This window comes from Podarcis erhardii (genome assembly GCF_964252035.2).
Source record: "Podarcis erhardii genome assembly, chromosome: 9".
Lineage (NCBI taxonomy): Eukaryota > Metazoa > Chordata > Lepidosauria > Squamata > Lacertidae > Podarcis > Podarcis erhardii.
This window is the reverse complement of record NC_138512.1, coordinates 11,655,032-12,706,623: the sequence shown is the minus strand read 5'-3', so window position 1 is coordinate 12,706,623 and position 1,051,592 is coordinate 11,655,032. Positions and strand designations below refer to the sequence as shown.

Sequence of the window (1,051,592 nt, the reverse complement as noted above, 5' to 3'; positions counted from 1 at the left end):
GTGATTGAAAGACCAGTGAGTGGGTGGGTAGGCAGGTGAGGCAGGGGTCCTGAGTGAGATGCACGGAGTAACTGTTACTGCTGTTACAGTGGTAGCTCTGCTTACGAACTTAATTGCTAGGTTGGCCGGAGCAGGGAGTGAGCAATGGGAGCTCACCCCGTCGTAGGGATTCGAACCGCCGACCTTCTGATCGGCAAGTCCTAGGCTCTGTGGTTTTTAACCCACAGTGCCACCCGCGTCCCAGCTAAAGTGATACCCCAGGTTAAAAACAGTTTCAGATTAAGAACAGACCTCCAGAATGAATTAAGTTCTTAACCCGAGGTACCACTGCAATAGTAGAAACCTATTAAGTGCATACCCTCCAAGATTTCTCTGATGAAAATAGGAACATCCTATTCCATAATAATAATTTAATTATTTGTACCCTGCCCATCTAACTTGGTTTCCCCAGCCACTCTGGACAGCTTCCAAAGACAAAACAAAACAAAACAAACATTTAAAAAAACTTTCCTATACAGGACTGCCTTCAGATGTCTTCTAAAGGTTGTATTGTTACTTATCTCATTGGTTCAGGAGTCATGTAACTCAATACCCTCCTCTGATGACAATATGAACATCCTAAAGAAAAGCGGGAGATTCCAGGATCAAATCAGAAACCGGGATGGCTTCTGTAAATTCAGGACTGTCACTGGAAAATAGGGACACCTGGAGGTGTGTAAGTGGTGTTCAGAAAACAGTATAAAAGAAATATCAATATAGGGAAGCTTTTAATGTTTGACGGACTACAGTGGTACCTCTGGATATGAACAGGATCTGTTCTGGAGCCCTGTTCGCATTCTGAAGCAAATGCAACCCGCGTCTGCGCATGCGCAGGTTGTGATTCGCCGCTGCCGTGCATGCATGTGACGTCATTTTGACCATCTGCGCATGCGCGAGCGGCGAAAACCAGAAGTAACGGAACACGTTACTTCCAGGTCACCGCAGAGCGCAACCCGAAAGCGCTCAACCTGAAGCAACTTCAACCCAAGGTATTGTATTGTATTTGTGTTCTCTGTTGGAAGCCTCCCAGGGCGGCTGGGGAGGCCCAGCCAGATGGGCGGGGTATAAATAGTAAATTGTTATTGTTATTATTGTTATATCAATATGCAGGTAAAATTCAGCCAAATTTAAAAACAGATATGCATAATTGTGTTATACGTCCGGACTACGCCTCACTTCACCAGATGAATGAAATACATATAGCATACAGAATGAGAGAGAGAAATTATTGCAAACAGTAGGTCCCCCAAACTCTGGAATGCAAGGGCAACGCTCTGTGACATTCTGTCGATGATTAACTTATTGTTATCTCACATCCATCACATTCCTAACCCTTCTGCTTCCCTTTGAAGTTTATGTCCCTTCAGTTCAACCTTTACCCATTAGAGAAATACTGGACTGCCCTTTCTCACAAAGTAATTTTGGTGATGCCTGCCGTACCAACGTTTCTCTCTCTCCCCCTTTCATCTCTGCTCAGCTATGTGTGTGATGTTTTATTGCATAAAATTAGAGAGTAGTAGTCAAGACTGCATAGATCAGTGTAAAGGGGACATCCGTCAGCGTAGGTGTTATAGAGACGCACGTACAGTGGTACCTCAGGTTACATACACTTCAGGTTACATACGCTTCAGGTTACAGACTCCGCTAACCCAGATATAGTGCTTCAGGTTAAGAACTTTGCTTCAGGATGAGAACAGCAATTGTGCTCTGGCAGCAGGAGGCCCCATTAGCTAAAGTGGTGCTTCAGGTTAAGAACAGTTTCAGGTTAAGTACGGACCTCTGGAACGAATTAAGTACTTAACCCGAGGTACTGCTGTACATCTTTCATTAATTACCTAATCGCATGGAAAGGGAACCCCTCCCAGCCCGCCCTCACCCAGTGGCAGTCGTGCCCAACAGTTCTGCATTAACTGACAATTGCCCTGAGATGCCTCACCTGACATCTTCCTGACTTTCCTCACTCTCTGCTTTGGGCAAGGAGAAAGCCAGGGCAGCCACCACCATTGGTTTGCCCCCGGAGTGTTTGCTGTGGCTTGCTGTTTTTTGCCAGAGAGAGAGAACAATAGGTGCACTATTTACACTCGAACGGCAGGATCTAAATGCTCCAGTGGGGGGGGAAATAAACAAGGAAATCCTTGTTCCAGTCCTCAAATCTGCCACATGCTGCAAATGTTTCCACAGAACAAGTCCCAGCAGGAATATAGGAAGCTGCCTTATCTGATTCAGGACTGAGTCAAACTCTGTATTTGTCAACAGTGAGTGGCTCCCCCCATCAGAAATAAAGACACATGACAACAGTATTTAGGTTAATGGGCAAAAAATGACCACAACTTTATTGGTTACAGGTAATGAGCGGTATTGGGACGCGGGTGGCGCTGTGGGTTAAACCACAGAGCCTAGGACTTGCCGATCAGAAGGTCGGCGGTTTGAATCCCCGCAACGGGGTGAGCTCCCATTGTCCAGTCCCAGCTTCTGCCAACCTAGCAGTTTGAAAGCGCATCAAAGTGCAAGTAGATAAATAGGTACCGCTCCAGCGGGAAGGTAAACGGTGTTTCCGTGCGCTGCTCTGGTTCGCCAGAAGCGGCTTAGTCATGCTGGCCACATGACCCGGAAGCTGTCTGTGGACAAACGCTGGCTCCCTCGGCCAATAAAGCGAGATGAGTGCCACAACCCCAGACTGGACCTAATGGTCAGGGGTCCCTTTACCTTTAATGAGTGGTATTGGCTTAGGCATTGGTCCTACCGACTATCCGGCTTCAGCCTGATTGCTTGAAGTCGGGGAAGGGTTAACCACCAGTAGGGGGAGTCCTGCTGATGCACATCAACAAGGAGCTCCCCCGGGGTCACCGCTTGGGGACTTACCTTATGCCCTCACCTCCATAGGCTTCGGACAGGGCCAAGGCCCCCGGAATCCTTTACTGGACTAAAATACCCTCAGACCTGCAACCAATCCCTAATTCCAGATGATATGTCAGCCAACCAAACATCATTTCCCGCATCAGAAAGATGCACGCCATCCTGTCGATAGAGGGCCTCCTTGCTGAACTGGATATTGGAGTGGTCAATGATTCCCCCCCCCCCCCCGAGCTGCCAGCGATAGGGCACCGACAGTCCCTCCAGACCCGCCTCTCCAGCAGCGAAGACCATAGTATGGTAATGTTGGGGAACAAGGCCATCAGCTCATCAAAGTCACTGTAAATGCTCCACATCAAGTCCACACCTTTCCTATAGGCCAAATCATCGGCCGAAAGAGGAAGATCCCCAGCCGCGCCAGCCCTGTGCTTCAGGTTAAGAACTTTGCTTCAGGATGAGAACAGAAATCGTGCTCCGGCGGTGCAGCGACAGCAGGAGGCCTCATTAGCTAAAGTGGTGCTTCAGGTTAAGAACAGTTTCAGGTTGAGTACGGACCTCCGGAACGAATTAAGTACTTAACCTGAGGTACCACTGTACAACAAAGTTAAGCACAGAAAAGGAAAAAAAGAAAAGAATTCTCCGCATCAAAAGTACAAAAAGTTTAAAAGTAACAAGAAAAGAAAAAGATAACAACAATTAAAAGTACCAGATATTTATACAACATCATGTCTTATCCAATAAAGTCTTCTGTGAAAAGCTTCCAATCGTTCTCATTATGCTTTTTCTGTTGTCTTGATTTTACCACACAGTTTGTTTTATATCTTTTTCCCATATATTCCTCTAAGATGTTTATTCTGTTTATTTATTATACACAAATATCATTCAATTCTGCTAGGATGGTATCATTTCTACAATATAGTCTTATATATTCCTTAAATATTTTCCATTCTCCTTATACTTTTTGATTTAAGGTTCCCCTGACTTTTCCAGTCATTGGGCATTATGGCATTGGGAAAGGGTAATGTTTGGGTTTATTTACAAAGCTACAAGTTGAGCGTAGGTAGGAACGGTCTCCCTTGGGAGGTTGTGGACCAGCTTCCTCAACCTCGACCCTCCAGAAGTTTTTGGCCTACAACTCCCATGATCCCTAGCTAGCAGGACCAGTGGTCAGGGATGATGGGAATTGTAGTCTCAAAACATCTGGAGGGCCAAGGTTGAGGAACCCTGCTGTGGACTCTCCTTCATTGGGGATTTTTAAGCAGAGGTTGGATGGCCATTTCTCACGGATGCTTGAGTTGAGATTCCTGCATCACAGGGGGTTGGACTAGATGAACGTTGGGGTCCCTTCCAACTCTATGATTCTAAGGAGCAACAGTGATTCTATAAGCAGCAAACCCACTGCTCCACACCTGCAAGAAAATGTGCAGGCAGCAACACAGCAATATGCCATTTAAGTGGTGGTGATGTGGCCGCTCAAAGATTACCATATTTTTCCGTGTATAAGATGCCCCTATGTATAAGACAGGGATGCGGGTGGCACTGTGGGTTAAACCACAGAGCCTAGGACTTGCCGGTCAGAAGGTTGGAGGTTCGAATCCCCGCGACGGGGTGAGCTCCCGTTGCTCGGTCCCTGCTCCTGCCAACCCAGCAGTTCAAAAATATGTCAAAGTGCAAGTAGCTAAATAGGTACCGCTCCGGCGGGAAGATAAAGGGCATTTCCGTGCACTGCTCTGGTTTGCCAGAAGCGACTTAGTCCTGCTGGCTACATGACCCGGAAGCTGTACGTCGGCTCCCCCGGTCAATAAAGCGAGATGAGCGCCACAACCCCAGAGTCGGCCACAACTGGACCTAATGGTCAGGGGTCCCTTTACCTTTTTATGTATAGGACGCCCACTATTTTGGGGGACTCCAAATTAAGAAAACACCTCCTCAGCACTACCGGTGTATAAGACAAAGCCCAATTTTAAACCTAATTTTTTGGTTAAAAAACCTAGTCTTATACATGGAAAAATACAGTATTTGCTGGAAGCAGTTCCTAGCTTAGAGCCTCGGACATCTTATGGCCCCCCTCCTCCAAGTTAAAAAGGCTTCACTTGCCACTTAATAAAGATGTGGGTGTATGGGGGACTTCTTAATTTTTATTATCACTGCTTTTTAATCAACACATCCAGGCTGAGTACACAACCATCTTGAGCAAAAAATAAAATAAAAATGAAGCTTTTCTCAATCTGCAATCATGCATGTTCATCCTCAACATGTAGCTTTTGACCTGTATTGATTCCAGAACCTGATTCAAGTGAGTGTTTGAAAACTTCCTTTGAGAACACTGTATTGACCAGTTCATTCTGCATTTAGCTCCGTCATAGTTTCAGACATAGTCATGTCTGTTTAGGTGAACGAATATGCCCGCCCCCAAAAAAGGATATATACAAGGTCTTGTGGATGACAAATCTACCAATGAGTTATTGTTATGTACTGAGTTGAATAGGATCCAAAATGCAGCAGTCTGATTGGTCCTAGAAAAATACAATCCAGAATGCAGCAGTCTGATTGGTCCACAGGAGCCACCCAATCCAGCTCCAGGTGGAAGTGAATCCGCAACCTGACTGGCCTACAGAAGAATCCCGGAATTAGCCAATCAAGTGGGGCCCATTGTGTAAATAATGTATATAAAGCAGACATTCTGGGGGAACTTCCATTCCTCCTCACCACTATGAGCTGAATAAAGAGCATGAAATCCACTCTCGACTCCGACTATATTTCACTTATCCATGCCTTTCCCTACCTGCACATGCCTTGGGTGAACAACCACATGAGAAATATGTAAAATAACCAAGCAAGGATTAGAAATCACCCCAGAACTGGCCTTACTAAATATCTTCCAGGACAATAATGGCCACTCACATCACAAAGAACTCATAACCCACCTACAGTGGTGCCTCGCAAGACGAAATTAATTCGTTCCGCGAGTCTCTTCGTCTTGCGGTTTTTTCGTCTTGCGAAGCACCCCTATTATCGGCTTAGCGGATTAGCGGCTAAGCAGCTATTAGCGGCTTAGCGGCTTAGAAAAAGGGGGGAAGGGGGAAAACTCGCAAGACGTTTTCGTCTTGCGAAGCAAGCCCATAGGGAAATTCGTCTTGCGAAGCACCTCAAAAGACAGAAAACTCTTTCGTCTAGCGAGTTTTTTGTCTTGCGAGGCATTCGTATTGCGGGGCACCACTGTACTCTCAGCAGCCAGAAACACCATAACCAGACACTGGAGAGACCTGTCAGGAGTAAGCATGGACCAATGGTACCAAATCGTGTGGGAAACAGCCCAACTAGAAAAATTAACCAATAAACTGAAACTGACACGGGAACAAACAGAAGAAGACGCATTTACTCCGGTATGGCTCCCCTTTATCACATAACACAGCCCAACAAGACAACGACAAGAATCCACCAACAGCATCCGAATCAATATGGCTAACCTGTTCCAAAACACCCGACCACACCACTCACACATGAAAACAAAGTTCAACACAGCCAATCACGAACAAACCACACCCTAGACCAGTGATGGCCAAACTTGGCCCTCCAGCTGTTTTGGGACTACAACTCCCATCATCCCTAGCTAACAGGACCAGTGGTCAGAGATTGTGGGAACTGTAGTCCCAAAACAGCTGGAGGGCCGAGTTTGGCCATCACTGCCCTAGGCCAACCCCAACCTCCCTCAACACCAAAGGAAAACAAGTGAATAGTAAAGAGAACCCGCACAAGTGACACTGACACAAAACCCCACACATACATCAAGTAGAATAGAAACACCGCCACCCGACCCCACCCCCACTCACCATTCCCCCCTCCACCTTCCCCCCTTTTTCTTCCTAATGTAACACTAATGTCTCAACCAATGAAACTGATCTGTAGAAAATGTAACTTGAAAATGTAACTTGAAAAAAGAGGCATTGCACATACTTTTGTGAACCAAGAAATCTTTAATAAAAATACATTTAAAAGACTTCCGGGTTGACGCGATCGGTCTAATGGCGGATTCCCTCCGAGCTCCGGAGGGAATCGGCTCCGCTGAAGACGGGTCTTGCCACGCCAGCGACGCGGGGACCCTTAGAAACCACAGGTGCTGATACCTGTGGACTTGGTGACTCAGTGGGCACCTTAAGCGCCCTCCTCGACAACCGAAGAGCCTTTTTAAAGGCTGCGGAGAGGGTACGAGGAATGGCGTGGTGCTGGGAGTAGACCGCTACTTCAGTGGAGTGAAGCCGCAAGCCATTACCGGAGAGCGTCAACTTTCTTCCCGACATTTGGACTGGAAATAAATACCCCGTGAGTAGAAGGAAATTTGGACTTTAAAAGAAATTTATACCTTTAATTTGGAACGAACGGGGGGATGTGCTAAAGGGAAGTCCGCACCCCCCTACATACAGACAATTTAAAGCAAGGAGCGAAAACCTAAGATCGGAATAAAAAATTTCGAGTCTTTTGGGACTGATAAGAGATTCCATTAATTTGTGAGAACAAGCTTTTATTTATTTTTAAGTTGCGCTGGAGGGAAGAGGTGAACTTTGAAAACTTTTGTGTACCCCCCCCCCTGGACCCGGGAGCGTCCTGCATCAACCTAGCGTGAAAGAACAGGAGTTTGACAGCTGTCAATTGAGCTGTCAAACGGCTGGATCAAGATAAGAACTGCATTACTTTATATCTCTCTGATTTAAAGGTGTTACATTTAACTAGAAGTGGTTGGAAACAAAGTAAATAACAAGGTATAAGACTGTTGGCAAAGAACTCTAACAATGGCAATCCCCCTAGGGGGAACCAGTGACACTACAATGGCTGCAGAAGGAAAATTACTAGCACAAATAGAAAGAGCCTTTTTTTCTCGTGGGAACTTTACAAGAGCAAGCCATGGCTATGGACAAACAACTCACGACCTTGATCGCTAAAACAAGCAATCTTGCTGATGGAACTAAGGATCTGACTCTGAAAGATTCTGCAGCTGAAACAGAAAAGATATCTTTGGAGCTGGTGGAAAAGGAGGCTGGAGGGGAAAAAGTACAGATAAAAAATTTTGAACAGGACCTTTTGCAGTCAGGGAACAGAGAAGTTTTTTGGATTACAAACCATGAGAAGAGAAAAGCAAAGGAGGAAGCCATTGGACACTATGGAACATGGGAAGTTAAAAGAGTAAAGAAACATAACTGGGACTTCCTCCTCTTTTCTGGCTTGGATGACTTTGAAATTCGGGGACCCCTGGCAGAACCTTGGCAGCAAGCTTTTTCAATTAGGTTTGATTCGAGAAAAGATGAAGTGACTGTGACAGACATCCCTCGAGATCTGAAGACCAACAAAAAAGACTACCAACAGAACAGACAGAGAGAGACTGAAAGAGACTTAAAGGCCTCTGATGTGAGGAATCCGGGCTAGGAGTTTCATGGGAGGACAGTTATTTGGGAAGGGACAGATACCTGGGCAGGGAGGAAGGGGGGAAAACAGAATTCAAAAATTTTATGATTTTGGGGTTTTATAATTTTGATTTATATTTTAATATAAAAAAGGGAAATTTATGGTATAAGAACCTTGATCAATCTTAGATAAAGGATCTAATGTATATAAGTGAATGGGACAATAAATTGGGCCTAACAGAAAGAATTAAGTCTAAACATAATAAGAATAGGGTTAAGGAGAGAAACAAGAACTTGCTGAATCAAATATGGAAATTGGGATGTATGGGGGTGGGTGGGGGGAAGTCAGGGAAAGAGGGTTATGAAAGTAAGGATATGAAAATATTCATGTGTGTGTTTTTTTTGCATGTGTTGTTATAAAATGTGAAAATCCAATAAAAATTTAATGGAAAAATAAAATAAAAATACATTTAAAAAAGAAGGAAGTGGTCATCTGTAATTATATAGGGACTATGTATATTGTCATCAGATTCTGTTTGATAATACTCTATTGTGCATAATTTTGTATAACATCTTTTAATATACATACTGTATTTTTCGCTCTATATGACGCACTTTTCCCTCTCCAAAAATTGAGGGGAAATGTGTGTGTGTGTGCGTTATGGAGCGATTGCAGGCTCCATGGCTTCAGGGATTGCCGCCCGAAGCCTCCGGAGCACAGCGGGAACTCCCGCTGCGCTCCGGAGGCTTTGCGTTGCTTTCGTGCACACCGATCCCTCTTGCTCTCCTGGCTTCGCTTCGCTGAAGAGGCGCTTTCCCTCTTTGTGCAGCGCCCCTTCAGCGAAGCGGGAGGAGAAATGGAAGGGGCTCAGTTTCTCCTCCTGCTTCGCTGAAGGGGCGCTGCGCAGAGAGGGAGAGATTTCCACCCCCCTTGTTCTCCCCCTCTAAAACTAGGTGCGTCTTATGGTCGGGTGCGTCCTAGAGAGCGAAAAATACGGTATATATATTATTATTGCTATTTTTAAAAAGAAAAAAAGTAGGAAATTGTGGTTGTGACCTTGGTATACAGCCACCCACAACTGAACCCACAGACCCATTTGCAGAACTTCCTACATCTGTTTTCATCTGTTTTCAAATGAACATGCTGCAGGGTGATGCAGAATTAATCCGCAATGAGCTTTCCCCTGCCCCCTAGAATGAAACCAGTTTCTTGAGACATGTTTTTTCAGGGGCAAAATATATATAAATAAAAAATGCAGTAAATCTAGATTGCATGCAGACCACATAGAAAAACACACACCTCTCCATTGATTCCAGACTAAGAAGGTGTGTTTTTTGTACATAGCCTCAGACAAATGTGCACATTAATGTCTGAAGAAACTTTCAACGGGAGTTCTGCTATCAGAACTAGATATATATCACTAGATATATCTTGAAGGCAATTATGCAGTAAGAAAGGGGCATTGTTCCCAGTGTGGAAGAAAACAAATTTTCATAGCAAAGTGGCTTCCCACCTTTTTAAACACTATTCACTCTAATGTGTTGATGTTGCAAGCATAATTTAAACCCTGGGAGACTAATGAAGTTTAGCAGTATGCGTTAATTATTTTTTGTTGTCTTGGTTAACGCACGGTCCTAAATCCTATTTACAGCCTGAAACTTCAGAGGGTCCAGACCTCTCATGCAACTTTAACATCTTTCGGCTTCACGTGGCTTTCGCAAAGCCTTGGAACGTTTATTTAAATCCCCCCGTGGCGTCCGTTTTTTTTAGATCCAATGTGCAAAGATTCTAAACTGAAGAAATTGCACGTAGCTGATTTTTTAAACTTTTAAATAACATGACCAACCTTTGGAAAGGCACTGACGGATACATTAGATTTTTATGGGCAGTTCAGTAATTGCATCTGTGTCACACTGTCTCAGTTGGCACAAGAGCTGAAAACTTGCTGCATGCCCCCTTCCTTTCTTTCCCTGAAATGAGATTTGCAGGAGTTCAGGGCTGCTTTGTTATAGCACCCAGCCTTTTGAATTCCCTGCTCAGGGCAGCACGCCTGGCTAGCTCACGGCTGACCATTACGAGAATGGCAGGACTCTGAATTTAAGAAAGCTTAGCCATGCAGCTAAGGGACGTGGGTGGCGCTGTGGGTTAAACCACTGAGCCTAGGACTTGCCAATCAGAAGGTCGGCGGTTAGAATCCCCACAACAGGGTGAGCTCCCGTTGCTCGGTCCCTGCTCCTGCCAACCTAGCAGTTCGAAAGCATGTCAAAGTGCAAGTAGATAAATAGGTACTGCTCCGGCGGGAAGGTAAATGGGGTTTACATGCACTGCTCTGGTTCGCCAGAAGCGGCTTAGTCATGCTGGTCACATGACCCGGAAGCTTTACGCTGGCTCCCTCGGCCAATAAAGCGAGATGAGCTCCGCAACTCCAGAGTCGTCCACGACTGGACCTAATGGTCAGGGGCCCCTTTACCTTATCCATGCAGCTGATTTTTTAAAAAATAATTTTTATTGATTTTAACATATAAATTATAAAATGTACCACAAAACTTATCACTTATACAATCTTTTTAGACTTCTATCAGCACCTCTGATGATCCACTGTTTTAACCACTTCTTATGCATTTCTTAACTTTATATTGCCTTTACATCTCTTAACAAGTCATCCTTCACCTTCTCCATTTTTGCAATACTTCCAATAATACTCCTCACAAAACTTCTTGCAAACCTACAAACGTCGTCTGAACTTCACAAATACTTTTCAAATAGTCCGTAAATTTACTCCAGTCTTCCGTGAATTTCTGGTCACGTCGGTTTCGAATCCTTCCTGTTAGTTTATCTAGTTCTGCATAGTCCATTAACTTCATCCTCCATTCTTCAATCGTCGGTAACTCTTCTTGCTTCCATTTTTGGGCCAATAATATTCTTGCTGCTGTTACTGCATATAAAAAGAGCTTATATTCCTTTCTATTTATATCACTCCCAACAATGCCCAGTAAGAATGCTTCTGGTTTCTTTATAAATGTATATTTCAACATTTTTTTTCATTTCATTATATATCATCTCCCAGAAGCATTTCACCTTTTTACATTCCCACATGTGATAAAATGTTCCCTCTTTTTCTTTACATTTCCAACATTTATTGCTGACTTTATACATTTTCGCTAACTTAACAGGTGTAATATACCATCTATACAACATTTTCATCACAACAGCTGATTTTTATTTTTACACATCATGTAGCTGCTGCTGTGCTGCAACTATGTGAGATGGGTTGCGTTGTTTTTTTAGATTGTCCTGTTGTTTTAGATTGTGTTTGGCTATGGATACAGTGGTACCTTGGTTCTCAAATGCCTTGGTACTCAAACAACTTGGAACCCAAACACTGCAAACCCAGAAATAAGTGTTCCAGTTTGTGAACTTTCTTCAGAAGCCAAACATGCTCTGTTTTGAGCACACTTCCGTTTTGAGTGTTACACTGAGGTTTGTCTCTTTTTGCTGTTTATTTTGTGTTTTTGTTTCTGCGGCTCTTTTTGTTTTTGTTTTTGTGACTGTGTGGAACCCAGTTCAGCTACTGATTGATTCATTGTGTGACTGCAGTACATTGTTTATTGCTTTCATTTTATGGTCTCGTTAGATAGTAAAATTCATGTTAAATCGCTGTTTTCGGGGTTGTTTTTAAAAGTCTGGAATGGATTAATCCAGTTTGTATTACAGTGGATGCTCGGGTTGCGAACGTGATCTGTGTGGGAGGCATGTTCGCAACCTGCAGCGCCGCGTCTGCGCACGCACAGGTCACGATTCGGCACTTCTGTGCATGCGCAAAGCATGATTTAGTGTATCTGCGCATGCGCGAGTGCCGAAACCCAGAAGTAACCCGTTCCAGGCTTTGAAATTGTACATTGTGTTATGCGTCTGAACTTTGCTTCAGGATGAGAACAGAAATTGTGCTCCAGTGGCGCGGCAGCAGGAAGCCCCATTAGCTAAAGTGGTGCTTCAGGTTAAGAACAGTTTCAGGTTAAGTACAGACGTCCGGAACGAATTTAGTACTTAACCTGAGGTATCACTATATATAGTTTTCACTCAGGTCCACGTCAGTTATTTTAAGCGGGAAACCCTGGGTTGTTGTTGCTACAATGTTGGCAGCCAGCTGCCTATAAAAGCAGGCCGGCTGAGCTGTTTGCTGTTCAGTTCTGTTCCAGCTTACAAAAAGAGCTGCTTTGGAGAAATTGCTGCGTCGTCTCCTATGTCTACCCACTATTTAACACCCTCCATCTTTCCCAACATTAGGGTCTTTTCCAGGGAGTCTTCTCTCCATTGTCTCTAGAGATAGATGAATGCCAACAACAACAGTGCGGCCTTATATCAACCTCATCCTTACCTGAATTACTTAAACAGTTTACAGTTCTTGTACTTGCAAAGGTTATTGCTGAAAGTATCTCATTAGATTTACAGTGGTACCTCGGGTTAAGTACTTAATTCGTTCTGGAGGTCTGTACTTAACCTGAAACTGTTCTTAACCTGAAGCACCACTTTAGCTAATGGGGCCTCCTGCTGCTGCCGCGCCGCCAGAGCACGATTTCTGTTCTCATCCTGAAGCAAAGTTCTTAACCTGAAGCAATATTTCTGGGTTAGCGGCGTCTGTAACCTGAAGCGTCTATAACCTGAAGCATATGTAACCCAAGGTACCACTGTAGTGAGATTTGAAGGACTGCCACATTTCATCAGAACGGAACATGCCTGCTTTTAGGAAACTGGGTTAATGCTGTGGTTTCTGCAAGTGCAGGGGGTTTCTTCGGGGGGGGGGGGGCACATTGTCTGCAAGTCTGGTTAAACAGGATGAAATGAGCTGTTCTGGAAACTGCACAGGAAAAAAAGACTGGGACCATCTGCTACTAGGCACTTGTTACTGGAATGCCTGTGACAGAGAAAGTCGAGAAAGTGGAAGGTAGGCAGTAGCATAAGATCACAGGAGGGGATGTTCTAATGAATCTGGAGAAGTTAAGGCCTTCAGCTTAGAATGCAGCCTAAAAATAGCAACAAAGAAGAATAAAAGCACTATCTTTTGAAGCTGTACTCTTGTTGGCTAGTAACAAAGTGAAATTTCATCCCCAACGCACACAGTTCCCTCCCGTGAGCTGTCATCTATTTGTCACTCACTGGTTTGATACCCAAAAGCCTACTGATATTATTAAAACAGGGGATTATAAGGTTATAAAGTGCTCTGTAGAAACCAGATACGGATTGGATGTTTTTATTAGAGGATTATAATTCATCTTTCCCCCCTTATTTTGTCAACAGGAATAATTCTTGCTGGAAGCTTCACTTGCACTAGTTACATGATATTAAGGAAGCTAAAAAGCCTGCCTTTTCACAGCCATGCTACTGAATGGGTGGCCATGTTTCTGGCACGCATGAAGGTGAAATCCTGATGAACTGCAGTAGAACATTGTTTCCATGAAAGCTGGAGAGTGAGCAAATCTTTTTTCAAAGCGCCTGTTCGTGGGACCCACCTCTTTTGCTGTGTTTATGCTGTTCTATTCCATTTGGAATGGTTTTTGAGTTTTTGTTATAATTGCAAAGTTTTATTTGTTTTTATAATTGTATATCCTATCCTGGGACCTTGTGATGAAAGGCAGGTAAGAAATTTTCTTTATAAATAAATCAACACACCAGGGTTTGTGGCAGCGCCTTATTCTGGACTGATGTGGCACTACCTGACCATTTAATGCTGCTGACTCCATCCTCATCCTTCATTCTCTCTATCTGGATCCTCCAGCCCTGGTCCAGTTGATTTCTGAGTTAGTCTTGGGCCTTAGGAAGTTCCTGACTTTCTTGATCATGAGGGCTAATCGTGGCAAGCACTTGCTTTGGATAAAATCAGAGGCCCCACCGAAAGCTAATAGAAAAGCTTTGACCTTGCACGTCTTTATATTTTGAAAAACAAAATACAAAAAAATTAGACAGCTCTCAAGCTGAATGGAAAAGAACAACTTCTGATGAGGAAGCCGTGATTTAATTTGTGTACAAGAATCTCGTAAAGAAACAGAAGGCATGCCATGTGGGGAAAGATGTATGGGAGAAAGGATGGGTTGGAGTTTGCATAAATCTGAGGGCAATCTCCCGATAGCTACAGCCTTGGTACTTTCTTTCCTTTTGAGTTGCCATGATGGGAATATGAGTCTGGAATTAGTATAAAATTTGCACAGAGTAGAAAACAAATCATATTTTTTTCTAGGCACTATTGAAAACATGCCGGCCGGAACAAAATAAGAGTGCACATTATACGTGATCTATCCTTCAGGTACATTCATTACACATTCCATTATTATAAGCATATAATATTTTCCAGACAAGCTAAACAATGTGTGCAATGTGTTCTGAATGTTTAGCATTTGGTATGTCATTCTCATATTTTGAAAGCTACTATTAGTAGTTTCAGTAAAATGTTTTTATAGATTAAAAAGCACCAGAAGAGACAATTATAAAAACCTAGCATAATCTGCGGCAGAATGAAGCCCACTGACTTTTATCCAACATTTCTTTAGCAAATCCAGAATGTTTGCTGAAGTTGTAGCGTATACCGCTGTACATATATTAGCTAGATGCTCAAGCGAGAGAGATTTGACTTGCTCTTGTGATTACTTTATTTGTAAGATTTGCATCTCAGGCTTAGTCTTGCAGGCCACATGACCCAGAAAAACTGTCTGCAGACAAACGTCAGCTCCCTTGGCCAGTAAAGCAAGGTGAGCACCGCAACCTCAGAGTTGTTTGCGACTGGACTTAACTGTCAGTGGTTCTATAAAGGTAAAGGGACCCCTGACTGTTAGGTCCAGTCGCAGACAACTCTGGGGTTGCAGTACTCATCTCGCTTTACTGGCTGAGGGAGCCGGCATATAGCTTCTGACTAAGCTGCTTCTGGCAAACCAGAGCAGCACACAGAAACGCCATTTACCTTCCCACTGGAGTGGTAGCTATTTATCTACTTGCACTTTGACATGCTTTTGAACTGCTAGGTTGGCAGGAGCTGGGACCAAGCAGCGGGAGCTCACCCTGTTGCGGAGATTCAAACCGCTGACCTTCTGATCAGCAAGCCGTAGGCTCTGTGGTTTAGACCACAGTGCCACCCGTGTCCCACATCGCCACCCGCCTCCATGGGTCCTTTACCTTTACCTTTATACCCAACCAAAATTACAGCTTTAAACTACTGCTTATCTGAATGTGTTTGGATGCTTGCCCATTTTTAAATACCTTTGCTATAATAAGGTGATTAAGTTTAAACAAAAACAAAAACAAGTTTAGCTACTGAAAGCTGAGTACAGGGGAGGGGGGAACATGGCCAGTCAGGTTTAAAACTTTGATAATTTGATAAACTTGGCCAGCCATGTTTAAAGCTTTGTTAATCCTGAGCAGAACAGAAAAGCTTGTGAAAACAATAAACAACTTCTTCTCCCGATACGCTTGTTTGCCATTTCTATGCTACATGGGATGTTTACAGTAGCTTGCTATCTTGCATTCTGGTACAACATATTCCAGAGCACCTTTTTTCCCCATTTCCACACAGAATCCTTTCAGAGGAAGGCAGTCATATCAGTAATATAATGCCACGTCTTTGTACACTAGAACAAAACAAAAATTATCTACAAACTGAACACTGTTTTTCTTGCTAGTTCTGTCAACAGAGGTCCCTGAAACATCAATGCCTCAAAGTTTAACACAGACAATGGAAGAGGAGGTGGACAAACTAGACTCCTGTCTTTCTCAAACAAGCAAGGGGACAGAACACAAGTTATTAGTAAATCCCAGGGCTTAGCTGAGATTGAATAAAAACAGCAATCCAACAAATAAATGAACCATCAAGTTTGAATTTATGTAGCATAGAAAACACATTAAACCTGTTTGACCAAGACAAAGGCCTTTTCTGCTATGAATAATGAAGGCTACACATTGTAACGTTCCCTCAGATGAGACATTAAACCCAAGGTCCTTTCTGTTTGCCTCTGGTGGCTACCCAGGTGGAAGTTAAAGACTCTGTGGCATTTTACTCAGCAAGTACGCAAATTCTCCGGTGTCATGGTGAGGTTTAAAAAACAAGCCTCAAAGCTAAATGGCAACTGAACTCTTGATGAATACTAAATACCTGCTGGGTAACCTGTATGAAAGGTCTGGGGGCCTAGCATTGCTACAATTAAAATCAAGAGAAAATAAAATTCTGCCAACTAACAGCAAGTCCAGATGGCTGCAATTGCAGGGATCAGGTGTAATGGTTTAATACTTTCTGTCTAGGGAAGCCAGCTTTAGATTTAGAAAATACAGGCCCTCTGGGAGGGTTGGGGAGTGGGGACAGAGCGGGCCAAAATTGGGAAGGCCATAGGCAGTGTCAAGATACACAATGGTAAGACAAGTGAGGACCTAACAGATCAGGGCAGAATTTGTGGACCTTGGATGGAGCCCGGTAGAATCTAGCAGATTCACCGCTAGAATCAGCAACAACACAGAGTGATTTTGAAGGACTTAAAAATCTACAAAACCTGAAAAAGAAGGGACATGTGTAACCTGAGAAAATGCAAATGATATCCTCTGAGCAGACTGTGGCATTTGCCTCCTAGGTGGGTCATAAGGAAAGGGTTAAAATGAGTGTGATGTGATTGGCCAGTGGAAACTGATAAGGGGAGTTAGAGTGAGAGTGGGTGTTGTGTGGAAGTTAGTTGAGAGATGGGAGTTGGAGAAGGAAGAGGGAGGAATAGTCTGTGGGTTGGTCGAGTTGTGTGGTGAGAGAGTGAGAGGAATTGTTAGGTGGAGTCAGATAGATAGTTAGTTGGGATAATCAGTTTGAAGTCATTAGGAACGAATAGGACAGTTAAGGAACTAAGATTAAGAAACTGCCAAGAAAAATTAACTGAAACCATAAGCTTGTTCGTGCCTATAAAATAAACTTGATTATTTGTTAATGTTAACAACTGACTGGACTCCGTGTGTTCCCGTGAGAAACGGGTTGGTGGCAGCGAAGAATGCAATTACAGTGGTGGCACAGGGTCAATAGACCGTCAAATGTCCGGGGACCCTGTGTGATTGCCACAAAAGTGGCGGTAGCGGTGGGATACCATCATACCTGCTGCCACAAAAGTGGTAGGCAAGTGGTGGGATAACATCAACATCAACTCTAACTCCCCCTATCAGTTTCCACTGGCCAATCACATCACACTCATTTTAACCCTTTCTTTATGACCCACCTAGGAGGCAAACACCACACAGACCCTTGAAATCAATGGATTTAAGAAACATTTTCATTGATTTTGGTTGAATTGTTGGCATTGGTCTGTCTCAAGAGACAATGGGGTGAAGTCAAACAGCTGTGTTAGCAGCACCAAAGGGACTTCTCCAGGGCTCATACCTGGGAAGTGTGTCTGGAGGTCCTGAGCTGTTGTCCAAAGGAAAGCAGAGCAATACGTTTGGCACCAGCTTGGCTGCAGGAGTTGCCAGAAGGAGGTGTACAATTCACCATCAAACTGTCTTTCTGGATTTGTGTAGGGTTTACTCCTTAGCCTTTTCGTCTCCGGAAGACATCCCACAAGGCAGCGGAGGTTTAAGAACAGTTTTCCTTCCCCTAGATGAGTAATCTACCCAGGTTGATAAGTCCCACCTACCCCTCACTTCCCTCAACAGCACATTCAGAAACCGCTCTGAATGTTGGAGCCACTACTGGTCTCATCCGCTCAATCCACCAGAGCCTGTCTTTGCATGCAGGGGAAGTCCCTAACTCACCAAGGGTTTGAGACCCATCAGCTACCCTCACCTGGTTTAGCCGGCCAGTCGAAGCCATTTCCTGGGGCAACTGTGCCCCTGAAGGAGTAGGTGCGCAGCCTGGGAGTCATTTTGGACTCACAGCTGTCCATGGAGGCGCAGGTCAATTCTGTGTCCAGGGCAGCTGTTTACCAGCTCCATCTGATACGCAGGCTGAGACCCCATCTGCCCGCAGACTGTCTTGCCAGAGTGGTGCATGCTCTAGATATCTCCCACTTGGACTACTGCAATGCGCTCTACATGAGGCTCCCTTTGAAGGTGACCCAGAAACTACAACTAATTCAAAATGTGGCAGCTAGACCGGTGACTGGGAGCAGCCACCAAGACCACATAACGCTAGTCTTGAAAGACCTACATTGGCTCCCAGTACATTTCTGAGCACAATCAAAGTGTTGGTGCTGACCTTTAAAGCCCTAAACGGTCTCAGCCCAGTATACCTAAAGGAGTGTCTCCACCCCCATCATTCAGCCCGGACACTGAGGTCCAGCGCCAAGGGCCTTCTGGCAGTTCCCTCACTGCGAGAAGCGAAGTTACGGGGAACCAGGCAGAGGGCCTTCTCGGTGGTGGCACCTGCCCTGTGGAACGCCCTCCCACCAGATGTCAAAGGAAAAAACAACTACCAGACTTTTAGAAGACATCTGAAGGCAGCCCTGTTTAGGGAAGCTTTTAATGACTGATGTTTTAATGTACTTTTAATCTTTTGTTGGAAGCCACCCAGAGTGGCTGAGGAAACCCAGCCAGATGGGCAGGGTATATATAATAAATTATTTATTTATTTATTAATTATTATTATTATTATTATTATTGTTGTTGTTGTTGTTGTTGTTGTTGTTGTTGTTGTTGTTGCTGTTATAAGCTGACAGCTTCTCGGAGTCACAGGTAAGAGTTGAGGGCAGGGTGGGAACGAAAGGTGGACAAACTGCCCCAGAAAGAGCGGGATGTGTCCCCCACTATCTCCCCATACACCACATTTTTACCCCACATATATCTGAAATTTCTGTTCTACCCCTTCACTGCCTGATACACTCACTGCTCAGGGCAGCTTATGACAATTTAAAATCACAATACAATAAAAAAAATATACTAAACTACAGAAAATAAAGTAAAAACGAAGAAGAAGCAACTAAGATACACATTAAAAATAATGGGCAACCGTGGCCATCACACCAACTTTATTCAAGTCCCTGAAAAACTATTGCTTGTAATAATAATAATAATAAAAGTTAAAGGCATGCTTTGGACATAAATTTCAATGTATAATTTTAAACTGCCCAAGGGTCTTAGGGGGGAAGACAGGATTCTTCTACAACTGGCCACTGCTCTATATGCAGAAATTGATAGATGATTTTAAGAGCATGGAGCGACACAGGAAAGAAGAATGATTCTCCTGAACAGAGACAGCTGGCTCCCTAGACAAGGACACACAACGGTCATGTTGATCTGCCAACCAAAAAGACTGATATAATAGCATCAGGGGTGGTGTGTACATTTCTCACTCCCCTTAATTGCAAGTTAATACGAAGGCTAATTATGGATGCTTTGTATATGTTAACTGCTTCATAGCTGAAGAGATACATCTTGACACATTAAGTGGGCATGCTTGGCAATGCTAAGCTGCGGTTTATCTTGGCTTGTGCGTAATGATAACAACCCAGGTGTTATACAGGATCGGACCATCTGCATTATATTAATAATAACTTCCCTAAGTGGCGGAGTGTGATTATTGCAGCCATCGTTGAGAGAATTAAAATAAAGGCCATAAAGTGTATTTTCTCTCTATTGAAGGCCGAATATTTTTTTGCCACAGTATTTTCTTGTATTTTGTCACCAGCCCTACCATCATTGTTACGGATGAGCCTTCGGTTGTTTTAGCCAAGGAACCGGGGGTTCTGCTGATTCCTATATATTAATAAGCCCCGTTTCTAGATTCTGCTGTTGGCAGAAAACCACACCATTACGGTACATGCAATGTATTTTCCAGAAAACCCGTAGAATACCGTATTTTTTGCTCTATAAGACTCAGTTTTTCCACTCCTAAAAAGTAAAGGGAAATGTGTGTGCATCTTATGGGGCGAATGCAGGCTGCGCAGCTATCCCAGAAGCCAGAACAGCAAGAGGGATTGCTGCTTTCACTGCGCAGCGATCCCTCTTGCTGTTCTGGCTTTTGATATTCAGAATATTTTTTTTCTTGTTTTCCTCCTCCAAAAACTAGGTGCGTCTTGTGGTCTGGTGCATCTTATAGAGCAAAAAATACGGTAATTTGGACCGTGTTGCGCACCTGGTGATGTCATTAAGTGCCCAATCAGATCCAAAGTCCTTGTCCCAAACCCAGTGAACCTCCAGTCTGCCCATGAGACCCTGGCATGTTGCCTTGACTTCAGGACCAGCCCGACCATCAGGTAGATCTGTGTGTTGTGTTAAGCTAGCCTGCTGCTCTTAGGTACAGTGGCGGGTGCTGTTTTGACTGAATAAAGCTTCAGCTGCCAGGATAAGATCATCCTGATAAGATCATCTCCAAGGAAGAGTCATAGGCTGAATAGCAAAATCAAAACAACCCCCCAATATTTTTTATGATATTCTGCAGTATGTAATTGCTTCTTCTTTTTTGCTGCTATGCCTTCTAATAACTGGAAACATAGAGGAATAATGACATGCAGTCCATAATGACATGCAGAGATTAATGACATGCAGATGGGATACCTGTCCCTTTGCTAACTGGAGTCCCTGTTTGTATCTGCAAGTATTTATTATTATTATTATTATTATTATTATTAAACAAGAAAATGTACAGATGTAAAACCAAGCAGTCCTTTATGAAGGAAACAAATTAGAATGATATCCAGACACCACAGTAACGGGGATAACCATCCGGGTGACCATAGTTCAGTCAATATTGTCCTTTCTGGTGCTGGTTTTGACCTTTAAAGCCCTATGCAGCCTAGGACTCACGTACCTACGGGACCGCCTTTCCTGGTGTGCCCCGCGGAGGACCTCTAGGTCCATAAATAACAACACTTTGGAGGTCCCAAGCCTCAAGGAGGTTAGATTGGTTTCAACAAGGGCCAGGGCCTTTTCAGCACTGGCCCTGACGTGGTGGAATGCTCTGTCACAAGAGACTAGGGCCCTGTGGGACTTGACACCTTTCTGCAGGGCCTGCAAGACAGAGCTGTTCTGCCTGGCCTTTGGTTTGGACTCAGTCTGACCCTTATGTTTCCCTCCCATTATGGTCTTGATTTATCGGCTACTTTTAAAATGAGGTTGCATTTTAAATTGCATTTTAACCTGTATTTTAAATTGCCCCCCCATTATGTTTTTACTGTGATTTTATTGGTGTTAGCCGCCCTGAGCCTGGCTCTGGCCAGGGAGGGCGGGGTATAAATAAAAATTATTATTATTATTATTATTATTATTATTATTATTATTATTATTCCTCATCTTGGCTGCTTTCCTCCACAGAATGATCATGCAGAAAGAATAAATGGGTCTAAAAATCAGAAGTTGATTGTATCTGGAGACAGGTTGGTTAAGACTGGTTCGCAAAATAACACAAAGGTGGGGGGGAGATGCTGCCAAGGTTGTGGGTTTGATTCCCCATACCTGCATATTCCTGCATTGCAGCGGGTTGGACTAGATGACCCTCGGGGTCCCTTCCAATTCTACAATTCAAGGGAGAAAGAGAGAGTGTAGGGAGGATCTGACATAACAAGAAATGCATAAAACCCACTGAAAGTAGGCAGCTTTCAGGAAATGAGCTCCATATCTTCTCATAAGTTCCCTGAACGGTGTTGTGCTCGAGTAGACTTTGAAATGATGACTGTTACAGGGTTTTCGCAGACAATGCTTAAATTAGCTTTTGCATGCCATTGGTTTTGATAAGGGGTGTTAAACTTTGGTCCTAGTCAGAAAACCGAGGGAAAGCACCGCTTGTAGAATTTGTCAGAAATGAGAGAGATTCCAAACATTGCAATGTCGGGTCTTTGCAGAAATACAAAATAACAATTACTTGGATAACAGCTGCTCAGAGTTTTTCTGGAGGATACAGTTGTAAGATTAAAAGAAGACTCAAAGTACCTTCTTTCAAGACACGGTGTCAGCCTGTCATCTCAGCTGACATGACAGACATACCATAAAATCAAATGGATGCTGGGCCTGGCTCATACTAATCCAACATACCGAGTCAAGTACATTTCCTCTGCAGCTTTCATTAAAACTTACCTGTGTTGTACCATCACCATTCAGCGCATCAACCAATATTGTGGAGATGTATCTTTGGCAAGGTACCACGCGGGTGGCGCTGTGGTCTAAACCACAGAGCCTAGGGCTTGCCAATCAGAAGGTCGGCGGTTCGAATCCCTGCGATGGGGTGAGCTCCCGTTGTTCGATCCCTGCTCCTGCCAACCTAGCAGTTTGAAAGCACGTCAAAGTGCAAGTAGATAAATAGGTACCACTCTGGCGGCAAGGTAAACGGCATTTCCATGTGCTGTTCTGGCTTGCCAGAAGTGGCTTAGTCATGCTGGAAGCTGTCTGTGGACAAACGCCGGCTCCCTCAACCAGTAAAGCGAGATGAGCGCCGCAACCCCAGAGTCGTTCGTGGCTGGACTTAACTGTCAGGGGTCCCTTTACCTTTACCTTTGGCAAAGTGCCATACCTCATGTTATGTCTGCTTCATGTTACGTTCTTTCAGGTTACGTCCTGCGGCAACCTGGAAGTACCAAAAAGGGTTACTTCTGGGTTTTGCCGCTCACGCATGTGCAGAAGCACAAAATAACATAACACACATGCGCAGAAGCGGCGAATCACAACCCACACATGTGCCGACGCACTGCTGCGGGTTGCGTTCTTTTCATGTTGTGAACAGGCCTCCGGAACGGATCTTGTTCGCAACCAGAGGTACCACTGTACTTGTCAGGTGTACGTCTGGCCCAAGGCAGCTGCATCTGTTCACAGAGGAAAGTATGCTTAAGCCTCATTGATTTCAATTGAACCTAACATGCGCAAAACTGTGAAAGTTGATAGCGGCCTTTGCATGTGCTGTACATTGTCTATGGTTTCAGTCAATATTTCACTTTTCATGATCATTAAGGGAAACTGAGGGGGGGGGGAGAGAGATACAAGGGTGGGCCGGGGAGAAGACGAAACGCAAACCCAATCCTGCCCATGCAATCAAAATAACTTTGATCAATAGGTCTATTCACAGCCTCGCTTTATTTTGTTAGCTGCTTTCGAACAAATAAAGAATTGTTCCGTGATTTCTTTCCAAAGCTGAAATCCACCTTCCGTGAGCAAGATGAAAAGCTAATTTTCTTGAAGTTTAACATATTTGTGTAAGCGTGTCAGGTAAAATAAATGACATTGATATTCAGCGAGAAGGTAGGTGGCACCAGCTACAAAACTCTCTTTTTCATCTTACTGGAACATTAACTTATGCTCCTGAGGGCTGTGCAGCGTGAAAAAAGGGAAAGCACAAAACTTATAGATGATTTATCACGGCTTTCACCCCATGTATCATGCTCTTTCCCCCAAAATTTTCTGTACCGAGGAATAAACCAAAATAATTTCCCCTTTCCCCCTTTACTTTTACAAACTGTGCTTACTCAGAGCCGTTTATTCAAATGGACTAGGTACAACATTAGACCCTCCCCCAACTGTGTAGCTTGGCTTGCTTTTTTGAGTCCTCTGGAATGATTTTATCTGTACTGCTTGTGGTACATTTCCATTCAGATGGGCCTGAGGCATGGGCGTAGCCAAGGGGGGCAGGGAGGGACAGCTGCCCCCCCAATAGAAAAAAATAAAATAAAGAGTTAACTGAGAAACTGAGATTCTGCCCCCCCCCCCACAAAAGGCCTACACCCATGGCCTGAGGAACATTTTTTTCAGATTCCAGTACTGAGAAGGGACAACAATCGTACCTACAAGCCAACTTGTAGATATTCATTCAATGTTAAATTGTATAAGGAAAAAGGGTGGGATATTTTGTTCCATTTACTATTTTATACTTTGTAATATTCTGAACAATAGCTATGTTCTTTTTTTCTTTTTCTTTTTTGCAGTACAGCAGTATTTTATTTTCCAAGGGAGAATCCCATGTGCTCTGTGTGTTTGAAACTACTGACAGTCATGAGTCATTACAGTCATGAGAAACATATCATCCTTATTCCCCCCCCCCCAATTTCTCCTCCCTCCCCCCACAGACTCTTTTACCATTTGCCGGCCTGGGCTCCTTTAGAAGGAATGACAGGATACAAAATTCAACAAACAAACAAAATGTCACCCCGAGCTGGGGACTGAGCTAGCTAGCCGTTCAGTCCTAGGAAAAGTAAAAAAAAAAAAAAGTATGCTTGTAGTACCGGTGTTAAACAGGGCTGAGTGGGAAGGTTTAATAAATGGATTTCAGAACAGTGTTAAGCTTGAAAACGGAACAGAACAATGTCTCCCAGCAGAAAGACATTTGACCTGGCAAACATTCGGCACTGCTGGCTTAATTATTCATGGAAAGGCAAAAGGCGCAGATTCAAAACCTGACCTTAAAAACAAAAAAACCCCCCAAAATATAAGGCAGGTAGGCAACATTTATATTGGCTGCAATCCCCACAATGCATATATTTCAGGAGTTCCATTTTAAAGTCATTGGGGCTGCCATGGAGTAAAAGGACTGCAGTCAGTACCCATCAAGATCCACAATTGCTTTCCTTGCAAAGATAATCATATTTTGCTCTCATGCAGCACCTTTCAGCTAAGCATTGAAAATCACACTAATTGGTTAAGCAACAATTAAGCAGTTGGTCCCTTCCCTTTCCCGCCCTGACTTGGCCACAGTGATCCATGCGACGGTCATCTCCAGGCTTGACTACTGTAATTCGCTCTATGTAGGGCTGCCCTTGAAGCTGTCCCAGAAACTCCAGCGGGTGCAGAATGCTGCAGCGAGGCTCCTCACGGGGTCTCTGCCATGGGAGCATATTCACCCAGTGCTTTTCCAGCTGCACTGGCTCCCAGTGGAGTACAGAGTCAGATTTAAGGTGCTGCTTTTGACCTTTAAAGCCCTTCATGGCCTAGGACCCTCGTACCTACGGGATCACCTCTCCCGGTATGCCCCATGGAGAGCCTCAAGGTCCATATATAGCAACACCCTAGAGGTCCCAGATCCTAAGGAAGTTAGATTAGCTTCAACCAGAGCCAGGGCCTTTTCAACACTGGCTCCGGCCTGGTGGAACGCTCTGTCTCATGAGACCAGGGCCCTGCGGGATCTGATTTCTTTCCGCAGGGCCTGTAAGACAGAGTTGTTCCGCCTGGCCTTTGGCTTGGAGCCAATGTGATTCCCTCCCTCTCTTTCTTTTTTCCTTTCCTTCTCCTCCTGCAACGAGGCTACATTTAATATTTTAATGTTTCAATATTTTAATGTTGTATTTTAATTTTGTTTTTAAGTTGTAATCATTCAACTTGTTTTTATTATTGCTTGTTAGCTGCCCTGAGCCCAGCCTTGGCTGGGGAGGGCGGGGTATAAATAAAAATTATTATTATTAATTATTTCACCATGTTCTCAAGAACAACTTGTGCCCGGGGACAGAATGAACATTTGGAGAAAGGAGGAAAGTGTTTGTCTTGCTTCACAGGGCAGGGCAGAATTCTTTTCTGTCCTCAAGTAATATTTTTTTACTCATTGAAATCAACGGTCTTCTACCTGCTTAGTGTTCCACTGGTGTTATAAAAGATGCTCTGAGGGCCAGGGCCAATGGGAATACTGCCTTTATCTGGGGTTGCTCTGGGTGCTATCTTACCTGAGGCACCTGAGCCTGCTGTTAAATGAAAAGGTAAAGTCAGAAGCTCAGCTGGGCACTGTGGCTGGCAGGCCATTTTCACATTACTTCCTATGGAATGAATCTTACAAGATTCCTACAAGATGGAATATATTGCTTTGTTGGACTCCTCAGACTTGGATGACACATATCACCCCCCACTCTGTAGGAGCTAATGGCACAGAATTGGCCAACGTCCTTTAAAGAGCAAATATAGGTCCTTGAGGGTGTGAGGCCATCAGAAGGACCCTCGGTGGTGTCTGTAAGCTGCTGAGGTGACAGCTCTCTTGTGTGAGTGAAAAACTTGCCAGCCTACCCTTTCTATGGTGATCTGTCCAGGGTTCTGAAAAGACTCTGGGCTTGTCACAATTGTGCATTATATAGCCTATTTGAATTAGACTGGAGCAGTCCACATCTGCACATATTTGGCTTTATATACAGTATGAGGAGCAACTTTGGGTTTCCCCATTCATTCCCTTTTGCATTTGCCTTCTAATTTGCTGAGTCTATTACACCAGTTGTCCGTATAGTTAAAGCTATGGTTTTCCCCGTAGTGATGTATGGAAGTAAGAGCTGGACCATAAAGAAGGCTGATCGCCGAAGAACTGATGCTTTTGAATTATGGTGCTGGAGGAGACTCTTGACTGCAAGAAGACTGCAAGAAGATCAAACCTATCCATTCTGCAAGAAGATCAAACCTATCCATTCTGAAGGAAATCAGCCTTGAGTGCTCACTGGAAGGACAGATCCTGAAGCTAAGGCTCCAATACTTTGGTCACCTCATGAGAAGAAAAGAGTCCCTGGAAAAGACCCTGATGTTGGGAAAGATGGAGGGCACAAGGAGAAGGGGACGACTGAGGACGAGATGGTTGGACAGTGTTCTCAAAGCTACCAGCATGAGTTTGACCAAACTGCGGGAGGCAGTGGAAGACAGAAGTGCCTGGCATGCTCTGGTCCAGGGGGTCACGAAGAGTCAGACACGACTAAACAACTAAACAACAACAATTACACCAGTTAAGTACTGATGGGCCAGGTGGACAAATAGCAAAAGCACAGTGTCAGGGAATTGCATGTGTGCTTGTGTAGCTTAAACATTTCTTCGCAAATCTAAGGGATCAAATATAATATTTATTTATACCCCACCTTGGCAGGGACTTTCTTCTCTAGCCTCTCACCCTGGAGCCCTCACCAATAGATGGAGACTGCGGTGTGGGGTTGAGCTCCCCTTCCAGGCCTACCTGGCCTGTTCCTCAGCAACATGTAGGACTCTCTTAGAGTGGGGTTTCAGAAGAGGAGAGCAAGCAGGAATGAGACTGTCCTGCTGCAAATGGAAGAGTAATGAAATCCCCTCTATACAAGATTGGATCCAAAAGCTGACAGAATTAGGCAGCCTATCAGAAAAAATAAAGAAGAAATCAAAACAAGATTTTTTTCTCAAAATGGGAGGTTTTCAAAGAATATTTGAAAAATAAATATAGTAGTTTAAATTCTTTTGCAGCATTCGAGGAACTTAAGTACGGTAATAGTTGCAAGGTAGATATAAGAAATTAGATATATTAAGAAAAAGTTTAATTGTGATAAAAGTGTGTACTGGCAATAAGTAATATGAAATCGAAATATGGAGTAGGCGGGAGGTTGGGTCTTTAGTGTTAAGACCAATTTATGTTTTATTGTTTGTTAAGAAAATTATGTGTCTATGGTTATTCCTGTGTGTAATTTGGTACAGTGGTACCTCGAGTTAAGTACCTAATTCATTCCAGAGGTCCGTTCTTAACCTGAAACTGTTCTTAACCTGAAGCACCGCTTTATCTAATGGGGCCTCCTGCTGCCGCCGCACCGCCAGAGCATGATTTCTGTTCTTATCCTGAAGCAAAGTTCTTAACCCAAGATACTATTTCTGGGTTAGTGGAATCTGTATGTATGTAACCCGGAGTCAGCGTATGTAACCTGAAGAGTATGTAACCTGAGGTAACACTGTATTTGTGTGTTTTTTTTTTCTTTTCCTTGCTGTATCAATAAAAAAAATGGCAAAAAAGAGAGACTGTCCTGCTGCATGATGGGAAGTGTATCCTCCGATTCCTCCCTTTCTGCATCTGCGCTCACACTGAGACACTCAGCCTCCAGCCCTGTCCTGAATGGGTCTCCTTCTTCTGACCCCCTTGATCTCTCCAACCTCTTGCTTCCAGCACCATCCAGCTTGTCCATTCCCCAGCCTCTTCCCTGGTGTCTCGCCATCAAGACCCAGGGCCTATGTCCTCATCTTCCCTGTCCTCCCTGGGGGACTCCTGGGTGGTAGGCCCTCACCACTTCTCCTCATCCAGCCAATCCCTGACACAGAGACATAGGATTGGTGGACATGCTCTTTCCTAAGTGGTGTTGTTGTTTAGTCATTTAGTCGTGTCCGACTCTTTGTGACCCCATGGACCAGAGCACGCCAGGCACTCCTGTCTTCCACTGCCTCCCGCAGTTTGGTCAAACTCATGCTGGTAGCTTCGAGAACACTGTCCAACCATCTCGTCCTCCATCGTCCGCTTCTCCTTGTGCCCTCCATCTTTCCCAACATCAGGGTCTTTTCCAGGGAGTCTTCTCTTCTCATGAGGTGGCCCAAGTATTGGAGCCTCAGCTTCAGGATCTGTCAATCCAGTGAGCACTCAGGGCTGATTTCCTTCAGAAAGGTTTGATCTTCTTGCAGTCCATGGGACTCTCAAGAGTCTCCTCCAGCACCATAATTCAAAAGCATCAATTCTCTGGCGATCAGCCTTCTTTATGGTCCAGCTCTCACTTCCATACATCACTACTGGGAAAACCATAGCTTTAACTACACAGACCTTTGTTGGCAAGGTGATGTTTCCTAAGTGTACTTTTGACATTAAAGAGTTAATTCCTCACTCTGGACATCCCTTGCCTGACAGTGCAATGAAACAAGCAATGTCTGAATTGTCCCCAAGTCTCATTCCCGCTAAAGCAAGGTTGACCTTGGCCACGGGTTCCATGTTCACACCCCTTATTTGATCATTGCATGTTGCCAGAATCGCCTTGCTCTTCTGATGCAATTACCTACTCCAGGTTATCCCAATTTAAGTGTGGAGGTATTTATCAACACCTCGGTCCACGCCAGCATCCATTTTCGTCGGGATGGCAGAGGGATTACCTTGCTGGATGCTGTGGGGAGCATTGAGCCATGTAAAGCACCATTCTGTTCATGAACAGAAGGCAGTTGGCAACGTTTGTGGCAGGGAGATAGATGACTCCGAGTGTGGATTCAAAGGGATGCCAAGGAATATGGCTCGGTATCAAAAGTTGGCCATTTCCATCTGGAACTTTTTAGGAGGGGGTCCTTTTGCCAGCTTGCACATTAATGCCAAAAAACAAAGGAAAAAAATCAGCAAATCAACCTGTAGACAGCAGAACAATACAGACAATTGCTATTATATATGCGAAGCAGTGTTGGGTGGGTATATTGGGAGCAGATTAAACACTACCTGTAAATTCATGTAACAAAGGCTTGAAGCTGACAATTATTTTAACGAAGTGTAGCCTTAGGGTGCTGCAGTGCTGCAGTTTTGAGGAGTGGAAAGAAAATGGGTGCTAAAAGGACTGCAAAGTTAAGCACCCCCCCCAACTCCTCCACTCAAAATTACAGAATCATATGTTGTTTCTTCTTCTTTCGAACCTTCTCAGTTCTTAGTTATTTAGTATTAGTGAGGGGGCTGAAAGTATAGCAATTCCCGAGGGTGAGTAAAAATAACACGAGGAACCAGGATTGCAAAAGGAGGGGAAAGAAAAGACTATTGTGACTCCAAGTCTCACAAGGTCCTGGCCAAATGACAGGCTGGTTAAGATGTAACTATGGAGATTGGAAAAGATGTAGATCAGAAGTATCTGCTTTGGCTTTTAAACAAACCATAGTTTTTGTCTGACTTTGGATTACTGTGGATTGGAAACCACATAGTTCCATACAAGCTGGTTAGAATGTACTAAAACCAGTGTCCCATTATGACAGAACCAGATCAGAAGGTTCTATTCAATGAGGAAGGAGTTGGCTGCTTGCAGTTTCTGCGAAAGTTAAAAACAGAAATCCATTTCATTCTTGGGCGTCTTACCTTTTATTTTTGTAACTGAAGTGCGGGTACTATAGGTGGGTCTGATAATAATGTTTGGTTTAATATTTGAGGGTCTAGTTGCATCTTTCAGATTAACTGTAATCATTTTACAGAAAGACTTGAGTTTATGTAGTTGATCCGATGCTGGCTGGACCATTCTCTTTTTTTAAAAAATATTTTTTATTAACCGACCAATCAAATCAAATCAAATCACATCACATCACATAAATTCTGAATTACAAAGTCGAATTTTAAATTTTTGTTGAGGGACCCATATTTCAGGTTCCGAGGAGGGATTCCGATCATCTTCTTGCTACTGCATTAATATCCAATCAGTCCAAATAATGTTCATAATTCTATCCAGTCTTATCTTGCTGTTTCCACATCTCATCTTGTTCATATATTTTTTCTTTTTTTCTTTATGATCTCTTCTGATAATCTCCTTAAGCAGATAACCACCAGTTATAATCCCGTGTGAATTTGCTGGCTGGACCATTCTCGATTCTAGACTACACAGCCACATAGAGCCAGTATTGCTCGGGTTATGAAATTTGCTTCAGGATGAGAACAGAAATTGTGCGGCGGCGGGGGGAGGCCCCATTAGCTAAAGTGGTGCTTCAGGTTAAGAACAGTTTCAGGTTAAGAACGGACCTCCAGAATGAATTAAGTTCTTAACCCAAGGTACCACTGTATTAATGTGCAGTGTAATCTTATATGTGTTTACTCAATAAGTCCCACTGTTCTTAACAGTTCCTGGTGCCTATAAGATTCCAGCCTAAGCTTAAGAATAGAAAGAATCCTTCTACCCTGTTCTGTAAAATATAGTAATTTGAAGTTATGTTTCTATCTCCATCATTAGACAACTGGGCCAAAACAAACAAGATGAATTTTAACAGGGAGAAATGTAAAGTATTGCACTTGGGCAAAAAAAATGAGAGGCACAAATACAAGATGGGTGACACCTGTGAAAAGGATGTACATGTGAAAAGGATCTAGGAGTCTTGGTTGACTACAAACTTGACATGAGCCAACAGTGTGACGCGGCAGCTAAAAAAGCCAATGCAATTCTGGGCTGCATCAATAGGAGTATAGCATCTAGATCAAGGGAAGTAATAGTGCCACTGTTTTCTGCTCTGGTCAGACCTCACCTGGAGTACTGTGTCCAGTTTTGGGCACCACAGTTCAAGAAGGATACTGACAAACTGGAACGTGTCCAGAGGAGGGCAACCAAAATGGTCAAAGGCCTGGAAACGATGCCTTATGAGGAATGGCTAAGGGAGCTGGGCATTTTTAGCCTGGAGAAGAGGAGGTTAAGGGGTGATATGATAGCCATGTGCAAATATATAAAAGGATGTCACATAGAGGAGGGAGAAAGGTTGTTTTCTGCTGCTCCAGAGAAGCGGACACGGAGCAATGGCTCCAAACTACAAGAAAGAAGATTCCACCTAAACATTAGGAAGAACTTCCTGACAGTAAGAGCTGTTTGACAGTGGAATTTGCTGCCAAGGAGTGTGGTGGAGTCTCCTTCTTTGGAGGTCTTTAAGCAGAGGCTTGACAACCATATGTCAGGAGTGCTCTGATGGTGTTTCCTGCTTGGCAGGGGGTTGGACTCGATGGCCCTTGTGGTCTCTTCCAACTCTATGATTCTATGATTAAGGAGTTGGAATTGGAGTGCAATGTAAACACAGGGTTTTTGAATAAGGAAATTGTGCTCGTTTGAGGAGTACCAGAGATGTACATGAGAGGTAGGTGCAAGAACAGCAGGGCTGGTCCTACCATTAGGTAGAGTGAAGCAATTGCCTCAGGCTGGCCCCGACATCAAAATGCTTTGGGTTGGTCCTACTTTTTTGTCATTAAGTTGGCCTGCCCTGTGCTTGCACAAGCAAACTAGTCATCTGAATATATGTAGTCCTGCTTCGACTACTGCAATGCGCTCTACGTGGGCCTACCTTTGAAGGTGACCCAGAAACTGCAACTAATTAAGAATAGATTGGTGACTGGGAGTGGCCGCTGGGACCACATAACACCGGTCCTGAGAGATCTGCATTGGCTCCCAGTACGTTTCCGAGCCCAATTCAAAGTGTTGGTGCTGACCTTTAAAGCCCTAAATGGCCTCGGTCCAGGACATCTGAAGGAGCGTCTCCACCCCCATCGTTCAGCCCGGGCACTGAGATCCAACACCAAGGGCCTTCTGGCGGTTCCCTCATTGCGAGAAGTGAGGTTACAGGGAACCAGACAGAGGTTACAGGGAACCTCGGTAGTGGTGCCCACCCTGTGGAACGTCCTCTCAGCAGATGAGAAGGAAATAAGCAGCTATCTTCTTTTTAAAAGACACCTGAAGACAGCCCTGTTTAGGGAAGTTTTTAATGTCTGATGTTTTAATGTACTTTTAATCTTTTGTTGGAAGCCGCCCAGAGTGGCTGGGGAAAGCCCTGTTTAGGGAAGTTTTTTAATATTTAGTGCTGTATTGTTTTTAACACTTGATTGGAAGCCGCCCAGAGTGGCTGGGGAAACTCAGCTAGATGGGCGGGGTATAAATAATAAATTAATATTAAATTAATAATAATAATCACTGCAAATCTTTCAGTTTATACATTCAGTAGACTCATGGGATAAAGTTTTTCCTGGATTCTCCCGCATCTGGTTATCATTAAGCCTTTGTACATTTATGTACCCATCCCCGCATCTATCCTTCCCTGCAAACTCTTTCAACATGAAAAAACATGAGAGAAAGTTTAATCCAATCCCCATGCCCCTCTCCCAAACTACTGATCAGTGGGGCGTATACTCTGTTATAAAGGATTGCGTACATTCAACTCTGGTTGCTGGAAGGTTTTGAGGAACTGTGCATGTATTTACACGCCACATCCTATTCTGCACGGGGCGGCAGGAAGGCGGCGAAAAATCAGTAAATAGACCTCTTATTAAAACACGGCACCAATTTGTGTGCTTGCTCACCTGCAACCAAAATGGGCAAAAGGATGAGCTACTCCTGTTCTGCAACTACCTTTCAGTGTGGTAGTGAAGGATGGTTTGCCAAGACCTGCAAAGTGGATAGCCAGCAGGTCCCTTTCTAACAGCCACCACTCCTTCCACGTGTAGAGCTAAGCCAGTGGTTTACAGTGGTACCTCGGGTTAAGAACTTAATTAGTTCTGGAGGTCTGTTCTTAACCTGAAACTGTTCTTAACCTGAAGCACCACTTTAGCTAATGGGGCCTCCCACTGCTGCCGCACCGCTGCTGCACAATTTCTGTTTTCATCCTGAAGCAAAGTTCTTAGCCCGAGGTACTATTTCTGGGTTAGCAGAGTCTGTAACCTGAAGCGTCTGTAACCTGAAGCATATGTAACCCGAGGTACCACTGTATAGTGAATTAGAAACTGAGCAGCTGATCAGAAGGTCTTCATCCCTCTCATCTCCACTTCCTTTGATGCTTCTGCAGCCACTTCTTGCTCTAAGGCATGAGTAGGCAAACTAAGGCCCGGGGACTAAATCTGGTCCAATCGCCTTCTAAATCTGGCCGGTGGACGGTCCAGGAATCAGCATGTTTTTACATGAGTAGAATGTGCGCTTTTATTTAAAACGCATCTCTGGATTATTTGTGGGGCATAGGAATTCGTTCATTTTTTTTCTTCCAAAATATAGTCCGGCCCCCACAACGTCTGAGGGACAGTGGACTGGCCCCCTGCTGAAAGAAGAAGAAGAAGAGTTTGGATTTGATATCCCGCTTTATCACTACCCGAAGGAGTCTCAAAGCGGCTAACATTCTCCTTTCCCTTCCTCCCCCACAACAAACACTCTGTGAGGTGAGTGGGGCTGAGAGACTTCAGAGAAGTATGACTAGCCCAAGGTCACCCAGCAGATGCATGTGGAGGAGCGGGGAAGCGAACCCGGTTCACCAGATTACGAATCTACCGCTCTTAACCACTACACCACGCTGAAAAAGTTTGCTGACCCCTGCTCTAAGGACCATAACTTGTGATCAGTACTGTACCGCCACTGTGAAAAAAACCACTCCTCCTTTGACTTTCTTTTTGTACAACAGCACACACGGTCTTCCCTGTTCCCCTGGGATCCCCATCCCTCCGGATGTCAATAGGTTGAATTTTAATACGATGGGACTAGGAGTCTTGAAGTCTGAGCCTAAAAGCTCTCAAGCCCCTCACAGGGGGTCTTAACAGGCTTGTGCCTGTCAAATAGGAAGTGGATCTAGGCTTAAGTTGCTGCCCTCTAGGAAGTGCTGAGACAGTCCTAATTATAGCTGTGCAAATAGCATTGATATAATATCTGAAATAAATGGATACAGCAAAAAAGAAAAGTCCTGAGATCTGTATTTCCTTACAGCCATGTGATTATGAGCTGGCTGCGTCGGGAAGGTGGGGGAGGATAAAGGACTTGGATTATACAGCATGTGGTGGGGGAAAGTCTTTGCTGACATTGGCAGAGTATATTGTGTTGTGCCAGCATTGTTAGGGGGAGCTTCTGAGAGTGAGAACATTGCAAAGTAATGAACTTTGGAGCGCCGTCGCAAAAAAAGATTACATGCATGTATGCATAAAGAGGGAAGGATGGCAGAAAGACTATAGCTGTGTGCTGTGAAATTAATGTACACTTATTATATATATATAAAAAATCAACCCTCTTTTTAAAATGCTCTTCCTGTGCTTTCCAAGAGCAAAGCAGCTGGCAGAGCATAAGAGCCTGACAATATTCCATTGGGGCAAAAATAAAATGGCATAGTTGCCCCATAGCATGGTGGAACTGCAACAATAACCTGTGGATACTGTCTAATTGGGATGCGGGTGGCGCTGTGGGTTAAACCACAGAGCCTAGGACTTGCCAATCAGAAGGTCAACGGTTCAAATCCCCGCGATGGGGTGAGCTCCCATTGCTCAGTCCCAGCTCCTGCCAACCTAGCAGTTCGAAAGCACGTCAGGGGTCCCTTTACCCTTTACCTTAGCCTAATCATAATGCTAGCTGAATCCATATCACCATTTGCTAAAGTCAAAACCAGTTATGGGTGATCTTTTAGGGCAATTACTGTGGCTGCAGAGAGACATATCAGGTATCCAATCAGCACTCCAATACGAAGCACTCCTGGGAATAGACTTCACTGGGAGTTACGTCTTGGTAAACATTCATATTTCTTTCTTTATTTTTGTTTACAGCATTGGACTTTCCTTTCGCTTCCAGGCATATCTGCAACTGAGCGACCTTTCGGCTTTGGCCCAGCCACTTCATCAGCTCTGAATCTACTTGTATTTGTCCTCCGCTCTTCCTCAGTAGCATGTTGGACACCTTCCGACCTGAGGGGCTCATCTTCCAGAGCTGGACCATAAAGAAGGCTGATCGCCAAAGAATTGATGCTTTTGAATTGTAGTGCTGGAGGAGACTCTTGAGACTGCAAGAAGATCAAACCTATCCATTCTGAAGGAAATCAGCCCTGAGTGCTCACTGGAAGGACAGATCCTGAAGCTAAGGCTCCAATACTTTGGCCACCTCATGAGAAGAGAAGACTCACTGGAAAATACCCTGATTTTCGGAATGATGGAGGGCACAAGGAGAAGGGGACGACAGAGGACGAGATGGATGGACAGTGTTCTCGAAGCTACCAGCATGAGTTTGACGAAACTATGGGAGGCAGTGGAAGACAGGAGTGCCTGGCGTGCTCTGGTCCATGGGGTCACGAAGAGTCGGACACGGCTAAACAACTAAACAACAAGACATTCATAGGACTGTGCTGGGAAGCACAGAAAGAGATACACAGGGGGAAATATAATTCTGACAGGGTGTCTTTCAAGCTTTCATAGCTATTAACTGTATGTGACTAGAGTACTTCAGGTGACCATGAAGATGGATAAGAGGCACTTAAGAGACTGTCTCTTTAGGTCTGATGCAGAAAGGGATCTAACCATGATTGCTTTTACCAAGAGCTCACTATGGTTCCCACTTATCAAAACGGAGCATGCCCAAGCCAGATACCTGACAAAGCTCCCACTTGCAGTACTAAGAATCGCTTTTACAGAACTACGATTCTAATCGATGCCCTTGGCGGGTGTTGGATGGACGGTACGACAAAGTACATTACGAAGAGAGACTCTGTCTGTGTGGACAACCCTGCGTCGAGGACCTGTGTCATTATTTATTGCAGTGCCCGTTATATATAGACCCAAGAGACTGAGACTGAATTATAAAACCCCTGTTTATGAATGGACCACATCTGAATAGGGGGGAAAGGGTGAAATGGCTGCTGAGTGATACTGACAACTTGGTTACTTATAAAGTAGCACTCTGTGTGCTGGCAGCTAAGAAGATCAGGAGGAAAGAACTAGATAAAATAGCGGTCAACTGCAAAGGGGTTTCGGATATTTAATTTGGCACATCTTACCTGAGAATCTTCTGCTATTCTATTCTATTTAATGCAACAAATAATTTTAGTAGCCGTGACTGTGGTTTTGTTGTATGTGTGGTGCCCGATGACTTTTATGGGTCCCCCCCCCCTTCTGAATGATGCCATGGCCTATGGCTAGTGCAATAAAAAGTTTAATTGGTCAAAACTGGACTAGAGTAGACTGAAATGAGCACCTTCCTCCTAGCAACTGACTCAGCTGATGTTGTGGAATGTTTATTAACATTCCAGCTGCTCAGGAGTTTTGAAAAATAGTAAGTCCTCAAAGACTAGGAAGGGGGAGAAATGAGTTCAGCCGACAAGGCCTAGGTGACAGTGAGTTCAGTGAAGAGCAGGGTAGGCATAACTTTTCAAGTGGGGGGGGCGGAGAGAGAGATTGAGAGAGAGAGAGGTTTGTGAATGGCATGCCCCATGATGAAAGCAGGGAGAAATAATAATAATAACAATAATAATTTATTATTTATACCCCGCCCATCTGGCTGGGCTTCCCCAGCCACTCTGGGTGGCTTCCAACCAAATATTAAAATACAGTAATACAGTGGTACCTCAGGTTACAGACACTTCAGGTTACATACGCTTCAGGTTACAGACTCTGCTAACCCAGAAATAGTACCTCGGGTTAAGAACTTTGCTTCAGGATGAGAACAGAAATCGTGCTCCAGCGGCATGGCAGCAGCAGGAGGCCCCATTAGCTAAAGTGGTGCTTCAGGTTAAGAACAGTTTCAGGTTAAGAACAGACCTCTGGAACGAATTAAGTACCTAACCCGAGGTACCACTGTACATCAAACATTAAAAGCTTCCCTAAACAGGGTTGCCTTCAGATGTCTTCTAAAAGATTGGTAGTTGTTGTTCTCTTTGACATCTGGTGGGAGGGCGTTCCACAGGAAGGGCACCACTACCGAGAAGGTCCTCTGCCTGGTTCCCTGTAATTTGGCTTCTCGCAGTGAGGGAACTGCCAGAAGGCCCTCGGTGCTGGACCTCAGTGCCCGGGTAGAACAATGGAGGTGGAGACGCTCCTTCAGGTATCCTGGGCCGAGGCCATTTAGGGCTTTAAAGGTCAACATCAACACCTTGAATTGTGCTTGGAAACGTACTGGGAGCCAATGTAGGTCTTTCAAGACCGGTGTTATGTGGTCTCGGTGGCCACTCCCAGTCACCAGTCTAGCTGCCGCATTCTGGATTAGTTGTAGTTTCCGGGTCACCTTCAAAGGGAGCCCCACGTAGACGCTTAGAGCACCCCAACTGTCATCGCAAGGATCACTTTTGTTAACCCCACTCCTTCCACTTTTATATTGCTGCAGGCTCTATGCTATATTTCCTGGCTGTATGCTATATTTGTTTGCTCTGCAATGCCTCGGCAGCTTTCATGTGTCAATTGGCAAGCTGCATTCTGGACGTTGGCTTAGTGTTAATGCACATGCATTTACTTGCATGTGGGCTGAAAGCAAGAGGCATTCCTCAGACCACTCAGATTTAACTTCTAGAAGACGCCCTACTGGGGAAGGAGCTGAATCATGAGAGCTGGCAATGTGAGCAACTCACACGAACAACTTCCAATAAAAACAACGAAGAGTCTTGTAGCACTGCAAGACTAATACATTTCATGGACCAAACCCAACTTGATCTGTTGCATAATAATAATAATAATAATAATAATAATAATAATAATAATAATTTATTATTTATACCCCGCCCATCTGGCTGAGTTTCCCCAGCCACTCTGGGCGGCGTCCAATTAAGTGTTAAAAACAATACAGCATCAAATATTAAAAACTTCCCTAAACAGGGCTGCCTTCAGATGTCTTTTAAAGATAGGATAGCTGCTTATTTCCTTCAGATGCAACCGTTTAATAAGGCATTCACAAAGTGCAAAACTAGGACAAAGACAGCTATAATAAGTCCTGCGGCCATATAATCATATAATGAAGGGGTTCCATTAGATTCATTTAGGTGGATCCATAGCATGTCCGCATTACATAGTGATATTTATTTCTAACTGTATTTTATTGCTTCTTCTTTTTCTTATACTGTCCTTTATTGTATTGCAAATTGAATTGCATGCAATGGAAATTGTGATGCAATAAAATACACAATGGTCTGAGGGCCTCACTGCCCTGGCTACTTTTGAACATATTTCATACGGGCGTCAAATTCATGCAGGCATCTGGAGAACTTACATTAACTTATATGTCTAACTTAAGACATACTTGATAATGTTTATGGCACTTTGAACTGGCCTTTTTTTGTTACTATTGGTATTATTTAAGTACTATTTTTATTTTATTGCCTTTATTTTTTCTCCTCGTTTTTTCCTTTGATAAATCTGCAAATAAAGAAATTATGAACTCAAGTGTAGAATTAAAAGAAGCAATTAAAATCATACAGCATCTAGCACAGTGCATTATGAATGCTACAACAGGTAGAAAAATAATTAAGTGCAAAGACCATCAACAATTTTAAGGTGCTGTGTGTGTTGTTGCGGGGCAGGGAGGGGGTGGAGTTTTGGACCTGGACATTCGAAGGGAAACCAAAATGCTTCTTTACAAAGCTATTGCACTACCAACTTTACTGTACGCTTGTGAAACATGGACCACTTATAAACGTCATCTCCAACTCCTTGAAATATTCCATCAACTGTTTCTCCAAAAAATTTTACACATCGCTTGGGAAGACAGGCAAATTAATATCACTATACTGGAAGAAGCAAAGATCACCTGTGTCGATTCTTCAACATCAACTTTGTTGCACTGGTCATGTGGTGCGGATGCCTGATGATCGTCTTCCAAAGCAACTACTCTATTTCCAGCTTAAAAATGGAACGTGTAATGCTGGTGGTCAACAAAAGAGGTTTAAAGACTGTCTCAAGGCAAATCTAAAAAAATGCAGTATAAATACTGACAACTGGGAAACTCTGGCCTGTGAGCACTCCAGTTGGAGAACAGCCTTTACCAAAGGTGTCATGGGCTTTGAAGACACTTGAACTCAGGATGCAAGGGAGAAACGTGCTAAGAGGAAGGCACGCTTGGCAAATCCACACCGTGATTAACTCCCACCCTGAAATCAATATCCCCACTGTGGAAGGACGTGTGGATCCAGAATTGGCCTCCACAGTCACTTACGGACTCATTATTAAAACTGTGTTTATGGAAGACAATCTTACTCGGCTACAAGTGATCACCAAAGAAGAAGGATGGATGTGTGCACACCCATTTCAAGGGAGAAGGCATGAGAAAGTTAAAGAGCGAATGCCCAGTACATCACTCACATTCAACCCCTACATACACCTGCTAATTTACTCGGCTGGTATTATGCATTCAACTCTTTATCTTGCAGATGTGCTAGAATTCTCTTCACAGAGGGGAACTTTACATTGGGGCACTGAGATGATGAATGCAAAGAAGAGGTGTCTAACCGAGTGTGTGTGCTTTATACACAACAAAATACTCCCCTTATGATGCTAATAGATCTTTTAAAAATGAATAGCTCCGAGAAGCTAGAGCTTTAATATACAGATGCAAAATTATGTCCTCAAAAATGTATAAATCACTACGACGCTGTAACACAATTAATTTTCATTGCTGCATTTGTGACCTACTTAGTCAGACCACAAACACTAATCTTGCTGGGTAATTAAAAGAGAGTAAATATCATTTGTCCAGGCCCCTAGTGATTTGTTTTAGATGCTGAACAAATTCTCTGCTGTAAGTTTGTCGATAAGAATTCCTTGGCTATGTACAGACTTTAATTTGCAGTTGCTACTAATGAACCTTAATATCTGGTTCTTCCGCACACATCTGGAAGATAACTAACTGTACGTTAATGTGCAGTGGGAATATTTTACTCAGAAGCAGTTCTTCGGTTTTTGTTTTTATGAATGCATTATTCGGATTTCAATAAGGCTTGGATGTATTGTACCAAAATGGCAAGCTTGTTGCAAGCTTTATTTATAGCTAGAGCTAAACAAAACGCTCCACGCCGCCCCCTCGCAGGCTGCAATCGCTTCAGTGGCTCACACCATAACAAACTCATTTGCTTCAGTTTGAGCCCACCTAAAGGGAGGTGAGCTGGGTAGAAGGAGGAAGGGAATGCCTGCTTGCAAAAAGACATAGCACTCATCCACTCTCTTACCAGGGTTAGATATATTTCCTCTTGCTGGCTTTTTAAAAGAATAAATCTGTACGTTTTCTGAGGGTGCCTCCAGACTGTTACTGTTTTGTGGAAGGGATCCAAGTGAAAACTGAAACTCTAAGTTAGTGCAATTAAAGTGAATTAAAGTGTTCTGGTGCAACAAATCACACACACATCCCCCCTTTAACACAGATTTCTTGTGGTTAGGAAACACACTGAAAATTGTGGAATCAATGAATGACTAATAAGGAAATGTGTAAACACCCCTCAAGAAAACCGGGATGAATGCAGGATGAACGTTCATTGGGGTACAACCACCCTGTAAACAAATGAGAACGAATACTCAGTAATTGCAAGATAGAATCCAACCTCCACTTAAGCTTTGTGCGACCAAATCAGGATGAATGCTGAATAGGGTGGTAGGATCTGTGGAATTTGTTTTCTTAGTTTCTGGTTTATTTTTGGAATCTTAAATTTGATTATCCACATTTTGAAGCAATTTGCAATTTAAAAAAATCCTCACAAAAATTAGTCAGAATTTTACTGTGAATTTCTCCCAATAAGCACATTTTTATATGCAGTTTTGACTAAGGTACATATTTTCTGCAATCAATTTCCCCTAATAGAATCCATTTTTTTGGATGCTATTTTGACTAAAATCTTCATTTTTGCACAAACTTTCCCCTAATCTATGCACATTGTTTGGACCATTAGGTCCAGTCGCAGATAACTCTGGGGTTGCGGCGTTCATCTCGCTTTATTGGCCGAGGGAGCCGGTGTACAGCTTCCGGGTCATGTGGCCAGCAAGACTAAGCCGCTTCTGGCAAACCAGAGCAGTGCACGGAAATACTCTTTATTTTCCCACCAGAGTGGTACCTATTTATCTACTTGCACTTTGACGTGCTTTCGAACTGCTAGGTTGGCAGGCGCAGGGACTGAACAATGGGAGCTCACCCTGTCGCGGGGATTTGAACCGCCGACCTCCTGATCAGCAAGCCCAAGGCTCTGTGGTTTAGACCACAGCGCCATCCGCGTCCCTAAGAGACTTGGTATGAGACAGCAAATGGATGGGGCCCCTATCCCTCGACAGCTAAAGCCAGAGCTTAGAGCAGAGAGTTAGGAAAGCAATAACGTGATCTAGAGGTGAAGCAGGAAGCAGGAGAGGCAGAGAAGTCTGTGACAGCAACGTTTGATGTCTGTGTGAATCCAAGGCTGCAGCTATAGGAGAAACAAGACCCTTTTGGGGTGCTGATTCTGTGAACTCCTCCATCAAAGTCTCAGGTTACATATGTGTGTAAATAAATGATATATCAAGGGACGCGGGTGGCGCTGTGGGTAAAACCTCAGCGCCTAGGACTTGCCGATCGCATGGTCGGCGGTTCGAATCCCCACGGCAGGGTGAGCTCCCGTTGTTCGGTCCCAGCTCCTGCCCACCTAGCAGTTCGAAAGCACCCTTAAGTGCAAGTAGATAAATAGGTACCGCTCTATAGCGGGAAGGTAAACGGCATTTCCGTGTGCTGCTCTGGTGCCGGTTCGCCAGAGCAGCTTCGTCACGCTGGCCACGTGACCCGGAAGTGTCTGCGGACAGCGCTGGCTCCCAGCTTATAGAGTGAGATGAGCGCACAACCCTAGAGTCTGGCAAGACTGGCCCATACGGGCAGGGGTACCTTTACCTTTACCTTAAACCATATATCATAAAGACACCACAATCTCCACTGTGCCTCACTCCAAAAGGAAACAGGAACCCTGGGTAAGCATCTAGAACCCCTGGGATCTTGTACCGCTAGGAGACTGGGGTGGCCTGCAACAATATTATTATATTCTACAGATCTCTCGAAGAGCATTATCAGAGAGTCTGCCTCATTGTGCTGCATCTTTAAAACATAATGAGCACGTAAAGAACTGACTCCCTTACTAGTGCTGCTGGACATATATAAAACTGTGCTTTGTTATTGTTTTGCCATTCTGATTAGCCATTTTGGGAACCACAAAGAAACTGACTCTGGGCTTTAAAGCAATGCAAAGCAAATGTTGCATTAAGGTGTATGGCTGGCCTTTTGAAATATTTTGCCTGTTAAAATATGCAGATCCAGAATTATGCATTTGCACACAACTTTTATTGCTTCCATAAATATATCTACACATTAAAGGTGCATAGAGGTAGCACTGAAATTGTGAAAGGGAAAACACACACACACACAAACACAAACACACACACACACACAAAGCTAGGAAATGGAAATTTAAGGGTGAACAGCACCGTGGGGCTTTAATATGTAGTCACCATGGGAGCCATAAGGCAAGAGCTAATGTGTGGTCCTTCCATGCTGTGATTCGTTATTGAAAGACATGTAGCACATTTTAGTCCTTACTGGTACATTTCATTCATTATAATTAGTGAAGCCACAGAATTAGAGAAAAACAAGTTGAGACTTGTGGGGGTGGTTGAAAGAGGCACTAGGAGCAGTGGGGTTGCAACAGTGCTTGTTAAACCTGGCAAAATTGGCCTCTTCTGTTTGCTTTAGAAGGGAGCTGAGGCTAGGATTCCAACCTGGAGAACCTACCTTTACTTTTCAGCTCTGCCAAACGCTCATTAATTTTGATAATCCCTTTCAAACTGGTATACTGACTGCAGCCAAACTAAATATATATATTTCAAAAAACCCAAAAACCTGCTAATCTTACCGAATGTTTGTACCGTTTGTCACCTTTCAGTTTCCCTTGGTGGAAGCGGTTGTCATTTGAGTTCCTTTTTGCCCTCGCTGCCGCTTAATCAAATGGTTTGTGGCCCCCATGATGGTGTCAGTGACATTTTGTATTTTAATATTTTGTTGGAAGCCGCCCAGAGTGGCTGGGGAAACCCAGCCAGATGGGTGGGGTATGTATGTATGTATGTATGTATGTATGTATGAATAAATAAATAAATAAATATTATTATCACAGCGCCACATCTGTTGTCACAGGTGCCTATCCACTAAAACACATGGGCCAATCAGATTTCTTTCTTCTTTCTTTCATTCTTTGGCGATCACTCGTAGCCGAGTAAGATTGTCTTCCATAAACACAGTTTTAATAATGAGCCCGTAAGTGACTGTGGAGGCCAATTCTGGATCCACACGTCCTTCCACAGTGGGGACATTGGTTTCTGGGCGGGAGTTGATCACGGTGTGGATTTGCCAAGTGTGCCTTCCTCTTAGCATGTTTCCCCCTTGCGTCCTGAGTTCAAGCGTCTTCAAAGCCCATGACACCTTTGGTAAAGGCTGTTCTCCAACTGGAGCATTCGCAGGCCAGTGTTTCCCAATTGTTGGTGTTTATACTACATTTTTTTAAAAAAAATGCCTTGAGACAGTCTTTTAAACCACTTTTGTTGACCACCCCTTTCCATTTTTAAGTTCGGAATAGAGTACAATCATACCTCGGGTTAAATGTGCTTCAGGTTGAGCGCTTTCGGGTTGTGCTCCGTGGCGACCCAGAAGTAACGGAGCGCATTACTTCAAAGTTTCATCGCTCGCGCATGTGCAGATGGTCAAAATGACGTCAAGCGCATGCGCGGAAGCAGCAAATCATGACCCGCAGGTGTGGGTTGCGTTTGCTTCCTGATGCGAACGGGGCTCCGGAACGGATCCCGTTCGCATCCAGAGGTACCACTGTACTTGCTTTGGAAAGTAGTGAGGACAAATGAGGACAAGGACGGCAAGGGCAGGTAAAAAGGAAAATCTGGAGAGAAGTGCGGAGAAGAAATATTAACAGGTGGGGTGGGGGGGGGAGTGCTAAACATAATTGCAGCAATGCAAATACGCTCACAACGAGCATTGAAAAATCGCCCCAAACAGGAGGTATTCTTCAGCATTCATGAGAAGGAACCCAGAGCTAAACAGCCAGCTTCCACTCAGCCTTGCCTTCAACTGTTCTGAAGCGGGGAGAGAGTTTGCCGCTGCTGTGCCTCCTGTTCCATTTCCCCCTGCCTGGTTCCATCACTCACCCAGCTCCTCCATCTGTTGCGAGGCAAAATTAAAAGTCCCTCTTGCATTGGCACACGGGAGAGGAGGGTGAGTGATGTGAACCATGGAAGACCCGGGTGGAGAAGCAGCTGCTGCTGCTGTAGTTCTTTCTCTTTTCTTCTCTTGCTGCCATTTTATTGGTTTGACATATGTGTCTTGTTTTTGGTGTGTGTGTGTGTTTGTGATCTTTAGGGACCCTTTTCAGACAGAACGGTGTTGGATGCTACTAGCCCAGAGATGGAAGGAAGAAACAACCCTGACCAGAAAAGAATGGCAAACCAAGTTGATGGACTATGCTGAAATGGCAAAATTAACTGGGAAGCCCAGAAATCAATAGGACAAGAACTTTAAAAAAGAATGGGGAAAGTTTATAATCTATTTACGAGACCATTGTAAACAGGTTAAAACATTAGCAGGATTCTAATAATGGAAAGTATGGATGGGACACAGGTGGCGGTGTGGGTTAAACCACAGAGCCTAGGACTTGACGATCAGAAGATCGGCAGTTCGAATCCCCGCGACAGGGTGAGCTCCCGTTGCTCGGTCCCTGCTCCTGCCCACCTAGCAGTTCGAAAGCACATCAAAGTGCAAGTAGATAAATACCTCTGGCGGGAAGGTAAAAGGCGTTTCCGTGCGCTGCTCTGGTTTGCCAGAAGCGGCTTAGTCATGCTGGCCACATGACCCAGAAGCTGTATGCTGGCCCTCTTGGCCAATAAAGCGAGATGAGCGACGCAACCCCAGAGTCGGCCACGACTGGACCTAATGGTCAGGGGTCCCCTTTATGGCTAGTTTGGATGGATAAAAATTTGGAGAAGTATTGATATGCAGTTGTAAATATTATTAGGACCCATGGAAGGGATGGGGAGAAATCAGGAGATTCAGAGCAATCTGGATATTTGGATCTTGAATTGTTTTTTTTTTGTTATACGTTTATATTTTTAAAAATCAAAGAAAAAAGTATATATATTTTTTTAAAAAAAGACAGAATGGTGTTATGGGAATTAAAAGAGGGGTGGTCAATATCCAACAAAGTCATCCACAGATTAAACCCACTGAAATCAATAGGTCTTTTCTGAGTAGGACTGATTTCAATCTTGCCCAAACTCCAGAATGAGCCCCTAGCAACATCATAAATGTTATGCAACTAAGAAGTTGTCAAGAAACTTCATAAGGGAACTTTCTGTTTGTGCCCGTCTGAAACTCTTAGTAGGGGAACACAGAGGCCCAAGTCTGCCATCATATTTTTTCTTCCCTTTTTTTGGCCTTAAAAAGCCTCTGTGAATGCCCTCTCACCTCAGTGGTCCCAAAGCCAGACATCCAGCTGGGCATCCTATCTGCTTAATCTCACCTTCTCCTGTTACTCAGAGTGACTCCTGAGGAAATGTATTTCAGCGGGTTATGTAGCTCTTTCATCCCCATCAAAGAGCTAAAGATGGCGGCCACCTCTTCCAAGAAGCACAGGTGTTGTGTGAGGAGAGCCCAACTGTCAGCAGTCAGAAAGGAGACCGGCAATTTGTTTTTTTCTACTTGTTTGGATCTAAAAATTCAGAATTTTTAAAAAATACGTTGGGTGAGCTGGCAGCTCATATGCAGTATGAAAGCATGCAGCTATAGAGGGGATGGGAAAGAATGTTTGTCCAATTCTTGATAGACAAACAATAATGTTAGGAACGAAAGATAAGGAAACAAAACACATCAGACTAGTAAGTGGCAAGTCAGACTAGAAGCCAAAGATAATCTCCTATAAAGTTTCACCGACTCCTGTGAGAGAGTGCTTAACTTTTGAAACATGTTGGATCATGCCCTCCAAATTGAGATTGGAATTTGTGACAGAATTCTCAGCGTCCTTGCCAAGTCATGCAATCCACAGCCTTTATTTACCCAGGATTGTCTCTATTTGACAGTAAATCGCTGCCCCTAATTTTGCCTTTGATGGAGACTGGGGTGTATGCATTTACGTCCATTGGAAGAATTGCTATTCCTGTATACCTGAAGGAGCGTCTCCACCCCCATCGTTCAGCCCAGGCACTGAGATCCAGCGCCAAGGGCCTTCTGGCGGTTCCCTCATTGCGAGAAGTGAGGTTTCAGGGAACCAGACAGAGGGCCTTCTCGGTAGTGGCGCCCACCCTGTGGAACACCCTCCCTTCAGATGTGAAGGAAATAAGCAGCTATCCTATCTTTAAAAGACATCTGAAGGCAGCCCTGTTCAGGGAAGTTTTTAATATTTAACGCTGTATTGTTTTTAATACTTGATTGGGAGCCGCCCAGAGTGGCTGGGGAAACTCAGCCAGATGGGTGGGGTATAAATAATAAATTATTATTATTATTATTATTAGAAATATACTCAGAGTCGCAAAGTGATTTCATGCTCTTTATTCAGCTCATAGTGGTGAGGAGGAATGAAAGAAAGTCCCCTCAAAGTATCTGCTTTATATACATTATTTACACAATGGGCTGCACATGATTGGCTAATTCTGGAATTCTACTGTAAGCCAATCAGGTTGTGGATTCACTTATATCTGGAGCATGATTGGGTGGTTCCTGCCAACCAATCATACTGCTGCATTGTCTAGGACCAATCAGACTGCTGCATTCTGAATCCTATTGTTCTAGGACCAATCCGACTGCTGCAATTTGGATCCTATTGTTCTAGGACCAATCAGACTGCTGCAGTTTGGATTCTATTCAACTCAGTACATAACATTATTATTATTATTAGTAGTAGTATTGGAAGTTTAAGCATCCTGCCTCCGAGTCTTCCGAAGATAAATCTCTGAGTAGGGGATGGATATACCGTGTGCTTGTGAAAACACATGTACATTACAGGCACATGAGCACTACAGCACCACCTGACATTTCACATGTTGGAGCTGGTGAACTGTTAAGTACAGTCATACCTCGGGTTACAGCCACTTCATTTTTTTTTTTAATGATTTTTATTAATTTTACAACACAAACAAAAAACAAACAAACATAACACGACTCCCCCATACCTCCCCTTCACTGCATCCTTGTTTTAAAATTTTTTAGCAATCCTTCATCCATTTTTATATTTAATTCTCTTTAAAATTTTCTTAAGCTTAAATTTTTACAGCTGTAATTCTTTATATCAAATCCCTTGACATCTTAACATTCCGAAATTTTACAACAATTTTTAAGATAAATTTTAAATTTTAAATTCTGCCGGTCATCTCTGCCAGTCCCATAAATTCAGTCACCTTGGTCTGCCATTCTTCCAGAGTAGGTAGTTCTTTAGTCTTCCAATACTTTGCCAAGAGAATTCTTGCTGCTGTTGTTGCATACATAAAAAATGTTCTATCTATCTTTGGAATCATTTGGCCTACCATGCCCAAGAGAAAAGCCTCCGGTTTTGGGTTACAGCCACTTCAGGTTGCGTTTTTTCGTGTTGCAGACCGCCGAAACCCAGAAGTACCGGAACGGGTTACTTCCGGGTTTCAGTGGTCGCACATGCGCAGAAGCTACATCACGCTTTGCGTATGCGCAGAAGTGCCGAATCGCAACCCGCGCGTGCGCAGACGCGGGTTGCGAACGCTGCGGGTTGTGAACGGGCATCCCGCACAGATCACATTCACAACCCAAACGTCCACTGTAATAATAATAATAATTTATTATTTATACTCCACCCATCTGGCTGGGTTTCCCCAGCCACTCTGGGCGGCTTCCAAAAGAATATTAAAATACAATAGTCTATTAAACATTAAAAGCTTCCCTAAACAGGGCTGCCTTCAGATGTCTTCTAAAAGTCTGGTAGTTGTTTTCTCTTTGACATCTGGTGGGAGGGCGTTCTACAGGGTGGGTGCCACTACCAATAAGGCCCTCTGCCTGGTTCCCTGTAACTTGGCTTCTTGCAGCGAGGGAACGCTCCTTCAAACAAAAAATTGATCTTCTGTTTCTGTTCCTGCCTGTATCCAGATAATAAAGGATGCTGAATGTTTGGGTTTCAGGTTCATTGTAAGTACTGCTGGGCCCACTGCAAAATTAGATGCTCTGTTGCACATGGTTATTTTATTTTATTTTTGAAGGAAACTGTTATGTGGTCAGTAAGGAGAAGCACATCACAAAACCTCCACATGATGGGCAGAAACAGGGTAAATGTTCAGCCACTTGCTGCCCCACAGTAAATGAACACAGCATGCAGCAAGCAAAAAGAGATTCCAGCACTGTGCAAGAGAATGTTTGAGGTGGTGATGTGAGAACGGACATGTAACAAATATACAAGAGTTCCCCTATTTTCACATCTAAAGATGTGACGTTTTATAACTAAAATACATTCCCAAGGATTGTTTGGGGCAGTAGCCATCACTGGTATAAGACCATATGCACTCATGCTTAGAATTCTGCCCATACCTATTATTATTATTATTATTATTATTATTATTATTATTATTATTATTATTATTATTTTGCCAACCTGGTTCCCAGACAGGATATTCCCTCCTTTCATAAATCAGCCAGACAATCCCATTCTCATTTTCATTCACAAAAAGTGGAATAGCAATGGAAACTCCACATGTATGGACTGCTGTTTTCCACCTAGGGTTTTTCCATATAATATAGATATTCTGTCTTCTGCTGTTCTGCTGTTCCTATATTGTTGTTTTTTTCTGATAGATATTGTTGATTTTTTTCTATATACCGTATATGGGGGGAAACCCAACAATAGGAACAGCAGAATGGCAGAAGACAGAAGCCCCTTCAGCCAGTGTCCTACAGTCTCAGGAAGGCAGACAAAAGATGAAGCCTCAGTGCTAAGATAGCTCAGTTCATAGAGCATGGGACTCTTAATCTCAGGGTTGTGGGTTCAATTCCCATGTTAGGCAAAAGATTCTTGCTTTGCAGGGGGGTTGGACTAGATGACCCTCGTGGTCCCTCCCAACTCTACAGTTCTATGATTCTATGTCCTTTAAGATAGATAAGATAAAACTTTATTTACATTAGCCAATGGCCATAGCAACAGTAAAACATTACAGTATACGCAGAAAAGGGAATTTGATATAAAAGCACAATTTAAAGTCCTGAATCAGCTGACAGTGGCCTGATTGCCCCTGCTATGAACCTAGCATTTATTTTAGTGTTCTGTTGGAAGCCGCCCAGAGTGGCTGGAGAAACCCAGCCAGATGGGAGGGATATAAATAATAAATTATTATTATAAATTATTATTATTATAGAAATCTTTGCTGTTATCTGCTCATTTTGATCTGACAGAAGAAAGGACATTGTCCTTTAACATATTCCATGAGTGGACTCCTATTGGTTTGCTCCTGATTACCATATTTTTTGCTCTATAAGACTCACTTTTAAAAAGTAAGGGGAAATGTGTGTGCTATGTGTTATGTGTTATGAAATGTGTTATGGAGCGAATGCAGGCTGTGCAGCGATCCCTCTTGCTGTTCTGGCTTCTGAGACTCAGAATATTTTTTTCCTTGTTTTCCTCCTCCAAAAACTAGGTGCATCTTGTGGTCTGGTGCGTCTTATAGAGCAAAAAATACGGTAATTATATCCTCTTTCCATCACTGCTAATCTATTTGAACCCCTCGCCAGAGAGAGAGTGTTCTCTCTCTCTCTCTCTCTCTCTCTCTCTCTGTGTGTGTGTGTGTGTGTGTGTGTGTGTGTGTGTGAGAGAGAGAGAGAGAGAGAGAGAGAGAGAGAGAGAGAGAGACTACTCTGGCTGTAAAGAGGGAAGGAACTGCCGTTTCTGAAAGGGGGACAGAATTTGAAAATTATTTTTTCTCACAGAGAATGCATAGCCAGAGGGAAAGTCACTCTACTGTCTCGCGTTGGGAGGAGGGAACAACTTCTGGAAATGATTAAGCAGCAACACAAGCAATCTGGTTCAATTAAAATTAGGCGACAAATTGAAGATATATGCAATAAATTAGAAATGATTAAGCAGCCCCGAGGGGTTGGAAGAAAGAACATAAGAAGAGAACCGCAGGATCAGGCCAAAGGCTCACGTAGTCCAGCTTTCTCTTCTCACAGGGGCCAAAACAGATGCCACTATGGAAAGGTCAGAAGCAGGGCCTGAGAGGAGCACCAGCACCCTTCCCCACCGTGTGGACAGAACACAGCAGGGTGTGTATGAAAATGTATGAGGTACATGAAACGGTAGCACTCATACTGCAGTATAAAATGGAAAGCAAGACTCAGAGCTCACTCCGTCTGAAAAGCACCTTCTGGGAATTGCTGCTGAGGTGGGAGGGCTGAGGCTTACAGAAGTCTCAGCACCGTTGTTGTTGTTTAGTCATGTCCGACTCTTCGTGACCCCATGGACCAGAGCACGCCAGGCACTCCTGTCTTCCACTGCCTCCCGCAGTTTGGTCAAACTCATGCTGGTAGCTTCGAGAACACTGTCCAACCATCTCGTCCTCTGTCATCCCCTTCTTGTGCCCTCCATCTTTGCCAACATCAGGGTCTTTTCAAGGGAGTCTTCTCTTCTCATGAGGTGGCCAAAGTATTGGAGCCTCAGCTTCAGGATTTGTCCTTCCAGTGAGCACTCAGGGCTGATTTCCTTCAGAATGGAGAGGTTTGATCTTCTTGCAGTCCATGGGACTCTCAAGAGTTTCCTCCAGCACCATAATGCAAAAGCATCAATTCTTCGGCGATCAGCTTTCTTTATGGTCCAGCTCTCACTTCCATACATCACTACTGGGAAAACCATAGCTTTTACTATACGGACCTTTGTTAGCAAGGTGATGTCTCTGCTTTTTAAGATGCTGTCTAGGTTTGTCATTGCTTTTCTCCCAAGAAGCAGGCATCTTTTAATTTCGTGACTGCTATCACCATCTGCAGTGATCATGGAGCCCAAACAAGTAAAATCTCTCACTGCCTCCATTTCTTCCCCTTCTATTTGCCAGGAGGTGATGGGATCAGTGGCCACGATCTTCGTTTTTTTTTTATATTGAGCGTCACGCCATATTTTTGCTCTCCTCTTTCACCCTCATTAAAAGGTTCTTTAATTCCTCCTCACTTTCTGCCATCAAGGTTGTGTCATCTGCATATCTGAGGTTGTTGATATTTCTTCTGGCAATCTTAATTCCGGCTTGGGATTCATCCAGCCCAGCCTTTCTCATCATGAATTCAGCATATAAGTTAAATAAGCAGGGAGACAATATACAACCTTGATCCAAGCCTGTATATTGTCTCAGCACCCTTACCAAACTACAATTCCCAGAATTCTTTGGGGGGTGGGGATCCATTTCAGCAAAGCAGAACAAAAGGAAAATACTTTTAGTGTCTTCCTTCTTAGATAAGGTAATGATCTCTGGAGCCCACAAGCAAGACATGAGCACTATCCTACTGCTGTTCCGCTGTAACTGTTCTTTGGAGGGCAAACTATTTGGATACCGGAGGTGACATAGTGTTATGAGTTGAGGAAGGCATGGAAGTTGTATGCCTGAAATCCCTCTAATTCCTGGATCCAGGACTGATTCAATTCCTAGAATACCCAGGCTAGCTTCCTGGTGTGGTGATGGCCTTCTAAGTACAGGCCATTAAGGTAACAAAGGATGCAGCTCCATGCCAGATAGCAACTGGGTTAGGGCTAGAAAGACAAAGTCCAGAGTTGGGAGTGAGAAAGAGAGCGCTAGACATGGGCAGGCTGGGTAGCTGGAAGGTAGAGCTATACAGTGGTACCTCGCGTTAAGTACTTAATTCGTTCCGGAGGTCCGTACTTAACCTGAAACTGTTCTTAACCTGAAGCACCACTCTAGCTAATGGGGCCTCCTGCCGCACCGCTGGAGCACGATTTCTGTTCTTATCCTGAAGCAAAGTTCTTAACCTGAAGCACTATTTCTGGGTTAGCAGAGTCTGTAACCTGAAGCATATGTAACCTGAAGTGTATGTAACCCGAGGTACCACTGTACCTAATTTCTGTTGGAATCTAAGCAGAAACAAGACCCTCTTGGAGTGTTAATACTGTGAACCCTCCATTTTAGACTTAGGTTGCATATATGTGTGAATAAACCATAGGTCCTAAAGGTACCACAGTCTCCATTGTGCCTCATTCCAATGAAGCTGAACCCTGGGTAAGCTGCCACTTGGAGACTGGGGAGGTATGCAACGTTAGCAATCTTTTTTAAATTTAATGAGGCAAGACCACCATAGTGCTAAGAGCTGGGGCGTTAAGGGGGAAAGCTCCTGTTCAACAAAGCTGTCATGTATAAGTTACACCTACAGGGTTAAGATTTGTTCCCCAAGTTCACCTTGTTCATATTGATGACAGTGAAGATGTATGCATATTCGATCCTCCAGCAGGATTTTTAAATGTATGTGTTTGCAGTCAATGTATCTTGCTGTACGGTAGTTTATGGGCTTTAATATGCTATATATATCCACATAAAAAGTCGCAGGCATTGCTGCACCTGTGTGATAAGTTTGCTTCTAAATGTTCCAAAGATTAGCATTTGTAGGATTGTTTACAGTTCAGCTGCAGAAATGCTGTAATTCATATTATATATAGTCAACTGTTTATCCATAATTTAAAATTGCAAACTCCAGTACAGTATTTCCACATACTGGGATTCTTTTCCCCCCGCCCCCCGCAAACACACACACACACACACACACACACACTCGTTTGCCGCCAGATGGCACAGAGAAAATTATTCCAGCACTCACAGCAACTGAATTTTAAGCAGACAAATGTAACAGTCTGTAGCTATAAGTGCGCCTTGCTCGCTTTTATCAATGGCTGTAGTGCTGGCCTGTTTGATCACACGCAACAGAACAAACATGGCTCATTAATCAGCGCTTTGCCTCTTTTCATTCAGAGGCCCTCTGAAAATTTATTTGGCACAGCCCTTGCTGTACAAAGAATGAAAATTTGTATAATGGCGAGGGGGAGTTATGTTCTGTAATTTAAGATAAGTTAGCTCTTGTAAAATGTGTCATACAGCTACTCTGCAAAAAGAGTAGTTCGCTGTCTCTCAGTCCCAACTTGGAGGCTGTGGTAGCCAGGAGTACTGGGCGGTGGGACAGCTTTTTACTGGGCTGACCAGTACAAGTGCGTCTTGTTAGGTATCCCGTGTTGAAGTCCAATAAGCTCTTTAAAATGTAGAAACTTTATATAGTTGTTAATAAAGTTATTTCCTCAAAATTAATGTAACGAAAGTGAACTGTAAATTCTGCATAATTTGAGAAGGGCTTTGGATAACGTGTGGCAGAGTCTCTCTCTCTCTCTCTCTCTCTCTCTCTCTCTCTCTCTCTCACACACACACACACACACACACACACACACACACACACACACACAAACACACCAGATAGACAGTGGACCTTCAAGCAACAGACAACACACTGTGTTAATTTGACCCAGGAATTGAAGCTTTAGGAAATTGGAGCATTAGGAAATTTACTTCCAAGTTAACATGTGCAGCATGGTGCAGTGAGTAACTCAAGAATTTGAAGGTACCAAAATGGGATAAAAACAAAGAATTCCATCGAAATCAGATGTGATGTTTGCCATGTTTGTCTTCCATTGCACACCTGGTTTTTGTTAAACACATAGCTTATATCCCATGGCAAGTAGGAAAAAACAGCTTTAACCCTTTGCCCCCATTGCATTTCTCCCAATGCAAATAGCAGACGCAGAGGGGACAATTTCGGACTACTGTGGGGGCAAAGGGTTAAAAAAACCCCAACCCTCTAACATACACCACAATCCCAATCCTGTTTAGGCTACTTGACAAAAAATAATAATAAGTGCAATGCTAAACTGCACACACAAAAATTACATCTAGTTTGGCCCTTACGTATACAGAGGCAGTCTCAGAGTCAGCTTGACCATTAGGCAGAGTGGGGCGGTTGCTTCAGGCGGCAGGTTTTTGGGTGTCATGAAAGTGCACAAACTCTTACTTAATATATTATGGTTGTATTTTTACTACTGCTAGGGAGGGGAACTTGTGGGGTTTTATGTCTCTGGTACCAAAATAACTTGTTTAGCCTTGGTACTGTGCAGCAGGAGGAGGGACGGCATTTTACAACTCAGGCAGCAAAATATCTTGGATAGGTCCTGTATACTCTTCAGTATTTCTCAAAAGATATAATATATGTATTTGATTTTTTTTTTAAATAATTTTTATTAAGTTTTCTGACACATCACAACAAAAACAAAACAAACAAAACACAGAACAAAGACATATAAAACATGACTTCCCCTTACCTCCCTTTCCCTGCATCCTTATTTCACAATTCTTTAGCAACCCTTTGATCAATTTCCTTATTAATTCTCTTTAGATTTACTTAAAGTTATTGTTTACAGCTGTAATTCTCTAATTCATACCCCTTGACATCTTAACGATCCTCAATTTTACAAGAGTCTTTGAGATATATTTTAAATTTCTTCCAGTCCTCTTCCAATGTCTCTCTCCCCTGGTCGCGGATTCTGCTGGTCATCTCTGCCAATCCCATGAATTCTGTCACCTTTGTCTGCCATTCTTCCAGAGTAGGTAGTTCTTGCATCTTCCAATACTTTGCCAAAAGAATTCTTGCTGCTGTAGTTGCATACATAAAGAATGTCCTATCCTTCCTTGGCACCAATTGGCCAACCATGCCCAAGAGAAAAGCCTCCGGTTTCTTTGAAAAAGTCCACTTAAGGACTTTCTTAATTTCATTATAGATCATTTCCCAAAAGGCTTTAATCTTTGGGCAGGTCCACCAAAGCTGGTAGAAGGTTCCTTCAGACTCATTACATTTCCAGCATTTATTATTGGGCAAATGGTAAATTTTTGCGAGCTTGACTGGGGTCATGTACCACCTGTAGATCATTTTCATTATGTTCTCTTTTAAGGCACTACACGCCGTAAACTTAATACCAGTGGTCCATAACTGTTCCCAGTCAGCAAACATAATGTCATGACCTAAGTCCTGAGCCCATTTAATCATAGCTGATTTAACCGTTTCCTCCTGCGTATTCCATTTCAACAGCAAGTTATACATTCTAGACAAGTTCTTAGTATTGGGTTCTAACAGTTCTGTTTCTAACTTTGAGCTCTCCTTCTGAAATCCTAATTTCCTGTCTTGCTTGAATGCCTCATTTATCTGATGGTAATGTAACCAATCTCGAACTTTAAACTTTAGTTTCTCATAACTCTGAAGTTTAAGCTTTTCACCATCTTGTTCTAGGATTTCACAATATTTTGGCCAATTAGAGTCCATATTAAGTTTTTTCACCGCTTTAGCTTCCATTGGTGACAACCACCTAGGGGTTTTACTTTCCAATAGATCTTTGTATCGGTTCCAAACATTATACAATGCTTTCCTGACAATATGGTTTTTAAACCCTTATGCACCTTTACCTTGTCATACCATAAATATGCATGCCATCCAAAATTATTATCATACCCTTCTAAGTCCAAAATATCTGCATCTTCAGATATATATATATATATGTATTTGAAATGCTGTTGCAATGTAGACTTACTAATGCATGTTTCAGTATACGGGTGATGGTGGTGGGTATTTGCAATATTTAGTAAGAAAAGAGATGTTGCGCAATGATCTTTGCTGTTTTGGTTAATGTACTTTAAAGCAGAACTTGTAAATTTAACATATAAAATGAAATAAAAATAATAAAGAGATACAATGGTACCTCGGGTTTAGAACTTAATTTGTTCCGGAGGTCTGTTCTTAACCTGAAACTGTTCTTAACCTGAGGTATCACTTTAGTTTATGGGGCTCCCGCTGCCGCCGCCACGCCACCACCGCTGCATGATTTCTGTTCTCATCATGAAGCAAAGTTCTTAACCCAAGGTACTATTTCTGGGTTAGCGGAGTCTGTAACCTAAAGCGTCTGTAACCTGAAGCGTTTGTAACCTGAGGTACCACTGTATTTCATGATTTCTATGGCCACCAGGGATCTGCCTCAATTAATATTTGGTCACTTGTAGTACTTTTACACCGCTTCTAAATCTTAGGCTAGGGTTCTACTCCTTTCCTGAGTTACTTCTGCTGTTGCTCGCCACTCAGAACATAGCTAAAATCCAAACTCCTCTAAGGAAATGTAGATCCAACATCTAAATTTCTTCTAAGAAATTTCAGTGCTGTTTTGTCCAATAGGGTTAATCATTCAGTCAACAACATCAACACAATTTTAAACAGTTCCTTATGCTAAAGTGGCAGTGACAACATCATTGATAATGTTGCTGCAGAGCATAAATAACAACGTCAACAGAGCAGAGCTTTTTGGGCTCGTGACCTGCCAAACGTATGAAAAATATCCATCTTTGCAAAAAAGATGAATTGCAAACATTGAGGAAAGATGTGCTGTCTTAATGCATTTTAACCAGGCATCTTAGATGCAGCTGGGAAGCCTGCACTGAGCGTTAGGAATAGACGATGTTCTAAAATGCCTGGGCAACCCACACCATACGGATTGCAACATCAGGTTTCTCTGTTAACAATGTGTATTTGTGTGTGTTGAGAAGGGGGAAATTAACAATTCCTTGGTAATTTTAGAAGCAGTGCATGTAATGGAACAGGGGAATGTTTTCCCATGCAGATCTGGTAATTATGAATCGGTTCTCCATCATGCCTGGGATACTTCATCTTTTCCTTAGTACAGTGGTACCTCGGGTTACATATGCTTTAGGTTACAGACTCCACTAACCCAGAAATACTGCTTCGGGTTAAGAACTTTGCTTCAGGATAAGAACAGAAATCGGGCTCCCACGGCACGGCGGCAGCAGAAGGCTCCATTAGCTAAAGCAGAGCTTCAGGTTAAGAACAGTTTCAGGTTAAGAATAGAACTCTGGAACAAATTAAGTACTTAACCCGAGGTACCACTGTACACTCTCTGATAAGAACATTTGTGATTAAGCAACAGGGTACTGAAATGGTGAGGGGAATCATGACAGCTGTTTGCAACACCAATTTTTAGATTTAAGATACCTGTTGTACAGGGCCGGATTTAGGTTTGACGAGGCCCTAAGCAACTGAAGGTAATGGGGCCCTTTATATGTCCAGCTGTCCTTTGTAAACAACAAATTGTCACTGTTTTTTGTGTTGAATATATTCTATATGGTAATTTATGGACCTAATAGGTATCTAAAGCCATTTGCACATGCAGAATGTAGGCACCCTATATATAGAAATGAGCAAACCAGTGATATTTTAGGGAGCAGGCTAGCAGGCGGGGCCTATTACTTACATCATAGGAGCCTACACAACACAAAACACTGTTGCTGTATTTAGGTTTTATTTTATTTGTTTTTATCTTATGTTTTGGAAATGTACATCCATTTTTTTTTCCTTTAAATTTTTTGGGGGCCCCCAAGAGAGTGGGGCCCTAAGTTATAGCTTGTTTAGCTTATACATAAATCTGGCACTGCTGTTGTACAAAGAACCTTGGAGGACAAAGCTGGAATAAGTCAAACTTTGTTACTGCTTTGTCCAATGGGCTCAGGAATATATATCACCATGCCCATCCAGTATTTCAGTTTATTGTCTTGGCATTCAGCAGCAGTACCTCAATAAGAGTCATTATCAAAAGGATATTCTGGCTGAGGAAAAGGAGGCATAACTCTTCTTCTGTAGTAATGCCCTGACCTAGTCCCACCATAATAACTTCCTTTACACCACACACTCAACTCTGTACCACCAAACTTGGTTGAACTTGATGACCCTTGGGATTCCTTCTGACTCTACGAGTCCATCTGACAAAGTTCCCAAATGCTTACTTATTGAAATACTTTATTGCCACTTGTACAACTTGTATACAGTGAGATTACATGAGCACCCCCCACAAAGCTCTCTTAGTCTTAATTCACCTCGTTTACTGACGCACACCCACCAAACCCAAAAGTCAGTTGCCCTGTTGTTATCTTTTCATTCAGCAGCCTAACAGCCCACGGATAGAAGCTGTTCTTTACCCTGTTGGTGCGACTAATGATGCTTCTATATCTTCTGCCCAAGGGCAGGAGATCAAGAAAGGGCTGGCTAGCGTGTGAATCATCCCTGAGAATTTTCCTCACTCTCCTGAGGCAACGTTCTTCCGCGATGTCATCCAGCGGATTCATGGGACAGCCCATAATATCTTGTGCTGTATTCTCCACCCTCTGTAGGCACTTCCTATCAGTTGATGTCAAACCAGCGTACCACACCGTGATGCAATATGAAAGGAAAATTTCTATTGTTGACTGGTAGAAGGAGATCATCAAATGTTGATTGACATTGTTCTTCTGCAATAATCTGAGGAGATGGAGTCTCTGTTGGGCTCTTGTCACCTGGGCTGTATTTATTTTCCAAGTAAGGTCTGTAGCCTTATTAGACTTTACCAATTGGTAGGGTGAGCGTTGCTCCCAGAACAGGGAGGAAGGAGTCAAATGACACCGAGGTTTGGTTCAGAGAGAGTTTATTCTGCTCTCCGGATAGCAGAAGGCACTGTGTGAATCGGTTCACAGCAAGCACAAAAGCAAGAGAAATTGCATACAGTATATATATCCTCCAGGCACCCTCTCCCCCCCTTCCCCAGGAATCCAGACATGTAAGCTTATACACGTAAGTTGACACCACAGATGTTCCTGCTCCTGTACTCTTAACCATAAAAGGGTGTTCCTGTTCCTGTGCTCTTGACCATAAAAGGGTGTTCCTGTTCCTGTATTCCTTATCTTGGGTTAAGAAGGTCACCAACTCTAAGAGCACTCCTGGTGCCGTTCCCGGGGGGCTGACAAGGTCATTGTGGTCAGGATGTGAGATAAGACCCAGATGTGTCATCCCTGCTCCACTTTGGAACTGGCAAGGCCATTCATTAGGCGTCACGGACTGATAAAGAAGGGAGCTTTGCTTATACAGCTATGTTCCTGTTATACATTTGCTCAAGAGCTCAAGTTAATGGTTTTTAGCTAATGCACCCTTGGAGAAGGAAAATGGGAGTTTGGGGCCCGTTTCAGACTGACTGCACAGTCAGGTTTTAGATTCGGGAAACCCATTCCTTCAGGTCTTCACTGAGATAAACTCAGTATCCCCACAATATCCTACCCACTGCCTTGTGGGACATCTTTGGGAGACGAAAAGTCTAAGGAACCTTACACAAATCCAGAGTGGAGTCCCTAACACGGTTGGATAGGCCTCTCTTATGCCTTCTGCAACCAAGCTGGTGCCAAATGTAATGCTCCGCCTTCCTTTGAACCACATCAACAAGGCCAAGAGCCTGGGCAGCCCAAGGCCTCCATTCACACTGCCCAGGCTTGCGCCTCAGAGATGTCACTTCGCTGCTGCTAATGCAGCAAAAACAATGCGGGAGGCAGCCGTTACAAGTCCCCAGCCTTCACAGCCACAGCAGGTGCTGTGATTCCCCAGAGGTTTGACTTAACCCGCAGAGGCACACTCCATTGTCTCTTGAGACAGGTGAATGCTAACAACAAATATCCTCCACAGAAATATTCTATCTACAAAGGCAAAGGGGGGGGGATATCAAAGATGTAAAAGGACAAGAGAAAAGAAAGGACAAGAAAAGGACAAGAGAAGAGATTAAGTAGGAAATGAAATGGCCACAAGAGCTTATATTTAATCTTTCATACTTTTCCTGAACCCAGGCTCCCACAATGGGACCAAGGACTCTACAAACCCAAGTACGAACGAGTAGGCTTAACACCTCCCTTCCCCCCAAAAAGTAATTTTCGATCTCACCTGGGAAGAAGGGTTATTCCAAAACCTCAGAGCAGTTGCTCTAAAGCAGGCATGTCCAAAGTCCGTTTTAGGGGCCTAATCCGGCCCGTCTGTCAATTTAATCTGGTCCCTGTGGCAGTATATGTCCTGGGGTAAAATCCCCCCAAAAGCTCAGCAATTTCAATGCTAAAAAAGCTCAACAACTTTGGGGATAAATCCTTTAAAAAAGCATGTTCACTTCATGAAATCCGGCCCTCTTTGAAAAAAGTTTGGGCACCCCTGATCTAAAGGTTCTTCTCTTCACCACTGATGCCCCCACCTCTGCAAACATGGGCAGACGAGCTCAAAAAGTAACTTTTAACTTGCATTCACACATATGGCACTAATGGTAAAATTAAAATGTCACAGGTGGGAGGCAACCCTTACTACTGCAATGATCAGCTGTGCTGCTCTGCAAGGAGTTGTCATGACGACTGGTAATCTTTGGCATCTGAGGTAGAAAATCCAAATGGCACCCTCACTGCTACTAATTAACTTCAGGACCAATGCACAAAGATTTTGCATTGCACCTTCTTCAATGAAATGCATGTGAAGTGTTTGAGAGCATGACTTGAGCATGACGCATGAGACCCTTCAGTAAGTATTTATTTATTAATTTGAGATTGTTTGTGTCATGCCCTTCCACTAAAAAATATGCCACTAAAGGCAGCTATTAACACCCAATAAAAATAGGTATCACAGTACAATAAGCAGATCCACGCCATATATTGGAAACACATCCAACACATGTTTAAAGCAGAAAACTACCCCCCCCCCAAGAATCCTGGGAATTTCCCCCATCCCCTCACAAAACTACAGTTCTCAGCACCTTACAAAACTGAGCCAGAGTTACAGGAGGCCCAAGAAAATTGCTAGCAATATAGAGGAGACTGTTGTTGTTGTTTAGTCGTTTAATCGTGTCCGACTTTTCGTGACCCCATGGACCAGAGCCCACCAGGGACTCCTGTCTTCCACTGCCTCCCACAGTTTGGTCAAACTCATGCTGGTAGCTTCGAGAACACTGTCCAACCATCTCGTCCTCTGTCGTCCCCTTCTCCTTGTGCCCTCCATCTTTCCCAATATCCGGGTCTTTTCCAGGGGGTCTTCTCTTCTCATGAGGTGGCCAAAGTATTGGAGCCTCAGCTTCAGGATCTGTCCTTCCAGTGAGCACTCAGGGCTGATTTCCTTCAGAATGGAGAGGTTTGATCTTCTTGCAGTCCATGGGACTCTCAAGAGTCTCCTCCAGCTCCAGAATTCAAAAGCATCAATTCTTCAGCGATCAGCCTTCTTTATGGTCCAGCTCTCACTTCCATACATCACTACTGGGAAAACCATAGCTTTAACTAGACGGACCTTTGTTGGCAAGGTGATGTTTCTGCTTTTTAAGATGCTGTCTAGGTTTGTCATTGCTTTCCTCCCAAGAAGCAGGCATCTTTTAATTTTGTGACTGCTGTCACCATCTGCAGTGATCATGGAGCCCAAGTAAAATCTCTCACTGCCTCCATTTCCTCCCCTTCTATTTGCCAGGAGGTGATGACACTGTAAATTGTGTTAGGATTTTGTATTCTTCCAGTTGGCTGACGCTGGAGGTAGGAAATTCTACATTGCATGTGATGGACTAACTCAGTCCTTCCAATTTTGATACATGGAAGAATAACCTGCCCTCAGAAGAGGTAGGCCATTTTGCATTAGTCGCTACTCGTGATTTGCTTACGCATGTGGCACTGTGGTCTAAACCGCTGAGTTGCTTGGGCTTGCCCAAGAAGGTCGGCAGTTCAAATCCCCACGACGGAGTGAGCTCCCGTTGCTCTGTCCCAGCTCCTGCCAACCTAGCAGTTCAAAAACATGCCAGTGCAAGTAGATACATAGGTACCACTGTGGCGGGAAGGTAAACGGCATTTCCGTGTGCTCTGGTTTCACGGGGTTCTGCTGCGCCAGAAGTGGTTTAGTCATGCTGGCCACATGACCTGGAAAGCTGTCGGTGGACAAACACCGGCTCCCTTGGCCTGAAAGCGAGATGAGCATCGCACCCCATAGTCGCCTTTGACTGGACTTAACTGTCCAGGGGTCCTTTACCTTTTACCTTTACCTTTTACCTCAGAACAGTGATTCACACAGAATCATAAGGGGTGGGCACGCCAGAGAATGGCACCATTCTAGGATGCTGTTTAGTCTGATATCCTTTTTCACCAGCTGACCAGCCAGAAGCTTCTGGAAAGACCCTGAGCAGGACGGGAAGACAACAAACCTAGTCAATTGCTTGCAAGCATATGCAACATTGCACACAGTTCTCAACTATGGACGTAGAGAGGCAAATTAGCCATGAATCTGAAGTCTAGCAAACATGTATATCAACAATATTTATTTTCTCTTAATAAACTAATGGAGCGATTAGCCAATTACCAAGTATAACAATGAATAAAGGACAAGAAAAAACAAATGACTCAACCCAAACCACAGCTGAGTATGTGGTAAGGTAGTAAACTGTTGTTAAAAAAAAACTGTGTTTCAATAGTTCCTGTTGCTTGTATTCCTCCTCCTCCTCCTCCTCCTCCTCCTACGTCTGAGTGTCTTCTGCCGTCTCTTCCCCCCTCAAGTATTTCTTCAGCACCTTCTCCTCACCTGCCCTCCTCACTCTAGCTGTCACCAACAGATTTCACTTGCACTGCATCCTCTGACCTCATAGGAGTCGGCATCGCAAAACTGTCTTTGCATACAGAATTCATTCAGGCAGCATGGCTGTCAACAATTCAATCCTCTCTGAATCGCCGCATCTTGGGGAGTGTGAATCCGATAAGTTTGTTACTGAGAAGTGTTTTTTTATTATTATTTCTTCATCGTGAATCTGCTGCCTACTGATGTGATTCTAGTTTTAGCATTAGTAGCTTTTGAATGGGGGGGGGGAGGAAAATTATCTCCATTTCCACAGCATTCACAATTTTGCGAAATCTCGATCATGCCTCACCCTTAGGTGATTTCAATTTAGAAAAAAGACAACGGACATCCATCTCACTCTACAAAAATAGTTCTTGTTGTGGATAGGAAATTGGCAAATTGCATGGGGCAGGATTCCTCCCCCTTCCAGTGTTATCTGCTCTGCCTAAGAACCAAGGCCAGATCAGCTTTCAATTTAATTTTATTCCCCACTAGAGTACAGTGGTACCTCAGGTTACATACGCTTCAGGTTACAGACTCCGCTAACTCAGAAACAGTACCTCAGGTTAAGAACTTTGCTTCAGGATGAGAACAGAAACTGTGCTCTGGTGGTTCGGCAGCAGCAGGAGGCCCCATAAGCTAAAGTGGTACCTCAGGTTAAGAACAGTTTCACGTTAAGAACGGACCTCCGGAACGAATTAAGTACTTAACCCGAGGTACCACTGTATTTTCTTTCGAGCCATCGTCCTGGTCTGCTTTTTGTCCCATTGCTCTTCTTAAGCAACAACATGTAAAGAGGTGCTTTTAATTCGCTCCAGCAATCCAGACCTCAGAGGGCTAGAGCCATTCAGCACATAGTAAGCAGAGCTCCTTCCTGGGTTACCTGCTTTGAGAAAACAGGCACTGCTGTCGGTCCTCCAAAAGAGGGCAGGCTCTCTCCTCGGCTGGCAGCTTGACCTGCTGCTACAGATTAGGCACCAGAGAACGAATCCTGCTGCCAAGTTTTAAAAATAGCAACAGGCCACAGGACTGGGAAAGCGCCACTTGTTCCGTTTCCCTGGGGAAAGTTAGCTACCTGATTTTCCTCTCCTTTTGAGGTGCTCTAGGAAAACGTATGCAGTGAAAATTAACTTGCAGAAGACTGGGCTTATAAGGTAGAGATTTTGCAGAGTTTTTCCTCATCAATTCAGACTCGTTGCATTTACTTTTGTTTTAATCTGTGCGTACAGGAGACCGTGGCCTGGTTCTCCTAAACAGTAAATGTATGTCTGGAGGGAACTACTCAGATTGCGAGTGTCTCTGTTTGAATGTTTCAGTGCTCCTCCATTCAACACCAAAACAAACCAAAATCCTGCATATAGAAAACTACTAACCTTGGGGAGGCGTTCTGGTCTTACATTTTTCCTGACAGGTTAGTTTTCTATGTGCAGTTAATACTTTGGTAAGAAGCAGCATTAAATGTGAGTCTCCACTTGCAGTTTGAAATGAGTGGTATAGTTCTTTATAAAAAATATTTATATCTTACCTTTCTGATCGGCAAGCCCTAGGCTCTGTGGTTTAACCCACAGCGCCACCGCGTCCCTAAACCAAGGGTAGAACCCTATTATTAATTCACAGTGAGGGTGAATCAGTGAAGAAATTTTACCCAGGACTATTGACAGACTAAGGATACCCCCATTATATATATAAAAAAGAAAAATTATACAGTGTCTGTTTTCAAACAAGCAACACCAGACCAGAAGTGACATTAGAAACATGAACAGGTTTAGTAAAACAAACCCATATGGCTTAAGAAATCATTTCCCCAGGCACTGCTTGTAACTAGGGTGTAATGAATTGAAAAAAAATGTTTAAAATGACTTTTGTAAAAACAAACAAACCCAGAAGCCTTTTATTAGGAATTGAAGGTACCGACAGGAACAGAAAAGACTTTTCATGTATGTGACAACAGCAATGCGGATGCTACTAGCCCAGAGATGGAAAGAAGACAAGGTCCCTAACTGAGAGGAATGGCAAATAAAGCTGTTGGACTATGGCGAAATGACAAAACTGACTCAGGAACCAAGAAGACCAAAACTTCAACGAAGAATGGGAAAAAATTATAATTTATCTAGGAGACCACTGTAAGCAGATGAAAACCTTAGCAGGATTTTAATAGCACTTGTAATGTAGCGAACATTATGGATAATATGGAAAGATATAAAATATGGACTATGAAATAATATGCAGTTGAGAAGGTGGAAAATAGGATCCATGGAGGGGAAGGTGGGAAGTCCAGAGATTTGGAGAAATCTCTAAAAAGGGATATGCAATTTGGATTGTTATAATTCTATATTTGTGAAATCAAATAAAAATTATTATATATGTAAGAAGGAAGGCTTGGGCGGTGGTGAGTTGGGGCGGCACCTTCCCATTTCATATCGGGTGCCGAAACAGGATGGCACTGTCTTTGCCCGTCCCTCAAAAATGCCATCTAAGAAGAGGAAAGGAATTCCTGCAGCAGGGCACTTTCCCTCCCCTCCCCTTCTTGAATGTACACTCTGTAAAATGGAAGACCCTGAAGTATGAGGAGACCAGTCTTATAGCACACAGTCAACCCAAGGGGTTTAAACCAACCAACAAACATGATGTTAGGCTCTGTCTTAGTTCCCCCCTTTCACCTGCTATTAAAAAACAACAACCCATAAATGTTAATTGCAATTAACATCACATTTAGTTTGGCCCTGACATATAACTATGTTTAATTTGTATTTTAAGTTCCTGGCAGTTCCAGAAGCAGAACTAAATTCTTTCCCAGAACAACCAATGTCTCAATCAGTTAAGAAGGCAGGGCAAGAATGTGAAAATAAACATACAACAATTATAATGTAATATAAAATATAGCTTAAAGCTGCTAATACTTCCCTTTAGCTGAAATCTAACAAAACACAGATATTTCTTGTTATATGGGAGCCTGCTCCAGGCTTCTTATGATCACCCTCTGTTTTCCGCTTTTTCCTTCCTGAAATCACTGCTTATTAACAACAACAAGATGGGGCTCTGTTGCAGCAAGTCCCAGTCAATTAATTAAGCCGGAGGCAACTTGAGAGAAGCCATAGGGAATCCAGAGCATCTCTTGCGTCGGATAAGTAGTTGATGGCAAGGGAGATGTGCTTGTTTCTCTAATGCTGGCCTTCCCAAGGATAGACTGCAAAACAACACATCTTTTTTAAAAAATTGGCCTTCTGTTCCGGTTGGTGTCAGTAGCCATTTCGTTGCTGACTACCTCCCTATATGATACCTCCTTATGCTATGTGTCTCTGTAATCCACGCTGCAGTCACAGTTTGAACAGAAAATAAATTAATTGTGCCCAGGTTTGCCAGCATAGGCAATTTATTTATTTATTTATTTTCAAAATAATATTTATTCAAAATTTCAAAAATACATAAGTATATAAAAAAGATGAAAAAAGAAAAAAAAAGATAGAAAAATACAACAACAAAAGATTAAAAAAAATAAAAAACATAAATGAAAAAGAAAAATACAAATCCAAGTTACAGTACATCCTTTCATTTCCTTGTTTCTTGGACCTCCTCACACCTCCCTTTTTGTATTCTAACTTAACTCATTATTTCAGCAAATTCTTCCCATATTTCTCAATTTTTATTTAAACAATTTATCTTAACAGTATTCTGTTATTCAGTTTACCGTTGATTTCTTTAACCTTATCTTACCTTAAAGACCATAAAATTTCAAAATTTAAACCATATTTATACATAACACCTTCAAACCTTTCTACTAAAGCCAATTAGTTCCTTTCCAGCATATTCCCTGATATTTCATTAGTATTACACTAATTCCAAAAGTAGAAAGAAATGCTCTTTTTTATAAACTTTTTTCCTCTAATTTTGTCCAATGTCCCTTCTTCCTGGTCTCGGGTTATGTCAGTCCTTTCTAACCATTACATCGAGTCCATCAATCTGGTGTTCTAATGTTCGAGGCTCTTAGATCTCTTCTATGCCCCCTCTGCAGATTTTCTTGTTCCTGTTTATACTTGCACCCTTCCCTGTCCCTTGTTGGTTTCTTTCGTAATTTCTTCCCTTTCTCCTTGAGGGGTGGGTCTCCGGGGAATTCCAACCGGTAATAATCTCCATTTTCTTTCATCAAGCTAGCCCATTCCCCACAGTCCCACTCCCCTAGATTAATTTTGTAATCCAAAAAATAGTTATTCCAAAAATAGTTGTCAACTTGTTTCACAGTCCCACCAGAGCTAAGAGCTTCCTTGACTCCAGACACTTCCAGACATACTCCAAGTTCAATCTTCCAATACTGTGGCTTTTGGTCATGCAGGACTTTAGAACTCTCCATTTGTATCATTTGAGGTGCAATCGCAACCTCTTTCATCTTCATCTGCCCTTGGGCTTGCCCTGTCAAGCCAGTTTCCTGAGTTGGTTGCTGTAAGATTTCTTTATCTTTGTTTCCTGTTAGTTCATATTCACTGGCTACAGCAGTCATAAAGTCCAACTTTTTATTCATCAAGTTCATTTTCTCATGCAACTGCTTCAGCATAACATTTGTTTTGCCAAGGGCAGACACCAAAGCTTCCTCCCAGCGCATTTCTGTCCTGACACCCCGTCCCCAGGTTTGGGACGATGGAAACTTATATTCCTTTACTCTCTCTCTGCAGGTTTAGACGGTCAACATTTTTTCCCCCTTTTCTCCTGCTGCCAAGGGGGTTTTATTGGTTGTGGATGCAGGAAAATTCAATCTTTAAATCAGTTTTCCAGGCTATTTAGCTTGCAAAATCTTTGCTTCAGTCTATTTACAAAAAGCGGAAGGCGGACTTCCTGTTTAGACCTTCCCGCTTCGTTGCCTAATTCATAAATTTCATAGATTTCTTGATCAAATCTTCCGTTTTTACTCACGGGTACGTGTTTAGAGTCCAATTATCATCAGGAAAAAGTCAGTGCTCTCCGGCGATGGCTGTGCAGCTTCCCTCCGTGAAAGTAGCAATCAGTTCGCAGCACCGCACTGCTCACCCCACTCCGCTCCAGAGCCCCAAAGATGGGGTTCCCCACGAGTAGGGGAGGCGCTCCTGGTGCTCTGCCGAACCCCACGTTCCCAGGCTTCTTCCACCTGGGATTTCTAGCGGGTCCCCGCCTTCGCCGCGGCGGGAAGACCCAATTTCCACGGAGCCCATTCCTCCGATCGGAGGAACCCCGCCATTCGCCAATGGCGCTAACCCGGAAGTCCTCCCAGCATAGGCAATTTAACCACTTGCGGGTATGTGCCAGGATTAATTAAGGGACTTGCAGGCAGGCTTTCCTGCTGTAAAGCAATAATAATAATAGTAATAATAATAATAATAATAATAATAATAATAATAATAATAATAATACAGTGGTACCTCGGGTTAAAGGGACACGGGTGGCACTGTGGGTTAAACCACAGAGCCTAGGACTTGCTGATCAGAAGGTCAGCGGTTTGAATCCCCGCAATGGGGTGAGATCCTGTTGCTCGGTCCCAGCTCCTGCCAACCTAGCAGTTCGATAGCACGTCAAAGTGCAAGTAGATAATTAGCTGCTGGTGGTAACGTAGTGCAAAGTGTAATGATGTCAGAACATGAGATAACTTGGGCTTGGTCTATGCATACCACAATATGAGGCGGTCTTGAGGTACTAAAATGGGCTGCATCGTTTCAGATGGGGATGATTTTTCTGAATAATCCACTATGTTCTAAATTCCACACAAGCAGAAAATCAACACAGGAGGCAAGGAGGTACACTAGAACCTTTCCTCCTGACAATGCTACTTTTCTGTTTGCAGGGTGATGTGTTTTGCTAGGGGGACATTCAGAAATTAAATCTCTCACCTGTGGTCTTTAAGTCCATTATACTATCTCTGCATTCCTTCTGATCCTGCTTTATATGCAGAACTGGCCTAACTACTAGATGTCAGGAATGGTGAGCTGTTTTCAATAGCAGTCCCATGTTTCTTGTAGCATTTAATTCAGCCTTGGCCACTTATTAGCACTGATGAGTGTATGCTAATCTTCTCTTTGCAGTTTTTCGAGACCTTCAAAAATAAACCAGAGAGGAAGAGAGGAAGAGAATTTAAATGAAGGATGGTTGCTATGAGCTAGGGCAATTTCCACTGAAAGCCTGTGGGAAAATAAGCCTATTTTTTTTAAGTGTCCAGAAAAGTGTATTTGCATGATAAATGACTTCATATAAATGCCTGGCATTATTGATAGGTGTTGACCCTGCCCAAAATTAGGAACCATTAGTGTAAAACCAGCAGTCAGCTGAAAGTACATTGTGTGAAGGAAGTATTGTGTTAGGATGAAAGATCTCGATTCACATGAACTCCAGAAATGAGAATTCATCTCCGTGAAGTAAATCATTGGCCACTTACTCTGGTGTCATCCCACTGAAATTGTTGAGATATAGAAATATTCTGTTATCTGTCACCTAGAATTCAGACTCAGAAGTGAAGCCTTAACTTATGGGTGCCTCTCCAGAGTAAATTTGGTGGGATTTGCCCCTAGGTAACTGTGCATAGGTGTAGATTTACTTCAGCAAACAGCCCTACTCAAGATAATGGGACTACTTATGTGGCAGAAAAATGAGGTCAAGTCTATGGCTGTGATCCAGATAATTGTGCGTTCCGCAGAAGGCTTTTCAATTGCTGCTGCATTTGCAGTTTTCAAAGTCTGATCTGGAGAGCTGGAGCATGCAGATACCTAGGCTAAGGCTGGGAGTCTCCTTCCCCCCATTTTATTTTTATTTTTATTTTTTACTGATTTAGTAGAACACACACAAAAGCCTAAACATTTGTAGGTTTGCCAGATCTGTTGAGGATCAAACCCTGAGATACAGGGAGTAGATTCTGGGAACTCAGAAGTGGCACCTGACAGAAGAAGGCAAGAATGGGCTTTGGCGAGATGGGGCTGATTCCAGTTTCTTGGGTCAGAGAATGGTAACACTGCGGTTCAGGGAATAAGCCTGACTGTGCCAGGTTCTTGAAGCCAAAACAGATGTGCCATGGGAGTTGCAAGATCTCCCAATGGTTTCTGTGACATTTAAAAGTAGTTGTAAAGGTAAAGGGACCCCTGATCATTAGGTCCAGTCGTGACCAACTCTGGGGTTGAAGCGCTCATCTCGCTTTATTGGCCGAGGGAGCTGGTGTACAGCTTCCGGGTCATGTGGCCAGTATGACTAAGCCGCTTCTGGCGAACCAGAGCAGCGCACGGAAATGCTGTTTACCTTTCCGCCAGAGTGGTACCTATTTATCTACTTGTACTTTGATGTGCTTTCAAACTGCTAGGTTGGCAGGAGCAGGGACCGAGCAACGGGAGCTCACCCCCTTGTGGGGATTCGAACCGCTGACCTTCCGATCGGCAAGCCCAAGGCTCTGTGGACAATTAGAGGTGATCTGCATTCCAGCTTGACTGTCCATGAAATAGCACCCTTGTCCCTAGAAGCCAAGCTAACAAATTAACGTTGAAGATCAGTACATTACGCATAGCACAGAGGGAATATTTCATACCATGTTAGTATATTGTTGAATTTATAGAATGATGCCACAGCGAACAAACATTGTCAAACTTGCAGATGAAGCACTCAGAAGAGGGAGAGGCCAGAAAAAACGCTAATCCTACACAGTTGGGGGTATCTGTGATACATGAGCTTTATGATCTGTAATTACAAGCAACGGAAAAAGCCACTTTATTTACACAGACGATTCTCTGTTGGGAGCTGTGCTATAGGAGACTAGAGAATGATTGTTAACTGTTTTGTGCTGACATGAACAGCCTGGGCTTTTGAAAACGCTGAAGCTGAAACACTTACAGCTCCCATTGACTTTAATAGCAAAGGTATGGTTACTCAGCACCTGTGAAAACTAGGCCAGTGGAATAGGATCGTCTGCCTTGATGCTTGAAATAGAGAGCAGCATTCTTCATGAGCCACTTTCTACTTGAATCTATTCCCACAAATTAATATCCAGGAAAATATCCCCAGGCTAATCGCATGATCCAAACCGTAGGGAAAACTGAGAGCAGGAGTGATCGAGGACCAGTTGGGTAGAGTGAATCAAGGACTGGACTTGCACTGGAGAGACCTGGGTTCAAATTCTCACCCGCTACATTTTTTTTAGCGGGATGTAACCCCCAAAACAGGGACGTGGGTGGCGCTGTGGGTTAAACCACAGAGCCTAGGACTTGCCGATCAGAAGGTCGGCGGTTCGAATCCGCGTGACGGGGTGAGCTCCTGTTGTTCGGTCCCTGCTCCTGCCAACCTAGCGGTTCAAAAGCACGTCAAAGTGCAAGTAGATAAATAGGTACTGCTCCGGCGGAAAGGTAAACAGCATTTCCGTGCGCTGCTCTGGTTTCTCCAGAAACAGCTTAGTCATGCTGGCCACATGACCTGGAAAAACTGTCTGCAGACAAACGCCAGCTCCCTCAGCCAGTAAAGCTAGATGAGCGCCGCAACCCCAGAGTCGTTTGCGACTGAACTTAACTGTCAGGCATCCTTTACTTTTTTATTAAAGTCTTCTGTGACTTTATAATACCAGTTTGACCTGAAAGCAAGGTAAGGTAAACGGCGTTTCCGTGTGCTGCTCTGGTTCGCCAGAAGCGGCTTAGTCCTGCTGGCCACATGACCCGGAAGCTGTACCCTGGCTCCCTTGGCCAATAAAGCAAGATGAACACCACAACCCCAGAGTCGGTCATGACTGGACCTAATGGTCAGGGGTCCCTTTACCTTTACCCCCCAAAAGCCATCCCCTCTCACCTCTCCCAGCTGTTCTGCTAGCAAATAGGAAATATACACACAACAAATGTATGCACGGTGTTAGATTAGGTTTTCAGAAGGGTTGCCAAGTAATTAGGAGGAGGGAAACCCACTGGCCTCCCCCTGTGCTTTTAATTAGCAGCTTGATCTGACGAAGCCAGGACATGAAACAGGGGTGTGGCTAGTGAAGGACCCAAGGCACAGGACCACAACACAAATGTGCATTTATCCGTATAGTTGTCTATGGGCAGTTTAAGATGGTGTGTGGTTCGCCAGCATTATGCCTTGCTCTGTAAGCAAAGTAGGTATGGAGAGAAAGGGGCAAGAGATCTGGGACTTGGCAGAAAAGTGCATATCAGAGAGGAGTTGTGCGCAGCGTACATGGGAGCAAGGTCCCTGGGAGGCTTGTGGCAGGGAAATTATACAGTGGTACCTCGGGTTTAGGGACACGGGTGGTGCTGTGGGTTAAACCACAAAGCCTAGGACTTGCCGATCATAAGGTCGGTGGTTCAAATCCCTGTGGTAGGGTGAGCTCCCGTTGCTCAGTCCCTGCTCCTGCCAACCTAGCAGTTCGAAAGCACATCAACGTGCAAGTAGATAAATAGGTACCGCTCTGGCGGGAAGGTAAACGGTGTTTCCATGCGCTGCTCTGGTTCGCCAGAAGCGGCTTAGTCATGCATGCTGGCCACATGACCCGGAAGTTGTACGCCGGCTCCCTCGGCCAATAAAGCGAGATGAGCCCGCAACCCCAGAGTCGGTCATGACTGGACCTAATGGTCAGGGGTCCCTTTACCTTTACCTTGGGTTACATACACTTCAGGTTACATACGCTTCAGGTTACAGACTCCGCTAACCCAGAAATAGTACCTCAGGTTAAGAACTTTGCTTCAGGATGAGAACAGAAATTGTGCTCCGGCGGCCCGGCGGCAGCAGGAGGCCCCATTAGCTAAAGTGGTGCTTCAGGTTAAGAAGAATTTCAGGTTAAGAACGGACCTCTGGAACGAATTAAGTACTTAACCTGAGGTACCACTGTACTTCATGGAATTATAGGCTTGTTGGGTGGGAAGGGACCCTGAGGATCATCTAGTCCAGCCCCCCTGCAACGCAGGAATGAATATGCAGCTGAGCTGTCCAAGATGGGGATCAAACTTGCATCCTTGGCATTATCAGCACCATGCTGTAACCAGCTGAGCTGTCCAAATCTAACTGAGCTACCTCTCTTCAGAAATATGTGTGTCAGGTTTGGGGACTAATCACATGCCATAGCTTTTTCCGGTTCAGTTCAGGTATCAGCACTGTTAGCAATTTTTCTGGAGCAGCCCTTCCCCTCCCTGCACTGATGATACTTCTGCAGAATGTAACCTGTTTCCCAGGACAGAGATAAGCATCATGACTTTCAGGTCAAACTGGTATTATAAAGTCACAGAAGACTTTAATAAAAAAGTAAAGGACCCTTGACAGTTAAGTTCAGTCACAAATGACTCTGGTGTTGCGGCGCTCATCTCGCTTTATTGGCTGAGGGAGCTGGCGTTTGTCCGCAGACAGTTTTTCCGGGTCATGTGTCCAGCATGACTAAGCCGCTTCTGGCGAAACCAGAGCAGCGCACGGAAACACCGTTTACCTTCCCGCCGGAGTGGTACCTATTTATCTACTTGCACTTTGATGTGCTTTCGAACTGCTAGATTGGCAGGAGCCCTTGCTCACCCCAGGAGCTCACCCCGTTGCGGGGATTTGAACTGCCGACCTTCTGATCGGCAAGCCCTAGGTTCAGTGGTTTAGACCACAGCGCCACCCTCTATACAGAGTGAAGACACAGCTTTTTCTCTGGGCCTGTTGTGTTGAAGCTGTGTTTTAATGAAGCTTTGGGTTCCTCTGTTAGATCAGAAATGTAAAGGAAAATATTCTCTGAAAGACAGCTTGCCTACCAGTACTGGAATGCCTCTGCAATAGGCAGATGCTGGAGTACTGAGTTTGTTGAGGGATTCATCTGTGACAACATGGCCCAGGAAATAAGGTCTATAACTGAGGTCATAGGCATGCCATATATTTCAAGCACATGGCTTGCCCCCAAAGAACCCTGAGAACTAGTTTGTTGCTGTTGCTCTGTGAGGGATAAACTGATTCTAGCACTCGCTTAGGGATTATTTCCTGTGATGGTCAGTATCAGCTAATTGTTCACTCTTCCCGCATCAGAAAGATACAGAACAGCCTCCAGCACATTTGGCTTCATTAATCTACCAGGTGTTTCTAATTAGGTCACCTATTTGGCACTGTCTTAGTGTCACAACATACACACAGTTGTTACTAGCCAAGCAAGAAACCAAAGGACAGTTCAAACGAAACTTAATTTTCAGCCTGCCAGCAGGCTTAACATATTGGTGTCAAAGTACTCCATCTTGCATTTGAACAAAAACCAGGTTAATCGCCTTAAACCACAGGTGACCAATCTGTGGCAGGGGATTGCAGCATACCTGTATGAGGTCCCTGCGGCAGAGACACTCCTGCATGCCTTTGCTATGCTGTCACAGCAAAAATCTATCAAGGCATAATGTACACTTCATGTACACTATTGAGTGCATTGCTGTAGAACTGCCTCATAGTTTGGACTTGGCCTACAGCACATGCCCCAAAATAGCTACCTTTGCAGATTTCAGCAGTGGAATAGATGCTATACCAGGTAAAAAAAAAAAAGTAAAGGTAAATGACCCCTGGATGGTTAAGTCCAGTCAAAGGCAACTATGGGGTTGCGGTGCGCATCTCGCTATTCAGGCTAAGGGAGCCGGTGTTTGTCCACAGACAGCTTTCCGGGTCATGTGACCAGCAAGACTAAACTGCTTCTTGTGCAACGGAACACCATGATGGGTGCTGGATCGCACAGAAACACAATTTACCTTCCCACTGTAGCAGTACCTATTTATCTACGTGCACTGGTGTGCTTTTGAACTGCTAGGTTGGCAGAAGCTGGGACAGAGCAATGGGAGCTCACCCCGTCACAAATTTGAACCGCTGACCTTCCGAGTGGCAAGCCCATGAGGCTCAGTGGTTTAGACCACAGTGCACCCACATCCATTTACCAAGCTATACTAATTGTACTGCTAAAGACATAGTCAAATAACAGCCTGAGGAGTCATGTATTGTGTGCTTGGAGTAATTCTGTTTATAGTCTCTTTTCTCAGCCCTTGGCCATCATGACTAATTGCACTTTGCTGGGAAGATTGGCTGTCTGGTCATGGAGATAGTTAATCCCTGCCTAAGAGAATGGGGGCGTCCCAAAGAAGGCAATTTTGAAGCTACTCCTGGAGGAGGAATCATTAGTCTATCAGATGGTCAATATTAGCTTCTCAGGTGTGCGTTGGTCAATCAGCTCCAGGCATTCTGTAATGGATCTGATTATCTAAACCTCTTCAATCCAGTTTTCAGCCTGGAATGGAAACCAAAAGAGCCTACTTTGCCCTTTGCCCCCATAGATTACTTTCGTCAGGAAACGGAATAGGTCAGTGGTGTCCAAACTTTTTTCAAAGAGGGCCAGATTTGATGAAGTGAAGGGCCGTGGGGGCCAACCAAAGTTGTTGACCTTTGAAGTTGTTGACCTTTTTTATTATTTTACCCCAAAGTTGAGCTTTTTTAGGGTTGGAGTTGTTGAGCTTCTTTTAAGAATTGAAGTTGTTGAGGATTTTTAGGATTTCACCCCAGAAAATAAACTGCCACAGGGGCCGGAAACACACTTTGGACATGGACATGCTGGACTCGTTATTGTGTCCTTGCTTGTTCCCATGGATTTCTTGTACAGTGGTACCTCAGGTTACATACGTTTCAGGTTACATACGCTTCAGGTTACATACGCTTCAGGTTACAGAGTCCGCTAACCCAGAAATAGTGCTTCAGGTTAAGAACTTTGCTTCACGATAAGAACAGAAATTGTGCTCCGGCGGCGCAGCGGCAGCAGGAGGCCCCGTTAGCTAAAGTGGTGCTTCAGGTTAAGAACAGTTTCAGGTTAAGAACGGACCTCCGGAACGAATTAAGTACTTAACCCGAGGTACCACTGTATCTCATTACTTTTGACCATGGTATCCCACCCAGTGATTTTCTTCTAGAAAAAAAGGTGACAGTACTCATCATGAAGTTGTTATAGTAAGTGCCGCATTTTTAACCAGTGCTTTTCTTGTATACACTTGAGTTTCACCAGAAAAAAGCACCGATCCTACCATACGTACGTCTTGTTTGCAATGGTAACTCAAGTGACTGATCTGGAGTGGCTTGGTGCCTATCGCACTGCTCTATAGAGCTAGGAAAGTTCATTTTTTAACAGGAACTAGTTCTATTCAAGTTCAAGATGTCCAAGAAGTTCATGTTTCTCCCTTCACAAAACAGAATAGCAGATGAACTAGTCTGGTTCATGTTCCTTTCATAATTCAGTTCAAGTTCATCCAAAGGATCCCTGGCAATTTCGTTTTCAACATTCAGAATATTATGAGCTCCTTTGTGGAAGTATAAAACATACTTAAGAAGACTAAGAAAACATCAAGCCACACACGCAGTGAATGTGAATTGTGTATTTTTCCTAACAATTATGATAGTTAAGCTTCAAGGCCAAAAGAGTCTAAGGAGTAAAAAATACATGCAAGAGAATGAAGCTGAAGATGAACTAGAAAGCACTCAAAATTTTACCTCAAAATGAACTTAATTCACTTTCCGTTCAGTCAGTAATTATGGAAAGCACTTTTAGGTGAAGTTCAGATATTTTTGAACTAATTCATTGAACTTCATTGAACTAAACTAGTTCATTCCGAGCACTGCTGCTCATTTCCAGCTGTTGCTCTGCTCTTTGGCCAGTTGGAAATGGACATTTTTGGTAACAAAACCTCTCCTTTAGTTGAAATAAATAAAAAAATTGCACAGTAGCACCTCAGAGACCAACTAAGTTTGTTCTGGGTGTGTGCATGCACATGAAAGCTTATACCCAGAACAAACTTAGTTGGTCTCTAAGGTGCTACTGGACAATTTTTTTATTTATTTCAAGTGCAGCAGACAAACATGAACCTCTTCTTTAGAACACTCTTCACCTGTTCATTTACCAGGCTTCCGATGTTAACTTCCAGAGAGAATTTGAAGATGTCATTCTTCTCTTTCGCTTGAATTTATTGTTTCTGGATTGTTTGTTGATTGTTTTATCTGTTGCAGCTTTACTAATTTATTTTTTCTCATCCACCTTGTGAATGCTTGCGATTAGGAGAGGTATCAATATTTTACATAAATATGATGAAGTGGGAAGGCAATTTTATAAGAAACAGGTTAGTCTTTTAAGGTGCCACAAGATGATTTCACCTTTTTGGGCTGTTCACGGAGATTGAAACTCCCTCCCTAGAGAAGCTAGACTTTCTTTCTCCTTGCTGTCCTTCCATCAGCAGGTGAAGACTTCCTTGTCCCAACAGGCTTTTTGGGAACAGACTGCTCTTAGTGAGGGGGCTGGTACCGTTTTATTTTGTATTGTAAATATATGTATGATTTGAAGAGATTATATATTCATAGAATCATAGAACTGTATCATTGGAAGAGACCCTGAGGATCATTTAGTCCAACTCCCCGCAATGCAGTAAAACGCAGCTGTCTCATATGGGGATTGAACCTGCAACCTTGGTGTTATCAGCACCATGCTGTCTAACCAACTGAGCTATGCTGAAACATATACAGTGGTACCTCGGGTTACATACGCTTCAGGTTACAGACTCCACTAACCCAGAAATAGTACCTCAGGTTAAGAACTTTGCTTCAGGATGGGAACAGAAATCGTGCTCCGGCAGCACGGCGGCAGCAGGAGGCCCCATTAGCTAAAGTGGTGCTTCAGGTTAAGAACAGTTTCAGGTTGAGAACGGACCTCCAGAACGAATTAAGTACTTAACCCAAGGTACCACTGTATATAGTTTTAATTCTGTTCCGTCCATGTTTAATTGCTTTTTAATGAATTTCTCCTGCTCCCAATTTTTTTATCTGTAGGCCACCTTAAGTCCCTGTCGAGGTAAAAGGTGGGTTATAAATAAACATATAATAATAATAATAATAATAATAATAATAATAATGGATACTTTCTATTTGTAGGTTAGATAAATGCACTAGTTCTGGAGGCTTATCAGTGCCACAGACATTGCCCATTAGATAAGACTATTACTTAGAAGCAGCAATTTGAAACACAGAGCGGTAAAATGTTTGCCCACAGCCTTTCCATTTGTCTGCTGCCCGAGGTTTCAGCCATCGTTATTACTCAAGAGAAGCACTTTCTTTCCCCCTCCTTATCTGTTTATGTTATGTGTGGAAAACAAGAGGGAAAGAAACGCTTAATTCATAAAATCATAGAACTGTAGAATTAGGGACCACGATCAATCGTGATCTAGTCCAAGGCCCCTGCAATGCAGGAATCTTTTGCCCAATGCAGCTCTCGAACCCACAACCCTGAGAGATGGAGAATCTGAAGGCAGCCCTGTTTAGAGAAGTTTTTCATGTCTCATGTTTTATCATGTTTTTGATATTCTGTTGGGAGCTGCCTGGAGTGGCTGGGGAAACCCATTCAGATGGGCAGCGGATAAAAAATATATGATGATGATGCCTCAACGGAGGCCTTGCGAGTTTTAAAAGCCAAATCCTGAACTTGAGAAGGATCTAACAAATAACCTTATATGGCACAAGCCGCAGAAAATAACAATTTTGTTGTTTTTTTCTCCAAATTTTTTTATTTGTTTTCACAACATTATAAACAAACACATAACAAACATAAATCATAGCCTTATTGAAAATTATTAACATTGTTAAGCGACTTCCTCACTTCCCCTTGGTTGAATTTCATTGCGTATCCTTTTAACGGTTTTCCAAATCACAGTTCTTCTAAAATTTAACTTAAACATTAACATCCTTAGATCTTCACCTGATGAAATTCAACATATCAATTCCTCACTTCACATAAATAAAATCCTAAGCCAATTAAGTATCTGCAAGCTGTTTTCGGTTAATTTGACTTAACAAATTTAACTAAAGAATCATTAAATTTAACCCACTCTTCCTGATACGCAGCAAATAACAAATTCGAGGCGCCTCCAGGGTCGCCTATTGCGCACCCCTAGGCTTGGATGGGAAGGCACAAGTATCTGCCTCGCGAATAAACGGAAGGTCATAGTGAAGCCTTATTTACCTAGGGATCCATTAGCCTTGCCATCCCCTGGACCATGGAGGGAACAAAAGTACCAGGAAAGCAACTTCTTCTTTGGAGAAAAGAGTTTATTGCAATCTGCGCAGAGTGACAACCAGCAGGATCCCTCCTGAAAGACTGGCTGTAAAGCAAAACACTTCAGCAGACTTTCTTATACTTTTCTGAACACTCTTCCCCCCTCCCATACCCTTTCCAGATTTGCCCAATCAGCTGGCAAATGTTCAACTTATTCCCTTATATGGCACATCCTTATACGTGCCTTTCTGCTAGCTAAGCACTCCCCCTCCCCTCTTGCTTACACGTGTCTTTTCTTATCTTTGCATTCGTAAGCATAAGACAGGAAGAAGGGGCCTGGTTAAATCTGCAAACAGCAGCTAAAATATTTTTGCAAGCTAAGAAATGGACTTTTGACCTGCCAGACAAATTTAGCTGGCGATGTGCTAATCGTCTGGTAAATTTGCAGAAGTGAGATTAGCACAGGAATTTTACTGCAGACAGCATTTGAGAGCAATCTTTCTTAGGTACAAAATACAAGGCACAGAGAGTATTGAAAGAAATCCTTCCCATCTCCCTTTACTCCCTCCTCTTCTTTTGAACAATCTATTACTTAGATTCGTTCTGGGGTAAGGGTCTATATTCTCTCATTACAGCAATCACGCGAGGTCCCATCATGCGAGACATCATTTTTCCCATCATATTCTGTAAGCATTGCATCAAGCAGGGAATACAAAAGCAGAGAAGCAAAAGGATTATAAGTGGCCCTGCTATAAATACCATAATATTCCTGATCCAACCACCATCGGGCAGCCAAGAATATAACCAATTCCATGGATCACCTTCTGTAATTCTTAGCGGGTTTTCAGCTATCATTGTTTCCATGTGGTCAATGGTGGCCGAAATGCTGACATTATTATCTGGGATATACATACAGCAATGAGAATGAATTAACGCACAAACTCCTCCCTTCGAGGCCAACATTACATCTAAAGCATAACGATTTTGCAAAACGACCTCCCTCATAGCAGACACTTCTTGGTTGAGGTCCTTTAATGCCTTAATGGTATCATTAAATAGTCCTTCTGTCCAATTGGCGAGCAAATGAAGATCTTTATAATTCATGGCTGCCCCTAAGGAGGGTAGTAGGGCCCGCGATATCTGGGTCCCAACATAGTGGTTAATAGGTGCGTTCACTGCCCTGCGGTTACGCAGTCTGAGAGATGTTGGTAACTCTCCTATTTTATATAAAAGGGGAACCACCACTCCTAGGGTACAAACTCCAGTAAGATCTCGGGGAACGGATTTAAATGCTGCATCGCCACAAATTAGCCAGAGCTCTTCCGGAAGAAGGCGACTGATGTTTTGGTGTTGCTCCGACCACTTGAAAGCTTGTGAAAACAGAAGGCTTACGTGCCATAGCTCCTGGGTAAAATTTAATAGGGTCTGAACAGAGGAATTGGAAATAGAGCTTTTGTGGAGATGGTGCATATCAGTCATTAACTTGGCGCTAGTATCGGATTGATAACACCGGGAGGTATTTCCATAATTAACGAAGGCAGAGCAGGCCCTATCAAATACAAAATTCAATACATGTAAGCAATCAGGGTAAATCCCTCGTGGGGTTGACCCTTCAGAAAATTTTAAACAAATAAAAGCTGGCTCGGACAGGGCCAATTTTACGGGCGGCCACTGAGCTTCTTCAGGGTTTTTTCTATTTTCTATATTGAAGATATCATCAATGGGAATTCCATGTAGCATCAAACCTGGCCTTTTAGCATAAGGTGGTATGTGCATACACAGCCAACAATTGGAAAGATTTAACATTGTGGTGAACTTGAACATATCCTTGATATAAATATTGTCTTTCCACATCTTATGATAATTTTCTCCTCGTGATATTTTACTCAATAATCTAGTTCCCATCTGACCATGTTCACCAGGTGCAGCACCCTCCTTGTCTCCTGCAACTAGGAGAACGAGGAACACTAGGAGGATCATCAAGGGGATAGAAGGATCGGGCCGTCGTCTCCCGCAGAGCCTATGACGCTCATGCCAGCAGAAAAAGAGACACATCCATGTGGCAAGGGCAGTTGAAATAACTCCCATCCACCATCCCCAATCACTCCATGGTTCCTCCCAGCAATATTCAGGGGGTGTGCTCATTGTTGAAGAGCCCACTGATATTCGTGCTCGATTACCTGTTGAGCCTCAAGGATGAGAGCCCACCGGTGAGCTGATGCTCCCACTATGTGGGTCAACTTTCCTACTAACCCTGTTGGGTGGATTGAACTCTCGTGCTGCCTCCCTACTGACCAGAGCATATGGAAGCTGAAATCCTGGGGTGGCAACTCTTACTGGCACTTGTTCAGTAATTTCAATGCACACCTGGTTAAGGCTCCCACCCCTGCAACACTTGCATTAAGATAGGTTCCGTCCCATCTAACGCCTGGATTAAGAGTAGGACCTGGTCTATCAGATGAGGTTGGTACAGTGCTCTACCCCCCAGATAACAGTTGACTACCCTCCCACAACAGCAAGAGCGGTCCAGAACTTGATAGAATTCGACCGCTTCTGCAACTTCCCGTATGAGCACTACCCACGCGTGCTGGACAGTGGTGTGGGAGAGGAGCCACAACGGGGCAGTGGGGTGTTTTAATACGGCAACCTCATCAAACCCCAGTTTCCAATAGCCAAAGAGCACGCCATCTCTTACCACCGGCAAGACGAACCATTCGTAGCAGAGGCCAGCAGGCCAGTAAGGGCGATATGGCTCAGTGGGGTCAGGGCTGTGGGGCATAGAGCAGATAACACACACACACACAAAAAAAGGAAAAGTCCTTATGAAAGTATTAAATGTCCTGGTGGACTTCCTGGATCAGTCCCTAGCACGGGTTTTCACGTTGGGGACGCTGCCCGCGGGCGCCCCTCCCATCCAATTCTTCAGCTGTGCGTAGAGATATCAGCTTCCGGTGTGATATCAGCAGAGCGGTCGTCAGTGGAGGGTCTGGAGATGGTCAGCCGAAGGGGTTAATCGGGATTTAGTTGCACAGTCCAATCTGTAGTGGTCACTCTGGTGTGGTGGACCCAAGGGGTGATGCCGGCAACTTTCACGGCTGTGGGTGTGGAGAGCAGGACGGTATAAGGTCCCTTCCAGCACGATTGTAGCTGCGTCCGTGCCCAATCTTTTACCCACACTTCATCACCTGGCTCAAACTGATTCAGCCAATACACAGGGGTTGTGAGCCTGGGTCCACCTGTTGAGACAAAAGAAAACTCGGAAGAATGTCTGGACATAATTATTCAATTGCATATCCTGACCAGCATGTGGGGACAACATTCTGACATATGGGACCGGTCTCCCAAACACAATTTAATGGGAGATTGTGGACCTTGAGTAATGCCAGAGGTAACATTGTCACCCGATTAGACCCAGTTTCCTGTGTCAGCTTGGAACGCCGATTCTGGGGTCTGCATGCTGTATGCAACTTTCAATTGATTTGTAGTGCCTTAGCCAATTCCTGCAACATTAAATGAACAAAGGCTGGTTCATTGTCACCAGGCTTAGGGCTCTGGTGAGCGCTGTTATTTCTGCCAATTGTGCTGATATTCCAGGTGGGAGTGGCTTTGCCTTGATCACCTGGTCTTCCAGGGCTACCACTGCATAACCTGCCTTCCGATGTCCAGCCTCAATGAAGCTGCTTCCATCCATAACCATGATGGCCACTGGGGGTCTGCTTCATCTTTAAGGTCAGGCCTGCTAGAGTACACTTCATCCATTACTTCAATGCAGTCATGCGTGGGCTCCTCACCTTCTCCTACCGGTAATGGGGTAGCTGGGTTGGGGGCTGTGGTGACTTGGAATTTCAAACGCGGATGTAATAATAGCATCTGACATTTCCTCATTTTAGCCTGGGAGAGGAAATAGGTGCCTCTCGGCAGATGGCATGCTGATTCTTTCCTAAGCGGCCTCGCCCTCCTCCCCGGGCGGTTTCTCCTAACGGTGGACCTCCCGTCCTCAGGGCCATCAACTTCTCCTTTTTCTTCTGGGCCTCTTCCTCCCTCTGATTATAAGTGGTTTGGGCTATTTCTAACATCCATTTCAGGGTGTGGCCCATCTGGATTTTTCGGCGAATATCGGGCGCTGCCTGGGCTACAAAGGCAGTTTTTTATGATAGGGACATTGGCAGCCTTATCTGGGTCCACAGGGGCATACTGGCGGTAGGCTTCCTTCAGCCTTTTTAAGTAGGCTCCAGGGGCCTCCTCTGTCCCTTGCACTATTTTTCTGGCCTTCACAAAATTGGTGGGTTTTCTGGCTGCCCTCCTCATGCCATTTAAGACATTCTGGCGATAAATGGTGAGGGTATTTTGCCCTTCAGTGGTCTGATTTGCTGGGTTTTCCTCAAACGAAGGGTTTTGGTTCCTCTAATTACAAACTTCTGCACTAGAGAAGGGGACATGTTGAACTGTATAAGTTCTATTGGGCACCTCCCCGTCAGGTCCTGCGGGGGCCGGAGGGTCATACACTCTGCGGAGAGGCATCACTCTGGCCGCGCCCTTCTCCTGTGCTTTATGTGCCCTATGGAGGGTCACTCTTTTCGCTGCCCTTCCCCACTCTCTCTGCCACTTCCTTCTCTGTTGCCCTGCACATTCCGCCGCCTTTAACAAATGGTGGCTGACATCCACTTCTTTTGCATAAGGTTCCACATACTTTCTTAAACGTTCTGCCTGTTTCTCTGTCCATGTCTTATTATCATTTGTCAGCTTAACTAATCTTTCTACAAACTCTTCATCCTCATCATCCTCTTCTCCTTCTGACTCATCATTCTTGGGTTCGGGTGGGCCAGCTCCTCCCAGTGCCTGGGGACCTGGGCCTGGTGGATTTGCCTGAGGGGTAGTTGGTGGAGCATAGGGGGGAGGTGGTTTAATAATTCCTCCCTCCTCATCTTCTGGGTCTGGTATCACTGGGGGTCTTTCTGACTTCCCCACCGGTCGAACTGCACAAACTGTACTTTGTGGGGCGTCGCCCCGGCAGGCTTTCAACCATGGTGGGTTCTTCTCTACATTGGTTTTCCAAGTAGAAATATAAGGGATCTGATCTGGGTGGACATTCAAGATGTTCTGATATAATGGGCTGATTAGCTGCAAATCAAAGCTCCCTTCTGAAGGCCAAGTAACTTCTTGTAGGGGCCAATCGACTTCACACAATGTCCTCATTCTCTGTCGTCTTAATTTAATTCCCCAGTCATCATTTTTTGTGGCTGCTTTCCAGTTGTTTAAGAAGCATTCCAGGGGACTACATTGGCTTGCCCCAGACCCCATTTTTTTTTTTTTTTTTTTCTTAGATACTCCGCTCCTAACTGGGTTATAAATTCTTTCACACTACACACACTACAGATTGTGGCCTGCACGAGGTCGCCCTGGCAGAAAACGCACAATCCTGCAACCGCTCGGCCAAGGGGCACTAATACCCCGGCCCACACTTGACAATTCAATCACTGGAGTATCTGACATACAACATACTACATACAAATCACATCAATATAATTTCCCCTCCTACTTCTGTTCACAGTAAAAATTCTCTCACACACTCAATCGCTTGGCCCAATTAGATTGGGTGGGCCAATCTAATTTGCACACCAAACCAAACACAAGACAGTATAACAATAACTAAAACCTCAACAAAATCTAACTATTAAAACATAACATAATACACCTGGTACACACACACCACACAGAACACATCAAAAAATCACAATATATATATATATATATATCCCTCCCTCTTCTGTTCCCAACTTCTGCTGGCGGCACTCTCCTGCACAACCAGTCCCCTTATTTTGCTGGCGGCATTCTCCTGCACAACCAGTCCCCTTATTTTGCTGGCGGCATTCTCCTGCACAACCAGTCCCCTTTGTTTCCCTTTTATTTAACCTTACTGGCACACTTCTACCACAGCCAGTTCCCTTTTCCTGGCGGCACTTTATTTGCCACGGCCAGGTGAGGCTGATCAGGCCTCGCCCTTTCCCTCGGGCTGCCCTTTCCGTCGGGCTTACCTTTTCCGCTGCGGACCCCTCCTGGCCAGTTCTCTTTTCTCCCTCGACCTGTGTCTCCACTCCGGAGCGGTGTGGCTGGCTCCCCCCACGAATTGGCAGGGTGCGCGCTTGGAGCCTGCACCACCGATCCGAGCTGTTCACCGAGGTCGAGCCTGGCCCTCCGGTCCGTATTGGGGAGGAGGCTGATCCCGGACGAGCCCCCAAAGAAATGAAGCCTTATTTACCTAGGGATCCATTAGCCTTGCCATCCCCTGGACCATGGAGGGAACAAAAGTACCAGGAAAGCAACTTCTTCTTTGGAGAAAAGAGTTTATTGCAATCTGCGCAGAGTGACAACCAGCAGGATCCCTCCTGAAAGACTGGCTGTAAAGCAAAACACTTCAGCAGACTTTCTTATACTTTTCTGAACACTCTTCCCCCCTCCCATAACCTTTCCAGATTTGCCCAATCAGCTGGCAAATGTTCAACTTATTCCCTTATATGGCACATCCTTATACGTGCCTTTCTGCTAGCTAAGCACTCCCCCTCCCCTCTTGCTTACACGTGTCTTTTCTTATCTTTGCATTCGTAAGCATAAGACAGGAAGAAGGGGCCTGGTTAAATCTGCAAACAGCAGCTAAAATATTTTTGCAAGCTAAGAAATGGACTTTTGACCTGCCAGACAAATTTAGCTGGCGATGTGCTAATCGTCTGGTAAATTTGCAGAAGTGAGATTAGCACAGGAATTTTACTGCAGACAGCATTTGAGAGCAATCTTTCTTAGGTACAAAATACAAGGCACAGAGAGTATTGAAAGAAATCCTTCCCATCTCCCTTTAATAGAGAAATAAAATGATGATGTCTGTATTAAGGACCCTCCCCTTCATCTATAGCGCCGACGGGCCTACAACTTGCTGCTTAAATGGAATACACAGGACGAGACAGTCAAATCCGCCATGATAAAATGGGCGCAGGACTTGGGGCACAACATTATGTTTGAAGACTGGGAAAGGTTATGGAACACCGGAATGAAATTTACGGCATGTAGTGCCTTGAAGGAAAATATTATGAAAATGATATACCGGTGGTACATGACCCCAGTCAAACTTGCTAAGATATATCACCTGTCTGACAACAAATGTTGGAAATGTAAAGAGGCGGAAGGGACATTCTTTCAGCTCTGGTGGACTTGCCCGAAAGTGAAGGCCTTTTGGGAGATGATTCATAATGAACTAAAAAATGTACTTAGATTTACCTTACCTAAGAAACCGGAGGCCTTTCTTCTGGGCATTGTGGACCAGAGAGTACTTAAGAAAGATAGAACTTTTTTTATGTATGCTACCACAGCAGCAAGGATCTTGATTGCTAAGCAATGGAAGACACAAGATTTACCCACGCTGGAGGAATGGCAGACGCAGTTGATGGACTACATGGAACTGGCCGAAATGACTGGCAGAATCCGAGACTCGGGAGAAGAAACAATCGAGGAAGACTGGGAAAAATTTAAAGACTATTTGAAAAAACATTATAAGTTGTATGAATGTTAAAAAATGCACTTTTGAGGAAATTCTAGCTTCAGCAATTGTAAACCAATGAAATGAAAATTAAGGTACAAGAAGTCAGAGGTGGAATAATGAAATAACTTTATTATGTTCAAGCTAAAACGTATAAGATGTCGGTTACAACACTTTGGAAATTAGATAACATGATAAAATGAAAGATACAATAAGTTTTGAAATAAGTTAACAAATTGCTGATGTTTTGTATCACAGAGAACGCAGGGTTAGGAAGATGCGGGGAAGTCCATTGGATTTGCTGAAAAAAAGGATTATGGAAATTTGTAACTTCTCTACTTTATTTTCTATATCTATCTTTTATTCTTTTTTTCTGTATTTCATAAACTTAATAAAAACATTATTAAAATATATATATATATATATAGCGCCGACGGGCCGTCTTTTTATTTTATTTATTTATTTATTTAAAAAGCAGGAGGGAACCCATGCGCATGCCGGAACGCCAGTGCTGGGGGGTGAGGTTTCCGGCCGGAGCTTTAGCCCCAGCCGTACCTCCTCCGCCTCTCCTCGCGGCTGCCGAGGCCGCTTCCTTCCGGCCGCCATTTTAGCTTGAGCCTTCCCTTGCCTCTCTCTCCCCATCTCCCTCTCTCTCTCTCTCTCTCTCTCTCCGCGGCCTCCTCGCGGCCGCCTGCCCTGCCGCCCCCGGCCATGTCCAAGCGCCACCGCCTCGACCTCGGGGAGGACTACGGCTCCAACAAGAAGCGGCTCGCCGCCCCCGATGGGTAAGGAGGAGGAGGAGGAGGAGGAGGAGAAGCGGCGGCGGCGGCGCCTCCCCGCTAGACGAGCACATTCCTGCTCTCCGGCTCCCTCAGCGCCCTTGTTCGGCGAGGAGGCCGCGCTGGGCGGAGGGAGCAGGCGGCGCCCAAGGCAGGCGGGCCCCTTCTCCCCGCCGGACGCGCCGCGGCCTCCCGGGAGGAGGCTGGCCCGCAGCCAGGCCGGGCCGGCGGCCCCTTTGTGTCCCTCGGCCTCGGCGCTGCCAAGGCTCCCTTTCCGCGCGGGCTCCGTGCGCGCCCCCGGCTCCCTGCCTGCTCGCTCTTAAAACCGCCAATTCTTCGTCGCGGCTGCTATTACTATTATTACTATTATTACTATTATTATTATTTATTAATTATCTCCCTCACGACGGGAAAATGCAAATTCTGCGTCACGGCTGCTATTATTATTATTATTATTATTTTATTATTATTATTACTACTACTACTATTATTACTATTACTATTATTACTATTACTATTATTATTATTTATTATCTCCCTCACGACGGGAGAATGCAAATTCTGCTGCTATTAATGTTAATAATAATAATAATAGCAACAGCAGCAACGAAGAATTTGCATTTTCCTTTCGTGAGGGAGATTATAATTATAGTAATAATATCATTTCCCTCACGACGGAAAATGCAAATTCTTCGTTGCGGCTGCTATTATTATTATTATTATTATTATTATTATTATCATCATCATCATCTTCCTCACGACGGGAAAATGCAAATGAGAATCGACTAAAATATTGGGGGGGGGGCAGACATAACCTATCTCAAGACTCGGCACACGTGCACCGTCTGAATGACCATGCCGATCCACTTCCAGCCTCCTCAAATATTTTATTTTTTGGGTGGGGGTGGGGAAAGAAAGGGACCTCGGCCCTTAGGAGTTGGCTCTTATGATGAGAATATAAAATGCATAATCGAAAGTTTTGTGTTCCCCACATAACCCCCCCCACCTGCCATATCTGCTTCAGCCAACTAAAAGACCAGCAGGGCTTCAGAAAGCACATGGTTTTGTGTTTCTCTGTTGTGGGACTACAATTCCCATCATCCCTAGCTAAGCAAGGCCAGTGGTCAGGGGTGGTGGAAGTTGTAGTCCCCACAATAGCTGGGGGGGGGGCAAGTTTGAGAAGCACTGAATTGTAGGGGGTGTTGCTTACGCATTGTGCCAGTTTTATGGAGGAAGGTTGTACAGTGGATGCTTGGGTTGTGAACATGATCCGTGCAGGAGGCACGTCCGCAACCCACAGCGCCGCATTGCGCACGCGCGGGTTGCGATTCGGTGCTTCTGCACATGCACAAAGCGTGATTTAGTGTTTCTGCGCATGTGCGAGCGCCGAAACCCGGAAGTAACCCATTCTGGTACTTCCAGGTTTTGGCATGTCCGTAACCGAAAACGCGCAACCTGAAAACCAGGGTTCAGACTCTCTTCCTTGTGCAGCTGGAAAATGTTTAGAAATCTGGAGAGCCACTTCCGTTTCAGTGTGGACACAATACTGATGGGGTGGGGGGGGGGGAATAGATTATTGTTCTCACAAAGGGTACCTTTGTTTGGCTTTGTTTTTCTTTTTGTGTTTTGGAGACAAGCATGTTTCGTAGATGGGAGCCCATTTCACCCAGTATTTTATGTTACTTTGTTGGGAGTGCAGCCATCATTGTCCCTGACCATTGGGCCATACTGACTAGGTCTGATGGGAGCTGCAGTCCCAATAAGTATTAGGAGCACCACAGGTTCCTCACCTTGGTAAGTGTGCACACATGTATTCTCAAGTACAGTGGTACCTTGGGTTACATACGCTTCAGGTTACAGACTCCAGTAACCTAGAAATAGTACCTCGGGTTAAGAACTTTGCTTCAGGATAAGAACAGAAATCGCTCGGCGGCGGCGGCAGTAGACTCCATTAGTTAAAATGATGCTTCAGGTTAAGAACAGTTTCAGTTTAAGAACGGACCTCCGGAATGAATTAAGTACGTAACCAGAGGTACCACTGTACAGAGATAAAAGGGAGTGGGGTCGGGGGAAGGTGTGTTGTACAGAGTTAGGCAGAATGTTTAAAATAGTGATGTGAGTGGCTCTATGGTCTAAACCCTGACTATTGGTCCTGATAGCTAGGGATGATGGGAGTTGAAGTCCAACAACTGCTGGAGACCCAAGTTTCAGAAAGGCTGCTTTATCCTATTACTGCTAAGTTCACTCAGGAACCTTTGGTGAGGGACTTTGTTGAAGTACAGGCTATGACTATTTTATGGCCTTACATGTGTCCCCCCGGGCGTTCAGGATCGTTGCCTGTATTTAATGTCCATTGGATAACATCCACAACACAGCCAGGACATGGATATTGTGTTGTTCTGTGTAGGTTCATATGGCATATATACTGGGCATTTTCCTTTTGCATGTCACTTGATTCATGAATGGAAACATTTTCATATGTTGCACAGATTCTGCACAGGTCCTTGGTTATACCTGACACTGATAGTTTGATGTTGAAGCCAGTCATCAGGACTCCATGAGTTCTTTTGAGGGAGGCCAGTAACACTTGTGTCCTGGAAGCGTTGGGGTAACCTTTAATAATAATAATTCTGCAAAGGTCTTTTCATAAATGGAGAAAAGCTAGTGCAATGCCAATACAGATGGGGGTCTTTGTATTTCAACAGTGTGAATATTCCATAACACTAGTGCCCCCAATACAAAAAGGCTCGCCTCTGCATCACCGCAAGCCAAAAATCATTAGGTTGTGGCAAGACTAATTGGGAACCATTTGATCTTAAACTTAATGCCCTTAACAAGCTATTGGGTAAGGGGAAGGATTCAGTCATTCAGGTAACCTGGTTCAGAATTGTTTCAGGCTTTGTAAATATATAATCTGATCTTGAAATCAGCTTAATGGCTAATAGGCAGTTCAGATCCCTGAGGATAAACATGATATGTTTTCATAAGGACCACCTCTCAGACTCTGCATTATGGACCAGCTGCAGCATCTGGACCATCCATAAGGAAAGCCCCATAAGGCTTTCACAGTAGTCTAAACATGGGGTATTCCTGTCCAGTAAAATGACACAGTTTATATACTGGAGGAAGCTGGCAATAGGCACTCTTTGCCATGGAGATCACTGTGTGTGTGTTCCATCAGAGGGAATGCAGTCCCATCTAGAATAGCCAAAATGCCTCATTCTGACCTGAGAACCACTACTCATTGTGTCTCTGACGTAAGGGTAAAGGGACTCCTGACTGTTAGGTCCAGTCGCGGCCGACTGGGTTGTGGTGCTCATCTCGCTTTACTGGCTGAGGGAGCTGGTGTATAGCTTCCAGGTCATGTGGCCAGCATGACTAAGCCGCTTCTGGTGAACCCAGAGCAGTGCACGGAAATGCCGTTTACCTTCCCGCTGGAGCGGTACCTATTTATCTACTTGCACTTTGACGTGCTTTCGAACTGCTAGGTTGGCAGGATGGCACTTGTGTACTAAGCCTTAAATGGGTCCAAGTATCTAAAAGAAACCTTCCCTGGAATTACTTGAAATACATGCCCAACAGACTGCTGGAGCAAATTCCCTCCTCCACTGAAATATGGTTGATAATATGCTTACGAATATTGAGAGGCAGGTGGAATTTAAAGTTCCATCTTGCACACTGGTCGTATAGGTATGCACAGTTTCAGTGATGTAGCTTAAATGTTGAGTTGTGTGAGTGAACTAGGTTGCCTGATAGCCACGTCCCTATTATAACTAGGATTGGTGTTTGGTCAGAAAAAAACTTGGTTAATGGACCATTCAAATATTCTGAAATATTTTTTTGGCTGGGGGACAGGAAGAGTGAGTGGGGTGGGGAAGCTGCCAGAGGGTGGTGCCCATGATACCCTCTTAAAATTCCTAGTGACCTACATCCTCAAAATGATAGGGAACCCTTGCTTTTGTACAAATTTGTGTGTGCTGTGACATCAAAAGTGGTTTGGCTGGAGCATTTTTAGGCATTTCATCTTCCACTTCAGGCAGCTGTCCAAGAGGGTAAAATTTTGACTGGCTAGTACAGGCTGGGTAGCTGACTTTCCTAGACTTGCACCATTTTGATGGCGGGCTGTATATGTTTTATGCTTCTCTGAATTTCGTATTGTTATTCCTGTTCAGAAATGCATGTAGTGTTTGTTTTTTTGCTATATATTAATCCTTCATTTCCCCCACAGAGGTCAGGGTATGAGTATTTGTCACAGGAAAGTTGTAGGTCAGGGAACATGTGCACATTAATGAGAAATTTACAAAGTCTTGAATGGTGCAGGGCTTGGGAACAAGGGGCTTTCCATTGTACTGTAGCTACCAGCTGATACCACAAAAATGTTACTGGCCACTTAGCAAGGACATTCTTAACTTCAGGGAATATTTGATAGTACATACATGTGGCCATATAATAGATACTTGGTTGAATATTGACAACTGATCAGTTCCAGCCATTCCACCATGCTATACGGGAGGGAGATGGAACCGCAGGGCCTCTACCCGCTCTGCTGATAAACCAGCAGCTTTAGGTTCTTACCAAATCATTCAATTTCTGCTGGTCAGTACAAGAGTTGGCACCTTTTTTGACTGAAAAGCAGAACAAAAATAGGTTTACATTTTTTTTTAACCACTATCCCAATCCTGATTTACAATACTGATGCTTCTTAGTAGTTAGCTGTTAGTTATTCACCCTGAGCAAATGGGCTATTTTGAGGATGCTACTTTCAGACCCACAACTGTATTTGTTTGCTGGTATTCACGCAGTCCACATGTAAAGGAAAAGTAATGCTTCCCACCATGAAAGCAAGTCACTGGGAGCATGTCTTCCCACTGCAAAAGGAAGCAGCTTCTGTTATGCAGCTGTGAGGAGGACACTGAAAGTTTCTATTCTATTTTAAACTAACCACCTTTCCCTGTGATAATTGAACTTGGGGGAAATGTGATCTGCTGAGGCGTGGGCAAGATGTGTCCCAAGAGCTGCATGTGGTCCTCAGCCTAATTCTCCCTCTGGGGATGCCCAGAGTGGAAGGTGAGGAAATATGGGGGGGGGGTACACCAGAAATGGATGGTGCAGTGGGAGGAGGATAGGAAATCCTCTGAAAGTGATTAGTTCAGACCTTTGGTAAGAGCAAGCTGTCCTTTGGCAACTGCTGGGCAAAGAGGGGAAGGGAAGAGAAAGAAGGAAAGCCGGTGGCAGAGAAAGGAAGAAAAGATGACCCCATCCACTTTTTACTCTGGTCTTGCACCCACATATACTTTGAGAGAATGCAGACCTCGACAGAAAAGTGTTTCCTCTCTCTAGTTTAGTGGCTAGTGAAAAGAGGCCAAAATCAAAGTGTGGTGTCATTTGGTCTCCAACCATAGTTTAAAAGAATCATGCTTCCCCAAGGCTTACAGTTGTTCTTTGTGTTATTGAGAAACAATGATTTCCTATTCTGTTTCAACAGAAGCAGTGGGTATGTAAAAGGTATATTTAGAGGTGGGTAATTGACTCTTTACCCACTTGCATTGCATGTGGCAATTGATGTGCTGCTGTACTAATAGAACAGGGGTCCCCAACTTGTGGCCCATGGGCTGGAAGCGGCCCACGGAGGCTGTTTAATGGCCCATGAGCCACCCCTGAACTGAGCCTCCCACTTGGCGAGTCCCCATGTGCTGCCCTAAACTGGCGTGGAACGGGGACTCTCTTCCATGCCGCCAGAAATTGCTTCTGCGCAGGCACGATTTTCAGCATCTTTGCATGCGCAAAAGTGATTTTTGGCGCTGCGGACATGCGCAGATGCAATTTCCGGCGTCGTGCTACGCCAGCCCAGCCCACGGAGGAGCTCCAAGGGAGTGATCCGGCCCATGCCCGGTAAGCCTTGCTGACCCCTGTAATAGAACACCCTGAGTCTACTCATTTTGGTTGCACACAACCATACATACATAAACTGCTGTAGGTGAAGCAGTTTCTGCAATCGGTCCTATATAGTTTGGTTATTTAAAATATTTATATACCACTTGGCAGGTGGATCTCACAAAGTAATTTTGTTTCCTACCAGTGGGGTCCCTTTTTGGTATGGTGACCCACAAGTCCAAATGTGCTTGGCATAGTGACCCATTGTTTTATTGTCAGATGAATTTTTGACAATCGGTCTTCAGCAGCCATTGATTGTGTGCATTTTAACTACAAGGTTGCCCGTTTTCTAACCATTACTTGAGGCATCCAAGAAAAAAATACTGAACACCCCTATTAATGTGGAATTTTTTGAAATATTTATAGTGCTTACAAAATTATTCAGTTTTTTTATAGGAGTGTAAGAACACCAAGCATCTGATAGCTAGATATTGCTTCGTAAGCTATAAAAATATTCTTAAAACATACAGCTGCACAGGCAGTGCTAGATATAGCAAACTTAGAATATTTTTAATAGTTTTATTCACTATAAAGTCCGTTTTGGCAAGTGTAAGTGGTATGGCTGTGCTTTCATTTTGCCAACAAGTAGGTCAGTGTGGGGTTTGATGATTGTGAGACATAGTCTCAGATCATTATTAATGTATAAGATAAAGATATTATTTCTTATTTCAACTAAGCAAACTTCAAATTACCCTTGACTTAACTATTGGCTAATCCTGGCAGTAGATCCAGTGACAGTTTGCCACAAGGTGCTTATAGAGGGAGTTGTTTTGAGTGACTATAACAGCTTGCCTCTTATGGTGTGAGTGTCTTGTGATGAACTGTTACTAGATCTGCTGCCAGTCGCCAAGCATTAAAATATAAGACTGAAGCCTTTCTGCTGTACAGTTACAAGTGTCAACACAGTGTTATAATATGCCTTTACCTTTTTAAAAATAATATGCCAAGAAGCTGTAAGAGGTATTCATCATACGAGTTAAGGATTAAAAGCCATAATTATCTGGGTTATACTTGTAAAGACTGCAACCCATTTGCAGAGGCATTGCAACCAACTAGCAGGTTGTGACACACAGGTTGGAAATACTGCTTTAAATGGCTTCAGCAAACAGCTAGAGTGGACTTCGTACTTCACATTTGTAACTGCGCACCACCTAAAAAGTAAGGAGTAGTACTAACAATATTTTTATGTATGTATGTATGTATGTTATAGAATAAATCAAAGGAAGTTATAGTATCAGTTTATCAATACTATACTATCACCAGTGCGTAACACTTGTATTTAAAGCAGGATGGTCATCTTAGTCGGTTGAATTTGCATAGGAATCTTGCCTTTAGATCATGTATATGTGAGTGTTGTAGTAGCATAATCTTAGATAATTCCCTCTTTTGTCTGGGAGAATAGCAAAAGCCTCTTTTAAGATGAGACTTGCCAAGAGAGAAGTTAAAGCATCTGCTGCCTAATTAATCAGCTCAACTTTTTGATTGGTCAAAATACTTATGGTAAATTAAATGTTCCCATCTAAATTTAAAGGCATTTTCCTGGAAGTTATTGCCACATATAATATGCTTCAGTGGTTTGAAGGAGGTGGGTTGAACTAGGTTGTGCCTCCATCATAGCTAGTTAACAGCATCATCACCACTAATTCTTTGTTTCATCTACTTTGTTGACCTTTTCTCCTTTCCTGGCTGGTAAGATTCCTTTTTCTGTGTCATTGTCATATTGTGTCTTCCACTGACATCTTTGGCTTGAAAGTGCAGAAAGAGAGCCAAACACAAATCCTTAATTTTACAGTTGTTCCCGTGTCTTTAAGCAAATTGGAGTGCAAAAGGCAGATGGTCTTCATTATGAGAATCCTTGGATTGTGGTGCTAGGTAGAATATAGGCTGTATGTCGTTGGATGTGGGTGTTTTATCATAACAAATTTAGTATGCAGGATTGTTCAAGAGATCTATGAATTGAAAAAAAATCAAACTTGATTTATATCAATAATATACATATGACCAGTTTGGATGCTTTTCAGTAGTTTCTCCAGTGATTGCAGATAGCTTCCCTTAAACACAAGAGCACTGCAGATTGCCTCTTGAAACAGGCAATTTTGGGTGTCTTATAGATGTGCTCTCAATTCATGTGGAGCAACGGTGAAGCCCAAGAAACATGGCCAGTGCCCTGATTGTGCACCCAAGAACACCTGTAGGAATCATATGCCTTACCTAAGGATTCAGTTGTAGATATATGGAGGTTCCTTGGCACATGTCAGTGTGGAAGGAATTTCCTGGGGTTGGGGAGTTTGAAACCCTGGCATTTAATTCCTTAGTGCTTATCTGTTTCAAATAAAAAGCTTTCAGGCCCTGCATTTGTATTTTCAGACTTGCAAAGCAAGACAGAACAGAAATTGAATACCCTAATTTTTATAGGCTTAGTTCATGACGAAGCTGTTCTAAAAACCCAGAATGACTTGTCTACATGGCAAATCATTCTAGAATATCTTATATAGAGGTAAAGGTAACCTAGAACCAATACAAACATGGGCTTGTTTATTTCCAATAAGGAAATTTTGTAATAGAGAGCCTTTACTATGGTTATTTCAATGTAACTTATCTTTCTTTGTCCTGGAAATCATTTAGGAAGGATCGAGATCGTGAACGGGATCGTGATGACCGGTCCAAAGACCGTGACAGGGATCGAGATAGAGACCGTGACAGGGAAAGAGATAAGGAAAAGGATTTACGCCCATCAACCAATTCTGCACTCCTTCCTGGTGTTGGGTTGCCACCTTTAAAGCCAGCTGTTCTTCCACAGGGTATTAATCCATTTACAAATCTACCACATACACCTCGTTACTATGAAATCTTAAAGAAACGACTTCAGCTCCCTGTCTGGGAATATAAGGAAAGATTTACTGATATTCTGATCAGACACCAGTCTTTCGTACTTGTTGGTGAGACAGGTTCTGGCAAAACAACACAGGTAAGTTATTTTCCCAACCTTTATTCATTTGTAAAGATTTTGTGGTGTGCAGCAGGTGTTAAATGTTTGGAAGGATTCTGTGAAAGTATTAAGTGTTGTACTGGCAATATTTCAGTGTCCTTAACGAAATTCGCTGTGCAGTGACACATCACAGGTCTTACCCTTTTGAGCAAGATCTGTTTAATGAACCTTTCAGTTGCTTAATGACTAGAAAATGATGTAATGAGATTTCACTCTCCTCCCCCACCTCTGGTACTCTGTCTGTCTCTTCAGGGTCTGTTACCTTTTCATAAAAGGTTCAGTGATGTTTGAATTGCTCAATACAAGCCTGTGTTAATCTACAAATAACTGCTATTCTGGTTACTTGGATGTGGTGGACTTATAATCATGGTAAGAAAGTATGGGAAGGCACTTACTCAAACCGTATTTTTCTGAAGCTGGCTACTGGCTTAATAGAAAAAACCAATGTATTCCAATTCTTTTTCACTGATAGCAACTGAATTGCTTTGTTTTCTATCCTTTGACAGTATAAAATGACTGTTTGTTGCCTATGTAGATTGCCGTCTGGTTTGTAGTAGTGTTAGATCTAGAAAGAATTATTCTTTCTCTAGAAAGAATTATGTCGCTGATACAGGTGTGGAGAACATATTGCTCTCAAAAGTTATAGGTGCAGGGCTCATTGTTCTCTGGGAGTTCACATAAAGGACAGTATTTTAAATGCTACACAGAAACAGACTTGTTACAAGAACAAAATGTTCTGGTGTATTTGCTCTTAATTTTCAATATATATATATATATATATATATATATATATATATATATATCTCCTCATTTCATCAGCTTTGCAACCATTGGTCCTATAGGTGTCAGTATGATTTCTGATAGTGGTGAAGAATTTGTAGTCTATCAAAGGGAGATATTCAGAATCATAGAATTATAGAGTTGGAAGGGACCAAGAGGGTTATCTAGTTCAACTCTCTGCAAGGCAGGAATCTTAAGAAAACATCCACATGTGCTGGTAAAGGAATGCTTCAATACTTAATATTCAGTACATTAATATTCAGTACATTCAGAACTATCAGTTTGGGGGCATGGCCGTGAAGGAAAGAATATGATCGCTTAAACTTTAAGCTCTACTCCAAGGTTCAGAAAAACAGCTTGGAGCTTGAGCCTGCTGTCCAGAAACCCCAAACCTTGAAGAAAGGAGAGAGGAATGCAAAAGGATTCCGAAAAGCCGAAAATGAAAGGCCTCACTCAATTCTTTCTGCACATAGATAGAAAGCTCACTTCCCCAAGGACACTAATGCAGGCCAAAGCCAAGATGGCACCTCTCTTGAAAGAGGTGTCTTCCTCACTGGAGAAACAAAATGGTAACAATGTCTTAAGAGAAGAATTTGCAGCCCAACAAGAAGTCATAAAGGAGCTTATTAAAAATACTCAGAAAGAACTATGCAATGCTTCCAATGGAAACGAAACTGGCAGAATGTAACAAGAGGCTTTATTCCTTAACGGAAACAACTGCAGCAACAAAAGATTAAGGCAAATCTATGGTAAAAAGTTTAAAGAATTGCAAAAAGAAAATACAGATATATGAAGATGCAGAAAATCAAAATAGGAGAATTAATTTACATTTTCATTCTTCTGAAGAGGGAGTGGAAGAGAATGATCCTGCACAGTTTATTGCTTCGTGGCCTAAATCACTGCTTCCAGACCTCATAATCTCGGCTGATGATTTTGAACGGTTACACAGAGCTCCCCCATGGTATAATTGTCTGCTTTGCCCGTTACAAGAAGGAGGAAATGTGGAATAAACTGAGGAACCCAATACCCATAACATATAAAAACAGCCCAGTTGCGGTGATGAAGGAACTGGATTTTGGAACACTTAAGAAAAGGAAAAACTCTCTGTGCTTGCACGATTAAACAATAAGAAGCTGGAATTAAATAATGCTTGGGTTTTCCTTCTGTCTTATCATCATGAGAGGATCAGCACAGCTCACAGCAACAAATAGACTTGAAGCAACAGATCTCCTCAACAGTCTTGGAATCAACCTGCCTCTGGCATGGCAGCTAGGAGAGGCAGTGGAAGAAGAATACTCTGACCTTTCCAATGGAGGTTGGGAGGATGCAAACAGGATGAAAAGATCTCGCAAAAGCCTGATATGTAACAGCCAAGGAGACCACTACAACACACCAAGCAGATTCCTGTGTCCTGCTTCCTGAGACAGACAGATGCCAACAACAACAACCAACATCAGACCAAGAAATATGGACTAAATCTGCACTGTTTTGGCTAACCCAGTTATCAGTAAGGCAGCCACAAGATCAACAGCCTCATTTGAAAGACTTGCAAATTCCTTCTGAGGATAAGGTCCAGATGTAACACCCACAATCTATATAGAATTCTACTCAATGCATTGGTAGGTTCACTTGACCCAATTAAACATCAACATGAATGTGATTTTGGTTATGAATTTAACCCAGGTCAGTGAAATAGACTTTGGACAAAAAAGCCTTTTTAAGTCTCTTGGCAAGCTATAGAGAATTAACCCTAAAACTCATATAGGTATATGAGTATATATCCAGCTGACTGTGAAAGCTGGACCATAAAGAAGGCTGATCGCCGAAGAATTGATGCTTTTGAATTATGGTGCTGGAGGAGACTCTTGAGAGTCCCATGGACGGCAAGAAGATCAAACCTCTCATTCTGAAGGAAATCAGCCCTGAGTGCTCACTGGAAGGACAGATCCTGAAGCTGAGGCTCCAATACTTGCCACCTCATGAGAAGAGAAGACTCCCTGGAAAAGACCCTGATGTTGGGAAAGATTGAGGGCACAGGCAGAAGGGGATGACAGAGGACGAGATGGTTGGACAGTGTTCTTGAAGCTATGAACATGAGTTTGACCAAGCTGCAGGAAGACAGGAGTTCCTGGCGTGCTCTGGTCCACGGGGTCATGACTAAACGACTAAACAACAACAACTCCTCCTCAATGCATTGGTGGGTTCACTTGACCCAATTAAACATTGATGTGAATGTGATTTCGGTTATGAATTTGACCCAGGTCAGTGAAATAGACTTTGGACAAAAAAGCCTTTCAGTCTCTTCTGGCAAGCTATAGAGAATTAACCCCAAAACTCATATACATAGTATATATCCAGCTATAAGTGAAGGGGCTGCCCCACACCCGGTATATATCTCCAGGTGTTGTGGGAATATACAGAAGTTCAAACATTCTGGAATTTGATACTTCAGCAAATTAATAAAATAACAAAAAATAGAAGTTGAACCAGAATTAGCTTTATTAAATTCATTTGAAGACAACGATATGGATTTACATAATGAAGAATTAATAAGTCATTTATTACAAGTGGTGAGATGCATCATAACCAGATACTGGAAAGACCTTTCTGGTAGAAGGATAGACAATTGGTACAAAACAGTTTGGGAAACAGCCCTCATTGAGAGATTAAAAAATAAAATACAGTTGACATGTGGACAGATCAAGAAAGATGGCTTTCCTCTTATGTGGTTTAAAATTTCATAATATATGCCCGTATTTCAGAAAATGAACAATCCCCCTCATCAGCATTTGGCTCAATCTGGTTGATCTAAATTTAAATTTAAGCATAAATTACTATCTTAACTTTGAGTCAATATACCAGCACTTTATACTGTTTCATTGGTAACATATAGGAAAAATGACTATTACTCATACTTAATCTAAGCACAACCACAAGGGTTCCTCATGGACATTTTAGCTACGTGGTATTGAATGTTACCTGTTCTATCTTGCTTCCCCCTTTGTTTTTTATTTTTGTTCTAACCTGTTCACAAACCAATAACTTATACATGGACTTTTTGAAACATACATTGCAGGTATTACTGCAAATGGTTTTTCCAAAAAAAGGTGAAGAATCAGTTTTGTAGAAAAGAACTCTGCTCTAAAACAAAGAGGAAAAGTATGATGCAGTGAATATTTGTGTTCTTGTTAAAGAGTCATCAGGGTCTAACATCTTGGGTATCTAAAATACAGTAAATATTTTATTATAGGCTAGGATGTTATGACTATCAAAGTGACTATCAAAGCTATTCATCTTCTGCATTCTCTGATGAATTCGGAACAATTTAGCCTTTTCTTTCTTGTGGAGGCATCTAGCTCCCATGAAATGGAGATACAGCAAAGAATCAGGGTCCAGACGATGGTTTGCCGAGTGGTAACATGTGATGCAGGGACGCGGGTGGCACTGTGGGTAAAACCTCAGCGCTTAGGACTTGCCAATCGCATGGCCGGCGGTTCGAATCCCCGCGGCGGGGTGCGCTCCCGTCGTTCGGTCCCAGCGCCTGCCAACCTAGCAGTTCGAAAGCACCCCCGGGTGCAAGTAGATAAATAGGGACCGCTTACCAGCAGGAAGGTAAATGGCGTTTCCGTGTGCTGCGCTGGCTTGCCAGATGCAGCTTGTCACGCTGGCCACGTGACCCGGAAGTGTCTGCGGACAGCGCTGACTCCCGGCCTTTAGAGTGAGATGAGCGCACAACCCTAGAGTCTGTCAAGACTGGCCCGTACAGGCAGGGGTACCTTTACCTTTACCTTTTAACATGTGATGCAGGTTTTGTTAAGAGTGTCGGACCAAAAATTCTTAATGATCTTCTTGGCAGAGTGAGGATTTGGGCCTGTTCCCCTGATTCTAACCCAATACTCTTCTCACTAGACTGATGTTTTCTAGTGATGATAAGTTTTGTGAGTGAGTAATTCCTTATGCTTGTATATTTTTGTTTCAAGACTCATTGTGTAGGGATTGTTCCAGCTGCCTAGGCTGCCTCCAGATGGGTGGCTATCAGAAGTATGCACTTTTTCAGTGTTTACATCACACTGTATGTTCTGTCCACACCATGACATTCTACACACATACAATAGAACATGCATGCTAGGTGCCATTCTCCCCCCTTTAATCAGTAATTAAATTGATTAAATGCTCTTGCATCATAAATTACCATTATAGCAGCAGGGTTATAGCACTGTACTTCTGTTTCATAAAGTATTTTAGCGGAAATTTAAAAATTGTTTTTTAAAAAATAAAATGGCATGTTCTGAGCTGTGATAGGTTTATTTCTGGAAATGTCAATTCCCACCTCTTAAACGCCCCCTTTGGAAAAGACAGAAGAGTAACACTTAAAGGCATCTAGTGGAGATTGAACTACTCTTCCATTCTTCTAAAAAGGGGCAGGCTTTCTTCCAGTATGAAAAAAGATAGAAGAACCTGGGGGGGGGGGGGTGGGCGATACAGAATGACAGTGATTAAATGACACTGTTGTGTGGATATACAGTAAAAAGTGAATGAAGCTTGGGAATTCCACACTATGGATACCTAATGTGAAAGTAGTGTGGTAAGTTGTATGATACCTTATGTGAAGTGCTTAACAAGGTCTGCTTGAAAAGTGATATATAAATTCTGTAAATAATAATAATTGGGATCCTTACAGCAATATTTGGATTTTATTTTGACATATTAGTTTGACAGGATATCTGTCCTGAAGTAATCTTAAGGCAGTTCTGCAAAAACTCTTGCATAATTGCACCAGACTAAACCATTGCCAAAATCATATTCCTAATTGATATTATAGCTTTTGTTCTGGCTTGCTGTTTGTAGCTATGTCTTAAATAGCCAGCCTCTTGGTTTCAGGAACACACACTGCCTCAGTGAACTGACAGGGTATAACACCTGCTTTCATAATAGCCACATTTAAAGTTATTTTCAAATGCAAAAACACAACAACAAATATGGCAGATAGATCTTCCCCACAGGCATTCATTCTTCTTTGCCACAGGTCAGGATTTCATTTTGTCAATAGTGCTTGCCAATCATTTGTGTCAAATCTCCTTATCCAGGAGCATATAAGTAATAAGACTAGAGTAATTCAGTCTCCTTCCGTAATCTTTATATGGGATACGATTGTTTTTCCTCTCGAAAGAATGCTAGAGGAAATGTGTAGAAAATTGCATAGCTAAAAGCTCTCCTTAGCTTGCTAGGAAGAGGCTATAGCAGATTCCCCCCCCCCCCCAGGGAAGATCTTGTTAACCAAAGGGTGGTAGCCAGGATGTTCTTAATGGTAGGATTAAGCATTCATTGGAATCCTCACTTGATATAGTCTCCAGTTTAATCAGGACATTTTCCAAGTATTGCCAGCTGATTGAGTACCCGTGTTGCATTAAGTTATTTTAGTTCACATCTTTCATCTTCCTTGCTCATGTATTGAAGCATTAGGAGTCATAAAATGAAAATGTGTATCTTCTCTTCTTGAAGCAGTCACTTAAAGATCATGCCAGTTTATCTTTGGTTGTTGGCCGTAGCATCACCATTAGGTCTCTGTAGTTTAAGGCTACTTTGCTTAGTCCCTGCAGAACATCAATATGAACTCCATTGTTCTGCTGTTTTATTAAACAGCTTAATTCAGGTCAAGCTTCAAATTCCTATCCCTGCATTTTTGCATAGTCAAGATAGATACAAGGTAATCGTTTATATGAAATTGGGGAATATGTCTTCTTTTATTGCTCCTCCTCCTGACTGTCTTAAATAGGAATTTAGCGCCTTTCCTCTCTCAGTCCTCTGCCTCTCCTCTCTCAATTCAACAGCCACTTGTCTCAAAGATGAATGTATAATACTCTGTTTCTAAAAGCAGCTTTCAGAATGGCATTAAACATACCATTCACACCCCAAAACCTGCAGATTTTTGAGCCACATTGATTTGAACCCATTATATTCTGTTTGCATTTGAGGGAAGTTGTGTGTTTTACATGCTGATGCTCTCGTATGAAATAGCGTTGCATTCAGTGGTTGGAGGTTAAACAAAGTAGACACTGGGGGAAAAATTAGTACTTTGCTTTTGAGTTCATTTAATTGGGTTAAAAAAAAATTCTGTGTCCCTTTTGCTACTGTGTATCCTAGTTTATCTCTTGTTAGGCTGTACTAAACCAGTTACCTTAGTATTTTTTAAAATGTCTTATCTTTTACCCTTTTACAGAAGCACTTATTTTCATATTAGTGTACAACTTTTCACAGTAATATGATCCAATTTTTTAGCTATTGGAGTTGCAAGCAGAACGCTTTGTCATAGATTTACACGTTCTTTGAATAGTAACTGTCTGAAAGACTGATATTTATCTTCAGTAAATATGGAGGCTAAGTAAAACACTTCAGCACTTAGTTTCATAGTCACTGGTGGCTATTATATTTGGTCATTTTAATGTGCATTGAACACAAGTTCCTATGACTGTTGCCGCTTTCTTCCCTGCTTGTGTCAGTTTAATACAAGCTTCTTGAATAAGGGCCTATTTGTATTTATCATTTGACAACTCTGATACATTTTAGAAATACAAATAATATACCGAAGATTTTTCCTGATAGATTCCTCAGTGGTGCGTTGATTATATGCGGTCACTGCCAGGGCCAAAGCGAGGTGTTGCTTGTACCCAGCCCAGAAGAGTTGCCGCAATGAGTGTGGCCCAGCGAGTTGCTGATGAGATGGATGTCATGTTAGGACAAGAAGTTGGGTACTCTATTCGATTTGAAGACTGCAGTAGTGCAAAAACTATTCTGAAGTAAGTATTGAATGCCACCTTTTCCTAAAATCAACCATCTTGGGAGGAGAGGCTTTCAAAATTGCTTGCTCGCTAGCTTATATTTGAGGGAGACATCTCAGCTTGGGAAGAGCTGTGAGCATTCATATGTCTGTTCTATTCAGTGCATGTAGAAAGTAACAACTTCACTATGCTGTAGTAAAGTATATCACATTTATTTGACCATGGTGTCTCTCAGACCACCCAGTCTGTCTGTGGAAAGATAGAAATGTTTGATTTGGGTGATATGGGAGACACATGCAATTCTTTTGTTACTTTCTCCCTGGGTTAGTGTGGAGGAACATGTAAATGCCAACATGTGTAATAGGTTATTTGTTTATTAGTTAAAAAATACATACTACTTTATTTTGGGAAAAGCTCTAAGTGGTTTACAATAGAGATTTCCTCCTGAAATGCAATATGGACAAGTCCCTGAAGAGGAAACTGTGTAGTGTACCAAGTTAACTTTGCTTAATTTCTTCATCCAAACAATATTTTCAGAGGAGACTATTAATCAGGTAGTGTCACTAATAGCATCACTGCAAATGCATCTAAAAGTACAAATCTGCTTCTTCTGCAGCTTAAGAATCATTAGAGAGTATAGTTGCCTTTAAAAATGACATGAATGGGTGTGACTATATTTTGTAAGGGTTTGAGCAGGGCTGTTACGGATCTCTAGTGTACTGCATTGCTAATAGGACAATGTATGCCAATCAGTGGGGAGTATATTGAGGGCTGAATGCATAATTATTTTGAATTTGAAAAAAAACCATTTCAACTCACCAAATGAGAGTTACTGTTGTTGAATATTCTAAACGTGTGTTACAAATATGAAACACTTAGTTGTCCTCACATACGTTTATGTTTTTAGGGGCACCTCACTGATTCAATTTATGCAGATTTGAGCCCCCACTGAGTATCTAAATGAGGGGTGAAAAACTGAATCCAATCAGTGGTCTGGTTGATAGCTGAACAATGTTGTCCGCCTGTCAGTCACCCGATTAACCCATTTTTGAACTCAAACTGTGTGAGCAAAGGCACTGCCTGCAAAGCACAGCTGATCATTGGGGTCTTGGAAAACTCTGTGTGTGGCTTTTGTAAGACCTGACAATCAGCTGGTTGTTGGCACTCGCAGAGTGCTTCTCAAGTGTCTGCAAACCCTTTTGTGATTGAGGCAGGTCTTACCTGCCTCACACATGACATCATACATGAGATCAGGTGAGGGCAGCTCTGCTGCATCAGACCAAAGGCCCAGCATCCTGTTGTTACTGCGGCTAACTAGAGTCCTATGAAGCTCTCAAGCAGAACGTGAGCGCAGCAGCAGCACTCTTCCCCACTTGTGCTCCACAGCATACTGCCTTTGTTCCTGGAGGTTCTCTGAACCTGTTTTCTGGTTCCATGGCTTTTAAAGGGGGAAAGCTGTGTTCAAAACCTGCATGTACTATGGGTGTCCTTGTGTGAATGCAAAGAGATGAGGGTTATACAAAAAAAAAAGAAAAAGAAATAAAGAAATGAGGCTAGAATAGCAGTTCCCAAACACTGTGCTATGAGAGAACGGTGGGAGTGCAGTGAGGAAAAAACAAATTAGAGGTTTCTTTTGAGACCCATGTACGGTACCTATCCACAAAGGGAACTACTTGCTGCATCTCTATATGACTCATTGTTCTGGCCCAGAACAGAGACACTTGCTGCAGCACAAGCGGATAGGTTCCACTCAGCATAGATAAGTTTACATTCTCCAAAAGTAGACAAGTATTGCTTGTCAGAAATACAAAGACCATTGACCTGGGGTGTCTGCAGTATGTTTTTAATGGCTAGGCTAAAGAAAAATGCACACATTCTGTGCAAGGGATAAAAGAGGTCTACCCTGTAATTTTTAGTTGGTGGGTATATATACTGTACCATAAACATGGTCGTGATAGAGAGGGATCTGTGTGGTATTTCTTGCTTTCAAACAGGAAAGCTGGCAATGACATTGCACTTCCCCTAAGCAGCTAGACATACCTTGCTGCCATTATTAACACTATTAACTCATGGCTATATCAACCAAGATTGCAAGGGAAACAGAGTAAGTGTGGTGCTAACACTGACAAAAAACATTGGACTGTGTACAGTTTAATCCTTCCAAGTTCAGGAAGAAGAAGATAGGAGAAAGTTAAGAGCATTTTCTGTATGAAGTAAGGGAAGAAGAAAAACATCCTGTATCTGGGATTAAAATATTGGTTTCCTGTTCAGGTACATGACTGATGGTATGTTACTACGTGAAGCTATGAATGACCCTTTGCTGGAACGTTATGGAGTAATAATTCTTGACGAAGCCCATGAAAGAACACTGGCTACCGATATTTTGATGGGAGTTCTAAAAGAGGTTGTAAGGCAAAGATCTGATTTAAAGGTCAGTAGTATATATCAAATGTAGAATGTTGGAAAACACATTTGTAGAAGATGTTCTCACTACTGGATTGCTTTGCACATGTTAAATAAGGTTTGCATTTTGTATGTGTGCTTGAAATTTGTTCATAGTGGGAACTTTTATAATTCATGGAAAACCTTAGGTTATAAGTAATATTTTAGCAACTTTGTTCACCCCTTTCTTCCCCAATGTTTGCTTTATTAAACACACAGTACATTCCTTTGTGTATTTATCCAAAAGAATGTCTCAATGAATTCCCAAGTGAGTGTACATAGGATAGTAACTTAAGCAAATATGAATGTGACTGTGTGATCATGTTTTTGATACGGTACATTTTAGTGTACCTAAGAATTGGTATGTGGGAGCCAGCTTCCAAATAACACCTTTCCCCTTTAATATTGCAGGTTATAGTTATGAGTGCAACTCTTGATGCTGGCAAATTTCAGATTTATTTTGACAACTGTCCTCTCCTCACTATTCCTGGCCGTACGCATCCTGTGGAGATCTTTTATACCCCAGAACCGGAAAGGGATTACCTTGAGGCAGCTATTCGTACAGTAATCCAGATTCATATGTGCGAAGAGGAGGAAGGAGATCTTCTACTTTTTCTTACTGGACAAGAGGTATTTCTGAGATTTTTTTTCTCATAAAGGTTGCACATGAGGTTTTTGCTCTATATTAAAAAAGAATTTTCTTTTAGGAGTTACTAACTACTTATTTTTCAGCAGTTTCATAAGAAAAGTTTAATAAGAAAAGCTCTGTGTGGATTACAGTTGAAATACACTAAATAGACAAACAGTAGTTAAAATGTAGACTGAGAAAAATTGTACTTGCATCTCAAGGAGAATGTCCTTCCTCTTTATTTTTGCATAACCTCATAGCTGGCACCTGCTCAGGACTTTATAATCAAGAGGGTTTTTAAAAATTATTTAAAAGGTTTCATTTCAAAACATTGCATTTACTGGAATCAAAGTCATAAGAGGCTATCTATGAATATACTTCACAAATGTAACACCTCAGATTTCATTGTTCCATTCAGAAGGTTCCCCCTTGCAGAATGGCTGTTGCACTAGTGGAATGAAATTTGTGCATGCTTCCCCAAATGAGTTTATAACCAATCTAAACAAAAGATTGCTTTTAAAAGTCAAGATTGGAAAAGAGATTTCTATTTCTGTAAAAGTTTCTAATTTGCTGATTGCCCTCTTTAAACCGTTCTAGGTGTGTAGTGTTATTATTTAAGGTGATGTGCAAGCCACTTTTCAAAGGTTCTAAATGTGTAAACTGCGTGTAGCATATCTGTTCAATTCTGTCTTCTTGCAGTAAACTCACAGTGTTTTCCACTTCTAAACTACCTCATCTAGGTCCTGTAAGCAAATCCCTTATTGATGTTAGGTTTCAGTTGTTATATCCTCTTTGTACTCTAAAAACAGATACAGAGAACATATAGACAAATCAAAAGATGTTGTGCTCTGAATATGGTGACTCCCCCAAAGTCCTGATCTGACCGCGAAATCAGCAGCACAGCTGTGAAATAAAGCTATTGCATGTACTTAATTTGGAGGAAGTCAAAGACAATTTGTAAACAGTTCAAAATGATTTTCTTCACTGTTCTGCAAGAGAGATTTCCACATATTTTCTCTTTCACAACATCCTCGCAGTCCAGTATTTGGCCCAGATCATCCCGCTAGGTTGCAGATGGGATCCGGAGGAATCTATCCTGTATCATAAAATGAGCATAATGAAATTCCTTTTTCTTTCTGTTCCAACGAGTTCCAACTTAATACTTGAGGAATCCAAGTTGCTACTTTCTCTGCAACAAGATAGTAGGATGCAATTGAAGTGGGAAAACCTGAACGTTTTCTGCTTGACAAAATAGCTGTAATCCCTATCCACAGTCTTGGAATATTGAGGGGGGAGGTGGAGTGCTTTACGGTGGCGGTTTCTGTGGTTCACTGTGTGATTGTAGATAGTAGTGAATGTGCTGAGGTATCCCTCCCCTACGGCTTTCATTAACTTAAGTCTCTTGCTGCATGCTGGCACATCTGAGTTGGGAGCAGTCACCAGTGTCCTTAGTCATTTGATTCAGCAGTATGGTTTCCTCCAGTTAAAGAAGCTGTGCTCCTGACTGGCTGGACACATGAAACAGCAATTCAATTGCTCTCTCCATGTGAGGTGAGCTGTATGCTTCTTTGTATATTCTTTCCATGCGAAAGAAGCTAAAGGGATAAAGAGCCTGGTGTGTGGAACTCCCATTTCTCTAACGTTCCAGGGATGTGATTGCAGAACCCGTTGCAAAAGCGAACCCTGGCTCTGGTGCACGGGGACAAGGTGTAAAAGAAGATGTTGTTTTGGGGACTTGCCTTCAGCACAGTATTAGTATTTCCCTCCCTGACACACCGCCTTTTGCAGTTGTAGTTGCTGAAGAAGTTCTTGACCAGTTGTAGCCATTTCTTTTTGATTAGGGGGCTGTGCTCACCTTCATATAAAATAGTTCCAGTTACAGATAGGTAGCCGTGTTGGTCTGCCATGGTCAAAACAAAATAAAAAAATTCCTTCCAGTAGCACCTTAAAGACCAACTGAGTTAGTTCTAGGTATGAGCTTTCGTGTGCATGCACACGAAAGCTCATACCTAGAACTAACTCAGTTGGTCTTTAAGGTGCTACTGGAAGGAATTTTTTTATATTATTTTTTTTTTTCTTCATATAAAATGTCAGAAGGAATGTACAGATCCCTAGATCTTGTAGTCTGTTGCAGCTATTTCTGACTTAGCTGTGCTAGAGATACGCAGTATAAAACGCCGCACTAGCCTTTAATGTCCTGCAGATACTGGAAGATCTGGAGCAGGTTTGGCTAGGGCCCTGATTTGGAGCAATATCTGTAAACCACATTTCTTCCTCCTGGATCAAATGGAACGGATTCACCTTAGCACAGTCAGCTGTGTGACAGTAAAAATAAATTTCAATAGAACAGGTTGTGCTTTGCCGGTAATACTTCATGACACAACCTGGAGGTGCAAGAAAATAGCTTTATTTTGTGTATTCTGCTGATTTTTGAATTAATAGACAGGATTGCTCTAATGTGCTGCTGATAAAAACATATGCCATGTTGGCTTTGCTGCTTCAAACTTTAGGTGTGCAGTTGCCTCATTTGTCAGACATTGTAAGCATATATGTCAGAAGAGACTTTCAGAAAGACAGTTTGAAATTTGTAAAATTTTTCTAAATTGTATGTGACTAGCAGCAAGACAAGAAACATCCTGCACAAACAACTACAGTAAAGACAAAGTAGGACCTGAGGAATAAATCTTTTTGTAAAAGCATGTGTAGAAAGTGAATTGACCGTTCAGCTTATGCACTGCTCTTTGATGTAAACCGCAAGAGAGATGGATATACTGCGAAGATTTCTTCCGTTGCTTTAAATTGCCTAGCAAATGACTTGCTTTCCATACTGCACCCTTGTGTACTCATTACAACTAGACACATAAGCAAGCCATTTCAGTTGCATCTTCTCATTTTTAACTTTCCAAGCAAGCACCTGTACTAACACAGTAGCCCTAAGTACGTTTAGGACTAACACTAATGTGTTCTGACAGTTAACTAATGTATTCTGCTGCAGCTGAAGACAAAAGGCATTTATTTGATGGCAGATTGAAGTATCTATAGAAACCTTAACTATATTTCCATCCTTGGTGGAGTTGAAACCCAAGGAATTGCATATACACTACATAATAATTAATTCTCCATTGATTTTATGATCGATTTAGAGGTTAGGAGAGGCTAATTACTGTTATAAAAAGTAACCTTTAGTCCAGATGGTCTTAATCTTTTTATTATATTCTGAACCATTTTCCTATATAGATATTCTTTTATGTTATGGCTGTCATGTGGGAAGACAGCAGGAAAAAACCTGAATTAAAATTTGGCTGCTTCTGCACTGTGGTATAGCTGGTATTATGTACTTCAGCCAAAAGACAGAGCTCACAGTATGAAGAGAGGGAAGGCATTGTTAGAGATCGTGTAGCAGTCAAATTACTACTAGTCCATTGATTCTTAAACTGCAACAGCCGCATGGTAGGTTGCTTGAAAGACCTTTGTGGCGGCCATTACACGAGACAGTTGCTCACAGTGTCAATTGCTCTGATGGTGCCTTTTCAAAGGCTTTACAAAAAGAACTGCTTTTCAGCATGTTCTTTCAGGTGGTTGGTAAGACAAGAGCATTAGACTGTTTGTGGTCACTTGGGCTGCAGTTTAGGAAACACTGCTCTAGTTGTATTCTGTTACCTGTTAGGGGGCTTCTGCGGCAACACTTTCCACCTGGCTATACATATATTCAAATGTATGCACAGCGTGTCAGCTATGAAAGGCTATTATGTGTATATTTGCAGCTTGTGCCTTTTACATCTTTGGAATTGGGAGCACTGTCACTGTTTCCATGCCTATACTCAGGCGTATATCCAAGTACAGAACGTTGCATTAGAAGCTATTCTTGATTAGCCAAATCCCTTGGGCAAAATGAATCTGGACAAAAATTTTAACAATATTTCGAAGGACTTCCAAAGATCTCCTTGTGAGAGACGCCTTAGCTTTTTTTTAAAAAAGTCTCATATCCTACTGTGGTTTGTTGTTATTGCTTTGGGTTCTTATCATTTCCTGTCTTCCCATCCAATATAGTTGATAATATCGACTTCCAATGTCGGAAGCTTTGAGCTACTATAGACTGGTGCCGCATATGTAAATGGGCATTTTATTTAAATGTCGGATACAAACCAGCATGTTCACATGCTGATGTGTAATAATGTGAATTACTTCAAGGCTGGGACTTGCTCAGCCTTGTTCTCTATAGTTGAGGTGTCCTGGAATTGGAAACTTTGTGGTTGCTGGTCAACAGAGTAGACGCTCCTCAAAGTGTCACACAGGAAGAAAAGGCTGCTGAGCAAAATACTTTCCTTCCATTCTCCTTGGGGAGCCAACACTTCAGCTCATTGGCGTGCCCAGAAGAAACAAATATCTTAAGAGTCTGTCACTGTTGCTTAGCAACCTTTCTTGGAAGTGCAGAGAGTCCTGTGTCGTAGCTTTGGTGGCCCTGTTTTCCACTCTGTGCTGTGGAAGAAAGATTCTTGTTCATACTAGCACTTGCTATTCCAATAGTGCCTTTGCTCTTTTCTGTAGCAGCAATGGCAGGACCCAACCCTGTCAGTAATTGAGGGGGCTTGCTGTGACCTCTTATTTTTGTTTCCTAGCAGATTCAAAAAAGCAAACTATAAAATCTTCCTCTGATTCTAGCACATATTAGGAGAACCAAACTTCCTAGAAGATCATCTGGTTATTAACCATGAAACTACCTTCCTGCCCATTTTGAATTCATATTTTGTGCTCTTTTAATCTGACATCTATAGGTTTTACAAACCTACTACGGTGATTTCCACATTCTAAAATGGAAAGTTCAAATTCTTCTGTTTTAATATTTTAAGTATTGAACATGTCTGTTGAGTGAGCGCTTTTATATAAGAGTCTTGGGTTCCACCAAATAATCTTAACCACATTGTTTGATGCATTTGAACTAATGTGGTCACAGTATGCATTCACTGTAATTAGAACACATAAAATACCTATTGTGAAGCAGGGGATATTAGAATGCATGGCTTATTGTTTCTGTTCTGTAGCAAATTACTATGAGGCTAACAAACTTTGCATGTTACTGGATATATATCATAGGTTTATTGGCTTTTGGCTTCACCTGTTTTGAAACTATTTTTTTGACATAGCTAGAAAGTTGTCTGAACTTTTTAAACATTTCAGCAGCTCAAAATACCTAAATCATAGCTTTACACAGTAAGTATATTTTTTGTTTCTAGTTTAGTAGACCAGTAGGGGGCATCCTAACCCAGAGTGATAGAGGTATTTCTTTTTACATCGAAATCATTTTTTGCAAGAAAGCACTAAGAAACTGAAAAAAGGTTTCTGATTTCAAAAAGGTATTCATGCCATTCCAGTCCCCCTCTTAATATTTTAGACTTTTTTTGTAGCAAGGTCTATTGACGTATAAAGTGATCAGTAGGTGGAGTGATTCTAGATTGTTGAATAGACCACGAAACAAAAGGCAACTACATCTTCCTTGAAGTCTTGATTGGAAAATAAGTGGTAGAACCATAATTTCTGTAGCAGTTCTGTATAAAGTGCATGGTTCATGCTTTACTATATCTTGACTTTTAGTCTTGTTTAAGAGAAACTGCTGCTACTCATTCATCTTTTTCGTCCGTTTTAGTATTAAATAATGTGGTAATAATGTGACAATTCATGTTTTTCTGTATTTCCCACCATAGGATAGCTTAATGGGTGAGAGTTCCTCAGAACTTTAGTAATATCTTAGCTTGTTGATAAATACCTTGAAGTTCAATAACACTGTAGCCGTCTCCATGGGAAGATACAAAACAATTTTTAGTAAGAGTTCTGAGGTCTTTCATAAACCATGTTAACTTGGACTGAGAGGAGGCTGCTTCTTGAGCATCTATGTTTATACTGTAAAGGTGTTTGTTCTCATTAGATACAATGAAGCAAATCTTCCATATAATTGCATTAGTGATACGTGACATTAAAGCTTAATTGGCTTATTTAAAATATCTTGCACATCAATTTCTTTTAGATTCTGAAAATTGAAAAGGTCATGAGTGCAGTTTAATATTCCTGGGTGAGAGATTTCAATTTTAGTACAATTTGTAGAGAATTAATTAGGAAATAAGACTAAAAGAAAAAGGGTGTTGAATGCAAATAAGGCTGTTATGCTCATTGGAATAAAGACTATGAGGCATCTTGGACTGCTGTGGAAGTCCCATTGAAAATTCAACAAATGTCCAAATTAGTTTAAAAATAACTTGTTTTGTAGCAAGTCTTCTTCTTCTTTTTTAAAGCTTTCATAGCCATTAAGCTGGAAAAAAGTTTAAAGTTTTCATGGACTCTTGTTTGTGTAGGAAATAGATGAAGCCTGTAAGAGGATAAAGCGTGAAATTGATGATCTGGGCCCTGAAGTTGGTGACATTAAAATCATTCCATTATATTCTACACTTCCGCCGCAGCAGCAACAGAGGATTTTTGAGCCTCCCCCTCCCAAAAAAACAAATGGTGCAATAGGACGAAAGGTAAAGTTATGAAAACTATTCTCCTATACCCGTTTAGGTGAGAGTCACATTGAAATCAGTGGAACTTATTTCTGAGTAGACATGTATAGAATTACACTGTAAACATTTTATAGCTTGGCATATATTGCCGGAATCTGGTTACTGTGCATCGCAAAAGAACTTAGCTTTGAGCTTCACATGCTAAAACATCTAATATTTGGGGAATGTGCTCCAGTTTCCTTTCTCATCTCTCACCCTTTGTGTCTTTCCAGCTGATTTTAGGGTGCTGTGATGTTTAAGTTCATCACTTGTAAATTCCACAGTGTTCTTTTCTTCCACGTGGAAATCGGAGCGTTTAGCTTTGTCCTGTAAACAGGGGTGAATGATGATGTTTAATTTTTAAAATAAAGAAATCAATGAACTTAATTTGTAATCATTAATGCATTAACTTTAAATGCATGATTTAAAAGATTTCAGTGAAGCAGAATTTTAGAAATAGTTTCAGTAGAGGGATGGGAAAAGGAGAAGTTTAGGGAGTTGCCATTGATATGGGAGTATGCAGTTTGAGAATTGGATCGTTGTGTTATTTCTCAAACTGATGGTTCAAGGCAGCCTGCGAGGCCAAAGCAGCCTTGGGTGTGATTTGGCAAACTTAAGTTCAAAGTAGCCAGAAGCCAGAAACCGAACATTTTTTAAAAAATGAGTAATCACATGGTATGGTGATCTAGAACTGGTTTCTTCAACCTTTTCCATTCTGGGACCTGCTTTTAACCCAAACATGCGTTGGGGGACCCAATTCTTAATTGTTGACCATATATTTGCGTGGTGGTAGTGCTCCTGTTGTGACCCACCTTGGATCAGGGCGTGACCCACAAGTGGGTCCAGCTGCACCGTTTGAAGACCTGTTATCTAGAATAAAGAGATGAGATGTTCTTATCTCTGAGCTGCATTCTTTCAAGGCTCTGCTTTGTCCTCCCAGCTTCAGCTGTTAGAAAGAGTGTGGGACTTGGGATAACAACTGACAGAGTGGTCACAACTATAATTCCGCTCATGTTAGCATGCCCCAAATTGTTGTTCAGCAGTGGGCTGAAAGAAAGGTCTCCCTGGAAATAAGGTATTCTTGCTTGTGTTTGGAGACCTCACCCACACTGAATGATGCAGCTGGGGTTACATAATGTGGCAGTGCTTATATTGCAGGTGGCAACAGAATAACAGTGAAAGCTATTCTTGTTTGCAAGCAGAAACCCCTGTAGCATGACCTATTTGCATTGGCTTTCCCATTCAGGCTCCCAGCCCATTCTGGGGAAGCCCCCCCCCCCCACACTATAACTGATGTAATATGTGACATCAGAGATGTAGCAGTGGCAGAGGAAGGGAGAGGGAGGAAAGGAGGATGATTTAGGCAAGAGCGGAAGAGGGGAGGGTGAAGCTGAGAATCACCTCTCCCCACCCTAGAGCTCTACTAAGGTACACACTCCCAGCTCCTTTTTGCAGGGCTTGTTTAAACCTCTGAGGCTTGAAGGAGGTTACAATGAACAGTGTGGGTGGAAAGTCCTTTGCAGAGCTGATTACAATGGGCTTTCAAGTAGCCCATGCTGGCTTTGAAATCCTGACAAAAAGGCTTCAAAGTGCGGCAGCACCTGACATCACTATACAACATTTTTGCCCTATTTGTATCATTCACAGAAGAGATTTCTATTCTATCGTTCAACAGGTAGTTGTGTCAACTAATATTGCTGAGACATCATTGACAATAGATGGCGTTGTGTTTGTCATTGATCCTGGATTTGCCAAGCAAAAGGTAAACACAGATTCTTTCATACGTGCTAGATTATTTCCCCGGAAGTTAAGATGGAATTACTTAGAATTGACCTGCCTTTGGTCGTCTTTTCTACTTTTTATGGTTAACGGGGTTAATTGTGTGGATCCATAAGTGGAAGAAAAAGTAGGTGGAAGTGCTTTGCGACAAGTAGGCCAGTGCTATAAGAGTTCATGTTGTAGCAGTCCTCAGTTTCTGGAAGAATATTTCTGATAGCACATGGTGCTGATAATGCCAGGATTGCAGGTTTGAGTCCTGTATGATAGTTTCATATTATTCGCAGGGTCCCATCCAGCTCTAAGATTCTCTGAGTCAATGAGGACTGAGTTACACTTAGTTACAAAACTCCAGTGCAGCATGTGAAAAGCCATTCTCTCTTGCTTTAAAAACCAGTTGTGACACCAACCTGCTTAGTAGATTCTACTTCGAAAGTGAACAAAATAGTAGTAGATATAGGTAGTAGATATGGCTTAGTTTTGTTCCTTGTTTAACAAGCCACCTATTGGAATGGATTTCTTCTTACACATTTCACATTTGAACTTTGAAGTGTGCAGTGCTCATACTAGTTTTCTGTACTTAACTCTTCCATCAAATAGGTATACAATCCTCGTATAAGAGTCGAGTCTCTCTTGGTGACTGCAATAAGTAAAGCTTCTGCTCAGCAAAGAGCTGGTCGTGCTGGTCGTACTAGGCCAGGCAAGTGCTTCCGACTGTATACGGAGAAGGCTTACAAAACCGAGATGCAGGTGTGTAAATTCCTTTTTTAAAGATCTACCATATTTTTCGCTCCATAAGACGCATCTAGTTTTTAGAAGAGGAAAACAAGAAAAAAAATATTCTGAACGAAACAGTGGATGTATGATTTTTGTGGTTCATGCTGTGGCCACAGACATGTGATTTGACGGTGAGTTTGGGGTAGCCCAATGCAAAAATCCTGAGAATCCATGTGGATCCGTTTTTGCGCCATTGCAGCCCCACGCAACAGTGGGTGGGTGATTTTTTTTGGTGCAGGCTGTAGCCATGGACATGGTATGTGATCTGATGGTGAATTTGGGGTGACCCAATGTAAAAATCCATGGGCTTTTACCTCCCCCCTCCCAGGCAGCCTCCTTCTGGCCCTCCTTCCAGGACCTCTTCTGAAGGCCGGCGGGGGGCGAAAGTCTTTGCTCCCCCCCCCCCCCTGCCTTCAAAAGCCGTCCGGGATAGCGGGAAGCGCTTCCCTGCTATCCCGGACCGCTTTTAAAATGCTGGCGGTGGGGAGCAAAGCCTTTCGGCCCCCGCCGGCCTTCCTGGACCTCTTCTGAAGGCCGGGGGGGGGGGGAAGGCTTTGCTCCCCACCGCCAGCATTTAAAAGAGGTCCCCGGAGATTTCCCTATGGGCTTTCTTCTTGCGAAGCAAGCCCATAGGGAAATTCGTCTTGCGAAGCAACTCGCAAACGGAAAACCCTTTCGTCTTGCGGGTTTTCCGTCTTGCGAGGCATTCGTCTTGCGGGGCACCACTGTAGTTTACAATTTAAAAACACAAAAATGCATAATTTAGTAACAAACAACAACAATGATCTCCCCCCCCCCCCCAGTCTAAGTCCTGTTGAATAAATGAACATAAGTATATTAATAGACAGAGAACTATAGTTTAATTGTGTCTTGGGCCATTGGGACATGTATAACAGTACCACATTTACAACCCCAGGTATGGCCCACTGAGGCTGTAGTCTTCTGTTCCAGCTGTGGATGCAGTCTTCATGCTTTTGGATAATGGGAAAAATTACAGATATGATACTAAAGTGAAACCAAAATTAATAAAATATTTGTTTTCCAGGACAACACCTATCCTGAAATTCTAAGGTCCAACTTGGGTTCTGTGGTATTACAGCTGAAGAAACTAGGCATAGATGATTTGGTTCATTTTGATTTTATGGACCCACCAGGTATGTTTTTTGTAAAAACTTCAACATGCAGTAATATAATAAGCAATATCTAGATCATTGTTTTGTCAGGAACTTTGCCGTTGCCTGAAATAAATTTGTTCCCTGAAGAGAATATACCACATTATCAGCCTAAACAGAAAGATGAGAAAGGAGTCCAGTAGTCACTAATCCGTATTCTTATGTCATGCTTAAAAAATGAAAGCCGCGATGCCTTGCTAGCTTCCTGCTGAACTTGTGAATGTATGGCACATAAAATGCAAGACAGGTGTTATGATGATGAACAGCAGACTATCTAGCACAGGGGTCAGCAGACTTTTTAAGCAGGGGGCCAGTCCCCCGTCCCTCAGATCATGATGTGGGAGCCGGACTATATTTTGGAAAGAAGAAGAAAAAAGAACGAATTCCTATGCCCCACAAATAACCCAGAGATGCATTTTAAATAAAAGGACACATTCTACTCATGTAAAAACACGCTGATTCCTGGACCGTCCGCGAGCCGGATTTAGAAGGTGATTGGGCTGGATTCGGGCCCCGGGTCTTAGTTTGCCGACCCATGATCTAGCATGAGGCAACGGTCACCATAATTTGTTTGGGCCACAACTTGTTTTGGAATGTAGTGTTGATCCTGTGTTACAAGGTATTGTAACAATTTGGCTTTTAAAGTGTTTAGGGAAGGGCCACATCTCAGTAGTAGAAGATCTACTTTTCTGCATAAGGCATTAGGTTCAATCCCTGGGTATCTCCAGGTATGGTTGGAAAGGTCTCCAATCTGAAATCGTGGAGAGCCACTCCACTGCCAGTCATTGCATACATTCTTGAGCTAGATGGATTAATGGTGTAACTCAGTAAAAGGCAACTTCCTGTGTTCCTGTTGAGTAGTTTTATGTTCTGATGTGAGTAATGACTGAAGAAGGCTTGCAAAAAAAAATTATCAAAAGATAAGAACTTGCCATAGGTTTTGGCAAGTATTTTATGCCCAATACAGTTTTCATCAATATCCCTACTTACAGATGTATGAAATGGCTAGAAGAGAGTCTGCAGAACAGCATACCTGTAAGTCGGTCCCAAAATGGCTAATCTGAAAACAGATGTGATTCTTGTTGAACACAACCCTAAAGCAAATTTGAGTTTTATTTGATTCCTTGGTGGCTAGATCTCGGTAACTTAATTTTCTGGTAGATTGTATTCTGGATTTTGTCAGCTACAGAATGGAAAATGAGATTGCTTATAAAAGTGTACTTACATTTTTGCTTCCTAAAGGCAGATTAATTTATAAGAGTATGTTGGTTTTTTTGCAGCTCCAGAGACCTTGATGAGAGCGCTTGAGCTTTTGAATTATCTAGCTGCTTTAAATGACGATGGAGACTTGACTGAACTGGGATCCATGATGGCAGAATTTCCTCTCGATCCACAGCTGGCTAAAATGGTTATAGCAAGTTGCGACTACAACTGTTCTAATGAGATTCTATCTATTACTGCCATGCTGTCAGGTAATAGCAGGGACAGAGATGCCAATCAAAACACAGATCTCCAGTTAGGGGAAGCTTGTATTATTGTTCCTGCAACAGGACTTATAACTTCTAAAAAGTTTGAACTGTGCCTTTCCAAGTTATTGTATAGCGTGATACATAATGGAGTAAAGTTTATAAATGAAATCAACACTGAAGCTAAAGAAGTCATTGTGTGTGAAATGGTCTAACTTCTCTCACGGCAGCAAAAAAATATACCTACTAAGGATTCCAGATCATAGGAGTTCATTTCTGTCTCTAAAATTTTTAACTTATGCCCATTTTTTTTGTTACCAAGTGATTGATAGTCATAATAATCCACTTTATTTTCAGCCCTTTAACTTGTGGTCGCCACTTACATAGCTAGTATGTACCAGTTTTTCTGTAGAAGAATCCTAGCATAAACGTCTCGGGTTTTCATTGATAAAAGGGAATGCCAGGCGGAGAAAACATTTTCTTAGCATTAACGCGTCACAGTTTTTTAAAGGGTGGCCGATGCAGAAATTATAGTGTGGACTTGTCTGAACAGCATTCTTTTGTTACCGTGGACAAGTTTTCATTAGGGCTGGAATCCAAAGAGCTGCCTGGATGGATCCGAGGACTTGGGCCTGCTTAGTGGGATTTTTAAAACTTTGAGAAGCATCCCCAGCCATATCGCATGCTGCTTTTGAAAGTTGACTTCAGTTTCAAAAGTGGTTTGCACAGGGATGCTGCTGTTTGAGAAGCTCAAGCCCGGAGCCCTGTTTGACATGTGGAACTAGTATTTTCTTTGGGTACCAGCCTAAACCTTTAAAAATAACCTGCTCAGAATCTGTGCAGGTAAGGCAAGAAATACATATTTTGTATGTGCTGAAACCTTTCCCATAGTAGCTTCTCATCGTATTGTACATTCAACAAGATGGCAACAAGATGGCAAGTAAGATAAAGGTTTTGAGTAAGACAACCCATCACTTTATTATTGCAGCGTATTAACAATATTTTTCAAAAAGCAAGCTACAATGTTTATTGCAGAATTTTGACAGTTCAGACTCAGAGCAGCTGGGCAGGGCAGAATCTAATTGTTTCATGTAAATTGTTTTTTTATCTGCGGAGGTGGTGGTAGGTCGATGCCTGCCTTTTTATGCCATGAATTTCCATCAAACCAAGCAAAGACTTGATGCAAGCTCTTGCTTCCAACTGCATAGTATTAATTTCTTTAACTGCATATGTCAATATTTTGAAGGAAGACATTTTACTTTAACCTTGTCCTCTACAAATATTTAACAAAATATTCATACCTTCATGCTTTTAAAATTAAGAATGGGTGCACTCATTATTTGTTACAGTATTTTATTACTAGCACACAATCTTCAAAAAGAAAAATTCTTATTCTAAGGGATAGCTATTTTCTTGGATGCTGTTAAGGTGCAATATTCTAAAATCATGTTGCTTTCTAAAGTGTCGCCAACAGAATCAGTAAACAAAATTACAATGAGCAAAATGTGAAGGGAGACATGACACCCTGGGTTTAGAGTACAGGACTATACCAGTCTACTCAGAAGTAAGTCACCCTGAGTTCCAGGTGTGTGGGTATAGATGTGTGCAAACAATTAAATGGACACAAGTGTTAGATAAAATGAAATAGGAAATAGTACTGCTTACCAAAGCTACCCAAACTGAAGTAATTTTGATTCTTTAAACTAAAGCCATAATATGCCTTTAAGCAGATGATAAAAAGTACAGCTTTTCATTCTACAACTTACAGTAAGAATACAACTAATTTTTATTTGTAAATACTAGTTATTACATCAGTGAATTAATGGCTTTTTGCCATAATGCTTTTTATTAGCCTTAGAGCCAAATAATTCAAATAATTTTCTGTCTTTGGAGTACTCTATTTTGTAGAATAGACTTTGGTTCATAGTTTTTTTAAATTACGCACTGTAAACAGTGTGGCTCTTGCAGTACTTCGGTTGGCATATTGCAGTTGTGCAGAATATTCAATTTACGTATTGTTATCAATCTTTTCCCAGTGTGTCTGCGCAGTTAGGAGGCTGATAGACCAATTTAAAAGTTGTGTGTATTACTTATTTAAAAAAATAGTGATAGCAACCTTTACAAGCTTTGGTTGTGACTGAAGCAAAAATACCATGAAGTTTAAATGGCAGGTAGACATTCATTCTTGTTCTTTCATCATCCATTATGTTTGGTTTTAGTTAAACACATGTGTTTAGTTTTTAAGTGGAAAATTTGCACAAAATTTCTAGGGAAAAGACTTAGAAACATGTATGAAAAACATATACATAATTTCTATAAGTCAGAGAAGCTTGTGCTAGCATCAAATGAGCTGCTTTATGGAGTGTTTACCTACTATAATGAGTAAAATCACTACTTGTGGTTATTAATTACCCTTCATTTTGACATTTTAAATTAAATCAGAAAAAAATGCATTGTTTAAAGAGTTCAATGTGTAAAGAGCACTAGTAGAGTCACAGTGCACTAAATTCAGATTTGGTTGTTAAGGTCTGAAAAAGCTGCTGAGCAGTCTACCTTCCACCATTGCCGCAAACTTCAGAGCCCTGGACTGCTATACATGCGTATACACGTTTATATCTAAATATGCTTATTCACATATGTTTCTGTCTGCCAGTGCTGATAGCAATGCCTGCTGTTGGTGACAGAGGCATAATACATCTTAATATTCTCTTATGAGTAGATTAGGTGTCGGCGTAACGTTTTAGAAGGGTTGCTGTGTATCTTGGTCATTGGCCAGAGGCTACTTATTTAAACATTCATTGGGTTGGATCCAGAGTTCCCAGGGGACATTCCTGCTAGAAGGGTGGGAAGCAGGTTTCTCCTATTTTTCCTTCTCCCTGCAGTCCTCTGTGACCCCAGAAAAAGGGTGGGGGTCCCTGGAATATGTGGGAACTGAAGGAGGTTGCAGAGAGAAGGGAGAATCAGTGAAAACCCTATCCCCCTTCCTCCATCTGGTATCAGTCCCTTCCGCAAGTAGAAGCATCTCTTCCATTTGAGGGAGGGACGCTGGATCTAATTCACTGTCTCCACCGCAAGGCAGAGCTATCAGCACTTGGTTTTGTACCGGGGTCACGTGATCTTTCCATTACGTAACTGGAGCTTTGATGGCCTTCAGGATATATTTTTTTTGATGCCTACTTCTAGTCAAAATAATCAGGCATTCTGTAGCTTTGAAACCCTCTTGTCTTGCAGATGTGGTTAGGTGTTGATGTACCAAATCAAGGTAGTAGACAGTCCAAGATGCAGTTGGAGGCCATCCTGCCCTGCCCTATGCTCTGTGAACTGACCTAGCTAGGCCTTGTTCCTCTATCTGTGAATGCGTGACTCATCGATATGGGCGTTTGTGTTGGGCCCATACCAACCTTGTTTAGTCCCACAGTGTTTTGTGCGCCCCACGGAAGCCAAGAAAGCGGCGGATGAGGCCAAGATGAGGTTCGCCCACATAGATGGAGATCATTTGACGTTGCTGAATGTCTACCATGCTTTCAAACAAAGTAAGTAGAAACTGGCGGGGCTGCTTGAGTTATTTGCAATAATAATAATAATAATAATAATAATAATAATAATAATATAATAATAATAATAATAATAATAATTTATTATTTATACCCCACCCATCTGGCTGAGTTTCCCCAGCCACTCTGGGCGGCTCCCAATCAAGTGTTAAAAACAATACAGCATTAAATATTAAAAACTTCCCTAAACAGGGCTGCCTTCAGATGTCTTTTAAAAAGAAGATAGCTGCTTATTTCCTTCACATCTGAAGGGAGGGTGTTCCACAGGGTGGGCGTCACTACCGAGAAGGCCCTCTGTCTGGTTCCCTGTAACCTCTTCTCGCAATGAGGGTACCACCAGAAGGCCCTCGGCGCTGGACCTCAGTGTCCGGGCTGAACGATGGGGGTGGAGACGCTCCTTCAGATATACTGGACCAAGGCCGTTTAGGGCTTTAAAGGTCAGCACCAACACTTTGAATTGTGCTCGGAAAAGTACTGGGAGCCAATGCAGATCTCTCAGGACCGGTGTTATGTGGTCCCGGCTGATATATAGTGTTGACAATCTGATAGGTCTGTATTCACTCCTGCTGTAGATCTTCCTCTACTGCATTGTTACACACTACTGCTTATAAAAGAGAGATTATCTGTAGGATGAAATACTTTTAGCCAGTGTGGCATAGTGGATGATAGACTGTGTACAAATCAGGAAGTACCTAGTGATGATAATAGTAGTAGTAGTAAAGATAAAGGGACCCCTGGCTGTTAAGTCCAGTCGCAGACGACTCTGGGGTTGTGGCGCTCATCTCGCTCTATAGGCCGAGGGAGCCGGCGTTTGTCCGCAGACAGCTTCCAGGTCATGTGGCCAGTATGACTAAGCTGCTTCTGGTGAACCAGAGCAGCATACAGAAATGCCATTTACCTTCCCGCTGGGGTGGTACCTATTTATCTACTTTGCCGTGCTTTCGAACTGCTAGGTTGGCAGGAGCAGGGACCGAGCAACGGGAGCTCACCCCGTCGCGGGGATTTGAACCACCGACCCTCTGACCGGCAACCCCTAGGCTCTCTGGTTTAACCCACAGCACCAGCCACGTCCCATGTAGTCGTAGTAGATTGTTGCTGTTGTTATTTATATGCCACCCATTTTACTGTGTCGCCCCAGCTACTTTGGCAGCTTCCAACAAATTAAAATACTGTAAGACATCACACATTAAAAACTTCCCTCTGTCTCACGGTTTCAGCATACGTTTTCCCTCTGCACCAAAGGAATAGCAAAACCTAAAAAATAAGGCAAAACCTTAAAGTAATGGTAAAATATAGTTTGTGTGGTGACCAGGGTCCTAAATAATTGCTAAGTAAAAGTCGAAGGGACCTTGGCCCCTAGGAGTTGGCTCCTAGGAGTTTGAGTCGGGCACCTCTCCTTCACTGGCCCTGAGGCCTCTGTTAAACATATGTGGCTTTTGAAGATGAACTGTGATGCCTGGAGTGGTGGTTATTCTCTATAATAAGGCCAATATTATTATGCGCTGGGCTGGACATTACAACCTTTAGTGTATTTTGTGTGTGTGGCTTCACCTGCTTCAAAAATAATCTATTTCACACTTATTCTAAAGTTTTCATGTATATTTCACTATATTTACTGGACTGTGTTATTCAGGGGACTGCTACACTTCACAAGCATTATCTTAGTAATCTTTACCGCAATAACACCAGGCAAAGGCAAACTTGGCCCTCCAGATGTTTTGGGACTACAACTCCCATCATCCCTGACCACTGGTCCTGTTAGCTAGGGATCATGGGAGTTGTAGTCCGAAAACATCTGGAGGGCCAAGTTTGCCTATGCCTGGTGTTATTGCTGTAAAGATTACTAAGATAATGCTTGTGAAGTGTAGCAGTCCCCTGGCACTATAATTGTGACCCTAGATCTCATGAATTAGCAACCAGTCTAATACTGTGCCCCCAATTCCCATTCCTTCAAATCTACCCAGAAGGATATCATAGTTGTAATGAATACTGCTGAGAGGATCAGGAAAAGCATTATGGTCTTGCTTCTCTTATCTCCTAGTGCAGATCATCCAAATCAAAAGTAATAAAAAATAAAAAAATAAATTCACATGCTGCCTAACACAGATAAATCCTATGTTTAACCCTAACTTCACTCTGGATAAATTTATATTTGTTTTGAAAATCCATATAAAATTGCTGTAATATAGTGTGAGAGGACATTGCATCTAGATAGTAGAAAATAATATTTGGCTGCCTGGGACTGCCAGAATTTGAGGACCCCTGGCTAGATTAAGTCTGAGTGTTCTGTTAATAAGAGACCAATCAGTTTCCGTTATTTAGAGATCCTGGATGTTAAATTGGTGAGGAGGACATTAATGGCTCAAAGTTGGAATATTTGTTAGGGACATTCTGAGAATTTCTAGGTGGGGAGGGGGAAAAGTGAACTGGAATTCTAGATTAAAATGCAGACTCAAAACGTATTGTACTCCTGAATATGAGGCCAGTCGCAGCTAGCTGAAGTGCCTGAGCTTTGGAATGCTACAATTATTCTGAATGACACTGAGTAATGGGTAGATAGGTGCTCATTCAGAAGACAGAGTATTTGTGATAACTTTGTCACAGGGATATTGTTTGCTTCTTGAGTGTTGTCTGTACTAATGCATTCAATCTTCCAATAACATCACTCTTTAGTCAAGTCTATGTAAGAAGTAAGACCAAGATCACAGTGACAAGAGAAGATAAACCAATTCTCTCTTCCAAAGAATTATTGTGAATGACACCCTAGCTTTCAATTCTTATTTTCTATCAATGGCTTTCATGTCAAAACTGATCCCTATCTCTATGAAATAGTAAATTACTCAGCTTCCTGACACAGAATTTACCTGACACAGAGGTTGCACTTCCTTGCATAATCTGTAAATTAAAATTTGAAAATAGTGGCTTGTCAGATGGGAAAATAGCTCAAAATAGATTCGCTCTTCTCCCAAGTAGCTGAAATAAGCAAAAGCGAAGAGCTTTTAATGTTAAAATGGAAGATCAGAAGTGTAAGGGCAGGTACCAGTTGGATTTTACTGTGAGAATTCTGTGGTAGAAAATGTGTTCCTTATGGTTTGAAGTTTTATAGTTGCAGGCCGCCTATTTATTCATTTGTATCAAAGCTGTTATGCACCTTCTTTATCTATAGTTTGAATATCCCTGTGTAGATAGATGGTCTTCAGATTTCTTCAGCAGGGCAGATCTGTTCTATTTGATAATACCAGCACATTTCCACATTGAAAGAATGTGAATGGCTGGTAAAATTGCAGTATTCCTTGGGCTTCGTGGTACTTAGTGCTTGTGTTTACTTATGTGGGATCTTCCTCTTTGTGCATTCAAACCTTGTGTGATCAGAGTGAGAGGGGGAGAGTTGGCCTACCTTCTCTGGCATATGCCCATCACCAGCTTCATTCATTGCCTTCCACATTTTGGAAAGTGAAATTCTCCACATGAAATATTAGGGTTCTAAATTGTGCAGGGAGCCTGCAGGAATGCGGCAGACTGATCCAACAGGCTCATCGGCTCTCACTGTAATGCAATGGTGTGTCTTTGTTTCTAAAAGAATAACTGGAGAGGGATATTGTCCCATGCAATTCCACTGGTCAATCCAACAGCCAAGGTTGTGTGCATGTAGCCCTCTTTAGAAAGTTGAAATAGTACTAACTGGGTGTTTGTGTGCATTTGTGCATTTTTCTAAGCTTCCTTCAGAAAGGACTAGGATTGCATAATTCAGAAAGGACTAGGATTGCATAATTCCAGCTGCTGCACCTGTGTGCTAATGGATCAGAATAAATGTTCTTTAGACGTTTTTTCCTAGAAAGTAGCAGCTGTCAGCCACTCCTTAGCCTGAAAACAGCTAGTTTGTTCTTATATGGTTTGACAAAATCTAGAAATGAGACATGTATAGAACTTTAAAAAAAGTAACCCATTGGTTGTACTGATAATGACTTTCTACTGTTTAGCTTTTCTCCCATCAGATTTCTTATATCTCCTTGATCTAATTTTTGAAAAACTTAGCAATTTAGTAGTCTTTATTTTCTTTGTGGTCCCTGGTCTCCCCCCCCCCCCCCCAATTCTAGCCACTGCAGTTCTTGTCCACTTGTAATCTTATTTACCTACTGCGGACGCAAATTAAGAGCAGCTGAAAAGGTGTAGCAGTTGCTGTTTAAATAAAACAGTGTCATTCGGGGTTTTAATCGGTTCAGTGGGTTGACCATTCAGCTGGTTTCTCTTTGCATACTTGTTTTAATTTGGTAAAATGTTCATTTTTAGATGATTCATGACTTTTTTTTAACATTGCAGATCATGAATCGGTTCAGTGGTGTTATGACAACTTCATTAACTACAGGTCCCTGATGTCTGCAGACAATGTACGCCAACAGCTGTCACGAATCATGGACAGATTTAATTTGCCGCGTAGAAGCACAGACTTCACAAGCAGGGACTATTACATCAATATTAGGAAGGCTTTGGTTACTGGTTACTTCATGCAGGTATGTTGCATATAAAATACACGGAAATCTGCAATTCTCCACCCCTTCAAAATGTTTAAAAATGTGTTTAGTATTTAGCTATGATTTATACAACCTGATTATTGGGCAACTCTGATAGACAGGCAAATAGCATAGGGAAATTCTGAAACGGCACATTTTGAAAAGTACCCCTCTCTCTGTCTCTCCATCCGTTAAAATAGAGACTATGAGGCTCCTTAAGATTGGGACTTGTCTCTTTTCTCATGCAATTCTTTACATTGGTGGCACTATGCTGGTTAGTTTTTGCCTCTGGTAGTTGCCTCCTTGCAGAGTAGATACTCATTTCTAAAATAAATACACATATTTTGTTTAATGAAAGATTTAAGAGATTATAAAAAAACAGGCAGGCTTTTAAATTTCATAATTTTAGAAATGTGACCGGGGGTGGGGAGTTCTAATTATATGTTATATATGGGTAAATTTTTATAGCTGGATGCTTTGGTTTAATGTTTGCTTAAGTTTTGACCTATACTCTACAACTGAACTGTTGTGGAACAGCCGGATCCCTACTTTATTAAGTGCAGGTTGTGCCATAGTGAATGAAAGCCAGTTGTATATTAAAAGTGGTCACTCAAGAACGCAAGAACAGCCCTTCTGGATCAGACCAAAGGCCCAGAAGTCCACATTCCTGTTCTCACAGTGACCAACCCATGGGAAACCTACAAGTGGTTTATAATGTGTTTAAGCCATAATATGAGCTACCATTTTAATAGAATGCAGATTATCTAACCCAGTTACAGGGAGTTTAAAAGCAAGGGATTATCCCATTTGCACAAGGACTTCTTATGTTCCAGGGGGTCACCCTTAATCCCCCAGAACAGAATTGGGTGGGGACATGTAAGGAGAGGAATTCTGTTGTACAAGCAAAAGCCATTGTATGAGGGTTATATGGGATGCGTTTATAGATCCAACCCTTAAGAATATACCTGAGATTCTGGATTGGGGCAACTGTGGCAGATCTGCCTTGCACAGAATTATTTAACTCTGTTGGCTGATTACAAGGGTTGCATCTCTGTTTTCTAATGCTTCATTTTTTTGCTCATATTTTCATCCCCATCTTTTAATTGTTGTTATAAATACATGCTGCTTTAGACTCTAAACAGCATTACATTTCAGATTATCTTCATATTATAATTTCACATTTCCAATTATTCTAGGAGATTTTTACCGTATTTTTCGCTCTATAAGACGTACCAGACCACAAAACACACTTAGTTTTTGGAGGAGGAAAACAAGAAAAAAAATATTCTGAATCTCAGAAGCCAGAACAGCAAGAGGGATCGCTGCGCAGTGAAAGCAGCAATCCCTCTTGCTGTTCTGGCTTCTGGGATAGCTGTGCAGCCTGCATTTGCTCCATAAGATGCACACACAGTTCCCCTTACTTTTTAGGAGGGAAAAAAGTGAGTCTTATAGGGCAAAAAATATGGTAATTTGTCCAGAATTCAAGCCTGTGTTCTGAGGCTGGAAAATGCACTGTTGCCATGTATGGGTTTGAAGCATAGCTATCAACTTTTCCCTTTTCTTGCGAGGAATCCTATTCGGAATAAGGGAATTTCCCTTAAAAAAGGGAAACGTTGACAGCTATGGTTTGAAGGTTTTTCCGCAGTTGCGGTTTGGGGCGGCTAAGCTTTGATAGAGCGTTGCTGGCGCAATAACGGCCAAGTGCAGCACCTTGATTTTCCAGATTATCCAAGAGGTTTAGTATCATGGGCGAAGCATAAGCAGGCATCACATTTCTGACGTGAGTGTGAATGTTGTCCATATAGGTGGCACATTTGGAACGGACAGGACACTATCTCACAGTGAAGGACAACCAGGTAGTGCAGTTGCATCCTTCGACAGTTCTTGATCACAAGCCGGAGTGGGTACTTTACAACGAATTTGTTCTTACCACGAAGAACTACATCCGCACTTGTACAGACATCAAGCCAGAATGGTAAGCCACCTTCTTCAAAACTGTGTCTTTTTTCTCTCAACACATTACTAATTTTAAAAGTACATTTTCATGTATGTTTTTATGAAAGTTTCCTGAGAGCTGTAAGGAAAAACGAAAAGGATTTTGGAGCCCTAGGCCACTAACAACACTAATTAAAAACCTCGCTTGAAACATCTCCTTTCTGGATCTTCAGTTTCAATTATGCTTATAAAAAACCGTGTTGTCTTTTTCCTTGTTCAAGTGGCTGGTTTTATACATTCGCCTACCTGGAAGTTGGAAAGCCCGGCCTTTCTGCTGTAAACAGAAGTTAGGTTCCTTTTATCTTTTGCAGCAGCAGAAGTGAGCAAGCAAGCAGGTTTTAAAAAAGAAACTTGTATTGAGGAGTGCTAGTTACTACAGATATTAGGAGCTGGGGAGAGTTTCTGAATTTCAGAGCTTGATTTAAAACACTGCCAGCTTTTCTCACAGTGGTTAAGGGTGTTGAGACGCTAAAGAAATCATACTGAAAGTGATGGTGGTCTTAACAGAAGAGAGCAAGTGTGCAATCGTGCAGTCCACTCCTTTAATTCTAGTTAAGGGACAAGCTCGCATTACACCTGCAAGTGCCCCCCTTGTTTTTACATTTACAAATGTTTCCATGTTGCTCTTTTCTATTTGTTTAATGTTCTGTCAGTAGCCACATGTATGCTACCTTTTGCGCATGCAATTTTGATTAGGCTTGATAAGTAATACTTGGATACATATGGAATTTCGACTGACAATTGAATAGCAGCCAAATCTCAATTGAAAAAAAAGCAATGGTAACAAGACGTGTGTTCTGCTTTGATAGATAGTCTGGTCCTTGTGGAAGAGATCATGTTGCAGAAAGATCCAGAAGGGAATGAAAGCTTAGAAATAGGAGTCACTTTTGACTTCTGCATCTGCTTCTTTAAATAATGCCACCTTCATTCCCCCCCCCATTTATTATCCTCGTTTCTTTTGTAGCTGCATCTAGGATGTTGCCTTAAATTGGGTCAGACCACTGTTCCATCTTTGTCAGTATTGCCTATACAGTGGTATCTCAGGTTACATACGCTTCAGGTTACAGACTCCGCTAACCCAGAAATAGTACCTCGGGTTAAGAACTTTGCTTCAGGATGAGAACAGAAATTGTGCTCCGGTGGCACGGCAGCAGTGGGAGGCCCCATTAGCTTAAGTGGTGCTTCAGGTTAAGAACAGTTTCAGGTTAAGAACAGACCTCCAGAACGAATTAAGTACGTAACAAGAGGTACAACTGTATTCACTGGCAGCAACTTTCCTGGGTTTCTTGCAGGAATGTTTTCCAGCTCTGTTTGGAGATTCCAGGGACTTATCCTGGACACTTTTGCATGCAAAGCATGCGCTCCACCATCAGCTATGGTCTTTTTCCTTAGGCGAGAAATAGCAGAAATGACCTCTGCTCTTAGATTCACTGAGAAGTTATCATCATCAGCTTGGGCTTACTGTTACCCATCCTGCTTACATCTAAATTGTACAAATGGTCGTTTGCCTGCAAACCAGAACTGTGGAAACTGTGGTTTGTACATGCTTCCCAGTTATCCATATGCCCAGTTCATTTGTAATGGCAGATTATAAAACCAGGAAGTCAGGGTGGAAATTTGAATGCTTGACAGAAGGGAGCATGCATGCTTGAGGCCCATTCTCAATTCCCCAGCTGTGTTTTCAAAGGCTGGCAATATTGCATCTAAACCAGCTCATAGAATTTGACAATACTGAGGCTTTTTGATAAATCACTTTTAAGGTTGATGCTCGTAATTTTAGCCCCAAATGTGAAAAAAAAGAAGGAATAGAAAGAAGTGTTTGTTCCATTAAAGGCCCTGCGACAAGCCCCTTTGCTTTTCAGTAAAGCCATAATGTTTGTTCCTCTCGGTTCTAAAACGTCTGATTGCAGAGTCATTGTTCCTATATATTTTCATCATGCATTTGTATTATTGCCTGGAACTTGGCTTACAATCAGAGATTCCTTCTGTGATGCTGTACTCTTATCTATTATTTAATCTAGCTGTTGATAACTCATGTCTACACTGTTTACAACTACATAATTGACTTTTGGTTGAAGTATCCAAATCTTGTCTCCAACTTGCGTATTATTCCAAGTCAATAAAAGTTGACTTTTCATTTTAATGAATGGTAAAAACGGCTTTCTTCATATTACATATACACAAGATTTTTAAAAACCCTCCTGACAATCACTGCGTGTTACAAGCTTTTTGTTTAGATTGTTTGAATTTTGTTAAGTTTCAGAGTAGTAAGTAGATATACTACTTGGAGATGCCTTTTATTTTGAAAAGCTCTTTTCAGTAGCATGGTTTTTTTTATACAGAAACTGGATTTCCATATTTCCAGGCATTATTAAGGAGATTGATAATCTAATTATCATAAGTAGATACTAATTGGGCCACTGCTATCGCCTGCATGATATTCAGATCTGTGCACAAGTGACAAACCTTTCTTTCTTTGGCAGGTTGGTGAAAATTGCCCCTCAATATTATGACATGAGCAATTTCCCACAGTGTGAAGCAAAGAGACAGTTGGACCGCATCATTGCCAAACTTCAGTCCAAGGAATACTCGCAGTACTGAATTTATTATTTGAATTGAAGTTGCTCAAGAGGACAGCTTTAAACAATAAATGAACTCTTAAGTTCCAAGTTGTGCTCTTTGCTTTGGTTCAATAATGGCCTTTATTTGAAAGCTTTTTAATTTTTCTTTTACAGTAAATATTCCATTCTGATTTCATAAATTAAACGCGTATGCCTCCCTTTTGTGTTCACACTGTAGCTCATACTGGAAAAGCTGATCAATGTTTTGCAGTTTATTGAAAGTAGTTCTCTATATAAATATAAATATATAACAATGTTATAAGCATTTCTTTAGAAATGGTTGAAAATGCTTCTAAAATGTGATTATCGACCATGGCATGCATGATCGTTGTAATTGTTGACATTCCTTTTAGAAGTTGTGAAGTGTTACAACATGCTTATGTAGACACAATCTTCAGCTTCAGTACAGAGGTACTGACTTCAATAAAGTCTATTTATACTAACGTTTTGGCAAAGTAACTTACTGTTTCTGTGCCCTTGGTGAAGAAATGTTGATGACACATTGAGGTTGAAATCTTTCAATCTGTTGAACATAGTTTTCAGATATATCTGATAAGTAAGATTTGTTCTTACGTATAGAGCAATGCTAGTAAGCCCATGCATATTGCTATTGTGTGCAGGCATCCCCAACCTTTGGCCCTCCAGATGTTTTGGACTACAATTCCCATCATCCCTGACCACTGGTCCTGTTAGCTAGGGATCATGGGAGTTGTGTATCACATGTTATCCCATGCCAACTGCCTGACTATTTAAAAAAGGGCTATAAACTTGCAACCAGTGTTAGAAACTCAGATATATAAGCTAGGCGCCAAATGGTTCCTTAAACCAGGATTACAAAAACGGAATGCCTAGCTGCCTTTTTGGGGCCAGACGGCTCTAAAGTAGTATTTTTCAGTACAACTTTTTGGATCCTAAAATTCATTCTGATTCGGCAGATAAAACATAACGGATGTGTTGCTAGTGTGTGAAAATGGTTGAGATTCAAGGATTCCCCTGGGGTGTACCTCCAGATGGTAGAGATGGCAGGCACTATCTTAGCACCCGGGCATCTTCACTGGTCACTCAGGCAATGTTTCAGGGCATTCTTAAGGAGCGTATCTGCAAAAGCTATTTGGGGGAGCATCTTTAATGACCAAAACACAGGCCAGTTTTGCTTCAGAAATTCAGATTTTGTTCAAAACTGGCTGTCGCTTTTAATAAGAAGTTTGGATCTTAACTGTCAGTGGACAAGGTTGTCTAATAAAAAAAAAATGGGCTTCCTCTTCTGAAATGCCTATGGAAATACATTCTATGCATAAAACAATTTCCTCTCTTTAAATAAGTGTTATGTATTGTAGTATCTGATGATGAAAGGGGGCTGATCCTTGGTGCATGGTCCAGATGGCTTTGATTCTCCACTTCCTTTTGCAATGGACTGAACTTGGAGAAGAAGCAACGAAGGTCTCACCTTTGTTCCTTCTGTATACACAATTAATTATGAATAAATGATTGCCCCCAGGAATAGGAGTGTTTTAACATATTAATGTATTATATATGAAATAATATATAAAATATTTCGGTTTTGCTTAGGTAGAGCAAGCATAGGCAACTGAATTTTTGAAATGTGGGTGTATGAAATTGGGTGCTTTTGTTGTTGTTTTTAAACCTTTTCAGTGTTAAAGTCTAGAAGAGCCACATTGTATGATAAAGTTTTTATATTACCAGGCTAGCCCATAGGCTATATCTTGACTTTGGTTTAAAAAAAATAAAAAAAAAATATTAAGAGTTTTGTTAATACAGTGAAGAGAAAAAACAGAATAAACAGAAAACAAACAAAAAAGAAACAAACATAAAATTTAACATCTTGTAATAACCATATTTTCTTCATTTTTTGACTTCCTCACATCTCTCGCTCCTGCGTTCCAAATTTATAAAACTTTAGTCAGCAACTTATCACCTTGTTTCCATTCTTATTGTACACATTTCCAATATTTTGTCCCTAACTTTGAATATTTTTATCTAGGTCTTAAGTACCTAATTTTAACATAATATTTATTCAAAATTTATTTTTCTTGACTTTGTTCCAACTTTCCCATCGGTTTTCAACATTTCTGTATGGAGAATGTTGCGGAGCCTTGACCGAGCCATTGGTTCACAAAGAGTAATGAGACAACCTGAGAGGGTGCCGTTGAGCACATCTAGTGGCCCTCCAGGGAAAGAACTCACTAATAAGGGGCAAACCTGTCTACTATTAAAGAGTCTCTAGTATAAACTTTCAAGCTTGGAAGTCTGTTTTTTTTTAAACTGTTCTTTAGATTAGATTGGGCTAAATTTAAGTAGACTTGAAGGGTTGGGAAAAGTTTGTAAACCAACATTTCCTCCTTTGAACATCTCAGTCATATATTTAATAGCTTGCGTCCTCAGCTGTTTTTCACTCATGCATCTAATTTTTGTTTGTTTCTAGTGGGAATGTGACTTTTAGCATCCATGGCTTGGAAAGCTACGAATTATAATTGTCCATGCTATAAATAGGTTCCAATTTTGATTGCATACAGTGCAACTGTGTGCAATTCAGTCCATAGCTTTCAGGTCTTTTTTCCTTGGGAGAGCACTTTCTATGATGTGTTTATATGTTCTCAGTTCAAAGTAAAAATTTTGACTTCACAATAATGCATATGCAACAAGTGCCCCGCTAGAGATGCAAATGGCAAAACATCTGATTAATGCTAGCAATAAATATTTAAAGCTGTCAACCAGGTTTTAAAAAGTTGAATATTGATCTGCCTTTTAACCAGTTGAGACTGCAACCCTACATTGCCTGGGATCCTCCTTCCATATTGGGATCACACTGAATATTATCCCAACCTCAATGCCAGTGTGCTTGAGATACTGAAGGAGGAGGTATAAAAACATAACCTTTAATACATGGAAGGTACCACTCTTGGATAGAAGTCTACCTATGATACTTGTAAAATTCATTCTCTTCTTACAGCAGTGGAATTGAAATAGTTTCAATAAGTGTTCACTCTTAAGATCCAGCAATTAAAGTTTTAGATGATTAATCTAATTAAACCAATTCATTTGTACCCTAGACTACCTCTTATGGTTCTCTGTTGTCTGTTTTTGTGTTAATGCTTTTATGTAAAGCATGCATGCCTTTGCTTTACATTTGAATTCTGTTTCTGTTCTTGTGTTCCTCTTCCCTAACCTCATTGCTCGAAGCAGCAAAAATACACACTTTAACCATCCTGCAATTACTAGGCTTTATGCAGTAAAGAGTTCCCTGTGTACCTGCCTATTTCATAAACGCTTTCGTCAATTCACATTTTCAACTGAGTGATATAAACAGCTTCTCATTTTATATTGGTAAATGGGTTTTACCCTCTTGCATGTCAACCTTTCCGGCTCTCCAGAGATGCTTGTTTTCAACATCAAAATTCATCAAAAGCAGTTTAAAATGCTACAACTTGAAACTAGGTTTTTGACATTCAGACCTCAGAATGATCTAGTTCACATAAAGTTGTTTTTCCTTTTCATGGGCCCTTCAGATATGTTAAGATCTCATGGCACAAGGTTAAAAGCTGGTGGATGCACATATGTTTGTAGGTTATATCGCAGGGTACTTTTCAAAAATCCTGAATAAATTTAAGTTGCATCCATCGAAGTGAGTTGTCTATATAATTGATGCTTTTAGATACTTGTCATTTGATCGCAATTTGGAGGACTTAACAGGCTGGGGCCACTAATGGAAATCCAGAGAATCGTCATACCTTGCATGTGTGCATGCAGACCAAAAATACTTCTGTATACGTCTGTTGCCCTGGGCAGCAGGAGCTATAGTTTCCATGATGTACATTCAAGGCTGTGGACATGAATGGAAGCATGTAGGTCTCCTATGCATGCTGTAGTCTCATGCATGGCACGAGTTGAGTCTTCTCCATCATCCCATGCTCCTCCGATGATCCCATTCCTACCATGGAGGGTGTAGTCTTCAGCAGTCCCATGTATTTTTGGTGAGCGTCGGACAGGTTGGTGATGAGTCTCATTAAAATGTAAGGCCGCTGCAGTACCATCCTGCTTTCTATAACATTTCTGCCATAACTGAACCACAAAACGTAAGCAGAGTGGCTGGGGCAACCCAGTTAGATGGGTGGCTTATTATTATTATTATTATTATTATCATCATCATTATTACGCAATTTGGCAGCAACCCCACTGGTGAGATCTCTGACATCTTTTAGTAGTTTTCAGTAGTTGCTTAAGCAAATGACAAATTTATTCGTGGATTACCATAATCAAGCAATTAACCAGGGTTTTATTTAAATAATTATTGCCGTTAAATAGAAAGCTGGCCATCCACATTAATGTGATGGGTTAACTAAGACTCTTGAGCTACAGTATGATTATTCCTGCTACTACTACCACTACTAACTAGAAAGTTAATATGAAAGGCCTTTTGTGCGTTGAGGGAGCAATCTTGGACCATATTGTTTATCCTTCCCCTATCACAGCCCATTCTGTGTTTGCAGAGCCCAAGTATAGAATGCCCATTTGGATGGTGGTCTGGGAAGGAACAATGGTCTTGGGGAGGTAGGAAAATTTGGTGACTCGGGTGCTGTGCGTCTTTTCTGGGTAAGGTGAACTTTTACATATATTTGGGGTCACTACTTCATATATAATGTCACCCAAAAATATACACACTTTCCCATTAACCCACCTTGCTTATTTTAACAGGAACTTTAGTGTGGATTTAGACTTCCGATATACCTGTCTGGAGGGCACTTTAATACATATTTTTAACAGTAAAGCATGCTATTTTGCTACCATATAAAGGGTTGCTGCTTAAGTAATGCGATTTGAGGCTTTGACTGCAAGTCTGCTTTAATGGCATAATTGTTCATTTTTGCCATTTATTGGGGTGCAAAAGACTAACCATCAATTACGCTGATGGAGAAGTGCTGTTGAAAGGCCTGAGGAGGGCATTCAATTATCACTTCATTTTAATAACCACAGTAATGTTGAAAGTTTCTTATTGTGGGTAGGTTATTAGACTCATCAATGTTTGCTTCCACTTGAACAGACAAGACGTTTATCCAGCTGCACACTTGATCATGTAGAATCCAAAGAGATCTTTATGTACCTTGAAAGAACCACGACGACAACAAAATCCATTTATCTTGTTCTCTTATCTCTTGGCAGTTTTCAATTTGCTTTCTAAGAATGTTTCCGTTACTTGTTTGCTTCCCACCACCTTAATTTTCAGTCAAGAGCAATTCATATGTTGCTATTCAGCTGAATAGTGAGTATTGATCAGCTGCTTTCAACAACGCACTGGTGACATTTCGTATTAGATACAAATGCATGTTTCCATTTCTCCTGCAACACTTAAGATTCTGATATTTGAAGAGCACCAGATTTATACTAAAGGCTAAATATGTTTCTGTGCGCTCTGCAGGGTGGAGAAAATCTTAGCTTTTATGTTAAATCATAGACATACCCTTTGAGAGAAATATCATGCCTTAGATGAGTAGAATGCCTATGAGAACAGCGCTTGCACAGATTTTAATAGGTTTGTCTTCCAAATATGGCCCTGTGTTGTATCCAAAACAGGGACCTCAGTGTCCGTTCTGCCCGGACACTGAGGTCCAGCGCCGAGGGCCTTCTGGCGGTTCCCTCGCTGCGAGAAGCCAAGTTACAGGGAACCAGGCAGAGGGCCTTCTCGGTAGTGGCACCCGCCCTGTGGAACACCCTCCCTTCAGATGTCAAAGAGAAAAATACCTACCAAACTTTTAGAAGACATCTAAAGGCAACCCTGTTTAGGGAAGCTTTTAATGTTTAATAGGTTATTGTATTTTAGTGTTTTGTTGGAAGCCGCCCAGAGTGGCTGGGGGGACCCAGCCAGGTGGGCGGGGTATAAATAATAAATTATTATTATTATTATCCAATGAAGTTTTTCTGTTCACACAGTGAGTTCTCCTTGTACAACAGAATTTTCTCTCCTCTGCCATTCTCCTCCATAAGGTTGAGGCAGGGCCAGCCCTACCATGAGGTAGAATGAGGCAGCTGCCTCAGGCGTCAAATCCTGAAGGGCAGAAAGGGGCTGGAAAGGCATTCCGTGTAGTCTCTAGCTTGCTGCCCTAGCATGGACAGTGCATCAATGAGGCAGCATGAGGTGATCCACCTCAGGCGACAGGCTCCACTGAGGGGCGAGAGATCCTGATACGGACTTCGCTTTGGGTTAGCCAAAGATGCAGCCAAAAACTGAAGATGGGGAGAGCCCTGGCAGCTCCTTGTGGAATGCCCCATTTCCACCTAAAATATTGACAAATAAGGGGGCACCTCTGTAGAGTGGCTGTGTTGTCAAATGGCCTCTCGCCCTGCCAGGGCGTGGGCCTGAATCAGGAAAGAGGGACATTGGTGGCAAATCTTGCCTCAGATTCTAAATGGGGTTAGGCTGGCCTTGTTCTGTGCAGGGCGAACGCAGAACAGATTTGGGGGGGGGTGCACAGGGGAAGGAGAAGAAAGGAAACTTCTACTGCACATGCAGAACTCACTCTGAATGGAACGGCTGTGCTGGTTACAAAACCAAACCTTTCCAGTGAGTTCTTACCTCTTTTCCCATTCGGCATATCACATAAGTCATTTCCCAAGTATTCCCCTTAACTCTTTTAACTTAGAATAGTCAGAAGAGTTTATCCTAACCTAGTTGATACACTCATCACACCTTAAATGTTATGTGGTAACTGGACTTCTCCGCTAAAACATAGTCATGGACATAGCAGGGGGGCAGCTGACCCCCCCATCAAGTAAATAAATAAAAATACTTAACTAACTGTCCAATCGCCTTGCAGATAACTCGGTTCTGCCAACATGAATCCTGGTTAGGCCCATGAACATAGTAAAGGTAAAGGGACCCCTGACCATTAGGTCCAGTGGTGGCCGACTCTGGGGTTGCAGCGCTCATCTTGCTTTATTGGCCGAGGGAGCCGGCGTACAGCTTCCGGGTCACGTGGCCAGCATGACTAAGCCACTTCTGGCGAACCAGAGCAGCGCACGGAAACACTGTTTACCTTCCCGCCAGAGCGGTACCTATTTATCTACTTGCACTTTGATGTGCTTTTGAACTGCTAGGTTGGCAGGAGCAGGGACCGAGCAACGGGAGCTCACCCTGTCGCGGGGATTCGAACCGCCGACCTTCTGATCGGCAAGTCCTAGGCTCTGTGGTTTAACCCACAGTGCCACCCGCGTCCCATAGTCCACACTTAATTAGTCCACATAGTCCACACTTAATTAGTCCACATAGTCCACACTTAATTAGTCCACATAGTCCACACTTAATTAGTCCACATAGTCCACACTTAATTAGATGATTCCACAAGTTTTGAAATGCCTGGCCTAAAATATTTAGGTCCCAAGTTTTATAAGTTATAACTAACACCTGGAAACTGGTGGGTTATGTTCTGGGCTCCTGTGTCCATAGCAAAAAAATCACGAAAGTGGGAAGCAGCATCTGAAAACTTTTCAATGCCTGATTTTTCCTGCTCTCCAATCTTCTCTTGATCTCTCTCCACACAGCTCTTCAACAGTAGCTGAAACTTTGGGACAGGCTGGAAGCTACTGGTTTTTCACCACTGCATTCTGTATGAGTTGCAAATTCCGTGCCACCCCACTTAAGTGCATTGAAGTACTCTAACCGGGATGTTACTAGGGCATGGACTGTTATGGTCTGCCAGGAATGGTCACAGCTATCAAGTCAGCTACAAAAGCATTCTGAACCACAGGCACCAAACAAGGCTAGTTAAGCCTCCATCTCTTGCGTAATCCTTCCATGCTACTTTTTTAAGAGGAAAAGTTATGGGGACTTCAGTAATTTTGTATAAGGCTAAGTTGACTTTCCCCTGACAGCCAACCTGCAAAATCTACTTGTAAAAAAATAAATAATTTGGGGAGAGAACCACACAGCATGTAACACGCAGAGCTTTTTTTTGTTTGTTCCTCAGCTGCAAAATCTATTGCTATACAGAGGAATACGCAGTAAAGAAAATAAAAATGTGGAATTGCAAACATTCTTAGGTAGGAATGTTCTTCAGTGGCACAGATGGTGCATGTACCTGTGGGCAAAAGACAAGAGTAAAATTTGCATGGTTAAGCAGAGATGTACTCAAGTTCATTAGGGACTGGAAGGAGGATAAAGGAGTATAAAGGCACATACGTCTCCAGCATATTTTAAAGCAAATTCTGCTTGGACGACATAAACTAGAACATGCCCTATCCTAGAGGTACAAACAGAAAACCAAATAGAGGAAGACAGGATATGCAGATAAGATCATGCAACAATATCAAAAAGCATTAGCTTGAATATGTGCTGGAAGCATCAAGGCTACGAACTTGGCTGTTTCTCTCACCCACAAATATCCAGTGTTCTGGTCTTCCAAGCTGTGTGTCCGAAAGATAACCCAGGGATTTGTGTGTGCGTATATATGTGTGTGCATTTTTTGGGGGGGGGTTGAAAATGATGCGGGGTGCTGTTGAAACTGAGTGTGCATGCAGAGAATTTGGGTGGGGTAATGAAGCAGGGATGGCGGTGGCGCTGTGGGTTAAACCACTGAGCCTAGGACTTGCCAATCGGAAGGTTGGTGTTTCGAATCCCCGCGACGGGGTGAGCTCCCATTGATCGGTCCCTGCTCTTGCCAACCTAGCAGTTCGAAAGCATGTCAAAGTGCAAGTAGATAAATAGGTACCGCTCCGGCGGGAAGGCAAACGGTGTTTCTGTGCGCTGCTCTGGTTCGCCAGCTCCCTCGGCCAATAAAGTGAGATGAGGTCACGACTGGACCTAATGGTCAGGGGTCCCTTTACCTTTAATGAAGCAGTGAAAGGGGTGTGAAAATTGCAGGGAGATGAATGGCTTATCACAGAAATTCAGAAGGGAATGTTTTCTAAGGCTCCAGTCCTTGTACTTAGAAGTCTAAATAAAATCAAATAGCATGGGACTGCATTTTTAGAAATCGTGGTTATGAGTTCTGCTTTGGTGTTTCCATTATATGTATATATTAAAATAAGCTGGGTGCTTTTGAATAAGCTGGGTGCTTTCGGAGGTTTTTAAGTAGAGGTTGGATAGCCATCTGTCATGGACACTTTAGTTGAGATTCCTGCATTGTGGGGGTAAATTTGAAATGCCCTTCTTGGTATCCTCTCATTCCTCACCCTCTTTTTCTTTAACTCTTAGAATTTATTGGGGCTCAGGTTTTAGCAATCACCTTTGCTTGGCTGATGTTTCTCAGCTGTAGTTCCCACCTGCAGCTGGTACAGGAGCTGGTTGCTGCTGTTCATGTTGGCTGTCATTTTAAAATACTGTGCTTTTAAAGCAAAATGAAAAAAATAAAATAAAAAGTTGGAATTGACTTTTTGTCAGGGAACTTTCAAAAATTACAACACACAGCAAAGAAATTCACTTTATTTTGCCTCTACGTGGAAATGGGAATGTATACAGGACAGCACAGGGGCTTAAAGGAGAAGTGGAACAGATTATCATTACCGTAATTTTATTTATAAGATTACAGCACAATCATATATATATATATATATATATATATATATATATATATATTCAGAAGCCAACCCCCCCCCATTGAGTTTAATCAGAGTTATCTCAGCATAAATGTGGATAGGACTGCACTCCTCCTTAGTGTGAGAGAAGCCCCTTGATATATCTATTCACCATTTGATCAAACCACCTCATTCTCCAGCTGCATCTTAGGGTGAATAATCAGGCCGCCTTTATTCTTTGAGGTTTTCCTAGAACAATTATTGCCTTTTACATTTACATACAACATTTCTAATTATATGCTACTGTTTACTTGTGTTGTTGTTATAGTAGATTTCCTTTATTTAGACCTTTCACCCTTTAAAAAAGTGCATTGAAGCAACGATGGAGATCCACAAGGTTGTAAGCAAGATTTGTGACCTTAGTGCATGCTTGCAAGAAAACAGACGCATTGTGTGCTAAGTAAAAAGGTGGACCCCCGCTTTTCTATGGAGAGAGCTCTGAAGCAACCTGAGAAGAATGCTCCGTCTTTGGGTAATTGTGATTTGGCGTGGGGAGAAAGAACAAGGGCCATGCGATATATGCAACAAGAAGCTCGTTTTGAATGTTCCCTTCCCCGAGAGCCTTCAGCTGCCTGTCTTCACCGCAATGAACTGCCTGCCAGGTGCTATCAATAAAGAGAAGAAAGCCTGCTTGCAAACCAAATGTTTCTTACGATAACAGGTTGCAGGGAGGCTCTTAAGTGAGAGAGCTTGACCTCTGTTGCTCTATTATTATAATAATAATATTTTAAGGGGGAGGAGTGTCGCGCTAGGAAAAGCCTTTAGCCTTCTCTGCCTTTGGAGGCTAAGTTCTTCTTTTGATGTGCGTGCTTATCCTTGGGAATGAACGCTGCCCCGAAGAGAATACCTGCCACTGAGGCTGCGATCCTATTAGACAGGATACAAATTCACTGAACGCACTGGAACCTGCTTCTGAACGTCCATGCATAGGATTGTGCCTATTAGCTTTGAAAAGGAAGCAGCGTCAAGTCCTCCTTTCCCAAACCTGTGGCTATTTAAAATACATGTTTTCTTTAGCAGCTGCACATAGGTCCCTCGGGCGAGGGATGGAGCTCCCCCCCCCTCGCTCCAGCCCTTTGCTCCACGTCTGAGTTCCCTTTAAATCCCTCGGTGGCGAGATAAAGGGGATCAGAGACGAGAAACGCGACGAGAACATGCCCAGAATGTTCTCAGAATGCGTCGCTCTTCGGGGGAAAAAAGGGTTTTCTGTCTCCTGGCTTCTGACATCTCTCCCACGAAGCCACCTGCCGAGCGTCACCCTCGGCTCTGGGCTTTCCTAGAATCGGAAGGGACCCCCAGGGTCACCTAGTCCAACCCCCTGAAATGCAGGAATCTGTTTGCCCAACATGGGGCTCGAACTCCAGAGCAGCGCCATTGAGGCTCCCAGCAGATGCGCGCGCTTGTGTGTGTTCCAAACTGGGTATTTGATCCAGGTGAAATAAAGCCCAGTGTTTTATGGATGGTTCCCATCCCCCTTTTGGTTCCATTGTCTTAAATTATGCCCCTAATGAACGAATGAACGAAGCCTCGTTTCGCTCCTGAGGATGGCACCCTGTGCATGCTCACGAAACCGCGTGGAGCCTGGTGGCCTCAGCTTCCCTGATGGCGCAAAATCAACTCAGCACATGCTCAGAGGCTCTCTCTCTGAGCTCAGTCATTTGGTGGTGGTGGTCGGGGGAAGAAGAAGCGGGACCAGGCACTTTCGCGCGGGAGAGCGAGATGCACTCTGCACATGCACGGAAGTTCCCAGCTGCAGCGCCAAGCTGCAACCTGATGTTTGAAAAATAAAAACAAAACACACCGGGCGCTCGGGCTGAAAATCTGCAGATTCTCCAACTTGAGCTTGTTTCCTCTCTCTCTCTCTCCATCCCTCGTGCGCACCCCGACCCTCGCCCAGCCCGCCTCCCTCCTTCCCCGAACAGACCGGGCTCCCCTCCCCAGTCCAAGCGCGCATCCCTAGCCCTTGGCGCATTTGGGGCCAGCCGGCTCCTTTTTACGCATCGCGCTCGCCCGGAAAGGAGGCGGCGACGGCGGGACCCGAGCACGGGGCGCTTCTCGGCGTCGCTTTGGCAGCACCGGGCTGTTGGTCACACGCAGCCTGTGTGTCCCCAGCAGCCGCGGGGGCGGCGGCGGGAGCGCGCCCACGTGATTCCGGCGGTGGCTCCTGACGGCGCCTCTCCAAAGAGCCGCACACCAGAAGGAGAGCGTCCAGAGAGAGCCCCGCCGTTGCCGCTGCGCTCGCTCGCCAGCCTCTCCCTGCGCCTCCAGGACGCCGAAGAGTTTCGCCCAGGCTCTGCTGCCCAAGTGCCGCGCGCGCCGCTCGAGCGTCTCCATCTCCCCGTCTCTCTCTCTCTTTCACCGTGGGCAGCGAGAGGGAGGCATGGCTGGCTGCGGGCTCTCCGAAGATGCCGCCTTCTCCCTCTCCTCCTCCACCGCCGCCGCCGCCGCCACCTCCTCCTGCTCCTCCTTCTGCAACCTCGCCGCCTCTTGGGAAGCCCCCTTCAGCCACCAGGTAAAAGAAAGGGGAGGGAAGGAGTAGTTGGGGGGGGGAGAGAGAGGGAAGCGCTCTCCTCCTGGGGTCGGAGGGCGGCGTGGGAAGGGGTGGGGGAAATAATGCCCGTGTTGCGCCTCGACTCGACGCCTGTTGGTCTCGCTCTCGGCCAAGCTCGGCTCGGCTTCTTTTCCTTTGGGTGGGCAGTTTCGTGCGCGTTTCCAAAGGGGGGCACGGGAGATATTTGGGGGTCTGTTTCACGCCCCCTTTTCTCCTCCGAGGTGCGCGAGAGAGGGAGAGCGCGCGCCCTTTCTTGGGGTAAATGTGCGTTCCCCAGAAAGAACTCCAGAGCAGACCAGGGGAACTCGAGCAGAACCTTCCCCAAATCTCTCTCTCTCTCTTTCTCTGGCCGAGTCCTTCCCCTTCAGAGTGGCCAGGTGAATTTGCTGCTTGGGAGGTCATCGACACTTTCTGCCCTTTCCTCCAAGGAAAAATAACAAACGTGCCCCCTTCCTCAGTTTCCTTCATCAATTTCGGCTTCCAGTGCTTTCTCTCCTGCAACTTCCCTAGGATGGCTGAAGATGCCCACCACGTCCACATAGGAAGGCTGGGCCGCACTCTGATATCAAAATCATCCCCATTCCCGTCTCTCTCTCCCCCCATCTCCCTTCCCCAACCCTTACACTTAACTTTGATGACTGTGCAATGCAGAGCTTGCAGCCAAACAAAGCCCTTTCCACTTTCTCCTTATCCCTACTCTGGTTCCTGAAGCCCACAGAGAGCCCTTTAAAAACAACAACACAGCGTTGTAGAGGAGGGAATAGTAATAATAGGATCATTTCTGTGGGAAATCTTGAATATTGGTAAAAGAGCTCCTCCAACATCTCTGGAATTAGCTGATGTGGTGGGCTTTTGCTGCCCCTACTGCTTGTTCGGTGAAAGTCTTTGGGCCACGGAGTCATCTCAGAAACTATCTTGCAAGTGAGCTCTGTTTTTTTTGGGTTGTGGAGGTTTGTCTGATGGGAGAAAAGTTGACTTGATAGAGGGAGAGGCTTCTGGAGAAAGTGAGATGCCCCAGCAGGCAGAGGAGACAAAGCAATATCAGAGAGGGAACGGCAGACAGACAACTCCTCCTTCCCCTTTTCCTTCCCTAGCCTGGTGGAAAGGATGGAGCAGGGTGGAATCTCTTTGGCACTGTGCCTGCCTGTCAGGTGGTGGTGGTGATGATGGTGACCGGCTAGGCTTGTGCGCTCCCTTTCCTTCTCTACTGGGGGCAGAAGTGTTGCTTAGCTCATGGAAAAACGTGCAGCTCGCAGCCCTGGTTTCCAGGAAACTAAAATCCCCAAACTAGCAGTTGCCAGTTTAAGGTTACATTTCGCAGCACAGGATCAAGAGACTGCACATTTCTCTCTCTCTCTGCCTCCAGGAGTTGTTAATACGGAAGGCTCCTTCTTCAGCAGCCAGTCTGAGAGCTTTAGACGTTAAGAGAAAGAGAGAGGGGGAGAGAGAGAGAGAGAGAAGGAAAAGGGAGCTCAGGGGCACAGAGTATTATTATTGATGGGGGCTTTTGGAGCCCTGACAACTGTGTTGTGTTTCCCAGTAAGCAGCGGAATAAGTATCGAACTCTTTAGTGTGTCTCTGGGTGGGAGGAAATATTTATCAGCACCCAATGAGGAAGGCACCTCGTGTCAGGTCAGCGTGATGGATGACTGTACAAGTCCACACTGGGGGGAAAGGAAGGGTTGCTAGATAGGGATGGGAATCGCTATTGCTGATGTGTTTTACCTTCTATAGTATTTCCACTGGCCTGGCATTCAGAGCAAACCTTTTAAAAATGAACAGAAACCTAGCTGATTTCACAAAGTTAGCTTTTGCAAAGATGGATGCATCATGCAAGGGAGCAGATCCACAGCAGTCCCTGCCTGTGAAAGGGGGGGGGGCGCGCGAGGAATCCATTCTGTGGGTCACGCTGCCATCTTTTTGCTTTCTCATGTTTGAAAGGGCTAAAACTGGCATTATTTAGCTGCCAAATACAAATGCTTTCCATATCATGGGCACTATTCTTTATATCTGTAATACAGTATGATTTGCTGAGCACGTCTTGACATGTCTGTGCAGCAACAGTGTAGTTTATGACAGACTTACTTGTGGTTTGTACAAACAGAGAAATACATTAGGCTTGGAAAGGTGTTGGTAAAAATGGTTTCCCTAAATAGTTCCAAACTTACAGAAGTGGATAAATGTGAAATGTTATGTCCTCTCTAATGTGTATCTTTTTAAAGGATTTTCAGCTGTAAAGTAGAAAAATTGCTGGTAAATCTATAGCTGCTCACTATAGCTGCTCATAGAACATCTGACTAATGCTGCATTTTATTTCGGGCAAGAATCAGAGAGATAATTTGGGAGGATGATCTATTTTAGTAGGTCTGTAAACTCTTGAAATGTAGTATACAAACTACAGTTAAATATGTATAATGCAGGAAGTTGGTCCTCTGTTCTTCACAATCATATTATCTTATATGGTCAGTCGCCTTATTTTATCCAGTAGAGAATAGCAGAGTGATGCTCACTAGCAATTTGCAATCAGAAACTAATTGTGAAAAGGTGCAAAATTACTTTTTATAGGTGATGTTTTTTTTCCCTTGCTGAAATATAGCACTAAATGTCAGACATGGTTTAGAATTAAATGTCAGACATCACTTTTTGCTTAAAGTGATGCTAAGAGTATACATGCTGTTATCTCTGCTCTCTAAATATAACAGCAGCAGTTACCCAGGAAAAAAAAGTCTTGTCTAGTAGTACAATTTTGTGTAGGGGAGGAAATCCTCAAATTTCAATATACCACAAAAAGGGCAGGCAAGCTATAGTGGGGGGAAACAGCTTTTTATTCCTAGATCAATATGATGTACTCTGTGAACATCTAATACCATATAAAAGCATCCTTTGTAAATATCAATAGAAGTTCAACAAGGACTTGCTAAATCTGTTCCTGGCATAGCAGGATATATACTGTAATAAAACTGTGCATAAACAAAGCAACACTTGCATTGTATAAACTCCCAAGTAGAAAGAATGAAGAGAAATACTGTGCAGCTTTGAAGCCCTGCAACACAGAGTAAATTGTTCTGATTTCTAACTTCTAATATCACACTGTATGTTTTATTTATTTATTGTTGTTATTATTTTGCATTTCCGTGACATGAAACCTTCCTGGTATCTTTCAGCATTCAGATGTAGAGCATGATTTGTCGAGAGTCTTCTTCAAAGAAACTACTCTTTGTAGTGTGCATAGAACTGTCACACAAGAGCTGTAGCTGGGAAATTGCATTTGATAATACAAGTGTCAAGCTGACTATTCCAAATTAAAACCCTGGGCACCCAGAACTAAGAAAACTAACAAGTCAGGATCAAAAGTGCTTCTCTGGGTATGCACAAGAACTTGCAGTTACCCAGTGAGGATTTTTTAGGGTCCCCTACCCCTGCCTTTCAAAGGACGCGGGTGGCGCTGTGGGTTAAACCACAGAGCCTAGGACTTGCCGATCAGAAGGTCGGCTGTTTGAATCCCCGCGACGGGGTGAGCTCCCGTTGCTCGGTCCCTGCTCCTGCCAACCTAGCAGTTCGAAAGCACATCAAAGTGCAAGTAGATAAATAGGTACCGCTCCAGTGGGAAGGTAAACGGCGTTTCTGTGTGCTGCTCTGGTTCGCCAGAAGCAGCTTAGTCATGCTGGCCACATGACCCAGAAGCTGTACGCCGGCTCCCTCGGCCAATAAAGCGAGATGAGTGCCGCAACCCCAGAGTCGGTCACGACTGGACCTAATGGTCAGGGGTCCCTTTACCTTTACCTTTACCCCTGCCTTTCAGGGTGACTGTGAGGGGATTATAAATCTACTTGCTGTACATGAGCCTAAGCTCAGAATAATTTTCTTTTCTTTTTCTTTTTATTATTATTATTATTTTTAAAGTGTCAATCCGTTGTAGAACAGGCAAGACAAAGCAAAATGTTCAGGGCACCAGTCTAACCAATCACTTTGTGAGAAATCAGCCGACTCCTCCCTTTCAGTGATGTCACAGCTGTTTACAGAAGCTGTGCTATAGAGAAAAAATTAGATTTGCACTGGCACCTATTGTTGGGACTTTCTGGTTTATTTTGAAGCTTTTTTTTTGTATTTTTGGAAAGCAGTTGCTCAGGTAATTCTTTCTGAGAAGTCCAGGATTTTAGTGCAGCTATCATTTGACACTTTCATACCCCCCCCCAAAGCCAAAGGCAGCTCTTTCTAATCCACGTTTAATTTTATGCAGAAATGTTAGTTTTTGAGAGTTTGGAAACCTTTAAAAAATTTGCCCTTCTACTTTTTCATTTGCAAAGGGAAATAACTCCATTATTAGTATATGCATACTGCAGTGGGAAGAATGTTGTGATTTAAACAGTTCTGTGAAGTGACTCATTTTGCTGGGGAGTCAAAAGAGTCGTTTACATCAGCCCTGTAGTGTAGTACAGTGTTGTGATCTATTCTCTTGCTGGAATTTTTTTCCTTTAAGGCATATGTAATGGGGGACTGTTGATTGTATCAGCAAAAGCAGGGATGGGATGATTAACTGCATGCCCACCCATGGGCTGTGGGTCTTAATGTACAGGATGTTACTTCTGGAATAAATGTGCAGATTCATTTTTCTCAAAAATGAAAAGAAAAGGGTGGCTGTTTGGCCTGTGCTAATAACATGACCAGGGGTCAGCAACCTTTTCTAGCCGTGGGCCGGTCCACCGTCCCTCAGACCATGTGGTGGGCTTGCCCCGCATGTCATGTGCCCAGTCAGCCATTTTGATCAGCAGAATTGGTGGTACTACAGATCCCATATAATATCTGCACCACCATCTGTCTATAAGAACTTGATCGATTAGTGTGGCAGCACTGAAACTTTGGAACTCCCTGCCTTTGATATCAAGCAGGTGCCTTCATTGTTCTCTTCTTAGGACCTGCTGAAAGCATTCTTGTTTAGACAAGGCTGCTCAGATGCTTAGAAAGTTGAGATAATGTTAATCTGTTTTAATTGAATCAGAGAATTGTAGAGTTGGAGGGGACCCTGACAATTTTCCAACCCCCTTCAATGCAGGAATATGTAGCTGTCTCCTATGAGAATCGAACCTGCAACCTTGGCTTTACAGTGGTACCTCGGGTTACATACGCTTCAGGTTACATACTGTTATGTAATGAAGTTCTCACCCTGGGCCAGCAGGGGGATACTGTAGATAGTTATGCAAATAAGGGATCGAAAGTGACGTTCAGTGATTGGATAGTTTTAGAAAATTGTTACAGTTACGTTATACTGGAGCTCTATATAAGCAGACTGACTGAACCCTTCAGTTCAGTTCTGTCCTGGCCTGTGAATAAACAAGAGCTGTTTGAAGAATCGCTGTGTCGTCTGATATGTTCACCCACAACTTAACACATACGCTTCAGGTTACACACTCTGCTAACCTAGAAATAGTGATTCAGGTTAAGAACTTTGCTTCAGGATAAGAACAGAAATTAGGCTCTGGTGGCGTGGCGGCGGCAGGAGGCCCCATTAGCTAAAGTGGCGCTTCAGGTTAAGAACAGTTTCAGGTTAAGTACGGACCTCCAGAACGAAATAAGTACTTAACCCGAGGTACCTTATTAGCACCGCATTGTAACATGTTAACTTTTGTACAGTGGTGCCTCGTAAGACGAAATTAATCCGTTCCGCGATTCTCTTCGTCTAACAGTTTTTTCGTCTTGCGAAGCAAGCCCATTGACGGCTTAGCGGATTAGCGCTATTAGCAGTCTAGCGGCTTTTAGCGATCAGCTGAGAGGCAGCTTATCAGCGGAACAGCTGATAAGCGGCTTAGCGGCTTAGGAAAGGGGGGGGAAGCGAAAAAACACCGCGGGAACTCGCAAGATTTTTTCGTCTTGCGAAGCAACCCCATAGAGAAATTCATTTAGCGAAGCGCCTCCAAAACGGAAAACCCTTTCGTCTAGCGGGTTTTCCATCTTGCGAGGCGTTCATCTTGCAGGGCACCACTGTATGTTTTAAAGGATGGTTGTGATTTTTTCTTGATTTTACTGTTGTATCTTTTGTAAACTGCTTTGGTTTTCTTAAACAAACAAACAGTGCATAAATGTTATGAATAAATAAACTTTGCTCAGTTCAAGTAACACTGCCACACAGCAAGGGAATCCTATAAGTCACTGAACTGGAATTGACAAGGGTCCCGCCAGCCATTGTTTGAGATCAATTTAGCGTTAAAATGATAGTCAGGAGTGGTTGCCCAGGTCAGGATTCCCAAGCCAGAGCGCTGTCCCACCACCCACCCCCAGTTCATCTGGGGCTTTGGTATATAATATCTTGTGTAGATACTGTGCAGTGCTAAATAGCAGCTTTTTCATCCCAGTGCTCTCACAGGTAGGGAACTGGGTCAGTTTTTTGCCATTAGCATTGCCCCATGAAAAAATTGCAGTGCAAAGGTGTTTTCTTCCCTGACTTCTGGTCTTCATCAGAGGCCATGGAAGCAGCTGAGATGGGCTAGAGTGCCTCTAGAGTTAATGTTTGTGGCCAGGAGGTTCATCATCTTCATTTTTGATTTGTATACCATCTTTCTATCTTACAGTACTCAAGGCGGTTTACAAGCTGAAGAAACAAAAAAATGTACATCTTATAACAATCTAATGTGATCCAAAAATGTGATAATAAAACATTAAATTGGCAACCTACATCAAAAAGTAACATTCAACAATTATTAGAATAGTATTAAATAATAACAACATAAACGTTAAACAGAAATCTACTCAACAGCTATAATAAATAATTTCTAAACTATATCAATAAAACAACGGCAAGCCACAGTACATAAAATAATTCAATACAAATTGAGAAGCAGAGACTAGAGGGTGGAGCAAGGAAGGTGGAAGGAGGCCTTCCTGATGGGGTCTCTCCCCTCACAGTTCTTTCTCCAGGCACAGCTTCCTTATGAGGACTCCTAGGGCCAGAGGGTGGGGCAAGTTCAGACACAAAGAGCAAAGATGTTGCAGTCCAGCCATTGCATAGGGCAATATCTATTGACACCCAGTCTCTTTCTTAGAGGGCAATTCTTCTGTGGGCTTTGCATCTGTGTTTGTTGTTTCAGCAGCGAGAGATTACTTGGTCTCCTACCAGCAAATTTTACTTAGGTGAATATTAAATTAAGCCTAGGTCTAAAATTACCGAGACAAGAAAGTTAAGTTGTATAGGTCATAAAGGCTTTCTAGAAATATAATTCTGACCCTCTGTCCCTATAAGAACTATGTTTGAATGCTGCTATTATTTGTGTTAAGTGTGTTAGTTTGCCAGAGTTTCATACTGCGTAGGAAAAGGTGGTGAGTGGTTTGGTGTGGTTTTTTTTTTAGTGTTCATTCCTTCTTGAGAATAGATCCATTAAAGTTTAAGTAAAGGTAAAGGGACCCCTGACCATTAGGTCCAGTTGTGGCCGACTCTGGGGTTGCGGTGCTCATCTCGCTTTATTGGCCGAGGGAGCCGGCGTACAGCTTCTGGGTCATGTGGCCAGCATGACTAAGCCGCTTCTGGCGAACCAGAGCAGCGCACGGAAACGCTGTTTACCTTTCCGCCGGAGTGGTACCTATTTATCTACTTGCACTTTGACGTGCTTTCGAACTGCTAGGTTGACAGGAGCAGGGACTGAGCAACGGGAGCTCACCTCGTCGCGGGGATTCGAACCGCCAACCTTCTGACTGGCAAGCCCTAGGCTCTGTGGTTTAACCCACAGCGCCACCCGCGTCCCTTGAGAATAAATCCACTAAAGTTTACTAGACAGCATAAATGTCTTGTGCCAATAGCCTGAAATGAAGCAAATACATAGAAAAGCTTGCCTGTCTGGTATGATGATGATTTTTTGTTGCCCTAGGCAATCAGGCAAACTACTATTTACAGGTCTGTGTGGAACAAGCAGAACAAGCAACAACTTCACAACACAACACCTCTCAACCCACTGGAGAACAACAACCACCCTCCCAACAGAACACTGACCACCAACTACCACCGAAAAAGTGTTACACAAAAAGGGACTCCACATGGACCCCTCCTGATGGACGCAATACCACACTGGACTTGTACATTGACTGCTTCCGCCACAGAATCCAAACAGATGTGACCAGAAAACACCATCGCTTACAACAAAATCTAAACCATGCTGAAAGGAGAGCCATAGATAATCTCAGAAACAACCCAGACATTATAATTAAAGAAGCGGACAAAGGTGGAGCTGTCGTCATCATGAACAAAACTGACTACATTCAGGAGGCTCACAGACAACTTTCCAATACCGCCTTTTACATAAAATTGGACTCAGACCCCACACAAGAATACAAAAAAGAACTGAACAAGATTGTTAAGGAGCTACCCCCACACATCCAAGAACAGATCCTCACTAACACACCAACAGAACCTCGACCAGGAACTTTCTATCTTCTACCTAAAATACACAAACCAGGAAATCCAGGACGCCCCATCATTTCAGGTATTGGCACTATTACAGTGGGTGTCTCCGGTTATATGGACTCTGTTCTGAAACCATATGCCATCAGTGCTCCCAGCTATGTACGTGACACCACAGATTTTCTGAGGAAAATACAATCTTTAAATAATCTTCCCAACAATACTATACTAGCTACTATGGATGTGGAATCTCTGTATACCAACATCCCACACAACGATGGTTTACAAGCTATAAGGAACACCATTTCAGATAAAACCACAGCGGACTTTGCCACCAAACTCTGCCAATTTGTCCTTACCCACAACAACTTCAAATTCGGTGATGACCTGTTCCTTCAGATCAGCGGCACAGCAATGGGCACCCGCATGGCCCCACAGTATGCCAACATCTTCATGGCAGATTTAGAACAACGTTTCCTAAACTCCTACCCACTCAAACCTCTCTTGTACCTGTGATACATTGACGATATTTTTATCATCTGGACACATGGTCAACAGACCCTGGACACCTTCCACCAGAAATTCAATGATTTTCACCCCACAATCAACCTAACAATGAATCAATCTATGCAAGAAATACATTTTTTGGACACTACTATAAAAATACAGGATGGGCACATAGACACCACCTTATACCGTAAACCAACTGACCGACAAACATATCTACATGCCTCTAGCTACCATCCCAAACATACCAAACAGTCCATTGTATATAGCCAGGCACTACGTTACAGCCGCATCTGTTCCAATTCTACAGACAGAGACTCTCACCAAAGAGATCTACAGCAAACCTTTTTAGAACTAAAATACTCAACAGATGAAGTTAGACAACAGATCAACAGAGCCAGACTGATACCCAGAGAGAACTTGCTGCAAGACAGACCCAAAAAAGAAAATAACAGAACACCTCTAGTCATCACATACAGCTCCCAAGTTAAAACAGTACAACGCATCATCAGAGATCTACAACCTCTCCTGGACAATGACAGTTCTCTTTCTCAAGCTCTGGGAGGAAGACCTTTCATTGCCTACAGACAGCCACCCAGTCTTAAACAACTCCTAACCCACAATAATACTACAACCAGACCTAACACGGACACTGGCACCAGAGCCTGCAATAAACCCAGATGCCAACTTTGCTGCCACATACACCCGGACAACACCATTACTGGCCCCAACAACATCACACATACCATTTCGGGACTATTTAATTGCTCATCGTCTAACATTGTGTATGCCATAAAATGCCAACAGTGTCCTTCAGCTCTCTATATTGGACAAACAGGCCAGACCTTACGCCAAAGAATAAACGGACATAAATCGGACATCAGGAATCACAAGACAGAGAAACCAGTAGGAGAACATTTCAATCTCCCAGGACATTCTATACAAGATCTCAAAGTAGCTGTTTTACTACAAAGGAATTTCAGAAATAGACTGGAAAGAGAAACTGCTGAATTACAACTTATCACCAAACTCAAAACCATGGAAAAACCTGGTCTGAACAAAGACCTTGGATTCTTATCTCATTATACATGACAAAGCCATTTTTCACCTTTTCACCCCTTGCTTTTTCCTGTAAGACCTATTGCAGTCGTTAAGAGTCGTCAACAGGCTCATCACAGCTATCTGCCAATCACCCATTCCCACCACCCTTCTGAGTAATACCCCTCCCCACCTTCTCACTATATAGAAGGGTCTGGAAACTTCTGTTTCAGTGTATCTGAAGAAGTGTGCATGCACACGAAAGCTCATACCAAGAACTGACTTAGTTGGTCTTTAAGGTGCTACTGGAAGGAATTTGTTTTGTTTTGACTATGGCAGACCAACACGGCTACCTATCTGTAACTGGAACTATGGAAGGCACCACATTGAGCCGCATGAAATGGAAGTCCATCAACCTCACCAAGAAACTTGCACAGGTACAGACTGATATCTTCTTTCTTACTAAATGCAAGAACCTGGACATTATACCCAAGGGTCTTAGAATTAAGAACCCTCTACAATCCACGTATCCCACTGAATATGCTAGAAAACTATGCAACACTTTCTCTAAGAAGCTGCTCAAACATCTGATCAGCGTTCTCTACTCTAAACAGAAGCTAATAAAGGAGGAACTCCTTGTATTGGACAACTCTATCAGGAACCACCAAGCTTGGCAAGAGTTCCAAAAGGAAAAACAAAACATTTACCACTCTCAACTGGAGCTACTGAAAAAACAGAAAAACAAGAAACTCTCTAACCTTTCCAACCTACAGGCTACAAATCAAAACAAGATCAACAATATTGTCAATCTCTCACAGCAAGCACTCAGCCCAGCTGAGGAATCAGTCCTTTCACGTGGACTGTCATTCTGCCCTGCCAAATCCCCACACATGATCCAGTTCTGCGGGGACTTGGAAGCATTTTTCCGCCGTTTACGCCTGAAGGAGTATTTTCAACACACACAACAACAAGACAAAGCAGAACAAGCAACAACTTCACAACACAACACCTCTCAACCCACTGGAGAACAACAACCACCCTCCCAACAGAACACTGACCACCAACTACCACCGAAAAAGTGTTACACAAAAAGGGACTCCACATGGACCCCTCCTGATGGACGCAATACCACACTGGACTTGTACATTGACTGCTTCCGCCACAGAATCCAAACAGATGTGACCAGAAAACACCATCGCTTACAACAAAATCTAAACCATGCTGAAAGGAGAGCCATAGATAATCTCAGAAACAACCCAGACATTATAATTAAAGAAGCGGACAAAGGTGGAGCTGTCGTCATCATGAACAAAACTGACTACATTCAGGAGGCTCACAGACAACTTTCCAATACCGCCTTTTACATAAAATTGGACTCAGACCCCACACAAGAATACAAAAAAGAACTGAACAAGATTGTTAAGGAGCTACCCCCACACATCCAAGAACAGATCCTCACTAACACACCAACAGAACCTCGACCAGGAACTTTCTATCTTCTACCTAAAATACACAAACCAGGAAATCCAGGACGCCCCATCATTTCAGGTATTGGCACTATTACAGTGGGTGTCTCCGGTTATATGGACTCTGTTCTGAAACCATATGCCATCAGTGCTCCCAGCTATGTACGTGACACCACAGATTTTCTGAGGAAAATACAATCTTTAAATAATCTTCCCAACAATACTATACTAGCTACTATGGATGTGGAATCTCTGTATACCAACATCCCACACAACGATGGTTTACAAGCTATAAGGAACACCATTTCAGATAAAACCACAGCGGACTTTGCCACCAAACTCTGCCAATTTGTCCTTACCCACAACAACTTCAAATTCGGTGATGACCTGTTCCTTCAGATCAGCGGCACAGCAATGGGCACCCGCATGGCCCCACAGTATGCCAACATCTTCATGGCAGATTTAGAACAACGTTTCCTAAACTCCTACCCACTCAAACCTCTCTTGTACCTGCGATACATTGACGATATTTTTATCATCTGGACACATGGTCAACAGACCCTGGACACCTTCCACCAGAAATTCAATGATTTTCACCCCACAATCAACCTAACAATGAATCAATCTATGCAAGAAATACATTTTTTGGACACTACTATAAAAATACAGGATGGGCACATAGACACCACCTTATACCGTAAACCAACTGACCGACAAACATATCTACATGCCTCTAGCTACCATCCCAAACATACCAAACAGTCCATTGTATATAGCCAGGCACTACGTTACAGCCGCATCTGTTCCAATTCTACAGACAGAGACTCTCACCTAAGAGATCTACAGCAAACCTTTTTAGAACTAAAATACTCAACAGATGAAGTTAGACAACAGATCAACAGAGCCAGACTGATACCCAGAGAGAACTTGCTGCAAGACAGACCCAAAAAAGAAAATAACAGAACACCTCTAGTCATCACATACAGCTCCCAAGTTAAAACAGTACAACGCATCATCAGAGATCTACAACCTCTCCTGGACAATGACAGTTCTCTTTCTCAAGCTCTGGGAGGAAGACCTTTCATTGCCTACAGACAGCCACCCAGTCTTAAACAACTCCTAACCCACAATAATACTACAACCAGACCTAACACGGACACTGGCACCAGAGCCTGCAATAAACCCAGATGCCAACTTTGCTGCCACATACACCCGGACAACACCATTACTGGCCCCAACAACATCACACATACCATTTCGGGACTATTTAATTGCTCATCGTCTAACATTGTGTATGCCATAAAATGCCAACAGTGTCCTTCAGCTCTCTATATTGGACAAACAGGCCAGACCTTACGCCAAAGAATAAACGGACATAAATCGGACATCAGGAATCACAAGACAGAGAAACCAGTAGGAGAACATTTCAATCTCCCAGGACATTCTATACAAGATCTCAAAGTAGCTGTTTTACTACAAAGGAATTTCAGAAATAGACTGGAAAGAGAAACTGCTGAATTACAACTTATCACCAAACTCAAAACCATGGAAAAACCTGGTCTGAACAAAGACCTTGGATTCTTATCTCATTATACATGACAAAGCCATTTTTCACCTTTTCACCCCTTGCTTTTTCCTGTAAGACCTATTGCAGTCGTTAAGAGTCGTCAACAGGCTCATCACAGCTATCTGCCAATCACCCATTCCCACCACCCTTCTGAGTAATACCCCTCCCCACCTTCTCACTATATAGAAGGGTCTGGAAACTTCTGTTTCAGTGTATCTGAAGAAGTGTGCATGCACACGAAAGCTCATACCAAGAACTGACTTAGTTGGTCTTTAAGGTGCTACTGGAAGGAATTTGTTTTGTTAGGTCTGTGTGGGTTGTTCATTTCAATAAAACAATCCACATCTAGAACAGGATATGCACCTTTAAACTTAAGTGTAGAAGATGTATCCATGCTCCAGAGGAAACCTTGGAAAGGTAGTGCTGTGTAAGAATATGATGCTAATTCGCAGTAAATAATTCAGTTTACTAAATTAAAAAGTAGCACCTCTCTTCCCACCAGTAGATGAATGCATTCTAGAGTACATACATACATAAATTTATTTGTATGCCACTTTTCCACAGTTCACACCATCTCAAGGAGGCTTACAACATGAAGAAAGCATAACCACAACATAACAAGTGAAGTCATAAACAGTATATAAAACATTAAGAAATACACAACCAAACAGAACAATTTCCACACAAAGGACAAGAAGATCTAAAATAAAGATACAAAAGGGGGCAGCTGCCGCCACAACAACACTTCCCCAGATGGAGTCTGTTCAGCAACCTCAGTTTTTGTAGCTGGAGTCAGTCAGGCCCTCACTCTCCCAAACCAGGTGAAAAATAGAATTTCAGTGAGGCTTACTCCTTTTTGTACATAAGTAGAAATTCTGAGTTGAAATATGATGGTCTAAAAAGGTTTTCATTATTTTATGCAGGCTGGAATCCAGAATTTTACATGCAAGAGAAGGAATATGTGTTAGTAGTAACAGTTATGTAACTAAATGAAGAGGGCAGAGTTATTTCTTAACTGGTCAAATGTTCAGGTGGGTTAGCAGAAATGTAAAAGTGCAGGGTTTGCATTGCAATGAGAATGGGCTCATCCACCCTTTGTACTCATCATCAGGGAAGCAGAACCTTCTTCCAGCGTGACCATAGGAAATCAATGAGTAGACTATGCTAGTGTAGAGATAAATGTGTACCGCTGAAAGGTATTAAATATAAAAGGGCAGCAGTGGAGTGATTTACTACATTGTGGCAGAATGATTTGTTTTTGGTCAACAGAGAGGATTTTTTAGTTTTGGACCACAGTCATTATATTCCAAAGGTTTCAATGTTATGTCTCTCTTTAAATGTAACTTGTTTACCACAAAATTAACAGGTTGCAGAACTTCTTTCCCTGCCTAAGTCTCTGTGTTGATTATCGCTTGGAAAGATTTTTATGAAAATACAAAATGTATATGAGGAGTGATTGCTTCAATGGAAACAGTTGCCCATTGAGAATATTGTGTTTCCCCCCAAAACCACTTTGGTTTTACTGTAGTGTGATCTTTAGATTTGAAACATTTACTATAAAGTGGCTGAGGGTGAACAGAAAGTTATGTTTCTATGTGCAAATTATAAGAAATAGACGTCAATCTTCTGAATACAAAACAAATTCCTTCCAGTAGCACCTTAAAGACCAACTAAGTCAGTTCTTGGTATGAGCTTTCGTGTGCATGCACACTTCTGCATGCACACGAAAGCTCATACCAAGAACTGACTTAGTTGGTCTTTAAGGTGCTACTGGAAGGAATTTGTTTTGTTTTGACTATGGCAGACCAACACGGCTACCTATCTGTAATCTTCTGAATATTATCCATAGTTTACATTCAAAACTGTGGTACCATGATCTATGATTCTTCTGCTGTGTATAATGGGATGATATTGTTGGCTTTCAGTATTGCAGCAAGAGAGATCAAGAACAGTATTTTAGGCACCCAATCTTCATACATTTTAATTAATATTCGGTGCTAAATTATGTTTATACCCCTACCAATCTTTTAAGGTAACCTTGCAAACTATTTGCTAACAAGCTTGAACTGGTACATCCATCCTTCTGATAACTGAGTGCAGTGCTTTCTTTCTCGGGGGACGCATACGCCTAAACATTTTGTGAATCTAAGTTTGACCTCATTGAGGGGGAGTATTTCAATATGAGTAGGAAAATGAGAGTACCCCTAAACATTTTCTTTTAGGGAAAAAAAAACACTGACCGAGTGTAATTTTTTTCAATTACAGTGGTAGCTTGTTTTGAGTCCGGTATCTGTTCCGGAGCCCCGGACACTCTATAATAATAATAATAATAATAATAATAAAAATAATAATAATAATAATAATAATAATTTATTATTTATACCCCACCCATCTGACTGAGTTTCCCCAGCCACTCTGGGCTGCTTCCAATCAAGTGTTTAAAACAATACAGCATTAAATATTGATGAAAACGATGAAAAGGACGCTCAACAAAGCGCCACTTTGCGCACGCTTGCAGAGCGGTTTGCGCTTCTGCACATGTGCGAAGCACGATTTAGTGCTTCTGCGCTTGCACGGGCAGGAAACCTGGAAGTAACCCGTTCCGGTACTTCCGGGTTTGCCGCAGACGTCAGCCAAAATGGATGCTGGACAGGGCAGAGGTACCATTGTATTGCCATCAGAATAATAAGAGCTACTATATAGTGCAAACTATAATGAATGTACTTTAGTCTGGAATATCATGACTCAGCCATGGCGTACAAGGTTTCCATATACAGTGGTGCCTCGCAAGACGAAATTAATCCATTCCGTGAGGCTCTTCGTATAGCGGTTTTTTCGTCTTGCGAAGCAAGCCCATTGACAGCTTAGCAGATTAGCGCTATTAGCGGTTTAGCAGCTTTTAGCGGATCCGCTGATAAGCGGCTTATCAGCGGATTAGCTGATAAGCGGCTTGGGGCTTAGGAAAAGGGCGGGGAAAGGGAAAAAGCCCCACAGGAACTCGCAAGACATTTTCGTCTTGCGAAGCAAGCCCATAGGGAAATTCGTTTTGCGAAGCGCCTCCAAAACGGAAAACCCTTTCGTCTAGTGGGTTTTCCGTCTTGCGAGGCGTTTGTCTTGCGGGGCACCACTGTATTCTCACTGTGTAACAAGGTGTACTTTCTCAACCACTGCTTTGCATAATCTTCAAGCTTGCTTGCATGTTTTGCTCTTTAATTCCCTTTATAGGAATCTGATCAACTTACATTGTTGTTGTTGCTTAACAAAAGCTAGGTGTCTGGGCACCCTGCTAACTGTGGGCCCATAACACCTGTAGCCCAACTGGCTCTTGGGGGCCTTGATTGGGTGTGTGGGAGAGATGATACCTGACTCTATTTATTAATATACTTAGGACTGAGGACTACTTTAATTTGGCTCTGGATGCCAGGACTGGCCCCCACACAAATAAGAGTACTGTATTGTTGTAAGCATTTATTAAATGGTTCCCCAAATACTTCTGAGGTTTAAGTGTATGTTTATGCTGTGTAAATACAGAGATATATGTAGACCATGACTGCCTCACACATCAGGGAAAATAATAGTTTGAAGTGGGTCTGAGGCAACCTTGTTTATGTACAGTATAGTTTGTATTAGTGCACATGTTAACATACAACTGTGGTTAATTAGAGGGATGTGGGTGGTGCTGTGGTCTAAACCACAGAGCCTAGGACTTGCCGATCGGAAGGTTGGCGGTTCGAATCCCTGCGGCGGGATGAGCTCCCGTTGCTCGGTCCCTGCTCCTGCCAACCTAGCAGTTCGAAAGCACGTCAAGTGCAAGTAGATAAATAGGTACCACTCCGGCGGAAAGGTAAACGGCGTTTCCGTGCGCTGCTCTGGTTCGCCAGAAGCGGCTTAGTCATGCTGGCCACATGACCTGGAAGCTGTACACCGGCTCCCTCGGCCAATAAAGTGAGAAGAGTGCCGCAACCCCAGAGTCAGTCACGACTGGACCTAATGGTCGGGGTCCCTTTACCTTTATTAATAGGAAATGAGAGTGAATGACCTGTAAACTCTGCTTTACAGAGAGTCACTGTATTTTATAAATTGGAGGCCCCCAGGCAGACCACTGATACACCCTCATATGAAATTCACTATTTAGGGCTGAGAATTCTAAGCACCTTAGGAAACCATGTCCCATTTCCATTTTCAATTGAGAAACCGGAATTTGTATGTTTTTATTCATTGCATGTTTGAAATATCCATGGGAGCACAAATAATAGAACAAAAGTCTTACGTACTTTACTCTTAACAACTTTTCTTCCGCCTCTCTCTGTTTCTCGGCTTCATGAAAAACCAGTTTATTTCCTCACTTCTCAGATAACTCTTGTCTCATGCTTTTGCTCTCTCTTCCCCCTTATTTAATCTATTTTATTATTTATTTGCAAGAGCAGTTTTAGTCCTTAATGTTAACAATGAATGATTATGATTCTCTACTTCCGTTTACAGCATAAATTAGCATTTTTGTTTTCCATTACAGCTTTTGAATGAGGAATTATAATGTATAATTTGCTGCAAATAGATGTTATCATCTTGCTGGAAGAGAACAGCCACATAAACTGGTACAAGTGATAAAAATGGAATCAATTACTTCTCAGATGGAAGCAGTTTACAAACCTCCACACAGAAAAGTGGCAGTGATAGTGGTTGTATTGTGACAAATAATTAGATTTTTTTAAAAACAACATTTATTGAATTCTGTTGACACTTCTAAAATTGTTCACAGGAGTCTGGAATCCTCCCCCTGATATAAAGAAATGAAACATAGAAGATTTGCATTAGTTACCTCCAGATTGAATTAATTTGAATTTATATTTATTTAAATGCATGGCCCTTTTAAAATAAAAGGGCACAGAGGAGAATTTGCCCTAAGAATAGTTATTAGAAAAACTAATGATTCATGAGACATGTGTCCAGTTGAAACAGTTCGCTCAAAACAGTGGGGATCATTCTGTTGGCTTGTTCTGTTATGGTAAAGAATATCCCAGAAGGCCGCAGTTCATCTTGAGCATCTTAATTAGATTTATGGGCAAGTATAACATTTAGGCATTGACAATAAATAAAACAGAAACATAGGTGGGTGTAAGGTCACTAACCTTAATATGCAGTTGTAAAGAATTAAGTCTCTGTTATGCTTGCTTGGGGAGTAGGAGAATTTTGAACACTTGGATGGTAGGATTAGCTGCTACTTTGAACATCCTCTTATTAGCCTTGATTAGCTGATGTTTTTGAATGAAAACTGTTAATAGCATCAATTATGCAGATTTATGGCACTGTACAAATGAAAGTTTGCATAACCATGTAGTTTCTTTTAGTGATCTGTCCATGCCTCCCATATCATTCAGCCCTCTGTGTATTTTTCAAATAACTCATGTTCCAGAGTTGTGTTGACCATGGAGAAACTCCTTTATATACACAGTGTCCCCACATTTGGGCGGATCAGGGGTCAGCAACCTTTTTCATATAGTCCACCGTCCCTCAGACCATGTTGTGGGCCAGACTATATTTTGAAAAAAAAAATATGAATGAATTCCTATGCCCCACAAATACAGTGATACCTCGGGTTACTTACGCTTCATGTTACAGACTCCGCAAACCCAGAAATATTACCTCTGGTTAAGAACTCTGCTTCAGGATGAGAACAGAAATCGTGCTCCAGCGGCGCAGCAGCAGCAGGAGGCCCCATTAGCTAAAGTGGTGCTTCAGGTTAAGAACAGTTTCAGGTTAAGAACGGACCTCCAGAACAAATTAAGTACGTAACCAGAGGTACCACCGTAACCCAGAGATGCATTTTAAATAAAAGGACACATTCTACTCGTGTAAAAACACGCTGATTCCCGGACTGTCTGCAGGCTGGATTGAGAAGGCGATTGGGCCGCATCCAGCCCCTGGGCCTTAGGTTGTCTACCCCTGGGCTGGATTGAACCCTTATTATATACAGTCATACCTCGGGTTACAGACGCTTCAGGTTACATTTTTTCAGGTTACGGATGCGCCGAAACCTGGAAGTAGCAGAATGGGTTACTTCCAGGTTTCGGCATTCGCGCTATGAGTAGAAGCGCTGAATCGCAACCCGCGCTTGTGCAGACGCAGCGCTGCGTGTTGTGAACGCTGCAAGTTGCGTACGCGCCTCCCACACAGATCACGTTCGCAACCCGAGCGTCAACTGTATTGCCAGTCTTTCCTATAAATAGGGCAGGAGGAGGAGAAAGTAAACTGTCTCGCCAGAGTGGTGCATGCTCTAGTTATCTCCCGCTTAGACTACTGCAATGCGCTCTACGTGGGGCTACCTTTGAAGGTGATCCGGAGACTGCAATTAATCCAGAATGCGGCAGCTGGTGACTGGGAGTGGCCGCCGGGACCACATAACACCAGTTCTGAGAGATCTGCATTGGCTCCCAGTACGTTTCCGAGCACAATTCAAAGTGTTGGTGCTGACCTGAACGGCCTTGGTCCTATATACCTGAAGGAGCGTCTCCACCTCCATCGTTCAGCCCGGACACTGAAATCCAGCGCCGAGGGCCTTCTGGCGGTTCCCTCATTGCGAGAAGTGAGGTTTCAGGGAACCAGACAGAGGGCCTTCTCGGTAGTGGCGCCCACCCTGTGGAACACCCTCCTTTCAGATGTGAAGGAAATAAGCAGCTATCCTATTTTTAAAAGACATCTGAAGGCAGCCCTGTTCAGGGAAGTTTTTAATATTTAACGCTGTATTGTTTCTAATACTTGATTGGGAGCCGCCCAGAGTGGCTGGGGAAACTCAGCTAGATGGGCGGGGTATAAATAATAAATTATTATTATTATTATTATTATTATTATTATTATTATTATTATTATTAAAAGTGGAGGAGGAGAAAGACAAAAAGCTTTAAATATTGACGGTGGTATACTTTACTAATGAATATGCAGGAAGATGTTCAGAATTTCAGGATGTCTTTATCTCCATCTGAGTGTGGTCCAGGTGATGAGATCAACAAAACAGCTCTGCACAACTTCAGAAGCACAGCCTTAATGGCTTTGCCGTGTAGCAGCAGGGCTGGCCCCTTAGCATTAGAGGAAACTTCTGGAATTTAATCCTGATAAGCTCTGCCTCTAGTTAAGCCCTAACTGATGGGCATGGAAGATATTAAGAGACCAAGAATGTTTCCCTTTTGAAACTTCCATGGAGTTCTTCACTATTTAGCATGAAATTAGACTTCCTGTGTAGTTTTGCTTTGCTAAATGTGTTAAAAAGCAATTATAAGGGGTTTCCACACATTGTATTTCTAAACATATTGGGGGAGGTCCAATGCAGTGAGATCAGATGTCTGCCCCCTCCCCTGTAATTTCTCAGTGCCCCCCAAATCTGCTTCAGAGGGTTGAGGACTTCCAGTGTGCAAACGGGAGGGAAGACATAATTGAATGTTGACTATCAAGTGAGATAACACAAGGTTTTGAAACTATTATTGGTATTGGCTGTGCCTGTGGCTGTGTGTGTGTGTGTGTGTGCTGTCAAAACAGAGAAAGTGTGAGTGTGTGTATATATACAGTGGTACCTCAGGTTACATACGCTTCAGGTTACAAATGCTTCAGGTTACAGACTCCGCTAACCCTGTGAATAAACAAGAGCTGTTTGAAGAATCGCTGTGTTGTCTGATATGTTCACCCACAACTTAACACATACGCTTCAGGTTACACATTCCGCTAACCTAGAAATAGTGCTTCAGGTTAAGAACTTTGCTTCAGGATGAGAACAGAAATCATGCTCCGGCAGCGTGGTGGCAGCAGGAGGCCCCATTAGCTAAAGTGGTGCTTCAGGTTAAGAACAGTTTCAGGTTAAGTACGGACCTCCGGAACGAATTAAGTACTTAACCTGAGGTACCACTGTATACACACACACACACACACACACACACACACACACACTTTGATAATATTCATTCATACAGGCAGAGTTGCTGTTTCCATTCTGTGTGGCCTCCAGTCATTTTCACACCTTTATATACTTGCAGCTTTCTTCACTAAATGCTCTTTTATACATTGTGGGTATAACATTGTGGGTATAACCATTGATATTCTCAGCACTGTGCAAATTTAATAATCTGACATGAAGGTATGATTGGTTTTGGAGTTGAGCAAATGGAGTTGAGTTGAGTTGTGTGTTTTATTGATTTTTTTTTAAGCAGGCATAGGCAACGTCGGCCCTCCAGGTGTTTTGGGACTACAACTCCCATCATCCCCTGACCACTGGTCCTGCTAGCTAGGAATCATGGGAGTTGTAGGCCAAAAACATCTGGGGGGCCAAGGCTGCCTATGCCTGTTTTAAAGGGAGGGGGATAAAATATGTCTCTTGTGTTATGGGGTACATCACTAATTTCCATCGTACATGAAGTGGTTTTATTGTGGTTTAACCCTTTTATGTATGTTGCTTTAGGTGCTTTGAGTTGGAAGGGAAATTAGTAAAATAAATTCTTAACTTTTGAACAGGAGAAGCAGTCAGAGGGTTATTTCCAAACCTGCTCATATGTCTCCGGAATGGACTTCCATTTGCAAAATGGGTCTTCTTTTTTTCCAGCCCCCCCCCCAGCAGCCTCCTGTGCACTCTCAAAATACAGTGTGCTTCAGGATTAGGGGAACGGATGGTTATATGAATTAGTGTTGTGCAAATGGCAGTCTGCTTGCGTAATGTCGGTTTCTTTTAATAATGTATCCTGGGATAGTCTAGTCTAGATGAAAATTTATTTTTTGCTTTGCTAATAAAAAGTGTAATGAGTAGAATTTCATTCTTGTAGATTATTTTGCTTTTTAAATAAATCTTGCAGTGGCAAATGTGTGGTTATTGATTTCAGGAAAACATAAGTAAGGTAATGCATAAGTAAGGTAATGCAAAATGCATCACTTTGTGCATTGTTTCATATTTCTTGAAACCAAATTCGGTTGCTATATGTATGGTCTACAAGCATGTTTAAATTGCCACCAATAAAGAGATCTTTAATATGACACATAATTAAATATTATGTCTGTTTAGAACAATGAAGCCGTGAATTCCTTGCCAAATTCGTTAGACAAAACAAAAATAACACTGCATTTGCTGTTATTTTTTTCAATTGGAGTCCAAAGGGTTTATAAATCCTTGAGGATTATATGGAAATGTACCCTAGTGATAAATAGGACCCACAGTGCAGTGGAAAATTGGCTGTGGTTAAAAAGTGCTGTGACACACACACACACACACACACACACACACACACACACGTTGTTGGTCTTTGATGCTACTTTTGGATTTAAACAATATGCTGTATAACACACACACACACACACACACACACACACACACTGTTTTTAGGAGTTATTAAAGGCCTTTTCTCTCTCTCTAAAGAGCCTTGGCAACTTTATTAATTGATTTCCTGACACTCATAATAACAGTTGCATTGCAAATAAATTTATAAAGGGACTTTCATTATCAGAAGCAGAACCCCTGCAGAATTTGTTGTGAAGAAGTGGATAGAGAATGGATTAATTCTACATAAGCATTCTTAGAGAATTATAATCCCCTTGATTGGTAAAACTGCTCCTCTGCTCCTTTGTATATTTTTTTTTAACTGTGCGGTAATGCCATCTCTATGTTGTGGCTTCTTTGTGCTATAAATAACTCTGGCTTTCCTCAGATCTTGCTGTGGAATATTTGGTCATGTACCAGTTGTGATTGTGTAGTCTAAATCTTCCAGAACTTTGTGCTGCCAGCCAATGGGGGAAGCCCTCTCTCGCTGTGAGTGTAGATGTGGTTTATTAAAAAGTACAGGTAATAGGGACGCGGGTGGCGCTGTGGGTTAAACCACAGAGCCTAGGACTTGTTGATCAGAAGGTCGGCGGTTCGAATCCCCGCGACGGGTTGAGCTCCCGTTGCTCGGTCTCTGCTCCTGCCAACCTAGCAGTTCAAAAGCACGTCAAAGTGCAAGTAGATAAATAGGTACCACTCCGGTGGGAAGGTAAACAGCGTTTCCGTGCGCTGCTCTGGTTCGCCAGAAGCGGCTTAGTCATGCTGGCCACATGATCTGGAAGTTGTACACTGGCTCCCTTGGCCAGTAAAGCGAGATGAGCGCCACAACCCCAGAGTCGGCCACGACTGGACCTAATGGTCAGGGGTCCCTTTACCTTTACTTTACAGGTAATAGGGCAGACTTGTAAAATAGTCTGCTGTTTAAAGGTTTTACTGAGGAATGAAGCAAATACTTGGAAGGCAGATAAATAGGCTTGGTAATGAAAACAGGCGCCATTGAGAGACAGCCTTGTTGATAAGACTGACTACTTTTGTCAGGAATGAGCAGGTCTTCCCCCGAAAAAAAACACACCAAGCAGCTTGCCTCCCTACTCCCCATAGTTGCTGGACTCTGTAATTAACATCTACTGTTATTTTTCTTTCAGAGATCATAACATGCGGGACACAACTCACCCACCTAGAAATATATTTTGCCCCTTCTGTGCCTCCTCCCCCACCGATATTTTTTCTGGTAGCACCACTCAACACTTCACACACAGAGCTGTAGTAATCATGTTTGCAGTTGCCGATGCATCCAGTTCACACAGTTGAAAACATGCACATGTTGCATCTGTACACTTGTGTATTAGGTGTGCACCTTGAAGTGTGCTGCGCGATACAACGATAAGGGGATCCTAAAACTGAATCTGCAGAAAGATAAGAAGAACTGCAAATCGCTAAAGCACTGCTGGGAGGAAGAAATAGAAGACTGTAGTAGCAAGGCATACTTGAAAAGAAAATATGGGAGCAGGGTGAAATAAATGGATAATGGGGTCACATATTGTTTTTGAGGCAATGGGAGCTGCTAGTCATAAACTCATAATGGTATTAGTGTTAGATACTACTGGAACTGCTTCAAGTGTCTGGGCCTGCAAATGATTTCCCTGCTGGGGTAAGTGAGTCATACTGTCCCTGTGGAGAGAAATGTATTAAAAATGTGGAAACTGGTAAATTATGCTGTTTGGGGTGAAAATGCTGAAATATATCTTATCTCCAGTCTGCATTGTTGCATTTCAAGTAGATGCCTACCTGCAGCCTAAATAAATATGAGAGCAGAGTGATTTTCTTTCTAGATGTAGCTGGAGTGTGTAATCGGACATTTTCAGAAGATGGAGTGCGCAAGCAATAAAGGATAGAGGAGGGAAATGGGTAAATGATAAATTAAGCCTGCACCTTCAAAAGTGATGTCATCCCTACAAGCTCCTCAGGAAAGGGGAAGGGTATTATCTTCTCCTGCACTTCAGAAATGAGAATGGCAAAGCGCGGGGCGGTGGAGGGGGGGCAATCATCTCAATGCTCTAATACACCTGAGACCTTGAAGAGCGCCAGTACACTTCACTTACAGAGTGCATGTCCGCTAAGGAAAGTTGTTTGTGCCAGAGAACGTTTAAAATTTCAATGTAGGCAAAGGTTGAAGGCTTGTGAGGCTCCGTTCTGTTGCGGATAGGAGGAACGAGTTGGTTTGTGATTAAGGTTCACAACTGGATGGTGTGCAAGGGCCTACAAAGGATGGCTTTCAACGCTTTCCAACATTTTAAGACTATTCCCCCACCCCAATATTTAAGTTTTATATAACCTCAAGTATTAAATAATGTTTACATCTCTGTTTTTTAAAAATGCAAAATGTGTGAAAACGTGGATTTTGGCTAGTAAGATTCATATTCTCTGTGTGTGTGTGTGTGTCTACAATTCAAGGAGAGCCAGTGTGGTGTATGTTAAGTTGTGGGTGAACATATCAGACGACACAGCGATTCTTCAAACAGCTCTTCTTTATTCAGAGGCCGGAACAGAACTGAACTGAAGAGCTCAGTCAGCCTGCTTATATAGAGCTCCAGAACAACGTAACTGTTGCAACTTTCTAAAACTATCCAATCACTGAACGTCACTTTTGATCCTTCATTTGCATACAAACTATCCAATCACTGAACGTCACTTTCTATCCTTCATTTGCATAACTATCTACAGTATCCCCCTGCTGGCCCAGGGTGAGAACTTCAGTACATAACAGTGTAGTGGTTAAGAGCGGTAGCCTTGTCATCTGGGGAACTGGGTTCACAACTCTGCTCCTCCACATGCAGCTGCTGGGTGAACTTGGGCTAGTCATACTTCTATGAAGTCTCTCAGCCCCACTCAGCTCACAGAGTGTTTGTTGTGGGGGAGGAAGGGAAAGGAGAATGTTAGCCGCTTTGAGACTCCTTCGGGTAGTGATAAAGCGGGATATCAAATTCAAACTCTTCTTCTTCTCCTTCAAGGCTCTGAAACAGCAATGGTTGCCCTGATTGGGAGAGAGATGGGGAATGTGACAACGCTAGTTCTTCTTGATCTGTCAAAGGCTTTTGATGCCATTGACCATGACATCCTTCTAGAACAACTCAAGAAGGTGGGAGTTGGAAGTACTGTGTTACAGTGGTTCTGCTCCCTTGGGAGAAAGGGTAGGATACACATTCTAACAGCCATTTTTATTGCACATAGCCAAAGGCTGCCGCAATGTACACAGAATCATTCAACAATTAAAAGAAAATATACTGGATTGATGCAAAAAACTTAAAACATTTATATTATCAAGACATTGCCTACTCTAAACATAGCTATAAAAGTACCTTAATATACAAGTTAAGACATAAAAAAAAAATTATAAGCTAAAATTATTACATGGCCACTAATATATTAGAAAATAATGTTAATTAATACAATGTGCAATTATATTCGGAATTTGGCAATAAAGATAGAATATAGCTTGATGTAAAAGGTAAAGGTAAAGGTACCCCTGCCCGTACGGGCCAGTCGTGTCCGACTCTAGGGTTGTGCGCCCATCTCACTTAAGAGGCCGGGGGCCAGCGCTGTCCGGAGACACTTCCAGGTCACGTGGCCAGCGTGACGAAGCTGCTCTGGCAAGCCAGCACCAGCGCAGCACACAGAAACACCGTTTACCTTCCCGCTATAAAGTGGTACCTATTTATCTACTTGCACTTAGGGGTGCTTTCGAACTGCTAGGTGGGCAGGAGCTGGGACCGAACGACGGGAGCTCACCCCGCCGCGGGGATTCGAACCGCCGACCATACGATCGGCAAGTCCTAGGCACTGCGGTTTTACCCACAGCGCCACCCGCGTCCTAGCTTGATGTAGATAGGGTCAAATAAATCCATCTCCTTGGCTACCTTGGCTATATAACATTCTAACAGTAATAAACACGGCATAGGATGTGGTGCATGTAGAACCATGGCAATCAGCGATTGCACCGCTTACGAAAAATGTCGAAGCAGGTTTTGAAAACAACCCGCCTGTTTCATAGCTTGCAAAAACGCAAGCAAGACAAGGTGTATCGCGGGAGCGAGGAGGTGCTGAACTTAACTGATTTCAAGGATAAATTAGTTGCTTAATTATTTATATTTCAGTGCATTTGTAGGCCAGTGCCTCTTCATCTCTAAAAAGCATCCACAGAGACTCAGGCTACGTTCAGACAGCACTTTATTGTGCTTTCCCGACCTTTAGCTACCTTGTCTTTTTTGCTGTTTATGTGATCTTTTGCATGACTTAAAAGCCACTTCAGGAGTCTAGTGGAAGTTGAGCACTCCTAGGGTTGCCTGCTGCCTCCTTCTCCACCCCTTTGATTTAAAGCTGTTTATATTAGGAAATCTGCCATATCAGGAGAAACTGGCCACTCTCCAGGCACCCGGCACAATCTCCTGGTGACCTTCCTGTCTGCATTCCCGGCAGATGCAGGCTAGGTCGCAATCGGCGATCCTTCTCAGCGTGAGAAGAACACACCGCTCTTCCCCCCCTCCCAGGTAGGGGGAAAGAGAGAGAGACAGAAATGTATTTACATCCCTTTATTTCTGTCTTTGCAGCATTACAGAGAAAACATGTCTGCTCTCATCAGAGTCCATCAGAAGAGAGTAAAACTCCACCTCCTGTACTTCCTGTACAGGTCATATTACACTCAGAGCTAATTCCGGTGCTTTGCACTGAAAATAGACCCTCCCTCTGTTCCCACGGAACAGAACCAACATTCCCATTATGTTTTGCTTCCAGGCCACCTGCTGCTCGCGGTCGCATTGCCTGAGCGGCTAGTGTGGGATACCTGTTGCTGAGGTTTACCTCGAATGGGGAGCAATGGGGCTTGATGCCGCTGTTCATTTACTCTCAGAGGAAATTGTACGGTGGGTAAAAATACCACGGCTGGGCTGAGATGACTGGCAGAATCCGGGACCAAGGAGAAGAGTCGGTGGAAGAAGATTGGAAAAAAATTAAAGTTTATCTTCAAAAATATTGCAAAATTAAGGATTGTTAGAAAGATGTTGGGAAAAGAAAATTATGTGGTTTTAGTAGAACTGACATAAAGGATCAAGTAAAAATGAATTGGTGAAAGAGAGAATGTAAAGTTATAGTATATTAAGACAAATTATTAAGATAAAAATAAGGTTGGAAGGATTTCCTAAAATAACAAATTGAATTAGAATACAAAAATGGGAGGCGTGAGGAGGTCAAGGAAATAAGTGAATGTAAGTAAGTGATGTACAGGTTTGACTTGTTTTTTTATCTTTTTTCTTCTGTTTTCTGGTTTTTGATGATGTTTTTTTTTATATGTATTTTTTTCCTTTTTTTCCTTGATTGTTATTATTTTCTTTTTTTTCTGTAATCTTTAAAATCTTAATAAAAATTTATTTAAAATAAAATAAAATACCATGGCTGATCCCCAGTGCTATTTTTCTGGAAAAAGAGGTGCCAGGACTCACCATGAACACCTCTCTCTCGTTCTCCTAAAATGGCAAAACGTATTCTCCCTAGCAGAGAGCGCGTGTTGCGGTGGGGGATACAAGCCACCCCAGTGTTGCTGGGCGGATTTGCGGAGTGACCCAGGCAGTGAATTGGTTAATTGGGTCGCTGGGGAGAATTGCTTGTTGCCAATTTTGAAGGAGGGGTCAGAGGTTTTAAATATTGGACGCCCAACTTTGGGCGCCCTCTTGGCTGCTTGCACCGGATCGCCTGCCCACCCTCCCTGCGTTGGGGGGATTGTTCACTTGACCTTGCGATGCCTGTCATGGGGTCGTCTGCTTTGGGGGCAGGGGCCTGGTAGGAATTTGTCCATTTGGCTGATTGTCTGGTGTTATTTGGTTTTTGCCTACTGCGTAGCAAATCGTCACAACTTGTAAGGTTGGCAGTTAGGCATTGGTTCAAATTGGTTGGTGGAGGGGTAAGTGCCAACCCCTCCAATGGTGGTGCGGAAAAGGAATTCCGTTAAAGGAATTCAGGGGCTTGCCATTCTTTTCGTCCTTGTCCCTGGCATTGGACTTGGGCCACGCAAGCCACCAGGAGCATGAGGGTGAGAAGTGAGGGACTGAGGCCCAGCTTCATTTTCTCCCCAAAATTGTTTCTCTCACTGGCTTCCGCTGGAATCTGGAAGTCAGTTCTGTCCCTGGGCAAGGACAGATAGTCGGAACCAATGCCTAAGCAACCACTCACTTGTGTGTATTTAGATAAAGTTGTGGCCAAAATCGTGCCAAAAACCCAAACCAAAATTCATGTGTGATATATGAATTATTGGGGGGGTGGCTTGGGGACCTCGACACGCAAATGGAACTCACCTGAGAGGTCCCGGAACTGGTGAATTCCCCCTGGAAAAAACCCCCTGACAAGTTTCCCTCAGCCAGGCACTGATACCGGGAGTGACCTAGCTGAGAGATGAGCACTTAGGAGGGTGAGGTTGCAGTGAGATAAGCAGCGACTGGATGGATGGTTCAACACTCTTCACTTTTGTATATCTTTAGCTCCTTTAACTGTAGCTGATTCTGATTGGTTGTCTTATTAGCTCTAATTGCAAGCTTAAAGAATACTAAAAAAAGAAAAAGTATGATATGGGAAATGCCCCATATTAAATCTGTTTGGTTGTGATATATTTTAAAGATGCTGATTTCTAAGCTGTGTTGGAAAAAGTTGGGTAGCTCACATAATGTATTTCAGCAGACACTAGAAGTGTGTGCAATTTGTTGTCAATGAATGGTAGCAATCAGAATAATCATAACTAAACTGCCTACTTCTGATCAAGTGAAGTGTTTTCTGCACACAGTGAACACACACAGTAAGAATTTTAAGAAATGGCTGCCTCATATTAAGGAATTAAAAGTGTTTAGGGTTGGGAAGGGAAGCAGGAGAGGACTTGTAAACAAACAGGAAGAAAGTATGTAGTTAAGACTGGGCGATATGTCAATATAGCGTCCAAAACTGGTTTGAAGTCCATATCATGATATCAATGTCATAGTTTTTGACCTGGCAATATATTGTGAATCATGGTGTGTGGGTGTGTTTGTGCGTGCAATGTAAAAATCACAGTGTGGGGAAATCCACGAAGCCAGCCAATGCCGTCTTTACATAACTCCATCCTTATTTCAGACTTTGTGATGTATTACTATAAGCACGTCAAAGTGCAAATAGCAGGAAGGTAGGAAGGTAAACGGCATTTCCGTGCGCTGCTCTGGTTTCGTCAGAAGCAGCTTAGTCATGCTGGCCACATGACCCGGAAAAACTATCTGCGGACAAACGTCGGCTCCCTCGGACAGTGAAGCGAGATGAGCGCCGCAACCCCAGAGTCGTTTGCGACTGGACTTAACTGTCAGGGGTCCTTTACCTTTACCTTTTTATGTTTAGCTGGTGATGTATCATGATGTTGAAAACCAGACACCACCCAGCCCTAGTCAAGAGGTGAGGGCCTCATAACTGCCTGCCCATGCACAATGCTGTTACTAAGAGGCAGGGCAGATAAAACATGAAGTATATATATATATATATAAGACTGTTAAAATTTAAATTGGATATTTAAATTCATTCTTCCAGGAGAAGAATGTAGTACTACTTCCACTGTTAGTAGAATACAGTGGTACCTCAGGTTACATACGCTTCAGGTTACAGACTCCGCTAACCCAGAAATAATAGTACCTCAGGTTAAGAACTTTGCTTCAGGATGAGAACAGAAATCGTGCTCCAGCGGTGTGGCAGCAGCAGGAGGCCCCCATTAGCTAAAGTGGTGCTTCAGGTTAAGAACGGTTTCAGGTTAAGAACGGACCTCCGGAACGAAGTAAGTACTTAACCTGAGGTACCACTGTAAATAAAAAATATATAATTGTTGCAGACTAGATTATATAAAAGTATGAGAGACAATATATATGTGCTTAGTTTACCATTTCTGAAAGTGTGGCCCAGAGACAAAAGTTTTAGAACTACTGTTCTAATATGTCAGAGGAAATGGTCTCAGGACTTAGCTGCAACCATAAAATGTATAATAATGGAGGTCTGAATCAGATATAAGACATAATTCCAGCACCCATCTATGTCAGCACTAATTGGGTAAGCATCATAATAAGCCAGATAAACTCCGAAGGAGGTCATGGCACAGAGAAGGTAATAAGTGCTTCAGTTATACAAGAGAGTATAACTCTGGCAGCTGAAATGAATGTTTTGACTTGTAGTTACTGGCTACATTCTCTGGTGCAGAACCAGAGGCTCAAAGCAGTTGAATGCCAATGTGGTTTTGGTTTGTTTGACCTGCCACTTTGTAGCTTTAGCTTTCCCACCCTTTTATGAATGCTGGTCTGAGCTTTGTAAGAGTGCAGAAAATGAACTTGTTTGCTGAAGACACACTCCTTGTACCCAAGAAACACTCGATGATCACGCCTAGGGTCCAATGACAACAGTGTCACTTGAAAGAGTTTATTTACCCAAGAAGGCAAATATATCAATTTCTACAATGCTTACTTCTATATCTACGTGTGTGTGTGTGTGTGTGTGTGTGTGTGTGTGTGTGTGTGAAGCCTCATCTCTCTAAGGGGAGGGCCCTCATCTTACTGGGGGTTTCCCAGGAATATCTGGTTGGCCATGATGGGAAAGGCGATGCTTCGAGGCTCTGTTTACCCCCTTGGTTAAACCACAGAGCCTAGGACTTGCCGATCAGAAGGTTGGCGGTTCGAATCCCCGCGATGGGGTGAGCTCCTGTTGCTTGGTCTCTGCTCCTGCCAACCTAGCAGTTCGAAAGGACGTCAAAGTGCAAGTAGATAAATAGGTACCGCTCCAGTGGGAAGATAAACAGCGTTTCCGTGCGCTGCTCTGGTTCACCAGAAGCGGCTTAGTCATGCTGGCCACATGACCCGGAAGCTGTACGCCGGCTCCCTCGGCCAATAAAGCGAGATGAGCGCCGCAACCCCAGAGTCGGTCACGACTGGACCTAACAGTCAGGGGTCCCTTTACCTTTACTCCCTTGGAAGGTGATGGACTCTCCTTCATTGGCAGTTTCTAAACAGCTCGGATAAGATATTGCATAGATATATATTTACCATATATGCTGCCTGCTAGAGTTCACATTTTTAACTGTTGTTATGATTTCCAGACTAAAATATGATACCTTTCTTAAAACAAACAAACAAACAGGCAAGGCAGTAAACATCTGGCATGATTAGTCTTGGCTAGTTGATACTTTCTGCTGCACAGTAACAAAGGTCCACAATTCCTCAGCACCTTTGTATCTTCTACCATGTTCAATTGGGTGCTAGTGCTGTTTTGCCCCTGTTGATACTGGTTAGACCAGGTATAGGCAAACTCCAGCTCTCCAGATATTTGGGACTACAATTCCCATCATCCCTGACCACTGGTCCTGTTAGCTAGGAATGATGGGAATTGTAGTCCCAAACATCTGGAAGGCTGCAGTTTACCTATGCCTGGGTTAGACTTAAATGATTTCTGTGACCCCTTGCCAATATCCATAATGGAGTTTGTCCCTTATTCTGAGACATAGACTTATAGGAACAAGCAATAGCTCTAGTTATCTTCTCTTTCTCTCAGGCTCCTGTTTTGTATACAAGATTTGCTTGTACATTCAATGTACAGATTGGCAATTTAACTACTTTGAAAATACCAGAAAATTACTGCATTTGGACTTGATATTTAACACTGGGTTTAGTATTACCTAATGAACTTGTGAGGATAAGGAAAGAAGCTTTTGCAACTTTCAAAAAGTAATCATTGTTGAATATGCCTTATATCTGCTGTAGGGGTTGGCCATTTGGATATTGCAACATAAGCATTTAATTCAGATGCCCAGACCTTCATAACTATTGTTGACTCTTCTGTCTTTGTTTCTCGTTGGGCATCTGTAGCAACTGAAACCTGACAGATCAACCATACCTGCTGATTGACTTGACATATACCTGGAGAACTGCCATTTTTAAAGTTTTATTTTATGAAACATATATTCTACCCTTCCTCCAAAAGGAGTCCAGGGCAGCTTTCTTTGCTAGGTCAATCTTTCACTACAATATACCTGTTCAGAACCAGACCTGCTTCCTCTAGATGGTTGACAAAGGATCAGAACTCATGGTATTAGGCCTACTTCATATTTTACTGGAACAGTGTGGCTGCTTCTTGTCCAGCAATAATAATAATAATAATAATAATAATAATAATAATAATAATAATAATAATAAATTATTTGTACCCCGCCCATCTGGCTGGGTTTCCCCTGCCGCTCTGGGTGGCTTCCGCCCATCTGGCTGGGTTTCCCCTGCCACTCTGGGTGGCTTCCAACAAAGATTAAAAACACATTAATGTCACACATTAAAAACTTCCCTGAACAGGGCTGCCTTCAGATGTCTTCTGAATGTCAGGTAGTTGTTTATCTCTTTGACATCTGATGGGAAGGTCTGTGAGATCTATTTCTTTTTTATCATACTAGAACACCAAGATTCATGAAATGGAGCCTTATGAAAAACAAACACACTTGGAAATAAAAAACCCAGGAATTGGTTCTGAGTGCCAGAACTGCAGTTCATCATCCTCCACACAAAACATCCCTCCAGCTCCCTCAGCAGAGGGGCTGGGTTATTTTTTGTGGTTGCCACTGCTAAACAATTGGGAGACAGATCAGTATCTACTGTTATTTCTGTCACCCTTGATTATGAGCACATACGGTACCAAGAGGTTCCTGCAGATCACATAGCTACAGATGGCACACAAATAATGGCACGCAAATAATTGTCCGGCTTTTTCCTTTCAACCTAATTCCCTGTCTGCTTTTGAAATGAGAGTTCAGGCCCTTGGCATTTCAGATTAGAGGCCATGTTGCAAGGACTATAGTGGTGCCATTGCCATTCAGGTTCTCAGGTTCTTTGGCCTTTGAGTTTTGTGCAGTTTAAGAATGACACAAGAAAGGCACAGTTGGTTGGGGGTTGCCAAAAACTGGTATCTGGCATCATCAAAAAACTGTGTATGGATAAAAATGTAAAAAAACTTCTACCCTGCATTTTCTACACCCAAGGAAATAGAATTAGAATTAAATATCACATAGAACAAGATAACCATTTAATTGTTGTTGTTGTTTAGTCGTTTAGTCGTGTCCGACTCTTCGTGACCCCATGGACCAGAGCACGCCAGGCACTTCTGTCTTCCACTGCCTCCTGCAGTTTGGTCAAACTCAAGCTGGTAGCTTCGAGAACACTATCCAACCATCTCATCCTCTGTCGTCCCCTTCTCCTTGTGCCCTCCATCTTTCCCAACATCAGGGTCTTTTCCAGTGAGTCTTCTCTTCTCATGAGGTGGCCAAAGTATTGGAGTCTCAGCTTCAGGATCTGTCCTTCCAGTGAGCACTCAGGGCTAATTTCCTTAAGAATGGATAGGTTTGATCTTCTTGCAGTCCATTTAATTAATTAATTTAACCATTTAATTAATGTGTGTTAAAATGTCATTTAACAATAAAAAATTAAACGTCACAGCATCCTTTAAACCGGTCGTGCCAGCAGACAAAAGAATCACAGCTAGATGTTTGTGGCTTTACAGCTCTTAAAGAAAGGGAGCGAGAGAGACAAGCAGGTGTTGACCTCACCTGAAACTCATTCTGTGTCTTGGGGCCACTGAAGCAAGTACTCTGCTCCATGCCACTGATGCTTTTACTTCATACATGTAAAAGTTTAGGACTAATCCAAGCATGTAGAAATAGCCTATGGTGCATTTCTTCCTAGAGTACGCCATTTTAGATTGCAGCCATTTTGAATGCTTCCATGCGTTTATGGAAAACCCTCTTCCTGCAGGTGTAAAAGCAGCATGCCAATGAAATATTGTTTTATTCTAGTCTTCTTCCTAATGCCTTTTCATGTGCAGCATGCATTTTTGCCTTTTGTTTGTTTTAAACATGTAACATTAAAAGATGCAGTTCCTCGCTTGCATGCCAAAGCTTGCTATTTTGACTGTCCAGCTCCTTCTTTAGCTGATTCAGAGATGCTTTTTCTTCATGTTGCAGTCGTCTCAAAGTTATGACTGTGAGGAAAGAAAGGAAAGCACTTATGTTCAGCATTGTAGGATTTTCACCTACCTGAGCTTTTTTTGAGTATTGCATTCAAATCTTGCCTGAATGCTGTGATGGTTGCTTGAGGCAATGACAACAATAGACACTGACCTTAGTCATAAAGTGACCCAGTTAGGCCTTGAAGGGAATAAAAGTAGTGAAGCAAGAATAAAAAGGTTGGGAATGGCAATGAGATTTCAAGAGAACTTAGGTGGTACGATAGAGGCTTCATTGCTCATTTCCTTCGCCCCATTATTGTTTCTGGTCAGTGTTTCCGAAGCAGCGCAAATCCTGTGAAGGAAGATAACAGTGGGGTGATTCTGAACCCCACAGGCAACAATAGCTCTATCATACCACTTCCAATTCTTTGAGGAAAAAAATATGTATCATCTGTCTCTAGCCAAAGTTTCAGCTACAACAGATTGTGAGATCTGATGCCTGTTGTCTTAAGACGAGTATTTCTTGATGTGGGAAGCTGAATCAGCTAAAGCAGCAGCTGGCAAGACAAAATAGCAAGCATGCATCAATGCATTTGTCTTGTTTGTTTGAAAGAAAGAGGAAAAAAAGCCACCATGTGAGGTCAGAATGGATGCAACTATCTCCAAGAAATGTAGGAGCCGGCAACAAACAGAATAAAAATCATACACATTTGCATCCAGAGTGCTCTGGTAGCAATCGTGTGAAAGAGCTGAAGTCCTCTCCCTTGTGGAGGCTGTAGTGGTGGGGTGGTTCTAGAAGCTATGGAGGGTTTCCGTGAGAAAGCAGCTTGTGGTGTAGTGGTTAAGAGCAGTAGACTCGTAATCTGGTGAACCGGGTTCACGTCTCCGCTCCTCCACATGCAGCTTCTGGGTGACCTTGGGCTAGTCACACTTCTTTGAAGTCTCTCAGCCTCACTCACCTCACAGAGTGTTTGTTGTGGGGAGGAAGGGAAAGGAGATTGTTAGCCACTTTGAGACTCCTTAAAGGGAGTGAAAGGCGGGATATCGACTCCAAACTCTTCTTCTTGCTCATCATTCTTTTCTTTTCCAGAATGGAAAGCTACTGGTGTACGTTGGGTGTATTTTACTCAGTTTATGCAAGGTGGTGGTATAGCTCAACAGGCCTGCCATTGCCCTGTGTGAAGTGTGTGCTGGTGTGTTTGTGTGCCCTACAATCCTCTGCCAATGCACAACCAACAATCAACAGAGAAAAAATTAAGGTCTTGCATTTAGGTACACAAATAAAAGAAAATAGATCAAAGGCAGAAGTACTGTATGGGCAAGACCTGGTTTGGCAGCAATACAAAAGTGCACGAGCCTGCAAGCTTCTTGGAGTTTGTTCTTTTAAAGCTAAATCATATTTTAGTTTAGTGTTATGTATGAAGTGGTCACATGTAGGAAGAATTATCTTTGAAAACTATTGTGCAAGTATATAGAAAAAGGTTGGCTGACTAGGCTACATGCGGCTCTTGAAATTCAGCTGACTACCTGCTGAGTCAGCTGATAGCTACTCATATGACTATATGACATAGTTAAAAAAGACCCTACCTAATGCCTTGCTCCTGGAAACCCAGTTGAAGCACGCTTTGCTGTGTCCGTAGCAATAAAGTTGTTCTCCAATACCTGCTTGCAGCTGCCTTCATCTGGGAGCCTTTGGAGTTCCTACTATCTCTTGGTATAATTGCCAGAAGGAATATAACCATGGCAACAGTTCCTTTGGTGGGGTTATTCCCCCATGTGGTGCTAGAAGGTAGCCCGGAGCATATCTTTGCTTGTACAATCCACACAGATCACCGAAGATGACGCAGCAAGAGGTAGATAAGAAGTTTAGAAAGTGGGATAAAAAAATAGAATGCTTATTTTTTCGCTATCATTTTGGAAAGCTTCAGTTCATCTATCATCTATCTATCTATCTATATCATCTATCTATCTATCTATTTACTGATAACCTTTGTCTTTCAAACTAATTAAAATAGAAATGTATTCGGTAGCTTGATGCAGCCAGCTGAGTTTTCCAACCATGTCCACTTCTGGTTTCAGTAAAAGGTAAAGGACCCCTGACAGTTAAGTCCAGGCACAGATGACTCTGGAGTTGCGGCGCTCATCTCGCTTTACAGGCCGAGGGAGCCAGTGTTTGTCCACGGACAGTTTTTCCGGGTTATGTGGCCAGCAAGACTAAGCCGCTTCTGGCGCAACGGAACACCGAAACCAGAGCAATGCATGGAAACACCGTTTACCTTCCCACCGGAGCGGTACCTATTTATCTTCTTGCACTTTGATGTGCTTTTGAACTGCTAGGTTGGCAGGAGCTGGGACCAAGCAATGGGAGCTCACCCGATTGTGGGTATTCAAACCACTGACCTTCTGATCGGCAAGCCCAAGAGGCTCAGTGGTTTAGACCACAAGCACCACAGCATGACACAAATTTGTTATGGAAAATGCTGCTTTCCTTGAGTCAGATTTTGAATCAAAAGTTTCTTGGGTTACAGCTCAGTCTTTATTCACAGTTCTATACCAGTTGTCAAGAAGATCAGATAAGCACATTTTTAAGTGGAATATTGTCTGGACAAAGGTATCTATCAGATTAGTTTCTCTTGATTTCACAATGACATATGCTGGTGTTCATTCTCCCACCCAAAGTGATTTGCACGTGTTCAAGTCATGTATTGAGATATATTTAGATATCTATATCTATATCGATCTATCTATGATTTGTGATGATAACAACAGAGTGGTTGGTTTTCATAGCACTTAATTTGCTGCATTCAACATGCTTCAAAAGTTACTGAGGATTTTATGCTTCATGCCTCAGAGGCAAAGGAAAGATATTGACAAGAAAATGCATTATTTTAATCTCTAGACAGTAGGCAGTTTATAGCACACAGCCTTTTATTCTTTTGCTGTATTTCATTCAACAAGAGAGTGAAAACTAAGCCAGAAATAGTTTTTAAAACATAGGAAGGTGGCAGTGTATGCAGATCTAATTGAATAATTAACCTGCCATGCCTGAAACCAAAACAGAACGTGACTGATGTTCAAAGCTACATTACCTACGATGCAGTGATCTCTGTAGATTCTGAACAACATCACTTGCATCACATGGAAACTGCTCTGATGTGATGACTTCTCCCCATCATGGCTATAACGTGTCACCACTAGCTATCTTCCAGTACCTGGCAGAGAGAGAATAAATGTCAGCCTCCCTCACCTTTCAGAACTGGAAATGTTAATGTGAAACCTTTCTGTACCAGGCAGCAAGATGCCCTGTGCTTACACATTATGATAGTGGCCAGGAGAAGTCATCGTGTGGAGGCTGTTTTCGGCAATCTCCACAGGATGCAAGTAATGTGTTCTCTGGCCCTAAATGTCCATAATTGGACAGGAAAATGTCCTGGTGTTGCAGAACACTTTAAAAAGCCATCTGTAGTATTCTATTTTTGGACTAACCTTTCTTGCATGTATAGCAAGAAACACAGCAATCTCAGTTTCAAATATATGTTCTTTTTCTATTGCATATAAAAGCTTTAAGTTAAAATGCTTTCTGATTCCAGGACATGGTAGTGCTGGAATAGGTGTTGACATATTGCTAATTACTGTCATTATTCAGCACCATCGTATGCTGAGCACAACATTCATATCGCAAACATTAGTAAAGTTCTGTTGAGTGCAGTGATGCTAGTTTCATAGTAAGAATATCTAGGTGTGCACCTTAGTCTTAGTTTTCAAAAACAGCAAATATGTTCAGGGGTTCCTTTTTCCTCAATCTGGAAACATTTCATCGTGTGCAGGTCAACAACACTTTTACCATCCCTTTGCTGTTAGTGTGGACTAGGTCCTAATTTCAAGCACCTTTCTGAAAGGCAGACGTCCATCTCTTCCTTTGGTGACATACGCCTAGGGGGTTTGTTCTCCTCATTCCTGTTCCTGCTTGGTTTGTTCCATGTGTGTCTCCTAGTTTTTCATCCCTTCCTTTCTCTGCCCAACTACAGGGTTGCATACTCCTTTAATACAGGAGAAAAGCTGCCTCTGCTAAGTCCATTTACCAAAAATAAATGTTCCTCTCTGCTCCCCTGCGTGGTGCTTGTTTCAGGCTCCACCTGCTGTTAAGAAGCTGAAATGTTGCAATGGATATGAATATAGATGGAATAACTCTCATTTCTGGGCCTCAAGTCCCGGTAGAGACAGGATTTAGCCAGTTGAGGAGCAATGGATGGTGGTTCTAGTGCAAAAGTGAGGGAAAGAACTATAGCAAAAGCTAAATAGTTAAATGGAACTAGATCAGCTGGCTGTTGAAGTTGAACTTTATTAATTTGTTTATTCCAGCTGTAGAGTCTTGATATAAGTGACTTGCACAACACAAAAAAGGAAAGTCAGATATTTGAATTGAGCAGGGCCAATCTTGTTTTATAATTATAGTACAACCATAACTTTTTCCCCATATTTGCTGCTCAGTGTAGGGGTTAGAGTGTTTGACAAGGAGCTGGGAGACCAGGGTTCGTGTCCTCACTCTGCCATGAAGCTCACTGGGTGATCTTGTTCAAGTCACTGTCTCTTAAAATAACCTACCTCATATGTTTGTTCTGATGATAAATTGGGAGAGAGATGAAACATGGGAGAGTGATCTACACAATCTTGAGCTCATTGGATGAGAAGTAGGAGATATATCTAGTACTCTAGTGGGAGAGATATATAGTAAATAGACTTGTTTGAGTTATGAAGAGGTGTGTAAATAAACTAAACTAAAATACAGTGGATGCTCAGGTTGTGATTCAGCGCTTCTGCGCATGCGCAAAGCGCGATTTAGTGCTTCTGTGCATGCATGACCGCCGAAACCCGGAAGTAACCCCTTCCGGTACTTCCGGGTTTCATAGAATCATAGAATCATAGAGTTGGACGAGACCACAAGGGCCATCGAGTCCAACCCTCTGCCAAGCAGGAAACACCATCAGAGTACTCCTGACATATGGTTGTCAAGCCTCTGCTTAAAGACCTCCAAAGAAGGAGACTCCACCACACTCCTTGGCAGCAAATTCCACTGTCGAACAGCTCTTACTGTCAGGAAGTTCTTCCTAATGTTTAGGTGGAATCTTTTTTCTTGTAGTTTGGAACCATTGCTCCGTGTCCGCTTCTCTGGAGCAGCAGAAAACAACCTTTCTCCCTCCTCTATGTGACATCCTTTTATATATTTGAACATGGCTATCATATCACCCCTTAACCTCCTCTTCTCCAGGCTAAACATGCCCAGCTCCCTCAGCCGTTCCTCTTAAGGCATCGTTTCCAGGCCTTTGACCATTTTGGTTGCCCTCCTCTGGACACGTTCCAGTTTGTCAGTGTCCTTCTTGAACTGTGGTGCCCAGAACTGGACACAGTACTCCAGGTGAGGTCTGACCAGAGCAGAATACAGTGGCACTATTACTTCCCTTGATCTAGATGGATCCATAACCTGAAAAAACACAACCTGAAGCATCTGTAACCCAAGGTATGACTGTAATGAATAGTAATATTTTTAAATGCATGGAAAATGTGAATGATTAACACTTGCACAGATCAGGACAGCAGCTTTCTTCAGCTACTCTCCCACATTGCAGCTCACTGGCACTTCAACATAGTGTATTCCTCCTCCCTTCAAAAAACACACACAATATATAGCTTGTAGCAATCAATGAGATATTTTCATCCTTGTATGACTTCCATACAGTTGCTTAGCAGTGTGAGTCTTTGCAGCAGGGAAGAAAGAAAGCTTTTATTTCCCCCCCCAATAGAAAATAAAATCACATACCATTTTAAGTATATTTAATTGGTAAGGAGGAGAGAAGAGTGTTGCCAATCAAGAGGTTCGATGCAGTGTTCAAAAGGTAAAATACAGCAATGTGTAAAACCAAACTAAAATAATTGCAACAGATTAAGCTGAAAACAAAGCTGTGGTGCAGTTAACTATATATAGAGATTTTAATTACCGCCCTATAAAGGCAAGCCTAAACACACACAGAGTGAGTTTATAATAGGCTCCAACATAGATGATAGTGAGAAAAGTAAAAATTAGATTTATTAGGGGAAGTCAGCTGAAAAAAATAGTACTGATTCAAAAGGAAAGCATAGCTAACTTCATACATACACAGTTAGATGTTCTAGCTGGTGGGTTTTTAGTGCTTGATTGCAAAGAAAATTATCCAAAATGTAAGCCGTAAAAGAAAAGAAAATATGATAAAAGGTAAAGGAGAGACCATAAGCCCTTAGCGTTCTCACCCAAGACAAACAGAAGGCCCCTGAGAGATCTCTCTTCTAAAAGATAACCAATTAAAAGACATTACTTCTATCCACAAACAAGGTTCCCTAGGAAAAGAAGGTGAGAGAATCTTCATATACGTTCATAAACCTGTGAAGAACCAGGAGTTATTACCAAGGCCACAGAGAGCTTAGGCATTGCACTGGGCCATCAAGGGAAGTAAGCAGAGTTCCTCAGCCATTATGAAATTGCTAAACAGAACTTAACACATAGGACAACAAAGAAAGGAATTTGGAGAGTTCTGCCAAGTGACAACCTCCCAAATATACAGATACGAAAGATTTGAGCTAATGCACGCATTTCATGTCTGAATGAACAAATGGCCCTTCAAAAAATTGGAAACTTTCCAAACAAACTTATAAAAGATGCAAACCTGTGGTAGAAAAGGTTGCCCCATTGAATTCAGGTGCCATACAGAGAAGATGGTATGTAGAATTTTGCCAGTTGGGAAATCATTAAAGGAGCGCTCTGGAATGTGAATGCATAAGGCTGTGTGGAGATGGAGTAGGGTAACACTTGAGGATACAATGAACTGACAGATAAATATTCTTTGTGAAGATGGATACAGTAAGCAACAAATGGAATTGGTGGAACTGCTTGGCAGCCAAGGAGATCATGGAGGTGTGACCAAGTTTTGTTTTTCTTCCCATCTTCCTCCCTTGTAGAGATACTGTGTAATTCTTAATCATTGAAACTGTTTGCAAAATTATTTTATGCAGTAACAAGTGTCCCGTTAGATCCTTTTTGCCATGCCATACCCAATGATATATAAATATAGAATTAGTGGCCATGTTGGTTTGTTTACCAAAAATGAAACCATATCCAATGGTCGTCTTCTTCTTTGGCGATCACTCGTAGTTGAGTAGGATTGTCTTCCATGAACACAGTCATATTCTGGATCCACACATCCTTCCACAGTGGGGACATCGGTTTCCAGGCGGGAGTTGATCACGGTGAGGGTTTGCCAAACGTGCCTTCTTCTTAGCTCATTCCTCCCTTTCGCCCTGAGTTCGAGCGTCTTCAAAGTCCATGACACCTTTGGTAAAGGCTGTTGTGTAATTGGAGCACTCGTAGGCCAGTGTTTCCCAGTTGTTGGTGTTTATACTACATTTTTTAAGATTTGCCTTGAGAGAGTCTTTAAACCTCTTTTGTTGACCACCAGCTTTCCATTTTTAAGTTTGGATTAGAGTAGTTGCTTTGGAAGAAGATCATCAGGCATCCTAAGGAGGATAAAATTATCCTCCTGGGTGATTTTAATGCAAGAGTTGGGCGAGATTTTGATCTGTGGCCTGGGACTATTGGGAAAGAAGGAATTGGCAACAGCAACCAGAACAGAATCTTACTTTTGACTATATGCACAGCACACAACTTTGTTATTACCAACGCACTCTTTCGCCATTTTTTTAAAAAAAATAAAATCCAATGGTAATATAACAGCAGAACTAAGCAACTAAAAACAGACATAAATGTGACCAGAAACTTATCAGGTGCACAGGTACTCATTCCTGCTGCAATCCTGTAAACATTAATTGAGAGTAAGCCACATTGGACACAGTGGGAGTTGCTTTTGAATAAACATTCATATGATCTGGTAGTGATGGAGAAAGTTTTATCTGATCAATTTTTACTTACACAAGAGCTGTGTGTGTGTGTGTGTGTGTGTGTGTGGAGAAAGCAAACAGAAAGCAAATGAGGAGACTCGCCATTACTGCAAACCATGCAGCATAAGCTAAAATTCTTTCCTGTACTAATGTTCAAATGCATGAAGAGTAATCCTTAAAAGCTGACTGAGCAGGAGGAGGAGGAAGAGCATGGCAGCCTGAAACACACATAAGCTGTTCACAGTCCACCATTTATCCTCTAAATCAAATAATAATAATAATAATAATAATAATAATAATAATAATAATAATAATATATTATTTATACCCCGCCCATCTGGCTGGGTTTCCCTAGCCACACTGGGTGGCTTCCAACCGAATATTAAAACCAATACAGCATCAAACATTAAAAACTTCCCTAAACCGGGCTGCCTTCAGTTGTCTTTTAAAAGTAAAATAGTTGTTTATTTCCTTAACATCTGCTGGGAGGGCGTTCCACAGGGCAGGCACCACTACCAAGAAGGCCCCCTGCCTGGTTCCCTGTAATCTCGCAGCGAGGGAACCGCCAGAAGGCCCTTGGAGCTGGACCTCTGTGTCCAGGCTGAACGATGGGGGTGGAGACGCTCCTTCAGGTATACTGGGCTGAGGCTGTTTAGGGCTTTAAAGGTCAGCACTAACACTTTGAATTGTGCCTGGAAACTTATAACCTGCTGCTCTAACACAGCCTATTCACAAAAAGAAATGCAAATAATTTAAAATGTAAAAAAATAGATAAATATTATAGAAAGAGGCTCACACTGTGTCCATCATCCCTTACTCAACCAATATTTTTTTTTAAAAAATAATTTTTATTAATTTTACAACATAAACAAAATACAAACAAACATAACACGACTTCCCCATACCTCCCCTTCACTGCATCCTTGTTTTAAAATTTTTTTAGCAATCCTTCATCCATTTTTATATTTAATTCTCTTTAAAATTTTCTTAAGCTTAAATTTTTACAGCTGTAATTCTTTATATCAAATCCCTTGACATCTTAACATTCCGAAATTTTACAACAATTTTTAAGATAAATTTTAAATTTTTTCTAGTCCTCTTCCACTGTCTCTCTCCTCTGGTCACGAATTCTGCCGGTCATCTCTGCCAGTCCCATAAATTCAGTCACCTTGGTCTGCCATTCTTCCAGAGTAGGTAGTTCTTTAGTCTTCCAATACTTTGCCAAAAGAATTCTTGCTGCTGTTGTTGCATACATAAAAAATGTTCTATCTTTCTTTGGAATCATTTGGCCTACCATGCCCAAGAGAAAAGCCTCCGGTTTCTTTGCAAATGTCCACTTAAGGATTTTCTTAATTTCATTATAGATCATTTCCCAGTAGGCCTTAATCTTCGGGCAGGTCCACCAAAGATGATAAAAAGTTCCTTCGCATTCATTACACTTCCAACAGTTGTTATTGAGCAAATGATATATCTTTGCAAGCTTGACTGGGGTCATGTACCACCTATAGATCATTTTCATTATATTCTCTTTTAAGGCACTACATGCCGTGAATTTAATACCTGTGGTCCATAACTGCTCCCAGTCAGCAAACATAATATCATGACCAATGTCTTGTGCCCACTTAATCATAGCTGATTTGACCGTTTCATCCTGTGTGTTCCATTTTAGCAGCAGATTGTACATTCTAGACAGATTCTTAGTATTGGGTTCTAATAATTCTGTTTCTAGCTTTGACCTCTCCTTCTGGAATCCTAGTTTCCTGTCCTGCTTAAAGGTCTCATTAATCTGGTAATAATGTAACCAGTCTCGGACTTTAGGTTTTAATTTCTCAAAACTCTGTAGTTTCAACTTTTCACCATCATATTCTATAATTTCACAATATTTTGGCCAGTCTGAATCCATGTTCAGTCTTTTTACCGCCTTAGCTTCCATTGGTGACAACCACCTGGGGGTTTTACTCTCCAACAAATCTTTATATCGATTCCATACATTATATACTCAACCAATAATTAGAGTAGGAGAAGCTGTTCAAACTTAACTACTATTCATTGTATCAAATTTCAACAGAAGTAACTCATAAAGTTCAACAAATGAACAAAGCAAAAGACCCAGTGGATCAGATTATTCTCCAGTCAGTTCATGCATAAGGTCCATCCGTTAATGGTGTCTATTCCACCTGTCTGTTCATAAAGTCCAAACAATCCACATGAAAGGTTGTTACAGTTCCACAAAGTTTCACAGAGTTACAGTTCCACAAAGTTTCACAAAGTCTAGACTAGGATTTCCGGAATATTGGCCTTGTTTTGCTGTCCTGGGCTTTATCAGTAGTTAAAGCACATATGTGATATTACAAGACAATGGATCTTACGGCATAGTAGTAGCCTAGACTCTTACGCATGTATACCTTATTTATGTAAGAACACAGCTGGTTACGTCTCGTGTGTTTATTGAGGATGCTTTATGTGACCGCAGGTTTGTTTGTTGTTGTTTTGCCTTGGATCTCCAGCGGTTTTTAGACTACAACTTCCATCATCCCTAGCTAACAGGGATGATGGGAATTGTAGTCCAAAATCAGCTGGAGACCCAAGTTTGCAAAATCCTGCCTTGAGAGTTTGAGGAGCATAGCATCAGAGTTATAACAGGCTTCCTCAACCTCGGCCCTCCAGATGTTTTGAGATTACAATTCCCATCATCCCTGACCACTGGTCCTGCTTGCTAGGAATGATAGGAGTTGTAGGCCAAAAACATCTGGAGGGCCGAGGTGGAGGAAGCCTGATCTATAACAAACTGCCTGATACTTCTCGTAACTCGAGAGATCTTATTTCACTTCCTTCTGTGTTCTGGAAGTGTTGACCTGTTTATGGTGATAGGAAGACATTCAGCACTTGTGATTACCCTCCTGCTTCCAATTGTGGACCCCTTCCTACTAGCTCTGAACTGAGGCGCCCCTCGATTCCAGACTTCACACAGGTACATTAAATAGATATGGCATAAAAACAAATCTAAAGTTGCTTGTTGCTTGGTTCTTGGCTTGAACTACTGACCTAGAAGTGAAACACTTCATATTTCATTACTCTTCTCCTAAGCCAGCTGCTCCCCCGATATAGCTGTTGATGTTGATAGCAATGAGTGGCATGTGGTGTCATTTCAAGATGACAGGCTACAGCGAACTGAAAAATAATCCCTTGGACATGAATTCCATGACACCATAGCAGCAATTAACAGTCCTGTCTTTCGTCACCAGGGGATGATTAATGTTTAAATTATAGGCAAAGTATTGTGTTAAAGGGCGGGGGGGGGGGGGATAAAAGTAGCCTAACTGGGAAGGGTTCTTGGTAGTTTTGCAGTATCTTCCTCCGTAGGTTTAGCACATGGAGGGTATTTTTGGATAAAGAGAATAACAATTTTCATTCCAGAAGGGCCAGAGATAACACTGAGAGGTGACCACGAGACGCAGAAATTTCCGCTTCCATCCATCAGCGAGATATTAAACCAGCATTTGACTGGCCACGTTTCTCATTGAGGATATGTCAATGGCTGGATGGAAGAGTCCTAACACAGATTACCTAGATTCTTTGTCATTTTGTCAATAAGAACTGTATAACAAAAAACAGTAGGAAGCTACCAGGAGCTGGGATTTTCTAGGCTAAAGAGACACTTAATAGCATATTAAAATTTATCAGCAGTGTGGTGGGGGACTCAGGAATCATGGGGTTTTGGAGGAGGACTGAGGTGAAAAAGCTGACCATTCTTTAGAGTTGGATTTTTATGGATTTGACGAAGAATTTCCTGTGTATTGGCATTGGGGAATTGTTTTGTTATATTTAATTCTATTGTATTGTTTTACAGTGGTACCTCTGGTTACAAACTTAATTAGTTCCAGAGGTCCGTTCTTAACCTGAAACCATTCTTAACCTGAGGTACCACTTTAGCTAATGGGGCCTCCTGCTGCTGCCGCCGTCGCACAATTTCTGTTCTCATCCTGAGGTAGAGTTCTTAACCCAAGGTACACTTCCAGGTTAACGGAGTCTGTAATCCGAGGTGTTTGTAACCCGAGGTACCACTGTATATTTTAATTGATGTAAACTGTTCTGGGGTCTGATTCTGAAGCAGTATATAGACTTAAATAAAACCTCTTAAACATCAAAATATTTTTGTGTTGCATATAAGGTATAATAATAAATGTGCATGGTTCTGAGGACATACTCATGACGAGGTCTGAGAAATTATTGCTGCTATGGATCCATCTTCAAGAAGAATGGTCAACTGGTGTGATGCTAGGTCAGATGTATTCCCAAACCTATTTTTGTCTGCGACTCTACATATTATGATAGTGGGATTTTTTTGATTTTTTTTCAACAATAATCTTACCCTCTGGTAAAAGAGAAGATGCTTGAGGGTTTGTTTCTGATCTTCAAAATCATGGTTTTGAAGTTCAGCAATGTTACATATGAATGCAGCCACATGGTCCATCTTTCAAACATTAGATCTAACACACTCAGGCACCTCACCACTGTATCATCTCTGGAGCAAGGTAACTTCTTAATTATTCATTTATTTGCTTCATAAAATTTCTACCCTGCTTGATTGTAAAAAACACACAACCTCAAAGCACTTTACCAAAGATAAAGCAATGAAATAGAGAAAAAAAATCACAACCATACTTTAAAACAGGGTTTCCCAAACTCTAGCTGTTTTTGGACTACAGTTCCCATCATCCTTAGCTAACTGGACCAGTGGTCAGAGATGATGGGAGCTGTAGTTCAAAAACAGCTGGAGACCCAAATTTGGGAAGCACGCCTTTAAAATACACAAAAGTTAAAATACTGAAGCAGATTAAAATTACCTCAACCTTCTAAGCATCTGGGTAAGCTTGTCTAAACGATAATGTTTTTAAGCAGGACCCATGTTCATTTTTATTCCATGGCTATCCCACTAAAATGGGATTGGTGCTAGAAGCAGTATAACTGATATAAGATGCACTCCACTTGCAGTTATAGCCAGTCTTATAAACTGTCTCAGTAGTGGTCATATTCTTGTCTTGTAAATGTGGAACACACCTATGGAATCCCTTTTTTTTTTTTTGGTGTGAAAATGAACTATGCACAACCATCCAATAGCTTTTTATTTTGCCTGGAAAGAAAATGGTCGGCTAGGCTTTCCTGAGGTCAGTTTCTACCTAGGCACCTGATTGAAACGATCAGACTTTGAAAATTGCTCAAGATCCAGCTGCTTTCATCATTCACAATCGCCACAAAGCACTGTTTAAAAAAACTCTGCCTTTATTATTTTAGCAGCTTTGATTAAGAGTGTGAGTCCTCTACTACAATGTTCTTAACAGGATGGCTTATAGGGAGATTATGAAACCATGGTGCTAAGTTAATACAAAAAGTTTCAAGATTCATACCATGCCATGTAATAAAATACAGAGCAGTTGAATTTCTGGGTATTTAATACAGTTGCTCCCTTCTGCTGTGAAGGGAGATCCAGCAGAGATTTGAGCAAATTCCACTAATTCAACTCTGAAGTGTTGATAGGCATGCCATAGACTTCAGAAATCTTTCTTCCTCTGTGTTTTTAAAAACATCCTGAGATGTTCCCTCCTCACAGATTGTAATGGAAAGAAGAGAAAGACCCCATAATACTTTGTTTTTGAGGTCTAACACTATACAAAAATCATGTAAAGTTCCTTATAAATGTTGCTGTTACCACACAATGTTGGTCTTTTGGGTAGGAGTTAAGAGAATTTACTGAAAATTACTCTCTCATATGAAAAGGGACATAATGATATCATAAAAGGAGGAGATAAGTACCGAGAGAAACTGGCACCTTAATGTGCGTATCTATTGTTATTATTATTGCCTTATCTCAAGGCAAGTGTACAAAACACAATAAAAACAGAAGAGAAAAAACAACAACAAAATATAAATTTTGACAAGAAGTACTAAGTAAACACCAATGGAGGAGACCTATTCACCCCCCTGGATGGCCTCTGTGGTTATTGCTTTCACCTACATGGGAATTGGAGTGATTTTAAAGCCAAAATAGACAGGATGAAGCAAACATCAAGATTGCCTAAGCTTCTATAAGAAAACTGTGGAAAAAGTTAGTTAAAAGATGCAATGGAACAGTGGGCCAACAAAGATGTAAATATTATTTATCTTGGAATAAAACAGACTTTGAAAACTTGGTGTGTTCACATGGAAAGAAATGACTATCAACATTTGTATATGATTTTCAGAACATTTCCAATTCAAATATAAATTTAATATGTCACTAAATAGAATAGATATACGGTGTGCTGAATTCGCTTTTTTCCAAAGAAATCATGCTTTCCAATGGCAATTAATTGTAAAGAAAATTGTTTTAAAATGGTCACATAGTGGTACTTAACTGCTTGGAAGAAACATGGGAAAGGGGAGGGACAGCACAGGCTGTTTCAAGAAATATAGAGAAGACTTAATGCATATGCAGTGTGTGTGTGTGTGTGTGTGTGTGTGTGTGTGTGTAGGGGTTGTAGAACAGCCGGAAAATTCTGGTTTATGATGGTGCTGTTGATTTACAGAATTTGTCAGCTTAATTCGACACAAGATACAATTATGTGTTAATTAGATATGTTCAAAGTTTTGCATCTTCCAGAATACAACCCTCCAGTTTTATATACTCTCACAAGTGTGAGAACTAAGTACAAAAAAACTTAGAAAAGCAATTGAAAATCAAGTAAAAGACAATTACAATGGCTGCAGTCTTATATTCAGTTACCCCAGAGTCCTATGTATAGAATACTGTAAGGAAACTGAGAACAAATACTATCAGCTCTTGAGAAATGTTTACAGATACCGAATTAGACTGTGATATGTTTGAACCCGCATCTTGTGTTTTCTTTAGAATTGTCACATATGTTTACTCACTTTTTACACCCTGGGTCCTCAAATGACTCGTGGTTTTGACTGATGATCAATGCGGATGACCTAAATAAATAAAGTGATCAGTTATTTTAATTATGTTTTCCCCATGTCGCGGGGCCATCCAGCTCTCTCTGCAGAAGCTACAGACATATCTGGCTTGAAATAAAGGCCAATGTTTATAACATGACTGGGCTAAAAAAAAATTCTCTTAGCTGTTTCATCCATATTGGTCTGGATATTTTCCTTTCAAGTACAGTGCTATTACACAAGGTAAGTATTTTCCAGATAATTTTAGAAGATACCTGGTGGGATAACGCTGGAAAAAGTAGAAGAAAGTGCATTTGTAACAGTTTGATCATTTATGGCGAGAGCGCATTATTGACTTCGCGGCCACATATCAGCTGTTAGCACCAAACCATGCTTAACCTGTAATATGGGTTTTTAAGCTCACCGCTGGTCATTATCTGTTTGGTAATGTCTTCAGAAAAAACCCCTATATTTTATGGCTGTTATGAACAGTTCTTGTCCTATTTTCAAGTTCCTATTTTATAGAGTGGCCACTGACATTGTCAGCAAAGGATTATAGTGCTTGACAGGGCAATTTTGTGGGTGGGTGGGTGAGCAGCACAAGTATTTTGTGTGGCTTTCTGTTGCTGTTTTGAAGATGCACTGCCATCCCTTGTTTTTTGCACGGTGGCAAAAATAAAACAAAAATCGGTTATATTAAGAAATGATATGTTCTCTTACTTACTCCTTAAACCAGGAAGTCCCCTTTTCTTTTTGTCTTTCATAATTTATTAGGGTTGTTATTTTTTCCTTAAATGAAGCTTTAGTTTCAGTGACAGACAGTTTGGATTAATGTGGCTAAATTTTAACAGCACTTTTATCGTTTTGAATCAATGGAAACAATTTTGGTCTCTGTAAAAAAAAAAAATAGTCAGGTATTACAGAAGGCCTTCTGGCAATGGGGAACATAATTTATTTGCTACATTTTACACCTAGTTCAATATCGAAAAAATGAAACCAATAAGCCGATATATGTTGAGGTTCTGGACCATTTTGCAGATAACAGTCCTGGCTTTATAAGCCAGAACTATTTACTGTGTGAAGAAGTTCTTCCTTTTGTCTGTCCAAAATCTCAAGTCCTGCAGCATCATTAGGTGATTCTGAGTTCTAGTTCTATGAGAGATGTTCTGAACTGAGCTGCTGCAGCCCTTCTGAAGAAACAGGTACATAGCCTGGGTTTGCTCCTGGAATCCCCCCCTTTTGGCAATAAGTGAAGTACCCAGGAGCAGCTAATAGATGCAATTATTGCTTTTTAAAGAGGGCACTATGTATGGAAGTGAGAGCTGGACCATAAAGAAGGCTGATCGCTGAAGAATTGATGCTTTTGAATTATGGTGTTGGAGGAGACTCTTGAGAGTCCCATGGACTGCAAGAAGATCAAACCTATCCATTCTGAAGGAAATCAGCCCTGAGTGCTCACTGGAAGGACAGATCCTGAAGCTGAGGCTCCAATACTTTGGCCAACTCATGAGAAGAGAAGACTCCCTGGAAAAGACCCTGATGATGGGAAAGATGGAGGGCAGAAGGAGAAGGGGACGACAGAGGACGGGATGGTTGGACAGTGTTCTCGAAGCTACCAGCATGAGTTTGACCAAACTGTGGGAGGCAGTGGAAGACAGGAGTGCTTGGTGTGCTCTGGTCCATGGGGTCACGAAGAGTCGAACATGACTAAACGACTAAACAACAACAACAACAACAACAAAGAGGGCACTGCAAGCTAGATCAGGAAAAGAAATCTGATGAGAAGCAACTATTAAGGTACTGGGGTTTGTTATCTAGTTGGAGATATGTGTGGGGAAGGAAAGGCTTCTTCTTCTTCTTCTTCTTCTTCTTCTTCTTCTTCTTCTTCTTCTTCTTCTTCTTCGGCTCCTAGCTAGATGGGGGCATTTGATAGGTATAAGAATAGCGCATAAATAATTATGCTTCTTGTTATGGAACATCCAACAATCTCTGTTATCATCATGACATTTTTTCTTCAGGAGAAAAATTAGACAGGAGATATGGCCATGGTGCTTTCTTAAGGGAATGTTAAATAAATGTTTGAGAGATTGCGGAATTTATTTACTTTACAATTAAGTACATAATCCCAGGGAAGTATTTTTTAATGTATGTGTTAATTGGGAAGTGATATTATGATTATATGTATAATTGAGGAAACTTATAATCTACTTTATTTACTTGCTCTCAGGAAATTAATCTACAGAGATCATATATTAGATTGCCTGTTCATTAAATGGGACCTCCTGTCGTTAAGGAACAACTGAATTAGGTATAAGCTGAACAAAACTGCCTTGTAAGTGATATCTAGCTGGTGTCAACAGTTCAAATCTTTGAGTGCTTATTGATCTCTATTCAAACACTTCATTAATCTAAGCACACATTATATACATTTTTCAATGTGATTTTGAAAAGGTTGAAAAACTGTATTAAGGGATGAGAGGTGATAGTCAAATTATATCTTTATAGTATATCTCTCTTGGGTTCTGGCACATCTGTGTGGGAACAGTTTGCAAAGAATGACAGTAGATAGCATTTCTCCTCCCCCCTATTTGTACAGTATACCAATAAGATTTGTTACTGTGAAAACCCTAAGGGATATTTTGAATGCTTTGTGAATCAAAAATTCAGAAAAAGGGACAGGTTGTAAGTTTCTGAATTCAATCTGAAGAGAAAAGCGGACCTCACAGTATATCTGGAACAGTTAATTCTAGAGAGGAAGGATTTATAGCTCAGCATTCATCATGGTCATCTTTAGATATTGGCAGGAAGGAAAATGTATTGTAGAAGTGGACTTGGACAGAAGATAGATGATCAAAGGCTTAGGGTGGTTGAATAGATGTGGAAACCACATAAAGATAGCAATTTCAGGTGCTGTATAAATAATAAATAAAACTCATGGCCCACAAGACTTTGGAGAGTTTGGCTCCCTGCCAGTTTCAAAGTGCAATTCAAAGAGCTGGTTTTAATAAGGAAAGATCAAGACAGCTTTGGACCAGGGGAACTCAAGGGAATGTATTATTTTGTATGAATCTCCTTAAGTACTTCAGATTAGGCCCTGCTTTGGATACCTTAGACAACTGAAGCTGTGAAAAGCAGGGCCTTTTTACTCGTTGCATCCATTTTATGAGACTTTCATCATGGAAGCCAAATTAACTCCCTCTTTGATTCCTCTCAAAAGATTGATAAAAATATTTTTGTTCTGAAGAGCCCTGGCGGATGCTCCTTCTTAACGTTCTAGCTTTTTGTTTGCTATTCTCTTTGTGATTTTAGGTTTTATATTAAATAAAATTAAATAAATACAATAGTAGCTGAATACATGAAAATAGTTGAAAAGCACACAATTCAACAAGAAGAGAGAATTGGTTGAAAAGAGTAGCGATCAAATGAGTATTTCCCAGTAATTTTGGCACTTAAGACTTATGACTTTTATACCCAGTATGATTCCAACTGTTTTGTACATGAACATGCAGATATCGCCATGTGCAGTCATATGTGCTTATCATATGTGAAGGACTGGCTTGGGACATGACCTGTTCCAAAATTGACATGAGAATAACAGAACAGTACCAATATGACATCATCAGAGCAAAGCAACACACTGCTTCCTCCTTAGCCAGTTATATATTGCATGTCCAGCCTATGATTTGAGAACCTGGAAAGTAAATAGCTTTTTGCTCTCTAACCTCTTGAAGAAATTTGCTGCCCCGAATTGAAGCTACAAAGGCCCTGAAATTTGTGAACTGCTTACTCATATCTTTTAAATGTCATGCAAATCGCTCTGTCCTTGTTTTATGCACATTCTATCCCAACAAATATATTTGTATGTTTCTGGTTTGGTTAGCAAATACTTTTATTTGTATAAAATCAAAAATAAAAACTCTGAAAGTTCAAACTACATAAAACATTGCCGTTTTACAAGGGAATAAAGAGCAAAACTGTTAGAAGCAGGTTTTGAATTAGGGCATAGGTTTTTTAAGAAGGCTCAACTTGCCTCTCAAGATAATACAGATGGAATTTTATACATCTGCAGCAGAACACAAAATTTATTATGAATGAATTTGACACTGTTCATTATTTGTGGGATTTTATGATGCTTCAGTACTCCGGGAAAAATAAAATCAAATAAGTTGCAGTCCCAAATTCAATTTGTAACTGCATTTCATCTAGAAATACTAATGTATGTTAAGTATCAATTAGAATGGAAACACTTTATATCATAACCCGACTTTAGAATAAAGTTCAAGCGAGGTGACATGGTGATTGGAAACCATACTGTGGACTGAAAAGGGTCTGGCTACTTCGTAGACATTCACATAACACTGTGGGATGAGACTTGCTGTAGCAGCTGAATTTTACTTGGATTTGGTCACTGTCATTTTGCTACCTACATTCCTAGCATGTTTGCACTCCTGTCCCAGCGGCATCTACAGTGGCCTGGTCATGTCTACAGAATGGAAGATGGCAGGCTCCCCAAGGATGTTCTCTATGGGGAGCTGCCTTCAGGCACCAAGCCCATTGGCTGACCAACTAACTCTGTGTTACAAAGAAATCTGCAAGCGAGTGCCTGGAGACAGTGCCTGGAGACAGGTTGTACACCCATAGCACTGACCAGAGGAAGAATGACCGCTGGGAGGAGCACAGTGAGAAGAAACGCCGTGGTGCATTTGTAGCAGCACAACTGAATGCCTTCATCTGCCTCAGCTGCAACAAAACATGTCTTTCCTGTATCGGTCTCTACAGCCACAGCAGGTTCTGTAACCTTCTCTTTTTTTAATGCTATTTATTTATTTAGCTGTTCCATATCACGGCTCAAATTCTTTTTTCTTCTTTTTTTTTTAAATACATTTTTATTAATTTTGCATACAGTTTATAAAACGTACCACACAAATTATTACAAATACCATCTTTTTGGACTTCCCTCAGCACCTCCGCTGATCTTCCGTCTTAATCACTTTATATGCATTACTAAATTTTATATTGTCTTTACCTCTCTTAACATATCATCTTCCCTTCTCCAATTTTACAATATTTCTAACAATACTCCTCACAGAACTTCTTGCAAACCTACAAACGTCGTTTGGTCGTCACAAATACTTTTCATATAGTTCATAAATTTACTCCAGTCTTTGGTGAATTTCTGGTCCCGTCGGTTTTGGATCCTTCCTGTTAATTTATCTAATTCTGCATAGTCCATCAACTTCATTCTCCATTCTTCGATCGTCGGCAGTTCTTCTTGCTTCCATTTCTGGGCTAATAATATTCTAGCTAGCAGGTTCTGTAACCTTCATATAGTTTGAGTTGGACTTCAGTCACAAAGGCACGCTTCTCCATTGTCTCCTGAGACAGATGGATGCCAACCAACTTTATATCCAATGATAAGTCTCTCTTGCCTTATTCATTTGTTTTGAAGCATCTCTTCTTGTTCTCTAGCACCATCCTCACTCAGTGTTCGAAACTCCCATTGTTCTAGATGCATTTTGCTACAGGGAATTTCATTAGTGTGAGCAGTTTCTGAGCTCTGGGCGCAGTACTGCAGCTAAAATTTCAGATTAAAACTGCAGAGTGGAAGGAAAGGAGGACCTTTTTCTGCCTCTCCACTTCCAGCTACTCTCTGAAGACTGGAGAAGAGACCCTCTTAAGAATATTAGGGGGGTGGGGCAAGGGAAGGACAAGGCCATATGAAAAATGAACATAATATTTTAGCTGCAGTTCATTCATTTTCAGCTTTGTATGCTTGTTATTAAAAAAAGTGCACCTAGCGCACCTAGACTTTGTGTTCTCCTTCACGGATCACTGCCTTGCAGTGGCGAAGGGGCTTGAATAACTCAGAGAAGCTATGAGCTATGCCGTGCAGGGCCACCCAAGATGGACAGGTCATAGTGAAGAGTTTTGACCAAACGTGATCCACCTGGAGCAGGAACCGGCAAGCCACTCCAGTATCCCTGCCAAGAAAACTCCATGGACAAAGACAACAGGCATATAAAAGTTATGACGCTGGAAGATGAGCCCCTCAGGTTGGAAGGCGTCCAATGTCCAAGAGCGGAGGACAAGTACAAGTAGATTCAGAGCTGATGAAGTGGCTGGGCCAAAGCCGAAAGGTCACTCAGTTGTGGATATGCCTGGAAGCGAAAGGAAAGTCCAATGCTGTAAAGAAAAATATTGCATACAAGATGGTTGGACAGTGTTCTCAAAGCTACCAACATGAGTTTGACCAAACTGCGGGAGGCGTGCCTGGCGTGCTCTGGTCCATGGGGTCACGAAGAGTAGGACACGACTAAACGACTAAACAACAACAAGACTTTGTGTTGTTGGCGCCCATAATCTAGTCTTAAGGTTCCATTTAGCTCCTAGCTGTCATATCTCAGTTTCTAACACTGTAACTCGCTCCTTCATCTGCTTTCTCCTTCCCAATAATAAAACTCCTGGTTTCTCCTCCACATATACCTTCAACCTTTTCCCTTGCCTAGTTCTTCCTCTGAATGCATTGCAGGGGTTTGGACTAGATGGCTTTTGGGCATCTGTTCCAACTCTATGATTCTTTGACATCTCTTTTCTCTGATGCCTACCTGCCCTACCTGCCCACAGACTGTCTCACCAGAGTGGTGCATGCTCTAGTTATTTCCTGCTTGAACTACTGCATCGCGCTCTATGTGGGGCTACCTTTGAAGGCGACCTGGAAACTGCAATTAATCCAGAATGCGGCAGCTAGACTGGTGACTGGGAGTGGCCGCCGGGACCACATAACACCGGTTCTGAGTGATCTGCATTGGCTCCCAGTACGTTTCCGAGCACAATTCAAAGTGTTGGTGCTGACTTTTAAAGCCCTAAACGGCCTCGGTCCAGTATACCTGAAGGAGCGTCTCCACCCCCATCGTTCAGCCCGGACACTGAGATCCAGTGCCGAGGGCCTTCTGGCGGTTCCCTCATTGCGAGAAATGAGGTTACAGGGAACCAGACAGAGGGCTTTCTCGGTAGTGGCGCCCACCCTGTGGAACGCCCTCCCTTCAGATGTGAAGGAAATAAGTAGCTATCCTATTTTTAAAAGACATCTGAAGGCAGCCCTGTTCAGGGAAGTTTTTAATATTTAACGCTGTATTGTTTTTAATACTTGATTGGGAGCAGCCCAGAGTGGCTGGGGAAACTCAGCCAGATGGGCGGAGTATAAATAATAAATTATTATTATTATTATGCCCATTTACTGCTCTTTCCTGTGTCTGCTTTTCTAGATTGCCACCACCCTCTTGTAGCAGGTCTTCTCCTAGCTGTTATGAATTCTTGCTGAGTTTCCTTGTTTGCACTCTGCCTCCCCCACCCACTCCTTTAACCATTTTAAGGGCTGGCAGAGGCAAAGGTTTTCAATGTCTGAAAAATTGCTTATGCCAAAATAGCCTGCGTTTGCCTGGAGATAGATGTGCATGTGCTTGAATAAAACTTGCAACATTTATTCCTCCTTTGGTGAGCATGCAGAATCTGGTTTTCTTAGTCACGGAAATGCATGGTTGATACAGGGGTGGTTGAGACATACCTGCCTATATGCTATTGTCAGAGTAGCACACCAGCTATATAAGTAGTGGAGCCAGACAGCTGCAGACAGGTCAATTCTGCACATAGCTGTCAACTTACAGATTTGAAAGTAAGGGACCAGCAGCCAAAATAAGGGACCTGCAGCCTCACCTGTTCCAGGCACTCCAGTCTTCCTGTCCTCCTGCAGTCTGGTCAAACTCATGTTGGTAGCTTCGAGAACACTGTCTAACCAACTTTGTAACCAAAGGTTCAACTGAGTAGAATCTGAATCACATGTACCACAAGGCCTATGCAGCCTCAACTTAAGATGGCTCCCCGGCCTGGCTTTGCACTGCAAAGTTTGCAGCAGCACGTGCATCAAAATGGTGTCCAGCATTCAAAACCCCCCTCAGCTTGCATTAACTAGCCACACACACACACACATAGCCTCCCCCCCTCACCATGAGATTGCCAGTCACCCACCATTTTAGTCAGCCAGCTCCTTTCTTTCCCCCCATAAGTCAATCGAAGGAGCCTCCAAAACAAATTCAAAAGCACCCCCTCCCACGAGATCTCCTTTCTCCCCCCCCCGCCTTGTGCCCCCGCTCCAGACAGACCTTTTCGCCGGCAAGGGTGAGTGGGCCGCCGATGACATATCCATCCGATTCCAACCGAGCACTCAGCACAGGTATGTTCAACTTCTGAGCCCCTCTGAGCCAAAGGCAGAAAGCCCAGCCAACAGTCAAACAAAGCCTCAAGGAAAACCACCGTCACCTCTCTGCTGGGAAGCGCTGAGCAAAGGCGAGTCCCCAGGCAATGCAGCTGATTTGATCAGCACAAGGCATGCAAGCTCCACCCCCCCAGTCGTTCTTAGACTCCTTATTGGGTGAGCAACACAGCCAAGCAACACAGTTGGAGCCTCCCTCCTTCCTGGCCGGCAGGGAGGGAGGGAGAGGAGCTGCTTCCTTTGAAATTTAAGGGACATCATTTAAGGACATCCATCAGTAAGGGACAGCAGCGGGACATGGCGCTGGAATAAGGGACTGTCCCTCCAAATAAGGGACGCTTGACAACTATGATTCTGCAGCCCTTCCCTGTTCATTGTAGAGGGGGCAGCAGAAACACCATCCCTAGAGCCATTGGAGAGAACCAGATGGACTCCCACAGCTCCAGCCAGTATCTCCAGTGAACAATATCTGGAGGTCCACCCTTGACCCTGAGTCTAATGCTCAAATAGCTGAAACCTAGTGCAGTCCATAGGCAAGAGTCCAACCCCCAAAATTTGTCCATGAGTGAATGTGCAGGTAGATAAGCAGTTGAGTGACTTTAATGAGTAAGAGGGTTGTGAAGACTCCAACCATCTCTTGATATTTAGTTGGAAAAGAGCAGAAGGATGGTCTGATTTTTCGGTCCAGTATATCTGAAGGAGCGTCTCCACCCCCACCTTTTGGGTAGTGGCACCTGCCCTGTGGAACACCCTCCCACCAGATGTCAAAGAGAAAAACAACTACCAGACTTTTAGAAGACATCTGAAGGCAGCCCTGCTTAGGGAAGCATTTAATGTTTGATGCATTACTGTAATTTAATATTTTGTTGGAAGCCCCCCAGAGTGGCTGGGGAAGCCCAGCCAGATGGGCAGGGTATAAATAATAAAGTACATTATTATTATTATTATTATTATTATTATTATTATTATTATTATAGTTTGGACTTGATATCCCACCTTTCACTCCTCTTCAGGAGTCCCAAAGCGGCTCACAATCTCCTTTCCCTTCCTCCCCCACAACAAACACTCTGTGAGGTGAGTGAGGCTGAGAGACTTCAGAGAAGTGTGACTGGCCCAAGGTCACCCAGCAGCTGCATGTGGAGGAGCGGAGATGCGAACCTGGTTCACCAGATTACGAGTCCACTGCTCTTAACCACTACACCACACTGGCTCCTAATAATAAATTATTATTATTATTTGGCTCCTTGGCTGGTGAGTTTTTCCCTACAAATTTCTGCTAGTTGCCCATATTTAGTTTCTCCCTCTCACTAGGTATGATGTAATGAAAGTAATCTGATCTTGACTCCCAAGGCCCAAGTTTGAGTACTGCGGCATTTGACACACTCTAAAAGCATCAGAATTAGGTCCGCAATATTCAGTCATTTAGATGAATCAATTAACCTTTTGATCAACTAAAAAGGTGACCCCAATTAATTGGGCTGAAGGTTTTTTTGAAAATTATTATTAAGCAACAACTGATGCATGCATCATCTAAAACAAAGTGCATTTTGGTTACAAAATTATTGTGTTATTAATATGCAAATTTATGCAAATTGAATTAATTGTTGAGTTGGCTGAACTTCATACAAAGAACTGGCTGAGACTGCAGTCATAGGGTCATTTGCCTCATTGAGACTTTTCATGTGATGTACCTGAATTTGTGCTACAGTGCATACTTCGTTCTGGAATGAGCTAATAGGTGCTTTCAGTATTTTGCAGCATTTGAGTTTATTTACAAATATACAGGTTGAGCACAGGTGAAGTCGCAGCTTAAACCAAGGATGGGGTCTCTGGGCAGGATCCAGACTGTGGAGCCTTTGATCTGACCCTTGATCTCTCATCTAATGAAAAAATACCCAATAACTACTATCCTTTGCTTATGGAAAGTTCTGGATTCTTGTTAAAGTTTAGCATGAAGGTGCCTACGTTGTGCCTCTCTCCTTCCTGGCAACGCAGCTGACAAGTGGATGGCAGCAGCCCCTCTGGACTGCCCTGGTATTAGGCAACCCGCCCTCTGTATTGGCACATTCCAAACCTGGCTGGGGCCCAAAGTGAATTGAAAGTGTGCACTAGCATATGGTCTAGGTTCCTTGAAATGTGGAAAAATGCCCTTTATCCAACTGGCAAATTGACACTTGGTTTTTTGCCTACCTCGTGGCAAATCATCACAACTTTTGGGGTATTGGTGGTTAGGCATTGGAATATGTTTGTGTATTGGAGGGCAGGGTGTGGCCATCGCTTACCCCTCCACTTTTGGGTATTCTGTATACGGCAGTCGTGGATCCTGTCCGACGCCCTTGCTAGTGGCTAGGACCATGGCATGACCCCCAGTGACATCAGGGGGAGCTTCCAGTTGTATTTGCATCAAAAAGCTCCTTCTACTGGTGGTTAACCCTTGATAGACTCACCCCTCCTAGAGGGGGTGGAGTCACACTCTGTTGTTTTATCCAGTGCCTAAGCCAATACCACTCACATGCTGTAATCAATAAAGTTGTGGCCTTTTTTAGCCCAATAACCTAATATACTGCATCCTTGTGTCTTTCTTATTCTCAAGTGTTACATACTGAAGTTCTCACCCTGGGCCAGCAGGGGGATACTGTTGATAGTTTTGACTCAGGTCCACATATGCAAATAAGGGATCGAAAATGACGTTCAGTGATTGGATAGTTACAGAAAATGGTTACTGTTGCGTTCTAGTGGAGCTCTATATAAGCAGGCTGGCTGAACCCTTCAGTTCAGTTCTGTTCTGGTCTCTGAATAAACAAGAGCTGTTTGAAGAATCGCTGTGTCGTCCGATCTGTTCACCCACAACTTAACATCAAGCTTTCTTATCCTCAAGTTCCTCGACTCAGAAGTAGATCAGCTTCATAATATATTCCCTCAATATTCATTTGACACTTCCTTCTCATCGTTGGGTTGGATCTGGTTATGCGAGGGCTATCTGACTTCAGCGTAGACTATATTTGCTACTAGATGCCACTCTTGCCCCACAGAAGAACTGACATACTTCCATGCCTTAGTTTGTAGTATTAAACATGCACATTTCATTTTGTTAAGAGCATCCCTAGTGGTTTCTGAACTGTGAACCATAAACATATAAATGGTTGAAAATGAGGTATGCAGTAATTTAGGAGTTTAGAACATTGTTAATGAGGCTGAGAGTACTGCATTTGTAACCATTCTAGAACAGAAGAATGTGTAATAATGTATATTTTGATGATCCGTAGAAGAGAAAGAAACTGAAGCATCTGGGCCACCACCTGCAGAAAGCAGATAGGCAAACTTCATTGTACTCTGAAGGCTGATCTCATGAAAGTTGCTTAATACTATAACTTGAACTTCCCAACTTGGTGTTTCTTGTTTTGAACAAGTTTCCTGTTGTTTTCTTAGGAACCACTTTGGAAGCTGTGTTGTGAGAATCATCTTCATCTTGGTATTACGGTTTGATCTTGTGTAAGCTGTGTACAGCTTAGAATTACTTTATATATTTATAAACTGCGTAGAAGTTTTATTTACAATTAAGCCATACAGTGGTACCTCAGGTTACATACGCTTCAGGTTACATACGCTTCAGGTTACAGACTCCGCTAACCCAGAAATAGTGCCTCAGGTTAAGAACTTTGCTTCAGGATGAGAACAGAAATCGTGCTCCGGCAGCGCGGTGGCAGCGGGAGGCCCTATTAGCTAAAGTGGTGCTTCAGGTTAAGAACAGTTTCAGGTTAAGAACGGACCTCCGGAACGAATTAAGTACTTAACCCGAGGTACCACTGTATATAATTTTTGTTACTTTTTGGGATGTTTACTTGAAAATATTTCCCACTGTGTTGTAAGGGTCGGCAGTTCAAATCTACCCAACGGGTAGCTCCCGTTGCTTGGTTCCTGCTCCTGCCAACCTAGCAGTTCGAAAGTGCATCAAAGTGCAAGTAAATAAATAGGTACCACTCCAGTGGGAAGGTAAACGCCATTTCCGTGCGCTGCTCTGGTTTGCCAGAAGCGGCTTAGTCATGCTGGCCACATGACCCAGAAGCTGTACGCCAGCTCCCTTGGCCAATAAAGTGAGATGAGCATTGCAACCCCAGAGTCGGCCATGACTGGACCTAATGGTCAGGGGTCCCTTTACCTTTACCTTTACCTTTACCTTTACCTTTACCTTTAACAAGTCCCAGCACCCTTAACAAACAACAGCCACCAGGATTCTCTGAGGGGAAGCCTGGCTGTTTAAAGTAGTACGATACTTTAAATGTGTAGTGCTGATGTATCTAATGTGAAGCACAATCTTCTGCATGTATACTTGGAAGTAAGTCCCACTCAGTTCAGTGATGCTTACTCCCAGGTAAGTGTGCCTAATAGGAATGCAGCCAAAGATTCTGTGATTCTTGAATAACTTGAGTTCTTTTAGAGTAGAGTCCTGCTGCACTCGACTGTACTGAAATGTTAGCATTTGCTTTTTACATTTAGATTGTAAAACCTCCTCTGCGATTGTTAAACTGACACTAAAGTGGGCTTGGAACCCTTTTATGGTCTCTGGAAAGGGGCCACACGGTGGTGGTGTCATAAATTATGTCTCCGTTTTAGCAAGATACTGTCTGCCAACTGAGAAGGGTAGGAATAACTTGTTTTTATTTTTCAAATGTAATTTACAATTTGTCCAAGGAGAGGAATGGAAGCAGCTGTCTCTTAAATTAACCCCATAGAGCCACTGGGCTCAGAGCTCTCATTGAAGTGATAATGCGTTTAGCATTATCTTTCCACATCAGGAGATCCCAACTCTTTCAGGCATCTCTGGGTTAGGGATGAGAAGTATATGTGTATCTGTGCAGGTTACCATAGTGACAAACTCCTGAAAGAAAACAATGGCATAGCTCCTGGGGCATCAACTCAGGAGGTGAATCAACTTGTTTCGGTACTGCGGGGCTCCACTTGATAATGGAAAAAAGTGCACTTTTACAGAAGCACTTATAAAATCAAATGCCTTTGTTTTTGAAGGTCTGATGTTTTGCCATGTGCAACCAACTTCGTTATTATTATTATTATTATTATTATTTGCTTAAAAACATGTAACTTTAGTAATTGTTGGGAGCAGCAAAGTGTCTCCTTGTGCTGGGCCCGGGGGTAACCCAAGCAATGAGGTCCAGGTCCAAGGGTTCCGCGAGGAGTCAGTCCGACAGGGCCAAGGCAGGACATGAGGCAGGAAACCAGGCGAGGTCAGGCACAAGATCACAGGCAGGTTCTAGCAAACAGCAATGTTGCCTCCGCAACCTAGGGCAGGGTCCAGCAGCCTTTTATCTCTGTCGGGGTAATGGCCGGTCCTGATCCCCTGGTGACTCACCTCCCTGTCTTGCCCGAAGGCGAGCACTCCTCCTGCGAGTACTCAGGTCTCTCCTTCTCTCAGACCTCAGTCTCTGCAGCTAGGGAGATGTCTGTGGGTTACTAGACCCAGAAGCCGCCTCAGCCTCTCCTGACCCAACTGGTAGTGGAGCAGCTGTAAGTGATGGCCCAGCTGAAGACAACGAGGTAATCCCCGCATCTGGAGCCAGGGCAGGCTCAGGCCCCTGACTCGGCCCAGCTGGTGCTTGTTGCAGGGGAACCTGTGCAGACTGGGGCTCTTCAGAATCAGGCCCCAGACTAGGTTTAGCTGCCGCCTGAGGCAAAGGATCCAGTGCGGACTGAGACTCCTCTGGCTCCAAGTCTGAGCCCGAGTCCCAGGCCATCACACTCCCAGCAGCTCCATTTTCTGTCTTGACCAAAAATGAAAAAGAGGAGGTCATTACTGGGGGGGGGGTGCTACCAGAGTAGAGCTGGCACTGGCTAGACTCATAGCCCCACTGCAAGAGGGGCAAAGAGTTAGACCCTATCTCCTTGTGCTTGGCCTTGATCTCCTATGGTTGCTTTTTCGGAAACAGAAACGCCATAGGGATTCCCAAATGCAGAGCAGAGCAGCCACAATCTCCTCTAGATTGATCCTTGAACAGAGTATCTCATGCTTCCTCCTGAAACCAGCTTCTACTGTTTCCATAGTTCTGGGGACTTCAGCACCAAACCTCTGCTTCTAAAAGGAAAATGTGTCTAGTTGCTGGAATCTCTCTCTCCCACTGGAATTCTCCATTTGCCCTCATATTTTGGGGATTTTCGCCATAACTTACTTGCAGTCAGGACGCGGGTGGTGCTGTGGGTTAAACCACAGAGCCTAGGACTTGCCGATCAAAAGGTCGGCGGTTCGAATCCCTGCGACGGGGTGAGCTCCCGTTGCTCGGTCCCAGCTCCTGCCAACCTAGCAGTTCGAAAGCACGTCAAAGTGCAAGTAGATAAATAGGAACCGCTCTGGCAGGAAAGTGAATGGCGTTTCCGTGTGCTGCTCTGGTTCACCAGAAGCAGCTTAGTCATGCTGGCCACATGACCCGGAAGCTGTCTGTGGACAAACGCTGGCTCCCTCGGCCAATAAAGCGAGATGGGCGCCGCAACCCCAGAGTCGGTCACGACTGAACCTAATGGTCAGGGGTTCCTTTACCTTTACCTTTTTACTTCCAGTCACCATTTGAAGATCCCAAGTTCTAGCATTATTTGGGGGGGGGGGAGAGAATTCTTCTGTCTTCCCTACATGTCATGAATAAGTCTACATTCCATGTAATTATGTATGATTTTTTAAATAAAAAATATTGTGAATTTTCACATGCTTAATTTTCAAACCCATCACTCACACAGAGACAGACTACAAGGCATATGACGCATCAGACGGAATATTATACATATGAATGATGAGGACCAATAGTTTGGAAAATACTTGTCAGATGTAATGAGGAATCAGTCTTATGTCTGTAAAAATATTGTTTATTTACCGTATTGTTTCCTTTGATATAACAGTGGCAGAGGCTAGCTATTGTAAGACGCTTTTGTTTTTTTGTTTTCAAGGAATACAAACCTGTTCCAGCACACATGCAATTTCCCCTTTAATCCACAGCTGCCTCATTAAAAGCCTGATGACATTTTGCATGAAGAACTGCCGCGGTTGCTTACTTCTTAAAATACTTCTCTGAAGCATGTGCCTGTTTAATGTACGGAGAAAGCTCATATAACATTTCCGATGCTGGTGTCTTGTGACCTGGGAGCTGAGCCTGAATTGCAACAGCAAGCAAAAACAAACAAATTAAAACCCCACCCTGTGTAGCCTGAGAGGGTGTGTTTATTTAACGCCTAGTTGGCTAAATCTAACTGAAATGAGTCTTTTTTCTCCCTCTTCCCTTATGGTCATTGACTGCTGAAGGTTCTTAAAATTGGGGGATCATTGGAGCCAGTTAATTATCTCTATGCCCATTAGTGATACAAGCCACGTGTTTAGGAAAGCAATACTAGTGATGTAATGGGAGTTTCTACCTCATGCTTGTATGTCATTCACCTGAAGAGAGCATCATAGGAGCTGGCTGAGATTGATGTCCTCTCTAAGAATAGCACTGATTATAGAACAGATTTTCCCATATACAGAGCCATTTTTAATTCACTGCCTACTGCAGCTGCCAGCCTGCGGAGATAATTCCTTCTAGCAGAATAGCTCTAGATTATTATAGGGAAATCAAATTTGCATAAAAGCGTTTTATTTCTCTCCCCCCCACCCACAAACATTTTTTCCTTGTCATAAGTTACGAAACATTCACTGTCAGTTACTTTTTAATCGGAGGAACTCTGTTGAATTGTATTGCGTCTTAGGCAAATGCTATTTTGAGACCTCTCCTGTACTTTGTTGTTCTGTGGCTTAAGAAATCGCATCTGAATGAGAATAAATAGAATAGGGCAAGAATTTTATGCAAGGTAATATGGAAATCCAGGCTCCAAGGATAATGTTGCTTAGATACCGACGAAAGAAGAATGGCAGACAAAATTAATGGACTACACAGAATTGGATAAAATGACAGGAAGGATTCGAAACCTGCGGGACCAGAGGTTTACAGAAGATTGGAAGAAATATACGAATTATTTGAAGAGCAACTGTAATCAACAAATTCTGCTAGTAGGACTACAAGAAGTTTTGTAAGGAGGAATATATGAAAAATGGCAAAGAAGAGAAGGAAGAGAGAGACTAGTTATGAGATTTTAATGTAATAGTGAAAATAAGAAATGTAAACTAAGTGAATAGATTGGAAAGTTTTCAGATGTGATTGATGGAAGTAAAAAAAATGTATAAGATGTAAAAGTACGTTTAATTATTGTTGAAAATGATATGTTGAAAAACTAATAAAAAATTATATACAGTGGTGCCCCGCAAGACGAACGCCTCGCAAGACGGAAAACCCGCTAGACGAAAGGGTTTTCCGTTTTGGAGGTGCTTCGCAAAACGAATTTCCTATGGGCTTGCTTCGCAAGACGAAAATGTCTTGCGAGTTCCTGCGGGTTTTTTCCCCGTTTCCCCCCCTTTTTCTAAGCCGCTAAGCCGCTTAACAGCTGATCCGCTAAGCCGCTTATCAGCTGATCCGCTAAGCTGCTAATAGCGCTAATCCGGTAAACCGCTAATGGGCTTGCTTCGCAAGACAAAAAAACCGCAAGACGAAGAGACTTGCGGAACGGATTCTTTTCGTCTTGCGAGGCACCACTGTATATATAAAAAAGATAACGTTGCATAGAGCAATTTGTCTGATGGTGCAACATGCTATGGGGACCTCATCTACACTGACCACATGACTGGAAGTGGCAGGTATTGATGGGAGAGTAACATGAGACCAGCAAGTAATACAACCTGGATATAGTGCCTGTGTATTTCTGTATATCTACACACAAATGTGCACGCAAACATACACAATATATGTCTGTCTGTCTGTTTCTAACTATGGTCCTTAGGTTTACATCCCCAAAATTCTGCACTGCATTGGGAACATTACTGAAATGTTCAACGTTTTAAAGTGAAAAGTCCATTTTGATGTATTCATAGAATCATACAATTGTAGACTTGGAAGGGACTCAAGAGGATCATCTAGTCCAAACTCCTGCAAGGCAGGAATCCCAACTAATAAGAATAATGATAATAATTGATTATTTATACCCTGCCCATCTGGCTGGGTTTTCCCAGCCGCTCTGGGCGGCTCCCATCAGAATATTATTATTTTTAATCATCATCATCAAACATTAAAAACTTCCCTAAACAGGGCTGCCTTCAGATGTCTTCTAAAAGTCAGATAGCTGTTTATTTCCTTGACATCTGATGGGAGGGCTTTCCACAGGGAGGGAGCCACTACCAAGAAAACACTCTGCCTAGTTCCTTATAACCTCACTTCTCACAGTGAGGGAACCACCTCAGAGCTGGACCTCAGTGTCTGGGCTGAATGATGGAGGTGGAGATGCTCCTTCAGGTATACTGGGCCAAGGCCGTTTAGGGCTTTATAGGTCATCACCAACACTTTGAATTGTGCTCAGAAACGTACTGGGAGCCAGTGTAGGTCTTTCAGGACCAGGGTTATATGGTCTTGGTGGCCACTCCCAGTCAGCAGTCTAGCTGCCGCATTCTAGATTAGTTGTAGTTTCCGGGTCACCTTCAAAGGTAGCCCCACGTAGAGCGCATCGCAGTAGTCCATGCGGGAGAGCATGCACCACTCTGGCGAGACGAAAGCATCCATAACAGAAGGCCACCCAGCCTCTGTTTAAAAACCTCCAAGGAATGATTGTCCACAAACTCCTGAGCGAGCCCACTCCACTATCAAACAGCTCTTACCACCAGAAAGTTCTTCCTGATGTTTAGTTGGACACAATACTCCAGGTGTGGTCTGAGCAAGGCAGAATAGAGTGGTACTATGGCTTCCTTTGATCTGGACACTATACTTCTGTCGATGAAGCCTAGAATTAGTTTTCCCCACTCCCGCTACATCACATTGTTGACTCATGATAAGCTTCCGGTCTATGAAGACCCTTAGATCCTTTTCAAATGTCGTACAGTGGTACCTCGGGTTAAGTACTTGATTTGTTCCGGAGGTCTGTTCTTAACCTGAAACTGTTCTTAACCTGAAGCACTACTTTAGCTAATGGGGCCTCCCGCTGCTGCCGCGCCGCCATTGTGCGATTTCTGTTCTCATCCTGAAGCAAAGTTCTTAACCCAAGGTACTATTTCTGGGTTAGCGGAGTCTGTAACCTGAAGCGTATGTAACCTGAGGTACCACTGTACTGGTAAGTCAGGTGTCCCCCATCTTATATTTGTGATTCTTCTTGCCTAAATGTAGAACCTTAAATTTGTCCCTATTGAAATTCATTTTGTTAGTTTGAGCCCAATTCTCCAATCTGTTCAGGTCATCTTGAATCCCGATTCTGTCTGCTGTGGCATTTGCTACCCAGCCACCCCCACAGTTTAGTGTCATCTGCAAATTTGATGACCTTTTCCTTAAGTCCTTCATGTTCCTTGCAATGTAATGCTAACGTCACTTGACTTCAAAATAATATTTAAAGCTACTTATTGTTGCAATCACAAGTTATGTGATTGGCTCATTATTTAAAATTAAAATACAAAACTGGCAAACAATTATGCTGAATAAAAATTAGATGGAAGGATTAATTTAACTTCAATAGATTAAAAATCAAAAGCAATTATAAAATTACTCAGTATAAAATTGAATTGAAGTGTAAGCAAACTTTTTTGAAAACTTGATTAACATACTTGAAACACATTTTTATAATATCTAATAAAGGTGTATTATGATTTGGTTCAGATTTATACTGTGTTCCATCCAATTTCCCTGTAGAACAGAAACAGATCAGGCTGAGAGGTAGTTAACCAGAGTAAAGCAGTAGGTTTCATGGCTGAACAGGTGTCTAAATCTGTATCCTGTTCTCAAACAGTACAAACTCAATCCCAGTACAGTGGTACCTTCGGTTACGAACTTAATTTGTCCCAGAGGTCCGTTCTTCAGCCGAAACCGTTCTTAACATGCAGCACACTTTCGCTAATGGGGCCTCCCGCTGCCGCTGCACCGCCAGCGTGCGACTTCCACTCGTATCCCAGGGCAAAGTTTGCAGCTAGGGGCATCTACTTCCAGGTTAGCGGAGCTCGTTACCCGAAGCATTTGTAAGGAGGATGGTATGTAACCCGAGGTTCCACTGTACCTTTATTTACTGAACCATGCTAAACCATGGATGGTATATAAATAGACTGTGCTGCTTAACACCAGCTGAGGATCAGGCCTGTTAAGGCCACCAAATTATTATCATTTCTCCCCATTCCATACATTTATATTATTGAACAATCAGTGTATAAACAGGGAGAAGAATATGCTTTTCAGTGTTTTCATGTTACTTTTTTCAGAATTGGTTCCAGTTTAGCAATCTTCGACTTTGCTTTATGAGAGGAGCCTCAGTTTAGGAAATGTATATCTTGCCATAAGGGTTATAAACATTGGGTGATGATATCTAGTGTTAGTCATAGACTAACAATGTTACTTAAATCCATTAATTTTAGTGGGTCTACTCTGAATATAACTCAGTTAGATATCGCCAGATTTGTTGTTTCAGGAGTAGTCTGTACCTCTGGGCCAGGAGTTTTTCAGAAGCTGTTCTGGCAGGGTTGGGACAAAGTAAAATAAATGAACGATGAAAGGGTATGTAAATAGTGCTTTACAGAATTCCAGAAGCAAAATGCACACAAACATACATACATACATCCCACCAGCCTCCACAGCTCTTTAGAGTTTACAGTCTACATTTCTGTAGTAGGGGAAACAACAGAGGAGTGTAATAGGAAGAAAATTAGTCACCTACTATGAACTTCCACAAATGCAGTTCAACATACAATGTTTACAGCTGGGGGAAAGGCTTGATGGTTGGAAAGATAATTTTACAGAAGGGTCTAAAAGAGGGAGAAACAGGAACCACCATGTATGTATTTACGGAGAGATTTGGGGGCATAAGGGGCAACAAGAAAGAATAAGCTAAAAAAACAAGTTCCAAGTAATATTGCTCTCATCCTCATCCTCAGGTTTTAGACAAGGTGTGTCTGTTCTTCCTGGTTTCTGTTAGAGCTTGCCATTATCAGCAATTTACTGAAGCAGCTGCAGAATGCACAAAAAAACCGTTCTTCTGAATAAGCATTTTGTACAGTAAGGTTACAGGATCACCCAGAGACACTCAAAAGGAAACTAACCTTAGGCTAAGCAAAAGTGAGGCTAGAAATCTGTTATTTTTATTGATGATGCCCTAATCCATTGGGTTTCCAACTGCACTTTCTGGATGAATACTTTCCCCGTGTGAAATTGGGAGAAAAATACCTTCCTGACCAAACATAGGCCACAAGCATACCATTCATTTAATGCCCATAGCTTCTTCCCACAGAGATTGCTGGGATCTGTAGCTTACCCTTCACAGAGCTTTAATTCCCAGCACCCTTAATAAACCACAGTTCTTTGGAGGAAACCATGCATTTTAAATGTATGGTATGGAAATGACCCCAATGGCCATTAAAGCAGGAAGAGAGAATAAAAGATACATAGTTATTCATAATTGGAGACGTTAGTTTTAAGGCTTGTTTAAGGGCCAAAGCAAACATGGCCTGTGATTGGAGCTCTCACATTTTAAAAAAATGGAGCCATAATTCCTGGGGCAGAGGAGGGGGTAACCATTTTCCTTTTGCAACTCCCCCCTTCAAGTTTTTGTATTCATCTGTATAAGTACAACTTAAGGGTTTTGTTGTTGTTGTTTAGTCGTTTTGTCATGTCCAACTCTTTGTGACCCCATGGACCTGAGCACGCCAGGCACTCCTGTCTTCCACTGCCTCCCGCAGTTTGGTCCAACTCATGTTCGTAGCTTCGAGAACACTGTCCAACCATCTCGTCCTCTGTCATCCCCTTCTCCTTGTGCCCTCAATCTTTCCCAGCATCAGGGTCTTTTCCGGGGAGTCTTCTCTTCTCATGAGGTGGCCCAAGTATTGGAGCCTCAGCTTCAGGATCTGTCCTTCCAGTGAGCACTCAGGGCTGATTTCCTGAAGAATGGATAGGTTTGATCTTCTTGCAGTCCATGGGACTCTCAAGAGTCTCCTCCAGCACCATAATTCAAAAGCATCAATTCTTCGGTGATCAGCCTTCTTTATGGTCCAGCTCTCACTTCTATACATCACTACTGGGAAAACCATAGCTTTAGCAATACAGACCTTTGTCGATGAAATATATTTGGAGTCAAGAGTGGATTTCATGCTCTTTATTCAGCTCATAGTGGTGAGGAGGAATGGAAGTTCCCCCAGAATGTCTGCTTTAAATACATTATTTACACAATGGGCCCCACATGATTAGCTAATTCCAGGAGTCACCTGTAGGCCAATCAGGTTGCGGATTCACTTCCACCTGGAGCTGGATTGGGTGACTCCTGTGGACCAATCAGACTGCTGCATTCTGAATCCTATTGAACTCAGTACATAACAGACGACAAGATGATGTCTCTGCTTTTTAAGATGCTGGGTACAAGCTGGCAAAAAGTGACTTTGTTGTGGGGATGTTGGATTGGGACAACGGAACAATAGAAGGGTAAACTCCGCATTGCCCTGCAGCACCGCAATCAAATCACACCACCACTCCTTCTGCAGCAGCTTTTACCTTTTGAATCAAATGTAGGAGATCCACAATATATTTTAGCTCTCTTAATTTGTACCATGTACATTCTTGTTTTCGTTTTTTCTTGTTGCCTGATGGCTTGAAGCGATGCATGGCATTCATTCGTTCATTCAAAAACCAAAGTTGATGCCGGCCTGAGATGAGAAATGTTGCCCATTAAGCATCACGACTGAAAGCTGGAGGAGCCGGCACAGCATGCATGATGGAGTACTTTTGTTTGAGCAAGAAATCAAACTTCTCCAGGTGTTGAAAAATACGAATGGATCGAATGTTGCAAAGCATCCATTTCAGTTGGTTTAATAGCATTCCAACTTGTTATTAATAAAGCAAACTAATTTGCTAATCATATCTCTTGTAAACAGAAATGAAATTGAAGTGCACAATGATGCACATTTCTGTCATGAAAAGTGCACAATAATGCCCACTGAAGCACAACCAGGAGCTCTGAACATAAAATAGCCAATTTAGTCCCCTAGAGTTTTCTCTTCTCCGGTCACCTAGCCCCACTAGTTCTGAGTGTTAGGGGTTTGCTGCTGTTGTTGTTAGACTCCACTGGACTATAGGTATATTGTGGCAGCAGTGCTGTGCCTGATGCTGTTGATACAGTGTCAAATAGTGTGATCCCTTAACCTAGGTTTGCTTCCTTTTATCCAAGCACTGGATTCAATTACAGTGGTACCTCGGGTTACATACGCTTCAGGTTACATACGCTTTGGGTTACACACTCCGCTAACCCAGAAATAGTACCTCGGATTAAGAACTTTGCTTCAGGATGAGAACAGAAATCGCACGATGACAGCGCAGCAGCAGCAGGAGGCCCCATTAGCTAAAGTGCTGCTTCAGGTTAAGAACAGTTTCAGGTTAAGTACGGACCTACAGAACGAATTAAGTACTTAACCAGAGGTACCACTATACTTTGAAGGGCAATCAAGGGGATACTTTAATTGGAGCGCTGATCTGATCAAGGCTGAAGACTGGTGATCTAAGGAGAGTGAACTTAAAAAATAAATAAATCTGTCAATCAGTTTAGAAGTAGTAAAATATATTGATGCATTGATATAAGAGTTGCTTTCTTCTAATCTTTTGGAAGCCATACCCTGCTGACCACGTTTTTTTTACCTTAGGAGAAGCTGACTGAAAATTGTTTGAGGAGATAGTTGCAGTGTGCATCTCATTGCACAGTTCACCTCAATTAACATACCTGTTTTGCTGATTTGGATGTTTGCCCAATAGTTGCTACCTGATTACAGGTGGTTATCCTTAACAAACTTGTCACAATGTACTTCTTTCAGTTTTCCTCACTGTTATGTATTCAATGGGCCATGTTCGCCTGTGCTCGGGTCTGGACTGAGGGTTATGAGACCCTGTGTTCTGATTTGATACATACCATTTTCAGGGTTTGGGCGGTTGGCATTGGCTCTTAAACTCTGAGTTACGATTCACAGCTTAGGGGTTTAGACAGCCAATCACAGGGATAAAGGGAGTCGCTAAGGCCTTCAGAAATGTATATAAACAGTTGTTTGCCCTTGTTGTTCTGTTCTGTTCACACAGTATAGACTGTTGCTGTTAACACTATGCTTTGCCTCACAGAGACCCATGCATACTTCACACACCATCTTCATTCATTATCCCTGGCACTAGGATTTTCACTCATGACCCTGTACTTGCTTGGTGCAGACAGAGATGCCAATTTAAGGTACAGACTCCACAGAATCACTATCTGTTCTAACGTTCCACTGAATACGAGGAGGAAAGGCATGATACTGCAAGGACAGAACATGAGAAAATAGGAGTCCATAAAGCACCTTTTTGCATTCCTCTCCACCTTTTCATTTGAACACGTAACTGAATGTTTTTAAATAACGATGAGTAAGCAGATGCGCATTCATAGTCTTTGCATGCATAACCAAAGCCTTGTACTGGCCATGTTCGCATGTAACACTAAACTATGGTCAGTGGTATGTAGTTAGCTCCAACGAACGTGAGCAAATTGTTATGTTTGCATGCTGACCCCTTCTTTAGTTTAATGTTTACAGAATTGTAGATCAATATGTTGTTCAAACCAGTGATCCTGGGCTTCGGTTCATTTCAACTTATCCACATAGCACCAAACCATAGTTTTATCATTACATGTGAACCATAGCTGTCAACTTACATATTTGAAAATAAGGGACCAGCAGCCTCGAAAATAAGGGACCAGCAGCCAAAATAAGGGATTTTCGGAGCACAGGTATGTTCAACTTCTGAGCCCCTCCGAGCCAAAGGCAGAAAGCCCAGCCAGCAGCCAAACGAAGCCTCAAGCAGTGGTTCCCACAGCGCAGCAACCCAGCGAAGGGGATGCAGCAAGGAAAACCACCGTCACCTCTTCGCTGGGAAGCGCTGAGCAAAGGCGAGTCCCCAGGCAACGCGGCCGATTTGATCGGCACAAAGCATGCAAGCTCCACCCCCCAGTCTTTCTTAGACTCCTTATTGGGTGAGCAACGCAGCCAAGCAACACAGTTGGAGCCTCCCTCCTCCCTGGCCGGCAGGCAGGCAGGGAGAGGAGCTGCTTCCTTTGAAACCCGTCAAATTTAAGGGACATCATCAATAAGGGACAGCAGCGGGACAGCAGCTGGGATAAGGGACTTTCCCGCCAAATAAGGGACGGTTGACAGCTATGCATGTTAACACACACATGCACATGTGCGCTCTATCACACACAGAGTCTTAATATGTAACCATTTACTAAGAAGCACATCAGATATCATGGCAACCAGGAAGAAATAGAAATTAAATGTAAGAATATAGGCCTATCCTTTCATGCATTTAGGCTATGTGTGGAGTAGAGAACAGGATGATCCCCAAGGCCACCTAATCGTTTGTCTGCTTTAGGCCTTTTCAGGAACCCCAATTGTGTGGCCACATTGTGGGTGGGTGCTGCAGGGTGGCTTGAACACAATACAGTCTTGCCACCCCCCCCCCCAAATATCTAGACTAAATGTATGGAGAGAGCTACTGAAAAGTCACAAATTATTATTCAAGGCCTGGTTTAATTGCTTGTGTTTTTAACTCGGGCCTAAATGGAAGCTTGCAAGGCCTTATTGTTATTGGAAGTGCCCATTTTGTTCATATTGTAGAAAGTACCTTTCCCTTTTGTCCTGGAAGGAGGCAAAGCCCATGAATACTTTTGCAAGTTCACATTAATCTCAGCAAGGGGTTGCAGAGAATAAATTCATGGTGGCTTTTCCCTATTGTCATCAAATTTATCAGTTTTACACCCTACTACTAAAATGAGGCACAGACTTAATTGATTGGGTTTTGATGCACAATTTATTTTTTTTGCAATCCCTACCTTCCATTTATTTTGCCTAGAAGTAGGCCTTGCACCTACAGATTGGTTGAAGAATGTACATCTTATCTGTCTTGAAGTTCCCATAGAAAAATAATAATCTGTTATTAATTTGTTTAAATCCAGGGGCAGTTGGTTTCTGTCTTTGTGTACGATTATTACATTGTCTGTGAAAGAATTTTCTCTGATGAAAATGGGAAAAAGTTAAAATACGACAATTTACTGCTTCATCTACAGGGCAGCTGTTTTCTGTCTCTATCAGTATTCCAAAAAGTCTTTTAAATGAAGAGATTTATGAGATTATTTTAATTTTGATGTCCGTTTAATGCTTCATGCATTTTAAATACAACCTTTTAATAGTTTTTTTTTTTTAGATTGAAGAATTTAATTTTATTTTATACTGCAGAAATAAATGTATACTCAGGAGACTGCACCATTATTAGGGCTTTTTGAAATTCAGCAGTTCTGCAGTACACAGCACAAGTAATTCAGTTGCACGTGTATCAAGCAGATGAGCAGCAAAATGGCGTTGCGTGGCGAGTTCCCGCCTCCCCCCAGTAGGAATAAAGACACAGGACACAGTTATTTTAGGTTAATGGGCTGAAATTTGGCCATAACTTTATTGGTTACAGGTGATGAGCGGTATTGGCTTAGGCATTGGTCCTATTGACTATCCGGCTTCAGCCTGCTTGCTTGAAGACTGGGAAGGGTTAACACCAGCAGGGGGAGTCCTGCTGATGCACATCAACTAGGCACTCCCCCGGGGTCACTGCTTAGGGGCGTGCCTTCAGCCCTGGCCTCCATAGGCTTCGGACGGGGCCACGCCCCCCTGGAATCCTTTACTGGACTACCCTTCAATATCCAGGGGAGGTGATGACGCTCCTCCCCATACATCTACATAACAATACCCATACCAATGCCTAACCGCCAAAACTGAGAAAGTTGTGACGATTTGCTACGAGGTAGGCGAAAAACCAAATGGCTGGTGCCAATTTGCCAAGTGGAAAAAATTCCTACCAGGCCCCTTAATGGCGACCAACTGAGGTCCATAGCAAGCTCAAAAGAGGAACCTTGAAGGGCGGGCAGGTGGGAAACCGAAGCAGCTAAACGGCCAAAGAGGGAGATTCCCAGCCGCGCTTGCCTTAAATGAGGCAAGCCACACACCCTGGGCCAGCCGATTGGATTCCCCAGATCACATGGGGCTGAAGCCCGCAACACCACCTCCTCCCGAGGTCGGAAGTGGCTTCCTGGAACACCACCCCTCTTGCAGAGTTTGGTGAGAAGGTGAGCATTCCCTAAGACCTTGAACCTCTTCTTCTACATCCCAGGGATGGAGAACACCACACACTGAAAACTTCCAGCAACACTGCAACACTCCTGCCAGTGGCAGAAGCGATGGGGCACTACCTCTCGTGCTTTCCTGCCTGAGGCAGCCGCTTCACCCTGCCTCATGCAAGGGCCGGCTCTGCTTACCACCTTTCCTGAGGTCAGAACCAGAATTTCAGAGGGGAGAGAGTCTAGGAGGCAAAGGCTGGTGATGAAGCGGCAGAGCTTACTAAAGTAGTGGGTGTACGTGTTGGATTGGAGGCAGAGCATAATGACTCAGAGGTTTGGAGCCTGGTGGATTCTGGGAAAGACTTAACAGCAATAGTCACTTAAGTCAAGCAGAAAATATAATGCTTACTTGCCTCTATCGGATCACTGTTCTTTTTTCCTCCCAATTCTCTGACAAAGAGGCTGAAACTCTGAAAATTCTTTCTGAAACCCTGGGCAACTTTAGTTGTAACAGCCCAAGTAAAGATCTTCTCCAATCAGTCAGTCTGGGTCTTCAATAGAGTACGTTCCGTAGGAAGCTAGTAGGGGAAGGATGTGTTTTAAATAGATTTAAATTACATATGTATTAAGGATGAGGAAATAATGTGGAGTAAGAAGGATCAAGAAGGATTGGAGGAACATTTGGTGCTAGGTACATTTTAGTGATAGGGACGTGGGCGGCGCTGTGGTCTAAACCACTGAGCCTATGGCTTGCCGATCGGAAGGTCAGCAGTTCGAATCCCTGTGACGGGGTGAGCTCCCGTTGCTTGGTCCCAGCTCCTGCCCACCTAGCAGTTCAAAAGCACCCCAAAATGTGCAAGTAGATAAATAGGTACCACTCTGGCGGAAAGGTAAATGGCGTTTCCGTGTGCTGCTCTGATTTTGCCAGAAGTGGCTTAGTCATGCTGACCATATGACCCAGAAAAACTGTCTGCAGACAAATGACAGCTACCTCGGCCAATAAAGTGAGATGAGCACCGCAACCCTAGACTCGTTTGCAACTGGACTTAAACTGTTAGGGGTCCTTTACCTTTACCTTTACATTTCAGCGATAGACCATCTCTGTTCCAGGTGCTTGTGACTGTGGTTCTACTGTATGATCAAATCATGCACTTCAGAGGATGAAATAATTGAGCGCAGAGGTAAATTCATTGGGACTGCAGGGTGCTTTTTTGTTTTGTTTTACTCATGTGCCGTCTTAACCACTGTTGCGTATCTGAGAAGATTTCCCTCCCAAAGCAACTGAAACAACATGTCATGTGATTTATAGGTCCAAAAACAAATGTGGTATAATCTTAGTGGGTATTTAAGCACAGAGTTAATGCTGATAGCCTTATTTTATTAATTAACTATAGAAATACTGCTGTTATCACAGCTTGTATAGGATGGGGCTCTGCATATTGCAGGAATATTGGGGACAGCACAGATATATGACACAAGCCCAAAGGGTAATAAGTGATACCTACATATGTACTGTAAAGGTAAAGGGACCCCTGACCATTAGGTCCAGTCGTGGCCGACTCTGGGGTTGCAGCGCTTATCTTGCTTTATTGGCTAAGGGAGCCGGCGTACAGCTTCCAGGTCATGTGGCCAGCATGACTAAGCCACTTCTGGCAAACCAGAGCAGCTCACGGAAACGCTGTTTACCTTCCCGCCGGAGTGGTTCCTATTTATCTACTTGCACTTTGACGTCCTTTCGAACTGCTAAGTTGGCAGGAGCAGGGACCGAGCAATGGGAGCTCACTCCATTGCGGGGATTCGAACCTCCAACCTTCTGATTGGCAAGTCCTAGGCTCTGTGGTTTAACCCACAGTGCCACCCGCGTCCCCAGTGCATATGCACTGAGCCTGAAGCAATTTCTGCAGAGGCACTGCTGTTTTGGATAGATACTGCACAATGAAGTAGCAATTTGGGGGAAATAGAGAAGGTGAGGGGGGAAAACATTTCCTCTACCTCACTGTAACCAATGCAAATGACAAACTGGAAGATTTTAAGATTGCGGTTCTGTGTGGATTACAGAGCATCATACTCAAACAGCAACAAGTAGAATGTGCATGCTCTTCTAACCAAGAAAATCTAAGCAGAATCCCTGAGTGTCTTCAAAGAGTAGAGTAGAACATTGGTTCTCGAGATTAATATGTTCCGGGAGTCTGTTTGACTCCCGAAACCGTTCGAAAACCAAGGCGCGGTTTCCGATTGGCTGCAGGAGCTTCCTGTGCTGAAGCAGAAGCCATGTCGGACGTTCAGCTTCTGAAAAACGTTTGCATACTGGAACACTTGCTTCCGGGTTTGCGCCATTCGGGAGCCAATCTGTTCATCAACTAAGCTGTTTGAGAACCAAGGAAATGCCCTGTGTTTGAACATCACCTGTTCAGACAGCTTAAATTTACTGATGCAGATAGAACTGATAGCTTTCTTACACAGCTAAGCAGCAAAGCTCAGGAATGTAAACTTGGGGCTTCAGAAGATGCTTCCCCTTGCTCCCACCACTATTTTCTTGCTTAGAGAGTAATATCAACAGGGCTATAGGTTTCCTCGGTTTGGTAGGGAGTCCAGTGTTGGGTCTTGGCAGATGCCCAGTGATGCCCACTTTGGACACCTGCCCTGAGGGCAGATCTCTTGCTTTGTACTGGTTTTTGAGAAGTTCAGAAGTTGCACAATCTTCTCAACACTTCTGTTCTTCTTCAATATCTGCTGTGAAGCAAGAGACTGGCCCTGTTAACTGCATGTGTCAAAGGATTTACAAGGGAGGGGTGTTGGCCTCTCTGTCCCAGCATAAAATGAGAGATGAGTTTCCCATTGCATGTTCTTATAAGTTGAGCTATAACGTTTAGCAAAATTGTTTAGTTTAAATCATTAAGGCTGCAATCCTAATCACACATAGGGAGTAACCCCACTGAACACCATGGGATTTATTTCCAATAAATATGCAGAGTGTTTTGCAGTAAAACAGGGAACATGAACAGGTCAGCCATATAAACAGTGAACAGTACTGTATAATTACACCATCCTCTGCCTATTTTCAACATCCTTTTTCTGATATACCTCCCTTTAGCTGTCAAGCTAAAGCAATTGTACTTTTCTGCATGCCTGTTAGATTTCAAGTATCACACTTTAGGTTTCTAATTAAGAAATTAATTAAAATACTATACAGTTTACTGCACAGTCTATCAAGAGTAGGGCAGTTTACAAGATTTTTCATGTTAGGTGTACTATAAACGCTACAGATGTACATAATCATATTCACACTGATATTAAAAGTTCTCCTTCAGGAACACATCTAAAAATTATTGAGAGGCATAAGTCGTGAAAGTAATTGTTTGAGCAGGAAACCTAGTGATAAGAAACTGAAATTTTAAGCACCAAAGACTGACAGTAAATCTGATATGAGCATAGAAAATGTCTACATAGAACGGAACAGATTAGAAAAGGTGATGTGCTAAATTTGCATGGAAGTTAAATAGGTTGCAAAGTACCTTTATCACTGGGGAAAAAAAAGCCCTTTCTTTTTAAGCCTCAAAATGGCAACACCTGAAAACTCTAAAGAGCAACTTGGACATTTTTCTTTAGTGCTGCAGTAGTTGATTAATGAGCTAAAATATTGGCCCACAGGTAACTCCAGCGAGGCAGATTTAAGCAGATATAGATAAAAGTTGAGTCTTACTCAAAATATTTTTAAAGTACATTTTTGCTAGAATTTGAACTAGATTGTGCATCACACGAGATCCTGTTTAACACTGTGGTCTTTCGGTAGCCATGCAATGGGAGCTGCTCAGGTGCTGACTGTTTTGAAAGTGTGTACCCCAGGGTGGCAGAACATTTTACATGCTCTTCTACATGCTCAGCATGTTGTTGTTGTTGTTTAGTCATTTAGTCCTGTTCGACTCTTCGTGACCCCATGGACCAGAGCACGCCAGGCACTCTTGTCTTCCACTGCCTCCCGCAGTTTGGTCAAACTCATGCTGGTAGCTTCGAGAACACTATCCAACCATCTCGTCCTCTGTCGTCCCCTTCTCCTTGTGCCCTCCATCTTTCCCAACATCAGGGAGTCTTCTCTTCTCCTGAGGTGGCCAAAGTATTGGAGCCTCAGCTTCAGGATCTGTCCTTCCAGTGAGCACTCAGGGCTGATTTCCTTAAGAATGGATACGTTTGTTCTTCTTGCAGTCCCTGGGACTCTCAAGAGTCTCCTCCAGCACCATAATTCAAAAGCATCAATTCTTCGGCGATCAGCTTTCTTTATGGTCCAGCTCTCACTTCAGCATACGTGAGAACAATTAGCATTATGATGTTAGCAGTGGGCTCCTTATCTGTCGAAATCTAGGACAGGATGGAAAAATGACTAATTCTCCAGGGGGTTTCCATGGGGCATTTCCTCACATGTTATGTACTTGTTCAAGATAAATTGAAACATCACATTCCTCACCTCCCCATAACCACTGTTGGGTCTATACATGTTGGACTCTATAAACAAAGACACCAATTATATCTATGTCTTTGAGTGGTATTGAAGTTGTTGTATGCATAACCTCACTGTCCCACGGTGCATTGATTATTCTAAATTTTCCAGACCTGTGAGCAGTTTAGTCATTTCTGTGTGTCCACGTTCTGACCCTAGTTTAATGTAGCACAGTATATCAATTAATTATATGGCACTTGTAGCTATGAAGACTCTGACACATTGTTTTCCAATGTATCAACTGGAAATATTTTATTTATATTCCACTTAGGGCAACAAAGTCTCTGATATTGGTTGACTGAGCTGTTTTGGCTTCGCATGGCCAGTGACTCAGGGAACTAAACTGTTTGTAGTTCAGCATCAGAGAACATGGAGAAGGTAGTTTGCTTGATTTGGATTAAAACAACACACAGGGACAGGTTTAGGGCTTGGAAGAGGTAGAGGGGAAGCTAAGGGATAGTACCTGAGAACTAATAAGATTGGTTAAGAGACAGGATGGATAAAAAGCAAATTAGACAATGTGCTGAAAAGGAAGAAACTTGAATGGAAAAAAGGATGGTGAAATATGGAGTCAGTTGTGTAGCATTTTTTTTTGGGGGGGGGCACAGGGGCTGTTGCCCCAGACGCAAAATTGTTAGGGGTGCAAAATTTCAACAGCCAGTGCTGCTTCAATACAGCTGCACACTTCCATTGCTGGGCTCTGTTGAAAATGGATTATCCATGCGAGCCAGGAAGTGACCTCTCCAGACAATGGAACGACTCTTATTTTCTTATCTCTGCAGCTGTGACCTCCTGGGTGACTCAAATAATGTTAAGCAGTTGAATATGCATGCATAGTCTGTCCCTTCCTTCCCCGCAGTGGCCTCGGGCTCTGGCAACCCATGCTATGCTACTACATGGAGCCGAAGAAAGTAGGACTGGAGCTATGTAATATTGGCAGGAAGAGAAATCTGCCTGTTCTGTCTTCTGCTGTCATTACACCCCTCTGTCCTGGTGTGTGGATAATGGCATTATATAGTTTAGTCACTAGGTGGCACTGAAGTTAGTTGCATCTGGGTGGAGACAGGAGCTTCTTGATATTCTGTGAGAAAGAGCAGTATGCGAGAGTTGAAAGGATGTTTTCTGTGTGTGAGTGAGTGCTTTTTTTCTACATATACTATTCTAACATCAGTGGAGAAGAGGTACGTACATGGAACAGTAACTATATGACATTTAGACAAACTCTTCTGACATATTTGGTTTTATACCAGCATGTCTGCTGTTGACTAAATAGGGCGGGTGACTCCTGTGGAAACAGGCTGTCTTGAGCAAAATATAAGAGAGAAAGCTAACAGATTGCTTTGGGAAATTTATGGGGTTTAAATCAATTGTCAAAGATCTGTGTTGACATGCAGTTGGGAATCACACTGCACTCTGTATTTTTGTGACGTGGTTAGATGTTGCTTAGTTTCTGAAAAAGATCCATCATTGTGCTTGAAGAGCACGTTACTTCCCAAGCAGTTTCATACTCAGCAAGAGTAGAAGGTGCTGATAGAATTGTGCATTATTTTGCTGTTGAGATTAGAATGAATTAAAAAAAAAACTCCTTACATTGACATGTGGTCTAGTTTGATTTGCCAGTATTCGAGGGTAATGGGAGTTGGAGGTTCACAGTTTCTCCAGCCCCCAATGTAAACAATATCCTGGGCCTGAATTTCCCATCCAACTTCCATATAAATGTTTTGACTAAATAGAGAACATTTGGTGTATAGCCCCATTTGGAATGATAATTGAGATGAATATTTATTCTTCTTGCTGTTCTGTGAGCGGCTTTTCCACACCATGTTTTTCCACACCAGGAGGTCCCAAGATGTCTGTGACCCATTTCAGATGTCCTACCTAAAACATGCAGGAGGGCAGCAGGAGCGAGCATGCTAGCTGCCCAGCCTCAGCAACATTATTGTCACCCTCCACATGTTGTACTAATGAAGGCTCTCGTTTTGCTTTAGAAAAAACCAGGCTTCTAGCACTCATGGAGAGCTTCCAGAAGCATAGAAGGCTCCTCATTTGACAATTTTGCCCTCCATGAATACTGGTCTATTTCATGCAGCACAGCACCATGTGTTTTCTAAACCACATAGAATGCCTGGAGAGGGCTTATGTTACTGGATATCTGGATATATCTGGATATGTTTATAATGCGGCGATTTTTACCACATGTGGTGGTCATGTAACAAAATAAAAGAGTTTTGGGAATCGATCTACAATGAGTTAAAAAAGATGTTTAAATATGCTTTTCCTAAAAAGCCAGAAGAATTTCTGCTAGGTTTGATGGGAGAAGATAGTAAGAAGACAGACCAAAGACTATACCTGTTTGCAACAACAGCAGCTAGAGTTTTGATAGCCCAAAAGTGGAAGTTACAGGAGATTCCGACTGTAAGGGAATGGCAGATAAAGCTGGTCGAATACGCTGAAATGGCAAAATTGACACACAGAATTCGCAATCAGGAGGAGACGAAGTAACAAAAAGAATGGAGTAAATTTATGGTTTATATAAGTGAGAACTGTAGAAATATGAAAACGTTGGCAGGATTGAATTAAATCTTATGTCATGGTGTAATTTTTAACCAATGAAACTGTGAATTATAGATTAGAATAAGAAAATTTGCGGAAGGGAAGGACGGAAGTCAACAGCTCTATGGAGCATAAAGTAGGATATATGTAATATGTAATAAGATTTGATGTTTTTGTTGGTTGGTGTGGGTGTTCTTAAATCTCAATAAAAAGCATTTGGGGGAAAAATATAATGTTTATAAATATGTTTATGGCAGCTAAACCATCGTCCATGATAGCTAAATAGCTAAATGGAATTTCCTCATTTGGAAGAATTATACATTTGAATACCTTTGTATTACTGTTGCTCCCCAAGGTGCATTTCTTTCTTCACATGATGTTGGAAAGAGACAAACAGTAGGATAAAATGGATGCCTCCCATGATACCCATACAACCTTCCTGTGTGTTTCCTAGAAGCACCTGGCTGGCCAATGTAGGATGCTGGAATGTATTGGCCTCTTTGATCAAAGTTCTTGCAGATATGCCAGTTCTGTGCTCTGTTACCCTTCATCAGTTCTGATCATGGTAGGAAGAGGAAGATTGGAAGAAAAACCATAACGATAGGTTCTTCTCACATTGCATGTCTACAAAATGAACAACAGGAGTAGGAACCTACCATCCAGATATTTGCTGGTTGTGTCCCTGACTTTGGCATAGGACTATTCATTTGGTAATTAGCACATACCAAGAAGAAGAAGAAGAAGAAGAAGAAGAAGAAGAAGAAGAAGAAGAAGAAGAAAATGAAAATGAGAAATTATTCCTTTTTCTGCACAGATAGTGCATGTCAGGGTTCGGGGAATCGGATCTCTCCTCAGCGGCAGTAAATAAGCAGATCAAATGAAAGGAGCGTTCTTACCAGATAAGTTCTATAATAATCATAGCGAGAGACAAAGGAATGCATATCTCTCTAAAAAATGATGTCGCTCCCAGTAAAGGTTCACCACCTCCGTCCCCATTAATCTATGTCACTCCTACATTGGGTAATCTGAGCTTGTTGCCGTTGCACTTTCTATTCTAACACTTTCCAAGTCCTTCTAGTCGTGGGTGAATTTGGGGGGGGGTCAGGAATGCTGTCCAAGGACACTGAATCTGCCAGCTGTCTCTCTCCTGGGGTTTCCTCTTCTAGCTGTTCCTCACCCAGTATTTCCCAGCTTTCCCCCTCTGGACTATGCCCTTCTGCAAACCACTGTTCTAAATCAATACTGTCCTCCTGCCCTTGGGAAGGTTCAGAAAAAAGGGGGGGCTCCCACCATTCCTCCTCAGTCCAGTCTCTGACAATGGATAGTGCAAGATTTTTAAAAATAAAATAAATAAATAGTGCAGAAAACTGGTTTCGGGATATTGTTGGATGGATTTATTAATTACAAATACACCACTGAGCCATGAATTGCCATTGTTTCAATTTTACGACTTCCCTCTTAAATACAGATACTTAAAGAAGGAATCAAATGTCAGTGGTCAGTGAATTAAACAGAAACACTTTCCTGCTTCCGAATGCTGATTTCCCATTATAATTTCCGACTTTGAAAAGGACATTCGCCAAAGAGTTTACTTGTTGAAAAAAAGATGTTTTGAAGATTCTGGTGTCTTGGTTTATTTTGCAGATATGCATACCAATAATAATAATAATAATAATAATAATAATAATAATAATAATAATAATCAGTAAATCAGATGTTGGATTTTGTCATCATTCTGGCCTCTTTTCTTGTACATCAAGTTGACCATCTATCTCTATAAACAAGCACCACCTCACATGTAGTCTGATTTTGGTACCATAGAGGGAGCTTGCCATTTGTTTTGTATTGATAACATACAATGAGTAAAAAAATAACAACAAGAACTTTATTGAAATACACTGCTCTGTTTGCTTGTGTTTTACCCAATTTAATATAGAATACAGTGGTACCTCAGGTTAAGTACTTAATACGTTCTGGAGGTCTGTTCTTAACCTGAAACTGTTCTTAACCTGAAGCACCACTTTAGCTAATGGGGCCTCCTGCTGCCGTCGCGCCGCTGGAGCACAATTTCTGTTCTCATCCTGAAGCAAAGTTCTTAACCCAAGGTACTATTTCTGGGTTTGTGGAGTCTGTAACCTGAAGCGTATGTAACCTGATGTACCACTGTATAGCAAAGAGCAGATTTGTGGCCTTGTGACCCTTGTGTTTTGGCACCTACTGAAATAGTACGCTGGCAGTCTGTTTGGTTTGCAGGGGAAAAGATAAAACTGCTCTGCTTCTTCTCTTGATGCCCTTTGAGCTCACCCCCATATATATTCCCCAATACTCCAAAATGACATTTGACTTTAAGATGCCCTTTGCCTGGATAACGACCACCATTTTAGTTCATCATAGTGGCCTAGTTTACATGTCACGTTAAACTGTATTTAAATATGGTTTAGTAGCCTGGTTGGCACAGCATGGTAAGCCAAACTATGGCTCATTGGGAGTGTGCAACGTGCAGGATTCTGGAGGGCAACTTACTGCTGCTTTGTTTATCTCCAATCTGTTTTGCTATTTGCTATTACAGTGCTGGTAAGCCATAGTTTGGCTTACTTAGTCAAGTGAAACAAGTTGACATGAATACAACCATGCTGACACATGCTGCTGCAAAGCTCTTGTTCTGCTTCTCCTTTGCTTATGCTGCCAGAGTCTGGCTTGTGATGGTATCCGAATGAAGGCTCACAATTGATTTCCCCAAACAAACCACAAGTAGTAAGCCAAGAACATGCCCAGGTTCTCATATCATGATAAATCAGAGTAGCAGCAGGAGTGGGAGACGATCATAGCTGTCAACCGTCCCTTATTTGGCGGGAAAGTCCCTTATCCCAGCGCCGTTTCCCGCTGCTGTCCCGGATTGATGATGTTCCTTAAATTTCCCGGGTTTCATGCTCGCCTGGCTTGGGAGGGAAGCAGCAGCTCGGGGTCCTCCGCCTCGAGAGAGCGAGAGCGAGAGAGCGCATGAGCTGCTGCGTCTCCGTCTCTCCCTTTCCCCCCTCAGGGGCGTGTCGTGAGGAGATGGGTGGTGGCGGGTGGGCAGGCAGCCCCTCTCTTGCGAGACTTCTGCCGCGCTGCCATGGGAAGCCAGAGGTGGTGGTGGCGGCGGCGGCTGAGGAGGCGGCCTGAGGGGAGGAGGAAGAGGAGGGCATGGGGAGGGACACAGAAGGGCGGTGTTTCAGCGGCTGCGGCAGTGCCGCAACCGCCTCATGCCGGGCTTGCGGGTGAGAGTCTCTCTCCCTCCCTCCCCCTCTATCGGGTGGGGAAGGGCCGATGGAACTTCTCGCACCAGGACGACGGCAGCCCCGACATGCATAAGCTAAGCAAAATCCCTTATTTTGGCTGCTGATCCTTATTTTTGAGGCTGCTGGTCCTTTATTTTCAAATCTGTAAGTTGACAGCTATGGTGATGATTAGAGCAAGAAATTTACAGCAAGATGTACTTGTATGTAGAACATTCACATTAAGCCATAGTTAGTTCTAAATTATGGTTTACTGTGATGTAAAGAAGAAGCGTACGTGGTCTTGTAACTGTGGAACTGCAACTACCTTTGGGTGCCTTTAATTTATATTTCTACAACATATGAAATTCAGATACTTTCAAGCATAAAGGTTGAAAGGTTGGGACGAAAGGTTGTTGCTTGGATTTAGTGTGTCTGTGATGATGGCAATGTTACTTAGCTTAGATTATATAGAAAAGAATGCATGCTTTTAAACAGGGGTGTCCAACAGGTCGATCGCGATCCCCTCCAGCGCAATGGAAAAAAAACAACAACTCAACAACTTTGGCTCCCTAAAAAAAGCTCAACAGCGTTGGTAGATCACTGCAAGTTTTTTTTATAGTGGGAGTAGATTGCTGCCTCTTGAAAGTTGGACATGCCTGGTTTAAAACATGAGAAAAACATTGGCCTTAATTCTTCAGGTTTAATAGTCAGTGGTTAACAGCAGCTCTTGCTGTAGATGTAAGTTGAATCCCCCCCTCCGCTTTGCCCAAGTGATTTAGAGCAGAGGAAAGATTACTGCATTATAATCTAATAGGTATGAAAGCTATATAATGGCAAGTTTCTCAACAGTGGAAGTTATTGTTACTTACATAGGTATCCGAAGAAGGGTCTGGTTGATTGACAGAATATGAATGAATGGGTTTTGAAATGGTTAAGTATATTTAAAATAGCACTTTGCACCTGAACATATACTTTTTGTGAAGGGAATTGCCATTTGAAATGCTATGCATACAGCACTTTTACAAATCACAGCAGCGAGGAGATATGGCAATTCATGCTGAGAGAACCTGTGTTCATGCAGATGCGTGTTAGTGTCTTGTCTATTACAAATTTGAGTAATGAACATAGCATGGTTTCAGAAATGCATAGACTGTTGATCTGTTTCTCCCATTTGGAAGCTGTTGTGTTCTCTGGAAACGTGAGATCCTAGTGTGTGTGTGTTTGTGTGTTTGCTAAACAGCCTCGGTCCAGTATATCTGAAGGAGCGTCTCCACCCCCATTGTTCTACCCGGACGCTGAGGTCCAGCACCGAGGGCCTTCTGGCGGTTCCCTCACTGCGAGAAGCCAAGTTACAGGGAACCAGGCAGAGGGCCTTCTCGGTAGTGGTGCCCTCCCTGTGGAACGCCCTCCCACCAGATGTCAAAGAGAAAAACAACTACCAGACTTTTAGAAGACATCTGAAGGCAGCCCTGTTTAGGGAAGCTTTTAATGTTTGATGTATTGCAGTGTTTTAATATTTTCTTTTGGAAGCTGCCCAGAGTGGCTGGGGAAGCCCATCCAGATGGGCGGGGTATAAATAATAATTTATTATTATTATTATTATTATTATTATTATTATTATTATTATTATTATTATTTTAATGGGAAGGACTTGTTCTGGAGATGTTTCTATTTGAAGCTTAATCTTATAAGAAAATCTTTAGCCAAGTCAGGTTTTTAATCACTATGTTAGTCATCCCAGTGATTACATAAGGAATACTGTAGGAGCATTTCAAATACCACCAGCCTTTGGCACTGGAATAGCAATGAGGATGAAGTTTTAAAAATATGTACTCATAAAGACAAACTTGGCTAGGCTGTTGCACAGAGAGATCATTTCTCTGTTTGTTCCTGAATATATCTTTACATTAATTCAACTTGTTTCTGAGACAGCGCAATGGAAAAAGAGCTAATTTGTGTTAATTATTTGCACATATGGTGTGCGGCTGATGTTAGCTAATGCTACATTAAGGATAGACATGCTGGGCAGACATGAAATAATAGTATAAATATTTGCATTGTTTATGACAAACTGATTCCTCCTCCACATCTTTGTCAACTCTGCCACTGCTGTATTCATTTGGTACTATATGTCAAGAATTATAAAAGTGCCCCCTTAAATCTAAAGCCCTAATTTGTTTCAAGAGCAATTTAATATTTAGTAACACTTAAAAATAATAGCCAAATCATCACCATCATCATCATTATCGCAGCAGAATGTCCTGTTTAATATTAATCGTGAGAGCTTATTCTGTGTCAGAAATGCTCTAAAGGTTTTCCACAGCAGTTCGCGAGGAATGAACTGTTTTAAAGGTATTTCCAAATATATATAAATATGAAATGGGTTTTTAGCATTACTATTTGCTTCCAAGATGAACTAACCTTGTTCAACAAATAGAAGGCAAAAAGACGACTGCAATAGGATTCAAGCCCCTCTGTGGGAATTTAAAGTTCCTCTGCTAAGAATAACAAAATTATAGGCATGAAGTGAAGGATGGCCCCAGGGACCATTCTTTTTAACTCACTACTGAGCCACTGTATCTAAATAATCCTTGGCAGGTGCTTGTCCAGTCTCCTTTCCAAAGACTTCAACGAAATACGGAACACCTTTTTTTCTAAGGCATTACTTGTTCGGTTGCTTTTTTCCATTTACCTACCTCTCAGTGGCAACTGTATATATAGGGTGCTCAAGTATGTGGCTGCACAGTGGCCCAAAGGTTTTTGGGATCTGCCGAACCTAGAACTTAATATTATGTATAAACATGCACCTATAATTTATATAACATTCTGAAGATACGTGCTTCATTTTTAATTAGAATCATAGAATCATAGAGTTGGAAGAGACCATAAGGGCCATCGAGTCCAACCCCCTGCCAAGCAGGAAACACCATCAGAGCACTCCTGACATATGGTTGTCAAGCCTCTGCTTAAAGACCTCCAAAGGAGGATACTCCACCACACTCCTTGGCAGCAAATTCCACTGTCGAACAGCTCTTACTGTCAGGAGGTTCTTCCTAATGTTTAGGTGGAATCTTCTTTCTTGTAGTTTGGATCCATTGCTCCGTGTCCGCTTCTCTGGAGCAGCAGAAAACAACCTTTCTCCCTCCTCTATGTGACATCCTTTTATATATTTGAACATGGCTATCATATCACCCCTTAACCTCCTCTTCTCCAGGCTAAACATGGCCAGCTCCCTTAGCCGTTCCTCATAAGGCATCGTTTCCAGGCCTTTGACCATTTTGGTTGCCCTCCTCTGGACACGTTCCAGTTTGTCAGTGTCCTTCTTGAACTGTGGTGCCCAGAACTGGACACAGTACTCCAGGTGAGGTCTGACCAGAGCAGAAAACAGTGGCACTATTACTTCCCTTGATCTAGATGCTATACTCCTATTGATGCAGCCCAGAATTGCATTGGCTTTTTTAGCCAATTAAATTTCCTCTTCTCGCCATAATGTTTCCTCTGTGTTCAGAAGGTATATACAGTGGTACCTTGGGTTGCAGACGCTTCAGGTTACATACGGTTCAGGTTACAGACTCCGCTAACCCAGAAATATTACCTCAGGTTAAGAACTTTGCTTCAGGATGAGAACAGAAATTGTGCGGTGGCAGCGGGAGGCCCCATTAGCTAAAGCGGTACCTCAGGTTGAGAACAGTTTCAAGTTAAGAACGGACCTCCAGAATGAATTAAGTTCTTAACCCGAGGTACTACTATAACTGGATACTGGTGTATCGTTAAATTAAAGTGGGAGAGCCCCTTGGAATATTTTTGCACGAGGGTCTCTCTCACTTTAGTTTGATGACTTTACCAATGCAGCTTATGCAAACCACATTGTCCTGTCATGTGATAAATAATAAAATACAATATTAGAAAACAAGTTTTCAAAGAAATAAGAAAAGCGAGCATATTCAGTACATAAGCTACAAGTAACAGGGATTCTTCCTGAGATAATATAATGGTGGGGTTTTACAGCCAGAGATAACAAACCGTATCAGGCCTTGACTGTGGTGGGGGGTGGAACGTGGAACAACAGCTGGGGACAGTCCACAGTAGGTCTCTCATAGCCAGGAGTTGCAGGATCAGTTGTTTCCTAAGGCAAAGGACAAAATGCCTTCCTTCCAATCCATATACTGAGTCCAGTCAGACTCATAGCTGAATCTTCTTCTTCTTTCTTCTTTGGTGATCACTCATAGCCGAGTAAGATTGTCTTCCATAAACACGGTTTTAACAATGAGTCTGTAAGTGACTGTGGAGGCCAATTCTGGATCCACACGTCCTTCCACAGTGGGGACATAGGTTTCCGGGCGGGAATTGATCACGGTGGGGGTTTGCCAAGTGTGGCTTCCTCTTAGCACATTTCTCCCTTGCGTCCTGAGTTTGAGTGTCTTCAAAGCCCATGACACCTTACTTCAAGATTGGCAGTAGGACAGCATCATCCACTACATCTGGAGGCAAAAGATTAGTTTAGGGGGTGCAGGCAGCTCTCTTGGCACACAACAGCTCTGCCTTCCAATCCTTCATTGCCACTTTCCATGTCCCAACATTTGCTGCCTATTTCATGATAAAGCTGGCCCTGCTTGCAAAACGCAAAAAGAACATGCTGAGAAACTAGCCAGTCTTCTGTTTCGGGGTGAAATACTAAAATGCTGCACATCCAGTTATGAGTAGGAGGACAGGTGGTGTGGGGAATGGCCTTTTCCAAGAGAAACATCCTGTCTAAATTGCTTTCCTGAATCTCTACCTAGGGAAGTCATGGGACAGCAGAATCTTGGTCAACATCAAAAGAATTTGCTTAAGTGATGGAGCTTTAGCTGCTTGTCGTCTCTCGGTTGCTCAATGATTATTTGCTTTCGTTTTGTTGACGTCTATTGTAATATTTCGACTGACTTGAATGGACTCAGATTTTCAGCTTCATGATGTACATCCTATTTCAACTTGAGTGCTTGTGTTTGCATCTCCAGGAGGAAGCTGTCCAGGGGAACTGAATAAAGAATTGACTATTCAGCTTGTTAGGTAGTTCTACGGCCTCAATGTCTCCCATGTCTCCTGAGGTAAATTATATCACTGGATATTGGTAGGAGCTTGGTCAATTCCTTTGACTTCAAGTCTGTTTGTAACAAAGGGAGCTTTAACCCTTGAGCTTGAAGGGGAAACAATGCTTAGTATTTTATACCACAATGTCTGAACATTCAAATAAATCATCAGGCAAATAAGGGAGTATTCTGAAATGTAAAAACCAGCTCAGGGCATTTCTACTTCTCATAACAAAAACTCTGTAGTATTGGTCTGCGAGGGCAATAAATATGTCAATGTGCTGATTCACTTGATAAAGCACTAGTGGCTATTGCCTCTGGTTTCGGATTTGGTTCACAGGCAGTTAGACACTGATTTAACTGTACAACTCCCTATATCTGTTCCTTAATATTGCTCGCTAATCAGGAACATGGCATAGCCTGCAGAAGCAACACTTGAATCAGTTTGTAAAGTAATCTCTAGTTTTTGTTAGCAGAAGGGAGAGTAAACGAGATTTTGTGGGGGTTTTTTAGTACATTGTCATTTTGGAATAGTTTATGTACTGCAGATATTTGTTTGGATTCTAGGATTAGGTGTCTCAGGCAGGCTGCTTAAGCATGCATGGGACTGTGTAATAAGTTGTTGTTGTTGTTTAGTCGTTTAGTTGTGTCCGACTCTTCGTGACCCCATGGACCAGAGCACGCCAGGCACTCCGTCTTCCACTGCTTCCCGCAGTTTGGTCAGACTCATGTTTGTATCTTCGAGAACACTGTCCAACCATCTCATCCTCTGTCGTCCCCTTCTCCTTGTGCCCTCCATCTTTCCCAACATCAGGGTCTTTTTCAGGGAGTCTTCTCTTCTCATGAGGTGGCCAAAGTATTGGAGCCTCAGCTTCAGGATCTGTCCTTCCAGTGAGCACTAAGGGCTGATTTCCTTCAGAATGGATAGGTTTGATCTTCTTGCAGTCCACGGGACTCTCAAGAGTCTCCTCCAGCACCATAATTCAAAAGCATCAATTCTTCGGCAATCAGCCTTCTTTATGGTCCAGCTCTCACTTCCATACATCACTACTGGGTGTAATAAGTAGATGTTGGGTTTGATTGATTGATTGATTGATTGATTGATTGCATTTATATCCCCACCTTTTGTTGCATGGAGCTCAAGGTGGCATGCAGAGTTTTCTCCTTCTTCATTTAATTGCCACAACAACCCTGTGAGGTAGGTTAGGCTGAGAGGCAATGACTGGCTCCCAAGGTCACCCTGTGAGCTTCATAGCCAAGTGGGGATCTGAACCCCAGTCTCCAAGGTCATATTCTGACACTTTAAACACCAAACCACACTGGCTGAAGTTAAAATGCATGGTCTTGCAAAACACAGGAGTGTCATTTGCAACAATACGGTTTACTCATTGGCTCTTGGAGTGTTTATTATTGCGTATTCTGGTTATCTTGCTGTAGATTTGCTGTTGTTGCACAAGATTCAAATAACTGTAAACTCATCAACTGCTCCTAAAAAGGTTCTGTATCTCTCTCTGAGCAGCATGCAGGCTAACCACTCAAGAGGATTGTGAAATAGTTATCAGGTACCATGCACCAAAGACAGAGCTGTCATATCAACTAATGTCGTTTCCTGCACAGGACTTCTCAGCGCAGACAGTTCCCAGATTCAGCTGTGAGCCATATGTGACAGATTCAGAAGCTGCAAAAGGCTCTGTGTGGCGTCTCTTCCGTAGCCTCATGGAGAAGATCTGATCTGATGCAGCCACAGTGGCAGGGAGCAGCTTCCTGGTGGCCATTAGCTGAGCATGGCAGGCAAGAAATAATAAGAGCAGCTCCCACATTCATGCAGCTTCCGTCTAGGAAGTGGTACCTGTTTGCATGGTTGTGCTGAGTGAAAACATTTCTTCTTCCACATGCTGATGTAGACACAGACTCACAGTTGGCAGTATTTTAAAGCATCTGAACTGGGCTCCTTGACCAGTATACGTGTATGTGTGGATCAAGTACTTTAATTAAAGAATTGTTGGCATTTTGTGTCAATATAGGTAAAGGGACCCCTGACCATTAGGTCCAGTTGTGACCGACTCTGGGGTTGCGACGCTCATCTCGCCTAATCGGCCGAGGGAGCCGGCGTACAGCTTCCAGGTCATGTGGCCAGCATGACTAAGCTGCTTCTGGCAAACCAGAGCTGTGCACAGAAATGCCATATACCTTCCTGCCGGATCGGTACCTATTTATCTACTTGCATTTTGACGTGCTTTTGAACTGCTAGGTTGGTAGGAGAAGGGACCGAGCAATGGGAGCTCACCCTGTCATGGGGATTCTAACCGCCGACCTTCTGATCATCAAGTCAATATATTTCCTTGTTAAAAAACCTTGTGTCAATATATTTCCTTGTTAAAAAACCTTGCCATGAGGCAAGGTGAAGTGACCGCCCCAGGTGGCAGGATTTACAGGGGCAGCAAATCTGGTCTCCAATGAATGTTGACTTGGTTCCTGTGGAGATACCTAGAGCATCATCTAGCCATGTCCTTTTATCACTTGCAACTGATTCATCAGCTGCATCAACTGGAGGAACTAGACTTTGCTACAGTCATTTGTGCATTGGTTACATCCAGACTAGACTACTGTAACACACTCTATGTGGGTTGCCTTTAAAGACAGTTTGAAAACTTCAGCTACTGCAGAATGCAGCAGTCCAGTTGCTTGCCAGAGGCTAGGATTATCTGAACCCATTTCAGTTCCGGGTTCAGACCCATGTTTGGCATTGAGATGGTACCGGTCACCCTGATGGATGACCTCTGACAGGAGACAAGGGGGATTGTGACCTTGTTGATTCTCACTGATCTCTCAATGTCTCTTGATGCCATCCGTCAAGGTATGTGGCTGCATCAACTTGGATGGAAGCTGGAGTTATGGTGATGTGGTGGTTCTGCTGCTTCCAGAAGATCAGTTTCAGGAAGTGGTATGGGGATGGCAGTTCTGCTCAGCTCCATGGCATTTGTGCTGTGGATCCACACAGTGTTCCATCCCATGCTCCGCAACACCTGCATATGAAGCCACTGGGCACCAGAGGGTTCGGAGGGAGAGGGAGATATCAGTATGCTGATGACATCTGTTGTGACGTGGGGTTTGTGATTTCAGCTCTCTTGACATAATAGGCTGGAGACAGTTCTCTAGTAACACTTCTTTATTAAAAGCAACAAGACTAAAACCTGAGGAGGGGAGAGCTACATTTATAGGGACAGGGAACTAGCTAGAAGGGATACATTTTGGAGGGAACAATATCAGGCAATCACAGTCCTGCCTTTTGGAGGCAACCAATAAGACAGAGGATCCAAATACAGCAGCTTAAATGAACCAATAGTAGCTGTACCCTCTGGAACCAAAAGGCAGTTACTTTACCCTAACACAATTACAGACAATAATAATACAGATATAAAATCCTTTGACTCAATACACAACAACATCTATGTCTATTTCTCTTAGTCATCTGATGATATCTAGGCATTAGGACAGTGCCTGAATTTCATAATGGGCTGAATAAGTGACAAAAAGGTAATTTGAATCCTGATAAGGTGACAGTGCTGCAGGCAGGTGTGTATGGGAACTTGGTGTATTGCCTGCTTTCGCTTTGAAAGAGTAGATATATAACTTGGGGATACTCCTGGATCAAACATAGCCACTAGAGACTCAGACACAGTCGTGTGGACTGCCTTTTTTCTAGCAATCTCTGGCTAGGACCATTCCTGCCAGCGATAGTCTTGCCACAGTGACCCAAACTCTCAATTGGAATACTCCTTCATGGATCACTGCCTTGCCATGGCGAAGGGGCTTGAATAACTCAGAGAAGCTATGAGCTCTGCTGTGCAGGGCCACCCAAGATGGACAGGTCATAGTGGAGAGTTTTGACCAAACATGATCCACCTGGAGCAGGAACCAGCAAGCCACCCCTGCCAAGAAAACTCCATGGACAAAGACAACAGGCATATAAAAGTTATGACTCTGAAAGATGAGCCCCTCAGGTCAGAAGGCGTCCAACATGCTACTGAGGAAGAGCAGAGGACAAGTACAAGTAGATTCAGAGCTGATGAAGCGGCTGGGCCAAAGCCGAAAGGTCACTCAGTTGTGGATATGCCTGGAAGCGAAAGGAAAGTCCAATGCTGTAAAGAAAAATACTGCATACGAGATGGTTGGACAGTGTTCTCAAAGCTACCAACATGAGTTTGACCAAACTGCGGGAGGCAGTGGAAGACAGGAGTGCCTGGCGTGCTCTGGTCCACGGGGTTTTGAAGAGTTGGACATGACTAAATGACTAAACAACAACAATAATTCATTGTACGTGGGGCTGCCCTTGAAGATGACTTCATTCGGGGCAAAATACAGGTGGCTGAATTTTTACTGGTTCAGTCAGATGGAATTTTATCATATGGGTTCTGAAAGAGTTACATTGACTGCTTGTTTGCTTCTGAGCCTAATTCATGGTTTTAAATGGCTTGGGGCCCAAATATCCAAAGGAACACCTCTTCCTATACCATCCTGCCCATGCCTTAAGACCTCTGCAGGGGACTCATCCATGCCCCCATGACAGGAAAAGTTCACTATGTCATGATGGCTACAAGAGAGTCTTCTGTGTAGTGGCACTCTGTTTGTGGAATGTCATTCTCTTAGAAGTTTGTGTGGCACTGGAATTGTTACTGTGTGAGAGCTAGGTCAAGACTTGTTTGATTTTCCACATCCTTTATCTGTTTTGACAAAGTGTTTTATTGCTCTATAATTGATTGATATCTTGTATTGTTTGTTTTAGCCTTACTCTGCCCTGGTATCTCTGTAGATGAAGGGTGAGTTATAAATACTTCCCCACAAATATATAACTAAGGGAATCAGCAAAGTTTGGGTCTCCTGATGTGGGCAAGTGAAAGTGCTTTCCACAAAGGCAAAATCACAATTACACTAGTGGCCTGTGAATTCTTTGCTGTAAGGTTTTCTGCAGAAGTAATTAAAGCTGGCAATTTTATTAACTTCTGTTGCTAGTTTACAGCATTGAATCCACACTGACTTCTTAGATTTTTGCCATAGGAAAAAAACCCTAATCTTGCTCAGTATTTATATACCATAGTTAATTAATCATATAATGTAATAAAGTGAGACCATTTTTTTTTTAAAAAAGAGATGTGCCAAATGATCATGATAATTCTCAGTAATTATGTGTAATAAGATTGATTAAAAATGACTTTCGCTTGGGTTTTAGGAATGCAATACATGTGAGGGAGATAATGCCTGACCCCTCACTAGTTCCATAATGATCCGGTCAACATATGGGAGAAACCATACCCACTGTGGATCTAATCTGTTGTCCCCAAAGAGGTTTCTCCAGATTTGGGACACTATTCTAACCACTGAGTCATTACTGCATGCATTGTGCACCCAAGGAGCCAGCCTAGTGATTTTTAATTGTTATTTATTAAATTTGTATACCGCCCGTCATTCAGAGATCACAGTTAAGAACAATGAGGCACACTAAGTTGAGTGGAGGAGGCACATGCTACCAGCTAATTTAATTTCAGTTGTAGAATTTAACGTATTTTTCGCCCCATAAGCCGCACCTGACCATACGGCACACCTAGTTTTTAGAGGGGGAATTCAAGAAAAAAAAATATTATTTAAAGGGAGCGCTGAGCAGAGCCTGTATGCATCCTAGGCTCTGCTCAGCGCTCCCTTTCGCGAGCCGCATGGAACGTGTGTGCGGCCCTTGCAGGTTTTTCCCCGAGGAGTCACTGATGGGCTGCCCTTCTCCCTCCTTGGGGAAAAGCCCCCAAGAGCCACACACACACACTCCGTGTGGCTCTTTATAGGGAGTGCGGCTCTTGGGGGCTTTTGCGGGAGGTGCTCTGTCCTTTCCCCCACCTCCCGCAAAAGCCAGGGATAGCTGCGCGAAGGCTCTGCAGGGCAGCAGGATGAAGGCTCCCCACTGCCCTGCAGAGGCTTTGCACCGCTAAGGCAAAAGCTAAAACAGCTAGAGGGAGCGCTGCGCAGTGCTCTCTCTAGCTGTTCTGGCTTTAGGGGTAGCTTGTGAAGCCTCCACAGGACAGCGGGATGAAGGCTTCCTGCTGCCCTGCAGAGGCTTCGCGGGCTACCCCAGAGCTGCTCAGGAGCTTGTCGGGGCTGGCAGGGGAAGTCCGGATCCCCCCCCCCCAGCCCCAGGGACCACACATTCGCTCCATAAGACGCACAGACATTTCCCCTTAGTTTTTAAGAGGAAAAAAAGTGTGTCTTATGGAGCGAAAGATACGGTAATTGCTGCAAGATGTTTGGTGTATTCTGGTGGGCATATCTCTATTAGATAATATATAAGAGCAAAGGGAAAGAGTTTGAAATAGTATCATGTCTGTCAGTCTTGCAAATAATGAAAGGCCCATACTGCATTTCTTATTAGCCTACATGACCCCCCGCAACACCTACGTTAGTTGTTTGTGTCACAGTGTCAAGGGGAAAATAAATGCAAAATTCTTTGCCCTGTTACTGGGAGGTGATTCTCACCCTTCACAGGTGACCAGGTAAGTAGTTACTATAGCAAGCCTGCTGACAATGTATTCTTAATAGGGAAGGGGGTATAACACAGCAATAGAGCACATTATTTTCGCAACAAAGGCTTCAGTTTCAGGCTTGGTATTTCCAATGTACAGGATCTTGGATAGCAGGATCTGAAAATACATTTTGCTTAAGACTTTGGGGAGGTTTTCCAGTGAGGCAATATAGTTGCAATGCAACACCCCACAATAGAAAGGACAACACTTGTAAGAATGGTCGAAATAATTATAATAAAAATGTCCAGTAGCACCTTAAAGACCAACTAAGTTTGTTCTGGGTATAAGCTGGGTATAAGCATATGCACACAAAGCTTATACCCAAACTAACAAACTTAGTTGGTCTCTAAGGTGTTACTGGACATTATTATTATTTCGAATGTGTCAGACCAACATGGCTACCTACCTGAATCTTATAAGAATGGTGTGTGAGATGTTAATAAACATTTTTAAATCAATGGATTCAGTTACTGGTATAAAGCTGATTGATTAATCTTAAGGCTTCAATTAAAACATTTAAGCCAAAATCCATGGCAACTTGTATCTTTAAATGAATTTATAAACTACGCTTAAGCTTATATTTCTTTCGGTCTTTTGACATTAAAGGTGATTTTCTTTGAGGCGCGTGCAGAATAATAGCTATCAGAAGGATTTGTCTTGTTTGTCATGTTATTTAATCTTTATAATGGTATTGGTCACCTGGTATGAAAATCCTTGGTCCTCTTGTAAGATCATTACTCAGAAACAGACGTAGCTCTTTCTACCTGGTGCTGGCTTCTTGCTTTTCAGCTGTGAAGTCATTCAAAACATTTAGGTAGAAGATGGAATGGAAAGAAAACTCTACCTGCTTCGGAAGCACCCTATTTCTCATTTTTTTTTTTTTTTTAAAAATCCATCTACCACAAGGATTGCTTGCACGTAATATTGTCACTCTTGGTGTGGTAGACTACCCTGACTGTTCATCTTCCTTTTTTTTTGTACTTAATTTTCACATGTACCACTGCTTTAAAGAAAAGCTGCCGCCGTGCATAATCTTGTTGGATGAGGACTCAATAAAATCAAGTTGGTAATACTAATTTTGTCACCTTAGGCTTTATTAGTGAATATAATAGTCATTTTAAAAATCTTTGCAGCCATAAGTGTTTTATCTCTCCTACAGTCTCATATGCTGTGTTTAATCAGTGTCATTAAGGAAAGATAATTAAATTTAGCACCACTTATTTTTTTGAGTCTCAGTCCTCATTGATAGGTTTGGGAAAAACCTGTATGCAAACACATCTTACAGAGAGAACCCACAATCTACCCCAACTTTCTTTAGAAACAGTCATATACCACAAAGTTCACCATCTGGTTTTGTGTTACATGCATGAACATTGGGCCAGCCAAAATTAGTTTACCCTTGCTTGCAGTAATTAATCGTAGCTTAAAAGAAGAAAAAGAAAATATTTTTATTTTTATTTGTTGATAAAGCTTTTCTGGCCTGTTGACTGGAGGCCATTCTCGCCCTCTGTAGATGACCAGGCAACTGGCTATAATCCTAACAACATTATTTTGATCAGCTGCATGTGCCCAAAGGAAATGTGTTCAGGGTTACACACACAATGAAATCCTCTTCACCACTCCATGTGGTCATTGAATAATCTCATTAATTCACCAAGCTTGAAACTAGTTTCTTCCACAAAAGCCTTTCACTTAGTAGGGGCTAGCATGTGGCACAGCACTTCAAAGAGCTTTCTGCAGCAAAAACCTAGCACTCTATTAATAATATTTATGTTTCATTTTTATTATTTTCAATTACTCCATTAAAAGAAATAATATTCAATCACCTTAAATAATTACACAGTCATTTCTGTGCAGATCGTTTTCCTTGATCACATATTAGAAAAAGAATGTCTAATGAGCATGTCTAAAACCATTTACAGAAGTATGTGACTAAACACGCTTCTTACCAAATCAATCAACAGATTTCTTAAGATGGAGGCCTCTTGAGTATTTCGGGTTCGCTTGTCATAACTAAGATATCAGTCAAGCTTTCAATCTCTACAAATGTTTCTTAATTAACTTTTTATGCTTTAAGTAGAAGGGAAGTATATTAATCCAGAGCATTAGTGCTGGGTAAAACTGACACTAACCCTATATCCATCAATTTCAGAATGTCTCCAGTAAGGCAACTGGGTTCATGGCTACGTATTAGTTCAGGTATGTATTTGTCACTTTGAGATGAAGTGTCCTCCTGCTGGACCAGGCCAATGGCCCATCTAGCCTAGTATTCTGTTCTCAAAGTGCCAACAAGATGCCCAAAACCAGAATCAAATCACAACAGCGTTCTCCCCACCTGCAGTGAGTGCCATGTTGAGATTTCCATTCCACCTTAAGGAGCAGATGTGTGGAAATGTTGCGTGTCACATGTCTGTTTACATTCCAGCACAGCTTGCTGGGAACTTCTGTTGTGTGTATTGCTTTTGCTTTCCCCCGGTCTCTCTGAGAAGACGAAAAGGGAGAGATGACATGTTTCTTTGTCCTGATTTATGATTAATAAATCTGTAGTTGTAGTATGCTTACACAAGCCTCATGCCAATTCTGTGTGTGCAGTTCGATCTGCTGATAGTGTGGCCTGGCTTTGAAGCCCGGGTCGCTGATTTACGTCGGAGCAGAGGTCGATGGGTCTTCGCAGCGGACGGCTGGAAGGAGACAGCCCAGCTGGGGCTAGCCAGCTAGCCTTGTGGCCCTCTGCATATCAACATGCCACACCCCATAGTCGCCCCTGACTGCACTTAACCATCAAGGGGTCCTTTACCTTTAGCTCTCAAAGTGTGCATGGTTAGAGTCAGGGAGAGATGTGCCCTATCATCTGAGTAACTGGCAATCTGTTAGCGATGGCTGTGACTAGATGCAGAAGTAAGAGTTGCATACTATGCTGTGGCCATGCGAAGAGTTTCTTTTGGATTTCCATTGTCTTCTGTTGGCATCCGTCTGTCTTGGGAGACAATGGAGGAGTGTGCCTTTAGGGGTGAAGTGAGACCGCTGGAGAGTTACTGCGCTTGCTGTGGCTGTATAAACCAATGCAGTACATATTTTGTTGCAGCTGTAGCAGATGCAGGCGTCCGGTTGTGCTGCAGCAGGTGCAGCATGGCATTTCTTCTCTCTGTGATCCTCATTCCTCCTCTGGTCACTGGTGTGGATGCACAACTGTTTCCAGGTGCTGCAGTCACCTGCAAGGGATTCCCACATGGGGGTGGGAGGAGGTTTAACGTAGGGTTACCAGACGTCCCTGGATTTGCAAATTGGTCCCCGGACAAATTCCGTCCCTGGAATGTCCCCAGTGTTATGTACTGAAGTTCTCACTCTGGGCCAGCAGGGGGATACTGTAGATAGTTATGCAAATAAGGGATCAAAAGTGACGTTCAGTGATTGGATAGTTTTAGAAAATTGTTACAGTTACGTTATACTGGAGCTCTATATAAGCAGGCTGACTGAACCCTCCAGTTCTGTTCTGTTCTGGCCTGTGAATAAGCAAGAGCTGCTTGAAGAATCGCTGTGTCGTCTGATATGTTCACCCCCAACTTAACACTGGCGACGAGGATGGGATCGATGGACATCAGAGCATAGCCAGATGCGGCCACTCTCTGAGCTGAATCACTGAGCTGAATCACTGAACGTCACTTTCGATCCCTTATTTGCATAACTATCTACAGTATTCCCCTGCTGGCCCAGGGTGAGAACTTCAGTACATAACACCCAGATTTGCAAATCTGTCCCCGGAAATCTGTTTCCTGCTTGGCAGGGGGTTGGACTCGATGGCCCTTGTGGTCTCTTCCAACTCTATGATTCTATGATTCTATGAAAACGTGGCAGCGGCAGCCTCAGCAGCCCGGAGCCAGCCTGGTAGCGCAGTTGGCTCTGGCTGGCTTCAGGAGCCGCTCGCTGCGATGGCGCCTGCCATTTTTCCTCACTGGGAGTCCCCATATGATGTGTATTGTGCGCAACACATCATATGGGGACTTCGGCGGGGAAAAATGGCGGGCGCCACCACAGCAGGCGGCGAGCAGCTCCTGAAGCCAGCCAGAGCCAACTGTGCTATCAGGCTGGCTCCAGGCTACTCAGGCTGCCACTGCCAGAGGGGAACTGGGGACGTCCGGCAGTACAGATCTCCTGCCCCCTTCCCTCTTTGTTTTGACTGATCAGGGGAGGCTTGGGAGTTGCAGGTGGGTGGCTATTGCCCAGTTTTTAAAAAACCTGCACATTTATGTTTCACAGGGTGCAAAAGAAGGGCTTTGCACCTTGCGTGGCAGAGAAACTGCATGCCTTGCGCCCCGCCTGGGCAACAGACACCCATCCGTGACTCCCGAGCCTCCCCCAAACAAAGGGGGAAGCGGGCAGAAGATTGGGGAAGGCTTGGGAGTCACAAGTAGGCAGCACGCCCAGTTTTCTTTTAATCTCTGCACATTTATGTTTCACAGGATGTGAAAGAAGGGCTCTGTACCTTTATAAAATACGCACGTGTGCTTCAGTCCAGGGTCTTTTACCTCACCATCCCCACTACAGTGGTACCTCAGGTTAAGTACTTAATTCGTTCTGGAGGTCCGTTCTTAACCTGAAGCTGTTCTTAACCTGAAGCACTATTTCTGGGTTAGCGGAGTCTGTAACCTGAAGCGTATGTAACCTGAGGTACCACTGTGTTGTTGTTTAGTCGTTTAGTCGTGTCTGACTCTTTGTGACCCCCTGGACCAGAGCACGCCAGGCACTCCTGTCTTCCACTGCCTCCCGCAGTTTGGTCAAACGCATGCTGGTAGCTTCGACAACACTGTCCAACCATCTCATCCTCTGTCATCCCCTTCTCCTTGTGCCCTCCATCTTTCCCAACATCTTTTCCAGGGAGTCTTCTCTTCTCATGAGGTGGCCAAAGTATTGGAGCCTCAGCTTCAGGATCTGTCCTTCCAGTGAGCACTCAGGGCTGATTTCCTTCAGAATGGATACGTTTGATCTTCTTGCAGTCCATGGGACTCTCAACTGTACTGACTCCCTGTTGCTACTCAGCTTCCAAAAAAAAAGTTTCCCCAGATTCATTGAAATTTTTTTGCTAACTATAGTTTAACGTTGCCAGCCTTCATGTCTCGCAGACATCTTTGTAACACAGAGTTGGTCTGCCAACAGGCCTGGTGCCTGAAGCCAGCTCCCCACAGAACACATCCTTGGGGATCCTGCCATCTTCCATTCTGTTGATGTGACCAAGCCAGCATAGACATCACAGAGACAGGAGTGTGAACATGCTAGGAATGTTGGCTTGGGAGAACATATCTTTGTCTGAGACTTTGTCGTGCCAGGTGATGCCCAAAATCTTCCCAAGGCATTGACTTCAGTGCTTCAATTTACATCACTTATTTTGTTCACATAGTGATGAGGAGCAGGGTGAATTTAGGAGGCAGACTAAGCCTACTTCAATCATGGCAGACACCCAACACTACCCATTTTTGGCTTCTCTGCTGGTAAAGTTGTGTTGGCAGTGGAAATAGGCTGGCATAATGATCTTCTGGCATCACATGCCCAGTGGTAGTGGAGCTCCAAGATTTCCCCACACAGGAAGACTTGCATCGAACCCTAAATTCTTCCAGCCAGTACAACTTGAGTGTAGGATTGTTCCTTAGAATTAATTATTGGTCATTCAAACCAAACATAACATGAAGATTTGGAGGACAGAATACAGTTCTATATTCAGGACTTGTTAAAGGCTCAGGAACTACTGTGTTTTTCCCCCTGTGTTTAAGACAATTTATTCCTTAGAAAGAATAGGCAAAAATTGTGGGTCGTCAAGTCATGGATAGCAGAGGGGGGACGTTTGATTGGTGGCAGCAGCCAGCAGGAGATTGGCAGCAGTGACTGGGCGTGTGATTGGTTGCTGCGGCAAGGCCCGCTGACGATTGGTTGTGGCTGCAGCAATTGGGTGGGCAATTTACGGCAGCGGTGAGGCTTGTTGGCAATCTGCTGTGGTTGCATCAAGTGCACAGGTGGGCTTTTGGCGGTAAGCATGCAGACAATTGGTGTCCGCAGCAATGTATGTGATTTGTCGGGCAGGCTGTAGAGCGATTGGCAGCAGTCACCCCCCCAGAAAAATCTCCACAACTCTGGGCAACCCCCCTCTGATAGGGGTCATCTTATACATGGGGGCATGTTATACACGAAAAAAATACGATATATCTTCTGAGGTTATTCTGTGGGCCTGTACTATAAATGGATATATTCGAAATATATTTCTTGAAGCTTTGTGTGATGATACATTTATAGATACAGTTTCACACACACACACTTCACTTTTAAAAATGGGTCCAGAAATTTTTTGATACAACCATCTGAATAAAAAGTATTTTCAGGCTCAAATTAGTTTTGGATTTCCACTTGGGAGAAAATTGTAGCTCCTATTAGAATACTCGCCTCTGGTTATACTTGGAAGAGAAATGAATCAATTCATTGGGCAATCACTATATTTGTCATCATGGAGCTTATGTATTACACTGGGGCACAGACTCCGTAAGGCACTGGATTGACAAATCAAATACTAGTTGCCTTTGCTTTTAGAAATGTTATAATTTCCAGACTCAAATACTTCTTAAAGTAGTTTCGATCAACCCTGATGCATTACTAATATTTCTTCTCCTCCTTCTTCTGTGGTAATTTTCTCCAAATGTGTGTATTTTCTTTATTTTGGAAGATTTGCTTCATTGCTGTCAAACCTGGCCCTCAGCCTTCAGAATTTAGGATTGCATTTATCCAAACTTTGTGTGCAGACTGATGCAACATTTTAAAGCCATAGTTTTGTTTGCTCCTACCTGACAGCACACACCATTATATAAAGAGATATTTACTTCTGAGTAAAATTACATAACTAAAATTACGGGGCACGGGTGGCGCTGTGGGTTAAACTACAGAGCCTAGGACTTGCCGATCAGAAGGTCGGTGGTTCAAATCCCCGTGATGGGGTGAGCTCCCGTTGCTCGGTCCCTGCTCCTGCCAACCTAGTAGTTTGAAAGCACATCAAAGTGCAAGTAGATAAATAGGTACCGCTCCGGCGGGAAGGCAAACGGCGTTTCCGTGCGCTGCTCTGGTTCGCCAGAAGCAGCTTGGTCATGCTGGCCACATGACCCAGAAGCTGTCTGCGGACAAATACCGGCTCCCTTGGCCAATAAAGCGAGATGAGCGTCACAACCCCAGAGTCGGTCACGACTGGACCTAATGGTCAGGGGTCCCTTTACTTTTTAAAAATTACATAATATTGCATTACATGAACAGTGTCGCCGACTTGAAAATGCCCTCGCCACATTCTGTGCAAATGCACATTTTTTTCCTGCCCCAGCTGAGCTTTGAAAACTAAGAATTCAAGTTTATATCATGATTATTATATGAACTGGGAAAAGCCGGCCATTTGACAAATACAATGGCATAAACCCCCCGTTGCAACTTTTCACCCCCAGTTGCAACTTTTTCTACATTTTTTTAAAAGGTTGAATATATTTGTGTGTGAATATGTTTACATCTCTAAACTTGTGTATACTCTTTTCAAATAATAATAAAAGAAAAAAGGTGAACAGCTTGCCTGTGGCATGGAGGGAGGAATAATGTTGCTGCTGTTGTTTAGTCATTTAGTCGTGTCCGCCTCTTCGTGACCCCATGGACCAGAGCACGCCAGGCACTCCTGTCTTCCACTGCCTCCCGCAGTTTGGTCAAACTCATGCTGGCAGCTTCGAGAACACTGTCCAACCACCTCGTCCTCTATCATCCCCTTCTCCTTGTGCCCTCCATCTTTCCCAACATCAGGGTCTTTTCCAGGGAGTCTTCTCTTCTCCTGAGGTGGCCCAAGTATTGGAGTCTCAGCTTCACGATTTGTTCTTCCAGTGAGCACTCAGGGCTGATTTCCTTAAGAATGGAGTGGTTTGATCTTCTTGCAGTCCATGGGACTCTCAAGAGTCTCCTCCAGCACCATAATTCAAAAGCATCAATTCTTCGGCGATCAGCCTTCTTTATGGTCCAGCTCTCACTTCCATACATCACTACTGGGAAAACCATAGCTTTTACTATATGGACCTTTGTTGGCATAGTGGAGGAGTAATACTGATGGCTAATGCTCTACATGTTAGGATGTGTTGTATGAAAAGCATGTTCTGAAGGTGGTATCACAAAAACCTGCTTTGAAATCAGAATCATAGTGACCACTCTTAAAACACTATGGGATTACTCTAGAATGCAGTCGCGTATCATCTTCCATTCTTTAATTTCCAAACGAAAAATGGCTGTTATGAATTAAATGTCTTATAGTTTGATTTGCTGCTTTACAAATAAATGTAGAGGTTTGTGAAAGATGTAATGTTTGTTTGTATAGATGCTTCACATATAAAGATGATGCCCAAAGGCAATACTTATTATTTCATGATTATTTATTATTATATTGGAATGAGAGTAGCTTCAGTGTTAGGATTTGAAGGATAGTATGGGGAGGAAGAGAGGGGAAAGAACATGGAATGAATGATGTGTTAGAGGATAATAAAAGGAAAGGGGGGGTGGAGGACTAGAAAATGCTGAATTTACCCAAACAGGGCATTTCCCTGTTGGATGATACTGAATGTAACCTTATAAGACAGAAAACGGAGAACAAGAATCATCTACATAATCCCGTTGAGGACTAAGAAAAGGGACTCAGCTATTTGTTTTAAAATGACCTTTAGTTAATATACAATGTCAGCAATTAGGTTTAACCTCTTCTTGAGTCCTTGTGCTGAACTCACATTCATGATGATTTTTTCTGTATATTTGAAATTGAAAATAAAACTCCATTATGAAAGTTCCATTGTGAAAATAGTAACGTGTTGTTTACAAAGCCTTCCTTTCTATTTTCTAGGCTTTTGTCTGACTGAAACACAAATATAGTTATGGATGTATCTTCCCATTGTCAGCAACATCTAGAAACTTCATTTGTGATCTTAATCCATGGGTAGGCAAACTAAGACCCGGGGGCCGGATGCGGCCCAATCACCATCTAAATCTGGCCCGCAGATGGTCCAGGAATCAGCGTGTTTTTATATGAGTAGAAAGTGTCCTTTTATTTAAAATGCATCTCTGGGTTATTTGTGGGGCATAAGAATTCGTTCATTTCCCCCCTCCAAAATATAGTCCGGCCCCCACAGGGTCTGAGGGACAGTGGACCGGCCCCCTGCAGAAAAAGTTTGCTGACCTTTGTCTTAATTCCTCACATACCTCACTGTGTCAGAGTTTCCTAAATGTTTGGAGGATTTTCAAGAAGAAGAAAAATAACATTCATCAGAACAGTAATACTTGCTTGTCCACTTGTCCTCTCCTACGGCGAGTAACAAAAAGGTGCAGCCAGCTTAAAATGTAAGTTGCATCCTAACTGCTCCTAACAGCAGGAGAAGAGTTTGGATTTGATATCCCACTTTATCACTACCCTAAGGAGTCTCAAAGCAGCTAACCATCTCCTTTCCCTTCCTCCCCCACAACAAACACTCTGTGAGGTGAGTGGGGCTGAGAGACTTCAGAGAAGTGTGACTAGCCCAAGGTCACCCAGCAGCTGCATGTGGAGGAGCGGGGACGCGAACCCGGTTCCCCAGATTACGAGTCCACCGCTCTTAACCACTACACTACACTGGCTCTCTACACTGGGGTGTAAAGCCTTCTCACACTTTAGCACCTTCTGCATTCCCTGAGAAATCTTCACAGGGCAAAAAGTGTGTGTGAGAGAGTGACTGGAAGGTGGTCTCCACCCCGTCATACTGTTCCCGTTCACCCCTGACATGTGATATTACATCTGTTCCACTGGTGCACATTGGTATTCTCCCCGCAGTTTATTTGAAAGCGGAATACAGCAAATGCTACAGATGAGTTGTGTTGCTTGACATTTTCAGCAATAGCTAGAGTTTCAAGGTTCCTGAATTTTGAGTTGTTTTACAGATGTGGCTGGGTTTTTTTTTTTAAAAAAATATTTATTAAGATTTTGGAAATTACAAAAAGAAAAAAGAAAAGTTAAACATAGAAAAACAGAAACAAAAACAAAAACACTACATAAAACATTAAATTAACAAAACAAAAACAATTTAAAACACTTCCAATATTTTTGATCTTAACTTTCATACACTTGTTTCATTGACTTCCTCAACGCCTCCCTTTTTGTATTCTACTTCAATTAACTATTTCAGCAAGTCCTTTCCATCTTCATCTATTTTCTGTCTTATAGTTAATTTTAACATATTGTAACCTAGTTTTTTCCCCTTTTAATGCATTAACAATCTATCTATACCTAGTTCCTTCTAACATTTCTGCCAAAGCCATATAACTTTATTCCACCTTTTTTCTAAAGCTCCTTAATTTTACAGTATTTCTGTAAATAATCTTTAAATTTTTTCCAATCTTCCTCCACCGACTCTTCTCCCTGGTCTCGGATTCTGCCAGTCATTTCCGCCAGTTCCACATAGTCCATCAACTTCATCTGCCATTCCAGATGTGGCTGGTTTTTAAGAGACTGTCCAGATAAGTTACAGTAAGGCAGAGGTAGGCAATGTGATTCTCTTCCAGATGTTGCAACTCTCATCAGCTCTGGCCAGCACACCTGATGGTTAGAGACTGTAGCATTTGCCCTCCCAGGTGTGTAAAGTCATACTGGGTTCATAAAGAAAGGGCTAACTAATTGTAAAATGACTAACCAATGGGAACCCAAGGGGCAGAGTTAACTGTGTATAAGGTTTTAAGCACAGAGGTTTTTTGGGAAGGGAGTTAGAATTAGGTCTGGAGTTAGAAGAGACAGAGAAGATAAGTCTGTGGATTGGGCTAGTCTGGTGTGTGTGAGAGAATTTGTTAAGAGGAGTCAGTCAAACAGTTGAGATAATCAGTCAGAAGGTATTAGGAAGGTGTTGTTGTTTAGTTGTTTAGTCGTGTCCGACTCTTCGTGACCCCATGGAACAGAGCATGCCAGGCACTCCTGTCTTCCACTGTCTCCTGCAGTTTGGTCAAACTCATGCTGGTAGCTTCGAGAACACTGTCCAACCATCTCAGCTTCACGATCTGTCCTTCCAGTGAGCACTCAGGGCTGATTTCCTTCAGAATGGAGAGGTTTGATCTTCTTGCAGTCCACGGGACTCTCAAGAGTCTCCTCCAGCACCATAATTCAAAAGCATCAATTCTTTGGCGATCAGCCTTCTTTATGGCCCAGCTCTCACTTCCATACATCACTACTGGGAAAACCATAGCTTTAACTATATGGACCTTTGTTGGCAAGGTGATGTCTCTGCTTTTTAATTAGGAAGGTATAGGCCGGTAAAGAAACTAAAGTTAATATACTGACAGGAATATTATCTGAGAAACCATAAACTTGTTAATGTTTGTAAAATAAACTTGGTTTTTTTTGGTTCACTTTTAACAACTGTCTGGACTCAATGTTTTACCCGAGAGTAATGAGTTGGTGGCAGCGGGGAAGTGAGCACAGTGGTGGCACAGGGATCAATAGACCGTTAAATGTCCGGGGACCCTGTGTGATCGCCACAGAGACGATGAGTAAGTTGTGGTCTGGAGGGCACTATGTTGGCTAGCCCTGCAGTAAGGCGATACCTAATTTAGGGCTATCTGCATTGTTGCCAAAGGGAGAGAAAGCTTTCAAGTTCCTTTGGCTGGATATTAAGCGGAAAGCAAGCAGTCACTCCAAAACAAAATGAAACTGAACACAGGCAAAAACAGGGATGGGAGAAAAAGGCAGAACGTGGTGATGAAGCCCAAAGTCTGCAGATCACAGATGTCCCATGAAGCAGAGACTTGGGTGGCTCACAAAAAGCAAGCAAGCAAGCAAGCAAGCAAACAAACAAACAAGGGATTTAAAGGCTTTGGTCTATGTGAAAAAATATCTTTATCTAGAACCAAGGAACCCATAAGGATGGCACCATACAAGGCTTCTAACTTTTGTACACATAAAAGAGTTTTAAGTTTCATACACAAAACATCTCAATGAACAGGTTATGCCTCTTATGAATCCGGGTGTACTCTTCCCCTTTCTCTTCTCTCTCTCTCTCTGAATTAGGCATTTGCCCATACAACCAGCATATTTGCAGTTTTAATTGTCCGGACATCTTTTCTTAATTTCTTCTGTCCTCAATACAGTGGAACCTCTACCTGCGACCATAATCCATACTGGAGGTCTGTCTGGAGGTTGAAATGGGACGCTGGGAGAGGCGCCGTTGTGCACAGGCGTGGGCCGCAATTGCCCACTTCTGCGCATGTGGCAATTGCCCGCATCTGCACATGCGCGAGCGGCGATCACCGCTCCTGCGCATGCGCGAACGGTGGCAAATCCGCCGGTTACTTCCGGGTTTGCTGCGGACGTTGGGCGAAATGGACGCAAGCGGAGGTGGACATAAGAAGAGGTTTGACTGTAATTTTGTTCAAGCTATTTTCAAGTTTTCTCTTAAGACAAAAGGAATAAAAACTTTGAAGCCTGAGTATTCTCTTAGTTGGATAGCTGCTTCAGCTAGACTAGTATCTTACACCGAAGAGTAGCCAGTAAAAGCTGAGTGAGCGAATGGTGCATAAACTCTGCAGAAAGCAATTACAGAATAATCTGCTCACAGGAGAATGTACACCTAGTCCTCATTGCTCAAGGGGTTGGCTCATCCCCTGAAGACATGAGGTTTATATCTTTGTTCTTCACTGGACTCCCTCTCTCTCTGTTTAATTTCCTCAGTGTCCTTCCACAGATAAGGTGAAAACCTAAACAGACATTCAAGGTGAGGATGTACCAATTACATGTATAAATGGCAACGCAAGCAGATATTCTGCAAATGTTCACATTCCCTTCTTAGTATAACCTAATGCAGTGTCAAACTTCACACCTACAGAGCTCTGTTCCCACAGCATTTTGTCTGCCAAAGACCAACTGCACCTCTGGCATGGAACTCTTACATATCACAAAGGATTCTGGGGTGTGTCCAGGTTTTTAGAAGCATCACATACACATGCTTGGATATTGAGAAGGTCTGCTAAATAACCAGAACTTCCAAGCAATCTGCTTAAGTCCTAACTGATCAGGAAGAAAGTTCTTCAGATGATTGAAGCACCTCACACACATATTAACTTGCCTTTCTTAAAAGTTCAGCTACACGGTACAATAGTATTGCTATGCATTCCCTGCTTCTGTTCCATGGGCTTGTTAAATGGGTTTGCTTAATGTTGCCCTGTTTCTCAGTCCAAGGATTCCCAGAGTAATTTGTCATAAAAATAGTTTACGGAGTAGTAAACGGAAGCAGCATAACCAGTGGAGGTAGAGTTAGAATCAACAGATCCAAAAGCCCTGGGAGAATAAAGTAAAAAAGGCTTTCATTTTACAGAGAACCAGGCAGAGGGCCTTCTCGGTAGTGGCACCTGCCCCGTGGAACGCCCTCCCACCAGATGTCAAGGAAACAAACAACTCTCTGACTTTTAGAAGAAATCTGAAGGCAGCCCTGTTTAGGGAAGCTTTTAATGTTTGATGGACCGTTGTGTTTTAATAGTCTGTTGGAAGCCACCTAGAGTGGCTGGGATATAAACAATAACAACTTCTTCTTCTTCTTCTTCTTCTTCTTCTTCTTCTTCTTCTTCTTCTTCTTCATTTACTTTCCTTTCCATGTGTATTTGATTTATTTTTAAATACTACAGGCCACCAGTCTTGCCCCCTGACAAACTACCTGTCATAAAAAGCACACCTCCTAGACCTTGCCAGCTCCCCCTCACTTTCTTGACTCCCAACCATTGGTCTAACATTTATAGGTGGGTAGGACAACTGGTGTGTCAATCACAAGTCATAACTGTGACGTTACATGATTGGCAGGTGGGTTATGCCACTGACCTGTCCAAATCCCAAGATCAGAAGTGTGTGTGTGTGTGTGTGTGTGTGTATGCGAGAAGTGTTACAAAGGTCGCCCTGTGTTGATCCATCAGCCTTTTGTGATCCTCCCCGACTTTCCTTTGCCCCCTGATGTCAAAGGTCCAAGGAAGGCCAGCCCACCTACCTTTCCATCCACTTGCCAAAGTCCCCACAATCCCCTAGACCTCATCAAACCATCTCACCTTCCTCCTTGTTGTTGTTGTTTAGTCGTGTCCGACTCTTCGTGACACCATGGACCAGAGCACGCCAGGCACTCCTGTCTTCCACTGCCTCCCGTTTGGTCAAACTCATGTTGGTAGCTTTGAGAACACTGTCCAACCATCTCGTCCTCTGTCCTCTCGTTCCCTTCTCCTTGTGCCCTCCATCTTTCCCAACATCAGGGTCTTTTCCAGGGAGTCTTCTCATGAGGTAGCCAAATATTGGAGCCTCAGCTTCAGGATCTGTCCTTCCAGTGAGCACTCAGGGCTGATTTCCTTCAAAATGGATAGGTTTGATCTTCTTGCAGTCCATGGGACTCTCAAGAGTCTCTTCTAGCACCATAATTAAAAAGCATCAATTCTTTGGCGATCAGCCTTCTTTATGGTCCAGCTCACACTCCTTCAGCAAGAGGGACTTCTGTGTGCTCCTCATCTTGAATGCATTCCCAATGCCACCTAGAAATTCTATGTCTTTGCCCAATTCAAAAACTCTAAAATGCCCACACTCTTCACACTCAGGAATATCCTGATATGAATTGCTCATTCAGGAAACATCTGAAACCATTAAAGGAGCATGAAAGGTTCTTTCGTGAAATCCCTGACAGCCATCAGGTTACACATCTCATTGAGCACAGTACACTTCTCACACCACTGTTGCGTTCCCCATATTTTAAACACGGATCTGAAACAGTTTCCTAAGGTAACTTGGGAATTTAGAGCAAAGGTGATATTGAAACTGGAGGTTTCCTGATCCATGGCTTGGTCTCTGAACCACTATACTGCACAGGCTCTAACCAAAGCAAAAAGTCAACACTTTGACTTTGACATTAACATTTTAGGTTCTCTGCATGCTGATTCTGTTGTTTCCCTATTTTGTTTTGTTGCCCTGTTGCGGTGGCCTGATGGGCACCCATTTGGCACTGTTGCCTCTTTTACTTCATTCAAGTTTAATTAAAGAAGCTCTTAACTGCTTTGATAAATTTAACTGGGCTTTTTTTTTTTTTAGGTTTTCTACTTAGTCATCACAGTTTCCCTTTTGTCTTTCTGCTAATGTCAGTTTGTTTTTTTTTAGCTAGTGTCAAATCAAGTAGGTTTCCATTTGTAAAGGTCAAATCGCTGGCCCGAATAAAGTCTTGTACTTTTTGTTATTTAATCATTCTGTTTTACTTACTATTTTTGTTCTGAGGTATTCAAACCTGCTGTGACTCTAATAAGGTATTATTTTAGCTGCTTCCATGCTGTTTTGCATGGATTTTAATTTCTTAACCACCCCTTCAGGCTGTATAACTACATTCTGCATTTAGAACAATAACAACAGCATAGCTCTGAACAAGAATTTGGTAAGGCTCTTTCTAGTCTCTAATAATTGTCAACTTTCTGTAGTCATAACAATGAACTCTCTCATGCCTGTTTTTCCTGTGACCCCTTCACTATTTGAAACATGGGTGTACAACTAAAATGTAAGGTGTGAATGTAATAAATACATATATCGTACAGCTGCATTTGTCAGGAAAATGTGACGATGGATTGCAGCTACTGTTTGACTGGCAAACATGAGTGGTTGACCACTGTAGAAAAGAGTAGTGATAGCAGAAAACCTGCTCAGATCAAGCTTGGAAAGTTTATCCTTCTGAAGTATCCCACTTCCTGAAGTTTTGTCATAACTTCCTTTTTACTCCCTTTTTCAAGTCTTGACTTGGCCTTGAATATGACTGATTATGCTTTAGGTGGGTCTGAACTTCTTTCTCTATAGTGTGCTTTCAGACACTGGTTTCTTGTTTTCAGAGGAGTGTTTTTGTAGCTTTGTACGATCGCACAAAACATAGTCCCTTTGATTTTAAATGCATTACTAGATTGACAGTGGCATGAAGGGGAAAAAAAGCTCATTTTTTGAAGTTGTTGCTCTTAATGGCTTCTTATTCCCACTTTCTAATGTTGTTTTGCTAAACTAATAATCCAAGGGAAAGCTGAAAGATGGAAAACACAGGTAGATTATCTTCAACCTCCACCTTAAAATAATAATAATAATAATAATAATAATAATAATAATAATAATAATAATAATAATAAACCCAGCCATCACTAGTGTCGTATTTGCTTCCTTACATCAGGTCTGCACAATGTCTGGCCTACGAAAGCCAAAAACTGCCTATAGGGGGTCGATAAATCTCCTTCTTTTATTACCTCATTAGGAATGAAAAACTGAGTTTTCCAAGTCCCTAGCAGGCCACAATACATGGCCTGTAAGTAGCATTTTGACCATGATGGTCACAACTTGTGCAGACTTGCACAATAGACTATACTAAGTTGGGTAGTACAACTTCTTTCTTTCTTTCTTTCTTTCTTTCTTTCTTTCTTTCTTAAATCCAAAAGGGAAGAATTGTGATTACAGTTGATTTCTCGTTGGAGAGCTGGTAATGTAAATGGCTACCTGCTCATTTGTGAAACAGATTTTTAGACTGTTGACATGGAGGCTTGTTTGAAAAGTAATTGAATTTCTGTTACCTAATGGAAAGTGACAGTTAACAGTATTTATTTTCCATTTACGTCTCAGCAGATAACATAATACAATTTTGATTTGTCATTAGCTTTGGAATCTGATATTCTTCTTTTGCTGTAATTTAAGAGTTGGGAGGGTGATGGCCTAATAACAATAGCTTTCTGTTTTTATAACCAGTAAAACAGTCATTTGCAGACTGAATGGATTCTGTTCTATTATAGTCAGATGTTTTTTGTTTGCATTGTTTTTCTAGGGCCCTCACATATAATAGCCCTGAATTGTTACTTTTTTACCGCAAAAACTTGGCAAGGACTCATTTTCCACTCTCTTTCTTGTTCTATTTCAGGAAGCATGTTTGTTATTCTTTAAAGTTTACCTCTCAGATTTGTATTCTTCCTTTCCTCCTTCGGAGGTAATGCAGGGCAGCATACATGATGGCATTCCTATTGCTTGTGTAGGTCCCCAGGCCACCCCTCAAAATAATTTCACACATCACATGTAATTTTAGTTTTGGTTTTTGGGCTCTATTTTGGCCACAACTTTATTAAAATACAAAATCTGTGAGTGGTTGTTTAGACATTGGTTATGACTATCTGTCCCCCCCACCCGGGACAGAACTGGCACTCCGAGCTCTGATCGGAGGCCAGTAGAAGGGAAAATCAATGTTGGGGATCAGTTGAGCTGAGTGTCAGTCCCTCACCGCTCACCCAACCAGCTCCCCAAGGCTTGCCGGCCCTGGTCCCATGACAAGGGTTGAACGAAATCGTGGCAAGCCCCAGGATTCCTTTAACGGAATTCCCTTCAGCACCATTGGAGGGGCAGGCCCAGCCTATCGTGACCCCTCCTCCACCAGCTTTTTATAACCAATGCCTAACCGCAACCTTACAAGTTGTGATGATTTGCTAGGCAGTAGGCAAAAACCAAATGGCACCAGCCAATCAGCCAAATGGCAAAATTCCTACTAGGCGCCTGCACCAAGGCAGACGACCCCATGACAGGCATAGCAAGGTCAACCGGAACACAGGGCGGGCGGGCGGGTGATCCGATGCACTCTGCAAAAGAGAAAGGAAAACCAGAGAGCCCCAATATTTAAAGGCTATGGTCCCACCCACCAATTTGCTACATGCAATTTGCCCCAGCAACCCGGTCATCCAATCGTAGCACCAGGCAATATCCATTAACCTGCCTGGCAACACAGGGCAGGCCTGGTGGCCCACACCGCAACACGCACTCTCATTTAATTGGAGAATGCGCTTTGCCACCTCACCCAAAATGGTTGCTGCAGGGATTGGACTTTCAAAAGGAAACCATCTTGCCTCCCTTCATTCAGGTATTGCTGGCTGCTGTTTGCAGTTCAGTAGGATTTTTTTTTGTCCCTCAGCTGATTGAGCTTGCTAGCGGGGTCCCTGCCCCTCTTTGTCTACTCCATGGGTAGGCAAACTAAGGTCCAGGGGCCGGATCCGGCCCAATTGCCTTCTAAATCCGGCCCACGGACAGTCCGGGAATCAGCGTGTTTTTACATGAGTAGAATGTGCCCTTTTATTTAAAATGCATCTCTGAGTTATTTGTGGGGCCTGCCTGGTGTTCTTACATGAGTAGAAGGTGTGCTTTTATTTAAAATGCATCTCTGGGTTATTTGTGGGCCATAGGAATTCGTTCTTTTTCTTCTTATTCCAAAATATAGTCCGGCCCCCTGCAAGGTCTGAGGGACAGTGGACCGGCCCCCTGCTGAAAAAGTTTGCTGACCCCAATCTGTACTGCTTTGGTGGTTGGTTGGTACTTAGCGCGAGGTAGGCATTAAATAGGTTAAATGACCGCAATGGCAGGAAGCTGTGGCAAGATATCAGGTAGTTAAGGTTTGGTGAGCACTTATATCACCTCTAAGGGCGAAGAATGTAGCCCTGAGACTTATTTATTCTGTTTATGAGTTGCTTTATACAAAAATGTGACATAACAAGATAAAATACAAACAGAAAAAGCAATGAAAAGATGGAGAATTTAAAACCAGTATCTTTCCTGTCCAGTGCCGTAAGACTCAGTCCATGATAACTTGGAATAAATACATGCTTTTTTTGTTTTCAGAAGTGAAAAGAGAGGATGCTCTTTATTTTCACTTTAAAAAGAGAGAGCGGGAGCTACGAGTCGGGAGCCTTGCTGGCATGTACCCACAGCCAGCAGCCCTTTTTAAAAATTAAAAAAAGGCAAGAGGCCTTTTTAAAAATTGCTATGTTTGTACCCGGTGTTTCAATTTGAAATTCCACAAGGCAGTCATTAAAATACATTAAAGGACCACAATGGATATTTTGAAACATTATCAAATACACCAGCAAAATGAAAGCAGTAGGAAGTGCTCTGCCCTTGAAGATGATCCAGAAACAGCAGCTGTGGTCAGAATATGGCAAGCAATTGGGACCTGCTCTTAAAGATTAGTGCTGGTTGCCTGTTTGCTTCTGAGCCCACTTTAAAGTACTGACCTTGTTTAGGCGTTTAAGATCTGGTGCCCAAGTATCTAAAATAATGACTTCCGTATTACCTATTACGTAGGGACGCAGGTGGCGCTGTGGGTTAAACCACAGAACCTAGGACTTGCCGATCAGAAGGTTGGCGGTTCAAATCCCTGTGACGGGGTGAGCTCCCGTTGCTCAGTCCCAGCTCCTGCCAACCTAGCAGTTCGAAAGCACGTCAAAGTGCAAGTAGATAAATAGGTACTGCTCCGGCGGGGAGGCAAACGGTGTTTCCGTGCGCTGCTCTGGTTTGCCAGAAGCAGCTTAGTCATGCTGGCCACATGACCCAGAAGCTGTACGCTGGCTCCTTTGGCCAATAAAGCAAGATGAGCTGGTCACGACTGGACCTAATGGTCAGGGGTCCCTTTACCTTTACCTATTAACTGCCACCCCATGCCTTAAAATATGCAAGGGAAGCCCTCCTCATACATAGCTCACAGAGCAGAGCCTTGTGTGTTGTGGCACCTCAGATGTAGAATTTATTCCCCACAGAGATCCATCTAACTCCTATATGATATGTTTTTAGGCATCAGATTAAGGGGCATTGATTTTCCCAGGTTTAGGGCTTTGACTGATGTCAGTGAGTTTGCTGCTGGATTTTTTTAAATTTCAGAGATTGCAGAAAAGGCTGAACAGATATTCACAGCTTAACTGATTGTATTCAGTGGCGTAGCGTGGGGGGTGCAGGGGGGGCCGGCCGCACCGGGCGCAACATCTGGGGGTTAGGGTTAGGGGGCGCAAATCCACGGGTTAGGGGGTGCAAATTACTTGCCTTGCCCCGGGTGCTGACAACCCACGCTACGCCACTGCATACCTACGCCACTGATTGTATTCATGGAGGGTGAATGAAGAACTGAGTCAGATAAGAGGTGGCAAGAAAGGAAGACTTATGACTAATTTACAGCTTTGAAATTAACAAGCCACCAGCTGGCCTACACCTGAGAGGTCTTGCGAGGTCTTAAGCAATTCAGATATGAAATTGAGGACCTCCTAACAAAAATATGCAAGGTCGTTAAAACTTGCCTCCCTATCAGATGATTGGAAAGTTCCCAGCGGAATTCTATTTAAAAAAAATAAAATTGATTGGGGGGTCCAGTTCAGATAGTCTAATGTCTGTTTCAGGTAATTTGGTAGAAAGTGTGATTAAAGAGAGAATGATTAAAAACAAGTTTTGTTATGTACTGAAGTTCTCACCCTGGGCCAGCAGGGGGATACTGTAGATAGTTCAGGTCCACATATGCAAATAAGGGATCGAAAGTGATGTCCAGTGATTGGATAGTTACAGAAAGTTGTTACAGTTACGTTGTACTGGAGCTCTATATAAGCTGGCTGGCTGAACCCTTCAGTTCAGTTCTGTTCTGGCTTGTGAATAAACAAGAGCTGTTTGAAGAATCGCTGTGTCGTCTGATATGTTCACCCACAACTTAACAAGTTTTACTTAGGAAGAACTGGCAAAGGGAAGCCCTGCCCCATAAAACTTTCAGAGCTAATTGAGAATGACAGCTCTCAGTAGGGATAAACTAGTAGACATACATACTTGAACTTCCAATTGGCTTTTGACAAAATCCATAGTCAAAGAATTCTGAGAATGCTTAGGGATAAAATGATGGGTCCTTATAGATCAAGAATGCTATTATAATGGAATGAAGTGATTAATCGGATCCCCAAAGGATCTGTATTGGAGCTGGTGCTACTTGGACAGTTCATAAAAATTATCTGGAGTTGGGATTAGCAGTGAGGTGGCCAAGCGCAGATGGCACCAAATTATTCAGGATTCTGAAAACCTGAATAGAATGAGAAGAGCTCTAAAAGGATATTTCCAAGCTGGGTGAATGGGCAACAAAATGGTAAATGAAATTCAATGTCAGTAAATGTAAAGTGATGCATATTTGGAACAAAACATCCAAGCACACCATATGCACTGATGGTATATGAACTGACAGTGACTGTCCAAGAGAGAAGCTCTATAAAAAACACACTCAGTGTGTCACAGCAACCAAAAAAATATAGATTCTATGCTAGGGATTATCAGGAAAGAGACTGAAAGGTACTTTGCAGGTAGTATCATAAAATCTTTGTGTATTATGGGCAGTTGTGGTTGTCCCATCTCAAAAGTATATCATAGAGCTGTAAAAGATGCAAAAAGAGCGATAAAATGCAGAAAGAGAAATAAAATACTACTACTAATAATAATAATCGGGGGTTTATGCACCTTCTCATGAGGAAAGGCTAAATTAGAAATGAAAAAAAATATATGACTAAGGAGGTATATGGAAAAGGTTTGTAAAATTATGCATGGTGTAGAAAGAGTTCTTTCTTTCTTTCTTTCTTTCTTTCTATATATATATATATATATATATATATATATATATATATATAAACACTGAGTTAATATATTTAATTCACTTCCTCAATGAATGCCCACTAACTTAATGAAAAATGAGTGGGTATTAGGCATGGACGCGTGGGCAAGGGGTGTCAGTATTCTGATTTTATTGTGTTAGTTCTATATCATAGAATCATAGAGTTGGAAGAGACCACAAGGGCCATCGAGTCCAACCCCCTGCCAAGCAGGAAACACCATCAGAGCACTCCTGACATATGGTTGTCAAGCCTCTGCTTAAAGACCTCCAAAGAAGGAGACTCCACCACACTCCTTGGCAGCAAATTCCACTGTCGAACAGCTCTTACTGTCAGGAAGTTCTTCCTAATGTTTAGGTGGAATCTTCTTTCTTGTAGTTTGGATCCATTGCTCCGTGTCCGCTTCTCTGGAGCAGCAGAAAACAACCTTTCTCCCTCCTCTATGTGACATCCTTTTGCATTGGCTGCTTATTCGTTTCCGGTGTCTGTGCAAGGTGTTGGTCTTCAAAACCTTAATTACTTGGTATCTGAGTGCTTTAGGAATAATCATTGTTTGTCTGTATGTTCCTTCCTGTTCTGAGGACCTAGTCCAAACCCTTCAACGTCAGGAAAAGAAGTTGGCATCAATTGGGGCAGGGCCTTTTCTGCTGCTGCACCTTCCCTGTCGAATGCTTTGCAGATTGAGGCCCATTAGGCCCCATCACTTTTTCAGGTGGTTGATGACAAAGTTCCTTTTAAAAACAAAAACAAAAAATGGTCTTAGATTAATTGTGTAGGTTTGTGTATCAGTTCTATTGTGTGTTGTGTATTAGTTCTATATTGCTTTGTGCTGCTGGGACTTTATTTAACAGGCTGAATATTGACAACTTATTTCTCTAAATGCATTTTGGATTATCATTTTTTGAGGGGTTTTGTTTATTTTTAGTGTATTTTTTATCTCTGTTGGAAGCCGCCCAGAGTGGCTGGGGAAACCCAGCCAGATGGGCGGGGTACAAATAATAAATTATTATTATTATTATTATTATTATTATTATTATTATTATTATTATTTTACTCTGTTTTATTACTACTTGTTAGGTACCATTAGTTTCTTTGAAGAAATAGGCAGGATAGATATTTGTAAAGTGAAGTGAAGTTTCAGAGGGAAGTATTATTTGTTGCCGACAGATGGAACCATGACATCCTATGCTTCTTATTGATTTCCTGAAGGCATCTAGATATCTATTGTGGATCGTTCATCTTATCCAGCAGGGCTCTTTGGATACTCTGAGTAGTGACAAAACTAAAAACCCAATTAACATTGTGGATTATAGCGAACCAAGGGTAATTCAGTAACAACAAAAGGAGTGCAAAGCAATATGCTGATTTGGTATGTGTGTGCAAGAGGGAAGGAGGGGAGACCTGGTGGAGTGATTTTTAAGGCAACAGAACAGTAGTATCTGGACCTCTGAATTTTTGCAAGTCGGTTGAATATGCACAGTAGAATTTCTTCATTTCAGGCCGTTTTTCCATCGGCTAAATCAGCATACAGGTTCTTATAACTGCCCTGCCACCAGTTTATACTGCTAGTCTCAAGAGCTACCATTTTAAATTACCTAGTCATTATGCTGTAGCAAAAGAACAGCTATTATATCGAACACATTTTTAGCAATTCTTACAGTTATGAGCTCATGAAATGGAGCTTTTTATACTGCATCAAATATCATAACTATTAATTATTCTAGCATTAGAGCTTCGTATGGCTCATGCTAATGAGTGAATCAGCAGGAAGTGAGATTTATATGAGCCGGTCTGGCTCCTGAATGATGGAGGAATATTTTATAATACACAGACCTTGCGGTGAATGCAATAGTTTGAGCAAATCTAAAACGTAGGTCAATGTAATCGTTTAACAGACGGAAATTATGTTTTTTGTATTGTTATGCTATGGTATTTTGTAACTAAAAGGGTGTAACATAGATTCTAAAGCAATAAAAATCACTTATATAAACTCACGGTAATTTTCTATATGACGCCCCTGCTTTTAGCATCATTTATTTTGGAAGCTTAGATGCGAGTGTGGTTCGAGTTTGAGAAGTACAAAAAGTATTTAGGGAGGAAAACAAACAATATTAATTTCAGTGGGTCTATGGTGACTAAAACTTCGTTGAATACCACCCTCTGGTGAGATAGGGAGTGTAAGACTCATAAGTTTTTATTGGCCTCACTTAAACCAACTTTTAGGTTTTGGTATATATCTATCTATATCTATATCTATATCTATATCTATATCTATATCTATATCTATATCTATATCTATATCTATATCTATATCTATATCTATATCTATATCTGCATTCGGGAAGGTCACTCATCTAAGAGAATAAAAACTCTGACCCTAAGCCTCCACTGCTTTGCAGGATATCTTCAGGAGAAGAAAAGGCTAAGGATCCTACAAAAATCCGGGCTGGAGTCCCTAAGATGGTTGGATGGTGCCTTGTACACTTCCTTCTGGCAACTCCAGTGTATTTGCTTTGCTTTCCTTTGGACCACATCAGTGAAGCCGAGAGATGGGTCTTGTCAATTGGGCAGCCCAGGACCTCCATACACACTGCCCAGGCTTGCACTCCGAGGAGGTCACTTCGGTGCTGCTAATGCAGCGGTTTGACTTCACCCCCAGAAGTGCACTCCTTTGTCTCTCAAGACAGATGGATGCCAACAACATCTTTGAAGTGATGGGCATGAGATGAGTGCTGGTAATGCAGGTGAGCTGTGCGGAAGCAAGCTGGCAGGCGTGCTCCAAGCAAGCTGCCGGCTAGCTCTGCAGAGGCCCCTTTTATTAGCAGAAGTCACCAATTGGAAACAGTAGTGAAACCAGCCTGAACTTAACTTACCGTATTTCCATCTAAGCACATTTCCAGCGTCAGCAAATACACGTGTCAGCAGGTGTTTCCTTCAAATGTTCCCCCCGATACTTGATTACGTTTGCGTCCCCCATCATGCTCCAGCCAAGCGATATGTCTAGCAAACAAATTGTGAAAGGACAAAAGGTCAGGGGGGAAACCCTGTTTTCTAGCCAAGAAGGCAAAAGGTCAGGGAAAGCAGGCGTAATGCTCCTTGACATACTGTTGAAACGTCTGGTGCGAGGTTTGCCTCTACACATCTTTCCACTAAAAAAAGCAAGTAAAAAATACAATGTTAAAATCACTAAAGCATTAAGAAAATATAACAGTACAGTATCATATCATTAAAGGTAAAGATAAAGGGACCCCTGACTCAGGGGTTACGGCGCTCTTCTCGCTTTACAGGCTGGGGGCACTTGGGCAGTTCCAATGATATGATGCTGGGGGCGCTGTGGTTTAAACCACTGCGCCGCTTGGCTTGCCAATCAGAAGGTCGGCGGTTCAAATCCCCGTGATGGGGTGAGCTCCCGTTGCTCGGTCCCAGCTCCTGCCAACCTAGCAGTTTGAAAGCACGTCATGTGCAAGTAGATAAATAGGTACCGCTCCAGTGGGAAGGTAAACGGCGTTTCCGTGTGCTGCTCTGATTCGCCAGAAGCGGCTTAGTCATGCTGGCCATATGACCCGGAAGCTGTACACCGGCTCCCTTGGCCAATAAAGCGAGATGAGCACCGCAACCCCAGAGTCGGCCACGACTGGACCTAATGGTCAGGGGTCCCTGTACCTTTACTTCAGTTGAAATAATTGAAGTGAACCCAAGTCCATTGGTTTCAGTAGGCCTACTTTGAGTATGATTTAGCTTACTATCACCCACAGAACTGTTTAATTGTACTGTTTAATTTAAGAAGGCGATATTAATAAGAGAAGACGTATTGATGATATGTGGAACAATGAATCTTGAAGATACCATTTTCCCTTTTGTCTCTTGCTGTTCTCATCACACAAACTCTGCTGGATTCTCTGTAGCTAGTTCATTGATTTAGACAGTATATAAGCATCCATCAGTTTTGTATTGTTTAGATTTATTCTAAAATGCTTTCCTACATTACAGCAATTAATTAAACGGATGAGACTTCTAAGGCAGTAAGGACTGTGTGGCAATTCTGCAACCTTCAAAATAATGTAAAAATAAAAACTGCAAATTTACAGGGTTTTGAGCTGAACAGACTTGTCAACTTTCTTGGCTCAGTTGTGAATATAGATGGTTACGAAACTGATAACAGAGCACTGTTAAGTGGTTCCATTGCCAAGAAGACTGGAATTCAACTTGTGCTGGAGTGGGTCTTACTCTGTTTCAAATATCAAGTACGTTTGTGGGTTTTCTTGGATCAATCCATATCATTAGAGCAGGGGTAGGCAACCTAAGGCCCGTGGGCTGGATGCGGCCCAATTGCCTTCTCAATCCAGCCCATGGACGGTCTGGGAATCAGCATGTTTTTACATGAGTAGAATGTGTCCTTTTATTTAAAATGCATCTCTGGGTTATTTGTGGGGCATAGGAATTTGTTCATCCCCCCCAAAAAATATAGTTCAGCCCACCACATGGTCTGAGGGACGGTGGACCAGCCCACGGCTGAAAAAGGTTGCTGACCCCTGCATTAGAGGCTCAAGCGATATTAGCTTAGACTGGTGTCCCAGCTACGACCCCATCTGGAGCTACATAACCTGTCTGTAGTGATCCATACTTTGCAAATTCCAGTTCGGGTTAATATCATGTTTTTTACATGGAGCTGCCTTTGAAGACCAATTTGGAAACTTCAGCTGATTCAGATGGTGGCACTGATACTGGTACTTTATCATCTGTAATGAATTGCAATTCATTTCTGGGTCCGGTTTGTGGGGAGTGCTCAAACATTTCACAACAACAAAAGCCTATCCTACATCCTATCTATGTTTCCAGACCCAGGAAAGATAGAATGCACAAAAAGCGCACATCTCAGGCTTCAGATAAATGTATCACCATTTAAATTTGCATACAATTCTAGAGGCACTGTGGTCAAAAGAACCTGACGAAAGGCCAACACAACCATGAGGCCAATGCAACAGTGATCTTAATTTTCTAGGGTGTCCCTGGGCCCATGTCTGCCTATGAGCACATAGGCAGTGTTTTCTGGAAAACACTGCCTGTAGAGATTCACCTGATAGTGTGGCCTCATTGAATAAAAAGTTAACTGAAGGAGCATCTCCACCCCCATCGTTCAGCCCAGACACTGAGATCCAGCGCCGAGGGCCTTCTGGCGGTTTCCTCATTGCGAGAAGTGAGGCTACAGGGAAACAGACAGAGGGCCTTCTCGGTAGTGGCGCCCGCCCTGTGGAACGCCCTCCCATCAGATGTCAAAGAGATAAACAACTACCTGACATTCAGAAGACATCTGAAGGCAGCCCTGTTTAGGGAAGTTTTTAATATTTAATGCTGTTCTGTTTTTAACACATGATTGGGAGCCACCCAGAGTGGCTGGGGAAACTCAGCCAGATGGGCGGGGTATAAATAATAAATTATGATGATGATGATGATGATGATGATGATGATTAAGAAAACAAAGGAAATTTTAAAAATACATTGTGGCGACTACTATTGCTGTTGGGGCCCACAAAGTGCAGACTCCCAGAATCCAGCCATGTGCTACCACTGCTGCTTTTTCTACATGTGGTTCTTTATAGTGAAACCAGATTAACACCAGACAGCTTGTCAGATAGAAGATTCCCCTGTGAAATATGACGCATGGTCATTCTATGCAAAGGGTGAACTGACTGGCAATTTTAGGGCCGGCCCAAGACATTTTGGCACCTGAGGCAAACTGTAAAAAGGATGCCTCGCCCCCGGCCAGGGAAGAAGGGGTGAGTGAAGATCTCTATCAAGACCAAGGCATGAATATAGATTCATATTGGGAACAAGTAGGTTAGTGAAGATCTGCATTGGACTTTGGGGTGGGGTGGAGAATCAACCTTATCTGCTGGGAGAAGTGGGAATCAAAGGATATTGTGGGGAGAGGTGGGGCCCATTCTGAATCACGCCAAGCAGGTGAAGAGCAGTCACCTCACCTTACCTCATTGGTGGCTCAACCCTGGCCAGGTGAATTTTACTACCAACCCTGGCTGTTGCATAGTCTCCTCCACTGAGTGGCCTCCACTGTACCCTCTAAAAAGGCCTAGAGAAGAGGTTGCCAATACAGTGCTTCTGCTCATGCCCGCAAAGACTTTGAGCCGCCACTTACTGCCTTGTTGGCCAGGAGGTGCTACGAGTGGTTCTGTTTCCCCACCCCTCTTGAAAAGTATGTCTAGCTGAAGAAGCTTGGAAGACTGATGCTCTTCCAGTGTGGTGTAGTGGTCAAGAGCAGTGGACTCGTAATCTGGTGAACAGGGTTCGCTTCCCTGCTCTTCCACATGCAGCTGCTGGGTGACCTTGGTCTAGTCACACTTCTCTGAAGTCTCTCAGCCCCATTTACCTCACAGAGTGTTTGTTGTGGGGGAGGAAGGGAAAGGAGAATGTTAGCCACTTTGAGACTCCTTAAAGGTAAAGGGACCCCTGACCATTAGGCCCAGTCGTGACCAACTCTGGGGTTGCGGTGCTCATCTTGCTTTATTGGCCAAGGGGGCTGGCATACAGCTTCCGGGTCATGTGGCCAGCATGACTAAGCTGCTTCTGGTGAACCAGAGTAGCACACGGAAATGCTGTTTACCTTCCCGCCGGAGCGGTACCTATTTATCTACTTGAACTTTCATGTGCTTTCGAACTGCTAGGTTGGCAGGAGCAGGGACCGAGCAATGGGAGCTCACCCCATCGCAGGGATTCGAACCGCCGACCTTCTGATCGGCAAGTCCTAGTGATAAAGTGGGATATCAAATCCAAACTCTTCTTCTTCTTCTTTCCCGCTTCCTCTTTCAGCTCAAATCACTTTTCAAGGCTCAGAGTAATTCTTGCAAAGTGGCCAGAGGGGATGCTTCCCAAGGCGCTTGGTCAAAAATCCAAATGTGCCCACAGTCCTGGCTTAAAGGACAAAGGGCAGACTGTGCTTATACAGCAGTGTCTTCCAACACCTCACTGCTTAAAGATAGGGCTGGCCCTCCTTGAGAAAAAGAGACATTGAACCTTGAATGATAACTGGGTTATTCTCTTGCAACGCAACATGCACGAACATGACAAATGAAGAAAAGTCATTAGCGATGTGAGGGAGGGCAGATAATGCAAACAAAAGTACCCCATAAGCAATACAATATAAACATGCACAAAATTATACCCAGTATGTCTTGCAGTCACAGTCTGGGGCACCCAGCCTTGAGATGTACATGTTTTAATGAGCCAAAGAAATAAATGGAACTGATAAAAGAAGGGCTGTTAAGATCAGATTCACCTTTCCATCAGATCCCTTCTGCCTGGCATCCCGGTGTTGGAATGAGTGATTATTCCAAGGTTTAGAGTCATTATAATAATAAAATTTCTAATCTCCCCCCACCTCTTCTCTATCTACCATTACTTCTTATGCCAAAGGAAACAGATGGAGAATGCCCGTGAAAAACAACTGTCTTACATCACTGCCTGTGCTGGCTCTCTGCACTTGCTGCCCACGCTGGCTTCCTAGCTATATTTCAGTAAATAATAGTAGGAAATGGCTCCTCATGTAAGCCCCTCTGTTTAATATTCACATCTCCTCCTTCTCTAGAACATCTTCAGGAGATTTTCCAGGAATCAAAGTTTCAGGCCAGTGATCAGTAGGAGATCAAGCTAGAGTGAGAGGCAGAGACAGAGCAAGATAGCGAATTTCTGTCTTGTATAGCAACAGTCTTGTATTTCATCCTGTGTTTGAATTCAGGGGGCTACTTGCAAATTGGTACAGGGGTCAACTGCTAAGGCCGATAGAAGGAATACGACCAAGTGCTTGTTTACTACTAGGTTGATGGGAGTTACAGACAATACATTTGGAGGGTACCAGGTTGATGAAGGCTGGTATATAGGTCTATATCTTGAATTAATATGGAACAGACTATGCACTGCTGTTCTTCTTTCTTGTTTTCTTGGTGTAGTATAAATGAAGTGCAAGTTCTGTTAGCAGCCCAAGGGCACTTATGGCAAGCTGCTTTTAAAACTACCCTCCTTTTCAAAAGCAGTTTGTAATATGGCAGGTGGGCTGGCTGTGAAAAGTAAAGGTAAGACCAGACAAACCCAACAACCACTGGGCTAGCTCAAGTCCCTTTGCGTGAGTCCAAGCAGCTTTCGAATTCCTGACTAAATATGTAACTGCCATGCTAAATATATAACATGATTGCTGGCATGCAAGAATGGAAATTAGTAGAGCATGAAAATTATAAATATCTCATGAAATGCATATGTCTTAGGGGTTCAGGGAGCCGTATAGAAATGCACTTTGAGGGGATATTTCAGTGCAATAATGATTTCAGTTTGCAATAGCAACCGTTTGCTCTCCTGTTCAGAAAGGGAGACATTCCCATGCCTTTCCTTGTTCGTGCATAAATGCATCGTATCACTTCTGATACGAGTCCTGAGCTGCAGGTGTGCAGCAAGTGAGAGTATAATAAATGTAGGCTACACAAGCAATATGCGTGGGAGATTTTAGCATAGATGCTAGTTAGTACATGAAGGGGTTAAGGACCATAGAATTCTAATCGCTAGATAGGCTTGGTGAGGTCACAGCCCTTCTCTCCCTCCACGCTGCACACAATGAAGGCAGACATGCCTCGACTTAGCTCCCAATCTGAGGCTGCTTTGTTGTATTTCAACTAAGAATATTTTACATGCATTATTTTATTGCTGTTGCATAAGAAAAACGCAAGTCTGAGACCTGGTAACTGTAAGTAAAGCATTTTAAAAATTACTTTGTAGTCTGTGGTCTGCTTCACTGAAAAAGTGGTGGGGCAGCTGCTTCATGCAGGTGAGCATATTAATAAGGTTTAATAGCCTATTCCTATCTTCATTAATCTGCCTAACGATGGGAAAATACTCTGCTGCTGGAACTCTCTGTGTGCTAGCAACACCTTTTACAAATAGGCACCAGCCTTCACCTTTCTTTGTTAACCCACACACATTGGTGTGTGGAGGATTAAATATAATCATTACTAATTCCCATCAAGATGAACAAAAATTGGTTTTATCTCTTGGTTTCCATTGCACAGCTTGTACTCTGGCATCCATCTTGGAACCACTCCCAAGAACAAAGGTCAGGAGCGTGCTCAGTTCCAACCATTTTCTCAGGAGAACACTTTTGCTTTTTGGCCACTGGGTGGCAACCACATAAACATATATTTCGGGGAGAACTGTGCATCATCTCAAAGAACAGGAGGGCAGAAGAAATTCTGTACAGTACAGCCAGAAGAATAATGACAATCTCTTCACTCAGTTTTCAAAATAAATTCAAAATGTGGGGAACACCCACTGATGTAATAGCAAATTTGGGAAAAAGAATATTCATTAGCAAATTTGGGAAAAAGAATATTTATTAGATTTTGGCGAAGGTTTTCAACTTTATTCACAACTTCAAGATTGTTGTTGTTTAGTCGTTTAGTTATGTCCGACTCTTCGTGACCCCATGGACTAGAGCATGCCAGGCCCTCCTGTCTTCCACTGCCTCCCGCAGTTTGGTCAAACTCATGCTGGTAGCCTCGAGAACACTGTCCAACCACCTTGTCCTCTGTCCTCCCCTTCTCCTTGTGCCCTCAATCTTTCCCAGCATCAGGGTCTTTTCCAGGGAGTCTTCTCTTCTCATGAGGTGGCCCAAGTATTGGAGCCTCAGCTTCAGGATCTGTCCTTCCAGTGAGCACTCAGGGTTGATTTCCTTAAGAATGGATAGGTTTGATCTTCTTGCAGTCCATGGGATTCTCAAGAGTCTTCTCGAGCACCATAATTCAAACTTCAAGATACCTGTAAGAAATACTGCTCAAGAAATACTGCTCCCTGCCCACTGTGTCCATTGAATGTTAGCAAATTCCCATTGCTGAAGCCAAAGTAGGATTTGGGTTGGAGTTATTTTGTTCAGATTAGTGATACCCACCACATTTGTATGGTCAAGGAATTGAACTGCGTGACGGGAAAGCACAGGCACAGTTCAGAATGTGACCCCGTGCTCCAGTTTCAGACAAGGCTGATATATTATGTTACATTATAAACAGCACGGTTTGGTCATTTTTTCCTGTGTGTCTCTTTCATATATATTAACCTCTAGGATATCCTGAGATTTGCACAAATGGGAAACACTCCAAATACTGTTGTGTTAAACTTTACGGTTTTTACAAAGCCGAGATGTGGGCAGTGTTCAAACAATGGGAACACATAAATTAAACCTGTTGTGGAAAGTCTATAAAGAGTACAATTTACATGTGCAAACCTACTGATTACTCATATATTAGGTCAAAACAAAATAAAAAAATTCCTTCCAGTAGCACCTTAAAGACCAACTGAGTTAGTTCTAGGTATGAGCTTTCGTGTGCATGCACACTTCTTCAGATACATTAGGGTTATTATATATTAGGGTTATTATGGCATTGTAAGTCAGTAGCCATTTGTTCATTGTAATTTAGTTCTCATTTTGAACGCAGTGCCTCCTAAGTGAATATGCCCATGACTTGTACAAATATTGTATCCAACTAGCAGTTTTCTAAGGATTTTCTTTGCTTAATGAAGTCAAATCAGTTGAATGTACTCTTATGCGCTCTTTGTGTACAGCTTGGCATCCGTGGTGGGCATCCCCACAGGCAATGTAGTGAGTTTCCCTTGGTTGGCACACTGCAATATGCTTTATAACGTCTAACAATATAAGGCCTTCCTGCACTTTAAATATTTTTATCCATCATAGGCCCCAGCACGTAAGCTGCTCCCACAAATAACATTTAATTTGCAGACTACTCTGTGTAATTATGACAGCAGTTGAGCACAGCTTTAGATTTTGTTCCACTTTTATTTTTATTCTCTTAGATTTATTAATTGCTGCTGCCAAATTACCCTCATAGCAACTTACAAAAAATTTACATTGAAAGCAAGTATAAAACCAAGGCTAAAACAGCCTAAACTACACAAATAATATAAAAAAGCAGATCTAACTCCACCCTACCTTGCTAATATTTAGATGCAAATTTTCTCAGAGTCTAAAAACACACCAAGCATGCCTCCATGGCGAGAACATTCCATAAATGGGGAGCCACCACTAAAAAGCCCTGCTTTTATGTTGCCTCCCTTAGAGAGAATGCACAGAGAAGAGTTTCAGATTAGGAACATAGGATTCAGGGTGGTTCATGTGTGGACAGGTCTTTGAGGTGCAGTCATACCTTGGGTTGAATGTGCTTCAGACTGAGTGCTTTTGGGTTGAACTCCGTGGCAACCTGGAAGTAACGGAGCACATTACTTCCAGGTTTCGCAGGTTTCCACAGTCTTGCAGTTGTCAGTTCTGTTCCTACCTCTAAGTGGGAACAGATAATTGCTAACCAATGCTTAGGAAACCACTCACATACTGTAATTCAATAAAGTTGTGGCCAAAATTATGCCAAAAACCAAAACAAAAATGATGTGTGAACCGTGTCTGTTAAGTTGTGGGCGAACATATCAGACGACACAGCAATTCTTCCAAAGCAGCTCTTTATTTGTAAGCTGGAACAGAACTGAACTGAGGAGCTCAGTCAGCCTGCTTATATAGAGCTCCACTAGAATGCAACAGTAACCATTTTCTGTACCTAGCAAATTACTGAACGTCACTTTCGATCCTTCATTTGCATACAAACTATTCAATCACTGAACGTCACTTTCGTTATGGACACGGAGCAATGGATCCAAACTACAAGAAAGAAGATTCCACCTAAGCATTAGGAAGAACTTCCCGACAGTAAGAGCTGTTCGACAGTGGAATTTGCTGCCAAGGAGTGTGGTGGAGTCTCCTTCTTTGGAGGTCTTTAAGCAGAGGCTTGACAACCATATGTCAGGAGTGCTCTGATGGTATTTCCTGCTTGGCAGGGGGTTGGACTCGATGGCCCTTGTGGTCTCTTCCAACTCTATGATTCTATGATCCTTCATTTGCATAACTATCTACATATGGCAGCCTTAGTTTAATATCTGCAGTAAGACTGAAATATTAGGTTTACTGAAAATAGGATTTCAGAAGGAGAGGTCAAAGTTAGAAACGGAACTGTTAGAACCCAATACTAAGAATCTGTCAAGAATGTATAATTTGCTGCTTAAGTGGAATACACAGGAGGAAACGGTGAAATCAGCTATGATTAAATGGGCACAGGATATCGGTCATGACATTATGTTTGCTGACTGGGAACAGTTATGGACCACTGGTGTTAAGTTCACGGCATGTAATGCCTTAAAAGAAAACATAATGAAAATGATCTACAGTCAAGCTTGCAAAAATTTATCATTTGCCCAATAATAAATGTTGGAAATGTAATGAGAATGAAGGTACCTTCTATCACCTATGGTGGACCTGCCCGAGGGTGAAAGCATTCTGGGAAATGATCTATAATGAAATTAAGAAAGTCCTTAAATGGACATTTACTAAGAAACCAGAGGCTTTTCTCCTGGGCATGGTTGGCCAATTGGTGCCAAAGAAGGATAGGATTTTCTTTATGTATGCTACTACTGCAGCAAGAATTCTTCTGGCAAAGCACTGGAAGATGCAAGAACTACCTACTCTTGAAGAATGGCAGACAAAGGTGAGACTTAATGGGGCAGAGATGACCGGCAGAATTCGTGACCAGGGGAAAGAGGCAGTGGAAGAAGACTGGAAGAAATTTAAAATATATCTTAAAAACTGTTGTAAAATTGAGGGGTGTTAAGATGTCAAGGGGTAAGAAGCAGAGAATTACAGCTGTAACCAACAAATTTATGGGAATTTAATGAAGGGAACTAAATGGATAAATTGACTAAAGGGTTGCTAAAAAAATTCTTTCTAAAATAAGGATGCAGCGAAAGGGAGGTATGGGGAAGTCGATTGAAAGAAGTTACAAGAAAATAAGATTATGAATTTATTTATGTTAGATTTGTTTGTGTTTGTTTGTGTTTTGTGATGTGTTTGTCTTTTAATTATGTGTTTTAAAAATTGAATAAAAATTAATTTTTTAAAAAAATGAAATATCAGGTTTACTGCTGCAAGCGCAGTTAATAATTAACAGATAGCTGTCTAAAGCACAATTTGAAGTAACTTAAAAGACGTCTAACTCTGTGCTGCTTTATCCAGAATTGCCCAACATTTTGCAGTTGTTTTCTGAAGTTGTAGAGCTTTAGCACAACAGAAAGACTGCCTGAGTCATCAAAGTCCTTGTGGGGGCCAGGAATTGCCCATGTTTAAAAGAATCTGGCTTCTGGGAGACCTTGATTATATGCTCTGTTTTCATCTCTCCTACTGTTAGAGTGGTGCTATGTACCATGTGCATATGCTGTAGAACTGATTTATAATTGGGAGCATCTGGCCATTCTGCTGTCTAGAGTAATTTTCCTTGTGTCCTAAACAAAGCATAAGTTTGAAGGCAGTTCTTACCAAGTAGCATCAGGGATGTTCTGCTGGCCTGGTAAGATCAGAGCTGCCTATTTTTTTCAGTTTACAAATGTGATGTTTAGATGACTAGCCTTACCAACGTTGACGCAACTATACGATGGTTAGGAAACAAAACAAATGGTCTCAGTTTTGACCATGTTAACTTTAAGATGTCACCGAGACATGTACCATATTTTTCGCGGACTGGCAGAAATGACCGGCAGAATCCGCGACCAAGAGAAAGAGACAGTGGAGGAAGATTGGAAGAAGTTTAAAGTATATCTTAAGAACTGTTGTAAAATAGAGGAGTGATAAAATGTCAAGGGGAAGGAAGATGCAGAATTGCAGCTAAAATTGTTTGATGATTTAAGGTGAAATTGAGAATGACAATGAGTTTAAATTTAAAATTTAATTGGCAAAAGGGTTGTTGAAAAACTGTAAAATAAGGATGCAAAAAGGGTGAGGTACGGGGAAGTCCGAGAAACGAGGTGTATGAAAATGAGGCTAAGAAATGATATTTTTTGGGTGTGTTTGTATTTGTTGATGTTTGTGTGTTGTTGCTGTTTAGTGTTAAAAATTGGAAAACTAATAAAAAATTATATTAAAAAAAAATAATACAATATTTTTCGCTCTATAAGATGCACCAGACCACAAGACGCACCTAGTTTTTGGAGGAGGAAAACAAGAATATGACAACTGTTTGTTCCAGTAAGATATAATCAGCTACCACCAGCAGCAGCATTTGATCTTAACCGTCTGCTAACTGGGTGCAGCTGAAATGTGTATGCACTTTATCTTCTACCTCATTGATTCACTGCTGAGGTGATTATGTTAGCCATTAACCACCATCATTGTTTTATTGTTGAACTTCCTCTCACTTTTCTTGCCCCCTGTGACATGCGCATAGAAAGTGCAGTCATTGTCTTACTTGTTAATGTGAATCTAGGATATGTATTAATATCCTAACAAAAATTAGGCTTTACTTGTATGTTGTGAGTGTTAAAATGTGAGTCTGATGCATATATACTTGCAGTCACATTATAACATCATTTATGTTGACATTGTAATAAATTGTTGTTTTTCTATCATCCTGTTTATGCTTATTAAGGTAAAGGTAAAGGGACCTCTGACCATTAGGTCCAGTCGTGACCGACTCTGGGGTTGCAGCGCTCATCTCGCTTTATTGGCTGAGGGAGCCAGCGTACAACTTCCGGGTCATGTGGCCAGCATGACTAAGCCGCTTCTGGCAAACCAGAGCAGCACACGGAAACACCGTTTACCTTCCCGCTGGAGCGGTACCTATTTATCTACTTGCACTTTGATGTGCTTTTGAACTGCTAGGTTGGCAGGAGCAGGGACTGAGCAATGGGAGCTCACACCGTTGTGTGGATTTGAACCGCCGACCTTTTGATTGGCAAGTCCTAGGCTCTGTGGTTCAACCCACAGTGTCACCCGCGTCCCGGCTTATGCTTATTACTTTTCATTATTAATCCTTATTACTGTATTTTTCGCCCTATAGAACGCACTTTTCCCCCTCCAAAAATGAAGGGGAAATGTGTGTGTGTCCTTTGAGGTGAATGCAGGCTTTCGCTGAAGCCTGGAGAACAAGAGGCGTTGGTGCGCACCGACCCCTCTCACTCTCCAGGCTTCAGGAAGCTTTCCGCAAGCCTTGTGCGCCCGGCAGGAGTTCCCGCGGGCTCGCAAGGCTTGTGGGCAGCAGCCTGTTCTGGGAGCAGCCCTCCGGAGGATGCCCCGTGCTTCGCACAGGTGTCTGCAAGCCTTGCGCGCCCAGGGGAACTCCCCCCCGGCTCGCAAGGCTTGCGGATAGCAGCCTGTTCTGGGGGCTGGGGTCGGGGGGAAGCTTGGGCTTCCCCCGCCCCAGCCCCGCAGCTGGGGGGGGATATTTTTTTTTTATTCATTCCCCCCCCCAATGAGGTGCGTCCTATGGGCCAGTGCGCCCTGTAGGGCGAAAAATACGGTACTTTTCATTATTAATTCGTGCAAAAATACAAAACCACATTTTTATTGTTCTTTTTCTGGGCAAAGATAGAGAGGGCATGTGCATGTGTGTTGGGCGGAAAATCATCAATATTCCCTGCAAACTATGCCATGTTCTCTCTTATGAACCTGCGTGGGCTCTGAGATCTTTGGGGGAGATCTGGGGAAAAAGTGGGATGTAACAGCAGCAACAACAGGTCTTTTGGAGGAGCAGTAGGTTGGGGTGGAATAATAAATGCACAACAACTGAATTGTAGAATGTAGTTGTTGTTTTTTATTTCAGGGGACTCATTTTAACTATTCTAAGGTACCTAAAACCTTTATGAAAGTTAAACAAGTGTATAATGAGTTTGAATGATAGATGTTTTCTGGGTGACCTCTAGCAATAGCCAAAGGTTCTTGGTCTAAAGCTATCTTGGTTTCCTGGATGGCAGGTGCAGACTGAAAATGGTCAAGCAATAAGGTTAAGCATTTAATGTAACATGATTTACACTGAGCCTCTAAGGTGACAATGAAGTTGGCTAGGAACTGGAGCGGTTCCGTTTTCTGGGCATCGAGCTCTGCCATATAAATAGGCAGTTGCCGTCTGCTGAATTTTTATAAAATGCCATCTCTCTGCCAACTGGCTAAGTAGGCTTATCAAACAGTGACACTTCAATTACATTTCTCCTATGTATTTTGTGATGATTTTAGTCAATTTTCTGTTGTTGTTCTGGCATTACATTGTAAATAACAGTATATATCACTTTGAGAAGAAAAGCAAAATCATAGGTAAAATTTCATATTTAGTGGAATGGCCTGCTTTATTAAATTGGAGTTTAAGAATATACATATATAGCCGCATTTGTATTGCAGACACGTCCTTGCAAAAATGTTATAAAGCACTGTTCTTCAATCTAAGAGGAAAATCGAGTTGTTAGACATTTGATGGGACAACATCTGTTTGGCACATAGTCTTATGTGCCTGCAGCTTAGAGCAGATAGCATTAATAGGAAAAGCATTTCAAAGTTGTAAATTTAATGTAAAATACGAAATTCATCAATAATTGAATTATAAAGCAAACAGTTCTGGATTGTAGTTTGGGCTGAGCTGGGTAGCAGAAGGAATCTTCTGTTGTAACCTGTCCCAAACAATTATTACTGTGTTTATTTATAATATACTTTTCTTCTCCTACTACTCTCCCCTCCTATTTTTAAACAACTGCATTATGATGTGACATATCTTTTCTGGGTATTTTGCTTGAATAAATAAATAGGATATTGTATTCAACTGGGATATTAGTATATAAATTAGTTCTGTAACAGACATCATAATGTTATTTAGATTTTTGGTTTACACAGACATGGTAGGATCTCCCCAGAGCTATAGCACAGAATTAGAAGAAGATGCGAGTTGATGTAGGAAAATTGCTTTTTGTAATGCGCCGATGTCAGTAGGCTTTTGCTGTGTAGAAACTGGAAACATATTTAAATTAAAGCTTCTGCTTACTCTGTCATAGGGACTAAAGATTAGTAATGATTTCAGATTACTTACTGGCTGGTATTTGGGCTTGGCCTACAAGACAATAAACGCCTCTTCCTTTGTCAGGATCTATTTATACAAAGAGAGCAACAAAAGAAAGACACATCCCAAGTGTGCAGAAATTTCACCTCCTGTCACTGAATTCATGTTTTACACATTTAACTGAGAGATGTTCCTATGCATTTGTAGTCTTACTGCTTGATCACGGTCCAGCTGGTGCCCAGCCTTGGAATGAGAAGGGAAGAGAAAACTGGACTGTAATAAATGTCTGTGAAATACGAGTCTGCTTGCTGAATGCTGTTGTGGTGGATGGTCTTCTCACGCTCTTGTCATCCATCAAGCATCATTTACTGTGATGTGGGGTTATCACATGATGAGTTACCCTGCCCCTCTGGCAGTTGCCAGCAATGCAGAAAGAGTGGGGAGACCCATTAGGCATTGATTCCAGTTTTATCAGTGAGCAATCAGAAGGTTGGCGGTTCGAATCCCCGTGATGGCGTGAGCTCCCGTTGCTCGGTTCCTGCTCCTGCCAACCTAGCAGTTCAAAAGCATGTCAAAGTGCAAGTAGATAAATAGGTACCTCTCTGGCGGGAAGGTAAACGGCGTTTCCGTGCGCTGCTCTGGTTCACCAGAAGCGGCTTAGTCATGCTGGCCACATGACCCGGAAGCTATACGCCGGCTCCCTCGGCCAGTAAAGTGAGATGAGCGCCACAACCCCAGAGTCGTTCGCAAGTGGACCTAATGGTCAGGGGTCCCTTTACCTTTACCTTTTAATGCTTTGCTTTATAGCCAGAGTGGTGATGCCTTCTAGATGTTTTGCACCAAAACACCCGTAATTCCTGACTTCACCTTATTGGTTATGGCTGGTAGGAGTTATACCGTGTTGGTTGTTGCTGTTTAGTCATTTAGCTGTGTCCAACTCTTCGTGACCCCATGTAGCAGAGCACGCCAGGCACTCCTGTCTTCCACTGCCTCCCGCAGTTTGGTCAAACTCATGTTCTCTTCGAGAACACTGTCCAACCATCTCATTCTCTGTCATCCCTTTCTCCTTGTTCCCTCAATCTTTCCCAGCATCAGGGTCTTTTCCGGGGAGTCTTCTCTTGTTATGAGGTGGCCCAAGTATTGGAGCCTCAGCTTCAGGATCTGTTCTTCCAGTGAGCACTCAGGGCTGATTTCCTTAAGAATGGATAGGCTTGATCTTCTTGCAGTCCATGGGACTCTCAAGAGTCTCCTCCAGCACCATAATTCAAAAGCATCAATTCTTTGGCGATCAGCCTTCTTTATGGTCCAGCTCTCACTCCCGTACATCGCTACTGGGAAAACCATAGCTTTAACAATACGGACCTTTGTCGGCAAACCGTGTTGGTTACTCCTGTTCTATTGTCTCTCTGCTACTCCACTCCCTGACTGCTTGGCTTCTTTTCTGTTTGCTTGTTTCAGTTTCAGTTGATGGATGGATGGATTTTTTCAGTTCAGAGCCTGGCATACCTGATTCTACTCCATACTAACCCTCTTGTAGGGAACCTTTGGCCCTGTAGTTGTTGCTGAATTACAGCCAGTGACAACATCTGGAAGGCCAAAGGCTCCTCATACCAGCTTTTGAGGATCTGCCCCAATGGTTCATCCAGCTCCAGCCCATATTCCACATACTCTGGTATGTCTGCATTAAAATTATATAGAAGATGTTAAGCTAGTTTCCACAAAGATTGCCCTTTGCAAGGATTGGATGTCCTATGTTAAAAAAACCCCCACACAATCCATTGGAAGTAGCCAGAAAATAAATTGGAACACAACTTCATCTAGGAAGAAATAAATGATATACCTTCTCTTAAATTTATTTTTAATTGATTTAACATACACTTTCACTTGGTTAATATGGAATAGTATGTCTGAGGCAATGTAATCACTCATCCAAGTTAGATCTGCAGCCTTTAAGAACATTCCTTCTTTATCAGACGGAAAGTAATTTCATGAAGGGGCTGTCCTTGTTTACTGGACTGCTTCAGATAATGTGTCCTGAATATTTTCTGATTAGTTTTGCAGTGTTCCTTGCAGATAAATATAGATTATTAGATAAATTGAATGTAATAATATGCGCCTTGATTGCATGCTGTAACAACTTTCAATTTCGTGTGTTAAACTCCATCAGGTCTACTTGTAGTTGGTAGTTAAATGGGGTGGTGATAAAGCAAAAGCTGCAAAACAGGGGGACTGGAAGTTATATACAAATAACTTCAGCAATGAGAACGTCCCATTCTCTAGGCAAAGATAGGTAATACACTAAAGGGTTTTGTTATGATGGTAATGAAACGTCAGGCAAAGTGTGTTCTCCTTCATGGAGAGCGTGTGTTGTGGTTGGGGCCGCCAGGACACTCCAAAGTTATGGGGCGGGCTAATCCCACTGATCTGATTAGGCTTCCCTTGTTGTTGGGATGAAGTTAATGTTGTCATTTGTTGATTGACAGCCAGAAATGCTAAAACTCTTTGCACGAGGCTAGGGCTTCCTCTTTTCGCTCGTGCATCGGATTGCCCGTTCCCCCCCCCCCCCTAGAATTAGGGCTGTTTGCTTGACCTTGCTATGCCTGTCATGGGGTTGTCTGCTTTGGAGCGGGGGTCTGGTAGGAATTTTGTCCATCTGGCAGATTGGCTGGGCCAGTTGGTTTCTTGCCTACTGCGTAGCAAATCGTCACAACTTGTAAGGTTGCGGTTAGGCATTGGTTTATGGTTTGGTTGGTTGAGGGGCATGGATTGGCTGTGCCTGCCCCTCTAATGCTGCTGCTGCAAGGGATTCTGTTAAAGGAATTGGAGGCTAACTATTGCTTGTCCACCCTGTCAAGGAGGCTCGGGCCATAGCAATGAGCTCCTGGCTGAAATTGGGGAGGGTTGAGGGCAGCTTCCCTGCTCCCTCGCCACCCCCAAGTGTATTCCCCTTTTCTGACTTTCGCATTGTGCGGAATTTCAGACTGTCCCCCACGGTGGGGGCAGCTAGTCGCAACCAATGCCTAAGCAACCACTCACATGTTTGTAATTTAATAAAGTTGTGGCCAAAATTATGCCAAAACCTTAAACTAAAATTTTGGTGTGATGTGTGAGTTATTTGGGGTGGCCCTGCGGACCTCGACACGCAATTGTTGGGATTTATGAACATACCGCATTTCAATCTAATAGTCACTTGCACTTTCATCTGGTATTTTCTGTTTCCAGTGTCATTGTTATATTTTGCACAAGTACTTCCGTTTTGCAAACAATTTTATTTTTTATTTTTACGTGTATATCAAAGTGCTTGATAAGTATGAATATCTCAGCCATCACCAGAGATTTACAAATCAGTTACTTTCCCTTTCAAAGTTAGTGAATTTCCAGAGGGGGTAGCCCTGTTTATCTTCTGCAACAGAAAAAACAAGCACAAATAACACTGAGCCAGTCTTAAAGAAAAGTCAAAGAAGTGTCTAATGGCCCCTCACAAAGCCTTCTGTGGCTGCAACCCTATCTTGATTTTATGGTTCAGTATATAGTTTATCTTGCCCTGTTTTCCTCACTTGGGCACCAGGGAAGGGAAGTTTAGATTTCTGTTGATATTTTGCACTTTGTGCCCTGGATTGTATGAATTCTGTGGGAATATTAAACATTTTACAGACACTCGCCTTTGCTCAGTGTAATGCCACTTATGTAAGTCCTCTTTATAATGCAACATTCTAAGTCATAAATGCACTTTTTTAAAAAATACAGAAAATAGTCATGTGCTTGCAACTGCTGAAACATAATGCTCAAAGTAATGCTTTAAATGCCTGTAATAAACATTTTTTTGTTTGACAGCTTGCAATCCTCAAACTTTAAATGAGGAACACAGATAACGTCAACAGGTAACAATAGAGACCACAGATTTTCATCTGAAAACAGCAATAATGAATTATTCATTTGATCAGTTTTTTTAAAATCTGCAGTAGAAGGCAGATTAAGGCTACAGTCTTAACTCTGTTTACCTGGGAGTAAGCCCCATTGGCTTCAATTTACTTCTAAATAGACATGGTTAGGATTTCACCTTAGTGCTTATGAGCTTCCTTTAGAAACAAACAACTCATTCACATACAATCAACACTTCAGGAAAAATATAAGCCATAAGGTTCCTGTTGAAACAGCAGCATTTATATATCCGCAAATTTACATATAATGTTTTTGTGCTTTTTTTTAAAAAAAACTTTTATTGTAGAGAACTAAGACGAAAAGTTTATAGCAAGAATCCTTTGCCCAGCATGGGAATCAAACCCAAGACTCTGAGATTAAGTCTCTACTGCTCTACCACCTGAGCTGAGGGCCAGGTGGAAAGGCCTTGAAGACCCCAAGGCCTGAGGTTTTGTTTTCATACAAGGTGGTTGATACATTGCCATTTGAATATTCTATAGTACTTTGAACTTTTTAAGTAAAAGTGGTTAACTTGCCAACAAAGGTCCGTACAGTTAAAGCTATGGTTTTCCCAGTAGTGATGTATGGAAGTGAGAGCTGGACCACAAAGAAGGCTGATTGCCAAAGAATTGATGCTTTTGAATTATGGTGCTGGAAGAGACTCTTGAGAGTGCCATGGACTGCAAGAAGATGAAACCTATCCATTCTGAAGGAAATCAGCCCTAAGTGCTCACTGGAAGGACAGATCCTGAAGCTGAGGCTCCAATACTTGGGCCACCTCATGAGAAGAGAAGACTCCCTGGAAAATACCCTGATGTTGGGAAAGATGGAGGGCACAAGGAGAAGGGGACGACAGAGGATGAGGTGATTGGACAGTGTTCTCGAAGCTACCAGCATGAGTTTGACCAAACTGCGGGAGGCAGTGGAAGACAGGAGTGCCTGGCGTGTTCTGGTCCGTGGGGTCACGAATAGTCAGACACGACTAAACGACTAAACAACAACAACAACAACAGTTAACAAACAACAGATCTGGGATCTGAAAGTCACCAGGATGCTGCTGCAGGTTCCACTGCCTCTGAATGTGATTTCAATAACTGCTCACCAACCATTGTTGGAACTAGGGAGGTGGGCCTCCCCAGGTCTTGAAGGAACATGGAACCCAGGCCATTAATGGGAAAAACATGGGTACCTTGGATTGGGCCTGGAAGGCTGAGCATTTAAGCAAGAAATGGGGGCAGGCTGTAAAATGGGGTATGGCCAAGAGGCAAAAAGCCACATTCTGCTGTAACTTCTGTTCTTATAAATGGCCAAAAGCAGAATGATTAGCAAAGGATATGGTTAATAATAACAAGAATAAGAATAAGAATTTATTATTTGTACCCCGCACATCTGGCAGGGTTTCCCCAGCCACTCTGGATGGCTTCCAACAAAGATTAAAAATACATTAAAATGTCACACATTAAAAACTTCCCTAAACAGGGCTGCCTTCACATGTCTTCTAAATGTCAGGGAGTTGTTTATTTCCTTGACATCTGATGGGAGGGCGTTCCACAGGGCGGGCGCCACCACCGAGAAGGCCCTCTGCCTGGTTCCCTGTAGCTTTGCTTTTCGCAGTGAGGGAACTGCCAGAAGGCCCTCGGAGCTGGACCTCAGTGTCCGGGCAGAACGATGGGGGTGGAGACGCTCCTTATACTTCAGGTATAATTATTGTTAATTTATTAATTTGAGTGTATATTAATTTCAGGTATACTTCAGGTATAATTATTGTTAATGTGAGTGTATATTGGCATGTTTTTGTTTTTGTTTTGTTTTTATGCTGAACGTACGACTGTTTGTTAGCCACCTTGAGGCTCTTTGGAGTGACAGGTAGGATATAATATTCAATCAATCAATCAATCAATCAATCAATCGGAGCATCCCCATGAGGATCAGATTGCATTAATCCAAGGTTGAGATAACTAGTGCATGCAAGCCGCTATTGTAGCTGTGCTCCTAAATCCCACTAAGAAGACAATATAGGAAGCTTCTGTGAATCCCAAGGGGTGGGTTCCTTCCTTCCTTCCTTCCTACTTGAAGTGAAAGATTCAAAAGTCTCACTGCCGCACCACCAGATCATTGTATGGCAAATATTTGCATAATTTTAATTATCGTACATTACAATTATTTCTGATTTATTTCAGCATACAAATCACTATTTTATATATGTAATGTTGTTAATGTTTACAAGTATAATTACTAATTTGCTATATGAGGCAGCAATTTAATAGTTATTGAGTTACATATAATTATTATGTCAAATAGGAGATGGCAATTAACACCAAAATATATTACAAATTATTGAACCAAAATTATTCTGCATATATTTGAAACTTAATTGTCATATAAATATAAGCCTCTATTTATTTCCTGTCCTTTTGCTTTGGTTTGTGGCGTTTAGGAAAGAATCTTCAAAAGAGCTTCCTATTAAGATATCTACCCAAAAAGCAGTAAGTTGGACTAATGCATAGAGATGTTCCTGTATAGCAGCTAAAAATCGGGGGATGAAAGTTGAATATACAGGAGTAAGTGGGAATGCCCTTGGCTGTGCTGTTACTTCTTGACTCTATGAATCATGTAATTTCTCTGTACCTCAGTTTTCAGTCTCTGTAAAAGTCCTGCTAAATACAGGAAGTTGTGTGATTGAATACAATAACAGATAAGGGTGCAATTTTATGTATGCTTGCATGGGAAGAAACCACATCGAAATCAATAGGAATCCTAGGTAAATAGGCATAGAAGACTGTCAGGACCGTTGGCATCAGTCCGTCTCAAGAGAAAATGAGGTGCACCCTCATGGGTGAAGCCATACTGCTGTGTTGTTGTTGTTGTTGTTGTTTAGTCGTTGTGTCCGACTCTCTTGACCCCATGGACCAGAGCACGCCAGGCACTCCTGTCTTCCACTGCCTCCCGCAGTTTGGCAAACTCATGCTGGTAGCTTCAAGAACACTGTCCAACCAATCTTGTCCTCTGTCCCCTTCTCCTTGTGCCCTCCATCTTTCCCAACACCAGGGTCTTTTCCAGGGAGTCTTCTCTTCTCATGAGGTGGCCAAAGTATTGGAGCCTCAGCTTCAAGATCTGTCCTTCCAGTGAGCACTCAGGGCTGATTTCCTTCAGAATGGATACGTTTGATCTTCTTACAGTCCACGGGACTATCTCCTCCAGCACCATATTTTAAAAGCATCAATTCTTTGGCGATCAGCCTTCTTTATGGTCCAGCTCTCACTTCCATACATCACTACTGGGAAAACCATAGCTTTAACTATACGGACATTTGTTGGCAAGGTGATGTTTTTAAGATGCTGTCTAGGTTTGTCATTGCTTTTCTCCCAAGAAGCAGGCGTCTTTCAATTTCGTGACTACTGTCACCACCTGCAGTGATCATGGAGCCCAATAAAGTAAAATCTCTATTTCTTCCGCTTCTATTTGCCAGGAGGTGATGGGACCAGTGGCCATGATCTTCGTTTTTTTGATGTTGAACTTCAGACCATATTTTGTGCTCTCCTCTTTCACCCTCATTAAAAGGTTCTTTAATTTCTCCTCACTTTCTGCCATCAAGGTTGTGTCATCTGCATATCTGAGGTTGTTGATATTTCTTCCGGCAACCTTAATTCCAGCTTGGGATTCATCCAGCCCAGCCTTTCGCATGATGAATTCTGCATATAAGTTAAATAAGCAGGGAGACAATATGCGGCCTTGTCGTACTCCTTTCCCAATTTTGAACCAATCAGTTGTTCCATATCCAGTTCTAACTGTAGCTTCTTGTCCCACATAGAGATTTCTCAGGAGACAGATGAGGTGATCAGGCACTCCCATTTCTTTAAGAACTTGCCATAGTTTGCTGTGGTCGACACAGTCAAAGGCTTTTGCATAGTCAATGTAGCAGAAGTAGATGTCTTTCTGGAACTCTCTAGCTTTCTCCATAATCCAGCGCATGTTTGCAATTTGGTCTTTGGTTCCTCTGCCCCTTCGAAATCCAGCTTGCACTTCTGGGAGTTCTCAGTCCACATACTGCTTAAGCCTGCCTTGTAGAATTTGAAGCATAACCTTGCTAGCGTGTGAAATGAGTGCAATTGTGCGGTAGTTGGTTAGCAGCCCCCAAAAGTGACCTCCTGAGGTGCAAAGCTGAGCAGTACTGGGTTGCCGAGATGTGAAGATTCCACCCCCCACATCATCTTTGCTGATGTAGTCCAAAGGAAAGCAGAGTAATACGTTTGGCACCAGCTTGGCTGTGGGAGTTGCCAGAAGGAGGTGTGCAAGGCACCATCCAACCGTTTTAGGGGCTCCATTCCAGAGTGGTTTTTCCTCTTTCAGCCCTCCATCGCTCCTACATGATCCAATGTACCTGGAGTGTGGTGGAGACATCAGTTGGGAACCACTATGAACTAACCCGTTGTTATTGGCAGGGATACTGAAGTGGCTAGCCGGTTCCCGCTCCAGGTGGATCACGTTTGGTCAAAACTCTCCACCATGACCTGTCCATCTTGGGTGGCCCTGCACGGCATAGCTCATAGCTTCTCTGAATTATTCAAGCCCCTTCGCCATGGCAAGACAGTGATCCGTGAAGGAGTTTTGAATTATGGTGCTGAAGGAGACTCTTGAGAGTCCCATGGACTGCAAGAAGATCAAACCTATCCACTCTGAAGGAAATCAGCCCTGAGTGCTGACTGGAAGGACAGATCCTGAAGCTGAGGCTCCAATACTTTGGCCACCTCATGAGAAGAGAAGACTCCCTGGAAAAGACCCTGACGTTGGGAAAGATGGAGGGCACAAGGAGAAGGGGACGACAGAGGATGAGATAGTTGGACAGTGTTCTCAAAGCTACGAACATGAGCCTGAACAAACTGCGGGAGGCAGTGGAAGACAGGAGTGCCTGGCGTTCTTTGGTCCATGGGGTCACGAAGAGTCGGACACGACTTAACGATTAAACAACAACAACAACAACATGAACTAACCCTAACCAGTGAGAATTAGCATCAGGTTCACCCAATCAACAGTTGGTTTAGACCAGACTCAATTTAGGAAGCATGCAACCTCAAGATGTGACGATCTTTTGAAAACATCACAAAATTTGAATTCTTAAAGACTGAGACACAACTTGTGGAGGATGGGTCTGCTATTGGTTATTGGCCATAGTGGCAAAGTTGAACCTTCATGTTCAGGGGAAATGGTTTTCTGAGTACCAAATTCTACAGGCAAACTTTTTGGAGAGATGGTTTCCCTCATGCACTTCTGGTAGGTTTCCAGACATAGCTGGCTGGGGAACTGTGGGAAGCAGAATGCTACTCCAGATGGACCTTGAATCAAATTCAAGAATCCTCAGGTTCTTGTGTGCAAGTAGATTCACAAGTATATAGCAAGAAAAATCAGAAAATAAATATACTGTATCTTGACAACAATATGTCACCAAACTAATATTCATAAAGCACACTGGAAAAATAGCCTGTACCACTAGGCCAGTCACAACCAGCTTCCCTTGTGGCCTACTACAGAGGCATATCACGTGGTGACAAATAGGCTAGGACTTTCTCCATGGTGAGGTCCTGATTATGGAATACCTTCACTCAGAAGTATGACTGGTACTTATGCTTTGGACATTGTATCTATATGCCTGGACCTTTGCCAGATGCTAGCTCTGAGTTCTGCTGCAATTGAGTATGGTGGGTTTTTGTATGGATTGTAATTTGACGTACTACTTTTTATTTATGCTTTTATTTGTATGCGTGGGGAAATTTTGGTTTTGTTTTGTTTTAATGGTTCCCTAGTGATGAAGGGCAGTGTATGGAAGTGAAAGCTGGAACATAAAGAAGGCTGATCGCCGAAGAATTGATGCTTTTAAAATATGGCGCTGGAAGAGACTCTTGAGAGTCCCATGGACTGCAAGAAGATCAAACCTCTCCATTCTGAAGGAAATCAGCCCTGAGTGCTCACTGGAAGGACAGATCCTGAAGCTGAGGCTCCAATACTTGGGCCACCTCGTGAGAAAAGAAGACTCCCTGGAAAAGACCCTGATGTTGGGAAAGATGGAGGGCACAAGGAGAAGGGGACGACAGAGGACGAGGTGGTTGGATAGTGTTCTCGAGGCTACGAGCATGAGTTTGACCAAACTGCAGGAGGCAGTGGAAGACAGAAGTGCCTGGCGTGCTCTGGTCCATGGGGTCACGAAGAGTCGGACACAACTAAACAACTAAACAACAACAGTGATGAAGGGCAGGAAAAAGTACTCTAACAGGACTATCCTCCTGCCTGGCTTATGACTGGGAGGGCAGGCAGTTGGGTTGCCGTGTAAAACATCTGAAGGGCAGGAGGTTTAAAATGCTCCAGAAGAGAAGGTGACAGCCTTTAAAGTTTGTTTGTTTTTTTGAAATTTGTGAGGCAATAAAACTCCTTTCTACCATAAATGTGTGTGGCAGCTCATCTTAATTAATCTAAGTGCTTTTAATATTGGGCTACATAATGCATACTTTCCTGTACGTGCAAAGCTGAGATAAGTTCATCCTGCACTGGAAGATGTGAGCAGAGTCTGCCTTGTGTTAACATAAGCATGTTGACTTATATCAGTCCTTTTGCCTGGTTTAAAATTGATCCCATAAGAAAAGTTAAATATCACCTATGTTTGTACATTGCTCGACAGCTATTAAGATAATTCTTTTATAAATACAGATGGTGCCCTTATCAAAATTACATGGCAGTAAATAGATGCCAGGAGAAGCAATATGACACTTGATTAGCTAATAAAATGGAGCGCAAAGGAAATCGGGATGCTAAGTTGCTCTGACAGTTCTCGTGCTGTCTTATTTATTGCTCATGTAAATGTTTCTAAAGTGCCATCACTGTTTCGGTTTAACTGGTTTTCATGGTTTAATTTTTTAAAAAATCACCTGCTCATTAGATCTGAGATGTAAAATACTCATTACCAATAAAGCCTTCATCCTGACAGAAATTGATTTTTCATTCTTCTGCTGGTTTTTTGTTTTTGTTTAGCACTGAATTGATGAAAGAAATAGCATGCCAGACATCATGAAAACAAAAGGGACGGAGGGTGCCAATTAATACGTTATGTGAACATTATCGATTTGAGCAAATAATTGCCAGGAATTTGCCAAGTTACCGTTTGTTCATTCATGAGGCTGCAGTTCTCTAGTCTTGAAAGAACTGCTGATCATTAGTCTTGCACAAACGAGAGAGAGAGAAATGTGAAATGGATATTTATATTTTATTGAAGAAAATACCTAAATATAATCCATATAATTAGCATAGGCTGACAAGCCTTTTGTCAGCAAGAATCCAAAGGTAGCCTGGAATGAAAATATAGCTGCTCGGTTTTTTCCTTGCTAGAGATAGCAATGTGATCCAAGAGATCCTTTTTGGCTTTTTATTGGCATGTAACAAAGATTCACTTGCAATCCTTAAAGCAGACCACTGTAGAAATATTACAAGTTCTAAACATTATAGCCGAAGTACTCTAGAATTGTAAGATTTGTAAAGTGCCTGAAAGGAGCTCAGCACATCTTTTATGGACTCTGTAAGCTTCTAGTTAAAATCTCAGTTACGACAAATCATGGTAGGCAACGTTATGTACTTTAAATTTGAACTTGTTAAATTTAACTACAGCACGTTCCTTTAAATTTAAACATAAACTACCTAGATCCTGCCCCATAGAGCCATCCTATTTATTTGATGTTCTGTCTAAGGCATGCTTCGTGTGTAGCCTACTTATTGGCAGTTGACTGGAGCAAAACATCTCCATCCCTTCTTCTAGTGGCGGCGGATGAAGTGCCCTCAGTTCAGTTTGCAAAACGGTCACTTATTAGAAGTTGTTATTCTGAACATTTCTGCTTCTGTTGTTTTGTGGGCTAGGATGCTTCTCCAGAGCTTCGTTCGACAAACGCCAGGGACTGCGTAGATCTTTTTCTGGGATTCTCTCTTCGCATTCCGAGCTGTAGAATAACTCTGAGGGCAAGTTTTTTTCTCTTCTTGTTTTAGAGTGTTATGGGACCAGACAAATTAAGGCCACCCACCCATGAGACGGGACCTGGGTGGCGCTGTGGGTTTAACCACAGAGCCTAGGTCTTGCCGATCAGAAGGTCAGCGGTTTGAATCCCCGCGACGGGGTGAGCTCCTGTTGCTCGGTCCCGGCTCCTGCCAACCTAGCAGTTTGAAAGCATGTCAAAGTTCAAGTAGATAAATAGGTACCACTCTGGCGGGAAGGTAAACAGTGTTTCCGTGCGCTGCTCTGGTTCGCCAGAAGCGGCTTAGTCATGCTGGCCACATGACCTGGAAGCTGTACGCCGGCTCCCTCGGCCCATAAAGCGAGATGAGCGCCGCAGCCCCAGAGTCGTCTGCGACTGGACCTAACGGTCAGGGGTCCCTTTACCTTTACCCATGAGACAAGGAGAGGTGCCCCCCTCTAGCGGTGCAAGCCCATGCGATGGCACCCCAATGGGCACCTGAAGTGCCAACTCCACTGGGGCCCAGCAGAGAAGCAGCAGTGGCAGCAGCCCCATATTCTGTTGACCTTGTCAAAATCTCACAGAGTGCAAGGGATCTGGTGGGATCTCAGTGAGATCTTGCTGAAATTCAGTGCTGCTGCCAGGCAAGGGGGGCTTTGGCGTTGGTGATGGAAGAGTGAGGCGGCCCATTCCCATTTCGCCTCAAGCGATGAAACAGGATGCTCCAACCCTGAGACAAATGCATAATGTCAGATGAAGTAACGGGATTCTGCCTGCCTGTAATGACAAACTTGTCCAACGTCTTTAATCCCATATCTAGAAGGTCAGCATTGTTCATGGCAAATCACGCCTTGTTTTAGGTGTGCTTGACCCCTGCTTGCTGAGCTGGGGTTAAAAGAAGCAAACAAAATTGCATTTAATTTGGTCTCCAGGATCCTTTTAACGTGTTGCATGTTTTGACCTTTAAACCTCCCCCTTAAATAAATTCAGACAAGTCTCAAATTTTGGTTTGTTTTCTGGCAAAATAAGGAATAAGCTTCATGTAGCTATTTTATTTGGATGTTTAGACCCAGAAACCTCTCCCCTAAATAAATTCACACTTGACTAAAATTTTAGGCTTGGTTTTTGGCAGAATTTAGGCCACAACTTTATTGATTACAGCAAGTGAGTGGTTGCATAGGCTTTGGTTCGACTAGCTCCCTGCCATGCAGGTAGCGCTGACCCAGGGTTTCAGCATAGGTCAGCCTGGGGTTAACCTAGGATAAGCAGAAAGCTGGGAACAGGCTATCTCCGCCACCCAAATGCTCCCCTGGACTCAGGCACGGGCACAACCCCCTCACAGGGGTTGACCAAACCATTGAGTCCCTGAATTCCTTTAACGGAACCCCCTTCACATAAGGATGGTGAGAGCGTTCTCCCATCCCTATCACCTGAACCAGAGCCTATCCACAACCTTACAAGCTGTGACGATTTGCTACGTGGCAGGCGAAACCCAAATGGCACCAGCCAATCAGCCAAGTGGGGAAAATTCCTGCCGTGCCCCTGTCCCAATGACAGACAACCCATGACAGCATAGCAAGGTCAACCCTAAATATAGGGAGAGGTGGGCGGGTGTTCCAATGCACGCACCAAAAGAGGAAGCTCTGGGTCACATGCATAGGTATATATAGGTCCCCTGATACGTTTAGCCTGCGTCCCATTGGCCTGATTGAACCCTGCATCAAGGGACCTACCAATCGGGTGTTGTGGCTATCCAAATGTACCCACCCACAACACAGGTTGCCAGGTCTCACCACAACATGTGCCCTCTTTAAGGGAGGACCTGATTTACAAAACACATGAATACATGGTTTTATTAGCATGAGTGGAGGAAGTGGGGTGTGCTGAAACTTAAACCCCTGTAAATTGTTCATCTGCATGGGGATTGAGTAGATATTCCCTTTGGGGTTAGTGAGGAAGTTTAATCCTTCTGTTGTAAACTGCTGACTATTACTATAGCTAACACAGACAGGTCAGTTACGTCCCTTCAACAATAGCTGAGAAGATAAGGTGAATTCTTTTTTATTTTATTATATGGATATCATAAAACCCAAGGCAGTGTACTTATTTACACCTTTAAATTACTTAAAATTAAAAACATTTTTCTCTTTAAAAAAGCAGCCACCACTAAGCCCTAGAAGCACATTCTGATTTCCAATCCTCTGTGACTACAGTGTCAACTTGATGCATGAGAGTTTAGCTGTATAAATCCTTTTAATGCTAGTGAAAATTGTACAGCTAAAACCTTGCACACTACTTCAAGATAATATTCCTTCACCTTTTATTTTTTAAGCCCTTTTATTGATTTTACCCATTTTCTCTTTTTTGCTTTTTTAATGAAAATGCAGACTAACTTAATGCTTTTGTCAAATAGCACAAAGGCCTGAACATTTGGGAGTTTCTGTTTCTTATCACATTGTTAGATGGCCCTATTCCAAAGAAGTTCTTCCAATAGTTAATACAGTACTAATTAAGGATGAAGAACCCATGGCTTGCAAATGTGCCTCTGGATATGAATGTAGCACAACTGACGATTGTACCTGAAGTGACAAGCTGTTTTTGATTGCTGTTTATTTTTGATTGCTTTTCCTGTGTTGAGCTGAATTTTCCTTCTCTTAGAAATGGTGCATTTGACTTGACCAAACGTATATACAGAACCCCAGGTATAGATGACTGGACATAATTTTAATTATCTTTTTTTGTGTGAGCTAGAAGCATAATTCAGATGTTCCAAGTAACAGGCACCATGTTGCTTGTGCTTTTCAATTGAACACGTAATTTTAAAGGTAAACAATGCACCCAATCTCAGTGGGCAACAATCAAGCTATACCTGAGTTCTTTAGGTCTGTAAAACATAATAATGAACATGTGTGATATGTGTGTGTGTGTGTGTTTCTCTCCCCCAGTGTCCTGTTAGACAATTTTTAGGGTTGCTTACTAAGCTAATCATGAAGACTAGAAGTAGAAAATGTTTATTTCCCTTTTTTTATTTATTAAATTTGTATACCATCCTATGGGACACGGGTGGCGCTGTGGGTTAAACCACAGAGCCTAGGACTTGCCAATCAGAAGGTTGGCGGTTCGAATCCCCGCAATGGGGTGAGCTCCCGTTGCTCGGTCCCTGCTCCTGCCAACCTAGCAGTTTAAAAGCACGGCAAAGTGCAAGCACAGTGGTACCTCGGGTTAAGTACTTAATTCATTCCGGAGGTCCATACTTAACCTGAAACTGTTCTTAACCTGAAGCACCACTTTAGCTAATGGGGCCTCCAGCTGCTGCCGCGCCGCCGGAGCACAATTTCCGGAGCAAAGTACTTAACCTGAAGCACTATTTCTGGGTTAGCGGAGTCTGTAAACTGAAGTGTATGTAACCTGAAGCGTATGTAACCCAAGGTACCACTGTAGATAAATAGGTACCGCTCCAGCAGGAAGGCAAACGGCATTTCCATGCGCTGCTCTGGTTTGCCAGAAGCGGCTTAGTCATGCTGGCCACATGACCCGGAAGCTGTACGCCGGCTCCCTCGGCCAATAAAGCGAGATGAGCGCCGCAACCCCAGAGTCGGCCACGACTGAACCTAATGGTCAGGGGTCCCTTTACCTTTACCTTATACCGTCCTATACCTGTAGATCTCAGGGTGGTTCACAACAGAAAATCACAGTATTAAAAACAGACATAAAAATTATGACAGAGTTGTTCCTCCTTCTAGAATTTCTTATTTCCTGGTATGAATTGTGTGATGTGATGCCACTCCAGCGTGCACTGTCTTCCCCATATTTTATAGAATTGACTTTTGACAGCAAGGTAGGGGAAGGCATTGTTTGTGTTACACTAGTAATTAGCTATTAACCAGAAGAGTCCTGTCGGCTCAATGTATCTTGTAACATCTCGTACTGTCTGGTGGTTTTGTGTTGGTTCTTCCTTGTGCTGCTGGGCCTTTGCCTGCAGATGGTCTTTGGTTTAATCTCCAAGTAGGATCAGGAAAGACTTCTGCCTGAAACCCTGGAAAGCTGCTGTCAGTCAGTGTAGAAGAAGGATTTCCAACGTGTTCTCCAGGTTGTGGCTGTTCTCCAAATGGCTAATGGCAAGGGTTGATGACAGTCGTAGTCCACAACGTCTAGAGGGTGCCACATTCGCCAGTCCTGTTGCAGACAGTACTGTTCCAACTGGACCAATGGTTTTACTTCGTACAGTGGTACCCAGTGGCGTAGCGTGGGTTGTCAGCACCCGGGGCAAGGCAAGTAATTTGTGCCCCCTAACCCGTGGATTTGTGCCCCCTAACCCTAACCCCCAGATGTTGCGCCCGGTGCGGCTGGCCCCACCTGAACCCCCCACGCTACGCCACTGGTGGTACCTCAGGTTAAGTACTTAATTTGTTCCGGAGGTCCGTACTTAACCTGAAACTGTTCTTAACCTGAAGCACCACTTTAGCTAATGGGGCCTCCTGCTGCCGCTGCACCACTGGAGCACGATTTCTGTTTTCATCCTGAAGCAAAGTATTTAACCTGAAACACTATTTCTGGGTTATCGGAGTCTGTAACCTGAAGCGTATGTAACCTGAAGCATATGTAACCTGAGGTACCACTGTATAAGCTAGCTTACTATGCCCCAAGCAGTCAGATTTGCATTCTTTGATGTTGGAGACAAATTGCAGTTTAATAGGAATTTGAAGGTGGTATGATACAGACATTGTCTTCCATGATGTATACATTTGTTTATTTTGCCCCACTTATTGTCTCTGCTAAGTTTTATAGGTTTCTGAAGGACTAAACCAGGACTTTGGCTGGGTTTTTTAAAAAATACATTTATTTTAATGCATTTTTGTTTTGTTTTGATGTCTCTATGTGGGCTTTAGTTTGTTTATTTGGTTGTAAGTCCCTAGGGCTTGCCGATCAGAAGATCGGTGGTTTGAATCCCCACGACAGGGTGAGCTCCCATTGTTCGGTCCCAGCTCCTGCCTACCTAGCAGTTTGAAAGCACATCAAAGTGCAAGTAGATAAATAGGTACCACACTGGCGGGAAGGTAAATGGTATTTCCGTGTGCTGCTCTGGTTTGCCAGAAGCGGCTTAGTCATGCTGGCCACATGACCCGGAAGCTGTCTGCGGACAAACGCCGGCTCCCTCGGCCTATAGAGCAAGATGAACACGCAACCCCAGTGTGATGGCCTGGGATTCCGATTCAGAGGATGAATCAGAGGAATCCCAGCCTGCACAGGAGTCCCCGCCTCCAGGGCCGGCTGAACTGGGGCAAGGCCTAGATGCTGAAGAGCCTGCACCTGTGGCAGAGCACCAGGAGCTGGCCCCAGGTGAAACCCTTCTGGCCCCAGAGGGGCTTGAGGACTCAGTGGCTACAGGTGAGCCTCCTCCAGGGCCCAGTAACCCTTCGGCCTCTCCTGATCTGCAGAGGCTTAGGGCAGAGAGGCGAAGGGAACTGGTTGCTCCCAGGAGGAGTGCTCGCCTTAAGGCCAGAGGAGGCGGGGCTCCTGGGGGCCGGGACCGCCCCTGGCCTTAGAAGAGGATAAAAGCCCAGTCAGCCCGGTCCCAGGTTGCGGGAGCAACGTCGTTGTTGGCTTCGGACCTTCCTGTGTTCCTGTTCCCTGCTCGGCCTCCTGTTCCAGCATTCCTGTTCCCCGCCCGGCTCTCCGCCTCGGACCTCGCCCCTCTTCGTGTGGACTCTGCTAACGCCCACGGTACCTTACCCCCGGGACCAGCACACCCAGAGTCGCCCGCAACCGGACCTAACGTTGAGGGGTACCTTTACCTTTACCTTTAAGTCCTTTTGAGTTTTCTTTGGCACGAAAAAGTGACCAATAAACCAACAAATAAAAAGCTGCAAATGATATTTTCTTAAATGGTTTGGCAAGCTTGAAAATAATAAATTTTAATCCAATATTCTCTTGTTGTTCTGCATGCCATCTGATATGTCTGTGCAAATTTGCCAACTTTCCAATTTACCTTTCTAAAATTTAGTGGGGACAGAGCAGACTCATAGATAGAAAAGATGGTTATGTTGATGTGACAGCAACCATGGGTTCAGCTATTGGAAATAGACCGTTACTCTCCCTCTGCAAAATTAACATCATAACCTTATGTCAGTAGCTCACTATTACCCTAATATCTGATTTTGGATTCTGTCCAGTCCCATTAGATATCCCCATGTTGAGTGCTCTGTTACTGGTGAATGTTAATTGCCTCCAAATCTCTTTGGAGTTCAAATGCTTGTGAACAGAAAAAACAAAACAAAACTCACTGCTTAGTAAAGCTGCCACTTTTACTGACAAACAATAATTCTGTTTAGGGAAGAGATTTGAGTGAAGTGCAAGAGACCAGAGATAGAAACAGTGGATTTAAGTGTCTCTCATACCATGCAAGCAGGTAGACGAAAGAATCGTGTTTATATTTAGCATTAACATAAATGATACTACTGTTTTTATGCATAAACACAACAGCGGTGCCTTAAAGACTTGTTATTGCATCTGTTTTCATTTATGTATGCCATAATAAACATATTAGTTACCAAGGTGTCACAATAATTTTGTTGCTTTTGCTGCAATAAGCATGGCTGCTCTTCTAGAAATTGCATGAAAGTACTTTAGCAGGTTTTGCTTTGAGTGGGGTGAATAATATGAAGTGGCTACTTTTAGGATGAGCGTAACTTTATCGGACAAGTCAAATAGTGATATTTATTCCTTACACTACCAATGAAGGCCCCTATCTGCATTCCAGTGTCCCTCTACTCAGTCTACTGCATCATATCCCATCTATGCATGTAAAATAATTTCTGTACCACCTTTCATTTCCCCCCAAAATACTAAGATGGTTCACAAACAAACAAAACAAACAAAATAAAACTAGCTCTGTAAAACAAAGTTAAAACATTAGTCGGTAACCAGGAATGCAGGGAATTGATTGAGCTCTAAATTAATACATTCACTTAATCTCCAATGATTTAACTTTGATTTAATATAATTAATAAATAAATAAATTGTGGAACAGCATACTGTATATAGTTGCATCAGGGTTATCAAGTTTTGTCTTTTCCGCTAAACCTAATGCTAATCAAAGCCTATCTGTTCTCATATATGCTTATGTATAATGGAATGAAAAGTATAATCTCTCTATTTGGTTGGATTTAAGTACCACCAGGTCATCAATTAATCCTAAAGCTTTCCTACTTATCTGAGTATTTTTGGCAATGTAAACACATCTTTATTTATTTTCTTATACTTACCCATCATGGAGTCTAGCAACCCATCGATATCTTCCTGACACAAAAATGATCCTTTGGAAAAGAAAGTGAGAATCTTGAGGAAGTATTTCTGATACACCTTCTCCTGCCCTTCACTAGGGAGTAAACTGTTCTTAAAGTAACTTTGCCAAAGATCCCATCTGCTAGCAGCAGAAAACATCTACCCTCTGAGTCTTATCAATTGTTCTTCAATTTCCACCCTAAATGAACAGCAGCTCTTGCGTCTTTTGCCACCATATGCTAAATGCATTTCATATAGCTTTTTATTTCCTAAACGTTCTACATATTCTCTGCTAACATTCTACTTGAAGAAATATGTTACTCTGTTTCTTTTAAATAAGCTCGGAAATTTATATTTACTGACAGACATTTAATTATAACCATTTGAGAGGATAGGGAGAAACCCTCTTTTATTCAGCTACTTTCTCTATTTAATTTTCTCTATCCCTTCTTGATGGGACCCACAATGTCCTTTCTGTTATTTTGGACAGATTTTTCTTCCTATCTTTTCAATTTTTCTATGTTATTTCTGTTAGCTCTAAACACCCATCCAGTGTCTTAACCCAAATTGTTTTCCTCTTAAAGTCACAAATAATTTAAAAGGAAATCCTCACTGGTAAGTAATTCTTTGTTCTTGTAGTTGCTTCATATATAGCTTAAGATTTCTGAAGACCTAAGTATAAGACTTCAGGATATCTTTATGTGAGTTTTTCTCATTCTGCCATGGTGTATTTTATTCTATCTGTTGCATCCTAAAACTAGAAGACCTTTGAATAACATCACCAACATCACAATCCGATGTATGTTCACTCCATGCAAGTAAATCCTGCTGTGTTCTGTACAGCTTATTCCCTGGTACGTGTGTTAAGGATTGCAGCCTTACAAAGCAATCCTATACATTTCCATTTAGTAGCAACACCCATTGAGTCCACTGGGAATTACTTCTAGGTAAATGTTTATAGGACTGCAGCTTAAGTTATTTTTTATTTCTTGGATACATATGCAAGTGTACAGTCATGTGGCCAGCATGGCTAAGCCGCTTCTGGCGAACCAGAGCAAAGCACGGAAACACGGTTTACTGTACTGTATGCTTCAGGATGAGAACAGAAATCGTGCTCCAGCGGCGCAGCAGCAGCAGGAGGCCCCATTAGCTAAAGTGATGCTTCAGGTTAAGAACAGTTTCAGTTTAAGAACGGACCTCCGGAACGAATTAAGTACTAAACCCAAGGTACCACTGTACCAGACTTTTAGAAGACATCTGAAGGGAGCCCTGTTTAGGGAAGCTTTTAATGTTTAACAGACTACTGTATTTTAATATTTTGTTGGAAGCCACCCAGAGTGGCTGGGGAAACCCAGCCAGATGGGCGGGGTATAAATAATAAATTGTTGTTGTTGTGTAGCCTTATTGGAGTTCACCGATTGGGTCTGCGTTGCTCCGGGACAGGAGGAAGGAAGTCAAAATGACACCGAGGTTGGTTCAAAGAAAGAGTTTATTCTGCTCTCCGGATAGCAGAAGGCACCTGCGTGGTGAGTCCACAGCAAGTACAAAGAAATGCCAGGTTTCATGCAGTTTATATATCCTTCAGGCACCCTCTCACTCCTCCCCTAGGAGCCCAACCACGTTGGCGTACGTACACAGGTTGACATCACATATGTTCCTGCTCTGGTACTCTCAACCATAAAAGGATCTTCCTTCCTGTACTTCTGACCATAAAAGGATATTCCTGTTCCTACTCCTATCTTGGAGCAAGAGGTCACTACTTTCGAGAACATGCTCTGGCGTTAGTCCCAGACTTGAGTCTCTGCGTCATTTGTGGTCAGGACATAAGATATGTCTGTGTCTGTTCTACTGGTAAAGTCAAGGCCAGTCTTGCCATCAAACTGATAAGGGAGAGAGCTGTGTTCTTGTTTTGCATTTGCTCAACGGCTAAAGTTTATGCATTTTAGCTAACGAGAAATGGGGATTTTGGTGCAGTTTAAAAACTGCCAGCACAGTCAGTTTTGAGGTTTGGGAAACCCATTCCTTCAGTTGTTGTTGTTGTTGTTGTTAATTATTATTATGAATGCACAACACTGTTGTGTGGGATTTTTAAAATTAAAAACCGAAACACCAAATACCTGGAAAAGTGGGCAGAAGCAAGTAAACCAACTTTTGCTCATTCGCCAACAATGTGAGGAAGGGTATGTCTCTCTCTCTCTCTCTCTCTCTCTCTCTCTCTCTCTCTCTCTCTCTGTGTGTGTGTGTGTGTGTGTGTGTGTGTAGAACTTCCAGATGTAATCATGCTGGTAGCTGATAGCTGATAGTGAGGGGACAAAAAAGCAGGATGGTGATTAGAGAGGAACATGATGCTGGATGGAAACCGATGAGGGTGGATGAATTTTGCATCCTGATTCAAAAACACCCAACCAGAATGTATTTCAAGAAACAGACTGCCTAGGTTTCCAATACACCAAATAATCAAGACTTCTCTACTGATCTTTTATTAATATTTTGAAAATCTTGGCCAAGGCTGTCTATAGGCAGCACATTATGAAGACGCCCTAATCAAGACTATTCTGTTCCTTTTCTACATGGCTATTCACATTTATGAGCCAAGCAGAAATGCTTTTGCATGTTAAATTCCAGAAACAGTCTTACATTTCCTTTTTTCATTTTAGAATTCATGATAACGCAAATCAGATGCAACTATCAAATAAAGCAGGGGATGAATAAAAGATGGTTTATGTTTATTTGGCTTTATGGGGTTTGAATTTTCCCCGTGATATCTCTGTTAAATGTATTCATGATTTATTGCAATGAAATGAATTTGGATTTACAGCCTTGTCCCACAATGTTTCCACTTTCCACATAAAAGTGTCTTGGGGTGCTTTTGTAACCAAGCTCTATAGCATCTGGTTAGAGTAGCTTGTGCTACAAGAGCAAAGTTAAGTGGCGCAGATCAGTTTACTCCAAGCACTCCCTGTGAGTCGGAGGAGGGTTCTCAGTAACCCCATTGCTTCTTTTAGGTCATCATTATGCCAAACTGGCATAGACACCAGAATCATGATCTTCCATTGGCTTCTATGTGTATACTTGCTATGCTTACCCTGATAAACTTTCTGATACTTCTCATGGCACTCCAACTGAGACCACCTAGATCAGGGGTTGTCAACCTGGTCCCTACTGCCCACTAGTTGGCGTTTTAGGATTCAAGGTGGGCAGTAGGGGGTTCCATGGCACAAGCTGAATCCTCCTTCCATCGAGCACTGGTGGGCGCTAAGGAAATTTTACCATCAAGAAAGATGCATTACTGGGCGGTAGGTATAAAATGGTTGACTACCTGGGACCCGGGTGGTGCTGTGGGTTAAACCACAGAGCCTAGGACTTGCTGATCAGAAGGTCGGCGGTTCGAATCCCCGCAATGGGGTGAGCTCCCGTTGCTCGGTCCCTGCTCCTGCCAACCTAGCAGTTTGAAAGCATGTCAAAGTGCAAGTAGATAAATAGGTACTGCTCCGGCGGGAAGGTAAATGGCGTTTCCGTGTGCTGCTCTGGTTTGCCAGAAGCGGCTTAGTCATGCTGGCCACATGACCCGGAAGCTGTACTCCAGCACCCTCGGCCAATAAAGCGAGATGAGCACCGCAACCCCAGAGTTACAGATAGTTACATGACTGGACCTAATGGTCAGGGGTCCTGTTAAATTGTGGGTGAACATATCAGACGACACAGTGATTCTTCAAACAGCTCTTGTTTATTCACAGGCCAGAACAGAACTGAACTGAAGGGTTCTGCCAGCCTGCTTATATAGAGCTCCACTAAAACGCAACTGTAACACTTTCTGTAACTATCCAATCACTGAACGTCACTTTCAATCTCTTATTTGCATATGTGGACCCAAGTGAAAACTATCTACAGTATCCCCCTGCTGGCCCAGGGTGGGAACTTCAGTACATAACAGGTCCCTTTACCTTTTTACCCCTGACCTAGATGCAGACAGCAGAAAATGCATAGGATAGCCCCCCATAGGTTGTAGACATTTTCAATCTTCTGTTCACAGCTATTTGATTTGCTGAGTAGCATAATGTCAAAGAGAGAGACTAAGTGGGCATTGTTGTGGCAAGTCCCCAACCCCAGCTCAGCCAATAATGTGCCAGCTGACTGAGCTGAAGCTCGTGTAAGTCCCCAAAAAGTGATGGGGCGGACCAGAGATGGGATACTTAAGGTACTTAAGATGGTTCATCTCAGTTATGTGTCCAGGCACTCCATTGCTCCTGGAGACAGACGGATGGCAACAGCATTAAAAATCCCATGGCAGTTTACTACACATGGACATCAATATAATAAAAACAGCTTGAAATCCAATAAATACAATAACTACGGCAACAAGAGCTGTAGCTGGAAAATTATTGGTGATTTAGTTAGTAGGGCCGCCATACGTCTGGATTTTCCTGGACATATTTGGAAGACCACAGTCAGCAGCAGTGTATGGGCAGAAATTGGGAAGGTGTCCTGGGAAATCCGGACGTATGGCAGCCCATGTTGGCAGTTCCGTTTTTCCATAAAAATATGGCAGCTCTAGTTTCAGTGAGCAGCAAAGGCCTCACTAACCTTGTAAGGTTCTGTTATGAGTACTGGGGTAATGTTGGTGGAAGTTTTGGAGCATTCTAAAGTGCTATATAAGTACCAGGTGTTGTTGTAGTTGCTAAATGGTTTTTTTAATGTTTTATGTTCAAAATAGTGTTAAGGTAATCAACGGTGCTGACACTTCCGTTTTATGTTGGTACAGTGGTACCTCGGGTTGTTGTTGTTTAGGCGTTTAGGCGTGTCTGACTCTTTGTGACCCCATGGACCAAAGCACGCCAGGCACTCCTGTCTTCCACTGCCTCCCGCAATTTGGTCAAACTCATGCTGGTAGCTTCGAGAACACTGTCCAATCATCTCGTCCTCTGTCGTCCCCTTCTCCTTGTGCCCTCCATCTTTCCCAACATCAGGGTCTTTTCCAGGGAGTCTTCTCTTCTCATGAGGTGGCCAAAGTATTGGAGCCTCAGCTTCAGGATCTGTCCTTCCAATGCTCACTCAGGGCTGATTTCCTTCAGAATGGAGAGGTTTGATCTTCTTTCAGTCCATGGGACTCTCAAGAGTCTCCTCCAGCACCATAATTCAAAAGCATCAATTCTTTGGTGATCAGCCTGGTAACTCGGGTTATGAACTTAATTTGTTCTGGAGGTCTGTTCTTAACCCCAAACCGTTCTTCACCTGAGGTGTGCATTCACTAATGGGGCCTGTTGCTGCACCGCCGCCGTGCGATTTCCGTTCTCATCCTGGGGCAAAGTTTGCAACCTGAGGTACTACTTCTGGGTTAGCGGAGTTTGTAACCCAAAGTGTTTGTAACCTGAAATGTTTGTAACCCAAGTTACCACTGTATTTTATTGTAACCCTGCAAGCTGTATGATGGAGGGCATATTTATAAATTGAAATAAGTTGTTGATTTGCTTTCACCAGGATTTTTCAGTAAAAGACCCCCATGGTATGTAATATCACACAGTAGTCAGTTGTTGAAATGTCCATGTAATCACAAGCCATGTGCTTTAGTGCCCTTGTGAATAGTTAGTTCTCCCTTTAGGTGCATGGGCCTGAAATAGGGTGCATGCTTTGAGCTGAATTCTTCCCTGTCATTGAGGTAGCACAAGCTTCCTTGCGTTGACATATTCCTGTTTCTGAAATGCACATAAGAGCCAGTTTACCCCTGTTCCCAATAACAACAGCATTGGGCAGGTGTGGAGACTATGATAAAGAGCCATACAATCTGCTGGAAGAACATTGTTAGCAGCCTTGCACATGACGGAAGCAGCAGGAGAATAACCACACTACTCACGTAGTTGAGTCAAGATGAAACAAGCAGAGAATCTCAAGGAAACTAATTGCATATAAATGCTAAAATTCATAGTGAGCAGGGTGAGTGAAGTCAGTGCTAAGTTTCTGAGCAAAAAGTGCTATTTCCTCTCTAAAACATTGAAAATAGCTCTGAGGGGGTGATGAAAGTTCTGTCTGTTGTATCTGATCTGTGATCATGAGTGGAAATCACTGCGTTGGTCAAGTAATGACCATGTACATATGAACCTCTTCAAAGGGAATCCTAAGCACATTTACAAGGAAGCAAGTTCTGGTAACTCAAAGAGGCCTACTTATGAGTAAACATATTTAGGATTAGGCTGAGAAGCTGACTCCTCAAAACCTGAACTCATGATTTGTGTGGCCTCTTACATTGCAATTTAGGCGAACATTCAGGAGGAGGAGATAGTACAGAGCCCTTTACAAATGTTGACTAGAGATGAGGGAAAAATTCAATTTAAAACCAAAACAACACTTTTGTAAGCAAAACACATGCAAAACACATGCGAGCAAAACACAGCTATTTTTCAAAATTCACACATATCTGAATTTTACTGTGCAGTTCTCCAACCAAACACCATTCACGAAAATGCATATATTAAAGGAAAGTGTGCATAAAATATATGGATGTAAATAACACACAAATGCATTATATTAAGGAAAATTGCTTGCAAAAACGTGCACAGTCTAAACTGCATATAAAATTGTGTTTTCTAAGAGAAATTCTCACTAAAATGCTGATAGATTTAGAAAATGGAATTATAGATTCGAAGAAATAGAAACAGAGAAGCAAAATTGAAAGATCCTTCCATCCCTAGTTGCCACCAGCTCAGTAGTTGCTTTGGTGTAAGTGTTCCTATCAATGACAAACCTAGACAGCATCTTAAAATGTGGAGACATCACCTTGTCAACAAAGGTCCGTATAGTTAAAGCTATGGTTTTCCCAGTAGTGATGTATGGAAGTGAGAGCTGGACCATAAAGAAGGCTGATCACCGAAGAATTGATGCTTTGGAATTATGGTGCTGGAGGAGACTCTTGAGAGTCCCATGGACTGCAAGAAGATCAAACCTCTCCATTCTTAAGGAAATCAGCCCTGAGTGCTCACTGGAAGGACAGATCCTGAAGCTGAGGCTCCAATACTTTGGCCACCTCATGAGAAGAGAAGACTCCCTGGAAAAGACCCGGATATTGGGAAAGATGGAGGGCACAAGGAGAAGGCGACGACAGAGGACGAGATGATTGGATAGTGTTCTTGAAGCTACCAGCATGAGTTTGACCAAACTGCGGGAGGCAGTGGAAGACAGGAGTGCCTGGCGTGCTCTGGTCCATTGGGTCACAAAGAGTCGGACACGACTAAATGATTAAACAACAACAACAACAAGTGTTTGTATGTGCAAAGTCTTCTGCCCTGCTGGTTCCTCCTGACTGAATGCTCACATAACATGTAAGTGGCAGATCAGCCAAATAGTTTGAGGTCTTTGCATGAACTCATGGTATGGAAGCAGCTACACAAAAGGCAGTGCTTACACTTGTAAATAGGTCATAGTACCAAGCTTATTGACTGATGTGAGTTAATGAAACAAATTGTCCTTATAAATACAGGACATATTTGAAGTGGCATTTGTAGTTCAAGGTTGCTGTTGGGATTCCTCTTTACAGTATTTTAAAGCAATGTTATGGATATGAATTTTCAACAACATAATCAGATTTGATTAGAAGAAATCTGAGGTTGAGGAATAAGCAAACCACAGCTGTTAAAGAGTGTTAAAACTCCTCTTGAAACCAGTAGACGGTCCCCCTACCAATTATTTGACATATAATGGAAATGAAAGAATGACTGGAATGAAAAATACAGCTTTTAATATGGGCATGTAATACTTAAAGTGTCCTGGATACTCAGGAATAAATATCAAGCTTCAGAAGGACGTTTCTCTACCGGTGATGTTCTCACAGTTGTCCGTGACAGTCATAAAAAGGCTAATCAAGCTTGCATTGCTATATATTTCATATGCAAACTTTCATTATTAAGATTACTCCCCAAATTCTACTAATATTTACCCAGCCGTAGCTTCCCAAAGTTTAGTCTTGGAACTGACAAACTATAATATGGATTAGAAAATTGGAGGTGGCTTACCTTCCTTTCTCACCAGCATGTTTTCTAGGGAGCTTCTTGAATGAGTGACAGTATGATTGCTGCCTGTCAAATGTGACAAGCAAAAAACCTAGCTGTTATTCTCTCCCGTATATTCCCCAAAGGTTATTTAAATCCCACAGGTCACTATTGGGATTTATTTTAGGAAGGAAGCACTTCAGGAGAGGTTTAGAGGCACAGCTGCAGCGCTCTGACAGGCCATAGGTAAAGCTGTACGGATTTCAGATACACAGAAACGCAGGTTGTTCTGTGATGGGCAGTTCTGAACTTCTTATGACATGGATTTACAGCTTTCTCAGAGATTTCCTTGTGGCTGTCAGTGATATCACGTGCCTGCCAATAATAGTCCTGATGCTGTATCTTTTTCATGTGTGGAACACAGTCTTTCGTTGAGTAATGCCCAAGAAAGGGATAAGGCAATAGGCATCCAGTTGTCAATAAATATGGGTGCAACAGGAGGTTTGCATTGGGGAGGTGTTGGGGAATTCAGACTCAAATTCAGTGAGTGTGCGGATCAGTAAGAAGCATCAGGTTCAGAACACTTGTATCTTTGCAGCAATGTTTATTCTTAAGAGCTTTGGCTGTAACATCACTTTATGCTGATGAAGGCCATTTTATGCATTGTTGTGTATCTGACTATATATATTTGTTGTTGTTTAGTCGTTTAGTCGTGTCCAACTCTTCATGACCCCATGGACCAGAGCACGCCAGGCACTCCTGTCTTTCACTGCCTCCCACAGTTTGGTCAAACTGATGCTGGTAGCTTCAAGAACACTATCCAACCATTTCGTCCTCTGTCATCCCCTTCTCCTTGTGCCCTCCATCTTTCCCAACATCAGGGTCTTTTCCAGGGAGTCTTCTCTTCTCCTGTGGTGGCCAAAGTATTGGAGCCTCAGCTTCAGGATCTGTCCTTCCAGTGAGCACTCAGGGCTGATTTCCTTCAGAATGGATAGGTTTGATCTTCTTGCAGTCCATGGGACTATCAAGAGTCTCCTCCAGCACCATATTTTAAAAGCATCAATTCTTCGGCGATCAGCCTTCTTTATGGTCCAGCTCTCACTTCCATACATCACTACTGGGAAAACCATAGCTTTAGCTATACGGACCTTTGTTGGCAAAGTGATGTCTCTGCTTTTTAAGATGCTGTCTAGGTTTGTCATTGCTTTTCTCCCAAGAAGCAGGCGTCTTTTAATTTCATGGCTGCTGTCACCATCTGTAGTGATCATGGAGCCCAAGAAAGTAAAATCTCTCACTGCTGACTATATATATATATATATATATATAGATTCCAAATTGCTCTTTAACACGGAACATCACCACAAGAGAATAATCATGGAAGCCATCGAGATAGAGAAACACCCTCACAACATGAACAAGCGTGACGACACATCCCGCTTGCCAGACATCTGGAAATTAGCCCTCCCCACAAAAACTGACACCAGATCCAGAGGCACACAGAACGCCAACACCAATCAACCACACCAGACCCAAACCCAGACCCTCTCCACAGATGAATTACAGACACCATCCAGTAGCCAATCCATGGTGGCACCTCCGGATGCTGCACCCCCCTGCAATCCCTACACAGATCTGGCTGACACAAGCCACAAAACCACAGCTCGCCCCTATACACGAAGCCAAGCCAGAGCACAACTAAGTACAGTACAGCCATCTTCTCAGGAAAACTCTTCACAAAGTTCAAGAGGTCAAGACACAAAGACTTTAACAACTAATCCACACCTAATGACCCACCTAAGTGGTACTCAGGATATCACTCAAGAAATCACTCAAGATATCTCTCAAGTAATTAAGGAACAAAAGAAGAAAAGGCACACTAGCCTGGGAACTTCCTCTCTGCCCAGAACATTGGAGGCTATACACCACACCCCCTCTACAGTATTTATAGGAACTCAAACACTGAGATCCTGCTCTGTTCCAGTAACAAGAAGCCGAAAGCACCAGCCTGAAGATGACGAGTGAGACCTCGTCGAAACGTCGCCTAGACACCCCAACTTTTACACGGGAAGACACCCGAGGACACCAAAACCTGCATTCCTGTACCCGTGAAAATCTACGAAAGCATATATATATATATATATATATATATTCCTATAACTAAATAGCTTTTGGGAATCAAGGCAGTTGTTACGGCTACAGCTGTCAACCCTTCAACAAACTTGTATACATGTTTATGACCCAGTCCATCCCTTAATTTTCAATGGATGAAAGAGACCTGTAGATAATCAATTTACTGATAAATAATTTCAAAGGCACAAAGAATCTCAGCATGTTTTAAAGGCTTTCCTTTCACATAAACTCCAGGCAAGGACAAGCTCTCCATATCTGAGGACTAGACGTTGACCGATATGAAAAAGGGAACTGGGATTATCTGGGAAATTACATTCTGGTAAGTTTAAGGTCTGCTGTAAGTAAAACTAATGGAAAGCATCAGAATTGCCAAGCACGTAGAACAAGTCTTGCTGAAGACAGTTTCAATGTGGGTATGTCCTCTCTCACTATTCTTGTTGAGTGGTTCAACAAGCACACCGATACAGGTGATACAGTCAACATTGTGTACTTAGATTTTCAAAAAAGCTTTTGATAAAGTTCCTCACCAAAGACTCCTGGATATGTTTAATGGCGGTCCTCTTATGGGTCAGTAACTACTTAAGGAACAGAGAGCAGACAGTATAGATAAGCAGACTGTTCTGCAAATGTAGACAGTGGACTCTCCCAACGATTGGTATCAACTTGTTCATACATGACCTAGAGTTAGGGGTGAGAAAGGAGATAGCCAAGTTTTCTGCTGATACCCAATTGCCACAGGATGCTGGACTAGATGAACCTGTGTAGCAGCAGGGTTCTTATATTCTTATACCTGCCCCCCAGCAAGGGCAAAGACATTTGCCATTCCAGGTATAATGCTAACTAATATAACTAAGCTTATTATAGAAAATGAGAATGTGATAGCTCTTGCTCATAGCAGAGATTCCTGCTCCTTATTTTTGTTTCTTTTTCAAGGGTACAGTGAAAAGCCTTTTCCGTACTGGTAAAGTTGTTTGAACTATTGCTGCTTGTGGCCATCAGGGAGCACTGCACAAACGTGGTTCCAAGTTACTGCCCCACTGCCTCTTTGTTCTACAGCACAACATCACGTTTCTTGCCACTCACAACCTTGTTAAGGTCATGGTTAAGAGCTCCAAAATAAAAGGCTTAGCAAATATGCCCTGAAAACACTTGCCTAGGTGGAAACCTCACTTTGCATAATTTGAAACCCAATCTCCATGACATGCTTCCATTGCAACAGCTGAGTTGAAGGAGATGGAAAACGAAAAGAGATTGGATCAGGAGGCCCTCACCGTCTTCGAACTCAGTGTGCTGTGTGAGTGAAATGTCACATTCCAGAAGGTCCTGGAATTAATAGTCTTGGTGTCGCATCACACACGACAGGCTCTGGTCACATGATGCATTACCCTGCTCCCCTGCTGGAAGGGGCCTAAAATAAGAAAGGCATATGCTTCATTTAGGAGCATTGTGGCGCAGTCGCCAAGATGTGCATAACCTTGGGGGAGTGCTATAATATGATCAGTTTGGATTCACACCCAACCATAGCTGTCAACTTACAGATTTGAAAATAAGGGACCAGCAGCCTCGAAAATAAGGGATCAGCAGCCAAAATAAGGGATCAACAATTACTTTGATAAAATACATATTTTGTTGCGTGCAAATGGCTTTAGATACCTATTAGGTCCATAAATTACCATATAGCATATATTCAACACAAAAAACAGCAACATTTTGTTGTTGACAAAGGACAGCTGGACATAGAAAGGGCCCCATTACCTTCAGTAGCTTATTAAAGGGACATAATAAGGGACAGCAGCGGGACATGGCGCTGGGATAAGGAACTGTCTCGCCAAATAAGGGACGCTTGACAGCTATGCACCCAACTATCTGCTTCTGAATAGGAAGAGGAAAGTGTCTCCCCCCCCCCCAGGGTGCTGTGTTATTTTTCAGGAAACGAAAAGAAGGCTGTTGTCCTGTCTGTGGGCTACATAACGCATAATGCAATCTTAGTGTCGAACTTTTATGGTTTTCTGTTTCTAAAAGTAACAGGTTTTCTTCTTTGTTGGAGGAAGGAAGGCAGGCAGGCAGGAAGGAAGGTAGGAAAAGAAACACATATCTGCAATAGGTAGTTTGGGTTTTTTCTTGGAAGCTAGGCATGCAAAGATACGGCTACTTTGAGCACTGCAGAAATTCTCATAATGTGATTACCAATTGTATGGTACTTTCCAAAATTGCAGTTCTCAGAATTGTCTCCATTGTGACTGCAGGTGAGGCCGTGAAATAATCACATTCCACATTTAGAAATTTCTGGTGGCTTCATATGCGACCAAATTAGCCACATTTGGAGATCCCTACATTATAAGAAATTTTTTAAAAGGTTTGGGAGGTGAAACAACTGAAGATGTTGTTTTTATGCTCTGCCTTGTAATTTTTTTAAAAAAATCAACACCTCTAGGGATGACATCCAGTGGAATGGGCTTCAACTTCCACAATGGGATTTCCCTCTTCTCTCCTCCCCCCTAAACCCCATGCCTGCTACCCAAATCTGCTCTGAAGAGTTGAGGGATGAGATTCTGAGGGGCTGCAGGGGGCAGGAAAATAAGAATACAGTGGTACCTCAGGTTACATACGTTTCAGGTTACAGACTCCGCTAACCCAGAAATAGTGCTTCAGGTTAAGAACTTTGCTTCAGGATGAGAACAGAAATCATGCTCCGGCGGCGCGGTGGCAGCAGGAGGCCCCATTAGCTAAAGTGGTGCTTCAGGTTAAGAACAGTTTCAGGTTAAGAACGGACCTCCGGAACAAATTAAGTATTTAACCCGAGGTACCACTGTAAGTCCTATTGCATGAGCAGAAGTCTGTTTGTGTGACATTAGAGTTTCCCCTAGCAGTGGTTCTAACAGAGCTTAGAAATGCATTTCAAGTACTTACGTTTACTTTGAATAGCTGAATTTCTGATTGCCATCTGGACACAGGAATCTACCTATTCTGATTCAGGCCAGTCGTCATCTAGTTCAATATGGTCTAATGTCAACTCTGACTGGTAGAAACTACTCAGGATTTCCCAAAGAGGTTTTCCCATGACCTTCTTACTATATGACCATTGAACTGATGATGTAGAGGATGGAACTTACTTGATAACTTGCGAACCATATGCTCCGCTACTGAGTTATAGCCCTTCAGTTAATGAATGGTTTTCTGAAGTCCGGTGGATGCTTTTGAGTTGGCATATTATATTTACTTTGTGCAAAACAAGCATAAATAATTGCATTATTGGTCAGCATGTGCTACCTTTTTTATAAACAATAATATTAGAAGTGCCGAGAGACATTCGGATAAGCCTGTTAATTGACTTACAGAAAATATATATTTATCTCTCCCTCTCTTGGTTTCCATTTTGTTTCTGATTATTCATGCAGATTTACCACTGCGGTGAAGCTCTGTGCTTTATTTTTATTATGCATTTAGAAGTAAAACTTGCAGAGAGATCCTCCCCCCGCTGCCCCTGAGAGTTTAGGAAGTAACAGCACACCAGGAGGCAAACGTTTTGTATTTATTTATTAATTAAAAAACCCCACAAATTTATATACTGCTGTATCATGCAGCTTTTAAGAAAGCCTCTCCTCCTCCAGGAGGGGAGGGACTGTGAGCGGGAACAGTTTCCCGGCCCCGGCCCTGCATCGTCGCTGGCGCGCCACGCCCCCCAGAAGAACAACCAATCGGGTGGCAGCTCGGGGGTGTGGTTTAGCCGCTCAAATGCGGCCGCGCCAGCTCTCGCCGCCATTGCGCCGCCAATCTCTTCAAGTCACCCACCCACCACTCCCTTTAGGGCTTAGCTGCTCGCGTGACCTTGCTATGGACCTATGGTTGGTCGCCCTGGTTGCCCGGGGGGCCTGGTAGGAGTTTTTCCAATTGGCGAATTGGCACCGGCCTCTTGGTTTTTTCCGCCTACCTCGTAGCAATCGTCACAACCTCCTTGGTGTTTAGCGGTTAGGCATTGGAATCTGTTGTTGGTGTATGGAGGGGCAAGGTGTGGCCATTGCCTACCCCTTCAATTTTGGGTATTCCGTTAAAGGAATCCTGCGGTCGTGGATTGTGTCCGATGCCTGTGTGGCGGGGGGCCATGGCACGACCCTCGGTGACATCAGGGGAGAGCTTATAGTTGTATTTGCATCAACAGGCTCCCCCTACTGGTGGATAACCCTTGTCAGACTCACCCCTCTCCGAGTGGGTGGAGTCAAGGTTTGCTGTTGTCCAGTGCCTAAGCCAATACCTCTCACATGCTGTAATCAATAAAGTTGTGGCTTTTTTCTAGCCCATTAACCTAATATCCTGTGTCAACGTGCCTTTATTATTCCCAAGCGGGGAACGGGTCCTCGAATCACAATCCAATGATAAGGTACAAATATAGGCTATAAATATAGATTTAGTCCCACTTTCAAAGAATCTCAGCTTACAGGAGTGAGGAACCCTAGGTTAAAGGAAACAAAAAGCATTAATGGCTTGAAGTTGCCTTATTTAGACATTAAATGGCTAATGGTGCTAAACACTGAGCTGCTATCTGTTACTGTTTGTTTCGGTTTACGAGAAAATAAGAGCTGTAGAATTCTTCTGACTTCTTTTTGTGAATGGAACGTTCATCTCTCTGTACAATTTTCTTGAAAATAATTAAATAATAATAAAATAAATTTAAATATAACCCAAACTACAAGATATGCACCTGGACAGAACTGAGTAATGATTCTAGTACTTTCATGGTTCTCTTGCATCTGGGATTTTGATTTCCATTGCTTGTACTGCGATCTTACACTTTTTGTGTTGCTAAATCAAGATGAGTTATGTCACTTGCAGCTTTTTGTATTTTTACAAAATTATAGTTCAAGGCTTGTGATTAAGTTATTACCAGATCTATACGTCTTTGGCAGTATATTCAGATTGACTTTTAATGGGATTCAGATAGAAATTATTGAGCTTTCTTTGTTGAGCTTTCAGAGAGAGAGGGGAGAGGGAGTAGGGAAAGAAAATAACTTTGAACTAGCTCAGGAAATAAAGCTATACTGTCCATTAAGCTTAAATGGATAATCCCCCCCCCCCAAAAAAGCCTAGTTTCTCTACAACCATCCTATTTAGAAAATGAACAGCGATTTGATTAATAAACAAATGCAATAGCTTATGAGAAGGCCATTGTATTACATATTTTACAGTATATAAAACATCGATGGGACAAGTGAAACAGTACTTTTATTACTACTGACCTAGGTTTGTAAAGCAGTTTGTGAACTTCTGAAGGCTTTTCCAGACTTCACCTTGTCCCATCCCTTTCTCCTGGGGAAAACTGTTCTTTTGTGCTCAGTTTTTGCGATTGTGAAGGTCAGCCGGGTTTTCTGCAGATTGCCTTTTGTTCCGATTTAAAGCTAGCTGTTTTTGGGTGATGGCATATCGCTGAGCACCTCCTGTAGCTTTTTAGGTAGTAAAAGGGGAAATAGTTCCAAATTAATAAGCCTACTTGTGTGTGTGGGTGTGTGTGGGTGTGTGTGTATATGTATGTATGTATGAACAGTGGTACCTCGGGTTACATACGCTTCAGGTTACATACGCTTCAGGTTACAGACTCCGCAAACCCAGAAATAGTGCTTCAGGTTAAGAACTTTGCTTCAGGATGAGAACAGAAATCGTGCTCCGGCAGCAGGAGGCCCCATTAGTGAAAGTGGTGCTTCAGGTTAAGAACAGTTTCAGGTAAAGAATGGACCTCCGGAACGAATTAAGTACTTAACCTGAGGTACCACTGTATTTGGATGCCAGTTTTTTTAGATTTAGAGACCACCAGCCTTTCCAAGTGGGAAGATTTTGGATTTAGAGACAGTGCTATGGGCACTAGTAACAAAATTGTAGCCACGGGGAGCTGTGGGGAGAAGTCATTGTTGGGTCTCCCCAAGCAAGACAACCTCATGTTTACCATGGGAGTTCAGCTATGTCCTGCTGTTGCTGATTATTGTGATGCAGCTGTTAAAGGCACAAGAACCCGATTTCCCCCAGTGCTAACCCTAAACTAAAGCCTAGGTTGCCACACCTTGCCTGGTTACCTGGGAGTAAGTCCCATTAAACACAAATACTTACTTCTGAGTGGACACTTACATTGTTGCACTGTAAGTTAACCATAAAGTGAATTCTTAATGATGACCTGGACATTCATTGAGCCTCTCTGCAAAGTTTTCACATTCGGCAAGGGGATTTGTTAATGCTCACCTGCATTTATTGTGGTATTCAACTCTTTGACTCAAAACAGACCTAGTAAAACCAATGGACCTGGCTTAGTCAAACACACTCATTTCTGTGGGTCTGCTCAGATTCAAGCTTAGTTGAGTGCCACCCAGTAACTTAGAGGGAGTACCTGATGAAAGGTGCTATGTGTCAAAATAATAATAATAATAATAATAATAATAATAATAATAATAATTTTTTATATATATCCCACCTTTCCTGGTTCAAAAACTGGGCTCAGGGCTGCTAACAACAAATTTAAAACACTTAATTATAAAAGCAGCGTAAAATACAGTATGAAAACATGAATAACAATAAAATTCAAAATTCAAAAATCAGTTTAGGGGAAATAAGCATTAGAAAATCCCCAGGGCTAGCTGGCTGAATTGGTCCTACCAAAGGGGAGAATTTGCTGTGGGGTCTCAGAGCGGGTGATCTTCATAAAAGGGGAGGGGGAGGGAAAGGAAGAGAAGGGAAATAAAAGATCAGGATGAATTCAAATTAAAGGCCAGACAGAATAGCTCTGTCTTACAGGCCCGGCAGAAGGAGGTTAAATCCTGCAGGACCCTGTTCTCATGGGACACAGCATTCCACCAGGTCGGGGCCATCACTGAGAAGGCCCTGGCCCTAGCCCTGCCCCTGGTGGAGGATAGTCTGACTTCCTTAGGGCCCGGGACCTCTAAACTATGGTTATTCATGGACCTTAAGGTCCTCTGTGGGGCATACCAGGAGAGATGGTCTTGTATATACGAGGGCCCTAAGCCCTCGTATGTAAGAGAGTGTCGGTGAGGTAAACCTGCATCTCTGAGGGATTCTGACAAAACTGGACTATGAAGAACAAAACATTGAAAGTGAAAACTTGATGAAACACATTGTTCTTTAATTGGATGGATGAAAGAAGTGAAATGTACCTATTCCAACATTATCTTAAGTGCAGAGACAAAATTAAATCGGAGTAGTAGAGTGGTGGGACAGTGGCTGAGATGAGTGAAATAAGTTGATTGAATGAGGCAATTGGCCTGTGTGCTTCAGTCTCGTCTGCTGAAAAATTTGCTGTTTTTCCAAGTCTGCAGACAGGAGTCTTTTCCGTCCCTGCTACCTGGGATCCTTTCAAGTGGAGATTTGGGTGACTGAGCTTTTGACCTGCATGCAATGCCCGTGATCTGCCACTGAGTTCTGGCTCCTTTAGGCATGAACTCGCAAAACGTGGCAGGAACAGACAACTTAACTATGCTCATGAAAAGTCATGAATGTGCTAAAGTGCCTTGCTGGGAGCTTAAAACAATTGAATCCCTGTCACCTCATAGTCTTTAATCAATCAATGCAAAATTGCTTTATTTTCATTTTTGATGAAATTAGCAAATAACTTGTAAACAGAAAATAAAATTAATAGTGTGCTGTTCAATAATAATAATAATAAAACCCCCATCATGCTTACCTCAGCCTTGTAGCTATTTTGCCCTCCTGCAGGGGCTATTTTAATTAGCAGCATGAGTTTTTGGATAGTTTAATTTATTTTATGATTGTGGTTCTTTCTTTCTTTTTGTTATATTCTCTTATGGAAGGGGAGTTTATAAGCTGCCTGGGTAATCAGCAATAATATTTCAACAATGGCTGTTAAAGCAGAATGTCCTGTGTGATGTATCCTATCACACTTTTAGCAGGATGGTTCCCCTCCTCCTTCCAAATTGCTTTCTGCTGAAAACAGCAAAGGGCGACATTATGAAGACCAGGTCATTAAAAGAGTAAACAAACATTTAATTAATCCCCCACTCTTTTATGATTTCGTAGATCTCATGAAATCCAAGGTCATGAAAGGACCATCTGATTAACTGGGATACACCATTTGCATGAGAGAGACCAACTCCATTTTCTAAAAGCCTAAGCAGTGATGGTCTGGGGAACGTCAGTCCCAGGGACCAAATAAGCTATGGCTGGTGACTGATGCAAATAAAGATTCATTCATTCATTCATTCATTCATTCAAAGAAGGTCTGCCAGGTTTCTCTATCTGGCCTTCAGGGCTCTTCCCAGACCATGTCCCTCCTGCATCCTTCACTGGCAGTGCTCTGCACCATCCTCTAGTGACTTTATGTAGCTAGAATGTGACCTTCAACTACGTTGGCTCCCAGTACGTTTCCGAGCACAATTCAAAGTGTTGGTGCTGACCTTGAAGGCCCTAAACAGCCTCGGTCCAGTAGACCTGAAGGAGCGTCTCCACCCCCATCACTCTACCCGGATACTGAGGTCCAGCACCGAGGGCCTTCTGGCGGTTTCCTCACTGCGAAAAGCCAAATTACAGGGAACCAGGCAGAGGGCCTTCTCGGTAGTGGTGCCCTCCCTGTGGAACGCCCTCCCACCAGATGTCAAAGAGAACAACAACTACCAGACTTTTAGAAGACATCTTAAGGCAGCCCTATTTAGGGAAGCTTTTAGTGTTTGATGTATTGCAGTATTTTAATATTTATTTGGACGCCGCCCAGAGTGGCTGGGGAAGCCCAGCCAGATGGGCGGGGTATAAATAATAAATTATTATTATTATTATTATTAATTATTATTATCATTATTATTAATGCTCCCTTGCTTGTCTGGATGGAGAATGGTCTGCATCTGGCCACACCCACTTCTACCATTTCCGCCATTGGTATGCAGCCCCCAGAAGGAAGTTTACACATGAGGAAGTGTAGTCCTTAAGAGGTTCCCATCCACTACACTTGAACATGCAGGTATGTGTGTGTGAGAGCATAGGGGCATGAGTATTGGAAGCACATTTGAAAGCTTCCTCTGGAGAAAGCCCATCCATGCGTATGACCGGGTCGTCCACCTTTTAAAAAACTTCAAAGCAAGACCAGGGAGTTTCAAAACTGCTTGAAAATGGGGTGTTTTTCTCCAGTCTACATTGCTGGGGAAATATCGGGGTTCATGTCCAATTGTCAGTAAAACAGGACATTGCAAGGCGTTGCAAAGCTGGTGCGACATAACTTCTACCAGCAATGTAAAGGTAGAGGACCCCTGGATGGTAAGTCCAGTCAATGGGGAATGCGGGTAGCGCTGTGGTCTAATCCACTGAGGCTCTTGGGCTTGCCGATCGGAAGGTCGGCAGTACAAATCCCCATGACATAGTGAGCTCCCATTGCTCTGTCCCAGTTCCTGCCAACCTAGCATTTCTAAAGCATACCAGTGCCAGTAGATAAATAGGTACTGCTGCAGTGGGAAGGTAAACAACATTTCTGTGCGCTCTGACACCCGCCACGGTGTTCCGTTGCTCCACAAGCGGTTTAGTCATGCTGGCCACATGACCTGGAAAGCTGTCTGTGGACAAACGCTGGCTCCCTTGGACTGAAAGCGAGATAAGCGCTATAACCCCATAGTCGCCTTTGACTGGACTTAACCATCCAGGGGTCCTTTATCTTTTTACCTCCAACCAGCAAGTAGTAAGGGATGCCACACCAAATATGAAAATGAAGCATTTGTACACTTAGAAACAAATGGAAGCAAAGGAGCGGTTATATCCATATATAGCAATACTGCATTTTTCTAGCTTATACAGTGGTACCTTGGGTTACATATGCTTTAGGTTACATACGCTTCAGGTTACACACTCCGCTAACCCAGAAATAGTTCTTCAGGTTAAGAACTTTGCTTCAGGATAAGAACAGAAATCGGGCTTTGGTGGCGCGGCAGCAGCAGGAGACCCCATTAGCTAAAGTGGTGCTTCAGGTTAAGAACAGTTTCAGGTTAAGTACAGACTTCCGGAACGAATTAAGTACTTAACCTGAGGTACCACTGTACTGGTTTAATCACAAAGCATAGCAATTTCCTTATATTTCCTTCCTTCCTGCTTCTTCAGTATCTTCTGCGTACATGTTGTTCCACCCTCCTCTCAAAGTTCTCTTGAAAACCCAGCCTCCACATCCCATCCTTCACTTGCTCAGCCCTTCTCACACGTTTCAACTTACATTCTGTACTTTCTCTGACAACACACACTCTTCAAAGCGGCTAAGACAAGCTTGAGGAGGATGGGGGTGTTATTTAGATTGGAGGAAGTGTGGGAGACGGAGAATTGAACCGTGAATGAACATGAGGCCACCACTTTGCTGAAGTCCCGGTGTGGGTGTGGGTTTTGAACAGCAGCATTAGACAGCACCTTGGGCTCTGTTTTGGAATGAAGATAGGATATACCAGTGGAAGCTGACTTCAGAAGAGGACCAGCTAGTCTGCTGCCGTCTGGTGTTGTGGAGGACACTGTCCTGTTGCCAGCAAGAGTCATTGTACAGTCTCTTTGTGCTTGGAGTTGGGGAGAGGGCATAATCTTGCCCTCCCGACCTCCAGGTTGCAAAATATATTGGCTGACCCTGATATGTCACTGAATACAAGTTCCTAGGAAAGGGGGCAAACATCAATGGAAGACCTTCATGCCCAGTTTGTGGACTTCCTGGACTTAGCCAGTGTGGTGTAGTGGTTAAGAGCAGTGGACTCGTAATCTGGTGAACCGGGTTCGCGTCCCCGCTCCTCCACATGCAGCTGCTGGGTTACCTTGGGCTAGTCACACTTCTCTGAAGTCTCTCAGCCCCACTCACCTCACAGAGTGTTTGTTGTGGGGGAGGAAGGGAAAGGAGAATGTTAGCCGCTTTGAGACTCCTTCGGGTAGTGATAAAGCGGGATATCAAATCCAAACTCTTCTTCTCTTCTAGCTAGCAAGAAACAGAATGCCCAGAGTAGATTGCCCCTTGGTTTGATCCAGTAAGGCAACACTTAACATTTATTACATTAAATATACAGCACAGGTGATGCTCAAATGAAATGTTGCCATGAGCTTATTTATTTAATTAAATGTTGTGTTTGTTTTTGAATTGTATTTGGACGCATCTGGCGCAGTGACTTATATTAGCCTCTTCTTCTGTCGTTGTGTGTTTAGAGTGTCTTGTATTACTCATATCCATTTTTAAGAAGCCTGTATTTGCAAATGTTAATGCAGCGTTTGCACGCCTTGCTGTGCATCTGTGAGAGTGCAGTGGATGCTAATGTAGCATATTGCAGTTGCTTTGACCTAAGCACCAACCACGAAAGTTTAATGTAATCTTCTCCAGTGGAACCCAACAGTCATACAGGTGTAAGCACAAGTCAGTGTTCACACAGTGACCTGTGCAAAATGGATGCAGATATATTTTATCTGACACTGAGGTGTCATTTTACAGAGGCAGCCCAGCTGAATAATAAGTAAGATGCTTCTTTATTCCTGAAAACAGAAGTCAGTGAAAGGCAGTGTTTTAGCATTACGGCATCAAAGCTAAATTAGAGTTCTGCAGCCAAACACATTGGACACAAAATGTCTTCATTCCTAGTACCCAGCAGTGGCGTAGTGTGGGGGGTGCAGGGGGGGCCGGCCGCACCGGGCGCAACATCTGGGGGTTAGGGTTAGGGGGCGCAAATCCACGGGTTAGGGGGCACAAATCCACGGGTTAGGGGGCGCAAATCCACGGGTTAGGGGGCGCAAATTACTTGCCTTGCCCTGGGTGCTGACAACCCACGCTACGCCACTGGTACCCAGGTCTCTGCGATTTCTGCCTGGCACCTTTCCTCCCTGTCCTCTTTTTGACAGACTCACTCTGCCTCAGATCACTGGATAAGAGTGCAGATCTTTCACCTCTGTTTTCTTCCCTTATTGTGACATTGTAATGGATATGGAAAAACAAGAAGCTTAGAATGTTGCAAATGCTAGCAGTGACATTTAGGAATGGTGGCAATCATGGTGCTTAACTTCCAGATGCCAAGTTGAGACCTGTTAGTTGTGTATGATAAGGGAACACCTAGCTACTTTAAATGAATTCAAATTTCCAGGACCTGATGAGCTGCACCCAGAGTAGAAGCTTGCGGGTGTAATCACAAAGGCTCTGTCTATAATATTTGAGAATCTGTGGAGAACAGGTGAGGTCCCTGCAGACTGGAAATGGGCAAATATTGCCCCCATCTTCAAAAAGGGGGGAAAGAAGACCCAGGTAACCACCAACCGGTCAGCTTGATGTCGATACCAGGAAAGGTGCTAGAACAGATATTTAACAGTTGGTCTGTGAGCACTGAAAAAAGGATGTTGTGATTACCAAGACATAGCACTGGTTTCTCAAAAACAAGTCATGCCAGATGAAACTCATTTCTTTTTTTCTTTTTTCTTTTTGATAAAGTTACAATTGGTGGATGAGGGGAATGCTTTGCATGCAGTGTATATTGGCTCCCAACCCCCCAATTTTTTTATTGATTCTCCAATTTTATATCACACAGAAAATATAAAAAAACCACAAACAAAAAACCATACATTTATCCTAACTATAATAATTCCATTTCTGTTAACATTGTTAAGTGACTTCCTTGAATCCCCCTAGCTGAGTTTCCATATAGTCGATTGTAGCAGTTTTCCAAAACTATTTTCACCTAAAATTTTACTTAGTCAATTTACATTTTTCTTTCTTTTCATTTTAGCTTTAACATAGTATTTTACAGCATCACATATTTAAATCCTAGGCCTATTTGGTACTTGCAGGTAATTCTATTTATGTTATCTTAACATATTTAGCTAAATATTCTTTGAATTTCTTCCATTCTTCCTGATACTCCTCCTCCTTCTGGTCACGGACTCTTCCGGTCAGGTCGGCTACCTCCCCAAAATCCATCATCTTCATCTGCCATTCCTCCACTGCTGGTACTTCTTGTAGTTTCAAATTTTTAGCCAACAAAATTCTAGCTGCAGTTGTGGCATAGTGTATATTGGCTTTTGACATAGCCCCCCATGATAGTCAGTGGAGGACTTCTTGTGGAGAAGCTGATAAAATGTGGGTTGGACAAGGTAACTCTTAGGTGGATTTGTAGCTGGTTGTCTGACCAAACCTAAAAAGTACTCACTAACGGTTCCTCATCACCCTGGAAAAAAAGTGACAAGTGGGGTGCTGTTCTGTCTTGGGCCGTTGTTGTTTGACCTCTTTATAAATGACTTGGGTGAAGGAGTTGAGGGGATGTTAATCAACTTTGCATATGACACCAAAATGGGAAGGTTAGCTATAATAATAATAATAATAATAATAATAATAATAATAATAATTTATTATTTGTACCCCACCCATCTGGCTGGGTTTCCCCAGCTACTCTGGGCGGCTTCCATAGAAACCAAAAATACACTAAAATATCACACATTAAAAACTTCCCTGAACAGGGCTGCCTTAAGATGTCTTCTGAATGTCAGGTAGTTGTTTATCGCTTTGACATCTGATGGGAGGGCGTTCCACAGGGCAGGTGCCACTATCAAGAAGGCCCTCTGCCTGGTTCCCTGTAGCTTTGCTTCTCGCAATGAAGGAACCGCCAGAAGGCCCTCGGCGCTGGACCTCAGCGTCTTGCACCTAATCCTGCAGCTAATGCTGCAAAAGACAGAATTGGGATTCAAGATGACATTAACAGATTTGAGAACTGGTCCAAAACTAACAAAATGAATTTCCATAGAGATGAATGTAAGGTTCTGCACTTAGGCAGGAAGAGTTGTGAATTTCAAAGGATGAGTGTATTTCAGTTCACATATTACTTTAGAAAGTGCAAGTTAGGCACATTTTATCTTTAAATGCAAACTAAATCAAAATTCTCCCCCATCCTTACCCTGTCATTTATAGCTACATTGCCTCTGAGCATGTAAGTTTAACATGAGTAGTAGAGTAGTCATTACAGACCTATCCACCATGACTTTTTCTAGTTACCATCTAAAAGCAACGAAGCCGCTGCCCATCACAATATCTTATGGCAGTGAATTCCATAAGTTAGTAAAGTGAGGAGTTGCCTTGCACTTTCATCGGTCCTGAAGTTAATTCCAATCGGTTTCACTGTACTACTTTGAGTTCTGTTGCCACACCATCAACCATTAAAATAGTGATTAGAAACTGGCAGCCTCTGGGGCAGATTCAGCTCTCAAAGAATGCTATGTTGTCCACAGAGAAAGTTGAAAATCAAGTGGTACCTGTGTCAACAGAGCTTGGAGGCAGCCTAATTTGGGTGTTGTTTATAGCACACCTATCTCCTCAAAGGTGAAAATCTAGATACTGACTAGGATTTTAGCACTATCTCTAGTTACGAGAGACTTACTGGATGTTTCAGGTCACCCAGTTATGCCTTAATGTGGACCACTCGCCTGCAAGCAGTGCTATTTTTCTAGAAAAAGAGGTGCCGGAACTCATCATGAACACTTGCCCCATTCTCTTAAAATGTCAGTGGTGCTGGAACCCACCTGAGAGGTGCCAGAACTGAGTTCCTGTGAGTTCCCCCTGAAAAAAGCCCTGCCGGCAAGGTTTAAGATGGAATAACGTATCTCTTCTGCTACCCCAGATAATGAAATCTAAGCTTAGTCTGCTTTAGTATATCCAGATTCTCAACACCTAGTTGCAATTTCTCTTTTTGGCTAACTCTACCTCTCCAGCGATTGAAGGTATGGAGCCTTGTAATTCACTTTGTTCCACCATTATTGATTTGGTGGCACTGGTCCAAATGCTGAAAAAATATTTTCTAGCGTGTTGTTGCCCTTCGCCTACATTGCGTCAAGTGAAGAGTGCAGCTGAAGTATCAGTAGCAGCAGAGGGGCTTTTGAAGGTTCATTTTCCATTGTGAAAGCAGCTTACGTTTAATTATAGGTATTTCCAAGGGCACTGTGCTCTTCTGTGGCTTCTCTTTTTCTTATCTGGAAATGTTTTGCCAACACCTTCGCATGCACATATCCAGAATTTATTCCCCTGCAAACAGAATGTTTCATGTGTTTTGCTGAAGATTTGTATTAAATGCTTAAGTACATCTTTATCCCTTCCATTCTACTTGAGCATTTACTTTCTGCTTCTTGAGAATCTTGCTACACCACAAGCCTAGGATTACTTAGCATCACTAGTAACCATATTATTAATGCATTTGGCTTTTTCTATAGTTTTTGCAGTATTGGACTGAGAGGATGTAAGAGACCCTGGCCAGAGAGACATTTCTGTATACGAGGGAAAGAGACTGTATTTTTGAGGGAGGATAATTTCTAATTTAATACAGTGGTAAAAGGTAAAGGTACCTCTGACTGTTAGGTCCAGTCACAGACGACTCTGGGGTGCGCTCATCTTGCTCTATAGGCTGAGGAAGCCAGCATTTGTCCGCAGACAGTTTTTCCAGGTCATGTGGCCAGCATGACTAAGCCACTTCTGGTGAAACCAGAGCAGCGCACAGAAGCGCCATTTACCTTCCCACCGGAGTGGTACCTTTTTATCTACTGGTACTTGCACTTTGGTGTGCTTTCGAACTGCTAGGTGGGCAGGAGCTGGGACTAAACAATGGGAGCTCACTCCGTCGTGGGGATTCGAACCGCCGACCTTCTGTTCGGCAAGTCCTAGGCTCAGTGGTTTAGACCACAGCGCCACCCGCATCCCTAATACAGTGGTACCTTGGTTTAAGAACAGCTTAGTTTATGAACAACTTGGATTAAGAATGCTGCAAACCTGGAAGTGGGTGGGAAAGCATGCTTTGGTTTAAGAACATGTTGGTTTAAGAACGGACTTCCAGAACAGATTAAACCAAGGTACCACTTTTTTGGATATATTGAATATCAGGTCTTTGAAGCTTGCAATTTTTTGATCTCTTCTAGGGAGGTATTGTTACTCCCCTAACAAAACCTGAAATGTAACTTGATTACTTAGGTATATACCATATTTTTCGCCCTATAGGACACACTTTTCCCCCTCCAAAAATGAAGGGAAAATGTGTGTGCGTCCTATGAGGTGAATGCAGGCTTTCGCTGAAGCCTGGAGAGCGAGAGGGGTCGGTGCGCACTGACCCCTCTTGCTCTTCAGGCTTCAGGAAGCTCTGCGCAACCTTCGGGAGACCGGTGCGACTTCGCGCCGGTCTCCTGAGGGCTGCGCAGAGCTGCCTGCAGTCCTGGGCTTCGCGCAGCTCTGCGCAGCCATAGGGAGCCCGGCGGGAAGTCACGCCGGTCTCCCCAGGCTTGCGCAGAGCTGTCTGCATTCCGAAGCCCAGGGCGCGCTGAAGAGCACGCAGCTCTCCGCAAGCCTGGGGAGACTGGCGCGACTTACCGCCGGACTCCCTAGGCTTGCGGATAGCAGGCTGTTCTCGGGGCTGGGGTCGGGGGAGGCTCGGGCTTCCCCCGCACCAGCCCCGCGCCTGGGCAGGAAATATTTTTTTTTCTTTATTCCCCCCCCCCAAAAAAAACGAGGTGTGTCCTATGGGGTGAAAAATACGATAGTAATATTTAGACTTGGCTGTCAGAGGAGGGATCAAAGTTTTCCATGCATTCCTGTTTGTTCTAATCCTCGATAGTCTTCTACAACCCTTGGCTGTTCATCAGGCCACCACAGATGCACTTTAACGTCACTCCTTCTAATAGTGAACCGAAGTGATATGTGCCGAAATTGCAAAATAGGCCCACTGCAGAAGTGTTATTAGTATGCTCAAGCAACCTTGAGGTTAGCCAAAACATGACAACAAAGATCCTAAAGAGACCAACAACAAGAGACCATCCTAAAGAAAAACAACCCAGCCCCAATGAGGACTAAACATGCCCAGTAACTACAGAATGTTGAATATCACATATAAACGAAAACTGGGTGGAGTGTTCCTGGAGTAGATCACGGTTCCAACTGAAAATATAATCTTGAGTTTTCTAAGTTCCCTGCTGTTTATTAAAATAAACAGGGCAGTCTGACAGGGAAAAGGGATAACCAAATCTCCATTTTGGAATTGGGACTATCTGTATCTGACACTGCTATGAAAGCCAGGCTTGTAACAAGTAATCAGAGAAGGACTCAACTCCTTATGCAAAAGCAGGGAATTAATTATAATGAGGTAGTTTGAAAAAAAGCAGAGACATCACCTTGCCAACAAAGGTCTGTAAAGTTAAAGCTATGGTTTTCCCAGTAGTGATGTATGGAAGTTAGAGCTGGACCATAAAGAAGGCTGATCACTGAAGAATTGATGCTTTTGAATTATGGTACTGGAGGAGACTCTTGAGAGTCCCATGGACTGCAAGAAGATCAAACCTATCCATTCTGAAGGAAATCAGCCCTGAGTGCTCACTGGAAGGACAGATCCTGAAGCTGAGGCTCCAATACTTTGGCCACCTCATGAGAAGAGAAGACTTCCTGGAAAAGACCCTGATGTTGGGAAAGATGGAGGGCACAAGGAGAAGCGGACGACAGAGGACGAGATGGTTGGACAGTGTTGTTGAAGCTACTAACATGAGTTTGACCAAACTGCAGGAGGTGGTGGAAGACAGGAGTGCCTGGCGTGCTCTGGTCCATGGGGTCACGAAGAGTCAGACATGACTAAATGACAACAACAACAAAGTTTGAAAAGAAATAGGGATTCCTCCCTTCTCCAGTTGCTGTCTGGACACTCAGAACTGAGTTAGCATCACTGAACTAACAAGATGAAGCGGTTGAGTCCTGAAACTCTTACTGAAGAGCAATGGACACCGACCCACAAAAGAAATGAAAGGTGCACACACCAGCAAACAGGCTGCTTGTGATGGTGCATATTTGCAGTCTTAGGGAAATGGGGATTGTCAGATAAAGCTGACCAGATATTAGAAATCTGGCCATTACAGCTCACCCACATCACACCAACATGTTACTGGGTTGATCTGTGCCAAGGGTATTCCTTTGAAGTCAGTATCCACCCATAGATTGGGGAACAGATAGTTGGGCTAGAGAAAAACAGGGAATACTGAAACATTTGCTGAAACACATGAAAATGCAGAAGAAGAAATAGAGTATCACCTACAGGAAAGTAGCTGTGGTACTGCGCACACTTATATATTGGATGCTTTCAAATCCCTGCTCTGCCATGAAGCTCATTGAATGAACTTGAGTGAACTCTTCCAGCCTAATGAACCTCACAGGGTTCTGAAAAGAAGAAGAAGAAGAAGAAGAAGAAGATTAAGATCTCCACTGTGACATTATTAATGAAGTAAGAATGAAATTTCAGATGTAGTAGATATATTTTCTGAAGTGGATGCTCACATCTAATTCTTCAGTGGAAAAGTTAAGGTTTCTCACTTTGACTTTAACAACAACAACAACAACAACAACAACCCTTTAAAATATTTTAATTTGCAACTCTGCACTGTACTATTATATGCTTGACATTTGCAAATACTGACTTCCATAGAAACATCTTCTGCGATAACTTAATGCCCTTGGCATCACTTTCTTTAATGGAACAGAGCGGCTGGTGTTTTCTTGGTAATATGCCAAGCTACTTCTTCCCATCCCATCCCAAGATCAGGTAGTGTGAAAACAAATTTGGAGTATTTGTGAACACCGAATGATTGCACAAATATTTTTCAAGTCGTTTCAGGGAGAAAAATGCTATATTATATAAGTGCTAGCTTACTTTTCTGTGCACCTGAATACCTGTGTCTTAAACTCTACAAAAGAGGCCCTGCTGCAATTTAGAAGGTATGTGAATAACCCACAAGGAAGAGGACCTCTTCTGTAGTAGTATCATGACTTTGGAATGACTTCCCAAAGCATCTGTCCAGGCATTTTAGATGATTTTTTTTTTTTTTGAATCTTTTGCTTTTCAGGTTTTTGTTTGCCTCTTGTTTTATTGTATTTTCCTGTGTTTATTTATTGGTTCTGTTCACACTTTCGTGCACCACCCTGTAAACTTCTGATGGATGCTTTAAACAAATAAGTGTAAAATGAAAACAACCCATAATTCTGAAATTTATGATCCTTCATGTTATTTCTGCTCCTGCATGTTATTGTTTCATAAACTAATTAATTTCTCAATGCCCCACTTGAAGTTTTCTTGCAATAGATGTCAATAGATTTATTTTCCTGCTTACTAAGTTGAAATACAATATTTCTGGTGTGTGTGTAAATGCATCCCTACGCTCCTTTGATTCAAGTCCCACATCTCGTACCACAACATTGCCAACCTTATGGATGCCACTTATAAAGCAGAATGAAGCTGTTCTATAGAGTCCTAGGAGCAGTTTCTGCAGTGCCCCTTAAAGCAAGGCTTATATCTGCAGAGTTATATGTGCATATATACACACACAGCCTTCGTGTATTTGCACTAAGCAAGTTTTATTAATCAAACATTCCTTTTTGCCTCAGCTTTACCATGGACCAGATTTGTCATATTTGTGTTAGGGTTCAGCTGCTTTCGGATGTGAGACCAGGGAGCATGTTTGAAATGCTTTTAAGGTGTTATGCCACAATATTTCTAAGCCAAGCATTGTTTCCCATCTGAATCTATCAAAGTGGATCTGCAGAGTGGTCTATTGATTATTGCAGCTGCTGAATTTTTATAGGCCGTTTATGCATGTTCACGTAGTCAAGCGTTCAAGGATAATTTGGCTAATTTTCTTTCTTTTTTTTTCTTTTTTGAAAAAGCCAGTTGATGCTTTTGCTCTGCTGCAGTGAAATCATCCTAAAAGATTTTCTTTTGTGGACTGGAGAGAGAATGGTAGTAGGGGTTATGTATGTGGCACTGGCAACTGGAAGACTACAAAGACAGATGGACAATACCACTGTTTTCATTACTTGTCAATCACACCAGCGCCTTTGCTTGCACTTGACAGTTTAGCTCTTACTAGAATTTTTCACCCCTCCTTCGGGTGTCTTGTGCCTCCTTCCTCACCCCCCCACCCCTGCCTTTTGAAATTCACTGGCTTTAAACTAAAGGTCAAAAACAGCTCTTTGAATTATGCCTAGAAGCAAAAAGGCAGCCCGTGCAGTTAAAACAGATTAAGGAGTTGCATTTTCTGTGACTCAGGAGGCTAAGGCTGCATTCTGCACCAGCTGCAACTTCTGTGTGATCTTCATAGATAACCCTTCATTGTGTACATTGCAGTAGTCCAAATGGTACATAACTGTAGCATCTCCCCCCACTCCATAGCCACCAATTGTGCTGATCACAACCATTTTTTTCTGGCTCTACATGGATAAAAGTCTTCTTAGGCTTTCTAGGTGTGTTCATCATCTGGCATTTAAAATGAATTTCAGTAAATTGAGTTAGATGTTCAGTGGCCCATTGTGTTAAAAGGTAAAGGTAAAGGACCCCTGACAGTTAAGTCCAGTCACAAACGACTCTGTGGTTGCCGCACTCATCTCGCTTTATTGGCTGAGGGAGCCGGCGTTGGTCCACAGACAGTTTTTCTGGGTCATGTGGCCAGCATTACTAAGCCACTTCTGGCAAAACCAGAGCAGCGCACGCAAACGCCGTTTACCTTCCCATTGGAGCGATACCTATTTATCTACTATTTTGGGTGCTTTCGAACTGCTAGATTGGCAGGAGCTGGGACCGAGCAGTGGGAGCTAACCCCCTCATGGGGATTCGAACCACCAACCTTCTGATCGGCAAGCCCTAGACTCAGTGGTTTAGACCATAGCGCCACCCGCGTCCCAGCCCACTGTGTTAGTCCTTACCTAATCCCCAAGCTCCATGCCCTTTGTTTAGTGTTTCCCTTTCTTTCAACTTGCTTATTCCTATGCAAGCCTTTGCAAACAATCATAAATTCTTTGAAACCCTTAATTTAGGAAGCAGATTGAATTATGCAAAGTAAGTGGATACATGCAAATTATTTATCTTGCCTTGTTTGTTCAGGGTGTTCCGGAGGCTGTTGACTGAGGATTGTAATCCTGAATCAACAAGCCCTGTTCTATGCAGATAAGACAGTGTAGGGTGTTTCAGATACATTCCATTGCTCTCTTTCTTGTCACTTTGTGCTTACAAATAATTTTGTATTTTATACACCTTTGATACCAGCAATAACACTGCTGCTATTGTTTACAGTGGAGATGACCACCATCTGTATTCTGTGGGGACCACTCCTTTCTCCATGCACTGTGCTTGCTGCGCAACTGGCCTCCTTATGAGTTGGGTCTGTGTTAAAGTCAGTATCAGCAGCAGTAAGGAATCTATAAGTGTTAAATGTGTGCGCTTGGAAACTGGTAAATCATCGATGATGATCAGCGGCTAAGGAATGAACAAATATGGTTCCCGACAGGTCCTCCTCATGAGACAGATTGCCTGCTAGTTATTTGCCTTTTTGGAATGCACAAGAGGCAACAATATCAGCAACACCTGGTTCCTCTCTTCCTGATGTCTCCAGACTCTGGTTCACATATTGAATATATGAACAAGCCAGAGCTTCAGATAACTGATAATGATGCAGCTATATTGGTGAAGCTAAGCATGTTAGGGACGCGGGTGGCGCTGTGGGTTAAACCACTGAGCCTAGGGCTTGTCGATCAGAGGGTCGGCGGTTCGAATCCCTGCAATAGGGTGAGCTCCCATTGCTCAGTCCCTGCTCCTACCTACCTAGCAGTTCGAAAGCACATCAAAGTGCAAGGAGATAAATAGGTACTGCTCCGGCGGGAAGGTAAACGGCATTTCCGTGTGCTGCTTAGTCATGCTGGCCACATGACCCGGAAGCTGTACGCCGGCTCCCTCGGCCAATAAAGCAAGATGAGTGCCGCAACCCCAGAGTTATTTATGATGAATAAATAAATAAATGCAGAATAATATTAATATGAGCGTGGGGAGAGGACAGCAAACTTCAGACTTGGGAAAGTCCTTATGCCACTGGTAGATAATGTGTTTTCCATACGTATTCACATTTTTCAATCTCTAGGTTTTGTATCTAGTAAAGGCTCATAAAAACCTCCTTCATGAAGCCCTGAGTAATCAGAGTGAGATGGATCAATGGAGTGACTATGAATAAGGTAGCTTCTATATTGATTAGATACCAATGATTTCTTGGTGCCATTTGACCAGTCTTAAATTGGCATTGCTGTGTTTCCTTGTTGTCCTGTGAATCTTTAACAATTGTGACTCGAAAGCTAGATACTCCAAATATTAAAATTTGATATTGAAATAAGATAACCAATGCCAATTGGTAACTGCCTTAAAAAAAAGTACAGTTGACTAGCCTGTCTTTATGAATATTTATTTCTGGTATCATTTGAATATACCAATATAGAATGGCAGTTATTTTTCTGTGTGTGTCTTTTGTAGTTATCAAAATGTTCCAAAACATTTCGCACCATAGCTAAGTATCAGTAACCTTTAAATAATGGCTTCAGTTGTTTTCAAGGTTTAATACATTGTTGGCTATGTATGAATCGCAGTAAAGAACAGTAGATGCTTCTACTAAAAATCTTTGAACCACACTAAGCATTACAAAAACCTCTCCCATGAACAAAGACATGGGTTATTAAGGAGTTTGACATCAGTCATTACAATTTTATTTTAATTTAATCCATGCTTCCTTCCTAGTGTTACATAGCAATTGAAATGGCTGCGCTTGCCTGTAAGCAGGTAGTCGTGCAAGAATGGTCAAGGGTGATAAAAGTGGAATAAGTGATGCTAAGTGCAACATTGCAGTCAATAGGCCTGCAATAGCAAGAATGTGAGTAGATCTAGCTAAAGAGATTTAAATAGATCATCGTCTGAATGAAGGTTAGAACCACAGAGATGGAAGCTGCTTCTAGCTCAGAAGTAAACCTAATGTATTGGAACCTTCTCAGAGCTGTGGCACATATTTAGCTGTCTGAAAACATCCTTGGCATTTGTGATGTTCTTGGGAGCTGCATCTATACATGCAAAGTGTGGCTGACACCTCCATCTTCAAACTCCTGTATACCCCACCCCACCCTCCCACTATATACAGTGGTACCTCGGGTTAAGTACTTAATTCGTTCCAAAGGTTCGTTCTTAACCTGAAACTGTTCTTAACCTGAAGCACCACTTTAGCTAATGGGGCCTCCTGCTGCTGCTGCGCCGCCAGAGCACAATTTCTGTTCTCATCCTGAAGCAAAGTTCTTAACCTGAAGCACTATTTCTGGGTTAGCGGAGTCTGTAACCTGAAGTGTATGTAACCTGAAGTGTATGTAACCCAAGGTACCACTGTACACTAGTGAGTGATGGGAGAACTTCACTTGGCTCACCTTGGAAAAGCATTTCATTTTTTTGAGCTTTCCTTAGAAATAAAGCATTTAGCAGCAAAAAAACTCAAAAACATGTCTGTGTGCCATGAAGTTTTGATTGGTTGTGGGTGCCTGGTTTATGTATATGCTGCATGTTTAATGACATGTACCTGTCTCTTGCACTTTTATGTGGGAAACACCAGTGTAACACTGTTCTAGTAAAGGTAAAGGGACCCCTGACCATTAGGTCCAGTCGTGGCCGACTCTGGGGTTGTGGCGCTCATCTCGCTTTACTGGCCGAGGGAGCCGGCGTACAGCTTCCGGGTTATGTGGCCAGCATGACTAAGCCGCTTCTGGTGAACCAGAGCAGCGCACGGAAAACACCATTTACCTTCCTGCTGGAGCGGTACCTATTTATCTACTTGCACTTTGACATGCTTTCGAACTGCTAAGTGGGCAGGAGGAGGGACCGAGCAACGGGAGCTCACCCCGTCGCGGGGATTTGAACTGTCAACCTTCTGGTCGGCAAGCCCTAGGCTCTGTGGTTTAGACCCCAGCGCCACCCACTTAGCACCTATTTATTTGACTTATGTACCGCTTCCTGTTTCATCAGAAATCTATGTGCGATTTACATAACTCGAATAAAAGATCAACATGAAAAATACAACACAAATTCCACAAATACAGCTAATAATAATAATTCCACAGTTTAGGTAACATAACTTAGGAATACATATCTCAAGACGGTAAGCAAATTGGCCATGGTGTGAAGGGAGAAAACTCAGTTCCATATTGTTCTGATTGGCAAGTCCTAGGCTCTGTGGTTTAACCCACAGTGCCACCCGCATCCCTTCAACTTCCTGCTGCTTCCTAGTAAAAAAGCAACACTTTATTTACATGTTGCAATTCAGATTCAAGTTTTTTTTTCTGAGTAGCTTTTAGAGTCCTGTGCTTAAGAAACAGATCTTGGGGACTCTGGAGCTGAAAAACTCAACCTACAGCTGTTCCAGTCTTGATTTGGATACAGCCACTGAAAGATCTATCCACATGAAACAGCAACATACAGAGAGAATATATCAAATATATTTGGTCAACTTTCTTAAGTAGGGCAGACCATTTTTCAGGCGCTTACCCACCCCCTGCACATGTAAGCTCCTGTGCAATACTGCACCAGTGTTTTCCTCATTGTGCTTAAGCAAACTTTTGCAAGTACTCAAATGTTTGTATCAGTGGCTAAAAACATATAAATTGGCCCTTGATACAAGGAAGCGACATAACACTCTAGATTTTATTTTAATTTGTTTTTCGGGGGGAAACCACACCGACAATTGCTAATAGCTTAAAAGGGTCTCCATTAAAAGCCACACATTCCAAATGTTCAAATATTTGTCAATGCCGTTTTGGGGGTTGAAGCTGAGCTTGCTTATTCCTCTCTTAAAGGTTACTGCTTCCCAAATATTGAACTACATTAGTTCACACTTTGCAGTATACTTAGTGTAATTATATTTCTAGGCAATCCGAAAAATGAAAGTATTGCATTCTAATACAGAATTCCAAAGCTTAATACGTACAAAGCTTAAGCAAAAACAACTTTATTATGAAGATTATTATTTTTTAATGTTGCTGCTAGAACAGTGTTGGGGACACAGGTGGCACTGTGGGTTAAACCACAGAGCCTAGGACTTGCCGATCAGAAGGTCGGCGGTTCGAATCCTCACGACGGGGTGAGCTCCTGTTGCTCGGTCCCTGCTCTTGACAACGGCGTTTCTGTGTGCTGCTCTGGTTCACCAGAAGCAACTTAGTCATGCTGGCCACATGACCTGGAAGCTGTCTGTGGACAATTGCTGGCTCCATCGGCCTATAGAGCAAGATGAGCGTGCAACTCCAGAGTCATCCACGACTGGACCTAATGGTCAGGGGTACCTTTACATTTACCTTTTAAGCAATCAGGAGGAAACATAAGGAAGAACCTCCTGACAGTAAGAGCTGTTCAACAGTAGAACAGAATCTCTTGGGAAGTTGTGGACTAACCTTTCTTGGAGGTTGGATGGCCGTCTGTCATTGGATGTTTTGATGGAAATTCCTGCATTGCATGTGGTTTGGGGTCCATTTCAACTCTACAATTCTCTGAATATAGCAAAAGAAAAATGTTGAGATGGTGGAACTCAATGATATAGGGACAATTGTATCACAGAGCATATAACCTGTTTGCTTCTATTTGTGAGCTCTCAACCATGAATGCAGAAATACCACACAGTGATCATTGATCAGCTTTGTCCTGATATCTTGCCATTTGAAAGAGCTTCACTTAAACTACTGCCAGAGAAACAACATCCAAAGTTGATGCTTCAGAAAACATGGCTTATGTATTACATGCTCAGCGAGGTAGAATATTGTATTTTTCTTTGCAAGTCCTCTTATATCTCACAAATTATAAGTAAGGCAAATGCAAAAATCTGTGGCTTGACAGTGTTACTGTGTAACAGCTATTTTATGCTATCTGCATGAGGAAACTTGGAATCTCATTTTGACTCTTAAGAAAAACAACGCAACCTATTATGCTAATTGCCCACAGGAAATGTCTACCTGTAGATGATGTTTTATTCCCCCCTCCCTTAGTTATGGTTTAGCATCACTCCTGGTACAACTTGCTCTGAAATTATTAAAGCTGCCCAAGTGTAACAATAAGGGTTTGCTGGATAGCCACGTGAAGATACATTGCATTTGCAAGCAAGCTGCAGAGCTGTGAGAGGCAAGGTAGCTGCGGTTTCTTCTGTCCTGTTTCCCAATAGGTTGCTTAACCTCACCCATTAACTCACCTCTCTGGTTTGCCAGAACCGGCTTAGTTATGCTGGCCACATGACCCGGAAGCTGTACGCCGGCTCCCTCGGCCAATAAAGCGAGATGAGCACCGCAACCCCAGAGTCGGCCATGACCGGACCTAATGGTCCAGGGTCCCTTTAACTTTATGGCATGTGAATCTTCTAGCTGTGCCCTGCTGCAGGTGTTAGAGGAGGGTACTGATGAAGGTGGCTAATATTTTTTGGCCCCATCCCTTTTGGAACCCAGGGGCACATTGGATGAAATTGTGGTTGTTGGCCGCTCTCTGCTCATCTGACTGAGAACCAGGGAGGGGGAGGTGATTTGCATTCCCACCAGGGGGTTGCATTTGGCACTGTGTCTACTTTATCTCCCTCTCCTTTTGCCAAAAATGATTGTTTGGGGGTGGGCTGGGTGGGAGAGCAAATCAGTCTCTCAATAGTCAAAGCACATTCCTCCCCCCCAAAAAAAAGAATTATGGGAACTATAGTTTGCTAAGGGTGCTGGGAGTTGTAGCCCCACAAAGCATGTCATGTGCAAGTAGATAAATAGATACCACTCCAGCGGGAAGGTAAAAGGCATTTCCGTGCACTGCTCTGGTTTGCCAGAAGTGGCTTAGTCGTGCTGGCCACATGATCCAGAAGTTGTACACCAGCTCCCTCGGCCAGTAAAGCGAGATGAGCGCCGCAACCCCAGAATCGTCCGTGACTGGACCTAATGGTCGGGGGTCTGGTCCCTTTACCTTTAATTCCCTCTTAACTCTTACAACAAAGATCCTCTTGTGGACCTGCATGTCAGTGGTTTCATGGTTTTTTATACATTAATGTTGCTATACCAACAAACAAGACCCAAGTTACATGTTGCTCTCACCCCATAAGAGTTCATTCTAGTTTCGAGGGTTGAGGATTATGTAGGGTTAGGCATAGAAAATTCTGGGTGTTCGGAGTATAAAGTTTAGGGAAGCAGGAGTTTGCTCCCTTTCCTTCCTTGGTGCCTAACTTTTATTGCTCTTCTCCTTCCCAACTCATAGGGGAAATGAGTCACTAAGGGGAGAGATAGGTGAAGATAAGGAGATCCGCCATCAGCACTCTGTTCTCTCCTGCAGTGAGCATACTGTGTAGCTCAGTTAAAGAGATACAATCTTCCTTTACAGTCAGGACTGTTGAAATAGCTTGTTTCTGTTTCCTCTTAATTGCCACCTCAATAACTCTAAACAGATGTTTAAATTAGAGTTGCCTAACTATGCTGCAGCAATGCTCACTGTTTGATGTGGCCTTACAGGCCTCCTGCACCACTGCCACATGCTTGTAATGCTAGCAATGCCGTCGTGTTTCGGTGACACAACAGTTGGTGTAACCCATCTCAAGCACGTATCTGCAGCCTCAGCAAATCTGGAGTGGCCGTAAGCCTGGTGGTTTGCAGAAACGGTGAACGGTGCATGCCTCAGAGGTCACCAACGCATGTCGAGCTTTTGCAGCAGCCTTTATACGTTTCTAAAAGCTGAGCACAACTCCATTTTAAAGCCTCCTCTCTTTGCATAGTAGTCAGTATTTCCCCGTCTTTAGAGAAATCTGAATAATGCTGTTGTTTTCTGACAAGCATGTCATTTGTTTTACCGGTCTGCAGTTGATTAATTTGCAAATGATATTCCAATAAAGTACTTAGAAGTAGATAATTACAACTATATTAACAGTTACCGGAGAAGCAGATGGTATTCTGAGGAGCTGCCATGTAGAATTAGTGCTGATCCTCCGCTGTAATGTACCATATACCCCAGCAGCCCACAAACAATGAACTAAAATCCTGCTGATACTCCAGATTGTAACAAAACTGTGCTATTTTGCTTCACATTCAGCCTTATCTGAATTGCTATGTGCCTTTTCTACTGCTCAGCAAGTTGGCACTTTTTATGGCCAGCTCCATAACTCGGCAGGCCAGTCCTTCTCAGTATTGAAAACATGCTTTTCACAGAGCAGGTGCCATTTCTGCGCCAATTTATCCCATATAAACATGGCCGTTCTAAACTATTTCACACTACACAATGAGACAAATCTGTGTTTGTTAGAAAGTGTACAGTCAACTGAAAGCTGCGGCCAGTCATGGCTCTTTGAAATGGGTAGCAATACGTGGAGTTCCATGATTCTTTCCTCCATTTTTTAAACTCAAAGCAGTTTGTGCAAGGGTGGAGAAAGGGCACGGGGCAGAGGCTGCTTTAACACTTCTTCTCCAGTTCTGTTTCAACTAAAAATCACCTTCCACAAGTTGATTTTCCACTGTTTGTGTGTGTATGTGTAGAAGTTGGTCCCTTGTATCTTTCCTTGCTGCATATAGATTAAATAGAATTTGTCTGCACTGCAAAAAGGAGGAGGATTTCAGTAGGAACAAGTCTAAGGTTCTACAGTCATTTAGGCAGGAGTAACCAGGAATGCAAGGGACGAGGGTGGCGCTGTGGGTTAAACCACTGAGCCTAGGACTTGCTGATCAGAAGGTCGGCGGTTCGAATCCCCGCAACGGGGTGAGCTCCCATTGCTCGGTCCCTGCTCCTGCCAACCCAGCAGTTCGAAAGCACGTCAAAGTGCAAGTAGATAAATAGGTACCACTCCGGTGGGAAGGTAAACGGCGTTTCCATGCGCTGCTCTGGTTCACCAGAAATGGCTTAGTCATACTGGCCACGTGACCCGGAAGCTGTACGCCGGCTCCCTCGGCCAATAAAGAGAGATGAGCGCCGCAACCCCAGAGTCGGTCACGACTGGACCTAATGGTCAGGGGTCCCTTTACCTTTACCTTTACTATCTTTCCTTGCTGCATATAGATTAAACAGAATTTGTTTTTGTGTTAGCACTGCAAAAAGGAGGAGGATTTCAGTAGGGACAAATGTAAGGTTCTACAGTCACTTAGGCAGGAATAACGAGGAATGCACACATATAAGATTGAGGACACCTGGCTTACTAGAAGTACATATGAAAAGTATCTTGGGGTCTTAGTAGACCACAAGCTGAACATGAGTCAACAGTGTGGCGCAGCAGCAGCAAAAAGAAAGAAAGAAAAAATGCTAGTCTAGGCTGCACTGACAGAAGAAGTACAGTGGTACCTCGGGTTCAGAACTTCGTTCTGGAGGTCTGTTCTTAACCTGAAACTGTTCTTAACCTGAAGCACTACTTTAGCTAATGGGGCCTCTCACTGCTTCCATGCTGCTGCCACACAATTTCTGTTTTTATCCTGAAGCAAAGTTCTTAACCCAAGGTACTATTTATGGCAGTGTTTCCCAACCTTGTGCCTCCAGCTGTTTTTGAACTACAACTCCCATCATCCCTGACTAGCAAGACCAGTGGCAAGGGATGATGGGAATTGTAGTCCAAAAACAGCTGGAGGCACAAGGTTGGGAAACACTGATTTATGGGTTAGTGGAGTCTGTAACCTGAAGCGTATGTAACCTGAAGCGTCTGTAACCGAGGTACCACTGTATAGTGTCAAGGGAAGTAATAGTCCCTCTCTATTCTGCCTTGGTCAGACCACACCTGGAATACTCTGTCCAGTTCTGGACACCACAATTTAATAAGGATATTGACAAGCTAGAATGTGTACAGATGAGGGTGACCAAGATGATCAAAGGCCTGGAAACCAAGCCTTATGAGGAACAGTTGAGGGAGTTGGTAATGTTGAGCTTGGAAAAGAGGAGAGATATGATGATAGCCATCTTCAAATATTTCAAGGGCTATCACATGGAAGATGGAGCAAGCTTGTTTTCTCCTGCTCTAGGGCGAAGGACCCAAACCAATGGCTTCAAGTTACAAGGAAGGAGATTCTGACTAAACATCAGAAAGATCCTTCTGACAGTAAGAGCTGTTCAACAGTGGAATGAACTCCCTCAGAAGATGGCAGGCTCCCCTTCCCTGAAGTTTTGAAAGCAGAGGTTGAATGGTCACCTGTAATGGATGCGTTAGTTGAGATTCCTTCTTACCAGAGGGTTGAACTAGATGATCCTACCAACTCTACAGTTCTGTGACTGAGAGCGATAGAATTCTTTGGTATTATGGATAACAGTATGTCAAGCCTGGAAGGGGACATAATGAAAAATTGGATAGGTGAGTACATTTAGAAAGCGTGGCACGTGCTTTTTGGTGCTCCAGTGTAGCTCACTATATTACTCTTCTTTACTTCTGACATGGTCCTGCCCCCATTTCAGCATCCTTCCTTGTGTGCTGCCTGATAATAAAGGGATAATTTTAATGCTTCTAGCTGGTTATTGAGGGGTCACTACAGTTTTGTCAATCTGCATGCATCCATCAATAATATTTCCATTTGTTGTTGTTGTTGTTTAGTAGTTTAGTCGTGTCCGACTCTTCGTGACCCCATGGACCAGAGCACGCAAGGCACTCCTGTCTTCCACTGCCTCCCACAGTTTGGACAAACTCATGCTGGTAGCTTCGAGAACACTATCCAACCATCTTGTCCTCTGTCGTCCCCTTCTCCTTGTGCCCTCCATCTTTCCCAATATCAGGTTCTTTTCCAGGGAGTCTTCTCTTCTCATGAGGTGGCCCAAGTATTGGAGCCTCAGCTTCAGGATCTGTCCTTCCAGTGAGCACTCAGGGCAGATTTCCTTCAGAATGGATAGGTTTGATCTTCTTGCAGTCCATGGGACTCTCAAGAGTCTCCTCCAGCACCATAATTCAAAAGCATCAATTTTTCGGTGATCAGCCTTCTTTATGGTCCAGCTCTCACTTCCATACATCACTACTGGGAAAACCATGGCTTTACCTATACGGACCTTTGTTGGCAAGGTGATGTCTCTGCTTTTTTAATATTTCCATAGAATTGTAGAATTGGAAGGGACCCTAAGGATCATCTAGTCCAAAAGCATGCAGTGCATTTTGTTGTTGGTAGGTCAGAAAGAGGGATGTGCTTGTTCCCTAGATAAGCTGAGTGTGACGTTAATGCCGATGCAGAAGGATTTTTGCACACTTTTTGAACTGAACTGGGCAATTTTATAAGATGTATGGAGCCTCTCAAAGCATAGAGGGTTTTCAAATAATACTTTTCATGGGCCTTTCTATGTAATATGTAGAAAGCAGCTTTGAAACTATTTTAGGTAGATCAGACCAATATTACAGAAGAACAAACAGAGCAAGATAAATGTTCAATCATGCCAGGTGGACAAATCCCACAAACTAACAGCATCCTGAGATTTGCTTTCTGAGTTTAACCACAATAATAAGCATTATTCTGCTAGTACATCTTCTCTCAATTCTGCACAAACCACGAATGTGAGAGGTCGTGTAGCAGAATATTTGGATCTATAATAGTAGTAGCAATAGGATGATGTTGATTATTAATGTAAATAAGAGCTTCTCTGTTTAATTTAATCTGAGAATTTACAGTACCTTTCCACTTTTAGTAATTGCTTTCCTCAATTTTCCGCTGCTTAAAAATAATCTCACATTCTTTTTAGAAAAGCATATTTTTCATGCATCTTAAAAATGTTATTGAAATCCAAGTGTTCTATGGTGTTTTGGTGTTTCCATCTTTTGAGCTTAATTCTTTCAGTTAAATGGCAGTCGAAGTCAGAAATCAGGCTGCATCTGTGCAAACTTTGCTGGCGCAGTGTGTTTAGAGCACATTACAGTACCAGTGGGACCTTTTCCATGCAAATAAAAATCAAATACACAGAGAAAGGGATCTCTGGATTGGTTGTTTTGGTGTTTACTTATTGTCTAATAAATAACACTCAGGAAAAGCTGAGCTATAAAAAACAATTATTAGAAATGTCTTTGAATTTTCTCTCGTAAGTTGAGACTTTGTAATTTCAGCCTTTCTGATCCAGATTGGTCCGCGCATCCCAAAGTGCTACAAGGGAAAAATTATTTCTATGGAAGGAGCAAAATGTAGATGCACAGACTGTGTGTATCCATAGTGGTGGTTGTACACAACTGAATGTCTTGCAAATAGTCTTATGAGATCAGAGACTGAAATATACTCAGTCGAGTAGTAGTTTCATGCTCTTTCTTTCAGCTCATAGGAACAGTGATTGAATTCCCCCCCGAACCTCAGAGCCAGTGTAGTGTAGTGGTTAAGAGCAGTGGACTCGTAATCTGGTGAACCGGGTTCGCGTCTCCGCTCCTCCACATGCAGCTGCAGGGTGACCTTGGGCTAGTCACACTTCTCTGAAGTCTCTCAGCCTCACTCACATCACAGGGTGTTTGTTGTGGGGGAGGAAGGGAAAGGAGAATGTTAGCCGCTTTGATAAAGCGGGATATCAAATCCAAACTCCTCCTCCTCCTCCTCCTCCTCCTCCTCCTCCTCCTCCTCCTCCTCCTCCTCTTCTTCCTCCTCCTCTTCTTCTTCTTCTTCTTCTTCTTCTTCTATTCTCAGGCTTTATATACATTATTTACACAATGCGTACCATCTGCTTGGTTGATTATGTTTCCCTCCTGGAACCTGATTGGGCTGCTCCTGCAGGCCAATCAGGTTGTTGCATTCTAGGATCCCACCTGCCTATTGTTCTAGGATTCAGGCTTAGTACATAACAAAGACAGATAGTACCACTGAATGCTGCCCTTTTCTGTGCTTGCAAGGCCCTTGCACAGTTAGAGGTGGGAAAATGAATCCATTATCTCCACTTGAGCTGGTCCTCTGTGTACAGTGGGATCCCACACCAGATAAGGTGCATGGAACAAAGTGGTGGTGCCAGTCAGTTAGACATTGGTTAGACATCACAGGTCAGGTTGAGTGGGACCCTTCAGAGACCAAATGTGGGACCAGACTGGGGGGGGGGATTGCCATTCCACCACATATGACAGTTTGAGAAGCATTAGCACAGAGAGCAGATGAGTGGATCTGCATGTAGGTATATGCTGTGTGGACTTGGGCACATGAAACACACAGTTGTGTGCAGTCAATGTACTGTGGATTTAGGGTGACTGTCAGGGGGAAAATGTATTAAACAGCCAAACAGCTCGTAAATATTTTTATGTAGGTGTTCTAACAAAGTTGTTGATCTTGACGATTTTTATATAATGCTATCAGAGAATGTGGTGCTTTACATAATACAGTGGCACCTCTGGTTGCGAACAGGATCCATTCCGGAGGCCCGTTCACAACATGAAAATCCCGCAACCTGAAGTGCCGTATCTGTGCAGCTGCGCGGTGTGATTTGGCGCGTGTGCGCATGTACGAAGCGTGATTTAGCGCTTCTGCACGAGCGACGAAAACCGGAAGTAACCCTTTCTGGTACTTCCGGATCACCGCGGGACACAACCTGAAAAAAACGTATCATGAAGCATGAGGTATGACTGTAATAATAAACATAGGCAGGCTCCTTCCTCATGGAACTGGTGGTATAATTTTGGCAGACGAGGGAGGCGAGAGGAAAGGGTGATGTAAGGAAAATGAGGGGTCAGATTGTGGCTTTGCACTTGAGGAAAGCACTTTGGCTCACACAAGGGAGGGCACCTGATTTTCACTACATTTCTATACGCTCTGTTCCCCCACGAAAAAGAGAGAGAATGCCGCTGCTGAGAGTTGGGGGACCTTCGATAACAACATTGCACTGTGCACTGTGTAGGCAGTGGTGACTGATCAAAATTGGATGCCCCACCTTGCTCTGCTATAAACACTTTCTGCAGGTACAGAGGAACTAATGGGTGCAGCCCAGTGTAAGGGAATACTATTGAATATACAAATATAGTGGTACCTTGGGTTACAGAGACTTCAGGTTACAGACTCCACTAACCCAGAAATAGTACCTTGGGTTAAGAACTTTGCTTCAGGATGAGAACAGAAATCATGCAGTGGCGGCGCAGTGGCAGCGGGAGGCCTCATTAGCTAAAGTGGTATCTCAGGTTAAGAACAGTTTCAGATTAAGTTCTTAACCTGAGGTACCACTGTACAGTGGTACCTCAGGTTACATACACTTCAGGTTACAGACGCTTCAGGTTACAGACTCCGCTAACCCAGAAATAGTGCTTCAGGTTAAGAACTTTGCTTCAGGATAAGAACAGAAATTGTGTTCCGGCGGCACAGCGGCAGCAGGAGGCCCCATTAGCTAAAGTGGTGCTTCAGGTTAAGAACAGTTTCAGGTTAAGAATGGACCTCCGGAATGAATTAAGTACTTTACCCGAGGTACCACTGTATATTATTCCATAGGGGAAGAAATACATCATATATACTGGATTTTTGTTGTTGTTCCTGCTTTAAAACAGCTATCCAGGAGATTTTCAGTTGCTACAGAACATATTAGAGCTATTGCTGCTTCACAAACTGAAGTTTGTATTCCTTATTTTTGTACTTCCTTTTATTTGAACATCCTGACCATGCGCTTGTGATCCAATTTGTATTTTTGGAAAATTCTGCTGGAAGCAAGGCTGTAGTTATCTCCTGAAGTTCTTAGCTACGCATTGCTCCAGCTGTTTTGTGATGATAGCTGACTTTTGATGCATCATACAAGTATGTAGATCGTTGCTAATTTTATCTCTGTGCGGTTTGTTAAAGTTGGACTCTTGGCAGCTGTATAAAACAGTTGATAGCTTGAATGTTCTGCTTGTACGTTTTCTCTTGTATCAAATGCAATTCCACCTGTTGTTTCCCCTGGTTCTGCCGATTCGTTTAACAAACAGAAAGTAAAAAAAAAACACCCACCACACAGCAAAAAGCTTATCAGAGCAATAACATTATTTATACACAGGAAAAGCTGAAATTTGAGGTGTATGGGGTGTTAGAGGAGGAAAGGGATAGTACTTTTGGTGGGGGACATGTTGTGCTTCTTCTGGGATAGTTTGTCCACCTTTGGTCCCTACCCTTCACTCTACTCTCACCTGTGGCTCCTACAAGCTGTCAGCATGTGACAGCGGCCACACCTGGGGGGGAAAACTGATTGGCCAGCTAAACCAGGTGAGTGCAGCTGATGGTTTAGGGACTTCTGCTGCATGCAAAGACTGTGTGCTGGTTCCGTGGGTTACCCCAGAGGCGAGGTCCAAGTCCGGTCCGTGGTCAAAGGTGCAACGTGGAGGCAGTCCATAGCAGCTGAAGCTGGGTGCAGGGCAAGGAGTCGGGTGAAGTCAGGAACAGGCTTGCAAGCAGGGAGCCAGGGCGGGAAAGGAGCACTGGCAGAGAAGCAGGACAGGGTTCAGGCAGGAACTAGCAACTAACAATGTTGCTCCCGCATCTTGGGAATGGAGCTGGCCGGCTTTTGTCTGTCCCGAGGCATAGGGCGGCCCCGATCCTCTGGTGACTCGCCTCTCCTAGCCTGGAGGCGAGCACTCCTCCTGCGGGAACTTAGTTCCCTCTGCCTCTCTGCCCTGAGCCTCTGCAGCTCAGGAGAGGCTGGAGGGTTACCAGACCCAGAGGCAACCTCAGCTTCCTCTGACGGGGCTGAGAGTGGAGCACCTGCAGGCAATGGGTCCTCCATCACTTCAGGAGCCAGAGCAGACTCAGCTGATGCCTGCACCTGAGGATCCAGCACAGGTGAGGACCCTTCAGGCTCATGCCCCAGCCTCGGCTCAGCTGGTTCTGGAGGCGGGGAATCCTGTGCAGGCTGGGATCCCTCAGGTTCAGCATCTGAGTCCGAATTCCAGCCCATCACAGACTGGCTTGGGCAGGTGAGACCAATAGTGGGTCCAACAGTCAAGGAGGTGGTTACTGCACATGCCGTAGAGGAAAGTGAGTGGAAGATGGGGTTCCGCTGCCTTTTGGGGTTATCTTCAGGAGAAGAAAAGGCTAAAGAGTAAAACCCACACAAATCTGGAGTTGAGTTCCCTTCCGGAAACGCCAGCAGCCAAGCTGGTGCCAAACTCATTGATCTGCTTTCCTTTGGACCACATCAATGAGGCCGAGAGGGAGGTCTTCTCCTCTGGGCAGCCCAGACTCCATACACACTGCTCAAGTTTGTACCCTGGGGAGGTTACTGCTACCACAGCAGTTTGACTTCATCCCTGGAAATGTACTCCATTGTCTCTTGAGATGCCAACAAAGCTGAATTTCCCTCTTTTTATTGAGCCTTCCAATCCGCACCCCTAAGTGCTTTCAGGAAGTGGGGGAAATTTGCCTGCCTTTTTCTGAACAGGACGTAGATTCAGCACTTCTTGCTTTGGTTAATAATAATAATAATAATAATAATAATAATAATAATAAATTAATTATACCCCGCCCATCTGGCTGAGTTTCCCCAGCCACTCTGGGCGGCTCCCAATCAAGTGTTAAAAACAATACAGCATTAAATATTAAAAACGTCCCTAAACAGGGCTGCCTTCAGATGTTTTTTAAAGAGAAGATAGCTGCTTATTTCCTTCACATCTGAAGGGAGGGCATTCCACAGGGTGGGCGCCACTACCGAGAAGGCCCTCTGTCTGGTTCCCTGTAACCTCACTTCTTGCAGAGAGGGAACCCCCAGAAGGCCCTCAGAGCTGGACCTCAGTGTCCAGGCTGAACGATGGAGGTGGAGACGCTCCTTCAGGTATACAGGACTGAGGCCGTTTAGGGCTTTAAAAGTCAGCACCAACACTTTGAATTGTGCTCGGAAATGTACTGGGAGCCAATGCAGATCTCTCAGGACCGGTGTTATGTGGTCCCGGCGGTTAAAACATTACAAGTGTCTTTTCTTTTTCTTTCTTTCTAAGCCTTGTCTGCTCATACTGTCATGAGGCAAGACCACATTTCCTGGGGGTTGAGCTACAATGTGGGGGATGCGCTGCAGTTACCAGGGGCGTTTTTAAAGCATTCTTCTGACTTCTGTTGAACTTCCCACATGCAGCTATAGATGGGGATTTGTGTCCCCATCCAGTGAATTTGACTGCTGCCTCTATGTAACGCCCTTAGCATTTATTTTCAGGGCCAAAGCAAGCTCAAAGTACTTTTCACATGCTTGCCGTAAATGACACGGCAACTTGGAACAAATGGATCTGGCGAACCTGGAGCAGGATCGTAATTTATACAGTGCTTCCCAGGGATACTTCCTTGTTTATTTCCTAGGACACAATTTCTGAAATGCTATTTTCAATACTAGCCATGCTCTGCTAAATAGGAATACAGTGGTACCTTGGGTTACATATGCTTCAGGTTACATATGCTTCAGGTTACAGACTCTGCTAACCCAGATAGTACCTTGGGTTAAGAACTTTGCTTCAGGTTGAGAACAGAAATCATGCTCCGGCGGCGTGGCAGCAGCAGGAGACCCCATTAGCTAAAGTGGTGCTTCAGGTTAAGAACAGTTTCAGGTTAAGAACGGACCTCCGGAACGAATTAAGTACTTAACCCGAGGTACCACTGTACTTACAAATATGTGGATATATTCTCTCTGTGTTACGCCTTTCCTGTATCCTGATATACCTCTCCTTCTGCAAAGTTGTGTTCCATAGACAGTTCCTGTTTAACAAGATTATTTTCTCTTGTGCTCTGAAAATCCAGCAAACCTTGCAAAACCGTCTGATCCTTAGCACCATTCCTCCTCCAGGGACTTTACAAAAAACTTCTCTCTTCATTGTACCTCTACAGGAGACTAGTCAGTCTCCAAAGGATTTAGACTGAAAATGGGCCTGCTGAGAATAGAAGGTGCAGCAGAGAAATGTCTTGCTCTCTGTGATGATGTTTAGTTTAGAAATCTTCACTTCAAAAGCATCAGGTCCTTTACAGCCTTCTGCGTAATTGAGCCTGAATGGCATGAAGGAGACGAGTTAAGCAATAAAGAGGAAATGGCCTGTGTGAGGTCTCTGGGACCAAAATCTCTTGATGCCGCTATGAAAATAAACCCAGCGCCTGAAATAAATGCAAAGTACGGCACTACGGAGAACGTGCATTTATTTCGTTTAGCCTGGCTGAATTAGGGGTCCTCGCTTTTTCTGTTTAACATCTTTGGTATTCTTCCAGTGTTAGTATCTGTGCTGCGAGGATGAATTAGGATTTTGTTACATAGAGTTTGGAAAAATAATGTACTAATTGACACTGAAAGACTCTCATTTAACCTTTTGGCAGTCAGGATTCACAAACGAGCACACTGGCTTGTTCCAGGTGAGGGGCTGCTTTCTCTTTCCTGGTCATTTTGCTGCTGCACTGAGCTAACTCAGGGTTTGGCTTAGTGTGGTACCCAAACCTGGGCTCATGGTTTAGCTCTCTCCAGACAAAACATGTACTGCAACCAACATGTGTTCTGTGGTTTACAGGTAATAGTTTGTCTGGATTCAAATGACATGCTAAGCCATGGGTAGGCAACCTAAGGCCCGGGGGCCGGATCCAGCCCAATCCCCTTCTCAATCCGGCCCACGGACGGTCCGGGAATCAGCGTGTTTTTACATGAGTAGAATGTGTCCTTTTATTTAAAATGCATCTCTGGGTTATTTGTGGGGCCTGCCTAGTGTTTTCCATGAGTAGAATGTGTGCTTTTATTTAAAATGCATCTCTGGGTTATTTGTGGGGCCTGCCTGGTATTTTTACATGAGTAGAATGTGTGCTTTTATTTAAAACGTATCTCTGGGTTATTTGTGGGCATAGGAATTTGTTCATTCGCCCCCCCCCCCAAATAGTCTGGTCCCCCACAAAGTCTGAGGGACAGTGGACTGGCCCCCTGCTGAAAAAGTTTGCTGACTCCTGTGCTAAGCAAAGCCACAACTTAGTGCATTATAGTCCTAAGAAGAACAAAGCAGCTGTACCCTCCTCTCTGGGATCCTGCACATGTGCTCATGTGCACTAAGCCATGGTTTGCCTCAGTGCTACATGTGAATGAGCGCTTGCTGTGCTCATAAAGCAGGAATTGTGCTCCAGATATCGTTTGCCATCCTATCTGGGGCTGGTGGGAGTTGGAGCTCAATATCTGAAGTTCAGCAAGTCCCCTACTGCTGACGTGAGGGCTGGAAGCTGGTAATTCTTGGAACTATTAAAAGTTTTATTATTTCTTTTAATTTATACAGTGCCTCTTTCCTCTGATTAATCTCTCATTCTGCTCTTTCTGGGGCTCTGCATTACTTTGATACTCAGTTAAAGCCGAGATTGCATCTGTTGTCTCATTCCTCTGCCCTTATCATTTTGAAATTAATTGCCCTCGGACATTTATACAGTCGAGTCCATCCCTGAAGAAGTGCCTTAAGTCATATTTATGTTGCTGTGCCTTGTCTAATTAATTGAAGTATGTGTGCTGCTTCTTGTTCCCTTCCCCTTCTCCTTTCATTCTCCTTGTGTTTCTGTTTACTTTATTTTACTCCTTGTGTGTCTGTTGACTGCAGGCGAAACTTTTGTTGTGCTCATTCCATTGTATCGAATCTTCTCTGGTTGCTTCCAATGCCTCATTGGGCATGCATACTACCCTGAAATCTCCTCCCACCAACCCACTGAGCTTCCTTCCTGAGACCATTTCACCTTCCCAGAGACACCTCAGTTTCTTCCCCCTTCCTCCTCCACCCCAGTTCCTCCATTCCCTTTCTCCATTACCGCTTCATCTCCATTTTGAAGGAACTGGGTCCTCTTCAGTCCGTGGGAACTTTCTTGTAGTGAATTGCAGGTCACATGCAAACCCTGATTTTCACTTTGTAGGCAGATTGTCCTAAAGCAGTGGTTCTCAACCTGTGGGTCCCCAGGTGTTGTTGGACTACCAGTCCCATCATCCCTGAGCTCTGGCCTTGCTAGCTACTGATGATGGGAGTTGTAGTCCAACAACATCTGGGGAGCCACAGGTTGAGAACCGCTGTCCAAAAGGTATGAAACGTTTTTTGTATCTCTTCATTCCAATTAGTGCATTCCTCCTCTCCCCCAGTTTATGAAAATTGTGTATTCTCCCAATTAATACCAGTCTGGATTTACTGGTTTGTTGCTTTTTAAAAATTGTTATCATATACCTGTACAGTTGTACTTCGGGTTACATATGCTTCAGGTTACATATGCTTCAGGTTACAGACCCAGAAATAGTGCTTCAGGTTAAGAACTTTGCTTCAGGATGAGAACAGAAATCGTGCTCTGGCGGTGCAGCGGCAGCAGGAGGCCCCATTAGCTAAAGTGGTGCTTCAGGTTCAGAACAGTTTCAGGTTAAGTACGGACCTCCGGAATGAATTAAGTACGTAACCAGAGGTACCACTATAGTGTGGTTGCTCTTGCCGTAATGTTTATACCACTTTGTGGATTTTAAATGAAAAGTGGTGTGAAATTATTTTTGAACAAACAAACTTCTACTTATTATGAAGTAGAAGTAACGACTCTCTGGCCTTGTTTTCAAAATATTTCTTTTATTGATTCTTCCTTCTTAAACAAAGCGAATAACTTGGTCACCACAGCAGCAACAGCATAATCCTGACTTTCGCTGCTTCCTCTGTGGCTTGTGCAATTCATGCTGGGAACTACAGAGATGTTCGATGTCTGCTAGGGCAATGATAGGAATGAAAGGTTGAGCAGACATGTTATAAAGCTGGTTGACTTGAGGAAGTTTCTGCACCCCCCAGTAAACTTTGCAACTGCCTTATCTCTTTTTTGTGGGGAAAGGTGGAGTTATCCTGTCAGGATCACTGCCACACAACAAGAGGCTGAGGGACAGGCCAAGCACAGATTGCTATAAGAGTGCTTCTATCCCTTGTTCAATAGTTCCTTATCTCTCCAGTAGTCCCTTCACAGCTGGCTAACCATTTCCACAGATCTGTGCCTTTGTCCCTGATATCTTTTCTCTTCTATACGTCTCCCGACTTTGAGGATCAAAACTGATAATTGGTGGCATAATCCATCTATTTATTTATCTAACACTGTTCATATACATGGCATGTTATAGATTAACGAAAGAAGGCAGGGCCTTCTTCCAGAGAAGCTTGTGTTTCAACAGTAGAAGCAGCAAAGAGAGGGAAAGGAGTGATGAGGATAACAGAGGAACGAGTACACTTTTTTTGCACATATTCAGGCTTCATATTAGGTGTGTGTGTGGGGGGGTGACAGTTAAGGGCTTGAGCCTAAGGATTCATGGCAAACACGGGTTTTGAAGATGGCCGCTTGTATACCCTCCCACATTTATCCAATGAAAATTGTTGTTGTTTGTTGTTTAGTCGTTTAGTCGTGTCCGACTCTTTGTGACTCCATGGACCAGAGCATGCCAGGCCCTCCTGTCTTCCACTGCCTCCCGCAGTTTGGTCAAACTCATGTTAGTAGCTTTGAGAACACTGTCCAACCATCGCGTCCTCTGTTGTCCCCTTCTCCTTGTGCCCTCCATCTTTCCCAACATCAGGGTCTTTTCCAGGGAGTCTTCTCTTCTCATGAGGTGGCCAAAGTATGGGAGCCTCAGCTTCACGATCTGTCTTTCCAGTGAGCACTCAGGGCTGATTTCCTTAAGAATGGATAGGTTTGTTCTTCTTGCAGTCCATGGGACTCTCAAGAGTCTCCTCCAGCACCAGAATTCAAAAGCATCAATTCTTCGGCGATCAGCCTTCTTTATGGTCCAACTCTCACTTTCATACATCACTACTGGGAAACATCCTATTCTCCATCAGGAAGTTCTTAATTTGATCTCACTGCACACATAGCTGTCATATACACATCTACACCAGTCACCTTCAGCCAGTTACAACAACTCTGCTGAACCAACCTCGCAGGATTGTTGTAAAGAAAAAAGGTGTGATGGAAGGGACCGTGTGCAAAACCTTCCACAGATATGTGGAATGAAAAAAGATTTTAGTGGTAAGCTGCCTTGAGTCCCTGTCAGAGAGAAAGGCATAATAATAATAATAATAATAATAATAATAATAATAATAATAATCCTATTGAATTCAGTGAGACGTAGTTCTGGGTAAAAAGCTTCAGATCACAGTGTAAGGCTGCCCAGTCTTTACCCAGTTACCTGGGAGTAAGCTCCATTGAATACAGTGGGATTTACTTCTGAGTAGACAAGTTTCAGGCTCCATTTACGATACAGTGGTACCTCGGGTTACATACGCTTCAGGTTACAGACTCCGCTAACCCATAAATAGTACCTCGGGTTAAGAACTTTGCTTCAGGATTGGAATAGAAATTGTGCTCCGTTGGCGCAGCAGCAGCGGGAGGCCCCATTAGCTAAAGTGGTGCTTCAGGTTAAGAACAGTTTCAGGTTAAGAACGGACCTCCAGAACAAATTAAGTTCTTAACCCGAGGTACCACTGTAAATGAATCAACACTCCCCATGCTTCCTAAGAAATGGCTGGCTGCTGAAGCTTTGGAATGAAATAATTTAGAGTGGATTGGTGACCTTTTCCTTCAAAATTACAGGAAGGGCTTTGTATGCCAGCATCACCATTTCCTTCATTTGGTGCAGGTATTTTATTTTCAGGATAAACAGGACTCCGTTTATGCAGCTACACATACCCACACCTCACTTTTAATTGTTCTCCAAGAAGTGAAGGGGAGGAAAAGAGAAAATCGGGACATTCCGGGTTCAAATCAGAACCTGGGACGGCTTCTGTACAGTGGTACCTCGGGTTAAGAACTTACTTCGTTCTGGAGGTCCAATCTTAACCTGAAACTGGTCTTAACCTGAGGTACCACTTTAGCTAATGGGGCCTGCCGCGCCGCCACCACGCAATTTCTGTTCTCATCCTGAAGCAAAGTTCTTAACCCGAGGTACTATTTATGGGTTAGCGGAGTCTGTAACCTGATGCGCCTGTAACTTGAAGCGTCTGTAGCCCAAGGTACCACTGTAATTCCAGAACTGTCCTTGGAAAATTGGGACACTAGGAAGGTATGCACTTTCTGTTCTTTTAGACATCTGCCAGCATAGGTTAATCTCCCTTACTGGTGAAGAAGAAGAAGAGTTTGGATTTGATATCCCGCTTTATCACTACCCTAAGGAGTCTCAAAGCGGCTAACATTCTCCTTTCCCTTCCTCCCCCACAACAAACACTCTGTGAGGTGAGTGGGGCTGAGAGACTTCAGAGAAGTGTGACTGGCCCAAGGTCACCCAGCAGCTGCATGTGGAGCAGCGGGGAATCGAACCCGGTTCACCAGATTACGAGTCCACCGCTCTTAACCACTACACCACACTGGCTCTCACACTGGTGAGGGTTCATGTGGACATGCTGGAATCATGCGCGTACAAAAACAGATACCCATGGTATATGCTTTGTCCCTGGCTAGATGTAGTAAATAAAAGTGGAAGTAAAATAGATTAGGAGGACAGATGTTCCTCTTACAACCCATATGCCCTGTACACAATAGTAATAAAGAAATATATTCACTGTTGTTCTCACTGGTGCTAAATTTCCTCCAGTGGGGCAATGCTCTCTAATAATAAAAACACATTTTCTTAAGCAAGGGAGCCTAAGATTTACATTGGCAGTAAGTCACTACTTCCAAATGCCATCAGGCGGAATGTCAAAAATAACTGGGAGTCTCCCTAGGATGGCTGACTCTGCACGTAAACTGTAGCCAGGTGGAACCTATGTGCTATTCATCTTCATTTTCTATTTCTGTTGAAGCATTTGTATTAATGGCAATGTGATCTTTTATTTCAAGGACTTGTTTTATATAAGCAGAGTACAGGGGAACTTTACTGAATTTTTAGTTATTTCTCCCGTTCTTCGGTGAAATAGCAGGTGCTCTATATACAGATCCTTGCTATTATTGCATCATTATTTCTTCAGTCTCCATGCCAGGATGTGTCTTTTTATTTTGATTTCATCCTCTTTGTTCTAGGATCATACTTCACAAGCAGGGGGACAACTCGAAGCTTATTCACACATGCATGTTCAGCACATGGTGACATGCATGTATGAATGAAGATATAGCCATGCAGAAGAATGGAATGGGAAACTGGGAATAAAGTGATTGAAGTCTTGGGGTTGTGCAGTGGTATATACAGGGCTGCCGGTCACCTTCTTGCGAGGTGGGGCTTCCTGTATCAAAGTAAGACAGCAGGGATAGAGCTGGGCTAGAACATTTCTCTCTGATGTGTTAGCTTTTTTCTTGCAATGAGTTTTCATGGGCCGCCTTTCCAAAATGACATATGCCACTTGCTGTCTGAAGTAGTGTGGTTTACTCCAGGGGTCAGCAAACTTTTTCAGCAGGGGGCCGGTCCACTGTCCCTCAGACCTTGTGGGGGGCCGGACTATATTTTGAAAAAATAAATAAATAAACGAATTCCTATGCCCCACAAATAACCCAGAGATGCATTTTAAATAAAAGGACACATTCTACTCATGTTAAAACACGCTGATTCCCACAGGCCGGATTTAGAAGGCGATTGGGCCAGATGCGGCCCCCGGGCCATAGTTTGCCTTCCCATGGTTTACTTAAGGTAAAGGTAAAGGTACCCTTGACCATTAGGTCCAGTCGCAGGCGACTCTGGGGTTGCGGCGCTCATCTTGCTTTACAGGCTGAGGGAGCCGGCGTTTGTCCGCAGACAGTATTTCCGGGTCATGTGGCCAGCATGACTAAATTGCTTCTGGCGTACCAGAGCAGCGCATGGAAACGCTGTTTACCTTCCCTCCAGAGTGGTACCTATTTATCTACTTGCACTTTGACATGCTTTCGAACTGCTAGGTCGGCAGGATCTGGGACCAAGCAACGGGAGCTCACCCCGTGGCGGGGATTCGAACCGCCAACCTTCTGATCAGCAAGCCCTAGGCTCTGTGGTTTAGATCACAGCGCCACCCGTGTCCCATATGGTTTACTTAATCACCTTGAAATTCTGTTGCCTCATTCTGGTAGGAACACAAGAAGAGACTTCTGGATCAGGCCTGTGGCCCACCTAGTTAATCACCCTGCTCTCCACAGTGACTGACCAGATGCCTGTGGGAGACCTGAAAGCAGGACTCTCATGAATTTTCCACCTGTTATGGAAAAAATCTAGGTGTGAGGCTGCTCAGTCACCCAGCTCATCGGGCAGAGTCCGCAGGTCCCTGCGGAATAAAGGAAGGATTCCAGCCAACCGGAGCAAATAGCTATAGACCAAAGTTTATTGCGCAATAGGTTCGAAGAGCAAATTTGAACCCCGAGGATGGTGTGATAAAGACTTTTAAAACTTTCCCACCATATCCCAGAATACAGTTCGTACAGCATCATTGATACATCATTGCTACATCACTGACATGTTACAAAAGGGGAGGGGTTAACCTTGGCAAACATGTCCAGACAAGTCCTTGGTACAAGATTAGCATATGCAGACATGGCAGGGCACCACCCAAAAGTACAATAGAACAGTGGCGTAGCGTGGGTTGTCAGCACCCGGGGCAAGGCAAGTAATTTGCGCCCCCTAACCCATGGATTTGCGCCCCCTAACGCTACCCCTAACCCTAACCCCCAGATGTTGCGCCCGGTGCGGCCGGGCCCCCCTGCACCCCCCACGCTACGCCACTGCAATAGAAGTTCCTTTGCATGTCTGGAGCCTGAGGCGAGTCAGGTGATGAGATTTGGCTTCCCTTAGCTAACAATGAGCCCAGCAATTGTCACCTCTGGGAACTTCCCGGAGTCCCTATTCAAGGGGAAAATAGCTTTGGAATGGAGGAAACTGGGAAAGGAGATGATTTTATATTATTTTTAAAGCTAGGTGACTTCCCTGAGCTGTCAAGTTGAAAGGATATATTCAGGCATAATATTTGTAATATTTAACTTTAAAGATGTGCCCCCCCCCGTAATTTCCGTAACACACCAAATGGTACTTGGAAGCATCGCCACCTACAGCTGTGGAGGCTGAACATAGCCATTGTAGCTGGTAGTCATTGATAGCCTGATCCTCTGTGAATTTGTCTAATCCTCCTTTACCCTCATCCAAGTTGATGGCCATCACTCCCTCTTATAGGATATGGTATAACTATGTGCTGAAGGAAGAATCAGTTTCTTTTATTTGCCCTGAATCTCCCAACATTCAAGTTTCATTGAGTGCCCATGAGTTTCAGTGTTAAGAGAGCAGGAGAAAAAACTTTTCTCTATTATTTTTCCATCTTTGCCGCATCAAGCAGTTGGTCCCTTACCTTTCCCACCCCGCCCTGGCTACAATGATCCATGCGACGGTCACCTCCAGGCTAGACTACTGTAACTCACTCTACGCGGGGCTGTCCTTGAAGCTGTCCCAGAAACTCCAGCGGGTGCAGAATGCTGCAGCGAGGCTCCTCACGGGGTCTCTGCCATGGGAGCATATTCACCCAGTGCTTTTCAAGCTGCATTGCCTCCCAGTGGAGTACAGGGTCAGATTTAAGGTGCTGGTTTTGACCTTTAAAGCCCTTTGTGGCTTAGGCTCTCGTATTTACGGGACCGCCTCTCCTCGTATGCCCCACAGAGGACCTTAAAGTCCATGAATAATCATAGTTTAGAGGTCCTGGGCCCTAAACAAGTCAGATTATCCTCCACCAGGGCCAGGGCCTTCTCAGTGATGGCTCCAACCTGGTGGAATGCTCTGTCACATGAGACCAGGGCCCTTCAGGATTTAACTTCCTTCTGCAGGGCCTGTAAGACAGAGCTATTCTGCCTGGCTTTCAATCTGAATTTAGCCTAATCTCCCCGCTGGCCCAAATAGGACTAATTTAGCCAGCTAGTCCTGGTGATCATCTAATGTTTATTGGATGGATTTCCCCCTAAATTGATTTTTGAATTCTGAATTTATTGTTATTCCCGTTTTATACTGTATTTTATGCTATTTTTTGTTGCATCAATTAAGTGTTTTAAATGTGTTGTTAGCCACCCTGAGCCCGGTTTTCTGAACCTGGAAGGGCAGGGTATAAATTAAAAAATATTTTTATTATCTGATTTCTTCATGCAGTGCATAATTTTACAAACTTCTATCATATTGCCACTTACTTGCCTTTTCTCTAAACCAAGAAGTCCCAGATGCCACAAGCTTTCCTGATAGGGGACTTGCTCCTTGCCACAGATGGGAATTCCAAATCGGTTCATCGAATGACAGTGCTTTTTAATGGAATTTAGTGGTGACTATTTTGCAATTTCAGAAGTCCTGGGGAGAGCTCCCACGTAGAGCTCCCAGTTCTCACAAATGAGAGAAGGCTGTTGGGCTGCAAACCTTATGGCTGCCCTGCGTGGTCCCATTGTGATATGCTGGGGAATGCTGTTATCTCTGAACTGGAAATGGCAAGGTAAAAAAGGGGAGTACTTGGAATATGGAACTTTACTTCCTTCTATTTCACTCTATATCTGCCTTTATGAAACAGCGTGCCAACATACCATATGAAGTAGCATATAAAGTCTTCTTCCTTTATTAACTACCGTATTTTTCGCTCCATAAGGCGCACCTGACCATAAGACGCACCTAGTTTTTAGAGGAGGAAAACAAGAAAAAAATAATATTCTGAACGAAACAGTGGATGTATGATTTTTTTGGTGCAGGCTGTAGCCATGGACATGCTATGTGAACTGATGGTGAATTTGGGGTGACCCCATGTAAAAATCCTGAGGATCCATGGGCTTTTACCTCTCCCCTCCCAGGCAGCCTCTGCTAGCCTCCCTTATCTCTCTTCCGATCCCACCGATCAGCTGTTTCCTTTCAACACTCTCTTCCCTCTTGTTTGCCTTAGTGTCTTAGCTTGAGCAGTTTTTTGCTCTTCCATTTCTTCTAATTTCTCTCCTTATTGCTTTAGTCTTCCTGTTTCTCCCCTTTGCAGGTTTGTTGTCTTTATCTCCCCCCTCCCAGGCAGCCTCCTTTATCTCTAGCGGCCCTTATCTCTCTCCTTGATCGGCAAATGATCAGCGGCTTTGTTTCAACACCCCCTTCCCTCTTGATCTGCTTTTCACTCCTGGGCAATTCAGCTCCAGGGACCACGCATTCGCTCCATAAGACGCACAGACATTTCCCCTTACTTTTTAGGAAGAAAAAATTGTGTCTTATGGAGCGAAAAATACGGTACCTTGGGTCACTCCTTTCAAGAGCATGCTGATGGACTTGGCTCCATTGCCATGTGCTAGTCTCAGGAATCAAACGCAAGGCAACTCCAGTTAAATTCCAGGAAGTCCAGGTGCATTACAGGTGAGCAGAACAAGCCACAAGCTCTGGCACCTTACTCTGTGTGTCACTGAGACAAGTTGTAGGATAATTGGACTAATCTCTGCTGCAATGTCCATCTTGCAGATTGTCAGACTGAATACTGTAGCCTCAAAGAGTCAGGAGACCTAAGACGCCAATAAGGTTCCATTTGGCCTTCTATAAATGCTGACTCTGGACTGGCACTCGAGCACAAGACAAATAGAATAGTCGGGCAGGGAGGCAGGTGGATGGATGGAGTTTGAAGAAGGAAGGGGGATTAAAGAGCCAGACAAACAAAAGCAGCCAGGAGGGCTAAATAGCAGCCCCAGCATTTGAGAAATACACAAAGCCTGACTGTATTTGCCAAGAGGCGTGTTAAAATGCCAGAGTGACCAATCACACTGCAACTTGTGGTGGTGGTGGTAAGAAATCTCATTAGTTATGTAGTGCCAAAAAAGGCCAAACTGAGGACTTGATCATGACAAAACCTAAGCTACTGTGTTCCGTTATGGAAGGTGTAAACTCCAAAGATGAAAGCACAGCTCTTGTTACATGATTATGTACATGTTTATATGTTCATTCCTGACCTGGAGAAGTATCAAAGAGTTTATGATAAAAATGCAATGACCCACAAAAGTTAGGCGACAATTTGTTAATTTATCCGCTAATTTAATCAGTCATATGAGAAAATTTGCTGAAGTTTTCGCCTCTATTGATCTTAATTGCTAAATTAAAAATTAGCCTTTCAGAAGACAGGGGAAGAATGACACAATGGATGCAATGAAAAATGTGAAGAGATCCATACCTGCAATAACTCTGCATGGGTTTGGTATTCTACAAGGTGTATCCCATTCATCCAGCCCATCTGCATTGAATTTATCATCAGCAGAGCAGCTGGGAAATGGAGGTCAAACTTCATTTTGCTCTGCAACTTGTTAAAAGCAACCTGCAAAAGGTAGCTGACAGGTTGTTATTTTTATGCATTGGAAAACAGAAAAGATAAGGTGCTATCCTCAATATATTCTCTCTGCCCCACACCTGTTGCTGTGGGTCTGACATGAGTACTCCGCTTTGGTTGTATTTAGGTTTTTAGAAGGCTCATTAAAGCTAAAAACAAGATAGATTTTCTTCAGATGGGCAGCTTCAGTTCAGCACGGTCTGCTGAGGATCTTCTTTCAGCATCTGAGGTTCCCAATTTATCACTAACTATTCATTTCTTTTGGAAAGGGGGGAAAAAAAGGCCCACCTGCAAACATGACATTTTTGACATGCTCTTTCTTTTGATTTCAGTTCAACTCATCTTGAAAGTCATCAGTTAATGGGGATTAATGATTCTTCAGGAATTTTGATAGTTCAACAACTTTGGGGAGATAGGAAGAAATCCTATCACTAAACGAGAGCAAACCCCTATGTGATTGTGTAAATCCCGAAACATGCAGGAGATAGAATTCAAATATCCAAACAAATGTTCTTCTAACACTCAGTGCATTATGAAATGCAAGATCAAATAGAAACAGAAAAGGATTAGTCTAGGATTAAAAATCCTTTAAACATATGAAGTGCATAACCTTCAGCATGTCCGCTCCTTTCACTGTTTGTAATTTTAGTCCCATCACTTCTGGTAGCACATTGATAACTACTGCATTGCAGCCTTCTTCACGTTTGGTCTTTTACGATTCAGTGCTACTTTTGGTTTGGTTCGTGAAGATTGCTGTGAGACCTTATCTTGTCTAATTGTTATTACTGCCATCTGCATTACAGTATAATTACTTTTCAAAAAGAGCATCTCTCTCCAGCTAACATTTAAAGACACTTCCTCAGCCACTAAATTGCAAACTTACAGCACAAGTCAAAGCCTAAGCTTATAAATATGAACTAATATTGTAGCCTATATTTCTTATATTTAACCCCCCCAAAAAAAATATTAAAGGAAGATTCATATTTCAGTCTTTCCCTCTCTCCCGTCAGTGGACCAGTCTGGTATAGACATAGGCTCTATGAATGCTCTCCATGGCAAATTCCCTCTCACTTCTGTTGCCAGCTGCAACAACTTCATTTAACACTTGGCTTGCAGATATGCCAATATCAGAACTCCCATCTTTAGCATCAGTTGCAAACCAAATTCAATCCTGGATAAGATAGGAACAAAAAGGTATTTGACTGGTGCTGATCAGACAACGAAGTAGGTGGCAAGCAGTTTCTCTGGGGAGAGCATTCTGTAACACATAAGCACAGATAGAGAAAGCAGTCCTTCTGCTACTCACCAAGGGATTTTGAAAGTAAAATCAAGCATTTTGAACTGGGCCTAGGACCTTGGGAATTTATAATGCAGGTGGTATAGAAAACAGATCGTATAAATCTTTTGCCTTTTACTTAACAACTTTCCGATTTGTTCTTGATTCTCTTCTGTTAACGTATTCTGATCAAATGGCAAAATAGACACACCAGGTTTCTTTGAAGCTATGTTATGTTAAAGAGAGGTGTGAAGAAACAATATTCAACTCAATGACAAGCTGGCATGAAGAAGAAGTAAAAAAGAAAAGAAAAAGATAAATATTGACGCAACCTCATGAACATAATCAGTTAACTAAGCTTAGAAGACTTTGAAAAAAATATTTTAGAATATCTAGGTATCTAATGTTCTGTTTTGAAGACACAGAATGCCCTTAGGGTCATGCTCAAGTGCGATAATATCTTTAAGCTTTCCAGTAATTATGTATCACAAATTAGAGCTGTTCTAGTTATTCTCTAGTTACATATGTATGATTTTGAGGGGCAGAGGGATCAAGATGTTCTTGTCAAATCCTATATTACCTTAAAGAGTAAAATAACAGAGAGAAGGATGTTAAAAAGGCACCCAGAAAATGCAGATGACAGGGAGGGAAAATGGAAAGCAACAGAGGGGAAGTACCATGGATAAAATGATAAGGCAATGTAGTAAAGCATGACAAAACTATGATGGTTTGCATAAGTAATGAGAATAGGATTTGTGGTTTATAAATTGCTGTTAAAATTCCCATTTGCATGTTTATCAGAAATCTCATTTGCTTAAATAAAGCTAGCTTATATAAGCATGCATTTTAATCTATGTTCATCACTTAGCATAGATGTATGATCATAGTTGTACTGATTCAAGATACTACTGCACCGTAAAGCCAGTTAGAGGATGTTGTGTGTTGCACAGGGCCAGTTCTACCATTAGGCAGAATGAGATAGCAGCTTCAAGCAGCTGGTTTTGAATGTCACGAAAGGGCAGTAAATATTTATTCGTTTATAATTGTATTTTTACTCTCTGGGAGGGGTGGAGCTCCTGTGGAACTTTTTACTGGCCTATGCAAGTTGACTTGGCATGTGTGATTTCCTGTTTTGTTCCAGGCAACAAAACAGGTTAGGCCATTCATTACACTTCTTTTAGAAGACTTATCTAGTACAGTGGTACCTCGGGTTAAGTACTTAATGCGTTCCAGAGGTCCGTACTTAACCTGAAACTGTTCTTAACCTGAAGCACCACTTTAGCTAATGGGGCCTCCCGCTGCCGCCGCGCCACCGGAGCACGATTTCTGTTCTCATCCTGAAGCAAAGTTCTTAGCCTGAGATACTATTTCTGGGTTAGCGGAGTCTGTAACCTGAAGCGTATGTAACCCGAGGTACCACTGTACAGAGGACTGGGCCAAAACTAGCAAAACAAATTTCAGCAGAGATAAATGCAAAAGGGTGCGTTGAGATAAGAATAATAAGATGCACAGATACAGGATGGCTGGCACCTAGCTTGACAGTACTACATGTCAAAAGAGTCTAGGGGCTTCAGCAGACAACAAGCTAAACAGAAGTCAGCACTGTGATGCAATGGCTAAAAAGACTGTTTTGATTCTAGGTTGCATTGACCACCTAGTGTCTAGATCACAAGAAGCAATGATGCCTTTCTATAGTTTAAAAAGGCAATACAGTAGCAATCTTCAAATATTTCAAAGGCTGTTACATAGATGATGGAGCAGTGTGGTGCATTTCCTTTTTTAAAAAATAAATGCTTTTTATTGAGTTTTCAAAAAACACAAACGAACTAAATAAATACTCAAATATTCCACAATCATATGTCTGCTTATTTTCTAAACACTCTATCGCGTGCGGACTTTCCTCCCTCCCTTCCACAGGTTTTCATATTATTCTCTTTTCCCGCAGATTCTTAATTACATTCTATCCACATCACAAAATTTATTTTAATCCTACTACAGTCTTTAAACTTCTACAGTTGCTACTTATATATTCAACAAATTTACGCCACTCTTTTTTGAACTTGGTTTCCTCTGGGTTCCGGATCCTATGTGTTAGTTTTGCTAATTATACATATTCAACATTTTTGTCTGCCACTCCACTAATCTTGGTATTTCCTGAGTTTTCAATTTTTGAGCTACTAAGATTCTGGCGGAAGTCGTAGCGTACATAAATAACCTCTCGTCTGTTTTTCTTATTTCGTCTCCTATCAATCCCAGCAAAAAGGCTTCCGGTTTTTTTGGGAAGGTATATTTAAACAATTTTTTCAATTCATTATAAATCACATCCCCCTTTTTTTTCACATGTCCACCACATGTGAAAAAACTCTCTGTCTTTCGTTTTGCATTTCCAGCAGACTTTACTTCTCACTCTGTACATTTTTGCTAGTTTGACAGGTTTAATATACCAGCGGTACATCATTTTCAATGTGGTGCATTTCAGATGTTGTTGGACAAAGAGGGTGTCATGTTCACTGTCCTTGCTCTTGAGGGTGGGACCTGAACCAACCGCTTCAAATTGCAAGAAGAGGGATTTCGACAAAACATCAGGAAGAACATTTTATTGGTGTGTGAGGGAAGGGCCCTAGCTCAGTGGCAGAGAATATGCCTTCCATGTAGAAGGTCCTAACTTCAATCTAGGTAGGGCTAGGAATGTCTTCCTGTCTGAAACCCTGGATAGCCACTTCTAAGCAATGTTGGCAATAGTGAGCTTCCTAGCCTAGGTACTGTACATAGCATCAACCAGAACAGAAGCATGTTGGATTTTAAGTGAAATAGATTAGTGGCTTTGCTTTAGTGGTGATTAGCCATAACGAAAGGTGAACATCAGTAAGCAAATTAGCACATAGGCATATTGATGGCGGCCTTAAACGTTAGGTCATGTGGCGCAGTCAGACATAAAAGGTTTGAATGTGACTCAGTCTAAGTTTTGCTCAACCTCTGCTTGATGAGTTTGCTTTATATGTACAGGGAAATTTAATAGGGGAGTAGGGTGGAGTTTCTCATACAATTTATCTCCCATTGCAGATCTGTGGTGGCACAGATGGTACCCTTTGCCTAGCTGAAATCTGGATTTGCTCTTCTGTTATGGTTTTGGGGTATGATGTTCCTAAGATAAAAAAAAAGCAATACCCTTTAGTGCTTTCTGTTATAAACACACTTTTCTTAATTTGTGGGAGCACATTTGCATGATAGAAACTAGCCAAATGTGCTTGAATTTCTATCTCTGCAGGAAACACCTATTGCATTTTCAAATTAACAATCACTGCAATTAATCTAAACAATCGCTCCTACACATTGGTACTATTGAAAGTCATATTTCTAATTTACATGTCCAAATTAGTTTCAACTTACTTATATTGAAGGAAAATAGATTTCTTTTTTCATATAATTAATGTAGTCTGCAAATGTACTGTGGATTAAATTTATCATTGTAAGGATCTTAAGATTCTAATATTTTTGCAGAGGCATAAAAAAGAGTAGCTATAATTATTTCATTATGTATGTATAAAAATAGGATGCAGGGAAGAGTGCATGCTTTCCTTCACTGATTACTCTTAATGTCTCCCAAATTTCCTGATTTACAGTATTCTCCAAGGATGCAGGTTTTTCTAATTGAAGTGCAGCAATTTGCATATTTTTAGACCTTGTGAAACAGTTAATTGATATATCATACTTATACAGTACTTAATATATTTTATGCATTTTCAGTAGGGGAGATGACTTCTATAAGGCTATCACATTTTGCAAATAATCTTAAATTTACAAATTCGTGATTTCTCTCTCCCCCCCCCCCGTTTGTCCTGTCCTCTTAGAATGAAGTAAAAATGCGATGAGGAAGCAATTGGTACAGCACAAAAATTTAATCCTATCGGTACCTTGACTTGTTCTGTGCTGGCGGCAGTCCTCAATTATGCAGAGGTGGTCAGGCTGTTCTAGCGATCAGGGTAGCTTGCACTATTCCTGCACCAAATTCCAGCTCTTTTTCTGTTGCAGATATACCCTTTACCATGCTGATACCCCCATCAGTGTGTATGTCAGTTCTTCAAGTATATATACACCTTCCTAGCCATCTCCTTTCCTTGGATAATAGTCTGGCAGAAGAATAGAGGGAGGCAGCAGAACTCCCCACAGAATGCCACAAAGCACTGATATGCTGTGGGCATATTGGTAGGTTGTGGCCAACATGTTGACGATTATCAACTGTTCTTAACTTGAAGCACCACTTTAGCTAATGTGGCCTCCTGCTGCCGCTGCGCCGCCGCCGGAGCACGATTTCTGTTCTCATCCTGAAGCAAAGTTCTTAATCCGAGGTACTATTTCTGGGTTAGCGGAGTCTGTAACCTGAAGCGTATGTAACCTGAAACATATGTAACCCAAAGTACCACTGTATTTTGTGTGTGTATGTGTGCGTGCAGCACACTTTTGTCTGCCTTGCCTGTTCCCTTCCTGCGTCTGATTAGATGGCGGTGCACTCCCAGTTCTGCAATGTCAGCATCATTGAGAAGAGAGCACTATACCAGTCCAGTCATCTAGATACATCACCACTATAGCCAGGCATTTGAAGGAAGGATTGCAGAACAGGAGAGGACCAGGGCCTTTTCAGTACTGGCCCCGACTTGGTGGAATGCTCTGTCACAAGAGACTAGGGCCCTGTGGGACTTGACATCTTTTCTCAAGGCCTGCAAGACAGAGCTGTTCCACCTGGCCTTTGGTTTGGACTCAGTCTGACCCTTATGTTTCCCTCCCCTTATGGTCTTGATTTATTGGCTACTTTTAAAATGAGGCTTCATTTTAAACTGCATTTTAACCTGTATTTTAAATTGCCACCCCCATTATGTTTTTACTGTGATTTTATTGGTGTTAGCCGCCCTGAGCCAGGCTCTGGCCGGGGAGGGTGGGGTATAAATAAATATTGTTGTTGTTGTTGTTGTTGTTAATCAGCCTATTGACCATTTTCTTTCCTTGTTGTTGTTGTTGTTTAGTCGTTTAGTCGTGTCTGACTCTTTGTGACCCCATGGACCAGAGCACGCCAGGCACTCCTGTCTTCCACTGCCTCCCACAGTTTGTTCAAACTCATGCTGGTAGCTTCGCAAACACTATCCAACCATCTCGTCCTCTGTCGTCCCCTTCTCCTTGTGCCCTCCATCTTTCCCAATATCCGGGTCTTTTCCAGGGAGTCTTCTCTTCTCATGAGGTGCCCAGAGTATTGGAGCCTCAGCTTCAGGATCTGTCCTTCCAGTGAGCACTCAGGGCTGATTTCCTTAAGAATGGAGAGGTTTGATCTTCTTGCAGTCCATGGGACTCTCAAGAGTCTCCTCCAGCACCAGAATTCAAAAGCATCAATTCTTCGGCCATCAGCCTTCTTTACGGTCCAGCTCTCACTTCCATACATCACTACTGGGAAAACCATAGCTTTTACTATACGGACCTTTGTTGGCAAGGTGATGTCTCTACTTTTTAAGATGCTGTCTAGGTTTGTCATTCTTTCCTTACCTGCATACAATTCCTTGTTGCCAAGCCACTGATCTTAAAAACCCAACAACAGTCTTTCAAAATCTCCTGCCATTTTAGAGCACTCAGTATAAAGAATGCAGGATGTATTTCATAGAATCACAATCACACAGAGCAGCAAGCAGTTATCAGTGTCATGGATGCTTTAGCTGAGATTCCTGCATTGCTGGGGGTTGAACAAGATGGCGCTTGGGTCCTTTCCAGCTTGTAAGATTCTATGATTCTATGAACTGGTGGTTAAGCACTGCCTGAAGGCCTGTAAAAATGGCTGGTGTGGGTCACTCTGGCAAGATCAACCTGGATAAATAAATGTAAGGACCAATAAAGGTGTACTTACATAGGTAGCTGGAAGAAAGATAACCTAGGTGAAATAAAGGAAACTTGAGTGATGCCCTATTTTGAGTCTCTAAAGTTGAAGAATCATCATCCAATTTAGTACAGTGGTACCTCGGGTTACATACGCTCCAGGTTACATACGCTTCAGGTTACAGACTCGGCTAACCCAGAAATAGTGCTTCAGGTTAAGAACTTTGCTTCAGGATGAGAACAGAAATTGTGCTCTGGCGGCGCAGCAGCAGCAGGAGTCCCCATTGGCTAAAGTGGTGCTTCAGGTTAAGAACAGTTTCAGGTTAAGTACGGACCTCCGGAACGAATTAAGTACTTAACCTGAGGTACCACTGTAAGTATATGCTGGAAGCTGCCCAGAGTGGCTGGGGCGACCCTGTCTGATGGGTGGGGTACAAATAATAATAATAATAATAATAATAATAATAATAATAATAATAATAAAATGTGCCACTTGAAAACCCTGAGAAGCTCCTACGCCAGATTTAGGGTGGTGTGGGTGGTCCCCTGGCCAAGTCAAGAGCGTGCAGAACAGAAAGTGAGAGGGAGGAGGGCAAGAACATAAAAAATATTGAGAGGGGGTGCCAAATGTTGTCCTCTTTCTGGGTGCCATATTATTACCAAAGTTCTCCCCTGCCTATACAGTAATGCTAACCTAGTGGTAGAGTACAGTGGTACTTTGGGTTACATACACTTCAAGTTACAGACGCTTCAGGTTACAGACTCCGCTAACCCAGAAATAGTACCTCGGGTTTAGAACTTTGCTTCAGGATGAGAACAGAAATTGTGCTTTGGCGGTGCGGCAGCAGCAGCAGCAGGCCCCATTAGCTAAAATGGTGCTTCAGGTTAAGAACAGTTTCAGGTTAAGAACGGACCTCCAGAACGAATTAAGTTCTTAACCCGAGGTACCACTGTACTGGGTCCAGTATCAGGTTCACAGACGCAACACAAGGATTCACTTAATCTCTTAGCTCTAGCATTGGATCTGACAATGGGTGGCAGCTAAGACTTGCCATAGAGATTATTTAGAATCATTCATCTGGCTCTAGTGTAAAGCACTGTGATATATTTGCTTTTAGAAGCAAATAAGACAGGGAGATATGGCTCCACCCAGCTTTCCAGGCGGCTTCAGCCATTGCAGTATAAGGTATGCCTCGCTCCATGACAGCTAAAATGACTGCACATACATTTTGATTCGGAGGATTCTGACTGAAAGTTTAGATGCATTGTTTGAATAAATGCCAGAAAAGCTGGGAGAATAACGATGCCTGAGAATGCTGAACCGATTCTCCAGGGCAGGACTGGCTGAAGACATTGAGCCGTTTGAGGTGAAGCTGACCGATTGAATTTTTCTTCAGCCCTGGCGACAGGACAGAGTATTTTGCACCCGAGGGCAGCAGGCTAGCATGGAAGGCACATGGCAAACACGTGGCACAAGCGGGTCTCTCTCCCAACGCCTTGCAATTCCACCCCCAGCATCTTCTGCCCGAATTCTGCCTAATTAAGGGCTGCCAACTTGGCACTTGGTGACAGCAGCCACAAAATTAATAGACGCCTGCTTCTTGGGAGAAAAGCAATGACAAACCTAGACAGCATCTTAAAAAGCAGAGACATCACCTACCAACAAAGGTCCGTATAGTAAAAGCTATGGTTTTCCCAGTAGTGATGTATGGAAGTGAGAGCTGGACCATAAGGAAGGCTGATGGCCGAAGAATTGATGCTTTGGAATTCTGGTGCTGGAGGAGACTCTTGAGAGTCCCATGGACTGCAAGAAGATCAAACCTACCCATTCTTAAAGGAAGTCAGCCCTGAGTGCTGACTGGAAGGACAGATCATGAAGCTGAGGCTCCAATACTTTGGCCACCTCATGAGAAGAGAAGACTCCCTGGAAAAGACCCTGATGTTGGGAAAGATGGAGGGCACGAGGAGAAGGGGACGACAGAGGACGAGATGGTTAGATTGTGTTCTCGAAGCTACCAGCATGAGTTTGACCAAACTGCGGGAGGCAGTGGAAGACAGGAATGCCTGGCGAGCTTTGGTCCATGGGGTCACAAAGAGTCGGACACGACTAAACAACAACAGCAACAACTTGGCACTTGTAGATGCCATGGTGCCCGTGAAGGCTTTTACTGCTGCCGCAGACTCTGAGCTTTCGTTTTCTTTATATACTGACTCAGTATAGAAAAAGCCTAGGATTGGGAGGTTGGTGTAGCACGCTCCAAAGATGCTCTGACATATTTCCAGGGGCAAGCTCGCCTAGCATGGAGTGTAGTGTCCTGGTATTTCGGGTGTTGGATACAGTAAAGATCTTGCCTATGTCACTGGTGTGTTGCTGAAGAAAAGAATTCATTACTGATCTGGCTGAGTCAGTCCTGGAAAGTGGTTTTCCAAACGGCTGAGGGCACTGGGGACATACTACTGCCGGCACATAACACTGATGCTTGAAGTTTACACTGCCTGCCCATATGTTACCATATGGTTCAGAATTCTTGTATTAATTCACAAGCCACTAAACAACTTGGGTACAGGATACCATTGGTCTAGGATATCTTAAGGACTGGCTGATTCCATATATATATATATGGTAAAGGGACCCCTGACCATTAGGTCCAGTCGTGACCGACTCTGGGGTCATCTCGCTTTATTGGCTGAGGGAGCCGGCGTACAGCTTCCTGGTCATGTGGCCAGCATGACTAAGTGGCTTCTGGCGAACCAGAGCAGCGCACGGAAACACCATTTACCTTCCCGCCGGAGTGGTACCTATTTATCTAATTGCACTTTGACGTGCTTTCGAACTGCTAGGTTGGCAGGAGCTGGGACCGAGCAACGGGAGCTCATCCTGTCACGGGGATTCGAGCCGCCGACCTTCTGATTGGCAAGTCCTAGGCTCTGTGGTTTAACCCACAGCGCCACCCACGTCCCATATATAAATTTTTAAATTTGTATATAATTTGTATATAATTTGTATATACATTTTTATTAGTTTTTTAACATACCATTTTCAACAGTAATTAAACATAGTTTTACATCTTATTCATTTTTTTGACTTCCATCAGTCCTGTCTGAAAATTCTTCAATCTAATCTCTTAGTATGCATTTCTTACTTTCCCTATTACATTTAAAACTAATAACCAATATCTCTGTCTTTATCTACTTTGTAACACTTCATATATTTCTCCAAACAAAACTTCTAGCGTACTTTGTTGGTTACAATTGCTCTTCAGATAGTTCATATGTTTCTTCCAGTCTTCTGTAAATCTCTGGTCCTGCAGGTTTTGAATCCTTCTTGTCATTTTGTCCAATTCTGCATAGTCCATTAATTTCATCTGCCATTTTTCTTTCGTCGGAATTTCTTGTTGCTTCCATTTCTGGGCTAACAATACTCATACCTACTGATTCCTTATATATTGGTCTGATCACTGATATCTTTGGGGGAGCCTTTGTTAGTAGTTCCACATGGCTCAGACGCACAACTCATAAATGCTAGAAGAAGAGGAGGAGGAGGAGGAGGATTTTGGATTTGATATCCTGCTTTATCACTACCCTAAGGAGTCTCAAAGCAGCTAACAATCTCCTTTCCCTTCCTCCCCCACAACAAACACTCTGTGAGGTGAGTGAGGCTGAGAGACTTCAGAGAAGTGTGACTAGCCCAAGGTCACCCAGCAGCTGCATGTGGAGGAGTGGGGAAGCAAACCTGGTTCACCAGATTACGAGTCCACCGCTCTTAACCACTACAGCACACTGGCTCAGAAGCCCTGCATTCCGTGTAGCGGGCCCAAGCTTGTGTAACTCCCTCCCAACTGAGATTAGGAAGGCAGCCTCCTTTCTGAACTTCCAGCTCTTGACTAAAATGTTATTGTTCCTGCAGGCATTCTAATGATGCAGCTTTATTGTTTAATTTTGGGTGGACTGTTTTTATGTACATCATTTAGAAATACTAACGATTGAGCAGTATATAAACACAACAAACAGACAAACAAACAAACAAATAAATAAATAAAATGACATTTTAAATGTTGGGGCTGCTCCTGCCTTCATGCTCTTGTTGCACATTGTCCAAGGTAAACAATGTTGCATGTTGTTCAAGATCATTTATAAATACTGAACATGAATAATTTCTCTTTGGAGAACCTTTGGAACTGAATGATGTTCAGGTGGATTATCTTGTACCCACATCTCAGTGACGAAAGCCTTATTGTCAGTCGGCGTTCAGAAGTGTTTTTTTGAGAAAGTTACTCTTCCGTTCATTTTTGAAGCTTCTGCCTCTTATGATGAAAGGGGGAGCAGTCAATTATAAGTTGTAAATGTAGATATTAGGTTACCTGATTGCCTTTTAAAAATAAAACAAAAGAATTATAAATGCCAAGTGAGTCAATTGTAAGATGAGTCCTATATTGCATGAGCTTTTAGAATGACCCATCTTACTTCATGTGAGATAACCAGCTTCATCTAACCAACATGCTTAAGTCTAATTAATGCACGAAGGGGTTAAAAGCATAGAGTAAGCTGTCTTAGTGATGTCCCTTCCCTTCACCTTGGGAGGAAAGTAATCAAGCCTATTGTTGTACCTCGGTCTACCTAAGAACCTCAAAGCGTGTGAAGAGGTTCTGAGCTGGTTGCTTCAGTTCTGACCACATGACTCTAACAAGCCTCTCTAACAAGTTCTTGTATCAAGAATTTAGCAACTTTCACCTCTGTAACTAAGCCAAGTTTTACTACCTGTGCAGCTTTTTCTGACTGCTGTATGGAAAAGCACATGAATCTGACCTTTGGAGAGTTAGTAAGTAAACTATTTTAAACTTACCAAACTTTTGGTCTTTTACTATGCTAGGGGAAGGGGGAAACTTTGGAACTCACAATGACATTTTAAAGATCTAACAGCCTACATGTCCACACTTTACTTTGCTACTTTGTGATTTTAAATCTCCACTGGGATTCTCTCACCAAATTGTACTTGCCCCAAGCATGGATCTTGGCACCCCAGAATTCTTCTTTTATATACCTATTTTTTATTATTGCACCAACACTTCAGCTTTCAGATTTGTTCCTGTTATCAGACATCTGTTTTATACCAGGTTTACGTTCCAGCATACAGGTTAGGAAGTCCATCTGGCTTTCTTAGCCTGGGAATTTCCCCAGTCTCCCTTACAGAGACGTGTGTGTGTGTGTGTGTGTGTGTGTGTGTATCTATATGTGTGTGTGTGCATATATGTGTGTTTCAACAAAGGAGCAAAAGACTATACCAATTATCTCACACCCTGCAGCTGTGCCAGCAGCCATCTCAAGAGAATAGTCGTCTGTTAGGGGTTAACTTGAAATCCTGATATTGAAGGATTTGGAATATCTTGGTGTAAAGTAGTGTAATCACAATACTGTAATTTGAAGCTTGATCGTATGTAGAGAACTAAGATACTTTTTCCTAATCAGTTCTTACTGACTTGATGTGAAGGAAATGTTTATTGCGGGGAGAAGAATAGCCACGAAAATAAGAAAATGATTTTGTTTTAACTGTAATATGTAGATCAGAGTCTTGAAATGTATTTCTCCCAATCTTTTTTTAAATACCAACCACTAACACTACATTTCATTGGTATCTAATAGTCATTAGTTTTGCAATTTGCTTTGAGATGGGCCATTCACTAATCATTAAAATATATAGTTAACTATAAAACTGGATATTGAAAAGGATTAGACAAAATCATTAGATTTGTAGTCCTCGGAAGTTTTTATCTGAGATCATCAGGGGTTGCAAAGGCCTGCTTGCAACGTCCAAGCATCATTTCTCTTGAACCAGTAGAAATTTGTGACTCTGAGGGTTAAAAAATTAAACTTCTGCAAGGTTTGAAGAACATGAGTGGCGAAAGCTTTCATTTCCTATCTCCTTCAAACAAATACTGAGACCCCCAAATCCTTAACTAAGCAAAACTCCTGCTGGCAAGACTCTGAGTTTAGTCACTCCAAGTAGAGCTGAAGAAGATGCATTTTTATCTTCAAACACACAAAGCTTTATACAATCTGCTAAGATTCTGAATTCCGGATTACAGCTAAATCTACATTCCTGTTCATCTACAAATATGTGCACAACCACAATGGCTTCCTGGACAAACATGTTTCTTGCATATCCATGAAATATGTGCCAAAATAGTCACCAGGTTATCAAAGAACTAAAAGAATGTGTACAGACTCTCCAAGTGCCCCTATTTTCCAGGTATAGTTCCGAATATACAGAAGCCATCTCGGTTTCTGATTTGATTCTGGAATGCCCTACTTTCCCTTAGGATATCCCTATTTTCATCAGAGAAATGTTGGAAAGTATGTAATCACATGTGCTGCATAACCTTCGCCTGGGTCTTTTCATTTGCCTGTTCCAGAGGCATAAACACATTACCTATTGGAGGAAAGAGAGGCAACAGTCCAGTTGCACCTCAAAAACTAACAATTTTGTGAAAGGCAATAGTGTAAGTGGTGGAGGAGCTCATCATGACCACCTAAAGATAGCCTAAACATGCAGGCAGTTATGTTGGCCCATTATTTATATCTATCTATACACATGGACCTCTTCAAGAGCATAGCAACTTGTTAGAATCAGCAGACAGTCACAGAATAGTGAGCTGGCAAAGGATGGTATGCACATTAGTCTTTTTTGTTGCCTGTTACATCCCAGAGCCTTATTCTGCTCTGGTCAGACCTCACCTGGAGTACTGTGTCCAGTTCTGGGCACCACAGTTCAAGAAGGACACGGACAAACTGGAACGTGTCCAGAGGAGGGCAACCAAAATGGTCAAAGGCCTGGAAACGATGCCTTATGAGGAACGGCTAAGGGAGCTGGGCATGTTTAGCCTGGAGAAGAGGAGGTTAAGGGGTGATATGATAGCCATGTTCAAATATATAAAAGGATGTCACATAGAGGAGGGAGAAAGGTTGTTTTCTGCTGCTCCAGAGAAGCGGACACGGAGCAATGGATCCAAACTACAAGAAAAAAGATTCCACCTAAACATTAGGAAGAACTTCCTGACAGTAAGAGCTGTTCGACAGTGGAATTTGCTGCCAAGGAGTGTGGTGGAGTCTCCTTCTTTGGAGGTCTTTAAGCAGAGGCTTGACAACCATATGTCAGGAGTGCTCTGATGGTGTTTCCTGCTTGGCAGGGGGTTGGACTCGATGGCCCTTGTGGTCTCTTCCAACTCTATGATTCTATGATTCTAAACACATACAAAAAAACAATTGTGACCTAACCCTCAGCGGTCAAAATGGGCTCCTAGTCACACTTCTCTGAAGTCTCTCAGCCCCACTCACCTCACAGAGTGTTTGTTGTGGGGGAGGAAGGGAAAGGAGATTGTTAGCCACTTTGAGACTGCTTAGGGTAGTGATAAAGTGGGATATCAAATCCAAATTCCTCCTCCTCCTCCTCCTCCTCCTCCTCCTCCTCCTCCTCCTCCTCCTCCTCCTCTTCTCTGAGCATATTTTGTATCTTGCTGTAGTGCTGCCAAGAGCGGGGGCGATCTCAAAGTAAAATTGTCCAGTTTGTGCTCTCTCCTGTATTGTGGGGCAGGCTGGAGATTGTGCTGGATGAGTAGCTTTTATAGGTTATGTTTCAACTTATTAATTGAGGACATCTCAAACTTTATTGAAAAATGAACTCAATAAACATATCGATCTTACAGAGGATTGCATTTATAGATAAATGTGCATTGTAACTGACAAAAACTAATCAACTGAGTCAATTTAGTGTTTTGCCAGCCTGTTTGCCTGCATACTAAGGGGAATAATATTTATAGTGTACCACTTGGAGGTATAACGCTAAAGGGGCAGATCAGATTAAGTGCAATCAGGGAGAAGGGAGGCAACTCCCAGCATCCCCACCCCAGCCACAGCCAACTATTTCTGTGCACAGTAACAGCTGTGTGAACGAATACCTCTGCATTTTATTCCAAGTGAAAGTAAGTCTCATCGATTTCAGTGGGTCTCATGGCCACGTAAAGCACTTTCAGATTGAGGGTGATGGATTGAGGATGCTGGAATTTCACGGGCTTGCTTCTTTTGAAGATACATGGCTAATGGTTCATATTGCACACTCTCTGTAGCTCTGCTATGCTGAGTCTAGCTCACGTCCTAGATCTTTGCAGAAGTGGAGCTGTTTCTTATTAAACTGACACATTTCCATGTATCCTTTTGTTCTTTGTTACCAGCATATATTGCTTCTTGTGAGGAGCGTTCTTCTACATATTTTATATGTGTTAATTTTTTCCCCTTTTAAAATAACCTGCTATGCCTTTTTGATGCAGGGTTACATTATTACAAAAAGTTAAGAATAGTATACATTTCTAGCTCAAGCATAGCTAACACCACAATCCTTTTGGTGTCTACTCAGAAGTAAACCCCATTGTGTTGAGTGAGATAAGTAAGTGTGTACAGTCGTACCTTGGATCCCGAACACCTTAGTACTTGGACGTTTTGGTTCCTGAACGCTGCAAATCCGGAACTGAGTGTTCCCATATGCGAACGTTCTTTGGAACCCGAACGTCCGACGGAGCTTCCGTGGCTTCCAATTGGCTGCAGGAGCTTCCTGCAGCCAATCAGAAGTTGTGCTTTGGTTTCCGAACGTTTTGGAAGTCGAACGGACTTCCGGAATAGATTCCGTTTGACTTCCAAGGTAGGACTGTATAAGACTTCAGTCTAGAACTGCAATCTTAAACAAGCTTTTTAGAAAGTAAGTCCCACTGAATTTCTGGGTGAATGTTAAACTGGATTGTGAGCTGAACCACAGTGCTCCCATTATAGAGACAGGAAGGGCTGTTCTAACTCATCTGAGATCATGGAAGTAGCAGTAAACCATGGTTTAGCATTACATGTGAACAAAATCTTTAACTCTAGAAGAGAAACATTCAAGCTGCTTCACCTTTGCTTGATCTTCGTGAGGATCCCCCAGCTATCTTCGTGTGGTGGGCACCAGGAGAACTGTTGTCTTGGACTGAAACATTTGAACCAGCATAAATATATAACAGAATTCAAGAAAATTGTGCACACACTGGTTATCTCATTTAAGACATTTTTCAAGTAGAAGAAGAGTTTGGATTTGATATCCCGCTTTATCACTACCCCACAACAAACACTCTGTGAGGTGAGTGGGGCTGAGAGACTTCAGAGAAGTGTGACTGGCCCAAGGTCACCCAGCAGCTGAATGTGGAGGAGCGGAGACGCGAACCCGGTTCCCCAGATTACGAGACTACCGCTCTTAACCACTATACCACACTGGCTCTCATTTTTTAAGATAGCAAACGAGTCAGATCTTCATGAGAAAGTAGACTTAGTGTAGGTGTAAATTTAGATCACAAAATGGATAGGGGTAAGGGTTGAAAACTTTGCTAAGAGTACATTTCCCCTGATCTTCAAAGCCCATAGGACTGCTAAGTAGTAAAAAGAAAGTCCTAATCATTGCACCTCGTGTGTCATGTCTAGTTTGGTCTTAGGACAAAGATACATAGGTACCTCAGTGAACAACCTTCAGTGACCGTAAACAACAGGTATCTCTGCCTCATTGATTCATAAAAAACATTTGTATATTATTATTCATTAAAAAAAATCAGAGGGGCAGTTTATGACAGTTGTACAATGCAATACAATAAAACCATATTTAAAAGTTAAGATCAGCAATTGGCTCAGCATTGTGGAAAGGTATATTCTTAATTGCCTGCATAAGCCTGGCAGAATAGAGAAGTTTTCAGCAGGTATTTAAAAGTTGAAGCAGAAGGCACCTGTTAAATCTCTGTTGGTGGAGTATTCCAGGTTCCAACATTTCAGACTCAAGTTCAAATCTGCTATCTGTCGTTCAGTTGATATAACTTTGTCCTAATTTTTGCTTTTGTTTTTTTGCAGCCTCTTTCCAGTGCTGATCTCCCGATGAAGGAATGCAACATTCTTTTCAACAGTGCACAGGTAAAAAAACAACACCTTTAAATTGTTGAATAATTTGTGGACACAATACAGCTAGAACACTAGGTACCGGTATGTGGAAAAACTTGGTTAAAGAATTTGAGCTGCACCTGTTGTGTTTGTGTGTGTTTGGTAATAAGATGCATAAGCAGACTTCTGTTGGCAGATTGTAGGAAGCACCCCCACAGATTTTGCCCCTAAGCACACTTCAGAGACTATAGCACTGGTCTGACCAAGGAGCCTCTAGGGATCCAGAGATGTTTGCTATGGAAGCAAGTGTTCTGCTCACCACTGGTGTGGCTATAACTATGCCTGTTTGTTCCGAGGTCTAGTTTGGTGGTACTGACTTGGAGTGAAGCTGAATAATGTCTCAGTAAGGAAGGCAAGGGTCTTCTCTATCGGAGATCCTTCAGAATAGTGGGTCAGATTGTAGGAGAAATCGTATGACAGACTTTGAGTTTTTTATGAGTTGAACTTCTGCTTCTTTGTTTGTTCCACCTGCAGCTCTCTCCCTCCTTCTCTGCATCCTCCACTTTTGCTTCTGGAGCTTTTGTTTCTCTTGTAAGGGTGTGTGGAACCTCATGTAGATATTCAATCTGTTGGTCACTTTTCCAGTGTGACCACTTCTAAAAGGAAACATTTGCAAAATCCTTAAAAGACATAAAATGTTTTTCCCCCTCTTTGGGACTCCCCAAACAGGTTGGTTGTTTTTTTTTTTTAATTACTCATGTATCCAATAAATTTCTATACTGCCCTTTGTAAATAACTCCAGGGCAGTTTTAAGTAGAGATGTCAGACTTCCAGTTTGCTGCCATCTGCCTTATTGCAGGGCAGATTCGAGGGTAAACCATACATGGAACGAGTCTGCAACTTGATGGAGGTAGAAACTGTCTCTCATGCCTTGTTACACTGCCGTTTCTACAGGGATATACACTTGGTATTTATTACCCCTGCTATGCAAAAATCTCCAAATGAATCCAAACTTCAATGTCTAAAATCCCTGGTAGAGGACAAGGATCCTGAGATCACGTTAAGGGTAGCCAAATTCTGTGAGATTGCCATAAAACTTAGGGAACAAGCTGTGCTATCATAATGATTAAGGCCTTAAATGATAATTTTAGGTTATATGTTAGTGACTAAGTTTTAATTTATTTTTTAATTTATTTTTTAACTGTTGCTATATCTGTATTGTTACTGTTATACCTAATTGCAAATTCAAATGTATCCCTATCATGTTTTATGACTTCCTTGATATTGTATGTGGGCTGGAACTGGTCTGTGACCGAAATAATAATAAAATTCAAAAAATGTCAGACTTTTAGGGTTATTCCAAGGGCCACCACACTTAATATATTTGGGGTGGAAATTTAAGATGCGTTAAATGTACATAAAGAATGGAATGTGTGAATGTTGACAAAGATGTGTACAGGCAGTATACTCATCACAGAGTTCTGATTAACTGCAGTGCCTATTGAGCATATTTTCAGTAACAAATCCAGATTTGTGTCTGTATAATGTGTGAATTGGCCCTCACTATGCTTGATCAAAGGCACTGAAATCAAAATGCTTTGCCAACTGGATGAATTTGTGTAGAGCAGAACGTAAAATGCCCATGGTATTGTTGATCCTTTTGTGTGTTGTGTTTATTGCATATAATCTTGGGTGCCGGCCCAGGTTTCCAACTGAGTGTACACTCAGACGCTCAGTAGGTCATTGATCTTTGAGCACAGCAATGAACAGCTGATGGGAAGCATTTGTGCTGTGTCTGTGTTTATTTGTTTGAATGCATTGACTTCAGTTTCCGAAGGTGCTTTACAGGTTCTATCAGAAGTATTGCAATATTTAGTGCATGCCTCAGCCTTTGTTCCTTATAGCACTAAGTTGCTTACTTTTTAATGCATTTGAAGAAGACTTTCTCTGAGGAGTTTTTCTGTGAAAAAACACACATGCGAAAACCTCCCCCTTATGAGCAAAATTCACAGCCCTGGAGCCTGTGCTCCAGAGTGGGACAGGAGGGCCCAATGGAAAAGCCATGGTTGCATGTAGTAAATGATGTATGAAATGCAAAATCCCTTCTTACCCGGGGCACAGATAGCAGAGATGGAGAGAAAATTTGCCTTCTGGTCCTTTCTGTGAACTGCTATTAGCTGGGATTTTAGGTTCAAGGGAAAAAATACTCCAGAATTGAAGAGTACACCCCCACTCTCCTGCCGATGCCGCCCAGACATACATATATACCCTCTCTTACTGCTGAGTATATTTTGCTACAAAAATTGGCTGACTGGAAAACTCTGCTGTTGTCTGTCTGACTGGACTTTAAAAAAAAAACAACAGCTATGTTTCATATCAGCTACAGCACCTGTTCGAATCTATTTATCTTTTCTTTTAATTAAGAGATAATGTCAATGGGAGGAAAATAAAACCTGACAAGATGAAAATCTTTCACCATACCATTAAAAACAGAACAACAACAACAAAAGTGAGCCAGCTTTTTTTTTTGTTTTGAAAGGGAGAGAAGAGAAAATTTTCATTAGGTTGCAACATTCTCTTACGTATAGCGTGCTGTGCTATGCTAATGAATTAGAAATACGAACAATGAAAGGAACAATAGGAGATCTGATCAGACAGACCAAAACCAAAGCTATCCACTGAGACCAGTGTAACAGAGTTTAATGCTTCTCTGCTATTTTTAAACAACCTGATTCAGTTTGGCTCAGAGATACTTTTGCTGATTGACTCACGGAGAGAGCAAAGTGAACCCTGATCACTAATGTTGTGTGTGTGTTTGAATCTCTAAAGTGCTGTACATTTCACCAATCCTTTCCCCTATGGAAAGGATTTTGATGTGTGTGAGGTTGTTCTGTGCTAAAAATCATGTCGCTGTCTGAAAATCATGAAATACTATTTTTAAGGGACATTGATGGTGGATTGGTTGGTAGGTTTGTTGCATGAGTTCTAGGGTCACATTTTGACCATGGCTTTGCTTCCCTTTCTCCTGCAAATATGTGGTTTGTAAACCTAAAGCAATGCATCGTTGTTTGTGGTAAAGACTTGTGGATGTAAGACAGGCATAGGCAAACTTGGCCCTCCAGATGTTTTGGGACTACAACTCCCATCACCCCTAGCTAACAGGACTGGTGGTCAGGGATGATGGGAACTGTAGTCCCAAAACATCTGGAGGGCCGAGTTTGCCTATGCCTGATGTAAGATGTTCAGATAATTGGACTGAAACTATTGTTAGCGTTTGAGTCCCATAGAGAGAGGCTATTTCTTGGAAGTGACATTACCTCTTTCAATACACACTTCCCATAGGCAAGTGCAGCACATTTAATTAGGGTGTGCACGCCGGGATGTATGTTTATTTATTTCAACGAAGGAACAGCGGAGTGGGGAGTCAATGACAAGACAGACAACTAGGGCAAGGAAGAGGCAAAGAGGCAAAAAGCTAATAAAACAACCACAACAAGAGTTGCCCAAACAGGAGACTTTTCCTGTAGTTGAAAAGCCCAGTGCCAATATGACCAGAGGCTGGGCAGATCTGGAGGGTTGAGGCCTTGTTTGCTCATCCCTGCAGATCTCACTCCACAAAAGGTGGTGAGTGGAGCTTCGATGGAGACAGAGCCATGAGACAGAGACACAGAGAGAGAATAAAAAGGCTGCAAGGAATTTGCCAGTGTGGTGTAGTGGTTAAGAGCGGTATCTACCCCCAACCCCATCTCTGGTGGGTTCACTGCGCCTGAGCCCACAACCATGACCTTAAGGAACATGTGGTATTCCAGGAGACCAGTAAAGAAGATTGAGTAAGAATCTGTGAGGACTTTCCAGTTCACTTAAATGGTGAGCCAAGTTCCTTGAAGACAGAGGGTGTAGGAAAGGACATGCAATAACACTGTGTATGGATTGGATCTAGGGTGAGAGAGCCAGTGTGGTGTAGTGGTTAAGAACAGTGGACTCATAATCTGGTGAACTGGGTTTGCATCTCCACTCCTCCACATGCAGCTGCTGGGTGACCTTGGGCTAGTCACACTTCTCTGAAGTCTCTCAGCCCCACTCACCTCACAGAGTGTTTGTTGTGGGGGAGGAAGGGAAAGGAGAATGTTAGCCACTTTGAGACTCCTTCAGGTAGTGATAAAGCGGGATATCAAATCCAAACTCCTCTTCTTCTGCAGCTTCTGCCTGCAGAGAGGAGGGCGTCCCTCCTCACTCACTGCCAGAGCCAATCACCCCACTGCCGATTCCTGAGATAGATGCAAGCTGCTGATCCATTCCAGCCCTTGTATTATGCTTGAGACCCTCCCTGTCTGCTTCCCTTAGTCTCTGGTTTGTTTTTTTGGGGAAACATTGGAGTATGTTGGCATGTTCCCTGTACATCCCTATGGTTCTTCCATGTTCTCTTCTAAGTTTGTGTCTCCCATTACTGAGTGGGGGAGCTGCAGTGTGACCCAAACAAGCTGGCACCATTGATTGGACTGCCTTCTCTAAGTGCAGGACTAATAGCAAAAGCACATATTTTCTTCCTATGCCTAAACCTAGGCATACATTTCATGAATGTAGGCTGGCATGTGTAGATATAAGCCAGTATTGCACCAAAATCTGTCCAATGTCTTGGAAAAGAGACTTCCATTCTTCTATCTCATTCTCCTTTTAGAATGTATTGGTGAATGCAGGGATTTGAGCTTATAGTAGTAGTAGTAGTAATAGTAGTAGTAGTAGCTATATAGTTGGAGGTATCTTGGTAAGCCCATGGCAAATGCTAATAACTATGGCATCCAGATCATTGGTGTATCTCCTAAGAACTTTGTTGTACTGTTGCTTTGCATAATATTGCTGAATTTTTATTATTGGATAACCAAAGTAATACTAACCATAAACAGATGTCCCTGTTCCTGTACTCTTGACCATAAAAGGATGTTCCTGTTCCTGTACTCTTGACCATAAAAGGTTGTTCCTTTTCCTGTATTCCTTATCTTGGGCTAAGAAGGTCACCAACTCTAAGAGCACTCCTGGTGCCATCCCTGAGCGCGGGGGTGTCTTGCAAGGTCTTTGCGTCAGTGTGTCAGGATATCTACAACCCACTAGATAAGATAAGCCCAAGCTCTGCCGTCCCGTCTCCACTTCGGAACTGACAAGGCCATTCATTAGGCGTCACGGACTGATAAAGGAGAGAGCTTTGTTTATACAGCTGGGTTCCTGTTATACATTTGCTCAAGAGCTCAAGTTAATGGTTTTTAGCTAATGCACCCTTGGAGAAGGAAAAATGGGGATTTTGGGGCCTGTTTCAGACTGACTGCACAGTCAGGCTTTAGATTTGGGAAACCCATTCCTTCAATACAGTCTCTGTCAGGTGCTGGTGTGGTTGCTTGAGAGCAAACAGGCAAGACTCCAGCCTGTCTTTTCCAGGCTTTATTATCTGTACAAACTATTTACAGTGCAGAACATTGCAAGTCCATGTCTGCTCAGTCGCTAGCAGAATCTGGGAGTGGGTGGTCCTTATACCTTCCCCAGCATAACAGTCGTGTGACCCACATCCTTCTCCTCCCCTCTCTGCGCCCAAACCTACTTCACAGGGTGGGCGCTGGCAAAGGGGGACTTGCCTCCCCTCCGCTTTGCTCAGGCTCGGTGTTGAGGCTCTCTCTAGCATCTTCTGATCCCTGCGCCCCTTCCCCACTGTAGGCGGGGCTTCCCTCCTCGCCAGAAGAAGAACTGCTTCGCTTCCACTTCTGCCCTTCCACTTCTCGCCTCTGAGCTGATGGCAGTTCCCTGACAGTCTCGTATTGGCACGGCTAATCACTCTTCTGTGTGTAAATAACTAGCACCACATTTTTGCCGATTTGCATACAGGTTAGCATCCCTCACCCTGCCCAACAGATGCTTAGACTGATTCCTTTTAATGTCAGCCCTGTTTTGTTAATACATGCTATTATAATATAGAAGTGCTGATATTTGAAATGCAGTCAATCCCAATCACAGCATAATTGTTTGTGCTTTCTTCTTCCACAAGGCCGGATTAGTCATTCAGTACTAATGTTGAATTTTTGTTGTCTGATTCCTGCCAGCAACTGAAACCTGACAACTAATTCAGGATAAGCACGATCAAAATTGATAAACCCTGCTCTACATGGAAGCCAAAAATTGGAAGTGGCTGTTATTTCAAATACAATCTCTTATCTCATATGGCACAGTGGCATTTAGTGAAAACATACAAACACATTTAGTCTTGGATTGCCCTGGAGATAGAGGCTTGGATGCAATTCAAATAAGTAGTTCTTTATTTTGCATAACTTTGGGATGTACTAAGACATTTCAGCTGCACCTGATATCATTAAATTTGGCAGCCACCGCCTAAGCTTCCTGCTTTTCATTTGTACAAAATGCCATATTAAAGAGTGGAAACATGAGAAAATTCGTGTTTTCCCTCCTTTTGCATATGCTCATAGTGACACTGTAAATTATAAGAGCTGAAAGGAGTCTGAAAGCTAATCCGTACCCCACATATTTATGATGGATGGCATGTAGTATAGGAAAGGACCATTGGATTTGAAAATAAACAAAATCCATTGCAAGTTTATTTGAAAGCAAATATGGACCAAGCATGACAGCTTTCTTCAGAATACTTATGTCATGGGAATATATTTCAAGCAAGCATTTAAGAGATAATTTTATTAGGAGAGGTTGATGGTCTCTGGACTGGTTCTTCTCTTCAGATGGAATTATAGTCTCTCTACGATTAAATTAGAAAGTACGTATAAGGCAGCTTCCAAGGTTTAATGGGAAGGGCAGTAGCCGTTTATTAGCACAGTCATATTTTTGAGTAGGCCTTGACCTATATATCGTCAAATAACTAACAAGTGCCTTCCTCTACAGTTAAGGTATTTTTATCCACCAAAGCATGGAACACAATGGCTCCTTTTGCATACCCTCCAACATTCCTCAGATGAGAATTTCTCACTCCCCCCCCAAACTGACCCTCCTCGACACCCCATTTTCTGTCCCCCTCCCCAAGCATTTCCTATCATACACCAAACCCCTTAATCCCGATTTTATTTTTATTTCATTCTCTGGTAGATTTGTTGTTGCTGTATAGTCGTTTAGTCGTGTTCGACTCTTCGTGACCCAATGGACCAGAGCACGCCAGGCACTCCTGTCTTCCACTGCCTCCCGCAGTTTGGTCAAACTCATGCTGGTAGCTTCGAGAACACTATCCAACCATCTCATCCTCTGTCGTCCCCTTCTCCTTGTGCCCTCCATCTTTCCCAACACCAGGGTCTTTTCCAGGGAGTCTTCTCTTCTCATGAGGTGGCCAGAGTATTGGAGCCTCAGCTTCACGATCTGTCCTTCCAGTGCTCACTCAGGGCTGATTTCCTTCAGAATGGATAGGTTTGATCTTCTTGCAGTCCATGGGACTCTCAAGAGTCTCCTCCAGCACCATAATTCAAAAGCATGGTAGATTTACTCACCAATAAATGAATTTTAGAAAGGGGCAAGATAAGACACCTCACCTGGTCTCCAGCAGCTGCTGTGAGCAGCCCAAGGGAGGAGGCTGGCAGCAGTGGCCATGGCGAGGCAACGAGATGCTCCCCTCACGGCCACTGCTGTCACTCCGGACAAGTGCTGGCTCATCCTCTTCCCCAAGCTCAGTGGTGGCAGCACTGGCAGGGGAAATAGGGACACACTGGGATCAAGTCAGAAGCTGGGATGGCATTCAAAATTCTGGGACTGTCCCTGGAAAATAGGGACACTTGGAGGGTATGCTTCTGCCAAATGTCTACTTCTTTGGGTTAGCCTTTAATAAAGTTTATTACACAGAGAGAGAGGGAGAGGGAGAGAGAGAGAGAGAGAGAGCACGCCTTGTGATCCATGTCATATGGAATGGGTGGGTTTTCTGTCCAGAAGTGTATTTCATAACTTTCAGTTTAGTAGGCCAATCAGTTTACACTCTGAATAAACCTAAAAATCTCATTAAGAGCTGAACATTAAAAGTAAGCTCCTGCTGCTTTATCTCACCTTTGCTGTTTTGGTTACATCCACTCCTCAACTATGTATACATTCAACGGTCCCTTAATCAATATTCATAATAATAATAAAATCTATTTTTGTCCCTTTCAGACTTCATGCACACTCTCTTAGCAATGACTGATCTCTGTGGGATTTACTTCTACATAAACATGCTTAGCTCTAACTAAGCCTAGATATAAACTTACCGAAGATTCCCAATGAATTCAGTGGTATTTAATTTGCAGCTGAACTTGTTTAGAGTTCCTGTTTAATTTTCATTCCTTGCCACAAATTTCTTTCAGTGTTTGGAATTTTCTTTATTGATTGCATCATCAGTTCCTGCCTTTGCTTCAATCTTGGCCTGCGTCGACTACTACAACTATTCTTATCTTGTTTCCTGAACATCTACCACTTTAAACTTTATTCAAAAAATTGTGTTCTGCTGCCATCACCTTCTTGTATCCTCCTCTTACGCTGCCCTTCCTCCTGAAGGGCTCAGCAGGAAGACCGGAAAACTGAGACTGAATTTACTGGGTTATAAAGTACAATCTAAGCACACCAAATTTTTATCGTCATGTCTGGCATTTGCATCACAATTCCATGTCATAGAAAATGTCAAATGTGAAGCCACAGTTTCATCCGTTCTATGAGTCTTTCCAAAAATGTATAGTGGAAACCGCCTCTCTCACAATAGACCTTTCTCACAATAGAGAACTGTCTTTGCAATTGATTAGAGGTACTGATTAGCTGCAAACTGTGGAGGCAGACGACCTATAGTTTCAAAACCTGACTTCTTAATGTTGTTGTCTTCCTCCTGCTACTTCTGTCGCCCATGCCAGCTTTGTTGCTTTAGCCAACAATTACTACTTGTCTTTCAGGATTCATGCATTTAAAAAGCAGAGGTAATTTGTTTACTGTGTCCTTGTACAATGCCTAGCTCAGCTTAATCTGGTTGAGTTAAAGTACCAAGTTCATTGCAATGATTAAGAACAATAATCAGCCTCTTTCCCACCACACACCAAGGGGGGTGCTTGGAAGGCCTTGGCGCTCAGTGTGGTATATCCCATCATTCCTGGTGTTTCAGTGAAGATTAATATTTATTAACAGATTAATACATTTTGTATCTACCCACCTCTGAGCTCATACATGCAAAAGAGCAAGGAAACCTTCCTAAGTCTTCACTGTAAACTCTTCAAAATGAAAACTATGGACATGCCTATTGTTATTAGTGCTTCTTAAATTTATTAGTTGCTTTTTTGCCATGACAACTCAAAGCGACTTAAAACACTGTAAGCAAAAACTCCCAGACATAGACAGTCATACCTCGGGTTGAAGTTGCTTCAGGTTAAGCACTTTTGGGTTGCACTCTGCGGCGACCCAGAAGTAATGGAGTGCGTTACTTCCAGGTTTTGCCACTCGCGCATGCGCAGACGCTCAAAATGACGTCACACACATGCGCGGAAGCAGCGAATCACGACCCGCGCAGACGCACGGATGCGGGTTGCGTTCGCTTCAGGATGCGAACAGGGCTCCGGAACGGATCCCGTTTGCATCCAGAGGTACCACTGTACATACATTAAAACCAGAATATTTTCCCCCAAAATTGAGAGTTTTCCACAAGCAGGGAGATGTTGACACAAGGGGACGTTAAATCATGCAATCTCCCATCTGAAATGGCATGTGCAAAAAGACAAATGTATTGCAATGGAAAAATGTCCAACATGTATTGGCTTGTGTCTTCTTTAGGGACAATTGTAAATGCCAGCAAAATAAAGTTTGCCTCTGAGTAACCCAAGATCCTTTTGCACGGCACTTTGTTCTCCCATGTGATAGTTCTTCTGAAGGGAGTTTTGCCCATCACTTTACTCTGTAGACAGGACTCAACATCCTTTAAAATCTTTGCCCTGTCCTAGTAAGTATTATGTGTACCAAACATGTAAGCAGATGTGCCACTAGCAGGATCCCCACTGGGTATTATGAATGAACATGCATGAAATGAGTATTATGAGTGAACATGCATGAAAGGGCTACATCCTTTGGAAAAACCATCTCTCAATGTTGATGGCATTTTACCATTGTACTGTGGAGAGTGTATTAACGTATGGTCTGTGTGTATGGTTTGGGAGCTGCACGGTCAGGGAAAAAACAATGCTGTCCAGGGTTGTAAGGACTGCGGAGAGAGTAATTGGCTGCACTCTTCCCACCTTGGATCAAATCTATGCTTCCGGGTGCCATAAGAAAGCTGCAGAGATAGCGCAGGATAGTGCGCACCCCGGAAATGATCTCTTTCAGCTTCTGCCTTCTGGAAGAAGGTACAGGGTTATAAAGACTAGGACTAGCTGCCCGAGAAACAGTTTCTACCCAAATGCGATTTTGGTTTTAAACTCAGTGTAACTCTATGGGAGTATATTGTATTTAAAAATGGGATATCACAGTTTTTAGGGGGCTAACCAGGTTGGGATAGCAGGATTGTTGGTTTTTGAATGTCTTATGTAGATTTTCCAATTTTGTTGTTCTGTATGGGACAATGACAATAAAGATTATTGTACCGTATCATATCATAAATAGATTGATGCCCCTGCCCCAGATTGGTCCTTGCCTATAGAAAAACCAGGAGCAGCTGTATGTCCTGTGACCATAGGCGGAGCGAGCTGGGAGTGTCCTGCGGGGGGGGGGCAGCGATGTCACCCCCTTCCTCTCTCACTGCCTGTGATGTCTCATATTTTTAGTAGACTAGGCAAAACAGGCTTGGGTGTATAAGTGAAGAGTTCAAGTTTTTATTTTCAGCCTCACTTTCCATGCTCCAGTCATTCCCTGTGCTCCCCGCCCCAACCAATTGCTAAGGTTCTGCCCCAGAGTAAATTTTTATAGCTCAGTTACAAAAGCCTTCACAATTTGGGATTTATATTGGGCTTGACAAGAGCCCTAACAAGAGCCGTGCAAATGGCAGAGTGTTCGAAACAAAAGGTTATCAAGCCTGTAATTTATTTGTTTAGACCACTTGCTGTACAAAAGAGTCCTCTTATCTTTTCGGTTCCCTGAGTATATAGCAACGAGCGTGGGTTCTTCCAGAGAAATGTCTCACTTTCTCTGTCAGTCCTTTTCTGCAACATTTTGCAAGGAGTTGATATATCAGGCAAGTGGATATTATTTTTCAAGAAGAGAGTTTTGCCTGCCGTCTCCCCTTCTTCCTTCTCATCCACACATTCTGTACTAGATAACCGTTTGCCTTTTTCTGTTCTCTTTCAGGTTGCAGAGGACAATATATATATATATATATATAGATGGGCAGTGAATTCTATTCACATCTTATTAGGCAAAAAGATCTTGAACTAGCAAAGTGGCAAACTTAATCTGATAAAGCGATGAAGGAAGGGCAGCTCATGGAAAGCACTTCAATAAGAATCTTTGTATTAATGTACCTCTTGAATTTTTAAGAAAATTGATGCCACTGCTTGTTCAGAAGATGAAATCTACTTGTCATCTCTTTAGAATTATACCTTAATGGCGTGCTGAATAATGCGTACCATTTTTTTGTGAGATAATTTTTATTGAGCCAGTTTCAGCGGTTATTTATTTAATACATTATATTCATCCCCCCCCCAACTCTTGGTGGTGTGAATAGCATGTCCAGAGGCCTCTGTCTAGGAGCCGGCTAGACAGACCCAGATATAATTACCGTATTTTTCGCTCCATAAGGCGCACCGGACCATAAGGCGTACCTAGTTTTTAGAGGGGGAAATCAAGAAAAAAAAATCTCATCCCCCCCCCCCAGCCCCAAACAGCAGCGGACAGGGGAGGGGCTGGAGGGGCTGTGCACGGCTATGGCACAAGCCAAGACTGTCTTGGCTTCCTCTTTAGCTGGGAGAGGCTGCGCGGGGCTAAAGAAGCCATATCCGTGTGCAGCCTCTCTCTGCCAGAGGGGCCGCGCGCGGCTATCCCTGAAGCCTTCGGAGCGCAGCGCGAGTTCCCGCTGCGCTCTGAAGGCTTCGGGTTCCTTTTGCAAGACTCTCCTGGCTTCAGCAAAAGGAACCTGAAGCCTCCAGAATGCAGCGGGAACTTGTGCTGCACTCCGGAGGCTTCGCGTTGCTTTTGCTGAAGCCAAGGAGCCTGCATCCATAGGATGCACACACATTTCCCCTTAACTTTTGGAGGGGAAAAAGTGCATCCTATAGAGCGAAAAATATGGTATCTATGCTAAGGCTGCTACACTATGTAGCTTCAGACCACACCTTTGGATGAATGAATATCTGTCTGTTGTTCCCAAAGATCCACTCAAAAGCAAAAGGTCTTATTCATGCCATCTTGTATTTAGTGAAGCTTCCAGTTGCAATTCCAGTGAGTTGCCCACAAGAGTGGGCATTTGTGGCTGTGGGTCCTTGAGGTTAAATTTCAGAGCTCTGCTTGGAACCACACAAAGAAGGATACATTCCGGAAGTTTCATTGATGAGGTATGGAAGAGAGCTGTCCTGGTTTATGTAGGTTTCTGCATTTCTGCATAAATTCTCAGGGGGAGGTTTCCCATCTCTACTTAGATCAATCTGAGATGGTTGGAGAATTTGATTGCTATTCCCGTTATTCTCTGATGAGGCTAAGTTACTTTTTCTGGAAACATTAGGCAAAATGGGTCTCTTATGTTTGGCTGATTCAACTTTGTTACTAATACTTTTCCCCACAGTACCTTCCTCTGAAATGGAATGGATATCCTGTACTGACACCTTCTTATCACAGTTGAATATTGAAATAACCAAGCCTAATTTCTCCCTTATTGCTCCTAATTCCTCACAGATAGACTGCACTATTCTGGCACTCAGAAGAGCCTAGTCTTTCTGCAAAATTCAAGCCATCAGGATCTAGGACACCACATCTGTTTGAGACATTATATATTATATTTCCTCTCATCCTTATTTTTTAAAAGAAAACCATCAATTTTAATCTGCATGCCCTATTGCTTACCCTTGGTTGCTTTCTACCACCCAGTTAGGGTGGTTAGGATACCAAAAATATTTTTTTTAATGTTACTGTAATAAATAATGAATAAAACCAGCAGGGTAAAGCAAACAGTTAGGGTCAAGAATCAGAATGACCACTGCTCAGTTGTCTCTTGGAGTAGTAACCAAGAAAGTTTCACTCAGTTGAAATTAATGGACCTAACTCAAGGTCCAAATTCTGGATCTGCCAGGATGAGAGAGTTAGGCTCCAACAGATCTCCAGCTCATCTAGGCTGTGTCAGTATAACTTCTCAACCCCAGCTTAAAAGGGTAAAGGGACCCCTGACCATTAGGTCCAGTCGTGGCCGACTCTGGGGTTGCGGTGCTCATTTCGCTTTATTGGCCAAGGGAGCCGGCTTCCGGGTCATGTGGCCAGCATGACTAAGCTGCTTCTGGTGAACCAGAGCAGCACACGGAAATGCCATTTACCTTCCCGCCGGAGTGGTACCTATTAATCTACTTGCACTTTGACGTGCTTTCGAACTGCTAGGTTGGCAGGAGCAGGGACAGAGCAATGGGAGCTCACCCCATCGCGGGGATTCAAACTGCCGACCTTCTGATCGGCAAGTCCTAGGGTTTAACCCACCGCGCCACCCACAGCGCCACCCACGTCCCCCCAGCTTAGCCAGAGATAAATTGGCATAACTCTTCCATCTGGACTTAGCCCAGTCAGCCGAGATAGTGCTGGCAGAAGCCCTGAAAAATGGGCATTCTGGAGGAGTGACAAGAGCAGGGCCTGGCAGGGGAGACTTGATGTGGGATCCTAGCTGTGTTCAACTCAGTCACATGACCTGGCAATCCGGCAGAGCCTATGCTGGCAAAAAAGGTGGCGCACAATGGAAGTCAGTGAGGTGGACCCGTGAACCAAAAATTGGGACCAGGCTCTTCTGTTGTGGCTGGCCACACTGAAAGAGCGCTCAGGATCTGGCCTCCTCTGGTGCAGCATGCTGCCTCACAAGCTCCTCAGCTAGGGACTTTGTTTTCAGGAGAGGAGCCCAGGGCAAATGATGAAAGGCACTTTGCACTCAAGGAACACATTCACCAAGCACTGGCACTTTGAACGTTTGCCGAACAGGCACTGCACCCCAGAAATGGGGAATAAACAAGGCTTTTGTGCAAACACCTCTCTCCCAAGCTTCTCTCCTCAAGAGGAATGCAGCAGCACCTGCACATTGGAGATACACCATCAGCAGCCATCACCCAAAGGAGCAGCAGCCACAGAGACAGACTGCAAGGTAAGTCCAGGAAGATAGAGATAGCCAACAGTTCTCCCACTGTACAAGGAGGGCTGGCAGCAGTCTTAAAACATACCCCCTGAAGGCCACCCCAGCTCTCCAAAGAAACAGCTCTGTAGCACCCAGGAGCACCCCCAGGCCTTGACACATAGATTTCTTTGGCCAAGCCATCCCTGACAACAGCCCCCAGGTCTACTATGGGGTGTGGAGGTCCTAGCACCTTGGACACCAGGGACACATGGGGTCACCAGCCACAGCGATGCTCCTGCAACCACTAGCCTTCATTGCCATCCCACTGTTTTCATGCCTTGCAGACACACAGCTGCAGAGTACCCAGAAACACTCACACCACTGGTGGATGCAATCCAGGAGGGAAAGCTATAGGTGACGGTGTAGGCTGCTCTATACATCAACCTCTCGCACCTCACTCAGTTGCTCTGTTGTTTGTTTTGCAGGAATCTCCCAGCTTCATCCTGCAGAAGCAGCCTCAAGCAACCTTCAGAAAGCTGACAGCTGCCCTAGATGTGCTCCCCCTCCCCAAGGTGATGTGAGGGAGAACCATGCTTGGCTGATGTGCCAACAGCACTCGGGGATGCTTGGCCTCACAGTTCTAAGCTCTTGCTCCCTTTATAGTTGCTGCCACACCCCAATGCTTCACCATTTTTCTGCATGTTTCCACTTCATCCTTTCTACAGAGGCTGCTAGGCAAGGGGTACTGTACTCAAACTCATGCAGAGAGACTGCCCCGCGACTGAGACTCCTTCACCAGCCCTTGATGGGAAGGGAGCTCTGTTCCAAAGTGTGCTCAATAAAGATCAAACGTTTGCAACTGTTAAGTCTGTCTCTCATTTATTCATGGGTTACAGCCGCCAGGAAGTCCATGTTACCACCACTTGGGGCTGCTTTGTAGGATCCTTGAACTCTGCCTTTGGACCACAACTCTGAGACACCCCTGTTGTGGGAAACTCAGTAACAGCAGTGGTGTAGGAGGAACCATCTGGAGAGAGAACAAGGACACAAAGCACATCTTGGGCAAACAAAATCCCACTGGTGATAGCCAATTGGTGCCCTCCATGACCAGCTTTCCCTTCAGTTCAAACTGACTTGCTTTTTCAGAGCTTTCCATGGGAAGAGTTACTGAGTGAGGTATAGACCCTTCTAAGGCACCCCCATGAACCAAACATTGCAGTGTGATGTTGGCCAGTAGTGTACCATAGAACTAGTTCTTTTTGTGGCTTGCATAAAGGTAAAGGTAAAGGGACCCCTGACCATTAGGTCCAGTCGTGGCCGACTCTGGGGTTGTGGCGCTCATCTCACTTTATTGGCTGAGGAAGCCGGCGTACAGCTTCCGGGTCATGTGGCCAGCATGACTAAGCCGCTTCTGGCAAACCAGAGCAGCGCACGGAAATGCCGTTTGCCTTCCTGCCAGAGTGGTACCTATTTATCTACTTGCACTTTGAGGTGCTTTCGAACTGCTAGGTTGGCAGGAGCAGGGACTGAGCAAAGGGAGCTCACCCTGTCACAGGGATTTGAACCGCCAACCTTCTGATCGGCAAGTCCTAGGCTCTGTGGTTTAACCACATTGCCGTGTGATGTTGGCCAGTAGTGTACCATAGAACTAGTTCTTTCCGTGGCTTGCATAGTGCTTAAATATTTCAGTCCACTGTTTTCTTTATTGATTAAAGTCAAGAAAGCGCAGGATTCAAGAGTCTGTTTAAATCAAGAGTGCAATCTGTACCGTTTCCTATGGCTGAGGCTTAGGGGGTCTAGCAAAAGAATTTGGTTTCCAAATCCTCCTGCAGCACAGTTGCCCATCATCATATAGCCAATTGATTCCTCCCCCCTTTTTTTGAACAAACACTGCTTCATCTTTCCTAAAAATTGAGTTCCAAGCCTTCTCTTTCCCTTGCAGATTCACATTTCTGTAGGCATGTAACCTGAAAAAAAGTATAAAATGCAAAGACCAAATAAGCTTCCCTTCATTCCCATATCTCTCATGTCACATCTTGTTTTATCTAGCATAAACTGCAAGTGGCTTGAGGCAGAGACTGTGCTTTCTAGTTATCTACAGATCTCTCTATAACAAAACACTAAATTCTGATAGCCTTGCTCGGAATGAGTTCTGTTTCATTCTGCTAAGAAGTTCTGAGTGATCATTCTCACACACAATACACAGGCTAGGTAAGGATGAAATAAATCAACGTTGCTGCAAGTTTCTGATGTGAACCAGAATGTTAGAAGAATTCTGCTAGATTGGACCAGCTTCAGAAATGGATATGACCCTGATATTGCCTCTTCTTTTTTTAGGGTTAAATGGTCTCACCATTCCTTAGCGTTAAGTTGTGCATTAAAATGTCCCAACGTCCAAATGATTGTGCTATTCAGCGGCATGGAAAATACTCAATTCTGCTAATATGAAGAGTCCCATTCAGGCTTCCAAACATAGACATGGAGATGCAACAGGAAGTGGAGGGAGAGAGTGGGAGCGTGGGAATCCATTTTTCCTACGTGTCTGAGATCAAAAGGGGTCATAGGAAAAATGGATCACACTGCAAGGCTTTGATTGCGTGGCGAGTTCCCGCCCCCCACCAGGGTAAATAAAGACACGAGACACCATAATTTAAGGTTAATTGGGCGAATTAGGCCACAACTTTATTGAATTCAGGAATGAGAGGCATTGGCTTAGGCATTGGTCCTAATGACTATCCGGCTCCAGCCCGTTTGCTGGAGACACGGGGAAGGGATAACCTTATATCGGGGGAGTCTCCTGCCGAGGCATGTCAACTAGGAGCTCCCCCGGGTCACCGCTCTGGGGCGTGCCTTTGGCCCTCACCTCCGTAGGCTTCGGACAGGGCCACGCCCCCCAGAGTCCTTTAACGGACCACCCTTCGCTCGCTGGGGGGAGGTGATGGCGTTCCTCCCCCCCCACATCCTCTTAACCCCTTCTTACCAATGCCTACCGCCAATGCCGAGAAGTTGTGATGAGTTGCTACGAGGTAGGCGAAAAACCAAAAGGCCAGAAATCGCCAATTGGGGAAAATTCCTACCATGCCCCTTGCGGCGACAGACCGAAGTCCATAGCAAAGTCCAAGACCTACCTAACCCTAGTTAAAGGGAGGGAGGGTGGGAAAACGTGGGGGCGAGCCGGCGAAAAGAGGGCGAGCCCCCTCCGCGCCGGCCCTAAATAGGGCAGGCCATGCCCCCCCAGCCAGCCAGCTGATTGGCTGGCTGGGGGGGCAGACCTGACCGGGAATCCCCTGCTCTTGCGGGGGCTGGGACCAGCCCCCGCTCACGTGGGGTGGGCGTGAAGCCCGCAACCCCACCTCCTGGGGCAGGCTGGAAGTGGCTGTGTGAGGGTGCTGAAACAGACTTGGGAGCTTGTGTGTGTGTGTGTTGTCCAATTGAAGTCAGTTGGGCATACATTGTACCTGAGCTGTAGGTAAGTTGCCCATTTTAATCCCCTTCTGGCATGTGTCATCTGTGCCATCATCGTTTGTGTGTGTGTACAAACACACACACGGGGGGGGGGGTAACGTTGGCCATATAGACTGGCACCAGTCCCAATGCCCTGGCAGAGTTAGTGTCCCTTTAACTGGCAAAAATTCAGCAGGTCTGTTATGTACTGAGTTGAATAGGATCCAAAATGCAGCAGTCTCATTGGTCCTAGAGCAATAGGATTCAGAATGCAGCAGTCTGATTGGTCCTAGAACAACAGGACCCGAAATGCGGCAGTCTGATTGGTCCACAGGAGCCACCCAATCCAGCTCCAGGTGGAAGTGAATCCTCAACCTGATTGGCCTACAGGAGAATCCCGGAATTAGCCACTCACGTGGGGCCCATTGTGTAAATAATGTATATAAAGCAGACATTCTGGGGGAACTTCCATTCCTCCTCACCACTATGAGCTGAATAAAGAGCATGAAATCCACTCTCGACTTCAAGTATATTTCAAGGTCAGAACCAGAATTTTCTGTGCTATTCTTTGGAAGCCTATTGGATTCATGTTCCCACATTTAATGGTTTAAAATGGTTGCGAATCTCTTGACTTGACTGGGACAACATGTGTATAATGTTTTAGACTTGAACACACTCATATTTCAACTTGGTGGAGCTTGTTGTAACCTGCTCTGGGATCTTTGGGTTAATAATAATAATAATAATAATAATAATAATAATAATGTTTCTAGTGTTTTTAAAATAAATGTTATATGCTATCTATCTATCTATCTATCTATCTATCTATCTATCATCTATCTATCTATATCTATCATCTATCTATATCTATCTATATCTATCATCTATCTATGTATCATCTATCTATCTATCTATCTATCTATCTATCTATCTATCTATCTATCTTTATCTATATCTATCTATCTATCTATCTATCTATCTATCTATCTATCTATCTATCATCTATCTATCTATCTATCATCTATCTATCTATCTATCTATCTATCTATCTATCTATCTATCAATCTATCATCTATCTATCTATCTATCTATCTATCATCTATCTATCTATCTATCTATCATCTATCTATCTATCTATCTATCTATCTATCTATCTATCATCTATCTATCTATCTATCTATCATCTATATCTATCTATCTATCATCTATCTATCTATCTATCTATCATCTATCTATCTATCTATCTATCTATCTATCTATCTATCTATCTATCTAATCTAATCTATCATCTATCTATCTATCTATCTATCTATCTATCTATCTATCTATCTATCTATCATCTATCTATCTATCATCTATCTATCTGTCTGTCTGTCTGTCTGTCTGTCTGTCTGTCTGTCTATCTATTATCTATCTATCATCTATCTATCTATCTATCTATCTATCTATCTATCTATCATCTACTATCTATGCCAGTTGTTTGCTTTCAGTGTAAAAGTGCATTTTCTAGGGAAATGAATAGGTTTGTTTTAAACCTAGGAAATTGTTGCTATGCGAATCTGGTAGCAGAATGTTGCTCAAGCAGTGCACACTGCAAAATCTACTTTTCTCAAGCAAACACACAACTACCACTACAAGTTTCCATTTAGAATATGGGTACATTGGCCTTATCGACCAAGTGGCGTATTGCTATGTGTCAAAACGCTTGACACATACACAAACACTCCTACACAAACTACATTAATAATAAAAGGGGCTTTTAAAAACCCTCAACACTTTTAGAAAAATGGGAACATTTGAAATACGACAAGTACCAGCCACTTATTTTTTTCCTAACAGAATGACAAATGTGTCTAGTTTAAAAGGGCAATTGGGGAATGTAGAGTACAATAATATCTGCGCTCTCTCCCATTTTCCTTAAATGAAGTACACGTTGCAGGCAAGTGTGCACATTAAAACTACAGATACGGTTTCCTAGTATATTTGCAGGCAGTTCCCAGTTCCTAGTTCCCAGTTATGGGTGGGTGTTTGTAGGTGGGGCATAAATTTGGCTATCTAAAAAAAACTATTCTTGGTTGAGTGGTCTTTGTAAAGAAAACAGGTCATTATGTAGAAATAATCAGAGTTCTGTAAGATCTTTCAGGATGGTGAATAAGATCGCTGCAAGTATAGTAGGTGGTGTTGAGACCTTATGACATGCATTTTGCTTGTTGGCTTCTTGTATCCATGCATATATTAAGTCAAGCACAAATCCTCATCAAAGCCTTCAGAAGCTAGTGGGAGCATTGCTAGGGTTGGCAGCCCTAGGAAGTCCTAGCTAGGGATGTTGCACCATTCTGTCAGAAATGAGAGCTGAAACTGCACAATTTGCATGTTTGTCCAAGGTCAGGCATAATGCAAGAGACCATGAGCAGTATTTGCTATCTTTTTTAAAGTCCATGAACACTGCACAAATAATTATGTTATTTTTGGGATTGTTTTGCTGTTCCTGCTCCATGGACACATATTGAAGTTGAAGTTGAAATTGAAATACTTTATTGTCACTTGTATACAGTGAGATTACACGAGCACCCCTCACTCAGTTCTCTTAGTCTTAATTCCCCTTGTTTACTGACGCACACCCACCAAACCCGAAAGTCAGTTGCCCTGTTGTTATCTTTTCACTCAGCAGCCTAACAGCCCATGGATAGAATCTGTTCTTTACCCTGTTGGTGCAACTAATCATGCTTCTATATCTTCTGCCCGAGGGCAGGAGATCAAGAAAGGGCTGGCTAGCGTGTGAATCATCCCTGAGAATTTTCCTCACTCTCCTGAGGCAACGTTCTTCTGCGATGTCATCCAATGGATTCACGGGACAGCCCATAATATCTTGTGCTGTATTCACCACCCTCTGTAGGTACTTCCTATCAGTTGATGTCAAACCAGCGTACCACACCTTGATGCAGTATGAAAGGACACTTTCTATTGTTGACTGGTGGAAGGAGATCATCAAATGTTGATTGACATCGTTCTTTCGCAATACGGAGATGGAGTCTCTGTTGGGCTTTCTAAACCACCTGGGTTGTATTGATTTTCCAAGTAAGGTTTTCTAAATTACATTAGTGTCAGCCATTGTGGATAACATGGTGAATAATGTATGTTTTAGCAAAAATTGAACTGTAGTGGAACAGATAATAGTAGTAGTAGTAGTAATAATAATAATAATAATAATAATAATAATAATAATAATAATAATAATTTATACCCTGCCCATCCGGCACCAATTGTAACAAACACAGGACAGGATGAAAACTGCTGCCTCCTTGCATCCCTAGTCCTCACCCTTTTTGTGAGCGTTTTTCCTAAAACACACATTGTTGTAAGCAATCTTGCCTATTACATGCAGTGTTGTGAACAACTCCCTCCTAAGGGAACTTACTTTTATACGCCATTTTCTTTACTATATGCATTTTTGCATACATATTTCCCATTTTTGTATGCATTCTTTGGCTAGGGATCTACATAACAACATTTGGAGAAGTACAAAGTCTGAAAGAGAGCTATGTTTCAGATTTGCATATATGTTCATGGAGTGTGAATTCGGTAGATTCGCATTAATATGTGAACAAAACGAATTTCTCAACTATCCCTACTATGGCAGCCTAACATCTGCTGCTCTGGTAACCTCTAGGTGGGATCACTGGAATGTGTTACATGTTGGCTGCCTTTGAGCACAGTTTGGAAGCTTCAGCGGGTGCAGAATTCATTGGCCAGATTGCTGACCCAGACAAGATGTTATGCACTCTGAACACCAACCCAGGCATGGCTGCATTAGCTACTATTTAGTTCCTGGTCACAATTCAAAGTGCTTGTGTTTAGACCTCCAAAGTGTTTTGACCTATAAAGCCTTGCGTGGCCTTTTGCCAGCCCTGTGTTCTTCCATTTGCGGCCCTTCTGTGTTTGCCCCTCCAAGAGAGGTATGGGGGGACGGCAGTACAAGAACGGGCCTTCTCAGTGGTGGCTCCCCATTTGTGGGATGTTCTCCCAAGGGAGGCACATCTGGCACTATCCTTGTCTGCTTTTAGGCACCAGACAAAAGCATTTTTATTGACCTAAGCCTTTGGGCTTTAATTTTCTGCTTATCTTTTATTGAGATGGGGTTGACTTGAATCTACTCTTTTATTATTGCTGAGCATTTTAAGTTGCTTTTACTCCTGTTTTTAGGGACGCGGGTGGCACTGTGGGTTAAACCACAGAGCCCAGGACTTGCCAATCAGAAGGTCGGCGGTTCGAATCCCTGCGACAGGGTGCTCCCATTGCTTGGTCCCTGCTCCTGCCAACCTAGCGGTTCGAAAGCATGTCAGAGTGCAAGTAGATAAATAGGTATCGCTCCGGCGGAAAGGTAAATGGTGTTTCCGTGCTCTGCTCTCGTTTGCCAGAAGTGGCTTAGTCATGCTGGCCACATGACTCGGAAGCTGTATGCCGGCTTTCTCGGCCAATAAAGCGAGATGAGCGCCGCAACCCCAGAGTCGGCCACGACTGGACCTAATGATCAGGGGTCCCTTTACCTTTTACTCTTGTTTTTAATGTTTGTATTTGTAAGTCACTTTGAGTCACCTTTGCTGATAAAGATAGATGATCATAATTGCCCTGACATGCATCCTATATTCCTAGATTAGTTGTCTGAGAAGAAATGATGTCTAGGGATACTGACTGGGATGGGGAATTGCAGTGGCAGGTCTTGGAGTTCGGACAAATCTTATGGTCTCTGCAGGTTCTCTGGGAGGTGTGCTAGTGGAAAAGCATGTTTTCATGAAGGGAGAACCTTGGCTTCATGCTTCAAGAAATGCTCCCATAAAGCACAATTCTACAGTCCCCAGGTCAAAGCTGTTGCAAAAATATAATGTCTCATTTGCCAGTGGTTCAGGGCTCATTAAACAATGCTAAATCTGTAAAAAAACACACCACAACTTTGACCATTTGTTGTGTATTAATGACTAATATATTTAATTGTGCGTATGTGATATAATGGTACACCCACTCCCTAAATTTGCTAGCAGAAGGAAGTTACAACTGTACATCAGGGTGCCCATATAAATTTATTCTTGCTTAATATATTTTCTTTTATGTCTCAGCTAAAGGAAGTGTAGTATGGATGCTTGAACGAACCTCAAGCTCTTATGTGTTTTGGGCTTGCTCAGGTGAGCTGAAATTAATGCCAGTTTCCTTCCTCACAACTTTAGGTTCCAAAGGAAGGTATGCAACAATAGCCTCCTAAGAGCTCAGGTGCCGCAACAGATTTTGCCTCTAAGGGAGAAAGAGACACTTTTAAGCAAACAGGGATGTTTCCAGACTGCTAGTTAACTTTTTTTTAATAATGATATTTATTCAGAGTTTAAAAGTTACAAAAAGAAAAAAGAACAATACAAAATACAAAAGAAGAATACAACAACCACAAAGAAAGGAAAATAAAATAAAAATGAAAATAAAAATGAAAAATACATTCACTTAAAAATATAAAAAGAACTGATTAAACCTTTACATAACTTTCTTCCTTTACTTATTTCCTTGACCTCCCCTCACCTCCCAATTTTGTATTCTAGTTCAAATCGTTATTTCAGCAAATCCTTCCAACCTTATTTTCATTTAAGTAATTTAATTTATTATATTATAATTTAACGTCCTCTCTTTCATCAAGTTCATCAACTCATTTTTACTTAATCCTTTATATTATTTCTACCAAAACCACCTAATTTTCTTTTTCCAACATCTTTCTAACATTCCTTAATTTTACAATATTTTTGAAGATATGCTTTAAATTTTTTCCAATCTTCTTCCACCGACTCTTCTCCTTGGTCCCGGATTCTGCCAGTCATCTCAGCCAATTCCATATAGTCCATCACTTTTGTCTGCCATTCTTCTCGGGTGGGTAGTTCTTGTGTCTTCCAATACTTTGCAATGAGTATTCTTGCTGCTGTAGTAGCATACATAAAAAAGGTTCTATCCTCCCTTCGCACCAGTTGGCTGACCATGGTCGGCCGGACTGCTAGTTAACTTAACATTTTATTAAAATAAAGTTCTCCCAAGGGATTACTTCCCTCCTCCCTTTCCATTGGTCTGTCCACTTTAGCAAAGTTTAGCCACGCTAAGAATTCCAACATGCATAGCATCTGGTTAGCTGGTTCTGGTAGGATAATGCTGAAGCCGGTGGATCTGGCTCTTCACAGCTTCAGCTCCAGAGGGTGGTGGCATCTGGAATTTGCTGAGTCCCCAAGAATGGTGAAAAACCCCTCCACTCTCTTTGCCTACCATTCCCACATAGCACTGGGCCTCCAAGAAGCTGAGAGGTAGCGTTGGAGACCTCTGGCTTTGCACGTACTGCTTATTTCAGGTGAAGGCCTGTAGGTGTCTTTCCTAGGTAAAGGGACCCCTGACCATTAGGTCCAGTCATGACCGACTCTGGGGTTGCGGTGCTCATCTCGCTTTATTGGCCGAGGGAGCCGGTGTACAGCTTCCGTGTCTTGTGGCCGGCATGACTAAGCTGCTTCTGTCGAACCAGAGCAGCGCACGGAAACACCGTTTACCTTCCCACCGGAGCGGCACCTATTTATCTACTTGCACTTTGACGTGCTTTTGAACTGCTAGGTTGGCAGGAGCAGGGACTGAACATCGGGAGTTCACCCCGTCGCAGGGATTTGAACCGCCAACCTTCTGATCGGCAAGTCCTAGGCTCTGTGGTTTAACCCACACCGCCACCCGCGTCCTGTGTCTTTCCTAAGGGCTCCCAAAATCTTAGAGCCAGCACTAGACCTTGGTTTGATGCACATACAAATACTCTGAGTCAATCTGGATGAGCATCATCTATGCTGACTGGTTCTTGCTTTCCAGAGTTCCAAATCAGGTTCTTTCCCAGCCCTAACTGGTAATGTTAGGTTCTGAACACCTCTGATCATCTGAAAACAAAGCATGCAGTGCAATTTGGCTTGGCTTCCTGGGGTTTCTCTCTTGTTTCTCTTTGATGTGGCAGAAGCCTGCTGAACCAAGAGCACAATTTGATTATGTTGGTCACATCTCATTGCCACTGACTTGAGCAACTTTTACATTGGCCACTTTTGCCTAACCATGAGCCAAGTTGAACCAAGGGATTTTGGGTTCTGTAGTTGCTTTCCAATTCCAGCAAAGTGGAAACCCATTTTTAAAGTGCCATCTTGGTTCAGTATGATATGACATGACGATATGATATGATATGATATGATATGATATGATATGATGATGTGATGATATGATATGATATGATATGATATGATATGATATGATATATGATATACAGAACTTTAGAGCACTGTCAGGGAGTTAATTCAAGAATGAGCATCTTAATAAAAATCTATAGCAAGCGTGTAAGTTCAAAATAACACGAAGAACTACGTTTTCTAAGTCAATGAGGTCATATATATATATGAATGTTATATATATATATATGTGCATATATATATGCACTTTTTACTCCAAGTTACCTATTTTGTCCTTCTCCTCCTCTCTGCTCAATTCTCTTCCCCCAGTACATCTCTCCTTCCATTACAGTGGTACCTCGGGTTACATACGCTTCAGGTTACATACACTTCAGGTTACAGACTCCGCTAACCCAGAAATAGTACCTCAAGTTAAGAACTTTGCTTCAGGATGAGAATCGTGCTCCGGTGGCGCGGCGGCAGTGGGAGGCCCCATTAGCTAAAGTGGTGATTCAGGTTAAGAACAGTTTCAGGTTAAGAACGGACCTCCGGAACGAATTAAGTACGTAACCAGAGGTACCACTGTACCCCTCTCCTCTCTTTACTTCAGGGTTTTCTCTTTCTCTTTCTGCACTACCACAGTTCTTTGCCCCACATGTGTCTCCTGTTTCTCAGATTCCCTGCCCATAGATCTTTCTGGAAGCCCATTCCTACCTTACCACTCTCCTCAGCTTGGACTACCACAGATCCCTCTGCAACCCAATTTCTCTGCTTCCCAACTCTGCAACAGAGTTCTTTCTCTGCTGTTTTCCAACCATCATATCACTCCTCAGACACAGACACACCCTTAAAAAAATATCTCTCTTTCCTCATCACCATACATCTCTTTGTACTTCCTTGCCCCATTTTTGCTATACCCTTTTGGGAGCAGGTCTTGGAGATTTCTACAAAAGTGTGGGGAAAAGCACACAGTGAATAGTCTTAGGTAATCTGTGAGCCTATGGTTTTCCCAGTAGTGATGTATGGAAGTGAGAGCTGGACCATAAAGAAGGCTGATCACCGAAGAATTGATGCTTTTGAATTATGGTGCTGGAGGAGACTCTTGAGAGTCCCATGGACTGCAAGAAGATCAAACCTCTCCATTCTGAAGGAAATCAGCCCTGAGTGCTCACTGGAAGGACAGATCGTGAAGCTGAGGCTCCAGTACTTTGGCCACCTCATGAGAAGAGAAGACTCCCTGGAAAAGACCCTGATGTTGGGAAAGATGGAGGGCATAAGGAGAAGGGGACGACAGAGGACAAGATGGTTGAACAGTGTTCTCGAAGTTATTAGCATGAGTTTGACGAAACTGCAGGAGGCAGTGGAAGACAGAAGTGCCTGGCGTGCTCTGGTCCATGGGGTCACGAAGAGTCGGACACGACTAAATGACTAAACAACAACAACAACAATCTGTGAGCCTCAGGTTGTGCAGGCCTGATATAGACGCCCTACAAATGCACCACCCCTCTCTTTAACACCCCACCCCACCCCTGGCCTAACATGTACTGCCATCCAAACTGAATTTCTTCAAAGAAGATAGAATTCCATGGAGTATGAGCTCTAGCTCACATAATTCTCAAAAGTTAACTTTAGAACAAGTCAGATATTTCCCCGAGCAGGGCCAAGAGAGCTCCCAGGAACATTAAAGATAATGCTAGACAAAGGTCATGGAGTACCTTGTAGGTTTAAAGAGCAGTTGTAAAATTGGTACTTTGGTTTAATTGACAGACATAGCAGCCATTGTGGAATATGTTAAATTAAATCAGGCCTCTTTTCAACTAAGAACATCCTGGTTGTGTAACCTTTCTTGTGAGATATTATGCAGTTAAGCATGTAAGTAACTATAGACTTGCAAATAATCTAATCTTGATGCTACAAAAGCATGAATAATCATCTTGAAAACCTGGCAGAGATTGAACTAGCTGTAATTTAGTGATTTGCAGTTTACAAAAAGATAGTTTTCCTCTCACTATTTGAAAAATGAAAATAACATCTTGCTCAGATTTTAACTTCTGAACACCACGGGACTCATTTTCAGACTAAACGAAGACGCTAAACATGATGGATCCTGAATACAAAAATAGCAAGTTTAGATAGTGGTGTCTGGGAAAGAGAGATTAGGAAGTAATCCAACGCACACTTACCTAGGAGTAACTCTCACTGAACTCAGTGGGGCTCACTTCTGAGTACACGTACATAGGGTTGCACAGTTTGCCAAGTAAAATCCATAAAAATCCAGTTGAACACTTAAAGAGCATTTAAGAATAGAATGGTACCTATCAGGAATGTATGGATCAGTTTGCTGAAATGAACCATGAAGCCAAGTGATGAAGTTTCTGTGAAGACACCTGCGCAATGAAAATACCCACCACCTGATTTCCCACATGCAGAAGACCCCAGGCTAAACCATTAATAAACCTTGGTTACAGCTCCTGCGGGGACGCGGGTGGCACTGTGGGTTAAACCACAGAGCCTAGGACTTGCCAATCAGAAGGTCGGTGGTTGGAATCCCCACGACGGAGTGAGCTCCCATTGCTCTGTCCCTGCTGCTGCTAACCTAGCAGTTCGAAAGCACGTCAAAGTGCAAGTAGATAAATAGGTACCCCTCCGGCAGGAAGGTAAACGGCGTTTCCGTGCGCTGCTCTGGTTCGCCAGAAGTGCCTTAGTCATGCTGGCCACATGACCCAGAAGCTGTACGCTGGCTCCCTCGGCCAATAAAGCGAGATGAGCGCCACAACCCCAGAGTCAGCCACGACTGGACCTAATGGTCAGGGGTCCCTTTACCTTTACTTTACAGCTCATGCTAGCTGGAAGAGAGCCAAGCCATGAACCTGGGGTTAGATGACAGGATAAGCCAAACTTTGACATAGAACAGCATGGCACAGCTGTAAAAAGAACCAAGTAGGGACAAAGTAGGTGTGAGTTCTTCTCCAGGAACCTGCATGCTTGCACATTCACACTAAACCATGTTTTGGCTTAGCCTGACATACAGACCAGGGCAGTATGTGGCTCAGTTTCCTAGGGGGCAGGGGAGTCACATTAACACCATGCCTCATGTTGAGCAAAGGTCAGCCTACTTACCACCTCCCAGCCCAAATCCAGTACTCAGTTACACCTTGCCCTGTGCTCCGTTGAGTTGGCCGAGTCCATGGTGTGGCCTTTGCTTCAAGCAACAATGCCCTGTTCATACCTCCAAAGTGTAAACTGAATGAAAAGAGGGAGGGAGGGGTTGTGGTTCGAGGACCCGACTCCCGCAATGTGAAATGAATACACAAGGACACGTGATATAAAGTTAATGGGCAAGGAAAGGCCACAACTTTATTGATTACAGCAGTGAAAAAGGTATTGGCTTAGGCACTGGATCTCTAAAACAAGTGGGTTTATTCACCAGTAGGTGGAGCCTGTTGATGCTAATCCAACTATAGGCTCACCCCTGATGTCACCGAGGGTCGTGCCATGGCCTCCCGCCACGCAGGCATCGGACAGAATACCCGACCGCCAGATTCCTTTAACGGAATACGTAAAAATTGAAGGCATAGGCGATGGCCACACCTAGCCCTTCGACACACCACAACACATTATTCCAATGCCTAACCTACCCACCAATACCACAAAAGTTGTGACGATTGCTACGAGGTAGGCGAAAAAACCAAAAAGCCTAATGCCAAATGGAAAAACTCCTACCAGGCCCCCTGGGCAACCAGGGCGGCCAACCTAAGGTCCATAGCAAGGCCAATGACCTAAGCCCTAACTCAAAGGGAGTGGAGGGTGGGTGACTCGCGACGAGACGACGGCGAAGAATGAGGCCGGGGAGAGGCTGGCGCTGCAGCAAAAGGCTGCTGAACACGCCCCTGTGGCACCTGGTTGGATGTCTACCGAGGGGCGTGGGTGCCAGCGAGGTGAGGTGGAGGCAGGGGGCTAACGCCCCCTGCTAGGGGCGGTGCTCGGGCTCCCGCCCACAACCACTCCCCTCTCTTCCAGGGAGGAGAGTCTTTGTTGCCCCCCTTCAAAATCTGTGCAAATGAGACTCTGCAGGCTCATAGCTGCATGTACAGTGGTACCTCGGGTTACAGACGCTTCAGGTTACAGACTCCGCTAACCCAGAACTAGTACCTCGGGTTAAGAACTTTGCTTCAGGGTGAGAACAGAAATCACACTGCAGCGGCGCCAGTGGGAGGCCCCATTAGCTAAAGCGGTGCTTCAGGTTAAGAACAGTTTCAGGTTAAGAACGGACCTCCGGAACAAATTAAGTTCCACTGTACCTTCATGGACTTTTATCTTGATCAGTGTTGATTACAAACACTCTGTTCACAGTCTGTTAGTTCTCCCTTTAAATTTGTTGTGCTCCACCACCTAGTTCCTTTCGAAAACATTTGGCATTCTAGAGATAAACCGATTTGACAAAATATTCAGCGAGCACCAGAATATGCTGGTTGATACTTGCTTTCTGCATTTGTGGCTTGAGATTGTATCATGGGTGACTGAATCTTAGGTAGGCTTCTATTGGTTTTTTTCCCCAAATTTTCTATGACTTTGTTGTAAGATTATTCTAGGAGTTTGTTTCAGAAAGCAAGGTATAGGCCCAGTAAATATTTGCCTTGAGTCCTTTTCCTTTTTGTCTGTTTCCCCAAATTTACCTCCAGCTTGCTGTGCTGTCAATGCCCAGGCTTGCTACTTAGACCAAAAATTATTTAATAGGAAACTGCAAAATGCTGTGACTCTTTTCCAGAAAAACTGAGCATAGACTTAAATCACTTACATGGACAATCAGCCCGTCATTTTGGCCAGTGTTTACCATGTTCAGATGTCATAATACTCACTCATGCAGTTCCTTTGCTTGGGTGATTCTTTGGCCTTGTTACCTTTAGCTTAGTTACCTTTACCTTTTTCCTTCTGTTTGCACAAGAGGCCTATGAGGCAAAGGGCAGTACTCTGTCCCCCAGCTGAAGTTTGGTACGCTTAAGTTATATCTTGTTATCTGAGGCCTACCTCAGAACCTGTTCAGAATTTATCCCAGCACCTACCAGTTTCCACAGTCTTAGATAGGAGATGAAAAATTAGAGTTCCTAACCATTTCTTTATAAAATCCCAGCCACACTTCAGACATGATAACAAAAGATCAATATATTAATCCTTTGTGTTATATTAAACTTAAAATGCTGAACCCAAACACTGAATATGAAGTTAGAGGTAGGTAGCCATGTTGGTCTACCATAGTCAAAACAAAATTAAAAAATTCCTTCCAGTAGCACCTTAGAGACCAACTAAGTGTGTATCTGAAGAAGTGTGCATACACACGAAAGCTCATACCAATAACAAACTTAGCTCGTCTCTAAGGTGCTACTGGAAGGAATTATTTTATTTTATTTTGACTGAAGATAAATTTACTAGAGCACTAGAAACTTAGAATCACAGAATTTTGGAGTTGGAATGGATCACGATGCTTTGCCCAACATGGGGCTTGAAAAAGCCCAGATACAAACATCTAACAGCTGCAAAGACAAGGCACCGCATGCTGGTAAGCAAAGCAATGTGGTCCTTATGGGGAGGGCACCATGCTTCAGTGAATTACACCCACCTAGGGCTTAACTAGGGGAAGAAATGGAGGCAGTGAGAAATTTCACTTTCTTGGGCTCCATGATCACTGCAGATGGTGACAGGAGTCATGAAATTAAAAGATGCCTGTTTCTTGGGAGAAAAGTGATGACAAACCTAGGCAGCATCTCAAAAAGCAGAAACATCACCTTGTCGACAAAGGTCTGTATAGTTAAAGCTATGGTTTTCCCAGTAGTGATGTATAGAAGTGACAGCTGGAACATAAAGAAGGCTGATCGTCAAAGAATTGATGCTTTTGAATGGAGGAGACTCTTGCGAGTCCCGTGGACTGCAAGAAGATCAAACCTCTCCATTCTGAAGGAAATCAGCCCTGAGTGCTCACTGGAAGGACAGATCGTGAAGCTGAGGCTCCAATACTTTTGGTCACCTCATGAGAAGAGAAGACTCCCTGGAAAAGACCCTGATGTTGGGAAAGATGGAGGGCACAAGGAGAAGGGGACAACGGAGGATGAGATGGTTGGACAGTGTGCTCAAAGCTACCAGCATGAGTTTGACCAAGCTGCGGGAGGCAGTGGAAGACAGGAATGCCTGGCGTGCTCTGGTCCATGGGGTCACAAAGAGTCGGACATGACTAAATGACTAAACAACAACAACAACAATGGCTTAACTGCGTGCTTTGTTAAATCTATAGCATGTCATCTGAAGGTTTAAGTTTCTAAAATAGCCAGAGTAGGAGCCTTCCATTCATTTCAGGATTGCATCAAGTGGGGAGGGCAGCATCTCACACTGGGAGGCAAAGAGAGAAAGAGACAGAGACAGAGAGAGAGAGAGAGAGAGAGAGAGAGAGAGAGAGAGAGAGAGAGAGAGATATGAGGGCAATATGAGGTGACAGCATTTTACCTCTCCATTAGTCGCTCACAAACACCCAATTGTTTATGTCCCTGCATCTGTCTTGCCCTCCACAGACAACCCCCCAAACAGCTGTAGAGGCAAGGACATTCACCACTTCCTTTGCCATGCAGAACACAAGTCACGCTTGTAGCAAGACCAGGAGCAATCAACAGTATGATGCAGGCCATTTTACTTCTCATTGTACAAGTTCCTTGACTGACAGTTAATGTAACAAAAGGAGTCATACCCAGCATGGTAACAGAACACAGGGATAAACGTTGGCTACTCTGTTGTCTGTTGTGCAACTTTCGAAGGCAAAAGAACCCTGCTGGGGCTTCACTACTCACTCATCTTTCTTTAAGAAATACCTTCATCTCTGATGCTGTTCAACGGAATCTTTCATTTATTTACAGCTGCTGATACATGGTTAATGGGAATGGCTCCCTTTCTGTTTTCACAGGCCTTGGGCTGAGACTGTTGCAGCAATAGCCAACAGGCCAAGACTGTCAACAGATTACTAGGCATGACTAATACAACTTTACCCGAAAGGTAAAATTTTACCCGCACAATTTTACCCGAAAGGGTTCCCAACGAACTATCCTTTCAGGAAATAGACAGGGCGTAGCAGAATATCCAAATGCGCACGATCATAGTGTGAACTTATAACCCTTGTCCTTTTAATTATTCCAGTTATTTGAAATGTTTTATACTGTGATGCCAATAAAGGTATTTGATTGAGTGATTGATTGATATACAGTGGTACCTCGGGTTAAGAACTTAATTCGTTCTGGAGGTCCGTTCTTAACCTGAAAATGTTCTTAACCTGAGGTACCACTTTAACTAATGGGGCCTCTGCACCACCAGAGAGTGATTTCTGTTCTCATCCTGAAGCAAAGTTCTCAACCCGAGGTACTATTTCTGGGTTAGCAGAGTCTGTAACCTGAAGCGTCTGTAACCCGAGATACCACTGTACAAGACAACCTGGACTACGTGACAGGCAGGCCGTTAGCTAATTGGGGCAGCTCTACCTGGATGGCTGGTAGAGCGCTCTTTTGAGTGTTAAGCCTGTCCTGTCCTGTGTGGCTAGGGTTCTGTTTGCAACCAGTGTAGTCGCAGTGTTTGTGCGTGGGCAGCTGTCTCCTGTCTCTTGCTACTCTTGCTATGCCGAGTCTACAGCACTGATGAGTTCTGATCCTCCGGCCTTCTTTATTTCTTTTGTCTTTCGACACAGCTCTTGCCGGCCATGTAGGCAAAAGGTGAGTGGAGACCATCTTTCTATCATTTCCTAAGGTTGGCCATTAGCTTGCATATCCTGTTTCCTAACTCCTTGTTCTTTGTAGTGCATTAGCTTCCATTGTTCCTTGTCTTAATTCCCCTCTTTCCCTCCCTGTCAAAAGCTTCCTTCTCCTCTTGAGTATCTCTCCTGCAGTGGGCCTTGGACTCCCAACAAGGCCGGTGTGTCCTTCTATATGGCAGCTATTTAGGTATTCTGTGGGCAGCTATTTAGGTATTCTGCTGAACTGACTGACCTTCTGCCCCCTTGCAGCTAAACAGAAGCACTGGCAGGCTTGAGGGGCCCCTGGGTGAGATACCTTCTGGTCCCAGCACCAGCTTGGCTACCCTCCTGGTAGGGCTGCCATATTGACTAGTTGGCAGGATTTTAAGGTAAAGGTAAAGGGACCCCTGACCATTAGGTCCAGTTGTGGCTGACTCTGGGGTTGCGGCGCTCATCTCGCTTTATTGGGCGAGAGAGCTGGCGTACAGCATGACTAAGACGCTTCTGGCGAAGCAGAGCAGTGCACGGAAACGCCGTTTACCTTCCCGCTGGAGCAGTACCTATTTATCTACTTGCACTTTGACGTGCTTTCAAACTGCTAGATTGGCAGGAGCAGGGACCGAGCAACGGGAGCTCACCCCGTCGCGGGGATTCGAACTGCCAACCTTCCGATCAGCAAGTCCTAGGCTCTGTGGTTTAACTCACAGTGCCACCCGCATCCCTATTAACTTGCATTAGCTCGTAATAAATAGTTATGTCTCCAAATTGAATGGGGGGGGGGACCAAGGCAAGATAGAGCTTGCCCTCTCTAGCCATCTACAAGCTAGACCAATCTTCCCTCCCCAAGGCCGTTACATGACAAGGTGTTTGTTATGTACTGAGTTGAATAGGATCCAAACTGCAGCAGTCTGATTCATCCTAGAACAATAGGATCCAAAAGGCAGCAGTCTGATTGGTCCTAGAACAATAGGATTCAGAATGCAGCAGTCTGATTGGCCCTAGAACAATGCAGCAGTATGATTGGTTGGCAGGAACTACCCAATCATGCTCCAGATAGAAGTGAATCCACAACCTGATTGGCTTACAGTAGAATTCTGGAATTAGCCAATCATGTGCAGCCCATTGTGTAAATAATGTATATAAAGCAGATACCTTGAGGGGACTTTCATTCATTCCTCCTCACCACTATGAGCTGAATAAAGAGCATGAAATCACTTTGCGACTCTGAGTATATTTCAGTGTTGGATATGTGAGATTGAGGGCAAGCTCAAGATGTAACTAGAGCTGTGTCTGTTTTAAAATAATTTGTGCAACACAACGAGTGCAGAATATGATGGTTGGGCACAGAACACATATTCTGGAAAATCCAAGGCAAATTTCAATGAAAAGCAAGTTGCTTCTTGCTCTTTTGGTTATGAATAGATGCTTAATGGTCTGTTGTGGCCAATGCTAAAGTGAGACTTCCATTGCTCATTGGAAGCAAGTGTTGTTGGGCCACAACTCTCATCATCTCTGTTCATTGGCCAAGGAGCTGATGGGAGCTACAGTGCCATAACACATCAAGGGCCACAGTTTTTTCCATCCTTGATGCATAAGGTTTCTTTTTAAGTAGACACGGTGGAGCCTCACATAGCAGAAGCAGAATATTTTATGCAAAACAAGGGGAATTTTGTAATATACTTAACTTGCATAATTTACACAGGTGGCAGAAATGAGCTTTTCTTGAAACAAAACAGGGGAAAACTGTTTCACTGGGATTGAAGAAACCTTGCAGAATATGATGGCTCTCCCTCCCTCCCTCTCTTTAATGAGTTCATATAAACCTGAACATAGTTCTGTTTTTTAGTACTAACGTATCTCCAAAATTTCATCTTGTTGTATACTGAAGTGTCCCTGTTTTCTTGCCAGTTCATCTTGGGTGGGGAGAAAGATTATCTAACCTTGCAACAGCTGGAATATGGTTATCTAATTGTTGTTTGAATAGCATTGCGATAATACAAATGTCAAATTCGCTATCGGAATGTCAAAAAGGCAGCTACCAAAGTGAGCCCTCTCTTTTTCTGAACGAAGAAACAATAAACCAGTTTGTAAGCATTTATTTTTAAGAGCACATTTGGTCTCCCCGCCTCTCTTTACTAACAAGAGAGTGAGGGTGGGGGGTGGGGGGGGAGAGGATTTAATGCAATGTGATGAATCTGTCTACATAAAATAAGAGCTGGAAGGATAGGAAGATTCTATTGCCTATAAAATCCACTTAAGATGCATCATGGATTCATTCAAAATATTTATGATGCCATTGTAAAAATAAAATAAAAATGTATTTGTTTTCAAGGATCAGAAAATGGCAAGTCCTTCTTTTGAGTCTTGCCGCAAAACTTTACACCAGAACATTCACAGAGCACAGGCATATGGTGGGCCATGAACCGGTTGCTTGCTTTAATTTACAAGCCTATGCTTTTTCCTACTGCTGTAGTTTATATACGGTGTTGTCAGTTTCAATGCCTGTGTTTACTCTTGCTGCAGTTATTGACCACAGGCCCATTGAAGTCTCCGTTCTAGGGGTTATCAAGATTTAGACTGAGTGACCTGGCAGTCCTGTACAATTCTAAGAACTAATTCGTTCAAGGGGAAAGTGTTTGTTCAGTCTGATTGTGTTCTGAAAGAACAAATTATAATTTAAAGGAACAATTTGAAACCCCTTCTTTTATCATCCCTGGTGCTCCAGCTGACTATTAACTAGCTAAGAGGCGCTGAAAACCCCCAATGTATCTCCCAATATTAGCTTGATTTGATCATAATTCAACTGCACACTGGTTTTGTCTACCCTCTGTGTACAGTGAAGTTCCTATATATATATATATGATATATCAATAAAATCATTATGATCTTCCAAGACACAGCACAGTATTTTCTTCTTTTCTCTAGCACAAACTTCTGCATGTCCAAATCTGCTTTCCTTCTTCCAGAAGGTCATGCAGATAGCATGATCCACTCATTTTCAATTGACGTGGAACCATTTTCACATAGACCTCCCATCAGTGGCGTAGCGTGGGGGGTGCCAGGGGTGCCGGCCGCACCGGGCGCAACATCTGGGGGGGCGCGAGTCCAGAGGGAAAGGACAAGCAATCGAGGCTTGGTTGGGGTGGGGGGTCGTCGTCTCCGTTTGGCCGGCCCCCCTCGAGGAAGCGGGAACCTCTCCAAGGCGCAGCGCGCCGTCGGTGGAGGGAAGAGAGCCGCGCAGCAGCAGCAGCAGCAAAGCCGGGAGGAGGAGGAGGTTGAGGCGCCGCCTGCCGCAGGATCCGATCCGAGCCTGCTAATCGCTTGCTGGGAATTTAGCGCCTCAAAGAGGCAAAGGAAGAGGTGGAGCCGCTGGCCCGGCCGGGAGGAAGCTGGAGAGAGCAGCGCGCCAGGGCGCGGCGAGGTTGGGTAGGTGCGCCCTGGCTGGCTACCCGCCTCCCGGGCTCAGTGCCTCCATGACCCCTCCAGCAGCGATGGGAGGGGGGTCTGGAGCAGCCCCGGCTGGCCTGCTCCTGCTTCTCCCCCGCCTCCTTCGCGTTGCCGGCGCCTTGATCTCATCCGGAACAGGGACGAAACACGCCCATCCTTCGGTTACAGATAGGTAGCCGTGTTGTCTGCCATAGTCAAAACAAAACAAATTCCTTCCAGTAGCACCTTAAAGACCAACTAAGTCAGTTCTTGGTATGAGCTTTCGTGTGCATGCACACTTCTTCAGATACACTGAAACAGAAGTCACCAGACCCTTCTATATAGTGAGAAGGTGGGGAGGGGTATTACTCAGAAGGGTGGTGGGAATGGGTGATTGGCAGATAGCTGTGATGAGCCTGTTGACAACTCTTAACGACTGCAATAGGTCTTACAGGAAAAAGCAAGGGGTGAAAAGGTGAAAAATGGCTTTGTCATGTATAATGAGATAAGAATCCAAGGTCTTTGTTCAGACCAGGTTTCTCCATAGTTTTAAGTTTGGTGATAAGTTGTAATTCAGCAGCTTCTCTTTCCAGTCTATTTCTGAAATTCCTTTGTAGTAAAACAGCTACTTTGAGATCTTGTATAGAATGTCCTGGGAGATTGAAGTGTTCTCCTACTGGTTTCTCTATCTTGTGATTCCTGATGTCCGATTTATGTCCGTTTATTCTTTGGCGTAAGGTCTGGCCTGTTTGTCCAATATAGAGAGCTGAAGGACACTGTTGGCATTTTATGGCATACACAATGTTAGACGATGAGCAAAGTGTGCATGCACACGAAAGCTCATACCAAGAACTGACTTAGTTGGTCTTTAAGGTGCTACTGGAAGGAATTTGTTTTGTTTTGCCCATCCTTCGGGTCACTGCTTCATTTCTCCAGGGAGAGACAGAGGAGAGGAGAGGGATTGCAGGGGATTGCCAAGCGTGCGTGACGCAAAGGGCCTGCCCACGCGCAGGCTGAGCTCCGCGTGGCGGGGGCGGAGGGAGGCGCTCTGCACATGCTTAGGAGGCGCTCGCTCTTTCCGAAGAAGGACCCGGCTACTGGATCAAGGCCACAAGGGCCCACCTAGAGTGGCCAAGCAGACGCGTCAATGAGAAGCACTCGAAGCAGGACCGGGGCACAAGAGCGCTCTCCCTTCCTGCTGTTTCCAGGCAGTGGAAGCGTCGCTGCCTCGAGGGCTTCCGAGATACCCTGGGGTGAAGTCCCGCTTCACCTTCTTGGGAGTCCCTCTCTTATGCTTTGGGGGGGGGGTAGCAAGGGGATCCAGCTTCTGCAGGTTAGGTGGGTTAAACACTAAGACTCGCTAGGCAATTTGGCTTCTCTTGACTAGGGCAACAGCTAAATTTATCTCTGCCAACATAACGACTACCACATATCTCTTTACTTCTGCTCTCTGCTGCATAGGGGACTTGCTTTCCCAAACAACTCTGGCTTTTATTTTTAAATGGGGGAACAGACACAATTTGCTTTTTGTCCCAACAGCCCTGGGTGCAATATGCAATCTGTTTTGCACCCAGTATGGTTTAACTAATATATGGAACCAGGGGTGCCAACTTGGATAAAACATGAGGGTGGGGACAGGTAAGCCCTGCATAATCGATCACATGATGCAACACACACACACACACACTATTTGAATGACAATGCCCATTAACTTTGTGGGGGCCCTCAAATATTTTATGGGGGGAAGGGACCTCAGCCCCTAGGAGTTGGCTCCTATGTATGGGGCAATTCTATCCTCAAGTTATACTGGCAGGATATGATTGCTGCTGAGTCCCATATGTCAGAATAACTCCAAATTATGACAATGTAAGGAAGCTATGTTGATGTTACAGTGCCTAGCTTTACATTTCCCAAAATAGTAATTGCTTTGGCCAAAGGCTGTAAGGTACAAAATGACCAATGAAGGGAACGCAATGGTTAGAGTGCTAGACTATGAAGTGGGAGACTAGGGTTTAAATCCCCACTCAGCCATGAAGCTCACTGGGTGACCTTGGGCCAGTTATCATCTTAGCCTAACCTACCTCACAGGGTTGTTGTGAGGATGAAATGGGGAGGAGGAGAACCATGTACACCACGTTGATATGCTTGGAATATAAAGGTGACATATAAATGTAATAAACAAACATAAATAAATCTGTGGCATCAAAGGCAATGTCCTCAGAGAGCAGCTGTTGCATGCAGTGTTGTAGTGTGGGGGGTGCAGGGGGGGCCGGCCGCACCGGGCGCAACATCTGGGGGTTAGGGTTAGGGGGCGCAAATCCACGGGTTAGGGGGCGCAAATTACTTGCCTTGCCCCGGGTGCTGACAACCCACGCTACGCCACTGCCTCCCATTCCATGAAATAGTCTCTCGTGGTGATCACAAATGCCAGGCAGAAGGAAACAAGACTCCCATCTCTTTTCACATGAGTATGGTACCTGCAGTGCATTGGATCAAACCCATAAGATGTTAATATGCAAGGCTGTAGGATAAAATCTCAGCTGTTGGAAGTGTGCTTAAGCGATATGCTGCCACTGATAGGACTTGCTTGCGAGTAAAGGTATTCAGGATCCATTAAATGCTAGGCCAGGTAGGAAATGTACCAAATCCTGCCTGTTGTGTGCAATGGTAAACCCTCTAATCGGAATTTCTGATGAAGAAATGTATTTGTTTTAGAAGTAACTTCACTTTTCACCAATCCAATGTATTTGTAAGAATTTTTACTATACCGTGCTTGCAAATAACGTTTATTTCTGTTGTGTAAATATGCAATGGTTCATTTTAATAAAATGTAAGCCCTAAAATAAGATAAACCCCATGACTAGAAGTGCATTGAAGATTTAAAGTGCATTCATCTGCTCTTTTTCTATATAAATATTCATTGGTTCAGTGTTCTCAGGTTGCTGGAACTTTTAATCTGCATTCAGATGGAGGTGCTTTAATCAGGGAGTTCATAAAAACCTAACTTTTTCCATAAAAAATATAGTAAGGTATAACACAGGGTCACCAGAGCTTAAAAAAAGGAAATAAAATTGGGTAAACTGCATCTTGAAAAGGAGGGAAATGCAGGCGCTGATGGCATTCTGCACCATAATATCAATATTCTATTAAAAATAAATCTCTCACTGTTATACTGAAGTGCCTCAAACAGCCTGTCACTTTACTGCAGTCTTCAAAGATGACTGATAATGGGTGAAAAAAATATAAAAATAAAAATCCCATAGCATCTGTTTACCATGCACTCTCAGAAACAGTTAAGATTTTTTTTTTTTTATGTCAGCAGTAATATGTGCATGTATTAGCTATCATAGAGAGATCAACAGAACAAAGACAGGCTCACTACATGCTGGGAATGGGGCAGGCTAGTGTTATAAATTAGGAGAGCCAAGCAATGGGAGGCAGGGGGAGTAATTTTAAAAGGCACCTTGCCTTTGTTTCATGTTGCCTACATCTCTTTTGCAACATTTTGTTTATTAAGATTAGGACTGGGACAAACTATTTATAATGGATTTATATACCGCCACATGGCTCCATGAAGCCTTCTGGGCTTGCAGTCTTGTTTTGCAGTATGTTTTTAGTGTTTGTGTTTTTTTTATAAAAAAACCCCTCTCATTTTCAGCCCTTTTTTTTGGCACTATTTTGCCGTTGTCTTTCTCCTGCATTACCTTCTCAGTCACTAGCATCATTTGTTTGCCCACAATGCCGTTAAATCTTTTGGCTGAGGCAGCCCATGTGATGGTGTTGATATTGCGCGTTGAGGTCCCCAGGGCCACCCCAAATAACTCACACATCACACAGAAATTTTGTTTAAGGTTTTTGGCATAATTTTGGCCACAGCTTTATTAAAATACAAAAAATGTGAGTGGTTGCTTAGGCATTGGTTGCGACTAGCTGCCCCCCCAGTGGGGGACAGACTGACATTCCGCACGCCTGCGAAAGTCAGAAAAGGGGAATACATTTGGGGGTAGCGATGGAGCAGGGAACCTGCCCTCAGCCCTCCCCAAATGCAACCAGGAGCTCATTGCTATGGCCCGAGCCCCCTTGACAGGGTGGACAAGCAATAGTTAGCCCCCAATTCCTTTAACGGAATCCCTTGCAGCAGCAGCAGCATTAGAGGGGCAGGCACAGCCAATCCATGCCCCTCAACCAACCAAACCATAAACCCCGCAACCTTACAAGTTGTGACGATTTGGCAAAAACCAAATGGCCCCAGCCAATCAGCCAGATGGACAAAATTCCTACCGGGCCCCTGCCCCAAGAGCAGACGACCCCATGACAGGCAGAGCAAGGTCAAAGCGAACAACCCTAAATATAGGCGGGGGGGGGGGGCGGAACGGGCAATCTGATGCACGGAGCGAAAAGAGGAAGCTGTACGCCTAGTGCAAGGAATTTTAACATTTCTGGCTGTCAATCAACAAATGGCAACATTAACTTCTTCCCAACAACAAGGGAAGCCCCAATCACATCAGTGGCCAACGATCAATTAGCCCGCCCCACAACTTTGGAGTGTCCTGGCAGCCCCCACCGCAACACGTGCTCTCCATGAAGGAGAAGACGCTTTGTCTTGATAAAACATTTGATGCGATGATTTCAACAAAAAATATGGAGGCCACCACAGGCAATCAGATAAAGCAACACTTTATAACGCTGATTCCTCTCCTCACCTCTCACCCTGGGCTGAAAACCATATGCTTCTTTCTTCTGCTATACCTTGAACGGTTCTAAATTTGATCCATTTACTTCTAAATGACTGCCATATCCTTGGACGTCAATCGAATTTAAGTCAAGGTTGGTCATGATAAGGTCCATTGAAATCAACGTGACTGAGGCTAGACATGGCAGAATCCCATTCCATTGCTTTCAGTGGGACTGTGTTGCATCTAATTGCAACGTCCTTCGTGTCCAGTGCACAACCGATGTTGAGAGGTGGAGGTGAATGTGCTTTCAATTTATTGATGCAGATTTTAACGGCAAGGAGTAAGTAAACTGTTTCTGTTAAAGAGAAGAGCAACTCCCATCCTTTTATTCAGCAGCATAAGTTGCTAGGTTTTGGACATGCCCTGGAATTGAACTGAGAAGCTGAATGTGGCAAATGATTCCGTTGCAATAATGGCAGCAATAATATTATTGGCACAAAAATGGAAGCAAGAAGAATTGCCAACAAAAGAAGAATGGAGGATGAAATTGATGGACTATGCAGAATTGAAAGAAAAAAAATTCCTTCCAGTAGCACCTTAAAGACCAACTAAGTCAGTTCTTGGTATGAGCTTTCGTGTGCATGCACACTTCTTCAGATACCAGAAGATACTTCATGGTATCTGAAGAAGTGTGCATGCACACGAAAGCTCATACCAAGAACTGACTTAGTTGGTCTTTAAGGTGCTACTGGAAGGAATTTTGTTTTGTTTTGACTATGGCAGACCAACACGGCTACCTATCTATAACTGGAACTATGCAGAATTGGATAAACTAACCGGAAGAATTCAAAACCTGCAGGACCAGAGATTCACAGAAGACTGGTATAAATTTATGGACTATTTGAAAAGTAATTGTAATGACCAGATTACGTTTGTAGGTTTGCAAGAAGTTTTGTGAGGTAAATTATTTGAATTATTGCAAAAATGGTTAAAGAGGTGGATTGTGAGTTACGATAATTAAAGGCAATAGGAATTTAAGAAATGCAGAAGAAATGATAAAAATGGTGGATCATCAGAGGTGCTGATGGAAGTCCAAAAAGATTGTATAAGATGTGAAGCTCTGTGGAATGTATAATAATTGGTATGTTGAAATTTTATATATATATATATATATATATATATATATATATATATATATATATGCTTTCGTAGATTTTCACGGGTACAGGAATGCAGGTTTTGGTGTCCTCGGGTGTCTTTGGTGTCTTCACAAAGTTCAAGAGGTCAAGACACAAAGACTTTAACAACTAATCCACACCTAATGACCCACCTAAGTGGTACTCAGGATATCACTCAAGAAATCACTCAAGATATCTCTCAAGTAATTAAGGAACAAAAGAAGAAAAGGCACACTAGCCTGGGAACTTCCTCTCTGCCCAGAACATTGGAGGCTATACACCACACCCCCTCTACAGTATTTATAGGAACTCAAACACTGAGATCCTGCTCTGTTCCAGTAACAAGAAGCCGAAAGCACCAGCCTGAAGATGACGAGTGAGACCTCATCGAAACGTCGCCTAGACACCCCAACTTTTACACGGGAAGACACCCGAGGACACCAAAACCTGCATATATATATATATATATATATCTCAACGTGACTTAAGTTAGACATGGCAGAATCCCATTCCATTGCTTTCAGTGGGACTGTGTTGCAGCTAATTGCAACGTCCTTCGTGTCCAGTTCAGGTGGAGGTGAGTGTGTTTTCAATTTTAGTGATGCAGATTTTAACAGGAAGGAGTAAGTAAACTGTTTCTGTTAAAGAGAAGAGCAACTCCCATCCTTTTATTCAGCAGCGTAAGTTGCTAGGTTTCGGACATGCCCTGAAATTGAACCGAGAAGCTGAACGTGGCAAATGTTTCAGTTGTAGGAAGGTTAGCCACAGAAGGCAGTATGTTTGAGGTCAGTAGAAAGGAGGGGAGGGAAGCAAGGCGTACATGACTTAGACTGGATTTTGCATTAGCCAAGCCATTTGGTAACCTGAGCATTCATCAAGTACAGAAAGTCATATACGTGCAACTGCTGACTACACAAAGTTTGCTTGACAGCCTTGTTAGCAACTGCTATATTACTTGACAATTCTGCACTATTTAAGTACTTAGATATGAAACAGGGTATGTTGTCCTGGCAAAGTCATTGTATTACAAGCCACTTTTCAAACTCAAATTCATAAATCAGCGAGGGATTTCCCCCCACCCCTTCCCTAACAGAAGCACTGTGTTTAAAAAGTGAGCCTCTTCCTCCTTCTGCTTCCCCACTCCCTTTTATATGGCTAAAAGGGGGGGGGGGAATACCAAACCAAGAGTTAAGAAATGATACTGTAATATTCAGTGCTTCGTTTCTCTATTTTTGAAACAGCTTAATTATTTCCCTGCAAGGGTATTTAGTATCAAGGGTATATTGGCAGAAAATATATCTGACAGTTTCAGCAGAAAAAAATTCAAATTACTGGTACACAGCAAAGGAAAATTCCTAAAGTCCATGGAGAAGATTGTATTGATTTTTATGGAAGCAGAAGTCAGGACAGGACCAGTACAAAAACAGATTGTCCACAGCATCAGTTGCACAGCTGGAGCCATAGAATGGGAGTTTATGTGTTCAGATTGCTAGCATCCATCAAGATTTGGCGAGTTATTACAGATCATTGCCTCCCAACACCTCCAAGCTTGGATCCCGTAATGGTTGAGGTCAGTGGAAACAGTTAAAAGCTTCTAGCCTGCCCATTAACATCTCGATCTTTTCGTTTAATTTAAAAGTTTATAAGTTGTAGGATCCTAAGACAGAGTGGGATTCAAATGTGTATCTGAAGTGATGGCAGTAGCAGAAGCTCAAAATAAAATAAGAGGAATCTGGAACACAGTTAAGGTCTGCTTCATTTCTGCCTGTTCCTAAGCTTGCAACATCCACCCACTTGGGTATAGCTAGGGAATGGAGGAAGCTGATGAATCAGAGAGGAAAAAATGGGATATCATTATCCAGGAGTATAGATGGACACATGACAAGTGTTGTAAACCTTAAAAAGTGTACAGTATTTCTCAGTTAATCAAATGTTCTTCTGCATAGAAACCACTTGGTAAGGTATTATTATTATAACTATTATTATTATTATTATTATTATTATTATTATTATTATTGTCATTACTATTTATTGAATTTGTATGCAGTTGTCTAAATGTCCTTGAGTAATAAGTCATTTTAATGATTGCTTTGTATGGCTTTTAAAAGTCTGTATGTTGTTTTGCAAGAGGGCAGTATATTCTTTTATGAAGAAATACATAAATGAAGGCTAGCAGTGTATGCCCTGATTATGGCTCTTAACATCAGTGAATAATTGTAGCATAGTAAGGGAAGTATATTTGCAAAGGAATAGTCTCATGTCTTTGACGCGGGTGGTGCTGTGGTCTAAACCACAGAGCCTAGGGCTTGCCGATCAGAAGGTCGGTGGTTCGAATCCCCGCAACGGGGTGAGCTCCCGTTGCTCAGTCCCTGCTCCTGCCAACCTAGCAGTTCGAAAGCACGTCAAGTGCAAGTAGATAAATAGGTACCGCTCCGGCGGGAACGTAAACGGCGTTGCCGTGCACTGCTCTGGTTCGCCAGAAGTGGCTTAGTCATGCTGACCACATGACCTGGAAAAACTGTCTGCGGACAAACGCTGGCTCCATCAGCCAGTAAAGCGAGATGAGCGCGCAACCCCAGAGTTGTTCACGACTGGACCTAACGGTCAGAGGTACACTTACCTTTACGTTTAGTCCCATGTCTAGTCCCATGGGTTGTGGGGCCTTTCAGAACATTGGCTGGGAATGAAATTAGCAACAAATTAGTTCTCCCCCTAGAAGCCAATTGAGCTGGTGCACCAAATAACCCACACTTCCTTTTAAATGTCTAATAATAATAATAATAATAATTTATTATTTATACCCCACCCATCTGGCTGAGTCTCTCCAGCCACTCCCAATCAAATGTTAAAAAGAGTACAGCATTAAATATTAAAAACTTCCCTAAAGAGGGCTGCCTTCAGATGTATTTTAAAGATAGGATAACTGCTTATTTCCTTCACATCTGAAGGGAGGGTGTTCCACAGGGTGGGCGCCAGTACCGAGAAGGCCCTGTAACCTCAATTCTTGCAATGAGGGAACCGCCAGAAGGCCCTCGGCGCTGGATCTCAGTGTCCGGGCTGAGCGATGGGGGTGGAGATGCTCCCTCAGGTATACAGATATACAGGACCAAGGCCATTTAGGGCTTTAAAGGTCAGCACCAACACTTTGAATTGTGCTCAGAAACGTACTGGGAGCCAATGCAGATCTCTCAGGATCTGTGTTATGTGGTTCCGGCGGCCACTCCCAGTCACCAGTTTAGCTGCCGCATTCTGGATTAATTGCAGTTTCCGGGTCACCTTCAAAGGTAGCCCCACGTAGAGCGCGTTGCAGTAGTCATCTTGCTCATAGTGCACCAATACTAAAATATCTCCATTGGTTACTTGCCCACTTCTGAGCCCAGGTCAAGATGCTAACTGGTGCTTGTCTTCAAATTACTTGTGACCAAAGAACCTGAACGAGTGTCTACTCCCATATCAAGCTGTCCATACCTCAGAATCATTTGCTATAACCTTTCTCCGTGCGTATTTTCCATCTGAGGTGAGAATGAGAGTTTTTTTCCCATGTGTTCTGGGCAGGTGTCTCAAAGCACTTCTTGCAACACTACAAGTCACTAGCTTGTCTAAGATTCTGAGAAAAAGAAGATTTTTTTTTGAGGGGGGAGGTGTCACTGGATGTGTAGTTTGTTTGGTTTGTCTTTTGGTTTGTCTTGATTTCATTATAACACAACCAGTCTATAATGGAAAGGCTAATTTCTTAGATTCATAAATATTTTATATTTAATCATGAAATATATACTTTTGGGGGCTATCTGGCATGAAATATACAGCCTTTTATCATAAAACAAGCAATTGTGGCCCATAAAAAGCAAATATTCCCTATTGCCATGATGCAGGCCATTAGTGAAGCTGTATTTTCTTTATTTATTACAGTAAACATTTTCTTGATAATAAATAAGTTGCATATTTTACAGCATGCAATAATCCCTGTTGTTTTTGTGACATGATTTCCATTTACTCTGAGTTCTGTGATTGCACTTTCTCAGGATTAGTTCTTTTTTAATGCTTCCTTATAGTACTTTAAAGTGATTCAAAAGCAATTTAACTTCAATCAGATAATTGTGGCATGGTTGTAGTGTAAAGGACTTCACTGCAAGTAGATGACAGGTGGGAGGAATTTAAAGTGAAAAAGCAGTGAGGGGAAGGCATGCTTAACCCATTTAAAAACATTTGTACTTCACCTTTCCATTTCAAACAAAAATGCTCCAAGTAAAGGTAAAGGTAAAGGGACCCCTGACCATCAGGTCCAGTCACGGACGACTCTGGGGTTGCGGCTCTCATCTCACTTTATTAGCCAAGGGAGCCGGCGTACAGCTTCCGGGTCATGTGGCTAGCATGACTAAGCCGCTTCTGGCGAACCAGAGCAGTGCACGGAAACACCGTTTACCTTCCCACCAGAGTGGTACCTATTTATCTACTTGCACTTTGATGTGCTTTCGAACTGCTAGGTTGGCAGGAGCAGGGACCGAGCAACGGGAGCTCACCCCGTCACGGGGATTCGAACCACCGACCTTCTGATCGGCAAGTCCTAGGCTCTGTGGTTTAACCCACAGCGGCACCCGCGTCCCCTAATGCTCCAAGTGGTTTACATTAAAAAGAAAGTCAAACATCTGTTAGGCTGAAGGCCTACAGTGGAATTCGATTTCCACTGGGGCCAAATGGAATTCTTTGATCAACCAAGAAGTCAATTACTTGAACTCTGCTCTTCCCGGTTCTGTTCCAGCAGTCTTCTCTATTAGGCCACATTGGCTAATTCACTAGGACCAAGCTTTCCCAGGGGTCAAGTGTCATATAATTTGAGATGTTTATGTTTTTGGGAATAAAAGGTATTTACAGGCAATGCTAAGTTCCCATTTTCTGGAAATCAAATTGTTTTAAAGAGACGAAAGGCAGGTCACAAATATGAGCCAGACTCTTCTGAAAAGGGTCAACAACCTCATCTTTAGAGCACTACACCAACTTAATCCGGACTGAAATGTGAAATGAATGGAGCTTGAAGTAGGTGCGTAGATAGAGCTTTCAGTGCTCTTGAGCCATTGACACTCCTAAATTCCTGAAGCACTTTGGAAAATGAGATTCAGAGCATCGGGTTTCGCCCCAAGTAGAAGGACAGACAATTCAAGGGCAATCTGTGCATTTAATTTTTCTCTCTCCGATAGCTCCTATCATTGTACTATCTAATCATTGATCTCACATTGTCAGTTGCTGAGACTCAGAGCGGAGTCCACCATTCATCTGTTTTCTCCTTCAGGATAAGCATGATCTTCAGAATTGAGCCTCTGGTTTCACCTTCTTTCCCCTGCTGCTCTGGAGGTAGAATTGTTACAAGAAAATATGAAGACAAATCTCTTATCTGCTTTTTGGTATCATGTGATACATCTGATAATGAAAGGTTGGATGAGAACAACCATTCAAAATAAAAACAAGTCAAAGAATGCCCTTGAAGGTGTGAGAAATGTTCCAATTTACACAAATATCGGCCTAAACTAGAGAGAAATGCATTCAAAATACGGAGACGGGACTGTTTCACACATTACAAAAGCAAGTAAACTGGGTGTGTACTCCACAGAGAGCTTTCCAATATCATACACACACTTTCAAACCCCTGCTCATTGTTTTAAGATTTTATATTTTTGGATTAACCTTAACAATTTTAGAGACACAACAACAACAACGAGGCCGTAAGAGGGTGCAAGGTTTAACAGATATGCATTGTGTTCTTTCTTCAGAACACCTGCTGTATAGACTGAGGCAAATCATGATATTTTCCTCCTTCAGTTACTTTCCTGTTTTGTAATTTAGCTCCCCCCCCCCGCTTAATTCCAATTTTAAATAGGGATGATGGGAAAGAGTGACAGTTGGGAAAGGCTGTTCTATTTCCTCTAGATACCAGCTCAGAGAGTTGTACATCAGGTTATCACATTATTACACGCATCATCCTAAGAACCCAGTGAGGTGAGTTAAGTGAAGAGAGTCATAAAGAGGCTTTTGACCTGTTCCGTTATATTCAAGGAGCTCCATAGAACAGCGGGATTTCTTGGTCCAAGCAGAGCATCTGGTCCAATGTGCATCACAAGCACCGTTCCTGACTCAGAACTGTTGGAACTGCTGCAGTCAGTCACAGGAGCAGATTTCACCTGGCCACCTGATTGTGCAGTGTCCACAGGATTTAAAGTATGGCTTTGGTTTGCTGGAGCTTGTCTTCCTGGAAGAGTGGGCGATGAGGAGTGGGTTAGACACACCAGCATAGCAGATTGGATTGGTGGACTGTGCCCTAAATCTGTAACTCTGAAAGAACTATTTCTGTGTGCATACTTGGCTAAATAGTCTGTGTACCAATCCAAAATGCTCATTTTGTGCATTTCTTTAAAGGGCTACAGAAGAAGGTTCAGGGGGAACAATATTCCTCCTACAAAAATAATAATGAACTCCTGCTAGGTTCTGTGTACCACTTTATTCAACTAAGTTTTAATCAGAGTACATCTGCTAAAATTAAAGAATATGACTAATTTAGGTCCATTCATTTCAGTAAGGTAAAGGTAAAGGCACCCCCTGACCATTAGGTCCAGTCATGACCGACTCTGGGGTTGTGGCGCTCATCTTGCTTTATTGGCCGAGGGAGTCGGTGTACAGCTTCCGGGTCATGTGGTCAACATGACTAAGCCGCTTCTGTCGAACCAGAGCAGCGCACGGAGACGCTGTTTACCTTCCTGCCAGAGTGGTACCTATTTATCTACTTGCACTTTGACGTGCTTTCGAACTGCTAGGTTGGCAGGAGCAGGGACCAAGCAACTGGAGCTCACCCCGTCGCAGGGATTCAAACCACCAACCTTCTGATCAGCAAGCCAAGAGGCTCAGTGGTTTAACCCATAGCACCACCCGTGTCCCTATTAATTTCAGTAGGTCTTGTCTAATTAAAACTTAGCTGCATACGGCCGTAATTTTGTACGGCTCCTCCTGCACTCCACCTTAAACCTGTTGCACACTTCAAACCATGGGGCTTTAACACAGTGCCTTATTTCTCCCTCTTTCCTGCCTTCCCACGCTCTCTGTCTTTCTACCTACAGGTAGGTAGCCATGTTGGTCTGCCGTAGTCAAAACCAAATAAAAAAATTCCTTCCAGTAGCACCTTAGAGACCAACTATGTTTGTTATTGGTATGAGCTTTCGTGTGCATGCACACTTCTTCAGATATCTGTCTTTCTACCTGTTTTGGTTGACTTCCAGCCAGAAGAAGACTTCTATAGAACTCTAAAGCTTGCTCACCAGTTTGTGACATTTTCCTTGGCTCCAATAATATTTCCATACTGCAGCTTTAAGATTTTTTTGCCTGATTGACTTTACAATGATGGAACAGAGTATTGTGGGTTTTGTTTTGTTTTGTTAGGGGTCTAAAAGCATAACTTTTAAAGAACATCATTTCAACTAACCTTTACTTGGAGTAGACTCATTGAAACAAATGGCTGTTATTACATAGGTCTACTAGTTTCAGTGGGTCTAGTCTAAGTAAAATTACTTGACTACACCCAAGGGCTGTGAATATTGAAGTTTCCTATGGTCATCTATGGAGAGGAAAATATCTGCTCAGTGTCTTCAGAACTGCAGGCAATATTGGCTTCAAAGAGCAGTGGGTCTAGAAATGGATCTGCTTATGTTTCTGTCTGTATATCGTAGCTTAATAGCTTAAAGTTTAGCTAACACTCAAGATCATTAATTTAAAAGAGGCGCTGGCTGCAATCCACCTGCTGGGATCAATGAATACCAGCAAGACCTTCCTATTATTGGTTATGAACAGGAAAAGAGAACTATGTATTTCAGGAGTTCCATCTACCAACACCACAAGGTTTCTGGGGATGAGGGTGGGGAGAAAATTAATGAGTTTGCATTTGAAGGTGAACCAAGCTATGTTGCACTTCTGAGAACATGAGAACCAAAACATAGCTATCTTTTGAAATTTGCGTTTCCCTGAATTTTGCAATGTGTACAAAAATGCATATACTGCGGTAAATGTGCAAAACATGAATACAGTGGTACCTCGGGTTACATACGCTTCAGGTTACATATGCTTCAGGTTACAAACTCCGCTAACCCAGAAATATTAACTCGGGTTAAGAACTTTGCTTCAGGATAAGAACAGAAATCGTGCTCTGGCGGCGTGGCAGCAGCAGGAGGCCCCATTAGCTAAAGTGGTGATTCAGGTTAAGAACAGTTTCAGGTTAAGAACAGATGTCTGGAACGAATTTAGTACTTAACCCGAGGTACCACTGTACATTGGTGAAAAGAGCATACAAACTTCGCTTTGCAAAAATGTATATATTAGGCAAAATTGCATACAGGAGAATTTATTCTAAACTCCTGATGAATTTTCTCAAGGACTTATAAAAAAAAAATACTGGTGTGGAAATGTGGATAACTGAACTTAAAACTTGAAAAAATTGAGAGAAACCAAAACTGACAGAGACTATATGGCATTGTTTGGCCTGATTTGGACATCATGCTACACTATGGTTTAGACTAGGTTTTGTGCATGAGGAGCAATGAGTCATTTGATCCTGAGTAGTAGAACAAACCAGGGTTTAAACTAACCAGTTTCCTTCAGTCTGGATATGATGAGAAACTCTGGTTAGTTTAAAAGTGATGGTGAATGCTATGGATTTCCTCATAGTCACAGTGCTGGATGGTGTGCGTGTGTTTGTGGTGTGTGGAGAGGGAGCCTGAGGGTCACTGCAATTAAATGTTATGTCTTTAAAGGATCTATTGGGTTCACTGAAAGCAACAGCTATTGGGGTATTCCATGTAGCATACCCACTGAGGAGTCTGCATACTCCCACAAAATATGTGTTTGTTGGAGGGGGGTATTATTGATTTGTTTTTGTTTCGTTATGCATTTTGTGTTCTCAGTTTGTATTTTTATGTTGTATCCTGTCTTCATCTTCAAGAGCAGTATACAAAACACAAACAAACAAACAAACAAACAAACAAACAAACAAACAAACAGAATGCTAGTTTTGCTGCCTTTTTATATGAGAAAACAAAGCAAATCCAGCAGGAAACAGCACATTAATGATGGGTTGATGCTTGGTTGGCCTCTAATAAAACCCACAAACTCTCCACAATTCTTGCCACATCATACCCTGCACCCCTCTAAAAACAATAGCTAAGGTAGCTGGGGCCTCTTTGCCCCTCTGCAATTTTAGCACTGCCAGTAAGTTCTCCTGAAGTTCTCCTGAACAAGCCTTTTTGCTTGTGTTCACCCCCTTTGATTAAATGTAAATGTAAGTTGCTGTTTTTTTTCCGTAACTGTTGTATTATTTGCATAGAAGATGGCTGTTCTTAATTGGATTGCTTTGCCCATCTTGTGGAGAAAACATTACTTTGTTTTTTAGCCTCTCTCGTTTTCCCCCCTTTTGCCTTGTAATCCTCGGTGCTGAATTCTACTGAACAGTGATTTACAGTTTATAAATGTCTCCCTTAATTCCACATTATTTATAAATCAATACTTAATTTGAATTGATTATGTTTCTGGGCCCTTAGATCTTTTATTAAGAAAAGGGCTGACTCTGTTCCTGGCAGCTGAACATCAAGTTTCTCTCCTTAACGACGACCAAAAAATAAAAAATAAAATAAAAATCTTGGAAGTCATTCCGTTAATTGGAATGCACAGACTTTGCCTTGTTGGAAAATATGAGTGTTTCTCCTAATTACTACCAGAGGATCCCATCTGATTTCATTGAAACAGGTTTAACACTTACATGCAAGAAAGAAAAATCAGAGGAAATCCTTGCCTTCTGCAACAGTGTCAAAATAGTATAAATCCCTAAATGTTTAGACTCACATATTTAAAATGCAAGGAGAATGGAGTGCTTCTTTGGAAACATAAACCAATTGCCAGCTCCAACACTGACTTTGACCGAGTTGCTTAGGTTCCATGCCTTAGCTTCCCGGTTTTGCATAATAAAAGTGATACAATTATGATTGCTATGGTAGAACGATGACAAGATGGGATAATATTTGTAGTAGGGCACATGCCATGTAAGCAGAAGATCTCAGCGTCTCCAGGTACGTCTAGTAGGGACTCCTGTCTGAAAACCTGGAGAGCTACATCTATTCTTTCAAGACAGCAGTGAGATAGATGGGCCGATGGGCCAGCTCAGTCTAACTCCTTTTATTCACAATTGCAGCTCATCGTTCCATGGAGCTCAGAATATGCGTACATGTCACAATCCCTCACAAAAAGTTCCAAGAAGTAGGTTTAGGGATGCTCGAGGAATTCGATCTTTGTGAATTTCAACATGAACCGACCTCATCCTCACCTTCTGGACTAACATGATTTTGCGCTTCGCAAATGCACAGGCCACAGGTCTCAGCTCAAAAATAGGACCCAAAGGCCATTAGAAATGCTTATTTCCAAAAGAAAACATGTTTACAAATGTGTAAGGTAAAGGTAAAGGGACCCCGGACCATTAGGTCCAGTCGTGACCAACTCTGGGGTTGCGGCGCTCATCTCGCTTTATTGGCCAAGGGAGCCGCAGTACAGCTTCCGGGTCAGGTGGCCAGCATGACTAAGCGAACAAGAGCAGTGCACGGAAATGCCGTTTACCTTACCGCTGGAGCGGTACCTATTTATCTACTTGCACTTTGACGTGCTTTCAAACTGCTAGGTTGGCAGGAGCAGGGACCGAGCAATGGGAGCTCACTCCGTCGCAGGGATTCGAACCGCCGACCTTCTGATCGGCAAGCCCTAGGCTCTGTGGTTCAGACCAAGAGCGCCACCCGTGTCCCTTTCAAATGTGCATGATTACATTGAAGTTTATTAAAACGGATGCTTGCATGCAGTTTTTATGTATATTTTTAAAAATTTGGATCAGTGGGGAAATGGGAAGGTACAGTCATGGGTGAACACATGCAGAATCAACACAAACTGGAAATAGTGTAGTTTGCTGGACTGCAGATAACTTATATTAGAGGGAGAAAAAAATGACTTAACCTATTGACTCATTGTGAGCTTTGTGGCAGCACTTTGAGCCCAGGTCTCTGTGCTCTAAATTTTGCATTTGTACACCATGCTGATGCAACTTGTAATATGATATTCTTCACTATAAAACCTGAATAAAATAATGTATTTCTTTCAAATTGCTAAAATATTTTTAATATAGCAAAAAAAGTCTAATATAGGACATAATTCAGGCTAACATGCAAAATATATATTAAAAAGGAAGGAAATGCAGAATGCAGCAAACTGTTTAGAAGTGCACATGCGCAAAATACACATATAAAAGATTCTTACCTCACTAGTTTCAAAATTTGTCAGAAATATTTTGTATGGCCATGGGTTGAGAGAGGGGTGGGGGACCTCTGTAATCTATATGTTTGCATCTAAGTTAATTTTGGGTGCAGGCATGTTGCCTGAATTTGACTCTTGCACAGCTATGGAGTCTGCATAGGAGAATTTTCCAGTTGTGCCCTTTTTGGTTCTGCATTTCCCATGATTTTCTCTTATATGACATGAGTTTCTTTGTAGTGTTTATCTCCACATTTAATATGTAAACATTGGGAAGTCTTGATTACATTTTAGGAATAATACTCGACATTTCGAACTATAATGCTCCTTGGATCCACCCTAACCCCCCCAATAGAAGAGAAATCAATTACCCGTTTTTGCTTTTTCTGGCCACAAGGAGCGATCTATATCAGGGATTTTCAATATTATTAGGTTACACTGTATAAGGAAGTAACTCATGGAGAAGCATACAGTATATTGGTTTATACAAATTTTAACTTGGAATGTAGCTCACGTGTCCTGTCATTTCCTACTCATTTATACTTTTTTAACACCCTTGAAAAGTGTGGAAAAATACAATCTGTTTGTTCCCCCCGATTTCACCCTTGCATTTAGCCTACAACAAAATTAGAATCTGAAAGGCCCTAATGTATACTCCTTTTTACTTCTACCGCCTCACGTTTATATACTTCAAGGTTACTGTTATGCTAGAATACTTCAGGACAAACTGATCTTCCAGTATTTCCTGCTTGAATGAAAGTTGCAAGTGTCAATTCTTATACAAGAACGCAATTATTATGGAATTTCCAGAAAGTTTTTGCTGATTTGCAGGGCTTGGTTTGTTCAGAGAGGTAGGCACAGTTTGGTATTGCGAAACACATGATGACGTCTCACTTGATAAAACATAAGGATTACTATTGTAGATTTTCTGTTCCCTTATTCCAAATGCTGTTCCTGTATTTGGAATGTTTTGATTACCCCAGTACATTCTAGAGGCATTAGTGAAGGAGGCAGCCAGCAGCAGATTTTGTTGAGACACGGATGGGTTTTACTTGCAGTAGCACCTTAAAGACCAACTGAGTTAGTTCTAGGTATGAGCTTTCGTGTGCATGCACACTTCTTCAGATAAGAAGTGTGCATCTGAAGAAGTGTGCATGCACACGAAAGCTCATACCTAGAACTAACTCAGTTGGTCTTTAAGGTGCTACTGGAAGGAATTTTTTTATTTTGTTTTGACCATGGCAGACCAACACGGCTACCTATCTGTAACGGGTTTTACTTGGTTATTGTACCAGCCCACAAGTATATTTATTGTCTCATCTGTCTTCACATATTGGCACATTCATGTCCAAAACAAAACAAAACAAAACCCCAAAAGGTTTCCCTTCTTGTTATGTACTAAGCTTGGATCCCAGAACAATAGGCAAGTAGGATCCTAGAATGCAAAAACTGATTGACCTGCAGGAAAAGACCAATCAGGCTCCAGGAGGGAAGCAGAATGTCCTGTAGTATATTTCACTTCTGCTTCACAAAAGCTCTTCTGCATGATCACCTTGGGATGGTTTTTACATACCACTGGCGAGTGATTTATTTACGAGGCTCAGCTTACAACGAGCTTCTCGGACATTTCATTCCTAAGGCCAAACATAGCCATGCTTGCATTTCTTATGTTTCACTGGGCTTGGAAACAACAAGATCTGTATACCAGGAGGACAGTGTGAGATGTCTTGGTGTGCTGGTCCCGGGGGGTTACTGTGTGGCGTGGTCTGAGTCCAGTCCGAGGTCGAGGGTATGGAGGCTGTCCATCAAAGCTGAAGCGGGGTCCAAGGCAAGGAGTCAGGTGTGGTCAAGAACTCTGGCAGAAGAGCAGGACAGGGTGCAGGCAGGAACAGGCTACCAACAATGTTGCTCCCGCAACCTGGGACTGGGCTGGCTGGCTTTTTTCTTCTCTGAGGCATAGGGCAGCCCCGGTCCACAGGTGACTCGCCTCTCCTGGCCTGGAGGTGAGCACTCCTCCTGTGAGAACTTAGTTCCCTCCGCCTCTCTGCCCTGAGCCTCTGCAGCTCAGGAGAGGCTGGAGGGTTACCAGACCCAGAGGCCACCTCACCTTCCCCTGACGGTGCTGAGAGTGGAGCACCTGCAGGCAATGGGTCCTCGATCACCTCCGGAGCCAGAGCAGATTCAGCTGGTGTCTGCTCCTGAGGATCCGGCACAGGTGAGGGCCCTTCAGGTTCAAGCCCCAGCACCGGCTCAGCCGGTCCTGGAGGTGGGGACTCCTGTACAGGCTGGGATTCCTCAGGTTCAGCCTCTGAATCCGATTCAGTGTTTCAAGTATTAGAGTAGGGGGATTGAGGCAAAGTCCCTCTCTGAAGCCTGCTGAATCTCAGTTCTGAGATGGCCTTCTCAGTTGAAGTGATGTGTGCAACATCAGATACCTGCTGCACTTGAATTTTTAGCCCTGATGGGAAAAGATGCTTTCCCATGACCTGAAAGTATCCACAGCAACCTCTCCTACCTTACTTACTTAAGGTGCAAGGAAAAGAGGAGGGACCAATCCAAAGTAGAGACATCACCTTGCCAACAAAGGTCCGTATAGTAAAAGCTATGGTTTTCCCAGTAGTGATGTATGGAAGTGAAAGCTGGACCATAACAAAGGCTGATCGCCGAAGAATTGATGCTTTTGAATTATGGTGCTGGAGGAGACTCTTGAGAGTCCCATGGACTGCAAGAAGATCAAACCTATCCATTCTGAAGGAAATCAGCCCTGAGTGCTCACTGGAAGGATAGATCGTGAAGCCGAGGCTCCAATACTTTGGCCACCTCATGAGAAGAGAAGACTCCCTGGAAAAGACCCTGATGTTGGGAAAGATGGAGGGCACAAGGAGAAGGGGACGACAGAAGACGAGATGGTTGGATAGTGTTCTCGAAGCTACCAGCATGAGTTTGACCAAACTGCAGGAGGCAGTGGAAGACAGAAGTGCTTGTGTGCTCTGGTCCATGGAGTCATGAAGAGTCGGACATGACTAAACGACTAAACAACAACAACAAATCACCAAAGAGCTGGTTCCGAGCACTGTGTACAGATGATGTAATCAGCTAGTGCTTGCAGTGGGAACTGAAGGGTAGGGATGACCTCCCAACAAAGGAATCAAAGTATTTAGTGAAATTGTGCTGCAGTGCACCTGTTTATGCTCAAGTGGCAAGCTCAAATACCTCATAAAGGAATAAATTGACTGTAGAAGGTTATGCTCTTGACAGATCATTGCTGTTGCTACATTAGAGGTGCCTTCTATTAAGTATGGGATCAGGGTGAATACGTCCATGGGAGCTACCAGAGCTATTCCAAAGTAGAGCTGGAAAAGGGCTTCTCATCCCTCTTCCTTTCTGCTGCAATGAAATTAGATGATACAGAAGGAGAACGTAGGTATTTCATTTCTGTCTTACTGCCCTCTATGCCTTGAACCCAGAGAGTGCCTCATTCCTGTATTCCGTGAAATAATTTACGAATACATTTTCCCTCTATGAACCACTTACTCTTCCTCTCCAGCGGATGTAAAGCAGAAGGAGCCATAACTACATGTTCTTGCATTCATTCTGTGTTATCCCATTCTTTGTTTCTTCTCTACTGTCAAGATTACTGGTTTATCCTGCAGGACAGAAATTTAATAAGTAAGTAAGTAAGTAAGTAAGTAAGTAAGTAAGTAAGTAAGTGTTTGAATCCCCGTAACGGGGTGAGCTCCCATTGCTCGGTCCCTGCTCCTGCCAACCTAGCAGTTCGAAAGCACGTCCAAGTGCAAGTAGATAAATAGGTACTGCTCCGGTGGGAAGGTAAACGGTGTTTCCGTGCGCTGCTCTGGTTCGCCAGAAGCGGCTTAGTCATGCTGGCCACATGGCCCAGAAGCTGCACACTGGCTCCCTCGGCCAATGAAGTGAGATGAGCTCTGCAACCCCAGAGTCGGCCACAACTGGATCTAATGGTCAGGGGTCCCTTTACCTTTAAGTAAGTAAGTAAGTAAGTAGGTGATAGACGGATGATTCATGAGCCTACCAATTATCAAACATAATATTATCAATGCATATCTGCATTTTTTAAACAACAACAGCAACAACAACAACAGAATATATAACACTTTCCAAAGTATTTTACTGGCAGAGCAATCCAAAGATTCCCTGGCAGAGTAACTTGCAATTCCAAAGGCTTGCTGGCTCTCAACAATTAGGCAGGGAGATAGCATAGGCATGCAACAGGGGGTGTGCTGAGGCACACCCTAATGGTTAAAAAACACACGAGGGATCAAGGAATGCAGAAGGAGATGCTAGCAGAAGAAAAAGGCTGGAATGGACCTGCAGATTCAACTTGTGTCTGTCTCTGGAAGTGGTGGTGGGGTGATTGGCTCAAGAAGAAACTGCAGATTACTTCCAGCCTTTTTCTCCTGCCTGCTTCTGTCTCATGGCTCCATTTCTGTCCCAGTTCTGCTGGCAACCTTTTGTGGAGAAAGATATGCTTTTGTAGTGCACAAGCAAAAAGGAGAAGGACCCGCCTGGTACCCCAGATTTGTCCTTCCTTTGATCAGCCTGGCATTGGACTTCTCCTCTGCAGGAAAAAACACAAAACCTCATATTTTGGCTTCTTGAACACTCCTGTTATGGTTATTTTGTTAGGTTTTTACCTCTTTATTTGTCCTTATTTGTTTGTCTTGTCATCTCTCCCCACCTCCTCCTTTCACTGAAATATAGTGGTACCTCAGGTTACATACGCTTCAGGTTACAGACTCTGCTAACCCAGAAATAGTACCTTGGGTTAAGAACTTTGCTTCAGCATGAGAACAGAATTGTGCTCCAGCAGTGCAGCGGCAGCAGGAGGCCCCATTAGTTAAAGTGGTGCTTCAGGTTAAGAACAGTTTCAGGTTAAGAACGGACCTCCAGAACAAATTAAGTACTTAACCCAAGGTAGCACTGTAAATAAATAAGCCCTGGGAGCACACTCTAGAGAAATGTGCTGCGCAAGCCTGCACATTTTCATTTGCTATTTTTCTCATCCTTCCTCCTCCCCCAGAATGCCCCTTTTTCTAGGCCAACTGTTGGTGGTACAGGATGACAGCTGAGCTTTCTGCTGCCATACCAGGAAGGCCCATAGGACCCAACAACCCCTCAGTTGCTCTCCTGAGAACTCAAGATTTCTCCTTTAACATGTTTACTTTGAACATGAAAATGTGAATATGTGTATCGGTTTAAAAACATAATAATGAAATAGCCACATTTCATAAACTTAGGTGGGATTTTCAGCTTCAATATTGCCCTTAAATATACACAACACAGTGGTCGCACATACTTCCTCCATTTAAAAAGTATTTATTTACCTAATCTCATTCTTCATTTTACTTAGCCAAGTGTCCCATTTGAGGCCCACTTAAATTAGTGAAAGTTTGCTATCTGCAGTGCCTGGTGGATTGTGTCCATTTCACAAAAGAAATAAACCCAACTTTCACTACATTACCAGATGCAAAATTTACCTAGGGATAAATTGTCCCTTTGCATCACTCTTAGCTGCAATGATGTTTGTTTAAATATTATCTCATTTCCTCAGCACTTTATTATTTACCGATTCAAAAAAGGCATAATTACTTTTCTTCTGATTTTTTTCTCTCTCCAAATGACAATAGTGCAATTAAATTACTGAATTCATTTATATTTAATTGTGCGCTTGGTTTTTAATGTGCCATTCGAAGGCATTTCTGGTGACTGCTTGTTTTCTACACAACATGAGAAAATCTAAAGCTATATTAGGGAAATATATTATATGGGCAACACTGGGTCTCATTAATGTTATTTATTGTACGGTGAAACCTCATTAGAAGGTATCCTGGATTCAAAAACGCATTACCAGGAATGCTCATTCCCTCTCTCTTTTTAATTTTTCTTGTAAGAGAGAAATTGCTTTTATTGTGTTTCTTTATCACACACAAAATGGCTACTGCTTTTTTTAAAGGTATTAAATAAATTGGGGGAGGAGAGAACAATTAATCTGCTAACAAGTACAACCCTATTACAACATGTGATCAAAAAGGGATTTTGTGTTTACTATTCACCTTCGTATCTCAGCTAACCATTAATTCTTAACTTCTTTCACCAGAGTTAAGAACCACTATTTTTCAGTGCAGTTGTTTGCATCTTAAGCACCAATAATGTGCTTTTAGTGCATTTGAGATCAGGGATGAGTGAAACCTGAGGTGCAGAGCCACAAATAGCCCAATTTAGGAAGTAGTATTTGCTCTAATGAGAGCAATATATCCAGTCCTGCGTAAATATTGTTTGGTAAGCCATACAAAGAACCATTATTTGCAAGGAAATGAGAACAAAAGCAGAGTCCCTGAATTGTCAGTCCTGGAGAGGGAAGTCGTTTTCAGAAGGCAAATATCCTTTGCCAAGTTTGTGTTGCAGCCATTACTTAACTTACACTGACTACTGCAAACTGCTCTTTATTTCCCCCAAAAAATAAAAAAAGATAAAAAATAAATCCCTCTACCCTGCCAGACCTTGATCCTTGATGCTGCTGGTACAAAAACAACTGCAAATGCTTCATTCTCCCTTTCATTTTGCTTCCCACTGCAGTTGGTCACTGTCAACAGTGCTCCACAGCTGACAAACTCTTTTGCATTAGTGATTCACAAGGCTGCCTCCTGACAGCGCTGCTACCTGGTAGCGGCATTCATTGTTTTGACTTATTGTGCCACATCCGCTTTGTGCTAACTCGACACACAACTGCTTTGATGGCGCTTGCATGCATCAGAACCTTGTTCCAAAATGCTTGGACCATCAGGGGTCTCCGTTGATCAAGGAACTGCTGCTCACCGTCACAACTTCCTTGTGGTCAGAACTCCAGATGTGATCTCCATGGTTGCTGCTGCAACCTTTATGGGTGAAATACTCTGTGGGTTTCTAATGGGAGATTGGGAAGAAGAGTGCCTATTTTACATCTGGACAAGGTTAAAAGAACTCAGTGAACTTTAAAATACCAACCACCCTTTCCACTATAGATATTATCAAGTCATTGAGTGTAATCGTAACATGGCCATCTCTGGCTTTCACAGAGAATATGTCTCCTAATGACTTCAGATTTCTTCTGGTGATGGGGTGAACTTTCCTTGGCTCGATTTAGAATCGGTTCTGTGTTGTTTGCAGACGTTCTCAGGAAGTGTTTAGATACCATGTGCATATAAAGGTAAAAGGTAATGGACCCCCGACAGTTAAGTCCAGTCGCAGACGACTCTGGGGTTGTGGCGCTCATCTCGCTTTACAGGCCGAGGGAGCGGGCATTTGTCCACAGTTTTTCCGGGTCATGTGGCTAGCATGACTAAGCCGCTTCTGGTGCAATGGAACACCAAAACCAGAGCAGTGCACAGAAATGCCGTTCACCTTCCCACCGGAGCGGTACCTATTTATCTACTTGCACTTTGACGTGCTTTCGAACTGCTAGGTTGGCAGGAGCTGGGACCGAGCAATGGGAACTGACCCTTATTTGAACCACCAACCTTCTGACCGGCAAGCCCAAGACATTTTTCCTACAAAGCAGCCTAGTCAACTTGAACATGGACTGCACATGCATACCAGATGTTGGGAACTTTTTGCCTTCCAGTTGTTGCTGACCCCTGACCATTGGCTATGCTTGCTGAGAAGCTGGTGGTAGTCATTGTTCAGCAGCATTTTGAGGGTCAAAGGTTGAGAGCCACACCTGATGTACACAATCCCATTTTCAGCAGGAGAACCTTTGGGAAAATAATGTCCATTTTTAATCCATCTGAGCATTCTGGTCTGGACAGGAAATTACATCTCGGATTTCCTTCTCCTATCCCCTTTCTCTGGGCTCTCACCGTTACACTATCTTCTGTCACCAGCATTATCAAAAAATTAATAGTTCTCTAATCAAAATTACGGAGCTTGGGGCCTTCACAGGAGCTGGTGCCAACATGGAAAATCTTGTGAAGATCCCACGTCCCATTGGCCACTGCTCTTTTAGTACTGCTGCACTGCAGAGTATTTCAGGATAAGGGGGTGGAAGGAAGGAAAATCCACTTCCCCTCTTCCACCATTATCCTTGTAAAAGGAAGGTTGTTATGTGGTTGGCAGTGGGGAGGCATTTATTTCATGAGCCTCTGGAATTGGGTTATTGCAGAATTGCAGAAAGGTTTGCATCTTAATTTGGCTAGCTTTGTTTGGGGGGGGGGAGAAGGAAACTATGATTATTTTACGGTGCAAGTCTAAGGTATTTAAGATGCTGATTAAAAAGAGGCACTATATTTTTCATAGGAAGCAGTGTTTCTGAGAAATGGATACCAGGGGCACAGTTTCCCCCCAGATAATAATGAAAGCACACTTCACTCAACAATCAAAAAAGGATGGTGATCTATTTTTATCTATATGCTTCTTTGCAGCTTAAAAAATGGCAAAGCAATTAAATTAATGATAATAATAATAATAATCAGTTTCAAGTAATTTTATCATTATTTAATTATTTATTACTTAATAAACAGTTCCAAGTAATGTGCAACAGTTTGAAGTATCTAATTTCCATCTAAATTGATCTAAGATAACTCATCAATACTGCCTTCCACCCTCTCGTGTCAGGGGTGGACTTTGGTCTTTCAAATTTCAGTGGTGCCCTGTGTGAGCCCCTAATTCGGCACCCTCTCCCTCTCGCCTTCCATTCTGCTCAATTCACTGCGTCACAGTTGCAACACCTTATGGCACCTCCTAGGCTTGGTGCCTAGTGCGTCATAACTGGTTGTGCTGCAACAACAACAACAACAATTCTGGGTGGCTAAATCTGCATCTGTTCTTGTTTGCCTAGCCAGTTAAGACTCAGGAACAGGGCTGTGCTTTTTGAATGTTCCCTGCACCTGTTGGCTACTATATGGGCTCCAGTTACATGTCATAGTTGCTGTGGCCTATGGCACTCCCTAGGCTTGGCACCCAGTGTGGTGGAACTTGTCACGCTGCCCGAAATCTGCCTCTGCTTCTAGTAGGTACAAGCTGTACATCTGTACCTTGGGGACCCACTAACAGAGACCCTCTCCCAAATCTCACTGGTTAAGCAGGAATATAAAGGATCAGGCATAAGGTAACCAAGACCCGAGTTCTTAAGAGCCTTATAAATTAATAAAGTTCTTATAATGTTCTTAAGAGCCTTAAAAATTAATACCAGCACTTTGAACCTGGCCTAGTATTACATACGCAATCAGTAGATGCTTTTAAGCATTGGTGCTATGTTTTCATGGTAAAGGTAAAGGTAAAGGGACCCCTGACCATTAGGTCCAGTCGTGGCCGACTCTGGGGTTGTGGCGCTCATCTCACTTTATTGGCCGAGGGAGCCAGCGTACAGCTTCTGGGTCATGTGGCCAGCATGACTAAGCCGCTTCTGGGGAACCAGAGCAGCGCACGGAAACGCCGTTTACCTTCCCGCTGGAGCGGTACCTACGGTATTTATCTACTTGCACTTTGACGTGCTTTTGAACTGCTAGGTTGGCAGGAGCAGGGACCGAACAACGGGAGCTTATCCCGTCGCGGGGATTTGAACCGCTGACCTTCTGATCGGCAAGTCTTAGGCTCTGTGGTTGAACCCACAGCACCACCTGTGTCCCATGCACCATCCGCGTTTTGATGGTAGTCTGTCCCCATTGACGGTCAGACTGCAAGTTACTAGTGAATACTTAGCAAGAAACTTTCCCTAAAGGCAAAGAAATATTTTATGTCACTTCAACTTTAAAAGAAGGAATAGAGGGAGGGTTTGGGTTTTTGTTTTGTTTTTAAAAAGGACAATGGATCTGATTACTTCCCCTTTCATTAAATGGTTCTCACTCCTACTTAAATATCAAAGGAGTTAGAAGAGCTTCCATCTGTCACGATCAAATCTGTCTGGCGCTCCAGTATAATATATTACTTTAAAGATTTATGCCATTCTCCCGCTCTCTCCATCCTCAACACTACTGTGTTGTACATTGTTAGTGTTACTAATCTGCTAACATGGGAGACAGAGCAGACAATTTGTTGCTCAAGCACCCGTGATGATTTGTGAGAAATTAAACTAAAGACATTTAAGTTCTTCACCACTTGATAATATGGATGAGCTAAAATATTATTCATTTGCAAGGATGTTGGCTTTTCACTCTACAGAGGAGCAGGAGAGAGAGAGAAATGGAGGTAATGTTACCAAAAACATACAAGAATCAAAAGATGCTTTCTTATTATAAGCTTGAAATAGGAACATAACAGGAATCAGGCTTGATAACATACTTCAGCATCTTAAACAGTGCATATTGTCTTAGAAGTTTGGTAGTATGAATAACTGTGATGGAGGTCAGGTGCAATTTCTTATATCCATCATAGACTTTACTCCATTATTCCAGTGTCTCACACAAACCTGGTTAATTGTTTGAACCACTGACCAGTTCTGTGTCTGAAATTCAGAGATCCAGGGCACACTTTCTGGGAAAAGTTAAAAGTACTTTTGTTTCAGGGTGGGTGGGTTGCAGTTTTCACCAGAGAGTGTCAGCTGTGTAACCTACAATAGTCTTTTTCTTCTTCTAATTGTTTGTACTAGTGGAAACTGGCCTAGGCTGAACTAACTTGTGCATGTACGTCACAAAGTATTGGAATGACTCAGCTTCTCAGAATGATTGTTCTTGATGGTGCCTTTATAGATTTTACTTATATAGCATAGTGGCTAAAAGTGGGGGCAGTGAGGTTTGAAGTGTCTACTTGAAGCCTTACCTCTGCTACGCACTCACTAGGCAACCTTTGGTGAGGCACTATTATCTCAGCCTCAGTCTACAGGGTTACTAAAGATTTGCTACGCTGATGCATGATTTGAACATTCTAAAGTGCTACAAAGGTGCCGACGCTGATTACATGTGAAACTTCTACCAATGTATTTTTCCACAATCCCATAATTGTTGTGTGTGCCCATGATGAACTCACAATATCATATTCAATATGGAAAGTATCCTGAACTAAATGCTTGTTCTACGTCTCACTCCCACATTTCATTGTGTGCACTTTGAGAGCCAGTGTGGGGTAGTGGTTAAAAGCGGTAATCTCGTAATCTGGTGAACCGGGTTCGCTTCCCCGCTCCTCCACATGCAGCTGCTGGGTGACCTTGGGCTAGTCACACTTCTTTGAAGTCTCTCAGCCCCACTCACCTCACAGAGTGTTTGTTGTGGGGGAGGAAGGGAAACGAGAATGTTAGCCGCTTTGAGACTCCTGAAGGGGAGTGAAAGGCGGGATATCAAATCCAAACTACTACTACTACTCTTCTTCTTCTTCTTCTTCCTCTTCTTTGCACAACATATGGATTGTGTCGGAAAACCTAACCTCAGAAGACAACTCTCCATACTGATTCTGTTTTGCTTTAAGTTTGGGAAGCCAGCCTGCCTTATCTCCTCCTAGTGTGTGCCCAACACTGAAATTCAGTTCCAAGCTGAAGGATTGGTCTAAACTAAACTCCCTGTAGGTCCCAGAAGGCTGAAGACCGGGAGTTGAACATCTCACATGAAAGAGATTGCCAAGGGTTTCCTGAAAACTGTATGTCTGGGTCCAGGATTTTTTGTTTCTTTTATGAAATGCAGAATTTAAGCCTCAGATCTGCTTCCAAGCTGAGGGAAAATGTACCAGGTAGATCATTCAACAGGATTTATTTGTGTTTTATTTTGCTGGAGAAGTCAAAACCATGAAATAAAAATACCCTTTGTGGTGTTAAGCTTCTAATCCTTAATTACTTGGCTAGCAAGATGGCAGAGTGAAAATCCACTAGCAGTATGAAGACATAAGACTATGTCTCTGCAGACACTTCAGTTTTCTTGGAAACATTGGTATCAGGAATTGTATGTGTTATCTCTTTCTCCAGTCAAAGCAGTATCTCTTAATTTAGGACTTTGTGGGACAACAGCAGTGAAATAAATGGTCAACTGGCAGCCCCTGGGCGTGATCCAGTTCCCGCCAAATTCTAATCAAGGTGTGCATTTTAAAAAGGGGGAGGCACTGCCTCTAGATGGACTGATTACAGCATGACAACAGTCTGAGGTGGTGTGGCCTGGGAATTTCCCCAAATATAGGGCTGAGAGAGATGAAACAAAGTGGGCTTGAAAGATGGGTCTGGGGTGATTTGAGGCAGTTGAGAAGAAAAGTGTGAGATCAGGTTGAGGTGATGCTTGGAGTTTGAGGTGAAGATGGCGGTTGGTGAGCAGAGTGAAGAGGAGGGCACTCCCTGCCAAGAGGTGTGTGAAGGACACTTCATGTGCATTTCATGTAAGTCAGGGATGTCCAACTAGTAGATCACAATCTACTGGTACATCTACTGGTAGATCCCTGGCTGATCCTGGTAGATTGTGGGGTCCTTATTGTGTACAAAAAGTTACTGGGGGGGGGGAGCTAAAAAAACTCTGTGCAATCCTCCCCCCAAAAATCTGTGCAATCTACCCACCCCACACACGCTCCTCCTTCCTCCAATGACAATGGGTAGATCACTGCCTGTTTTTTTTTTTTATACTGGGAGTAGATCACAGTCTCTTGGGAGTTGGACATGCCTGATATAAGTGGTATTGTATCGTTCTCTTTTCCTTTAGAAACCCAAAGGATCATTGCTAACCTGCAGTTTTGAGGGTATTTTTCAGGAAGTATATTGAGTTCCGATGGATATTGGGGTACAGTGGTACTTCGGGTTAAGTACTTAATTCGTTCTGGAGGTCCGTTCCTAACCTGAAACTATTCTTAACCTGAAGCACCACTTTAGCTTAATGGGGCCTCCTGCTGCTGCCGTGCTGCCGGAGCACGATTTCTGTTCTGATCCTGAAGCAAAGTTCTTAACCCGAGGTACTATTTCTGGGTTAGAGGAGTCTGGAACCTGATGTGTATGTAATCTGAAGCATATGTAACCCAAGGTACCACTGTAGTTGAAGTCTCCCCTTTGTAAAAATTTTGTAATCTGCTCTAGGAAGTCACCGTCCAAGTCCTCTGCCTGGCTTGGAGGTCTATAGCAGACCCACAGTATACTCTCAATTGGTCTTCCAGGCCATGGCTATCTTCACAAGTGGATACATAAGCTCTTGGGTTTTATCTGCATGTGTTTGTGCTCTTTAAATCACCATGTAGCTGTACCATTGCTACTAAAGCCACCAGTTCTGCTATTATAATAAAAGGAGATGTGTTAGGTAATTCCATTTTTTGCTGGATCAACAAAGTCAAACTGACTTGTGTTGAAGGCTGGCATTCAAGTGCCAGGGGAGATTGTGTTATATTTCTCCAGACTTGGGTCTGCAGTGGGTCAGCAGACCTGATTGCCGTAACACTGAGCATTTTACCCAGGGAAGTCACACTATTTCCCTGGATTCTTTTGTGTAAACTTGACCTGCCTTTGCCGTATGAAATGTGAGAGGGAGGGTTTGAATTTTCTCAACGCCATCAGCTACCATACGATTTTAAATACATGTTGCGGCGGGTGGGAGGGGGAATCACTCGCAAGATCTATGGGTTTGCAAATTCTGATGCTTAAGCAGTTGTTAGTAATGTGTTAAATCTTCTTTTCACAGCCTTTGGCTTACTGAAATGTGCAAACATCTGTTTAACATTACTTAATAGATGTTACTGCGATAAATAAAATTGCTCAGGTACCAAGTTCTGAAAGCAATTTCTGAAGCTGTTCATTAGCCAAATGCCATGTTTATATAAATAATTATTCTGTTGACTGGGTGATATGCTAACTGACTTTATCTGCAAATCTGGTCGTAAACATATTCTGAAGAGACTGTTTGCATATGAGAAGATCTGATCGCACTTGCAGAAGCTAGCTTGGACAGCTGAGGCAAAATCTGACATTTGACATTACAGGTCATGGAGTGCTTGAGATCCAAAGGCGGAGGAGGCAACACAATTTGATATTTACATAACTGCTTGAGATTTAACACATTTGTTTATGAATAAGTATGAGGACCTTTAATACAAAGTACTGTATTTACGTAAATACTTCTTCAGATAACCTATCACAGAATGACATTTTTTCAGTTGTTATTGTGGGTGGTAGTCAACTACAGTGGTACCTCGGGTTAAGTACTTAATTCGTTCCGGGGGTCCAATCTTAACCTGAAACTGTACTTAACTTGAAGCACCACTTTAGCTAATGGGGCCTCCCGCTGCCGCCGGAGCACGATTTCTGTTCTCATCCTGAAGCAAAGTTCTTAACCCGAGGTACTATTTCTGGGTTAGCAGAGTCTGTAACCTGAAGCGTATGTAACCTGAAGGGTATATAACCTGAGGTACCACTGTACTGCTATTATTAATTGATTACCAACTTATACTGATTCCATAGTGAAAGCCCTGATAATATTTGGCTAGGCCACTGTTTCCCAGATGTCTGATAGCTAACATCCACTTTTTTTCTGAACTAAAATTGGAATAGCATTGTACTGCTTTAGAGTACAGGTAATTTGTAACTCGCACACATTTAACGTGTGCATTCAGCTTTACATGCTTGGCTAGATAAATAAATAAATAGGAGGAAAGTTGTATAAAAACTCCATTTCCCATGAACATATGTAATGTAGAACGCTACTTAGTTAAAAACCCCAAGTGGACACATTTAATATCTTAAGCACAAAGAGGAAGATGAGGATGGGGAAGCAAGTGATCTGAATCATGCAACCACAGTTTCCAATTGCATCTGGACCAACCCTGTCAGTTAATTATGTATTATGTGGATCATATGACTTATCACAGGGATAGGTACTCAGATGTTGTGGTCCTAGGGCAAATATTGGGTATTTCTTCAAACAAGGGATATGCACGTGCGTGTGTGCTGTCTAGTTTATCTAACTGGTAAGGAATATTAATCACTCCCTTAATTCAAAGGGTATTTATTGATTCTTTCCCCCTCATTTGATATTTTCTGACATTTTATAACACTCAGTATTGATTTATACAAAATCCGTAGCCTGCTTTATTCACTTGTCATTTTTTGTTTTCTTCCTTAATAAATATAAGAACCATGCATGCCCACTCTGTTAAGATCTTGCGCCCCTGCTCTCAAAGTAATGACACTCTGGCACTAAGAAATGTGAAATTCATTGAGAAGCTTCGAAGTTGCAGGAAATAGAGAAAAAGGCTACTTTCTGATGACTTACTGGAAAGACAGAGGAAGGACTTCATGTTGGTAAAGGGCAGCTGGGTTGAGACAGGAAACATATAGCTCAGATGTAACCTCTCTTTCCTCTCTTGGGGAAAACTAGATCTATTTCAATCAGGATTTATGGCTGGTTTTGGCACAGAAACTGCTTTGATCTCACCTCTGCTGGGAGAGAGACAGGGAAAATGTGTCCCTCTTAATTCTCCTCAACCTCTCAGCAGCTTTAGATACCATTGACCATGGTATCCTTTTGGAGTGGTTGTCCAAGTTAAGGGTAGCAGCACCATTTTGTGGTGGTTCTGTTCCTATTTGAATGGTTCTTTCCAGCAGATGATGCTTGAGGAGTGCTTTTTGGCCCTATGGAGCCTTCTGCGAGGTGTTCCTCAGGGTTTTATCTTATCCACCATGCTGTTTGACATCTACATGAAACTGCTGAGTGGGGTTATCTGGAGTTTTGGAGTATGCTATCAGCAGTATGCTGATGACACACAGCTCTACTTCTCCTTTACGTCTGCAGGTGTGACAGTGGTTGTGCTGGACTGTTGTCTCACCTCAATAATGGACTGGTTGGGAGTCAGTATACAGAAGCTCAATCCAGATAAGACTGAGGCACTGTTATTGGGTGGTTCCTGAGACCCCCAGATGGGAGGCTGCCCACTCTTGATAAGTGGTAGTGCTCATAGATCCATTGCTGTTGCTTGAAGCTCAGGTGGCCTTGATGGCGTGGAGTGCCTTCTATTGGCTTTGACAGCTACACCCATAGCTGTACAGGGATAGCCTTACTTGTGTTGTCTATGCTCTGATAACTTCAAGGTTAGATTGCTGCAATGCATTATATGTGGGGCTCTCTCGGAAGATAGTGTGGAAACTTCAGCTAGTGCAGAATTCAGTAGGCAGGGTGCTCATTGGGGCAAGATGGTTAGAGCATGGAACACCAATCCTGGACTGACTGCATTGTCGGCCAATTTATTTCTGGGTCCAATTCAAAGTCTCTCCCCATATGAACTGACTTGGACCCTGCAATCATCTTCTAAGGGCCTTCTTTGTCTGCCCCCCTTCATGAAAGGTCGTGGGATGGCAACACGAGAATGGGCCTTTTCTATGGTGGAACCCCATTTGTGAAATGATCTCCCTTGGAAGGTTCACCTGGCATCGTTGTCACATAAACATTCCTCTTAAACCAGGCCTTTAGTGATCAAACAATCTGTAGCAGGAATGCCAACTTGAATGAAATAATTGGGGGGGGGCATAATTGATAGTGTGGAGCATGCACACCAATTGAATGACAATGCCCATCAACTTTGGCCTCCCTGGAACCCTCAAATATTTTATTGGGGAGGGGGGCTGAAGGGAACTCAACCCCTAGGAGTTTTCTCCTATGATCTATAGCCTTTTAAATGTGCCTCTGGGGGCATGTATTGTTTTTAATTATGATGTTATGCATTTTGTATTGTTATGTTGCAAACTGTCCTGTGATCTTTGGATGAAGGGCAGTATATTTATTTATTTAATTGTAATAACCTCCTGAATGCCACGCTGTACTAAGTAAAAATTATAATTCGCATGCATATAAAATGCCTCATAGTAGTATGAAATTTGGGACAAGCTTTCTGCCAAGTCATATGTGGACTTGAAAAAGACAGTTACTTCTGTATAAAGTAACCTATAGGCTAAAGCCCTAAAAAGGCAACATATCGCTTTATTTAGATATATTTAGGTATTTATCCTGCCTTTCCTCTTCAGAGTGAAGCACTCAAGGTGGCTATCATCATAAATTTAAAAAACCAATTGTGTAATGTAATACTTTAAAAACACAACAAAACAGGCAGCCATAAATTTACAATACTACATTTCTGCCTCTAGAACTGAAGCAAAAAAATGTATTTAAATGGTAATAGAAAACTAATGCTGAGGGAGATAAATGAGGTTCATGTTTTGTGTGCTGCAACAGAGAAGGCCCTTATCCTTTCACCACCAACTTATGATGTAGCTTGGGCTTCCAAAAGGGCCTTCCTGCATCAGAAGATAGCTGGGAGTTCTAGGTGCTACTCCTAAATAAGTTAGGGCTTAGAAGATAATATGAATTCAGTAATTTGAGTTGCCCTTGAAAATGAACTGGTAGGCAGTGACCCTGGTTAACAATGGAGTAAAGTGATTAAAACACTCGCTCTTGTTAGGAATCTTGCCACTGCATTCTGAAATACATGAATATTTGTTCAAAACGCAATTAAGAAATTTGGAGAGGGTTGTCATCAGTAAGCTGCTGATACCTAATCTCTGTAACATCTGAATTGGAAAATGCTGAAATGGTCCTGGAACAGTGTCTGGGCGAAATGGTGGGCTGGATAAGGGATAATAAACTGAGGTTGAATACTGGCAAGATGGAGGTTTTCTGAAGGAGTGGTATCCGGGTCTGATAAGTCATGAAGTTGCCTGCCTTTAAAATGGTTGCACTCTCCCTGAATGTGCAGTTTGATGGAGCTCCTCACTCCAGCTCTCATTGGAGGTGCACTTCTTTTGGTAGCAAGACAATTACAGCCATTCCTGGATCGGAATAGTTTGGCCACAGTTGTCCATACATTGGTAAGTTTGGATTATTGCAATGCACTCTATGTAGAGCTACCACTGAGATTGGTCCAGAGCCTGCAAATCGTGCATTGACACCTTGTTTCTAGGACTCTCACTGTCTGCCTTTCTGCCCCATGCAGCTTATGGTCAGGTTACTTGAAATACCTCCTTATCTCTTATATACCCAGTAAAGGTAAAGGGACCCCTGTCCATCAGGTTCAGTTATGGACGACTCTGGGGTTGCGGCACTCATCTCGCTTTACTGGCCAAGGGAGCCGGCGTACAGCTTCCGGGTTATATGGCCAGTACGACTAACCCACTTCTGGCAAACCAGAGCAGTGCACGGAAACGCAGTTTACCTTCCCACCGGAGCGGTACCTATTTATCTACTTGCACTTTGATGTGCTTTCGAACTGCTAGGTTGGCAGGAGCAGGGACCGAACAACAGGAGCTCACCCCATTGCGGGGATTTGAACCGCCGACCTTCTGATCGGCAAGCCCTAGGCTCTGTGGTTTAACCCACAGCGCCACCCACATCCCTTCACCGCTTTCTGCAGAAGAGCTATCTGAAGCCCACTCCACGAACACTGAACGTGGCTTTTAATATGGCTGCCCCTTTTCTGTGGAACAGCATCCCCGTAGAGTAGAGATATAACCGACACCTAGTATTTGTACTTTCTGGAGGCAATTGAAGGCTTTTTTATTTTCTTTTTTGACAAGCTTTTCCAGCTGGCTGTTCATTTTGTATTGTTTTTAAATCCATTGCCTGTTATTTCTGCACTATTTTAAAACTATGTTTAGCTGTTTTATTATATGTTTGCAAATTGCCTTCATAAATAAAATAACGTATCTTATTCATTACTTATACCTTCCTCTGAGCAGCAGCTTTTATATCATTCTCCAGCAGCCCTGTTCCAATAAGTTTGTAGGGCTCACCAACCTGGGGATCTTTAGTGATGAAACTGTATTATATACCTTCAGACTGTCCTCAAAGAACAACTGCTAAGCAGATCTGTTACCTTGGGTGTGTACACACACATTTGAGTGATATATGAAACCTCTTTAACTGCATTGAATTAGATTTGATTCTTAGCAAATAAGTGACAGCTTCGAAAGAGGGAAATTGCTGTTTCCCTTCATATGATGTTTTTTAATGTGTTTTCTTTGCTTCGGGCTCTCACATTTCAAAATAATTCAAGCACTCTTTGAGTAAAAAAGTTTGCTGATTTCCATCAATAAATGTTTTCATATTCGGCACAATTTGCACAGCACCTTTGTTGAGACAGAGAGAGAGAGAGAGACCATGAAATAATTACATGAAAATAATTGAAGTCCAATGTACCATAGATTTAAACAATTGCTGAAACCTATGGTCCCAACTTAAGTGTTCCCCTTCTGTTCAGTTTGTAGTTTTGCTTAGATAACCTTCATTCAGTAAAGATGTATCAGATGTATTGTGCATGCTACACAGACAGGAGCCTGGGTTTGCTACTAAGTGAATACTCAACAGGAAATTGCAACCAATCACCATTCCCTTAGACTTTAGCTTTGCCCTTAAAATTGTTGTTTGCTACCTGTCCATCTTGAGAAACAACAGAGTGCACCTCTGGGATTGAAGTCAAAACTAACTCATAACTTCTGCCTCCTGCATTGTTTTTTGTGACCTCTCTGGGGCGCCAGTCTGGCTGGTATGTATGGAGGTCCTGGGCTGCTCAGAAAACAAGACTCTGCCACCCCAGTCTTGCTGGTGTGCTCCAAAGGAAGCAATACGTTGGGAATCAGCCTGGATGCAGGAATTGCTGGCAGGAGCCATCCAACCAAACTTGTATAGGATTTAATGTATTTTTCACTCTATAAGACACACTTTTCCCCTCCTAAAAAGTAAGGGGAAATGTGTGTGTGGTTATGGAGCGAATGCAGGAGGGAGGCTCTGCTCAGAGCTCCCTTTAAAGAGCCATGTGGAGTGTGTGTGTGGCTCTTCAGGGCTTTTCCCCAAGGGCTACCCTTCTCCCTCCTCGGGGAAAAGCCCCTAAGAACACACACTCCGCACGCTCTTTAAAGGGAGCACGGTTCTTGGGGAGCCTTAGCCACACGCAGCCTCTCCCGGGCAGGGGATGAAGGCTCCCCTTGCCCGGGAGAGGCTGCGCGCGGCTATCCCATAAGCCAGGACAGCCAGTGGGATTGCTGCGCAGCGATCCCATTTGCTGTCCTGGCTTCTGGGATTCAGAATATTTTTTTTCTTGTTTTCCTCTTCCAAAAACTAGGTGTGCCTTATGGTCTGGTGCGTCTTATAGAGCAAAAAAATATGGTACTTCTTTGCCTATTCTTCTCCTGTCTGGTCGTTGACCACAATAAAGTTTGATTTGATTTGACTCTTCTTCTCCTGAAGATGTCTCTCAAGGCAGTAGGTATGGATTTTTCCTCAGGTTTTACTTCTGAAGCCTTTCTCATGTGAATGAGTATAGCTGCAAAGTAGCAGAGGTTTATGATCAGAGTTTTTCTTCTCCTACGTGGGCTACCTTCCCAGGTTGACGAGCCCCATCTGCCTCTTGTTTCCTTCTACAACACATGCAGTAACTGCCTTCTTGACCACTGGACTCACCATTGGTCTTGTCCGTTCCATCGGCTGGAGCCTTAAAATTAGAGGACATTAAAAATAATAATCTGTGAGGTGGTCTTCAGTAGAGGTGGGCAAGTCCCTCAGTTCAGCTTGGATTCATCAAATGAGTGAAACTGGAGGATGCTAGGGGGAAAGTATTGAGTAATCAGTTTATAATTGCAGTTCTAAATCTGTAGTCGTTGGCCCTTTCTCCTGTGGACACTATTTTTTTTTTAAATCCAGTGGTGGAGGCTGCATGGTGGTGGTAGTGGGGGATGGAGGCCTCTGTCTAAACTTCTCAGTTGTGGTTGCTATGACCACAGCAGGATGGTAGGAGGTTGGAGTCCCTTCCTCTTCTTTCCTCCTCTTCACTTGCTATCCGACTTTATTTCTATTCCCAGTACCTGGAATACTAGTAATCTGGATGCTGGGAGCCCTGGAAACTGTAATTGTTTCAGGGTACCTGAAGAGGCTGATGGGAGATAAATTTTCCTCTCTGCTGCCACAGTAGGCACTGCAGCAACCACCTGTGTGACTGGGATAAGTTCTTCTCGGGCTTAGATTAAAAAACTGAGCTGGAAAAGAATTTAAGGGGACGTTGAAGGTGAGCATTACTAATCTAGGAATCATGAATGTCAAAAACATGACTCGTTTTCAGTAGGATGGTTTGTATCCATCTGTATTTACCATATAGATTGGAAAGCAACAATGGCCCTATTCATGTATTAGTATCCTGTTGCCCAGCTTCCCCCATATATGCACAAAAGTTCCTTCCCAAAGCTTTTTATTGTTAGGCTACGGCAATATGTAAGCCCCTTACGCACTTCAAGCAATACACGTTGCTAATCCCTAATTCATTACTATAGAATGCAGACTTCCTATTTAGCTCAGAGCCGTAAGTACTTAAGTAGAGAAGGGTTTGGATGGTGGGCACGTCTTCAGGCACTCATTTCACTGCACAAGCTGACCTTCTTTGTGCTTTTTCTTTTCTGGGTCCTCCTGGACCTGGGAGGCAGAGAGGGAGGTGTCTCCAACTCTTGTAAAGAAAGTGGCCCCTTGTAGGGTGCCAGAACCGCTGCCAGCCCCTTTCTGCATCAGGACATGTTCGCTCACAGTTCCTTCCAATCAGGAGAAGGATGTAGCAAGTGCTGGGGGGGCGGCAGAAGGGCTTGCTATGGGGAAGACAGGGATGGAGGAGCAGATTGGACATCTTCTGGGATTCCCCCTGCCTCCAGATCTCTGCTGGCCAATTCCCTCACTTTTCGTGGTGGTGGGGACAACTCGCTGGACCGTCCTCATTCTGACTCAGCCAGCACCTTGCAAGTGTGGATAAGAGAGAGCAAAGCCATTCTAACACTGACATAATTCCTGTTAGATCAGGCTTCCTCAACTTTGGCCCTCCAGGTGTTTTTGGCCTACAACTCCCATGATCCCTAGCTAGCAGGACCAGTGGTCAGGGATGATGGGAATTGTAGTCTCAAAACATCTGGAGGGCCGAGGTTGAGGAAGCCTGTGTTAGATGAAGGTTTGCAGCGGGAGTTGGCTGTAGGCTTCTCCATGGGATTAGGAACCCTGATTTTGCAGGTCTTCCTGTTGTGCAGTTGTGCCCAGATCCCCCTTCACACCTTTGCCTAATAATCAGAGGGAGAGAGGGGCAGAGCCAGGTGGGTGTGCAGCACCTTGGGCATGATCCTCCGGGGCGGAGGAAGGGGGTATGGTGGGGATGGGCCGCCCCGGGTGTCACCACTGAGAGGGGTGACAAAATGCCTAGCGACACTCACTGAGCCACGCATCTGGGCCACGCACCTGAGCCACGCATCTGGGAGAGATACAATGGCTTGGGTGCATGCAGGCTTTGCACTGCCCAAACGGTCTGCCTGTTCCCTCCCCCCCAGCACAGTGGACCAAAACCAGCTGATGACATGGCTCCTTAAATCTATTTTCTGATGAGAGCAGATTTTGCATCTCATTTGGAAACCAAGGACCCAGAGTCTGGAGGAAGAATGGGGAGGCACACAATGCCAGATGCTTGAAATCCAGTGTGAAGTTTCCACAGTCTGTGTTGATTTGGGGAGCCATGTCATCAGCTGGTGTTGGTCCACTGTGCTTCATTAAGTCCAGGGTCAATGCAGCAGTCTACCAGGAGATTTTGAAGCACTTCATGCTTCCTTCTGCAGACAACTTTATGCAGATGCTGACTTCATTTTCCAGCAGGACTTTGGCACCTGCCCACACTGCCAAAAGTGCTAAAACCTGGTTCAGTGCCCATGGGATTACTGTGCTTGATTGGCCAGCAAACTCGCCTGACCTGAACCCCATAGAGAATCTATGGGGCATTGCCAAGAGAAAGATGAGAGACAGGAGACCGAGCAATGCAGAAGAGCTGAAGGCTGCTATTGAAGCATCCTGGTCTTCCATAACACCTCAGCAGTGCCACAGGCTGATAGCATCCATGCCACGCCGCATTGAGGCAGTAATTGATGCAAAAGGGGCCCAAACCAAGTACTGAGTACATATGCATGCTTCTACTTCTCAAAGGTCCAATATTGCTCTATTTGCAGTCCTTGTTTTGCTGATTTCATTTAATATTCTAATTTTCTGAGATGGTTAAATTGGGGCTTTCATCAGCTGTACGCCATGATCATCACAAATATAACAAATAAAAGCTTGACATATCTTGCTCTGCATGTCGTGAGTCTATCTCATATATTAGTTTCACCTTTTAAGTTGAATTACTGAAATGAACTTTTCCACGATATTCTAATTTTCCGAGTTTGACCTGTATATTATCAACTCTAGATAGTTTATTCTGCACGGTGAGCAATGGAGAAATCAACCATTCTCTCATTTGATTTATTTCTATATATTCTCCATATTGCCCTGTAACAAAGTCTGCTTACAGAGAGGAAGAACTCCACTTTTAAAACATCATTACCAAGTTAGCATATCTGGAAAATAGCTAAAGTGATCACAAACTTTCCTATCTCTTTTTTGTTGCTTGTCTGGTGTGTCTCATTGTGTCTATCAAAAAAAACAACAGTATTCTTCCTGTGTTCATATTGGTTTACCGCTTGCTCTCTTGATCTAAAAATAAAGTACCCCATATGTGTATCCGATTATCGTGTTCATTCCTTCTCTTAAAATGCAACATGAGAGCTAAAGTCAAACCATGCTCTGGCAGAGGAAAATTTGCTTTTTAGACCACGTTATGCACTGTTTCAGGAACCTATTTATTTATTTATTTTGAAGCTGTGTTTGGTCATGATATGTGTCACATGATGCAGATGTGCTTTTGCTAAAAGCAAAGCCTCAGAAGAGCCCAAAGTGCAGAGCTTTAATTGTTCTCACATCTAAAATTGCCAATGGTTGTAGTTCTAAGGACTCCTCTTCAACAGATTCCATCCAATCCTTGGTTTTCACCCTAAATCGCCCCATTATTACTCACCCTTCTCAGATATAGAATCAGGTTCTTCCTCTCACCCTTGCTTACTTCCCTTTGCCTGACCTCAATTAGCTCAGATTTCTATTTAATCTTCTGCCTCCTTCTGTGTGTATTCACTTCTTTTGCATGTCGAGGTCCCCAGGGCGACCCCAATAACTCAGACATCACAGAGATTTTTTTGTTTAAGGTTTTTGGCATAATTTTGGCCACAACTTTATTAAAATACAAAAATGTGAGTGGTTGCTTAGGCATTGGTTGCGACTATCTGCTCCCACCATGGGGGACAGACTGACATTCCGCATGATGCAAAAGTCAGAAAAGGGGAATACACTTGGGGGTAGCGACGGAGCAGGGAACCTGCCCTCAGCCCTCCCCAAATGCAACCAGGAGCTCATTGCTATGGCCCGAGCCCCCTTGACAGGGTGGACAAGCAATAGTTAGCCCCCGATTCCTTTAACAGAATCCCTTGCAGCAGCAGCAGCATTAGAGGGGCAGGCACAGCCAATCCATGCCCCTCAACCAACCAAACCATAAACCTTACAAGTTGTGACGATTTGCTACGCAGTAGGCAAAAACCAAATGGCCCCAGCCAATCAGCCAGATGGACAAAATTCCTACCGGGCCCCTGCCCCAAGAGCAGACGACCCCATGACAGGCATAGCAAGGTCAAAGCGAACAACCCAATTCTAGGGAGGGAGGGACGGGCAATCCAATGCACGGGCGAAAAGAGGAAGCCCTAGCCTCGTGCAAGGAGTTTTAGCATTTCTGGCTGTCAGTCAACAAATGGCAACATTAACTTCTTCCCAACAACAAGGGAAGCCCCAATCGCATCAGTGGCCAACGATCCATTAGCCCGCCCCCAACTTTGGGGTGTCCTGGCGGCCCCCACCGCAACACGTGCTCTCCATGAAGGAGAACACGCTTTGTCCCATACTTTTACTCCACATACCGAAATTGTGCATTTTTATTCCATGTAAATAAATGGAAACCACTCCTGATTGATGCGCATGCATTGAAACCCTTGTATATGTATGCTGAGGAATTCACCACTTTTCTGATATACTTACTGTATTTATTAATAATATGGGGAAAGGTCATTTACTGTACTTTTTATTTATTGTATTTATTAGACACCCAACAACTGATGTTACATACGCTGGGTGACATGCAGCATATAATCAAAACTATAAAAACACAAAATGAAGTTCAAAATTGCAATATTAAAATTGCTATTGCTTCCCCGCCTCTCCCCACAAATGGATGACAGTCATTTACTTTTGAGAAAAACGGAAAAAGTGTGGTTGGGGAAACAACCAGACCTTCCAACTGTCCCTATTTCCCAGGGACCGTCCCAGATTTACAGAAGCCGTTCCGGTTTCTGATTTGATTCTAGAATGTCCCGCTTCTCCTTAGAACATCCCTATTTTCATCTGAAAAATGTTGGAGGGTATGGAGTTGTGTGACCCATAAGGCAAAGAGATAAGTGACTGTGCAACGTTTAGAAGACAGCTGAAGGCAGCCCTGTATAGGGAAGAGTTTTTTTTATTGTTTAATATTTCATTGTGTTTTTATACATGTTTGAAGCTGCCCAGAGTGGCTGGGGCAACACAGTCAGTTGGGCAGGGTATAAAAATTATTATTATTATGGAATAGGATGCCCCTATGTTCGAATCCCCGTGACAGAGTGAGCTTCCTTTGCTCGGTCCCAGCTCCTGCCAACCTAGCAGTTTGAAAGCACCCCAAAAAGTGCAAGTAGATAAATCGGTACCACTCCAGCGGGAAGGTAAACAGCGTTTCCATGCACTGCTCTGGTTTAGCCAGAGGAGGCTTAGTCATGCTGGGCACATGACCCGGAAAAACTGTCGGCGGAAAACGTCGGCTCCCTCAGCCCGTAAAGCGAGATGAGCGCTGCAACCCCAAAGTCATCCGTGACTGGACCTAATGGTCAGGGGTCCGTTACCTTTTTAAAATTTTCATTGGAGAAATGTTGGAGCAACTGGGGTGGAGGGTAAACTTTGGTGATTCCAATCATCAGAATACAGCCTGCTCCTATCTGAATAGCCCTATCCTGTGTATTGTTTCTTGTAAAGTGCGACGGAATGATGGGATCATTTATGCTTATCAAAACTGAGTATCCTATAAGCGGATTCTGTAGTTATTTATGGATTATTTGTTTATCCCCCCCCCCCCCCCGCGCTTTTTTCAAATTGTATTTTGTTAGCATCACACACTAAGAATCTGAGGTAGGGAATTTTTTTTGAAATTATTTTGTTAGCATCACATTCTCCATTTGCATCCGCATGGGTTTTTTATATATATATAACTTTGCCACATAAACTCCCCCTGCCCCCCCCCCCCGGCTAAGCTGTGGTGAACTCCCTAGCTATAGCTCTGACACTTATGGGGCCTGTCAGCACATGTTGGAGAGCACTCACACTTTTTTTGTGTGATTTGGCTCCCCCCCCCCCACAAAGCAGGCTCTTCATGTCAAAAGGAGAAGGAGAGAGAAAAAAAAACACCATTTTGAGGCATGACATTTTCCTCATGACAGTCTGCCTCTGAACTGCACTTGCTGCCGCGGTGGTTAAAAGGCTTACAAAGAGAGTCTAACAGCCAGTGGCCAATCGAGATTGTGCAAGCCACATCTGCTATGGATGAAACACGCACGAGGGAGAATAAGGACTTGGAGGAAGACTGGATAAAAGGGCTACGACGGGAGCCTAGCTGGCAGGTCAGTGATATAAAGGTGTCTGTGAATGCTTGGAAGTATGCTGCTATGTCTTAAGTGCCAGTAATCTCTAAACTTTGCAGGCTAAGTACAAATGAAATATGCTTCGTTGATTTGCAGCTCAGCAGTTTGCGGAAGCCGATTCGCAGGGAATCAGTGATCATTATGTTTTCATTGTCTTGGGAAGAATGGCTAGGCGATTCCAAATCTGTTTAGTTCAAATTGCAGGGGGTGGGGGTGGGGATAAGCAAGGTTTTGAAAATCTGTAGACATTTCTAAATTTATACTTCCCTTAATAATGGTACTTACATTAACAAGCTGCAGGTGTGCTCTGCACTGTTAAAGGAAAAGCAGGGGGCTTTCTCTCTTCTTGTGTAGTTGCAAGTTTATTGCATTATAAAAACAGAAAGCAACACCTGTCACCCTTTTGCTTCCACGGTGTCATAGTAATTTGTAACAATGAGTTTTGTTTTGTTTTCTTTTAACCTCATTTAATGATGTGACCCTTCCTTTTAAAGCATGGTACACACTTGCCTTATTATACCGGGCTAATAGCAGTTTTGCATGCATTCATTCCCTCCCTCAAGGCAAAGGCAGTTTTCATTTAGGTGAGCACTGCAAGGCAGTACTGTTTACACTCCGAAATACCTGTTTCAAATTTGCGGAATTAGATATTTCCATTTTGTAAGCCGATAAATGAAATCCTCTGCTAAGCACCACTGAGTGGCTTTGATTGCTCTTTACATTACATCCTACACAGCATATCTGCACTTTTTTTCCTGCTCCGGTGCATTTTAATTAGACAATCAACAATATTGAAGAGATATGTCACACGGTAGTTTCTCCCTTCTTTAGGCACTCCTCACAAGCTGTGTTTTTTGGGGGGGGATTGCTGCTGTTAACAGATTCTGATAAAGTGCTAACACAATCTCTTTCTGTCACGAGAAATTGCTCAAAAGTACAGGGCTGGTAAAGATTGCCACACACGACAAAATCCTTTTTTCCCCCCACGAGAAGAAAATGTATATATTTCAAATGTACCAGATTCCCCCCGATTTCACACTGAGAAAGAGAACCATAACAGTAATCGGTGCTACTGCTGAATGACCTTGGTTGTACTGAGGGTCATCCAACACTTTGGAATAATACAAAGAACAGAACTTAACGTTCATATAGTGCTGTGAGAGAAATGCTTGGTGGATTTTAGCTACTAGGAGATTTGGATATTAATAATAAAAAACGAATGTTTTGATTTCACTTTATATAAGGTCATGCAACACTGCCCTGTCCTAGAGTTCAAGGGCATCTTCTGAGAATTGTTGAGAGAGTACTGTTTAGTGCTGTGCTGAAAATGCATCCTGTCCTCCCCCCAGCCATTATCCATCCATTAATGAAAAAAGAAATGGTTTTTTAAAATGATCAGATTTGGTGAAATTCTTGTGGCTGGGTTCAGGGTTGTTGTTACACTTGCTATACTTAGAGGTGCTGTGACTTCTACATAACATCTCACCAGTAGTCTGAACTTCATCCTCCCCAGATTCCACCAGTTGGGTTTTAGTACCCATGAGGAAGACATCAGGACAGAACTCCTCCCCTGGGCCTTTTTCTGGTCAGGGAGAGCAGGCAAGGAGGTTGCAGAGCGCTAAATAGATGTTTACTGGATAGGAATAAAGAAGCACCTCTCTTACGACCTAATCCCTGCACCAGCCAAAATTCTAAAGACACTCTCAGGTGCCCCCCAAATGAAGCAGAAAAAAATTGGAAAACTTTTGCAGAGCATTAAAACTTCTGAGAAATTGGAGGGCAGGTTTCAGCACAGCACATGCATTGCAAGAATTCTCTAAATAGAGAGATTTTTAAAAAAAATGTTACTGGAGCATCTCACTGGTGGTTTCATCTCGCAACAATCTAGCACCATCTAAATCCACTAACCAACATGTCACTGATGGAGGCCTGGCAGGCATTTGCTGGCATTTTATTTTATTTTATTTTTATTTATTAAATTTGTGAACCGCCCTTCATCTAAAGATCTTGGGGCAGTTCGCAGTATGTCTCATGTGATCAGTCTATGCCATGTGAGCACTGGATTTGGGCATTACTGGAGCATTATGGGATGGCACATGGGGACGTCATGTAGCAGTTAAGAGCAGGAGCTGGGAAGTTCTCTTTTAAAAAATGTGCTTCTTCTATGATCTTATTAAATAGCCCCAAGCAACCTTTGGCCACCACACCATCTTTCACACCCAACTGAAACAGTACTGGTTTACCATAAAAAGTTAAAGGTAAAGGACCCCTGACAGTTAAGTCCAGTCATGAATGACTCTGGGGTTGCGACGCTCATATTGCTTTACTGGCCGAGGGAGCCAATGTTTCTCCACAGACAGCTTTTCCAGGTCATGTGGCCAGCATGACTAATCAAGCCACTTCTGGTGAAACCAGAGCAGCACACGGAAACGCCGTTTACCTTCCCACCGGAGTGATACCTATTTATCTACTTGCACTTTGACATGCTTTCGAACTGCTAGGTTGGCAGGAGCTGGGACTGAGCAACGGGAGCTCACCCTGTCGTGGGGATTCGAACCTCTGACCTTCTGATGGGCAAGCCCTAGGCTCAGTGGTTTAGACCACAGCGCCACCCGTGTCCCTGATTTACCATACCAGCTTGTTAAAATGATGTATGGGATGCACCCTAAGAACACTATCTCTTAGTGGTGGTAGGAGTGGTCAGTGTGGAGGGGTGGAGCTGCACACCTAGCCTTGCGACAGCAGAGTTACTATTGTTTACAGTGGGGTGAGTGGCAGGTACGTCAGCACGGCATGAGTGGTGGGAGCACTGGACTGGCTCTGCCATTGCTTTTGCACAGCACTGACCTCCCCTCTCCCTTGGTAAGTAGCAGTAACTCCTCAGCCAGGGAGCAGCTGCATCCCTCCTCATCGACTGCTCCTGGTGATATTCCTGTTGTTGTAGTAGTTCTTGTTATTATTTGATGTGTTTGGGGTGTTAGGGGAAGGGAAGTACTTGCCATACTCCTTCTGGGGTTGTTTTTCCACCTTTGGTCCCCACCCTGCACACAGCACTCCTTTATGGCCCCCTTTGTGACAGCGGCCACATCCTGGGAATGGCCAGCTAAACCAGGTGAGGGTAGCCGATGGGTCTCAAACCCTAGTTGAGTTAGGGACTTCCCCTGCATGCAAAGACAGTCTTTGGCAGATGGAGCGGACAAGACCAATCGTGGGCCCAATGGCCAATAAGATGGTTTCTATATGGGCTGTAAAGGGAGAAGGAAAACTCTGGTCCTAAACCTCCACTGCCTTGTGGATATCTCTGGGAGAAGGAAAGGCTAAGGAGTAAACCCTAGACACATCCAGAGTTGGTGTCCCTAAGATGGTTGGGTGGCGACATGTATGCCTCCTTCCAGCAACTCCTGCAGCCAAGCTGGCACCAAACCTATTGCTCTGCTTTTCTTTGGACCACATCAGTGAAACTGAGAGGGAGGTCTTGTCTTCTGGGCAGCCTAGGATCTCTATGTACACTGCCCAGGCTTTGCTCCAGATAGGCCACTTTGGAGCTTCTACTGCAGTGGTTTGACTTCACAAGCTGACACAGAAGAACTCTTATTGGGCCAATATTTTTAGTCTTTCTCTCTCTCTCTCTCTCTCTCTCTCTCTCTCTCTCTCTCTCTCTCTGTGTGTGTGTGTGTGTGTGTGTGTGTTTCAGGTGCCAAAAAAGGCAGAATATATTTTTCTTCCCACCTTGCACATACAAGGTCAATTTCTGTTAAAAGTCCCCCGATATGTCAGTCTGACTCTAGATGATGCAAAATGTGAGAATCACTTACATAAATAGGATTGGAAAATATATAGGTCAAAAAGTCCCAAGAGATGAGAAACATCCTAATCGCAGTGGCTTGTCAGTGCAGCAATTTCTCCTGCTGACATGCTGAGATCTCAAATACTTGCAGTTTTCTTCTCAGGTCATGTTTCAGTTTATCTGCTTCTGGACCACCTGTGCCCTGGGTTTATTTCTTAGTTTCTGTGGAATTCTAAAAATGGTTTCCATAGAGAATGACAGACGCAAACAAAATCTAAAATATTAATTATACATTTTGGATAATTAATTACAGCACAAGCACACCGGATAAGCTTTTGTTTTGTAGGTTTCAACCATTCAGTTATTGTGAAAAGTTACTTTTCCCTTTTACAGTTATTATGCTGTATTTGAAAGAAATTAATCACATTTACATTATATTTAAATTAGTGATGCGTAGAACCTGCCCCATTCCCAAGAAATCTCATCAGTTTTGTTGTGCTTTCTCTTGAGATTTCTCAGATATTTAAAATGAGGAGTCCTCAGATTCACGTCAAATTTCACTTCCTGAATTTTTTTTACCACAGATCCTAACTGGAAAGTTTTGTGACCAAAAAAGATCTGAAATACAATCCTGTGAGCATCAAGGATGTTTAAATCCAATTTACTTCAGTGGAATTTAAAACAATCCAAGCATATGCCTCGTTGCAGCCCTTACATGTCAAAGATGAAATTAGTTGGCTCCCAGCTCTCTGGCAACCTTTTATGTTATGTGAAAAAGTACTAATTTGATAGTACTACAAATATGCTTGTTTATATATGTGAAATTATCCTGTTATACAACACTATCGTTTTTGATATAGAAGTTATATAAAACATTGAACTAAAGTAATGTGTAAACGCACTTGCTCTGTGGTCTGCATAATCTCTCCTAAAGCTTATAAAATTTCTGTTCTTAAATTAATAAGCATCTAGCTTAAAGGAACTTTCTGCCGTATTCAGCATGACTTAAAAAAAAAAAAGAAAGGCCAAAACTTTAAGCTACTAAAGTTTGGATTTAAGACAAGTTGGGTTTTTTCCCCTCAAGAAAGCAAATGCCACTTTCATTTGAAAGAAATGAAAGCAATGAATGAAGAAATGCTGCAATCAATTCAGTCTAAGTGAAGCACTTTTAAGTACAACTGAATTCAGTGGAATAATATACTAAACTCTCCTTGAAATGACTGGGATTTTAGATCATTACCTATCAAGTTTATTAGCAATAACCGTATACTTTAAGAACAAATTCAGTCTTCCTGGTAGTTCAACAGGTTGCTTTGTAGTCAATATTTCCTATATGTACAATATTTCCGATATGTACAGATATTCACATAATATATTTTACCTTACCAAAGGATTCAAAATTCAGATTATTATTAGGGGAGCATCACATTTTGGAAGATGTTGAATAGCATGGTCTTTCATTATGCCTTTTAGATAATGAAACCACAGGTGAATTCTCTCCCCCCAAAAAACAGTGAAATGTCAACAGCTAATCATATACGTGCCTCTTCACTGATCCCAACTGGTTGCTTAGAAATGTGTGTTGGGGGATCATAGATTTACTCCTAAAGTTGTAAGCACCAAAGCTTTGGGGAAGTGCAGAGGTGGGTACACAGGAAGAGGAATGGGAGAGGAGGTCCCATTGCACAGGTAGAAGTCCTTGCACTAATGCAGCCTTTCTTAAATTTGGATCCCCAGATGTTGTGGGACTACTACTCCCATCATCCTTGACCACTGGTCCTGGTAGCTAGGGAGGATGGGAGTTGTAGTCCAACAACCTTGGGGGGCCCAAGTTTGAGAAAGGCTGCACTCATGGGATGACTTGATCAGATACAACCATAGGTTAGTTTCAGTTGAAATAAACAGGACTTAACTCACCTCACTTGTTCAATAGGACCCAAGTTCCAGCTAACTTACTCTGGTTGCAACCAAATATGTCTTATACTCCTTCTTGGCCTAAACTAAATCTTGTTAGAATTGTCATCCATCCCCATCTACTCTTCTACAGTGTTTCCCCCACCCACACATCTCATTACATGGTTCATTAGCTTAATGCGCCTGCCGTTTCTGCAATCTTGGATATCCCCATTGTTCTTAAAAAGTGAGACTACAGAAATAGCTTCTCAATGTGCCAGGCATCCTTTGTTAGGGCTGGATTCTGGTTTTCTATACCAGCTAGTTAAAATATAAGAGTTCCATCATTAAATGAACAAAAATGATAGGCATCTTCTAGAACACTGAAACTCCCTTCAGCACCAGCCCAAACCATATGAATACTGAAGTAAGTAACTACAGAATTACTTACATGAGTATTTTTGTATGTCTTTCAATATATTCATTTCTCTTTTCAGTTTCCATTAAATGGGAGCTGCATCTGTTTAATGCAACTCAGATAACGATATGGCCTCACATGCTCCCTGTTGAAGATGTAAAAAAACCTACCATATAGATGTGTCACAGTTTTTTTTTCATCTTTAGTGTGGTGACGAGACATTTGATAATAAGGATGTATTCCATTTTCTGCTGCTTCCTTACCTGATAATTTCTGCTCTTTTCACACGATGTAAATGCCAGTTCTGGAAATCTAGTGGAAGTTTAGCACACATTTCCATGAAAAGAAAAAATCTGTTTGCAGCCCCATTCACTCCCCAAATCATGGCGGTCTGGGGGTGGGAACAGAGTCACAAATTTGCATTAAAAGGTGGCAACATGTCTAGTGATGTCTGTGGTTGTTTCACACCACGGCCAGTGATGCGAATGAAATTTAGCATGATATGGCAGTATATCAATAAGGAAGCCACAGTTCCTTAACACAACAGGTAATGAAACCTGGATATAAGTATTCACATAACCAGGAAAATGAATTCAATAATCCACACATTTGAATATACCCTAAGAGATGTAGATAATTCAATACTGTAAAGTGGGGTGGTACATAATGGCATGAGCAAGTTTTCTATTATGATCACTGTTTTTGGGAGGTTTTCATTGGTCTGTTTTTTGTTTTAAAGCAAAACCGCAGGACAGCCGTATGAATCGTACAATTTTTGCTCTGCGCTCTCAAGCAGTTGTGATCTAAATATATTTATTCTTTTGAAAGGACAAGGTCAATTATTCTTAATGTATTGCCAGCTGCAGAAGCATTTGTGCAGTTTTTATTTATGCTATTGATTTATAAGGTGGATTTTAGTTAAACTAGTAGAGAAGTCAGATCGGGGTCTTTTATTTTGAAACGTCTTACACTGGGACTTGGCTATAAAACATCGCTTTACTCTCATATGAACATATACATACAATCATTCCAGCCCTCTGAGCAATCCATTTCATCACATCATTTTCAAAAGTGATCACTGTTGACTGTCTTTGGAAGTGCTTAGGGCTTTTGCTATGTAGCCACATTTTTTTGTATTAGCGAAAATATACAATATTAAAATGATTTTCAAATCCCTCCAAACCAAGTTCCATTTAAGAGTCGGTTGGATATTACAATTAATTGAAACCAATCAGATATGTAATAATTTGTGAGTCTAACAGGTGGCCGTTCATTTTGATGTTTTCACGGGGACCATATGTGAGCTATATATGGGCGCACTGTTCCACATGCAACATCTTCTTTGGATGTTACAAAGCGATTCTGCCAGCAGAATGCACATGTTGCTGGATATTTGGTTGATACTGTTTGTTTGTGAGGTTTAAGTGAGACTTGGAGTGCTTTGAGACACAGGTTGCTAATATGCAGTGCAACAATCTTTCCTATTAGGCTACCTTTCTGCCATGATAAATTGCACCCTGGATAGCAGCATTTACTGTAAGCATGTACTAGCAACAGAACTGGGCACATAGTTATTTAAGGAGAAGTCCCTGTTAGAATGCAGTTGAAAGTTAAGGCCACTCAGGCCCAATTTCACTTTAATTACTTGCTCATGCACCACATATTCACACTTTCTCAAGTATCATCTTGGCTTCTTTTGCCTTCCATAGGTCTGTGTTGTCAGTGTATGGCAAATGAAGGGCAGGCATGTGTTCTATGGAACAAGAAGGCTTCCAGGTGGAGCATTATTGGGGGGAATTGGTGCTGCTGCTGCATTCAAGTTTTTCATCCTGCTTACCTGATACCTGACAACATCATCATCATCATCAAAATGTACGCCTATACTTTTTTAAATGTTTAATTCAGATTTTCTCTGGATTATATATATATATATATATATATATATATATATATATATACACACACATATAAATTATAAATTGTACCACAAAACTTATCACTTATACAATCTTTTTAGACTTCCATCAGCACCTCTGATGATCCACCGTTTTAACCACTTCTTATGCATTTCTTAACTTTATATTGCCTTTACATCTCTTAACAAATCATCCTTCCCCTTCTCCATTTTTGCAATACTTCCAATAATACTCCTCACAAAACTTCTTGCAAACCTACAAACGTCGTCTGATCTTCACAAATACTTTTCAAGTAGTCTGTAAATTTACTCCAGTCTTCCGTGAATTTATGGTCCCACTGGTTTCGAATCCTTCCTGTTAGTTTATCTAGTTCTGCATAGTCCATTAACTTCATTCTCCATTCTTCAATCGTCGGTAATTCTTCTTGCTTCCATTTTTGGGCCAGAAATATTCTTGCTGCTGTTATTATAAAATAAAGCTTACGTTCCTTTCTATTTATATCACTCCCCACAATGCCCAGTAAAAATGCTTCTGGTTTCTTTATGAATGTATATTTCAACAGATTTTTTCATTTCATTATATATCATCTCCCAGAAGCATTTAACCTTTTTATATTTCCACCACATGTGATAAAATGTTCCCTCTTTTTCTTTACATTTCCAACATTTATTACTGACTTTATACATTTTCGCTAACTTAACAGGTGTTATATACCATCTATACATCATTTTCATCACATTTTCTTTTAGGGCATTGCATGCAGTAAATTTTAAACCTTCTTTCCATATTTTTACCCAATCACTCAGCTGTATATTATACCCAAAATATTTGGCTCAGTGAATCATAACCGACTTAACCTCCTCGTCCTTCAAATGCCATTCAAGCAGGAGTTTATACATTTTAGACAAAATTTTAGAATCAGATTTTCTCTGGAGTTTTAAAGGTGTAGCCCAGAGGTGCAGAAATCCCTGCAACATGCCCAGAATGGGCAGAAAGGTACCAGAGGGCAGGGTGCTTTGAGGAGACGGGCCCCAAAACATAAAATGGGATGGTTCCATCAAAGCTGATCACTCGTGTCCAGGAAACAGCAGGATGCTGTGTGGGTGGTCATGTTCCAGCTGTGCACATGGAAGGGATCTACTTGCACTTCTTTGTATCAGATTCCCCCCCCCCCACCAACACATTCCAGGTTCATGTGAGAACAGGACACTCACAACAAGTCTCTTGCTCCCTTTCCCCATGTCATGAGTACAGTGGTACCTCGGGTTACAGACGGTTCAGGTTACAGACTCCGCTAACCCAGAAATAGTACCTCAGTTTAAGAACTTTGCTTCAGGATGAGAACAGAAATCGTGCGGCCGTGGTGCGGCAGCAGCGGGAGGCCCCATTAGCTAAAGTGGTGCTTCAGGTTAAGAACAGTTTCAGGTTAAGAACGGACCTCCGGAACGAATTAAGTACTTAACCCGAGGTACCACTGTATCAATATTAGTTAGGTACAAGGGTGTCATAGGTAAGACAAAACACTGTCACGTCGTTCGCAAAATGAATGGGGTGGAATAACATAACAGCAACATAATTGACATACAGTGGTGCCTTGCAAGACGAAAATAATCCGTTCCGCAAGTCTCTTCGTCTAGCGGTTTTTTCGTCTTGCGAAGCATCCCTATTAGCGGCTTAGCGGATTAGCGCTATTAGCGGCTTAGCGGCTAAGCGGCTATTAGCGGCTTAGCGGCTTAGAAAAAGGGGAAAAAAGGAAAAAAAACTCACAAGACTCGCAAGACGTTTTCGTCTTGCGAAGCAAGCCCATAGGGAAATTTGTCTTGCGAAGCGCCTCGAAAAACGGAAAACCCTTTCGTCTAGCGGGTTTTTCGTCTTGCGAGGCATTCGTCTTGCGGGGCACCACTGTAATTTCACCACAGCAGACAGTGAGATGAATAGCATAGTTTTGGGTTGGAAGAGGAGCTGCAGTGAAACAGAAACAGTTCTGCGTACAGGGAACTCAAGCAGAATGGAAGACGATGCCTTCTTACACCCGTAGCCACAAGAGAGAATGCCCTGTTCTTCGCCTCTCTTACCATTGGTACACCTTTTCCATTTAGAGGGTTGTAAATAAACTCCAGGGGAAGTGATGCTTAGGTTCTCTCATTCCACATACAATACTTACGCCTGTTACCTGCCTAGTGCTTGTGATCCCTAGGATCATTAGGAAAGAGCACTTGCTGACTCCAGACTTTCAGTAGGTTTGGGTTTTGTGTGTAAATTTTTACATCCTGCTTTAAACCCAGAAGTGGTTTTCATATTTTAAAAATATCCCCACAGAAAAATTAAATTCAAACACCAATGGCAGGAAAAGAAGCAACATAGCTTTCACAAGGCACCAGGACCATTTGTCAAAAAGCTCCGCTCTTGTCCTTGCACATCCTTTTGTATCACTCATAGGCCAAGGCAGCAGTTCTTCTTGAGAAGCTTTGGGAACAGGGTGCCAGGGATGAGGAGGGCTGTTTTTCCAATTTATCTGGGGTCTGCATTTCCCCCCAAAATAAATGTAAACAAACCTGTAAAATGAAAGCAAGGTGGATTCCCTGTTTCCTGCAGATGCTTTATTACTAATCTGGTTGTGTGTGTGTATGTGTGTGTGTGTGTGTGTTTGTTAGTTATAATTTATCATATAGGCACATTCATGTATTGCATCTACTCCAAAAAAACGATATATGTATATATCAAATGTTCTGTCTCTTTGTAGCTTGATTTAGAAATGGCCCTAAAATGAATATTTGTTTGTTTGTTTTTAATTGAGGCACTTCTTTCCATGTAATATATTTGCTTTTCTTAGCATATTAAAACAATATTTGAGGAAAATTGATTTTTAAACTTAATAGCATGGATTATAGAAACTGATAAATCTAAAATTAATAGCTAAGAAAGCAGTCGCTTCAGATGGGATAATTTAGATTTTTTATCATTTATTAATCATAAAAAGTAAACCTGCTCTATTGCTAATTTTAGTTTTTATCAAGAAGATGAATTGTTTGGGCTAATGAATGTATAGATATTCAATGCCAAAGGCATTCGTGGGAATCTGTTAATCATTTAACTGTGTCATGGCATATGCTTTGTCTTCATAAACCAATTAAAAGACAAAACTTCATCCACTAAAATATCTGCTGGTCTTTGTTGCCTAAAGCAAATTAAAACAGCATTTGTTTTAGAATGTGCTCCAATCCAGAGTTAATATCTTTAGGTAAATAATTAAAATGGAGATAGTAATATACAATATATATTTTTTACATCAAGATTTACAATGTATGCCAGCTTTGGAACTGCATAGAACTCTTCCTAAACTAAGAATGAATTGATTTCTGTCTTTGCTTTATGTTTGTTATAATCATTCAGAGTGATCCATTACCTGTTTACTCAGAATAAAAAGTTTTGAGGAGTACAATGGGATTTATTCTCCAGGAAGTGTTATTTGGATTTCAGCCTTAAAATGGTAATAGAAGAAGCCCTTTCTAGTTAGAAAAGCAGCAAACATTTCAGGGTAACACAGAGGAATTCTAGGTTTGGGGAAGCAATAACAGTTCCCCCTTTGACAACGCAAAACCCCCCACCAAAACAATAACAGACCAAAGACTCAGCAGTTATCCAGCAGTCTCTCTCTCTCTCTCTCTCTCTCTCTCTCTCTCTCTCTCTGGCACTAATTGGAACTCACAGACACAAGACTTTTATCAGATAAAGAAAAACTAATATCGCACCTCCATTCTCACTTAAATATAAGGGAAAGTAGAAGATCAGTTTCCCCATTCCCCCCTCGCAGTGTGGGAGTTTCAAGTTTCAAGTTCTAGACCTGACAAGGGGGGGTGCATATTTGCCTTTGAAAAGATTAGCAGCCTTTTGAAAGTGGAGGTGAAATATGCAATAACATTTCTGAGTGAAGGGGAAAGTCTAGAAATGCCTCAGGCATCCAAAAGAGCTAGAAAAAGTCTTATAAACACCATCAGACATGGTTCCGTGATATCCTTCCTGCATTGAGAGCAGGTGTAAGAGTGGTAGTGGTGAGGTATTTTGGAGGTGGAAGTCTTGTATTGTGTCCCTGCGCCTGTGAAAGTTTAGATGTGAAGGAGGAAGTGGTGAGATTTTTCTTCCTGTTCAGGAGTTGCTTTTGTCCATTGTTATAGAACAATAGAGTTGGTACGAGACCCTAGACAACATGGGAGAGAAGGAAGGGATCTGGAATGATTCAGAAAGTTTCTTCTGCAATTAAAATCTGTGGTTATTTAGATCAGTAGTTTAGATTAGACCTGGGATCCACTTTTAACCAAAACATGCATTTGGAGACCCATCTCTTAATCTTTTACCATATATGTGGATGGTGGTAGTGCTCCTGTTGCGACCATCTTGGATCAGGCCATGACCCACTGATGGGTCCTCACCTACCAGTTGAAGACCAATGGTTTAGATGTTTCACCTAGACAAGGGATGGGGAACCTGTGCTCCCATCAGACCTACCTACCATGGACAGTGGTCAGGGAGAATGTGAACTGTTGTCCAACAACATCTAGAGAGGACAGATGCCATATCCCTAATCCAGATTTGATTTAACTCAATATTAGAGATCAGCAGCTGGAGTAGTATGTCCTCTGCAGGCTGCCACCTGCCACCACAGTTTCTAATCCAGAGGGTGGCGTAACTGGGATGTGGAAGGCATAGTCTATATAGTACTGTCATTTCGTGAGCCCCAGCCCTCAAAAATTGCTGCCTATTAGAAGATGCTGAAGAGCTTTGCCTGCAGACTTGCACCCTAAATGAGGGGTTGTTGCTGTTGGACTCTGAACTCCCATCAGCTGCAGCCAGCATAGTCAGTGGTCAGGGATGACTGGTGTTGTAGTCCAACAACATTGTGTGGAATGGCAAAGGTTTCCCCATCTCTGGTCTATATGACAAAACTAGTCAGCAGACCACCAGAGGAGGAGGAGGGCAGAAGTGAGGTGATTGGCCCAGCACTCTTGTAATGTCAAAGCCTAATTGGTGATCAGGATTCAATACATGCCTTAAGTTTTGCCTCTATACTTGATGCTCTCATCTCCCATTCCAGTCATCCTTGTTCATTACAATCTTTTTGGTATTTGAATATGTGGGAAAAGATGGTTTTTAAAATAAGGAGCTGACAATAAAAGCTCTAAAACATTCCAGCAACAAAATATATATTTCTTAAATATTTGTGGAAGTGATTTCCCATCTATAAGTTAGCTGTATAAGTGGTATCAAAACAGCAAAAACATTTGAAGCGATGTAACGGTTACCACTGTGAAGAAAACAGCCATCTGCAATGGCAGATCACATTTGGAGCATCTTTTCACCTGCATGTTTTCTTAGAAAAGAACAGTCAGTCTTATCAGATTTAGATTTTTTTGGAGTTTGGAGTCTTGTGGGACTTGGTGCTCCATGTTAGGTCAAGAGTTTTGTCTTTCCAAAAGTGTTTTTGGGTGTATAAAACAACCATAAGGAATAGGAGCATGGCTTGTAACAAGTTACGCTCCCAGTGCTGGCTTGAGCTATCACTCTCTTCTAAAGAGAAAAACACAAAAGCTTTAGGGTTGTGTTTTTTTCTGGGACTTAAATAATTTTTCAGGACATATTGCCCTAGATTTAACTCACTTCTGGGAATAAGGAAGGGGGAATGGATCCTTCTAACAGCTGTGAGAATGCTGTTGATGTGGAGAGAAGGGAACCAGGTCGTTATGGAGCAATGAACTTGGTTCTAAATGGAGTGTGGAAATGTAAGCCATGGTATACTTCTAAATATGGGAGTCTGGTTGTACACAGAAAGCTTGAAAAGACAGAACAGCATACAAGGGCAGAGAAATCACAAACTTTGCTCAAAGTGAGGCTTCCCAAGTAAAGAGTGAAACTATCTGAACATGTCCAAAGGTTGGCAAAGTAACTTAAAGGTCATATTTTTATTATACTTAATAAGAGGAAAAGGAGTGGAGTTGGAGAGGTGGGAAATGAGATTTCTGAGCTGAAAGTTCACAAAGGAATGGTTTTTGCTCAAATCTGAGAGAGTGTCCCCCAAAATAGGAGTCCCTGAAATAGAAGCCTCTTCTCCAGACTTTTTTAATATATAAAGGGGGCATGGTATTCACCATCAGGAAGGGTAGCATTCAACTGCTACCCTTTCACCAGTTCTGGGAGCATAATGTGACTGTAACTGAGGCACCATGCAGGGAACAAAATTGCAAAATGCTAAAGGAAGAGCTCCCGAGTTCCTGCAAGTGGTTAACCCCTTTGCTCAAATTGGGCTGAGCACAAATGCATGATAGAAATACAGTGTGCGCGTGTGTGTGCACGTGCATGTTCAAAACAGCAACTGCCAGGGGAGGGAAGTGGTCTGGATTGTCATCATGGTGTAGGGAAAAAAAGGCTGAACTCTCCATGTCATTTCCTTGCCCAAAAAGCCCCCTGAAGTTTCTATTTGCTCCTGAAGCTGCCATTAGCTGCAGTGACTTCTCTGGGGCATAATCAGTTTTAGTTGGGGACATGATCCAGGCCTTATCCATGCTTAGCTTCTGCCTCACTCTTTTCCAGGCAAAGGTCTACACTTTAAAGCTGTGTCCAAGTGCTCCCTGCCCTCTTTATATTTTGCCCTTGAGCTTTCCTTGCGAAAACCTGTTCTTTAAAGCTGAATCGGAGCAAATGGACATTTGGGTTTTCTGTGGATTGCCGTTTTCTCCGATTGAGCTGTGAAGAGTGAGTTTTTGCCGGGAAAGTTCAGAAGCAAAAGAAAGGGTGCTTGGACATGGAGCTTTAAAGCACAGACCATGCCTGAAAAGAGTAGAGGAAAGGTAAGTGTTGGTTAGCCCTTGGCGAAGCGGTTATCTGATTCTCCTGACCTTGATTTGCTCTGCCTGGGCTTGCTAAGAAAAACAAAAAAAAAATATGGGAGAGATGATTATGTGATTAACATTGCATCTAGTTTGAGGTGTAGAATAAGGACTGCGTATGAGGCACGTAATGAGGGACTAATCCTTCTGTTTCTTGGCTACGCTGGAAACCACTTGGGAAGTTTCAGAGGAACAGACTGAATTCCCATGGCTGCCAGTTTCCTATCCCTATCTATCTGATTAGTTCGACTGCCTTCAGTGCACCAAGAATGATGAATAGTGCCATGGAGAACAGTAGTGAGAGATCCGAAAGAAACAGTGGGTTATAGAGAATAAATGAAATCACCTTTTGCTCTCCTGAACTAGAACACCTGCTCCACACCTTGTTCCATATCAGTAAACAGCGACGCCTTGAAACATCCCTGCTTTGTGTTTATATTAACATTTAAGAACAACTCCTTCCTTTTTTGGTGAGAGCAATGTATTCACAGATAGCTTTTCATCACTCTGTGCAGAACCTTTAGCAACCCAGGCCCTCCCCACTCCAACCCCCCCAGATACTTTGTATAAATTCTGAGTGAATACCTATATACCACGAATAAGGTTAGGAGATCTGCAGCTACTTAAAGGTCAGGAAAACATTGAATTAAGCGGCCCATTTTATGCTCCCAGACACGTAGCCATGATAAATTTTCTGCAGTACATTCCTGCAACTTCAATAGACACCATTTCTTCAATAATTCACTACCCTTTAAAAGCTTTATTTTTCTTCTGGTTTTGACAGTCTTTTGCAGGACCTGCTCTGGACTTCCAAGATCAGTTGAATTGAAGAACAAATGGTGTTAAAGCTTTTATGAAAGCCAAGAAGGAAGCTGTTTTCAGGATTTCACCTTTCCTGAAGCCTGTGGCATACCGACTGGCTCTTAGTATCATTCTGGCCTTTAGCTGTTTGCTTGTCTCATTTTTATCCAAGGTTCCCCCCCCCCCACACCCTTAAACCCCTTCAAATCAAATGTTTAAGTGTGAAGCCAACGTGGAGAGATTCTCAACCTTTATTAGCCCAAGTATTCACTGAGAAAATGTCATCCGTACCACGAGGCTCCTCATCACACATTGACCTCCCAGCTTTTGTTTGTTGGAGTAAAGTCGGCAGAAGCAAATTGGCTGGCGCTTTTCAATGGAGACTTGTTTCCAGTGGCTTCTGCCAGATATTGTGTGGGTTGCCAAATTAGAATTGATTTCTCAATAAAACGGACTTCAACATCCCCAGCATAATCTGAGGCAGAAATGACAAAACCTTCCTCATTCAGTTTTTCACTCTGTTTTGGTCTTGGATATTTTTCCGTGACTGTTTGCTACTCTCTTCCTTGGTATCGCTACCCTGCTCCACAGGGTGGGAAGTTGCTGTTGCTTACTATTATTATCATCTCTCCTGTAAAGAGGCCAGCTCCCAGAGTAAAAATAAATGGCAGGAACCTATCATGAGGAACTTACAGTCTAAAATTTGACAGTATTTGTTGGTTTGTTTGTTTGTTTTTATAAATAAAGTTTGCATTTGAGGAACTTCAGTAATAGTTGCAAGGTAGATATAAGAAATTAGATTTATTAAGAATAAGTTTAATTATGATAAAAGTGTGTATTGGCAATAAGTAATATGAATTTGAAATATGGAATAGACGGGAGGTTGGTTCTTTAGTGTTAAGACCCATAGATGTTTTATTGTTTGCTAAGAAAATTATGTGTCTATGGTTATTCTTGTGTGTAATTTGGTATTTGTGTTTATTTGTTGGTTTGTTTTATTAGGTCTCTTACCCATCCGTTTATGATATGGTTCCAGGGCAGGGTACAACAGTTTTAAAAATACAATTATAAAACAAATGTAGCTGTTACAACCAACAGATTTTATTTATTTATTTTTAAAAAACATTCCTTTATAGAAAAACCATACAAATATTTAAAACCAATTCCACATATAACAGTTAAAACAGTTCCAATAGAGAAAAGGGGCGCAGGAGAAGGCAGTGTAACAAGATATGAATATATCCAAATGTGTTTACATGTACTTGAGCGTAGCTTTATTTCTTATGTACTTTCTCCTTCCTCACAACCAGGCCATGCTACAACCCTGTGAGGTGCATTAAAGTGAGAGATGGCTGATCCCTGGCCCAGTGCATTTGGTGGCTTACTGTTGGGTATTTGAACCTGGGTCAAATTCACTCTGTTGTACTGGCTTTCCAGTGAAGATTAATGGGTTAATCCAATAACTTCCCAGAGAATGTGGTTTTGACGAAGAACAGAGTTGTATAAAGACAAAAGATTGAACTGCAAAGCTAATTCTGAGTTTAGGGCGCAGCAAAGGTGAGTCGCGAGAATCATGTAATGGAATAAGAAACATTTGGGGAACTGAGGATGGTGGAGTTGGAGGAGTAAGCAGGTAGAAAAGCTCTTCTTTTGTTTCTAGAGTTTTGTTCCTAGAATTCCAGGTCATTATAGGGAATGGGAGATTCATGGTGTGTGCCAAGAGGTACAATAGGAATAAAGACTCCATTTACTTTATACTAGAGATGTAAAACTGATGTGAAGCAAACAAAACAACTTCTTTCCCATTTCCCCATTAGTTTCATATAAGAGGCCTTTCCTTTGCAAATTGATACTTTTCTGGACCACATTACACAAAGTCCAAAGGGAAGGGGAAACTGGAAGAGCTGGTAAAACAGGCCAGCTCTCCAAACGGAAACAAACATTAGTCCACCATGAGTGATCCTGAGAGGTTCTCAACCTAACCTTTTTCTCAATTAGTCTCACTATCTTGTCTTTCTATAGTACTAGTACAGTGGGTCCAAAATTATGCACAATTTAGTTACGTGATCACAGCCTTGTGTTCTTCGTCAATAAATAATTATCGTATTTTTTCGTGTATAAGATGCCCCCTATTTTTGAGAACTCCAATTTCCTGAGCTTTTTTTTGGGGGGGGGGGGAGCCTGAAAATCACTCACCATATTGACAAACGCTGCCTATTGCGCGCATCACAACAGCCACAAACTGTCTGCCTGATTGCCACCAGCAGACGGCAAGCGCACACATAATTGACACTGCATAAGTCAAACAACGACAGCCCTTGACGCATCCAACAATCACCAGCTCTATTGTCACGGCAGCAGCCAGTCCAAAGCAGCCCTTTGTGCAGCAACCAATCACCCACCAAATCACCGCTGACAAGCTCCTGCTCACAGCTGCAAACAATCTCTGCATTATCCTTGTATAAGACGAGCCCTAATTTTGAACACTGTTTTTGCATAAACATAGCTAGTCTCATACATGGAAAAGTAAGGTAAATAGGAAGGTGGTGGGAGAGTTGGGAAACACTGTCAGAAGGGGTCATGCCAAGAACTCAAGAGAGGTTCCAGAGCCCTTGTGCGATCTTCCCAGAGGCCTGAAAGCAAGGCAGAGCGCTTAAAAAAAGCTCTTTCCACACAGGAAAACCCAACACAGAAAGAGTGTATGAAGCCCTCTGCCTTGCTTTCTGGGCTCTGGAAGCACCCCCAAGGCAACGTAGATCTCACCAGCTTTGGACAGCCTAGGATGGTCACGTGGTGTGTGGACAGTTTCAGGGGTCTTTCTGACTCTACACAATTTTGTCTTTGGGCATGGACCATGGAATGTAACTCGTGTGTACGTTTTGGACCTACTGTAGTAATGCCACTGTGCCTGTGCATTTTTCTTAATTACCTGTATAAGTGGGGATCATTTGTCCAATTTGTCTCACACGTCAAAGATCTGATCTTTGTGAAGGGTAGTGGAGTGTCTGAAAAGTTTGTGCCTTTTAAATACAAAACATGAGACTTACTTGCTGGAGAACACTTATCAATTTTTAGGGGGGGACCCCCCTAAGTCCTAGAAATTAATAAGTGGTAGGATTTTGATTACCGTAGTTGGGGTATTGAGGGGAGTATTGCAGGCCAGTGAAAAAATACAGGCTAAGCTTCCTTTCAAAGCTGGGGGAGGCCTCTCCTGGGATAGAGGCATTGACATGACAAAAGGAGTTTGATGGCCCATCTAAGAGGAATCATGGGCCTGGGGGATCAGAATGTTGCCCGGGTAACTGGGTGTGAAGTAGGAGGAAAAGAGACTCTTTAGCAAGGTGTGCTGGGAAGACGATGGGGGAGAATAAAGGCTGAGATCCATCTTGGGCAGGCTGGCTGAAGGGTGGTTGTGACAGATCCTGTGGGGCATAAGCCCCTCTTGAAATGACCACGCTGTAAGATCTGGACTACCTCCAGACTGAAGGAGTAAATAGGTGAATAAACCATATTTCTTAAAGCTTTGCTTAAACAGTCTTTGCTGTGTCTCAATTCTCCAAAGGAACACAGACTCTAGGTGAGTTCCTGGAAGCCCCTGGAGTTTTGATATCACTTGGCAGAGAGTGGGGATGGCACCCAACTTTTGTAACAATACCATAGATGGGTCTCCATTGGAAGAAATGGAAGCCTGTTACAATGGAGTCCCTTGGTTCAATCTGCTCAAAATTTTTCACATCATATATGCTGGGGGATTAGTAGAAAGCCTGCAAATAGCGTGCCATTTGGATGATAAAAAGCAAAGTTATAGGCAGCGGAAGATAGGCTATGTTTCTGTTGAAATTAATGTGAAAAGTAAAAAGTGGAACCAAAACAAAGGGACAGTGACAAATGTGAAACTAAATCAATTCCAATGAAACCAAAAGAAAGGTGACATGTAGGAGCTGAACTAAAACCTCCGAACCCAGGCGTACATTCCTACCCTATGCTGAGTCTTCAGTGTCCAGATGGCTGCGCCAGAGTCAAGATGAATTGTTCCTTATTTTGCAAAGACGAGGCCCTGCCACAGGCTCGCAACTGAGGAAGAGGCAAAGCATAAAAAGAACTTTACTTGCTTGTCGCCATATGTCATGGTGAATTCTTAATTTAGCTTAAGTTCCTTTGACATCTGATTCTATGTTACAAGTTCATTATCTGTGCATCCAACTTTATTTCTTAACCTTCCAACTCTTCCCACACAACACATTGCTTTGGGAGCTACCAACCACCCTAATTAAAATCCCTTTCTTTTCCTTTCCTTTTTACAGTAATGGAAGTAATTCTGCTGTGCTCTGCTTTATTGGGTGTTATGCTATCTCTGTCAACTTCCAAACATGAGATTAAAAGCCTGTGAAGCTAGTGAATTGAAAACGTTCCAGTCCAATAAATGATAGCTTTGGGGGCCAGAAAAGTCACACGGATAAGGCCAGCTAAGTCTAGCCCCCAACCTCTGCCCATCTTCTTCCCTTGCACAGAATCAGTGGACATGTAAATATTGTGGCTGTACAAATACTTTGTTTTGATCGACTGTATAATTTAGAAGTAGCTCAGTCTGCTACCCTGTGCACATTTACTTTGGAGCATGTGCCACTGAACTGATTGGGGCTTACTTATGAGTAGACATGGATGTCAGGCATTAATATAATTTAGATGTCAGTAGAAAATGCATGTATCACAAGTAAACCACCATAATAAATGTTAGTCCGTCTCCTGCAGTCAGAACTATAATATCATTTCTATGCATTGCAACAAAGAAGAACTATTTGTGGAACCTTTAAGACTATCAGATTAGATTACAGTGGTACCTTGGGTTAAGAACTTAATTCGTTCTGGAGGTCCGTTCTTAACCTGAAACTGTTCTTAACCTGAGGTACCACTTTAGCTAATGGGGCCTCCTGCTGCCGCTGCACCGCCACCGCACAATTTCTGTTCTCATCCTGAAGCAAAGTTCTTAACCCAAGGTGCTATTTCTGGGTTAGCGGAGTCTGTAACCTGAAGCATCTGTAACCTGAAGTGTTGTAACCTGAGGAACCACTGTAACACATAACTCCCTTACCCACTATTGTCTACCTACATTGTTTCAGAATTTCCAGAAAAGTATATGTTTCTATGTCTGACAGCACATTCCTTTTGGAGGTAGAATTTAATCTGCAGTCGTATACACTTAGCCATTTAACTCAATGAGATTTAATTTTGAGTAGACATGTATAGGGTTACACTCCACTGGAATATACTACACCAGGGACTGAACTTCTGTCCATTAAAGCTACGCTAAATGCAACAACAAACAAACACATTTATTGTAATATTATATGTAGACTCCTATCCATGTCCACTCTGAAGTAAGCCTCACTGAATTCTATGGGACTTGCTGGTAAGCATGTATAATATTGCATCTCCAAAGGTGCTACACAGGGCAGTTAACAAGGGACCAGTCCTAGGGAAGAAGATTATCCCTTACTGTTGTCCTCTATTACAACATGGAGTAAGGTAGAAAGATATGAAGTTGACCAGGACCTGGGAGACTGGGGTTCAAATCGCCACTCGGCCTTGAAGCTCACTAGGTGCCCTTTGGAAGTCACTGTTTCTCAGCCTAACCCATCTCACTGCACTGTGGTGGGGATAAAATGGATAAGAGGAGGACCACAAATGCTACCTTTTGCTCCTTGGAGCAATGGTGGGATATAAATGCAATATTAAATAAAAGTTCTATCTCCAGCCTGCCTGACCCTTACTGAATGGGTGTTGTGTGGCTTCCATCAACGGTGTCTCCGAAAAAATTTACACATCACCCGGGAAGACAGGCGAACTAATATCAGTGTACTGGAAGACGCAAAGATCACCAGTGTCAAAGCAATGATTCTTCAACATCAGCTTTGTTGGACTGGTCATGTTGTATGGATGCCTGATGATCGTCTTCCAAAGCAACTACTCTATTCCAAACTTAAAAATGGAAAGCGTAATGCTGGTGGTCAACAAAAGAGGTTTAAAGACTGTCTCAAGGCAAATCTAAAAAAAATGTAGTATAAATTCTGACAACTGGGAAACACTGGCCTGCGAGCGCTCCAGTTGGAGAACAGCCTTTACCAAAGGTGTCATGTGCTTTGAAGACACTCGAACTCAGGACACAAGGGAAAAATGTGCTAAGAGGAAGGCACATTTGGCAAATCCACACCGTGATCAACTCCTGCCCGGAAACCAGTGTCCCCAATGTGGAAGGACATGTGGATCCAGAATTGGCCTCCACAGTCACTTACGGACTCAATGTTAAAACTGTGTTTATGGAAGACAATCTTACTTGGCTATGAGTGATCACCAAAGAAGAAGTGTAGGTGGCTGGGTTTGGAATGAGGAAAGGAATAGATATTGCTAACACTAGTAGAATGCAAATTTTTCAGTTGGTTCTTCAGCCTTCAGAGATGGTTCAAAGGGACCTCTTGACCGTAACCATAATTTTGGATTGGGATTGGCTGAGAAATGTAAGGTGATTGGCCGGAGAATGGGAGATTGACAGAGATGCCTCCAGGGGTCTCTTTAATTTGAAATGGGAGGATATGATGGTGTGTGGGACACAGTGTGGTTTTGACATTTTCGGGAGAACTTTTCAAATTTTTACTTTCAATGTACAAGTCTCCACTGAGCCCAAGGCAAGAATTACAACCATGCTTAGTTTGCTAAGTAGCATGGTTTACTAGCTACATGGCAAGAGTCTGTTAAAATAATAAGAATCTCTAATTCTTTTGGTTACGTTTAAGGTTGCCCCTTGCTGTTCTGGGTGATATTGATGCCTATGTCATGTCAAAAGTTCTCCATGACGGCATCCACAACAGTTGTCCTCCTCTCTTTGAAGCTTCAGCCTGAATGTCTGATGCTGCCAAGGCTACTGAGAACTCTGTGGCCAGTATGCAGTCTGGCCTTAGAAAAGAGTGATAAGCTCAGTTTACAAGGGATGGGGGTGGGGGCAAAGTTTCAAAAGCGTAGTTGTGAAATGCAATACCTCACTATTACAGACCGGAGCTCCAGCTGTTTTAAATTGGCACTTGCCACAAGTTGACATAAAGTTGTCCCAGCAGACACTCTGACCCTATGTTTTCATTAGTACTAAAATACCTCCTTCGCCACCTCCATCCTGCTCTGCGACATACTCTTAGTGCAATTTGTCCCTTCCTTTACTCATCTAAGGGTGAAGAGAAGCATAGGAAAGCTTTCAAAACAGCATAACTGAAGCTTTTAAAGGCCATCTGTTTGTAGCTGTTCTTGAGAAGGTTTGTCTGGTTAGCCAATGAGATTGGAACTAAACACATGGAAACAGTTTGCATGGCGCAACATCATTATTTTGAACAACACAGTCCTTATGGAAGGTAGTACACACCACACAACTCTTTCCTCCCATCTCAAAACCATAACACAATCCCCTTACAACTGGGGATCTGTGCTTTTGTCTTCCACTCAGATTGCCTCCCTCAATTAAAGCTTCCTTTCAGCCCCTTGCTTGACAGCTTCATGTACTAAAATGTCATCATACTTTTTGCCAGTTCACATCCTCGTCTAGACCAGGGGTAGGCAAGCTTAGGTCCGGGGGCTGGATGTGGCCCAATCTCCTTCTCAATCTGGCCTGCGGCCGGTCTGGGAATCAGCATGTTTTTACATGAGTAGAATGTGTCCTTTTATTTAAAATGCATCTCTGGTTATTTGTGGTGCCTGCCTGGTGTTTTTACATGAGTAGAATGTGTGCTTTTATTTAAAATGCATCTCTGGGTTATTTGTGGGGCATAGGAATTTGTTCTTGAGAGTCCCATGGACTGCAAGAAGATCAAACCTATCCATTCTTAAGGAAATCAGCCCTGAGTGCTCACTGGAAGGACAGGTCATGAAGCTGAGGCTCCAATACTTTGGCCACCTCATGAGAAGAGAAGACTCCCTGGAAAAGACCCTGATGCTGGGAAATATGGAGGGCACAAGGAGAAGGGGATGACAGAGGGCAAGATGGTTGGACAGTGTTCTCAGAGCTACCAGCATGAGTTTGACCAAAGTGCGGGAGGCAGTGGAAGACAGGAGTGCCTGGCGTGCTCTGGTCCATGGGGTCACGAAGAGTCGGACACGAGTAAACGACTAAACAACAACAACAACAACAAGGAATTTGTTCTTTCCCCCCCAAAAATATAGTCCGTCCCACCACATGGTCTGAGGGATGGTGGAGCAGCCCACGGCTGAAAAAGGTTGCTGACCTCTGGTCTAGACAGTCTAGTTCAGGAGTGAATCACAGGCTCACATATTCCACACTCTCATCTATTGATTTTATTGTAATAATAATAATAATAATAAATTTTATTTATATCCCGCCCTCCCCAGCCGAAGCCGGGCTCAGGGCGGCTAACAACACTAAAACAATACAACATTATAAAACATTATAAAAATGAGTTAAAAACAAAATTAATGGCAACCATAAGCTAAAGTCTTGAAAAGATTGCCAAAGGAGGGAGTCAGGCTGCGCCCTAACAAAAGGCCAGGTGGAACAGCTCTGTCTTGCAGGCCCTGCGGAAAGATGTCAAGTCCTGCAGGGCCCTTGTCTCTTGTGACAGAGCGTTCCACCAGGTTGGAGCCGCAGCCGAAAAAGCCCTGGCTCTGGTTGAGGCCAGCCTAACCTCTCTGTGGCTTGGGACCTTCAAGGTGTTTTTATTTGAAGACCGTAAGTTCCTCTGTGGGGCATACCAGGAGAGGCGGTCCCGTAGGTACGAGGGCCCTAGGCCGTATAGGGCTTTGAAGGTTAAAACCAGCACCTTAAACCTGATCCTGTACTCCACCGGGAGCCAGTGCAGCTTGTATAGCACCGGATGAATGTGATCTCTAAGCGAAGACCCCGTAAGGAGTCTCGCTGCGGCATTCTGCACCCGTTGGAGTTTCTGGGTCAGAAATTAGATTAGATGCAGGCATCCTCGAGTGTGCACATCTCACCTAACGTCTCTGCCCAGTCCTTTTTTTTGCAAAAGAAGATTATGTGAGGGGAGTGTGCCCATCTCTTCATATGTTTTATTGATGGGGTAGGCAAAGGAGACACATGACTCAAGTCTTGCCCTTGCAGTGCTACCCTGCTCTGCTCCATGCTCTGCTCACCCTTCTCTCCAGCCTTAGGTTCTCAGGGTGTATATAGATCAGAATGGCAGAGGATGCGCTTTCTATGCAGAAGGTCTCAGGTCCAATCCCTGGTATCTTCACTGGAAGGAAGGAAGGAAGGAAGGAAGGAAGGAAGGAAGGAAGGAAGGAAATATCAGGTCACAGTAAATCATCTTTACCTAAGATCCTGGAGAACTTTGTGATCCAGTCAGACTACATGATATTGGGCTTGATGAGCTGTATTTACAATTTCCTGTGATCTCATTTCCAGGATCTCCCTTGCTCCTCTGTATCAAATAACTTCCCCCTTAATCTATAATAATTGGATATTTGACCTTTCTCATTGTGCTGTGCCCATGGACAGCCTTCTGCTGGTTTTCAGGGGAGATGGGTGTGCTTTACTTCTACTCCATTTCAGGATTTACTGAAAGTATTCAGACAGCTTCTCTGTCTCCCATTTCTTCTAGCTTTCGTGCATTGATACAAACTATTCCAGCACTGCCAAAGTAGAAGAGATGGGCAGTTTTCTGACCCAAGGTATCTTTCTCAAAGTGGGTGTGCCCACCTGATCTGGATGTGCATGTCGTATGGCTGGGGTTTTGCCATCAATCTCTGATCCTTATCATAAATTGCCTCGTGTATTACTTACCTTCCATTCTCCTTTGCCTGAAGCCAGGCTGACAACTCAGCATAGAAGCTGTCTCAGCATCTGGAAGCCAGCCAGGAACTGGGAAGGACCTTGTGAGTAGCCCTGCCTGGCACCCTTGGAAGCTGACTAAGAAGATACTACCACAACTCCTGAGCTTATTGGTACAGCCTGACATCACTGATAGGCTGCAGCGTTCTATACATGTCTCGAGTTTGCGAGAATTACTCTCAGGCACTTGAGGATAGGACTGCAGCTTGAAAAGTGATGTGGAATGAAACACATAAAATGTAATAATAATTGAATGGTCACTGTTCTGAAGGCTTTCACTGCAGTCACAGCAGAGTGATCTCTATTATTGTTGTTGCTATTCTATGAACTGAAATTAGCCATGTTGTCATCTGGCTTGAGTTTCATTGGTCATAAGAGCTTGGGAACATTATCCTTCTGCATTAAAGGACTGCCTTGCATGTCTTTTGAGGGTGTTTATTAGGGGCATGTGGCGGGGGGATTGAAACATAGAAATTGGAGAATGATAAGTCATCTGGCTGCCCTCTTTCCATAATCCTAGGTCATCTGGTGCATTCCACTGACAGTGCAGATTTCATGCCTTCAAAACATATACAGTACATCACAAAATCATGGGCATTTCATACAGAATAGTCTGATCTTCATGCACAGCAATTAATATTGAGAGCTGACTTGGAAATGCACTTTGTATCATATGCTGCATTACTTAGTTCTTTATTATTTTAAAGCAATAAAACTCTTACTATGGAAGATCGTTCTATAGCGTTTATTGACATTCTGCAACCCCCCTCCCTTTATTTTTAATCACCACTCGTTACTTCTACTTATGACTCTGTGTTCTGCAATTATAAATGGCTCAGCATCAATTTAGAAGATAATCAATGGGGAAGGGGTGTCACTGGAGTCGGCCCTGGTCACAGTGCTGCATAATGTATTTCTCTTCCCTAAATAATATACACCCAATGATGAAATTTGCAGATGATACCAAATTAGGAGGGATCATAAAACCATGGAAGACAGAGAGAGATAACAAAAGGATCTTGAGAGTTTAAAGAACTGTGTGAAAATTAACAAGATGAGATTTAATTTAGATAAAATGCAAGGTCGTAAACTAAGAGAGAAAAAATTCAAAGTACAAATGAGAGAAGGCTAGTTAGGAAAACAGACATAATAGTGATGTATTTTGCAGTTTATACAGCAGCTTATTTTCCCAAGGGATGCCAGACTGTTTCGCTGATCAAAATTACGGGGCATTGAAATGCAGCAACCTCTATTGCAGAACACGGACACTGCTGGAATGGCACAAAGTGTCAGAACTAGGGCAGTCAAACCGCCAGAGGCAAACTCTAGTTTCAGGCCTCATCCTTTATTTCCCTGCTGCTATTCACTCTCAGGCACACAGCTCACAAGCCACAGTCTTCTGAGTTTCACCAAGGTAATCTTTATTAGAATGGATATCAAAGTATTTCGGTTTTGTATGTCTCCGAGTCAAGCCACCCCTTTTATTTGTAGATGCTTCCTTTTTTTTTTTTTTTTTTGCATGCTGGCATTGCATGTTCAGGACCCTGTTTGAACTATTGGTGCAGCTCACTTGCACATCATTATCCTCAGTTGACTTTGTTGTGCCCATGTCCACTATTCAAAAGCACACGCAGCAGTACAATGCAGAATTGAATCATTGGCATGCATCACTCATACAAATTGCTATAATTTTGCAACAGCATGCCATCCAGAGATATCAGCAGAGGCAGTCATAATCCTTTGCAATGAATTCAGGAGTATTTTCTATTGGGGGATACATATTTTGAACAAAGTCAGCCTTGCTAACTGTGGGCCCTTTCATTTACCATTGTAGTTCGCCATGCAAAGTATTTATCAGGAATAGCATTTGGGGAATTAGGATTCGGTCAGAAGACTTTTGCAAGATTCTCTTCCTACTAAAATGCCTGTTTCATTTGAGTGTAAATGGATTAGAATATCTGTGCTGTGTGTTAAGAATAGAGGAATTCAGAGTGAACGATCATAGGCGTGAAGTAGGCTTGCCTCTTATAATGCTCACAATCCTCTCTGTGACAAAAAAGCAAACCAGGCAGTGGTACGGTTACATGCTGTCCTAGCGGCAGCTAGGGAGCATCCCATGGCTTCTCCATGGCTGTTGCCACCAGCCTCCTCCCTTGGGCAGCTTATAGTGGCTGCTGGAGATCAGGTGAGGAGGAGAAGAGGCTGTGGCCACTGAGTAGGGTTGCCATATTTTGAAGAGCAAAAAAGAGGATGCAGAGGCCCCTCATCTTCCATGTGCACTGTGGACACACGTGCCATACCCTCCAACATTTCTCTGATTAAAATAGGGGCATCCTATTCAATAATAATTAAAGTGAAGGACATGAGGCAGGAGTTGGTAATGCAGGTGAGCTGTGCACAGGCAAGCTGCCAGCTAGCTCTGCAGAGGCTCTTTTTATTAGCACTATATGCAAAACCAGTCAGATACATTCTGGACTGTGACCTTTACACATCTTCCAATCCTGAGATCGAGGGGTGGTACAAAGTTGTTTTGGCACCTGTTTCCACCGCGTTACTTTCCCCTTGCACAATGTATGACGAAGGAGACAAAGGTCACAGACAGGCACAGCAGACCACTAAGAGAGCAAAGGTTAGATAGAGGGCATGATGTTTAGACAGCTGTGGCTTTGTCTGCAGATGGGAGTGTGCTCCACACCCGGCAATCATTCCTTAATAATAATAATAATAATAATAATAATAATAATAATAATAATAAAAAATTGTATGCTGCCCATCTGACTGGGTTGCCCGAACCACTCTGGGCAGTTTCCAACATATATTAAAAACATAATAAAACATTAAACATTTTAAAACTGCCTTCTGGTGTCTTCTAAAGCAGGGGTCAGCAATTTTTTTTAGCCGTGGGCTGGTCCACTGTCCTTCAGATCTTGTCGTGGGCCAGAGAAGCGGCACTAGGGATGGGGAAGCTGGAAGAAGAGGCGAGGGGGCAAGTAGTCCTCCTCCCACCCCCCAGTCCCAGCTGCTGCACTTACCTTCCCAGGGGCTGTCGCCACCACCACCGCTGCTTCTCATGGGTAGGCAGAGCGATCTCGTCCGCTCTGCTCTCTGGCCCACAAGACCACCAGGGAGGTGATGGCGATGGTGGAGGAAAGATGAGCTGCGGCTGCTTAAAATGGTGCTCAGCCACCTCAGCCCAGCCCCCTTCCTCCTCTAGGCAGGGCCAGGAGGAGGGAGGGAGGAGGCACTGCTTTGGTGTGTGTGAGGGAGAGGAGGGGGAATGGAATGGCGCAGGAAAAAAAATGAACAGAATCCCCACACCGATCCACAGACAGTCTGTGGGCAGGATCCTGAAGTCAATTGGGCCTAATCCGGCCCGCGGACTTTACTTGCCAACCCCTGTTCTTAAGGCAAAATGGCAAAAAAGAAATACAATATGAAGATCCAAGCAGTATGGTGATCAAAGTAAAGGAGCAAAGCTTTTAGGGGGTAAATGGGGTGCCTTTAGTGCTTCAGCCATTTCTTCCACTCTTTCCTCCCACCCCAACCCCCAACCCTTTCCTAGGTTCCTCAACCATATTTTGGGAGCTACTCAGATAAGGAGGAGTGGAGATTTGGGTCCTTTTGATGGGTCCTTTTGATTTGGGTCCTTTTGATCATCTTTTCTTTCCTGAGGCAGCTGCCAACTCATACTGAAGCTACCACAAGGATAGTATCACAGCAGGAAGCCCATGCCATGATGAGAGGGCAGATGGTCTTCCCTGGCTGGATGTTATTGCATAGGTGTAAAATCTTTTCTAATATTTGTAATATTGCATCCCGTATTTTTAACATCTCAGGTTTTGTGTTTTGAAATGGTTATTATTCACCCTGAAACTGAAGGAAGGGTTGGAAGTGAAATGTAGAATGTGATATTGTAATAATATGTAAAGGTAAAGGTAAAGGACCCCTAACAGTTAAGTCCAGTCGCGAATGACTCTGGGGTTGCGGCGCTCATCTCGCTTTACTGGCCAAGGGAGCCAATGTTTGTCCGCAGACAGTTTTTCTGGGTCATGTGGACAGCATGACTAAGCCGCTTCTGGCAAAACCAGAGCAGCGCATGGAAACGCCAATTACCTTCCTGCCAGGGCAGTACCTATTTATCTACTTGCACTTTGATGTGCTTTCAAACTGCTAGGTTGGCAGGAGCAGGGACCGAACAACGGGAGCTCACCCCATCATGGGGATTTGAACCGCCAATCTTCCGATTGGCAGGCCCAAGGCTCAGTGGTTTACACCACAGCGCCACCTGTGTCCATAACACACACACACACACACACACACACACACACACACACACATATATATCAACCAACAAGATTGCCATATGTGATTTTCTGTTTGAATGACAGCAGGCTGAAGGAGATATCCTATACTATGGGAGAACATGCTTTTTGCAGCAACACTGTCAGCTATGATTCTGTGGTTACATGCTAGTGGGAAATACTCGGAGGAGATTCATTGTGTGGTTGAAAGAACTTAGCCCCAAGCAATAAAATGTTGACTGGACTCGCTCAGTAAGTATCCTAATAATGAAAAGAAGCTGGAGCATAGTAGCAGTGGAGCAATGTGCTTGTTAAAGATTTTTCTGTTCTCACACATGCCCTTGAAGATGAATGGTTGTTACTAGAAAGGAGAGGTTAAAGGCTGGCTCTCAGAGACCACAACCTCACTGTTTTATCATGGCTAGAAGAGAGAAAAAGAGAGTGAACATCAGGCACTGGAGAACACATTTAATAGAGTGACTGGTTAGTCACTTATCTGTTGTTCAGGAACCCACTTATGGTCTATCCAGGTGTTTATAGACCCTGACATCATGATAACATCAGGATAGGCTTGGTCTATGAACAAGTGTTATGCTAGCCTGAAAGTCTGGGTTTAAATAATAATATAAAAATCATCTCACTACACAGTGAGTGACGCGGGTGGCACTGTGGATTAAACCACCTAGGACTTGCTGATCCGAAGGTCGGTGGTTCGAATCTCCGCAACGGAGTGAGCTCCTGTTGCTCGGTCCCTGCTCCTGCCAACCTAGCAGTTCAAAAGAACGTCGAAATGAAAGTAGATAAATAGGTACCACTCCAGCGGTAAGGTAAATGGCATTTCCGTGTGCTGCTCTGGTTCGCCAGAAGTGGCTTAGTCATGCTGGCCACATGACCTGGAAGCTGTACGCTGGCTCCCTTGGCCAGTAAAGCGAGATGAGCGCTGCAACCCCAGAGTCGGTCACGACTGGACCTAATGGTCAGAGGTCCCTTTACCTTTACACAGTGAGCACTTCAGGCAATACACGTTGTTAATCCCCTATTCAGTACTGCACAATGCAGATGCCCTCATAAGCTAAAAGTAATAGAAGTTGATCCAATCCTTGGCAAACTTTCTTTCTGGCTTAAGTGGAGAAGGGGCTGGGTGGGAGGCGATTCTGCAGGCACTCATTTCTCCTAACTGGTTGCATTCTCCGTTTCCATCTCTTCTGGCTCCTCCTAGACCTGGGAGGGGTGTGTGTGGGTCTCCAACTCCTGCGAAGAGGGTGGGGTTGGACCCCCCCCCTTGTGGACTGTCAGCCTTTGGCTGTGCCAGGGCAAACTCACCCTTGTGCAACTCATCCCTGTCGGGAGGATCTGGCAGGGGCTGAGGGGATGATGGGGAGAGAGGGACTTATTGGGTCTCTCCCAGGAGCTTCCTAGCCTGGATTTCTGCTGGCTGACTCCTTCACCTCTGGCAGAGGCCCCACCCCCAATCTACTGGGGCCCTCCCCTGGGTTGTCGTTATCCAGACTGAGCCCCTGCCACCATTGCCCTCATCTCCAGGTCAGCCCAGCACCACAGGCAATGCAGTTGGTGGGGAAGAGCAGTGGCGTAGCGTGGGGGGTGCAAGGGGTGCCAGCCGCACCGGGCGCAACATTTTTGGGGGCGCACTCGGAGCTCTCTGCCCCTACCTGGTCCTGGTGGCTCACTCTCTCTCTCACAGTGCTGGCTGCGATGGAAAGGACGAGGCTGCGCGCTCCCCAGCCCAGGCGCCGCCTTCTGCGCGCACACTCGCTTGCAGCTAGAAGCCCTGCAGAAAAGGCCGTCGGGTGCAGGAGCGGCGCCTACATCGCGCTTCCCGGAGGGGGCGCGTCGCCCGCCCGGCATTGGCGCGCGTTTGGGCGGGCTGCGGAGGGCGCGAGCGCTGCGTGCGCCCCAGGAGGCCGGCGAGGGCGGGAAAGCGGGCGGCTCGCTCCTCCCGCGCGCCCGAAGGGGCTTTTTTGGCGGTTCCCCCGCTGCTACGAAGTCCTAAGCAACGAGAAGGAAAGCGCCTCATGAGCATAGCACTGGAGGGTGAGTCTCAACTTTTCTGGACGAGCACTCAATGTGTTGCAGATATTAAGCATAACTTTAAAGCCCTAAAAAAAGAAGAAGCAGCAAAAAAAAAAAACCACCCCACACGGGGGGCGTGTTCTAATTCCCTTCTAACTCCGGGTTAGAGCGCAGCACGTGGAGGATGGGTGGGGAAAGAGAGAGGAGGCGGGCGGGCGCGCTGATAGAACGCCAGGCGCGGGGGCCGCCAGGGAGAGCCAGCGCGCGCCCCACCCCAGACGCTCGCGGCCACCGCCGTCCCTCCCTCCCAGGGAAGGCGGGATTAGAGCAAGCGCCCGGGCAGCAAGAAGCGCGCGCGCACGCCGGCCCTGCCCTGGATCCCTCAGAACAGCCAGTCTCTGGGAAAGTGGGCGTGGCTTTAGAACTCTCAGGCAGCAGAGGCCGCCGCCCGGCAAGGCTTCCCATTGGGAGGCGCGAAGGCTTTAGTGGGTGGGGATTGGCGCAAATGTAAGCAGGGCGGGCTAAGAGGAGGAGCCGCTGCCGAGGAGCAGCGGCACCAGCAGCGTTTCCTCTCCCCCCCTCCCCTCCCGTGTCAACAAGCGGGGCGCCTGCGCCGGGGGTTTGCGCATCTTTTCCTCTCATGCGCGGTATTTGCTTCCCGAGTCGGGCCCGGGGTTTGGCCTAGAGCCAGCGGCGGGCAGAGGGCGCAGAGCGATCGGGCGCAGCTCTCCGGCCGCAGCGGCTCCGGGCGGGCGAGCGATCGGTCGGTCCGCTGGCTCAGGATGGCGGACGACTCCGCAGTGGCGTAGCGTGGGGGGTGCAGGGGGGCGCAACATCTGGGGGTTAGGGTTAGGGGGCGCAAATCCACGGGTTAGGGGGCGCAAATCACTTGCCTTGCCCCGGGTGCTGACAACCCACGCTACGCCACTGGGGAAGAGTGCTAGTCTCCAAGACAGAGACCCGTCCCTTTAAGGCCCTCCATTCCTGGGCAGGGGGACCTCGTCACAGAAGCATAAAAAGGCTTCAGTCCACTCTAAGGCTTTGTAGAGCCAGTGTGGTGTAGTGGTTAAGAGCAGTGGACTCGTAATCTGGTGAACCGTTTTCGCTTCTCCGCTCCTCCACATGCAGCTGCTGGGTGACCTTGGGCTAGTCACACTTCTCTCTGAAGTCTCTCAGCCTCACTCACCTCACAGAGTGTTTGTTGTCGGGGAGGAAGGGAAAAGGAGATTGTGAGCTGCTTTGAGACTCCTTAAAAGTAAAGGGACCCCTGATCATTAGGTCCAGTCTTGACCGACTCTGGGGTTGCGGCGCTCATCTCACTTTATTGGCTGAGGGAGCCGGCGTACAGGTTCCGGGTCATGTGGCCAGCATGACTAAGCCACTTCTGGAGAACCAGAGCAGCGCATGGAAACGCTGTTTACCTTCCCAACGGAGCGGTACCTATTTATCTACTTGCATTTTGACATGCTTTCGAACTGCTAGGTTGGCAGGAGCAGGGACCGAGCAACAGGAGCTCATCCCATTACGGGGATTCGAACCTCCAACCTTCTGATCAGCAAGTCCTAGGCTCTGTCGTTTAACCCACAGTGCCACCTGCATCCCCTTTGAGACTCCTTAGGGTAGTGATAAAGCGAGATATCAAATCCAAAACTCTTCTCTTCTTCTTGGAACAAGTTGATTCTATGTGCTGCAATGGCGCTTGGCCCCATTTTGACACACGTGCTCCACATCAAAGCCAGGCCAGACAAGGCCAAGTATATATTGCTTGGATCCTGCTGCCACCTTGCTTGAAAGAGCTTGAATTATGGTGACATCTATTAGAATTCCATTAGCAGTAGCTCAGTGACCCAAATGAATATTCTTTGTTAATTCAAGCCAATGTTCTACGCATTCTGTTCTCTGGCCAAGCAGACCTGCATGAAACAGAGGCTCAGAATCTCAGGCTCCTGGAAATTCCTCTGCAACTGGCCTCAGAGCTCAAAGCTTATATAACAAAGGGCACGCTGCTTTGATCCTGTTAATATTATTGCACATATGGCACATGGTTAAAACAGTTTAGATTTTGAATAGGAAATGAGAAAAGGAACAGAGCAGGAGACATCATGGATACTTCATGAAGTCTTTTGGAATATTTTCTCTTCTTTGAACTGTGGTGACTACAGTCAGTTTAAATAAATATAACCAGTTTCTGAGGATCTTCCTGGTTTTTCCTGGGTGGGAAAACAGCACTCCACAACCTAGTTATTTAAAGTAGAGGAATGGGGTTCGTCGCAGCAAAACAGAACAACCAGTACATCTGTAGGCAGAACCTGACATGAAGGTAATTTTATCACTCTCTCCTGTAAGTAAGTGTTTTCTTTTGAGGAATTTGAAAAGAACCACTGAAAAACCTAAGGAGAATCAGAAAACAGAAGCAGCATTTTACACTGTTATGAGGATGCAAGTAACAAAAGTAGAAATTATTATTGAGGATTCAAGCAGTATTTTCAATATAATTCTTTCTCCTTTAAAAGTAAACTTGTATGTCTTTCTTCATAAATTACTGGTTCTGAGCATTTGCTAGTTCCTTGTGCTACTTCAGTAATGGTTGATGGACATAATCCCACAGGTATTATTTCTGCCTGTGCCCCTTTAAAGGCCACACAACATTTTTCTTTTGTTATTCTTGTAAAATATTAGCTTATGTGTACAATAAGAAGTCATAGTCATAGGTACCAACATCAGACTAGGTCCACTTTCAGTTTTAATTGATGAATCAAATTCATGCAAGGCAGAAAAAAGAAAGAAAGAAAAAAGAACAAAGAAAAAATAAAGAAGTAAAAGAAAAAGATCATAGGTTAAAATTTTTAAAAGTAGATAAGTATTCGCTATACATAGCCATTTCCCATCTATATTTATATTCAATTGTATAATTTCATCTTGTCCTTATCTACCTTAAATAAAGTGTTGTTTTTTCTGATATCTTCTCTTTCATTTCACTCCTGTATTGCGAATAGCATTTTATAGAGGTATAAATAACTGTAAATAAGAAAAGAGACAAAGTAATCTCTAATTTTTTTTCCTTGGTTATATGTATTTTCTTTTTCTTTTGTATTTTCTTATGTTGTAATTATGAATGTTTTCTAATTTGTACTTAATAAAAATTAATAAAATTAATTATTATTGTTTTTTAAAAAACAAATTCATAGAGGGCAGGTGTTGCACATTGCTTATACTTGAAATATTTCTTCATCATTTGTGCAGGTTTCCAATGTAGCATCTCAGTTAAATGTGCATACACTAATTTAACAAGTTTAATACCCTAGCATTTACAGAAGGGGGGAAAGTTGGTCTGAACACATCTTAACAACCACAAAGGATATATATTTTGATGCTGACTGCGCCTGGTGGAAGGAAAGCCTCGAAAAATCTGTTTCCAACATACTTGCTCACATTTACTTATCAGCAGCACAGATGGTACTTGAATTGCTGAATAATGATTGTTAGCAGCTAAGGGAAATGGCAATAAGAAGTTAAGCATGGCCACTGGAGTTATAAGATCCTGCACTTGTAGGGGAAAAAAGTGATAAGAGTTAATAAATGTTGAAACACATATCATAAGCAGCAGGCCTTTTAACATACTTGCCAATTACTGGGGATATTGGGCAGAGAACAGCAGAAAAGGATTTGATTCATTGTCAGTGAAGTAAAGTTAAGTTAAGTGAACTAGTGTCTATTTACTGTCTTTGATGCAAAATTAATACTCACCATGGCTTCAACAGGGTCTATAATAGTGAGAGCCAGTGTGGTGTAGTGGTTAAGCGGTAGTCTCGTAATCTGGGAAACTGGGTTCGAGTCTCCGCTCCTCCACATGCAGCTACTGGGTGACCTTGGGCTGGTCACACTTCTTTGCAGCGGCATAGCGTGGGTTGTCAGCACCCGGGGCAAGGCAAGTAATTTGCGCCCCCTAACCCGTGGATTTGCGCCCCCTAACCCTAACCCCCAGATGTTGCGCCCGGTGCGGCCGGCCCCCCCTGCACCCCCCACGCTATGCCACTGCTTCTTTGAAGTCTCTCAGCCCTACTCACCTCACAAAGTGTTTGTTGTGGGGGAGGAAGGGAAAGGAGAATGTTAGCCGCTTTGAGACTCCTTAAAGGGAGTGAAAGGCGGGATATCAAATCCAAACTCTTCTTCTTCTTCTTATTCCCAGTTAGTGTCACTCACCTGATGATAGGCCTTATGGAATACTCATATTTTGGGTGCTGTATGTTGTTGATGTTTAGTCGTTTAGTCATGTCCGACTCTTCGTGACCCCATGGACCAGAACACGCCACTCCTGTCTTCTATACGGACCTTTGCTGGCAAGGTGATGTCTCTGCTTTTTAAGATGCTGTCTAGGTTTGTCATTGGGTGCTGTATAGTAACCATATTATTGATAGAATTTGTTCAAACCTTTTGTGAAGGAGACAGAATTGCATTCTTGTGCAAGTCTGTTTCATAAAAGGGTATATAAGCAAAAGCAGCTTCTGAAGACAGCGAAGAGCAAGTCTGCTTTAAAATAATAATTTAAAAACTAATAAGGGTAAGATGGTTTGCAGAAATATAATGTAAACTATTACTCAGTTTGAAAACAGAAATTGCTGTGTAGGCTAATGAGAGGCTATAATGATTAGGCATCAGTGTCTTGCTTCTCACCTCTATATTTAAGAATGAAAATTATGTGACTCAATAGCTGTGATTATAATGTGGTCCCAATAACCTCCTTTATATCTTTCTAGTTTTGCTCCGCTGATGCCATGAATGGGTAGGTTTTCCATCATTTGCCAGGCTCAAATATGGCAGCACTAGTCCTCAGCCTGCCCCCAACACCACCAGTGATGAAGTGGTAAATTTTGGAGATCATCATGGCAACCTCCCATACCCTCAAGCAGAGTCCAAAAATGCAGGCATGTTATTGTTCCAATGCACACATACACCGAAGAACAGCAGTACAGTGGTACATCGGGTTAAGAACGTAATTCATTCTGGAGGTCCGTTCTTAACCTGAAACTGTTCTTAACCTGAGGTACCACTTTAGCTAATGGGGCCTCCTGCTGCCACTGCTGCGTGATTTCTGTTCTCATCCTGAAGCAAAGTTCTTAACCCGAGGTGCTATTTCTGGGTTAGTGGTGTCTGTAACCTGAAGCATCTGTAACCTGAAGCGTATGTACCCCGAGGTACCACTGTACTTAGCAAAATGCCTTGCCTTCAATCCTCTGCACAGTTTTGTCAGAGAAAACTCAGTGGTACTTAATTCTGACCACACAGGTTCCACATGTGAAACACAGTGGACTTTACCAAACCTTTTAATTATAAAAAAAATAATATACCTGAAGGAGTGTCTCCACCCCCATCGTTCTGCCAGGACACTGAGATCCAGCACTGAGGGCCTTCTGGTGGTCCCCTCACTGTGAGAAGCGAAATTACAGGGAAGTGAAGTTACAGGGAACCAGGCAGAGGGCCTTCTCGGTAGTGGCACCTGCCCTGTGGAACGCCCCCCCATCAGATGTCAAAGAAATAAGCAACTACCTGACTTTTAGAAGACATCTGAAGGCAGCCCTGTTTAGGGAAGTTTTAAATATTTGATGAGTTATTGTATTTTAATCTTTTGTTGGAAGCCGCCCAGAGTGGCTGGGGAAACCCAGTCAGATGGGCGGGGTATAAATAATAATAATAATAATAATAATAATAATAATAATAATAATCCAAATAAGTGTTACCACTTAACTGCAAGCATGACATAGGAACACACATCAAAAAAACGGAAAGAAGTATTCAGCCTCAGTTTTATTCCTGACCCACTCCTTTCTAGCATATAGCACCTTTTTTTGTCTGGCTGACGCCAGGTTCTATTGAATACTGAAAAATTCAGAATTCAAGCCATCTGTTTCACCAAGGCAAACCCCACATTTGAATTTGAGGGTGGGGTGGCTTTTTGGAATCAGTCATGAGGTCATTTGATTTCCCTGCCATCCTTAGACCTGGTTAAGCCTTTGCAGAGACTTCTTGCTGCCAGGATCACAGATGACAGTGCAGTAGAGTATAAGTTCTTGTTGGACATATTGTACTTGTGTACACTGATATAGCACTATTAGCTTGTGCTGTCACCTACAGGCCTTTCGGCTATGGTTGCTTCTAGAATCAGTTAGTTCTCTCCATTTTGGGGAACAGTCCAGCCAGAAATCCATTCCCTAAATTTGGACCGGAGACAAATTTATCTATACCCTCTGACACTCACCAAAGTCACCTACCGATCCCAATTATTTGTAAACTATTAATAAATGTTACTTGGGGGGTGTTTGATTGTAGGGGTTTCCTATTTGGGGGGACAACATCACTTGTTTGTTTGTTTTTCATGTATCTGGGGTAGAGGCAGTTTAGGAATTTGGCTATCGAGGGCATCACCGGTTTTCTTCTGTTGCAATGGACATTTTTTTTGGTTCCAAATGTTTTGTGGATTCCATCCATTGTAAGCACTCCATGGTTCCCTTCATATAGTGAAGGAGCAAATGCAAATCTGCGGAAAATCTAAATTGACATTTGCTCCAATTGAGTGCAAAAGAGTGAGGGTTTGTGGGGAAAGCTCCAGGGAGAAAGAAAGAAAGAAAGAAAGAAAGAAAGAAAGAAAGAAAGAAAGATGGATGCTTGGATGTTGGGTTTTTAAGCATGGAAAGTGCAGAACAATTTGTTGTTGTTGTTTAGTCGTTTAGTTGTGTCCGTCTCTTCATGACCCCATGGACCAGAGCACGCCAGGCACTCCTGTCTTCCACTGCCTCCTGTTTGGTCAAACTCATGCTGGTAGCTTCGAGAACACTGTCCAACCATCTCGTCCTCTGTCATCCCCTTCTCCTTGTGCCCTCCATCTTTCCCAACATCAGAGTCTTTTCCTGGGAGTCTTCTCTTCTCATGAGGTGGCCAAAGTATTGGAGTCTCAGCTTCACGATTTGTCCTTCCTGTGAGCACTCAGGGCTGATTTCCTTCAGAATGGATAGGTTTGATCTTCTTGCAGTCCATGGGACTCTCAAGAGTCTCCTCCAGCACCATAATTCAAAAGCATCAATTCCTCGGCTATCAGCCTTCTTTATGGTCCAGCTCTCACTTCCATACATCACTACTGGGAAAACCATGGCTTTAACTATACGGACCTTTGTTGCCAAGGTGATGTCTCTGCTTTTTAGATGCTGTCTAGGTTTGTCATTGCTTTTCTCCCAAGAAGCAGGCGTCCTTTAATTTCGTGGCTGCTGTCACCATCTGTAGTGATCATGGAGCCCAAGAAAGTAAAATCTCTCACTGCCTCCATTTCTTCCCCTTCTATTTTCCAGGAGGTAACAATAGGGAAGTGTGAATAAGCCCTCACAGTTGACTGGTATTCAGAGGCATTGATAGCCTTAACCTCCATTAAACTGTCTAATCTTGTTCTAAAGCCATCTAAGGCAATGGTCCTCACCACATGTTGCAGCAGTCTGAGGAAGTATATTCTGGTGTGTGTCCTGAACCAATCAGCTTCATCGGATGCAAGCAGCTGCTTTTAGTTTCCTGAAGCATATACGTATCTACGTAGAAGTATTGTTACCTGCTTTCAGGGCTCAGTTGAGCCAAAAAGTGACTATAAATCTAAAACTAAATAAATGCACATATATTTGGATATAGAAGGTAGCTGAACATCCAACGTAGGCTAAACAAGAGCTATTTCACCATTCAATGTCTCCTTTATGAATCTAAAACCTGATTTCTCCCTCAATAGTTTCAAGTATTGGCCTGATTTGCTAGCACAAGTATTTTCAGAATATTGGAATTGTGAAGGGCTGGCTAATACAAAGAAGAGAGAGCGAAATAGAGAGAATTGATGTTTGTATCAAATTCAATAATATATAAAATAGCCCAAGGAGTGTGTTCCTGGGTTTGTTTAAGTTTTATATTAAATTCAATAAAACAACAACAACAGCCCGACTCTCTTTTTGTTTTGAAGCTATTGCAGAAATGTCAAAATGCCGTGGAGTTCACTTCTTCCAGTCTATTGAAATAAAGGGACATGTTGAGAAAAACAACAACCCCCCAAATTTTCCTTTCTGCTGGGAGCCACCCAGAGTGGCTGGGGAAACCCAGCCAGATGGACAGATTATAAATGAGATGATGATGATGATGATGATGATGATGATGATGATGATGATAATAATAATAATAATAATATACACAAGGTATCTAGTTTAGGAGTGAAATTCACCTCTTTGCAGTCAGACAAAAGCTAATCATGTCCTCCTTGGGTGGATATAAAATGTGTTTAGAGTTTTTAAGATCAAATGTCTATGATAAGAGTAACCATAATTGTGCCCCAAGAAATGCCACACTCTGCAATTTGCATTCATCATTAAAACTTAGGTAAATGTATTTAATTTCTTTATTTAAAAATAAATAAATTATTCTGCATCTTGTCAGGGAAAAGAACTTAAATCGCTGACACCCCACCCCCTGGCATGTCGCATTCTTGTTCAGCAAGGTCTCTGGATCCTGAGATTTGTGCAGGTAATATGAATGTTGAAGCTGAATCTTGGAAGATTTGGGATGGATTTGGGACTTTAAAAGAGGATTGGACAAATTCATGGAGGAGAGGGCTATTGGTGGCTACTATGGAGGCAGTGAGAGATTTTACTTTCTTGGGCTCCATGATCACTGCAGATGGTGACAGCAGCCATGAAATTAAAAGACGCCTGCTTCTTGGGAGAAAAGCAATGACAAACCTAGATAGCATCTTAAAAAGTAGAGACATCACCTTTGCCAACAAAGGTCCGTATAGTAAAAGCTATGGTTTTCCCAGTAGTGATGTATGGAAGTGAGAGCTGGACCATAAAGAAATCTGATTGCCGAAGAATTGATGCTTTTGAATTATGGTGCCGGAGGAGACTCTTGAGAGTCCCATGGACTGCAAGAAGATCAAACCTATCCATTCTGAAGGTAATCAGCCCTGAGGGCTCACTGGAAGGACAGATCCTGAAGCTGAGGCTCCAATACTTGGGCCACCTCATGAGAAGAGAAGACTCCCAGGAAAAGATCCTGATGTTGGGAAAGATGGAGGGCACAAGGAGAAGGGGGCGACAGAGGACGAGATGGTTGGATAGTGTTCTCGAAGCTACAAGCATGAGTTTGACCAAACTTGAAAATGTCTGTTCAGGGTTCCTTCAGATGGCGAATGAATGACGATTTGTTGAGAAATTCACTAATTGTAAATAACGCCCAAAAAACCCTAAAGGATTAATTTGAACTTAATATGACACAAGGAATGGAAATAAGGGTGATTTGGGAGGCCAGCAAAGTGGTAATGAGAGGGTTTCTGATACAATAAAATGCAATTAGGAGAAAGGCACAGAATGAGACAAAAGACAAAATTATGGAACAACTGAAAGACAAAGAGAAGAAGCTTAGAGGAAACCCAAAGAATTTGCAGATCCAAAAAGAAATTAAAGCCCTACAGGTTCAATATTCGCAGTTAGTAAATCAAGAAATTGAATGGAAGATAAGAAGGATGAGACAAATAAACTTTGAATCTGCAAATATATGTGGGAAATTACTAGCCTGGCAATTAAAAAAGAGACAAAAACAAAGTACTATTACAAACATTGTTACAGAAGGAAAATTGGTAGAGAAACCTGCAGACATTAGAAAATGTTTTTATAAATATTATAAGCAACTGTATAAAAAAGAAAAAGAAGATCTAGGGAAAATCGAGCAATTTATAAAGAACAACGGATTGCAACGGATTCCGAAAGATAAAGAGAATCTATTAAATGGCGTAATTACAAGTCAGGAAGTGGAACATGTAATAAATTCAATGCAACTTGGCAAGACACCAGGACCTGATGGTCTAACAGCGAAATATTACAAGACATTGAAAGATTGGCTGATACAACCTCTGGTAAAAATATCTAATTCAATTTTATTGGGGGGGGGGAGCACCTGAAACCTGGAAACAAGCTTACATTACTCTGATTCCTAAACAGGGTCAGGATAGATCCAACGTTAAAAACTACAGAACAATCTCCCTACTTAATGTGGATTATAAAATTTTTGCAAATATACTGGCTAATAGGCTAAAAAAGGTTTTATCTGAGTATATTCATAAAGACCAGGCAGGATTTCTGCCTGGAAGACATATGAAAGACAATATTAGAAATGTTGTGAATATTTTGGAAAAGTTAGAAGCAAGAAAGAGCTGTAAAGCAATGTTAATGTTTATTGATGCTGAGAAAGCCTTTGACAATGTTTCTTGGAGTTTTATGTTACATAACTTAGAGAGTATGGGGATAGGTCATGATTTTATAAATGGTATTAAAGCGATCTATCAAGAACAAAAAGCTAAAATTATTGTAAATAATGTGGTTTCAGAGGAAATTAGAATTGAGAAGGGAACCAGGCAAGGGTGTCCACTGTCCCCTCTGCTGTTTATCTCGGTTCTGGAGGTCTTGCTAAGTATGATTAGAAAAGACGAACAAGTTAAAGGTGTTACAGTAGGTTCGAAACAATACAAATTAAAAGCCTTTGCTGATGATTTAGTTCTGCCATTACAAGATCCAGACTCCAGTGCAGTTAAAGCACTGGAGCTAATACATGAGTTTGTTCAGGTAGCAGGATTTAAATTAAACAAGAGCAAGACCAAAGTAATAGAGAAAAATCTGGATAATGAAGAAAGGAAAATATTACAAGAAAAAACGGGCCTAGATTTTGTGAAAAAAGTTAAATACTTGGGGGTGAACCTGTCTGGGAAAAATTTGAATTTGTATAAGCATAACTATGAGAAAATATGGAATGAAATTAAAAGAGATTTAGAGGTGTGGTCTAACTTAAAATTGTCATTAATGGGCTGGATTTCTGTGATTAAGATGAATGTGCTGCCAAAGATGCTTTTTTTTGTTTCAAGCCCTCCCAATTATAGACAATGTAAAATGTTTTAAAGAATGGCAAAAAGCTCTTTCTAGATTTATCTGGCAGGGGAGGAAACCCAGAATTAAATACAAATTACTTACGGATTCTAAAGAAAGAGGGGGATTCTCTCTGCCAGATTTAAAAATCTATTTTGAAGCTGCTGCACTTTGTTGGATTAAAGAATGGATGAAATTAGAAGATACAGATTTACTAGATTTGGAAGGATTTGATAATGTGTTTGGTTGGCATGCATATTTGTGGTATGATAAAGTAAAAGCTCATGAAGCATTTAAAAATCATATAATTAGGAAATCGTTGTATAATGTTTGGATAAAAAACAAAGACCTTTTAGAAAGAAAGATGCCCAGATGGCTTTCACCAATGGAGGCAAAGGCCCAGAAAAAATTAAATATGGATACCAAATGGTTGAGATATTATGACTTATTAATAGAGGAAGAGGAAGGTTATAAATTAAGACCATTTGAGCAAATTGAAGATAAGTTAAATTGGTTACATTATCACCAGATTAACGAATTGTATAAACTGGACAAGAAAAATGGTTTTGCCTTGGAAAAATCCAAGTTGGAGATGGAGTTGTTAGATACGGAAGGTAAAAACTTATCTAAAATGTACAAGCTTTTGCTGGAGTGGCATATGAAAGATGAACAAGTTAAATCAGTGATGATAGATTGGGCAAGAGATTTAGGACATAATATAATGTTTGAGGACTGGGAAAGATTGTGGAAGAAAGGGGTGAAGTTCACCGCATGTACTTTGTTAAAGGAAAATATTATGAAGATGATGTATAGATGGTATTTGACTCCTGTAAAATTAGCAAAGATGTATCATAATTGTGATAATACATGTTGGAAATGCAAAGAAAAGGAAGGAACATTCTTTCATATGTGATGGACCTGCCCCAAGGTGAAAGACTTCTGGGAAAAGATTTATAATGAATTGAAAAAAATATTGAAATATACATTTATAAAGAAACCAGAGGCCTTTCTTCTTGGAATAATAGGTTCGGAATTGCCCAAGAAACATGTTAATCTATTTTTGTATGCCACAACTGCAGCTCGTATTCTGTTAGCTAAAAAGTGGAAAACTCAAGAATTACCAACAGTAGAAGAATGGCAGATGAAGATGATGGATTTTATGGAGCTAGCCGATCTAACCGGAAGAGTCCGCGACCAGAAGGAGGAGGAACACCATGAAGAATGGAAGAAATTTAATGATTATTTAGCTAAATTTGTTAAGCTAAAATAACTGGAAATAGAGTCCAGATGCTCAATGGGCTTAGGATTGTACTTATGTTAACTGAAAAAATAATATGTTTAATACAAGAAGGAAAAGATTTAAAGATGTTAACGTTTAATCTAAAGGGTATTAAAATTGGGATTTGGAAAACCGTTATAAGGATATGCAGTGAAATTCAACTAAGGGGAAACGAGGAAGTCATTTTACAAAGTAAATAACTGTTATTTTCAATAAGGTTAGGATTTATGTTTGTTATGTTTTGTTTGTTTTATGTTTTTGTTTGTCGTTGATATTGTAAAAACTAATAATTTTTTTGCAAAAAACAAAACAAAAACAAACTGCGGGAGGCAGTGAAAGACAGAAGTGCCTGGCATGTTCTGGTCCATGGGGTCACGAAGAGTCGGACAAGACTAAACGACTAAACAACAACAACAACAGCCATGGTGGCTGTGTACTGCTTTCAAGGTTGGAGGCACTATTGCTTCTGAATATCAGTTTCTGGAAAGCATTGGAGGGGAGTGTGCTGTTGCGCCCATGTTCTGTTCCCTGGTTTCCCACAGGCATCTGGTTGGCCACTGTGAGAACAGGATGGCCTGATCCATTTGCCTAATCCAGCAGGCAAGGCTTCTGTTCTTAAGAAAGAGCCACTAGATTCCATCAGAGTGTGTCGAGATTCCTGGAAGGAACCAGAAACTGTTGGGCAACAGCCATTTCTCGGGGAACCATGGAGCGAGATCTGTAAAACTGAGCTTGGTAAAACCTATAAGTGGACACAATTCACTCCTCCCTCCTCTACATGCATTCAGTTCATGCAATTTAGAAGGTGAGAAAAGGGCTACAGTCTTGTGTATTGAAGCATACCTGTGAGCTCTACTGATATGGTTATGAGGGTACCCAAATTAGATTTGCTAACATAGGTGGTAGACCTTAGGTTATGCTGAATCGACACTACTTAGCCTTAGATATTTGCATCGAAATTATCAGTTAAAAAGATAAGCAATAAGATTTCTAGAAAATTTCATATTTTTAAAATAGGCCTACTACTTAACTGTGTGGTGCAGAATAAAGATTATGCCTAGTTGCCAGTCAATATCTATCTATCTATCTATCTATCTATCTATCTATCTATCTATCTATCTATCATCTATCTATCTATCTATCTATCATCTATCTATCTATATCTATCATCTATCTATCTATCATCTATCTATCTATCTATCTATCTATCTATCATCTATCTATCTATCTATCTATCATCTATCTATCTATATCTATCATCTATCTATCTATCATCTATCTATCTATATCTATCATCTATTTATCTATCATCTATCTATCTATATCATCTATCTATCTATCATCTATCTATCTTTCTATCTATCTATCTATCTATCATCTATCTATCTATCATCTATCTCTATCTATCTGTCTATCATCTATCTATCATCTATCTATCATCTATCTATAGATATTTGTAGTGAAACAAATCAGGAAACATGCACACTAGGTTAGCAATATTATTCTTATGTGTCTGTTTTGCTACAGGGGCACAGGAATCCTTCCAGGGAATCCCTCCAGCAGAGAGAGGATTCTCATTGCCACATGGTTTTCAGAGCAGAAAATGGAGGGAGCGAATTTGAGAAATTTGTGATGTAAAATAAAGGGAGAGTGCTTTAAGGTCCATCGGAAGGTGAACCAGAAGGGTGAAGGGAGCAGGCTGTGATATAAAATGTGTGACTGTTGCAAGCTGGGCCTCACAGGGAAGAATTAGGGTAGAAATTGCACACAGCCTCCTGGTAGGAACTAATTTTTAATAATGAACATCTCTGCTTCAAAGAGCTAAAGGTAAAGGTAAAGGACCCCTGACAATTAAGTTCAGTCGCGAACGACTCTGGGGTTGCGGCACTCATCTCGCTTTACAGGCTGAGGGAGCCGGCGTTTGTCCGCAAACAGTTTTTCTGGGTCATGTGGCCAGCATGACTAAGCCGCTTCCGGTGAAACCAGAGCAGCGCACGGAAACGCCGTTTACCTTCCCGCTAGAGCGGTACCTATTTATCTACTTGCACTTTGACGTACTTTCGAACTGCTAGGTTGGCAGGAGCAGGGACCGAGCAACGGGAGCTCACCCTGTCACGGGGATTTGAACCGCCAACCTTCCGATTGGCAAGCCCAAGGCTCAGTGGTTTGCACCACAGCTCCACCCGCATCCTGTTCGAAGAGCTACTTCCTACTATTACCTTTTGGAGAAGAAGAGAAGGATTGGGTTGGTGGTGTTAGTTGACCCAGTTGACTGATTGGACAGACCCCAAGGGAATATGATCACAGTGCACTGCTCATTGGCATTACCATTATAACATTTAATTGTTTCTCCCATCTATTTCTCAACACAAAGTACGTAAAGGTTTTATGGGAGTAAAGTGACCCCAGAAAATGGAACTGGATATTTGGCATCTCCTACAAAATGTGGCTGCTTTATATGCTTCAACAAATCTCCTGTATCATAGCTCAGAAATAGTAGTCTTGTGTACAGAGTCAATGTTGGTATGGTGTATGTGTGGTAGGCAGCCAACTTTACATATCCAAGCTCCACAGGTTTGAGGCTCACATGCATACATACATATATATATATATATATACGCATGCCACCTCCGTGCCAGATCTCTGTGCTTGGTCCTAGCAAATGGAAGGTACAGATCTTGTGTAGGGAACCTATGTGCTTCTATGGATATCTGACCTTGAGTGTATGCAGGCTGGGAGTGTTAGAATTTCTGCTCCATGATTGCAGTCATAGGATTGTTGTCTTTCACATGACGGTATATGTTTTGACTCCACAGAGTGGGAAGTGAAACAGGATGTTTGTGTTACTGTGTTCCGTGAAGTGGGACTATGTCCTTTTCCTCTTTGCTGTCTGATGCTGGAGAGAGAGGGAGCCATGTTGCAGTGCTCCGTGTGTGTTTATATGTAAATAAAGTAGATTAGCCAAAATGCTGAGTTGCTGAGGTCTGTCACGCATGATGCGCAAACTCTGCAGATTTCTAAGTGTGCCGGTGTCGGTTTGCATAGGTCGCTGTGATGTTTGGGCTGAAGAAAGCTTTTGAAGCTCCCGAACGATCGACCAGGAGGGAGAGAACATGCCAGTCGGGCATGTGTCTCTGCCAGGGTCCTACTCGAGTGTAGGCAGAACTCCTGACAGGGAGAACCAAAACAACTGGGGCACTAGTCATTTGTGTAATTTTAGTTCCAAATTATTTCTCATAAATTCAACCCGAATCCCAATATTTGTGCTTAAGATACAGTATCCTGGATCAGACAATACTGCTTTACATTACTATGCAAGTCAGAAAATAACTGTGAGTGTTTCAAGATGGTCTCCGGAGACGAAAAAAAGGTAACAGCTTTTAGTAAATAAGCCGCATTAGCATTATAGTTTAATGCATGGTTGTTACTAGCATCTGTTACAACACCCCCCCCTCCCCAAATTAAATAGTCGAAACTAGCAACTTGAAAATGGAAGTTTGGCTTCTTTGTATCTTAATCGTTTGTAAAGTATATGCATGTTGCCTCTTCCATATTGTACTTCAGAAAGGTTCATCCATCTGTGTACTCTGTTGAAAACCTACGCTGCACCAGCTTTGAAATGGAATATGGTACTTCGCTGGTTGCATTGCCTTTAGAGATCAGTGCAGAATGACATTTGTTCTATCATGCAGAAAATGATCCATCAAGAACAAGGGAAATGCTACATGCATCTGTAACCTACACAGCCAAACAAAGAAGGCAAGAAAAGTCCATCTGACTAGCAAAGAGGTGTTTTCGTGCAGCACTTGGTGAGAACACCCAATAAGAAAGGAATTGGAAATGAGACAACTCTAACAGGAAGTTAAAGAGGTCTGTCTCATAAGGTGCTTGGATGGGACATTTCCTGGGAGTCCATGTGAGAACTAAGCCAAAAAAATTCCAGAGTCTATGTTATTCTCACCCTCCTAGAAAAATAAGGACACCACAGAAGTTTCTCCCAATATTCTGCACCATTGTTTGGTGGCAACCCAACCCCCTGAATAATTATGGAGGATGCAAAATGGTGACTGTACAGTTGCTCCTCTTGCCAGTTGCAGTAGCAGCACGCACAAAGGAGGGGGGAAAAGCTTAGGAAAAAGAAAGAAGCTGAGTAGCTCCCAAATTTTGGTTGAAGAACTTTTTCTCTCCCTGGAGAAATTCAATGAAATGGTACCCCCAATCTTCTGCCCACAGAGCAGATGTGAAACTTCCAGAAGCCTTTTCTACACAGCTGTATTGAAGCTGTTCTGAGCTTGCTGTAGGAAAACGCAGGTTTAGAGAGAGATAGAAGGGAAAACTAGGTTTTGGAAAGTAATAACAACAACAACAACAACAACAACAACAACAACAACAACAACAACAATTTATTATTTGTACCCCGCCCATCTGGCTGGGTTTCCCCAGCTACTCTGGGCGGCTTCCACAGAGACCAAAAATACACTAAAAGTATTTTAGTTGTAAAGTAGAGTTAGTCGTAAAGTCTTCGTGGTTTTTTATTTCCTTTTAAGGAGTGTTCTCTAGTGCATAGAAGCCCCTGAATTTGCAGGGCTTTTATGGTTGTAAAAATGTGGTGCTATGCAACCAGAAAGCAGTTAATCCCCCTTTAATACAGACTTGGCAAGCGGTGTTGAGCTGATATGACTGGTGACAAGGGTACTAATACTTCTCGATAAAAGAGAGAAGCAAAATCTTGACAACGAAATATGGGGCTCATTCCTTTTAGTATGCTGGAGGAAACTGCACTTTCCCCAGTATTCTTAGTATTTTCCCATGTGCACGCACACGCTTTTTAATTCTGTTTTTATTTTTAGAACAATATAACCATAGTTAACCCATTATAAGTCTCATTGATTTTGGCTGGAGTGTTCTTCGCATGCCAGAATCTCCACCATTTCTACAAGCAGATCTTGAAAGGGTACCAGCTTTCACTAGATCTTGCCCCATCTGTATTTTTTTTTTTAAAAAAAACATTTTCTTGCTTCCCCTGGTAGAGGATATCCGAGTTTCACTTTGTGCAGTCAGATGTGTGAGAAGTGGGAGCAGGGATTAGATAGACTCACAAATGCTGTAATGGTGCACTGAGAATGTAACTTTCTTCTATAATATAACGAAAGTTTTAATGAAAAAGAAAGTGGAGGTTAATGTGAATGGGGGAAATAGTCTGGGATTGAGATTTGTCCCATTGTATGATAATATTAGGACTAAATTCTCAGGTCACAACATCCCATTAATGCTGTGTATTGAACTCATTAAAGTAATTAGAGTGTATTTTAAGTTTATTAGTGAACTGACTAATGTACTCTTAAAAAGGTTGATTTGGAAGGAAGTCAATAGATAAAGCCAATAGCGCTCTTGAGAGTTTGTGCCACATGCAAACTCTCTCACAGAAAATCGTGTTATCAATTTTCATGTGGCTTTTAATCAATTACAGTGACAAAGAGATGATTTGAAGCCAATCTTCTGTTGGCTGGTTGCAAATTTAGCTTTTGCTTGCGCATATGCTTGTATTGGGTTTGTTTTGTTTTTGTTTTTAAGAAGAGAAGAGGGCATGGTTAGCTTGCAGTGGTTGGCAACCCCATGAAGATCTGATGGCAGTTTTTGGTTTTGGTTATGTTATGTGACCTGACTCCACTGGGAAGATTTTTCTTGGAAAGATGTGAGGTGATAATATGTGTTGTGAGTGAAGAAGGCTTCCTGGGCACCTTAGCAGGCCACAGCCTGAGTAGGGTCCCAGGTTATTGCAGTATATAGTCATGCAAATCTTTTTGGGGAGTCTGCTGTTTTACCACAGGTGAATTCATGCATTCATTTTATTTTGTTTGCCACTATTCCACAAAAGAAACCATGCTCAAGGCAGCTCACAACAAAGAAAACAGGAAGACGTTTCAAGCAAACACAGCAAAAGCAATTTCATAATAACGTAGCAAAACAAATATAATAATGTACAAAAACCACGTTTAAATACTAGAAATGCAACAAGATTATTTAAAGAACATGCAGCATCCAGTAGCAAAAGTAACAAGGCAACTTCACAGATACACCTTAGTCCTCAAAACATCCCCCTGCACGATGATGCTCACAGCCTCTGTCCCAGAGCATCTTATGGAGGAGAGGGCTATTGAGGCCTACTGGCCATGATGACTATGTTTGTCTCAACGGGTGGAGGCGTTAATGCTTCTGAATAACTTATAAGACCTCCAAGGGCAAAGGATGTGGGAGCTGGAAGCACCCCTCCCATTGATGTTCCTCCATCCCATGACGTTGCTGAATCTCTGCCCGATGTTTTGTCACAAGCAAGTCTCTACTGCCAAAAAGTATTGCTGGTTGTCTTTTGGGGATCAGGAACTACAACAAAAAAAATCAAACCACATTTTGCCTACCTGTGAGTTTCTCATGCCCATTAAACCTTGCTGTTTCTCTGCCTCATGTCCTACATATGTCCGTACAACTGAAATTGTGAGGGGCGAGGCTGGCCTTCATTGATTATCATAAGGAAAAGGGAACCTTTAAAATAAACTGGTTTTGTTTTATTTTCACTACACATGCACATTTGAAGGGGATGTGTTCCTAGACAGCTGAGCAAAACAAAAAGTTTCTAAGGTTTCAAATACACACCAGCAAATTATTTATGAAGCTGCAGTACCTCGTAAAAAAAGAAAGAAATTGTGTATGGTGTTCTGACTCCAACTTTTTAGATAACTTCAAATTGGGTCGCTTTTACTATTTACCACAAATGAAGCTCTGCGTAAATGGTTCCCTTATTCTGTGCCATCTGCCCTCGATTTTCTTGCTGCTTCGCCTACAAAGATGTGCAGCAGAAAAATGCCCATCTGCTGAGGGCTGAGGTATTAGACAGAGGTGACAGCACTAAATAGGTATTAGAGACATGTCAAACTGAGTTAAACAGAAAAAGATTAAGAGGAAGATGTCCCAGGAAGATGTGGGTAGTGAGCAAAAAGCATTTTATCCATCATAATATTGTGGAGGGAGGGAGGAAGAAGAAGAAATTGTGCGGAGAGGAGAGGGCTTTCAACTTCACAAAGATGCCGTGGTTTGTTGGAGTTCTTCAATATCTTTGAAATGTAAGGCTGGGACTGTGGCAGTGAGACAATGCTGAGCACTGGGCAGTATCCAATAGTACTGGACAACAGCCACACGAGAAATATGTAAAATAACTAAGCAAGTATTAGACATCACCCCAGAATTGGCCCTCCTAAACATCTTCCAAGACAACAATGCCCATTTACACCACAAAGAACTCATAACCCTCCTTTCAGTAGCCAGAAACCCCATAACCAGACACTGGAGAGACCTGTCAAGAGTAACCAAATAGTATGGGAAACAGCCCTACTAGAAAAATTAACCAATAAACTGAAACTGACACGGGGACAAACAGAAGAAGACGCCTTTACCCCGGTATGGCTCCCCTTTATCACATAGACAGCCCAACAAGACAATGACAATAATCCACCAACAGCATACAAATCAATATGGCTAACCTGATCCAAGACACCCACCCACCCCACTCACACACGAAAACAAAGATCACCGCAGCCAATCACAAACAAACAACCACACTCTAGGCCAACCCCAACCTCTCTCACAACCAAAGGAACACAAGTGAACAGCACAAGCAATGCTGACACCAAACCCTACATACATTGAGCATAATAGAAACATCGCCACCTGCCCCCGCCCCCACCCATCTTCCCTCCCTCCACCCTTTTTTTCCCTCTCCCCCTAATGTCTCAACAAATGAAACGGATTTGTAAAAATCTTACATGGAAAAAATATGAGAGACATTACACTTACTTCTGTAAAACAAGGAAATCTTTAATAAAAAAAGAGAGAGACAATAAACACTTTTTTCTATGTTGGAAAAAAAAAGTACTGCCCAAATTGTTTATAGTTGCTAAGGCTTTGTGCAAAAGTTGCTGTTGGGGGTGAAGTGAAGTTGACACTGAAAGATAAGCCACTCCTAGCAAATTATTATTATTATTATTATTATTATTATTATTATTATTATTATTATTGCAGTAAACAACACACAATGTGATGCCTAACCTTTCCTTGTAAAATGATGCAAGCATTTTCACCCATCCTTATCCATCCTTATCCATCCTTTTCAAGAGAAGGTGAAGGTTTTCACAAAACCGAATCTACTGGTTTGCATTGACTCCTACTGAGAGCCAATGTGTCATAGAGGCTAGGTCAGGTGAAGCCAGTATTGTCCCCAGATATTGCTGACCAATGACTTCCATCAGCTCAAATCAATATGGCCAATAGTCAGAGATGATGACAGCTGTAGTACAGCAACACTTGCCTGGCTCCACATGGGCCATCCCTCACTTTAATAGTCAGATTACGTTTGAAAAGACCCATGTTCAAATATATACCCAGGCAGGAAATCCATTGAGTAAATGGGCCAGCCACTATCTCTTGTGGTTGTTTGGGGGATACAACTGGGTGTGGGAGACACAATGTAGGCCATTTTGAGTTCCTTGGAAGAGAGGCAAGATACATCCAAAGGCCTGTATATTTTGAGTGTGTTGCTAATGAAATTCATAGCCACATAATGTACATTCACTGCCTCCCATCATTCTAAGTCTCAGCTGTCATATTACTTTCTGCTGAACCTGACCATTATCATGCATACATTGACGATTACCAGATTAATCTATAGTAATGTGTTCAATATTGGGCTCCTTATGAAACTGTTCAATGTTCTCATAGTTCATCTATTTTGAGACAGGTACACCGGCCTCCAATTCATCCATGCTGAAGTGTTGGTTTTTAATACATGATCACAAGACCAAATCTCAAAAGTCCTACATGTCTGCCCCTGCCTTGGTATTTGAGATCATCTGAAAAACTCATATAATGGAGAGGCAACTTTAGTCTCTAGAACAGGTGTGGGGACCTTTGGCCTTCCAGATGTTGCTAAACTACACCTCCCATCATCCCTGGGCACTGGCCATGTTTGCTGTGGCTGATGGGAGTTGCAGTTCAGCAACATCTGGAAGGCAGAAGAAGAAGAAGAAGAAGAAGAAGAAGAAGAAGAAGAAGAAGAAGAAGAAGAAGAAGAGGTGGATAGTTGGGGAATGGTGTACAGTGGTACCTCGGGTTAAGTACTTAATTCGTTTTGGAGGTTCGTACTTGACCTGAAACTGTTCTTAACCTGAAGCACCACTTTAGCTAATGGGGCCTCCTGCTGCTGCCGCGCTGCTGGAGCACGATTTCTGTTCTCATCCTGAAGCAAAGTTCTTAACCTGAAGCACTATTTCTGGGTTAGGGGAGTCTGTAACCTGAAGCGTATGTAACCAGAGGTACCACTGTAATGGGAAGGGAACATGCATGTGACCTACTTTGCACCAATTAAGTAAGCTCAGTTCCCACCCGTGGTGTAAGGAATTATAAAGAAAATGTAAAGCACCCTAGGCAGAAAAACGGAAGCACCTTTCACAATTAAATAAACCGGTTGAAAAATTGAGGTGGGGGAGGTTTTGGCACAGGATTTGTGGTGGCAACCCAGGGTTTCAGCCAAAGGTTGTTCCTGTTAACTGCTATCTGACCTTTGGTTTAACTTGAGAGGCCATGGGTTGAACCTTGGAGCTTCTGCACACATAGATTGAACTCTACCATTGAGCTAAAGGTGGGCAGGGGACCTGCTGTTGTTCAAGAAACGTCATATGGATATGTGGAACAAGTGGCTTGGTCCTGGGCCTCTACAGTGGTACCTCGGGTTAAGTACTTAATTCATTCCGGAGGTACGTTCTTAACCTGAAACTGTTCTTAACCTGAAGACCACTTTAGCTAATGGGGCCTCCTACTGCTGCCACGCCGCCGGAGCATGATTTCTGTTCTCATCCTGAAGCAAAGTTCTTAACCCGAGGTACTATTTCTGGGTTAACGGAGTCTGTAACCTGAAGCGTATGTAACCCCGAGGTACCACTGTATTTCCAAGAGTCTATTCTGGGCCTCTATTTCTGAGAGTCCATACCAGAGCATTCCATGGAAGCATAACTTTAAAAGGTTAAATAACCATTTCGGCCTTGGGAAAGAGCAGAGGGGAGAAACTTTCATGCATTTCTGTAGTCTGATAGCTTAAACTTTTCTGTTGCAAAGGGCTGAATTCATCATGATTATAAATACTAAGAAATATGTCATTACCCTTGCAGCAGTAGGAGTTAATTGCATGCTGCTTGCTTCAAGGAAACAAATGAGAGGGGAAAGACTGTTTATAATAAGACCATGTATAGATGCACTACCTCTGACCTTCTTAAACAATGAAGCCAGGCAAATGTATGCAGAAATACACTGACATGATTTTGGTCCTTTGCTGTGTCCATGTCTCGGCTTAAGTGAGATTCTGTGGGCCTTTTCAGGTGGTATCTTTTACAAGCAATAATTGCAGAGTTGCCTCAGTTGCTCCTTGACATCCAGATGCATATCCTGAGGACAGATTTTCTGTTGTGGGGGGTGGGGGGGAAGGTTTTATGGTTAAAACTCAGCCATTCTTCATGGAACTCTATCTAAACTTAGGAAAGGTTCTTTGATTAGCCTGGTTGTTGACAGCTAAACAAGCAGAAGGGTATGGGTTTAACATATTGCATTTATCAATTTTAATTGTTATATTATACATGTCTTTATTAAGAATTGTAAGGGATGTGGGTGGTGCTGTGGGTTAAACCGCAGAGTCTAGGACTTGCCGATCAGAAGGTCAGCATTTTGAATCCCTGCGACAGGGTGAGCTCCCGTTGCTCAGTCCCAGCTCCTGCCAACCTAGCAGTGTGAAAGCACGTCAAAGTGCAAGTAGATAAATAGGTACCGCTCCGGTGGGAAGGTAAACGGCGTTTCCGTGGCTGTTCGCCAGAAGCGGCTTAGTCATGCTGGCCACCTGACCCGGAGTTTACCTTCCCGCCGGAGCGATACCTATTTATCTACTTGCACTTTGACGTGCTTTTGAACTGCTAGGTTGGTAGGAGCAGGGACCGAGCAACAGGAGCTCACCCCATCGCGGGGATTCGAACCGCCGACCTTCTGATCGACAAGTCCTAGGCTCTGTGGTTTAACCTACAGCGCCACCCGCATCCCTATCATTATAAGGACTGAGCATTCTACTTGTCATGAAATGGCTTGTCTTATCAGTATTAAATTTAACACGGAGAATCTTAGAAGAGTTATAATCAGGCTTGATTAAAGGTTTTATTTTTTATTTTTTAATGAATAGTGAATTTTTTCATAGAATCATAGAGTTGGAAGGGACCCTGAAGGTCATCTGGTATAGTAATAAAGTCCTGTCATACTGTCTCCTATTTGAGGACTAGTAAAATGCTTGAGCTGTTGATGTGTAGGGAGCAGGGGATCTGAAAATTGCAGAACCCGATCCCTGACCCTGTCACTGGAGTAGGGCCTCCTTGTATCAGAGGTTTGTTTCAGGTTCACACAAATGCACACATGTGCAGACAAAGTAATGGGATGGCTGGCTGCCACCTACCATAAAAATGGCAACAGCCATCTGCTTCTGAACCTCCTCCATCTCATCATGCACTTAAGATAGCGTTCCAGTCCTCCTGGGCATGTAACTTTGGGCAGGGTTATTTATTCCATGGTTGTTTCATTAGCTGTGAAATGTGTTGTCCTCTCCCTTTCATCGTAGTAGCCAATTTTTGTAGTGTGGAATGAGGACCTGCATGACGATCTTCTCTGAGAGAGAGAGAGAGAGAGGAAATAAAATATCCTTTGAAGCCATTTTAAACATATTTTGATGGTGCTTTCGTTGGGATTTGAAAACTGACAGTTTGGTGCATTTGACTGAATTAAATTACCCTTCGAGTTGTGTTATATGCTGTGGAGAGAGGAATACACGTCCAGAGGTACATGTGTTCTTCCAGTGCCTCAAAGGAAACAGAAGCGTGAGGAAACAAATGACAGTGAAAAATTTAGCTACTGAGGCATGAAACGAGAGGATGGAGGTAAAATGCTGTTAGTCTGGTGAGCAAACTTTGGGGAATACTGACATTGTGGCCTTTTCCCACTGCATCATGAACCTGCCAGAAGGACATAGCCCAGGAACTTCCTTGTAAGCGTTGACAATTCCATCGTCAAATGAATGGCTCAGTTAAACCTGCTAAAAGAGATTTTGCAAGGTCAAAGATCACCGAGCGTTTTAAAAGTTTACCATAAAAGTTTTTTAAACGTAATTAAGAGTTCGCAACTTAAGTAATCTTGTTTACTCAAGATTAGTGAATAGGGGGATTTCAAAAGGTAAGCATGTGTAAGCTTGCTGTTCAGTTTTCCTGCTTGCCTTGCCCCAGTGAAACATACAGAGACTCAACTGGTTTTCAGATGTTATGCCCAGTGATCTTAGGCAAAAACTCTCACCCCCCCTTTTTTTAAAAAGAACAATGTGATATCTCTTTTCCCAGCATAGTATTGAGCTCTTTTTCCACTTCCCTCAAAATAGCACAGAGTACTCTACAGAAAAAGCATTTCCTTACCTGTGCTAATGGCAAAGTGTGATAAAGATCTTTGAATAATAGGGCTTAGAAATATCTGCTACTGGGGCCTTACAGTAAGAGTTCCTAGTCAATACAGCAGCTTTCCTTTCGAGAGGAAGCAAGCTGGCTCTGGCATGTGCAAAGGAATACATGTTATCCAATATTTCCAACAGAATACTTTTGCATCTCAGATGAATTATTAAATGCAAATTCAGCAATGTGAGGGAGGAAAAAACAGATTATTTTTCTTTTGAGTTTGCTGATTAGTCAATTGCTTACTTCATGGAGGATGCCACCTGTGTCAAGTTTCTGTACACTTTCATAGAACTGGAGCATGATACTTACCATATCTCAAGTGAATGATTTTTCAATTAGTCTGCAGTTCCTTGGCTTCATTTCCTTTGCAGTCCCACACGAGTGATGTAGAGCAAAGGTTTAAGAGGTTTTGGACAATTTATGACATTGGGAGAGACGATTTGTCAAGAAACAATATCTGCAGCAACTTTTTCGTCTTGGGTCTTCTATTTATTTTTATAGCACAGTTTTCTAAGGTGTTAAAACTAGCTTTAAGGTATTGTTAAAATGTGGAGTGCAGAAGGGGACTTAGTGCAATGGGATCAAGATATTACGAGGCAAACAACGGTTCTACGATGTAAGTGGGAACACACTTGGAATTTGTTTTATTTTACCCTGCTAGGTGTTAGAGAAAGGAAGGAAAGATCAGAAACATTTGAAAATGAGATCATACAGTATATGAACTATACAGACATCTTGCCCATGTTTTTTTTATGAGAAGTCTTACTGACATTTGAAAAGCAGAGCCCTGTTCCATAGTCTTAAGGTTGACTGACATTTAAGGGCAGCAGAAGGCTTGGTTTTCTCTCCACTCTTTTTAAATTGAAGTTTTCATAAATCAGTGCAAGGGGAGAAAACTGGTTACATCTTACAAAATGCGACTATCTGGATAGGAATATGAAAATGTCACCTGTGACATTTTAAAGACATCGCTGACTCTCAATACATCTTATATATTGTGCCTAGCAAAAGAAGAAGAAGAAAGGAGTGGGGGGGGAGATAGAAAAGAAAAATATGAAAGAACAGAAAATGGTATCATTTCAAGTCTTTGTCTTTAAAGCTTGGGCACTCTCCTAAAGAGTTTCCTAATTAGAATTGAAATACCTTGGGGCAGGAGAGAGAGATCATAAGAAAAGGTGCTATATTGTGAGGCTTAGCCTCTGGTAGGTTATCATCAGTTTAACATCCCACCGCACAGAAGAGCAGGAAATTCAGAAACCATCTACTCTCTTCTCACCATGTGGTGTTATTAGTCGCCAAGAACCGAGAATGTCCAAAATAGTTCCAGCAGTGGGCTGATAAAGACTTCCTTTTTCTTGGCCTGTGAATTAAACACGTATTGAGTGTTTTGTATGCACATTTTGTTGCTCCATCCAAATACCGTATTTTTTGCTCTATAAGGCTCACTTTTTCCCTCCTAAAAAGTAAGGGGAAATGTGTGTGTGTCTTATGCAGCGAATGCAGGCTGTGCAGCTATCCCAGAAGCCAGAACAGCAAGAGGGATTGCTGCTTTCGCTGCACAGCAATCCCTCTTGCTGTTCTGGCTTCTGGGATTCAGAATATTTTTTTTCTTGTTTTCCTCCTCCAAAAACTAGGTGCGTCTTGTGGTCTGGTGCATCTTATAGAGCGAAAAATACAGTAATAAAGCCGGAATCACAATGCTGTCCCTGGTAACATAAGATGGGGAAGGACTGTGTGATATAGGATTACTGATTCCTCCTGAATCCTCCGGAGATTTTCCAGTCAGTATCACTCCTGCCAAGGCCCGTGTCTCATTATGGAATGGTGAGATGGTGACCGTTGACATGACTGCTCCTGGGTGCCCTCTTCAGGTCCATGGAGTCCAGAAAGCTCCTTGGTTTTCCAACAAACGTCAGGCTGTGAAACAGATTGGAAGATAGCTGGAGTGCAGGTGGTGCAAAACTAGGAGCGAATACAACTAACAGAGCAGCAGTGTTGCAGCGAAGAAGGCTCACAATGCTTCCACCATTTTGTCCTTGATGAACCACACAGTAGAGCTCTCCTAGATAGCGAAGGGGTTGATGAACTTAGGCTCTGAGTTTTGTGAAGAATTTTGAATTCAAAGTTTCTTGTACAGTGGAACCTCTACTCACGACCACAATCCGTTCTGGAGGCCCAGTCCAGAAGTCAAAACGGGTCGCTGGGAGAGGCGCTGTTGTGCACAGGCAGCGATTGCCCGCTTCTGCGCATGTGCGAACAACGATTGCCGCTCCTGTGCATGTGTGAACACTGGCAAACCTGCCGGCTACTTCTGGGTTTGCCACGGACGTTGGGCAAAATGGACGCGAGCGGAGGTGGACATAAGAAGAGGTTTGACTGTATATGGTCTGATTTAGAGGTCACAGTTGGAGCAGATCTGAAGAAGATTTTCAGAGCTCCATCTGGTCAAATATTAGGATCCAAATATTAGGAAATTGGGATCCATTCAAATTGCTTTAGTCTGATGATCTGGATCTTGCAGGGATCAGGCTATGTGCCATCTTGACCCTTGTCCATCCTGGCTAATTAAATCTAGCCAAGGGGGAGGTAAGATGAGTATAGGAAGTGGCTAATGCTTATTGTGCGAGATAACGATCTTGATAGCTTGACCGTTGAGCCGTGTACTCAGACAGCTTTACGATCCCAATCAGTCATTTGCAGCGTCCGGCACGCTTCCTTCTAGCTGCGCACCAAAGTCTGCTGTCTCTTTGGCCACGGCTCAGCAGAGTGGCTTACAGCGGTGTAAAAACAGTCTTTTTCTCCCTTGCTCCATGCAAGCATACACAGACAGATCCGTCTATTTACAGCTTTTATTCAAACATTTGTCCATCACTGCTTGCAGCCATGTCGAAAACATGTCCGTCTCTCTCAAGACACACAGAGAGAACAACAACAGTACAGTCTCCTCCCAGACTCCTCCCAGCTTCTACAGCTGACGTCAGAAAGCTGACGCACAGCTCAGAACACTTAACCAGTTAAGTTCTGAACTCCCACACACCCCCTTGCGTTGCTTTCTGACAAAACCTGTGTAACATCTTCAGCCACACCCTGTGAGATCAATCCCTTCCCCAATGCCTTGCGCCCTACCTTGGCGTACCTGTTGGGCATCTGTGGAATCACCTCACAACTCTCAGAATCGCACTGTGCGAAACTTACCCACGTACCTGTGGCCTGGTACCTTTCAGGTGGAATACCCTTGGTTGTGCGACTGGATCGCCTAGGCACAAACTCTGGTGTTTCCTCTGGCTCACTATCACCAGCAGGTGTGTCCTCTGCATCACGGGTTTCCCCCTCTGACTTAAAGCGTCTTCGAATCCTCTCCATTACACTTACAGGAGAACTAGGCTCACTTTTGGGCTGTCCTTTCCTAACAACTTGTGGAGACGCCCCACCCTGCTCCTGACCCTGGTCAGTGACCTGGTCGTCATCAGCAGACTCAGCCTCTTCTTCCTCTGCCTCATCAGAACTGTCTTCTGGGTCAGAGAGACATTCTGAAAGAACATCACGCCTGACAGGAGTCTTTGACTTTACATCCTCCTGACAGAAATCAGCGTGTTTACTGATCAACACCTTACTCTGATCACCTGACGGATATGCAAATCTCCATGCACGAGCATCTGGCTCATACCCACAGAAGATCATTTTCTGGACTTTGGCTCCATCTGGCCCTTGCAAAGCCTTAGGCACAGGGACAACCGCAGGAGATCCAAACTTGCGCAGAAAGTGAACCTGGGGTTTGCGGCCATTTAACAACGAGTACGGTGTGTCACCTACCAGTGAGTTGTAGACACGATTCCAGGTAAATGACACACATCGGATTCCCTCCAGCCAAAACTTTGGAGGTAACCTGGCTTCTTTCAGCATCACCTGTCCAGCCTTAACCAGAGCTTCACTCCTCAGCTCTGCCACCCCCCTCTTACTGGGTGAAGTAACTGTGTGACGTATCCCTCTTCTGTGAAAGAACTGCTGCAAAGCAGAACCAGTGTACCTAGCATTTCTGTCACTGACGATAGCTTGAACCCTGGTGGAGAATCTCAGTTCCACCCCCTCAACCCAGCTCTTGATCAGCTGTGCTGCATCCTCCCTGGATTTGAGGCCGTGGGTCCAGGTGCTCTGCGAAAAATCATCCAAAAAAGTTAGCAGAAACCTGGCCCCTCCCAGACTTGGTTCCTTGACAGGACTGGCCAAATCTATGTGAACCAGCTCAAAAGGTTTAGTGGTTACCCGTTCCACCTTTGGGTAACTGCACCCTTTCACCTTTGCTTGCTTGCAAGTGTCACAGTTAATGGCACTTCTGCAATCTCGAATCTTACAACCTGTGGAAACCTCGGGTAGAACCTGCAAGTCTTCTACAGAACCATGAATGGTTCTCTGATGCCAAACACAAGCACATGACACATGAGCGGGAACTGTAGCACACTGCGCCTGTGCTCTCTCAACCTTCCCCTCACCCCCAAGAGACGTTTTAAGAATGAAAAGATCATTCTGCCCCTTCTTAACCTTGGCAAGTAACCTCCCTCCTCTGGAGATTGTGCAGACATCATTTTGAAAACAAACCTGAAACCCTTTTTTCAACAAATAAGGCACAGATAACACACAATGATCCGCCTCTGGGACGATACAAAAACCCATCTGTTCCTGCAAAACAGAAAAATAGGCATTAGCAAACTTATCAGTCCTTTGTCCTTTTGGAACTGCCGTGCAATTCCACATCTCGACTGCAGGGGTCTCTGGAACCATGTTGCGGTTAGCTGTAGAGTCGATGACAAAGCTAAGCTTGGAATTTTCCACACAACTGTTCTCAAACAAGGCCATGCAGGCAGTTGTTTGATAAGACTCTTCCTGTTGTTTACCACGACCACCTGGCTCAGTTCCACGCCTGCCTGTCTTCCCAGGCCTGTTGCCATGGAAACCCGCTTGATTCCCATGAGAAGTGTCCTTGACAACATCCTGCTGTGCCTGTGTGCTCCGGTGGGGGCAGCTGCCATGCAGACGTTGTACTCCAGTGGAAAAACACTGCCCGGGGCTCCTCCCAGCTGGCCTGGCCTTCCTTCTCCTGGAACGGCACCTCCCACCAGCCTGGCCCCTGCTGAAGTTGCTCTCCGCTTCAGCAACAGTGGAAAGTTTCTTAAACTTGCCTTTGGAACTCTTCGCCCCCCCGATCTGCCCAACAGTGCTCCTTGAGACTGAAGTACCGGGAACTGGGGCCGCAGCCATCTTGGGGCTCTCTATTTCTTCTCCAGGGCCCTGGCCTCCTGCTGCAGTTTCACACAAACTTCGCAGCACCTTCCAGGCAGCCCCTGGTGTCTGTACACCTTCCAAATGGGGTCTCAGTGAAGCATCAACGCATGCTCTGAGCATATTCAGCTCTTGTTGCATTCTCTGCTTGCCATCTCCAGGCACCGCAGATTCACAGCCTGCTTCAGCTGGCTCTGACTGGCTTCCTTCCCAAAGCCCAGTGACCAAGAACCAGCCCCTTACTCTTCTGCTCCAGGTTGCCCAACTTTTTAAAGTGAGCTTTTCCACCGGCATATCTTGGCTCTCTGCCATTTTCTTCCCGTTCTCCCAAGGGGGCCCAAGCTTACTTACGATCAGGTACAGCTTCTCTGCCTCACCCTTCCGTGGAGAAACGACAGCAGCTGCGTCTCAGCTTCCAGCTTGCTTTCTGTATCAGAAGCTCTCACTGTCTCTCGGAAGCAGGCAATTAATCATTCTGGCTCACCGGCATCCACGCTGACTTCAAAGCGTTCCTGGAGCTCCCACCGACTGTTTTACGAGCGTTTACTGACCTTCCCATAACCTGTGCGAGATAACGATCTTGATAGCTTGACCGTTGAGCCGTGTACTCAGACAGCTTTACGATCCCAATCAGTCATTTGCAGCGTCCGGCACGCTTCCTTCTAGCTGCGCACCAAAGTCTGCTGTCTCTTTGGCCACGGCTCAGCAGAGTGGCTTACAGCGGTGTAAAAACAGTCTTTTTCTCCCTTGCTCCATGCAAGCATACACAGACAGATCCGTCTATTTACAGCTTTTATTCAAACATTTGTCCATCACTGCTTGCAGCCATGTCGAAAACATGTCCGTCTCTCTCAAGACACACAGAGAGAACAACAACAGTACAGTCTCCTCCCAGACTCCTCCCAGCTTCTACAGCTGACGTCAGAAAGCTGACGCACAGCTCAGAACACTTAACCAGTTAAGTTCTGAACTCCCACAAATGGAGTCAAATATTAGGATCCAAATATTAGGAAATTGGGATCCATTCAAATTGCTTTAGTCTGATGATCTGGATCTTGCAGGGATCAGGCTATGTGCCATCTTGACCCTTGTCCATCCTGGCTAATTAAATCTAGCCAAGGGGGAGGTAAGATGAGTATAGGAAGTGGCTAATGCTTATTAGGGGAAGGAGATATCCCCACTGCATTGAAGGAAGGCAGTAGTGTGCCCTGTTCTGGCTTCCTGGAACCAACCAGAAGTGTTAGAAGACTATTGCCCAAATATCCCTTTGGGGACAAGATGACAGAGAAGTTATTGGCCCACCAAATGCATAAATTATTCAGTAAGACAGAATGCTAGACCCATTTCAGTCTGACTTCACTTTTGGATATGACACTGAATTGGACTTGCCCCCTTACTGATTATCTTCATTAGGACAGAGGCAGGGGGAATGCTACCCTGTTGGTTCTTCTTGATCTCTCAGTGCCAATTGACACAATTTACCATGGTATCTTCCTGGAATGATTCTAGGGGTTGAGGGCACTGTTTTGCAGTCTCTCCATTCATACCTTCTGAGTCACTTTCAGAGAACAGCATTGGAGTACTACTGCTCAGACCATTTATGCTTTGGGCTTGTCTCCTACGCTGATGACACCCAGATCTATCTCTCCATTCCATTCAAAAGAAACTGTGCAGGTAGGTGCTGAGCATCTGGAATCAAAGATGGGCTGCACAAGCATCAGGAAGCAGACACTTAGGACTCAGCTACGTTAGTCAAAAACCAGTGTTTTGAATGCTTTATAAACATGCAACGCTAGATGACGGTGGAGAGAAAAATAATAATAATTTGCATTTTCCATAGCATTTTCTTCTTTTGTTATAACGATTTAATTTCTGACTTATTTATAGCATTCCCCCCCCCCCCGCAGTCGCCGTCCTGTGTGTAGATCCACCCATAATCTGGATAAGGCAGAGGTTCTGTGGGTGGTTCTCTGGTCCAGGAATTAGGGAGTCAACCTGTTCTGGATGGGACAGAACTCCCCCTGAAGAAGCTGGTTCACAGTCTGATGGCGTTGCTCAATAAGAAACTGTCATTTGAACTGCAGGTGGGGTCCCTGTACTCAGTTCTGGCTAGTTCATCATCAGTAGCCATTCTTGGACAGAAATAGCAGGCAGTGTGTGGAACTGGAGATGACACTGTGATGTCATATGTTTTGAACCTGAACTGGAGGAGAGTGACTACGAAATTCTGTCTAGAAATTTGAGTTAAATATGAATATCCTTGATTCATTATTTTGAAGTAACCTAAACTAACATAAATAAGACTGGAACAATTTCCTAAAGTTTGTGTGTGTGTGTGTGTGTGTGTGTGTGTGTGACACATCCTTTAATTGCCCGCTGAAATTCTAGCTGAAGTGAAATCCAAAGTCAAGCAAAATATCTGGGAAATTTTGAGGGAGACAAAAAGACTTTTGATCAGACCAGAAACATGTATTGAGGATTATTGTTTTGCAAACCTCTCGGGTGAGAAGGAATTAATTCAAATCCCTACTCAGTCAAGTTCATTGGGTGGCTTTTGATCTCTCATGGGAGGATAATATTCAAGGATCCCACCTTTGCTTCTCTATGCAGCCTGGGAAGAAAGCATGTCAATATATTCAGCTGCTTCTTAGATGGCCTCTGCTGATGAGGAGTGTTGCTGATGGGGTGGAGGCCCATAAATCATGTGCCAGTCCTGCAATGGGGCAGTTCAGGGCAGGTTGTGGGCAGGTCAACAGCAGCTTTAGATCAACTGAATCCAAAGCCATGAGGATCTCCCAAGGAGCCACTCAGCTACATTACCTTGGGGGCGAAAGGATGAACATCTTCCACCCGTCTTCTACTCTGGCCAGTTCAAGTCAGCAGGGACTGGGATGTGGTGAGTTGTTCCACTTTTGCCTGTATCTATTAGGCTAGTTCTGCATGGCAGGCTTTAAGGTATTCAGTTCTTCACAGTAGCTAGATGCACTATGAAGCTGATGTAGCTTGAAAAATTGCATCTGCAAAGTAGAGCCTGTCCTTTGAAAATTCATGCCACGAAAGAGTTGTTAGTCTTTTAAGTGCCATAGGACTCCTGCTTCATGAAAACTTGTCATTATTTCTTCATTTTTGTAATAGAATGCTTTGGACAGGAAATAAAATAGAAGCCCTAGTAGCTAAAACTCACAGCTTCCCTGCGTTTTGGATTTTGTACTAAAAAATTGCAAATGTTGTTCAACACTGGAACTTTCAATAAAAGTCATGTATTTGCAAAGGGAAGGTCAGCTTTAAAAATTGCATTTTAAAACCGACATTCACCCAAAGCGCTGACAAAACTATTGCCAGAACCATGTGCTCTGAAGTTCATTTTAAATCTGGTCTCTCACTATAGCTTCAGTCTGGGGGGTAGTAGAGGATTCTACATCTACAGTTTTCATTCATAAATGTAATTTTACACTGCCTGGACTTTGTTTGTGGGAGCCATTGCTAATGCCTCCCACTTCAAAGTCTACAAGGCAAACCCTTTCTTGCATGATGTTTACAAAGCCATTTTTAAAGCAAACATGGTGTCTTGGGAAGTTTATGTTGCCAAGCCCAGTGCTTGGTTTATTGCTGGATAACTCATCACCTTAAAAACAGAATATGAATGCAAATTATAACCTTTGTTATTACCGCAGTTCAGATGCTTAACTTGGCAGTTTACCCACAGTTCTTTTATAAACCACTAACCTGAAGAATAAATTATAAACGATACATAATTGTCTTTAAAAAAAAAGCAATCATTGTTCTAAATTTCTAAAAGGCTTGGCTTTATTTCTCTTGAGGTATGTGTGCTGCTAACTTTTATCCATGCTTGCCTCTCTGAGGTATTGTAGATACCTGGTCTGGGCTGATAAAGGAAGCACTTCCAGAAAGCAACTCCCGGTTTCTTGGTTTCTTGGTTTCCCTGGCATCTCCAGTTAAAAGGTTCCTTTGTAGGCGGCTTGGGAGATACATTGGCTAACGTCTTTGGCAGGGCCACTACTAAGGGGGAACTAGATACGGCAAGCATGGAGTTTCCATCCCAACACCCTCTCCTCCCTGCAGATGTTGCTCTTCGAGACCCCCAGTATCCCACCCCCCTTGAAGTAACTTCACACTGACACTTATTTTAGTTTAAATTTTGGGCAAATTTTGGCCACAACTTTATTTAATACAACCATGTGAGCGGTATTGGCTTAGGCATTGGCTCCAAACTAAAACTGACTCCACCTTTCTGATTGGTAGTCTAAAGGGGTAAACCAAATGAGGGAGCAACATTGATGAAGACAAACCAAAGCTCACCCCGGGGTTCCTGTGGTCCTGGCAAGGCCCTAGCCCCTCAAGCGGACTTTGAACGAGACCCAGGACTCCCAGATTCCTTTACCGGAATACCCTGTTCCTGGAGGGGCAGGTGATGGCCGCACCTCCCCTCCCCCACGTTTCAATGAGCCAATGCCTAACCGCCACCTTACAAGTTGTGACGATTGCTGCGCTGGGGGATGTGGGTGGCGCTGTGGGTTAAACCACAGAGCCTAGGACTTGCCAGTCAGAAGGTCGGCAGTTCGAATCCCCGCTACGGGGTGAGCTCCCATTGCCCGGTCCCTGCTCCTGCCAACCTAGCAGTTCGAAAGCATGTCAAAGTAGATAAATAGATAAATAGGTACCATAAATAGGCAAGTAGATAAATAGGTACCACTCCGGCGGGAAGGTAAACGGCGTTTCCGTGTGCTGCTCTGGTTCGCCAGAAGCGACTTAGTCATGCTGGCCACATGACCCGGAAGCTGCATGCCGGCTCCCTTGGCCAATAAAGCGAGATGAGCACGGCAACCCCAGAGTCATCCGCGACTGGACCTAATGGTCAGGGGTCCCTTTACCTTTACCTTTTAATGGATAATGCTTGTCACATTATAGGGATTACATTTCCACATTTTCTCAGTTTTGTAAAAGTATGTTGTTTGTAAAAAAAATAAAATACTTGCTACCTTCTGATCCTACTTCCTTCCCCTTCCTTCCCTTATCTTTGTTGAGGCCACCATTTTATCTGGCCACTGTGTTCTGTACAGAAAACCTTATTGTTTCCCTGTGTGAAAGAGTGCAGTTAAGCAGTAGATTGGTTCACCAATGACCTTCGTTATAATGCTATGGAGCCTTGACTCCCTGTGGCCCGATTTTTAAGAGAGCAAGGCATTGTGGGTGGATCATCAGATCCTGACACATCCTTCATCCCGTGGGTCATTCCTGGGATGCCAGGCATTCATTCCCGCTTCTACCCTCCAGCAAGATAAATTCAGTTCCGTGTAGTTTATTCTTTTAGAAGATATTTTTGGACAAAACTTCTCACTCCTGTTTGCTTTGTGTGAACCTTAAGCGTATGACAACACTACCCTTGGCAGATATAAAATGCACCTGCTTGTTCTCATTCAGGATAGTAGGTAGTGCATAGTGTCCCATGTTATGTACATCCCTCCAAAACATACATACATACATATATATATATATATATATATATATACACACACACACACACACACACACATATATATATATATATATATATATATATATATATTCTTAGAATTAAAAGTATTGTGTACACTTGAAATACTGCTGGTATGATTATATCAAAATTTACAGATACATGTTTATTTAAGTGCACTTGTTTAAAAAGATTTCTGTATTTTTCCTCTTTAATGAGCTGATTAGGTATTCATTTCTTTTGATTTAGAACTATGTAATTTTGCTGTCTCTCAGATGGTACTTCATAACTAATACTCAATACATGTACATTTTGCTCGGATTATGTTGCACAAACAGGATCTGCCCTCCTACCATTGCCACCTGCAAAGATACTTTGAGCTGCCACTCTCCCAAATTATTATTTCCTCCCCCCATTACTGGCTAACTTTTCTCATACCTGTTTTTTTTTTAAAACGTTAATATTAGCAAGGCTGACTATCAGAGTCCTTGTACGCCCAACCCCCTGCCCCCAGCCAGACTCTCAATTAATTTTGTTTGCTTGTTAGATACCCTTGTAAAGTGGACAGCATAAATGTTAGACGTACTTTGTCTTCTGTGTCCTTTTTTCTTCTGGCTTGCGAGATACATTGCAGAAAACATTTCACACGGGAATGTATGTGTCACTATAATAATTGATACTAGAAAGTTATGTGAAGGTCTTTTCATTATTAAATAAAATAGCCTTTTCTAACAATGGAAAGATAGATGGTGGGAGAGTGCGGAAGAAAGTGGCTCTAAAAATGACCCAAGAGTTAAGATATATAAACTACAGGAAAAGAACTCACATGTTTTTATCCTGGCTCAGAAAGGTCACTATTTTTCTACAGCAGTAACAGAATAATGACATCTTCAGTTAACAAATAATTGCACAACAGCACAATCTCAAGCGCCGATAGATGTTGCAAGTAAAGTGCAGCGAAGTCTGTGCTTCCAGTCTTTGTTTGCTGCTCTTCCAGTGATTAGAGACTGTCAGTCAAAAAGCTGGATTCCTATATAAAAGCTAAATAGGAGCAAGATCTTTTGTATTTCTGAAGGGTAACCATACTTGAATGCCAGCACCAGCAAGATAGTGGTTGCTTTCATACCCTGACGTTTTACAACGTCAATACCACATCTGAAGCAGCAGTTCAGCTGCGATGTGTCTCAGATGAGATTTTAAAATAAAATTTACCCTTAAAAATATTGTGGCAAGAATTGGAAATTCGATGTGCACTTTTTTATATACTTCTTTTCTAGTATTTGTGCATTGTGCCCTGTCTGCCTTATAATTTTTGATTTAATGTTTCGGTGATCAAACATGAGCCAGTGTGGTGTAGTGGTTAAGAGCGATAGACTTGTAATCTGGTGAACCGGGTTCGCGTCCCCGCTCCTCCACATGCAGCTGTTGGGTGACCTTCGGCTAGTCATACTTCTTTGAAGTCTCTCAGCCTCACTCACATCACAGAGTGTTTGTTGTGGGGGAGGAAGGGGAAGGAGAATGTTAGCCGCTTTGAGACTCCTTAGGGTAGTGATAAAGCAGGATATCAAATCCAAACTCTTCTTCTTCCTCCTCTTAAAATAAAAATAAATCTAATGCTTTCTGCTTAAAGTGAGCAGCAAACTGAAGTCACAGGATGGCTGATCAATTGTACTGTGCATGAAATGAGCCTGACTTGATGGAGTGTGCTTTTTAGGGTGCTGGTATTGGACTTGTGTGTTTGGACAACTTCTGTGGTGTTCTGGTCTTGGTATAACCTAGTGCTGTTTGTATTTTATTTGGCTGGGTGGCACAAAGTATATTGCAATGCCAAGCAGAACATTATTGTTATGAGTTTGGGGGGCGGGCGGCTCTGATCCCCCTAAGTCTCTGGATTCACTAAAGGGTTAGAATTTAAGCAACCCCCCCCCTAAATTCCTAGATCTAGCAATGGTTGGAAATAACATAGGCCAGCTTCTTCATGAGGTAATCCCTTGATAATAGCAAAATCGTTGACCTAACCAAAGGTATGCATTTGGGCCATTGGGAGATTCAGTACCAGAAAGCCACTTCCCGAATTCTGTTTTTAGTTAGCAAGACAAAATGTCAGCATTGGTGGGTTTATTTTTAGCATTGCAGTTGGCAGTGATGTGCTAGCAAAGCTGTGACAGGTTGTAAAAGAAGACAGAGAGCATGGAGAAGCAAGAGACCCTTTTGGGGTGTTAATGATGTGAACCCCTCCATCGCAGGTTCAGGTTGTGTATATATATGTAAATAAACCATATATCATAAAGACACCACAGTCTCTGCTGTGTCTCATTTCCAAAAGGAAACATGAACCCTGTGTAAATGCCTGGAACCCTGGAACCTCACATTGCTGGGAGATTGAGGTGGTGTGTAACATTGTAAAGGAGGAAATGACAGAGACTGTGTTCTGAATGCTATAAAATGTGCCAATTTCTGATGTATTCATTGTCACCAAACGAAGCTAGCGCTACTGCCAAACACCTTGGTCTGCCTCCAAACTTATAAAGATGGTATTGACTTCTGAGTGCATATAAAAAGAACCATAATGTTGTAGCTGTGGTTATGATTTAGTTGAAGAGCCCTGAATTGCTTCTTCTAGGAAGGCAAGGGATCTTTCTGACGCAAAAATGGACGACTCTGTGGGCTTAGTTAGACATTACTTTAACTGAAAAACAGGTTCTGTTTGTCAGAACAGGATCTTGGACTAGATGGGTCTTTGGCCTAATCCAGCAGGCCCTTCTTAAATTCTTAAGGAGGGGGGAAATTGCAGCAATTAGCACGTGTTCCAGCTCCTTCCTTGCATCCTTCTAACCGTGCATAGGAAGGCAATATTAGGGCTGGATCCTTGCTAGAATTACCTAGGGAGGAGAATATTGCTTCTTCCCCCTTCCTTCTTAATCTTGGAATGATACAAACACACACGCAGCCAAGATATCAGCCCAACAACATGCAAGTTATTGGGTCATGTCTGGCTCTGATGGTTCTCAGCACATCAATTCGCTTTCAACAGACTTCTGGGGAACATTTATTTTATTTTATTTTTTGCTTATGGTAGGGATAGCCAGTGTAGTGTCATCCAGATGTTGGTGACCAATGGCTATTCTGGCCTGGGGCAGATGAGAGTTGGGAGTCCAGCAAACATCTGGAGGCACTATATTGGCTACTCTTGGCTTGTAAGGATCTGCTGACAATTCTGAATGGGGAAATCCTTTTTCTGTTGACATCCATCTGCCTTGGAAGACAATAGAAGAATGTGCCTTTGGGGATGAAGCCAAGCCACTGGAGAGTCACAGCACCTGTTGTTGCTGTAGAGACATGTTTTATTGCAAGTGGCAGTGGCGTAGCGTCGGGGGTGCAGGGGGGGCCGGCCGCACCGGGCGCAACATCTGGGGGTTAGGGTTAGGGGGCGCAAATGCACGGGTTAGGGGGCGCAAATTACTTGCCTTGCCCCGGGTGCTGACAACCCACGCTACGCCACTGGCAAGTGGGGCAGATGAAGGCATCTGGTTTTGCTGCTTTAGGTGCACCATGGCATTTTCTCTCTCTTCACTCCTTCCAGAGGTCATTCCTCCTCTGGTCACTGCTCCTACCAGCTCTTCCTATCCTTTAATGCTATAATCAGGGATTTTTACAGCAAAGAACTCACTGAAACTCAGTTCTGGCCCCTCTCTAGTAGGTGCCATTGCCAAAATAACAGAACCAGGGGAGCGTTCATGGTGAGTTCTGGCATCTCTGTTTCTAGAAAAATAGCACTGGCTACGATTAATATGTAAATAAATATATATTTGCTCAAGAATTTAACTTTTTATGCTTTCCTCTCCTTTCTAATTACTGAAGAGTTAAAACCGCTCACCCAGCAAACCTGAAGGTAAAAAGTGCTTTCATTTCCCCTGGTAAGGCTCTTGTAAGCTTAAGAATTCAGAAAAGTTAGAATTCAGTTGGAGTCTGTCCCAGTACTTGGAGCAAGATAAACATGAAACAATTCTCAATTTGAGTGAATAAGGATTCATGGATTCTTATTGTGCAAAGAATCCCAATGTAACAGGGAAAAGTTACGAGGTGTGTGTGCTGTTCTTTTGTTTGTCTTCTACTTTATGTGGAGAACTTGCCAGCGCAATATTACAAAAGTTCCTTTCTGCTTTTGTAGGAAATGAAAATCAGGATGGTGTGTATTTGTCAGGGGGGTGGGGGAAGAGTCATGAATGTTGGAAATAAGAAGTGTTTACAATCGAAACTGGAACATGCCAGATTTCCCCACATCCTTTGACCATACTTTTTCCTTGGAGTAAACTGTGTAGAATAAAGTTTAGACATAGAAAGAAATAGGGTTATTTGGAGACACATCTCCAGAATGAAAACAGAGATGTGTCAAGACAGTTGAATGGACTCCCGGAATGGATTAAGTTTGAGAACCAAGGTACCACTGTATACTGAGAGGCAGTATTCAATCTTGTCTTCTTCAGAGGCTTCAAAACTGGGTCTATTGATGGCTCTGGCCATTCTTGCAGATCGGTTTCAGAAGGTTGTGCTGTGGACTTCTGTTCCACCACTTTAGCCTGTAGGGTGCCAAGAAGGTTCATTTCTGTGCTATATACCGTATTTTTTGCCCTATAGGACGCACTTTTTCCCCTCCAAAAATGAAGGGGAAATGTGTGTGCGTCCTATGGGGCGAATGCAGGCTTTCGCTGAAGCTTGGAGAGCAAGAGGGGTTGGTGTGCACCGACCACTCTCTCTCTCCAGGCTTCAGGAAGCTATCCGTAAGCCTGGAGAGCCCGTGGGAGTTCCCGCAGGGCTCCCTAGGCTGCGGATAGCAGCCTGCTTGCCCGGAGCGTGGGGCGCACTGAAGCAGAGCACCCCGCGCTTTGGGAAGCTATCCGCAGCCTAGGGAGCCCTGCGGGAGTTCCCGCGGCTGGGGGGGGGGAATACAATTTTTTTTCTTTATCCCCCGCCCCCCCCAAAAAAACTAGGTGCGTCCTATGGGCCGGTACATCCTATAGGGCGAAAAATACGGTACTGTTTAACATCTACATGGAGTCACTTGGAGAAGCGAATGTGTAATTATCAATCAATCAATCAATCAATCCGTAAACGTGTATTGTTTTAGCCTTAGGAACAAAGAGCAAAAATAGAGTGAGGACATTAATGCAGTGTGGTAACCTTTGCACTTTTAGATCAACATGGCAATCAAAAGTATTAGTTTTGTCAGAAGCTGTCCTTTGTGTTGGCCAACTTCCCATTACAACCGAAGACGGGCATTAGTTTTTATAAGAGCTGAAGGTGGTACAACAGAGCCAAAGATAGCTGAATTTTTGACATTCTTTTGTTTATTCTCACAAATATTTCTGGTCGAACAAGTTTTGCAGATTTTTGAATGGCTTGGGATGAGGGTGTACATCACATGCAATAGTACCTTCAACTCATAGCTGTTGTCAGTTTCTAGCCTAAGTAAAAACAAGAAAGGGAGTAAAATTTCATCTCTGACACTTCTGTAAAATAAGGTTATCTGCTAAACTATCTCCACATACACATAAACCTCTAGTGCCACTATTTTCCTACTCCTCTGAAACCAAATATAGTGGTTTTCCCCCCAGAACATTAGCATGAAAAATGCCTTCCTTGGGTTACTAGAGCCTAACAGGTTTTTTTTTTAATATAAGTTTCCCTTTTATGTGGATATTTATAAATATACAAAAAGAAGACAAAACTTACCAGGATGAATCGTCAAGTCATCTATATTTTTAAATGTGCATTTCTCATTTTAATCTGGAAATGCTTCATTTCTGCATATTTATTCATCGCAGATAGAACATAATAAAACCAGCTAAAACTGATTTGAAGCTTTCAACAAATAACACATTATTCCATAAGCTGCTTCCTTGCTAATCTTTTTGTTACCCAAGGTGAATGAAAAGGTCTTCACCAGCCTATAAATAATTGCAAGTGAGCCAGGTTGACAAGCTGTCTTCAGCAAGCTGTCTTCAAGATGGTGAGGGTTGCCCTAAGTAGGAAGCCCTGCAACTCATAGTAACATGTTTACTCTCAGACAGTGGTGCACTTGGAGCAGGATATCACCAAATGTTCCTGGATCACATGACAGAACATGGGACAAGGCCTTTGAAGTCTTCCATAGAGTTCAATGTAACATCCGTGGTGCTACTCATAGCCTTGTAAGGTTAGCCAAAGGGTGAAGTCCATGCCAGAGTCTGGATTTGAACCTATGGCTCTGTCATCACTTCCATTGCTGTGCTCTCACTGGGTTTTTAATCCATGTTCACATGACATTATCCAAAAAGCATACATATATCATACTTTGTGATAAGATACTACTGTTTGAGAGCCAGTGTGGTGTAGTGGTTAAGAGCGATAGACTTGTAATCTGGGGAACCGGGTTCGCATCTCCGCTCCTGCACATGCAGCTGCTGGGTGACCTTGGGCCAGTCACACTTCTTTGAAGTCTCTCAGCCCCACTAACCTCACAGAGTGTTTGTTATGGGGGAGGAAGGGAAAGGAGAATGTTGGCCGTTTTGAGACTCCTTAGGCTAGTGATAAAATGGGATATCAAATCCAAACTCTTCTTCTTCTTCTTGTAAGCTAGTTTCATAACCATTGGAGTCCTTAAGCTATTCTTAATTTGTCTCTAGGCAAAGTGTTGACAACTTTACAGGTCAATGGCCCCTGGTGTGTTCACAAGCAGAAACTAATCTGACACTATTGAAGCTATGCTGATGTGAACAGCTGGGGTGGGGTAAAGATCTGTGAAATGCATGGTTGGGTTAATTAATGCTCAGGCATTAATGTGTACACACCCTAAGTTTCCTCAATTCAAGTCCCACACACTGTTGCACCACATCAGTTCTGCTACTTCGCATGGGGAAGTTATGTCTTATTAGGTACAATCCTCTCTTCCAGATATGCCCATGGAGGGCCATATGGGATTGAGTCCTCCTCGAAATTTGCCTAAAACCCATTATACATACAACAGCATCAAGAAAAACATGCAGGCAGTGTTTCATTTCCCTTGTTTAGAGATAGATTGGTGAGCAATTGACTTTTTCTGAACTGAAAACAGCTTTCATAGACTGAGAACAAGCTGACACTTTCTGTTTTACTTAACATCTTATTTATGATTAAATTAAATTAAATTAAGGGAATGTAAGCAGATTATACAACTCCTGTGTGGGTTCTGGTGTTTCAACGTGGGTTTAAGGTGCCCCTCAACCAAGGTACCTTGAGAGTTGGCACCCTTAATTTTAGTAACTTACCTCTTCCCACCAGATTCTATATTAATCTTTGCAGGACATTAATTGTATTGGTCTATTTTTCTCTTCTAACCACCTTCCACTTTTTTGCTGTTGAAATCAATACTTTTAAGGCTATCTCCCTTCTCCTAGGAGGCATTCCTGCTTCTGCCTTCTGGCTTCAAGATAGCTTCTCTTTGTATTAAAGAGTCCAGCTTCACAGATTATATCTCTCCCTTCTTAGACTAATAGATTTATTATATCTTTTTCCCTGTTACATGAAGATGCCTATGTTTGTGCACTACACTCTAATTAAGGGCTGATATCCAGCTGTAGTGGTTTACATTTCTCTAACAGCTTTTATGGTGTTGTCACATGGAGTTAGCTCCATCTGAAGACAGCCAGATTTTACAGCAGTTAAAGGTTTTGAAGGAGATTACCATAATTACAAGTGATCAACATTCAGTGCTTTTGTGCCCTTCCTTTTCCACCACCCCCTTCGCCCTTTGCACAGCTTATCACATTGCAAGCCGTAGAAAGGAAATTCACTGAAAGGGACTTCCTAGGGGATAATGCTTTGTTAGAGTGGAATTTTGAGATTTATGGAATGAGTTTTAAAAGATGCTGCTCTGTTTAATTTTAATAGTTCCCTGCTAACACTTTCACTGTGTCATGGAAAAATTGGTTTCTTCTTTTTGGCGTTGGCTTTGCCTTGTGGGGCACGGGTGGCGCTGTGGGTTAAACCACAGAGCCTAGGACTTGCCGATCGGAAGGTTGGCAGTTCGAATCCCCGCGACGGGGTGAGCTCCCTTTGCTCAGTCCCTGCTCCTGCCAACCTAGCTGTTCAAAAGCACGTCAAAGTGCAAGTAGATAAATAGGTACCGCTCTGGTGGGAAGGTAAACGGCATTTCCGTGCGCTGCTCTGGTTTGCCAGAAGCGGCTTAGTCATGCTGGCCATGTGACCTGGAAGCTGTACGCCGGCTCCCTTAGCTAATAAAGCAAGATGAGCGCCGCAACCCCAGAGTCGGCCACAACTGGACCTAATGGTCAGGGGTCCTTTACCTTTACCTTTTGCCTTGTGATGGCTTGCCACCTGCCCTCTCTCTCCTCTGCTGGGGTTTCCGTCCACCTCCTTTTCCAACATTCTCACAAACTTAGCTTAGGGAGAAGGGGTAGACAGAATCCAACATCTGACACTTCAAAGCTGAATTGAACTCTCTGAATTTTATTCCTCTGAATATAAACCCCTCCCAAATGTACAAAGGTAACCCGAGGTCTGTTTCTCAGGCTTTTACCCTGCTTTATAGCAAGGGTGTGGAAGCTTTCTGAGCCTAAGAGACAAGTTAGCTGATTGTTAACCCCACCCCCGCCAAGGCCCAGATACCAGCAGTAAAGGTAAAGGTAAAGGACCCCTCACAGTTAAGTCTAGTCGCAGACGACTCTGGGGTTGCGGCACTCATCTTGCTTTACAGGCCGAGGGAGCCGGCATTTGTCTGCAGACAGTTTTTCCAGGTCATGTGGCCAGCATGACTAAGCCGCTTCTGGCACAACGGAACAACGAAACCAGAGCAGTGCATGGAAACGCTGTTTACCTTCCTGCTGGAGTGGTACCTATTTATCTACTTTTTTGTGTGTGCTTTCGAACTGCTAGGTTGGCGAGTGCTGGGACCGAGTAACTGGAGCTCACCCCATCGTGGGGATTCGAACCGCCGACCTTCTGATCAGCAAGCTCAAGAGGCTCAGTGGTTTAGACCACAGCGCCACCAACAGTAGGTGGGGGCAAAATTGGCAGTGGGTGGAGCCACCAACCCACATTCATGCATTGTACACACAAACCACACACATGCATGGCCCATACACACATGCAGACAGATAAGTCACTCTCTCCAGTTCTTCAACTGATCTGTTCTTCTAAGAAGATGGGGGTGGGTATTTTCATTCCCATGACAGCATTGGGATCGCCCCATGCGCTGCCCAGCCCAGTGCCATTATGTGGATGAAAAACACACTCATTGTTCAGATAATTTGAAGAGCAGGGAGGGAGCAGTTGGGGGCACTGAAGTGGGTTGGGAGATAAAAGCCTTTCTCCCCAGACTAGGTCCACAGTGGGGAAGACTACCTATGGTTTCCAAGCACAATTCAAAGTGTTGGTGCTGACCTTTAGAGGCCCTAAATGGTCTCTGTCCAGTATACCTGAAGGAGCGTCTGCACCCCCCATCGTTCTGCCTAGACGCTGAAGTCCAGTGCTGAGAGCCTTCTGGCAGTTCCCTCGATACGAGAAGCCAAGTTACAGGGAACCAGGCAGAGGGCCTTCTCAGTAGTGGCACCTGCCCTGTGGAACGCCCTCCCACCAGGTGTCAAAGAAAAAAATAACTACCAAACTTTTAGAAGACATCTGAAGGCAGCCCTCTTTAGGGAAGCTTTTAATGTTTAATAGGTTATGTTTAATAGGTTTAATGTTTAATAGGACTGGCCCCTCAGCAGGCCAGTCAATAGGGTTGAGCTGGGGGCCGGGTTTAGCCACATTCAAGTGGCCAGGGCAGCCTCCGAGCCTCATTCTGCCCTCAGAAGATGTCGTATCACCCGCCCGCCCACCCTTTAGGCTAGGCTTATGCTATTGACCTTGGATGCTATGGACTTTGGTTGGTCACCCTGGTCGTCCAGTTGTAGGAGTTCTTATCCATTTGGCTAATTGGCACCAGCCTCTTGGTTTTTCACCTAAAGGTAAAGGTAAAGGGACCCCTGACCATTACGTCCAGTCGTGGCCGACTCTGGGATTGCGGTGCTCATCTCACTTTATTGGCCGAGGGAGCCGGCATACAGCTTCCGGGTCATGTGGCCAGCATGACTAAGCCGCTTCTGGCGAACCAGAGCAGCACATGGAAACACCATTTACCTTCCCGCCTGAGTGGTACCTATTTATCTACTTGCACTTTGACGTGCTTTCGAACTGATAGGTTGGCAGGAGCAGGGACCGAGCAACGGGAGCTCACCCCATCGCGGGGATTCGAACCGCCGACCATCTGATCGGCAAGTCCTAGGCTCTGTGGTTTAACCCACAGCGCCACCCGCATCCCGATTTTTTCTCCTACCTCTTGGCAGCTAGGCTTTGGAATATGTGTTGTGTGTTGGTGGGCGGGGTTTAGCCATCTCCTACCCCACCCCATGTTGGGTATTCCGTTAAAGGAATCCGGCGGTCGTGGATCCTGTCCGATGCCCTAATGGCGGCTAGGGCCATGGCACGGCCCTTGGTGGCATCAGGGGGAGCTTTCAGTTGTATTTGCATCAGCAAGCTCCTCCCACTGGGTGTAAACCTTCAAATGACCCCCCACTGTGCGGGTGGGTCATATATAGTTTGTTTGATCCTATGCCTGAGCCAATACCACTCACATGCTATAACCCATAAAAGTTTTGGCCTTTTCAGCCCGTTAACCTAAAATACTTGTGTCCGTGTCTCTTATTCACCACCACGCACGATCGGGTCCTCGACTCACAACAGTAGAGGAAATCAAATGCCTGTCACGAGTAAACTTCACCCCAACCCATAGATTTACAATGAAGTAGGCACAGCAGAAGAAAGATTGAAATTAATACTAATATGAAACAACTTTTGGGGCTGAACTGATGCATGGTGAGCAATGACAACAACAAAGTTCAGTTAATTAAGCTTGCCGTTCAGCTCCCATTCCTGGTTGCATTATGGCTTTTATTTTTAAGAAATTATATACAAGTAGATCGTTTTAGATCTGCTGTCTCCATTCAATTGCACCATAGTTTTTGGCTGGGAAAAATTGTGTTTTAAAAAGGGTTAAAAAGCAAGCCATAACAAGAACATCTTGGATAGATGAATCCATTTATCCACTAATTAATAGCATACTTCTAACAATGGAAAGCCATTAAAACGTGAAATCATGTTTTCTGAGTCACATTTATCAAACACTGTACATACTGAAGTTCTATTATTTATTTGGAGGTGTTTTTTTTTAACGGATCATATGGATTTTTTCATTTGCTATAAAAGCAGCAACAAAAACATATTTTTATCTCCTTTTTTCATTTTTTAAAAGGTAGCCAAGCTAAAATATTAAATAGGACTTGAATGTTTTATGTCAACAGTAACCTTTATTCTATGCTCTTTAGATAAAACTATGAATATTGGGGAATGGCGGGGGTGGGGGGAGGAGAGATAAGTACCTCCCTTATTCATCTTAGTCCAAAATCTATTTTACCCGCTGCTGCTTGTTGGCATTGTTTGATGATATGACACAGTAGTAGAGTATCAGATTATAAGTAAAGGAGATTCCCAATTTAATACTTACTCACAGAAATCAAAGTATTTTTTCCCTTTTATCTCAACATCTCCCCCAAAAGTAGCTGCTAAATTTCAAATTATGCAGTCCTCCCAATTTATCATCATATCATGCTTACACTTAGCTGTCTAGCATCAGGAAATCCAATAAGTCCTGTCATATAAGAAGAAAAGTGAAAAACCCTATTGGATAATGGTTTGCATTCTTTCCCTACAGTGATTTATTTCTGTCACAAGACTTAATTTTATCACAAGGCAGATGCTCCGTCTATATCAAAGCAATGCCAGCTCTGCATCCATTTATTTCGCATGATACCTGATGTTATTTTCAGATACTTTGTTGTCGCCGTTGCTCATTCGGTGTGTGGAGTGATTAGCTGGTGTTTAATCGCATATGTAATTTTCGGTTTTCCTAATTCTCCAGCCTGATAAAGGAAGTCCGCTGAAAAGAGGCATAATATTAGATTAAATTGTACACAGTAGTAGTTACAGAGGCAGCTGGTGTTAACATTTTTCGATCTCTGGTACTTGTCAGGGTGGAGCATGTCAGATAGAATAAGGAGAGCGTGCTCAGGTTATCAGGTGACCCCGCTGGTATGAATGCACTAAACTTTGCCTGAAATAAGTTACCATTGATATTATCACGGAATAAAAAGTGTGGTGGTTTTGTTTCGGCGCATAGCATGCAATATGTTTCACTTTCTTTTTTTAAAAAACACTTAAAAAGCAAAACCCAGCCAAATTGGAGCTATAATGATCATCTTGCACCCGGTGAACATTTTCCTCCCTTCAGTCTGGCATTTAATACAGATTATACTCTTCTGAATAATCGCCTTTATTCAGTTGGGCAGCCGAGGTCCATAGGTTGAGATGCTCCGCCAACTGTCATTAGACTATGGGAGCATACTGCATCTGTTTATACTCAATGCTTCTATGCAGACGCTCTCCAGTGGCGCTGTGTGTATGCGCGTGCGTGTGTGTGTGTGAGAGAGAGAGACTGTATTTTCCTTCATATGTAAGAAGAGCTCTCAGTGAAAGACTTGTCAGCTTGCTCAACTTTTCAATCAGCTCAGGATATTTGCGATTTCCATTTTGACGTTCTGCCTGGAGGAGTATCTATTGTCAGCTGCCATTGACAAGTGACAGAGGAGCTGTGACTTCTAGGAAGTTTTATTTTCTTCCTTCTTTCCTCTACACCTCCTATATTATTTTCCATTTCTGTTTCTCCATTTATTTATTTTTTAAAAAAACAAAAACTTGTCCTTCACCAGCTATTTCGGTATGGAGTATGAGCAAGCCAAGGTAGGTTTGCAACGGAATCTTCCCAAACTTGCAATTTGGAGCTATTTCTACAAGTAAGTTAATAGACAGGAAAGGAGACCAAGTTAATGACAATTCTCCAAACAGCTGTTGTACGATTCAGCTCCACTACCTCAGTTAATTAATCAGCACCTTGCTGGCAACTCTAGGGGAGATACTCGTTAGATACTGGTAGCAAACAGACAATGCTTTCATATCAAATATGTTCAGCAACATCTAATACAGTGATAACTTCCACAGAACAGGGCAGGGAATACTGTAAGTCATAAAGTTGCTGAAGAGGTGGCGTTTGATATTCTGCTATATAGAGAAGCAGTTCATGAATTACACACGTTGTTTTCTCTTATCATCTCTTTAAATCTGGTTTACTAAAACTGGAGCTTGAAAAGCAGCTCCGAGCTGTTTTCTTAGACATGCATGTAGTTTTATTAGTCCTTGGGGGACAAATGCCTAGATCCTGTATCCAAACTAAGCAGACCCCATTGAAATCAGTAGACCTGACTCACGGAAATGCATTTCTTTCCATGGCTCTACTCTTAGTATGGTGGGCAATGAGATACAAAGCATTAAAAAGAGAGAATCATAGCATTGTAGAGTTGGAAGGGACCTTTAGGATTATGCTGGTGGATTGTTAAATTTCTTGTTGTTGTTTAGTCGTTTAGTCATGTCAGACTCTTCGTGACCCCATGGACCAGAGCACGCCAGGCACTTCTGTCTTCCACTGCCTCCCGCAGTTTGGTCAAACTCATGCTGGTAGCTTCAAGAACACTGCCCAACCATCTCGTCCTCTGTCGCCCCCTTCTCCTTGTGCCCTCCATCTTTCCCAACATCAGGGTCTTTTCCAGGGAGTCTTCTCTTCTCATGAGGTGGCCAAAGTATTGGAGCCTCAGCTTCAGGATCTGTCCTTCCAGTGAGCACTCAGGTCTGATTTCCTTCAGAATGGAGAGGTTTGATCTTCTTGCAGCCCATGGGACTCTCAAGAGTCTCCTCCAGCACCAGAATTCAAAAGCATCAATTCTTCGGCGATCAGCCTTCTTTATGGTCCAGCTCTCACCTCCATACATCACTAGTGGGAAAACCATAGCTTTAACTATACAGACCTTTGTTGTCAAGGTGGTGTCTCTGCTTTTTAAGCAGTTAAATTTCTTAATATGGAATAAATCAAAGCCTTCATTTTTCTTATTCCAGGAAGCATAACTGGCAGCTGTTACTTTTTAAAATGATGTCACTCTAGGCAATGCATGCAGTGACAACATAATTTGCTTCTGATAGCAGGCCCTTTAGAGAGAGGAGAGCTACCACAACGCCTTTCCTCCATCTTCGGTTTTTTAACAGGAGATGCTTCGAATCCCACCTAGCGGTTCAATAAAGCATCAATGTTTTATGAGCAATAATGCATAGAAACCTTAAACCAATGAAATTACATCTGGATATTTTCAGTATAGGGTATATTTTGGTACTGCTCTCAGATGGATGTTGGTTTCGGATTCAAAGCAAAGCTTGCTTTTTCAACATCTCTCCATTTGCTAAGATTATATACCCCAGCTTCCTATTATCATGGTCTTGCTCTTTATTTGCTTTTCAGATTTAACCCTGTTCGTGTACAGCTAGAAAACTGTAATTAAGTTAGGCTTTGGAATGCATTTCCCATCAAGTTGGTCTATGGTTATTCAATTCAAAATACAGCTTTTTAAATGTGTTTGTGGGAAGGGGAGGTTATTGGTTTGTTTTAGTTTTATTATGTATTTTGTATTCTCAGTTTACATTTTTTGTTGTGAATTGCGCTGGGCTCTTCAGATGAAGGGTGATATACAAATTTAATAAATAGAATAAAACAATAAAAAATAAAAATAATTCCATTGTTAATATCTTTTTACTGACATATTAAGAATGAAAAAGCCTCCATAATCATTTATTTACATGCATTATATATATATCATAATCCCATTGGATAATGTTTACAACTTGGTGTCTGTTGAAGTTTAGAGAGTATGGGTGGGATTTTAGCATAGTGTATGTGGAGATTCATGCAATGGTGTTTCTCCTTCTCTCTTCCCTGCTTGTAGACTTCTGCACCTCCAGAAAGAATATGTTCTGGAGATTTGGGGACTCTCTGGAGCAGTTTTGGCAGGTCCTGAAGAGGGGAGAAAAATAAGTCCCCTTGTGCAAGCTGTTGTGCAGCCATTATCAACCTAATTGTGAAATGCACATTTAAGGACATCCAGTGCATATTTAAAGCACGTTACTCCTCCCAAAGAATCATGGGAACTGTAGTTTGTTAAGGGTGATGGACATTTGTGGATCTGTGAGGAGGAAGTCGCAGTTCCCAGGATTCTTTGAGGGAAGTTACCGTATTTTGCTGTGTATAAGACGCCCCCCGTTTTGGGGGGACTCAAAATTGAGAATATGGGGGGGCAATTACCCACAGTTATTGAGCTTCTTAAAGGGAAGATTGCTGAAAACCACTCACCCGCCTGACCAATGCTGCCACTCACGCGTGTCACAGAAGCCAACAATCGCAAGGACGATTGCCACAGCGACAGCCAATCAGCACCAGCCCTTGACGCAGCCACCACATGAAAAACACATCCAATAGGTAAAGGTAAAGGAACCCCTGACCATTAGTCATGGCCGACTCTGGGGTTGTGGCGCTCATTTTGCTTTATTGGCCGAGGGAGCTGGCGTACAGCTTCCAGGTCATGTGGCCAGCATGACTAAGCCGCTTCTGGTGAACCAGAGCAGCGCACAGAAACGCCGTTTTCCTTCCCGCTGGAGCGGTACCTATTTATCTACTTGCACTTGACGTGCTTTCGAACTGCTAGGTGGGCAGGAGCAGGGACCAAGCAACGGGAGCTCACCCCGTCGTGGGGATTTGAACCGCCGACCTTCTGATCGGCAAGCCCTAGGCTATGTGGTTTAAAACCAAAAATCACACGTCACCACCATGCACTATCCATGTATAAGACGACCCCCTATTTTTAACATACTTTTAGAATAAAAAAAGGTTGTCTTATACACGAAAAACTACGGTATTTGCTTTAAATGTGCTTTTGATATGCTTCAAATATGTGGTGTGGATCAGACTACAAAGTGAGCAGGCCCCCTTGCTCATACAACCCCCTTGCCTGAACCTCCTGTGCCACTCATGACAATCATGCTATTGATTGGTCATCTATGATATAAAGCATCTTGCTGTGATGATATTGGTATTGTGCAAGTCTGTGATAACTGACACGCCTTCTCCTCTTGGGATTCTACCAGTGACTGTGTGCCTGGTTCAGCAGGTTGCCATTCATAGTTTGCAGATGTAGAGCAATCCGAATGGTGTCAATCCAGAACTATGTTTATTGCTGTATGTGAATAAAATGCTGCTGTACTGGTTTCTAACCAGTAAGAAGTGGAAGAAATAGTCTGTTACTACCATCTTAGATTCTTGATTCCAACAGAGTTAGATCCCATTTTGTGGACTGACAGTGGTCTATGAATTAACACAATGAGTTAGTTACCTAGGGACCTAGAATTCTAGAGGTCAGGATGATGCCCTATTGAATCTAATTTCTGTACAAATTTATGCCAGCATCTGTTGTAGACAATGTTAGCTTCAGCTTTGCAAAGAAAGTAAGTATCTGTGAAAGAACGTCATAAATTAAATTGAACTTTCCAACACTGTGGTTTTATGTGGTTACTTACAATTGTATCCTTGTTTCGAATATCACTGGTATTGCATGTGTGTTTGTGTGTGTCATTTTTAAAATAAAAAAAGTTTTTATAATTACATGTTAACAGAACTTCCCTTAAACTGCATCTTTGTAGTGGTTCATGTTATACAGAGGGCAAGATACATTCTCAGTCCTGCCTAATCTGCAGCTTTCCCACCCCTTTTAAACAAACCTTGAGATAAAAATGACTTCGTACCCACCATCTGAAATTTGACTGTGTTTCAGATTTGCACTATTTAAAATCCTTTCCCCCTCCCCTTTGTTCTTCCAAAATATATGTTGTTGAAAAGAAAGCATGGGTTCATTCTTGACCAAAAAAAAAAAAAAAAAATGTGTAATTTAGAAGACAGAAATGAGGTATAAAATCTTTTTCATGCTTCCTGTATTCAAGGAAAAGCCACCCAGTGCTATAATTCTGCATATAATTCTGAAATGCATTTAAGTCTAGAAGTATGGAATGTCCACTGCTGCTTTGTGGCACAACAGTCTAAACTGAAAAGCATTCCAGCATCTGTTTTCAGGGAGTTAAGACATAATGTGCTGGCATTTTTTCCTGATAGATCAGGGAATAAAGAGGTCTGTAAGACTTGCTTGTGAAGGTGTCTATTGCAGATAAGGAGGACCTTCTTTTCCCAAGAATTTATACGCTTTTAAATCTCCCCTTCTCATCCCTCCTCTGCCTTTTTTGTTCCTGAGATACTTGGGTATATATGCCTCCAAAAATTCCCACTAGCTGCTCTGTTGCAAATTGAAAAGTCCTGTTATTGCTATTTCTGGAAGTTTTCCCACCATCTTTATATGGGGAGATGAGGATAAACAAGTAATTTGGGAAATATAATTTGCTGTCTCTTGAAACGCTGTGTTTTATGTAGGGATAGAACAGAAGGGAAGAATAATGGTTAGAGTTCATTCCTGTGTACACACTACACATGGGAAACACATTATTTTCCCCCAAGAATCTTGGGAGCTCACATAGCTGCAATTCTCAGAACCCCCCTAACAAACTACAGTACCCAGGATTCTTTGCGAGAAATAATATTCTTTCAATGTTGTTTGTGTGTGATGCCATATTTTGTCTCTGCATGTGTATTCTTTCCTATTTAAAATAGCAACTACAAGGTGGCCTGATCAGGATCAGGACCATGTCATACACTGAAGGTTATTTTCCTCCCTGCCCATGGTCCTCCTGGCCCATGGGGGACACACCCCAAATTTTAAAGCTGAAATTTCCCAAGGCAAATTACAACCTGAGAAAGGTGCTGTTGTTTGTGTTGTTGTTGAGACTGTTGTTATTGTTTAGTCGTTTAGTCGTGTCCGGCTCTTCGTGACCCCATGGACCAGAGCACACCAGGCACTCCTGTCTTCCACTGCCTCCCGCAGTGGAACTCATGCTGGTAGCTTCAAGAACACTGTCCAACCATCTCGTCCTCTGTCGTCCCTTTCTCCTTGTGCCCTCCATCTTTCCCAACATCAGGGTCTTTTCCGGGGAGTCTTCTCTTCTCATGAGGTGGCCAAAGTATTGGAGCCTCAGTTTCAGGATCTGTCCTTCCAGTGAGCACCCAGGGCTGATTTCCTTCAGAATGGATAGGTTTGATCTTCTAGCAGTCCATGGGACTCTCAAGGGTCTCCTCCAGCACCATAATTCAAAAGCATCAATTCTTCGGCAATCAGATTTCTTTATGGTCCAGCTCTCACTTCCATACATCACTACTGGGAAAACCATAGCTTTAACTATAAGGGCCTTTGTCAGCAAGGTGATTCTCTGCTTTTTAAGATGCTGTCTAGGTTTGTCATTACTTTTCTCCCAAGAAGCAGGGGTCTTTGAATTCCGTGACTGCTGTCACTATCTGCAGTGATCATGGAGCCCAAGAAAGTAAAATCTCTCACTGCCTCCATTTCTTCCTCTTCTATTTGCCAGGAGGTGTTGAGACTGTAGGGGAGAGGAAAGGATTAAATGCCCAGGATAGGGATCCTGCAGTAAATATATTCTCCCCTCTGAACCTTCCATTGAGCACTGTGTGAGGTCTTAATCCAAGAAGCAAGTTTTGTCATTGCAATGTGTTGGGCTTGTTTAGTTGTGGCACTTGTCCCTTTCATGTGAGGTCTGCTAGGTTCAATATTTTTACCTCATTTACTTTTGTTACCAATCTGCAGCAGGTGGTTATTTTGCTCTTCTTATAGTTTTAGACTGATAAATGTTAACTTACACTTAATGAATTATGCAAATGTGGTGGTTATTGTGTTGTATCCCACTTATCTCTTCAACTAAACGTCATTCCCCAAGATGGCATACATGCTATATAAATATATAGCAAAAACAAAATCTGCAGCACTGTGCAAATACACCCAGCTTGTGCTTTAAAGGTCACATCTCTAGGTAAAAAGTGCATCAGTTTATTTCCCCTTTCAAATGTGTCTACTCAATTGAGATGAATAGCAATAATATTTACTTGCTTCCATTGTGAGGTCATTGTACATAATAGGGCCCTTTTTCTGCTTCCTATGGAATTGCCAATATTCATGTGCTGGGGAATGTCTGCACCAGAGACAGAGTACCAGGTATTATTGGACTACAACTCCCATCACTCACAGCCAACATGGTCAGGGATGATGGGAGTTACAGCTGAACAACTTATGGAAGACCTTGTGTCCTCATCACCACAAGCATGGTCTGCTTCCACAACGAGCCTTTAGCTTGGAAAAGCTCTATTGTGCTCACTCACTTCTTAAAGAGCATCTGTGCATCATCATGAACATCTCTCTCTCATGTTTCTGCTGTTCAGCTTCTGCTTTTTTCAGAACTCAGAAGACCCACCTTTTAAAAATTCAGTGAAAGAGCTGCACAGTTTCCCTAAATGTAGATGGCCTGTCATACTGTTGTATGGGCTGGTTATGGCCTGTATCGGTGGTTCTAGCTATTTTCTTCTCTGTGGTGTGTGTTTCTTCTCTAGGAATCAATTATATCACTTTAATTTCCCCCCTTCTAAACCACACTGCCTGTATATCCACACCCATTTTGCAGAGGTGGAAAGCAGTCATGATTGGGAGCACGGTGAGGGGAGAAGTATGTAATCTTTTAGCAGTGGTGAAATTGCTTCTCCTCCAACATTTGGGCCTGGGGAAAGAATGGCTGTCTACTCTGCTCTAGTTTTAGATTTCTCGAAGCAGAATTGCTACTTCTCGATTCACGATTCAAAGTGTTGGTGCTGACCTTTAAAGCCCTAAACGGCCTCGGTCCTGTATACCTGAAGGAGCGTCTCCACCCCCATCGTTCAGCCCGGACACTGAGATCCAGCGCCGAGGGCCTTCTGGCGGTTCCCTCATTGCGAGAAGTGAGGCTACAGGGAACCAGACAGAGGGCCTTCTCGGTAGTGGCGCCCGCCCTGTGGAACGCCCTCCCATCAGATGTCAAAGAGATAAAGAATTACCTGACATTCAGAAGACATCTTAAGGCAGCCCTGTTCAGGGAAGTTTTTAATATGTAATGCTGTACTGTTTTTAACACTGATTGGGAGCCGCCCAGAGTGGCTGGGGAAACTCAGCCAGATGGGCGGGGTATAAATAATAAATTATTATTATTATTATTATTACTTTGCTTCCCCTTAAAGTAGACAGCAATGATTGGGCACTGCCAAGTTGTCCACATCTGAAAGCATCTTTAAACTTGATTAAGTGTAAATCCCTTTAACCTGGAATCTCTGGGAACTGCATTTCTCAGAGGAATCCTAGGGATCTCAAAGAGAGAAGTCCCAGACCTAAGCTTTGGGGGAAGTCATGGCAATTACATTAGTTGAAAACTGATATAAGTTTGTAGAGTAGACATGTCTTGAGGCTTTTGAACTTTAGAGATTAGTTTTGCTTGTATTTGGACTGGATGTTATCAATTTCAAGAGATTGCAGGAAAGGTAATTGTTCTTTGGGTGGAAGTACATATTCGGTAATTCTTTTCCTTGAGGACTCTCTTTTATCTGGTCAAGCTGATGCTGGTGGCTTCAAATTGAGTGGGGAACCATTGGAGGGAGAAAGAGAAGGACTGCTTAACTTTCTCCTTCCCAGCGATTTCTCCACTTACAATTCTTCTCCCTCAGCTACTTTTTGCCTTAAGTGATAAATGATAGAGCTTCCTATATAGTCTGTCTTTCAAGGAGTTGGAGAAAGACAATGTTGAGAAGACAACAGTCCTCAATTCAGGCAGGACTACCTATATCTGCTTTATCTTAGGGGGGGAAATGAAGAAATGATGTATAATTTGTAACTTTGGCCTTTGCCTTTGAGACAATTATATTAAGAAACTTCCTTGACACCTCTAGCACATTCCTGCTTTACATCTTCCCACTGTCTTTTCTTAGTCAGTAAAGTGCATTGTAAATTGCATTGGATCCATAATGGAACCAGGACACTTTAGACAGATTTGGGATTTGTGTGAGCCAAATCGGAATCTCTCTGAGGCACCGTGAACCAGAGAGGGGCATCTGAAGTGATTTGGGGTGTTTCAGAGATTCAGGCATTAAAGTGCCGACAGTGTGTCTGCAAAAATTGAATTATTTCTCCCGAAGATCAACATATTAGCAAAACGCTGTTGGGTGGGACTCTTTGTAACAGACAGGTCTTGCTTCCAATCAGAAGGACTTATTTTACCATAGCTTTTTGCCCCCTTTTCTGCGACCAGTCTGTTACTGTAAATGTAGGACATTCAAGTCCTTCTTCCTCTGTGTCACATACCCACACATCCACTTTTGACAAATCAACTTTGCACTTAGGTTCTGCAATTTTGGGTGCCAATGGAGCAGAATACAACCCAAAAGCTTCCCCTCCCCTCCATTCACCATAATTCCCTATCCTCTGCACTCATCTTTCTGAAATGAGTTATTTTTCTAAGGGCACCTTAGATGCATGCCATTTTAATAATAAACTCATTGCACACCACACCACTGGGAGGGAAATAAATCCCTTCTAGTTTTCTACCCTCCAAAACATCTTTGAAGGTGCTAATACAATCAATAAGTAAATCCCTGACTCTATTTGTCTGTAATTAACAAGGTTTCTTATCAAGGGGATCCTCTATCATGTGTTCTATTTTTATATATATATTGTCCATAAAACAATATAGAACACAAAGTGAATCCCTTTTTAACTACCACGTCTGCAAATGTTACCCAGTTCTCCTCAAAACAATAAGTTATATATGGTTCCTATTGGGGGGCGGGTGGACTTTAAAGTGCCCTATACAAAAACCCTAGACCTCTTTGTTTATAATTGGGGAAGCTTTGTCCACTTGGCAGGAACTACCATGCCTACAAATTTCACCCACTTCTGTCAAAAGGGGGGAAAAGGTATAGCCATTTGAATAGTTATACATAGCAGTGCATGTGGAAGGCATAAAACTTTGTTTTCCAAATCTGGATTTGGCTAAGTACTTTGAATTGAATCAGAAAGCTTCCTAAGAAGACTATTTGCCAAAGTGCTGAACTGGGGTCCAAATAAATCTTGTGGCTGATGGTTGATAGTTGACTGAGACTTATTTTCTATTGTCATACTTATATGTTGTTCCAATTCTGCTACTTCCTTGAATCAACTTTCTCCTATTAAATGCTGTGACAGAAATTTACATTGGTCTCCAACTTTGGATGCCTGAGGAGTTTTATTTTTGAGAAATCCTATATGAACTGAATTGATCCTCATCTTCCAAACTAATATGCAAATTGGAAATTAGCTATCCACTGCTTTTTAACTTTCTGAATGTACAGATGCAGTTCTCAGCTCAAAAAGCATATAACAATACCTTTAACAAAATGTAAAAAGTCTTATGGCATCTTCAACAGATTTTAGTTTCCATTCTTTTTAGTATATCAGACTGGCATGTTTATCCTTTAGGAAATCAAATAAAAAATGCATATTTTGAGATAATGAGGGTTGTAAGCAATGTTAGTCACACTCAGATTAAACCCACTAAAATTAATTTATTTGCAAGTAAATGTTAAGATGGATCTAACCCATAGTGCTTAAAATGCATATTTAAATATATGTTTAATGATAATTTCCATGTGGGTTAAAATGCACAGGGAAATGCAGAAATGGAATGGAAGGTGCTCATAGACTGACATATGCAAAAGTAGTACGAACCGGAAGTAGAACGATTTGTTCATCCTTATGCTGAGTGCATGCCCTATTGAAGAGTGTGAAGGTGAAGGAAAAGTCTAGTACTATATGAGGCTTCCACAGATCTGACATTTCCATTCCTCCTCCAGGTTGTGTTAGGCATCAGTATTGCATGAGCATGTTTCCTTGTGGGAAACTGTGGCTCACAAGCTATGTGAGTTGCAGTCTAGAAAAGAGCCGTATTAACCAGATGGTTGGAATCTACAAATCCACATTACATTATGGCAACTCAACACGACACCTGCTTTATTTTTTGTTTGTTGCAAATCCCTACTTCCAGCAGAGAATGTTGGTTTTGGACATGTTTTCAGAACCTCAAGAGAAGAGCATAAACGTTACCTTGGAGGAATGATTTGCCAAGCCCACCTGTGTTCCACTTTATCTTCAAGCTTCTGTTCCATGTGGAGTTCAAAGCATAAGAACCAGGTTTAGATGGATGGGCAAATCTGTATTTGAGCAACCCTGCTCATTTGGTCCATCACCATAATTTTGCAGTTGTTGGGTACAGAGTCGTCATTACTCAGACATCCATCTCCTGCATTGCTCTGATTACCATTTTGCAGCATGGAAGATGCTTCCTCTGATTATGCCAGCAGAGAGAATTGTCAATAATGTGCTTGGCTGAATCCGGCAGAAGAAGAAAGCTCTCACTTCATTCTCCCTGTGAAGACAGCTCACAGATGGTGTCCTGACCTAGTCTCCTTAGGATAATCCTCTGCATCTGGATATTTTGACTCCTTTTTGCCAAAGTGACTTTTCTCTTTCTGTGGCACGAATTTGGGGAAATGACGCCCTCCTGTAACAAACCAAAAGGAAAACAGGTGTAGTGTAGGGCTGCCATAGTGTAAAATGATGCTGTTTGCACACATACGGTGTTTGCTTGGTATCTGCTTTCCTAAATGTGACTTTTAGGACAATTCTGAATTAGAGGAAATGAAGCACACATCTCTTTGTACAGTGTTTCTTATCCTGCTGCATAACTGACCACAAAGGGAACTAAAAATGTAAATAAATCTTTCCCCTCTAACCTATACCACTTTAAACTCCATGTACAGTGGTACCTCAGGTTACATACGCTTCAGGTTACATACACTTCAGGTTACAGACTCCGCTAACCCAGAAATAGTGCTTCAGGTTAAGAACTTTGCTTCAGGATGAGAACAGAAATCATGCTCCGGCGGCGCGGCAGCAGCAGGAGGCCCCATTAGCTAAAGTGGTGCTTCAGGTTAAGACCAGCTTCAGGTTAAAAACGGACCTCCGGAACGAATTAAGTACTTAACCCGAGGTACCACTGTATTTATATAATAAAAGGCTTGATTTTTCCATGGTTCTGCTCTCCCTCCCTCCCCGCTCTCTCTCACACATGATTGCTCTCAATTGAAGTCTGTCTTAGTGTTTCTCATTGACACCAGTGGGCTATGCTTGATATGACAGATTCACACTATATGTTGTCCCCTCCATTCAATTAGTAGCTCCTCACCCGCCCTGAGTTCTGGAAACCTGAGGGCTATTGTGGTTGTGCTTGCAGGCATTTGTTTAGCTATGCATGTGCCCTTTTATTGTTGACATAAAAGTTTCTGACATGCCGGATTTGCACAAAGCAGCAAATGAAAAAGTGTGTGTGTGTGTGTGTGTGTGTTGCCCCACCCCACCAACAGCCCACTGAGGAATGTCTCATCAAAGGAAGGAAGGAAGTAATAGATGCCAACCAGCAAAACATCACACACAGCCCCCCCACCCACACCATTCACAAAATGCAGCTCAGCATGACCACAATCAGGGAACATTCAGGATTTATGTAGTGTGTGTGTGTGTTTGTGTGTTAGAATAAAACTGTGCACATTTGAAGTACAGTGGTACCTCGGGTTAAGAACTTAATTCGTTCTGGAGGTCCATTTTTAACCTGTAACTGTTCTTAACCTGAGGTACCACTTTAGCTAATGGGGCCTCCCGCTGCCACCACGCGATTTCTGTTCTCATCCTCAAGCAAAGTTCTTAACCCGAGGTACTATTTCTGGGTTAGCGGAGCCTGTAACCTGAAGCGTCTGTAACCTGAAGCGTCTGTAACTTGAGGTACCACTGTACTGGGGATGAAAACAGTGCGGGTCTTTACAGACCCCCTAGACACCATCCTTGTATAGTTTTACACACTGGTGGAGGAAGAGGAGTGCAGGGGAGTGCACTGCTCCTGGCAGCGAGATCCTGATAGGGTACCATGGCAGCTCCCCCCCCCCCCGCCTGCGCTAGGTGCCACGCCCCTGCAGGTGGTGTGCCCTGCCCCCAGGACACACGCCAGCCCTGCCCCTGCCTGCTCCCCACCCCCACCCCCCTGGTGCCGGAGCATGAAGCTCTGCCACTGGTTGTACATTTGTATGATGAAAAAAAAATCTTTAATACACACGGGTGGCGCTGTGGGTTAAACCACAGAGCCCAGGACTTGCCGATCAGAAGGTCGGTGGTTCGAATTCCCGTGACGGGGTGAGCTCCCGTTGCTCGTTCCCTGCTCCTGCCAACCTAGCAGTTTGAAAGCACTTCAAAGTACAAGTAGATAAATAGGTACCGTTCTGGTGGGAAGGTAAACGGCATTTCCGTGCGCTGCTCTGGTTCGCCAGAAGCAGCTTAGTCATGCTGGCCACATGACCCGGAAGCTGTACGCCGGCTCCCTTGGCCAATAAAGCGAGATGAGCGCCGCAACCCCAGAGTCGGTCAAGACTGGAACTAATGGTCAGGGGTCCCTTTACCTTTACCTAATATTTTTGCATTAAACTAGAGCGGCTGATGCATCTCCCTTTAGAAATGCTGCAGCTGATGATTTAACTTGGATCTGTCTGACAGAAATATGAGATTAGTAAATGGCTTTTGTAGAAAGAGTCGGAAGGCTGACATGCCTGACTGGACCTCACACCTGCAGGACATCTGCTCTTCCTTTTTTTGCGGACTCCTCTGTCACTGAGACCCTAACTAATTATGACAGCATTAGTTGAATGAGACCCAGTGTCTTCTAGCACAGTGTAAGTATTCAAAGCCACTGTCTCGGCTCAGAGGTTTGTGCTTCAAAGGAGGTTATACATATGTACTTATATTCTGACTGGAAGCTAATCATAATGAGTGCACAGTTAAGCACCTAAATCTGCAATTCTGTGCGCTGCATTGAAATAAGTGGGTTGTGCTTCCAAGTGAACACGTGAAAGATCATGCCGTAAGTTTCATTGCTAATTCATCATCATCATCATCATCATTATTATTTGGAACATATTGCTTCCTCCACAATTGCTTCTTTAACATGATGGACCCAAACCCATCTAACTGAGTTCTAACTTTGTTTAAATAAAAAGTATCTCGAGGAGAGAGGAGTTCAGAGTGGAGAAACAGCAAAAGAGTTCCTAATCTTTTCTGCTGTTTCTTCATGTTAAATTGCCCTCTCAAGTAGCATTTTCCTCTTTCGAGTTCCAAAGGCATATTTAGAATGTCTTCATTCATCTTCTTTCCCCAGAATTACATTATAAATGTCCCAATCTCAGCACCCAAGGCTGTTTCAACCCTAGATGTTTCCTGCAGGGGGAAAGAAAGAGAGAAAAAAAACCCAATTTTCACGCACATCAAATTAAATTTCAAAATGCTTACGTGATAAATCAGGTCACATATCTCTTGTCCTTGTGGGTATATTTTAGTCAGGAATGTGGGAAGGAATTGCTGGGACTAGTGTGCTTACTGTAATTGATTAGGAACATCCCAATGTAGATAGGCTGCCATTAACCCAGTGGGTGGGACTGCACCAAGTGCCACGACACACAAAGAAAAGGCGTCAGGAGGGAAGAGGATTGATGTTGTAAAGTGACAGTCAGGAAAAACAAGGCAAAGCAGGAGTTAAAAAATATGAGTCTTCAGGAGCCAGAAATAAATGCAGAAAGAAAAGGAGCCCGCTGGATCAATAGCAGAATAGTGTTCCAGTCATATAGTATTTTTCTGGTGGATGTGCTTTATCAGAAAATGAAGTGCTTCCAGCAGCAAACAGTTAAAACTGTAACTCAAACGAACAGCTCCAAATCTTGTTAAAAGTGTTTCCTTCCAAAACTTGCCCAGAGTAGCACATTTGTTTGTGGCTACCTATCAGTGTGTAAAAAGGTGGTTGAGTTACGCTTTTTTTCATAGGAAGGGCAGCAGTTCTTTGCATGTTTAGTATCTTTAAAACTTCCCTGCAACCTTGTAATTGGAGGATCATAGGTAAAGAGGGCTGTAAAAGAAAATCAGCCTGAGATCCTGGAAAGGTAGATTTGAAATCCAATGCTAGATAACCATAACCAGAGGTAATAATATATTTTTCACACACCAATGTCACTACTAACATTTTGAGAAATCTTCATTTTAGCGTGGTGTTAAAAACTGGTACCTGCTTCTCTTACATGCTATGAGAAACAGTATGGAAATTGTAAGTTGGAGACTCACACGGAACAGTATTTGGGTAAAAAAAAAGTTCATTATTATATGACTGCAGCAACTTCTGTTTCCAAGCACTCAAAAAGGCTAGTGTTGTAATATAAATCACCAGTGTCCATGAAATGTGTTGTACTTCTCAGCTGGAGTTTCATCTTAAAGACATTGGCTGCGTTCTTAGTGCTTTGAAACAGCAAATAGATGGTATTATTTATATTTCTTGAAGGCAGATGGCAGTTTCTTATGGTTAACACAGTATTGTAGTAATTACTGCTGGAGCACAATCTAACCTAATGTGTATTAGTTTTGCTCTCTATAATCTAATATGCATTAATACATCAGCGGGCTGTGCTTACTAATGACTGCATTAATACATACCATGTGCATATTATAGTACATTGTTTTATTTATACTCAGGAATTTTCTGCAATGTGTACATTGCTGACAATCGAAACCCATAGTAAATTATGAAACAAAGTGGACTGGCTTCATGCTGGAGCAAATGGTATATTTCCTGGCCCACCATAAATGAACTGAAAGGTTGCTGTATAAAATTATTTATGTAGCTGAAGATTATCAACACAAGCTTTATGAATAATAAAAATTAATGCTGATGTTTCATGTGTGAAGTCATTGGAAGAGTATTAGGTTTATGGCTCTTTATTTGTTAACACACTGAAGTGGACACTGGCAATTTAAATGAAAATCACATGATCCATGATCACATTGCCACCAAATGTTACCTAGAGTGTTATTAGAGGTCGATAGGTAAGTTCAAGCTTCAGCAAAACTTCTACAGAATTTAGAAGGAAACTAAAATAAATTAAATTTAAATCAGGCTAGTGGAACATTGCAGGAGGCACATCCCTAGTTAAGGCATAGACATTTTGATGGGGCCAACATTGGCTGGAGCTACACATTATCTGAACCATGCAGCTGCCAGGAAAAACTGCTACTCCATGCCTCCCTCTCCTCTGCTCTCCTTTCATAGTACAAGACATCTGATGGCGTTGGATGTTTCTGTGCACCTCCTCCACATCATATGCTAGTGTGAGGCAATGAAATACGTAGGTAAAGGTAAAGGGAAATCCACTATGTGGAATACCGCAGACTTCTTACAGCGGCTAGATTAAATGTCCTTGACTCTGCAATATTGTGGGGAAGGTACAGGGGAGTACCATACGCCCAGAGAACCTGTCATTGTGCTATCGGTGTGGTTGAGTCCACCGACTCTTGACTTGCCCTTCTTATGCAGAGCTTAGACAAAACTTTATAGACCCACTCCTATGTCAACTTAGCTTCCTACCCGGAGAAAACCAGGTTTTACACTTGCTGAATAATGTCACTAGAGCTATACCTTTCTTCGTGGCCAAATTTCTTTTTTTAGCCTTTAAGCGTCGCAAGACCATAATTGACTGTATTGACATGGGGCTATCTGTTTAGCCCTTTTAGTGTTGGCTAAGCTCTAAAATCTTCCTGGATGTTTTAACTGTGTATTGACAAATGTATTTGTATTTTATTTATTTTTCTGACTGACGGTCGAATAAAAAGGTTGGTAAAGGGACCCCTGACCGTTTGGTCCAGTCACGGACGACTCTGGGGTTGTGGCGCTCATCTCGCTTTATTGGCCGAGGGAGCCAGCGTGACTAAGCCGCTTCTGGCAAACCAGAGCAGAGCATGGAAACATCATTTACCTTCCCACTGGAGCGGTACCTATTTATCTACTTGCACCACAGAGCCAGTGTGGTGCAGTGATTAAGAGCGGTAGACTCGTAATCTGGTGAACCGGGTTCGTGTCTCCGCTCCTCCACATGCAGCTGCTGGGTGACCTTGGGCTAGTCACACTTCCTTGAAGTCTCTCAGCCCCACTCACCTCACAGAGTGTTTGTTGTGGGGGAGGAAGGGAAAGGAGAATGTTAGCCACTTTGAGACTCCTTCAGGTAGTGATAAAGCGGGATATCAAATCCAAACTCTTTTCACTTTGACATGCTTTCAAACTCCTAGGTGGGCAGGAGCAGGGACCAAACAACGGGAGCTCACCCCATTGATTCGAACCGCCAACCTTCTGATCTGCAAGTCCTAGGCTCAGTGGTTTAGACCACAGGATTGTCAAATCACTACATGGAATAAGTTGCGCAAGACATTACAAAGTAGACTGGTGGGGGAGGGCGGAGATCTGTGGCTGTTGCTTTTGTCACTAATCACATGTTACTCTTTTAGCTATCATGTTGTTCTAGCAGTAGGATCTGTGGTTCTTCCATATCATGGATCCGCTTTTACAGTTGCAAGGAGAAGGAGAAGGAGAAGGTATCTAGTATGAGAGACAGTCATAGAATCATGGAACCATAAAGTTGTAGATTTGGAAGGTCATTTAGCCCAGCCCCTTCAATGCAAGAACCTCGACTAAATCACCCATGACAGATGGCCATCCAACCTCTGCTTTAAAATCTGCAAGGAAAGAGTGTCCACCAAGCCTTGTGGGAGTCTGTTCCACTGCTGAACATTCTTCACTCTCAGAAAGTTCTTCCTGATGATTATTCATAACCTCCTTTCTTGTACAATGGTGCCCCGCAAGACGAACGCCTCGCAAGACGGAAAACCCGCTAGACGAAAAGGTTTTCCGTTTTGGAGGCGCTTCGCAAAATGAATTTCCCTATGGGCTTCCTTCGCAAGATGAAAGCCCATAGGGAAATCTCCGGGACAGCGGGGAAGCGCAGCGCGTCTTCCCCACTGTCCTCGGACCTCCTCCGAAGGCTGGCGGTGGGGCGGAGAGACCTCCTCCCGCCGCCAGCCTTCGGAAGGCTGCTCCGAAGGCTGGCGGTGGGGCGGAGAGACCTGCTCTGGCCGCCAGCCTTGGGATGGCTGCTCCGAAGGCTGGCGGTGGGGCAGAGAGACCTCCTCCCGCCGCCAGCCTTGGGATGGCTGCTCCGAAGGGTGGCGGTGGGGCGGAGAGACCTTCTCCCCGCGCCAGCCTTTGGATGGCTGTCCTGAAGACTTGCGGTGGGAGGAGGGTTTTCCTTCCCACCGCCAACTTTCAGAATGCTGTTCTGAATGTTGGCGTGGGGAGGAAAAACCCTCCTCCCACCGCAAGCCCCGGGAACAGAGGAGAAGCGCTGCGCGCCTTCCCCTCTGTTCCCGTACCTGTCCTGAAGGCTTGCAGTGGGGAGAAAAGCCCTTCTCCGCACCGCCAGCCTGGCAAGCGATCTCCATAGGAACGCATTAATTGATTTTCAATGCATTCCTATGGGAAACCGTGCTTCGCAGGACGAAAAACTCGCAAGAAGAAAAAACTTGCGGAACGAATTAATTTCGTCTTGCGAGGCACCACTGTAACTTGAATCCATTGACTGGGATCCTAGCCTCTTTAGATATTTGAAGGTCTCTATCATATCTCCTCTCAGTGTCCTCCAGGCTAAACATGCCAAACTCCCTCAACCATTCCTCATAAGGCATTCCAGACCCTTGACCACCTTGGTTGCACTTTTCTGCACACGGTCCAGCATAGGAGCCAACTTCTAGTGGCTGAGGTCCCTTCGCCCCTGCAAAAACAAAAAATATTTCAGGGGGCCAGACCTAAGAGCCATTTTCAAGGGGGAATCTGTACATCAGAAACAAGTCAAGCAGATCTCTTCCTGTTATATTTAGGGCATATATGGCTTTGGAAACTCATACTTGCTTGGCCGACATGCCATCTCTTCCTCAAGGTTTTGTTTTGCTTCAGAATGGGTGTTTTCTGGCGCAATCTAGTGTCCACTGCTTTTATTTGTGGGTATCATTCAGTTGATTTTGTCTGCTTTTCAGCAGCCAGTGTGGAATTTGGGTCAGTGTTCTGAACATAAACTAAGGAACTGGGAAACCCAGCCATATGGGCGGGGTATAAATAAATTATTATTATTATTATTATTATTATTATTATTATTATTATTAATAATAATAATAATAACAACTACTACTACTACCCTACTTTATTTTGAAAGGATGGGTAACTGAGAAGATCTTCTATTTGTTGCTCAAGAGCTTTGCAAGGAAAAGTATGATGCAGTGTGATGAATGAAATATATTAATCAGCATTCTGGTCATCTTTAACAACCTTGAAGTCATCCATAAACAAATTAACCTTGATTTATCTTTGTCGAGCATTATTTACACATTAGTGTAAAGAGAAAAGAGGGAAAGGTAATACTGCCAAGACTAGTAGGAGCTACATACAGTTGAATGGTGAAAAAAAAGAGAGCCTCTTTATTTCAGGGAGAACTTAAGTAGTGTTTGAAAGCAATATTTTATTCCAAGCTCTTGCTGGTAGCAGCCATTTTTGACACAGTGGGTCTGCCCTATTAAAAAACCCTCCATCATGCTTGTTCGCGATTTAGCACTCATAAAAAGCAGCACATCAGGAGGAAACACATCCATCCCTTATCGTTATTGCACTTTCCTGATCTCTCATTTTATATTTCCCCCTCTCTTATCTAGGACTCTATTGCTTATTTTAAGCCATAAGACTGATGAGATCAGCTTAAAAACAATTAAAATGCAAAATTTAAGGTTCCAAAAGAACATAATTTTACATGATTTACTGTTTGGCTTTTTCCTAAGCACTCCACAATACCCCTCATAACATTTGGTAAATAACTGAATTGGAAGATTTCGTTCTTTTTATGCAAGGCAATATAGCTCTTTCCCTCTTTCCTTCTTTGCTTGTACAAACTGTTCTGAATGTTGGTTGGGATTTTTGTTGTTGTTACTAAACTGAATGCTACCAAACACTTTTTCTGTTTAAAAATTAAACATTTTGTTTAAATATTAAACATTTAAAGTTTTCTTCTAATTGCTGTATTTGTTATATGAGATTTGAAACTGTTTAAACATACGTTGGCAGACAAAAAAAAAAAAGAATTAAATGGAATTTGAGAAAGCCTTAAATAGTTTCATTCTATTTAGCCATGTGGGGATATACTAATAGAAAATAGACAGTCATGGAACTGAGAAATTGCACAAAACAAATGAAATACCATGAAAATCCCTGAGACGGGAAGTAATCAACTAGAAATATTATCTTGCGGAAATAAACAAAATAATAAAAAAATCAAAACGCTTAAGGAAAAAATTAAAATAGAACAAAGCCTTAACTCCAGAATTTTGGGGGCTTCTACCCTTTTTTTTTGAATTTTGGTCATTTAAAGTTTATGATTTTTCTATTTCCTTCTGAGGAAACTAAATAGTTCAGTGAAATGAGGTTTGTAGCCGGCATCCCATTAAGGCTTTGTTCTATTTTAATTTTTTACTTAAGCTTTTTGATTTTTTTAAAATTTAGTTTATTTCCACAAGATAATATTTCTATTCGATTACTTCTCATCTCAGGGATTTTCATGGTATTTCATTTGTTTTGTGCAATGTGGGGATATACTAGCCAACATATGAAAGGCACATCACCAATATCACTTCTCACTCCATATTCAGTGGTATTTGTGAGGAATTCTAGCATAGCCAAGGTAAAAACTAGTGATGGATGGATATGCCTATTCCTGACCCTTGTCAGTTTACCATGTACTCAGTCCGTTCTGTTCCAGGTTCTCTTTCTCTCTCTCTCTCTCTCTCCCAGATTAAATAAAATCCATCCGAAAATTCAAATGTAAATAGTACTGATTTTATAGGCATTTTATGCATATTATATATATATATTGCCCTCCTAAAATGCACATTTTTGCATGTTTTCCAATGCATTTTCCTCCTAAAAACACATTTGGAACCAAACTCCATTTTGAAATGAAACTTTCTCAAAATATTCAGACAAATGTGCCCTCCAATTGACAGATGTTGTAATTCTTATATAAGGCAAGGATTGGCAAATTAGGTCAGTTTGTCTTAAAATGCAGACCAAACTAATTTTGCCTCCATTCCTAGTGAAAGCCAGTAATTCTTAAACTAAACCCTAGTGTGACATGAGAGAACTGCTGATGCGCTATAAGAAATACAATAAAAGTTTCTGTGAGATCGTAGTATCCACTCAGTTGTTATAGTGGGTGTAAACAGACCAGTTAAAATAGTCTGCTGTGATTTAAAGGGAGTGGATGTAGATACTTTGCTGCTTCAAGAAATTCACATTAACCAACAACGTGGACATTTTAAAAAGTCACTTATATGAGCTAAGATATATTTTGCACAATGTTAATTGAAAGCTGGGTTTTCTGCTCTGGTTAATGGCTCAAGTAGGCTATGCGTGGCGTAGCATTCAGGAGAAAGAACCCCATGTGAAACCAATTCAGCAATTTATAAGCCCAGACTGAGCCTTAAATAAGGCTGAATGGGATAGTCAAAGGGCTTTGATCATTTTGGCAGCTACAGTGTCCAGCGACACAGGGAAATGGTGGTTCTGTTGGAGCTTCCAGACTGGAGGTTTCAGAAACTGGGGTATTATAACCACCTCCCATCCATTGATTACTTTGCCATGTTCACAATCCCATCCCCTGAAAAGGTGAATTTGGTTGCCAAGTTCATGATACCTGGGGAACATGATCTATTTGAGGAGGTGCATATTTGGGGAAGGGCCATGGCTGAGCAATAGAGCATCTTCTTTGCATGCAGAATGTCATATCCAGTCTCGAATATTGGACAGCTGCTGCTGCTGGACCAACTCAGTACAGAGTCATCTAAATACAGACTGACAGCATCTCTACTAAGATATTCCATTGACTTCAATTAGGCTTGCATCCAGATGAGTGTGTATAGGATTTCAGCTTAAGGGTACAATTTTACGGCTCCTGAAGGTCATCCCATGGCCCATAGGACATCTAGGATCTCCCTCTCTGGTGCCCCATGTTGCACTGGGAGATCCTTCCAGCAGAAACATCTGGTTCCCTGGCCCAAGTGGTTTTAGAGCTCTGGTCTCAGAAGGATCAGAAAGTGGTCATGTTGGGGAAAAGTTAGACAGGAAGCAGCTTGGACCAGAACATGTCCCCAAACCTAGGAGAGATTTATATCAGCCCAGGAATTGGTTTCTATCTCTCCCTCTTCTTTCCCTCTTATTGTTCCCGGTAGTGTAAAAATGCAAAATGAATAGAAGAGTCTTTCTCAATCTTTTTTGGAACCTGACATTTTTAATTTTTCTTTTCTCCCATTGGGAAATACCCCGTTGCAAGGGGTATTTCAAGGAAACTAGAGAGCTTTGACTCCAAGGCCTTCCCTGATCAGCCTCAACATGCCCACCCCTTTCAAAGCTCTATTACCGTATTTTTCGCTCTATAAGACGCACCAGACCATAAGATGCACCTAGTTTTTGGAGGAGGAAAACAAGAAAAAAAATATTCTGAATCCCAGAAGCCAGAACAGCAAGAGGGATCGCTGCGCAACGAAAGCAATGATCCCTCTTCCTGTTCTGGCTTCTGGGATAGCTGCGCAGCCTGCATTCACTCCATAAGACGCACACACATTTCCCTTTATTTTTTAGGAGGGAAAAACTGTGTCTTATAGAGCGAAAAATACGGTATTTCAGAGCGCCTATGACAAAGGAGCAACAGTGGTGAAGCTTCCTGCTGCTACAATGAGAAGGCCTCTAGCAGCAGACCATGCTCCACAACATCCAAAGAAATCTCAAAGGAAGATTGTGGTAGTGGGTTTGTGGGATGGTAGGGAGGGAGAGGGTAGCCTGAACACCATCTGATGAGGTTCTCAGGCACATAGGTTCAACAGCAGAGACCAAAGGCAGCTCTAAGCCACATCCCATAGCATAAGAGGGTCTGAGAACACACTGTGGTTTTGCAGAGAATACCATCTCCTCATAATGTCCCCCTGTTTTCAAGTGTTTTTCCAATCATTTTGTCTTCTCTCAAAAGTTGTGAAGGAATTGGAAATCTTGTGGACCATGAATGAATCCCAAATAGAATGTAAACCTTGAAGATGAAATGTTTGTTTGTTGCTGCAAGATACAGAAGTGGCACACAGAATATAACTGCAGCTATGTTTGATGAAAATAGGACCAAAGATTCAAGATTAGCTTCAGTGTTGGCGGCAGGAAATGGCAGTGATGAGGGGCCACTTCATTAGTATAGCATCACTGCAGAAATGAACAAAGAAAAGATGAAAGTGCCTAAAATTATAAGATCTGGAAAGGGAGCATAAAAACCTTAAAGAATCCTCTGATCGATTAGAACTATCTACGAGTAGGTTAATGTTGACAAAAGCATATAAAATTGAACAATTATACTTTTTTTGGGGGGGGGGATCAGAATCATTTTGAGAAAACGTGCTGCTAACCCGATCAACTGCTGGTCTCCTGTGAAGATTCAAAAAGAATTTTCTTCCTGTTTTAAAGAGTTTGCCTTTGGAAGACAAACTAAAAAACAAAACAAAAAAATAGTAATAGCAAGATGGTACGAAATACAGATTTTGTGGGTGGGGGTGAGCAGCCTTAATCAAATGGTCCTGTCTAAATTAATGAAGGATGGGACATATTGGTTTTGAAATTGTTATTAATTAATTAAGGATATTTACATGCCACCCTTCAGTAAGTTACACAAGAGCTAACAATGAAATACCAACAGTTAAAAGATGCAAAAGATACAAAATGCAAGATTGTTGTTGTTGTTGTTTAGTCGTGTCCGACTCTTCGTGCCCCCATGGACCAGAACACACCAGGCACTCCTGTCTTCAACTGCCTCCCGCAGTTTGGTCAAACTCATGCTGGTAGCTTCAAGAACACTGTCCAACCATCTCGTCCTCTGTCGTCCCCTTCTCCTTGTGCCCTCCATCTTTCCCAACATCAGGGTCTTCTCCAGGGAGTCTTCTCTTCTCGTGAGGTGGCCAAAGTATTGGAGCCTCAGCTTCAGGATCTGTTGTTCCAGTGAGCACTCAGGGCTGATTTCCTTCAGAATGAATAGGTTTGATCTTCTTGCAGTCCATGGGACTCTCAAGAGTCTCCTCCAGCACCATAATTCAAAAGCATCAATTCTTCGGCGATCAGCCTTCTTTATGGTCCAGCTCTCACTTCCATACCTCACTACTGGGAAAACCATAGCTTTAACTATACGGACCTTTGTTGGCTAGGTGTGAATTAGACACCCACAAATTATGTGTTTTACAATGAAAGCTTTGAAAACAATACATGGTGGCAATATATTTCAGCCATGTGTTGCATCTACCCTGGGGCACTTTGCAAAAGCCTTTTTATTTTGCGATTCAGACTCGGGGAGTCATTGTGTTGTGGATAGCCAAGAAGCAACCTGGTGAAGAGCCTCTTCTATCCTTGCCCTCTGTGTCCTACTCTACTTATCTCATTTAAATGTATCAGAAGTATTTAAACTCTTGCCTTAGGCTATTCAGTTAATGCTCAGATCCATTCCTGTAAAAGGCTTACCTTCTGGTTGTTTGCTTGGAATTCTACCGTCCTCAGCGATGCGGTGAAAAGGATATCAATAAGTAGCAAAAAAACAAAACGAAACCCTAACCTGAAAAAGTGAGCAAAAATATTATATTCTCTCTTGACAGATTTCCCATTTCACACTTTGTTTAAGGTGGCTGTGCTCCTTTCCAGGAAATGTATCACTAACCAAGAAAAGTCTTTTTTGCCGGAGACTTAACAGGTTTTACCACAAGAGTATTGCCCTGCTTGGAGTTCGCTTGTGGTTATTCCCAGACTGAAGTCTGTGTTTTTAATGACATGATGGTTCTCAGCAGCAAGCTAAAGGACAACAATATTCTTCACTTGCTGTGTTTTCCTATGTTGGTACAGGTCTAAAATGTTTGTGAATATGAATTGGGAATGTGGAAGTATGGGGCCTTTATATCCCACCATTGCCACTGAACTGGAGGTTCTGGCTCACCAATTCTACCTCAGAAAATATTTCTTAAATATACTGCAATTCTCTCCGCCCCCCTTTAAATTTCTGCCTCCACCATAGACATTCTAATAAAACCTTATCCCCTTAGTATATAATCAGTGACACGATGCTGGGGTATTGGTTTTATAGGTATGGAATGAGAAAACACAAATAATTATTGAAGAAGAAATAAATAAATATATTTATATTGATTTTTAAAATGTAGTTAATTATAATGTATATTAATAATGTATGTTCAGAAGTTAATCAATATGCTTCAATAGGAGGCTGTTCTATCCATATCAAGTTCATTTCCCTAATTAACCCCTCCTCCTATCAATTACCCTTTTCCCAACTCCACCCTAGTTAGCTGTCCCAGAATGACTCACAGGACAAAACCTGGAGTTTTCCCTCTGGGCAGAGATTCACAGGGGCCAGGATTGGACAGAGTCTCTCAACTGTCAGTCACAAGGAATTCAGCTTCCTGAGAAGACAGTATTTATCTGGCAGACTCACTTGAGCTTCCTCTGCAGCAAAGGTAATGCCTTAGTTGCCTCCTCTGAAGTCTTCATGCTTTCTGAGGTCAGCTGCTTTCTGTTGTCTCTCTGGCCAGAATCTTTCCTGGAGAACAGTCTCCGGAGTCCTCCTCTCTTTCTAGCTGCATAGCTGTCAACTTTCCCCTTTTCTTGTGAGGAATCCTATTTGGAATAAGGGAATTTCCCTTAAGAAAAGGGAAACGTTGACAGCTATGTCTAGCTGTCACAGATCCTCTTACAGTGATTTCAGCCAAACTTCAGCCTGAGCTTCTGATTCCTGTAAGGCTACATGCACATCAAACATTTAAAGCACACGCGCCAAGAATCATGGGAGCTGGAATTTGTTACAGTGCTGGGAATTCTAGTTTTGTGATGGTGAAACTGCAGTTGGCGGGATTCATTTCATGTGGGGTCGGAAGGGGATGTGCTTTAAATGCAATGTGTGTATACAGCCTCTGAGTTTTCCCTGCCAGAACTGCTACCAACAACGGCCTACGCAGACGACACGTTCCTGGACCAAACAGTGACTGTCTTTTTATATAATCTCAGTCAGGATCCTCCTGCCATTTACCCTATTTTTCGTCCTATAGGGCGCACTGGCCCATAGGACGCACCTCATTTTTTTGGGGTGGGGGAATGAATAAAAAAAATATATATCCCCCCCCAGCCGCGGCTGCTGCCCCAAGCCTTGCGCACACCTGCCCAAAGCACGGGGCACCCTCTGGAGGGCTGCGTGTGCTTCGGGTGGCAGGCTGCCGCCCCAAGCCTCGCGTGCCCGGCGGGACCTCCCGCCGGGCGCACAAGGCTTGTGGACACTTGCCGGGGCTGCAGGCTGCTGCCCGCAAGCCTTGTGAGCCCGTGGGAACTCCCGCTGGGCGTGCAAGGCTTGCAGATAGCTTCCTGAAGCCTGGAGAGCGAGAGGGGTTGGTGCGCACCGATGCCTCTCGCTCTCCAGGCTTCAGCGAAAGCCTGCATTCGCCCCATAGGACGCACACACATAGGACACACTTTTTTGGAGGGGAAAAAGTGCGTCCTATGGGGCGAAAAATATGGTACTTTAAGGTTACCAGATGTCCCCATTTCCCAGGGACAGTCCCTGGATTTACAAATCAGTCTCCATACAAAATCCATTGAAGTTGAAAAGTGTCCCCGGATTCATTGAAAAAAAAATCTGGTAACCTTAATTTACCTTCAGTCACTTCTGTATCCGCTTGTTGACATCCGTCTGTCTTGAGTGACAATGGAGTACACCTCCGGGGTTGAAGTCAGAGCACTGGGGAATCACAGCACCTGCTGTGGCTGCAGAGACCAGTAACCTGTAACTACTGCTTCCTATGTTGGTTTTGCTGCATTAGCAGCACTGAAGTGACTTCTCCAAGGTGCAAGCCTGGGCAGCATGTATGGACGTCCTGGACTGCCTAGATGACAAGTCTCCATCTCCTGGCCTTGCTGATGTGGCCCAGCTGCTCCTAGAGGCTGCCAGCAGCATTTGACAGCAGCCACACCCCAGGAATAGCTTTGAGTGGCTGGATAAATCAGGTGAAGGATCTCAAACCCTCGGTGAGTTATGGACTTCCCCTGCATGCAAAGACAGGCTTCAGCAGATTGAGCAAACAAGACCAACAGTGGACCCAACAGTCAATATGGTGGTTACTGCGTGTACTGTAGGGGGAAGTGAGGGGCAAATGGGACTTCTCAACCTAGGAAGGTAGCCCATCAAGGAGAAGAAAGACTGTGATCCTAAACCTCCACTGAACTTGACCATTACTTATGTGTCAGTGAGAGGCAACGGAAAGTTCAGTAACTGATCTCCTGTCCAATGTATAAAATGGCAGGTCTAAGCTTCTGTTGCCGCTTTCCTGCTGTGAAGATTTTTTTGTAACTTGTAAAAACCTCCAGAAGGGGATTTGTCACCATGGAATGCTCAGTGAAGGACTTGACTCATTGTGCAACTGAGTAAAATAAAGCATAATGTTATGTTGCTTAATAAGTCAAAAGGAAATAACACTGAATGTACGGTAATTATATAAATTCACAGTTCGCCACCAGTTCATAGTACAGCTTAACCCTTAGATAGTTCAGTTTTCTAAAGAAATTGAGAATTGCTCTTTAACTGCAGTTTGAATTTCTGGGTTGACCTTCTTACCTTGCCAACTTAATTTCTTGATCTCACAATGCAGTGCATACAAGGAACTCCCACTCAGGACTTGTGTTGCTTTTCAAATGACGGCTGTGTGGCCAAAGGCAGGATTGCATTTTGCCAAAATGGAAGCACGTTCTTTTTTGTAGCAAGGTGATGACAGAACTCGCCCCCTTAGAAGCTAACTGAAAATATTGGGCTTATTTGCTTTGCAAATAAAATATTTATTTTTTTGAAATGGAAACACGCTCAGAAGACAGAAACAGAGTTACTGTTCTGTGAGTTTCGTAATACAAGAACAAGGAGACATTCAACAAACTTGAAAGGCGTCCAGTTAGACCTTATTGCTGAAAGGAAATAACATTTTAACACAATGGATTGTCACACAGACCGGCAGTGGAAATCATTGCCACAGAATATGCCTGAGGCTAAGTGTCTGGCAGGAATGAAGGGGAGAATGGAAAGTCTTTTTGGATGGGTTTATTAAGTGCAGTAGTTAATGACAGAGAATATTTCTGCTACTGAGCCAAAGCCAATCTACAAATAGATGGTTTTGGAATAAAAATTTCCACAGCACAAGTATTTCCACATTTACGCTGCCTTTATCCTCTCAGAGTTGTGACTTCCATCAGTGACAGGTTGCTAGATCTGATATGTTACTAATTTGGCCCTTGTTTTGAGAAAGGAGTTTAGGTTAGCATTTTTTTTATTATTATTATTAAATTTGTATACCGCCCTGCATTTGTAGATCTCATGGCAGTTCACAACATACAAATACAGAATAAAACCACAAAGTACATAATAACAACAAGAACAGAAGCAAAACAGTGCGCCTCCTAACACATTTAAAAGGCCATAGACTGTTAATCAGCCAAGGCCTGGTTAACGAGGAACATTTTCGCCTGGCCCCTAAAGATGTATAATGAAGGAGCCTGGCGAGCCGCGCTGGGGAGAGCATTCCACAAATGGGGAGCCACTGAAGAAAAGGCCCTGTTCTCGTGTTGCCACCCTCCAGACCTCTTGAGGAAGAGGCACACAAAGAAGGTCCACCGAAGATGATCTCAGGATCCGGGGGGGCTCCTATAGAGAGAGGCGGTCCTTGAGGTATTGTGGTCATGAGCTGTTTAAGGTTTCGTAGATCAAAACAGGCATTTTGAATTGGGCACAGAAACAATTTGGCAAACTGGCGGTGGGGTGCTGCCTTAAAAGAAACTCAACAATTTTGGCAACTTTGGCTGGGTTCTCCCCTAAAAAAAAAAAGGTCACCTCTTTTTCTAGAAAAAAGCCCTGGTTATAGCTATATCTGGAATTCTCCAGAATGACGCTATGTTGGCATGTAGTGTAGGGTTACCAGACATTCCTGGGGACAGTCCCCGGATTTGCAAATCTGTCCCTGGACAAATTCCGTCCCCGGAATGTCCCCAGATTTGCAAATCTGTCCCCGGGAAACATGGCAGCGGCAGGCAGCAGCCCGGAGCCAGTCTGCTAGTGCAGTTGGCTCTGGCTGGCTTCAGGAGCTGCTCGCTGCTGCTGCCACTGCCGAAGGGGAACCAGGGACGTCTGGCAGTACAGATCTCCTGCCCCCTTCCCCCTTTGTTTTGACAGATCGTAGGGGGCTTGGGGGTCGCGGGTGGATGGCCGTTGCCCAGGAGGGGTGCAAAGCACACTGTTTCTCTGCTAGGCAAGGTGCAAAGCCTTTGCACCCTGTGAAACATAAATGCGCAGAGTTTTTAAAAAACTGGGCAATGGCAGGCTGGCCGCGACTCCCGATTCTGCTCCGATCAGTCAAAACAAAGGGGGAAGGGGGAAGGAGATCGAGGGAGGCTCAGGAGTCATGGCCGGCTGGCCGTTGCCCAGTTTTTTTAAAAAAAGCTCTGCGCATTTATGTTTCACAAGGTGCAAAAGAAGGGCTTTCCACCTTTATACAATATGCATGTGTGCTTGGGTCCAGGGTCTTTTGCCTCACCATCCTCACTACAGTGGTACCTCAGGTTACATACGCTTCAGGTTACAGACTCCGCTAACCCAGAAATAGTACCTTGGGTTAAGAACTTTGCTTCAGGATGAGAACAGAAATCATGCTCCGGCGGTGTGGCGGCAGCAGGATGCCCCATGAGCTAAAGTGGTGCTTCAGGTTAAGAACAGTTTCAGGTTAAGAACGGATCTCCGGAACGAATTAAGTACTTAACCTGAGGTACCACTGTACTAACAGCCTATTGCTACACAGCTTAAAAAAAAATAGTGTTCCCAGATTCATTGAAAAAAATCTGGTAACCATATATGTAGTGTCTTTTCAAATGGCATTTATTTTTAGTCTGTGTGAGAGAGAGGCAGAAAGAGGGGAAATGAATTGGGTTTCAGTTACTCTTGTTCATCAAGTTGGTGACTGTGAGGTACTGCATTATTTCAACATATTGCTCATCCCTCTTCCTAGCTTAAACTCTCCTTTGCAGAACTGCAACAGACTTTGTAGGAATGAACAAGGTGTCCACAAACACCTCCTTATCCTCTTTGTAGCTATTTCAGAGGCTTCCAGCTGGACACTCTTGGAAATAGATGGTTGGACTAGAACAGCCTTTGTGAACATCTGGCACTCCGAATATTTTGGACTACAACTCCCATGAAGTGCTAGCTAGGATTCCAGTCTACTAGAGAGATTCTTAAACTGATTTGGCAAGGCAGTTTGGGATGTGCAGTTCCACATGGCAGATGAGTAGCAGATCATTGTCAAGATGTTGTTATGAGTGGAAAGTCAATGGACCAGTTGCTTGTATTACACCAGACACTGTTTGAAGCACCTTTGAAAGTGCTTAATTTGTGTAACTTTCCTTTAGTTCCCCTTTTCCTTTCTGAGGCACGTTTTGGAAGAGCAAAATGGCATTATGTAGATGCAGAAACCATTAAGGTTTCTGTTGCCCTGTGGTAGGAAGAAATATATTAAAAATTGATTTTGGGTTTTGCCTTTGTCTTGGTAACATTTATAATAAGGAACACAGTGGAAAGTATCATTTGAAATTGACATTCAAAGCTTTTTAGTGTTAAAATATGCTACACTAAAATGTTTATATAGCTAAGTAAAATGGTCAGCATCTGAGTAAGATGTTTTAAATGGTCCATTAAAAAGTGACATTAGCGTTCTTGAATTATTTAAATAAGAACCAAGATATTTGCCACTTACATTAGGATATAGTAAGCATTACCATTGAAAGTAGTTTAGAAAATACAATCCCATATGATTCTAACTTGGAAACAATGCAAGGAAATTGGTAGCATTAATTCTCTCTTTTCTTTTGGCTTAGTGCTCTGTACTTTTGCAATATAAGTCTACCTTCCATGATGTTGGTAGTGAGATGTAACTATACATTTTGTTCTTTTGTTCCTTGGATTTAGTATGTTGCCACTTCTATAATTAGAGGAGCCACTGTTCTTCCTTGAGTAATGAACTGTGCTTCTCATTCGGTAAATGTTGTACTATACTGAGCAACCCATACTGAACATCAAGTTTCTTCATAAAACCCCTCATAGCTCAGGTCCAATTCTTACTGGGGTGGTAAACCAGTGTCTGGGTTGTACCATTTTAGACTGAAGGCAGACCTCACAAGATGGAATGTTCTGTTATGGGAGGACAAAAACCTTCATTGAACACTGAAAACTGGCATGTCTGCAAGAAGGGTTCCAAGATTCCCTTCCCTTCCTGCATTCTGTTCCAAGATGGCGGTGCGTTCATATGCTGCGGCTCTGAGCTCCCAATACTTCAATCAAATTTCAAAGGGTTCTAGCCCATTTTCCTGAGAATAGAGCATTTTGTGTGCGAAAATTTCTTAAAGTTTTCTTCAGACGAATATCCAGTCTCTATCTGCAGTATAAAGTACCATAGCTCTCCCACACAGGCTTATCCTCAGGAAGAATTAGACCGCAGCCTTAAACCCACAAATGTGGAAGCCCAGAAAATACCAATTAAGTGAGCTAAGTTGTGTTAATGTCAGTGCAGTTCATTGCCAAAGAACAGCCTAACCCTCAATGTTCTGAGGGCCAAACAAAGGTTATTGCTTTTGTGCCCAGTTGGTGGCTCTTTTGTAGGTATCTGGTTGGCTAATGTTAGCAATGGGATGCTGGACTAGAGGGTTTCTTCATCTGATCTAGCTGGGCTCTCCTTATGTGCTTTGTTGTTGTTGTTTAGTTGTTTAGTGATGTCCGACTCTTCATGACCCCCTGGACCAGAGCACTCCAGGCACTCCTGTCTTTCACTGCCTCCCGCAGTTTGGTCAAACTCATGTTAGTAACTTCGAGAACTCTGTCCAACCATATCATCCTCTGCTGTCCCCTTCTCCTTGCGCCATCCATCTTTCCCAACATCAGGGTCTTCTCCAGGGAGTCCTCTCTTCTCATGATGTGGCCCAAGTATTGGAGCCTCAGCTTCAGGATCTGTCCTTCCAGTGAGCACTCAGGGCTCAGTTTCTTCAGAATGGATAGGTTTGATCTTCTTGCAGTCCATGGGACTCTCAAGAGTCTCCTCCAGCACCATAATCCAAAAGCATCAATTCTTCAGCGATCATCCTTCTTTATGTGCTTAGACATGCTCAGTTATCTAGCTAAGGCAAAGCTCATGAAGAGTTGACTCCAAATAATCCTGTAGAAATAAGGCCTATTGGATTGGTGCATCCTTGAAGGCTGCAATCCAGCAGCACCTCTGTGTAGCTGGAGCATTGGACACTCAGGGCATTACTGCTTTCAGCAGATAAATGTTCTTGTATGCAGTAGGCAATCTCTGTGCACACGGAACAGTCTTATTCATAGCAGAGAGCTGCTCACTTTGTTTTGAATTATATCCATGAGTTCAGGATCAAGGTCTTATGATTACAGTTACAAGTGTCCTTTGGACTGCAAATGAATCTAGATAGGATGTGGGGAAAATGGCACGGCGCAGCTTCTACAACAATTTTGTAAATCAGACGTTTTGTTTTCTTTGATTTCTCGTTTTGTAACTTTGCAAATAAAGGACTTTTGAAACAGCTTGATAGAATAATGCTGTCAACATGTTTAGATTTATCATGCATTTTAAAATTCAATAGAAGTCTTCAGGGACCAAGACTAGTATTTAAAAAAAAACCCCAGCAAAAAAGAAAAGAAAACCATTTGATTCAATATAGCTCTGATGGTTTGAAGTGTTAATTGCCAAACCACCTAAAGTGTATAAAGAATGTCATTTTGTGCAGCATAATCCATCATATTTTAGAGAGTTGGGTGATGGATTAATAAACACTGTAAATCTTACATGCAAACGAAATATTTATAATAAATGGACTGCAAACTAAACAGACCTTCAGTTAAATTAATATAAGTAGTAGCTGGGATGGGGAGGCAGTATGATGATGACATGGAACTTAATGCCGAGGAATTTGTAGTTATGTTGTAAGCTTTCCTTGAAAATGCCTAACCTATCTGTATATTGGAATATTCTGCTTAGATTTGAATGATCAGTGTCTTACCCAAACAATATGCGTGTACCTTCACTCCTCCGAAATGAAAGTGTGGGTGATGAGATAGAAGAAGAGGACAGGAATAAGCTACAGCTATTCGCTTTCTTTAAAAGAAGGGAGGGAACACTGTCACCTACACTTGATAGATAAGGTAGAGGAATCACCTTTGGATCACCCACTCCTGAAAAATACCAGGCACAAAGATCCCCTGATCCACATCAGGGGGTTACAAAAGTTGGGTGCCTGCCCCTCTCTCTGCCCAGCAGTTGCAACAGCCTATGAGATTCCAGGCACTCACCCAGTGTCTGTGTTCCTTTGGAGAACTGAGACACAGCAGAGAGTGTAGCTTTCAGAAACATGGTTTATTCACCTATTTACACCTTCATTCTGCACGGTGGCAGTCCAGATCTTACAGCACGATCATTTCAAGAAGGGCTTGTCCCCCATAGCAGTGCAGCCATGGAATCCAAGGCATCTCTCCCAGCCATCCTTCAGCCAGCCTGCCCAAGATGGATCCCGGTCTGTCTTCTTCCTCCTTCCCCCACCCAGATCACATTGCTAAAAACTCTCTTTTCCTGTCACCCCACACCCAGTTACCCTGGCAACCTTCCAAACCCCCAATCTCTGTTCACATCTCAGGGCAAACAGGGAGGACAGTTCTCTTGCATTCCTCTCTTGGTCTCAGTGGCCCTGCATTGTTTCTTAATGCCCCAAGCTTGGCTAGGTCGTTTTGCATAGGCTAGACCAGGAATTTGTCTGCAGCTTTACATTCCAAATAATCAAAATCCTGTCATTTATTAATTTCTGGTGTTTAGGGAGTCCCCCTCCAAAATCTATATTTACCACTATTTTGTAATCATCATGACCAAACAGGTCGAAGAATGGTAAAAGGGTGGATCATTTCCATTCTTTTAGTATACATTATTGTGTGATCATACTGTAAGGTAAAGTTAAAGGTAAAGGGACCCCTGACCATTAGGTCCAGTCGTGGCCGACTCTGGGGTTGTGGCACTCATCTCGCTTTATTTGCCGAGGGACCCGGCGTACAGCTTTCGGGTCATGTGGCCAGCATGACTAAGTCGCTTCTGGCAAACCAGAGCAGCGCACGGAAACGCCGTTTACCTTCCCGCCATAGTGGTACCTATTTATCTACTTGCACTTAGACGTCCTTTTGAACTGCTAGGTTGGCAGGAGCAGGGACCGAGCAACTGGAGCTCACCCTGTCGTGGGGATTCGAACTGCCGACCTTCTGATCAGCAAGCCCTAGGCTCTGTGCTTTAATGGAACCAGGAAGTCATACTTAAGGTCACTTCATTTGTAACCTTAGCTATTCTCAGTCAGGATTGTGGAAGTATTACCAGAACTTTCAACTGACATGAAGTGGTTTATGTTGGATAGAGATTTAATTCTCTCTTTCTACCCCCTTCTTGTGCTCCTGTTTTATTGGTACCAGCAGAGATTAATAGCACCATGTTAAAAGATCGACCATATGTAATGCAACATATGACTGTTCTTCATCACTGAAGCTTAATGCAGTTTGTTAATATTTCCAAATAAAGCCTTTTTGGCCAGTATAGGTATAAGGTTCAATGGTCCACAGTATAGTGGAGAGAGGGGTAATTTGCTAAGTGTTTTGTCTAGTAAACATAAGGTTGGATACCTTATTTCTGGGCATCCATGTGTCATGATATGGGACGCAGGTGGCATTGTGTGTTAAACCATAGAGCCTAGGACTTGGTGATCAGAAGGTCGGTGGTTCGAATCCCCGTGACAGGGTGAGCTCCCGTTGCTCGGTCCCTGCTCCTGCCAACCTAGCAGTTCAAAAGGATGTCTAAGTGCAGGTCGTCAAAGTACAACGTCAAAGTGCAAGTAGATCAATAGGTATCGCTCCGGTGGGAAGGTAAACAGCGTTTCTGTGTGCTGCTCTGGTTTGCCAGAAGGGGCTTATTCATGCTGGCCACATGACCCAGAAGCTGTACGCCAGCTCCCTTGGCCAATAAAGCGAGATGAGTGCCGCAACCCCAGAGTCGGCCATGACTGGACCTAATGGTCAGGGGTCCCTTTACCTGTACCTTATGTGTCATGATGGGAACTTTTAATATACTGATACACTTCAGACATCTTTTACTTTTGACCCTGTAAGCTCTCAATCAATGTGTCAAGTCCTGGGTTAGGGTTAGGGAATACCCTAGAAGCTCATTGGTGTGGCAAGTGGACTTCATCTTTTCAAAACCAGGCAGGACCCAATGCAAGTACACTGCATCTGCTCCTCTTGTGTTTCCATCTCCTCTAATCATTCCGAGACAAGATCGCCCCCCGCCATCAGTTCCAAGACTTTTGTTGTGCCACTTCTTTATGTAACATTGAACTTTTCAAAGTCACCACACGTTTCTTTCTTGTGAAGTGCATGGGGCACTGGTGGTGGTACTAATGCTTAGAATTCAATTAGTCCAGAATATTTTATGCTTATGAGGGGCTATTTTTCATCCAGGTGGTGTGACTGAAAGCCTAAATTGCATAGGGATGAGGACTGCGTAGTGCGAACCTCCTTGTGCTAAACATAGAAAGAGACGCATGAAATCCTAGTGCGCAAAGTTTGCTTTATCTTTAAGGAACATTAAAATTGGACATCAAATAATGTAGCACTGTAGTGAAGGATGTTTATTTTAATTCGGCAAGAAGCAAGCAAATTTGTGTGACAACCAATTTCATAGCGGAAACTTTGCAAGGAAAAAAATATACGTATGTCGAACACTGATAAGACAATGTGCGTTTGCAAGTTTGGAGGCATCTTTCTTTTCGTGTTTCCCTGCGACACAATACACTTTCTTCAGCAGCTAGTCCATACTCACAATTTCCTGGTTCACGTATGTTTTTCTGTGCAGATGTACTCAGGGCAGCTGGGAATGCCCACATAGAGAAAAAATGATAATGGTGTAAGCCAGGGCTTAGAGGAGCATCAAATTAAGCACAACTTAGCAGTGGTGGCTGGGAGGATGAGCAGTGGTCCAGTGGCAGTGGCAAACCCTTGGAGACAGGGCTAGGTTTGTGTGCTCAATCTTCCATCCTCAAAACCTGCTGCCTGAGATAGAAGCTTTAGTTAAATTCCAGTGCCAAAGATATGACTGGCAGGACTAAGCAGATGACAGCAGCAGCGATAGAAGCCAAGTCTGAGAAAAACCAGTTATGGTCATGTTCAGCTACCTTCTGATGATGGGGCATTCTAAGCATTAGTAAATCTGGAGGGGTTGATGAACCTCAGGGGTGCTAACACTGCCAAGCCCAAATGCTCAAGCATTCATGTGTCACATTTTCCTCCCCTCCAGCTATCACAATATTGCCTCAAAAACTAATGAAATTTCAACTAGGCAGTTGCAATTTTCTAAAATGTTATTAAGCTGTTCTCCACAAAGATGTAACTTGGAGTTTTGCATGTACCATTTAAAGTCTTTACAACTGGCATGCTTTACAGTGGGATGAGATTTTTAAAAAAATATATAATAGTTTAATGACTGGGCAAGTTATGTGTTCTTTCTCGCTGGAACAGTTATGTGACTTGAATGTGTGTGATCAGGTTTTTGCCATTGTGCTGGAACTAAATAATGTATCTGTGAAAAAGCCACTACCTTATGGTACCAACAGTCACAGTGTTAATAGTTTCTAGCTAAAACCTTCCACCACCACACATACCACAAGGAGCTTTTGCTGTGTATTGCTTCAGTTCCTGATAAACAAGGCAAAAGCAGTATAACACCAAGATGACTTTCCTTGTTCCAAGTACTCTAGTATTCTCTTGGGCCTTGGCAAAACAAGGTGAAGGCATTTATTACCTGTGTATAGATGTGATATTTGCTGCTGTAAACTTTGTAAAAATGATGTCACAGGAGACTGAAGCGTGGAACAAACTTTACACTGTGCAACAATTATAATAAAATAAAAATGCTCAGTTTAATAGAAGAAGACACTTAGAAATTCATTCATGCATCGAAACACATGAAAATTGTAAGTTAATACACCTGTCACCCAGCTTGACCTCTGTGTCATGTAAGCAGTAAACACATTTTACAGTCTCATATATTGCGCTCTCTTACAACTTAGCTTCCATAATCCTCGTTTCCCATGGCCTTTGAACCCCAATTCAGTTTTGTCGCTTTCAGTGGGATGTAGTCACAACTTTCCTTTGCTGGATTGTTTTCTCCCCAACACACATTCATATTTCAATGAAAAGCTCTTCTTTGAATTCTACTTTAACTAAGATGAGAGTTTATGAACAACTGGCATGCACTATAGAAGTGTTTGGAGAAGCTTCATAAATACTCTGAGAATGATAGATGCTGTACATTTATGGAAGTTAGGCAACTGTGGACCTAGTCAGCGGTCCGAATGGAAGACCACTTGGAGCTTTCTGTCAAAGGAGGATCGGTGGTGCGCACCGATCCCTCTCGCTCTCCTGGCTTCAGCGATAGCTGCTCAGCCTGCATTCACTCCATAAGACGCACACACATTTCCCCTTACTTTTTAGGAGGGGGAAAGTGCATCTTATAGAGAGAAAAAAACGGTATCTTAATAATGGAAAAGAAGAGTTGGGACATTTACACTGTGCTGTTCACCCACTTCTTTACTCACCTGCTCCTTGAATGAGGTATTCTGTAGATACCTAAATTGAAAGAGCTGAGGCAAAGTTTTCTTGGCGTTTGTGTGGCATTGCTTTTTATGATGGAAATCACTTTGTGTGTTTCAGCAGATTTCTTCCTGTGTATTTTTACATGCCACCCTTATTGCTGAGCTGTGTGAGATTCCAGGGGTCCCAGGAGCTCACCCAGGGGTTGCCCTTCAGAAATTAGGCACAGCAGAGACTGTAGTGTCTTTATGATATATGGCTTTATTTACATATCAATGCAACCTGCACCTAGATGGATGGATTGCCGGAAGGTGCAGTCTTCCAGTGTCTCCTGAGACAGATGGATGCCAGCCAACCTAGATGGAGGGATTACAGAGCATTAACATCCAATAAGGGTTTGGCTTCCCCCTTAAGGGCAGCTTTGGGCAGCAAAAAGCCATCCTCTGTGTCTCTTAGTTCTAGCCAGTCATCTCCAGATCACAAAGAGTTCTGCACGTCCTCCTCCTTTTTGCAGCTAACCGACTCCAAGGACCTCCCCTTAGCCCATCCCATCCAAATCTGAAACACAAAACCTGGCCTTTGTATGCTACCATGGGCCTTTGCCTCTGCTACTCACTCACAGCTGGGCGGGAGCAGAGGCAGATTTAAGGAAGCATGGCTACACTGGGCACCAAGCCTAGGGGGCGCTGCAGGGCATCACAACTATGACTGTAGTGTAATTGAGGAGAGTGAAAGCTGAGGGCCTCCACGCCTTTGCTGGCCGACAGTATTTGAATTGCCACTTATTCTTAAGGGCTCTTTGTTTTTGCTAATGACCCATCTAGCCCTAGGCAACTTCCTGAGCACAGAAAAATGGTTAGTCTTTCTTTTTGAAATTGCCAGATTTAGCTTCTGGCAGCTTCCTTTCATAGTCCAAGCATTGATTTATTTGTGACATTTAGTAAATCTAAGAATTTAGGAGAATCTGACCACCCCCAAATGCTCATAACCTACAAACTACCGTATTTTTCGCCCTATAGGACGCACCGGCCCATAGGACACACCTAGTTTTTTGGGGGGGAAATAAAGGGGGAAAAAATATCCCCCCCCCAGTCACGGGGCTGGGGCGGGGGAAGCCCGAGCTTTTAAAAATGCACCTACTGAACTCCCGCAGGGCTCCCTAGGCTGCGGATAGCTTCCTGAAGCCTGGAGAGCGAGAGGGGTCGGTGCGCACCGACCCCTCTCACTCTCCAACCTTCAGCGAAAGCGTGCATTCGCCCCATAGGACGCACACAGATTTCCCCTTCATTTTTGGAGGGGAAAAAGTGTGTCCTATAGGGCGAAAAATACGGTAGCTCCCATCTAGCTCCACCTACAAACTCATAACAGCATTCTTCGCAATCCTGCCTTTCTTTCTTCCTCTTAAAATAATGTACAGTGGTACTTCAGGTTAAGTACTTAATTCGTTCTGGAGGTCTGTGCTTAATCTGAAACTGTTCTTAACCTGAAGCACCACTTTAGCTAATGGGCCGCCGCTGCACGATTTCTGTTCTCATCCTGAAGCAAAGTTCTTAACCTGAGGTAATATTTCTGGGTTAGCGGAGTCTGTAACCTGAAGCGTATGTAACCTGACGTACCACTGTATATTGTTTTAGCAAAAAACCTATTTTTTTATACTATTGCTGGGAGTATAGGATTGCTGTCTCCATTTAGTTTAATTTACAGGGAAGGAGTGATGTGATGATCAATGAATAGGAGCAATTAATTGAAGTGAGAGTGGTGGATGCAGATACATTTTAAATTTTATTTGGATGTTTAAATATATATTAATTATAACATGTATAGGAAACTCATAGTCCTCCAGATACAGTGGTGCCTCGCAAGACGAAATTAATCCGTTCCGTGAGGCTCTTCATATAGCGTTTTTTTCGTCTTGCGAAGCAAGCCCATTGACAGTTTAGCGGATTAGCACTATTAGCGGTTTAGCGGCTTTTAGCGGATCAGCTGATAAGCGGCTTATCAGCGGATCAGCTGATAAGCGGCTTAGGGCTTAGGAAAAGGGGGGGGGGAAACCCCGCAGGAACTCGCAAGACATTTTCGTCTTGCGAAGCAAGCCCATAGGGAAATTCGTTTTGCGAAGCCCCTCCAAAACGGAAAACCCTTTCGTCTAGCGGGTTTTCCGTCTTGCGAGGCGTTCGTCTTGCGGGGCACCACTGTATTGTTAGACTTCAGCTCACACCAGTCTCAGCCATGCTGGTCAGTGGTCAGAGAAGACTGGAATTGTGGTCCAACAACATCTGGAAAGCCAGAGGTTTCCTGTCCATGAATTAGAGAGTGTTGCCATTTCTCAGGCGTTGGTGTTGTGTACTGTGTTGTAAACAAAAATTGCACTTTCCCCTTATGGGGTATCCAAGAGCCCATATAGAGTCCTTACATAGGTTCCCTATTGGTAGGAGAAAATAACAGAGGCCAACCAGAGAATATTGAGAAGCAAAGCAGCTAGTAAGCCTGATCTTTATTAAAGCTGTTGCAACAGGGTGCTCCGCTCACACGCAGGAAAGGAGGAGGACCCAGAAAAATAGCGTACAAGGCCTTATAAAGACTATTGAAATTGCCACCCTCTAGATCAAGACCACCCCCAGAAACATCATACATACATCACAGAAGGGGTGTAACCTAAGACCACCCATAAGATACATCACACCTACATCACAGAAAAGGCGGTCCAAAATAGAATTTTTAATATTGTTTTTCTCCTGTTTTTGTTTATCTCCTGTCTGGCAGGTTACTTGATTGGATTTCCTGGGTAGCCTGGCCAGTCTTTTGTAGTGATAAATACTTAGTTCCTGGGCCAGGTCACAGGCTCACACCTTATTCAAACACAGACATACCCTTAAGACAGGATTTGTGAAGGAAAAGACAATGGGGAGGCTTTTCCATTTTGACCTTGCAGAGAAAAGATTTGGTCAGTTTAGGAATCAAAATGGTTCCAGGTTGGCCTTCCTGTGCTGATCTATGTATGTGCTTGGTTGGTACACTTATGAACATTACCAAATATCTAAGACCATAAAATTCCTATTACAACTGCCCACCCTAAAATGGGTATGTATTTTCTTAGGGAACGAATTTGGAACCTTTTGCAATCAAACCATGTGCTCTATCCCAGAGCTACAACCCTTCTTCTTAACGTGTGCAGCCAGAATAATGCATAAATCAAAATGTGTGCTGTCAAATTGCCAGTTTGAAGGGATTTCTGCCACTCTAGGTAGGCTTCTAAATTTGACTGCATGGAACAAAGCATATGCACACCAACACAAAACGAAAATGCACAGGGTTGTTGTACCAGGGTGCACAATGCATGTGGATTAGAAGGCGTTTTATAGCAGCATGTGCTGTGTGCGCACATTGTACTAGGCCCCAACCAAATTTCTGAGTTCCCATAAAAAGAAACCTCCGGGATCTAGCCCTGATTTGTTTCCAAAGCAGCCTGTATCTAAAAAATGTTAAAATTCCGTTGACTGGAAAGCGGATGGCTCTAGCATTCACGGCCAGTGTTCGCAGCACCACTTAGAGCTTTTAAATTTTCCCCGCCATAGAATTGCTGTGATATTTTGTTTTATGAGGATGAATAATAATAATAATAATAATAATAATAATAATAATAATAATAATAATATATTATTTATACCCCGCCCATCTGGCTGAGTTTCCCCAGCCACTCTGGGTGGCTCCCAATCAAGTGTTAAAAACAGTACAGCATTAAATATTAAAAACTTCCCTGAACAGGGCTGCCTTAAGATGTCTTTTAAAGATAGGATAGCTGCTTATTTCCTTCACAATTGAAGGGAGGATGTTCTACAGGGTGGGCGCCACTACCGAGAAGGCCCTCTGTCTGCTTCCCTGTAACCTCACTTCTTGCAATGAGGGAACCGCCAGAAGGCCCTCGGTGCTGGACCTAAGTGTCCGGGCTGAACGATGGGGGTGGAGACGCTCCTTCAGGTATACTGGGCCAAGGCCATTTAGGGCTTTAAAGGTCAGCAACAACACTTTGAATTGTGCTCGGAAACGTACTGGGAGCCAATGCAGATCTCTCAGAACTGGTGTTCTGTGGTCCCTGTGGCCACTCCCAGTCCCCAGTCTAGCTGCCGCATTCTGGATTAATTGCAGTTTCCGGGTCACCTTCAAAGGTAGCCCCACTTTCAACAATGATAAGCAGCATAAAGCGTGTTCTCCTTCGTGGAGAGCACGTGTTGCGTTGGGGCAAACAAGACATCCCTCTGTTGCTGGGCGGGTTAGTTTGGATGGCCATGAATCTTATTGAGCACCTCTTGGTCATTAGGGAGAATTTGATGTTGCAATTTATGATTGACGGACAAAGGGCTATTTATTCCCTGCGCACAGTATTGAGCTTCCTCTTTTCGCTGCGCGCATTGGATCACCCGCCCACCTTCCCTATATTTAGGGCTGTTTGCGTTGACCTTGCTATGCCTGTCATGGGGTCGTCTGCTTTGGGGCAGGGGCCTGATGGAATTTTTCCATTTGGCTGATTGGGCGGTTAGGCATTTGTTAATTTTGGTTGGTGGAGGTGATGTGGTTGGCTGTGCCTGCCCCTCCAATGCTGCTGCTGCAAGGGTATTCTGGTAAAGGAATCCAGGGGCTCGCCATGCTCTTGTCCGGATCTCTGGTAAGGGGAAACCCCTGGGAGCATTTGAGGAGAGGTGAGAACCTGGCACCCAGCTTTATTCTCTCCTCAAAATGTTTTCCCTTATTGACTTTCGCAGGCTTGCGGATGTCAGTTCTGTTCCTACCTCCAGGTGGGAACAGATAGTCGTGAACCAATGCCTAAGCCAGTGTTTCCCAACCTTGGGCCTCCAGCTGTTTTTGAACTACAATTCCCATCATCCCTGACCACTGGTCTTGCTAGCTAGGGATGATGGGAGTTGTAGTCCAAAAACAGCTGGAGGCCCAAGGTTGGGAAACACTGGCCTAAGCAACCACTCCCATTCTGTAATCCAGTGTTTCCCAACTTTGGGCCTCCAGCTGTTTTTGGACTACAACTCCCATCATCCCTAGCTAGCAAGACCAGTGGTTAGGGATGATGGGAATTGTAGTTCAAAAACAGCTGGAGGCCCAAGGTTGGGAAACACTGCTGTAATCAATAAAGTTGTGGCCAAAAAATTATGCCAAAAACCTTAAACAAAAATTCTGTGTGAATTGTGTTTTATTTGAGGGTGGCTTGGGAACTTTGACATGCAATTAAGAGATCTTGTTGTCCATAATTTCTGTTTCTTTAGATTTTTTTTAAAAAATCTGCATATATGCATATATGCAAATTGCCCTCTTGTCCAAAGCTATTTTAGTCTATGCTGTCAATAATCTGCAGATTAAAAATGTAATGAACAGTTGCATTTTTTAAAAACAAAAACAAACACCATAAACTTCCAAGCCACTCGCCACTTCCAATTCACGTCCCTGCTTCCAGTCCTTTCTTGTTTTGTGCTGGGAAAGAGGAAAGCTGAGAGGCTCTGGTACCCGTTTCTCCAGGGAATTGTGACACATTTTCTTATACCTCAGACCATACTGAGTTTGCCTAGTCAGATTACATTTGCAGGGCTAGATTGTGTAGGCAGCCGAGATTTAAAATCGAAAGGTGAAAAAGAAAGCACCGTGGTGGATTTAAATCAGCAGCCACAGTTCAATTCATTTATATACTTTCCTTCTCCCCACCCACTCAAATACACCCAAGCTCTTTGTGTAAAGAGATTTATCCCCCTACCCCGCCCCGCAAAAAAACCCAGGACCTCCACATAACAGGGGCAGCACCATTTTAAAGTTCAGTGGGAAAGAGGCAAAATGTTCTGCAAAGTCTAAAGGGCAGTTCTTCATGATTAAAAAGCAAAGCAAAGCAATGCATTTTAAAAGCACCTGTTGTGGCTACCTTTTTAGCCCTTATAATAGCTATATCAGTGCAGGTCACTCATACTTTCTAAGCAAAGGGATTTGCTCTAGCCTCATTTTTTTTAAAGCAAAAGGGGTCTTTAATAACCAGATAGTACTGGTACCTTCACCTGCATATGAAAAGACTATCATTTTGATCAGTGACTCCATGGGTGACCTGATTCATCTGCTGTTATGCATAACTTAATTTTCTGTTCCTTTCCCCACATGACCTCCTCCTCCTCCTCCTCCTCCTCCTCCTCCTCCTTCTTCATCATCATCATCATCATTATTTACCATAGCAGGCTGTGGGGCATCTATTTTGTTATTTGCCTGTTTCTGTTTTATAAGAAGATGAATGAAAATAATCATCGTTGTCCTCAAAGGAAAAGGGATGTGTGCTCTTGGCATGCTGCCTAATACATTGGTACGCTTATCGGTTTGTAGCAATGGTCACTCAGTGTATAGAAGCAGTGAGAAAAAGAGTTCCTTCTGAGAAATGAGCACATTCTTGAAACGAAGGAGAGGTTTGTTGCTGCATCAATGCTCGTTTTCCTATAAAGTATGCAACATGGAGGCACAGCAGTACTGCCAGAAAGAACACCTACCAAATCCTCAGCATCATATCTGCATCATCCTAACATGTTCCAAGCCAGTGTTTCTCAGATTCTGAGCAGCCGAGGCACACTTTTTTTCTGAATAAGAATTGGCGGCATGCCTCACTATGAGAAGTATTTCTCCAACATGTAAGAACATAACATGATTTGTTTAGTTGTTTAGTCGTGTCCGACTCTTCGTGACCCCATGGACCAGAGCACGCCAGGCACTCCTGTCTTCCACTGCCTCCCGCAGTTTGGTCAAACTCATGCTGGTAGCTTCGAGAACAGCGTCCAACCATCTCGTCCTCTGTCGTCCCCTTCTCCTTGTGCCCTCCATCTTTCCCAACATCAGGGTCTTTTCCAGGGAGTCTTCTCTTCTCATGAGGTGGCCAAAGTATTGGAGCCTCAGCTTCAGGATCTGTCCTTCCAGTGAGCCCTCAGGGCTGATTTCCTTAAGAATGGATAGGTTTGATCTTCTTGCAGTCCATGGGACTCTCAAGAGGGACTCTCATAATTCAAAAGCATCAATTCTTCAGTGATCAGCCTTCTTTATGGTCCAGCTTTCACCTCCATACATCACTACTGGGAAAACCATAGCTTTTACTATACGGACCTTTGTTGGACATAACATGATAGTGTACAATAAATAAGGGTCGTCTTCTACTCTGGAAAGCATTCTCTATAGTGGCATTCCTGTCTATACAATGTCCTCCTGTCACAATTTCAGCCAGTTTTAGGCACCTCGCAAAGTCATTTTGTTTATTTAGGCCTGTAGTTTTCTTTTTCTTTTTTTAAATTATTTTTTATTAAACACTTCCAACATAACAAATTATCAATCCAAATAATCAAATACAATATTTCCCCCTTTTTTCCTCCCCCCCCCACCAAGGACTTCCCTCAGCAACCCTCTCTGATTTCTCTACACATATCGTTCTCTGCATGTTATAAAATTGTACATATCCTTTTTTAAAAAATAATTTTTATTAACCGACCAATCAAATCAAATCACATCACATCACATAAATTCCGAATTACAAAGACGAATTTTAAATTTTTGTTGGGGGGACCCATATTTCAAGTTCCGAAAGGGGATTCCGATCATCTTCTTGCTGCTGCGTTAATATCCACAAATCTGTCCAAATAATGTTCATAATTCTATCCAGTCTTATCTTGCTGTTTCCACATCTCATCTTGTTCGTATATTTTTTTTCTTTATGATCTCTTCTGATAATCTCCTTAAGCAGGTAAACACCAATTATAATCCTGTGTGAATTTTTACGTTCGTCCAATCCTCATATCAAGATGGTTTCCATATATCATCGCTTTCATAAATAACATCACTCTTTCCATCATTAATCTCGCAAATCTGTCACTCTTAAGTCCCTCTGAGGAGGCTCACCCACAATATAAAAACAGCTCTGTTCCTCCTCCCAGACTTAAGTCTTCCAACAGAACTTGCCAACATGGTGACGGTATTTTTTACTGCGTCATTCCAAAGCTCTTATATTTTCCACGATCTTCTTGAAACATGCTTTGGTTAGAAAATTATCTCCACACAGTCTTAAATGCACAGCTTAAGTCATTTAAACGGCATTTCTTACTTGTGACTGGGGGGGGGGGGGATTCTTGGTTAATCACATAGAGAAAAGAAAGGAAAGTTTTCCCCCCTCCCCCATCCAGTCCCATTGCTGAACATACCGAGCCTTCGTGTGTCTTCTCATGATTTATTCTTGTTCCTCCGACCTGTCTTGTTTATCAGAGATCTCTTCAGTTAGCAGTCTTAGCTCCCCCTTCTTCCTTGAAATATGTGCATTCGCTTCCTCCTAATTGTTTCTTTTGAAGTTCTTGCAGCTAGAGGCGTGGATCAGAGACAGCGTCCAGGAGCGCCAAGATCCACAGGAGGGCTTTCTGCCTAGTGCCCCCACCCCCACAAATTCGGGGGTGGTATAGGGCATAGCAGGCAAGGGCAGTCCCCCCCCACAAGCTTGGGGGGGCAGGGAGGCTGTTTACTCCCATCACAGCCTCTTAATTACCTCGTGTGGATCGGAGAGATGTTATTGTCAGCCATCTTCTGATGCGCCCCTAGTGCCCCCCCCCCCAAATTATACATATCCTTGCCTTATCTATCATGTATTCAACCAATAAATTGTGAATGTTTATTCAAAACCTGCCAAGGAGTCCAGTTCATTTTGTTGTCGTTTTAGGTAATTTGTAAAAAGTTCTCATTCATCCTTCAAGTCACAGTTGTCTTTATCACACAGTTTGTATGTTAATTTAGCCAATTCCGCATAACTCACCAGTTTTTCTTGCCGCTGTTCTTTGGTTAGGATTTCTGCGTTCTTCCATCCTTGTGCTAGCAAGACTCTTGCCGCTGTTGTAGCATACATAAATAAGTTCTTAGGCCTGTAGTTTTCAACCAGTGTGCCGTGGCACCCTGGGGTGCCTTGAATGATGGCCAGGGGTGCTGCGGGAACCCCTGGCCTCTGTCCCTCTTTCCTTCTCTCCCATCTCTGATGCCCTCTTATATCTCTGCCTCCCAAAAGCTTGCACAGCTGTTTCTTGCAGCAGCCCTGGCTACAAGCTTCCCAGGCAATTGGTGTCTATAGGGATGGCCAGGGGGTGCTTCCCGGGCCCCTGTCGGGCAGTGGGAGGAGGCACCTCTCTTTGGGGCAGGAGGGGGGGAGCAGCTCAGAGACCAGGAGTGGCAGCTGCCCAGAGGACTCCCAAGGAGAGGGGAGAGGAGAGGATACTGAGGGGTGGTGTTTGAAAACGGGTGAGAGGCTGCCAGCTCTGCAGACAATGGGTGACATAACTGGGTTTCTGAGTCCCTCAGGGGTGCCACAAAGTGTGTTCTCCTTCATGGAGAGCACGTGTTGCGGTGGGGTCTAGCAAGTCATCCCTATGTTGCTGGGCGGGTAAGTTTAGATGGCCACATTTGTGATTGGGCTCCTCTATGTTTTTTGGGGAGATTTTAATGTTGCTATTTCTGATTGACAGCCTAATAGCTTTATATTCCCTGCACATAGTGTTCAGCTTCCTATTTTCATTGCACGGATCAGATCACCTGCCCACCCTCACTATATTTAGGGTTGTTTGCATTGACCTTGCTGTGCCTGTCATGGGGTCGTCTGCTTTTGGAGCAGGGGCCTGGTAGGAATTTTGTCCATTTGGCTGATTGGCTGCTGCTATTTGGTTTTTGCCTACTGCGTAGCAAATTGTCACAACTTGTAAGGTTGCGGTTAGGCATTGGTTTTATGAATTGGTTGGTGGAGGGGCATGGATTGGCTGTGCCTGCCCCTCTAATGCTGCTGCTGCAAGGGTATTCCATTAAAGGAATCCAGGGGCTCACCATTCTCTTGTCTGAACCCCTGGCAGGGGGCTAGGGCCACGCAAGAGGCCCTGGGAGCATTTGGGGAGAGGTGAGGGCCTGGCACCCAGCTCCATTTTCTCCTCAAAATTGTTTTCCTTTTCTGACTTCCACAGGCATGTGGATGTCAGTTCTGTCCCTGGGTGGGGACAGATAGTCACAACCAATGCCTAAGCAGCCACTCACATTGTTTGTATTTTTAATAAAATTGTGGCCAAAATTATGCCAAAAACCTTAAACTAAAATTCCGTGTGAATTGTGTTTATTTGAGGGTGGCTTGGGGACCTCGACACGCAAAAAGAATGTAGTTGGTCAAGGCATTTGGTTAGTTGACTGAAAAAGATGTTTTGTGGTTCTTTCAGTGCTGAGATGTAAATTTTTTGTTGTTGTTGATTTTTAAAGATTGTTTTAGTTTATTATGTATTGCATATAGGCTGTACCCTGCTCTTGGATTGATTTTTAATGAAGAGCAGGTTATAAATTACCTAAATAAATAAGCAATTAACATGATGCAGCCTCAGTGGGGTAAAGTACCAATATTTTCAATGTGTTTCTCCTGTTTTGCACAGATGTGAAACGATGGGCTTTTTCTGTGTGGTTTGCTCTTTTTCTATTTTCCCATTGTAGACCCAATCCATCCATGACTCACAAAAAATTAAGGAAAGAAACTCAGTCATGAGCACTCAAATTCCCCCCCCCCCCCGAACCCTTGCCAGAATGAGACTTCCCCTTCTGCTTACATCATCAGCCACTGTAACCATGGCAACCTCCCCACTCTGTACCTGGCAGAGTCTTCTGTTTTGCTGATGACTTGCACTGATGGGTTTTAATGACTGGCCATTTCAGCCTGTGCTTCTTAATGGTTTATCCCCGGCTAAGCTGTGTCAAACTGGCACGGCTTGTTATCCTAAACTCAACCCAGCAATGTTTGGTACAGTTTTAGTCAAACCTTTATCAATTCTTACTTTTACCAGTTTCAGGAATGGCGGCAGTGACTTGCACCCACAGACTTGGTACCCAAAACCTGTAACTCTGGAAAGAGAAAGCATAAATATCACCTCGCCATGTACACCGTCTCCTGATGAAAACCAGGCATTTCCCAGCCTACTATTTCTTTCTAACACCTCACTCCAGGCATGGTGCTGCTAATTGCACAATTAAAAGTAGCATCTAATTTGTGGTGGAATCTCTTCCTCTGTATCCTTCCTTACGGTGTTTCTTTGGAGTAAAGCTTCACCCACTTTATCCATTTGAGGATTAAGAGCTCCCTCCTCTGTAACTGTTGTCGTAGCCATTTTAGGTTCAGCTTGAGGTGAAAGACTAGCTTGCTCGCCAATGGCAAAAGATAATATTTTAGTGTTTTTTCCCTTATCTGCTGGCACCTTGGCACTTAAAGGGCTTGGTCTTGTCTTTTGAGCCCAGAAAATTGCTCTTTAGGATGTGGTCTAGTGTAAGGTTCCCAGATTTTTTTCAATGAATCCAGGGACACTTTTCAACTTCAATGGATTTTGTATGGGGACTGGTTTGTAAATTCGGGGGTGTCTGGTAACCTTAGTCTAGTGTGCATCTTGCCAGTAGTGGAAGGGAATACAGCACTTAAACATCCATCCTAGTTGAAAACATTGTTGATGAATGACCCCCCTGCCCCCCGCTGTCTGTTTAAACAAAAACTCTCCTTCCTATTATCATAGGTAGTTAGAAATGACCATATGGTGTATAATACCTCGCCTTGAATCTGGCATAATACCTTTTGCATTCATTTTCTGACCAGGCATTGACAGAATAATTGTTAATATTATAAATCTTGTTTTCCTATAGGCTGTCATATTTGAACCGTATGGTAATTTTTGTGTGTTGGACAGTATCTTTTCCTGGGTATAATTTCAGCTCAGTTACACATGTTACTTCCTGTGCATCAAGATAAGACTTAGTACTAGATTGGCTTTTCACAGCTAATACTGGCTCCTTCCTAAAACATATTTGAAGTAGTCCAATATAAGTTAACATCTTTCTTGTTGTTTGTTGTTGTTTAGTTGTTTAGTCGTGTCCAACTCTTCATGACCCCATGGACCTTAGCACGCCAGGCACTCCTGTCTTCCACTGCCTCCCACAGTTTGGTCAAACTCATGCTGGTAGCTTTGAGAACACTGTCCAACCACCTCGTCTTCTGTCATCCCCTTCTCCTTGTGCCCTCCATCTTTCCCAACATCAGGGTCTTTTCCAGGGAGTCTTCTCTTCTCATGAGGTGGCCAAAGTATTGGAGCCTCAGCTTCTCGATCTGTCCTTCCAGTGAGCACTCAGGGCTGATTTCCTTCAGAATGGAGAGGTTTGATCTTCTTGCAGTCCATGGGACTCTCAAGAGTCTCCTCCAGCACCATAATTCAAAAGCATCAATTCTTCGGCGATCAGCCTTCTTTATGGTCCAGCTCTCACTTTCTTATAAATACTTATATATCAAATGTGGAAAAAACATACACCACAACTCTCTCACCCCTCCCTCCCTTTAGAAATCAAGTGCAAATGTATTGCTTCAGCTTCAAAGGGGAAAATTCAGCATGATAGACTACGTATTAATTTTGGGGATTATGTTTAGGCTGCAGCTTTTGAGATTTATCTTTGAACTAGAAGTATATCTCTTTTGGGGGGATTTTTTTTTTAAAAAAATACCCCTCCATATATATTTTTAAATGATAGGCTTCATCCATAGTCACCTTGATTCCCACCCACCCCCTGGTCCCACTGATACATTTTTAAAATCATATGATTTGAATGGCTGTGAATTGCACCCACTGTGCAATGGCAAGGTGGAACCAAAAACCTGCTTAAATTAATGGAACAATTCCCACCAACTTCCAAGTGCTCTTAAGCAAGCCTAATGAATGAAAATGTGAACAGTTTTATTTTTCCTTACAGCACTACTATTTATGTAGTAATAATAATGACTATTAACCTACATTATTTTTTCGATAGCTCCGTGAGCTTTAATAAAATACTGGTTGTAATTTGGTTTGATATTTTTATGCCACCATAATGAATTTGTTTGTTATTCATTGTAGCACCACTCTCTGCACATAAATCAATTTTGCTTAGTATTCAGCTCAGATAACACATATGTATTTCTAGAGGTTTTCTGGGGTGGGGGTGGGGGAGAGCTGCATATATTAATAAAACATAAGCAAAACCCAGTGTTTTAGATGCAATTAGAAAATACCAGACAATCTTTCTCTAGAATTTGTTTCCTTTTTTTGAATAGATCCTGTTGAAGACTTAGAATCTGGCTTCTACTGAACTTTCTTGATAGTAGGGATATGACTGCAATTTATGACAGGCAAGACCAGCTCTGCACACAGTGTTATATTACACCCTCACAGGAACCATGCCATTGGGGACCAAACACTTTCAAGGTGCTGTACGCACTGCAATGTTGTTTCCAAGTGTGCATAATAATAATAATAAATTTTATTTATATCCCGCCCTCCCCAGCCGAAGCCGGGCTCAGGGCGGCTAACAACAATAAAATAATACAAGATTCTAAAATCATTTCATTATAAAATTAATTCAAATCAAATTGATGACAACCATTGGGCTAGAGTTCTGTGAAAATTGCCAAAGGAGGGAGTTAGGCTGTGCCCTGGCCAAAGGCCTGGTGGAACAGCTCTGTCTTGCAGGCCCTGCAGAAAGATGTCAAGTCCCGCAGGACCCTAGTCTCTTGTGACAGAGTGTTCCACCAGACTGGAGCCACAGACGAAAAAGCCCAGGCTCTAGTTGAGGCCAGCCTAACCTCTCTGTGGCCTGGGACCTTCAAGATGTTTTTGTTTGAAGACCGTAAGTTCCTCTGTGGGACATACCAGGAGAGGCGGTCCCGTAGGTACGAGGGTCCTAGGCCGTATAGGGCTTTAAAGGTTAAAACCAGCACCTTAAACCTGATCCTGTACTCCACCGGGAGCCAGTGCAGATGGTATAGTGCATGTGTGAACAGAAGCTCTTCATTTAATGAGTGCACTGGGGACACCACTTGATTGTGGTCCAGTCTGCCTTCATCCTCTGTCACTTCGATATCTTGAATGAAGGGCATCTCCCTGATTGTTTATGCTGTTCTTTGGAACATTTGACCTTTTTGGTGTTGACCTTTAAAGCCATAAACAGTTGAGGACTGCCAGAGCTAAAGAACAGTCTTTTGCGTGCTCAGACCCAGAAACCTTCCCCTTAGATAAATTCACACATGACTCAAATTTTGGTTTTGGTTTTGGCAGAATTTAGGTCACAAGTTTATAGATTACAGAAAGTGACTGGTTGCATAGGCTCTGGTTCAACTAGCACCCTGCCATGCAGGTAGCGCTGACCCAGGGCACCAGCATAGGTCAGTCAAGGGGGAACACCTGGATAAGCGGAAAGCCGGGAGTGGGCTAACTCTGCCACCCAAATGTCCCCCTGGACTCAGGCACTGACACAACCCCCTCACAGGGGTTGACCAAACCATCGAGTCCCTGGATTCCTTTAACGGAATACCCTTCACACAGGGATGGTGAGAGCCTTCTTCCATCCCTATCACCTGAAGCAGAGCCTATCCACAACCTTACAAGTTGTGACGATTTGCTACGCGACAGGCGAAACCCACTTGGCAACAGCCAATCAGCCAAGTGGGGGAAATTCCTGCCGTGCCCCTGTCCCAACAACAGACGACACACAGTGGCATAGCAAGGTCAAGCGCAAAGGCCTAAAAGTAGGGAGAGGTGGGCAGGTGTTCCGAATGCACGCGCCGAAAGAGGAAGCTCTGGGTCATGTGCATGGGCATAAATAGGTCCCTCAAACTATTTGGACTGTGTTCCATTGGCCAGATTGTACCCAGCTTTGAAGCACCTACCAATCGGGTGTTGTGGCTGACCAATAGGGTGTCGGTTGTCCAGGTCTCACCGCAATACATGCCCTCTTTAAGGACCCATTTTCCCATATGAACCTGTCCAGACACTGCATTTATTATCGGAGGACCTTCTCTGTGTCCCACTTCCAAAAGAAGCACAGAAAGTGATGATCAGCTGGCCACATGACCCAGAAGCTGTACGCCGGCTCCCTCGGCCAATAAAGCGAGATGAGCGCTGTAACCCTAGAGTCAGCCACGACTGGACCTAATGGTCCGGGGTCCCTTTACCTTTACCTTTTAAAATGATATACAAGTCCAAATCAAATCAAAATGGATGGGAGCCATTGACGACCAAACTAGGCCCCATTTGTGTGGCTTTGTCTCTTCATCTGCGTATTCTTGACCTGGGTTCAGCGTCTTCTTTTGATGCTTGGGCCCTGGGAGACTGGGGAGGATTGAACCCTGTGTGTTTGTGAGAGAGTGTGCGTGCATAAGAGAGGCACACAAGAGCGTTTGCTTCATGGTTACAGGTTGCAATGATGGCTGAACCTTTTCTCAGAACTATTACATTCCAGAGCATATGCCACCATTTCCCCCTTGTTAGCTGTGCTCTTATTTCCACTTGTAGCTAACACTGATCTACAGTGACACTTAGTGAAAGCAGCACGATGGCAGCAAAACTGTAATCTTCTTTGACGCTGATGCCTCTTTGTTGGGAATACAACTCATGGCTTTCTTGGCACGTTAACCAAATACTGAAGTGGTTTTAAGAATCACAAAGACTGCTAGGATTTTAATGGTAAAAAAAAGTCTGTGATTAACTGAACTTTAAAAGCCCTGACAAGCACAACCTGATCTTGAAATCCTGTTACTCACAGGCTTTAACCATCTTCATGTGCGGATAGATGCCTAATATTCAAAGTGGAAGTAGAGCAAAACCCAGCTTTGCTGGAAGAGTTCACTAATTAGAAAGAAGCATAATTATTCTGTGTAATAAGCGTGGAATTTCTGTCCCCCCAGCCCAGCCCCCTTCTCTAGACTTTTTCTGTACAGGTTGTGTCCATGTTCTCTGACATACTAAACAGGGGGTAATGTGTAATTAGGAGGACTGTATGTGCTCAATATGAAAAAGCAAACAATGAAATCTTGCACAAGGCACTTCATATTCTTCACCAAAAAAAGGATGTGTGTCCCCTTGCTGTGGCGATCACACAGGGTCCCTGGACGTTTCACCGTCTATTGATCCCTGTGCCACCACTTGATTTCTCGCTGCCACCACCCAGGCCCTACCTGGGACAATTCTGAGTCCAGTCAGGGTTAAATTGGGACATAAACTTCTGTTTATTTATTGTAGTTTAACAAGCGTGTGGTTTCATAAATGGTATTGGTCCATTACAATCATGGGGTGCCTATCCAGACCTATAACTTCCGCTACCTGCTCTCACTCTCTAAACCACCTCTCAGATATTTACTCATCTTCCTAGCTCCTAACTGTTCCTGACTCAGCTTATTTCGCTACACTAACTCAACCTACCCCCAGACTCTATCCCAGTTCACTCCCACTCCAACCAACCACCCAACTACCAACAAACTCCCCTTTTGCCTCTCCCAGAGCTGGTTTTATAGTCCCTCTGACTCCACCCCCTGGGTCCTGATTGGGTAACCTGTTTAACTATTTCACCTCCAGCACTCGCATATGTTAACGTCACACCTGCTTCCATGATTTCTTCGGGTCTTGTGATTTCTTTTACAAGCTTTATAATTAGAATGATTAATTTTTGTCCCGGCAGAAATGGAGAAGGGCACAATGGCCGTACCATCAAGGCTTGGCCAGAAATCTACCCCAAATTTTACTGGAATACTCATCCTATGCAAAGATCAGGGCAGGGCACATGTGGAATATTGGTGACTTTCTGGGTGTGAGCAAATTATCAGTGCTTTCAATGGAAGGAGAGGCCTTACCTTTAAAGATGAGGTGCTTGACTTTTCCCCTCTAGTTTTTCCTTATTAGCAGATGTACACACAAAGATTTGCTTTTGCACCAGGCAATGGCTAGACTGCCCTGATAAGCCAAAGCAGCATTCCCTTCTAATTTCAAACAAAACGCTTCATGGGGACAATGCTACGTAATGACAAAGGCTTAGTTCCTGTCAGGGCATTGTACTCTAAATGTGGAAGGAATATTCCTGGGCTGCTCCTCTGCTTCTTCAAGTATCTGCAATGTCTTTATGCTGAAAAAAGAGGGGTGAACCCTGACCCTCCTTTCCAGAATGGTTTTGTACCCCAGCTGAAAAGTTTGTAATTTTAGCAAGACTTGCCCTTTAAAGATTGCAGACCCCTACCCTTTGGGCATAAATGAACCCGTGGTGGGGGAGATATTTGGTACTCATCTCATCTCTGTCTCTTTCTCTCACTCCTGGAAAAAACTGTATCAGCGGTATGGACAGACTGCCCCACAGATGGCTGTCTCAGACCCACAGACCAGCTTGACTAACAGACGTGTTTGCTCAGCGTAATTCTTCACTGTTGCTATTGGCATCTTTCCCTGCCACAGTAAATGCCGTAAATAATGCACCAGCACAAAAAAAAGACAACCCTCTAGAGTTTTAAAACTGTAAAATATGGTAGATGTATTAAGTGAAAATTGCAAATGTGACACAATTAGTAAAAAAAAAAGTCATTAAAGAAATTACTAATACTAAAAACAAATATGCATTATGGTATACTAGCATATGCCTGGGACCACCCTATTAACAGAAGTACAATACATGGAAATTGTTTTTTAAAATCCCCATACATAACTAAACTGCTAGAGTGGAAAAAAATTAAACTTCCTTCTTCCCCTGACCATAAACAGTCAGTTAACTTTCCTCCCTTTCCCCTGTATAGTACTAACAGCTTGCAGGATGCAATCCAAAAATGCACATATTGTCTCTGATACTCTAGTAGTAAACAGACCATTGTCATGGGGGGAATAACACACGGTGTTTAGTAATGAGGTCCATGTTTATTTCTATTGATCCGACAGAGTGTTCCTTATAGTATAAACGTAAGGAACCGGTGTTGTTTATTCCCCCTGCTCCCCAGTGTTTGTTTTTAGGAACTGAGTTTGCCCAGGGTCCTACGACTAGGAGCTGAGGGATATCAGCAGCCTTGGCCTGATATGCTTTTGCTGCCTAAAGCAGAATTCAAATGGTTCCACCCAACACAGATGGCCATTTGTTCTGATTTAGGGCAAAAGAGCAGGTTTTCCTTGGGAAAGGAGTGTGGCAAGCTGAAAACCGGTCAGACCTACTGTTTCTACGTATGGGACAAGTGGAAGTGGGTACGAGACCCAACCAACACTCTAAACAGCCTTGTTGCATCATTCAGATGCCAATTTCTGGATTCATCTATGCTTCCCTTCTTAGTGGCATTTGAAACAGGCTGATTCACCCTGTTGCATGGCAGGGCTACCCCTGGATGTCAGGTGCAGATCAGCCTGTGCACTGATAACCAGTTCTGGCCAAAGAAGGGAAGGCAGCCAGACTGGCAAGTTAGCTTTTTAGCAACAGGTTGTGTGATACCTTTGGGTCAGGTTCATTCCGTAACAGGAAAAGGAAGAGGATTCTACTGCCACGTTGTGATATATTGCCTCCTCTTCTGGGTCTGACCTCTGTAAACACAAAAATGTAAGTCTAAATGAATCTTCAGCTATGACACTCAGGTCATATAGTGCACATCAGATACAACAAAGAGCCATCAGAGGAAAGAAATGTCCTTTATTGTAATATTCATTCTCTCTCTCTCTCTCTCTCTCTCTCTCTCTCTCTCTGTGTGTGTGTGTCTGTGTGTCTGTCTGTGTGTGTACCAGAGGATATTGATGAGAAGTTACATTTTCCCTTTTAAATCCAGCACTGTTGTGGTTTGATGAAGTCTTCTCTGAATACGATATGTTGTAGAGTCATGAAAGTCTGTCTCCTGGGTTTCTCTGTTGGTTGGCCATTGTGGCCTTCATGGATGGTATATTTATGGTTTTGAGATTGCTGTGTCAGCAAACCTGCTGCATAATGATCCCCATTTCATTGTTATACTGTAAGTGGTTAAAGCCAAGTGTATATGAATATGTAATGTCCTCCTCCAGCTTCATAGCCTCGGAATACATTATACTGGTGAGCTACGGAGGCATTTATTCCAAAGCAAATTCAGGGAGTGATTTAGAAATGCCAATAACAATAATGCAATTACAGTTGCAAAACATCTCAGTTGACCAAACAAATCTTTTCTAAAATGCACCTGCAATATTTCTTTAGCACATTTTAATTAAGCATATATTCAGCATATTTAGTCTGAGACTCAATTAAAGCACCAGGAGCATCAAGGAATGAAATACGGCACATGGTACTTGGTATTCTTGTTTAAATTCAGTAGTGATTTTGTTCAGAGCTGCTGCAGAGGTACTTAGAAGTCTGGGGCCATATTGGTAAATGCTATTGGTTCCTTTCAATAGCAGTTACCATATTGGTAAATGCTATTGGTTCCTTTCAATAGCAGTTACGGTCCTTTAGGATGCAGGTGGCGCTGTGGGTTAAACCTCAGAGCCTAGGACTTGCTGATCAGAAGGTCGGCGGTTCAAATCCCTGCAACGGGGTGAGCTCCCGTTGCTCGGTCCCTGCTCCTGCCAACCTAGCAGTTCGAAAGCACACCAGTGCAAGTAGATAAATAGGTACCGCTCCGGCGGGAAGGTAAACGGCATTTCCGTGTGCTGCTCTGGTTCACCAGAAGCGGCTTAGTCATGCTGGCCACATGACCCGGAAGCTGTCTGTGGACAAACGCCGGCTCCCTCGGCCCATAGAGCGAGATGAGCGCCGCAACCCCAGAGTCGGTCACGACTGGACCTAATGGTCAGGGGTACCTTTACCTTTTACAAAACAGAAGAATTGAATAAACGTTAGAAGTTCATACCTTTACAACATGCTTTCAAGCACATTATTCTGCCACTTTCTTTTCTCTGTTGATGTCTTAGTTGCCTGTTTCCTTTGCTTCTCATGTGTGTGTGTGTGTGTACACACACACACACTCTACCATGTTAGATTCTTTTGATCTATTTAGAAACAGATCACTGTGCAGTATTTACAGCTCTGCTTTAGTCTCTAGTTTATATATCAAGGTGTCAACATATCTCCCAGCCAAGCAGCAGAACACATAGAGTGAAACTGACAGTGAGATGAGGTTACAGCGTTCCAACCTGTAAATCACCATGCTGCAGAGAAGCCATAAGACATTGACAACAAGGGGTAGACAGAAGACCATTTTAACCTGCAGCATGCTAGATTAATGACTAGGATTACAGTTTCGGTTATCAGTAGTTAAAGCAACTCTCCGGCTGATAATACTTGTCTAAATAGTTACAAGGCAGAGAAATACATTCTGCCACAGGCATACTAAAGGAGGCAAAACCAGGGGAACTTATTATGTAAGATGCAAACAATGCTTAATATATAGGGCCACTTCAGAAGGCTGGGTTGATCTCACAGGCTTTTCCAGAAACTTATTTTGCAGATCAACATCATTTGTAAAAGCAAGGTATAGGCAGTTTTAACGCAAGAGGTCCCTATACCAGGGCCTGACAAGGTCAAGCCTGCAAGCGGTGAGCAGGAGATCCAGAGTATTATGAATCCAAATCAGGTCAAACCTGGCGTCCAGGGTACTAAATGAAGATCAAAAAGTCCAGAAGTGGATAGGTAGCTACTATTAAAAGAGGTTGATCAGACTGAGGAAGCAAGCCTGAAGCAATGATTTATACAAGGCCAGACTGGCTTTCCAGCTCATGTGGTCAAGTTGTGCTGATGAACTGCAGAGTCCCTCTCTGGCCATTATCAGTGTGGCACTGTAGTACAGTGGTACCTCGGGTTACAGACGCTTCAGGTTACAGACGCTTCAGGTTACAGACTCCGCTAACGCAGAAATAGTACCTCGGATTAAGAAATTTGCTTCAGGATGAGAACAGAAATCATGCTCCGGTGGCACGGTGGCAGTGGGAGGCCCCATTAGCTAAAGTGGTGCTTCAGGTTAAGAACAGTTTCAGGTTAAGAACAGACCTCCGGAATGAATTAAGTTCTTAATCTGAGGTACCACTGTACAACAAAGACCAAGCCAATAGCTTCCTCTGCCTGAGAGCTGCCTCAGCAAGGAGTAAGGGCAAAACTACATGTTACACTTAATGCACCAAAAAGAGAGAGAATTAAGTGACTCAAGGAATGAGAATTGTTATGGAGATCACAGTGCATAGGAAAAGGTGGTTTATCCCTTTCCTTCTCAGTCACCGCTACTGGGAACACATGGACTTGATGGTGTAATCCAGTGGATTGGGCAATGTTTAAGGTAAAGTGAACCAGAGTCTCATAGGCTGATATATATTTACCGAGTCCCATTGAACTCAGTATAGTTTACTTCTGGGCAGACTTGTATAGGATTTCATTACTACTATAGACCAAAACCTACACCCCTCACCACATGCTTTGTTTTGTTTTCCTTTGTAGCCCTGCTTTACTCTTCCATCTTCTTTCTGTGCCCACTTGGAATTAATATATCTCAGTCCCTATTGAGCTCATACTTCGCTATGCTAAAGCCCTGTTCCAGCTAAAGCCCTGTTGTCCTTGGATGAGAGTGGAGAACTGCAAGCTGTGCTCCTCATCTATGCACATTCAGTCAGATATATGTAAAGGGCCCCCATGTGTATAGTTGACTATGTGATGGGCTCTTAATGTGTGATTAAGATGGAACCCTCTGTACATACAGCTATATGCCTGGGAGCTACATTCAGGCAGATCTTGGTGTCCTTTCTCTGTGCATGTTTGCAGATACTGAGGGCCTAAATCGGAGTACAGTGGTACCTCTGGTTACGAACTTAATTCGTTCCAGAGGTCCGTTCTTAACCTGAAATCGTTCTTAACCTGAGGTACCACTTTAGCTAATGGGGCCTCCTGCTGCCACCGTGCCGCCGGCATGCGATTTCTGTTCTCATCCTGAGGTAAAGTTCTTAACCTGAGGTACTACTTCCAGTTTAGTGGACTCTGTAACCTGAAGTGTTTGTAACCTGAGGTGTTTGTAACGCAAGGTAAAAGGTAAAGGGACTCCGGGTCAGGTGGCCAGCATGACTAAGCTGCTTCTGGCGAACAGCCACGGAAACGCCGTTTACCTTCCTGCTGGAGTGGTACCTATTTATCTACTTGTACTTTGACATGCTTTCGAACTGCTAGGTTGACAGGAGCAGGGACCGAGCAATGGGAGCTCACCTCGTCGAGGGGCTTTAAACCGCCGACCTTCTGATCGGCAAGTCCTAGGCTCTGTGTTTTAACCCACAGCGCCATCAGCGTTCTGTAACCCAAGGTACCACTGTACTTATTCCCATCCATGCTTAGGTTGCCCAGAGCCAGCTATGTACCCATTTTGGTCTTCTTTGTATGCTTTCAAGAACTCTGAAAAGGTGTCCATGTGGTAGGAGGAAGCACAAAAACCACTGGCAGGTAATACTTCTTGAATGTCGACATCTGGTAGCTTGTCATGAAGATGTTCTTCTGAGGACATGTTTCTGCTCTTTGTGCTTTGGAATAATTCAGCATCTTGGTTTCCATGCCACAAGGGAAATTTCTTGTGGTTCTCGAGTGTTCTCATAAGGATGTATTTTCAAAGTTAGCAAAGCAAGTCTTGTTGTGAAGATAGTTTCCTTGGGAAGGGCATGTCTTGAAGAAACAGCATATGTGTCAGGACTGGGAGTGTAAATTAGGGGAAAGAATGAATCCAGGCCAAAGGATGAGAGGAGAGGGAATCCTTCTGTTGTGTGTCTGATGCGGGTTTCCTTGCCCTTGAAAAAGTGCTGGGCTGTCATCTAATTTTTGTGGCAGTGCTTCCAAGTATAGTCAGAACATCTGAGACACATGAGTGATGGGCTGGGGTTGCTGCAAAATAAGTATCTTCTTCTTCAACATGGTGTCTTGTAAATTTACTGGATTAACCTTGGAATATTCTGATAACAGATGGAATAAAAGATCACATGGCATCGTTTAAATAGTCAAAGCCTGACCCCAATGTCCTGGTCAGTGTTCCTTCTCCAGTTTAATGACATTGCTAATTAATTGGCACAAGTGTTGCTAGCTAGCCTTATGTGGGTTGCTGCTGAAAGCCTGCTGGGGACTGGCATTCAGATATGCCGCAATCACTATCTGGCCAGAATGCCACAGTTTGACCCCCCCACCCCCATCTAATTGCAGCAACAAGAGAGATGAATGCAAACTTTGGAAAGTTGTTTCCATGTTTGCCTGTTTTATATATTTCCATCTCTATAAATTAATAGAGGAGATTGCTTCTTCAGAAGGTTAGCAAATAGTTCTGACTGATGGGTTTGCAGGCAGACACCACTCGGATTCCATTTTAGCAACCTGGCAGTGATACATAGGTAATAATGGCAAATATCTGGTGTTGCAGCTAGTATGCTAGATGCCAGATTAGAAGTGGGGGAGACTAAGGCTCTCATAACCATTTAGTCCTGAAGCTCACAATGTGTTTTACCTAAAATGATTGTTGCAAGGATTAGAGTGGGAGAACTATGATGTTTGTGTGTGTGTTTGCATTATATTGATATCACACATGCATGTGATATCTGGATTTGCATGAAGTCTGGATTTGCATGAAGTCAAGGCAGGATAGGGGAGCAAAAGAGAAGGCAGGTTGCACCACAGTAGTGGCTGCAGCATAGGAGCAAAAAAATTAGGAACATTGAGAGAGAGAAAGAAACACAAGAGCAAGATGGGGAAAAAACAGAGGAGGAGGAAGAGGTAGTAAAAAGGAATGGAGATGAAAACAGGGTGCAAAGATGGATATTTGCAAAAAGAAAGAGAAGAGGGAATTGAAGGGAATGGGGATGAAGATGAAAAGGTTGCTTGGGAGTTGCAATATTTGGGAGTGGTAAGATGCAGGAAGTTAGAAATACTTTATTGTCATTGTACCACTTGTTTACAGTGAGATTAAATGAGCCCCCCTCCCCGCCACAATCTCTCAGTCCTTGTTACACTCTGTGTGCTGTCGTACGACCACCAACCCTGAACATCAGCTGCAATGTTGCTGTCTTCCATTCAGCAGCCTCACGGCCCACAGGTAGAAACTGTTCTTTAACCTGTTGGCGCGGCTTATCATGTTTCTATATCTCCTGCCTGAGGGCAGGAGATTAAAAAGGTGCTGGTCAGGGTGTGAGTCATCCCTGACAATGTTCCTCGCTCTTCTGAGGCAATCGTCTCCTGCGATGACATCTAGCAGACTCAGGGGACAGCCCATGATATTGTGTGCTGTCTTCACCACCCTCTGTAGGGACTTTCTGTCCCTCGCTGTCAGACCAGCATACCACACCGTAATACAGTATGAGAATGAGAGAAGACTTTCTATCATGGACTGGAAGAAGGAAATCATCAGTTGCTGTCTAACATTGGTCTTTCGCAAGACCCTAAGGAAATATATAGGGACGCGGGTGGCATTGTGGGTTAAACCACAGAGCCTAGGACTTGCCGATCAGAAGGTCGGTGGTTCAAATCCCCGCGATGGAGTGAGCTCCCGTTGCTTGGTCCCAGCTCCTGCCAACCTAGCAGTTCGAAAGCACATCAAAGTGCAAGTAGATAAATAGGTACCGCTCCAGTGGGAAGGTAAACGGCGTTTCCGTGCGCTGCTCTGGTTCTCCAGAAGCGGCTTAGTCATGCTGGCCACATGACCCGGAAGCTGTACACCAGCTCCCTCGGCCAATAAAGCGAGATGAGCGCCGCAACCCCAGAGTCGGCCACGACTGGACCTAATGGTCAGGGGTCCCTTTACCTTTTATTTTGCATTTTGCATCTTTTGCGTCTTTTAACTGTTGGTATTTCATTGTTAGCTTTTCTGTAACTTATTGAAGGGTGGAATGTAAATATTTAAGGAAATATAGTCTCTGTTGGGCCTTCCTAACCACCTGGGTTGTATTGACCTTCCAAGTAAGGTCTTCACTAAGATGGACTCCCAGGAATTTAAAGGAAGAGACTCTCTCAACACAGCCCCCCCCCCCCCGAAATACAACGGGGCTAGCTCCCCCCTCTTCCTCCAAAAGTCCAACACCATCTCCTTTGTCTTGCCAATGTTTAGGTGCAGATTGTTCTCTGAGACCATGTGGATACCTTTTGAACCTCCTCCCTGTATGCAGATTCATCTCCGCCTGTAATTAAACCCATTATGGTGGTGTCATCGGCAAACTTAATAATTGCAGTAGATGGGTCAGATGAAATGCAATGATATGTATACAATGAATACAGGTATGGACTTAGCACACATCCCTGTGGAGTGCCAGTGCTGAGCTTCAGGGAGGTAGATGTAACAGATGTTACCGTTGGGGGTGCGAGCGGGGGGGTGAAGAAAAGGAGGAAGAGGCATGAACATGGGTTGGAGGTGAAAACAGGGTTGTTAAGGGTGTCTGTAGAATAGAAGAAGAAGAAGAGTTTGGATTTGATATCCCGCTTTATCACTACCCGAAGGAGTCTCAAAGCGGCTAACATTCTCCTTTCCCTTCCTCTCCCACCACAAACACTCTGTGAGGTGAGTTGGGCTGAGAGGCTTCAGAGAAGTGTGACTGGCCCAAGGTCACCCAGCAGCTGCATGTGGAGGAGCGGAGACGCGAACCCGGTTCCCCAGATTACGAGTCTACTGCTCTTAACCACTACACCACACTGGGAGAAGCTGGGATGATTTCTTCATTGGTCAGACAATTTAGCAGGTAGAATGCCTTACATGGGGTTGGTTAGGGGTTAGAGTGAGCAGGGGTGGGCAGAGCCCCCATAATATATAATGCATACACTATATATTTTCCACACACTGGTTAGAATGCAGAACTGACCTAAGGAGTCACTTGAAGTCTCACATTGTTTTAAAAGTTGCAAATAAAATAAAATCGTTCAATTTGTATTCTCTCAACTGCTCGCAGAGTTTATCTTCTCAACGTGGGGATTTCACAAGGAATTCTAGATGTTCCTCATGAAAGCAATATCAGTGTTGGATCTCTGTGATAAGGAGATGCAGGACTCCTGCCAAAGCTACCGGCTCATATCTCTCCTTCTTTCTCTTCTGGCAGTGTCTAGTAAGCCATAACTACACATTCCGACTCGTTCCCCCACTCTGCATGCAGCAGTCAATGAAGCAGAGCAGGGACAGCAAAATTTGGAATATGGTGGCACTGCATCCTATCTTTTGTATCACTGGATATTCCTGGGGGCAGGGCAGAGAAAGAACTGCCTGGGGCTGCTGCTTTTGGTTGCAGTCTTGCATCGCCTCTGTAATCTCATTCTGATACTACTGCTGAAAAAAATGGAAAACAGTTTTTTTGAAAATGTTCTGCATAGTGGTTTTGAAAGATACCTGTGCGGTGCAATTGCATGCATATATTCAGAAGTTCTGCTCTGTTCGATGGGGCTTATAGTCTAGTAAGTGTGCAGCGTAGGTTTGTAATCCTAAATGCTCTTACCAGGGAGTAAGTGACTAAGCATAGTGGGGCTTACATCTGAGTAAATGTGCAGAATCATAATTTTTTTTATTTATACCCCGCCCTTCCCAGTTTAAAAACCGGGCTCAGGGCGGCTAACAGCAAATATAAAACATTGATTAAAATGTGACTTAAAAACAGCATAAAACAGCATAAAATGCAACATAAAATGCAGCATCAATATCAATAAATTTCAAAAATTCAGGGGTCATTTTGGGGGGGTGGAACCCAGTCAGTAGACATCAAACGATCACCAGGGCTAACTGGCCAAGCTGGTCTTACTAGGGCCAGCAAGGAGACCAGGGAAGAATTTAAATGTGGGGTCCCAGAAAGGGTTTCTTCATAGAAGGGGAAAGGGGGAAAGGGAATAGAGGATCAGGCTAATTCAAATTGAAGGCCAGGCAGAATAGCTCTGTTTTACAGGCCCTGTGGAAGGAGATCAAGTCCTGTGCATAGATTGCATTGGTGCCACATTTGTTATATAGTTCTTTACTTTGCTAGTTTTCTGGGTGAAATCCATTTACTAGTAGCCAGCGGTGCCAACTTGAATTAAAAAAATGGGGAGGGAGAGGGCAGGTAAGCCCAGCCCTGCATAATTGGTGCACACAAGATTGGTGAACACACACCATTGAATGGCAGTGCCCATCAACTAGGGCTGGCCCCCTCAAATATTTAATTGGGGTGTCTGTGAAGGAATCTTGGACCTTGGGAGTTTGCTCCTCTGCTAATAGCTTGTTTGCAGGTTTGTTCTTCCTTCATTTTTCATACCTATGTGATTTTACGTGGATCTGGAGGTGGGAGGGGGAAGAGCTGTCAAAATTTTGTGAAGCCGAGGTCTTGTTTTCCCCCTCCTCTTCTCTCTTTTTGCTCATCCTCCCCCATCTAGATTAACCCAAATTAAATTTCCCACAGTCATGCCAGAGGCAGTTAACGATTCATTTGCTTGTAAGGGATTTGGGCTGATTGTGGGGAAAATGATGATTGCCTTCATTGCAAAATGTGTGAAATATAGGAGAATAATTGTGGAGCAAAAATACCAACATTTATTGTACAATTAAACCTGTGCAAAATAATAACCAACAGAATTACTGAAATTGCAGGGTAAAAGTAATCACGAATGAAAGGGAATACAATTGTGCCAGAAAATTGAGTACACACTTCATTCGCATGTTGAAACCATAGTGATTGTACAGGAGGGGGGGGGGAAGGGGGGGAGAATAACAATAATGTAGGTAGATAAAATGATCAAGTAAACCAAGATTACAAGACAGACACAACCTAAGTTCATGAACTCTGTACATTATGAACTTAACTGAGGTGGCAGAACCCCCCCCCCAATATATATATATATATATATATATATGCAGGTTTTGGTGTCCTCGGGTGTCTTCCCGTGTAAAAGTTGGGGTGTCTAGGCGACGTTTCGACGAGGTCTCACTCGTCATCTTCAGGCTGGTGCTTTCGGCTTCTTGTTACTGGAACAGAGCAGGATCTCAGTGTTTGAGTTCCTATAAATACTGTAGAGGGGGTGTGGTGTATAGCCTCCAATGTTCTGGGCAGAGAGGAAGTTCCCAGGCTAGTGTGCCTTTTCTTCTTTTGTTCCTTAATTACTTGAGAGATATCTTGAGTGATTTCTTGAGTGATATCCTGAGTACCACTTAGGTGGGTCATTAGGTGTGGATTAGTTGTTAAAGTCTTTGTGTCTTGACCTCTTGAACTTTGTGAAGAGTTTTCCTGTCTTTTCCAACACATGACTTTTCCAACACTGTCTTTTCCAACACTTCCTCTCTTTTCCAACACATGAAAGAAACAGGACACGAAATTAATTTTGCAGATTCCAAATTGCTCTTTAACACGGAACATCACCACAAGAGAATAATCATGGAAGCCATCGAGATAGAGAAACACCCTCACAACATGAACAAGCGTGACGACACATCCCGCTTGCCAGACATCTGGAAATTAGCCCTCCCCACAAAAACTGACACCAGATCCAGAGGCACACAGAACGCCAACACCAATCAACCACACCAGACCCAAACCAAGACCCTCTCCACAGATGAATTACAGACACCATCCAGTAGCCAATCCATGGTGGCACCTCCAGATGCTGCACCCCCCTGCAATCCCTACACAGATCTGGCTGACACAAGCCACAAAACCACAGCTCGCCCCTATACACGAAGCCAAGCCAGAGCACAACTAAGTACAGTACAGCCATCTTCTCAGGAAAACTCTTCACAAAGTTCAAGAGGTCAAGACACAAAGACTTTAACAACTAATCCACACCTAATGACCCACCTAAGTGGTACTCAGGATATCACTCAAGAAATCACTCAAGATATCTCTCAAGTAATTAAGGAACAAAAGAAGAAAAGGCACACTAGCCTGGGAACTTCCTCTCTGCCCAGAACATTGGAGGCTATACACCACACCCCCTCTACAGTATTTATAGGAACTCAAACACTGAGATCCTGCTCTGTTCCAGTAACAAGAAGCCGAAAGCACCAGCCTGAAGATGACGAGTGAGACCTCGTCGAAACGTCGCCTAGACACCCCAACTTTTACACGGGAAGACACCCGAGGACACCAAAACCTGCATTCTTGTACCCGTGAAAATCTACGAAAGCAAATATATATATATATATATATATATATATATATATATATATATATATATGGGGGGGGTTCTGCCACCTCAGTTAAGTTCATAATGTACAGAGTTATATATATACAACTATATATATATATAGTTGTGAAATTCTTTTGAGCAAATGAACATACATTTGAAGCTGTCTTATGGCTTGTCGGACATGCCAACTCTAAGGTCTATTTAGCTTAGTGCCATCTTTTCAACTAGTAAAAGCTTCCAAGGTCTTTTCCACCCAGGAAGCTGTTGTTGTTTAGTCGTTTAGTTGTGTCCGACTCTTTGTGACCCCATGGACCAGAGCACGCCAGGCACTCCTGTCTTCCACTGCCTCCCGCAGTTTGGTCAAACTCATGCTGGTAGCTTCGAGAACACTGTCCAACCATCTCGTCCTCTGTCGTCCCCTTCTCCTTGTGCCCTCCATCTTTCCCAACATCAGGGTCTTTTCCAGGGAGTCTTCTCTTCTCATGAGATGGCCAAAGTATGGAGCCTCAGCTTCAGGATCTGTCCTTCCAGTGAGCACTCAGGGCTGATTTCCTTCAGAAAGGATAGGTTTGATCTTCTTGCAGTCCATGGGACTCTCAAGAGTCTCCTCCAGCACCATAATTCCAAAGCATCAATTCTTCGGCGATCAGCCTTCTGGTCCAGCTCCAACTTCCATACATCACCACCCAGGAAGCTACCTGGTTTATATTCTAACACTTGCTAGTTGCCAGGTTAGAACAGCCTACTCCCTCCCCCCACCGCTTCAAGCTCATATATCCATTTCTATCAGGTTTTTGGCACAGAAACTGTTTTGGTCACCCTGTATGACGACCTCTGTCAGGAGAGGAATAGGGGAAATGTTGTCCCTGTTAAATCTCCTTGACCTCTCAGTAGCTTTCAATACCATTGACAATGGTATCCTTCTGGAACAGCTGTCTGAATCTGGGGTGGGTGGCTCCTCTTTGCTGTGGTTCCAGTACTACTTGGACACATGTTTCCAGAGGATGATGTTTGGAGAATGTTCTTCAGCCCCATGTGGCTGAACCCTGAACCTCAGCGTTCAATTTTATCCTCTATGCTGTTTAACATCTACATGAAACTGTTGAGTGGGAATGAAGAGTGGCATAGAAATTTAATAATAATAATAATAATAATAATAATAATAATAATAATATGCATTTATATATAGCTATTTTGATGGCATGATCTAGTGAGCCAACTTGTGCAGGTTTCCCACAGCACCTACAAGTTCGATATTTGAATAACTGATTGAACACGTGGCTCCCACAAGCTTGCGGCAGGTAATAGTATGCTAATGAGTCTACCATACCCTTGGCAATAAAAAAAATAACATTTGAAAATAATTTACTCCGTTTACGGAATATGTTTTTGTAAGTCTCCGGGAGAGAAGGATTCTGAAGGTGAAAGAATGCATCTCTCTGCAACTCTGAATTCTTGATTAGCTCAGAGATATTTAACAAAATTCCTGGTTGATCTTAAGGGCACAGTATCACACAAGGGTGGAGGATGTCTAAATGTTGTGGTTGTAAGCTGTTTAAGGCTTTACTGGTGGAAACCCGTAAGCTTAGGAGGCAACAAAGATTCAATGAAAACCCTGGAGCACTGTGCCAGTACACAGCGCATGACTTACCTGCATCATAAAGTAGATAACTATGTTTTGCATATAATGAAATAAAGTGTCCTATAGATAAAAAATTCTGTGGTTGCGGCACTCATCTATACATACTGGGAGTTAAATGTTACTGAGTTACTGAGTTAAATTTGATGCTATCATTGTCATTGCCATCCTCATAATTCCATCTATCTTAGTTCATACACCATACAAACAAGATAGCTACCCCAATACCATTTTAAAAGATAGCCTTTGGCTTTCATGTAAAGTGTTGCATTATTTTTCTCTGTGTCTTAAATCACTTCTAAGTGGTTTTCAGGCTGACCTGCTGGGCTCTTGTGCAGAAAATTGTACAGATTACCTGAAGTGAAAACTGTAACACACAAATGTATTCAACTTTATTGCCTGTGACTTAAAAGAACTTCATCTGTTGAAAGGGTTATATGAGCTTGAATGGACTTGCACTCCAGACATAAATTGTTTATGTAAATACTAGATTCTCACAGTAAATCTTCACTGAGTAATGCTTCCTTTTTGGAGTTCAAAGAACAAAATAAGAGGCGATTATGACAGAATTGTGGTTTTCAACTTGTATTATTATATATGCTTAAGTCTAGGATTCCCAAAGGGACCAATTTGCAAACACTAAACATACTCATTTCAAATAGGATGCAGTGAATCCATAGTTGTCCCCCCCCCCCACAAATTTACAGCTTAATTTCCTGTCTCTCTTAGTAGCCCTGGAGTTCCAAATTAGTGGAACTTTCCCCTAACCCTCTTATTAATTAGGAATTATCCGAAGGTGAAATATCGACATTAGCTTGCCAGCGGCGGAATAAAGATTGATGTATTGTGGTACCCAAAAGCTCATGGTGGTGATAACGCAGAGCACAAAACTTATAATAAACTAGGAATGACTTTGATGAACTTGACAACAGACGATTAATGTAAATCCTCTTTCCCAGGAGATGCTTTTTGCTTTCTTTCTTTCTTTCTTTCTTTCTTTCTTTCTTTCTTTCTTTCTTTCTTTCTTTCTTTCTTTTTGTTAGTACCATTGCTGGGGATTCTCCTTTTCCTGTTGGTTTTAATGCATTAACCAATAATAGAGTATATATAGTATTAACTGGTTGACTGCCTCTTTAAAAAGAGATAATTTTTGGATGGGGAACAAAATTGCAGGTAAAATTTCCAGCTCTGGATTTCAAAAATACTGTTCCCCTGAGTGTGGTCAGCTGACAGACCCGGGACAAAGAGAAGTAGGAAAGAATTAGAATGAGTCAGAAGAAGGAATAGAAAATTCTTGAGTGTGCTGAAGGCTGAAATGTCCTTAGGGGTTTAGGGTCTCTCTCTTCCTCTGAAAATCTGATGCAGGGTTTGTGAATTTCCTGCTTTCTGAAGAAGTCACTATTTGTTTCCAATATGCTCTGCTCATATCTTTAAAAAAGCAAAACAAATTCACATCAATTTCCAATGCTCTTTCATTCAATGAAAACTAAACATTTTAGTTATTCCCTTTGGAACTTCTCACTTCTTTGAGAAATGAAGATGTTTCAAATATGTTTTTTATTGTTCTATCACGTGTGGGTTGCTGCCCAGCGTGCCTTTGAAAGTAAGGCTGGGATATACCGGTAAATCAAATAAATAAATAAACAGCATTATCTGCATAAGTATATGGTTCTTTAGAGAACAGCATATTCCTCCCTATTGTTTTAAGAGCAGGTGCGGAAGGGACATCAATCTGTGAGTTAAAATGTGTGAGTATTCAAGCCAGAGCAGCCTCATTTCCCAGCAAGTCTTGTCGGGGAACATCACTACTCGGATTTGAACACCAGAATGCCCACTGAGTCCAGCTCACAAATGTGTCTCTTCAAAAATGGCACAGATAACATGTCACTTTGTAATATGCTTTAAAAGCAGCTGTTGCATTGTGCACTTAACTGGGATCATGTCCATTACTGTGATACAAGATGGAGGCATTATTTGTATATGGTTTATTGGTTCAAAAAATGGTGGTCATCCTCTTCTGATGGACTTATATTTCTCCTCCCTGAAAAGATAAAGATCACTGTCTGGTGGTGCTCATTTCACTGAAGGATCAGTCTGTAGATTACAAGAGGACCTTCCAACGTGTGGCTTTTAATGATGCAAGAGTTACAGAAAAGACTTACAGAAAAGTCCTATATATGTTTAGTCAGTTGCAAGTCCTACTGAGTTCAATGAGTCTTTCTCCCTGGTAAATAGGTATAGCACGACATTCTCAGACTTCAGACTGCCCGCCATGGGCACTGCAAAATATATGCTTGGTTGGCAGCCGAGTCTTTATAATTTTAGTCCATATAAACTAATAGCAACTGCAACTGTCAGCTGTTTGGAAAGGGGACTATATCTAGTTTTTCCTTCTAAGTAGCTGAGCTGTAACGCCATGAATTTTCCAGCAGGGTTGCAGCTGGACTGCGGAAGCAAGCACTTTTAGACCACCTGTTTGTGGATGCAGTTTCTCATCTAACTAAGGAGTTGCATGTGGAAAATTCAGCGGGATCAGGATTTTTGTTCTTTCGAGTCACAAGCACTTCTTGTTTTATTTTGTGCTGTTATAAGAAATGTTCCATGAGGGACGCGGGTGGCGCTGTGGGCAAAACCTCAGCGCCTAGGGCTTGCCGATCGCATGGTTGGCGGTTCGAATCCCCGTGGCGGGGTGAGCTCCCGTCGTTCAGTCCCAGCTCCTGCCCACCTAGAAGTTCGAAAGCACCCCCGGGTGCAAGTAGATAAATAGGTACCGCTTTATAGCGGGAAGGTAACTGCGTTTCCGTGTGCTGCGCTGGTGCTGGCTCACCAGAGCAGCTTTGTCACGCTGGCCACGTGACCTGGAAGTGTCTCTGGACAGCGCTGGCTCCCGGCCTCTTAAGCGAGATGAGCACGCAACCCCAGAGTCGGTCACAACTGGCCCGTATGGGCAGGGGTACCTTTACCTTTACCTAAGAAATGTTCTAGATGCAGTAAGTTTTTCAACAAATGTGTTTTTTTATTTATTTCAGAAAATGGGATCTTGAAAATACCAAATGTTTGAAAATTAGGATCAAGTTATTTAGTGATAACTATTCTGCAGGGCCGACGCGGGTGGCGCTGTGGGTAAAACCTCAGCGCCTAGGGCTTGCCGATCGCATGGTTGGCGGTTCGAATCCCCGCAGCGGGGTGAGCTCCCGTCTTCGGTCCCAGCTCCTGCCCACCTAGCAGTTCGAAAGCACCCCTAAGTGCAAGTAGATAAATAGGTACCGCTTTCTAGCGGGAAGGTAAACGGCGTTTCCATGTGCTGCGCTAGTGCAGGCTCGCCAGAGCAGCTTCGTCACGCTGGCCACGTGACCCGGAAGTGTCTCCGGACAGCGCTGGCCCTCGGCCTCTTAAGTGAGATGGGCGCACAACCCTAGAGTCGGACATGACTGGCCCATACGGGCAGAGGTACCTTTACCTTTACCTTATTCTGCAGGGCCAAATTGTTCTGTAGGGTGGGTGTAGGCATACACACACAAACACACACACACACATATAACTTCTATGGCTGCTATCTATCCATGTCAACAACAGAATATCAATCAATCATTTTTTATTGTATATAGCCAAAGGTCTTTAAAGTGGACGACACTGGAGGGGGAAAAAGGAAACTTTCATCTAAAATCATACACATAACATTTCATGTAGCGGTTTACAACATAAAATAAGTTTACAACATTTAAATTTAAGATTGGAGTGCATCCACATAGCCGGAACGGAACTAGTGCAAATTTGGCTACCTGGTGTGTGATATATAGATATTTATCTGCCAGGAGTTCAACTGTCACTTCCTGTGCGGATTGACATGGAAGAATTGGCGATATAAATTTTTCTCTGGCTGTTGTATACGGGGGGGGGGGGGGAATTCAGCAGGTAGTGTGTGAGGTCCTCTGCCTGATTGCATCCATGTATACATTGCGATCCGTGGGGGGAATTCCCCAGTATCTCCCCTCTAAATATCCCGAGGGCATCTGTTGAAATCTTAGTTCTACAAAGGCCCTGCGTAGTTGTGGGAAGGTCAGAGTCTCAAGGTAATGGGGACTTGAGTGACTAGTCTTAATTTGGGGGTACCAAGTAGAGTAGCAGGCAGCAGTGATGGAACCTCTGTCTTGGTTGGCATCCTGATCAAAAATCCAATTTCTTTTTTTAAAAAAATAATATTTATTAACATTTTAAAGACTACAAAAGAAAAGAAAAGAAAGAAAAAGAATTAAACAAAACAATACAATACAATAGAAAAACAAAAACACCACACAACACCAGCACCAAAATATTAACTTAACAAAACCAAACAAACACAATTTAAAACACATCTAATACTTTTAGTATCTTAACTTTCCTTCACTTGTTTCAACAACCTCCTCACACCAAAATCCAATTTCTTAGGTCACTAAGTAGTTCTCCATTTGGAGATTATAAACCCTAAGCTTTCCTCTTTTTTTGGCACTTTTGTGGCCGGCCCCCTGTCCTTAGTTGCTCTAACCAGCAGAGCTTAGTAATAGTATGATCCTCAAAGGCATTTAGCCTGCTCTAGTATCTCTCGCTCTTTTTAAAAAAATATTTTTTATTGATTTTAACATATAAATTATAAAATGTACCACAAAACCTATCACTTATACAATCTTTTTAGACTTCCATCAGCACCTCTGATGATCCACCGTTTTAAACACTTCTTATGCATTTCTTAACTTTATATTGCCTTTACATCTCTTAACAAATCATCCTCCCCCTTCTCCATTTTTGCAATACTTCCAATAATACTCCTTACAAAACTTCTTGCAAACCTACAAACGTCATCTGATCTTCACAAATACTTTTCAAATAGTCCGTAAATTTACTCCAGTCTTCCATGAATTTCTGGTCCCACCGGTTTTGAATCCTTCCTGTTAGTTTATCTAGTTCTGCATAGTATCTCAGATAGGCTAGATCAATTCTGGCTGCTTCTTTCCAAATTCACTGTCTCATTCGTTGAGGTGAGGAGTATTTAAGTGATTTTTCTTCAAAGCATTTGCGGGGAAGCAGCATGTCAGACCTTTCTGTTCTCTCTCTCTCTCTCATTAAATTTCCACAAATTTCACATAAAATTCCAATACGTAATACATTTTTTTCTTTTGTTTTATTGACTTCCCATCCCATTTTCTGGGGTGTTTCCCCCCTACCCCTTTGCTGTACCTTCTCCTCCCTCTTTTATATCATAACCATAATACAATAATCACTAAATCTTCCTATTGCTCATGGTTCAAACTCTGCTCATGAATACATCATATTATAACATGTCTTTTAATATTCTTTCTGTTCTCTTTCTAAACTCATTTTAGTGCCATAGGCTAAGGCAACCATAACATAGCTTTCCTCACGGCCATCATCTGTTGGCTATGATCAGTTCTCCAGAACGCCCTGGGAAAATGTTGCATCCTAGAATTTGTGTGGATGGGTGTGTAAATAGTGGCCACTGACTTCTAAGAAGAGCTCTACCACCCTAAGTAGCAATGGTGAAGGTTGTTTTTTTTTTAAAAAAAGCTGTCCTACAAAGGTAAGGGAGCCTGACCATTAGGTCTAGTCGTGACCGATTCTGGGGTTGCGGCGCTCATCTCGCTTTATTGGCCAAGGAAGCCGGCATACAGCTTCTGGGTCATGTGGCCAGCATGACTAAGCCGCTTCTGGTGAACCAGAGCAGCGCACGGAAACGCCGTTTACCTTCCCGCTGGAGCGGTACCTATTTATCTACTTGCACTTTGTTGTGCTTTCGAACTGCTAGGTTGGCAGGAGCTGGGACCGAGCAATGGGAGCTCACCTTGTCACGGGGATTCGAACCGCCGACCATCTGATCAGCAAGCCCTAGGCTCTGTGGTTTAACCCACAGCGCCACCCGCATCCCTTTACAAAATGAACATTTAAATCCCACCCCTAACCATTTCTCTTTTAATGTGGGCAACTCCTAGCCCTCCCACCCCAAAATTCAATCCCAATGTGCTCATTTGAGAACTTTCAAATCAGGATTCCAGGCAACCATTCCATTGCATGTGAAGTGTGTTAACATTCCCCTCACCACCATGGCAGGATACCACAGGGGACCAAGCCACTACATACAGAGCAAACACTTTCATTCTGAATGGTTTGGCCGTCTGCATGGGCTCTGTTTTGTTTCCTGTTGAGGGCTAAAAGATTTTAGATTTAAAATACCTCTGTCGCAGCCAACTCTCAGCCTCCTTCCCCTCATGATTTTTCTCTTCTCTCTTACCCATCCTTGTTCCTGACACCTTCTCTCTTCACACACACACAGACACACACCTATATGACTGTGCCGTTTGCCTGTGTTTGAATTCACTGCCTTTTATTTGAGAAATGCAAGTTCTATTAAAATTCATGGATGGCTGTCGCCATTGATTTTAGTAGTAAAAATAATGGACAGTCATATTTTGTTTTATTATATGATATAACATTACATGCGAACATAAAGCAGTCAGTTGCCCTGACTTGTATGTGATATGTGGGTGTGATAAAATCATTGCTATGCTTGTACAGGCATACGAGATGCTGCACTTCATTCACCCTGGCTCCCAGCATCTCTTGAGTGTAGTCAGAGTGTGTGACTTCCTTTTCTCACTGTCTTTTCACCCCTCACCCCAAGCTGAGGACTAGGCCCCTCCTCTACTCTTGTTCGTTCATACAGGTCATGAGCATAGTCAACATTGGGTGAATATAAGCAGACACTCTAATGGATGGTGCAAGTGGTTTGAATACACCCTTTCTTTATTTTGAAGCATTGGTTTTCTACAGTAGGCAGAGATCTAGCAGTACCCAATCACTGCTGTTTTAAGCTGGATGTGGAATAACAATTCTGCTTACATAATTCTGGAATCCAAATGGTATTCTGTTGCCAAGTGGGCAGTTGCTCTTTCTCCAACTTTAACATGAGACCAGGGCCCTGCAGGATCTGATTTCTTTCCGCAGGGCCTGTGAGACAGAGTTGTTCCGCCTGGCCTTCGCTTGGAATCAATTTGATTCCCTCCCCCTCTTCTTTTTTCCCTTTCCCCTCCTGTGATGGAACTCCTATTTGGGGACTTCCCTGGCTTTTTCTGGCCCATGTAGGACTAGTTTGGAAAGTTAGCCTTGGTGAAGACTTGACATTTTCATCCCCAAAAAAGTTTTTGATTTGAGTTTCGACTGAATGAGGCTGTATTTTAATATTTTAATGTTTTAATGTTGTATTTTAATCTTGTTTTTAAGTTGTATTTCAATCAATTTGTTTTATATGGGGTGTTAGCCACCCTGAGCCCGGTCTTGGCTGGGGACGGCGGGGTATAAATAATTTATTATTATTATTATTATTATTATTATTATTATTATTATTATTAACATTGGGGATAGGGATGGATTTTCATTGGAACCATTGTGTGGTAAGAAAGGATTAAATAGTTCTTCCATCACCATGGCATTCCCAGTCATGATTGCCATCCTGCTGCAATTTGAGGGAGGGAGAAAATAAGCTGCTATTCTGGAAGATCATAGACAAGTGGGAATTTCAGCACGTATCACTTAGCATGCAAGCGATACTCCTGAAATTTCCTCTTCTGGGAGAGTCTTCAGTGGAGTCAGCAAAGGATGTGTAGGGCAGGGCAGCCCCTTCCTGTTTCACATCAGGTGTCCACAGATTTTGGCTTTGATAGCCAACCCTCTCCCCTGAGTCCTCTGGAAAAGAGCAGGAGCTTCGCTGAGAGAGTTTGGAGGGTGGGCTCTGTCACTTTGCACCATTCTTTAGAGATCTGGTGTGAAGTGAGAGTGAATCACTTTTCCCCCTTTAAACACACCATGAAATTGAAGAGGTCATCTCTAAATGGGCATGGTTAATGAAGGCGGCCACAAGACCAAGATTCAGCGGCTCTTGCAAGAGTTTTACTTTCCACTTACACCACCGCTTATGCAGTGAACTTTTTTTTTTAACAGTTACTCTGTGGTTAGTGGTCTTCTGAAACCTCCAATTATTTTGTTGTTGTTGTTTAGTTGTTTAGTCGTGTCCAACTCTTCATGACCCCCTGGACCAGAGCACGCCAGGCACTTCTGACTTCCACTGCCTCCCGCAGTTTGGTCAAACTCATGCTGGTAGCTTTGAGAACATTATCCAACCATCTCATCCTCTGTCGTCCCCTTCTCCTTGTACCCTCCATCTTTACCAACATCAGGGTCTTTTCCAGGGAGTCTTCTCTTCTCATGAGGTGGCCAAAGTACTGGAGCCTCAGCTTCATGATCTGTCCTTCCAGTGAGCACTCAGGGCTGATTTCCTTAAGAATCGATAAGTTTGATCTTCTTGCAGTCCATGGACAGATGCTCTTCGAGCTCATCTGACATTGTGTTCCATGCTGCAGCTGCCTCTTACTTCAGCCCACTGCCTTTTGGTTTGAAATTGAAATTCATGGTGTATCGGGTATCAGTTTGTTGGTGTGGGCTGTTCCCACCAACCTCATCTCTGCTAAGGCCCTGAATAGTCAGAATCTGAATTGCCAACTTCCACTGATAAAGAGCTAAATTATGAACTGCTAATCTCCCCTATGCACCAAACATCATAAAGTATGTAAGAATACCCACTGTTCTGAGGCCCCCTAATAGCCCAAGCCTTTAATGTTATTTTTACATTTTTAAAAATTTAATCTTGTATGCTCTAGTTGAGTTACATGAATGGATTAGTATACAGCGTCAACCAAGGCGAATTCCAGTACAATAGACTGAGGGTTGGGTGGATGGACAGACAGATGCAAGTTTAAAGCACCAGAGGATTTGCATATTTAGTTCTACTGTACAGCCTGTTTTAGAAGAGTGGGATTAATGATCTGCTAAGTTATGAGAGTCCTCTTCACTGGTATGAATTGCTACCCGGCTTCTTTCTGCAGGGCCAATTTTGCAACTTCCTTTGAATGAAAGCAGAAACTGAACTCAGGCAGGGTGTCTGCTAACATTGGAAGAGCAGGTTCTCATCATTAGAAGCTGTTGAATTCATCCCTGCTTCTTATGACCAGTTGCCAAACACATTGGCTAAGAGAGCTCCCAGGCTTGTCCTGACTAATGAGATTACTCTGAAGGTTAAGGAGATTCTGGGCAGTGCAAGCCTGGAAAACTCTTTGAGGCTGCTCATAGCTCCCAGCTTCATGCAGCCTAATGAGGCTTCCCATGAAACAGCATTGCTGTGAATTGCTCCTTGGAGCAGGTCTCAACCTCTGAACTCAGATGTTTGGGTATCCACATTTAGAAGGCTCAGCAAAGCTTCTGAGGAGAGGGAGCTGCCCATGAAGCATTTCCCAAATAACGTGGGCCTCTCTGGCACCCTATTTTGTATGCAGTGGGCCATTTTGATGTTAACCTGCAAGACAGTGTACAAGGAGGCAACTTCAGATTGGGGTACTCAGATAAAGTCACTTGGTTTAGGGAGGATATCTGTTCATTCCTGATTTTCACTGGACGGCCTAACTTGGCTGGCCCCTGTTCCTTAGCCTAGTTCTTAGACTATCACATGGTACCATGAACTATCACATAGTTATTGTGAGGACAGAGTGGGGAAACCCCCTTGCATGCTGCCTTAACCTCTGGGAGATAGATGGAATACAAATGCAATATGTTTTTCCAAGGATGGGCATATGAGCAATTCTTGAATGCCTGTTGAGTCCATCTGTCTCATCAAAAATTACATATGTAACAACAATAGCACTTTTAAAAGTCATTTAAAAGCAGGTGTTACATTGCAGCTGCAATACTATATACAGTGGTACTTCAGGTTACAGACGCTTCGGGTTACGCGTTTTCAGAACGCGCCGAAGAGCATCACATGTGTGCTCTGACGCAGTGCTGCGGGTTGTGGTGACTGGGTGCGGCCACAGAGACCGCATAACACCGGTCTTGAAAAACCTACATTGGCTCCCAGTACGTTTCCAAGCACAATTCAAAGTGTTGGTGCTGACCTTTAAAGCCCTAAACGGCCTCGGTCCAGTATATCTGAAGGAGTGTCTCCACCCCCATCATTCTACCTGGGCACTGAGGTCCAGCGCCGAGGGCCTTTTGGCGGTTCCCTCACTGCGAGAAGCCAAATTACAGGGAACCAGGCAGAGGGCCTTCTCAGTAGTGGCACCCACCCTGTGGAACGCCCTCCCACCAGATGTCAAAGAGAACAACAACTACCAGACTTTTAGAAGACATCTGAAGGCAGCCCTGTTTAGGGAAGCTTTTAATGTTTGATGTATTACAGTATTTTAATATTTTTTGGAAGCCACCCAGAATGGCTGGGGAAGCCCAGCCAGATGGGCGGGGTATAAATAATAATAATAATAATAATAATAATAATAATAATAATAATAATAATAAACATGCCTCCCACACAGATCACGTTCGCAACCCGAGGTTCCACTGTACACTTAACTGGGATTGTGTCCAACAGAACTTAGTGGAGCTTATTTTTGAGTAGGCACGCAAATATTTTCACTACAAAGCTTTCAGTTAACAATACATGGATCCCCCCAGCACCTCACCCTCAAACCAGTGGTGTTGATACAAAACTGACATTTGGCATGCTTTTAAAGATTGCAGAAAGGTGTTATAGGAGCAACCCACTACAGCTCTAGTTGTTAGATGCTGTTTGAGTCAAGAGACTGCCACAGCATCTCTTTTTAATTCTAAGATTTAAGCTTTGAAACATATGAAAATGCCTCTGAGTAGACACACAACTACAGAGAGTGTAACACACCAGGGGACTGGGGTGCAGAAACCTCCAGTGCAGGGTGATTTTTCCTTGAGTCACATAATTTCTTTTTCTAGAAATTAGGGACTGAGTTGGATTGGAGATTCATTTTTCATGTGCAGCGCTAGTCTAAGTTAATAGGCTACTACAAAAGAGCCTTCCTTTCATCCTTCTAAATACGGCCACATTGTATTCTGAGCCCCAGAAGGGAGACGGCATTCCTCTGTTGTGTACATACCGCATGATACCAACTGTAAGGCATTGTTTTTGTTGTTTTTTTTTCCGGGGGAAGAAAAACACTAACGTCCGCAGCTAATAATAATGTTGCATGGCTACTACATAGTGGAGATACTGTTGCACAAAAACAGGCAGCTGTTCGTATTTAGCATAAATAGGGAATGTCCGTGGTATCAAAAAATGCCTGAAAGGCAAGGAAGGTCTCGTCAGCTTAAGCTTTGCTGTCTGGGCAGTGTATACCTTGCTGGGTGATTGATGATAATTTTTGGTGGGTGGGGGCCACATTTAATTCCTCTATTTGCCAATTGGAATCTTTGTGTTGATTTCAAGTTGGATTGGGCCCTGACAGAGCAATCTGCCCCACTTCATTTGCTGCCTTAAGTAAATCTAAGATTTCAGCATGTTTACTTGTTCCGTTCCTATTAATTTCATGCTTTCTTCCTTTCAAGCCTAAGGATGTATTTACCTTAAAGCTTAGAGGATGCCAGAATCATGGCACAAAATCCAAGGGCAGGGAAGGAAGCCCTGCAGTCCAGGCACATGTGCAACCCAAGAGTAATGGCAGTAAGGGGTCTGATATGTACTCCAATGCATGTTTAAATAGGGTTGCCAGCTGACCAGGGGAAAAGCAAGAAACCTAGTGAAATATACTCGGAGTCGAGAGTGGATTTCATGCTCTTTATTCAGCTCATAGTGGTGAGGAGGAAATGGAAGTTCCCCCAGAATGTCTGCTTTATATACATTATTTACACAATGGGCCCCACGTGACTGGCTACTTCCGGGATTCCCCTGTAAGCCAATCAGGTCACGGAATCACTTCCACCTGGAGCTGGATTGGGTGGCTCCTGTGGACCAATCAGACTGCTGCATTCTGGAGCCTATTGTTCTAGGACCAATCAGGCTGCTGCATTCTGAAGCCTATTGTTCTAGGACCAATCAGGCTGCTGCATTCTGAATCCTATTGTTCTAGGACCAATCAGACTGCGGCATTCTGAATCCTATTGTTCTAGGACCAATCAGATTGCTGCATTTTGGATCCTATTCAACTCAGTACATAACACCTAGGATGGCCAACTTTTTGACCCCTGAGCTAGTTGCCAGAATATTTTGTGCAAACGCCCCCAATTTGGCTTTGCTACCAGATATATTTCAGCTTAAGCTCACCATATGCTTGAACTGCATAGTTCATACATGCACCAGGTTATTGATGGTCATTTCATATATCAGTCGTGTGACATGGCAGTCATCAGACTGGAGCTATATGGTTCCACCCTCCACAGGCTCCGGAATGAGCAGAGAAAGGATGTGTAGTAGTAGAGGATCTGAAGAAAAGGGAGGAAGCGCTATCAGTAGAGCATAGTGAGCTGGTTCCTGCATCTACAGAGGTTGTTTCCACACCCGTTTCACTGGACATCTCTTCTATCCTATGCTATAAACAAAATGCACTCTCTCAGAACACCATACCTACCAGCCATCACAGGAGAAAGCGATTCCTGTTAGCTGTGCCAATGGCCTACCAGGCTGTCAGGATTTTGTTCCCCAAACCACCTTGAGATCCTCATTCGGTGATCACCCAAGTACCAAAATGAAAAGCTGGCAAGTCAAAGTACAAATATACTTGTGCTGCTAGGTCTGAATAAGGGCTGTAGTGGATACTTCATCTTACCGGGGTGCACATCCCAACATAGATGCACATTCACTCTGCCTGGTCTTCCCAAACCAGCAAGGAAATCCACATGTGCAAGCTTCCGAGGGCAGAAGAGGCATTTTCTGCAACGTGCCAGACTTTGTTCACTTTTCTTCCATTGCTTTTCATTTTTTAACTGCAATTTGTGAATTAATTTTCTTATCTCCACTCTACAGTTAGTTCCCTTCTTTGGAGTTATTCTCTAAACAATGTGCCTCAATTTCTCTCCCTCTCCCTCTCCCTCTCCCTCTCCCCCCCCCTCTCTCTCTCTCTCTCATTTCACAAAATATATATATTCATTGATTTCACCACCGCCCGCCCCCTTAATTCTTTCCAGGGGTTCCTGGGAGGGAGAAACTCCTCTCCCCCCCCCCCACTTTCCCAACTGCATGTAAATATTCCTAATGTCATGCTATAAGCTATGAAAGGAAAGTTGGGATAATATGTATTTTCTCATGAACAGGCCTGCCTTTTAATTGACCACTGGCCAAAGGTGAGTCAATTAAAGGGGAGTCAGTGAAAGGACTTAGCAGGGCAAACTCTGGAAAACCTTTCATGTTGGGGTACATAGGAATTGTAGATTCTAGGACCAGCTAGTTGGAGGGGGAAACACCGAATATGCAAGCTGGCAAGACAGGGGAGTTGGGTGAACTCTGCAAAGCCTCTTCTCTTAGCAGGCAGCCATTCCCACGACTAGTTCATCTTGCTTCAGAGAGGTATATTTGCTTGGGAAATGAGGGACTAGCAAGGGTGAATAGGTTGCGGGGGCGGGAGCTGCCCTAGGCTTGAACTGTAGCCAATTACAAGCCACAGGGGTTAGGGGAAACCACGAATATAAATAAATCAATGGACCTAATCTATAATACATGCCAAAGTGACTCTTTTGAGTTGTGTCTATGGGAGTTTTCATCCACCACCTGCACATTCAGTAAATGTGTGATGAGGGAAGAGGATTATTTCTGCTCTTTGCACCACTAAGCCTGCTAGCAACGCACCCACAAATCACACACCCAGCAGGCACAAACTCATCCTTTAGCAGGTAGAGGGCCTACCTTCTGGGATAGCTCAGTCAATAAACAGTGAGGCTCTTAATCTCAGGGTCGTGGGTTTGAGCCCTGCATTGGGCAAAAGATTCCTGCATTGCAGGGGATTGGACAAGACTAGATGTGGTCCCTTCTAACTCTACCATTCTGTGGTTCTACGACAGGGGTCAGCAACCTTTTTCAGCTGTGGGCTGAACATGTGGTGGGCCGGACTATATTTTGAAAAAAAAAAATGAACTAATTACTATGCCCCACAAATAACCCAGAGATTCATTTTATATAAAAGGACACATTCTACTCATGTAAAAACACGCTGATTGTGGTTCGAGGACCCGACCTCCGTGACGTGAAAAGAATATGCAAGGACACGTGATATAAGGTTAATGGGCAAGAAAAGGCCACAACTTTATTGATTACAGCAGTGAAAAGGTATTGGCTTAGGCATTGGATATCTAAAACAAGGGGGTTTATTCACCAGTAGGTGGAGCCTGTTGATGCTAATCCAACTATAGGCTCTCCCCTGATGTCACCGAGGGTCGTGCCATGGCCTCCCGCCAAGCAGGCATCGGACAGAATACACGACCGCCAGATTCCTTTAACGGAATACCCCCAAAATTGAAGGCATAGGCGATGGCCACACCTAGCCCTTCAACACACCACAACACATTATTCCAATGCCTAACCTACCCACCAATACCGCAAAAGTTGTGACGATTGCTACAAGGTAGGCGAAAAAACCAAAAAGCCTAATGCCAAATGGAAAAATTCCTACCAGGCCCCCTGGACAACCAGGGCGACCAACCTAAGGTCCATAGCAAGGTCAATGAACTAAGACCCTGAGCTCAAAAGGAGTGGAGGGTGGGTGACTCGCGACGAGACGATGGTGAAGAATGAGGCCGAGGAGAGGCTGGCGTTGCAGCAAAAGGCTGCTGTAAATGCCCCCTCGGAGGCACCTGGTTGGGTGCCTGCCGAGGGGCGTGAGCGCCAGCCAGGTGAGAGGAGGAGGCAGGGGGCTAATGCCCCCTGCTAGGGGTGGAACTCGGGCTCCCGCCCACAACCACTCCCCTCTTTTCCAGGGAGGAGAGTCTTTTCCGGACCGCCTGCGGACCAGACTGAGAAGGCGATTGGGCCGCATCCAGCCCCCCGGGCCTTAGTTTGCCTACCCCTGTTCTATGAGATCTACAAATGGAAACCTTGCTCACTCAGAAGCCCTGGCTATTAGAGGGCACAACAACAGGTGTTTTGGCATCAGGAGGCATGGCTTTCAGGACACCTTACTATGGTCATCACCAAGACTGTCTCTTACCATCTTCAGGCAGATGTTGAAAACATGTTATTCTGCAAGTTACTTTATGAGTAAATGTTGTGCTGGTTTTATGTCTTTTTATGCTGAGGTATTTTACAAAAAGTTACACAGGTGGCGCTGTGGGTTAAACCACAGAGCCTAGGACTTGACGCTCAGAAGGTCAGCTGTTTGAATCTCCACGACGGGGTGAGCTCCCATTGCTCGGTCCCAACTCCTGCCAACCTAGTAGTTCGAAAGCACGTCAAAGTGCAAGTAGATAAATAGGTACCACTCTGGCGGGAAGGTAAACGGTGTTTCCGTGCACTGCTCTGGTTCGCCAGAAGCGGCTTAGTCATGCTGGCCACATGACCCAGAAGCTGTACACTGGCTCCCTCAGCCAATAAAGCGAGATGGGTGCCACAACCCCAGACTGGATCTAATGGTCCCTTTACCTTTGCCTTTTATTTTACAAAAACATTGGGTGGGTTAGATTTTGTTTGCATTATTATTGTGTTGTGTTGTGTTGTTGTGGTTTTTTTAAAAAAAAATAATTGTGAGCCACTCTGGACAAATGTTTTATTCCGAAAGACTGGATACTGGTGACTTAACCAAAAAATCTCCACTCACCTCTCCCTGAAATCCCATTCCCTTTCCTATCTAAAATTCTTTTGCTTACCGCATCTAAGTTGGAACTTAGAGGCAGCTTCGTGTTGCTACTGGGATGTAGCTGCAGGAATGCACTAAAGCTGAGGTCCTGCTATGATGTTTACAGCTCCCATTCTCTTGCCGTTGGGGACTAGGTATAAAAGATGTCACATTGCAAGCTATGAAAGCAAAGTTGGGACAATCTGTATTCTCTCATGAGCTGGAGTGCCTTTTGATCGACCGATGCCCTGGCAAAGCTACATACACTCTCATCCTATTTCACAGGGAATATTTACTCATAATTCTCCTGATGTCTCACATGACTCCAGTGTGCTTTGCTGTATTTCTTCCATTGGCAATCAGCACTCCTTATCCCTTTCCAGAGCTGTTTTGAACAGGAGTCATTGAATAACAGAAGTCATGATATCGTTTTCAGATTCCATCATTACCTTATGAAATTATGGGCACTTCCAAAAGGAAACCTTAAAGGACATAAATTACGTCTCTCATTTCAGAGTTCACAATGTCTTCAAACATGCAGCTTTGTTATTATAGCTTATTATTGCTGTCACTTATATAACATTTTCTGCAGCGGTTTTGTTTTGTTTTTGCTATTTTCTTGTCTTGTCTGCACAACCTCCTGGTGCAAAAAAGCCATTGTCATCTACCTTTGGCATACGGTGAAGGGAGGCAGAGAGAAAGTAATTTGGCCAAGGTCATAAAATTAGTCAACTTCAGAGGTAGATCTTAAATCCAGATCACAACATAGCTCTTACTGCAGTGGGTCGTATCTGCTAGAATGAAGGAAATTTTTCTTCCTGCCCCCACTTCTGTGTATCTTTTTCTGATACTCTGTTCCTGCCTCTGAGATGGTTCACACATGCAATACTTGCTTGTTTGCTTCACGTGTGAACTGGGTAGCACATGGGATTGGGAAGAGCTGCAGGGATCCCCTACAAACAGAGGTCAATGGATTCCAGCTGTCTTCTTATATTGTCAGGCCATTTCCAGACTATCTCTGTTTTGGGGTGTGATTCTGTCACGTACTGGCAAATTCAGGGTCCATTGTTAAAGTTGATTTGGCACTTTGGTGCAAAGTTCCTCTCCTCCCCCACAAAACCAGACTCTGCAGGATGAAAAGTGTGGGATAGCAACTGATTGACATTACACCATCTAACCTCCCAGCAAACCTTGTGCGAGCAAATCAGGACGAATGCTCAATTTGCAAAACATGTGCAAGAAACCTCAGATCGTATTTCTCAACGTGACCTGTGTATAGCTGCAGTTTGTGCAAATATTCACCTCTGTCTAAGTTTGCATCAACGCCACTTCCCTCCCTTGCCCCCCCCCCCACTTTTCTGGCCTCAGCGGATATACAGTGGTACCTCGGGTTAAGTACTTAATTCATTCCGGAGGTCCGTTCTTAACCTGAAACTGTTCTTAACCTGAAGCACCACTTTAGCTAATGGGGCCTCCTGCTGCTGCCGCACCGCCGGAGCACGATTTCTGTTCTCATCCTGAAGCAAAATTCTTAACCCGAGGTACTATTTTTGGGTTAGCAGAGTCTGTAACCTGAAGCGTATGTAACCTGAAGCGTATGTAACCAGAGGTATCACTGTATACCTTCATTGATGGCAAGCCTAGAGCGTTATTTCATTATTTCTCTCCGCTCCGCCCCCCCCAACAATTGAACAGCAGAAATCACAGGCCTGCTCTTGGGTAAATTCAAGTTTATACAGCAGCAACAACAAAACCCCAGCATGCATTACTTGTGTTTGTTGTTGTTGTTGTTTATATGTTTCATAAAGAAAACCCAAAGCCTGGATGCTCTCCAGGAATAACCCCATGTTGTCTGAAACACTGTGCATATATGCCATGATAGCATCCTTGTCCAACTCTGTTGCTTTTTCTGCTTCACACTCGTCTCTGTTATAAAAGGCACACATTCTTCTCTGGAATCATGGAGGAGTTGAGAGTTGTTATTCAGAAAACAGGGATTTCTCTATGATAATCCCTGCTCCTGTGTCTTTTCCTAAAGCAGGAACTCATTGCATTGCCTGAATTAAACTCTCCCCTCCATTCTGTTACGTTTCATCATCAGTAAGTGGGAGTTGCCTCTGCAAGGTGCCAATAAGGGTTTGAGTTCCTGCATTTAGTTTAAGACCATCTACGAATATCTAAGCCAAAGTTCAGATGAAGGGCAGTGTTTCAGCCAGAAAGTCACGCAGCTCACATGTTGGTTAGTATGTCACTTTGAACAGCCCTTATCTGATATTATTATGACTAACCCGGTGCTGACAGCATGGAACAGATTGCAAAAGCCATGTGATGATTATTTAAGGCCTCGCTGGGTACAACGTGTTGCTAATATTAACCCATTCTTTCCGGAATAGCTTTATGTGTAAATTACACCCTCGGAGGGAGACTGCAGTAAGGGAACACTGGGCAATTACACCGAGGGTTTTTTCCCCCCATGAAAACTAATTGCCAGCAGTAATATATTTATAGCCTGACTCTTCTGGCCTGCCCTACGCATTACAGCTTAAAGCAGGGAATAAAGGTTTGCAGATTGCAGTTGTGGGTCTAAGGTTTGCTTTTTGCTCTTTTTATAAAACTTTTTTTTAAAAGAAAAAGAAATAAGAAACTATTACTTCTGGCGGATGTAGGACTTTTTCCCAAGCACTGCATGCCAATAAAATGTGGACTTCGGTTTGGTTCTTTTGATGGCTGATCTTTAAAGTTTATTGCAAAGTGCGCCGAAGTCACAGGCTGCAGAAACAGTCTCTCAGCGCAGTACAGAAATGTCACAGTAAGAAGGCAATACAAACAACAGAGGTAATGATTTGTGCATAGTGTGAGGTCATGGGGCAAGCACACATATTGAACCCGTAATAAAGGCTCCTACCAGTACATGGGGCATTTCAAAACACCACCAAATGTAATGTTATATGAAGTATAAATAATGGTCAGAAAGAACAGAGTTGGGAGAAGAGGAGATGCTGACCTTCACCCTATTACACCCCCATTTTTTGGAGATGCATTTGGAAAAGAGGCTGTCCTCATGGAAGGAGGCCACTCGCATGACAATTTGGGAGGGGGGCAAAGCAAAATGTCAAAAAGTGCCTCCATTTATGCTGGAAAGAAGTTTGGGGGAAGTGTCCTCACATGGGAGGCATAGGAATAAAAGTAAGTTGTTATGTGCTGAGCTTGGATCCTAGAACAATTGGCAGATAATATCCTAGAAGGCGGCAACCTGATTGGTCTGCAGGAAGAAGTGAATCAGCAACCTGATTGGCCTGCAGGAACAGTCCAATCAGGCTCCAGGAGGGGAGTTGAATCAGCCAATCACACGGGACCCATTGTGCAAATAATGTATATATAGCCAGAGGTTTTGGGGGAAAGCACTCACTCACTCACTGTTTACCATGAGCTGAAATATACTCCGAGTATATTTCATAAGTAATTGCGGCAAGTGGTTTTGGGACAATAAGAAGAGAATCCTCTACCTCCTAGGATTGTTTGTGGCACTCTGGGAGCTGTGTGATGCCGCTCCTGAGGTCTCAGGCCACAAAGCTAAAAGTGTTGTGATGGGATGGCATGATGGATTTTCTCTATTTAGCCCCTGCCCCCCCCCCGCCACCTTTTAACCATGCCCATTCATTTAGTCAAGGGATGGAAGGCCACACTTGCACTCAGGTTGATGTCCTTGTCCCAAGCCAACGTCTGGCCTTTAAAATAATCCCTTTTAATATTCTACCACTAAGCTGTGCATATTCCACAAGGCACTTTCCCATGGTGTGAGAGAGATTATATTCTCACTGAAGAGTTGGGTGGTATTGCTTTTTGGAACAGCTGTTGAGTCAGGTCTAAAGGCACCCTGTGAATCGAAGCCACATCATTCTTCCTTCATGGTCTTTTCGGTGGTGGTGCCCTGGCTTTGGAATAGTCTCCTGAAGAAAATAGGACTATATTCTTTTTGGCACCTGGTTAATATAATAATAACAACAATTATTATTATTATTTTTTTTGTACCCCGCACTCCCCGGCCAGAGCTGGGCTCAGAGCGGCTAACATCATATAAGTAATACAATATGCATAAAAACAAGCAATCAATCAATTAAAATGCATCCCAGGCCTTTAAATTTTACTGTGTTTTCTTAGCTGGCTGAATAGTTATCAGTGATGCTTCTTAGATTTTATTATGCAGTGGTACCTCGGGTTAAAGACGCTTCAGGTTACAGACTCCGCCAACCCAGAAATAGTACCTCGGGTTAAGAAATTTACTTCAGGATGAGAACAGAAATCGTGCGGCTGTGGTGGCACAGCAACAGGAGGTCCCATTAGCTAAAGTGGTACCTCAGGTTAAGAACAGTTTCAGGTTAAGAACGGGCCTTCAGAACGAATTATGTTCTTAACCCGAGGTACCACTGTATTATTTTTAATTGTTGCTTTAACATTGTATTGATATTTGAATTTTATGTACGTTGTCCTGGAATCCATGTTTTGGATGAGGATGCTACAAACAAGTTCAAAATGCATATGTTCTATGCACTGATGGCATGGTATAAATAAATTGATGCTAATGCTTTGCATTATGGAAGTGAGAGCTGGACCATAAAGAAGGCTGATCGCCAAAGAATTGATGCTTTTGAGTTATGGTGCTGGAGGAGACCCTTTTGAGTCCCGTGGACTGCAAGAAGATCAAACCTATCCATTCTGAAGGAAATCAGCCCTGAGTGCTCCCTGGAAGGACAGATCCTGAAGCTGAGGCTCCAATACTTTGGCCTCCTCATGAGAAGAGAAGACTCCCTGGAAAAGACCCTGATGCTGGGAAAGATTGAGGGCACAAGGAGAAGGGGACGACAGAGGACGAGATGGTTGGAAAGTGTTCTCGGAGCTACCAGCATGAGTTTGACCAAACTGTGGGAGGCAGTGGAAGACAGGAATGCCTGGCGTGCTCTGGTCCATGGGGTCACAAAGAGTCGGACACGACTAAACAACTAAACAACAACAACAAATGCTTTGCATGGTTATCCTTAGAGCCAGTGGATTGATTTGTGCTGCATAAGTGGTATGATGGACAGGGGCCACCTACCAGAACACACAGGGACTGTCTGCTGTACATACTTCAGAGGCTGCCTATGTGGGAAGGCATTTCCAGTGTGAAGAGACGGCTGTTCTGCTTCTACGCTGTTTCAACCTCCTGCAGGCCAGAATGGAGGAAATTAATTGGATTCCTACTAGCATGGAGAGGAGTAGCTCTTCAAAGGAATGAGGCAGTTTAAGCCTTTTTGTGTTGAGATTATTTTTATTCCTGCTATGACATTGTAGTCCGAACTCTCATCGCACCATGCAAGAGAAGTTCAAAATTCTTCCTTGTACAACCCAAATTGCTACTTATCCAAAGGTCCTTATACCACACACCATTTAAGCATAAATCTATGTAAATAATAAAAGCAGTGGCCATTTCAGAATTGACCCTTCCTTTACAGTGGTACCTCAGGTTACATACGCTTCAGGTTACAGACTCCGTTAACCCAGAAATAATGCTTCAGGTTAAGAACTTTGCTTCAGGATAAGAACAGAAATCGTGCTTTCGCGGCGAGGCGGCAGCAGGAGGCCGCATTAGCTAAAGTAGTGCTTCAGGTTAAGAACAGACATCCGGAACAAATTAAGTAATTAACCCGAGGTACCACTGTACTTTGTAAACTTTATATGTATTTTCTTAAAAACGTGCATAACACGTGTTTTATATAACTGTCCTTCTCTGTATTACAAATGGAAGCAGTGATCTGGAAAGATTGGGGTCCCCGCGTTCATTCTTGCGGCAGGAAAACATTGCGGGGGTTGGACTGGATGACTCTTCCAACTCCATAATTCTATGGCTCTATGTGTCATTGAAAACCAAACTCTTTAAATGTGCACATAATCAGCAGCTTCCAAAACATGCTAGGTCACAGATTGTTCACCTCTGTAGTAGACTCTATACAGTGGTGCCTCGCAAGACGAAATTAATCCGTTTCGCGAGTCTCTTCGTCTTGCGGTTTTTTCGTCTTGCGAAGCAACCCTATTAGCAGCTTAGCGGCTTAGCGCTATTAGCGGCTTAGCGGCTTAGTGGCTATTAGCGGCTTAGAAAAAGGGGGGGGAGGAAAAGACTCGCAAGACGTTTTCGTCTTGCGAAGCAAGCCCATAGGGAAATTCGTCTTGCGAAGCGCCTCGAAAAACGGAAAACCCTTTCGTCTAGCGAGTTTTTCGTCTTGCGAGGCAGAATGCGGGGCACCACTGTACATAAAGTTTAGGCAATAATAAATCTGCTAAGTCTTTAAGGTTCCACAACATGGGCGTAGCCAAGGGGGGCTGGGGGGGAGCTGCCCCCCTAAATCAAGTAAATCAATAAAAACACTTAACTAACTGAGGTTCTTTCCCCCGAACACGAAGCCTGCTTCCCTAACACAAATCCTGTCAATGCCCATGTTCCACAAGACTCTCATTTGTATGTTGGTTTTGTTTTTGCTGTAAAAGAGTAACGTAATTATCCCTCTTAAATATGAATAGTTACTCCTTGACTTGCTTTACTGTGGGAGGGGGGCGCGCGTGCTCTATTCACAGACAGGGAGAGCCAGTATGGTGTAGTGGTTAAGAGCGGTGGACTCGTAATCTGGTGAACCGGGTTCACTTCCCCGCTCCTCCACATGCAGCTGCTGGGTGACCTTGGGCCAGTCACACTTCCTTGAAGTCTCTCAGCCCCACTCACCTCACAGAGTGTTTGTTGTGGGGGAGGAAGGGATAGGAGAATATTAGCCGCTTTGAGACTCTTTAGGGTAGTGATAAAGCGGGAAATCAAATCCAAACTCCTCTTCTTCTTCCTCTCACCCTTTCAATGCATGCTTTTGAGTGAAGTGGGGATTCTTTTTTAAATATGTACTAGGTGATTGTCAGCTGCATATGTTGATTTTTCTGGATCAATTAAAGTGATGGTATAGTTTTGTGTTTGTTTTTTTAAGGAGTGGTAAGCACTGTCGTTTAAATCACTGTGCCACTTGGACTTGCCGATCGGAAGGTTGGCAGTTCAAGGCCCTGTGACAGGGTGAGCTCCCGTTGCTCGGTGCCAGCTCCTGCCAACCTAGCAGTTCGAAAGCATGCAGTGCAAGTAGATAAATAGGTACCACTCTGGTGGGAAGGTAAACAGCATTCCCATGCACTGCTCTGGCTTCCCCAGAAGCGGCTTAGTCATGCTGGCCACATGACCCAGAAAAACTGTCTGCGGAAGTGGACAAACGCCGGCTCCCTTGGCCTGTAAAGTGAGGTAAGCGCCACAACCCCAGAGTCGTTCGCAACTGGACTTAACTGTCACGGGTCACTTTACCTAAGCAAAATTATTTTGGTACAAGTAGTGTAGCAGGGTAGAAATTTCTTTCCAGACCACTCTGAGGATGAGCAAAACCTGCCTCTTTCTTTCTGAGACTATTTCCACTTTCCCTAGCACTGGAATTGATGGTAGGGACATGTTTTAGAAGCCTTGTTGTGTGTCACATAAATATTCGCACCCACAGTATTGTACTGTTGCTTATTCTTTCTCTTTGTGTTTCCTCTTTTCGTCTCCCAATTCCCTCTTTTTACCTTCTCTGTTGGAAAAGAAAGTGTATAAGCAGCACTCCTCTTTTCTCCTGATTTCTGGAACAGGGCTTGGTATTCTAGTCCTGTGTGCCCCTTGGTTTGTGTCTTTCCTCTTTCCTTCCTGGCTTGTACAATTGAGCATGCCCTGTGGCAAAGTGACAGTTGGATTTTCCTTTCGCTTCCATCCAGATCTCCTGCCAAGTTGGAGTATTTGTGTAGTTCCCCTGGGGCTGTGGTGCCTGAACTGAGGCGTTTTCCTAGAAGTGCTTGGGCACGCTGGTGTTTGTGTCCCATCCCCTTGATCTCCTTTTTCGGTTCTCTTATTCAGAGTTGTTGTGGGGTTGTTGCCTCCTGTTTCTCTTTTCTTTGACAAACTGAGTCTGTGTCTACCTGTCAGTTAGTGATGAGTAGCTTTCTGGTGCAGGTACAGTGGTACCTCGGGTTACAGATGCTTCAGTCCACTAACCCAGAAATTTAATTGAAATACTTTATTGCCACTTGTACAACTTGTATACAGTGAGATCACACGAGCACCCCTCACTCAGTTCTCTTAGTCTTAATTCCCCTTGTTTACTGACGCACACCCACCAAACCCGAAAGTCAGCTTCCCTGTTGTTATCTTTTCATTCAGCAGCCTAACAGCCCACGGATAGAAGCTGTTCTTTACCCTGTTGGTGCGACTAATCATGCTTCTATATCTTCTGCCTGAGGGCAGGAGATCAAGAAAGTGCCGGCCAGGGTGTGAATCATCCCTGAGAATTTTCCTCACTCTCCTGAAGCAACATTCTTCTGCGATGTCATCCAGCAGATTCATGGGACAGCCCATAATATCTTGTGCTGTATTCACCACCCTCTGTAGGCACTTCCTATCCGTTGATGTCAAACCAGCATACCACACCATGATGCAGTATGAAAGGACACTTTCTATTGTGGACCGGTAGAAGGAGATAATCAAATGTTGATTGACATTGTTCTTTTGCAATACTCTGAGGAAATGGAGTCTTTGTTGGGCTTTCTTAACCACCTGGGTTGTATTGATTTTCCAAGTAAGGTCTTCACTGAGATAAACTCCTAGGAATTTAAAGGAAGAGACTCTCTCCACACAGCCCTCCCCGATGTACAGTGGGGCTAGTTCTCCTCTCTTCCATCTCCTTCGTCTTGCTGAAATTAAGGTGCAAGTTGTTCCCTAGGCACCATGCAGATATTTTTTGGACCTCCCCTCTATATGCTGATTTGTCTCCACCTGTTATTAAACCCATTATGGTGGTGTCATCTTCAAACTTAATGATTGCCGTAGATGGGTCAGATGATACACATAGTACAAATAGTACCTCGGGTTAAGAACTTTGCTTCAGGATGAGAACAGGAAGCACGCTAACTTAGCTAAATTGGTACCTCAGGTTAAGAACAGTTTCAGGTTAAGAACAGACCTCCAGAACGAATTAAGTTCTTAACCTGAGGTACCACTGTATAGTTATGCCACTGCACTGCTGTGACCCAGGCTGTTTGTTATAATTATTTCTCCCACATCCCACCAAATCCCAATTTTTGGGAGTGTCACTGCTTAGGGACAGAGAGTCAGATCATGTATCAACAGCAGTGACTACTACAGGACAAATGACCACTGGGAGGAGCACAGAGAGAAGAAATGCCATGTTGCACCTGTAGCAGCAAAATTGGGTGCCTTCATCTGCCCCAACTGCAATAAAACATGTCTCTCCCGTATTGGTCTGTAGTGGTTTGACTTTACTCCCAAAGGCACACTCCTCCAACAACACTGCCAAACATATATTTTGTGCATGGCTCCCCCAATAGAGGTTATCATCTTTATATCTTAACCATGGGTGCTGAATTGTTCGCTCCCATAACAGGTGTATTAGAGTGATCCCACGTTTCCCTTTTTTAAACTGTTGACTTAAGAGCACATGGCCTGCAGTGACTCTTGAGCAGCCAATTTGCTGTTTTAAAGATTTATGCTTATATTGCTATTTTCTGCCGTTGGTACAAGAATTTGCAGAGTACAAGACACGATGGGAAACAGCACTGGATTAGCAAAAAGAAACCAGCCTGCTGTTAAGTTTCATTTATTTATTTTATACTGCCTAGATTAAAATACCGGCACACACTACCCCACTTGAGCGAGGGACAACGGGCTTTGGGATGGAAATTTGTGGTGCCTTTGTAGTATTTGCTGCATTTGCAAATGCACAAGGAGAGCATCGTGGAGACCACAGGCAACGCATCCGCCAACACTGTGCCTGATTCCCAAAGAGAACCCACCTTTCTCAGCCCCAAGGTGTTTCAGACCTGGGGGTTCATGCATTAGTTTTACTACTTATAATGCTAGCACCCCGTCCCAATTTTTAATATTCCTTCTTCAGTGCAGTACCTGTTGCAATATGGAACTGCGCCTTTTAAACTAATATAATACCATGTCATTTGGAATTTTAAACGGTGGGAAAGAACTGCATGCCATAATACCGCCCCAAAGTTTATCATGTGAATGGCATGATTTAAAAAACAACAACAACCGACATTGAAATGAAATGAATGGGTTCTAGTAAAAAAGGTAAAATAAGAATATGAAAGAAGGGATAGATATTAGATGAAAATTGGGAACAAATAATATGTGAAGAAAGATAATTAAGGATAAAATTAATAAGAAGGAATTTGCTAATTAATTTCAAATTGGAATACAAGAAAGGGGGGGTGTGAGGAAGTCAAGAAAATAGGTTTATGAATGGTAAGAAAGCAAAGAGAAGGATTTTCTTTTTTTAACTTTTTGAATTTTCTTTTAGCGTTTTAACTCTTTTCTTTTCTTTTTGATTTTTTTTCTTTTTTCTTTTTATTCTTATATGTCAATTGCTTGTTTTTAATGTATTCTGATGTTTTTTGTACGTTTATATTACTTTGTGTTTTTCTTTATGTAACCTTTTTCTTGGATAAAACTTAATAAAATATTATATAAAAAAAATTAAAAACAACCACCATGGGGAAATTATAATGTATTTTTTTTTTTATAAATATTTATTAAGGTTTTTAAATATAAATGCACACATAATAAACAATCTTATTTCTGTCATAACAATTTCATCACTTCTTTGGACTCCCTCACGTCTCCCGCTCCCATTTACATCGTTAAAAGTTTTTCCACACAAATTGTCAACTTGTTTTCAATCTCATGTCCATTCATTCAAATATAATCTAGCACTTCTTCCCAAAAAAAAAATTTTATATTTTCTTTAGTCTCACTTATCATCAAATTTAAATCTAATTTAGTGGTGAGCAGTTTTTTATAATCCAGCATCCTTCTTAAGATTCAACCAAATTACAATATTTTTGTAAATACATTTTGAATTTCTCCCAGTCTTCCTCCATCTTCTCTTCTCCCAGATCACGGATTCTGCCGGTCATCTCGGCCAGTTGCATATAGTCTATCAGCTGCATCTGCCACTCTTCCAGTGTGGGTAGATCTTGAGTTTTCCAGTTTTTTGCGATAAGAATCCTTGCTGCCGTTGTTGCATACATGAAAAATGTTCGATCCTTCTTTAACACCTTCTGGCCGACAATACCCAGGAGGAAGGCCTCTGGTTTCTTTGTGAAGGTATACTTAAATACCTTTTTCAGTTCATTATATATCATTTCCCAGAAGACCTTCACCTTAGGGCATGTCCACCAGAGGTGAAAGAATGTTCCTTCATTTTCTTTACATTTCCAACATTTATTATCAGACGAATGGTATATTTTAGCAAGTTTAACTGGGGTCATGTACCATCTATATATCATTTTCATAACATTTTCCTTCAGAGCATTACATGCGGTGAAGTTCAGCCCAGTGGTCCACAACCTTTCCCAGTCCTCAAACATAATGTTATGCCCAATGTCCTGTGCCCATTTTATCATAACCGATTTAACCATTTCGTCTTGTGTATTCCATTTTAACAGCAAGTTATACATTCTAGATAGTACCTTAGTCTTTGGTTCTAACAATTCAGTTTCTAACTTCGATTTCTCCACCTGGAACCCTAACTTTTTATCATTTTTAAAAACTTCTTTAATCTGAGCATAATGTAACCAGTCTCGCACCTTATCCTTCATTTTCTCCAAACTCTGCAATTTCCAATTGTCTCCATCTTTTTCTAATATTTCCCAATATTTTGGCCATTTGGCCTCCATATTGGGTCTTTTTAGGGCCTTAGCCTCCAGAGGTGAGAGCCACCTTGGAGTTTTATTTTCCAGTAAGTCTTTATATTTTGTCCAGACATTAAACACTGCTTTCCTGACAATATGGTTCTTAAAGGCCTTATTGATCTTAACTTTATCATACCATAAGTATGCATGCCAACCAAAAGCATTGTTAAAACCTTCCAAGTCCAGCACGTCAGTGTCTTCGAGAAGTAGCCAGTCTTTTAGCCAGCAAAAAGCTGCGGCTTCATAGTACAACTTTAAGTCTGGCAGGGCTATTAACAGATGCGAAAGAAAGAGCGGGAAATTATAATGTAAATCTCCCATGATTTTCTGAGATAACAAAGTTGGAAGTGGATATTTTTTGGGAAATGAGTACTAAACATCTGCTAGATCTGCTATGCTTCCAGAAGTGGCTTTTGCATCATAGGAAAGAGATAAAACACAAAAATTATCAGGTAAGGAAATGTTGAATAAAGTGCCGTCTGAAGGCAGCCTTAGCATAGTCACAATTCTCTACCCTTTTCCATCTCCCAACTCAACCTGCAAAACAGCTGGGACCTGCTTCTGTCCCTGCTCCCAAACTCTGATGGACATTGCCCTGCAGGGGTCAAACCATAAAGGAGCCTTGGGACTTTCCTATTGGTACTTCAGGTGCTGCTTTCAAAACCCTGGTCATGTGATGCAATGCTGAACTGACCCAACCTGCTGATCAGAATATCCCTAAGCACCCTTTCCCCCTCAACAAAAACCACCCAGTTACCAAATATATCCAGGCAACGGACACCGAGAAGTGGCAGGGATGATGGCTAGAATGCCAGTGGAGGAAGGCTCTGTCTGAATATGACAGAACATAAGTTACAGCTCTTGTCTGAGTCTGCTCAGTGGCAGTAATAGCCCAAAGGAGGGATGCTTTTCTGTAACCCCTGTGTCCACTTAATGCTGTTCAACAAAGTGCTGTTTTGAATAGTTCAGGGATTCCTTTAGTCAGGTCACCAGGGTGATCTCTGAGAATTCGTAGGCCTGCTGTGATACATTTGCAAAAGCACTTTGATAAAATCACTCATATCCATTTCAATTTGGAGTCCACGGTTAAAGCAGTTCAGTCACAGAGTGTGTCTAGGGAACCGCAGCTGCAAGCTAAGTATTTAGAGGGGGGTCCGAAGGGGTTTAGTCTACTATCTCTTTATTTGCCACCTGTCAATCCTGGCTAAACATCTGTCAGGAGGCTGACTGGATAGATCCGTGAAGTGATAAATTAAGAGGTCCTGGCTGCTGGCCTGAAGATGGTGGCCATGCAGCCACTTTTTATTATTTAAAAAGAAGTCTTCCCTCGACCCAGAGGATTGCTTCAACCACCACTTGGTTGCAGATATTTCCTTCCTGAGTCTTAAGCATCTGTTAGCTAGGCAACTCCAGTCATTTTTGGATGACATTGATTTCTGGATCTATTTCAATTTGGCTTCAGTCCTGGATTTTGCCAGAAACTGCTTTGGTCACCCTGATGGATGACCTATTCCTGGGGAAGGACAGGGCTTGGAACATGTCCTGAGGAGGGTGACAAAAGAGACCAGTTCCTATGAGAAAAGGTTGAAATATTTGGATATGTTGAAGGAAATTATCAAGAGGCAATATGGTTCTTGTTGTTTAGTTGTTTAGTCGTGTCCGACTCTTCGTGACCCCATGGAACAGAGCACACCAGGCACTCCTGTCTTCCACTGCCTCCCACAGTTTGGTCAAACTCATGCTAGTAGCTTCAAGAACATTGTCCAACCATCTCATCCTCTGTTGTCCCCTTCTCCTTGTGCCCTCAATCTTTCCCAACATCAGGGTCTTTTCCAGGGAGTCTTCTCTTCACATGAGGTGGCCAAAGTACTGGAGCTTCAGCTTAAGGATCTGTCCTTCCAGTGAGCACTCAGGGCTGATTTCCTTAAGAATGGATAGGTTTGATCTTGTTGCAGTCCATGGGACTCTCAAGAGTCTCCTCCAGCACCATAATTCAAAAGCATCAATTCTTCGGCGAACAGCCTTCTTTATGGTCCAGCTCTCACTTCCATACACCACTACTGGGAAAACCATAGCTATACGGACCTTTGTTGGCAAGGTGATGTCTCTGCTTTTTAAGATGCTATCTAGGTTTGTCATTTCTTTCCTCCCAAGAAGCAGGCGTCTTTTAATTCCGTGACTTCTGTCACCATCTGCAGTGATCATGGAGCCCAAGAAAGTAAAATCTCTCGCTGCCTCTATTTCTTCCCCTTCTATTTGCCAGGAGGTGATGGGCCCAGTGGCCATGATCTTATTTTTTTTGATGTTGAGCTTCAGCCCATATTTTGCGCTCTCCTCTTTCACCCTCATTAAAAGGTTCTTTAATTCCTCCTCACTTTCTGCCATCAAGGTTGTGTCATCTGCATATCTGAGGTTGTTGATATTTCTTACAACAGGCAATATGGTAGTCATCTTCAAATGTTTGGAGGGCTGTCACATAGAAGACGGTGGAGAATATTTGCTTCCTGTTTCTCCCAAGGGAAAGACCTAAACCAATGAGTTTAAATTACAAGAAAAATACATAAATACTGTATTAGTGGGTTTCCAGCATTGGCAGAGAATTAGATGGCATTTGAGGTCCCTTCCAGGTTTATGATTCTGAATCCTGAACCGGTGTCTGTGGGTGGTAAAGGACTGGATGAGAGCCAATCAATCAGTGCTCAATCCAGACAAGATGCAAGTGCTGTTACCTGATGGGTCTGTCTGACCAACCTGTTCTGAACAAGGATATGTTCCCCCTTAAGGATCAGAGTAACAGTTTGGTTTTCACTTTGAATGCCTAAAAGAGGCATCAGTGGCACGCCGTGCTTTCCACTGCCAGGTTGGTGCGCCAGACTTCCTCCTGGACACAGAGAGACTAAGAGCAGTTATCCATTTCCAAGTGATCCATGCCTAAATAATTCACAGTACTGACTCCTGCAGTGTGTTTTGTGTGGGAAGGTTCCTTTGAAAACCTCTCTGAAGCTACAGTGGATGGGCAAAGCTGCAGCAGTCCTACTAACTTCGGCAGAGCATATCTCACCAGCTTTAAAACAGCTGCACTTGGTTTCTGTGTGTTCCCCTGCACAATTCAGAGTGTTTTAATCAATGAAGCTTCAAACAGCTTGGCACTGGAGGAATCTCAAGGATGTCCTGTTCCCATACAAAACTGAATGAGGTCACCAGGAGAGGCATTTCTGCAGGTACCCATTCAGATCAGGTGTATGGTGGTTGAGACTGGGCCTTCTCAGTGGTGATACCATTGCCAGGGAACCTTTACTCTGTTTCCTTATACTCAGAGTCCAGCAAGGGTTTTAGGTGTTAGGTAAATATGGCTTCATTTTCCCAGGCTTATAAATCCTCCCCCCCCCTCACTGCTACACTGAGTTTTTTATTTGAGTTTTATATGCTCCTTCAAGGGTTTTTATGGTGAGTACACTGTATTTTATTGCAATATGCTTTAACGGTCTGCTGCTGTTTTTTTTCATCTTATTTTGTTTTTACACTTATTTATGTATTTTAAAATGTTTATGATTAGTAGCTGCCTTGAAAGATATTACACGATGTAAGGGGCATACTGAAGTAAATAAACAAACATTATTTTATAAAATCTCAAATGCCTGTCGGATAGCACTTTAGGAAAAAACTGTGCTGATAGAACCATTCACAACAGCGAGCCATCCAGAACTTGCACCAAACATGTTTGTTAAGAAATCATTAATAAAGCACAAGGGCTAATAATAATAATAATAATAATAATAATAATAATAATAATAATAATATATTTATACCCCGCCCATCTGGCTGGGCTGACGTTAAGACTGATCCCTTTTAAAGAGCAAGTCAAGTTACTTATTCCTATGTGCACATCTTGCATAATTCTAAGTTGTATTTCCAGAAGCACTGGGTGTGTTGCTGTCATTGGAGGTGCAGCTGGCCATTGTGGCAAGGAGTTTCTGTTTCTAACTAGGATTGGCTCACCAGCTACAGCCATACCTAGGCCAAGATAGAACAGGATCAGTTGCTCATGTTCTAGTGACCCCACATTGGATTATTATAATATGCTCTACCCTCAAAAATAGTCTAGAAACTGCAGCTAGTGCAGAATGCAGCTTCCATAGTGTTAGCTTGGCCATCAAGATGGAAGAATGCAATGCCACTCCTTTAAACACTACACCTGGCTACATGTAAGCTACTGGACCCAGTAGTTTATTGATTATGGTCTGTAAAACTCTAAATGGCTCAGGGATCAAGTATCTGTAGGAGTGCCTCTTCCACTTGAACCTTCAGTGGCAAGTGGGGAGATCTGCTTATACAGTGGTACCTCGGGTTAAGTACTTAATTCGTTCCGGAGGTCCGTACTTAACCTGAAACTGTTCTTAACATGAAGCACCATTTTAGCTAATGGGGCCTCCTGCTGCTGCCGCGCTGCCGGAGCACAATTTCTGTTCTCATCCTGAAGCAAAGTTCTTAACCTGAAGCAATATTTCTGGGTTAGCGGAGTCTGTAACCTGAAGCGTATGTAACCTGAAGCGTATGTAGCCCAAGGTACCACTGTAGTCCCTATAAGAGAGCTTGTACAGGCGATTTCAGCTCTGGAACGATCTGCCCTCGTCATCGTTTAAATGTTGACTAAATATTTTTCACCCACATCTTTGCAGTCTGAAAGGTTAGTTAGTATGTGTCATGAACAGCATCGTGTGGACTTGTGTTTTGAATCACTGCCGTGTCTGTATATTTTTGTTCTATATTTGTTTTTATGCCTTGATTTGTTGTACAAGACCCTTGGCTCTGTTGTAGGAAATGCAATTAAGTAACAGCACATTTGTGTGATTTCTCAAATCTAGGAACAGCCGTACTCCTTTTTTTAAAAAAATTGAAAATATTTGCATAACGTATTCTGCTTCTGAACTATGCATCTAGGACCACTGGCAAACTATTCAAGCACAGCCCCTCTAGCTTCTGAGATTTCACCAGGCATGCTTACAAGCTGAGTTTTAAAAATCAGGAAGGCCGAGATTCTCAGAAAGGCCCATTCTGTTTCCATTATTATTATTATTATTATTATTTTATTAAATTTGTATACTGACCTACATCCATAGATGTCCAGGAGGTTCACAAGATAAAACCACAATATAAAAGCTCAAAACACACAATCAAGATAAAAACAATAGCATACCAATAACCTCCCCCCCAGCACATTTTAAGAGGGCATTGGATTTTAAGCAGCCAAAGGCCTAGTTAAAGAGGAACATTTTTACCTGGCACCTAAAGGTGTATAACGAAGAATCCCTGGGGAGAGCATTCCACAAACCTGTGGGGAGCCACCACAAAAGAGGCCCTGTTCTTGTGTTGTTACCCTACGGACCTCTTGTGGAGGAGGCACACAAAGAAGGGCCTCAGAAGTTGTTCTCAGGGTCCAGGTAGGTTCATACAGAGTGGTATCACACTCTACTTTGTGTTGCATCCTAGCATACAGAGAGAACCCAGGGAATAATAATAATAATAATAATAATAATAATAATAATAATAATAATAATAATAATAATATATTTATACCCCGCTCATCTGGCTGGGTTTCCCCAGCCACTCTGGGTGGCTTCCAACAAAATATTAAAATACAATAGTCCTTCAGATATTAAAAGCTTCCCTAAACAGGGCTGCCTTCAGATGTCTCCTAAAAGGGAATTCCCACAAAAAGATTTGTGGGAGAAGCTCTTAGTAAATGGTAGCCAGGCGGACATCTTCCTCCTCTCCTGAGGTCACAGGCTTAGTTTTCATGAAAGCCTTAGGTCTGGCTTGTAACACTTCAGACTTCAAGCAGACAATCACAAATGTTTCTCCATTCAGAAACAACACACCCCTCCACAGAGAAAGCAGTCACAGAGGCTTCTTGACAGGTTAAGGCCTTGAAGTTGCTGGACTGAAGGGAAAGTATGATTCTTTATTTTTAAAAAATGCAGAAAATGCTTGTTTATTTGTAGGGTTGTTGTTTTTTGTTTTGTTTTTGTATGGATGTGTATTCAGTCGTATATGAACTCCAACCTGCAGTCTGAAGTGCTAGAGGACACACAACTTTGGCGACAACAGTGTCTGACGCGTTTTATTTTTTTCTGATCTCTTCTCTGCTTCCAAAAACTGTTATGCACCCTCCTCCCCTCTCCTCAACAAGTTATCTTGAAACGCTGCGATGCAGTGGCGTAGCGTGGGTTGTCAGCACCCGGGGCAAGGCAAGTAATTTGCGCCCCCTAACCCATGGATTTGCACCCCCTAACCCGTGGATTTGCGCCCCCTAACCCTAACCCCCAGATGTTGCGCCCAGTGCGGCCGGCCCCCCCTGCACCCCCCACGCTACGCCACTGGTGCGATGATCTAAGGCATTAGTTTCCTTCAGATATAGACCCATTGCAAAAACTCCAGACATAACACTCTCTTCAACCACAAACTCTGCGCTGTCTGGAGAGCCAAGAGCCAGAGCCAGCAGAAGCTCAGTCACTTGAATGTAGGTTGTGTAATTGCTGGAATATAAATGGCAACAGCCTTGCGAACTCCCTTTTATGTTGGTAGAAGGGCAAAGAATTCCTGTGGGCAGCCGTGTGACCGGGTCCTGCATGAATGAGAAGCCAACCCCCCCCCCCTTTCTCCCTATTGTGCTGCCACACAGAAACTTCGGTAACCAAGAGGAGGTAAATTCTTCCAGTGCCTTGTGACTCAATCCCTAACTAGGGGAAACAGCAGCATAAAGAGCTATTATTTGAGCACTGGTTTGCAATCAGCAGGCTGTGCGAATGTCAGAACGAAGATTTACTCACTAGCAAACTGCCTCTCCTTATGATGGGAGTGTGTGTGTGTGTGTGTGTGTGTGTGTGTTCGTGTGCTGTTGTAAGGACTCTGGGGTTAGAGTGGAGGTGAGGTGCATCTCTTTCTGCACATAGCGACGCATTGAAAACATACACTGTGAAATCCCTGCCAGCAAAACGCCAGCCTCCTAGTATCAGATTTTGCCTTGCCACAACATTTCTCCCTACAGGAGAAAAGAAAAGGGGTGGTACAGTGCCTATCTGCAGAGCTGTGTCAAAGGTTTGGTCAAGGATTTGCTGGGAACTGTGAGAGATAAACAGTGGACCACGGAACAGAGTACAAAAACCAATATTTTAAATATTGCTCTCACTACTGAAAAAGGCTGTGTTGGACCTTCAGCTTTAAATTTATGAAGGCAAAATATTCAGAGTCTTTAAGAACTAGTTCATGGGTAGGCAAACTAAGGCCCGGGGGCCAGATCTGGCCCAATCGCCTTCTCAATCCGGCCTGCGGATGGTCCGGCAATCTGTGTTTTTACATGAGTAGAATATGTGCTTTTATTTAAAACGCATATCTGTGTGGGGCATAGGAATTCGTTCATCTCCCCCCCCCCAAAAAAAAAATAGTCCGGTCCCCCACAAGGTCTGAGTGACAGTGGACCGGTCCCCTGCTGAAAAAGTTTGCTGACCCCTGGACTAGTTAATGACAGTAATAGTTGAGGACAGGTTTACAGGTTTCACAAGTGAATCCATATACTATTGTCAGCGTGGGTGACATTCTCCTCAAATCTGGTTGGAGTGCAGCTGGGTTGCTGCATGAAAAGAGCTTGATGGTGTTGGGTCAATCCCTTGTGAATTATTCTCAACGTAAAGTGGTTTGTCAGTGATTCACCATGTCCTGGTATTATTTTCATGCTGAACCCAGGAGGGGCCAGAAATGAGCTACCATGAAAACAGAATTGCGTTTGCTTCCCTTGACCTACCCAAAACGGTCAGGGTTAAGGTCGTGAACAAATTCCATGAGTGAGAAGGTTACTACATCTTCCCTTTACACGAAGAATAAGAAGGCAATGCCACCAAGTGATACTGTATTCGTATTTTAATCCTATAAGTGATTGCTTTTATTTTTGAGTAATTCTGACCCACCCCCTTCAAGATGTAAGTGCTTTTTGGCAAACTGCCAAATACATTAAACTTCTGTAGGAGTTAGATGGGTTTTTTGTTTATTGTCCCCTGCCTCTTATCAGGGTGTTCATACTAAGTATTTCTTCTGAAATTCATCATGGTGAAAGCAAAGTTTGAGGTCATCATCTCATTTTTTACCTGTTCCTTTCTCAGATGCATTCCTTAACTCTGTGCTAGGACATGGGTGAGTGTGATTGCTCATGCAAAAGAGAGAGAGAGAGAGAGAGAGAGAGAGAGAGGAGGAGGAGGAGGAGGAGAGGAGATCGTGAGATAATCAGGGTCCTCCTCCCTTTCATAGAGGAAGCCTATGTGTGTTCAGCCCTTTCACGCTGATGCAGGATGTGGCCTGCAAGCGACATCGCCAACACATATGTCAGTGCGCAGGTGGGCTTCTCTCCTGTATTCATAAGCACGTGAGTTGGGCTGTGTGAATCCTTCTTCCGTGAATGAGACTCCAGGGGGGAATGAGATACTGACAGCATCTGTCCATTCTGAAAGTTTCTAGCTCTCCCTCAGCTTTGCCAACCCTCTCACTCAAGGGGGTTTGGAACTTGCTCGGGGTTTAACTCACGTGTGCATTGCAACTTGTGTGTGCTAGTTCCTTTCGCACCATTCCCATTTTCAGCCTATAATTTCTCCCAATAATTCGTGAGGTTTGAGGCCCGCGGCACGTGGGAGAAGCCTTTTCAAATCCCCAAATGGCTTGGGACTAAGAATGGAAGAGAATGTGTGCATTTTAAGTGGTCTGAACTATTGCACATCTCCTGGTCCGATACACAGCTTGGAACATAGTTATCCTTCTCAGCTCAAAAACATGCAGGAAAACATAGATAAAATGAATAATATACATTTAGAAATACATGCTGAAATAGGTATTTAGCAATTAAATATGTTTTAAATATTATATAATACATTTTATTTAAAAAGAGTTCGCATATTGATGCACACATTGACAGAATGCATTTATGAAGAAGCATATGCAATATTGTGTCGCCATGGACTTGAAATAGGCTGATCCATCCATGTATACTTGAGACCAGTGAACCTTGAGGTCTATTAACCATTAATTCCATATGAACCTGCCCAGAGTTAAGATCTTCTTATGTGGCTCTTCTTAGGATCCTCCTGTTTTCAGAGACAAGTCAAGTGGTGACCTGAGAAAGGGCCTTTTCAGTGGTGGCACCCTCTCTCTGGAATACCCTCTCTAGGGAGGCTTTCTTGAAACCAGCAGAATACCTTTTCATTTTTTCAGTTCCTTTTGATTGTCTGCTTAATTGGTCTTTTAAATCCCAGTACTGCTCAGGTTTTATAGTATTTTAATTCCTCTTCTGCTGTTCTGGTAATCCCTTTTGGTGTTTATGAGAGGGATAGAACTTGTTCAAAGGAAGGAAGGAAGGAAGGAAGGAAGGAAGGAAGGAAGGAAGGAAGGAAGGAAGGAAAGGGAAGGAATGGGCATTTAAAAATACCATACTGTTTCCCACTTTATATGTGTTACTGCTGAATTTGAGGTGGGTATAGCTCCTCTCTAGCAAGGCAACCATTTTGTCTCTTGTGGTTTCATTCTGCTGACTCAGTACATATAACATAAGCTTTTCTGCTATCTCTGTGTATATGTCTTTATTTATTTATTTTAAAAAAACTGTTCCTCTGTGAGTGTGAAGAGTCTGCGAAATAGCTTCATCAGCACCACAAGAAAAAGGTGAAAACCTGTTGTCAATCGCTAGACATTTAATCTAGTAGAATCCCAGCAAATTACTGTTATCAGCTAATTCTAATTTTGTGTGTGTGTGTGTGTGTGTGTGTGCAAACATCAGTGGGTGTGTTTTTATTACTAGTTGTGGTATATACAGAGATGATCCATTTATTTATAGGATTAGGGAGTTATAGGTGACTGTGAAATAAGCTGCCCCTCTGTCAAATTCTGCTCTCAGTTGGAAGATTTCCCCATTTTTACAGGGTGAGACGCAGTTCATCTTGTCTAGTACATGACATTCTTCCCTTTCTTACTTAATAACCACTTTTGTGTCATATCACTCTAATTACCCGGCTTGTGACAGCTTGGCAAATTTAGGTATTAAATTGCATTGATCTCTTGATATAGTGAGACTCCAAAATACTTTTCACTGAGAGGTTAATAGTGAACTTTCGGAGGTCAAGAGCCCATGCTTTATCCAGCAAAGCACCTTGTCTACTCTGAAACTATTTCAAAGAGTCCTTCTGCCGTATGTCTCAATGAACAGAACTATTGTATTCAGTGAGATTCTTATCAGCGGGGTCCTCTGTTTCCTACCATGCTCTGAGTCACAAAATTAATTAATGGAGAAAATTTATTTTAAAATGGAGCAGTGAAGCTGATTTAGTGCTCTCCTCTTCATTTATAAATGTCTCTACCCCTATGGCTACGAGTTACATTAGTTATTTTTCTTTTCTCTTCAATCTATGTACAATGTGGTGTAATGAGTTGAGATATCAAGACTCTTGCAAAGAGCCAAGTGCATTCCTTCTAATGCAGTTTATTTTAGTTTTATAGTTGTCTTTCCCCCCTTCATTAATAGCTTCATCAAGACAGCATGCCAAGATAACTGAGTGGCCTGGTAGGTGCAAATCTTCTGGGCATGGAGATGTGTGGTGGCAAAGAAAGGATGAACTCTTTGGGCATCTGCCTGTCAAACAGTTGTTAAAAACAAAGGAACTAAGGTCTGGGATTTTGTTGTTGTTGTTGTTTAGCTGTGTCCAACTCTTCATGACCCCACAGACCAGAGCACTCCAGGCACTCCTGTCTTCCACTGACTCCCGCAGTTTGGTCAAACTCATGCTGGTAGCTTCAAAAACACTGTCCACCCATCTCGTCCTCTGTCGTCCCCTTCTCCTTGTGCCCTCCAACTTTCCCAACATCAGGGTCTTTTCCAGGGAGTCTTCTCTTCTCGTGAGGCGGCCAAGGTATTGGAGCCTCAGCTTCACGATCTGTCCTTCCAGTGAGCACTCAGGGCTGATTTCCATCAGAATGGATAGGTTTGATCTTTTTGCTGTCCATGGGACTCTCAAGAGTCTCCTCCAGCACCATAATTCAAAAGCATCAATTCTTCGGCGATCAGCCTTCTTTATGGTCCAGCTCTCACTTCCATACATCACTACTGGGAAAACCATAGCTTTAACTATACGGACCTTTGTCGGCAAGCTGATGTCTCTGCTTTTTAAGATGCTGTCTATGTTGTCATCGCTTTTCTCCCAAGAAGCAGGCATCTTTTAATTTCATGACTGCTGTCACCATCTGCAGTGATCATGGAGCCCAAGAAAGTAAAATCTCTCACTGCCTCCATTTCTTCCCCTTCTATTTGCTAGGAGGTGATGGGACCAGTGGCCATGATCTTAGTTTTACATGAATGATACTGGAACACTATTACTTAGGAAGCTGCCATACCCTGAGTAAGATCACTGGCCCATCTATCTCAGAGCTCTCTCCAAGGTTTCAGACTGTGGACAGTTCCATCTGGAAATGCCAGGCGGTTGAAGCTGAGACCTTCTGTATGAAATGTAGAAGCTCCACCAAAGAGCTGTTGCTCTTGGATGTCTAGCTCTCTTCTCATAATTGCCTCTGCTCTTGGTAAAGAAAAATATCTCCCCCATTATTATTATTTTTAGAATGTGTTTTGCGAATGTAAGCTAGAATGTCATTTCAGGCATAGCAACGGTTTGTTTTACTAGGGTGACACTTTTGAGTTCTGTACTGTAGGGTCAAGTGTTCAAATGAACTTGCTAGTTTCTTCCTGCCTGCCAGATAGCAGCAGAACTGCCAAATTTGTGTGCCTCCAGCTCCCGTTCTGGACAGGCAATCCAGATTCCAGGATACATTGGTTGATGGTGCTGAAGTCGGCAGAGATATCTGGGAGAAGGAAGGAGCTTCCCCTTTCTCAGGCAAGGCAATTTCAACCTCCCTGCCTCCACTCTTTCTACTCTAGCCCTGAAACTGTACTCTTGAAGGTTGTCTAGGATGGCATGTGATGTCACATGGAGGGCTGGTGGTCAAGGTGAGGGAATTTACAGATATCTGTAGCCCTCATGCCCAAGTGGAAGTTACTTTAGGTTCAAGCACACATACCAGTCTGTCATTGGATTAGGAATGAGCAATGGCCACAAGTGATTCATACTTAGCCATGGTATACGATCCTCTCTTGATACCTTTTGTGTTGACCACTGGTACAGCGTTTCTGGCAGATAGGGTATCAGATTTATCCTTGTATTTTTGTGTGGACAGGCAGAGTCCCCCCCCAATCCCAGAGTGGAATAATGACTCAAGACAATGTGCTATGGGATTAAAATTGGCCACAACTTTATTAAGTTTCAGATGTAGGGAGTCCTTGGCTCAGGCACTGGGCGTTTATCCCTCCCAGTCCCCAGCCAGGGATCTGGGGGACACCAGAGTTATCCAGAATATGTGGGGATTGGGCTGGCTCTGGAGAACATATGTTCAAGCAGAGAGCCCGCCCCCTGTTTCACCACCATCACAGAGGAGAGCAATGACATTCTCTCGGCGTATGGCCAATGCTTCCCCTCAAGACCCCTTTAACTGTGATCACCGCCGCAAGGGGGGGGTCACCACTTCATCCCCCCTCCCATTTAGGAAGATAGACTAAAGGATTCCGCCCAAGGCCTGAAAACTGTCAAAGTTGTGGTGTTTTGCAAAACCTGCCAATGCAGGAAAATTCCTTTCCAGCCCTTCAACAGCGACCATGACGTAGCAACGCCCGCGTACCTGTGGAGAAGAGGTTAACCTGCAAAAGAAGGCTTAACTAAGGGAGGGCAGGGTGGGAGAAGCTCTGGAACCAACTGACGCTTCACAAGTAAGATTCACCTTCTGCTGTGTGGGCAGGGCGGTCCCTCCCCCTACCTGGCCAATCCCCTGGCAACGCGACCCCAGGCGGGATTGGGCGATGGGCTGAGGTAAGCGGAGACCTCCAGGTATCCAACCTGGGGAGGGTGAAGCCAACCCGTACTACCAAGAGCCGCACTGGGATCTGGGGGGCTGCGCACAACCATGCAAAAGGCCATTTGATGTGGGGAGCGGTCATTTTTTACTTTTTTTATCTTGCCATGTTAATGAGTCTTTTAGAGCGGAAATAAATGTGATCCTTGGTTTCAATGTGAATTTTCTTCCAAGGTTTTCCGAATGCTTAACAGATATTTGGCGCCGGATAACAGCTGGCATTTAAACTTGCATATCTGAAATGATTTTTGTATGTATTTGGTAGCTTATAGCTGACAACACTTGATAGACAGCCTGCAGTGGTATTTGGTTTTTTGACAGTATTTGACAGCTGATATTTGGCATTTGTTACTTGATACCTTTGCACAAACCAAAGAATCAAGAGTTTGAAGCAGTCAGGTTTGTCTGTTTGCCAGAGTGACATATTCTGTCCCTTGCATATTATGCAGCTGAGAGGCTGGAGTGGCAATAAAGGATGAAAGCAAGCAAATCAAGTATAGAGGAGCCCAAAAGAATAACAACACAAAAACACAAAACAAAAAGGCCCCTAAACCCTAACCTGGAGGGGTCTAAATGCATATAGTCCATTGTGTTTGGGATTAATGGAAAACTAGATCATCCAGTTATATAGACTGTAACTGTAAACCCAGTGAATGCTCCCACTGTTTCATGTACAGTTTTACCTGCTTGTATGTTTTGTGCTGAGGGACCATTGTGACCATGGGAGGATTATCTCTGTTCTATTTGTTTTATTAAACTAATTAAAGTATTTCAGACTAGGAAGTACTTTTCCAGTTATTATGAAAACACTCAAGGGATAAACAACGAAGAAACAGGAAAGGGTGCTGTATAGGTTTAGCAAACGCACAATTAATGCAGTGTTGTAAAACCCTCTGAAAATTAACAGCATCATGCAGCCAAAGTTAAGATTTTTTTATTATTATTTCCATTGATTTCAGCGGGAGAGGGAAGCATGTACTTAACTTTGTGAAACTGGCCATGACTTAACAGACTGATCTGCTTCACTGTGAATTTACAGCTAAATCTCTGGGTATTTGTGAGCAGGAGGGAAATAAGAGAGCTCTACCCCTTTTTACTGCTTCGTAATGCTACAGTGCCAGCATAATAACTATAAGAAAGGGAGCAAGATTTGGTTCTGGCTCATGCATAACCAATAAAATTGCTAATTAAGGGACAGATTCTGCCCTCTGGTACTTGGGTGAAACTCTCATTAGTGTGAAATAATGGTGTTGTGTCTTTTAATTCAGGTCAGAATCTGAATCTGATGTGCCAGTCTGTTAAGACGTATTCTCTGGGTTGAAAGGGGGGCGGGGTGTCAGTGGAACAAATTTTGTCAAAAGTGGCTAAAAACAAGACTGTAAAATAGTTATTAAAACGTCCATTTATTTGAAGGCTCTGTATTCACCTTTCAGTTGGAAACCAATAGAATATTTGCAGTCTTACTTCAACTCCTCTCTCCCACTATAAACTAAGTGAATTTGGTTGCTTAATGGCACTTGAAAATCCCAGTTCTGCAGCAGTGGGGATGTCCCATGTAAGCCTCCCGTGTGGAGGGAGACACAGCTCCTTGGTAGATAGAGCACATTCCTTGCACATAGAAGGTCCCAGCCTTAATTATTGGCAATTCTAGTTAAAAGGAGTCTGCCAGTCAGAGTAAGCAGTCTTGTACTAGATATGGGACGCGGGTGGCGCTGTGGGTTAAACCACAGAGCCTAGGACTTTCCGATCAGAAGGGTGGTGGTTTGAATCCCCACGACGGGGTGAGCTCCTGTTGCTCATTCCCTGCTCCTGCCAACCTAGCAGTTTGAAAGCACATCAAAGTGCAAGTAGATAAATAGGCACCACTCCGGCACGAAGGTAAATGGCATTTCCGTGCTGCTCTGGTTCACCAGAAGTGGCTTAGTCATGCTGGCCACATGACCCAGAAGCTGTACGCTGGCTCCCTCGGCCAATAAAGGGAGATGAGCGCAGCAACCCCAGAGTCGGTCACGACTGGACCTAATAGTCAGGGGTCCCTTTACCTTTACGTTACTAGAAGGATCCGTGATCTGACTTGGTAAAAGACAGTTCCATACAGTGGCGTAGCGTGGGGGGTGCAGGGGGGGGCCAGCCGCACCGGGCAGCTCTCTGCCCCTACCTGGCTCACTCACTCTCTCTCACTGCAGTGCTGGCTGTGCGAATGCGATCTGAGCTGCCGGGTCGCCGCCCACTGTGGAGGGGGAGGGTGCCAGGCGTGCGTTGCGGTGCGGAGCAGAGAGAGAGCGAGGGAGGGACTATCTGGGGGAGGGACAGTGCAGCGGCCGCCCAGCGCAGCGCTGAGCGCGGGAGAGAACCACACCCGACCAGCTCAGGCAGCAGCAAGAAGAAGCTGGCAGCGGCAGCAGGTTAGGGGTTAGGGGGTGCAAATTACTTGCCTTGCCCCGGGTGCTGACAACTCACGCTACGCCGCTGGTTCCATACGCTGAGATATGTTGCAAGCGCAACAGGCACCCTATAATGTGATTGCGCCCCACACCAATTTTGAGGTCTTCCCGTCACCCGTCTGCTCTTGAATGTTTATGTTTCTGTGTGGAACCATTCATAGCCAACATCTTCCTTACTGGTGCCTCTACAGAAAAGTTGTGCCAAGTGATCACTGACGTATGTCAGCCTTAAAACCTGAATACAGTGGTACCTCTGGTTACGTACTTAATTTGTTCCGGAGGTCCATTCTTAACCTGAAACTGTTCTTAACCTGAAGCACCACTTTAGCTAATGGGGCCTCCCACTGCCGCCGCGCTGCTGGAACATGATTTCTGTTCTCATCCTGAAGCAAAGATCTTAACCTGAAGCACTATTTCTGGGTTAGCGGAGTCTGTAACCTGAAGCATATGTACCCGAGGTACCACTGTATCCACTTCGGAGATGGACATGTTGCTGAGCATAGTAAAGGGGACCCCTGACAGTTAAGTCCAGTCGTGAACGACTCTGGGGTTGCGGAGCTCATCTCGCTTTATAGGCCGAGGGAGCCGGCATTTGTCTGCTTCCGCAGACAATTTTTCCAGGTCATGTGGCCAGCATGACTAAGCCACTTCTGGCGAAGCCAGAGCAGCACACAGAAATGCCGTTTACCTTCCCACCGGAGCGGTACCTATTTATCTATTTGCACTTTAACGTGCAGTGGTGCCCCGCAAGACGAATGCCTCGCAAGACGGAAAACTCGCTAGACGAAAGACGAAAGAGTTTTCCGTTTTGGAGGTGCTTCGCAAAATGAATTTCCTATGGGCTTGCTTCGCAAGATGAAAATGTCTTGTGAGTTCCTGCGGGTTTTTTCCCCTTCCCCCCCCCCTTTTTCTAAGCCGCTAAGCCGCTTATCTGCTAAGCCGATAAGCCACTAAAAGCCGCTAAACCGCTAATAGCGCTAATCCGTCAAAGGGCTTGCTTCGCAAGACAAAAAAAACGCTAGACGAAGAGACTCGCGGAACGGATTCTTTTCGTCTTGCGAGGCACCACTGTGCTTTCGAACTGCTAGGTTGGCAGGAGCCGGGACCGAACAACAGGAGTTCACCCCATTGCGGGGATTCGAACCGCCAACCTTCTGATCAGCAAGTCCAAGCAGCACAGTGGTTTAAACCACAGTGCCCGGAAGAGATTTCTTATTAGCTATTAAATATTAGCTTGTTTTTATGCTAGTGCTTTCAGGTTTAGATGCAAGCGGTATCTAGCCTTTGTCATCCTGCAAACCCTTCCTTTTTAATTCAATGTGTTTTGTGTTAAGTGCACAAAAATGTCAATAGGGACATGAAGAACTCAATGTAAGAAACATTTATTATTATTTATTATTATTATTATTTACAGTATGGCAGTACACAGACTGGAAATGAGTTCCCCCCCCCCTTCTTCCATGTGCTGACCTCTTTCATGCCACTTACTGTGAATTAAATCTGCGAGTGAGAACCAGTTTGGGCATGTGCAGCAGCACTCCATTGCTGCCCAATAATAAGATTTATGTTTCCAAGGAGCTGCGACAAAGAAAAACGGGGGTAAGAGGGAGGGGTTAAGAGCCAGTAGCTGTCACTGTGTAAAATAGAAGTATGTATGTTTGGATAGGGAGTTGGGGCGAAGCTTGGATTAGCTCATCTCATATCCTGTTTGCCGTGTGCTCCCCTTTCTGAAAGTTCAGAATGAAACAGCTGTGAGTGTGTGGGGTTTAGCACATCTCATGCCATTACAGCTTTCAAAAGTCAAACGGGATAAAAATCAGTTGTGACCTGCTCAAGACATGTGATTGCGCAAATGGCATGACTGTTTGTTGTTCCCTTGGGAATGATTAGTAACAGCAAACGAACTCGTGAAAGGGATACACTGAAGGCAGAGAAAGATCTCTCTCTGCCCTCCGCCTTCTTCATAGCTTCAAACATGCATAACTTTTCATCCACACTGAGCCCAGCTCTGCCAAACAGTGTAATCCACGCCCCCTGCAACCTTTAGGTTATAAATAACTTTTGAACGAGGCACTTGCATACCCACAGTTGTAGCAAGGATGTCGTGAAAAGGATTGTTTGTTCAACAAAGCATCTTCAAGGGACGAAGAGCCACAGACTGAACCCCAAAGGAATCATTTAAGAATTGAAAAACGTCTTTTTCCTCTCCCCTCACACCTTAGACAGGGAGCCCACCTGTCCCTGTGGCTGATATCTAACACCCAGGGGAATCTAAATCTCTCAGAAAAGTCCATAGAACCATGTGTGTTTTCTCCACTTCTCTCTCCGATTAGAACCCACGAGTTCATAGGAAAGAATCAAGCCTTAAAGACTATATATATAATGGCACTTGCTCTCACGGGCTGGCAGCCACTTTGTCAGGTGGAAGTCCATGAAACACGTGCTTCAACTCAAGCTTGGAAAGTGTGTGATCTGATGATAGGCGTCTTCTTTTATGCAATAGCTAGTAGAGCAGTCCCCAAGCCTTCCTCCGTGCAAATGCCATAGAAAGCAGCCTTTCACATTAAGGAGAGGAATGTCCTCTGTAACAAGCTCCTGTTTTAAAATAACCAATATTTGTATGTATCTCAAATTGCCCAGAAGATATTTTGGTCTGCTTATTTGCATGATATGGAAACAATTTTCGGCAGCGAGTGTTTTAAGCTATTTTGGTGTTGCTTTTCTTTTGGAGCGATCAGAAGGGTATACATTTAGGAACGTGTTTCTCTCTCTTCCCTTTTGAAGTCAGCAAAGTGTCTAATTTGCAGCAGAAGAGAGGAAAAGTTGGAAATAGTACACAGACGTACGTTTGAACTTGGGAAAACTTTGAGGAGTTTTGAGAATCCGTGTTTGAAAACAGTCGCTTGCAAATTCTCTTCCTCCCCCTCTTTCTTCTTCTTTTGGATGAACTTGAATAGCTCTGAGCTGAGCATTCATTTTTCCATGTATAATCTAGAATGCTGTCCATTCCACTTCCTGCCAAGTTGGGGGGTGTGAAAGGTGAAAGGAAAGCAGGCTGCAGCCAGGTAAGGCAGAGGGAAAACTGAAGGAAGCCTGTCACTGGAAGCAGCAAGAGGAAAGTGGAAGCAGCATCCCCTGTTCTTCAAAACTGTCAGCAAGCTTGATAAGGTAAAGGTAAAGGGACCCCTGACCATTAGGTCCAGTCGTGTCCGACTCTGGGGTTGCAGTACTCATCTCGCTTTACTGGCCGACGGAGCCGGCGTACAGCTTCCGGGTCATGTGGCCAGCATGACTAAGCCGCTTCTGGCAAACCAGAGCAGTGCACGGAAACGCCCTTTACCTTCCCGCCAGAGTGGTACCTATTTATCTACTTGCACTTTGACATGCTTTCGAACTGCTAGGTGGGCAGGAGCAGGGACCGAGCAACGGGAGCTCACCCCATCATGGAGATTCGAACCGCTGATCTTCTGATCAGCAAGTCCTAGGCTCTGTGGTTTAACCCACAGCGCCACCCGCGTCCCACAGCAAGCTTGATAGAGAGGCCTTTATATGGGGTTCGGACAATAGCATATAACTTTTGTGATCTGCTGCTACTAAGATTCTGGTCTGGTAAGGTCCCCTCCAGCCTTTGGCCAGAGATAGATTGATGGTTCAGAAGCTGATTCGCCACCTTAGGTAAAACCAGAGTCAGGATCCGCTGCGGTTTCATGTCCACAAATGTAAAATCCAGGATAAATTTCTACATGGGAAGAGAATAACACATTGAATGTATTCCTGCTTGCCGCATCACTTTTCAGATAGTGATAGCAGACACAGATAGCAATATTTGCATGTCAACAGTGCACACCGCAAGTTGTTTCGGATACACTGATCTCCATTATCCTTATGAAACCACACACAAACACCTTCCCTATGGTAGATTATCTCATCTGCCCTCATATTCTTTACGTGCTCCCTAATTCTTCAAGCAGCGTAATTTTCCTGGGGTGCAGTGCTCACCTGGGTTTGGTTCCTATTGGAAGGTCACGTGAGGTTTACGCAATGTGTGGAACTATTTACAAATGTAGTGCAAATATTGAAAATAAATAAGTGAAAGTAAGTAAATACTGCTTGAACACAGTTGAAAATATCTCTTGAACACTCACAAAGAGACAATAAGAATCCACAGCTCCCACGCCAGATTTTGAGGGAGACTGCCAGCGCTCAAAAATGCTGTTAGCTTTTTCAGCGCCCTGCAAAACCCAGCTCTCTGACTCCGTCTGGCTCAAAGGTGCAGTCTGCACACACACAGCTTCACCCCATCGCCACCATTTTCTGATCGGCTTTTCCTCTTCAGAACCTGACCCTGTATCAAGAAGTCATTGGCTAGCTATTGGCTCCCATGGCAACCTGTCACCCATTAAAAATAACAAAAGAGATGGGCAAGACATAACCAGCAGGTTTGACTTTAGCTGTCCTCATCTAGTCCTTACAGTGTTGTAAATCAGGGACAAAGGGCATGTCTTCATTTGCAAGTCCCACCTCCAACATCCCAGGCATGCAAGCTACTCTTTAGATCTTTGCTTCAGTAGTGAGAAGGCCTGTAGAAAGTTCTGAGCATGTTTGCTTGACTTTTAGGTTGGGCAAATTTGTCAGATTTGGTTTCTCTCCGTTTCTCTCCAGATTTTCAAGGCGGCTCCCCACGGTTCCACATGAGCCTGCAAATTTATTTATTTATTTAATGTTTTCATGAAAATTCATCAGCATTTTAGTGTCATATTTTTGCATGCTATTTTGGCGAACACACACACTTTTCTCCAATGAAATTTCCCATAATACAATGCATTTTTTTTTAAGTTATTCTCATGAATATATGTATTTTTGTGCATGGTTCACTCTAGCATGGTTCACTCTACCAGAAAACTGAAAAGTTAGTAGAACTGTGAATGGCAAAGGATGGCTGAGTTTTGGTTCATGTGTTACAAAGAAGCAAGGAGGGTAGGGGGGGGGAAGCCATTCATGTCTCCTTGCAAATGTTTCTTATGCTCTTCCACAAGCCATAGTGTTTGAAGACATTCTCAGTGTGATGCTTACTAGGTTGTAAGGCCCACTGAACACAGTATGGCTTGCTTCTAAGAAAACATACATATGATTGTGCTCCTGGCTGAAGAGGGATTCAAATTTGAATCTTGAGCATTCATATTCTAATATATATCCATTACACTAGCCTGGAGTTTTGAGGGAACTAGACATTCATGTCGAGAGACAAATCCTGCCAACTTTCCTCTGTTGTGTACTGTATGCACTTTATTTTTCCTTTGCGTGATATCACAAATTGTGCATTAGAGCCAGCTAATTTTGTGTACATTAAAATTCAGGAAAAGATGGGCCAGCACCTGTGTCCTCACACAGTTACAACTTTCCCACCTTTCTGGTTGTTGTTTTTTAGAAAATGCATGCTTTCATCTTTAAATGTATGTTTTAGGCATCAGATTTGCAAAAGATTTTATTTTATTTTAAAAATTATATCCTATATTCTGGGCATCAAAAATCTTCTAGGTAGCTAATAAATTCAAAACGCAATGCATAATAAAGTATACATAAAACCACTAGCCAAACAAAACCATTTGTTGTTGTTTAGTTGTCTTAGTCATGTTCGATTCTCCGTGACCCCATGAACCAGAACATGCCTTGGAAATTCTCACTTTCTTCTCAAAGCTTCTCCTTTTTTATGTCCATGGAGTTTTCTTGGCAAAATACTGGAGTGGTTTGCTAGTTCCTTCTCCAGGTGAATCACATTTAGTCTAAACTCTTGGCTATGACCTGTCCCTCATAATTCTTGGAGTTATTCAAGCCCCTTCGCCACAACAAGGTGGTGATCCATGAAGGGGAAACAAAACCATACGTTATATTAAAACATTGACTGGCTAGAATGCTTAAAAACAAACAAACCAACAACACTAAAAAGTCAAATGGGAACAAACCTGGCAGTCCTCTCTTAGGAAGGTATTGCATAGGGAAGGTGCCAGCACAAAATAGGCCCTGCTGGTAAGGAACTACCAACTTCTGGCTTCATGTGTTGAGGGAATCTAAGGCAGGGCATCACCTCAAATTCACAGTAGCCAGGAAGATGCATAGAAGCAGGCACTTCTGGGGATACCCCAAGTCCAGGCCTTAGGTACCAGGTCGGTCGGCAGACCAACTCTACATTACAAAGATGTCTGCAGACATGACATGAAGGCTGGTGACATCAACCTCACCATATGAGAATCCCTTGCAAATGACTGCAGTGCCTGGAGACAGACAGTCAGGTCAGTATCCACAGCAACAGCCACAGGAGAAATAGCTACTGCGAGGAGTGCAGAGAGAAGAAATGCCATTGTACATCTGCACCAGCGAAACCGGAAGCCTTCATCTGCCCCAGCTGTAGTAAAATGTATCTCTCTCTCTGCAGCAACAGCAGGTGCTGTAACTCTCCAGGGGCACGCACTTTCATTGTATCTCAAGACAGATGGATGCCAACAAAGGCCTGCAGCGTACCTACTGCAAACTCAGGCAGTATTTAAATAATACCTCTTCAATAAAACGAATAAGATTATTTTTGTAAACATGCAATCCCATGTCCATTGTAACACAGTGCTATCCCATATACAGTGGTACCTCAGTTTAAGAACAGCCTTGTTGACGAAATATTCGGTTTACGAACTCCGCAAAACCGGAAGTAGTGTCCCTGTTTGCGAACTTTACCTCGGTTTAAGAACAGCCCTGTTGACGAACTATCCGGTTTACGAACTCAGCAAAACTGGAAGTAGTGTCCCGGTTTGCGAACTTTACCTCAGTCTAAGAATGGAAACCGAATGGGGGAAGGGCACCGGCGGCGGAAGGCCTCATTAGGGAAAGCGCACCTCGGTTTAAGAATGGTTTTGGTTTAAGAACGGACTTCCGGAATGGATTAAGTTCGTAAACCGAGGTACCACTGTATATTTATCTGAGAATAAGCTCCACTGAACATTGCAACTATGAGTAAGCATACATAGATTAAGGTTCCTTATCTCCTGTTTGCTGCCATTTCAGATGTCAGCCTTATGAACATTTGCCTTTCAGCACTGGTTTTCAAACTTTGCACCTAACTTCCTACCTTCCCGAATTGACTCATTGGCTAAGAGGAACATTCGCCCTGTAACCCCCAACATGTTGCGTGGGATTTTGGATCAGGTTCAAGGAAACACTGTTCATGGATGGCACTGATCAGACCTGTTGGGCTTCATAGGAACCTTGCTTGAACTTTGTGTCCTGGAACATATTCAACATTCTTCAGCTTCACATTGCAGCAGCAGGTCAGTTGGCTTTCAAGGAAGAATGCCTGCCATTTCAGATCATATCTCTGAGGTATCTCTCTCATAAATATCGGATGAACCATAGAGTACCTGGGAAAAATAATTTAAAAATGACCATGGAGGGTTCATAGGCCCCAGCCCATAAAAAGAGTGAAGGTTGTTGACTAATTGACAACTGGCAAGTTGACAAATGAATTTTTCAACTTTCTTCACATCACATGCAGAAGCCACCAGCTACCAGCTCCACACACCAGGACAGGATTCCTTGCATGCTCAAGCCCCACATGCTATAATGTATGATTGATATTAATTAGGTTTTTTGCAAAGTACCATACTCCTCAACTTGAGCTGAACCAGAAATAAATATGTAGCCATATATTAAAGCTTTATTAGTTGAAGAGAAGGACAGGGTGAAGGCACCTAAATGAAACTCAACGTATGTTGGCTTCTGCTTGTATTAATGTTGGCAGCGCCTTGAGATTAATTTGGTTACCACCATGGGTAAAGAATAAGAAACAGTATACCATAATGTAACTATGTTTACCGATTCATTTCTGGAATTAAAACTTATTGCCACATTATGTATGCAAGGGCAGACTCCCCTCCCCCACCCATTCCTTTAAAAGATGAAGGGAGGCACATTTTGGTAATTAAAGTGAATGTTGCCCTCTAAAGAGTCAGACGTAGAAAACTTGTCATTCAGGCTCTCATTACACGAGATTGGGGAGGAAATCTTTGGGATATCAGCATTCTGTACCCTCTTGTTTCTGTTTTGTGATGTGATAACATCTATTTAATATGCCATTCAACAGCGCAGGTCAAATGTCATCTTCTAACATCATGTTACTTCCTGTCTCATCAGTATGTACAAGACAGGACGAGCCTTGCATCTTAAAACATTAGAAAGCGAGGGTCATGATGAAATAACACAACAGAAATATCGCATAGATCCTGAAAGCAATTATATTAAAGGGCTTTCCATTTTGACACATTTAGATTAAGAATAAGTCTTTCCTGTTTCATGCGCCTGCTGTCAAGAATGTTGTTAAAACAAGGAAACTACCTCCAAAGAGAATAACTTTTAAGCACCAAAATGCAAAAGGGATAAGCACTAAATATATGGGTAGATATATTATGCTGTAACGTCGATTTGTGGTGTTCTTAATACAAAGCACAGTAGGGCTTAATTAAAAAGTGATTGTACCGATCTATCACCAACCTGCATTAAGGATATAGATGCCAAGAAAATTAAGTTGAATAGGTGGTAGTAATGAAATTGATTTTTTATTGAATAGTTTTTATTTCTCCAGCTTTGTTTTCTAATCCGGCCTCTTCATCAGTTAAGTGTGAGACATTCTTCAGCCAGATTCTTTTTAACTTCAGCATGCAGCTGGTTTTTGATACCAGAATTTGCATTTCCATTAATCCTTTGTATTTCTTTTTTAATGTTTGAAACTGCTGATAAAGACTTGAAGACTTAATCATGGCAGTAAATGAAGAAGAACAGCCTTGTTCTTTCTCTTCTGGTTCCTTCAGCAGAATGCTCAGGTTGCTACTGGAGCAAAGCTGTTTTGCTAGATTTTTTTTTATTTCATGTAAGCAAAAGTCTGAGACACGCTAAGAAAGCTCCAGGCAGTCCCATAACTGTACTTTATTACTTCGTAGACAAATCCCCTTCAAACAGCCACGTGTCTTCTGAACCCAATATATTTAATGTTCCACTGATAACGCTGCGCCGGAGACAAAATGGGCACAACTCACTAACTACTACTTGTGTGTAGCACCATATTAATTTAAATAACTGTGAGCACGGCCTGCAAATACATGGGCACAATCCAGCCATGGTTAAGCACGTAGAAGGGGAAGGGATTTTAAAATGCTGAAATTTGCCCACCTGTTCTCCTTCTCCTTCTCTCCCCCCCCCCAATCTTTTTTGCCCACAATCTTACTCGGCCTGCAATGGTATGTGTTTTGCTCTACTTTCAGTGGAGCAGAAAAAATAACCAAGGAGGACTCTGTGGCTACCATGACACTCTCTTGACTGCTACTTTTAAAAGCAAACAGTTACTTTGTTGCCTGAAGAAAACTGTTTGTTTGGGGGTAGAATTACAGTGGTGCCTCGCAAGACGGAATTAATCCGTTCCGCGAGTCTCTTCGTCTAGCGGTTTTTTCGTCTTGCGAAGCATGGCTATTAGCGGCTTAGTGGCTTTAAAAAAAGGGGGAAAAAACTCGCAAGAACTCGCAAGACGTTTCGTCTTGCGAAGCAAGCCCATAGGGAAATTTGTCTTGCGGGGTGAATATATTTGTTTTTATGGCCATCTCAGATTTTTATGAAAGCTATCCAGTGTCACAAAGCTATTTTCCCTAGATTAATACATGCTTAAAGTTTAATTGCAAAGCACACACTTCTCTCTCTCTTTTTTTGGAGAGCATCCCATAAACTGGCAAATTGCAGCAAGCCATGAAATTTTACCATGAAATAAGAAATTGGCTATCATGGGGGGTGGGTGATTGAGACTGAAATACATGTTTGGAAATGGACTATTACAGTAGGAGAATTAACCACAATGTGATAACAGTAAACCCTTCTCCCCACACAAATCATTGTATTTTTTATTCAAAGGGTGCAAGGCAAAAGTTGATGATGTTGTGACATGAATTCAGATAGCAAAATACAAAAGAATATTTTGAATACGATAGCTTCTCACAAGTAAGAAGTGGATCAGTAAAACATTTCTGTGTTGACGAGCACAGTGGGGTCAGTAAAACATTTCTGACCCTGACGAGCGCAGTGGGGCTGGAGTCTTGACTCGGGAGAGTGATTTGGGGGGAACTGTACAAGCCAGGAGGCAAGAGTTAGAGGCAGGGGAAGTTTCAGAGCTGGAGGCTGGAGCAGAGGATGAGTTGGAAGAAGAGGAGGAAGAGGCAGGTCAGGTAAATGAAGCACCAACTGCTTCCCCACCTTCTCCTGAACCACTGTCTCCCAGTACCAGGAAGGGGCTGAAAAGAGATGAGCAGAGGAAGAACACTGGCACAATCTCTGCTTTTGTGCATGCAGCCCATTGGGGGGGGGGTACATAAACTGTTGGAGAGGGAGTGCCCCCCCCCATTGCTTCAACTGCTCCATAAAGTGTGGACCTGGGAATAGCTGCCTAGACGTTGGGTTGGTTTGCGTAGGTCTCCATCACTGTAGAAGGAACTCTCTGCCATGTGGTGGTCTGAAAGGTGCCCAGATGCAGAGGCTGGCTGGCTGGGAAAAGGAATTATAAAAAGCAAGATCCTCAGCTTCTTCCCAAGACATCAAGAGAAAAAGCATCCGAAATCACCTTTCGGTGATGCAGCTAAAATGATACCTTTCCGCACCCGCATGCTGCTATGAGGGAAAAAATGGACTTATGTAGTTAGTTTTGAACTGTTACTTTGTTAATGTTTGGAGCCCCATTGTGTGCTTTATTCTGCGCTCATAAAATAATGTCAATTGGATTTTAAGCCCATGATGCCTGAGAGGAGGAGGAGGAGGAGGAGGAGGAGAAGAAGAAGAAGAAGAAGAAGAAGAAGAAGAAGGAGAAGCAGCAGCTACAACCTGAGTGTTGTAGCCACAGTTCATTCAGGAGAGAGGTGCCATGAACCGTGAGAGCCTGGAGATAATTTGCAGGCATACAACACGTCCCTCAGGCTAATAGCTCTACCACACATTGACATCCACCAGTGGCAAGGAGGTCCCCAACTAAATCTAGGGGGAAAAAATGTATATTTTGCTATTGGTCTCGATGTTTCTGAGATTTGTATGGAACATGGCCAAGCTTCTCAAACCATTTCATTTTTTATTCTTAGCATAGGTCATCTGAATTTCTTAGCTTGGGGTTATGAATGGGCCAGGAATATAACTAATATTTGCTTTGACATGTAATTAGTAATACTACTGTGATTTGCACACATTTATTCTTTAGTTTCAATAAAAGTTTTCCTTTTTTCCAAATCCTGCTTTATGTGTATTTCATTCATTGCACCCACCTGCAGGCACACCTAGGCAATCGTCTCTTGCTTCTCAGCAAAGTGTCTTGCTTATCTATAAGAGGGGGACGTGATCTGACCGGGGTGGGAGCTGGGAATTGGTGTGTAGCGGATAGCATGTTGTACTTCCATCAGACACTCATAAGATTGTCTTGGACACTGTGCTTAGGAAACCCTTTCCCCAACCCCCAACATGGAAACATCCTTGATGGGTAATATAACCCACTAGCAGCCCTCTGCTGTAGCCAGCAAGAGCATTTGATTTCCTCCCCTTCCCTTGGAGCGCTCTCTCTCTCCTGGTGATGGGCTTTCTCATGAGGAGGTGGCTGTCCTGGTGGGGAATGCAGTCTGAGAAACACTGAATTAGGGTATTAAACTAGGGCTTTGCATTGTTGTTCTCATCGGTTTTAATGATTTTTAATGTCCAGAGGCATGAGCAATGTAATTTTTTATTTTCTTTATTTATTAAATTTATATACCACCCTATACCCACAGGGATGCAGGTGACGCTGTGGGTTAAACCACAGAGCCTAGGACTTGCCAATCAGAAGGTTGGCGGTTCGAATCCCCACAACGGGGTGAGCTCCCATTGCTTGGTCCCAGCTCCTGCCCACCTAGCAGTTTGAAAGCACGTCAAAGTGCAAGTAGATAAATAGGTACCGCTCTGGCGGAAAGGTAAACAGCGTTTCCGTGCGCTGCTCTGGTTCACCAGAAGCGGCTTAGTCATGCTGGCCACATGACCTGGAAGCTGTCTGTGGACAAACGCTGGCTCCCTCGGCCTATAGAGCGAGAGTCACCCCAGAGTCATCTGCAACTGGACTTAACGGTCAGGGGTCCTTTTACCCTTACCTATACCCACAGGTCTCAGGGTGGATCACAGGATGAAATTAGAATATAAAACCACAAAATACATAATCAAAACAAAAAACAACCCAGTAACACCCCTCCAACACATTTCAAAAGGGCAATAAAATCTTTTTAATCTGTAAGGTCCGCAAGACTTTCTGTTACAGATCAAAAGGGCTTCCACTTTGGAAACAGATGGAGAAGCAGGTTCATACTGGCCAGAGCTCAGGCTGTGGTGAGTTCATGTGTATGCATGCAAACACCTCTCACTGCCTTCAGCCTTTTCTTCAGTTGATTGATAGACTTCTTGTAATAGGTGTTTACCTTTAAACATACACACCCCTCTAACACCACCAGGGCACACAAAGGAGACTGGATATTTTAAAAAAAAAAAAAAAAATATATGTTCCATGGCTGATGTTTAGTGAAGGAAGGGTTAGGGGAAGCTGTAGCCACTGCACATAGGGAAAAAATTCAAAAGGAGAATGTGTTTACCTCTGCTGGTGAGCGACAAATCTATTAGCGACAGGAGAAATTAACAAAAGGAAAGATTTTCTGCATATGGGGGAAAGGGTTTGGGGAGTGAGTATGAATTTGACCTTCCAAATTGTTCAAAAGGCAACCTGTCTGGGAACTGGGATGAGCACAACTTCAATGCTATGTGCAATTATCTGCAAATAGCATGCCCCGCAGAATTTAGGGGACTTATTGCTGGGGAAACACGCATAGGATCAGCACGCACAAGAGAAATTTTACCACCTGGCAGCAGATTGCAGAAGGGCAGCAGAAATACAAAGGCAGGAGAAAGTGCCCCCCCACATCCTCTTAGGTGAATTTAGTGTGTGCAAACCTTCCTCAATTCCCCCTCCAAACAAACAAAAAACAAAACAACCTTATTGTGGCCATCACACAGGTTCCCCGGACGTTTCACCGTCTATTGATCCCTGTGCCACCACTTTATTTCTCGCTGCCACCACCCAGCCCCCACCTGGCACAATACTGGGTCTAGTCAGGGTTAAATTGAAACATAAACTTATGTTTATTTATTGCAGTTTAACAAGATTGTGGTTTCATAAACGGTATCAGTCAATTACAATCATGGGTGTCTCTCCAGACCTATAACTTCTGCTACCTGCTCTCACTCTCTAAACCACCTCTCAGATATTTACTTGTCTTCCTAGCTCCTAACTGTTCTTGACTCAGCTTATTTCGCTACACTAACTCTACCTACCCACAGACTCTATCCCAATTCACTCCCACTCCAACCAACCACCCAACTCCCAATGAACTCTCCGCTTTGCACCTCCCAGAGCTGGTTTTATAGTCCCTTTGACTCCACCCCCTTGGTTCTGATTGGGTAACCTGTTTAACTATTTCACCTCCAGCACTCTCATATGTTAATGTCACACTTACCAACCACAGACTTTTATTAATTATGTTGAAGGACATGCCCCAAAAAGTAAGGAGAGGCTGCTTATCTCCTCAGTATCTTGTGATAATGAGGCTGCTTAGATCAGACAAATGAGCATCTGAATTCCTTGCAGACGTGTAGTTATTTATCCTGGGTTTTCCACCTGTGGCAACTGGGTGATTTGGGATAGTTGGAAGGTATAGCGTTGGTCTCAGGTTGAAAAGGCCATGCAGAATAAACAAAATAAAATCTCAAATGAAATAATCTACCCAGGGGTGAAATTGAGAGCTGCCTGAATGGAGCAGTGTGGGAACGGGGGCAAGCTGGAAGCAGGTGCAGGATACTGAACCAAGAAGCAAGGCCTACACTTGACTGTTGGGCCTGATTTGGAAGCATTTATAGCTAAGCACAGATCAGAGCAAAGAATTTGCTGTTTGGGGTGGACAGCACCCTGAGCTGAGGAGGACATTATCCCTTGTGAGAATTATCTGGACCTTGCACAGAGTCTGAACCAATAAGCTCTACACACTGAGAAAGAGTCACAACATGTTATTTTTTTATTTTATTTACTTATTTATTGAATTTATATTCTTCCCTATACCCGCAGGTCTCAGGACGGTTTACAGAGAAACTGCAAACGGTCTTTAAACTTGTTACAAAAAAATGTTGTAAATACAAATCGGCAAATTGCTCTTAAACAACTTAGCAAGCCTGCCCAATTTTCTTAGGTCCTTACTTCTTAATATTGTCCAATAACTATTCTCTGGTTCCAGAGAGAGTCAGGTAAGCAAGTTGCTTCCTCATCAAGCTGGAAGATTCTGAGAGAGACCCAGACTCCTAGGAATGAGTCATCGATTAACATAGACATTGAAATAAAAACCAATCCATTCCTTTGTTGCAGCTTTAGCCGCAAAAGCCCCTTTTGCACTCGCTGCAGTAATCGGCAAAACATCCATTCTGCAAATGCAAACTCCACTAAGTTCCATACACAATGAACACTCCCCACTCCAGCTGCAACTTGTTGGTCCTGGCTGGTTCTTTTTAGATGAGCTAGTGGAAACCCTTGGATGTCTTCAATTTAATGCGAAACCAGGGAGCGTGCACAGAGACTTGGTAGGGCACAGCAATGCCTTTCCACATTAAGATTAGCCTTTGAACAAGGTGTGTATTCAGTTGTTCCTGAGTGAATGGACAATCTATCCATTAATCAAGATGTTGTGTGGCTCCTTGGGTGCTCATATTTGCAAATGTTTTTTCCCAGAGTGGATAGTTCATTTGGTTAATGATTGGTGCTGGTGATGGTGCAGGTTTGATCCTCGTATGGGACAGCTGCGTATTCTTCCACTGCACAAGGTTGGACCAGATGATCCTCAGGGTCCCTTCCAATTCAACAATTCTATGATTCTGAGATCTGTGGCTCCATCCCTGTCAATATGCAACCATAGAAAATCTAATCCCAGGGCTCACCCCACAAATTCACAAGGCGGATGTTCTCCTATGTGGCGGTATAATATTTGAAAGAAATGCTAGTAGTTATAGCTTGGGACTGGTCATCAAAAAAGGGTGATGGGGAAATCACTGATATGTTAGGAATTCTGAGCACCAACAGTAAAAGATAGTGTTTTCTATCAAGGTGTCATTTTTCAAAAATGCCTCGGTATTTATGAGGTGGACCTTGTTCTCAATGATTAAAACGTTTTCAAGTTGTTTGTTTCTTTTCTACATCAGCATTTTTGGGTTTTAGAAAAAGTTGTAAGAACTATGACTTTCCTACTTGCTATTTGGGAAGATTTACTCATTTATTTAAATTGTTTTTTTTTTTTTTTAAAGGAATGGAAGTTGGCAATACCTTTCTCCCCCGTATAAAAATGTCTGGCAATAAATTGTCATTTGGTAGTTTAACATCAGCTGCCATTAAATGACCCGAATGTTTGCCATTTGCTCCCTTGCACACATTTTGCAGGAGACAAAATGTAAATATATTTACTGGACAAGAATTAATATCCGCTACAGTACAGTTTATGGCATAACACTAATAAAGGATTACCGTTTACCATCGTTCTTCCATCTGCCTTAAGGCTATCTCAGTACTCTGTCCCCAATGAATATGTCTGCAGTTTACGCTGAACGCTCCCATTCAGTGTTAAAAGGAAATCTGCAAACAATGTAATATTATATTGAGCTGGAGCACAAACACCATTTTCAATTTCTTTGTAAACAGGGACACGTGAGAATGAAACAGCTGGAGATATAGCTCCAGAAGAACCCCTGGGGATATCTCACAGTCATTTCTTTTTTGTATGCAGCCTTGGTGTAATAAATTGGTAATAATATGATGATGAAGTGTTCTCTTTTCCCTCTTTGTTTGCTGGGTTGTTATTTTTAATATTATTATCTTAAGAACTGGAGCCTTGCAGGGTGTGCCTGAAATTTCAGAAGCTGAAACAATCCAAAAGTGGAGTTTCCTGTGAGCAAGCACCAGGCCAGCAATCCATCTGATGATTCTTGTTCTGGCAATAGCATTCCAAAGTTTCAGGCAGAGATTCTTTCAGCCCTGTTCCCTGAGATCAAATTAACCAAACTCGAGATCATCTATCTTCCTGGAAAGCTGAAGCAGTTCCACTCAGCTATGGCATGGCATGAACTATTTTGTACCTCTAGCTAACACCAGTGTGGTGTCTGAGTGAGAATGTTACGGCACCTTGCAACGTTTGTGCACTGGTTCTATTGACATTTGGAAATTATGCCACACACGCGCCATTACAGCAAATGACACGTAAAATAATACTGCATCCTTGGTCATCTCTTGTTTTTGCTAATGTTGGTAAGGTGGTGAACCCCTTGAATCAAGTCAAGGATGAGTGTAGGAGAGGTTTTCAGCAGGACAGGTAGCAAGTGGATTCCTTTGTTGTTCAGGCTACTGAAGAAGCCTGACTTACAAGCTTTTGTGGGAGCCAGGCCTTATCTCACAATCTGTTCCAACCTGTCATTGTTCATGAGGATCTCCCTCACACCCCCAGGTCTGGCTTCTGCAATTGCATCTTTTAGCTAGGTCATGATGGCCAAATCTCTCAGGCTAGGAGTTGGGACCAGCTGATGATTTATTTAATTAATATTTATTTGACAGATGTGTTGCCCCCGTCTTTCAAAATAAAATTCAGGGACATTCAGCTGCTCCCAGTTCTTTCCTCACAATCACAAAGGAATAGTCCATGCTCAACCATCCCTGTGTACTTTTAAAAGCTGGCAGAAATCCCACATGCTGCCATGTTTTTTCCAGTCGCCTTGATTTTGAATATGTTTATCTCAGGGGCAGCCAAAGTGGTCCCCTCTACATTTTCATAGAATCATAGAATTGTAGAGTAGGATCATCTGGTCCATCTTTTGCCCAACATGGGACTTGAACCCACAGTGCAACCATGCTAACAGGGCACCTCATTGGCTAGTTGAAAAGTGTTCTTGGAATATGTACCCTAAAATAATGGATTAGTTCTGGCATTATTATGAGATTCCTTTTCCTGCAAATAAATCCTGTGACTTAGCTGTTGTTTCAGGTCTGGTGTTTTCCTCAATGGGGTCTACAGATATTCTTAAATTGCATCAGATTGCCTGAGAGTTTTGGTTGTGGGTTGGAAAAAAAACCAAGCATATTTGGCAATCTAATTTCAATTGTAGCCTGACATGACATTTCACCTGGAGGTACAATTGCCCTTAGAAGCTAGGATTCTTTAAAATGATTGTCTTTGAAATGATGGTAATTCACTCACAGCTGCATTTCAGAAAGACTTGGGTGTGATGCGCTCTCTCTCTCTCTCTCTCTCTCTCTGTGTGTGTGTGTGTGCTTGTAAAGCAACTATTAAATTTCACTTTGAGAATAACCACTTTTTTATGGATGAGAAAATGTTTTGGAAGTTGAGCAATAAATATTACTAGACAGAATTAAATAAGATTTTTCAGACAGCTTTAAAATAATTACAGGTGATATACGGGGGGCGACCCTTTTCACATGTTCACTGAGAGTTGGCGACAGGATTGTGTGGACTTTGTTCAGTCAAAGGTTACAGTAGAATCTCTCTCTCTCTCTCTCTCTCTCTCTCTCTGTGTGTGTGTGTGTGTGTGGTTGTCTTAGCACAATCTGGAATCCATGATCACTTGGAGAGAGTCTTACATGCCTACAGTTGTGCATGGGTACGCTGTATGTGACCCAACCTTCAGCTGAATATCAGAAGGCAAACGTTGATAGCAGCTTCCTTGATTAACAATCATAGACTACTTAGGCAAAGGGACCTGAAGAAAAATTAAACCTGTTCCTGCATTGGTCTTAATGAGAAAGAAGCTGTGTGTGGCTAGTCTAAAAAAGACATGCTCTTTATTTTGTAAAATTGATTCCCGTAGATGGTGACCTTCTGGATAAAGATTGCTTCTTCTTCTTCTTCTTCTTCGTATTTCAAAAGACTTATAAACAATAAAGCTGTGTTCATTTCATCACCATAATTATTTTTTAAAAAAGCTTTGAAGTTTCAAATTACTCTCTTCCCTTAGCCCCAAAGGGTTTACAATCAGTTGCACAGCCATGATGCACATCTCATAATGTGCATATATCTATACTGCCATCAGTGGCAGCCAATCTTATGGAGCAGGAAAAGGCAATGTGCACAATTTGATGACATCACATGAGCAAGATCTCAGCATTGGGATGTATTTTTCAGCAGCAGCCTGGTATTATAAGTTACATGAGATGCATCGCATAGGCGCAACCTCATGGAGTTACTGTTGCTCTTAAGATGTTATACACATCATTATTTCTCTCCCCATGTTGTTTCTATTCAAGCAAGTACCGTATTTTTTGCTCTATAGGACGCACCCGACCATAGGACACACCTAGTTTTAGAGGGGGAAAACAAGAAAAAAAATCCTCTCCCTCTCTGCACAGCGCCCCTTCAGCGAAGCGGCAAGAGAAACGGAGCCCCTTCCATTTCTCCTCCCACTTCGCTGAAGGGGCGCTGCACAAAGAGGGAGAGCTGCACAGCACCTCTCCAGCGAAGCGAAGCCAGGAGAGCAAGAGGGTTAGGGTTAGGGTTAGGGTCCCTCTTGCTCTCCAGGCTTCAGCGAAAGCAACGCGAAGCCTCCGGAGCGCGGTGGGAGCGCTCCCGCTGCGCTTCGGAGGCTTTGCGTTGCTTTCGCTGAAGCCATGGAGCCTGCATTCGCTCCATAAGACGCACACACACTTCTCCTTAATTTTTGGAGGGGGGGAAATACGTCTTATAGAGCGAAAAATACGGTGCGTAGCACAGGGGGTTCCAAAAAGATGCAACGTCTGTACAATCAGATGCAGCACTGGAACAAAAGAAACAGATGTCAACACAGTTATTCCTGATTTCTCAAAAGTAGTTTTGGAAAGGGTTGAAATCTGTGTCCAGTACTGGAAGCTTATGGGACACCTGAAAAAAGCTTTTCACCTCAAGAGGTAAAAATTGGCCCCTTCCCTCTTCAAGTACCTCTGTTTCATTTTGGAAGACTCACACTCTCTTTACAGCAGCAGTTCTCAAAGATTGTGGCGTGCCACAGTGGTGTGGCAGGAGAGGATGGCAAGTGGGGTGGGAAGATTCAAGGACAATCAAGATTATATTTTTGGAACGATTTGTGTCCTTATGCAGCTGCATTGTTTTATACTTTCTGGGGGTCCCATGATCACATTATGAAGTAGTTGCATTCTGTGTTATAACTGCTATGAGTTGTTTCTTTTTGTTTTCCAATGTATTGCTTATCAATATAAAATTTGGTGTGGTGTGAGCAATTTTTTTATTCTGAAATTCTGGCCCAGAGAATAAAGTTTCATAATCGCTGTTTTACAGTGGCTACATCTTTCTTTCTTACGCATTTCTCCTGGGTGCAAAATGCTTTATCACGGGTCAGGATAAAATAATGGAAACAAATCAAATGATTGAACTGAAACTGACACACATTTTTGGAGAAGACGTTTGGTCCTGCTTTTTCTCCAAAGGGAAAAGTGCTGAAATATGAACCAAAGTTTTTGCTGTATATGATGCTTAGAAGATATTGCCGCTGGATTTCTTTGGGAGAGACTCCAGTGCTATATTTTTATAGGACTGCTGTCCTTGGGTGAACTAGGTGTTCAGCAGCAGACCTCGGTGTGTGAATATGTTTGCAAAATGGTGGCATGATTTGCAGGAAAGAAGCAGTAGGTGGGGGCCATGAGACTGATGGTTGTTTAACCTTTTCCATGCAACCCTCTTGCCTCAGTGACATTTTTCCTGTGTCAGGGTAAACACATCTCCAGAACCTCATGTAGGGAAGAAGAATTTGCAAGAGAAAGACCACAGGTGAGGTAAGGTTTAAGCCAGGGGTCAGCAAACTTTTTCAGCTGTGGGCCGGTCCACCGTCCCTTAAACCATGTGGTGGGCCAGACTATATTTTGGAAAAATAATAATGAATGAATTCCTATGTCCCACAAATAACCCAGAGATGCATTTTAAATAAAAGGACACATTCTACTCATGTAAAAACACACTGATTCCCGGACCGTCCGTGGGCCAGATTGAGAAGGCGATTGGGCCGCATCCAGCCCCCAGGCCTTAGGTTGCCTACCCCTGGTTTAAGCTGACCAAGTCTCTGTGGCAAACTGGACCCTGCCACTGCTAAATGTCCATTTCCCCACTCCTTAACAAGCAACCGTTATTGTAAATTTAGGTGGAAATAAACCCCACCAAACAAAATTATTCCACCTCAGTATTCCAGGGCTGCAGCCTTGATTCAAACAGGGCACAATCCACTAAAAAGTCCTCCTATGCCAACCTCACCAACATGACTAGAAGTTTGGCAGGAGCCCAACATAATTCCTATTATTTCAGTGTCCAGTAGAACATCCCAGTAGATTGCACTTAAAAGTTTGGAAAAGCCTTATGCTATTTGGAATATTTTATTGCATTTTTTTTTTTAAAGTTGCTTGCTGTTCATTTGGCTACCCAGAGAATACAAGTCAGTCAAAGATATTAGACAAAAATGGGCCTCTTTCTTGTAAACAGAAAATTTATGTCATGCATCAGACTGCTTTAATATGAGAAAAGCCAAGCACAGGGGCCAAGTTCAAAAGAGAACAGGCTGATTCAAATAAAGTGAAGATCTATCAATGGGCAGATTTCATTTGAAGATGAGAAATGTTTTGCTAAGGCTGGCTGTCGGCTACCACTAGTTCATTTAAAATGAAATTCTCCCAGGCAATACAGTTGCCTATTGTCTTTCCCCTCTGTTCCTTTATTCAAAGGCACTTTGTTCAGGTGGGAGTTACCATAAAGGGTGTGTTTAAAATAAATGCTATCATTTAAGGATATAGTACTTAAATTTCAGTACTGCGTTGCTGACTATATACCATCAGCCACATTGTGTATAATGATGAAGTAATGTGATTCCTTTGTGATCCCCTTCTCCCAATAGCTTTTGTTGCACCCCATACTCTACCTTGAAAGGTTCTATTGGAGAAAATGTATCCTGGTAATAAAATCAGGGATGCTGAAGTGGATGTTTTCATACTGATCATTTCCTTCCCAACAGGTGATAATGAGACCAGATGTGATTTATTCCTTGGTGGCGGCTTGCAGAAGAACCTGTGAAGGGGACTTTGCATCCTCCAGTTGGTTATAGTGATTATTGGCTCTGGCAGCAGCTACAGACAGCCAGAGAGCTTTGTTGTAGTGCTCTTTTGGCCGCACTTTTTATTGTGGCTTCAGAGGGTAGAATGGAGGGACAAGGAAGTTGTAATGAACGACAAGTAACAGCAGCAGTTCTACTAAACAGGACTAGAATGGAACTATGATTAGTCATTGCTCTCCCTTGCTCAAATACAGTGGTACCTCAGGTTACGTATGCTTCAGGTTACAGACGCTTCAGGTTACAGACTCTGCTAACCCAGAAATAGTACCTCGGGTTAAGAACTTTGCTTCAGGATGAGAACAGAAATCGTGCAGCAGTGGCAGCAGGAGGCCCCATTAGCTAAAGTGGTGCTTCTGATTAAGAACAGTTTCAGGTTAAGAACAGACCTCCAGAACAAATTAAGTACTTAACCCGAGGTACCACTGTATAATCTTCTTGGGTTGGTTCGGACATGATGTTCTTAGACCTCCAAAAACGTACTTTGGAGAACTGGGAATGTGATGCGCTCCAATTCCCTGCTTCCCTCATTTCATAAAACAAAGGTTCTTTATGTGAATACTCCAGCATGCCAGGAATGACCGCTCCCCACATCAAATGGGGGGGTGCCTTTTGCATAGTCATGTGCAGCTCCCCAGATCCCAGTGCAGCTCCTGATAGTTCGAGCTGGCTTCGCCCTCCCTGGGCTGGATACCTGGAGGTCTCCGCCTACCTCAGCCAATCGCCCAATCCCGCCTGGGGAGGCGTTGCCAGGGGATCGGCCAGGTAAGGGGAGGGACCGCCCTGCCCACACAACAGAAGGTGAATATTACCTGCAAAGCGTCAGTTGGCTCCAGGGCTTCTCCCATCCTGCGCTCCCTCAGTTAAGCCTTCTTTTGCAGGTTAACCTATTCTCCACAGGTACGTGGACGCTGCTACGTCATAGTCACTGTTGAAGGGCCGGAAAGGAATTTTCCTGCATTGGCAGGTTTTGCCTTTCCCATAGCAAAACGTCACAACTTTGGTGGTTTCAGGCCTTGGGCGGAATCCTTTAGTCTATCTTCCCTAAATGGGAGGTGAGGGCATGAAGCAGTGACCCACGCCCCCCTTGCAGCAATGATCTCAGGGCTCCCCGTTAAAGGGGTCTTGAGGGGAAGCATTGGCCATACACCGAGAGGTTGTCATTGCTCTCCTCTGTGACAGTGGTGAAGCAGGGGGCGGGCTCTCTGCTTGAACATATGTTCTTCAGAGCCAGCCCAATCCCCACACATTCTGGATAACCCTGATGTCCCCCAGATCCCCAGCTGGGGACTGGGAAGGATAAACGCCCAATGCCTGAGCCAAGGTCTCCCTACATCTGAAACCTAATAAATTTATGGCCAATTTTAATCCCATAGCACATTGTCTTGAGTCATTATTCCACTTGGGGGTCACCTGGGGTTGGGGGGACTCCGCCTGTCCACAAAAAAGCTTCAATTGCTCAGATTTCTGCGTGTGCTTCCAGACAACGTCTTTATTGAGTAGGGAGATTAGATGCTGTTGGCTATTACCTCTGGGTATAGGGCGGTATATAAATTCTATAAATAATGATAATAAATTATGACCACTCTTTTTGTTTGCAGGAAGGTTAGATGGTTGTTACATTGTTATGTTTCCCAGTGTGTTTTGCTATCAGTGTCTTTATTCCAAAAAGTCTGATCTTTTTGTGAAGCAGATTTTTTTGCACAGGAGTTCCCTATCAACTTGAATTCCACACTCTGAACTTGCCAGTATGTGACTGAATCCCACTTAAAATTAGTGACTGTCTGGAAGTTCCCTTTGTTTGGCTGTTGTTTGAAACAAAAATGGAAGAAGACATGCACAAAAAAAGTTGCAACCTAAAAACTGTTGTAAATAACTAATATAATATGACAATCCCTCTTTTACCTGATCTTACCTGATTTCAATCAGATTATTCTTTTACTAGGTAACAGAAAATAAAGAGAGTCACTTCTACATGGATTAAGAAAAGATCAAATATACAAACCTGAAAGCTTGGGTTTCTCTCCTATTTATAGGAAACTTAAAAGCAGGAGAACATGTGTTGGCAAAATATGATGAGCAAATATTAATGTGTATCCATGTAACATTGTAGGCTGCAAATGCAAGCTTTAATACTGTTTATTAATAACAATAATAGGAGGATTACATTTTTTATATTAAGGGATGGACCAAAACACATTTAGAAAAACAACCATCACAATGAATTCTTTAGAAAATAACAAGACGCACTCTGAAAGTTCTGTGCCAGTTGATGATTCCAACCCATCATGCTGTTTCATATATCGTATGCTTGCTGAGAGATGAAGTACCGGTATGCGCCTTAACGAGGTGCTTACATGTGTCTCAAGACTGCAAGAATTTTGCAGGGTAGATTCAAGCAAATAGTATAAAATTTAGGTTTGTGCAATTAAAGTGGATTAAAGAGCTCTGTCACCCTAGCATAGTAAATCCACTTTTTTTTAAAAAAGAAACATACTTTTGTGGTTAGTAAAGTGATGGGAGGGAAAGCATTGAAAAGCGTGGAATGATTAAACACCCAGAACCTTTTATTGAGGATGAAAGAGAAGAACGCAAAATATGGTCTGAAGCTCAACATCAAAAAAACGAAGATCATGGCCACTGGTCCCATTACCTCCTGGCAAATAGAAGGGGAAGAAATGGAGGCAGTGACAGATTTTACTTGCCAACATCACCTTGCCAACAAAGGCCCGTATAGTAAAAGCTATGGTTTTCCCAGTAGTGATGTATGGAAGTGAGAGCTGGACCATAAAGAAGGCTGATCGCCGAAGAATTGATGCTATTGAATTATGGTGCTGGAGGAGACTCTTGAGAGTCCCATGGACTGCAAGAAGATCAAACCTCTCCATTCTTAAGGAAATCAGCCCTGAGTGCTCACTGGAAGGACAGATCCTGAAGCTGAGGCTCCAGTACTTTGGCCACCTCATGAGAAGAGAAGACTCCCTGGAAAAGACCATGATGTTGGGAAAGATGGGGAGCACAAGGAGAAGGGGACGACAGAGGACGAGATGGTTGGACAGTATTCTCGAAGCTACAAACATGAGTTTGACCAAACTGCGGGAGGCGGTGGAAGACAGGAGTGCTTGGAGTGCTCTGGTCCATTGGGTCACGAAGAGTCAGACATGACTAAACAACAACGACAAGCAAGTAAGGGTGAATGCTCGTTCTCCATAAAACGAGAGACTAACATTACTGTTTTGAAAATAAACAGGGCTGTTACCAGTCGAATCCAGCATTGCACGAACCACCTTCCACTTGTGCAATGGAACTTTGCCTTTGTTTCCATCTCTCTCCAGCTCCCCAAGCATTCCTGGAATCTGCTCCTCAGGGTCCCTCAACTTTCCAGATTAGATCTTGAGAGTGGGAAGGGGGTTGCAAGGGGAAAGTGAAGCCCCGTCATGCAACTGGAAGTCTGTTCTGCTGGCACACAGACAATATTGAAAACAACATTGTCCAGCCCAGTGTAGCAGCCTTATCCACTCTGATTTGGGAATAGATTTACAACCTGTTCCTATTTCAAGGAACCATTCCTTATTTGGTAACCTTGAATTAAGGAATGGATCGGAAACCTCACTGGCCAATGAACACTTACTACTGAATTCAGATTATTTAGGATCACAATGCATAGATACTTACCATGTGACCATTCATGTACTGATTTGGTGTTGATTTCATTTCACTTTCTCATCTTTCTATCATTTTTGGTTTGTACATGGTTGGACGTCTAAGAGAATAAAAGTGCACTTTGATCATGGAAAGTCTGTTTTTTTAAAAAAATGCCAATTTCAGCTTCCTTAATCAATGATACCTAATCAAGCTCCTTTTCTCGACAATGTTAAGGAAGTCAAACCAATTGAATTAAATGAATGCCAGGCTATTATATAAACACTCTAAAGGTGTTAAATTGAATGTGATGGTTTGTTAATGGAAACAAAGAATAACTTTCAATTTCTTCCAGTATTTCTTCTAATCTATATTATGGTAGTAAATGCCTGAAATATAAAGGCAGGAGGAAGCATTATAACAGTGCTTTCATGAAAACCAGTATCATTTTAGTAAGTGTGGTGCTGTGGGTTAAGCCACAGAGCCTAGGACTTGCCGATCAGAAGGTTGGCGGTTTGAATCCCCGCGACGGGGTGAGCTCCCGTTGCTCGGTCCCTGCTCCTGCCAACCTAGCAGTTCGAAAGCACGTCAAAGTGCAAGTAGATAAATAGGTACCGCTCCAGCAGGAAGGTAAATGGTGTTTCTGTGCGCTACTCTGGTTCGCCAGATGCAGCTTAGTCATGCTGGCCACATGACCTGGAAGCTGTACGCAGGCTCCCTCGGCCAGTAAAGCGAGATGAGTGCCGCAACCCCAGAGTCGGTCACGACTGGACCTAATGGTCAGGGGTCCCTTTACCTTTACCTAACTGACATTGGCCAGGATCCAAAGTATCACAGATCCAGTTCCTTGCACCCAAGGAGGCTTTCAGCTTGTTACTTGACTATCACAGCTCTCTGTTGCCCCCATGCTATATGGCAAACCACTTGTGCTAACAAGAGTTTCAAAAACTGCTTGGCTGGTACCTATTCTCCAAGAACAGAAGTGAAATTCCCATTAGGTATGCCCAATTCCTTGGATATTCCTGGGAGCCTAGCCCATGTATCCCTCTCAAAGCCCTGCAGATTTTGAATCTGCATTTTTGCAAAGCATGGACACAAAACGGTAGTGGACCACCTACACCTTGCCAAAAAGGAGGACAAATGATGGACACAGCATAAAATGTGCATGCAGTAATTTCTGTGTATAGATGCACATCTAGAAACGATTGCTGTAATTTAATTTAAAAATACTGCCCATTTCGCTATAGTGGGGAACACCCGTAACCGGATGTCCCACGCATGTTTGCTAATGGCCAGCTTCAAGCCTCTTATTACTGTAGTTCTTTAGCTTAAAACTGGACTTGGACCAGACAACCCTTCAAAGAGTTGTACAGAATGGCACTTGACCACATTACAAAACAATTTCAAAATTTCCATGGGCTACAGTTTGAAATTACAAAGCCATAGCCCTAAAGAGCAAAAAGGTGTGTAAGGAGGAGGCAATATGTATTGAGTAGTTTTCTCATCTGTTTTGTGATAGCAGCCGTGGGGCTTTAACAACTAACTGTGGGGCTTTCAGAAATCTAACAGGTACAGTTCTCACCAGAATGGGGGAAACTTTCATTTGCTGAATTTCTACTTAATACCCTAAACACCAGCAGTTGGGGGAAGTGGAAATGGTGCTGGTTACAGCCTCAGGGCATTCCTGATGTTAGAAAATATTCCATCAGTAAGAACATTTGAAAAACCATTGAAGTATTCTTTAGGCCTTCAGTTAGGAACGTTGCTTATAGCATAGTGAATTACAAGTGTTTTCTGTTGTGAATGGTCACATTTAGATTATTAGTATTATTTATTAAATGCGCTAATTGCTTTATTAACCCAAAGCAACTTGCAACCAACCAACCAACCAACCAACCAAGCAAAAACAATACATTAAGATCAAGGGGGATAACAAGCATTACTTGAGTAATTGATTTCTATACTTGTTGTCATCAATGGCATTGGGAAATATAGATCTGAAGTCCAGAAAGCAAACGATAGATGGCTAGATATGAAGCTGAAAGACTGGACATTTTCGGTAGCTTTCTCTGAAATACCAGTAGAATGGAACCAGATTGCCATTAAAATTCAAAAGATGACAGAGCAGCTTTGAAATTGATTGGCCAGGGAAAGCTAACAAGAGCCGAGGGGCATCTAGTTTGAGGCAAATCATCTCTTAAGAGATGAGCATGAAAATATTCAAGGTTGTCCAGATGGGCACAGGCTACAACTAGGTAGTGAAACTACAGTGGGAGATGGTGGCGATTCCTAGTGCCATAGAGGAAAACAAACATATGTGGAGAGGCACTGTGTATAAACTTTTACTGTACAGTGGTACCTTGGGTTACATATGCTTCAGGTTACATATGCTTCAGGTTACAGACTCTGCTAACCCAGAAATAATGCTTCAGGTTAAGAACTTTGCTTCAGGATGAGAACAGAAATTGTGCTCTGGTGGTGTGGCGGCAGCAGGAGGCCCCATTAGCTAAAGTGGTGCTTCAGGTTAAGAACAGTTTCAGGTTAAGAACGGACCTCCGGAACGAATTAAGTACTTAACCTGAGGTAGGGCTGTATATGTGAATGCTCAAAGCCTTGAAGCCAAGATAAGTGAGCTGGAAAAGAGGTAAAATTTCTTTCCTAGAACTACTAGTCAAAGAATGGACATGAGGGGAAGTGAGTCTGGACATAATCCTAACTGTCACCTAGGATGTGGTGCAAGACTTAAGTTTTCTTGAACCAGTTGGAAAGACTGTGTTGTTGGCTTCAAAGTATACTTAAGTGAACAATTGCCAAGGAAGTAAAAAACTGCCACGTTTGACTTCAGAAGATGAAACTTTAAAAATGGGGGGGATTTTGCAGAAAGGAAGTTGAAAGGGAAAGTCAAGAGGTCAAATCTCTCCAGAATGCTGGAGGGTTATTCAAAACCACGGTAATAGAAGCTCAGCTCGAATGTACACCGCCGATCAGGAAAGGTTAACAAGCGGAGTCAGGGAAGCTATTAGAGGCAAAAAGGCCTCTTTTGGAAAATGAAAGTATTGTCCAAATGAGGAGAACAAAAAGGAACACAAACTTTGGCAAAATAAAAATAAACTTTGGCAAAAACAATGAGGCATGTGAAAAAAAATATGAGGGGCATATCACTTTAAACATGAAGACCAACAACTGTTGCTGTTGTTGTTTAGTCGTTTAGTCGTGTCCGACTCTTTGTGACCCCATGGACCAGAGCACGCCAGGCACTCCTGTCTTCCACTGCCTCCCGCAGTTTGGTCAAACTCATGCTGGTAGCTTCAAGAACACTGTCCAACCATCTCGTCCTCTGTCATCCCCTTCTCCTTGTCATTCCCCTTCTCTTTCCCAACATCAGGGTCTTTTCCAGGAAGTCTTCTCTTCTCATGAGGTGGCCAAAGTATTGGAGCCTCAGCTTCAGGATCTGTCCTTCCAGTGAGCACTCAGGGCAATCCTTAAGATTGCATAGGTTTGATCTTCTTGCAGTCCATGGGACTCTCAAGAGTCTCCTCCAGCACCATAATTCCAAAGCATCAATTCTTCGGCGATCAGCCTTCTTTATGGTCCAGCTCTCACTTCCATACATCACTACTGGGAAAACCATAGCTTTTACTATACGGACCTTTGTTGTCAAGGTGATGTCTCTACTTTTTAAGACCAACAATAAGAAACTCTTTTAACTACATTTGAAGCAGGAAACCAGCTAGGGAGGAAATTGGACCTTTGGATGACGAGAAAGAAGAAGGTGTGTTAAAGGAGGAGAATGAGATTACAGATCAGCTAAATTAACTATTTGCTTCTGTCTTCACTGTGGAAGATGTAGGGCAGATCTCTGTGCTTGAACTTTCTCAGTAAGGGAATTTGAGGAACTGAGGCAAATAGTAGTGACGAGAGACCATGTTCTAGGCCTTATTGATAAATTAACAACAAACTAATCACCGGGTCCAGATGGCAGCCATTCAACAGTTCTTTAAAATTCTAATGTGAAATTGCTGATCTTCTAGCAAAAATATATAACTTATCCCTAAGATCAGATTCCATTCCTGAGGATGTAACACCAATTTTTAAAGAGCGATCCAGGGGGATGCAAGAAATTACAGGTCAGTTTGGACAATTAATGATTGGGAGTTGCTGTGCCATTAAACTTCAGATAACAGACTCGGACAACATTCCAGATTGGAATGGGGTCAGAGGAAGCTGTGTTGATAAAAAAGGCAGTTGGAAAAATATATACTATAAAGCTGTATTTGACGGATGAAAGTATATGATGTTTGACATGACTGAGAATCATGGACTCAGGGACAGAGAATTATAAAGCATCAAAATCAAGATGTGGAAAATATGGAAACAAGGAGGAGAGGCAGGACTGAGATGTGGAGATGCTTCAGAGATCCAGACCATGGGGAGCCTGAAAAATTAATAATTATCATTTGGACTATAATTTGGTCTTTTTTATTTTAGTTTTTTATTTTAATTGGAGTATTATGATTGGATATATTAATTGGATGTTTTTTTATTGGAAAATCAATAAAAATGATTAAAAGAAAGAAATTACAGGTCAGTCAGCTTGATAGTCTTCTTGGAAAACTTGTGGAAAACATCATTAAAAATAAATTCTCCAAGTATATAGAAGACTAAGTCTTGCTGAAGAAGAATCAGTAAGGCTTCGGCAACGGGTAGCTCCTGCCTCCCATAACTGGGTGGATGGGTATTTAAATGGCAGTGCTAGCAAGTGCAAAGTGGTGCAGTCTGGGGCAAGAAGCCTTACCTTCAAATGCTTGCAAACGGGTTCTGAACCGTTGGTTTCTGGTCATCAAAGAGATCTTGGAGTCATGCAGAATAGCTTGATGAAAATGTCAACCCCGTGTATGGCAGTTATGAAAGGGTGAATTCTGCAAATATCATGATGCTCATATACAAATCTATGGTGTTGTTAAGTTGTGGGTGAACATATCAGATGACACAGCGATTCTTCAAACAGCTTTTGTTTATTCACAGGACAGAACAGAACTGAACTGAAGGGTTCAGCCAGCCTGCTTATATAGAGCTCCAGTACAACGCAACTGTAACAACTTTCTTTAACTATCCAATCACTGAACGTCACTTTCAGTCCCTTATTTGCATATGTGGACCTGAGTGAAAACTATCTACAGTATCCCCCTGCTGGCCCAGGGTGAGAACTTCAGTACATAACAGGTGTAGCCAGAATACTGCGTACGGTTCTGACTGCCTTACCACAGAAAGGATATGAGTTGCATCTGTAGTCTGTTACTCAAACCGCTTGGTTTATGTTACAGCTTGAGATACTGGTGTAGGGAGGAGAAAATATTGCATGTGGCAGCCAGCAGCGTTTTGCTTCTCCAAAGATGACAAACTGTGCAGGCAGCTTTATGCAACTCAGCCCACATGCCTGGCCAGCACTGCAAAGCACAGGCTCATGTTTTGTGTGAGTGTGAGGGAGTGCAAAGATAGTGGTTTGGCCAGAGGAGGTATGGTGACTGGTTGTGCCTGACTGGGATGTGGAGTGTGGGAAGAACTCAGAGACAGGGGTAGTAATGCATCACACCAGAAGGTCTGAGCAGAAAACTGAGACATGAAGAAGACAAGAGAGGAGCATTGCATTTTCTAATAAAAAATTAATACGGCAAATATACTGCATATAGGGCATTCATTTGTGCTAGCCCAGCTTTTCGGTAAAGTTCTGCTGCCCTTTACTCATCAGAGCAGAGCCTTATCTCTTGGCTCTAAGTGAGGTCAGTAATCACTGTCCCCACATTTTCTAACTTTCTTCAAACTTTTTGCAATGAGGATGGGAAACTTGCTTCTATCTATCTATCTATCTATCTATCTATCTATCTATCTATCTATCATCTATCTATCTATCATCTATCTATCTATCTATCTATCTATCTATCTACCTACCTACCTACCTACCTACCTACCTACCTACCTACCTATGTATTATTTATTTATTTATTTACTGAAGCTGGAATTCTTTACCACTGCAAATGCATTCAGGGTGACGAAACATATCAAAAAGAATGGGGGAAATTTATGTTATATATAGAGAAGACGATGTGAAAAAGGGAAACCAGTAGAATTAAAATAAACCTCATAACAGGAAAACACAAGAAATGTATTGGATAATAATATCAAAATGAATTCAAAATGTATATTAGGACTATGGTTGAACAATATTTGTAAATGAATATAGACAGACAACAAGAATTGTATATATAGAAAGATTTATTTGTTTACAGACATTTTATGGGAAAAAATTGAAGAACAACAATCATATGTAAAATGGACAGAGACAATGCAAAAAGTTAAAGACGACATAGGGAAATCACCTCGGAAGAGCAAGAACAAATGTGAAACATAATGTACGTGTATGTATAGTGGCACTGTGGGTTAAACCACAGAGCCTAGGGCTTGCCGATCAGAAGGTTGGCGGTTCGAATCCCCACGACGGGGTGAGCTCCTGTTGCTCGTTCCCTGCTCCTGCCAACCTAGCAGTTCAAAAGCCCATCAAAGTGCAAGTAGATAAATAGGTACCGCTCCAGTGGGAAGGTAAACGGCGTTTCCGTGTGCTGCTCTGGTTTCACCAGAAGCGGCTTAGTCATGCTGGCCACATGACCTGGAAGCTGTACGCCGGCTCCCTCGGCCAGTAAAGCGAGATGAGGGCCGCAACCCCGGAGTCGCCCGCGACTGGACCTAAGGGTCAGGGGACCCTTTACCTTTATGTATAGTATGTAACTCAAAATTCAATAAAGATCATCTGGGGGGGGGGGAGCAAATACATTCTTGACTCTGTACTGTGTTGCAGTGTGTACTCGACGTGAAACTCAAAAATCATTGCCACCGTAATACAATCACCAGTTTTGTAACTATAGTGATTTTTAAGGTCCCTGCATGTGGGAGCAGTGGCGTAGCGTGGGGGGGTGCAGGGGGGCCAGCCGCACCGGGCGCAACATTTTGGGGGGGGGCGCTCGCACTCGCAGCTCTCTGCCCCTACCTGGCTCACTCACTCTCTCTCACTGCAGTGCTGGCTGTGCGAATCCGATCCGAGCTGCCGGGTCGCCGCCCACTGTGGAGGGGGAGAGTGCCAGGCGTGCGTTGCGTTGCGGAGTGGAGAGAGAGCGAGGGAGGGACTATCTGGGGGAGGGACAGTGCAGCGGCCGCCCAGCGCAGCGCTGAGCGCGGGAGAGAACCACACCCGACCAGCCCAGGCAGCAGCAAGAAGAAGCTGGCAGCGGCGGCAGGTTAGGGGTTAGGGGCGCAAATTACTTGCCTTGCCCCGGGTTAGGGGGTGCAAATTACTTGCCCTGCCCCGGGTGCTGACAACCCACGCTACGCCACTGTGTGGGAGATATGCTGGCCTTGGCTGGAGAAACAGGAACTAGAGCAAAATTGACCTCAGCTGGATGGAAAAGACAGCAGTGGATATTTCCACACTAGCCTGTGAGTCATGTGAGCCCTGCAAGATCCCTTCCCTGTCAAATACAGCATGGGAAGGATTAAGCTGCAGTGATTTAATCAGGAATCTGCTTAATAAATGGAATAAAAATGGTTCTTTTCCCATTATGTGTTAAGTTCCTATAGTAGCTAGGCACTGCACAAAATAGTTTTTAAAATCCATGCCCCCACCTGAAAACTCACTGTCTAGCAGGGAAAGTAAAGGCAGAGGTAAATTAAAAGAGCAACTGTCCCGTTAGTTGGATCTTTTAAAAGTATAGAAATTCCTTTTGCTGTTCTTCTAATCAGATGGCCTATCATATTGCAGAGTTCCATAAAAGCAACAGTGCCACCTCATGGGCAGTTAAAGAACAAGTACATAATGTACTGCAGTGTAGTTAAATGATGCTCAGTTAATTTTCTTAGTCTTTTACATTAGTGGTGAAGAAGCTGTTATGTGAAAGGAAGTGGGTCCTAATGGTTTCTGCAATGGCACTGCAATGTGGAGTGGAAAAGCACGTTAAGTCTTCTTTTCTTGACACATAAATTGTGCTGCATACTTGTTCCTCACTGGTATCACAAGTGTTTGGACACTTCCAAAAACGTTTAGCTATCCCTGTATAAATGCTGTGCAGATTATTGGCTGGATATTTTTATTTATTGAAAAACCTAGTGGGAAAAGAGAGCCCAACTGCAGAGGCTGGGAAATGGGGACAGAGAGGTGAGGCTGCAGAAATGTGCTTTGGAACCACAAATAATTCAGCATTATAAACAACTTCCCTTTTGAAAGTTCTGAACTAGGGAGGCAGTTACTCTTGAAGTAAGCAGCAGAGGAGCACCGTGTTATAAGAAGTAATATGCTGCCTGCATTTAAATTTATATTTAATTTACAGCAATGTTTTAATACCCCCCACCTAAAAGTGAAGACTCCTAATCTCTAGGTAGATCTCCCCTGGGCAAGCATTCTGCTACTTCCATAAATTGATATTCTTACTCCTTTTTAGGGGGAGGGGTAGCCTGTATCTATTCTTGTTTATACAGTGGTACCTCTGGTTAAGAACTTAATTCGTTCTGGAGGTCTGTTCTTAACCTAAAACTGTTCTTAACCTGAGGTACCACTTTAGATAATGGGGCCTCCCGCTGCCGCCGCCGCACGATTTCTGTTCTCATCCTGAAGCAAAGTTCTTAACCCGAGGTACTACTTCTGGGTTAGAGGAGTCTGTAACCTGAAGGGTTCATAACCTGAAGCGTTTGTAACCTGAGGTACCACTGTACATCAGGTTTTCCTCACATGCATTTTCATCACTGTGAGTCAAGATCAAGTAATGGTTTTTATGTGTAAATGGGCCATCACCAATATAATATAAACCACATATGTACTGAACTGTACATATGTACTGTAAGGTTTTTAATGTGATTATATCTGCCCCTGATCATTTTGTTCGCTGCGGCTGCGTTGATGTTTTATCGTTTTGCTGTTTTTAATAAGTTGTAAACTGATTGTTTTATTGACTAATTGCAAATTGCCGGGGGGGGGGGGGGACTAATCCCGAAAGGCAGCTTAAAAATACATCAAACACATAAATGAGATTCACCCCAAAGAAGAGCTACTGCTCTGTAGTGATTAGAATAGGGTGTGTGACCAACCCTTTGGAGGAATAAGCACATTTTCTAATTGGAGAAACTGTTAATCATAGAATTGCAGAGTTGCAGGGGACCCTGCAGATCATCTAGTCAACCCCTTGAAAAGCAGGAATATGCAGCTGTCCCATATGGGAATTGAACCTGATACCTTGGCATTATCAGCCCCATGCTCTAACCAACTGAGCTATGTGAGCTGTTGTGGGCTGTGCACCACTGGCACTAACTTTTTTCTCTCATTTCCTCCATTCCTTCCTGCTTTTTATTATTAGATCTACAAGTGTTGCAAACTACGTTTAGGAAGTGTGATAGAAACTCCCTAATGAAGCTATTTATAGTAATCACTTATGAGCCAGGCAGTTGTTAAAAAGCGGGGGAGGAAGGGGAAGCCTTCCTATTGGAAACCCTTGCTGGAGTGAGTCTGCCGATATTTCTAGAGGTATAACGTACTGTTTGATGTCAATTCTCGAAAACTCCTGTTGCAAATGCAGTTCTGTGGGCCTGTCTCAGTAGAAAATTTCCCCAGTACTTTTGACCATTGTTCCACGTAGGAAGACTTCGAAATGCATGTGCCAGGAAAGTCGTCCCCCCCGCCCCAATCGTTTCTGAACCGCTGCTTAAGTTTGTCATTATCTATTTGTCAGTTAACTTGCTAATTTGACAGAAAAGCAGTGAAATGGAATTGTAGAAAATACAAACAACGCGGGCAGGTTGAAATATGCTTCTCCTTCCCACTGCAGTCTAAGATGTTGCAGTATAAATATGATTCTATAAAAGGTGTGAATGGAACATAAACATAAAAGTGATGGATTTGGTACAGTCAGTGAACGCAATTATAAGTAGGTATGGCAGAAGACTATTTCATCAAGGCTGGATCCACTGATTAATACAAATCTACTCCATTTCTGCCAGTCAGCGGCTGTACTTCACAGATGAGTTTTCTAAGGGCAGAGGTAAATAACCTTTGCCCCTAGTCCCAATAATTTGCTGTCATTTTTCTCCATTAAATTAGCATATAATTTGGAAGAAATTCACTCTGTTGTTTTCTCTCTCTTCATGATAAGAGCAAAATCTTACCATCCACTCTTTTATGAATGGCTTCTTTGAATTCGCGGTGCATTTTGCTTTAAAGAAATGAGTAAAATGCAATCTGTGGGTGATATGCAACTTAGTTTTCTTCAGAGAAGACTCACTGAAAATAGTGGACATGAGTTACTACTGAAGTCCATAGATTTCATTGGTCTGTACCCTTTTTATCATTTAGGGGGTTGGGGGAGTGGGAGTTTGCTATGTAAAACAAAAGCAATAGGCTTTTTACATTGCTTAACTTCCTTTCTACATTTGCCAGCAAAGTAGCCTTAACGGGTGAGAAAGACAAGAAATAGTTAAACATTTACTTGCAGCTTGATTCATATTTTGAATGGACGTAGAATCTGGGAGAAAATGACTGTTTCAAGAATCGCCGCTTCCTGTCTGTCAATTCAATTCTGTCTCTGGATAATAATTGTATTCATTTAGCATTTAGAATACTCAAATTTGCAAATGACAACCCAAATGAATATTTCATAACAAAGAGGCATGATCCATTATGGTAGTGTGACTCTAACTAGTAGCGTAGCATGACTGATCTCGCATTTAGAATTTGTGTGAGAGACTGTGGCACACGGCTAATTAAAAGTACAGCTTTTAATCTTTAAAAAAACAGAAAGAAAAGAAAAGAAATTTAAGACTCAGGTGAAGGGGAAAGTCCTGTTTTTCCTGTTGTGGGAAAGGTGTGCTGGGTTTGTTGTGAGTTCGTTCCATTGTGTTGTCATAAAACAGATCCACCTGTAAAAGTCTGGAAAGGGAAAACAGTATTTGGAGTTGCCATCTGGGGGTATGTTTTGTGCTCTCCCAAGAAAATGCATAACCTAGGCCAGCAACAGGGTTAGTGTGCAATTTGGTTTATACAAAAATATGCCCCAAGGCAACAGTGGAAAACCTTTCCTGATCGTGGAAATGAGCAAACAGGAATTTGAGTTGTTTGGGTTAAAAACAACAACAGCAACCCACTACGGTAGTTGTGTATCACAACATTGCTTTTGAGGAGTATAAAACAGACACGCAACGCTTCCGGGGCTGCTTTCTTCCTTTCAGCTAATTCAGCCTGTGCAATTTAACATAGCACAAATGTTGAAAAAGTTGTTTTATATTGATATTCTTAGTAGCAATGGGTTTTTTCTTCTTTAAATCATGCTTAGGAGGTTCAGAGCGACTGAGTGAGTAATAGAGGATATATGGCTATCAGTAGCTGTTAGCTGTGATGGTTAAATGGAGTTTCCATGTATGATTGCAGTTTACCTGACCAATGGGACAAACAGTCAAGGAAGGCAGTTGTCTTCCTGTCCTATTACTGTGTTTCCAGAGGTGCCTTCCTACTTCAGAGTAAGCTTTTGTGGGAGTTGGGTTTCCCTAAAACAAGCTCAAGACTAGAGCTTTCTGCTTGAGGTCTCCGGTTGGAAAGAGAATACCATGCAGTCGCGACAGCTTCTTCTTTCCTTTCCCTGCACAAAACCAAAGCCCTGCAAATCGTTCAACACCAACCTTCACCTCTTTAAAAGTTTAGTCTTTTAAGAGGCAAGCGGCCTCCAAATCAAGGCTCTTATTTCTGCCTCCTTCCAAACTTCGAAAACCAACAGCCTTTTGCTCCGTTTGCCTCGGTTTGGAAACGAAAAAAAGATGGGTGGACGCAAGAAGAGAAAGGATTTTAATTTAAATTTTTTTAAAAGCCCCTTGCAAATGGATTGGATCCGGGCACGGCAGAGTTCTGGAGGTGTGGCGCGGGAGGGAACCTGCTTTGGAAAAGAAATCGATCCCCATGTTTCCGCCTGGGAAAGATGCGCGCGTGTGTGTGTGCGCGCCCGCGCGCGTGGACCGGGCTTGACTCGGCTCCAGCCTGGGTCTGCCTCTGAGCGTGACGTCACTTGGCTTTAGCACACAGCGGCACAAGAGCAGGCGGCTGGGTGAGTGACAGGCCAGCCTACTTTTTAATAGCTTTGTCATGTGACTGGAACAGTAGTAAGACAGGTGCCTTCGGTTCACTCTCAGTAAGGGGCTGCTTGGCTGCGCGCGAGTATATTTGCTCTCTCTCCCTCTCTTGCTCTCTCTCTCGCCCTGGCTGTGGATTGTAGTTTCAAAGCTTTGCTGCCGTCATTCAGGACCTGGATGGCGTGGGACATGTGTAATCAGGACTCTGTTTGGAGTGACATCGAGGTGAGCTTTTTGGGGGACGGTCTCTCTCTCTCTCCCCTTTTTTTTTTGCGTGCAAATTCACCCAGCTGGAGGGCTTGTTTCCTTGTATTCTGTTCTTCCTTTCCCTTTTTCCCCCCCTCCTCCCTTTTTTATTTTTCGCTTGTGTTGCTTTGAATCTTGTCCACCCCTCCCTTGCCGGGAAGTAGCTAGAAGAAAGAACCCTTTTGGAATGGAAGCGAGGCTGCATCTTATCTTTAATCCTGTAAGTTTTTCTTTTCTCTCAACCTTCCCACCCCCAACCCCACCCCGCCGGCTTTCTATTTTAAGATTACGCTCCGGTTCCTTGAGGAAATTAAAAAAAAAAAAAGCAACTGGCTCCTGTCATCGGGATCTCCTGCAGTTGGAAACTATTTTTATGTGCCTTTGGCTCCCTTTCCAGTCATATGCAATATTTATGCACAGAGATATTGATATGAATCTATGTCTGAAGTCTTTCCATTGGCATTTAGTGGCATCTGGCTTGGGGAAAAAAGCTGCCTCTTTTTCTGTGTGCCTGAGGCAGATGAAATTCTGTCGTTCACCTTTTAAAACTTGCAAAAAGAAAAAGTAGTTTTATTTTATATGGGGGTTATGGGCTGCAGAGCAGAGATGCTTGTGCGTGGAGCGAGACGGGCTTGGTATCGGTTGCTGTGTTGTGGGAATGTGGCTTCTGTGCTGTGATTTTGGGGAAGAGATGCCCTGTCGCTTCTGCTGGAATGCTTGGGCTAAGGAGTCCTCTTCCTTTGGTTCTGTGCCGCTGAGACAACAGGATGGAGCGTGAGAATAGAGTTTATGCAGGATCTCGTGGTGCTGCCGCTGCTGCCTCCGCTGCTTGAGTAAAAATAGATGGCAATACATCAAACCTGCAGCTTCTGCTGGCTACAATTCATAAAGGGGAGGGGGGAACGGAGGCAGGGGTGGGGAAGAAAATAAGCAGCCCATTGGGAGTCTCTGGAGTATAGGAACAGAGGCTTGAGGGTGTCTAAATGGTTGCAATCAGGAAAACCAAACCAAAATAAATATCTGAGTTCGAAATGGTGTAGTGCCTGAAAGTTCCTGCAACTTGGGGAAAACTTTCCCCCTCCCCGGTTATCCCAAAACAGAAGCCTCAAATGATAGCTACTTTTACAGGCCATTTCTTATGCACCTCCATTCAGTCTTTTAATGGGGATTACTTTTAACTAAGTGTGCACAGGATTCCAGCTTTAAATGCTTCCTTTGGCAGGAGAGAAAGCTACTGGTGATTCCCTTCCCCGCAACCCCCTCCTTTTAAAAAAACCCTGAAGATGTTGTTTTAGTGCATGGGCACATATTATTGGGTACAATCCTTTAATACTTTCTGCATATACGTATTCCGGGCAGGAAGCAAATATAATTATTATTATCCCATTATTATTATTAATTATCATCATCAAAAATCATGTTTAAAATATTTGCATCTGCCGACTTCTGTTTGCATATCGTAATTTTTCATCTCTTGTTTTGACTCAGTAAAGTGGAAGAGATATGGATAATTCATATGTCCTGTAGCTATTATGAGTCAAAGTGGTAAGCGAGTGACTTGCTGGCTCCAGAAGTCCTGATTTGTTTCTGAGCAGCTGGGAGCATCCAGTGGATTAGAATCATAGATTGCCGTCTTGGTTTTTGTTGCACGGGTCTCGGCTGCCGTGGCTTCGTTTTTTCCATCATGCATTATTCCTAACGCTGCTAGGAGCTTATTTGAGGAACCAATGTCTGTGGAAATGTTGATGATCTATTTTAATCACCAGTGTTCCTGCAGGAATTTCAAGCTGGTAACAAGAAAATATAATTTATGCCAGTGAGCCGTTTATTTGCTTTTGGGTTTGGGTTCTTCTTCTTGTTGTTTTTACTTGTTTAGAGGAAGGGAAGGGGGTCTGTATGAGTTGTATTGCAGATAAGGTGGCTTCTTAGTTCCATCTTTCAAAGTGGCATGAGCTTTTGACCCTATGTGCAGACAGTTTGGTTACTGGCTATAAGCTGTTCCTGCTCCTCTGGGGAATCGCCTTTCCTCTTAAAGTACGACCAGCATCAAGTACGATAGGCAGCTCTCCCCCCCTTCTTTTTTTGAGGCCCTCCAAATTCACTTCTGATATAAAATACTTGAGATCCCCTTGTTCATAACAAGGAGATTCCCTGTTCTTTAATAAAGGCCTGTACATCACAGTAACTGATCAGCGTCCCACAGCGTTTCTCTGTTTAATGAAGGTAATGTACGACGAGGCTGCAAAGATTGATAAAGAGGATGCACATGGTGTTATGTTTGCTTTAAGCATATCGTCCGTGTTTGGGATCATCTCTCTCTCTCTCTCTCTCTCTCTCTCTCTCTCTCGCCTCCCTCTCCCTCCCTCGACTCTCTTTAACAACCTTGTTAAATACAGATTATTGTTTTCACTAATGCAATTTAAATGGCATACATCCAGCCCTCCCCCCACCCGCACACACTGGCCATCATTTAGTTTTAAAAATTACCTTCGGAAAGCCACACGAGCCTCCAAAAAGGTTAACGGAGAATGATGCTTAATTATGATGATTCATTATCATTGATGCAGTTAAGCTAATTTATTGTTTGCTCTTTAACTAAGCGTTTGGAGGGGTGGGTGAGAATGATCTGGGGGCAAAAGAAAGGCACAATAATTAGCCTTTGTGTTTAGTGACTGCTTTATCCTCTTAAAGCTTATTACAGAACTAAGGGTATAGTTGTGTAATAACTGCCTAAGCTGTTGGCTGTATTTTTTTTAAAAAAGGGGGGGTGGAGAGACATTGCTTGCAAAGTGCACCTGTTAAAGATGTATAGACAAACGCCAGATATCTGCGACGAGGACAGTCAGATGAGGACAGTTACAGGACTCGGAGTGTTAAACCTGGCATCATTCAAAGGCCAAATATAAATTAATAACAGGAACACTTGCTACTAATGTCTCTCAGATTAGAAGTGTAGTGCCATATCTAGAAGCATTGATTTTATTATCAGGTCAACATTGGCAAGAGTCAGCATGCTTCACTTCAGATATTCCATTTGTTTTTTAAAAAGTGACACTCGGGTCATTAGAGAGAAATGAAAACTGCGAAGAGAAGACTTCCTTTGTTTTTAAACCCCCTGCCCCAAATAGAACAGTTATTTCTTATATTGCTTCAAAATGGCCACTGCAGGCCTTTTTGAAAAATGTGTACCTATTGAGAGAACCCATCCAGTTTTAACTAGGCAGTGCAGAGGGATGGAGAGAGAATGGGAATCTATTTTTACAAATGAAAAGTAGTAAAGCGATCAGCACGGTGCCTTGGAAGTCTGTGGCATCAGTTTTAAGCCACTGACCTCCACAACACAAACCTGGGGGATGATGCTGAGAATCTACCTTTTCAGGCAAAGACCTAGATTATCCTTTAATGAGATCACAGATTTCATTTGGGCATCAAGAAAAGGTCATTTCTGCATTATAACATTTGCCAACTTTAGGATTGGAAACATAGAGGGTGGGGAAGCCTTTTATTTTTCCCCTAAGGGGAGAAAAACAGTTTTCATTACCACTCTTGCTATGCAGTTTTCTTTGTGTGTTTCCCCCACCTTTTCTTCAAGTTTGCCATACACTACATATGTTTGTGCGTATAACTCAGGTAGGCCTTGAACTGTTACAGCTTTGTACTCGTTTCAAAGAATAGTAATAAAGAACAGAGACTCTCCTTCCAGCCCTTAAGTTTCCCTTTCTATGCACCTATTGTCTGATTCCCTGCATCGTCCTGCTTGACCACTGAAAGTGGAATGGTAAATTGTAGCCTTTGCCAGCTTCTCCAAGTCTATTGACCCTGTTTCTCTATTCCAAAGCATGCCTTGCAATTAGGTTGTCACACGTAAAGGCAGAATATGCAGTGCTGGAGTCGCTCTTTCAGGGACTGCCTGTCAAATGTTTCAGGAAGTTTATTTTTCTGAAGTCCAACTTTAGCAAGAAACCTGCACTTAGCTGTTGAAGTGTGACATGACAGACATTGAATTCCTATGTTTGCTGGGGGAAGGGTGCTTTAAGGTTACTGATACATTCACCTTAATTGACCTCATTCGAGCAAGATTATAAATAAGGGAAACTATACCATCTTTGAGGGTGAATGACAGGCCGTGGCATCTGAAATCCATGTGCATTTTTCGCGGGGTGTTTTGGCTGCTGCATTTGACACAGATAAATCCAGGGAATGGAAGGTGGGAGACTGGAAATCTTCATTGTTAAACTGACTACATTTTGTCACCTTTTAACAACATAATTGCTAATTCATATGGGTGCCAACACAGGGGAGTTCTGGCTTATGCAGAAAAAATAAAATAAAAGCTGAAGATATACTACAGACACAATGCAGCAAAAGTTAAGCACTTTTGAGTCACAATTAGTTCAGTTGCAAAGTTCAGCACCATGTTTAGTTTTGTGCCATTAAACTCTGTAGGATTTGTGTTTGTGGCTATGTAGTTAAAAACAAATTTTCACAAGGCTGTAGCTGTAGCCTTACTTACCCACATTGTGACTGCTGAACAGTTGTGGATACGTTGTAAAAAGACATGTATCTTCAGTTAGCCTGATATCTAAATTAAATGATGCTGAGACGTCTACGGAAATATATGCTGCCTAAAGGTATTAGTAGAATGTGCTGTAGTATTAGTACAAGGTTTGCTTTGCAATGATTCTCCATATGTAACAGTTACCTAGCAAAACTTGCCAGAGCCAAATGTCAATCCCCACAAGATCAGAATGGAAGTACAGTAATAAGATTTTTTAAAAAATACAATTGCACGTTCAAACATCTCTGTATAACGGAGCTCTAACAATTTAGCAATATGTTCTCAGAGGAAGAATGAGTTTCATGGGTAGTGAAATCAATCCATGATCCAGGGGGTAGATTTCAGCATAAACTATCAATATGTAAAAACAAAAACAATTGAATCAATAAAATCATACGTATGCCTTACATTGAGACGTCACTGGTCCACCTTGCTCCTTCTTGTCTGTTCAGTTTGGTGGCCGCTCACCAGGTCTCAGATGGAGGTCTTTCCCAGCTCTGTGGACTCTTTATGTCAGGGAATGTTTGTATGCAGCGCATACACACTACAACCGAGCTATGGGCTAGGTAACATTAAACATCTTTTTCCATACTTCAGCTCAAACACAGGCTTTTGACTCCATGTATAAGTCACTTGCAGAAGTGCTACTATCATGATTGCTCCTGCACAGTCCCACTGACATTTGCAACTGTCACCCACTAAGACTGGAGTGAATATACAGTGACAACTACACTAGCCTCCAGTGGCAATGCTTTGCGTGGCTATTCCCTCCCCCCCACAGGTGGAATAAATAAAGACAACGGACACAGCGATTTAGGTTTAATGGGCGAAATTGGCCACAACTTTATTGATTACAGGAAAGAAGGGTATTGGCTTTAGGCATTGGCCCCTAACCAACTATCCGGTCTAACCGGGAAGGGTTAAACACCAACAGGGGGAGCCACCCGAGATGCGTATCCCTGGGCGCTCCCCGAGGGGTTACCGCTCGGGTGCGCGCTTTAGGCCCTAGCCTCCGTAGGTTTCGGACGAGGCGACGCCCCTCGGAGTCCTTTAACGAACTACCCTTCAAGCATTGGGGGAGGTGATGGCGTTCCTCCCCCCCAACCTCATCTGCATGACAATACCCCGGCCAATGCCTACCGCCGAAACCAAGGGAGTTGTGACGATTTGCTACGAGGTAGGCGAAAAAACCAAGTGGCTCACAAAACCAGCCAATTAGCCAAATGGAAAAACTCCTACCAGGCCCCTTGCGGCGACCAGCCGAAGCCCATAGCAAGATCGGTAGCAAAAACCTAAAGGGCGGGTGGGTGGGAAACCGCGTCGTCTCCCGGGCGAAAAGGGGCGAGCCGAGGGCTGCCCCGACCTTAAGTGGCCTTTCTAAGGCCCGCCCCTGCCGCCAGCCAATTGGCTGGCGCCAAGGGGATGTTAATTGAGGGAATCCCGGCGGCCTCCCGCGAGGCTGGCAACAGCCTCGCGAGGGCGAGTGTGGGTGGTGTCGTGATCCCGCAACCCCCCCTCCTCCTGACGATCGGAAGGGGCATTCCCTTGTATGGTAAATAATGGCACCATGTTCATTTAACTGAAGATGCGTACATTGCTGGGAGTGTTGTGGGAGCAACCACCAGATCATCATCTGATAGCCAGCACCACTTCAAGTTATGTATGACACAGGCATTGCAGGATTGGCTGGCCCAGCTATTGGACAAATGGGATACATGCCACAGGATCTTATCCTGCATAAGACACCCTGGTGTTCTTATTATCATTGCCAGGACACATGACTACTCAGTCCTGGCCTGGACTAGCTGGATTGCCATAGCAACAAAAATGATTGCTTGAGATGGTAAGGGTTGTTGAAGAAGCTGTTTGCAACCCATACATAGTCTCTTAACACATGGCAAGAAGCCAGTTCATATTTTGCGGGGGAGAAAAGGGGCAAATGTAGTTCACAGCAAATGTACAGGCCCACTCATGAATATAAAAAGGTAAAGGGACCCCTGACCATTAGGTCCAGTCGTGACCGACTCTGGGGTTGCGGCGCTCATCTCACTTTATTGGCCGAGGGAGCCGGCGTACAGCTTCCAGGTCATGTGGCCAGCATGACTAAGCCGCTTCTGGCGAACCAGAGTAGCGCACGAAAACGCCGTTTACCTTCCCGCCGGAGCGGTACCTATTTATCTGCTTGCACTTTGACGTGCTTTCAAACTGCTAGGTTGGCAGGAGCAGGGACCGAGCAACGGGAGCTCACCCTGTCGCGGGGATTTGAACCGCCGGCCTTCTGATTGGCAAGTCCTAGGCTCTGTGGTTTAACCCACAGCGCCACCCGCGTCCCACTCATGGATATATCCATGATCAAAATTTCAGAAAAAGTGGTGCATTTTGGAAAACTTTTTGTGGTTGATTATGTGAATACGAGGTGCACACACAGGCCTCCCTAAATAGCTCCCCATCTGCATTTCAATAATCCTGGATGTAGAATACTCTCTAGACTTAGTGTGAAGAAGTAGCTGTGTATCCCAGAAGGAAAGAGGCATATCAGTGATGTGCAATGGGTGTGGATCTAGTAGAGGTAGGAGTTCAAATAATGGAGGGGAAAGGTGCCATCCTTGTTTGCATGCTTGCAGATGGGCAAGGCAGAGTTGGGTTGCCATCTCCCATGCCTGGGGGTAGCCTTATTAGTCTCATTGCCATTGCCCTATTCTGGTTCTCAGTCCACAAAAGAGGAAGAGCTTTTACCTACCTCCCAAGACTGTTGTGAAGATACGGCTATGTCTTTCCTATCTCTGGCTGAGGATAAGCTATGAAAAGCCAATTAGTGGTGCTGTCAAGTTTGGCCTGTGAATGGCAAGATGCTAGCCAACAGAAATATGGTCTGAGACTGTGCTCCTAGCTGGAAAGTGAAGCTATAGATTGGGAGACTCCATAAATGGAATGTGACATTTATAGATATTTGGTCATTACTTGGCAGGTGCCTGGCTTTTTTGTGTCATGAGAAGTATTTCAAAATCTGCTTATTATGAGGCTGTTGTAGCTTAGCTTATAGTAGTTTACCCAGAGTTTTGTTGCGGCTAATAATTCTGGAACCATTTAGCAGGTTGATGTGTGTGGGGCCAACAGAGATGTGTAATTTCATGTTGCTGTCTTTGCTGCTGATTTTTGCATCATAGTTTCTGCTGTGGATTCTGGGCCTTCCTTATGTAAGTCCAGAGCTTGCTGGAATGGCATGTCTGTTGCTGGAAATGGCAGCCCCAGATCTCCCCTCCTTTGTTTTAAAAGGAACAAATGCATGACAGCCAGCTCCTTGCTCTCGTCGTTGGCTTCCTTGTACAGTGGTACCTCGGGTTAAGAACTTAATTTGTTCTGGAGGTCTGTTCTTAACCTGAGGTACCACTTTAGCTAATGGGGCCTCTTGCTGCTGCTGCTGCTGCTGCTGCTGCTGCTGCTGCTGCCGTGCAATTTCTGTTCTCATCCTGAAGCAAAGTTCTTAACCCGAGGTACTATTTCTGGGTTAGTGGCGTTTGTAACCTGAAGCATCTGTAACCTGAAGCATCTGTAACCTGAGGTACCACTGTATAGGGGTGGGGAACCTCAGAGTTCATCTGCTTGCATGTTTACTCTTAGGTAAGTCCAACTGAATTCCATGGGGCTTACGTCTGAGCCAACATCTGGAGCATGGCCCTGTCAGCGTGCAATATTATACCTTAAAACTAAACTAGACTTTACCAAGGGAGAGAGGCACAGGTTTACTGTCTTTGGTTGTTGCCGTGCATCTTCTAATAATGCTTCATTCTGGCTTAACTGAGAGATCAGAAATCGCGGCCTCCCCTCTTTGCTTTTTAAACGACTTCTGCACTTTGGGGGCTGTGAATAAAAAGACAGTGGCTGTTCCCAGCACAGGAGGGTGGTTTAGAAGGCAAAGGTCAGCCTTTCTCCAACAAGCAGGCCGGCACACACACAAACACACTCTGTTGCTCACCTGTGCCAAGTTCCTTTGATACAAGTCAGCGTTTTCTTCCCCAAAATGAAGTTAACTCCAGTGACCTGCTGGGTGGTATAAGTGAGTTAACGGAGCTATAATTCTTCTCACGTGCTGTTGTTCTTCACAGTTTCCTCTAATTAATGAAAGCATTTCTGTATCTTCCCTTCCCCTCTTTTCAGTGTGCTGCTCTGGTTGGTGAAGACCAGCCTCTTTGCCCAGATCTTCCAGAACTTGACCTCTCTGAATTAGATGTGAATGACTTGGATGCCGACAGCTTTCTGGGAGGACTCAAGTGGTACAGTGACCAATCGGAAATCATTTCCAATCAGTATGCCAATGAATCATCAAACATCTTTGAGGTAAGGAAAAGCTGTTCCACGTAAGCATCTTTTTTTAATGACACGGATGACGGTCTTTATCTGCTCTGATTTCTAATGTTTTCAAGCTGCAGTGCTTGCAGCTATTTTTCCGATTCCTTGGATATGGCTTCGGATTAGTGGGTGCTAATCCTGTAAAGAAATGGCAAAAATATCAAGATATTTAGGGGCCAGTATTAGTATTTCAAATGCCCAAACCAAGGGTCTCAGGGATGACAGTTTGGATTTCTACAATTCTGGATCACTGGATTGAAGCCCGGGAATAACTCGGGGGTGAAATTTTGTGGCTTAGGGGTGGAGCCAGAACAGAATCTGGCACATTTTGGCAAAAGGCTGGCAAAGTCAGTTGTCAGAGTAGATCAAAAGGGGGAGTTTTCTGATGCTGCTAGTGATAGTATATTGCTTTTGTTTATCGGACTGGTAAAGCACTGGTTGGATGGCAACTCTAGGGTGAAATGCAGTTCAGGAGTGCTTGAGCTGCAAAGTTTTATAAGGCGGTTCAGTGGGCCTGGGGGTAGCACTGCCTAGATCCTGTCTGCCCCACCCCGTGAAGTTAACCTGAGCATGAAATTGCAGCACATTCAGCAACACAGTATACAACACTCCTTCCAGCCATTCCCTAACAGCATCCATGTTGACAGCACTGACTCCCACAAATCGTGGAGTGCTGCATTAGCAAAGAAGGAATAAACACATGTGTGTGGCAAGTGGGCACCCTCTCGCATTGTCACCCTGCCCCACAGATGCAGTAGGCCTGCTGTGGTGACTTCAAGCACTCGAACATCTGTGGTGAAGGCGGGAAGAGTACAGAAGTCAGTATGCCCTGTGGATCTACACACATTGCCAATCAACACACTTTTGACTGGCCAATACCCAGATGTAGGACCTAGAAAACTTGTAGTGTTATTGTTAGGAGGCTAGCCAAGGAAACCCATGGACCACTTCCCCCATGATTACCCTCCCTTCCTGTTTTTTATTCTTCCACTGGCAGAGTTGTGCCAGCAGCAGAGCTATGCCAGCATAAAATAATATGGGTAGGTGACCTGGACCTAAATCCAAAAGCAAACCAGAGGTAGAGTTGGAGCTGTTAATTTTGAAAGTTCACCACCACCCCTTTCCCTCCCGCATTCTGGTGCAACTAGTCATGTGGAAATTCCCCCCACCTTCTTTATAAAAATTGCAGCCAGCACAGGAGTAGCATGTTCTATATCATCTGGCAGCGAGACGTGAAATAGACAAATTTTATTTATTTGTTTGAAACACTTTCTGTCCTGCTCTTTGGCCAAAAAGGCTCCTAGAGCAGCTTCCATGCAATTAATAAAAACAAGACAGCCCCTGCCTGCAAGCTTTTCATTTGTGTCTTTGTCTTTTAGACTTTAAAAGACACAGGGGGGGGGGAGAAGAAAACTGGAAAACTCAGACAGCAGTTTTGAGTTACATAATAGTTCTTATGACCAGCTAGAATGGAAACAGTTTAGGGAGGGGAAGATCCATATGGAACTAGCCTTCCGGGAGATGCAATGGAGTGCTCCTGCTTCTCATCTTTCCCCCTGCCGCTGACTGATGGAAGAGCTTCTGCCAGGTGAGAAGCCAGATGGAGAAGGTCTTTCAGCAGAGCTAATGGAGTCATCCTGTTTCCACCTGCATATCTCTACAACTAAACAAAGAAAAGCAAGCCTGATATGAACCAATGGAGTTGGGACACTCTTTTTTGGGGGGGGAGTGGGGTGGGGTGGAAAGAAAACAAATTATTATCCCAGGTCAAAGTACTCCAATATCATCCCATGTCATGATACTGTTGGCGGATTGCTCATCCAGCGGCATGGTGGTCTCTTTCTGAGCTGGTGGGCATTGTTGTGGGGGTATGTTGTGGACCTTTCATTTTCCTGATGGATTTCAGCCATCCTTTGATCAAATAAGGAAGAGGGGTGGACTTTAGTCCCTTTGCCAAATCCCTGGTTGGGGTTACAGGGCTTCCAAAAACCTCCAAGACTTGTCAGAATGGCTTCCCAGAGGCTGGCTAAATGGGCTCCTGAGGGCTTTGGGGGAATTTTGTCAAAGCCTTGCTTGCTCTCTGGAATGTGGAAATGGCTTATTTGGTTGACATTTTTTTCTAGGGACTCTTTGATGCTGACTAGGGCATCAGTGGAGAAAAACTCCGGTTAATGCAATAGGACAGGTTATAGAACATGCTTTGGAGTCACCTTTGTCACCCTACCTGCAACATGGTATGTGTTTTCCCACCATTATTGTGTAGGTACAGTGCTGGCCAGTGAAGGCTTTCTGGGTGGTGATGGGACATCTATATTCTGGCAACCAGAGAGCCCACATTAGAATTATTAGTTTTTATTGTAAATTAATCAAAGCCCCAGGTTCCCTTTTAGCCAGGCAAGCCTTTTTAACTTGTTCTCACAGCAATAAATGGTCCAAGGCCATGGAGACTATTACTGCACGCTACTCCCTCCCAGATCTGGACACGCTGTCAGCTTGGGATCAACATAAAATCCGGGCCTGGATTCTTACTAGAGACGAGGCCATGGACCGGGCACAGTCCACCACAGCTCGCCTCTCCATGTGGCTCCCTAAATTGAAAGTGGTAAGATCACTTGCCAACTACTTGATTGACCTGACGGAGCCCAATTTGAAAAGAGCGTTTATCATGGCCCGTTTCCATTCTATACCCATGGCCTTCCTGCAGGGGATTTACTCTAAGACCCCTATTACTCAGCGTCTATGTCCATGCACAATGAATGAAGTAGAGGACTTCATACATTTCTTTTTCTACTGCCCTATTTATGAGCTAATAAGAACTAAGCTCCTCCTCTTGATCCCGTCCACCATCACATCTAAGGAAGACTGTTTGAAATCGCTTCTTGTGGATGCAAATCCCCAAGTTACACGTGGGGTGGCAATCTTTATAGTGCAGGCCTTGAAACTCAGGGCTACTCTGACGGGGTAGTGTGTCCTAGACCTGGACCTGTCTTAATTCTTTTATTACCTTTTTAACCTAATGTCCCGAGCCTATTTTGGGGCCATTATATGCTTTATATACATTCGCAGTAATATCGCTTTGAATTTTGTTTGGTTGGTTGTCTCCAGCATTTTTTATTTTTTTTTTTATCCTGCTATGGCTGTATGCTAATGCAATAAAGGTTTGATTGATTGATATTCTGGCAGCCAAGGTGTGCCTTTGCAAGGTTCTTTGCAGATTGTTTGCATTTTGACTTTACTCTACATTAATTGCAGATGGGGTTCTGGATGTTCTTGCCCTGGTCACACTTATGTGTAAAACTTCCAATTTCTGCAGTCTGAGGATGTGGACAGGTTACCTGGTGTGTGTTTGCCTCTCCTGGCTGTGGGGTGCTGGCAAGTGGAGGTTGTTTGTGCCTCCTTGAAGAAAGGGGATTTCCCTGTGGCTTTGGGAGTGGTTGTGGCAGGCCCCCTTCAGATTCCACTGATAACTTTTGCCCAGTCTCTGAAGTGTTGTCTTTTGGCAAAATGCTCCAGTGTGTGGCAGCCCAGCTTCAAGCCTTCATTGCTAGCTACGATAATCTAGGATCCCGTATCAGTCTGGTTTACAATCTGTTTGCAACAGATGTTTGCACAATGACTTGCACTGCACTTGGTGGATGACCTGCACTGTAAGATGATCATGGAACACATCATGGTCCCCTCTATGGCATTCAGTACCATGAACCATGGTATCCTTCTAATCTACCTTGCTGACTTGCAGCTAGGGAGTCTGTCTGTCTGTCTATCTGTCTCTTTTCTGGTCCCACTTTTCTGGCAGGTAGAATGTTCTGTCACAAGAGACTAGGGCCCTGCAGGATCTGACATCTTTCCGCAGGGCCTGCAAGATGGAGCTGTCCCACCAGGCCTTTGGTCCAGGCCCAGTCTGACCCCCTTCCTTCTTCTTTCCTCTTTCTATGGGACCCTGTATGTAAGTGGCCTCTTGGCTTCTTCTCGCAGCCTTTCTCAACCTGTGGGTCCCCAGATGTTGTTGAACTACAACTCCCATCACCCCTAGCTAGCAAGGCCAGAGCTCAGGGATGATGGGAGTTGTAGTCCAACAACTTCTGGGGACCCACAGGTTGAAAACCGCTGTATCGGCTCACATGGGTGGCTGGGCCTGGTGAACATTTAATATTCTTTACCCCTACAGTTGTGATTCATGGGTTCCCACCTAATGTTATTTTGATTTTAAATGTGATTTTGAACTGTATCTTAACCAATCATTTGATTTTGTGTTTTTAATGTATTATATATTTGGTGTTAGCTGCCCTGAGCCTGGCAGGGTGAGCTATAAATAATTCTTCTTCTTCTTCTTCTTCTTCTTCTTCTTCTTCTTCCTATTATTATGGAGCATAGGTCTTGGAATGTGGTACTCAAACTGTTGCTCAACCCTGTGGTCATTGCTGTAAGGCTTCACCTTGCATCTTTTGCTATTTAACAGCCATTCAACAGAACCAGCAGGTGAGATAATCTGTGGCTTTTTGGTATCGTTGATGGTACCTAGTTCTATTTCTGCTTTTCACCAAGTACCATGGTGACAGGTAGGGGGTTGCGAATGAGTGTTTGGAATTAGAAGCAGTTTGTTGGATGTGGTGAAGAGGTATTGCTGGTTAGGATGCCAGGTGGTCTAGGAACAAGCATACAGCCTTTCCTAGGTGGGGTTGCATTCTATCAACCTCAGCTAGCATGGGCAATGGCCAGGGATAATGGGACTTGTAGGCCAGGAACTTCGAGAGGGCAATAGATTCCCCACTCCTGTTCTAAAGGAAATATTTATTTGTCCCTCTTACTTAGGTAGGGCTGGGTGAAGAACCCCCACCCCACAAACTTTGCAACCTTTTTTATGGGCTGTGATGCTGGTTCCCTTTGGTTAGTTTTGTTGTTGTTGGGGGAGGCTGTGGACATGGGGAAGTTTGCCCATTGTGATGGGTGGAAAGGGAGGTGTAGCTATAGTTTCCCTGTAGTATAATAATAATAATAATAATAATAATAATAATAATAATAATAATAATTTATTATTTATACCTCGCCCATCTGGCTGAGTTTCCCCAGCCACTGTGGGCAGCTCCCAATCAAGTGTTAAAAACAATACAGCGTTGCATATTAAAAACTTCCCTGAACAGGTAGTTGTTTATCTCTTTGACATCTGATGGGAGGGTGTTCCACAGGGCGGGTACCACTACCGAGAAGGCCCTCTGTCTGGTTTCCCGTAGCCTCATTTCTCACAATGAGGGAACCGCCAGAAGGCCGTCGGCGCTGGATCTCAGTGTCCGGGCTGAACGATGGGGGTGGAGACGCTCCTTCAGGTATACAGGACCGAGGCCATTTAGGGCTTTAAAGGTCAGCACCAACACTTTGAATAGTGCTCTAAAACGTACTGGGAGCCAATGCAGATCTCTCAGAACTGGTGTTATGTGGTGGTCCCGGCGACCACTCCCAGTCACCAGTCTAGCTGCCGCATTCTGGATTAATTGCAGGTCACCTTCAAAGGTAGCCCCACGTAGAGCGCGTTGCAGTAGTCCAAGCGGGAGATAACTAGAGCATGCACCACTGTGGCGAGACAGTCCACGGGCAGGTAGGGTCTCAGCCTGCGTACCAAATGGAGCTGGTAGACAGCTGCCCTGGACACAGAGTTAACCTGCGCCTCCATGGACAGCTGTGAGTCCAGAATGACTCCCAGGCTGCGCACCTGGTCCTTCAGGGGCACAGTTACCCCATTCAGGACCAGGGAATCCCCCACACCCACCCGCCCTCTGTCCCCCCAAAACAGTACTTCTGTCTTGTCTTCTGTTAGGGTTGTGCTGAAAATTTGGATCCTTTAAGTGGAGCAAAGTGAATCTAGAAGTGGCTCTTCTATGCAAACCTCTGGATTCTGTTGGATCAAAGGTAAAGGTTAAGGACCCCTGGACGGTTAAGTCCAGTCAAAGGCTCACTTTCAGGCCGAGGGAGCCGGCATTTGTCCACAGACAGCTTTCTGGGTCATGTGGACAGCAGGACTAAGCTGCATCTGGCACAACGGAACACTGTGATGGAAACCAGAGCACACGGAAACACCATTTACCTTCCTGTCGCAACAGTACCTGTTTATCTACTTGCACTGGCGTACTTTCGAACTGCTAGGTTGGCAGAAGCTTCGAAGTAATGAATGATATATTAACAAAAAGAGAGATACCAGAAACCTGGAAAGAAGCATATATTACCTTAATACCCAAGCAAGACTCAGATTTATCTCAAGTTAGGAATTATAGGCCGATTTCACTTCTAAATAATGATTATAAACTGTTAGCCAATATATTAGCAAATAGGATGAAAAAAGTTTTGAAGGGTTTGATACTTGAAGACCAAGCAGGTTTTCTTCCTGGCAGACAAATGAAAGATAATATTAGGAATGTAATTAACGTTTTGGAATATTTGAATGCCAGGAATGATAAGCAAGCTATGTTGATATTTGTGGATGCGGAAAAGGCCTTTGATAATATTTCTTGGGATTTTATGTTAAAAAACTTTGAAATGATGGATATTGGACAAGGATTTATGAACGGTATTGGGGCAATATATAGGGACCAAAGAGCAAAACTAATAGTTAACAATGTGGTAACAGAAAACATAAAAATAACTAAAGGAACTAGGCAAGGATGTCCGCTTTCACCACTGTTATTTATCACGGTACTGGAAGTCCTTTTAAGAGCAATAAGAGGCAATGAACAGATAAAAGGGATAACGGTAAGAAGTAAACAATATAAGGTTAAGGCCTTTGCCGATGACTTGGTACTAGCTTTGGAAAATTTGACAAATACTGTAACAGAAGTTTTGAATGAAATAGAACAGTTTGGCCAATTAGCGGGATTTATTTTGAACAAGAAAAAGACAAAAATGTTTTGTAAAAATATGGATCGAGAAACTACCGATAAAGTGCAGCAACAATTAGAAATAGAAGTGGTAAAGAAAGTTAAATATTTAGGAGTTTGGTTAACCCCCAGAAGTATTGATTTGTATCAGAATAACTACATACCAACTTGGAGTAAGATTAAAAAAGACTTAGAGGTGTGGGAAAGAATGAAATTCTCATTTTGGGGAAGAATTGCAATAATAAAAATGAACATGCTACCAAAGATGTTATTTTTATTTCAAACTGTTCCAGTAATCGGGGGGGGGGGGGGCACCTATCTTTAAAAATTGGCAAAGAGAAATTTCAAGGTTTATATGGCAGGGTAAGAAGCCGAGAATAAAGTTTAAGCTACTGACTGATTTAAAAGAAAGAGGAGGCTTCGCCCTGCCAGACCTGAAATTATATTATGAAGCATCTTGCCTCTGCTGGTTGAAGGAATGGATGAAATTAGAAAACACTGATCTGCTAGATCTAGAAGGTTTTGATAATAGATATGGGTGGCATGCTTATTTATGGTATGACAAAAAGCGAGTACATAAAGGTTTCGAAAACCACACCATAAGAAGGTCTTTGATAGAGGTTTGGGAAAAGTATAAAAACTTGTTGGAAGTAAAAACTCCGTATTGGTTGTCACCACTAGAGGTGCTGAGTGTGAAAAAAAATCAATATGAAAGGGGGGTGGGCAACATACCAGAATTTAATAATAAAAACAGAAGGTAAATGGAGGTTGAAGTCATTTGAAGAAGTTAAGGAACATGTTAATGATTGGCTGCATCATTTTCAAATTAATGAAATGTTTAAAAAAGATCTAAAACTAAGAGGTTTTGAGGATAAAGAGTCGAAATTTCAGAAAGAAATAATAAACAGTGATATTAAAGTTTTGGCTAAAATGTATAAGATATTATTAGAATGGTATACAAAAGATGAAGAGGTAAAATCGGTTATGATTGACTGGGCCAAAGATTTTGGATATAATATACAAATGGAGGATTGGGAGAAATTATGGAAAGAAGGTTTAAGATTCACTGCATGTACAACAATAAAAGAAAATGTGATGAAAATGATGTATCGATGGTATGTAACACCAGTGAAGTTAGCAAGGATGTATAAAGGATGTAACAAATGTTGGAAATGTAAAGAAAAAGAGGGTACATTCTATCATATGTGGTGGGAGTGTAAGAAAGTAAAAAGCTTTTGGGAAATGATATATAATGAATTGAAGAAAATGTTTAAGTACACCTTTGTTAAGAAACCAGAAGCGTTTTTACTTGGTATTACAGGGAATGAGATAAATAAGAAAGAAAGGAAGCTATTTTTATATGCAGTGATGGCAGCAAGAATACTGATGGCTCAGAAATGGAAGCAAGAGGAGCTTACCTATATTAGAAGAATGGAGATTGAAGATGACGGACTTTGCAGAACTTGATAGACTGACGGGAAGGATCCGAAACCGACGAGACCAAAGATTTATAGAAGAGTGGGAAAAGTTTACAGAGTATATGCATAAATTAAGTGATAATCAAATAACGCTTGTAAGCTTTAATGAAGCTCTGTAAAAAGAAATGTTAGAATATGAGTAAAATAAGATTTAATTTATAAAAATAATAGAAGTAAGGTTTTAGAAATGTGTAAGAAATCAAGAAGGGAAGGAGTATCAGTCAAGTTGAGGGAAGTCAAAAAAGAGAATGGATATAAAAAAGATGTATGAACTGTATAAATTTTATATTGGAAAAAAATGAATAAAAATTATTTTTTTAAAAAAAAAAGGTTGGCAGAAGCTTGGACAGAGCAATGGGAGCTCACCCCGTTGTGGGGATTCGAACTGCCGACCTTTCGAATGGCAAGCCCAAGAGGCTCAGTGGTTTAGACCACAGTGATAACCATATTGCCTCCACAGAACCAATCTATGCAGGCATAGTCACACCATTTTTGATTGCAGAACAGGGATCACTTGTTTGAGGTTTTGGGACTTGTGTATCCCCCCCCCCCCATTGCAATCTAACACCACCCTGCGTAGGTTGATATATATTTGGGGGGGCAAAGTTTTATTTTTTAAAGCAACCCAGCACTGCTGCACTGATCAAATTTGCATGCTGCTTCAAAGTTAAAAGGGCAACGAAAACCTTTGGGAGGTGCAGTCATAGATGGCTTGCATCGTAATGCACTTTGGCACCTTGGATAAGCCGACTGGTCCCATTCGGCTCCCTTCCGTTTTCCCAAAGCATCAGCTCTCCAAAAGCAAACAGCATGCCTTTGGGACAGCCCCTGCTTCCCTTCTCCTCCTTGCCAGCCAGCTGTGAAGCTCCCACTTTGCGTCTTTCTCTATGCTAAGCTCTCCCTCTCAAGCACCTCCTTGGGATGGGAGCTCTGTCCAGAAGCTCATTGCTGCTGGTAGAGTGCAATTGGATTTACTTCCCGGTAAGTGTGATTACAGTTTCAGACTTAATCATCTTCTAACGATTAAGAGTCTGGCCAAAGAAGCTTTTTTTCCCTTGCTGTTGAGCAGGGGAAAGGTTCAGCGGTTCCCAAAAGGATCTGGATAGGAATTGGGTGTGTATGCTAAATCGAGCAGCCAAAATGAAGTGATGTGTGTCTTCTTGACCACCAGGTTTACCCTCTAGCACCTTGTGACGTACACTGTCACTGTTTTGCCAGCTTTTCTTTTAAATTAAGGTACAATTAAGCCTTGTCATTTCATTAGAGAAATTTATAGAGATGGATGGATGCAGTAGCTATGCAAACTACTACTGTTCGTGTCTTTGAACAGAGATGCATATTCTGTATTCTCACACTTGGCAGATTTAGATTGTGGGAGTGGGGGAATCAAATGCTTCAAAGCTCCTAAGTACTTTTTAAAAAATACTTCTGCATATTTGAAAGAGGGATTTACCTTGACATGCTTCTAAACAGAGGGAATCCTATATTTTAAAAATTAGGTCCAATTTTAAATTTACATAAATACCATGTAAACATTATCTGTCTCAGACTTAATGCCATCAGAATTACCAATACACCTGTTCTGTACTGATTTGAACAGTGCCCAGTTTTGTTTAAAAGTCATATTGGCTGCATTGTAATTGTTCCTACCTAGTATTTTGTGCATGATTATTATCTTCCATAACTACTTCTTGAAGATATGAACAAATAAAAGTATTTGATGGATCAGCTTACTGCAGGAGTGCATCTTTGTTTAGCCATAGAACATGACCACCTTTTTGTAAAAAACAAAACAAAACAAAAAAGTAGCAAGAATATAGCAGAATAATGGCCAAGAGGGGTCCACTATAGAAATCAAAACAATATTTTAAAACATTTGCTATTGTACAAAACAACATTATATGAAATACTGATAAATGCAGGTCATACAAAATCTGGCCATGTAATTGCATAATGCCAAAGAACATTCTAAGTTGGCCTCTGACATTGTAGGAAGCCGAGTCTTGTTATTTATTGATGATCTATTTATTTTATTTATTTAACAAATTTATGTACTACTTGGTGGTAGGGAAAACCTCAAAGCAGTTTACAAGGAAGATAAAACCACAAAATAATCACTAAACGTTTTACAACCATAATTTAAAACGTACAAGAGGTTAGAACGGTAATAGAATAGACTAAAACAAATTAAAATTCCTACAGACTCTCTGGGTAAGCTTGTCTAAATAAGAATGTCTTCAGCAGGCACCGAAAAGAGTACAGTGAAGGCACCTGCCTGATACCAATTTTAACGTTTAACGTAATATTGATGATCATGATAATACACACCGCCTACAGTCTGAAGTGCTTGACTTGCAGCAACTGATACATTGTGCAAGTCTGCTGATCCTACAGTTTGGTTCCAAGAGTGGAATTTGCCTGTTAAAATGTGGAGAGGTCACATTTTTTTCTGCACAATGTGTGGGTTTGTTGAGCTGTAGCTGTTTCTGTCCAGTGTGGATTGTGAAATATTGCTTGAAGCACTGGTAGATGCTTTGCATCCTATTTGAGGCAAAACAAGCACACATTCTTCTTTGCCCTTGTGCAGGTAACTTCAGAGCCAACAGTTTACGTGTTCCTGCCTCACCTCTGAATTTGTGACCAGACAAGGTTACAGTTACAGATAGGTAGCCATGTTGGTCTGCCATAGTCAAAACAAAAAAAATTCCTTCCAGTAGCACCTTAAAGACCAACTAAGTTAGTTTTTGGTATGAGCGTTAGTTTTTGGTATGAGCTTTCGTGTGCATGCACACTTCTTCAGATATACTTCAGGTATCTGAAGAAGTGTGCATGCACACGAAAGCTCATACCAAGAACTAACTCAGTTGGTCTTTAAGGTGCTACTGGAAGGAATTTTTTTTGTTCAGACAGGGTTAGTTTGATCTGAAATGGATATTGGAGAAACAGAATGATATTCCTCTAGATTCTGGCCACTTGCTCTAAGGTTTCTCAAGCTTTGATACTTAGATAACTTTTGCACGAAAACACCATTTACCTTCCCACCACAGCAGTGACTATTTATCTACTTGCAATGGCGTGCTTTCGAACTGCTAGGTTGGCAGAAGCTGGGACAGAGCAACAGGAGCTCACCCCATCACAGGGATTCGAACCGCCAACCTTTTGATCGGCAAGTCCAAGAGGCTCAGTGGTCTAGACCACAGCACCACCTGCTTCCCTGTATACAACCAAATGCTGGATTATTCCTCCACGCTGCTTTCAAGAGAGATTTTGCCACAAGGTTTCACCCTTGTTAAATTTCGTGTTCTTTTCCTGCATATTGATTAAATACCTCAGGTTTTATAGTTGAACCAGAGGTGGCCCAAGACACCTTGCTGCTTAAGGCCCCTGTCCCCCAGACCTTTGGGAATCTGGGTATTCTGCGATGGTAATTGTGCGTATGGAATGAGGGAGGGGACCTGCAGCAATAAATGATGACTAGTCTCTTATGTACCACAATTTATAACTGGCAATATCTGTCTGATCAGAGCTAAATTGTGTATTGTGTCTCAGCCCCGCCCCCTCATCTATTTTCATGGCAAAACAATATACAGTGGTACCTCAGGTTAAGTACTTAATTCGTTCTGGAGGTCCGTACTTAACCTGAAACTGTTCTTAACCTGAAGCACCACTTTAGCTAATGGGGCCTCCTGCCGCCGCCACACTGCCGGAGCACGATTTCTGAAGCAAAGTTCTTAACCCTATTTCTGGGTTAGCAGAGTCTGTAACCTGAAGCGTATGTAACCTGAAGCGTATGTTACCCGAGGTACCACTGTAAAGAGTAAAGAGCACAGAAAAAGAGCATTTTCTTTGCCACTATAGCAGGCAAATTCCGGCCCACCAGATGTTGTGAGACTACAATTCCCATCACCCCTGACCACTGGTCCTGTTAGCTAGGGATGATGGGAAGTGTAGTTCCAAAACATCTGGAGGACCGGAGTTTGCCTATACCTTCACTATAGCCTGCCCCTGCATGCAGATTACATGACCCTCAGTTGGACTTAATTTAATAGAGTTGCCTTTTTACTTCTGCAATTAGCAGTGTTTGCTGATTTATACTTTTTGTCTATGCAGAAACATCCAGTCACATGACCTGCAGTCTGAAGTCATGCACTTTCCCCATCTCAATGAGAGCTAGGCCAAAGTATTTGATTGACTTAGCTTTATAGAGCAGTTCAACAACCATTCTGTCCTCTCCATAGTTTGGTGGGACTATTCTATGCTGCCTGGAAATCTTTAACTGGATTGCCTTCCTGTCTACCTAACTGTGCACCAATTGGCAACCGGCACCTTCTCTCTAAAGGATGTTTTTCCTGCCATAGCAGCTTCCCAGGCTTTCAATGCTCTCTATTCAGTACTTTAATACCAATTTGGGGAAATGGGTACTCTCACTTCTGTACTGCCACTATGAATCCTATTGCGCAGTTTGATGCCTGATGTGCATGTGTATGTACAAGCTTAAGTATATTGAAAGTAATATTTAAACCCATGAAAGGATGTAATAAACACCTGGTGTTCTACGGAGGTGGCTTTGGAAACAGATATATGCATGGATGTTTTATATACGTATACATCCAAAGTCAATGTTGGGGTGAAAAGATCATCCATATTTTCTTCTTAAAAAGAGAAGTCATATGCTTGCTGCTCAGGAATAAGTCACATTGAGATGAGTGGGACTTACACAAGAGCGATTTAAGGGGTGACAACCGCCCGTCTCCAGCAGTGCTAGAAACAGTGACATTTGCAAAAGTAGCATACGTTGATGTGGTGCAAATTTTACTTATTTAAGAAGACTTTCCCCTGAATTTCTTTCCTATTCTTTCAGCGAACCGAGATTTCAACTGCCACACTGTCATTATTATTGCAGTGAACAATTGAATGTGTGTGTTTGTGTGGTGTTCAGCTCAGTCCGAGGTACTTCCAGGACTGTGATGCATGTAAGGTATTTGGAAAACAAAATATAAGCTACTGTGCTTCTCTGTGGGCAGCCAAAGAAGTTTATTACAAGCCGTAAGGATGAGGGGGAACAAAAGGGATTCACAATGGAAGCATACACAGTGTGTCGTTCTTGGCAAAGAGGAAATTTTACAAAGATAAATGACTTCGTATCCATTTGGAATGGTTTTGCATGGCGAAGGCGATGGGGGCTTTTTATAGTCATCTGGGTAATTTGCATAGATTCATACCATAAAGCTCCAATATTCTGTTGGGGGCTCTGCTACTCCTGCAAAGTTATTCATTCAATGTTTGCAGCCAGATTGATTAATGAATTACCAGATCTTGCATAAAACGACTTGGCCTGACTTTTAAACAGCCCCTGATGTTTTCTTTGCAGAGTCTTGTGACTGGCGTCAATGGGTTTCTAGGGGTCTAAGCCTCCTGCGGAGCTCTCTGAACTGGTCTGTTCCAGTATATATGGATAGATATTTGTATACGTGTGTGTGCGTGCGCGTGTTTTTAATTCCACTTCTCGATTTTCTCCAAAACGAGTAGCCCAAGGCAGGCTGCTTAAGCAGATAAAATCTTGTGGGAGGGGGGCTTCGTAGTAAGGCCCTCCACGGCTGCTACCCTTCAGTGCCAACTTGGCATGATTTATCATAGCCATCTATTCGGCACCATAGTCTGTAAGGTGAGTTGCCTGGTGTTACTAGCACAAAAATGCGTTACTGGCTCTCTGAACTTTGAAGGAAAGCCTCTGAGCTATTTGCAAAGTGCTGGTGCTTAGTGAATACTAAATTACATTTAGGAAATAGTCTAGAGCCACCAGTTATACTTCATTTTTATTCTTGACACAGACACCTAAATCAGAGAACAGTAACATTTCAGAGATTATGGAAGCAGTTTGGGTATGTTCCAACGCTATAATAGGATCAGAATTTTAAGGCCCTTTTTTATTATTACCAATAGTCACTTAGTTTCTACTGCAGTGTACTTTGTAGGGAATTACAGCTTTTACTAAAAAGATTAAAATGCTATTATGCAAATGATTGCAGTATGTTATTATGTTTACAAATTAACATCCATGGCTCAACACACAAATTAACTAACTATTCTATCTATATTATTAAGGATTTAATAAAGTAAGTGTTGATAAAAAGGGAGAGAAGCTTCAAATTGTTAATAGGAACTGATTGTGATTTAACGCTGGACTTAAAAAACTCACACACATTGTGCTTAATGTTCTAGATGGGGCAATGGCCAAATGAAGCTCATCGTTGTACTTAAAGGAACTGAGGGTGGAATGAAGAGCAAAGCTGAATGTCCTGAGGTCTTAGGGAACATAAACTAGATTTCTCTAGGCTATATGGCAGAACAGGCAGCACATCTGTAAATCTGAGGGAGGCATAAATGGTTATCCCCAACAAACCCACAGTTTGTTGAACTTTGCAAGTAGGTTATTGCAATTCTAATGACTACGTGTTTAAATGTTTTATATGTCTTTCAAAATGCATCCCACGTACCTAACAGCTTGCATCCCTCCGAAATGCACCTTTTATTATGAAATTTTTGTTACAGCAAATGGGATTTTGCGTGCATGGTATTGCAGCGGGACAAAAGAAGACGTGGTTGAGTTTAGACTGAGATAGCTTTACCAAGAGCCCTGCAAAATTGCTTGTTCCGGCATTTCAGCAAAGATCATAAAGAACAAAAAGGCAACCAGATAATAGCCACTTAGGTCCTAGAGAAATGAATGCATGGAATGTGGCTTTTGGGTAGACTTTGAGAAGCACAGATAGTGCTGTGGGTTTAGGATGCAGATTTCGGATAAGGCAGTTCAGAAGAATAAGCAACTGTAATATTGCTGTGATTTATTCGGTTTGTTCTTTATTGATAAAAGCATTTGTGGGGTACTCCATCCTCTCCCCTATGTTTTTAACATCTATATTAAACCACTGGGAGAGATCATCAGGGGGTTTGGGCTGGATGTTCTCCACTATGCAGATGAAACCATGTCTATCTCTCATTTAAATCAGAACCATCAAAGGCAGTGAATGTCTGTGTGAGTATCTGGAGGTAGTTGGAGGACACATGGTGGTTAATGGATTGAGGTTGAATCCTGACAAGACAGAAGCATTGTTTCTGGGGGACAGTGGGTGGGTGGGCAGGTTTGGAGGACTCCCCGGTCCTGAATGGAGTATGTTGTTGTTTAGTCATTTAGTCGTGTCCGACTCTTTGTGACCCCATGGACCAGAGCACACCAGGCACGCCTGTCTTCCACTGCCTCCCACAGTTTGGTCCAACTCATGCTGGTAGCTTCGAAAACACTGTCCAACCATCTCATCCTCTGTCGTCCCCTTCTCCTTGTGCCCTGGTAACAGCCCTGTTTATTTTCAAAACTGTAATGTTAGTCTCTCGTTTTATGGAGAATGAGCATTCACCCTTACTTTCTTGTCGTTGTCGTTTAGTCATGTCTGACTCTTCGTGACCCCATGGACCAGAGCACTCCAAGCACTTCTGTCTTCCACCGCCTCCCGCAGTTTGGTCATGTTTGTAGCTTCGAGAACACTGTCCAACCATCTCGTCCTCTGTCGTCCCCTTCTCCTTGTGCCCTCAATCTTTCCCAACATCAGGGTCTTTTCCAGGGAGTCTTCTCTTCTCATGAGGTGGCCAAAGTATTGGAGCCTCAGCTTCAGGATCTGTCCTTCCAGTGAGCACTCAGGGCTGATTTCCTTCAGAATGGAGAGGTTTGATCTGCTTGCAGTTCATGGGACTCTCAAGAGTCTCCTCCAGCACCATAATTCAAAAGCATCAATTCTTCGGCGATCATCCTTCTTTATGGTCCAACTCTCACTTCCATACATTACTGCTGGGAAGACCATAGCTTTAACTATACAGACCTTTGTTGGCAAGGTGATATGTGTCTCTAAAGGACCAAGTGTGCAGCCTCAGGGTCATTTTGGATTCACAGCTGACCATGGAGGCACAGGTCAACTCTGTGTCCAAGGCAACTGTTTACCAGCTCCATCTGGTATGCCAACTGAGACTCTACTTGCCTGCCCACTATCTCGACAGAGTGGAGTGGTAAATGCTCTGATTATCTCATGCTTAGACTACTACAATGCTTCCTATGTGGGGCTACCTTTGAAGGTGACTCGGAAACAACAATTAATCAAGAATGTGACTGATGGGCTGGTCACTAGGAGCAGCTTCCAGGACCATATAACACCGCGCCTGAAAGATCTGCATTGGCTCCCAGGATGTTTCCAAGCACAATTCAAAGTGTTGGTGTTGATCTTTAAAGCCCTAAACAGCTTTAGGAAGGAGCATCTCCATCCCCATCATTTGGCCCAGACCCTGGGGTCCAACTCTGAGGACCCTCTGGTGGTTCCCTCACTGCGAGAAGTGAAGTTACAGGTAACAAGGCAGAGGGCCTTCTTGGTAGTGGTGCCCAACTATGGAACATCTTCCTATCAGATGTTGTGGAGATAAATAACTATACAACTTTTAAGACATCTGAAGGCAGCCCTGTACAAGGAAGTTTTTAAAATGTTTTATTATGTTGGAAGCCACCTAGAGTGGCTGGGCAACCCTGTCAGATGGGTAGGGGGGCTACTACCACTACTACTACTATTAATAAACAATTTCTTTAAAGAAAAAGAGGCAGTTGGGATCTCTGAGACTAACTGATTTAGATGGGGGGGGGGAGCGCACAGTGAGGTCCCTCAAACTGATCTCACGTCTTCCAAGAACTCACAAGATCATAGAATCATAGAGTTGGAAGAGACCACAAGGGCCATCGAGTCCAACCCCCTGCCAAGCAGGAAACACCATCAGAGCACTCCTGACATATGGTTGTCAAGCCTCTGCTTAAAGACCTCCAAAGAAGGAGACTCCACCACACTCCTTGGCAGCAAATTCCACTGTCAAACAGCTCTTACTGTCAGGAAGTTCTTCCTAATGTTTAGGTGGAATCTTCTTTCTTGTAGTTTGGAACCATTGCTCCGTGTCCGCTTCTCTGGAGCAGCAGAAAACAACCTTTTTCCCTCCTCTATGTGACATCCTTTTATATATTTGAACATGGCTATCATATCCCCCCTTAACCTCCTCTTCTCCAGGCTAAACATGCCCAGCTCCCTTAGCCGTTCTTCATAAGGCATCGTTTCCAGGCCTTTGACCATTTTGGTTGCCCTCCTCTGGACCCGTTCCAGTTTGTCAGTGTCCTTCTTGAACTGTGGTGCCCAGAACTGGACACAGTACTCCAGGTGAGGTCTGACCAGAGCAGAATACTTGGACCCTTGGGCCCTTGGACGTGCCACAATCTCTCAGTCTTGTCTCTCACCTGTACTATAGATCTGGCAGTTGAGAGCATAGTGGCTGGGTTAGGTCACCAAATGAGTTCATCACTGACTTATTTGAACTAGAGTCTTACTGCCTCACACACATAGCTAACCTAGAAGGGGAGTAGGGTCAGCAGCATCTTTTGGCAACGTAAGTTGCAGACCAGACAGTGTTGGAGAGTAGGAGCTGGGAGTAGGCCATTTTCCATGGATTCCCTATGACAGAATTCATAAGTAGGTCTTGCTCAGAGGCAGAATTCCTTGACTAACTAAGATCACACTGTTCTGTTTCAGTTGTGTAAATCAGCTAAGCTGTACATCCTAAGGGAAACCAAACAATATAGGTATGGTATTTCTTTTCCAATCAACTGGAGAAATTCTATTCTGTGAGGTAACGATCAACTCTTGCTTCCAGACATTCCTGGACAAATTTCACCCTAATCTTTGCATGTTTTCTAAAGAATTTGAACTCCAATTTCCTCCATAAGCTTCCAGTTAGGTTCTTTGTATTTGTGTGTGGATATGCATGCATGCATGCACATGTATGTAGAAGCAAGTAGATATCTCCACTCAGATATGATTAATTCAGTACTCCATGTAGGATAATGCTTCTAAACTGAAAAGGGGCTCTTTTGTTGTAGCAATCAGTTAGCATACATGCTTGATCAGGAAATATATCAATTTCAGAATGAGAAACTTGTTTAACTTGGTCTTTTTGTCATTTAAATAAATGATTGAAATGGCCTTCCTTTAAATTAAATTAAATCAAATCAATTTGCCCCGTTAGTGTGATGTTGCGGTAAAATGCACTTTGTGCCCCAAATCTAGCATTTAGCTATAGTAATTCTGTGTATGCGACAAGCCCCACATAATCATATGTTTAGCTGCAGTGACCGTGCTGTTGTGTACTTTGAAGCATCAAGGTTTACTAAATAAAGGGGATGGGTGGAGATGCTGTGTCTCCAAAAACATTGTTAAAAAATATGCCGGGCCAGCTGTGCCTAAAGTCTTGTGCCATCAAGTTAGATCTGCGCATTGCTGAAACCATTCTCAAGCAACTCGCTACGTTTTGAGCCAGGAATGTACAGTGTGGAAATATTTATACATTTTTTTCCTATCTAGCTTTTGCAAGGTGTGTTTTGTTTCTTCGTTCTGTTTCCCGAATTGGAGGAAAGGTGCCATTCAGCGTTAGCCTGAATCTGTTGAAGCGAGTCCATGAAAGTTGTTCCCTTTCCATTCACCCCCTGACATTTCTCAGCCAAGTGAGCTTGATGTGGCTTCTTTCAAAGCTTATGGTGGGGTGGGGTGTGTCTGGTTCACAGATAGAAAGATGCCTTAGTGGCATGTTCTGTTTCGTTGCTTGAGGCAAAGTGGGAAGTTATGCTGCCATCACCAGTGGAGGTATTGATGCTCGTTTCATAATAATAATAATTTATACCCCACCCATGTGACTGGGTTTCCCCAGCCACTCTGGGCGGCTCCCAATAGAATATTTAAAACATGATAAACATCAAACATTAAAAACTTCCCTAAACAGGGCTGCCTTCAGATGTCTTCTAAAAAGTAGTTGTTTATTTCCTTGACATCTGATGGGAGGGCATTCCACAGGGTGGGTGCCACTACCGAGAAGGCCCTCTGCCTCATTCCCTGTAGCTTTGCTTCTCACATTGAGGGAGCCACCAGAAGGCCCTCTGTGCTGGACCTCAGCATCTGGGCAGAACGATGGGGGTGGAGACGCTCCTTCAGGTATACTCCTTCACGACAATCTCCAGTGGAGATTTCTCCAGTGAAATCTCACCGAAATTGCGTGAGATTTCACGTGTGCTGCAAGATCTAGCACCATTTCGGTGAGATGTCGCCAGAAATCAACGAGATCTCACCTGAAATTACTACTGATGCTGGTTCCATTTCTTCACCAAAAGTGATGGGGCAGGCAGTGAGCTTCACCCTTCCTAATGGCTGTGCCGACCCTGCAAAGTCATAACTTATCATCCAACATGATCCTGTCAAACATGGGCATTGTTGAAGGTGTTCTGGGGGAATATGTGTAACTGCGAGCCCACACGCTAAACCCTGTCCCTGGAGCCTACCCCCCCCCCCGAAATGAGACATGACAACAATGTATGGGTTTAAATTAGGCCACAACTTTATTGAATTTCAGCTGTAGGAACCTTAGCTTAGGCCTTGGAAGGCATCCCTCTCAACCCAGCCTAGGATGTGCAGGGCAGTCAGGTGCAGTGGGAGGAGACTGTGAAGCATGAACAGCGTGCCCTCCCACTTCACCAAAGCTGGTTTTTTACCTATATGCCTCCACTGTAGGGCCAGTGACCACCACAATCAATCCTTTAACGGGCCCTGCAAACACCGCTGCGTGGGGGTGCATGAAAATGTTTGCCCCCACCTCGAAGATAGACTGTAGGATACCGACCAAGGCCTAAAACCACCAAAGTTGTGACGAAATGTTACGGGGAAGGCAAAACCTGCCAATGCAGGGAAATTCCTCTCTGGTTCTGAATACAGCAACCATCTTATGACCATAGCTGACATAGGAAGCAAGAGGTTAGCCTGCAAAAGGAGACCATGTTATATTTTAGGGAGGGTTGGGTGGGTGAATCTAGCAGGAATGACTGCTCCCTACATTAAATGGGGGGCACCCTTTGCGTGGTTGCGCGCAGCCCCCTAGACCCTATGCGGCACCGTTAGCACAGGCTTGACTTCACCTTCCTCAGGTGGGATACCTGGAGGACTCCACCTACCTCAGCCAGTTGCCCAATCCCATCTGGGGAGATGTTGCCAAGGTGATCAGGCCAGGTAGGGAGAGGGACCACCTGCCTATGCAATGGGGGACGATCTTAGTGATCTGGTCCGAAGAGCATCGGCCCTTTTCCTGGCCAAGATGGGGGCAGGGCGACGGCCACCCTGTAGCAAGGTGGGTGACACCTGGCCAGGTAAGCCCTCACGGTGCCGCAAATTCCGCCCACCTCTTAGACGGGGTGAGCGGAGATTGTGCAAGCAATTGTGTGTGGGAAGCATCGGGGACCGTAGTCCAAGTAGTGCTGAGGACCATGTTCCCTGGCCACAGGTGTGACAGGTGTGAGGCATGCCAGCAGTCTGAAAATTCAGAACTCTAGTAGGTTCCTCCATGACAATTGCCCAGACCGAGGAAGTTCAGCGGGTCTTGCAGCTTCACAGGGCAATGTGGCCAGGGATTGTCTTGTGGCTCAGGATTACATTATAGCTGTCAACTTACAGATTTGAAAATAAGGGACCAGCAGCCTCAAAAATAAAGGATCAACAGCCAAAATAAGGGATTTTAGTCAACCAGCAGCCAAACAAAGTCTCAAGCAGTGGTTCCCACAGTGCAGCAACCCGGCAAAGGGGATGCAGCAAGGAAAACCACCGTCACCTCTCCACTGGGAAGCGCTGAGCAAAGGCGAGTCCCCAGGCAACGCGGCCGATTTGATTGGCACAAGGCATGCAAGCTCCACCCCCCAGTCGTTCTTAGACTCCTTATTGGGTGAGCAACGCAGCCAAGCAGCACAGTTGGAGCCTCCCTCCTCCCTGGCTGGCTGGCAGGGAGGGAGAGGAGCTGCTTCCTTTGAAACCCGGGAAATTTAAGGGACATCATCAATAATGGACAGCAGCGGGACATGGCGCTGGGATAAGGGACTGTCCTGCCAAATAAGGGACACTTGACAGCTATCGATTACATCATGCTGAGAATTTTTCTGGCCTGCATTCATATCCTGGCTCGAACCTCCTGCAGTTCTGCCTTCCAGCCACAGTGCTGTTGTTTCAGGGAGTCAGGAATCCGTTCATGACCTGCGCTGTTCCTGGTTCAAGACCCGTGCGTGACAGCTAGAAGAGAAATGTTCATCCAGGACAAGGCAGCTAAGCTAAAGTAAATGGGTGAACATAATGTCTTGGCTCATGTGTTTAAAACAAACCCCTTGAGGACACTGTGTTCTTGCAAGTCAGATATCTAAATACAAACTGGAGTCAGCTGCCATACAAGCAAAAAATGTATTAGCCTCCCTCCTCATAGGTCATTGCAAATCCTCTTTGGTCACCGTCGCGCTGCACATCTGTTTTAGTGAGATGCAGTTCCTTAAGGTGGCATTTGGAACTTCATAAGCACACAAACAACCCAGCTATAAATTGCTGCTGCTGGAGTTATTTTGAATAAGTATACTGTTTCATATTTATAATGGCGAAGCTTCATAATATTCACAGTGAATATGTAACACAGATCAGTTCAACAAGCATGAAATTGTATGTTGTCAGGTTGTCACATAAATAGAGCCATATTCCATGTTACAATAATATTGGACTAAATGTTTTCTTCTCCTTAGAAACTATACAGAGAGCCATGTAAAGGGAGAGAGGAGCAAGCTGCCGCCTTTTCCTCAAGATTAATGCTATTTTAAAAGAAATAATTCCTGGTTGTTTTTAAAAAAGGATTCCCTCCCTCAGCCCATTTGTAGGGGAGAAAATATTTACTTAGACAAATGCCAATTGGTTAAAACGCCTACGTTTTTTTCGCTCCCTAATGCTTCATTTCCGAAGTATCCATTTTTAAGAATTGTTTCCATTTTTGAATTTCACATCGGTACTAATTGCTAATAAATGCTGCAACTTAACCCAAGCATGCGGTCTCCCTCCTGACCCATCCCACTTAGTACTAATTTATGGCAATGCCATTATGGAATGATAAAAGATCACAGCCAAGTCTAATTTAACGCTCCCCACCTCTCTTGTTTTGCTTGCATATTGTGTATGGTGTATCAGGAAAAAGCAATGTTGCTTATACGCAAAACAAAATCCACAGTAAGTGCTCCATACTCATTGAGTTTTGTGCTGTGATTAAAATGTCAGGTCAGAGCCAGAGAGTCTCAGCTTCAACTCTCAGCCCAACCATGATGTGTTACTTGACAAGAGGTCAAATGTGGAGGAGAACCATACTGCCTTGTACTTCTTGGATCAAGAACTGATTTATAAATATCACAAGTCCGTCTAGTACCTGGATAGCTCAGTTGGTTAGAACACGGTGCTAATAGTGCCAAGGCTGCAGGTTTGATCCCCGTATGAGACAGCTGCCTATTATTGCGTTTCAAGGGGTTGGACCTAGAAGATACTCAGGGTCTCTTCCAGCTCCATGATTCTGAAATTCCCATTCAGGTAAAAACTGAAATTGCCATCAAGCAATGCTATCCACAAATTATACCGCCTGTGCTCTACAGAATGCCACATGATCAAAACTATGACTGTGCCACAGTCAAAGTAGGATATACCGTATTTTTTGCTCTATAAGACTCACTTTTTCCCTCCTAAAAAGTAAGGGGAAATGTGTGTGCATCTTATGGAGTGAATGCAGGCTGTGCAGCTATCCCAGAAGCCAGAACAGTAAGAGGGATTGCTGCTATTGCTGTGCAGCGATCCCTCTTGTTGTTCTGGCTTCTGAGATTCAGAATATTTTTTTTTCTTGTTTTCCTTCTCCAAAAACTAGGTGCTTCTTATGGTCTGGTGCGTCTTATAGAGCGAAAAATACGGCATTTTTTAAAAAAAGATGAGCGAAGTGACATAGCCCAAGTCAAGCTGCACATGCAGAATATGGCCAAGGAATTAACCCAGCTGCTATCTTTCATCCTATGCAGTGGAAGGAGAATGCAAGAAAGGGTCAGGAGTTTTCAGAACAGGAGCAGTAATAGCCTTTGCACATGGTAGTTGACATCCCCTTGCTTGAGCGAGTGGATGAGATGACAAGTGTGTTTGTGAAAAATTAGCATAAAGAAAAACTGAAAATGAGGGAAATCATCGAGCAGAGGCTGGATACATTTTTTCTTTTCTTAAATGGAGTTCCTACTTCATGCTAGCAGTTTAAACAGTTAAACTTCTTTGCAAGATCATTTGCATTACTCACGGAAAGCTCAAAGTTGCCTTTTGTCTGCCTGAAGATCTTGTGTTAAAGCACAATGTCTTTTCCAAGTTGAATCTATGTGTTCAAAAGAAAGTACTACTGAGTTCAGTGGAACTTGCTACCAAAAAACTATGCCTAGGATTGCAGTTATGCTAATCCTAATAACTGGATAGTCTTCTATTGTACTGCTGTTCTTTAGTATGCGTGTATAATTCCAAGCCGGAATTAAGATTGCCGGAAGAAATATCAACAACCTCAGATGACACAACCTTGATGGCAGAAAGTGAGGAGAAATTAAAGAACCTTTTAATGAGGGTGAAAGAGGAGAGCACAAAATATGATCTGAAGCTCAACATCAAAAAAACCTAAAATCATGGCCACTGGCCCATCACCTCCTGGCAAATAGAAGGCGAAGAAATGGATGCAGTGAGAGATTTTACTTTCTTGGGCTCCATGATCACTGCAGATGGTGATAGCAGTCGTGAAATTAAGACACCTGCTTCTTGGGAGAAAAGCAATGACAAACCTAGACAGCATCTTAAAAAGCAGAGACATCACGTTGCCAACAAAGGTCCGTATAGTTAAAGCTATGGTTTTCCCAGTAGTGATGTATGGAAGTGAGAGCTGGACCATAAAGAAGGCTGATCGCCGAAGAATTGATGCTTTTGAATTATGGTGCTGGAGGAGACTCTTGAGAGTCCCATGGACTGCAAGAAGACCAAACCTATCCATTCTGAAGGAAATCAGTGCTGGGTGCTGACTGGAAGGACAGATCCTAAAGCTGAGGCTCCAATACTTTGGCCACCTCATGAGAAGAGATGACTCCCTGGAAAAGACCCTGATGTTGGGAAAGTTTGAGGGCACAAGGAGAAGGGGACGACAGAGGACGAGATGGTTGGACAGTGTTCTTGAAGCGACTAATATGAGTTTGACCAAACTGTGGGAGGCAGTGGAAGACAGAAGTGCCTGGCATGCTCTGGTCCATGGGGTTACGAAGAGTCGGACACGACTAAATGACTAAACATCAACAGCAGCAGCAGCAGCAACAACAGCAACAACAACATGAGAAATATATAATGGGTCACTGCTACTGCCCACATTTTCCTTCAGGTTTTGGTTATGGGAGCTGTCACAATCAGCCCCTCACTTCAAGATTTGCCACAACACTACTGTTCCTATGTGCACACATAGAAAACAAGACCTATTCCTTCTCGGTGTCGCTCCACTCCCGCTTTATGCAAACTTTGATTGTCGTTTAAAGCAGCCACTTTCCCCTTTCAGTGGTTCTCCCCGCTATACTTGGACTTCTTCCTCTTTCGTTCCTCAGCTGCCTCATGTGAAAGAGTGAGCAGATATTTTGTTAGCAAGCAAACAGACATACATGTACATCACCCAACAACTGAACTTAACCTTCTGTAACAGAACAAGCCGAGTGGCAGATTTGCTCTTAAGATTCTATTCACCTTAAAGATACAATAGCATATATCATCATGGGACATGTATGCAAAGAGAACGGCAGAATTTCAGAAAGAGGAAAAGGCGTGGAAATGGAGGTGAGCGGGGGGAAAGGAGGAAGTAGGGAAAAGGGTGTGGAGGTGATGCTGTGTGTTTGCAAAGGGGGTTTCACAATAGGCATTAACTTGGGGAGATATGTGGGAAGGGAGAGTTGAAAAAAGGGGAAAATAATGATAATGATAATATATTTATATTTCACATTTTTATCTGACAGGGACTCAAAGCAGCTTACAGTTAAAAATAAGAACAGCTTAAAAGATAGGAAGAAACAAAACATTAATAGAATTGTAGAGACACGGGTGGCGCTGTGGGTTAAACCACAGAGCCTAGGACTTGCCGATCAGAACATCGGCGGTTCGAATCCCCGTGACGGGGTGAGCTCCCATTGCTCGGTCCCTGCTCCTGCCAACCTAGCAGTTCGAAAGCACATCAAAGTGCAAGTAGATAAATAGGTACCACTCCAGGGGAAAGGTAAACAGCATTTCCGTGCGCTGCTCTGGTTCGCCAGAAGCGGCTTAGTCATGCTGGCCACATGACCCAGAAGCTGTATGCCGGCTCCCTCGGCCAGTAAAGCGAGATGAGCGCCGCAACCCCAGAGTCAGCCACGACTGAACCTAACGGTCAGGGGTCCCTTTACCTTTACCTAGAGTTGGAAGGGACCACGTTGGTCTAGTCCAACCCTCTGCAATGCCCAGTGTGGGGCTCAAACCCACAACCCTGAGATTAAGAGACTTTTGCTCTACCAACTGAGCAACCAAATTCAATCTGTATACAGTGGTACCTTGGGTTAAGTACTTAATTCATTCCGGAGGTCCGTTCCTAACCTGAAACTGTTCTTAACCTGAAGCTAATGGGGTCTCCTGCTGCCGCCGTGCCGCCGGACCACAATTTCTGTTCTCATCCTGAAGCAAAGTTCTTAAGAGAGCCAGTGTGGTGTAGTGGTTAAGAGCGGTAGTCTCGTAATCCTGGGGAACCGGGTTCGCGTCTCCGCTCCTCCACATGCAGCTGCTGGGTGACCTTGGGCCAGTCACACTTCTGTGAAGTCTCTCAGCCCCACTCACCTCACAGAGTGTTTGTTGTGGGGGAGGAAGGGAAAGGAGAATGTTAGCCGCTTTGAGACTCCTTAAAGGGAGTGAAAGGCGGGATATCAAATCCAAACTCTTTCTTTAACCTGAAACACTATTTCTGCGTTAGCAGAGTCTGTAACCTGAAGCATATGTAACCTGAAGTGTATGTAACCCAAGGTACCACTGTACAGACATTAGATATACATATAATTATGATTAAAAGCAGCATAGCACCAGCCCCCTCATTAAAAGTAGTCTGTTTCCAAAAGCCTTTTGGAAAAAGAAAGTCTTCACCTGCTGATGGAAGGACAAGGAGTGAGCCGGTCTAACGTCTGGGTGCTGCAATCAGATTGCAAAGGATGTTGCAAATGAATGAATGAGAGGGAGTAGGAAGTGTGGAAATGAGATTGAAAATGAAGGTTGGGGCATGAATTGTAGGGATCGTGGCTTCATAACTGGGTGAAAGGTGAAATTGCAGGTTTAGGAATTGCAATGTGTGGCAGGAGGTTCCCATGGGGTGTTTCATGTGAAAAAGGATGCAAAGTTTGCTGCAGAACACAAGAAAGATCTGGCTTTGGAAATGGGGCCAGGAAGGTGGAAAACTAGTTAGTGGCTGTTGGGGAAGCTCTAGGATGATTGTGTGGGAGGAATGGCAGCGGGAGCGAGCCAGGATGCAGCCCCATGTCTTCCCATAAGTCTTGCTGTGGTCCATGAGCGTCTCCGGGAATGCTATACTGGAGTTTCTGCGAGTTAGTGTGAAAGTGGTCCCTTCCTGCCTCCAAATTGCTACCTTTAGCTGTAAGTTTGTATGCCCATGGAAGTTTTACAAATCATTCAGGAGACATTCTCTCTTGCACAGCCCTTATGGAGAAGTTATGTTGTTTTACTCGAGAGAAGCCCCAATGACCTCAGCTGATTATAGTTGCTGCCTCTCACCATAGTTAAATGGATGTTGGTAGTATTGTGGTATTCTATGGTTCTTTTTTTCCATAACGTAATTTGCTTTTTGTATACTACTGCTTTAAGTATTATTTTGAAGGTACCTACATTCCAAAGAAAAAATACAGCAAATCCATGATCTCTTCCTGGTGTCCTTTTTGCTTTAAATCTTTGTAAATATAAAAGCCCTTGGTTAGGGATTAGGGTGCATGTATTCTCTGTATAGCGCCAAGCATCATTAATAAGCTTATTCAAGGGGCAAGCTGAAGAGAACCAAGGTTATATTTAGCCAGTTTGGTCTCTTTGGGCAATAGGGAGTGATAAAGCCAGTTTTATTCTTATTGGAGTGCTTCTTTTTTAATGCAGTCGATTTGGATGTTGTGATTATCCCAGGTTTTCCTGTAAACTTTGAAGAGTGTTAATAAGATTTAGTCACTCTTTTATCTGTATAAACTTGGACTGCTAGGATTTATTATGGATATCCTAGAATGGGGTTTTAGTAGTGTGCTAAAGTGAAAGTGAAGAAGTAATTTTCAAAATCTATTTTTTTTAAAAAAATAATTTTTATTAAAGTTTTCCAATTTAAAACAAATTAAATCCAATTTATAATCTTTTTCCAATAACCAGGACTTCCCCTCCCCTCCCCCTCTTGTCTTCCAGTTTAACAAATCAATTCAACAAATTCTTATCCCCAAATTACACTTATCGTCAATAACCCAATTTTTCGAAAATTCCCATCCCCTAAGATCGACCTAATTCCCTTCCACGAGTTCCCCCCCTTCAAGAATAATGCAGATAAAAATAAACAAGATAAAAAATAGTTTTACACCCTTTGGATTCCAGATTTCCCTCCCCCCTTTCCCGGTTGCGTTCTCAATATCCCTCGACATCTGATATCTTCCTGGGGTTCCCACATCTCACTAAACCCAGACGTCTCTAGTCCTTTACCAGTCATTTTTAAATTCGAGTGTCCAATCGTAGAAGGAGTCTATCTCAAAAAGGGGCCCATTTCTTCTATCCAGATTTTTATATCCAGGAGCAAAAACTCCAATTTTATTTCTGTAAGCTTGTCAAATCTGAATGTCCCAAATGTTCCCACTTCCAGTTCTGTCCAGATCTTGTTATTTCATTATTCTTATTAATCACACTCCTCCTTTTTATTTTTTGCTTTTTCCCTGCTCTTCTGCCGAAATGTTCTATTTCCAAAAGTTTCTAGTTTCTCTGCAGAGGCTTGTTATTCAGGAGCAAAACATTGCGTCATGTCCCTTTCATTTACATCCATTGTTTTCTGTAGTGTGTAGACCTCTGTAGACAAAATAATGTTCCATTTCTGCAGTTTCCCAGGAGATAAAAAGTTCTGTTCAACTGTTCAAATTTCCATCAAAAACACTTGCAATATCCCTCAGCTCCTCTAGATGGATTTCAGTAACTGAGTTCCCTTCCAGATCACATCCACCAATCCAAGTAGCTTGTTGATCCTTATTTGAAACATTTTATATCCAATTTATAACCAATGTAACCGGCAAAGTCCTCATAACAAAGTCTCTGTTTTGTTCTTCCGTTTTGACAGCTCTTTGACAGCTGTCAAAACCTCCGTTTCTCTTCCCCAGGCATTTTCACCGGTCGCTCCCGGGATTCCGGGGGGGGGGGTTGCTTTTTAGTTCAAATTCCACTTTTCTCCTCCAGCTCAATCTTATATTTTTCCCTCGCAAAGTCACTAATTCATCAAGATAAGGTCACTCTCGATCTTAGTTGTTAAGTCCTTTGTTTTGGCTCTTCTACAATTGGGGGGGGGATGACTTCCTTTTTATACCCCCCCCCCGCTCGCTCCGGATTTTAAAAATTTATCCCTCTTTTTAATCCATATTCCAATTACTCACGGGTTGTTCTTTTGGATCCAAATTTTCAATGGAAGAAGCCAGCGCTCTCCACCGAATGGCATGCGGCTTCGCTCGGCAGGGGAAGCGGCGGACTCAAAGCACCACCCCCCCGGCGCCCGCTCCGAAGCCTTTAAAAAGGCTCTTTCGCGGGCCGGGGGGGGGCTCAAAGGTGCCAGCCGAGTCACCATGTCCATGGGGCTCCGTGCCCATGGTTTTTGCGGGTCCCCGCGTCGCCTGCGCGGTAGAACCCAGCCCCTGCCGAGCCGGCTCCCTCCGGAGCACGGAGGGAGCCCGCCATTCGGCGATGGCGCCAACCCGGAAGTCGTAATTTTCAAAATCTAGACGTAGAAGCTGTACTGTGTCTCTAGCAGTTTTTGCTGATGTCTGTCTGTAGGAATTGGAATACATCTGTGCAGAACTCCTGAGGCCCAGTTAACATGTCATCTTCTTTGGCGATCACTCGTAGCCGAGTAAGATTGTCTTCCATAAACACAGTTTTAATAGTGAGTCCGTAAGTGACTGTGGAGGCCAATTCTGGATCCACACGTCCTTCCACAGTGGGGACATAGGTTTCCGGGCTGGAGTTGATCACAGTGTGGATTTGCCAAGCGTGCCTTCCTCTTAGCGCGTTTCTCCCTTTCCTCCTGAGTTTGAGTGTCTTCAAAACCCATAACACCTTTGGTAAAGGCTGTTCTCCAACTGGAGCGCTTGCAGGCCAGTGTTTCCCAATTGTTGGTGTTTATACTACATTTTTTAGATTTGCCTTGAGAGAGTCTTTAAACCTCTTTTGTTGACCACCAGCATTACACCTTCCATTTTTAAGTTTGGAATAGAGTGGTTGCTTTGGAAGACGATCATCAGGCATCCGCACAACATGACCAGTCCTACGAAGTTGATGTTGAAGAATCATTGCTTCAACACTGGTGGTCTTTGCTTCTTCCAGTACACTGGCATTAGTTCGCCTGTCTTCCCAAGTGATGTGTAAACATTTTCAGAGACACTGTTGATGGAATCTTTCAAGGAGTTAGCATGTAACATCAAGCCAAACCTTTGCTTAATGTGGACGAGCAAATGTGTGGATTTCTGGAGAGAAGACAGGCTGCTCTGCTGATGCAATTCACAGGACTCTGCCATGGCTTGGTTTAGCATTGCATCTGAACCTGGGCTTGTGGTTTGCATTTGAAACTAAATCCTTCAAAGACAGAGGTCCTATGGCTGGGTCGGGATGGCATGGGGATGAGGGACCAACTCCCTTCTCTTGCGGGGGCCCAATTAGTGCCATTGCCTTCCGTGAAGAGTTTGGGTGTAATCCTTGACGCCTCCCTTTCCATGGAGGTGCAAGTTACAGCAACAGCCACCTTCGCCGCATCAAGCAGTTGGTCCCTTACCTTTCCCACCCCGACCTGGCCACAGTGATCCATGTGATGGTCATCTCCAGGCTTGACTACTCTAATTCGCTCTACGCAGGACTGCCCTTGAAGCTGTCCCAGAAACTCCAGCGGGTGAAGAATGCTGCAGCGAGGCTCCTCACGGGGTTTCTGCCATGGGAGCATATTCACCCAGTGCTTTTCAAACTGCACTGGCTACCGGTTGAGTACAGGGTCAGATTTAAGGTGCTGCTTTTGACCTTTAAAGCCCTTCACGGCTTAGGACCCTCGTACCTACGGGACCGCCTCTCCCGGTATGCCCCACGGAGAGCCTCAAGGTCCATAAATAGCAACACCCTAGTGGTCCCGGGCCCTAAGGAAGTTAGATTGGCTTCAACCAGAGCAAGGGCCTTTTCAACTCTGGCTCCGGCCTGGTGGAACGCTCTGTCTCATGAGACCAGGGCCCTGCGGGATCTGATTTCTTTCCGCAGGGCCTGTAAGACAGAGTTGTTCCACCTGGCCTTTGGCTTGGAGCCAATTTGATTCCCTCCCTCCCTCTCTTTCTTTTTTTTCTTTCCTTCTCCTCTTGCGTTGAGGCTACATTTTATTTTAATGTTGTAATATTTTAATGTTGTATTTGAATTTTGTTTTTAAGTTGTAATCATTCAACTTGTTTTTATTATTGCTCTGAGCCCGGCCTTGGCTGGGGAGGGTGTGGTATAAATAAATTATTATTATTATTATTATTATTATTATTATTATTATTATATTTTTCTTGTATCCCTTCGCCAGTGATTTGTTGGTTCATTATCCCTAACTTGGTTTTTATTAGTTAATTAGCTCTACAGAGGTGTGAAAGTGCCTGGTTCTGGGGGTGGGGCAAACACTTCTAACAAATGGAAAATGAAACTTGGAGATTCCTAGGCCATATCGGAAATGGTAAGAAATAATCTCTGATTCACAGTTTGTATGGGATGATGTTGTTGTTGTTTCTTTATTAGAATATTTGGTGAAATACTAGTTCTCTGGGGATGTACCATTTATAGCTCTAGAGTTGCAATTTCTTCCTAACGTTTCGTAGCAAAATTGTCGTGGACTGTGGACCATTGATTGCATATCACTGTTTTTCAGAGAGTGACTTCGCATTCCCCCATCCACACAAATGACGGAATGTGTTCTGTTTCAGAAAAGTTATGCATCTTTAGTCATACCTCTTCAGTTTTCCTGTTCCTCCAACACCAGTAAATGTTGGGATTGTGAGCATATCCATAGGGTTCTGATAGCCCCCTGGTGGGGTGTCCCTATGTTGGTATTTGTTGTTGTTGTTGTTTAGCCATTTAGTCATGTCCGACTCTTTGTGACCCCATGGACCAGAGCACACCAGGCACTTCTGTCTTCCACTGCTTCCCACAGTTTGGTCAAACTCATGCTGGTAGCTTCGAGAACACTATCCAATCATCTTGTCCTCTGTCGTCCCCTTCTCCTTGTGCCCTCCATCTTTCCCAACATCAGGGTCTTTTCCAGGGAGTGAGGTGGCCAAGTATTGGAGCCTCAGCTTCAGGATCTTTCCTTCCAGTGAGCACTCAGGGCTGATTTCCTGAAGAATGGATAGGTTTGATCTTCTTGCAGTCCATGGGACTCTCAAGAGTCTCCTCCAGCACCATAATTCAAAAGCATCAATTCTTCGGCGATCAGCCTTCTTTATGGTCCAGCTCTCCCTTCCATACATCACTACTGGGAAAACCATAGCTTTTACTATACGGACCTTTGTTGGCAAGGTGATGTCTCTGCTTTATAAGATGTGACCTGGTAATCTGTAATTCTGGTTGTGAGGGAGATTTAGATGGTAGGAACTACTTGAATTCATTGATAAATGGAAAAAAAGGGAATGAAGCAGATGTTCCTCAAACCACACACCAAAAATGCCACAGAAGAAGCAGGAGGAAATTGAGCAAAACAGCTTCCACACAATGAAAATATTGCAGAAGTATCCTGGATCTTTCACAAATGTCATTTGTTTTGTGACAGAATTAAAATGGTTTGGTGACTGCCATATCCCAGAATAGTAATGGAATGATAATGACATCATGTGGAAATATGTGGGTACAGTAGTTTGTAGTTATAGCACTACAAACAGTACATCTGGAAGACCTTTGATTGTAAAAATATCATCTCTTCCAAAATCTGCTGTAAAAAACACATTGTGGCTGAATTCTTTTCTCCAGCGTGATTTGGAAAATTATTGGTTCAGATCTGTACCTCTAGAGCTGATTTGATAGCTTAGGCAAACCATTATTGCCTTGATTCACCTTTTAACCACCACTCATCTGTGATGAAAAACAATATGGTATCTTTCAGTTGTTTTGGATTGCATCTCCCATCAACTCTAGTCAACATGGCCGAGTGTTGTTGTCCAAACCATGTGGAGACTCTTTTTTTAAAAAATGTTCCAAATAAGCATGCCAGGACAAAATCTAGTCTAGAGCCTTTTCTTTGACTTGCTAATTTTCTAAATTTGTTTTGCTGGAGAGTATTCAAATAGCTGATCCTGTACTTGCAGTCTCAGGTGGGAAAGTTCAGCAACAAATACATTTTTTCAGAAGCCCAACATAATGCATTAGGACATTTTGATAGTGTCAGAAATTCTGGCGAGGAAGTGCACTGGTATTTTGTTCTTTGACTTAAGGAAAAGTTGTGTGGTGGTGGGGAGATTCATGGGGGTGAGTTCACATGAACCTTCCACTTTTCCACTACATAAGATTCCCTTAAACAAGTACTGTGTAAACCCAAAGCACTCATGCATCTACTTTCCAGCACTGCTTAGAATGTCAGTTAGAGAATGCCTACCCCACACTCTGGACTCAAATGAATTTTAATGTTACTGCTAAATTAATTAGTAGCCACATAGTTGAATGGCTCTGGAATTTCATTGCATTCAACAATTTGGCTCTCTTTGATCAATGATTCTGCACTTGCAATTTGCATTCCAGGCTAGAATTGATGAGGTTTTCTGGGTTTTATTTTTTATTTTTAGTTTATGGAGAAATGGGAGAGGACGTGGGAATGACCTCCCTTCCTATGCATCTGAATTAGCACATGGATGTCTTTAAGCTGCAGTGAGGTACATCTACAGCTAGATTTTGCATTTATGCATTAGTGCTAAGTTTTATATAGAAAGTGCACAGGCAGGCTGCAAGATTCTCTGCAATATCCCAAATAATGTAGGCTGCATACATACAGTTTCCAGAACCCTTAGCAAACTACCACTTCCCAGGATTCATTGAAGGAAACCTTGTGCTTTAGTTGTGTGGGGTGTAAGCATACATTGCTTACCTTTTAATATATATATACAGTGGTACCTCGGGTTACATACACTTCAGGTTACATACGCTTCAGGTTACAGACTCCGCTAACTCAGAAATAGTACCTCGGGTTAAGAACTTTGCTTCAGGATAAGAACAGAAATCGTTCTCTGGCGGCACGGCAGCAGCAGGAGGCCCCATTAGCTAAAGTGGTGCTTCAGGTTAAGAACAGTTTCAGGTTAAGTACAGACCTCCGGAATGAATTAAGTACTTAACCTGAGATACCACTGTATATATATGACATGTGCAGTTGCTGCTTTTCCATTTTAATAATACAAAATGCAATCTGTGATTGCATAGCACTTAAACGTGCTCAGAGAAATTAGAATGATAAGGTAAAAACACTATTTTACCTTATTATTCTAACTTTCATTTTGGTGCCAAAACATTTTCTGTCTCTTTAACAGATATTTAAGTTGCCCCTATGATTCTCTTTTTTTGTTGTTGTTCTCTAACAAAAAAAATCATCTATTGATGCTTATTCAAAGATATACAGAAACACATAACCATTACAAAGTATCTTTTTATAATATACTGAGATAAAACAGCTACTTATTCTTAAAAAAACACAAATTCAGAAAGGAGAAAATATGAGAAATCTAAAGAAGGAGAAATATCATACGAATATCACCTGGCACGGTGGGTTTCATTTGCCATGCTGAAGGTATGATACCCAATGCTCTAGTAACAAGGTGGCAAGTAAATTGTTCAGTTCTCGATAATTGCCATCAGATTATCACAATATTGTGGGTTTTTTGCACCTATGATTCTCATTGCTTTCAGCCTCTGTTGATGTACTGATTACTACTCTTGAGAGCAATTAACACTATAGCTCTGTTTTTGAGAACAAGGGTTCAGCAATAGTAATAATAATAGTCACTGTTACACTATCCTTAGCCCCCACCTTACCCACAGTCCATGTTGTGAAGCAGGGTTGCCCCTGTCACAAAAGCCATTTGTGGTTTGGTGGGGGGGGGTTTCCTTGCCCATTTCTGAAAGGAGAAATTTCCCTGCACTAAAACTGCTTTGCATTATTTGCTCAAACTAAGAACACTTCCTGCCCCAAAAATATGCTCTGCTCACACTGACGCCCAAACAGATTTCCTTTTTTAGATGCACTTGGAGGTACCGTAACTGGATGCTGCCTGTACCTGACTGATAACCAAGTCTGGGCACCTTTGTGGAGTGATCCATGCCCTTTTAAGATTTGTCTTTGAATGACAAACGTGAATCTCCACTGAGTCAGCGAAAGAGAGATGATCTCCTGCAAGAGCTATCCTAGACTTCTCATCAGAGACAGCCAAGTGGCTGGCCTTGAGTCATCCCCTCGCCTCTTAAAATAATATTTGGAAGCCAAATTAAGATAAGCATAGCTGAGACAGTTACGTTTGCTTGTCTAGGGTTGCTGGGTGATCAAGGATTGGTTATATCCCACACACTCCCCCCCCCCAAAAAAAACCACCCAAGCTGATTTATCTCCATGAACCATTATGAACTCTTAACAGTGAAGAAACCCTGATAATTGTGCAGTAACAAATGCAATGGGTAACTGTTACAGCTTGTGTGCAATCTTAGCTCATATCTTCCTGCACTCTTGCCAGAAACCTCTCAACTAGCAACCTCCCTCCTCCCCCAAACCCTAAACTTGCAGAATTCTTTTAGTTACAGATAGGTAGCCGTGTTGGTCTGCCATGGTCAAAACAAAATAAAAAAATTCCTTCCAGTAGCACCTTAAAGACCAACTGAGTTAGTTCTAGGTATGAGCTTTCGTGTGCATGCACACTTCTTCAGATACACTGAAACAGAAGTCACCGGACCTTTCTATATAGTGAGAAGGTGGGGAGGGGTATTACTCAGAAGGGTGGTGGGAATGGGATTCTTTTAAATAAAGATCTGGGGGTTTTTCTCCCAGGGTATATTCTGGTTTTTGAGGTTCCTGGACACGCTACCATCACATTTTCAAGAAAGAGGCTAAGCTGTTTATCCCATTAAGAGCATGGGTAGGCAAACTAAGGCCCAGGGCCCGGATCCGGCCCAATCGCCTTCTAAATCCGGCCCACGGACGGACCAGGAATCAGCATGTTTTTACATGAGTAGAATGTGTCCTTTTATTGAAAATGCATCTCTGGGTTATTTGTGGGGCATAGGAATTCATTCATTATTTTTATTCAAAATATAGTCCGCCCCCCCAACAAGGTCTGAGGGGCAGTGGACCGGCCCCCTGCTGAAAAAGTTTGATGACCCCTGCATTAAGAGGGTTTCCCTTTTAAAGTCCAGTCACTGCATCAATGGTGATGGTGGCAATGGTTATTGCATAGCACCCTTAATGCGCCGTTCCTCACTTGTGGGGGAAATGATACAGATTGTATCTCTCTAAAAGAAACCGAGGCACGTGTTGTGTTTTTGCAAGTAGCGTGTTTGTGCAAAATTTTGTCAAGCCCAGTCCTTGTTGAGTTGAGGACAATACGAGGTTGGACAGAGGTGAAACCGCTATGTAGCGTAAATTGCTGTGTTGTTTAGACCAGCCAGCCTTTAAGTGGGGCAGGGACAGCCTCCTGCATTGCTTGCTGTGACCTACTGCTAGCAACGGGCTGCTTTCTGCTCTGATTCAGCATCTATCCAAGCCCGAATCCTGATACATTTCTTTTTAGGAACTCCTTCCTGCTGCTTTAAACATATTCACTTTATATTTAGCAGCATATTGATCTTTATGGGACATGCTGGTGACATCTAAGAAGCGATGCAGTTTGAGAATTGGGGACGAAGAGTAAAGTTGCAGTGATTAGTTAAGCCCGTTAAGAATTCTTGAAATAACACTCGGTAGTTATTACTGAATGTTTGGCACAAATTAAAATTGTGGCTTTTTGGGGGGGATGTGCTAACGAATTATCCAAATAATGAAATGCTGTAGTAGTCCATTTCATCTCATTTTAATTGTTCTTCCTATAGTCCAAGGTAGAAAAAAATTAAGAATCTGGGCTTGCAGATATCTGTGAATCCTTCACTTCCAGTAGCCATAACCCTGAGCATCTCCCAAATTGCAGCCTATGATTCACCTAGATTGCATCTTATCTCTCATTTTCTTGCTCCAATAAACACTAAGTATCTAGTCTGTCTTCTGACTTCCTCTTGCCAACAGGATTCAATCTGCTGTCTGCACTTGTAGCATTGTTCCTGTAGTGTTCAACATTGGCAGCAAGTTGTTTGTTGTTATCCTTCTGGATAAAAGGCTGCGGCCGAGTTGCTGTAATTTAGGAATCCTTCTGTTTTCTTTTCCAGTTGTGGTCCCTAGTTGCATCTGAGGAAGTAATCTGTATTTAAAGGCAGTGCTAAAATACGGTGTATCGTTTCCCTGGACTGGATACTTATTACTATTTAAAGATAAATAACTGAACTGTTAAGAACTGTGGGGTTTTGTATAAAATACTCTTTCTTTTGGCTGAGTTCATGAGTGCCTCTTTAGACATTTCTGCTACTACGTACGTCCTTGCTGCATATTTGGTGTCTGTTTTCTTTTCACTTTTAATTATTGGCTGCTTCCTGAATGGTGAGCCAGCACATTGATAGTCCACAGTATGACACTGACACTCATGGCTAGCCCACTGATAGTCCAGCCTACGCAGAGCTGTATGCACACTGCCTTAAAATGTAAAATAACATTATGTGCTTGGCAAGCCAAATTGTGTATCCAAGAAATGCTGGATTCTGTAACCTGTTTAAATGGAACAGATTTGCATGATGCTACCTTATTTTGCAGGGGATGTGGGTGGCGCTGTGGTCTAATCCACTGAGCCTAGGGCTTGCCAATCACAAGATCGGCAGTTCAAATCCCCGCGACGGAATGAGCTCCTGTTGCTCGGTCCCTGCTCCTGCCAACCTAGCAGTTCGAAAGCACGTCAGAGTGCAAGTAGATAAATAGGTACCACTCCAGCGGGAAGGTAAACGGCATTTCCGTGCGCTGCTCTGGTTCGCTTAGTCATGCTGGCCACATGACCCGGAAGCTGTACGCCGGCTCCCTTGGCCAATAAAGCGAGATGAGCGCCGCAACCTCAGAGTCGTCCATGACTGGACCTAATGGTCAGGGGTCCCTTTATCTTTTACCTTTACCTTTTTTTGCACAATTTAATGTGTTTTTCACCCCTAGTGAACACAGTTCTTGCTACAAAGCGTTTCCATTCACTTCTGAATTGTAGGGTGCTTTCTCAAGTGCACGGATACTTTTTACAAGGACAAATAGGCTGAAAAGAAGCATGCGAACCAGCCCTTCCTTAAAGCCCAAAACATTGTTCCTCTGCTGTTGCGTGATGCTATTACAGCTTTTTCACTTTTGATCTTGCACCGCACATTTTCTCCCATCGTTTTGAGTAAGTTCATGTGCTCCTTCGTGTTTATTAGAGTAAAGTTAAGCAGTGCCATTTATGTGGTCTCCTAGAAGTCACGGCCATGTTGTTTTGCAGTGAGCTTGACAGGTAGAAAAGAATTATTGACTTGCTAGAGGCCTTCCACACAGATCAGGAAGTAGCAGTTGGGACTCTTGAATCTGAAACAGCCATGACAACATTCTTTCCATCTTTGTATCAGAATACACAGTGTGTAAACACAGAATACTACTTAATTTTGTTGCTGTAACTCCTCATTTGTCGTGAAGCATAGCCCCGGGTGCACAATTTTGATGGGTCATGAACCAGGCGTCCTCACACAGGCGCCGGCTTCTGTGGGGATCCCCCTGTCCCAATTAGGTGTGTCTTACAGGTCCCATTCCTGGCTCCCCATCCTTCCTTGCTTGCCACTGAGGGGCTCTGAGACCCAGAGTCCAGCCTGGCTTTGCCACTTCATCCCTGGCCCCCTTGCTGAACGGCCACCCAGCCAGCACTTGCTCGCTCCTTGTTTGGCACACTCCCCAGACAATGAGCGGGCATGGATGGAGGGAGTCAGGCAAGGAGCAAGCGGAGCACTGCCCAGTGCTCCTCTGTCAGGTATTGGTGGGATTTACCCATTGCTCAGTCCCTGCTCCTGCCAACCTAGCAGTTCAAAAACACGTCAAAGTGCAAGTAGATAAATAGGTACCGCTCCAGCGGGAAGGTAAACAGCGTTGGTGGTTCAGTGGTAGAATTCTCGCCTGCCACGCAGGAGGCCCGGGTTCGATTCCCGGCCAATGCAACTTGAATTTCCCCCCTGAGAGGATGGCTTAGTTGGTTAGAGTGTGGTGCTGATAATGCCAAGGTTGCAGGTTCGATCCCTGTATGGGACATCTGCGTATTCCTGCATTGCAGGGGGTTGGACTAGATGATCCTCAGGGTCCCTTCCAATTCTATGATTCTATGACTGGTTTCCGTGCGCTGCTCTGGTTCGCCAGAAGCAGCTTAGTCATGCTGGCCACATGACCCGGAAGCTGTACACCGGCTCCCTCGGCCAATAAAGCGAGATGAGCACCGCAACCCCAGAGTCAGTCACGACTGGACCTAATGGTCAGAAGTCCCTTTACCTTCCAAGTGCTGAGTTGGCCAGCTGGGCTACCCACTGCACAAGCAGGCAGGCAGCACACTGTGGCTCTGCTTGGCTGTGGTGGAGCAGGGGTTGCTCCATCAGTGGCAAGAGCTGGGCTGGTGTGGCAGACTCCTTTCACCCTCTGTCCCCCACCTCAGGCACTGGCAAACCACAATAGGCCACTGCTTTCTCCTCTTAAAATACAAATTTTTGGGGAAGGTGTACTGGTGTAAACAACTGGCATGCTTGCCCAAACTAACGGGAGTTCAGAAGTACAGTGGTACCTCTGGTTGCGAACAGGATCCGTTCCGGAGGCCCGTTCGCAACATGAAAAAAACGCAACCCACAGCGGCGCATCTGCACATGTGTGGGTTGTGATTCGCCGCTTCTGCGCATGCGCATGACGTCATTTTGCGCGTCTGCGCATGCGCAAGCAGCGAAACCTGGAAGTAACCCTTTCCAGTACTTCCGGGTCACCACGGGACGTATCCTGAAAGAACGTAACATGAAGCGGACGTAACATGAGGTATGACTGTACCTGTGATATCAACTTGAGGTCTCCTCCCCCACCCCAAAGGCTGTTAAAGTTGTGGGCATCTTATGAAAATGCGTTCTGTGGGTTAACCTTGAAGAAATTCTGTATCTGTTGGCTTTCAATTTGTAGCCTAACATTCAATAGTGAATTAACCCAAGAGTTTGACGTTTGAGAGTGATGCTTCACGCCTATGAGTCATGATTTTAAAGTGGTCTCGATATAATGAGTGTGAATCATTTCCATAGGAGGATGGTGGGCTTTGACTCGGTGTCTGTGTGTTCTCTCTTCGACGTTCCGTTTTCTCAAGCACTGGGTTGGTTCAGAATCCCCAGAGCAATGAACATTTTGTTTGTTTTTCAAAGCAGGGCTGTGAATTTCTGGATAAGGAAAGGCACTTTCCAAATGAAGACATATGGAGGATTTTAATGGCAATTGTGAAACATGTGGCCCTGTTACGGCATTGTGCTTTTTAGCATAGAGAGGCAGGGGATATATATCTCTTCTGAAGAATCTGTGATTTCTAGTACTGCTTAAGATTGCATTCTTCACCCTTAGAGGTGAGCAAAGGACAAGTGAGATCTTAGCTAGTGGAAGCGCAATGACACAAGGTGCACGATGAAAAGGACCAGATATTGTTCCTTCCAGGGGGAGGGGAAACCCTTCCACAGCTCCCAGGACAACAGATCTTCTTCTAACTTTGCATAGTTAACCTTATTGGATCATTTAGCTCCTGGGCGCAATTAAGAGTGCCCTTTGGCCCAAGGACATCATATGCACAAGGGCAACTCTGCTAGTATTTTGAAGAAACCCAGTTGCATGGTCCATCTACAGGGAAGATGCATTCACGGACTATCAATAGAGGTCCTTCTTAGTGCCTCTATCAAATTTATGGAATTCCCTTGCTAAGGAACTCTGGCCACCACATTTGCCTCTTGATTGGGTTTTGCAGGCAAGAAGAGGCATGTTCAAGTTTATTCCGCCAGGTACCCGATGCTGTCTGTGTGACAAAGCTTGAATTTTGTCTGGATTCTCTGCTATACTTTGGTAATTTGTAGCAGCTTATGAGGGGAATGTCCCTGCTTCAAATCTTACCTGTGCCATGAATTTTCTAGGTGATATGAGCCTATCTCTCAGATGCAGTCCCTCATTCTGCAATACTGGGAGTACTGATGTACTGATATTCATGGGTTCTTTGCAAGGATTACTGAGAAAGTTTGTAGCAAACCTTGCATGCCCTAAAACCATATAATAATAACAATTATTATGATATAGCCTTTTAAAACTGTAGGCATACAGACTCTTTGGAATCTTTGTATTCGTTCCGTCTCCTCTTTTTTTAAAAAAAAAAATGCAGCATGTGTGTGTTATTTTCTGGAAAAGGAAATAACATATTTTTAAAAAGCATAATATTAAAGTTTAATATGTAAGTCGAAAATCCATCAAAAAAGCCAATGTACCCTACCATTGCAATTGCACTAGTTTAGCCCTCTACAAGCAAAACATGGTAAAATACATGTTTGAATGGGGATCCACAGTAATCACTATGGTGCTGTCTTTCTGTTTTAAGACCTGAAAGCTCCAGGGGAGGAAAAAGAATAGATGGAAGTATCTTGCAGAGACAAGAGTCTTGATTTGCTCGTGTGCCATGACTGCTAATGACACTTGGGTGTAGAACTATGTCCAGAGGTGTTGAAAGGTGGTACAACAACAGGAGAGATTCTGAGCCATTAAATTCTGCCCACCTTCTGTGTGTTTTGATTAATAACTCTGAGGCTTTCTGTGGTTATGAGCTAAATGGACTAGGATTTCAGGCAGTTGACACGGTCGCTCATGTTACATGATTTTTAAAAGTCAGTTGCAGTCTTTGGAGGTAAAAGTAAGAGAACAGCTTTCTCTGAAACATTAGACTGTGTCGCCACAGACTACAAGTGAAGGTGCCATTTTTGAATGCTTTTTTTCTATAATAGGAACTCTTTCGGTGAAATGGTAATGCTAGGCATTATTTCTAAATTTTCAGGTATGCATGTCATCTTTGTGTCCTCCTTCTTCCATTTTTTCAGGTGTGCCTGTTCTCTCTTTTTGGCATTGTGCAAGTGGCTACCCTCTATTTCTTTTTTTGAACTCTCTTCGGTTTCATGCCAGGTTTTGAACTATTCTGGCTTCCCCCAAAGAATCGAGGGAATTTGGTCTTGCTGCAGTGCTGGCTGGTGCCCACTGGAACTGGTAGGGCAGAGAGGTCAGCCGCAGATGGAGCCAGTGGCAGGGAAACCTTCCCAGCTATCCCATTCATCCTTCCTGCAGAGTTGTCCGATGGCACTAGTCAGATTCGGGAAGAGGAAACCGAGAGCCAGTGCCACTCATTGCGCTGGATGTAAGTAAGAAGGCAGACAGGTAGAGACAGGTGGAAGCTTGCTGAGGTTGGTAGGGCAGTGTCCCATGTGCCCTAATGGATCAGTCTCTGCTGGTTTGCTGAGGTATTCACTATTGGCAATCCATGCACCTTCTCCAACCAAAGACATGTTGTTCCTTTGGCTAGGTTGGAGCAGTGATAACTCTGTAGAGTAGATCAACCTTTAGACATTACATATGGGAAATAAGCCATGAGATTCTCCACACAAAAAATGGATAGTTGGTTTTAAATTCCCAGTGCATAGCACTGAATGATAGGAAATTGTACAGTTGACAGATGGCCATCCAACCTCTGCTTTGAAGTTTCCATAAATGAGAACCCACAACCTCCCAAGATAATCCGTTCCACTGTCCAAGAGATTTTACTGGGAGAAAGTTCTTCCTGGGGTTCAGTCAGAATCTCCTCTCTTGTAACTTGAAGCCGTTCGTTCAAGTCCTACCCTTGGAGCAGGAGAAAACAAGCTTGCTCCGTCTTCCATGTGACAACCCTTTAGATCAGGCATAGGCAAACTTGGCCCTCCAGATGTTTTGGGACTACAGTTTCCACCATCCCTGACCACTGGTGCTGTTAGCTAGGGATGATGGGAGTTGTAGTCCCAAAACATATGGAGGGGCGAGTTTGCCTATGCCTGCTTTAGATATTTGAAGATGGCTATCATATCTCCTCCCAATCTCCTCTTTTCCAGGTGAAACATACCCAGCACTTCAACTGTTCCTTATAACTTTTGCCCTCCTCTGCACACTTTCCACCTTGTCAATGTCCTTCTTAAATTGTGACACCCAGAACTGGACACAGTACTCCATTTGTGGTCTGACTAATGAACCAGTAACCGCAAAGCCTTGAGACTGAGACCCTAACCTCTGTGAGCTAATGTGGACTCTGCTCAGATTTCTAGGCACAGAGCGAAAGAGAGGCAGTATGAATCCCTCAGATTGGTCAGGCATGATAGAAATACTAGGAGTCTGGTATTCTAGCTCTTGCTTGGTTCAATAGAACAGTACATTATGTACTTCAGGTTCCAGTTTCAAGTTTGAACCACTGACCTCACATGCTCTGAGCTAAGGGCGCACCTTCCAAGGTTTAGCTTTAGGTACAGCCACTCAGGGCCTTGGCAAAACAGAAAAAGTTAGTTTCCTAAATCCTGCTATTGGTAGAGGGGAGAACAGGAGAAAGGAAATCCAGTCTTTGCTGCAGGCTGCTTTTGACATTTACATTCCATAGGGACGCTTGCCTAACCTGAGTGTTTGGAGGTCTAACAGCTCATTAGAATATTAACAGTAGGACCAAGCTAAATAAGAAGGGTTTTGTGGGTGGATGTCCTCTGGCTGTGTATTCCAAAAGGTGGGGCGGGGAGAAGTGGCAAACAGAATCGGAAACTAATTAAACAGTCGGCTAAAGCAAGCATATTTAAAAAGCTCCGAAAACTTCCAAAAAAGGAAACATATTACAGTTATCTGCATTCACAGCACAGAACAAGTTTGGTAGTATTTAAGATAATTCTCTAGTGCTTGCTATTTTTAGCCTAGGAGTAAGCTTCTGTAAGAGCTTTTTCAGCAATGCATCCCTTTAACCTGGCCTAACAAGCTAAGCCAATAAGCTGTCTGATTTCCGTCTTACATGAGGAAGAGAGATAGCTGAAACAAACCATTTGCGGTGAAAATGTTCCAGCCTATCTTTGTATTAGGAGAGTCCCACCCCCTCCCACCCCTGGTATGGATTTTCCCCCAAGCATCCTAATATTAAGTGTAGCTTGTCAGAGACCAAAATGTCAAGCTCCACTGTTTTGAAATTGTAGAAGCAGATAAATAAAAACAGTAGGGTTTTTATAGAAGCAGCATAATTTTGGGGGCAGGGATAGCGGAAGAGGTGGCGCAGGCAAGCATTACTACTTCATAGCTGGCAAAACTGAATCTCTGTTCTTTCAGCTGCTATTAGTGATTTGTAGAGATTTGTAATGTTTTGCAGAAATCGGGGGGTGGGGGTGGGTGAACACACATATTCCTAAGCAATAGGCATAGTAATAGCAAAACACTAGAGTCACCCAAAGGGCAAACTTTTGTTTTAAATGGAATACTGCAATTTGCATTATTCTCTTTAGATTTAAATGGTATCATATTTTTTAATTTCTCTCAACTAGAAAGAACAACTCCACCCTAAGCTTGGCTGTGGGCACAGTGACATCTCGTATGATATGTCACCTGGATTTTGTTTTGGTTCCGATGCAATCACATCTGTGAAAAGAAGAGGCCAGTCTAAAAGTAAAAGAGTAATTTTAGTTGTGCTGCAAATAATTTATTTAGCTTACTCCCTCTTCCCTTACTTGCAACATGAGTTACAAACCAAAAGTTGCAATTTTGTTTTTCATTTGTTCGCTTCCTTTGCATTTTTTGTATAAGATTACTTTTTGAAAATTAATAAACATTCAAATAAACAGAAACAGAGTAGCCTGGCTACCCAGTTTTATAACATAGCAGAGGAAGGAAGGAAAGCTTGATTCGTTGCTTGTATGCTATTTCTCCTCTTCTCTTCCGAATTTCAAATGCATGCCATGAAAGGGTTCCATAAAGGTAAAGGTAAAGGGACCCCTGACCATTAGGTCCAGTCGTGGCCGACTCTGGGGTTGCAGCGCTCATCTCGCTTTATTGGCCGAGGGAGCCGGCGTACAGCTTCCAGGTCATGTGGCCAGCATGACTAAACCACTTCTGGCGAAACAAGAGCATCGCACGGAAATGCTGTTTACCTTCCCGCCGGAGCGGTACCTATTTATCTACTTGCACTTTGACATGCTTTCGAACTGCTAGGTTGGCAGGAGCAGGGACCAAGCAACAGGAGCTCACCCCTTTGCGGGGATTCGAACCACCGACCTTCTGATCGGCAAGTCCTAGGCTCTGTGGTTTAACCCACAGCGCCACCCATAGCTGCTGCTAAATACATTTTTGGGGCGCTGCAGATTTTCAGTTGTGAGCATTGAGAAACTGAACCCCAGTCCACCCAGTTCCATTGTATCATTATAATGTGGATATCCTGCGGCTCCTAGGACAGGGTTGGAGAGTCTCCAGTTATTGGATTCCAGTTCCCATCAGCCTTGGTCATCATGACTGCTAGTCAGGGATGAGAAGAGTTGATGAACTCGGGATGCTACATCCCTGCCTTGGGAGCCAGTGTTTTTGAGTCTGCCACCAGTTTCCCCACTCCCTCAATATAGAGGCCATGCACCTTCTGATGCAATTGGGGATGCTCCATTTCCAGTGGAATATTCCACACCTCCATGTATTGTTTGATGAAAAACTAAAATACGGCAGTCCCATAAAGATATCACATACACTGAGATGTGTAGCACTTCAATTTCAGGAATTCAAAAGAGCAGTTTATAGTCATGTTTGCCATCAGCCTGCAACCTTCAGTTGGTGCTAAAGCTGAAAATAAACTTTCATGCACCTCTTTCGCACTGATTGGTGGTGAGCAAATGGCACTCGATTTTTAAAAGGCTATCAGAGAATGAGCAGTCTGTTCGGTTTTGTCCATAAATGTAATCTCTGAATGCAAGGAATGCAGCTCTGCCATGTCTCCTAACACTGTGCCGCTACATCAAGTGCTCCAGTCCTCTTGTCACTAAAAGAACAGCGGGAGCAAACTTGGTTAGTACCAAGGTGGATTTCATCAGCCGTGATTGTAAAGCCGAACACGTTACAGAGAAATGGGGTAATACTGTGCAGATGGGCTGCCCTCAAGTAATCTTTGCTAAGGGAGAACTTTGTATGTCCCAGTTTTCCAGAGGCAGTCCTGGAATTATGAAAGGCTTCTGATTTGATCCTGGAATGTCCCTATTTTTCCCACCAGTGCCACTGCTGCTGAGTTTGGGCAAGAGATGAGCTGAGCGGCTGCGGCTGCGGCAGCTGTGAGGGTGCACCCTATTGCCTCTCCATGGCCGCCACTGCCAGCCTTCCCCCTTGGAAAACTCATAGGGGGTGAGGAGGAGGAGGAGAGGCTGTGGTTGTGGAGGCCCAGCCCTGTGTGACGCACCAGCTCTGAGGGGGCAGGCAGAGGGCAGGACTGCCCTGGGTGGAAAGAAAGGGGGAGCGAAGCAGAGCACAAGGAGTCTTGATTAAAAAAGAAATGCTTTCTGTGTCTGCATCGAATCTTGCCCCTTTCTAAAATTTATTTACAGTGGTACCTCGGGTTACACATGCTTCAGGTTACATACGCATCAGGTTACAGACTCCGCTAACCCAGAAATAGTACCTTGGGTTAAGAACTTTGCTTCAGGATGAGAACAGAAATCATGCTCTGGTAGCGCGGCAGCAATGGGAGGCCCCATTAGCTAAAGTGGTGCTTCAGGTTAAGAACAGTTTCAGGTTAAGCACGGATCTCCGGGACAAATTAAGTACTTAACCCGAGGTACCACTATACCTCAGGTTAAGAACTTTGCTTCAGGTTGAGAACAGAAATTGTGCTCTGGCAGCGTGGCGGCAGCAGGAGGCCCCATTAGCTAAAGTGGTGCTTCAGGTTAAGAAGAGTTTCAGGTTAAGAATGGACCTCCAGAACGAATTGAATACTTAACCAGAGGTACCACTGTATATGTGTGTGGTTTTCTGTTTGTAAGGTAAAGGTAAAAGGATCCCTGACCATTAGGTCCAGTCGTGACCGACTCTGGGGTTACAGCGCTCATCTCGCTTTATTGGCCGAGGGAGCCGGCGTACAGCTTCTGGGTCATGTGGCCAGCATGACTAAGCCGCTTCTGGCGAACCAGAGCAGCACACGGAAACGCCGTTTACCTTCCCGCTGGAGTGGTACCTTTTTATCTACTTGCACTTTGACGTGCTTTCGAACTGCCAAGTTGGCAGGAGCAGGGACCGAGCAACGGGAGCTCACCCCGTCACGGGGATTTGAACCACCGACCTTCTGAAGTTTTCTCAAGATGGTGGAGGGTGTGTATGTGATGATGGTGGCACTTGCCCTTCTCATAGGAAATGCTCTGGGTGTGTGTTGAATGGGGGGGGGCTCAAAAAGGATCAGTTGCGGTGAGGGGAGAGTGAGGAATGTCCCTATTTTCATCTGAGGAATGTTAAAGGTTATGGTATGTTACTCTGTATACTTTTACGTGTGTTGCTATTTATAATCCTTGGTCTGTCTCTCTTCCACCTCCTCACTACTGGTGTGTGCCCCAGGCCCGCCAAACATGTGATCCACCAGCAATGTATTGTGGCCTTCCAGTTCTTGGCAGCTTTTCTTGCAGACATAGGCAGGCAGCAAAATCAGGAGGCTAGGTTGTGTTTTGTCTTGGTGTGTCAAAGATCCTGCAGGTTTTGTGGTTGAATACAAATCAAGTACACTTGCTTGAGTCGTGTGCAAGCAGACCCACCTGTTAGTCAAGGGGCAAGTTAACCAACTGAGGGGCTATATGTACAAAATTGTTATGCGGCAGCTATATCAATGGGATTGCTTATTTTGGCTTGAAAATCTGCACAGCTTTCTTTGGAAAGGGGCTTTCGATTGTTCTTGTTGTTGTTTAGTCGTTTAGTCATGTCCGACTCTTCGTGACACCATGGACCACAGCACGCCAGGCACTCCTGTCTTCCACTGCCTCCCACAGTTTGGTCAAACTCATGCTGGTAGCTTCGAGAACACTATCCAACCATCTTGTCCTCTGTCGTCCCCTTCTCCTTGTGCCCTCCATCTTTCCCAACATCAGGGTCTTTTCCAGGGAGTCTTCTCTTCTCATGAGGTGGCCAAAGTATTGGAGCCTCAGCTTCAGGATCTGTCCTTCCAGTCAGCACTCAGGGATGATTTCCTTCAGAATGGATAGGTTTGATCTTCTTGCAGTCCATGGGACTCTCAAGAGTCTCCTCCAGCACCATAATTCAAAAGCATCAATTCTTCGGCAATCAGCCTTCTTTATGGTCCAGCTCTCACTTCCATACATCACTACTGGGAAAACCATAGCTTTTACTATACGGACCTTTGTTGGCAGGGTGATGTCTCTACTTTTTAAGATGCTGTCTAGGTTTGTCATTGCTTTTCTCCCAAGAGGCAGGTGTCTTTTAATTTCGTTAAATAATAAAAATAATATCAACCATTTAAACGGCATCTCTATGTGATCAAAGCACTTTGCATATGTTTCCTTGGACTATTTATAGCATTGGTGGGAATCTTGCATCCTGTGGGCCTCGTTTACGTCAGGTGTGAGGCAGGTAAAGATGCAGCTGCAAAGGAACAACCAGGAGTTTTAAAATCCCCTCCTGATCCATGTCAAGCAGGGCTTCTATTTGGCACCACATGCAAGGCCCAGTGGAATTGGTTCCACTTGGAAGCTTCCAAGCAGAGCTCCTCTAAGTGTAGCCAATCCCTGCAGAAAGCGGGACTTAGAAGTCCATGCCACTCGTGTGACTGATAGCGATGTGAAGCCCTGCTGGGATTGGCTACACTCTGGCATTTCCGATCAAGCTGTGGCTGATCCATGCAAAAGCAAGGCTTGGAGACAGGGCTGATCAACAGTGATTTCAAGCCCTGCTTGGATTGGCTGGGATCTCCTTTGAAGTACAGCTTGAGTTCAAACTGTGCCGCAAAGGAAATTAGGCTTCCTGCGGAAATCAAGGGTAGATTTGGTGGTGTGCCTGCATTTGCAGAGGTAGCTGCCTTTTATTTTATTCTGTAAATCGAATCAATCATTTTTAATGAAAGTGAATATATAAATATGTTTAAAAAGGAATAGTTTAAACAGAGTGGAAATGGTGCAGAAGCTAAGCAGGGTCTGGTATGGTTTCAAATTGGATGGGAGACTGTGTGTTGAGATTCCTGCATTGCAGGGGATTAGATGATCCTTAGAGTCCCTTCCAGCTCTGCAATTCTATTATTCTGTGGTTGGGTAATTGACAGGTTGGCTGCCCCATCTATCTGCCCATGGGTAGGTGAGCTCAGCATCCGGCCTGACGTCCAGAAAAGCTGTTCCTGATCTAGAAGATCTGTGTATGCTTGCTTACAGCTCTGGCCGATCCCTGATAACTTGTAAAAATGATAGGTATTGAACTGAGTACAACTCAGAGTAGACCCACTGAAATTAATGCACCTAAGTTGTGACTATTAACTTCAGTGGGTCTGCTCATGAGTTGAATACTACCTAAAGTGTTTCACAGCAGGCCAAAAGTGCAGGAGACCACAGATGTGTTAGGAGCTCATCCTACACTTGAGTAGGACCCTGGTAGAGACACATGCCCAACTGGCATGTTCCCTCCCTCCTGGTTGATCGTTCGGGAGCTTCAAAAGCTTTCTTCTGCCTGAACATCACAGCGACTGATGCCAACAGACATCTGCACACTTAGGGATCCGCAGAGTCTTCGCAGCTTGCGTGACAGACCTCAGCAACTCAGCATTTTGGCTAATCTACTTTATTTACATTAAACACACACGGAGCACTGCAACATGGCTCCCTCTCTCTCTATCATCAGACATCAAAGAGAAAAAAACAAAGGACAATAGTCCCACTTCACGGAACACAGTAACACAAACATCCTGTCTCCGTCACTTCCCACTCTGTGGAGTCAAAACATATACCGTCATGTGACAGACAACAATCCCATGACTGTAATCATGGCACAGGAATTCTAACAAGATGAACTCCACTCTGTGATTGAGCCCATTATGTAGTTAAATAAGAGCAACTGAAATGACCTCCTTTAAAAAGAGAGGGAGAAATAGCCCTCAATATTCTACACAAATTGAGGCATACCTGAGCCCACAAGCATTCAGCAACTTGTAGGTATGTGAGAGTGATATCTGTGCAGTTCATTTCTATTTTAGTCTTCTGGCTGGGCAAGGCATGACACTGGCGAGCCTATGAGGAAGAAAATATGGCCAGGCCCCAGAACCTAGAGAGGAAGAAGCTATCCTGCAGCGTTGATATCTGCATGCGTAATAAGAATAGTACTTGGCACATTTAAAGTGTTCAGTGCGTTTCCCACAGTAATCCTTATAACAGCTCTGTGTACTAGGTGCTACACAATATGCAGAGATACTATCCGATTCTAAAACCTTTTTACGAGTAGCTGAATATTTGCAGGTTCTTGAGTTTCATGGAGCTCTAACCTGGGCAGACTGAGCCAGAGTTTAATGGTACCTATTTGAGGACTGCGGGTGAACTGTTTTGGTCCCAGGTGACTGGAGAAGAGCAAATGCAGTACAGAATAGTAAACAGAGACCCAGGGATATACAGACCTATAAGCCTGACCCTTTTTACTTGATAGAGTGTTAAACTGTGTACTAAAACAATACCGTTCTAAGCACCTGTAGGGGGAAAAGGGGCAAAAAAGGGAAGGACAGGCTGACCTCACAAAAGAGAGAGCTTTGCTAAATATTATTGAGTTGAAATAGAAAGATTTTAAAAGCCCAAGTCTTCATTGAGAGCATTGAGTGACTCCAGTCATTTCTTAATTAAGTATATCAACATGTTTCCACAAGGCATTTTGGATTATCATAAGCAATTAAAGTCATTCCTTGGTGTGGTAAACAATGGTTGAGTCTTTGCTAGGCCTCTGGCATCAACACAAGCTGACTGTGTAATTGGATTGCCTTGGAGACTTGATAGCCAGATGGATTTTTGGAAGGACCAAGCTCTACTAAGGAGGAAGAATGCTGCCCATATCCCTTCTTGTTTGTGGCGATGACAGAGTGCTAGGCCTTTCTGGGACTGGGCAATGTCCTCAAGGATGAGCTTGGGTTGTTGATGTCACTGTTCCAAGTGACCAGGCTTTTTGCTTTGGTGGTAGAGGAGAATGGAGCTGGAATGCTTGGTTTGGTTTTCTTCTTTTTGCAGAGCACCCCCAGCTTACAAGAACCATCTCAAGAAGAATAAAAATCAGACTCAGAATGTAAAATTCACTTTCCAAGAACAACAACCAATCGCTAAAAGCCTGGGGAAATAAACCCATTTCAACTTGCCTATAAGACAGAGTAGTAGATGTTTCTGTGGAGATCATTCTGTAATGGGTTTACCACCACAGAGAAGGTCCTATTTCCACTTACCACCTGTTTTTCATTTGAATCCAAGTTTGGAACAGTCATACATTTCCAACCATTTGCTTCTTTTTAAATAATAAAGATTATTTCCTGATTTTAGCTACCTAGGTTGAGCTGTGGGATTGTGTGGCACTATGGTTAGAAGACTTGAAATGACAGGCTAGCCCCCTCCTACTTCTTCCCACTAGAATTTTTCCATGGACCTTCACAGTTCCACCTTTTTAACTGAGTAGCTGAAGAGGTATGTGTGTAGCACATAAGTGCTGATGGACTGGCAGCCCGAAGTGCTGTGGTGATGGATAAATACTGATGAGCCATAGAGTTCCTTACAACTATAGGAGTATCAGAATCTGAAGTGGGCAAAGATATGGCGCTCCTCAGGTAGCAGAGTCTGTGTAACAGGACTCCTTGAGCTAAAGTCAAAGATGATTACAGAGAGCAGGTGAGGATGCAGGTGGCCTGGCATCCTCTTATATGTTGAAACGCTTGCTGCCATTGCAACCAACTTACACCGTGTGTGAGTGTTTTGGTCATTTCCCCTCTAGTGGGTTTGCCCTGCTCTTTACAAAAGAGAGCCTTCCTTGTTCTTGCGCGGTCAGCCCAATTGTGGAATTTCCTTCTTCAGGAGACACAGATAACAAAAATTCTAAGGGGTTTCCGCTGCCAAGTGAAAACATTTTTATTCTCCTAGCCGTTCGGTGTAAATCAGTGATTTCCGCTTACTCAGTTTTATATTTTCATGTGCTGTTGTGTTTTAATGATTGGGTCTCAATAAACTGCTTTTAAGTAACGTGTACATGGTAGGTTTGTTTGTACATTTTGTAACACGTTGGAAACAACCCTGGGATGAGAATGATCCAAATTGGGTAAATAAAATTGCGAATAGATTTGTTTTGGGAGCATCCTGCTTTCACCTAAGACACCAAGTTTTCCAATCCTACAAGATTGCTTACAATAAAAATCTGAAGGTCTGTTTGTTCTGTAGTGATGGCCTGAGGATGTCTCTAGGTAAGATTGTTTGTCAGCAGAATGACAGTATCCAAAGTAATAGTTTTTTTGCTGTAGTTGCCATCCCTGCTTCTGACTACAGCCAAACTAGATTTGGCATTTTACTTTGTAGCTTGCCCCAGAGTGTAAGCTTTGTGTCCCCCACCTCCTGGTGATGATGATGATAAGGGGGAGAGACAGTGGCATAGCATGGGGGGCACAGGGGCCGTTGCACCAGGGGCAACATTGTTAGGGGTGCAAAATTTCAATTCCCGGTGCTGCCTCAATACAGTTCCATGCTTCCATTGGTGGGCTCCATTGAAAACAGCTTCTCCATGCAAACCAGGAAATGACCTCTCCAGACAATGAAATGACTCTTCTTTTCTTATCTCTGAGGTTGCGATCTCCTGGGTGACGCGCGCGCCATTAGGCAGTTGAATGTGCATGCATACTCTGCCCGTTTCCCTCCCACTCACCCCCCTTGCGAGGCGCCGGCAACCCACGCTATGCCACTGGTGAGAGGAAGACATTAATCCACTGTGGTCTTGATTTACACACAAAGAGAGAGAGATCAAGACCACAGTGGGTCTGCAATAAACTTTCATTTTACCATCATGTTTAGCTTGACCCTGAGGCGGCAATTGTTGCTGCAGTGTGGTGTGTGTTGAATGTGTTCTCGTGCCCACTTCACAGAAGGAGCTTAATCCAGGTTCCTACTTTTTCTGCTCACTTTGCACATGGACAAATGTGCTGGGAACATCCCTATTCATAAGTCAGGCCCAGTGTAAGGTGTTGGCTTGATTTGTGTTGCGTGATGAGGATTGATTTTGCAGAGACTGGAAGGGGAATCCACCATATTTCTTGGCATTCTAAAAATACACTTAATATGCTAATGTTAAGATAGCTGGCAATGAATTTGCCACCATCAAGTTCTGGACACATTTAAACATCCCTCGTGTGCAAAACACAGTTAATGCATTTATTTAGTAATCAGCATATTATCTCATGTAGTCGGTAAACGTTGAGGCCCTAACTGCTGATAAGATCGTTTGCTTTCAGGTGTTTTTCAATATTGTGCTCAGCGTCAACTATAAATTGAGTTGAGTGACCTTTTGGTTCTGAATCAAATAGACTGCATTTCTGTGGTTTCAATTACATACACATATATATAATAGGGACCACAACAATTGCACCAGTATCTTATCATTCTGGTTCTGTTAGCGCAGTCAAGAGTCTGATAGCTCATTCTCTTCTTTTCGTTCTCTGCGTTCAAAAGCAAAGCCTTGGTGCCAGCGAGAGAGAAGATAGGCAGTTTACACAACTGAAATCTAATCATTTAGCAGCTTGCAAGAACTGTGAATGATTTCTGGTCAAAGGATGTAAAATGTGTTGCTACAGGTTGCTAGCAAGGTAGTGTATTTGTGAGACAAATAAGTCAATTAGTAGCTCCTCCATTTATTAGAAACTTAATTGTCAGCTCAGAATGGAAACTTCTGAACTGCAACAGCTCATTAGAAGCAAGAAAACATGCAAGGGTATTCCCCCACAACTTTTAGTAGACTTTTTGGAAATGTGTTGATGCCAGAAAAGCTTACATTTATACTGAAACAATGCATCAGCTTAAGGACTACGGAGGGTATTTTGTGAAAATTTACTTAGGATGAGTTTCAGATCATTTTAGACAAAGACCTTGTTGGCCTTTGGTTATAGCTTGTGGTTTGTCTTTTTATTGCTTGCATCCAGCTGTCTCAAGAGACTATGGAGTGCACCTCCAGGTACAAAGTCAAACCTATAGCATTACTGACCTCCCTGAGACACAAACCTGGGCAGTGTATATGGAGGGGCTGCCCAGACAACAAGACTGATGTGGTCCAAAGGAAAAAAAAAACATAGCAATACATTAATAATAATAATAATAATAATAATAATAATAATATTTATACCCCGCCCATCTGGCTGAGTTTCCCCACCCACTCTGGGCGGCTCCCAATCAAGTGTTAAAAATAGTACAGCGTTAAATATTAAAAACTTCCCTGAACAGGGCTGCCTTCAGATGTCTTTTAAAGATAGGATAGCTGCTTATTTCCTTCACATCTGAAGGGAGGGTGTTCCACAGGGTGGGCGCCACCACCAAGAAGGCCCTCTGTCTGGTTCCCTGTAACCTCACTTCTCGCAATGAGGGAACCGCCAGGAGGCCCTCGGAGCTAGATCTCAGTGTCCGGGCTGAACAATGGGGGTGGAGACGCTCCTTCAGGTATACAGGACCGAGGTTGTTTAGGGCTTTAAAGGTCAGCACCAACACTTTGAATTGTGCTCGGAAACGTACTGGGAGCCAATGCAGATCTCTCAGGACTGGTGTTATGTGGTCCCGGCGGCCACTCCCGGTCACCAGTCTAGCTGCCGCATTCTGGATTAATTGCAGTTTTCGGGTCACCTTCAAAGGTAGCCCCACATAGAGCGTGTTGCAGTAGTCCAACGTGCCAACATGGCTGTAGGAGTTTTGCACCAACATGGCTGCAGGAGTTACAGCCTAAGGGAATTACTGATTTGTCTGAAGGAGGCTAAACTACAGCCCCGGGTTTGGATGAAAACACTAAGCAGAACTTACAGGTTCTCAGAGCAGCAGCAAAATGATGGGGGAGGAACAAAGTGACTGTGATCTCTAATATGTGAAATGAGTCTCCATGGAAGCTGAGCGTCCCTTCCTGTAAGCCGGACTGTAGTGGGGACAGTGGTATGGGCAGAGCTAGCATGCTTGTTCCTGCTGCTGCCTCCTCACATGCTAATTAACGCTTCAAAAGTAATATCTGACTAAGGTTATTGATGCAGTGAATTTAGAGAGGCACCTTTGTACTTAACTGACCAAGAATGCAGCCATAAGCACAATCTGTAGCGTATGCTTCTGAAAGTGATTCCCATATCCATAAGGTACTGTCAGTATTTTGTGATTGTGTCAGAGGAGGATAATTGGGTGATACTGTTCCTTTCTAACCTATTTCTTACATAAACACCCTTCCTCCTGAAATGTTACCTTCGGTTTGTGTTCTGCATAGATCTTGCCACAAAATATTCAGTTTATTTTAGTGTTTTGGGGTCAAATGTTTTGACAGTGCCAAAGAACAGTATGAACAAAACAAATTCCTTCCAGTAGCACCTTAAAGACCAACTAAGTCAGTTCTTGGTATGAGTTTTCGTGTGCATGCACACTTCTTCAGAAGAACACTTCTTCTATCTGAAGAACACTTCTTCTATCTGAAGAAGTGTGCATGCACACGAAAGCTCATACCAAGAACTGACTTAGTTGGTCTTTAAGGTGCTACTGGAAGGAATTTTTTTGTTTTGACTATGGCAGACCAACACGGCTACCTATCTGTAACTGGAACTATGGAAGGCACCACATTGAGCCGCATGGGTATCTGAAGAAGTGTGCATGCACACGAAAGCTCATACTAAGAACTGACTTAGTTGGTCTTTAAGGTGCTACTGGAAGGAATTTGTTTTGTTTTGACTATGGCAGACCAACACGGCTACCTATCTGTAAAAAGAACAGTATGGTATTTCTAATTGGGTGGGATTCATGGAAAGAATCCAAGCATAGTGTGGTTGTATAGTATTTTAAAACAATTTTGTTTGGGGGTTTCTTCCGTTACGTAGAAAACGGGAAAGGCAGGTAGCGTTGAAAAATGGCCATGAAAACAGAAGAGGAAGTAAACTTTGAGCTGGCACTGGATAGAGAATAAGCTGAACAAAAAATGCTCAGGGAACTTGACAGAAAAGAGAGTCCTCTTCATGAACAGCAGCTGTATGTTCTATTTCAAAAAGAGTCTAAATTCTAAAAAATAAAATTTCTTCATCTGGTGCCAGTTTGAGGTTCTTTTTGGTTAATTATTATCCGTGATGATAACTATTAGCTGTAATAATAAGTTTTACTTCACTGAATAATGTGCCTTGCCTCTGTTTTACATACTAGACAACACTAGGTGTGAGACTGCTGCACGACTTGTGTTGTGAATCAATGTGGGGAAAACTTGAGATTTTAAATACTAATTAATGTATTTTTTTTACTGTTGAAAATATGGACAAATTCATTTTGGCAAAAAAACACTGCTTGGAAAGTTCTTGTTGTTTTCTGCTCAAGTATTCAGGAAATCTCTATATGGCGCGCTTTCACAGTGCCATCCAGACTATTTATGGGATCGTTTCAGCGGGGTGCTGAGTGCAGCACTCTCGCTCATTGATCCTCCTGCTCAGCACCTGTCTGGAACTGTTCAGTCCTCATCAGGATGAGGCTACCTCATATAATTGCTGGAATGTCCCATGTGGAAGATGAGCCTCATAAGCAGCAATGCTGGAATAGTGAAATTTACAGCTTTTGGCTGCGGCAAAGCTTTATCCCTGCGCTGTCAACACCACAGCTCACACCACGAGCACAAAGCAGGGAGTCGACACTTTAATGAACGTTACGCGGAGATGGATCTGTTATAATAATAATTGCAGTCACACTTTTTGGTTATGCAAAATGACCTTCTCTGAGTTTCTGTAGACTTTTGCTAGCTGAAACTATGGTCTTTGATGTGCTGTGGGTACTAGCTACAGTGGTACCTCGGGTTAAGAACTTAATTCGTTCCGGAGGTCCGTTCTTAACCTGAAACTGTTCTTAACCTGAAGCACCACTTCAGTGGGCCTCCCATTGCTGCTGCGCCGATTTCTGTTCTCATCCTGAAGCAAAGTTCTTAACCCGAGGTACTATTTCTGGGTTAGCAGAGTCTGTAACCTGAAGCGCCTGTAACCTGAAGCGTCTGTAACCTAAGGTACCGCTGTACTAGAATTTGGTGACATACTCCAGCAGCTTGGATAGTAGCTGGAGGAAAACTGATTTGCTGTTGGAATGGGTTGAGCAAAAGTGATGGTGCACGGGACAAGAACTGATATGGTTTTAAAGACAACTCCTTTTAGCCAGTTGAGCAAGTCTGGCATTCCGCCTGTGGACCCCTTAAACCTGGGGTAGGCCAGCCCACCTGATACAGCAGATCCAGCTTCAAAATTCACTTCCCCCACAAATTCCTTGGTGCAATCCCTTAGTTTCCAAGCTCTATATGCTACTGTAACCAAGCAACAAATGCATTTTCTCTCCCCGTCTCGTCTCCTTCCTCTGTTGTCTCCTCTGTGCCTAATAATAGATTGTAAGTTCCTCAAGGCAGAGACTTCTACACACAACAAGAAAGCCTTCCACTGGCTAGAATGTGGAAGCTCTCCCCCCCTCCCCCCATCCTAATTGTATGAGTGAGGACACTATGGAGTAGATAATAATGATAATTTATTACTTATACTGGGTCTCCCCAACCACTCTGGCTGGCTCCCAACAGAATATAAAAGACACAATAAAACTTCAGACATTAAAAACTTATCTAAACAGGGCTGCCTTCAGATGTCTTCTAAAAGTCAGATAGTTGTTTATTTCCTTGACATCTGGTGGGAGGCCATTTCCTATATTTCTATATTTGTAAATACACCCATTTCAAAGACCATCAATACACTCATTTGTGTGTCGAGGTCCCCAGGGCCACCCCAATAGCTCACACATCACACAGAAATTTTGTTTAAGATTTTTGGCATAATTTTGGCCACAACTTTATTAAAATACAAATTTGTGAGTGGTTGCTTAGGCATTGGTTGCGACTATCTACCCCCACCATGGGGGACAGACTGACATTCCGCACAATGCGAAAGTCAGAATAGGGGAATACACTTGGGTGTAGCGACGGAGCAGGGAGCCTGCCCTCAGCCCTCCCCAAATGCAACCAGGAGCTCATTGCTATGGCCTGAGCCCCCTTGACAGGGTGGACAAGCAATAGTTAGCCCCCAATTCCTTTAACAGAATCCCTTGCAGCAGCAGCAGTAGAGGGGCAGGCACAGCCAATCCATGCCCCTCAACCAACCCAACCATAAACCAATGCCTAACTGTGAACCTTACAAGTTGTGACGATTTGCTACGCAGTAGGCAAAAACCAAATGGCCCCAGCCAATCAGCCGGATGGACAAAATTCCTACCAGGCCCCCGCTCCAAAGCAGACGACCCATGACAGGCATAGCAAGGTCAAAGCGAACAACCCTATTCTAGGGAGGGGGCGATGGGCAATCTGATGCACGGGCGAAAAGAGGAAGCCCTAGCCTCGTGCAAGGAGTTTTAGCATTTCTGGCTGTCAGTCAACAAATGGCAACCTTAACTTCTTTCCAACAACAAGGGAAGCCCCAATCGCATCAGTGGCCAAAGATCAATTAGCCCATCCAAAGGGGGTAGATAGCCCTTTGTCCTGGTGGCCCCCACCGCAACACGTGCTCTCCATGAAGGAGAACACGCTTTCTCGAGAGAATGAATGGATCCTGTAAAAGGCTGGCCCTACAACTTCCTATTGCTCAGGGAGAAGGAGAGCAAAACAAGACCTTTTCCTTCTTACTACCTTTTCTCAGTGCTGCTTTGGCTATGTGAACTAATAAAAATGTTTCCGTATAGAACAGTGTTTCGGAGCCAGCAACATGGCGAAGCTTCGCAAAGGTTATCTCCCGACGTCATTTGTGAACAGACATGTGTTGGCTGGGTAGCGTACCACCGTCCATGGTGACTTTGATTTATTTGCTCTGTAAATTGGGACTGGAGCAATAATGGAAAGTGACATTAATTGTTTTAACAGAGTCCTCTTTGTCACATCATTTGCTTTCCTCTGAGGGGTGTTTGATTGTTTGAAACTTGTACAAAAAACTAATGGAAATTGCTATGATGAGGGCCAGTGTCCACGCCACATTCCGACTTTGAATTGTCGGGGCGCTTCAGTGTCTGTTTGAAAGTGCAGATGCCATGCGCTGGAACAGCAAATGCTGGAGCTTCTGGAAGGGTCCGTATTATCAAAGAAAGAGTGCTGACCTGGAAAGGATTTTTTTAAAGAAAAAGTTCTGTTGTGGAGGCTGGATCCACTCCAGTTAAATAACAAAGAGATTCTGCTTGTAGAACGAGTGGCATGAAGGACTCCCATACAGTGGTACCTCGGTTACATACGCTTCAGGTTACATACGCTTCAGGTTACAGACTCCGCTAACCCAGAAATAGTGCTTCAAGTTAAGAACTTTGCTTCAGGATGAGAACAGAAACAGGCTCCGGCGGCGCGGCAGCAGCAGGAGGCCCCATCAGCTAAAGTGGTGCTTCAGGTTAAGAACAGTTTCAGGTTAAGAACGGACCTCCGGAACGAATTAAGTACTTAACCTGAGTTACCACTGTAGTTCTTTAGTTGTAGCTCTTGGCTATGGTTCTCTCTCTTAGGGGAGCTCGATGTATTGACCACCCAGGGCCGGCCCACTCATGAGGTAAAGCGAGGTGACTGCCTCTGGCAGCGGGATCCACAGGGGCAGCAGATTCCGATATCGAACTTTCCTCCCGCCTTGTTCCCGATGTTGATCTTTCCCCATCCCTTCTTCCCTGGTGGCGGTGGGTGCCATTTTGTGGTTTGCCTCCAGGGCCAAAATGTCTTGGGCTGGTCCTGTGATCACCATCCCAGATAGAATTAGGCATACAAATCATTCGTAAAGGCTTCTACCTATTTGACTCTTCTAATTCCTTGTTTATGTGCAGAGCCTTCCAAGAGAGGTTTGTGCTTCCTTTTAAATTCCACAAATGTTTTTGGATGAGGCGGGGCCGTTTCATCTGATGGCAACTTAATGATGTGTGGAAACTTCCCACTGGGTCATTTCATTAGGCTCTTAACAAAACTCTCTCGACTTTCCTTGAAATCCTACATGTTGTTTTTTTTTTTTACTTGAGAAGGATCCTCAACATTTGTTTCATATTTCATCTTTATGCTAAATTCTTGTGCCTACTTGAAACCCCCAAGGGGTTGAGTATCTCTTGCCTTGCATATACAATACAATGCTAGGGTTTGGGACCCTGGCAGAATCCCATAAATGGCCCTTGACCAGAGTGGATACAACTGTGAAGGCCTTGGCCCAGTGAAGTCAGAATGGGTCTTAGGGAAGCAATATGATTATAAGTCCCATTTAGACATCATGGAAAGTGTGTAGTATAACTGTGTGCTGAATTAGCAGAGTCACATATCACTGACATATGACACATACCACATATGCACAGTCCAGTGCGTCTAGCCCCGGCAATGTGTGAATCGGGATGGGGGACGAAGTCTCTTACTTCTTGTTACTTATCAAACGGTGTTAACAATTTAGTCCTGGTTTTCTGATGTAGTCCCCATGGCCTTAAAAGCAAGGAGAGAATGGGGAAAATTCAAGTTTATTGGGTGTATTATTGTTGTTGTTGTTGTTGTTGCTGTTGCTGTTGTTAAAATTAAGATTTGTATACCACCCTTCATCAACAGATCTTAGGGTGGTTTATTGAAAGAATGATATAACATCTTCAAAGAAGTATATGTTGTTTTATTTGTCGAACCTTTATTCATCCCTAATAAAGAGCAAAATGTCCAGGGCTGAAGTTTTTATGTGATCAGACCCAACATGCATTGGATTTTAGGTGCGCTTAAATCGATTAATTGTTGCATCCAGCACATGTCGGTGGGACACCCATTTATTCTGCACACTTGGGTGATGGAAATAGGGCTGTATTTTGTCTTGAAATAATAAAACGATCAAGCATTATAATTGTATGCATGTGTAATTGTTTCCTGAACTGCTCTGTTGCCAAAAGGAAGATTTAACTGAACAGGAGTTAATTCAGTTAAGATCAATCTAAGCTAATCTCTATGGAGAAAAGCCTTTATTTTGAGGTTTGCACTGCGATTCAGGTACTACCCCTTTGCCCGTTCCTGGGTGGTATTAAACTACTTAAGTGTGACATCTGTGGAGAATATCTAGTCTGCTCCCCTTTTCTTTCTCTTACTGAGAATTGAATTTGGCTGCCAGCAAAGTCTTTGCATGGGCTCCACAGGGAGTTTTTCCAAGCCCTAAGTCATTAATAATTGCTGCGACAAATCTCTAAAATATAATAAGTGCTTTTATTTTTTTTCCTCCTGCCTTCCAAATATACGGATGATAATTAGAACGTGTTGCATTGAGAAATGCAAGGATATTAAATATATTTGATTTGACACAAACAAGTCCCTGGTACTGAAATAAGATATCTAGTACAAATTAACGTTGCAGCCACATCTGATTAGGAATTAATCTACTTTTTATAATTGCAGCCTGAATTAGATAAATGCATACAGTAGTTGTATTGAGCACTCAAACTACATAACAGGAAAGGACAACTTCAAAGGCAACCTGCAGAATACATTTATTTAAAAAAGAAACCAGGAGTTTTCCATTAATAATAAGAGCATTGATTGCTTTTCTTCGAAATGCATATAAATGAGAAGTTTCCCATTTCTGGTAGTGGGAGAAGGCATCTGGAGAACCAAAGAGGTGTTTGACATTCTTCCTTGTACAGATCTCCTCATTAGCTCTCTTGCTTCATCATCCTTGTAGTTTTGTTAGATCAGTTAGTTGTGGTTCGAGGACCCGATCCCCGCGTAGTGGAATGAAAACACAAGGACACGTGATATAAGGTTAATGGGCAAGAAAAGGCCACAACTTTATTGATTACAGCAAGTGAAAAGGTATTGGCTTAGGCATTGGATTACATCAGCTGACTTCACCCCCTCAGAGAGGGGTGAGTCTAAAACAGGGGGGTTTTATTCACCAGTAGGTGGAGCCTGTTGATGCTAATCCAACTATAAGCTCTCCCCTGATGTCACCGAGGGTCGTGCCATGGCCTCCCGCCACACAGGCATCGGACAGAATACATGACCGCCGGATTCCTTTAACGGAATACCCAAAATTGAAGGCGCAGGGGATGGCCACACCTAGCCCTTCGACACACCACAACACATTATTCCAATGCCTAACCTACCCACCAATACCACGAAAGTTGTGACGATTGCTACGAGGTAGGCGAAAAAACCAAAAAGCCTAATGCCAAATGGAAAAATTCCTACCAGGCCCCCCGGACAACCAGGGCGACCAACCTAAGGTCCATAGCAAAGCCAAAAGAAAACTGAGACCCTGAGCTCTAAGGGAGTGGAGGGTGGGTGACTCGCGACGGGACGATGAAAAGTGAGGCCGGAAGGCTGGTGCCGCAGCAATTTAGGCTGCTAAACATGCCCCCTCGCAGGCACCTGGTTGGGGCGGAGTCTGGCTCCCGACCACAACCACTCCCCTCTCTTGCAGGAGGAGAGTCTTTTCAGTGGTGGTGGGTTGTTGAAGCAACATCTTGGGTGTAGTTCATAGGACACATGGGTGTTGACTGAGCTAAATATATTCCTCTTGGATTAAGACTAGGGAAAGGGATGAAGAAACATTGCAAAGCATAATGTGGAGCAACTGTTGCAAAAAGTGTGTGCTACCCCGAAATTCAAACTGAGTTACCGTACTTTTCTGTGTATAAGACGAGGATTTTTTTATTCAAAAATTATGTCTAAATTTGGGGGTTGTCTTATACAGTGCTACCTCGGGTTACAAACACCTTGGGTTACAAACACTTCGGGTTGCAAACTCCGCTAACTCAGAAGTAGTACCTCAAGTTAAGAACTTTACCTCAGGATGAGAACAAAAATCGTGCGCCGGCAGCGGGAGGCCCCATTAGCTAAAGTGGTACCTCAGATTAAGAACGAACCTCTGGAACGAATTAAGTTTGTAACCTGAGGTACCACTGCACATGGATAGTTCATAGGGGGGACATGGGATTGGTTCCTGCTGTGAGCCGGAGATTGTCAGCAGTTATAGGCCATGCTGTTGGTGGCTGCAGCAAGGGCTGTTGTTGATTGGCTGCCGCTGCTGCAAATGGGCAGGTGATTGGAGACTTCTGCTGGCGAGGGGACGGACGATAGGTAGTTTTTGTGATGTGTGTGAGAGGCAGTGGGTTAGTGATTTTTGGCAGTTTCTCCCCAAAATAACTCAACAACCTCTCCCCCCAAAGCTCAACAACTCTGGGCAATCTCCCCCCATTTTCTAAATTTGGAGTCTTATACACGGGGGCATTAGACACAGAAAAGTACAGTACAGTGGTACCTCGGGTTAAGAACTTAATTCGTTCTGGAGGTCCGTTCTTAACCTGAAACTGTTCTTAACCTGAGGTACCACTTTAGCTGAAGCGTCCGTAACCCGAGGTACCACTGTAGTTAGTTAGCACTTTGCGCCCTCAAAAATTAATTGGGCCAAATCATGTGTTATATGGCTATGTAAGTCCTACAACCCCCTTCCCGACTCACCTTTTTTCCTCCCCTGTTTTCCTGCTTCTGCAGAAGATAGACGAAGAGAATGAGGCAAATTTGCTAGCAGTTCTCACGGAGACATTGGACAGCATCCCTGTCGATGAGGATGGTCTGCCTGCATTTGACGCACTGACAGATGGAGATGTGACCAACGAAAACGATGCCAGCCCTTCGCCGATGCCCGACGGCACCCCTCCACCTCTGGAGGCAGAAGAGCCGTCTCTAGTAAGAATCTACCTTCCTAGTGTTTAACGGGAAATGGAGGTGTCCTCTCACTATCCACTGCATGGGTATGATGTAGCCACAGTAAGGTTTGGTCTTTTCGTTTTTAGACTGAAAACCCAAAGGAAGCTTAATCACACTTGGGCATTTCAGACAGAAAGCCCGGGATAAACATGTTTGTTGGAGAAATGATGGTATTGCCTGAATGTTTTTCTTCCGATAATGCACACTCTTGCTAATTCAGAAAGGGAATGCTTTGAATATGTGTTTTCTCATTAGGAGATCTCCAATATATGAGTACAAGTTTCACTTTTAATAATGTGTTACCAAGATGTTGTTGTTGTTTAGTTGTTTAGTCGTGTTCGAGTCTTCATGACCCCCATGGGCCAGAGCACGCCAGATACTTCTGTCTTCCACTGCCTCCCGCAGTTTGGTCAAACTCATGCTGGTAGCTTCGAGAACACTATCCAACCATCTCGTCCTCTGTCATCCTCTTTTCCTTGTGCCCTCCATCTTTCCCAACATCAGGGTCTTTTCCAGGGAGTCTTTTCAGGGCTGATTTCCTTAAGGATAGCTTACTGATAAAGTTAGCTTATTGGCAAAGGCTGGATTCACCGTTTGGCTCACATCTGTTAACAACTCCTTTGATTGTGCTAGTAAGTGGGTGAAAGGAAGATAATTCTTTTCATATGGGAATCGGCAGCTGAAAACGCCTGTGCCAAATCTGAGGGATAAGAGTTGGCTCTCCATTTGCCAAGCCAGAAAGATGATGAAGTGGTGGCTCCTCAGAATGGGCCTCCTATAAAACTAGCCACAGACTAGGACCCTATCAAATGGCCAGCCTCTTGCTCAGTGAACTGAAAAGATTTACTGATACTCAGTAAAACGCCTCCAAATTTCTAAGGCCACAGCTACGCTACCAAATTAAACAGGTTCAGTTTCTGTTCTCTCTTTCCCCTCTATGTGAAATATTTGTAATAAATAAGCTATGTCTCTGTTAGGGTGCCTAGAGTTCATAGAGTTTAACACTGTTGCCCACCTACAGTTCTCTAAAGTCTTTGAGGGAAACCACGACAGTGTTTATGCTTTGTATTTTTAGACACAAGTTTGATGTGCAGCTAAAAGAGGTAATGTGTGAAGGAGCCCATGGCAGCAATATCATAGTTCCAGATCAATATTCTGTTGCAGAAGCAAGGATTAGAAGGAGAAGGGAGAGGAGATGGTAGTAGAAAATGGAGAAAAAATGAAGTCCTAGAGTCTTTCTTTTTTTAGTGTGCACAGAGCCCAGTGTGATGCCTCCTCATGCTCCTTTTCAGATGTGCTAAGGGGCCCTCAAGAAATGTGTCAGGATAAACCTTACAGTTTGCTTTGTCTTGAGAGAATGTTGTTGTTGTTTAGTTGTTTAGTCATGTCCAACTCTTCGTGACCCCATGGACCAGAGCACGCCAGGCACTCCTGTCTTCCACTGCCTCCTGAAGTTTAGTCAAACTCATGCTGGTAGCTTTGAGAACACTGTCCAACCATCTCGTCCTCTGTCATCCCCTTCTCCTTGTGCCCTCCATCTTTCCCAACATCAGGATCTTTTCCAGGGAGTCTTCTCTTCTCATGAGGTGGCCCAAGTATTGGAGCCTCAGCTTCAGGATCTGTCCTTCCAGTGAGCACTCAGGGCTGATTTCCTTAAGAATGGATACGTTTGATCTTCTTGCAGTCCATGGGACTCTCAAGAGTATCCTCGTTAACAGCAAATATCCATTGCTGCCAGATCTGTCACTACCAAAGTGACTGCTAAGATTTTTAAAAAAACACCAACCCCTAACTTTACAAAAACCAATTCTGCTGTCAGAGGACTTTTTTATCTTTTGGTCATAATGGAATCGAGAAGTTCAGCATCTTATAGTTTTGACTATCAAGATGACTTGCAATGTACATTTCCTGAATGATTTTATCAGCTACCAAGAAGATTTGTATTCACTCTGCCTGGTGGAAAAAACTAGCCAATTGCTAGGCCTTGTTTACTTTGAGATGTAGCATTGTCCTTCATATTGTGCGTTTGTATCCCTATGCTATAGACTTTCCTCTATTGTAGGCAAACGTTATCTTTTGACAAGTGAATCCCACTTTGTCGGAATAGATGTTGGAACCATGCAAAAAACAATCACTTCAATCTTCACTCAAATCGCTTTACATTTGATGTCTCTTTGCCCATCTGTGGTCCATGTTAAGGTGCACCACCTTTGCAAGGTATATTGCAAAGAGGGCTTGGCTCCAGGGATGGCTAGATTTTATTGGCCCCTGAGCACCATTCTGTGCATGGGTCCTTGAGCTTGCCATACTGGCTGGTAAAAGCAAGTGGCTGGCAGTCATGCTTAGGACTGATGTTCTGCAGCTTTGTTCATGTGTCAGAGCATTCATATAAAGCTTTTTTTAAAAAAGTTTGACTTGAATTTCAAGGGCTCAGGTTGGCTGTGGATGCTGATAGGTGTTTACTGCTGACTCCTGGTTTGCTTGGCTCAAGTGAATTTCTCACACGGAAGGAAGACATTGTGGAGAACTGGAATCTCCTTTCCCCTCTCTGCTTCCAATATTTTCCTTCCGCTTCATACTTCTCTGTGTTGCCTGGTTCCAGCCAAACAGGTTGTGATGAAGGGGAGAATGTGTGTCCCTATGCAGATGCATATGAAATAAAGTGTGTAGTTATGTTCCTGTGTGTATATGGCGACATACAGTCATGACTCTTATGAATCTGAAAGTCTTTACCTATGCCCTTGGGCACAATCTGCATTTGAAATTGGTTGTGTGGTTCCCCAGGTAAAACAGCCCCCCCCCCAGCTGTTGTTTGTTAAATCATGAACGTAACACAGCATACCTTTTTTAAAAACAAAAAACAACCATCATTTTTGGCCTAGGGATAAGTACTAATATATCACTTTTTAGTGTGTAAAATGGCTTTGTAAGTCTTACGTTGCTCGTCTTTTTGACAACTCTGTGAAGCAGGCTTTTTATCTTTCGCGTTTCGTGGTATCTAAGGCTAGAAGCACAGAAATCCTTCCATTTAGGAACTAATGTGGAACTCTTGTGTCGCTCATTATGCTTGACAATCCTGGGAAAGGTTCAGGGTCAGAGTTGAAGTGCCCTTCCCCTTAAAAAGTTCATGAAACAACTGGTGACACAACTCCAGTTTTGAGGGGTTAGGTTGGCAATTTTGAATCATAGAATCAAAGAATTGTAGAGTTGAAAGTCTATTAAACATTAAAAGCTTCCCTAAACATGGCTGCCTTCAGATGTCTTCTAAAAGTCTGGTAGTTGTTTTTCTCTTTGACATCTGGTGGGAGGGCGTTCCACAGGGCGGGTGCCACTACCGAGAAGGCCCTTTGCCTGGTTCCCTGTAACTTGGCTTCTCGCAGTGAGGGAACTGCCAGAAGGCCCTCGGCACTGGACCTCAGTGTCTGGCTCTAACCAACTGAGCTATGCAACTTCTCATATGATCCTCACAATATATCAAGTCAGGGTACTTCTGCCCATGCTTGGACCCTGTCAGTCCACTTAGCCAACTAAGTGGCTAAGTGTGTACTGTGCAGTTGGCATGACTGACTTCTGCCTTGATTGCAGGGGACGGCCTGGGACATTGGCCATGCCCAGTGATGCTTTCTGCACTTCTGATTGCACTACAGTGCTCAAGTGGGAGCATGCAGGAGCTATGATTTTTTAGGACCGCAATGTCTCCAGAACCACCTCTCCCCATATGAATGGACCCAGACCCTGCAGTCATCAGCTGAGGCCCTTCTTCGTATGCCTCCTCCAGATAGATCTGGAGGGTGGCAACACAAGAATAGGCCTTTTCTGCGATGGTTCCCCATTTGTGGAATGCTTTCCCCAGGGAGGGTTGCCTGGTGCCTTCAGTACGTATCTTTAGACACCAGGTGAAAGCATTTCTCTCTAGCCAGGCCCTTGGCTGATTAGGGAGGGGGGTTATTGGTGGGTTTTTTGTTTGTTTATTAAGTATTTTGTGTTCTCAGTGTGCATTTCTAGACTCTAGGCTTGCAGGACATTCATGTATGAAGCAGAATGTGTTAGGCATAGACAGGAATAGTCCGGCGTTTATAGGCTTAAACCATTTCCCAGATTTTACTGGTATGAATGGATTTATGGTTTTGCCACCCATGGAGTCCCTGTGCAAATGTCGCTTCCATGTGTGGACTTCCAGCAGCCATGGGACAAGGCAGGCAAGCCTCTTGTTCAAAGTCCTACTTTTCCATCTTGCATAGCCTCTATACATGTTGATATTTGTCCGAACTGGACCTGAGACTCATAAATTCAGATAAAACCTGAGGAACGGTGATGCATAACCTTATTTCTTTTTCTTCCCAACCTTTCCCCTTCTGCACCCACCCCAAACCTTTCCCCTTGTTATCCTTGCAGCTTAAGAAACTCTTGTTGGCGCCAGCTAACACCCAGCTAAATTACAATGAATGCAGTGGCCTCAGCACACACAACCATGCAAACCATGTCAATCACAGGATCAGAACAAGCCCTGTGGTGGTTAAGGTACAGTGCAATACATATCAAGATGGTTTTAAATAGTTTCCTTTTCCCCCACTAGGGCTCAGACATTTACCCAGCCAGTGCACAAGGAGTGGGATATGTCTCAAAGTTTCATCTGACTCTGCAAGCAATGTTGGATGCAGAGGTCCATATACACAATGGCCCAGTTTCCATGATCACACGCACCCTTTTTGTGTGAAAGCAAAGGATCTTAAAACTGGGCCACTGCACATACAGACCTCAACACAGAACATCTTGTTATTATCTGTGGAGAGGGAAAAGGAGAGATGCGCATCTACTCCTTCTACACAAGAACTGAATTTTCAACCCAGTAACTGCACCAATAGCCTGGTATCTTATCTCAAATTGTGGGGTTGGGGCAGAAGCGGTGGGGTTTTGTTCATATGTGGGGGTGAGGGGATATCATAAAGAGAAGCTGCTTCTGTTCATTTTTTTCACTCTGAATAATTCATGTTATGCCTTCCACCCCCCCCCCCTTCTTGGCAGCATTAACGCATTTTTAAAGGCTGCTCTTCTTTTCCCCATCCACAGAATTGTAGACAGTGCCATTAAAATATTACTGATGGGCTGATGTGTTGACGTGCGACTCCAGGCCACCACTTCACTTGCGGCCCAACTTAGAAAAAGATTATGCTGGAACCTCAGTAGAAAGGTCTATGTCAGCCATTAATTGGCTCCGATGCTGGCAGTGGTGTAATTCTGTTAGCAGGCTGTATTAAACAATGTTTGTCTTGCCATTGACTGTAACCGAAAACAGAGCATTTAGGGGTACTTAAGAGAGTTGTGAGCGCTGGGCTTGAGCAATCAGCAGCAAATTAAGGTTTAAGCCAGCTTATTTTTTCCCCCTCCCTGTTCGTAGTAAAGGTGCTGTAGGGTCTTGTTAGTTATATGTTGCTGAGTAGGAACATTGAAACATAAGAGAAATGAAATAAAAAAGCCGCATAAATGTCATTTAGGAATTTTAAATGTAATTTTCTTTCCTTGTTCTGCAAACAATTATTCACAGCTCATAGATCTAGTCCTCTTATAAGGAACACTTCACTGAAAATCTCATCTCTTCAGAAATCCTATATCCATTTTGATAAGGTTCGGTTCACTAATTTCAGCTTTCTTTTTTCTTTTCCTTCCTTCCTTCCTTTTATTACTTTTCCTTTTATTGTGACTTGTTTCTTAAGACTGAGAATTCATGGAGCAATAAAGCGAAGAGCATTTGTCAACCACAAAAGCCACAAAGACGTCCCTGCTCAGAGCTTCTCAAGTATCTGACTACAAACGATGACCCTCCTCAGACCAAACCAACAGAGAACAGGAGCAGCAACAGAGACAAATTCACCTCTAAAAAGAAGGCGCTTTTGCACTCTCAGACGCATCATTTGCAAGGTAAGCTTAGGAACAAAGAATAGGTTTTGCCCAGTGATTGTCATTGTTGCAAGTGATCAGACCCTGGTGGTGAAGGGAACTTGTAGCTTCCTGGAGAACATTTCCTAGCAGCTCAGACCAGTGAACAATGCTCATCTCTAAAAGCTTCCAGGAGCCAGGAAGCATTGCCTAAGCCTCTCTGGGTTGGCCGAAATCCTCCACCTAGCAGCTTCTCTTCTTTTGTGGGAAACTTGCCTGAACATGACGTACAGTGCAGAGGGGTCCCTTTGGAAGTTCCCTGCAAAAATTCGGAAGGATAGGTGCAGATTATACCATGAATGAAACATTGTTTGAGTGGGGCGCATTGAATTTTTCAACTTCCCAATTGCGTAGAAATTATTTAAAATGATTGCCAAGCACTTGCAGTTCAATAACAGTAACAATAACAATAATAATAATTTAGCATTAGCTGACATTTTCAGAAAGTTAAAATCAAAATTCTTTGGTTTTCTGAAGCAGTTTATTTTCTTCTTAATCAAATGTAGACTTAGCAAGCTAAAAGTTGACCAATCACAAAAATAAAAACTAGATTTGAACTCCTCACACCCCAAACCATATTTTTAATACTCCCTCACTGAAGAAATTTGCAAAAAATAAATTTCACCTCCTAAAACAACATGCCCTACTGTTTGAGGCTTTTTGGTCAGGATTGTGTGGTTCCTTTGTGCCCCTTGTGTGAACTTCTGTAGCGGGGATTCTTTTTTATTTATTTGTTGCATTCTTATCCAACTTTTTTCACAATGCTCAAGATGGCTTCCACAGTTCTCCTACTCCTCATTTAATCCCAGCAACAACCCTGTGAGGTAGGTTAGGCTGAGAGGTAGTGACTGGCCCAAGGTCAGAAGTGAGCTTCATGGGGAATCGAACCCTGGTCTTCCAGGTCCTAGTCCAACACTCTAACCACTGCACCACCACTGGCTGCATGGAGCCGCTGTGTTTCCTTGGAGGCTCACCAGCCTAGAGGAGTCATGCTCCTTGAGAGATGAGGCTAAACCCATGTAGCTCTTAGCCCAGCTCTCCCTGGGCTCCCTGTTAATTGCTTAGCATAAATTGGAACATTAGCTGTGCATGTTTGTGCATGCACACGGATGCAAAGATGCATTTTTAACTAGGATAGCTCCTCTTTCTCTTCTTGTTGTTAATAATAACATGCATTTAGAACACATTCTGTGTGCAAAGAGCTTACAGGTTAAAGGGTTTAAGATTTCTCAAGTAAAGAGTCTCTTCACACACAATGGTTTTTAAGCGAGCACCTAAGGTCTGTTAAGAATACGTAAGAATACTTAAGAATACACTGAGCCTCTTGGGCTTGCCGATCAGAAGGTCAGCAGTTCGAATCCCCACGATGGAGTGAGCTCCCCTTCAGTCCCAGCTCCTGCCAACCTAGCAGTTCGAAAGCATACCAGTGCCAGTAGATAAATAGGTACCACTCCAGTGGGAAGGTAAATGGCATTTCTGTGCACTCTGGCACTTTTCATGGTGTTCTGTTGTGCCAGAAGCGGTCTAGTCCTTGTTGGCCACATGATCCGGAAAGCTGTCTATGGACAAACGCCAGCTCCCTTGGCCTAAAAAGTGAGATGAGCGCCGTAACCCCATAGACGCCTTTGACTGGACGTAGCCATCCAGGGGTCCTTTAACCTTTTACTTCCAAGCCCTAATGTGAATGCGGTATGTGTGTGTTTGCAAATGTAGGACCTTGAAAGAGGAGTCGTAAGGGAGCCAGAATTCGCTATGCTTCTGACATACATCTGTGTATGCTATCCATGGCCTGTATGTAATAGTCCTGAGCTGAAGATAAAGACAATCGGGAAGGAAGGACCTGAAGATGGCTTTGTAGCCATGGGGGAGTAGAAGGTTAACTGGATTCCAACAGCACAAAAGTAGTGATGCGTTCCTGGGAAATAATTACTGTCCTGGACAAGCTGGGCTACCCAGTTCATTAGGGAGCCTCTTTTATTTTCACTGGACTAAAATGAAGACATTGTTAACTTGCAATATATTCCTTAAGAGACAATAAAAACAGCTTTCTTGCAGCTTCTGAATAGGCAATAAATGTGTCAGCCCTATTATAACTTTAAAAACCCCCACTATTTTATTGTTTTATTCTCTAAACAGTGTCAAGTGTAGGAACCGTCCTGACCCCTCTTGCTCACTTACCAAACAGGAAACTTTATGGCCAACTAAGCATTCGTAATGAAGTTTAGTATCCTCCAGTGTATTAAGAGGGGATTTTGGTCCTATACTAACTGCTATGGCTGGGTTGGAAAAATGCAAATGTCCTTCTCTTTCCTAGCTGAGTTGTTCCTTTTCTTGCTTTCTCCTGATGCCACTTTCTAAAGGCTTATAGGCCCAAGTAGGCTTTATTTAAAGGGACACGGGTGGCACTGTGGGTTAAACCACAGAGCCTAGGACTTGCTGATCAGGTCGGCGGTTTGAATCCCTGTGACGGGGTGAGCTCCCGTTGCTCGGTCCCTGCTCCTGCCAACCTAGCAGTTCGAAAGCATGTCAAAGTGCAAGTAGATAAATAGGTACCGCTCCGGCGGGAAGGTAAACGGCGTTTCCGTGCACTGCTCTGGTTTAGTCATACTGGCCACATGACCCGGAAGTTGTACGCTGGCTCCCTCAGCCAAGTAAAGCAAGATGAGCGCCACAACCCCAGAGTCAGTCACGACTGGACCTAATGGTCAGGGGTCCCTTTACCTTAGGCTTTATTTAGAGATCCTGCCACTTAAAAAAAAGTCATCTACTGCCTTTGTCTCCAGAGGTAAGAAACTGAGACATGGTTTACATCAGCAAGCATCTGTAGCTGCAGTGTCAATGAGCAAGAGAATTTGGTTGTAGAACTTGGTTACAAGCAGAGTTAGAAACAAAGATTAATTTCTCCCCTCGCCCCGAGTTTTTTTGTTTCTCAAATGGTAATGTTAGTTGAGCAGCAGGGCTGCCTTCTCTTATCTGCAGTGCAAGAAGCAATTCAATGTTGTGATTACTTCTGCCATGCTAAAGCTCAGTTAAGCCATTGCGTGTTGAGGTCCCCAAGACACCCCCCTCCCCAAATAACACACACATCACACAGAATTTTTGTTTAAGGTTTTTGGCATAATGTTGGCCACAACTTTATTAACATACATGGATGTGAGTGGTTGCTTAGGCATTGGTTAGGACTATCTGTCCCCCCACCTGGGGACAGAACTGACTTCCAGATTCCAGCGAAAGTCAGTGAGGGGAAACAATATTGGGGAGAAACTGGAGCTGCGCCACAGGCCCTCACCTTCTCCCCGCATGCTCCCAGGGGCTTGAGCGGCCCAAACCCAATTCCAGGGATTTGGACGAAAAGGATGGCGAGCCCCTGAATTGCTTTAACAGAATTCCCTTGCAACAGCAGCATTGGAGGGGCAGGCCCAGCCAATCCTTACCCCTCCTCCAACCAATTTTTAACCAATGCCTAACCGCAACCTTACAAGTTGTGATGATTTGCTACGAAGTAGGCAAAAACCAAATGGCACCAGTTAATCAGCCAAATGGACAAAATTCCGACCGGGCCCCTGCAGACGACCCCATGACAGGCATAGCAAGGTCAACGCCCAAGACCTAAAATAAGGGAGGGCGGGTGGGTGATCTGGTGCACCCAGCAAAAGAGAAAGCTGAACACTGCGTGCACTGCTTAAAAACCTCTGTTCCCTCCCCCAAATTGTTGTTGATTAGTCGTTTAGTCATGTCCGACTCTTCGTGACCCCATGAGCCAGAGCACGCCAGGCACTCCTGTCTTCCACTGCCTCCCACAGCTTGGTCAGACTCATGTTGGTAGCTTCGAGAACACTGTCCAACCTTCTCGTCCTCTGTCGTCCCCTTCTCCTTGTGCCCTCCATCTTTCCCAACATCAGGGTCTTTTCCAGGGAGTCTTCCCTTCTCATGAGGTGGCCAAAGTATTGGAGTCTCAGCTTCAGGATCTGTCCTTCGAGTAAGCACTCAAATTAGCAACATCAAAATTACCCCAGCAACTCAAACTACCAATCCCTGCCAGAGACCAACCACCCCAACCCACCTGGCAACAGAGGGGTGACTTGGCTGGCCCCCACCGCATCACATGCTCTCTTTTAATGAGAACATGCTCTACCACCTTAGTCCTTGCCTCCTGAAGTGAGCACTTGTATCTTCATGTTGTCTGGCCAAGTGGCACTCCTTGTTTTATCTGCTTGAAGGTAATTTTTGAGCACAGAAGCAGGGCTTGCACTTTTAGGGAGCTGCCCTAAGCAGAGTCACAGGCTCATTTAACTGGTTCTTGGCCCTCCAGAAAGACTGCAACGCCCATCACTCCTGACTATTGGCCGTGCTGGCTGGGGTTGATGGGAGATGTAGTTCCGCAAGATCTGGAAGGCCATACGTTCCCCACCCCGATCCACAATGTAGACTCTACTGTACTGGGAGCAACTTTTGCAAGGTTTCCGGCAGTGGCTTTTCCCAGCCCAGCCTAGAGATGTTGTGGATGGAACTAAAGACCTTCTGCATGCAAAGCAGGGGTGAAGGGTAAAATCTGCAATCCCTACTCCCTCATCCCCTCCAAACGTAGCCAAATCTTGTAGATATTCTAAAACTCCTGTTCAAATAGCTCAAGGGAAACCATTCTGTGCATCGTGCAGCTTCTTTCTGCTGCTGAAAATGCAGATAGGAGGCATCTGGGGAAAACTGAAGGCAGTGTTTTACTATTGCCTCTGTTGTATAAAATGCTGCAGCGTTTCTGTTGAAGTATTTAACACATTCCAAAGCCAGTGACTGAGAAAGAGCCAAGCTAGGTGAGGTGATCTCCATCTGTGATCAGATATCCTGTCCCTTTGAATGTTGGCCAGTCAGAGGTGTGTTTGTGGATCTAGATTGGGACCGTGTTGCGGGGCGGGGGGGGGGGAAGGCTGTTAACACTTTCCCACCGCACTCTTTCCCCCTGTGAATTCAGCTGCTCTTTGCCCTGCTAGAGGAAGTTTAAGGTAAAGGTACCCCTGACTGTTGGTCCAGTAGCGGACGACTCTGGGGTTGCGGCGTTCATCTCACTCTATAGGCCGAGGGAGGCGGCGTTTGTCCGCAGACAGCTTCCGGGTCATGTGGCCAGCATGACTAAGCCACTTCTGGTGAACCAGAGCAGCGCACAGAAATGCCATTTACCTTCCCACCAGAGTGGTACCTATTTATCTACTTGCACTTTGACGTGCTTTCGAACTGCTAGGTGGGCAGGAGCTGGGACTGAACAATGGGAGCTCACCCCATCGCGGGGATTCGAACCGCTGACCTTCCGATTGGCAAGCCCTAGGCTCTGTGGTTTAGACCACAGCGCCACCCGCGTCCCCTAGAGGAAGTTTAACAGCGCGCAAATAGCAAGGAAACAGCCCTAGGTCCCAGTCCAGATCCACACCAGCTCACCTGAGGGAGATGTGGGAAAGGAAGAGTTAAAAGGCGATGGTGGTGGATCAGGGGTTGAGAGCTGGTAGGATAAAGCTTAGGTCTGCCGATGGCAAAGAGTGGCACCTGACAGGTCAGGAGAAAAGTGGCTCCTTGGCGGTTGACTTGAGGGATAGAACCTAATGGATATTTCTTGGAGCGAACTGCACAACCTCTCAAGCCAAGCAGAAAATTGCCTGCTGGCAAAATTAAACTCTTGCTTCTGGAAACCCTGGGGAAAAAAGGCTGAATAACAACAACAACAACAACAACAACAACAACAACAACAACAACAACAACAACAACACTTTTATTGTCAATGTACAATCTGTGTACAATGAAATTAACTGAGCCTCCCTCCCGCCCCCAAACACTCAATCTCATTGCACTCTGTGTGCTTTTCGCACAACACACCAACCCCAAAAATCAGTTGCACTATATTTTCCGTTCAGCAGCCTAACAGTCCATAGATAAAAACTGTTTTTTAGCCTGTTGGTACGATGACATACTTCTATATCTCTTGCCCAAGGGTAGAAGATTAAAGAGGTGCTGGCCGGGGTGTGAATCGTCCCTGCGAATTTTCCTCGCTCTCCTAAGGCAACGATCCCTTGCGATGTCATCTAGCGGGCTCAGGGGACAGCCCATGATATCGTGTGCTGTGTTCACCACCCTCTGTAAAGACTTTCTGTCCGTGGCTGTCAAGCCAACGTACCACACTGTGATACAATATGTGAAGTCCAGAGACGGTACAACCCCAATTCAGGATCACACGTAAGGTGGAGCAGACATTTTCCCTGTCACTCCAGAGAGAAGGACTAGAACCAGTGGGTTCTAGGAGTCAACAAATCTCTAAGAGAAACTTCCTGTAGGTACACGACAGTAGAATAGTCTGCTTGGTGGTAGGGTCTCCCTTGCTGGCGGTCCTTAAGCAGAGACTGAGTAGCCATCTACAGTAGTTGCTTTCTGCATTGAGCTGGATCTAGATGACACCTGAGATCTCTCCCAACTCTATTTATTATTACTTTTTCTGGCGAGTAAAGGCTGTTCCATGGTGAGGAGTTTTTTTTGTGTGTGTGTGTGTGTGAAGGGGCAGCAAAAGATTGGTATCCCAATTGTTTTCTAACAAAGGACGGTGGAAGGTTTAACTGCTAAAAGTGCTGTTGTTCATTCATGTCAGGGTTTTAGCATGGAGGAGTTAAACCCCAATTTACGCCATCTGCGACTCTCTTCCCCCTATTTGCAGAATAATTTGCAAGCGCTTGGATCATATTTGCTTGGGTCTTGGCCTCACAGAAACAACCTATTTTCCTAGTGCTGTATATAAAACTGTATATTGTACAAGTGAAGTCAACTGAATATTCATAGAGTTCTGTTGCTTTGTAGTTATACGGCCGCTGTCATATCCAAGTGAAACGTGAACTGTAGTCTAAATTAAATGTCAAGGAAGCACGTTTTCACACTATGTTCTGTGCATTTTTGGGGGTGTCTGTGTGTGTAGTTTTCTAAGGTCTCAAGGTCTGTATTGCAGGTGTACAGCAGTTGGCATAAATCAATCGTGCAACCTGTTTCAGGGTTCCAGAGGAGTTCCAGATCTCTTTATCTATAAAATATGTGTGGCTGCTGGAATCAAATATAATGTGTGATGTGTGGTTGCTGCTGCAAACAGTCTTGCATCCCTTTTCACTCTCTTCCACAGTAGCTGGTACTATAAAGTGCAAGTCACAACTAGGGTGGAGAAGAATGTCACTGGTCTGCATTTTAAAGCAGACTTACCTAATGCATGCCTTTCAGACTAATATATTGATTGGGACATAATTACCCTTTGGATTTTGCACTTCTCCAAATGTTGTGACACAAGTCTTGGCTCAGAAAAAAGAAAGAAACCTGATAGCCTGGATAGCTCAGTTGGTTAGACCATGGTGCTGATAACACTCAAGGTTGCAGGTTCAATCCCTGTATGGACCAGCTGCATACAGTGGTGCCCCGCAAGACGAATGCCTTGCAAGACGGAAAACCCACTAGACGAAAGAGTTTTCCATTTTGGAGGTGCTTCACAAAACGAATTTCCTATGGGCTTGCTTCGCAAGACGAAAATGTCTTACGAGTTCCTGCGGGTTTTTTCCCCTCCCCCCCCTTTTTCTAAGCCGCTTATCCGCTAAGCCGCTAAAAGCCGCTAAAAGCCGCTAAACCGTTAATAGCGCTAATCCGCTAAGCCGTCAATGGGCTTGCTTCGCAAGACGAAAAAACCGCTAGATGAAGAGACTCGCGGAACTGTATTTAGCATCATTCCTCTGGCTCTAGTGTAAAGCACTGTGATATATTTGCTTTTAGAAGCAAATAAAACAGGGAGATATGGCTCCACCCAGCTTTCCAGGCGGCTTCAGCCATTGCAGTATTAGGTATGCCTCGCTCCATGACAGCTAAAATGACTGCACATACATTTTGATTCGGAGGATTCTGACTGAAAGTTTAGATGCATTGTTTGAATAAATGACAGAAAAGCTGGGAGAATAACGATGCCTGAGAATGCTGAACCGATTCTCCAGGGCAGGACTGGCTGAAGACATTGAGCCGTTTGAGGTGAAGCTGACCGATTGAATTTTTCTTCAGCCCTGGTGACAGGACAGAGTATTTCACACCCGAGGGAACGGATTCTTTTCGTCTTGCGAGGCACCACTGTATTCCTGCCTTGCAGGGGGTTGGACTAGATGATCCTCAGGGTCCCTTCCAACTCTACAGTTCTATGATTCTATGAAACCAAACTGCATCTTTAAGGATAAAATATGTATGTTACTTTACATGCATTTAAATATACATGATTAAATTATTATTATTATTATTATTATTATTATTATTATTATTATTATTATTTATACCCCGCCCATCTGGCTGAGTTTCCCCAGCCATTCTGGACGGCTCCCAATCAAGTGTTAAAAACAGTACAGCGTTAAATATTAAAAACTTCCCTGAACAGGGCTGCCTTCAGATGTCTTTTAAAGATAGGATAGCTGCTTATTTCCTTCACATCTGAAGGGAGGGTGTTCCACAGGGCGGGTGAAGGTCAGCACCAACACTTTGCATTGTGCTCGGAAATGTACTGGGAGCCAATGCAGATCTCTCAAAACCGGTGTTATGTGGTCCCGGCGGCCACTCCCAGTCACCAGTCTAGCTGCTGCCTTCTGGATTAATTGCAGTTTCCAGGTCACCTTCAAAGGTAGCCCCACGTAGAGCACGTTGCAGTAGTCCAAGCGGGAGATAACTAGAGCATGCACCACTCTGGCGAGACAGTCCACGAGCAGGTAGGGTCTTAGCCTGTGTACAGTGGTGCCTCGCAAGACGAATGCCTCGCAAGACGAAAAACTCGCTAGACGAAAGGGTTTTCCGTTTTTCGAGGTGCTTCGCAAGACGAATTTCCCTATGGGCTTGCTTCGCAAGATGAAAACGTCTTGCGGGTTTGCTTCCTTTTTCTTAAAGCCGTTAATACCCAGGGAATCCGCGCTCCGCAAGATGAAAAAATCGCAAGACGAAGCAACTCACGGAACGAATTAATTTCGTCTTGCGAGGCACCACTGTACCATGTGGAGCTGGTACACAGCTGCCCTGGACACAGAATTGACCTGCGTCTCCATGGACAGCTGTGAATCCAAAATACAAATTTTCATACGTGTTTATCTTTTTTGAGGGGGAGGGGGGAATCCCAGTGTAATTCTGGGATTCTGATGAATAAACACATGTGAAACTGGCATGGACTGGAAATTCCTAGTCAAAACATCAGAACGGCTGTGAATTTTTCTGCTCCCACGAGTAGCAGCCTATACATAGTAGGAGAATTGACAGTTGGGGTGGCATCAAAGTATTTGCTTAATGCAACCTTTTAGGAATGTAGAAGGTGTGGGGCTGTTTTTCAAAAAGCAGCCATGCATTTTCTATCAGGTCTGTTTCCAAACTAATTCAAGACAGCACAAAATTCTCAATTTCTTTCACCATATTTTACACCTGGTTTTCCTTCTTTTTCACCCTCCCTTTTTCAGCCAAACCAATGAGTTTATCGCTTCCTTTGACGCCCGAGTCACCAAAGTAAGTATCAAGAACTGTAAATATTTACAACAGGGAAGGGGTTTTAAATACATTTTGGCTACAGCAACTCCATTTCAGCTTGTTTTTATAAATGTGCCCTGTCTTCCAGTGATCCCAAGGGTTCCCCATTTGAGAACAAGACTATTGAACAAACTTTAAGTGTGGAACTCTCTGGAACTGCAGGTGAGAAGTGCATTGTCAGATATGTATATAGATATAGATGTTTTGTGTGTGGGGTTTTTATTGCTAGCTTGACATTATGAATTGCACAGCAATATGTTACCGTGGTCTCTTAAGAGATTAATTGTAATGTACTTTTAACAACAATTTTCCCCACACGGTTCCTTAAGATGAGATTTGCTTTAGAATTATGATTCCACTGTTACAGAGCTTAGTATAATGTCTAGGGAGGAAAAACGAATGAAATAATTTATCTGGAATAAATTCCCAGTCCCCTGACGTATATATTGCTAAATTTTAGTTTCATTTCCCTTACTCCCACCTTCTCTTACTTGAAAGGGATGATTCACACATGCGTGTTCATTACTTGATGACTGCAGCCATCAGTTGATGGCTTGCATTTATACAAGAATAAGAGTTTTTATATTACCTCAAACTTGATGCTTTCCATTTGAAATATTTCGCACATTTCGGTGCAAGTCATTGAAGACTGAGTGTTCAAGGGTTGCGAATGCATATGTGAACTGACTCACAGACTGCACAACAGAAGATTTATACCATCTGATCAGTGTTTTAGAATTTGCTTCCTTCCTGTTTAAATTAGAGGATAAAACTTTGCCAAACAACATTTTTGCTGGGTAACAGGAAAGGGACCATCTAAGCTTAGTATTGGATTGCAGACAGTGACCTTCTCTTGATGACGTTTGCAGACCACAGAGCAGTAATGGAATAATCAATTCTCTTGTTTTTCTCTAACTTTAGAAAGTATGAGCTTTGAGGATATCTTGAGTATTAGAATGTAGACCTCGGCAGCCTTGTCTGAAAGCCATAGTATTGCACCTGCTATGAACTTGTCCTCTCTCAAGTTAAGGGCACTCCACAACTTAAAAATAATAATAATACACTCATAATGAAATCTAGTCTTATTATGGTCCTCTGCCTTGTACCTTCATTTTACACTCCTAACCTATTCTTGATCCTTTCAGGCTTCAAATCCTTATGCGTTTTTATGTAGCCTTCCATAACTTGATTATATTATATTTATGTACACTTTTTGAAAAAGTCTGACCACTGGGTAGTTAACAGATCCTATCTATGTTTACCTGCAAGAATGTTTACTTCCAAAGAAAATGCACCTAGGAGGTCAGCCTAAATGTATCGCTTTCCTTTGAGATATCTTCTGCTTGCTCCTGGAGTCTGCAAAAGGTGAAGGGAGTGGTTTCCATGACTCTTCACAGGTTAATATTCTTTAGTGCAGGATATATTAGGCCCATGTGGACGCATTTAAAGCACGTGATTTCTGTCCCCACCCCACAGAGAATCCTGGCATATTTACTGGGTTCCATGTAATAACTTTTAAACAAGCGATGTTCTGATTTTATATACACTTGTTTGTTATTTTTTAAAATCTTAATAACGCATGGGGGGGGGGACTTTTAAGCAAGTGACAAGTGGGGTGCCGCAGGGTTCTGTCCTGGGCTCGTTGTTCTTCGACATCTTTATAAATGACTTGGATGAAGGTATCATCAAATTTGCAAATGATACCAAACTGAGATGTCCCCTCCAGCATGTCTCTAATAACAATAGGGATGTCCTTTTCCATACCCTCTAACAGTTATCCAAGGAAAATAGGGATGTCCTAAGGAAAAGCGGGACATTCTGGAATCAAATCAGAAACCAGGACGGCCTTTGTAAATCTGGGACTGTCCCTGGAAAATAGGGACACTTGGAGGGTCTGTGGTGGTATAGAAATGTTTTTTTAAATATATTATTATTATTATTATTATTATTATTATTATTATTATTATGGTCATTAACAGAAATGGGCCCATTTAATTCCAACCTATAGTAGACAACAGTGTTGTGTCTTCTGCCTGGATGCTGTCTTCAATGTTGCCCTGGCATTGTTTATAATAGTTTAAATAGTGGTTGCATTGCTCCCACTATGAGTGGGCCTGCTTGCGCTATTGAAGTACTGTACACTCTAACATTATAAAAAGCACCTTCCTTGGTTTTCTGCTCTTTCCCTCACTTCCTCTCTGTGCCTCCTCCTTTCGAACAAAAGTGGTTACTTTACTACACAGTCAACTGATAAAAATGCTCCCCACTCTAGTTATTATTGGTTATCATTTATATATTCTCGATGGGTGTTGATAAAGCTGAATCTTTAAATTCATTCTATACCTCAAATCATCATCATCATCATCTGGGATTTTGCTCTAGGGATTGCAAGACTGATAGTATATCTATTTTGTCAAGATAGGCCATCAGGTGAACTGGGAGGAAATGCTTAGGAAATGAATTTCCTGGCAACTCCCCAGGGATTATGCCATTTCCATTTCCATTTTTTTTAATTTTTGTAGATAGTAAACTTAAATTTTGGGTTTAAAATTCTTTTCAAAATGTCCTGCTGTTTCTTCAGGTAAGACATATTTGAAGGAACAGTTCCAAAATCACATTTTGCACCTCATCAGTTTAAGAATTTGAGGTGATAACTTTCACACTTTTTGCCCAGTTTGGGCCATAGCAGATTCAAGATGGCCGGAAGAGATCTACAATGTATTGAAATAATTTATGGGAGCATCATGGCAAAGATGCAAAATAGGCAGTGTAAGCATGCATGGAATAAATCCTGTTTTTCAGGTTTTGCTTAAGGGAAAAAAATAGCCTCTAATGCCCCAGTGCCTGTTCTTTCAAGTATATATTACACACCCAAATGTTTTCCATTTAGCTTGCTGCAGAAACTATGCAGCAATCAGACAATGAAATACCGTATTTTTTGCTCTATAAGACTCACTTTTTCCCTCCTAAAAAGTAAGGGGAAATGTGTGTGCGTCTTATGGCGCGAATGCAGGCTGTGCAGCTATGCCAGAAGTCAGAACAGCAAGAGGGATTGCTGCTTTCACTGCGCAGCGATCCCTCTTGCTGTTCTGGCTTCTGAGATTCAGAATATATTTTTTCTTGTTTTCCTCCTCCCAAAACTAGGTGCGTCTTGTGGTCTGGTGCGTCTTATAGAGCGAAAAATACGGTACTAGATTAGAATTGTTAGGGCAAAACATAACCTGCCCCCATTTTGTACTACTAGTGGCAATATTCACACGATATGTTGCATGCATGCTGCATTTTCACTCCCTTTTCGTCTCCCATATAAAACAGAGTCTGTCCATGGACATTTCAGAATAATTTATTTAAGAATGATGGCTACTGCATATTTGTTTGTTTTTCCCTGTGAGGAAAATCATCGTATTTTCCTTGTTTAGCAGCATTAAAAAAAAATTGTGTACACAAAGCTAATGAAAACAAATTAAACTTGTCCAAACTGTCTAACAGGGCAGGTATCCATGAGATAATTTCACTGAGGATAAATCATCCAGGAAAAATGCAATGCTTGCAATGTATATAGCTTTTTTTTTTTTTTAACATTTTAGCTTATGTTTTAATAAATATTCCCTGAAAGAAAATCTGTTTTAATTCCACCATAATTCCTAGTCAAAGTCAGGCTCTTCAGATATACCTTCGGTCTCAGTTGCATAATTATACAACTTTTCCTCATTGTTTCTATATTGGTGACATGTATGCCAATCAGTGGCGAGTTAAAGAATTGCATTGGCTTTTTTAGCTGCCAACAGTGTGACGCGGCAGCTAAAAAAGCCAATGCAATTCTGGGCTGCATCAATAGGAGTATAGCATCTAGATCAAGGGAAGTAATAGTGCCACTGTATTCTGCTCTGGTCAGACCTCACCTGGAGTACTGTGTCCAGTTCTGGGCACCACAGTTCAAGAAGGACACTGACAAACTGGAACGGGTCCAGAGGAGGGCAACCAAAATGGTCAAAGGCCTGGAAACGATGCCTTATGAGGAATGGCTAAGGGAGCTGGGCATGTTTAGCCTGGAGAAGAGGAGGTTAAGGGGTGATATGATAGCCATGTTCAAATATATAAAAGGATGTCACATAGAGGAGGGAGAAAGGTTGTTTTCTGCTGCTCCAGAGAAGCGGACACGGAGCAATGGTTCCAAACTACAAGAAAAAAGATTCCAGCTAAACATTAGGAGGAACTTCCTGACAGTGAGAGCTGTTCAACAGTGGAATTTGCTGCCAAGGAGTGTGGTGGAGTCGTCTCCTTTGGAGGTCTTTAAGCAGAGGCTTGACAACCATATGTCAGGAGTACTCTGATGGTGTTTCCTGCTTGGCAGGGGGTTGGACTCGATGGCCCTTGTGGTCTCTTCCAACTCTATGATTCTATGATTCTATGATTCTAAAGCAGGAACAATCATAATCCCTTTCTTCCTGCTTGTTTCCTCCTTGATTTTCTTAGCTTTTTTAGTATTTTCACCTCTTTCTATGTAGTTTCAGAACAAATAGAGCAGAATTTGTTTTGATGAAGATAAATTGATGTCGGCCTTTAAAGCAGTTTCCCCATCATAGTCCCTTTCTCCCCAGCCGTCTGAGAACAAATGGGTGCGTTTCTGTTGTGTGTATAGCATACTAAAGTCAGAAAGGAATTGCTTTCATTTGCTTTTCAAAGCTGTATTAGTCTGTTGTATTATTATTTTTCAAAAAGTATTTATATACTTATTTGACAGTAACCCCATAACACCTTTTAGGGATTACTTCTGAGTAGATTGGCCTATGATTGGTAATTTTAATCTAAGGAAATGGTCACAGTTAAATCTGAAGCAAGGTAGTCTTTATTCTCCTTTACTTAAGCCTCTGGGCTCCACCTCCCATAGACCCTAGCTCTGCCCACCACTGACATATAGTTCCAATAGATTATCCTTGAGGAAGTATGGTCCCTGGCAGAATGAAGCTTGATTAAGAAGTAGCTTCCCAAATGCACCTTTGCACTAAAGATGGATCAAAAGACGGATCTTGTGAAACGACAAACACTTCATTAAAGCATCTTGATAGTTTGCACTTTGGTTCTGCTGGTGTGACATATTCTGGTAGCATATTCTGCTCAAGAAATTAGATGATGCTGTGCTGAGTATTCTGCATGAGACATCATTAATATTTGTTGATGAAGCTTGGTCATATAGGTGACACAGAAATTATTCAGGCACAAGACAGATGGATTATTGTAGTATAAAGTCTTTCTCAAGATCAGGGAGAACATCAAGAAAATGCTCAGGAGGAATGGAAGTTCCCCCAGAATGTCTGCTTTATATACATTATTTACACAATGGGCCCCATGTGATTGGCTAATTCCGGGATTCACCTGTAGGCCCATCAGGTTGCGGATTCACTTCCACCTGGAGCTGGATTGGGTGGCTCCTGTGGACCAATCAGACTGCTGCATTCTGAATCCTATTGTTCTAAGACCAATCAGACTGCTGCCTTTTGGATCCTATTCAACTCAGTACATAACAGGTACACTTTGTGGACCAGAACTACAGCAACATTTTGCTAATCATGGATCCTTGCATCTGCAGTGGAAATGTGGCAACTGTGACTTGGGACCAGTGAGTGCTAGTCAACACTAGTCCTACTCAGAGCAGAGCCGCTGAAGTTAATGGACACAACTAACTTGGGGAGCATAAAAAGAACATATCGCATCAAGTGGGCAGGGTGCTATTGTTCTTGAGTCATTTCCACAGGCCTCTGGTTGGCCACTGTGAGAGTAGGACTAGGTGGACCATTGGCCTGATCCAGTAGGCTCCATGTTGTCCTTTATTTGTTTTATCTTCTGAAAAAAGTGCCATCTAGAAAAGAAGCTCCAACCCTGAGATTGGGTGTACATCTGTTGCTTTCCCACCCCTGTTCCACTCCTTCATTACTGCATGTTGCCCAAAGCTGAAGAGAGTAGTGGACTGTGAAGATGCTAGTTCCCCCAAAAGTGCATATCAATGCAACTTTTGCCTCATATTGAGGGAAGTATTCCTTAATTTATTTGACTTGGTTCTAAAGCTTGTGTCCTGCCTTCAAAAAAATAAAGGAAGAGCTGTTTTAGATTTGTTTCATGGTTCTCTTTTTTAGGCTATCTTGACAATCTAGATTCGAAAAATTATGTTTTTAAAAAAAGGAAGGAAGGAAGGAAAGAAGAGAAAGAGACACACAAAGTTCTAACACAGTGCATGATACCTGTAAGCAGGTATCATTGACTGTTTTGGGAATGCTGGAAAAAATAAACTGGGATTTCCTCATTCTTGGGCCATATTTTAGGTAGTTACCAAGAGTCCACCGGTATATTGCTTAGCTTTTCAGACGTACCCAAACCTAGTCTGGGTTTGTTAGCATTCACATGTGAATGTTGACAGTCACCAAATTCCAGGTGTTCAGTGTAGTAACACACACACACACACACACACACACACACACACACACACCAAGCAGAAGTCCCATTATCTGAAGTGTTCCCTACCCCCTGTTGCCACTCTGAATTGCAGCCTGGCCACCCCTATGGCTGGTGTTTGGGTTGTCTACCCACAAAGCGATAAAGTGATATGATCAAGAATGGGTGGCGGAAGGTTGGACCAGGGGAATGCCATCTAGTAAATTATTAGATCTTTCCAGAGGTCTATATTTATCCTCTGCTGTACTGACAACAAGATTAAACTGACTGCTCAACAGACATGTAGTCCTTTATTATATGATGGCTATTTAATTTTATTATCCATTCCCAGCTTCTGCCGTTTTGTGTCGTACAGAAGCCCTGCTGATTCTTTTACTGAATCAGGCCATTATCTTGTGTTCAGTGCCTTAAGTGGCTTTAAATAATGTTTCCCTTGATAATCCCATTTCCAAACTCATAAGATGTAAAAGAATCTGGTGGGTTGTTGTTTTTTTAATAATGCTGATACTCACAGCATGTCTCCAGGAAGGTTCAACTCTCTACAGCCCGCCAATATGACGCATTATCAGATGTTTATACATTAACGCTGAAGTACTCTCAGTCATGTTAAATTTTGACAGAAAAATTGCCATCAGTGTAAACCTGTGTTGTAAAGGGATAAGAGTTTTGGAATAAATTTCAAAAGCACGTTGACATTAATCTTAGGTGGGAACTGGCGTTTTGCAACGGCTAAAGCAGACTTGCACAATTTGTGGTCCACCTCAGTGGACACAGCCCACTAGCCAGGTAGTGTTGCCTTCCAGGTGTGGGCCACGATAAACACCTTGTGGGCTGGATTCAGTTTGGCGAGTTGGCAGTATCTGCAAGCCTAGGCTCAAATGTTACATTCAGGTCTAGATAAATCTAACCCATTTTGGTCAAATCTGTGAGGGAGCAGACTGAACTTCCACAAGCTGTTAAAAACAGATGTATTTACTCAAGCTTTCCTTGGCCTCAAATACCAGTCAAACGATTCCCGGGTCCCTGTAATTGTGGTGTGCTGCTTTTATTGGCTTTTTAAAATTGTACATTGAATTCTTTGTGTTGAATTGTTTTATTGAATAGCATGCTATTGTATAATAAGTCTCACAGTACAGTATATAGTACAGTACAGTAAATTGACTTATTTATTTATATCTACTTTGAGGACCTTATTTTGGATCAAATGTATAAGCGTGTATATAATTCTCCTAGATTGGTCAGAGCAGTTCACACACACACACACACACACACGCATTCTGTGAAACATTTGACTTCTCTTTCCGTTCCAAAAATGGAAGCACCATTCCAAAACACCTAATGAATTTGTGGCTAAAGTGATACTTGGATAAAGGACATTCAGGCTCACACTAATTTTCCTGTTCAAATGACTGTCCAAGAGGGGCATCTACACTTGGATAACTTATTTTTAAAAACAAAACATAACTGTGTTAAATGTTTGGAATAGTGATGCATGCATTACTCGGTTGTGCCATGCGCACGTTTTCCAGGAGTGTAGGGAAAAGGTTGTGCATTTTAAAATGGAAAATAACATGGAAACTTGTGGGGGAGAGAGAGGAAGGCAGTTTAAGCAGCCTTGCACTGCAGTTGGGGAATCCTTTTCGGGGAGCAGGGAGAGGAGGAGACAGTGCCAGAGGTATTGGATTGTCCTTGTAGCATTTGCAAAGGCCATTCAATTTAAGGGGAGACCTTTTAAAGAAAACTTTAAAAAGGTGGCCTTGAAAGTTTGCTTTAGGCAAAACTTGGTTGCAAATTAGAGATGTGTGGACCCTCCTGACTTGACCTGCAACCTCCATATTTATTTGGATACTTTCCATTATGCAGAAGGGTACTGTGGCATTGCAGCCGAGGACGAGGTTGTGGGGAAGGGAAGGAATATCCTCAAAACAAGACAAAACAGAATTAAATGACTGGGGTTTGAGGGGGAAGCATTTTTGTGGTGCATGTACCACTTCTACTGGATTTGCTGTGCAGAAGTACATAAGTGTGAGTGATGTAGAGGTACTTGTTTATTATAGAGCACATTTCAATGCAGTAATCATAAATATTGCTAAGGTTGTGCTCTGTTGAAATATGACCTACATACTCTTGATTGTTTGTGTTACGTGATTTGTCTGACACCCATTACATCCCGGGTAATGGCAGCCATTTGTTGCTCTGCACAGCAGGCGCTTTTGACAAAGGAAAATAGGCAGCAATAAAAAAGCTATAGTCTGAATTACATTCTGCACAGTGCCGCACTGCTGAGAGTTTGTGCAAGTGTGTTAACAATGCTCTGAACTGCCTCTTGTCAGCCTTCAGCCTGTAATGGCCATCTGTCCTCACATAAATCTGTCAAAACCTGCTAAGTTCAAGAGAGAGCATGGAATATACCTTGCACTGTCAACGCCAAAATGTACACATTTTGCAGAGAGAAAATCAGCCGGCGTGAAATAATCCAAAAGGGTGCAGAATGTTTTAGCACTATTGATTTAGGATCATGGCATGAGATGGAACTCAGATTACTGTGATTAGAGTAAAGGCAAAGCAGACGTGATACTCGCTGTGAATAAATATGGCGCTAATTTTCTCGAAGTTTATATAGAGGGGAAGTGGGCAGAGTTTGGTCCTGGGTAGGAAAGAAGAACCAATGCAAAACTTTTTTTCTCCTTACTTAAATAAATATTGCACATTCCCCCTCTTCGCTGGTGACAGAGGTGTTCTTAGGGGTTGATGAAACCAGCCCCCCACCAGGGGTGCAGGTCCAGGGGGGGGGTGTGTGTGTAAAATTCACTCCAGAAATTTATCTGTGTAAAGTCATTAGACAACAGCTGGGAGCTCAGCAATAAGAGAAATGGCAAGGCAGTATGAAGGTAGATGGCTTGAAACTGTGGAGTATATGACGTTTTTGTGTGTGGTGCCACAGCAAGAGCATACACAGGAGAAACTTCCCATCCTTGGCACACCTCAACACAAAGGCACGCAAGTTGTTTTTTTGTTTTGTTTTGTTTTGTTTTTTGCCCTTCTCACTTTGCAACACTTTGGGACACTTCGAGTACTTGGGCTGCATAAAATGTAGTAATTTCTAATGTGCCTGTTGCGGTGAAGTGTAGTGTTTTCCCCCCCTGTGAGGGAGCACCGATATACCTCCTTGCCAAGAATCCAGGGGAGCCTTCATAGTGACGAACTTGGGTTTGCTCCTGACAGTAAACTCATTGGGAAGCCATAGCAAATACTGGCTCACTACGCGGGTGGTGCTGTGGGTTAAACCACAGAGCCTAGGACTTGCTGATCAGAAGGTCAGCGGTTCGAATCCCCGCGACGGGGTGACTCCCATTGCTCGGTCCCAGCTCCTGCCAACCTAGCAGTTCAAAAACACGTCAAAGTGCAAGTAGATAAATAGGTACCGCTCCGGCGGGAAGGTAAACGGCGTTTCTGTGCACTGCTCTGGTTCGCCATAAGCGGCTTAGTCATGCTGGCCACATGTCCCGGAAGCTGTACGCTGGCTCCCTAGGCCACTAAAGCGAGATGAGCACCGCAACCCCAGAGTCGGCCATGACTGGACCTAATGGTCAAGGGTCCCTTTACCTTTAACTTTATTTGTTTACAGGTTCAATTTAGTAGCCATTTGTTGGAGGCAGGTCTAATTTTGAATGCTGCCCTATGTGAAAAGCTTCCTGCAAATAGAAAACCGGCACTGCCGGCAAAACCTTGTGATAGTTTTCTATCAGAAAGGGAGAAGCTCTCAGAAGAGTTATTCCCCACATGCACATTCTGTTTCCTCAGAACCATATGATTTCATGCCCATCTTATTTTCTTGATGTGGGTGGGGATTAATTTGTTTATCTTTCATTTTGCTTATGTGTTCATTTATAACTTCATTTCAACTTAAAAGGCATCTAATATACATGAGTTGTTAAGTTCCTGTGCTTAGTTCCTAGTCCTTAATTTTTAAGGCTCCCCAACTCACTCTCTCTTTCTCCTTAAACATGGTGCTCCTCATCTAAGCTTATTCCTTTTTGCACATTTTACTAATGATATGGAAGTATTTTTATTTTAGGAGAAATTCAGTGGTGATTGATTTTTTTATTTTTTTTATTTTGTTTAAAAACAGACACTTGCAAGCCCTTCTGTGCAGCAGACTCGCCAACTCTACCAGACAATACCCTTCAATAGTCCATTGGCTAGAACAGGTAGTCATTATCATTTGGGGTGAATAAATGAGGCAGCCTTTTTTTCATAAAGCCTATGACTCTAATAAAGTTATTGGCCATGTTGACCTTCATCAACAAATAGCTTTCCTCCAAACACCACATTACCGATGTAAAAAAAAAAAAAGCCAAATAACCAAAAATATGTAATCGTATTGCGGAAGCTATAGGTTTCACATCTTTTGCCCAGTTTGGCTCAAACTGACCAGCAAAAACATCTATAATATATTAAAATGTTTTGGGGAGCATCAGCAAAAAATTTAGAAAAAGCAGAACCAATTCTTTCACTGAAGGTTAAAAGAGTTCCTTTGGACTAAAGAGTGCTCTGTCTTCTGCAGATTATACACATTTCTCACTGTCTCTCTTTTGGCCTGACACTGATCAGTGGTTGATCATACCTCTGTTGAGGTAACATTCCTGATGCAATACAATATTGTTCCCTCCATTTGTCAGCACAGTTCCTTTCACAGACCTTAAAATTGCATCTTGAGGGATTAAACTAGACCCCCTTGTTCCTGATGTAGGCTATAAGTCCCCACATCTTCTGTGGCAGGGGGGACTCCATTTTGTGGTTTGCCTCAGGTGCCAAAATGTCTTGGGCAGGCCACACTATCCGCAGCAGTGACAACATGGCTGTGCAGTTCGCTGGATTATTGTTAGGGACCCATAGAGGCCTTGGTGGTGGCTTGGTGTATTGAGACACACCTTGGATGCCTCCGAATCAGTGAGATGCTTATGTGTTGCTCTTGAAACTGAACATTTCTAACAGCTGTTCTCTGTGTCACTGGCCATTGGAATGCTGTAGGTTATGGCTGAGGTTTGTGTGGAATGGGTTTTTGTCTTATTTTTCCAAAGTAACACCTCTGTTCCTCTTTGAATTTGCCTATCTGAACTAGAGATCTTCAGTTTCCACATTGTAAAAGTAAAGCAACAGAGTTAAATACAATTCTGCACAGCTTTATTTAAGCCAATCCTGTGCTGTTGGTAGGAATAACAATACTTAAATTACCCCTGGACACTATTTGATTGTTCAGTGAACATTTGCATCGATGCAAATTTCTGAACCTCCTTAAAAAAGAAAGAAAAACAACTTGTTTCATTACCCAACGTAGCTTCTCAGTTAACTTGCCTCTCAGCTAGGAAGATGTAGTTGCAACATTTTGTTTTTAAAAAATCATTCGATTAACATAATCTTTTATAGAACCTGAAAGAAACTCAAAGAGTTGCAGACATCCGCTACACAAAACTATCAGCAGTGGGATGAAAGCTTTGCCTTCTTTCATTCTAGGTGGTTCAGCGTGGCTGTGTGTGATCTTTCATCTCTGCAAAGAGATCTGGCATAGTAAATTCACATCATAGTGTGCAGGGAGAGCGGGGGAACCTGGTAGTTATTGATCTGACATTTGTCTCCTCTTTATTTACTTAATCCTCTATTTGCTCGACACAAAGTAAATTTCAGCCTCTCCTTTGTAATATTCATTGGCATTTGGGTATTTAGTTGCCGTTTCAGTTTCACTATTGTTCTGTTTTTGAAGAACCTTGTTGTTTTGTTTCCAATATTTTATTATTTGTATATTAGCAAGGGTTTCTTGAATTATTGAGCTCTGCAAACCTGAATCTTTGCTACAAATTGTATGGCCAGTTTTAGGTCTTGCATCTCTTTGTGTTGTCTATTACTGAAGTACTCCACGTTTCTGTCATCTAGATTATTTTAGCTTTAGAAATAGTTGGATTGGGTGGAGAAGACTGACAGTGTTTTAAATTTACAGTCTAAATCTACAATTTACAGTATCAACTTTGTATAATGAATATCACTGAAATTAGTTCAAACTATCTATTGAGAGGACACCCAAATAGTCCAGAAACCTGATAAGAAAATAAATTAATAAAATCAAAATCCACCCCCACTTCCAATAGTGTTTGATGCATCCTAGTTTTGATGTTTGAAGGAATAAACATTCCTTAGACATTATTTTAGCTGTGTGGTTACCAACCACATCTGCTGTTGTTTTCTTAAATAATTGCTATGCGTGTGGGCCCCAATTCTCAGTGCATCTGTGTCATAGGAGAAGAGAGGATTGCCGCTTCACCCCCAGCCACAATCTTGATGAAAACTGATTTCCCCCATGTGGTAATAATAATAAGAATTTATTAAGCAAATAAGAAAAAAAGCTTCCATTGATACCCATGGTAGATTTTTGGAGGCTTTTTTTGCAATGCCTTTTGCAGTATTGGGATGATTTTCATTGTGATTGAGGCTGGGAAGGGAAGAGATAAGGATCCCTTCCCCATGTGCAGTTAAAGAAGCTTCTGGTTTGGCCTGTGCTGATATATATTCGGAAACCCTTTTTAAAGCACTTCTTTTAGCAACTTTGGAGCCATAGGAATGCATGCCCCTCCCACATCACTGTGGTAGTATTGAAGACCAAGGCCATGTGGGAGGAGCCCATGATTTGGTTCTTCTCATGCCAGTGTTTCTCCAGTTACTTTGGGGGACAATGCTGGTGTGGAAAGGAACCACAACATTCGCTTCTGCCTTGTGATCTAGGACTTCGTGACATTACCAAGTGGTGCAAACAGGATCCATGCTGCAGCTATTCCACACCACTAAAGGTAATAACAGAAGGGACTTTTAGTATCATCAGCATCACTTCTTATGTTGCAAGGGGTAAATAAAAGCATTGTTTTGTTTTTAGTTGTGTGTGTGTGTGTGTGTCTTTGCTTGCTTGCTTCATTCATTCATTTTAATGAACATGATTTCTTTATGTATATAGCACCCTCAATGTTCATAACACATTACAGAGTAGCAACAAGATGATAAATCTTTTCCTCTGAGATTCTATCTAAATTTCAATTTGGGGAAGTCAATGGCGGGAGGTGAGCAAGATGGAAGCCAGGGTGAACTAGAGAAGACTGTGTGTTCGGTGTAGCTGCATGCACATAAAATAGGCGAATAAGGGGTTGTGGCAAAGGTTTCGTGGAAAAGATGGGTTTTGAGGATATGCTTCAGGGAAGCGACAGGAGGGGGCCTCATGAAGGTGTTTGGGGGAAAGTTAGGGTAGAACCCACATGCTAACCAACTTTGGTTGGTTTTTGCTTTGCTTTCCTCTTAGGCCTAACTCCGCCTACAACCCCTCCTCACAAAACTAACCAAGACAACCCTTTTCGGACTTCACCAAAGCCAAAGTCGTCATGCAAGACTGTTATGCCACCTTCCAAAAAACCGCGCTGCAGTGAGTCTTCCAGCTCTCAAGGACATAACTTAGTTCGGAAGGGTCCGGAACAGTCAGAGCTGTATGCGCAGCTTAGTAAAACAACTGTGCTGTCTGTCGGTCAGGAGGAGAGGAAGACAAAGCGGCCTGGTTTGCGGCTGTTTGGTGACCATGACTACTGTCAGTCTGTTAATTCGAAAACAGAAATACGCATCAACCTATCCCAGGAGCTTGAGGAGTCCAGACAAGTCCAATTGAAAGGCTGCTTGCCTGAGCGGTGGTGCCATATTTGTTCTTCTTTCGAACAATGTGACCAGTACAAGAGAGAGACTTCACAGGCGAACGGGCAGGATTTGCAGTGCAACAGCCGGAAGCAGCTCCAAGACCAGGAAATCCGGGCCGAACTCAATAAGCATTTTGGTCACCCTAGCCAAGCTGTTTTTGAGGAAGAGACCACTAAAACCAGTGCACTGAGGGACAACGGCAATTATAGTGACGAACAATTCTCCAAGCTACCTATGTTTATAAATTCAGGACTCACAATGGAAGGTCTTTTCGATGACAGCGAAGATGAAAGTGACAAACTGTGCTGGTCGTGGGATGGGATGCAAGCCTACTCCTTGTTTGACCTGTCGGCTTCTTGCTCATCTCTTAACTCTCCATGCAGAGATTCAGTGTCTCCACCCAAATCCTTCCTTTCTCAAAGATTCCAAAGGATACGTTCTCGATCGAGGTCCTTTCCTCAGCACCGGTCTTGTTCCCGTTCTCCATATTCCCGATCGAGATCAAGGTCGCCGTGCAGTAGATCCTCCTCAAGGTACTGTACTGGAAGAAAGTTTCTGAGCAGTAACAAGCGGTGTGATGGGAGTTGACTGCCCGCTTGCAGGAAGTTGCTGTGCTAACCTTTTATCAGCAACCTCTCCGATGCTAAGCTAGTTACAGTTCATATGAAACGAGGCTAACAGTCGCTAACTCAGTCATCTATTCTTATCTCAGTACAGAATTTGCAGAGAGAAAATAAATCACTTGGGCAGACAAAAGGAAATACTTTCCCACACAATTATGGAATTCATTCCCGTAACATGTGCTGATGGCCAACTAACTTAGAGGTTGTTGGATTATTATTTTTTAAAAAGGATCAGTTGAAATTTGTGGAAGATAAGTCTCTTAAAGGATAGGAGCTCTGATAAGCTAAGTGGAGTCCCCATGATCTCTCAATACTCAGAGCCTGACTTGTACGTCAAAATGGAGCCACACAGCTTGCCATTGCTGGAGTCAGAATCTTAGACAAGTTGGACCCTTGAGGCAGCAAGGCAATGCATATTTTGTTGTTAGGTGGCTAAGAAATGCACATATTATGACAAAACCTTATCAGCAGATAGAAAGAAGCTATAGATGTGAGCTGTAGGAAGCTGGGGATAACTCATCCTTTACAATCAGTGACAAATGTTCTTTTTTATTTCTTCTAACAGATCTTCCTACTATCATGAGTCCAGTCACTGTAGACCCCTGGCATATAGAAGTTCTCCCTTGTATTCAAGATCCCGATCCAGATCGCCATATAGCCATAGACCCAGGTAGTGTAGCATCCCATATTTATACGTCTCACATTTTTAACATATATTTCTTTTTGCATGTGTCAAAAGAACAACACACCCAATCTTTATTATTCATTGTACCTCTGGGAAATTCAGGCACTTGATTTTAATGATTAAGTTATGTCTCCTAGATATGACAGCTATGAGGAATATCAGCATGAAAGGCTGAAGAGGGAAGAATACCGCAAAGAATATGAAAAACGGGAAACTGAAAGGGCCAAACAAAGAGAGAGACAGAGGCAGAAAGCAATTGTAAGCACTATGCAGATAACTTTCATTTTGGAAGAGATTTGTTTTATATTCCTTTTCTCTGTCTTTTTTCTCCTTAAATGGAACAAACAAAACACACACACTCACTAATCTCTTCACATGCATTTCTCAGTAATTCTGATCTCCTGTGCTCCAGTTGTGCTTTCATTTCAATGCTCACTTTGCCTTTAAAATGTAATATTTTAAAGCTACTGTAAATCATCACTTTCTACATTCAGTAGCCACTAGAAGACATATTAGAAAAGGGCTTTGTCATGGATAGTAAGCAGCAAAGTAGCTTAAATTTTTGTAGCATATGGGATGTATAGAAATAGATAAATCTGCCATAGAAGCAGCAACTTCTGTAATGCAGACAAAAATGTGCTTTGTCCTAAGATGTTCGTCTTGGGACATATGTGTGCTACAAAGTTAAGGTAGTTGTTCGCTTATTTCAATGCCGTTGCACCCCCTGAAGAATCTGGGTGACTCTTAACTTTGTTAGAGACCCTTTTTCTCCCTCACAGAACTAAAGTTTCCCAAGAAAAGGAATAACTTTTTCAACCAGTATCAGTCTTTGTGTAAATTTGCCCCTGGCAGTGAGTCATTGGATAAATGCAGAGGTTTAGTGGTGACACGAAAGCTATACATTAGGTTTAAAACAGGACTTGTTAGGGGTGTGTGTGTTGGGATTTGCTATTGCTGCAAATAGTTGGCTGGCTGCATGAGGCCAGAGAAATATCACTGTAAAGAGTTACAACATGCCCTTGTATGACCTCTTGTCCCATGCGCTCCCCCACCGAGATGTTGACATTCCTGCATTGACCTTGTATGCCTCTTTCAAGCAATAGTACAATAGCTCTGATTTTCCTAATGGCTTGAGCAAGGCCTGGGTCCATTTATTTCTGGTTAGAAGTTTTGAGGAGACTAAATTAGAGCTACATTGTTGGGCTATGCCATTTCTTTGGAGCAAGGCTAGCAAATGGGGTCCCTTCGAGATGTTGGATTGCATCCCTGACCCTGATGGCTCTTGTGGTTGATGGGAGTTGGAACCCAACAGCAGCTGAAGGATTGGCGTCCCCTGCTTTAGATGAACAAACATTTTAAGGTGTGCTACATGAATGTGTTGAAGGAGCCTTCCTACAGGCTGCAGGAAGAAGACAAGGGGCATTTGCTAGTGATTGTTCTCCACCAACACCAGTTGCCCAACCTGTGTAATGTTATGGTTTTGATACCACACTGACAAAGCAGATAATACGAGGCAGTGGTAGCAACTTAACAGCATATTTTACGTTTGGGACTTGAGGCACATTTTTGAAAATTATTCAGAACCCAAAGCAAGATGAACTCCATTGAACAAACCCCCCTATTTCCGCATGTAGCAGATTGGAGTAGATGATCCTTAGGGTCCCTTCCAGCTCTGCAGGATTCTAAGAAATAATACAAGTCACCTAAGCATTGGCAGATAGACTATAGTGGCAACATGCAGACTGTGAAAGCTTTCACATATGCGCCTTCAAAAATGTGTTTGAAAAATATTTCAGCTGTCATTTGTAAAGTAAGGTCTAAGGTATTCAGACAGAGAGCATATGCATTGTTTTGTTTTCATTTTCTTTTGGCAAATTCACATTACGCTATAAAATAATGAATTTCTTTTTGATAAGCTCCACCATCAAGACCCTAGCTTTGCACCATTTCCAACTCCAGACAGTGTGTTGGGGTAGTGATACTGCTCACCTGACCTCCTGACAGCTGAGGGAGAGGTGGAGATGTGAAGTGGCGAGCTCAGCGCAGTGCAAACACACCAGCAAGAGCAATGGACTGGCTGCACCAATGCCTTTGCACTGCGCTGACCTTCCTGCTACTTCCCCCTCTCCCTCTGGATAAGCATCAGTGACTCAGCTCTTGGGAGGTCAGGTGAGCAGGAAAGGCTGTAGCTCAAGGGCAGAGAATCTGCTTTGTGTAGAGAAGGTCCCGGGTTCAGTCCCTAGAATCTCCAGGTAGAGATTTGCTTGAAGCCCTGGACAGCTACTGTCAATCTCTGTAGGCAGTGCTTTGACTCAGTATAAGACAGCATTTTGTGTTCCTCTGCCTCACAGTACTGACTTCAGCTGAAGGTTGACCGAAACAGCATTAGGCAGCCAAAAATGTTTTGGGAAATAACAGGATTGCTATGCTTATTCACTAACGAATGAAACAGAAGTGGGTAGATTCTTAAGCATAAAGACAAACCCCAACATTTTGCCTACATCCCTCTCTTCCTGGTTACTTCCCATCCTGATATCCCTGCATGCAAGCATGGAAATACTATCGGTCCCTCCTGCACAATTCCGCCCCTCACTCCACAGTAACTCAGAGCAGGGCTTTAAGTGTGGCAGCCCCTGTTCTGTGGAACAGCATAGCTGTCAAGATATGAGAGGCTCCTACAACCTACACCAGGCACAGGCGAACCCGGCCCTCCAGATGTTTTGGGACTACAACTCCCATCATCCCTAGCTAACAGGACCAGTGGTCAGGGATGATGGAATTGTAGTCCCAAAACATCTGGAGCTACACTTTCTGGAAACAATTGAAGACATTTTTGTTCACACACCTTCCCAGCTTAGATAAATAGGTCTTTGCCACAAGTGTCTAATTTGTGTGGTTTTTGTTTTGTTGTAAATGTATCTGCATTTTAAACTATTTGTGTGTGTGTGTCTATTGTACATTGCCTTGAGATGATTTTGTATAAGGCAATTACAGTGGAACCTCAGGTTGCAGATGTAATCCGTGATGGAGGCACGTCCGCAACCTGCAGCGTTCGCATCCTGAAGTGCCCCGTCGGCGCCAGTGCGATTCAGCGCTTCTGCACATGTGTAAAGCACGATTTAGCGCTTCTGTGCACGCGCGAGCAGTGAAACCCAGAAGTAACCCATTCCGGTACTTCCAGGTTTCCCGCGGTCCGTAACCCAAAAACACGTAACTTGAAGCATCCGTAACATGAGGTATGACCAGAGCAGGATGATGTGGACCAATGCAGAGTGAGACCATACTGTTCCTACTGTTAGTGTTACCAGCTCTTCAGAGTATGCACTCTTAAGAGCCCAGATAAAAGAGGTGCATGCATGCATCGTCTAACTTTTTTTCATTTGCTAAAAGCAGCCATGTGTGGATGCTGGGATAGGGGATCTGGATAATCTCTTGGAAACATGCATGGCCATCAAACATTGGCAGATGCATCAAAGCAAGATAACCTTAAAACTTTTTTTGAAGTTGGAAACAGAGTTTCAGACATTTCTATAAATCCCTCTTTGCTGAAAAATAGGATCTTCCCTTGCATTTGCAGTTTTTTAAAAATAATTTCTAGAACAAGTACAAAAGAGAGCAGGATATTGAAGCGACACAGTGCAGCAACTTTGCTGAAGCTAAAATGCAGTGGTACCTCAGGTTGCGAACTTGATTCATTCCGGAGGCCCGTTCTTAACCCAAAACCTTTCTTAACCCGAGGCGCGCTTTCACTAATGGGGCCTACTGCTGCCGCCAGTGCACAATTTCTATTCTCATCCTGGGGCAAAGTTCTGAAGCCAAGGTACTACTTCAGGATTAGTGGAGTTTGTAATCCGAAGTGTTTGTAACCTGAGGTACCACTGTACTTTGCATCTGAACAGTGCCTGGACAGGAAACATCCTGGAAACTCTATGTACATTATCTTGATTTCTTGGGTATGGGAGGCAGGAATGTTCATGGCCACTATATGTTATGATGGCCACTGACTTAGGTGGCCTTAAAAGGGATTCAGACATATTCATGAGCGGTAGGGCTATCAAAGGCTATTAGGTAAAAGTAAAGGGACCCCTGACCATTAGGTCTAATCACAGACGACTCTGGGGTTGTGGCGCTCATCTTGCTTTATTGGCTGAGGGAGCCGGCATACAGCTTCCAGGTCATGTGGCCAGCATGACTAAGCCGCTTCTGGCGAAACCAGAGCAGTGCACGGAAACGCTGTTTACCTTCCCGCCGGAGCGGGATTTATCTACTTGCACTTTGATGTGCTTTCGAACTGCTAGGTTGGCAGGAGCAGGGACCGAGCAACTGGAGCTCACCCCATCGCGGGGATTTGAACAGCCGGCCTTCCGATCGGGAAGCCCTGGGCTCTGTGGTTTAGGCTATTAGCTAGGAGTTAAATGGAACCTCCATTGTCAGTTGGCGTATATTACTAGTTTACTAAGAACAAGCAGTGGGGCCACACTATTTGCTGCTTAGCCGTGTATTGCTTCTATTCACCCTTGCAAATTTATGGCCCCATATCAGAGAAACATTAAAGAAAGCCACTGTAACCCTCTTGGAATTATGAAAAGCCTGTACCAGAGTTGAAACGCAAACTATGCCTCCCAATCTGTGGGCACAATGGCATGCCGTTTAAGGGAATAGTTAGTGGAATCTTTTGCCGCTCTTGCATACTGGAGGACATATGGTACATTTCAGTTTCAAATTTGAATTTCTGTGCCTTGCTCGTTTTTCCTTATTCCCTTAATTGTACTTCACCAAGCTTTTTTTATTTTTTTAATGGTTCAGTTTTAGCAGGGTTATCTCTTGCAGCCTAAATAAAGAGAAGAAGGGGAAATAGAAGCCAAAAATAATCACACTCGTGACAAATCTCGTGGAGCATATGCAGTATTTATTCCCATCACATAGCTCTATTACGTTTTCAGTGTTGGTGCATGAAACATTATGGGTCTCTCCCCCCCCCGCCCCGCTTCCAATCCAGATATATTATCTGAAATGAAGTGTATTAGAAAGTCTGCTGTTACGTTATGCTCCATCTGGTCAGTCATTTTGGTTCAATAGCTAGTGTCAACCAAATTGTTTCTTATCAAGTGGTTCAGCGCAGTTAAGTTTTGTTTTGTTAAGACATTTGTGTGTGATGGGGGGGGGGAGGAATATTGCAGAACATGTGCAAATCTTTACTGTTCCCAGATTTATGAGCCGAATCCTCCTATTCCAAGGCAGGGCCATTAGGAGCAAACATAACCTAAAATAAAGTCAAGGAGTATGAAATGGAAACAGAAACCATGCTTACATGTTCCTGACACGTTACACCATATGTTGGTAATTCTTCTGAGACTTACCCCTCAATATGATGTCGCCATTGTTGCCTCTCTCCATGAATTCTACACATGGACTGAGTGCACTCATCCCAGCCCTGTTGCGCTCCGTGAACTGGGAAGTGGAGACTCCTTGTGCTATCTAGAACCTTACGTAAAGGGACCCCTGACCATTAGGTCCAGTGGTGGCCGACTCTGGGGTTGCGGCGCTCATCTCGCTTTATTGGCCGAGGGAGCCGGCGTACAGCTTCCGGGTCATGTGGCCAGCATGACTAAGCCGTTTCTGGCGAACCAGAGCAGCACACAGAAATGCCGTTTATCTTCCCGCTGGAGTGGTTCCTATTTATCTACTTGCACTTTGATGTGCTTTTGAACTGCTAGGTGGACAGGAGCTGGGACTGAGCAACGGGAGCTCAACCCGTTGCAGGGATTTGAACCACCGACCTTCTGATCGGCAAGTCCTAGGCTCTTTGGTTTAACCCACAGCACCACCCACGTCCGCCACAGCGCCAGGCTTTCTCAAACTTGGGTCTCCAGATGTTGTTGGACTACAGCTCCATCAACCTTGGCCAATGGTCCTGGTAGCTAGGGATGTTCAGAGTTCTAAATTAGCTAATGGACCAGAAGCATAGAGTTGTGAACACATGCACATAGGTTTCCTGATACCACCCCCACCTCACATTATCAGGGTTTGTTTTACTTCACACTGCGTCAGGAAGATTTTGGGCATCACATGGCACGGCGGAGTCTCAGACAAAGATGTGTACTCCCAAGCCCACAATCCCATCATGTTTGCAGTCTCAATGACATCTATGCTGGCTTCATCATGTCTACAGAATGGAAGGTGGCAAGATCCCCAAAGACATTCTCTGTGGGGAGCTGGCTTCAGGAACCAGGCCTGTTGGCAGACCAACTCTGCTTTGCAAAATTGTCTGCAAGTGTGACATGAAGCTGGCAACAGGGGCGAACGAAGGCGTCGGGACACCTGGGGTGGGGCGTCGCTATGTAGGCCACACGTGCTATGTATGATGCATGTGCCGTACGTAGTGACATCATCGCACATGCGCTGTACACAGTGGTTTGCCAGCGGCACTGGGATCCTCTGCTCACGGCTCAAGCCGCGAATGAAGGATTCTCCATATGCGGCAGCGGCAGCGCGATGGCTGCTCATGCCACCGCGAGCCACTGCAGGGTGCCGCCTTGTCACCCCTGCAGACACGGCACCTGGGGCGCAACCCTCCCCCCCCCCGTTGCGACGCCACTGGCTGGCAATATCAACTACATTGTGTGGGAATCCCTTGCAGAAAAACACAGTGTCTGGAGCCAATCAGGTTGTGAATCCACAACAGTGACCAGAGGAGGAATGGCCATTAGAAGGAATTCAGAGAGAACATACACCATTGTGCATCTGCAGCCAGCAGCACCAGACACCTTCATCTGCTCCACCTGCTGTAAAACATGGCTGTTCTCTATCAGTCTCTACAGCTGCAGCAGGCGCTGTAAAACTCTCCAGCATTTTGACTTCACCCCTGAAGGCACACTCTTCCATTGTCTCATGAGGCAGAAGGATGCCAACAAAACATGCTCATGGAGAGTTAGTCAGACCAAACTTGCTCAACCTACAGTTCATTCCATTTTTTAGAAGTGTACAAATCTGCTACAGTTTCTACAGCCCATTTTTTTTTTCTAGACAAAGGGATTTAGCACTTTAAAATTTATATATTAAATTTAATTTTTATATAAGAAGAATTTATACACAGCTGTCAGAGGTTCAGGAGCAGAGGCAAAGCAGAGTGAGCAAATGGACAGTGAGGAGGAGGAGTACGAAGGGGGAGCAGGCAGTGACAGTGGGCAGAGTCAATCCACAAGCCTCTCTAGCGAATCGGAGGACTCACAGAAGGGAGCACCGATGGCCAGAGCAAGGGGGGTTCCAGGGGGGAAGCCCCAGGAGGGAGGGGCCAGCGGGGAGTCCCTGAGCAGCAGTTGGAAATCAGGACCAGCTTCTCCACCAGAGCGCAGTGGGGAGGGGGATCCCAGGAGTCGGGACCAGTGTTCTCATCTCCAGCGGGAGGAGAGGAGTCAGGCTTGGCAACGCCCACATCAGGGAGCGGGGAAACGGTCAGAAGGAAAGTTACCGGCTGGGCGCGCGCGCCAAGTTCAAATGTACAGGAGAGCGGCACAGCAGGGAGTCCTGACAGGGAGCCAGGTCCTAAAGCCCGCCGAAAGGAAGGGCGAGACTCAGGGGGGTCAGCGTCAGAGGAGTCCAGGAAGGAGGTAAGCTCAGAGGGCAGAAGGACCCAGAGGAGGAAAGAACAGCGTAGGAGGTGGAGCAAGGCTAGAATCTTAAACTGGTGTGGGTTCAGCAGCGAGTCAGAGGGAACTTAGCCGGTCTAGCATCAAGACGTGGGTCTGCGCGCCCAGAGCTTAGAAATGGAAACTAAACTTCAATAAAGACTTTTGTATATAACATCCACTGGGTGTTGGTCCTCTGTGAGCTGGGACCTAGAGGCAGCCCTGACAACAGCCTTTTAGTGTCTTGCAGCACAGATAAAAGTCGCTTTTAAAAAATGCAAAATCGCTAAAAATTGAAGACCTGGTCCCTACAAAAAAGAATAAAGACAACGGAGAATTTAATGCTATTGCCAAATAACAAATCAGCCAAACCACCCCAAAATAGATTAAAGGCGGACCTGCTCTTTCAAATTAGGTGGTCTTAAACTAGAATATTAGAATTATATATCAGCTCAGTTTTATATATGTATTTTTATATGTATTTTAAAATAAGCTATTTCATGTGCTCCTCTCCAACAGGAAGAACAACGTGTAATTTATGTGGGCAAAATTGGGCCTGACACAACCCGAACAGAACTGAGAGACCGGTTTGAAGTTTTTGGTGAAATTGAGGAGTGCACCGTAAATCTACAGGATGATGGGTGAGATTAGCTTTTAAGATTATTCCTTGTTAGGAAGTGTGTACAGTGGTACTTCTGGTTAAGAACTTAATTTGTTCTGGAGGTCTGTTCTTAACCTGAGGTACTACTTTAGCTAATGGGGGCCTCCCGCTGCCGCCGTGCCACTGCCGCTGCAAGATTTCTGTTCTTATGCTGAGGCAAAGTTCTTAACCCGAGGTACTACTTCCGGGTTAGCAGAGTCTGTAACCCGAAGTGTTTGTAACCTGAGGTGTCTGTAACCCACGGTACCCCTGTACACTTAAAAAAGAAAGAAAGATGCCCGTAAGTTCATGGCAACAAGAAAGTGCTGTGTCAGAAGTCAAGCTAAAGTTTTAAGAAACCTTCCCCCCGCTTTCCCCCCTTATTTATTCATCTTGCTATAGTTGAGATTTCATGTCCCAGAAAAAAGTATTTAGCTGGCTGACAGGACAATTGAGCTGATGAATGGATGCAGTGGTGTTGGCATTTACGCTAGGTGAGCCCCCGTAGAGTTCTTGCTTCTTAGGAAATGGTGACGTTGACGTGCATTAATACTTTTTAATTGTAATTCTCAACAGCATGTTTTCTTTTCAATTACAGAGATAGCTATGGTTTCATCACTTACCGCTACACTTGTGATGCCTTTGCCGCTCTAGAAAATGGGTACACACTGCGCAGAGCCAACGAACCTGACTTCGAACTGTATTTTTGTGGACAAAAGCAATTTTGCAAGTCTAACTATGCAGACCTAGGTATGGCATTTACTTCTGGGGGGGGGGGGCTGAATGTAGGGTCTGCAATTTCAGTTTACTCGAGGGTCTTCCTATGATTTTTCAAGCTGGAACAAACAATAAAAATTAAATTTAGAGGACCTTGTTTGGAAAGTAGCTGCAGTTGTTTCAAAAGTGCTTTCTAAACCAAATTCAGGTCTGTTTTTGCTAGTGTGGAAGATTGCCATTTCGACGTTCTCCACATGTGGGGACAGCAAAAGGGAGCCTGGCTCTGCTTGTGGTAAAGTGTTGTGAAGTTGCTTCCCTGCCACCATAGATTTCAGTTGTGCCTGCGTTCTCTGTGCCGCTGCAGAACTGCACTTGGGCAGTTAGTGGGCTTCAGACAGCAGCATTGCACTAGGGACGAAACACATGTGCTAATCCTCATGCTCTCTTCTCATATTTTCACCACCTTCAAATTGTAATAAAGCCATTTTTAAAAAAATTAAAACATTCATAGCCCAGTGCTTCCTGTACGAAAAAACCACTCACGGCGGCTTTCAGCATTTGAAATTACAGCCAACGAGACGAGGTCATCAGTTAGAATCAAAACACATTTTTCAACAACTGGTGGAAAATAGCAAGGGGGTGTGCCAACCGCATTTTTACAGGGCAAGGTGTTTCGTAATCTGGGTGCAGTCGCTGAGAAGGCCCGTCGGTGTGGTGTAGTGCTTAGGAGCGGTGGACTCGTAATCTGGTGAACCAGGTTCGCTTCCCTGCTCCTCCACATGCAGCTGCTGGGTGACCTTGGGCTGGTCACACTTCTCTGAAGTCTCTCAGCCCCACTCACCTCACAGAGTGTTTGTTGTGGGGGAGGAAGGGAAAGGAGAATGTTAGCCGCTTTGAGACTCCTCCGGGCAGTGATAAAGCAGGATATCAAATCCAAACTCCTCCTCCTCCTCCTCCTCCTTCTTCCCCCCTCTCATCCCACCCTAGATGGGACAAGGTGGGAGACAGGTGTTCTTCCACTGTGGATGATATACATAGAAGGGCCTCTCCTTCTGATCTCAGGAAGCAGGCAGCATTATTTGGAAGGAGGGAGTCCCTATAGCATCCTGGACCTGGGGATGTGGTCTAAACCACTGAGCCTCTTGGGCTTGCCAGTTGGAAGGTCAGTAGTTCGAATCCCCTTGACGCAGTGAGCTCCCCTTGCTCTGTCCCAGCTCCTGCCAACCTAGCAGTTCAAAAGCACACCAGTGCAAGTAGATAAATAGGTACTGCTGTGGCAGGAAGGTAAACAGCGTTTCCGTGCGCTCTGGTTTCTGTCACAGTGTCCCATTGCACCTGAAGCGGTTTAGTCATGCTGGCCACATGACCCGGAAAGCTGTCTGTGGACAAACACTGGCTCCCTCGGCCTGAAAGCGAGATGAGCGCCGCAACCCCATAGTTGCCTTTGACTGGACTTAACCATCCAGGGGTCCCTCACCCTTTACCTGCCTAGCATCCTGGACCGTAGCCATTTCATACATCACCACAGCAGCGCCTGTACACAAGGCAGCTAGCACTCTCCTGATGAATGGCTTCTGAGATGTGTTTATCCAAAGACCCTTTTTCTTATAATGAATTCTCTTAACTATATATTTGAATATTAAAGGTTAAGCAGGAAGACAGGAAATGTTTCTCTTTTACCAAAAATATGATTATGCGTGATGACACTTGTAGCCGTCCTTAATAGTCTAATTGTGTGGAGGTTTTTAAACATTAAATTAATGACCGGGATCGTTAAGATTTCAGCATACTGCTATTCCTCTGTCTGTCTGAAATCTTGTACACTCTCCCTCTTCTTTGTGTAATGCGGGAAGTGAATACAAAACAATATTTCCCCTAGCCAATTGATGTCTTCTCCGAGTCTAAATGATAAAGGCGATATGCATTGTTCAAAGTGAATATGCTATAATTCACTTCACTGGCTAAATAGATAGTGTAAACCCACAGAAAGGCAGCTGACTGCCGGAGAGATAGAGGCCCAGTGATGAAAATATAAAAGGTGGCAAATCATTTGTTCAAACACTGGCTGATAAAACCAGTAAAGACGGATTGAAGTCTTGACTTATCTTCCACACTGATGAAGTCAGGGGCATTTTTAGTATCTCAAAACATCTAGGGTATAGAATAAGCTGCCTTAAAGAGACCTCCTTGAACATTATCCATCACTGGGGGTTAGTTCTGGAAGAGCTTTCCATGTTGTCAGTGTATCCCTCAAACCTTTTCCTCATCAGAACTTCAGTATGCCTTTCCGAGTTTTTGTTTTAAAGATTGCTGTCCCTTTCCTTTAAAGGGGGGGGGGGGGAATGAGTCAAATGTAGAATAGCGAAACCCTGAACACAAATAGCTAATTTATTATGTATTTTAAACTAATCTGTTTTCTAAAGGGTGGTTGTAGTTAATGGAACTACCAGAACAGTACGTCTGATGAGCCCACAATTTGTGTTCGAAATGGCTTGTAACATTCTGCAAGGAATAACTGTGACCCATTAAGTGGGAAACAGCATAATATGTTGTGAATTAAATGCAGCACTAAAGCTAAGGGGGTTTTTGTTGAGGGGCTTGTAGTAAGCATTTGCTTACATATCCAGATCCCATCTCACTGGGGTAAGAGTCCTGTACGAGTAGCCCTGCTGCTGAAGTGTGTGTGTAAGTGTGTGTAAGATGCGGGTGGCGCTGTGGGTTAAACCACAGAGCCTAGGGCTTGCTGATCATAAGGTTGGCAGTTCGAATCCCCGTGACGGGGTGAGCTCCCGTTGCTCGGTCCCTGCTCTTGCCAACCTAGCAGTTTGAAAGCACGCCAAAGTGCAAGTAGATAAATAGGTACCACTCCAGCGGGAAGGTAAACGGTGTTTCCGTGAGCTGCTCAGGTTCACCAGAAGCGGCTTTGTCATGCTGGCCACATGACCCGGAAGCTGAACGCTGGCTCCCTCAGCCAATAAAGCAAGATAAGCGCCGCAACCCCAGAGTCAGTCACGACTGGACCTAATGGTCAGGGGTCCCTTTACCTTTACCTTTAAGTGTGTGTAAGTGTGTAAATAAAAATAGCCCCTTCTAATGCTTCTGGTAGTGGTAGTGGAGTCTCCTTCCATTGGGCTCTGTGTCATTATTACAGGGGTCAGCAGGGGGGCTGGTCCACTGTCCCTCAGACCTTGTGGGGGGGGGCAGACTATATTTTGGGGGAAGTTGAACGAATTCCTATACCCCACAAATAACCCAGAGATGCATTTTAAATAAAAGGACACATTCTACTCATGTAAAAACACGCAGATTCCCGGACCATCCGTGGGCTGGATTGAGAAGGCGATTGGGTCAGATCTGGCCCCTGGGCCTTAGTTTGCCTACCCATGGACTAGAAGATTGAGGTAATAGGGGAGAACTGCATGCATAGCTGTGTCACCCCTTCTGGGAACCATTACTACATTGGCATGGGAAGGGAGCACAGTGGCATGGTCCCCTGCAAAATGGCCTTAATACCAAGTGATGTGGAAGGAGCCCTTCCACACAGCAGTAAAGATAAGGTTGGAAGGAAGCCACGTTACTAAAAATAATGTTGGCTGGACCTGTAGTAGCATGAAGAATGCAAATGGAAGGGGGTAATTTTTTAAAAAACCAAGATGGAAAACTATGAGAAATACAACAGGAAATGGGAACGGAAGATATGGAACTGGATGCGAATTAATGAATGCATAATAAGAAAAATAATTATGGAATATCATTTAATATATCATCACAGAGAGACTTTAGTATAGACCGAGGTGGAAATATTAGTGCTTAATATGGAGGAATGGCTGTGGAAGGAGTTGGCAATATCGTTGATATGTTTGAGTAAAGGAAAGCTATTGTTGAAATTTATCGGTAACCATAACTAGAGAATCCCTTTTGGATTTTTTGTGTAAAAAAGGAAAATGATTTAATCTGAATTACTTGGTTTGGAAGACTGGGAAAATATTTCCTAGCAAAAAAGTAGATTAGTGGGATGTCATTCTAGAGTGAATACTTTGAATAATTTATTTTATGTAACTGACAGACAATCAGAAGTCCTTTTTATTTTCCCTCTTTTTTTCTTTTCGTCTATTTTTTCCGCTTTGCTGTTTTGTTTCTGTTTTTATTTAGTTTATTTTGTCTTATTGTATTATGAAAAATATTTAATAAAATCTTTTTTAAAAAAAGAAAAACAAACAGATAAATAGCATGAAGAATGTGTAATAGTTGCTAGGCGACTACTCAAATAGGTAGCCAAATTAGTTATTGTTATCCATTGCAGATTGGACTCTAGTCTTGATGAATCCTAGTACAATTTGCATTCCCAAAGTTGCATGCAAACCAGCCCGTACTGTCACGTCAAGGAAAAATTATCATAGTCACAATAGTCAAGACTCTACCTCCCTATCTCTTCTTCTAGATTCAAACTCAGACGATTTTGATCCTGCTTCTACTAAGAGCAAGTATGACTCCATGGATTTTGACAGCTTACTCAAAGAGGCACAGCGAAGCTTGCGGAGGTAACGTGCATCATGGCCAAGGAAAATGGAGGGATGGCGAATACCTCATGGACGTCAAGTCCTTCAATAACGAACAATGAAGAAGTCACGCTTACAAATTTCTCCCTATCTCCACACACTCTCCATATACAAAAACATAGTTTACATGGACAGCTGCTTAAGGAATGAAGAGGCAAAATGGGTCTGGTGTGAGCAATTGTGTACCCCTGAGTCTCAACTTTGCTTTTCCAGGGTGAAGAGGGTGAGGGTTTTGATCTTTGTAGAGTGCCAAGCGAGAACCATTTGACATGGCAGCAGTTCCATAGAGATACGTTTTAAAAAATATATATGCGAACTCCAAAATTGTGTACATAGAACATTTTCAAAATGAAGCAAATTCAAACTTCCGCTGCTGACAACCTCAGACACACTGCAGGTTTTGGGATTTTGTTTGTTTGTTTGTTTCATTCAAGAAGCTTCTTCTCACGCCATGTTGTTTTAAAATGACGACAATCCTGAAGAAATCTACAGATCCACACGGTCCGCCATCTTTCATTGTGCTTCTCTCATGAAGGCAAGGGAAGGGCAGAAAATGGTGGAAGGATTCAAAACTTCCATAGCGTTTTAAAGTTCTGTCTTTTTAATTGTGACATCCATGTCAGCGTCCAAAACATTTATCTCACATAGAGAAATTTCGAGACCCTCATTAACAGCCAGCTTCTTGGGTGTTTTTCTCCCTTCGATGAGCCGACATGGTGTTACGCTACAAAAACATTGAGGGCAAATCTTATGGGGAGGGTTGGAGGGGGTTGTGGATGTACAGTTAGATTATATACTACATTCATGAATGTAGTTAAGTATTTACAGATGTTAAATGGAGTATTTTTATTTTGTGTACATACCGTATGACAAGACGATGCTTTTTTTTGTTACAGCTATGCACTGTAAATGCAGCGTTCTTTTAAGAAGAGGAAAAAAACTGCTGAAATTTTTCTTAATCAAGAATATTCAAATGTAATTATATGGGGCAGAACAATATTGTACACTAACATATTTAGAAAGCTGAACTTAACGCTTATATATATTTGATTGTAAAAGAAAAAGGAAAGTCTGTGTGGGTGCGTGTTGAGTGCAAAAATATTGATGCTATACGCACATCATCCATCCCCTCTTTGAGTAGCTTATCTAATAACATTGACCAGAATTCAGCCAAAGTTAAAAACAAAAGTTATTGATTAGCTAGACTGGCGTAATTGTGTCTGTCCATTGCCATGCCACAAAATGTCTACCCACGGAATTTCGCAGTATGCCAGTGTAGGGATCTGGATATATATTTCCATATATTTGTATTACATTTGATATTAAAGCCCTGGGCCCTCCCGATGGATGTCTTATTTAGGTCATAAACTCAAGAAGGAGGTTGCAACGCTTAGCAGAGAAGCAACTACCAGGAGTTTGCCTCTCTGCATCTCTAAGTCCTATTCATTTCATTGGAGGAGTTGGGCACACACTTAAATCTCTCAGTTGAGTTTGATTGAGACTGCAGTCCTATCCATACTTAATTGCACTGCAAAAGTATTTAACTTTGGCTGGATCATACCTTTGTCAAGAACTTAACCTTGGGCAACAAGGCATTAACCTCCTTTGCAATATTTTTTCCCACATTTTTTGGGGGTGCCTCTTTCTTTAGCTGTTTTATATAAACAAAATTTATTAATGGGGGCGGGGCGGGATATTTTTCTCATTTTAAAGTTTTTTCTAGGAGATGCCATAATTTTATGTGAAGCTTCTCAAATGGGAAATCATTAAGAAGTGTTTTTATTTTATGTATCGATGATAGTTTTGGAACTAGAAGTCACAAATCTTTTTAAAAATGATACTTTGTTTTAATCGTTGTGACTTTAATTTGATAAAGAAAATTTGCTGTGGTACAGAGCACAGTTATGGTTTTTACAATAATCCTGTGTGTCTGAACACTGTTCTTGAAGCCAGTAATCTGTTCATTGGCAGAGTTCAATGATTATCTATGATTTTGAAATGTACGCATCCTCTGTATAAACACTAATTCTTCATTCCTTTGTTTACTTAAAGATGCATATTTATCGGTTGTGATTAACCTATTTATTATAAATTATGAGGTGACTAAAATAATAAAAAGGCCAGTGGACATTTTTATGTAGGATGCACACCGGTTGTCAGGTTGCTAAATGTATTATTTTCATTTGGTGGGGGGGAAATCTAGCTTTTTCTTCCTTCAGAAGCAGTGATTCTTCCTTCTTCTTTTTCTTTAACTATGCACTAATATGGCCTTAGAGGTGCCCATGACATTGTGGGAGCCTTCAGATCGTATCAGGATCGTAGAATCCATTTGCAAGTTTATGGGCTGGCACAATGCAAGCAGCTAAAATAGACTAACTTGTGCAGCCATCATATGACTGATGTCTTGTCCATTCAAGTCATTCCTGTCAATTACCCTATTGGATTTCAAGTCAAACACCCATCGCAAGGTTGTTACTCCTTTTAAGTTTCCTCTTCAGGGCATTCACTGCTTGTTTACAGAATAAATGAAAATCTCCCCAGAGAGTTTATGGCTCTAAGAATGTATACAGACCTGCCCAAACCAAACTCTTTAGACGCCACATGGGCAGACACCAGTGCACACAGAGAATCCCAATATGGTTCAGTAGATCCCTGTTTTCTGTCTAGAGATCCATAGGCAACCAAAGGGGCTACCGTGGTGGATGGAAGGCCTTGTGTGCCCGTCCAGCCCTAAGAAAATGAGTGAAGAGAATGGTCTCAAGTGGGGATTTTAGAGTTGTGCACAGACCTCCCATTGACTCAAGTGGCTCATTGTGCCAACCTGCAGTTGATTATAGAGCAGCGGTTCTCAACCTGTGGGTCCCCAGATGTTGTTGGACTACAACTCCCATCACCACTGAGCTCTGGCCTTGCTAGCCAAGGGTGATGGGAGTTGTAGTCCAACAGCATCTGGGGAACCAGAGGTTGAGAACCGCTGTAATAGAGGCAGGCAAAAGGGAAAGCAGCACTCAGTTGAATTTTATCTAGATCTTGTGTACCTGGCTGCTGCAACCACAGAGCCCTTGAACATGCCCACACCACGGTGTGATGGTAGTGGAGATGGTGGGCAGCCATTTGCCTGCTTGAGCCACGCAGTAAGCATATATAGCAGTAGGTGGAATACACTGCAGTATTAATTAGGGGTCTTTTGACAAGATGCTTAGCACTTGGGTATGAGGAGGTCCTAGAGTTGGAAGGGACCTCGAGGGTCATCTAGTCCACCCCCCCAATGCAAGAATCTTTTGCCCAATGTGGGGCTTGAACCCTTGACACTGATAATTAAGAGCCCCATGCTCTACCAACCCAGTTTCTGCTCACATGCATATTCAGGTGGGGAAAGGCACATTGAAACATATCCCATGTTTTTCAGTACTGAGATATTAACACCTCAGCACCAAAAATATGGTAACAACTGGTTGTTACTTGAAAGCGGAAGTGGTTTCTGAATTGTAATCAACTGTGTCTACTTTCTCCTGTGCACACAGCATGGAGGAGCCACTTCCCCTTCATGTGACCTGACACCTACGATAGACATGTGAACGGAACCATTTGGGTCAGGTTCATCCCTCAATTGTCCCCAAGGGAGGCAGGGCAGCCTTGCTTTGGGGGGAGGGGCCACAGGTGGCAAAACAGAACAGGCTCTTTGGTTGAAAATAATGTTCCAGGCATCCTTTCCTTTCGTGAAACTTGATTCCAAGCCCCATTATCCCTAGTGCAAAAGTGTGGGATGTCATTTGTCCTGGAGGAATGAATGGGAGAGTGGCGGAGGCAGAATATTTTGAAAGGAAAGGGGTTGAGCTTTTTGGCTGTTCAAAAGCATTTGATTCGATTTGAACATTTAAAAGTCAACTGATGGAGGGGAGAGAGCTGGATAAAATTCTCCCATCCTACACTCTGAACCTGGAGGCTTCATTTAATTACCATGGCCAGTAGCCACTGATAGGGTACTGACTAAGAACCTAGGATCCTTCTGGATCAGACAGAAGTCTTGCCTAGTTCAGCTAAGATCCTGCTTGCCACGGTCCATTAAAAGGGAATTCTGCAAGCAGGTTGTGAATGCAATAGCTGCCTTCTACTCTTGTCCTCCAGTGACTGGTATGCTATCCTGGAGCCATCACTGATAGCAATTGATAGCCTTAAGGTCCTTCAATTTCTCCCCTTTTCAAGCTGTCTGGGTTCACAGCCAACACCACACCTTTCAGTAACCAGTTTCATAGTTTTAACTATGCACTGTGTGGGGTAGTCTCACATGGGGTAGGAAATATCCGTGGGCAAGGCTCTTGCCTACACAGTTCCCATGCTGAAGGAGACATGTGCTTACATTGAAACAGGGATGGTCTCAGTGGAGCACTTACCATTGTTTGGCAGTGATTGCTTCTGAAGATACAACATACCTACCTATTTATTCCCCCCCCCCTTCCCTAAAGTGCAGGGGAAACTATTTTGTCCCATGATAAGTGCAGCTGAGTCTGACAGCTATCCTCATTTTTATCACCAGCATATTGTTTTCCAGTAGATTCCACTGTGTCCTGTTCTATGCCTGCTCTTTTCCGTCTTTGTATTCCTCAGTAGGTAGATAGCAATAAAAAGAGAACTTTTTCGCAAGTTCTGTTTCGCACCCTGTCAATCTGCGTAATCCTTGCCATCCATTGCTTTATAGGTTGAAGATACAGGTATTTTAACTTTTGATTGTGTGAATGCCAAACTAAACGTTTACAGCTTTTTTCTTTCTGGATTTTGAGTGTCTTCTGTTGTAAAGGAAAAAAAAATTAAAGCAATAAATTATTTTTTAAGAAATCGATATTTAGTATATCATGTGTTCAAGGATGAGACGCATTGCCGATTTTTGCCTTTCAATTTCAGTAGTTCAATTTTTAAATACATCCTATTTGGCCCTGGATTGCTGACATAAAGAAAAACGTGTGCGTGCTTATGTTTTCAGGTAGCTGCTATGTCACAGTTCAGGGTTTCGTTTATTTCTGGCCTGATAAATATCTTGTTCTTGAAGATGGTTCTCCCTTTGCCGGTATCAAAGCACATATGGAATTAATGTGATTGTGTGGTTGGAGAGCAATCTGGTCCAATCTCTGCATGGGAAGCATGCTGCCATACACACATCTCTTGTTGAACAGGGAACTGAAGGTGCCTATCAGATGCCTATCTCAATTCAGATACCATCTATTCTCATTGCATCGCATTCACATCCACATTTCTGGCGCAAATAGTCATGCATAACTGCAAGCAACTACAGGTTGGGACATATATTGTTGGACAATCTCTGTGGGTAGCCCATCAAGCGCTTCTTCAAAAAGGCGTTTCATATTTGCACATATCCTACGTTGCCAAATTGTAGCATAGATCTGTATGTTTTTTAGATGAAGATGTTTTGTCTCTGCTCCCATGCTGTGGTAAGTACCATATCTGGTAAGAGAACCAGTACTTAGAAACAATAGCCTTTCTAAGCGATATAACAAAGCAATTCCTCCATAACACAAAAATGATCAGAATCCAAACAGAGGGAGTCCAAAATTGGGGGAGAAAAATAGCAATTGGTGCAAAATGGCTCCAAACCACTGCTGTCCTGCCAGCAAAGATCATAATGCAGAAGGAGTGGTTTTTTGCTGTTAGTGTGTAATGAGCTGGGTCAGTTTGGAAAAAAATAAAATAAAACCTTTTTATATCCCTTTAGATGTGAGCTTCCAGTAGGCAATGATTATGTGTCCTTTTAGGGTGGCTGTAATGGAACTTCAATCACTGTAGTATAAGATCTGATCTATAAATGACCTAGACTAGCCATGTAATGTGATGATTCTAAATTTGTACCTATGTGACAGACATTTTCAATAATGTGAAACTACTGATCTGATGCAACTACTGTAAAATGTGTACAGTAGGGAGAAAGTGGTAAAAGCTATACTGAACAAAGGAGAGTGAGCTATTAGACAAGCCCTCCCTGGGCACCCCCTTGATCTCTATATGTACTGTTGTAGTTTTTAAACTCGCTGTATGACAATTTCCTGTGATGTCCCGATCCCCCCCTTTAAAAGCAAAAACAAAACATGCAGTACATGCAGCCTCAATGAGCAAAATAAAGGGAATTGAATGTTTCAACCCCACTTGTTGATTTTTCCCTTATTTGTCCTGGGCAAGCAATGTCTGTCTTTCCAAGCTAGCTGTGGACAGGATTCTGCATGTATGGATTGGGGGGGGGGGGAGGGGCGACACAGACTTTGGAGCATGAAATTGGAGCGCATTTCTGCTTTCGTCTGAAAGTTTTCTTAATCTTCTGGTTTGAATCTGTGCAAAGGAATGGCTATTGAAATAGAATCTAGTTGGGCAGAGGCGAGGTTCTGTGTCTGCATTGCATTCCCCAGAATAAATTGTATAAATAATTTAATTGTTTTTGTGTAATTGGCACAGGTAATAGAACCCACCTCTTCTTGTTAGAGGGTTTAGATTATTTTGGATGTTCAGTCCGTTTCATTAGAGGGAGAGTGCCACTGTGCTCACTGCCCTCACTCCCTGTCACATCCCCATCAGCCTTTCCTTGTTGCAGTCCTCACGTTGAACTGCAGAGCCTCCTGTATACATGTAGGCTCCCTGTGTCATTTAGCAGGGAGCACATGTACTTTCAGCAGGTTCCCAACTTCAAAATGGCAGCAAGGAGAGGTGGGGCAGCTCTTCCTGACCACAAGCTTGTAACTGCATGGACCACAGTATCTAAAGAGGGCTAGAGCATCAGGTACATTTTGTAGCCAAGTGTGTGCAGCAATGGCATGCAGTTCTTTTCTTGGTTTTAATAGCTATTTGCATCTTCAAGACGGCTCTATTTTCCGGAACCAGAAGGGCAAGCATTAGAAATAAAATGTGTCAAAGGAAAGCTAGTTTGGGGACAGAGATATTTTTTGCATTTACATGGCTAGTGTGGTGGCCTCCTCAAGAAGTTCTGGGCTACAATGTCCCATCAACTGGATGGTCAAGGTAACTCCCAAGGGAAGAAGGTTCAGATCCAGGGGATCGGTGGTGGGTTGATGAGGGCAGAGGGAGCAGACTAGGAGGAGGAGGTGTCGGAAGTTGAAGAGGCAGGATTTAGTGAGCAAGAAGAGGGTGTGGCAGAGAACAGTCCAGACTCTGAGATGGGAGAGGAGTGGGGCCAAGAGATGCGATGAGGCAGATTATGGAGGAATCCAGGGAGTCTCCCCTCCTGCTGTGACCAGCTCCCCTCCCTCCTTGTCTTTCAGATCATGCAGAGAAGTAATAATAATAGTTTGGGGACAGAGATATTTTTTGCATTTACATGGCTAGTGTGGTGGCCTCCTCAAGAAGTTCTGGGCTACAATGTCCCATCAACTGGATGGTCAAGGTAACTCCCAAGGGAAGAAGGTTCAGATCCAGGGGATCGGTGGTGGGTTGATGAGGGCAGAGGGAGCAGACTAGGAGGAGGAGGTGTCGGAAGTTGAAGAGGCAGGATTTAGTGAGCAAGAAGAGGGTGTGGCAGAGAACAGTCCAGACTCTGAGATGGGAGAGGAGTGGGGCCAAGAGATGCGATGAGGCAGATTATGGAGGAATCCAGGGAGTCTCCCCCTCCTGCTGTGACCAGCTCCCCTCCCTCCTTGTTTTTCAGATCATGCAGAGAAGTAATAATAATTTATTATTTATACCCCACCCATCTGGCTGGGCTTCGCCAGCCACTCTGGGCGGCTTCCAACAAAATATTAAAATACAGTAATGCATCAAACATTAAAAGCTTCCCTAAACAGGGCTGCCTTCAGATGTCTTCTAAAAGTCTGGTAGTAGTTGTTCTCTTTGACATCTGGTGGGAGGGCATTCCACAGGGTGGGTGCCACTACCGAGAAGGCCCTCTGCCTGGTTCTCTGTAACTTGGCTTCTCGCAGTGAGGGAACCACCAGAAGGCCCTCAGAGCTGGACCTCAGTGTCTGGGTAGAACGATGGGGTGGGGACGCTCCTTCAGATATACTGGACTGAGGCCATTTAGGGCTTTAAAGGTCAGCACCAACACTTTGAATTGTGCCCAGAACGTACTGGGTGGAGCAATGAGAGACAAGATGATGCAGCCTTAGGTTGCTGGAGAAAGAACTGGGGGAAGAGAGAGCAGTGGGAAGGCCTTTAGTTCTCACAACAGCTTCATTGGGGCAAGACCTACTGGGAATGGTTGCTGTGACTGAGCTGTTTTGTTTCTTGGAATAAAAGCTTCACTGACATCAGGTGCTCTGTTTTTTTATTTGCTGACCTACGCCTGACTCCAGCTCCTGACATCAAGAGTTAAAATCCACCCCTCAAAGAATTGCATTGGAGAAGCAGGTAAGGAGAGAGAAATCCTTTTCACTTCCCAATGTACCTGATCTGGTTATGGAGCATCATCGCCATCTGAGTGGCTAAGACCTTCAACCCATTTCTTGCTGGGCACCATTGGATACTTGGCGGGAGTTCGTCCCAAAGAGAAGAGCGATGGGAAATGATGCAATCTGGATCCAGCAAAATTTTAACCGGATCATTGTCGTTCTCAAAAAATGAAAAGGGAGAGGCAGGCTTGAATTGTGCGCAAGGGAAATTCTGGCATCTGAAGCTTCTGTTGTCATTTGGGCATTGTGACCTGGCAATCTAAGATGGGAAGAAGAACTAAGAAGTATAGCATTTGTTGATGGGATGATTTCACATATTGATTTCAGCTAATTAGCCAATTATGTGATTGTAAGCTTCTATGCAGCATAAACAGGAACTATTGAAATTAATATTCCATTGCAATTTGTCCCACAGCATGGTTCCTAGATATTATGCTAGGCAAATAGCCAATATTCTTGAATATTACTAACAATGGGGGGGGGGCGTACTTAACATTACCTCCTACTACAATCCTATTGGCTGAAATTAGTTGCCACTGCATTCTTTCTCTTGTGAAATTTGAAGCATGTTTGGAGGTTCTTCACCAACTGGGGGAGAGGTAAGAATGTGGAGGGAAGAAAAATCCACATATTTTGGGAAATTGATTGTCTTTTCAGTAGGCATTTGGACATCTCCTAAGATACTGTAACAAAATTTTGCATGATCGCTCCTGAGATCAAGGTGTAGGTTTTCATCGACGTTTGAATACAATTGGGCTTGGTGTTTAATGAAGATGGTGGTCTGAACCTTTCAAAAGTGCACCTTGTCGCTTAGATTTCCTGAGCTAATGCCAGGTATGCAACTGCTTCTAAATTTACAGGGGAAGAGGTTGTATCTGCACACCCTTAAGTTGTCACAGGATTCTGGCTGAAGCAAAATATGTATAATGGATTAAGAGGCTATTCTTCAGGTGAAACATCTGAATGAACATCAAAAGAAGTCAAAAGTGATTGCTAACACTAGAAACATCACAGTTTGATTGCCATATCTGTTCTTCAAATCCATTGCACTGCTGTCTGGGTGGTGAATCACATGAGTTTCAGGGTGACAGCTGATCCTGATGCAAGTGTTATGGCTCACTCTTTGAGCCTTCTGGTACGCAAATATAACTCTAGTCTTTACCACCTGGAATTTCTCTCACTTTGATTTAATTTGTATCTTCTGGCCCCTTACATTTAGCAGACATATCTGAGCTCAGAATACATTATGGATTGGGATCTATCTACGCTGCATTGTTAATTTGTTTTAAAGGAATTATAAGACTATGTATATAGGGACCCTGATGTTGGGAAAGATTGAAGGCACAAGGAGAAGGGGACGACAGAGGACGAGATGGTTGGACAGTGTTCTCGAAGCTACAAACATGAGTTTGACCAAACTGCGGGAGGCAGTGGAAGACAGGAGTGCCTGGCGTGCCATGGTCCATGGGGTCACGAAGAGTCGGACACGACTAAACGACTAAACAACAACAACAACATATAGGGATGCGGGTGGCACTATGGGTTAAACCACAGAGCCTAGGACTTGCCAATCAGAAGGTTGGCAGTTTGAATTCCTGCGATGGGGTGAGCTCCCGCTGCTCGGTCCCTGCTCCTGCCAACCTAGCAGTTCAAAAGCACATCAAAGTGCAAGTAGATAAACAGGTACTGCTCAGGTGGGAAGGTAAACGGCATTTCCGTGCACTGCCTGGTTTGCCAGAAGCGGTTTAGTCATGCTAGCCACATGACCTGGAAGCTGTATGCCAGCTCCCTCGGCCAATAAAACGAGATAAGCGCCACAATCCCTTTACCTTTACCTAAGACTATGTATTTTATCCTGTTGTTCAAAAAACAATCTCTTAATACTGTTATTACTATTTACATATACTGTATCTATTGTGACCAGATGACACAAGTTAGGATATGCTCAACTCTCACTGTAACTGAATAATGTATGACGTAGCTTGCATTCTGCCCACTTTTTAAAAAGATGTTTGTGGGGACAGGAAAACAAAAAACAAAAAACATTGAGGCTTAATTGCACATGTTAACATTAAGAAGCACAATCGTCATAATTTCTTAGCATTAATTAATTTCCCTGCATTGCATTCTCTGGATGCAAGCTGATATTGTCAACTTGTACTCAACATTGATATTCTAGGTTCACAAGCACCACTGCACAGTGTTACAAATCAATTTTCTCTACTTTATCAAACAGCAGAAAGTAATAAAGAAGGTCACAAACAGTACACTAGTTCCTTGGAGGTTTGTAACTTCATGATTTAATTTAAACCTCACAAGATTGAATCAAAAGTTGAATTAATCCCTTAGGGGAATGGTTCTATACAGATTCTGTTGATAGACACCAAGTAACCCATCCTCACTGGGATGTAGCATATCTGTTAATACGCCGCGACAAAGGAAACATGCTCCCAGGGAAAAAGAAACAGCAAAGATCCTGTGCAGTCACATGCCACCTTCGGAATCTGCTCTGGTCCTTTTTTGCTGGGGGGAAAATGCTCGGCGTATCAGGTTTCCTCTTGAAATGCATGTTTTTCTAAAGGTAAAGTCTACATTAGGGGTGGGTGGGGCTGCAAGCAAGGGGTCTGTATACTCTGCTGTGCACACAGCAAGGGAACCCCCTCACACACTGAAAGAACTTGGGTGTGAGTTTTGTTTTTGTTTTTTTTTAATAGAATATTTATTAAAATTTTCAGAATTAATACAATGTAAAATAAAAATAAAAAATAACAAAAATACAAAAATACAAAAATAAAAACAATTAAAAACACATAGAATTTCCATTACTTATTTTCTTTTAACTTATTTCCCAGACCTCCTCATACCTCCCTTTTTTGTATTCCAATTCAGATTGTTAGTTCAGCAAATCCTCACCATTAGTTTTTACTTATTTCTAAACCTTTTTTTTTCATATTCTCTTAAGCATTACAGCTGGAAACCACTTAATTTCTGTCCAACATCATTCTAACACTTGGGTGTGAGTTTTGTAGAGCTATTCACACTGTAGGCATGTGCACCAGCCACTCCACTCTCTGGCGGTATATTTGGCAGCCTCATGAAGGAGCCCTGTGGAAACACAGATATACAGTACATCTTCCAAGACACTAATGCCCACTCACATTACAAAGAGCTCATTGGCCACCTTCTCTCAGCAGCCAGAAGCATCCTAGCCAGACACTGAATAGACCTGTCAGGAGTACAGTGGTACCTCAGGTTACATACGCTTCAGGTTACATACGCTTCAGGTTACAGACTCCACTAACCCAGAAATAGTGCTTCAGGTTAAGAACTTTGCTTCAGGACGAGAACAGAAATCGTGCAGCAGCGGCACAGCAGCAGCGGGAGGCCCCATTAGCTAAAGTGGCGCTTCAGGTTAAGAACAATTTCAGGTTAAGAACGGACCTCCGGAACGAATTAAGTACTTAAACCGAGGTACCACTGTAAGCATGGACCAATGGTATCAAATAGTGTGGGAAACAGCCTCATTAGAAAAGCTAACCAACAAACTGAAACTGACATGGGGACAAACAGAAGACGCCGCCTTCACCCCAATAAGGTTACCTTCATCACATATAGAGCCCAACGAGACAACAAGAAGAACCTGCCAACAGCATACGAATCAATCTGCCTAACCTGATTCAAACACACACACACACACAGACAGATAGACAGACAGCGAGAGAGAGAGAGAAACAAATTTCACTACAGCCAATCAAAGACAACCAACCACACCCTAGGCCACCCCAACTTCTCTCACCACCAAAGAAATATAAGCGCAGGATCAACTCTCTGGAGAGGTCCTGAGCTTTGCAAGGCAAAAAAGAGGTACGCTAGGGCTCCGCGAACCTCGAAACCCCAGGAGGTAAATCCTTGGGGCTGGGGGATCTGGCTGCGTTCAGAGCGACTCTCCTGCAAATATACCAGACCCATCGGGGCTCAGGAGGAGCAGGATTGAAGATGTGAATGCTAGGATCCATTCTAGACCCACAAAGCAATGCCACAGGCTCTGAAGGTGAAGCGGTAGAGCATTCCGAGGCATAAGGTTAATCCTGAACTTTAAAAACTACTAAAAAGGGAATTGGAATAGAAGTAGAAGTAAAGGAGGTTCGGGAAACGTTTTAAGGATTGGGAAGTTAAGGAAATCCTATCTGACGTTGGCGGAGAAAATGGCGCAGGATAAAAGCATTATGAATGAATCAGCTTCTCTCACCACCAAAGAAATACAAGCGAATAGTAAAGAGAACCCACACAAGTGATGCTGACACAAAACCCAACACATACACTAAGTAGAAACGAAGCCTTGCAACCCAAACCCCCTCCACCTCTCCCCCCCTTTTCTTCCTAATGTAACACTAATGTCTCACAACAAATGAAACTGATCTGTAGAAAGCGCAACTCGAAAACAAAAGACATTGCACCTACTTTTGTAAACTAAAACCTCTCTCTCTCTCTCTCAAAACTGTAGGGCACCCCCATGCTGACTGGAGAGGGGGCCCTTTCACAGTGCTCATGGATGTGTGATGGTCGAGGCTGCAGGATGTGACCCCTTTGCTCATTCAGCACATGAGGGGGATTGCTCCCCCAATGTCAGGAGCGATGGGCAGGTTGTATTCCAACAGCATTGCCTGAAGTTTAGCACTTATTATCATGGCAGTGAAGCTTGCAGAAGATAAACAAAGATAAATATCTAACCCTCCCATGTGTGGCTCTGGTGTCTTGAGCCGGGAAGAGCTTTTGCCTTATCTCAACTGTGTCTCGGCTTTTGTTCCATAGAGTTCAGTGGGAAAGGGTAGGCACTGAGCCAGCCCATCTCTGTAACATTCCCCCAATCCCTTCGCTCAGGTATTCCAGGTCCTCTGTGGGATGCTAGAATGGGAACAAGCTTTTCGATTCACAGGTGATTTCTGTAGTCCTTCCTGGTTTATAAATGCATAATGACTCCACTTGCAGACAAAAAAGACTCTGACAATAGTGGAGACCCCTTAACAGAACCACAACTCATCATTTGTTGCCTATTCATTTATCTGCTGGAGCAAGTCCAAATAAATCCCCAGGTTAAATGAATACTCTTCCAAAGAAGGTAGGGTTAATGGGTGTAATCATCTTTCCTATTTCCTGATTTAAAGCTCTTAGAAGACTTGTTTCGGCCACTGAGCAGCCCATCTCATTTGGATTCATAAGAGACCTATGTATCTGTTTGGGGCTACCTGAATGGTTGCATTTGTTTAAGTCTGGCTGTGCTAAAACTCACTGTGCAAAAGGCAGTGCTGTAAGCTTGGTGAGCCATGCATGGCCAAGGTTCTCTACCACACATCAAGGCTAAAATGGCCACTGTTTCTTTAATGCTTAAAAAAGCTGGGTCAGCATGAGTCAGCGGCCTGCACCAGGTTGTATATATAGAGTGAGAAATGTTAATTTAGTGTTGGGTGGGGTTGGTTGGTTGGTTAGTTAATTAGTGAAAGCTGGTAGTGTTGATGTGTTTCAGTCGCTTTTGCAGAAAGACTTTTAAGAATAAAAGCAGAAAGTACTCTGCAAGGATACTTTTCTCGTGAACTCTTTTATGCCGACAAGGGTCTGAGGACCAGGCTGAGGTGACAAAGGGAAGTCAGAACCCTTCCTTTCTTTCTTTTTACAAACACTGACACCACAGGCACTGCACATGTCTTTAAAAAGATGTGGTGTGCGAAGCAATATTTTATAGGATGTGGCTGCAAAGGGCAGCCTCACACATTTACATGTATCTTACAGAAAAATAGCAAGCACTCTTATTACTGTCTTCGTCTGACTAACTTTAGCATCAAGAGAATGGCATTTCAAAGGAACGCATTTCAGTTCCCAGGAGGAGGTGATAAATAGACTGCAGCAGAGATGGGCAGTGCGTGCAAAAAGAAGCAAGACCTGAAGCCTGCGCTCAGTTGCCTATACGGCAGAGTGTTGTGAGCCTATTGAGTAGTTATTTTATGGTTTAAAATTTGGAAGAAGCATGGTAACTTCAGTCACATAGGGCAAATAAGTGATATATTTATTTCCCCTTGAAGAGAGGGAATTAGTGCCTTTCCCCTGTTGAGTTCTAGGTAAGGCATTGCAATAGGTAAATAGGTTAGGATCTCTCACACAGGGCATGAAGAGGTAAACTTGTGTTGGCAGGCATGGCTATTGGCAGTTGGGACCCAGATACTCAAATGCTATTCTGTACAGGAGGACACATACTGTATCCCTCAGTGCCAAGGAAGCCTTTCTGAAATATACTCGGAGTTGAAAGTAGATTTCATGCTCTTTATTCGGCTCATAGTGGTGAGGAGGAATGAAAGTTTCCCCACAATATCTGCTTTATAGACATTATTTACACAATGGGCTGCACGTGATTGGCTAATTCTGGGATTCTCCTGTAAACCAATCAGATTGTGGATTCATTTCCACCTGGAGCTGGATTGGGTGGCTCCTGCGGACCAATCATACTGCTGCATTGTTTTAGGACCAATCAGACTTCTGCATTCTGAATCCTATTGTTCTAGGACCAATCAGATGGCTGCATTCCTAATCCTATTGTTCTAGGACCAATCAGACTGCTGCATTTTGTATCCTATTCAACTCAGTACATAACACTTTCCCTCTGACATGTTGGTGAAGGATTCCCCCTGTTGTCTTTCTTTCATGGGGGAGCTCTCACTTCATTTCACTTTTAATTTGTATACCACCTTTCTATACCATATGATCACCAGATTTTTTTCAGTGAACCTGGGGACACTCCCCCCCCTTTTTTTAAGCTGAGTAGCAACAGGGAGTCAGTAGTGGGAATGGAGAGGCAAAAACCCTGGGCCCAAGCACACATGCATATCCCGAACCTTCCCCCTTCCCCCTTCCCCCTTTGTTTTGACAGATTGGGGGAGGCTCAGGAGTCACGGGTGGGGGTGCAAGGCATGCAGTTTCTCTGCCACGCATGGTGCAAAGCCCTTCTTTCGCACCCTGTGAAACATAAATGAGCAGAGTTTTTTTAAAAAAACTGAGCAGCGGTTGGCCGGCTGTGACTCCCGAGCCTCCCCTGATCAGTCAAAACAAAGAGGGAAGGGGGCAGGAGATCTGTACCGCCAGACGTCCCTGGTTCCCCTTTGGCAGTGGCAGCGGCAGCGGCAGCCTCAGCAGCCCGGAGCCAGCCTGGTAGCGCAGTTGGCTCTGGCTGGCTTCAGGAGCTGCACACTGCCCGCTGCCATGCGCCCGCCATTTTTCCTTGCTGGAAGTCCCCATATGATGTGTTGCGCACAAGACACATCATATGGGGACTTTCAGCGAGGAACAATGGCAGGCGCCACGGCAGCGAGCAGCTCCTGAAGCCAGCCAGAGCCAACTGCACTATCAGGCTTTGCAAATCTGGGGACATTCCAGGGACGGAATTTGCCCAGGGACAGATTTGCAAATCCGGGACTATCCCTACTATATTACTCTACACAAGGCAGTTTACAAGCTGAAGAAACAAAAAAAAATAGATAGCAAAGATCACACACGTCATAACAATCTGATCCAATACAAAAAAGTCACAATAACTTTAAAATAAACAACTTATAGCAAATAAAGCAATGTTCAATAATCCATTAGAATGCAATGGTAAACACCAAAATTAAATACCAGCAAATCATAATCAAGCAGTTTAGCCTTATCAGTTACAATCAATCAATAAAAATAACAAGAAGTCACAAATACCAAGTAAAAAGATCAAATTGAGAAACAAGGACACACAAAATATTTGTTTTAAAAAACACCCCTGAACTCCTCTCTTCCCAGCTGCTCCTGCTATTTCTCAAAGTCATGGTCTGGGAAAAGCTCCTAGGGCTGGAGGGCGGAGTAAGGCAGGTGGGAAAAGCCATTCCATCATGTGAGCATCTCTTTTAGTCCAAGTCAGTGCAAATGAAACACAGCTTTTGCAACTCATCTGCCAAATGCATGCACAAGGCCTCAATGTGTGGAACCAGTGAGCTTGCCAGAACTAGAGGTGCACCTGAGGACCAGTGATTTTTGATGTGAAAAACAGGGAGACGGGTACTTGTCCCCGATACCTTCCGTAAGTGCTGCCTGCTTCGATCCCCTCCTAATGCCGCCCTTTGACCTTTGTCACTTAGCCCTCTGTTTGCCTATGGGCAAGGAGAACACCAACCACCTGCCTGAAAAGGGGGGTTTCTTTCCTTTTCCAAGAGACCCTGCCATTGTAACTGTAGCTTTCTGTGGCATGAATAATGTACCATATTAGTTAGACATGCTCTCGGTTGTGCACTCCAGCCAGCAAGTAGCGGAGGGTAGAAGCTATCACTGAATAATGATTAATTACTCTCCCTTCTGGCCAATCTCAGCTTAGTAAACTGGTCACACAGCATGTTACATGGGCTGTGTCAGCTCCATATGAGATTACTCCCTCAACGATGCACATCGCAACCATTGTTTGCTTCCAGTTTGTGCTGAATGAGAGTTTAGATGGAAACTCATTTATCTACTTATCTCGGCTGCCAGTCAGAACTACTAAGACCAGTGGTCCCTACTGCAAACTAAGCACAGGCATGCTATATAGAACAGTACCTGCTCCAAGAGATTCTGTTTGTGTCCTCTGTAAGGAGGGTGGGGCAAACAGTTCAACACTCTTGAGCAATAGTTTTCAAACTGCGCCAGAGACTAGTCATGGAGGGTGAGAGCCTATAAAAGGCAATTTACCCTTCACCCTCTGCAGGAGGGTGTTGGGCACATTCTGGAACCAGGAAGGCTAGAAGACCTGAGGGTGCTCACAAATAAGAAACAGGCAACCCAACTTATTCAAAAGATGTGAGGTAAAGAAGAACAAGTTAGCGAATCAACGGTTGAAAGGATAATAAAAGGAATAGATGAGATTAAAGTAAGCAAATTTAGAGAGCTGGAATTAAAATTCTTTCTAAAATGGTACAGAACTCCAGCCCAGCTAGCTAATATGGTAGCAGGATTGAATTCTGTTGGCACTGTAAACAAGCCAAGGGATGGTTTCCCCATATGTACTGGGAATGCCCAGAGGTAAAGGAATTCTGGAATAAAATCCTAAAGGTTATTAATGAAATTTTAAAAGTGAAGCTTTCAATAGACTTTGATTTCATGATAATAGGTATACTTGGAAACACGGCTATAGAGAAAGGTGACCAGTTTACCTTCAAAGCTATGATATTAATGGGAAAGGCAACGATAGCTTTAGGTTGGAAAGATAGAGAAAAGTGGACAGTAGAGGCATGGAATAGTTATTTGTTTGAACTTATTCAGTCGGATAATTGTCATAGTCATGTCACAGGAAACAACGTGGAAGGTCAAGTCCACCACGATAAGGAACAGATGGAACCCATATCTTCAATGGATAAAAACTACTGGAACAAAAGACATTCGGGGGAAACTAAAGACGCTATGGCTGAGGATAATTGTTTGAACTCTTCCAGTGGATATGGGGGTGGGGGGTGAGGAGGGGGAAGGGAGGGAAAGGAAAATATTGTACGGGAAATTTAAAAATAGGAAGGAGATAATGTAATGTATGTAAAAATCCCAAACTCAAATAAAACTGTTGAAGAAGAGGAAGAGGAAGAGGAAGAGGAAGAGGAAGAAGAAGAAGAAGAAGAAGAAGAAGAAGAATGATCTGAGGGTGCCAATGCTCCACAGGAGACAAGAGCATGTCCTTTATCATTCTCCAAATCTGCTGAAACGCTCAGGACATCCCTATTTTCATCAGAAAATATTGGGGGTACTGTATTCTTTTGTGTATAACATGCCCCTGGTATAATACACCCCCTATTTTGGGGGACTACAAATTAAGAAAATGGGAGACAATTGCCCAGAGTTGTCAAGCTATTTTTTAGGAGGAAAAGCCCAAAATCGCTCACCCACCTGACCTATGATGCCACTCGCATGCATCACATATGCCACCAATCCACTGTCCACAGAAGATGCCAAACACCCACCAATAACACGCCCAATAGCTGTGGACGCTCTCTGGGTCCCGGAACCAACATATAACATGTCCCCCTGATGAACTACCCGTGTATAAGGCGAGGCCCAAATTTTTACATGATATTTTAATAATAAAAAAAAACCTTTGTCTTATACACAGAAAAATACGGTACAGTGGTACCTTGGGTTACAAACGCCTCAGGTTACAAACACTTCGGGTTACAGAATCTGCTAACCTGGTAGCAGTACCCCAGGTTAAGAACTTTACCTCAGGATGAGAACAGAACTCGTGCAGCCATTAGCTAAAGTGGTACCTCAGGTTGAGAACAGTTTCAGGTTAAGAACAGACCTCCAGAACGAATTAAGTTCATAACCAGAGGTACCACTGTATTTGTCAGGGATTCCTCAAAAAACAAGCCAATGTGGAAATTGTTAAGACTCTCTGCTTAGAAATGTAGATGTGGTACAGTTTAGGCGCATGCAAGCATTGAGCCACGATTCTACAGCCACACGTATCTTCCACAGAGAGCCTGACCTCTTCTCTGCCGAAATGCATAGACTACCACTGAAGCAAAAATGCCTATCATTGTGAGAGAAGGAAGGGCTGGTACATTAAAAGGCCTCTTTGTGAATGAGTTATGTCCTTGCCTCTGCACTCTACACAAAGACACATTGCACCTCGCTGTTGGAGGCCCATTCTGAGATGTACCGGGAGGGGCAGCTTTCGTCCATATTGCGACAATATCCCCAAATAAAGCATTTCCTGCTCCCTCATAGGCTTACAAGATAACAAATATACAGGAGAATATGGGGTGAAGTTTGGGGCAGCATCTTGGGGAAGGCTAAAACTGTCTCATTTTCAGGCAGCAAGCTAATTTTCTGGGGTCAGAGCAGCAGATTTAGCTCCCTCATAAATGTGCCCTGGATTGGCGCCTGCTTACTTTGTCCAGTTGAGCCACTGAGACTAAAACTTGCTCCTTTCTGAAGACTCCCCAACCTTTCATCTGCACCCCCTTGGTCATTCTAAAGAAAGTTTGATGGCGTCTTCTGCCCGGGACATTGTCTAAATGGACTGCCAAGGCTGACCCAATACATTTTGGCTCCCTCCTCACCAGGGAAGAGGGGGTGGGTAAAGATCTATATCAGGAACAAGGAGGGAATAAAGATCCACATCAGAATCGGCCACCTGAGGGGTTGCCTCACCTCGCCTCATGGGTGGCCTGGCCCAGACTGCAAACCCACCAAAAGCTACTTTTGCAACACCTTACATTGCTCTCTCTTGCTTTTATCCTCAATTTACTTCCTTTTCTCTCTGTGATACTGGCTACATTTCAGATGCCTGATTTGCTTGGATCACCATGGTGTCTGATCCAGAAGAGAAAAAGAAACATCAGCTTTTGGAAGGAGTTGTGTGTTTGTGTGTGTGCACACACACCAAAGCAACAGCCCCATCACAAGGTATTTTGAGGAAAATATTGCTGTCTGCCAAACTCACCGTATTTGACCTGAAAATCTGAACTGGGGTATAGGCTGAAAGATCCTACATCAAATTGCTGATGCTGACAATGAAATTACGTTTGATGCCTTTCCACATATGCTTCATTTCCTTGTCTAGCTTTTAGTGTTTTGTTTTGCCATTTTTTTCATTGTTCCTGTCTATTATGAAAACAGGCCTCCCACCCCACTTTCTGATTTTGTTTTCCTTCATTATTATGTCCAGGACAGGTAGGCTGCAATCTTTTAAGTACTTACCTGGGATTAACCCCATCGAACTTAACGAATTTAATTCTGAGTAGACAGAAAAGGACTGCCCTGTTAACGTAGCTCATAGTTTGATTTGTTGTAAAAGGTTTTCTCCAGAATAAGGTGTAATCATTGTTTTCAGGAATTGGGTTGGAACTGTATCTGTAGTAAGACGGACGGGGCTGATTTTGAAGTGCTCAGTTGATGCAGCAGAGTCCAGGTGATGGCAAACGATTTTATCGATGTGATTGTGTTTGGCAAGACTTTCTGTGCTGCGTGGGATGGAGCAGTCAGCTCTTGCATGTTTTATGTAATATATTTTCTTGCTCTCAAAGTCCCCAATACAAGGAAGTGCAAATCCATTACTTCCTAAATCAACACACAGTCTGTGACATGACGTCTCATAGGAAAATGATGGTCAGACACTATGTTATCTAGGAGAGAGGGAGGAATAGTTGGCATGGTTGTATATAACTCATCTGTCTGCTGCTTGCTCAAAAAGTGGACAATGATGGGGAAATGATGAGACATGAGATATGAACCCCAATAAACAATTCTTGCTTCAGCCTGTGTACATAGTTGCCTATCCTCTGACAGATTCCCTCAATTTCCATTATACAGTGGTACCTCGCAAGACGAATGCCTCGGAAGACGAAAAACTCACAAAACGAAAGGGTTTTTCATTTTTTGAGTTGCTTCGCAAGACGGATTTCCCTATGGGCTTGCTCCGCAAGACGGAAACGTCTTGCAAGTTTGTTTCCTTTGTCTTGCGAGTTTGTTTCCTTTTTCTTAAAACCGTGCATTCACTTCGAGGAGCAACTCATAGCACGCGGTGTGGTAGCCTTTTTTGAGGTTTTTGAAGACTTTGGTGCTTTTTGAAGCTTTTCCAAAGTCCGTGCTTCGCAAGACGAAAAAATCGCAAGACGAAAAAACTCGCGGAACGAATTAATTTCGTCTTGCGAGGCACCACTGTACATTGGAAACAGCTCTATCACTTTTTACCTCTGATTGGAGATGGAAAATTATGAAGCAACAGATGAGAGCGGCTACAACAAAGACTACAAAAAGCAGAAGAAGAGAAATGGTTTTGTCCTAGGAGAACGTCAACCATGCTGGTTAATCATAAACAACCACACCCTAGGCCAACCCCAACCTCTCTCATCACCAAAGGAACACAAGCGAATAGTAAAGAGAACTTGCACAAGCAACGATGACACAAAACCCCACACATAGATCAAGTACAGTGGTACCTCAGGTTAAGAACTTAATTCGTTCTGGAGGTCTGTTCTTAACCTGAAACTGTTCTTAACCTGAAGCACCACTTTAGCTTAATGGGGCCTCTTGCTGCTGCCGCGTCGCAGGAGCATGATTTCTGTTCTCATCCTGAAGCAAAGTTCTTAACCCTAGGTACTATTTCTGGGTTAGCAGAGTCTGTAACCTGAAGTGTATGTAACCCGAGGTACCACTGTAGAATAGAAACACTGCCGCATGACCCCACCCCCACTCACCATGCCCCCCTCCACCTCTTTCCCCCTTTTCTTCCTAATGCAACACGAATGTCTCAACAAATGAAACTGATCTGTAGAAAACGTAACTTGAAAAAAGAGACACTGAACACACTTTTGTAAATCAAGAAATCTAATAAAAAATACATTTTTTAAAAAAAAAAAAAACCATGCTGGTCACAGCTAAATTCAGATCTGTTTGCTGGTACCACATTTGCACAAACCTGCCTTTTCCAGTCTTATCACAAGCATTTTTCTCGCTGGATTGCTTTAAATGAAACCTCCCCCACAACCACCAATGGGTTTTGCAGTGTAATAAATTATGTGAAGGCAGGTTAAGAATATAATAAATGACTTACTAGATTAGGCCAGATTCAGTACACGGTGTTGACTCCAACCGTGGCCAAACCAGTTGCCTGAAGTGGTTCTTCATGTTGTGTTTTAGATCCTTTTCACCACCACTCCCTTGTTCAAATTGGTTTATGTAAGCTTGCTCAACAAGCCACAGCTGCAGACACTGTGATTATTGAAGGCCTGTTTCCTTCAGTTTCCTTTGATTTTGCCTGGTGTCTGAATATACTCATGATTGGGGCAGGGGGCAGATGCTGAAGCATGGCTAGCCAGACATCTTTTGAAAATCTATCTTGTTTAATGAGAGAAATTGGAATGTTATGCAGCATTAGCTTAATTTAAGGGATAAGGGAATAATGTGTTTGGTTTGCATTGTGATGTGAACCTACCTACCAAATTCACACTTCCTGAATCAATGTTGAAACTGAAGTGCGGCTATCATTTGAATTTTACCCACCCCCATAAATTTTGCAATGCAGTTCATCAAGCAAGAAAATGTTTACCAAAATATAAAAAAATAGGGGAAAGTGTGGACAAGCATACAGGAAAAGATTGTTCCTATTTTAAAAAGCCTAGTCTGCATGATAAGTGGAAGAAATCATAATTTTTCCCTCCCTATACTACTTCTATGGGATGCGGATGGCTCGCTGATCAGAAGGTTGGCAGTTCGAATCCCCGTGATGGGGTGAGCTCCTGTTGCTCGGTCCCTGCTCCTGCCTACCTAGCAGTTTGAAAGCACTACAAGTGCAAGTAGATAAATAGGTACCGCTCCGGCGGGAAGGTAAACGGTGTTTCTGTGTGCTGCTCTGGTTTGCCAGAAGCGGCTTAGTTATGCTGGCCACATGACCCAGAAGCTCTCTGTGGACAAACACCGGCTCCCTTGGCCTATAGAGCGAGATGAGCGCACAACCCCAGAGTCGTCGGCGACTGGACCTAATGGTCAGGGGTACCTATACCTTTATACCACTTCTGACTGCAAGTAGGGAGATCACATGACTGAATGCTCCTCAGTGTTGTTAAAAAACCTCCCCAACTTTCACTTTGTAGACAACTAGAGACATAAGGGAGAAGCATTGTAGAGGTCTTCTTCACAATGTCCCATGGCAGAGCCATCTAAACCCAAATGTGCTATCTATGTTGATACAGCCCATGAACAGTTTTACTACCTTGCCAGTTCTCACCTTGGTAGTTTGTTCTTCGTTGGGATTTCCTTGGTTCGGCTGCCATTTCTTCTCTCTGCTAAATCCCTCTGCTAAATCTCTCTCGGTGAAACTATACAGACCTGTATTTTAGGAAAAGAACATTCATTGAGCACAGGGACCCCAGCCTACTGCATAGGACTGAACTGAATAATGTAGTGTCTATGGTGATGTAGCGATGGATACTGGGTAGTTGACAGCCTGAGAAGACAGAATGAGATCTCTGGATTGCCTTCTAATGAATGTGGACAGAGAATGTGCTCTGAGCGTGAACCCAGCTCTTTTATAAAATAGCGCAGAGTTTTGAAAATCAGAAACAGATCGCCTGCCCGAGTCTTAGGTAGCTTGACTAATCATACAGAGCAAGCATAAGAGTGCTAAATAGTGGGTCTAACAAGTTTTTTAAAAAATACAAGATGCAACCTTCCTTGTAACAGGTATAGTAAGGGGAGATAATGCAGGGCAGAGAACAGATATTTGTGCACCGATGTCCACCTGTCTTATTCTGTGAGATTCCGTTTTTAATCTCAGCACGGAGGGAGGAATTTGCAGCAGATAATTATAGTAAAAAGGGGCATCAGTGGCAAAGTTTCAAGTCACACGAGAACCCCTTACAGCAAAGGTCTGAATGAGCAAATGCTTCCTTTGTAAATATGAAAACTAGTTATAAGGCACTTTCCCTCTATCTGGATCTCTTTAGAAGCATTTGTCTGGAGGAGGAGAAGGGAGAGGGGGGTGGGGGTGGTGGTGGTGATGATGATGATGATAATTTATTTATACCCCCTTGAAGCTACCAGCATGAGTTTGACTAAAACTGCGGGAGGCAGTGGAAGACAGAAGTGCCTGGCGTGCGGTAATCCATGGGGTCACGAAGAGTCAGACACGACTAAACAACTAAACAACAACAAATTTATACCCTGCCCATCTGGCTGGGTTTCCCCAGCCACTCTGGGCAGCTTCCAACAAAATATTAAAATACAATAGTCCTTCAGATATTAAAAGCTTCCCTAAACAGTGCTGCCTTCAGATGCCTTCAGGATGGCAAAAAGGTCAGCCTTGCTTTGCCCACCGCATTCATTAAGGGAAGATATGGGGCAGCCATGTTGTTTTCATTTCAAAGGGTCCAATTCCCCACCCAACAGCTTTAAAAACATTTAAAATGTCCAAAGGGGGGCGGCAGAGAGAAAACAAAAAGTGGGACGCCTGCCTGCAATGATAGACCCACACCCTGAATCATTTCACCCCTGTAACTTTTATTTTCGTTTGGGGGGATTGATTCAAAGTTGCTGGGTGCGCCAAAGAGACAGAGGACAGCAGGAACCGACTTTGATCGATAGATAAACCGAACATGGAATCAGCAGCACGACGCTGTGGCAGACAAGCACAAAGGCCCTTTTAGACTGCATAAATTCTAGAACACCACCCATAACTCACAAGGAGGAAAGTGAAGGTGCATAGAGAATTGCTAACCACTGTCACATATGTCAGGTAGTGAAGACAGAGGATAACAATTGGTCGCTTTCCTGTGGTTGGGGCAGTAGGTTTAAATGACACAAAGGTTGCCTTTTAAAACTTTTTGTAAGAGCAGGCTCGTAACAACCTAGCCAGATACTAAATTGTTGCTGAATGTGTCGGAGTTGCAACTATTCTGTAATACATCCAGCCGGTTTCTGAAACATTCTGAAACCACTATGGGACAAGATGTTGCAAGGTGATGGCAGATGGCAAGCCAAGAAGAGCCTTCATCTGTTTGTGTATGTGTGCATGCAGTTATCCTGGCATAGCTGTCAAGCGTCCCTTATTTGGTGGGACAGTCCCTTATCCCAGCTGCTGTCCCGCTGCTGTCCCTTATTCATGATGTCCCTTAAATTTCCCGGGTTTCAAAGGAAGCAGCTCCTCTCCCTTCCCTCCCTGCTGGCCAGGGAGGAGGGAGGCTCCAACTGTCTTGCTTGACTGTGTTGCTCATCCAATAAGGAGTCTAAGAACGACTGGGGGGTGGAACTTGCATGCCTTGAGCCAATCAAATCGGCCGTGTTGCCTGGGGACTCGCCTTTGCTCAGTGCTTCCCAGCAGAGAGGTGACGGTGGTTTTCCCTGCTGCATCCGCTTTGCCAGGTTGCTGCGCTATGGGAACCACTTGAGGCTTCGTTTGGCTGCTGGTTGACTAAAATCCCTTATTTTGGCTGCTGATCCCTTATTTTTGAGGCTGCTGGTCCCTTATTTTCAAATCTGTAAGTTGACAGCTATGTATCCTGGGTTTAAAATAATCTAAAACAGAGAGCTGGCCCTATTTTCCTTGGTGGCATGTTGGATACAAACGATGTCAACATGCTACCTTGCTCTCAATAGTCGAATAGAGTGTGCCATTTTAGCAGGTGAAACTTCAGTTTTGCAAATTTATTCAGTGAGTGGTCTTTAAAATACGTTTTTTGAGATGTAAGAAATTCAAATCTGCTATTATTTTTGTGATTGGCCAACATCTTGCTTGGGGTGTCTATGTTTGATGAAGAAGAGCATAAACTGCTTTTGGAAAAGCAAAGAATTTAATTTTTTTCCCTTCAGAAAATGTCCGGTAATGCTAAATAATAACAACAATAGAAATTAATATCAATATATAACATAACAGCAAGTACTTTGCAATCATTTTTAATGATTTATGTGCCATTTTAGACACATTTTATCTACCAAGCAAAACTACATTATATTAACTTAACCAAAATACCTTTTGAATTCCTAAGTCATGTTACAACTTTAGAGCACCCCTCATTTTGCGAATTTGAAAGTTGGAAAAATTTAACATGCTCTAATATCTGAATGCTTAGAACAAGTGTAGATGTTGCCTGAACCCCAACCTACTTAGATGAAGATCATGCAAAACTTCTTACACATTCAGATGCCGCTCATGGGGAACATTAACTTTAACAGCTTCCGAACATGTGTGCATCACTTCCAATGCACACATTGGTTGCAAACCAGCACCAGTGCTGTCGAGACCACTAGTATTGCATGCATATTTGCTTCAAAGTTGGGAAGGGCTGAGGAAGTGGATGGAGCCTCAAGGTGCTATTACACATTGCATATAATCTCAGCATGAGTAAAGGAATGATGGGAGCCTTCACTGATATGGGACAGGATGGGTCCTAGTTTGTCTGTTTCCTTGAAAGGAGAAGCAGACATGAAAGCCAGCTCCTAGTTTCTTTCCTAATTAACAGGGCAGGTTCTTTGGTAAGGTAAAGGTAAAGGTAAAGGTAAAGGTAAAGGGACCCCTGACCATTAGGTCCAGTCATGGCCGACTCTTGGGTTGCGGCGCTCATCTTGCTTTATTAGCTGAGGGAGCCGGCATACAGCTTCCGGGTCATGTGGCCCGCATGACTAAGCCGCTTCTGGTGAACCAGAGCAGCGCACAGAAACACCGTTTACCTTCCCGCCAGAGCAGTACCTATTTGTCTACTTGCCCTTTGACGTGCTTTCGAACTGCTAGGTTGGCAGGAGCAGGGACCGAGCAACGGGAGCTCACCCCATCGTGGGGATTCGAACTGCCAACCTTCTGATCGGCAAGTCCTAGGCTCTGTGGTTTAACCTACAGCGCCACCCGCGTCCCTATATTCTTTGGTACTGCTAGTTTAAAAGGGGACAGATATGCTTATATGGACCTTTCAGCTGCAAGGAGTGGCTAGTAGAAAGCTGGCTACTCATTTCAAAACTGGAAGCAATGCACAAGTCAGGTCCATGCATTTGAATGGAGAATCATGTGCAATTTCGCCTTGTTTTGGCAGCTTTTTAATACTGGATTGCCTGATGAAAACTCGCATTTGGCTATAGTCCTGTAGATGTCATTTCCAATCCCCCATCATAAAACAGACATCTTGGCTCATTCTGTTCATTCCCTTCACACTGTTGACTTTGCAAGGATTTACTCCAGCTTATAGATTTATTCCATTTATTTATTTATTTATTATGGACATTTATCTAGCCTCACTCACCATTACGTCTGGGCATATGTACTTTAAATGATAAGCAAAACAAGTAAAGGATAGATGCCAAAAACTCCTCAGACCATTAGGGTCTGAGGAGCCTTTGCTTATAGGCTGAATATTATTATAATTATGTAGCTAAACCCTAAATAGAATGGATTTTATAATGATGAGGTTTCTATTTGGAAAAATCAATGTTGTTTATTAGCCTTCAACAGTATTCTGTAATTCCTCTCACTAAAGTGTATTATTTTTCAGAACTGTAAGCCGAATGCATGCGTAGTAGGCAACTGGGGTTGCTGTGTTGCGCTAACATCTGGCGAGGAGAACTGATACAGCTGTGAGGGTGGAAACTTTCTTTTTTAAAAAATAATAATATTTTATTAAATTTTCACAATAAAGAACTTATAAACAACAAATAAGAAAAAATACAAGAGAAATACAAAACCACAAAAATACAAAAATACAAAAGTACAAATACTTAACATAAAAAAGAAGAAAAAAAGAAAAAGAAGAAAGAGAAAAAAGGAAAGACTCTTTTCAAATTCATATCGTTCTTAACCTTATTTTCTTGACTTCCACCCGCCCTCCTTTCTTGTATTCCACTTCCAATTTAATTTAGCAAATTCATTTATATTAATTTTATCCTTTAAAAATTCCTTCAGATATTATGTTATTCAAATTTTCATCCAATATCTATCCCTTCTTTCATTTTTTTTTTATTTATCTTAATCACTTGAACCTCTTTTTCTCATTTCAGTGTCCTCAACATTCAAAGATTTTGCAATGTTTTTGTAGGTAGTTTTTAAACTTCTTCCAATCTTCTTCCACCTGCTCTTCTCCTTGATCTCGTATTCTGCCAGTCATTTCTGCCAGTTCCATGTAATCCATTACTTGTATCTGCCATTCTTCCAGGGTGGGTAGATCTTGTGTCTTCCAATGCTTTGCAACCAAAATTCTTGCTGCTGCTGTGGAATACAGAAAGAAAGTTCTGTCCTTCTTTGGCATGTGTAGTAGGCAACTGGGGTTGCTGTATTACATTAACATCTGGTGAGGAGAACTGATACAGCTGTGAGGGTGGAAACTTTCAAAGCAGGGGTGCTCAATTTGTCTCGTACCCATTTGCACCTACCTGCCACCTCCCCATGCCACCTTTCCACTGCTGAGGAAAAACTTACCCTAGGGAAGGAAAAGGAAGTAGAAGCACCATCATTCCTGGTGAGCTCTGATGCTCTGATCTTCAGTTCCAGTAAACCCTGATTCACTTCCAGCTTTTCATTGGTTGGAACTGAATCTCAGAATATCAAAGTTCCCAATAAGGATTGTGAGTGTTGTACACCGGCTTCATCATGCCCTGTGGGAAAAGGAGCAGCAGTTCCCACTGGAGGAGAGGCCCTCTGCCACCACAAAAGAGCTCTTCCACATCCTACCCATTTTCCCTACACGTTCCTTCAGGAGGATGGTGGGCATTGTAGTTTGACTTGGAGGTTCAAAGAACCCCTCCAGGTTCCTGCATTTACTGAAGAAATCTCCTCTGTTTTCGTGCCAGTTTGGTGGTGTTTAGCTCCAGCTTTCCATTTCAGGCTGCATCTTCTGGGAACACAGGAAACTGCTTCATGGTCCAGACCAGGCGTAGGCGAACTCCGGCCTTCCAGATGTTTGGGACTACAGTTCCCATCATCCCTGACCACTGGTCCTGTTAGTCTTTTTTCCTTTTACTGTTTTATTAAATTTGCATAGTATCATAACATTATTATATGTATTCTATAAAACAAAGAATACAAAACAAAATTCATTCATACTACAATGCATAACTACATAACATTAATACATATGGTTTCAGAAAAAAGGCTTACATAACAAAATCAATTCAAAATACCATCCGGCTTACTTTTTTCCTTCTTCTTCCCCCTCCCCACTCCAGCCCTCCCCCCCTCCGCCCCGGTCAGGCCTTCCTTCTTCATATCTTTATCCATGTACACAGTCTGTTCATTCAAGTTTGTACAGTGGTGCCTCGCAAGACGAAAAGAATCTGTTCCGTGATTCTCTTCATCTAGCGGTTTTTTCGTCTTGCGAAGCAAGCCCATTGACGGCTTAGCAAATTAGTGCTATTAGCGGCTTAGCGGCTTTTAGCGGCTTTTAGCGGCTTTTAGCGGCTTAGTGGCTTATCAGATAAGCGGATAAGCAGCTTAGCGGCTTAGAAAAAGGGGGGGAAAGGGAAAAAAACCCGCAGGAACTCGCAAGACATTTTCGTCTTGCGAAGCAAGCCCATAGGAAATTCGTTTTGCGAAGCACCTCCAAAACGGAAAACTCTTTCGTCTAGCGAGTTTTCCGTCTTGCGAGGCATTCGTCTTGCGGGGCACCACTGTATGTTAGGGTTGGCTTGCCCTCTTTCTATCCAGTTCCTGTAAAATGCCGATTTATTTGTGATTCTTTGGCATTTATTTTCCTATCTATCCTCTGCCACTATCTGTGCGAGTATTTCTGATTGTACATATTCAAAAACATAATCATTCCATTTTTCCATATTCCATTTGGCCTTTTCTTTCCATCCCAGAGCAATAACTGCCATTGTCACGGCCAAAATGGCCGCTGTTTCTTTAATGCGAATAAAGCTGGGTCAGCATGAGTCAGCGGCCTGCACCAGGTTGTATATATAGAGTGAGAAATGTTTGTTTGTTGGGTTGGTTGGTTGGTTGGTTAGTGAAAGCTGGTAGTGTTGGTGTGTACAGTTGGTCAGTTGCTTTTGCACAAAGAGTTTTAAGAATAAAAGCAGAAACTCTGCAAGGATATTCAATTGTTGCGAGAGCCCACATTAGAATTATCAGTTTTTATTGTAAATTAATCAAAGCCCCAGGTTCCCTTTTAGCCAGGCAAGCCTTTTTAACTTGTTCTCACAGCAATAAATGGTCCAAGGCCATGGAGACTATTACTCCACGCTACTCCCTCCCAGATCTGGACACGCTGTCAGCTTGGGATCAACATAAAATCCGGGCCTGGATTCTTACTAGAGACGAGGCCATGGACCGGACACAGTCCACCACAGCTCGCCTCTCCATGTGGCTCCCTAAAGTGAAAGTGGTAAGATCACTTGCCAACTACTTGATAGACCTGATGGAGCCCAATTTGAGAAGAGCGTTTACCATGGCCCGTTTCCATTCTATACCCACGGCCTTCCTGCAGGGGATTTACTCTAAGACCCCTATTACTCAGCGTCTATGTCCATGCACAATGAATGAAGTAGAGGACTTCATACATTTCTTTTTCTACTGCCCTATTTATGAGCTAATAAGAACTAAGCTCCTCTTGATCCCATCCACCATCACATCTAAGGAAGACTGTTTGAAATCGCTTCTTGTGGACGCAAATCCCCAAGTTACACGTGGGGTGGCAATCTTTATAGTGCAGGCCTTGAAACTCAGGACTACTCTGACGGGGTAGTGTGTCCTAGATCTGGACCTGTCTTAATTCTTTTATTACCTTTTTAACCTAATGTCCCGAGCCTATTTTGGGGCCATTATATGCTTTATATACATTCGCATTCTAGATTCCCGGCGCTGGCAACTAAATCTTTACATTATTGTCTTAGGGTAATTTAAATGTCATAACCCCAGTAATATCGCTTTGAATTTTGTTTGGTTGTTTGTCTCTAGCATTTTTGTTTTGTTTTGTTTTATCCTGCTATGGCTGTATGCTAATGCAATAAAGGTTTGATTGATTGATTGATTGATTGATATTCTTGTGGACTCTTTTATGCCGACAAGGGTCTGAGGACCAGGCTGAAGAGACAAAGGGAGGTCAGAACCCTTTCCTTCTTTTTTTTTCAAACACTGACAGCCATTCCAGCTAAAATCATAATCTTGTAAAACTCTTGCTTATTACCTTCACTGGTCCTGTTAGTTAGGGATGATGGGAATTGTAGTCCAAATATCTGGATGGCCGGAGTTTGCCTGTGCAAACTACCACCACCACCAAAGGCTCTCCAGTGTCTTGGGCAAGCACATCTCCCATCTGCCTGACATCCTTTCAGCTGGAAACTCCCTACACATAAAAACAAGCATGTCAAGGAGAGAGCGAGACTAGAATCCTTCTCCCAAAATGATATTTTTGTATGCACAGTTATTTGGGAAGCATGCAATCCCCCACCTGCAGTTTGAAGTGGTACAGCCCAGCAAGAGATAATATCATGTGAGGCTGCTGATTACATTGTAAAAACAGCATTGTAAGAGCAGCAAAACACTCTGAGACACTTCTGTGATAAGCCAATGAGAACTGGATGTTGCAATTAAAATCCTGCTCAGGCATTTTCTTCCACATGTGGTCTGAAGCCCTACCCACAACACCCTTGAATGGTACATTTCCAAGCACAACTCAAAGTGTTGGTGCAGACCTTTAAAGCCCTAAATGGCCTTGGCCCAGTATACCTGAAGGAGCGTCTCCACCCCCATCGTTCAACCCGAACACTGAGGTCCTCCTCCGAGGGCCTTCTGGCAGTTCCCTCACTATGAGAAGTGAAGTTACAGGGAACCAGGCAGAGGGCCTTCTCGGTAGTCGCACCCACCCTGTGGAACACCCTCCCAAAGAAATAAACAATTATCTGATGTTTGGAAGACATCTGAAGGCAGCCCTGTTTAGGGAAGTTTTTAATGACTGATGTTTTAATGTATTTTTAATCTTTTGTTGGACGCCACCCAGAGTGGCTGGGGAAACCCAGTCAGATGGGCGGGGTATAAATAATAAATTATTATTAATAATATTAACTGGGAAACTCTGAAGGAATTGTCACATCTTTGGTTGAATATGAGTAGAAGCTTCCACCATACAGTGGTACCTAAGGTTACATACGCTTCGGGTTACAGACTCCACTAACCCAGAAATAGTGCTTCAGGTTAAGAACTTTGCTTCAGGATAAGAACAGAAATTGGGCTCCGGTGGCGTGGCGGCAGCAGAAGGGCCCATTAGCTAAAGTGGTGCTTCAGGTTAAGAACAGTTTCAGGTTAAGAACGGACCTCCGGAACGAATTAAGTACTTAACCCAGGTACTACTGTATTGGGAATCCCCAAACATAAGAATAGCCTGCTGGATCAGGCCAACAGCCCATCTAAGCCCAGCTTCCTGTTCTCACAGTGGCCAACCAGAGGCCTGTGGGAAACCTGGGAACAGAACATGAAAACAAGAGCGCTCTCCCCTTCTGTGGTTTCCAGCAACTGCTCTTCAGAAGAATTGCTGTCTCCAACTGTGGAAGCAGAGCACAGCCATCACGGCTAGAAGCCATCATTAGCCCTCTCCTCCATGAATTGGTCTAATCCTCTTTTAAAGCCATCTAAAGAAGACTGATCGCCGAAGAATTTATGCTTTTGAATTATGGTGCTGGAGGAGACTCTTGAGAGTCCCATTGACTGCAAGAAGATCAAACCTATCCATTCTGAAGGAAATCAGCCCTGAGCGCTCACTGGAAGGACAGATCCTGAAGCTGAGGCTCCCATACTTTGGCCACCTCATGAGAAGAGAAGACTCCCTGGAAAAGATGTTGGGAAAGATGGAGTGCACAAGGAGAAGGGGGCGACGGAGGACGAGATGGTTGGATAGTGTTCTCGAAGCTACCAGCATGAGTTTGACCAAACTGCGGGAGGCAGTGGAAGACAGGAGTGCCTGGTGTGCTCTGGTCCATGGGGTCACAAAGAGTCGGACACGACTAAACAACAACAACAAATTTGGTTTCCATTATTGCCTTTTGACGGAGCGAGTTCCATAGTTTGACTATGCACCATGTGAAGAAGTCCTAAATCTTCCAGCATTCAGCTTCATTGGAAGTCCACAAGTTCAAGTGTCATGTGAGAGCGAGGAAAGCATTTCTCTACCCACTTTCTCCATTTCATGCATTATTTTATAAACTTTTGTCATGTTGCATATTGTAGAGTTCGGAACTCTACAGTGCCGGATTTACATATAAACTAAACAAGCTATAGTTTAGGGCCCCACTCTCTTGCCCCCCCCCAAAAAAAAATCAAAGGGAAAAAAATCTAGACGTACATTTCCAAAATATAAGATAAAAAACAAATAAAATAAAACCTACATACAGCAACAGTGTTTTGTGTTGTGTAGGCTCCTATGATGTCATTAATGGGCCCCGCCTGCTAGCCTGCTCCCTAAAATATCACTGGTTTGCTCATTTCTATATATAGGGTGCCTACATTCTGCATGTGCAAATGGCTTTAGATACCTATTAGGTCCATAAATTACCATATAGCATATATTCAACACAAAAAACAGCAACAATTTGTTGCTGACAAAGGACAGCTGGACATATAAAGGGCCCCATTACCTTCAGTTGTTTAGGGCCTCATCCTACCTAAATCAGGCCCTGAGAGTTCCCACACTACAATATGCTTTTTGAGGTGAGGCAACCAGAACTGTACACAGTACTCCAAATGTGGTCACACCCAAGGTTTGTATATTGACATTGTGATATTGGTAGTTTTTATTTTCAGTTCCTTTCCTTACGATCCCTAGCATGGAATTTGCCTTTTCCATGGCTGCCGCACGCTGGGTTCACATAGAGAATTCTAGGCGTGTTCAGCCAAACAAATGGAGACTCTTCCTTCGGAGGACCTTGCTCAACATGCAAATATCTGAGGGTGCTGAGGTGGGATTAATGCATAAAGGATGCTGGTTGTCTTCTGAATGCACAAACATCTGCACAAGTTTGGCTCCTACAATAAACATGCATACACACCCCAAGCCCTGCAAATCTGCAGTGTTGTTGTTGTTTAGTCGTTTAGTCGTGTCCGACTCTTCGTGACCCCATGGAACAGAGCATGCCAGGCACTCCTGTCTTCCACTGCCTCCCACAGTTTAGTCAAACTCATGCTGGTAGCTTCGAGAACACTATCCAACCATCTCGTCCTCTGTCGTCCCCTTTTCTTTGTGCCCTCCATCTTTCCCAACATCAGGGTCTTTTTCAGGGAGTCTTCTCTTCTCATGAGGTGGCCAAAGTATTGGAGTCTCAGCTTCAGGATCTGTCCTTCCAGTGAGCACTCAGGGCTGATTTCCTTCAGAATGGAGAGGTTTGATCTTCTTGCCTTCCATGGGACTCTCAAGAGTCTCCTCCAGCACCATAATTCAAAAGCATCAATTCTTCGGTGATCAGCCTTCTTTATGGTCCAGCTCTCACTTCCATACATCAGTACAATCTGCAGTAAACTGCTGCAACTCAGGAGTGCTGGAATGAGCCAATACACAAGCCTAATATTATGGGGCGGCGGGAATTGTATGTGACAGTAGAGCTGGAGCTGCTCTCTTCTTTCATGCCTTTTCCAAACATATAGAAATACAACTCCCATGGTGGTCCATGTTGTCTGACTCTGATGGGAGTTGGGAGTCTAAAGGGCCTCAGGTTCCCCATCCCTCCATTAAAAGGACAAGACTGAGCATGGCAAATAACCAGGGGCATCTTGCCCATAGAGGCAAGTGACGTGGGGCGCCAGGGCGCCAGGTTCTGGAGGGCGCCAGGGAAGAGGCGGAGGCTGGACGCGGTGCCTCCTGGCATCAGCTCACTGCCCTCGCCCACCTCAGCGATGCTGCGTCAAACAGCGCCGCGCCTAGAGCCTCCGCCTTTTCCCCACTGGAGAAGAAGAGTAGAAGAGTTTGGATTTGATATCCCACTTTATCACTACTCGAAGGAGTCTCAAAGCAGCTAACATTCTCCTTTCCCTTCCTCCCCCACAACAAACACTCTGTGAGGTTAGTGGGGCTGAGAGAATTCAAAGAAGTGTGACTAGCCCAAGGTCACCCAGCAGCTGCATGTGGAGGAGCGGAGACGCGAACCCAGTTCCCCAGATTACAAGTCTAGCGCTCTTAACCACTGCACCACACTGGCCCTCCAGCTGCTGCCCGCCTCCTCCAGCCTTGCAAAGCTGCCAGAAGTGCCGTAAAAAGGTTGGCAACTCTGGGAAATGGGGAGGGGCGTGCGCTGAAGGGATTTTTGCACCATGGCGCTGGGTATACTTAAGACGGCCCTGCAAATAACATTTCTGGTGGTTGCCTGCAACTGTGATAACTTGTAGATCCAGTCAGAGAGCAGGATGAAAATTTCTTTCCTCAGTACAGTTCCTAAAGATATTGAGTCTCCATCATGTTTCCCCTTAGTTGTTTTTGGTGGTTAAACTGAAACAATGCAAATCCTTTTCAGAAGGGACTGTTTTCATCGTAGCAATATGACCTCAGGGCATTTGTCGCATATGTGAATGCAGGGACATGCATTCTCTAAAGCGAGCTTTCGGTAGCTGCTGGCATTTGGGGGTTGTGTAGGGCATTTGTTTAAGACCTCTCCTTGTAACAGTAACAGATTAAACGAGCGCCTACGAAAGAGGCATGTTTCAGCACTTAAGTTAATTGAAGTGTTACAAACTAAATATGATTCTCAATTGCTTCTGTATTCCAGATCACTTCATGCATGCAGATAAAAACGACAAAAATTACCAAATGGCTTTGGAAATGTGCAAATCGGGCGTACAATAGTGACATTTAGATCTGTGGCCTGATTGCCATCTTTGCAAGAGTACTTTGAAAAACTTTGGGCTTCCTTAAAGCTGTCATGCCAAACCTTTGAACTGTAGATTAATGCAGGTCAAGACAGAGAAGTCAAGCTCCATTCAAATGGTGGAAGCTATTTGAATGCATCAAGAGTCTCACACCTAAATTATTTCCCCCCTGATTATTTTCATGGACCGCCTAAGAAGGTACTTGCTTTTATTTATACAGTGGTACCTTGGTTTAAGAACAGCTTAGTTTATTAACAACTTGGATTAATAACACTGCAAACCCGGAAGTGGGTGTTTTGGTTTGTGAACTTTGCCTTGGAATAAGAACATGTTTCGCTTCCTGTTGAGTGTGTTCCATTTGTAAATTGAGTCCCCTGCTGCTATGGGAAAGCACGCCTTGATTTAAGAACACTTTGGTTTAAGAACGGACTTCTGGAACAGATTAAGTTCGTAAACCAAGGTACCACTGTACTTGCTATTGAATAGGTTTTTAGGTTTCATAACCTGCTTCACAATACTAATAGAATTTCAGTAATAATTAAACACAATTCCCTCCTCTTGGATGTTATGCAGCCATCATCCCTGCTATCTTTTTTGCACCTAAGAAAGACCTTCTTCTTTCAAATAGACTTTTAAGATGAGATCTTGCACTGTCTGCATTTCTATTGGGCTTGTCACATTGGTTGCCACCTTGGGCTACTTTGGGAAATAGGGTGGGATATTAATCTAATTAATAAATAAAAGTGTGGTGGGACAAGGAAAGGGTGCTGGAAGTTAATAGGCAAGGAAACCGGGGTGGGGATGGGGCTTTGGCACCCAGTTCCTGCTCAGCATCAAGAGGTAGGCATTTTTCTAGCTCTGTTTTCCCATCATAACAAAGGGTACAAAAATATTTTCACTTTTGTTGAAATGTCTTTAGTTATTTCCAGTCCTAAGTATTCAGTCATTATTTGTCATCTCGAATAAAAGGCCTGTGAGGAATTATTCCCTATAAGAATCAATTCTGATTTATTTATTTTTCCAATTTGCAGAATATCCAGAAAACTGTCAAAATTATTTGATCAAAGCAGGTAGCGATTGATCAGGTTAATCAAAGAATAGGAGGGTATCACCTGCATACATACCCATTGTATGCAACACAAGGCCTTCTCTGCGGATGGCAGGGAATTAGTTTGAGTTCATTATTGGCCTAACTAAAATGAGCAGTTCATTTCTCAGTGAATAGCAGCCTGTGTTGTTCAACCATCTTGTACAATTACATAGAATTGGCTGCCTCTCCGTAAAAGAAGTAGAAGTCCAATTTAGCATGGGCGCTAATCACTTCTCTCAGCTATAAAGAAAGATAGCCCTTCTTGGGGCTGGATGACAAATAATAAACATAGTTTATTTTCAGCAAGTCCCTGGGACAAGGTAAATAAGAAATGGCAAAATGCATATTCTCTCATAACATAAAAGCCAGATGGCACCTCTAGCTTGCAATTATTTCTTTTGATTAAGAAGCTACCAAGAACCATAACAGGCAAACAGTATTTCTCTGTAGAAATTACAAAAAATGGAAACTGTGGGGCACTGGCAGAACAAATCTCATTTTTTTCAGAGCAAGCCAGTTGCATATCCCTGGTTTACAACCTTTCTAACGCCCAGCAAGTTTCACTCTCATCGCCATTCTCTGTTCATCTCTCAGCATGGATGTACTGACATTTGAGGAGCACTGGCCTCAGCAGACAGTGAATTAAAAAGAGCAATAATGTTAATGGACCCCATAACTGAGGGATGGGTAAGCTGGAGGTGGTGAGACATGAAAAGCCAAAGGTGACTTCTTTCAGGCAAAAGGAGGGGATGGATTTGAGAGGCATCACCAAACCAGCGCAGAACTCTGTTGCTGGGCCTGGTCATACAATATTTATAAATGACTTAGTGTATGGAGCAAGAAAATGGACATTTGACCCACGAACTGTTTGCCATGGGGTATAGTTCATACATTCCCCTGAAGTGGTCTTTATTGCAGATACTAATATTGTGCAGCTTGAAGCAATTGGGCGCATGAAGCTGACTCTTCTTGAAATAAAAATTCTCCGGACCCATCAATATGCTCCAAAGCTTTACTAAACAGAACTTCTTCAAAACAGGTACAAAAATAAATCAATGGTACATCCAAATAGTTCCATAAGATATATGCTTGCCAAAGCATAGACACAGCATCTTCTTAGAAATACTATAATTCTAAACAGAATGAAAATCAAAGGTCTCTCTCTCTCCCTCTCCCTCCCTCCCTCCCTCCCTCCCTCCCTCCCTCCCTCCCTCTCTCTCTCTCTCTCTCTCTCCCTCCCCCCCCTCTCTCTCTCTCTCTCTCCCTCCCTCCCTCCCTCTCTCTCTCCCTCCCTCTCTCTCTCTCTCCCTACTCCATTAGCCTGCATTCCAGCCTGAGGCAGTTCCTCCGCAGTTCCTCCTGCAGAGGCATCAATAGCACACCTTTCTCTGAATGTGCCTGGGAACAAAAGACCAAAGGCAACTCCCTTCAAAATGATGTAAGGTTAAACACTCATGTGGAAGAGCAGAGAACATCAACACTTAATCATTAACCCAGCTAGAAGTTCAGAAAGTTCTCTTCTAGTTTTTGTATACCACATTTTCCAATGTTAAGCCTTTCAGCAATACACATGCCGGCATTTTCGATTCCAGAGTACAATTAAACAATTATAGTTAACAGCCTCTTCATGGGCATGGTGGGAAAGTGTCAACACTCAAGTCCTCCTGCTGCACTTACAACATAATGTGTAATGTAGCTATACCCACTGACAATTCTCCACCGCCCCCTTCAAAACAGGTTGGGATATTATGTGAATTACGGCGTTTCCATATGCTGCTCTGGTTCGCCAGAAGCAGCTTAGTCATGCTGGCCACATGACCCGGAAGCTGTACGCCAGCTCCCTCGGCCAATAAAGTGAGATGAGCACCACAACCCCAGAGTCGGCCATGACTGGACCTAATGGCCAGGGGTCCCTTTACCTTTACCTTTACAGCCATTGCAGACTTTATTTATATTGTAGGCCTGCTTGCAACGTGTTTAGGGTGACAGCTTCTTCCTGGGTCTGCATCTTGGGAAGAGTAGAGTGCTCTAGTGCTTTCTGGAAGAGGATTTTTGAGGTAGGAAGCAAAAGGAACGGAATCTGAACTGCAGCGGATCGCTAAAAGCAAATGTAAAGGACCCCTGACAGTTAAGTCCAGTCGCAGACGACTCTAGGGTTGCGGCGCTCATCTTGCTTTACAGGGTGAGGGAGCTGGCGTTTGTCTGCAGACAGGTTTTCCGGGTCATGTGGACAGCATGACTAAGCCGCTTCTGGCGCAACGGAACACCGAAACCAGAGAAGTGCATGGAAATGCTGTTTACCTTCCTGCCGGAGTGGTACCTATTTATCTACTTGCACTTTGACATGCTTTCAAACTGCTAGGTTGGCAGGAGCAGGGACCGAGCAATGGGAGCTCACCCCGCCGCGGGGATTCGAACCGCCGACCTTCCTGTCAGCAAGCCCAAGAGGCTCAGTGGTTTAGATCACAGTGCCATCGCTTGGAGTGGTTGAAAGTGAAAACCTATTTTCAGTGCTTGAAAAGATCCTGAGGAAAGAGGAGAGAACAATCTACAGATGCAATTGTCTGCATACTGACTCAGGTATAAGTCCTCTTTATTTAAACTTGGCTTACGCCCAAATCAATATGCATCAATATTCAGTGTGCCAGATGCAAGGAACCTATATCAGTGAAATGAAGCAAGTATGAGATTGCAGGGACATTGTTGCCATTTGACGTAGGGTAGTCTAGGATAGGATGTTCCTCATTGAGAAAATGTCCTGACAGATGCACCTTCCAGGGGTACGTTTGATTCACAGTTTCTTCTGGTGAATCAAAGAGATCAATAACAGACTGTGCAACTTCCCAGAGCCTTGCCCAATATACCAGTATTTGGACTCGGCTCAGTTCAGATGGAGGCAAAGCCCTTGAATCCCAGGTCAGCTTCTCCCTTTCTGACCCCAGCCAGGGATAGGATCAAATTATAATAATATAATAATTTATTATTTATACCCTGCCCATCCGGCTGAGTTTCCCCAGCCATTCTGGGCAGCTCCCAACAGATTAAAAACAGAATAAAACATGAAACGTTAAAGATTTCTCTAAACAGGGCTGCCTTCAGATGTCTTCTAAAAGTCAGTTGTTTATTTCCTTGACATCTGATGGGAGGGCGTTCCACAGGGTGGGTGCCACCACTGAGAAGGCACATAGTGTGCTAACCAAACACAGCTCTCCTTTGAAATCTGCCCTTCTCCAAATTTTGTGATATTGTTCTCCAACTAAAATAAAAACAGCCTACCAAAGCATGTATATTAGGGGGAAAGTCAAAGTAATATATTTGGCATTTTTATCCAAAGGAAAATAGTTTGTGTGTGTGTCTCTCTGTGTGTGAATTTTCCTGGGGTTGTTTGGTTCTGAGAGCTATTTTGCCGTTCAAATTTACCTGCCCACCCACAAACTCCTTTCACACCCGTGGTGAAAAGAGAGACCGTAATTCAGGGGTCACCAACCTATGGCCCGGGGTCGAGATAAGGCTCAAGGGACACATTTATCCGGCCTGTGGTGACCCCCGCTGCTGCCCACTCTTACTGACGCGGTGTGGTGCAGTGCGGGGACCCACTTCTGGGTTGGAGGAGCACCAGAAATAGCTTGTGCGCATGCACACAGGCCTCCTCCAACTCGGAAGTGTGCCGGAAATAGCATGTGCGCACGCATACAGGCACACGCTCCCCCACCCTCCAGCACACGGCACGATTGAGACACCAGCCTGAGGCAAGGAAAGCTTGGAGACCCCTGCCCTAATTCCATGTACATTCCATGTACATTTCCCCAAGCGGGAAAAAAAGAATATTTAGAAGATTGTTTTCTAGCGGGCAAATGACACTTCTCCCTGAACCTTCTGTGACACTAATTTTTATTTTATTTAAAAACACCCACTACATCTGGAGACACTTCACATGATTCCTGCACCATGTCTTGTTTGCACCTGAAAATATCCTAAGTGTTCAGTTCCACATTAACATCCTGAAGGGGACTAAAAAAAATAAATTAAACAAACCGGAGAGGAATATTCTCTTTTTTAATGGTCAACCACACTTCCCTTTTTTCTTTTTTGCAGTCACTCCAGAAAATGTCAAATGTGTGGCAGGGGAGGCACAGAAATAAAAAAAGAGAGGTGAAATTAGATTTAAATTACTCATTTAGAATTGCTAGTTTCAATCAATGACAATTTTAAGACATTAAATACATTCCAGAGCAACTTGTCAAAAAAAGGAGAAAAAAAATATTGCAGTAGCTGGCATTCCTTGAGGTTTTTTAATAAGATCAGGGTCAGCGATGGGAAATAAGCAGGAAGATGAATAGGATGTCAGAATTAAATTGAGTTCCAGAAGAGTTATCTCAAGTTCCGTAACAAAAAGATCTCACAGAACTTTGCCTCAGATGGGATGGTTAGCACATGATTCAGCGTTGCAGGCAGCTGGAAGGCTGACAATCCTCTCCAGAAGAATTAGCCAGCTGATTTTTTTTTTTTTTATCAGCTTGAAAAACACCTTGTTCCTTTGAATTCTGAGGAAAGGGAAGGTGCTTCTCGTTTGCAGTCTTAATGATTTCTGACGCACCAAGTGCTTTCCTTCTTTCTTTTCCTTTTTTTTTTTTAATACAAGGAACCAGATTAATTGTCTGAGCCATCTGACTAGCCATTACTACCTTGCTCAAGTTTTAGAATTGTGGTGGAAAACAAAGTTTTAACAAACCATATGTCTCTTTGTTTCCCTTTTTTGTTCTAAAATATTCAAATGTGTTTATCTCCGACAGTTAGAACTGAAATGTATTAAACACACAGTTCTTTCTATGACTAATGACCACAATTGAAAGCTTCTTGGGGCCTAGGGCTGTGTGTGAACAGCGTTGCTGACATTTTGCTAGTCTTTGCCATTTTGGCTTTCTTTGAATTCTTCAGATGCTCTACCTAAGATGTTACCTCCATTTTCATTTGCTTCTGGAAAAACCTTGGGATGTCCCTACCTGTTCCAAGAAATTTTGTTCTGATCTACCATCTGTGGCGATCACACAGGGTCCCCGGACGTTTCACTGTCTCTTGATCCCTGATTGTGATTGTGCCACCACTTGATTTCTTGCTGTCACCACCCAGGCCCTACCTGGTACAATACTGAGTCCAGTCAGGGTTAAATTGGAACATAAACTTCTGATTATTTATTGCAGTTTAACAAGCGTGTGGTTTCATAAGCGGTATCAATCAATTACAATCATGGGGTGCCTATACAGACCTATAACTTCCGCTACCTGCTCTCCCTCACTAAACCACCTCTCAGATATTTACTTGTCTTCCTAGCCCCTAACTGTTCCTGACTCCTTATTGCGCTACACTAACTCAACATACCCACAGACTCTATCCCAATTCACTCCCACTCCAACCAACCACCCCTCAATGAACCCCCCTTTTGCCCCTCCCAGAGCTGGTTTTATAGTCTCTCTGACTCCACCCCCTGGGTTCTGATAGGGTAACCTGTTTAACTATTTCACCTCCAGCACTCTCCTATGTTAACGTCACACCATCTTCCAGCCAAATTCAATTCAACTTGACTTTAGGCCAAATTTTGACAGCAACTCCAACAAAGGCTCTAATGCAAGTAGGAAGTTTTGTGCAGGCAGAGGGTGCTTCACCGAGTTCAGAGCTGGGGCTGGATGATGTTCCCCCAACAGTGCAAAATTGAGTCTGCATACTGGACAATCTATACATGGCTCAGTCGCCTGGGCATGAGACAAATATTGTTTTTCATTGCTATGAAAAATGGCTCAAGAAAAGGCCACAATGAATGACTTCCAAATAGCTGGGATTGCCTATGGCTTCTGCCCCAGATGCCCAGGCCTCAACAGCTACTTGGGCTGGTATAATTACTGGTGCAATGAAGCACCATGCCAGATGTTGCAAAGGACCCTGGGTGTACCTCTCGGGTACCTCCTGGATGTAATCAGAATTTGTAAAAAAGCAATTCTGGAAGCCATGAAAGATTCAAAGATCTTACAGGGATGAAAATGCACTTCTGACCAGAAACAGGAAAAGAAGCATGAATCACATTTTGTGGTTCTTCAAAATATTCCCTTCTCTTTCTTTTCTTTTGAGACTGGCACTTGAAGGTGGGAAATAGTTGCCTGATTAATGACTTTTGATGGCAGGTGGCTATTCCAATCCACTATAATTTGCATCGTGCTCGACCTGCAAGAATGGGAGCTTTAAGAACAGCTTTTGTGTGCTTAAATTTGGACAGAGGGAGAGAACGAATTTGAGATTTGGAGTTGGCTGGAAAAGGGTGCTAAAGCTGCGGTCCTAAGGGATGCTTGTGTGTTTGTGTGTGGTGCTTTCTGATATATACTGTGGTCCCTGGGAAGGTGTCCCAGGAACCACTGAATAGCCCTCTGGGAGCTCTTACAATACTATAGTGCTGGACTGATGTTGCCTGCAGATTAGTACTACATGTATGTGCTATGAATTGCTAACTAGTCAACCTCTCAGTGTTGTTGTTGTTGTTGTTGTTCTTGTTGTTGTTGTTTAGTCGTTTAGTCATGTCCAACTCTTTGTGACCCCATGGGCCAGAGCATGCCAGTCACTCCTGTCTTCCACTGCCTCCCGCAGTTTGGTCAAACTCATGTTAGTAGCTTCAAGAACACTGTCCATCCATCTTGTCCTCTGCTGTCCCCTTCTCCTTGTGCCCTCAGTCTCTCCCAACATCAGGATCTTTTCCAGGGAGTCTTCTCTTCTCATGAGGTGGCCCAAGTATTAGAGCCTCAGCTTCAGGATCTGTCCTTTCAGTGAGCACTCAGGGCTGATTTCCTTAAGAATGGATAGGTTTGATCTTCTTGCCTTCCATGGGACTCTCAAGAGTCTCCTCCAGCACCATAATTCAAAAGCATAAATTCTTCGGTGATCAGCCTTCTTTATGGTCCAACCTCTCAAAAAATAGCTTATTTTAGGGTTTCCAGACATCCCTGTTTCCCAGGGACAGTCCCCAGATTTGCGAATAAGTCCCCGGACAAATTCCATCCCCGGAATGTCCCCAGATTTCACCTAATGTCCCCGGGAAATGCAGTCTCAGCAGCCCGGAGCAGTTGGCTCTGGCTGACTTCAGGAGCTACTTGGAAGTCCACATATGATGGTGCTGCAGCTTCTGGGTTGCCTCTACCTTCCCTGACCCCAGCAACTAAGCTGTGAAGGGAGGCTTTTTGCTGCCTCTCAGAGCAGCCTCTCAACTCCTACTTGCGTGCAAGCAGGAGCGGGGCAGGGATCACTCAGTCAGGCAACAGGAAGCCTCCCTTCCCAGCTGAGGGACCCCTCCCCCCTCCTGCTTGCACTCAAGTAGGAATGGGATTGGGGCTGCTCTGATGGGAAGGGAGGCATTTCGCTGCCTGAGAGATTCCTGCCCCCTCCTGCTTGCACGCAAGTAGGAGTTGGGATGGGGCTGCTCCAAAAGGCAGTGTGAATGAAGCCTTCCTTCCCAGCTAAGGGATCCCCACCCCCCTCCCGCTGGCACACAGGTAGGAATGGGATTGGGGCTGCTCTGATGGGAAGGGAGGCATTGTGCTACCTGAGCCTCGCCACTGCTCTCGGCCCTCCTTCTCCACCTTCCATGCTTGACCCACCGCACACCGCTTACCCACCACTACCACCAAAAAACCAACAACTCAGAGGCTGCCCAGGCTCATGGAGACAGGAGATAGATGCCTCAGAGGAAGGGGGAATGTGGTGGTTGAGGTCAAGGCAGCAGCGGCCCTCTGCCACCACCATCGCTGCAGCATCAATGTCCCAAACGTGTAGTATGTATGTATGTATGTATGTATGTATGTATGTATGTATTGTGTCCCCAGATGCATTGAAAAAAATCTGGTAACCTTATTTCAAAAGGCAGGCACCAGACGTTGCTGGTGCTGCCTTCTTCACAAGGAAACTGACCTTGTAGCATGGTCCTTGGAACCTCTTACCACTTCAGGAAGTATGGTGGCCCAATGGCCCGAACCTTGTATTGCAGATAGGCTTTTCCCAGATAATGGAATGACGGTGGCCGCTGCTTGGCTTACGTACGTTGCCCAAACCGCATGACCGTGACAGGACCAGGTATATCAGTTCAACCCACTGAACTGGAGACTGAACTATCGAGGGCGGTAATTAGTCCGGGCCTGTTGGAATCATGCATTGCTAACTGCTGATAAATGTTCCTGTGTTAACAAGATTTCAAGAAAAGTCAGATATTCTGCGTGGCTGCTCAGGAAGTTTGTTATTTACTCTGGTAATTTAAAATCTAATCACTCTCATGGGTAATCCTGTTTCCTTTGGAGCCGCTTTATCTCTTTTGATAATAATGTAAGCTGCACATGTGATAAGTAAACTTGGATCTAAGTGTGAAGGGCATATGGGTATATCTAGAAAATTGCTAGTAGGATCCTCTATGGCTGAGCCGAAGCCTGCATGATCAAAAAGACCTAAATCTGAGAGCATTTGCGTCTCCTATTTCAAAACCGCAAGATTACCGTTTCCAGAAATAAACAGGGCTTCTTTCTAGTCACCTGTAGCACTTCAGGACAGCAATTTCATGGGGGCAGAGGTGCTCCATTGTACATGCCCAATTCCCTCATCCTTAAAGGCTTCTGCCTTCACTTTAATGGAGGGATCACCTCAGTGGCGCGTAGAAATGTGTGCCTGGGAAACTGGTTCCTCCACTGAACTGACTGGAGATTCTTCCTCACATATTATCTTCCAGATTTGTGGAAGGTCTTGAATTACAAGGCTTCCTTTTCTTGAGGCTATAGGTAAGGAGGTGTGAAACACTTCTTAAGGTATATCATGAATCAGTTCTTTTGCCTTTGCTTGGACTTCCTACAGATGTCTTTTCTTTCTAAATTTGCTTGAAATTTCACTTTTGATGAAATTTGGTGGCGAAAACCAGCTTTCCAAGGAATCTGCCTCCTTGATTCTATGATGGGCAAAAGCAAACTTGGCCCTCCAGATGTTTTGGGACTACAACTTCCATGATCCCTAGCTAACAGGACCAGTGGTCAGGGATGATGTGAGTTGTAGTCCCAAAACATCTGGAGGGCCAAGTTTGCCTTTGCCTGTTCTATGATCACAGCTAGAAATCCTTTTTAACCCTCTGACCATCATCTGTTGTGGCAGGGAGAGGGCTCATGGCTGACAACTCATGTGTCTGTTGAGTTTGCCTGAAATGCCTCTCTAGATATTATTTCTCAAGTTCTGAGGCTTAATTATACAAAACCCAAAAGGAATTGCAAGCCCCAGTGTTCTGGAAGGCCCTCTCTATGGAACTACAACAGGCCCTGTCACTATTATCACTTCACCAGCTGTTTGCTCAGGCAATCCACTGATTTCTCGACCCAAATCTCCTGTCTTTTAATTGCTTTATTTATGTTCACTGGGTTTTGTTTTTGTTTTTTGTTTGAGTATTTCAGCTATAGATATCTATATTTTAAAAGCTTTGTGTATCTTGATTTCATTGATCTTCTATCCCAGGAGAAATAGAATTGTAGAGTTGGAAGGGACCCTGAGGGTCATCTAGTCCAACCCCCTGCATTGCCAGAATATGCAGTTGTCTCATACAAGCATCAAACCTGAAACCTTGGCATTATAAGCACTATGCTCTAACCAACTGGGCTATTTAGAACTCAGAACTGCTTAGAAACACACTCTAGGATTAAGCAGTATCTATTAATGAAACAGGGATGCGGGTGGCGCTGTGGGTTAAACCACAGAGCCTAGAACTTGCCGATCAGAAGGTTGGCGGTTTGAATCCCTGAGACAGGGTGAGCTCCCGTTGCTTGGTCCCTGCTCCTGCCAACCTAGCAGTTCGAAAGCACGTCAAAGTGCAAGTAGATATATAGGTACCGCTCTGGCGGGAAGGTAAATGGCGTTTCCGTGCGCTGCTCTGGTTCACCAGAAGCGGCTTAGTCATGCTGGCCACATGACCCGGAAGCTGTACACCAATGCCTCGGCCAATAAAGCGAGATGAGCACCGCAACCCCAGAGTCGGTCACGACTGGACCTAATGGTCAGGGGTCCATTTACCTTATATTAACGAAACAAAATTTATATACTCCTTGATTATTATTAAAAACAAAACAAAAACAAGCCTCTCTAATAATCTTGTGCCACCACTTTGGGACAACTCAGCCACCTGTGGCAGAGGCTGCTGTGATAGTAAGGCAGGCTATGGATCACATCCCAGCTGCATGCAGTCAGTCAGCAATCAAACAGTCCCATTCACTGCAATCAGCATAAACACTTTCTTACTGAGGCCGATATCTCACCGGAGACACAAACCAATGCAGACAAGAAAGCATGCATGCACTCTTGCTGCCTGGGGGAACCAATCATGCAGAGGCCAGGATGCTGCCAACCAGCCCTTCCCTGCTTAGTCCTCTCCCACTGGCAATAGAAAGGAATTTCTAGTTGTTTTGGACACTCAGGTGCCCTCAAATGTAACTGAGAACCATTCGCTGTCTTCTTGTGACCCAAATGTATGATCATTCTTGACTGATTGTGAACGAACAATGGAGCAGAACCAACAAAACCAGAACACAATACATCACTATTTCACATCAAGTTAATATTCTCTCTCTCTCTCTCTCTCTCTCTCTCTCTCTTTCCGAAGTATGTATCACACGAGTGGAATTACAAACAGAGAAAGACAAATCGCAGCTGCAGTAAATACTGAAACTTCCAAATTTCTGTAGAAAGCTAAAGGGAGAGAAGTCTCATTTCCCCATCTGCTTAATAACTAACATGCAAATGAATAGAGTGCCATTTTTTCCCTTTGCATTCTCTATTGAATTAAATCTTCCTTCGTTCTAAAAGACTCATCTTATTCTGTCAGCCTTTTGAGTAGGCTATTCAGCAGCCGATCAACACAACTGTTTGCCTAGATGCTGCTTGTTCTCGCTTCATCTCGCTTCTCCCTCACCCTTTCCAATGCATCCCCTTATCTTTTTATAGCGTTTCTGCCAGCATAGCTTTGGGCAGGTGCATGCTCTAAAACCTGTTTTATTGTTAACATATTTATAACCAGGCTTCTCTAATAGAGACAATTAGAAAGGAGCTGGAAATAATCTCTAAACTGATCCCTCCCTGCAGCTATTTCCTAAAAAATGTGTCTCAGTTCAGTAAGGGTCATGCAAACGCGTTGCGGTCCCAGTCATAGCATCCCCTATCACCGTGCAGTGACTCTAGCTAAGGTGTAGTGGACAAACTCAGACCGACAGACAGATCTGGGATAAAAAGGGCCACAACTTTATTGATTCCAGATCAGGGGTGCTGACTATGCATGGCCCTGGGTGCCCCAGCACCCACCATTTTTAAATGAAATTCCCCCCACCCGATTCAACTTGCACACACTGGCATCTGTAAGTGACATCAGCACACACACACACACACACACCCATGATGCGCAAGAATGATGCCAGCAGGCTGATCAATCTATGGGCACAATCCATCCCAAATTAAGTAAAACATGCTCAACACATTTGCTTGGGGCAAAGCACCATTTTGTTGTAGAAAAGGTTGATAATTCTTTTAAGTAACAAGGACCAAATGAGCTGATTGGCTGCACTCCTTTAAAGCGTAAAATAATAATATGATGATTGGAGGAAGAGGAGGAGGAGGAGGAGTTTGGACTTGATATCCTGCCTTTCACTCCCCTTAAGGAGTCTCAAAGCAGCTAACAATCTCCTTTCCCTTTGTCCCCCACAACAAACACTCTGTGAGGTGAGTGAGGCTGAGAGACTTCAGAGAAGTGCGACTAGCCCAAGGTCACCCAGCAGCTGCATGTGGAGGAGCGGGGAAGCAAACCCGGCTCACCAGATTATGAGTCCACTGCTCTTAACCACTACACCACGCTGGCTGGAGGAGGAGGAGGAGGAGGAGGAAGAAGAAGAAGAAGAAGAGGAAGAAGAAGAATAGATGCTGTGGCGACCAGCATTGGCCTTCACTGACCTAGGAAGTGTTGTAGATCCTGTTTGCCACTAGCTATCATCTGTCACTTTCCAGGTGGTCACTTGGATGGGGGGCTGGGCTGTGGGGTCCAGGACTTGGTTCAGGCTTAACTGTACCACTTCTTCGATCAACACTGGTGTTTGTGTCTTCATCCTCCACACAGCCGCAGGTTAGCTGCCACACCCCATAATTTCATCAATAGGTGGCAATTCAGGACCCAGTTCAACCAGGGTCCAGTATAGTTATTCCCATTAGAATGATCTCAGTTGTAAGGATATATGAGCAGATTTGAAGCTGATCAATCAAATTGGATCACTTGGACTATTAGTCTCTTTTTCTTCAGTTGGACTAATTGACTTAAACCTAAATACAGTGGCTTAATTGATTCATGGAGTGCAGCCTTTGATACTTAAGAATCCAATGCAGTGATTAAGTATCATCTCGGCAAGATTGCAGTTCTTATTTATTTTTACATATATCACTATTTCCATTTATGTCCCATACATCATTTTTAATATTCAGTGTATGGATAAATTCTGTATTTCAATGAGCTACATTTTCTGTTCCATGTTAATAACCAACACTGTTTTACATTAGCTGTTCTTGTTTCTTACCACTTGGTAATGTTCATCAATCAAGATCTTTCTCCATTGTCTACCTTTTTTAGTTGGCACCAGTGAAAAATGGTATCAGGCTGGAGCTCACAATGTACTTTTATTTATTTATTTTCAACATCTTGAAATTTAACTCTGTGATAGAATACATCTGATTTTACATGGCAGATTGTGTGGCCAAATGGCGTGAGCCAGCCAATATTAGTAATGTCTAATTCTTGTTGAAAGCAGTGGGATGAAATTTACAATCTCACGGAGTAAACCTGTTTCTGGGCTGTACCATTTCAGACATAGGGATAGAGCTCTTTTAAAAATCTGAGAGGCTCAGGGGAAGAACGTTCAATTCAGTCACCTCATCACCTTCAGTATAGCATGCCACGTAAGAACCCTATTTATCCCCCCCCCAACAAACTAATTATGCACATAATCATTTCAAAAAGCATCTATATCAGAAACAGAATCTTAAGGTTTTATGTCTCTAAAACTCAGACAAAAGAAATAAAGATTTAATTTGCAATGTTTCTCCTTCAGTCCTTCTGCATATGGATTTCATGTTTCAGCAATGAATATAAAAAATAAATGAAGAAAATATTTACACATAAGACCAAGATACTTTCATATTAATGTAAAAGTTATGCAGTTATATAAGTTATATCTTATATCTACATTTTTGGCAGCAAATTAAAAAATGAGATTATCAAAGACATTTCCCTCATTAGATCGTATTCTATAGAGAGAACAGATAATGATGATAGTCATGACTGCCGCATTGTTGACCATAATTTATTTTTAATAAAAGATAATTTGGAGACTCCTCTTTCTCCTTCACAATTTGAAATGGGCAGAGTGAGATAAAGGAGGAAAGCTATGGTAACATTTGGAAAGAGCTTCTGCTGGGTCTTTACTGTACATTATCTTCAAACCACGCTGTGCTGTAGTCTCAGATCCATCACATTCTTCTTCAGCATCTAGGAAATGAGTGAAATATTTTAGCTCAGAGAGCAGAGAGATTAGAAGCCATCCCCAAAGCTTCGGCATCCCTTTCTGTGGGAAAGTTCAGGGTGGCAGGAGAGGATATATCAAGCCAGATTGAATTGCGTATTGTCTTAAGAAACTCACACAAGTTTGCAACTAGTTTTCTGCTGTGTAAAGGGGAATGCATTCTGCTAAGTAAATGAACTTGCTAGTGCAAGTTGGGAAGGATATTACTCATGATCAGGCAGAGCACAGTGTGATCCCTGAAGGCAGGCTTTAGGCTTAAACTTTCTTTCTTTCTTTCTTTCTTTCTTTCTTTCTTTCTTTCTTTCTTTCTTTCTTTCTTTCTTTCTTTTTCTTTCTTTCTTTCTTTCTTTCTTTTTTATGGCTGCGAGAGTTCTGGTAGCACAAGGATGGAAGACTGAAGAAACCCCAACCAAAGAATCATGGCAAGAAAAATTGATGGACTATGCAGAACTGGCAAAACTCACATACAAGCTCCGGGACAAGGATAACTGTGATGTGAAAGATGAATGGGAACCCTTTACAAAGTATTTGAAGATACAACAAAGCGAACTGGACTCGTTGGCTGGTTTTGAATAAACATTCACAATTTTTTATTGATAATAATCAGCTAAATAATTTGAGGATGTATACAACTGTGTAACATGCAGAAAACAGCACTTTTAGAGAAATCAAAGACTGGAACTGAGGGAAGTTGGGGTGGGGGGTGGGTTCTGTGGGGGGAGGGAAGGGGAGGGAGGAAAATGGGGGGGAATAAGGATGATATGTTTCTGGATAATATGTTTTGTTTTAATTTCGAATAAAAGTTATTTTGAATGACAAAAAAAGTTTCTTTCTTTTTAAAATATATTTTTATTGAACAATTTTAGCAAATAAATTATAATCAACATAACCATTTACATCCCCCCCCCCCAGGACTTCTCTCAGCTCCCCTCCCTGGCTTCTTTACACATATTATCCTCTGCATATTATAAAATTGTACATATCATTACCTTATCTATCATATATTCAACTAATAACTTTGTGGATGTTTATTCAAAACCTGCCAAGGAGTCCAAGTCATTTTGTTGTCTTTTTAGACAATTTGTAAAAAGGTCCCATTCTTCCTTGAAGTCACAATTGTCCTTATTACACAGTTTGTATGTCAACTTAGCCAATTCTGCATAGCTCATCAATTTTTCTTGCCACTGTTTTTTCGTTGGGATTTCCTCATACTTCCATCCTTGTGCTAACAAGACTCTTGCCACTAGGCTTAAAGTTTCAAGCATATACAAACAGGTTTGCCCCATATGTGGGTTGACCTTATGACTGCCGTTAGCAGTCTGGGAAGTTCACAGGACAAAAGGAAGATGGAAAAGAGAGAGACTAGGAGCATGCCTTGGCCTTTTACCAGGTCTGGAAAGGTCACGCCCACCCACCAGTCACATGCAAGGAAGGATGCTCTAGGCCAGGAGGAACAGGAAGTTTCGACTGGCTGGACCAAACATTCCCTTGTATGTCCACTCTAGCAAAACAAGGAATGTTGTACTTGACTGCTCCCAGTGGATTACATCCCATACTTTCCAGTGCACCATGATTTGCAGAAGAATGGTCCATACTTACCAGGAATCCAAATAAATCCACAACATCTGGGTAAACAAACGAGTACCTCTCTAGTTCCATTTGTAGCTTATCTAAAATACTGTAGTATGTTTCCACCCTGAATTTGTCTCTGCCAGTTAGCTTGCAATAACTTTTTTTCCATTTGGGAAAAACTGATTTGTGTATCCATGATTTTGGTCTTTCATCTGAGTACAGTGGTACCTCGGGTTAAGAACTTAATTCGTTCTGGAGGTCTGTTCTTAATCTGAAACTGTTCTTAACCTGAGGTACCACTTTAGCTAATGGGGCCTCCCGCTGCCGCCGTGCCGCCGCACCACCACCTCGCAATTTCTGTTCTCATCCTGAAGCAAAGTTCTTAACCCGAGGTACTACTTCTGGGTTAGCGGAGTCTGTAACCTGAAGCGTCTGTAACCTGAAGCGTATGTAACCCGAGGTACCACTGTATGTGGCTTCCACTTGTTGTTTCTTTTTTTTGTATATTCTTCAGTTCTTCAAAGTTGTCCCACACACGATCCGAAGAGAAACCAGAATTGTCCCACATGTCATTGACAAAGATGATGAGGGAAGAATACAAATTTCCCCTGGACATAGCATTCTTGTTGGATTTTTGTTTACAGAGACAAATCTACGGGGATCTTATGCCTTAATGCCCTCAAAAATATATATTCCAAATGATTTCATCATTTTTATTTTATTGAACCAAAGAATGTGCTTCTGACTTAACCACCGTTTTCTCTTTGGAATCAATGGCAATCTTTATCAAGGTGTCCAAAATGCTGCAATAATTAAGAACAATTGTTGTGTGGCATTGTCTCAGAAGACCTACCTTGATGGTGACATGTTTTTCAAGGTGTTCTTTGGCGTATTACTTGGGAGGGCCAGTGATCAATATCAGTTTGAAACAATTTCAATCTGTGGGTAGGTCTGACTGTGGGAAACAGCCTGTAGGTCTGATTATGATTCAGTTTACAACAGGGGTCGCCATTTTTTTTTAGCCGTGGGCCGGTCCACTGTCTCTCAGACCTTGTGGCAGGCTGGAGAAACTGTACTGCTGGGGGGAGCTGGAAGAAGAGGCGAGGGGGGCAAGTAGTCCTCCTCCCACCCCCACCCCCAGCGGTTGCGTTTACCTTCCCAGGGGCTGCCACCACCACCACTGTCATCTGGCCCACAGGAACACCAGGGCAGCTGTGGCAGGAAGATGAGCGGCGTGATAGGGCTGGCTCTGGAGAGGGGCTGCTTAAAATGGCACTCAGCCAGCTCCCTTCCTCCTCTAGGCAGGGCGGGGAGAAGCCAGGAGGAGGGAGGGAGGAGGCACCGCCACAGTGTGTGTGAGGGAGGGGGGAATGGAATGGCACAGGGGGGGAAATGGCGCAGCCTGAACAAACAGAATCCCCACATTGATCCACGGACAGTCCGCGGGCCGGATCCTGAAGGCAATTGGGCCTGATCCGGCACACGGACCTTAGTTTGCCGACCCCTGGTTTACAACCTCATAAAGAACTAGGCCCACGTTGCAACTAACTTTTGTGGATTGTGCCCTTTAAGGAGTTTTCCCTCTCATTTCCTTCACCACTCTGATTTCATAGAAATAAAAGAAAAGGAGGTGAGCTGATTATCATACAATTATAGAAATGGAAATGAAACACCTAATCAAGGATGAATAGCTTGTGTAACTATTAACCAATGCATGGCAAACCTTTATGTTGCTCTGCATTGAACGATCCATCAGGCGTATCATGGCAGCTTCTTGGCTAATGTTTAAACCATTCCACAGCAATTTTAACTTGAAGTTAACAGCAATCTTTTAGCTATACATTCACATTCAGGGGCTTTTCCACATGACAGGGCTATCTGCACAATAAGTACACCACTGTCACTAATTGGTTGTTGGGAATTTGGATGCCCTCCTTTAATAGCAAAACAACAACCAACCATACCTCTCGGAATGAGGGATTATGCAAAATCTAAAACAATAAAACTTTGAAGGACTCTGGTAATTCCCCCACACACACCCTGAAAAATCACTCTCTCCACCGCCAAGAAACTGCAAGAAGAAAAGTGTTTCTGCAATCTCAGGATCTGGCAAATTCAGAAAAGAATGCAGAGGATCCTGGTCTGGCTAAAGATCTAGCGACTAGCAAAATTATTGCAGAGGGGTGGGCAGAACTTGCACTGAATTTCATTTAAAACACCCTTTGAAGCATTCTGCTTGGGCAAAGCGTGGGCAAATTTTTTGAGAAAAGCTAAAAGAATTTTGACAGAGCGTGTTCTCCTTCATGGAGAGCACGTGTTGCGGTGGGGGCCGCCAGGACACTCCAAAGTTGGGGGGCGGGCTAATTGATCGTTGGCCACTGATGCGATTGGGGCTTCCCTTGTTGGTGGAAAGAAGTTAATGTTGCCATTTATTGATTGACAGCCAGAAATAGTAAAACTCCTTGCACGAGGCTAGGGCTTTCTCTTTTCGCCAGTGCATCGGATTGCCCGTCCCTCCCTCCCTAGAATAGGGTTGTTCGCTTTGACCTTGCTGTGCCTGTCATGGGGTCGTCTGCTCTTGGGGCAGGGGCCCAGTAGGAATTTTGTCCATCTGGCTGATTGGCTGGGGCCATTTGGTTTTTGCCTACTGCATAGCAAATCGTCACAACTTGTAAGGTTCGCGGTTCGGCATTGGTTTATGGTTTGGTTGGTTGAGGGGCATGGATTGGCTGTGCCTGCCCCTCTAATGCTGCTGCTGCAAGGGATTCCGTTAAAGGAATTGGGAGCTAACTATTGCTTGTCCACTCTGACAAGGGGGCTCGGGCCATAGCAATGAGCTCCTGGTTGCATTTGGGGAGGGCTGAGGGCAGGTTCCCTGCTCCGACGCTACCCCCAAGTGTATTCCCCCATTCTGACTTTTGCATCGTGCGGAATGTCAGTCTGTCCCCCATGGTGGGGGCAGATAGTCGCAACCAATGCCTACGCAACCACTCACAAAATTGTATTTTAATAAAGTTGTGGCCAAAATTATGCCAAAAATCTTAAACAAAAATTTCTGTGTGATGTGTGAGTTATTGGGGTGGACCTGGGGACTTCGACACGCAAGAGAAGAAACATGTTTGCATGCTTGGCTTGGGACACATGTCTTTAAACAAATTTGTAACGTATATAGAGATGTGTCTTTAAACACATCTGCAAACTGCTTATCTGTGCTCTGCAACATGAATGACTGGGGGATAAGATGAGTTAGCTTAATGCAGAGCTTTCCCCATCATAAACCGAATTCTTTTCTACCAGAGGACAGGCTGCTATCACACCAGTAGAGCTGATGCAGAAAGCAGTACATATTCCAAAATACATGGGGAGCAACATATTTAACTTATGGAAGCAGTCTAGGTAGCAGAGTGCTCGCACAAGAACAACAGAGATGAGATGAGAGCTCTTCCAGAAACCAAGTTTTATTGAAAGATGGGACGCGGGTGGCGCTGTGGGTTAAACCTTGCCGATCAGAAGGTCGGCGGTTCGAATCCCCGCGGTGGGGTGAGCTCCCATTGCTCGGTCCCTGCTCCTGCCAACCTAGCAGTTCGAAAGCACATCAAAGTGCAAGTAGATAAATAGGTACCACTCTGGCAGGAAGGTAAACAGTGTTTCCGTGCGCTGCTTTGGTTTGCCAGAAGCAGCTTCGTCATGCTGGCCACATGACCCAGAAGCTGTACACCAGCTCCCTCGACCAATAAAGCAAGATGTGTGCTGCAACCTCAGAGTCGGCCACGACTGGACCTAATGGTCAGGGGTCCCTTTACCTTTAGCTTAAAAAGCAATTTACAGGTTAGCCATGAAGGCTGTCCAAGAAAAGGAAGGAGTAGAGTAGGATGAGAAATAAGAGGGCAGAATACCAATGGAGGCTGTCCAGTGTTGGTTTGTTTGGCGGGAAATTGGAAATCTGTCGTGAGAGGGAGAGAAAAAGAAAGATGGAGTTATACCTTTCCCTTCCTCAGGGAGAACAATGGGGATTCTTAGCATGAGACAAATCCAAAAACAGATGCAGAAAAAGGAGATTTTGCTCTTCCACAGCAAATCTGTATCAGGCACAGACTGTTGGATGTGGGCTTGAGGGGAAAAGGCACCCAAACTGGGAGCCCAGAGTCTGTTGGAATAAGTTTATGCCAGAAACAATTCTTCTGACATCTCCTAGGGTCCAGAGGTGTAAGAATGGGCACCTAAATCTGAGAACTCAGGAATCAGTCAGCCAGAGTTTATCCCAGCAAGGAACACTGATGTCAAGTATCTAAAACCAGTGATAGTTTTAGACAACAAGGGCTCACTAAAGAATGAATTGGTCTTGGAAGATGTGGCATGCAGGAAATGCTATGCCAAAACCCACCTTCCGGGTTCTCAAAAGTTTTCTTCTGCTGTGAAAGAGACTTCTTTTTTTAATGCCTCGTTTTCAGGGCACTTTAGAGTTTTGTTCGGTTAAGGGGTATCACTGGGGTGGTGGTGGTGTGTGTGTGTGTTTATTTCCAGTAAATATTTATCCAGCATTTTGCAAGTTCATTGGCTACCTGCTGTCCTTGATTTGAATACCCACCCCCGGGAGATGTTACATCATGCTGTCTTTCCCTAGGCTTCCATTGAAGCATGGGCACCTAGAACACTGCAGAGTGCAGTATGGTTTGTAGAATGAAAGAAGGGAAACCCACAAACACCCTTTGGGCACCTCAGCAGTGAGGCAAGTGCAACAAAAATCCTGCGCTGCCCCCCTCAGAATTTAACTGAACTTTTCTCTCCTGTTTGATAATGTTCGAATGCAATTTCTTCTCCCATTGACTGATAGAGAATGGTTGTGGGGGTGGGGGAACAGGAGACATTTCAACACACCACCCACTGCAGGCAAAGGAAGACAATAGTCTTTTCCTGCTTAATAAAAAAGTGTGTGTGTGTAGCACTTATAATTGGAAGTGGGTGGCACTGTGGTCTAAACCACAGAGCCTAGGGCTTGCCGATTGGAAGGTCGGTGGTTTGAATCCCTGCGAGGGGGTGAGTGCCTGTTGCTCAGTCCCAGCTCCTGCCAACCTAGCAGTTTGAAAGCACATCAAAGTGCAAGTAGATAAATAGGTACCACTCCAGCAGGAAGGTAAACGGCATTTCCGCGCTCTGCTCTAGTTCGCCAGAAGCGGCTTAGTCATGCTGGCCACATGACCCGGGAAAACTGTCTGCGGACAAGCGTCGGCCCCCTTGGCCAGCAAAGCAAGATGAGTGCCACAACCCCAGAATTGTTCACGACTGATCTTAACTGTCAGGGGTCCTTTACCTTTACCTATAGCACTTATAAGGGCACTCAAAATTTCAATAGCCAATTGATAGGGGTCAGATTAGGGAAATGGAGGGAGATTCAGCATTAATGATCTCAGGAGGCCTCATGCCAGGGAACAGAGGGCTTGGCCACTCTGGCTTCGTCCCATATAGAAAGCGTTGCCATGCTGTGCAGCTTGCAGTGGCTTGCCACTGCCTCACTTATTACCAGCATCTAGGAGCTGATCTGCAAATTGCCCTTTCTCTTACATTCTCAATAAAATCATAAATGTATGCTGTCCTAGCTTGAAACACACACACTAGCTAACACAGTGGGTGTGTTCAGAATTTTGAGAAAGTGCCATGGGCACCAGTCACAAAATCGCTACTATGGGCACGTGGTATAACATAACTTGGCTGCCATGGGGGGGGGGTGTAGAGAGAGTGAGCCAATGGAGACCAGAAGTGCTTTGTGGCTTTGGGGGGATATTTATGGAGGTGTTTCACAGGTGCCATAGGTTGTACTGGTGAGTGGCCATGGGCTCTGTGTTGGCAATCACTGAGATAACCTTTCCAGGCAAAATGGAGACATGTGTGCCAAGATGCAGAGATGGAGCTAGCTGTTCTGGCCCCTGGAGGGGGTGCCACGGCGATGTCACACCCCCCGGATGATACCCAGGGTGGGCCGCCTCCACTGCCTCCACTACATCCCCCCCTACTCTGCCACTGCCAAGATAGGGTGGGGACACAAAATGGATGCAAGATTGTCTTCTCTGGCAACAAACAGTTATGGGGGGAGGGGGTTAAAGTGGGGAGCCTCATCCTTACTCTTCCTGCCATTCCATCACCAATGAATTACAGAATATTGCAGAAAAAGTAGTGTATTTTACTTTTAGCAAAGCTGCTAGGCGTCACAGCTGTTGTTATCCTTCAAAGCCTTATCATTAAGCATTCATGGATGGCTTTAGCTGTTTGGCTATTTATTCGCTGCAATAGCAGATACATATTTAGAAATGACAAGCAGAAATATTATTGCACTTATTAGGAGCATTGCCATTGATTTTGATGGGGGCTCAACCTCGTCTTATCCCCCCCCCCCCCGTCATGGAAAATATGTACCAAACAATGGAAAGGATCCAACTAAATTTTCCATTCTTTAAGAATGCTCACTATCAAAGGGATTTGCTAATTAGCTTTTTTATGGTAGATAGCAGGCTATTGTTTGTGCTAGTCAATTTCAATCCATGAACTATGTTTTCAGATCCTGAAAGAGACTTTCCATATTGTTTGCTTTAATACTATTATTTTCTACTTGCCTACACTGTTCCAATAATTGTGAAATTGGAAATACACTAGAAGGTGTAAGTGAACTGGATCTAATAGCTCTTATTAATGAACTCTTCTAGGAAATACATGAGGGTTATGCCCTCTCTCAGAATGGGAATGATGTTTTTATGAAGAGCATATATTTGAACAATACTAGGCTGGCAATTTGATTGAATGAAGAGAGGTTACAGAAATGGAGCACTGAGAAAGTTGATGATGAAACCTTAGGAGGCTACTTCTTGGCATTCCTTCATTTTCTGAAATCATAAAACAGTATTGTAATGGGTTTTAAATTGTCGACTGCCCCCAAATTAAGAGGATTTGGGGGGTAAGAAAATAGGCATAGAAAAGTCAATTGCGTTTTCTACCCTTTTTTGATAACCTCTTGATGCCTAGATGGAATTATGCAAAGGCAAACAGTGTTTCTGCCTATAAGATGAATAAACTCATTATTTTATTTTTTTTGCTGCTGAATATTTTCTTATGTTTTATCAACTGCAAAGCTAGATGTGCATCAGTAATATGATTTTCTGTTCAGAGGGATGAACTCCTATTATTCAGTTTTATACCACACAAAGAATGCAGAAAATTAAGCAAAATCATATTTAATAGTCACAGAGTGGGTAATCGCAGTGGCTCTTTAGTAAACAAAACATATATAGATTTTCTCCCTTCATAGGCATCGTCTTGTTCTAATATAATTTTGTATGTTTCTGTTATTTTTTCCTGGGCGATTTCAGAATTTCAAGGGGGGGGGACAAACCAAAGGGGCGCCATGCTTCCTGTACAGTGTGTGGAATGGGATGAGCAGAGGACTCTTAGAGCCCCCTTTCTGCTATTGCAACATCCATGTATCTTAGTTGGGATTCTGTACACTCCCAGCAGAGCATGAATTGCTCTGTGCAACCTGAATTGGGGCACATGACACACAACCCTTTTTGGTCCTTGCTTGAGTGCCTCATTTCCTCTTTCCCATATGTCAAATGATTGCCTTGTTCATCAGGGTAGAAATGACTGATCAACCATAAGTTCCTCTGACAAGTTCCTCTGACTGGAGAGCAAGTGGCCAGAGCATAGCTGTCAAGCGTCCCTTATTTGGCGGGACAGTCCCTTATCCCAGCGCCATGTCCCGCTGCTGTCCCTTATTGATGATGTCCCTTAAATTTCCCAGGTTTCAAAGGAAGCAGCTCCTCTCCCTCCCTCCCTGCCGGCCAGGGAGGAGGGAGGCTCCAACTGTGTTGCTTGGCTGCGTTGCTCACCCAATAAGAAGTCTAAGAATGACTGGGGGTGGAGCTTGCATGCCTTGTGCTGATCAAATCGGCTGCGTTGCCTGGGGACTCACCTTTGCTCAGCGCTTCCCAGCGGAGAGGTGACGGTGGTTTTCCTTGAGACTTCGTTTGGCTGCTGGCTGGGCTTTCTGCCTTTGGCTTGAAGGGGCTCAGAAGTTGAACATACCTGTGCCTAGAAAATCCCTTATTTTGGCTGCTGATCCCTTATTTTTGAGGCTGCTGGTCCCTTATTTTCAAATCTGTAAGTTGACAGCTATGGGCCAGAGGATGGAGAAGATGCCGACCCTGAGTTCTGGGAGCAGGGAAGTCCATTGAGCAGCCCACTCCCCCAGCCAGAGTCCCATCCTAAGGATCCCCGTCCACCAAGGAATTGCAGCGGAAATGTGAAAGCTTCAACTAGGTGGCATCAAAGATGGAGAAGGCCCTGAAAGAATGTTTGGTGATAATGGCTGGAGTGGAGGGTTTGGCCTTCACAAGAGAGAGACGGTGCTTTGTGGTCACCAGTCACTGACATTCTTCATCCTACATACTTACCCTGTGTCTCCTCTTTGAATCTGCAGACACTGTTATTAGATGTTGATGAATGGTTGGCTAGCCAACAGAGCAGCCCTTCCCCAACCCAACGCTTTCGATGTTTTGAATATGACATAAGAACGTAAGAAGATCCTCATAGAATCATAGAATCATAGAGTTGGAAGAGACCACAAGGGCCATCGAGTCCAACCCCCTGCCAAGCAGGAAACACCATTCAGAGCACTCCTGACATATGGTTGTCAAGCCTCTGCTTAAAGACCTCCAAAGAAGGAGACTCCACCACACTCCTTGGCAGCAAATTCCACTGTCGAACAGTGTTGATCCTGCTGGATCAAGCCAATGACCCATCTAGTCCAGCTTCCTGCTCTCACTCTGGCCAAGCCAGATGCCTGAAGGAATCTGCAAGAGCACTGTCTCTTCCTGTGGTTCCCAGCAACAAGGTAATCTAAAGCATATTGCCTACAACAGTGGAGGTAGATCATAGCCATCAGGATTAGTAGGCACTGATAGCCTTATCCTCCATGCATTTGTGGGATGATGAAGGCATCCGTTTGTCTCAAGAGACAATGGAGTGCAACTTCTGGGGTGAAGTCAAACCACTACATTAGCAGCACTGAAGTGACCTTCCTTTTAAAGCCATCCAAGTTGGTGGCCATCCTACCTGGAACTGATGCTGACTTGGTCCAACATCTGGAGGGCAATAGTCTGAAGATGCAGCACAGTTTAAGGTAAAGGTAAAGGGACCCCTGACCGTTAGGTCCAGTCGTGACCGACTCTGAGGTTGCGGCACTCATCTCACTTTACTGGCCGAGGGAGCTGGCGTTTGTCTGCAGACAGCTTCCGGGTCATGTGGCCAGCATGACTAAGCCACTTCTGGTGAACCAGAGCAGTGCACGGAAACGTCGTTTACCTTCCCGCCGGAGCAGTACCTATTTATCTACTTGCACTTTTGTGCTTTCGAACTGCTAGGTTGGCAGGAGCAGGGACCGAGCAACGGGAGCTCACCCCGTCACAGGGATTCGAACCGCTGACCTTCTGATCGGCAAGTCCTAGGCTCTGTGGTTGAACTCACAGCGCCACCCGCATCCCTCTGCAGCACAGTTTAGCCAAGGGCAATTTGACAATACTCAAGGACAGGAGGAAGGAGACATAGGAAATATTTTCTGGGGTATTGGATAGTGCATATGTAAAATAAGGGAAAGGGGTACAGAGTGTTTTTCCACACACACACACACGCACAGACAGACAGACAGACAGACACACACACAGAGAGACAGAAAGACAGACAGAACTTCTGTACCATTATTCCTTACTTGTTTCACACACTTTTGTGCCAACGTTACATGCAGAGAGAGAGATTAACTCAATTCTAACAATAATATTGGCAGATGTATAATGAAGCTTAATTTCTTGGAATTAAAAAGCTCTTTCCCCAGTGGTGAACCAATACTATTTTCACTTAAAATGGCAGTTTGCAAATCAACAAACACATATGCATCGAACAGAAGCAACGTAATGTGACAGTTCTGTTTTTCACCTATCTGTCCACTCTGCTTTGCCTAAATATGTACAAATGATTGCTGAAGCTCCTGTCTTTTCAGGCTCCCCCCCCCCCTTTTAAAGTTCCACATCCAAGGCGACTCCACAGTGTGTTTTATAGGAGAGATGTCTGCTCTGTGAACTGCAAGAAAAACACAAAATTCCGACTTCCAGATGGAAAGGTCCTTCCAGCCATCCCAGAAGTTTCTACTAGTGCTGCAGTACTGAGACCTGCAGTGATACCTCAAACCTCTGCATCACAGAAAAAGAATGGCCTTCGCATTGCTGCCTGACCATAGCCTTGCTAGGGTCAGGAAAAAATACTTTTTGTTACATGTTGAAGACAAAAGGCTTGGATAAGCATTTTAAAATGAATGGAAAATAGAGGTTTGGGACAGGGTAATGGCACTCTAGCCTCTCATTTTCAGAATGGTGGATGCAGGCAGGAGAAGGAGCTGTGAATATACTTTTATATATACTGCGATCCAGCGCCGAGGGCCTTCTGGCGGTTCCCTCATTGCGAGAAGTAAGGTTACAGGGAACCAGACAGAGGGCCTTCTCGGTAGTGGCACCCACCCTGTGGAACACCCTCCCTTCAGATGTGAAGGAAATAAGTAGCTATCCTATCTTTAAAAGACATCTGAAGGCAGCCCTGTTCAGGGAAGTTTTTAATATTTAACGCTGTATTGTTTTTAATACTTGATTGGGAGCCGCCCAGAGTGGCTGGGGAAACTCAGCCAGATGGGCGGGGTATAAATAATAAATTGTTGTTGTTGTTGTTGTTGTTGTTGTTGTTGTTGTTGTTGTTGTTTTATGACTTATTATTATTTTATGAATAGAGTACCCCAGAGTGAGGGTCCGAGCCTCAGGTATAGGGTCCACATGTAAAAAAGGTAAAGGTAAAGGACCCCTGGACAGTTAAGTCCAGTCAAAGACGACTATGAGGTTGTGACGCTCATCTTGCTTTCAGATCGAGGGAGCTGCTCAGAGAAGTCTAGGTAGCAGCCTTGGACTTGCCATTCAATCATGAGTCCCATCTCAGCATGTACCATGAGGGCATATTCACAGAGATAGGAAAAGGTTAAGAGTGATCCTCGCATGCACACTTCCTGGCTGTGTTTGCAAAAACCCGGACATTTTGGCAAATTCAAAATACTACCCGGAGTGCAATTTTACCCCTGAAAAAGAGGACGGGTCCAGGAAAATCCAGGCATATGGCAACCCTAGGCTCACAAATTCATTGGAAAGTCCTCACCCCTAAAGGCTCAAATATGTTTCCCTTCTAAAGCAATTTAAGTGTGAATTCTCCTGGAGACAATTCACGGGCCTGATCCTCTGTATGTTTACTCTGAATTAAGTCCTATTATATTCAGTAGTGCTTACTCCCTAGTAAGTGTGATTGGAGTTGCAGCCATAGTGCCCTATGTAAAGTAGAAAGATTGTCAAATTTAGGTATGTCTCACCTGCAGGAACAGAGGATTGGCAGAAAAAGGAACAGGAAATTGAAAATCAGGATAGTTTTGACTGTGCAATTTGTTCAATAATAAGTGTTTGAAGCAAGTCAAATACCTTCTAAGCAGTTGTTTTATACTGAGTCATCTAGGAAAGAAAAAGAAGAAAAATAAAAAACCACCAGGCACATTTCTAATCAGTATCCAACCAATTTCCCAGGTGTGACAATTTCCTCCAAAGACTCAGAGAACATCCTGAATCATTCTTCTTCCTGTTCTGGAAATATTAACTTCATCTACCCTTTGTTGCCCTAAATGAGTACACATTTTCTGCAAGGCTGACACTCAACAGTGTTTCCTGGTAGGACATACTTACAGCGGCGAGTTCACACATCTATGACTCATGATTAAGGTCTAATTCCAAAATGGCTGAATTACTTCCCTGCCATAGAGTGAGGACGACTGTGGTAGATATAAAACAATTGACTTTTGGCCTCTGTGAGAACATAGGCTTGCCATATTTCAATCAGTGACAATCCAGACAGAAAAGCTGTTGAGTTTTTTCTGGCAAAATTGCAAAAAAGAAAGACTTTTTAAAGCCATTTTTTTATGGAAAATTGGCAAAAACGACACTGCTGACATGTGTTGCCATATGTCTGGATTTTCCTGGACACTTTGCCGATTTCAGTCTGGACACTGCTGCCAACTACAATATTCTGGGAAATTCCTGACGCATTCTGACCCAATGAGAACCACATACAGTGGTATCTCAGTTGTTGAACATAATCCATTCTGGAAGACCGTTCGACTTCCAAAACGTTCGACAACTGAGGCACAAAGGGCGGTCAGCAAAGTCTATTGAGATAATTGGAAAAAACTCAACGGAAGCCGTTTGATTTCCAATGCGCGTTTGAAAATGGAAGCATTTACTTCTGGGTTTCCGGCTTTCAAAAACTGAAACGTTTGGCAATGGAGATGTCTGAAAACCGATGTACAACTGTATATGAATTTTAGAACTGTAGGCCTGTATGTTGTTGTTTAGCCGTTTAGTCGTGTCCGACTCTTCGTGATCCCATGGACCACAGCACTCCAGGCACTCCTATCTTCCACTGCCTCCCACAGTTTGGTCAAACTCATGCTGGTAGCTTCGAGAACACTGTCCAACCATCTCGTCCTCTGTCGTCCCCTTCTCCTTGTGCTCACCATCTTTCCCAACATCAGGGTCTTTTCCAGGGAGTCTTTTTTTCTCATGAGGTGGCCAAAGCATTGGAGCCTCAGCTTCACGATCTGTCCTTCCAGTGAGCACTCAGGGCTGATTTCCTTCAGAATGGAGAGGTTTGATCTTCTTGCAGTCCATGGGACTCTCAAGAGTCTCCTCCAGCACCATAATTCAAAAGCATCAATTCTTCGGCGATCAGCCTTCTTTATGGTCCAGCTCTCACTTCCATACATCACTACTTGGAAAACCATAGCTTTTACTATTCGGACCTTTGTTGGCAGGGTGATGTCTCTACATCACAGTTTAGCCAAGGGCAATTTGACAAAACAGTGGTACCTCAGGTTACAAAGCTTCAGGTTACATACGCTTCAGGTTACAGACTCCGCTAACCCAGAAATAGTGCTTCAGGTCAAGAATTTTGCTTCAGAATAAGAACAGAAATTGGTCTCCTCCAGCACCATAATTCAAAAGTATCAGTTCTTCGGTAATCAGCCTTCTTTATGGTCCAGCTCTTACTTCCATACATCACTAGTAGGCCTGTATATGTTTCCTTTAAGCTCCAACCCCAATTTGTAATACAGTGGTACCTTGGGTTATGTAGCCCTCTGGATACATAATCTTCAAGTTGCAAACACAGCAAACCTGGAAGTGTATACTTCCATGTTTCACGACGTGCGCATGCACAGAAGCGATCTGTGTGCAGCACGCATGCGCAGAAGCGCTCAATCGCGCCACGTGTGTGCACAGAAGGGTGCCTCCATTTGAAGACTTTTTGAGATATGGCCGGGCCTCCGGAACAGATCCCATCCGTAACCAGAGGTACCACTGTATACTAACCTGATTCCACCCCTACACAGTTTTCACAAAATATCTGCAGCGTGATTTACCTCCATACCTGTAATGGTTATAGGGGTTGCTCGTGCGTAAGTTGCCGCCGCTCCTGGCTAGGTTACCTGGTTAAACCCTTTCTGTCTAGACAGCCCTTCACTCCGTGGCTGTTTCAGTCGCTGGCAGAATCCGTCAGTGGGCGTTTCTTGAACCTCTTCCAGCAAAGAAGTTCTTTGACACCAAGTCTCTGCCTACTCTCCCTGCATGGAAGTCTTCTGCACAGGGTGGGTGTGGGCAGTGGAGGACCCGTGGTCTCCCTGCTGGTCTCCGGCGAGGAGTCCTGGAGCCCCCTCGCCGATTCCCCCATCTGCCCCCCTTTACCCCTGGTGTTACGCTGATTTCCTTCCCCAGCCAATGAGCTGCCTCTCTCCCTGCTGGGCCCTTCTCCAGCATCACTTTGGAGCCTTGCCTCCGCCTCTTGCTCCGATGGCAGTTCCCTGACATCACCTTTCCTCCATACCTTTTCTTTCCTTTCTACTTCAGAAGGACACTCTTGGCTCTTGCATCACCAGCCTCTGGAGACAAAGTGATGGCCATAATGTCAGTGGGCTCAGTATGCCAAACCAGAGTTACCACAAACTAAGTAACTTAACAACTGTTAGCTATCCCCCTGTGTTTTAAAAGCCTGACTAACTCCAATTAGAAGATGGGCATTTAGCGTTGCTGCTTCCATGCCTTGAGAAATTCTTCCATCAGAGATTCAACAGCTACCCTCAATGCTAACCTTCAAAGCTTGTGCAAATACTTTTATCACAACAGTTAAACAGTTGTTTAACTTCTTTTAAGATGAGCCAGTCATTTTTACGATTATTCTGCAATGTTTTTACAGCATTCTACACTTTTTGTAAATTTTAGCTGTGCACCACCCTGCTATTTTATATTGGGGCAGTCTATCAATATTTTTATACCTAAAAATTAAATAAATCCATTTCTGGTTCCAGTTTGTCTATTGATCGCAAACCATGATTTGTCCATTCAGATATTGCACTAAACTTATATAAGTTCCTTAATTATGAGTTTGCTACAATGACTGACCTGCTATATCAGACAGTTGCTGGTGTAAGAAATAAAAAGGGGGGAAAAATTAAATGAAACAATTAAACTCATTTAATTTCTGTAATTCTTAAGGGGAAATAAATGTGTGTGTGTGTGGTCTGGGAGAGAGAGGAAATCTGTATTCTGTGCTTTAGTCTGATGCAATTTTGCACAAGTTGTTAAACACTGAAAATCAGGGTTCATGAGGGAAATGCATACTAAGCTGATTGCAGTGCAACTGGTGCAGCTATAATGAGCTCCAGACACTCTTAGATTAGCAGATCTCCATGTATGTCTACAAAGGAGTAGACAAGAAAGACAAGCCAGATGGTGTACTTAGCTGCACTTAAAATCTGATTGCTAGTGTCAATAATGAGTGTTCAGATAGGATGATCCATAAAAGCTAAAAACGCATAAACAAAACTTGAACATATCCAACCCTTACAGGGAAAAAAGGAGGGCTGGGTTGGTATCCTGGCCTTCAGTGATAATTTTACTGTAATCAATTTCTTTGTGGTTTCATCAGGTGCATGTGCAATATATAAACCACTCTAGCAGCAATTGCAAAGTTTGCAATGCAGGTGGTTAAATTTCTCATCCACACAGCCTGAGATACTCCAAGCCAAGACCCCCAGGTGCTTAACATCCTGCCTCCCCACACTTCTTGAGGGACCCACCAGGGGTTTGAAAATTGCCTGAATTTTCCTGCATGTCTGGGACTGAGTATGCCAATAGTTGATTAAGCACCTTGCAAGTCACAGAGCATCCTTGCGCCTTATTAGGTGAAAGTTATGAAGACCTTTAGCTATACGGTTCCCATACAGGTCCACAGAGTTGTATGTAGGGGCACAGACCATTCTCTCACAAAAACTCTTCTTTTCATATACCTGCCCCCCCCAGGCATGTAGGTATAGGACCAAACAAGCAGTGACATTGTCCAAGGTGCTCCTACAGTTGTCAGTTCTAGAGGATTCAGTCCTGCACATCCTAGTACAGTGGTACCTCGGGTTAAGAACTTAATTCGTTCTGGAGGTCCATTCTTAACCTGAAACTGTTCTTAACCTGAAGCACCACTTTAGCTAATAGGGCCTCCTGCTGCCACTGTGCCACCGCTGCACAATTTCTGTTCTCATCCTGAAGCAAAGTTCTTAACCCGATGTAATATTTCTGGGTTAGCGGAGTCTGTAACCTGAAGCATATGTAACCCGAGGTACCACTGTATGTGGAAATAGGGGCTGGATATTTCTTGACTCTATTGACTCCAGCTAACTCAGCAACATTTTATTATCTGCAAAGACAATAGCTGGGAAAATACGGGAGAAGACCAACATGCTGGCATTTGGGGTATATCTGGAAGTGAGTACCTTTTGAGACATCCTCCTTCGCTACTGTTTTAGCTCTCTGACACTTCTCTCTGTCCCTGCCTGAGGAACAAAGCTTGGTGGATTCGAGGTCTGCATGGTTTTATTTATTTAGGCTGCCTGGCCAAATCTTTCCCAGTTCCGCTTGCTCACCTGCCTCTTTGGTTTGGTCAAGTTATGTCCTGCAGTGAATCAGAAGCTGTGCACATGCCATATGTTTAAATCACCCCCAAGAATTCTGAGAACTGTTTTGTTGAGTTTGAGGAATTGCAACTCTGTTACAGGTAGCTCTGTGATTCTTGGGGGTGGGGTGCTTTAACTGAAGAGAGTACCTGTCATGGACTGGCTGGGTGGTGGGAGGAATCAGCTGGAGAAGCACCAAGGGAAGAAGGCTCAGTGCCTAGAGAGTGATGGTGGGACAATGATGAGTAGTCACAGGAAGAAGAGGGAGAAGACTGGGAAGAGAGTGTTGGAAGCTTACAGGATATAACAGGGTTTAGTGAGCTGAGACAGTCTATGGCAGAGAGCAGTACAGAATCAGAGGCATAAGCTGAAGCAGGAGAGTGAGAGACTAAGAGGCAGAGAGAAGTCAGGCTGGTGAATAGCTATGGGTGTCTCCACCCCTGCTGCGACAAGCTCCCCATCTCCCTCGTGTCCCAGAACCAGAAGAGGCATGAAGCCGGAGGAGCAAAGAGACACACACAGGCACAGGCTCTGATTGCTTGGGGAAGCCCTGAAGAAGAGGGGAGTTAGGCAGCTGTGAGGAGAGAGTCCTCAGCAACTGCTTCATGGGGGGCAAGACCAACCAAGACTGAGTTGCTGTGCTCATCAGGCCTGACAGTGCACCAGGTCCTTGCAGATGATGTTTTTGCTAATAAAGAGTTAACTCCAATGTGCGTGGTGTGATTTACTGCCGGCTTGCTTCTGAAAGTATCTGCCCAGTGAGCAGTTGTGCCGTTGCATTTCTCACCAGCTTCCACTTCCGGACCAGCTTCAAGGGCAGCCCCACATGCAGCAGCGGGTGGGTGGAGAATCTCCATGTGATTAACCGGAAGTATAGTCATTCTGTTGCCCTCTGCCTGATGTTTTGTTGCATTCCTACCCCTAGCACCCATGCCTTGAGTATGGATACCTAATGCAGGAAAGCCATGTATGTAGATGTCCATGTACATAGTCTTCCACCTGGGCTGGAACCCTCACAGCCCTGTGTTCTAGCTCACATGGACGTCTGTGCCTGTAAAGTCTATGCACAGACGCTCCCCTGTTGCTTGCATCCACCTGTTCAATGTATGGATGCTGAGGTAAAGGGACCCCTGACCATTAGGTCCAGTCGTGACTGACTCTGGGGTTGCGGTGCTCATCTCACTTTATTGGCCGAGGGAGCCGGCGTACAGCTTCCGGGTCATGAGGCCAGCATGACTAAGCCGCTTCCGGCGAACCAGAGCAGCGCATGGAAACGCTGTTTACCTTCCCGCCGGAGCGGTACCTATTTATCTACTTGCACTTTGACGTGCTTTTGAACTGCTAGGTTGGCAGGAGCAGAGACCGAGCAACGGGAACTCACCCCGTCACGGGGATTCGAACTGCCGACCTTCTGATCGGGAAGCCCTAGGCTCTGTGGTTCAACCCACAGTGCCACCTGCGTCCCCTGGATGTTGAGGTAGGAGCTAGGAAAGCTCAGAGATACTGTGGCTGGGGCCAGAGTCAAGGCCCCATTTCCTTCCATTTGTGTGAAGCTGCCTTCAGTTGATTAATATATAGCAGAGACAGGGGACACTCACTATAGCGCATTTGTCACATGGGTATAATTAATATATAAAAATGCCATATGCACACCAATAAAGTAGCCTGAAAGCCAAAGAACTTAAACAAAAGTGCATTAAGGACACAGATCAGTCCTCCAATATATCAAAACAGCCACGGCCCTTTGACGAGGAAGGGGCCCGTGTTGCAGGTTTGTGCTTGGAGCAGATGATGCCCAGGCACTTGGTTAAAGAAACACGTATATCTCACATACAAGAACGCCATGGGAACAAACAAGAAGTACCCCAAAGATGAGAGTAAGCTCCAAAGAGAAAGTCCCCATCGATCAGCAGCCATAAGTAAATTGGATCTGGCACCTTAAGTGCCTTAAACACTAGAAGTTAAACCTTAAATGGTATCCTGATTCTTAAAGGAAGCTAGTAAATTGCTTGCTGAACAAATAGGTGACATAATCAACATGAGCAATGCTGCTGACTCTTGAACAGAGGGCAGAAGTGTAAGAAGAGGAGGTGGGAAGCATCTCTCAGCATTAGGTTGCTCAACATAGAGGAATAATTCGCACATACATGATGGTTGCCACAAGGAGAGCCCTGATGGAATAGGACATTTAAAAGCATGTGGCTTCCTGCAAAGAATCTGGGAACTGTAGCTTGGTGAGGGGTTAACTACAAGAGCCAGGATCCTTCGTGGGAAGCAATATGCTTTAAATGTATGCCGTGGATGTGAAGCTTTCTGAAAACTATTTGAAAACTTTCTTAGGGTCTGGAAACCAAGCCTTATGAGGAACAGTTGAGCCTGGGAAAGAGGAGACTGAGAGGAGATATGATGTTGTTGTTGTTTAGTCGTTTAGTCATGTCTGACTCTTCGTGACCCCATGGACCAGAACACGCCAGGCACTCCTGTCTTCCACTGCCTCCCGCAGTTTGGTCAAACTCATGCTGGTAGCTTCAAGAACACTGTCCAACCATCTCATCCTCTGTCGTCCCCTTCTCCTTGTGCCCTCCATCTTTCCCAACATCAGGGTCTTTTCCAGGGAGTCTTCTCTTCTCATGAGGTGGCCAAAATATTGGAGCCTCAGCTTCAGGATCTGTCCAGGAACTAAATCTCAGTGGGGCAAATCCTTTAAAAACTTAGCAGCAGATAAGCCCATGGAAACTTAGTTTTCAGCTGTGCCCTGGCTAGGCACTCTTGAGACGCAACAGTAAACTGCAACCAGAAACCTAGACAATATCCCATTTTTGGAGAGGAGGTTAAAAGTAACCCACAACCCTAAAATATAGTTTGACATACCGCTGACCTAGCTAGTGGAAAAGCTAACTTAAAATGAAGAGTAGACTGAGCTTTTAGCTCAAGTTCAGTGTAATATTCATCTTAGATTGTAAAGGACAGCACATAGGCTATGTGTCAGGATAAACCTCAGTCCAATTTAAAACTCTCAAATTTCAGTTCAGTTGGCTAAATCTGGCTACATCTGGTTGAGTTTTTAAAACTAGAAGTTAACTTGCATTTTAACAAACCTTGGTTAAAGATGGCTTTAAGATTAATTAAGTGCAGCATATAAGCAGAAGGCTGAGGCTAAATTTCAGTTTGTCACAGTCCAAGTTAAATCTCAGTGCTTTATTTAGTTTCAAAATCATTTAAAAACTAGTCCAGTTTGCAACCTTCCGCTAGGAGTCAGACTCACACATCCCTTGAGGGGCTTTAACTTCCCACATTCTCACCTTAAATCCCCACTTAATTACCACCCGTTTTCCACTCCCCTGACAAAAACCTCAATTCACAAGGGGATAAACTGACCTAGATCCATCCCTGTTTCAAATTTCTACTCACCCCTTTGTGCTTTTCAAACAAGGCCCTTCTGATCTAATTGGCTTACACAGCACCTGTAGAAATCCGGTCGGCGTGATAAATGTAGGGCAACCTAGCAAGGGAGCCTTCGGCGATGTAGCATTTTGGCTCCAGTGACAAAGCAGCAATGCAGCAAGCAAGTTAGGCAGCTGCATGAGTTCAGCATCAGGGAAAGGGGGCTAGGGCACTAACCCAACTATTAAATCTAGCAAATTCCAAGTTCCAAATAAATTAACTCAAACAGCAGTAGCAGGTGTGCAGGTAGAAAGCCAGCAAGGGTACATAGACTAGGCTTCCTCAGCCTCGGCCCTCCAGATGTTTTTGGCCTACAACTCCCATGATCCCTAGCTAGCAGGACCAGTGGTCAGGGATGATGGGAATTGTAGTCTCAAAACATCTGGAGGGCCGAGGTTGAGGATCCCTGACCTGGGCTATCCAGTGAATTTTGCAGTATGTCACTGTCACATGTGAGTGCGGTGTAATTTGCTCCTCACACTTGAAAATCGTTCTTGAAAGCAGGGTTGCTGACCTGTAGATCGTAGAATTATAGAACTGCATAGTTGGAAGGTACCCCAAGGGTCATCTAGTCCAACCCCCGTGAAATGCATGAATCTTAAGTAAAGCACCCATGACAGATGGCCATCCAACCTCTGTTTAGAAACTTCCATGGAAGGAGAGTCCACAACCTCCCAAGGGAGACCATTCCACTGATGACCAGCTCTTAACTGTCAGAAAGTTCTTCCAGATGTTTAGTCAGAATCTCCTTTCTTGTAACTTGAAGCCATTGGTTTGAGTCTTACGCTCCAGAGCAGGAAAAGGCAAGCTTGTTCCCTCTTCCATGTGACAGCCCTTGAGATATTTGAAGATGGCTATCATATCTTAAGGAAATTAGCCCTGAGTGCTCACTGGAAGGACAGATCCTGAAGCTGAGGCTCCAATACTTTGGCCACCTCATGAGAAGAGAAGACTCCCTGGAAAAGACCCTGATGTTGGGAAAGATGGAGGGCACAAGGAGAAGGGGACGACAGAGGATGAGATGGTTGGACAGTGTTCTTGAAGCTACCAGCATGAGTTTGACCAAACTGCGGGAGGCAGTGGAAGACAGGAGTGCCTGGCGAGCTCTGGTCCATGGGGTCACGAAGAGTCAGACACGACTAAATGACTAAACAACAACAACACAGTGCTTTGTGTGTCCTTTACCTTGCTTTTGGTGTCCCATTGTTAAAGTTTTAGCTGATGCTTAAATAAAATAAAAAAGTCCCTTACAGAGCTGCCTAACTTGCTTGTTACCTTGACATTTTGTCACTGGGGCAGAAATGCTTTGTCAACTAGAGTAGCCTTCTTGCCTGACGATACAATCATGTTGCAGCTCTTGCTTGGTTGCTCCACAAGATACAGTGCCAGATTTACATATAAGCTAAACAAGCTATAGCTTAGGGCACCACTCTCTTGGGGGCCCCCCAAAAAAATTAAAGGGAAAAAAGACTGGATGTACGTTTCCAAAATATAAGATAAAAAAACAAATAAAATAAAACCTACATACAGCAACAGTGTTTTGTGTTGTGTAGGCTCCTATGATGTAAGTAATGGGCCCTGCCTGCTAGCCTGCTCCCTAAAATATCATTGGTTTGCCCATTTCTATATATAGGGTGCCTACACTATTAATCTACTTCTTCTTAATTGCATTTCAGTTGAACAATTACTTTGATAAAATCCACATTTATGGATACCTATTAGGTCCATAAATTACCATATAGCATATAAAAAGGTAAAGGGACCCCTGACCATTAGGTCCGGTCGTGACCGACTCTGGGGTTGCGGCGCTCATCTCGCTTTACTGGCCAAGGCAGCCGGCGTACAGCTTCCGGGTCATGTGGCCATCATGACTAAGCCGCTTCTGGCGAACCAGAGCAGCACACGGAAACGCCGTTTACCTTCCCGCTGGAGCGGTACCTATTTATCTACTTGCACTTTGACATGCTTTCGAACTGCTAAGTTGGCAGGAGCTGGGATCGAGCAACGAGAGCTCACCCCGTCGCGGGGATTCGAACCACCAACCTTCTGATTGGCAAGTCCTAGGCTCTGTGGTTTAACCCACAGCTCCACCCACATCCCTATATAGCATATATTCAACACAAAAAAACAGCGGCAATTTGTTGTTGACAAAGGACAGCTGGACATATAAAGGGGTCCCATTACCTTCAGTCGTTTAGGGCCTCATCAAACCTAACTCTGGCCCTGATAACATACTTCATTTGTCAGGTAGCATGTTTAAATGCTCCTGAACACAACATTTGGGGTGTTTGCGTGGAACATATTGTGCATCACACAAGCATGACAGGGAGAAGTATGTCTGTCCCTCATCCCCTGGAACTTCTGGAACTTTTCTTTTACTCATAAGAGTATAAGAACTGTTTTACTGTATAGGATCAGAGGATCATCCTGACTTCTGTCCCAACAGTGATCAGTCAAATACATCTGGCATTTGATTCCCCTTCTCCCCAATAAGCAAATGCACATAACTTCCTTCTTCTCCCCAGACTCTGGTCCTCTTTCTTCTCCTACATTTTCACTTCTGGGTAGGTACAGCATTTAAGAATTAATACATTTCATTATTGATCTATGCAGCTATATCTGGCGTACGCAATGGTGAAGTGAAAAGTGTTCTCCATATTTTTTTATTACCCTCCCCTACTTTGCATCTAAATTCTCCTCTTACACGTATTTTTAGATACTAGTATGATGAGAAATATTATTGCTTTGGAAATGACAGGCAAGTCTATTTTGCTCGTTCGTGTGATGCACCAAGACAGAGAGTCTGCTCTGTCATCCAGCTTTGGCAGAGTACAAATACTGGATGGCAGAGCATGTATTTTAAGGTTTAAACAAAAGTGCTGAGAGCTGACTTTGCTAATTTATCAAAAGTGTCTCCTGCCCCCTCTTGGGATTTTTGTGGCTGGCAGTGATTGGGCTGCCTTTTCTGATACAAGCAGAAGTTTTGGAACCCAGACCATTTTATCATTTTGAAGTCTGCATTCAAGATGGTTCCAGCTCTGCTGGCAGAGGCACCACTTTAGGTTTCAGTAGTGGGGAGGAGGGAATTGGTTTGAGTGTGGGATGGACAAAATTCACAGCAAGATTCTAAGGGGTGCGGTGCTCTTGGATAATTAAAATTAGTCTCCTCCCACCCCCTGCAGGTTATTTTAGCTGTTTTTGCTATAATTATTTTTATGTTACAATAACCAACAATTCTCTATGAACACAGTCTAAAACACTGAATGTGCATAGATAGCAAGATGTATACAGTACAGTGGTAACTTGGGTTAAGAACTGGAGGTCCATTTTTAACCTGAAACTGTTCCTAACCTGAGATACCACTTTAGCTAATTGGGCCTCCTGCTGCCGCCGCTGCGCAATTTCTGTTCTCATCCTGAAGCAAAGTTCTTAACCCGAGGTACTATTTCTGGGTTAGCGGAGTCGGTAACCTGAAGCGTCTGTAACCCGAGGTACCACTGTACCTCCCCACACCATCCCTAAGAGGCACATTCTCTGACGGGTGCTGATTCTGACAACATACAATGCGAAGAAGAATGACGGGCCTTGGATGATATGGTCATTGCCAGGCCTTGAATGCCAAGTGCTTTTGCAGGATCTGTCCTGGAGTGTCAACACAAGGGGGCTTGTGAAGAACGCGCAGCAGAGACTGTACTTTTTGAGAATCCTAAGGAAAAACCATCTTCCGCAGAAACTGCTGCTTGCCTTCTATCACTGTGCCATTGAGAGCGTGCTCACTTATGGCTTATGTGTGTGGTACGGAAGCTGTACTACCCAGGACAGGATGGGGTTGTGCAGAGTTGTTAAGGCAGCAGAGAGCATTGTTGGCTGCCCACTCTCCACCTTAGAGCAGATTTATGCCACAAGGTGCCATAGGAAGGCACTGGACATAGTAAAAGATCCATCGCATCCTGGTCACTGTCTCTTCGAGCTCCTGCCGTCGGGACGGAGATACAGGACGATGAAGACAAGAACGAGCCGTCTCAAGAACAGCTTCTTCTCCAGAGCGATCTCGGCCCTGAATGGGAAACCTGGACTTTGAAAGTTATCTAATCTTCCTTGCTGTATTATACTGTATTGTTTTAATTAGTGTTTTTATAGTTGTTCTGATTTTGTGTGGAGTGCCCTACCTGGGTGGATGGAGCAGCCAAGTAAATTTCATTGTCCCTGAGAGGGGGCAATGACAATAAAGATATTATTATTATTAGAGTTGGCCAAGGATTACAGGGCACCTGGGCCAACGTACTGTTTTATGCCACAATCCTTTTAATTTATTTCATAAAACTTCCATGTTGCTTGATTGCAAAACAAACAAAAGCCCTCAAAGTGGTTGTGTTGGCCCCCTGATACCTGCATTCTAAACCCAATATTGTCCAGGGCACCACCAGGCCATACTGAGTTTTAGACAGTCCAGGGGCAGTGGTACAAAACTTAGACATTAGTTGGCCATGGGGAATGAAAAGAGAAAAGGATCAGAAAGGAAGGAGGTGCCAAAGTTCGGGGGACATCAGAATGGGGTGGAGAAGATGGTTACTGACAGCCGGCCAAGCCCAACTTGAGTGGAGGCCTGAATCCAGTTTGTTGAGAAAATGACTAAAATGTGTTAAGACAGCCTGGGTAGCTCAGTTGGTTACAGTATGGGGCTGATAATGCCAAGCTTTCAGGTTTGACTAATAATAATAATAATAATAATAATAATAATAATAATAATTTATTTATACCCCGCCCATCTGGCTGGGCTTCCCCAGCCACTCTGGGCGGCTTCCAACAAAGTATTAAAATACAGTAGTCTATTAAACATTAAAAACTTCCTTAAAGAGGGCTGCCTTCAGATGTCTTCTGAAAGTCTGGTAGTTGTTCTTCTCTTTGACATCTGGTGGGAGGCTGTTCCACAGGGTGGGTGCCACTACCGAGAAGACCCTCTGCCTGGTTTCCTGTAACTTGGCTTCTCACAGTGAGGGAACTGCCAGAAGGCCCTTGGCACTAGACCTCAGTGTCCGAGCAGAACGATAGGGGTGGAGATGCTCCTTCAGGTATACTGGATCATCATCATCATCATTTTATTTGTATGCCGTCTTTCCACAGTTAAAAACAATGCTCAAGGTGGCTTACAACATGACAAGATTTACATAATTACAAAAGTCATAAACAATAAATAAACCACATCAAAAAACACACAACCAAATGGAAAACAATTTCCACATAAATCAAAATCTTTATGGAGCCCATCAGGCCTCACCTTAGGCCAGGTGATGAGTGGCAGGACTGGGGCCCTCAGGCGCTCAGCAGGGGAGCTGCATATTCCTCCATTGCAGGGGGTTGGACTAGATGATCCTCAGGGTCCCTTCTAACTCTACAATTCTCTACTATTCTTGATAGGATTGTGAGAGTGTTTTGGGTTGCAGATTTGGTTCATGTAGGTTACTGGCCTGGCTGTTGCCCAGTCACTGGAACACATTCTGTGTGAGTACACATTGTGGGATGATCAAAGTGAAGAGAAAATTGTATTTCAGGGAAATGTAGCTACATTCCTGAACTTCTCATTCCTGAGGAACTTCCAAGATTACCCAGCTACCTGTAGCTTTTCCCTAACTGGGGAAATCACAGCTTTGTGGGGAGGGGAAGCCTGGCAGAGTCCAGGGCAGGGGGATAAATAGCTTTCCCAGCACAGTAGCCTTGATGCATTTTGGGGTCTCCTGCCACTTCCCTCTCCTTTCTAAAGGTTGTTTAAAAGCTGGAAGATCCAGTCATGGAACTCCAATTTTTTTGCTGAGTTTGGCCTTAAGAGACACACAATTCATTGACGCCACTGACATGGTAAACTGGTGTTGGCACAGTGCCATTTCACAATGCAGGCATAAAAACATCTGATCAAACAGTTCTCTATGGGGGGAAGCTTTCTCAAAAACACAGGGAACACAGTAGGCTAGAACCCTTCTCCCTAACTAGAGATGGGTCAATTAGTTTGTTTAGGTTCTCTCAGTTTCTCATTTTTCCAATTTCGAGTTCAGTTCTGCACATTTTCATAACGGTTTGAGGGTTGTTCTTTTTTAAAGTCCTCACGAAAATTCATCAGCCTTTTAGTGAGAATTTCCCCCCGATACTCATATTTGTCTGTGCTGTTTTGTTTAACATATACACTTTTGCAAAGTATTTCCCCTAAATATATGCATCTGTGTATGTAATTTTCATTCATACTTGACCATGGTATCTACATTTTTGGAGAGCTGCATTGCAAAATTTGGAAAAGTTTGAATTTTCAGGCTGCCTGAATTTCAGTACATATCTTGTTTTGGGAAGTGCAAGTAAGGTAAATTTCACATCATCATCATCATCATCATTTATTATTTGTATGCCACCCTTCTGGCTGGGTTTCCCCAGCCACTCTGGGCGGCTTCCAACAAAGATTAAAAATACATTAAAGTGTCACACATTAAAAACTTCCCTGAACAGGGCTGCCTTCAGATGTCTTCTAAAGGTCAGGTAGTTGTTTATCTCTTTGACATCTGACGGGAGGGCATTCCACAGGGCAGGCACCACTACCGAGAAGGCCCTCTGCCTGGTTCCCTGTAATTTTGCTTCTCACATTGAGGGAACCGCCAGAAGGCCATTGGAGCTGGACCTCAGCGTCCAGGCAGAATGATGGGGGTGGAGACGCTCCTTCACGTATACTGGGCTGAAGCCGCTTAGGGCTTTAAAGGTTGACACCAACACTTTGAATTGTGCTCGGAAGCGTACTGGGAGCCAATGTAGGTCTTTCAAGACCAGTGTTATGTTGTCTTGGTGGCTGCCCCCAGTCACCAGTCTAGCTGCTGCATTCTGGATTAGTTGTAGTTTCCGGGTCACCTTCAAAAGTAGCCCCACGTAGAGCACATTGCAGTAGTCCAAGTGGGAGATAACCAGAGGATGCACCACTTTGGCGAGACAGTCCGCGGGCAGGTAGGGTCTCAGCCTGCATACCAGAGGGAGCTGGTAGACAACCTCAAATAAATTTGTCCCCCACACCTATCTCTAACGTATATTGTATTTTTGTGTGTGGAGAGAAACTTTGTTTATGCACAGAGGAACATCCACATCCACCTGCAGTCTGACTTGGAACTGCCCAGGCACCTCTTCAGCTTCATTAGCAATGCAATAGGGCACAGGGGCCAAAATGGTGTGGGAACCACTTCCCTAAGAGTCCACTTCCCTTAGCCTCTTCTGAAGCAGTGTACAGAACCACCATGCCATAAACCCAATCCTTCTAAAAACCCCTGTACAGCAGCGGGTCTGAACTAGCATGTGGTCATCGCTTGGCAAATGCCTTCGTGCTAAGTTTAGCCTCATATTGATTGCAATTTGCCTTGGGATGTTTTGCATGGAGAAAGAGCCTGGAAATGGAAGATTATAATGTATTATTGCATTTACAGCATTGATAATATTGAAAATCATTTCCTAATTTCCACAGGAATATTTTGGACACATTTTCTGAGCTAAATGGAGATATTAAGACGGGCACATCGGTTCCATTACAAGGGGGGAAGCGAAGGATGTTGGTGTATCGGTATTGCAAAATAGTCAATTTGCTTCTTAAATTGGAAACTGTCAAGGCTCTGTAGAAATTAAACTTGTTTTTAGCTAGATTTTAAGATTAGATTAGTCCTCACTGCCTGCATACTTGAAATAAAATCATAAATGAATGCTGGATATAAACTGAAGATGATATATAAGAGCACCCACTTCAAGTTGTTTGCTAAAGTGTTTAACTTTTTATTAAATGAAGAACAAAGTTTCCAAGGTGCAGCAAAAGAGAGAGAGAGAGAGTAAAACAACTGGTTAAGTACTTCCAGAGAGCTCTCCATCAAGAAGACTGTGACACCACTCTCTCTTTGCACAGAGGAAAGAGCAGCACTGCTCAAACAGTGCAGCGTGACCTATATAAAGTCTAGGGTGGTAATCTAGCTCCCTCAGAATCAACTGGGGTTTTGCCATGGTAGGTAGAAAATGGGTGGTGTGGAAAACAAATCAGCCAGAGACCAAACAGAAGGTCTGATCCCACTTCATCCTAAACACATTTGGGCACAATCCAATCTAAGATAAGTACTAGGGTCAGTGAAAACTCCCACCTGAAGCCCTGAACAGCCCCTGGCAGTCAGAGTAGACAATACTCTGAGACAGGCCAATTGTCTGACACAGCATGAGTCATGGGCATAGCCAGGATTTATGTTAGTGGGACAGGACGGGGGGGGGGCAAAACCGAGCTATCTGCCACATGCTTGGTCAGTTAGTTAGGTATTTCTTTATTGATTAACTTGATTGGGGGGCAGCTGCCCCCCTGCCCCCCCCGGCTATGCTATAAATCTCAGGAACAGAGGAAGCTGCCTTATTACTGATTCAAACCTTGGTGCATCTAGTTCTATGCTGACTTTCAGAGGCTGTCCAAGATTCTCTCCATTAGGGTTCTCTCTCAGGTCTGAGGGGTTTGGCGTTTGCCCTGGAAAACACACTTTTTTACCGCTGAATCACAGCAAATGGTGATTTGCGGAAAATCTGATTGCTCTTTTGTTTGCTTCAGCCCTAAACGAAAAGTTGATACCAAACCATGCATTTAAAAACAACAACACAGGGAGGCAGGGTAATTATTTTGCATTGGAAAGCAATCTGGAGTAGAACATTGCAGTCTGATAGATCCCACCCTTGACCTCCCAGGTTTTGCTGCCACTATCACCACCTGAGCATTAGGAGAAAGTGGCAACACTATATTATGGATAGGAATGAACAAAGGGAATCTGTGATGCAATGGGTCAGTGTGCCTGGCTGCCAACTGGAAGAAGAGTTTGGATTTGATATCCCGCTTTATTACTACTCGAAGGAGTCTCAAAGCAGCTAACATTCTCCTTTCCTTTCCTCCCCCACAACAAACACTCTGTGAGGTGAGTGAGGCTGAGATACTTCAGAGAAGTGTGACTAGCCCAAGGTCACCCAGCAGCTGCATGTGGAGGAGCGGGGAAGCGAACCCGGCTCACCAGATTACGAGTCCACCGCTCTTAACCACTATACCACACTGGCCCTGCAAAGGTTCAAGACCACCCAGGGACGGCTGTGGGCTGGATTCCTGCATCCACAGGGGTTTAGAGTAGATGACCCTCGAGGTCCCTTCCAACTCTACAGTTCTCCGATTCTCTGATCCCACCAGAGAATGGACAAATGCTGTCTTCGCCTACAGCATATGGCGTGGCTTGATGCTTAAACTGCTGATTGCAAAGATCTGAGCTGTCAGGTGTCAAGGCTAGCAGTCTTGGAGTGTATCTGCATCAATGTCAGGAATCACTGAATGGAAGCAAGTATGGGGGAGGTGAAGCAAAGCAGGCACTGGGCAGGTAGACAGGTATGTCCGGAAGAAGGCATAAGAAACTGCAGGTCAGGTTTGGAAGCAAGCACTGATCTAAGGCTTTAATGTTGTGGCTTGTATCTAATGTTGCATACATGGAGTTCCACTTGTGCAATGTGACTTGCCCTTCCCCTCCCTGAGCGCTCTCTGTGCCACCCCACCCCCCTGAAACGGATATTGAGGGTGTGCAGGAAATTTTCAGAGTTGAGGAAATGCATTTTCCATTTTGGAAGTCTGTTGGGCTGGATACAGCCCTATGGGTCTATACAAGACTGTCCCAACCAGGCCTCAGTGCATGTGTTTCATGACCGCGAAGCTGGTGTGGTACCAGCTTTGATATGGTGCCTTGGGATTATGAGGTTCCAGTCTTTCCTTCTGTATCTGGAGAGTGGGTTTGCCCCCCACCCCCACTGAGAACAGCTGATCCTGGTTTACAGCAGTGGGTTTTCAGATTTTTCCCGAGGAAACTTGAGACTTCCTTGGAGCTTCTTTCATACCATCCAACATTTCTCTCATAAATATAGGGGTGTCCTCTTCCACACCCTGCAATGTTTCTTCAATGAAAATAGGGACATCCTAAGGAAAAGCGAGGGACACGGGTGGCGCTGTGGTCTAAACCACAGAGCCTAGGACTTGCTGATCAGAAGGTTGGCAGTTCGAATCCCCACGACGGGGTGAGCTTCTGTTGTTCGGTCCCAGCTCCTGCCCACCTAGCAGTTCGAAAGCACGTCAAGTGCAAGTAGATAAATAGGTACCGCTCCAGCAGGAAGGTAAACGGCGTTTCCGTGCGCTGCTCTGGTTCACCAGAAGTGGCTTAGTCATGCTGGGCACATGACCCGGAAACTGTTTGCGGACAAACGCCGGCTCCCTCGGCCTATAGAGCGAGATGAGCGAGCAACCCCAGAGTCGTCCGCAACTGGACTTAACGGTCAGGGGTACCGTTACCTTTTAAGGAAAAGCGGGACATTCCAGGATCAAGTCAGAAACTGGGACAGCTTCTGTAAATCCGGGCTGTCCCTGGAAAGTAGGGACACTTGGAAGGCCTGGCACTGGGGTGATTTAGTGTGAGAGTTTATAATGCTGGACCAACTTTCCTGAAATATAGCTCACTCATTATGACCAGTGAAATGAGAAGTTACAGAGAAGCATTGAATGTATTCCTGATGGAGTTCTCCCTTCACATAGGTTGACTCTGAGACTTCTCAGTGCCCCGTGTGACATGAAAGTGCCCCTAGAATCATCTGCAGTGCATCAGGCAAAGATGGCAATGGAGAAATGGGGTTCCTTCAAAATTTTAAGCGGATTCTGTGGTTCACAGGCAGGGTCTCACATCTTAGGGTGGATGAAACAGCCAAGAGTCCCTCATATTCCCTGAGATTACAGATCTCTCATTTCCACCCTCTGTAAATCACTCCTTGAATATGGAAACAAAGACGCTAAATGAGTGAATCAAGGAGCTGTTATCCCAACATACTTGATTGTGTAAATTGTCCAAAATAACACCCAGTTCTGCTCATTGCAAACAAAGCAGGAAATAATCGCCAGGCATCAAAATCAAATAATAAGATCGCAATCCTATGCCCATTTACTTGGGGGTAAACGCCATTGAACCCAGTGGGATTTACTTCTGAGTAGAAGTGTATAGGGCTGCGCTATTAAAACATCTCATTGTCTAAAGAAAATTATAATTATTTAAAGAAAAGAAAAACCCTAAAGACAGGTTTCTGCCACCTCCTCACAGTATCTGACAGCGCAAAAAAAAAAAAAAAAAAAAAGGAGAAGAAAACACAATTCTGGCCACAATAATGTAAATGCTTAAGGTGCAATTCTCTCATCTTTTAGAAGATTATTAGCTTATATGAAAGGGGCCATAGCAATATACATACAGAGCGATATTGAAAAGACAATGATGTGATCTGAGTGAGAGAGAGAGAGAGGAGGGGGAGGGGAGGGGGGAGCCCAACCCTCTGATCTCAAAAGCAGCAGATGAGACAGATAAGTGCAGACCTTGATGGCAAACCTAGCAGGGAACTTTTATGCATATATAAAAGCAATTATAAAGGTGTTTGATATATTCTGGGGGCATTAAAGCAAGCCAATTAGTCTAGTTTCTTTTCTTTTCTTTGCAAAAATCCTATACGTAACACTGAGCAAACGACCTAAAATGAAGTTCAGGGAAAACAAACAAGCAAGCAAGCAAACAAACAAAAAAAAAAACAGGGCAAAGTGGGAGGGCGAGTATGTGTATCTCCTTTAAAATGTGCTGGAGCAGGATAGCTGAGACGGCAAAACCCAAGCTTCCCTCTCGATTCTTTTACAACTTGTGACAGCTTTCGAATGCAATTGACACAGAGACACCCAGTGCTGGAAAATTCCTTGAGGGCCTAGATAGAAGCTGAGTTTGTATCTTATTGGAAGGCCAAGGTACAGCCTCGTTGGGCTGCTGGTAAGGGATGGTGTGTCAGTCCTGGATGCATCCCCCGTGCTTTTGGGTTACAGCTGAGATACAGCTGTTTGTTTGGACTAGACATTTGTTTCCGTCCGAAACCAGGAGAGTTCAAGGGAACACAAATATACCAGAGGATGTTAGACTCCCTTTCGTTTGCACTGTTGCTGTCATGCACACATTACACACAACAGGCTCCCCACCCCATAACTGCCTTTGCTGTCGTCATCACCCCCTAAACCTTGCCTCAGAGGGCAGTTTGCACTTTTGGTTCCATCCAGAACGTCCATTCACTCTGGATGTTTTCCTGCCACTGTTTAAATCAGGAACCCCCTTTAAAAATACGGGCTGATTTACATGCATGCTTATCTGATCTTTGTGCCCTGGCTTGTTCTCAACTCCCTTCTGAAGCATATGAGGTAAAGGAAGAGGAAAGCATATTTTTTCAGAAGGTGCAATGTGAATTCCACCACTGAGTAACTCATTAAAACAATTGACCTCAGGGGTTTCCCCTCACACTTAAGCCACAATGACCCTACCCAAACAAGGGCTCATCCCAACATGCCTTACTCCTGTTCCCTGCATTTAACTGTAATGTGTTTAATCTCAAAAGGGGAGAGCTGGTGATTGTCTGAAAAATATGGCTAGCAGCCCTGGTGAGGCTTGAATTCCAGATCTCTAAAGCCCAAGTGTCTCTGGCTGTTAACCCAAGGATGGCTGTGGGCAGGATCCCTGCACTGCAGGGGGTTGGACCTACAATTCAATGATTCTGTGTTTGATGAGGATTTCAAATGCCAGAATATGAGCTGGCTTATCCAGGTTGAAGGAATCGAATATATAAAATAGGTAAAGGACCCCTGGACAGTTAAGTCCAGTCAAAGGCGACTATGGGGTTGCAGCGCTCATCTCGCTTTCAGGTCGAGGAAGCTGGCGTTTGTCCACATGACTAAACCACTTCTGGTGCAACGGGACACAGTGACGGAAGCCAGAGCGCATGGAAACGTCATTTACCTTCCTGCCGCAGTGGTACCTATTTATCTACTTGCACTGGCGTGCTTTCAAACTGTTGGTTGGCAGGAGCTAGGGCAGAGCAATGGGAGCTCACCCTGTCATGGGGATTCAAGCCGTCAACCTTCTGATTGGCAATCCCTAGAGGCTCAGTGGTTTAGACCACAGTGCCGCCCGTGTCCCTTTTATCATATATATATATATATATATGAACTGAATGGTGTTACAGACTATATTTATAGAGAACTACAGAGCCTAGGGCTTGCCGATCGGAAGGTCGGCGGTTCGAATCTCCGCAACGGGGTGAGCTCCGGTTGCTCGGTCCCAGCTCCTGCTAACCTAGCAGCTCGAAAGCATGTCAAAGTGCAACTAGATAAATAGGTACCACTCCAGCGGGAAGGTAAACGGCGTTTCCGTGCACTTCTCTGACTTCACCAGAAGCAATTTAGTCATGCTGGCCACATAACCTGGAAAAACTCTCTGCAGACAAATACCGGCTCCCTCAGCCTGTAAAGCGAGATGAGCGCCACAACCTCAGAGTCATTTGCGACTGGACTTAACTATCAGGGGTCCGTTACATTTACCTTTATAGTGACTCTTGCAAATCAGGGATTAGAAGGGTAGGCTTCCAGATCACAGGGTGGGTAGTTCGGATTCAGCCCTTTTTCCTTTTTAGAAATCCAGGGCTCAGTTCAACCCCACTGTCCATGGTTGGCTGCCCATGCTGCCTTGAACATCAGCAGATTCAACAGTGCAGAGGGGCAGCAACACACAAAGTAAGGACTAGAGACAATGCAGGAAGCTGGCATTGCATTTGGAGGAGCAACTTGTGAATCGAAGAAGGGGCATGGGCAGAAGAGAAACAATGTGGGACTAAGGTGTGAGTGGCACTGGCATCAGTTCCTGCTGAGCTTATGTTAAATAACTATTTTGCAACAGATAGGTAGCCGTGTTGGTCTGCCATAGTCAAAACAAAATAAAAAAATTCCTTCCAGTAGCACCTTAAAGACCAACTAAGTTAGTTCTAGGTATGAGCTTTCGTGTGCATGCACACTGTGTATCTGAAGAAGTGTGCATGCACACAAAAGCTCATACCTAGAACTAACTTAGTTGGTCTTTAAGGTGCTACTGGAAGGAATTTTTTTATTTTATTTTGCAACATTAAGGTATAGCTGCACGACAGACCTGTATATGAACCTTGCAAATTGTAGTTTCGGAGATTGTTGAGATCTCTTGCCTAACCGATTCTTATGCTAGTTACAGGAATACCATCTCCAGGGCTTATGGGGAAACGACAGGAAACGACTACTAACTCAGCTTGTCTGTGGTGCAATATGTCCTTGAAGTTCCAGTAAATACAAATTATGGGCAAAATTCAGACAGACCTAATTGCTTTTCTGTCCCATTGATTTCAGCTGGAGGGTGGGAGGCAAGGCAGGAGAGAAGGAGAGTTCCTTCCCCCTCACCCGTGCCCCCTTATTGCGTATAATTTGCCCCCGTGCCTCACTTTTAGCTAAATAAATAAACATTGCTGTGCCTCCACCTCAGCTTGCTCATTCCTGAGCAACTTGGAGGAAGGGTGGGGTGTGTATGGAGGACATTATTATTATTTTGCTTGAAAAATACTTCAAATGTGCACACTGGCACTTTCCTCATTTGAAGTTGCCTTTGAAATACTCATTTAGGGGTCTAATAATTTCTACAGCTCATTTGCTGGAAACATGAGCAGCGGCTAAGGCAGCATCAGATGCTCACACTCACTGCAGTGCTAATCTTAACTGGCCAAGGGGAAGTATTTTATAGAGTAGCTAATCATCTCCTTCCAGAAAAAGTGGTAGTTCAGTGAGAGCTGGTCCTTCTCTCTCTCTCTCTCTTTCTTTTCTTTTTTTTATAATATTTTTTATTAAGTGTTTTTTAATTACAATATAAATAAACAAACAAAAATATTACATATCATAACATATTTTCTTATCTCCTTTGGACTTCCTCACATCTCCCGCTCCTGCGTTCCAGATTATAGAAAATTTAACCAGCAATTTATCACCTTATCTCCATCCTTACTTTCTAATTTTCAATATCATATCTCAAATTTTAGATACACTTATTCCACCTCTTGAAAATTTGAACTTAACCTAATTATTATCTAAAAGTTTGTTTTCTTTAAATTTGCCTTCTTTTCATAATTCACTTCATCTATTTTGATGATGCCAAATTGTTTCTGATCAAGCATCCTGCTTAACATTCATACATTTTACAATACTTTTGCAAATAAATCTTGAATTTTTTCCAATCTTCTTCTACCCTCTCCTCTCCCAGGTCTCGGATTCTGCCAGTCATCTCGGCCAATTCCATGTAGTCTATCAGTTGCATCTGCCATTCTTCCAGAGTGGGTAAATCTTGAGTTTTCCAATGCTTAGCGACGAGTATCCTTGCTGCTGTTGTTGCGTACATAAAAAATGTCCGATCCTTCTTTAACACCCCTTGGCCGACAATGCCCATAAGGAAGGCCTCTGGTTTCTTAAGAAAGGTATACTTGAATACCTTTTTCAGCTCATTATATATCATTTCCCAGAAAGCCTTCACTCTAGGGCAAGTCCACCAAAGGTGAAAGAACGTTCCTTCATTTTCCTTACATTTCCAACATTTGTTATCAGACAAGTGGTATATTTTTGCAAGTTTGACTGGGGTCATGTACCATCTATATATCATTTTCATTACATTTTCTTTCAAAGCATTACATGCAGTGAAATTCAGTCCAGTAGTCCACAACTTTTCCCAGTCCTCAAACATAATATTATACCCAATGTCCTGTGCCCACTTTATCATGGCCGATTTAACCGTCTCATCTTGTGTGTTCCATTTTAACAGCAAGTTATACATTCTTGAAAGTATCTTAGTCTTAGGCTCTAACAGTTCTGTTTCTAACTTCGATTTTTCCACCTGGAAACCTAACTTTTTATCAAGTTTAAAAACTTCTTTAATCTGAGCGTAATGTAACCAATCTCGGACTTTGTCTTTCATTTTCTCCTGACTCTGCAGTTTCCAATTGTCTCCATCCTTTTCTAATATTTCCCAATACTTTGGCCATTTGGCCTCCATATTGAGTCTTTTCCGGGCCTTAGCTTCCAATGGTAAAAGCCACCTTGGAGTTTTATTTTCCAATAAGTCTTTGTATTTTATCCAGACATTGAACACTGCTTTTCTGACAATATGGTTCTTGAAATATGGTTCTTTTTTACTCTATAAATTGATCCCTGATCCTTTCATCCCTCAGTACGTTGAACTTGTAGAGAGCAGTGAGGCCCCACTGGACTAATATGTAATGAAACACTCATCAGGGTTTACCTTGCCATAGTTCCTCTGTTAGGTATGCTCCCATAAGCTACGTGGTGGAAATCTTGCTCAGTAAATGGTTCAGTACAAACAAGAGGGTTGTTTGCTGATTTGGAATGTGCTGTCCCAACCGCTGTCTCTGCAATGCCTCCCCCCTCCCCGCCGCCAATGCTTACAAGCCCACATGGAGTCGTGTCCTGATCTTTGGACCTCTGACTGATCGCTAGCCAAACAGTGTTGTGATGATGTGAACCTTGGCATACTTTCTAAAGGATTCCAAACAAATCCATCCGAGTTTCCTAATAGGAAATCAAAATGGGCTTTTGTCATAGGAAATTGAACCAAGCTCCAAACGGGAAAAGATTTAAGAAAGAATAACAAAAAAGCATTGCTTTATTTATTAATGTGTGTGCAACAGATAGGGGTGTGTGGGGTGTTAGGGGAGCTGTAGTACCTCTGGTGGGGGCAGTGGCATAGCGTGGGGGGTGCAGGGGGGGCCAGCCGCACCGGGTGCAACATCTGGGGGTTAGGGTTAGGGGGCGCAAATCCACGGGTTGGGGGCGCAAATTACTTGCCTTGCCCCGGGTGCTGACAACCCACGCTACGCCACTGGGTGGGGGACATGTCGTGCCAGTTCTGGGGTAGTTTGGTGCCCAGCCTGCACTCAACTCTCACCTTGAGCTCCTAGTTGTTATCATGAGCAGGTTGCTGCTTACCTTCTGTAGTGGTTCTAGGGGTTGCTCGTGCGTAAGTTGGTGCCACACCTGGCTGGGTTACCTGGGTGAACCCTTTCTGTCCGGACAGCCACCCATCCGTGGCTGTCCCAGTCACTGGCAGAATCCATCAGTGGGTGTTTCTTGAACTTCTTCCAGCAAAGAAGTTCTTTGACGCCCAGTCTCCTCCTATTCTCCCTGCGCGGAAGTCTTCTGCGCAGGGAGGGTGTGGGCAGCGGAGGACCCGTGCTCTCCCCACTGGTCTCCGGCGAGGAGTCATGGAGCCTTCTCTCCGATTCCCCCATCTGCCCCCCTTCTCCACTGGTGCTACGCTGATTTCCTTCCCCAGCGGATGGGCTGCCTCTCTCCCTACTGGTACCCTCTCCAGCATCCCTCTGGAGCCTTCCCTCCACCTCTGGCTCCGATGGCAGTTCCCTGACACCTTCCGTATAAATGTATGTAGGTATGCTGCAATGCGCTCTATGTGCAGTGGTGGGACTTCATGCTCTGGCACCGGGGTAGGGCTGGCGCATGTCCCGGGAGCATGGCACGCCACCCACAGGAGCATGGAGCGTGTCCTGGGGGTGTGGTGTGAAGGAGCATCTTCTCCACTCCCATCGTTCAGCCCGGACACTGAGGTCCAGCTTCAATGACCTTCTGGTGGTTCCCTCACTGCTAGAAGTGAAGTTGCAGGGAACCAGGCAGAGGGCCTTCTCGGGAGTGGTGCCCACCCTGTGGAACGCTCTCCTACCAGATGTCAAGGAAATGAACAACTATCTGACTTTTAGAAGACATCTGATGGCAGCCCTGTTTAAGGAAGCTTTTAATATTTGATGAATTATTGTATTTTAATAATTTGCTGGAAGCCGCCTGAGTGGCTGCGGAAGCCCAGCCAGATGGGTGGGGTATAAACAAAAATTATTATTATTATTTGGAACATCCCATTTTGGGGCTCCACACAAGTCATGTGACACGCCTGAGAGTGTGGTCTGGCAGATGTGGCTCGGTTTTGGGCTGTGACATTTTGGAGGGTATGATATAGTCACTACCACACTTCCACCATGCTTGTATTGAGCATCACGGTATTCGTGACAAGAAACAGAAATTTTCAGTGTACCACAAAATAAAGTTGGATCTCTTACTTGAGTCTGTGTTGCTTTAAGATCTTGGCTGTCCTCCTAAAAAGAAAAGTGGGGGGGGGAGGGAGAGGATTTGCAAAGCTACATAACATCAACGGACAAACTTCCGTGAACATTATCTCATATGGAAATAATGGTACACCCCATTAATTACCCTCTCCGAGGAAAAGAAGGGGGGAATTTGTTATAAAATCAGTCCATAAGACAGAAAGTCCCAGGCATCTATTATAGAATTTACTCCTGACATAGCACATTAAAATCTGAGGAGGAAAACCCAATTTTACTGTAAAGTCAGCAAAATGCCACAGAACTAAAAACTCATGCCTGCATCCTACTAAACAGGGTGACAGTGAATAACGCCCCTAACAATCACATTGGCCTTAAAGCTATCAGAGTTTTTATAGCCAGGCATTCTTCTTATTCCAGCCTCTCATATATGCATTGCAGTGCTGCTGTTGTTTTTAAGGCTTTGGTGAAATACTGGAGTTTTCATTTAAACCTTCAGGTCCTTTACACTTCGTGAATGGATGCAACAAAGGCAGAGCATAAAAGAAATCCACTCTTCAGGTGGGCCATTACAAAGCAGAGAAAAGACTTGACTCGACGTGCCAAACAATTCATTCACCTCCAGGTAAATTAGCAGAGCTGGGAGTATGAGATGGCGCCCATGGCGCCCATTTTTGTCAGAAGCTACAAGCCTGGGAAGTCACTCCTGGAAGAATAGGAGTGTCTTGCAAGTTGTGCAGAATAAGCCTGGGACCAACCCCCTCGATGTCCTTAGAAAGAGTGTTCTCCTTAATAGAGAATGCGGGTTGCGGTGGGGTCTGCCAGGCCGCCCCTCTGTTGCCGGGCAGAATTGGAAGCTTGGCCTGTGGCAATGATTCAGTGGTCGAGTTGCTGGGGCAATTTGTGTGTTGCAATTTGGTGGGAGGGATTTAAGGCTTTATATCCTGTGCACGAAGGGACGCGGGTGGCGTTGTGGGTTAAACCACAGAGCCTAGGGCTTGCCGATCAGAAGGTCAGCGGTTCGAATCCCCGCAACGGGGTGAGCTCCCGTTGCTCGGTCCCAGCTCCTGCCAACCTAGCAGTTTGAAAGCACGTCAAAGTACAAGTAGATAAATAGGTACCACTCTGGCGGGAAGCTAAACGGCGTTTCCGTGTGCTGCTCTGGTTCGCCAGAAGTGGCTTAGTCATGCTGGCCACATGACCCAGAAGCTATACGTCGGCTCCCTCAGCCAATAAAACGAGATGAGCGCCGCAACCCCAGAGTCGGTCACGACTGGACCTAATGGTCAGGGGTCCCTTTACCTTTACCTTTATCCTGTGCACGCAGCTTTGGAACTTTCTCTTTTGCTGAGTGCATCGGAACAACAGCCCACCCACCCCGTAATTAGGGGTTTTTTGCATTGACCTTGCTATGCCTGTCATGGGGTCATCTGCTGTTGCGGCAGGGGCCTGGTAGGAATTTTGTCCATCTGGCTGATTGGCTGGGCCATTTGGTTTTTGCCTACTGCGTAGCAAATCATCACAACTTGTAAGTTGTGGTTAGGCATTGGTTAAAAATTGGTTGGAGGAGGGGTAAGGATTAGCTGGGCCTGCCCCTCTGATGCTGCTGCGGAAAGGGAATTCCATTAAAGGAATCCAGGGGCTTGCCACACTTTCGTTCGAATCCCTGGAAAGGGGCTAGGGCAGGCAAGCCCAGGGGAGCATGCGGGGAGAAGTGAGGGCCTGTGCCTCAGCTCCATTTCTCCCCAATATTGTTTTCTCTTACTGGCTTTCGGTGGAATCCAGAAGTCAGTTCTGTCCCCAGGCAGGGGGGACAGATAGTCTTAACCAATGCCTAAGCAACCACTAAGAATCATGTATGTTAATAAAGTTGTGGCCAAAATTATGCCAAAAACCTTAAACAAAAATTACGTTTGTGTTGCGAGTTATTTGAGGGGTGGCTTGGGGACCTCAACATGCAACAGTCTAACTCAGACAAAATGGGGACCATTCTTCTGCTTTCAGGAGTGAGGGGAGAAACTTCTTTGAAATTTTGGGCAAGCGGATGCTTCTTAGCTGGTCCTGGGCCTTCTCGGGAATTCCAGTCAGCAGGAAGATGTGTAGAGAGATTTGCACAGCATCCTGTTGGTCATGCATCCCTGAATTCTTGGAAATGGTGCCATGTGGTGTGGCATTGCTCCTAAGGCAATAAAGGAAACGTACTGGGAGCCAATGTAGGTCTTTCAGGACTGGTGTTATGTGGTCTCGGCAGGGCAGTTGAGGGGTACGCTCGGCAGGAAATGGTGAGATAACCTGCATTTTCACAATTGAACAGGCATTTGCAGCCACAGCAACACTGGTAATTATGGTGTGTGTGTGAGAGAGAGAGAGAGAGAGAGAGAGAGCGCGAGCGAGCGCACATGTGCGAAGGGGGGTGCAAAATAAGAAAAAGGAGGAGGCATGGAAATGGGGCGAGTTTGTGTGCGGGGGAAGTTGAGCAAATGAAAGAAGGAGGAAGAGAAAGAGGAAAATAGGTGAAGGTGGAGATGAGGGGTTGTTGCAAGCACACGGAGAGTACGAGGCACAGGAATGGGGTGAAGATGTAAGCAGGGGCATTAAAGGATCTGGAGAACAGAAAGGAATTGTTTCTTTATAATTTAGCGGAAGGTGAAAGGGGTGCTTAGTAGTTGAAGTTTGTGGGAGAAGATGCAGGAGGTGGCCTGTGAGCAAGAGGGATTGCACAAAAGTGGGGTGGCATGGGGTGAAGGTGGAAACAGGGGTGCAAAGTGGGGGTGCAGAATAGAAGAGAGACGTGGCTTCAGAAAGGGTTCTGGGAAAGATGAAAAGGGAGCTTAGTAGTTACGTGGATTGTGAAGCTCTGGAGGTTAACGTGGGGACAGTGATGGGGTGTCTGGTAAGTGGGGCAAGCAGGGGTACAGCTCCTAGTACAGTCAATACAAAGACAAGATTAATAATATTCAGAATAGTCACCAGTTATGAAAACACATTTCTTAATATTTCAACTTATGCATTAGTAAAAGGTAAAGGACCCCTGACAGTTAAGCCCAGTCACGAACGACTCTGGGGTTGCAGCGCTCATCTCGCTTTACTGGCCAAGGGAGCCGGTGTACAGCTTCTGGGTCATGTGGCCAGCATGACTAAGCCGCTTCTGGCAAACCAGAGCAGTGCACGGAAACACCATTTAGCTTCCCGCCAGAGAGGTACCTATTTATCTACTTGCATTGGCATGCTTTTGAACTGCTAGGTGGGCAGGAGCTGGAGCTGGAACCGAACAATGGGAGCTCATCCCGTCGCGGGGATTCGAACCACCAACCTTCCGATCGGCAAGCTCTAGGCTCAGTGGTTTAGACCACAGTGCCACCCGCTGTTTTTAAATACAACATTTTAAAAATACAACTTTTTGTCCAAATGCCATTAAAAATATATCCTGCTTCATTAAATAAATTCCTCATCCTTTAACACTTACTGTTATCCAATTAAGATTCCCAGCACCAGTGAAAGACATGGGTTTGAATCATGAGATTCTCTTGAGAGGAACTCCATTCATTCCAACTGGTAGAAGAGAGGGCATTGTTTTTTGGCCACAGGAAGGGAACATCAGTGAAAATTGTCTACAACCTCTTCCACCTGTGGAATTTTTGACAGACTGAAGGGATATTCCTTCTGATTGATGAATCCAATTCAGAAAATTGTATAAACAAAAAAAGAAAGAAATGCAGGACCCTATGAGAAAATTGAAGTTTAAATGTTGACTGTGAAGGAGACAAAGGGAGAGGGGAGGAGAAGGAGAAGGAAATATGAAAAAGCGTGAAAACAATATTGCATCATATGTACTTTAGCTTCATTTTTATGAACAGAGCATGCCAGAAACATCACCATCCTAAGACTTGGGGTTGGTTCTTCAGTTCTGTAGTAAAACTTGCCATGTGTGTGTGAACTCTAGAAAGATACTGTATTGAAGAACCATAATCTGTGAATAAAGGAGTCAAACCGTCTTCGCTTCTCAATTACTGTAGTTTTCCATGGCTTCCGAGGATGGCCTATTAAGTATTCAGTGTCAAGGCACACCATGCTGTTTCTTGTACCGACTTCTGACACACTCATTAGTTTAGACTCTTGGAGTTTCTGATTATGTCCCTGATAGTCAGAAAAGCCACTAATAGGAGGTAATGAAAAGGAATAAAAACAGCCAGTCAGTGTGTAGGAATTCCATTTCGGAAGACACTCTGCATTCATCTATGATGGCCTGTGGTCATTTTAGTTTGGACACGGCATACCACCGGGCTGCCAGGTTCAATATACATGGAGTCCAGTTGCAAGTGGCTGAAATGAGGCCTCCACAATTTGATCATTTAGACAAAAAAGGAAATTGTCACTTTCATTTCTGAATAATGGCTTTTGAATAACAGAACTGCCTATTATTTCCTACCCCCAACCCAATCCAATCTATACACTCTTAACCAAGTAGGAGAACTGTGAGCAAAGAGAATCAACAAATCTGAATGGTCTATATGGACTGTTCAGTGAAGGATGGTCCAAAGTCCTCCCAAGGAGAATTTTGAGCATTTTAATGCACACAAAAATAATCTCAAAACCACATACTCCTTCCCATTTCTCACACACTTTACACTTCAATTTGAACTCAGAAAAGATCTGCAAATGTTTCCATTAATCTACTGTTTTCTGGCCAGTCAAGTCTTTTGGATTAGGATTAGGCTAATCCAAAAGGTAGCTATGACTAAGTGCCCCTTTCCATATATCTCTGGGCAGAAAAAGTAGGACTGCCAGGTCTCCGGCCCTGGTTGTACTGATTTCCCATCCCTTTTGTTGTTATAAGGCAAGTCCAGTCTTTGTGTTGGATGAGGCAGACTGCTTTAAGAGCAGTCCTGAGCAAGGTATGGTGAGAAAACGAGAACAATTTAGCCACACGTCTTTGACTTAACTTTTGAGCTAATAGTAAACTGATGAGTCGGTGATATATTGAGCAAAGTTGTGCCAAACATTGAGCAAAGTTGTGCCAAAGTTGTTGTTTTTTAAATGATATTTTATTTAGTTTTAACAAGAAAAAAATTATAAGACAATAAATACAAAAAAAAAAAAAAATCCACAAGGAAAATACAACAACACAAAAATACAAACATTTAGCATAGAAAGAAAAATAAAAAATAAAAAAAATAAAAATCCCTCTTTTTAATTTCTCACCGTTCATTAACTTATTTTCCTGACTTCCTCACACCTCCCTTTTTTTGTATTCTATTTAAAAATTGGTTCAGCAAATTCATACCCTGTTGATTTATCCTTAATTTTTTTCCCTCACATATTATAGCTTCAAATTTTCATCTAGTATCAATTTATTCTTACATATTCTTATTTTGCCTTATTACTAGAACCCCTTCATTTCATTCCAACATCACCAACATTCAAAAATTTTACAATGTTTCTGTAAATAAATTTTAAATTTCTTCCAGTCTTCTTCCACCAACTCTTCTCCCTGGTCTCGGATTCTGCCAGTCATTTCTGCCATTTCCATATAGTCCATTACTTGCATCTGCCATTCTTCCAAGGTGGGTAGGTCTTGTGTCTTCCAATGCTTTGCGATGAGTATTCTTGCTGCTGCAGTAGCATACATAAAGAAAATTCTATCCTTCTATGACACCATTTGGCCGACCATGCCCAGGAGAAAGGCCTCTGGTTTCTTCAGGAAAGTATATTTAAATACCTTTTTCATTTCATTATAGATCATCTCCCAGAAAGCCTTAATCCTTGGGCACGTCCACCAAAGGTGAAATAATGTACCTTCAGTTTCTTTACATTTCCAACATTTATTATCGGGCAAATGATAAATTTTTGCAAGCTTGACTGGGGTCATGTACCACCTGTACATCATTTCCATAATATTCTCTCTTAAGGCATTGCATGCCGTAAATTTCATACCTGTGGTCCACAATTGCTCCCAGTCAGCAAACAAAATGTTATGTCCAATATCTTGTGCCCATTTTATCATAGCAGATTTTACCATTTCATCCTCAGTGTTCCATTTCAACAGCAAGTTATACATTCATGATAGTGTCTTAGCTTTGGGTTCTAACAGTTCTGTTTCTAGTTTTGATTTTTCCACCTGGAAACCAATTTTTATATCCAAATTATAGGCCTCCCTTATTTGAAAATAATGAAGCCAGTCTCGCACTGCAAAGTTGTGCCAAAGTTAAGCATGTTTGATTTCTTTAAACAAATAGAAAAAAGTGTTTAGTTTTGCCTAGATCCCATCCATAAAAAACCCCAACAGCAATGTGTTAAAATGCCTGGGAACTGTATACAAAAATGACTACCGTTCCCATTTAAAAAAGGGAGCAAAAGCACTGATCTGTTGGATCAAAGCAATCCAAGTCCAGTTTTCGTTTTCAACAGCAGACAGCTAGATGCTCCTTAATAAGAGCAGCTATTATTAATATTAAAGGGATGATGAGCGCACTTCCAACAGGAAGAATAATGACGGACTGCACAGAGGTGCATGCACATTAAATTCAAACTAGGACAGAGAGCAGGCAAGTGTGTCCTGAAATATGTGGCAGGTGATTGGCTAAATTCTGAGCATCTTCATCTGAGCATGCTTCATACACGGCTTCAGAAAGCAGAGATGGTTCCAAGGTTGCCCATTATACAGTCTACACCTGTAAAAGCAATAACTTGATTGTGCTTCTGTTTCTGCAAGTTTATCATTAACTATGAGGGACCATGGGATTGCTGCTGAAGAGCGCTCCCCCCCCCCCCGGATATATTACTAAGCCACCATTAATGGCCAATTCGCTGGAGTGTAAACCACTCACTGCTTTGCCTTGGGCTGTCTGGTTTGTTCAAGTTAACCATGGAACAAAAATAACTGCTATTTTGGCAAGCATCAGCTCTGCTTTACCGTGGGGAACTCATCGCTCTTGAGCGCTCAGCGTTTTCAAATGCAAACAGCCCTCCAAATTAGGGATGTCCTGCTTCTTATAACCACTGCTAAGCAACCACCTGCACATGCGCCTATTCAGAAGCTGGACCACTACTCATCCCATATGCGACTCCTCTGGTGTTTTATTCGTCAATCTGTCTCAGCTTTGCGAGGGAGCTAGCAAATTATGTATTGCTCGTTTTGTCAAAGTCATCACTGATGACAATTCCGGCGTCAAGAGGCTCATTTTATCCTGCAGATGTTGGGTTTCTCTAACACCCCTACCCTCCCAGAGATAAATACATCACACACACGTACACAAACACACATGTGCATGTGATGTACATCTTGGAATAAGAGATCCCAGATACACACGCACCAGTTGTACAATGGGAAATAAAGAAATAAGTGCATCTTTTTGAAAACTCAAGAAGCTCCCCACTTCAACTCTGCAGAGCACACCAGTAGGTGCTATATTTAGTGTTAGAAGAGGGTGGGATGAATTGTGGGGAACCACTGAGCTTTTTATAGTAAGCGAATGGTCTTCTCTCAGTCGCTCTTGGGTAGCAGCCCAAATTTCAGCAGACCACAATGATGCCATCTCTATCCAGCCCTTCCCACTGTATCTGTTTGTGACACAGATATTTCAGATGTCATTTTAGTGTTAAAAAGGTAACGGGACCCCTGACCATTAGGTCCAGTCGTGGCTGACTCTGGGGTTGCGGCGCTCATCTCGCTTTATTGGCCAAGGGAGCCGGCGTACAGCTTCTGGGTTATGTGGCCAGCATGACTAAGTCGCTTCTGGTGAACCAGAGCAGCGCACGGAAACGCCGTTTACCTTCCCGCCGGAGTGGTACCTATTTATCTACTTGCACTTTGACGTGCTTTCAAACTGCTAGGTTGGCAGGAGCAGGGACCGAGCAACGGGAGCTCACCCCGTCGCGGGGATTCGAACCGCGACCTTCTGATTGGTAAGTCCTAGGCTCTGTGGTTTAACCCACAGCGCCACCCGCGTTTTAGTGTTACTTCCATATTAAAGCAAAAACAGAGCCAGTTATTGAGATATTAAGCTAAACCTAATGTAGGTACTTGCCATGAGGTTCTTTGCTTGATAGGCCAGAACTCAGCATCTTTCCTCCATAATGGAACTGAAAGCAGTGTACAGTGGTACTTTGGTTTTAGAACAGCTTAGTTTATGAACAACTTGGAAACAGAACGCTGCAAATCTGTAAGTAGGTGTTTCAGTTTGTGAAGTTTCCCTTGGAATCTTCCTGTTGGGTCTGTTCATAGGCGCCGACTCCATGGGGCTTGAGGGGGCCCGAGCCCCCTCAAAAATTCGTTTGGGGGGGCTCCGCCCCCCCAATAATCTCCGGCGCCCCTCCAGCAGAGCGCCATCGCCGCCCCTCCCCCAGCCCAAAATGCACAGGGAGGCGCGGGCTGCATGCCTCCTGCCCTCCCTCCCGAGCAAAAGCTCCACCCAATTTCCTTTGGAGCTGATTAATAGGCGCAGCACGCTCCCCTATTCGCTCACGAGGAGGCGGCGCCACTTTATTTGCATATTCATGAGCTTATTTATTATTCATGAGCTTTCCCGGGCCCCCCCAATATTTTTTATAAGTCCGCGTCCCTGGGTCTGTTCCATTTGTAAATTGAGTCCCCCACTGCTAATCAGAGGTTTCCTGTTGAGTCTGTCGTCTATTGAGTCCTGAGCACCCACGCAACACAGAGGTGATATTTGTAGCTTTTGTTTTTGCTATTTTTATTGCATTTTTGTTTGTGTGGCTTTTTTGGGTGTTTTTTTTTTTTTTTTTTTTTTTTTACTGTGAGCTGTCCTTTGTTTTATAGGACTGACTTGTGACTGTGACTTGTGATTTCGTTTTTGTGACTTGTTTTTGTGACTGTATGGAACCCAATTCAGCTACTAATTGATTGATTGTGTGACTGCAGAAATGGATAAAAGCCCCCCATCCAAAAAATGACTATCATCAGTGCACGTTATTTTTTTTTTTTTAATCACCTACAATACTGTCTTATTTCTTTTATAGCACAGTACATTGGTTATTGCTTTCATTTTACGGATCAATGGTCTCATTAGATAGTAAAATTCATGTTAAATTGCTGTTTTAGGGGTTGTTTTTAAAAGTCTGGAACGGATTAATCCATTTTGGATTACTTTCTACGGGAAAGTGCACCTTGGTTTTAGAACGTTTTTGTTTTGGAACAGACTTCCGGAACGGATTAAGTTTGGGAACCGAGGTACCACTGCACTTGTTCCTGGCACATCCCCATGCAGTTGCTGACCAGACCTGGAACTGCTTAGCTTTAGGTGCCTTCAGACATGCTCAAGTATATGTAGTACATATATTCTTCCCCTCCAACAGGGCTAGCGGCCATTTAGGTTGAGGAAAAATTGAAATGAAAAAGAGTTAAATGCCCCTTCCTCCCTCCTCCTCATTGCACTGATAAAATTCCAAACTCCCCACTGTGATTTCTTTTCTTTTCTTTGTTTAAAGTGGGGAAATCCAGTCACAGATTTTGCCTCATCTCATCTGTTTTGTACCTCGCAATGAAGCTTTGTTGTGTTAAATGGCAGCACATCTCAGTTGACGCAGACAGGAGTTTCTTATTTTGGTAATCAGCAATGGGAAGCCAGCTAAACCCATTAAGTCTCTCAGGGCAAAGGGATTAAGTGGCTTTGGGAATTGCCACTGGGCATTGAGCTCAATAGTTTTGGGGAAACAGAAAACCCTTAAATGGCTGAGCAGTATTTTGCAAATATTAAAGAGCTTATTCTAGTCAGAATTCTACACTGTCAAAGTTATGGGAAAGAATCAAATTGTTTTTACACTCAAGTATGGTTTTAAAAAGCAGAGACATCAATTTAATTTACTGAAACCTAGACAGCATCTTAAAAAGCAGAGACATCACCTTGCCAACAAAGGTCTGTATAGTAAAAGCTATGGTTTTCCCAGTAGTGATGTATGGAAGTGAGAGCTGGACCATAAAGAAGGCTGATTGCCGAAGAATTGATGCTTTTGAATTATGGTGCTGGAGGAGACTCTCGAGAGTCCCATGGACTGCAAGAAGATCAAACCTCTCCATTCTTCAGGAAATCAGCCATGAGTGCTCACTGGAAGGACAAATCCTTAAGCTGAGACTCCAATACTTTGGCCACCTCATGAGAAGAGAAGACTCCCTGGAAAAGACCCTGATGTTGGGAAAGATGGAGGACACAAGGAGAAGGGGACGACAGAGGACGAGATGGCTGGACAGTGTTCTTGAAGCTACCAGCATGAGTTTGACCAAACTGCGGGAGGCAGTGGAAGACAGAAGTGCCTGGCGTGCTCTGGTCCATGGGGTCACGAAGAGTCAGACACGACTAAACAATAAACAACCAAACATGGTTCTGTATGGCATCTTACGTCACATAGTAAATACTAGAACAGCCAACAACACAGGGTAAAAGCCAGCACGTCATTTTCTGTTGGTTGTCACACATTTACTTGAACGGATTGTTTTCGGAGGGAGCATCATGTGACTTGCAAGAATGCATAATTTACTGAAACATTTGATAGGCAGGTTGACATTAAGATCATATTAAAATAGGAACATTTTAATAAATAGAAAATATGAAACACATATAATAAGTTTTTCCCCTTAAAAAGGGTTCTAATTCTATGCATGGGAAAAGTTTTTACTCTGTAAAATATTTCAGCTGCAATCCTAACCCCAACCTCATTGGATTCAATAGGACTTAGTTCTGAGTATTGGTTCTGACTATTATTTACTAAATTTCTCTGCTAGCCTTTCTCCTAAAGGAGCCTTGGGTGGCAAACATCACAGCGATATAACAGTACTACAGTGGTATCTCTGGTTATGTACTTAATTCATTCCGGAGGTCCGTTCTTAACCTGAAACTGCTCTTAACCTGAAGCACCACTTTAGCTAATGGGGCCTCCTGCTGCTGCCACACGATTTCTGTTCTCATCCTGATGCAAAGTAAGAACCTGAGGTACTATTTCTGGTTTAGCGGAGTCTGTAACTTGAAGCGTACGTAACCTGAAGCATATGTAACCCAAGGTACCACTGTATTTGAAAAATAAAAATAAAGCAATTTTAAATATTTTAAAACTATTTTAAATAATTTTTGAAGTTAAGAACCTCTAAAAATATCTAAGTAGACATTGTTAGGATTACATTATTCGGCTGTTCAATGATGTGAAAACTGGAAACATTTAGATGGGCCGCCTAACTGTAAAACTAACCAATAGTTCAAACTAGATGGGTTGACTAATGTGGAGAAACATCTTTCTCGCCTTTCCAGTCCTTGAGATGGCTTATATCAGAAAAAAATGAAATAAAATAATTACAGCATAAAAAATGAAATGACTGAACAAATGGAAAAGTGACAGATAAGCAATTAGTGGACTAGTTCAGTGATTTTAGATTCTGTGGTTAACAGCCTTATTGGGGCTCCCCTCTACCTCTGAGAAACAGTCCAATTTGTCTCTATAGACAGTGCAAGCTGGACCTGGCTAGCATTTGGCCCTTGGCACTGAACAATGCGGCAGTTCCCAGGAAAATCTTTACCATTATTGACTGTTAAAGTCATTATTGACTTCTAGAGCACACTCATTGTACTAAACCTCCATGCCATTGTTGGCAACGGAACCACTGCTTCAATACACAGCTGTCTGGATCATAGCCAGTGTCTGGCCCACAGTTCCAAAACCTTTCTTAGCCAATCTCCTTTCTGCTAGAAATTTTCAGATTTTACCCACTGGATACTTCATGTCTACTATTTAAGGAGGTGCTTCCAGGCATCTCCCACATCAAAACTGAATGAAAACAAACCAATCAAAACTGATTTTTAGCACTGGGACACCACAGTTGTTGTTGTTGTTGTTGATGTTGTTGTTGTTGTAAATGTGAATATCCTCTATTTACCTTAGCTTCCATGTGATTTACCATTGAATGTTTAGGAGTGAACAAAAATGCAGTAACACAAAAGAAGTTTTAACAAGCTTCCATGAGGCTGACAATAAGAGATGGGGACTCAGGAACATGGAAATAATAAGCAATGAGAATGCCAGCAAGCACTAGCCTCAAACAGGCACAAAATATAAAAATACACACACATGCATTCTGCAGTCTGGTTTTGTTTTAACTATTTAGAGTGTTTCAGATTTATTTGCACCAGAAATCTTCAGGTTCCAGTAATGTGAATGCTGATTCTCCCCTTCTTTGAAAATTACTGTATGAAATGTCCGGTTTTGGCACCTTTGGACTAATGTGTGGGTCTGAACTTAGCTATGCAACAGGTTTCACGCTTATTGAAATATTAATTTAAATACCGTTTTGGTACAATAATTTTTTTTTTTTTTAAACAGATTAAAGCAGAAATGGAATGGAACTGTGGGCGATAAACAAACAAATGGAAAACAAACCAGAGGTAGACAGATTCACCCACATCTAGTGAAAGTTCCTGTGTGATTTTCGCAGGTATTTCTGTCTTTCCAAAATGTGACATCACATGTCCAGGACATTGGTTCATAAAAACAATATGTGCAAATGTTGCTGAGAAGGGCATTCCAAATACTGTATTTTTCAGTGTATAAGGCTATATATGTTCCCTATTTTTTCCAGTTTAAAATTGGGGGGTCGTCTTATATGCTGATAGTGCCTATGGGGGATATCTTTATTTGGAGTCCCAAAAAAATAGGAGTTGTGTTATACACAGAAAAATACGGCAGTTGGCTCAAGGTCCAGACCTGGTTACAGGTAGGTAGCCCTGTTGGTCTGCCATAGTTGAAACAAAATAAAAAATATCCTTCCAGTAGCACCTTAGAGACCAACCAAGTTTGTTATTGGTATGCACACGAAAGCTCATACCAATAACAAAATTAGTTGGTCCAGACCTGGGGTATCCAATGTGGTCCCCTCTGAATATTGCTGGACTCCAACTCCTTTCACCCTCAGCCAGCATGGCAAATGGCCCAGGACGATGGAAGTTGGAGTCCAACACCATCTGAAGGGCACCACATTGACCATTCCTGCTTCACCACCCTCTCCTCACTCAGAGTGCTAAGTTGTTTCCTCATGCACCTGGGCCAGGACTTTGCACAGTGTTATTCACCACTCAAAGTGCTGACCAGCTTGGCATTATATCTTACAGCTCTCCATCAAAGTGCTGACCACTTTGCTCTTGCACATGGGGCGCAGAAAACTGATTCTTCTTCCTTGCTCTGTGTGATTATCGTAACGGTGTATCATTTTTCATAACAAATCACCACTCTTTTGTGGATCCAGGGGAAATCTCTGAATACCTGTTTTCCTTTGTCTAGGACAGGCATACTTTACTGTGAAGATGCGATTTCTCCCCCAATACCAAACAACAGAAATCATGAAAAAAGATATCAGTGGATGTCAACTACAGATATCACATATCCTGGACAAATATTTGAGTGTTCAGAGAACATCCAGTGATAGCATGCTGCCACAGAGCAAATTTTGTGGTGGTATGGAGGGGGGGGGGAATTCATGGTGAACCAAGCATTGTCTGAAATGATTTAAAGCTGCCTCCATATGGATGTCTTAATGTATGGACTTCTCCACATTTCCACATGCCCCATGCCTAGAAAGCGATGGTCTGAGTGGTTTTCCCCTTGCCAGAAGGCTTTCTAAGGACAGGTCCAAGCTGGTTTCCCATTTCCCTGCTCCTTTTCCAGGGAAAACTTGTTCTTTAGTGCTAAATCAGAACAACCAGCTATCCGTGGGAAACCAGGTTGCTGTTTGTTCCGATTTAGCACTAAAGAGTGGTTTTCCCTGGGGGAAAGCCGTGGGACAAGAGGAAGTGCAGATAAACCCTATGCCTCAGTTCTAAGGTTTGACAGGATATGTGAAGCTCAGAAACAGGTAGCAAAGTGCATTCATTTTTAATTTGAATGAAAAATGAAATGATTGTTCACCCCCCCCCCCCGGTTTTGTATCTAATTTACATATGTGAGTAAGGAATGAAAATATAAAAATGAAGGGGAGAAAGTATGAAAATCCTTTCATTTCATTTCTCCCATTTGTTTCTCGTCACAGGAGGGTTTTCTGAAATTGACAAAAGGGGTTGTATTGTTTTGCTTAGCAAATTGATACAAACTGATATATTCAGGGAACGTTCCATAGAGAGAGGTGATCTTGGGATGCTCAGAGTGTGACAAGACGTGAAAACTGTCCATTCGGAAGCATAAAGCAATAGGAAACTTTAGAGGATGATATCCAGTGCTGGATTTAGGTTTGATGAGGCCCTAAGCTACTGAAGCTTTGTATGTCCAGCTGTCCTTTGTCAAAAACAAATTGTTGCTGTTTTTTGTGTTGAATATATGCTATACGGTAATTTATGGACCTAATAGGATGCAGAATGTAGGCATATAGAAATGAGCAAACCAGTGATATTTTAGGGAGCAGGGTAGCAGGTTGGGCCCATTACTTACATCATAGGAACCTACACAACACAAAACACTGTTGCTGTATGTAGGTTTTATTTTATTTGTTTTTTATCTTATATTTTGGAAATGTACATCAGGTTTTTTCTCTTTTAATTTTTTGGGGGCCAATATTAAAAATTTGAAGTTACCTGAAAGTACCAAACAGGCCTAAGTATTAAATTAGGAGTTAGTTAAATAAATGAGATTTAGAACGTTAAGAAATGTTAAGAAATATGTTTATAACTGGAATATTGTGTTTTAATAATGATATTGGAAAACTGTTACATTCAGATACAAGGAAACTCAGATGGGAGGGACTAGAGGAAGTCAAATAATATGTTCATGAGGTTGGAAGTTTAAATAATTAATTAATTTGTGTTGTTTATGTGTTTGTTGTTATATTTTTTGTTTTTATTTGCTTTCTTTTTCCTCTTTCTTTCTTTTCTTTTCTTTTTTTTTTTTTGGTGGTGCAACACTTGTTGCAGTATGTGTTATATTTGTATGAAACTTAATAAAAAATATTGTAATAAATAAATAAATGAACAAATAAATTTTGTGGGGCCCCCAATAAAGGGGCGGATTTATACATAAATCCGCCACTGATGATATCCCTTTATGAAATTCCTATAAAATGGCAAGTCTTTGTCCCATGTGGTTGATGAAACATGGCTGGCCTGATATCTTAGGTGAATTGTGTAGCACTTCAGAATAACATGCTATTCACATGGAAAATGGCAGTGTTATACATGTAAAAAAACAGGTGGCATGTCCACTGTAATCAATATAGAACTGAAATGATTGAGGTGGAGGGAAGAGTGGCACAGTAATGAAAGAGACATGAAACAAATGATACAATAAGAAATGGAAGCTGAAACTAATGGACCTGCCACAAACGAAACAAATAATGAAGATAACCAACTGAGCACCTCTACAATTAGGCCTGTTCAAATAGGTCAGGCTATGGCCATTGTTTAACTCAGTCTTCAAATACAACGGTCTTGTGTTTGAGAAATGGTAACTTCCTAGATATATTTGTCTATTAATGATTGTGTGAGGTTAATGGACACTCGTAGGAGGTGTGTGACCCTTGTCCCTAGCCCTGAAGCTACCTGGAACAATTAGGCTAAGCTGCATAACTTGGGGGAAGCAAGTTATCAACCAGTTGCCAGGGCAACCAGAGCACACACTAGACCAATGGTGGTTTTTGTATGGTTGGATGTGCCAGAAGAAATCAAGTATACTCAAGCTGAAATCTTGAATTTTTGAACATTTGGCTTGAAACTAGGGAGCAGGGGCAAACATGGGGAACAAAATTGTGTGTGTGGTTGTTTTTCATGGAATAGCATGATTGGGGGCAAAATTGAGAGGATTGTCTGTTGGTGCAAAATATATCGTATTTTTATTTATTTATCGTAAAACCTTTTATTGGCATCACATAAAACATCCAAAACAATACAGAATTACCACTTCCCCAGTGGCACATTTGCTAAAAGAAAGGAGGCAGAGCAGTCTGTCGTCACCTCTCTAGGTCTCCAGGGAGATCAGACGTTTGCAGTGTATTTCAACGACAAAAAAACAAAAACAAAAATAGAGATATTTAGCCACTAACTTGGTGAGCTCCTGATCATTCCCCAGTAATAGAAAATGTATGACCTCCGACTCTGGTTTCCATTTGGGGATACGGAGTTGATCTAGAAATTGCTGGTGGAGATCAGAATATAGTTTACAATTGAAAATAAGAGGGCAAGAAATCCAACAAGTGAAAATCCATAGGTATCTGGGAATCTTATTCCAGAGCAATCTAGGGTGGGTAACCCATCGCACAAATGCCATAAAACAGGCAAAGTGCACCTCATCAGCAGTTGCCCGTTTTTATTATCAGATAGGTAATCAATTTATTCCTGCGGCCATTCAGATATTTCAAACAAAAGTGCAATCCCAGTTACTTTATGGAATCCCGCTATGGGTCCAAGCATATAACAGTGATTTAAAAAAAATTCATTCCAGCTTTTTGAGACGTATTCTTGGACTCCCAGCTGTGATCAAATATGAAACAATGTGTGCAGAAATAGGCATACACACACTGGAATATTGGGCATGGTCCACCTCAATAAAGTACTGGTTACGCTGCCACTTTCGCTGCCCTCCATCAAGTCTGCTCGCTGATTTGCTCAAAGACTCCTATAAATCAAGATGGTATCAGCACCTCGAAAAAAAGATTGAATCTTTAGGCATCGAGCTGGAGCCCCTGTACAATTCTAATGAGCAGTACATTTTTCATAATATCCTAACTAGACTTAAGGATGTCGAGAGACAAAATATTATGGCAGCTGTAAACAAAATTTGCTCCCCCACATTCTATGATTTAAATATCTTAGATAGTAGAGCCAATTACGTCACTAAATTAATAATCCCAGCCCAACGTAGGGCTTTTATGCTGGCCCGTTTAAATGTTTTTCCCTCAGCATTTGTCAGGGGAAGATATCAAAACGTTCCTAGAAACAAGAGATTCTGCAGATGCTCTATGAATGTCCCGGACACTGTAGAGCATATTCTCTTTCATTGCCCATTGCACAGTACGATCCGTCAACGCGTGCTGTCCCCTCTTTCGGGTGGTCTGGAACCCCAGCAAGGTAAATGTGTGGGACTTTACCTATCCGACGCTGACCAAAGGGTAACGGCGGGGGTAGCTGAGTTTTTGGCAGCAGTCCTCCAAGGAGCAGGTTAACAAGGAAAACCACTGATTTTATATGTATATATATATATATGTATGTAGCCATCTGCTGCCTTTTTTATATACATTTCAAGGTTTTTATATGTTATTTTCTCTTTTATGGTTTTATTTGCATAATGCCTAATAAAGGTTTGATAATAATAATAATAATAAAGTTTACAATTGAGAACCATGTGTAAGGGTTTCCACCAGGTGGTCTTGGGCAAGTTCTTTCTCCTTCCACCCTGCCTGAGAACCTTCCCCAAAGGAGGTTTTATGGATTTGAATTAAACCTGGCCAGCGAAAATGTCCTTTCTTGAGGGTTAAGCAGAAATTCAAGGTAATTATGGTTAGTTTCATGTGCCCAAGAAAGTTGAAAATAAAGAGGGGAACATGTTTTCTCTGCTGCTACTGTTAGTTCTTGGCAATATATATAGAGAGAGCGTTTCTAGATGCCCAGAGCCAAGTTTGGGGCAAGTACTATTTAGTGAGAGAACCCCAACAGAGATTTAGAATCACAACACATGCTCCAAAGTAAAGTGTGGAAATATAAGCTGTAAAATGTGCCCTTCCAAGTAAATTCCAAAATTTCCCCCTTTCTCCGGAAAAGGGGGGAAAGACCACATATTTGGTAATTTAAAAATTGGCTTACTTACCCTTCAAAAGTCTGGTTCATGTGTTTTTCTATGCGCCAGTCAGAAAACTTGCACAGGCAGTAAAACTTAGCTTCGTGAAAGTTCCTAAATTATTTGTATAGGAACGCAAGAGTGGCTAGTGAGAGCCTTGTGGCTGAGCAGAACAACAAACCTCTTCACAGGCTGAGTATCTCAGGTAGACTGGTGGGGGCCAATCGGCTTACCTATTTCCTTCTAAGGTAGGGGAAGAGACATAGCGAAGCCTGACAGGACAGCCTACCGGTACTCTATGGTATTAACCCCTTCAGGCATTAATTAGACCTAAGCATGTTGATTATATGAGGCTTGTCATCCAACATTTATCAGTGGCTTGTGGCAGCAGTTGTGTTTTTCTTCTTTCTCTTTTGCTGCCACTCCATGTTGTCCTGTTGTAGGTGATACCGAAAAAGTGGAGAAATGGTGGTTGGCATGAATGGTAATATGGTTGGCCATTTTCCCCATAATGTTATGCTCTGGTGTATTCTGGGCAACTAGGAGAGCAGGACGCCAAGAGGCAGTATTAACGGGAATCTGTCCTCATTGCTAGGAAAATGTCTGATTAGAGCTCCTTGAGAAAATACCCCCCTTTTTTGCAAATACTCTGGGGACTGGAACATAAAGGCGTGTGTATCTGATTAGGCCAGGCATGGCCAAACTTGGCCCTCCAGATGTTTTGGAACTACAATTCCCATCATCCCTGACCACTGGTCCTGTTAGCTAGGGGTGATGGGAGTTGTAGTCCCAAAACATCTGGAGGGCCAAGTTTGGCCATGCCTGGATTAGGCAGTACAGTGGTACCTCGGGTTAAGTGCTTAATTCGTTCCGGAGGTCCGTTCTTAACCTGAAACTGTTCTTAACCTGAAGCACCACTTTAGCTAATGGGGCCTCCTGCTGCCGCTGCACCGCCGGAGCACAATTTCAGTTCTCATCCTGAAGCAAAGTTCTTAACCTGAGGTACTATTTCTGGGTTAGCGGAGTCTGTAACCTGAAGCATATGTAACCCGAGGTTCCACTGTATCAGCCTCCATACTTCTGAGAAGAAAGGCTACCATGATAGTAGAAATATCGTTGAGGCAGGACTAAGCCCTGATTTTTTCCCCATCGGAGAAAGGAAGTATTGCCTTGATAAGTTTCATTGTAATGTTTACCTCCTTCATCCCAATCATCTCTCTCCTTTTAAATCTCCTTTTTGTTCCTATTTCCAGAAACAGTTTAGTCTTCCCTACAAATTGTACAAATCATGGAGCTAGCAGTTAGAGTTATTGTAGGAGCACAAATAGCTGAAGACAGATCGCAACGTCCCCAGTGATCAAGGAACTATATAATGCTGACGTGCTCGAGCAACGGCAGCAAAAATTCTATAAGCCAGCTGCTTAGATTTCAGCAACCTCACCCCCTTCATCTCTTTCTCTCCCTCCCTCCCTCTGATAACAACAAACTAAACCCACCCTTGTTACTTCCATAACATATATAGCCCAGACTTTCAAAAGCGAGTGGAGCGGAAGGGGGGGGGGGAGGATCACTGAATTCTTCATTGCTTTGTGATCAGTTTTGCATTTAAAAATGAACTTGTAGGGGATGCTGATATGACTGGAGATAAAAGAGCCCCTCTCCTTGTGAGTGTACATTTCAGGTTGTTAATCTGAAGAGGCAGCTTGCATCTCAGTACTCATTCCCAGTGTGGCCAGAAGCCCATAGTCAAAGAATTGGCCATTTAATTCAAGCCAATGAGTGCAAAGCACCCCTCCCTGTTTCCTGGCTTGTTTAGGTGGGCCATTTCATGATACTTGCAGTTACCTTGTTGCATTATGTGCGAAAGGAGTCCATGAGAATAAAAAGGGGGGCAAGCCCCTCTGCTAGACCTGCCTCAAAAAATACACAGCTTCCCCAAGACCGCCATCCAACAGCCACAAGGGACCGCCTCTCCTGGTATGCCCCACAGAGAAACCTACGGTCTGCAAATAATAACATCCTCAAGGTCCCAGGCCTCAGAGAGGTTAGGCTGGCCTCAACTAGAGCCAGGGCCTTCTCGGCTGCGGCTCCAATCTGGTGGAACACTCTGTCACAAGAGACTAGGGCCCTGCGGGACCTGACATCTTTCCGCAGGGCCTGCAAGACAGAGTTGTTCCACCAGGCCTTTGGTCAGGGCGCAGCCTGACTCCCTCCTCTGGCAACCTGCACAGAATCTTGCTTAATCGGTTGCCATTAATTTGATTTTAATTAATTTTTATAATGAAATATTTTTGAATGTGTGATTATTTGATTGTTTGATTATTTGATTATTGTTAGCCGCCCTGAGCCCGGCTTTGGCTGGGCAGGGCGGGATATAAATAAAATGTATTATTATTATTATTATTATTATTATTATTATTAATGATTATTTATTTGATTATTTTGTATACCCCCCCCCCAGCAAATGGTGCTCACGGTGGCATACAATTAAATACTACAAATTAAATACTACAAATTAAAGCCTACAAATACAATTAAATAAAGACGTTAAAAACATACCAACAGCACAGGTAAAACGGCATTAAAAACAATCACTTAAAGCCATACCATACTATATTTACAAGTCATTTTATGGGCCAAAGGTCTGTGTAAATAAAAATGGAGGAATGTCATTGGATACAGGCCACCCTTGACAAGGAGCTTCAAAGCCTGCCAGCAGCCACTGAGGATGCCTTCTTTTGAATTCCAACCAAATAATAAAACAACAACAACAACAATTTATTATTTCTACCCTGCCCATCTGGCTGGGTTTCCCCAGCCCCTCTGGGCGGCTCCCAACAGAATATTAAAAACACGATAAAACATCAAACATTAAAAACTTCCCCTAAAGAGGGCTGCCTTCAGATGTTGGCAGAAAAGAAAGGATGTTAAAACACATGTAGGCTTCTATGGGAGAACATGATCTTTTCCATAGCCTGGTCACAGGCTATTAGAGCTTTCTGCGTCATAACCAACACTTTGAATCCAGAAACGGACTGGTAGCAGGTGGACCAACTCTAGTGGGGGGTGAGGTATCATTGGTCCCCAGAATATTTGTTGGAAGGGGGCTGAGCTGCCCCAATATTGAGGGGGCAAAGGAAGCTGAGCGCAGAGCTGAGTGTGATGCAAAGCCACTCCCGACATAAGGCAGTGGGGGCGGGCTTACTAGGGGGCATTTAAGGTCGGGGCAGCCCTTTTCTTTCCTTTCAGCAGCCACAGTTTCCCACCCACCCACCCTCTAGGTTTGCATTTGGACTTTGCTATGGGCTTCGGCTGGTCGCCGCAAGGGGCCTGGTAGGAGTTTTTCCATTTGGCTAATTGGCTGTATTTTGTAAGCTACTTGGTTTTTTCGCCTACCTCGTAGCAAAACGTCACAACACCTTTGGTTTGGGCGGTTAGGCATTGGCAGGGGTATTGTTATGCAAATGAGTTGAGGGGGAGGAATGCCATCACCTCCCCCAAATCTTGAAGGGTAGTTCATTAAAGGACTCCGGGGGGCGTCGCCTCGTCCGAAACCTATGGAGGCTAGGGCCTAAAGCGCGCTCCCGTGCGGTAACCCCTCGGGGAGCGCCTAGGGACGTGCATCTCGGGGGCTCCCCCTGTTGGTGCTTAACCCTTCCCGGTTAGACTGGATAGTCTAATTGGGCCAATGCCTAAAGCCAATACCACTTTTACCTGTAATCAATAAAGTTGTGGCCATTTTTCGCCCATTAACCTAAATTCTGGTGTCCGGCGTCTTTATTTATTCCATCTGTGGGAGGGTGCGGGAATCGCCATGCAAATTCAGTGGCTGGCTCCTTCAGAGCGCTCAGCCTCCTCCAGACATTGTGATGTCATGCACAACGCCACCCCCCTCAACCTTAGGGGCAACTTGGCACCTCTGACTGGTAGCCAGTGAAAGTGTTGTAATATGGGAGTGAGGTGTTCCCTGTAACTGGACCCAGACAGGGTCTGTTTGAAGTTTTAATTCAAGCCAAACAGGAAATATTCCTTCCCAACACACACACATACACAACTACAAATATGTTGACACTGTTAGAATTCCTGCTCCATGATTGCAGCCATGGGATTGTTGTCTATCACATGATGGTATATGTTTTGACTCCACAGAGTGGGAAGTGATGGAGACAGGATGTTTGTGTTACTGTGTTCTGTGAAGTGGGACTATTGTCCTTTGTCCTTTTCCTCTTTGCTGTCTGATGCTAGAGAGAGAGAGAGCCATGTTGCAGTGCTCCGTGTGTGTTTATCTGTAAATAAAGTAGATTAGCCAAAATGCTGAGTTGCTGAGGTCTGTTATGCAAGTTGTGCAAACTCTGCAGATCCCTAAGTGTGCCGGTGTCTGTTGGCATCAATCGCTGTGATGTTTGGGCAGAAGAAAGCTATTGAAACTCCTGAACGATCGACCAGAAGGGAGAGAACATGCCAGTCGGGCATGTGTCTCTGCCAGGGTCCTACTCAAGTGTAGGATGAGCTCCTGACAGACACCTCCGCTCTCTGCATGCTGAGAATGTTCAAGTTGTGAGCTTTCCATGGGATAATTCCAGCTAACTTCGTGTCTGTGGCTTGCCTGCCACAATGCAGTATATATTCCAACGGTCTTGCAGTCTGAACACTAGAGGGCTCTTTATCATTGTACGCTTGGGCTGTGAGAGCTGGTCCAGTTCAGCATTTTCCCATGCCACTCAGACAATGGGAAAAGGCCAAGGCAACTTCTCCCCCTTCAAGGGATGCTGCTGTTTCTGGGGGAGGTGGTCTGGTGGCACAGGCTTTTCCCACACGTCCTGGGACATCTCGCATTACCCAGTGGTGTGAGAAGCAGCAGCCACCAATTCTTGTGGAAGCAGGAATTCTTGATACTTGAGGCAGAGGTCTTTCCCCGCCCTGGAATAAAACTAGAGGCACACTTACACTCAGTACATATTGTCTCCACCAGCATTCAGAACCTTTTCAAAAATATACATGCTTATTTTTTTCTGTCAGTTCTCAGGCATCCTCCTTGTGATTGGTCTAAACCACAGAGCCTAGGGCTTCCTGATCAGAAGGTCGGAGGTTCGAATCCCCGCAATGGGATGAGCTCCTGTTGCAATGGGGTGAGTTTGAAAGCACGTCAAAGTAGATATATAGGTACCGCTCCGGTGGGAAGGTAAATGGTGTTTCCGTGCACTGCTCTGGTTTGCCAGAAGTGGCTTAGTCATGCTGGCCTCATGGCTTAATTCATGGGTAGGCAAACTAAGGCCTGGGGGCTGGATCTGGCCCAAATTGCCTTCTAAATCTGGCCTGCAGCGGTCCAGGAATCAGTGTGTTTTTACATGAGTAGAATGTGTGCTTTAATTTAAAATGCATCACTGGGTTATTTGTGGGGCATAGGAATTTGTTCATTCCCCCCCCCCAAAAAAAAATATATAGTCCGTTCCCCCACAAGGTCTGAGGGGCAGTGGACCGGCCCCCTGCTGAAAAAGTTTGCTGACCCCTGGCTTAATTCTTTAAGGTGTACCAGTTCCCTTCAAGACACACTAGTGTTGTCCAGCACGTATGTTGGGAATCATTCATATAAAAAGTTATTTTGATGATCACCTGTCTCCCAAAATAATGAACGGGCTTTTGTGCACATTCATAACAGAGCCCTTGCAGAAAAAGCCTGATTAAAATTCCGTTTGGTGGGTAAGATTTCTGAAGGTGCCTTTGAAAGCCTGTCCATAAATGATATCCTTTCCTAACCACTCTGTCACTGAACTGCTCTAGTGGTACAAAGATCCAAAGTAGTGAATCAGGATTGTGCTGGTCAAGCATCAAGGATCAGAGCTCATCAGTAGTTTCACAGTAACTGCACAATGATCCATATTCAAACATGGCTTGGTTATGTTGGCTGCAACCTGCACACCATTTATTCCTTAGCAGCTCTACAAGGTCAAGGTGGGACTGCTCCTATTGAGGCAGCTGTGCTGTCAGGGGTTCAGGGAGAGAGGCGCAGATGAGGGAGGAGACAGAGAGTGAGGGGGAAGGATTCCAGAGTGACGAGGAAGAGGATGACAATGACCCAAGATTGTCCATGAGTCCGTCCAGTGAATCGGAGGACTCCCAAAAGGGAGCCCCTCTGGTCAAGCCAAGGGAAGCTAGAGGGGGAAGCAGTCAGGAGCAGGGAAACAAAGGGGGAACCCCCAGTGGGAGTTGGAGAGCGAGACCGGCTGCTCCGCTGGAACGGAGTGAGGGGGGAGGAGTGACCAGTGTGTCAGAAGGAGCAGAACAGGAAGCAGAGAGGGGAAGGAGATCAGGGCAAAACGTCCTGCCGGAAGGGGAGGAAAGTAGTATCGAGGGCAGTGTAACTGTCGAAGGCAAGGTCAGGAGCAACGTACGCGCGCCAAGTTCAAAATGGGAGGCGCGCGGAAATGAAGAGAGTCCTGGGGAGGAGCCTGGTCCCAAAGCCCGAAGGAGGGGGGAGGAGGCGGCAGAGGACTCAGCCTCTGGAGAGTCCCGAAGGGAGAGAACACAGGGGGGCAGAAAGACCCTGCGGAAAAGGAAAGAGAGAAAGAGGTGGACCAGTACAAGCCTCTTAAACTGGTGTAGAGGGGGGACCGACTCAGAGGGGACTTCAGCGGTCTAAGCGTAACAGACGTAGAGTCACGGAGCTCGGATGTAAAGCTAATAATGTTCTTCAATTAAAGCTTTTGTACATAAGCTGGAGTGGACTTTGGTCTCTTGTGAGCTGGGACCACGGGTGACTCTGACATGTGCTTTCATTATTAAATTTGCAGCTCCCCTTGACTGCTTGGAAGAAAAGGAAAAAAGATACCAAGAGATCCAAAACATGTAGCTTCTCTGACAATGTCCACTTTAAGGTAGCATCACCACCATCCCACTGTTCTATCCAATGCCTACATCAGCTTCCATAAAAGGAGTTAAATGATAATGCAGTAGTAGTAGTAGTAGTAGTAGTAAACACTGATATTATATTAGTAGTAAACTGATGTCTGGGCCTGTACCATTTTAGGCTGCAGATAACATGTGTTCTGCAAATATTATGGCACATCACCAATTAATGTGTGGTAGAATTCCTCTTATCACTCAACAGGAATATACAGAAACTATCCTGCAGTGAGCATATTCTCTCTATGGTTTGGTCATAGGTATGGGTGAAACCCGGGTGGCACTGTGGTCTAAACCACTGAGCCTAGAGTTTGCCGATTGGAAGGTTGGCGGTTCGAATCCCCGTGATGGGGTGAGCAATGTTGAAACTGAAGTGCGGCTATCATTTGAATTTTGCCCACCCCCAAATTTTGCAATGCAGTTCCCCAAGCAAGAAAATGTTTACCAAAATACAAAAAATTTGGGGAAAGTGTGGACAAGCATACAGGAAAAGATTGTTCCTATTTTTAAAAGCCTAGTCTGCATGAACAGCGGAAGAAATCATAATTTTTCCCTCCCTATACCACTTCTATGGGATGTGGGTGGCGCTGTGGTCTAAACCACAGAGCCTAGGGCTTACCGATCAGAAGGTCAGCAGTTCAAATCCTCGTGATGGGGTGAGCTCCCGTTGCTCGGTCCCAGCTCCTGCCTATCTAGCAATTTGAAAGCACATCAAAGTGCAAGTAGATAAATAGGTACCTCTCCAGTGGGAAGGTAAATGGTAATTCTGTGCACTGCTCTGGTTTGCCAGAAGCAGCTTAGTCATGCTGGCCATATGACCCAGAAGCTGTCTGTGGACAAACATGGGCTCCCTCGGCCTATAGAGCGAGATGAGCGTCAGAACCCCAGAGTTGGACACGACTGGACCTAATGGTCAGGGCTCCCTTTTTATGGGTGAAACATGATGACAATCTGGTAGATACAGTATTTGGGAGCTGAATATACAGTAGCACTTTTCTTTCTTTCTTTCTTTCTTTCTTTCAAAAGTCCATCCTCCCAGATTGACTACATCCCTTGCAATAAGCTTTGCTGTTCCTATAAAATGCCCTTAAAAACAAAAGAGCCTTGTTCCTTGCCAACTTCTGTTTTCCATACCTGGACGAGAGGGTGAGGTTCCAGCTGGCTACCTGAAACAAAAAGAAAGAGGATAGGACCATTTTGTTTTCAGTGGCCAAAGTCTCCTGAGGTCTTTGCATGCCAGCCTTGCTCTCCTTCCAAAAAGTTTTGTGCTAGTGTACTAGCTCCAGTCCATTCTTTCTCCAAGGTGACAGGAGAGGCAAGCAGACAAAGCCTTTGACATTTGTTGCCTACCTGCAAAGAAACCCCTATTGGACCCATAAAGCTTGAATACACTTTCCCTTGGGACCTCATCTTTTTTTAAAAAAAAAAATTATAATGGATGGCCCTGAAACTGCACAACCTTTGCCCAAAAGCTGGCAAGCTATATTGGTAACAAGAGGGATTGTACAGTTGGAAGTGTATACATAGAGAAAAGAAAACAGACCAACAGGCAGAGCAGCTGGCCTGCCCTTCGCAAGACAGATTTTTAAAAGGCAGTACTGCACACCACACCAGGTCCTTATTACCCAAGGGTCAGCAAACTTTTTCAGCAGGGGGCCGGTCCACTGCCCCACAGACCTTGGGGGGGAGGGCAGACTATATTTTGAGGGGGGCGGATGAACAAATTCCTATGCCCCACAAATAACCCAGAGATGCATTTTAAATTAAAGCACACATTCTACTCATGTAAAAACACGTTGATTCCTGGACTGTCCAATGGCCGGATTTAGAAGGCGATTGGGCCAGATCCGACCCCTGGGCCTTAGTTTGCCTACCCATGTTCTTATCCCTATGATGGTCATTACAAAGTTGCTAAACCATGATCCAGATGAAGGAACAGAAGGTTCCTTATACATTCTATTGCTTGTGTTCATCTTACCCAACATGAAAACACATGGCACAACAACCAGCACCAGCATTTTACTCCACATTCAACCACCATCCTATAATGACGGAATCCCTAATGTGGCAATGTATGCAGTGGTGTATTGGTCTCTTGGGTGTTAGTGAAGGGGTAGTACGTCTGGTGGGGGATACACCAAGCTCATTCTGAGGTGGTTTGTCTACCTTTGATCCCTACTTTGCACTCAGCTCTCACCTGTGGCTCCTAGAAGCTGCCAGTGTGCAAAAGCGCCACACCCCAGAAAACAGCTTTGACTGGCCAGCTAAACCAGGTGAGGGTAATCAATGAGTCTCAAACCCTCAGTGAGTCAGGGTCTTCCCCTACAGGTGAAAACGGGCTTTCGGTAGATTGAGCAGACAAGATCAATAGTGGGCTCAACAGTCAAGAAGGCAGCCACTGCACATGATGTAGAGGAAAATGAGGGGCAGATGGGGCTCATCAACCTGGGAAGGTAGCCCATCTAGGAGAAGGAAAACTCTGATCCTAAATCTCTGCTGAGAAAAAAAAGCTAAGGAGTAAACTCTACACAAATCTGGAGTGGATTGCCCAAGATAGGTTGGATGGTGCTTTGAATCACCTGCTTTCCTTTGAATCACATCAGTGCATCCAAGAGGTGGGTCTTGTTGTCTGGGCAACTCAGGACCTCCATGCACACTGTCCAGGCTAGTGTCCCAGGGTGGTCACTTTGGTAGTTTGACTTCACTGCTGGAAGCACAGGGGTGTTGACAGACCAATGTCAACAACAATTGGTCTCTCATTAAACCCACTGAATTGTCAGCTGACCCTTGCCCACAGTTCTGCCCTCAAATGAACAAATAGATGATGTGCATCATTGCTTCTGAGCAATGGAATGGTTACTTTGATGGGCATGTAAAGGTAAAGGGACCCTGACCATTAGGTCCAGTCGCGGACGACTCTGGGGTTGCGGTGCTCATCTCGCTTTATTGGCCAAGGGAGCCGGCATACAGCTTCCGGGTCATGTGGCCAGCATGACTAAGCCACTTCTGGCGAACCAGAGCAGCACACGGAAACACCATTTACCTTCCCGCCGGAGCAGTAACTATTTATCTACTTATCCTTGGACGTGCTTTCAAACTGCTAGGTTGTCAGGAGCAGGGACCGAGCAACGGGAGCTCACCCCATTGCATGGATTCGAACCGGCGACTTTCTGATCGGCCACCCGCGTTATACTGGCGCTTATAACAATTCGGTAAATATACCTTTGAGATCTTCCTTGCATCACAACATTGGGAGAAGCACATTCCCTTTCAGCCCCATCGTTACTTTGTACTAAATCTACTGCAAATTAAGCTAGTTTGTCTAGAGACTATTGCAGTTGCTCAGAGCTTGCGCAAGAGACAAGAGACAATGTAATGATCTGTGACTCCATACCATTCACGTAGGCTGCAACCATCACTCAACTGCATGATCCTCAGCATCAAGATTCATTAAAGTCGGTGGGAGCCGCCAAGCTAAAACTGTGCATGTCACTTCGAAAATGTAGAGGTTAGTATTTGTGAATGAGAGGCTGAGACGAGGGAGAAAAGAATGAAAGCGAAATCAGAACAGCTGCAGATAAAGGCAAAGTTGAGCTTTTGTGGTTGTAGATTACTCTTTGGGACAATCACAACCCAAAAGAAAATAAACTGAAGCATTTCTAGAGGAAATGATATGACAATATATCATTTCACACACAACAAAATGCTCCCCCCTTCCCTTCCTTGCCACACTTATCTAAATTGCTTTCCGTTTTCCATCGGCTTAAGAAACGTTACATATCAGCGCAACAACTTGAGTGCGCACCAGCAAATTATAGCATCCTTTCCCTTTCTCAAACAGCGCTGACAGTAATAAAGTGGTTCCTTGGAGTTTTGAAAGTGTTAAAAAGAAAGTTAAACCATAATTACAGGCGGCGAGATGCTAAAGGGAGAACAACGCTGAATTGTAGCAGTGACATCTGGACTAGGAGAAGCGTGCACAATGTGTATCTGTCACTGACAACTCACTGGGCTACATTTAATTCAGAATCATCACTCATGTTGTCGTATTCCACAAGCACCAGAAGAAGCAACTGCAGCTTTGGAGGTAGGAAGGAGGCCTTTACACAAAGGGCGAGTTAACATGGTAGACTCCAGAGGATGACCTTATGGATGTTAACACAGCCGACAGAATCAGTGTCAATGCAGTTACAGTGGTACCTCGGTTTACGAACTTAATCCGTTCCGGAAGTCCGTTCTTAAACCAAAACCGTTCTTAAACCGAGGTGTACTTTCCCTGCCGCTGGTGCCCTTCCACCATTCAGATTCCATTCTTTGTTGTTGTCGTTTAGTCGTGTCTGACTCTTCGTGACCCCATGGACCAGAGCACACCAGGCACTCCTGTCTTCCACTGCCTCCCGCAGTTTGGTCAAACTCATGCTGGTAGCTTCAAGAACACTATCCAACCATCTCATCCTCTGTCGTCCCCTTCTCCTTGTGCCCTCCATCTTTCCCAACATCAGGGTCTTTCCCAGGGATTCTTCTCTTCTCATGAGGTGGCCAAAGTATTGGAGCCTCAGCTTCAGGATCTGTCCTTCCAGTGAGCACTCAGGGCTGATTTCCTTAGACTGAGGTAAAGTTCTCAAACCAAGACACTATTTCTGGTTTTGTGGAGTTTGTAAACCCAATCGTTCTTAAACCGGACTGCCACCAAGTCCATTCAGATACTTAGTATCTCTTTCTCCCTTAGTTCTAGTAGCACAAAATATTATTTCCCAATTTGGTGTTAGGCTACACCTGTGGAGGCAGCCATATTCTGACTAGTGCCCTTGGCACCTTCCCAACATTCCAAATGTGCCCCCCAGATCCAAAAAGGTCAGTGACCCCTGTCCTGGAGCTATAATTGTCACTGGAGTGCTGCAGTCCCTTGGAGCACTTTTTACCAGCTTCAGCTGGTTTGCTAACTTCTGCCATTCCTGGATCAGAATAACTTGTCCACAGTGACTTATATAAACGACCTCCACCCAGGATACCTGAAGGAGCGTCTCCATCCCCATTGTTCTGCCCGGATACTGAGGTCCAGCACCGAGAGCCTTCTGGCGGTTCACTCACTATGAGAAGCAAAGTTACAGGGAACCAGGCAGAGGGCCTTCTTGGTAGTGGCACCCACCCTGTGGAATGCCCTCCCATCAGATGTCAAGGAAATAAACAACTATCTGACTTTTAGAAGACATCTGAAGGCAGCCCTGTTTAGGGAAGTTTTTAATGTTTGATGTTTTTTCGTGTTTTAAATATTCTATTGGGAGCTGCCCAGAGTGGGTGGGGTATAAACAACAACAACAACAACAATAATTGATCAGGGCCAGATTTAGGTTTGATGAGGCCCTCAGCTACTGAAGGTAATGGGGCCCTTTATATGTCCAGCTTTCCTTTGTCAACAACAAATTGTTGCTGTTTTTTGTGTTGAATATATGCTATATGGTAATTTATGGACCTAATAGGTATCTAAAACCATGTGCACATAACAAAATATGTATTTTATCAAAGTAATTGTTGAGTTGAAATACAATTAAGAAGTAGTATATTAATAATGAATTTTTGGGGGGACCCCCAAGAGAGTGGGGCCCTAAACTATAGCTTGTTTAGCTTATACGTAAATCCGGCACTGATCAAGATTGAATTACTGTATTGCAGTCTATATGAGACTGTCCCAGGGCCAGTTCAATTCATTTTGCTGCCTGAAGTGACGGACAGGATGCTGCCTTCTCCCAAGGCACATCCAGAAGCCAAGTGGACTGGCAGTTGACTCTTACTCCCACACTGGTGAAAGGAAAGCATCTCATACTATACAGTGGTGCCTCGCAAGACGAAAAGAATCTGTTCCGCGAATCTCTTCTTCTAGCGGTTTTTTCGTCTTGCGAAGCAAGCCCATTAGCGGCTTAGCGGCTTAGCGCTATTAGCGTCTTAGCGGCTTTTAGCGGCTTTTAGCGGCTTAGCGAAAAAGCGGATAAGCGGCTTAGAAAAAGGGGGGAAGGGGGAAAAAGTCGGAAAAACTCGCAATACATTTTCGTCTTGCGAAGCAAGCCCATAGGGAAATTTGTCTTGCGAAGCACCTCCAAAACGGAAAACCCTTTCGTCTAGCGGGTTTTTCGTCTTGCGAGGCATTCGTCTTGCGGGGCACCACTGTACTTAAGGGCATCAGGCTATCATAGGATGTACAAGGCAGGATGTACAAGGCAGGCCACATGGCACTCACAGCTCTGTATCCTCCCCATCCCTCAGCATCTGCTGCCTGAGGCAGCTGCCTCACTCTGCCTTATCACAGGGCCGGCTCTGGACTGCCCTAATTTGCAGTTGGAACCTGCAGCAAGAGTGTTATTGGCACAGAAATGGAAGCAGGAAGAATTACTGATGAAAGAGGAGTGGCAGATAAAATTAATGGACTGCGCAGAATTGGATGACAGGGAGAATTCGAAACCAGTGGGACCAGAAATTCTTGAAAGACCAGAGTAAATATGCGAGTTATTTGAAAAACAATTGTAATCAACTGACTATGCTTGTAGGATTACAAGAAGTTTTGTAAGGAGAACTATATGAAATATTACAGGAAAAAAATCTGTGAGAGTGGATTTTAAGTTAAGGATTACTAAAAGTAATAGCTAAGATAATGAAATGCAAGATCAAGAGATGAAGGTAGAAAATCACTAGATGTGGTTGATGGAAGTCTTAGGCTCATAGCCAAAATGTTGTATAAGATAAGAGGTGATTTTCTGTTCTGTTTGGAAAATATTTGTAAAAACTAATAATAATTAATAATAATAATAATAATAATAATAATAATAATAATAATTTGCAGTTGAAACCTGCAACTTGTGCAGAATGCTGTGACTGGGCTGCTAAGTCCCCACCACATATATATATAATACCACACATTCAAAAGCTAGTTTAGATGCTAATTTGCTACCAAGTCCAATTTAAGGTGCATTATTGACTTGCTAGGTGGTGGTGCTGTAGGTAAAACCTCAGTGCCTAGGACTTCCTGATCGTAAGGTTGGCGGTTCGAATCCCCGCAGCGGGGTGAGCTCCTGTCGTTCGGTCCCAGCTCCTGCCCACCTAGCAGTTCGAAAGCACCCCTAAGTGCAAGTAGATAAATAGGTACCGCTTTATAGCGGGAAGGTAAACGGCATTTCCGTGTGTGGTGCTGGTGCTGGCTCGCCAGCTGAAGCTTCGGCACGCTGGCCACGTGACCCGGAAGTGTCTTCGGACAGCACTGACTCCCGGCCTCTTGAGCGAGATGAGCGTGCAACCTTAGATTCGGACACGACTGGCCCGTACGGGCAGGGGTACCTTTACCTTTACCTATTAACTTGCTAGGAACACAGGTGGCGCTGGGAGGTTAAACCACAGAGCCTAGGACTTGCCGATCAGAAGGTCAGCGGTTTGAATCCCTGCAACGGGGTGAGCTTCCGTTGCTCGGTCCCAGCTCCTGCCAACCTAGCAGTTCGAAAGCATGTCAAAGTGCAAGTAGATAAATAAGTACTGCTTTGGCGGGAAGGTAAACGGCATTTCTGTGTGCTGCTCTGGTTCATCAGAAGCGGCTTAGTCATGCTGGCCACATGATCCGGAAGCTGTCTGAGGACAAACGCCGGCTCCCTCAGTCAATAAAGCGAGATGAGCACCGCAACCCCAGAGTCGGCCACAACTGGACCTAATGGTCAGGGTTCCCTTTACCATTACCTTTACCTATTGACTTGCTACAGTTGTTCGTAAACAATTTGAGACCCTGTTATTTGAGAGAGTGAACCTAAGATCTTCAGAGGAGCTCCTCCTAGTGATGGCATAGCCTGCCTTGGTTCATCTGGCATCAACCCGAAAAAGGGTGTTCTCTGTGGTGGCACCTACATTATAGAAGAGTCTCTCATTGGAGATTCAACAGACATCTTCCATGATGTGTTTCCACTGGCAATTGAGGACACGCTTGTTCGCCTATGCAATTGCATACCCTTGATCACTAAGGACCTGCAAATGTATATGTTTCCAATATGGTTTTATGATTTATTTATTTTTAAATTGTTGCACAGGTCTTTGATACATTTTGAGAAAAGTGGTATACAAATCTTTTAATTCATAAAAAAAAAATGTATTACGGCCCTCTAAAAATAAAAATTATTTTCTCTCTAGCAATGCAAATTCTGTTTTATCTTATTTGTTGTTAATTTGTTGATTTTCTCGATAAACTCTCTGCTTTAAACTCCTTTTACCAGTTTGATCATTAAACTCATTACTTCAATAACATCTTCATGCTTTAGATCTATCCTCTTCCTATTCTTCTTGAGAGACAGATGTGGCGTTTGCCCATTCTTTGGGGATATGTTTGTATTGGGGGAGAGAAAGGGTTAATAGGTTGACCAATAAGAAAGCTCGGAAGTGGAGCCTACCTGATTTTGAGGCTCAGCCCAGAGGCTTTGACAGTGAGTTTGGTTGTTTTTTTTGGGGGGGGGGGAGATAGAGGAGTCAGTTAGAGACAGGGACTGAGAGGGAATAGAGTGACAGCGTTTCGAATATATTTTAAAACTTGTTTGTGTTTGAAATAAACTTTAATCTTCATTGTTAACTCTACCTGACTGAGACTCAATACTTCACCAGGGAACCCTGGGTTTTCACCCACAAAATTGGTGGGAGCGGTGGGATAAAGTAGTGGTGTACAGGGGATAAAGTAGTGGTGTACAGGTCAATAGTCCATGAAACAACTGGTGGCTCTGTATGAACACCACAAAATTGGTGGTAGGAGTGGGATAAAGTAGTGGTGTACAAATCAATAGTCTGTAAAATGACCGGGGGCTCTATACGAATGCCACAACATCTTCTCCAGATACTTTGTCTTGCTACAATTTGAATATTCCTTCACAACAAGCATCAAAGACGCAATCTGCTCCAACCTATCAAATAATTCTAAATTTGACTCAACTATGAACTCCGCTCATAACTAATAGCTATTTCTCCAGTCATGAGATCCATTGATCCTTGATCTAAGGATAAATCCTAAATCAAATTACAATTTAAAAAGTCAGTCTTAATGTTGGTTCAAAAATCAACTCAATACAAATATTAAGAGTTAATCCAAATTCAAATAGCCCATTATTTTCATAAAGTAAAACTGGTGAAAGACCATAAATAACTGAGTGACTCAATAATTGATGTACCAAAATAGAAGCAGTATTTAAATTAGTAAGCCTGTTAATTCACCACATGCCATCATGACCACTAATCTTCAATTAATTCTAATCATTCCTGAGAATGTGTATTGTTTTTGTTTGAATATTGCAATTACCAAAACAATTGGAACAATGTGCTACTACAACAATGAAGTAACTGGAGAATAATTCTTTACCAACAATTAATTCATTAATGAACCAGGAATTAATTTATGTGCACATTGGCAGTTATATTACAAGCACCAGCACCTATGCGGATGCTGTAGTAACCACTGTAGAGAGCAATAAATTTGGTAGATATCAGTTAAGTCATTGAAACATTTAAAATTAATTAATTGTAATTAGAGAAATATCAGCCTTTGATCTTTCTAGAAGACCTCTTAGATTTGGATATGACATACATGATGAAGCTGGTGCATTTGGTTAGAGTGAAAATAAATTTATTGAGAATTCGAATCTGTTTATTCCTTATTCGAACAAGAAAGTACAAGACTTTGCAAATTGATATTCCTTGTGGGGAGGAAGTATAATGTAATACAAGCACTAGAAAACCAAGATTATACATTAAGATAAGAATTAACTTAGGGAAGTTTAAAGTATGTTTAGAGGGGGAAATAGAAATAATACTTGAATAGTATGTCCTTGAATAGCATGTCCTTTGAACAGTAAAAAGGACATGCTAGTTTAGTGTGGGTTTTTATATTCTACTCATCAAAATATTTATTATGCTCATTAATTGTTTTACATTTATAGAACTATTTATTATCTGCATTTATATTTTATAGTAACAATGTTCATAATAAATAAATAGTATCAGCAGTTAGTTCCTTGAAATCTTAGTGATTGCTTTTTCCTTCCTTAAAAATATGAACTGTAACTTACTTTGCAATACTAGCCATTTTTGAATTGCAGGTATCAACAAAGAGTTCATTTTTTAAAAATGCATTGGAGCTACAATGCTTTTGCTGAAGAAAGGGAAGAGGCTTTTTCAGATTCTTCCTTCCCCCTACAGCCCACTGTACTCCCTGAAAAACTGCTCTGAAAATTTGGGGGAGCTCCCAGAACCATGATTCCAAAGCCCATTACCTTAAGGATAGCAATAGTAGATTTACTGAAGAAATTGGTCTCAATCAATCAAAATGTTTATTCGGCTTTACGCCCATCATGAAACACAACACAACAAAACAAATCAAATCAAATAAAACAGCGGACTCGTACAAGCCACAAACAATACAACACAGTTCACAACTCACAAGGGCAGACATTAGCCATTCACAAGAAAAGCTCAAGATTAAGACTAAGATTCTGGCATCACACCAAAATCAACATCTGCTGTCACCACAGAAAACCCTTACAACTATCAATAATCAGCCAACATTCCATTCCGTCTCTTGTACGAGAGGACGGCTGTTAGGAATTTAGCAACCTGTAGTTAGCAATCCACATCTTGAAGAATCCAGGCAAGCTGTAGGTCTACTGGTTTGTCAGCCATAGGCTGGATTATGGGGTTTAGTATACTAGCACGGGCTGAACTGTACAAAGGGCAGATAAACATAACATGATGTAGAGATTCCGATGTTTTCATTTCACAAGCACACATTGAAGGGACTTGGCCCTTAGTGAATCTATGTCTCAGCACATTTGTTGGAAAGACATTGAACCTAGCTCTAATGAAGGCATATTGGTGAGACGCGGCCATAAGCGATGTTAAGTAGGACGGAGCGCGGTAGATAGGGGTTATGCCGAAATTTAACGGCGAGCAGGCTCCACCACCAGCTACGAAATTTTGGTATAGCTCCGCATCATCCAGCCTTTGATTTATACACCTTTTTGCCACATTTAGATCCAGTTTGAGTAATTCAGTGGGCGAGATCTCATAGGACAGCAGTTTGGCATGGATTTTTCCTGACCACAAATTTGTGAAGTCATCTTGCCACATGCATTGAATGAGATAGTGGTTCAGGAGTTTATGCCATAGAGATATCCAATAAATCAAAACTCTCCTCCATATAACTAACTCCACTGAGGGGATCTTCATTTCTAAGCGAATAGCCGCATTACTTACGCATGTTGGTAATTTTAAAAGTCGGCGTAAGAATTGGCTTTGAAGTGACTCTAAAGGTGAGAGGTTTGCAAAGGCAGCCCATAAAGGTGCAGCATAGGCCATTGTGGCCATCACTTTGATGCTATATACTTTCAAAAGAAATTGGTCATTAAATTAATAAAGATTTCCTAGATTAGTGCAATTAATGCACTGATTCAAGCCATTGGTTCATTCAAATCTTCAGCATATCAGTCTCTGGCCTCAGCCTCAATTTTAGCCAATGTAGCTTACCAAAGTGAACTAGACCATGCCCTGAATAACTGTTGACATTGCCCAACAAGCCTGATAACTTGTGTCTAAGACCTGATGTCATTTTCCTTTACAGAAAGCAATTGTGGGTAAAGGAGTAATCTTTTATGTTGAAAATCACCCTCTTATCCTTTTGTAACTGGGACAAATGCCATCTGCAAAAATCACCAGGAACCAGTATTGCTGGAAAATGTTCAAAACCGCCACCCCACGGGCAACATCATTTAGCCTGGAGAAGAGGAGGTTAAGGGGTGATATGATAGCCATGTTCAAATATATAAAAGGATGTCACATAGAGGAGGGAGAAAGGTTGTTTTCTGCTGCTCCAGAGAAGCGGACACGGAGCAATGGTTCCAAACTACAAGAAAGAAGATTCCACCTAAACATTAGGAAGAACTTCCTGACAGTAAGAGCTGTTCGACAGTGGAATTTGCTGCCAAGGAGTGTGGTGGAGTCTCCTTCTTTGGAGGTCTTTAAGCAGAGGCTTGACAACCATATGTCAGGAGTGCTCTGATGGTGTTTCCTGCTTGGCAGGGGGTTGGACTCGATGGCCCTTGTGGTCTCTTCCAACTCTATGATTCTATGATTCTATGATTCTATGATTGTTCTAATCTGGCTTGAGACCCATTGTGACTTCTTTTTGTAAAATACAGTGGTACCTCTACAGTCATACCTCGGGTTGCGAACGTGATCTGTGCGGGAGGTACATTTGCAACCCACAGCGTTTGCAGCCTGAAGCGCCACATCTGCACATGCACGTGATGCGATCCGGTGCTTCTGCGCATGCGTGTGACATCATTTTGCACTTCTGCGCATGTGCGAGCGCTGAAATCTGGAAGTAACCCGTTCAGGTACTTCCGGGTTCGGCGCAGTCCACAACCCGAAAAAGCACAACCCGCAGTGTTCATAACCCGGGGTATGACTGTACTTACGTGCTCCTCTTGTTACGTATCCTGCAGGATACGCACATGGCAAACTCAGAAGTATATTTCCTAGTTTCGCCGTGCGCACATGCACAGTAACACTCTATCACACCGCATGCGTGCACAGAACAGGCACCTCTGGTTGCGGGAACCTCGGGATCCGACCAGAGCTCCGGAACAGATCCCGTCCGCAACCAGATGTACCACTGTAAAATCAAACAAACCAGGAATACTAGCCACAGAACTCCCTCGTCACATCTAACTTGATTATCAGGATAGTATCCCTGCTGAACAGGCTTCTGGAGTAAAGAATCACCTTTTACTCTCGATTTTCCAGAGAGTGGCACCTTAGTTGCTGTTGTGGAAGCTGGATCCTACCAGCTCTGCGACTCTTGCATCATTTACTCCTAGCTTAGGGCTGTAAACTGATTAAAGGATTTTGAGTTGGCTTAATTATCTGTCTTTTAACTGATTATTCCGTTCATTCATTGATTACATTTAAATACGTTTGTTGCATTCCCCAAACTTCAACACAGGTGGCTTTTTGAGAAAGTGATGAAAGTATAAGATAATTGACCGTTTAATAAACAGAAGTCATCACTCACTGTTAGAAGACTGGGTGATACGTTCTGAATTTTGGAAATGTTTGAGGCATCGCTCATGTCAGTAGATGACCTGGAGATCAGCCATTGGCCATTGGTCATGCTGGCTGGGGCTGACGGGAATTGTCATCCAGAAACATCTGGAGAATTACAGGTTCCCCATCACATTTCAAGAGAGTTGAGTGGATGAACTTGTCTTGTTGTTGTTTAGTCATTTAGTCGTGTCCGACTCTTCATGACCCCATGGACCAGAGCATGCCAGGCACTTCTGTCTTCCACTGCCTCCCACAGTTTGGTCAAACTCATGCTGGTAGCTTCGAGAACATTGTCCAGCCATCTCGTCCTCTGTCGTCCCCTTCTCCTTGTGCCCTCCATCTTTTCCAACATCAGGGTCTTTTCCAGGGAGTCTTCTCTTCTCATGAGGTGGCCAAAGTATTGGAGTCTCAGCTTCACGATCTGTCTTTCCAGTGAGCACTCAGGGCTGATTTCCTTAAGAATGGATACATTTGATCTTCTTGCAGTCCATGGGACTCTCAAGAGTCTCCTCCAGCACCATAATTCAAAAGCATCAATTCTTTGGTGATCAGCCTTCTTTATAGTCCAGCTCTCACTTCCATACATCACTACTGGGAAAACCATGGCTTTAACTATACAGACCTTGAACTTGTCTTAGGATCAGTTAATATATTCAGCAAAATCAAGTGATAGTAACTGCTTACCCATGGGAATTTGAGGTGGAGGACAGTGGAGGTGGTGGGGGTGATCACACAGCAGGGAATATTTTATTTATTGGTTGGTTGTTTTGTTTATGTGTGGGAATTTGTGCCCCCCAAGTCAAGTTCCCAGGGCGATTATTACAGGATGCATAGGCAGTCTGCAGCATTAAAACGGCAATGAATTAACTTGTCCACCAATGAGAACTCTTCCAGTCATGCCTACTGATCTTATCACATGTCATTATGTTTGTCATCTTATTGTTATGAGATGACTTGCACATTTTCCTATAGTTTATAGCAATTGTCCCTATTATTCATGGCAGATTGAGTAGAAGCTCTTTGGACTATCAAGTGTATAATATTTCTTTATGCATCCCTGCTGTATGAGTTAGCCTTGGTCGGCTGGGTATCCTTTCATTTAAAGTCTCCATGCTTATATTCTAATTATTTCTTTTAAGTAGAACTACAGAGGAGTAATAAACTGAGGTAATAAAACTATTTATGGGTGGTACCACTTCAAACTCCTTATACAAAATCCAAACCCACATGGAAAATGGCATTTCAGGGAGAAGAATAGGATATAATCCTTTGTCTGGACATTTTCTGTTTTATATTGAAGCAATATTTTGGCAAAGGAGAGCATTCAGTCATCTAGGCATCTACTCCTAGTCTGAAATGATAGACCCCAGCTCAATGAGAGTCAACCGTAATATTTGACATTTAACATCTAAACATCTAGCCTTCTAACCATAGGTGAAAAATCCCACTTAATGATGTAAGAGGTTAAGTTTCCATTTAGCAATAGGAAATAATGCAATGCTATTCACGTAGCAAGGTCCTGAACCCTCCCCCATTGTAGAATAAAGATACTTGACACCAGAATTTAGGTTAATGGGCTGAAAAAGGCCACAACTTTGTTGATTACAGAATGTGAGTGGTATTGGCTTAGGCATTGGAACCAATGACTATATTTGACTCCTGCCCACCTGCTGGGACTCTAGTAAGGGTTAACCACCGATAGGGGGAGCCCTGTTGATGCACATCAACTAGGAATTCCCCCAGGGTCACCAATAGGGGTTGTGCTATGACCCTGGGCCCTGTCTGGGCTTCGGACAGAGGACACATGCCCTAGATTCCTTTACCCTTGAAATAGGAGGGGCAGGTGTTGGCCGCCACCTCCCCTCACCTCCAACCGAATACTCCAATGCCTAACCAGCAAACCTTACAAAGTTGTGACGATTTGTTATGAGATAGGTGAAAAACCAAGTGGCTGGTGCCAATTTGCCAAGTGGAAAAAATTCCTACTAGGCCCCCTGGACAACCAAGGTGACCAACCGAAGTCCATAGCAAGGTCAAAGGATAAGGAGCTAACCTTAGGGAGGGAGGGCGGGAAAACTGCAAGAAGGTGCGAGGTAAAAGAAGGTGCAAGCCTGGCCGTGGCTTGTTTAAATGGGCTAAGCCACACCCCCTTCGGCCGATCGGACTGGCAGATATGAAAAGACGCGGCCAGGAACTCCTTGTGACACAGAGCCATGGGTCGGGCTAGTGATCTGACCGCAACGTCGACTCCCTGTGAGGGGAACCGGCTTTACCACTCTTTAATGTACTACATTAGCAACCCTGGAATTAATTCACGAACACGCAGAAGAGCAAACCGTATTCACGATGTCAGTAAGTTCTACAGGAACCTGTGGCGAACCTGACACCCTTCAGAATTTGCTGGCCTGCAACTCCCATAATCTCTGACCATTGGCCAATATGGCTGGGGATTATGGAACCTGCAGAGCAATATCCGAAGAGCCACAGTTTCTCCACCTACAGTCTGATGTGGTCACATTGTTGATGTCTTTGTCCGAGATCGGCTGCTTTATGAATAATAGCCATTCACATCAGGTAACGTATGTGTCTTATGCTACACTAACATATTGTGATGGCCTGGGAATCTGATTCAGAGGCTGAACCTGAGGAATCCCAGCCTGCACAGGAGTCCCCACCTCCAGGGCCGGCTGAGCTGGAGCCAGCGGCGTAGCGTGGGTTATCAGCACCCGGGGCAAGGCAAGTAATTTGCGCCCCCCAACCCGGGGCAAGGCAAATAATTTGCGCCCCCTAACCCGGGGCAAGGCAAGTACAGTAATTTACTCTCCCAAGCAGCAGCAGCAGCGAGGCTTCTCTCCTTAATTGATTCCCCCTCCACACCGCGTCGTTTCCTGGCTGCTCCCCCCCCTTCCCCTCTCTCTCCTCCTCGCTCTGCTTGCCTTGCCCTGCCCTGCCTGAGGGCACCCTGAGGAGACTCCGCTCTCCTTTTTGACCAGGCGAGGTGGGAAAAAGGGGGGAAAGTCTCTTCCCGCCCCCTCGCCAGACTCCCTGCTCCGCTCGGCTCACTACCCAGGCGGCCAGTGGAAAGAGAGACGCAATTACCTCTCCCTCCGCTTCGCCAAGCTGTCAAAGCCCGGCAGCAGCGGCAACGGCAGCAGCAGGCGCAGCCAGACCCCCGCGAGCCAGCCAGCCCGCCCGCCCACCCGGCTTCCTCTCCTTTTTTTGCCAGCGGCAGAAGGCTTTGCTCTCCCCCTTCTGCGACCTCCTCGCCAAGCCGAGCGAGCGCGGGCTCCCTAACCAGTGGATTTTAGTAGGGGCAGAGAGCTGCTAGTGCGAGTGCGCCCCTGCCCAAGTTGCGCCCGGTGCGGCCGGCACCCCTGGCACCCCCCACGCTACGCCACTGGCTGGAGCAGGGGCTTGAACCTGAAGGGCCCTCACCTGTGCCGGATCCTCAGGAGCAGACACCAGCTGAATCTGCTCTGTCTCCAGAGGTGATCGAGGACCCATTGCCTGCAGGTGCTCCTCTCCCAGCCCTGTCAGGGGAAGGTGAGGTTGCTTCTGGGTCCAGTGACCCTCCAGCCTCTCCGGAGCTGCAGAGGGTCAGGGCAGAGAGGCGGAGGGAACCAAGTTCTCACAGGAGGAGTGCTCACCTTAAGGCCAGGAGAGGTGAGTCACCTGTGGGCCAGGACCGCCCTATGCCTCAGAGGAGATAAAGGCCAGTCAGCCCAGTCCCAGGTTGCGGGAGCAACATCATTGGTAACCTGTTCCTGCCAGCACCCTGTCCTGCTCTTCTGCCAGAGTTCCTGACCATGCCTGGCTAATTGCCTTGGACCCCACTTCGCCCTTGATGGACAGCCTCCATACCTAGGACCAGACTCAGACTACACCACATGGTACCCCCCCATGGGACCAGCACACATATGTACCACTTCTGTTTCCTGTAAGATGTTCAAAGGATTAAGTTGCATAACTCCTCTATAATGAGACATGTGAACTCTGCAAACATTTCATCAATGGGATCCCATTGATTTGTTTTTTGATTTACATGGGTATTGCTGCCCTGGGTATTGCTGCCCCCTTTTACCCACATTAACATCATATGCTCTGTATATTTATCCATAAGTACGGCTGCGCAATTTGCACAACGCAGGTCTGAACTCTTGTTGCCTGTTACATGAGACTTTTCATCTACAGGTGCCTCAGTAGCATGTCATGTTCCCCATTCAACATCACACAGGCATCTGCTTAATTTGTATGATTATGATCATGCAGAGTAACTGCTGCAGACTTAAAATGGTACAGAACTCTGGCACAAATGGCGTATATAGTGAAAGGGTTTAGTCCCAAATGCTGGCATTGTGGTCAGGAGAAAGGACTGTATTCACACATGTGGTGGGAATGTAATCTGGTTAAGGAATGTTGGCAAAAGATTATAAAGGTAATTTCTGGATTATTTCAAATAAACATAGAAGTTAATAGGGATTTGTTATTTTCGAGAATACTGGGAAATAACAAAGTAAAAAGTAATAAGCAAGAGTTGTACAAGATTATGATTTTAGCTGGAATGGCAGTTATTGCTTTGGGATGGAAAGAAAAGGCCAAATGGAATATGAAAAAATGGAATGATTATGTTTTTGAATACATACAATCAGAAATATTCACACAGATAGCGGCAGAGGATAGATGGGAAAATAAATGCCAAAGAATAACAAATAAATGGGCATTTTACAGGAAATGGATAGAAAGAGGGGAAGCCAACCCTAATATACAAGCTCGAATGAACAGACTGTGTACATGGATAAAGATATGAAGAAGGAAGGCCTGACCGGGGCGGGGGGGGGGGGGGGGGAGGGCTGGAGTGGGGAGGGAGGGGGAAAAGAGAAAAAAAAGTAAACCGGATGGTATTTTGAATTGATTTTGTTATGTAAGCCTTTTTTTCAGAAACCATATATATTAATGTTATGTAGTTAGACATTGTAGTATAAATGAATTTTGTTCTGTATTCTTTGTTTTATAGACTATATAATAATGTTATGTTACTAAGCAAATTTAATAAAACAGGAAAAAACAAAACAAAACTTTGTGTTCCCTGTTTTCACATTCACAGGTCAGCAGCATCACACAATATCAAACAGTCTGCCCAGCCTCTAGGGTGCAATGAAGGATCCATGTTTGGGGCAATGGTCTGGTGATGTGCCACTGTTCACAACTGGAAAGCTGCTTTGAGAATTACAAGCACTCCAGAATTACTAACACTCTTTGTTCCCATGTAGTTTATAACTCTAACATTTATTGCATTTGAGTTTGGTTGTTTCTGTAACTCTTCCTCCTAACTGTGGTTCGTGTGATATAGAATTAATGGCTATATTTCCTAGCAACAGACCATTTATATTTTTATTGTTTTATTGTTTTTAAGGATCTCTGTTTTGAGAAGAAACCCACATAATAGCCTTTTCTATACAGTCGCTCTTTTATTCACCTGTTGGGAAATGGGTTCTGGGGTTAAAAAAAAATACAAGTACCAATAAACACTAGCTTAAAATATGATGCTGTTTCTAAGAAGTATGTCATTTTCTTCGACGCAGTGCATTCCCATATAAATTAGACATAGGTGCATTTTTACTGAGATCTGTGGCAGGTCTTTTTTAGTATTCATAGGTGTTCCAGCATAATACAATTCATTTAGGAATATGACACATCTGTGTAATTTGTAGGTGTTGACTGTCTAACCTTCAGACAACTTGATGGAAAAAAATAATTCATCCATAACAGAGACCTTTATTTTTCCATCCATAACATTCTATTTAATGTGTTAGAACTACATGAGCAAAATTGAAAAGCTAGACAAATAGAACAACATGGGGGGAAATCCTTATTGTACAGATTTTCATTGCCAAATATAAAGACAGATGCTATCCTTGTATAATGCAAAAAATACTCTGTGGCGCGTGTTCCCTAAATCCTTGCACAAGTTTGTCTCAGGAGCTTGTGAACACTAGAAATTTTGCACTGGATCAAAACTGGGGGAGGGTGTAGTCTTGTTTGCATTCAACACATTTATCTTAAACTATATCTGGGGTGTGTAGGGTGTGGGAAGCATGAAGGGATGGATTGTAGAGCTAACCATTCCACTCTTGATTTCCCAATAGCAACTCAACCACCATTAAAAATGTGCACACCATGAGACTAGGGCCCTTGAGGATTTAACCTCCTTCCATTGGGCCTGTAAGACAGAGCTATTCCACCTGGCCTTTAATTTGAATTCAGCCTGATCTTTTATTTCCCTTCTCTTCCCTCCCCCTTCCCTTTTATGAAGATCACCCGCTCAGAGACCCCACAGCTAACTCTCCCCTGGCCTCCTCGCTGGCCCAGCCAGCTAGCCTTGGGGATTATCTAATGCTTATTTCCCCTAAATTGATTTTTAAATTTTGAATTTTATTGTTATTCATGTTTTTATACTGTATTTTATGCTGCTTTTATAATTAAGTGTTTTAAATTTGTTGTTAGCCACCCTGAGCCCGGTTTTTGAACCGGGAAGGGCGGTGTATAAATAAATTATTATTATTATTATTATTATTATTATTATTATTATTATTATTATTATCATCATCATTTCTGCACTTTGTAGGAAGTGAAGTGATGCACTTAAAATAAGCCAACATCTGGATGCCACTTCCATTTGATAGTCTTGGTCTTGCCTCCAGGTGGCAAACTGCTTACCTTATTTTTTGCTCTATAAGACTCACTTTTTCCCTCCTAAAAAGTAAGGGGAAATGTGTGTGCGTCTTATGGAGCGAATGCAGGCTGCACAGCTATCCCAGAAGCCAGAACAGCAAGAGGGATTGCTGCTTTCACTGCGCAGCGATCCCTCTTGCTGTTCTGGCTTCTGAGATTCAGAATATTTTTTTTCTTGTTTTCCTCCTCCAAAAATTAGGTGCGCCTTGTGGTCTGGTGCATCTTATAGAGCAAAAAATACGGTATTTGCTCTGACTCACTAAGAACACTGCAGAGAGGGTCCCTAGAAAGTGGTGCTGGATCTGGGAGACAGCTGCTCCACCCAATTGCCAATGGGCTATGAGAATGTCAGAAGGATCTCTTATGCTGCTTTTAAAAAACTTTTACTTTACATGATATTTACATTAAATCACTGGGGGAAGTTATACAGGAATGTGGCTTGGGGTGTTATCAGGATTCTGATCACTTTTCCTTTCCATCTACCTCTCTTTCTGATCGTAAGGAGGCAACTGAAGTGTGTTTCATGTTCATAACAGAATGAGTGTAGCCAATCTGCTGCCCTCCATATGTTCTGGAGCACAATTCCCATCATTCCGGACCATTAAAACTTAATTCAGACAAGACATTCTGGGGTATTCAAGGAGAAAGTGGCAGCCACCCCACAGAATAACAAATGCCAATGGGGTCCACTATTTTTTGGGGGGGGTCACTATTATCCATCTAGACCAGTGTTTCCCAATTGTGGGCCATATGGCCCCTCAGGGGTGCCAGGATATTTCAAGGGGGCCACAGGTGAAAAATGTGTAAATGGGGGGCCATAGCATGAGGCTAGGGGTCCACAGAGCAAGTGAGAAGTGAAGGAAAAAATCATTTTAAAAAATCCTGATTGGCTGGGTATCCTTTATGTATGCCACTACTGCAGCCCAGGTTTTGTTAGCCCCAAAATGGAAAATGAGCAAAGTCCCATCTAAAGAAGAATGGTAACTTAAAATGATGGAATATTCCGCAGCTTGCGGAACTAACATATAGAATAAGAGAACAAGAAGAACATACATTTAAAGAAGATTGGAAAATGTGTACACTTGAAAACGCTGGCAGCATTAAGATGAATTCAACAGTGTAAATAAGTTTTGATGGATGTAATATTGAAATACTGAATGGTCTAGTTTATATAAAATATGCAGGATTTATGATATAGAAAATGAACTGTGGAAAGTGAAGAATGGAAGTCATTGATATTTTAAAGGTAAAGGTAAAGGGAACCCCTGACCATTAGGTCCAGTCGTGGCCGACTCTGGGGCTGTGGTGCTCATCTCGCTTTCCTGGCCGACGGAGCCGGCATACAGCTTCTGGGTCATGTGGCCAGCATCACTAAGCAGCTTCTGGCAAACCAGAGCAGCGCACGGAAACACCGTTTACCTTCCCGCCAGAGCGGTACCTATTTATCTACTTGCACTTCATGCTTTCGAACTGCTAGGTTGGCAGGAGCAGGGACCGAGCAACGGGAGCTCACCCTGTCGCAGGGATTCGAACCACTGACCTTCTGATCGGCAAGTCCTAGGCTCTGTGGTTTAACCCGCAGCGCCACCTGCGTCCCTATTGATATTTTAAGATTGTTTAAATGAATATTCAAAAACAGAAACAGAAAATTCAATAAAAATTATAGAAAGAAAGAAAGAAAGAAAGAAAGAAAGAAAGAAAGAAAGAAAAGGAAAGGAGGAAGAAAGGAAGGAAGGAAGGAAGGAAGGGAAGAAAGAGAAGGAAAGGAAAGGAAAGGAAAGGAAAGGAAGAAAGGAAGGAAGGAAGGAAGGAAAGAAAGAAAGAAAGAAAGAAAGAAAGAAAGAAAGAAAGAAAGAAAGAATTCTTATAGGAGGTGGTTGTGTGGAGGGACAATTTACCTGGTGCACCCTCGTCTCCCACTTGGCTGCAGTGATGGAGGCCAAGGAGAAACAGGTTTGCCAGCTGAGTCAAAACTAAGCCAGAGAGCCCCTATATATCAGAGATTGGTTGGGGATGGGAGCAGGCATCAGGGAGCAGTGCCTGAAGTCAGGTTTCTTCCACCCCAGCATTTCTTCTGCAAATTAAGGACCGGTGTCTCCCTAAGCTCCTTATACTGTACAAGTTTCTTGTTTGTCCACAGTAAGTCCCGCTGCATCGCGGCAAAACAGCCTGCCATATCACGAGCTGGCTTACACCTTTCTTGGAACTGTTACATTGTGGTAGCGAGCGCTACTTCCTCCCTCTCTCTTTCTCTCTCCCCCCCCCTTTGGGTAATATTGAATTTTATGCCCATGTTGTTTCTGTTCTTTTGTCTATTTTTAATTCAAATATGTAAAAGCTTTTTAAATACAGACTCCCAGGTGTCAGTTGCTGCCTCAAGTCCCTTTTCTATCCTCTATTGTTCTCTTAATTGTTACTTCAAAACAATTAGCTGGGCATTCATATGCAAATGAATGCAAATGAACAGGGGGATTGGGTGGGGGAGAATACCACCACTTGTTAATTTCCACTTCAAGGTCTGCTGGTAGAAACAAGAAAATTGCTTAACAATGTCTTTTTCCCTGGGCTCTAAAGGGTGCACACTTGACGAAAGGAGCCTTCTTGCTGGCTGGGCAATTGCTGGGAGTCTGCCATTCAACTTGACCAGAATCGTTCTCTTCTTTTGTCATGGAGGCTTGTGCTAAACTTTTCCATGTTTATTGACCTTGCCCTTGCTCCAGCAAATGTCTGCACAACTTGGGTGCACTGCTGGCAGAGGCTAATAAAATAATAATCGCAATATTCATCAGGAAAATGCTCATTATACAGGAACCCTCGCCTTCCCACAGCCAAATCAAAACTTCCATAATTTATGAAAAGATCATCTCTTCTCCTTGCATTTTTGTGCCACAGAAGAAAAAGACATAATGACTGATGAGCTGCATGTCTGTGAATGAAATTCTAGGGAGATTTTCTCCGTTGCCGAGATAAATCGGATCTCTTTCAGAGGGGTTGCCGCCTATTGTGCTAAGATGAATACTATTTTAGGCTGTGCATAGTCTAACATCGTATGAAAAGCTGTAGATTAACGTGGCATTCAAAAGGTATTTCAGAAGTAAACAATATAGCTTTAAAAATGTATAATCAAGGGTACAATCATGGTCCGCGCAAAGGGAGAGACAATCCTGGCCATCAGAGTCCAGGGCTCTGACCCCATCATGCTTTACCTGTGATTCAAAGTGAATGCTCTAAATTTGTATTTTAAAAATGCTACGCTGTTCTTGGAAGCCTCCATCAGGCTTGAATCTGATGACCTAGCTTGCTTCATAACCAGCTTTGAACATTCTGAAGGAAAACTTCTCATATTCTGACCAAGGACCTTGACTCATTAGGGCTGGACACGTTCTTCAGAGCTCACCTCAGCCATCATGCTCTGCTATATCTAGAGTTTTCAGTAAATTGTTGTTGTTTAGTTGTTTAGTCGTGTCCGACTCTTCGTGACCCCATGGACCAGAGCACGCCAGGCACTTTTGTCTTCCACTGCCTCCCACAGTTTGGTCAAACTCATGCTGGTAGCTTCGAGAACACTATCCAACCATCTTGTCCTCTGTCGTCCCCTTCTTCTCGTACCCTCAATCTTTCCCAACATCAGGGTCTTTTCCAGGGAGTCTTCTCTTCTCATGAGGTGGCCAAAGTATTGGAGCCTCAGCTTCAGGATCTGTCCTTCCAGTGAGCACTCAGGGCTGATTTCCTTCAGAATGGATAGCTTTGTTCTTCTTGCAGTCCATGGGGCTCTCAATAGTCTCCTCCAGCACCATAATTCAAAAGCATCAATTCTTCGGCAATCAGCCTTTTTTATGGTCCAGCTCTCACTTCCATACATCACTACTGGGAAAACCATAGCTTTTACTATACAGACCTTTGTTGGCAAGATGATGTCTCTGCTTTTTAAGATGCTGTCTAGGTTTCAGTAAATTAAATTGTTATTAATGTGAGTCAGCTGTGGGTCTGAGTCAGGGATAGGGACCAAAAAAGAAGGCAGAGGTCAGTGGGGAAGGCTGTTCAGAAGGGATTGTTTCTTCCTCCTCAGCTTTGGAGTGGTGAGACGCATGGAAGGAGATGAGGAATACTGACAGATCTTCATCCTTTCACTTGGCGGGACAGCGTGGTCGCAAAGAACCAACATCAGAGTGGGTTGCACAGCCATCACTCCTAATAGCAAGCTCAGGTGACGAGTGCCTCAAGGCTTGTAGCCAGAGTGGCACTACTGAGAAAGAAGATGGAAGTTTCATTATGGTTGAGAGAATACAGTGGTACCTTGGGTTACAGACACTTCAGGTTACAGACTCCACTAACCCAGAAATAGTACCTCGGATTAGAACTTTGCTTCAGGATGAGAACAGAAATTGCACAGTGACAGCGCAGCGGCAGCGGGAGGCCCCATTAACTAAAGTGGTACCTCAGGTTAAGAACAGTTTCAGGTTAAGAACGGATCTCCAGAACGAATCAAGTTCTTAACCCGAGGTTCCACTATAATGAGGTTTGTAGAAATAAATGCCTATTTCTAGAAGCAAAATTCAGGATGGAAAAGTTGTTGAGCTTTTAAAGGCGACTCTAGACTAAGAGAAGAAAAGGGAAAACAGTGCTTGGGAGTTGGGGAGAAGACTGAAATCCTGAGCAATGAGTATTAGTTTTTAAAGGGAAGAAACACTGTAACATTTTTGGTAAGATCTACTTGTTATGTCCTGCTTGTTAACAGCTATAAAAAGGTAAAGGTCCATTAGGTCCAGTCGTGGCCGACTCTGGGGTTGCAGCGCTCATCTCGCTTTATTGGTCGAGGGGGCCACAGCGCCACCTGCGCCCCATTAACAGCTATGGTTGCACACAAAGAAAATGAAATGAAATATGTTGCTTTAATGTTTTTGTAGCGGAGATGGAAATTGCATAATTATTAGTATGTGTATATATATATATATATATATATAACTTTTATTTTGCTTTAAACAAGTACATGTAAACAGGTACATATAAATATAGACAACCAAAATTACAAAGGAAAATTCCTTAAATAGTAATGAAAAAAAACTACAAAAACTACAAAAAAAATCAAAGTACATGACACAGAACATAAGCAATTATGGGAAAGATAAAATAAAAAAGGAAAGGAAAAAAGAAAAAGGAAGATGAGCCAAAGCAGGAAAGCTCATCTATTGCACACTTCCATCAAGTTCACAACAGATCATTAGTCTTATCAATTATCTCTATCTGCATTCCAAAGGAAACCCTCATCTTGGTATCAAGGAACATTTCTCTATGCGGTATCATTCTAAACATAGCCAGATCTTTCTTGCTGAGCCCTTGTCCCCTAAATAATTATTTAAACATTCCCATTCTTCTTTCACCAATTTTTTAGGTTTATCTCTTATTGCATCTGTCAGCTTTGTGAGCTCCAAGTACTCGCACAATTTGACTACCCATTCCTCTTTAGTGGGTGTATTTTTATCTTTCCAGTGTTTTGCCACTATAACCCTTGCTGCTGACGTTGCATACATAAATAGCCTAGTTTTGTTTTGGGGAATATTATCTGAAACCATTCCTAGTAAAAATTCTTCCAGTTTCTTGCTAAATGTAGTTTTTATCAATCTCTTTATCTCTTCATAAAACATGTTCCAAAATCTTTGTATCTCTAGACAGGACCACCACATATGGTAGTATGTTCCTATCTGTTCCTTACATCTCCAGCACTTGTTATTATTTGATTTATTTATTTTTGCAAGTTTTACAGGGGTCAGGTACCACCTATAGTACATTTTCACAAGATTTTCCCTTATAAGGAAACAAGCCGTGAATTTTATATTTTCAGTCCATAATTCATTCCAAATATTGGGTTTGATCGTATGTCCCAGGTCCCTCTCCCATTTTACTGTAATTTCTTTAATATCTACCTCCTTTCTTTGCCAATTCAAAAGTAGTTTGTACATTTTAGAAAGTGTCTTTTGATTATTATATAAAATATCCTTCTCCAGATAGGATATTTTTTGGTCAAATTGTTTGGTTCTTTTATTCTTTTCAAGGGTGGCTTTTAATTGATAATACTCCAGCCAGGTTATTCCATTCTGTTTCAATTCGCTTAGGTCCTTTATTTTCGGATCACTACTTGTTTCCTCTACTAAATCCTTATATGTTTGCCAATCGCTGTTCATATTCATCCTGTGAACCGACATAGATTCCATTGGTGACAGCCACCATGGTGTTTTGGTTACTACTGATTTTTTACTCCTCTCCCATACTTCATATAATGCCATTCTCACAATATGATTTAAAAATCCTTTGTGGGATTTAACCTTGTCATAGCCTATGTAACCATGCCACCCATACACAATATCCCATCCCTCCAGATCTAGGACTTCCGTGTATTTAATTAATATCCAGTCCTTAATCCATGTCCATCACGCTGCCTCAAAGTACAGTTTAAGGTCAGGGACCGCGAAGCCTCCTTTTTCCTTCAACTCTGTTAGTAGCTTAAATTTTATGCGTGGTTTTTTCCCTTGCCAAATAAACTTGGCAAGGTCTTTCTGCCAATCCTTAAAACACTTTACGCCTCTAATTATAGGTATTGTTTGGAACATAAAAATCAGCATTATTATTAGTATTATTTGCAATAATGTGCATGGCACACTTTGTCCTTTATCTTTTTTTAAAAAAAATCATTTTTATTAAGTTTCCCATTTTAACAATCCAATCAAATCACATTTAATGTTCCAAATTATACAAATACATATCAAATAGTCCAAATATTCTGCCTAAATTATAATTTTTTGGGGGGACTTCCCATGCTTCAAGTTCGTCCTTTGTCCTTTATCTTATCCAGGGGTAGGCAAACTAAGGCCTGGGGGCTGGATCCGGCCCAATCGCCTTCTCAATCTGGCCCACGGACAGTCCAGGAATCAGTGTGTTTTTACATGAATAGAATGTGTCCTTTTACTTAAAATGCATCTCTGGGTTATTTGTGGGGCCTGCCTGGTGTTTTTACATGAGTAGAATGTGTGCTTTGATTTAAAATGCATCTCTGGGTTATTTGTGGGGCATAGGAATTCGTTCTTTCCCCCCCTTCAAAATATAGTCCTGCCCCCACATGGTCTGAGGGACGGTGGACTGGCTCACGGCTGAAAAAAGGTGGCTGACCCCTCATCTTATCTCATTTATCTTCATAATTCCGCCTTGAGGTCGTTGTGGCTGAACAATTTTTTTCCTTTCCCAAGACCAGTTAGCTCCATCTGGAATTGCTACCTAACCAGCTCCCGTCTGGTATTTTAGGCATATTTCTGCTCATGAAACACTTCTGCAGGGTTTATCCAGTGGCCAAGAGACTCCCTCTGAAGGAGGCCACAGAGATATTAAATACCGGGCTGTCAACTACGGCCTGCTATATTTCTGAGAGTTTTATCCCCACCCGCTTACCTAATGGAAGGAGACTAAAGGGGGTGTTTTCACATTATGCCGTACCTGAGCATATGCCATATGTACTTGGGTCCAGCTACCTGTGAGAAACAGCCCACACATAGTGAATTGAAAACACACTGTTTGTGTCAGTGCACAGAGGAGTCGGGAAGGAAGAGAGAGAAAGACAGGGGGAAGAATTAATACTTTTTGTTCCGTTATGTTAGCAAACCTCATTAGCTTTCTTCGATTTGTTTTCTTCTGTTTGTCCTTTCATCAGTAAACACTGGCTCAGTCACCCTGGTTTACCCAGTAGTTGTGGCAGGTCTCAGTCAAATTCTGCACAGAGAGGGATTCTCACAAGCCCAGGCCCATTTGCTTTTTCGTTCTTTTTGTAGCCAACCTGCACCGGTGAGAGAGATATGGATGGACAAATCTATAAATCTCAGTTCACTGAGCTTCTCTTCTTTCTGATCTTAAAGTCAGTCCTCCAGTTTCTGCAGCTATTTGCAATTTAAAAATAAAATGAAAGGATCCCCATGAAAATTCATCAGCACTGTTGTGCAAATGAACTACCAACAGATTCATTTTTGTAAGCAATCTGGCACATTTTTGCAAGCACTTTCCCTTAACACAACACATTTCTGTACATTATTTTCGCCGCTACATGCATTTTTGTAAACACTGGTTAAAGAACTGCATCGCAAAATTCAGACGAGTGCAAATTTTAAAGACTGTGTATCGGTTTGTGCATTGGTTCGAGAAGCGTGAACTGGGTAGTTTCTCATACAAACAAAATCATTTTTTCCCCTCTATTCCCAGAGAGAAGGCAAGGAAAACAGAGGCTCCTCCTTGCTCATTTCCCCACCTTGTGCTGTCTCTGGAAAGGAATGGAAATAACATTGTTTCCTTTCTCTTGTGCAAGCAAAGAGCACCAATTCACACAATGCTGGCATAGCAGCAACAATTCGGCTTCTGGCTTGCCTTTAGATAAAAGGAAGGAAGGAAAGAAAGATCATCCACCAGCCACTTTTTCTCATCCTGTATATTTGGTACAGAAAGTTGACACTTTTCTCGGCAGACCTTGAAATGCTGGGTTTTCTAGTTGGAAAGAGGACACCAGGACATCATAGGAAACTATCTTTTTCAAGAGTGAGAGCAAAGAGTGAGCATAAATGTTTCTTTAACTCAGAGGTTGGGATCCTCCAGCCTGCAGTTCAAATCAGGCCTCTGACTTGCAACCAACAATCCCATTCTATTCCAAACACCTGGTGAAATCTTGTTCTTTTTCAATAACATTATTTTGTTTAGTCTTAGTACAATGGGAGACTTTTGTGATTTGGTTTGGCTTTGTAAAAATAATAATAATTAAGACTTGAAATTCATGAAATGTTTTTGGAGGAAGAGGTCTTTCTGAGACAAAGAAAAGATAAGTTTCAAGCCAGTGCTGAGAGAAAAGATAAAGAAATATGTGTCTTTTATAAACATTTTGATTTTTAAAAGATTTATTGGGGACTCTATTTATTCAAAGATTTATTCAGGGAATCTATGGGATCCTTTCTTTAGCAGGCGGCCCTTCTTCAGAGGTGTTTTGCATATATCTCAGTCTCTTCATCATCCACGAATTGAAGCTGAATCCAGATAAGACAAACGTGTTATGTGTCCCAAGTCATCAGGTCCATGAGGTGGCTTGTTCTGGATGAGCTTGCACTCAACTAGAAGGAATAGGTACATAACAGGGGTCTATCCTGGAGTCATTATTGCCACTTGTCAGGGGTTGGGCAGAGAAGGAGGAGTGGTGGAGTCCATCTCCCCATCCTGACCCTCCCAGGGACAATCTTCTCGGGGTGCTGTCAGTGGTTCCCAGCTGGCTGCGCAGGAAACTATAACAACAAGGGAAAGCGTCTTACAGTCCTTTTTTATTTCAAACTTTACAGAGAGAGGCTATAGAACCCAGCCTCTTGGATAATGGCGTTGTCCCAAGTGAATCTCCACCCCTCCTCCTCTCCCACTTCCTAATTCGTCATCATCATCATCTCTTCTACAGGTGTCGCTAAATGTCCTTGTCTTCGAGCTCTTTGCTCTCCTACTTTTAAGGCTCGCCGGGTTCTGGGAGATGGTGGGTCTGGAAGGCTTTCTAGTGACAATGTGTCAGCCAGCTACTGCTCCAGCTCTGCCTGCTCCTTCTCTCCCATTATTTCCCAACTTCACCCCTCATCTGCCTCTGAGCTGTGACCTCCTGCAAACTCCTGTTATAAATCTATACTGCCTTCCTCCTCCTCTCTGGGTCAGGATGAAGAGGTGGTCTCCACCACTGCTTCTCCTCCGCCCAGCCCCTGACATCACCTCCCTCTCCAGTGTCCTCCTCCTTTGCCCAGTCCCTGACACTACTTGAGGATCAGGTGGCTTCCAGGTGGACATGAATGGCCACTGTACTCCGTGCTCTGGCATCCTCTGAGGCCTCACTTGAAGATGGTCCAGAGGCTGCAACTAGTGCAGAATGTCATCATCTGTCTTTGGGCTGGAACATCAATTAGGATGAGAAAGCACCTGTCCTGAAACATCTGCACTGGTTGCTATTCTCTTATGTACTCAATCCAAAGCTCTACACAAGTTTGTCCAGTCACAACTTTGGTCACAAATACCTGTAAGAGTGTCTCCACCCCTGTGTGCCAGTCACGGTATTACAATCTGTTGGAGAAGCTTTTCTTCTGGTGCAGTCTCCCTCAGGCTGTGTGTGTGAGTGTGTTGATAAGGGTTTTGTAGCTTGTGAGAGACCCTTCTCTGTAATGGTCCCCAAACTGTGGAACTCACTCTCTATAGCAGTGAGACAGGTGTCACGTCTTTCCAAATTTAGGCAGTCATTGAAGGTACACCTCTTTTCTGTAAGTTTGGCAGGTTATCTAGTGTTGTTAACGTTTCCATGTATATCCTCTGGTTTGCTGATATGCACTTTATTGTATGAGATTTTAGGGTGGATGTGATCTTCTTGTATTGTATTATATTTTTCCAGATTTCCTATTGTGGGACCTTATAGTCTATTTCTTCCATAAAGAATGTCTTCCATAAACACGGTTTTAACAGTGAGCCTGTAAGTGAACATGGAGGCCAATTCTGGATCCACACGTTCTTCCACAGTGGGGACATAGGTTTTTGGATGGGAGTTGATCATGGTGAGGGTTTGTCAAGCGTGCCTTCCTCTTCACATGCTTCTCCTTTTCATCCTGAGTTTGAGTGTCTTTAAAGCCCATGACATCTTTGGTAAAGGCTGTTCTCCAACTGGAGCGCTCGCAGGCCAGTGTTTCCCAGTTGTCAGTGTTTATACTCCTTTTTTTTTTTTAGATTTGCCATGAGATATTCTTTAAACCTCTTTTGTTGGCCACCAGCATTACGCTTTCCAATTTTAAGTTTGGAATATAGTAGTTGTGGGGATCTTATAGTGAAGGGTGATTCAAAATACAAAAGTATTTGTATTCGCAGTAGTATTTTGTATTCTACAAGTTTCTGTATTTTAAAGGTGCAAAGATCTGTGTCTCTGTGTGCACTCTATATACTCCTCTCCCTTAATACAGGCATAATGTGCAGTGATTTTGACCTTGAACAAATAGTCCAGGATGTGGTTGAAAGGTAATATACAAATAAATGCCAGAAGGGATCTTTAATTGTAATAGCTCTATTTTTACTTTCCTTAAAACCTGGAGAAATAAATGGATATATTTGTCTTCATTACAACACAAGCACCTGTGAAAGGTTGGGAGGTACCGGACGAGCAAATGTATCATGCCAGCAGCCGGTGTCCTTACTGTAGCCTTGTCATAGCTCACCAACCAATATATTTTATCTTCATATCAAGTTGAAACAGGGCAGATTTCTGCGATTTAAAAGGGAAAATAAAATACATCCATCTTCCAGAGATTATGAATGGATGTCCATTGGTAATACTTGAGCAAAGATGAACATTGTCACACTGATCCAAGCAAGGGAAATGTGTGAATATGGAAGCAGATTCCAAGCATAGATTCCTTCCTGGATGGGAAACGATGAATGTTTGTATGGATATGAACCTCTGTAGATGTAAATAATCTGATGCAGTTCCATTCACAGGACTCGGTGTGACTTGTGGCATGAATGATCATAGCTGTCAACTTACAGATTTGAAAATAAGTGACCAGCAGCTTTGAAAATAAGGGACCAGCAGCCAAAATAAGGGACCTGCAGCCTCACCTGTTCCAGGCACTCCAGTCTTCCTGTCCTCCTGCAGTCTGGTCAAACTCATGCTGGTAGCTTCGAGAACACTGTCCAACCAACTTTGTAACCAGAGTTTCAACTGAATAGAATCTGAATCACATGCACCACAAGGCCTATGCAGCCTCAAGTTAAGATGGCTCCCCGGCCTGGCTTTGCACTGCAAAGTTTGCAGCAGCACGTGCAATAAAATGGCGTCCAGCATTCAAAAACCTCTCAGCTTGCATTAACTAGCCACACACAAGGCATGCAAGCTCCACCCCCCAGTCGTTCTTAGACTTCTTATTGGGTGAGCAACACAGCCAAGCAACACAGTTGGAGCATCCCTCCTCCCTGGCTGGCAGGGAGGGAGGGAGAGGAGCTGCTTCCTTTGAAATTTCTGGGACATCATTTAAGGGACATTTAAGGGACATCCATCAATAAGGGACAACAGTGGGACATGGCGCTGGAATAAGGGACTGTCCCTTCAGATAAGGGACACTTGACAGTTATGTGAATGAATTACACCTCAATGCCATTCTTTGTCAGAAGATCTCAAAGCAACTTAAAAATGGTTCTCATGAAGTCTCCTCTTCCGCTTACCAGCCCACATTTGCTTAGCTTCATCAGTAGAATGACATTATGCATCTCTACAAGAAACAGAATTCCATACTTGAATGACATAGTTTGGCACATGGGTGACTTACAAAGTCCTAGGCTTTGTGGCAGAACACAGGAGAAAAAACAAACTCTTAAACATGCTCCCCGCAACATCTAGTTTAGAGTTTAGACTGTCCTTCAGGAGAATGGGCAAACTCTTTGGGCAAGTGGCTGTCAGAGACCTTTCCATTACAGTGGTACCTCAGGTTACAGACGCTTCAGGTTACAGACTCCGCTAACCCAGAAATAGTACCTCAGGTTAAGAACTTTGCTTCAGGATGAGAACAGAAATCACAAGGCGGTGGCATGACAGCAGCATTATCTAAAGTGGTACCTCAGGTTAAGAACAGTTTCAGGTTAAGAACAGACCTCCAGAACGAATTAAGTTCTTAACCCGAGGTACCACTGTATGATACTTTTTTTTGACACCCTTCTTACTACAAGTTTCCTGCTTTATAAGAAGACACTAAGGAGTTAGACTAACTGGGACGTGGGTGGCACTGTGGTTTAAACCACTGTGCTGCTTGGACTTGCTGATCAGAAAGTCAGCGGTTCGAATCCCCGTGACGGGGTGAGCTCCCATTGTTCGGTTGCAGCTGCTGCTAACCTAGCAGTTCAAAAGCATGCAGTGCAAGTAGATAAATAGGTTCTGCTCTGACAGGAAGGTAAACGGCATTTCCGTGTGCTGCTCTGGCTTCGCCAGAAGTGGCTTAGTCATGCTGGCCACATGACTTGGAAAAACTGTCTGCGGAAGCAGACAAACGCCGGCTCCCCCAGCCTGTAAAGTGAGATGAGCACCACAAGCCCAGAGTTGTTCGCGACTGGACTTAACTGTCAGGGGTTACCTTTACCTTTTGAGGAGCTGGACTAGATCCAAGGGGTCTGAGTACCATTTTGCTTTATGGCTTGAAGTTTTATCCCTCACAATTCTTTTCAGTGTATGTTGATTTTAGGATCTCTAATTGTGATCTGAATTGTGATTCAATTATGTTCACTACATTGTAAGTCATTTGTTTTATTTTTAAAAGGGGGCTATAAATGTGATTAATCAGTCGACATAAATGGACTGAGCATGCGGCGGCAGGCTTTGCACTACACAGAGCCCTAGAGTCATCCTGCTCACATGCCTGCGCTCAAGAGATAAACAAGAGGATTATTATTTAATATTTATTTCAGGCATTTGCAAGGGGCACTGTCTGCCAAAGAGCACTCAAAGGAGCACAGAAGAAAAGAAATAAGAGCACAATGCAAACACTTTATATTCTATTTCTGATCTTTTAGGGGAGAGTGCAAGCACTTACATAGCCACAACAGCATGTGCACAATGCAAACACTTTATATTCTATGCAAACACTTTATATTCTATTTCTGATCTTTTAGGGGAGAGTGCAAGCACTTACATAGCTTACATAGCCACAACAGCATGTGCACACATGCACATACACACACAAAAGGGCGTTATCAACAGACTCAGGGAAACCCCCAGAAGTCTAAAGTAGTTTTCCCCAGTTGTTTTTTTAAAGAACCCTCTAAAGGGTAAACCCCAAAACTGCTCATTGAGGACAGAATTCATTCAGTGGGCTTGAATTGTTTGCTTGGCTGACTGTTGGGGAACACAAAACTGGCAGGAGGGGGAACAGAGTGGATTGGCTGGAAAAGAAGGCATGTCAGTATATAGAAAAATGTTGAGATAACCATTTCATTGTCTGTTGTTGTTTAGTCATTTAGTCGTGTCTGACTCTTCATGACCCCATGGACCAGAGCACGCCAGGCACTTCTGTCTTCCACTGCCTCCCACAGTTTGGTCAGATTCATGCTGGTAGATTCGAGAACACTGTCCAGCCATCTCATCCTCTGTCGTCCCCTTCTCCTTGTGCCCTCTATCATTCCCAACATCAGGGTCTTTTCCAGGGAGTCTTCTCTTCTCATGAGGTGGCCAAAGTATTGGAGCCTCCGCTTCACAATCTGTCCTTCCAGTGAGCACTCAGGGCTGATTTCCTTCAGAATGGATACATTTGATCTTCTTGCAGTCCATGGGACTCTCAAGAGTCTCCTCCAGCACCATAATTCAAAAGCATCAATTCTTCGGCGATCAGCCTTCTTGATGGTCCAGCTCTCACTTCCATACATCACTACTGGGAAAACCATAGCTTTAACTATACGGACCTTTGTTGGCAAGATGATGTCTCTGCTTTTTAAGATGCTGTCTAGGTTTGTCATTTCATTGTCTAGATAGGGTATTTTTCTGATTTACACTGAATAGCCATTTTAAAATGTATCCAGGACTGAAGAGATAGCTGCCCGTAGAAGTCAACTGAGAAATCCATGATCTTAAGAGAAGCTGGGATTGGGTGCGAATCCCCCACACAAACAAAACTGAATGGGGGAGAGAAGAAGTCAATGAGCATATTCTGTGCATATGGGATGCTGAATGATTGTGGCAGAAAACTGGATGGAATAGCAATAAAAATCTCAACAGCCACACTCCATTCTGTAACGCTTTGCTGCAGAGCCCCACTTGTTAAGCCTTTAAAGCGATCCTAAAACCCTAAAAAGTCAGCTAGATTAACAGCAATCAATTTAAAACCTTCTATAGCACATCCGTGGAGAGATGGAAATATCGGCTTAAAAATGCACACTTCCCCAACTCAAAAGTTTAACGTCTAGCGATCTGTAGCAAGGGAGATTGAAACCAGAAGAATGGTAACTCTAGTTTACCACAATCCCAACATTTTGCAAGGGCATCCCTAGGGAGATCAGGCTCTGCAGCCCACGAAAGATGTGTCATAGAACACGACTATTCCTGATAAATAGGGACAACTGAAACTATGCACCATTTTATAAATGGAAGGATACTAGAAGACAAGCATTTGAGTCATGCAGGCTATATTACACAGGAGCACATATTCTTCTTCTCACCTATGAGAAGGTTTGCATCTTTGATTCACATTTAGATACCCGCCCCCGCCCCTTTCTGAAATCTGGGTGCTTTGATGTAATTGATGAGGTTAGGTCTATTTGTGCTCTTTCTCTTTTCCTTTGATGCATAGAATATATTAGCTGGTGTCCGTAAGTCAGATAACATAGATGCACTCTCCCTTTTCAATTATATCCATCCTTTCTAGTCATTTAGAGCAGCATTACAACCACATAATTATACGTTTCTCTGTGCTATCTTAAGAACAAGCAAAATGCCTATCATGTTGATGGCTCAGGGTTACCTAGAGGGAGGACTTCTTTTTGCAAAGACACCTGGTGGCATAGATCAGGGATGAGGAACCTGTTATGCTTCAGATGTTGCTGGACTCCATCATCTTCGACTATTGATTATGCTGGCTGGGGCTGATGGAAGCTGGAGTACAGCAACCACAGGGCTACAGCTTCCCCTTCTCTGATGTTGACACATATGGTCACACCTACGGGGTTCCTTGCAGTTGAGGTTGGGAACTAGGGAACAGCATTATGATACTGTTGTGAGTTTGTGGGGTGGTCGGTCTGCATGGCGTCCTCAGCCCCTTCTTCCTGTGCCCAGTAGGAGTTAAGATCTAATGGAGGATTCAGTTGTTGAACTAGTCAGTTTCTTTGTGAGATAATGATCATGGTTGCCACTTAAGCACCACCATAACAAAAGAAGTTGCGCTATGACAGCGGGCAAATGTGTGGGCTACTCTCCTCACCTCAATTCTATGATTCTATGGCAGAAAGTGAGGAGCAATTAAAGAACCTTTTATTGAGGGTGAAAGAGGAGAGCGCAAAATATGGTCTGAAGCTCAACATCAAAAAAACAAAGATCATGGCCACTGGTCCCATCACCTCCTGGCAAATAAAAGGGGAAGAAATGGAGGCAGTGAGAGATTTTACTTTCTTGGGCTCCATGATCACTGCAGATGGTGACAGCAGTCACAAAATTAAAAGACATCTGCTTCTTGGGAGAAAAGCAATGACAAACCTAGACAGCATCTTAAAAAGCAGAGACCTTGCCAACAAAGGTCTGTATAGTAAAAGCTATGGTTTTCACAGTGGTGATGTATGGAAGTGAAAGCTGGACCATAAAGAAGGCTGGTTGCCGAAGAATTGATGCTTTTGAATTATGGTGCTGGAGGAGACTCCTGAGAGTCCCATGGACTGCAAGAAGTTCAAACCTATCCATTCTGAAGGAAATCAGCCCTGAGTGCTCACTGGAAGGACAGATCGTGAAGCCGAGACTCCAATACTTTGGCCACCTCATGAGAAGAGAAGACTCCCTGGAAAAGACCCTGATGTTGGGAAAGATGGAGGGCACAAGGAGAAGGGGATGACAGAGGACGAGAGGGTGGGATAGTGTTCTCGAAGCTACCAGCATGAGTTTGACCAAACTGTGGGAGGCAGTGGAAGACAGGAGTGCCTGGCATGCTCTGGTCCATGGAGTCACGAAGAGTCGGACACGACTAAATGACTCAACAACAACATGATTCTATGACTTTGCCTGACTGGAAAGGATCCTCAGAATCTTATCATGCCCTCTGCTTCTCCTGATGGATGATAGGGGATGTGTGTTTGTGTGCAAGCGCAAAGCTACAATTTACATTAATTGCTCCGCCCACCTTTGCCTCCGCCCCACCATGATTGGCATGTGGTCCTTGGAAGGTTGCTCAGAAGAGACTGACCCTCAGACAGAAGGTTTCTCACTCCTGAGCTAGGTTACGATGGCATGCCCATTACAAGTCAAATTCCTGGGTTCTCTAACTTTCTGGCACCAGAGGAAGGAAGGAACTGTTTATTCCAGCCACAGACCTGTAACCAGGGAGAAGGATTATCTCCAACCCTGGCATCACATTTAATCTGAAAAGAAATGCCATGAGCACGAGGGAGCAAGGCAACGTAGGTAGGGGCCACCTTGATCCTATGATGAAGTAAATGACAGCATGGAGAAAGGGAAATGGCAACAAAATGAGTATGTCTGCTAGGGGAGAGCTGAGGCTATTACAGTGGTACCTCGGGTTAAGAACTTAATTCGTTCTGGAGGTCCGTTCTTAACCTGAAACTGTTATTAACCTGAAGCACCACTTTAGCTAATGGGGCCTCCCACTGCCGCCACACAATTTCTGTTCTTATCCTGAAGCAAAGTTCTTAACCCAAGGTACTAATTCTGGGTTAGCTGAGTCTGTAACCAGAAGCGTCTGTAACCCAAGGTACCACTGTACCAAGAAATTGTGAAAACCAGGGGAGGTTGTTGGGTTTGGACCCCATCCTAGCAATCTCCCACAATACCCATACTTAAAGGTAAAGGGTAAAGGGACCCCTGACCATTAGGTCCAGTCATGACCGACTCTGGGGTCGTGGCGCTCATCTCGCTTTATTGGCCAAGGGAGCCGGTGTACAGCTTCCAGGTCATGTGGCCAGCATGACTAAGCCGCTTCTGGCGAACCAGAGCAGCGCACAGAAACGCCGTTTACCTTCCCGCCGGAGCGGTACCTATTTATCTACTTGCACTTTGAACTGCTAGGTTGTCAGGAGCAGGGACTGAGCAACGGGCGCTCACCCCGTGGTGGGGATTCAAACCGCCGACCTTCTGATCGGCAAGTCCTAGGCTCTGTGGTTTAACCCACAGCGCCACCTGCGTACTTACTTTAATATAATTCATATAAGTGTTTAGCTGCCATTTGCTCCTTTAGGGAATATGTGGTGGAAAGCAACTTGAGGAAAGTCTGGAGCCAAAAAAACTCTGTGTGGATAAGGCTTGAGTACACACATACTCCTTGTTGGTCCACTACAAATTTCCTCATGCCAAAGTTGCTTTTCTTGTGGCAGCGAGAGACAAAGAGGCTTCAGGTCATAACATGCCAGTTTGCCCCCTGGGTATGGAGGAGGCTAGCAAACCAGGGGGACCTTTGTCGAATTCTATTCTGCATCTTGAGCTTCATCCAGATGAAACAGCAAGCCAATGAAGACTGCCGGAGAACTCTCTAATGACTTGCAATTGGCTACAGAGAGCAGGGCAGAGCAGCCAATCACGTTGTATATGAATGCCTTCCTACAAATGACTGCTGCATGGTGCCAGCAGCTTGTGCTGGCCAAATGCAGCGAAGGAATTGAACAAACAATTCTGCCTGCCACCCTCCAGTTCCTATGGCCCAAAGCCCAGTGAAAGGAAGCTGGGGACCTCTAGTACTGCCAAGGGCAAGGGACGCTGGCCCCGGAAGCCCACTAATGAGCTGTATTGTACTCCACTCACTGTATTCAGAGTCTTTCTTTCGCGTCGCCTCTAATTATTCTTTTTAAGCTTGCCCCATCGATTGCTGTCGATCTGGACACACATTGACACTCCATTACATTAGCTGGCTGGTTCCCAGGTCCAGGTGACTTATTCATGCTGGGTGACCCTCAAAGCTGTCAGCAGCGTCAAGACTCAAGGCAGGAAAAGAGCACAAGGAGGGGAAGGATCTGTGCATGGGTTTCCATCTGGTTTTATGAACATAAACCACCTTCTCTGTAATTAGCCGTGCGGGTGTAATACATGGAAGGCAACCTTTCCACGCCACAAGACTAAATTTTAGAGGCTTCATTAAGCACTGGGAACTGCAAGGTAAAAAGACACTGCCCCATTTTTCTCTAAATGAAATAACTAAGGGTTGCATGATGGGAGTCAGACACCAGTGAATGGAATTCATGCCGCTGGAGCTTCTGAACTATGGGTTGTGTGTTAAAGGAGTTTAATTGATTTTCTTTGGCAAACTATAAATTTGGAGGTGACCTTTGATTTTGCAGGACCAGAGGCTGAAACAATAGGGTGGACCAGTACATAGGGTGGGGGTGTCACTTAAAGCAGCATCTCTCAGGGGTGTGTGTTCACAAAACCCCCCCTCCTGAATGTATGAAGAGGGGTTGTATATGCCAGTCATGCCCTATATGCAGGCATGTCAGATGTGCTGGCCCTGCCACCACTGGCTGTGTGCTTGGTGCCACCATGGAGAAGGCCCTGCTTCTTGTTGCCATCAGCCTACACTCTGGTGGCTGTTGTCCTCAATGGAAGATCTCATAAGATGCCTCAGACCTTCCCAGAGCCAGAGCACATGGGAGATGCTAACTAGCAAGATGGGTAGAACGGTAGAAACCATTCCTTGGTGTACCCTAGTTGCAAGCCATTTCATCTGTAAAGGTAGGCACCTGAAGGAGCGTCTCCACCCCCATCGCTCTACCCAGACACTGAGATTCAGCTCCGAGGGCCTTCTGGCCGTGCCCTCACTGTGAGAAGCCAAGTTACAGGGAACCAGGCAGAGGGCCTTCTCGGTAGTGGCACCCGCCCTGTGGAACGCCCTCCCACCAGATGTCAAAGAGAAGAACAACTACCAGACTTTTAGAAGACATCTGAAGGCAGCCCTGTTCAGGGAAGCTTTTAATGTTTGATGCATTACTGTATTTTAATATTTTGTTGTAAGCCGCCCAGAGTGGCTGGGGAAGCCCAGCCAGATGGGCGGGGTATAAATAAATTATTATTATTATTATTATTATTATTATTATTATTATTATTATTATTATTATTAACCTTGAATTGTGCCTAAAAGCCAACTGGCTACCAGTTCTCAATGCTTTTTTCTGGGGGTACTCAAGGGCACACAGTACTTCATGGTGACTACTGGCAACCTTTTTCCTTTAAAAAAACCACTGAATGTTCTTATAATCTTACACGCTGTTCTGGTATGATTAGAGGTGAGCCAGCAATAGCAGTGGCAGAAGTTCTGCCAGTCAAGTTTTCCCTCCCAAAATGTGTGCAGTGAGGGCAGCGAGGTTACACTTGTTGTTGTTTTTTTAAATAACATTTATTACTTTTCCAACAACCCAAACACTACAAAAAAGAAGAACAACACAATACAATACAATACAAAAACACTACATAACACTAACACATTAAACTAACAAAACAAAACAAAAACAATTTAAAACACATCAAATAATTTCAATATCTTATCTTTCATTCACTTATTTCCGCGACCTCCTCACACCTCCCTTTTTGTATTCCACTTCTATTAATTGTTTCAGCAATTCCTTTCCATCTTCCTCTGTTTTCTATCCTATAATTATCTTAGCACATTCTAACCTTATTTTTTTCCTTTAATACTCTATTAATCTATTTATACTTAATTCCTTATAACATTTCTACTAAAGCCATATAACTTCATTCCAACATTTTTCTAGCATTCATTAATTTTACAATATTTCCGTACATAATCTTTAAACTTTTTCCAGTCTTCTTCCACCGACTCTTCTCCCTGGTCTCGGATTCTGCCAGTCATTTCCGCCAGTTCCATATAGTCCATCAACTTCATCTGCCATTCTTCCCGGGTGGGTAAATCTTGTGTCTTCCAATACTTCGCGATGAGTATTCTTGCTGCTGTTGTTGCATACATAAAAAATGTTCTATCCTTCTTTGGCACTAATTGGCCGACCATGCCCAGGAGAAAGGCCTCTGGTTTCTTCAGGAAGGTATATTTGAATACCTTTTTCATTTTGTTATAAATCATCTCCCAGAATGTCTTAATCCTTGGGCATGTCCACCAAAGGTGAAAGAATGTACCTTCAATCTCATTACATTTCCAACATTTATTATCGGGCAAATGGTAAATTTTTGCAAGCTTGACTGGAGTCATGTACCACCTATAAATCATTTTCATTAAGTTTTCTCTTAGGGCATTACATGCCGTAAATTTCATACCTGTGGTCCATAACTTTTCCCAGTCAGCCATCATTATGTTATGTCCAACATCTTGTGCCCATTTAATCATATCAGATTTCACCATTTCATCCTGAGTGTTCCATTTCAACAGCAAGTTATACATTCTTGACAAATTTTTAATTTTTGAATCTAACAATTCTGTTTCCAATTTTGATTTTTCCACCTGGAAGCCAACTTTTTTGTCCAAATTGTATGCCTCCATTATTTGATAATAATGGAGCCAATCTCACACTTTATTTTTCAATTTTTCAAAACTCTGCAATTTTATTCTGTCTCCATCTTGTTCCAAAATTTCCCAATATTTCGGCCATTTGGCCTCCATATTGAGTTTTTTCTGTGCCTTCGCTTCCATTGGTGACAACCATCTTGGGGTTTTCTTTTCTAACAAATCCTTATATCTTATCCAAACATTAAACAATGCTTTTCTAACAATATGATTTTTAAAAGCTTTGTGTGCTTTTACCTTATCATACCAGAAATAAGCATGCCAGCCAAAAGCATTATTGAAACCTTCTAGATCCAACACGTCAGTGTTTTCAAGAAGCAGCCATTCTCTCAGCCAGCAAAAAGCAGCTGATTCATAATACAGTTTAAGGTCTGGCAGGGCAAATCCTCCTCTTGACCTTTTAGAAGTTCTGTCATTTTCCATGACAGGTATTTTAAAAAACCTCCAATCCCTGTTTTTAAAAGGGGGTGGTGGGAAGGAATTGTGGTACACACGCTCTACCCCACTATAATCATTCACCATATTTCATTCTCCATCCCAACACACACACACCTTTATGGATTTAAATCACTGCCTTTCTAATTTGAGAGGAGCCTCAAGCCAGCCAAATTCAGCCCAGGTAAGGGCTAAACTTAATCAACAGCAGAGTTCCCATGTTTTGAACCAGTTAGCATTCCCAAACAGTATTCAAGGACAGCCCCGCATAGACTTGTGCTTCCAACCTCATCCGTTCAGTCACATGCTTGCTGTTCGGTTCACATCCTCGGTCACATCCGCACCTTTTGTGTGCTATAAAAGTAATGTCTGCAGTGGGGGTCCTGCTGTAAGATTTAGATCCATGGAATTCCATGGGGCATACATGCTCTCTGTTGCTGAAATTACCCTTATAGCACCTGAGAGATGAACAAATAAGCGTTCAAGGAAGGAGGAGATGGCCAAGAACCACAATTCTGTGAGAGGGGCTGTAGAACTGGTCATAGCTTCTACCCAGGCACCAAAAATGTAAAACTGGGCCCAACAAAACCACATCTTCACTGCTTCCATCTTCTCCACTTTCATGGTGTGATGGGTGAAAAGGATAGGAGAGAAAATGGAAGATAAAGAATTGTGTCTCAGGGAAAGAAGGGGAGAAAGCTGGAAGATATTTTTGCATTCCTAGAATGATAGTGATAACAACCAAAATAATTCAGAGCTAATTATATTTGTTATCAGTCAACATAATTTCCTCCCATTCTGTGCCTAACATCATTTCCCTCTTCTCTCAGACAGTCTGAACAAACGTTTTCCCCTTGTCATTATTTTAGCAAGAAGCAAAGTAATGTTGATTGAACTAATAGTGTAAACAGAAGGATATCACTTAAAATGCCCAAAGATGTGGTGCTATTTTTCATTCTACTGCAGCGCTGACATATTTGCTGACAGCGAACATCTCCCTCGAGGATTTGGTCCACACAGTTGGGCTTGTAATTCAAATTCTGTCGGTAGAAGACGCAACTGAGGCCTTGCTCTCATGGAGGTGGCAAGCCTTGGCCTTGGCAGGTTGGAGTTCACATGACTGAATGTTCTGCCAAACCGAAAACTTCACATAGCTGTTAGGTAAAACAAACCCTCAGGGAGAAGGAAACAAGATAATTTCTCCGCACAAATGAAGTGATAGAGGCTTGCAGACTAAAACAGAAGCTTATTTAACTGGATATATGAACTTCAGCCTTCCTGTTGTTATCCCTGCCCTGTCTAGCTTTCAATTTTCCTTTTCCTCTCAGACTCCTCCTTTTGTCAGAAATGTTCCTCTCAGCCACTCAGCCTTTCTTGGGGTAAAGGTAAAGGGACCCCTGACCATTAGGTCCAGTCGTGACCAACTCTGGGGTTGCGGCGCTTATCTCGCTTTATTGGCCGAGGGTCAGTTTCCGGGTCATGTGGCCAGCAGGACTAAGCCGCTTCTGGCGAACCAGAGCAGCGCACGGAAACGCCGTTTACCTTCCCGCCGGAGCAGTACCTATTTATCTACTTGCACTTTGACATGCTTTTGAACTGCTAGGTTGGCAGGAGCAGGGACCGAACAACGGGAGCTCACCCCGTCGCAGGGATTCGAACCGCCGACCTTCTGTTTGGCAAACCCTAGGCTCTGTGGTTCAACCCACAGCACCACCCGTGTCCCTTTTTCTTGGGGTAGACCTTATCTTTTAACATGTGGCAAAAGCTCTCACTATATGGCATATGCCCTTTACCACAGAACAGAATCAATAGTACTGCAGATGTACTTCTGGAAGTGCTGTGGCAGAAGGAGAAAGAAGAGTGAGGGCAAAGTTAAGAGAGCCTCTTTTGGTTCTGGTTTTTGGTTTGGTTTTCAGTGTGAGCCAGCTAACTTGCACCACAGCACAGAAACAAAAAACGTGCATCATTTGGTCCCACGCTCTGCTGCTGCCGGAGCACAGGAGCCAAAATAGGACATTCAGGGTTGAGCTCAGAAGCCGGGGCAGCTTCTATCAATCTGGGATGTCTCGCTTAAAATGGGACACTTGAAGGGAATGGTGTGTGTGCGCACACTCTTATGCCAAAGCACCACAAAAAACACACACCAACTAGAACATTTGTCGTATAAAAAGTTGCAGCTTTTCAGAAGGGTCTTATGGGAAACGCAGCAGTGAAGGAAGCCACTCAGGCGCCTAGGGAGGCGTGTCCAGAGGCGGGGCAAGGGCGGGGCACACCCGTGGGGCCTCTGGAATCTGCCTGCCTCCTCCCACTCAGCCACCAGTGTGGTGTAGTGGTTAAGAGTGGTAGACTCGTAATCTGGTGAACCGGGTTCGATTCCCCGCTTCTCCACATGCAGCTGCTGGTGACCTTGGGCTAATCACACTTCTCTGAAGTCTCTCAGCCCCACTCATCTCACAGAGTGTTTGTTGTGGGGGAGGAAGGGATAGGAGAATGTTAGCCGCTTTGAGACTCCTTTGGGTAGTGATAAAGTGGGATATCAAATCCAAACTCTTCTTCACCCTACAGCTGGGGGAGAGGCAGCGGGCGGACCGTGTGGGCAGCATGGAGCCTGCGCCCACCCAATCCACCATTTCTCTCCCAGGAGAGACGCATGGCTCAGGCACGCTGCAGGCTCCATGGTGAGTGCTGCCTCAGTGGTGACACCCGGGGCGGATCGCCCCCACCGCACCCCCTACCTCCGCACCTGCGGACATGCACTGTCTGGAAATGAAGCCATATGATTAGCCCAAAACTTTCACAGGTCACAAAAGGTATGGAAAGTATGATTGTGCCTTACTGCCCTGATACCACCATGAGTTCAAATTATCATGAATACACTGGATGCCTGGAAGGGCATTTTCTTTCTCTCCTTAGAAGGTTTTCTCTCCTTAGAATGATATCATAGAATCATAGAGTTGGAAGAGACCACAAGGGCCATCGAGTCCAACCCCCAATCATGTCCTCATCATGGCTGTGTTGCTGCAGGTGGGTGCTGCAGCAAGAGGAACAGTGGCGCTCTAGCTGGGCTTTGATCCATCTCTGATAACAGGATAACCAGATTGCAAATTAGATCTTGTCCTACTCAGTTCAGTTATGTCTGTTCACTTTTATTTGTTTTAGCCATAGGCCATAACAAATGCAGAATACACAATACAACTGTCGTCCTAATCACAGGGCAGTAGCTAGAATCTGAACAGCAACCAAGCACCATACAACTACGATAATAAAATGTCAGTAATCCAGTTTCCTGTCTACAGCATAAGCATCCAAATAACTCTGGCGAGAGCTTGTAGTACCAAGCCATAGTTGGCTACGTTCTCTGTTATCTCCACATTCAGTTTCAGTTTTAATTGTTTAGCCATGGAGTGTGACTACAACTAATAACAACCAAAATAAATCATATTAATAGTAACATTCAAGATTTAAAAAATTCAACTGGTTTCCACTTTAACCCAGAAATTAATTTGTTTATCTAGATATCATGAATACAATGTGCATATCTCACATATATGTCCCTTTATCAAGAGGACAAATAGTATTGAAATACATTTGATGCTGCTTTGATACCGACAGGGCAAATATAACTATTTGCTCCGTTGCCTCCTTGTGATCATTTGCAAATAGGAATTCAGCATTTTGCCCTGTTTGTGCATGTTAGGGAGCAATCTCTTAAGTATGGGAAGCCAGCGAAATTCATGCCAACTTAAATTAAGCTGATGCAAAGTACACCAAATCCAAGCTCCATTTAGGCTGAGCTGGTCTAAGCTTGGCAGAACGAAAACAAGCTATTACAATACAGCTTGACTCGCACTACCCTTTTTGCTGCCATGCATTCCACCAGATTGTCAGGTTATGTGACCAATCATGGACTAAGGATCCAGTGTAAGCCCATGCTGCCAGCCCCACCCTGCCCCAGAACGTCTACTTTTTCAGGGTTTATGCTTGTGTAAGTTCCAGCCATCTCTATTGAGCCAGCTTATTTCCAACCCGGGCATATCTTCAGCTGAGCCACTGTAGCCTGGCTGAGCTAGGAAACCTGCTGGCTGATCTGAAGTTACACCACATACGCCTTTAAGGAGGTGGGGGGGGATGACTTTTTCATGTAGGCTGTCAAAATAGGACAGTCCAATCAATAACAGAATATCCTTATGAGCTCATTCAGGGTGTGAAGTTTCTATTTTGTAGAATAAGAGACTTGGAAGCGAGCTCTAAACTAACCCACACAAAAGTATAAACTTGGCTGAGTACAGTGGTACCTCGGTGTCAGGGAACTGCCATCGGAGCCAGAGGGAGAGGGAGGGCTCCAGAGGGATTACGGAGAGCGTCCCAGGAGGGAGAGAAGCAGCCCATCTATTGGGGAGGGAAATCAGCGTAGCACCAGTGGAGAAGGGGGGCAGATGGGGGAATCAGTGAGGTGGCTCCATGACTCCTCGCCGGAGACCAGCGGGGAGAGCACGGGTCCTCCGCTGCCCACACCCTCCCTGCGCAGAAGGCTTCCACGCAGGGAGAGTAGGCAGAGACTAGGCGTCAAAGAGCTTCTTTGCTGGAAGAAGTTCAAGAAACACCCACTGACGGATTCTGCCAGCGACTGAGACACCCATGGGTGAGTGGCTGTCCGGACAGAATAGGGTTCACCCAGGTAACTCAGCCAGGTGTGGTGACGACTTACACATGAGCAACCCCTAGAACCATTACACTCGGGTTAAGTATTTAATTCGTTCCGGAGGTCCGTACATCACCTGAAACTGTTCTTAACCTGAAGCACCACTTTAGCTAATGGGGCCTCCTGCTGCGGCTGCACCATCGTTCTGCCCAGACACTGAGGTCAAGCACCAAGGGCCTTCTGGCGGTTCCCTCACTGCGAGAAGCCAAGTTACAGAGAACCAGGCAGAGGGCCTTCTTGGTAGTGGCACCCTCCCTGTGGAACGTTCTCCCATCAGATGTCAAAGAGAACAACAACTACCAGACTTTTAGAAGACATCTGAAGGCAGCCCTGTTTAGGGAAGCTTTTAATTTTTGATGTATTACAGTATTTAAATATTTTTCTGGAAGCCGCCCAGAGTGGCTGGGGAAGCCCAGCCAGATGGGCGGGGTATAAATAAATTATTATTATTATTATTATTATTATTATTATTATTATTATTATTATTATTATTATTTCTGTTCTCATCCTGAAGCAAAGTTCTTAACCTGAAGCACTATTTCTGGGTTAGCGGAGTCTGTAACCTGAAGCGTATGTAACCCGAGGTACCACTGTATAACAAAGAAGCATTTGCAGCAGCAGCAAAAACCAACTGCAAAAAAAAAAAAACCCTTGTGAAAAAGGGAAGAAGCTGTGCTCTTGCCATTACTAATGCTGAGCCCCATCCCCAAGAAACTGTTGGTTTCTGTTTCCTTCACTGTGCAGCGAAGTGCTTGTCACGGGACATTGTTTTGCATTCCACAGTCAGAGTATTGTTGGGTTCTCACGGGAATGGGAGACTGGATGTGACGTTCACTGGTTTCCTGTTTTTCACTGTTTCTCTCGGTATTCTTTGTTTCCGAGAGGAGTTGTTTCTCTGCTCTCGCAGAGGCAAGATGCACGTTTGTATTCTCTCAGCATAAAAGTGTAAATAAAGTTAAGAATGTGGCACATACCGCTTATCCTTCCGCTGTGTGGACTACTCTGTTTGGGCTCCAGATAAGGGGCCTGTATCAGCTTCAGATGAGGACAGAAGCTGGTCAAAACCTCACAGAAACTGGTGGAGATATTCTCACTTGATTGGAGATTGATGGTGAAATGGTTCTCCCAGTTTCTCTGCTCACAAATGAGAACTTCAAGAGGTCATCTGTGCACAACTCTAGTTCAAGGCTGTCGTATCTTCACAGGGCACTAAGTGGCCAGGATACTTTTTTAAAAAAATAGATTTTATTGGAATTTAGGGGGGAAAGGTATACAAAATTTATTATTAAATATATTTTTTGTCAAAAGTAAAAAGTTGATGTAGATAAAGGCACAAACCACAACAAAAAAAGAAACACACTGTAGCCTCTCCCAAAATACACTACAGTGGTACCTCAGGTTACAGATGCTTCAGGTTACAGATGCTTCAGGTTACAGACTCCGCTAACCCAGAAATAGTACCTCGGGTTAAGAACTTTGCTTCAGGATGAGAACAGAAATTGTGCGGCGGCGGCACAGCGGCGGCGGGAGGCCCCATTAGCTAAAGTGGTACCTCAGGTTAAGAACAGTTTCAGGTTAAGAACGGATCTCCAGAATGAATTAAGTTCTTAACCCAAGGTACCACTGTACCTCTCCCCAGCCAATACACCTCATTGGTCTTGCTTCACATCCTTCAGGTTTGTTGTGATGAAAAGGTTGATGTGAGTCCCATGAGTAGAATGCTCTTAGGCAACTTGAATTTCCTCAGTGACAGGGAAACCATTTATAGCTTTCATTGGGCACATTTAGATGCCCAGCTAGCTTGAACAGGAGCTTTTGCATCCTGCTGATAATCCTGCCCCCCTCAAACAGATAGAAAGTGGGCTTAGGGTTATTGTCCATATCAATGCAGCTACAATACTTGAATCAGAAGCAAACCTTCTGAACGACCACAGCACTAAATAGCAGCTTTTCAGGAGAAAAGAAGCGGTACCTGTGGCAATCATTTACTGCAAGACCAGCTACACTGGAGTTTTTTCCATACGCTATTTTTAGCTCTTTTACAATAAGTGCAAAGAACTACTGACAGTCTATTTGGAGATCTATTTCAGTTGGAGGCAAAAGCACTGTGTTGTCTGCATAAATAAAATATTGATGGTTAATTCCACCCTCACCCGCTTCTGGCAAGCGGGGATGATCTCTGCTAAGGTCTGCCCCAATATCATTTATAGAAATGATATTCCTTAGTTTTGCTAGAACACGATTTGTCAGAAATCTGGAGGAAGATGTTAAAATCTGAGGTTGGTATCTCTCTGACGTGTTTTTACTAGCAGCAGCAAGTGGTGGGCTAGATTTGCATTTGCCAATTTATCCCAGAATTGTTGTCAGTCATATCCAAAGAAGCTTTTAAATTAACAAGGCCTGCAGTTCAATGAAAATTTGCTAACTTAACATATTTAGGGATCAAGATGTTTGAGGACTAAGCAGCTGCCTACTGTAGAGTAAGGTAAAGATAAAGGACCCCTGGATGGTTAAGTCCAGTTGAATTCAGCCATGGGGTGCGATGCTCATTTCCACTTTCAGGCCGAGGGAGCCAGCGTTTGTCCACAGACAGCTTTACTGGGTCATGTGGCCAGCATGACTAAACCACTTCTGATGCAATGGGACACTGCGACAGAAGCCAGAGCGCATGGATATGCCGTTTACCTTCCCATTGCAGTGGTACCTATTTATCTACTTGCGCTGGTATGCTTTCGAACTGCTAGGTTGGCAGGAGCTGGGACAGAGCAACGAGAGCTCATCCCATTGAGCAGATTCGAACTGCTGACCTTCTGATCGGAAAGCCCAAGAGGCTCCGTGGTTTAGATCACAGCACCACCTGAGTCCCTGTAAAGCAACCATAGCTAAATCCCGATTGTGCTTCACACAAAATGTAGATACACAGAACTTGCCTTATATAGACTTGACCACTAATCCATCAAATTCACGCTCTCCATCATTTCAGGCATAGGTCTCTCCTACCCCTACCTGAAGATACTTGGGATTGGACTTGGACCTTCTACAGTGGTACCTCAGGTTAAGAACTTAATTCGTTCTGGAGGTCTGTTCTGAAACTGTTCTTAACCTGAGGTACCACTTTAGTTAATGGGGCCTCCCGCCACTGAGCGATTTCTCTTCTCATCCTGAAGCAAAGTTCTTAACCCGAGGTACTATTTCTGGGTTAGCGGAGTCTGTAACCTGAAGCATCTGTAACCCGAGGTACCACTGTATATGCAAAGCAGTTGTTCTGCTATTGAGCTGCATCGATAGGGCCATTAAGTACTGCCTAATCCTTCATATATATGTTGATGTTGATGTTGATGTTGATGTTGATGTTGATGTTGATGTTGATGTTGATGTTGATGTTGATGTTGTTGTTGTTGTTGTTGTTGTTGTTGTTGTTGTTCCCATCTGCCTGGGTTGCCCCAGCTACTCAGGGTGGTTTCCAACAATTAAAACATTAAGCACAGTAAACATCAAACATTAAAAACTTCCCTATACAGGGCTGCCTTCAGATGTCTTCTAAAAGTCAGATACAGTGGTACCTCGGGTTAAGAACTGAATTTGTTCTGGAGGCTTGTTCTTAACCTGAAACTGTTCTTAACCTGAGGTACCACTTTAGCTAATGGGGCCTCCCACTGCCGCCGTGCCGCTGCCAAACGATTTCTGTTCTCATCCTGAAGCAAAGTTCTTAACCCAAGGTACTATTTCTGGATTAGCAGAGTCTGAAACCTGAAGCGTCTGTAACCTGAAGCGTCTGTAACCTGAGGTACCACTGTAGTTTTTTATTTCTTTGACATCTTCTGGGAGGGCGTCCCACAGGGAGGGCACCACTAATGAGAAGGCTCTTTGCCTGGTTCCCTGCAACCTCACTGCTCGTAGTGAGGGAACCACCAGAAGGCCCTTGGTGCTGGACCTTAGTGTCTGGGAAAATAAGAATGATGGGGTTGGAGATGCTCAAGTTTACTTAACAAATATCTGGCATAAAATTGAACCAAGTTGTCACTCATAGGCCTGCTATTGGAAAGTTTACTACTGCCGCTCATATAAACAGTGGCATTTGAGTTCCACGCATGGGAAAGCAACTTTCTAAGCTCAAGGCACTGACCATAAGAGATGGATCCCATCAGACTACATTAAAAAACTTCACAAGGAATACCGTCCTCACCTGGAAACGTATCATTAGTCAGTTGCAAAATTAGATTCTCTACTGCCTTAATAGTAACTGTGGGGCCATGATTAATTTCCAGTTTGTCATTAGTGCTCTGACCTTCTGAGCTGATTACCGTGTAAAAGACTTCATACAAGTATTGCTCCTGAACACTGTTGGTTACATTTATCAGCATATGATTATTAGAGAATAAGCATGGTGGCAGTTGTACATTCATTTCCAAAACTAAATGCTGTATTTCAACTTGGTGGTTAAATTCTATATAAGTTATTTAAAAACTTGCATCCTTCCCAATAATCTTTTGTATTCCCTCTTCAGACCAATCCAAACTTGGACTACATCTTCAGAATTGCTTAGTTTAATATGCCTTACTGCATATTCTTTTCTGAAATTTCTAAAATTCACTCATAATAATTTATTTATATAAAATATTTTTTTTAATGGATGAACAACACCTGCCCTGCTTTCCCCTCCTAGTAATCGTATGCTCAGAAATATAACCAATAGTACTTGTATGAAATTCTTAACCATTTATTTATTTAAATTTATATCTGGTCTTTCCTCCCAAGGGAGTGCAGGGCACAGTAGGGTTAATCAACTCTTCTCAAGATGGTTCACAAAACTGGGACATTAGCTGGCAGTGTGGGTGTGAGAGAGGGGGGAAGGCAAATAACTACATTAAAACTAAAATAGCATTCCAAATCAAAATCATAACTGTAAAATATAAATCCAGTTACAGATAGGTAGCCGTGTTGGTCTGCCATGGTCAAAACAAAATAAAAAAAATCCTTCCAGTAGCACCTTAAAGACCAACTGAGTTAGTTCTAGGTATGAGCTTTCGTGTGCATGCACACTTCTTCAGATACCTGAAGAATATCTGAAGAATATCTGAAGAATCTGAAGAAGTGTGCATGCACACGAAAGCTCATACCTAGAACTAACTCAGTTGGTCTTTAAGGTGCTACTGGAAGGATTTTTTTTATTTTGTTTTGTAAAATATAAAGTTAGGTAAGGGTAAAGGGACCCCTGAACATTAGGTCCAGTCGTGACCAACTCTGGGGTTGCAGCGCTCATCTCGCTTTATTGGCCGAGGGAGCCGGCGTACAGCTTCTGGGTCATGTGGCTAGCATGACTAAGCCGCTTCTGGTGAACCAGAGCAGTGAACGGAAACGCCGTTTATCTTCCCGCCAGAGCGGTACCTATTTATCTACTTGCACTGCGTGCTTTTGAACTGCTAAGTTGGCAGGAGCAGGGACCAAGCAACGGGAGCTCACCCCATCACGGGGATTCGAACCGCCGACCTTCTGATCGGCAACCCCAAGGCTCTGTGGTTTAACCCACAGCGCCACCCACATAGCATCAATTAAAAGCAGCAGACTGGAAGGTGGAGCAAGGCAGGTAGGGAAATCCCTGCCAATGAGAACTTAGGCAACTCCATGAATAGGAAACATTCACTTACATAGGTTATAATGAAGCAGAGAACGTGGGGACATCGCTGAGGAAGTGAGTAAACCTCTTCCCTCTCCCTGGTGATGGCATTGGTTCTGTCCATAGAATAGTCCACAGGGGTCTATCTGCACATCTCTGTTCTGGATTCTGTTCTTAGTCATGCTAGAGTGTGGTGCTCCTCCATGTAAAACCCCTGAGAACTTTCCATGGTTTCCCAGTGATCTCTCAACCAAACACCAACCGGGTCCACAGCTGCTTACTTTCAACAATCCTTAAACCATCAGGTGTTCCCAGAATTCACCAAACGATATCCACTGTATTTGAAGGGTGGAAAAAAACTCATTTTATGTCAAAGGGTATATTGTTGTTTTGCTGTTGCAGATGTAGGTTCTTTGCTGTGCTGCTCATTATTTTAAAACTTCTTACCTGAGTTAATGGATAGGTCTCAAGTTAATGGGATGCAGGTAGCGCTGTGGTCTTAACCACTGAGCCTCTTGGGCTTGCCAATCAGAAGGTCAGTGGTTTGAATCCCCACAACAGGGTGAGCTCCCATTGCTCTGTCCCAGCTCCTGCCAACCTAGCAGTTCAACCTAGCAGGTAAATGGTGTTACCATGTGCTCTGGTTTCCATCCCGTTGTGCCAGAAGTGGTTTAGTCATGCTGGCCACATGACCTGGAAAGCTGTCTGTGGACAAATCCCTCGGCCTGAAAGTGAGATGAGCGCCGCAACCCCATATTCCCTTTGACTGGACTTAACCATCCAGGAGTCCTTTACCTTTTCTCAAGTTAATGCAGACAAGAAGAAAAGGTGACATCCTTTGAGGCCAATTATGTTTTTCGCCTCTTGGCTTCTTGTATCCCAGTTTGCACCGTGCAATATTTAACATCAAGTTTGATTAATACAATTAACACTTGAAGCGGGGGAACTTTAACTCAAGAGAAAGCAGAACGCTTTCGAAATTGTCAGCTGCATTCACTGGATGAATCCCTGTTATTGCATCCTTACCCCCATCACTGAGTTCAGTTGGGCTGCTGGAGCAAGAAGTCAGATCAAGTTCACCAGGAATGGGCAGACTGCCAAAGTAACAGAGCTCCGTCCAGCAGGACCAATAGACCTAGCACAACTTATGAAAGCAATTTGTTGTTTCAGCACCAAAGTCTCTGGAAGGCTCAGGCATAGGACACCTGTAGTTCACAGACAGATGCTGGAAAATGTGGAAGTTGCTAAGCAAGTGAAAAAGTTAAAAGGTGACAGTGACAAGGAAGCGTGATGATGACTAAGCCTCTGGAACAGTGTTTCCGGCTGATAGCTGAGGCACACGTTTTCTGAATTAAAATTAGAGAAACGCTTCACTCTTTCATACCCCAATAAGTTTACTTTTGGAGTGCATAACAGAGAGAATTACCTACCTCCAGTACTGCTTATCCTAAATGTTTCTGCATATCCTTGTCCCAGCCATGTTTGTTGGCTGGAAGGTGGAAAACTCAGAGCAGTGATGTAGGCAGCAATGTAATGGGTGGCCTCTAATGCTCTAATCCAGTGTTTCTCAACCTGTGGGTCCCCAGATGTTGGTGGGCTACAACTCCCATCATTCCTAGCCAGCATGACCGGTGGTCAGGGATGATGGGAGTTGTAGTCCAACAACATCTGGGGACCCACAGGTTGAGAAGCGCTGTATCTAATCCCATCTGATGCCCAGGCACAGCAGAATTAGGAACATAGAAAGCAGCCTCATAGCAAATAAATGACCCATTTGGCTCCAAATTATTTTTTATATTTTGCTGGAAGCCGCCCAGAGTGGCTGGGGAAACCCAACCAGATGGGTGGGGTATAAGCAAAATAATAATAATAATAATAATAATAATAATAATAATAATAATACATGGACAGACAGAGGTCATCCAGGGTTTCAGGTAGACATCTTTCTCAATGTGACCTGGGGGAGCCAAGGACTGAACTCGGAGCCTTTCTGCACTGCTGAGGCTCTCCAGGAGGCAAGGCCAGAGCAGTGAATCAAACACAAGTGGGTACTTTGGGCTCAAAGTCACACAAGCCTTTCAATTATTTAATATATTTATTTCTCCTGGTGCGCTACGGTTCTCCCTTGGTAAATGACTGAGCCCTGGAACACTGCTCTAGAAACCTGAAGGGATGCGAGCTGAACAGGATTTTAGGGAAGAATCGCTGGGGCAACAAAGCACACTTCCCTTAAATGAGAAATCAAGGGACTCCCCCTCCCCCACCCCCACCAGAGTTTTGCCTTTGATATATGAATACGACTCCCCAGCTCCAGCTCCCTTGTGTCTCTTGTAGCTCTTGATAATTTAAGATTATTTTTATAATGTGCTTGGCTGCTGCATGCAAATCACATCGCCTTGCCCAGAATTGCATTATACAACACAGCAAGGACCATCTGAACTGAATAAAGACGCAGCATTAAATCAGGTACTTAATCGCTCATTTTGCTTTGATTTACTGAATCCATTGTCTTCCGGTTTTATGTTACAGGAGAAAAAAAACCCCAGCCCAGCCCCAAGAAGAAGAAAAAAACATAGGAAGAAACAACTTGATACGACAGGTCCCAATATGCAGTGTCAGATTAGGAAACAATATATTAAGATCCTAGTGGTTTCGGAAAATCAATACAGACATGCTTATTCAAGTGACTAGTAACGTCACAGGGACCATTAAAAAGGCAATTGAGGATTGACCCACAAATATGCTACCTAGAGGGTTAGTTACTGTTTTTGTGTTATTAACATGGATGGAAATTACAAGACTCCACTTGTGGCTTTGTGGAATTGAATGTCAGCCTGGAAACAAACAATAGCTTTTTCAGAGTATTGAAATTATGACAGCCATCGCTGTCCATGGCATGTTTAGGCACTGCACAAAAACTTGCGCAAAATCTTCTGACCAGAGACGACAGCCGGACAAAATGGACGAGTGTATATGCCACAGGAGACAATGCTTTCATCATGCCATGTACCGTTTTTGAGCTTTATGCTGTCAGTCACATGTTCAAATAATAAAGGTGATCTAGAGATGATGGAGGAGGAAGGGGTTTTTTTTGTGTGAATGCTCAGATGACCGGCCAGATACAACGAGTTTTCATTGTCTTAATTTATTTCCCGTATTTTTAGGCCGCCTTTCAGGTTCGTCCCTCATTCCCTTCCCCTTTCCCTCTGTGCTCAAAACATCAGGCATTGGGAGCAATTGATATGCAAGGTCCAAATAACACGTTTAACCAATCTTTCCCCCACCCAGCACACCATCATGTATCTATGTACGGGTGACAACCATTTTGCATGGGGGTTCCATTCCTGGGCCCCACAAGTGTCAGCAGAGTGTGCATAGGCCTGCCCTGTTCTGCCCTCTTTCGGGTCCAGAAGGACCCATGTGTTAGCAGTTGTATATCAATTGGAAGTGTGCAAAATGTACTTACTGTTCAGGATAACACTTCATCAATCTGAAGAAGTGGCCTGTAGTGCCCAAAAGCCTATGTCGTAATAGATGTGTTATTCTTGAAGGTGTCGCAAGATTCTGTGTTTTTGGAAACAAGGCGACCCCTTGGGAAGTTTAACTGTTGGAGTTTGGTTCATCTGCATTATCAGTAGTGGGTAGTGGAGTGGAGTGATGCTACTCACTTGACCTCTGGCCAGCCGTACTGCTGCTTACCGAAAGTACTTGTTGTTGTTGTTGTTTAGTCGTTTAGTCGTGTCCTACTCTTCGTGAACCCATGGACCAGAGCATGCCAGGCATTCCTGTCTTCCACTGCCTCCCGCAGTTTGGTCAAACTCATGCTGGTAGCTTCGAGAACACTATCCAACCATCTCATCCTCCGTCGTCCCCTTCTCCTTGTGCCCTCCATCTTTCTCAACATCAGGGTCTTTTCCAGGGAGTCTTCTCTTCTCATGAGGTGGCCAAAGTATTGGAGCCTCAGCTTCACGATCTGTCCTTCCAGTGAGCACTCAGGGCTGATTTCCTTCAGAATGGAGAGGTTTGATCTTCTTGCAGTCCATGGGACTCTCAAGAGTCTCCTCCAGCACCATAATTCAAAAGCATCAATTCTTCGGCGATCAGCCTTCTCTATGGTCCAGCTCTCACTTCCATACAAGGAGGTTGGCGCAGGGCAAACTCATCAGCAGGAGTGCCAGATTGACTACTGGGCAAACCATAGCTTTAACTATACGGACCTTTGTTGGCAAGGTGATGTCTCTGCTTTTTAAGATGCTGTCTAGGTTTGTCATTGCTTTTCTCCCAAGAAGCAGGCATCTTTTAATTTCATGGCTGCACGGTGCAAATGCATCAGCAGAGTCAATCTGGCACTCCTGCTGATGAGTTTGCCCTGCGCCAACCTCCTTGATGCCATGATGGTGTGGTGATCACACAGGGTCCCCGGACATTTCACCGTCTATTGATCCCTGTGCCACCACTTGATTTCTCGCTGCCACCACCCAGGCCCTACCTGATACAATACTGAGTCCAGTCAGGGTTAAATTGGAACATAAACTTCTGTTTATTTATTGCAGTTTAACAAGCGTGTGGTTTCATAAACGGGATCGGTCCATTACAATCATGGGGTGCCTTTCCAGACCTATAACTTCCGCTACCTGCTCTCCCTCACTAAACCACCTCTCAGATATTTACTTGTCTTCCTAGCCCCTAACTGTTCCTGTCTCAGCTTATTTCGCTACACTAACTCAACCTACCCACAGACTCTATCCCAATTCACTCCCACTCCAACCAACCACCCAACTCCCAACAAACTCCTCCCTTCGCCCCCTCCCAGACGTGGTTTTAGAGTCCCTCTGACTGTGAGATTTTGACCAGCTTCGGCCCATCTGAAGCTGATACAGGCTCGTCTTATCTTGAGCCCAAGCAGAGCGTCGTCACACAGCAGAAGGATAAGCAGTATGTGCTACATTCTTAATTTTTTATTTGCACTCTATGCTGAGAGAATCCAAACATGCATCTTGCCTCTGTGAGAGCAGAGAAGCAACTCCTCTCGGAAACAAAGAACACCGAGAGAACAGTGAATAACAGGAAACCAGTGAACGTCACATCCAGTCTCCCATTCCCGTGGGAACCCAACAGTAACTCTGACTGTGGAATGCAAAACAATGTCCCGTGACTGCAGTTGCTGCTCAGTGAGGGAAATAGAAACCAACACTGACTCCACCCCCTGGGTTCTGATAGGATAACCTGTTTAACTAGTTCACCTCCAGCACTCTCATATGTTAACGTCACAGATGGCAACTCAGCTAGTCATGCTTCCTGATCCCAATGGGTGTTGGTACAACCTGGATACCTGCATAGCACCTGAACAGCCAAATTAGAATGTGTGTGACCCCCCCCAATTATATCTAGGGCTCCTGCTAGTGAAACAATGCTTCCCTCCTTCCCCTGTGCCTCCTCCAAATCTGCTCTGGAAACTCTGGCAGCCAACCTCACACTAGAGCAGTGCACTGAGAAAGGAAAGGGGTCTGTTCCATGTGAGAAGCAGGTGTGGTTGTGCTGGTGGAAAGTTCAGAAGAGTGTGATGTTCAACTCCTCCCCATGACCTCAATATTAGCCAATTGTTTTTTTCACCCCATCCTGCCCATCACCTCTTGTTCTGTTTACCAACTCAAAAGCTCGAACACTAGATTTGTGATATTTTGGTTGGCTTAATACAGGCGTTGCTAAGAAACCAGAAGCATTCCTCCTAGGAATTTTAGACCAAGATGTAAAAAAAAAAAAAAAAGACAATTGGAAATTATTTAGGTATGCAACAACAGCGGCAAGAATTATATTAGCACAAACTTGGAAGACAGAAGAAATACCAATGAAAGAACAATGGCAAGGGAAACTTATGGAATATGCAGAACTGGCAAAACTAACAGATAAGCTACATGAAAAGGACAACAAAGGCTTTAAAAGAGAATGGGAACCATTTGCAACATATATGAAGAGGCAACATAAAGAAATGGACTCATTGGCAGGGTTTGAGTAAACAATCACAACTGTATACAACAAAAAATAAACTATATGTATTGGAAAAATTTGGGGAAAACAACACGCAGGGTGAACAATATGGAAATAAAACAAAACGGGAGTATGAGGGAAGTCCAGGGGAGGAGGGTGGAAATATGAAAAATTATTAAAGATATATTGTTAGAAGAAGTATACATGGAAAAATCAATTAAAAAACATTTAAAAATAAGTAAATACCGGCATTGCTCTACTTTGGAACTTGTAAATGTGTCATCACAAGGACTCTCTATTTTAATTGGTAGACTATTCTGCTTACACAATATTATGAAATTACTGTATTTTTCGCTCTATAGGACACACTTTTTCTCCTCCAAAAATTAAGGGGAAATGTGTGTGCATCATATGGAGCGAATGAAGGCTCCTTGGGGCTTCAGCGATAGCAATGCAAAGCTTACAAAGCACAGAGGGAGTGCTCCCTCCGTGATCCGGAGGCTTCACGTTGCTATCGCTGAAGCCTGGACAGCGAGAGGTGCGCACCGACCCCTCTCACTCTCCAGGCTTCAGGAATAGCCACCTGAAGCCTTTGGAGCGCAGCAGGAACTCGCGCTGCACTCCGAAGGCTTCGGGTTCCTTTTGCTGAAGCCGGCAGAGCAAGACTCTCCTGGCTTCAGCAGAGAGGGAGAGCTGTGCAGCGCCCCTTCAGCGAAGAGGGAGGAGAAATGTAAGGGGCTCCATTTCTCCTGCCACTTTGCTGAAGGGGCGCTGAGCAGAGAGGGGGAGAATTTTTTTTTTCTTGTTCTCCCCTTCTAAAACAAGGTGCGTCCTATGGTCGGGTGCGTCCTATAGAGCAAAAAATACGGTAAATTATGTCCAAATTCTTGAAACTACTGGGCTCAATCCAAGCAAAGTCAAATGCTTTCAATGGAAAAGATGGGGAAAGGTGTAACCCTATATCCACTTACCTAAGTGAGCCCTATTGTTCTCAGTGGGGCTTTCTTCTGAGTAGGCATGCAGAGGCTTGCACTGTCAGTGTCTGACTGAAATCAAGGGACCTGACTTGTGCTTAACCTTGCCTAGATTGAACTCAAGTGTCTGTGGTTTAATAAAGGGGTGGGGGTGGGGGATCAAAAAACAGAAATCCTTTGGGATTTAAGTTTTACTGTGTTTGGCAAACATGAAGGAATAAGAGCATTTCCTTTGCATCATGTTATTAATCATATTAAAAATTATGCTGTCCCCAAATTAAACTGCAGCACCACTTATTAAATTCCAGGGACTGTGAGATACATGGAATTATTGCTTCAGTGGTTTCGGTTGAAAATTATTTCCCAAACCTTATGTTAATTAAATTAAGTACTTAAATTAACTGATGTTCAAGTGATCGTTTGTGTATGCTGTGGGTGGAAAACCAAGGTTCAGTGCAGTGTTTGCTCTAACTTGCAGTAATGTCATATTGGTAAAATGGGGAAAGCAACTCTTGCTAGAGTAATGAAAAACTTGGAGATCACCATGTTAAACTGTGCATAGTTTAAATTTCTGTTTGTGCAAATTAAAATTCTGGAAGGTTTCTTAACTATACTACAATTCATTATTATATTTTACACGAATCAAACATAATTTCCCCCTTTTACCTGTATTTTGAACGCTACCAATTTACACCTGTCTAACTTCTCTTTACGGGACGCGGGTGGTGCTGTGGTCTAAACCACTGAGCCTAGGGCTAGCCGATCGGAAGATTGGCGGTTCGAATCCCTGCGACGGAGTGAGCTCCCATTGCTCAGTCCCAGCTCCTGCTAACCTAGCTGTTTGAAAGCACGTCAAAGTGCAAATAGATAAATAGGTACCGCTCTGGCAGGAAGGTAAACAGCATTTCTGTGCACTGCTCTGGTTTCATCAGAAGCGGCTTAGTCATGCTGGCCACATGACCGGGAAAAGCTGTCTGTGGACAAACACCGGCTCCCTCGGCCAGTAAAGTGAGATGAACGCTGCAACCCCAGAGTCATTCACAAATGGACTTAACTGTCAGGGATCCTTTACCTTTACCTTTAACTTCTCTTTAGCTGTCACGGCTTCCTTTCAAGCAGAGACAGGGAACAACTGGAGACTCCAACTCCTGTTGGCCATTTGGGGAGGGGCTGACGTAAACTAGAGTCCAGCAACATCTGGGAGTATATGGATTCCCCATCCATGATTTAAATAATCATGGGGCTTTAAGTTTGGTCATAGTCCTGAGGATCTATTGTTAGGGGATGCTATACCAGAACCACTGTACTGAAACAAACGACCAGCATATTTAGACTGCAAGAAGATCAAATCTATCCATTCTGAAGGAAATCAGCCCTGAGTGCTCACTGGAAGGACAGATCCTGAAGCTGAGGCTCCAAGACTCTGGCCACCTCATTAGAAGAGAAGACTCCCTGGAAAAGACCCTGATGTTGGGAATGATGGAGGGCACAAGAGAAGGGGGCAACAGAGGACAAGATGGTTGGACAATGTTCTTGAAGCTACCAGCATGAGTTTGACCAAACTGCGGGAGGCAGTGGAAGACAGGAGTGCCTGGTGTGCTCTGGTCCATGGGGTCATGAAGAGTCGGACACGAGGTGAAGTCCCGGCAGACTGGAGGAGGGCAAATGTTGTCCCTATTTTCAAAAAGGGGAAAAGAGAGGACCCAAATAATTACCGCCCAGTCAGTCTGACATCAATACCAGGGAAGATTCTGGAGCAGATCATTAAGCAAACAGTCTGTGAGCACCTAGAAAAGAATACTGTGATACCAATACTCAGCATGGGTTTCTGAAAAATAAGTCATGTCAGACTAACCTGATCTCGTTTTTTGACAGAATTACAAGCCTGGTAGATGAAGGGAACGCAGTGGATGTAGCCTACCTTGATTTCAGCAAGGCATTTGACAAGGTGCCCCATGATATTCTTGTAAAGAAGCTGGTAAAATGCGGACTTGACTATGCTACCACTCACTGGATTTGTAACTGGCTGTCTGACCGAACTCAAAGGGTGCTCATCAATGGTTCCTCTTCATCCTGGAGAAGAGTGACTAGTGGGGTGCCACAGGGTTCTGTCTTGGGCCCCGTCTTATTCAACATCTTTATCAACGACTTGGATGATGGACTCAAGGGCATCCTGATCAAATTTGCAGATGACACCAAAATGGGAGGGGTGGCTAACACCCCAGAGGACAGGATCACACTTCAAAACGACCTTGACAGATTAGAGAACTGGGCCAAAACAAACAAGATGAATTTTAATAGGGAAATGTAAAGTATTGCACTTGGGCAAAAAAAAATGAGAGGCACAAATACAAGATGGGTGACACCTGGCTTGAGAGCAGTACATGTGAAAAGGATCTAGGAGTCTTGGTTGACCACAAACTTGACATGAGCCAACAGTGTGACGCGGCAGCTAAAAAAGCCAATGCAATTCTGGGCTGCATCAATAGGAGTATTGCATCTAGATCAAGGGAAGTAATAGTGCCACTGTATTCTGCTCTGGTCAGACCTCACCTGGAGTACTGTGTCCAGTTCTGGGCACCACAGTTCAAGAAGGACACTGACAAACTGGAACGTGTCCAGAGGAGGGCAACCAAAATGGTCAAAGGCCTGGAAACGATGCCTTATGAAGAACAGCTAAGGGAGCTGGGCATGTTTAGCCTGGAGAAGAGGAGTTTAAGGGGTGATATGATGGCCATGTTCAAATATATAAAAGGATGTCACATAGAGGAGGGAGAAAGGTTGTTTTCTGCTGCTCCAGAGAAGCGGACACGGAGCAATGGTTCCAAACTACAAGAAAGAAGATTCCACCTAAACATTAGGAAGAACTTCCTGACAGTAAGAGCTGTTTGACAGTGGAATTTGCTGCCAAGGAGTGTGGTGGAGTCTCCTTCTTTGGAGGTCTTTAAGCAGAGGCTTGACAACCATATGTCAGGAGTGCTCTGATGGTGTTTCCTGCTTGGCAGGGGGTTGGACTCGATGGCCCTTGTGGTCTCTTCCAACTCTATGATTCTATGATTCTATGATTCTATGAAATGACTAAACAACAAAATGACCTCATTTGTCTTTGCACCAGGCAAGCAAATTACTGGGCAATAAACAAACCAGGCACAAAAACATTTTTCTACATTCTTAAGGATCAAATTTCCCATCTACACTTACCCCCAGAATTGTTCTTCATTTATGAAAACGTAGAACCATCAGCTGAGAGATGTCTCTTTGCCCATGGAATTGGTTCCCCTGTGTGATGTCTTCTAGCCTCAGGATTCCCATTCTACACAACAGCTAAGAAGAAGTTAGTAGAGTGTTCTACAATGTCTCTGAACTGTGGCAGACCTTGGGCTTTCAAATTCCAGTGGCGCCCTGCGCTGTGCTAAAATTTGGCGCGACCCACCCCCCTCCATTCTACATCATTGTTCCAGTACCCCCTGTGGCACTGGTGCCCAGTGCAGCCAAATGCAAATATAAAACAGAAAAAGGTGTCCTTGGGCCACTTCATAAGCCAAGTTTGGGGACTTCCACAGAAAATTATATTTAGCCTGGAAAAGAAAAAGAGGAGTTTGGATTTGATATCCCGCTTTATCACTACTCGAAGGAGTCTCAAAGCGGCTAACATTCTCCTTTCCCTTCCTCCCCCACAACAAACACTCTGTGAGGTGAGTGAGGCTGAGAGACTTCAGAGAAGTGTGACTAGCCCAAGGTCACCCAGCAGCTGCATGTGGAGGAGCGGGGAAGCAAACCTGGTTCACCAGATTACGAGTCTACCACTCTGAACCACCACACCACACTGGCTCTGAAAGGAGATATGATAGCCATCTTCAAATATCTAAAGAGCTGTGACATGGAAGATGGAGCAAGCTTGTTTTCTCCTGCTTCTAGAGGCTAGAACTCAAACCAAGTTACAAGAAAGGAGATTTTGATTAAGTATCAGGAAGAACTTTCAGACATTAAGAGCTGTTTGATGGTGAAGCGGACTCCTTCAGAAGGTTGTAGACTCTTCTTCATTGGAGGTTTTTAAGCAGAGCTTGGATAGCCATATTTCATGGATACTTTAGTTGAGACTCCTGCATTGCAGGGGATTGACATTTCATTTCTATGATTCTATGATTCCACCTACTTTCAAGTCTGAGCACCAGTTTTGGAGAGGTGACGCCTCACCCATTCCTATCCATGCAGGGATGGAACAGGAAAGACGCCTTTCCCCATGCTGTATCAGCCATGAAGCGCAATAACTTGGGTTGGGTTGCTGTGGTGGTGCATGTACTGGGGAGAACTAGAGGGACAGAAGACTGAAGGGAGATTAAGATAACCCCCTCACGTATTCAAATCATGCATAAGGAGTCCACAAAGCTGCATCAGCTAGACCCGATTCTTCCTCATAATGCATACTCTGGCCATGAGCAAACACGAGAAAGGACCCTTGTCGTCTGCTGGTTATTCATGTAGACCTCTTCCACATGATGAAGGAACCTGGGACAATCAGGTGACTGTTTGTATGCAGGAACTCTACATGTGTGTAAACTCATAGAGTCTCCATGCTTGCACAATGTGTAGCCAGAGAGGTTGTGGTCAGCAAGCTACATCAGTATGGTCACTAGGTTGAATTCCCCTCTTCCTCTCATCACATGCCAAAGAGGTCATGGGGCCTTCTCTCTGCCATCATAACAATAAAGGACCACGTAATTTATGCAAAATTCAAAGAGAGTCCAGGCAACAAAGTTTCCATCATAAAACCTGCAGGGTAAATATATGGGAACTGAGTTGAAGTATAGGCATTTCCTATAGAAAATTTCCCTCTTATGTCTGTAAAGGCTACATATTTTTCAATCATTAAAAAAGTGATTTTGCAGTGCGTTAATTGAAATGCATAGGTTGCCTCATTCCTAAATGTCATTGTGTAATGCAAATAGCTTTATGGTTGTGCCACGTTAATCTCCATCACCTCACCACAAAAAAAAAAAAAAAAATATCCAGCGAAGTAAATATTAATTAGTCCTTTTTCATAGGTGGAGGAGCAGGAAATAGAGGTCAGAAACCAAGGGACACCTTGACTAGTTCTATGCACCAAATGGTGGGTTTTTGTTTGTGTTTGTGTTTCTTGATGGACCCATATTGCTTTGATGAAACACAGCTCCCTTCCTTGCTCCTAACAGAAGAACGTAATTGTGAAAGAACACAGTCCTTAAGATTCTCACCCAATGACACTCAGTTAATGTCCAAAAGGATGTTTCAGTCAAGATCTGTTAGGTCCAAATCTAGAACTCCACTTTGCCTTAGCTGCTCATTTAAATACCGCATATCATATACCTGCCCTTCCTATCTTCCTATGTCCGTCCCACTGGTCAGCCAAAAAGGCTCTCAAGGTCATTTAAGATTGACATTGTGTCAAATCTGTCTGGAAATTTCACCTAACTCTGAAATACATCAACTCTGTCAATTCCTCGCTTTTCATCTTTTCCACTCTTCAGCTCAGTTCTCCACACTGCCACATCAATTTGCAATCAGATTTCTATTTTAAAAGCCCCCATGAAATTCATCAACATTTTTGTGCGAATGTCTCCGAGTATATACAATTTTATGTGCAATTTTACCTAATTTGCATGTCCGTAAAGCAATTTTTCCTAACGCAATGCATTTTTGCATGCTGGCTTCAGTAACATGTACATTTCAACACACACTTATCATTAGTAAATTCATTTTTTGTGCACATTACTTGGATGGAGAGCTGCACTACAACATCTGGAGAAATGCGAATTTTCAAGGATGGCTGTGTTTTCGGTCCACATATTGTTTAGGACAGCACAATTCAGGTAGGTTTGCCTTTAAATGTGAACTGAATCTAATTTCCCCCTCACCCCTAGATGCACTTTATAGCAAATTCAAATCTCTAAGCATAGATCCTTATGCTGCCCAAACATAACCATTTATGCCATAAGAGCATAGCTGTCAAGCATCCCTTATTTGGAGGGACAGTCCCTTATCCCAGCGCTGTGTCCCGCTGCTGTCCCTTATTGATGGATGTCCCTTAAATTTCACGGGTTTCAAAGGAAGCAGCTCCTCTCCCTCCCTCCCTGCCGGCCAGGGAGGAGGGAGGCTCCAACTGTGTTGCTTGGCTGCCCGGCCCGCCCCCCCTCCGGCCTCCTCTCACCAGCCTTGGCCTCTGGGAACCCCTCCCCACCAGGACTGGTGGGAGCCTCGGGCCCTTCCGCCACCATCCTCCTCACGGCTGCCGAACTGAGCATCTCTGCCTGGGGCCTCCACTCTGCCCGTCACCGCCGCTCCCGCTCCCACTAGGCCGTACTGTGGCTGTGCTGCGGAAGGACCCTAATGAGATGGGCAGCCTGGCATGGTCTATGAATAGATGAGGAGCCTTGAGAGGAGAGCGAGGGCAACCATAGAGAAAGCAGTTCAGAGAGAGGAGGAAGAGGAGGAGGCAGAGGCGCGGGAAGGTGTTCCAAGGGCTACAAGGAAAGGACCGCAAGCGCTTCTCGCATAGATTTGTAGTGGTAGACTAACATAGATGGTCTGATCTGCGGGTTTACTTTGGGTGCTATTTCCCCCCCCCCCGCCCCACCTGATGGAATTGAGAGCTGCAGATGGAGCACGAGAGAAAAGATACAGAACTGCAGCAGCATCTTCATAGCTTGGACTTCGTTTTGTGTGAAAAATGGTTGCTGCTTGTAGTTATTTAATTGCAGTGTTTCATTGGCTGGTGTCTTGAGCAGCAACCTCTGGAAACGAAGGGCTAAAAACCGGCGCTGCTCTCCCAAATTATCTGATCCCTTTTAACTGGTTGACTAAAATGCCTTATTTTGGCTGCTGGTCCCTTATTTTCAAATCTGTAAGTTGACAGCTATGCATAAGAAAGATATCAGTAAGAACTGAGCATGCTCTGAGGTCATAGAATGCTGACTTACTGATGGACAGTGCCAAGGGAGAAAAGAATGTAATATCCTGGAAGTGGGCATGGCTGGCTGGTTGGAATCGTGTACAGGAGTGCTACACATTGCAACATTTTGTGGTAGGTTCCTTTTTAAAATATTTTGATGCAATAGTCTTCCTTATAGGGTGTGATCCCCTTCATGTCTTGCCTGTGGCAGCCCTCATATGTGAGTGCCTGGAGGCGGTTGGAGGATGGATGGTGGCTAACAGATTGAGGTTGAATCCTGACAAGACATAAGTACTGTTTTGGGGGGACAGGGGGTGGGTGGGTGTGGGGGATTCCATGGTCCTGAATGGGGTAACTGTGCCCCTGAAGGACCAGGTGCGCAGCCTGCGAGTCATTTTGGACTCACAGCTGTCCATAGAGGCACAGGTTAATTCTGTGTCCAGGGCGGCTGTCTACCAGGTCCACCTGGTACACAGGCTAAGACCCTACTTGCCCGCGGACTGTCTCACCAGAGTGGTGCATGCTCTAGTTATCTCCCACTTGGACTACTGCAATATGCTCTATGTGGGGCTACCTTTGAAGGTGACCCGGAAACTGCAATTAATCCAGAATGCGGCAGCTAGACTGGTGACTGGGAGTGGCCGCCAAGACCACATAACACCGGTCCTGAGAGATCTGCATTGGCTCCCAGTACATTTCCAAGCACAATGCAAAGTGTTGGTGCTGACCTTTAAAGCCCTAAACAGCCTAAGTCCTGTATACCTGAAGGAGCGTCTCCACCCCCATCGTTCAGCCCGGACACTGAGATCCAGCGCTGAGGGCCTTCTGGCGGCTCCCTCATTGCGAGAAGTGAGGTTACCGGGAACCAGACAGAGGGCCTTCTCGGTAGTGGCACCCACCCTGTGGAACACCCTCCCTTCAGATGTGAAGGAAATAAGCAGCTATCCTATCTTTAAAAGACATCTGAAGGCAGCCCTGTTCAGGGAAGTTCTTAATATTTAATGCTGTACTGTTTTTAACACTTGATTGGGAGCCGCCCAGAGTGGCTGAGGAAACTCAGCCAGATGGGCGGGGTATAAATAATAAATCATCATCATCATCATCATCATCATCATCATCATCATCATCATATGCACATTAGAGGAATATAGATGGAGGATGGGAGGAAAGTTCCAGGAAGGTGAAAATGTGGTCTCCATGTTTCCCCTTTACTAGGGTGGTTTGTAGGCTAAATACAGCTCCTTTGGCTCCTTCCTTTAATATGAACCAATATAGTTTGTTCTAGTTGACTTTAATAGCTGTAGATGTTGAGGCGCTAATATGAGCTGGGATTTTCACTGACACATTTAAGGCCTTAAAAACCAAAGCAAAAAGCAAAAGCCCTGCTTTTTTTGGTTTGGATTTCGAATAAAATGCAGGGCATGGAGAAGCAAGCGCCTGTTGTTTCCTCTCATTTTCCTGTTCTTCAGCACATAATGATTCTTCTGTCATTAATGGTGCTTTAATTGAGTGGGATTAAGGGTAGATTAAAGGATCTCTCATTAGAGCACAACCTCCCTGCATTCACTTCCTGTTGGGACCTCTCAACAGGAGAGCTTTCGATATAGGAAAGTGGAAAACACTTAAAACATAGGAAGAGAGGGGGGGGGGAAGCATATTTGAAATTTAATCTACTTGTGAAGTGTAAAATATAAATGTCAGTGGCAGATGATAAAAGCTCTAGGTTGGAGCAGCCCATCAGCAAGACGTTTTGTATGGGGTGGGGAGTGGGTGTATTTGTTCGGGAAATTATCCTAAGTCAATGGAAGGGAATGAAAAACAAGCATCTTAATATGTTTACATTAATGTCATGTACAGTGCAATCCTATAGGTGTGTACAGTGGTACCTTGGTTCTCAAACGCCTTGGTTCTCAAATGCCAAAAACCCGGAAGTGTTCTGGTTTTCAAACGTTTTTCAGAAGCCGAATGTCCAATGTGGCTGTCGGCTATTGTTTCCGGGGCACCTGCACCAATCAGAAGCTGCGCCTCGGTTTTCGAACATTTTGGAAGTCAAATGGTCTTCCAGAACTGATTAAGTTAGGGACCTTTGCTTTTGCTTTTTATTTTGCGTTTTTGGTTTTGAGGCTTTTTTGGTTAATTTGTTTTGTGACTATGTGGAACCCAATTGATTGATTGATTGATTGATTGTGTGATTGGGGAAATGGATTAAAAAAAACAACCCCAAACAAACAATGACCATCATCTGAGCAGATAAGAAAAAATAGTAATGTTTATTTTAATCATCTACAATACTGTCTTATTTATTTTATAGTACAGTACATTGATTATTGCTTTCATTTTAGATAGTAAAATTCATGTTAAATGGCTGTTTTAGGGGTTGTTTTTAAAAGTCTGGAACGGATTAATTCATTTTGCATCACTTTCTATGGGAAAGGGCTCCTTGGTTTTGGAACGCTTTTGTTTTGGAACGGACTTCCAGAACAGCTTAAGTTTGGGAACCAAGGCACCACTGTGCTCTTAGTGGTAAGTCCTGAAAGATCTGCTCCCTGCCTTGCAGGTCATTTCCCACCTGGCAGGAGCTGACTGACTACAGCTACGAAAGCCGAGGCTGCTGAATAAGCTGCAGACCATCTTGGCCGTGAGTCCTGGAAGAACACAGTGCCTGTGCACATTGATAATGCAGAAGAGGACAAGGGAATAAATTTGCTGGATAAAATTTTATAGACAGGAATGCGGGAGCGGGAGATGTGAGGGAGTCCAAAGAAGTTAAGAAAATTATGTTAAGAGATGTGTTGTATTGTATTGTTTATTGGTATTGTAATTAAAATAAAACTGTTAATAAATATTTATAAAAATAAAAAAAAATGCAGAAGAGGAGGGTGAAAGGAAGCAAAGGGTTCACAGAGGGACTAGTGCTGCACACACAGGTACATTTCAAGGTTGCTGCTAGTGCCCTCAAATTTCCCCATAGATCGGCTGCTTCTTGTAGTGCAAACAGATGGCATAACTAGAACCCACTGCCAACTCAGAGGTAGACCTGCCAGCCAAGGTTTCCCTCCCCTTTCTCCCCACCCTGGTATTTTCTTTATAAGGTTTTGCTTTTAACAGACACTTACCTGTCGTATTTTGGTCAAAAAGGCCTACAAAGTGTTTTGAAGTTCCACAAATGGGATCATCTTAATAGATGGTCCTGGTTGCAGGCAGTCTCTCAACCTGATTCCCCCCACCCTGGCGTGGGTGAATCTATCTCACTCACACCGGGGTGGCACCACAATTACCCAGGGCTATTGCCCAATCATTGTCATGGGGTGATAGTGGGGGGAAGTATAAAAGCAGCAGTGTGACGTGTGCCAGCCGCTTGCTTCGTGCCCACCCTCCCTTTAGTTTAGATCCTTTGGCCTTGCTTTGGACTTTGGTTGGTTGCCCGGCTTGAGTCGGGGGCCAGGTAGGAATTTTCCCATTTGGCAAATTGGCACAGGCCACTTGGTTTTTGCCTACCTCTTAGCAATCGTCACAACTTGGTAAGGTTTGGCGGTTGGCATTGGCTTATGGTGAATGAGGAGGGGAGGTTGGCCTTCTAGTTTCAAGGGTATTCCGTTAAAGGAAGCCGGGGCCTGGTTCCTGTCCGAAGTCTGCTTGAAGGGTGAGGGCCATGCCAGGCCTCCGGGAACACCAGGGAAGATGCAGGCGGGTTCCCCCGAAGCAATTTCCCTTTGGGTGGTTTACCCTTACTGACTTCCTGCAAAGGGGACAGGAGTCAGATATAGTCTTGCCAATGCCTAAGCCAATACCGCTCTCATTCCTGTAATCAAGTTGTGACCAAATTTTTGCACAAAAACCTTAAACAAAATATCCATGTGAATTTATTTATCTTAATGGGGGGTCGGCTTGAGGGTCTTGCCACGCAATTCAGTTTGCGGCTCATCATGCAAATCTCATTTCACTTCAGAGAAGCCGAGAGTCCCCTCCCAGCAGCCTGCTTCAGTTGGAGAGGTATCTAAATACATTGCAGACTTTACATCTGCAAGAGGGAAGAGGCAAACGCCTTAGGGCTCAGGCAAAAGAAAACACTTTTGATTTCAGCTAACAGCACAATCCTATACATATGTACTCAGAAGCAAATCCCAGAGGGGTCTCCCAGGCAAATGTGCATAGGATTACACAGATAAATCCTTCTCGTACGTAGCAGAGGTGCTTTACCTTGGATGGATGTGTTGTGCTTGTAAAATGCATCAAAAATTCGGAGAAGGTCTCTGTAATGTTTCTGAGGCAATGAGGCCCAACAGCACCCAACATCTGTATAGCCTTCTGTAAGAATGAACGCATAGGCAGAAAGGAAAGACGACAGAAGCGATTTTGCATTTGGGCTAAGTCGTGGACCCAAAAGGGCTCTTTTCTTGGACCGCAACCTGGAGGTTTTCACAACCAATATGACATAGAGATTATGTACACACTACAAATATTGTGATGACTGTCAGAGCCAATTCCCACATTATGGAGCTCCCCTCTCCATGTGTACATCAAAGGTACATAAGTGTACATCACAACATGTAAAACATTTCCATTAAAATCCATCATAACATCATATACAAACCATATAAAGCCATTCAGATACAAAACTGCCAGCAAAGCAAAACTCCTACAGCAGGTCAACAGTTCTTCAGTTCAGCTCTTCCTGTAAGCCTATAGGAGCAGACAGGAAAAGGCTGGGAACAAGGGAGACAACAACACTTGCAACGCTAGAGTTTTCCATAACTCAGGTGCCACAACAGAGAAGGCCCTCCTCTACCTTAAAAGTCTCATGCTCTACTAACTAAGCTGGCCGGGCCCCTGCTCTACCTTAAATAAATAAGCCAAGCTGTTATTTTTATTGCATATGACCTGCTCTGACCATTATGTGTTTTATTTATTTATTTCATAAAATTTATAGATTGTTTGACTGTAAAAAAAAAAAAACAAACAAACCTCAAAGTGGTTACCAAAAAGATAAAGCAGTAAGTCAAGAACCTTTAGTTACAGGTAGGTAGCTGTGTGGGTCTGCCGTAGTCAGACCAACTACGTTTGTTATTGGTATGAGCTTTCGTATACATGCACACTTCTTCAGATACACTGAAACAGAAGTCACCAGACCCTTATATATAGTGAGAGGAAGGGTGATGGGAATGGGTGGTTGGCTGATAGGTGTGGTAAACCTGTTGACGACTGTTAACGACTGCAGTTGGTCTTACAGGAAAAAGCAAAGGGGTGAGATGGCTAAAAATAGTTTTATCATGTATGATGAGATAAGAATCCAATGTCTCTATTCAGACCAGGTCTCTCCATGGTTTTAAGTTTGGTGATAAGTTGCAATTCAGCAACTTCTCTTTCCAGTCTATTACTGAAATTCTTTTGTAATAAGACAGCTACTTTGAGATCTTGTATAGAATGTCATGGGAGACTGAAGTGTTCTCCTACTGGTTTCTCTGTCTTGTGATTCCTGATGTCAGATTTATGTCCATTTATCCTTTGGGTAGCGCTGTGGGTTAAACCACAGAGCCTAGCACTTGCCGTTCAGAAGGTCGGCAGTTCGAATCCCGTGAAGGGGTGAGCTTCCGTTGATCGGAACCCTGCTCCTGCCAACCTAGCAGTTCGAAAGCACGTCAAGTGCAAGTAGATAAATAGGTACCGCTCTGGCGGGAAGGTAAACGGTGTTTCCGTCCGCTGCTCTGGTTTGCCAGAAGCGGCTTAGTCATGCTGGCCACATGACCCGGATGCTGTACGCCGGCTCCCTTGGCCAATAAAGCGAGATGAGCGCCGCAACCCCAGAGTCGGCCAGGGGTCCCTTTACCTTTTCCTTTTCTCCTTTAGTGTCGGGTTTGGCCTGTTTGTCCAATATAGAGAGCTGAAGGGCACCGCTTACACAACTTCTTACAGTGCATATGTATGTGTAGCTCTGACGGAATCCGAATAAATTTAGATGGCATACCAATGTGGTGGCGTGTTCTGCTTTTTTGAAAAGCAGAAATCTGTATACAAAAAGAAGCTTTGCGGATCGAGGCTTTGTAATGAGCTGGATTTTCACTAAAGTGGGTTTATAAAGCATCAATTCTGCCAGAAAGTATGGAAGCAATAAAATATTATGTTGCTGAAGCTCTCTTTCCTCTCTCCCACTTCCCGCTGATCACTGAAGAGAAGCACTCTCTGATTTGAATCGTGTTTAATTAATTCTATGCATAGGTGCCCAACAAAAGCCCAATACTCTGCACAGAGGTTCCTTTGTGCCACCCTGGGCTCCTTTGGGAAGGAGGGCGGGATATAAATTTAATACGTAGGACAAAGCTTCCTGCTTAAGAAATTACAGGATACATGCATCTCGTATTTTTGAAATCACGTGGCAGTGCTCTACATAATTACTGTGTTCAGTACTGAGTACCAGCATCATGCTCCAAAAATAGTGGGAAAATATACAGTCATACCTTGGATCCCAAACACCTTGGTAATCAGATGTTTTGGCTCCCAAACACCACAACTCCAGAAGTGATTGTTCTGGTTTGTGAATGTTCTTTGGAACCTGAATGTCCGATGGGGTTCCATGGCTTCTGATTGGCTGCAGGAAGTTCCTGCAGCCAATCAGAAGCTGCGTCTTGGTTTCCAAATGTTTTGGAAGTCGAAAGGACTTCCGGAACGGATTCCCTTCGACTTCCGAGGTACCACTGCATATGGAAAAGCAGCCATATACAGTGGTGCCCCGCAAGACGAATGCCTCGCAAGACGGAAAACGCGCTAGACGAAAGGGTTTTTCGTTTTGGAGGTGCTTCGCAAAACGAATTTCCTATGGGCTTGCTTCGCAAGACGAAAATGTATTGTGAGTTCCTGCGGGGTTTTTTTCCTCCCCCCCTTTTTCTAAGCCGCTAAGCCGCTTATCAGCTGATCTGCTAAGCCGCTAAGCCACTTATCAGCTGATCCGGTAACCCGCTAAGCCGCTAATAGCGCTAATCCGCTAATGGGCTTGCTTCGCAAGACGAAAAAACCGCAAGACGAAGAGACTCACGGAACGGATTCTTTTCGTCTTGCGAGGCACCACTGTAAATGGGTCACAGGCAGCTCAATCATCTTCAGTTTCCCATCTCAAGTGGCCTTGCCCTACTTCCTTTTCTTTCTCCAGTGTCTCATTCTCCAACCTAGGCCTAACTCTGACTGTGAAGGGAAACCTGTGCCTGGGCTATACCACTTCAGACTACCTGTGGGGTATCACAGTATCTTCCATATGGGACACAAAAATCTCTCTGGAGAAGGATACTAAACCTCCTTCCTTACTTGCAAGTTTTCCAAGTATAGGCGTGTTTTTGGTTTTGCCTGTTTTAATGAGGGGTGTGGAGTATGTGGGGTGTGTGGGGAGGGGTAGTACCTCTGGTGGGGGACAAGTCGTGCTTCTTCTGGGTTAGTTTGTCTACCTTTGGTCCTCACCCTCCACTCAGCTCTCACCTGTGGCTGCTAAAACCTGTCATACAGTTTCATAGTACAGTGGTACCTCGGGTTACATACGCTTCAGGTTACAGACTCCGTTAACCAAGAAATAGTGCTTCAGGTTAAGAACTTTGCTTCAGGATGAGAACAGAAATTGTGCTCTGGCAGCGCAGCGGCAGCAGGAGACCCCATTAGCTAAAGTGGTGCTTCAGGTTAAGAACAGTTTCAGGTTAAGTACGGACCTCCGGGACGAATTAAGTACTTAACCTTAGGTACCACTGTAGTGTTATTGATGATTGCACTCATGAATTGGAAAACAGGTTCAAGGAGAGAGACAGCTCTGTTATAGTAGAACTTTGCAAGCCTGAGAATGAGCACAATTTGAATTCGCTATGAGAAATATTGAAACACAACTCAGATAACCATAAAAACCTAGAAGACTTAAAAACAGAGGTTGCGTTGGCAAAACCCCTTTGAAAGAAAAACCACTGTAAGTGGGTTTTTTGCAGGTGAGCTCACAAAATGTGGACTACATTTCCCAGACTTGGTCTTTTGCTTGAGGCTGCGTTGACAATTTCAAACAGTACTTCAACAGTTGAAATCTGCTTTTCTCATTTAACTTCAGTTTTAGGTCCACCCCAACAGTTCGTGCTACATGACTGCAAAGTTGAAATGGTTTGTTTTGAGTTATAATAAGGACATTACTAAAGCATTGAATTTGGATAAACTTGTACTACAGTTTGCAGCATCAAAGACAATACATCTTTGTTATAAACTATCAGATGTATGGAAGTGAGAGGTGGACCATAAAGAAGGCTGATCACCGAAGAATTGATGCTTTTGAATTATGGTGCTAGAGGAGACTCTTGAGAGTCCCATGGACTGCAAGAAGATCAAACCTCTCCATTCTGAAGGAACTCAGCCCTGAGTGCTCACTGGAAGGACAGATCCTGAAGCTGAGACTCCAATACTTTGGCCACCTCATGAGAAGAGAAGACTCCCTGGAAAACACCCTGATGTTGGGAAAGATGGAGGGCACAAGGAGAAGGGGACGACAGAGGACGAGATGGTTGGACAGTGTTCTTGAAGCTACAAACATGAGTTTGACCAAACTGCGGGAGGCAGTGGAAGACAAGAGTGCCTTGTGTGCTCTGGTCCATGGGGTCACGAAGAGTCGGACACAACTAAACAACAACAACAACAGAATACTCCTGTTGTAGCTTATTCTTGATTTTCTACTAGTGGGTTACTGTTATTTTCCACATTTTTGTTGGTAGCAATTGCTGGGGGGAAATGAACAAGGTGTAAATAAAAATAGTTTACAATTTTGTCTTAAAAGGGTCTACAGAGCAGATAAACACCCTTCTCTAATTTTTTGATGCCACCCCAGAATTTTTGGCTGGCCACGAGCCTGGGATACTGCCTGAAACAATTCTGGTTTTTGGCCTACATAGTCATAGAAGTCACGATGAGACATGCCAAAATTTAATTTGCTCTGATGCTCTCCCTCCACTACATCAAAATGAAGACCGTTTTGTTCATTTGTCCAAATATTGGCCATTATGGAGAACACACGCTTCATTAAGCTGTTGCTAACAGGCACTGACAGTTCATAATGTACAACCTTGTAAAAGTTTCGTAGAACCAGTACTACGTTTTCCTCAAACAATAGCTTCTTCCATGTATTTTCACATGGAGTTGAAGTTGTGAATATGATGGACATATTGTGGGTTTTTTTAAATAGACGCAAACTCTGAATACAACAACAAGACACTTCTTCCACTTTTTATCGCTGCTATGACATGAAAATTCAAGAATGGTTTTTACCTTGTGATGTTCAGAAAGGTAGGAATGAGCCAAATTCTTCCTTAATCCTACCCTTCACTAGCTTTTTGCTACTCTTTACAACCACTTCTCTCCTCCTTTTGCTGATTCTTCAGTGACTATGTTGTTTTCTGTTTCATTCTTCCTTACCTCAGACAAATACTGGACTTGATGCTATCACATTGCTATGAAGCTGATATGATGCAGCTGTGATAACACAGTGGGCAAATTATGTAGAATACATGGGGAAATCCTGACCATTCAGCGCTCATAATCAATCGGGAAGCAAAACAGTTTCACAGACTTTTACTATGCTACACTCCACTTATTTTGGATCAGCCATTTTACAAAGTCCTAAAAAAAGAGAGGTTACAGTCCTCCACACACTTAACTTGGTAGTAACTCCCACTGAATGTACTAAGACCTATCCTAAGTAGACGTGCATAGGATTGTACTGTCAACTACTTTATTGTACCATTTGCATCACAATAAATCTATGGGAAATTGAATGCTGAAAGTATTTTTGCATCAACTGGGAACATAAGAATCGTCTACTTCTTGGCAATTTTTCATGTCAAGGTCATAACTGATGTGAGCTGGAATTCACTAAAATCTTATGAAACTTTTTTGAGTGATGCCGAAAATCCTAGCATGCAATACATCAAATTTATTTCTAGCCTCTCTGAATAAGTAAATAAATACCAGGAGGAAAATGTTCACAGCATGTTGTAAGCCAACTTTCAAATTGTGTAGCATGGATTTATATGCCACCTTAATTTATTACATATCCACATATATCCACAGTTGCAATTAGTGATGAGGCGATGCTTTTATGCGCTTTAATAGGTCAGTTTGAAGATAAAGACCTATCGGCTAAGAAATGTAACTCCTAGAATCTAAGCATGGATTATATACACCGGCATCCCCAAACTTGGTCCTCCAGATGTTTTGGGACTACAGTTCCCATCATCCCTGACCACTGGTCCTGTTAGTTAGGGATGATGGGAGTTGTAGTCCCAAAACATCTGGAGGGCCAAGTTTGGGGATGCCTGATATACACCTTTCTCCATTGTCAAGCTCCTGGTGATGAGTTTGTAACCGTGAGGTCCAAGTGCTGGCAGGTATTGGGGTAGACTGGAAAACATCAGGCATGAGGGAGGCAGGAAGACAGAAGGCAGGCACAGAGAAATAGCCACTCTACACGAGTGTTGTTCAGATGTTCAACCACAACCATACATTTAGAAATATATGAGAGAAACAATATTGGGTGGGCCCTGACCATTTCCACCGTGTTCCTGTCTCTCAGCACTGTCATCTTCCATGCATTGAGAGGGTAACGTCTGGAGCGAGGAGCCTGATTTACTCACACAAGCTTCCCCTTGTGATTTAAAACCCTGCACAGTCAGGGTACCAAGTTTCACTGTTACTGCTTGTAATCTGAATTAGTTCATTCTGGGAACTCCTTCAGAGGCCACCGGCAATGGCGCCTCTCAACCATCTCCTCACACAGCTACGTTTTGAATGCTACAGGTTAGGCCAAATCAATTTAAGCAACAGCTCTCCGAGAGCTGCTAAGAAATGTCATGAAACAATTATAGCAACCATCGATGGATGCGGAATAATAAAAACGTACCCTTTGCACAGAGGATTGTGGCAAATATTACCCGTTAAAATGCCAGCTAACTTGGGTAATTAAAAGAACTTGTGTTGAAAGTTTAAACATATGTGCTGGTGCATTGTCCTGGAATGCTCAAAATAAAAGGCTGATTTATAACATGATACTGACATTGGGACGCGGGTGGTGCTATGGGTTAAACCACAGAGCCTAGGACTTGCCAGTCAGAAGGTCGGCAGTTCGAATCCCCGCAACGGGGTGAGCTCCCGTGGCTCGGTCCCTGCTTCTGCCAACCTAGCAGTTCAAAAGCACGTCAAAGTGCAAGTAGATAAATAGGTACTGCTCTGGCGGGAAGATAAATGGCATTTCCGTGTGCTGCTCTGGTACGCCAGAAGTGGCTTAGTCATGCTGGCCACATGACCTGGAAGCTGTACGCCGGCTCCCTCAGCCAATAAAGCAAGATGAGCACCACAACCCCAGAGTCATCCGCGACTGGACCTAACAGTCAAGGGTACTTTTATCTTTACCTTTACTGACATAGGAGGTTTGTTCATATGACACGTCCGAAGCATCCAGCCCAATGGTTGCAGTTGTTGGCATCTGTCTGTCTCAGGATACAATGGAGTACACCTCCGTGGGTGAAGTCAAACACTACATTTGCAGCACTGATGACCTCCATGGGACGCAAGCCTGGGCATTGTGTATGGAGGTCCTGGGCTGCCCAGATGACAACCCCCCTCCCCAGCCTTGCTGATATGGTCCAAAGGAAAGCAGAACAATACATTTGTCACCAGCTTGGCTGCAGGAGTTGCTGGAAGGAGGCATAGGGCCTATCAATATAGAGAGGAAGAGGCAGAAAGAGAAGGGGTTGCCTAGACCCAGCTCCTGTGTAATCAAGGACAGGTGTTTTAGTTCACCTGTGGCCATCCAGATGATGAACTGTAACTCCCAGTTTCCCTGACTACTGGTCATGGTGGCTGGGAGTTTGAGTCAAACAACCCTGACCCCCAACATCCATCTGTTGAATGCAAAATATCAGAAGAGAAATCTCAACACCCGAAAAGCTGCTTCAGTGCATGGGTGTCCTACAAGCAATTAACACATGGACAGGGGATCAAGTTTTAAATGGTTCCTGTTTAAACGCTGTAGGTCATCTGTGACCTTCTCTAGATTGAGTTTCACATTAACCAAAGAAGCCTAATGCGGAGGCAAACTCTTGAATGCTTTTTTTTTTTTTTTTTTTTGCCAGTCCCATAAAATGAATCCCTTGCTGCATTTCTGTATTTCATCACCAATTTTGATCTATTTGGATATGGGGGAAAGTAGGTTTAGGACAGCTTAGAAGTGTTTAAATTTTAATATGGCAAATCATGTTAAATTGTGAAAAGGGCACTTAGACAGACAGAGTGAGAGTGAGAGGGAAGGTGTCAAGAATTAGTAATTTTTCCTTGTCAAGTTGATAATTCCTTTGTAACAAATGTCTAAATGTATTAAAAATGGGCTGGCAAGAAATTCGCTTTGTCATTACAGTTGAAAACTCAGCAGTTGCGGCCAGCGGTGTAGTCTTAAGCCACACAACTAATTCTCTCTCGTTCTCTCTCTCTTTCTGTGTGTGCTTGCTTATTTACTGTATTTACCACATTTATAGCCAAACGTACACCAACAACAAAAGTTCTCAAGGTAGCTTACAACACAAAACAAGTTACAAATTCAGTAAGAAGAAGAAGAAGAAGAGTTTGGATTTGATATCCCGCTTTATCACTCCCCAAAGGAGTCTCAAAGCAGCTAACATTCTCCTTTCCCTTCCTCCCCCACAACAAACACTCTGTGAGGTGAGTGGGGCTGAGAGACTTCAGAGAAGTGTGACTGGCCCAAGGTCACCCAGCAGCTGCATGTGGAGGAGCGGGGAATCGAACCCGGTTCCCCAGATTACGAGACTACCGCTCTTAACCACTACACCACACTGGCTCTCCACATAACTAGAACAGTAACAACTGTAAAAAAGTATGATGCAGCATAAAACGCAAGAAGCAAAGAACGAAAAGTGAACTGAGAATGTGTATCCATCGCACATTCAAAGCACATTTAAAGCATAGTGTCCCAAAGAATCTTGGGTACAATTCCCAGCACACTTAAGAAACTAGTGAAGGTAGAGGAACCTCTGACTATTAGGTCCAGTCGTGACCGACTCTGGGGTTGTGGTGCTCATCTCGCTTTATTGGCCGAGGGAGCCAACGTACAGCTTCTGGGTCATGTGGCCAACATGACTAAGCCGTTTCTGGCGAACCAGAGCAGCACACGGAAACGCCATTTACCTTCCCGCCGGAGCGGTACCTGTTTATCTACTTGCACTTCAACATGCTTTCGAACTGCTAGGTTGGCAGGAGCTGGGACCGAGCGACGGGAGCTCACCCCGTCGCGGGGATTCGAACGCCGACCTTCTGATCGGCAAGTCTTAGGCTCTGTGGTTTAACCCCCAGCGCCACCCATGTCCCACTTAAGAAACTACTATCCCCATTATCCTTGGGGGTGTGCACTTTAAATGTACTTTAAGGAAGCACATTAAAAATGCCTTGGAAACTAAAATAAAAAGTGCTTACCTGGCACAAGAATTACAACAAAGTAAACATCAAGGAGATAGGTATGGTTTTCAGGGATGCAGGTAGCGCTGTGGTCTAAACCACTGAGTCTCTTGGGCTTGGCGGTCAGAAGGTCGACGGTTCAAATCCCCGCGACGGAGTGACTTCCCATTGCTCTGTCCCAGCTTCTGCCAACCTAGCAGTTCGAAAGCATACCAGAGCAAGTAGATAAATAGGTACCACTGTGGCAGGAAGGTAAACAGTGTTTCAATGTGCTCTGGCTTCTGTCACAGTGTTCCATTGCACCAGAAGCGGTTTAGTCATGCTGGCCACATGACTGGAAAGCTGTCTGTGGACAAACAGCAGCTCCCTCAGCCTGAAAGCGAGATGAGTGCCGCAGCCCCATAGTCGCCTTTGATTGGACTTAACTGTCCAGAGGTCCTTTACCACATTTTGAAGCAAGTGAAGTAATGCACATTACCTACTCACTTTGCTTTATGGCAGTTAAGTCAAGGGTCAGCAATACCATAAGTACACCACTGCTTCTTCTCCTGTCAGGTCTCTATAACAGGAAAAATGAGAACTAAAACAGGAATGACACATCTGTTAAAACTATGTTTTAACGGGGGAGGGGTGCCCCAGGAGGAAGTTCAGGAGGAAAACAGCAAACACAGAAAAGTCCCACTCCCCTAGTGGACATTACTGAAGTCAATTTTGGCTGCAGCTCCACCACCAGGAGGGTCTCAACAGATAACTGTAGTGAACCTATTGGGCAATAAGAGAGAAGACGATCCCATAGGTACCCTGGTCCCAAGTTGGGTTTTGTAGAGGAAGACTTGACACCTTGGATCTGCCTTCGTAGCTTGTTGGCAGCCACTGTTACACCCAGTTGCACTGGTGGGGCATGGGTATGGTAAGGCACTCCGGTGTGCAACCTAGCCACTGCATTTTGCACCAACCTCACCCCTGGGAAAACACCGTCTCTGACCTTTCCCCAAGCAACATTCTGCACTAAGTCATTGCAGTAATGTGCCTTCCATACTTCCGCAGTGGCATCAAGCAAGGAAAACACATTTTCCCCCCTATCTCTTGGAAAGCAAAAACCCATTTTAACAAATGTGTCTTCCGAAAAAGCAGAGATGTTTCAGTTGGATCATTTCTCTCTCTCACCCTGCAATTTCTTCTTCATGACAGTTTCTCATATCATTATCCAAATCTTAGTTAATTTAAGGACAATTTTACCCATGTTCCTTGGAGGGGTGTGCTTCTGGCTTAACCTTTGGTGGTTTCCTCATTCTTGAGGAAAGAAGTGACCTAAGTATGATGTCAGAACTCCCTTGATTATTTGCTTCATACCTTACATTTGAAATTACTCCTCTGAGACCTTGACATCAATGGTTAAGGAAATGAACCGTGAGCAGGAAATCTCCAGTTGAAATTGTAGCTCAGTCATGAAATCACTGCATGGCCTTAGATATCCCACAAGAGGAAGAAGCTTGGAAGAAGGCCAACAGAGGTAGAATCATGGACAAAGCAGCAGAATCATGTAGTTAGAATGGACCTCAAAGGTTATCAAGTTCCAGTATAGACTTCCGGTCGGCGCCAGCGTTTAATGGCGGTCCTAGCCTCGAGCTCCGAGGCAGGACTGCTCCGTAAGTTCGGGTCTTACCCGCTACGGCAAGCGGGGGACCCTTAAAATCACAGGCGCTGAAGCCTGTGGGCAAGGAGATTCGGTGGGCACCTTTGCGCCCCCCCGGCATCGTGAAAGAGCCTTTTTAAAGGCTCCGGAGAGGCATCGGGGTGAGCGCGGTGCTGAGGATCGCTACCCAGCTTACGGAGTGAAGCCGCGTCGCCATTGACGGAGAGCGCCGATTCCTTTCTGAAACTAACGATTGGCAACAACAATACCCGTGAGTAAGAACGGAAAATTAAAACAGGACTTTAAAATTTAGAAGATTTGGCTGAAAACGGGAAAGGCAAAATTAAGGAAGTCAGCCTCCCGGATCTGCATGATTAACGGAGCAATGAAAAGACTGAGCTGTGCTTAAAAGGAAAGTTATTTTAAACTTCATCAGACCAGACATCGAAAGGAGCTCCCCCCTGTAGAGCAGGGGAAAGGGGGGAGGAAATAGAATTAATCTAACCTGTAAAAGAAAGAAAGTGTAAGGAACGGGAAAACTTCTGCTGCCGACACTTCTGGTCAGGCTGCCGGAGCAGCGATAGCCTAAAAAAGGAACTGTCAAGCGAGCTGTCAAAAGACAGCGGCTACAAAATAAGACTTATTCGAAACATATTAACGGGACTTTGGTGGATTACAGTTTTAGCAGTAAAGTGTTACAAATTAGAGACTTTTGGTGGGACTTTCGCTTTTGGACTTTCTGTTTATCTGTAGCGGGTGCCTTTGGATGGATACAATTTCTCCCTCTAGAGGGCTTTAGCTGCACTACGGTGTATCCAGCGGGACTTTCCACTTGCAACTTTCCTGTGTGAATGACCTTGAGTTATGAGTAATCCGCCAGAAGAGATTTCAACAAGAAGTAAAACAAAGCAGGCTCAAAAACAAGCTCAAAAAAGAGGCTCTCTATCAGGAGCGGCAGCTGCACAAGAGAAAATAACAGTAGCATCAATGGATTCAATGACACAGGCTCTGCTCAGAATAAATCAGTCCTTAGAAGTACTCACCAAGCAATCTGCAGAACTTACTAAACAATCTACAGAGAACTCTAAGAAACTGACGGAGTTGACAACAAGACTAGATTTGAACACAACAACAATTTCATCTAACACAGATTCTATAAATCGCTTGATTCAAGAGTCTACGGAAACAAGGAGAATAGCCGAGAGCGCCAGGACTACTGCCGAAGAAACCAAAGGAAAGTTTGCGCCTGTTGTAAAAAAAGTACATGAACATGATGCAGCTTTAGCCCTATTGGAATTGGAAAGGAAAAGCAAGAACTTGAAACTAAGATTGGTACCAGAAGAGGAAGAGGACAAGCTTGGGGAATTCCTCACAGATAAATTTCAAGATTTTTGGAATGATGAGCTAGATGGAGAAGAAGATGAATTTGTAATAACCTCAGCCTTTCGGATTGGCAGGAAGCAAGGGAAGAAGCCAAGAGATTGTTTAATTACCTTGAGATCAAAGGAACAAAGAGACAAAATATTGAACCTACATTTCCAGAAGGCCTTAGTTATTAAAAATTCTCAGATTCAGATTTTCAAGGATATTCCTAAATACTTTTTGGAGGCTAGAACTCAATTCAAAGAATTAGTTGATCTACTCAAACAGAACAATATCCCATTTAGGTGGGAATTCCCACAAGGGCTGTCCTTTAATTTCAAAGGGAAGAAAATTAAGATAAAAACAAACCAGGATAAAGAAATTTTTCTGGAAAGAAACCAAGAGGACCTGCAGAAAGGAACTGTTAGTGAGAGGGAAATACCGGACATCTCAAATCTATCATTTGGATTGAACCAAGCACCGACCGAGGAGGAACAACAACTTGGTGCAGTCAGTGGAGGAGCTACCCAGTAATAAAAATGTCTCTGCAACTCCTTAGCTGGAACTGTAATGGTTTAAACCATCCCCGAAAAAGGGGCCAAGTATTTCATCTATTAAAGAAAGAACACCTAGATGTAATCTGCCTACAAGAAACCCACATTGCTAGGACACATAGGAAACTTTTAATAAATAAGAGACTAGGACTGGAATTCATTTCATCAGATAAAGTTAAGAAAAGAGGAGTTGTGATCTATGTTAAAGAAAAATTTGACCCAAAAATGATCTTTAAGGATGACCAAGGAAGATACCTAGCAGTGGAAATTCAAATTCATGGAGAAAAGATTTTGATTGTTGGAGTTTATGCACCAAATGAGGGGAAGGCTGAATTTTTCAAGAAGTTGCATGAGACTTTAATGGACTTTTTGGATTTTAAAATCATAATGATGGGCGATATGAATGGAGTCGTATCCACAAATATGGATAAGGCCCAAAGACAAGTAATATCTAATGATGGAAGACTACCAAAGGCATTCTTTGAACTGACTGACACTATGGACTTGATTGATATTTGGAGAACTAGGAACCCACTGGAGAGGGAGGGGACCTTTTTCTCTGAAGCAAAAATGACATGGACCAGAATTGACCAAATATGGATTTCTAGCAATCTGGCATTAAAGGTTAAAAAAATAGAAATCTGCCCAAAAACCTGTTCTGACCACAATGCTGTGAAGATGGAAATGAAACTGACAACAGCTGGAACCTTTAGATGGAGAATGAATGACACTCTTTTTGGAGATGAGGAAATTTGCAAAAAGGCCCAAAAAACACTTAAAGACTACTTCGAGATTAACTTGAGATCAGACACCGAAAAAAGAGTAATTTGGGACGCAAGCAAAGCCGTGATGCGTGGCTTCCTAATACAACAGAATTCAATAAAGAGGAAAAAACAGAATGAGAGGAAAGAGAAAATCTGGAACCTAATAAAAGAAGGGGAGAAGAAACTGAGATCCAAGCCTAAATCTCATGAGATTTTAAGAGAAATAAAATTTTATCAAACACAATATATGGAACTGATGAATCAGGAAATAGAATGGAAAATTAAACAAATGAGACAAAAGACTTTTGAGTCGGCAGATAAATGTGGGAAGCTACTGTCTTGGCAATTGAAAAAGAGACAAAAGCTGAATACGGTGACATCACTCGAAGTAGATGGGAAGTTTATAAACAAACCAAATGAGATAAGTAATTGCTTTCAAAGTTTCTTCAAGAAATTGTATAAACAAGGGCCAAAAAATGAACAAGAGATAGAACAATTTATTGGAAAATATGGTTTAAAAAAAATTTCTGAAAATAATAGAAGGAGTTTAAATGAGAAAATTACAGATCAAGAAATAGAGAGTGCCATCCAGGACATGCAACTGGGAAAATCACCAGGACCAGATGGATTAACCGCGAGATACTATAAAGTACTGAAGGACTGGCTAATACAACCATTGAAAGAAGTCTGTAACCAAATTCTCGAGGGGAAAAAGGCTCCCGAATCGTGGAAGGAAGCATTTATCTCACTTATACCAAAGACAGAGACTGAGAAATATCAAGTTAAGAATTACCGCCCTATATCACTTTTGAATGTGGATTATAAAATTTTTGCAGACATTTTAGCAAAAAGATTTAAAAAAGTTTTGTTAGAGGAGATTCACATGGACCAAACAGGCTTTCTACCAGGCAGGCAATTGTCAGATAATGTGAGGAACATTATAGATATTTTAGAACTCTTGGAAACTGACATAAATAGAAAAGCTGTCTTGATTTTTGTGGACGCAGAGAAAGCCTTTGACAATATTTGTTGGAGCTTCATGAAGAGGAATCTCCAAGGGATGGGGGTAGGCAAGAACTTTGAAAATGGTATAAGTGCAATTTACTCTGAGCAAAAGGTTAAACTAATTGTAAATGGTATGGTTATGGATGAAATCCCAATAGAGAAAGGGACACGACAGGGATGCCCAATTTCCCCTCTATTGTTTATATCGGTACTGGAGGTATTCCTAAACATGATTAGAAGGGACCAGCTGGTTAAAGGTATACAGGTCGGAACTAAACATTATAAGTTAAGAGCATTTGCAGATGATTTAGTTTTGACATTACAACAGCCAGAAGCCAGTACAAAAAGAGTTTTGGAACTTATTGAAATATTTGGTCAAGTAGCAGGTTTTAAATTAAATAAACATAAGACAAAGGTGCTGGAAAAAAATCTTACGGCGGGGGAAAAAGACAGTTTTCAAAGAGAAACTGGTTTGGAAATTGCTAAAAAGGTAAAATATCTGGGGGTGAACTTAACATCTAAGAATGTGAACCTATTTAAAGATAATTACGAGAAATGTTGGGCTGAAGTGAAGAAAGATTTTGATACATGGTCAAGATTGAGACTTTCCTTGTTAGGCCGAATTGCTGTTATTAAGATGAATGTATTGCCGAGATTGTTGTTTTTGTTCCAAACATTGCAAATTCTAGATAAGATGGATTGCTTCAAGAAGTGGCAGAAAGACATATCTAAATTTATCTGGCAGGGCAAAAAACCCAGAATCAAATTTAAGATTTTGACTGATGCAAAGGATAGAGGGGGCTTTGCCCTGCCGGACTTAAAACTTTACTATGAAGCAGCAGCTTTTTGCTGGCTGAAATCATGGCTACTTCTTGAGAATACAGATATTCTGGATTTGGAAGGTTATGATAATAACTTTGGTTGGCATGCATATCTATGGTATGACAAGGTAAAGGTGCATAGAAACTTTAAAAATCACATTGTTAGGAAAGCATTGTACAATGTATGGAATCAATATAAAGATTTGCTTGAAAGTAAAACACCCAGGTGGTTGTCACCAATGGAAGCCAAGGCGGTAAAAAGATTGAATATGGACACAGATTGGCCAAAATATTGTGAAATTATAGAATATGATGGTGAAAAGCTAAAGTTACAGAGTTTTGAGAAATTGAAACCTAAAGTCCGAGACTGGTTACATTATTACCAGATCAATGAAACCTTTAAGCAGGACAGAAAATTAGGCTTTCAGAAGGAGAGGTCAAAGTTAGAAACAGAATTGCTAGAACCCAATACTAAGAATTTGTCTAGAATGTACAATCTGCTGCTAAAATGGAACACACAGGATGAAACGGTTAAATCAGCCATGATTAAATGGGCACAAGATATTGGTCATGATATCATGTTTGCTGACTGGGAGCAGTTATGGACCACAGGCATTAAATTTACGGCATGTAGTGCCTTGAAAGAGAATATAATGAAAATGATCTATAGGTGGTACATGACCCCAGTTAAGCTTGCAAAAATATACCATTTGCCCAACAATAATTGTTGGAAGTGTAATGAATGTGAAGGAACTTTTTATCACCTTTGGTGGACCTGCCCGAAGATTAAGGCCTACTGGGAAATGATCTATAATGAAATTAAGAAAATCCTTAAGTGGACATTTGTAAAGAAACCAGAGGCTTTTCTCTTGGGCATGGTAGGCCAAACGGTTCCAAAGAAAGATAAAATGTTTTTTATGTACGCAACAACAGCAGCAAGAATTCTTTTGGCGAAGTATTGGAAGACTAAAGAACTACCTACTCTGGAAGAATGGCAGACCAAGGTGACTGAATTTATGGGACTGGCAGAGATGACCGGCAGAATCCGTGACCAGAGGAGAGAGACAGTGGAAGAGGACTGGAAAAAATTTAAAATTTACCTTAAAAATTGTTGTAAAATTACGGAATGTTAAGATGTCAAGGGATTGGATACAAAGAATTACAGCTATAAAAATTGAAATTTATAAATTTTTTTTAAAGAGAATTAAATATAAAAAGGGATGAAGAATTGCTAAAAAATTTTAAAATAAGGATGCAGTGAAGGGGAGGTTTGGGGAAGTCGTGTTATGTTTGTTTGTTTTTTGTTTATGTTGTAAAACCAATAAAAATTATTTTAAAAAAAAAAAACAAAAAACAAAGGTTATCAAGTTCTTGTCCCCTGTTGATGAAGGAAATCCACTTCTACAGCATCCTTACTAGCCTTTGCTTAAAAATCTCTAACAAAGGACTGGGCCACCACCTCGCAAGGCAGTCTGTGTTCCACTGTAAAACTGCTTGTACAACCAGGAAGTTCTTTCCAATGTTTAGTCCGGATTCCCTTTTCTTGAAATTGAATACATCAGTTTGGTTCCTACAAGTCACAGAGAACAATTTTGCCCCAGCAAACCTTCAAGCATTTAAAGATGGCAACACTGGCTGGATGGCCCATGGCCTGAGCATGCAGGAGAACTTAACACTGATGTTGTTTCAAATGATAAAATCACCCACTGCTTCAGTGGCAGTTTTGCTCCCGAGGAAAGGTGAGGTTCCTTTCCTATGAAGAAATGTATATGAGTCCCTGAGGCTGGAACTCAGGGCAGAAGCAAAAGGTGACATTTTACCTTGATGTCCTGGACTTGATTATTAAGGTGAGGCTGGTGCAGGCTCTGCATACCATGGCAATTCTGTGAAGTAAATCAGATATCCACAACTGTTCACCTTTTGCTTTCTCATGGCCCTAAGCAAGCCCTCCCCAATCTCCAATCACACACACTTGTTCTTCTGACCTTCTGAATATCTAAATGATATAGCTATATTTCACCCTATTAAGATAAAGAGATTATAATGCATGTGGAGTTTTCTAAATATTTTAGGTAATTGTTTTATCAATATTGTTAAATTTGAAGACCTTAATGTGACAGATTTGGGGGATATGGGAATAACAAGAAACCTGAATCTATTAGAAAATGTATTGCAATTTTTCTTTCCTGCCAACCTTTATGGCAGCTCTCTCAAAGAATCATCCTGTGTTTTCATTATAAAACAATGCTTTATCAGGGGTTTAAATTGGAAAAATATTGATTAGGGAGGGGAAACTGACATGGTTAATTTAGAAGATATTAGTTTTGGCCTTTCTCCTATTTTAATATGTCTAGAAGTAAATAAATAACTGCTGTACTAGAAAAGATGGCTTTTTGACATAAAAGCAGCATTCCAAAGAGGTTTCATGAGAATTTTACACTGCTAGTTGGTATATAATCATATAAAATCTAGATGTTGTATAACAATTAATTTAACAAACTATGGAATTTTCTCCCACAGGAGACAGTGATGGCTATGAACCTAAATGGCTTTTAAAGAGAATTAAACAAATTCATAGAGGAGAAGTTTATTGATGACTGCTATCCATGATGGCTATTCTCTGCCACCACATCATGGCTAGCAGTCATCGATAAACTTCTCCTCTATGAATTTAGACTGATCTAAACCTTGCTATGAGCAGAACAGAGCTATTTCAGTTCACCAATAGTGATCAGAGTTTCCAATGAAATTTGATCGAAAGCAAAACTCAAAGGAGATTGTTCTACCTCAGGAACAACATAGAAATAATTCTAAGAGATTAAAGGATACTTGCAAAACCATATTGAAAAATCAGAACTCCTATTAGAATAAACAAGTTCCATTTTAAATACTGAAATACTAAATAAGATGGATAACAATGTGTAATATAAAAAGAAGCATGAAATTAGGTTAAAGGTGTGTGAAAGAAAGCAATAGAAGTGGAAAGAAATTGCAATTGAGTAGATTGGAAGTCTAACACAAAGGTGGGTGAGGGGTGGTGGATAGTGATGGGAAAAGGAATTATCTGTGGGATTGAGTGTAGGTATGTTGGAACATTTTTAAGGATTGTATGAAATGTATGTTTGTATCCTTGTATATTCACAATATGTGTGTATTAATGCTGAATTATGTTAATAATAAAAAATTTTCTTTAAAAAAGAAATAATTCTAAGAGCAACTAAATGATTTTCAGTCAGACTTCCACATTCTTAGAAAGCCAACACTAAATCATAATTTGTATTAATTTGGAAGGTTCCTCTGCAGATGGAACATCTAAGAAAAGGAATAAAAGTGTTCAATAATATTAGCAAAATGTAACTGATTGATAGTAATAATAATAATAATAATAAATTTTATTTATATCCCGCCCTCCCCAGCCGAAGCCGGGCTCAGGGCGGCTAACAACACTAAAACAGTACAGCATTATAAAACAGTATAAAAATGGATTAAAATGAATTAAAATCAAAATTGATGGCAACCATAAACTAAAGTTTGTAAAGATTGCCAGAGGAGGGAGTCAGGCTGCGCCCTGACCAAAGGCCAGGTGGAACAGCTCTGTCTTGCAGGCCCTGCGGAAAGATGTCAAGTCCTGCAGGGCCCTTGTCTCTTGTGAGAGAGCGTTCCACCAGGTTGGAGCCGCAGCCGAAAAAGCCCTGGCTCTAGTTGAGGCCAGCCTAACCTCTCTGTGGCTTGGGACCAGCTAGAGCTCCTCTTTGGTCATGTCTCTTTCTCTCCTGTGGAGAATGTCTGCATTTCATCATCCACCCCTGGCCATGTGATAAAACCAAACGGTCAGATAGGACTAACAATATTGGTAATCAGTGCTATTTTTCTGGAAAAAGAGGTGCCGGAACTCACCATGAACACCTTCCTCCTTCTCTTAGAATGGCAAAGGCACCCACCTGAGAAGTGGCGGAACTGAGTTCCCCTGAGTTCCCGCCGAAAAAAAGTCCAGTTGGTAACTTAGAATAACATGCTTCAGGGTTACCCATAGGGTCTTATTTCACTGTTTAGCAAACTTCAACAGCAGCCCACATGTTTTCAACACAGACACACCTGGGTCCACCCTACAACTCTTTGTCTTTCACCCCTCTCTTGACCCAACAGGTTCCACACATAGAAGAAGAAGAAGAAGAAGAAGAAGAAGAAGAAGAAGAAGAAGAAGAAGAAGAAGAAGAAAAAGAAGAAGAGTAGTAGTAGTAGTAGTAGTAGTAGTTTGGATTTGATATCCTGCTTTATCACTACCCGAAGGAGTCTCAAAGCGGCTAACATTCTCCTTTCCCTTCCTCCCCCACAACAAACACTCTGTGAGGTGAGTGAGGCTGAGAGACTTCAGAGAAGTGTGACTAGCCCAAGGTCACCCTGCAGCTGCATGTGGAGGAGCAGGGAAGCGAACCCGGTTCACCAGATTACGAGTCTACTGCTCCTAACCACTACACCACACTGGCTCTCTAGTTTGCCATGACAGAATCCCTTAGGTTCCAGTCAGGCGGTCAGTATTTTTAAACCAACCACTGATAATGCTCCTCCAAGTCGGCTTCTGTACAGTACAGTGGTGCCTCGCAAGACGAAAAGAATCCGTTCCGCGATTCTCTTCGTCTAGCGGTTTTTTCGTCTTGCGAAGCAAGCCCATTGACAGCTTAGCGGATTAGCGCTATTAGCAGTCTAGCGGCTTTTAGCGATCAGCTGTTAAGCGGCTTATCAGCGGAACAGCTGATAAGCGGCTTAGCGGCTTAGGAAAGGGGGGGAGCGGGAAAAAACCGCAGGAACTCGCAAGATTTTTTCATCTTGCGAAGCAACCCCATAGAGAAATTCGTTTAGCGAAGCACCTCCAAAACGGAAAACCCTTTCGTCTAGCGGGTTTTCCATCTTGCGAGGCGTTCGTCTTGCGGGGCACCACTGTACTAGCATATGTGTTGTTGAAAAGTACTGTATGTTATAGATTATTCTGAATTTGCATCATGATGCCACCTCCAGTAATTATCCCAATGTTCCCCCCAGCTGTTACAGTGGTACCTCGGGTTACATACGCTTCAGGTCACATGCGTTTCAGGTTACAGACTCCGCTAACCCAGAAATAGTACCTCGGGTTAAGAACTTTGCTTCAGGATGAGAGCAGAAATTGTGTGGCGGCAGCGGAAGGCCCCATTAGCTAAAGTGGTGCCTCAGGTTAAGAACAGTTTCAGGTTAAGAACAGACCTCCGGAACAAATGAAGTATGTAACCAGAGTTACCACTGTACTTACGGAGGCTCATCTAGTTCAACTCCCTGCAATGCAGAAATCTCAGCTGAAGTATCCATGACAGATGGCCACCCAACCTCTGCTTAAAAACCTCCAGTGAAGGAGAGCCAGTCACCTTCTGAGGGAGCCAGTTCCGCTGTTGAACAGCTCTTACCTGATGTTTAGTCAGAAATGTATCTCTCATCTTGATTGCTTGTAGTTTTGTGGTGACCAGTGGTTTTTAGGAAATGGTTTGGCTGATTGACCATCTCTAGCTACCTCATCTATATAATATGTCAAACGCTTACAAAAGTGGGGGGAAGTTTACAAGAACAGTTAAAACTGCTTGTTGCAGTAGATCCATATAGATCCTTCTGGGCTAATCCAGACCATCAAACTGATGATCTGCTAGTTAAAAGTGTTCTGGGGAGAGCCCGATTCAATAAATCCCTGAAGAACTCCTTCTGCTGTTAGTGTCTGGTAAATGAGCAGAGCTTGCTTTTCTGCATCGGATCGTAATGACTCCATTACAGTTTATCAGATCATTGATCTACAAAGTAAAGTGCATTTAAATATTCCATGACTTGATAGACTATGGTGTATGATCTCCTGAGTCATCCGCTCTTTCATTGAACCAATATAAAGGAGAAGCCATTATGTCATTTCTTCAGCCACTGATCTAGAAGATCGTTAAAGAAACCTTTCCATCGGCAGTAAGCAATAGGCCTTGAGTGCTTGGTTTTTGAGCACTCTGGTAGGAATTACATGGGCACTGCCAATAGAATTTTCATTGATATTCATAATAGTTCTAAGTGGAGTGCTGAAAGATCCAATTTTTCTACCATTTCATGTAATGAAACGACATAAGATCATTTGAGGCTGTAATAGTTCTTTGCTCTTGATTCAGTACACAAAAGACCCAAATCCCAGCCAGGTAATTTACACACAAATGGAACTACATGCACATCATTTATTGACTTGTTTTATCTTTTGCAATCCTTGGGTGGTAGGAATATTCTGAAGAACAAGCTTCTTGTGAGCATAGAATACTGAACAGATAGAAAGACAGACAGACAGATAGGTGTTTTTGCTTTGTTTTTGAATTGTGTATCTGTTCATTGCCATCGGCTCTTTTGGGCAGAAAGTGGGATGTAAATTATATAAATATATAAAATTTATATCCCACTTTCTTCCCAAAGGAGCTAATGGAAATGAAGCAAAAACAAAGTGACAACATTCTGAAACAAAGCATTCTCAAAACAATTGCAATGAAAAACATCTAAAAGCGGGTACATACATCTAAAAGCGGGTACAAATACAAAATATTTTAAAAGCAATTAAAAACATCCATCCATCCAATGATTTCCCCCCTGTGTCATGTGATTGATTATGTGGGGCAGGGCTTACCTCCTCCCGCCCAATACAGTACTTTATTCAAGTTGGTGCTCCTGCTTACAGCCAAAACACCGGCAGAAAATGGCTGAAAGTCCTATTGATTCATAGCCCCTGACAGAGGAGTTACAATGGGCAGCAAAAGGGTTTTTTGCTGGTGGCTCCCCAGGTGTAGAATCCCCTTTGCAGTCTAGAATATGGGAGTTGTAGTCCACCCACAGGTCCGTCCCCGTCCCCCCGGTGCACACTACCAAGCAGTAATCTTTCAGGGTTCCAGACAGGGGATCTATCCAGCCTTATTGTTGTTGTTGTTGTTGTTTAGTCGTTTAGTTGTGTCCGACTCTTCATGACCCCATGGACCACAGCACGCCAGGCACTCCTGTCTTTCACTGCCTCCTGCAGTTTGGTCAAACTCATGCTGGTAGCTTCGAGAACACTATCCAACCATCTCGTCCTCTGTCGTCCCCTTCTCCTTGTGCCCTCAATCTTTCCCAGCATCAGGGTCTTTTCCAGGGAGTCTTCTCTTCTCATGAGGTGGCCAAAGTATTGGAGCCTCAGCTTCAGGATCGGTCCTTCCAGTGAGCACTCAGGGCTGATTTACTTCAGAATGGATAGGTTTGATCTTCTTGCAGCCCTTGGGACTCTCAAGAGTCTCCTCCAGCACCATAATTGAAAAGCATCAATTCTTCAGCGATCAGCCTTCTTTATGGTCCAGCTCTCACTTCCATACATCACTACTCGGAAAACCATAGCTTTTACTATACAGACCTTTGTTGGCAAGGTGTTGTCTCTACTTTTTAACCTAGGATGTAAACCTGGGACCTTATACATGCAAAACATGTCTTTGACTGCTGAGTACTATCAGTTACAGACCTTTCGTAGCCCTTACAATCCCCATTCAGGGAACAGGATCAGTTTGAGTGGAGCAGTGCATTAGTCAAACTACAATACAGGTGTCCTAAAGAGGTAAAAAAAAAAACAACAACCCTGCAATGAAGCGGAAGGGTAAAAGCTCACTAGGTTTCAGTATGAACAGAGACCATGAAAGCAGGTCCTCATGATCTTTCCGAATTTGAGGTTTTAAGCAGTAAGTGCCCCAGACATTAATACAGGGACTGCATTTGTGTGGTTTTCAGCTGCCCATGATAAAATGGTATCGTCCTGAGCATAGTTCCCTGGTTGAATTGAAAACGTGACCCACTTTGACCTTAATTACTCATTATTAGTACCTGCCAGTAATCAAATAATGTGATCTTTTTAGAGAACTGGGGGGTATTATCACCCTCTGATGAAAACATTAGCTTTTAAGAGAAATGAAGCCATATTTCGTAAACTGAACCAAGTGGTACTAATCCCCTAACAAACAACAAATTATACATTCCGTGTTGATGCAAGGGAAGTCGACAGGGTATAATCTTAATTTGTATGTACAAGATTTAGAGGCAAGCTAATGGATGGGTTGCGAACTGCTGAGCCTTTTGAAAGAAGGTGCTTCTACCATCTAGCAATGAAGCTTGGGGTCATGCACAGTGTGTGAATACACATAAGTTTTTTATGGACTGTCTGCTCTGTGTACATCCCTAGAGAACTTAAAGCCATACTTCCTTGCTTTATGGCCTGGGATTTGTACAGCACGTATAATCATTTTCTTAACATAAGAAATCTGGTCATGCATTCAAGGTTCCTCTTGGTAGAAAACGATATTGCACCAAGGGAGGAATGAAGATCTCTGTACTGAGGTATGTGAGCCACCCCAATACATTCCCCCCCCCCCCAGACATTTGGAGAAAAGAACATGAGGCGTGAATCCCTTGTGCTTCCTGTTCCCTCTGCTTCTCCATCATATCCAAAATACAACGTTCGTATTTGTCCCCTTCATTGAAATGTGCAAGCTGTCATCCCTACAGCAGAGCACACATATCTCACAATGTGCATGCCTTTTTAGGGAGAGAGGAAGGAGAAAGAAGCTTTTTCCAGTATTACAGAGAAAGGCAGGAGGTTTACGGTTCCTGATGACTAGGCAGTACCAGCGGGCTCCAGGTTAGGGGGTACAGTATTATGGAGTTTGGGGGAGTTAATTCCTTATTTCTTTTTTTAAAATATTTTATTAAGTTTTAGAAGAAACAACAAACATAAGAAAAAACAAGAACAAATACACAAAAATACAAAATTATAAAATACATAAAAAGTAAAAAAAAATAATTTCAAAAAAGAAAAGAAAAAACACATTTTAAGAAAAAAGAGAAAAACACAAAAATCCCTCTTTTTGCTTCTCATCTTTGATTCACTTATTTTCTTGACTTCCTCACATCTCCCTATTTTGTATCCCTGTTACAAAGTAATTCAGCAAATTCATATCCAATTTATTTGTCTAATTATCCATCCAGTCTTATTTTTAGCCTCGTTGCTAGAATCCCTTCAGTTCATTTCAATGCCATTAACTTTCAAAAATTTTACAATATTTCTGCAAATAAATTTTAAATTTCTTCCAATCTTCTTCCACCAACTCTTCTCCCTGGTCTCGGATTCTGCCAGTCATTTCCGCCATCTCCATATATTCTATTACTTGCATCTGCCATTCTTCTTAATTCCTTATTTCACACCACTTCCTGCCTTCTCTGCAAGCAGCAGTGAGGAGTATTTCTGTGTTTTGGAGGAAGGCCTCAAGCAGCAACATGTCTTCCGTTGCTACACAAAATAATAGGAGTGGTGGGGGTGAAAGAAAAGGGCAGGAGATTGCTCTTGGAATGGCATACAAAAGACGAACAGGTTAAATCTGCAATGATACACTGGGCAAGGGAATTGGGGAACAATATTCAGATTTCAAATTGGGAAAGGTTATGGAAAACGGGTTTGAAATTCACAGCATGTTGTACGCTGAAAGAAAATTATATGAAAATGATGTACCGGTGATATTTAACTCCTAGTAAATTAGCGAAGAGTCGGACACGACTAAACGACTAAACAACAACAACAAATTAGCAAAGGGACACGGGTGGTGCTGTGGTGTAAACCACTGAGCCTCTTGGGCTTGCCAATTGGAAGGTCGGCAGTTTGAATCCCCGTGACGGGGTGAGCTCCCGTTGCTTGGTCCCAGCTCCGGCCAACCTAGCAGTTCGAAAGCATGACAAAGTGCAAGTAGATAAATAGGTACCTTTGTGGTGGGAAGGTAAATGGCATTTCCATGCGCTCTGGCTTCTGTCACAGTGTTCCATTGTACCAGAAGCAGTTTAGTCATGCTTCTGCAGCAACATTCCCCTCCACATACCCAGTTATTGCTTCCTCCTCTCTTTTTTTTAAATAATATTTATTAAAGTTTCAACAATTACAGAAAGAAAAAATAAACATACCACATTAAACAAAAACAAAACAACGCACCACAATATAAAAAAGAGAGGAAAAAATGGAAAAAACAGAGAAATAAAGCCCATTAAACAAAAACAAAAACGCAAAAAAGAAAATGCATCAGATCTCCTCATTACCATTCTTTCATTAGCTTATTTCCTTGACCTCCTCACACCTCCCTTTTTTGTATTCTAGGTCTATTATCTATTTCAGCAAATCCTTTCCCTCTTTACTGCTTCCTCCTCTTTCCTGGATAAGTAAAGAAAAAGAAAAAGGTAAAGGACCCCGGACGGTTAAGTCCAGTCAAAGGTGACTATGGGGTTGCGGCACTCATCTCGTTTTCAGGCTGAGGGAGCCGGCGTTTGTCCACAGACAGTTTTCTGGGTCATGTGGCCAGCATGACTAAACTGCTTCTGGTACAATGGAAAACTGTGACAGAAGCCAGAGTGCATGGAATTGCCATTTACCTTCCCACCACAGAGGTACCTATTTATCTACTTGCACTGGTGTGCTTTAGAACTGCTAGTTTGGCAGGAGCTGGGACAGAGCAACAGGAGCTCACCCCATCATAGGGATTCGAACTGCCAACCTTCCCATCAGCAAGCCCAAGAGGCTCAGTGGTTTAGATCACAGTGTCTCCCGCATCCCTTTCTGGATAAGACACAGGGGAGATCCCATCCAACTAGAGATCATTGAATGAGTAGCATCATGTCACAACACCATGTAGCCGAAAAGATTCAATTATGTGTGATGTCAGTGAAGGCAAATGACATCTATACATATGAATGTGTCAATATTTATTAAGTCAATATTTGTAAAAGGAATGCTGGGAGTGGGGGGGAGGATGAGTTTTTAATTTAAAATACTGAAAATGTTTGCAAACACAGTAACAACCTGAGTTGCTTTGGCTCAACCAGTTTTCAATATCCATTCTTTCAGATCCAGAAAACTTTGCACATAGCAGTAAGCTGCACATCATTGCGCACCAAACAGGTGGTGGTGATAGGACAGTCATTGAAACAGAACATAGAAAAAAAGGAAATAAAACATGACCAAAAATGATCTAAATGGTCTAAGAGACAAGCCTGATATCCAATCTCGCACAATCCATTGGGCTTATGCGTGGTAAATTCATACCAATAGAGCGCAAAAAATAATTGAGTTTTCATTTTTCAAGGCCTAATGCTCTTATCTTTAGCTCATCACATTGTTATCAAAAAAAAAAAATCTGCTTGCTCATCAGGTGAGCTTTGATAATCTTCCCTAGTCCTCGCATTTATTCATATATTTTTAGATTAAATTAAAAGAATAGAAAACCTTAGCACTGAACCCAATTAAAAACGAAGTGATTAGCTATGAATAACTGTAAAAGTGACCCAAAAAAAGAGACCAAAAGGAAAGGCAATCAGTGCTCTTTAATTGACACAACAACTTTGGTGTGAAATTTGAAATGAATAAAGGAGCTGATCAGAGAGCCCATTACAATATGCTTCCCCTCCCCTCCTTCCCCATTTTTAATAGCTAAGACTCCATCACATGCCAGGCTTTGACAAGTAAAATGTTTTTTTTTTAATTAGCTAGCTTATGTGCTTTTATCAAAAGCTATGATGCATCTGCATTTAGAGTACAGTTCTTGTACGATATTCCAAAAGGATATCGTAGAGCTTGAATAGGTGCAGAAAAGAGAACTCCAGATGATCAAAATGCTGAAGAAACTTACAGATGATGAAAGGCACATGGGGCCTTTTAGTTTAGAACAAGCGTCCCCAACCTTCGGCCTTCCAGATGTTTTGGACTACAGTTCCCATCATCCCTGACCACTGGTCCTGTTAGCTGGGGATCATGGGAGTTGTAGGCCAAAACATCTGGAGGGCCGCAGGTTGGGGATGCCTGGTTTAGAAAAGGGCAACTATGGAAGGGACATGATAAGATTGTAACAAGTTATGAAACAGATTGGCAGGGGATTGAAGAGTTGAGTACTACTTCATTCAATGCACGATCAATGTACACAGTTTGCTGTCATAAAATACGGCGACCACTGGCTTAAAGGTAAAGGTAAAGGGACCCCTGACCATTAGGTCCAGTTGTGACCAACTCTGGGGTTACGGCACTCATTTCACTTTATTGGCCGAGGGAGCCAGCGTACAGCTTCCGGGTCATGTGGCCCATATGACTATGCCTCTTCTGGAGAACCAGAGCAGCACATGGAAATGCCGTTTACCTTCCTACCGGAGCAGTACCTATTTATCTACTTGCACTTTGACGTGCTTTCGAACTGCTAGGTTGGCAGGAGCAGGGACCGAGTAACGGGAGCTCAACCCGTCACGGGGATTCAAACAGCCGACCTTCTGATTGGCAAGTCCTAGGCTCTGTGGTTTAACCCACAGCGCCACCCACGTCCCTGACCACTGGCTTAGATGGCTTTAAAAATAATTGGACAATTCATAGAGGACAGGTCCATCAGTGGCATATAGCCATGAAAGCTAAACAAAGCATCCAGAGCCAGAGGAAGCAAAGTTCTCAATGATACTTGTTGAGCTGGAAAATAGCAGGGGATACCAGTTTGGCATAACTGTTCAATTAGAATTCTAGAAATGTAGGAAATTCCACACATTTTATTTAAAGGAATGTTAGCTTGTTCTGTCTTATAATCCGAGAAAATAGTTGCAACCAAGGATCAGAGTAAATGAAGGAGAAAGAATAATGAATCTCAGAATCTTGTCACTGCCACCTATTTTGACAGTTTCCTAGGAAAGCTTTGGGATTGGGGCAGAGGGAGAGGATTAGCCATCACACAACTGGGAGTAACCAAGGCCTAGCAAATCTTGGAGAACAAGCTTGTCTATGAGCTGTCAGAGTAGCTAGGCAAGAGGTTGTTGCTCCTATCCAGTCTCCATCTAAAAATGAGCAAGGCTGCTATTCTGTACCTACTTTCCTGGGAGTAAATCCGATTGAACTTACTTGGTGTTGAGTTGTGGGTGAACATATCAGACGACACAGCAATTCTTCAAACAGCTCTTGTTTATTCAGAGGCCAGAACAGAACTGAACTGAAGGGTTCAGCCAGCCTGCTTATATAGAACTCCAGTACAATGTAACTGTAACAATTTTCTAAAACTATCCAATCACTGAATGTCACTTTCGATCCCTTATTTGCATAACTATCTACGGTATCCCCCTGCTGGCCCAGGGTGAGAACTTCAGTACATAACACTTGGACATTCTTGCAAGTAGAACCTGTGTAAGCTTTGTAGCCATGGAAAGGATGCTGTTATTCCCACACACCCCCACCCCCCATGGAAAAATGAAGCAACACATTTGGAGAACCCCATGAGATGAGAAGAAAAACTCCCCTCTCCCCTTACTCTGATATTGGTGGAGACTCATCTCCCCAACACACACCCTTGGCAAGATGCCCAATTCTGTTGCTTTAAAAAATTACAGTTGTACCTCGGAAGTCGAATGGAATCCATTCCGGAAGTTTGTTCGACTTCCAAAACATTCAGAAACCAAGGTACGGCTTCCGATTGGCTGCAGGAAGCCATGGAAACCCCGTCGGATGGTCAGGTTCCAAAGAACGTCCGCAAACACTTACTTCCAGGTTTGCAGCGTTCAGGAGCCAAAATGTTCGACTCACAAGGCGTTTGTCAATCAAGGTACAACTGTATATAGGCTGGTAGGTAAAGGTAAAGGGACCCCTGATCATTAGGTCCAGTCATGGCCGACTCTGGGGTTGTGGCGCTCATCTCACTTTATTGGCCGAGGGAGCCAGCGTACAGTTTCCGGGTCATGTGGCCAGCATGACTAAGCCGCTTCTGGCGAACCAGAGCAGCGCACGGAAATGCCATTTATCTTCCCGCCGGAGTGGTACCTATTTATCTACTTGCACTTTGACATGCTTTCGAACTGCTAGGTTGGCAGGAACAGGGACCGATTGGTAAGTCCTAGGCTCTGTGGTTTAACCTCAGAGGCTAGGACTTACCAATCAGAAGGTTGGCAGTTCGAATCCCCGCGATGGGGTGAGCTCCCGTTGCTCGGTCCCTGCTCCTGCCAACCTAGCAGTTCGAAAGTGCAAGGCTGGTAGAGTATTGTACATATTAAAGCTGATATTTCAATACACATGACACCTGGTGCTATAGAGGTTGTTCATTCGTGGGTTGTCAGTGGTGAGTGTTTAACATTAACATTATAGCCATTTTCATCTTTTGTAGGCTAGAAGCTATGGACAGGGCCAGTACATTGCAGTACAAGCTGGCTCTTCTCAGTCCACTTTCATTCAGATAATTCCCATTCATTTTGCATAGTGCCTGGGGCTACGAGGACAAGGGAGGGAAATCGGCAGCAGAACAGTGAAAGAAAGAGCTGACAATTTAACATGGAAAGCAGAAATCGGAGGTTTTTATGTCCCTCTTAGAAGTACTTGTGCAGTTCTGAGCTCAGTGAAGAGGAAGAGAGAGTCCGTAAGCTGAGCAGAATGTCTTTCGCATAAAGTGGGTCTCACTACTAAGCATGTGAGAGGCGAGAGAAATTATTCTGAAAGGAGAGTAGAAAAGCCTGCCATTCCTTCTGTTCATCAAAGGGAAGGAAGAAGCAAATGAATCAGAAATCAAAGATTGAATATCATCGGTCTTGCTGACAAAGAAATCAGCAATCCCCTCACAGCAAGTGCAGGAGTTGGGAAAAAAGCTAAAAGGACATAGAAGCCTTGAACAAAAATGGGTCTTTCCATTTAGAACAGTAATTTTAAAACAACATTTTGATTTAGTAGCTGCAAAGATTCTTTGAACTGTAGTGTGTGTGTGTGTGTGTGTGTGTGTGTGTGTGTGTGTATCTATAGGACAAAAATCTGGCCATTTTATACACTTCAAACTTGGAAGTGTATAAAAAGTTTAAAGTCCCAGTGAATCGATAGGAGAGTTAAGCATCTGCTTAAAATATCTCATATTGAAATGAGTGGAACTGAAATATATTCACCTTATCTGGATATATCTTATAAAGTAAATGTTAGAAACTCAGGGAATATTAACTGTTTCCATTTGCCAATTGGGAAATTTACTGTTATTTACTGCTGAACACTAAATCTCATCTAGGCAAGTGCTTTTGGCAAGTTACAAACATTTATCTGTTTGCCATTGTTTAGTAGACAAAGAGGACACTTTGCATGGCCCAGCTAACCAAATTTTATCCCCATGCCCTTCATTTACTGGTAAAGAACTATGCCAAATGCCATGACACAGGGAGAAATATTGAAAACATCCTTGTTACGCAATGATTTATGATGGGTGCCATTTTATAAATGACTCAAGTTTACCCTCATTTCTTTAAAATTACTGGCGAATGTCAAAACTTACCAGGATGGTGAAAAAGTAGTTGCTTTTTTATTAATTTTATTTTGTGTATAGTATTCTGATTGTACAGATGTGTTCAGGGATCTGCCTGATCATGTGAAGAGGAGGAGGAGGAGGAGGAGGAAGAGGAGGAGTTTGGATTTGCTATCCCACCTTATCACTACCCTAAGAAGTCACAAAGCGGCTAACAATCTCCTTTCCCTTCCTCCGCCACAATAAACACTCTGTGAGGTGAGTGAGGCTGAGAGACTTCAGAGAAGTGTGACTAGCCCAAGGTCACCCAGCAGCTGCATGTGGAGAAGCGGGGAATTGAACCCGGTCCACCAGATTACGAGTCCACTGCTCTTAACCAATACACCACACTGGCTCTCATGTATAGTGTCAACGGCCCACATTCAAGCTCTTTCATGACACTGCTGGGGCTGAAGAATATTCTTTGTGTGGTTGGCATGAAGATGAATTTTAAGTTCATTTGGTTGCGAATGCTTCAAAACTCTCCTTGTGCTTGAGAACCCTGATAACGCAGACTTCCCAGATGCAGGATACACACCCAATGCCTATGCCGTTGGTTGTTTCAGGATACACACCCAATGCCTGTGCCCAAAGCTACTGATATTCGTAATCAATAAAGTTGTGGCCTGCTTAATCCCAATACATTCGTCCTGTGCTTATTGTATCTACCCCCAACCCCATCTATGGTGAGTTCACTGCGCCTGGGCCCACAACCATGACCTTATGGGACACCTGGTATTCCAGGAGATCAGTAATGAAGATTGAGTAAGAATCTGTGAGGACTTTCCAGTTCACTTAAATGGTGAGCCAAGTTCCTTGAAGGCAGAGGGTGTGGGAAAGGACATGAAATAACACTGTGTATGGATTGGATCTAGGGTGAGAGAGCCAGTGTGGTGTAGTGGTTAGGAGCAGTGGACTCATAATCTGGTGAACCGGGTTCGCGTCTCTGCTCCTCCACACGCAGCTGCTGGGTGACCTTGGGCTAGTCACACTTCTCTGAAGTCTCTCAGCCTCACTCACCTCACAGAGTGTTTGTTGTGGGGGAGGAAGGGAAAGGAGATTGTTAGCCGCTTTGAGACTCCTTAGGGTAGTGATAAAGCGGGATATCAAATCCAAACTCTTCTTCTTCTTCCTGCAACAATATCAGTTTAAGAAAGGCAAAAATTCTTCTCTTTACCCAAGATTTTGGGCCTTAATTTGGAGGATGGTATTGTGGGGCAGGTTCTGTTAAGTCCAACATTTTATTTGTACAGCTGTACTTTCTATTGGTTTTAGCGTAACCTGCTTTGTGTCTCTCTGTGAGAAAAGCAACTAACAAGCACAATAAAGAATAATAATAAAATAATATGCATTTATTTATTTATCTTGGTAAAATAGTCTTGTGTGAGAATGCAGAAAGAGATAGGGGAGGTAAACCTGAGCACACAACTATTAAAGAGTTTTGCTGTTACAGAAAAGGCACTGGAAAGAATTGGAAACAAGAAGAGTGAGGGGTTTAACCATCAGGACCTTTGGAAGCAGTTGTCAAATGACCCAAGTCCTATTTTGGAGCAAAGAGGAAACATGGGTACGGTGGGGCTGTGGAACCATGCATTTGGCACTGCCCTTGGGGCCGTGTGACTCTCTTGGTCAGTTGCACAATGACAGTAAACTTCTGAAGCACAGCTGAGAATCCTGTTGCAGGGACAACCTTTCAGCAGGTCAAGGCAGGTGTATATGATTCTCTCCACCCCCATTTAATCATCACAAGAACCTGGTGAGGTAGGCTGGACACTCACTGACCTTCAATGCTGAGCGGAGATTTGAACCTGGGTCTCCCTAGTCCTGATCTGACACCAGCTCTCAGTAGATACTTAAAAATGTACTACGTACATCCCAACCATGTCCAGGATTGAAGTGCTGTGGTGCAAACAGAGGTTATTACTCCAACAGCTATAGCCATGTCTCTGACCAGGTAAACTGGGCATAGCTATCCATCTATGGTGCTGGAGGAGACTCTTGAGAGTCCCATGGACTGCAAGAAGATCAAACCTCTCCATTCTTAAGGAAATCAGCCCTGAGTGCTCACTGGAAGGACAGATCCTGAAGCTGAGACTCCAATACTTTGGCCACCTCGTGAGAAGAGAAGACTCCCTGGAAAAGACCCTGATGTTGGGAAAGATGGAGGGCACAAGGAGAAGGGGACGGCGGAGGATGAGATGGTTGGATAGTGTTTTCGAAGCTACCAGCATGAGTTTGACCAAACTGTGGGAGGCAGTGGTAAACAGGAGTGCCAGGCGTGCTCTGGTCCATGGGGTCACGAAGAGTCGGACACAACTAAATGACTAAACAACAGCAACAACAACAACATCCATGTTTTATTCTTTGTTCTAACAAACCCCTCTAACACAGTTGCTACAATAATTTCCTTAGGCTGCTCTCATTGCATTTGAGATGTGACGTCAAAGACCAAAAGAAGGAAGGAATTTTTGGAATATGGCGCACCATATATCACAATTTGGACTATTTCTTTAAAAAATAAAATAACAATATACCAACATTGTCCGATATAGAGAAGCAATTTTTACCAGATTCAAGTAAGGCAATAAATGACATTCTTCTTATGCAGCTTTGCCTTGGAATTTTGGCGGCAGCAATGGAAATAAGGAACAAAATCAGCAACGGCTGCTTTCATGAAATGGCAAATTATTCAGTGGTGAAAGCCAAGTTTCTGTTAAACATCTCATGTTATCTTAGGTACCAGTCACATAATCCCTTATCAGCTAAACTTTTTTTATTATTATTATAAAAAATAAAAAATAAGGAACTTATATTCAAAAGGCCAAAGAAGAATTTCTAATGAGAAAGGATGTGCCAGCTTTTGGGGAAATTAACTGCTCCAGTGAATTGCAGAGATAAAGCGGAAGAAATTATCCCAATGATTCGTCTATTGTAATTAGAGATGGGCCTCAGCTTCTGAGGTACACAGCCAGATCCAAACTTCTCTCAAACTGGAAAGGGTGTGTGTGTGTGTGTGTGTGTGCGCGCGCTTTGCCTTGAGTCTTCCTCTTTTAAATGACAAATACAACAGCAGTCAATTGAAACACCAATCACTTATTTTTCCTACTGAAGAGTGTAAATCTGTTGGTGTTATTACGGTCGGAGACCAGCTTATAAAACACGCTTGGGGGTACAGTTAAAACAATGTAGAACAATAAATTTAAAATTTATAAATGTGATAAGCATATAGACACTTAAAACTTTAAGATAAGCTACTGCATAGATATGACCCAGTCACCCATGGAACTGAGTTTGGGGATTTTCTTCACGAACTAGTTTGAGTCGGGGGATGGTCTGAGCCTACAGATCTGTACACAGAATCTGGCGACCATCTGGTTCATCTTCTGATCTTTGCCTAACAGGAAAAGATCAAATTTTTGCTTTTCCGGGTGATCAGTGAGCCTCACTAGTAGGGGGTCAATGGTCTTACTACGTGCCTCTTCATAAAAGGGACATCTAAAGAACAAGTGCTCTGGGCTTCCTATATCCCCCAATGAACAGGCAGAAAGTCTCTGAGCATATGGGACTTTTTTTAAAGGCTCCTTCCAGGACCGGCAAGGGCAGAGCCGAGCTGCTGGTGAGTGTAAAGGCCCTTCTAACATTTTTGGATACGAGAAAGAGAGATATGCTGCCGGTGCGGCTATATCTCTCTCGATTTCTCCAATTTTATAGTCGGGGCACCTTGGGCAGTTCTGCTGTCTCTGATTCTTTGCCTGACCATAGCTTTTGCCTGGCCCAACCCCAGACTTAGAAGGGCTTGAGGGGCAAAACCCAGTTTCTAAAGGGTGTTCAGGACTGCTGTCAGCCAGCCTGACTGGAACTGGTTGCAGAGGATCAGTGGGGCTATTCCTCGGGGGAGCAGATTCAATGTCAGTCATTTGTAAATTGATGTTAGGCAACCTTAGTAGATACCTGACTGTGTTGGTCCTTCGACCCAGCCTTGTTTCAGGGTGGTGGCCTGTATTAAGACTACAGATCCAGGATTGACCAGAAGCCAGATTTACCCAAAGTCGCTTATCATAGAATCATAGAGTTGGAAGAGACCACAAGGGCCATCGAGTCCAACCCCCTGCCAAGCGGGAAACACCATCAGAGCACTCCTGACATATGGTTGCCAAGCCTCTGCTTAAAGACCTCCAAAGAAGGAGACTCCACCACACTCCTTGGCAGCAAATTCCACTGTCGAACAGCTCTTACTGTCAGGAAGTTCTTCCTAATGTTTAGGTGGAATCTTCTTTCTTGTAGTTTGGAACCATTGCTCCGTGTCCGCTTCTCTGGAGCAGCAGAAAACAACCTTTCTCCCTCCTCTATGTGACATCCTTTTATATATTTGAACATGGCTATCATATCACCCCTTAACCTCCTCTTCTCCAGGCTAAATATGCCCAGCTCCCTTAGTCGTTCCTCATAAGGCATCGTTTCCAGGCCTTTGACCATTTTGGTTGCCCTCCTCTGGACACGTTCCAGTTTGTCCGTGTCCTTCTTGAACTGTGGTGCCCAGAACTGGACACTTATCAGCTGAATTAAAGTTAAGATGATGAAGAAAAAGTCATTTATTCACAGATTATTAAAGCCAGTACCAGCTTGGAGTAAGCTTTTACTCCTGAAGAAGCCAACCTTGGACTTAGAATGCTGCAGGGGAAAAACTACTGCAGGTGCTTTTAATCTTTCATTTTGGATCTTTGTGGCTAGATAACAGAATGTTAGTGCACTGTCAAAGCCACATATTCCTTTCTCTTGCACACTACTGGATCAGCTAACAATCTATCTACCTATCTACTAAGGTCCCCCACTCCAGCAGGCAGTTTACTGGCAAGGACCTCCTCGACCCATAGGAGCCAACTCTGAGGGGCCCCCAATAAAATATATTAAGGGATCAGCTCCCCCAGTTGATGGGCGTTGCCATTCAAATGATGTGTGTGTACCAAGTCTTGTGATCGATTTCATTCCAGTTGGCACCCTTGCCTGGACCTGTTGTAGCGAGGATGGAAACTAACTGAGGAAGCCACTGCTGAATCACACTCCATTGTCTCTTGAGACAAGCAGATGCCAACAACAACCAACAAAACTCCTGTCCCAATGACCCAAAGATGAGTGGCACCAGCAGTTTCTTCTCCTCCATGTTGTAATTTCTCATTGATTTAGGAAAAGCAGGCAAAAAGGAAGCAATAAGAAGGCTAAGGGTACAGGGCTGATGGGTACAGGTGTGCCATTAAGCACCTTTGCTGGGGGGGGGCAGGTGGTACGGGCCCGGCAAAGTCATTCTTTGACCCAGCCCAGCCCCTGTGTCAGAATTGCAACTGACAATGTGGGACGGTGCTGGAATTGATGGAGTCTGACTATTATTATGAGTGTACCACTTCCATGCCAAAACAGCTTCTCGGTGGTTTACAAAGCGTGTTCTCCCTCATGGAGAGCATGTGTTGTAGTGGGGTCTGCCGAGCCACCCCTCTGTTGCCAGGAAGGGTTCCTAAAGAGGGCCTAGGGCAATGATTGGATGGCTGGGTTGCTGGGGTAAAAGTTATGTTGCAATTTGGGTGGGAGGGGTAAAAGGTTTTACACATTCTGCACGCAGCCTGGAGCTTTCTCTTTGCTGCGTGCAACGGATCACCCGCCCACCTGCCCTAAATTAAGGGGTTTTTTTGCATTGACCTTGCTATGCCTGTCATGGGGTCGTTTGCCATTGGGGCAGGGGCCTGGTAGGAATTTTGTCCATTTGGCTGATTGGCTGGAGCCATTTGTTTTTTGCCTACTGCATAGCAAATCGTCACAACTTGTAAGGTTGCGGTTAGGCACTGGTTATAAATTGGTGGAGGAGGGGTTAGGATAGGCTGGGCCTGCCCCTCCATGGTTGCTGCAGAAAGGGAATTCCGTTAAAGGAATCCTGGGGCTTGCCATCTTTTCGTCCAATCCCTGGAATGGGACTAGGGCCGGCAAGCCTTCGGGCAGCATGCGGATGAGAGTTGAGGGTCTGTGGCTCAGCTCCATTTCTCCCCAATATTGTTTTCCCTTACTGGCTTTCGGTGGTGCCCGGAAGTCAGTTCTGTCCCCAGGCGGCGGGAGAGATAGTCTTAACCAATGCCTAAACAACCACTCACGCTTATGTATTTCAATAAAGTTGTGGCCAAAATTATGCCAAAAACCTTAAACAAAAATAATGTGTGTGATGTGAGTTATTTGGGGGGTGGCTTAGGGACCTCGACACGCAACTATTTAATCAATACATCATTAAACACGCAATAGCAATTCCATTGGGGCATTAAAACTTCCTTAAGTGAAATGTACAATGGGACAAACAATTAAAATTCAAAGCAAATTTGTTTTTTTGTTTTTTTTAAAAAAAACCAGTTAAAACAATAAAACCAGATGTTCAGTTCATAAGATCGCTTGCCGTAACAGTTGTGTCTCCAGGAGCTGGCAGAATGCCAACACTTATGGGGCCTCTCATATTTTCTTTGGGGGGGGGTATTCCACAGCACTGGTGCCACCAGTGAAAAGGCCCACCTTTGGTTTTCCACAAGACAATAAAGATTCGGTTGAGGCAAAACTAATCAGGTTCCATTAGCTGATTGTAGTGCCCTCACTCTAATCTGCCCTTGGTCAGTCCACCAGTCTTTATTGCACAAGCAATAGGGATTTCAGCATAGCACTGGCTAGGCACTTGATAGTTTTGAATAAGGACTCTTTCTGCACTGCCTTTAATAAGAAATAAGAAGCTCATGAACAAGTAAAGGATATAGAAACACTCCATAAGATAATGCGAAATGCAAGAAGAACTAATGGACAATGTGCTCATCATTAACTGCTGGGTAATAACAAGCTTTGTTAACAGTGTTTTATAGATTGTAATTGTTTCGCTGGCGGTTTGTTAATTATTCAATATGATTTATGCTGTATTTGTGATATTCTATTACGTTCTATCATATTATCATTATTTATTGTTTGTAAGCCCCTTTGGGATTCATTTGAATGAAACGTGGCCTAGAAATATATGGAATACAAAGAATCCAACCAGAACACCCACTTCTGAGCCCATCCTTCCCTGAGTTCTGGAGCGGCTCTGCACCACAGCAGAACTTAAGTAGGACAGCATGAAGTTACTGCTCTTGACATGCTCCCAAAAGGAGGCTTCTCTCGGGAGAGTGCAGCTGTCTGAGCAGTTTGAAGAACTAAGAAATGCCCTGCTGCGTTCGACCAAAGGCCACTGTAGCCTTCCCTTCTAGTCTCCCCACAGTGGCCAATCAAATGCCTCAGGTAAGTTTGCAAGCAGACCATGAGCATAATTGCACTCGCCCACTCACATTGCTCATCAGAGGATATTCAGTGAGACACACTGCCTGTGATACTGGAGGTAATATACAGCCATCAGATTTGTGTAAAGGCATTAGGACATTGACAGTTTTATTTTTAATCCCCTTTCTAATGATCCCGAACATGGAATTTGCCTTTATTGGGATTGCCATCTCCTGTTGAGGATTAAATTGTCACATTTAACGTTTGTAAAGGACTAGAACGGGCTGATTTCATTCATATTAATGTGAATACCTAATTCTGAAATCTGAATTGGTGCTTTAACACACACACATACAGCATATCTTCAAGGGATATTCATTTATGACCATTGCTTGTCTCTGAATTTGGGCCTCATATTAGACATTGTGCAGAGGCAGCTGTGATAGCACTGGGTGCTAGATTCAGGTAGGTAGCCGTGTTGGTCTGACACAGTCAATATATATATATATAATAGTCCAGTAGCCGTTAGGTTTCTGTTTGTGCCACTGGTGCAGTGCTTGGAGTCACAAGACTCTGTTTACATTCCGGGGATTCCAAACTATTGGAAGTCTCACGGGAGACGGATGTTGTTGTTACTGGTTTCCCGTTCCTTTGTTCCAGTTGCCTCTCTGCTCTCACAGAGAGAGGATGTTCCTTTTCTGTCTGTGTAGTTAGAAATAAAACTCTTTGCAATGTAGCTCAAATTTCCATGCATGCTGGATACTCTGCGTAATGGGGAACGTGCCTGGAGCCTCATCAAAGGCTCAGGTCGTTAATCACGTTGGAGGACTCGACCGGAGGAGGAGCTCGGTTGAACGCAAGTCCGACAGTAGCAGCTTAGAGACCAACTGAGTTTGTTCTTGGTATAAGCTTTCGTGTGCATGCACATTTCTTCAGATACCTTCAGATACTGGGTGCTCACAGTCAAACAGTCATAGCTGCGAAGGGCCCCATTCCATTGCAAGGAATGCTGCAACACACAAGCATTTTGCCTGTTCAAAACCTTTGGCAGGGCAGCTAGAGCATTTCAAAAGAGCCACAGAGATGTCCTTCCCTATATAACAGCAGAAGCAGCTGGTAGGGCCGAACAGAGCCAATCCAACCCTCTCAGCAAAACAACCGCACCATTCCAAACCCCCCCCACCTTCTCTTTCCTTTTGTTACCGGTGGTGACCTCCACATTGGGAAACCAGATCCTGCTCCACAGCACTCTAAATAATAATGATCAAGGTGTCTCCCCTGCCAGGTAAGTATGATGATGTTGTTGTTGTTGTTTAGGGAAGATTTAATGTCTGATGTTGTTTTGTTTTTAATATTCGGTTGGAAGCCACCCAGAGTGGCTAGGGAAACCCAGCCAGATGGGCAGGGTAGAAATAAATTATTATTATTATTATTATTATTATTATTATTATTATTATTATACATCTGGTTGGGGTTTGGCAGAGAGACAAAATAAGCAGCCATATTTGGAACGGGGTGGCCAAATCTGTACTTTTTAGGAAAGCATATGGTTGAGTTGTAATGCCTATATTATGGAGCATTATATGAGGCATATGCATGGAAGGAAAAAGGTCATCCAAATCCAACTGAATGCTGGGGCTGGGAGGAACAATGGAAGAACTTCCTCCAGTTCCTCCTTCCTGGTTAACATTTTTGCAATTTCCTCTTGGGGCACACTGGGAATTGATGCAGCGTTGACTCTTATCATTCATGTTTTACCTGTTGATCTTGCCCAGATGGTGATAGAGACCTTGCCTATTGTCTCTGGGTCACCATCCCTTGTATTTTGCTCAGTGCTTGCTGTTTACCACCTAAGACAGGGGTGGCCAACTCCCAAGAGTCTGCCATCTACTCACAGAGTTAAAAACTGGCAGTGATCTACCCCTTTTTTGGGGTTCCGATCAAAGTTGAGCTTTTTTCAGGAAGGAATATCCTGTTTTTAGGGATCCGGTCTTTTTTTAGGGAGGAAGAAAGCCCCAGTTTTTGGGTGCAGGGCTTCTTGGGGGGAAGCCAGTGATCTACCAGTGATCTACCACAGACTTTCAATTATCTACCAGTAGATCACAATCTACCCGTTGGACGTGCCTGACCTAAGATATCAACATCACATGAATTCTGGTCTTCCAGGTTGTTGGGTCAGGGGTGGAAGAAAGTTTTATATTCAGCACAATCTCCCTAAATTCAAGCCCAGGAATGGCACTCCCTGGATTTTCAGACAGATATCCATTGCTGTCGTGGGAAGCAAGTAAAATCCAGAGCGCAGCTTGACTAACAATCCGTAGCAATGTTTTCTACAGTTTGCGAAAAGGAACGTGAAGCACCTCCATGCAGACACAAACGCGGTTGCTACATTGATCAAATGTTGCCGGAGCGATCAAATCTCTTTCTTCCCTCAAAAGTAGAAACCTCAAATTGGCCTTGAACTTTCACTGGAGAGGAAGTTTGGTCACAAAAGAGACAATCAAAGATATTGTGGTTGCCTGAGGCAGAAAATCAAAATGGCACTTTCCTATGCTGGTAAGAATATAACAATAAACTCAATAATTGACAATTTGCTGCTCTGGAACAGCACCCCAGAGTCTGCCACCTGAGGAGGTCTGCCCCACCCTGCCTCATAACAGAGCTGGCCTGGCAATTGTAGTCAATGCCAATATTCCAGCTGCCACAGCCATAGAAACAGGCACCCTGAGCCAATTCCAGACAACAGAAGGTAAAATTGCATTATGGAACCCATTTGCTGAAAGTTGGGGGCAGGGAGTAGAATGAAAGAAGCATGCTATCAACATAAGCATATTCCTACTAATTAAGTAAAAACTTTTTTTTTCAAAAAAGAAAACAATTATCAAGCAAATAAGAGAAGCCAAAAATTGCCCCAAACCCTATAACATCTAGAGGAAAAAAATTGCAGATTAAAAAAAACCAGGCTAAAGCAGACCTCAAAGCAGAGCAGCCATCTGTGCCAGCCACGATTTCGTAATAATCCAACTCCTAATAGCATTGCGAATAATAACAGTAAAAATGGCAAGAGTTGCTATGTTTTCCCAGCAGTAATTATAGAACCTTTCTGTGGTGTCTGATCTTTGCTTATGGATCTTTACAACTGTGCTTAACGCTTTCAGAAACGCAATGTTTCTCTCCTTACAATACCCCCAACCCCCCACTCCCAGCCGTTCCCATTACAAAATAGAGGAGAAATGTTTCTGTGCCGATTTCCTGGAAATGTTCATCCTGTATCCACCAGTGAAATTTGAGACAGCCATGGCTTTAATGTCCCAAGACTGTAAAAAAGAAAAAGTTTTCGCTTATCTGCCAATCAGCTGCTAAACTAATAGGTCATATAAGGAAGACCATCTACAGACTTTTTCACATGGCTTCATTTTTTAACCACCTGATTCCTCAACACTCATGGATTCCTAGCTGGTTGTGTGAAGAACACTGATGGAAAAGACTTGTGTTTGTGGTGAAAGGAAGTGATTAGGAAGGTGGGACTTCGTCTCCAAGCAGATCTGGATTGGACAGTTCTTTGGATAGAAGACTGCTCATTTATACTCCCCTTGGCTCTCTGGAGGAAAGGTACAATATAATGAATAACTAAATCACAGGTAGGAGGAGGGGTGGTAGAGAAGGAGACTAAAAATTTAAATAAACACTTTCTCACCTTAGGTCTTATAGAGCAGGCATGGCCAGCTCCCAAGAGACTGCGATCTACTCACAGAGTTAAAGACTGGCAGTGATCTATCCCCCTTTTTGGGGGTTCAGGTCAAAGTTTAAGATTTGCATGCTCTACTGACTGAGCTATCTCCCCATTCTCATATCATACTTCTTGAAACATCCTTAACATGGGTTTTGTCAGGGTTTCATGTCCAAATTGCAAGTTCTTTTGGCATTTTCATGGGGGGAAACATGAATGTCTCCAGTGTTCTTAATGCAATAAATGCAAGGAAATTTCGCCTGTCATCCTGGTGCAAAGTAGGGTGTGTGTGTGTCTGTGTCTGTGTTTGTTTGTGTGTGTGTCTGTACTAAGGCTGAGCACTGGATTTCGCTGAAACCCAAGACAATCCAGGGTGATCAGGGTGGAGTGGGGATCCAGGATTCAGTCAAGACATCCACCTGCTGCCTTGGCTTGAGTCAGGCTGCCACAATGATCTGAGGCTGTCAGGAGATATGCCTTGACAAAGGTGATTGACTTCATGGGACTGGCAGAGATGACCGGCAGAATTCGTGACCAGGGGAAAGAGGCAGTGGAAGAAGACTGGAAGAAATTTAAAATATATCTTAAAAACTGTTGTAAAATTGAGGAGTGTTAAGATGTCAAGGGGTAAGAAGCAGAGAATTACAGCTGTAATCAACAAATTTATGGGAATTTAATGAAGGGAACTAAATGGATAAATTGACTAAAGGGTTGCTAAAAAATTCTTTCTAAAATAAGGATGCAGCGAAAGGGAGGTATGGGGAAGTCGATTGAAAGAAGTTATAAGAAAATAAGATTATGAATTTATTTATGTTTGATTTGTTTATGTTTGTTTGTATTTTGTGAAAAACTGAATAAAAATTATTAAAAAAAAAAAGAGAGAGAGATATGCCTTGAGCAGGAATTCAGATACTCCTTTACAAGGCCCTTCCGTGCAGCCTACCAACTACATGTTTAATCTGATTTTGTATAATGTCAGACCCTCCCAAATCCCCTGTTTCCCAGGGACAGTCCCAGATTTACAGAAGCTGTCCCAGTTTCTGATTTGATCCCAGAATGTCCCACTTTTCCTTAGGATGTCCCTATTTTCATCAGAGAAATATTGGAGGGTATGGAGCTAGCTGACCCCTAAGCCAAGGAGATAAGTAACTATACAAACTTTAGAAGACATCTGAAGGCAGCCCTGTATAGAGAAGTTTATATGTTTAATGTTTTCTTATGTTTTTATATATGTTGGAAGCTGCTCAGAGCGGCTGGGGCATCCCAGTCAGAAGGGCAGGGTATGAATAAGAAAATTATTATTATTATTATTATTATTATTATTATTATTATTATTATTATTATTTATTATGATTAAGTAGGACATCCCTGTGTTCATCAGAGAAATGTTGGAGAGTGTGTAATGTTTTAAATAGTTGTTTTAAACTGTTTTAAACATTTTATTCTTTTTGTAAACCACTCTGAGGTTTTATTTTAAAAAATCAAGTGGTATATACATTTTATGACATAAATGATAGAATAAGTACATTTTGGTGAAATTCTCAGGGGTGAGGTGCAGGATTTTTTATGTGCCTACTTTTGAGCTGGTTAAGGATGGTTTCTCCTTTCTTTCCTTCTCCACATCATTCCCACCAGTGTTCTTCACTCTGCAGCCTTCCTGGGTGGTGACATCATGAGATAGCTCCTCCCATGAGGCTTTTTCAGCTCTGGAAGTGTCAGCAGCTAGGGAGACTGCAGAGATCTGGGGAAATGTTTCATGGAAAGTGGAGGGAACACATACACACACCTCCTTGGGCCAAGATTAGCTCAAAACCTGTGCAGCTAATAATGGCTCAGATTGTTCTATTGTACTAAGCATCATGCCTTCAAGAGGCCAAGACTCTGAGCTAGCTTCCTTCCTTCCTTCCTTCCTTTTTAAAATTTTATTTGCTTAATTAAAAAAACACACGTTCTTCATCATCCATTAATACAAAAAGATAAGAGAAATCAACTTTAAAAAGGGGGGGGGGAATTGTCTAATCTAATAGAATAAAGAAGATCTTCCTACTTGACATACAACTTCCCATCTGCTCCATATTAACGTATTGCCAAAATTTGTCAGATGGTTATCAAAACAGAAAATATAAATAAATATTTAATTGTCTGTGGTCTCGATTCTTACTACCAACTACTACAGATGTTATTCGAATGCTACAACAGAGTTCAGACGGCGACAACTATTTTTCAAATATACTTTAACTACTTCCCACTTTGAAATAAATACATGTTTTGGTTTATTTTATTTTATTTTTCAGATAGATTATCCAACTCTGAGCTTTCATTTTTAAAAAGTAAGCCTCTAGCTCTACGGGCAGCAAAGTTATAAAGCAAAATGTACAGAACATCCTTCTAGTTGATTTCTGGGAGATAAGTCAGCTGCTCCGTGTTTTTAGCCAATGAGTGAAATTTGAACTGTGATTAAAGAATAAGTTCTTTGAGCACCAGCCTATAGGAATACACACACACAAAAACCATGATTTTGGGTTGTTTTGTTCACAGTTCCTGAAAATAAATATTATGATTATGGGTGATGTAGGAGTAGTGATATTTTTTAATTACTAAATATACGAAAGAGCTAAAGGATTCTTAAATATGCTCTCTTGCCTTGAGTCACTGTTGTCTCCATTTCAGAAGGCGTTGGGACCACTGTCCTCTTTGCCACTCTCACTGTTGCCTGTGCTTTTTTTTCCTAGAAAAAGAGGTGTCAGAATTCACCATGAACACCTCCCTCGTTCTCTTAGAATGGCTATGGTGCCCACCTGAGAGGGGCCGGAACTGGGTTTTAGTGAGATCCAGCTGGGGAAAAAAGCCCTGACTGTTGCCATTCAGGCCGTCCTTTTCAACACCACAGAGATGTTTCTCCATCTCCCTAATCTTGTCACAGACTATATGCTCGGAGATGACAAGCTCTGCCACGGAAGAAAAGCAGAATACAAATATAACCATTTCAATTGATCAAGCGATCAATCAATCAATCAGTCAGTCATAGTACTCCAATGAATTTATCCCACATCATTGCCATTATGATGTGTGCATCCCTGCTCACACCATTATAGCTTGGGGTAAATTGTACTAGATATTAGCGTTGTGAGAACTCAAAGCATCAACCTTTGTGCTCTCAGTACTGCGTGGTTCAACCTGGGTATTTTATTGAGGAAAGTATCCATAAATGAATCTCGTAGAGAGATTGCTCTCACGTCAAGAGGCATGCTAAGCCACTCTTACGGAGCATTGTGCTAAACTACTCTGCAGAAAATCTTTCTTTGCAATTTGTATACAAGCCTGGGTAAGGGCGTTGAATCAAGAAAACTTAATTTTGACAGGCCTGATATATAGTCTATTTTGGTTAACCAAAAGGAACACATACATTTTCTACATTAGAGAAATTTCCATTATTTTCCTTTCAGCCATGAAAATCGATTCTGATGTGATTACACTCGGAGGCCGCTTGATGTGCCTCTGACAGTACAAAATGGATAGAAACGGTGGGTGGTGTTGAATCAAGGATACTGTGGTTAGCTGAACTCTTGTCACAAAGTCAAAATGGTGAGATTAGAATGCACACCATCCGTTTGTCTCATGCCAGGAACTGAGTCTCTGCGTGCCTGGGAGCAGGGTATAGGGGGAGTGTGGTAGCAATATTCTGATGTTTGATGATCAGAAGCACTTACATCATTTTCTGTTTGTTGTAAACAGTGCTATTTGCAGAAGTGGGAGGAAGTCACCACAGTTCATGGCCCAAGTATCTCCTAATACTAAATAATGGAATGTAATTTAATTGGTATCCATTAATTGGTATCCATTCTGAAGGAAATCAGCCCTGAGTGCTCACTGGAAGGACAGATCCTGAAGCTGAGGTTCCAGTACTTTGGCCATCTCATGAGAAGAGAAGACTCCCTGGAAAAGTCCCTGATGTTGGGAAAGATTGAGGGGGCAAGGAGAAGGGGATGACAAAGGACAAGATGGTTGGACAGTGTTCTCAAAGCTACTAACATGAGTTTGACCAAACTGTGGAAGACAGTGGAAAACAGGAGTGCCTGGCGTGTTCTGGTCCATGGGGTCACGAAGAGTCGAACATGACTAAACAACAATAGTTTATTGGTTAATTTTTCTAATAAGGCTGTTTCCCATACTATTTGGTACCATTGGTCTATGCTTACTCCTGAAAGGTCTCTCCAGTGTCTGGCTATGATGTTTATGGCTGCTGAGAGTAGGTGGGTTATGAGCTCTTTATGATGTGAGTGGGCATTATTATCTTGGAAGATGTTTAGTCACCCCGGTATGGCTCCCCTTTATCACATACACAGCCCAACAAGACAACGACAAGAATCCACCAAATGAATCAATATGGCTAACATAATTCAAAAACACCCACCCCACTCACACATGAAAACAAAGTTCACCACAGCCAATCACAAACAAACAACCACACCTTAGGCCAACCTCTCTCACCACCAAAGGAGCACAAGTGAATAGTAAAGAGAACCGGCACAAGCGACACTGACACAAAACCCTACACATACATCAAGTAGAACGGAAACATTGCCACCCAACCCCAACCCCACTCACCATGCCCCCCTCCACCTCTTTCCCTGTTTTCTTTCTAATGTAACACTAATGTCTCAACAAATGAGACTGATATTAGAAAATGTAACTTGAAAAAAGAGACATTGCACATACAGTGGTACCTCGCGTTAAGTACTTAATTTGTTCCAGAGGTCCGTTCTTAACCTGAAAGCGTTCTTAACCTGAAGCACCACTTTAGCTAATGGGGCCTCCCGCCGTCGCTGCGCCGCCAGAGCACGATTTCTGTTCTCATTCTGAAGCAAAGTTCTTAACCCGAGGTAATATTTCTGGGTTAGCAGAGTCTGTAACCTGAAGCGTATGTAACCTGAAGCGTATGTAACCCGAGGTACCACTGTACTTTGGTAAACCTATAAATCTTTAATAAAAACATGTTTTAAAAATAAAATTAAAACAATAATGGAATGTAGTTAAATGTAGACACAGTTACACAGGCAAAGTTGAAATCTATCTTGTTAGCTTGTGAACTGGCTATGGGACTAGCCACACTCACTGGCAGAGCTCGCCCAAATCTCCAGGAAGAGTCTTTCCCAGCCATAGACCAAGGGTCCTTTAACTGGAGATGTCAAATTCTGAGGGTGGCCCCTTCTGCATGATGCCTTGCTACTGAGCCCTGAACCCTCCTCGTATAAAGAATCCTGCATGCTACTGTAGTTATGAAACTGCTTTTTACGGAGCCAGATTATCTGTCTAGTGAGTGCAGTATTTTCTACTCTCAATGGCAGCAGTTGTCTAAGACCTCCAGTGGAAATCTTTTCCCCAGGACTTGCTGTCTAAGATGCTTTTAACAGGAGATACTAGGATTGAAAGCATGTGCCCTACCACTGAGCTATGGCCCCCTCTCCCCAAGCTATTCTTGATTATCAAGGCGAGCTTAGAAGAACAGAAAAGACATACAGAATATCTTCTGCATGCTTCCTGATGTCTTGTGAAGGAAAGATGATGTGAACGTTTAGTCTGCAAGGGAGGTTTGGGATTAAGGATGTGACAGCTAGCTGTGGGTTTTTTGGGGTTTTTTTTTTCTGGAGCCAAAACCACACACTTGAAGCTGCAAATCAACTTCTCTGCTGGAGAGGGTTAGCGACAGATTTTTGAAAGGTTGTAATTTAGGATGTCTTAAGGTTTTGATCCAGGGTGTTTGAAAAGGTCAGCATCCCAGTCTTTTTCACTGATCTGGGCATGCCCTGACCCTACAGATTGCCTCCAACTCCTCCTGCCCAAACACACCAACCCTGAAATATACCATTGAACAGGATGAAGGCATTCAGTTGTCCACATTGGGTGGCTAGACTGCACTTACAAGTCTCAGCATGCCCAGAAGGAAAATGAGTACGCTGTTCCCACTGGAGAGCCTGGAACCCTATTAATTGATTCTTGCGAAGCCCTGGGGCAAAAGAGACCATTCACAGCATCAGTTCCAGAATAGGCTTATAAACAAGAATGTAACCCCCCCAATCCTTGACTAAACACCCAATAATTTCTTAGTTCAAACCATTTCTGCCACACTTAGCCGAGAATGACATGCATTCTGAAATGAAATGATTAGAACACATCCTAAGGCATGTGTTTCCTAAGTAGATACTAAGGGTTTTTCCAAATGACCTGTTTAATGTGCACTCATCCTGATTTGTCTGAGTGGAGGTTAGATGGCATTGCATCAAAGCAAATGATGTCCTGCGTTTTCCAGTACATTCCCCCATCATGTTCCTCATTGCAAAAATAAAATAAAATAAAAATCCAACCTTTGGGGGAAGTGGGTTTGTTGCACCAGACCCCACCAGTTCCCTATTACTGCAAGTCCTGAATTTGCCAGATTCATCTCACCCTAAAATAGTGACTGTCTGGAAGCACCCTTCAAGTTCCACCTCACTTGGAATGAATGTGTGTCTTCACACTGTCATAGTTCCCACCCTAACACAGGACTGAGCAGATTCTCATATGTAGCCTGAATCATTCTGGCAGGCTCTGCCCTAGCTTCCCCGTTCCCTTTAAAAGTACAGATCCAGCCAGATCTGTGTGTGAGAGTATTGTGAAATTCTGTGTGCTGATCGCCGAAGAATTGATGTTTTTGAATTATGGTCTGGAGGAGACTCTTGAGAGTCCCATGGACTGCAAGAAGATCAAACCTCTCCATTCTGAAGGAAATCAGCCCTGAGTGCTCACTGGAAGGACAGATCCTGAAGCTGAGGCTCCAATACTTTGGCCACCTCATGAGAAGAGAAGACTCCCTGGAAAAGACCCTGATGTTGGGAAAGATGGAGGGCACAAGGAGAAGGGGACGACAGAGGACGAGATGGTTGGACAGTGTTCTTGAAGCTACAAACATGAGTTTGACCAAAGTGTGGGAGGCAGTAGAAGACAGGAGTGCCTGGCGGGCTCTGGTCCAGGGGGTCATGAAGAGTCGGACATGACTAAACAACTAAACAACAACAACAATTTCTGTGTAAGAGAAAAATGCTGTGGGACGTGGGGCGAGGTGTGGGGTGTGGGGCTGTGGTATAGCCATTGACAAATTTCCTCTGAGGGAAATAAGTGTTTGAAAGAAAGAAGCTTGTTCATCTCTGCCCTAACACACCTTCACCATAGTAAAAGCTCTGCAGGTAAAACAAAAGGAAAAATTCAAGTAGACAGAGTGTCTCTTTCAAGGAAACGCTCCTCTGGCCTTTACTTTACCCATCACTTTGCTAGCAAACAGGACAGCGAGATTCTGAACAATGCTGCTTGTGGTATTTATACTTTTTAATGCATTAATGGGAAAATGTATTGTATGAGCTAAATGTATCTGCAGACGGTAAATTGGCCCATTTATACACTTTGGGTTCATGCTTACTCCCCATACATTGTTGAGAAGGTTGCTCTTCTCATGAGAATAACGGAGCCAATTAGGATGTCAAGAATGAACTAGTCCATCCTGTGAGCTTTGACAGAGTAGTTAGGCTAAGGCTGATTAGCGTCATGGCTATCAGGGTTTAACATTTACACCAAGGACAATAACTTCTTCCAAGTGCCCTTTAGAGTATTTTCGTGATCGTGAACTGCATCTGTTTTGGGTGTATATTACTGCTGTTGTGCTTATATTACTGTGCGATTTTGTATCTGTTTTTCAGTTGGGCTTTAAATGCCTGTCACTTGCTACAGCTCCTTCGGTCCAATCCTACATGTATTTACTCACATGCCAATCCCGCAGAGTTCAGTGGGACTTATTCCCACATAAGTGTACATTAGAGTGCAAGACACTACATTCTGTGTATACTGATCAGATGGACTCCAGTCCAGGTCACAAGTCATATTAAATTGTACATAAAGATAAGGTATGGTTTGAGGCAAACTATGTCATGGAAAGGGATGTGGGTGGTGCTGTGGGTTAAACCACAGAGCCTAGGACTTGACAATCTGAAGGTCGACGGTTCGAATTCCCGCGGGGTGAGCTCCCGTTGCTCAGTCCCTGCTCCTGCCAACCTAGCAGTTCGAAAGCACCTCAAAGTACAAGTAGATAAATAGGTACCACTCCGGTGGGAAGGTAAACAGCGTTTCTGTGAACTGCTGTGGTTCGCCAGAAGCAGCTTAGTCATGCTGGCCACATGACCCGGAAGCTGTACGCTGGCTCCCTCAGCCAATAAAGCGAGATGAGCCCTGCAACCCTAGAGTCAGTCACGACTGGACCTAATGGTCAGGGGTCCCTTTACCTTTACCTATGTCATGGAAAGAGTGTTGTATGCAAGAAATACAGGAGAGAATGGAAGATTATACCATGTGACAGACCTTTCTGCAGCCTGTGGGAAACTGTGGAGATAGCCTCACTACAGTGCAGGTTTGTTTGTTTTTTTACAAAGTTTTAAAAGAAAGAAAACAGAAAAGCTTCAGGTACCTTGCAAGGTTAAGAAAGGTAGAGGAACACCATCCCCAACCCAAAAATCTTGGAGACATTTCTTCCCAATTTTTGTAGGGGGCTTCATTTTGCCCCACCCACCCAAAGAAGTGTTTGGCTCAGTTCTAGTTTTGCAAGAGAAATTTACTGTTGCTTTTATCAAGCTGTAATGGAACCAAATGACCTTACCTGAATTCTCTGAAATATATAATGAATATCATATGATAATACCTGCCCATTTGAGATACGCATGGGGCCCATACATAGCTGTGAAGTTGCCTCTTCCACCTTGAGTGGCCATTGTTCTTTAAATATCAGACAGACCTAGTTGTCCTCCCCAGCTCGTAAGATCTTAAATTTTTAAAATTAGAATGCAGAGTGTCAAAAGGCACATTCCCTGCAAAATGTCAAATATTCACTCAGCAGGGATATCAGTTCTCAATGATCTTTCTTATATATTCTCCTTCTTTCTCTCTTTCATCTGAATGTTCTTTCAACACACCTCTGGCATTACTGCATTACAAAGAAAATCTTAGCTATATCATGGTTTTTATTATTATTGTGATTCAGTCTACCCTTACTCCGCCTCAACACTCTTTGCAAGCATTTTTAGGATTTAAGGTTTATTTAAGAATTAAAAGGAAACTTTGGATTATTTATCTGGTAGTGATTTTAGTCCTACAGAGCAAGATGCCTAAAGTAGCTAAAGCGAAATCCTGTTTATTGGACCATCTTCTCTTCAAATAAAAGTAAGCAAGAGTTCTATGTAACATGGGTAAATTTAGAGCAAAACCAGCTATCCTGTGTTCAGTGGGATATACAGTGGTACCTTGGGTTACATATGCTTCAGGTTACATACGCTTCAGGTTACAGACTCCACTAACCCAGAAATAGTGCTTCAGGTTAAGAACTTTGCTTCAGGATGAGAACAGAAATCGTGCAGCAGCGGCACAGCAGCAGCAGCAGGCCCCATTAGCTAAAGTGGTGCTTCAGGTTAAGAACAGTTTCAGGTTAAGAACGGAGCTCCGGAATGAATTAAGTACTTAACCCAAGGTACCACTGTACTCCCATGTGCAGTCCTCTTCAGGCATTCAGTTTGTGAGGGCAGAAGTATGTAGAGGGATGAGGGTGCACCTGTTGATCACACCTCTAGTTTCATTTGTCATGCTGGGTCGCACCTATTTAGTGTGAAGGTCTGAAGGGGGTTGTAAGCATGTTTGCTTGAACATGTGTGATGGCCTGGGAATCCAATTCAGAGGCTGAACCTGAGGAATCCCAGCCTGCACAGGAGTCCCTGCCTCCAGGGCCGGCTGAGCTGGGGCAGGGGCTTGAACCTGAAGGGCCCTCACCTGTGCTGGATCCTCAGGAGCAGACATCATCTGAATCCGCTCTGGCTCCGGAGGTGATCGAGGACCCATTGCCTGCAGGTGCTCCTCTCCCAGCCCTGTCAGGAGAAGGTGAGGTTGCCTCTGGGTCCAGTAACCCTCCAGCCTCTCCGGAGCTGCAGAGGCTCAGGGCAGAGAGGCGGAGGGAACCAAGTTCTCACAGGAGGAGTGCTCGCCTTAAGGCCAGGAGAGGCGAGTCACCTGTGGGCCGGAACTGCCCTAGGCCTCAGAGGAGATAAAAGCCAGTCAGCCCAGTCCCAGGTTGTGGGAGCAACATCGTTGGTAACCTGTTCCTGCCAGCACCCTGTCCTGCTCTTCCAGAGTTCCTGATCACGCCCGGCTCCTTGCCTTGGACCCCTCTTCGCCCCTGACGGACAGCCTCCATACCCTCGACCCAGGACCGGACTCAGACCACACCGCACGGTAACCGCCCCCCGGGACCAGCACAACATGCTTCCAATGCTGACTTATCATCGTTCGTGATTGCAAGCAGATTTGTAAGCACATTCAGGCAACGATGCTTACAAGCACCTTTCAGACCTTCATGCTAAATAGGTTTGAAGGTGGAGGTTGCCCACCTTGCCATAGACCAGAGCCAGTGTGGTGTAGTGGTTGAGAGCGGTAGTCCTGTAATCTGGGGAACCGGGTTCGCGTCTCCGCTCCTCCACATGCAGCTGCTGGGTGACCTTGGGCTAGTCACACTTCTTTGAAGTCTCTCAGCCCCACTCACCTCACAGAGTGTTTGTTGTGGGGGAGGAAGGGAAAGGAGAATGTTAGCCGCTTTGAGACTCCTTAAAGGGAGTGAAAGGCGGGATATCAAATCCAAACTCTTCTTCTTCTCTTCAAAGATCAAGGAGAAGAACAGGAGTATCCTAGTACCATGTGATGGAATTTAGCAGTGGCTCCCAGCCCTAACCTGGTCAACTGATCCAAGAGGATATCATTGAGAGCCAGTGTGGTGTAGTGGTTAAGAGCGATAGTCTTGTAATCTGGGGAACCGGGTTCGAGTCTCCGCTCCTCCACATGCAGCTGCTGGGTGACCTTGGGCTAGTCACACTTTTTTGAAGTCCCTCAGCCCCACTTACCTCACAGAGTGTTTGTTGTGGGGGAGGAAGGGAAAGGAGAATGTGAGCCGCTTTGAGACTCCTGAAGGGGAGTGAAAGGCGGGATATCAAATCCAAACTCTTCTTCATGATGAATTGAATCAATCGCTTCTTCAGCAGAAGCAATAGAGACACTCCACCATCTCCTTCCCAGTGTAGGTTCAAGGCAGTCTCTGACCAAATGCCAGGCAGTCGCAGCCTCCAAACTGTACATAAGAAAAAGGGCCATTTACAACCTCGTGTAAGTTCTGACAGTGGGGAGGCAATACAGGGAAGAGGAAGGGATGAATAGATGCTTTTATGATGTAGTCTTACTCCCCACCCCCCACACCTGTTCGTTATCTTTCCCTCTCTCACACCTATATTATATGGATGGTGTTGGTGTTCTGTTTCATTATCAAGCATCTGCTTTTCTTTCATTTGGCTATTTACTTTTGAAATTACATTATTAATTGAAAAACTTGTAAATATTTGTAAAGTTGCCACTCAAGGTAATTGCCACCACATTCTCAATTCAACCCTGAGTCCTGTTTCTGAATAGCTTGTGCATAAAGCTGTGGAAAGGAGGAAGCACCAGACATTACAGAAAATATCAACTGCATCCAGAGATCTGTAGGCTCTCTGATGGCGCGCACATGCCTGGATTTTGACAGATGGAATGGAATACAAGAGTTGCCTCAGAGGTCTGCAGAAGCATCAATAAATGCACTTCAGGGACAGTGTGGTTCAGTGGACACAGTGTTGCATTTGAGCCAGGGAAGCCCAGGTTCAAATACCTGCTCAGTAATGAAGCTCACTAGACAGCTTCTCTCCCCTTAATCCACCTTTTCAAATTGGCTGGCGACAACTAATTGTGCAGAAGGAGAGGTATAAATATTGCAGTGGGCCAAATGTCCATGCTGGGGGGAAGAGAAAACCAGTCTAAAGCAGAAGATATTAGGCAGAAGAGTGAACCAGCAAGGAACAGGAAACAGATAATTGAATAATTATTCAGACAAGGATAGTTCAGCACCTTGGATAGCTCCAGGGGGCAAAGAGAGTGGGTAGTTGTTCCAAGAAGTCCAAAATCCATTGTGTAGTATAATTCTGTAGTATAACATGTGCTCTCTCTTACATAGCATTTTTCCTCCACCCATCTCAAACAGTTTCTTAAAAAAATGTACCTCCCAAAAGGAAGAGAAATTATCATTGCCAGCTCCAGGACTGCTGTAGATCACCCTCCTGTTCTAGAACTTTATGTACCCCAGCAGAGTTTGATGACTCAAGTGAGGCTGCAAGAGGATTAAGTTTGGCATTCTGGTTTGGAGCCTTGCATGGTGGCACCACTGAAAAGATTGATTTGTTAGCATAAGGGCATAAGTTAGCATATGGGTTTTCCATGCAACACTGTGGCATCTTGACCCTCCTTTTTTGGCAATGTCTGTCTGGTTTTGGAGTGATGTACAGGTGACCCCTCTGATTTCAGCTCACAAGTGCTTGATCAGCACAATATAGGAGGGAGGTACCTTCTTTAAAACAAAACAAAAAAGAGAGGAAAGGGTAATGTATATTTAAAATGTGTAGCCTAACTGTGATAGCTTAGTCAATGTTATCAGGAGGTCAAGAAGGAAGGATTGCAGAATAAAGTCCATAGAATGCTTGCAAGGTAAGGAAGAGGAATTTGGCAGAGATTGCAAGAGGTTTTGTAGATGCAGGGACGGAAAATATGGCTCACATGTAACTTATCTTTAGGGATTTCAGGAAAGCTTTAAAACTGACATCAAAACAGTCATTCACAAAGAATCACTAGGCGGGGATTAGTGTTAGCAAGCACACTCCTCTGCTAGATTCAGTTAATATACTGATTAAAAAGGCAGCTCAGCGTAAGTTTCCCCAAGTAAAGTAAAACGTTTCACTTCTATCCACTCCACACAACCGCACACAGACTGAGCCAAATTGATTCCCTGCTTCTTGGAAGAGATACGTTGTTTTAACTGTAGAACCTACTGGTTAAATGAAAGGGTCTTGTCTACCCTTAAGAACTACAAAGCAGAATGATGAAATGGAACTTCTCTATGAAACAAACAAAAATATTTTTTTAAAAAAATAGCAAAAAACAAATCTGTCTTTATAAATAAATTAAAATTCTTTTGGAAAAAAGCTAATTATAGGGGTATTTGTTTTGTTTGAGGTAAAGCACATCTATTATCATAAAGATAATTAACTCAGCCTGACAGATCTAATAAAAGGAGAAGTTTAGCACTGGCTTAGCTAGAAGCCCAAGGCAAGCAATTTTTATAATTACCAGTTATTGTAACTGGGCTCTGAGAAAATGGTCTGTGATATTTAAACAGTAATGTTAATTTGCATTTAGACCTGTTTTTTTTTTTTTTTCTTGGGCAAGATCTATTTAACTGGAATAAGTGAAAGGAACTCAAATAACTTTACAAAAATCAGAACGGCTCTCTTCATTCAAAACGTACTGCTTTTTATGTCTAGATAATTAATATCCTTATGAGGTAAGTAGCATAATCACAAAACAATTCAACAGCTTAACATAGTTTTAACATGCAGAAAATGTTGAATTTTCAGCTTCGGCCAATGTGTCCAAATCGCGTGTGTCTTGAGGCGATCTTATGTACTTATTCACAGATGTGCTAACATGCGCTGCATCGTATTGTCTCAATTGTGTTGCTAGAGTTAAAGTTGATCAATAAAATTGTAGAGCAGGGATTAAACATAAAGGCCTTCCAAAGTCATGTCAGCAAACAGAACCTATGAGCAAGCAGGAAAGGGAGAACAATAAATTTTAGAAATTGGTGGAATCACAGTACGTAAGTGGTTGCTTTTGAAATGCAGGGCTGGATGATTCACAAGTCTTTACACCATAGCATGTTGTTTGTAAGAAGAAAAGAAAGCAATTCAAGTTTCCTAAGGAAGAGAGGTTTTTAAAATGTAAAGCTATAGATACATGCTAGCCTGGATCTTTTGAAATTATATTGGTGGAACTGTACAAATGAGAACACTAAGCATTTGACATTCTGCTATGAATTTCTCTGTGCGGAGGAAATATGTAATCTCCAAGTGTTTACTGTTTTCATTGCATGTAGCCGGTGGTATAAAGGACTGAAAATACTAGGGCTGTATACCAGCTCCAGGTTGATTCAGCCAGTGTGGGTTGAGGCAGCCCTAGATCACCCTGAGTTGGATCAGGTCCACCTGGAGTAATCCAGGACTGTCAAAAGGGGAGCAGCCATACAATGCCAGCAAAGAAGTCATCGTTCTGATTGACCAAACTCGGGCTCTAGGACAATCACTGCCAGTGTCACCTTCTTCTCTGCCTTCTTCTCCTCCTCCTTCCTCCCTTCCAGAATTCCAGTGCATGATGGGAAGTGTGGTCTTTTGCTGAAGAGCATCCTCTGAAGCCATGCCTACCTTGAACATTGTTCTTCATGGCAGAGCCCACTGCCCAAGCAAAATAACACCCTTCATCCTTAACCATTTGCCATGCTGTCTATGGCTGATTGGAGCTGGGGACCAACACCATATGGAGAACCACAAGTTCCCTATCCCTGCCTTGAAGCACAATGTAAAGGTGTATTTGGAGATTTTTGCTTGGGTAAAAGCAAACAAGAGACTTTTGGGAAAGCAAAGCAGAGTTTTAATAGTCTGTGATATGCCCCAGTATTCTGATGTAGCTCAACAATGCCATCCAGAGTACAGTGGTACCTCGGGTTACATATGCTTCAGGTTACAGATGCTTCAGGTTAAAGACTCCGCTAACCCGGAAATAATACCTCGGGTTAAGAACTTTGCTTCAGGATGAGAACAGAAATCATGCGGCGGTGGTGCAGCGGCAGCAGGAGGCCCCATTAGCTAAAGTGGTGCTTCAGGTTAAGAACAGTTTCAGGTTATACGGACCTCCGGAACAAATTAAGTACTTAACCCGAGGTACCACTGTATTTGGAGATTTTTGCTTTGGTAAAAGCAAACAAGAGGGATGCGGGTGGTGCTGTGGGTTAAACCACAGAGCCTAGGATTTGCCGATCAGAAGGTCGGCGGTTCGAATCCCTGTGACAGGGTGAGCTCCCATTGCTCGGTCCCTGCTCCTGCCAACCTAGCAGTTTGAAAGCACATCAAAGTGCAAGTAGATAAATAGATACCACTCCGGCGGGAAGGTAAACGGCGTTTACGTGCGCTGCTCTGGTTTGCCAGAGGCGGCTTAGTCATGCTGGCCACATGAACCGGAAGCTGTATGCCGGCTCCCTCGGCCAATAAAGCAAGATGAGCGCTGCAACCCCAGAGTCGGTCATGACTGGACCTAATGGTCAGAGGTCCCTTTACCTTTACCTTAAAAGCAAACAAGAGACTTTTGGGAAAGCAAACAAGAGTTTTAATAGTCTGTGATATGCCCCAGTATTCTGATGTAGCTCAACAATGCCATCCAGAGTATCTGTGATCAAGACACTGTTGGGGGAAGTTCACAAGAGGTTTCTGACTTCAACAAGCATTTCTAGGCCAGTCCTTTTTAAACAATGCCTAAACTAGTTGAAACTGGCCAACTCTAAGTGCAGGTTAGTTTGGAAAGAGATGGAAAGAGCCTTTAAATGATTGGGGGGGGAGCACATAGACCACTGGCATCCGTCAAGGGGACTCAGATTCCCGTACTCAGATTCCCATGAAAATGTGAAACCATACTGTACTCTGAGCCCTTGTCTTCCTGGAAACATCTGATCTGGAATTCAGACTTGCTCTCTTTCAGAACCTCTTTTCTTTAAGGAACTCTGCACATGTTCTGAATCCCAAGCCTCTGCTCAAGCAGGTAACAGGGATTAATAATAATAATAATAATAATAATAATAATAATAATAATAATAATAATTTATTATTTATACCCAGCCCATCTGGCTGAGTTTCCCCAGCCACTCTGGGTGGCTCCCAATCAAGTATTAAAAACAATACAGCGTTAAGCTAGGTTACATGGAGTTAGATGGAGATGGAGTTTTGGTTTATTTTGTGAATGGTGCCTGGTGGCTCCTCCCCTCCTTTACCCCACATAAACTGCTTTTTAGACACTTCTGGCTTAATTGGCTTAAAGAAGAATTTTTCACTAGGAGCTGTTTCCATGTACCAGTACGGTGAGGACACTTCTTGTATTCTAAGGCTATTTCACATGGGTTTGTTAAATTCTGTGCTCAATAGGCTTTGAGAAAAGGGAATCCAAACTTCTCTTTGAGATTCTCTTAATTACCAGTACAGTGGTACCTCGGGTTACATACGCTTCAGGTTACATACGCTTCAGGTTACAGACTCCGCTAACCCAGAAATAGTGCTTCAGATTAAGAACTTTGCTTCACGATAAGAACAGAAATTGTGCTCCGGTGGCGCGGTGGCAGCAGGAGGCCCCATTAGCTAAAGTGGTGCTTCAGATTAAGAACAGTTTCAGGTTAAGTACGGACCTGCGGAACGAATTAAGTACTTAACCTGAGGTACCACTGTATCTCTTAATTCCCCACCCTCCTGCAGCTGTGCTAAAAAGAATAGGGACCAGAAACTGCTCAATTAGTAGAACAGCCATAGGGTTTTCAGGCAAGCTTAGTCTGCAGTAATGGTTGTTGACATCCGTCTGCCTCGCGAGACAATGGAGTGCACTTCCCAGGGTGAAGTCAAACTGCTGGAGAATCACAGCACCTGCTGTGGCCACAGAGACCATTAACTCATAACCGCTACCTCCTCGGTTATTTTTGCAACATTAGCAGCACCATAGTGACCTCTTCAGGGTGCAAGACTAGGCAGTATGTATGGAGAGCCTAGGATGCCCAGACAACACCCCCCCCCCATAATTAATGGAGGAAGGGGTTGACCAGTAAGGAAAAGTCCCCACACCCTAGATGGGTCACCTAGCCCAATTGATTCTTTTTGGTGAGGGAGGGGGAAGGAGAGCATGTTTATTCTTACATTACCACAGACTAAGGCAAACATCAGAATTGTTTCAAGGGAAACAGGGGGAAGGGAGATGAATCTGAAAACATCTCACTGGATGGGAGCTTGCCTAACCCAACTCAGAAATATAGCACATTAGGGTATAACACAAATCCAGTAGACTAAAAAGCATATGCCAACCTTTTGGGTAAGTTTGGGCTCTAATATGAACAGAATTATTTTGCAAGCTTCACCCTGCCTGTAGGAATGGTCATTTGAGAATGAAGGAATTTTGTCATTCCTTGCCCAAGCTCATCCTTGGAGCAGTTCTTTTAGCAAAAGACTGTAACTAAGACCTTTCTCGGTGGCATATCACCTGCTAAGAAGATGGTTGGAATCAGGAAGGGAATTCAGCTGGAACTTTTCTATTTAATGGTTGACAAAGCCTCTCTGCTGCCTTCTCTGGGGGGGTTTTCAACATCTGTATCGTATTTTTAGTTTGTATTAAACATATGAGTGAGAGAATTGCCTTGATGGATTAGAACAAGGACTGGCGTTTGTGGTTCTAACACAGTACTTCTGCAAACCTTGGGGCTCCTCAGAGCCTGCTGATCCTTCTCAAGTATGTGTGGGGTTGTTTTGGCTACCTTAGCAATGTCACTCCCTGAAAAATAGGATCTGGAACATGCAGTGGCCAGCTCAGGATTCCATACACCTCATTCCATTCCTCCTCTCTCTCTCTCTCTCTCTCTCTCTCTTTTTTTTTTTTTTCATTCCCTTCCTCTAACAGTCAAGTCAGCATTCTATGCCTATTGGGTATGTTCAGTACTCACTGGACTGTTTTCTAGGACTTCCTTTTTTCTAAAAGAGAGGGAAAGGGAAAGAGAAAGAGAGAAGGAAGGAAGGAAGGAAGGAAGGAAGGAAGGAAGGAAGAATTTATGGGGAAGATCATAACACAGGGTGAAAGAGGAGAGTGCAAAATATGGTCTGAAGCTCAACATCATGGTCTGAAGCTCAACGAAGATCATGGCCACTGGTCCCATCACTTCCTGGCAAATAGAAGGGGAAGAAATGGAGGCAGTGAAAGATTTCACTTTCTTGGGCTCCATAATCACTGCAGATGGTGACAGCAGTCACAAAATTAAAAGGCACCTGCTTCTTGGGAGAAAAGCAATGACAAACTTAGACAGCATCTTAAAAAGCAGAGACATCACCTTGCCGACAAAGGTCTGTATGGTTAAAGCTATGGTTTTCCCAGTAGTGATGTAGGGAAGTGAGAGCTGGACCATAAAGTAGGCTGATCACCGAAGAATTGATGCTTTTGAACTATGGTGCTGGAGGAGACTCTTGCGAGTCCCATGGACTGCAAGAAGATCAAACCTATTCATTCTTAAGGAAATCAGCCCTGAGTGCTCCCTGGAAGGACAGATCCTGAAGCTGAGGCTCCAATACTTTGGCCACCTCATGAGAAGAGAAGACTCGCTGGAAAAGACCCTGATGTTGGGAAAGATGGAGGGCACAAGGAGAAGGGGATGACAGAGGACGAGATGGTTGGACAGTGTTCTCGAAGCTACCAGCATGAGTTTGACCAAAGTGCGGGAGGCAGTGGAAGACAGGAGTGCCTGGCGTGCTCTGGTCCATGGGGTCAGGAAGAGTCGGACACGACTAAACAACAAATCGTAACACAGAGTTGAATGCACTATATTAAAATAATAATTGAAATATACTCAGAGTCGCAAAGTGATTTCGTGCTCTTTATTCAGCTCATAGTGGTGAGGAGGAATTAATGAATGTCCCCTCAGAGTATCTGCTTTATATACATTATTTACACAATGGGCTGCACATGATTGGCTAATTCCGGAATTCTACTGTAAGCCAATCACGTTGTGGATTCACTTCTATCTGGAGCATGATTGGGTAGTTCCTGCCAACCAATCATACTGCTGCATTGTTCTAGGACCAATCAGACTGCTGCATTCTGAATCCTATTGTTCTAGGACCAGTCAGACTGCTGCCTTTTGGATCCTATTGTTCTAGGACCAATCAGACTGCTGCAGTTTGGATCCTATTCAACTCAGTACATAACAATAATAATAAATAATAATAATAATAATAATAATAATAATAATAATGCATTGCATATATTTTGAAAGTAAGAAATGGACATGATATAGGAATGTAGGTGGTGGTCATCACTCCTCACCCATGCATTGTTTTTGTGCTATACTAAGATTTCCCTCCCCTGCCTTCCCCTTTCTATAGGATTGGGATTGTGCTCTGCATTAAACATGTGGACTTCTGCCACCACCACACACTTACTCTGTCTCTAAGCCTTCTGGTGGTTCCCTCATTGCGAAAGGTGAGTTTATAAGGAACCAGGCAGAGGGCCTTCTTGGTAGTGGCGCCCGCCCCGTGGAACACCCTCCTGCCAGACGCCAAGGAGATGAGTAACTATATAACCTTTAGAAGACATCTAATTTGTAAAGTTTATTGTATTTTTATATGTGTTGGAAGCCATCCAGAGTAGCTTTGGCAACCCAGCCAGATGGGTGGGGTATAAATAATAGAATTATTAATATTATTATTATTATTATTATTATTATTATTATTATTATTATTATTAGGCTTGGATAACCCACCTTTGTGCCGGATTGTGACCACTCCCTTTAACAATGTAAAGTGGGTCAAATATAAAGTCTCCTTATATTGATGGACACCCAGTTGAATATACTCCCTTGGTAGCATGTTCTTAATCACCGCAGTAAGCATAAAATTATAGCACCAGTTCCTTGCTGAGGAAGGCATGTTTTTCTTTGCTTATGAATTGATCCCTGCAACATTCCTCATGGGAATGATTTTCTCTCTCTCTCCCTACTGCAACCTGGCTTTCAACTACAGATGTGCTAATCTGTGAGAGAGTCCTGAATTCATTGATTTAGGGGCAGCATAGATATTCATCTACCTTAGTAGGAAGAAAGAAGGAACAATTAATTAAGCATCTCCCAGGGTTATTTTTTTCAAAACAGCAGTGTAAGTAGCAATGAGGAAATCTCCCAAGGCTCAAAAACTGTCTTGACTGAAAATAAGACCCTCGATTATTATTTTTCAAAAAAAGAAGCCATTTCAGAGGGTGTTAAGGAAAGTTAAAAAACTTAGGCTCATTTTTGAGATTGTGTCTATGTGTGGTTGGGGTGTGTGTGTTTTTTGGGGGGGGACCTGGATATCTTTTTGTTTGTTTGTTTAGGCTTCCTGGAGGCATCTGCCTAGCCATTGACAGAAGCAAGATGCTGAAGAACTAAATGGACATAGTGAGGCTCTTGCATTCTTATTACAAAAATATAAATACTTTTAAGTTGCCAAATTCAACTCTAGGAGTTCAGAAGAGTTTAACTACTCCCTCTCAGGGAAGGGGCACTTTCAAGATTTTGTGTGTGTGTGTTGTCATAGCTGCCTATATAGACTTTGAGGACCAACTGGCTATGTCTTCCAAAATGGAGTCATGCAAAAAACCAAAGTACTGCACCAAGAAGTATAAAATAACCCCTCTGCAGCGCCACAAATCCAACTCAATGGTATAACGTTGGAAAATGTCGATCACTTCTCCTTCCTAGGCAGTTATCTTTCCACTAGGGCCAATATTGATGCAGAAATCCAGCATTGCCTGAGCTCTGTCAGTGCGGCTTTCTCCCAATTGAAGTGCAACGTGTTTGAGGACTGGGATATTCACAGGGAAACAAAAATGCTTGTTTACAAAGCTATTGTACTACCAACCTTACTATATGCTTGTGAAACATGGACCACTTATAAACGCAATCTCCAACTCCTTGAAAGAGTCTATCAACGTTGTCTCCCAAAAAATTTACACATCACTTGGGAAGACAGGCAACCTAAAATCAGTGTACTGGCAGAAGCAAAGATCACCAGTGTTGAAGCAACGATTCTTCAACGTCAACTTTGTTGGACTGGTCATGTTGTGAGGATGCCTGATGATCATCTTCCAAAGCAACTACTCTATTCCAAACTAAAAAATGGAAAGCGTAATGCTGGTGGTCAACAAAAGAGGTTTAAAGACTGTCTCAATGAAATCTAAAAAAATGTAGTATAAACACTGACGGCCTACGAGTGCTCCAGTTGGACAACAGTCTTTACCAAAGGTGTCATGGGCTTTGAAGACGCTTAAACTCAGGACGCAAGAGAGAAACGTGCTAAGAGGAAGGCACACTTGGCAAATCCACACTGTGATCAACTCCAGCCCGGAAACCAATGTCCCCACTGTGGAAGGACGTGTGGATCCAGAATTGGCCTCCACAGTCACTTACAGACTCATTGTTAAAACCGTGTTTATGGAAGACAATCTTACTCGGCTACAAGTGATCACCAGAGAAGAACTATTCATTTGGTACTTCTTACAGTTATAATAAAGATAATACCCATGTTTGGCTGATGAGGAATACTTTCCCACATCAAGCTATGAGGCACTTTGCAAACTAATATAAGCAACAACAATTTCAGACTCTTGCTCCATGGACTTTCCAATCAATATCCAGTTGTGTGTGTGTCATAGTTCTGGCCCTCCAAAATTCACCTTGCTATTTGTGGAGAGCAAAATTGTGGGGGGGGGGGGCACACACATATTTCACTGAATATTCTTGAGGCGAAATGGCGAATTCTCCAACTATTTTTCTCAGGAAGTCATTTACTGACAAATTTCAGCTCAAGTAATGCTGCGTGGAACTCTAGTATTAGTTCAAATTGGTGGGAGACAGAAGGAATAGGCTAAGGTAGGAAGCTTGGGAGGAGTAGAGACAAAGCCCATTGCTTCCGTCAGCAATATTAAAATAATTACATTAGAAATGGATCCACAGTGATACGCAAAGTTCGTGGAAGCTATTTTACCAAATATTCTCAATGGGAGGACTGAACTTCTCCAAATGTTCAGCAGGAGCTCAAGAAAGATTTTCTTTTTCAAAAATTTGTGAGAGAATAATCTGAGATTTTGGCCCAGCCCTACATAGTGCACCTTGCTGCTTCTTCCTTTTTTGTACAGTCCCCACCCCCTAAATACTTTGGCAAGCATTCTGTCTCTTGCATTTTAGACATATTTTCTAGATCCAGCAATAGCCAGATGGTCAGCAGTTGTGAACTGCTTTTGCAACTGCTCTTAATGCTCTGCCAAACCCTCAGAATGTGTGTGTGTTCCTCATGCAAGCAAGTGCAATAAGGTCACGAGAATAATAAGGTCACAAGCAATTCAGCTAGTGCAACAGACGTGCAGGCCTGTTGGACCTAACCAATCGCGCATAGTTAAAGCGTGCTTAGGAAACCACAAACAGAGAATGCAGGCTGGCAGCCATTCACCTTCTCAGATGATTTGCCTTTTTTAGCATTTGCAAATTATCCACAAAATCCTAGCATGTTTTGCAATAAACTTGATTATTCAGAATTATTTGCTGACAAAGGTAGCAGGAGCCTCGTAAGCGAAGCAGAGGAGGAACTGCCCAGTTGGGGCCTCTATTAATTCTTTTTAGGCAAGATGATAAATGGGGACCTCCAGATGTAGAAGATACTCATATTTCAAGATCTCCTAGAGAGCTTTGGTGGCACAATGCACTTAGTAACTCCAGGCATTCCAGCACCTCCTATATGGTGATGTTCAATGTTCTTCTATTAAATTTCTTCTAAATTTTCTTTATTGTGCCTCCTATGTGTTCTGCAGGGAGTGCTTGGACAACGTTGGACTTATGACCAGGAAGAGCAAAGTAGTTCCCATCTCATTGACCTTAATATGACTAGCATCTATACGACACAGGTTGAATTCAAGGGCAAAGGCAGCAGGAAGACTCTAGCTCATGTTTTGCACATAGAAGATCCCAGGTTCAGTCCATCCCTGGAGTCTTCAGTGAACAGAATCAGGCACAAGTGATAAAACCTTTGCTGGAGACCTGCAGCCAGAGCAGAGAAGACAGGGATAGATGACCTGGCAGGGGGAAGATTTCTATGTATCAGACATCTATCCTAAAGTGCTGGGGAAGTTGGTTCCTAGATTCTGAGACCTTTGTTTTCACAGCAGTGAATGCGTGTTCAGTTAACATACTCCACAGATGTCTGTTCCTGCCTTGATTCGCTTAGAATTTTTGTTTGTTGTCTGTCCTGTACCTGCCACTGTCTCCTTTCCCCCCAGTTTTGTCGGCCTAGCAACTTTGATTTGTCTGTGTGAGCTTTTGACCCATCAAGTCAAATGCAGCTCACCATCTATGTACGATGTTCTATCTAGGGCTCAAAAAAAGCCTCCTGTTTCCACAGTTCACCTGGTGAACAGCAGAACCTGTGGCCAGGAGAAAGGTGCACCACAATACATGGCTGATGGGTCATGTTTTCCTTGACTGGTCAGAGGTTGTGCCTAACACTTAGTTTCAAAAAAGCACTCAACACATCTGTGGGAAATAGATCTAATAATGGCAACTACAGAAATGGGTCTTTCATGGAAAGTCTTCCTTGTTTTGTTTGAGGCAAGGGAAGTGATGTTTCAAAAAGAATTTGGAAGTCCCGTCCAGAGAAACATTTTTGACATTTTAAGGTAAGTGACATGATTTTCAGTAAGAGCAGGACATGTTCTTGGAGATGGAGATCTTCAAATTCAGAGCTGGGGCCCACCATCTATCTTAATGTGGATTGCTAGTGAAGCTGTCTTGCTTTGGGTGTCATTCTCTGGGTCTCAATAGCATTGGATGGGTGCCCTACTGGGAATCTGGATGTGGGGGAAGAAAAGCTTCCCAAATGGTGAGTGAAATTGCCATGATCTGAGACTAGCACTGCCACTGAACGTTGCCTAAAGCGGAATTTTGAAGTGAATTTGGCAATACATTCTCAGGAAGAACAGTTGAGTAATTTCAAGAAACTCAAAATGTGATTTAATAAGACTAGTGAATTTTTTTTTTGGGGGGGGGTGATTCCAGACCACAGGACAACACTGATGGTTCCAAACATTAGCTTCCCATAACTACTTTCTGGAAATGGCCCTGGAGATAGGAGCAGAACCATGGAAGCACAATGCCCCCCACCTCTTCTTCCCTGAGATGCTACAGGAGGATACCATGGTCAACAGTATGAAAAGCTGCCAAGATATCAAGGACAACAAGGCATACACATTTAAGGCATTAGACACAAAAGAAAAATCTCAGCCCAAGGACCTGAAAGCTTGGGAGGGGATAAAGGACCAGGTGGATTGGGAGAAACCAGGGTTGCAGGGAATGAACATATTATTGAGATGTACTTCAGTAGTTGAAAGGAATTTCCAGGCAAAGGTAAGGGGCTGATATTACCAAGAACAGAACTGAAACTTCCTCCATCCCATTCTTTAGCAAATTTCTGAATGTTCATTTCGACTGAAAAATCTATTTATATTGCCATGAGTGGAATCTTCTTCGACTCTTTCCTTTCAGCTTTTGACTTTCCTTGCTGTGCTATTTATTCACAGAGAGGTGGGTTTCCAACGCCAAAAATAACACTTGGCACCTAAGTGCTTGTCTCGTCTTTGAAACTCTACTCCAGAGAACTCGATTTTGCACCACAGGGACCTGCAGCGAAAGGAGAGCCTTGCCCAGAAAGGATGATGGTCAAAATAGAAAAAACAAAGAGGAGGGGGGAAGAGAGGGAAAGTGCCCTTCTCACAACATGCTGTTGTTGTGTCTGTTTTATTTCGTTTGCCCCTCCTTCTTTACATTTTTCCAGAAATTAAATTTAGCTGCATGCCTTCAGGCTCAGGCTGTTATGCCATGCTTCATTAAGACCCTAATCTTTCAATTGGATCTTTATGCTTACTGCTTGATGTTTGTTTGGTTGTGTGTGTCGGGAGGGGTGATGGTTCGGTTTACAAGGACTACCCCCATTTTAGCGTGAAGCCTCTGGTTTGGAGGGAAAGGAGAAATTCTCACACACTCAGCTCTGAAAATCATGTCAGGCTTGACCTGCTTGATGGCACAAGCAAAAATATTGGGATACAGGTACAGGGTGTTGGTGAGGTTTTTTTGTACCAGTGAAGCAGTGCACTATTAGAGAGGTGAATTTGCAATGGATTCCTTCCAATGCCACAGAGATCTGGCAAAGCAGACAATTGGCTAGTAGGCCAGAAGCCTATATTTAACTTGCAAGAGCTGGCTCAAAGGAGTGGAAACAGGGGAAAGAGGGTGGCATGAGTTTCCCCAAAACACACACACACACTTCATGATGGGGCAGCAGCTAGAATAAAGACTTTATGGGGATGCTGGAGGATGAGGAAGAGCTTCAGCCTTAGTGTCTTAAAGGGTAGGACTGCAAGCCCTGAGGGAGCCTAGGACCAAGCAGATATGGTCAAAATGTTCACAACCCTCAAGGATTTCCTCCAAGCATTGAACCACAAGACTTAAGGCTGTGTGTGTCTGTGTCTGTGTGTGTGTGTGTGTGTGTGTGTGTGTGTGTGTTTGAGTGCATGCATGCGCCTCACCTTGAGGAAGAGGATAACAGGCAGGAGACACAGCTTGGGCAAAGATGGAGGGATTTCTGTAGGGTTACTTCAGTGGACATCATGTTTTGGGTAATTTTTCTTACCCTTGTAGTCCAGCCCCACAATCACTGGCAGAAAAGGTTATGTACCATTAGTGGCGAGTTGTGGAGTGGGGCGGAGGTAGTGACCAGGAGTGCAGTGTTGTTGTTTTTATAATAATATTTATTAAAGTTTCAAAAGAATTACAAAAAAGAAAAAAGAAAAAGAAAACAAGAAATACCAAGTACAAAAAAGTAAAAAAGCAATTAAAAACATTTCAATCTTTCCATGTCTTGTCTTTCATTTACTTATTTCCCTGACCTCCTCACACCTCCGTCTTTTGTATTCTAGCTCAATAGTTGTTTCAGCAAGTCCTTACCCTTTTTGCATTTATCTTGATACTTTATCGTAATATATTATAACTTTACATTTTTACATGTTAACAATCCATTTTTATGTACCCCTTATAACAACATTATTGCTAAAACCACTTAGCTTCATTCCAACCTCCCTCTAACATTCCTTAATTTTACAGTGTTTCTGTAAATAGACTTTAAATTTCCTCCAATCTTCTTCTACCGACTCTTCTCCCTGGTCTCAGATTCTGCCAATCATTTCCGCCAGTTCCATATACTCCATCACCTTCATCTGCCATTCTTCCCGGGTGGGTAGATCTTGTGTCTTCCAATACTTCGCGATGAGGCCAGGAGTGCAGTGTTGTGTTCATCAGGATGGGACAGACATGACAGCAGCAAGATCAGGAACACAGCAGCTGCCACTGCTTCTTCCCAACTCGGCGATGGCAGGGCCATCACTGCCAGGAGGATGCAAGTGTCTCCACTACCACCACCGCTCTTGAACGAATGCTGTCTACAATTATTATTAAGAGATAATTAAAAGGAAATTAGTAGATAAGGACATGGCCCTTTGCAGGGAATAGGAACTGACTAGTTAAAGAGCTATTAACGGGCAATTCATCACTAATGACACCCCAGAACATGTTGAGCAGGAAGACTTTAGAAGAAGCAGTGAGAAGGAAGCTTCTAAGTAAACTTGCAAAGAGCCTATGCG

At 43.3% G+C, this 1,051,592-nt stretch overlaps 2 protein-coding genes and 2 long non-coding RNA genes across 10 annotated transcripts in view; 2 read left to right on the top strand and 2 right to left on the bottom strand.

The window, feature by feature from the left end:
* Positions 1–20,390, bottom strand: part of LOC309350029 — a 36,704-nt gene extending 16,314 nt beyond the window's left edge. The window contains exon 1 of the long non-coding RNA XR_014160269.1: positions 20,080–20,390. This is a non-coding gene — a long non-coding RNA (uncharacterized lncRNA). The remainder of the gene's footprint in view (positions 1–20,079) is intronic.
* Positions 20,391–86,957: 66,567 nt separating this feature from the next.
* On the top strand, positions 86,958–131,535 carry DHX15 (DEAH-box helicase 15). The gene is made up of 14 exons (XM_081876261.1): positions 86,958–87,141; positions 95,695–96,037; positions 103,442–103,635; positions 105,889–106,048; positions 106,471–106,689; positions 113,035–113,202; positions 114,896–114,982; positions 115,597–115,746; positions 116,819–116,927; positions 118,226–118,417; positions 121,822–121,944; positions 126,286–126,476; positions 128,282–128,451; positions 130,955–131,535. The coding sequence occupies exons 1-14, from the start codon at positions 87,068–87,070 to the stop codon at positions 131,070–131,072; spliced, it is 2,298 nt and encodes a 765-aa protein (XP_081732387.1). The 5' UTR covers positions 86,958–87,067; the 3' UTR covers positions 131,073–131,535.
* An 11,330-nt stretch (positions 131,536–142,865) lies between these two features.
* Positions 142,866–805,340, top strand: PPARGC1A (PPARG coactivator 1 alpha). 7 transcript variants are annotated; one of them, XM_081876225.1, is made up of 14 exons: positions 142,866–143,189; positions 374,375–374,434; positions 690,840–691,019; positions 754,465–754,659; positions 759,076–759,201; positions 760,395–760,599; positions 770,097–770,142; positions 770,252–770,325; positions 783,956–784,871; positions 785,527–785,631; positions 785,784–785,904; positions 793,794–793,915; positions 794,513–794,664; positions 799,073–805,340. In XM_081876225.1, exons 1-14 carry the CDS (start codon positions 143,058–143,060, stop codon positions 799,174–799,176), a joined length of 2,538 nt encoding a protein of 845 aa, XP_081732351.1. In that variant the 5' UTR covers positions 142,866–143,057; the 3' UTR covers positions 799,177–805,340. The 7 variants fall into 7 exon arrangements, with proteins under 7 accessions (XP_081732351.1, XP_081732353.1, XP_081732352.1 ...); XM_081876227.1 differs by lacking the exon at positions 759,076–759,201 and having other exon boundaries at positions 142,867–143,189; XM_081876226.1 differs by lacking the exons at positions 142,866–143,189; positions 374,375–374,434 and adding an exon at positions 454,042–454,141.
* A 215,235-nt stretch (positions 805,341–1,020,575) lies between these two features.
* On the bottom strand, positions 1,020,576–1,026,907 carry LOC309349770. Its single transcript, XR_014160176.1, has 4 exons — positions 1,026,697–1,026,907; positions 1,024,818–1,024,991; positions 1,023,751–1,023,858; positions 1,020,576–1,022,399 (listed from the first exon to the last, which is right to left on the bottom strand). It is a non-coding gene; the product is annotated as an uncharacterized lncRNA (long non-coding RNA).
* Between the last annotated feature and the right edge of the window lie 24,685 nt (positions 1,026,908–1,051,592).

Bases quoted from the DNA above. Each gene is read 5' to 3' on its own strand.
- DHX15 (XM_081876261.1), top strand. From the start codon at position 87,068: ATGTCCAAGCGCCACCGCCTCGACCTCGGGGAGGACTACGGCTCCAAC. The intron at 113,203-114,895 runs GTAAAGTTATGA...ATCGTTCAACAG, and splicing joins ATGGTGCAATAGGACGAAAG to GTAGTTGTGTCAACTAATAT. The intron at 115,747-116,818 runs GTGTGTAAATTC...TTTGTTTTCCAG, and splicing joins CTTACAAAACCGAGATGCAG to GACAACACCTATCCTGAAAT.
- PPARGC1A (XM_081876225.1), top strand. From the start codon at position 143,058: ATGGCTGGCTGCGGGCTCTCCGAAGATGCCGCCTTCTCCCTCTCCTCC. The intron at 759,202-760,394 runs GTACAGTGCAAT...TTGTTTCTTAAG, and splicing joins CAAGCCCTGTGGTGGTTAAG to ACTGAGAATTCATGGAGCAA. The intron at 770,326-783,955 runs GTGAGAAGTGCA...CTTTCCTCTTAG, and splicing joins GGAACTCTCTGGAACTGCAG to GCCTAACTCCGCCTACAACC.